The 1153433-nt window shown below is 47.1% G+C and overlaps 1 protein-coding gene across 2 annotated transcripts; it reads right to left on the bottom strand.

Annotated features, from left to right (window-relative positions):
• Positions 1-263330: 263330 nt before the first annotated feature.
• On the bottom strand, positions 263331-906948 carry LOC138246151 (cytosolic phospholipase A2 gamma-like). 2 transcript variants are annotated; one of them, XM_069200429.1, is made up of 15 exons: positions 906864-906948; positions 856613-856647; positions 856258-856372; positions 845126-845268; positions 829537-829735; positions 797555-797672; positions 737627-737767; positions 693417-693470; positions 645861-645938; positions 644166-644267; positions 545988-546113; positions 457569-457670; positions 311974-312110; positions 274026-274209; positions 263331-266126 (listed from the first exon to the last, which is right to left on the bottom strand). In XM_069200429.1, exons 1-15 carry the CDS (start codon positions 906924-906926, stop codon positions 265945-265947), a joined length of 1779 nt encoding a protein of 592 aa, XP_069056530.1. In that variant the 5' UTR covers positions 906927-906948; the 3' UTR covers positions 263331-265944. The 2 variants fall into 2 exon arrangements, with proteins under 2 accessions (XP_069056530.1, XP_069056532.1); XM_069200431.1 differs by having other exon boundaries at positions 856258-856369.
• Positions 906949-1153433: the final 246485 nt, after the last annotated feature.

The raw sequence follows: 1153433 nt of genomic DNA, 5'->3' as shown, positions 1-1153433 counted from the left end.
AAGTCACCCCATCTTGGATTCCCCTAGGTCTCTAGTTTTAAAAAATGCACAGGTTTGGTAGGTTTCCCTTGGTGCCGTCTGAGCTAGAGGCCAAAATCTACAAGTAGGCACTTTGCAAAAAACACCTCTGTTTTCTTTAAAAAAACGTGATGTGTCCACGTTGTGTTTTGGGGCATTTCCTGTCATGGGCGCTAGGCCTACCCACACAAGTGAGGTATCATTTTTATTGGGAGATTTGGGGGAACACTGGGTGGAAGGAAATTCGTGGCTCCTCACAGATTCCAAACTTTCTGTCACTGAAATGTGAGGAAAATGTGTTTTTTTAGCCAAATTTTGAGGTTTGCAAAGGATTCGGGGTAACAGAACCTGGTCAGAGCCCCACAAGTCACCCCATCTTGGATTCCCCTAGGTCTCTAGTTTTAAAAAATGCACAGGTTTGGTAGGTTTCCCTAAGTGCTGGCTGAGCTAGAGGCCAAAATCTACAGGTAGGCACTTTGCAAAAAACACCTCTGTTTTCTTTAAAAAAATTTGATCTGTCCACGTTGTGTTTTGGGGCGTTTCCTGTCACGGGCACTAGGCCTACCCACACAAGTGAGGTATCATTTTTATCGGGAAACTTGGGGGAACACTGGGTGGAAGGAAATTTGTGGCTCCTCTCAGATTCCAGAACTTTCTGTCACCAAAATGTGAGGAAAACGTGTTTTTTTAGCCAAATTTTGAGGTTTGCAAAGGATTCTGGTAACAGAACCTGGTCAGATCCCCACAAGTCACCCCATCTTGGATTCCCCTAGGTCTCTAGTTTTAAAAAATTCACAGGTTTGGTAGGTTTCCCTAGGTGCCGGCTGAGCTAGAGGCCAAAATCTACAGGTAGGCCCTTTGCAAAAAACACCTCTGCTTTCTTTAAAAAAATGTGATGGGTCCACATTGCGTTTTGGGGCATTTCCTGTCGCGGGCACTAGGCCTACCCACACAAGTGAGGTATCATTTTTATCGGGAGACTGGGGGGAACGCTGGGTGGAAGGAAATTTGTGGCTCCTCTCTGATTCCAGAACTTTCTGTTACCAAAATTTGAGGAAAATTTGTTTTTTTTAGCCAAAGTTTGAGGTTTGCAAAGGATTGTGGGTAACAGAACCTGGTCAGAGCCCCACAAGTTACCCCATCTTGGATTCCCCTAGGTCTCTAGTTTTCAAAAATGCACAGGTTTGCTAGGTTTCCCTAGGTGCCGGCTGAGCTACAGGCCAAAATCTACAGGTAGGCACTTTGCAAAAAACACCTCTGTTTTCTTTCAAAAAATTTGATGTGTCCACGTTGTGTTTTGGGGTGTTTCCTGTCACGGGCGCTAGGACTACCCACACAAATGAGGTATCATTTTTATCGGGAGACTTGGGGGAACACTGGGTGGAAGGAAATTTGTGGCTCCTCTCAGATTCCAGATCTTTCAGTCACCGAAATGTGAGGAAAACGTGTTTTTTTAACCACATTTTGAGGTTTGCAAAGGATTGTGGGTAACAGAACCTGGTCAGAGCCCCACAAGTCACCCCATCTTGGATTCCCCTAGGTCTCTAGTTTTAAAAAATGCACAGGTTTGCTAGGTTTCCCTAGGTGCCGGCTGAGCTACAGGCCAAAATCTACAGGTAGGCACTTTGCAAAAAACACCTCTGTTTTCTTTCAAAAAATGTGATGTGTCCACGTTGTGTTTTGGGGTGTTTACTGTCACGGGCGCTAGGCCTACCCACACAAGTGAGGTATCATTTTTATCGGGAGACTTGGGGGAACGCTGGGAGGAAGGAAATTTGTGGCTCCTCTCAGATTCCAGATCTTTCTGTCACCGAAATGTGAGGAAAACGTGTTTTTTAGCCACATTTTCAGGTTTGCAAAGGATTGTGGGTAACAGAACCTGGTCAGAGCCCCACAAGTCACCCCATCTTGGATTCCCCTAGGTCTCTAGTTTTAAAAAATGCACAGGTTTGCTAGGTTTCCCTAGGTGCCGGCTGAGCTACAGGCCAAAATCTACAGTTAGGCACTTAGCAAAAAACACCTCTGTTTTCTTTCAAAAAATGTGATGTGTCCATGTTGTGTTTTGGGGTGTTTACTGTCACGGGCGCTAGGCCTACCCACACAAGTGAGGTATCATTTTTATCGGGAGACTTGGGGGAACGCTGGGAGGAAGGAAATTTGTGGCTCCTCTCAGATTCCAGATCTTTCTGTCACCGAAATGTGAGGAAAATGTGTTTTTTAGCCACATTTTCAGGTTTGCAAAGGATTGTGGGTAACAGAACCTGGTCAGAGCCCCACAAGTCACCCCATTTTGAATTCCCCTAGGTCTCTAGTTTAAAAAAATGCTTAGGTTTTGTAGGTTTCCCTTGGTGCCGTCTGAGCTAGAGGCCAAAATCTACAAGTAGGCACTTTGCAAAAAACACCTCTGTTTTCTTTAAAAAAACGTGATGTGTCCACGTTGTGTTTTGGGGCATTTCCTGTCATGGGCGCTAGGCCTACCCACACAAGTGAGGTATCATTTTTATCGGGAGATTTGGGGGAACACTGGGTGGAAGGAAATTCGTGGCTCCTCTCAGATTCCAGAACTTTCTGTCACTGAAATATGAGGAAAATGTGTTTTTTTAGCCAAATTTTGAGGTTTGCAAAGGATTCGGGGTAACAGAACCTGGTCAGAGCCCCACAAGTCACCCCATCTTGGATTCCCCTAGGTCTCTAGTTTTCAAAAATGCACAGGTTTGGTAGGTTTCCCTAAGTGCTGGCTGGGCTAGAGGCCAAAATCTACAGGTAGGCACTTTGCAAAAAACACCTCTGTTTTCTTTAAAAAAATGTGATGTGTCCACGTTGTGTTTTGGGGTGTTTACTGTCACGGGCGCTAGGCCTACCCACACAAGTGAGGTATCATTTTTATCGGGAGACTTGGGGGAACGCTGGGTGGAAGGAAATTTGTGGCTCCTCTCAGATTCCAGATCTTTCTGTCACCGAAATGTGAGGAAAACGTGTTTTTTAGCCACATTTTCAGGTTTGCAAAGGATTGTGGGTAACAGAACCTGGTCAGAGCCCCACAAGTCACCCCATTTTGAATTCCCCTAGGTCTCTAGTTTTAAAAAATGCTCAGGTTTGGTAGGTTTCCCTTGGTGCCGTCTGAGCTAGAGGCCAAAATCTACAAGTAGGCACTTTGCAATAAACACCTCTGTTTTCTTTAAAAAAACGTGATGTGTCCACGTTCTATTTTGGGGCATTTCCTGTCATGGGCGTTAGGCCTACCCACACAAGTGAGGAATCATTTTTATCGGGAGATTTGGGGGAACACTGGGTGGAAGGAAATTCGTGGCTCCTCTCAGATTCCAGAACTTTCTGTCACTGAAATGTGAGGAAAATGTGTTTTTTTAGCCAAATTTTGAGGTTTGCAAAGGATTCGGGGTAACAGAACCTGGTCAGAGCCCCACAAGTTACCCCATCTTGGATTCCCCTAGGTCTCTAGTTTTCAAAAATGCACAGGTTTGGTAGGTTTCCCTAAGTGCTGGCTGAGCTAGAGGCCAAAATCTACAGGTAGGCACTTTGCAAAAAACACCTCTGTTTTCTTTAAAAAAATTTGATGTGTCCACGTTGTGTTTTGGGGCGTTTCCTGTCACGGGCACTAGGCCTACCCACACAAGTGAGGTATCATTTTTATCGGGAAACTTGGGGGAACACTGGGTGGAAGGAAATTTGTGGCTCCTCTCAGATTCCAGAACTTTCTGTCACCAAAATGTGAGGAAAACGTGTTTTTTTAGCCAAATTTTGAGGTTTGCAAAGGATTCTGGTAACAGAACCTGGTCAGATCCCCACAAGTCACCCCATCTTGGATTCCCCTATGTCTCTAGGTTTCAAAAATTCACAGGTTTGGTAGGTTTCCCTAGGTGCCGGCTGAGCTAGAGGCCAAAATCTACAGGTAGGCCCTTTGCAAAAAACACCTCTGCTTTCTTTAAAAAAATGTGATGTGTCCACATTGCGTTTTGGGGCATTTCCTGTCGCGGGCACTAGGCCTACCCACACAAGTGAGGTATCATTTTTATCGGGAGACTGGGGGGAACGCTGGGTGGAAGGAAATTTGTGGCTCCTCTCTGATTCCAGAACTTTCTGTCACCAAAATTTGAGGAAAATTTGTTTTTTTTAGCCAAAGTTTGAGTTTTGCAAAGGATTCTGGGTAACAGAACCTGGTCAGAGCCCCACAAGTCACCCCATCTTGGATTCCCCTAGGTCTCTAGTTTTAAAAAATACACAGGTTTGGTAGGTTTCCCTAGGTGCCGGCTGAGCTAGAGGCCAAAATCTACAGGTAGGCACTTTACAAAAAACACCTCTGTTTTCTTTAAAAAAATGTGATGTGTCCACGTTGCGTTTTGGGGCATTTCCTGTTGCGGGCGCTAGGCCAACCCACACAAGTGAGGTATCATTTTTATCGGGAGACTTGGGGGAACGCTGGGTGGAAGGAAATTTGTGGCTCCTCTCAGATTCCAGAACTTTCTGTCACCGAAATGTGAGGAAAATTTGTTTTTTTAGCCAAATGTTGAGGTTTGCAAAGGACTCTGGGTAACAGAACCTGGTCAGAGCCCCACAAGTCACCCCATCTTGAATTCCCCTAGGTCTCTAGTTTTCAAAAATGCATAGGTTTGGTAGGTTTCCCTAGGTGCCGGCTGAGCTAGAGGCCAAATATCTACAGGTAGGCACTTTGCAAAAAAACACCTCTTTTTTCTTTCAAAAAATGTGATGTGTCCACGTTGTGTTTTGGGGCGTTTACTGTCACGGGCGCAAGGCCTACCCACACAAGTGAGGTATCATTTTTATCGGGAGACTTGGGGGAACGCTGGGTGGAAGAAAATGTGTGGCTCCTCTCAGATTCCAGAACTTTCTGTCACCGAAATGTGAGGAAAATTTGTTTTTTTAGCCAAATGTTGAGGTTTGCAAAGGATTGTGGGTAACAGAACCTGGTCAGAGCCCCACAAGTCACCCCATCTTGGATTCCCCTAGGTCTCTAGTTTTAAAAAATGCACAGGTTTGCTAGGTTTCCCTAGGTGCCGGGTGAGCTACAGGCCAAAATCTACAGGTAGGCACTTTGCAAAAAACACCTCTGTTTTCTTTCAAAAAATTTGATGTGTCCACGTTGTGTTTTGGGGTGTTTACTGTCACGGGCGCTAGGCCTACCCACACAAATGAGGTATCATTTTTATCGGGAGACTTGGGGGAACACTGGGTGGAAGGAAATTTGTGGCTCCTCTCAGATTCCAGATCTTTCTGTCACCGAAATGTGAGGAAAATGTGTTTTTTAGCCACATTTTGAGGTTTGCAAAGGATTGTGGGTAACAGAACCTGGTCACAGCCCCACAAGTCACCCCATCTTGGATTCCCCTATGTCTCTAGTTTTAAAAAATGCACAGGTTTGGTAGGTTTCCCTTGGTGCCGTCTGAGCTAGAGGCCAAAATCTACAAGTAGGCACTTTGCAAAAAACACCTCTGTTTTCTTTAAAAAAACGTGATGTGTCCACGTTGTGTTTTGGGGCATTTCCTGTCATGGGCGCTAGGCCTACCCACACAAGTAAGGTATCATTTTTATTGGGAGATTTGGGGGAACACTGGGTGGAAGGAAATTCGTGGCTCCTCTCAGATTCCAAACTTTCTGTCACTGAAATGTGAGGAAAATGTGTTTTTTTAGCCAAATTTTGAGGTTTGCAAAGGATTCGGGGTAACAGAACCTGGTCAGAGCCCCACAAGTCGCCCCATCTTGGATTCCCCTAGGTCTCTAGTTTTCAAAAATGCACAGGTTTGGTAGGTTTCCCTAAGTGCTGGCTGAGCTAGAGGCCAAAATCTACAGGTAGGCACTTTGCAAAAAACACCTCTGTTTTCTTTTAAAAAATGTGATGTGTCCACATTGTGTTTTGGGGCGTTTCCTGTCACTGGCACTAGGCCTACCCACACAAGTGAGGTATCATTTTTATCGGGAGATTTGGGGGAACACTGGGTGGAAGGAAATTCGTGGCTCCTCTCAGATTCCAGAACTTTCTGTCACTGAAATGTGAGAAAAATGTGTTTTTTTAGCCAAATTTTGAGGTTTGCAAAGGATTCGGGGTAACAGAACCTGGTCAGAGCCCCACAAGTCACCCCATCTTGGATTCCCCTAGGTCTCTAGTTTTCAAAAATGCACAGGTTTGGTAGGTTTCCCTAAGTGCTGGCTGAGCTAGAGGCCAAAATCTACAGGTAGGCACTTTGCAAAAAACACCTCTGTTTTCTTTAAAAAAATGTGATGTGTCCACGTTGTGTTTTGGGGCGTTTCCTGTCACGGGCACTAGGCCTACCCACACAAGTGAGGTATCATTTTTATCGGGAAACTTGGGGGAACACTGGGTGGAAGGAAATTTGTGGCTCCTCTCAGATTCCAGAACTTTCTGTCACCAAAATGTGAGGAAAACGTGTTTTTTTAGCCAAATTTTGAGGTTTGCAAAGGATTCTGGTAACAGAACCTGGTCAGATCCCCACAAGTCACCCCATCTTGGATTCCCCTATGTCTCTAGTTTTCAAAAATTCACAGGTTTGGTAGGTTTCCCTAGGTGCCGGCTGAGCTAGAGGCCAAAATCTACAGGTAGGCCCTTTGCAAAAAACACCTCTGCTTTCTTTAAAAAAATGTGATGTGTCCACATTGCGTTTTGGGGCATTTCCTGTCGCGGGCACTAGGCCTACCCACACAAGTGAGGTATCATTTTTATCGGGAGACTGGGGGGAACGCTGGGTGGAAGGAAATTTGTGGCTCCTCTCTGATTCCAGAACTTTCTGTCACCAAAATTTGAGGAAAATTTGTTTTTTTTAGCCAAAGTTTGAGGTTTGCAAAGGATTCTGGGTAACAGAACCTGGTCAGAGCCCCACAAGTCACCCCATCTTGGATTCCCCTAGGTCTCTAGTTTTAAAAAATACACAGGTTTGGTAGGTTTCCCTAGGTGCCGGCTGAGCTAGAGGCCAAAATCTACAGGTAGGCACTTTACAAAAAACACCTCTGTTTTCTTTAAAAAAATGTGATGTGTCCACGTTGCGTTTTGGGGCATTTGCTGTTGCGGGCGCTAGGCCAACCCACACAAGTGAGGTATCATTTTTATCGGGAGACTTGGGGGAACGCTGGGTGGAAGGAAATTTGTGGCTCCTCTCAGATTCCAGAACTTTCTGTCACCGAAATGTGAGGAAAATTTGTTTTTTTAGCCAAATGTTGAGGTTTGCAAAGGACTCTGGGTAACAGAACCTGGTCAGAGCCCCACAAGTCACCCCATCTTGAATTCCCCTAGGTCTCTAGTTTTCAAAAATGCATAGGTTTGGTAGGTTTCCCTAGGTGCCGGCTGAGCTAGAGGCCAAATATCTACAGGTAGGCACTTTGCAAAAAAACAACTCTTTTTTCATTCAAAAAATGTGATGTGTCCACGTTGTGTTTTGGGGCGTTTACTGTCACGGGCGCAAGGCCTACCCACACAAGTGAGGTATCATTTTTATTGGGAGACTTGGGGGAACGCTGGGTGGAAGAAAATGTGTGGCTCCTCTCAGATTCCAGAACTTTCTGTCACCGAAATGTGAGGAAAATTTGTTTTTTTTAGCCAAATGTTGAGGTTTGCAAAGGATTGTGGGTAACAGAACCTGGTCAGAGCCCCACAAGTCACCCCATCTTGGATTCCCCTAGGTCTCTAGTTTTAAAAAATGCACAGGTTTGCTAGGTTTCCCTAGGTGCCGGGTGAGCTACAGGCCAAAATCTACAGGTAGGCACTTTGCAAAAAACACCTCTGTTTTCTTTCAAAAAATTTGATGTGTCCACGTTGTGTTTTGGGGTGTTTACTGTCACGGGCGCTAGGCCTACCCACACAAATGAGGAATCATTTTTATCGGGAGACTTGGGGGAACACTGGGTGGAAGGAAATTTGTGGCTCCTCTCAGATTCCAGATCTTTCTGTCACCGAAATGTGAGGAAAACGTGTTTTTTAGCCCCATTTTGAGGTTTGCAAAGGATTGTGGGTAACAGAACCTGGTCAGAGCCCCACAAGTCACCCCATCTTGGATTCCCCTAGGTCTCTAGTTTTAAAAAATGCACAGGTTTGGTAGGTTTCCCTTGGTGCCGTCTGAGCTAGAGGCCAAAATCTACAAGTAGGCACTTTGCAAAAAACACCTCTGTTTTCTTTAAAAAAACGTGATGTGTCCACGTTGTGTTTTGGGGCATTTCCTGTCATGGGCGCTAGGCCTACCCACACAAGTGAGGTATCATTTTTATTGGGAGATTTGGGGGAACACTGGGTGGAAGGAAATTCGTGGCTCCTCTCAGATTCCAAACTTTCTGTCACTGAAATGTGAGGAAAATGTGTTTTTTTAGCCAAATTTTGAGGTTTGCAAAGGATTCGGGGTAACAGAACCTGGTCAGAGCCCCACAAGTCGCCCCATCTTGGATTCCCCTAGGTCTCTAGTTTTCAAAAATGCACAGGTTTGGTAGGTTTCCCTAAGTGCTGGCTGAGCTAGAGGCCAAAATCTACAGGTAGGCACTTTGCAAAAAACACCTCTGTTTTCTTTTAAAAAATGTGATGTGTCCACGTTGTGTTTTGGGGCGTTTCCTGTCACTGGCACTAGGCCTACCCACACAAGTGAGGTTTCATTTTTATCGGGAGATTTGGGGGGAACACTGGGTGGAAGGAAATTCGTGGCTCCTCTCAGATTCCAGAACTTTCTGTCACTGAAATGTGAGGAAAATGTGTTTTTTTAGCCAAATTTTGAGGTTTGCAAAGGATTCGGGGTAACAGAACCTGGTCAGAGCCCCACAAGTCACCCCATCTTGGATTCCCCTAGGTCTCTAGTTTTAAAAAATACACAGGTTTGGTAGGTTTCCCTGGGTGCCGGCTGAGCTAGAGGCCAAAATCTACAGGTAGGCACTTTGCAAAAAACACCTCTGTTTTCTTTAAAAAAATGTGATGTGTCCACGTTGTGTTTTGGGGCATTTCCTGTTGCGGGCGCTAGGCCAACCCACACAAGTGAGGTATCATTTTTATCGTGAGACTTGGGGGAACGGTGGGTGGAAGGAAATTCGTGGCTCCTCTCAGATTCCAGATCTTTCTGTCTCCGAAATGTGAGGAAAACGTGTTTTTTAGCCCCATTTTGAGGTTTGCAAAGGATTGTAGGTAACAGAACCTGGTCAGAGCCCCACAAGTCACCCCATCTTGGATTCCCCTAGGTCTCTAGTTTTAAAAAATGCACAGGTTTGGTAGGTTTCCCTTGGTGCCGTCTGAGCTAGAGGCCAAAATCTACAAGTAGGCACTTTGCAAAAAACACCTCTGTTTTCTTTAAAAAAACGTGATGTGTCCACGTTGTGTTTTGGGGCATTTCCTGTCATGGGCGCTAGGCCTACCCACACAAGTGAGGTATCATTTTTATTGGGAGATTTGGGGGAACACTGGGTGGAAGGAAATTTGTGGCTCCTCTCAGATTCCAAACTTTCTGTCACTGAAATGTGAGGAAAATGTGTTTTTTTTAGCCAAATTTTGAGGTTTGCAAAGGATTCGGGGTAACAGAACCTGGTCAGAGCCCCACAAGTCGCCCCATCTTGGATTCCCCTAGGTCTCTAGTTTTAAAAAATGCACAGGTTTGGTAGGTTTCCCTAAGTGCTGGCTGAGCTAGAGGCCAAAATCTACAGGTAGGCACTTTGCAAAAAACACCTCTGTTTTCTTTAAAAAAATGTGATGTGTCCACGTTGTGTTTTGGGGCGTTTCCTGTCACTGGCACTAGGCCTACCCACACAAGTGAGGTATCATTTTTATCGGGAAACTTGGGGGAACACTGGGTGGAAGGAAATTTGTGGCTCCTCTCAGATTCCAGAACTTTCTGTCACCAAAATGTGAGGAAAACGTGTTTTTTTAGCCAAATTTTGAGGTTTGCAAAGGATTCTGGTAACAGAACCTGGTCAGATCCCCACAAGTCACCCCATCTTGGATTCCCCTAGGTCTCTAGTTTTAAAAAATACACAGGTTTGGTAGGTTTCCCTAGGTGCCGGCTGAGCTAGAGGCCAAAATCTACAGGTAGGCACTTTACAAAAAACACCTCTGTTTTCTTTAAAAAAATGTGATGTGTCCACGTTGCGTTTTGGGGCATTTGCTGTTGCGGGCGCTAGGCCAACCCTCACAAGTGAGGTATCATTTTTATCGGGAGACTTGGGGGAACACTGGGTGGAAGGAAATTTGTGGCTCCTCTCAGATTCCAGAACTTTCTGTCACCGAAATGTGAGGAAAATTTGTTTTTTTTAGCCAAATGTTGAGGTTTGCAAAGGACTCTGGGTAACAGAACCTGGTCAGAGCCCCACAAGTCACCCCATCTTGAATTCCCCTAGGTCTCTAGTTTTCAAAAATGCATAGGTTTGGTAGGTTTCCCTAGGTGCCGGCTGAGCTAGAGGCCAAATATCTACAGGTAGGCACTTTGCAAAAAAACAACTCTTTTTTCTTTCAAAAAATGTGATGTGTCCACGTTGTGTTTTGGGGCGTTTACTGTCACGGGCGCAAGGCCTACCCACACAAGTGAGGTATCATTTTTATTGGGAGATTTGGGGGAACACTGGGTGGAAGGAAATTCGTGGCTCCTCTCAGATTCCAAACTATCTGTCACTGAAATGTGAGGAAAATGTGTTTTTTTAGCCAAATTTTGAGGTTTGCAAAGGATTCGGGGTAACAGAACCTGGTCAGAGCCCCACAAGTCGCCCCATCTTGGATTCCCCTAGGTCTCTAGTTTTCAAAAATGCACAGGTTTGGTAGGTTTCCCTAAGTGCTGGCTGAGCTAGAGGCCAAAATCTACAGGTAGGCACTTTGCAAAAAACACCTCTGTTTTCTTTAAAAAAATGTGATGTGTCCACGTTGTGTTTTGGGGCGTTTCCTGTCACTGGCACTAGGCCTACCCACACAAGTGAGGTATCATTTTTATCGGGAAACTTGGGGGAACACTGGGTGGAAGGAAATTTGTGGCTCCTCTCAGATTCCAGAACTTTCTGTCACCAAAATGTGAGGAAAACGTGTTTTTTTAGCCAAATTTTGAGGTTTGCAAAGGATTCTGGTAACAGAACCTGGTCAGATCCCCACAAGTCACCCCATCTTGGATTCCCCTAGGTCTCTAGTTTTCAAAAATTCACAGGTTTGGTAGGTTTCCCTAGGTGCCGGCTGAGCTAGAGGCCAAAATCTACAGGTAGGCCCTTTGCAAAAAACACCTCTGCTTTCTTTAAAAAAATGTGATGTGTCCACATTGCGTTTTTGGGCATTTCCTGTCGCGGGCACTAGGCCTACCCACACAAGTGAGGTATCATTTTTATCGGGAGACTGGGGGGAACGCTGGGTGGAAGGAAATTTGTGGCTCCTCTCTGATTCCAGAACTTTCTGTCACCAAAATTTGAGGAAAATTTGTTTTTTTAGCCAAAGTTTGAGGTTTGCAAAGGATTCTGGGTAACAGAACCTGGTCAGAGCCCCACAAGTCACCCCATCTTGGATTCCCCTAGGTCTCTAGTTTTAAAAAATACACAGGTTTGGTAGGTTTCCCTGGGTGCCGGCTGAGCTAGAGGCCAAAATCTACAGGTAGGCACTTTGCAAAAAACACCTCTGTTTTCTTTAAAAAAATGTGATGTGTCCACGTTGTGTTTTGGGGCATTTCCTGTTGCGGGCGCTAGGCCAACCCACACAAGTGAGGTATCATTTTTATCGTGAGACTTGGGGGAACGGTGGGTGGAAGGAAATTCGTGGCTCCTCTCAGATTCCAGATCTTTCTGTCACCGAAATGTGAGGAAAACGTGTTTTTTAGCCCCATTTTGAGGTTTGCAAAGGATTGTAGGTAACAGAACCTGGTCAGAGCCCCACAAGTCACCCCATCTTGGATTCCCCTAGGTCTCTAGTTTTAAAAAATGCACAGGTTTGGTAGGTTTCCCTTGGTGCCGTCTGAGCTAGAGGCCAAAATCTACAAGTAGGCACTTTGCAAAAAACACCTCTGTTTTCTTTAAAAAAACGTGATGTGTCCACGTTGTGTTTTGGGGCATTTCCTGTCATGGGCGCTAGGCCTACCCACACAAGTGAGGTATCATTTTTATTGGGAGATTTGGGGGAACACTGGGTGGAAGGAAATTTGTGGCTCCTCTCAGATTCCAAACTTTCTGTCACTGAAATGTGAGGAAAATGTGTTTTTTTAGCCAAATTTTGAGGTTTGCAAAGGATTCGGGGTAACAGAACCTGGTCAGAGCCCCACAAGTCGCCCCATCTTGGATTCCCCTAGGTCTCTAGTTTTCAAAAATGCACAGGTTTGGTAGGTTTCCCTAAGTGCTGGCTGAGCTAGAGGCCAAAATCTACAGGTAGGCACTTTGCAAAAAACACCTCTGTTTTCTTTAAAAAAATGTGATGTGTCCACGTTGTGTTTTGGGGCGTTTCCTGTCACTGGCACTAGGCCTACCCACACAAGTGAGGTATCATTTTTATCGGGAAACTTGGGGGAACACTGGGTGGAAGGAAATTTGTGGCTCCTCTCAGATTCCAGAACTTTCTGTCACCAAAATGTGAGGAAAACGTGTTTTTTTAGCCAAATTTTGAGGTTTGCAAAGGATTCTGGTAACAGAACCTGGTCAGATCCCCACAAGTCACCCCATCTTGGATTCCCCTAGGTCTCTAGTTTTCAAAAATTCACAGGTTTGGTAGGTTTCCCTGGGTGCCGGCTGAGCTAGAGGCCAAAATCTACAGGTAGGCCCTTTGCAAAAAACACCTCTGCTTTCTTTAAAAAAATGTGATGTGTCCACATTGCGTTTTTGGGCATTTCCTGTCGCGGGCACTAGGCCTACCCACACAAGTGAGGTATCATTTTTATCGGGAGACTGGGGGGAACGCTGGGTGGAAGGAAATTTGTGGCTCCTCTCTGATTCCAGAACTTTCTGTCACCAAAATTTGAGGAAAATTTGTTTTTTTAGCCAAAGTTTGAGGTTTGCAAAGGATTCTGGGTAACAGAACCTGGTCAGAGCCCCACAAGTCACCCCATCTTGGATTCCCCTAGGTCTCTAGTTTTAAAAAATACACAGGTTTGGTAGGTTTCCCTGGGTGCCGGCTGAGCTAGAGGCCAAAATCTACAGGTAGGCACTTTGCAAAAAACACCTCTGTTTTCTTTAAAAAAATGTGATGTGTCCACGTTGCGTTTTGGGGCATTTCCTGTTGCGGGCGCTAGGCCAACCCACACAAGTGAGGTATCATTTTTATCGTGAGACGTGGGGGAACGCTTTGTGGAAGGAAATTTGTGGCACCTCTCAGATTCCAGAACTTTCTGTCACCGAAATGTGAGGAAAATTTGTTTTTTTAGCCAAATGTTGAGGTTTGCAAAGGACTCTGGGTAACAGAACCTGGTCAGAGCCCCACAAGTCACCCCATCTTGAATTCCCCTAGGTCTCTAGTTTTCAAAAATGCATAGGTTTGGTAGGTTTCCCTAGGTGCCAGCTGAGCTAGAGGCCAAATATCTACAGGTAGGCACTTTGCAAAAAAACACCTCTTTTTTCTTTCAAAAAATGTGATGTGTCCACGTTGTGTTTTGGGGCGTTTACTGTCACGGGCGCAAGGCCTACCCACACAAGTGAGGTATCATTTTTATCGGGAGACTTGGGGGAACGCTGGGTGGAAGAAAATGTGTGGCTCCTCGAAGATTCCAGAACTTTCTGTCACCGAAATGTGAGGAAAACGTGTTTTTTTAGCCAAATTTTGAGGTTTGCAAAGGATTCTGGGTAACAGAACCTGGTCAGAGCCCCACAAGTCACCCCATCTTGAATTCCCCTAGGTCTCTAGTTTTCAAAAATGCATAGGTTTGGTAGGTTTCCCTAGGTGCCGGCTGAGCTAGAGGCCAAAATCTACAGGTAGGCACTTTGCAAAAAACACCTCTGTTTTCTTTAAAAAAATGTGATGTGTCCACGTTGTGTTTTGGGGCATTTCCTGTCACGGGCGCTAGGCCTACCCACACAAGTGAGGTATCATTTTTATTGGGAGACTTGGGGGAACGCTGGGTGGAAGGAAATTTGTGGCTCCTCTCAGATTCCAGATCTTTCTGTCACCGAAATGTGAGGAAAACGTGTTTTTTAGCCACATTTTGAGGTTTGCAAAGGATTGTGGGTAACAGAACCTGGTCAGAGCCCCACAAGTCACCCCATCTTGGATTCCCCTAGGTCTCTAGTTTTAAAAAATGCACAGGTTTGGTAGGTTTCCCTTGGTGCCGTCTGAGCTAGAGGCCAAAATCTACAAGTAGGCACTTTGCAAAAAACACCTCTGTTTTCTTTAAAAAAACGTGATGTGTCCACGTTGTGTTTTGGGGCATTTCCTGTCATGGGCGCTAGGCCTACCCACACAAGTGAGGTATCATTTTTATCGGGAGATTTGGGGGAACACTGGGTGGAAGGAAATTCGTGGCTCCTCTCAGATTCCAAACTTTCTGTCACTGAAATGTGAGGAAAATGTGTTTTTTTAGCCAAATTTTGAGGTTTGCAAAGGATTCGGGGTAACAGAACCTGGTCAGAGCCCCACAAGTCACCCCATCTTGGATTCCCCTAGGTCTCTAGTTTTAAAAAATGCACAGGTTTGGTAGGTTTCCCTAAGTGCTGGCTGAGCTAGAGGCCAAAATCTACAGGTAGGCACTTTGCAAAAAACACCTCTGTTTTCTTTAAAAAAATGTGATCTGTCCACGTTGTGTTTTGGGGCGTTTCCTGTCACGGGCACTAGGCCTACCCACACAAGTGAGGTATCATTTTTATCGGGAAACTTGGGGGTACACTGGGTGGAAGGAAATTTGTGGCTCCTCTCAGATTCTAGAACTTTCTGTCACCAAAATGTGAGGAAAACGTGTTTTTTTAGCCAAATTTTGAGGTTTGCAAAGGATTCTGGTAACAGAACCTGGTCAGATCCCCACAAGTCACCCCATCTTGGATTCCCCTAGGTCTCTAGTTTTCAAAAATTCACAGGTTTGGTAGGTTTCCCTAGGTGCCAGCTGAGCTAGAGGCCAAAATCTACAGGTAGGCCCTTTGCAAAAACACCTCTGCTTTCTTTAAAAAAATGTGATGTGTCCACATTGCGTTTTGGGGCATTTCCTGTTGCGCGCACTAGGCCTACCCACACAAGTGAGGTATCATTTTTATCGGGAGACTGGGGGGAACGCTGGGTGGAAGGAAATTTGTGGCTCCTCTCTGATTCCAGAACTTTCTGTCACCACAATTTGAGGAAAATGTGTTTTTTTAGCCAAAGTTTGAGGTTTGCAAAGGATTCTGGGTAACAGAACCTGGTCAGAGCCCCACAAGTCACCCCATCTTGGATTCCCCTAGGTCTCTAGTTTTAAAAAATACACATGTTTGGTAGGCTTCCCTAGGTGCCGGCTGAGCTAGAGGCCAAAATCTACAGGAAGGCACTTTGCAAAAAACACCTCTGTTTTCTTTAAAAAAATGTGATGTGTCCACGTTGGGTTTTGGGGCATTTCCTGTTGCGGGCTCTAGGCCAACCCACACAAGTGAGGTATCATTTTTATCGGGAGACTTGGGGGAACGCTGGGTGGAAGGAAATTTGTGGCTCCTCTCAGATTCCAGAACTTTCTGTCACCAAAATATGAGGAAAATGTGTTTTTTTAGCCAAATTTTGAGGTTTGCAAAGGATTCGGGGTCACAGAACCTGGTCAGAGCCCCACAAGTCACCCCATCTTGGATTCCCCTAGGTCTCTAGTTTCCAAAATTGCACAGGTTTGGTAGGTTTCCCTAAGTGCTGGCTGAGCTAGAGGCCAAAATCTACAGGTAGGCACTTTGCAAAAAACACCTCTGTTTTCTTTAAAAAAATGTGATGTGTCCACGTTGTGTTTTGGGGCGTTTCCTGTCACGGGCACTAGGCCTACCCACACAAGTGAGGTATCATTTTTATCGGGAAACTTGGGGGAACACTGGGTGGAAGGAAATTTGTGGCTCCTCTCAGATTCCAGAACTTTCTGTCACCAAAATGTGAGGAAAACGTGTTTTTTTAGCCAAATTTTGAGGTTTGCAAAGGATTCTGGTAACAGAACCTGGTCAGATCCCCACAAGTCACCCCATCTTGGATTCCCCTAGGTCTCTAGTTTTAAAAAATTCACAGGTTTGGTAGGTTTCCCTAGGTGCCGGCTGAGCTAGAGGCCAAAATCTACAGGTAGGCCCTTTGCAAAAAACACCTCTGCTTTCTTTAAAAAAATGTGATGTGTCCACATTGCGTTTTGGGGCATTTCCTGTCGCGGGCACTAGGCCTACCCACACAAGTGAGGTATCATTTTTATCGGGAGACTGGGGGGAACGCTGGGTGGAAGGAAATTTGTGGCTCCTCTCTGATTCCAGAACTTTCTGTTACCAAAATTTGAGGAAAATTTGTTTTTTTAGCCAAAGTTTGAGGTTTGCAAAGGATTCTGGGTAACAGAACCTGGTCAGAGCCCCACAAGTCACCCCATCTTGGATTCCCCTAGGTCTCTAGTTTTCAAAAATGCACAGGTTTGCTAGGTTTCCCTAGGTGCCGGCTGAGCTACAGGCCAAAATCTACAGGTAGGCACTTTGCAAAAAACACCTCTGTTTTCTTTCAAAAAATTTGATGTGTCCACGTTGTGTTTTGGGGTGTTTCCTGTCACGGGCGCTAGGACTACCCACACAAATGAGGTATCATTTTTATCGGGAGACTTGGGGGAACACTGGGTGGAAGGAAATTTGTGGCTCCTCTCAGATTCCAGATCTTTCAGTCACCGAAATGTGAGGAAAACGTGTTTTTTAACCACATTTTGAGGTTTGCAAAGGATTGTGGGTAACAGAACCTGGTCAGAGCCCCACAAGTCACCCCATCTTGGATTCCCCTAGGTCTCTAGTTTTAAAAAATGCACAGGTTTGCTAGGTTTCCCTAGGTGCCGGCTGAGCTACAGGCCAAAATCTACAGGTAGGCACTTTGCAAAAAACACCTCTGTTTTCTTTCAAAAAATGTGATGTGTCCACGTTGTGTTTTGGGGTGTTTACTGTCACGGGCGCTAGGCCTACCCACACAAGTGAGGTATCATTTTTATCGGGAGACTTGGGGGAACGCTGGGAGGAAGGAAATTTGTGGCTCCTCTCAGATTCCAGATCTTTCTGTCACCGAAATGTGAGGAAAACGTGTTTTTTAGCCACATTTTCAGGTTTGCAAAGGATTGTGGGTAACAGAACCTGGTCAGAGCCCCACAAGTCACCCCATCTTGGATTCCCCTAGGTCTCTAGTTTTAAAAAATGCACAGGTTTGCTAGGTTTCCCTAGGTGCCGGCTGAGCTACAGGCCAAAATCTACAGTTAGGCACTTTGCAAAAAACACCTCTGTTTTCTTTCAAAAAATGTGATGTGTCATGTTGTGTTTTGGGGTGTTTACTGTCACGGGCGCTAGGCCTACCCACACAAGTGAGGTATCATTTTTATCGGGAGACTTGGGGAACGCTGGAAGGAAGGAAATTTGTGGCTCCTCTCAGATTCCAGATCTTTCTGTCACCGAAATGTGAGGAAAATGTGTTTTTTAGCCACATTTTCAGGTTTGCAAAGGATTGTGGGTAACAGAACCTGGTCAGAGCCCCACAAGTCACCCCATTTTGAATTCCCCTAGGTCTCTAGTTTAAAAAAATGCTTAGGTTTTGTAGGTTTCCCTTGGTGCCGTCTGAGCTAGAGGCCAAAATCTACAAGTAGGCACTTTGCAAAAAACACCTCTGTTTTCTTTAAAAAAATGTGATGTGTCCACGTTGTGTTTTGGGGCATTTCCTGTCATGGGCGCTAGGCCTACCCACACAAGTGAGGTATCATTTTTATCGGGAGATTTGGGGGAACACTGGGTGGAAGGAAATTCGTGGCTCCTCTCAGATTCCAGAACTTTCTGTCACTGAAATGTGAGGAAAATGTGTTTTTTTAGCCAAATTTTGAGGTTTGCAAAGGATTCGGGGTAACAGAACCTGGTCAGAGCCCCACAAGTCACCCCATCTTGGATTCCCCTAGGTCTCTAGTTTTCAAAAATGCACAGGTTTGGTAGGTTTCCCTAAGTGCTGGCTGAGCTAGAGGCCAAAATCTACAGGTAGGCACTTTGCAAAAAACACCTTTGTTTTCTTTAAAAAAATGTGATGTGTCCACGTTGTGTTTTGGGGCGTTTCGTGTCACGGGCACTAGGCCTACCCACACAAGTGAGGTATCATTTTTATCGGGAGACTTGGGGGAACGCTGGGTGGAAGAAAATGTGTGGCTCCTCGAAGATTCCAGAACTTTCTGTCACCGAAATTTGAGGAAAACGTGTTTTTTTAGCCAAATTTTGAGGTTTGCAAAGGATTCTGGGTAACAGAACCTGGTCAGAGCCCCACTAGTCACCCCATCTTGGATTCCCCTAGGTCTCTAGTTTTCAAAAATCCACAGGTTTGGTAGGTTTCCCTAGGTGCCGGCTGAGCTAGAGGCCAAAATCTACAGGTAGGCACTTTGAAAAAAACACCTCTGTTTTCTTTTAAAAAACGTGATGTGTCCACGTTGTGTTTTGGGGCATTTCCTGTCACGGGCGCTAGGCCTACCTACACAAGTGAGGTATCATTTTTATTGGGAGACTTGGGGGAACGCTGGGTGGAAGGAAATTTGTGGCTCCTCTCAGATTCCAGAACTTTCTGTCACCGAAATGAGAGGAAAATTTGTTTTTTTAGCCAAATGTTGAGGTTTGCAAAGGATTCTGGGTAGCAGAACCTGGTCAGAGCCCCACAAGTCACCCCATCTTGGATTCCCCTAGGTCTCTAGTTTTAAAAAATGCACAGGTTTGCTAGGTTTCCCTAGGTGCCGGCTGAGCTACAGGCCAAATATCTACAGGTAGGCACTTTGCAAAAAAACACCTCAGCTTTTCTTTAAAAAAAGTTTATGTGTCCACGTTGTGTTTTGGGGCGTTTACTGTCACGGGCGCAAGGCCTACCCACACAAGTGAGGTATCATTTTCATCGGGAGACTTGGGGGAACGCTGGGTGGAAGAAAATGTGTGGCTCCTCGAAGATTCCAGAACTTTCTGTCACCGAAATTTGAGGAAAACGTGTTTTTTTAGCCAAATTTTGAGGTTTGCAAAGGATTCTGGGAAAAAGAACCTGGTCAGAGCCCCACAAGTCACCCCATCTTGGATTCCCCTAGGTCTCTAGTTTTCAAAAATCCACAGGTTTGGTAGGTTTCCCTAGGTGCCGGCTGAGCTAGAGGCCAAAATCTACAGGTAGGCACTTTGAAAAAAACACCTCTGTTTTCTTTTAAAAAACGTGATGTGTCCACGTTGTGTTTTGGGGCATTTCCTGTCACGGGCGCTAGGCCTACCTAAACAAGTGAGGTATCATTTTTATTGGGAGACTTGGGGGAACGCTGGGTGGAAGGAAATTCGTGGCTCCTCTCAGATTCCAGAACTTTCTGTCACTGAAATGTGAGGAAAATGTGTTTTTTTAGCCAAATTTTGAGGTTTGCAAAGGATTCGGGGTAACAGAACCTGGTCAGAGCCCCACAAGTCACCCCATTTTGAATTCCCCTAGGTCTCTAGTTTAAAAAAATGCTTAGGTTTTGTAGGTTTCCCTTGGTGCCGTCTGAGCTAGAGGCCAAAATCTACAAGTAGGCACTTTGCAAAAAACACCTCTGTTTTCTTTAAAAAAACGTGATGTGTCCACGTTGTGTTTTGGGGCATTTCCTGTCATGGGCGCTAGGCCTACCCACACAAGTGAGGTATCATTTTTATCGGGAGATTTGGGGGAACACTGGGTGGAAGGAAATTCGTGGCTCCTCTCAGATTCCAGAACTTTCTGTCACTGAAATGTGAGGAAAATGTGTTTTTTTAGCCAAATTTTGAGGTTTGCAAAGGATTCGGGGTAACAGAACCTGGTCAGAGCCCCACAAGTCACCCCATCTTGGATTCCCCTAGGTCTCTAGTTTTCAAAAATGCACAGGTTTGGTAGGTTTCCCTAAGTGCTGGCTGAGCTAGAGGCCAAAATCTACAGGTAGGCACTTTGCAAAAAACACCTTTGTTTTCTTTAAAAAAATGTGATGTGTCCACGTTGTGTTTTGGGGCGTTTCGTGTCACGGGCACTAGGCCTACCCACACAAGTGAGGTATCATTTTTATCGGGAGACTTGGGGGAACGCTGGGTGGAAGAAAATGTGTGGCTCCTCGAAGATTCCAGAACTTTCTGTCACCGAAATTTGAGGAAAACGTGTTTTTTTAGCCAAATTTTGAGGTTTGCAAAGGATTCTGGGTAACAGAACCTGGTCAGAGCCCCACTAGTCACCCCATCTTGGATTCCCCTAGGTCTCTAGTTTTCAAAAATCCACAGGTTTGGTAGGTTTCCCTAGGTGCCGGCTGAGCTAGAGGCCAAAATCTACAGGTAGGCACTTTGAAAAAAACACCTCTGTTTTCTTTTAAAAAACGTGATGTGTCCACGTTGTGTTTTGGGGCATTTCCTGTCACGGGCGCTAGGCCTACCTACACAAGTGAGGTATCATTTTTATTGGGAGACTTGGGGGAACGCTGGGTGGAAGGAAATTTGTGGCTCCTCTCAGATTCCAGAACTTTCTGTCACCGAAATGTGAGGAAAATGTGTTTTTTTAGCCAAATGTTGAGGTTTGCAAAGGATTCTGGGTAGCAGAACCTGGTCAGAGCCCCACAAGTCACCCCATCTTGGATTCCCCTAGGTCTCTAGTTTTAAAAAATGCACAGGTTTGCTAGGTTTCCCTAGGTGCCGGCTGAGCTACAGGCCAAATATCTACAGGTAGGCACTTTGCAAAAAAACACCTCAGCTTTTCTTTAAAAAAAATTTATGTGTCCACGTTGTGTTTTGGGGCGTTTACTGTCACGGGCGCAAGGCCTACCCACACAAGTGAGGTATCATTTTCATAGGGAGACTTGGGGGAACGCTGGGTGGAAGAAAATGTGTGGCTCCTCGAAGATTCCAGAACTTTCTGTCACCGAAATTTGAGGAAAACGTGTTTTTTTAGCCAAATTTTGAGGTTTGCAAAGGATTCTGGGAAAAAGAACCTGGTCAGAGCCCCACAAGTCACCCCATCTTGGATTCCCCTAGGTCTCTAGTTTTCAAAAATCCACAGGTTTGGTAGGTTTCCCTAGGTGCCGGCTGAGCTAGAGGCCAAAATCTACAGGTAGGCACTTTGAAAAAAACACCTCTGTTTTCTTTTAAAAAACGTGATGTGTCCACGTTGTGTTTTGGGGCATTTCCTGTCACGGGCGCTAGGCCTACCTAAACAAGTGAGGTATCATTTTTATTGGGAGACTTGGGGGAACGCTGGGTGGAAGGAAATTCGTGGCTCCTCTCAGATTCCAGAACTTTCTGTCACTGAAATGTGAGGAAAATGTGTTTTTTTAGCCAAATTTTGAGGTTTGCAAAGGATTCGGGGTAACAGAACCTGGTCAGAGCCCCACAAGTCACCCCATTTTGAATTCCCCTAGGTCTCTAGTTTAAAAAAATGCTTAGGTTTTGTAGGTTTCCCTTGGTGCCGTCTGAGCTAGAGGCCAAAATCTACAAGTAGGCACTTTGCAAAAAACACCTCTGTTTTCTTTAAAAAAACGTGATGTGTCCACGTTGTGTTTTGGGGCATTTCCTGTCATGGGCGCTAGGCCTACCCACACAAGTGAGGTATCATTTTTATCGGGAGATTTGGGGGAACACTGGGTGGAAGGAAATTCGTGGCTCCTCTCAGATTCCAGAACTTTCTGTCACTGAAATGTGAGGAAAATGTGTTTTTTTAGCCAAATTTTGAGGTTTGCAAAGGATTCGGGGTAACAGAACCTGGTCAGAGCCCCACAAGTCACCCCATCTTGGATTCCCCTAGGTCTCTAGTTTTCAAAAATGCACAGGTTTGGTAGGTTTCCCTAAGTGCTGGCTGAGCTAGAGGCCAAAATCTACAGGTAGGCACTTTGCAAAAAACACCTTTGTTTTCTTTAAAAAAATGTGATGTGTCCACGTTGTGTTTTGGGGCGTTTCGTGTCACGGGCACTAGGCCTACCCACACAAGTGAGGTATCATTTTTATCGGGAGACTTGGGGGAACGCTGGGTGGAAGAAAATGTGTGGCTCCTCGAAGATTCCAGAACTTTCTGTCACCGAAATTTGAGGAAAACGTGTTTTTTTAGCCAAATTTTGAGGTTTGCAAAGGATTCTGGGTAACAGAACCTGGTCAGAGCCCCACTAGTCACCCCATCTTGGATTCCCCTAGGTCTCTAGTTTTCAAAAATCCACAGGTTTGGTAGGTTTCCCTAGGTGCCGGCTGAGCTAGAGGCCAAAATCTACAGGTAGGCACTTTGAAAAAAACACCTGTTTTCTTTTAAAAAACGTGATGTGTCCACGTTGTGTTTTGGGGCATTTCCTGTCACGGGCGCTAGGCCTACCTACACAAGTGAGGTATCATTTTTATTGGGAGACTTGGGGGAACGCTGGGTGGAAGGAAATTTGTGGCTCCTCTCAGATTCCAGAACTTTCTGTCACCGAAATGTGAGGAAAATGTGTTTTTTTAGCCAAATGTTGAGGTTTGCAAAGGATTCTGGGTAGCAGAACCTGGTCAGAGCCCCACAAGTCACCCCATCTTGGATTCCCCTAGGTCTCTAGTTTTAAAAAATGCACAGGTTTGCTAGGTTTCCCTAGGTGCCGGCTGAGCTACAGGCCAAATATCTACAGGTAGGCACTTTGCAAAAAAACACCTCAGCTTTTCTTTAAAAAAATGTTATGTGTCCACGTTGTGTTTTGGGGCGTTTACTGTCACGGGCGCAAGGCCTACCCACACAAGTGAGGTATCATTTTCATCGGGAGACTTGGGGGAACGCTGGGTGGAAGAAAATGTGTGGCTCCTCGAAGATTCCAGAACTTTCTGTCACCGAAATTTGAGGAAAACGTGTTTTTTTAGCCAAATTTTGAGGTTTGCAAAGGATTCTGGGAAAAAGAACCTGGTCAGAGCCCCACAAGTCACCCCATCTTGGATTCCCCTAGGTCTCTAGTTTTCAAAAATCCACAGGTTTGGTAGGTTTCCCTAGGTGCCGGCTGAGCTAGAGGCCAAAATCTACAGGTAGGCACTTTGAAAAAAACACCTCTGTTTTCTTTTAAAAAACGTGATGTGTCCACGTTGTGTTTTGGGGCATTTCCTGTCACGGGCGCTAGGCCTACCTAAACAAGTGAGGTATCATTTTTATTGGGAGACTTGGGGGAACGCTGGGTGGAAGGAAATTTGTGGCTCCTCTCAGATTCCAGAACTTTCTGTCACCGAAATGTGAGGAAAATTTGTTTTTTTAGCCAAATGTTGAGGTTTGCAAAGGATTCTGGGTAGCAGAACCTGGTCAGAGCCCCACAAGTCACCCCATCTTGGATTCCCCTAGGTCTCTAGTTATAAAAAATGCACAGGTTTGCTAGGTTTCCGTAGGTGCCGGCTGAGCTACAGGCCAAAATCTACAGGTAGGCACTTTGCAAAAAACACCTCTGTTTTCTTTCAAAAAATGTGATGTGTCCACGTTGTGTTTTGGGGTGTTTACTGTCACGGGCTCTAGGCCTACCCACACAAGTGAGGTATCATTTTTATCGGGAGACTTGGGGGAACGCTGGGAGGAAGGAAATTTGTGGCTCCTCTCAGATTCCAGAACTTTCTGTCACCAAAATGTGAGGAAAATGTGTTTTTTTAGCCAAATTTTGAGGTTTGCAAAGGATTCGGGGTCACAGAACCTGGTCAGAGCCCCACAAGTCACCCCATCTTGGATTCCCCTAGGTCTCTAGTTTTCAAAAATGCACAGGTTTGGTAGGTTTCCCTAAGTGCTGGCTGAGCTAGAGGCCAAAATCTACAGGTAGGCACTTTGCAAAAAACACCTCTGTTTTCTTTAAAAAAATGTGATGTGTCCACGTTGTGTTTTGGGGCGTTTCCTGTCACGGGCACTAGGCCTACCCACACAAGTGAGGTATCATTTTTATCGGGAAACTTGGGGGAACACTGGGTGGAAGGAAATTTGTGGCTCCTCTCAGATTCCAGAACTTTCTGTCACCAAAATGTGAGGAAAACGTGTTTTTTTAGCCAAATTTTGAGGTTTGCAAAGGATTCTGGTAACAGAACCTGGTCAGATCCCCACAAGTCACCCCATCTTGGATTCCCCTAGGTCTCTAGTTTTAAAAAATTCACAGGTTTGGTAGGTTTCCCTAGGTGCCGGCTGAGCTAGAGGCCAAAATCTACAGGTAGGCCCTTTGCAAAAAACACCTCTGCTTTCTTTAAAAAAATGTGATGTGTCCACATTGCGTTTTGGGGCATTTCCTGTCGCGGGCACTAGGCCTACCCACACAAGTGAGGTATCATTTTTATCGGGAGACTGGGGGGAACGCTGGGTGGAAGGAAATTTGTGGCTCCTCTCTGATTCCAGAACTTTCTGTTACCAAAATTTGAGGAAAATTTGTTTTTTTAGCCAAAGTTTGAGGTTTGCAAAGGATTCTGGGTAACAGAACCTGGTCAGAGCCCCACAAGTCACCCCATCTTGGATTCCCCTAGGTCTCTAGTTTTCAAAAATGCACAGGTTTGCTAGGTTTCCCTAGGTGCCGGCTGAGCTACAGGCCAAAATCTACAGGTAGGCACTTTGCAAAAAACACCTCTGTTTTCTTTCAAAAAATTTGATGTGTCCACGTTGTGTTTTGGGGTGTTTCCTGTCACGGGCGCTAGGACTACCCACACAAATGAGGTATCATTTTTATCGGGAGACTTGGGGGAACACTGGGTGGAAGGAAATTGGCGGCTCCTCTCAGATTCCAGATCTTTCAGTCACCGAAATGTGAGGAAAACGTGTTTTTTAACCACATTTTGAGGTTTGCAAAGGATTGTGGGTAACAGAACCTGGTCAGAGCCCCACAAGTCACCCCATCTTGGATTCCCCTAGGTCTCTAGTTTTCAAAAATGCACAGGTTTGCTAGGTTTCCCTAGGTGCCGGCTGAGCTACAGGCCAAAATCTACAGGTAGGCACTTTGCAAAAAACACCTCTGTTTTCTTTCAAAAAATTTGATGTGTCCACGTTGTGTTTTGGGGTGTTTCCTGTCACGGGCGCTAGGACTACCCACACAAATGAGGTATCATTTTTATCGGGAGACTTGGGGGAACACTGGGTGGAAGGAAATTGGCGGCTCCTCTCAGATTCCAGATCTTTCAGTCACCGAAATGTGAGGAAAACGTGTTTTTTAACCACATTTTGAGGTTTGCAAAGGATTGTGGGTAACAGAACCTGGTCAGAGCCCCACAAGTCACCCCATCTTGGATTCCCCTAGGTCTCTAGTTTTAAAAAATGCACAGGTTTGCTAGGTTTCCCTTGGTGCCGGCTGAGCTACAGGCCAAAATCTACAGGTAGGCACTTTGCAAAAAACACCTCTGTTTTCTTTCAAAAAATGTGATGTGTCCACGTTGTGTTTTGGGGTGTTTACTGTCACGGGCGCTAGGCCTACCCACACAAGTGAGGTATCATTTTTATCGGGAGACTTGGGGGAACGCTGGGAGGAAGGAAATTTGTGGCTCCTCTCAGATTCCAGATCTTTCTGTCACCGAAATGTGAGGAAAACGTGTTTTTTAGCCACATTTTCAGGTTTGCAAAGGATTGTGGGTAACAGAACCTGGTCAGAGCCCCACAAGTCACCCCATCTTGGATTCCCCTAGGTCTCTAGTTTTAAAAAATGCACAGGTTTGCTAGGTTTCCCTAGGTGCCGGCTGAGCTACAGGCCAAAATCTACAGTTAGGCACTTTGCAAAAAACACCTCTGTTTTCTTTCAAAAAATGTGATGTGTCCATGTTGTGTTTTGGGGTGTTTACTGTCACGGGCGCTAGGCCTACCCACACAAGTGAGGTACCATTTTTATCGGGAGACTTGGGGAACGCTGGGAGGAAGGAAATTTGTGGCTCCTCTCAGATTCCAGATCTTTCTGTCACCGAAATGTGAGGAAAATGTGTTTTTTAGCCACATTTTCAGGTTTGCAAAGGATTCTGGGTAACAGAACCTGGTCAGAGCCCCACAAGTCACCCCATCTTGGATTCCCCTAGGTCTCTAGTTTTCAAAAATGCACAGGTTTGCTAGGTTTCCCTAGGTGCCGGCTGAGCTACAGGCCAAAATCTACAGGTAGGCACTTTGCAAAAAACACCTCTGTTTTCTTTCAAAAAATTTGATGTGTCCACGTTGTGTTTTGGGGTGTTTCCTGTCACGGGCGCTAGGACTACCCACACAAATGAGGTATCATTTTTATCGGGAGACTTGGGGGAACACTGGGTGGAAGGAAATTGGCGGCTCCTCTCAGATTCCAGATCTTTCAGTCACCGAAATGTGAGGAAAACGTGTTTTTTAACCACATTTTGAGGTTTGCAAAGGATTGTGGGTAACAGAACCTGGTCAGAGCCCCACAAGTCACCCCATCTTGGATTCCCCTAGGTCTCTAGTTTTCAAAAATGCACAGGTTTGCTAGGTTTCCCTAGGTGCCGGCTGAGCTACAGGCCAAAATCTACAGGTAGGCACTTTGCAAAAAACACCTCTGTTTTCTTTCAAAAAATTTGATGTGTCCACGTTGTGTTTTGGGGTGTTTCCTGTCACGGGCGCTAGGACTACCCACACAAATGAGGTATCATTTTTATCGGGAGACTTGGGGGAACACTGGGTGGAAGGAAATTGGCGGCTCCTCTCAGATTCCAGATCTTTCAGTCACCGAAATGTGAGGAAAACGTGTTTTTTAACCACATTTTGAGGTTTGCAAAGGATTGTGGGTAACAGAACCTGGTCAGAGCCCCACAAGTCACCCCATCTTGGATTCCCCTAGGTCTCTAGTTTTAAAAAATGCACAGGTTTGCTAGGTTTCCCTTGGTGCCGGCTGAGCTACAGGCCAAAATCTACAGGTAGGCACTTTGCAAAAAACACCTCTGTTTTCTTTCAAAAAATGTGATGTGTCCACGTTGTGTTTTGGGGTGTTTACTGTCACGGGCGCTAGGCCTACCCACACAAGTGAGGTATCATTTTTATCGGGAGACTTGGGGGAACGCTGGGAGGAAGGAAATTTGTGGCTCCTCTCAGATTCCAGATCTTTCTGTCACCGAAATGTGAGGAAAACGTGTTTTTTAGCCACATTTTCAGGTTTGCAAAGGATTGTGGGTAACAGAACCTGGTCAGAGCCCCACAAGTCACCCCATCTTGGATTCCCCTAGGTCTCTAGTTTTAAAAAATGCACAGGTTTGCTAGGTTTCCCTAGGTGCCGGCTGAGCTACAGGCCAAAATCTACAGTTAGGCACTTTGCAAAAAACACCTCTGTTTTCTTTCAAAAAATGTGATGTGTCCATGTTGTGTTTTGGGGTGTTTACTGTCACGGGCGCTAGGCCTACCCACACAAGTGAGGTATCATTTTTATCGGGAGACTTGGGGAACGCTGGGAGGAAGGAAATTTGTGGCTCCTCTCAGATTCCAGATCATTCTGTCACCGAAATGTGAGGAAAATGTGTTTTTTAGCCACATTTTCAGGTTTGCAAAGGATTGTGGGTAACAGAACCTGGTCAGAGCCCCACAAGTCACCCCATTTTGAATTCCCCTAGGTCTCTAGTTTAAAAAAATGCTTAGGTTTTGTAGGTTTCCCTTGGTGCCGTCTGAGCTAGAGGCCAAAATCTACAAGTAGGCACTTTGCAAAAAACACCTCTGTTTTCTTTAAAAAAACGTGATGTGTCCACGTTGTGTTTTGGGGCATTTCCTGTCATGGGCGCTAGGCCTACCCACACAAGTGAGGTATCATTTTTATCGGGAGATTTGGGGGAACACTGGGTGGAAGGAAATTCGTGGCTCCTCTCAGATTCCAGAACTTTCTGTCACTGAAATGTGAGGAAAATGTGTTTTTTTAGCCAAATTTTGAGGTTTGCAAAGGATTCGGGGTAACAGAACCTGGTCAGAGCCCCACAAGTCACCCCATCTTGGATTCCCCTAGGTCTCTAGTTTTCAAAAATGCACAGGTTTGGTAGGTTTCCCTAAGTGCTGGCTGAGCTAGAGGCCAAAATCTACAGGTAGGCACTTTGCAAAAAACACCTTTGTTTTCTTTAAAAAAATGTGATGTGTCCACGTTGTGTTTTGGGGCGTTTCGTGTCACGGGCACTAGGCCTACCCACACAAGTGAGGTATCATTTTTATCGGGAGACTTGGGGGAACGCTGGGTGGAAGAAAATGTGTGGCTCCTCGAAGATTCCAGAACTTTCTGTCACCGAAATTTGAGGAAAACGTGTTTTTTTAGCCAAATTTTGAGGTTTGCAAAGGATTCTGGGTAACAGAACCTGGTCAGAGCCCCACTAGTCACCCCATCTTGGATTCCCCTAGGTCTCTAGTTTTCAAAAATCCACAGGTTTGGTAGGTTTCCCTAGGTGCCGGCTGAGCTAGAGGCCAAAATCTACAGGTAGGCACTTTGAAAAAAACACCTCTGTTTTCTTTTAAAAAACGTGATGTGTCCACGTTGTGTTTTGGGGCATTTCCTGTCACGGGCGCTAGGCCTACCTACACAAGTGAGGTATCATTTTTATTGGGAGACTTGGGGGAACGCTGGGTGGAAGGAAATTTGTGGCTCCTCTCAGATTCCAGAACTTTCTGTCAACGAAATGTGAGGAAAATTTGTTTTTTTAGCCAAATGTTGAGGTTTGCAAAGGATTCTGGGTAGCAGAACCTGGTCAGAGCCCCACAAGTCACCCCATCTTGGATTCCCCTAGGTCTCTAGTTTTAAAAAATGCACAGGTTTGCTAGGTTTCCCTAGGTGCCGGCTGAGCTACAGGCCAAATATCTACAGGTAGGCACTTTGCAAAAAAACACCTCAGCTTTTCTTTAAAATAATTTGATGTGTCCACGTTGTGTTTTGGGGCGTTTACTGTCACGGGCGCAAGGCCTACCCACACAAGTGAGGTATCATTTTCATCGGGAGACTTGGGGGAACGCTGGGTGGAAGAAAATGTGTGGCTCCTCGAAGATTCCAGAACTTTCTGTCACCAAAATTTGAGGAAAACGTGTTTTTTTAGCCAAATTTTGAGGTTTGCAAAGGATTCTGGGAAAAAGAACCTGGTCAGAGCCCCACAAGTCACCCCATCTTGGATTCCCCTAGGTCTCTAGTTTTAAAAAATCCACAGGTTTGGTAGGTTTCCCTAGGTGCCGGCTGAGCTAGAGGCCAAAATCTACAGGTAGGCACTTTGAAAAAAACACCTCTGTTTTCTTTTAAAAAACGTGATGTGTCCACGTTGTGTTTTGGGGCATTTCCTGTCACGGGCGCTAGGCCTACCTACACAAGTGAGGTATCATTTTTATTGGGAGACTTGGGGGAACGCTGGGTGGAAGGAAATTTGTGGCTCCTCTCAGATTCCAGAACTTTCTGTCACCGAAATGTGAGGAAAATTTGTTTTTTTAGCCAAATGTTGAGGTTTGCAAAGGATTCTGGGTAGCAGAACCTGGTCAGAGCCCCACAAGTCACCCCATCTTGGATTCCCCTAGGTCTCTAGTTTTAAAAAATGCACAGGTTTGCTAGGTTTCCCTAGGTGCCGGCTGAGCTACAGGCCAAAATCTACAGGTAGGCACTTTGCAAAAAACACCTCTGTTTTCTTTCAAAAAATGTGATGTGTCCACGTTGTGTTTTGGGGTGTTTACTGTCACGGGCGCTAGGCCTACCCACACAAGTGAGGTATCATTTTTATCGGGAGACTTGGGGGAACGCTGGGTGGAAGGAAATTTGTGGCTCCTCTCAGATTCCAGATCTTTCTGTCACCGAAATGTGAGGAAAACGTGTTTTTTAGCCACATTTTCAGGATTGCAAAGGATTGTGGGTAACAGAACCTGGTCAGAGCCCCACAAGTCACCCCATTTTGAATTCCCCTAGGTCTCTAGTTTTAAAAAATGCTCAGGTTTGGTAGGTTTCCCTTGGTGCCGTCTGAGCTAGAGGCCAAAATCTACAAGTAGGCACTTTGCAATAAACACCTCTGTTTTCTTTAAAAAAACGTGATGTGTCCACGTTCTATTTTGGGGCATTTCCTGTCATGGGCGCTAGGCCTACCTAAACAAGTGAGGTATCATTTTTATTGGGAGACTTGGGGGAACGCTGGGTGGAAGGAAATTTGTGGCTCCTCTCAGATTCCAGAACTTTCTGTCACCGAAATGTGAGGAAAATTTGTTTTTTTAGCCAAATGTTGAGGTTTGCAAAGGATTCTGGGTAGCAGAACCTGGTCAGAGCCCCACAAGTCACCCCATCTTGGATTCCCCTAGGTCTCTAGTTTTAAAAAATGCACAGGTTTGCTAGGTTTCCCTAGGTGCCGGCTGAGCTACAGGCAAAAATCTACAGGTAGGCACTTTGCAAAAAACACGTCTGTTTTCTTTCAAAAAATGTGATGTGTCCACGTTGTGTTTTGGGGTGTTTACTGTCACGGGCTCTAGGCCTACCCACACAAGTGAGGTATCATTTTTATCGGGAGACTTGGGGGAACGCTGGGTGGAAGGTAATTTGTGGCTCCTCTCAGATTCCAGAACTTTCTGTCACCAAAATGTGAGGAAAATGTGTTTTTTTAGCCAAATTTTGAGGTTTGCAAAGGATTCGGGGTCACAGAACCTGGTCAGAGCCCCACAAGTCACCCCATCTTGGATTCCCCTAGGTCTCTAGTTTTCAAAAATGCACAGGTTTGGTAGGTTTCCCTAAGTGCTGGCTGAGCTAGAGGCCAAAATCTACAGGTAGGCACTTTGCAAAAAACACCTCTGTTTTCTTTAAAAAAATGTGATGTGTCCACGTTGTGTTTTGGGGCGTTTCCTGTCACGGGCACTAGGCCTACCCACACAAGTGAGGTATCATTTTTATCGGGAAACTTGGGGGAACACTGGGTGGAAGGAAATTTGTGGCTCCTCTCAGATTCCAGATCTTTCTGTCACCGAAATGTGAGGAAAATGTGTTTTTTAGCCAAATTTTGAGGTTTGCAAAGGATTCTGGTAACAGAACATGGTCAGATCCCCACAAGTCACCCCATCTTGGATTCCCCTAGGTCTCTAGTTTTAAAAAATTCACAGGTTTGGTAGGTTTCCCTAGGTGCCGGCTGAGCTAGAGGCCAAAATCTACAGGTAGGCCCTTTGCAAAAAACACCTCTGCTTTCTTTAAAAAAATGTGATGTGTCCACATTGCGTTTTGGGGCATTTCCTGTCGCGGGCACTAGGCCTACCCACACAAGTGAGGTATCATTTTTATCGGGAGACTGGGGGGAACGCTGGGTGGAAGGAAATTTGTGGCTCCTCTCTGATTCCAGAACTTTCTGTTACCAAAATTTGAGGAAAATTTGTTTTTTTAGCCAAAGTTTGAGGTTTGCAAAGGATTCTGGGTAACAGAACCTGGTCAGAGCCCCTCAAGTCACCCCATCTTGGATTCCCCTAGGTCTCTAGTTTTCAAAAATGCACAGGTTTGCTAGGTTTCCCTAGGTGCCGGCTGAGCTACAGGCCAAAATCTACAGGTAGGCACTTTGCAAAAAACACCTCTGTTTTCTTTCAAAAAATTTGATGTGTCCACGTTGTGTTTTGGGGTGTTTCCTGTCACGGGCGCTAGGACTACCCACACAAATGAGGTATCATTTTTATCGGGAGACTTGGGGGAACACTGGGTGGAAGGAAATTGGCGGCTCCTCTCAGATTCCAGATCTTTCAGTCACCGAAATGTGAGGAAAACGTGTTTTTTAACCACATTTTGAGGTTTGCAAAGGATTGTGGGTAACAGAACCTGGTCAGAGCCCCACAAGTCACCCCATCTTGGATTCCCCTAGGTCTCTAGTTTTAAAAAATGCACAGGTTTGCTAGGTTTCCCTAGGTGCCGGCTGAGCTACAGGCCAAAATCTACAGGTAGGCACTTTGCAAAAAACACCTCTGTTTTCTTTCAAAAAATGTGATGTGTCCACGTTGTGTTTTGGGGTGTTTACTGTCACGGGCGCTAGGCCTACCCACACAAGTGAGGTATCATTTTTATCGGGAGACTTGGGGGAACGCTGGGAGGAAGGAAATTTGTGGCTCCTCTCAGATTCCAGATCTTTCTGTCACCGAAATGTGAGGAAAACGTGTTTTTTAGCCACATTTTCAGGTTTGCAAAGGATTGTGGGTAACAGAACCTGGTCAGAGCCCCACAAGTCACCCCATCTTGGATTCCCCTAGGTCTCTAGTTTTAAAAAATGCACAGGTTTGCTAGGTTTCCCTAGGTGCCGGCTGAGCTACAGGCCAAAATCTACAGTTAGGCACTTTGCAAAAAACACCTCTGTTTTCTTTCAAAAAATGTGATGTGTCCATGTTGTGTTTTGGGGTGTTTACTGTCACGGGCGCTAGGCCTACCCACACAAGTGAGGTATCATTTTTATCGGGAGACTTGGGGAACGCTGGGAGGAAGGAAATTTGTGGCTCCTCTCAGATTCCAGATCTTTCTGTCACCGAAATGTGAGGAAAATGTGTTTTTTAGCCACATTTTCAGGTTTGCAAAGGATTGTGGGTAACAGAACCTGGTCAGAGCCCCACAAGTCACCCCATTTTGAATTCCCCTAGGTCTCTAGTTTAAAAAAATGCTTAGGTTTTGTAGGTTTCCCTTGGTGCCGTCTGAGCTAGAGGCCAAAATCTACAAGTAGGCACTTTGCAAAAAACACCTCTGTTTTCTTTAAAAAAACGTGATGTGTCCACGTTGTGTTTTGGGGCATTTCCTGTCATGGGCGCTAGGCCTACCCACACAAGTGAGGTATCATTTTTATCGGGAGATTTGGGGGAACACTGGGTGGAAGGAAATTCGTGGCTCCTCTCAGATTCCAGAACTTTCTGTCACTGAAATGTGAGGAAAATGTGTTTTTTTAGCCAAATTTTGAGGTTTGCAAAGGATTCGGGGTAACAGAACCTGGTCAGAGCCCCACAAGTCACCCCATCTTGGATTCCCCTAGGTCTCTAGTTTTCAAAAATGCACAGGTTTGGTAGGTTTCCCTAAGTGCTGGCTGAGCTAGAGGCCAAAATCTACAGGTAGGCACTTTGCAAAAAACACCTTTGTTTTCTTTAAAAAAATGTGATGTGTCCACGTTGTGTTTTGGGGCGTTTCGTGTCACGGGCACTAGGCCTACCCACACAAGTGAGGTATCATTTTTATCGGGAGACTTGGGGGAACGCTGGGTGGAAGAAAATGTGTGGCTCCTCGAAGATTCCAGAACTTTCTGTCACCGAAATTTGAGGAAAACGTGTTTTTTTAGCCAAATTTTGAGGTTTGCAAAGGATTCTGGGTAACAGAACCTGGTCAGAGCCCCACTAGTCACCCCATCTTGGATTCCCCTAGGTCTCTAGTTTTCAAAAATCCACAGGTTTGGTAGGTTTCCCTAGGTGCCGGCTGAGCTAGAGGCCAAAATCTACAGGTAGGCACTTTGAAAAAAACACCTCTGTTTTCTTTTAAAAAACGTGATGTGTCCACGTTGTGTTTTGGGGCATTTCCTGTCACGGGCGCTAGGCCTACCTACACAAGTGAGGAATCATTTTTATTGGGAGACTTGGGGGAACGCTGGGTGGAAGGAAATTTGTGGCTCCTCTCAGATTCCAGAACTTTCTGTCACCGAAATGTGAGGAAAATTTGTTTTTTTAGCCAAATGTTGAGGTTTGCAAAGGATTCTGGGTAGCAGAACCTGGTCAGAGCCCCACAAGTCACCCCATCTTGGATTCCCCTAGGTCTCTAGTTTTAAAAAATGCACAGGTTTGCTAGGTTTCCCTAGGTGCCGGCTGAGCTACAGGCCAAATATCTACAGGTAGGCACTTTGCAAAAAAACACCTCAGCTTTTCTTTAAAAAAATTTGATGTGTCCACGTTGTGTTTTGGGGCGTTTACTGTCACGGGCGCAAGGCCTACCCACACAAGTGAGGTATCATTTTCATCGGGAGACTTGGGGGAACGCTGGGTGGAAGAAAATGTGTGGCTCCTCGAAGATTCCAGAACTTTCTGTCACCAAAATTTGAGGAAAACGTGTTTTTTTAGCCAAATTTTGAGGTTTGCAAAGGATTCTGGGAAAAAGAACCTGGTCAGAGCCCCACAAGTCACCCCATCTTGGATTCCCCTAGGTCTCTAGTTTTCAAAAATCCACAGGTTTGGTAGGTTTCCCTAGGTGCCGGCTGAGCTAGAGGCCAAAATCTACAGGTAGGCACTTTGAAAAAAACACCTCTGTTTTCTTTTAAAAAACATGATGTGTCCACGTTGTGTTTTGGGGCATTTCCTGTCACGGGCGCTAGGCCTACCTACACAAGTGAGGTATCATTTTTATTGGGAGACTTGGGGGAACGCTGGGTGGAAGGAAATTTGTGGCTCCTCTCAGATTCCAGAACTTTCTGTCACCGAAATGTGAGGAAAATTTGTTTTTTTAGCCAAATGTTGAGGTTTGCAAAGGATTCTGGGTAGCAGAACCTGGTCAGAGCCCCACAAGTCACCCCATCTTGGATTCCCCTAAGTCTCTAGTTTTAAAAAATGCACAGGTTTGCTAGGTTTCCCTAGGTGCCGGCTGAGCTACAGGCCAAAATCTACAGGTAGGCACTTTGCAAAAAACACCTCTGTTTTCTTTCAAAAAATGTGATGTGTCCACGTTGTGTTTTGGGGTGTTTACTGTCACGGGCGCTAGGCCTACCCACACAAGTGAGGTATCATTTTTATCGGGAGACTTGGGGGAACGCTGGGTGGAAGGAAATTTGTGGCTCCTCTCAGATTCCAGATCTTTCTGTCACCGAAATGTGAGGAAAACGTGTTTTTTAGCCACATTTTCAGGATTGCAAAGGATTGTGGGTAACAGAACCTGGTCAGAGCCCCACAAGTCACCCCATTTTGAATTCCCCTAGGTCTCTAGTTTTAAAAAATGCTCAGGTTTGGTAGGTTTCCCTTGGTGCCGTCTGAGCTAGAGGCCAAAATCTACAAGTAGGCACTTTGCAATAAACACCTCTGTTTTCTTTTAAAAAACGTGATGTGTCCACGTTCTATTTTGGGGCATTTCCTGTCATGGGCGCTAGGCCTACCCACACAAGTGAGGTATCATTTTTATCGGGAGATTTGGGGGAACACTGGGTGGAAGGAAATTCGTGGCTCCTCTCAGATTCCAAACTTTCTGTCACTGAAATGTGAGGAAAATGTGTTTTTTTAGCCAAATTTTGAGGTTTGCAAAGGATTCGGGGTAACAGAACCTGGTCAGAGCCCCACAAGTCACCCCATCTTGGATTCCCCTAGGTCTCTAGTTTTCAAAAATGCACAGGTTTGGTAGGTTTCCCTAAGTGCTGGCTGAGCTAGAGGCCAAAATCTACAGGTAGGCACTTTGCAAAAAACACCTCTGTTTTCTTTAAAAAAATGTGATGTGTCCACGTTGTGTTTTGGGGCGTTTCCTGTCACGGGCACTAGGCCTACCCACACAAGTGAGGTATCATTTTTATCGGGAAACTTGGGGGAACACTGGGTGGAAGGAAATTTGTGGCTCCTCTCAGATTCCAGAACTTTCTGTCACCAAAATGTGAGGAAAACGTGTTTATTTAGCCAAATTTTGAGGTTTGCAAAGGATTCTGGTAACAGAACCTGGTCAGATCCCCACAAGTCACCCCATCTTGGATTCCCCTAGGACTCTAGTTTTCAAAAATTCACAGGTTTGGTAGGTTTCCCTAGGTGCCGGCTGAGCTAGAGGCCAAAATCTACAGGTAGGCCCTTTGCAAAAAACACCTCTGCTTTCTTTAAAAAAATGTGATGTGTCCACATTGCGTTTTGGGGCATTTCCTGTCGCGGGCACTAGGCCTACCCACACAAGTGAGGTATCATTTTTATCGGGAGACTGCGGGGAACGCTGGGTGGAAGGAAATTTGTGGCTCCTCTCTGATTCCAGAACTTTCTGTCACCAAAATTTGAGGAAAATTTGTTTTTTTAGCCAAAGTTTGAGGTTTGCAAAGGATTCTGGGTAACAGAACCTGGTCAGAGCCCCACAAGTCACCCCATCTTGGATTCCCCTAGGTCTCTAGTTTTAAAAAATACACAGGTTTGGTAGGTTTCCCTAGGTGCCGGCTGAGCTAGAGGCCAAAATCTACAGGTAGGCACTTTGCAAAAAACACCTCTGTTTTCTTTAAAAAAATGTGATGTGTCCACGTTGCGTTTTGGGGCATTTCCTGTTGCGGGCGCTAGGCCAACCCACACAAGTGAGGTATCATTTTTATCGGGAGACTTGGGGGAATGCTGGGTGGAAGGAAATTTGTGGCTCCTCTCAGATTCCAGAACTTTCTGTCACCGAAATGTGAGGAAAATTTGTTTTTTTAGCCAAATGTTGAGGTTTGCAAAGGACTCTGGGTAACAGAACCTGGTCAGAGCCCCACAAGTCACCCCATCTTGAATTCCCCTAGGTGTCTAGTTTTCAAAAATGCATAGGTTTGGTAGGTTTCCCTAGGTGCCGGCTGAGCTAGAGGCCAAATATCTACAGGTAGGCACTTTGCAAAAAAACACCTCTTTTTTCTTTCAAAAAATGTGATGTGTCCACGTTGTGTTTTGGGGCGTTTACTGTCACGGGCGCAAGGCCTACCCACACAAGTGAGGTATCATTTTTATCGGGAGACTTGGGGGAACGCTGGGTGGAAGAAAATGTGTGGCTCCTCGAAGATTCCAGAACTTTCTGTCACCGAAATGTGAGGAAAACGTGTTTTTTTAGCCAAATTTTGAGGTTTGCAAAGGATTCTGGGTAACAGAACCTGGTCAGAGCCCCACAAGTCACCCCATCTTGAATTCCCCTAGGTCTCTAGTTTTCAAAAATGCATAGGTTTATTAGGTTTCCCTAGGTGCCGGCTGAGCTAGAGGCCAAAATCTACAGGTAGGCACTTTGCAAAAAACACCTCTGTTTTCTTTAAAAAAATGTGATGTGTCCACGTTGCGTTTTGGGGCATTTCCTGTCACGGGCGCTAGGCCTACCCACACAAGTGAGGTATCATTTTTATTGGGAGACTTGGGGGAACGCTGGGTGGAAGGAAATTTGTGGCTCCTCTCAGATTCCAGAACTTTCTGTCACCGAAATGTGAGGAAAATTTGTTTTTTTAGCCAAATGTTGAGGTTTGCAAAGGATTGTGGGTAACAGAACCTGGTCAGAGCCCCACAAGTCACCCCATCTTGGATTCCCTAGGTCTCTAGTTTTAAAAAATGCACAGGTTTGCTAGGTTTCCCTAGGTGCCGGGTGAGCTACAGGCCAAAATCTACAGGTAGGCACTTTGCAAAAAACACCTCTGTTTTCTTTCAAAAAATTTGATGTGTCCACGTTGTGTTTTGGGGTGTTTACTGTCACGGGCGCTAGGCCTAACCACACAAATGAGGTACCATTTTTATCGGGAGACTTGGGGGAACACTGGGTGGAAGGAAATTTGTGGCTCCTCTCAGATTCCAGATCTTTCTGTCACCGAAATGTGAGGAAAACGTGTTTTTTAGCCACATTTTGAGGTTTGCAAAGGATTGTGGGTAACAGAACCTGGTCAGAGCCCCACAAGTCACCCCATCTTGGATTCCCCTAGGTCTCTAGTTTTAAAAAATGCACAGGTTTGGTAGGTTTCCCTTGGTGCCGTCTGAGCTAGAGGCCAAAATCTACAAGTAGGCACTTTGCAAAAAACACCTCTGTTTTCTTTAAAAAAACGTGATGTGTCCACGTTGTGTTTTGGAGCATTTCCTGTCATGGGCGCTAGGCCTACCCACACAAGTGAGGTATCATTTTTATTGGGAGATTTGGGGGAACACTGGGTGGAAGGAAATTCGTGGCTCCTCTCAGATTCCAAACTTTCTGTCACTGAAATGTGAGGAAAATTTGTTTTTTTAGCCAAATTTTGAGGTTTGCAAAGGATTCGGGGTAACAGAACCTGGTCAGAGCCCCACAAGTCACCCCATCTTGGATTCCCCTAGGTCTCTAGTTTTCAAAAATGCACAGGTTTGGTAGGTTTCCCTACGTGCTGGCTGAGCTAGAGGCCAAAATCTACAGGTAGGCACTTTGCAAAAAACACCTCTGTTTTCTTTAAAAAAATGTGATGTGTCCACGTTGTGTTTTGGGGCGTTTCCTGTCACGGGCACTAGGCCTACCCACACAAGTGAGGTATCATTTTTATCGGGAGACTTGGGGGAACGCTGGGTGGAAGAAAATGTGTGGCTCCTCGAAGATTCCTGAACTTTCTGTCACCAAAATTTGAGGAAAACGTGTTTTTTTAGCCAAATTTTGAGGTTTGCAAAGGATTCTGGGTAACAGAACCTGGTCAGAGCCCCACAAGTCACTCCATCTTGAATTCCCCTAGGTCTCTAGTTTTAAAAAATGCATAGGTTTGGTAGGTTTCCCTAGGTGCCGGCTGAGCTAGAGGCCAAATATCTACAGGTAGGCACTTTGCAAAAAAACACCTCAGCTTTTCTTTCAAAAAATGTGATGTGTCCACGTTGTGTTTTGGGGCGTTTACTGTCACGGGCGCAAGGCCTACCCACACAAGTGAGGTATCATTTTCATCGGGAGACTTGGGGGAACGCTGGGTGGAAGAAAATGTGTGGCTCCTCGAAGATTCCAGAACTTTCTGTCACCGAAATGTGAGGAAAACGTGTTTTTTTAGCCAAATTGTGAGGTTTGCAAAGGATTCTGGGTAACAGAACCTGGTCAGAGCCCCACAAGTCACCCCATCTTGGATTCCCCTAGGTCTCTAGTTTTCAAAAATCCACAGGTTTGGTAGGTTTCTCTAGGTGCCGGCTGAGCTAGAGGCCAAAATCTACAGGTAGGCACTTTGGAAAAAACACCTCTGTTTTCTTTTAAAAAACGTGATGTGTCCACGTTGTGTTTTGGGGCATTTCCTGTCACGGGCGCTAGGCCTACCTACACAAGTGAGGTATGATTTTTATTGGGAGACTTGGGGGAACGCTGGGTGGAAGGAAATTTGTGGCTCCTCTCAGATTCCAGAACTTTCTGTCACCGAAATGTGAGGAACATTTGTTTTTTTAGCCAAATGTTGAGGTTTGCAAAGGATTCTGGGTAGCAGATCCTGGTCAGAGCCCCACAAGTCACCCCATCTTAGATTCCCCTAGGTCTCTAGTTTTAAAAAATGCACAGGTTTGCTAGGTTTCCCTAGGTGCCGGCTGAGCTACAGGCCAAAATCTACAGGTAGGCACTTTGCAAAAAACACCTCTGTTTTCTTTAAAAAAATGTGATGTGTCCACGTTGTGATTTGGGGTGTTTACTGTCACGGGCGCTAGGCCTACCCACACAAGTGAGGTATCATTTTTATCGGGAGACTTGGGGGAACGCTGGGTGGAAGGAAATTTGTGGCTCCTCTCAGATTCCAGATCTTTCTGTCACCGAAATGTGAGGAAAACGTGTTTTTTAGCCACATTTTCAGGTTTGCAAAGGATTGTGGGTAACAGAACCTGGTCAGAGCCCCACAAGTCACCCCATTTTGAATTCCCCTAGGTCTCTAGTTTTAAAAAATGCTCAGGTTTGGTAGGTTTCCCTTGGTGCCGTCTGAGCTAGAGGCCAAAATCTACAAGTAGGCACTTTGCAAAAAACACCTCTGTTTTCTTAAAAAAACGTGATGTGTCCACGTTTTATTTTGGGGCATTTCCTGTCATGGGCGCTAGGCCTACCCACACAAGTGAGTTATCATTTTTATCGGGAGATTTGGGGGAACAGTGGGTGGAAGGAAATTCGTGGCTCCTCTCAGATTCCAGAACTTTCTGTCACTGAAATGTGAGGAAAATGTGTTTTTTTAGCCAAATTTTGAGGTTTGCAAAGGATTCGGGGTAACAGAACCTGGTCAGAGCCCCACAAGTCACCCCATCTTGGATTCCCCTAGGTCTCTAGTTTTCAAAAATGCACAGGTTTGGTAGGTTTCCCTAAGTGCTGGCTGAGCTAGAGGCCAAAATCTACAGGTAGGCACTTTGCAACAAATACCTCTGTTTTCTTTAAAAAAATGTGATGTGTCCACGTTGTGTTTTGGGGCGTTTCCTGTCACGGGCACTAGGCCTACCCACACAAGTGAGGTATCATTTTTATCGGGAAACTTGGGGGAACACTGGGTGGAAGGAAATTTATGGCTCCTCTCTGATTCCAGAACTTTCTGTCAACAAAATTTGAGGAAAATTTGTTTTTTTAGCCAAAGTTTGAGGTTTGCAAAGGATTCTGGGTAACAGAACCTGGTCAGAGCCCCACAAGTCACCCCATCTTGGATTCCCCTAGGTCTCTAGTTTTAAAAAATACACAGGTTTGGTAGGTTTCCCTAGGTGCCGGCTGAGCTAGAGGCCAAAATCTACAGGTAGGCACTTTGCAAAAAACACCTCTGTTTTCTTTTAAAAAATGTAATGTGTCCACGTTGCGTTTTGGGGCATTTCCTGTTGCGGGCGCTAGGCCAACCCGCACAAGTGAGGTATCATTTTTATCGTGAGACTTGGGGGAACGCTGGGTGGAAGGAAATTTGTGGCTCCTCTCAGATTCCAGAACTTTCTGTCACCGAAATGTGAGGAAAATTTGTTTTTTTAGCCAAATGTTGAGGTTTGCAAAGGACTCTGGGTAACAGAACCTGGTCAGAGCCCCACAAGTCACCCCATCTTGAATTCCCCTAGGTCTCTAGTTTTCAAAAATGCATAGGTTTGGTAGGTTTCCCTAGGTGCCGGCTGAGCTAGAGGCCAAATATCTACAGGTAGGCACTTTGCAAAAAAACACCTCTTTTTTCTTTAAAAAAATGTGATGTGTCCACGTTGTGTTTTGGGGCATTTCCTGTCACGGGCGCTAGAGCTACCCACCCAAATGAGGTATCATTTTTATCGGGAGACTTGGGGGAACACTGGGTGGAAGGAAATTTGTGGCTCCTCTCAGATTCCAGATCTTTCAGTCACCGAAATGTGAGGAAAACGTGTTTTTTAGCCACATTTTGAGGTTTGCAAAGGACTGTGGGTAACAGAACCTGGTCAGAGCCCCACAAGTCACCCCATCTTGGATTCCCCTAGGTCTCTAGTTTTAAAAAATGCACAGGTTTGCTAGGTTTCCCTAGGTGCCAGCTGAGCTACAGGCCAAAATCTACAGGTAGGCACTTTGCAAAAAACACCTCTGTTTTCTTTCAAAAAATGTGATGTGTCCACGTTGTGTTTTGGGGTGTTTACTGTCACGGGCGCTAGGCCTACCCACACAAGTGAGGTATCATTTTTATCGGGAGACTTGGGGGAACGCTGGGTGGAAGGAAATTTGTGGCTCCTCTCAGATTCCAGAACTTTCTGTCACTGAAATGTGAGGAAAATGTGTCTTTTTAGCCAAATTTTGAGGTTTGCAAAGGATTCGGGGTAACAGAACCTGGTCAGAGCCCCACAAGTCACCCCATCTTGGATTCCCCTAGGTCACTAGTTTTCAAAAATGCACAGGTTTGGTAGGTTTCCCTAAGTGCTGGCTGAGCTAGAGGCCAAAATCTACAGGTAGGCACTTTGCAAAAAACACCTCTGTTTTCTTTAAAAAAATGTGATGTGTCCACGTTGTGTTTTGGGGCGTTTCGTGTCACGGGCACTAGGCCTACCCACACAAGTGAGGTATCATTTTTATCGGGAGACTTGGGGGAACGCTGGGTGGAAGAAAATGTGTGGCTCCTCCAAGATTCCAGAACTTTCTGTCACCGAAATTTGAGGAAAACGTGTTTTTTTAGCCAAATTTTGAGGTTTGCAAAGGATTCTGGGTAACAGAACCTGGTCAGAGCCCCACTAGTCACCCCATCTTGAATTCCCCTAGGTCTCTAGTTTTCAAAAATGCATAGGTTTGGTAGGTTTCCCTAGGTGCCGGCTGAGCTAGAGGCCAAATATCTACAGGTAGGCACTTTGCAAAAAAACACCTCAGCTTTTCTTTAAAAAAATTTGATGTGTCCACGTTGTGTTTTGGGGCGTTTACTGTCACGGGCGCAAGGCCTACCCACACAAGTGAGGTATCATTTTCATCGGGAGACTTGGGGGAACGCTGGGTGGAAGAAAATGTGTGGCTCCTCGAAGATTCCAGAACTTTCTGTCACCGAAATTTGAGGAAAACATGTTTTTTTAGCCAAATTTTGAGGTTTGCAAAGGATTCTGGGAAAAAGAACCTGGTCAGAGCCCCACAAGTCACCCCATCTTGGATTCCCCTAGGTTTCTAGTTTTCAAAAATCCACAGGTTTGGTAGGTTTCCCTAGGTGCCGGCTGAGCTAGAGGCCAAAATCTACAGGTAGGCACTTTGAAAAAAACACCTCTGTTTTCTTTTAAAAAACGTGATGTGTCCACGTTGTGTTTTGGGGCATTTCCTGTCACGGGCGCTAGGCCTACCTACACAAGTGAGGTATCATTTTTATTGGGAGACTTGGGGGAACGCTGGGTGGAAGGAAATTTGTGGCTCCTCTCAGATTCCAGAACTTTCTGTCACCGAAATGTGAGGAAAATTTGTTTTTTTAGCCAAATGTTGAGGTTTGCAAAGGATTCTGGGTAGCAGAACCTGGTCAGAGCCCCACAAGTCACCCCATCTTGGATTCCCCTAGGTCTCTAGTTTTAAAAAATGCACAGGTTTGCTAGGTTTCCCTAGGTGCCGGCTGAGCTACAGGCCAAAATCTACAGGTAGGCACTTTGCAATAAACACCTCTGTTTTCTTTAAAAAAACGTGTTGTGTCCACGTTCTATTTTGGGGCATTTCCTGTCATGGGCGCTAGGCCTACCCACACAAGTGAGGTATCATTTTTATCGGGAGATTTGGGGGAACACTGGGTGGAAGGAAATTCGTGGCTCCTCTCAGATTCCAAACTTTCTGTCACTGAAATGTGAGGAAAATGTGTTTTTTTAGCCAAATTTTGAGGTTTGCAAAGGATTCGGGGTAACAGAACCTGGTCAGAGCCCCACAAGTCACCCATCTTGGATTCCCCTAGGTCTCTAGTTTTCAAAAATGCACAGGTTTGGTAGGTTTCCCTAAGTGCTGGCTGAGCTAGAGGCCAAAATCTACAGGTAGGCACTTTGCAAAAAACACCTCTGTTTTCTTTAAAAAAATGTGATGTGTCCACGTTGTGTTTTGGGGCGTTTCCTGTCACGGGCACTAGGCCTACCCACACAAGTGAGGTATCATTTTTATCGGGAAACTTGGGGGAACACTGGGGGGAAGTAAATTTGTGGCTCCTCTCAGATTCCAGAACTTTCTGTCACCAAAATGTGAGGAAAACGTGTTTTTTTAGCCAAATTTTGAGGTTTGCAACGGATTCTGGTAACAGAACCTGGTCAGATCCCCACAAGTCACCCCATCTTGGATTCCCCTAGGACTCTAGTTTTCAAAAATTCACAGGTTTGGTAGGTTTCCCTAGGTGCCGGCTGAGCTAGAGGCCAAAATCTACAGGTAGGCCCTTTGCAAAAAACACCTCTGCTTTCTTTAAAAAAATGTGATGTGTCCACATTGCGTTTTGGGGCATTTCCTGTCGCGGGCACTAGGCCTACCCACACAAGTGAGGTATCATTTTTATCGGGAGACTGCGGGGAACGCTGGGTGGAAGGAAATTTGTGGCTCCTCTCTGATTCCAGAACTTTCTGTCACCAAAATTTGAGGAAAATTTGTTTTTTTAGCCAAAGTTTGAGGTTTGCAAAGGATTCTGGGTAACAGAACCTGGTCAGAGCCCCACAAGTCACCCCATCTTGGATTCCCCTAGGTCTCTAGTTTTAAAAAATACACATGTTTGGTAGGCTTCCCTAGGTGCCGGCTGAGCTAGAGGCCAAAATCTACAGGAAGGCACTTTGCAAAAAACACCTCTGTTTTCTTTAAAAAAATGTGATGTGTCCACGTTGTGTTTTGGGGTGTTTACTGTCACGGGCGCTAGGCCTTCCCACACAAGTGAGGTATCATTTTTATCGGGAGACTTGGGGGAACGCTGGGTGGAAGGAAATTTGTGGCTCCTCTCAGATTCCAGATCTTTCTGTCACCGAAATGTGAAGAAAACGTGTTTTTTAGCCACATTTTCAGGATTGCAAAGGATTGTGGGTAACAGAACCTGGTCAGAGCCCCACAAGTCACCCCATTTTGAATTCCCCTAGGTCTCTAGTTTAAAAAAATGCTCAGGTTTGGTAGGTTTCCCTTGGTGCCGTCTGAGCTAGAGGCCAAAATCTACAAGTAGGCACTTTGCAATAAACACCTCTGTTTTCTTTAAAAAAACGTGATGTGTCCACGTTCTATTTTGGGGCATTTCCTGTCATGGGCGCTAGGCCTACCCACACAAGTGAGGTATCATTTTTATCGGGAGATTTGGGGGAACACTGGGTGGAAGGAAATTCGTGGCTCCTCTCAGTTTCCAAACTTTCTGTCACTGAAATGTGAGGAAAATGTGTTTTTTTAGCCAAATTTTGAGGTTTGCAAAGGATTCGGGGTAACAGAACCTGGTCAGAGCCCCACAAGTCACCCCATCTTGGGTTCCCCTAGGTCTCTAGTTTTCAAAAATGCACAGGTTTGGTAGGTTTCCCTAAGTGCTGGCTGAGCTAGAGGCCAAAATCTACAGGTAGGCACTTTGCAAAAAACACCTCTGTTTTCTTTAAAAAAATGTGATGTGTCCACGTTGTGTTTTGGGGCGTTTCCTGTCACGGGCACTAGGCCTACCCACACAAGTGAGGTATCATTTTTATCGGGAAACTTGGGGGAACACTGGGTGGAAGGAAATTTGTGGCTCCTCTCAGATTCCAGAACTTTCTGTCACCAAAATGTGAGGAAAACGTGTTTTTTTAGCCAAATTTTGAGGTTTGCAAAGGATTCTGGTAACAGAACCTGGTCAGATCCCCACAAGTCACCCCATCTTGGATTCCCCTAGGACTCTAGTTTTCAAAAATTCACAGGTTTGGTAGGTTTCCCTAGGTGCCGGCTGAGCTAGAGGCCAAAATCTACAGGTAGGCCCTTTGCAAAAAACACCTCTGCTTTCTTTAAAAAAATGTGATGTGTCCACATTGCGTTTTGGGGCATTTCCTGTCGCGGGCACTAGGCCTACCCACACAAGTGAGGTATCATTTTTATCGGGAGACTGCGGGGAACGCTGGGTGGAAGGAAATTTGTGGCTCCTCTCTGATTCCAGAACTTTCTGTCACCAAAATTTGAGGAAAATTTGTTTTTTTAGCCAAAGTTTGAGGTTTGCAAAGGATTCTGGGTAACAGAACCTGGTCAGAGCCCCACAAGTCACCCCATCTTGGATTCCCCTAGGTCTCTAGTTTTAAAAAATACACAGGTTTGGTAGGTTTCCCTAGGTGCCGGCTGAGCTAGAGGCCAAAATCTACAGGTAGGCACTTTGCAAAAAACACCTCTGTTTTCTTTAAAAAAATGTGATGTGTCCACGTTGCGTTTTGGGGCATTTCCTGTTGCGGGCGCTAGGCCAACCCACACAAGTGAGGTATCATTTTTATCGGGAGACTTGGGGGAACGCTGGGTGGAAGGAAATTTGTGGCTCCTCTCAGATTCCAGAACTTTCTGTCACCGAAATGTGAGGAAAATTTGTTTTTTTAGCCAAATGTTGAGGTTTGCAAAGGACTCTGGGTAACAGAACCTGGTCAGAGCCCCACAAGTCACCCCATCTTGAATTCCCCTAGGTCTCTAGTTTTCAAAAATGCATAGGTTTGGTAGGTTTCCCTAGGTGCCGGCTGAGCTAGAGGCCAAATATCTACAGGTAGGCACTTTGCAAAAAAACACCTCTTTTTTCTTTCAAAAAATGTGATGTGTCCACGTTGTGTTTTGGGGCGTTTACTGTCACGGGCGCAAGGCCTACCCACACAAGTGAGGTATCATTTTTATCGGGAGACTTGGGGGAACGCTGGGTGGAAGAAAATGTGTGGCTCCTCGAAGATTCCAGAACTTTCTGTCACCGAAATGTGAGGAAAACGTGTTTTTTTAGCCAAATTTTGAGGTTTGCAAAGGATTCTGGGTAACAGAACCTGGTCAGAGCCCCACAAGTCACCCCATCTTGAATTCCCCTAGGTCTCTAGTTTTCAAAAATGCATAGGTTTATTAGGTTTCCCTAGGTGCCGGCTGAGCTAGAGGCCAAAATCTACAGGTAGGCACTTTGCAAAAAACACCTCTGTTTTCTTTAAAAAAATGTGATGTGTCCACGTTGTGTTTTGGGGCATTTCCTGTCACGGGCGCTAGGCCTACCCACACAAGTGAGGTATCATTTTTATTGGGAGACTTGGGGGAACGCTGGGTGGAAGAAAATTTGTGGCTCCTCTCAGATTCCAGAACTTTCTGTCACCGAAATGTGAGGAAAATTTGTTTTTTTAGCCAAATTTTGAGGTTTGCAAAGGATTCTGGTAACAGAACCTGGTCAGATCCCCACAAGTCACCCCATCTTGGATTCCCCTAGGACTCTAGTTTTCAAAAATTCACAGGTTTGGTAGGTTTCCCTAGGTGCCGGCTGAGCTAGAGGCCAAAATCTACAGGTAGGCCCTTTGCAAAAAACACCTCTGCTTTCTTTAAAAAAATGTGATGTGTCCACATTGCGTTTTGGGGCATTTCCTGTCGCGGGCACTAGGCCTACCCACACAAGTGAGGTATCATTTTTATCGGGAGACTGCGGGGAACGCTGGGTGGAAGGAAATTTGTGGCTCCTCTCTGATTCCAGAACTTTCTGTCACCAAAATTTGAGGAAAATTTGTTTTTTTAGCCAAAGTTTGAGGTTTGCAAAGGATTCTGGGTAACAGAACCTGGTCAGAGCCCCACAAGTCACCCCATCTTGGATTCCCCTAGGTCTCTAGTTTTAAAAAATACACAGGTTTGGTAGGTTTCCCTAGGTGCCGGCTGAGCTAGAGGCCAAAATCTACAGGTAGGCACTTTGCAAAAAACACCTCTGTTTTCTTTAAAAAAATGTGATGTGTCCACGTTGCGTTTTGGGGCATTTCCTGTTGCGGGCGCTAGGCCAACCCACACAAGTGAGGTATCATTTTTATCGGGAGACTTGGGGGAACGCTGGGTGGAAGGAAATTTGTGGCTCCTCTCAGATTCCAGAACTTTCTGTCACCGAAATGTGAGGAAAATTTGTTTTTTTAGCCAAATGTTGAGGTTTGCAAAGGACTCTGGGTAACAGAACCTGGTCAGAGCCCCACAAGTCACCCCATCGTGAATTCCCCTAGGTCTCTAGTTTTCAAAAATGCATAGGTTTGGTAGGTTTCCCTAGGTGCCGGCTGAGCTAGAGGCCAAATATCTACAGGTAGGCACTTTGCAAAAAAACACCTCTTTTTTCTTTCAAAAAATGTGATGTGTCCACGTTGTGTTTTGGGGCGTTTACTGTCACGGGCGCAAGGCCTACCCACACAAGTGAGGTATCATTTTTATCGGGAGACTTGGGGGAACGCTGGGTGGAAGAAAATGTGTGGCTCCTCGAAGATTCCAGAACTTTCTGTCACCGAAATGTGAGGAAAACGTGTTTTTTTAGCCAAATTTTGAGGTTTGCAAAGGATTCTGGGTAACAGAACCTGGTCAGAGCCCCACAAGTCACCCCATCTTGAATTCCCCTAGGTCTCTAGTTTTCAAAAATGCATAGGTTTATTAGGTTTCCCTAGGTGCCGGCTGAGCTAGAGGCCAAAATCTACAGGTAGGCACTTTGCAAAAAACACCTCTGTTTTCTTTAAAAAAATGTGATGTGTCCACGTTGTGTTTTGGGGCATTTCCTGTCACGGGCGCTAGGCCTACCCACACAAGTGAGGTATCATTTTTATTGGGAGACTTGGGGGAACGCTGGGTGGAAGGAAATTTGTGGCTCCTCTCAGATTTCAGAACTTTCTGTCACCGAAATGTGAGGAAAATTTGTTTTTTTAGCCAAATGTTGAGGTTTGCAAAGGATTGTGGGTAACAGAACCTGGTCAGAACCCCACAAGTCACCCCATCTTGGATTCCCCTAGGTCTCTAGTTTTAAAAAATGCACAGGTTTGCTAGGTTTCCCTAGGTGCCGGGTGAGCTACAGGCCAAAATCTACAGGTAGGCACTTTGCAAAAAACACCTCTGTTTTCTTTCAAAAAATTTGATGTGTCCACGTTGTGTTTTGGGGTGTTTACTGTCACGGGCGCTAGGCCTAACCACACAAATGAGGTACCATTTTTATCGGGAGACTTGGGGGAACACTGGGTGGAAGGAAATTTGTGGCTCCTCTCAGATTCCAGATCTTTCTGTCACCGAAATGTGAGGAAAACGTGTTTTTTAGCCACATTTTGAGGTTTGCAAAGGATTGTGGGTAACAGAACCTGGTCAGAGCCCCACAAGTCACCCCATCTTGGATTCCCCTAGGTCTCTAGTTTTAAAAAATGCACAGGTTTGGTAGGTTTCCCTTGGTGCCGTCTGAGCTAGAGGCCAAAATCTACAAGTAGGCACTTTGCAAAAAACACCTCTGTTTTCTTTAAAAAAACGTGATGTGTCCACGTTGTGTTTTGGAGCATTTCCTGTCATGGGCGCTAGGCCTACCCACACAAGTGAGGTATCATTTTTATTGGGAGATTTGGGGGAACACTGGGTGGAAGGAAATTCGTGGCTCCTCTCAGATTCCAAACTTTCTGTCACTGAAATGTGAGGAAAATTTGTTTTTTTAGCCAAATTTTGAGGTTTGCAAAGGATTCGGGGAAACAGAACCTGGTCAGAGCCCCACAAGTCACCCCATCTTGGATTCCCCTAGGTCTCTAGTTTTCAAAAATGCACAGGTTTGGTAGGTTTCCCTAAGTGCTGGCTGAGCTAGAGGCCAAAATCTACAGGTAGGCACTTTGCAAAAAACACCTCTGTTTTCTTTAAAAAAATGTGATGTGTCCACGTTGTGTTTTGGGGCGTTTCCTGTCACGGGCACTAGGCCTACCCACACAAGTGAGGTATCATTTTTATCGGGAAACTTGGGGGAACACTGGGGGGAAGGAAATTTGTGGCTCCTCTCAGATTCCAGAACTTTCTGTCACCAAAATGTGAGGAAAAAATGTTTTTTTAGCCAAATTTTGAGGTTTGCAAAGGATTCTGGTAACAGAACCTGGTCAGATCCCCACAAGTCACACCATCTTGGATTCCCCTAGGACTCTAGTTTTCAAAAATTCACAGGTTTGGTAGGTTTCCCTAGGTGCCGGCTGAGCTAGAGGCCAAAATCTACAGGTAGGCCCTTTGCAAAAAACACCTCTGCTTTCTTTAAAAAAATGTGATGTGTCCACATTGCGTTTTGGGGCATTTCCTGTCGCGGGCACTAGGCCTACCCACACAAGTGAGGTATCATTTTTATCGGGAGACTGCGGGGAACGCTGGGTGGAAGGAAATTTGTGGCTCCTCTCTGATTCCAGAACTTTCTGTCACCAAAATTTGAGGAAAATTTGTTTTTTTAGCCAAAGTTTGAGGTTTGCAAAGGATTCTGGGTAACAGAACCTGGTCAGAGCCCCACAAGTCACCCCATCTTGGATTCCCCTAGGTCTCTAGTTTTAAAAAATACACATGTTTGGTAGGCTTCCCTAGGTGCCGGCTGAGCTAGAGGCCAAAATCTACAGGAAGGCACTTTGCAAAAAACACCTCTGTTTTCTTTAAAAAAATGTGATGTGTCCACGTTGTGTTTTGGGGTGTTTACTGTCACGGGCGCTAGGCCTACCCACACAAGTGAGGTATCATTTTTATCGGGAGACTTGGGGGAACGCTGGGTGGAAGGAAATTTGTGGCTCCTCTCAGATTCCAGATCTTTCTGTCACCGAAATGTGAAGAAAACGTGTTTTTTAGCCACATTTTCAGGATTGCAAAGGATTGTGGGTAACAGAACCTGGTCAGAGCCCCACAAGTCACCCCATTTTGAATTCCCCTAGGTCTCTAGTTTTAAAAAATGCTCAGGTTTGGTAGGTTTCCCTTGGTGCCGTCTGAGCTAGAGGCCAAAATCTACAAGTAGGCACTTTGCAATAAACACCTCTGTTTTCTTTAAAAAAACGTGATGTGTCCACGTTCTATTTTGGGGCATTTCCTGTCATGGGCGCTAGGCCTACCCACACAAGTGAGGTATCATTTTTATCGGGAGATTTGGGGGAACACTGGGTGGAAGGAAATTCGTGGCTCCTCTCAGATTCCAAACTTTCTGTCACTGAAATGTGAGGAAAATGTGTTTTTTTAGCCAAATTTTGAGGTTTGCAAAGGATTCGGGGTAACAGAACCTGGTCAGAGCCCCACAAGTCACCCCATCTTGGGTTCCCCTAGGTCTCTAGTTTTCAAAAATGCACAGGTTTGGTAGGTTTCCCTAAGTGCTGGCTGAGCTAGAGGCCAAAATCTACAGGTAGGCACTTTGCAAAAAACACCTCTGTTTTCTTTAAAAAAATGTGATGTGTCCACGTTGTGTTTTGGGGCGTTTCCTGTCACGGGCACTAGGCCTACCCACACAAGTGAGGTATCATTTTTATCGGGAAACTTGGGGGAACACTGGGTGGAAGGAAATTTGTGGCTCCTCTCAGATTCCAGAACTTTCTGTCACCAAAATGTGAGGAAAACGTGTTTTTTTAGCCAAATTTTGAGGTTTGCAAAGGATTCTGGTAACAGAACCTGGTCAGATCCCCACAAGTCACCCCATCTTGGATTCCCCTAGGACTCTAGTTTTCAAAAATTCACAGGTTTGGTAGGTTTCCCTAGGTGCCGGCTGAGCTAGAGGCCAAAATCTACAGGTAGGCCCTTTGCAAAAAACACCTCTGCTTTCTTTAAAAAAATGTGATGTGTCCACATTGCGTTTTGGGGCATTTCCTGTCGCGGGCACTAGGCCTACCCACACAAGTGAGGTATCATTTTTATCGGGAGACTGCGGGGAACGCTGGGTGGAAGGAAATTTGTGGCTCCTCTCTGATTCCAGAACTTTCTGTCACCAAAATTTGAGGAAAATTTGTTTTTTTAGCCAAAGTTTGAGGTTTGCAAAGGATTCTGGGTAACAGAACCTGGTCAGAGCCCCACAAGTCACCCCATCTTGGATTCCCCTAGGTCTCTAGTTTTAAAAAATACACAGGTTTGGTAGGTTTCCCTAGGTGCCGGCTGAGCTAGAGGCCAAAATCTACAGGTAGGCACTTTGCAAAAAACACCTCTGTTTTCTTTAAAAAAATGTGATGTGTCCACGTTGCGTTTTGGGGCATTTCCTGTTGCGGGCGCTAGGCCAACCCACACAAGTGAGGTATCATTTTTATCGGGAGACTTGGGGGAACGCTGGGTGGAAGGAAATTTGTGGCTCCTCTCAGATTCCAGAACTTTCTGTCACCGAAATGTGAGGAAAATTTGTTTTTTTAGCCAAATGTTGAGGTTTGCAAAGGACTCTGGGTAACAGAACCTGGTCAGAGCCCCACAAGTCACCCCATCTTGAATTCCCCTAGGTCTCTAGTTTTCAAAAATGCATAGGTTTGGTAGGTTTCCCTAGGTGCCGGCTGAGCTAGAGGCCAAATATCTACAGGTAGGCACTTTGCAAAAAAACACCTCTTTTTTCTTTCAAAAAATGTGATGTGTCCACGTTGTGTTTTGGGGCGTTTACTGTCACGGGCGCAAGGCCTACCCACACAAGTGAGGTATCATTTTTATCGGGAGACTTGGGGGAACGCTGGGTGGAAGAAAATGTGTGGCTCCTCGAAGATTCCAGAACTTTCTGTCACCGAAATGTGAGGAAAACGTGTTTTTTTAGCCAAATTTTGAGGTTTGCAAAGGATTCTGGGTAACAGAACCTGGTCAGAGCCCCACAAGTCACCCCATCTTGAATTCCCCTAGGTCTCTAGTTTTCAAAAATGCATAGGTTTATTAGGTTTCCCTAGGTGCCGGCTGAGCTAGAGGCCAAAATCTACAGGTAGGCACTTTGCAAAAAACACCTCTGTTTTCTTTAAAAAAATGTGATGTGTCCACGTTGTGTTTTGGGGCATTTCCTGTCACGGGCGCTAGGCCTACCCACACAAGTGAGGTATCATTTTTATTGGGAGACTTGGGGGAACGCTGGGTGGAAGGAAATTTGTGGCTCCTCTCAGATTCCAGAACTTTCTGTCACCGAAATGTGAGGAAAATTTGTTTTTTTAGCCAAATGTTGAGGTTTGCAAAGGATTGTGGGTAACAGAACCTGGTCAGAGCCCCACAAGTCACCCCATCTTGGATTCCCCTAGGTCTCTAGTTTTAAAAAATGCACAGGTTTGCTAGGTTTCCCTAGGTGCCGGGTGAGCTACAGGCCAAAATCTACAGGTAGGCACTTTGCAAAAAACACCTCTGTTTTCTTTCAAAAAATTTGATGTGTCCACGTTGTGTTTTGGGGTGTTTACTGTCACGGGCGCTAGGCCTAACCACACAAATGAGGTACCATTTTTATCGGGAGACTTGGGGGAACACTGGGTGGAAGGAAATTTGTGGCTCCTCTCAGATTCCAGATCTTTCTGTCACCGAAATGTGAGGAAAACGTGTTTTTTAGCCACATTTTGAGGTTTGCAAAGGATTGTGGGTAACAGAACCTGGTCAGAGCCCCACAAGTCACCCCATCTTGGATTCCCCTAGGTCTCTAGTTTTAAAAAATGCACAGGTTTGGTAGGTTTCCCTTGGTGCCGTCTGAGCTAGAGGCCAAAATCTACAAGTAGGCACTTTGCAAAAAACACCTCTGTTTTCTTTAAAAAAACGTGATGTGTCCACGTTGTGTTTTGGAGCATTTCCTGTCATGGGCGCTAGGCCTACCCACACAAGTGAGGTATCATTTTTATTGGGAGATTTGGGGGAACACTGGGTGGAAGGAAATTCGTGGCTCCTCTCAGATTCCAAACTTTCTGTCACTGAAATGTGAGGAAAATTTGTTTTTTTAGCCAAATTTTGAGGTTTGCAAAGGATTCGGGGTAACAGAACCTGGTCAGAGCCCCACAAGTCACCCCATCTTGGATTCCCCTAGGTCTCTAGTTTTCAAAAATGCACAGGTTTGGTAGGTTTCCCTAAGTGCTGGCTGAGCTAGAGGCCAAAATCTACAGGTAGGCACTTTGCAAAAAACACCTCTGTTTTCTTTAAAAAAATGTGATGTGTCCACGTTGTGTTTTGGGGCGTTTCCTGTCACGGGCACTAGGCCTACCCACACAAGTGAGGTATCATTTTTATCGGGAGACTTGGGGGAACGCTGGGTGGAAGAAAATGTGTGGCTCCTCGAAGATTCCAGAACTTTCTGTCACCAAAATTTGAGGAAAACGTGTTTTTTTAGCCAAATTTTGAGGTTTGCAAAGGATTCTGGGTAACAGAACCTGGTCAGAGCCCCACAAGTCACTCCATCTTGAATTCCCCTAGGTCTCTAGTTTTAAAAAATGCATAGGTTTGGTAGGTTTCCCTAGGTGCCGGCTGAGCTAGAGGCCAAATATCTACAGGTAGGCACTTTGCAAAAAAACACCTCAGCTTTTCTTTCAAAAAATGTGATGTGTCCACGTTGTGTTTTGGGGCGTTTACTGTCACGGGCGCAAGGCCTACCCACACAAGTGAGGTATCATTTTCATCGGGAGACTTGGGGGAACGCTGGGTGGAAGAAAATGTGTGGCTCCTCGAAGATTCCAGAACTTTCTGTCACCGAAATGTGAGGAAAACGTGTTTTTTTAGCCAAATTGTGAGGTTTGCAAAGGATTCTGGGTAACAGAACCTGGTCAGAGCCCCACAAGTCACCCCATCTTGGATTCCCCTAGGTCTCTAGTTTTCAAAAATCCACAGGTTTGGTAGGTTTCCCTAGGTGCCGGCTGAGCTAGAGGCCAAAATCTACAGGTAGGCACTTTGGAAAAAACACCTCTGTTTTCTTTTAAAAAACGTGATGTGTCCACGTTGTGTTTTGGGGCATTTCCTGTCACGGGCGCTAGGCCTACCTACACAAGTGAGGTATGATTTTTATTGGGAGACTTGGGGGAACGCTGGGTGGAAGGAAATTTGTGGCTCCTCTCAGATTCCAGAACTTTCTGTCACCGAAATGTGAGGAAAATTTGTTTTTTTAGCCAAATGTTGAGGTTTGCAAAGGATTCTGGGTAGCAGATCCTGGTCAGAGCCCCACAAGTCACCCCATCTTGGATTCCCCTAGGTCTCTAGTTTTAAAAAATGCACAGGTTTGCTAGGTTTCCCTAGGTGCCGGCTGAGCTACAGGCCAAAATCTACAGGTAGGCACTTTGCAAAAAACACCTCTGTTTTCTTTAAAAAAATGTGATGTGTCCACGTTGTGATTTGGGGTGTTTACTGTCACGGGCGCTAGGCCTACCCACACAAGTGAGGTATCATTTTTATCGGGAGACTTGGGGGAATGCTGGGTGGAAGGAAATTTGTGGCTCCACTCAGATTCCAGATCTTTCTGTCACCGAAATGTGAGGAAAACGTGTTTTTTAGCCACATTTTCAGGTTTGCAAAGGATTGTGGGTAACAGAACCTGGTCAGAGCCCCACAAGTCACCCCATTTTGAATTCCCCTAGGTCTCTAGTTTTAAAAAATGCTCAGGTTTGGTAGGTTTCCCTTGGTGCCGTCTGAGCTAGAGGCCAAAATCTACAAGTAGGCACTTTGCAAAAAACACCTCTGTTTTCTTAAAAAAACGTGATGTGTCCACGTTTTATTTTGGGGCATTTCCTGTCATGGGCGCTAGGCCTACCCACACAAGTGAGTTATCATTTTTATCGGGAGATTTGGGGGAACAGTGGGTGGAAGGAAATTCGTGGCTCCTCTCAGATTCCAGAACTTTCTGTCACTGAAATGTGAGGAAAATGTGTTTTTTTAGCCAAATTTTGAGGTTTGCAAAGGATTCGGGGTAACAGAACCTGGTCAGAGCCCCACAAGTCACCCCATCTTGGATTCCCCTAGGTCTCTAGTTTTCAAAAATGCACAGGTTTGGTAGGTTTCCCTAAGTGCTGGCTGAGCTAGAGGCCAAAATCTACAGGTAGGCACTTTGCAAAAAATACCTCTGTTTTCTTTAAAAAAATGTGATGTGTCCACGTTGTGTTTTGGGGCGTTTCCTGTCACGGGCACTAGGCCTACCCACACAAGTGAGGTATCATTTTTATCGGGAAACTTGGGGGAACACTGGGTGGAAGGAAATTTATGGCTCCTCTCAGATTCCAGAACTTTCTGTCACCAAAATGTGTGGAAAACGTGATTTTTTAGCCAAATTTTGAGGTTTGCAAAGGATTCTGGTAACAGAACCTGGTCAGATCCCCACAAGTCACCCCATCTTGGATTCCCCTAGGTCTCTAGTTTTCAAAAATTCACAGGTTTGGTAGGTTTCCCTAGGTGCCGGCTGAGCTAGAGGCCAAAATCTACAGGTAGGCCCTTTGCAAAAAACACCTCTGCTTTCTTTAAAAAAATGTGATGTGTCCACATTGCGTTTTGGGGCATTTCCTGTCGCGGGCACTAGGCCTACCCACACAAGTGAGGTATCATTTTTATCGGGAGACTGGGGGGAACGCTGGGTGGAAGGAAATTTGTGGCTCCTCTCTGATTCCAGAACTTTCTGTCACCAAAATTTGAGGAAAATTTGTTTTTTTAGCCAAAGTTTGAGGTTTGCAAAGGATTCTGGGTAACAGAACCTGGTCAGAGCCCCACAAGTCACCCCATCTTGGATTCCCCTAGGTCTCTAGTTTTAAAAAATACACAGGTTTGGTAGGTTTCCCTAGGTGCCGGCTGAGCTAGAGGCCAAAATCTACAGGTAGGCACTTTGCAAAAAACACCTCTGTTTTCTTTAAAAAAATGTAATGTGTCCACGTTGCGTTTTGGGGCATTTCCTGTTGCGGGCGCTAGGCCAACCCGCACAAGTGAGGTATCATTTTTATCGTGAGACTTGGGGGAACGCTGGGTGGAAGGAAATTTGTGGCTCCTCTCAGATTCCAGAACTTTCTGTCACCGAAATGTGAGGAAAATTTGTTTTTTTAGCCAAATGTTGAGGTTTGCAAAGGACTCTGGGTAACAGAACCTGGTCAGAGCCCCACAAGTCACCCCATCTTGAATTCCCCTAGGTCTCTAGTTTTCAAAAATGCATAGGTTTGGTAGGTTTCCCTAGGTGCCGGCTGAGCTAGAGGCCAAATATCTACAGGTAGGCACTTTGCAAAAAAACACCTCTTTTTTCTTTCAAAAAATGTGATGTGTCCACGTTGTGTTTTGGGGCATTTCCTGTCACGGGCGCTAGGCCTACCCACACAAATGAGGTATCATTTTTATCGGGAGACTTGGGGGAACACTGGGTGGAAGGAAATTTGTGGCTCCTCTCAGATTCCAGATCTTTCAGTCACCGAAATGTGAGGAAAACGTGTTTTTTAGCCACATTTTGAGGTTTGCAAAGGACTGTGGGTAACAGAACCTGGTCAGAGCCCCACAAGTCACCCCATCTTGGATTCCCCTAGGTCTCTAGTTTTAAAAAATGCACAGGTTTGCTAGGTTTCCCTAGGTGCCAGCTGAGCTACAGGCCAAAATCTACAGGTAGGCACTTTGCAAAAAACACCTCTGTTTTCTTTCAAAAAATGTGATGTGTCCACGTTGTGTTTTGGGGTGTTTACTGTCACGGGCGCTAGGCCTACCCACACAAGTGAGGTATCATTTTTATCGGGAGACTTGGGGGAACGCTGGGTGGAAGGAAATTTGTGGCTCCTCTCAGATTCCAGATCTTTCTGTCACCGAAATGTGAGGAAAACGTGTTTTTTAGCCACATTTTCAGGTTTGCAAAGGATTGTGGGTAACAGAACCTGGTCAGAGCCCCACAAGTCACCCCATTTTGAATTCCCCTAGGTCTCTAGTTTTAAAAAATGCTCAGGTTTGGTAGGTTTCCCTTGGTGCTGTCTGAGCTAGAGGCCAAAATCTACAAGTAGGCACTTTGCAAAAAACACCTCTGTTTTCTTTAAAAAAACGTGATGTGTCCACGTTCTATTTTGGGGCATTTCCTGTCATGGGCGCTAGGCCTACCCACACAAGTGAGGTATCATTTTTATCGGGAGATTTGGGGGAACACTGGGTGGAAGGAAATTCGTGGCTCCTCTCAGATTCCAGAACTTTCTGTCACTGAAATGTGAGGAAAATGTGTTTTTTTAGCCAAATTTTGAGGTTTGCAAAGGATTCGGGGTAACAGAACCTGGTCAGAGCCCCACAAGTCACCCCATCTTGGATTCCCCTAGGTCTCTAGTTTTCAAAAATGCACAGTTTTGGTAGGTTTCCCTAAGTGCTGGCTGAGCTAGAGGCCAAAATCTACAGGTAGGCCCTTTGCAAAAAACACCTCTGCTTTCTTTAAAAAAATGTGATGTGTCCACATTGCGTTTTGGGGCATTTCCTGTCGCGGGCACTAGGCCTACCCACACAAGTGAGGTATCATTTTTATCGGGAGACTGGGGGGAACGCTGGGTGGAAGGAAATTTGTGGCTCCTCTCTGATTCCAGAACTTTCTGTCACCAAAATTTGAGGAAAATTTGTTTTTTTAGCCAAAGTTTGAGGTTTGCAAAGGATTCTGGGTAACAGAACCTGGTCAGAGCCCCACAAGTCACCCCATCTTGGATTCCCCTAGGTCTCTAGTTTTCAAAAATGCACAGGTTTGGTAGGTTTCCCTTGGTGCCGTCTGAGCTAGAGGCCAAAATCTACAAGTAGGCACTTTGCAAAAAACACCTCTGTTTTCTTTAAAAAAACGAGATGTGTCCACGTTGTGTTTTGGGGCATTTCCTGTTGCGGGCGCTAGGCCAACCCGCACAAGTGAGGTATCATTTTTATCGTGAGACTTGGGGGAACGCTGGGTGGAAGGAAATTTGTGGCTCCTCTCAGATTCCAGAACTTTCTGTCACCGAAATGTGAGGAAAATTTGTTTTTTTAGCCAAATGTTGAGGTTTGCAAAGGACTCTGGGTAACAGAACCTGGTCAGAGCCCCACAAGTCACCCCATCTTGAATTCCCCTAGGTCTCTAGTTTTCAAAAATGCATAGGTTTGGTAGGTTTCCCTAGGTGCCGGCTGAGCTAGAGGCCAAATATCTACAGGTAGGCACTTTGCAAAAAAACACCTCAGCTTTTCTTTCAAAAAATGTGATGTGTCCACGTTGTGTTTTGGGGCGTTTACTGTCACGGGCGCAAGGCCTACCCACACAAGTGAGGTATCATTTTCATCGGGAGACTTGGGGGAACGCTGGGTGGAAGAAAATGTGTGGCTCCTCGAAGATTCCAGAACTTTCTGTCACCGAAATGTGAGGAAAACGTGTTTTTTTAGCCAAATTGTGAGGTTTGCAAAGGATTCTGGGTAACAGAACCTGGTCAGAGCCCCACAAGTCACCCCATCTTGGATTCCCCTAGGTCTCTAGTTTTCAAAAATCCACAGGTTTGGTAGGTTTCCCTAGGTGCCGGCTGAGCTAGAGGCCAAAATCTACAGGTAGGCACTTTGGAAAAAACACCTCTGTTTTCTTTTAAAAAACGTGATGTGTCCACGTTGTGTTTTGGGGCATTTCCTGTCACGGGCGCTAGGCCTACCTACACAAGTGAGGTATAATTTTTATTGGGAGACTTGGGGGAACGCTGGGTGGAAGGAAATTTGTGGCTCCTCTCAGATTCCAGAACTTTCTGTCACCGAAATGTGAGGAAAATTTGTTTTTTTAGCCAAATGTTGAGGTTTGCAAAGGATTCTGGGAAGCAGATCCTGGTCAGAGCCCCACAAGTCACCCCATCTTGGATTCCCCTAGGTCTCTAGTTTTAAAAAATGCACAGGTTTACTAGGTTTCCCTAGGTGCCGGCTGAGCTACAGGCCAAAATCTACAGGTAGGCACTTTGCAAAAAACACCTCTGTTTTCTTTCAAAAAATGTGATGTGTCCACGTTGTGATTTGGGGTGTTTACTGTCACGGGCGCTAGGCCTACCCACACAAGTGAGGTATCATTTTTATCGGGAGACTTGGGGGAACGCTGGGTGGAAGGAAATTTGTGGCTCCACTCAGATTCCAGATCTTTCTGTCACCGAAATGTGAGGAAAACGTGTTTTTTAGCCACATTTTCAGGTTTGCAAAGGATTGTTGGTAACAGAACCTGGTCAGAGCCCCACAAGTCACCCCATTTTGAATTCCCCTAGGTCTCTAGTTTTAAAAAATGCTCAGGTTTGGTAGGTTTCCCTTGGTGCCGTCTGAGCTAGAGGCCAAAATCTACAAGTAGGCACTTTGCAAAAAACACCTCTGTTTTCTTTAAAAAAACGTGATGTGTCCACGTTCTATTTTGGGGCATTTCCTGTCATGGGCGCTAGGCCTACCCACACAAGTGAGTTATCATTTTTATCGGGAGATTTGGGGGAACACTGGGTGGAAGGAAATTCGTGGCTCCTCTCAGATTCCAGAACTTTCTGTCACCGAAATGTGAGGAAAATTTGTTTTTTTAGCCAAATGTTGAGGTTTGCAAAGGACTCTGGGTAACAGAACCTGGTCAGAGCCCCACAAGTCACCCCATCTTAAATTCCCCTAGGTCTCTAGTTTTCAAAAATGCATAGGTTTGGTAGGTTTCCCTAGGTGCCGGCTGAGCTAGAGGCCAAATATCTACAGGTAGGCACTTTGCAAAAAAACACCTCTTTTTTCTTTCAAAAAATGTGATGTGTCCACGTTGTGTTTTGGGGCGTTTACTGTCACGGGCGCAAGGCCTACCCACACAAGTGAGGTATCATTTTTATCGGGAGACTTGGGGGAACGCTGGGTGGAAGAAAATGTGTGGCTCCTCGAAGATTCCAGAACTTTCTGTCACCGAAATGTGAGGAAAACCTGTTTTTTTAGCCAAATTTTGAGGTTTGCAAAGGATTCTGGGTAAGAGAACCTGGTCAGAGCCCCACAAGTCACCCCATCTTGAATTCCCCTAGGTCTCTAGTTTTCAAAAATGCATAGGTTTGGTAGGTTTCCCTAGGTGCCGGCTGAGCTAGAGGCCAAAATCTACAGGTAGGCACTTTGCAAAAAACACCTCTGTTTTCTTTAAAAAAAATGTGATGTGTCCACGTTGTGTTTTGGGGCATTTCCTGTCACGGGCGCTAGGCCTACCCACACAAGTGAGGTATCATTTTTATTGGGAGACTTGGGGGAACGCTGGGTGGAAGGAAATTTGTGGCTCCTCTCAGATTCCAGAACTTTCTGTCACCGAAATGTGAGGAAAATTTGTTTTTTTAGCCAAATGTTGAGGTTTGCAAAGGATTCTGGGTAACAGAACCTGGTCAGAGCCCCACAAGTCACCCCATCTTGGATTCCCCTAGGTCTCTAGTTTTAAAAAATGCACAGGTTTGCTAGGTTTTCCTAGGTGCCGGCTGAGCTACAGGCCAAAATCTACAGGTAGGCACTTTGCAAAAAACACCTCTGTTTTCTTTAAAAAAATTTGATGTGTCCACGTTGTGTTTTGGGGTGTTTACTGTCACGGGCGCTAGGCCTACCCACACAAATGAGGTATCATTTTTATCGGGAGACTTGGGGGAACACTGGGTGGAAGGAAATTTGTGGCTCCTCTCAGATTCCAGATCTTTCTGTCACCGAAATGTGAGGAAAACGTGTTTTTTAGCCACATTTTGAGGTTTGCAAAGGACTCTGGGTAACAGAACCTGGTCAGAGCCCCACAAGTCACCCCATCTTGAATTCCCCTAGGTCTCTAGTTTTCAAAAATGCATAGGTTTGGTAGGTTTCCCTAGGTGCCGGCTGAGCTAGAGGCCAAATATCTACAGGTAGGCACTTTGCAAAAAAACACCTCTTTTTTCTTTCAAAAAATGTGATGTGTCCACGTTGTGTTTTGGGGCGTTTACTGTCACGGGCGCAAGGCCTACCCACACAAGTGAGGTATCATTTTTATCGGGAGACTTGGGGGAACGCTGGGTGGAAGAAAATGTGTGGCTCCTCGAAGATTCCAGAACTCTCTGTCACCGAAATGTGAGGAAAACGTGTTTTTTTAGCCAAATTTTGAGGTTTGCAAAGGATTCTGGGTAACAGAACCTGGTCAGAGCCCCACAAGTCACCCCATCTTGAATTCCCCTAGGTCTCTAGTTTTCAAAAATGCATAGGTTTATTAGGTTTCCCTAGGTGCCGGCTGAGCTAGAGGCCAAAATCTACAGGTAGGCACTTTGCAAAAAACACCTCTGTTTTCTTTAAAAAAATGTGATGTGTCCACGTTGTGTTTTGGGGCATTTCCTGTCACGGGCGCTAGGCCTACCCACACAAGTGAGGTATCATTTTTATTGGGAGACTTGGGGGAACGCTGGGTGGAAGGAAATTTGTGGCTCCTCTCAGATTCCAGAACTTTCTGTCACCGAAATGTGAGGAAAATTTGTTTTTTTAGCCAAATGTTGAGGTTTGCAAAGGATTGTGCGTAACAGAACCTGGTCAGAGCCCCACAAGTTTCCCCATCTTGGATTCCCCTAGGTCTCTAGTTTTAAAAAATGCACAGGTTTGCTAGGTTTCCCTAGGTGCCGGGTGAGCTACAGGCCAAAATCTACAGGTAGGCACTTTGCAAAAAACACCTCTGTTTTCTTTAAAAAAATTTGATGTGTCCACGTTGTGTTTTGGGGTGTTTACTGTCACGGGCGCTAGGCCTAACCACACAAATGAGGTACCATTTTTATCGGGAGACTTGGGGGAACACTGGGTGGAAGGAAATTTGTGGCTCCTCTCAGATTCCAGATCTTTCTGTCACCGAAATGTGAGGAAAACGTGTTTTTTAGCCACATTTTGAGGTTTGCAAAGGATTGTGGGTAACAGAACCTGGTCAGAGCCCCACAAGTCACCCCATCTTGGATTCCCCTAGGTCTCTAGTTTTAAAAAATGCACAGGTTTGGTAGGTTTCCCTTGGTGCCGTCTGAGCTAGAGGCCAAAATCTACAAGTAGGCACTTTGCAAAAAACACCTCTGTTTTCTTTAAAAAAACGTGATGTGTCCACGTTGTGTTTTGGAGCATTTCCTGTCATGGGCGCTAGGCCTACCCACACAAGTGAGGTATCATTTTTATTGGGAGATTTGGGGGAACACTGGGTGGAAGGAAATTCGTGGCTCCTCTCAGATTCCAAACTTTCTGTCACTGAAATGTGAGGAAAATTTGTTTTTTTAGCCAAATTTTGAGGTTTGCAAAGGATTCGGGGTAACAGAACCTGGTCAGAGCCCCACAAGTCACCCCATCTTGGATTCCCCTAGGTCTCTAGTTTTCAAAAATGCACAGGTTTGGTAGGTTTCCCTAAGTGCTGGCTGAGCTAGAGGCCAAAATCTACAGGTAGGCACTTTGCAAAAAACACCTCTGTTTTCTTTAAAAAAATGTGATGTGTCCACGTTGTGTTTTGGGGCGTTTCCTGTCACGGGCACTAGGCCTACCCACACAAGTGAGGTATCATTTTTATCGGGAAACTTGGGGGAACACTGGGTGGAAGGAAATTTGTGGCTCCTCTCAGATTCCAGAACTTTCTGTCACCAAAATGTGAGGAAAACGTGTTTTTTTAGCCAAATTTTGAGGTTTGCAAAGGATTCTGGTAACAGAACCTGGTCAGATCCCCACAAGTCACCCCATCTTGGATTCCCCTAAGGCCTCTAGTTTTCAAAAATTCACAGGTTTGGTAGGTTTCCCTAGGTGCCGGCTGAGCTAGAGGCCAAAATCTACAGGTAGGCCCTTTGCAAAAAACACCTCTGCTTTCTTTAAAAAAATGTGATGTGTCCACATTGCGTTTTGGGGCATTTCCTGTCGCGGGCACTAGGCCTACCCACACAAGTGAGGTATCATTTTTATCGGGAGACTGGGGGGAACGCTGGGTGGAAGGAAATTTGTGGCTCCTCTCTGATTCCAGAACTTTCTGTCACCAAAATTAGAGGAAAATTTGTTTTTTTAGCCAAAGTTTGAGGTTTGCAAAGGATTCTGGGTAACAGAACCTGGTCAGAGCCCCACAAGTCACCCCATCTTGGATTCCCCTAGGTCTCTAGTTTTAAAAAATACACAGGTTTGGTAGGTTTCCCTAGGTGCCGGCTGAGCTAGAGGCCAAAGTCTAAAGGTAGGCACTTTGCAAAAAACACCTCTGTTTTCTTTAAAAAAATGTGATGTGTCCACGTTGCGTTTTGGGGCATTTCCTGTTGCGGGCGCTAGGCCAATCCAAACAAGTGAGGTATCATTTTTATCGGGAGACTTGGGGGAACGCTGGGTGGAAGGAAATTTGTGGCTCCTCTCAGATTCCAGAACTTTCTGTCACCAAAATGTGAGGAAAATTTGTTTTTTTAGCCAAATGTTGAGGTTTGCAAAGGACTCTGGGTAACAGAACCTGGTCAGAGCCCCACAAGTCACCCCATCTTGAATTCCCCTAGGTCTCTAGTTTTCAAAAATGCTTAGGTTTGGTAGGTTTCCCTAGGTGCCGGCTGAGCTAGAGGCCAAATATCTACAGGTAGGCACTTAGCAAAAAAACACCTCTTTTTTCTTTCAAAAAATGTGATGTGTCCACGTTGTGTTTTGGGGCGTTTACTGTCACGGGCGCAAGGCCTACCCACACAAGTGAGGTATCATTTTTATCGGGAGACTTGGGGGAACGCTGGGTGGAAGAAAATGTGTGGCTCCTCGAAGATTCCAGAACTTTCTGTCACCGAAATGTGAGGAAAACGTGTTTTTTTAGCCAAATTTTGAGGTTTGCAAAGGATTCTGGGTAACAGAACCTGGTCAGAGCTCCACAAGTCACCCCATCTCGAATTCCCCTAGGTCTCTAGTTTTAAAAAATTCATAGGTTTGGTAGGTTTCCCTAGGTGCCGGCTGAGCTAGAGGCCAAAATCTACAGGTGGGCCCTTTGCAAAAAACACCTCTGCTTTCTTTAAAAAAATGTGATGTGTCCACATTGCGTTTTGGGGCATTTCCTGTCGCGGGCACTAGGCCTACCCACACAAGTGAGGTATCATTTTTATCGGGAGACTGGGGGGAACGCTGGGTGGAAGGAAATTTGTGGCTCCTCTCTGATTCCAGAACTTTCTGTCACCAAAATTTGAGGAAAATTTGTTTTTTTAGCCAAAGTTTGAGGTTTGCAAAGGATTCTGGGTAACAGAACCTGGTCAGAGCCCCACAAGTCACCCCATCTTGGATTCCCCTAGGTCTCTAGTTTTAAAAAATACACAGGTTTGGTAGGTTTCCCTAGGTGCCGGCTGAGCTAGAGGCCAAAATCTACAGGTAGGCACTTTGCAAAAAACACCTCTGTTTTCTTGAAAAAAAATGTGATGTCTCCACGTTGCGTTTTGGGGCATTTCCTGTTGCGGGCGCTAGGCCAACCCACACAAGTGAGGTATCATTTTTATCGGGAGACTTGGGGGAACGCTGGGTGGAAGGAAATTTGTGGCTCCTCTCAGATTCCAGAACTTTCTGTCACCAAAATGTGAGGAAAATTTGTTTTTTTAGCCAAATGTTGAGGTTTGCAAAGGATTCTGGGTAACAGAACCTGGTCAGAGCCCCACAAGTCACCCCATCTTGAATTCCCCTAGGTCTCTAGTTTTAAAAAATGCATAGGTTTGGTAGGTTTCCCTAGGTGCCGGCTGAGCTAGAGGCCAAATATCTACAGGTAGGCACTTTGCAAAAAAACACCTCTTTTTTCTTTCAAAAAATGTGATGTGTCCACGTTGTGTTTTGGGGCGTTTACTGTCACGGGCGCAAGGCCTACCCACACAAGTGAGGTATCATTTTTATCGGGAGACTTGGGGGAACGCTGGGTGGAAGAAAATGTGTGGCTCCTCGAAGATTCCAGAACTTTCTGTCACCGAAATGTGAGGAAAACGTGTTTTTTTAGCCAAATTTTGAGGTTTGCAAAGGATTCTGGGTAACAGAACCTGGTCAGAGCCCCACAAGTCACCCCATCTCGAATTCCCCTAGGTCTCTAGTTTTCAAAAATGCATAGGTTTGGTAGGTTTCCCTAGGTGCCGGCTGAGCTAGAGGCCAAAATCTACAGGTAGGCACTTTGCAAAAAACACCTCTGTTTTCTTTCAAAAAATTTGATGTGTCCACGTTGTGTTTTGGGGAATTTCCTGTCACGGGCGCTAGGCCTACCCACACAAATGAGGTATCATTTTTATCGGGAGACTTGGGGGAACACTGGGTGTAAGGAAATTTGTGGCTCCTCTCAGATTCCAGATCTTTCAGTCACCGAAATGTGAGCAAAACGTGTTTTTTAGCCACATTTTGAAGTTTGCAAAGGATTGTGGGTAACAGAACCTGGTCAGAGCCCCACAAGTCACCCCATCTTGGATTCCCCTAGGTCTCTAGTTTTAAAAAATGCACAGGTTTGCTAGGTTTCCCTAGGTGCCAGCTGAGCTACAGGCCAAAATCTACAGGTAGGCACTTTGCAAAAAACACCTCTGTTTTCTTTCAAAAAATGTGATGTGTCCACGTTGTGTTTTGGGGTGTTTACTGTCATGGGCGCTAGGCCTACCCACACAAGTGAGGTATCATTTTTATCGGGAGACTTGGGGGAACGCTGAGTGGAAGGAAATTTGTGGCTCCTCTCAGATTCCAGATCTTTCTGTCACCGAAATGTGAGGAAAACGTGTTTTTAGCCACATTTTCAGGTTTGCAAAGGATTGTGGGTAACAGAACCTGGTCAGAGCCCCACAAGTCACCCCATTTTGAATTCCCCTAGGTCTCTAGTTTTAAAAAATGCTCAGGTTTGGTAGGTTTCCCTTGGTGCCGTCTGAGCTAGAGGCCAAAATCTACAAGTAGGCACTTTGCAAAAAACACCTCTGTTTTCTTTAAAAAAACGTGATGTGTCCACGTTCTATTTTGGGGCATTTCCTGTCATGGGCGCTAGGCCTACCCACACAAGTGAGGTATCATTTTTATCGGGAGATTTGGGGGAACACTGGGTGGAAGGAAATTCGTGGCTCCTCTCAGATTCCAGAACTTTCTGTCACTGAAATATGAGGAAAATGTGTTTTTTTAGCCAAATTTTGAGGTTTGCAAAGGATTCGGGGTAACAGAACCTGGTCAGAGCCCCACAAGTCACCCCATCTTGGATTCCCCTAGGTCTCTAGTTTTCAAAAATGCACAGTTTTGGTAGGTTTCCCTAAGTGCTGGCTGAGCTAGAGGCCAAAATCTACAGGTAGGCCCTTTGCAAAAAACACCTCTGCTTTCTTTAAAAAAATGTGATGTGTCCACATTGCGTTTTGGGGCATTTCCTGTCGCAGGCACTAGGCCTACCCACACAAGTGAGGTATCATTTTTATCGGGAGACTGGGGGGAACGCTGGGTGGAAGGAAATTTGTGGCTCCTCTCTGATTCCAGAACTTTCTGTCACCAAAATTTCAGGAAAATTAGTTTTTTTAGCCAAAGTTTGAGGTTTGCAAAGGATTCTGGGTAACAGAACCTGGTCAGAGCCCCACAAGTCACCCCATCTTGGATTCCCCTAGGTCTCTAGTTTTCAAAAATGCACAGGTTTGGTAGGTTTCCCTTGGTGCCGTCTGAGCTAGAGGCCAAAATCTACAAGTAGGCACTTTGCAAAAAACACCTCTGTTTTCTTTAAAAAAACGTGATGTGTCCACGTTGTGTTTTGGGGCATTTCCTGTCATGGGCGCTAGGCCTACCCACACAAGTGAGGTATCATTTTTATTGGGAGATTTGGGGGAACACTGGGTGGAAGGAAATTCGTGGCTCCTCTCAGATTCCAGAACTTTCTGTCACTGAAATGTGAGGAAAATGTGTTTTTTTAGCCAAATTTTGAGGTTTGCAAATGATTCGGGGTAACAGAACCTGGTCAGAGCCCCACAAGTCACCCCATCTTGGATTCCCCTAGGTCTCTAGGTTTAAAAAATGCACAGGTTTGGTAGGTTTCCCTAAGTGCTGGCTGAGCTAGAGGCCAAAATCTACAGGTAGGCACTTTGCAAAAAACACCTCTGTTTTCTTTAAAAAAAATTGATGTGTCCACGTTGTGTTTTGGGGCGTTTCGTGTCACGGGCACTAGGCCTACCCACACAAGTGAGGTATCATTTTTATCGGGAGACTTGGGGGAACGCTGGGTGGAAGAAAATGTGTGGCTCCTCGAAGATTCCAGAACTTTCTGTCACCAAAATTTGAGGAAAACGTGTTTTTTTAGCCAAATTTTGAGGTTTGCAAAGGATTCTGGGTAACAGAACCTGGTCAGAGCCCCACAAGTCACCCCATCTTGAATTCCCCTAGGTCTCTAGTTTTAAAAAATGCATAGGTTTGGTAGGTTTCCCTAGGTGCCGGCTGAGCTAGAGGCCAAATATCTACAGGTAGGCACTTTGCAAAAAAACACCTCAGCTTTTCTTTCAAAAAATGTGATGTGTCCACGTTGTGTTTTGGGGCGTTTACTGTCACGGGCGCAAGGCCTACCCACACAAGTGAGGTATCATTTTCATCGGGAGACTTGGGGGAACACTGGGTGGAAGAAAATGTGTGGCTCCTCGAAGATTCCAGAACTTTCTGTCACCGAAATGAGAGGAAAACGTGTTTTTTTAGCCAAATTGTGAGGTTTGCAAAGGATTCTGGGTAACAGAACCTGGTCAGAGCCCCACAAGTCACCCCATCTTGGATTCCCCTAGGTCTCTAGTTTTCAAAAATCCACAGGTTTGGTAGGTTTCCCTAGGTGCCGGCTGAGCTAGAGGCCAAAATCTACAGGTAGGCACTTTGGAAAAAACACCTCTGTTTTCTTTTAAAAAACGTGATGTGTCCACGTTGTGTTTTGGGGCATTTCCTGTCACGGGCGCTAGGCCTACCTACACAAGTGAGGTATGATTTTTATTGGGAGACTTGGGGGAACGCTGGGTGGAAGGAAATTTGTGGCTCCTCTCAGATTCCAGAACTTTCTGTCACCGAAATGTGAGGAAAATTTGTTTTTTTAGCCAAATGTTGAGGTTTGCAAAGGATTCTGGGTAGCAGATCCTGGTCAGAGCCCCACAAGTCACCCCATCTTGGATTCCCCTAGGTCTCTAGTTTTAAAAAATGCACAGGTTTGCTAGGTTTCCCTAGGTGCCGGCTGAGCTACAGGCCAAAATCTACAGGTAGGCACTTTGCAAAAAACACCTCTGTTTTCTTTAAAAAAATGTGATGTGTCCACGTTGTGATTTGGGGTGTTTACTGTCACGGGCGCTAGGCCTACCCACACAAGTGAGGTATCATTTTTATCGGGAGACTTGGGGGAACGCTGGGTGGAAGGAAATTTGTGGCTCCACTCAGATTCCAGATCTTTCTGTCACCAAAATGTGAGGAAAACGTGTTTTTTAGCCACATTTTCAGGTTTGCAAAGGATTGTGGGTAACAGAACCTGGTCAGAGCCCCACAAGTCACCCCATTTTGAATTCCCCTAGGTCTCTAGTTTTAAAAAATGCTCAGGTTTGGTAGGTTTCCCTTGGTGCCGTCTGAGCTAGAGGCCAAAATCTACAAGTAGGCACTTTGCAAAAAACACCTCTGTTTTCTTTAAAAAAACGTGATGTGTCCACGTTTTATTTTGGGGCATTTCCTGTCATGGGCGCTAGGCCTACCCACACAAGTGAGTTATCATTTTTATCGGGAGATTTGGGGGAACAGTGGGTGGAAGGAAATTCGTGGCTCCTCTCAGATTCCAGAACTTTCTGTCACTGAAATGTGAGGAAAATGTGTTTTTTTAGCCAAATTTTGAGGTTTGCAAAGGATTCGGGGTAACAGAACCTGGTCAGAGCCCCACAAGTCACCCCATCTTGGATTCCCCTAGGTCTCTAGTTTTCAAAAATGCACAGGTTTGGTAGGTTTCCCTAAGTGCTGGCTGAGCTAGAGGCCAAAATCTACAGGTAGGCACTTTGCAAAAAACACCTCTGTTTTCTTTAAAAAAATGTGATGTGTCCACGTTGTGTTTTGGGGCGTTTCCTGTCACGGGCACTAGGCCTACCCACACAAGTGAGATATCATTTTTATCGGGAAACTTGGGGGAACACTGGGTGGAAGGAAATTTATGGCTCCTCTCAGATTCCAGAACTTTCTGTCACCAAAATGTGAGGAAAACGTGTTTTTTTAGCCAAATTTTGAGGTTTGCAAAGGATTCTGGTAACAGAACCTGGTCAGATCCCCACAAGTCACCCCATCTTGGATTCCCCTAGGTCTCTAGTTTTCAAAAATTCACAGGTTTGCTAGGTTTCCCTAGGTGCCGGCTGAGCTAGAGGCCAAAATCTACAGGTAGGCCCTTTGCAAAAAACACCTCTGCTTTCTTTAAAAAAATGTGATGTGTCCACATTGCGTTTTGGGGCATTTCCTGTCGCGGGCACTAGGCCTACCCACACAAGTGAGGTATCATTTTTATCGGGAGACTGGGGGGAACGCTGGGTGGAAGGAAATTTGTGGCTCCTCTCTGATTCCAGAACTTTCTGTCACCAAAATTTGAGGAAAATTTGTTTTTTTAGCCAAAGTTTGAGGTTTGCAAAGGACTCTGGGTAACAGAACCTGGTCAGAGCCCCACAAGTCACCCCATCTTGAATTCCCCTAGGTCTCTAGTTTTCAAAAATGCATAGGTTTGGTAGGTTTCCCTAGGTCCCGGCTGAGCTAGAGGCCAAATATCTACAGGTAGGCACTTTGCAAAAAAACACCTCTTTTTTCTTTCAAAAAATGTGATGTGTCCACGTTGTGTTTTGGGGCATTTCCTGTCACGGGCGCTAGGCCTACCCACACAAATGAGGTATCATTTTTATCGGGAGACTTGGGGAAACTCTGGGTGGAAGGAAATTTGTGGCTCCTCTCAGATTCCAGATCTTTCAGTCACCGAAATGTGAGGAAAACGTGTTTTTTAGCCACATTTTGAGGTTTGCAAAGAATTGTGGGTAACAGAACCTGGTCAGAGCCCCACAAGTCACCCCATCTTGGATTCCCCTAGGTCTCTAGTTTTAAAAAATGCACAGGTTTGCTAGGTTTCCCTAGGTGCCAGCTGAGCTACAGGCCAAAATCTACAGGTAGGCACTTTGCAAAAAACACCTCTGTTTTCTTTAAAAAAATGTGATGTGTCCACGTTGTGTTTTGGGGTGTTTACTGTCACGGGCGCTAGGCCTACCCACACAAGTGAGGTATCATTTTTATCGGGAGACTTGGGGGAACGCTGGGTGGAAGGAAATTTGTGGCTCCTCTCAGATTCCAGATCTTTCTGTCACCGAAATGTGAGGAAAACGTGTTTTTTAGCCACATTTTCAGGTTTGCAAAGGATTGTGGGTAACAGAACCTGGTCAGAGCCCCACAAGTCACCCCATTTTGAATTCCCCTAGGTCTCTAGTTTTAAAAAATGCTCAGGTTTGGTAGGTTTCCCTTGGTGCCGTCTGAGCTAGAGGCCAAAATCTACAAGTAGGCACTTTGCAAAAAACACCTCTGTTTTCTTTAAAAAAACGTGATGTGTCCACGTTCTATTTTGGGGCATTTCCTGTCATGGGCGCTAGGCCTACCCACACAAGTGAGGTATCATTTTTATCGGGAGATTTGGGGGAACACTGGGTGGAAGGAAATTCGTGGCTCCTCTCAGATTCCAGAACTTTCTGTCACTGAAATGTGAGGAAAATGTGTTTTTTTAGCCAAATTTTGAGGTTTGCAAAGGATTCGGGGTAACAGAACCTGGTCAGAGCCCCACAAGTCACCCCATCTTGGATTCCCCTAGGTCTCTAGTTTTCAAAAATGCACAGTTTTGGTAGGTTTCCCTAAGTGCTGGCTGAGCTAGAGGCCAAAATCTACAGGTAGGCCCTTTGCAAAAAACACCTCTGCTTTCTTTAAAAAAATGTGATGTGTCCACATTGCGTTTTGGGGCATTTCCTGTCGCGGGCACTAGGCCTACCCACACAAGTGAGGTATCATTGTTATCGGGAGACTGGGGGGAACGCTGGGTGGAAGGAAATTTGTGGCTCTTCTCTGATTCCAGAACTTTCTGTCACCAAAATTTGAGGAAAATTTGTTTTTTTAGCCAAAGTTTGAGGTTTGCAAAGGATTCTGGGTAACAGAACCTGGTCAGAGCCCCACAAGTCACCCCATCTTGGATTCCCCTAGGTCTCTAGTTTTCAAAAATGCACAGGTTTGGTAGGTTTCCCTTGGTGCCGTCTGAGCTAGAGGCCAAAATCTACAAGTAGGCACTTTGCAAAAAACACCTCTGTTTTCTTTAAAAAAACGTGAAGTGTCCACGTTGTGTTTTGGGGCATTTCCTGTCATGGGCGCTAGGCCAACCCGCACAAGTGAGGTATCATTTTTATCGTGAGACTTGGGGGAACGCTGGGGGGAAGGAAATTTGTGGCTCCTCTCAGATTCCAGAACTTTCTGTCACCGAAATGTGAGGAAAATTTGTTTTTTTAGCCAAATGTTGAGGTTTGCAAAGGACTCTGGGTAACAGAACCTGGTCAGAGCCCCACAAGTCACCCCATCTTGAATTCCCCTAGGTCTCTAGTTTTCAAAAATGCATAGGTTTGGTAGGTTTCCCTAGGTGCCGGCTGAGCTAGAGGCCAAATATCTACAGGTAGGCACTTTGCAAAAAAACACCTCTTTTTTCTTTCAAAAAATGTGATGTGTCCACGTTGTGTTTTGGGGCATTTCCTGTCACGGGCGCTAGGCCTACCCACACAAATGAGGTATCATTTTTATCGGGAGACTTGGGGAAACACTGGGTGGAAGGAAATTTGTGGCTCCTCTCAGATTCCAGATCTTTCAGTCACCGAAATGTGAGGAAAACGTGTTTTTTAGCCACATTTTGAGGTTTGCAAAGGATTGTGGGTAACAGAACCTGGTCAGAGCCCCACAAGTCACCCCATCTTGGATTCCCCTAGGTCTCTAGTTTTAAAAAATGCACAGGTTTGCTAGGTTTCCCTAGGTGCCAGCTGAGCTACAGGCCAAAATCTACAGGTAGGCACTTTGCAAAAAACACCTCTGTTTTCTTTAAAAAAATGTGATGTGTCCACGTTGTGTTTTGGGGTGTTTACTGTCACGGGCGCTAGGCCTACCCACACAAGTGAGGTATCATTTTTATCGGGAGACTTGGGGGAACGCTGGGTGGAAGGAAATTTGTGGCTCCTCTCAGATTCCAGATCTTTCTGTCACCGAAATGTGAGGAAAACGTGTTTTTTAGCCACATTTTCAGGTTTGCAAAGGATTGTGGGTAACAGAACCTGGTCAGAGCCCCACAAGTCACCCCATTTTGAATTCCCCTACGTCTCTAGTTTTAAAAAATGCTCAGGTTTGGTAGGTTTCCCTTGGTGCCGTCTGAGCTAGAGGCCAAAATCTACAAGTAGGCACTTTGCAAAAAACACCTCTGTTTTCTTTAAAAAAACGTGATGTGTCCACGTTCTATTTTGGGGCATTTCCTGTCATGGGCGCTAGGCCTACCCACACAAGTGAGGTATCATTTTTATCGGGAGATTTGGGGGAACACTGGGTGGAAGGAAATTCGTGGCTCCTCTCAGATTCCAGAACTTTCTGTCACTGAAATGTGAGGAAAATGTGTTTTTTTAGCCAAATTTTGAGGTTTGCAAAGGATTCGGGGTAACAGAACCTGGTCAGAGCCCCACAAGTCACCCCATCTTGGATTCCCCTAGGTCTCTAGTTTTCAAAAATGCACAGTTTTGGTAGGTTTCCCTAAGTGCTGGCTGAGCTAGAGGCCAAAATCTACAGGTAGGCCCTTTGCAAAAAACACCTCTGCTTTCTTTAAAAAAATGTGATGTGTCCACATTGCGTTTTGGGGCATTTCCTGTCGCGGGCACTAGGCCTACCCACACAAGTGAGGTATCATTGTTATCGGGAGACTGGGGGGAACGCTGGGTGGAAGGAAATTTGTGGCTCCTCTCTGATTCCAGAACTTTCTGTCACCAAAATTTGAGGAAAATTTGTTTTTTTAGCCAAAGTTTGAGGTTTGCAAAGGATTCTGGGTAACAGAACCTGGTCAGAGCCCCACAAGTCACCCCATCTTGGATTCCCCTAGGTCTCTAGTTTTCAAAAATGCACAGGTTTGGTAGGTTTCCCTTGGTGCCGTCTGAGCTAGAGGCCAAAATCTACAAGTAGGCACTTTGCAAAAAACACCTCTGTTTTCTTTAAAAAAACGTGATGTGTCCACGTTGTGTTTTGGGGCATTTCCTGTCATGGGCGCTAGGCCTACCCACACAAGTGAGGTATCATTTTTATCGGGAGATTTGGAGGAACACTGGGTGGAAGGAAATTCGTGGCTCCTCTCAGATTCCAGAACTTTCTGTCACTGAAATGTGAGGAAAATGTGTTTTTTTAGCCACATTTTGAGGTTTGCAAAGGATTCGGGGTAACAGAACCTGGTCAGAGCCCCACAAGTCACCCCATCTTGGATTCCCCTAGGTCTCTAGTTTTCAAAAATGCACAGGTTGGTAGGTTTCCCTAAGTGCTGGCTGAGCTAGAGGCCAAAATCTACAGGTAGGCACTTTGCAAAAAACACCTCTGTTTTCTTTAAAAAAATGTGATGTGTCCACGTTGTGTTTTGGGGCATTTCCTGTCATGGGCGCTAGGCCTACCCACACAAGTGAGGTATCATTTTTATCGGGAGATTTGGGGGAACACTGGGTGGAAGGAAATTCGTGGCTCCTCTCAGATTCCAGAACTTTCTGTCACTGAAATGTGAGGAAAATGTGTTTTTTTAGCCAAATTTTGAGGTTTGCAAAGGATTCGGGGAAACAGAACCTGGTCAGAGCCCCACAAGTCACCCCATCTTGGATTCCCCTAGGTCTCTAGTTTTCAAAAATGCACAGGTTGGTAGGTTTCCCTAAGTGCTGGCTGAGCTAGAGGCCAAAATCTACAGGTAGGCACTTTGCAAAAAACACCTCTGTTTTCTTTAAAAAAATGTGATGTGTCCACGTTGTATTTTGGGGCGTTTCGTGTCACGGGCACTAGGCCTACCCACACAAGTGAGGTATCATTTTTATCGGGAGACTTGGGGGAACGCTGGGTGGAAGAAAATGTGTGGCTCCTCGAAGATTCCAGAACTTTCTGTCACCAAAATTTGAGGAAAACGTGTTTTTTTAGCCAAATTTTGAGGTTTGCAAAGGATTCTGGGTAACAGAACCTGGTCAGAGCCCCACAAGTCACCCCATCTTGAATTCCCCTAGGTCTCTAGTTTTAAAAAATGCTTAGGTTTGGTAGGTTTCCCTAGGTGCCGGCTGAGCTAGAGGCCAAATATCTACAGGTAGGCACTTTGCAAAAAAACACCTCAGCTTTTCTTTAAAAAAATGTGATGTGTCCACGTTGTGTTTTGGGGCGTTTCGTGTCACGGGCGCAAGGCCTACCCACACAAGTGAGGTATCATTTTCATCGGGAGACTTGGGGGAACGCTGGGTGGAAGAAAATGTGTGGCTCCTCGAAGATTCCAGAACTTTCTGTCACCGAAATGTGAGGAAAACGTGTTTTTTTAGCCAAATTGTGAGGTTTGCAAAGGATTCTGGGTAACAGAACCTGGTCAGAGCCCCACAAGTCACCCCATCTTGGATTCCCCTAGGTCTCTAGTTTTCAAAAATCCACAGGTTTGGTAGGTTTCCCTAGGTGCCGGCTGAGCTAGAGGCCAAAATCTACAGGTAGGCACTTTGGAAAAAACACCTCTGATTTCTTTTAAAAAACGTGATGTGTCCACGTTGTGTTTTGGGGCATTTCCTGTCACGGGCGCTAGGCCTACCTACACAAGTGAGGTATAATTTTTATTGGGAGACTTGGGGGAACGCTGGGTGGAAGGAAATTTGTGGCTCCTCTCAGATTCCAGAACTTTCTGTCAACGAAATCTGAGGAAAATTTGTTTTTTTAGCCAAATGTTGAGGTTTGCAAAGGATTCTGGGAAGCAGATCCTGGTCAGAGCCCCACAAGTCACCCCATCTTGGATTCCCCTAGGTCTCTAGTTTTAATAAATGCACAGGTTTGCTAGGTTTCCCTAGGTGCCAGCTGAGCTACAGGCCAAAATCTACAGGTAGGCACTTTGCAAAAAACACCTCTGTTTTCTTTAAAAAAATGTGATGTGTCCACGTTGTGTTTTGGGGTGTTTACTGTCACGGGCGCTAGGCCTACCCACACAAGTGAGGTATCATTTTTATCGGGAGACTTAGGGGAACGCTGGGTGGAAGGAAATTTGTGGCTCCTCTCAGATTCCAGATCTTTCTGTCACCGAAATGTGAGGAAAACGTGTTTTTTAGCCACATTTTCAGGTTTGCAAAGGATTGTGGGTAACAGAACCTGGTCAGAGCCCCACAAGTCACCCCATTTTGAATTCCCCTAGGTCTCTAGTTTTAAAAAATGCTCAGGTTTGGTAGGTTTCCCTTGGTGCCGTCTGAGCTAGAGGCCAAAATCTACAAGTAGGCACTTTGCAAAAAACACCTCTGTTTTCTTTAAAAAAACGTGATGTGTCCACGTTCTATTTTGGGGCATTTCCTGTCATGGGCGCTAGGCCTACCCACACAAGTGAGGTATCATTTTTATCGGGAGATTTGGGGGAACACTGGGTGGAAGGAAATTCGTGGCTCCTCTCAGATTCCAGAACTTTCTGTCACTGAAATGTGAGGAAAATGTGTTTTTTTAGCCAAATTTTGAGGTTTGCAAAGGATTCGGGGTAACAGAACCTGGTCAGAGCCCCACAAGTCACCCCATCTTGGATTCCCCTAGGTCTCTAGTTTTCAAAAATGCACAGTTTTGGTAGGTTTCCCTAAGTGCTGGCTGAGCTAGAGGCCAAAATCTACAGGTAGGCCCTTTGCAAAAAACACCTCTGCTTTCTTTAAAAAAATGTGATGTGTCCACATTGCGTTTTGGGGCATTTCCTGTCGCGGGCACTAGGCCTACCCACACAAGTGAGGTATCATTTTTATCGGGAGACTGGGGGGAACGCTGGGTGGAAGGAAATTTGTGGCTCCTCTCTGATTCCAGAACTTTCTGTCACCAAAATTTGAGGAAAATTTGTTTTTTTAGCCAAAGTTTGAGGTTTGCAAAGGATTCTGGGTAACAGAACCTGGTCAGAGCCCCACAAGTCACCCCATCTTGGATTCCCCTAGGTCTCTAGTTTTCAAAAATGCACAGGTTTGGTAGGTTTCCCTTGGTGCCGTCTGAGCTAGAGGCCAAAATCTACAAGTAGGCACTTTGCAAAAAACACCTCTGTTTTCTTTAAAAAAACGTGATGTGTCCACGTTGTGTTTTGGGGCATTTCCTGTCATGGGCGCTAGGCCTACCCACACAAGTGAGGTATCATTTTTATCGGGAGATTTGGGGGAACACTGGGTGGAAGGAAATTCGTGGCTCCTCTCAGATTCCAGAACTTTCTGTCACTGAAATATGAGGAAAATGTGTTTTTTTAGCCAAATTTTGAGGTTTGCAAAGGATTCGGGGTAACAGAACCTGGTCAGAGCCCCACAAGTCACCCCATCTTGGATTCCCCTAGGTCTCTAGTTTTCAAAAATGCACAGGTTGGTAGGTTTCCCTAAGTGCTGGCTGAGCTAGAGGCCAAAATCTACAGGTAGGCACTTTGCAAAAAACACCTCTGTTTTCTTTAAAAAAATGTGATGTGTCCACGTTGTATTTTGGGGCGTTTCGTGTCACGGGCACTAGGCCTACCCACACAAGTGAGGTATCATTTTTATCGGGAGACTTGGGGGAACGCTGGGTGGAAGAAAATGTGTGGCTCCTCGAAGATTCCAGAACTTTCTGTCACCAAAATTTGAGGAAAACGTGTTTTTTTAGCCAAATTTTGAGGTTTGCAAAGGATTCTGGGTAACAGAACCTGGTCAGAGCCCCACAAGTCACCCCATCTTGAATTCCCCTAGGTCTCTAGTTTTAAAAAATGCATAGGTTTGGTAGGTTTCCCTAGGTGCCGGCTGAGCTAGAGGCCAAATATCTACAGGTAGGCACTTTGCAAAAAAACACCTCAGCTTTTCTTTAAAAAAATGTGATGTGTCCACGTTGTGTTTTGGGGTGTTTACTGTCACGGGCGCAAGGCCTACCCACACAAGTGAGGTATCATTTTCATCGGGAGACTTGGGGGAACGCTGGGTGGAAGAAAATGTGTGGCTCCTCGAAGATTCCAGAACTTTCTGTCACCGAAATGTGAGGAAAACGTGTTTTTTTAGCCAAATTGTGAGGTTTGCAAAGGATTCTGGGTAACAGAACCTGGTCAGAGCCCCACAAGTCACCCCAACTTGGATTCCCCTAGGTCTCTAGTTTTCAAAAATCCACAGGTTTGGTAGGTTTCCCTAGGTGCCGGCTGAGCTAGAGGCCAAAATCTACAGGTAGGCACTTTGGAAAAAACACCTCTGTTTTCTTTTAAAAAACGTGATGTGTCCACGTTGTGTTTTGGGGCATTTCCTGTCACGGGCGCTAGGCCTACCTACACAAGTGAGGTATAATTTTTATTGGGAGACTTGGGGGAACGCTGGGTGGAAGGAAATTTGTGGCTCCTCTCAGATTCCAGAACTTTCTGTCACCGAAATGTGAGGAAAATTTGTTTTTTTAGCCAAATGTTGAGGTTTGCAAAGGATTCTGGGAAGCAGATCCTGGTCAGAGCCCCACAAGTCACCCCATCTTGGATTCCCCTAGGTCTCTAGTTTTAATAAATGCACAGGTTTACTAGGTTTCCCTAGGTGCCGGCTGAGCTACAGGCCAAAATCTACAGGTAGGCACTTTGCAAAAAACACCTCTGTTTTCTTTCAAAAAATGTGATGTGTCCACGTTGTGATTTGGGGTGTTTACTGTCACGGGCGCTAGGCCTACCCACACAAGTGAGGTATCATTTTTATCGGGAGACTTGGGGGAACGCTGGGTGGAAGGAAATTTGTGGCTCCACTCAGATTCCAGATCTTTCTGTCACCGAAATGTGAGGAAAACGTGTTTTTTAGCCACATTTTCAGGTTTGCAAAGGATTGTGGGTAACAGAACCTGGTCAGAGCCCCACAAGTCACCCCATTTTGAATTCCCCTAGGTCTCTAGTTTTAAAAAATGCTCAGGTTTGGTAGGTTTCCCTTGGTGCCGTCTGAGCTAGAGGCCAAAATCTACAAGTAGGCACTTTGCAAAAAACACCTCTGTTTTCTTTAAAAAAACGTGATGTGTCCACGTTCTATTTTGGGGCATTTCCTGTCATGGGCGCTAGGCCTACCCACACAAGTGAGTTATCATTTTTATCGGGAGATTTGGGGGAACACTGGGTGGAAGGAAATTCGTGGCTCCTCTCAGATTCCAGAACTTTCTGTCACTGAAATGTGAGGAAAATGTGTTTTTTTAGCCAAATTTTGAGGTTTGCAAAGGATTCGGGGTAACAGAACCTGGTCAGAGCCCCACAAGTCACCCCATCTTGGATTCCCCTAGGTCTCTAGTTTTCAAAAATGCACAGGTTTGGTAGGTTTCCCTAAGTGCTGGCTGAGCTAGAGGCCAAAATCTACAGGTAGGCACTTTGCAAAAAACACCTCTGTTTTCTTTAAAAAAATGTGATGTGTCCACGTTGTGTTTTGGGGCGTTTCCTGTCACGGGCACTAGGCCTACCCACACAAGTGAGGTATCATTTTTATCGGGAAACTTGGGGGAACACTGGGTGGAAGGAAATTTATGGCTCCTCTCAGATTCCAGAACTTTCTGTCACCAAAATGTGAGGAAAACGTGTTTTTTTAGCCAAATTTTGAGGTTTGCAAAGGATTCTGGTAACAGAACCTGGTCAGATCCCCACAAGTCACCCCATCTTGGATTCCCCTAGGTGTCTAGTTTTAAAAAATTCACAGGTTTGGTAGGTTTCCCTAGGTGCCGGCTGAGCTAGAGGCCAAAATCTACAGGTAGGCCCTTTGCAAAAAACACCTCTGCTTTCTTTAAAAAAATGTGATGTGTCCACATTGCGTTTTGGGGCATTTCCTGTCGCGGGCACTAGGCCTACCCACACAAGTGAGGTATCATTTTTATCGGGAGAATGGGGGGAACGCTGGGTGGAAGGAAATTTGTGGCTCCTCTCTGATTCCAGAACTTTCTGTCACCAAAATTTGAGGAAAATTTGTTTTTTTAGCCAAAGTTTGAGGTTTGCAAAGGATTCTGGGTAACAGAACCTGGTCAGAGCCCCACAAGTCACCCCATCTTGGATTCCCCTAGGTCTCTAGTTTTCAAAAATGCACAGGTTTGGTAGGTTTTCCTTGGTGCCGTCTGAGCTAGAGGCCAAAATCTACAAGTAGGCACTTTGCAAAAAACACCTCTGTTTTCTTTAAAAAAACGTGATGTGTCCACGTTGTGTTTTGGGGCATTTCCTGTCATGGGCGCTAGGCCTACCCACACAAGTGAGGTATCATTTTTATCGGGAGATTTGGGGGAACACTGGGTGGAAGGAAATTCGTGGCTCCTCTCAGATTCCAGAACTTTCTGTCACTGAAATATGAGGAAAATGTGTTTTTTTAGCCAAATTTTGAGGTTTGCAAAGGATTCGGGGTAACAGAACCTGGTCAGAGCCCCACAAGTCACCCCATCTTGGATTCCCCTAGGTCTCTAGTTTTCAAAAATGCACAGGTTGGTAGGTTTCCCTAAGTGCTGGCTGAGCTAGAGGCCAAAATCTACAGGTAGGCACTTTGCAAAAAACACCTCTGTTTTCTTTAAAAAAATGTGATGTGTCCACGTTGTATTTTGGGGCGTTTCGTGTCACGGGCACTAGGCCTACCCACACAAGTGAGGTATCATTTTTATCGGGAGACTTGGGGGAACGCTGGGTGGAAGAAAATGTGTGGCTCCTCGAAGATTCCAGAACTTTCTGTCACCAAAATTTGAGGAAAACGTGTTTTTTTAGCCAAATTTTGAGGTTTGCAAAGGATTCTGGGTAACAGAACCTGGTCAGAGCCCCACAAGTCACCCCATCTTGAATTCCCCTAGGTCTCTAGTTTTAAAAAATGCATAGGTTTGGTAGGTTTCCCTAGGTGCCGGCTGAGCTAGAGGCCAAATATCTACAGGTAGGCACTTTGCAAAAAAACACCTCAGCTTTTCTTTAAAAAAATGTGATGTGTCCACGTTGTGTTTTGGGGTGTTTACTGTCACGGGCGCAAGGCCTACCCACACAAGTGAGGTATCATTTTCATCGGGAGACTTGGGGGAACGCTGGGTGGAAGAAAATGTGTGGCTCCTCGAAGATTCCAGAACTTTCTGTCACCGAAATGTGAGGAAAACGTGTTTTTTTAGCCAAATTGTGAGGTTTGCAAAGGATTCTGGGTAACAGAACCTGGTCAGAGCCCCACAAGTCACCCCAACTTGGATTCCCCTAGGTCTCTAGTTTTCAAAAATCCACAGGTTTGGTAGGTTTCCCTAGGTGCCGGCTGAGCTAGAGGCCAAAATCTACAGGTAGGCACTTTGGAAAAAACACCTCTGTTTTCTTTTAAAAAACGTGATGTGTCCACGTTGTGTTTTGGGGCATTTCCTGTCACGGGCGCTAGGCCTACCTACACAAGTGAGGTATAATTTTTATTGGGAGACTTGGGGGAACGCTGGGTGGAAGGAAATTTGTGGCTCCTCTCAGATTCCAGAACTTTCTGTCACCGAAATGTGAGGAAAATTTGTTTTTTTAGCCAAATGTTGAGGTTTGCAAAGGATTCTGGGAAGCAGATCCTGGTCAGAGCCCCACAAGTCACCCCATCTTGGATTCCCCTAGGTCTCTAGTTTTAATAAATGCACAGGTTTACTAGGTTTCCCTAGGTGCCGGCTGAGCTACAGGCCAAAATCTACAGGTAGGCACTTTGCAAAAAACACCTCTGTTTTCTTTCAAAAAATGTGATGTGTCCACGTTGTGATTTGGGGTGTTTACTGTCACGGGCGCTAGGCCTACCCACACAAGTGAGGTATCATTTTTATCGGGAGACTTGGGGGAACGCTGGGTGGAAGGAAATTTGTGGCTCCACTCAGATTCCAGATCTTTCTGTCACCGAAATGTGAGGAAAACGTGTTTTTTAGCCACATTTTCAGGTTTGCAAAGGATTGTGGGTAACAGAACCTGGTCAGAGCCCCACAAGTCACCCCATTTTGAATTCCCCTAGGTCTCTAGTTTTAAAAAATGCTCAGGTTTGGTAGGTTTCCCTTGGTGCCGTCTGAGCTAGAGGCCAAAATCTACAAGTAGGCACTTTGCAAAAAACACCTCTGTTTTCTTTAAAAAAACGTGATGTGTCCACGTTCTATTTTGGGGCATTTCCTGTCATGGGCGCTAGGCCTACCCACACAAGTGAGTTATCATTTTTATCGGGAGATTTGGGGGAACACTGGGTGGAAGGAAATTCGTGGCTCCTCTCAGATTCCAGAACTTTCTGTCACTGAAATGTGAGGAAAATGTGTTTTTTTAGCCAAATTTTGAGGTTTGCAAAGGATTCGGGGTAACAGAACCTGGTCAGAGCCCCACAAGTCACCCCATCTTGGATTCCCCTAGGTCTCTAGTTTTCAAAAATGCACAGGTTTGGTAGGTTTCCCTAAGTGCTGGCTGAGCTAGAGGCCAAAATCTACAGGTAGGCACTTTGCAAAAAACACCTCTGTTTTCTTTAAAAAAATGTGATGTGTCCACGTTGTGTTTTGGGGCGTTTCCTGTCACGGGCACTAGGCCTACCCACACAAGTGAGGTATCATTTTTATCGGGAAACTTGGGGGAACACTGGGTGGAAGGAAATTTATGGCTCCTCTCAGATTCCAGAACTTTCTGTCACCAAAATGTGAGGAAAACGTGTTTTTTTAGCCAAATTTTGAGGTTTGCAAAGGATTCTGGTAACAGAACCTGGTCAGATCCCCACAAGTCACCCCATCTTGGATTCCCCTAGGTGTCTAGTTTTAAAAAATTCACAGGTTTGGTAGGTTTCCCTAGGTGCCGGCTGAGCTAGAGGCCAAAATCTACAGGTAGGCCCTTTGCAAAAAACACCTCTGCTTTCTTTAAAAAAATGTGATGTGTCCACATTGCGTTTTGGGGCATTTCCTGTCGCGGGCACTAGGCCTACCCACACAAGTGAGGTATCATTTTTATCGGGAGAATGGGGGGAACGCTGGGTGGAAGGAAATTTGTGGCTCCTCTCTGATTCCAGAACTTTCTGTGACCAAAATTTGAGGAAAATTTGTTTTTTTAGCCAAAGTTTGAGGTTTGCAAAGGATTCTGGGTAACAGAACCTGGTCAGAGCCCCACAAGTCACCCCATCTTGGATTCCCCTAGGTCTCTAGTTTTAAAAAATACACAGGTTTGGTAGGTTTCCCTAGGTGCCGGCTGAGCTAGAAGCCAAAATCTACAGGTAGGCACTTTGCAAAAAACACCTCTGTTTTCTTTTAAAAAATGTAATGTGTCCACGTTGCGTTTTGGGGCATTTCCTGTTGCGGGCGCTAGGCCAACCCGCACAAGTGAGGTATCATTTTTATCGTGAGACTTGGGGGAACGCTGGGTGGAAGGAAATTTGTGGCTCCTCTCAGATTCCAGAACTTTCTGTCACCGAAATGTGAGGAAAATTTGTTTTTTTAGCCAAATGTTGAGGTTTGCAAAGGACTCTGGGTAACAGAACCTGGTCAGAGCCCCACAAGTCACCCCATCTTGAATTCCCCTAGGTCTCTAGTTTTCAATAATGCATAGGTTTGGTAGGTTTCCCTAGGTGCCGGCTGAGCTAGAGGCCAAATATCTACAGGTAGGCACTTTGCAAAAAAACACCTCTTTTTTCTTTCAAAAAATGTGATGTGTCCACGTTGTGTTTTGGGGCGTTTACTGTCACGGGCGCAAGGCCTACCCACACAAGTGAGGTATCATTTTTATCGGGAGACTTGGGGGAACGCTGGGTGGAAGAAAATGTGTGGCTCCTCGAAGATTCCAGAACTTTCTGTCACCGAAATGTGAGGAAAACGTGTTTTTTTAGCCAAATTTTGAGGTTTGCAAAGGATTCTGGGTAACAGAACCTGGTCAGAGCCCCACAAGTCACCCCATCTTGAATTCCCCTAGGTCTCTAGTTTTCAAAAATGCATAGGTTTGGTAGGTTTCCCTAGGTGCCGGCTGAGCAAGAGGCCAAAATCTACAGGTAGGCACTTTGCAAAAAACACCTCTGTTTTCTTTAAAAAAAATGTGATGTTTCCACGTTGTGTTTTGGGGCATTTCCTGTCACGGGCGCTAGGCCTACCCACACAAGTGAGGTATCATTTTTATTGGGAGACTTGGGGGAACGCTGGGTGGAAGGAAATTTGTGGCTCCTCTCAGATTCCAGAACTTTCTGTCACCGAAATGTGAGGAAAATTTGTTTTTTTAGCCGAATGTTGAGGTTTGCAAAGGATTCTGGGTAACAGAACCTGGTCAGAGCCCCACAAGTCACCCCATCTTGGATTCCCCTAGGTCTCTAGTTTTAAAAAATGCACATGTTTGCTAGGTTTTCCTAGGTGCCGGCTGAGCTACAGGCCAAAATCTACAGGTAGGCACTTTGCAAAAAACACCTCTGTTTTCTTTAAAAAAAATTGATGTGTCCACGTTGTGTTTTGGGGTGTTTACTGTCACGGGCGCTAGGCCTACCCACACAAATGAGGTATCATTTTTATCGGGAGACTTGGGGGAACACTGGGTGGAAGGAAATTTGTGGCTCCTCTCAGATTCCAGATCTTTCTGTCACCGAAATGTGAGGAAAACGTGTTTTTTAGCCACATTTTGAGGTTTGCAAAGGATTGTGGGTAACAGAACCTGGTCAGAGCCCCACAAGTCACCCCATCTTGGATTCCCCTAGGTCTCTAGTTTTAAAAAATGCACAGGTTTGGTAGGTTTCCCTTGGTGCCGTCTGAGCTAGAGGCCAAAATCTACACGTAGGCACTTTGCAAAAAACACCTCTGTTTTCATTAAAAAAACGTGATGTGTCCACGTTGTGTTTTGGGGCATTTCCTGTCATGGGCGCTAGGCCTACCCACACAAGTGAGGTATCATTTTTATTGGGAGATTTGGGGGAACACTGGGTGGAAGGAAATTCGTGGCTCCTCTCAGATTCCAAACTTTCTGTCACTGAAATGGGAGGAAAATGTGTTTTTTTAGCCAAATTTTGAGGTTTGCAAAGGATTCGGGGTAACAGAACCTGGTCAGAGCCCCACAAGTCACCCCATCTTGGATTCCCCTAGGTCTCTCGTTTTCAAAAATGCACAGGTTTGGTAGGTTTCCCTAAGTGCTGGCTGAGCTAGAGGCCAAAATCTACAGGTAGGCACTTTGCAAAAAACACCTCTGTTTTCTTTAAAAAAATGTGATGTGTCCACGTTGTGTTTTGGGGCATTTCCTGTCACGGGCACTAGGCCTACCCACACAAGTGAGGTATCATTTTTATCGGGAAACTTGGGGGAACACTGGGTGGAAGGAAATTTGTGGCTCCTCTCAGATTCCAGAACTTTCTGTCACCAAAATGTGAGGAAAACGTGTCTTTTTAGCCAAATTTTGAGGTTTGCAAAGGATTATGGTAACAGAACCTGGTCAGATCCCCACAAGTCACCCCATCTTGGATTCCCCTAGGTCTCTAGTTTTCAAAAATTCACAGGTTTGGTAGGTTTCCCTAGGTGCCAGCTGATCTAGAGGCCAAAATCTACAGGTAGGCACTTTGCAAAAAACACCTCTGCTTTCTTTAAAAAAATGTGATGTGTCCACATTGCGTTTTGGGGCATTTCCTGTCGCTCGCACTAGGCCTACCCACACAAGTGAGGTATCATTTTTATCGGGAGACTTGGGGGAACGCTGGGTGGAAGGAAATTTGTGGCTCCTCTCAGATTCCAGATCTTTCTGTCACCGAAATGTGAGGAAAATGTGTTTTTTAGCCACATTTTCAGGTTTGCAAAGGATTGTGGGTAACAGAACCTGGTCAGAGCCCCACAAGTCACCCCATTTTGAATTCCCCTAGGTCTCTAGTTTTAAAAAATGCTCAGGTTTGGTAGGTTTCCCTTGGTGCCGTCTGAGCTAGAGGCCAAAATCTACAAGTAGGCACTTTGCAAAAAACACCTCTGTTTTCTTTAAAAAAACGTGATGTGTCCACGTTCTATTTTGGGGCATTTCCTGTCATGGGCGCTAGGCCTACCCACACAAGTGAGGTATCATTTTTATCGGGAGATTTGGGGGAACACTGGGTGGAAGGAAATTCGTGGCTCCTCTCAGATTCCAGAACTTTCTGTCACTGAAATGTGAGGAAAATGTGTTTTTTTTAGCCAAATTTTGAGGTTTGCAAAGGATTCGGGGTAACAGAACCTGGTCAGAGCCCCACAAGTCACCCCATCTTGGATTCCCCTAGGTCTCTAGTTTTCAAAAATGCACAGTTTTGGTAGGTTTCCCTAAGTGCTGGCTGAGCTAGAGGCCAAAATCTACAGGTAAGCCCTTTGCAAAAAACACCTCTGCTTTCTTTAAAAAAATGTGATGTGTCCACATTGCGTTTTGGGGCATTTCCTGTCGCGGGCACTAGGCCTACCCACACAAGTGAGGTATCATTTTTATCGGGAGACTGGGGGGAACGCTGGGTGGAAGGAAATTTGTGGCTCCTCTCTGATTCCAGAACTTTCTGTCACCAAAATTTGAGGAAAATTTGTTTTTTTAGCCAAAGTTTGAGGTTTGCAAAGGATTCTGGGTAACAGAACCTGGTCAGAGCCCCACAAGTCACCCCATCTTGGATTCCCCTAGGTCTCTAGTTTTAAAAAATGCACAGGTTTGGTAGGTTTCCCTTGGTGCCGTCTGAGCTAGAGGCCAAAATCTACAAGTAGGCACTTTGCAAAAAACACCTCTGTTTTCTTTAAAAAAACGTGATGTGTCCACGTTGTGTTTTGGGGCATTTCCTGTCATGGGCGCTAGGCCTACCAACACAAGTGAGGTATCATTTTTATCGGGAGATTTGGGGGAACACTGGGTGGAAGGAAATTCGTGGCTCCTCTCAGATTCCAGAACTTTCTGTCACTGAAATGTGAGGAAAATGTGTTTTTTTAGCCAAATTTTGAGGTTTGCAAAGGATTCGGGGTAACAGAACCTGGTCAGAGCCCCACAAGTCACCCCATCTTGGATTCCCCTAGGTCTCTAGTTTTCAAAAATGCACAGGTTGGTAGGTTTCCCTAAGTGCTGGCTGAGCTAGAGGCCAAAATCTACAGGTAGGCACTTTGCAAAAAACACCTCTGTTTTCTTTAAAAAAATATGATGTGTCCACGTTGTGTTTTGGGGTGTTTCGTGTCACGGGCACTAGGCCTACCCACACAAGTGAGGTATCATTTTTATCGGGAGACTGGGGGAACGCTGGGTGGAAGGAAATTTGTGGCTCCTCTCAGATTCCAGATCTTTCAGTCACCGAAATGTGAGGAAAACGTGTTTTTTAGCCACATTTTGAGGTTTGCAAAGGATTGTGGGTAACAGAACCTGGTCAGAGCCCCACAAGTCACCCCATCTTGGATTCCCCTAGGTCTCTAGTTTTAAAAAATGCACAGGTTTGCTAGGTTTCCCTAGGTGCCAGCTGAGCTACAGGCCAAAATCTACAGGTAGGCACTTTGCAAAAAACACCTCTGTTTTCTTTCAAAAAATGTGATGTGTCCACGTTGTGTTTTGGGGTGTTTACTGTCACGGGCGCTAGGCCTACCCACACAAGTGAGGTATCATTTTTATCGGGAGACTTGGGGGAACGCTGGGTGGAAGGAAATTTGTGGCTCCTCTCAGATTCCAGATCTTTCTGTCACCGAAATGTGAGGAAAATGTGTTTTTTAGCCACATTTTCAGGTTTGCAAAGGATTGTGGGTAACAGAACCTGGTCAGAGCCCCACAAGTCACCCCATTTTGAATTCCCCTAGGTCTCTAGTTTTAAAAAATGCTCAGGTTTGGTAGGTTTCCCTAAGTGCTGGCTGAGCTAGAGGCCAAAATCTACAGGTAGGCACTTTGCAAAAAACACCTCTGTTTTCTTTAAAAAAATGTGATGTGTCCACGTTGTGTTTTGGGGCATTTCCTGTCACGGGCACTAGGCCTACCCACACAAGTGAGGTATCATTTTTATCGGGAGATTTGGGGGAACACTGGGTGGAAGGAAATTCGTGGCTCCTCTCAGATTCCAGAACTTTCTGTCACTGAAATGTGAGGAAAATGTGTTTTTTTAGCCAAATTTTGAGGTTTGCAAAGGATTCGGGGTAACAGAACCTGGTCAGAGCCCCACAAGTCACCCCATCTTGGATTCCCCTAGGTCTTTAGTTTTCAAAAATGCACAGTTTTGGTAGGTTTCCCTAAGTGCTGGCTGAGCTAGAGGCCAAAATCTACAGGTAGGCCCTTTGCAAAAAACACCTCTGCTTTCTTTAAAAAAATGTGATGTGTCCACATTGCGTTTTGGGGCATTTCCTGTCGCGGGCACTAGGCCTACCCACACAAGTGAGGTATCATTTTTATCGGGAGACTGGGGGGAACGCTGGGTGGAAGGAAATTTGTGGCTCCTCTCTGATTCCAGAACTTTCTGTCACCAAAATTTGAGGAAAATTTGTTTTTTTAGCCAAAGTTTGAGGTTTGCAAAGGATTCTGGGTAACAGAACCTGGTCAGAGCCCCACAAGTCACCCCATCTTGGATTCCCCTAGGTCTCTAGTTTTCAAAAATGCACAGGTTTGGTAGGTTTCCCTTGGTGCCGTCTGAGCTAGAGGCCAAAATCTACAAGTAGGCACTTTGCAAAAAACACCTCTGTTTTCTTTAAAAAAACGTGATGTGTCCACGTTGTGTTTTGGGGCATTTCCTGTCATGGGCGCTAGGCCTACCCACACAAGTGAGGTATCATTTTTATCGGGAGATTTGGGGGAACACTGGGTGGAAGGAAATTCGTGGCTCCTCTCAGATTCCAGAACTTTCTGTCACTGAAATGTGAGGAAAATGTGTTTTTTTAGCCAAATTTTGAGGTTTGCAAAGGATTCGGGGTAACAGAACCTGGTCAGAGCCCCACAAGTCACCCCATCTTGGATTCCCCTAGGTCTCTAGTTTTAAAAAATACACAGGTTTGGTAGGTTTCCCTAGGTGCCGGCTGAGCTAGAAGCCAAAATCTACAGGTAGGCACTTTGCAAAAAACACCTCTGTTTTCTTTTAAAAAATGTAATGTGTCCACGTTGCGTTTTGGGGCATTTCCTGTTGCGGGCGCTAGGCCAACCCGCACAAGTGAGGTATCATTTTTATCGTGAGACTTGGGGGAACGCTGGGTGGAAGGAAATTTGTGGCTCCTCTCAGATTCCAGAACTTTCTGTCACCGAAATGTGAGGAAAATTTGTTTTTTTAGCCAAATGTTGAGGTTTGCAAAGGACTCTGGGTAACAGAACCTGGTCAGAGCCCCACAAGTCACCCCATCTTGAATTCCCCTAGGTCTCTAGTTTTCAATAATGCATAGGTTTGGTAGGTTTCCCTAGGTGCCGGCTGAGCTAGAGGCCAAATATCTACAGGTAGGCACTTTGCAAAAAAACACCTCTTTTTTCTTTCAAAAAATGTGATGTGTCCACGTTGTGTTTTGGGGCGTTTACTGTCACGGGCGCAAGGCCTACCCACACAAGTGAGGTATCATTTTTATCGGGAGACTTGGGGGAACGCTGGGTGGAAGAAAATGTGTGGCTCCTCGAAGATTCCAGAACTTTCTGTCACCGAAATGTGAGGAAAACGTGTTTTTTTAGCCAAATTTTGAGGTTTGCAAAGGATTCTGGGTAACAGAACCTGGTCAGAGCCCCACAAGTCACCCCATCTTGAATTCCCCTAGGTCTCTAGTTTTCAAAAATGCATAGGTTTGGTAGGTTTCCCTAGGTGCCGGCTGAGCAAGAGGCCAAAATCTACAGGTAGGCACTTTGCAAAAAACACCTCTGTTTTCTTTAAAAAAAATGTGATGTTTCCACGTTGTGTTTTGGGGCATTTCCTGTCACGGGCGCTAGGCCTACCCACACAAGTGAGGTATCATTTTTATTGGGAGACTTGGGGGAACGCTGGGTGGAAGGAAATTTGTGGCTCCTCTCAGATTCCAGAACTTTCTGTCACCGAAATGTGAGGAAAATTTGTTTTTTTAGCCGAATGTTGAGGTTTGCAAAGGATTCTGGGTAACAGAACCTGGTCAGAGCCCCACAAGTCACCCCATCTTGGATTCCCCTAGGTCTCTAGTTTTAAAAAATGCACAGGTTTGCTAGGTTTTCCTAGGTGCCGGCTGAGCTACAGGCCAAAATCTACAGGTAGGCACTTTGCAAAAAACACCTCTGTTTTCTTTAAAAAAAATTGATGTGTCCACGTTGTGTTTTGGGGTGTTTACTGTCACGGGCGCTAGGCCTACCCACACAAATGAGGTATCATTTTTATCGGGAGACTTGGGGGAACACTGGGTGGAAGGAAATTTGTGGCTCCTCTCAGATTCCAGATCTTTCTGTCACCGAAATGTGAGGAAAACGTGTTTTTTAGCCACATTTTGAGGTTTGCAAAGGATTGTGGGTAACAGAACCTGGTCAGAGCCCCACAAGTCACCCCATCTTGGATTCCCCTAGGTCTCTAGTTTTAAAAAATGCACAGGTTTGGTAGGTTTCCCTTGGTGCCGTCTGAGCTAGAGGCCAAAATCTACACGTAGGCACTTTGCAAAAAACACCTCTGTTTTCATTAAAAAAACGTGATGTGTCCACGTTGTGTTTTGGGGCATTTCCTGTCATGGGCGCTAGGCCTACCCACACAAGTGAGGTATCATTTTTATTGGGAGATTTGGGGGAACACTGGGTGGAAGGAAATTCGTGGCTCCTCTCAGATTCCAAACTTTCTGTCACTGAAATGGGAGGAAAATGTGTTTTTTTAGCCAAATTTTGAGGTTTGCAAAGGATTCGGGGTAACAGAACCTGGTCAGAGCCCCACAAGTCACCCCATCTTGGATTCCCCTAGGTCTCTCGTTTTCAAAAATGCACAGGTTTGGTAGGTTTCCCTAAGTGCTGGCTGAGCTAGAGGCCAAAATCTACAGGTAGGCACTTTGCAAAAAACACCTCTGTTTTCTTTAAAAAAATGTGATGTGTCCACGTTGTGTTTTGGGGCATTTCCTGTCACGGGCACTAGGCCTACCCACACAAGTGAGGTATCATTTTTATCGGGAAACTTGGGGGAACACTGGGTGGAAGGAAATTTGTGGCTCCTCTCAGATTCCAGAACTTTCTGTCACCAAAATGTGAGGAAAACGTGTCTTTTTAGCCAAATTTTGAGGTTTGCAAAGGATTATGGTAACAGAACCTGGTCAGATCCCCACAAGTCACCCCATCTTGGATTCCCCTAGGTCTCTAGTTTTCAAAAATTCACAGGTTTGGTAGGTTTCCCTAGGTGCCAGCTGATCTAGAGGCCAAAATCTACAGGTAGGCACTTTGCAAAAAACACCTCTGCTTTCTTTAAAAAAATGTGATGTGTCCACATTGCGTTTTGGGGCATTTCCTGTCGCTCGCACTAGGCCTACCCACACAAGTGAGGTATCATTTTTATCGGGAGACTTGGGGGAACGCTGGGTGGAAGGAAATTTGTGGCTCCTCTCAGATTCCAGATCTTTCTGTCACCGAAATGTGAGGAAAATGTGTTTTTTAGCCACATTTTCAGGTTTGCAAAGGATTGTGGGTAACAGAACCTGGTCAGAGCCCCACAAGTCACCCCATTTTGAATTCCCCTAGGTCTCTAGTTTTAAAAAATGCTCAGGTTTGGTAGGTTTCCCTTGGTGCCGTCTGAGCTAGAGGCCAAAATCTACAAGTAGGCACTTTGCAAAAAACACCTCTGTTTTCTTTAAAAAAACGTGATGTGTCCACGTTCTATTTTGGGGCATTTCCTGTCATGGGCGCTAGGCCTACCCACACAAGTGAGGTATCATTTTTATCGGGAGATTTGGGGGAACACTGGGTGGAAGGAAATTCGTGGCTCCTCTCAGATTCCAGAACTTTCTGTCACTGAAATGTGAGGAAAATGTGTTTTTTTTAGCCAAATTTTGAGGTTTGCAAAGGATTCGGGGTAACAGAACCTGGTCAGAGCCCCACAAGTCACCCCATCTTGGATTCCCCTAGGTCTCTAGTTTTCAAAAATGCACAGTTTTGGTAGGTTTCCCTAAGTGCTGGCTGAGCTAGAGGCCAAAATCTACAGGTAAGCCCTTTGCAAAAAACACCTCTGCTTTCTTTAAAAAAATGTGATGTGTCCACATTGCGTTTTGGGGCATTTCCTGTCGCGGGCACTAGGCCTACCCACACAAGTGAGGTATCATTTTTATCGGGAGACTGGGGGGAACGCTGGGTGGAAGGAAATTTGTGGCTCCTCTCTGATTCCAGAACTTTCTGTCACCAAAATTTGAGGAAAATTTGTTTTTTTAGCCAAAGTTTGAGGTTTGCAAAGGATTCTGGGTAACAGAACCTGGTCAGAGCCCCACAAGTCACCCCATCTTGGATTCCCCTAGGTCTCTAGTTTTAAAAAATGCACAGGTTTGGTAGGTTTCCCTTGGTGCCGTCTGAGCTAGAGGCCAAAATCTACAAGTAGGCACTTTGCAAAAAACACCTCTGTTTTCTTTAAAAAAACGTGATGTGTCCACGTTGTGTTTTGGGGCATTTCCTGTCATGGGCGCTAGGCCTACCAACACAAGTGAGGTATCATTTTTATCGGGAGATTTGGGGGAACACTGGGTGGAAGGAAATTCGTGGCTCCTCTCAGATTCCAGAACTTTCTGTCACTGAAATGTGAGGAAAATGTGTTTTTTTAGCCAAATTTTGAGGTTTGCAAAGGATTCGGGGTAACAGAACCTGGTCAGAGCCCCACAAGTCACCCCATCTTGGATTCCCCTAGGTCTCTAGTTTTCAAAAATGCACAGGTTGGTAGGTTTCCCTAAGTGCTGGCTGAGCTAGAGGCCAAAATCTACAGGTAGGCACTTTGCAAAAAACACCTCTGTTTTCTTTAAAAAAATATGATGTGTCCACGTTGTGTTTTGGGGTGTTTCGTGTCACGGGCACTAGGCCTACCCACACAAGTGAGGTATCATTTTTATCGGGAGACTGGGGGAACGCTGGGTGGAAGGAAATTTGTGGCTCCTCTCAGATTCCAGATCTTTCAGTCACCGAAATGTGAGGAAAACGTGTTTTTTAGCCACATTTTGAGGTTTGCAAAGGATTGTGGGTAACAGAACCTGGTCAGAGCCCCACAAGTCACCCCATCTTGGATTCCCCTAGGTCTCTAGTTTTAAAAAATGCACAGGTTTGCTAGGTTTCCCTAGGTGCCAGCTGAGCTACAGGCCAAAATCTACAGGTAGGCACTTTGCAAAAAACACCTCTGTTTTCTTTCAAAAAATGTGATGTGTCCACGTTGTGTTTTGGGGTGTTTACTGTCACGGGCGCTAGGCCTACCCACACAAGTGAGGTATCATTTTTATCGGGAGACTTGGGGGAACGCTGGGTGGAAGGAAATTTGTGGCTCCTCTCAGATTCCAGATCTTTCTGTCACCGAAATGTGAGGAAAATGTGTTTTTTAGCCACATTTTCAGGTTTGCAAAGGATTGTGGGTAACAGAACCTGGTCAGAGCCCCACAAGTCACCCCATTTTGAATTCCCCTAGGTCTCTAGTTTTAAAAAATGCTCAGGTTTGGTAGGTTTCCCTAAGTGCTGGCTGAGCTAGAGGCCAAAATCTACAGGTAGGCACTTTGCAAAAAACACCTCTGTTTTCTTTAAAAAAATGTGATGTGTCCACGTTGTGTTTTGGGGCATTTCCTGTCACGGGCACTAGGCCTACCCACACAAGTGAGGTATCATTTTTATCGGGAGATTTGGGGGAACACTGGGTGGAAGGAAATTCGTGGCTCCTCTCAGATTCCAGAACTTTCTGTCACTGAAATGTGAGGAAAATGTGTTTTTTTAGCCAAATTTTGAGGTTTGCAAAGGATTCGGGGTAACAGAACCTGGTCAGAGCCCCACAAGTCACCCCATCTTGGATTCCCCTAGGTCTTTAGTTTTCAAAAATGCACAGTTTTGGTAGGTTTCCCTAAGTGCTGGCTGAGCTAGAGGCCAAAATCTACAGGTAGGCCCTTTGCAAAAAACACCTCTGCTTTCTTTAAAAAAATGTGATGTGTCCACATTGCGTTTTGGGGCATTTCCTGTCGCGGGCACTAGGCCTACCCACACAAGTGAGGTATCATTTTTATCGGGAGACTGGGGGGAACGCTGGGTGGAAGGAAATTTGTGGCTCCTCTCTGATTCCAGAACTTTCTGTCACCAAAATTTGAGGAAAATTTGTTTTTTTAGCCAAAGTTTGAGGTTTGCAAAGGATTCTGGGTAACAGAACCTGGTCAGAGCCCCACAAGTCACCCCATCTTGGATTCCCCTAGGTCTCTAGTTTTCAAAAATGCACAGGTTTGGTAGGTTTCCCTTGGTGCCGTCTGAGCTAGAGGCCAAAATCTACAAGTAGGCACTTTGCAAAAAACACCTCTGTTTTCTTTAAAAAAACGTGATGTGTCCACGTTGTGTTTTGGGGCATTTCCTGTCATGGGCGCTAGGCCTACCCACACAAGTGAGGTATCATTTTTATCGGGAGATTTGGGGGAACACTGGGTGGAAGGAAATTCGTGGCTCCTCTCAGATTCCAGAACTTTCTGTCACTGAAATGTGAGGAAAATGTGTTTTTTTAGCCAAATTTTGAGGTTTGCAAAGGATTCGGGGTAACAGAACCTGGTCAGAGCCCCACAAGTCACCCCATCTTGGATTCCCCTAGGTCTCTAGTTTTCAAAAATGCACAGGTTGGTAGGTTTCCCTAAGTGCTGGCTGAGCTAGAGGCCAAAATCTACAGGTAGGCACTTTGCATAAAACACCTCTGTTTTCTTTAAAAAAATGTGATGTGTCCACGTTGTGTTTTGGGGCGTTTCATGTCACGGGCACTAGGCCTACCCACACAAGTGAGGTATCATTTTTATCGGGAGACTTGGGGGAACGCTGGGTGGAAGAAAATGTGTGGCTCCTCGAAGATTCCAGAACTTTCTGTCACCAAAATTTGAGGAAAACGTGTTTTTTTAGCCAAATTTTGAGGTTTGCAAAGGATTCTGGGTAACAGAACCTGGTCAGAGCCCCACAAGTCACCCCATCTTGAATTCCCCTAGGTCTCTAGTTTTAAAAAATGCATAGGTTTGGTAGGTTTCCCTAGGTGCCGGCTGAGCTAGAGGCCAAATATCTACAGGTAGGCACTTTGCAAAAAAACACCTCAGCTTTTCTTTCAAAAAATGTGATGTGTCCACGTTGTGTTTTGGGGCGTTTACTGTCACGGGCGCAAGGCCTACCCACACAAGTGAGGTATCATTTTCATCGGGAGACTTGGGGGAACGCTGGGCGGAAGAAAATGTGTGGCTCCTCGAAGATTCCAGAACTTTCTGTCACCGAAATGTGAGGAAAACGTGTTTTTTTAGCCAAATTGTGAGGTTTGCAAAGGATTCTGGGTAACAGAACCTGGTCAGAGCCCCACAAGTCACCCCATCTTGGATTCCCCTAGGTCTCTAGTTTTCAAAAATCCACAGGTTTGGTAGGTTTCCCTAGGTGCCGGCTGAGCTAGAGGCCAAAATCTACAGGTAGGCACTTTGGAAAAAAGACCTCTGTTTTCTTTTAAAAAACGTGATGTGTCCACGTTGTGTTTTGGGGCATTTCCTGTCACGGGCGCTAGGCCTACCTACACAAGTGAGGTATAATTTTTATTGGGAGACTTGGGGGAACGCTGGGTGGAAGGAAATTTGTGGCTCCTCTCAGATTCCAGAACTTTCTGTCACCGAAATGTGAGGAAAATTTGTTTTTTTAGCCAAATGTTGAGGTTTGCAAAGGATTCTGGGAAGCAGATCCTGGTCAGAGCCCCACAAGTCACCCCATCTTGGATTCCCCTAGGTCTCTAGTTTTAAAAAATGCACAGGTTTACTAGGTTTCCCTAGGTGCCGGCTGAGCTACAGGCCAAAATCTACAGGTAGGCACTTTGCAAAAAACACCTCTGTTTTCTTTCAAAAAATGTGATGTGTCCACGTTGTGATTTGGGGTGTTTACTGTCACGGGCGCTAGGCCTACCCACACAAGTGAGGTATCATTTTTATCGGGAGACTTAGGGGAACGCTGGGTGGAAGGAAATTTGTGGCTCCACTCAGATTCCAGATCTTTCTGTCACCGAAATGTGAGGAAAACGTGTTTTTTAGCCACATTTTCAGGTTTGCAAAGGATTGTGGGTAACAGAACCTGGTCAGAGCCCCACAAGTCACCCCATCTTGGATTCCCCTAGGTCTCTAGTTTTAAAAAATGCACAGGTTTGGTAGGTTTCCCTTGGTGCCGTCTGAGCTAGAGGCCAAAATCTACAAGTAGGCACTTTGCAAAAAACACCTCTGTTTTCTTTAAAAAAACGTGATGTGTCCACGTTGTGTTTTGGGGCATTTCCTGTCATGGGCGCTAGGCCTACCCACACAAGTGAGGTATCATTTTTATTGGGAGATTTGGGGGAACACTGGGTGGAAGGAAATTCGTGGCTCCTCTCAGATTCCAAACTTTCTGTCACTGAAATGGGAGGAAAATGTGTTTTTTTAGCCAAATTTTGAGGTTTGCAAAGGATTCGGGGTAACAGAACCTGGTCAGAGCCCCACAAGTCACCCCATCTTGGATTCCCCTAGGTCTCTAGTTTTCAGAAATGCACAGGTTTGGTAGGTTTCCCTAAGAGCTGGCTGAGCTAGAGGCCAAAATCTACAGGTAGGCACTTTGCAAAAAACACCTCTGTTTTCTTTAAAAAAATGTGATGTGTCCACGTTGTGTTTTGGGGTGTTTCCTGTCACGGGCACTAGGCCTACCCACACAAGTGAGGTATCATTTTTATCGGGAAACTTGGCGGAATGCTGGGTGGAAGGAAATTTGTGGCTCCTCTCAGATTCCAGAACTTTCTGTCACCAAAATGTGAGGAAAAGTTGTTTTTTTGGCCAAATGTTGAGGTTTGCAAAGGACTCTGGGTAACAGAACCTGGTCAGAGCCCCACAAGTCACCCCATCTTGAATTCCCCTAGGTCTCTAGTTTTCAAAAATGCATAGGTTTGGTAGGTTTCCCTAGGTGCCAGCTGATCTAGAGGCCAAAATCTACAGGTAGGCTCTTTGCAAAAAACACCTCTGCTTTCTTTAAAAAAATGTGATGTGTCCACATTGCGTTTTGGGGCATTTCCTGTCGCGCGCACTAGGCCTACCCACACAAGTGAGGTATCATTTTTATCGGGAGACTGGGGGGAACGCTGGGTGGAAGGAAATTTGTGGCTCCTCTCTGATTCCAGAACTTTCTGTCACCAAAATGTGAGGAAAAGTTGTTTTTTTGGCCAAATGTTGAGGTTTGCAAAGGACTCTGGGTAACAGAACCTGGTCAGAGCCCCACAAGTCACCCCATCTTGAATTCCCCTAGGTCTCTAGTTTTCAAAAATGCATAGGTTTGGTAGGTTTCCCTAGGTGCCGGCTGAGCTAGAGGCCAAATATCTACAGGTAGGCACTTTGCAAAAAAACACCTCTTTTTTCTTTCAAAAAATGTGATGTGTCCACGTTGTGTTTCGGGGCGTTTACTGTTACGGGCGCAAGGCCTACCCACACAAGTGAGGTATCATTTTTATCGGGAGACTTTGGGGAACGCTGGGTGGAAGAAAATGTGTGGCTCCTCGAAGATTCCAGAACTTTCTGTCACCGAAATGTGAGGAATACGTGTTTTTTTAGCCAAATTTTGAGGTTTGCAAAGGATTCTGGGTAACAGAACCTGGTCAGAGCCCCACAAGTCACCCCATCTCGAATTCCCCTAGGTCTCTAGTTTTCAAAAATGCATAGGTTTGGTAGGTTTCCCTAGGTGCCGGCTGAGCTAGAGGCCAAAATCTACAGGTAGGCACTTTGCAAAAAACACCTCTGTTTTCTTTAAAAAAATGTGATGTGTCCATGTTGTGTTTTGGGGCATTTCCTGTCACGGGCGCTAGGCCTACCCACACAAGTGAGGAATCATTTTTTTTGGGAGACTTGGGGGAACGCTGGGTGGAAGGAAATTTGTGGCTCCTCTCAGATTCCAGAACTTTCTGTCACCGAAATGTGAGGAAAATTTGTTTTTTTAGCCAAATGTTGTGGTTTGCAAAGGATTCTGGGTAACAGAACCTGGTCAGAGCCCCACAAGTCACCCCATCTTGGATTCCCCTAGGTCTCTAGTTTTCAAAAATGCACAGGTTTGCTAGGTTTCCCTAGGTGCCGGCTGAGCTACAGGCCAAAATCTACAGGTAGGCACTTTGCAAAAAACACCTCTGTTTTCTTTCAAAAAATTTGATGTGTCCACGTTGTGTTTACTGTCACGGGCGCTAGGCCTACCCACACAAATGAGGTATCATTTTTATCGGGAGACTTGGGGGAACACTGGGTGGAAGGAAATTTGTGGCTCCTCTCAGATTCCAGATCTTTCTGTCACCGAAATGTGAGGAAAACTTGTTTTTTAGCCACATTTTCATGTTTGCAAAGGATTGTGGGTAACAGAATCTGGTCAGAGCCCCACAAGTCACCCCATCTTGGATTCCCCTAGGTCTCTAGTTTTCAAAAATGCACAGGTTTGGTAGGTTTCCCTTGGTGCCGTCTGAGCTAGAGGCCAAAATCTACAAGTAGGCACTTTGCAAAAAACACCTCTGTTTTCTTTAAAAAAACGTGATGTGTCCACGTTGTGTTTTGGGGCATTTCCTGTCATGGGCGCTAGGCCTACCCACACAAGTGAGGTATCATTTTTATCGGGAGATTTGGGGGAACATTGGGTGGAAGGAAATTCGTGGCTCCTCTCACATTCTAGAACTTTCTGTCACTGAAATGTGAGGAAAATGTGTTTTTTTAGCCAAATTTTGAGGTTTGCAAAGGATTCGGGGTAACAGAACCTGGTCAGAGCCCCACAAGTCACCCCATCTTGGATTCCCCTAGGTCTCTAGTTTTCAAAAATGCACAGGTTTGGTAGGTTTCCCTAAGTGCTGGCTGAGCTAGAGGCCAAAATCTACAGGTAGGCACTTTGCAAAAAACACCTCTGTTTTCTTTAAAAAAATGTGATGTGTCCACGTTGTGTTTTGGGGCGTTTCCTGTCACGGGCACTAGGCCTACCCACACAAGTGAGGTATCATTTTTATCGGGAAACTTGGGGGAACACTGGGTGGAAGGAAATTTATGGCTCCTCTCAGATTCCAGAACTTTCTGTCACCAAAATGTGAGGAAAACGTGTTTTTTTAGCCAAATTTTGAGGTTTGCAAAGGATTCTGGTAACAGAACCTGGTCAGATCCCCACAAGTCACCCCATCTTGGATTCCCCTAGGTCTCTAGTTTTCAAAAATTCACAGGTTTGGTAGGTTTCCCTAGGTGCCGGCTGAGCTAGAGGCCAAAATCTACAGGTAGGCCCTTTGCAAAAAACACCTCTGCTTTCTTTAAAAAAATGTGATGTGTCCACATTGCGTTTTGGGGCATTTCCTGTCGCGGGCACTAGGCCTACCCACACAAGTGAGGTATCATTTTTATCGGGAGACTGGGGGGAACGCTGGGTGGAAGGAAATTTGTGGCTCCTCTCTGATTCCAGAACTTTCTGTCACCAAAATTTGAGGAAAATTTGTTTTTTTAGCCAAAGTTTGAGGTTTGCAAAGGATTCTGGGTAACAGAACCTGGTCAGAGCCCCACAAGTCACCCCATCTTGGATTCCCCTAGGTCTCTAGTTTTAAAAAATACACAGGTTTGGTAGGTTTCCCTAGGTGCCGGCTGAGCTAGAGGCCAAAATCTACAGGTAGGCACTTTGCAAAAAACACCTCTGTTTTCTTTTAAAAAATGTAATGTGTCCACGTTGCGTTTTGGGGCATTTCCTGTTGCGGGCGCTAGGCCAACCCGCACAAGTGAGGTATCATTTTTATCGTGAGACTTGGGGGAACGCTGGGTGGAAGGAAATTTGTGGCTCCTCTCAGATTCCAGAACTTTCTGTCACCGAAATGTGAGGAAAATTTGTTTTTTTAGCCAAATGTTGAGGTTTGCAAAGGACTCTGGGTAACAGAACCTGGTCAGAGCCCCACAAGTCACCCCATCTTGAATTCCCCTAGGTCTCTAGTTTTCAAAAATGCATAGGTTTGGTAGGTTTCCCTAGGTGCCGGCTGAGCTAGAGGCCAAATATCTACAGGTAGGCACTTTGCAAAAAAACACCTCTTTTTTCTTTCAAAAAATGTGATGTGTCCACGTTGTGTTTTGGGGCGTTTACTGTCACGGGCGCAAGGCCTACCCACACAAGTGAGGTATCATTTTTATCGGGAGACTTGGGGGAACGCTGGGTGGAAGAAAATGTGTGGCTCCTCGAAGATTCCAGAACTTTCTGTCACCGAAATGTGAGGAAAACGTGTTTTTTTAGCCAAATTTTGAGGTTTGCAAAGGATTCTGGGTAACAGAACCTGGTCAGAGCCCCACAAGTCACCCCATCTTGAATTCCCCTAGGTCTCTAGTTTTCAAAAATGCATAGGTTTGGTAGGTTTCCCTAGGTGCCGGCTGAGCTAGAGGCCAAAATCTACAGGTAGGCACTTTGCAAAAAACACCTCTGTTTTCTTTAAAAAAAAATGTGATGTTTCCACGTTGTGTTTTGGGGCATTTCCTGTCACGGGCGCTAGGCCTACCCACACAAGTGATGTATCATTTTTATTGGGAGACTTGGGGGAACGCTGGGTGGAAGGAAATTTGTGGCTCCTCTCAGATTCCAGAACTTTCTGTCACCGAAATGTGAGGACAATTTGTTTTTTTAGCCGAATGTTGAGATTTGCAAAGGATTCTGGGTAACAGAACCTGGTCAGAGCCCCACAAGTCACCCCATCTTGGATTCCCCTAGGTCTCTAGTTTTAAAAAATGCACAGGTTTGCTAGGTTTTCCTAGGTGCCGGCTGAGCTACAGGCCAAAATCTACAGGTAGGCACTTTGCAAAAAACACCTCTGTTTTCTTTAAAAAAAATTTGATGTGTCCACGTTGTGTTTTGGGGTGTTTACTGTCACGGGCGCTAGGCCTACCCACACAAATGAGGTATCATTTTTATCGGGAGACTTGGGGGAACACTGGGTGGAAGGAAATTTGTGGCTCCTCTCAGATTCCAGATCTTTCTGTCACCGAAATGTGAGGAAAACGTGTTTTTTAGCCACATTTTGAGGTTTGCAAAGGATTGTGGGTAACAGAACCTGGTCAGAGCCCCACAAGTCACCCCATCTTGGATTCCCCTAGGTCTCTAGTTTTAAAAAATGCACAGGTTTGGTAGGTTTCCCTTGGTGCCGTCTGAGCTAGAGGCCAAAATCTACAAGTAGGCACTTTGCAAAAAACACCTCTGTTTTCTTTAAAAAAACGTGATGTGTCCACGTTGTGTTTTGGGGCATTTCCTGTCATGGGCGCTAGGCCTACCCACACAAGTGAGGTATCATTTTTATTGGGAGATTTGGGGGAACACTGGGTGGAAGGAAATTCGTGGCTCCTCTCAGATTCCAAACTTTCTGTCACTGAAATGGGAGGAAAATGTGTTTTTTTAGCCAAATTTTGAGGTTTGCAAAGGATTCGGGGTAACAGAACCTGGTCAGAGCCCCACAAGTCACCCCATCTTGGATTCCCCTAGGTCTCTAGTTTTCAGAAATGCACAGGTTTGGTAGGTTTCCCTAAGAGCTGGCTGAGCTAGAGGCCAAAATCTACAGTTAGGCACTTTGCAAAAAACACCTCTGTTTTCTTTAAAAAAATGTGATGTGTCCACGTTGTGTTTTGGGGTGTTTCCTGTCACGGGCACTAGGCCTACCCACACAAGTGAGGTATCATTTTTATCGGGAAACTTGGCGGAATGCTGGGTGGAAGGAAATTTGTGGCTCCTCTCAGATTCCAGAACTTTCTGTCACCAAAATGTGAGGAAAAGTTGTTTTTTTGGCCAAATGTTGAGGTTTGCAAAGGACTCTGGGTAACAGAACCTGGTCAGAGCCCCACAAGTCACCCCATCTTGAATTCCCCTAGGTCTCTAGTTTTCAAAAATGCATAGGTTTGGTAGGTTTCCCTAGGTGCCAGCTGATCTAGAGGCCAAAATCTACAGGTAGGCTCTTTGCAAAAAACACCTCTGCTTTCTTTAAAAAAATGTGATGTGTCCACATTGCGTTTTGGGGCATTTCCTGTCGCGCGCACTAGGCCTACCCACACAAGTGAGGTATCATTTTTATCGGGAGACTGGGGGGAACGCTGGGTGGAAGGAAATTTGTGGCTCCTCTCTGATTCCAGAACTTTCTGTCACCAAAATGTGAGGAAAAGTTGTTTTTTTGGCCAAATGTTGAGGTTTGCAAAGGACTCTGGGTAACAGAACCTGGTCAGAGCCCCACAAGTCACCCCATCTTGAATTCCCCTAGGTCTCTAGTTTTCAAAAATGCATAGGTTTGGTAGGTTTCCCTAGGTGCCGGCTGAGCTAGAGGCCAAATATCTACAGGTAGGCACTTTGCAAAAAAACACCTCTTTTTTCTTTCAAAAAATGTGATGTGTCCACGTTGTGTTTCGGGGCGTTTACTGTTACGGGCGCAAGGCCTACCCACACAAGTGAGGTATCATTTTTATCGGGAGACTTTGGGGAACGCTGGGTGGAAGAAAATGTGTGGCTCCTCGAAGATTCCAGAACTTTCTGTCACCGAAATGTGAGGAATACGTGTTTTTTTAGCCAAATTTTGAGGTTTGCAAAGGATTCTGGGTAACAGAACCTGGTCAGAGCCCCACAAGTCACCCCATCTCGAATTCCCCTTGGTCTCTAGTTTTCAAAAATGCATAGGTTTGGTAGGTTTCCCTAGGTGCCGGCTGAGCTAGAGGCCAAAATCTACAGGTAGGCACTTTGCAAAAAACACCTCTGTTTTCTTTAAAAAAATGTGATGTGTCCATGTTGTGTTTTGGGGCATTTCCTGTCACGGGCGCTAGGCCTACCCACACAAGTGAGGAATCATTTTTTTTGGGAGACTTGGGGGAACGCTGGGTGGAAGGAAATTTGTGGCTCCTCTCAGATTCCAGAACTTTCTGTCACCGAAATGTGAGGAAAATTTGTTTTTTTAGCCAAATGTTGTGGTTTGCAAAGGATTCTGGGTAACAGAACCTGGTCAGAGCCCCACAAGTCACCCCATCTTGGATTCCCCTAGGTCTCTAGTTTTCAAAAATGCACAGGTTTGCTAGGTTTCCCTAGGTGCCGGCTGAGCTACAGGCCAAAATCTACAGGTAGGCACTTTGCAAAAAACACCTCTGTTTTCTTTCAAAAAATTTGATGTGTCCACGTTGTGTTTACTGTCACGGGCGCTAGGCCTACCCACACAAATGAGGTATCATTTTTATCGGGAGACTTGGGGGAACACTGGGTGGAAGGAAATTTGTGGCTCCTCTCAGATTCCAGATCTTTCTGTCACCGAAATGTGAGGAAAACTTGTTTTTTAGCCACATTTTCATGTTTGCAAAGGATTGTGGGTAACAGAATCTGGTCAGAGCCCCACAAGTCACCCCATCTTGGATTCCCCTAGGTCTCTAGTTTTCAAAAATGCACAGGTTTGGTAGGTTTCCCTTGGTGCCGTCTGAGCTAGAGGCCAAAATCTACAAGTAGGCACTTTGCAAAAAACACCTCTGTTTTCTTTAAAAAAACGTGATGTGTCCACGTTGTGTTTTGGGGCATTTCCTGTCATGGGCGCTAGGCCTACCCACACAAGTGAGGTATCATTTTTATCGGGAGATTTGGGGGAACACTGGGTGGAAGGAAATTCGTGGCTCCTCTCACATTCTAGAACTTTCTGTCACTGAAATGTGAGGAAAATGTGTTTTTTTAGCCAAATTTTGAGGTTTGCAAAGGATTCGGGGTAACAGAACCTGGTCAGAGCCCCACAAGTCACCCCATCTTGGATTCCCCTAGGTCTCTAGTTTTCAAAAATGCACAGGTTTGGTAGGTTTCCCTAAGTGCTGGCTGAGCTAGAGGCCAAAATCTACAGGTAGGCACTTTGCAAAAAACACCTCTGTTTCCTTTAAAAAAATGTGATGTGTCCACGTTGTGTTTTGGGGCGTTTCCTGTCACGGGCACTAGGCCTACCCACACAAGTGAGGTATCATTTTTATCGGGAAACTTGGGGGAACACTGGGTGGAAGGAAATTTGTGGCTCCTCTCAGATTCCAGAACTTTCTGTCACCAAAATGAGAGGAAAACGTGTTTTTTTAGCCAAATTTTGAGGTTTGCAAAGGATTATGGTAACAGAACCTGGTCAGATCCCCACAAGTCACCCCATCTTGGATTCCCCTAGGTCTCTAGTTTTCAAAAATTCACAGGTTTGGTAGGTTTCCCTAGGTGCCAGCTGATCTAGAGGCCAAAATCTACAGGTAGGCACTTTGCAAAAAACACCTCTGCTTTCTTTAAAAAAATGTGATGTGTCCACATTGCGTTTTGGGGCATTTCCTGTCGCGCGCACTAGGCCTACCCACAAGTGAGGTATCATTTTTATCGGGAGACTGGGGGGAACGCTGGGTGGAAGGAAATTTGTGGCTCCTCTCTGATTCCAGAACTTTCTGTCACCAAAATGTGAGGAAAAGTTGTTTTTTTGGCCAAATGTTGAGGTTTGCAAAGGACTCTGGGTAACAGAACCTGGTCAGAGCCCCACAAGTCACCCCATCTTGAATTCCCCTAGGTCTCTAGTTTTCAAAAATGCATAGGTTTGGTAGGTTTCCCTAGGTGCCGGCTGAGCTAGAGGCCAAATATCTACAGGTAGGCACTTTGCAAAAAAACACCTCTTTTTTCTTTCAAAAAATGTGATGTGTCCACGTTGTGTTTCGGGGCGTTTACTGTTACGGGCGCAAGGCCTACCCACACAAGTGAGGTATCATTTTTATCGGGAGACTTTGGGGAACGCTGGGTGGAAGAAAATGTGTGGCTCCTCGAAGATTCCAGAACTTTCTGTCACCGAAATGTGAGGAATACGTGTTTTTTTAGCCAAATTTTGAGGTTTGCAAAGGATTCTGGGTAACAGAACCTGGTCAGAGCCCTACAAGTCACCCCATCTCGAATTCCCCTTGGTCTCTAGTTTTCAAAAATGCATAGGTTTGGTAGGTTTCCCTAGGTGCCGGCTGAGCTAGAGGCCAAAATCTACAGGTAGGCACTTTGCAAAAAACACCTCTGTTTTCTTTAAAAAAATGTGATGTGTCCATGTTGTGTTTTGGGGCATTTCCTGTCACGGGCGCTAGGCCTACCCACACAAGTGAGGAATCATTTTTTTTGGGAGACTTGGGGGAACGCTGGGTGGAAGGAAATTTGTGGCTCCTCTCAGATTCCAGAACTTTCTGTCACCGAAATGTGAGGAAAATTTGTTTTTTTAGCCAAATGTTGTGGTTTGCAAAGGATTCTGGGTAACAGAACCTGGTCAGAGCCCCACAAGTCACCCCATCTTGGATTCCCCTAGGTCTCTAGTTTTCAAAAATGCACAGGTTTGCTAGGTTTCCCTAGGTGCCGGCTGAGCTACAGGCCAAAATCTACAGGTAGGCACTTTGCAAAAAACACCTCTGTTTTCTTTCAAAAAATTTGATGTGTCCACGTTGTGTTTACTGTCACGGGCGCTAGGCCTACCCACACAAATGAGGTATCATTTTTATCGGGAGACTTGGGGGAACACTGGGTGGAAGGAAATTTGTGGCTCCTCTCAGATTCCAGATCTTTCTGTCACCGAAATGTGAGGAAAACTTGTTTTTTAGCCACATTTTCATGTTTGCAAAGGATTGTGGGTAACAGAATCTGGTCAGAGCCCCACAAGTCACCCCATCTTGGATTCCCCTAGGTCTCTAGTTTTCAAAAATGCACAGGTTTGGTAGGTTTCCCTTGGTGCCGTCTGAGCTAGAGGCCAAAATCTACAAGTAGGCACTTTGCAAAAAACACCTCTGTTTTCTTTAAAAAAACGTGATGTGTCCACGTTGTGTTTTGGGGCATTTCCTGTCATGGGCGCTAGGCCTACCCACACAAGTGAGGTATCATTTTTATCGGGAGATTTGGGGGAACACTGGGTGGAAGGAAATTCGTGGCTCCTCTCACATTCTAGAACTTTCTGTCACTGAAATGTGAGGAAAATGTGTTTTTTTAGCCAAATTTTGAGGTTTGCAAAGGATTCGGGGTAACAGAACCTGGTCAGAGCCCCACAAGTCACCCCATCTTGGATTCCCCTAGGTCTCTAGTTTTCAAAAATGCACAGGTTTGGTAGGTTTCCCTAAGTGCTGGCTGAGCTAGAGGCCAAAATCTACAGGTAGGCACTTTGCAAAAAACACCTCTGTTTCCTTTAAAAAAATGTGATGTGTCCACGTTGTGTTTTGGGGCGTTTCCTGTCACGGGCACTAGGCCTACCCACACAAGTGAGGTATCATTTTTATCGGGAAACTTGGGGGAACACTGGGTGGAAGGAAATTTGTGGCTCCTCTCAGATTCCAGAACTTTCTGTCACCAAAATGTGAGGAAAACGTGTTTTTTTAGCCAAATTTTGAGGTTTGCAAAGGATTATGGTAACAGAACCTGGTCAGATCCCCACAAGTCACCCCATCTTGGATTCCCCTAGGTCTCTAGTTTTCAAAAATTCACAGGTTTGGTAGGTTTCCCTAGGTGCCAGCTGATCTAGAGGCCAAAATCTACAGGTAGGCACTTTGCAAAAAACACCTCTGCTTTCTTTAAAAAAATGTGATGTGTCCACATTGCGTTTTGGGGCATTTCCTGTCGCGCGCACTAGGCCTACCCACAAGTGAGGTATCATTTTTATCGGGAGACTGGGGGGAACGCTGGGTGGAAGGAAATTTGTGGCTCCTCTCTGATTCCAGAACTTTCTGTCACCAAAATGTGAGGAAAAGTTGTTTTTTTGGCCAAATGTTGAGGTTTGCAAAGGACTCTGGGTAACAGAACCTGGTCAGAGCTCCACAAGTCACCCCATCTTGAATTCCCCTAGGTCTCTAGTTTTCAAAAATGCATAGGTTTGGTAGATTTCCCTGGGTGTCGGCTGAGCTAGAGGCCAAATATCTACAGGTAGGCACTTTGCAAAAAAACACCTCTTTTTTCTTTCAAAAAATGTGATGTGTCCACGTTGTGTTTCGGGGCGTTTACTGTTACGGGCGCAAGGCCTACCCACACAAGTGAGGTATCATTTTTATCGGGAGACTTTGGGGAACGCTGGGTGGAAGAAAATGTGTGGCTCCTCGAAGATTCCAGAACTTTCTGTCACCGAAATGTGAGGAATACGTGTTTTTTTAGCCAAATTTTGAGGTTTGCAAAGGATTCTGGGTAACAGAACCTGGTCAGAGCCCCACAAGTCACCCCATCTCGAATTCCCCTAGGTCTCTAGTTTTCAAAAATGCATAGGTTTGGTAGGTTTCCCTAGGTGCCGGCTGAGCTAGAGGCCAAAATCTACAGGTAGGCACTTTGCAAAAAACACCTCTGTTTTCTTTAAAAAAATGTGATGTGTCCATATTGTGTTTTGGGGCATTTCCTGTCACGGGCGCTAGGCCTACCCACACAAGTGAGGAATCATTTTTATTGGGAGACTTGGGGGAACGCTGGGTGGAAGGAAATTTGTGGCTCCTCTCAGATTCCAGAACTTTCTGTCACCGAAATGTGAGGAAATTTTTTTTTTTTAGCCAAATGTTGTGGTTTGCAAAGGATTCTGGGTAACAGAACCTGGTCAGAGCCCCACAAGTCACCCCATCTTGGATTCCCCTAGGTCTCTAGTTTTCAAAAATGCACAGGTTTGCTAGGTTTCCCTAGGTGCCGGCTGAGCTACAGGCCAAAATCTACAGGTAGGCACTTTGCAAAAAACACCTCTGTTTTCTTTCAAAAAATTTGATGTGTCCACGTTGTGTTTACTGTCACGGGCGCTAAGCCTCCCCACACAAATGAGGTATCATTTTTATCGGGAGACTTGGGGGAACACTGGGTGGAAGGAAATTTGTGGCTCCTCTCAGATTCCAGATCTTTCTGTCACCGAAATGTGAGGAAAACTTGTTTTTTAGCCACATTTTCATGTTTGCAAAGGATTGTGGGTAACAGAATCTGGTCAGAGCCCCACAAGTCACCCCATCTTGGATTCCCCTAGGTCTCTAGTTTTCAAAAATGCACAGGTTTGGTAGGTTTCCCTTGGTGCCGTCTGAGCTAGAGGCCAAAATCTACAAGTAGGCACTTTGCAAAAAACACCTCTGTTTTCTTTAAAAAAACGTGATGTGTCCACGTTGTGTTTTGGGGCATTTCCTGTCATGGGCGCTAGGCCTACCCACACAAGTGAGGTATCATTTTTATCGGGAGATTTGGGGGAACACTGGGTGGAAGGAAATTCGTGGCTCCTCTCACATTCTAGAACTTTCTGTCACTGAAATGTGAGGAAAATGTGTTTTTTTAGCCAAATTTTGAGGTTTGCAAAGGATTCGGGGTAACAGAACCTGGTCAGAGCCCCACAAGTCACCCCATCTTGGATTCCCCTAGGTCTCTAGTTTTCAGAAATGCACAGGTTTGGTAGGTTTCCCTAAGAGCTGGCTGAGCTAGAGGCCAAAATCTACAGGTAGGCACTTTGCAAAAAACACCTCTGTTTTCTTTAAAAAAATGTGATGTGTCCACGTTGTGTTTTGGGGTGTTTCCTGTCACGGGCACTAGGCCTACCCACACAAGTGAGGTATCATTTTTATCGGGAAACTTGGCGGAATGCTGGGTGGAAGGAAATTTGTGGCTCCTCTCAGATTCCAGAACTTTCTGTCACCAAAATGTGAGGAAAAGTTGTTTTTTTGGCCAAATGTTGAGGTTTGCAAAGGACTCTGGGTAACAGAACCTGGTCAGAGCCCCACAAGTCACCCCATCTTGAATTCCCCTAGGTCTCTAGTTTTCAAAAATGCATAGGTTTGGTAGGTTTCCCTAGGTGCCAGCTGATCTAGAGGCCAAAATCTACAGGTAGGCTCTTTGCAAAAAACACCTCTGCTTTCTTTAAAAAAATGTGATGTGTCCACATTGCGTTTTGGGGCATTTCCTGTCGCGCGCACTAGGCCTACCCACACAAGTGAGGTATCATTTTTATCGGGAGACTGGGGGGAACGCTGGGTGGAAGGAAATTTGTGGCTCCTCTCTGATTCCAGAACTTTCTGTCACCAAAATGTGAGGAAAAGTTGTTTTTTTGGCCAAATGTTGAGGTTTGCAAAGGACTCTGGGTAACAGAACCTGGTCAGAGCCCCACAAGTCACCCCATCTTGAATTCCCCTAGGTCTCTAGTTTTCAAAAATGCATAGGTTTGGTAGGTTTCCCTAGGTGCCGGCTGAGCTAGAGGCCAAATATCTACAGGTAGGCACTTTGCAAAAAAACACCTCTTTTTTCTTTCAAAAAATGTGATGTGTCCACGTTGTGTTTCGGGGCGTTTACTGTTACGGGCGCAAGGCCTACCCACACAAGTGAGGTATCATTTTTATCGGGAGACTTTGGGGAACGCTGGGTGGACGAAAATGTGTGGCTCCTCGAAGATTCCAGAACTTTCTGTCACCGAAATGTGAGGAATACGTGTTTTTTTAGCCAAATTTTGAGGTTTGCAAAGGATTCTGGGTAACAGAACCTGGTCAGAGCCCCACAAGTCACCCCATCTCGAATTCCCCTAGGTCTCTAGTTTTCAAAAATGCATAGGTTTGGTAGGTTTCCCTAGGTGCCGGCTGAGCTAGAGGCCAAAATCTACAGGTAGGCACTTTGCAAAAAACACCTCTGTTTTCTTTAAAAAAATGTGATGTGTCCATGTTGTGTTTTGGGGCATTTCCTGTCACGGGCGCTAGGCCTACCCACACAAGTGAGGAATCATTTTTATTGGGAGACTTGGGGGAACGCTGGGTGGAAGGAAATTTGTGGCTCCTCTCAGATTCCAGAACTTTCTGTCACCGAAATGTGAGGAAAATTTGTTTTTTTAGCCAAATGTTGTGGTTTGCAAAGGATTCTGGGTAACAGAACCTGGTCAGAGCCCCACAAGTCACCCCATCTTGGATTCCCCTAGGTCTCTAGTTTTCAAAAATGCACAGGTTTGCTAGGTTTCCCTAGGTGCCGGCTGAGCTACAGGCCAAAATCTACAGGTAGGCACTTTGCAAAAAACACCTCTGTTTTCTTTCAAAAAATTTGATGTGTCCACGTTGTGTTTCGGGGCGTTTACTGTTACGGGCGCAAGGCCTACCCACACAAGTGAGGTATCATTTTTATCGGGAGACTTTGGGGAACGCTGGGTGGAAGAAAATGTGTGGCTCCTCGAAGATTCCAGAACTTTCTGTCACCGAAATGTGAGGAATACGTGTTTTTTTAGCCAAATTTTGAGGTTTGCAAAGGATTCTGGGTAACAGAACCTGGTCAGAGCCCCACAAGTCACCCCATCTCGAATTCCCCTAGGTCTCTAGTTTTCAAAAATGCATAGGTTTGGTAGGTTTCCCTAGGTGCCGGCTGAGCTAGAGGCCAAAATCTACAGGTAGGCACTTTGCAAAAAACACCTCTGTTTTCTTTAAAAAAATGTGATGTGTCCATATTGTGTTTTGGGGCATTTCCTGTCACGGGCGCTAGGCCTACCCACACAAGTGAGGAATCATTTTTATTGGGAGACTTGGGGGAACGCTGGGTGGAAGGAAATTTGTGGCTCCTCTCAGATTCCAGAACTTTCTGTCACCGAAATGTGAGGAAATTTTTTTTTTTTAGCCAAATGTTGTGGTTTGCAAAGGATTCTGGGTAACAGAACCTGGTCAGAGCCCCACAAGTCACCCCATCTTGGATTCCCCTAGGTCTCTAGTTTTCAAAAATGCACAGGTTTGCTAGGTTTCCCTAGGTGCCGGCTGAGCTACAGGCCAAAATCTACAGGTAGGCACTTTGCAAAAAACACCTCTGTTTTCTTTCAAAAAATTTGATGTGTCCACGTTGTGTTTACTGTCACGGGCGCTAAGCCTCCCCACACAAATGAGGTATCATTTTTATCGGGAGACTTGGAGGAACACTGGGTGGAAGGAAATTTGTGGCTCCTCTCAGATTCCAGATCTTTCTGTCACCGAAATGTGAGGAAAACTTGTTTTTTAGCCACATTTTCATGTTTGCAAAGGATTGTGGGTAACAGAATCTGGTCAGAGCCCCACAAGTCACCCCATCTTGGATTCCCCTAGGTCTCTAGTTTTCAAAAATGCACAGGTTTGGTAGGTTTCCCTTGGTGCCGTCTGAGCTAGAGGCCAAAATCTACAAGTAGGCACTTTGCAAAAAACATCTCTGTTTTCTTTAAAAAAACGTGATGTGTCCACGTTGTGTTTTGGGGCATTTCCTGTCATGGGCGCTAGGCCTACCCACACAAGTGAGGTATCATTTTTATCGGGAGATTTGGGGGAACACTGGGTGGAAGGAAATTCGTGGCTCCTCTCACATTCTAGAACTTTCTGTCACTGAAATGTGAGGAAAATGTGTTTTTTTAGCCAAATTTTGAGGTTTGCAAAGGATTCGGGGTAACAGAACCTGGTCAGAGCCCCACAAGTCACCCCATCTTGGATTCCCCTAGGTCTCTAGTTTTCAGAAATGCACAGGTTTGGTAGGTTTCCCTAAGAGCTGGCTGAGCTAGAGGCCAAAATCTACAGGTAGGCACTTTGCAAAAAACACCTCTGTTTTCTTTAAAAAAATGTGATGTGTCCACGTTGTGTTTTGGGGTGTTTCCTGTCACGGGCACTAGGCCTACCCACACAAGTGAGGTATCATTTTTATCGGGAAACTTGGCGGAATGCTGGGTGGAAGGAAATTTGTGGCTCCTCTCAGATTCCAGAACTTTCTGTCACCAAAATGTGAGGAAAAGTTGTTTTTTTGGCCAAATGTTGAGGTTTGCAAAGGACTCTGGGTAACAGAACCTGGTCAGAGCCCCACAAGTCACCCCATCTTGAATTCCCCTAGGTCTCTAGTTTTCAAAAATGCATAGGTTTGGTAGGTTTCCCTAGGTGCCAGCTGATCTAGAGGCCAAAATCTACAGGTAGGCTCTTTGCAAAAAACACCTCTGCTTTCTTTAAAAAAATGTGATGTGTCCACATTGCGTTTTGGGGCATTTCCTGTCGCGCGCACTAGGCCTACCCACACAAGTGAGGTATCATTTTTATCGGGAGACTGGGGGGAACGCTGGGTGGAAGGAAATTTGTGGCTCCTCTCTGATTCCAGAACTTTCTGTCACCAAAATGTGAGGAAAAGTTGTTTTTTTGGCCAAATGTTGAGGTTTGCAAAGGACTCTGGGTAACAGAACCTGGTCAGAGCCCCACAAGTCACCCCATCTTGAATTCCCCTAGGTCTCTAGTTTTCAAAAATGCATAGGTTTGGTAGGTTTCCCTAGGTGCCGGCTGAGCTAGAGGCCAAATATCTACAGGTAGGCACTTTGCAAAAAAACACCTCTTTTTTCTTTCAAAAAATGTGATGTGTCCACGTTGTGTTTCGGGGCGTTTACTGTTACGGGCGCAAGGCCTACCCACACAAGTGAGGTATCATTTTTATCGGGAGACTTTGGGGAACGCTGGGTGGACGAAAATGTGTGGCTCCTCGAAGATTCCAGAACTTTCTGTCACCGAAATGTGAGGAATACGTGTTTTTTTAGCCAAATTTTGAGGTTTGCAAAGGATTCTGGGTAACAGAACCTGGTCAGAGCCCCACAAGTCACCCCATCTCGAATTCCCCTAGGTCTCTAGTTTTCAAAAATGCATAGGTTTGGTAGGTTTCCCTAGGTGCCGGCTGAGCTAGAGGCCAAAATCTACAGGTAGGCACTTTGCAAAAAACACCTCTGTTTTCTTTAAAAAAATGTGATGTGTCCATGTTGTGTTTTGGGGCATTTCCTGTCACGGGCGCTAGGCCTACCCACACAAGTGAGGAATCATTTTTATTGGGAGACTTGGGGGAACGCTGGGTGGAAGGAAATTTGTGGCTCCTCTCAGATTCCAGAACTTTCTGTCACCGAAATGTGAGGAAAATTTGTTTTTTTAGCCAAATGTTGTGGTTTGCAAAGGATTCTGGGTAACAGAACCTGGTCAGAGCCCCACAAGTCACCCCATCTTGGATTCCCCTAGGTCTCTAGTTTTCAAAAATGCACAGGTTTGCTAGGTTTCCCTAGGTGCCGGCTGAGCTACAGGCCAAAATCTACAGGTAGGCACTTTGCAAAAAACACCTCTGTTTTCTTTCAAAAAATTTGATGTGTCCACGTTGTGTTTACTGTCACGGGCGCTAGGCCTACCCACACAAATGAGGTATCATTTTTATCGGGAGACTTGGGGGAACACTGAGTGGAAGGAAATTTGTGGCTCCTCTCAGATTCCAGATCTTTCTGTCACCGAAATGTGAGGAAAACTTGTTTTTTAGCCACATTTTCATGTTTGCAAAGGATTGTGGGTAACAGAATCTGGTCAGAGCCCCACAAGTCACCCCATCTTGGATTCCCCTAGGTCTCTAGTTTTAAAAAATGCACAGGTTTGGTAGGTTTCCCTTGGTGCCGTCTGAGCTAGAGGCCAAAATCTACAAGTAGGCACTTTGCAAAAAACACCTCTGTTTTCTTTAAAAAAACGTGATGTGTCCACGTTGTGTTTTGGGGCATTTCCTGTCATGGGCGCTAGGCCTACCCACACAAGTGAGGTATCATTTTTATCGGGAGATTTGGGGGAACACTGGGTGGAAGGAAATTCGTGGCTCCTCTCACATTCTAGAACTTTCTGTCACTGAAATGTGAGGAAAATGTGTTTTTTTAGCCAAATTTTGAGGTTTGCAAAGGATTCGGGGTAACAGAACCTGGTCAGAGCCCCACAAGTCACCCCATCTTGGATTCCCCTAGGTCTCTAGTTTTCAGAAATGCACAGGTTTGGTAGGTTTCCCTAAGAGCTGGCTGAGCTAGAGGCCAAAATCTACAGGTAGGCACTTTGCAAAAAACACCTCTGTTTTCTTTAAAAAAATGTGATGTGTCCACGTTGTGTTTTGGGGTGTTTCCTGTCACGGGCACTAGGCCTACCCACACAAGTGAGGTATCATTTTTATCGGGAAACTTGGCGGAACGCTGGGTGGAAGGAAATTTGTGGCTCCTCTCAGATTCCAGAACTTTCTGTCACCAAAATGTGAGGAAAAGTTGTTTTTTTGGCCAAATGTTGAGGTTTGCAAAGGACTCTGGGTAACAGAACCTGGTCAGAGCCCCACAAGTCACCCCATCTTGAATTCCCCTAGGTCTCTAGTTTTCAAAAATGCATAGGTTTGGTAGGTTTCCCTAGGTGCCGGCTGAGCTAGAGGCCAAATATCTACAGGTAGGCACTTTGCAAAAAAACACCTCTTTTTTCTTTCAAAAAATGTGATGTGTCCACGTTGTGTTTCGGGGCGTTTACTGTTACGGGCGCAAGGCCTACCCACACAAGTGAGGTATCATTTTTATCGGGAGACTTTGGGGAACGCTGGGTGGAAGAAAATGTGTGGCTCCTCGAAGATTCCAGAACTTTCTGTCACCGAAATGTGAGGAATACGTGTTTTTTTAGCCAAATTTTGAGGTTTGCAAAGGATTCTGGGTAACAGAACCTGGTCAGAGCCCCACAAGTCACCCCATCTCGAATTCCCCTAGGTCTCTAGTTTTCAGAAATGCATAGGTTTGGTAGGTTTCCCTAGGTGCCGGCTGAGCTAGAGGCCAAAATCTACAGGTAGGCACTTTGCAAAAAACACCTCTGTTTTCTTTAAAAAAATGTGATGTGTCCATGTTGTGTTTTGGGGCATTTCCTGTCACGGGCGCTAGGCCTACCCACACAAGTGAGGAATCATTTTTATTGGGAGACTTGGGGGAACGCTGGGTGGAAGGAAATTTGTGGCTCCTCTCAGATTCCAGAACTTTCTGTCACCGAAATGTGAGGAAAATTTGTTTTTTTAGCCAAATGTTGTGGTTTGCAAAGGATTCTGGGTAACAGAACCTGGTCAGAGCCCCACAAGTCACCCCATCTTGGATTCCCCTAGGTCTCTAGTTTTCAAAAATGCACAGGTTTGGTAGGTTTCCCTAAGTGCTGGCTGAGCTAGAGGCCAAAATCTACAGGTAGGCACTTTGCAAAAAACACCTCTGTTTTCTTTAAAAAAATGTGATGTGTCCACGTTGTGTTTTGGGGCATTTCCTGTCATGGGCACTAGGCCTACCCACACAAGTGAGGTATCATTTTTATCGGGAAACTTGGGGGAACACTGGGTGGAAGGAAATTTATGGCTCCTCTCAGATTCCAGAACTTTCTGTCACCAAAATGTGAGGAAAACGTGTTTTTTTAGCCAAATTTTGAGGTTTGCAAAGGATTCTGGTAACAGAACCTGGTCAGATCCCTACAAGTCACCCCATCTTGGATTCCCCTAGGTCTCTAGTTTTCAAAAATTCACAGGTTTGGTAGGTTTCCCTAGGTGCCGGCTGAGCTAGAGGCCAAAATCTACAGGTAGGCCCTTTGCAAAAAACACCTCTGCTTTCTTTAAAAAAATGTGATGTGTCCACATTGCGTTTTGGGGCATTTCCTGTCGCGGGCACTAGGCCTACCCACACAAGTGAGGTATCATTTTTATCGGGAGACTGGGGGGAACGCTGGGTGGAAGGAAATTTGTGGCTCCTCTCTGATTCCAGAACTTTCTGTCACCAAAATTTGAGGAAAATTTGTTTTTTTAGCCAAAGTTTGAGGTTTGCAAAGGATTCTGGGTAACAGAACCTGGTCAGAGCCCCACAAGTCACCCCATCTTGGATTCCCCTAGGTCTCTAGTTTTAAAAAATACACAGGTTTGGTAGGTTTCCCTAGGTGCCGGCTGAGCTAGAGGCCAAAATCTACAGGTAGGCACTTTGCAAAAAACACCTCTGTTTTCTTTTAAAAAATGTAATGTGTCCACGTTGCGTTTTGGGGCATTTCCTGTTGCGGGCGCTAGGCCAACCCGCACAAGTGAGGTATCATTTTTATCGTGAGACTTGGGGGAACGCTGGGTGGAAGGAAATTTGTGGCTCCTCTCAGATTCCAGAACTTTCTGTCACCGAAATGTGAGGAAAATTTGTTTTTTTAGCCAAATGTTGAGGTTTGCAAAGGACTCTGGGTAACAGAACCTGGTCAGAGCCCCACAAGTCACCCCATCTTGAATTCCCCTAGGTCTCTAGTTTTAAAAAATGCATAGGTTTGGTAGGTTTCCCTAGGTGCCGGCTGAGCTAGAGGCCAAATATCTACAGGTAGGCACTTTGCAAAAAAACACCTCTTTTTTCTTTCAAAAAATGTGATGTGTCCACGTTGTGTTTTGGGGCGTTTACGGTCACGGGAGCAAGGCCTACCCACACAAGTGAGGTATCATTTTTATCGGGAGACTTTGGGGAACGCTGGGTGGAAGAAAATGTGTGGCTCCTCGAAGATTCCAGAACTTTCTGTCACCGAAATGTGAGGAAAACGTGTTTTTTTAGCCAAATTTTGAGGTTTGCAAAGGATTCTGGGTAACAGAACCTGGTCAGAGCCCCACAAGTCACCCCATCTCGAATTCCCCTAGGTCTCTAGTTTTCAAAAATGCATAGGTTTGGTAGGTTTCCCTAGGTGCCGGCTGAGCTAGAGGCCAAAATCTACAGGTAGGCACTTTGCAAAAAACACCTCTGTTTTCTTTAAAAAAATGTGATGTGTCCACGTTGTGTTTTGGGGCATTTCCTGTCACGGGCGCTAGGCCTACCCACACAAGTGAGGAATCATTTTTATTGGGAGACTTGGGGGAACGCTGGGTGGAAGGAAATTTGTGGCTCCTCTCAGATTCCAGAACTTTCTGTCACCGAAATGTGAGGAAAATTTGTTTTTTTAGCCAAATGTTGTGGTTTGCAAAGGATTCTGGGTAACAGAACCTGGTCAGAGCCCCACAAGTCACCCCATCTTGGATTCCCCTAGGTCTCTAGTTTTCAAAAATGCACAGGTTTGCTAGGTTTCCCTAGGTGCCGGCTGAGCTACAGGCCAAAATCTACAGGTAGGCACTTTGCAAAAAACACCTCTGTTTTCTTTAAAAAAATGTGATGTGTCCACGTTGTGTTTTGGGGTGTTTCCTGTCATGGGCACTAGGCCTACCCACACAAGTGAGGTATCATTTTTATCGGGAAACTTGGGGGAACACTGGGTGGAAGGAAATTTGTGGCTCCTCTCAGATTCCAGATCTTTCTGTCACCGAAATGTGAGGAAAACTTGTTTTTTAGCCACATTTTCAGGTTTGCAAAGGATTGTGGGTAACAGAATCTGGTCAGAGCCCCACAAGTCACCCCATCTTGGATTCCCCTAGGTCTCTAGTTTTCAAAAATGCACAGGTTTGGTAGGTTTCCCTTGGTGCCGTCTGAGCTAGAGGCCAAAATCTACAAGTAGGCACTTTGCAAAAAACACCTCTGTTTTCTTTAAAAAAACGTGATGTGTCCACGTTGTGTTTTGGGGCATTTCCTGTCATGGGCGCTAGGCCTACCCACACAAGTGAGGTATCATTTTTATCGGGAGATTTGGGGGAACACTGGGTGGAAGGAAATTCGTGGCTCCTCTCACATTCTAGAACTTTCTGTCACTGAAATGTGAGGAAAATGTGTTTTTTTAGCCAAATTTTGAGGTTTGCAAAGGATTCGGGGTAACAGAACCTGGTCAGAGCCCCACAAGTCACCCCATCTTGGATTCCCCTAGGTCTCTAGTTTTCAGAAATGCACAGGTTTGGTAGGTTTCCCTAAGAGCTGGCTGAGCTAGAGGCCAAAATCTACAGGTAGGCACTTTGCAAAAAACACCTCTGTTTTCTTTAAAAAAATGTGATGTGTCCACGTTGTGTTTTGGGGTGTTTCCTGTCACGGGCACTAGGCCTACCCACACAAGTGAGGTATCATTTTTATCGGGAAACTTGGCGGAACGCTGGGTGGAAGGAAATTTGTGGCTCCTCTCAGATTCCAGAACTTTCTGTCACCAAAATGTGAGGAAAACGTGTTTTTTTAGCCAAATTTTGAGGTTTGCAAAGGATTCTGGTAACAGAACCTGGTCAGAGCCCCACAAGTCACCCCATCTTGGATTCCCCTAGGTCTCTAGGTTTAAAAAATTCACAGGTTTGGTAGGTTTCCCTAGGTGCCGGCTGAGCTAGAGGCCAAAATCTACAGGTAGGCTCTTTGCAAAAAACACCTCTGTTTTCTTTAAAAAAATGTGATGTGTCCACGTTGCGTTTTGGGGCATTTCCTGTTGCGGGCGCTAGGCCTACCCACACAAGTGAGGTATCATTTTTATCGGGAGACTTGGGGGAACATAGATTAGCATAACTAGTGTTATTACCCCTTGTCTTTCTCTACACATTTTCCTTCCAAATATAAGAGAGTGTGTAAAAAAGACATCTATTTGAGAAATGCCCTGTAATTCACATGCTAGTATGGTCACCCCGGAATTCAGCGATGTGCAAATAACCACTGCTCCTCAACACCTTATCTTGTGCCCTTTTTGGAAATACAAAGGTTTTCTTGATAGCTATTTTTCACTCTTTATATTTCAGCAAATAAATTGCTGTATACCCGGTATAGAATGAAAACGCACTGCAGGGTGCAGCTCATTTATTGGCTCTGAGTACCTAGGGTTCTTGATGAACCTACAAGCCCGATATATCCCTGCAACCAGAGGAGTCCAGCAGATGTAACGGTATATTGCTTTCGAAAATCTGACATTGCAGGAAAAAGTTACAGAGTAAAACGTAGAGAAAAATTTATGTTTTTTTACCTCAATTTCAATATTTTTCTTTTTCACTTGTTATTTTCTTTAGGAAACCCTTTTAGGATCTACACGAATTACCCCTTGCTGAATTCAGAATTTTGCCTACTTTTCAGAAATGTTGCGGTTTCTTTTATCCAACATTGGTTTCATGCCCATTTCTGTCACTGACTGGAAGGAGGCTGAAAGCACAAAACATCGTAAAAATGGGGTATGTCCCAGTAAAATGCCAAAATTGTGTTGAAAAATTGGGTTTTCTGATTCAAGTCAGTCTGTTCCTGAAATCTGGGAAGCTGGTGATTTTAGCACCACAAACCCTTTGTTGATGCCATTTTCAGGGGAAAAAACACAAGCATTCTTCTGCAGCCCCTTTTTCAATTTTTTTTAAAAAAAACAAAATTTTCGCTGTTATTTGGCTAATTTCTTGGCCTCCTTCTAGGGAACCCAGAAATTCTGGGTACCTCTAAAATCCCTAGGGTGTTGGAAAAAAATGACGCAAATTTGGCGTGGGTAGCTTATGTGAACAAAAAGTTATGAGGGCCTAAGCGCGAACTGCCCCAAATAGCTAAAAAAAGACTCGGCACAGGAGGGGGAAAAGGCCTGGCAGCGAAGGGGTTAATGATACTAAATTCATAGTTGCCTCTGTTTCTGTTCAAAGTGGTAAGGCTAATTTGATATGTAATATATATACAATAATTTACCTTACTGGTAATTGCTCTGGTTTCATTAAGGAAGAGGTCATGCACATCCCCAAGTTGTTGGAATTTTATCGTGCTGTATTTTGACTTGTTAAATGTTTAGGTACTAGTAACTATTTAGCACATTATCTCTAATTTAGCATTCCTGCTCTGTGCTACAGGACTCCTGGGTGGTATCCAGATTTATTTGTTGAAACTGTGCGTTTTACCATTTACCAGACTAGATAATGGATTTATCAATTTGAAAGAAGTCACATTCTCTTCAACTAATAACCAATATATATGTAAAAATTAAACAATTCTTTTAAAGGGATATCATTTAGCGACTCCCAGACATGTGTGATGGCCACTGTTAAAAATGGGGTCTCTGGTTGGCAGTCAGTTTTCACTCTGTCCATGCAGGGAACCTCTTCTCTAGTCAGGGTAAGGGAGTTACACTCCTAAGATAACCCCTGATCAGCCCCATCTCAAAGGCAATGTGTAAAGTATTTGTACCAACAAACACAGTAATACAGTAAAAACACTACAAAGGTGACAACACCATTTTACAAAAATAACCAATATATATCTAAAACAAACAAAACCAAAACAGCAAAAATCCAACATACACAAGCAAAGTTACACTTTTTTATTAAAAAGAGTATTATTCCATAGAAATCAATGAATGTCTGGCTTCTACACAACCTACCTGGTTTGTGTAAAAAATAAAGCTGCACAGGTGAGCGTGTGTCGGAAAAGTCAGCAATGTGTTGATCCCTTACTCACAAGTGAGGCCGTGTGTCGTTTCTTCACCAGTCGGGTAGGTGATGCCTTGGATCCGTGCAAGTTGACGATGATTTTGTTGGGATGATGCATACAAAATTACGGCAAACATTGGTGAAGAGCTGCACTGTGTGGGTGATGCATCGATAATGGCAACCGCCAGTGGATGTTGCATCGATTTGCCAGCTGTGATGTGGGTGATGCGTTGATTTTTCATCTCAATGCAGGTGCTGTGTCGATTATTAACCATCACGGCTCCTCTGCAGGGTTTTCAGTGTTGGTTCCACCAGCTTTGCCTTTCAAGGGGCCAGGGACTGAATTGGGCACCATTTGGCAGGGTAGGAGTCTCAGCAAGAGAGTCCAGGTGCTGGCAGAGGAAGCCTTTGATGGCCCGAGACTTCAAAACAGGGGCAAGCTCAGTCCAAGGAGATGGAGACACTTCACAAGCAGGAAAACACAGCAAATTCCGGTCTTTGCCCTTTGTAGGCAAACTTCAAAGGAAAGTCTCTGTTGTTCACAAGATCCTGCCTTGCCCAGGCCTGACCCCAGACACACATCAGGTGGTTGGAGACTGCATTGTGTGAGAACAGGCACAGCCCTTTCCGATGCAAGTTTCAGGTTTGCACTCTAGCCTAGGAGACTCATCAGGATTTTCAGGACACTCCCCAGGTCCCTTTGTGTTACTGTCAAGTGGGAATTCACATTCAACTCAACTGTCAGTCTGACCCAGACGTGGATTTAACAAGCAGGCAGAGGCACAGAATGTTTAAACAAGAAAATGCCCATTTTCCTAAAGTGGCATTTTCAAACTGACAATCTATAAAACAACTTTACCAAAAGATGTATTTTCAGAGACCCCAAACTCCAGATCGCTCTCTGTTCACAAAGGGAAACTGCACTTCAAAGCTATTTAAATTTAAAGGCAGTTCAGATGTTAACCTATGGGAGAGATAGGCCTTGCAATAGTGAAAAATAAATTGGGCAGTATTTCACTATCAGGACATGTAAAACACACCAGTAGATGTCCTACCTTTTTAATACACTGCAACCTGCCCATGGGACTACCTAGGGCTGAACTTAGGGGTGACTTACATGTAGTAAAAGGAAAGGTTTGGGTGTGGCAAGTGGGCACACTTGCCAGATCAAATAGGCACTGCAGGACTGCCCACACAGACACTGCAGTGGCTGGTCTGAGGCATGTTTACTGGGCCACCCGTGTGTGGTACAATCAGTTTTGCAGGCCCACGAGTAGCATTTGATTTACAGGCCCTGGGCACCTCTAGTGCACTTTACTAAGGACTTACTAATAAATCAAATATGTTGATCATGGAAAAGACAAATACACATACAGTTTACACAGAGAGCACTTGTACTTTAGCACTGGTCAGCAGTAGTAAAGTGACCTGAGTACAAAAAAGGAGCAAAAAGAAAGTCCAGACACAGACAGAAACACAGGAAGCAGAGGCAAAATACAGGGGAAACAACACCAAAAATGCCAGGTCTAATACGTGTCCCCCCCAGCTGAAAGTAGGGAGAACTACCCAACCTCATGGGAGATCTCATCACTAAGGCGGAATAATGTGGACAGACCATCAGCATTTCAGTGTTCTATACCAGGGTGGTTTACACCGTAAAGTCAATTCCCGGTAGAGAGATGGACCACCTCAATAGTTTTAAGTTCTCACCCCTCATCTGCATTACCCATCTCAGGGGCCTGTGGTATGTCTGAACCCAAAAGTGAGTCCCAGACAAGTAGGGACTCAGCTTCTTTAGTGCCCAGACCACCTTAAAGGCTTCTCGCTCAATTGCACTACACTTCCATTCCTGGGGAAGTAACCTCTTACTAATGAAGGTTACAGTCTGGTCTAGGTCCTCTTCATTTAGCTGTACTAGAACTGCCACTACACCATGCTCTGAAGCATCAGTCTACACAACAAACTCCTTAGAGAAGTTGGGTTCTTTCAGCATAGGTGTTGTGCACATGGCTGCCTTCAGGGCATTAAAAGTGGCCTGGCAAGCCTCAGTCCAGATCACTTTCCTGGGTTGCTTTTAGGATGTCAGCTCTGTCAAGAGGGCAGCAATGGTGCCAAACCTCCTATATTAAACGGTGAGACCTAGAATGACTCTCACCTCTGTCTGGGTCTTGGGGGGCTCCCAAGCCAGAATGTTGACAATTTTTGGTTGCAGGGGTGCCACCTGGCCACTACCCAGCTGGTGTCCCAGGTAAACCACACATCCCTGCCCTACTTGGCACTTACTGGCCTTAATAGTGAAGACTGCCTTCTGCAGTGCCTTCAACACTTCACAGAGATGTTGCAGGTGATCCTCCCAGCTAGAGCTGAACACTGCAATGTCATCCAGGTAGGCTGTGCTGAATTCCTCTAGCCCAGCTAACATCTATTTGACCAGCCTCTGAAAGGTGGCAGGGCATTTTTCATCCCAAAGGACATAACCCAGAACTGTTAATGCCCCTCTGGGGTAGAAAATGCTGACCTCTCCTGTGCCCCATTGGTTAAGGTAATCTGCCAAAACACAGACATGAAGTTAAACGTGCTGAGGAACTTGGCAGCTCCTAGCCAATCAATGAGCTCATCAGCTCTGGGGATGGGGTGCGCGTCAGTCTTAGTGATGGCATTGAGTCCACACAGAACCTTAGTTCTGGGGTGTCACATGGGGTAGTAGCCTTTGAGACCAAGACCACTGGTCTGGCCGAAAGGGCTGCTGGAGAATTAAGTTACCACTAACGCTAGCATGTTGGAAACTTAATCCTTGATGCTGGCTGTGTCCTTGTCAGTCACCCTGTAAACCTTGTGTTTCACAGGTGGACGGTCCTCAGTGTCCCCATCATGGGTACAGAGTTGTATGACCTCTGGGGCCAAGAAAAACGGGGAGGCAAACTGTCCCAGTTACTGTTGACAGTCCCTTTGTTGCTCTGGGGTCAGTGTTGAGGAGAGGTTCACACCCTCCACAGACCCATCTTTATCTTGGGCCGACAGGTGGTCAGGAAGAGAGTCACTCTCCTTCTCTACCCCATCATCGGTTGCCAAGAGCATAGTTAGTTCAGATATATCAAAGTGAGGTTTGAGGCGGTTCACATGCAAGACCCTCAAAGGAGTCTGCGGGTTCAATAGATAGGTGACATTACTCTTGCGCTCCACCACCTAAAAAGGTCCAGTCTATTTGTCCTGGAGAGCATGAGGTTCCACTGGGGCCATGACCCACTATTTCAGGCCAGGCTGAAACATGACTAGAGTGGCATTCTGGTCAGACCACTATTTCATGTCCTCCTGTCTGGCTTCTAAGTGTGCTGGAGTGAGTTTTCTGAAGCATGCAGTCTGATTTCTAAATGCCAGGATGTTGTTGAACACATCCTGGGGGGGCTTACTAGCGGTTTTTGCCAAGCCCTCCTTTATTAGACTCAGAGGTCCCCTCACAGGGTGACCATACAAAGGGGCTAAAACCAAGTACCTTCTGCGGTACCTTACTGTAAGCAAAGAAAAGGCATGGCAATAGGATGTCCCACTTATGCCTCAGGGTTTCTGACAGACCCATAATCATGCTCTTCAGGGTGCGTTTGAACCTTTCAACCAACCCATACCCTTGGGGGTGGTAAGGAGTGGTGAATTTTCTAGGTTACCCCACACTCCCTCCACGGAGACTTCATACATGTAGATATGAAGTTGGTTTCCCGGTCAGATACCACCTCTCTGGGGAACCCTATGCAGGTAAAAGTCCCCATCATTGCCCAGCTTACCATAGGGGCTGTCATCGACCTCAGAGGAATGGTTCTTTGTACCAGGTTACATGGTCCACCAAGACCAGGATAAACCTGTTGCCCATGGCTGTCTTGGGACCCAAAGGCCTCACAATGTCAATGCCCACCCGCTCAAAACGGATGCTCACAACAGGAAAAGTTTGGTGGGAGGCCTTGTACTTCCCCCCACTCTTGCCAACTGTCTGACAAGTTTGACAAGGCCGACAATGTGCGCCAGAGTGCCTGAGTATTTGGGGACAGTAAAAGTGGGTGAAAAACCTCTCAAAGTTTGTGTCCTTCCCCAAATGTCCTGCTAAAGGCACATCATGAGCCAGCCCCAGTAGGAAGGCTCAGAAGCACTAGGGTACCACCAACACACGTGCTGCCCCAGGTTCGGCAATCTTAGGCTCAGTATACAGGAGGCCATCCTCCCAGTAGATCCAGTGTGATCCAGACTCCTTGCCAGATGCCTGGTCTGCAGTCTGCAGCTGCAGACCTTCAAGAGTAGGGCATGACATATGTACCTCACAGAATTCTTCCCTGGTTGGACCCCTTTGCTGCTGCCAATGGGTCAGTTCAGGCACCTCCCCCATTTCAGCCACTTGTTACCCTGTAGGCTCCGGGGTGTCCCCCTCAGATTAAGCCTCCTCCTGGACCGTGGGAACTTCTGGCCGGTTTCCCAAGCCCCTTGCCCTTTCTCTTCCTGGCAGGCATCTGGAACACTCTTTCAGGCTCCAGGGCCTCCTGATCACCCTTACGGGTTGCCATAAACCGGGTAATCACACAGCCCCACCCAGGAAGACCCATCTTCTCCAAGTATGACTGTTGTTTAACCTCATTCCAAGGGGAATCCCCCAGATCATTGCCTAGCAGACAATCGACAGTCATAGTTGGACTCACAGCTACCCTCAAGGAACCTAAGACCCCTCCCCACACAAAGGGAACCTGTGCCACATTCCACAGGCGCTCTGAGTTTTCTACCGCAACTACTTGGTGAAGTACATAGGGAACTACCTGCTCTTCAGACACCAGGTGACACCTCACAGTAGTCACACTGGCTTATGTGTCTCTCAGAGCCTCCACCCTCTGTCCATTGATGGTCTCCCACTGCCTGTACTTTTTATTGTTCTCAGGCACAAGGGTCCACTGGACCATCTCACTGTCCCCTAGTGAGACAAGGGTCATCTCAGCTGTCTCCCACCTTTGTCCTGGAACCAACTCCTCCCCAAGTGCACTGGCCAAACCCTGTGACGAAGCACCAGTGGATGTCTGTGTCCACTTGGGACATTTGGGGTCCCCCCTTCATGTGGCACACCTGATCACATGCATAACATTTGCAGGGACCCTTCTCTGCAGGTTTTCCTGTGGAGATCCATTGTTTCTTCTCACCTCGGGGGCTAGGAATCCTTACCCTTGGAACTAGGTTTTGGCCCTTTAGAGAACTCCCCCTGTTTACCCTTACCCCCCACCTCTTCTGATGAGGACCCTGCCCACCCTTGGAAGAGTCTCACACATACCTCTTTTGGACCCTGGCGCTCTCCCACCTGTCTGCTTCCTGGGGTCAGTCAGCTTGCTGTCAGTTAGGTGCTTGCACAGCTCTGGAAAACAAAAACTATATGGAAGTGGATATGCCGGAATGGCGGAATTGCATCTATCTTAAAAGAAAAGCTTTAGTGATTTGCTGATGTTAAATTTTGGTAGCAATACAGTCTATACAATTGTGGACAGTTATTGCCCTGAAGAAGCGGTATGGGAAGCCATGTGGAAAAAAACACAAATTGTACAGATGTTGTATTTTAAGGAGCAAGAAGTTATAAAAGAAAAAATATGCACTGCATGATTTATGTAGTCGAAGATTTAATTGGTATGGGGTGTGACAGTATTACACTCATAGCATTGGTGGAAAAAATATGAAAATCATGATAGAAGAAACAGCTAAACACAGAGGGCCTCATTAAGAGTCTGTCGGTCACTAGACTGCCAGACTTGTGGATGCCGGTGGGACCATCGCATTGCGCCACATCACAACCCGGGTCTCCAGGGAACCACCAGCTCCACCAGGATTGGAGATCCCAGCAGTCTGGAGGTGGCGGCGGTCCTAATCCAGCAAAATATATGCTGCAGGCCATAGGGATCCCCAATGCTCTTGGTACTTAGGTACCATTTGCTAGGGACCTATAAGGGGGCACCAGTATGCCAATTGAGGATGAAACACTGTATTAACAGTATCCAACAACCAATTTGAAGGGAGAGAGCATAACTGCAGGAGTCCTGATTAACAGGATCCCAGTGGACGCAGTCAAACACACTGCCAAAAGTGGGGGTAACCAAGCTAGAAAGATGCTACATTCCTACAAACGCTCATTGTCCAACATCTTTGTGCTCCTTAAAACATGACCCCATCCTGCCATTACAGCCTGAATGCAGTTTAAAACTGCCAGTTCAACTTGACAATATTACTCTATTGCCAAGCATTTAACTACCCTTTTGTTGGATATAATTCACCCCTAAGGTAAGCCCTATGTAGCCCATAGGGCAGGGTGCATTGTAATAAAAGGGTTGGATATGTACCTTTTAAGTTGTACATGTCCTGGTAGCAAATAAGTCCTAGATTCATTTTTCGCTACTGTGAGGTCTACCTGTTCCTTAGGAAAACACTGAGTTGACTTATTACATTTAATAAACGCTAACTTTTGTTTGAAACCAGGAAAGCATTTCACGTTTGGCATTTATGAAATTTTAATTAAAAATCCTCTGTAATGGTAAAGTCAGATTTTAAATTACAATTGTGAAAATAACACTTAGAAAGTAGACTTTTTCCAGCCCTTAGCCATTCGGTGCCTGCTGTGTCCACTGCGTCACATGACTGGGTGTAATTGACAGTTAGCCCTGCTATTTGAGCCCTGCATTTTCACCTGAACTTAGGAAAAAACAAAGTGACTTCAAGGGCTAATTTGCTGGTTTCCTGTTAAGCAGCACTTGGACATAAAAGGCTCCAACCGTCTTGAACCCACACCTTGACCCAGCCTGAATGAGTCCTCAACCCCCAAGTCATGTTGTAGGAAAGTACCATCTTGCCTGGCATGTTACCCCCATATTTCCCTGTATATATGTTGTTTTAGTCTATGTGTCACTGTGACCCTTCCAGGCAGGGCCCCAGTGCTCATAAGTATGTGCCCTGTATGTGTTCCCTGTGTGATGCCTAACTGTCTCACTGAGGCTCTGCTAACCAGAACCTCAGTGGTTATGCTCTCTCTGCTTTCCAAATTTGTCACTAAACAGGCTAGTGACTAAATTTACCAATTCACATTGGCATACTGGTACACCCATATGATTCCCTAGTATATGGTACTGAGGTACCCAGGGTATTGGGGTTCCAGGAGATCCCTATGGGCTGCAGCATTTCTTTTTCCACCCATAGGGAGCTCTGACAATTCTTACACAGGCCTGCCATTGCAGTCTGTATGAAATAACATCCACGTTATTTCACAGCCATTTACCACTGCAGTTAAGTAACTTATAATTCACCTATATGACTAACCTTCACCTGGTGAAGGTTGGGTGCAAAGTTACTTAGTGTGTGGGCACCCTGGCACTAGCCAAAGCGCCCCCACATCGTTCAAGGCAAATTCCCCGGACTTTGTGAGTGCGGGGACACCATTACACGTGTGCACTATACATAGGTCACTACCTATGTATAGCGTCACAATGGTAACTCCGAACATGGCCATGCAACATGTCTAAGATCATGGAATTGTCACCCCAATGCGATTCTGGCATTGGGGGGACAATTCCATGATCCCCGAGTCTCTAGCATAGTACCCGGGTACTGCCAAACTGCTTTTCCGGGGTCTCCACTGCAGCTGCTGCTGCTGCCAACCCCTCAGACAGGTTTCTGCCCTCCTGGGGTCCAGGCAGCCCTGGCCCAGGAAGGCAGAACAAAGGACTTCCTCTGAGAGAGGGTGTAACACCCTCTCCCTTTGGAAATAGGTGTGAGGACTGGGGAGGAGTAGCCTCGCCCAGCCTCTGTAAATGCTTTGATGGGCACAGATGTTGCCCATCTCTGCATAAGCCAGTCTACACCGGTTCAGGGATCCCCCAGTCCTGCTCTGGCACGAAACTGGAAAAAGGAAAGGGGAGTGACCAGAGCTCCTCCAGTGTGTCCCAGACCTCTGCCATCTTGGAAACAGAGGTGTTTGTGGCACACTGGACTGCTCTGAGTGGCCAGTGCCAGCAGGTGACGTCAGAGGCTCCTTCTGATACGTTCTTACCTCTCTTAGTAGCCAATCCTCCTTCCTAGGTAGCCAAACCTCCTTTTCGGGCTATTTAGGGTCTCTGCTTTGCGGAATTCTTCAGATAACTAATGCAAGAGCTCACCAGAGTTCCTCTGCATCTCCCTCTTCACCTTCTACCAAAGGATCGACAGCTGACTGCTCAGGACGCCTGCAAAACTGCAACAAAGTATCAAGACGACTACTAGCAACCTTGTATCACCTCATCCTTCCGGCTCTCTCGACTGTTTCCAGGTGGTGCATGCTCTGGGGGTAGCCTGCCTCCTCTCTGCACCAGGAGCTCTGAAGAAATCTCCTGTGGGTCGACAGAATCTTCCCCCTGCAACCGCAGGCACCAAAAGACTGCATCACTGGTCCTCTGGGTCCCCTCTCAGCATGACGAGCATGGTCCCTGGAACTTAGCAACTCTGTCCAAGTGACTCCCACAGTCCAGTGACTCTTCAGTCCAAGTTTGGTGGAAGTAAGTCCCTGCCTGCCCATGCTAGACTGCATTGCTGGGTACCGCGTGATTTGCAGCTGCTCCGGCTCCTGTGCACTCTTCCAGGATTTCCTTCGTGCACAGCCAAGCCTGGGTCCCCGACACTCCTTCCTGCAGTGCACGACCTTCTGAGTTGTCCCCCGGCATCGTGGGACTCCCTTTTGTGACTTCGGGTGGATTCTGGTTCACTTTTCTTCCAAGTACCTGTTCAGGTACTTGTGCAGATGCTGCCTGCTTCTGTGAGAGCTCCCTGAGTTGATGGGTGCCGTCTCTGTCTCCTCCTCCAAGTGGCTACATCCCGGTCCCTCCTGGGCCACAGCAGCACCCAAAAACCTCTACGGCAACCGTTGCAGCTAGCAAGGCTTGTTTGCGGTCTTTCTGATGGGAACACCTCTGCAAGCTTCATCGCAACGTGGGACATCCATCCTCCAAAGGACAAGTTCCTAGCTCTCTTCTTTTTTGCAGAACTCCAAGCTTCTTTCAACAGGTGGCAGCTTCCTTGCACCCTCAGCTGGCATTTCCTGGGCTCCTGCCCACTCTCGACACTCTTGCGACTATTGGACTTGGTCTCCTTGTCTTACAGGTACTCAGGTCTGGAAATCCACTGTTGTTGCATTGCTGGTGTTTGTTCTTCCTTCAGAATCCCCCTATCACGACTTCTGTGCTCTCTGGGGGTAGTAGGTGCACTTTACACCTACCTTTCAGGGTCTTGGGGTGGGCTATTTTTCTAATCCTCACTGTTTTCTTACAGTCCCAGCGACCCTCTACAAGCTCACTTAGGTTTGGGGTCCATTCGTGGTTCGCATTCCACTTTTGGAGTATATGGTTTGTGTTGCCCCTATACCTATGTGCTCCTATTGCAATCTACTATAGTTTTACACTGCTTGCATTACTTTTCTTGCTATTACTTACCTACGTTCGGTTTGTGCACATATATCTTGTGTATATATCTTATCCTCATACTGAGGGTACTCACTGAGATACTTTTGGCATATTGTCATAAAAATAAAGTACCTTTATTTTTAGTACTTCTGTGTATTGTGTTTTCTTATGATATTGTGCATATGACACCAGTGGTACAGTAGGAGCTTTACATGTCTCCTAGTTCAGCCTAAGCTGCTTTGCCATAGCTACCTTCTATCAGCCTTAGCTGCTAGAAACACCTCTTTTACACAAATTTATTATTTTAGTTGGGGAACGACCTCTTAGGCAAGGGTCGCATCCTAGGGGGCAAATTATATTTAGGCCGTTTCTGCCCCCCTTGGGGGCAGATTGGCCTATTTTTATGAGGCCAGTCTGCCCCCCTTGGGGGCAGAAACCACTAGACACCAGTTTTTTTTTTCTTACGCCAAATTCATGGAAGGGGTGCAACCCCTTAGGCAAGGGTCACTCCCCGGGGGGGGGGGATTTATTTTAGGCCATTTCTGCCCCCCCTGGGGGCAGGTGGCCTATTGTTATTAGGTGCCAGGGCTAATGTTTTTTTGTGTTTTTCTTTTTTTGTTGTTTTTTAGAGATGGGGAGCGACCCCTTAGGCAAGGGTCACTCCCCTGGGAGGCAAATTGTATTTAGACCATGTCTGCCCCCCTGGGGGCAGATTGGCTGAATCTAGGTCAATCTGCCCCCGAGGGGGGCAGAAACTACTAGGCACCGGGGATCTTTTTTTTTTAGCCAATGTCACGCAAGGGGAGCTCCCCGGGGGAGCGGGGACAAATTTATTTTAGGCCATTTCTAGCCCCTCTGGAGGCAGATGGGCCTATCATTATTAGGACGATCTGCCTCTAGGGGGTGCAAAAGCCTCTAGGCACCAGGGATAAAAAAAAAAAAAAGTTTTAGAGGTGGGGAGTGACCCCTTAGCCAGGGGTCGCTCCCCTGGAGGGCACATTGTATTTAGACCATTTCTGCCCCCCTTGAGGGCAGATTGGCCGATTTTTGTTAGGCCAATCTGCCCCCAAGGGGGGCAGAAACCACTTAGGCACCAGGGATTGGTGTGTGTGTATGTGTGTGTTTTCTTTAGGGGGGCAGCCCCTTGGGTAAGGGTCGCTCCCCATGGGGGCACATTACTGTTGGCCATATCTGTCCCCCTTGGGGGCAGATGGACCTATTTTTGGAAGGCCCATCTGCCCCCAAAGGGGGGCAGAAAGCCCACCAGAGGCCAGGGAAGTTTTTTTTTCAAAAATAAGAGGGTGGGGGTATGGCCATACCCCCACCCCAAATAAATGGGGACAAAGTTGTTCTGCACACCAGTGGACAGATGAGGCAATTACCCCTGTTCCACACCACGGGGGCCAGAAAGTCTACTAGATGCCAGGGAATTTAAAAAAACAAAAAATATTAGGATGGTGGCTACCAACCAGTATGGGCCTGGTTATGCCCTGTTCCCAACTGTAGAGGGTAACAGTCTTTCAGCTCTCCCCCGCACTCTAAAACAACTTATCCCACAGCAAGCAAGAAGAAGTTTGATTATTCTGGGTTTTGGTTTTACATTTGACCCATGTGAGCTTGGCTAACTCTCAAAATTGTCCCATTTGGAATGGTGAGGGCTGCACTTTATGGACTTTGGGACACTACCATGTAGAAAAATCCACAAGACCTAGACACATCTGAAAACTACACATATGGGTGATTCCAGGGTGGTGTGTTTCACATGCACCCCGCACCATTTTCATTCCCACGATGCCCTGCAAACCTCCAACTTGGCTTGAAATCACACATTTTTCCCACTTTTTTGTGATGGAACCTTCCGGAATCTGCAGGAATCCTCAAAATTCCTACCACCCAGCATTGTCTCATCTATAGCGATATAGCCTAAATTTTTTTTTTGCAAACTACCCTTTTGGGCCCCCTTTGGTTTCCCCTCAATCTTAACATGTTTTTGGCTCTTCCCTTTCACAAGCACTTGGCCCACCTACACAAATGGGATATCATTTTTACTGGGAGACTGAGGGGAACGTTGAGTGGTATGAAATGTGTCCCAGTGAGGTATTCCCACACAGAAATGTTGGAAAGATTAGATTATTTAGCTAAATTTAAGGTTTGCTGAGGATTCTGGGTAAGAAAACATTGGGGGATCCACGCAAGTCACACATCCCTGGACTCCATCAGGTGTCTAGTTTTCAGAAATATCTGGGTTTGATAGGTTTTCCTAGATGGCTGCTGAGCCCAGGACCAAAAATGCAGGTGCCCCCGCAAAAACAGGTAGTTTTGTTTTTGATAATTTTGATGTGCCCAGATAGTGTTTTGGTGCATTTTCTTTCGCAGGCAGTAGGCCTACCCACAAAAGTGAGACTTGGGGGAACGCTGGGTAGGAGGACATTTGTGGCTCCTCTCCGATTCCAGAACATTCTATCACCGAAATGAGAGGAAAAAGTGTTTTGGGGCCAAAGTTTGAGGTTTGCAAAGGATTCTGGGTAATAGAACCTGGTCAGAGCACCACAAGTCACCCCATCCTGGATTCCCCTAGGTGACTAGTTCTCAAAATGTGCTGGTTTGGCAGGTTTCCCCAGGTGCGGCTGAGCTATAGGCCAAAATACACAGGTAGGCACTTTGTAAAAAACACCTCTGTTTTCTGTGGAAAATTGTGATGTGTCTACGTTGTGTTGTGGGCCATTTCCTTTCGCGGGCGCTAGGCCTACCCACACAAGTGAGGTACCATTTTTATCAGGAGACTTGGGGGTATGCTGGGTGGAAGGAAATGTGTGGCTCCTCTCAGATTCCAGAACTTTCTGTCACCGAAAAGTGTTTTTTTGGCCAAATTTTGAGGTTTGCAAAGGATTCTGGGTAACAGAACCTGATCAGAGCCCCTCGAGTCACCCCATCTTGGATTCCCCTAGGTGACTGGTTTTCACAACTGCGCAGGTTTGCTAGGTTTCCCCAGGTGCGGCTGAGCTATAGGCCAAAATACACAGGTAGGCACTTTGTAAAAAACACCTCTGTTTTCTTTGTGAAAACGTGATGTGTCCACGTTGTGTTTTGGGGCATTTCCGTTCACGGGCGCTAGGCCTACCCACACAAGTGAGGTACCATGTTTATCGGGAGACTTGGTGGAACGCTGGGTGGAAGGAAATGTGTGGCTCCTCTCAGATTCCAGAACTTTCTGTCACCGAAATGAGAGGAAAAAGTGTTTTTTTGGCCAAATTTTCAGGTTTGCAAAGGAGTCTTGGTAACAGAACCTGGCCAGAGCCCCACAAGTCACCCCATCTTGGATTCCCCTAGGTGTCTAGTTATCTAAAATTCGCTGGTTTGCTAGGTGTCCCCAGGTGCTGGCTGAGCTAGAAGCCAAAATCCACAGGTAGGCACTTTGTAAAAAACTCCTCTGTTTTCTGTGGAAAAATGTGATGTGTGTGTTTTGGGCTATTTCCTTTTGCGGGCGCTAGGCTTACCCACACAAGTGAGGTACCATTTTTATCGGGAGACCTGGTGGAACGCTGGGAGAAAGGAAATTTGTGGCTCCTCTCAGATTCCAGAACTTTCTGTCACCGAAATGAGAGGAAAAAGTGTTTTTTTGGCCAAATTTCGAGGTTTGCAAAGGATTCTGGGTAAAGGAATCTGGTCAGAGCCCCACAAGTCACCCCATCTTGGATTCCCCTAGGTCTCTATTTTTCAAAAATCCACAGGTTTGGTAGGTTTCCCTAGGTGCCGGCTGAGCTAGAGGCCAAAATCTACAGGTAGGCACTTTGCAAAAAACACCTATGTTTTCTTTCAAAAAATGTGATGTGTCCACGTTGTGTTTTGGGGCATTTCCTGTCACGGGCGCTAGGCCTACCCACACAAGTGAGGTATCATTTTTATTGGGAGACTTGGGGGAACGCTGGGTGGAAGGAAATGTGTGTCTCCTCTCAGATTCCAGAACTTTCTGTCACCGAGATAAGAATGAGGAAGTTAAGGGATGATTATTGCCTCCATTTCATTTTTATGATTTATACCATTGCAAAATCATGATACAGTAGAAAGTAAGATTGAAGTATTGAGATTTCTGCGTAAACTCAGACTAAATGTTTTTTTCACAGATGCCCACCCAGAGACGTTTGAAAACTCCACTGGCCTTAGGCCTAGATCTTCCTTTTGTCTAGAAACGATAGGGATGTTTAAAGAATTAATAGTCTTTGAAGAAGTGGTTTTGAAAGAAATAGACACCCTTTTTAAACAAAATTGCACTAATGCAGAGATGGAGGCTTTCCAAAATTTGGCCAACAATCAGGAAATCATCATAAAACCAGCATGAGTGAGGGTATAATAATTTTGAATAAAGAACAATATGATCAGGAAGTGATTAACAGCCTAGTATTTTCACACAGTACCTAGCCTTGCTTGCCACTGGGCTATAAGGCACTACCACTCAGCAGCTGATGCTCCCATGGTCTCCAGCTCTTCCTGCTGGCCTCCCCACCGTACCACATAAAACCACTGCCTTTACCAAGGACTCTGGGAAGACGGGATCTTTCAAGTTGAGCTCTGACTTTAAGTTTACTTTTTTCCAAGCACAGGCACACCTCATATACAAATACAGGCCAAGCCCCGTGCCGGCACCCATATGCACATCTAAGAGAAAGCAAAAAAAGAGTCTTTGTTCCCAGCGGCTGGCTCTCAGCCTCCCTCTGCCCACTGCTGCCAGGCTGTTGATGACAGTGAAAGGAGGGAGGCCTGGATCCAGAGCTGGAGCTGGTGCAGCACCTCATCAGCAGCTTGAAGCAGCTCCGCGCTGATTTTTTGGGGCAAAGGGCACACTGCATCCCAGTTATGAGCCACACAGCGCAAGCACAGACTGTCTGCAGTTGTGCTGTGTGGCCCATAGCTGGGCAGCAGTGCATGCCAGTGAGCTCCTCTCCACTGCCAGGGAAAGCGGAGTTTTTGGCTGAACTCTGCGCTCCAACCACGGCGCGTAGTGCCAAAAACACCAGTAACTCCACCAGCGGAGCAGAGCTCACCGCCCACCATTAGTTTTCAAATGCAGTTTCATGGAAGGTGATCTGCTGGCCCTTCCAAGTCACCACCCCTTTTATTGTAGACAATACAAGGTTGTTACAATTATGAGTCTAAATAATTTTCATTAGGCACGTTATTCTGTGATCTTATGATTTATTTGTTGTGAACAGACCGATAAGCACATAGGTTGCTTTAATTAAATACTGATGGCAAAAAAAAAAGGTCATACTTTAGACCTCTTTTTCTGATGGGTATTTTACCACTTCTGTCCTAAATTATACTCTGTATTAATTACTATAATTTGTTTTTCTTCCTGAAACCACAGACTCACAGAGTTGTTAGTTTTGCATAAATCTCATTCCTGCCTTAACAATATCATATTTTGATTTCTTCTTTCCTGCGGTTATTTATCCAAAGACTCTACAAACCCTTAAAAAAAATACCTAATTGATCCTGGATTTGACACGGGGACTCCTTTCCTACAGGCTTTTCAAACTGCATGCGGTGCATCGTTGATCGTTGTCCTTGAGGTTGGGACAGAAAATACTTTTTCGGTAAATATCTGGTGATTTCATGGTAAATTACATGATCCGGCTTTCTCTTCTTTTTTTCTGTTTACTTTCTATGCATCATTCTCTTCCGTCCCAACCTCCTCTGCTACAAAAACCACCTGAGCTTTCTTTTCTCCCACCTTACTGTGTCTCCAGAAGAAGCTGTCAATTATTACATAGAGGAGTGCAGTGAGCGCTAACACTAGCAACTTACCTTACTCTTCACTCCAATGTGCTATGTGTTAATGTGAGTCAATATTTGTATAGTATGAACATTTCAGTGAGGACAGAATTGATGGAGCCAAGAATCTGGGGAGATTGGAATGTATTTGCCTAATTTTAATGGTATGTGGGCTATCTCTAAACTAATGATCAGGTTAAAAGTAAAATTACTGTTGTAGTGATGCACACTCAGCAGAGTTTTTAGATGTCTAAACATTACTGTAAATTGTATCAAAAGCTGCACACTAAAATGTGTCAAAGCCTCAAATTAGAAAAAATCAAATACTATGCTAAAGAATAAAACAATATAGTTTATCCAAAGCAAAGCAGGGGGATCTAACTGTGTGAATCAATAGATTTATTTATTTGTCATGCTACATTAGGTGTAAACTAGAATTGAGCAGAATTCACAGAGTTTCAATCCTCGGAGGTTTGCGGAGTTACATTAAAGCTCTGCGAGATTTAGTAGTGACCTATGTCCAGTACACGCGTAAAATGGTGTCCACGCACTCACGAAGTCTGGGAAAATGGTCCTGGAGGTCATGGGGGAACCTCTGCTAGTGCAGCGGTGCCCTCACACACAAAGTATTTTGCACCCTGCCCTCAGGGCGGGAGGCCCTGCTATACGGTTGACTTATAAGTGACCTGGTGCAGTGCTGCACCTTTTCATACAGGTTTCAATGGCAGTCCTACAGGAGCCTTTGCATGGGCTCCCTATGGGTGGCAAAATATATGCTGCAGTCCATATGGATCTCCTGGAAGCCCAATGCCCTGGGTACCTAGGTACCATATACTAAGGACTTATAAGGGTGCATCAGTATGCTAATTGTGGATGAAATACTTTGTTAACAGTATCCAACAATCACAATTCAAGGGAGAGAGCATAACTACTGGGGTCCTTGTTATCAGGATCCCAGTAGACACAGTCAAACACACTGACAAACAGTCCAAAACTAGGGGTAGTTAAGCTAGACAGAGGCTACTTTCCTACAGAGGTTTCTTTAAAGAAATGGCTGATGTACAATGTAAATTATGCATATACTTTAAGTTGAAAAGCCATTTCTTGGTCTACTAATCACTTGTTTGTTTATAATCATATTTGTAATTTTCTGAAGTAATTACACCAAAGAATAGAAATGTTTGGCCCATCCATCATCATACAATACCCGCTATTTAGGGAAGTAACAGTATTCATTGTCCCATCAACCACTGCAATATCCATTAAGTAGCCCAAAGTAACTCCACCAGAATCGCATATTTTAGAAAATTTACATGGGCAGCCTCTGGTATCTTAGCACACCACTATATTGCAGCATGCCACATGGAGATGTTAGGTTGATGCTTAGCATTCCAGTGGCATCCAATGTCCATTTTGGCTAGTAACTAGGGCGATCTCCAACAGTGTGCATTCTCTGTGGGATCCCTAGAAGTCTTCCAGAGTTCCTAAAGGAGTTGTTGTAATGGACAGCTCCACAGGCCTTACCAGCACCCTAGTTAACACCTTTCTAATGGCTTTCCAGCAGTGTATTATTGCTGGGTATGAATAAACTACTTGGTAGAAATCTGCATCACGTGAGGAGCACCAGAAGCACTCTGGTGAAGACTATCTAGGTGCTTTCCACAGCCATCTGGTCAAGGTAATGTCACGGTTCCGGGCGGGTCTGTCAGAACTCTGGTAGGAGCACTCCTTGAGTTCACAGAATATCTCCCACGGAGGTAGTGTACTGTAGGAAAGTATCATCTTGCCTGGCATGTTACCCCCATTTTTACTTGTATGTCAGTTTGATTTTGCCTGTCTCACTGGAATCCTGCTAGCCAGGACCCCAGTGCTCATAGTTTGTGGCCTGAATGTGTGTCCCTGTGTAGTGATTAACTGTGTCACTGAGGCACTGCTAATCAGAACCTCAGTGCTTATGCTCTCTCTGTCTTTAAAATTGTCACTCTATGCTAGTGACCATTTTCACCAATTCTAATTGGCACACTGGAACACCCTTATAATTCCCTAATATATGGAACCTAGGTACCCAGGGTATTGGGGCTCCAGGAGATCCCTATGGGCTGCAGCATTTCTTTTGCCACCCATAGGGAGCTCAGAAAATTCTTACACAGGACTGCCACTGTAGCCTGAGTGAAATATGTCCACGTTATTTCACAGCCATTTTACACTGCACTTAAGTAACTTTTAAGTCACCTGTATGTCTAACCCTCACTTGCTGAAGGTTAGGTGCAAAGTTACTAAGTGTGAGGGCACCCTGGCACTAGCCAAGGTGCCCTCACATAGTTCAGGGCCATTTCCCCAGACTTTGTAAATGTGGGGATACCATTACACGTGTGCACTACATATAGGTCAATATCTATATGTAGCTTCACAATGGGAACTCCAAATATGGCCATGTAACATGTCTAAGATCATGGAACTGTCCCCCAGGCCAAATCTGGTATTGGGGTGCCAATCCCATGCATCCTCGGGGCTCCAGCGTGGACCCCGGGTACTGCCAAACCAGCTCTGTGGGGTTTTTTCTGCAGCTCCTGCTGCTGCCAACCCACAGACAGGCTTCTGCCCTCCTGGGGTCTGGGCAGCTCAGTACCAGGAAGGCAGAACAAAGGATTTTCTCTGAGAGAGGGTGTTACACCCTCTCCCTTTGGAAATAGGTGTTAAGGTCCTGAGAGGAGTAGCCTTTCCAGGCCTCTGGAAATGCTTTGAAGGGCACAGATAGTGCCTTCCTTGCATAAACCATTCTACACCGGTTCAGGAAACCCCCAGCCCTGCTCTGGCATGAAACTGGACAAATGAAAGAGAGTGACCACTCCCCTGTCCATCACCACCCCAGGGGTGGTGCCCAGAGCTCCTCCAGTGTGTCCCAGACCTCTGCCATCTTGAACCCAGAGGTGTGAGGGCACAATGGAGGCCACTGAGTGGCCAGTGCCTGCAGGTGACGTCAGAGACCCCTCCTGATCTGTGCTTACCTTACTTGTTGGCCAATCCTCTTCTGAGAGCTATTTAGGGTCTCTCCTGTGGGCTTTTCCTCAGATAACGATTTGCAAGAGATCACCAGAGTTCCTTTGCATCTCCCTCTTCAACTTCTGCTAAGGATCAATGCTGACTGCTCCAGGACGCCTGCAAAACTGCAACAAAGTAGCAAGAAGACTACCAGTGACATTGTAGCGCCTAATCCTGCTGGCTTTCTCAACTGTTTCCTAGTGGTGCATGCTATGGGGGCTGTCTGCCTTCACCCTGCACTGGGAGCCAAGAAGAAATCTCCCGTGGGTCGACAGAATCTTCCCCCTGCTAATACAGGCACCAAACTTCACCTTCATCTATCCTCTGGGTCCCCTCTCATCGTGATGAGCCTGGTCCCTGGAACCCAGGTGCTGGATCCAACTGACCCCGACAGTTCAGTGATCCATCTGTCCAAAGTTGGAGGAGATAAGTCCTTGCCTTCCCTCTCCAGACAGTAATCTTGTGTACTGCATGAACTGCAGCTGCTAAGGCTTCTGTGCACTTTTGCCAGGAATCCTTCATGCACAGCCTAGCCCAGGTCCACAGCACTCTCTCCTGCATTGCTCAACTCGCTGAGTTGACCACCGGCTTCGTGAGACCCTCCTTTGTAGTGTTGAGACTACAGCTGTGCTCAGTTTTCTTGGAGCCATGTTCAGGTACTTCTGTGGGTGCTGCCTTCTTCAGCATGGACTCTCTGTGTTGCTGAGGGCCCCCTCTGTCTCCTCTTCCAAGTGGCAACCTCCTGGTCCTTCCTGGGCCAAGGCAACGTCCTTTTTTTTCAATACCAACCTTTGCAGCTAGCAAGGCTTGTTTGTGGTCATTCTCCAAAAAAACAACTCTGCATCCTCCAGCACTCCATGGAACATCCTCTGTGCAAAGGAGAAGTTACTGGCACTTTCCGTTGTTGCACAATCTTCAGCTTCTTCCACTTGGAGGCAGCCATTTTGCACCTTCATCCGGAGTTTAGTGGACTCCTGCCCCCCCAGACACTTTCGTGACTCTTGAACTTGGTCCTCTTCCTTTACAGGTCCCCAGGTCCAGGAATATGTCTTTCGTGCTTTGCAGTCTGTTGTGGTTTTTGCAGGATCTCCCATCACAACTTTAGTATGTTTCTGGGGAAGTAGAGTCACTTTACTCCTACTTGGGGTGGGGTATTGTAGGAGGCTGGCCTGGCTTATGGTGGGTACCTGATGGTACTTCCACCTTGTGTCAGGTCCAGTTATCCCTTATTAGTAGATAAGTAGTGTTCTAGCAGCTTAGGCTGATAGAGATAGCTATAGCAGAGCAGCTTAGGCTGAACTAGAAGACATGCAAAGCTCCTACTATACAACTTATATCATATAGCACTATGCCATAAGAATCACAATACTCAGAGTTACTAAAAATAAAGGTACTTTATTTCAGTGACAATGTGCCAGAAATATCTCAGAGGATATACTCCCTTAGGTGGTCAGTAAAATACACAAAATATACACACAAACCAAAATCAGGTAAGTAAACAGTTAGAAAAGTAGTGCAAACACTGTAGAATACAATATCAATCAATCAATCAATCATTGGATTTATAAAGCGCACTAGGTACCCGTGAAGGTTTCAAGGCGCTGGGGGCGGGGGGCTGTTGTTACTGGTCGAAGAGCCAGGTCTTGAGGAGTCTTCTGAATGTGAGTAGGTTATGGGTCTGTCGCAGGTTGGTGGGGAGGGTGTTCCAGGTTTTGGCGACGAGGTATGAGAAGTATCTGCCACCGGAGGACTTTCTTCGGATGCGGGGGACGACAGTGAGGGCGAGGTTAGTGGAGCGGAGCTGACGGGTGGGGTTGTAGAAGCTGAGTCTGTTGTTTAGGTAGGCTGGTCCGGTGTCGTGGAGCGCTTTCTGAGCATGGGTAAGAAGCTTGAAAGTGATCCTTTTGTCCACAGGGAGCCAGTGAAGGTTTCTCAGGTGGTGGGAGATGTGCCTGTGGTGGGGTACGTCGAGGATCAGCTGGGCAGAGGCGTTTTGGATGCGTTGGAGGCATAGTAGGTCTTTTGCTGGGATGCCTGTGTAGAGTGCGTTGCCGTAGTCCAGCCTGCCTGTGTCACTGTTCTTCTTGTTTCTGTCAGGATCCACTTGTAGATTCTGCAGAGCATGCGGAGTATGTTGTAGCAGGAGGAGGAAACTGCGTTGACCTGTTTAGACAAGGTGAGGGAGGAGTCGAGGATGAAGCCCAGGTTGCGAGCGTGGTCGGACGGTGTCGGTGGGGGTCCTAGTGTGGTGGGCCACCAGGAGTCATCCCAGACGGAGGGGGTGGGACCGAGGATGAGGACCTCTGTCTTGTCCGAGTTCAGTTTCAGACGGCTGCTTCTCATCCATTCGGCGATGGATTTCATTCCCTCGTGGAGGTTGGTTTTGGCGGTGCGCAGGTCTTTGGTGAGTGAGAGGATGAGCTGGGTATCGTCGACGTAGATGAGAATGTTGAGGTTGTGTTGTCGGGCCACTTGTGCGAGGGGGGCCATGTAGATGTTGAACAGCGTCGGGCGCAGGGATGAGCCTTGGGGGATGCCGCAGATGATGTCGGTGGCCTCGGAGCGGAAGGGGGGGAGGCGGACTCTCTGGGTTCTGCCAGAGAGGAATGAGATGATCCAGTTGAGGGCTTTTTCTTGAATTCCGGTTTCGTGGAGGCGTGATTTCAGGGTGCGGTGGCAGACTGTGTCGAAGGCGGCAGATAGGTCCAGGAGGATGAGGGCTGATGTTTCGCCATTGTCCATGTGGCATCTGATGTCGTCTGTGGTGGCGAGGAGGGTGGTTTCGGTGCTGTGGTTTCATCTGAAGCCAGACTGGGAGGGGTCTAGGATGTCGTTGTCTTCAAGGTGGCTGGTTAGTTGTGCTTTGACGATTTTTTCAATCACCTGTGCTGGGAAAGGGAGCAGGGAGATGGGTCGGAAGTTCTTGAGGTCGTTGGGGTCTGCTTTGGGCTTCTTGAGGAGGGGGCGGATTTTGGCGTGTTTCCATTTTTCAGGGAATTTCGCTGTTTCGAAGGAGATGTTGATGACCTTCCATAGTTGGGGGGCGATGGTGGAGTCGGCTTTGTTGTATACGTGGTGGCAGGGGCCTGACGGAGATCCTGAGTGGATGGAGTTCATGATCTTGCGTGTCTCTGTGTCATTTAAATGGGTCCAGGAGGTCAGGTGGTTTGCACAGGTGGAGTGTTCGGGGGTGAGGTCTGGCGTGGGAGTGGCGTCGAAGCTGTAGTGGATGTCGGTGATCTTCCGGTGGAAGAAGGTGGACAGTGCGTTGCAGAGTTCTTGGGATGGAGGGATGTCGTTGACGTTGGCGCTGGGGTTGGAGAGTTCTTTCACGATGCTGAAGAGCTCTTTGCTGTCATGTGCGTTGTTGTCCAGGCGGTCTTTGAAGTGGGATCGTTTGGCTTGTCTGATGAGTTGGTGGTGCTTGCGGGTGGCGTCCTTGTGGGCTGTGAGTCTGTCAGGTGTGCGTTTGAGGAGCCATTCCTTTTTTAGCTTCCGGCAGTCGCGTTTGGAGTTTAGGAGCTCATCGGTGAACCAGGTGGCTTTTCTTCTGGCTTGGTTAACGGTGGATTTTTTGAGTGGCGCAAGGATGTTGGTGCAGTTGTTGATCCACAGGGTGAGGCTGTGGGCGGCGGGGTCTGGGTCGGTGGAGTCGGGGTAGGTTCTGGGCGAGGCTGTTGGTAAGCTGGTCTTCCGTAACTTTGCTCCAGCATCGGGGGGTGGTTGTTGGGTGTGATGGTGCTCGGTATGTTTCTTGTAGGTGAAGTGGACGCAATGGTGGTCAGTCGAGTGGAGTACGGTGGTATGGTTGAAGGTGACGTGGGCGCTTGAGGAGAAGATGGGATCAAGCGCGTGGCCGGCGATGTGGGTTGGTGTGTTGACGAGTTGTCTGAGGCCGCGGTTGGTGAGGTTGTCGATCAGAGTAGTGGAGTTGGTGTCGTTGTTGTTCTCCAGGTGGAAATTTAGGTCCCCGAGGAGGATGTAATCCAGTGAGTGCGTGGGTGCTGGTGAGATCGGCGAGGGATTCGCTGAATGGTGCTCGTGGTCCGGGGGTCTGTAGATGAGCGTTCCTCTGAGAGTGGTGTTGGGGTTGGTGTGGATGCAGAAGTGTAGGTGTTCGGCGGTCTTGAGGGAGTCGTCGGTGTGGGTGTCGACCTTGAGGGAGGATTTGTGGGCGATGGCTATGCCTCCTCCGATTCCATTGTTGCGGTCCCTACGGATGATCTTGTAGGATGGCTATTGCAATGTCGGGCACCGAGGAATCGTTCCACCAGGTTTCGGTCAGGAAGGCTACGTCTGGGGCGGTGGAGTCGAGCAGGTCCCAGAGCTCGATGGCCTGCTTGCGTGCGGAGCGGGTGTTGAGGAGTATGCAGTGGAAGTGGTTAGTTTCGGTCTTTGTTGGTTTTTTCTCGCAGGTGAATCTGCAGGTGCGGCATGCGAAGGGTCCATGGGTGTTCCTTGGTGAGGACTGTGAGCATGCTGTGATGCGGCCAGGATTGAGGGCGTTGAGTTGGTCGGCCGTGTAGCGGCGTCTTGAGATGCAGGGTTCTCGCGGACCGGGGGGTGGCGCTGGGCGCGGTCCAGGCGCAGACTGGCGTGGATGCGCAGCGACCACCATTAAGAAGGGAGGGGGGAGGGAGGAGCACCTGGGAGGTGGGAGGAGGAGGGAGCGGCGAATGGGGGCATGAGGGGGTGGGTGCCGCAGGTAGGCAGTGGCGGGGAAAGCGGCTTGGAGAGGGCCGGCGGCAAGGGGAGCGCACAAGGGGCAAAAGCGGTGGAAAAAACTGGAAAAAGGCACAGAAGGAGAAACTGAGAGGTGAACGGCACACTAATACAGGGCACAAAAAACGAGTCACAATAACATGAATGGCATGAACGGCACAGTAATTCACAATAATTCAAGGCACAGAGAACAAGTCACAATGGCATGAACGGCACAATAATTCAAGGCACAGAGAACAAGTCACAAAACTTAAAACGGTACAAGGCACAAGTCTAGTGACGCTTACCAGAGCCCACTAGACACCAGGGATGAGGCTCAGGTGGATGCCTGCTGGTGGAGGAGGGCCTCGAACGCGCGATTGGCAGCTCGTGCAGGGTCAAGGACAGGGGAACAGCTTGGTGGTGCTGCAGACGTGGGGGAGCAGTCTCCTGACCAAAATCAGGTCAGTGGTCGCTCACCCTCGACGTGCAGCGACCGCCATTAAGGCATGCTTTTGAGATGACTGCACCGAAAGGACATTGTGTTTTCCTTTGACCTCAGACCGGTTCTTCAGGATGTCTGGTTCAGCTGCCGGGGATGCAGTTATCCTTCTTTCAAACAGCATTAATAGGATGCAAAAGGCCTTCGGGCAACACAATCATATATTAAGAAAGTGGAATGCAAACCACTTAGGGACACAAGGCCTAATGTAGTGTGTACAGGGTCTCTGGGAGTGTAAGAAAACACTAACGGTGTCCAAGATACCCCACACAAAGACCCTCAAAAGTAGGAATAAAGTTACCCTACTTCCCCAGAAACACACTAAATTTGTGATAGGAGATTCTGCAAAAACAACAACTGACTGCAAACCAATGAAGACGGATTCCTGGACCTGAGGACCTGCAAAGGAAGGGGACCAAGTCCAAGAGTCATAAAAGTGTCCAGAAGGGGTAGGAGCCCACTAAACCCCAGATAAAGGTGCAAAATGGCTGCCTCTGGGTGGAAGAAGCTGAAGATTCTGCAACAACGGAAGATGCCAGGAACTTCTCCTTTGCATAGAAGATGTCCCACGGCATGCTGGAGGATGCAGAGTTATTTCCATGCAGAAAAACTGCTAACAAGCCTTGCTAGCTGCAGTGGTCACTGTTGAAGAAAATGGGTGCTGGCTGGTCCCAGGAAGGACCAGGAGGTCGCCCTTTGGAGGAGGAGACAGAGGGGGCACTCAGCAGCACAGAGAGCCCACACAGAAGCAGGCAGCACCCGCAGAAGCACTTGAACAGGTGTTCAAGAAATCTGAGTACGGTGGCCATCTCAACCCTACAAATGAGGGTCCCATGAAACCGGTGGTCAACTCAGCGAGGACGGAGTGCTGAAGGATTCTTTGCAAAAGTGCACAGAAGCCCTAGCAGCTGCAGTTCACACAGTACATAGAATTTCTGTCTGGCGTGGGAAGGCAAGGACTTACCTCCACCAAATTTGGACAGAAGGACCACTGGACTGTCAGGGTCACTTGGACTGAGCTCCTGTGTTCCAGGGACCACGCTCTTCAAAATGAGAGGGGACCTAGAGGACCAGTGAAGCAGAAGTTTTGTGCCTGTGTTAGCAGAGGGAAGATTCTGTCGACCCACAGGAGATTTCTTCTTGGCTTCCAGTGCAGCTTGGCTTCTCAGAGCATGCACCACCAGGAAACAGTCGAGAAAGCTGGCAGGATTAGGTGCTACAATGTTGCTGGTAGTCGTCTTGCTACTTTGTTACGGTTTTGAGGCGTCCTGAAGCATTCAACGGTCGATCCTCGGCAGAAGTCGAAGAGGGAGATGCAAAAGAACTCTGGTGAGCTCTTGCATTTGTTATCTGAAGAGAAACACACAGGAGAGACCCTAAATAGCTCTCAGAGGAGGATTGGCCACCTAACCATATAAGCACCTATCAGGAAGGGTCTCTGACGTCACCTGCTGGCACTGGCCACTCAGAGGCCTCCATTGTGCCCTCACACCTCTGGATTCAAGATGGCAGAGGTCTGGGACACACTGGAGGAGCTCTGGGCACCACCCCTGGGGTGGTGATGGACAGGGGAGTGGTCACTCCATTTTCCTTTGTCCAGTTTCACACCAGAGCAGGGCCTGGGGGATCCCTGAACTGGTGTAGACTGGTTTATGCAAGCAGGGCACCATCTGTGCCCTTCAGAGCATTTCCAGAGGGCAGGAGAGGCTACCCTTCTCAGGCCCTTAACACCTATTTCCAAATGGAGAGGGTGTAACACCCTCTGTCAGAGGAAATCCTTTGTTCTGCCTTCCTGGGACTGGGCTGCCCAGACCCCAGGAGGGCAGAAGCCTGTCTGTGGGTTGGCAGCAGGGGTAGCTGCAGTGAAAACCCCAGAGAGCTAGTTTGGCAGTACCCGGGGTCCATGCTGGAGCCCCAGGGATGCATGGGATTGGCACCCCAATACCAAATTTAGCATCAGGGGACAATTCCATGATCTTAGACATGTTACATGGCCATGTTCGGAGTTACCAGTGTGAAGCTACATGTAGGTGTTGACCTGTATATAGTGCATGCGTGTAATGGTGTCCCCGCACTCACAAAGTCCAGAGAAATTGCCCTGAACAATGTGGGGGCACCCTGGCTAGTGCCAGGGTGCCCTCACACTTAGAAACTTTGCACCTAACCTTCACTACGTGAGGGTTAGACATACAGGTGACTTATAAGTTACTTAAGTGCAGTGTAAAATGGCTGTGAAATAACGTGGACATATTTCACTCAGGCTGCAGTGGCAGTCCTCTGTAAGAATTGTCTGAGCTCCCTACAGGTGGCAAAATAAATGCTGCAGCCCATAGGGATCTCCTGGAGCCGCAATACCCTGGGTACCTAGGTTCCATATACTAGGGAATAATAATTGTGTTCCAGTGTGCCAATCAGAATTGGTGAAAATGGTCACTAGCCTTCAGTGACAATTTTAAAAGCAGAGAGAGCATAAACACTGAGGTTCTGGTTAGCAGAGCCTCAGCGATATAGTTAGGCACCACACAGGGAACACATATAGGCCACAAACTATGAGCACTGGAGTCCTGGCTAGCAGGATCCCAGTGACATAGGCAAAAACAAACTGACACACAAGTAAAAATGGGGGTAACATGTCAGGCAAGATGGTACTTTCCTACAGTGGGGCACTCAGGGAACATCTGAGTGGCCAGAGTCAGCAGGTGACGTCAGAGACCCCTCCTGATAGGTGCTTACCTGGTTAGGTGACTAATCCCCCGTTCAGGGCTATTTAGGGTCTGTCCTCTGGGTGTTTATTCAGATTCGTATGGCAAGACTGCAGCGGAATCCTCTGCATCCTTTACTTTATCTTCTGCTGACGGAACAGTCGCTGACCGCTCCAGGAACTCCACAAAACTGCAACAAAGAAGCAAAGACGACTTCTGCAACATTGTAACTTCAGCTCCTGCCATCAACTGCAAGAGTTTCCAGGTCGCCCATCCTCCAAGGACTGCCTGTTTTCAGCCTGCACCAGAAGAACCAAAGAAATCTCCTGTGGAGTGATGGAGTCACTTCCCTGCTTCAGCAGCGATGACCAGTGGCTTGGGTCCCCTCTCCAGAGAACAGGCATTGATCCAGCAACACGGGTTATGGACTAGTGACTCCAACGGTCTCAACGTCCAGGTGCCCATCTTTGGTGGAGGTAACAGCTTGTGTCCCCACGCAAGACAGTACCCCTGTGCACCGCATGACTTGCAGTTGCCAAGGCTTATGTGCGACCTTCCAAGAAGTTTTTCATGCACAGCACATCTTAGGCCCCCAGCACTGCATCCTGCGATGCATAGCTCCCTGAGTGGTTCTCCGGCAACGTGAGATACCTTTGTGTCGTGCTGCTTGTGCCTCCATTTGCACCTTCTTTGTCCCTGTGTTGTGGGACTCCTGTGCATGCTGCCTAGTCTTCTGAGGGCTCTCTGAGTTACTGAGAGCCCCCTCTGCATTACCCTTCTGGGTAGAGGCCACCAGGTCCCTCCTAGTCCTCGGCAGACCCATTTTCTGCTAACCGAGAGCTTTGCGTGTGGCAAGGATTGTGGGCAGAATCCAGCAACACACACCAGTCTGCATTCATCCATCTGGCATCGGACATCTTCTGCATCAAACAGGAACCCGCATCTGTCTTCTTTGGTGCAATACTGACTTTGTCTTCTCACCAGTGGTTCTTCTTTTGGACCTTCATCCTGGTTAGCAGGGGCTTCTGTTCTCCCTGGACTCTTCAGTGCTTCGTGGACTTAGTCCCCTTCTTTCACAGATCTTCAGGTCCAGGAATCCATCGTTGGTGTCTTGCAGTCTCTTCTGGTTCTTGCATAATCTGTCACGACTTCTTGTGTGTTTCAGGAAACTTAATGTGATTTACTCCTGTTTTCCTAGACTCTGGGGTGGAGTCTATTACTTAGCTTTGGTGTTTTCTTACACTCTCAGCGCCCCTCTACACACTATATATGCCTAGGTTGGGAGACCAGCTTTCACATTCCACTAATTTAGTATATGGTTTGTGTTCCCCCTAGGCCCATTGCAACCTATTGTGATTTTCACTATTTGCACTGTTTTCTGACTGTGTACTTACCTGTTTTTGGTTAGTAGTGTATATGTTGTGTATATTACTTACCTCCTAAGGGAGTATAGTCTCTTAGGTATTTTTGGCATTGTGTCACTAAAATAAAGTACCTTTATTTTTGTGATCCTGAGTATTGTCTTTCATGTGTGTGAGTACTGTGTGACTACAGTGGTATTGCAAGAGCTTTCAGCCTTGGCTGCTCAGCTACAGCTACCTCTACACAGCCTAAGATGCTAGACACTGACTACATTTCACTAATAAGGGATAACTAGACCTGGTATAAGGTGTAAATACCTTTGGTACCCACTGTAAATCAGGCCAGCCTCCTACAAATGGTACCAGGAGATTGGCCCCAGTAAAACACACATGGCCAGAGGGGTGTGTGCACTCCCATAAACACTATAAAGTTAGATGCCACATGTACTTAGGAACACTTAGGCAATCATAACACACCACACACAGCACACGCAGTGACCAATGAGCCCCTGAGGCGGACATCTGGACAGATACTCGCTGGTCCACATCATGTTCACGCAAGGTCAAGGCCCACCTGCATTTGTTATCAGAACCTTATTTATGACTCCATGACAACTGTTCACATTTTTAACCAATAAAGTCATGTTTTAAATTACTTTATAGTACTAAGAGAAATGTATAAAACACCACTCCAAACTTATGTACATTGAGAGACAGTCCTCAGGATCCCTGTTCTGTAACTGCTCTCCTGGTCATAATGTTATATTAAATTAGCCATTCCTGAATTGCTAAATGCCTCTTGTGTTCTGTTTTTTAAGTAAATTCATATTTGAGCAATATTTTGGTGAGCCAGGTTCCCCAGATGCGACTGCGACCAAAAGACCCCACCCGGACTGATTCACATTGACGCAACAAGACACCGCAATTTATTAGAAGTTCTACTGAATCTGCTGGGTGGAAGTCAATCCTGAAGTCATCATCAGAAGAGTAACAGACTACATTAGAGCCTTAGCCCTAGCATTTGGCTTATGGCAAACTAGGAAAAAGCATAACATGCGGAAGTCACCTTTTTTTAAAGTCAGCAGGCTAAGAAAGATTAATATTGCTTAGTTTGAATATTGTTTTGGTGCTCATTGCTTGGACCATTAGGCAAGACACAGATGGTACCATAGGCCCTAGGAATGAAATAGGGCCAGGACTTCTGTTTTAAGAGGTGCCTTTTCACATGGATCACTGGGCGTGACACAGATGGTACACATAGGCCCTAGGTATGATATAGTGCTGAGGCCTCAACGCTTGCACCGATAGGCATGACACAGAAGGTAGGCATAGGCTCTGGTTGTGATATAGGGCCCAAACATCAATCTTATTAGGCTAAACAGCTGATCTCAATGCTACCAATTTCCTCACACTGTTAGTATCTGAAAGAAGTAAGAGGTGTGTTCGCTTGGACTGCTGGGTGTGACACAGATGATATGCATGACCCCTGGTGTGTCATAAGTTGCAATTCAGATGTTAGGGAACAACAACGATTGGGATCCAGGAGACTAGTGATAGCTTGTGTTTGGCCAAGAAGGGCCTATGATTGTTAAAGTTGTTCCTTTCTTTCTCTGCATAAATTGTTATCCTGCCCCAGAGGAGATTACCAGGCTCACTTAGTCCCGAGCACTGCGAAGAACTTACCCTGGTCACAGAATAGCATGCTTTAGGAGCGGTCTAAAGTAATTTTGACAAGGTTGTCCCTTTATTTTTTGCGTGTGCCTTGTCATTTTTTCTCTGTGCCAGTTGAAATTGTGTCATTTTAGTATTGTGAAGCTGGTAAATTAATGTAGCTGTGTTTGTCTTCAGTACTGTGTGTCAATGATGTACTGCGCTATGAAGACATTGCTAGTTTTCACAAATTGTTATTTCATACAAAGGTAAAGCTTGCTATTTTGATGCCAAATGTCATAAGTCTGAATTAACAACTGTCATTTCCTCTAGGTTGTGATCCTTCATATGCATTGCTAGTTGTGTTTGCAAATAATGTTGAGTTCATTAGATCTAGCAATCCCCTTGTATATATTTCCTCACTACCAGGGTAGTTCCAGTAAGTCCCCGTTACATATTTTCCCACTACAAGAGCAAAACCTAAAATTTCCTAAAAACAGAAAAGTTAGATGCGTATAACTTAAGATCCCCTACAAACGTAAAAGCTATAAGTGTAGCTGTCCCCTAAAAGACTGCCCAAATTTATCATGGAATCACCGATAAAGCATATGTAAACCAGATTCCACAAACAGGCAAAAAAACTTAAGAAGTTCTACAAGGAATGGCACACACACACTTAGGCACATATGTGGCCAAAGGAGGCCACCTTTGACACCAACATACTCAAACACATGAGAAAACAAATACAAACATAATACACAGGGCAAATGAAGGACAAAAGAGAAGCATTACTAGATTTATGGGCCAATTTCAAGGAGGCCCAGGCCAATAACACTAACCAGCAATTAGCAAGCAAGGTGTTCACACCTTCCCCACCAAATACAGGAATGGAGATGATCTCTCCGATGCCTGGTATCCCTGCTCTAGTTTACACCAATCCGCTGGTCGAAGGATCCTAAGGGCCACTACTGAACGATAAGCTGTTAGGGCTAGGCATGGCAGAAAAACAGGCCAACAAACCCAGGCACTCTCAGCACCACCCAAGTCCAGGGCTAGATCTCCCCGAAGTTTGCCCCCATCCGTCGCATTCAGCCCACCAAACCTCAGCAGCATTGAGAACATGCACTCCGACTGGTTCAGGGGAGCACACCCAAATGACAGGGCGATTCATAGCAGTTCTGGACAATAAGAAAAACTAGTAAGGGTGAGGAAAGGGGACCCAGTCCTCCAGGATCTGATGACAAAGGGGGAGCCTCAGGCTACGCTCAGGTAGCCAAAGAAAAAACCGAAAGCCAGTTTGAGGGCAGGTTCTGATTAAGAAGAACAGCACATTCCTCAGAACAAAGGAGGCAATCTAGGTGGGATTTAGAGGAAAGGCATAATCTAAGGATATAGAGAGCTCACAACCTGGAAGCCGAACAAGAGAGTAGAGCAGTGAACCCTCCATCTGAGGAGAGCAGGGATCGGTACAGAACCCCGGTTGAGGAAGAATCTGAGGTAGAAATAGGGGAAACGCTTTTGACTGGGGTCTGAGCCTCACCCGAGTGCCAACAAAGGAGAGAGGTGACCAGGAAATCAGGGACCAAGGTAGCCTGGTGCAAACTCAGCTTAGACACTGGAGAACTAAGATAGCACCTTTGCATGTGCACGAGGAGAACAGCGATGAAGATGTCTGCTGCTCCTCCTAAATGTGCAGGACAGGTAAACTAACTGCACGGGATATAGTAGCTCTAGAGTAAGGCGAGATCTCTGTGTGACCATTTTGTCACCCGCTGGACCGAAGGAAGTGATCAGTATGATAGACTCTGGCCAAAGGATGGATCCTTTCAACCAGAGGACATACGTGTTGCAGAAGACTGGCAAGGAGGGGTAGATGGCAAGTGAAACTTCCTTTACATGCAGGATGGTCTAAGGAGATTGGAATGCTATATTGAGGATAAACCAGTGGAGTTGCCAAAAAAGAGAATATGCCCGGTACTGCAGAAGAACACGCCAGGGACCATCTATGTGCTGCTGGAGGATTTTCATCCTTCACAGGAATCAATGCCCTTAGAGGATGACGAATCTTTGCACCCAGTAAAGAGTGTGATAGAACCATTAACACAATTTTAATATAAACCCAAATAATTTACACGCCATGACCAATATGGCCACAGAATAAAGTTAGGGGGTTTATTACAGACTCAAGCTCAAAGGCATAATGACAATAGGCAACACTTAGTTATGAAGAGACATAGGGGGTCATTCTGACCCTGGCGGTAATTACCGCCATGGCGGAGGTCGGCGGTAGCACCGCCAACAGGCTGGCGGTGCACCGCTGGGCATTCTGACCGCGGCGGTTCAGCCGCGGCCAGAAACGGAAAGTCGGCGGTGTACCGCCGACTTCCCGCTGCCCTTGAGAATCCTCCATGGCGGCGGAGCGCGTTCCGCCGCCATGGGGATTCTGACACCCCCTACCGCCATCCGGTTCCTGGCGGTTCTCCCGCCAGGAACAGGATGGCGGTAGGGGGTGCCGCGGGGCCCCTGGGGGCCCCTGCAGTGCCCATGCCAATGGCATGGGCACTCCGGGGGCCCCCGTAAGAGGGCCCCACGAAGAACTTCAGTGTCTGCTTTGCAGACACTGAAATTCGCGACGGGTGCAACTGCACCCGTAGCACCTTCCCACTCCGCCGGCTCCATTCTGAGCCGGCGTCCTCGTGGGAAGGGTGTTTCCCGCTGGGCTGGCGGGCGGACTTTCGGCGGTCGCCCGCCGGCCCAGTGGGAAAGCCAGAATGACCGCCGCGGTCTTTCGGCGGGAACCGCTTGGCGGGCGGCGACCGCCGTCCGCCGCGGTCAGAATCACCCCCATAATACCATGGGTTGCCAAGGCCAGCAAAATAAGTTCATACGAACTTATATTAATAAAACTTAACATTCAAGAAGGACAATACATATTATCAGCAAGAATATCTGAGATACAGAAATAAGATGCTGCTCAGAATTAGCAATCATGAGTCAATTTGAGATTAGCAGCATCAATAATCTTTGGCTGGGCACAGGTCAACCTTACAGCTAACCAAATTTGGCAAATGCATGTGTGGGGCAAAACACATGTGGGCAAAAGCACAAACAGGGCAAACATTATTTGGAAAATAATGCAGATAGTGTACATTTCAAAGGTGTTGGTGCACTCTGTATGTGGCAGCATTGCCCCCGGCTCAATTATGATCCGGGAACAATGCTACCACACCTTTCTCACTGGGCTGAATGGGTGGGAACCATGCCAGTGGGAAAGTTATAATAGGGCCAGTGGGGAGTGCCACCTCAATGGCGGACTCCTCGCCACAGGTCTGGCGGTCGTGTTTTCCGACCACCAAACTTGTAACGCAGGCTGGTTCACCCTGCGTGCAGCAGCATTGCCACCAGGTCAATTATGAGCCGGGATCAATGCTGCTGTACCTTTCGCACTGGGCTGACGGGCGGAAACCTTGGCTCCCCCCATCAGCCCAGTCTGAAAGTTGTAATAGGGCTGGTGGGGAGACTGCCACCTCGACAGCCGTTTCCTCACTTCGGGTCTGGCGGCCAGGTTTTCTGACCGCCAAACTCATAATCAGGCCCTAAGGATCCAGGCAGAGACAGCTGTGGTTTGGCAGGTCTGCCAGCCAACCTCGTAATGTGGAGATCAGACTACCACAGCCACAGCGTTCTGACTGCCACCACGAGGCTGACGATCTTCGGACCTCCAGCCTCATAATCAGGCCCTTATGGTTTTCCTACCACCACACCCGTGGTGAGGAGTTTGCTGTCGAGGTGGCGGTCTCCCCACTGGCCCCATTATAACTTTCCCGCCCAAGGTTCCCACCCATCAGCCCAGTGGGAAAGGTGTGGCAGCATTGTTCCCGGCCCATAACTGGTTAACCTCTTCTTAAAACTCCAGGTGTTATTTAAAGCCAAACATGTTCCCAGTATTCACACAAATGCAGCTGATGCCTTGTCTCGCTCCAAGTTGCAGGAGTTTTGGATTTTTCACCCACATGTGGTAAAGATGGCAGAGTTCCCAGAGGATCAGTGAAGGACTGGTGTCCTGTCTTGCCTAGTTTAGTACCAGCTTCCTTGGTAAGGTGTACAAGGGTGGCCAATGATCAAGCTTTTCTGTCTTATAGAGTTTTCCTGCACAATTTTATCATTGGTTCAACGTTCTTAGTTACCTCTCTATGCCTCTTCTTGGAGGAGTTGTGTAGACAGGGTAGGACAGCATCATACACTAGGGCCCATGTACTAGTGATAGGTTTCTCTAGGAAGTTCAAGGAGATACAGGACATAGGTAATGGTATCCTCATTAGGAAAGCATTGGCTGATGGGCCGGGCTGAGTTCTGCCCTCGGTATGGTAGGAGGCCACTCAAGGTTCACAAACCTTCGGCCATCTTACACTCCCTAGTCATGGTATGCAGCACACCTTATGAGGTCAAATTGTTTTCTGCAGCTTTTGCTGTAGCCTTTTACAGGGCCTTTAGGGGAGGTGCGCTAATGGGCAACTCCAAGCAGGATCAAGTAAGCGGCCTTCAAAGGGGGAATGCCCACATTTCCCAGCAGACACTATTCAACAGGCTTTGAAGATTCAAAACCAACGGAGTCACAAAAGGGGCCTATGTTGAAATCTGTGCAGCTAACGGCTCCTCCATTTGTCCAGTTGTCTGTATGAAAACATACCTAGCTTTATGCAGAGAGCTGAGGACCCCAGCTTTTGTTATTCATACGAATAGTGATTACCTCTTATGGTACAGCTTCTCATCAATTTTTACTTCTGCTCTCAGTGTGACTAGGGTTGATTCATCCAATTACTTTTCCGTTCACTCTGTTCATTGTCGTAGATTTGGGTGGTAATGACCTGATAAAGGTGGTCTGGAAGGAAGTGACAGAATCCACTCTTAAGGAGTTTGCTTAATTGGTTTGGTCATTCCCTAATGTTTCATTGCATGGACCCACATGATACCTTGTTGCAAGTGAGGTGAGGGCACTAGCCCAAAGGCAATCAATGTACATGTATGGCAGATCAATGCAGCAATGGCCAAACTGTGTCCATTACCTAGCTGTCTGAGAAATATTCCTCATAAGCTTATCAGGGGTGAGCAGATGATCCATTGTGATGGAGTACACCTTTCTGGCTTGAGGATAGATCTCTTCATCAAAGAGATTTGGGCATTCATACAGTCTCTATTTTTTGGTAGGGAGGGCGAAGGACCGCATTGACCTGGTTGCCCTCGTAGTGGGTTAGCACCGAGAAACACCAAATCAAAATTTATTTGCATTGGCCACAGGGTTCTGAGTAGAGCTTTGGGCAGTGGCACTCATTGTTTTACAAAAATAGGCACTGCATACAGCACATTTGTTCTGAATGGCCACAGTAGAGCAGATCATGAGAACATGCACTTATCAATGCCCACGGGCCTGCTGACCAGCGAAGCATTTATCAAAGTACAGTACTGACACAGAAAATGTTTCCACCTTCCTTCCCAGCACCCCTCATCCTAGAATGCCAAACCTTTTCCACAACGATGATGCAGCCGAGGATGTGTTCAAAGAACTATCCAGTCCAGAGTAGCATAGCGTTAGCCTTGGGCTAAAAGTCTCTTGTAGACACAAACATCAAAGAAGTATTCAATGGAATTCACCCAAATTATAATTGAATATTATTGAAGAAAAGAGAAAAGTTTGTGCAGGCGGTTGGAGCAAAAAAAAAAAAATCAGGGTAGAAGCAGTAGGCGGCCCAGGTAGCAAGGAAGTCACTAGAATCTATTCGCGGTAAGCATAGGGCTACATCTCAGATTACATCATCTTTGACATTTGGCATCGCAAGAAGTAGAAAAATTCACACAATTCAGTTAAAAATAACAGACATAACTTAAAAATAAAACTGCAGCAAGTTTATAATCATATAACTCCCAACACCTCTCCTTTTATAGTTTTTGTGCCACGAAGTGGGTATAAGAGCAGACTTTGCTGTATTGAATCTACAAAACATTAATACTGAATGTGTGTCTTTTTGATATTTGGTAATATTGAGTGCTGGAAAGGATTTACACAATCACTTTGAACACTTGGCTGCTTGGTCACATCATTGATGCATGTTGATATTGCTTTCTCGCAGATCATCAAGATTTAAACAGCAATCAGTCAAAATATTGTGACCAAAATATTAGCTCCAAACCTGTCGCACTGATGTAGGAGTGGTCTATACACCATGTTGTAAACTATTTTTGCTGCAATATTTTGGCAGGTCGATATTTTGTCCGACACCTGCTAAGATTTGCAGCATTACTAATTGTAGGAAATCCACCTTTTCTGCTTGGTCAACCCAGATTTTTCACCTTTTTCTGTACCCTATTTTTGATGGACATATAACTCTATGCACTGTTACCCTAGATAAACTGAAGTAACATGGCTGTGCTCCCCCATTAGGAATAGTAACATTGACTTATCCTTGATTGTAGGAAAGGCATGCAGGGCCTAGAACTGATGTGCAATATATGGACTGCAGCACCTATTGTGCCAGTCACATACTGGGTGTACAAAGCATGGCTTTAGGCCCTTCATTCTAACCTGACTGCTGCTGTGTAGAACCTGCATTACCACCTGTCAAAATACACTTCTCGAACTGCAGAGAGCACCCTTTTAAATATAATTAAGCCATGTTAATAATCTTGTAGCCCTCGAGATACAGGGCATGGTATTGAAATATGGGTCATGTAGAAATGAATGCTACAATGTCCTTACAGCGACGGGGCTCTAAAAGCCATTTTCATAGTGGCAGGCCGGACCATCCTATACATAAAACCAGAGCAAAATATTAATTCTGTATCTTGGGTTTAGGATCTGCTGGAATAATAATTCAACTATGCTGTAGGAAGTTGGCTCTGTATATACTATTTCAAAGTAAGAAATAGCGTGCACAGAGTCCAAGGGTTCCCCTTAGAGGTAAGATAGTGGCAATAGTAGATAATTCTAATGCTCTATTTTGTGGTAGTGTGGTTGAGCAGTAGGCTTATCAGAGGGTAGAGTTAAGCATTTGTTGTACACACACACAGGCAATAAATGAGGAACACAAACTCAAAGACTTGCTCCAGGCCAATAGGTTTTTTAATTGAAAATGATATTTTCTTAGTTTATTTTAAGACCACATGTTCAAGATTTACAGTTAATACTTTAAATGTAAGGTACTTCACTTAGATACTTTAGGAACTTTGAATGAAAGCAATATCACATACAGGGGGTCATTACGACCTTGGCGGGCGGCTGCCACACCTAAAACACATAGGCGCCTATGGAGAACAGGGGTGCTCCGGTTCCAGTCTGCCAGCAGGTAAGTACCTGCGTCCTTGGGGCGCAGACCAGGGGGGTTTTGTAGAGCACTGGAGGGGACAGAAGTAGGCACACAAAACACACCCTCAGCGGCACAGGGGCGGCCGGGTGCAGTGTGCAAAGCAGGCGTCGGGTTTCAGGTAGGAAACAATGGAGGGACCCGGGGGTCACTCTAGCGGTGCAGGCAGGCACAGGGGGGCTTCTCGGGACAGCCACCACCTGGGCTAGGCAGAGGGTTGTCTGGGTGTCACTCCTGCATTGAAGTTTGGTTCCTTCAAGTCCTGGGGACTGCAGGTGCAGTGTTGGTTCGAGGTGTCAGGTCCCTTGTTTCAGGCAGTCGCGGTCAGGGGGAGCCTCTGGATTCTCTCTGAAGGCGTCGCTGTGGTGGTTCAGGGGGGTCGTCTCTGGCTACTCACTGGCTCGCAGTCACCGGGGAGTCCTCCCTGAGGTGTTGGTTTTCTGCAGGTCGAACTGGGGGCGTCGGGTGCAGAGTGTAGAGTCTCACGCTTCTGGCGGGAAAAGTGAAGTCCTTGGAAGTTGCTTCTTTGTGGCAAATAAGTAGCTGGTTTTGAACAGGGCCTCTGTTCACAGGAGTTTCTTGGTCCTGTGGTCCAGGGCAGTCCTCTGAGGCTTCAGAGGTCATTGGTCCCTGTCGGATGCGTCGCTGGAGCAGGTTTTCAAAGTTGGAGACAGGCCGGTAGGGCTGGGGCCAAACCAGTTGTCATCTTCCTCCTTCTCTGCAGGCTTGTAGGTCAGCAGTCCTTCTTCTTTCTTCAGGTTGCAGGAATCTGATTTCCTGGGTTCATGGTTGCCCCTAAATACTCAATTTAGGGGTGTGTTTACATCTGGGGGCAGTAGCCAATGGCTACTGTCCTTGAGGGTGGCTACACCTTCCTTGTGCCTGAGGGGAGGGGGCACATCCCTATTCCTATTGGGGGAATCCTCCAAAATCAAGATGGAGGATTTCTAAAGGCAGGGGTCACTTCAGCTCAGGACACCTTAGGGGCTGTCCTGACTGGTGGGTGACTCCACCTTGTTTTTCTCATTATCTCCCCCTGCACTTTCCGCCAAAAGTGGGGGCTATGTCCGGGGGCAGGCATCTCCACTAGCTGGAGTGCCCTGGGGCATTGTAACACGAAGCTTGAGCCTTTGAGGCTCACTGCTAGGTGTTACAGTTTCTGCAGGGGGGAGGTGTTAAGCATCCCCACCCAGTGCAGGCTTTGTTTCTGGCCTCAGAGAGCACAAAGGCTCTCATCCCAGGGGGTCAGAAACTCGTCTCTCAGCAGCAGGCTGGCACAGATCAGTTAGTCCTGCACTGAAGGATTGGGTAAAATGCAGGGGGCATCTCTAAGATGCCCTCTGTGTGCATTGTTTTCATAAATCCAACACTGGCATCAGTGTGGTGTATTATTTTGAGAAGTTTGATACCAAACTTCCCAGTATTCAGTGTAGCCATTATGGAGCTGTGGAGTTCGTTTTTTGACAAACTCCCAAACCATACACTTAATATGGTCACACTGTACTTACAATGTATAAGAATGGACTTAGACATTATAGGGGCATTTTGCTCATGCAGCTATGCCCTCACCTGTGGTATAGTGCACCCTGCCTTAGGGCTGAAAGGCCTGCTAGAGGGGTGACTTACCTATGCCACAGGCAGTATTTTGTGTGCATGGCACCCTGAGGGGGATGCCATGTCGACTTTGCCTTTTTCTCCCCACCAACACACACAATCTGCAATGGCAGTGTGCATCTGTTAGGTGAGGGGTCCCTAATGGTGGTACAACACAAGCTGCAGCCCTTAGAGACCTTCTCTGGTCACAGGGCCCTTGGTACCACTGGTACCTTTTACAAGGGACTTATCCGTGTGCCAGGGGTGTGCCAATTGTGGAATTGTGGGTCCCAGCACACTTCTCAGTCAAGTCAGCATCAGTATCAGGCAAAAAGTGGGGGGGGGGTAACTGCAACAGGGAGCCATTTTCCTACATATGCTTTTTAATATTTATTAGAACCCAATTCAATGGGTACCTTTAGTCTGTCTGAAGCTCTAGATGCTACTTAACATTAGCTCTCCAGCATCTGTCATTCAAATACTTGGCATTAATGAGATGTGGAAACTGCTACTATAGCTAAGACAATGGCCTGGGAGTCAGAAGGTGTCTTCTGACAGGAAGATCAATTGGGGCGGGCATAGGACCTTAATTAAATGCCCTCAGACAAGTTAAATATCAAGTGACACCTGAAAAGGCCCAGTCTCTGTTCCCATAGTCAGGCTGGCAGAGGATGCTTACACACCAGAGCCATGAATAATATTCAGCCATGGTGCACAGGCCTTATCTCATACAAGGCACTTTCCAGCCAAACTCCAAACAGAAAGTACAGACATGAGTGTCAATATGCTGAATACTTGCACAACACGGGTTGGCTGAAGATAACATTACATTGAGGCCTATACAATTAAACACATGCAAGTGGTGTTCCAACACAATACTGTGGAAAGAAAGACAAAAATATTGCCTCTTATGTACTGTGACATCAAAAATGTCAGGGGTCAGAATACCGCAGGTAAGATTATATTTGTTTTCTATGTTTAAAAATGTTGTTAACAATATCATTGAGAGTTATATCATTACAATTATTTAAAAAAATTAAGTGTATTTTATTTTGTTTTCATGTGTTGATAACTAGTTGGTATAATTGGTTTTGGAAGTAATTTAAAATATTAAATTTTTAAAATTTGTTAACTTTAATATTGGTTTGGGTTAATATTTTTTTTAATTTTTTAGAAAAACAAAACAACGTCTTAGTATTGTTCTATTTTTTAAATGTCTAATTATTTTGGTTTATAACTTGGTACGAAATGTTTAGAGTCTTGATCATTTGAAATATTTTTATATTAATTTAAATATTTAAATGTTCTCATTTAAATTATACTCACTCTCCAATGAGGGAAAAAATGTGCTGTGCAACCCGCCCACTTTTTCAGAATAGCCTGTTTGTCTTCCTGTAACCTATCTCATAGTGCACTATTCTGGGGACTTGGTAACATTACATTTCTACACTTTTAAATACTAAGGAGCAAGTTCCTTGCGCCTCTTTATGCCACACTAGCATCATTTTTTTACTCTAATGTGGCATTAAGGAGCCAATTTCCCTGTGCCATATTTACAAAGTGGTCCAATGCCCAATGAATGCATTGCGCAGCTTTGTAAACACTTGTGCCACATTATGCCTACATCAGGCATAATGTATGCAAGGGGGGCGTTCCCCAGTAGGGAGGCCCATAAATATGGGGACTGACATTTAGTCCAAAGGCCAACAAAATCCGCAGGATTATAGAAAAGAATTGGCAAATTATTAAAGACCTAAACATTGAAAAACCTTTGTTCGCTTTTAAGAAAGCACGTAGTCTAAAAGACCAGTGGGTACAAGCCGCTGTAAAAAAAAACAGATAAGAAAGATCTGAGGACTATGTTGCAGTTGCCAACAGTACAGGGACATTTTAGATGTTGCAAATGTACAGCATGCCAATTTACGCAAGACTCAAAAGAGGTAGCGATAAATGGTAGAAACCATGTACAATATGATTTCTCAAATTGTAACACAAAAAATGTGATCTACTGTATAGTGTGCCCATGCAATAAAGCCTACATTGGTCAAACCTCACAGCCAGTAAAAAGCTGCATCCTTCAACATCGGTCAAGACTTAAATGCGCTACAAAAGGAGCACCACTGGTTGAACATTTTTTGGAATTTGACCACAAAGCAGATGACATCAGATGGACAGTTTTAGCTGTGGTACAACCTAAAGCGGATGGCCCAACAACGTTGACAAGGCTACTTAAATTGGAAGCAAGATTGATTGAGAAATTCTAGACTGTCAAACTTGGACTAAATGATTGCAATGAAATCTGGACTTTGATCGGCAGATAAACATTTTGAAACAAATGTTGTGGTATTTATGTAAATGTGCACCTTGTGTATCTAGGTTGCAAGCAGAGTTAGCGAAACGGTACAACTATATAACATATAGGATGTTAGACTCTTGTTGTTCGATAAAATGCGTAAATTTAAATTGAGATAACAACCCAAAAAATGTAATGAAAAGATGATGCCAATACTATTATTATGATCATGCTGTAGATTGATGTGTTTTTGAACAGCTACGAGAGACTATATTTATGTGTGTTCTCACAATCTCCGAGTATAAGTCTGAATATAGCAGCTAATTCAGATTTTTCAGGTAACATGGTATAGGTTACCCTGGTAATAATAAGTACGAAATACCCTTAAGATGGCCACCAGATTGGGCTAACGTTACAATTTCACGTTAGCCAAAGGATTATAAACGAACAAAAAACAGAGCAGGAAAATCTTGGGTGAACTTAGAAGAGCGGGTTGTTGTGCCCTTCCCTGAGGAAAATAATAGATTAATGATCAGGGCCTCGTTTGTGGGGTTTGAGTAAAGATACACATTGAATAGGGTTGAATTCCCTTAAGATGGCGCTCATCGAGGGACACTCACTAGAAATAAAAGCGGGTTAGCGTACTCTCGACAAACAACTTAAAATGTTGATCCACGCAAGATGACGAGGCTTTGTTACGTATGAGTAGAATAGCAGTTTGAATACGCGCCAGCCGGCAACGAGAATGCCGCCAGTCGCAAGTTTCGGAGTATAAAGCCCAAGTAAGTGGATGAAGCTGACTTTAACGCAGACCGCGGCCACTCTAATCAATCGATAACGGAGATTGTAGCGACTCGCACTTAAGCTCAGTTATGTTTACGCTGTTCTGCAGGTACACTGCCGTATGGAGAGAGATGTATACTCTAAGACTGAAATGTAGAGATAAAGAGGTAAGAGTGGAGCGACTAAGTCTATCTGACCCTAGAAATGGGCATGTGAGGTTTTGGAAAACATTGAATACGAGCTTACCATCGGTTTCTTCCCCCCTTTTGTGTTTATATATTGAATTAACTAGAAACAAGCATACAAACGCAGTGGTTAAATTGGAGTTGACATACAATGGGAAACAAGGTATGGCTCACAGTGAGACTCACTGTTCGGCTGCATGATTTAAGGGCATGCTTAATTAAAATATAGAGACACGCGGTGTTTAGAGTGATGCTATAGTCACCCCCGGTGGTTTTGAGATTAAGGTATGAGTTGGGAAAGTTCCAACATTAGGGTCTGTTCACTAAAGGAGCAATTGGACAATTCTAGCAGAGGAACATTGCTATATACTGAGATAAATTTGGGATTGATGCTCTGCACATATAAAGGTGCATTGAGAATATATTTATTCAATTGGCATGGTTTTAATTTGTGTGTTAATCTTTGTAGAGGTGCCCCCCGACAGTCCTGAAGAGGCCATGAATGTTGAGGCCGAAACGCGTCGACATCTGCATAGTGGGATCAAGGGCTTGGAAATTAAAAAATTGAGAATTAAGATTGATGGAGCACTACATAATACCTTCTAAAAAATAGTCAGGTATTTTACAGCTGGGTGATAGACCCTTGGTGACCTACAGTGTTTGGGATCACAATGCTAATTGTGCTACGGTGACCACAATAGAATATGATGTCGATGGGCATAACCCTCCTTTTAGGTATTTATGTTATGTGTCAGTATTGTTTATAAGTAGATGGAATCAATGTGCGAGATGTTTAGTTGATGTATATATATTTGCATCATACTGATTGAATAAGTAATTGGTGTTGGTATGACGATTTGTATGCTGTAGTTTGTGAACAAATCTAATAAATTTGGGAAAGTAATTCACCCGTGTAACCAATAGTGAATATTTGGTTGCTTAAAATATAGAGTAGATTTGTCCCTGCCTGCTAATTATTTGTGTTTGAGTTTTAGGACAGTACCCTAAGCAGGTTGGGGTTATAGGGTACCCCCCCTTTTTTTGAATGGCATACATATGGTGCAGCACACATAGATGGAGGAATATGCCGCAAGGGGTTTGCTTTTGTGTAGGAAGGTGCCCTTTCCTGCACACAAAATAATCCTCTATACAATGCAGGCACCCTTGCACCATGGTGCTAGGTTACCTGCGTTTGCGCTAGGCTGCCAAAATGGCACCAACGCAGGAAGAAGAGCAGGACTGCACTGTATTCTCTTATACAGGGAGTGCAGAATTATTAGGCAAATGAGTATTTTGACCACATCATCCTCTTTATGCATGTTGTCTTACTCCAAGCTGTATAGGCTCGAAAGCCTACTACCAATTAAGCATATTAGGTGATGTGCATCTCTGTAATGAGAAGGGGTGTGGTCTAATGACATCAACACCCTATATCAGGTGTGCATAATTATTAGGCAACTTCCTTTCCTTTGGCAAAATGGGTCAAAAGAAGGACTTGACAGGCTCAGAAAAGTAAAAAATAGTGAGATATCTTGCAGAGGGATGCAGCACTCTTAAAATTGCAAAACTTCTGAAGCGTGATCATCGAACAATCAAGCGTTTCATTCAAAATAGTCAACAGGGTCGCAAGAAGCGTGTGGAAAAACCAAGGCGCAAAATAACTGCCCATGAACTGAGAAAAGTCAAGCGTGCAGCTGCCACTATGCCACTTGCCACCAGTTTGGCCATATTTCAGAGCTGCAACATCACTGGAGTGCCCAAAAGCACAAGGTGTGCAATACTCAGAGACATGGCCAAGGTAAGAAAGGCTGAAATACAACCACCACTGAACAAGACACACAAGCTGAAATGTCAAGACTGGGCCTAGAAATATCTCAAGACTGATTTTTTTAAGGTTTTATGGACTGATGAAATGAGAGTGAGTCTTGATGGGCAAGATGGATGGGCCCGTGGCTGGATTGGTAAAGGGCAGAGAGCTCCAGTCCGACTCAGACGCCAGCAAGGTGGAGGTGGAGTACTGGTTTGGGCTGGTATCATCAAAGATGAGCTTGTGGGGCCTTTTCGGGTTGAGGATGGAGTCAAGCTCAACTCCCAGTCCTACTGCCAGTTCCTGGAAGACACCTTCTTCAAGCAGTGGTACAGGAAGAAGTCTGCATCCTTCAAGAAAAACATGATTTTCATTCAGGACAATGCTCCATCACACGCGTCCAAGTACTCCACAGCGTGGCTGGCAAGAAAGGGTATAAAAGAAGGAAATCTAATGACATGGCCTCCTTGTTCACCTGATCTGAACCCCATTGAGAACCTGTGGTCCATCATCAAATGTGAGATTTACAAGGAGGGAAAACAGTACACCTCTCTGAACAGTGTCTGGGAGGCTGTGGTTGCTGCTGCACGCAATGTTGATGGTGAACAGATCAAAACACTGACAGAATCCATGGATGGCAGGCTTTTGAGTGTCCTTGCAAAGAAAGGTGGCTATATTGGTCACTGATTTGTTTTTGTTTTGTTTTTGAATGTCAGAAATGTATATTTGTGAATGTTGAGATGTTATATTGGTTTCACTGGTAATGATAAATAATTGAAATGGGTATATATTTGTTTTTGTTAAGTTGCCTAATAATTATGCACAGTGATAGTCACCTGCACACACAGATATCCCCCTAACATAGCTAAAACTAAAAACAAACTAAAAACTACTTCCAAAAATATTCAGTTTTGATATTAATGAGTTTTTTGGGTTCATTGAGAACATGGTTGTTGTTCAATAATAAAATTAATCCTCAAAAATACAACTTGCCTAATAATTCTGCACTCCCTGTATATAGTGCATTCCTGCTTTTTCCCTGTCATGCAGTGCAGTGCAAGGCGACTTGCTGTGCTGCGCTGCATGACCTGGCCATCAATATAGCCCTAATGCTTATATTTATGGCCCCAGTTGTGCCACCCTTTGTGGTGAGGACCTCTTGGACACACCTTGGTCTGAAAAAAAACCCTCAACATCGCATAAAGTGTGCGAAAGGTGTTCCAGGGTATGCTCACTGGGAGAATATGGAAATATTACAAGAGGTGGGTGTTAGACCTGACAGGCTTAGGGTGGTCATTGCTCAACTTTTTGCCTGCCTCCTTCCACTTTTCTGGCACTGTTTGTGGTGGTTTTAGGAATCTTTACCACTGCTTTCCAGTGCTAAAGTGCATATGCTCTCTCCCCTAAACATGGTAACATTGGTTCCTACCCAATTGCCATATTTAATTTACCTGTAAGCCCTTGTAAAGTGCACTAATTGTGTCCAGGGCCTGTAAATTAAATGCTATAGTTGGCTTGTAGCACTCATTGTGCCACCCACATAAGTAGCCCTTTAACTATGTCTCAGGCATGTCATTGCAAGGCCCGTGTTTACAGTTTCACTGCCACTTTGACTTGGCATTTAAAACTACTTGCCAAACCTTAAACTCTCTTTTTTCTACACACAAGTCATCCCTAAGGTAGGCCCTAGGCAGCCCAGAGGGCAGGGTGCTATGTAGGTAAAAGGCAGGACATGTGTTTTGCATGTCCTGGTAGTGAAAAACTCATAACTTCATTTTCCAGAACTGTGAGGCCTGCTCCTCTCATAAACTAACATTAGAACTGCCCTCATATACTCTTAAGTGGTAGATTCTGATCTGGAATGAGTAGCCATGTCTTGTTTGGCATTGCCAGAATGGTAATAGAATATGCTGCTTACTGGTGAAGTTGAATTTAATATTACTATTTCAGAAATGCCACTTTTAGAAAGTGGGCATTTCTCTGCACTTACTTTTATCTGTGCCTTACAGCCTGTCTCAAATCCACATCTGGTCTGTGCTGCTTGACACCTCCCCTTGTGCATTCCACCCAGACAACCATAAACACAGGACATTCAGTCACAACTGAATGAGTTTTCTAGGGCAGGAAGTGTGGAGGGGCTCACAATTACATTTCAAAGGCCAGTTGCCTGCCCTCACACAAAGGAACCCTCCACAGGGACCCTGGCAGACAGGACTGGGCTAAAAGGGGAACTTGTGCACTTCAAAACCAATCTTTGGATTTTCCCCCACTCCAAAGGCATTTCGGGTATATAAACTAGGACTCGGATCCCACTAAATCAGACACTTTTGGACCTAAACCTGTACCCTGTCAGAGGACGGACGCCTGCCTTGCTATGGAAAATTTGATGCATCACCTACTGTATTGATGCAGCGCCTTCTACTTCTACCAGTGCATCAAGGATTTTCAATGCGTTGTCCCTGGACATCAAAATAGTGAAGAATCAAGACTGTGCATCGGAAAAATTATGCAACCCCTTGCAGCATAGGAAGAATTGACACATCGTCTGTGCCGTGCAGGAAAATCCAATGCAACACCTTATTTTCCACGCATCTCCTCCTCTGCGGTCCCCGTGCATTGTTATTTTTGACGCATCCCAGGTACTGTGTGTTACAAAGAAAAAACTATTGATTTCTAAGGATTGAGACTCTTTTATGCCTTTTTGAAAGTGATATTTTAACTTGCGCTCATTGAATCATTGACATTTTGACCTTATTTTATTCAGATAATTATTATCTATTTTTCTAAACCTGTGTGGTGTTTTTCTGTGATGTTTTCACCCTGTTAATGTATGAGTTATTGCACAAATACTTTACACATTTCCTTCTAAGTTAGGTCTGACTGCTCAGTGCCAATCTACCAGAGGGTGGACACAGTATAATTTGGATTGCGTTGTGACTTACCCTGACTAGGATTGTGGTCATTAGTTGGACAAGGGTGTATACCTCTGCCAACTAGAGACCCAAATTTCTAACATTGGTGATCAGCAGTGAGGATAGGACTTGTGTTTGTGCAGTGCCATACAATAGCTGCATGTATACTACCTACCCACAGATAAAGGTCAATTGATTTGTTTTCTTTTTGCTACAATTTCCCTGCTTGACATTCTTAAATCAATCCTATACACCGTGTCTCTGGCTGTCTCATAGGGTCTTCCTCAGATATGCAGCGTTCGATGCCTGCAACTGGGTGGCATGATGACAAGGAATACAATTGAGGCACATGTGAAGATCATACATCGGTGAATAATAACACCCCCTAGGATTTGGATTCAGCATGTGCCAACTATACATCAAGGACCAATGTATGAGCCAATGTGACAGGCATGGGGCAGTGACTACTGAAGAGGAGGTCAGTAGGGAAAGGTGCAAGCGGTCCAATTGTGTGAAATACACAATTAAAGTCTACACTGATGATCCAAGGTATATGTGCCCATCTGGTCATGATAGTAGAGAGGAGTTCCAGGAAGGACTGTTGTATCACATTTGGCGCGCATATGCTTTCCAATAAGAGGGGTACACCATCAAGGTGCCTCTTCACCAGGAAATAGTGTCCTTTGGGGTCTATCTTCATGGTCATGCTCCTGAAGGGCACTGAGGATCTCACCAATATGAGGGTCCCTCAAGAAAAGCCTGAAGATGTGGTGCTGTAACATTGGCCATGCCAGCATTTTTGTAAGCACGTCTCTTTCCCTTAAGGTATATAGGTTTCCTGAATTAACACTATCTGGGCATCTCTCATTATAATGTAATGCTATACTGCATGCCTCTTGTGCTCTGGTCCAATGCCCTAAACGTTCCATGTTAACCTCAACATAGCCATAATGTTGGTTCTGTAAGGGGAAGTCTAGGGGTTCAACTGCACATTCACCAGGCCTGCTGGTGCAAGGGGTATGTGGTGCTGGGGCCTAGTGGCAATCTTGCTGCATGGTTGTTGAAAAAAGAAAAACAGAACTCCCAACTCTCAAACCCAGAGTGGCTGAGCAACCTCCAGCTGCCCAAACAAGCTACAAACATTCAAATTGATGGGTCTCTCCAAGTTGTGTATCTGTGAACCAGACTACCCTCTATGAGAGTGATAATGGTGTATAACCTACCCCAGCCAACTTGTATAAAGTAAAAAGTAAGGGTGGGCGGAGCTCATGGAAATAAACTCTGCAGAATTCCTGCCCTCAGATATGCAGCATTCGTGGCCTGCAACTGGGTGGCATGATGACAAGGAATACAATTGAGGCACATGTGAAGATCATACATCAGTGAATAATAACACCCCCTAGGATTTGGATTTAGCATGTGCCAACTATACATCAAGGACCAATGTATGAGCCATTGTGACAGGCATGTGACAGTGACTACCGAAGAGGAGGTCAATAGGGAAAGGTGCAAGAGGTCCAATTGTGTGCAATACACAATTAAAGTCCACACTGATGATCCAAGGTATATGTGCCCATCTGGTCATGATAGTAGAGAGGAGTTCCAGGAAGGACTGTTGTATCACATTTGGCGCACATATGCTTTCCAATAAGAGGGGTACACCATCAAGGTGCCTCTTCACCAGGAAATAGTGTCCTTTGGGGTCTATCTTCATGGTCATGCTCCTGAAGGGCACAGAGGATCTCACCAATATGAGGGTCCCTCAAGAAAAGCCTGAAGATGTGGTGCTGTAACATTGGCCATGCCAGCATTTTTGTAAGCACGTCTCTTTCCCTTTAGGTATATAGGTTTCCTGAATTAACACTATCTGGGCATCTTTCATCATAATGTAATGCTATACTGCATGTCTCTTGTGCTCTGGTCCAATGCCCTGAACATTCCATGTTAACCTCAACATAGTCATAATTTGGTTCTGTAAGGGGAAGTCTAGGGGTTCAACTGCACATTCACCAGGCCTGCTGGTGCAAGGGGTATGTGGTGCTGGGGCCTAGTGGCAATCTTGCTGCATGGTTGTTGAAAAAAGAAAAACAGAACTCCCAACTCTCAAACCCAGAGTGGCTGAGCAACCTCCAGCTGCCCAAACAAGCTACAAACATTCAAATTGATGGGTCTCTCCAAGTTGTGTATCTGTGAACCAGACTACCCTCTATGAGAGGGATAATGGTGTATAACCTACCCCAGCCAACTTGTATAAAGTAAAAAGTAAGGGTGGGCGGAGCTCGTGGAAATAAACTCTGCAGAATTCCACAGAGTTATTTAAAAACTGTGTGAAACTCTGCAGAATTCTGCGTGCGGCAGAATGCCACCTGGTCCGAACAAATACCAGGCTGTAGGAAAAGATTTTGTTTTCCACAGGTACTTTTCTGTGAAAGAAATAAGCACTAAGTGAATACAAGAAGTGCATTTGATCCACAACACGTAGGCACAGTGGCATGTCAGAACATGCATGCCCATTTCCAAAGAGGAACGCAAAAAGTCTTCTCAACTGTGGATGTGTGCAGGGATTATTTTGGGCCTCTTCCAAAATGACATTTTACACAACCACTCAAGTGATGATTTTTATGTGCATCAGTTAAGTAACCTGTTTGGCACACTATTGCAAATGATTTTCACTGACAGACTGGACAAAAACAGACACAACAGCAGAGAACTCTTCAGCATCGTCAAGGAGTTCTCCAACCCCAGCGCCAACGCCAACGCCGTCACGCCCTCACAGGATCTATGCGAATCCCTCGCCACTTTCTTCCATCGCAAGATTAGCGACCTCCACGACAGCTTCGGACACCAGACCCAACCATACACCACCGAACCGGCATCCACGGCCATCACCCTCAACAACTGGTCCCACATCAACACGGAAGAAACCAAATCCATCATGAACTCTATCCACTCCGGCGCCCCTTCGGACCCCTGCCCGCACTTCATCTTTAACAAAGCCGACGACATCATCGTCCGCACCTCCAGACCGTCATCAACTCTTCTTTTTCTTCTGCTTCCTTCCCCGAATGCTGGAAACACGCCGAAGTCAACGCCCTACTAAAGAAACCTACGGCTGACCCGAGCGACCTAAAAAACTTCCGCCCCATCTCTCTTCTGCCTTTCCCAGCCAAAGTAATAGAGAAGACCGTCAACAAACAGCTGACCACCTTCCTGGAAGACAACAACCTGCTCGACCCCTCACAAACCGGATTCCGAACCAACCACAGCACTGAAACCGCCCTCATCTCAGTCACTGACGACATCAGAACCCTGATGGACAACGGTGAAACAGTCGCCCTCATTCTGCTCGACCTCTCGGCTGCCTTTGACACCGTCTGTCACCGCACCCTAATCACCCGCCTCCGCTCCACCGGGATCCAAGGCCAGGCCCTGGACTGGATCGCCTCCTTCCTCTCAAACCGTTCCCAAAGAGTTTACCTCCCTCCGTTTCGCTCAGAACCCACCGAGATCCTCTGCGGCGTACCCCAAGGCTCATCACTCAGCCCGACACTCTTCAATGTCTACATGAGCCCCCTCGCCAACATCGTACGCAAGCATGACATCATCATCACCTCCTACGCCGACGACACCCAACTTATACTCTCCCTCACCAAGGACCCCGCCAGCGCCAAGACCAACCTACAAGAGGGTATGAAGGACGTCGCAGATTGGATGAGGCTCAGCCGCCTAAAGCTGGACTCTGAAAAAACTGAAGTCCTCATCCTCGGCAACACCCCGTCCGCCTGGGACGACTCCTGGTGGCCCACGGCCCTCGGCACCGCACCGACCCCCACAGACCACGCCCGCAACCTCGGCTTCATCTTGGACCCTCTTCTCACCATGACCAAGCAAGTCAACGCCGTGTCCTCCGCCTGCTTCCTCACCCTCCGCATGCTCCGCAAGATCTTCCGCTGGATCCCCGCCGACACCAGAAAAACTGTGACCCACGCCCTCGTCACGAGCCGCCTGGACTACGGCAACACCCTCTACGCCGGGACCACAGCCAAACTCCAAAATCGCCTGCAACGCATTCAAAACGCCTCGGCCCGCCTCATCCTCGACATACCCCGCAGCAGCCACATCTCCGCACACCTGAGACACCTGCATTGGCTCCCTGTCAGCAAAAGGATCACCTTCCGACTTCTCACCCACGCACACAAAGCCCTCTACGACAAGGGACCGGAATACCTCAACAGACGCCTCAGCTTCTACGTCCCCACCCGCCTCCTCCGCTCCTCTGGCCTCGTACTCGCTGCTGTCCCTCGCATCCGCCGCTCCACGGCGGGTGGGAGATCTTTCTCCTTCCTGGCGGCCAAGACCTGGAACTCCCTCCCCACCAGCCTCAGGACCACCCAGGACCACTCCGCCTTCCGGAGATTCCTAAAGACCTGGCTGTTCGAACAGCGATAACCCCCCCCTTTTTCCCCTAGCGCCTTGAGACCCGCACGGGTGAGTAGCGCGCTTTATAAATGTTAATGATTTGATTTGATTTGACTGTGGCACATCACAATTGTGTAGAGTCGATATCTCCTTTCCGCTGGTGTTGTAATCCGGAAAGGCCGTGGTTGGGGAGGCTAAATAATTACACACACACACCACTGTAATTTTATACTCTAACCTTTGTCACCAAGCTGCTGGTCCCTTTATTTAGTGTGCCTCTTACGTCAGGGGCAATACCATAATGCCGTTCCCACCAGGAGGCCGCCCGCCGAAGTTCCCCCACCAAAATACTGCTCCGCGGTCGAAAGACCGCTGAGGGTATTTTGGGATTTGCCCTGGGCTGGTGGGCGGCCGCCAAAAGGCCGCCCGCCAGCCCAGGGCAAATCAGCCTTCCCACGAGAACGCCGGCTCAGAATTGAGCCGGCGTAGTGGGAAGGTGCGACGGGTGCAGTGGCACCCGTCGCGTATTTCAGTGTCTGCATAGCAGACACTGAAATACTTTGTGGGGCCCTCTTACGGGGGCCCCGCGGCACCCCCTACCGCCATCCTGTTCCTGGCGGGAGTCCCGCCAGGAACAGGATGGCGGTAGGGGGTGTCAGAATCCCCATGGCGGCGGAGCGCGCTCCGCCGCCATGGAGGATTCTTCTGGGCAGCGGGAAACCGGCGGGAGACCGGCGGGAGACCGGCGGGAGACCGCCGGTTTCCCGAATCTGACCGCGGCCGAACCAACGTGGTCAGAATGCCCTGCGGGGCACCGCCGGTCTGTCGGCGGTGCTCCCGCCGACCCTGGCCCCGCCGGTCTCTGACCGCCGGGGTCAGAATGACCCCCAAAGTCTCTCAGCTTTGTGGAGGCCTCGGGGCGAGGACGCCGGTTGTACCTTTCCAGGACATTCCTTGGAGTGTCAGTACTCTCCAAACCAGGGGCCAATTGTGCTTCAGAGGAAATTTCTCCTTCGTAACTCTTTGGCATAGATGGCGCCCCAGATTCCACACTTGACTCAATAGACACATGTCTATCACTACAGGGGTCTTCTTTCCCAGCCGGGGAGAGTGGATGACTTCCATCTCATCCCCCTCCCTTGCGGAGTCTAATTCAGTGTCATTAGCAAACAAGGACCCAGAGAGGTGATGGTGATATTGTTTGAAGAACAATACATTTCTAGTTAGTAGTTCATTACCCCTTCAGGCAGTGACCAGAGTTCTTCTCATTTTGATGACAGTCCACAGTTCTGGCTCAAAAGGTAGTTCAAACTTTCCACTAGGAAGTCGCTTTTTTACCAGCACTAGATCACCCCCTTGTATCTTCAAATGTGAGTACGTCTTTTCTCAGACATTCGGTCGTTCTTAACGTTGGATAAATTGCTTTGCCTCTAGGTTTGGAGCCTGGAGGGACTCTTAAAGTGTGGAATGGTGTCTCGCACTAGGAGCTGCATGCACACTGAACTAGGTGTAGACTTCATGGTGATGTGGGGAATTAGCCGGTACTCCCAAAGGAAAGTGAACAGGGCACAGTCAAGGTTCCTTCCTTGAGCCACAGCAATTCTGAGAACTTTCTTGAGGGTCCTCATGAAACGTTCAGCCTCCCTGTTGGCTTGAGTCCATCGAGGTGTGATCTTACGGTGGCAATTACCATTGGAGGCCAAGTAGGTGGCAAAATTCTGACTCTAGAAGGAAGGGCCATTGTCCTTTCAAAGCTCTTTGATGAGTCCATGGGTGGCTTGCATCTTCTTGATGCAAGGGATGACGTGTTCTATTGTGATACAGTCCAGGATTTCCACCTCTGGATATTCTGAAAAGTCATCAATGATGACTAGCATATGGCACCCATCCAGCAGGCTCCCTAGGTCAGCACTGGTGCAATTGCCATGGAGCTAGGGGAATGGGCTCTGTGATAATGAGAGCTGGGGGATCCACAGGACCAATAGCTTGGCAGGTGTGACAGTGTTGCACCATCTGCTCCACTCTTGGATCTAAGCTGGGGAACCATACTTTGCATCGTGGTCTGGCCTTGGTTTTCACCGCGCCTTGGTGAGCCGCATTGGCCAGATCAACTACTAGTTGCTGTAGGGACACAGGTATGACCAGTCAGAGTCCTCGCAACAGACACCTGTTCATGTCAAAGGTGATGCAGAGATGACAGCGTTGTCTGAGCTTCCGCCATTCATCTGGATAAGTGGTGCATCATGACATGCCATTTTCCACCATGGAAGTGGCCAACTGCAAGCATTTATCTGCTTGGGTGGCTGTCCTGATTTCCTCCACCAAAATTGGAAGTGGTCGTGACCTCTCCACCACTAACCTCACATATTCCTCTATGTCTGCAGCATCAGCTTCTTCCTGGGCAGTGACAGGTATGGCATGCCTTGAGAGATAGTCTGCCGGGTTTTGAGCTCCCGGCCAATACAACACCAAAAATCAACACAGATGGATGATCCACTTTTCGATCCAAGGGGGCAGTTTGGAGGATGACCCATTTAACAGGGGAACGAGGGGCTTGTGGTCGGTGTGCATGGTAAATGGTTGGCCACAGAGATAAAGGTGAAAATGATGACAGTCCCAGTGCACCGCTATCACCTCCTTTTCAAGATGTGAATACTGTTGCTCGGCCTTAGTCAGTGCTCTGCTGGCATACGCCACCAGTGCCCACTCTCCCTCACATCCCCTCTGTGGCAAGATGGCACCCATGTCCCACTGGACTGGCGTTCATCGACAGTTCTGTTTCTTTGGACATTTCAAAGTACACCAGCGTGGTGCTTACAGACAGAGGTTCTTTGGTCATTTGGCATGTGGCTTCCTGCGGGTCACCCCATTTCAATTAGTGGTTGCCTTGGTTAGCTCTCTTAGGGGTGAGATGTGAGATGTCCAGTTCTGAGTGAATCTTATGCAGTAGGGGACCATCCCTAATAAGCTGCGGCCACCCATGACTGTGGTGGGGGCGGGTGCTGATTGGATGTCTCTGACCTTCTTAGCATCAGGTCGGACACCTTTTTCTGGGAAATGGTATCCGAAGAATGCAGTGTCCTGTTGCAGAATCTTGCACCTCTCCCGGTGCAGAGTGAGACTATTTTGATGTAGACTTTCAAGGTGCTCCTCGATTGTGGGGGCATGCACTGAATATTGCCACTCACGTTGATAACTCCTTTGAGTCTACCCAACACGACTCTTATGGTGTCCTGGAACACTTCTGCAGCACTTGACACTCCAAGGCTAAGGTGCTTGTATCACCGTAGTCCCACGTCTGTCGAAAATGTCGTTATGGCTCTTGACTCCGGCGCCAGCAGCAATTGGTATATCCTGCTCGAAGGTCTATCTTAGAGAACCATTGTGACCCACTGAACTTTACCACAATGTCATCTGCGGTCGGGGTTAGATGAAGCTCCTGACAAATAGACAGGTTTGGTAGGCGCATGTCCACACAAATTCACACCTCACCGGGTTGTTTTGGCTTGCGAGTCACAACAATGGGTGAGACCCGCTGGTGTAGGCCTCTCCACTCGCTTGATGATATCAGCTTTTTTCAGCTTCCGCAGCTCGTGCTCCACTTCGGGGCGTAGATGGAACGCTATGAGCCAATGTTTCAGCGCCACAGGTTGAATGGACGTGTTAATGTGTAGATTCACACGCTCTCGAATAGTGACGAGTATTCTTCTATCAGGTCCTCAAGGGCTCCTGTGTGTACACTGTTAACAAACAACACTAAGCTGAGCTCTTCTGTAGTGTGGCAGATCAGTAGCATTTCTGACCCGCTCTGGTGACATATATCTTGGCACAGGTCGTCATGGCTTCATGTGTGATATCCGTCATGAAGACTCCTGTTAGCGTAAGCGGTGCCGAGGACCCACGTGCATACACCTGCACTGTGGTGGGGCAAAGTATGGGCGAATTGGTAGTGTTTTGAGCACCGAATTTGCTATAATGTTAATGGATGCCTCTCTGACGATGAGGGCTGACACCTGTTGACCTGTGACCTTGACTCAGCACCTTGGACTTCTTTTCTGGGGAAGACCACTGGGATGCGTGGCATGGATGACATTAACAACCCCCTCTAGGTCATCGTCATCATCCATGTCTTGTTCATCCTCCTGATGGGGGAGTGCATGAGCAGCGTGGACTGTTTTGGTCTTGGTAGACTTCGAGGCAGGCATGGAGCGACAAAGTGGTTGAGCTTTTGACGTGTAGCTAGTGCAAGTGGTGCCTGATGGCTTGGGTCTGTCTTTTTTTGTTGGCACACCTGGTGCGATCACGTTGACAGGTTCCATTTTCACCGGCTTCTGTAGTGCCGATTCCATGTGCGCCGAGCGCTCTCGGGATAACTCCTTCGACAGACCCATGGTGAGCATGTCTGCCATGGACATGCCCGGAATCTGCAGGATGTGTTCTCTTTGCTTTGTTGAATAGCACCCCTGAATAAACTGCGGTGGTACCTTGTCTTCGGCAAAAGGCAGGGTGCAGGTATTGGCTAGATCTTTGAGTCGGGCATAGAAAGTGTCCACGGACTCCTCCAAGAGTTGTCAGGCTTGCTGAAGAAGGAACCTTTCGTAGTCCGGGTTGGCAAGAGTTTTCGAAGTGCACAGTGAGGGCCCCCTTTAGGGACTGGTAAGAGAAAGGTAGGCCTTCCTCCACCACTGACTTGCTGATCTTTTGTATTGTGGCACTGCCAAGGTGCAGGAGCATGGGTCGTCATCTATCACAATCTAGCGCCACAGCCGCAAAGTAATTTTTCAATCTCTCTACCCACATTTTCCATTTTTCTACTGGGGCTGATGGAGATCCATCCACAACAAATGGCTCCAGCACTGGAATGGATGCCATAGGTCTGCAGGGATGGGTGCCAGGTGATGCACACGACAGCAAAGAGCTCTTCCGCATCATAAAGGAACTGTCCACCCCCAGCGCCAACGTCAACGACATCCCGCCCTCTCAGGAACTTTGCGACTCCCTCGCCGCTTTTTTCCACAGAAAGATCGCCGACATCCACAGCAGCTTCAACACCCCGTCCACGCCCACCTCCTACACCACCTCGAACCCAAGCATCGCCAACCCAATCACCGCCTGGTCCAACGTCGACGACGACGCAACACGCAAAATCATGAAGTCCATCCACTCCGGATCACCGACTGACCCCTGCCCCCACCACATCTTCAACAAAGCCGACTCTATCATCGCGCCCCAACTCCGCAAGATCATCAACGCCTCTTTCGAAACAGGCACCTTCCCGGAAAGCTGGAAGCACGCAGACATCAACGCCCTCCTCAAGAAACCCAAAGCCGACCCCAAGGACCTCAAGAACTTCCGCCCCATCTCCCTCCTCCCCTACCCAGCAAAAGTCGCAGAAAAGATCGTCAACCTTCAACTGACACGCCACATCGAAGACAACAACGTCCTCGACCCCTCACAAACCGGATTTAGACGTAACCACAGCACCGAGACCGCCCTCATTGCCGCCACAGATGACATCAGACGCCAACTTGACCATGGCGAGACCCCCGACCTCATCCTCCTAGACCTCTTAGCGGCCTTTGACACTGTCTGCCACCGCACCCTACTATCACGCCTCCAAGAAGCCGGCATCCAGGAAAATGCCCTAGCCTGGACCTCATCCTTCCTCTCCGGCAGAACACAGACCGTCCGCCTCCCACCCTACCGCTCAGAAGCCAACAACATCATCTGCTGCGTCCCCCAGGGCTCCTCCCTGAGCCCAATGCTGTTCAACATTTACATGGCCCCCCTCGCACAAGTGGCCCGCCGTCACGACCTCAACATCATCACCTACGCCAACGACACCCAGCTCATCCTCTCCCTCACCAACGACCACGCCACCTCCAAAGCCAACCTCCACGAAGGAATGAAAGCAGTCGCCTACTGGATGAGAAATAGCCGCTTGAAACTCAATACCAACAAGACAGAAATCCTCATCCTCGGGACATCCCCCTCCGCCTGGAATGACTCGTGGTGGCCCACCACCCTTGGAACGGCTCCAACGCCCACCGACCACGCCCGCAACTTGGAATTCATCCTCGATTCCGCACTCTCCATGGACAGACAAGTCAGCACCGTCACCTCCTCCTGCTACAACACCCTCCGCACCCTCCGCAGGATCTACAAGTGGATCCCTACAGACACCAGGAAGACGGTGATCCACGCCCTCGTCAGCAGCAGATTGGACTTCGGCAATGCACTCTATGCAGGAATCCCAGCAAAAAACCTCCAACGGCTCCAACGCATCCAAAACGCCTCAGCCCGACTCATCACCAACGCACCCCGCCACACCCACATCACCCCTCACCTCAAAGAGCTCCACTGGCTTCCCGTCGACAAAAGGGTCACTTTCAAGCTCCTGACCCACGCACACAAAGCACTCCACAACGGCGGCCCCACCTACCTCAACGAGAGACTCAATTTCTACACGCCGACCCGCCAACTGCGATCCGCCCTCGCCACCGTCCCCCGCATCCAACGAACCACCTCCAGCGGCAGATCCTTCTCCTACCTCGCCGCCAAGACCTGGAACACGCTCCCTACCTACCTCCGACAGACTCAAGACCTACTCGCCTTCAGAAGACTCCTCAAGACCTGGCTCTTCGAGCAGTAGCAGTCTCCCCCCCTGCCCCCCTTCAGCGCCTTGGAACCCTAACGGGTAAGTAGCGCGCTCTATAAATGTCTGTGATTGATTGATTGATTGATTGATTCATGCTGTTTGTTGGGCAGGTTGTTTGTGGTGGGCAGGTGGTTGGTACCACTGTATGTCAGTCTGTATATCAGGTGAATGTAATGGGTCTGAGATCTGTCTATTGATGACCCTTCCTTGCTTGCAATGACCTATTGTGTAGGCTTTCAGGCACTGCGAAATCTGAGCATTGGGTGTGCTCACCTTGATGTTGGCACTGCTGGGGTGGTTCAACTGAAGGCACTCACCCATTGGATTCCCTCCTGGACGCTCCTCGGAAATCCTAGAGCTGCCAGCGGTGGAGCAACAGCCTAGTGGCTGAGCACACAGTATGCCCATTTGTTTATATTTTTCTTAGAGGCAGCATGCGGCGAGGCACCCAGCGTCTCCTCTGCACCACAGCCTCTGCTGATGGGCCCCTCGCATGGCAGAGACACCGACCGTCGGGAGAACAACAGACACTGAAACTTGGAGCGCCTCCCTGGCTTTCGCTGCAGCAGACAGCACGCTCCGGCTCTTGCAGTCTTGGGGAGATCGCACCAACATGGGCGGGGTGAAAAGTTCTTGATCCGCCGCACACAGGTATGGAGGTGGAGCTGGGTTAGTGAGAGCTGACTCCTTAGCCCTCATCACCAGTTTTGATGTGTTCTGGGAAGGCCGAGTCAGGACGGCTAAATAATAACACACACATGCCACTGTAATTTTATACTCTGACCTTTGTTGCCAAGCCACGGGTCCCTTTATTTACTGTGCCTCGTATGTCAGGGGCAATACCATAACGCCATTTCCTTTTAGGGGTCCGGCACATTTTCCTGCGGGCCTCCACCCCGCACACGTGGAGTGGTCCCACTATACAACAGCTGGCAGCTGTTCACTACTAACAAAAAGATGCTTTGCTACACTTAAAGTAAATGGCACACCTGCCACATTCCCTGCAGTGATTGAGAAGATGGAGGTAGGGGGCTTTAAGTGGGGCCTCCAAAGAAAATTGCCTCGACCCCTGCCAACTGTTGATTATAGGAGGCTGGCCAGGCTTATAGTGTGGACCAGCTCCAGTTATCACTTATTAGTAGAATAGAGGTGTTTCTAGCAGTTTAGGATGATAGAAGGTAGCTATGGCAAAGCAGCTTAGGCTGAACTAGGACACATGCAAAGCTCCTATTCTCCCACTTATATCATATGGCAAACACAATACTCAGAGTTACTAAAAATAAAGGTACTTTATTTTAGTGACAATGGGGGTTATTACAACTTTGGAGGAGGTGTTAATCCATCCCAAAAGTGACGGTAAAGTGACGGATATACCACCAGCCGTATTACGAGTCCCTTATATCCTATGGAACTCGTAATACGGCTGCTGGTATATCCGTCACATTTGGGACGGATTAACACCTCCTCAAAGGTTGTAATAACCCCCAATATGGCAAAAGTATCTCAGAGGATACCCTCACTTAGGAGGTAAGTAATATACACAAATTATATGTACACAAACCCAAAACAGGTAAGTAACAGTAAGAAAAGTAGTGCAAACAATGTAGAATCACAATAAGATGCAATAGGTAGACAAAGGCCAAGGGGCAACACAAACCATGCACTCCAAAAGTGGAATGCGAATCACAAATGGACCCCAGGCCTATGGGAGATTGTAGAGAGTCGCTGGGACTGTGAGAAAACAGTAAGGGTGTCCAAAATACCCTACCCCAAGCCCCTGAAAAGTAGGAGTAAAGTTACCCTACTACCCCAGAAAGACACAATAGTCGTGATAGGGGATTCTGCAAGAACCACAAGCATCAGCAAAACACTGAAGACGGATTCCTGGACCTAAGGACCTGTAAAGGAAGTGGACCAAGTACAAGAGTCACAAAAATGTCAATGGTGGGAGGAGCCCACAAAACCCTAGATGAAGGTGCAAAAGGGCTGCCTCTGGGTGGAAGAAGCCAAAGATTCTGCAACAACGAAAAGGGCTAGGAACTTCTCCTTGGGGTGTAAGATGTCCCACAGCGTGCTGGATGTTGCAGAAGTGTTTCCAGGAAGAAATACCGCAAACAAGCCTTGCTAGCTGCAAGAGTCGCAGTTGAGGATTTTGGTTGCTGCTGGGGACCAGGAAGGACCAGGATGTCGCCCCTTGGAGGAGGAGACAGTTGGGGCATTCAGCAATTCAGAGATTCCCTGCAGAAGCAGGCAGCACCCGTAGAAGTACCGTAGCAGGCACTTAGAAGACCTGAGGACAGCGGTCAACTCAGAGTCACAAAGGAGGGTCCCACGACGTCGGAGTCCAACTCAGTGAGTTGGGCAATGCTGGACGGAGTGCTGGGGACCCAGGCTAGGCTGTGCACAAAGGAATCCTTGGAGAAGTGCACAGAAGCTGGAGCAGCTGCAAATCACACAATTCACAGTTTTGCTATCTGGCGTGGAGAGGCAAGGACTTACCTCCACCAACTTTGGACAGAAGGGCCACTGGACTGTGGGAGACACTTGGACCCAATTCCTGTGTTCCAGGGACCATGCTCGTCAGGATGAGAGGGGACCCAGATGACCAGTGATGCAGAGGTTTGGTGCCTCCATTGGCAGGGGGAAGATTCCGTCGACCCACAGGAGATTTCTTCTTGGCTTCCAGTGCAGGGTGAAGGCAGACAGCCCTCAGAGTATGCACCACCAGGAAACAGTCGAGAAAGCTGGCAGGATGAGGCGCTACAATGTTGCTGGTAGTCATCTTGATACTTTGTTGCGGTTTTTCAGGCATCCTGGAGCAGTCAGCGATCGATCCTTGGCAGAAGTCAAAGAGGGAAGTGTAGAGGGACTCTGGTGAGCTCTTGCATTCGTTATCTCAGGAATAGCCCAGAGGAGAGACCCTAAATAGCCAGAAAAGGAGGTTTGGCTACTAAGAAAGGAGGCCTGGATACTGAAAGAGGTAAGCACCAATAAGGAGGGGTATCTGACGTCACCTGCTGGCACTGGCTACTCAGAGCAGTCCATTGTGCCCCAACATCTCTGAATCCAAGATGGCAGAGGTCTGGGACACACTGGAGGAGCTCTGGGCACCTCCCCTGGGAGCAACTGGTCAGGGGAGTGGTCACTCCCCTTTCCTTTGTCCAGTTTCGTGCCAGAGCAGGGCTGGGGGATCCCTGAACCAGTGTAGACTGGCTTATGCAATGATGGGCACCATCTGTGCCCATCAAAGCATTTCCAGAGGCTGGGGGAGGCTACTCCTCCCCAGCCCTTCCCACCTATTTCCAAAGGGTGAGGGTGTAACATCCTCTCTCAGAGGAAAACCTTCCTGGGACTGGGCTGCCCAGACCCCAGGGGGGCAGAAACCTGTCTGAGGGGTTTGCAGCAGCAGAAGCTGCAGTGGAAACCCTGGAAAGGCAGTTTGGCAGTACCCGGGTTCTGTGCTAGAGACCCAGGGGATCATGGAATTGTCCCCCCAATACCAGAATAGTATTGGGCTGACAATTCCATGATCTTGGACATGGTACATGCCATGTTCGGAGTTACCATTGTGACGCTACACATAGGTAGTGACCTATGTGCAGTGCACACGTGTAATGGTTTCCCTGCACTAAAAAAGTTCAGGGAATTTGCCCTGAACAATGAGGGGGCACCTTGGCTAGTGCCAGGGTGCCCACACACTAAGCTACTTGGCACCTAACCTTCACCAAGTGAGGGTTAGACATATAGGTGACTTATAAGTTACTGATGTGCAGTGAAAAATGGCTGTGAAATAACGTGGACGTTATTTCACTCAGGCTGCAGTGGCAGTCCTGTGTAAGAATTGTCTGAGCTCCCTGTGGGTGGCAAAAGAAATGCTGCAGCCCATAGGGATATCCTGGAACCCAATACCGTGGGTACCTAGGTACCATATACAAAGGAATTATATGGGTGTTCCAGTGTGCGAATGAGAATTGGTAAAATTAGTCACTAGCCTGCAGTGACAATTTTAGAAAGCAGAGAGAGCATAAACACTGAGGTTCTGGTTAGCAGAGCCTCAGTGATACAGTTAGGCACCACACGGGGAACACATACAGGGCATACATTATAAGCACTGGGGTCCTGCCTGGCAGGATCCCAGTGACACATGGGCAAAAACAACCATACATACAGTGAAAATGGGGGTAACATGCCAGGCAAGATGGTACTTTCCTACATTGATGCCGTTATACAGACAGCATATTAAAAAATCACAAGTGGTGTCTGCATCTCTAGTAGGCTTTCCACAGCTCTGTAAATACAATGGCCCGCCATCACAAAAGGAAGAAGTGATCATACTGCAGCACTCCTCTTCTACTCAGCCAAGAAACCTGCCAAGAGATTACAATTGCCTTTTCCAGCTTGTGCACGGGTTGAGGACTGACCACACCACAAGGTTTTTGTGACATTGACCGTCCATGAGCGCACAGTCTGACAAGTGCTGATAAGCCGAACCCTCGTGTATTCTTGTCTTCTGTTTGCTCATGGCCCAGTGCTTAACTTGTAAACAAAAACATGCTGGTACCCAAAGCTCTCCTATGAAACAGTGGGGTGCTGCAAGCATGGAATACAGAGGCCGTGTAACCCTGACACTGTCTTGGGCCTCTTTAATCCATGAACAGCCACTCCCTGTGCCTTCAGCTCACTCTAGAAGTTTTCTGTTTTTTTCCTTTTGTGACGCTTTTAGTTTTTCTCTTTCTCTGTCTTTCTATATGTGTCTTCTGCTTGCAGTAAATGCTTCAGGCAGAAACATAAGTTCCGGCCCTCAAAAATAAGTGCTGGTGCTCTGCACTGGAAAACACCGGCTCAAATTAAACACTGTCATGGCCAATACTGTTGACAGGGAACTGATTGTTGTGAAAGACACCAATAAATGTCAAGGACATTCGGGGACATTCCAACACTTGACATAGTGGAGGCAACTTTGCACTGAGGCCACAGGGCCAGTCAACGCATCTGAGGACAGGCTGCGAATTTACACTTCGCTAAAGCAGTAAAAATGTGTAGGAGGCTGGCCTGACTTATAGTGGGTATCTAGTGGTACTTACACCTTGTGCCAGGTCCAGTTATCCCTTACTAGTAGATTAGAAGTGTTCTCGCAGCTTAGGCTGATAGAGGTAGCTATAGCAGAGCAGCTTAGGCTGAACTAGGAGACATGCAAAGCTCCTACTATACCACTTATATCACTTAGCACTATATCATAAGAAAAACAATACTCAGAGTCACTAAAAATAAAGGTACTTTATTTTAGTGACTGTTAGAAATGGAGGTTGTGATCTCCCAGCCTCCGTCAGCGATGCTGCACATTGTTTCTCCTGCTCCGTGCGTCGATTCTTCGGTCGCATTTCCTGCGAGCGTAGTTTCTCAGCTGCAGAGCCGGCGGTGCGTCGTTTTTCCAGCCGCAGATCGGATTTGCGTCAATCTTTTCCCCGCACGGCGCTTTGTGCGTGGATTTTCTTGTCTTTAAGCTGCCAGCTTCTCCTTTCAGGGTCCCAGGAACTGGATGGGCACCACAGGGCAGAGTAGGAGTCTCTCCAGAGACTCTAGGTGTTGGCAGAGAGATGTCTTTGCTGTCCCTTAGACTTCAAACAACAGGAGGCCAGCTCTAGATCAAGCCCTTGGAGATTTCTTCTCAAGATGGAAGGCACACAAAGTCCAGTCTTTGCTCTCTTACTCTGGCAGAAGCAGCAACTGGAGGATAGCTCCACATCGCACAGTCACAGCAGCTCTTCTTCCTCAGCTATTCAGCTCTTCTCCAGGCAGAGGTTCCTCTTGGTTCCAAAAGTGTTTCTAAAGCCTGTGGTTTTGGGTGCCCTTCTTATACCCAATTTCTCCTTTGAAGTAGGCCTACTTCAAACTAAAGTCTCCTTTGAATGTGAAATCCTGCCTTGCCCAGGCCAGGCCCCAGACACTCACCAGGGTGTTGGAGACTGCATTGTGTGAGGGCAGGCACAGCCCTTTCAGGTGTGAGTGACCACTCCTTCCCTCCCTCCTAGCACAGATGGCTCATCAGGATATGCAGGCTACACCCCAGCTCAATTTGTGTCACTGTCTAGTGTGAAGTGCAACCAGCCCAGCTGTCAAACTGACCCAGACAGGGAATCCACAAACAGGCAGAGTCACAGAAATGGGATAAGCAAAATAAATGCTCACTTTCTAAAAGGGGTATTTTCAAACACACAATCTTAAAATCAACTTTACTAAAAGATGTATTTTTAAATTGTGAGCTCAGAGACCCCAAACTCCATATGTCCATCCGCTCCCAAAGGGAATCTACACTTTAATCAGATTTAAAGGTAGCCCCCATTTTAACCTATGAGAGGGACAGGCCTTGTAACAGTGAAAAACGAATTTAGCAATATTTCACTGTCAGGACATATAAACCACATTACTCTATGCCCTACCTTAACCATACACCGCACCCTGCCCTTGGGGCTCCCTAGGGCCTACCTTAGGGGTGTCTAACATGTAAGAAAAGGGAAGGTTTAGGCCTGGCAAGTGGGTTCACTTGCCAAGTCGAATTTACAGTTAAAACTGCACACACAGACACTGCAGTGGCAGGTCTGAGACATGATTACAGAGCTACTTATGTGGGTGGCACAACCAGTGCTGCAGGCCCACTAGTAGCATTTGATTTACAGGCCCTGGTACCTTTATTGCACTTTACTAGGGACTTACTAGTAAATCAAATATGCCAATCATGGACAAACCAATTACATACAATTTTACACAGAGAGCATATGCACTTTAGCACTTGTTAGCAGTGGTAAAGTGCTCAGAGTTCAAAAGCCAACAGCAACAGGTCAGAAAAAATAAGAGGCAGGAGGCAAAAAGATTGGGGATGACCCTGCATAAGCAAAAACGTCCAACAGTGACAATATGCCAAACGTATCTCAGAGGATATACTCCCTTAGGAGGTAAGTAAAATACACAAAATACACACACAAACCAAAATCAGGTAAGTAAAACACTTAGAAAAGTAGTGCAAATACTGTGGAACACAATAGAATGCAATAGGAGAGAATAGGCCTAGGGGCAACACAAACCATACACTCCAAAAGTGGAATGCGAACAACTTAGGGACCCAAGGCCTAGTGTAGTGTGTAGAGGGTCACTGGGAGTGTAAGAAAATACTGAGAGTGTCCAAGATACCCCAACCCAAGACCCTGAAAAGTAGGAGTAAAGTTACCCTACTAAACCAGAAAGACAGTAAAGTCGAGATAGGGGATTCTGCAAAGGCAACAACTGACTGCAAAGCACTGAAGATGGATTCCTGGATCTGAGGACCAGCAAAGGAAGGGGGCAAAGTCCAAGAGTCACGCAAGGGTCCAGGGGGGCAGGAGCCCACCAAACCCCGGATGAAGGTGCAAAAGGGCTGCCTCCAGGTGGAAGAAGCCAAAGATTCTGCAACAACGGAAGGTGCCAGGAACTTCTCCTTTGGTCAAAAGATGTCTTACAGCATGCTGGAGGATGCAGAGTTGTTTTTCCGCAGAAAGACTACAAACAAGCCTTGCTAGCTGCAAGAGTCGCAGTTGAAGGTTTTGGGTTGCCAGGGCCCAGGAAGGACTAGGAGGTCGCCCCTTTGAGGAGGAGACAGAGGGGGCGATCAGCAACACAAAGGGCCCATGCAGAAGCAGGCAGCATCCACAGAAGCACCTGAACAGGCATTTGGAAGATCTGAGCATGGCGGTCATCTCAGCACAACAAAAGGGAGTCCCACGAAGTCGGAGGTCAACTCAGTGAGTTGGGCAATGCAGGACGGATGCTGGGGACCTGGGCTGTGCTGTGCACAAAGGAAGTCTTGCAAAAGTGCACAGAAGCCCTAGCAGATGCAGTTCACGCAGTACACAGGATTACTGTCTGGCGTGGGAACTCAAGGACTTACCTCCACCAAATTTGGTCACCAGGGCCACTGGACTGTCGGGGACACTTGGATCCAGCTCCTGTGTTCCAGGGACCACGCTCATCAAGATGAGAGGGGACCCAGAGGACCGGTGATGTAGAAGTTTGGTGCCTGCGTTTGCAGGGGGAAGATTCCGTCGGTCCACTGGAGATTTCTTCTCGGCTTCCAGTGCAGGGTGAAGGGAGACAGCCCTCAGAGCATGCACCAACAGGAAACAGTCAAGAAAGCCGGCAGGATGAGGTGCTACAATGTTGCTGGGAGTCTTCTTGTTACTTTGTTGCGGTTTTTGCAGGCGTCCTGGAGCAGTCAGCGATCGATCCTTAGCAGAAGTCTAAGAGAGAGATAAGCACCTATCAGGAGGGGTCTCTGAAGTCACCTGCTGGCACTGGCCACTCAGAGTTCTCCATTGTGCCCTCACACCTTTGCATTCAAGATGGCAGAGGTCTGGGATACACTGGAGGAGCTCTGGGCACCTCCCCTTGGGAGGTGCTGGTCAGGGGAGTGGTCACTCCCCTTTCCTTTGTCCAGTCTCGCGCCAGAGCAGGGCTGGGACGATCCCTGAACCGGTGTAGACTGGCATATGCAAGGAGGGCACCATCTGTGCCCTTCAAAGCATTTCCGGATGCCAGGTGAGGCTACTGCTCTCAGGCCCTTAACACCTATTTCCAAAGGGAGAGGGTGTAACACCCTCTCTCAGCGGAAATCCTTTGTTCTGCCTTCCTGGGACTGGGCTGCCCAGGCCTCAGGGGGGCAGAAACCTGTCTGAGGGTTGGCAGCAGCAGTAGCTGCAGAGAAAACCCCAGAGAGTTAGTTTGGCAGTACCCGGGCTCTATGCTGGAGCCCTGGGGATGCATGGAATTGTCCCCCCAATACCAGAATGGTACTGGGGGACAATGCCATGATCCTAGACATGTTACATGGCCATGTTTGGAGTTACCATGGTGGCGCTATATATAGGTATTGACCTATATGTAGTTCACGGGTGTAATGGTGTCCCCGCATTCACAAAGTCTGGGGAATTTGCCCTGAACAATGTGGGGGCACCTTGGCTAGTGCCAGGGTGCCCTCACACTAAATAACTTTGCACCTAACCTTCACTAAGTGAGGGTTAGACATATAGGTGACTTATAAGTTACTTAAGTGCAGTGTAAAATGGCTGTGAAATAACGTGTGTGTTATTTCACTCAGGCTGCAATGGCAGTCCTGTGTAGGATATGTCTGAGCTCCCTATGGTGGCAAAAGAAATGCTGCAGCCTATAGGGATCTCCTGGAACCCCAATACCCTGGGTACCTAGGTAACATATACTAGGGAATTATATGGGTGTTGCAGTGTGCCAATAAGAATTGGTAAAATTAGTCATTAACCTGCAGTGACAATTTTAAAAGCAGAGAGAGCATAAACACTGACGTTCTGGTTAGCAGAGCCTCCGTGATACAGTTAGGCACCACACAGGGAACACATACAGGGCATACTTTATGAGCACTGGGGTCCTGGCTAGCAGGATCCCTGTGACACAGGCAAAAACAACCATACATACAAGTAAAAATGGGGGTAACATGCCAGGCAAGATGGTACTTTCCTACAAAATGTAATACAGAAATCTCCACTGCGTGGACAAAACACATTTTAAAAACAAGCCTGCTCGAGTTAACTCACATCAACTGGTTCATACGCCAAGTCCAAGAGTAATGCAGGCAAGTAAGGTCTACAATAAGCAGTTATTTAGTTTGTTAGGTCTGGATGAGCTGCGCACTGGTGAACTCCTCTCCGCCACCAGCTGCCCGAGTTTTTTTTGCCAAACTCCACACTCTGCTTTGAGTGTGGAGTGCCAAAACTCTGTGAACTCCACCAGCAGAATGGAGCTCACCGCCCACCCCTATTATAAAGCCAGTACACATCAGGCTACTAAGTGAAGGTAAAAGGAGAAGGCGTAGAATAATTCCTTCTTAATCATGGAATCAGGACTAGGAGTCACTAAGGTTAGTCCCACCAGGGCCTGTCATTAAGTCTGTGGACAGAGAATCGTGGGGGTATGGGGATCAGAGTATATTCCCTGTCATTGAGGGCAGACAGTCATGTGCACCATTGTTCCAGCGGGGGTGGCAGACAATCCCAGGCATCCGCAGGCTCAGTGAAGAAGTAGCTGGATCTGTTCACCATGATCTTCAGCTTGGCTGGAAATAACAATGAGTAAATTAAGCCAACTGACATAATCATTTCTTTACTCCCAGGAATGAGGCCTTGATGCATTTTACTGCCAAGGTGTAATCCGACAATAAAAAAATGCATGCATTCTCATGCACGATAGGGCCTATGGTGGATGCCTCTCTGTGTATTTCATCAATCTCGCCACAACAAGTCAAAGAGTCCCCCCCACCCCCGGTGTTTGTCTTCTTTCCAGTACTTGGTGGGCCCATTCCATCACGTAATGAGATGACAGCCCCGTTGGCAATACTGTCTGCGTCAGCCACGTTTCAAAGAATTCCAGTGGGTCCGAGACCTTGGCACCCTCAGAAAAGCCAATGATACGGATATTGCTGAGGCACGACCGGCCCTTGGAATCTTCCGCCTTTTTTTAAAGTTCATGGACTTTACCTTAAAGCTTTTGATCCTCACTTCAAGATTCACCACTGTGGGTCGGAGAGTGTCCAGTGAGCTTTTGGCCTGCATGACATGAGCAGTGAGTTTCCTCCGGTCATCTTGCAGCAGGCAGAGTTCCACCGCTACAGCATCCACTCTGCGGCTCAATTCCTTCCAAGTTTCTGCAACGGCAGTCAGCATTTTGTCTAATTTAGCATCCTCATTGCTCTGACACCGGTCCCTTCTGTGACACAGCTGTGCTGTCTGAATCTTGGGTCCTGGCATCTGGGCACTCCATGAAGAGGTAGCCCAGTGACACACATGCCATCCTCTGCACCCAGCAGTTTGGCATACAACCCATGCTGCCATCTCTTCAAGGAGCAATGCAGTGCCTTCTATGGTCCTCAATTTGCCCCAGTTTAACTGGAGCTCTGTTCTTCAGGGACCCACCTCCCTCCTCTAGCTCCTCTGTGGTTTAGCCAGCTCTGTGGGGGGCATGAGCAGTTTGGCAACATCTCCACCCAGGGAACTAACTTTTGGTAAAAGGGGCAATTTCACACTCTTGTAGGGCCCTGTAGTCAGTGCTAGGTCTGGGTGTGAAGCAATGAGAGGGGGCCCAGGTCAGGGCTGCTTTCCTGGTCACTCCCTCTCATGTACTGCATCCTCAGAATTTGGGTTCTGATAACAATTGCCCAGGACCGCTCCCTCCTTTACCAGCCAGAAGAAAGTGCCCCCTCTTCACCAGATATTGCTCCAAGCGAGAGGTGCATAGTACCTCATGGAAGTTTGTTCGCTGGTAACCCTACACAGGACAGTTTCTGTGCAGCAAAACATGCAGTTATCCACATTATTCACACCCAGCAGCCTCACCACAACTTATGTGGCTGCCTTTGCCCATCTGCAGTAGGCCCTTTGATTCTCAAAGCAACACCAATGCAGCCGGAGCAGGGTGCTTATTGATTCCTGTCCTGAGGGGAGCCATGAATCAGCGCCCCCAAGAAGGGGTCATGACCAATCACCAGTGACTGCTGCAAGTGCTTCGTATGTCCAGGGCCCGCTCCTTACATTCACCAGCAGTTCCGCTGGCCTCACGGCTTCAGGATGTTGATCAGTATTTTGTCCCTTCTGCCTGTTCTCAGACTCCAAATCCAACCGCTGCATACAGCACATACCTTGCTTCAAAATGCTTTGCAGAAGATGGCATTGAGGATGGTGGTGGATGATGCCGGATTGTAAGTCGCAAAGATGCAGTGATTCTAAATCGTGTCCATCATCTTTGGTTTTTCGTAGATCAATATACGTGGAGGTTGAAACCATTAACCCACAATAGTTTGCTTCTACTACATTGTTTTTTACTGATCCTGATTACAGACAACTACGTTTTTGTGTCCCTTAACAGGTGTAGGAAAGTACCATCTTGCCTGGCATGTTACCCCCATTTTCACTGTATGTATGGTTGTGTTTAGCCTTGTGTCACTGGGATCCTGCTAGGCAGGACCCCATTGCTCATAATGTATGCCCTGTATGTGTTCCCTGTGTGGTGCCTAACTGTATCACTGAGGATCTCAGAACCTCAGTGTTTATGCTCTCTCTGCTTTCTAAAATTGTCACTGCAGGCTAGTAACTAATTTTACCAATTCTCATTGGAACAATGGTACATCCATATAATTCCCTTGTATATGGTACCTAGGTACCCAGGGTATTGGGGTTCCAGGAGATCCCTATGGGCTGCAGCATTTCTTTTGCCACCAATAGGGAGCTCAGGCAATTGTTACACAGGACTGCCACTGCAGCCTGGGTGAAATAACGTCCATGTTATTTCACAGCCATTTTTCACTGCACATAAGTAACTTATAAGTCACCTATATGTCTAACCCTCACTTGGTGAAGGTTAGGTGCCAAGTTACTTAGTGTGTGGGCACCCTGGCACTAGCCAAGGTGCCCCCGCACTGTTCAGGGCAAATTCCCCTAACTTTGTGAGTGCAGGGACAATCAATCAATCAATCAATCAGTCAATTTATAAAGCGCGCTATGTACCCGTTAGGGTTTCAAGGCGCTGAGGGGCGGGGGTAGCTGCTATTGGACGAAGAGCCATGTCTTGAGGAGTCTCCTGAAGGTGAGGAGGTCCTGGGTCTGGCACAGGGAGGTGGGGAGTGAGTTCCAGGTCTTGGCGGCGAGGTAGGAGAAGGATCTGCCGCCGGAGGTCTTTCGCTGGATTCGTGGGACGATGGTGAGGGAAAGGTTGGCAGAGCGGAGTTGGTGGGAGGGGACGTAGAAGTGGAGTCTGTTGTTCAGGTAGGCGGGTCCAGCATCGTGTAGTGCTTTGTGCGCGTGGGTGAGAAGTTTAAAGGTGATCCTCTTGTCCACGGGGAGCCAGTGGAGGTCCTTCAGGTGGTGGGAGATGTGGCATTGGCGGGGTATGTCGAGGATCAAGCGGGCGGATGCGTTCTGGATGAGTTGGAGTCGTTGGATGTCTTTTGTTGGGATGCCTGTGTAGAGTGCGTTGCCGTAGTCAAGTCTGCTGCTGACGAGGGCCTGGGTCACCGTTTTTCTGGTTTCCGTCGGGATCCACTTGTAGATTCTATGGAGCATGCGGAGAGTGTTGAAGCAGGAGGAGGAGACTGTGTTGACCTGTTTGGACATGGTGAGAGCGGAGTCGAGGATGAAGCTGAGGTTGCATGCGTGGTTGGTTGGAGTAGGTGGGGGGCCCAGTGCGGTGGGCCACCATGAGTCGTCCCAAGCCGAGGGGGAGCGACCGAGGATGAGGACTTCCGTCTTGTCGGAGTTTAGTTTCAGACGGCTGTTTCTCATCCATTCGGCGATGGATTTCAGTCCTTCGTGGAGGTTGGCTTTGGCGATGTGTGGATCTTTGGTGAGGGAGAGGACGAGCTGGGTGTCATCGGCGTAGGAGAGGATGCTGAGGCTGTGTTGGCGGGCCAGTTGTGCGAGGGGTGCCATGTATACGTTGAACAGCGTTGGGCTTAACGAGGAGCCTTGGGGGACACCGCAGATGAGGTTGGTGGCTTCGGAGCGGTAGGGTGAGAGTCGGACTCTCTGTGTTCTACCGGAGAGAAAAGAGGAGATCCAGTTGAGGGCTTTGTCTTGAATTCCGGCTTTGTGGAGGCGAGTTAGTAGGGTGCGGTGGCAGACCGTATCGAAGGCGGCGGATAAGTCTAAGAGGATGAGGGCTGAAGTTTCGCCGTTGTCCATTTGTTGTCTGATGTCGTCTGTGGCGGCGGGGAGCGCAGTTTCGGGGCTGTGGTTGCGTCTGAATCCGGATTGGGAGGGGTCTAGGATGGAGTTGTCTTCGAGGTAGTGGGTGAGCTGTGCGTTGACGATCTTCTCGATGACCTTCGCTGGGAAGGGGAGGAGGGAGATCGGTCTGAAGTTTTTGAGGTTGTTGAGGTCAGCCTTGGGTTTCTTGAGGAGGGGTTGGATATCGGCGATCTTCCAGCTGTCTGGGAAGGTTGCGGTGTCGAAGGATAGGTTGATGATCTTGCGAAGTTGGGGAGCGATGGTGGAGTCGGCTTTGTTGAAGACGTGGTGTGGGCAGGGGTCAGAGGGAGATCCAGAGTGGATGGAGTTCATGGTCTTTAGGGTTTCGGCGTCGTCTACGTGGGTCCAGGTGGTGAGGCGGTCGGCGTGGGAGGAGTTGATGGGGGTGGGGTCTGGTGGAGGTTTGGTGTTGAAGCTGTCGTGGATGGCAGCGATTTTCTGGTAGAAGAAGGTGGAGAGTGCGTCGCAGAGTTCCTGGGATGGTGGGACGTCGTTGACATTGGCGTTGGAGTTGGAGAGCTCCTTCACGATGCAGAAGAGTTCCTTGCTGTCGTGGACACCATTACACGCGTGCACTACACATAGGTCACTACCTATATGTAGCGTCACAATGGTAACTCCAGACATGGCCATGTAACATGTCTAAGATCATGGAATTGTCACCCCAATACCATTCTGGTGTTGGGGGGACAATTCCATGATCCCCTGGGTCTCTAGCACAGAACCCGGGTACTGACAAACTGCCCTTCTGGGGTTTCCACTGCAGCTGCTGCTGCTGCCAACCGCTCAGACAGGTTTCTGCCCTCCTGGGGTCTGGGCAACCCAGTCCCATGAAGGCAGAGCAAAGGATTTCCTCTGAGAGAGGGTGTTACACCCTCTCCCTTTGGAAATAGGTGTGAAGGGCTGGGGAGGAATAGCCTCCCCAAGCCTCTGGAAATGCTTTGATGGGCACAGATGGTGCCCATCTCTGCATAAGCCAGCCTACACCGGTTCAGGGATCCCCCAGCCCTGCTCTGGCGCGAAACTGGACAAAGGAAAGGGGAGTGACCACTGCCCTGACCAGTACCTCCCAGGGGAGGTGCCCAGAGCTCCTCCAGTGTGTACCAGACCTCTGCCATCTTAGATTCAGAGGTGTTGGGGCACACTGGACTGCTCTGAGTGGCCAGTGCCAGCAGGTGATGTCAGAGACCCTTCTGATAGGTGCTTACCTCTCTTGGTAGCCAAACCTCCTTTCCTAGTAGTCAAACGGCCTTTTCTGGCTATTTAGGGTCTCTCCTCTGGGCTATTCCTCAGATAATGAATGCAAGAACTCACCAGAGTTCCTCTGCACTTCCCTCTTCGAGTTCTGCCAAGGATCGACCGCTGACTGCTCCAGGACGCCTGCAAAACCGCAACAAAGTAGCAAGTTGACTACCAGCAACATTGTAGCGCCTCATCCTGCCAGCTTTCTCGACTGTTTCCTGGTGGTGCATGCTCTGAGGGCTGTCTGCCTTCACCCTGCACTGGAAGCCAAGAAGAAATCTCCCGTGGGTCGATGGAATCTTCCCCCTGCCAACGCAGGCACGAAACTTCTGCATCACCGGTCCTCTGGTTCCCCTCTCATCCTGATGAGCATGTTTCCTGGAACACAGGAGCTGGGTCCAAGTGTCTCCCAAAGTCCAGTGGCCCTTCTGTGCAAATTTGGTGGAGGTAAGTTATTGCCTCACCCCCGCCAGACAGCGAACCTGTGTACTGCGTGATTTGCAGCTGCCCCGGCTTCTGTGCACTTCTCCAAGGATTCCTTTGTGCACAGCCTAGCCTGGCTCCCCAGCACTCTGTCCTGCAGTGCTCAAGCCGCTGAGTTGGACTCCGACGTCGTGGGACCCTTCTTTTGTGACTCTGAGTTCACAGATCTTCTAAGTGCCTGTTCTGGTACTTCTGCAGATGCTGTCTGCTTTTGCGGGGGCTCTCTGAGTTGCTGAGCACATCCCCGTTTCCTCCTCCAAGGGGCGACATCCTGGTCCTTCCTGGTCCCCAGCAGCACCCAAAATCCTCCACCACAACTCTTGCATCTAGCAAGGCTTGTTTGTGGTATTCCTGCCTGAAAACACTTTTGCAACATCCAGCACGCCATGGGACATCTTCCATCCAAAGAAGAAGTTCCTAGCTCTTTTCATTGTTGCAGAATCTTTGGCTTCTTCCACCCAGAGGAAGCCCTTTTGTACCTTCATCCGGGGTTTCCTGGGCTCCTGCCCCCCCTGGACACTATGGCAACTCTTCAGTCAATCAATCAATGGATTTATAAAGCGCTTGACGTACCGGTGAGGGTTTCAAGGCGCTGTGTGGGTTGGGCGGGGTGCTGTTACTGATCGAAGAGACAGGTCTTGAGGAGTCTTCTGAAGGTGAATAGGTCTTGGGTCTGTTGCAGGTTAGTGGGGAGGATGTTCCAGGTTTTGGCAGCGAGGTATGAGAAGGATCTGCCACCGGAGGTCTTTCTTCGGATGAGGGGAACGACGGCGAGGGCGAGGTCAGAGGAGCGGAGTTGACAGGTGGGGGTGTAGAAGCTGAGTCTGTTGTTCAGGTAGGCTGGTCCGGTGTCGTGGAGCGCTTTGTGAGCGTGGGTAAGAAGCTTGAAAGTTATCCTCTTGTCCATGGGGAGCCAGTGAAGGTTTCTCAGGTGGTGGGAGATGTGGATGTGGCGGGATGTGCCGAGGATCAGCCTGGCGGAGGCGTTTTGGATGCGTTCGAGGCGTATTAGGTCTTTTGCTGGGATGCCTGTGTAGAGTGCATTGCCGTAGTCCAGCCTGCTGCTAACGAGGGCCTGTGTCACCGTTCTTCTTGTTTCTGTCGGGATCCACCTGTAGATTCTACGAAGCATGCGGAGTGTGTTGTAGCAGGAGGAGGAGACTGCGTTGACCAGTTTAGACAAGGTGAGGGAGGAGTCGAGGATGAAGCCTAGATTGCGAGCGTGGTCGGTCGGTGTCGGTGGGGTTCCTAGTGCGGTAGGCCACCAGGAGTCGTCCCAGGTGGAGGGGGTGGATCCGAGGATGAGGACCTCCGTCTTGTCTGAGTTCAGTTTCAGACGGCTGTTTCTCATCCATTCGGCGATGGATTTCATTCCCTCGTGGAGGTCGGTTTTGGCGGTGCGCGGGTCTTTAGTGAGTGAGAGGATGAGCTGGGTGTCGTTGGCGTAGGTGAGAATGTTGAGGTTGTGTTGTCGGGCCACTTGTGCGAGGGGGGCCATGTAGATGTTGAACAGCGTCGGGCTGAGGGATGAGCCTTGGGGGACGCCACAGATGATGTCAGTGGCTTCGGAGCGGAAGGGGGAGGCGGACTCTCTGTGTTCTGCCGGCGAGGAATGAGATGATCCAGTCGAGGGCTTTTCCTTGAATTCCGATTTCGTGGAGGCGTGATTTCAGGGGGCGGTGGCAGACTGTGTCGAAGGCGGCAGATAGGTCCAGGGGGATGAGGGCTGATGTTTTGCCATTGTCCATTTGGCATCTGATGTCGTCTGTGGCGGCGAGGAGGGTGGTCTCAGTGCTGTGGTTTCGTCTGAAGCCGGACTGGGAGGGGTCAGGGATGTCGTTGTCTTCGAGGTAGCTGGTTAGTTGTGTGTTGACGATTTTTTCAATCACCTTCGCTGGGAAAGGGAGAAGGGAGATTGGTCGGAAGTTCTTGAGGTCGTTGGGGTCTGCTTTGGGCTTCTTGAGGAGGGTGCGGATTTATGCATCCATCTTTCCGGGAATGTCGCTGTTTTGAAGGAGATGTTGATGACTTTCCGTAGTTGAGGGGCGATGGTGGAGTCGGCTTTGTTGTATATGTGGTGGGGGCAGGGGTCTGAAGGAGATCCGGAGTGGATGGAGTTCATGATCTTGCGTGTCTCTTTGTTGTTGACGTTGGTCCAGGAGGTCAGGTGGTTTGCGCAGGTGGAGTGTTCGGGGGTGGGGTCTGGTGTGGGAATGACGTTGAAGCTGTCGTGGATGTTGGTGATCTTCCGGTGGAAAAAGGTGGACATTGCGTTGCAGAGTTCTTGGGATGGAGGGATGTCGTTGATGTTGGCGTTGGGGTTGGAGAGTTCTTTCACGATGCTGAAGAGCTCTTTGCTGTCGTGTGCGTTGTTGTCCAGGCGGTCTTTGAAGTGGGATCGCTTGTCTTGTCTGATGAGTTGGTGGTGCTTGCGGGTGGCATCCTGGTGGGCTGTCAGGCTGTCAGGTGTGCGTTTGAGGAGCCATTCCTTTTTTAGCTTCCGGAAGTTGCGTTTGGAGTTTAGGAGCTCGTCGGTGAACCAGGTGGCTCTTTTTCTGGTTTGGTTGTCGGTCGATTTCTTGAGTGGCGCTAGGGTGTTGGTGCAATCGTTGATCCATAGAGTGAGGTTGTGGGCGGCGGTGTCTGGGTCAGTGGGGTCGGGGGGTGGGTTCTGGGCAAGGGTGTTGGTAAGCTGGTCTTTCGTAACTTTGCTCCAGCATCGGTGGGGTGGTTGTTGGGTGCGATGGTGCTCAGTATGTTTCTTGTAAGTGAAGTGGATGCAGTGGTGGTCGGTCCAGTGGAGTACAGGGGTATGAATGAAGGTGACGTGGGCGCTTGAGGAGAAGATGGGATCAAGCGTGTGGCTAGCGATGTGGGTTGGTGTGTTGACGAGTTGTCTGAGGCCGTGGTTGGTGAGGTTGTTGATCAGAGTAGTGGAGTTGGTGTCGTTGTTCTCTAGGTGGAAATTTAGGTCTCCGAGGAGGATGTAATCCGTTGAGGTGAGTGTGTGGGTGCTGGTGAGGTCGGCGAGGGATTCGCTGAATGGTGCTCGTGGTCCAGCGGGGTCTGAAGATGAGTGTTCCTCTGAGAGTGGTGTTGGGGTCGGTGTGGATGCGGAATTGTAGGTGTTCGGCGGTCTTGAGGGAGTCATCAGTGTGGGTGTCGACCTTGAGGGTGGATTTGTGGGTGATGGCTATTCCTCCTCCGATTCCGTTGGTGCGGTCCCTATGGATGATCTTGTAGCCGTACGGGATGGCTATTGCGATGATTCGCATTCCACTTTTGGAGTATATGGTTTGTGTTACCCCTAGACCTATGTTTACCTTTTGCATCCTATTGTGATTCTACATTGTTTGCACTACTTTTCTTACTGTTACTTACCTATTTTGGGTTTGTGTACATATAATTTGTGTATATTGCTTACCTCCTAAGAGAGGGTATCCTCTGAGATACTTTTGGCATAATGTCACTATAATAAAGTACCTTTATGTTTAGTAACTCTGAGTATTGTGTTTTCTTATGATATTGTGCTATATGATATAAGTGGTATAGTAGGAGCTTTGCATGTCTCCTAGTTCAGCATAAGCTGCTTTGCCATACCTACCTTCTATCAGCCTAAGCTGCTGGAATCACCTCTATTCTACTAATAAGTGATAACTGGGCCTGGCACAGGGTGTAAGTACAAAAAGGTACCCACAATAAGCCAGGCCAGCCTCCTACAATAGGTAGATAAAATGTGAAAAACAAGGTGATATGGTGAGATGCCGATGTGAGCAAAATGTGTTCTTCAAATTGCAGCAGAAAGCACTTCCTTAATATGCTTGTAATAAATGTTATGAGAAGACTCATCAATTCTAAATTGAAATATGATATTCGATGAACTGGTACGTTTTGTGAAATGTTTGGGGTACATTAAATGCTTTTTCCTGTTCATAACAGCCATACATTGCTATCACAAGCAGAAAAAATGTATTGGAAGTAACACCCTAAATAGGGTAGACTCTCCGACACCAAGAAGCTGGTTCTGAGAGGCTGTTTCTGATGGCAGACTTGCTGAGGCTCTGACGTCTTAGACTCAACATTTCCCACTCCTCACCAGCCCCTGAGTCATAATTCTGTTCCCCCTGTCCTACATAGGGAAGGTGACTGTCACTACTTGTCCATGCTCTGGACTGCCATGTGTGAGACATGATGGTCCATAACAGAAACATTAAATACTAATGCTCAATTATAGTGAAAAGGGCCCTTGCATTCTCTTTTTCGGCTTCAGATTTTGTTTTTATAATACACAGTATCAGCCCAGCTTGGTCAAAACAAGAAGTCACCTACCTACCAGGCATAGTGGTCTGTCTTCAGAGTAATTGCTGCACTTTTGGTCTTTATTCGGTGAGATCCCTGCCAGGCAAGTGGGAAATCAGAATATGCAGTGTCCTCTGCCACGGAACTGGAGGCCAGTGCAGGGGCTCCTCTGACCTGGTGGCCCTCTTACTAGGGTCTAAATGAACCCCGTTAGTTTCATGTGCCAGGACATTTTGAAAGTTCCATTTTAATCCTTAGTATCAATATGAATTTAAAGCACAATCAGAATAAATGTTCCCAAGCTGGTCCTGGATCAGATTGTCTATATTGTTCAAGTTAAGAGTACTGCCTAAGGGGACGTGGCTTGACGCTCCAGGAAGATGGCGGCGTCCGAGTTAATCCTTCTTGGGTAAGTATGGAGAGAAAGCAGCACTATGTGGACATTTCTTCATACAGCCTGACAGTCTTTGCAGCACACTGGCCAACTAACTCTAAGCATCATTATCTCGTACTTACAGCTTCCCGATAGCAACGCGGCTCCCTTCAAGGCAGTGCCTGTCATTTTATGACGACAAGTGGTTGAGGAGACAGAAGGGAACCTCATCAGGTTTGCGCTTTCATACTACCCTGTCTTGCTGGCAAACATTCTTTAAGAATATACGCCGGAACACTAGTTTTAATTTTCTATGAGAGGACTAAACACTTAAAGATACTTTTAACCCTTAAATGAGCACACAACAATATGTGAAATTCTATCTTCTCCTAATAGTGCAACCTCAACAATTTTCCAGCTTAACAGAGTGACAAAACCAAGGAAAGAATGTATCGACAACGATTTGTACCTTTTGGTGTCTTTGGTAGCAGTCCTTGTTTTTTAATGCGCTTCACCCATTATATTTCACTTGCACTGTTTGACAGCTTGCAGTTTTGTGCCTTCTTCTCAAATATTACAAAGCACCTTCTCTACTTCCTTATGTCCTTGAGGAGAATTGTGTACCAAGCTTGAAGGTGCTACTAAGACCAATTTGATTCCAACATAAGCCATTTTGTGACATCAGGCCGATGCGGCAACAGAAATGACTGACTTTTAAGCTGAATTATTCTTTGTTTTCTGAGATACATTACTCTTAGAGGCAAGCATTGGAGCATTCATTTTATCTAACTGCAACCTGACTAAACCTTATGTTATACAGTTTGAATCACAATAGTATATGGGAACAGGTGTTTTTTCATGCTGTTACCCTTTGCAATAACTAAGGTTAACAACCGAGCATAACAATAAGAGTTCGTCATTTGACAGGTTATTGCACCTATATTGGCATTGTTGGGATTCTTTTTTGCATATTTACTAATCTATACATCTTCACAGAAGTAATTACACCTGGCCTCTTCTACTTTTGCCATAAATAGCGATGTCCATTGCTCTTGTGTTTAATATCTCTGTGGGAAGACTGAAAGAAATCAGTTTACCTCTGGTATGCCCCTCTCACAAATTTGTTAAGAACTCCTCTATTTTCTCGCAGTTCTCCAAGATGGAACATTATATGGTCTACCAACATAGGGGCAATTGTTCCTCAAACTCTGCTTTGGCTATTTTGCCTGTAATAACTGGGAAAGCATCCACCAAACATCTTAAATAGGATCCACCTTCACCTACAAACTCTCTTACTACTGTAACCATGGATCTTCAATTGGAAGAGATTTGTGCTTTGGGCCCATACATGGAGGAAACCAACCCTAAGTTGCAACATCTTAGTGACAGATGGTCTCAAATGGAGGAAAGACTTTCCACAGCTGAGCAACATATCACGTATTTTGGATCTACTACCCTTGAAGTGAATATTCTTCAGGCTGAAGTTACCCCTCCTCAGGACCAAGTTGAAGACCTTGAAAATAGAATGCAGTGAAGTTTGCAGGTAAGCAGGAAGCTGAAAGTAGAAACCAGAGCAGGAAGGAGCTTGGGGTAGCTGCATGAGGCGAGGTGAGAGGAGCACGAGGAACGGGTGGTGGCTGGTGGTGCAGCATGGTGTAGCCTGTGCCAGGGTGTCAGGGTGTCGAGAGTCAGGACCTGGGAAAGTGGCTGGTGCACTTGCACCCACACCTGCTCCTTGGCATGCACCTGTTCATTGCACCTGCACTACCGCCACTTCACCCATTACTGCCCCTGGGCGCACAGTGGTACTTGCGGTGTGCAGCTCTTCTCTCCGCCCTGCACACACAGTAGAGTGGAGCAGAGAGCAGTGTGGGATTATTGGCCTCCTGATAAGGTCAGGATGGGCAGGACAGGGCAGGCTTCTTGAAGGATTGTGAGTGGGTAAGTGTTAGGTAGTGGTTATCTCGTAGACAGTCCTGAAACAACCAGCAATAGGCTGGTGCAGTTTGCGCCTCAGCGAGGGGCCATGCCCACACACCTGTCATTACTCGCTGCAGCCATTCATGCTGCCACTGCCATTGATATCCCTATGACAGTCTTATGGATTTTGTACTTGCTATTTGTATCCCTTACAATAATTGTTCAGTCAATCCTCTTCAATAATATTCGCTCAGTCAATCAGGCCATTAATGACTATTTTGTTATCTCCCTCCTTGTTGTAATTAGAGATTCAGCTTGCCCACAGTCCACAGCCCCTACAAGTAGATTGACACAGGAAAGAGTGGCTTTTGGTGCCTTGGAGTGGTACTATTTGGTACTGTGGGAAGGTAGCCTCTTTCTAGCCTTGTTACCCCCACTTTTGACCTGTTTGTGAGTATATGTCAGGGTGTTTTTACTGTCTCACTGGGATCCTGCTAGCCAGGACCCCAGTGCTCATAGTGAAAAACCTATGTGTCAGTGTGTTTTATATGTCTCACTGGGATCCTGCTAGCCAGGACCCCAGTGCTCATACTTTGTGGCCTGAATGTGTTCCCTGTGTGGTGCCTAACTGTACCACTGAGGCTCTGCTAACCAGAACCTCAGTGCTTATGCTCTCTCTGTCTTTAAAATTGTCATTGAAGGTTAGTAACCATTTTTACCAATTCTGATTGGCACATTGGAACACCCTTATAATTCCCTAGTATATGGTACCTATGTACCCAGGGTGTTGGGGTTCCAGGAGAATCCTATGGGCTGCAGCATTTCTTTTGCCCCCCATAGGGATCTCAGAAAATTCTTACACAGGACTGCCACTGCAGCCTGAGTGAAATAACATCCACGTTATTTCACAGACATTTTACACTGGACTTAAGTAACTTATAAATCACCTATATGTCTAAGCCTCACTTGTTGAAGGTTAGGTGCAAAATTACTAAGTGTGAGGGCCCCCTGGCACTAGCCAAGGTGCCCCCACATAGTTCAGGGCAATTTCCCCGGACTTTGTGAGGGCGGGGACACCATTACACGAGTGCACTACATATAGGTCAATACCTATATGAAGCTTCACAATGGTAACTCCGAACATGGCCATGTAACATGTCTAAGATCATGGAATTGTCCCCCCATGCCAAATCTGGTATTGGGGTGCCAATCCCATGCATCCTTGGGCTCCAGCATGGACCCCGGGTACTGCCAGACCAGCTCTCTGGGGTTTTCACTGCAGCTACTGCTGCTGCCAACCCACAGACAGGCTTCTGCCCTCTTGGGGTCTGGGAAGCCCAGTTCCAGGAAGACAGTACAAAGGATTTCCTCTGAGAGGGGGTGTTACACCCTCTCCCTTTGGAAATAGGTGTTAAGGGCCTGATAGGAGTAGCCTCTCCCAGCTTCTGGAAATGCTTTGAGGGGCACAGATGGTGCCCTTGTTGCATAAGGCAGGCTACACTGGTTTAGGGAACCCCCAGTCCCTGCCCTGGCTTGAAAGTGGACAAAGGAAAGGGGAGTGACCACTCCTGTGTCCATCACCATCCCAGGGGTGGTGCCCAGAGCTCCTCCAGTGTGTCCCAGAGATCTGCCATCTTGGATCCAGAGGTGTGAGTGCACAATGGAGGCCTCTGAGTGGCCTGTGCCAGCAGGTGACGTCAGAGACCCCTCCTGATAGGTGCTAACCTGACTGGGTGGCCAGTCCTCCTCTGAGGACTATTTAGGGTCTCTCCAGTGGGCTTTCCTCAGATAATGACTTGCAAGAATTCACCAGAGTTCCTCTGCACCTCTCACTTTGACCTCGCCAAGGATCGACCGCTGACTGCTCCTGGACGCCTGCAAAACTGCAACAAAGTAGCAAGAAGACTACCAGCGACATTGTAGCGCCTAATCCTGCTGGCTTTCTCAACTGTTTCCTGGTGGTGCATGCTTTAGGGGTTGCCTGCCCTCATCCTGCACTGGAAGCCACAAAGAAATCTCCTGTGGGTTGACGGAATCTTCCCCCTGCTCCGGCAGGTACCAAACTTCAGTATCACCTGTACTCTGGGACCCCTCTCATCCTGATTATCGTGGCCCCTGGAACACAGGTGGTGGACCCAAGTGACCCAGACTGTCCAGTGGTCCAACTGTCCAAATTTGGAGGAGGTAAGTCCTTGCCTCCCCTCTCCAGACAGTAATCCTGTGTACTGCATGAACTGCAGCTACAAGGGCTTCTGTGCACATTACCACAAAATACTTTGTGCACAGCCAAGACCCCGGTCCCCAGCACTCTGTCCTGCGATGGTCAGCTCCCTAAGTTAATCTCCGGCTTCGTGGGACCCTCTTTTGCAGTGTTGAGATGACCGCCATGTTCAGACTTCTTGAACCCATGTTCAAGTTCTTCTTTTGCTGCTACCTTCTTGTGAATGAGCTCTCTACGTTGCTGAGGGACCCCTCTGTCTCCTCTCCCAAGTGGCGACATCCTGGTCCTTCCTGGGCCCAGGCAGCACCCTTTTTCTTCAATCACGACTCTTGCAGCTAGCAAGGCTTGTTTGAGGTCTTTTGCCAAAGAAACAACTCTGCATCCTCCAGCTCTCCTTGGGACATCTTCTGCAGTAAGGAGAAGTTCCTAGCACCTTTCGTTGCTGCAGAATCTTCAGCTTCTTCCATCTGGAGGCAGCCATTTTGCACCTGCATCTGGGCTTTAGTGGGCTCCTGCCCCCCCCCCCGGACTCTTTTGCGACTCTTGACCTTGGTCTCCTTCCTTTGCAGGTCCTCAGGTCCAGGAATCCGTATTCAGTGCTTTGCAGTCTGTTGTGGTCTTTGCAAAATCCTCTATCACGACTTTAGTGTGTTTCTGGGGAAATAGTAGTACTTTACTCCTACTTTCCAGGATCTCGGGTGGTGTATCTTGGACACCCTTAGTGTTTTCTTACACTCAGTGACCCTCTACACACTACACTAGCCTAGGGGTCTATTCGTGGTTCGCATTCCACTTTCTTAGTATATGGTTTGTGTTGGCCCTAGGCCTAATGCATCCTATTGTATTCTACAGTGTTTGCACTATTTTCTGACAGTTTTACTTACCTGATTTTGGTTTGTGTGCATATTATGTGTATTTTACTTACCTCCTAAGGGAGTATATCCTCTGAGATATTTTTAGCACATTGTCACTAAAATAAAGTACCTTTATTTTTAATAACTCTGAGTATTGTGTTTCTTATGATATAGTACCTATCTGATATAAGTGGTATAGTAGGAGCTTTGCATGTCTCCTAGTTCATCCTAAGCTGTTCTGCACAGCTACCTCTATCAGCCTAAGCTGCTCGAACACTACTAATCTACTAATAAGGGATAACTGGACCTGGCACAAGGTGTAAGTACCATCAGGTACCTACTATAAGCCAGGCCAGCCTCCTACATTGGTGGTGCAGCAGTGGGATTAGTACTTGTAACTGCTTTACCACTTTGTCATTGGTGCTTTTCATAAGAAAACCATATTCTAAATACCAACTATGTCTGTAGTAGAGGCCACTCCCAAAGTTGTGCAGACAACTTATGACAATTTGTACTTTAAAAGTTTGAGGGGTCTTTGTATAGAAAGGAGTTTAGGGATTGGCAAGAACCCTACCAAAGATCTTCACCTTAGCCTTCTCCTTGAAAGTGACCAGAACCAGTCTGGTCAAACCCAGGATCAGGAGGTAGAGGAGGGGGGTACCCAGATAGTTCCAGTGGAGGTCCCTGAGGACTCTGGGGAGTGTACTTCCAAAGACCTTTCAGTTAACAGGCCATCTAGTGAAGATGGTAGTGGGAAGGGGTCACACATCAGTAGGGAACCTTTCACTCCAAGCGGCCAGGTTTCTAGAGTTCAGGTAGTTAGAGATAGGTCCACTTCTGCCCATTCCCACATCACCTCAGTGCCAGAGTATTCCCAAGCATCCCACCCTGAGGATAACACCCTAGACAGGGAACTCAGGAAGCTGAGGCTGGAAGAGGCCAGACTGAAGAGACAGAGACAGCAACAATTGGCCTTAGACAGGGAGTTTCTAGATGTAGAGAGGGAAAGACAGAAGTTGGGTTAGTTACCCATGGTGGCAGCAGCAGTATTCTTGATAGTTATCCTGTTAGAGAAAAAGATTCAAGAAACCTGCATAAGATTGTCCCCCCTTACAAGGAGGGGGATGACATAAACAAGTGGTTTTCTGCACTGTTGTGGCTATCATTCACTGGCGAAGGTAGGGACAGACTCCTTACAGTCAAGGAGAGTGATGCCAACAACTACAAAGTTTTAAAAGATGCACTCTTATATAGATTTGGCTTAACTGCTGAACAATACAGGATAAAGTTCGGAGACACCAGACAAGAGTCCTCTCAAGACTGGACAGACTTTATAAACTGTTCAGTGAAGGCCTTGGAGGGATGGTTACATGGCAGTAAGGTGACTGACTATGAAAGACTGTATAATCTTATTTTGAGAGAGCATATTTTGAATAATCATGTGTCTGACTTGTTGCATCAGTAATTGGTAGACTCAGATCTGACCTCTCCCCAAAAATTGGGAAAGAAGGCAGACACATGGGTCAGAACAAGAGTGAACAGAAAAGCTCATACAGGTGGTGACAAGGATGGCAAGAAGAAGGATGGTAAGTATTCTGACAAGGGTAGGGACAAAGATAATTCCACAAAAATCCTCTGGGGGAGGTGGGTCCAAATCATCTTCAAACAATCAAAAGAAGCCATGGTGTTATTTAGGTAAAAGTAAAGGCCATTGTGCAAGTGATTCCACTTGTCCAAAGAAAAACGCCAAGGCTCCCACTACCACAACCCCAACTGCGTCCTCTAGTGCCCCTAGTAATAGCAGTGGTGGTGGGAAGAATACTTCAAATAGCCAATCAGAGGGTGTAGCTGGGCTCACCATTCGTAATGTAGTTGTGGTTGGCCTGTTTACGGAGACCACAGAGGCTGTTTTAGTCTCTGATGGTGGTATTGATTTTGCCACCTTGGTTGTTTGTCCACTTAGCATAGGTAAGTACAAGCAAATACCCCTAATAAATGGTGTTGAGGTTGAGGCCTACATGGATACAGGAGCCAGTATCACTATGGTGATTGAGAAACTGGTTGCCCCTGAACAACACCTACTTGGTCAGCAGTACCAAGTGACTGATGCTCCTAACAACACTCTTAGCCACCCCATGGCTGTTGTGAATCTCAAGTTGGGGGGGGGTTATTGGTCAAAAGAAAATTGTTGTAGCCACTGATTTAACTGTAGACTGCTTACTAGGCAATGATATGGAACATAAGTGGAGTTTGATGCTCATTCAGCAATGCTGGGCATTCCATGGCATAGTGTTGCTCTTACAAGGGCTCAGACCCAGAAGCAAGGAGGACAGGGTAACTTGGATCCTGAAAAAATGGACCAAGTTCTCCCAAAAGCTGGGGTAGAAAGGGCACATCCTTGCCCACTATCCCTCCCTCTCCAGAAGATTCCCCTTTTGAGGAAGAGGAATCCTCTCCTTGTGCAGAACCTACGCCAGATGAGCTGGCAGCAGACGCTGCTGAGCTTTTGGGTGCAGGGGGTGCTGCTAGGGAGGAGCTGAGTGTGGCACAGCAGACCTGGCACACACTAGAGGGTTTAAGACAGCATGCTGTCAAACAGCAGAATGGGGACATCACTGATAGCCATAAAGTCTATTGGGAAGATAACCTCATCTACACTAAGTCAAGGGAACCTAAGCCTGGAGCTGCCAGGAAAATGCTCATCCCTTTGCAACATAGGGAGTTGCATCTGACTTTGGCTCATGATCTTCCTTTGGCTGGGCATTTGGGCCAAAGTAAAACCTGGGACAGACTTGTTCCATTGTTTCACTGGCCTCATATGTCAGAGGACACCAATAAGTTTTGTCACTCCTGTGTGACCTGCCAAGCCAGTGGCAAGACTGGTAGCACACCTAAGGCCCCCTCAATTCCACTTCCAGTGGTTGGGGTGCCCTTTGAAAGGGTAGCAGTTGACCTACTTGGCCGCCTTGACCCTCCAACAGCTTCAGGCAATAGATTTATCCTTGTGGTAGTGGACCATGCCACTAGGTATCCTGAAGCTATACTCTTAAGGACCACTACAGCTCCTGCAGTGGCAAAAGCCCTTCTGGGTATCTTTTCTAGGGTGCGTTTCCCTAAGGAGGTGGTGTCAGACAGAGGTAGTAACTTCATGTCTTCATACCTCAAAGCTATGTGGAAGGAGTGTGGTGTAACTTACAAGTTCACTACTCCTTATCATCCACAGACAAATGGTCTAATTGAGAGGTTTAATAAAACTCTCAAAAGTATGATCATGGGACTCCCTGAAAAACTCAGGAGGAGATGGGATGTCCTGTTTCCATTCCTCATTTTTCCTTATAGGGAGGTACCCCAAAAAGGACTGGGCTTCATCCCCTTTGAACCCCTCTTTGGGCACACTGTAAGAGATCCCCTTGCTCTTTTAAAGGAGGGTTGGGAGCAACTTTTAAAAGCTCCTAAGCAAGACGTTGTGGGTTATGTACTTGCCTCAGATCAAGGATGGCTGAGTACACGAAAAAGGCCAGTAAAACCCTTCAGGCCAGCAAAGAGCTCCAAAAACAATGGCATGACCAGAAGGCTGTCCTGATTCAATACCACCCAGGACAGAAGATGTAGGTATTGGAGCCTCTTGCCCCAAGAGCACTCCAAGACAAATGGAGTGGCCCCCATCTCATTGTGGAGAAAAAAAGGTGAGGTCACCTATTTGGTAGAACTGGGCACTGCCAGAAGTCCCCTTAGGGTTCTTCATGTCATTCGCCTGAAACCTTATTATGACAGGGCTGACTTACCCCTGCTCATGGCCACTGATGAGGGACAGGAGGAAGAGAGTGACCCTCTCCCTGACCTCTTATCCACCACTGAAGCTGATGGGTTAGTGGAGGGAGTTGTGTTAGCAGATTGTCTTACTGCTGAGCAGAAGGACAACTGCTTAAATCTCCTAAACCAGTTCTCTGACCTGTTCTCACTGATCTCAGGTACAACTACCTGGTGTGAGCACACAATCGACTGAATCTTCCCCCTGCTAACGCAGGCACCAAACTTCTACATCACTGGTCCTCTGGGTCCCCTCTCATCTTGACGAGCATGGTCCCTGGAACACAGGAGCTAGATCCAAGTGACCCTGACTGTCCAGAGGTCCTTCTGTCCAAATCTGATGAAGATAAGACCTTGCCTCCCCACGCCAGACAGTAATCCTGTGTGCTTTGTGAACTGCAGCTGCTAGGGCTTCTGTGCACTTTTGCAAGGAATCCTTCATGCACAGCATAGCCCAGGTCCCCAGCACTCCGTCCTGCATTGCTCAACTTGCTGAGATGACCACCGGCTTCATGGTACCCTCCTTTGTAGGGTTGATACGACCGCCATGATCAGATTTCTTGAATGCCTGTTCAAGTGCTTCTGCGGGTGCTGTCTGCTTCTGCATGGGCTTTCTGTGCTGCTGAGCGCCCCCTCTGTCTCTTCCTCCAAGGGGCCACCTCCTGGTCCTTCCTGGGCCCGGGCAGCACCTATTTTCTTCAACTGCAACCTTTGCAGCTAGCAAGGCTTGTGTGTGGTATTTCTGCGTGGAGACAACTCTGCATCCTCCAGCACGCCATTTGACATCTTCTGTGCAAAGGAGAAGTTCCTGGCATCTTCTGTTGTTGCAGAATCTTCAGCTTCTTCCACCCAGAAGCAGCCATTTTGCACCTTCATCTGGGGTTTAGTGGGCTCCTGCCCCCCCCGGACACTTACAAGACTCTTGGTCTTGGTTGCCTTCCTTTACAAGTCCTCAGGTCCAGGAATCCGTCTTCAGTGCTTTGCAGTCAGTTGTTGTCTTTGCAGAATCTCCTATCACGACTTTAGTGTGTTTCTGGGGCAGTAGGGACACTTTATTCCTACTTTTCAGGGTCTTGGGGTGGGGAATGTTGGACACCCTTAGTGTTTTCTTACACTCCCAGCGACCCTCTACACACTACACTAGGCCTGGGGTCCATTCGTGGTTCGCATTCCACTTTTAGAGTATATGGCTTGTGTTGCCCCTAGGCCTATTGCATCCTATTGTGATCTACATTGTTTGCACTACTTTTCTAAATGTTTACTTACCTGATTCTGGTTTGTGTGTATATTTAGTGTATTTTACTTACCTCCTAAGGGAGTAAATCCTCTGAGATATTTTTGGCACATTGTCACTAAAATAAACTGCCTTTATTTTTGGCAACTCTGACTTTTGTGATTCTTATGATATAGTGCTATATGATATAAGTGGTACAGTAGGAGCTTTGCATGTCTCCTAGTTCAGCCTAAGCTGCTCTGCTATAGTTGCCTCTATCAGCCTAAGCTGCTAGAACACTACTAATCTACTAATAAGGAATAACTGGACCTGGCACAAGGTTTAAGTACCATCAGGTACCCACAATAAGCCAGGCCAGCCTCCTACAACCACTGCAGGGGATAATCCAAACCATTATGGAATGGGCTCCCCCTACAACTCAAACCCAGGTGAGAGCCATCCTAGGCCTCACAGGGTTCATTAAGAACTATGGCACCATATCTGCCCCTCTTAATGCCCTCACATCCAAAACGATGCCTAGAAAGTTATTATGGACTGCTAGCTGTCAAAAGGCTTTTGATGAGCTCAAACAGGCCATGTGCTCTGCACCTGTCCTAAAAAGCCCTTATTACTCCAAGAAATTAATAGTTCAAACTGATGCTTCTGAATTAGGGGTAGGGGCAGTTCTATCACAGCTTAACACTGAGGGCCAGAATCAACTTGTTGCTTTTATCAGCAGGATGTTGACCCCTAGAGAAAAGTGTTGGCCTGCCATAGAGAAGGATGCCTTTGCTGTGGTCTGGGCCCTGAAAAAGTTGAGACCATACCTGTTTGGTACTCACTTTATTGTTCAGACAAACAACACACCTCTATTATGGCATAAACAAATGAAAGGTGAAACCCCTAAATTGTTGAGGTGGTCCATCTCCCTACAGGGAATGGACTATACAATGGAACATAGACCTGGAATGCACAATTTGTGACCCAAAGATGATGGCACACCATATAGATATACAGCACTTTCGAGGAGTAGGCGAATGACACAGATTAGAAAACACTTCCATCCATTAAATGCGTCCGAAACAGCAGGAGCCTTAGGTACTGTACTGGACAAGTAGAAGTGACCTACGTCCGCTGGCGGAATTCATTATGGTGGTAGGAGGTTGCAACTGCTGTGTAACTTGCCATTGGAAAACACTTCTGACTTTAGTGGACTTGGGCTAATGGCGATGTCCGCCGGCAGTGACGGTCATGTACGTGGCGGTTGTGACCTCCATCTTCTGCACTATTGCTCACTTGACTCCTGACACTGTTGCTAGCAAGACCTCCATGATGAAAGCTGCTCTGTACTGCCTCTGGGAGCTATCATGCCGCCTTCTGCGGCTGATAAGGCCCCTGCCTTTTCCTTGGAAGAGCTTGATAGGCTAGTGGAGGAGGTCCTACCCCTGTATAGACATCTACATGGGGCACCAGAAGAACAGGTGAGTCCAATGTACCAGCTATGTGTGATAGGTGTTCTATGTGACGTTGCACCGGGCATGTAAACTTGTGAAGGTATAGATACATGCAGATGGCATAATGAGAAGGCATGTGTAGGAAAGTACCATCTTGCCTGGCATGTTACTCCCATTTTTAAATGTATGTAAGTTTGTTTTTGCCTGACTCACTGGGATCCTGCTAGCCAGTGTAGGAAAGTACCATCTTGCCTGGCATGTTACCCCCATTTTCACTGTATGTATGTTGGTTTTTGTCTATGTGTCACTGGGATCCTGCCAGACAGGACCCCAGTGCTCATAAGTTTGTGGCCTGTATGTGTTCCCTGTGTGGTGACTAACTGTATCACTGAGGCTCTGCTAACCAGAACCTCAGTGTTTATGCTCTCTCTGCTTTCTAAATTTGTAACTGCAGGCTAATGACTAAATTTACCAATTCTCATTGGCACACTGCTACACCCATATAATTCCCTTGTATATGGTACTGAGGTACCCAGGGTATTGGGGATCCAGGAGATCCCTATGGGCTGCAGCATTTCCTTTGACACCCAAAAGGAGCTCAGACAATTCTTACATGGGCCTGCCACTGGAGCCTGAGTGAAATAACGTCCACGTAATTTCACAGCCATTTTTCACTGCACATAAGTAACTTATACGTCACCTATATGTCTAACCCTCACTTGGTGAAGGTTGGGTGACAAGTTACTTAGGGGGTGATTCTAACCCCGGCGGTCTTAGACCGCCGGGGCCAGGGTCAGCGGGAACACCGCCGACAGACCGGCGGTGCCCCGCAGGGCATTCTGACCGCGGCGCTTTGGCCGCGGTCAGTGCAGGAAAACCGGCGGTCTCCCGCCGGTTTTCCGCTGCCCGTTGGAATCCTCCAAGGCGGCGCAGCTTGCTGCGCCGCCGAGGGGATTCCGACCCCCCCTACCGCCATCCAGTTCCCGGCGGTCCGCCCGCCGGGAACCGGATGGCGGTAGGGGGGGTCGCGGGGCCCCTGGGGGCCCCTGCAGTGCCCATGCCACTGGCATGGGCACTGAAGGGGCCCCCGTAAGAGGGCCCCTAAATGTATTTCACTGTCTGCTGCGCAGACAGTGAAATACGCGATGGGTGCAACTGCACCCGTCGCACAGCTTCCACTCCGCCGGCTCGATTCCGAGCCGGCTTCATCGTGGAAGCCTCTTTCCTGCTGGGCTGGCGGGCGGCCTGAAGGCGGCCGCCCGCCAGCCCAGCGGGAATGTCAGAATTACCGCCGCGGTCTTTCGACCGCGGAACGGTAACCTGACGGCGGGACTATGGCGGGCGGCCTCCGCCGCCCGCCAAGGTCAGGATGAGGGCCTTAGTGTGTGGGCACCCTGGCACTAGCCAAGGTGCCTCCACATTGTTCAGGGCAATTTCCCCGAACTTTGTGAGTGCGGGGACACCATTACACACGTGCACTATACATAGGTCACTACCTATGTGTAGCGTCACAATGGTAACTCCGAACATGGCCATGTAACATGTCTAAGATCATGCAATTGTCACCCCAATACCATTCTGGTATTGGGGAGACAATTCCATGATCCCCCAGGTCTCTAGCACAGAACCCGGGTACTGCCAAACTGCCTTTCCGGGGATTCCACTGCAGCTGCTGCTGCCAACCCCTCAGGCAGGATTCTGCCCTCCTGGGGTCTGGGCAGCTCCGGCCCAGGAAGGCAGAACAAAGGATTTCCTCTGAGAGAGGGTGTTACACCCTCTCCCTTTAGAAATAGGTGTGAAGGGCTGGGGAGGAGTAGCCTCCCACAGACTCTGGAAATGCTTTGATGGGCACAGATGCTGCCCATCTCTGCATAAGCCAGTCTACACCGGTTTAGGGATCCCGCAGCCCTGCTCTGGTGCAAAACTGGACAAAGGAAAAGGGAGTGACCACTCCCCTGACCTGCACCTCCCAGGGGAGGTGCCCAGAGCTCCTCCAGTGTGCCCCAGACCTCTGCCATCTTGGAAACAGGGGGTTTGCTGGCACACTGGACTGCTCTCTGTGGCCAGTGCCAGCAGGTGACGTCAGAGACTCCTTCTGATAGGCTCTTACCTTTCTAACTAGCCTATCCTCCCTCCTAGGTAACCAAACCTCCTTTTCTGGCTATTTAGGTTCTCTGCTTTGGGGAATTCTTCAGATACCGAATGCAAGAGCTCACCAGAGTTCCTCTGCATCTCCCTCTACACCTTCTGCCAAAGGATCGACCGCTGACTGCTCAGGACACCTGCAAAACCGCAACAAAGTAGCAAAGACGACTACTGCAACCTTGTATTGCTTCATCCTGCCGGCTTTCTTGCCTGTTTCCTGGTGGTGCATGCTCTGGGGGTAGCCTGCCTCCTTCTTGCACCAGGAGCTCTGAAGAAATCTCCAGTGGGTCGACGGAATCTTCCCCCTGCAACCGCAGGCAACAAAAGACTGCATCACCGGTCCTCTGGGTCCACTCTCAGCACGACGAGCGTGGTCCTTGGAACTCAACAACTCTGTCCAAGTGACTCCCACAGTCCAGTGCCTCTTCAGTCCAAGTTTGGTGGAGGTAAGCCCTTGCCTCCCCATGCTAGACTGCATTGCTGGGTACTGCGTGATTTGCAGCTGCTCCGGCTCCTGTGCACTCTTGCAGGATTTCCTTCGTGCACAGCCTAGCCTGGGTCCCCAACACTCTAACCTACAGTGCACAACCTTCTGAGTTGCCCTCTGGCATCGTGGGACTCCCTTTTCTGACTTCGGGTAGACTCTGGTTCACTCCTCTTCTAAGTGCCTGTTCCAGTACTTCTGCAGGTGCTGCCTGCTTCTGTGAGGGCTCCCTGACTTGCTGGGTGCCCCCTCTGTCTCCTCATCCAAGTGGCTACATCCTGGTCCCTCCTGGGCCACAGCAGCATCCAAAAACCCTAACCACAACCCTTGCAGCTAGCAAGGCTTGTTTGTAGTCTTTCTGCCTGGGAACACCTCTGCAAGCTTCTTCACGACGTGGGACATCCATCCTCCAAAGGGGAAGTTCCTGGTCCTCTTCGTTCTTGCAAAACACTAAGCTTCTTCCATCAGGTGGCAGCTTCATTGCAACCTCAGCTGGCATTTCCTTGGCTCCTGCCCACTCTCGACACTGTCGCGACTCTTGGACTTGGTCTCCTTGTCTTACAGGTACTCAGGTCCGGAAATCCACTGTTGTTGCATTGCTGGTGTTGGTTTTCCTTTCAGAATCCCCCTATCACGACTTCTGTGCTGTCTGGGGGTTGTAGGTGCACTTTACACCTACCTTACAGGGTCTTGGGGTGGGCTATTTTTCTAACCCTCACTGTTTTCTTACAGTCCCCTCACCCCTCTACAAGCTCACATAGGTTTGGGGTCCATTTGTGGTTCGCATTCCACTTTTGGAGTATATGGTTTGTGTTGCCCCTATACCTATGTGCTCCTATTGCAATCTATTGTAACTTTACACTGCTTGCATTACTTCCTTTTGCTATTACTGCATAATTTTGGTATTGTGTACATCTATCTTGTGTATATTTGGCATCCTCATACTGAGGGTACTCACTGAGATACTTTTGGCATATTGTCATAAAAATAAAGTACCTTTATTTTTAGTTTATCTGTGTATTGTGTTTTCTTATGATATTGTGCATATGACACCAGTGGTATAGTAGGAGCTTTGCATGTCTCCTAGTTCAGCCTAAGCTGCTCTGCTATAGCTACCTTCTATCAGCCTAAGCTGCTCTGCTATAGCTACCTTCTATCAGCCTAAGCTGCTAGAAACACCTCTTCTACACTAATAAGGGATAACTGGACCTGGCACAAGGTATAAGTACCTCTGGTACCCACTACAAGCCAGGCCAGCCTCCTACTTTGGTTGTGCAGCGGTGGGATAAGTACTTGTAACTACTTACCACTTTGTCATTTTGTACTTTTCATAAGAGAATAATATACAAAACAAGTTCAGTGTATGTACACCTAACCAAAAAGTTTTGCTTTTCTTCTCTTACACTTTTTGCTAAGTGCTGAAAAGTATTCCTAAAGTTTCAAAAAGTTTGAAATTTTTTTTTTTCTGTTCTTTAAAAAGTCCTGAAACTTTTTCTCTCTTCTCACTGTCTCTAAACCTTCTTCTATCATGTCTGATATAGGAACCTCTGTAAAAAATGGTCAATACTACTTATGACAATCTTAACTTTAAGAGCCTAAGGAGTCTCTTCATTGATAGAGGTTTAGTGGTAGGAAAGAACCCTTCTAGAGACTTTCTGTTTAACATGCTCATTGAGAATGATAATTCCCTAGGTGGCACTTCATCTGAGAAGTTAGTAGATAGCTCACACTCTGACTCAGGGGAGCCCCTTGATAGAGGTGTACAGGGTTCTCTTCCAAATCTGCCCCTTAGCAGACCACCTAGCAATGCTGGTAGTAATAGAAGCTCTCATCATAGTAGGGATGCTTTTGTTCCTGGAGGTCAGGTTGTTAGAGTGCAAGCTGTTAGGGACAGGTCTCCCTCTGTTGGTTCCAATATATCCACAGTGTCTAAACATTCCCAACCCACCCACCCTGAAGACAACATGTTAGAAAGGGAACTCAAAAAGTTGAGAGTGGAAGAGACCAGGCTGAAGCTTAAACAGCAACAGCTGGCTCTAGACAGGGAATACCTAGACCTGGAGAAGGAGAGATAGAGGTTGGGGTTTGGACCCCATGGTGTCAGCAGCAGTATTCCTGATAGCAATCCTGTGAGAGAGCATGATTCCAGAAATCTGCATAAGATAGTTCCCCCTTACAAGGAGGGGGATGACATTAACAAGTGGTTTGCTGCACTTGAGAGGGCCTGTATGGTACAGGGGTTCCCTCAAAGGCAGTGGGCTGCTATTCTATGGCTATCTTTCAATGGAAAGGGTAGGGAGAGGCTCCTTACTGTTAGAAAAAGTGATGCCAATAATTTTGCAGTTTTGAAGGATGCACTCTTGGATGGATTTGGCTTAACCACTGAACAATACAGGATTAAGTTCAGAGACACCAGAAAAGAGTCCTCACAAGACTGGATAGACTTTGTTGACTGTTCAGTGAAGGCCTTGGAGGGGTGGTTACTTGGCAGTAAAGTTTCTGACTATGAAAGCCTGTATAATCTTTTTCCGAGGGAGCATATTCTGAATAACTGTGTGTCTGACTTGTTACACCAATATCTAGTGGACTCAGATCTGACCTCTCCCCAAGAATTGGGAAAGAAGGCAAACAAATGGGTCAGAACAAGAGTGAACAGAAAAGTTCATACAGGGGGTGACACGGATGGCAAGAAGAAGGATGGTAAGTCTACTGACAAGGGTGGGGACAAAAATAAAACTGAGTCTTCATCAGGCCCGCAAAAACACTCTGGTGGGGGTGGTGGGTCCAAATCCTCTTCAAATCAAATTAAAAAGCCTTGGTGTTATTTATGTAAAGTAAAAGGCCATTGAACAACTGATGCCAGTTGTCCAAAGAAAAACACCAAACCTCCCAATACCACAACCCTTACTGCAACCTCTAGTGCCCTAGTAATAACAGTGGTGGTGGGAGCAAACCTACTAATAGCCAATCCAAGGGAGTAGCTGGGCTCACTTTTGGTAATTTAGTTGGGGTTGGTCTTGTTAGGGAGACCACACAGGCTGTGCTAGTCTCTGAAGGTGCCATTGATTTGGCCACCGTGGTTGCTTGTCCCCTTAATATGGATAAGTACAAGCAACTTCCCCTAATAAATGGTGTTGAGGTTCAGGCCTACAGGGACACAGGTGCCAGTGTTACCATGGTAATAGAAAAACTGGTACACCCTGAACAACACCTACTTGGTCACCAGTACCAAGTGACAGACGCTCATAACAACACTCTTAGCCACCCCATGGCTGTTGTGAATCTCAAATGGGGGGGTTATTGGTCCAAAGAAAGTTGTGGGTGCTTCAGATTTACCTGTAGACAGTCTACTAGGAAATGACTTAGAGACATCAGCTTGGGCAGATTGGAGTTGGAGGCTCATGCAGCAATGCTGGGCATTCCTTGGCATATTTTTGCTTTGACAAGGGCTCAGGCCAAAAAGCAAAAAGGACAGGGTGACTTGGATCCTGGAACAATGGACCAAGTGTTCCCTAAAGCTAGGGGTAGCAAGGGTAAATCCCTACCCACTATCCCTCCCATCTACAGATGATTCTCCTTCTGAGGAAGAACAATTTCCTCCCTGTGCAGAACCTTCACCAGATGAGCTGGCAGCAGACACTGCTGAGCTTTTGGGTGGAGGGGGGCCTGCCAGGGAAGAGCTGAGTGTAGCACAGCAATCCTGTCCCACATTAGAGGGTCTAAGACAGCAAGCTGTCAAACAGCAAAATGGGGATGTTAGTGACTCACATAGAGTTTACTGGGAGGACAACCTCTTGTACACAGAGGCAAGGGACCCAAAACCTGGAGCAGCCAGGAGATTGGTCATTCCCCTGCAGTACAGAGAGTTCCTCCTAACTCTGGCACATGACATTCCTTTGGCTGGGCATTTGGGCCAGATTAAAACATGGGAAAGGCTTGTCCCCCTGTTTCTCTGGCCAATGATGTCAGAGGACACAAAAGATTTTTATAAGTCTTGCGTGACCTGCCAAGCCAGTGGCAAGACTGGTGGCACTCCAAAGGCTCCCATTTTTCCACTACCTGTGGTTGGGGTTTCCTTTGAAAGGGTAGGGGTTGACATAGTTGGCCCCCTTGACCCTCCTTCTGCTTCAGGCAATAGGTTTATCTTGGTGGTAGTGGACCATGCCACAAGATATCCTTAAGCACTTCCTCTAAGGACCACTACAGCACCTGCAGTGGCAAAAGCCCTCCTGGGAATCTTTTCCAGGGTGGGTTTTCCAAAAGAGGTTGTATCAGACAGGGGTCGCAACTTTATGTCTGCATACTTTAAGGCCATGTGGAAGGAATGTGATGTAACATACATATTCACCACACCTTATCATCCACAAACAAATGGACTGGTAGAGAGGTTTAATAAAACTCTCAAAGGAATGATAATGGGACTCCCTGAAAAACTCAGGAGGAGATGGGATGTCCTGTTACCTTGCCTCCTTTTTGCTTACAGGGAGGTACCCCAGAAAGGAGTGGGCTTCAGCCCCTTTGAACTCCTATTTGGGTACCCTGTAAGAGGTCCACTAACACTTGTGAAGGAGGGTTGGGAACAACCTTTAAAAGCTCCTAAGCAGGATATAGTAGACTATGTACTTGGCCTAAGATCCAGAATGGCAGAGTACATGAAAAAGGCCAGTAAAACCCTTCAGTGCAGCCAAGAGCTCCAGAAGCAATGGCATGACCAGAAGGCTATTCTGATTCAGTACCAACCAGGACAGAAGGTCCAGGTATTGGAGCCTGTGGCCCCAAGAGCACTCCAAGACAAATGGAGTGGACCCCATCTCATTGTTGAAAAGAAGGGCGAGGTCACCTACTTGGTTGACCTGGGAACTGCCAGGAGTCCCCTTAGGGTGCTCCATGTCAACCGCCTAAAACCCTACTATGACAGGGCTGATCTCACCCTGCTCATGGCAACAGATGAAGGACAGGAAGAAGAGAGTGACCCTCTCCCTGATCTCTTCTCTTCCACTGAAGATGATGCTTTAGTGGAAGGTGTAGTTTTGGCAGACTGTCTTACTGCAGAGCAGAAAGACAACTGCATAAATCTCCTAGGTCAGTTTCCTGAACTCTTTTCAACTGTGCCAGGTGCCACATATTGGTGTGAACACACAATTGATACTGGAGACAGCTTGCCTGTCAAAAGTAAAATCTATAGGCAGCCTGACCATGTCAGGGACTGCACAAAGCAGTTCAGAAAATGCTTCATCTGGGAGTGGTTGAACATTCTGAAAGCCCATGGGCCTCTCCTGTGGTGCTTGTACCAAAGCCTCACTCAAAAGATGGAAAACGGGAGATGAGGTTTTGTGTAGATTACAGAGGTCTCAACCAGGTAACAAAAACTGATGCTCACCCTATACCCAGGACAGATGAGCTCATAGATACACTGGCATCTGCCAAGTATCTAAGCACCTATGATTTGACCTCAGGGTATTGGCAGATCAAATTATCAGAGGATGCTAAAGCAAAAACTGCATTTTCGACTGTTGGAGGGCACTACCAATTCACAGTAATGCCCTTTGGTTTGAAAAATGCACTTGCCACTTTTCAGAGGTTGGTGAATACAGTCCTGCAAGGGTTGGAGTTTTTTAGTGCAGCATATCTGGACGATATAGCTGTCTTTAGCTCTACCTGGGATGATCACCTGGTCCACCTGTGGAAAGTTTTGGAGGACCTGCAAAAGGCAGGCCTCACTATCAAGGCTTCAAAGTGCCAAATAGGGCAGGGGAAAGTGGTTTATCTGGGACACCTGGTAGGTGGAGAACAGATTGCACCACTTCAGGGGAAAAACCAGACAATCATGGATTGGCTTCCCCCTACAACTCAGACCCAGGTGAGAGCCTTCCTAGGCCTCACAGGGTATTACAGGAGATTAATTAAAAACTATGGCTCCATTGCAGCCCCACTTAATGATCTCACTAGCAAAAAGATGCCTGAAAAGGTATTGTGGACAGCTAGCTGTCAGAAAGCTTTTGAGGAGCTCAAACTGGCCATGTGCACTGCACCTGTCCTAAAAAGCCCATGTTACTCCAAGAAATTCATTGTTCAAACTGATGCCTCTGAATTAGGGGTAGGGGCAGTCTTATCACAACTACATTCTGAGGGCCAAGATCAACCTGTTGCTTTTATCAGCAGGAGGTTGACCCCTAGAGAAAAGCGTTGGTCTGCCATAGAGAGGGAGGCCTTTGCTGTGGTCTGGGCAATGAAGAAGTAGAGGCCATACCTGTTTGGCACTCACTTCATTGTTCAGACAGACCACAAACCTCTACTTTGGCTAAAACAAATGAAAGGTGAAAACCCTAAATTGTTGAGGTGGTCCATATCTCTACAGGGAATGGACTATAAAGTGGAACATAGACCTGGGAGTACCCACTCCAATGCAGATGGACTCTCCAGATATTTCCACTTAGACAATGAAGACTCATTAGGTCATGGCTAGTCTTATTGTCCTTCATTTGGGGGGGGGCGTTGTGTAGAAAAGTACCATCTTGCCTGGCATGTTACCCCCATATTTCACTGTATATATTTTGTTTTAGTCTATGTGTCAAAGGGACCCTACCAGGCAGGGCCCCAGTGCTCATAAGTATGTGCCCTGTATGTGTTCCCTGTGTGATGACTAACTGTCTCACTGAGGCTCTGCTAACCAGAACCTCAGTGGTTATGCTCTCTCTGCTTTCCAAATTGTCACTAACAGGCCAGTGACCAATTTCACCAATTCACATTGGCATACTGGAACACCCTTATAATTCCCTAGTACTGTATATGGTACTGAGGTACCCAGGGTATTGGGGTTCCAGGAGATCCCTATGGGCTGCAGCATTTCTTTTGCCACCCATAGGGAGATCTGACTATTCTTACACAGGCCTGCCAGTGCAGCCTGAGTGAAATAACGTCCACGCTATTTCACAGCCATTTACCACTGCACTCGAGTAACTTACAAGTCCCCTTTATGTCTAACCTTCACCTGGTGAAGGTTGGGTGCAAAGTTACTTAGTGTGTGGGCACCCTGGCACTAGCCAAGGTGCCCCCACATCATTCAGGGCAAATTCCCCGGACTTTGTGAGTGCGGGGACACCATTACACGCGTGCACTATACATAGGTCACTACCTATGTATAGCGTCACAATGGTAACTCTGAACATGGCCATGTAACATGTCTAAGATCATGGAATTGTCACCCCAATGCCATTCTGGCATTGGGGAGACAATTCCATGATCTCCCGGGTCTCTAGCACAGAACCCGGGTACTGCCAAACTGCCTTTCCGGGGTCTCCACTGAAGCTGCTGCTGCTGCCAACCCCTCAGACAGGTTTCTGCCCTCCTGGGGGTCCAGGCGGCCCTGGCCCAGGAAGGCAGAACAAAGGATTTCCTCTGAGAGAGGGTGTGACACCCTCTCCCTTTGGAAATAGGTGTGATGGCTGGGGAGGAGTAGCCTCCCACAGACTCTGGAAATGCTTTGATGGGCACAGATGCTGCCCATCTCTGAATAAGCCAGTCTACACCGGTTTAGGGATCCCCCAGCCCTGCTCTGGTGCAAAACTGGACAAAGGAAAGGGGAGTGACCACTCCCCTGACCTGCACCTCCCAGGGGAGGTGCCCAGAGCTCCTCCAGTGTGCCCCAGACCTCTGCCATCTTGGAAACAGGGGTGTTGCTGGCACACTGGACTGCTCTGAGTGGCCAGTGCCAGCAGGTGACGTCAGAGACTCCTTCTGATAGGCTCTTACCTTTCTAACTAGCCTATTGTCCTTCCTAGGTAGCCAAACCTCCTTTTCTGGCTATTTAGGGTCTCTGCTTTGGGGAATTCTTCAGATACCAAATGCAAGAGCTCACCAGATTTCCTCTAAATCTCCCTCTTCACCTTCTGCCAAAGGGTCGACCGCTGACTGCTCAGGACCCCTGCAAAACCGCAACAAAGTAGCAAAGACGGAAACTGCAACCTTGTATCGCTTCATCCTGCCGGCTTTCTCGCCTGTTTCCTGGTGGTGCATGCTCTGGGGGTAGCCTGCCTCCTTCTTGCACCCGGAGCTCTGAAGAAATCTCCCGTGGGTCGACGGAATCTTCCCTCTGCAACCGCAGGCAACAAAAGACTGCATCACCGGTCCTCTGGGTCCCCTCTCAGCATGACGAGCGTGGTCCCTGGAACTCAGCATCTCTGTCCAAGTGACTCCCACAGTCCAGTGACTCTTCAGTCCAAGTTTGGTGGAGGTAAGTCCTTGCCTCCCCACGCTAGACTGCATTGCTGGGTAATGCTTGATTTGCAGCTGCTCCGGCTCCTGTGCACTCTTCCAGGATTTCCTTTGTGCACAGCCAAGCCTGGGTCCCCGACACTCTAACCTACAGTGCACAACCTTCTGAGTTACCCTCCGGCGTCGTGGGACTCCCTTTTCTGACTTCGGGTGGACTCTGGTTCACTCCTCTTCTAAGTGCCTGTTCCGGTACTTCTGCGGGTGCTGCCTGCTTCTGTGAGGGCTCCCTGACTTGCTGGGTGCCCCCTCTGTCTCCTCGTCCAAGTGGCGACATCCTGGTCCCTCCTGGGCCACAGCAGCATCCAAAACTCTAACCACAACCTTAGCAGCTAGCAAGGCTTGTTTGTGGTCTTTCTGCGTGGGAACACCTCTGCAAGCTTCTTCACGACGTGGGACATCCATCCTCCAAAGAGGAAGTTCCTAGTCCTCTTTGTTCTTGCAAAACACCATGCTTCTTCCATCCGGTGGCAGCTTCCTTGCACCCTCAGCTGGCATTTCCTGGTCTCTGCCCACTCTCGACACTGTCGCGACTCTTGGACTTGGTCCCCTTGTCTTACAGGTACTCAGGTCCGGAAATCCACTGTTGTTGCATTGCTGGTGTTGGTTTTCCTTGCAGAATCCCCCTATCACGACTTCTGTGCTCTCTGGGGGTTGTAGGTGCACTTTACACCTACCTTACAAGGTCTTTGGGTGGGCTATTTTTCTAACCCTCACTGTTTTCTTACAGTCCCAACGACCCTCTACAAGCTCACATAGGTTTGGGGTCCATATGTGGTTCGCATTCCACTTTTGGAGTATATGGTTTGTGTTGCCCTTATACCTATGTGCTTCTATTGCAATCTATTGTAACATTACACTGCTTGCATTACTCCCTTTTGCTCTTACTGCATAATTTTGGTATTGTGTACATATATCTTGTGTATATTTGGCATCCTCATACTGAGGGTACTCACTGAGATACTTTTGGCATATTGTCATAAAAATAAAGTACCTTTATTTTTAGTATATCTGTGTATTGTGTTTTCTTATGATATTGTGCATATGATACCAATGGTATAGTAGGAGCTTTGCATGTCTCCTAGTTCAGCCTAAGCTGCTTTGCTATAGCTACCTTCTATCAGCCTAAGCTGCTAGAAACACCTCTTCTACACTAATAAGGGATAACTGGACCTGGCACAAGGTGTAAGTACCTCTGGTACCCACTACAAGTCTTTAAAATTACACCAAAAGGACCAAAATCCAATGTAAGGAACCAGAGGAATGTATTTTGAAAGATAAAAGTAAAAACGTGCTTTCTACCGTCCAAAAAGGAAAAGCAGCAATCACAGCTATCTGGTCGCACCTCATCAGAACACAGTTAAAAGTTAAGGCCAACCTCAATGAAGCACAGGTCGGCTACACTGAGCAATAGGCCTTGGTGAAAATTATATCTTTGCATTTAGTCGCTTTCTTGATTCCTTTTCTCTCGTCATCGAGCGAGGCTCCTCAGCAGACCAGATTGTGAGTCTTTGTCAGCGGCTTGGTTCAGAGCGAGGCATTGGTGAAATCTTAGAGGTCTTGGTTCTCGAGACCGATGGGCAGAGCTCCAGAGCTTTCAGTAGGGTGAATCTGAAATTCAGGCCGAGTCGGGGTTCGGCGTTGCAGGATTGACTCTTAATGGTGGGTCGGTCGACTTATGAAGCTGATTCCCAAACATTCTACAAAAGGTCCAAAACCTTTGGAGATTCTTCCAGAAGGTACTATGGAATCTTGAAATGTCCACAACACCAGCCAAGGTTCAAGAAGCACTGCATTGCTCCTTAGAGAGTTTGGACTACAATTCACACAATGCACCTGGTCAAATCCTTAAAAGTTCACTGGACACTGGTCAGCTGGGCTCTTCTGCTACAAACTTATGTAGTTGACTCTTGGTAGCTCTTTTGTATCTGTTGCTTACAGGGAGTCCACTCCTGAATCCTTTGGAAGCCAGGCAATGACCTCTTTTGTAAAGCCTAGAGCGTGCAGCAGGTACCGTCCTTCAGAGTGCAGTCCTTCTTAGTGCAGACCAGGGTTCAGCAGGGCAGTCCCACTTTTTGATGTTTACAGGTAGGGATCTCAGTTGCTGGGTAGCTCTCCCACATTAATACAGGTTTCTGGGCTGGCAAGCAGGGGGTTTCAGCGGGGCAAACCTGAAAACAGGGGGACACCCTGACCAATAGGATAAAGGTATTCACTCTATGAGATGACCACTTCCTAGGAAGTACTTTAAAAAATCCAAAATGGAGAAACTCTCTCCTGGATGTTCAGGTCTGGCTACCCACAGGTGTGATTAACTTTCCCCTACGCTCCCCTTCCAGTCCATCTCTTAATCTGATTAGAGAGAATCCCACATGGCTAGGGGAGCAGGAAGTGGGTGTGGCCCCGGTTTATGTCCTGTCTTTCTCCCTTTGAAGGACAATTTGGCTACCCAGCCCCTTCATGTCCTGGCATCTGCTACTGCAGATATCCTCCATCAGATGTCTCCTTTGTCTCAGCCCAGGCCACTTCACATCTTATCAGAGAAGCTTGGCTAGCCTGTCAAAGGCTGACAAATAAGGAGAAGCTGCTGCAGGGCTTATTTTATGAAACTTTAGGAAAGCAGATCTAAAATGGCTTTCCTGAAATTGATATCTTGCATTTAACCTTGGTAAGTTGTTGGATTTATTTAACTATTAATTTGACACATTAAATTTGATTTTTAGTTAAAAGATACACTTTATTAGTGTTAAATAATGCCTTCCAATGTTAGCCTATGGAGCTAATGTACTACAATGAGGAAAAACTGAATTGGCAGTTTTCCCTTGCCAGGGCATATAAAACATTGTGTATAATGTCCCCGCGTTTTATTACAATGCACCCTGCCATTGGGGCACCTAGAGTAGACCTTATGTGTGACATTTGTAAAAATAAGGTAGTTTAAGACTTTGGAAGCACTTTTAATTCCAAAATCTAATTTTGATATAGTTTTATTTTAAAAGCAGCCTGCAAGGCACGGCTAGCTTTTAAAATGACAGCAGGCACCACAGCAGTGCACTCTTAAGTGCATGAAATCTGCTGGGCCTCTAAACCTACATGCCTTACTATATACTAGGGATTTACAAGTAGTTTGTCAGAGCCAATTATAATTATGCCTAATTACTATATACTTTTTAAAAAGAGTACTGGTCCTGTGTCTGGTTAGCAGAGCCCAGGGCACATTCAAAGTCAGTAACCACCAGTATCAGTCAAAAACTGGGGTGACCAGAGTAAAATGGATAACTTTTCCACAGTTGTACAGTGCCATACATGATAGCACAATGTTGTTTAGTGGAGTGAAGGGGTATAGAAAACAGTAAAGTATTGGAGAGTGGCATAGAGTGTAATAGAGTTACGTAGAGTGGAGCTTCATAGAGTACAGTAGAGTGTAAAACTGTGGAGCTGCGTAGAGTGGATTGTTGTATAGTAGCAGAGAGAGAGGGAAAGTCTCGTACAGTGAAGTAGGGCTGAGTGAAATGGTATAACCTAGTGTGGAGTAAAGTACAATATAGTTTATTGGTGTGTCTTAGAGTAGAGTGGCTTAGAGTGGAGTGTACTGGTGTACATAAGCTGTAAACTGTTATAAATTAGAGTGTGATCTAGTACAGTAGAGTGGCATGCTGTGTGAAATAAAAAAGTGTCATAGTGGAATGGAGTGGTTGTACATTGGAGTGTGTGGGCACAGAATGGAGCATAGAGTTGGATAGTGTATGAGGACAGAGGGGAGTAGAATGATGTAGTGTGCAATGAAATGTGGTAGACTTTTATAGAGTTGAGTTGTGTGGAGACGAGAAGAGTCATACAAAGGAACAGCGTAGAGGTTGGTGGCATACACTGAGCTGACAGAGTGGATTACTGTAAAGTGAAGCAGCATACAGCGGAATAGCGTACAGTTGAATACTATACTGTGAAGTGTAGAAGAGTGGAGTGGCATAGAGTGGAAAAATGTAGAGTGGAGTGGAGTACAGTGGATTAGGATAGAGTGGATTAGCATAGAGTGGGGTGGCATATACTGATGTGGCATAGGACAGAGTTGAGGAAACTGTTACAAATTGGAGTGATGTATCATACAGCAGAGGGGAATGCTGTGTCATACAATGTTCAAACCTCTTGTAGTATGGAGTAAAGAGTTGTACAATAGGCTGTACAGGAATAGAGTCAAGTGCAAATTTAGACAGTGGAGTACATGGGAATAGAGTGGAGTAGAGTCTAGCAGAGTCGCACAGAATGTAGTAGAGCTGTATAGAGTGGAGTTATATAGCGTGGAAGAGAGTACCCTGGAGCAGCATAGAGTGGAGTAGTGTACAGTAAAGTGCAGACTGGAGTGGCATAAAGTGGAGTGGCATTGAGTGTACAGGAGTACAGTGTAGTAGTATACAGTGGAGTAGTGTAAAGTGTAATAGCATATAGTGTATGTAGGAGGCTGGCCCGGCTTATAGTGGGTACCTGATGGTACTTACACCTTGTGCCAGGTCCAGTTATCCCTTATTAGTAGATTAGTTGTGTTCTAGCAGCTTAGGCTGATAAAGGTAGCTATAGCAGAGCAGCTTAGGCTGAACTAGGAGACATGTAAAGTTCCTACTATACCATTTATATCATATAGCACTATATCATAAGAATCACAATACTCAGATTTACTAAAAATAAAGGTACTTTATTTTAGTGACAATGTGCCAAAAATATCTCAGAGGATATACTCCCTTAGGAGGTAAGTAAAATACACAAAATATACACACAAACCAAAAAGTAAACAGTTAGAAAAGTAGTGCAAACACTGTAGCAATAGGATGCAATAGGCCTAGGGACAACACAAACCATATACTAAGAAAATAGAATGTGAACCGCGTGGGGACTCCAGGCTTAGTGTACTGTGTAGAGGGTCGCTGGGAGTGTAAGAAAACACTAAGGGTGTCCAAGATACCCCACCTCAAGATCCTATAAAGTGGGAGTAAAGTGACCCTACTTCCCCAGAAACACACTAAAGTTGTGATAGGAGATTCTGCAAAGACAACAACTGACTACAAAGCACTGAAATTGGATTCCTGGACCTGAGGACCTGAAAAGGAAGGGGACCATGTCCAAGAGTCACGAAAGTGTCCGTGGGGGAAGGAGCCCACTAAAGCCCGGATGAAGGTGCAAAATGGTTGCCTCTGGGTGGAAGAAGGTTAAGATTCTGCAACAGCAGAAGAGGCCAGGAACTTCTCCTTTGCACAGACAATATCCCACGGCATGCTGGAGGATGCAGAGTTGTTTCCATGCAGAAAGACTGCAAACAAGCCTTGCTAGCTGCAAAGATTGCCGTTGAAGAAAATGGGTCCTGCCTGTGCACACGAAGGACCAGGAGGTCGCCCCTTGGAGGAGGAGACAGAGGGCTGGCTCAGCAGCACAGAGAGCCCACCCAGAAGCAGTCAGCACCCGTAGAAGCACTTGAACAGACATTCAAGAAATCTGAGCATGGTGTTCAACTCAAAACTACAAAGGAGGGTCCCACAAAGTCAGTGGTCAACTCAGCGAGTTGAGCAATGCAGGATGGAGTGCTGGGGACCTGGGCTATGCTGTGCATGAAGGATTCCTTGGAAAAGTGCACAGAAGCCCTAACAGCTGCACTTCACGCAGTACACAGGATTACTGTCTGGCGTGGGGATGCAAGGACTTACCTCCACCAAATTTGGACAGAAGGACCACTGATGGTTGGGGTCACTTGGATCCAGCTCCTGTGTTCCAGGGATCACGCTCATCAAGATGAGAGGGGACCCAGAGGACCAGTGATGCAGAAATTTGGTGTCTGTGTTAGCAGTGGGAAGATTCCGTCGACCCACTGGAGATTTCTTCTTGGCTTCCAGTGCAGGGTGAAGGCAGACAGCCCTCAGAGCATGCACCACCAGGAAACAGTCGAGAAAGCCGGCAGGATTAGGCGCTACCATGTTGCTGGTAGTTGTCTTGCTACTTTGTTGCGGTTTTGCAGGCGTCCTGGAGCAGTCAGCCGTCGATCCTTGGCAGAAGTCAAAGAGAGAGATGCAGAGGAACTCTGGTGAGCTCTTGCATTCATTACCTGAAGAGAAACCCACAGGAGAGATCCTAAATAGCCCTCAGAGGAGGATTGGCCACCTAACCAGGTAAGCACCTATCAGGAGGGGTCTCTGACATCACCTGCTGGCACTGGCCACTGAGAGGCCTCCATTGTGCCCTCACACCTCTGCATTCAAGATGGCAGAGGTCTGGGACACACTGGAGGAGCTCTGGGGATCACCCCCGGGGTGGTGATGGACGGGGGTGCGGTCACTCCCCTTTCCTTTGTCCAGTTTCATGCCAGAGCAGGGGCTGGGGGATCCCTGAACCGGTGTAGAATGGTTTATGCAAGGAGGGCACCATCTGTGCCCTTCAAAGCATTCCCAGAGGCCAGGAGAGGCTACTACTCTCAGGCCCTTAACACCTAGTTCCAAAGGGAGAGGGTGTAACAGCCTCTCTCAGAGGAAATCCTTTGTTCTGACTTCCTAGGACTGGTCTGCCCAGACCTCAGGAGGGCAGAAGCCTGTCTGTGGGTTGGGAGCAGCGGTAGCTGCAGGTAAAACCCCAGAGAGCTAGTTTGGTAGTACCCGGGGTCCATAGTGGAGCCCCGGGGATGCATGGGATTGGCACCCCAATACCAGATTTGGCATGGGGGGACAATTCCATGATCTTAGACATGTTACATGGCCATAATCAGAGTTACCATTGTAAAGCTACATATAGGTATTGACCTAAATGTAGTGCACGTGAGTAATGGTGTCCCCGCACTCACAAAGTCCGGGGAAATTGCCCTGAACAATGTGGCTGCACCTTGGCTAGTGCCAGGGTGCCCTCACACTTAGTAACTTTGCACCTAACCTTCACTAGGTGAGGGTTAGACATATAGGTGACTTATAAGTTACTTAAGTGCAGTGTAAAATGGCTGTGAAATAACATGGACGTTATTTAATTCAGGCTGCAGTGGCAGTCCTGGGTAAGAATTGTCTGAGCTCCCTATGGGTGGCAAAAGAAATGCTGCAGCCCATAGGGATCTCCTGGAACCCCAATACCCTGGGTACCACGGTACCATATACTAGGGAATTATGAAGGTGTTCCAGTGTGCTAATCATAATTGGTAAAAATGGTCAATAGCCTGCAGTGACAATTATAAAAGCAGAGAGAGCATAAGCACTGAGGTTCTGGTTAGCAGAGCCTCAGTTACACAGTTAGGCCCCACACAGGGAACACATTCAGGCCACAAACTATGAGTACTGGGGTCCTGGCTAGCAGGATCCCAGTGAGACAGGTAAAAACAAACTGACACACAAGTAAAAATGGGGGTAACATGCCAGGCAAGATGGCACTTTCCTACAGTGTAGTATAATGCAATGATGTGGTATAGACTGGAGTTGTGCTCTGTGGGTGGGGTAGAGTTTAATATCTTACAGTAGAGTGTGGCACAGTGGAGTGAGGTAAAGTGGAATGCCAAATCATAGTGGGACAAAGATTGATGTTCCATACAGTATAATAGCTTAGAATAGAGTGGCGTACAGTGGAATGGCATAGAGTGGATTACAGAGGATTGTTGAATAGCATGGAATGTAAAAGTATAGAGTAGAATAGTGTGGAGTAGAGTGGCATACAGTGGAGTGGTGTAGACTAGAGTAGAGTACAATGGAGTGAGGTAGAGTGAAGTAGCATGTCGTGGAGTGGCGTAGGGTGGAGTGGTATAGAGTGGAATGGCATGCAGTAGAATAAGATGGAGTTGAGTGGAATAGAGTGGAATAGACTAGAATAACGTATAGTGGAGCAGCATACAGTACAGTGGTGAACAGTAGACTGAAGTGGCTTACACTGTGTGATGCTATTAATGGTGTTTGACCAATGACTTTGTGTTTTACCACTGCTCATATTAGTTGCTCAATGTTCACCAGCAGCACATTGTATGTTTTGTTCAGTTTAGCTGCCTATTGGCTTTAACATGGAGTTAGCCATTACATTTTGTATTCAGCTCAGCTGCCTATTGGCTTTGACTTGATATTAGACATTACAGTTTGTATTCAGCTCAGTTGCCTATTGGCTTTGACATGATATTAGACATTACATTTTGTATTCAGCTCAGCTGCCTATTGGCTTTGATATGACATTAGCAGTTTAGCTGCCTATTGGCTTTGACATGATATTAGACATTACATTTTGTATTCAGTTCAGCTGCCTATTGGCTTTGACATGGCATTAGCCATTACATTCTGTATTCAGTTTAGCTGCCTATTTGCTTTGACATGATATTAGACATTACATTTGATATTTAGGTTAGCTGCCTATTGGCTTTGACATGACATTAGACATTACATTTGATATTTAGGTTAGCTGCCTTTTGGCTTTAACGTGGAGTTAGACATTGCAGTTGAGACATTGCAGAGATGTCTGTGTTTTTTCCAAGCTGTGTTTTTCCACTAGATGAACCAAGCTGTTTTCTTCACACCAGACCTTAGCTGATAAGTGCACGTAGATTTTGTGTTTACCTCGCAATCCAGTCTGAGAGCGGAATGGCTCCAGAGAACTGGCCATTCTCCAAGGTTGTTCAGATCTCACACTGAGTTTGCTTTTAAGGATGACTCTGGGCTATAGTGAGTTGGATTCGAATCTGCTTGACTTCAGGCCGGAGCTAGACATCAGTTGCCAGTCTCCCGTACTACCAGTCTACCAGAGTCATCAACTTGCAGACCCCAGAACGATGAAGCTGAAGATAGGCCCTACTTGCCCATACGGTGATGAATTTTTACTTTTATGCTTTGCTTTGCCATTATATTATGCTATAATCATATATATTTGCTGTGTACATTGCAACTGAGAAGAACTGTGATATATTTTGCTTTCATTGCTGCGACTACTCTTTTAAATGTGTGCTTGAAATCTACTCATTTTGTCTCTCAAGAACTTGTGGGTGGGGGAGAATTAACAACAATAAAGGTCTTCTTTGAACTCAGAAGTGCATTCCAGAGAAGTTCAGTAAGCTCTGATAGGAGATATGTAGGAAGGCAGAACACACTGGAATGGGGCAGAGTGTAATAGCATACAGTGGAGTGGCATACAGTGGAGTGGCATCCAATGGAGTAGCGTAGAAAGGAGTACCATACAATAGAATAACATACAGGGGAGTGGCATACAGTGGAATTGGAAAGAGTGTGTAAAGTGTAATAGTGTAGAGTGAATTGGCAGAGAGTGGAGTGTTGTGCAGTGGCGTGGCGTAGAGTGTGATAGTGCATAGTGGAGTAACATACAGTGGAGTGGTGTAGTCTTGAGTTGTGTACAGTGGTGTGGGTTAGAGTGTAACAGCACACTGTGGAGTGGCATACAATAGAGTGAGGTCCGATTGGAGTAGCATACAGTGAAATGGTGTAGAGTGGAATAGAATAGACTGTAGTAGTGTATAGCAGAGTGGCATACAGTGGAGTGGCATACACTGAAGAGGAACAGAGTGGTGATGCATGCAATTTAATAGTGTAGAGTGGACTTGCATAGAGTGAAGTTGTGTAAAGTATAATAGCATAGAGTGGAGTAGCGTAGAGCAGAGTGTTGTACAGAAGAGTGGCATGGAGTGTAATACTGTACATTGGAGTAAGACACAGTGGAGTGGTGTACAATATAGTGGTGTAGACTGGAATGGGGTACAGTGACAGGGGGTAGAGTGTAACAGCATATGGTGGGGTGGTATACATTGGAATGGGGTCCAATCGAAAAGCATAGAATGAAGTGGCATAGAGTGGAGTACCATAGAGTGACATAGAATGAAGTAGCATTCAGTGGATTGACATTAGGGGTGGGTGGAGCTCACGGAGTGCTAAAAACTCAGTGAAATTCTGTGGAGTAGTTCCACATGCAGTGGAATGCCACCTGCCCTAACACCCTGGCCTGAATGCCCCCAATCTCAGAAGCGCTAAGCAGGGTTGGGCCTGGTTAGTAGCACTGAGCAGGCCCGACCCTGCTTAGCGCTTCTGAGATCGAGCGCATCCAAGTCAGGGTGATGTTATGCCATAGGCAGTGAAAGCTGCTGTTTCAGGCCTCTTATGCTGACACAGCCTGGAGCCTGCTTCTTTCAACCATACCTGCACACTTCTCTTCACCAACTGCCCTCCTTCACAAACTTGATACGGAGGGCCAAGCACATCCCCTGTCTTGCACCAGCCTTGCAATTTCTTCCTCTGCACTTACACACAGCCTCAGACTGTCCTTTCTTTAAGGCTGAGCACTAGCAGCAGCAAGCCACCTCACCAACAGCAGCCTGGTATTTTCACAAAGTGCTTAGCCTTGCTTGCCACTGGGCAGTAAGGCATGCTCTCAGGCCACACACATCTCTATCTGGGGGGGGGGCTGCCTGACTGCCACTGAGCAGCTGATGGACCTCGGACTCTAGCTTTCACGGCTGACCTTAGCACTGTATCCCATAACTACACTTCCTTTCCCAAGGACTCTGGGGAGACAGGTTCTTTTCAAGTTGAGCTCTGACTGCAAGTTTCCTTTTTTCCAAGGACAGACCCCCCTGCTATGCAAATCCTGTCCATGCCCAATGCTGGTCCCCATGTGCACACAGAAGATAAAGCGAAACGATGGTCCGTCTGACCTGATTGCTGTCTGGGTCCAGGGTCCCCATTGCCAGAGGCTTAGCTCTCTGCCTAATTTGCCCTTTCTCCCGGGCTGCTGAGGACAGTGAAAGGAGGGAGGCCCGGTTCCAGAGCTGGCACCGGTGCAGATTCTTAGCAGCAGCATGCAGCATGCAGCAGCTCCATGCCGCCGACCAGCAGAAAAGCAAGCATTAGCTAGGACTCTCCTTGCCTGTTGTAGGGCAAAAGTTGTTTTCATTTTAGGCCGACTGTAAAACATGCAGCCAATACAGCGCAAGCGCAATGTGCACATTGGTGAGCTCCACTCCACTGCTGGGCATGCAGAGTTTTTGGCTGAACTCTGTGCTCCAACCGGAGCGTGGAGTGCCAAAAACTCTGTTAACTTCACCAGCAGAGTGGAGCTCACCACCCACCCCTAATTGACATATAGTGGAACAGCGTATAGTGGAATGTTATAGAGTGGAGGACATGCATGCAGTGGAACAGAGTGGAGTGGAGTATTATACAGTAGAATGGCATAGAATGAAATAGCGTATAGTGGAGTAGCATCCAATGGAGCAGAGTACACTGGTGTGGCATACAGTGGTGTGTACAGTGTACTAACACAACATGGAGTGGCGTAGAGTGGAGTCTCATACAGTGGAGAGGTGTAGAGTGGAGTGGAATAGAGTGGAATGGTGTATAGGGGAGTGTCTACAGTGGCATGGCATATGAAATTTGAAATTTAGCAGCAAAGTAGAAACTTAGCAGCAAAGTAGATTATGGTGTGCAGTGTAATGCAAAACAGTGAATTGTGCCGCCTTGCATTTCTCCAGAGTTACCAGTCAAAGCAGAGCCATGCATGGTGGCCTTGCTCTCCTTTGAAAATCTGACCTAAGTATTGCATTCCCATGCAACACCATGAGTGACCCAAGGGTACCGCAATCCAATAATACAGCTAGACCTTAGTTATGTTTTGGGCCAGCGTTCACCATGATAACTTTGCAGTAAACTATGGTACATGGCGATGACAAGCCAGTGTATAATTGTTGATAGCAGTTTTGGAGAATGAAAAATCAGCCATATTGTTTTTATTACACATTGGCTGTGTTCAGTGTTAAGGCCTTAGACAGAGGAGAGTAGTAGGTCCCTAACTATTACCACTTTATTTAAGTGGTAATAGGTAGAGAAATGTTTTTATATATTTTTAAACAAGTGCATAGCCATGTCCTATGGTAGTTCCACAACATTTATGAAGTTCCAAGAAAGTACCATGGTGACAGATATATCACTAAGTTTACATGCTTTAGAACTTTAAAAGGTACTTACCCTACTTAACTGCAGTACCCAAAAAGCAATATCTCTACACCATAATGTATAATCCAGCAAAATGTAATGTGAACCCATTCAATATCCTTTGCGCTATGTCAACTACCGCAGGCTATTGAATATGCATTGTTAGAAAAATGCATTTTGGAAACCTCTTTTATATTTGCACTCCCTTAAGTGTTCAGCGCAAAAAATTTACATCATCTCAAAATGTTGAAAAAGCAATAGGTCTGGAAAGCTTTGTGGTGAATGTCAAATGGGTGGAAAGTCATTAGGGAGCTAATATCTGAGGAATTTCTATCTTTGATTACTAACAACAACTACAGGGTGGCAATCAGATTAAATGTGTCCACCCTCCTGCTGCCCAGGGGATCACCAGCTAACCAGGGCTTATGCTTCATGTGCAAGGGGTCACATGCCCCCGCTGCCCTGGGGAACACCAGATCCCTAGGGCTGTAAATATTGCAATTAAATATGCAGGGTGCCGCCCGGCCTCCTCTCTCTGTCTTAGGGACCACCACCTCCCTGGGGCAAATTGTAAAATATTATCAAAGTGCACGGCCCACTCCCCAGGGACCACCACTCCCTGGGGCAAAAATGTTTTTCAAATGTGTGAAAGGCCCGATGCCTTCCCCCATAGCCCCGGGGAGCACCACCTCCCCGGGGTTCAACTGAATTATGACCAGGGGGATCACCCCCGAGGCACATACTCAGTAATGTAAAAGGGGTCCATTTCAGACCCCAGTTAGCCCCGGGGACCACTACCTCCCCAGGGGTATGCAAACATTGGAGGGGGGGCTACATGGTCCCCCTTGTGGAGCTAATAATGGTCCGGGGGACAACCACCTCCCAGGGCCAACTCCTGCTATGTCCCAGGGTATCCACCCCCGGGACATATCTGTTTGCTGTGGCTTGGCTGCAGGTCCGCTGTGAAAAAGTGAAGATTTCATCTCTGTCCCCTGCACGCATGCAGGAAACAGAGATGAAATGCTTCAGCAAGCAGGGAGCTGCTGTCAAATCAGCTTTCTGCTTGCTGTAGCAATGGCACCACTGCAGTGCCTGATAGCCCGTAAGGGCATTTTAGTAAAATGTAAAAAAAAAAAATGCAATAAATAAATATGGAGGGGCTCCCATAGGGTCCCAGATAGCCCATTAAGGGCAAAAAATAAAAAACAATAGCTCAGTGTGAAGGTCGCAGACTTTCACACTAAGCACTCAGGGCTCGAGTCCAGCCACACTCGCTTAGCTTTTTTTTAAATTAAACTTCAAATTATTTTAATTTGCACAAATGACAGATACATTTTTTATTTAAAATTGTACAGAAATATCTCATTCTAAGTAGATCATACATCAAAACCTAAAAACAACTGTATCTCTCTTCCTCTTGCTCCTTTTTCCCTCTCTCTTTCAATCTTTTTCTCCCACTCACACATGTACTCAGACCCTTATGCACCCACTCACAGTCCCACTCAGACACGCATGCTTTCACTCACAGCCCCACTCAGTTCCTTGTGCACACACACACACAGCACCAGTCAGACCCTCACGCACCCACTCACAGACCTACTCAGACAGTTATGCACCCACTCACAGACCCACTCAGACTCACACACCCACTTACAGACCCACTGACAGCCTCATGCCCCCACTCACAGACCCACACAAACACTGACATACCCACTAAAACATTGATTTACACTCTCTCACACCCAGACACTCTCACAGCCACTCTCACCCTCGTTACCCTCGTGCACTTATTCTGAGACATTGGGAGGCCACAGCCAACTTCCACTGTGCACGGCCAAAGGGCTGTGCACAGCCTGGGGCTGGCTGGTTAGGGGAGCTGGTTGCAGGGTCTGGCTGCAGGCCACATCTTGCAAGCAATCTCTGTTACACACAGGTGAAGGCCATGCATGGTGAAAGGTTGGGTGCTTTTAGGGGGTTGGACTCAAGGCCTGGCCTGTGGCGAAGCCCTGTGGCCAACAGCTGCCGCCCACCGCCAAAGGATTAACGTATAGTAATGAAAAAACCTATATGTGAAAAAAAACATAGAAATTCACTAAAAAAACAAAGGTTGGAGGGACGTTATAGTGAGGAAATATAACTTAAAAAACATAGAAACTTACTTAAAAAATCAAATGTTACAGAGACATTATAGGAAGGATCACTGGACTGTGGGGGTCAGTTGGATCCAGCTCCTGTGTTCCAGGGACCACGCTCATCAGGATGAGAGGGGACCCTGAGGATCGGTGATGCAGTCTTTTGGTGCCTGCATTAGCAGGGGGAAGATCCTGTTGACCCACGGGAGATTTATTCTTGGCTTCCAGTGCAGGGTGAAGGCAGACAGCGCTCAGAGCGTGCACCACCAGGAAGCAGTCGAGAAAGCCGGCAGGATGACGTGCTACAATGTTGCTGGTAGTCTTCTTGCTACTTTGTTGTGGTTATTCAGGCGTACTGGAGCAGTCAGCGGCCGATCCTTGGCAGAAGTCGAAGAGGGAAGTGCAGAGGAACTCTGGTGAGCTCTTGCATTCGTTATCTGAGGAATAGCCCACAGGAAAGACCCTAAATAGCCCACAGAGGAGGATTGGCTACTAAAACAAAAGGAAAGCACCTATCAGGAGGGGTCTCTGACATCACCTTCTGGTACTGGCCACTCAAAGCTGTCCATTGTGCCCTCACACCTCTGCATCCAAGATGGCAGAAGTCTGGGATACACTGGAGGAGCTTTGGGCACCTCCCCTGGGAGGTGCTGGTCAGAGTAGTGGTCACTCCCCTTTCCTTTGTCCAGTTTTGCCCCAGAGCAGGGCTGGGGGATTCCTGAACCGGTGTAGACTGGCTTATGCAGAGAGGGCACCATCTGTGCCCATCAAAGTATTTCCAGAGGCTGGGGGAGGCTACTCCTCCCCAGCCCTTCACACCTATTTCCAAAGGGAGAGGGTGTAACAGCATCTCTCAGAGGAAATCATTTGTTCTGCCTTCATGGGACCGAGCTGCCCAGGCCCCAGGGGGGGCAGAACCCTGTCTGAGGGGTTGGCAGCAGCAGTAGCTGCAGTGGAGACCCTGGAAAATTAGTTTGGCAGTACCCGGGCTCTGTGGTTGAGACCCAGGGATGTATGGAATTGTCCCCCCAATAGCAGAATGGTATTGGAGTGACAATTCCATGATCCTAGACATGTTACATGGCCATGTTCGGCGTTACCATTGTGACGCTACATATAGGTATTGACCTAAATGTAGTGCACACGTGTAATGGTGTCCCCTCACTCACAAAGTCCGGGGAATTTGCCCTGAACAATGTGGGGGCACCTTGGCTAGTGCCAGGATGCCCACACACTAGGTAACTTTGCACCTAACCTTCACCAAGTGAGGGTTAGACATATTGGTGACTTATAAGTTACTTATATGTAGTGTAAAATGGCTTTGAGATAACGTGGACATTATTTCACTCAGGCTGCAGTGGCAGTCCTGTGTAAGAATTGTCTGAGCTCCCTATGGGTGGCAAAAGAAATGCTGCAGCCCATAGGGATCGTCTGGAACCCCAATACCCTGGGTACCTCAGTACCATATACAAGGGAATTATAAGGGCGTTCCAGTGTGCCAATGAGAATTGGTAAAATTAGTCACTAGCCTGTAGTGACAATTTTAAAAGCAGAGAGAGCATAAAGACTGAGGTTCTGGTTAGCAGAGCCTCAGTGATACAGATAGGCACCACACAGGGAACATATACAGGGCATACATTATGAACACTGGGGTCCTGACTAGCAGGATCCTAGTGACACATAGGCAAAAACAAACATAAAAATGGGGGTAACAAGATGGTACTTTCCTACACCATGCACTTGGCATGGGCAGTACAGGGGCCCCCCTGGCCAGCACCATCGCTGGTGTGTCCTGCAGGTGACAGCATTGCCGCCGGCTCGATTAAAAGCTGGAGACAAATGCTGTAGCCTGTTTCCGCCTCCTGAACTAGCAGGAAACCCATAATAGCTCTGTCTGGAAGGTCGTCACATAGGGGGCGGCCACCCTGTTGAAAGTTTGGTCGACAGAGTTTTCTATCCGCCAAACTCATAATGGGGCCCTCAGTGTTTTAGCATTTTTTGTTTTGCCAATAACTTTGGTGGCGCTTGACGAATCCTCACAACATTTTCAAAATGTATACTTCAGCTGCTGTCTTGAACGTTTCAGGTTGATCTGTCAAGAGGGGACTGAGAGAAGAGTGGTCCCAAAATGCATTTTACCCATTAATTTTTCCATAGGGTCTTTAGACATGCCTTCAGCCCAAACCGCTAAAAAGAAGTTCACCAAATTTGGCAGGAAGTTAGATTCTGTTCCGCAGATTGTGCTTTTCATTATTTGGTAGAAATCCATTCAGTAGTTTTGGAGATATTAAAGGTTAAAAAATATAGATATCTAGGGACCCTGATCCTCCGTGGATCCAACTGACCCTGTGCTGATATCTGATTCAACAACAAAGTGTTGGCAGCTATTTTGGGGATTGGCTTTAGCTGACTCCCACAAAAAAGGATAAAAAAAGTAAAAGGGGCCAGGGTAGGGACATCCTGAGCCCGTAGCCTTGGTGTGTCGTGAATGACTCTTGCCTCTCAGCAAGACTGCTGGATTAGGGGCGGCAACCCTTTTGATCTGAGGTGACTGAGTCACTCCTATGCCAATTAGAAGCTGTCAGTCCAAACCTCCTGGCTCGCTAGCAGTACCTCATGCAAACCCGAAGTAGTATAGATGATTGCTGGCAGCATGGCACATAGATTCTGGAGAGCTCGCAGGAACGTCGTGGTGAAACAAATCTTACCCCTTTCCTCTCATTAGAAATAAATCTCTTACACATACAGGCAATTAAGAAGATGCAGGACAGTTCTCAATATATCTGCTGCAATAATTATGATAATGAGAAATAACAGAAGCAGAATGGTGAGGATAATGGTAGTCTAAAATATCGCAATAAACATGAAATATGCAAAACAGGCCTAAACCTTTCCCTAAAGCAAAAACCGGGAATGATAGGCCTATTCTGCCAGTTCAGTGTCCATGAGAACCACCCCCTAACTCTGTTAACTTGGGATGAGATCGAACCCTTAGTCTCTAGATCAGGAATCGTAGAAACACAAGGCTGAGATTCACTGCAAACTGGCGTGGAGTCTAGATGGTGTACCTGGTGGAACCCCCTATAACATCCTTGGTCTTCTGAGGTGTTTTTATAGGCACATGTTATTGTGTGTTCAGGAATCCTGACGCGAGTATGTACCTAAACATCAGATTGTGAGCACAAACTTGTGGCAGCAATTACATAAAAAATACGTGACATGTTTGCAATCTGTTCTCTTCAACATAAAGGAAAAGGAGCACGATGACAGAATGACACTGATTAGAAAAATGAAAACATTTCTCTAAATTGCACGCATCTGCAAACAGTGCTAAAAGGAAATTGCTCGACCTTTCCTCCTTGGCATGGTCTCCCTTAACGTTTTGCCTCTGTTCCCCAGGTTGTTGATGTGTGCTGGACTCTGATTTTGCTGTTTTTGTTACTCTGGGCACTTTACCACTGCTAACCAGTGCTAAAGTGCAAGTGCTCCTTTACAAAATGTGTATGTAATTGGCTTATCCATGATTGGCATATTTGACTTACTAGAAAGTGCCAGGGCCTGTAATTCAAATGCTACTAGTGGGCCTGCAGCACTGGTTGTGCCACCCACATAAGTAGCTCTGTAATCATGTCTCCGACATGCCACTTCAGTGTCTGTGTGTACAGTTTTAACTGTAAATTCGACTTGGCAAGCGTACCCACGTGCCAGATCTAAACCTTCCCTTTTCTTACATGTAAGGCACCCCTAAGGTAGGCCCTAGGTAGTCCCGAGGGCAGGGTGCAGTGTATGGTTAAGGTAGGACATACAGTAATGTGTTTTATATGTCCTGACAGTGAAATATTGCTAAATTAGTTTTTCACTGTTGCAAGGCCTGTCCCTCTCATAGGTTAACATGGGGGCTACTATTAAATCTGATTAAAGTGTAGATTCCCTTTGGGAGCAGATGGATATGTGGAGTTTGGGGTCTCTGAGCTCACAATTCAAAAATACATCTTTTAGTAAAGTTGATTTTGACATTGTGTTTTTGAAAATGCCACTTTTAGAAAGTGAGCATTTTTTTGCTTATACCATTTCTGTGACTCTGCCTGTTTGTGTATTCCCTGACTGGGTCAGTTTGATATTTGGCTGGTTGCACCTCACACTAGACAGTGACACAAAAGGGAGCTGGGGTGTAGCCTGCATATCCTGATGAGCCATCTGTGCTAGGAGGGAGGGGAGGAATGGTTACTTACACCTGAAAGGGCTGTGCCTGCCCTCACACAATGCAGTCTCCAACCTCCTGGTGACTGTCTGGGGCCTGGGCTGGGCAAAAGAGACTTTTTTGTAAGTAAGCCTACTTCAAAGGAGAAATTGGGTACAAGAAGGGAACCCAAAACCACAGACTTTAGAACACTTCTGGAACCAAGAAGAACCTCTGTCTCGAGAAGAGCTGAAAAGCTGAGGAAAAAGAGCTGCCCTGCCTGTGCTTTGTGGAGCTATCCTGCAGTTGCTGCTTCTGCCAGAGTAAGAGGGTAAAGACTGGACTTTGTGTGCCTTGTGTGGCTTGATTTAGAGCTTGCCTCCTGTTGTTTGAAGTTTCAGGGACAGCAAAGACTTCTCTCTGCCAGCACCTGGAGTCTCTGGAGAGACTCCTACTCTGCTCTGTGGTGCCCATCCAGTTCCTGGGACCCTGAAAGGAGAAGCTGGCAGCCTAAGAGTTGTAAATCCACGCACAGAACGATGTGCTGGGAAAAGATCAACGCAACTCTGATCTGCGGCTGAAGAAACAATGCGCCGTCGGCTCCGCTGGTGAAAATCGATGCTCACAGGAAAACAACTGAAAAATCGACGCACAGTGCTGTAGAAACAATGCGCAGCATTGCTGACAGAGGCTGGGAGATCACAACCCGCACTGCGTGGTTTTCAGATCATCGTGCAGCTGGATTTGCAACGCAAGCACCGCTGGGTGTGTAAAAACAACGCAAGGCCTGTCCGGACCCGAGAGTGCTGACCGGATTGATGCATCACTCTCCTGCAGAGAGAAGAAACGAAGTGCCCTGACCCGCCGAAAGGAGAAACAACGCAATATCCTGCTCGTGAGTGGAACCGACGCATCGCAAGCCCTTTTTGATGCGCACTCGCCAGTGCAGGTTATTTTTGACGCACCCAAGGTACTTTTTCACGCTAACAGTGTTAGTGTGTGTTTTAAACTACATAAAGACTCTTTGCTTTTTAATTGATAACTAGACTTGTGTATTGTGGATTTTTGTCGTTTTGGTCTTGTTTTGTTTAGATAAATATTTCCTACTTTTCTAAACCTGTGTTGTGTCATTTTGTAGTGTTTTCATTAAGTTACTGTGTTTGCTGGTACGAATACTTTTCACCTAACACTCTGAAGTTAAGCCTTCTGATCTGCCATGCTACCAAGGGGGTAAGCAGCGGTTAGCTGAGGGTGATTCTCTTTTACCCTGACTACAGTGAGGGTCCTCGCTTGAACAGGGGGTAACCTGACTGTCAACCAAAGACCCCATTTCTAACAAAATGAATAATAAAATAGAATAAAAAAGAGCATGATAAATAGGTCAAAGGGGGCTAAGGAAAAAGGGCAAGAGGCCCACAAGCTAAAGGAAAAGCTACATCCTGTGCCCAGGTAGAGAACTAAAATGGACCCACAACAGGTGCAGAGGTACCCAAGGGACCCCGCAAGGGTCAAAGGCATTTTTTTAAATCTCAGAAAAATCCATGGATGGATCAGTGGATTTTTCTGCGATTTGGTTTTTAAAAAGGGGGGTCTCCCAACCTTTTTATTTTATTTTTACCCCAGGCGGGCTGGATACTGGGGGCATTTGGGGGCTTAAAAAAGGAGGGGGGAACACAGGGGCACACGGGGGGCCCACTCCTAGTGCTTACATTAGCCCCTGGACACCCACCTCCCCTGAGCAAGATACATTTCAATAGTGGGGGGTCCTGTGGACCATCACCTCCCTGCCAATAAGTTTCTGTTAAATGTGTGGGGGCTGCGAGGCGAGGGAACATCACCTCCTTGGGGCAATTAATTCAAATTACCGAGGGCTGTGTAGGCCCCCTTCAGCCCCGTGTACCACAACCTCCTCAGGGCTGAAATAAAATAGTGAAAGTAGTCCGTTGTGGCCGCCCAGGGCTGCCTTCCTCTATGTATCGGGTGCCAACCCCTGGGACATAGCTGTTTGCTCTGACTTGGCAGGAGCTTTGACAGCACCTGCCAAGTCAGAGTAAACACTCCCCTTCCAGTGGGCAAGAGCTGTCAAAGTGCTCTCGCCCACCGGAAGTGGAGGTTTTATCTCTTTCCCTGCCTGCAGGGATGCAGGCAAGGAAAGAGGTGAAACAATTGCTTTTGCACACAGAAAGCTGCATGTCTAGCAGCTCCCTGTGTGCAATAGCAATACTGGCTCCTGCAAAAGGGGGGGAGGCGGCTGGGACCACATGGGCCTTGAGGCTCCCCCCATGGTCCCATTGTACAATGGGTGCCTTGGGGGCACACAGGAGACATGGCCAGGCCCCAGGGATGGGGTCCCTTGTTCTGAAAATGGCCCTGGGAGAGGGGTGTGGCCCCTCTCCCCTATTGAATGAAGGCTGGGTCCCAGGAGAAGGGGTTCCTGGGGCCATAATCAGCTCAGGGAGGGGGGACACATGATCCCCCTCTCCTATTTAATGAAGGCCAGGCCCCAAGGGGTGGAGTTCCCGGGGCCAACATCGGCCTGTGGAGGAGGGCTGCACAACCCCATCTTCTATTAATTGTGATTACTCTGTGATTCATTATTGAAAGATAATATGAAATCCTTTGTGGTGGTGAATGCATTTTTGATCTATTGAAGGGCAATCTGTATGTGACTGTGACAAGATGCTCCTTTCTTGTCCTTTCCTGTCCTTTCCTGGTGAGAGTAGAGTCCATGGTTCTCCCTATAAATTGCTATGAGTATGCAATGTGCAAATCACCTGAAAAGCTCTGCCTGCTTGGCCCTGCACTGTCCACCTTAGTAATATGCAAAGGTCTTCCTGCCTTTTACCAAGATGCTAGACAGCTTACCAAACGGCACCCCAGTGCATTTGCCACCAATTTTGGTGGCACTTTTTAGATGCTGAGGGATATGAGGACAGCTCCACAAAACAAAGACATACTTATGTCATATAGATAACAGTAGGGATCCTGATTTAGTGGAGATTTGCATCGTCTTGTTATCCTCGCTATAGAATCATTCATGATATCACATATTTCTAGATAAAGATGCATGAGGAACAATCAGATTGCCAAAATGCACACAAGGTCATTGGTGACATTTCGTTGTGCTCCATTACGTACACAGCTGTAGTGTAGAATATATCCTGTACATTTAACCAGGGAGGCAGAAAGAACTCCACTTAGGTAAATATTTTGTGAAAACTGTGGACTCTTGCTAGATAAAAAGGCAGGTGAGATTCCTTTGTGGCTGAATCTCTCAGACAGCTACTGCACACCCAGGCAGACACTCATACACTCACTCACAGATGCACTCAGACACTCACTCAGACACTCCTGCACCCACTCACAGACCCACTCAGACATTGACGCACCCAATCACAGATTCACTCGGACACTTAGCACCCACTCACAGACACATTTAGACACTCGTGCACCTACTAACAGTTTCACTCAGATATTCACGCACCCACTCACAGACCCTCTCAGACATTCATGTACCCAATGACAGATCTACTCAGCGACTGAAGCACCCATGGATCCAGTCAGAAACTCATGCATTCACTCACAGATGCACTCAGAGACTCATGCAGCCAATCACAGACCCACTCAGAGACCCAGGCATCCACTCACAGGCCCACTCACAGACTCACTCACAGAGCCACTCAGAGATTCACTCACTCACTCAGAGCCCACTCAGACACTCACACATCCACTTCGAGAATCATACACTCACTCACAGACCCACTTAGACATCCATGTACCCACTCACAGACCCACTCAGACATTCATTCATCCACTCAAACTCTCACACATTCACTCACAGAGCCACACAGACACCCACCCACTCTACTCTTACACCCAGAGACATCCTTTCACACCTACTCCCATACCGAGACACCCTCACACCTACTCTCACAACCACATGGACCTTCTCATACCCACTCTCACAAATAGGCAGACATTCTCAAACCCACTCTCACACCCAGAGACGCCCTCTAACACCTATTCTCACACCCAGGGAGAAAGGCCCTGCGGCCAATCCCCACTGTGCATGGCCAAAGGCTGTGCACAGCACAGGGTTGTGTGGCTATAGGGGGTTGGCCACAGGACCTGTCTCTCTGGGTGTGCGCCAAACCCCCCCTCAGTGATGGTTGGATTGATGTACAGTAATAAAAACAAAATTTTCTTTTAAAAAAAATTTACATTCATTAAAAAAAGCAAAGGTTACACGGACCTTGTAGTTAGGAAATAAAAATTTTAAAAAAAGGAAATTCACTTAAAAAACCAAAGGTTACAGGTGCGCTACAGTTGGGTTCTGAATTTACTTGCAAAAAACCCATAGAAATTCAACCGTTACAGCTAGAGTTATTTCAAGTAATTATAACTTGCTACCTCACCATGCACTGCTAATTACCCCAGATATTACAGCACTCTTGATAACTTTGATAACATAAATAGAAATATCAACAAAAAATTAGTAGTCAAATTATTGAAGAAAAAAACTGTGCATGACAGAGGCATGAGTTATAGTCATCTTAAGGGGTGAGTTATAGTTACTTGAAAGAACTCTAACTATAACTGCTGAATTTCTATGGTTGTGTGCAAGTGTTTTTTGATTTGCCTATGGGAATCATTACAACCCTGGCGGATGGTGTTAAAGCGGCGGTAAGACCAACAGGCTGGCGGTCTTTTTTTTAGTATTATGACCATGGCGGTTAACGCCATGGTCATCCGCCGCTTCTCCGTTCCGCCCGCCAGGGCGGAGACGACCGCTGGGCTGGAGACCTGGGTCTCCAGCCCGGTGGCCGTCACAATACCGCCACCGGTATTGTGACCCGGCTTACCGCTGTGGATTTCCAGCGGTAGGAACCGCCATGAAATCCATTGCGGTAAGCACTATCAGTGCCAGGGAATTCCTTCCCTGGCACTGATAGGGGTCTCACCCATCCCCACCCTGACTCCCTCCCCTACACCCCCCACCACCCCTGCCACCCCCCAAAGGTGGCAGGGACCTCCTCCCCACCCCGAACCCCGACATTACCTTACACATACACACCCGACACGCACGCAGGCACCACCAACACACATACACGCACACACACCGACATACATGCCAACATCCACACACACAGTCAGACACGTACGCCCACATTCACACATTCACGCACACATCCATACAGACATACATACAGACAGACACGCACTCATTTCCAAAACACGCAACACCCCAGCAAGCATACACGCACTCACACACCCCCCTACATACACAGACGCACACCCCCATGCACCACACAACACACATCACCCCCCCACCTCCCTCCCCTAACGGACGATCGACTTACCTGTTCCGTCGATCCGCCGGGAGGGGACGGGAGCCATGGGGGCAGCTCCGCCAACACCACACCGCCAACAGAACACCGCCGCGCAGAATCACAGGACGTGATTAGCTGGGCAGTGTTCTGTTGGCGTGGCGGTGGAGGTGGAGCAACCTCCACTTCCCCGCCGCCCGCAAGTATGGCTGTTGGCGGCTCTCCATCGGAAAAACGACGGAGGGCAGCAAACTACTTTTAAGAAGACCGCCGAGGTTGTAATGACCACCTATATCTTTGGCGCCGTTTAACGAATCTTCACGAAACTTTCCAAAAAGTGTTCCAGTGAATTTTGTTGTACATGGGAAGCTTCTGGGTGATCTGTCAAGTGGGGGCCGAGAAAAATGGGGGTAAAAAAACCAGTGTTTCTCAATTATTTTAAATAATCACTTAAGGTGTGGGGTAGTGGGAACTGAGGGTAGGACTAAGTTAGTCTTTAATCCAGTATCCAGTAATAGTTAGGTTACTATAAATCCTGAGACAGGAAAATCATGGTTGAAAAATGTCCAAGCAAGGGGGTGCTGTGTTGTCATACAGGAGTAGTGGGGAATTTCCTTTACGGACTAGGTGGTCTCACACACATAATTATTTTAGACATGACTACAACACTAACCGCTGGACGGAATTACACCAAATTTGGCAGAAAGGTACCTCTTGCACCAGAAAAAGTGCTTTTTATTACTTGGTGAAAATCTGTTCAGTACTTTCTGACATATTAAACACAAACTAAATATAGATATCTACAGATGTGAAGAGTTTGCAAATAATAACTAGCTTGTCAGGAAAATGCAGTGCTCTGATTGGCTAGCAACACTTTAACCAGGAATCCCCAATGGATTGCGAGGGGGCCACATGCCCCCCCCTACAACCCTGGGGACAACCACCTCCTGGGCTAACATCCACTTAAATGCAGGGGGCCACATGTCCGCCCACAGCTATGGGATCTGGGGACTGCAACCTGCCCAGGGCCAATCTCCAGTGGAATGCTGGGGTCCTCTCATGGCAAAATTTTAATACAATAGGGAGTCGGTTGTTGACCCCTGCCCGGGGACAACCACCTCCATGAGATAAATAGTTTGGAGGGGGGCTGGTGGAGCCATTGATAGTCCTGGCGACCACCAACCTTCAGAGCTGGCTTCTGATTTGTTCCGGGGTGCCCACCGGGGTGACCACCCCCAGGACGTAGTTTGCTCTCACTTGCTGAAAGCAGGGGTTTCCTCTGTTTCCCTGCCTGCAAAGATGCAAGTGGGGAAACAGAGGAACTAACTGATTTGCATTTTTAAGGCTCCCTCTCTGTGACAGCAATGCTGGCTCCCTCAGGAGGCAGAGAGCCAGTGGGACCACTGGTGACTTTGTAGTGGAGCCTATTTAGTTTTAATTGGAATCATTTATTAAATTATTTCTTCGTAGATGGCTGCCATGTTTATAGTTAGGAAGATGTTTTCGTTTTTAGTTTCATGTTATCAGTGCCACTCTGTAAAGGTGTCACTATCAGCGTCAAAGATAAATGAGATATGTAGGTATTGACATTATAGGGGTTATTCCAACTTTGGAGGAGGTGTTAATCAGTCCCAAAAGTGACTGTAAAGTGACGGATATACCACCAGCCGTATTACGAGTTCCATAGGATATAATGGACTCGTAATACGGCTGGTGGTAAATCCGTCACTTTTCCATCACTTTTGGGACGGATTAACACCTCCTCCAAAGTTGGAATAACCCCCTATGTACTTTGCCACTTTTGTGTGCAGTAACATGATGTACCTTTTCAGGGAGTTGTTTATATAATTGCTGTCCCAAGCATGCCTTCTTATCTATTGTTTGGGAACATACCTGTGTCAGGGGTCAGACCAGATCTGTATAAATACATATCACACCGATAAGATAACCAGAGGGATTCCTACCAGATGCCATCGACGCTATGTATGCTACACGTTGCCTTGATGCTGACCCAGTCTTCTCATCCCCACGGAGTCTGATCTGGAGACCTCATTCCAAGGTAACACAGGTTGGGGGGCTCTTCTCATGGACATGGTACTGGCATATTGGGTTTAACATGCCTATCTATCTTTAGGTTAGAGATTAGGGTCATCCTGCTAGGGTATTAGAGTCTATACCACACCTGCTTTACCTTTCCTGGTACTGCAAGATGGTGGGGGTCTTTTTATTCATGACTCTTGTTTTTATCATTCTCATTTACCATGTTGCTTGCATTATTCATTATCCTAATCATTCCATCCCATGCAACTTCTTGTAGCTTGCAGTCTTGTTAATAAAACCTATTGAAAACTCTGCTATATCTCTTCCATTGCCGGTGTGTGACTGAGACATGTTGTGCATGTGAGATAAGAGTAATCTCAGTTTAACCACGACCTCCCTGAGATGTCACACTCTTGAGTCCATGCATAAAGGCTGCCACAAATCACCCTTTACTGTTTGGATTTTTGGTGAGGTACTGCTTATGACCTGGGAGGGTTGGGACAACAGTTGTGACTTGCTGTAAGATTTGCCTAGTCACCAACAAACATAAGTACTGTCATCCTTAAACCAGCAGTCTTGCCTAGGGCAAGAGTCAAACTACAACACCTTCAGGCTCCCTCTGCAGTCCCCAACGGTGGTGACTGGGGGGGCACCCACATGATTTGGCTGGGTCCACAGCGAATGGGGTCCCTGGGGCAGAGATCGGTCTGTGTCTTCCCCAAAAAATTAAATGTTTAGGCCAGACCCTGGGGTATAGGGACCCTGGGGCCAAGATCGGCCCAGGGCGGGGCCGCGTAACTCCCTCTTAAAAAACAAACAAAAAAAACATATGAATGCCGGGCCCCAGCGGATGGGGTCCCATTGCCAAAATCAGCTGGGGAGGGGGGCCACATAACCCACCTCCACCCCAAAAATAAATATATTAACACCAGGCCCAAGGGCAATGGGGTCCTTGGGCAGTAATCGACCAGGGGAGGGGGTCAAAATTGTTTTAATGTTCGGCCCCAGGAGATGGGATCCCATGGCCAAAAGAGGTCGGGGGTCTTATGGCTCCCCCCAAAAAATGTAGAAGGCCGGGCCCTGGGGTATGGGGTCCATGGGGCCGAGATCAGCCCAGAGAGGAGTGCCACATGGCCCACCTCACCCAAGAAAATAACTATATTAATGCTGGGCCCAAGGGGGATGGGGTTCTTGGGACCAAAATAGGGCAGGGGAGGGGGCCACGCCATCCACATCCCCCCAAAAATGTTTTAGAAGGCCGGGCCCTGGGGTATTCAGTCCCTGTGGGCAAAATAAGCTATGAGGGGGGGGCGCATCCCTCTGCAGTGTAATTACAGTGGGCCCTGGGGAATAGGGTTCCCCAGGCTGAAACTGGCCAGGAGTGCGTGTCACATGGACCTGCAGCCAGACCTCGCTGCACATGGTCAAAGGCCATGCACAGCTTGGGGTTGAGTGGTTAGGGGGTTGGCCACAGGGACTGGCCACAGGCGACCCTGCTTAGCACTTATGAGATCTGGCGCATTCAGGACTCCTCGGGTGACAGAACTCAGCCTTCACGGAATTCCACAGAGTTTTTATTCAGCTCTGCAGAATTCTGCGGAGTCAGACTCTGTGAACTGTGCCCAGGCTTATTTAAAATGTGAGCCTAATTATAAAGTCCCTGTAACCTTTGCTGTTTTAATCGAATATATATATATATATAATACAAATATGTTTAACCTAGTAGCGGTCGCTACTAGGTAGTTATAGTTAGGACCTAGTTTCTATTTAAAAAGTGTTTTATTTACTTGCCTATATCTTTGGTGTGAAAATTTCCAAAAAAATATACCAGTCCCGTCAGCTGCTGCCTGGAAAGTTTCTGGGTGATCTGTCTGGTGGGGTGGATGGGGGGCTGAGAAAAAAGGGGGGTCCCAAAATACATTTTTCCCATTCCTTTTTCCAGAGGGATTTTGAACAGTCCAGGTTATTATTTATATTTAATTAAATATATATATTATTTTTTCATACATACTCTTGTACTCTTGTTCTCTAGTGCAACAACTACTTTATATTCTGCCCTTAATCTTTGTGGACCAACTTGGGTAGTGGGCAAAGAGACTCTAAATCAAATGGCCCTCCATCTATAAGACTCAAATAGCGTGGCAGGTGCATTTAGGGTTGTGAAATGTATAAGAATAGACCAAGAATAAGAAAATTATATTGTGTTACACTTTTAACTTCAGGGTTTTCTCTCCTTTGAAATATGTAATCGATCCTGTGGATCCATGCAAGATCAGAGGCCACTATGAACCAAACAGCATGAAGACACTTTCCAAAACATTTGTGTGTGCTGCTATGAGTTTGATTGTCTAGACAGAAGATCATCAATATCAGTTTAAACTTAGAAGAAAAGCCTCTGCATCACAAATGAATTTCTATCTTGTTTATGTAGAAATTGGTAGAAGAGAGATTAAAAGCCCTCCCCATTTAGCATCTGTGCAATATGCAGTATCATGCGGCAATCATATTTGTTGTCTTTATGAAAGCATATTCTATTAGTCACCAATTACAAAAAAGTAAGTTAGTTAGTTGATTGAATCAAGCTTTGACAATAAAAAACGCAATTGTAAAGATTTGCATTAGGGTTCGTGTTTCTTTGCCTGCCCTGACCCCAAAGGATTAAGGTTCCAAAATTGATGAGTTAAAACATACATTAGTATCAACTTTCTAGACCAATGTCTAAAACTTCTCGGGCAACTATGTAGAGAGAAAATGTAACCAACTTTATTCAAGAACATAACTTTCTTTGAGCCCATAGGACTTATGGGCCACGCAAAGAGGATCAGCTATGTCAGTGAGTGCTGAGTATCTGAGTTGCAAAGAGTCTGGTGTGGAGACTCTTCACTGTCATTTTCTGGATGACTGGTGTAAGAAAACTGGGCTTTTGCAAATGTCCCTTCACCTTTTGCCCCCATTTTTGACTGATACTGGTGTTTTCTGACTCTGATTGTGCCCTGGGACCTGCTAACCAGGCCCAGAGCCAATGATCTGTTTAAAAAGGTACATGGTAATTAGGTATAATTACAATTGGGTCCGTCAACGTGCCTGTAAGTCTCTAGTATATTGTAGGACATGTAGGTTTAGAGGCCCAGCAGGTATAATACACTTAAGTGTGTGCTACTGTGTGGACAGCTGACATTTTAAAAGTCAGCCCTGCTTTTCAGGCTGCTTTTGAATTAAAATGATATGCAAATTCGAGATTGGATTTAAGGGTACTTCCAAAGTCTTAAAATTCCTTATTTGTACATGTTCGTCACCCCTAAGGTCTCCCCTAGGTGCACCAGGCGCAGGGTGTCTTATAACTGTAAGCAGGGACATTATAAAAAATGATTTATATGCTCTGGTGAAGGAAAAACAGCCAATTTCTCTTTACCCCATTGTAGTGCATTAGTGCAAAAGGCTTACATTATCAAAGGCTTACTTTGATAGGAGTGAGCTAAAATATAATTCAATGTGTCAAATTAATAGTTAAGATTGCCAATTTTAGATTTATCGTAACTATTACAGGGAAGGAGTTATAGACCTCTTTTCTAAAGTTACCTAAAGTTAGCCCTGCTGGGAACTGCTGCAGTAGATGCCGGAGCAGGAAGGGGGCTCGTTGGATAAACTGATCTTCAAAGGAGGGAAAGACAGATGGGACAGAAACCAGACCTCCCCTATTTCCTGCACCACCAGCCAGATGGGAGCCTTAGTAAATTAATTAGCAGAGGAGCTGGAAGTGGAGTGTTACGGACAGTTAGGCACACCAGTAGGATGGGTAAGCCAGACCTTAGGCTCCAGTAGAGATTTTCTCAATTCTGTATTTTAAAGAACAGTGCTTTCTGGGACAAGAATACACCATGGTTTGGAGGAGGTTATTATACATGAGGGTGGCACTCTGCACCCCATTGGCGAGGAATGACCCCAGCTTGTCCCCCCAGAAGCAAGAATAAATACAGGAGAGCTGCCAAGCAACTCAGAACTCTGCATGTAACAAGAATAAGAAGAAGGACTGCACTGCTGAACCCCTAGTTCACCAAGAAACCCTGCACCAAGAAGAGCTGCACTCACAAGGACAGCACCTGCTCCACACGGTGGGCTTCATATAGGAGGAATATGCCTGCTTTTAATGGATTCAGGAGTGGACTCCCTGTAAGCGACAGGTGTAAAGGAGCTAGCAAGCTTGACCTGCTTCAACTCCTGCCAGAAGAGCCCAGTTGGACAGCATTTAGTGGCCCTTTAAGGATTTGGCCAGGTGCATTGTGGGAATTGTAGTCCCAACATTCCAAGGAGAAATTCTGAGATTCCAGAACCCTAGGTTGGTGTTCTGGACCTCTGAAGACCTAAAGGAAACAACTGGACTGCCCGGCTGGACCCTTGTACTGCACAAGAGAGGACTGCACTCATAAGGACTGCACCTGTTGCACTCACAAGTCTTCACAACAAAAGGACTTAAAGGATATGGAGTGGACTCTCAGATCATCAACAGGTAGAAAAGTGCTGGAAGGGCTACCTACAATATCAACAGCAAGGACAACTTCAAATGACAAGCTTCACCTGGAGTTTACTTGGGTGGACAGGTGCATCATGGGAATTGTAGTCCCCGACCCCAAGAGGCAAATCAGAGCTTTTGAACCCTTGGCTGGTGCTGTGGGCTAAATTCCTGCACCATGAAACTCTTCTGGAAGTAAGTGTAAAAGCATACATTGCGGACAACCTGAACTCTCGATTTTGTCCTAGTCCAGCATTGTCTTTCATAACCCTTTGAACGCTATTTGCTTCTAAGCGCTAGTTTTACTTTTAATCTTTAAAAAAACATATCTCCTGTTCCATACATTGGATTGTGTCATTTTGGTGTCATTGTTATCACAAGAGTGTTTCCTCTGTTTCACAATTGCTGTTTGATTTTTTATGTGAGCTACTTATTTACTATTTGGTGATATGAGATGCTTTACCCACCTGTGTCCTAAGCCTGACTGTTCATGTGCCAAGCTACCAAGGGTTGAGCAAGGGTTCATTTATTAAGACCTTGACTGAACCTTATGTGCGATTGTGGCCTTATTATTAGCTGTAGGTACCTACCTGTACCTACTCATAAACTACTTTCCAACAACTGGTAATTGATTGCAGATGTTGAGTGTTTGGTTCCCTAGAAAGGTTAACTCCCACGGAGCTCATAGATGATATTCTGCAGACTAATGTCTAAAAATTGGAGACATAGGGGCATATTTAAAAAAAGTGGCGCTCCTTTCCTTGTGCCCCTTAGCGCCTTCCTATCACCACCATGTGTGCGCCATATCTAAGATACTGCACACCATGACGCAGGGTAGGGGGATTAGCATCATTTTTATTGACACTATTGATGTACTCTGCAGGAGTAGCGGCAACATATTGGGGCCCATTATAAATAATGGAAGCCCTCTTTTAATGCCTGCTCTGAGCAGGCGTTAAAAGTGCCAAAAAAGGTGATGCAGGGAAATTTGTTAGATTTTCTAGCGCTCTTTTTTCAGCCCCCCTAATGGGGGAATGCCCCCTTTGCGCTACATTATGCCTGGCACAGGCAAAATGTAGCGCAAAGGGTTACAGAGTGGAGCGGTGCATGCATTGGCCACTTTGTAGATATGGCACGAGGATTTTGGCATTGTTGGGCCACAGTAGCATAAAAAAAGACGCTAATGTGGTGCAAGGTGGTGCTAGAGGCTTTTAAATAGGCCCCTTAAGACGTAGGGGAGAAAAAGTAGCACAGGAGAAATCCTGGGCATGAGTTCTGAGAAAAAAATCACCACTCATGGATTTATTTAACATGATTGATTCAGTTTCCAACAGGAACGTCAGGGTCTCATCTAGAGTTTGGCAGACAGGGTAGTCTGTCAAATTGTCATATCCGGCCCCCTGTGTTTAGAGTGCCACTGACTATAACATATTTGATTTAAGTCAGAAGGGATGTCTGTCAAGTTATTTTTAAAGAAACTTATATGTCAAACTCTAAATAAGTCCCTAAATCTTTTAAAGTAGTTAACCTTTAAATTCCCATCCAAATTGTAGGGAGTGTTTGCAGATTTTTGGTGATAAGTTGCTCTCTATGAGTTGAGTGCTGTAAATATTCTATATATATATATTCAAATACTTTTTATACGGGATTGATTGAACTTGGCTCCTGGACATTTGGTCGGGTCCTAGCATTCAGCTGCGCTGGAAAACTGAACTGCACTGATCCAGAGCTGAGCAGGCTTTTTATTTCGCCTGGTATTTCCCCAGTGACCCTGAGCTATTGGAGGCCTGTTTTGAAAGCCCAGTGCTGCTCTTCAACCCCATAACTTCCTGAGCTTAATTTCTGCAAACACTCGGAGGCTTCAAGAGACAGTGAGAGAAAAGGACGGAAGGGAAAGGAAAGATAGAGATAAAGTAATCAGAGAGGGAGAAGATTGAGAGAAGAGAACAAGAGAGGAGAAAGAATGGATGCATGGATAGGGAAAGATTGAACAGAGAGATGAAAAAGTGAGGCTGGTTTAAGCATTTTTGCCAGGGCTGCTTTTGATTCCCCACTTCTGCCCTGCATTCTTCTGCACCTTTGAGAGGAATGTTAGAGTGTGTAGCGTCCTCCCCAGCCTGGGTATCCACCAATAACTATGCCACATACGGAGCTGTAAATCACACATCTTTATTCCTCTGTGTGTACCTATGAACTTCCAACATTCTAAACCAAGCTTTCATTTCATTCTATTCTAGTGATTACATCACACTGATACGGAGTCCATTTGGTTCCAAAAAGGTTCTGCCCTAAAACATACAAGACACTACATTGTGTTCCAATTATTTCACTGCAATGCAGTCCACTTTCGGTCTCTGTGCCATATGGCCACATTTGGGCCACTTCTAGGTGCTTCACGGCTGAGCCGCAACAGCAGTTTGATCGGGCACACTCCTGCTCAGCGCCACAGGCAGCCACAGTAGAACATGGCCATAAAGACTTTGTATCTGGATCAAGTGGGTCAACAGTTCCTACGTTTAACATGGTGTCCTATAGACGACCTCTGTTTAGAGTGATGCTCCTCACAGCAAGGTTGTCTCCAGGATGGAGCACTCACAACAGAGGCACAAAGAGATGTGAGCATTTTGAATCTCCCTATCAACAGCAAACACTAACAATGATCAGAAAGAGAGCAAACAGCTGGATTCTTCTGAAGGACCCTTCACACTGTGAAAAACTGATATTGTAGTACCACACTAAACCAAATGGCTGCACTTCATGTACAATAATTAGCAGCTCTTTGCAGCAAAAGGGCTCTTATGAGTACAGGGGGGGTCATAATTCCTCTTCTCCACTTCATTGTCTGGGTCCCCTCCTTCTGGTCTTAGGAATGTCATTAGTAAACCTTCACTGTCTGGGAAGGTAACCTTACCTCCATCTTGTGGACATGAGCAGGTCAGGGGTTTCCACATTAGAACCCACAGGCCTTCTTCTCTCTGATTCTTTGACACATGATGCATGTATCATGCAGGCTACATACCTACATACATACAGACACACATGCACTGGGATATTAGTGCAAAGATCTGTATCTAGGATGTAGTAAAGTGTCGTTACTAATATCAAGACACAGATAAAAAGGTCTAGTCATGATTATATGATCAGTGAAACATAGTGGGCTACCACTCTACATCCTAGTACACATGACAGGGACAGTTAGTCCACTGTCATTAAAGACGGTGACCTGGTTCAACCCTTTGGGTCCAAGGTTCCAACAATCACATGTTACAAAAGTTTCTCAGATTTTACTTATTAATGATTAGTTAAGATACTGTTTGAAACAAAGGGGGTCATTACAACATTGGCGGTAAAAGCCGCTTACTGCCGTGCAGAAGACCGCCAACACACCACCGCGGCCGCGGAAATCCGCCACGGCCATTATGACCCACAGCTTGGAATCTGCCAAAATTGAGACACCCACACAGGTCTGCCACACCAAAGGTCAGTGATAAACTGGCGAAAACAAAACCTCTACCGTCACGCCAACAGGAATACGCCCACACTATCACGACCCACAAATCCACGCAGCGGTTTTTCAACCACGGTATTCCAATGGCGGTACACACCTCTGCGCTCAAAATACACACACTCCTACAAAACACATCCACATTGGACAAATCGAAATATACACACCTGATACAAATACACACACCACTCCCACACACTCAATACAATATAAAACACACACTCACATCACCCAAAACCCCTACGACCAAAATCCGAAAGAAGGCCAGAGAGAGATACTACAATCTACAACCAAGCATCTACAGGCACACAACACCATCACCCACATAACATCCACACACCCCACACAACACACCACTAAATGTCACCCCACATATCACAACACACACCACCCCACACATCACCCACACCACCCCATGGCACGGCAAAGACACACCAGGTTCTCTGAGGAGGAGATCAGGGTCATGGTGGAGGAAATCAGCCGGGTTGAGCCACAGCTATTCGGATCACAGGTGCAGCACACCTCCATAGCTAGGAAGATGGAGCCATGGAGCAGAATGGTGGACAGGGTCAACGCAGTGGGACAGCACCCAAGAAATAGGGATGACATCAGGAAGAGGTGGAACGACCTACGGGGGAAGGTGGATTCCATGGTATCCAGACACCACCTTGCCGTACAGAGGAATGGCGGCAGACCCCCACCTCCTCCCCCACAACTAACAACATGGGAGAAGCAAGTCTTGGCGATTCTGCATCCTGAGGGCCTCGAAGGAGTAGCTGGAGGAATGGACTCTGGTAAGTCAAACCTTAACTACTATATCCCCCACCCTACCTGCATGCCATCACATACCCCCACCCTCGCCCTCACCCCCATCACTCCTACTCCTCACAAGTGACCCAATATCACAAATCACACATCCCAACACCAAGGCCTGCATGCAACAGCAAAGCATGGACACCCATCACCAATGCATGGCCACTGCACATACCCATACACTCCCCTAAACCATCATCACACAAGGTCCCACACAGGAATGCAAGCACTGGGGTACACGGTCACCCACCCATTACACACCATGGCACATACAGATACAATAATCATGCTTTTACACCCCTGCAGGACCCCTACCCAACGTCACCGCACAGGAGGGTCCAGACATGTCCACACCACCAACAGAAGAGGCCCACAGTGATGACAGCAGCTCTGTCCAACTGGATCTAGACGACCAGCCCGGCCCATCTGGGACCTTGGGACAGTTGGTTCCCCTCACACAGTCACAGGCCACAACAGAGCTTCCCCTCTCTGGAAACACCAGCACAGCACCCACCCAGCGGGCCCATACCCCTGTCCCCAGGACACGTCAATCAGCAGTGTGTCCACCACTACAGGAAACCCAGGCTAACCCCCACCCCAACAACAACAGGGAATGGGGGCAGTGGCAGTGGGCACACCATTCAGGGGACAGAGGCCCAGGGAAACAGGGGAACTGGGAGGGCTGCAGTGCGACAGGGGGAGGACAGGCCTAGGAAACGCACTCTCCACGAGGCCCTCTCCAACATCATGGGAGCATACCATAATTCCCAGGAGACGATGGCAACGGGACTGGCCAAGTTTCAGGAGACCCAGCGGCTGCAGGAGGAACAGTATTTGGGCTTCAGGGAGGAACTCAAATCCATCAATTCCACCCTGGGCACCATTGTAGGGGTGCTGACGGAAGTCCTCAACACCAGGAGGGACACTGTGGCACAACAAGGGGCCCCTGACACTAGCCTGGACGATGAACAGCCCACCACCTCCACCGGCGCTAGTGGACAGGAGGCACCGCCACAGGACCACCACACCAGCACTCCAACCCCTGCAGATGGAGAACCACCTCGCAAGACCCCCGCCAAGAAATGAGACCGCCCTGAATGGCATCCTTTTGTCCCACCTTGTCACCCTGTCCATCCTCTAACTGCCCCAGCTCCACTTCCTATGCCCCTTTGGGCAATGCACCTGTGAGACTAGTAGACTGGACTCTGCCATGGACATTCCTCCTACATCACCCCTCACCATGCTACAGCACCCTCCAATATTGAGCACTTAAATAAACACCCTTGAAGCACAAAACAATCTGGTGTCTGTCTGAATGTGATTTCGAAATAGTGTATTAGCAATTTCAGTGACAAAATGCTCTTTCAAATGTAATGTCAACATACCTATGTCACACAGCTCTAGTCCATGATGAAACAAAGCAGATGTCACACAGTGATACCCACATCTGTGTAATCGTAAGGGAAAGTGACAACTCAGTGACCATACACTGGGTGAAAAGGACAGACAGTAGAGAGGTAGTAGTGTTAAAGTACATGTAGTAGGCAGGTTTGTCTTCTTACCTGTGTCTCACTGGAAGTATTGCAGGATCACAGAGTTCCTGTTGTCGATATCCTCTTCTTCTGCTTCCTCGTCTTCATTGTCCACAGGCTCCACAGCTGCCGCAACACCTCCATCTGGACCATCCTCCTGCAGAAAAGGCACCTGTCGTCGCAAAGCTAAGTTGTGAATCATACAGCAGGCCACGATGATCTGGCACACCTTCTTTAGTGAGTAGAATAGGGAACCACATGTCATATGGAGGCACCGGAACCTGGCCTTCAGGAGGCCGAAGGTCCGCTCTATAATCGTCCTAGTTCGCCCATGGGCCTCATTGTAGCGTTCCTCTGCCCTTGTCCTGGGATTCCTCACTGGGGTCACTAGTAATGACAGGTTGGGGTAACCAGAGTCACCTGAAAATGGCGAGGGACAACTGTTAGACACACACTAACCTGTAGGGATATCCACGGTGCCTCTGGAGTTGACCCATCACATAAGGGATGCTGCTATTCCGCAGGATCTAAACGTCATGCACTCAGCCAGGGAATTTGGCATTAACATGAGAGATGTACTGGTCGGCCAAACACACCATCTGCACATTCATCGAATGATAACTCTTCCGGTTTCTGTACACCTGTTCACTCCTGTGGGGGGGGACCAAAGCCACATGTGTCCCATCAATGGCACCTACGATGTTGGGGATATGTCCCAGGGCATAGAAGTCACCTGTCACTGTAGGCAAATCCTCCACCTGAGGGAAAATGATGTAGCTCCGCATGTGTTTCAGCAGGGCAGACAACACTCTGGACAACACGTTGGAAAAAATAGGCGGGGCCATCCCTGATGCTATGGCCACTGTAGTTTGAAAAGACCCACTTGCGAGGAAATAGAGTACTGACAGCACCTGCACTTGAGGGGGGATTTCTGTGGGATGGCAGATAGCTGACATCATGTCTGGCTCCAACTGGGCACACAGTTCCAGGATTGTGGCATGATCAAGCCTGTAGGTGATGATCAAATTTCTTTCCTCCATTGTTGACAGGTCCACCAGCGGTCTGTACACCGGAGGATGCCACCATCTCCTCACATGTCCCAGCGGACAGTGCCTATGAAGGACAACAGCGAGTACAGAGTCAACCAACTCAGAGGTACATAAAACAGCTTACTCAGAAAACCATTTATAACCTGAATATTGCCTGTATGAGTGTTGAGGCAAGGCCTAGGTATGTGTGACGCAGTTAAAAGAAAGCCATGTGGGCCCCTGAAATGGCAGCTGCCTGACCTGTAAAGTGGGACAATGGGATGTCAGGTAACTGTGCTGGCGTTGTACACTGTCGCGGTAGGTGGTCGAATACCGCGGCTCAATGCTGCATTGGTTAACATTGGACCCTATGGGTCCCAGGAGCCAATGACGATGTACGCCGGTGGTGACGGTGCGCACCGCCACAGACGTGACCGCCATTTTCTATCACTTCAATCACTCGATACCTGATCTTCGACAGGAGAGGACCTACTCTGCAAGTGCAGCTGTGACCTCAGTCTGGAAGAGACAATGGCTTGTGCGTCTGGGGAAAGGGCCCCTGCCTTCAGCACAGAGGAGTTGGAGAAACTTGTGGATGGGGTCCTCCCCCAGTACACGCTACTCTACGGTCCTCCAGACAAACAGGTAAGTACACTGGGAGCATGCTATATGTCCTGTGTGGAGTGGTGCAGATGAAAGATAGGGGTGGGGAGAATGATGAGTGCATGAAACGACGGAGAGTGCATGTGCCACATGGCAAGGATAGGGATGCGGGCCAATGACTGTGACGGTGCAGTTGGTAATAACTTCTCTTTTTCCTCTGTACAATTCATGTAGGACTGCGCCCACCAGAAGAAGGATATTTGGCGTGCCATCGCCAAGGACGTCCAGACCCTGGGGGTCTATCACAGACGGAGCACCCACTGCCGGAAGAGATGGGAGGACATTCGCCGCTGAAGCAAGAAGACGGCGGAGGCCAAGCTGGGGATGGTGTCCCAACGTGGGAGGGGTGCCCGTCGCACCATGACCCCCCTGATGTTCAGGATTCTGGCGGTGGCGTACCCGGAGTTGGATGGGCGCTTGAGGGCATCACAGCAGCAACAAGGGGGTGAGTACACACTCATTTTGCTGATTCAGCGTGCAGTGGAGGTGTCTGGGTGGGGGAGGTGGGCTGTGTGTTTCCCTAGGCCAGGGCGAGTGTGCTAGTTAAGTCCCCTTTTTCAGGCAGACCCTGTGGCACCCCACCCCACCTGGGTACAGTGCCAACTACACCTAGTCAGGCTCCTGTGACATCCATGTGTGCAGATATCGGCCATAGCCGTGTAGGCCGTGTCCCAGGGATTGTATAGTGGACCCCAAGTGTGTGGCATAGTGCAGGGGGCCTCTGTGTCTGTCGTGTCCGCCAACGGTAGCGTTAATGCATGCACTCAACATGTTTTTCTTCAGTCTTCCCCCCCTTTTTGTGGTCTCCCTGTACATGTGTGAATTAGCATCATCAGGCGGAGGAGCAGAGGCACCGGAGCAGGAGGGATCTGCATCCCACATGGCCCTGGAGGGCGAGACAATAGAGTCTGAAGCCACCAGTGGGACGGAGGGCGAGGGGAGCTCCACGGCGGGGACAGGAGCTGACACCAGTGATATGGACTCGTCCTCTGATGGGAGTTCCCTTGTGGTGGCAGCCCCGTCTGTGCCCCCGCATCTACAGGTACAGCCACCACCCCCCCTCCAGCACCGCCCTCCCTGCTGCCCCTCAGCCTTTGCCCCATGCCCACTCACCCAGGAGGGTGGGCATCTTCTTCACCACAGGCACCTCAGGCCCTGCCCCAATCACCCCTGCTGCCCTCAGTGAGGAGGCCATTGACCTCCTCGGGTCCCTCACTGTTGGGCAGTCTACCATTTTGAATGCCATCCAGGGTGTAGAGAGGCAGTTGCAACAAACCAATGCATTCCTGGAGGGCATTCATTCTGGTCAGGCAGCCCTTCAGTGAGCTTTTCAGACTCTGGCCTCAGCACTGATGGCAGCCATTGTCCCTGTCTCTAGCCTCCCCCCTCCAACTTCCTCCACCCAGACCCAATCCTCTGTACCTCAGCCTACCCCAAACACACCATCAGACCAGCATGCATGCACCTCAACACACAAAGGAAGCTCAGGCAAACATAAGTGCCACACATCCCACAGGCACTCACGCAAGCATCACACACATGCAGACATAGTAACATCCACTGCCTCCACTGTGTCCCCCTCTTCCTCGTCTCCCTCATCCCTCCCAGTCTTGTCTCCACTCACACCTGCATGCACTACATCTACAGCCACTACTTCCATCACCAGCACACCCACCACCACACCCCACTCACGTGCACTCACCACCCCACTACCATTCACACATCCCCTGTGTCCTCTCCCAGTGTGTCTGTGACGCCACCTCCCAAGGTACACAAACACAGCCACACACCCACCCAACAGCCATCCACCTCATGACAGCCTCCAGCGCATGCACCTTCACCCAAAGTCACCAAACGGACACCTCCTACCACCACAAACTCTTCCTCCACTCCCAAACCCCCTCCAGCTACCCGCCCCAGTGTTCCTAAGAAACTTTTCCTGGCCACCCTTGACCTCTTTCCCTCACCTCCCCCACCCCGTCAGTCTCCTAGGGCCCGACTCTTCAGGTCCCAACCGAGCACCTCAGCCACAACAGCGGCGGGACCAGTGGTGCCAGTAGTCACCGGATTCTGGAGTGCACCAGGCAGCAGGGCAGCCAGTGTGGCAAGGAGCCACAACACAGACAGACCCCCACCTGTCAAGCATCAAAAGTTGGCCAGTGCCCGGCGGGAGAGGGGGAAGACAACAGCCAGCAAAGCTGCTCCCAGGGGTACAGGTGGGAATGTGGAGTCAGCTGCGACACCTTACAAGGTGGGGAAGGGGCACAAGAAACCAGGCAAGTCTGGGAAGAGCAGCACAGCGGAGACGACCACCATCAGCCCCGCTGCCCAGGATCCAGCCAGCAGTAGGCCCTCAGGCCCAGACAGGACCGCCAGCAGCAGCCCCACAGGCCAGGAGGCAACCGCCAGCACCAGCCCCACTGGCCCAGACAGGAGCACCAGCAGCAGCTCCGCTGGCCAGGAGGTGACCGCCAGCACCAGCCCCGCTGGCCCAGACAGGATCGCCAGCACCAGCCCTGCTGGCCCAGATAGGACCGCCAGCACCAGCCCCGCTGGCCCAGACAGGACCGCCAGCACCAGCCCCGCAGGCCCAGACAGGACCGCAGCAGCAGCCCTGCTGGCCCAGACAGGACCAGCAGCAGCAGCCTCGCTAGCCAAGAGGCGACAGCCAGCACCAGCCCCGCTGACCCAGACAGGACCGCCAGCACCAGCCCCGCTGGCCTAGACCGGACCGCCAGCACCAGCCCCGCTGGCCCAGACAGGACCACCAGCACCAGCCCCGCTGGCCTAGACGGGACCGCCAGCACCAGCCCCGCTGGCCCAGACAGGACCGCCAGCACAAGCCCCACAGGCCCAGACAGGACCGACAGCACCAGCCCTGCTGGCTCAGACAGGACCCCCAGCACCAGCCCCGCAGGCCCAGACAGGACCGCCAGCAGCTGAGTCGCTGCCAAGGACACCGCCGCCATAAGCACCGCTGCCAAGGACACCGCGGCAAGCACCGCTGCCAAGGACACCTGCCGCCACCAGCACCACTGAACAGGGCACTGCCGCCACAAGCACAGCTGAACAGGACACCGCCGCCACAAGGACCGCTGCCAAGGACACCTACCATCACCAGCACCGCTAAACAGGACACCGCCGCCACCAGCACTGCTGAACAGGACACCGCCGCCACAAGCAACGCTGCCAAGGACACCTGTGTCCTCTCCCAGTGTGTCTGTGACGCCACCTCCCAAGGTACACAAACACAGCCACACACCCACCCAACAGCCATCCACCTCACGACAGCCTCCAGCGCATGCACCTTCACCCAAAGTCACAAAACGGACACGTCCTACCACCACAAACTCTTCCTCCACTCCCAAACCCCCTCCAGCTACCCGTCCCAGTGTTCCTAAGAAACTTTTCCTGGCCACCCTTGTCCTCTTTCCCTCACCTCTCCCACCCCGTCAGTCTCCTAGGGCCCGACTCTCCGGGTCCCAACCTAGCACCTCAGCCACAACAGCGGCGGGACCAGTGGTGCCAGTAGTCACCGGATTCTGGAGTGCACCAGGCAGCAGGGCAGCCAGTGTGGCAAGGAGCCACAACACAGACAGACCCCCCACCTGTCAAGCATCAAAAGTTGGCCAGTGCCTGGCGGGAGAGGGGGAAGACAACAGCCAGCAAAGCCGCTCCCAGGGGTACAGGTGGGAATGTGGAGTCAGCTGCGACACCTTCCAAGGTGGGGAAGGGGCACAAGAAACCCGGCAAGTCTGGGAAGAGCAGCACGGCAGAGATGACCACCATCAGCCCTGCTGCCCAGAATTTAGCCAGCAGCAGGCCCGCAGGCCAAGAGAGGACCGCAAGCAGCAGCCCCACTGGCCAGGAGGCGACTGCCAGCACCAGCCCCGCTGGCCCAGACAGGACCACCAGCAGCAGCCCCGCTGGCCCAGACAGGACCGCCAGCAGCAGCCACGCTGGCCAGGAGGTGACCGCCAGCACCAGCCCCGCTGGCCCAGACAGGATCGCCAGCACCAGCCCTGCTGGCCCAGATAGGACCGTCAGCACCAGCCCCGCTGGCCAGGAGGCGACCGCCAGCACCAGCCCCACAGGCCCAGACAGGACCGCCAGCAGCAGCCCTGCTGGCCAAGACAGGACCAGCAGCAGCAGTCCCGCTAGCCAGGAGGCGACTGCCAGCACCAGCCCCGCTGACCCAGACAGGACCGCCAGCACCAGCCCCGCTGGCCCAGACAGGACCGCCAGCACCAGCTCCGCTGGCCCAGACAGGACCGCCAGCACCAGCCCCACAGGCCCAGACAGGATCGATAGCACCAGCCCTGCTGGCCCAAACAGGACCCCCAGCACCAGCCCTGCAGGCCCAGATAGGACCGCCAGCAGCTGAGTCGCTGCCAAGGACACCGCCGCCACAAGCACCGCTGCCAAGGACACTGCGGCAACAAGCACCACTGCCAAGGACACCTGCCGCCACCAGCACCGCTGAACAGGACACCGCCGCCACAAGCACTGCTGAACAGGACACCGCCGCCACAAGCACCGCTGCCAAGGACACCTGCCATCACCGGCACCGCTGAACAGGACACCGCCGCCACCAGCACTGCTGAACAGGACACCGCCGCCACAAGCACTGCTGCCAAGGACACCTGCCGCCACCAGCACTGCTGAACAGGACAGCGCCGCCACCAGCACCGCTGAACAGGACACCGCCGCCACAAGCACTGCTGAACAGGACACCGCCGCACCAAGCACTGCTGAACAGGACACTGCCGCCAAAAGCACCGCTGAACAGGACACTGCCGCCACAAGCACCGCTGGCCCATGAGTGCCAAGAGCACTGACTCTACTGTAACCGCCACGAGCAGGATTAGTCCCCCTCCAGAACCAGTGGAGATTTACATCCGCTACCTCTGTCCTTGGCAGGATGAAGCACTCTGGGCACAAAGCCCCCTCCAGAACCAGTGGAGAAAGGCATCCACTACCTCTGTCCTTGGCAGGATGAAGCACTCTGGGAACAAAGCCCCCTTCAAAACCAGTTGAGAAAGGCATCCACTACCTATGTCCTTGGCAGGATGAAGCACTCTGGGCACAAAGCTTACTCTAGAACCAGTGGAGACTGTTATCCACTTGAGAGACTGTGGCTTTGCAGTCCCCAGGATTGTACAGTGGGCAAACCACCCACTGTAGAGACTTGTGAGACTGTGGCTTTGCACTCCCCAGGAATGTACAGTGGGCAAACCAACCACTGTAGAGACTTGAGAGACCGTGGCTTTGCACTCCCCAGGACTGTACAGTGGGCAAACCACCCACTGTAGATACTTGTGAGACTGTGGCTTTGCACTCCCCAGGATTGTACAGTGGGCAAACCACCCACTGTAGAGACTTGTGAGAATGTGGCTTTTGGGCATGTGACCCCGTCGTGGATTTGGCGTCGTGCACTTAACCGGCTGAGGTGCCTCCCTTTCCCTTCCCCCTGAGGTGCCTGTTTTATTTTTATCTGATGCCCCTGCAGTGTTATCTCCGTCATGTTCGGGTATCTTTTGTGGGCCTCGCCCATGCAGTGTGGGCCCAATGTTCCATGGAATTAAATGGTGCAATACCTGGACTTCTATTCTTGATGTATATATTTGTTTATAGTGTATATACATTTTTGCGTACTGGATTTTAATAGATTACAAAGGTTACACTCATTTTCTTTTGTCTTTGCATTCTTCCAGGAAGGTTGGGGGGCGTAAATGTAATGTTTCATGCTGTATAAGTGTGTGTGTTGTCATCAGTGATGGTGGGGGTGTTGTGTGTTGCGTGTATGTGTCCCTGTTTTTTCCCTCCCCTGTGTCGTAGGTGTAGTACTCACCGTGGTCTTCGTCGCCAGCGTTCGTGCTCCTGGTAGAGGAGCAAGAAGATAAAGGCTGGAAAAATGTGAAACTCTGGTTCCATGGCGTCCTGGTTGCTCGTGGGGTGTGTAGAGGTGAGCGTTTTCCCTTCAAAGTCCAGTTTCCGCCGTGTTTTTGTTCGCGGTGAATCCGCCCCGGAAAAGGTGGCGGGTTGGTAGGTTGTGATACTGTGGACGGTACATTGTCTCCCACCTGTCTGTTGGCGGTGACCGCCGCGCTGTTTGTTTGTACCGCCGTGGCAGTCGGAGTGTTAAAGTGGCTGTCTTTGTTGGCGGTTTCCGCCACGGTCGTGATTCCATTTTTTTTTCAGCCGGCCTGTTGGCGGTCTTACCTCCGCTTTAACAGCAACCGCAAGGGTTGTAATGACCACCATAGTGTTATGAATGAACCCAATTGTGAAAGTCAAACTCCCATCTTTCTTTCCTACCTTGTTCTGTACTGACCCACAAATGTTTCCCTTTCAATCTCATTGCTACCCCATGTTTTGCCATATCTCCTCATCAGCTTGCATATTATATCCAAGGGTTCATGTCTCCTCATTAGCACCCTATATGCATTTACTGATACTCCATATATTACCATGATCCTCCCAAGTCTTCTCATTTCTATCCTGTAATTCTTCCAATTAACATCACTATCTCCCACATCTCACTTATGACCATCAACCTCAGCAACTGCTGACAGCCTTTCTCTTCATCAGCCTGCTATGTATTCCTTATGTATTACAAATAATATCTCCATTAGCCTTGTTGGCATCCTCTATTGGCCCATGCATTCATCCATATCTCCACCATGAACCACCACATGACTTCACAGTCCTCAGTCTTCCCACAGCCTCTAGTGTTGTTCCACCTTCTCCAAGTCTTCTTCTTCACTTAGCGGTTTCCGTGGAGTTGACCCGGATGCTGTGTGTGGTTCAACAAGAACAGTATCTACCGTTAAAATGGTGATATAATTTAGATACCTACAGTAAACCCATAGGGTGGCTGGTGGAATTGGCAGAGATACTTCGCAAAAATAGCAAGAGACGTCCCAATTGCTGTATGCTTCCAATGCAGATGTATTCAGTTGCAAAGAGATGGAGAAGGCAGGTTGGTAAAGTGACTCCTCATTTGTGACTGGGTAACATGGAATGGGAAGGGCATTAATCATAATGCATGGTTACATGGAAGACAAATGAAGCAGCTATATGTTTTTAAATATACTTTATTGCAAATATCAGACTAAAGCTTTTTAATGATTAATGAGTAATAACAAGCACCATACCCGGCTACCATAATGATGGTGAACACTACCCAGCTGGGACCATGCATGAATGATCACCACTCCTAGGCACAAGTGATGCCTGTACTCCTAAACACTTATATAGCTACACTTCATTGCACTAATGATATCTCTACTTCAAGGCACTATATATGAATGCTCTCCTAAACATCAATTCATTAATGATTATTGCACATCCTGCTACTAATTCATGTGGTTATATTGCTATTTGTGTAGCACAAACCTAGCCTATAGCATCAAGGCACTATACAAGGTCCAAGGTAAAGATTTAGGGCCTGATTTAGAGTGATTTAGAGTCACAAACGTTACGGATATTCTGTCCGCAGTATTACAAGTTCCATTGGCTATAATGGAATTGTGATGCAACAGATGGGAAATCCGTCATGTTTGTGACGGAGTAACTCACTCTGCCAAACTCTAAATCGGGCCCTTAGTCAGCATGTGATTGGAAGGGTAGCTGGTTTACTGCATCCTGATACAAGGCTCTTTAAAAAGGAGAATCTTCATCTCTGTACAAAACTGGAGCAGTATTGGGATGGTCCTTATGGATGCGAGACCATTATTAATAAGAAAAGCAGTCCTTAGAAAGAAAGCTTGGAAGACTATGGCCCAGATTTAAGAAGCTCTTGCACCACATTAGCGTAATTCTTTTTACGCTAATGTTGCGTTAGGCTTCAAAAATCGCTGCGCCAGATTTACAAAGTGGTGCAATGCATGCTTTTCACCACTTTGTAACCCCATGTGCCACGTTATGCCTGGGCCAAGCATATTATATGCGGGGGGGGGTGTTCCCCTTTTAGGGGGGCATAAAAAATGGGACAAAGAAATCTGAAAGATTTCTTTGTGCCATTTCTTGCAGAATTTTTAATGCCTGTATTGACCAGGCGTTAAAAGAAGGCACACAATTATTTATAATGGGCCTCGATCTGCTTTGCAGGGTTAGCATAAAAAATGTTGATGCTAATCCTGCCAAGCCCCAAACTAACATCGAAAATGTTTATGATAATTCCCTAATTACTGCCATGGTGCACCGTATGATAAATACGGCGCACACATGGTGGCGTTAGGGGGGGCGATAAGAGGAGCAGGAAAAGTGGCACTGCAATGGATGCAGCACCCCTTTTCTTAAATATGCCCCTAGTTGACACAACTGTTGCCTATTCTTCCTGCCAGATGAGCTCCCCAGCACCAAACTTGCTTGACATTGGCAAAGATGTTGAAAACACTGCTGGTCACTGCTGAGGCCAGCATTCTATGGAATTAGTGATAGCCAGGACTTTAAAACAACAAATACAATTTCTCGCTCTCTACTAATTATTAAGGGGTATATTTATCAAAGTTTTGAATAACCCTTGTGCCATGCAAGGAGATTCAAGAGTGATTCAAAACCTACATTAAATTTATCAAGCAGTGTAAGGTCAAATTGCTGCCTTGCATTAATCTGCCTAAGGAAAGCATACCATGGATGGAGTGTGGGTGTTCCCATGCATCCACTCATGGATTCGGATTCACTCCCAAACTTGCTAACATTGGTAGACCTGGGAATGCATCAGAATTGTATGCCTCCCCACCAGAGGCGCAACAAGGAGAAATAGTTTAATTTCTCCTTGTTGTTTCCTCTAAGTGTGCTGCATTCTGCAGTGCACTTAGAGAGAGGAAAACGCATCAGATAATTGTTTTTGTGCAGGGCGGTGTGCCATCCTGCACAAAAACAATCCTGCCTGCAACACAGGCACCCTTGCATCATGTTGCAAGGAGGCCTACATTGGAACTAGGCAGCCAAACGTGTGCCAGTGATAGGAAAAGACAAGAATGTGCTGGAGAAATAGTAAATACAACACATTTCTGCCCATTCCTTTTCACTCAGCCCAGCACAGCAAGGTGGCTTGCTGTGTTGCATTTCATGAATTTTCGATAAAGATTGCCCTCGATATACATCCTGACAATAATGCAGGGCACAACTTCAGAGCACTTCCCGGGAACTATATATTATCTGTCCCAGTTTGGCTATTATGAAAAAATTAATGTACCCACTTATACAAAATACTTTAGTTCGTTTTCAGAACTTTCTCTAAAGATTATTTCTTTATTGCCAATACATCGCTTAAAAAAATAGCTTTACGTTATCAATTTAGAAATATTTTGTTTTACATCTTTCACCAGGCCTTCACTTATAGAGAGAGACTCGTCGCTAGGCGTTGCTTCACAAAATATCCTTATTTCCAACGTTCAAATATTTGACGGCATGCACTAAACAGTTTAAATAATCTCTCTGGTTTCTAGTTTTGAGTTTGTTTGGGCAGCTATAATAAAGAGCTGTCCTGTAGTGATCACTACAATATGATGCGTGCTTCTAGACATTATGTTGTTAATTTGTATACTTTTAGATTTGAAATCAGGAGAAGGCAGAGCAAGTGAAAAAAGAAAGTTAAACATCTATGCTTGCTGAAATTATTATGTATTTTGGCATTGTTTGCCACTATGCTGCTGGTAATATTCATTACTTTTAGATTTGAAATCAGACAACTGGGCAACCTGCCCTTTTGATAAATGAATTTTGTTGGACGAGCTGTATCATCTTCTGCTTAATTTGTTCGGCGCAGTTCACCACGTTCTCTTTTGCGTAGCTCTGCAGCGAGACTGTTTCGGGTTTCGTATACTGGGTTCGAAAATATGTGTATTTAATTGCAGTGTTCTCACCTGTGAACCGAATAATGAATACCGGTTAGCATTAACACATAGTGGTATATTCAATATCCAAACAGCAGAGTTGTATATATTTAAACGGCAAAGTTTTATAAACGTATTTGAAATATCAGTGCTATGTGCGATAGGTGGAAATCAAATCTATTTAGTGTAACATGGAGCCTATATTTAGGTAGCTCAGATCAGTCAGTTTACAGGAATGTCATGACGGGATCCATCTAAAATTAAGTGCCCGCAATGGGCTATCAGGCATGTAATATCGATATAGAAACCCAAATGAGTGATCAGCTGGCCTATTAGACGTATTTAAATAAAATAGAAAAGGTAAGTCTTCGAGAGTTACGTGAACATAAGTGTAATACATATGTTAGGCTACATTAATTTAGCAGCCTATTTCTACTGCACAGAAATAATAAATGTACTTATTACCAGTGTCTTGGTTAATTCTGACCTGTGGGTAAAGCCCCGTTTACATATGGGTTGGAATAACGAGTTTGTTTTTTCATTCAGTTTCGGCAGATCAAACGTGCCGACATGCAATGGGTGAAAAGCATACAGTATTTACTGTATCATGAGTATTTTGGTGCATTAAACACCAAAATCCACATTCTAATCCCCCAATCTCATAATAGGTGTTATTTTGTTCACCTGATAAATAATGTACCTCGTGATATCGTTCTTTATCAGTGGTTAAACACCTAAATTCCTAATCAGGCCCTAAGTAGAACACCTTTGTACTTCAATCCAAGTGGGTTTAAATGAGCATGTTTATTTTCCCTCACTGTAGGCATGACTGGAAGAGCTAAAGTCCATAAAAACAAAAGTCTAATTGGCTGAATGTGTAGATGTCACCACCAGTAGTTACTCTTGTCGTCATTCCAGCTCACCATTTTATACTCGCTATGTCTTTCGAGACATACACCATTATTATTATATATAAAGCAGCCTTGTCCCTGACCCAAAAAGGGAAGTATAGCCCAAACTGCAAGGCCACGCCCAAATGAACAAAAGCAACATCAAATTGGTTTCAGCTTTAGGAGACTCATCCAAGAGATATATCTTAAGTCTGGTTTTAGACTAAGCACAGGGCCCTGTTCTGGGCACACCCTTCCCATTTAGAATACACCACTTAGAAAAGCAAAACAAGGTAGAGCTATATATCTGACCTAAAGCAGCCAGCAGCCTGCCTGCATGATGAGAGAGGGAAGGAGTCTGCCAATCCTGCAAGATGAGTGTTTGTCCAGGAGCAGCAAGGTGCAGCATGACCACTGTGTATTGGAACATCCAGGCGAAAAGAACGAGGAGAGTAATCTGTGGACCCTGGTGTCTATGAACCTGCAGTGGATCTCTCTACAGTTGCTCTGGGCAGAAACAGTCAAGACTCAGACAGTGTTTGTAAGGCCCAGACAGGGCTGTGTGACTGAGTCAAAATCCAGCCTGTGCAATGCTATGTCACCATCAGGAGATCAGCCAGTGTGTTTCCATGTCACCATCAAAAGAGAAGCATTTGCGTCCCCATGCTACCATCAGAAGATCAGCATGAGTGTGGCCTCATTGTCATTAAAAGAGGGGCCTCAACATGACCATGGAAGTGGAGGAAGGAAAGGCACACTGAGAAGCAAGACTGGCAGCTGCCCAATAGACTGATCCACTCTGTATGGAAAAAACATTTTAAAAACTGAACTGTGGGAAACTGTGCACAGGAATGTTAAAGGTAAGATATGCACCTAAAGCATACTTATGCTGACACCTTATTCCAATGGCATGTTACTTGAGGTGTTTCTTGGCTCAGTTTTTAGAATCACAGTAAGATACCCCTGGCACATCAAAGGCAATGACCCCAACCTCCACGGTTCTAGCCCTGTAGTTTCAGCTTGGTCTGTGCCCCCACCCCTCGAAAGGGTCTGTTGGACCTGGCCCTTTTACAGGGTCATTCCCCAGACTTTTTGCTTTTTGCCTCCTTATTTTTCTGACCTTTGTTGACTGACGTTTTGACTCTGAGCACTTTTTCACTGCTAACCAGTGCTAAAGTGCATGTGCTCTCTCTTACAAATTTGGTATGATTGGATTCTACCTGATTGGCATTTTTAATTTACCTATAAGTCCCTTGTAAAGTGGTATCCCTATAACCAGGCCCTGTAAATTAAATGCTACTAGTGGGCCTGCAGCGCTGCTTGCACCACCCACTGAAGTAGCCTGTCAAACCTATCTAAGGCCCGCTAGCGCAGAGCCTGTGTGCGCAGTTTCCTGCCACAGGGACCTACCATCTAAATTTACTTGCCAGGCCGAGAACTCCCCTTTTAATACATGCAAGTCACCCCTAAGGTACGCCCTAGCTTGCCCTTTGGGCAGAGTGCCATGTATGTAGAAGGCAGGACATGTGCCATGTTGTGTGGCCTGTCCTGGTAGTGACAAACAGCCTAACTTGGTGTCTCACTGCTGTGAGTGCTGCCCTCTCATAGGATTGCATTGGAAATGCCCTGCCTTATGTGTAAGGGTTATTGTCTGATTTATGAGGTGTAGCGTAGGCATGTTTGGTATGGTTGTGACATTGGTAAGAAATGCTGCTTACTGGTGTAGGTGTATTTGTTATTACTATCACAGAAATGCCACTTCTAGAAAGTGTGCATTTATCTGTGCTTATGACTTTGGTGTTTTGCAGCTTGTCTCCAATCAACGTCTGGGCAGACTGACAGCTGGGGCGTTGTGCATACTTCTCAGACAGCCTGAACACAGGGGGGGTATTGGTGACACAGAGGTGCATCTACATATTGTAAAGTCTTCCTGGGCTGAGAGAAGGGAGAGGCGGGCACACCTGCATTTGTAAAGACTGTGCCCTGGCCTCACACAATAGGGTTGTTAACCCCCCTCTGATGTTTGGAGCCTGTACTGAAAGGAGAGAGGGGGCACTCCCAGAACCAATTGTAACTGGCTGGAACCTCATCTCCCTACCATTGTGAAACACTGTAAGAACTGACTATAAGTACAGGGGAATGTTCCCCACAATTTGAACACTCTTGGAACTTGAAACGGGACACAGGACCCTGATGAATGGACTCACCAGGAAACCACCTTGGACTGCTGCTGCTGTGCTGACCTGTGACCTGCCTGGTCACTAGAAGGACTGTCACCCTCTGCAAACCTTGTGCTGGCCTGTAGCTGGGCCCACCAGCCTGTGCTCCCCTTGTCTCATTGGTTGCTCCCAGGGGCAGGGTGCTGTGGCCCCTAACCCCTGCCAAACATCCTACAGACTTTGGCCACAAGCACTTTTCAAAGGGCGCTCTTCTTGTTGCTAGAAACATATCACCGCCGCAGCCCGGGCTTCAGATTGGCCGTAGCGCCTTAAAAAGCGCTTCGTTGTCGGGCGCTGCATCTGTGACTAGCGTGAGGACCGCGCTGTTCGTTGTGCCCCCAGGGCACTTGCTGAGGTTAAGAAAGGAGCTGGGCTGCTCCTATTGTGCCCCCGGGTGACGCACGTTTTACGGAGCGCACCCGGGGCACACGACGGTGCCAACTCCCTGAGCTGCCTCCCTCGTGGACGAGGGACGGCAGCAGAGCGGCTCGCACATCAGACCGGGTGCGGCCGCTGCAGGAAGCAGACGAGGAGCCTCAACGGAGGCCCCTGCTTCCTTTACCTCCTTTGGGCAGCCGCACCGCAGACAAGGGCGGCTGCCCCCTTGCACGCAGGACACGGGGAGAAAATGGAAGTTCCCTTCTCCCCGGTCACTGGCCTAGGGGGCGATCGCCCCCCCCCCTTTAATCTTTGTGGTTCTTTGGGCCCCCCCCTCTTCGGAGAGGGCCATTAGAGGCCAGGGGTGCCCCACAAGGATCGCGTGTCCCCGGATGGGCCAGTTCTTCCTTTTGTTATGGTAGGGAGGGTGCAGATCACCCCTCTCTCCCAGTAGACCGGCACGGCCCCCGTTTTCCATGCATAGGAGCGCCGGGGCCCCCCATACTCCTCCTTAGGCACTGGAAGTGCCTCTTCATCCAACCAGGTACTTTTTCTAAGGGACCAGTAATAGTGATAATCCAAAGTTCTTTGGTTCATATATTACCTACCTGTGTTTGATGTTCTTTTTACATATATAAGTGCTAATGTTCCTGTTATGGGCATGTCTAGCTGATATGTATATATATGACTTGTGATATATTCTCTAAGGGTTCTTTTATTCAGGAATTGTTCATAACAAGTGCATATATCTTTTATTCTAATTCCTGACTACTGCTTATGTTGCAGAATCCTGAGTACTTACGAGTTCTAATGTGACAACTGCATATACTTGCAGAGTATTAGTAACTTGTGTAACCTTCTGACAACTGCTAAGGTAGCAGGGTATAACTTACGTGTAATATTGGTCTAATTATGTTTTGTGCAATACAGATTATTTTTACATAGCTCAGTGTTGTGTTTATTTTGTGGTGTACATTTTGCGTCACATGTGTTGTGGGTTGTGCAAACGCTTTACACATTGCCTCCAGGTTAAGCCTGACTGCTTGTGCTAATCTACCAAGGGGGTGAGCAGGGGTTATCTTGGACGTGTAACTCGCAAGCCCTGACTAGAGTGGGTAGGATCTGCCTGGCTGAGGTGCATACCCTAGCCAACCAGAAACCCCATTTCTAACAGGGTCTGACAATTAAGTAGTGATATTCTCAAAGAAGGGGAATACAAGGTCACATCAATGACCTTCCAGATGCTTAGACTGAAGCATTCCCTGGGTACAACTCAGTAATAAACATGAATCCAAGAGTTATAATGTTTTAGGAACATAGTGGCAGTGGTGGATTTGGGATTCAATAATCCCCCAAAAATACAATTGGAGGTCTGCAAAAGAATGGTGGCAAGCAATTTGTCAATTAAGGGAACACAATTGGTAGAAGTGCCAAAGCTCCTAAAATGAATGAGAAGGAATAAGTCTGCATTTTAAAAGTAAGAATTTCAGCACAAGTAACAGACTCTGAAGGAGTGCAAAAGAGATTTCAAGAGATTCTCTAATAGAAATGGAAACAACTCTATCTAGTCTTAAGGGTCAGTTGAAGAGAAGATTCTTGGACAGGGGATTGAACTTCTAGTACAAGGTCATTACTTAAGAAGAGACAAAGCCATGATTTTGAAGGCAAGAACCGAGTTCACGGAAACGTGCCCATCTTTCAGAATCATGAACAACAGCTTCTTTGTTTGGAATTCAAATGATTACAACCTCACTCAGCTGCTACTGCGTCCTTTTCTTTGTCTGCTCCATCATGTTTGCAGTACTACTTGAGGTTCTAAGATGGCAGAACACATAATCTATTTTAAAACAAATGAGAACTTAATTATTCATTTTTCACCTCAAGGTTTAGCTCCTTCTATTCTCCTATCGCCTGCAGATGAAGGGCAAGTTGCCCTTTTAGCTCATAATCTCAATCCTTTTGTCTCTCCGAATCCGTCTTCCCTGTTTATCTTCTCATGGAGCATTAAATTGAAGTTTTTAATCTCTCTTATTGTTTGCTATATTTAAAAATGTTGTGGATAGTCTGGTCTTTCATTCTCTCTAACTGTAAAATGTATTGATGGTTACAATAGTGTTATATTGTAATCATGAACAATTAGATAAAAAGCCACTTATGCATGATACCTTTCTAGCATCTCAACTTGCCTCTTCCTGAGATCTCAATTGCCCACTCTATGTGACACATATTGTTACCTTTCCTACAAAGATACGACATATATATATACGTATGTATATACGTATATGTATATATATATATATATATATATATATATATATATATATATATATATATATACACATATATATATATATAGACATACATACAATGCTTTGCTAGGTGTCAAATGACATGGTCGGGTGCCGTGGCATAATATTAGACAAGGTCACAGTACTTGAAACTTAGACTTCACTTCTGGGTTAAGAAGCTTTACAAAGTTGTGGGTCGCAGAATTAAAAAACCTGGAGTGCCTTAAGGTCAGTACTTTGATACCAGTCTGTCTGGGACCCAAGTATTGTGTTGGGGGAGGGGTGTGTCTGCAGGCGAAAAACAAGGCATATTGAGAGATATGTGCGGAACCAAGAACTGAAAAAAGGTGATAGCCGGTCACACCTATCGTGCCCTGGCTAACAGAGCTCTGTGTGGAATAATAATCATAGAAGGAGTGTCTGCGGTAAGTTACAGTTCAGGAGTGAGGTGCATTTACAGGGTCATGTGGGAACTCGCAGTACTGGAATAGAAAGGAGAGATGCATGTTCGGGTGCAAAAACAGCTGTCTGAAGCACAAGTGCTCATATATTATGGGGTGTTACAATATGAATTGGGGTGCTTAATGACACACAACCTGTGTGAGAGCACACAATGTGCGAGACAACATATAATTGATAAAACTACCCATTTAGCCAGTAGGCTTTTGTTGTTTACAATACTATAACCTAAAATGTATTTTATCCCAATGCTTTTGGAAATTGTGTTAAGCAGTTGTCTGACTACACAAGAATACTGAAATACCCTCTGAAGTCATTCCTTAGTTACCGTTATTTTAATTAAAAGGCCAGAATGAATAGAGCTCACCCTTTTGGAAGGTTATATATATCTTATGATTTTTCACAGTCGCTGGAGCCCATTTTTGCGATTTTTTACCATGTTGTTGCTCAAGTGCTTGAGAGGTCCAGTGATGCTTAATTACGCTAATCAGTACACTGGAAGCCTGAAAACTCCCACCTCTTTTTGGTCAAAGAATGTTAGCAAGTATGCTGTTTTTCTTATAGAAATATATCAGCATTTCCAAGGCATGGGCTTGTTCAATCTACCCACAGTGTGATAGACGATGATGGAAATGTAAGTACCTGTAACTCAACTAGCATTCATGCAGTACCTAGATAGCGAGAGAACTAGCTGTTGCTTCACTTAGCCAGAGGCGTGGCAAGGCTGTCTTGGCTGCAGTGAAAGCAAGGAAAGTGGGTCCACTTACTTCTGGTTACATAGTAAAATTCAGCAAAAGGCATGACTAAGCGGGCCCCTAGGCCTCTGACCCAGGGTGGCACTGCAGTTGCTGCAGCACTGATAGCTACAGCCCTATATCGAGTGTTTAAAGTGGCATGGTCTGCCACACACCACTACTCTGATTCCACCTCTGAGCAGTGATGGCCTATCATTAGACCACTCACTTCCCATTCCGTAGCATGGTGACTGTATGCCAAGCTAAGCCAAGGCTAGCCTAACAGTCACTCATCATATCAGGGTCAAGGGGCCAAGCACTCTACATGTGCTAATAATGCACGTGCACCTGGAAGTGTGAGCCAAAGTTTATCACGCATATGATCTTATAGCCCTGTGGGCAGTAATCTCATCAGCCAGGCTAAGCCCCGTGTGATCCTTTTCCTCATGATGAGGAGGCCAGTAACTGATAAAGTCAGACCTGGGCTCTTCAAGATTAGGTCCTAAAGAGCCCAAGGCTGATTGTCTATCAGCAATGTCTCACTACCCTTTCCCAACTTGTCACAGAGTGCGTGTTATCAGCAAGTCTCCACACCCATTCAGCAAGTCTCCTCACGCATTACTGACCCTTTTGCATCCAGGATCTCACAGCGCCTTGAGTGGAGCATTCAGATGCTTGCACAACATTGATGGTGAGTACCCTGAGGCAGAATGTGGTGCCAGTGGTAGAGGTGTGCAGCCCCTGCAATGGTAGTGGTTGGCACTCTTTACAAATTAAGCACTGAAACTATGGACATACATATTTGATGCTAAACTCATGATTCTCTAAAAAAGAACCCAGTGTGACCAGTGCGGCTTCCTTCTTCAAGAGTCACGTGATTAAATAATCAGGTGCTGCTTACACTGCAAATGATACAAGGATACATATGTGCACAACTTAACTGTTGCTCTCAGATACTTACCTTTGTCATTCTGCTTGTTAAAAAGCGGCATGTGAATTAATATTGGTACTCCAACTGTTCCAATACTCTGTTCCTCAAATATGTAGCAGGAGTAATTGGCAATAGATCCTTCCCCTGGTGGGATACCTTTAAAGGGGAAGGGAATGTTGTTTTCAGAGCAATACTTTGCAGCCCTTTCCAGAGTCTAGAATAGAAAGAGAAAGTGTTCTTCAGCAATTCAACTAAACTGCATTTACTAATGAGGTGGCTTAACATGTAAATTATTGTAAGATCGCTATCTCTCACAAAAAGAAGTGCTCAAAATCTTTATGAAAAAACAAACGGGTGGACAATCTGTTATTTTGCCTAGGGAACATACTTCCCTGCACCGCCTTCAGAATGCTATATGTGACATGTGCATGGTTTCACTGTACTTAGGAGTGACATTCTACAGCTAAATATGTGACACTTTGAGTGACCCCATTTTTTACTGTGTATAATGCAGTTAATGAGCTGCATACCAAAGTGGGTTGGGACCTTCGACACTATAAACAGACAAGTCACCATTACCTACTGTGATAACAAGAATTCAATTGTGTTTCGCTCTGGTTAACACACAGACATCTGCAAAGAGACTACATTGACCAATTGAGGTTTCATAATATAAAAACTTAACCTTGCATTTATATTTCATTTTAGGTGTGTGGGTTATTTTAAAGGTAATTACTTGTAGGTGAAAAAATCCAACAAAAACATAGACAGAATTATTATGTCATTTTTAACCATGTTGTGCAGTTCTCGCACCCCACGCTCTGACCTGGCCCCATTGTAATCAGTTCAGTTCTCTGCTGCCGCCTGCCGGACACACCTATGCTAACCAGAAATGACTGGCAGGGCAGGCTGAGCCAGTAGAGTCTTCGAAAGTGTCTTCTGGGGGGAGTCTGGCTGCCGTCTGAAATGGCCGTCTCAACGTAGAGCTCCGAGACTGGAGGGGATAAGGATTACCCAAAGAGCTGTCAAAAAGCCTCCTTGGAGTCAGAATGAATGGAAATATACATGTGATAACAGTCGAAGTAAGAGATGCCAGTTAAAACGGAGTTCCTGATTGAAGCCCTGAAGCCTGGCTACAAATCACCTGAATACAAATCACCTGAACACGAGGCCCCTCAGCTGAGCAAAGAACAACACTTTCTGTCAGGACACAGAGTCAGCTGCTGAAGAGATATGTTTAAACTGGGAGGCTGCACTGGGGAATTAAATTACTGTTGACCTTTGGTTGAACTCTCCACACAGCACAGGGAAGCCTCTGACAAGTCTCAACTCTGAGGTATTTTCTCTTCACTTAACTGTTCAGACTCCATTTCCTGAATGTGTGAGCACAGGATTTTCTTGTCAGCTGAGTGTGTGGAGCAAATGCAGTTCCGAAAGTGAGTGTTGTACACCATTTCTGCAGCTGAGAGACTCTGTGAAAGTTACTCATTCTGTCAGGAAATACAGCCAGTTTCTTAACAGATAAGTGGAATTCCCTTTCTTGAAAGGCTCCTGTAGGGGAAACATATGGACTTTCACTTCTGAGGTATTTCTATTCATTTGACAGTTTAGAGTCTGCTACACAATTAAGTAAATGCTGGAATTCCTATCAGCAGAGGGTGTAAAGCGAATTTTGATAGGCAGGCAAAACAAGTGAGCTATTTCTGATGCACTGATTCTCAGGGACACCTGTCTGAAAGCATTCAGTCATTATTTTTTAAAATTATAGAAGTCTGTGGCAAAGACTAATTCTGTCAGGAAACACAGCCAGCTGCTCGTGAGATAAGTGAAAAGGCTGCTGTAAGAGAAGCCTCTGACAACTGTCAACTCTGAGGTATTTCTCTTCACTTAACTGTTCACGATCCACAATGTGATTATGTAAGCGCAGGAATTTCTTGTCTACAGGTGTGTGGCGTAAATACAGTTTGGCAAGTGAGTGTTGTACACCGTTCCTACAGCTGAGACAGTTTGTCAAAATTGCTCATTCTATCAGGAAACACAGACAGTTTCTGAAGAGATATGTGAAATTCCTTTCCTTGAATGTCGAAAGGCTGCTGTATGAGAAGAATATGAACTTTCACTTCTGAGATATTTCTCTAAATTTGACAATTCAGACTCTACTACGAAATTAAATAAATGCCGGAATTCCTATCAGCAGAGGGGGTAAAGTGAATTTGGGTAGGCAGGCGAAAACTCTACAACATTTCTGATGCACTGTTTCTCAGCGACACCCGCTTGAAAACATGTAGCCATAATTTTTAAATCCCAGATGTCTGTCACCATTTACAGTGTTAAAATCTACCTACTTTGTGAGTCAATTGGATATCATATTTGATTACTAAGCTGTACTTATTTTTTGTCTTCTCTAACATTAAAATATAACAGTATGGCCAGTGGCAAATCTAATAGAAAGCCTTTGTTTACACAAATAGTAGGGAACACTGTACCTCCAGGCACGTCTACTATTGTCCCACAAGACATTGCTTCAATGGACCTTATTTTAAAAGAGATCTCTGCCGTGGGGCAAAGATTGGGATCTATGGATGTAAAAATTTCAGATCTCGCAACAGACATGAAGACAATACGGATGGATCTAAACTCTTTTCATGCCAAAGTGGAAATTTTAGATCAAAGACCCACTTTTTTGGAAGAGAAATTAGATAATGCAGAGTATTGGGGTCCGGATATCTGGCACCTAAAACAAAAAGTTATAGATTTGGAAGACAGGGCCCGAAGAAATAACATTCATTTTTATGGAATTCCAGAAAAAATTGAAGTCAATAATGATGTGAAGAACTTGCTACTAACGTTAATACTGCGGCTACTGAACATATCTTTTGAGCATCCCCTTGAGTTGCAGAGAGCTCACAGAATTCGATCAAGAACTTCAACTTCAACTCTTGAATCTAGACCTAGATCGATTATAGCATGCCTCTTACGTCATGAACAGGTCCGCTAAATATTAACAGCTGCTCGTAAACATGGTCCGTATGACTTGGAAGGCCATAAAGTATTTATTGCTGCAGACTTCTCCACTGAAACCAATGCCAAACGAAAAGCGTTCCTGCAACTTAGGCCAAGACTTCACAAATGGGATATCAAATATGGTCTTTTAGAACCTGCCACAATGTGGATCACAATAGATGGGAACTCAAGGGATTACACGGAGCCTGAGGATCTGGTACGCTTCCTGGACAGTTTGGATGACCAACATATGGACTCAACACAACTGAACAAAACATCTATGAATAGTCCGCTTCAATTACAGAAAGATCCACAAAGCCACTGCACCGGTAGATTACACGTCCGTACCTTTAAGAAACAGTTTGACAGAGATAAAGCAGTCCACTGCGTAAAGTCACTCACACAGGAAAATCCCAGAGACAAATCGAGATCACCTCTAAAGTCACCCACGTCTTTTAATAAAGTAACTGATGCTTAACCTTCCACTATCACTTCTTCCAGCTAGATGAGTATATTTATACATGCTATGTAATAATATAATGTTATTACTGTTTTACTGCAGTTATTCATTCTGATGGATATGATTTATTTCCTATCCTCATATATTGCTGTTCAATAACCATGTAAATTTCCTACTGTATTTGTATTTGCAGATTTTCTCTTGGATAGATTTTATAACTCCATGGAGTGGTTTTTCTTATAATATATTTACCATGAGTGGTTTTCCTTTCTCCCCTCCAGAGTCTGGGTTTCAAATCGAGGTTTAGACCCACTGACGAAAGATATTATTTGATCTGCAGTGTTCTTTTACATTCTAGCACTTAGAACGGTATACTTACACCATTTAGAGTTTAGTGTTAACAATATTTTATGATTATAGTTCCACATATTGGTTTCAGGTTTACTATACTCCAGATAGTTTTTTTTTCTTTTTTCCCTCCAGCAAGTTCTCATTATCACATTACCATATAATTTATCTACTTCCTTTTCCCTTTTTTAGCATTTTGACTCAGTTTCACACAGTACAAATATACTCTAACATTTTTAGTCAGCATCATGACAACAAGTCCTATGCAAATTGTCTCTCTCAATGTCAATGGCTTTACTAATTACATTAAAAGGAAGAAAATTCTTTCCTATTTAGCCTCCAAACATACTGACATTGCTCTCATCCAGGAAACTCATCTATTTGATATAGAATCAGAAAAATTAAAACGAGATTGGGTAGGCCAGATTCTTTACAGCTGCACATCCCCTTCTCACATATCAGGAGATGCTACATCCCACACTACTACTAGAAAAAGTGGTGTAGCCATTCTAATACGGAAAACACTGCAATGCCAAATACTTCAGTCATGGTCAGATGAGGATGGTAGATTTGTTTAAGTTGGTAACAATATATTAGGAGTGGGTTCCATTTATGCCCCTGTTGGGACTAAAGCCCCCTTTTCCTTCATTTAAATGGAATTCTAACAGAAATGGGAATTTCCAGAATAGTTTTGGGAGGCGATTGAAATCTTGTGCCAGATGTGATCTTAGACAGAACAGGTCCCCTGGACACAACTCATGGTAGAGATAGAGCCATACTGGGAGGCATCAGAGAAGATAATGGTTTGATCGATATATGGCGTTTACTACATCCATCAGATAAGGGGTTTACATATCACTCGACAGTACATGATTCCCATTCTAGAATAGATGACTTCCTTATTTCACATTCTATTACACCACAAGTACTAGATTGTGATATTTTAGAAATTGCACTGTCAGATCACGCTCCTATCAGTCTCCAGCTTGATTGGGGTCTGAAACGCCCTTGTAGGAAACCATGGTGATTAAACATATCCCGCTACAAACTACCGGCAGAAAAGTCACAATTACAATCACATTTGACTACTTATATGAAAGATAACAAAAGATCAGTTTCTTCTCCACAAATCTTATGAGCAGCCGCAAAAGCCACTATCAGGAGGCAAATTATGAGGGATTCTGCATAACAAATAAACGCAGAATAGAACAACAGGCCATTTTGGAAAATGATATCAAAACACTGACACATACTCATTTTAGTAATCCAACTGAAGCTTTCAGATGCAGATTGAAAAAAAGCTAAGATGGAACTTAATACACTATATACTTCCAAAGCAGAATATATGCTATATAGACTTAAGGCTCGCAATTATGAATAAGGATAAAAAGCAGGCCGTTTACTAGCGGCACAATTAAAACAGCGAGAAGCTATGACAGCTATTCCAGCTATATATAACCCAGAGGTTAAACTAATAACTGAGACTCAAGCAATAGCTAATACGTTTGCAGATTATTATACCAAGTTATATAGTTCAGAAGTTGATGATGACCTCCTCAAAGAACAGGAATTCTTTGATAAAATAACACCCCCCTGTCTCAATGAACAGGACCGGCTCATACTGACTGGCGAAATAACAAAGGATGAAATTGCGCAAGCAATCTCCAGTCTCCCACACAATGAAGCACCGGGAGAAGATAATTTTCCTGGGGAATTTTACCGTTGGGTAAAACCAGAAGCAATAGCCCTTTATGAGGTTTATAAAGAAGCAGAGGAAACTGGTAGTCTCTCCTCACTCTCAAATAAAGCTATCATAACTGTCCTTCCCAACTTCCCTTCCCAAAGATTAATTATACTGCAGTAACTATCGTCCGATTTCTCTTCTGAATACAGATTCAAAGCTATTAGCCACCATTCTTGCCAAAAGACTCAAACAAGTTATCTCTAAACTCATACATAATTCTCATGTTGGATTCATGCCAGGCAGAAACTCTCGTAGCCATCTCTGCACTTTGGCTCACATACTTTGGTTTTCCAAGGATGCTGGAGAAGACAGAGTAGCATTATCCTTAGATGCCGAGAAGGCCTTTGACCGCATTGAATGGAGCTATATGTTCCATACATTGCATAGGTTGGGATTAGGGGATGATTTTATCGCTAAGGTTAAATGGTTATACAAGACTCCATCTGCACAAGTGAATTGTGGGGGTTTCCTTTCAAAAACCTTTTTTAGTGCAAAGAGGTACCCGCCAGGGTTGCCCTTTATCACCCCTCTTATTTCTTCTTGCACTTGAACCATTGGCTGCAGCAATAAGACAGTGTTCACAAATAGCAGGCATTCTTACACCAGCAGGCATCTCAAAACTACTTCTATACGCGGATTACATATTACTCACACTTACACATCTACATACTTCACTCTCGGCGCTCATGTCTACTATTTCTCACTTCTCAAACATTTCTGGATACAAAGTCAACTGGAATAAGAGTGAAGCTCTCCCATTGTCCTGGGGCACAACAAAAGCAGCTATCTTAGGCTACAATTTTCAATGGAAAGTGGATCGCCTGAAGTATCTAGGTATTTCTATCAACACTGGTTTAGAACGTATGATTCAAGATAACTTAGATCCACTCATTGGTAAAACGAAGTCAGAATATGAAAAATGGTCCCATCTTAACCTGTCCTTTTGGGGTAGAGTCCAGGCAGTGAAAATTATTATTATAGTGCCTCGTTTCACATATGTTTTAGGTATGTTACCTTTGACAGTTAAAATATCAATACTGCAAGACATTGACAAAGGTATTAAAACCTTTATTTGGGGATCTCTGAGACCTAGACTCAAAATCTCTAAACGGATTGCTCACAGGTGATATGGTGGCCTTAGTTTACCTTGCATTGAACATTACTATACAGCCCTCCATTTATCTCAATTTATTTATCTTTGGCCAATACAGGATGACCCCCCCACTATGGGTTCTTATTGAAAAGCAACCTTTACAGGTATCTTCAGGTTTGCAAATGTTTTATACTCATAAATCGCCTGCTTTACAAAGTTCTAACCCTATTATTCAATCTATGCTTAAGATTTGGATACACTGCCACAAACTCTTTAAGAGTAATCCGAGGCTACATAATAAGGCTCCCATATGGCATAACGCTGATATTAGAATAGGGAAACAGACAATTTCCTGGGATACATGGGAGAGAGCAGATATTCTTATGCTAGATCATTTATTCACTTTAGATGGTGAGCTTGAAACCTTTACGATGCTTCAGATAGAATTTCAACTCCCTAGCTCTCAAAAGGGGAAATACTTAGAACTGAAACAAGCTCCTGAGGATTCCCCAGTCGTACAATACTTAAAAACTTGGGGGAAATTGAAAGGAGCGGTCTCTGCATTTTATAATCTCATTGTGCATAAACTACATTCATCACCATTAGTAGCACAACTCCACGTCAAATGGCAAGGATTACTTAATGTAGCGTATTCCAATGAGGACTGGACAGATGTTGTTATAAACATGGATAAAGGAATCAAAGAGGTAAGAATGAAATTTACTCTTATTAAAATTCTTCATAATTGGTACTGGTCACCACAAAAACTCAAGGCAGCAGGTTTACTACACCATTCTACCTGTTGGAGGTGTCCTCATGAGGACTGTGATATCCTACACATTTTGTTTCGATGTCCAGTTTTGACGGAATACTGGTCTTCTATAACTTCCTCTCTTACACAGAGCTATACAGGTGCCCATTCCTTTAACAGAAAAATTCGTTATATTACATGATGTTACTGATCTCCCAAATCTAACAAACCATACAAGACGATTGATTGCTATTGCACTCACTGTAGCAAAAATTTGTATATTACGACATTGGAGAACAACACAAAGTCCTACACATGATGAATGGCTTATTGAAATGTACAACATGGCATCATATGAAAAGCTGATTTACAGATTGCAAGACAATGTTGGGATTTTCATCCAAATTTGGAAACCCTTTCTAGCTAATACATATTCTATTAATATTCACACTTAAATGTTTTCTCCTTCTTTGTCTCCTATCTTTATTAAGACATTTTTATTATTGTTTTGAGTCATGCTGTTATTAAGACAATTGACATCTCACCCATTAACACTCTTATTTTAAGTAGGACTTTCTGTTCACCAATTCAGCACTGTTGAATTAGCAGGAATATCTCCATTTGAAATGTTATATATGTGGATTTGTTTGATATTACTATCTCGACTGTCTTCTATCAACCTATAATATATGGTTTAATACATATTGCATAATTCTTTCTTTCCAGATTTTCTTTTAAAGGTCTTCTTCTAAGAGTTAATGCACAGTTGGATGCCTTATAAATAATCTCATATATTGCATTTATTGATATTTGTCTAATGTTTTTTTGTTTTTTTTGTGTTTAGAAATCTGAGAAGTTAATATTTCATAATATTTTTCATATATGGCCATAATTTGATGTATTGTTTCTCTATTTAACCCAGTTTGTATATTAACATGTACTTCTCAATAAACATATACAAAAAAAAAAGAAAGTGTCTTCTATAGGAAAAGGATTATGGTGAACAGACACAAACGAATGCACTCAGAGGAAAATAAGGGGAAGAGTTAATTTAGAAACTCAAACATGGATAACATGCATTTACCCCTCCACACCACGGTCAAGTACTGTTACTCATTTTGTAAACTGCACAGGCTCTCTTCTCTTCCATCCCTCTCTCTGAAACACACTAGAGGTGGGTACGCTTACCTCCGATAACACCAGGATACTGCGAGCAGTGTTCCTCACGCCCCTGCAGGGTTTCTTGTAGTGAAAAATACTACACAAGAAGGGCTAACTCTGTGGCACCCTGTGAAAAGGAGGGGCAGCTGAGCGTCGTCACCCCACTATAGTAGATGGAGCAGCATAACTGTTTTTGAAATAAAAACAGGACTGCGCCAGTCTGCATTCAAATGCCCAATCAATCAGCCTCGTATTAAAAGGAAACATTTGTTTAGAAGAGAGTATGAATTTACGAAACCAGTACAAATTATGTGACACAATTCATTTTAATTTTTGAAAGGTAGAAGGCTTATCGCGCTCTGAAAGGCTGCTTGATTTATTAATGAAGGTGAGTTTCGGCACATCACCCTTGATTCCAGAGGCGCTATATAATGCGTGACTAGTACATTTTAGTATGCTGATGCAGCCACCAGCACTAATATGGTACTTGTCAGGGCTGCTTGCAACATCCCTTATGAATGAGCTCTTTTTGATCCCAGTACGCAACCTACAGATTGCGCACCTACAAGCCTATGTAAGATCGCCGCCACTTACTTACTGTAAGGAGCTAATAATCTCTTGGTGATGAGGTTTCCCTTTCTTTGCCACTTTGGCAGATTCCAGTCCAATACAAGCACAGACACCAGTTCTAGCTTCTAGTTCTGAATGGATGGAGTAGGGCGGAAACTTGCCTAGCTTTTCCATGCAAGATTACTCAATAGATCTACCCTTTTGCTTTTCTTTATCTAGAGTGGTACACTCTCATTATTCTACTGTCTATGGGGACGCCAAAAATCACCTCTCCTTAAGTCTCCGTCACTGCCAGAATGTGCGCTTACTCCTTTTCTTGCCAACCTGTTGCAGTTAATTCGATTGTTGCCTCTTCTCAGCCATTTGTTCACATTTTCAGACACTGCAAAAGGCCCAGACTTGATATTTAAATAGAACTTTATATGAAATTGTCTTTATTTCTTTTACAAGGCCTTTCAATCTTTGTTCACTATAATTATCAGGCAGGGATCACTAAACCAGCTTTAGAACACATTCTAAAGGACTTTCTTCTTATATTTACTGTTTAATGTATATACTGGTAAGAGGAAAAAAATACGGCCGTAGGTGCTTTCCCAATTTTCGTACCAGCCACGACTTTAAAATACAGGTCATGTTTGTAAAAAAAAATGGCCAAGTGGCAATCGTAGCAGCAGCTTACATAGGATTCAAAGTGAGGGCTGGATGTTATACTGGGAGGAAAGGTATTTCATTTAAAGGGTTCATGAAACAAACTAGGTCTCAGATTTACAAAGATTTAATGCCACACTGTGCAGCATCTTAATCTCCACGAAGCAGAGCTATAACTACAAAGTTTGGTCTGCTGCTGGTGTCACTCCCTCTTCAGGGCACAAACAGGCAGCCTTCGACAATGCACAGCCTCTCACCTCAGCACAGCAGCAAGTGTGCTCTGTTGAGCATAGGATCTGAGTGAGAAATTGGGTTGTTGGTTGATTGGCATATGAGCCGTGGTCAACAACCACAATTCTTGTCAGTTTAAGGCTCAAGCTAAACCTAAATTAACCTGTGCTGAACCCTCTAGTAGCTTGGCATAGAGCAGTGAGGTTTAACTTATAGACTATGTCCCAGATTTATGAAACATGTGCTGCACCTAGTGCAGCGCCACTTTTTCTTGCACCCTTTAGCACTCCTAATGCCACTATGCGTGTGACATATTTAAAATATTGCACACCATGGAGGTAGTCAGGGGGACTAGCATCATCATTTTTTATGCTAATCCGGTGCTTTGCAGGACTAGCGTCAATTTTTTTTTAACTCTAATCCTGCAAAGCATCCAGAGGCCTATTGAACACAATGGGAACTTCTTTTTAACGCCTGCATTAAGCAGGCGTTAAAAAATGCCAATAAAAATGGTGCAAAGCAATCTCAAAGATTCCTTTGCGCCATTTTTACGCCCCCCCCTACAGCGCCGGAACAATACCTTGCATACATTATGCCTGGTGCCACGTTGTAAATATGGCACAGCGTTTTTGTCCTTCCAACGCCACATTAGCGACACTACTATGGCATTGGAATGTCGCTCGGCCACCGTAAATCTGGGCCTATGTGTCAAGTATTTGTGCAATACTTCAAATAGTAATAAACTCAAAATACCACACAAAAAGGATCCACTCCAAGTTACAAAAATAGAACCTTCTTTAATAAATAAAATAAGACCTAACCAACAAAAATCCAGTCAATGAATGAGAGATATGCAATTTTAAAGTTTTAGGAAAAATAGCGCCAAAAAGAACAAAGAGTCAAATGTGGGAATCTAGTCATAGAGAACCAGGATAAAGTCACAACTTCAGGCTGACCACAATGGAACTACAGGGACCCACTTAGGCCAGCAGAACATAGTACCTTAAATCCTGGTTTGTAGAGTGTTGCAAGAATCTCTGTCAAAAATGAGTTGCTCAGCAAAAGAGATGCATCAGTTCCAAGATGCGGCGAGGCTGTGATGCAAGGGTCTGCATCGTCAACGATGATCCCAAAGTCAGGGTTTGGGATGTGAAATCTGGTGTCGGGGAAGCAGCAAACAGTTTGGGTGATGGGTCGGTTCTGAGGAGCTGCGAGGCTGAGATGCAGAGTCCAATGTTGAGGCTGCCATTGATGAGGGATGCAAGGGCCCATGCCGAGGATGGGTGACACAATGATAGTTCTGATGAGACTGCGGAGGAGATGCGGGTCTTTGTGATGAGTCTAATCCATGCAGCAGTGGAGATGCATCAGTTCTGCTCGGGTTTGCATCACAAAGCAGAGGAGATGTGTTGCTTCTGCTAGAGCCACAGAAGCTGGCAGAGCACCTTAAGCCCACTTCCAAGGGTCCACCACTTTGCAGGGTAAACTCACAGATGGCAGAGTCCTGGTGCTGGGGCAGTCTGTTGTTTTTAGTAGGCTTCAGAACAGGAGGCTAGCCAAATAGCCCTTGGAGTCACTCTGGGTTCAAGAGATGCAGGTCCAGCCCTTCTCACTCAGGCAAGAGGGCAGCAAGTCAGCACAGCGGGGCAGTAATCCTTCAAAGCAGAGGTCCAGCAGAGTGGAAGTCCCTTCAGCAGTACAGCAGTCCTTTCTTCCTGGCAGAGTATCCACATGCCCAGAAGTATACTGAAGAGTTGGTGTCTGAGGTCCAGTATCTATACCCAGTGATGGTTTTGAGGTGGGGAGAAGCTTCTAGAGGCATGCCTTTGAAGTACACAGGTGCCCTGCCTTCCTGGTCCTGGGTCCAGTCTAACTACTGGGGGTATCAGGCACTTTATGTAGAGATAGGACACAACCTATTCAAGTGTAAGTGGGGCTAGGCCCCGTTCCTCTTCCCATCCTGCCAGGGATGATCCATCAAGTCACATCTAAGCTCCCCATTGTGCATGGCTGTCTAGGAGAAATTCACAAATCCAACTGTCAACTAAACCCAGTCATGTGACCCAGAAACAGGCTGCAGACACCAAATGGACAAGGCACAAAAATGCCAACATTCTAAAAGAGGTATTTTCAAAATAGCATTTTAAAATCCAATTTCACCATCAGTTAGATTTTTTAATTCCAATTCGAGAGACACCAAACATGAATTGGGGACCTGTTCCCATTTGGAAAGTACACTTATAAAATATAATGAAGTAACTCCAGTGTAATGGTGTAATCCTATGGGAGAGGTATGCCTCACAGTTATGAAAAGCAAATGCAATTCCCATTCGGTACCAGGACATGTAAAGCTTAAAAGTACATATTCTACTTTTTAAATACATTGCACTTTACCCTGTGGGCCTACCCTCAAGGTGACATACATATTTAAAAGAAAGGTTTGGCCCTGGCAAAGGGTTCACTTTGATAGACCAAAATGGCAGTTTGAAACTGCACACACTCAGGCTGCAAGGGCATGCCTCAAACATGGTAAAAGTGTTACTTAAGTGGTTGGCATAATGAGTGCCTCAGACCCACTAGAAACATTTAATTTACAGGCCCTTGGCACAGGTATTACCAATTTACTAGGGTCTTGCAAGAAAATTAAATATGCCAATTGGGTATAAGACAATCCAGCATGTTTTAAGGAGAGAGCACAAGCAATTTAGTACTGGTTAGCAATGGTAAAGTTCCCAGAGTCCAAAAGCTAAATGAAGTCAGCAAAGCAGGAGGTCTGAAGTCAAACGTTAGGGGGAAAACTGATGACAGGTTTAACAATTTGTAATGGAAGCACTGTTCCAGTACAATTTCTTATGTGCAGACAAATGCTGAAGGTTCCAGTGCATTTGATGTATGCTATGCACTGCAGCACAAATTCAGTGTGTCTGTTTCAGGGAGATGTTTGCTCCTACTTACGGTTGGCGTTTTTGGCTCAGAGCCTGATCTGGCTATCTCAATAGATAAGGCATTGCTTCAAAACCTATGAGTGTTTGTGTTGATCCCGTCCCACTGATGTCCTATGAAACCAAGGCCCACATTTATAGTTTGTTTACGCTGAATTGGCATAATTTTTTTACACTAATTCAGCGCAAACTGGAGTTACCATATTTATACTTTGGCGCTAGACACGTCTAGCGCCAAAGTTATGGCGTTAACGTCATTTTCTGGACGTGAAAACCTAACTTACGTCAATGAGTTGCAAGATAGGCATTCCCGTCCAGAAAATGACCATATGGCCCTGGCGCCATATTTATCCCCCCATGCTAAAAGCTAGCACGGGGTAGGGGGCCTTAAATAATGGTGCTAAGCTTGCTCAGCGCCATTACTTAACGCCTGGGTCAGGGCAGGCTTTAGGCGACCTGTGGGCCTTTTTTCATGGTCAGAGGCCATGAAAGAGCTACAGGTGCCCTTCCTTGGCCCCAGGGACACCCTCACCCACACCAGAAAGACACCCAAGGATGGGGGGAACCCCATCCCAGGTATGTAGAGGTGAGAATGGTTTTTTTTTCAAAGTGCCAAAGGGGGCCTGTTAGACCTGACAGCCTTCGGGTGGTCACCCCTAACTTTTTGCCTGCCTCCCTCCACTTTTTGGACACTGTTTTTGCTGGTTTTTAGACTCTGCGCACTTTACCACTGCTAACCAGTGCTAAAGTGCATATGCTCTCTCCCTTTAAACATGGTAACCTTGGATCACACCAAACTGGACTATTTGATTTACTTGTAAGTTCCTAGTAGAGTGCACTATATGTGAACAGGGCCTGTTGATTAAATGCTACTAGTGGGCCTGCAGCACTGGTTGTGCCACCCACTTTAGTAGCCCCTTTACCTTGTCTCAGGCCTGCCATTGCAAGGCCTGTGTGTGCAGTTTCAATGTCGCCTCGACTTGGCAATTAAAAGTACTTGCCAAGCCTAAACCTCCCCTTTCTCTACATATAAGTCACCTCTAATGTGTGCTCTAGGTAACCCCTAGAGCAAGGTGCTGTGTGGGTAAAAGGCAGGACATGTACCTGTGTAGTTTACATGTCCTGGTAGTGTAAAACTCCTAAATTCGTTTTTACACTACTGTGAGGCCTGCTCCCTTCATAGGCTAACATTGGGGCTGCCCTCATACAGTATTGAAGTGGTAGCAGCTGATCTGAAAGGAATAGGAAGGTCATATTTAGCATGGCCAGAATGGTAATACAAAATCCTGCTGACTGGTGAAGTTGGATTTAGTATTACTATTTTAGAAATGCCACTTTTAGAAAGTGAGCATTTCTCTGCACTTAAATCTTTCTGTGCCTTACAATCCACGTCTGGCTGGGTTTAGTTGACAGCTCCTTGTGCATTCACTCAGACACACCCCAAACACATGATACTTAGCCTCACTTGCATACATCTGCATTTTGAATGGGTCTTCCTGGGCTGGGAGGGTGGAGGGCCTGCCCTCACACAAAGGACTTCCACACCCGCTACTGGGACCCCGGCAGACAGGATTGAACTGAAAGGGGACCTGGTGCACTTCTAAGCCACTCTTTGAAATCTCCCCCACTTCAAAGGCACATTTGGATATAAAACAGGGCCTCTGTCCTACCACCTCAGACACTTGCTGGAGAAGAAACCTGAACCAGAACCTGCACCCTGACAAGAAGAACTGCCTGGCTGCATAAAGGACTCACCTGACTGCTTTCTACAAAGGACTGCTGCCTTGCTGTTGCCCTGCTGTCTTGCTTCTCCCTTGCTTTGCTGCATAAGTGCTCTCCAAGGGCTTGGATAGAGCTTGTCTCCTGTTCCCTGAAGTCTCAGGACTAAAAATACTTCTCTCTTGCAACTGGACTCCTTGTGCGGTGAAAGATTTGACGCACAGCTTGCTTCGCGGTGAAAAATTCACCGCACGATGAACCGGAAAGACGCCGCTCGACTTTGCGAGGAAAAGATCGACGCGGCGCCTGCGGTGTGACCGGAACTTCGACGCACAGCCCACCTGGACAACGCCGCTCAACTTCCAGAGGGAGAAAATTCCACGCACAGCCCACCGGAACCACGCGCAGCCGGTCAACAAGCCCAGGATTTCACGCACAGACCCTGGGGCGTCTGAAAACCCCGTGACACACAGAGGAGACCTGTCTGCGTGCCGGAAATTGACGCAATGTCTTCCCCGTGTGAAAAATAACGACGCAAGTGTTGGAAAGTACCATCTTGCCTGGCATGTTACCCCCATATTTCACTGTATATATGTTAATTTAGTCTATGTGTCACTGGGACCCTGCCAGGCAGGGCCCCAGTGCTCATAAGTATGTGCACTGTATGTGTTCCCTGTGTGATGCCTAACTGTCTCACTGAGGCACTGCTAACCAGAACCTCAGTGGTTATGCTCTCTCTGCTTTCCAAATTTGTCACTAACAGGCTAGTGACTAAATTTACCAATTCACATTGGCATACTGGTACACCCATATAATTCCCTAGTATATGGTACTGAAGTACCCAGGGTATTGGGGTTCCAGGAGATCCCTATGGGCTGCAGCATTTCTTTTGCCACCCATAGGGAGCTCTGACAATTCTTACACAGGCCTGCCAGTGCAGCCTGAGTGAAATAACGTCCATGTTATTTCACAGCCATTTACCACTGCACTTAAGTAACTTATAAGTCACCTATATGTCTAACCTTCACCTGGTGAAGGTTGGGTGAAAAGTTACTTAGTGTGTGGGCACCCTGGCACTAGCCAAGGTGCCTCCACATCGTTCAGGGCCAATTTCCCGGACTTTGTGAGTGCGGGGACACCATTACACGTGTGCACTATACATAGGTCACTACCTATGTATAGAGTCACAATGGTAACTCTGAACATGGCCATGTAACATGTCTAAGATCAATGAATTGTCACCCCAATACCATTCTGGCATTGGGGGGACAATTCCATGATCCCCCGGGTCTCTAGCACAGAATCCGGGTACTGCCAAACTGCCTTTCCGGGATCTCCACTTCAGCTGCGGCTGCTGCCAACCCCTCAGACAGGTTTCTGCCCTCATGGGGTCCAGGAAACCCTGGCCCAGGAAGGCAGAACAAGGGATTTCCTCTGAGAGAGGGTGTAACACCCTCTCCCTTTGGAAATAGGTGTCAGCCTCTGGAAATGCTTTGATCAGCACAGATGGTTCCCATCTCTGCATAATTGAGTCTACACCAGTTTAGGGATCCCCCAGCCCTGCTCTGGCGCGAAACTGGACAAAAGAAAGGGGAGTGACCACTCCCCTGACCTGCACCTCCCAGGGGAGGTGCCCAGAGCTCCTCCAGTGTGTCCCAGACCTCTGCCATCTTGGAAACAGAGGTGTTTGTGGCACACTGGACTGCTCTGAGTGGCCAGTGCCAGCAGGAGACATCAGAGGCCCCTTCTGATCGGCTCTTACCTCTTTTGGTAGCCAATCCTCCTTTCTTGGTAGCCAAACCTCCTTTTCTGGCTATTTAGGGTCTCTGCTTTGGGGAATTCTTTAGATAACGAATGCAAGAGCTCATCAGAGTTCCTCTGCATATACCTCTTCACTTTCTACCAAAGGATCGACCGCTGACTGCTCAGGACGCCTGCAAAACTGCAACAAAGTAGCAAGATGACTACTAGCAACATTGTATCGCCTCATCCTGCCGGCTTTCACAACTGTTTCCAGGTGGTGCATGATCTGGGGTTAGCCTGCCTCCTCTCTACACCAGGAGCTTTGAAGAAATCTCCTGTGGATTGACTGAATCTTCCCCCTGCAACTGCAGGCACCAAAAGACTGCATCACTGGTCATCTGGGTCCACTCTCAGCCCAACGAGCGTGGTCCCTGGAACTCAGCAACTCTGTCCAAGTGACTCCCACAGTCCAGTGACTCTTCAGTCCAAGTTTAGTGGAAGTAAGTCCCTGCCTCCCCACGCTAGACTGCATTGCTGGGTACCATGTGATTTGCAGCTGCTCCGGCTCCTGTGCACTCTTCCAGGATTTCCTTTGTGCACAGCCAAGCCTGGGTCCCCGACACTCTAACCTGCAGTGCACAACCTTCTGAGTTGTCCTCCGGCATCGTGGGACTCCCTTTTGTGACTTTGTGTGGACTCTGGTTCACTCTTCTTCCAAATGCCTGTTCAGGTACTTCTGCGGGGGCTGCCTGCTTCTGTGAGGGCTCACTAAGTTGGAGGGTGCCCCCTCTTTTTCCTCCTCCAAGTGGCGACATCCTGGTCCCTCCTGGGCCACAGCAGCACCCAAAAACCTCTACTGCAACCCTTGCAACTAGCAAGGCTTGTTTGCGGTCTTTCTGTGTGGAAACACCTCTGCAAGCTTCATTGCGACGTGGGACATCCGTCTTCCAAAGGGGAAGTCCCTAGCTCTCTTCTTTCTTGCAGAACTCCGAGCTTCTTCCAACTGGAGCAGCTTCCTTGCACCCTCAGCTGGCATTTCCTGGGCTCCTGCCCACTCGCGACACTGTCGTGACTATTGGACTTGGTCCCCTTGTCTTATAGGTACTCAGGTCTGGAAATCTACTGTTGTTGCATTGCTGGTGTTTGTTCTTCCTGCAGAATCCCCCTATCACGACTTCTGTGCTCTCTGGGGGTAGTAGGTGCACTTTACATCTACCTTTCAGGGTCTTGGGGTGGGCTATTTTCCTAACCCTCACTGTTTTATCACAGTCCCAGCGACCCTCCACAAGCTCACATAGGTTTGGGGTCCATTCGTGGTTTGCATTCCACTTTTGGAGTATATGGTTTGTGTTGCCCCTATACCTATGTGCTCCTATTGCAATCTACTGCAATTCTACACTGTTTGCAATATTTTTCTTGCTATTACTTACCTAAGTTTCGTTTGTGTACATATATCTTGTGTATATAACTTATCCTCATACTGAGGGTACTCACTGAGATACTTTTGGCATATTGTCATAAAAATAAAGTACCTTTATGTTTAGTACTTCTGTGTATTGTGTTTTCTTATGATATTGTGCATATGACACCAGTGCTATAGTAGGAGCTTTAGATGTCTCCTAATTCAGCCTAAGCTGGTTTGCCATAGCTACCTTCTATCAGCCTAAGCTGCTAGAATCACCTCTTCTACACTAATAAGGGATAACTGGACCTGGCACAAGGTGTAAGTACCTCTGGTGCCCACTACAAGCCAGGCCAGCCTCCTACATTGGTTGTGCAGCGGTGGGATAAGTACTTGTAACTACTTACCACTTTGTCATTGTGTACTTTTCATAAGAGAATAATATACAAAACAGTTCAGTGTATGTACACCTAACCAAAAAGTTTTGCTTTTCTCCTCTTAAACTTTTTACAAAGTTTTGAAAAGTATTCTAAAACTTTTAAAAGTTTCTAAAAAAGTTACAAAAAGTTACAAAAAGTTTTTTTCTCTGTTCTTTAAAAAGTTCTGAAACTTTTCTTCCTTCTCACTATTTCTAAACCTTTTACTATCATGTCTGAAGTAGAGTCAGCTCTTAAAATGGTCAATACAACTTATGACAATTTGAATTACAAGAGCCTAAGGAGACTCTGCTTAGAGAGAGGTTTAGTGATAGGAAAGAACCCTACCAAAGAATTTCTATTTAACATGTTTATTGTGAATGATGAGTCGCAAGCAGGAACTTCAAATGAGAGGTTAATAGAAGGTTCCCAATCTGACTCAGGGGATCTCCTTGAGGGAGGTAGGAAGGGTTCTGATCAGGATTTGCCCTCTAACAAGACACCCAGTAATGTTGGTAGTAATGGAAGTTCCCATCACAGTAGGGAAGTCTTTATTCCTAGAGGCCAAGCTACTAGGGTTCAGTCAGTTAGGGACAGATCCCCCTCTTTTGTTTCCAATTACTATTCTGTGTCCAAGCATTCCCAACCCACCCACCCTGAGGATAACTTGTTAGAAAGGGAACTCAAAAAGTTGAGGGTGGAAGAGACCAGACTGAAGCTTAAACAGCAACAGCTGGCCTTAGATAGGGATTCCCTAGAACTGGAGAAGGAAAGACAGAGATTGGGGTTTGGACCCCATGGTGGCAGCAGCAGTATTCCTGATAGTAATCCTGTTAGAGAGCATGATTCTAGGAATTTGCACAAGATAGTCCCCCCTTACAAGGAGGGGGATGACATCAACAAGTGGTTTGCTGCATTTGAGCGGGCCTTTATGGTACAGGGGTCCCTCAAAGGCAGTGGGCTGCTATATTGTGGCTATCTTTCACTGGAAAGGGTAGGGATAGGCTCCTTACTGTTAGAGAAAGTGATGCTAACAATTTTTCAGTTTTGAAGGATGCACTCTTGGATGGATTTGGCTTAACCACTGAACAATACTGGACAGACTTTGTAGACTGTTCAGTGATGGCCTTGGAGGGGTGGTTACATGGCAGTAGAGTTTCTGACTGTGAAAGCCTGTATAATCTTTTTCTGAGAGAGCATATTCTTAATAACTGTGTGTCTGACTTGTTACACCAATATCTAGTGGACTCAGATCTGACCTCTCCCCAAGAATTGGGAAAAAGGCAGACAAATGGGTCAGAACAAGAGTGAACAGAAAAGTTCATACAGGGGGTGACAAAGATGGCAAGAAGAAGGATGGTAAGTCTTCTGACAAGAGTGGGGACAAAAGTAAAAATTAGTCTTCATCAGGCCCACAAAAATCCTCTTGTGGGGGTGGTGGGTCCAAATCCTATTCCAATAATCAGCCTAAAAAGCCTTGGTGTTATTTGTGTAAAGTCAAAGGCCATTGGACAACTGATGCCAGTTGTCCAAAGAAAAACACCAAACCTCCCACTACCACAACCCCTACTGCAAATTCTAGTGCCCCTAGTAATAGCAGTGGTGGTGGGAACAAACCTACTAATAGCCAATCCAAGGGAGTAGCTGGGCTCACTTTTGGTAATTTAGTTGGGGTTGGTCTTCTTAGGGAGACCACAGAGGCTGTGTTAGTCTCTGAAGGTGCCATTGATTTGGCCACCTTGGTTGCTTATCCCCTTAATATGGATAAGTACAAGCAACTTCCCCTAATAAATGGTGTTGAGGTTCAGGCCTACAGGGACACAGGTGCCAGTGTTACCATGGTGATATAGAAACTGGTGCACCCTGAACAACACCTACTTGGTCAGCAGTACCAAGTGACAGATGCTCATAACAACACTCTTAGCCACCCCATGGCTGTTGTGAATCTCAACTGGGGGGGGGGGGGTTCCTGGTCCAAAGAAAGTTGTGGTTGCCTCAGATTTACCTGTAGACTGTCTACTAGGGAACGATTTGGAGACATCAGCTTGGGCAGAAGTGGAGTTGGAGGCTCATGCAGTAATGCTGGGCATTCCTGTGCACATTTTTGCTTTGACAAGGGCTCAGGCCAAGAAGTAAAAAGGACAGGGTAACTTGGATCCTGGAACAATGGACCAAGTGCACCCTAAAGCTAGGGGTAGCAAGGTTAAATCCCTACCCACTATCCCTCCCTCTACAGATGATTCTCCTTCTGAGTAAGAATAATTTCCTCCCTGTGCAGAACCTTCACCAGATTAGCTGGCAGCAGACACTGCTGAGCTTTTGGGTGGAGGGGGGCCTGCCAGGGAAGAGATGAGTGTGGCACAGCAAACCTGTCCCACATTAGAGGGTCTCAGACAGCAAGCTGTCAAACAGCAAAATGGGGATGTCAGTGACTCACATAGAGTTTACTGGGAGTACAACCTCTTGTACACCGAGGCAAGGGACCCAAAACCTGGAGCAGCCAGGAGACTGACCATTCCACTGCAGTACAGAGAATTTCTTCTCACTCTAGCACATGACATTCCTTTGGCTGGGCATTTGGGCCAGATCAAAACATGGGAAATGCTTGTCCCCCTGTTCCACCGGCCTAGGATGTCAGAGGACACTAAAGATTTTTGCAATTCTTGTTTGACCTGCCAAGTAAGTGGCAAGACTGGTGGCACACAAAAGGCTCCCCTTGTTCCACTACCTGTGGTTGGGGTCCCCTTTGAAAGGGTAGGGGTTGACATAGTTGCCCCCCTTGACCCTCCTACTGCTTCAGGCAATAGGTTTATCTTGGTGGTTGTGGACCTTGCCACAAGATATCCTGAAGCAATTCCTCTAAGGACCACTACAGCTCCTGCAGTGGCAAAGGCCCTCCTGGGAATCTTTTCCAGGGTGGGTTTCCCTAAAGAGGTTGTATCAGACAGGGGTAGCAACTTTATGTCTGCATACTTGAAAGCAATGTGGAAGGAATGTGGTGTAACCTACAAATGCACCACTCCTTATCATCCACAGACTAATGGACTTGTAGAGAGTTTTAATAAAACTCTCAAAGCTATGATAATGGGACTCCCTGAAAAACTCAGGAGGAGATGGGATGTTCTGTTACCTTGCCTCCTTTTTGCTTACTGGGAGGTACCCCAGAAAGGAGTGGGCTTCAGCCCCTTTGAACTCCTCTTTGGACACCCTGTAAGAGGTCCACTAACACTTGTGAAGGAGGGCTGGGAACAACATTTAAAAGCTCCCAAACAGGCATAGTGCACTATGTACTTGGCCTAAGATCCAGAATGGCCGAGTACTTCAAAAAGGCCAGTAAAAACCTTCAGACCAGCCAAGAGCTCCAGAAGCAATGGCATGACCAGAAGGCTGTTCTGATCCATTACCAACCAGGACAGAAGGTGTGGGTATTGGAGCCTGTGGCCCCAAGAGCACTCCAGGACAAATGGAGTGGACCCCATCTAATTGTTGTGAAAAAGGGTGAGGTTACCTATATGGTAGACCTGGGCACTGCTAGGAGTCCCCTTAGGGTGATTCATTTCAACCGCCTAAAACCCTACTATGACAGGGCTGATCTCACCCTGATCATGGCAACAGATGAGGGACAGGAAGAAGAGTGACCCTCTCCCTGATCTCTTTTCCACCACTGAAAATGATGCTTTAGTGGAGGGGGTAGTTTTGGCAGATTGTCTGACTGCAGAACAGCAAGACAACTGCATAAATCTCCTTGGACAATTTTCTAAACTCTTTTCAACTGTGCCAGGCACCACATCCTGGTGGGAACACACTATTGATACTGGAGACAGCATGCCTGTCAAAAGTAACATCTATAGGCAGCCTGACCACGCCAGGGACTGCATAAAACAAGAGGTTCAGAAAATGCTTTATCTAGGAGTGGTTGAACCTTCTGAAAGCCCATGGGCGAGTCCTGTGGTACTTGTACCAAAGCCTCACTCAAAAGATGGAAAAAGGGAGATGAGATTTTGTGTAGACTACAGAGGTCTCAATCAGGTAACAAAAACTGATGCCCACCCTATACCCACGGCAGATGAGCTCATAGATACACTGGCATCTGCCAAGTATCTAAGCACCTTTGATTTGACTGCAGGGTATTGGCAGATCAAATTGGCTGAGGATACTAAACCTAAAACTGCATTTTCAACTATAGGAGGGCACTACCAATTTACAGTGATGCCCTTTGGTTTGAAGAATGCACCTGACACTTTTCCGAGGTTGATGAACACAGTCCAGCAAGGGTTGGAGGCTTTTAGTGCAGCATATCTAGATGATATAGCTGTCTTTAGCTCCACCTGGGATGAGCACCTGGTCCACCTTTGGAACTCTTTGGAGGCCATGCAAAAGGTAGGCCTCACTATCAAGGCTTCAAAGTGCCAGATAGGGCATGGAAAGTTGGTTTATCTGGGACACCTGGTAGGTGGAGAACAGATTGCACCACTGCAGGGGAAAATCCAGACAATCATGGAGTGGGTTCCCCCTACAACACAGACCCAGGTGAGAGCCTTCTTAGGCCTCACTGGGTATTACAGGAGATTCATTAAAAACTATGGCTCCATAGCAGCCCCTCTTAATGATCTCACAAATAAGAAGATACCTAAAAAGGTATTATGGACAGCTAGCTGTCAGAAAGCTTTTGAGGAGCTGAAACAGGCCATGTGCTCTGCACCTATCCTAAAAAGCCCATGTAACTCCAAGAAATTCATTGTTCAAACTGATGCATCTGAATTAGGGGTAGGGGCAGTCTTATCAAAACTGAATTCTGAGGGCCAGGATCAACCAGTTGCTTTTATCAGCAGAAGGTTGACCCCTAGAGAAAAGTGTTGGTCTACCATAGAGAGGGAGGCCTTTGCTGTGGTCTGGGCACTGAAAAAGTTGAGGCCATACCTGTTTGGTACCCACTTCATTGTTCAGACAGACCACAAACCTCTACTTTGGCTAAAACAAATGAAAGGTGAAAAACCTAAATTGTTGAGGTGGTCCATATCTCTACAGGGAATGGACTATACAGTGGAACATAGACCTGGGAGTACCCACTCCAATGCAGATGGACTCTCCAGATATTTCCACTTAGACAATGAAGACTTATCAGGTCATGGCTAGTCTTATTGTTTTTCGTTTGGGGGGGGGGGTTGTGAAGGAAAGTACCATCTTGCCTGGCATGTTACCCCCATATTTCACTGTATATATGTTGTTTTAGTCTATGTGTCACTGGGACCCTGCCAGGCAGGGCCCCAGTGCTCACAAGTATGTGCCCTGTATGTGTTCCCTGTGTGATGCCTAACTGTCTCACTGAGGCTCCGCTAACCAGAACCTCAGTGGTTATGCTCCCTCTGCTTTCCAAATTTGTCACTAACAGGCTAGTGACTAAATTGACCAATTCACATTGGCATACTGGTACACCCATATAATTCCCTAGTATATGGTACTGAGGTACCCAAGGCATTGGGGTTCCAGGAGATTCCTATGGGCTGCAGCATTTCTTTTGCCACCCATAGGGAGCTCTGACAATTCTTACACAGGCCTGCCAGTGCTGTCTGAGTGAAATAACGTCCACGTTATTTCACAGCCATTTACCACTGCACTTAAGTAACTTATAAGTCACCTATATGTCTAACCTTCACCTGGTGAAGGTTGGGTGCAAAGTTACTTAGTGTTTGGGCACCCTGGCACTAGCCAAGGTGCCCCCACATCGTTCAGGGCAAATTCCCCGGACATTGTGACTGCGGGGACACCATCACACGCGTGCACTATACATAGGTCACTACCTACGTATAGCGTCACAATGGTAACTCCGAACATGGCCATCTAACATGTCTAGGATCATGGAATTGTCACCCCAATGCCATTTTGGTCTCAAGCACAGAACCCGGGTACTGCCAAATTGCCTTTCTGGGGTGTCCACTGCAGCTGCTGCTGCTGCAAACCCCTCAGACAGGTTTCTGCCCTCCTGGGGTCCAGACAGCCCTGGCCCAGGAAGGCAGAACAAAGGATTTCCTCTGAGAGAGGGTGTAACACCCTCTCCCTTTGGAAATAGGTGTCAGGGCTGGGGAGGAGTAGCCTCCCCCAGCCTCTGGAAATGCTTTGATGGGCACAGATGGTGCCCATCTCTGCATAAGCCAGTATACACTGGTTTAGGGATCCCCCAGCCCTGCTCTGGCGCGAAACTGGACAAAGGAAAGGGGAGTGACCACTCCCCTGACCTGCACCTCCAAGGGGAGGTGCCCAGAGCTCCTCCAATGTGTCCCAGACCTCTGCCATCTTGGAAACAGAGGTGTTTGTGGCACACTGGACTGCTCTGAGTAGCCAGTGCCAGCAGGTGATGTCAGAGGCTCCTTCTGATAGGCTCTTACCTCTCTTGGTAGCCAATCCTCCTTCCTTGGTAGCCAAACCTCCTTTTCTGGCTATTTAGGGACTCTGCTTTGGGGAATTCTTTAGATAACAAATGCAAGAGCTCATCAGAGTTCCTCTGCATCTCCCTCTTCACCTTCTACCAAAGGATCGACCGCTGACTGCTCAGGACGCCTGCAAAACTGCAACAAAGTAGCAAGACGACTACTAGCAACCTTGTATCGCCTCATCCTGCTGGCTTTCTTGACTGTTTCCAGGTGGTGCATGCTCTGGGGGTAGCCTGCCTCCTCTCTGCACCAGGAGCTCTGAAGAAATCTCCTGTGGGTCGACAGAATCTTCCCCCTGCAACCGCAGGCACCAAAAGTCTGCATCACCGGTCCTCTGGGTCCCCTCTCAGCCCGACGAGCGTGGTGCCTGGAACTCAGCAACTCTGTCCAAGTGACTCCCACAGTCCAGTGACTCTTCAGTCCAAGTTTGGTGCAGGTAAGTCCTTGCCATCCCACGCTATACTGCATTTCTTGGTACCGCGTGATTTGCAGCTGCTCCGGCTCCTGTGCACTCTTCCAGGATTTCCTTCATGCACAGCCAAGCCTCTGTCCTCGGCACTCTAACCTGCAGTGCACAACCTTCTGAGTTGTCCTCGGGCGTCGTGGGACTCCCTTTTGTGACTTTGCGTGGACTCTGGTTCACTCTTATTCCAAGTGCCTGTTCAGGTACATCTGCGGGTGCTGCCTGCTTCTGCCTGCTTCTGTGAGGGCTCACTGAGTTGCTGGGCGCCCCCTCGGTCTCCTCCTCCAAGTGGCGACATCCTGGACCCTCCTGGGCCACAGCAGCACCCAAAAACCTCTACCACGACCCTTGCAACTAGGAAGGCTTGTTTGCGGTCTTTCTGCATGGGAACACGTCTGCAAGCTTTATCGCGACGTGGGACATCCTTCTTCCAAAGAAGAAGTCCCTAGCTCTCTTCTTTCTTGCAGAACTCCAAGCTTCTTCCCACTGGTGGCAGCTTCCTTGCACCCTCAGCTGGCATTTCCTGGGCTCCTGCCCACTCCCGACACTGTCGCGACTATTGGACTTGTTCCCCTTGTCTTACAGGTACTCAGGTCTGGAAATCCACTATTGTTGCATTGCTGGTGTTTGTTCTTCCTGCAGAATCCCCCTATCACGACTTCTGTGCTCTCTGGGGTAGTAGGTGCACTTTACACCTACCTTTCAGGGTTTTGGGGTGGGCTATTTTTCTAACCCTCACTCTTTTCTTACAGTCCCAGCGACCCTCTACAAGCTCACATAGATTTGGGGTCCATTCGTGGTTCGCATTCCACTTTTGGAGTATATGATTTGTGTTGCCCCTATACCTATGTGCTCCTATTACAATCTACTGTAATTCTACACTGTTTGCATTACTTTTCTTGCTTTTACTTACCTAAGTGTGGTTTGTGTACATATATCTTGTGTATATAACTTATCCTCATACTGAGGGTACTCACTAAGATGCTTTTGGCATATTGTCATAAAAATAAAGTACCTTTATTTTTAGTACATATGTGTATTGTGTTTTCTTATGATATTGTGCATATGACACCAGTGGTATAGTAGGAGCTTTACATGTCTCCTAGTTCAGCCTAAGCTGCTTTGCCATAGCTACCTTCTATCACCCTAAGCTGCTAGAAACACCTCTTCTACACTAATAAGGGATAACTGGACCTGGCACAAGGTGTAAGTACCTCTGGTGCCCACTACAAGCCAGGCCAGCCTCCTACAGCAAGTCCGTGTCTGAAGGGGCGAAACCGACGCACACACTTTGTGCTTGAAAGAGACTCTGTTTGCTTTTTAAAGACTTAAGGCACTTTATATCACTTCCCAGTGATACCTTTACAATTTCTTATTCCATCTTTGATTGTTTTGACCTGCAAATATCCAGATAAATATTATATATTTTTCTAAACACTGTGTGGTGTATTTTTGTGGTGCTATATTGTGTTATTGTATGATTTATTGCACAAATACTTTACACATTGCCTTCTAAGTTACGCCTGACTGCTCAGTGCCAAGCTACCAGAGGGTGGGCAGAGGATAAATTGGATTGTGTGTGACTTACCCTGACTAGAGTGAGGGTCCTTGCTTGGACAGGGGGTAACCTGACTGCCAACCAAAGACCCCATTTCTAACAGGGCCTAACTTGGGCCCCCCTACATGGCACTGTGCATAAACTGTGCATAAAGGCCATGCCCAGGGGACATAAGTCCCCTGGGCATGGCCATTGGGCTGGGGGGTGTGACTCCTGTCTTAACTGAGACAGGAGTCATGCCCATGGGGTTTTAACGTCAAAAAATGATGCTAGTAGGGGCAGAGGCATTTTTTTTGCCTCTGCTCATACTAGCGTCATCCTCTGACGCTAAAGCCCCTGTTCCTCCATGCCTCCCCCACCTAGCTAGCATCCTTTTCTAGGACGCTAGCCAGACCTCACCGCCAGCTAGAGTCAACCATAAATATGGTGCCCGGCCGGCATCTTGGTATGGCGCTAGTCGGCAGTAAACATTTTTAGGCTGAACTGCGTTAGCACAGTTCAGTGTAAAAAAGTATAAATATGGGACCAAGTACCACAAACAGGATTGGGCACTATGAAAATGACACCTTTTCAGCCGAATACCCAATTTTGTGCTGAAAAATGAATTGTTGCTGCCACTTTGCATCATTCTAGTGCTGCCACAAAGGCACAGTAAATATGGACCTAGGCGTTTTTGAATAATTGGTCTATTTTCCTTTGTGTGCCTCATATATTTGTTTAGTTATTTTTCCTGTGACATAATGCAATTTCATATCTGGTGTAGTTTGCTCTTGGGCCTTACAATATAATCTGTAAAATGTTAAGTCATTTTATATGGGACTTGGTTTACGCCTTATGGCGCATGCAAAATTAAAAAAATATATTTATATTTATTTCCGTCCGGAGAGTATCCCATTGATTTGTTTTGGAGAGACTATGGGGGTCATTACAACCCTGGCGGATGGTGTTAAAGATGCGGTAATTCCGCAAACAGTCAGACGGACAAAAAAAGGGAATTATGACCCTGGCGGAAACCGCCAACAAAGACAGCCACTTTAACACACCGCCCGCCACAGCGGTACAGACAAGCAGCGCGGCGGTCACCGCCAACAGACAGACGGTAGACAATGTACCACCCACAGTATCACAACAGGCCAATCCGCCACCTTTTCTGGGGAGGATTCACCGTGGATAAAAACACTGCGGAACCAGTTTCTGCAATGGGAAAACGCTCACCTTCTACACATCCCACGAGGAACGATGACTCCATGGAGCCGGAACTCCAAATACTCCCTGCCCTTGTCTTTCTGCTCCTTCACGACCAACAGCAACGTAGGCGCAGAAGATACCAGTGAGTACTGCACCTACGACACGGGGGAGAGGGGAGGCAAAAGTTAGGGGGACACCCACCAAACACCCCCACCCCGACCCTCGCATAGTACAACATACACACCAATGCAGTCACAAAAAGAACAGTAACAACCCACAATCCCCCCGGAAGAATGCAAAGACAATGCGAATTTCGGGCAAACATTATAATGTGCCAATATACATGTCATACAAAAATATACAAATATATGTATTCCAAAATCACTCATATTTACATAAATAATCCGAGAAGTATTGCAGATATGTACACAACAATGTCCGTGCACAAACAGTCCAAAAATGCATGGGCGAGGCCCACAATAGATACCTGACCAAAATCAGAGAGAACACTGCCAGGGCATCAGATAGAAACACTACAGGCACCTCAGGGGAAAGAGAAGGGGGGGCACCTCAGCCAGATGAATGCAAAGCCAGATCCACAACGGGGCTCCATGCCCATTGATGTATCCTGGGGAGTGCAAAGCCACAGTCTCTCAAATCTCTACAGTGGGTGGGTTGCCCACTGTACCATCCTGGGGAGTGCAACGCCACAGTCTCTCAAGTCTCTACAGTGGGTGGGTTTCCCACTGTGACATCCTGGGGAGTGCAAAGCCACAGTCTCTCAAGTCTCTACAGTGGGTGGGTTTTCCACTGTGCCATCCTGGGGAGTGCAAAGCCACAGTCTCTCAAGTCGATGCAGGTCCATACTGGTACTGGGGGGTGACTGGTGCCCAGACTGGATGAGTCTCCCCGTGAAAGGTAGTGTCCTGTCACTGTCCCAGCTGCACATGGGATAAGGATGCATGATGTGGTGGGCCATTCATTCCTACCCAGTGCATTGCCCTGTTTAGCGGTGCTTTGCCATGGCGATTCTGGACTGTTAAGCGGTGCTTCGCCATGGCGGTCTCTGGACTGTTCAGCAGTGCTTTGCCATGTCGGTCTTTGCCCTGTTCAGCTGTGCTTTGCCATGGCGGTTCTGGACTGTTCAGCGGTGCTTTGCCATGGCGGTCTTTGCCCTGTTCAGCGGTGCTTTGACATGGGGGTCTTTGCCCTGTTCAGCGGGGCTTTGCCATGTCGGTCTTTGCCCTGTTCAGCGGTGCTTTGCCATGGCGGTTCTGGACTGTTCAGCGGTGCTTTGCCATGCCGGTCTTTGCCTTGTTCAGCGGTGCTTTGCCATGGCGGTCTTTGCCCTGTTCAGCGGTGCTTTGACATGGCGGTCTTTGCCCTGTTCAGCGGTGCTTTGCCATGTCGGTCTTTGCCCTGTTCAGCGGTGCTTTGCCATGTCGGTCTTTGCCCTGTTCAGCGGTGCTTTGACATGGCGGTCTCTGGACTGTTCAGCGGTGCTTTGCCATGGCGGTCTCTGGACTGTTCAGCAGTGCTTTGCCATGGCGGTTCTGGACTGTTCAGCGGTGCTTTGCCATGGCGGTCTTTGCCCTGTTCAGCGGTGCTTTGACATGGCGATCTTTGCCCGGTTCATCGGTGCTTTGCCATGTCGGTCTTTGCCCTGTTCAGCGGTGCTTTGCCATGGCGCTTCTGGACTGTTCAGCGGTGCTTTGCCATGTCGGTCTTTGCCCTGTTCAGCGGTGCTTTGAAATGGTGGTCTCTGGACTGTTCAGCAGTGCTTTGCCATGGCGGTCTCAGGACTGTTCAGCTGTGCTTTGCCATGGCGGTCTTTGGACTGTTCAGCGGTGCTTTGCCATGGCGGTCTTTGCCCTGTTCAGCGGTGCTTTGACATGGCGGTCTTTGCCCTGTTCAGCGGTGCTTTGCCATGTCGGTCTTTGCCCTGTTCAGCAGTGCTTTGCCATGGCGGTTCTGGACTGTTCAGCGGTGCTTTGCCATTTTGGTCTTTGCCCTGTTCATCGGTGCTTTGGCATGGCGGTCTCTGGACTGTTCAGCGGTGCTTTGCCAGGGCGGTCTCTGGACTGTTCAGCGGTGCTTTGCCATGTCGGTCTTTGCCCTGTTCAGCGGTGCTTTGCCATGGCGGTCTCTGGACTGTTCAGCAGTGCTTTGACATGGCGGTTCTGACACTGACATTGGTGTGTGGCATGATGAACTCCATACTGGACATTGGTGTGTGGCATGACGAACTCCACACTGGACATTGGTGTGTGGCATGACGATCTCCATACTGGACATTGGTGTGTGGCATGACGAACTCCATACTGGACATTGGTGTGTGGCATGACGATTTCCACACTGGACATTGGTGTGTGGCATGACGATCTCCATACTGGACATTGGTGTGTGGCATGACGAACTCCACACTGGACATTGGTGTGTGGCATGACGATCTCCATACTGGACATTGGTGTGTGGCATGACGAACTCCACACAGGACATTGGTGTGTGGCATGACGATCTCCATACTGGACATTGGTGTGTGGCATGACGAACTCCACACAGGACATTGGTGTGTGGCATGACGTTCCATCATTGCCCAGCGGGGCTGTGGCATCCTGGCCCCGTCTGGGCTGTGTCTTGTGCGGTGGTCTCAGGACCAGTGACAATACTTGGGCCCTCCTGGTCTGTGTCTAGTGCGGTGGTCTCAGGACCAGTGACAATACTTGGGCCCTCCTGGGCTGTGTCTTGTGCGGTGGTCTCTGGACCAGTGACGATACTTGGGCCCTCCTGGGCACTGACTCTGGCGGTGGTCTCTGGACAGTGACGATACTTGGGCCCTCCTGGGCTGTGTCTTGTGCGGTGGTCTCTGGACCAGTGACGATACTTGGGCCCTCCTGGGCACTGACTTTGGTGGTGGTCTCTGGACCAGTGACGACGGTGCTAGCGGTTGTGTCTGGACCGCCGGAAATGATGGCGCACTTCTCCGCCCTGACACTCAAAACAGGCTGGGCAGACTTCCTCGGGATCTTCCCCACCTTTTTGGGAGTTACAGCTGACTCACCAATCGCCTTCGATCCCATTTCACTTGTTGTCCCACCAGGAGTCTTGACACGGTCCCGTCGTCCACTCTCCAATTTCGGAGCATTTACAGGGGGTGGGCTGCCAGTGTCTTGGCTCCGGGTCCTACTGCCTGCCCTGGTGGATGGTGCACTCCAAAAACCTGGAACACGCAACACTGGTACTGGTGGCTTTTTGGCTGAGGCGCTACAACGGGACTGATGAATTGGAGGGGGGTGGGGGAAAAAAGGTCAATTTGACAGAGGGACAGTTTCTGACGAACACTGGGATGGGTAGCTGGAGGGGGTCTGGGAGTGGAGGAAGAGGAGGTGGTTGTAGGAGGTGTCACTTTAGCTGTTTTGGGTGCAGGTGCAGGTATTGGAGGCTGTCGTGAGGTGGATGGATGTTGGGTGAGTGATTGCCGGCGTTTGGGTACTTTGGGAGGGGGCGTCACAGACACACTGGGAGAGGACTCAGGGGACGTGTAAATGTCAGTGGAGGTGGTGAGTGCAGGTGAGCGGCGTGTGGTGCTGGGTGTCCTGGTGCGAGTCCTGGTGCCTGTAGATGTGGTGCATGCAGGTGTGTGTGTAGACGAGACTGGGAGGGAGGAGGGAGAAGAGGAGGAGGGGGACACAGTGGAGACAGTGGATGTTGCTGTGTCTGTATGGGTGTGATGCTTGTGTGAGTGCCTGTGGGATGTGTGGTGCCTATGTTTGCCTGAGCTACTTTTGGGTGTTGACTTGTGTGCATGCTGGTCTGTAGGTGTGCTTGGGATGGGCTGGGGTACAGGGGATTGGGTCTGGGTGGAGGAAGTTGGAGGTGGGAGGCTGGACACAGGGACAATTGCTGCCATCAGTGCTGAGGCCAGAGATTGCAGGGTTCGCTGAAGGACAGCCTGACCAGAATGAATGCCCTCCAGGAATGCATTACCGTGTTGCAACGCCCTTTCTACACCCTGGATGGCATTCACAATGGTAGACTGCCCAACAGTGAGTGACCTGAGGAGGTCAATGGCCTCCTCACTGAGGGCAGCAGGGGTGACTGGGGCAGGGCCTGAGGTGCCTGGGGCGAAGGTGATGCCCACCCTCCTGGGTGAGCGGGCACGGGGCGAACGCTGAGGGGCTGCTGGGAGGGCGGTGCCGGTAGGGGGGTGGCGGCTGTACCTGTAGAAGTGGGGCGCACAGATGGTGCCGCCACCACAGGGGTGCTCACATTGGCGGACGGGTCTATGTCGCTGGTTGGGGATCCGGTGGCCGACGTGAAGCTCCCCTCGCCCTCCGTCCCACTGGTGTATTCAGAGTCTGTGGTGTGGCCCTCCATGGCCATGTGGGATGCAGCTGCCTCGTGCTCCGGTGCCACTGTACCTCCGCCTGTTGATGCTGATGTACAAAAGGACAGGGAGAGCAGGAAAAGGGGGGGAGACAGAACAAAGAGAGTTTTAGTGCATGGCATACCGCTACCGTTGGCGGACAAGACAGATGCAGCAGCCCCATGCACAACGGCGCGCTCCTGCCCTCTGCACATGCAATTTCTGGGATATGGCCTACATGGCATTGGTGGAAATCTGCGCACATGGATGCCACAGGGGCAACTATACCTCAACTTGATAATTTACTGAGGTGGGGTAGAGTGCCACATGGCCTACATTACGGAGGGGCCTTGCCTACCTAACTCGCTCTGGCCTAGGGACAACCAGAGCCCACCTCCCCCACCCAGACACCTCCACTGCAAGCAAAATCCACAGAATGAGGTTGTACTCACCCCCTTGTGTCTGCTGTGATGTCCTTAAGTGCCCCTCCAACTCCGCGTAGGCCACCGCCAGGATCCGGAACATCAGGGGGGTCATGGTACGACGGGCACCCCTCCCACGTTGGGAGGCCATCCCCAGCTGAGCCTCCGCCGTCTTCTTGCTGCAGCGGCAAATGTCCTCCCATCTCCTACGGCAGTGGGTGCCCCGTCTCTGCTGGGCCCCCAGGGTTCGGACCTCCTTTGCGATGGCACGCCAAATGTCCCTCTTCTGGTGGGCGCTGACCTGCATGACATGCACAAGGAAAGAGGAACAGTCATTACCAATTGCACCATCAATGTGAGTGGCCCCCTCCCTACTCTGACCATGTGGCCCATTTATTCCCATGCTTTACTGTAGTATGACTTCTACCCCCTTCCCTCTTCCACCCTGCACTGTCCACCCAGGCCTAGCCCCTACAACGTGCTCCCTGTGTACTAACCTGTTGGTCTGGAGGACCGTAGAGTAGCATGTACTGGGGGAGGACCCCATCCACAAGTTTCTCCAACTCTTGTGCAGTGAAGGCAGGGGCCCTTTCCCCAGACGCAGCAGCCATCGTCGCTTCCAGACCGAGGTCACAGCAGCACTAGCAGTGTAGGTCCTCTCGTGTCGAAGGTCAGGTATCTAATGATTGAACAGATAGAAAATGGTGGTGACGTCCGCCGCGGTGACGTCCGCGGCGGGGTGCATCATCACCGCCAGCGCACCTGTTCATTGGCTCCTGGGACCCATAGGGTCCAATGTTAACCAATGCAGCATTGCGCCGCGGTCTACGACCGCCTACCGTGACGGTGTGCAACGCCAGCGCTGTTACCCCACAATCCCATTGTCCCAGTTTAGAGGTCAGGCAGCCGCCATTTCAGGGGCCCACATGGATTCATTTTCAACTGCGTCACACATACTGAGGCCTACACTCAACACACATACAGGAAGGGTTTTGTGTCTGCTGTAGTCTTGTGTGTAACTGTGGGTACATACCTGGATGAATAGTGACTGGTTCTTCGCTGTTGTCCTTCTTAGGCATCATCAGCTGGGACATATGAGAAGATGGCGGAATCCTCTGGTGTCCCGACCGCTGGTGGACCTGTTGACAATGGAAGAGAGACATTTAATCGTGACCTACCGGTTTGACCGTGCTACAATCCAGGAACTATGAACCCAGTTGGAGCCAGACCTGATGTCACCAATCCGCCATCCGACTGGAATCTCCCCTGACGTGCAGGTCCTGTCAGTGCTCCATTTCCTTGCAAGTGGGTAATTTCAAACAACAGTGGCCATGGCATCAGGGATGTCCCAGCCTATGTTTTCCAACGTGTTGTCCAGAGTGTTGTCTGCCCTGCTGAAACACGTAAGGAGATACATCATATTCCCTCAGGTGGAGGATTTGCCTACAGTGAAAGGTGACTTCTATGCCCTTGGACATATCCCCAACGTCATAGGTGCCATTAATGGGACCCATGTAGCTCTGGTCCCCCCGCAGGAGTGAACAGGTGTACAGGAACAGGAACAGTTATCATTCAATGAATGTCCAGATGGTCTGTTTGGCAGACCAGTACATCTCGCAGGTAAATGCTATGTTCCCTGGCTCAGTGCATGACGCCTACATCCTGCGGAATAGCAGCATCCCTGATATGATGGGTGAACTCCAGAGGGGCCGTGTATGGCTATTGGGGGACTCTGGTTACCCCAACCTTTCGTGGCTATTGACCCCAGTGAGGAATCCCAGGACCAGGGCAGAGGAACGGTACAATGAGGCCCATGGGTGGACTAGGAGGGTTATCGAACGCCAGGCCAGGTTCAGGTGCCTCCATATGACAGGTGGATCCCTATTCTACTCACCGAAGAAGGTGTGCGACATCATCATCGCCTACACCATGCTCCATAATTTGGCATCGCGACGCCAGGTGCCTTTTCTGCAGGAGGATGATCCAGATGACGGTGTTGTGGCAGCTGTGGAGCCTGTGGAGTCTGTGGACAGTGATGAGGATGAAGCTGAGGAAGACGAAAACGACAACAGGGAGTCAGTCATGCAGCAATATTTCCAGTGAGACACAGGTGAGAACATTTTCATTTTTACAATTACATTAACTTTCACACATCTACCTCTATCCTGTACCAACATTTCACTCACTATTTGTTAACTGAGTTGTACCCTTCCATTTCAATTTCACAAATGTGGTAACCTAGGTGTCAACTGTTTGTATCATTGAAGGGCTTGTGATGTGTGACATAGGTATGTTAGCCTTCCAATGGGTAACCCATTATGAAACTGTAATTGATAATACATATTTACAAATCATAGACTGACTCCATTTGTTTTTAGTGTTTCAAGGGTGTTTATTTAAGTGCTCAAAAAATGATGGGGGGTTGTAAACTGTTGATGGGTGATGGTGGAGGAATGTCCATGGCAGAGTCCAGTCTATTAGTCTATTAGTCTCACAGGTACATTGCACATCTGGGCATTGGCAGTGGATCTAGGTCAGTTCCGATTTGGACAGGGTAACAAAGTGGGACAGTGGGGGGACATTCAGGGTGGTCTTATTTCCTGGCGGGGGTCTTGCCATCTTGCTCTGTCCTGTTCCTGGATCTCAGGGCCCGATTGCGTGGTGGTTGTCCGTCTGCAGGGGATGGGGTGCTGGTGTGTTGGTCCTGTGGCGGGACGTCCTGTCCACTAGCGCCGGCGGAGGTGGTGGGCATTTCATCGTCGTGGCTAGTGTCAGGGGCCCCTTGGAGTGCCACGGTGTCCCTCAAGGTCTTTTGAATGTCTGTCAGCACCTCTACAATGGTGCCCAGGGCGGAGCCGATGGTCCTGAGCTCCTCCCTGAACCCCAAATATTGTTCGTCCTGCAGACGCAGGGTCTCCTGCAACTTGTCCAGGACCGTGGCCGTCGTCTTCTGGGAGTGGTGGTATGCTCCCATGATGGAGGAGAGGGCCTCGTTGAGAGTTGGTTCCCTTGGCCTGTCCTCCCTCTGTCACACAGCAGCCCTCCCAGTTCCCCTGTGTTCCTGTGCCTCCGTCCCCTGGACCGTGTGCCCACTACCACTGCCCCCAGGTCCCTGTTGTTGTTGGGGTGGTGGGTTCGCCTGGGTGCCCTGTAGTGGTGGACACACCACTGATTGACCTGTACTGGGTAGGGAGGTTTGGGCCTGCTGGGTGGGTGCTGTGCTGGTGTTACCAGAGGGTGTAAGCTTGGTGTTGGGCTGTGGCTGGGCAAGGGGAACCGACTGTCCTGAGGCCCACAATGGTCCGGCCTGGTCATCAAGATCCAGTGGGGCAGAGCTGCTGTCGTCACTGTGGGCCTCTTCTGGGGGTGGAGTGGTGTTGTCTGGACCCTCTGGTGTGGTGACGTTCCTTCGGGTTCCTGCGGGGGTATAAGTACTTGATTATTGCATGTGTGTGTTTCATGGAGTGCAATGGTTAGGTGTTTGTGAACCCCAGTGCAGGCATTCCTGTGTGGGGGCTTGTGTGCTGATGGTTGGGGGGTGTTGTGGGTATGTGCAGTGGGCATGCTTTGGTGATGGGTGTCCATGCTTAGTTATGTCATGCAGGTCTTGGGGTTGGGATGGGTGGTTGGTGTCATGGGTAGATAGGTGAGGATTTGGGGTGATAGGGGAGGGTATGATGGTGGGGGTGTGTGATGTCATGCAGGTAGAGTGGGGGGTATGATGGTTAAGATTAGACTTACCAGTGTCCGTTCCTCCAACGACTCCTCCGAGGCCCTCAGGATGCAAGATGGTCAAGACTTGCTCCTCCCACATTGTTAGTTGTGGGGGAGGAGGTGGGGGTCCGCCGCCAGTCCGCTGTACCGCGATGTGGTGCCTGGATGCCGTGGAACGCACCTTCCCCTGTAGGTCGTTCCACCTCTTCCTGATGTCCTCCCTATTTCTTGGGTGCTGTCCCACAGCGTTGACTATTCTTTGCCATAGCGCCATCTTCCTGGCTATGGATGTGTGCTGTACCCGGATGATTCCCTCCACCATGACCCTGAGCTCCTCCTCGGAGAAGCGGGGGTGTCTTTGGCGTGACATGGGGTGGTGTAGGTGATGTGTGGGGTGGTGTATGTGTTGATGAGTGTGTTGAGTGTAGTGGTATGTGGTGTTTTGTGCTTGGATGTTGCGTGTATGATGGTGTTGTGTGCCTCTGTGTGATGGGATTGTCTGTTCTGTGCTGTCTCTCTGGCCTTCTCTCAGAATTTTTGGTAGTAGGGGTTTGTGGGTATGTGGGTGTGTGTTTTATATAGTATTGGGTGTGTGGGAGTGGTGTGTGTATGTGTGTCAGGTGTGTGTATTTGGAATTGTCCAATGTGGCAGTGTTTTGGAGCTGTGTGTGTATTTTGAGCGCGTGGTTCGTAATGGCATGGGCGTGTTTCTGTTGGCGTGGAGGTGGAGGATGTGTTTCTACCAGTTTTTCGCTGACCTTTGGTGTGGCGGTATCGTGTGGGTGTCTGAATTTCGGCGGATTCCGTGATATGTGTCATAATAGCTGTGGCGGTCTACCGCGGCCGCGGCGGTGTATTGGCGGTGTTCTGCACGGCGGTAAGCGCCTTATACCACCAATGTTGTAATGACCCCCTATATATTTTTATTCTTTAGTACAGTGTTTGATTGTTTTTAATCCTGAGGCTTTAGCACATTTTAGTGTGGGTTTTTAAATACAGTTTACGCTAGTATTTAGGCATCTAAAACTGTAGTAGGCGTGCATTACTACAGCTACACTTTCAGTTTAATTAGATCATTAATTTCAGTCACAGCCCCATTCCATTAAAATTGGGCCAATACATTACCGTCTCCCTGTGCTCTCCGAACCATCAACTGTGTCTTCGCTGATATGTCCAAACTATACAAAAACTAATTCATGTTAACACATCAAGGGCCTGATTACAACTTTGGAGGAGGTGTTAATCCGTCCCAAATGTGACGGATATACCACCAGCCGTATTACGAGTTCCATATGATATAATGGACTTGTAATACGGCTGGTGGTATATCTGTCACTTTACCGTCACTTTTGGGACGGATTAACACCTTCTCCAAAGTTGTGATCAGGCCCCAAGTATGTTGTTCTTTTTAGCGCTTAGTGCACCCTCTCTGTGAAATTATTGGCAGGATCTTCAGGAGGCGCAAGCAAGTGAAAGAAAAGAAAGCGAAGGTGCTTTTTGGAGCACAGCCGGTTGGCTAGGGAAGATATCGATGAATAGAAAGTGAGCAGAAAAGAGGAAGAGAAACAGATCTTGACACGTAACATGGAATAACCAGATATTTACCGAAAAAGTATTTTCTGTCGCAACCTCAAGGTCGACAATCATCGCTACACCGCGTGCAGTTTGGAGTGCCTGTGGGTAAGGAGTCCTCATGCCATCTCCAGCGTCCATTAGGTATATTTTTGAAGGGTCTGTAGAGTCTTGGAAAAAGAACCGCACAAAATTAGAAATAAAAAATAAACTATGATACTATTAGTACAGGTATGACACACTTAAAAAAACTAACACCCCTATGAGGCTGAGGTTTCAGGAGAAAAATAAATTATACAATTTATTTAAGAGTTTAATTTAGCCCAGATGCATTACAAATTGATACATAAAGAGATCCAAATTATAAACGGTTGTTTTGCAGCCAGTACCTAATCAAACAAACCTAAGCGTTTGGGAATCGCAGGGAATCACTTAACGGCCTGTCTAATGAAAATTAAGTAGAGAGGTTACAATTTTCAACCCTCTAAAATCAAAAGAGTTAGGACCTGCAAGGGATAAAGCTGAAAACGTATTTTTGTTTTTCGAAGCTGCTCTTTCAACCCCTTCGCTGCTAGGCCCCTCCGAATACTAAGCCTTTTTTTGGGGTAGTTTGCACTTATGCACCCATACATTCTTGTTCACATATGCTATCCACGCCAAATTTGCAACCTTTTTTTACAACATCCTGGAAATTCTACAGGTTCCCAGGGTTTGTGGATTTCCCTGGAGGGACCCAAGAAATTAGTCAAAATACAGCTAAATTTAGTTTTTGGGGGGGAAATGTGATGCAGAAGAAAGTGTCTGTTTTTTTCTCTGCAAATACCACTAAGGAAGAGTTTGTAGGGCTAAAATCACCATCTTCCAAGCTTTCAGGAGCAGGCAGACTTGAATCAGAAAAACAAATTTGTTCTTTCAGCCTCCTTCCATTTAGTGGTATAAATGAGTAGAAATGGGTGTGAAAGCAATGGTGGATCCCGGAGAGCTATACATTTCTAAAAGTAGATAAACTTCTGCATTTAGCAAGGGGTCTTTTGTGTAGATCCTTCAAGGTTTTCTTATAGAAAGTAACAGTTGAAACAAAAAAATATTGAAATTGAGATGAAAAACCAGCCATTTGTGTCTACATTTTCGTTTGTTTCTTCTAACTATGGCAGATGTGAAATGTCCTTAAAAACTTGTTGCGAACAATGCAGATGTTTAGCATCCAAGTTTAACCACGCTTGCCGGAAGAACACACGGCTTTTTCTGTGTCTTAACAACGCATGTGCCAAACTCAGCATAAGTGTGGTTAAGGCACAGAAAAAGCCAGAGTGGATCAGGAGAGGACACAGTGAGGTAAGTGGGGTTGGGGCAGGGTTGGTGGGTAGATTTTAGCAGTGGGGTGGATTTAGGGCTTAGGGTGGGTGGGGGGTGACAGGGTAGTTTAGTTGGTAGGGGCAGGGGTGGGGGGTTGGTGTAGTTTTGTTTAGGGCTTCGGATGGGTGTGGGGATTGGGGTTATTCATTTTTTAGGGGCGGGATAGATTTTTTTAGGGCTTATGGTGGGTGTCAGGGTGGGTTAATTTTTAGGAACAGGGGTGGGGGGTCAGGGTAGATTTTTTTTAGCTTTCAGGGGTGGTCGGGGTACTTTAGTTTTTAGGGTCAGGTGGGAGGGTTGCGACAGCTTTTTTTAGGGCTCAGGGTGGGTATGGGGGTTTGGGGTAGTTTAGCTATAAGGGGTGGGAGTAGTTTTGGGCCTCAGGTCAGGGGGTGGTATAACAGAACCACGTATGCTGTTTTGCATGCTGTTTCCACAAATACCTTTACAAGGCATGCTTTTACAACTAAATTTGTTGTAAAGGCATGCGTGGAAACAACACAGTCGTGGTTCCTACCGCGTTGTTGAAGGATGCGTTGTTCCGGCATGCATTGTTCTGTCATACAACCATGGAAGATTTTCGAAAACAATATTCTGTTTTGTCCACTGGTCTCTTCTTCAGGGATACATAGGGTTTGTAGGTTCACCAAGAACCCTAGATACCCAAAGCCAATAACTGAGGTGCACCTTGCAATGGTTTTTCATTGTGTACCGGGTATACAGTAATTCATTTGGTAAAATATAAACAGTAAAAAAGAGATCTCAAGGAAACCTATGTACTTCTGAAATGGGAACAAGATATGGAGTAAAGAAGCAGTAGTTATTTGAACATCTCTGAATTTTTGGATACCCATAATAGCATGTGAATTAGAGGGTATTTCTCAAAATGAATTATTTTTTATACACTGTCTTACAGTTGGAAGGCACAAATGCAGGGAAATACAATTGGTAATAACACTTGTTCTACTATTCTGTGTGCCTCTTAGTTTTTCTGATAAAATGGTACCTCACTTGTGTGGGTAAGCCTAGTGCCCACAAAAGGAAATGGCTCAAAATTCAACATGGACACAGCACATTTTTCCACTAAAAACTGACCGTTTTTATACAATGTGCTTACCTGTGTATTTTGGGCTCTAGCTGAGCGGACACCTAGGGAAACCTAGCAAACCTGCATATTTAGAAAACTAGACACCTAGGGCAATCTAGGAGGACTTGTGTGGCTTTCAGCAGGTTCTGTTACCCAGAATCCCTCGCAAACCTCACCCATTGTCTAAAAAAAACAATTTTCTTGTGACAGTGAATGGGCCAAAACACAACATGCATGCAGCACATTTTTCCACCGAGAGCTGACCATCTTTTCCCGATATGGTTGGTTCTAGATTTTAGACACCAGCTCACCCGGCACCTATGGAAACCTAGCAGACCTGTACATTTGTGAAAGCTAGACATGTAGGGGTGTCTAAGGAGAGTTGACTTGTGTGGCTCTCGCCCTGATTCTTTTTATCCAGAATCCTTGGCAAATCTTAAACTGTGAGGAAAAAACAAATTTTCCTCACATTTCTGTGATGGAAAGTTCTGGAAACTGTGGCGAGCCACAAACTTCCTCCACCAGGCATTCCCCCAAGTCTCTCAATATAAATGGTACCACACTTGTGTGGGTAGACCTACTGCCTGCAACAGGAAATGACCCAAAACACAACATGTATGCAGCACATTTTCCACCAAAAACTGACTTTCCGATGTGGGTAGCTCTAGACTTTGGACACCAGCTCAGCTGGCACCTAGAGAAACCTAGCCAACCTGTGCATTGCTGACAACTAGACATCTAGGGGAATCCAGGATGGTGTAACTTGCATGGATCTCAATAGTTTTTTTTACCCACAATGCCCTACCAACATCAAACTTTTCTTGAAATCATCCATTTTCCAAACATTTCTGTGATGGAAATTTCCGTAATCTCCAGGAATCTACAAAATTCCTACCGCCAAGCATTGCCCCACCTGTGCCAATAAAGACATTGCCTCACCTGTGTGGCTGGGCCTAGTGCCATGACAGGAATGGATCTAACCAAGGACAATGGGAACGCTGGTGTGGAGACTCCTTTTGACCCCGGTTGGATCAGTTTCTGTCGCTGGCACTAAGCCAGACACAAGTCGGGCAGAGTTTTTATCGGCACAGACTGGGCAGTACTGGGCGGTAGGAATTTTGTAGATTCCTGCAAATTCCAGACGCTTCCATCACAGAAATGTAGGGAAAATGTATGACTTCAGGCAAAGTTGGAGCCATGCAGGGCATTGTGAGTAAGAAAATGGTGTGTGGTGCATTTGAAGAACACCACCCTGGACTTCCAGAGATGTCTACGTTTCAGAAGTGACTGGTCTGGTAGGTTTTACAAGGTAGCAGACTACCCAATCCCCAATAGTGAAGCTGCTCACCACTGCAAGTGAGACAATATTGGGAGTTAGTGAAGCTCTTCTGGCCCATATGTGAAACAACACCCAAAAGAGTCAAATCTCCTTTTCCTTGCCATTGGGATTAGTTGTTTGAGTCAGCGGTTGGGGAGGGGGAGACCATTTTGGGAGTTTGGGGCTTTGCCATGCCCATTTTGAGCTAGTGCCTAGTAGGCTTTCTGCCCCCCACCCACCATCTGGCCCCCAAGGGGGATAGAAAGACTGTGCCCATTTTTTTGAGAGTGGGCGGATCACCATGCCCATACTGGGCAGCCCCCACCCCTACACTAATAAAAAAAATCCCTGTTACCAATTGGACTTTTTGCCCCTCAGGGGAAGGGCAGGTCAGGGACTATTGCCTCCATCTGTACTCCAAGGGAGGGGAAAAAGAATGTGCTCCTTTTTTTTGGGGGGGGGGGCAGGTGCAATGACAGGGCCATCACTGTCCAAGTGGGCTTTCGGGGGCAGATCAGGGGGGTTATGCCACGATCTACCCTCCTGGTGGAGCAGGAAGACTGAATTCTGCCAAAAGAATTATAGGGGGAGCAAAAGCCCTTGCCCAAGGGGCTGCTCACCCTCCCTGGTGTGTAGTGAAGTGGATCCCTGCTTGAGGATCGCCCTCTTTGGTGTTGCACCAGGATACCATTGTTCTTGGAGAGGACAATCTTACCACACTAGACCTAAGAAAGTGGACCATTCATAGATGGAAGTACAAGTCTGGACTTGGAGAAGCAGCAATTGTTGCCAATGGCATCCTGTCTTCTAGAATCTCTTTTTTGTCTTTTTTATAACATACATAAGGCATGCAATCGTATCGGTGTGTTTGTCAGGCGTACACTCGACTTAAAGGTCAGGAAACAAAAAACAAAGGTTATGTGACAGACAATAAAGCAGAGCTGTGTTACACAATGTGCATGCCTGAGTACCACAACAGTGTCACAGGCCACTTCAAATGGTTGAAAAGAGAAATATTTATTGGAATATAATTGCGTGGAAATCTCAGGGCAAGAGAAAGGTTCTAAGCCTTGGGAAAAATAAACAGGTATGTGACAACAAAACATGCAAGAGAAAGACTCCAGGAGAAAGACCCAACAGGGCAGAGCACAAGAACACACTGCCCTGCATTACTAATTATTTATGAAAATCCTAAGCAGTGCTATTAACCAAAAACATGTTACCAATAGTTGAAAACAATATACAGCAGAATGACTACATATGAGAAGGCCAGTTGTAACAACAATACAATAATGTTATGATATTCAATTTTCTGCTGATCCCAGAAGAAAGGTCCATGAGTTGAAACCCAGACCCTCATTTCAGACCAACCAATCAGTGGTTCCCTGCAGCCATCAGGGAAACTTCAATTTCTACAGGCTGCCTGGATCTACTCCATTGGTTTCTATGAAACTGGAAAATACTCTGATATGATTTGCACAGTTTGAGAGCAAACTCTGATGACTTCACATTACAAAAATCACAGCTAAATGTGATTTTCTATTGTGATTCCCAGCCATACTGTTTGGATACAGCAGTATTCCTGGTTCCAAAATGTGTACAATGTAGAGAACCTCAAATACTAAAATGTTGTCATCTTTGTGTCATCTTCCATCACAGAGACCAGATGTATACTAGAAAGTCCTTAAGATATACTAAGAGTAATTTGGGAAAACAAAAAGCATGGTTATGGAGTGGTAATAATCTTGAAAACAGATAATGTTGTACTGCAAACACGAGATTAGTAAATGGATGGATGAGTGGAATCCCTGTTTTAATCAGCTAGTTCAGTGGTTCTTAACCTGTAATCTGAGGACCCCTGCCTACTCAGAGGATCGGTAATTGTTTAGAAAATTTAATATTGTTAACAGATTATTAAAGGGCCTATAAGTTAAGAAGCAAAATTTAAAGGTGAAATTACTTCTTTAAAAATAAAGGGACTTATTTATGAGTAATTGCCGTAGGGCAGCGTCACAAGTCTTCTTGCAGTGCTGCCCTACACCAATATGAAAGGGCAGTAATGCAACATATTTATGCAATATGGTGAATTTCTAGCCTTACCTCCCACCCTGGTGCACAATTGGCTGCCTAGCGCCAGTGCAGGAACCCCTGCACTACAGTGGCTCCTTCCTGCACAAAAACAATCCTGAGAGGCGTTTTCCTCTTTCTATGAGTGCAGCAAAATGCTGCAGAAATAGAAAGAGGAAAATGTGGGAAAAAATAAAAAATATTCTACCTCTCACCTCTGGGGTCACAAGGGTTTTGCACTACCCTAGGTTTACATGATTAGGTAAATCTGGGGGAGCATCAAAATCCATGGGTGCTGCGTGGGAAAACCCACCATAATGCCCATGAAACACCTTCCTGGCGCAGAGTAAGCAGTGCAGTGACTTGCGCGGCTTTGCCTTACTCCATATCTATGAGGCCACTCAAAGTCATTCAAAGCAGTTTTGCATGGTCTCATGGATATGGTTGAGAGGTTTGTGCTGCCGGAGCATCAGAAAGAGTAATGCTCCGGCAAAGAACACACCACCAGCTCTCCATGTTGGATATTGGAATCCTGTTTCAGTCTTCTGATGAAGCCTCACAGGCCCGCACACTGCGAACCTATGACATGCAGATCATTACTAACACCAACACAAAAAGACCACACTTGAAAGCGCAGAGTTTGAACTATGAGAAGTTGGCTTTAATCCTGCTTATCCTGGACCCTGCAGCTCCACCCCCTCAGCTCAGGAGATGGCATTAAAATGAATGCTTAAAACTGCAAAGCTGCGGCCTAACATGCTACAGACTTAGCTGGAGCCAGTGCTTAATTTGTAAATAAAAAGGTGCTGGTGCCCAAAGCCCTCCTCTTAAACATGCAGCTGCTGCAATTAATGTGCGAGCATGGAATACTGAGGAAGCGTAATCCTGAAGCCATCTCGGGCCTGTCAATCCATTTACAGACACTCTCTGCCCCTTCAGCTCACTCTGGCAGCTTTCTGCTTTCTACCTTTGTGACGCTTTTTCATTTTTCCCTTCCTCTGTCTTTCCCAAATGTGTCTTTTGCTCGCAGTAAATGCTTGAGGCAGAAGAATAAGCCCCGGCCCTCAAAAATAAGTGCTGGTGCTCAGCACCAGAAACAACAAGCACAAATTAAGCACTGGCTGGAGCAATCCCCTCACACAAACTAGAAATCATATTTTTGTCCGACATATGTTTATTCACTCATTTGCACCATTTATGGAAATTCTAGTATACTCAAATGTGACGGTAAAATGATTTATTCGCTGATACACTGTCAAAAAGTGGACATGGTCAACACACTTTTAGGCTATATAGCATGTTTTTACTTGATGTTTGATATATTATATAATGCAGAACAGTTTCTCTTGACAGTACTCTGATACCTTCGGGTCACTTTATAAAAACACTCAAAATAAACAAAATAAATAAATCAGAAGTGCAGATTCCCACATATTGTACAAAGCAAGCTGAAGTAGGCAGATTAGGAAACACGTCAGAAATTTCACTTTGCAACAAGAGCTAAAGTAGCCAGCTTTACCCGAGAGTGAAATCAAATGTAGTAATTTGACTGATCCTATCATATGCCTCCTTATGTAGTAACATGGATTGGCTTTTCCCACATCAGTATTGCTCAGTCACAGATCAAATGATTGAGCTTTAACCCAGATCAGCCCTTTTGCAACATTCAACAAAGGGCTTCTATTGATACACACCAAAGCCCAAGATGTAAAGAGTGACAACTATTGGATATGGACAAAACAGTGAAAGGTTTTCACAAGTGTAACGAAGTACTGAAGAACACAATGTTCATCGTGGAAACATCAGTTCCAGGTGATGGTCCTTCACATGACTATATAGGGGGTCTTCTCAAAAAGGTACATTTAAATGTGTACATTTACTCACTGTAAATCTACTAATACATTTTGTAGTCACTTTATGCTGTTGTTTTGCTGTTCAATATTTATAAGTGTAGAGTTGGTGAAAATTGTGGGTAATAGGATTTACAAGTGTAAATATGTGAAAAGGTACTAGTAGCTTTTCACATGTTGGTGGAGACCTCCGTCACCAGGATGCGGTCTTGCTAAGGCAAAATATAGAGAAACGTTCACAAGTGTTGGAGTGTGACTTTTAAAACAGATATTAACATGGAAAGCTTGCAAAATAATGTGTAATGAAGCCGCATAGAAATGTTTTAGTGTACAAATGTGTTAATGTGCGCGTTTGAAATGTGCCCACGGGGAGTAGCCACCAATGTATACGATGACTAATCAAATTGACTAATGATGAATTAACAATGCACTAATGTGTGATTTTATGTCAACATTAAGAATTACGTATTAAGATTTTGCTAAATTAATCACTAGGCCTTAGTTAGCAAGGGTCTGGGCCTAGCTGCCTGGTCTAATATTAAACTGTGTTTTTCTAACGTGCAATGTGCTGCTTCCCTGAAGGACACAAAGCTATACTTTTCCAGAAGCTAGAGCTATGTGTGTAGCTGTAGTAAATTCTTTCTCATGGGACCCGACATTCTTGCCGAATGCAACAGTGTAGTTCGCGACAGGTGCAAGGTCGCCTGGACTAGGGAAAGACAAAGGAACTACTGACTGGAGCGACAAGTGTAACTTTTCTTACCTGACATTCTACCCGATGAAGACGTCAATCACAGGAGCCAATAAACTGCATCAGAACTGTGTTAGGTGAAAATTCTAGTAAGGTGTGAAAAGGACTATTGGACAGAGATAACTATGCACCAAATATTGCCCAATGGGGAATTAGAGACTTGTTAGACAGATTTGATATAACAACGTGACACAAGGAGAAGTCAGCCATTACCGACCATTCTTTGCCATTACTTTGCCACTTTTGAAGCCATTCTTCTTAGCCAATACCTTGCCAATCTTCACTCCCTTGCTACTCTGAGAGACTCCCGCCGGTTTCCCGCTGCCCTTGAGAATCCTCCATGGCGGCGGAGCACGCTCCGCCGCCATGGGGATTCTGACACCCCCTACCGCCATCCTGTTCCTGGCGGGACTCCCGCCAGGAACAGGATGGCGGTAGGGGGTGCCGCGGGGCCCCTGGGGGCCCCTGCAGTGCCCATGCCAATGGCATGGGCACTGCAGTGGCCCCCGTAAGAGGGCCCCACAAAGTATTTCAGTGTCTGCTATGCAGACACTGAAATACGCGACGGGTGCCACTACACCCGTCGCACCTTCCCACTACGCCGGCTCAATTCTGAGCCGGCGTCCACGTGGGAAGGTTGATTTGCCCTGGGCTGGCGGGCGGCCTTTTGGCGGCCGCCCGCCAGCCCAGGGCAAATCCCAAAATACCCTCAGCGGTCTTTCGACCGCAGAGCGGTATTTTGGTGGGGGAACTTCGGCGGGCGGCCTCCGCCGCCCGCCGAAGTTAGAATCACCCCCATTGTCTTTAGCTGTTCTGATACTTTAAACCATCCTCTTCACTCTATACTTACTTCTCCTCCTTATGAGGGAAGAGCCCTATTCTTAGCTGTATCTTGCTGAGACTTACCTGTTCTATACTGGCTGATGGCGAATCGACTGATGTCCTGAGGACGAAGACTGACGCTGTATGCTGACCCATTTGGATTTGTAACTATCTGATGATAAATTGTAATTGTCTGTTTGCCTTTTCTTTCTAGGTACCAACTGCTCTTTTGATAGAGTCCATAGTTAGATGTTTTCCAAATTTGTGTTGCTAAAATTGTTTTGCATGAAGCCCAACATGCTGATGCTAATTTGAGGTTAGTTAAGGTGTTCACTAATATCTACTGCAAATAAACAAATGACTGAATTCTTGCTTTGTTAAATAACGTGCTAATGCTACTCTGCTAAAGTTGATTCATGTTGACGTTGTGCTTTGATCTATGTTTTGATAAAGTCGTACTCGAGTTGCCATATTTTTGTGGTTTTGATGTGCTTATTGATGTTGAGACTAATAAATATGATACTAGATTGTAACTAATAGGGAATAAATATCCTAAATCTTACTAGATTTGCGTGGTTATTCATGACCGCAAGGTCAAGGTGTGTTCGATTCTTATTGCATGTTATTGATTAGCTCGATTGATTAGTTATTGTGAATATTGATGAGGTTATTGAATTCCTGATTGAAATGCTTAACGGATATCTCGTTCTGGTCCCCAAACGCGGTCAAATGATTCATTGGCCTAAAACGAGTCCCCTTGTAAGTAAATCATCAAGGTTTGGACGTGTTATCAGTTCTGGTAGCAGAGGATGGTTTCGGCCCTTTGGGGCCCTAGGACGAGGGACCATTGTTTGAAATTAGTTTTGGAATAATGCAAATTGGAGAGATGACGTGCCCCCAAGTCCCAAATGACTTTCCCGGAATCTCAGAGCTTGCTGAAGTGATTTAGGTATTTTCTCGGCGTTCTAGTGATAGAGTGAGTGACGTAGGGTTTACGCTTGCACAGCTTATGCATACCGCAGGTGAATTGTGAAGTTTGTGAGAATTTTAGGCCAGGTGATGTTTTAGTAGGAGTGTGCGTACTCCGCAGTATGAGAGTAGGGAAGTCGGCGAACTTCATGTGAGTGTGGCGCTTTGTGCTCAAAAATTGTCCACGTGTTTGTTGGTGATGTACGAACCCTGCGTGGTCTAAGACTCCGGAGTATATTTATAAGTGTATGAGACACTGGGTTTATGTTGTAATTTACGCGGTTTAATAGGTCAATTGGGCATGGTTGACAAGTCGAGTTTGAGTCAATGTGAGTGAATGAAACTTCGATGGAGATTTGGGGGCATATTTATACTCTGTTTGCGCCGAATGTGCGTCAAAAGTTTTGACGCACAATCGGCGCAAACCCTGCCCCATATTTATACTTTGACGTCCGACGCAGCGTGCGTCAAACTTCCACCATGTGCGCCATTTTTTGGAAGGGGGAACCAGCCTTGCGTTAATTATATGCAAGGTAGGCGTTCCCTTCCAAAAAATGACTTTAAGGCCTGTGCCCCATATTTATACTGTGATGTCATTTTGACGCACAGGAGGGGGCAGGCCTTAAAAAACGACGCACAGCCTGATGGGTGCTGTTTTTTAACGCCTGGGTCAGGGCAGGCGTTAAGGGACCTGTGGGCTCAGAAGGAGCCCAGAGGTGCCCTCCCATGCCCCCAGGGACACCCCCTGCCACCCTTGCCCACCCCAGGAGGACACCCAAGGATGGAGGGACCCATCCCAGGGAAGTTGAGGAAAGTTCTGGTAAGTATTTTTTTTCGTATTTTTTTGTGGCATAGGGGGGCCTGATTTGGGCCCCCCTACATGCCACTATGCCCAATGACCATGCCCAGGGGACATAGGTCCCCTGGGCATGGCCATTGGGCAAGGGGGCATGACTCCTGTCTTTGCTAAGACAGGAGTCATTCCCATGGGGGTTGTGCATTAAAAAAAATGGCGCAAATCGGCTTCAGGCCTGAATTTTGCCTCAGACCTGACTTGCCCCATTTTTTGACGCCTAACCTCCATTTTCCCATACGCCGGCGCTGCCTGGTGTGAGTCATTTTTTTTGACGCACACCAGTCCGCAGCGCCGGCTAACGTCATTCCATAAATAAGGCGCCTGCATGGCGCGCTGGAATGGCGTTAGCCGGAGGTAAAATTTTTGACGCTCAACTGCATTGGCGCAGTTGTGCGTCAAAAAGTATAAATATGGGCCTTGGTGAGTTCTAAAGTGCACTAGGACAAACCATTGAGAAGTCGAGAGTAAAATTTGCGGGTCAAATTTTGCTTGCGAGTGCAGGGTCTGAGAAGGAGAGAGTAGCGGCAGAGGCTAAGAGCAAAATCTCTGTAAAGTTCTGAAGTGATTGTGTTACCCCTTCCTATAGTAAACCGGCAAATTTGAGTTTATTAGTGCTCGCAATATATTGATTTAGTTTTGTGTGAATCGAGAGTGAGGAAGAGAAGCCGCAAGACTTTGGAAGCCTCAGTGTGTGTGAGTGTGACGTCATTGGAGCCGCGCCGGGATAGGTCGGTTAGTGAGAAGGGTCGTGCACGGATTGGCAGCCGTCTGCGAGAGGCAAGTGGTTGAGAAGGTAGGCGAAAAGAGTTCTGGGAATTAAAGTCACTTCCTGATTCGATTGTAGGCAGAATAAAAGACGCAAAAATGAAGTTTTTCAAGGCTTTAAAGTGCACTTTAAGGGGAGATGTGTACATTACCACAAGTGTAGGGGAGCCCACACCGCCAGAGGATAATCCGGCTTATGCTGTAATGGAGGAGAGGGGAGTCGCGCCATGTCTTTGGCTAAAGCAGTGGTGCAAAATGACAGAGAAAGAAGGAAGTTTGGCGTTTCCTGAGCACGGAACTTTCAATATAATGATTTTGGAAAATTTGCGGAGGGTGTTAAATGAGTAAAAGCCACCCCCGAAGCCAGCACAATTTGAAGCGTTAGCAATTTGGGAACTGGTGGCCATACGACAACGGCAGAAGAGGTTTGAGAGGAGAATGAGAAAAGCAGAAAAGACACTAGTGGAGGCTAGGTGGGATAGTGAGCATAAGATTTGGAGAAGAGAAATAATAGACGGAGTTAGGATGTTTCCAGCAATAACTCAAGAAGGCGGAACCCAAGGAGGAAAAGCCACTTATAAGACTGACAAGGGTTCTAGCAAAGGAAAAGAGACTAAGAAGTCTTGGGCAGAGGCAGATGACTCAGATGATGATGAGTTCCTCAATCAGTTGTTACATGATCGATCACCACCATATGCCCTTGATGACAATAGACAAGTACTAGTGCAGGTCCTGTAAACTCAACATAGATATCAGGGAACAACAAACACGGCACAGGTTAATACTGTTGCAACACCAGTCCCGATAAAGAATAGTGGCAATATGTCTACTGCTCCAGAGATGCAGACACAGGTGCAGCAACCACAGGTTCAGAGGCTTTACCCTGATGTCCCAGTGCTAGAGAGTACTACGAGTTTGATGGTGCCGTCAGATCTGGCATACACAAGACCAAGATTAATACAGACTGAGCAAACTCCACTTTCACTGCCTTAGGCACAGCAACAGATGATTCCGAATTATACTCCGGTTACTGGGCCGCAGTTAGCCACAGCACCGTTAATGAATCAGAATGTGGGAGTTAATGCTCCAATGGCTTTGGGAAGCAGGCATCCGCCAGCCTCCATGTTCTTGCCCATTACAGTTGATCCACCAGTACCGTTGTATGCACAGGCAAAGCCTAGTGTATGTGATCAGGGAGTAATGACCCAAGAGATGACAAGAGGAGGGTTCGTAGAGAGCTCTCAAGGAATGACTCCAGTGGAACAGACAATAGACAGATCTAGATCCCTGTTAGAATTCAGTCTGATTGGGGTTCCTCCAGATACTGTGAGGCAATCAGCTTTGGGACTGCTGACTCTGCAGATCTCAAGTGCGAATGTACTGCAAAAACCAATGATGCAGGCTGGAAATATCTCATTGCAAGGCTTAACTGCACAACAGTTGAAGGAATGATTAGACAAGTTAAATTTACCACAGACTACTCCTGCGACAGCAGAGCAGTCAGAAAGAGAAGAGTATCTGAATTTTGTGAGGTGGGGCATGGAAGCAGCTGAACTGGTTGAAGGGAGCTTGGGAGTGAACAGGCTGGAATCATATACTGAAGCAGAATTGAGGTATCTGTGCCCAAAGATAACTAAAGAAGTGAGCAAGGTGCACCAGAAGCTGGCAAACCTGGCAGATAAATATGGCATAGACTTGGACAATATCAGACATCTGAAAAGGAGTTATAAGTTACACTTTGAGCCTAAGGATTTTGATCACATGAGGTCTACTGGAATGAAGGCACACCTTAAAGAAATACTGCAAAGTGCACAAGTTTGGAGAGCGTTAGAAAAGTGGGAAAGCAGATGGGCGAAGAAAAGAGATAAAAGGAAGAGTGACTGCATAGAGCAGCAGGCGAAAGCCGTGCCGGAGACCGGTACAATAAAGATGTTACCCATGAGAGAAACGGCTCGAGGGATTCATGTCCATGTACTGTGGTCTAGAGGTGATAAATTGTCTTTTACAAATGACTTCCCCAGGTTGCGGGAGAAGCCGATAGAGTGGTATCAGCAGATGGACAGGTTTGTGAAGCTTGCGATGTGTCTTTGGGAAGACCTGAATACTCTCTTTGAGATTGTAGTTTCAGCTGATTTGTGGCTCAAGTGCAAGAGGAGTGTGGATTGGCCAACCGCGGAACCCGCAAGGGATAGAGTCACAGGAGCACCATCTCCTGAGGTGATGAAACTCTACTATAAGGTGATTGAGTTTTTGAAGCAGAAAGTTTCACCGCAAAATATTGATTGGCAAAAGATTGATTGAACGGCACAGGCAGCTAAGGAGTCGATACATGCCTAATATGAGAGGCTGTTGAAGGCCTTCAAACACTACAGAGGTTATAGAGGCGAAGGATATGAATCACCTTGTGTTCAGATTTGTTGAAGGATTGAGACCCGAGATTAGTCAGATGATTAAGAATCATTTGATCTGTTGGCAAGTGAAGCTGATTGTTTAGGTGTTGCAGTATGCAAAGTACTGTAGTGACGAGATTGAGTTGAAGCAGAGAAAGTTGAAGGAGAAGGTGATGGTGATGCAAATTAAGGCAGCGCAAGCAGGGATGCAGGGGAATGGTTTACAGCAGATGGTACAATAGCCACAAGGAAATGGGATGTTTCCGACGCAAGTGAGAGGCAGAGGTCGAGGAGGTTTTGTGAACCGTGGTCCAGATCTGAATACTGTAGTGGTTCAAAATGATGTGCAGGGGATGAAGAAGGTGTCATGCTTGCGGGGGTGTTGGACATTGGAAGCGGGAATGCCCGATGATGGTGCAGGAGGGTGTTGTTCAACAAAGCAATGATGTCAGTGCATTCCAAAATGTTAAAGGACCAAGGATGAGAGGTCCAAATCCGTACTTTCAGAATAACATGGTTCAGATGCAGGGTCTTCAACCCATGCAACAAGTGCAGATGCCACGTGTACAACCAGTACAGATGCAGCAAATGCAACAACAGGTTCCCGTGGTACCTAGACAGCAAATGCAGTTGCCCATAGCACCAATGGGACAGCAACAGGTGATGCTTCCTCAACAGGTCACAAGTCAAGGAATGAGTCAAAATAACGCAGTACAACAGTTCCCATTGTGTGGTGAGAATGGAATAAACGATGAATGGTCGGATGAAAGCTCAGACAGTGAGGAGTGTAGGCTTGCAGCGTCCCTAGAAGTAGATCAGAAAGGGCCCTATGTTCAGGACGAGATGTTCTATCACCTGTTCCAATGAGGGAATTGAGGTGCAGACAAACAGTGACGATGAAGGGGATGATGGTCAAATATCAGATCCTGAGACAGAAACGACGGATGAGGAATACCCTCTGATTAACTTCTTCCCAATGTTCATAGTGACTGATCTGCCAGTAGATTTGCAGGGGGCAGTCAGAGAGAAAGTGTGGAACTTGAGGAAAGGAAGTGGGACTGATAAAAGGAGTAGAACCAGTTAAAGTTAGTGTGAAGCCAAATGCTGTGTTCCCCCAGGTACCACAGTACCACATGGCGCAAGATGTCCTCATACAGGTAGCGCAACTGATTGCAGACTTTGTGAAGCAGGGAGTTTTGAAAGAAGTGATAAGCAGTCCATGCAATTCACCAATAATGGGACTGAGAAAGCCTTGTGGGAAAGTTTGAATTGTTCAAGAGTTGAGAAAGATAAATGACATAGTGGTGAAATGTTGCCCAGTGGTGCCAAATCCAGCTGTGATTATGTTCCAGGTTCCATGTGATGCAGATTGGTTCTCAGTAGTTGATTTGCCACAAGCGTTCTTTTCTTTGCCTCTTCAGGAGGACAGCCAATTTCTTTTCAGTTTCAAATTCCTGGATAAGGTTTACAGTTGGTGTCGAATTCCTCAAGGGTTTTCGGAATCACCTTCCTTCTTCAATCAGATCCTGAAGAATGATTTGGAGTCATTGGAATTGCCTTTTCAATGACTCTAGTGCAGTACATTGGTGAATTATTGATTGCATCTAAAACTAGGGATGATTGCAAATACTATACTATTGCCTTATTGAATGGGCCTAAAGTGTCCCCAAAGAAGCTGCAGTATTGTCAGAAAGAGGTAAAATACTTAGGTCATCTAATTCAAAAAGGATCAAGGAAGTTATCCAGGGAAAGAGGGACTGCCCTATTGCAGATGAATCCCCCAACAACACTGAGAGATGTCAGGATGTTTTTGGGAATGGTGGGTTACTGTCACCCGTGGATCCCGAATTTTTCAGTCATCTCCAAACCATTGGTGAGACTGATGATTAAGGATGGGCCAGATGTCCTAACACTGTCAGAGAAAGAAATGAAGGCGTTTACTGAGCTGAGAGAGTGCATGTGCAGGGCTCCAGCCCTAGGCATGCCTGATTACATGAAGCCTTTTGTTCTGTTTTGTCATGAACATGATGCATGTTCTTTGTCTGTCCTGACACAGGTCCATGGAGGTGTAAACCGACCAGTAGCATATTTTTCAGCTACTTTGGACCCTGTTGCAGCAGCCTTACCAGGTTGTCTGCGTGCAGTAGCAGCAGTTGGTCAAAGCCTCGCACAATGTGAAGACATAGTGATGGGACATCCTTTAACAGTTATGGTCCCACACTCGGTTGAGATTTTGTTAACCCGTACAAAAACGCAGCACATGACAAATGCAAGACTGACGAAATATGAAACGATTATATTGGGGTCACCAAATGTAACGTTGAAAAGATGTACAGTGCTGAACCCGGCAACTTTGCTTCCAAATGAAAATACAAAAGTCAAGGAAGCTGATGAAGTAAAACATGATTGTCTAGAGGCCTGATATTAAAGATACCCAATTGGAAGAAAATGACAAAATTATCTTTGTTGATGACTCGTGTTTAAGAGACTCAGTGGGAGTGCTGAGAGCCGGATACGCTGTATGTACGATCACTGGTATCCTTGAAGCGTCTTGGCTTGAGAGAGTATATTCTGCCCAAGTGGCTGAATTGGTTGCCCTTACCAGAGCCTCCCATGCCGCTGCCGAATTGAGAGTAACTATCTATACTGATAGCAGATACAGATTTGGAATTGTCCATGATTTTGGCCAACTATGGTCACAGAGGGGTTTCCTGACCTCTTCTGTTTCTCCAGTGAAAAATGGTGAAAGAATTAAGGAGTTGTTGCACGCGATTCAGTTACCTCATGAAATTGCCGTGGTGAAATACAGCGCTCATTTAAAATCACAAGACTTTGTTTCAGTGGGAAATGGGTATGCGGATCAAGTCGCAAGGTTTTGCGCATTGAACTGTATATCGTTCAAAGATCAGTGGGATTGTTACCTCAAACAGAAAATGGGACATGCACAGGTTATTCTTTGAGGGTGGTTGACACGTTTGGAGGAATTAAAATTGTTGCAGGGACGTGCCAGTAAAGATGAGAAACGTTCTTGGGTTAGGATGCAATGTGTACAAAGACCAGATGACTTGTGGGTTTCAGATGAGGGGAAAATAGTTTTGCCGAACAGTCCCCTGTCACAGTTTGCAAGGTTTTACCATGGGCAAGCACATATTGGGAGAGATGCCATGATTAGGTGGTTAAAAATTGACTGGTTCAACCCAAAATTCAGACAAGCTGCAGAAGTGATGTGCCACAGGTGCTTCATCTGTCAACAGATGAATGCGGGGAAAGGGACAGTGGTGAATCTGAGCCACATTAGGAGAGCAGGAGGTCCATTTAGCAGAATGCAGTTGGATTTTATTGAGATGCCCATTTGTGGAGGTTTGAGATACGTGTTAGTGATTGTGTGTATCTTTAGTCACTGGATTGAAGCATACCCTACACGTAGAAATGACAGTCTCACAGTAGCAAAGCTGCTGCTTAGGGAGTTGATACCATGTTTCGGGTTTCCGATCTCTTTAGAATCAGATAGAGGAAGTCACTTCAACAATGAGGTGGTTGAGCTATTGTGTGCAGCATTGAACATTGAACAGAAGTTGCATTGTAGTTACCGCCCTGAAGCCTCAGGATTAGTGGAGCAGATGAATGGTACCCTGAAGTCGGGAATGGCAAAGATGTGTGCAGCTACAAATTTGAAATGGCCTGATGCATTGCCTTTGGTGCTAATGTCAATGAGAAATACACCTAACAAGAAAACAGGACTGTCTCCTCATGAAATTCTCAGGGGTCGAGCCATGAGACTGCCCGCAGTGCCTGCGAATGCTCTTGTGAATATCACAGATGATATGGTGTTGGACTACTGCAAGGGTCTGGCTGACGTGGTCCGCTCTTTCTCTCACCAGGTGGAGGCTACTACATTGCCACCGATAAATGATCCAGGACACAATCTGAAAGCTGGTGTCTGGGTTGTCATCAAGAAACACGTAAGGAAGTCATGTTTGGAGTGTTGGAAGGGGTCATATCAAGTAATACTAACGACTACTATTGCTGTGAAGTGTGCGGGAATTCCGAACTGGATCCATGCCAGTCATACGAAAAAAAGGTGACGTGTCCAACTGATGAGGAAGTCGAGTTGTTGAAAGTACCAACAACAGAGAAGGAAGTCTCGGGCCGGAGAGTGATCGAAGGGGAACTGAGACAGAAGGAGAGCCTGTTGAGAATGGCTTAGTCACTCCAAAAAGAGACGAAGGAGAAGAGACCCAGAGGGGTGACGGTGAGCCTATCTCAACTGAGGCACCAGGAGGACCAAGTCTGAAGGAGGTTCTCCCAGAAGCAGACGAATATGGAAATGTAATAGAGCCCCTGACAGACCCAGAAGGTGAAGAAGTTGAGGAGGAAGAGAGTCAGAGTATCCAGACTCCTCCTGAGCAAATTGCAGGTCCATCAAGAGAAAACACCATGGAGTCAGAGGAGGGTGACAAGCTTCATAAAGGAAGAGCCAAGACCAGAGAGACATTGAAAGGAGACAAGTGCCCAGAATTGCAAGTGACTAAGGGAAAAGTGGTTGTCGAAGATGCAATAGAGGAAGAGGTTGATACAACAAGGAGAGAAGATCTGAGTGAAGGAGAGTTGCAGGGTGATCGCAAGTTGGAAAGAAAGAGGGTGGAAAACAGAAGATACGGGGGTCCTGAATAGGCATACGCAACATCAGCTGAGTGGCAACAAGAGTTCTTGGCGTTCAGTTTTGATCAAGAAGTCCCAGGTCAGTACTTTGGTACCTGAGTCTGGCCAGAGAAAGAGACTGTGTTGATGTGAAAAATTTGAATTGAAGAAAGCTGAGAAAAGAGACTGATAAATTACCGGATGTGACACTGTTAACCTGAGTAGACTTTTGAGAACTGAGTTGATAAGCTGCTAACCTGAATTGACAAGGATCCTGGGAGTGAATGAGGAAGCTGTAAATACTTGTTAAAGGAAGACTTTGCTTTGCTGGAAAGAAGAAAAGGCTTTACCCATCCTCTGTTGGTTGTTATTTGAACTAATAATACTTCGCTTTCTGATTCTTTACAGATTATGGCTACCACTAGAGATGATAATAAGGGAAGTAGGCATTTCAAATGTTTGGGTGTTGTATTAGGTGTCGTATGTGTGATATTCATCATAGTGGTGATTGTGGGTATGCCATTGGTGGATAAGAGTGAGACTAACAATTCTACAATTCATGAGACCGCTGCTACACTAACAGCCTGGGAGAGGTTTGAGCAAGACACAAGATATTTGCATGAGGGAACTAATGCTAAAGGGGAACTATCTACTAATGTTTTCTATTGCTTGCTGAGTGAGTATGTTAACACAATGGATGCAAAAGATTGTTATGTGTGTACACAGATTCCTGTTACGGTACAAGAGGGAGTTACCTATCATAGTTTGCCTTTAACGTATGGATTAAGCTGTAGTTTGTTACTAACACGATTCTAGAACCAGGAAGAGATTCAGTACTTCTATTCGAACCCTGATCTTGTGTTTGCTTATGTGCCTATCATAGAGGATTTGAATAGTGTAGCTAAATACCATAGTATAAAATTAGTTAAGGGGTTCTTTGAAGCGATATTAACAATTAGTACATCTTATGCACGTCGCAATAATTTGACATGTTTGCTTACACCTGTAGAGAAGAGCTTTCTATATCACACGGAAGATAGAAGAAGGGCTTTGAAAGGGAAATTGGAGAAAGGATTGCAGCAACGATCTTTTATTAGTAGTGAGAGTTATAGTGCGGTTAGAGAACAAGGGAAATTAGCTTTAGATGCACTACACGTAGGGAAGCTTTGCATAACGCGACCAAAGTCATATTATGACAATGTGTATGTGGGAACAAGCGAATGTAAGCATGTGTTTTTGTTTCAGAGTAAGTGGACGTTCATGTTAAATGGACAGTATCCAGCGATCCCTGGGATCTATTATATATGTGGACTTAATGCGTATTACCGTCTTCCAAAGGGATGGTATGAGACATGTTATTTGGGGATAGTTTTCCCAAAGATATATCATTTAGAGGATTTGAAAAAGTTTCCGATATTGTCTGAATTACATCGTACTAGACAAAGGAGAGAGACTGCTGCTGGTGTAGTAGGAGACATATTTGGGGTAATAATTCCTTCAGTGGGAGTTATTTTGAACTCGATGAAAATTTGAAATTTGTCTACTATTATGAATAGCATGCTGACAAATTTTGCAGGGGCTATACTCCTGATGGATACTAAACTTGCTGGGGAGAGGGCTATGACTCTTCAAAATAGGCTTGCTTTAGACATTCTTTTATCGAAAACTGGCGGAGTTTGTAAAATTCTTAATGAGCGACATTGTTGTGCCTATATACCTGATAATAGTAATGAGCTTAGAAGTATGCTTACTAACCTAACAAGAGATAGTACAGATTTGAAGGAACTGAAAGAACCAGGTGTTTGGGAAAAGGTTGGAAAGGGACTTGCTAAGGTGGGAAGTTGGTTTAGTAATATTTGGCATGGGATATTGGCAAAAATAGTATAGGGAATATTGATTGTTCTAGCTTGCTTATTTGGATTATGGTTGTCGTGCAAAATTAGTAAAAGAATTAAATTGAAAATGGCGAAAAATAATAAGAGTATGTAAGAAAGGAAAAGGGAGAAAATGTTCAGAGCTAAATTAGAAGGGGCAAAGTTGAGAGAGGAAATTGAAATGAGGGAATTTTAAGATGCAAATTGTAAAGGGAAAAAGGTTTGTGTGATGACAAGAGTCATCAGAGGAGGGATTGTTGATGTGTGACTTTTAAAATAGATATTAACATGAAAAGCTTGCAATATAATGTATAATGAAGCCGCATAGAAATGTTTTAATGTAGAAATGTGTTAATGTGCGCGTTTGAAATGTGCCCACGGGGAGTGGCCACCAATGTATATGATGACTAATGAAATTGACTAATGATGAACTAACAATGTTCTAATGTATGATTTTATGTTAACATTAAGAATTACGTATTAACATTTTGCTAAATTAATCACTAGGCCTTAGTTAGCAAGGGTCTGGGCCTAGCTGCCTGGTCTCATATTAAACTGTGTTTTTCTAACGTGCAATGTGCTGCTTTCCTGAAGGACACGAAGCTGTACTTTTCCAGAAGCTAGAGATATGTGTGTAGCTGTAGTACATTCTTTGTCATGGGACCCAACTTGCTCAAGGAGACATTCTTGCCGAATGCAACAGTGTAATTCGCGACAGGTGCAAGGTCGCCTGGACTAGGGGAAGACAAAGGAACTACTGACTGGAGCGACAAGTGTAACTTTTCTTACCTGACATTCTACCCGATGAAGACGTCAATCACAGGAGCCAATAAACTGCATGAGAACTGTGTTAGATGAAAATTTTAGTAAGGTGTGAAAAGGACTATTGGACACAAATAACGATGCACCAAATATTGCCCAATGGGAAATTAGAGACTTGTTAGACAGATTTGATATAAGAACGTGACACAAGGAGAAATCAGCCATTACCGACCATTCTTTGTCATTACTTTGCCACTCTTGAAGCCATTCTTCTTAGCCATTACCTTGCCAATCTTCACTCTCTTGCTACTCTGAGAGACTTCGTCTTTAGCTGTTCTGATACTTTAAACCTTCCTCTTCACCCTATACTTACTTCTCCTCCTTATGAGGAAAGAGCCCTATTCTTAGCTGTATCTTGCTGAGACTTACCTGTTCTATCCTGGCTGATGGCGAATCGACTGATGTCCTGAGGACGAAGACTGACGCTGTATGCTGACCCATTTGGATTTGTAACTATCTAATGATAAATTGTAATTGTCTGTTTGCCTTTTCTTTTTAGGTACCGACTGCTCTTTTGATAGAGTCCATAGTTAGATGTTTTCCAAATTTGTGTTGCTAAAATTGTTTTGCATGAAGCACAACATGCTGATGCTAATTTGAGGTTAGTTAAGGTGTTCACTAATATCGAATGCAAATAGACAAATGACTGAATTCTTGCTTTGTTGAATAACGTGCTAATGCTACTCTGCTAAAGTTGATTCATGTTGACGTTGTGCTTTGTTCTAATGTTCATGATCTATGCTTTGATAAAGTAGTACTCGAGTTGCAATATTATAGTGGTTTTGATGTGCTTATTGATGTTGAGACTAATAAATATGATACTAGATTGTAACTAATAGGGAATAAATATCCTAAATCTTACTAGATTTGCGTGGTTATTCATGACCGCAAGGTCAAGGTGTGTTCGATTCCTATTGCATGTTATTGATTAGCTCGATTGATTAGTTATTGTGAATATTGATGAGGTTATTGAATTCCTGATTTAAATGCTTAACGGATATCTCATTCTGGGAAGTCCCCAAACGCGGTCAAAAGATTCATTGGCCCAAAACGAGTCCCTTTGTAAGTAAATTATCAAGGTTTGGACGTGTTATCAGAAGTGTATTACACTTCAAAGAAAATTGCTAGAAATTCTTCAGTATAAAATAATAATGTACAGTAAATTTTAGAATTTATTTTAAATCTAGAAATAATAAAATACAAGGTATCAGCCGACTAAATTAAACATTATTAATCAATGTATTCAAATATATTGAATTAATTAATAAATAATATTCTAAAAAACAGTTTTTTAACCAATTATTTGCATTTTGTGGGCATTAAAAATTATTAAAAGTTATGTATGGAGTTAACTGAAATTATATTTAATTTTATTAACCAAAGTTCAAAAGTTTAATATTATTTTAAATTGCATCTTAACATTTTCTGTTAATACAGTCATTATTTATCACTGTATACAAACTGTTTAGCATTAAACTAAAATATATTTATTTTAAAAGTTAAAATAATTTTATTTATTAACCCTCATATTGATGTTATTTTAAGTCCCTTCCTCCCTTGCCTTTCTAAGGGAGCATGTTGCAGTGTCTGCGTGCAGCCATGTGCGGTGCTAGGCTTACTGGGAGCAAAGCTGGAGTACATTTACAAAGTGTATTTTGTGAGTAGCACATGGGCTTACTCTTTTGTGAGTGGGAGTTGTGCCCTCCAAAATCCACTCCTTGGCACATCCGGTACCCTTCCTTAATACTGCCTAAACACCTCCCATTTAAGTAAGTATTTCCCATTCTTGAGCTACTCTCATAGATGACTCCTATATTTAATAATAAAACATAGACATGTGTAGAGATCTTTTCAGGCCTGGCAATGACCTCTGCATATAAAGGATAGAAGAGGTGGAGGACTCCTCACATAGGAGTGGTAATAGCATCTTATAATACCTAAGTAGTACTACTGTAATTTCACTAAATGTACTATAAAGGGCAGTTTATGAAGAGGCCTCACACAAGATAAGGGAGTTGTAGACAAGGAGAAATTATTAACAAGAGTTCTAAAATAGTTTCAATCATATTAGGTGCCATTGGACTAAAAAGGAAACACATCATCACATGTTGTGTGTAGGTTTAAACTATATAAAAACAGGAATAATGCTGTCATTAAAAGGGCACTTTTTAAATTCAGGCATTCATAACAGAACGTGAATTCAACACCCACTGTTCAGAAACTAAGGAGCATATTTAAGAAAAGTGCTGCACTGTTCTTGTGCTGCTTAGCGCTCCCTAACGCCACCATGTGTGCGCTGTATTTAAAATATGGTGCACCATGTTGGTAGTTAGGTGACTAGCGTCTGAATTTTCTATGCTAGTCTGGCACTTTGCAGGATTAGCGTTAAAAATGTTGAAGCTAATCCTTCAAAGCACCCAGAGGCCCAATGGGAGCCTCCTTTTAACGGCTGCTCAGAGCAGGCTTTAAAAGTACTGAAAAAACTGGTACAAGGAAATCACTCAGATGTCTTTGCATCATTTTTTCGGCCCCCCGAACGGGAGAGCACCCCTTTGCATACATTAATAGCAAATAGCATGGTAGCCAGACCCAGCCATTGACTAAATAACAAATATTATTCACTGTTATCAAGTGGCTGTGGAGATTGGCAAGAAACTTTACTCTGTACACAGCTACTTGTAACATCGCAGACATTATGTACAATTTGGCCAGCAACCATTTAAATAGCAAATAAAATTAATTATTTACCTGCCAGTTGACTTTATACCTGACATTATGTGCTACTCGGCCGAAAATCATGCAAGACACTTCACTTTTTATCCAGATCCTGGCTAAATAGCAGATATGTAGTATTTGAATGACAGCCTTATCAGTAGAAAACCAACCAGTATTTACTTAAATGCTGGCTGAATAGCATAAAAACTATACTATGTATATGGTGGTCATGCAAATAGCAGAGAGACGTCACTATTCACTCTTTACAAAGATGCTGTCTAAATAGCACACATGAGTTACGATTTGGATAATGGCTGTGAAAATGGCAATGAGACTTCATTATTGAACTGGACACTCTCTAAATAGGAAACAGGATGTTTGATTTGGCCAATGGCTCTGAAAATAGCACAGAAATAACACTATTAATATGGTTGCTGTCTAAACTGCTGAATTACGTATCATTACACCTAACACATATTTCATCAAGCATTGTCCACTAGGCAGAACTGCAAAGAAGGAGTGAACATAAATGACACCAGTCGCATTGTGAGAAATTGGGCTGTTGGTTGACTAGGTTATGAGTCCTGGTGTGAGTCCTGGTCAAGCAACAGCCACAATCCATAGCAGGATGAACCACAAAAAGTCACTACATTAACCTGTGCTTAACCCTGGATATCTTAGCACAAAAATCAGTTGTGCTAAACTTAGAGGCAATGTGTAAAGTATTTGTGTAGCAGACAAACCAACTTAAAAAACAGAGAAAATTGCAATAAATTATTGTACACAAAAACCATCAAAATCCAATTAATAAAACTGGAGATCTGAGTTTTTAAAGTTTTAAGTATAAAATAGTACTTAAAAACAAAAGGTGCCTACTGCGGACAACAGGTCACACTAGACCTCGCCAAAGTCAAAAGTTAAGACCCACTGCAATGAAGCATGGTTCGGATACACAAAGTGGATTGGGCCTGGTCAGTGCTTACCTTTGAGACTAGAAAGCTTTTGAAGAAAGAGTCTCTGAGAAGGAAGACGTTCAGCAGGGCAAGGTATATGAAATACATTCTGAACGCAATTTTAAGGAATCGCTAAAATAGCGATTCCTTAAAATTGCGACCCTGTTTGGAGAGTCGCAAATTGCGACTCTCTAAATTATAAATCGCAAATAAGCATTCCTTATTTGCAATTTCTTAGCACATGTATGAAGCCATTCCTAAATGCGATTTTGGCATTTAGGAATCGCTAATTACCACCAAGTTGAACTTGGTGGTAACCATGTGCAAAATTAAAAAATGCATTTAAAATGCATTTTTAAATTATACATGTAAAGCCACATGCCCTTTTGGCATGTGTGCACTTTACATGTTCCCAAAAAAACTTTTGGGGTGCAGCAGAGGGGGCCTTAGCCCCCCAGCACCCTGGGGTTTTGCATTTCCAAAATTGCAATTTCTGGTTCAGAAATCGCAATTTTGGAAATGCAAAAAATTTGCAGATATGGGATAGCTGCGAATGGGGCCGGTATTGCAATTTGTGAATCGGTAATAGCATTCGCGATTTTTAAGAAATCGGTATTACCAATTCGCAAATGTGATATATGGCACTTTGCGAGTCGGAAATAGCGATTTCTTAAAATGATACATCTGGCCCAAAGTGAAGATTTTTACCTTTGGTCTTAGTCGTTGAGATGGAAGTCAGAAATCTGCAGCAGGACAAAACAGACGGCTGTAGCTGAACTCAGTTCCACGAGGCCAGATACCCCTTTTGTGAAGGACCGCTGAAAAGGATTTGCTGCTGCAGAGAAGAACATAGTAGGAGAAGCCGCAAAGTCAATCCTACTGGCAATGCACTTCGAGTGGATAGGTGAGCAGGTTGATCCCTGTCTCCGCCTGGTTCTCAGAACAATTTTTGGCCAAATGTTGTCTGTCCTCAGGTTTGGAAATTGGTCCTCTGGGCACCTTTAGCACCACAGGAGTGAATGGAGACCTCTTGAGGGTTTAGGACCCACTCAGGTTGGATCCAGGTGTGGGTTCAAGATCTTGAAAGCCTGTCATGGCCCTGTGACTTTGAACAAGAAAGCAACAAAACTAGCTCTTAGAGTCACTTCTGGAGTCTTGGATACAGGTGACGGTGCAGGGCTCCATAGCAGGGATTGCCTCTGAAGGTTCAAGGCAGGCTCCAAGCAAGGCAGTCCTTCCAGGTACAGTAGCTTTTTGACAGAATGCACAGAAGGTCACAGCAGCAGGCAGTCCTCTGAGAGTCCCTGTGCAGGTCCAGTATTGAACTGAAGAGTGGATCTGAGAGCTCTATTTTTATACCCTGGTATCCTGCTCCTACATGTTGGGTGAAAATCCAAAAGTGTTCTTTGACATTCCAGGAGTTTGCTGCCTCTCCTATCCTGACTCCTAGCATGCTGCACTGACAATACAGGGTCATTAAGCCTATTGTGTGGCAGCAGAGCTCAGCCTATTCAGGTGTAAGTGGGCTCAGCCCCATCATCACATCCTGCCAGTATTAAGGGAATTTGGGCCCTGCTAATCTCACTATTGCGTTACTAGCTGGGAGGAATTCTCAAGGTGTCAACTGTCAGTTATTCCCAAACATGTGACCTACTGTAAGCTGCAGGCACAGGGGGCTAAGGAAAGGAAAATGCAAACTTTCTAAAAGTGTTATTTTCAAATTCGCAATGATAAATCCAACTTTGCCATTAAAGAGGGTTTATCACCACAAGTTCGTAGATGTCAAACATTATATATCTACCACCTCTGGTTTAGGAATTGGAGCTTAAAAAATATAAAAAACAATCCCCAATGTCATCCTATGGGAGGGGTAGGCTTCACAGTAATGAATAATACACTTGGGATTTGTCCCTACTATGACATGTAAAACTTAAAAGTATATGTCCTACCTTTTATTTACACAGCACCCTGCCCCATGGGCTACCTAGGGCCTATGTCAGGGGTGACATGTAATAAATGGGGAATTTAAGCATTGGCAAGGGGTTTTAAATGCCAAGGCAACATGGTAGTGGGACACTGCCGTCAGGCTGTAATGACAGGCTTGGGACATGTTTAAAATGCTGCTTAAATGGGTGGCACAGTAAGTGCCACAACCCACTGGTAGCATTTAATTTTTAGGCCCTAGGTATATGATATAGTACTCTACATGGGACTTACATGCAAATTAAATATGCAATCAGGTGTATGCCAATCAAACCATGTTTAGGGGAGTGAGCACTTGCACTTTTGCAATCGTTAGCAGTGATAAAGTGCACAGAGTCCTAAGGCCAACAAGCAAAAATCCAACAAAAAGTAGGAGGAGGAAGGCAAAACATTTGAGGGTTACCCTATATTGAAGGCCATTTCCAACACTCATTATGCATGTTGTTAGAAATGGGGTCTTTGGTTGACAGTCAGGTTACCCCCTGTTCAAGCAAGGACCCTCACTCAAGTCAGGGTAAAAGAGAATCACCCTCAGCTAACCCCTGCTTACCCTCTTGGTAGCTTGGGAGAGCAGTAGGCTTAACTTCAGAGTGCTAGGTGTAAAGTATTGGTACCAACACACACAGTAACGTAATGAAAGCACTACAAAATGACACAACACCAGTTTAGAACAATAGGAAATATTTATCTAAACAAGACAAGACCAAAACGACAAAAATCCGACATACACAAGTCAATTTATGAATTTTTAAAGCTTAAACTCAAAAATAGCGCTTAGAAACACAAAATGCTTTGATGAGGTGTTAACACAACGCCGTGACGGAGTCGTTCCCAACAATCCGACACCAGTGGTGCCAGACACGGAGCCGCATAGACCCCCAAGTACAGTACCTTTAGTGAAGAGTGAAGACAAGTCGATGTGCGAAGTCGGAGATCGTGGCGTCTGTGCGAAACGTTAAATCTGCGCACTTCGATGGCGGTGGTCACGACGTGGTGCAGTGACTTCCATGGAGTCGCGAACTTCAGCAGGGCTGCAGCTGCGTCGGGCCTGCGAAAGTCGACGCATTCCAGCGAAGATCACGGAGTCGGTTGCAGGCGGCGTCACCTGATTCAGCAGCGGTGGCGGTCCGGAGTCGTCAGAAGTCGATTTCCTTGGATTTCCACCAGCTTTCCTTCCAAGGGCCCAGGGACTGGATAGGGCACCACTTGTCAGAGCAGGAGTCTCTCCAGAGACTCCAGGTACTGGCAGAGAGAAGTCTTTGCTGTCACTGAGACTTCAAACAACAGGAGGAAAGCTCTAAATCAAGCCCTTGGAGATTTCTTCACAAGATGGAAGGCACACAAAGTCCAGTCTTTGCCCTCTTACTCTGGCAGAAGCAGCAACTGCAGGATAGCTCCACAAAGCACAGTCAGAGGCAGGGCAGCACTTCTCCTCAGCTCTTCAGCTTTTCTCCAGGCAGAGGTTCCTCTTGATGTCCAGAAGTGATCTAAAGTCTCTGGTTTTTGGTGCCCTTCTTATACCCAATTTCTCCTTTAAAGTAGGCCTACTTCAAAGTAAAGTCTCTTTTGAATGCAAAATCCTGCCTTGCCCAGGCCAGGCCCCAGACATTAACCGGGGGTGGGGACTGCATTGTGTGAGGACAGGCACAGCCCTTTCAGCTGTAAGTGACCACTCCTCCCCTCCCTCTTAGCACAGATGGCTCATCAGGAAATGCAGACTACATCCTAGCTCCTTTTGTGTCACTCTCTAATATGAGGTGCAACCAGCCGAACTGTCAAACTGACCAAGAAAGGGAATCCACAAACAGGCAGAGTCACAGAAATCGTATAAGCAAGAAAATGCTCACTTTCTAAAAGTGGCATTTTCAAACGCACAATCTTAAAATCAACTTTACTAAAAGATGTATTTTTAAATTGTGAGCTCAGAGACCCCAAACTCCACATGTCCATCCGCTCCCAAAGGGAATCTACACTTTAATCAGATTTAAAGGTAGCCCCCATGTTAACCTATGAGAGGGACAGGCCTTGCAGCAGTGAAAAACGAATTTAGCAATATTTCACTGTCAGGACATATAAAACACATTACTATGGGGGTCATTACAACATTGGCGGTAAATGCCGCTTACCGCCGTGCAGAAGACCGCCAACACACAGCCACGGCCACAGAATTCTGCCACAGCTATTATGACCCACAGCTCGGAATCCGCCAAAATTTAGTCAGCCACACAAGTCCGCCACACCAAAGGTCAGTGATAAACTGGCGATAACAAAACCTCCACCGTCACGCCAACAGGAATACTCCCACACTATCACGACCCACAAATCCACACGGCGGTCTTTCAACCACGGTATTCCATTGGCGGTACACACTGCCGCGCTCAAAATACACACACATTTACAAAACACTACCACATTGGAAAAATCGAAATACACACACCTGAGACACATACACACACATCACTCCCACACATCCAATGCAATATAAAACACACACCCACATCACCCACAAAACCCTTACGACCACAATTGTGACTGAAGACACCACCATCTACAAACTAGCGTCCACAGGCACTCAACACCATAACTCACACAACATCCACGCACAAAACATCACACACCCCTAAACATCACCCCACACATCACAACACACACCCCCACACATCACCCACACCACCCCATGGCACCGCAAAGACACCCCAGGTTCTCTGAGGAGGAGCTCAGGGTCATGGTGGAGGAAATAATCTGGGTAGAGCCACAGCTATTTGGATCACAGGTGCAGCACACCACCATAGCTAGGAAGATGGAGCTATGGCACAGAATTGTGGACAGGGTTAATGCAGTGGCACAGCACCCAAGAACACGGGATGACATCAGTAAGAGGTGGAACGACCTACGGGGGAAGGTGCATTCCGTGGTCTCAAGACACAACATTGCAGTTGAGAGGACTGGCGGCGGACCCCCACCTCCTCCCCCACAACTAACAACATGGTAGGAGCAGGTCTTGGCTATACTGCATCCTGAGGGCCTCGCAGGAGTAGCTGGAGGAATGGACTCTGGTGAGTCAAATCTTAACTATTACATCCCCCACCCTACCTGCATGCTATCACATACCCCCACCCTCGCCCTCACCCCATCACTCTAACTCCTCACATATGTCCCACTATCACAACCCACCCATCCCAACACCAAGCCCTGCATGCAACACCAAAGCATGGACACCCATCACCAATGCTTTGCCACTGCACATACCCACACACACCCCTAAACAATTATCACACAAGGTCCCACAGAAGAATGCAAGCACTGGGGTACAGGGTCACCCACCCATTGCACACCATGGCACACACAGATGCAATAATCATGCCTTTACACCCCTGCAGGATCCCTACCCAACGTCACCGGAGAGGAGGGTCCAGACATGTCCACTCCACCCACAGAAGAGGCCCACAGTGATGACAGTAGCTCTGTCCAACTGGATCTAGATGACCAGCCCGGCCCATCTGGGACCTCGGGACAGTCGGTTCCCCTCACACTGGCACAAGCCACAACAGAGCATCCACCCTCTGGAAACTCCAGCACAGCACCCACCCAGCGGGCCCATACCTCTGTCCCCAGGACATGTCAAGCAGTAGTGTGTCCACCACTACAGGGATCCCAGGCTAACCTACCACCCCAACAACACCAGGGACCTGGGGGCAGTGGTAGTGGGCACACGGTTCAGGGGACAGAGGCCCAGGAACACAGGGGAACTGGGAGGGCTGCTGTGCGACAGGGGGAGGACAGGCCCAGGGAACCCACTCTCCACAAGGCCCTCTCCAGGAGACGATGGCAAAGGTACTGGCCAAGTTTCAGGAGACCCAGCGGCTGCAGGAGGAACAGTATTTGGGCTTCAGGGAGGAACTCAAATCCATCAACACCACCCTGGACACCATTGTAGGGGTGCTGAAGGAACTTGTCAACACCAGGAGGGACACTGTTGCACAATAAGGGGCCCCTGACACTAGCCTGAACTGCCCACCACGTCCGCCGGCGCTAGTGGACAGGAGGCACCGCCACAGGGCCACGACAGCAGCAGCCCACCCCCTGCAGATGGAGAACCACCCGCATGCGGTCCCTGAGATCCAGGACAAAGACAGAGAACAATGCCAAGACCCCCACCAAGAAATGAGACCACCCTGATTGTCATCCTTCTGTCCCACTTTGTCACCCTGTCCATCCTTAAACTGCCCTAGCTCCACTTCCTGTGCCCCTTTGGACAATGCACCTGTGAGACAAATAGACTGGACTCTGCCATGGACATTCCTCCACCATCACCCCTGACCACTTTAATACCACCTCCACCATTTTGCACTTAAATAAACACCCTTAAATCACGAAACAAACTGGAGTCAGTGTGTGCTTTCTAAAATGTGTATTTGCAATAACTGTGTAAAAATGCCATATCCATTGTATTGTTAACATACCTACGTCACACAGCTTTAGTCCATGCAGCAACAAAGCAGATGGCACACAGTGGAACCCACATCTGTGAAATTGAAAGGGAAAGTGACAACTCAGGGTCCATACACTGGGTGAAAGCGACAGACAGATGAGAGGTGGAACAATTATATCAAATGTAGCAGGCAGTGATGTCTTCTTACCTGTATTTCACTGGAAGTACTGATGAATCACCGTGTTTCTGTTGTCGATGTCCTCTTCTTCTGATTCTTCTTCTTCACTGTCCACAGGCTCCACAGCTGCCACAACACCTCCATCTGGACCATCCTCCTGCAGAAAAGGCACCTTTCGTCGCAAAGCCAAATTGTGAAGCATGCAGCAGGCCATGATGATCTGCCACACCTTCTTTGGTGAGCAGAATAGGGAACCACCTGTCATATGGAGGTACCTGAACCTGGCCTTCAGGAGGCCGAAGGTCCTCTCTATAACCCTCCTAGTTTGCCCATGGGCCTCATTGTAGCGTTCCTCATCCCTTGTCCAGGGATTCCTCACTGGGGTCAGTAGCCATGACAGGTTGGGGTGGCCACAGTCACCTGCAAATGTTGAGGGAAATCTGTTAGACACACACTAACTCTTAGGGACATCCCCAGACCCAGACACCTAGTCACACTGTATAGGCTCCATGTCCTCACCTAATAGCCACACATGGTGCCTCTGCAGTTGCCCCATCACATAAGGGATGCTGCTATTCCTCAAAATGTAAGCGTCATGCACTGAGCCAGGAAACTTGGCATTCACATGGGAGATGTACTGGTCGGCCAAACACACCATCTGCAGATTCATTGAATGGTAACTCTTCCGGTTTCTGTACACCTGTTCACTCCTGCGGGGGGGGTACCAAGGCCACATGTGTCCCAACGATGGCACCTATGATGTTGGGGATATGTCCCAGGGCATAGAAGTCACCTTTCACTGTTGGCAAATCCTCCACCTGAGGAAAAACGACGTAGCAGCGCATGTGTTTCAGCAAGGCAGACAACACTCTGGACGACACGTTGGAGAACATAGGCTGGAACATCCCTGATGCTATGGCCACTGTAGTTTGAAAAGACCCACTTGCCAGGAAATGGAGTACTGACAGCACCTGCACTAGAGGGGGGATTCCTGTGGGATGGCGGATAGCTGACATCAGGTCTGGCTCCAACTGGGCACACAGTTCTAGGATTGTGGCATGATCAAGTCTGTAGGTGACAATTACATGTCGCTCCTCCATGGTCGACAGGTCCATCAGCGGTCTGTACGCCGGAGGATGCCGCCACCTCCTCACCTGCCCCAGCGGACGTGCTCTATGGAGGAGAACAGCTAGCAGAGGGTCAACCAACACTGAGGTACGTTAACACAACTTTATTCCTCAATTTTTTAAAATTGCTATGTGCCTGTATTAGTGTGTATGCAAGGCCTAGATATGTGTGACGCATTTAAAATTAATGCCATGTGGCCCCCTGAAATGGCATCTGCCTGACCTGTAATGTGTGACAAGGGGATATGAGGTAACTGCGCTGGCGTTGTACACCATCGCGGTAGGCGGTCGAAGACCGCGGCACAATCCTGCATTGGTTAGCATTAGACCCTATGGGTCCGAGGAGCCAATGACGATGTACACCGGCGGTGACGGTACGCACCGCCACGGACGCCACCGCCATTTTCTCTCTGTTCACTCACTTGATCCCTGATCTTCAACAGGAGAGGACCTACACTGCAAGTGCTGCTGTGACCTCAGTCTGCAAGAGACAATGGCTCATGTGTCTGGGGAAAGGGCCCCTGCCATCAGCACGGAGGAGTTGGAGAAACTGGTGGATGGGGTCCTCCCCCAGTACACACTACTCTACGGTCCTCCAGACAAACAGGTAAGTACACTGTGAGCATGCCGAATGGGCAATGCCTGTGTGGAGTGGTGTGGATGGAAGATGGGGAGGGAGAATGAGGCGTGCATGAAACGACGGTGAGCGCATGTGCGTCATGGCAAGGGTAGGGACGCGGGCCAATGACTGTGAAGGTGCGGACGGTTATATCTTCTCCTTTTCCCCTGTACTATTCCTGTAGGTCAGCGCCTACCAGAAAAAGGATATTTGGCGTGCCATCGCCAAGGAAGTCCGGACCCTGGGGGTCCACCACAGACCACTGCCGTAAAAGATGGGAGGACATTCGCCGCTGGAGCAGGAAGACGGCGGTGGCTCAGCTGGGGGTGGCCTCCCAACGTGGGAGGGGTGCCCGACGCACCATGACCCCCTGATGTTCCGGATCCCGGCGGTGGCGTATCCGTAGTTGGATGGGCGCTTGAGGGCATCACAGCAGCCACAGGGTGGTGAGTACACTCTCATTCAGCTGATTCTGTGTGCAGTGGAGGTGTCTGGGTGAGGGAGGTGGGCTATGAGTTCCCCTAGGCCAGGGCGATTTTAGTAGGCAAGGTCCCATCGTAAGGCAGGCCATGTGGCACTCCACCCCACCTGTGTTCAGAGCCAACTACACATAGTCAGGCTCCTGTGACTTCCATGTGTGCAGCAATTGGGCATAGGCCTTGTACCCCATGTCCCTGTGATTAATTAGGGAACTCAAAGTGCACGACGTAGTGCAGGAGGCTTCTGTGTCTGTAGTGTCCGGCAACTGTAGCGGTATTGCATGCACTCAACATGGCTTTCTTCTGTCTCCCCCCCCTTTTTGTGGTCTCCCTGTTCTTGTGTGTATTAGCATCATCAGGCGGAGGAGCAGTGGCACCGGAGCAAGAGGGAGCTGCATCCCACATAGCCTGTGGAGCTCCACGGCGGGGACAGGAGCTGAGACCAGCGACACGGACTCCTCCTCTGATGTGAGCTCCCTTGCGGTGGTGGGCCCCACTGTGCCCACTGCATCTACAGGTACAGCCGCCACCCCCCCTACCAGCACCACCCTCCCAGTAGTCCCTCAGCATGTGCCTCGTGGCCGCTCACCCAGGAGGGTGGGCATCTCCCCACCCCAGGCACCTCAGCCCCTGACCCAGTCAGCCCTGCTGCCCTCAGTGAGGAGGCCATTGACCACCTCAGGTCCCTCACTGTTGGGCAGTCTACCATTTTGAATGCCATCCAGGGTGTAGAGAGGCAGTTGCAACAGACCAATGCATACCTGGAGAGCATTCATTCTGGCCAGGCTCTGGCCTCAGCACTGATGGCAGCCATTGTCCCTGTGCCCAGGCTCCCGCTCCAACTTCCTCTACCCAGACCCAATGCCCTGTACCTCAGTGTAGGAGGCTGGCCTGGCTTGTAGTGGGTACCAAGGGGTACTTACACTCTGTACCAGGTCCAGTTATCCCTTATTAGTGTAGAAGAGGTGTTTCTAGCAGCTTAGGCTGATAGAAGATAGTTATAGCAGAGCAGCTTAGGCTGAACTAGGTGACATGCAAAGCTCCTTCTATACCACTGGTGTCATATGCACAATATGATAAGAAAACACAATACACAGATATACTAAAAATAAAGGTACTTTATTTTTATGACAATGTGCCAAAAGTATCTCAGTGAGTACCCTCAGTATGAGGATGCCAAATATACACAAGATATATGTACACAATACCAAAAATATGCAGTAATTGCAAAAGGAAGTAATGCAAGCAGTGTAAAGTTACAGTAGATTGCAATAGGAGCACATAGGTATAGGGGCAACACAAACCATGTACTCCAAAAGTGGAATGCGAACCACGAATGGACCCCAAACCTATGTGAGCTCGTAGAGGGTCGCTGGGACTGTAAGAAAACAGTGAGGGTTAGAAAAATAGCCCACCCCAAGACCCTGTAAGGTAGGTGTAAAGTGCACCTACAACCCCCAGAGAGCACAGAAGTTGTGATAGGGGGATTCTGCAAGGAAACCAACACCAGCTATGCAACAACAGTGGATTTCTGGACCTGAGTACCTGTAAGACAAGGGGACAGTGTCGATAGTGGGCAGATGCCCAGGAAATGCCAGCTGAGGATGCAAGGAAGCTGCCACTGGGTGGAAGAAGCTTGGTGTTCTACAAGAACAAAGAGGACTAGAAACTTCTGCTTTTGAGGATGGATGTCCCACATCGTGAAGACGCTTGCAGGTGTTCCTTGCTTGCTGCTAGGGTTGCGGTAAGGGTTTTTGGATGCTGCTGTGGCCCAGGAGGGACCAGGATGTCGCCACTTGGATAAGGAGACAGAGGGGGCGCCCAGCAAGTCAGGGAGCCCTCACAGAAGCAGGCAGCACCCGCAGAAGTACCGGAACGGGCACTTGGAAGAGGAGTGCACTGGAGTCCACCCGACGTCAGAAAAGGGAGACCCACGACGCCGGAGGACAACTCAGAAGGTTGTGCACTGCAGGTAAGAGTGTCGGGGACCCAGGCTTGGCTGTGCACGAAGGAAATCCTGAAAGAGTGCACAGGAGCCGGAGCAGCTGCAAATCACGCGGTACCCAGCAATGCAGTCTAGCGTGGGGAGGCAAGGACTTACCTCCACCAAACTTGGACTGAAGACTCACTGGACTGTGGGAGTCACTTGGACAGAGTTGCTGAGTTCCAGGGACCACGCTCGTCGTGCTGAGAGGGGACCCAGAGGACCGGTGATGCAGTCTTTTGTTGCCTGCGGTTGCAGGGGGAAGATTCCGTCAACCCACGGGAGATTTCTTCAGAGCTCCTGGTGCAAGAATGAGGCAAGCTACCCCCAGAGCATGCACCACCAGGAAACAGTCGAGAAAACCAGCAGGATGAAGCGATACAAGGTTGCAGTAGTCGTCTTTGCTACTTTGTTGCGGTTTTGCAGGCGTCCTGAGCAGTCAGCTGTCGATCATTTGGCAGAAGGTGAAGAGGGAGATGCAGAGGAACTCTGGTGAGCTCTTGCATTCGGTATCTGAAGAATTCCCCAAAACAGAGACCCTAAATAGCCAGAAAAGGAGGTTTGGCTACCTAGGAAGCAGGATAGGCTAGTAAGAAAGGTAAGAGCCTATCAGAAGGAGTCTCTGACGTCACCTGCTGGCCCTGGCCACTCAGGGCAGTCCAGTGTGCCAACACACCTCTGAATCCAAGATGGCAGAGGTCTGGGGCACGCTGGAGGAGCTCTGGGCACCTCCCCTGGGAGGTGCAGATCAGGGTAGTGGTCACTCCCCTTTCCTTTGTCCAGTTTCGTGCCAGAGAAGGGCTGGTACATCCCTGAACTGGTGTATACTGGCTTATGCAGAGATGGGCACTTTCAGAGGCTGGGGGAGGTTACTCCTCCCCAGCCCTGACACCTATTTCCAAAGGGAGAGGGTGTAACACCCTCTCTCTGAGAAAGTCCTTTATTCTGCCTTCCTGGGCCAGGCCTGGCTGGACCCCAGGAGGGCAGAAACCTGTCTGAGGGGTTGGCAGCTGCAGCAGCTGCAGTGAAACCCCGGGAAAGGCAGTTTGGCCAGTACCCGGGTTCTGTGCTAGAGACCCGGGGGATCATGGAATTGTACCCCCAATGCCAGAATGGCATTGGGGGGACAATTCCATGATCCTAGACATATTACATGGCCATGTTCGGAGTTACCATTGTGACGCTGTACATAGGTAGAGACCTATGTACAGTGCACGCGTGTAATGGTGCCCCCTCACTCACAAAGTCTGGGGAATTTATCCTGAACGATGTGGGGGCACCTTAGCTAGTGCCAGGGTGCCTTCACACTAAGTAACTTTGCCCCCAACCTTCACGTGAAGGTTAGACATATAGGTGACTTATAAGTTACTTAAGTGCAGTGGTAAATGGCTGTGAAATAAAGTGGACATTATTTCACTCAGGCTGCACTGGCAGGCCTGTGTAAGAATTGTCAGATCTCCCTATGGGTGGCAAAATCCAAGATGGCAGAGGTCTGGGGCACGCTGGAGGAGCTCTGGGCACCTCCCCTGGGAGGTGCAGGTCAGGGTAGTGGTCACTCCCCTTTCCTTTGTCCAGTTTCGTGCCAGAGCAGGGCTGGTACATCCCTGAACTGGTGTAGACTGGCTTATGCAGAGATGGGCACTTCCAGAGGCTGGGGGAGGCTACTCCTCCCCAGCCCTGACACCTATTTCCAAAGGGAGAGGGTGTAACACTCTCTATCTGAGAAAGTCCTTTGTTCTGCCTTCCTGGGCCAGGCCTGGCTGGACCCCAGGAGGGCAGAAACCTGTCTGAGGGGTTGGCAGCTGCAGCAGCTGCAGTGAAACCCCAGGAAAGGCAGTTCGGCCAGTACCCGGGTTCTGTGCTAGAGACCCGGGGGATCATGGAATTGTACCCCCAATGCCAGAATGGCATTGGGGGGACAATTCCATGATCCTAGACATATTACATGGCCATGTTCGGAGTTACGATTGTGACGCTGTACATAGGTAGAGACCTATGTACAGTGCACGCGTGTAATGGTGCCCCCTCTCTCACAAAGTCTGGGGAATTTACCCTGAACGATGTGGGGGCACCTTAGCTAGTGCCAGGGTGCCCTCACACTAAGTAACTTTGCACCCAACCTTCACGTGAAGGTTAGACATATAGGTGACTTATAAGTTACTTAAGTGCAGTGGTAAATGGCTGTGAAATAACGTGGACGTTATTTCACTCAGGCTGCAGTGGCAGGCCTGTGTAAGAATTGTCAGAGCTCCCTATGGGTGGCAAAAGAAATGCTGCAGCCCATAGGGATCTCCTGGAACCCCAATACCCTGGGTACCTCAGTACCATATACTAGGGAATTATAAAGGTGTTCCAGTATGCCAATGTGAATTGGTGAAATTGGTCACTAGCCTGTTAGTGACAATTTAGAAAGCAGAGAGAGCATAACCACTGAGGTTCTGGTTAGCAGAGCCTCAGTGAGACAGTTAGTCATCACACAGGGAACACATACAGGGCACACTTATGAGAACTGGGGCCCTGCCTGGCAGGGTCCCAGTGACACATAGACTAAAACAACATATATACAGTGAAATATGGGGGTAACATGCCAGGCAAGATGGTACTTTCCTACACAACCCACCCCCCAAACGAAGGACAATAAGACTAGCCATGACCTGAGTCTTCATTGTCTAAGTGGAAATATCTGGAGAGTCCATCTGTATTGGAGTGGGTACTCCCAGGTCTATGTTCCACTGTATAGTCCATCCCCTGTAGAGATATGGACCACCTCAACAATTAAGGGTTTTCACCTTTCATTTTTTTTAGCCAAACTAGAGGTTTGTGGTCTGTCTGAACAATGAAGTGAGTGCCAAACAGGTATGGCCTCAACATCTTCAGTGCCCAGACCACAGCAAAGGCCTCCCTCTCAATGGCAGACCGACGCTTTTCTCTAGGGGTCAACCTTCTGCTGATAAAAGATACTGGTTGATCCTGCCCCTCAGAGTTAAGTTGTGATAAGACTGCCCCTACTCCTAATTCAGATGCATCAGTTTGGACAATGAATTTCTTGGAGTACCATGGGCTTTTTAGGACAGGTGCAGTGCACATTGCCTGTTTCAGCTCCTCAAAAGCTTTCTGACTGCTAGCTGTCCACAATACCTTTTTAGGCATCTTCTTACTAGTGAGATCATTAAGTGATGCTGCAATGGAGACACAGGGGGTCATTCGGACCCCGGCGGTCTCAGACCGCCGGGGCCAGGGTCGGCGGGAGCACCGCCGACAGACCGGCGGTGCCCCGCAGGGCATTCTGACCGCGGCGCTTTGGCCGCGGTCAGTGCAGGAAAACCGGCGGTCTCCCGCCGGTTTTCCGCTGCCCGTCAGAATCCTCCAAGGCGGCGCAGCATCTTGGGGATTCTGACACCCCCTACCGCCATCCTGTTCCTGGCGGTTCGCCCGCCAGGAACAGGATGGCGGTAGGGGGTGTTGCGGGGCCCCTGGGGGCCCCTGCAGTGCCCATGCCAATGGCATGGGCACTGCAGGGGCCCCCGTAAGAGGGCCCCGCTTGTATTTCACTGTCTGCATAGCAGACAGTGAAATACGCGACGGGTGCAGTAGCACTCGTCGCACCTTCCCACTCCGCCGGCTCGATTACGAGCCGGCTTCATGGTGGGAAGGTCGTTTTCCCCTGGGCTGGCGGGCGGCCTTTTGGAGGCCGCCCGCCAGCCCAGGGGAAAACTCAAAATACCCGCCGCGGTCTTCCGACCGCGGTACGGTATTTTGGCGGCTCCCGCCGGGCGCGCAGTGACCGCGCCCGGCGGGAGTCAGAATGACCCCCATAGTTTTTAATGAATCTCCTGTAATACCCAGTGAGGCCTAGGAAGGCTCTCACCTGGGTCTGTGTTGTAGGGGGAACCCAATCTATGATTGTTTGGATTTTCCCCTGAAGTGGTGCAATCTGTTCTCTACCTACCAGGTGTCCCAGATAAACCAATTTCCCCTGCCCTATCTGGCACTTTGAAGCCTTGATAGTGAGGCCTGCCTTTTGCAGGGCCTCCAAAACATTCCACAGGTGGACCAGGTGATCATCCCAGGTGGAGCTAAAGACAGCTATATCGTCCAGATATGCTGCACTAAAAGCTTCCAACCCTTGCAGGACTGTATTCACCAACCTCTGAAAAGTGGCAGGTGCATTTTTCAAACCAAAGGGCATTACTGTGAATTGGTAGTGCCCTCCAATAGTCGAAAATGCAGTTTTTGCTTTAGCATCCTCTGATGACTTGATCTGCCAATACCCTGCAGTCAAATCAAAGGTGCTTAGATACTTGGCAGATGCCAGTGTATCAATGAGCTCATCTGCCCTGGGTATAGGGTGAACATCACTTTTTGTTACCTGGTTGAGACCTCTGTAATCTACACAAAACCTCATCTCCCTTTTTCCATCTTTTGAGTGTTGCTTTGGTACAAGCACCACAGGAGAGGCCCATGGGCTTTCAGAGTGTTCAACCACTCCTAGTTCAAGCATTTTCTGAACTTCTTGCTTTATGCCTATAGATTTTACTTTTGACATGCAAGCTGTCTTCAGTATCAATTGTGTGTTCACACCAAGATGTGGTGCCTGGCACAGTTGAAAAGAGTTCAGAAAACTGACCTAGGAGATTTATGCAGTTGTCTTTCTGCTCAGCAGTAAGACAGTCTGCCAAATCTACACCTTCCACTAGAGCATCCTCTTCTGTGGAAGAGAAGAGATCGGGGAGAGGGTCACTCTCTTCTTCCTGTCCCTCATCTGTTGCCATGAGCAGGGTGAGACCAGCCCTGTCATAGTAGGGTTTTAGGCGATTGTAATGGAGCACCCTAAGGGGACTCCTGGCAGTGCCCAGGTCTACCAAGTAGGTGACCTCGCCCTTCTTTTCAACAATTAGGTGGGGTCCACTCCATTTGTCTTGGAGTGCTCTTGGGGCCACAGGCTCCAATACCCACACCTTCTGTCCTGGTTGGTACTGAATCAGAACAGCCTTCTGGTCATGCCATTGCTTTTGGAGCTCTTGGTTGGCCTGAAGGTTTTTACTGGCCTTTTTCATGTACTCAGCCATTCTGGATCTTAGGCCGAGTACATAGTCCACTATGTCTTGCTTAGGAGGTTTTAAAGGTTGTTCCCAACCCTCCTTTACAAGTGTTAGGGGACCTCTTACAGGGTGCCCAAAGAGAAGTTCAAAGGGGCTGAAGCCCATTCCTTTCTGGAGTACATCCCTGTAAGCAAAAAGGAGGCAAGGTAACAGGACATCCCATCTCCTCCTGAGTTTTTCAGGGAGTCCCATTATCATACCTTTGAGAGTTGTATTAAACCTTTCTACCAGTCCATTTGTTTGTGGATGATAAGGTGTGGTAAATTTGTATGTTACACCACATTCCTTCCACATGGCCTTCAAGTATGCAGACATAAAGTTGCTACCCCTGTCTGATACAACCTCTTTTGGAAAACCCACCCTGGAAAAAATTCCCAGGAGGGCTTTTGCCACTGCAGGTGTTGTAGTGGTCCTTAGAGGAATTGCTATAGGATATCTTGTGGCATGGTCCACTACCACCAAGATAAACCTATTGCCTGAAGCAGTAGGAGGGTCAAGGGGGCCAACTATGTCAACCCCTACCCTTTCAAAGGGAACCCCAACCACAGGCAGTGGAATAAGGGGAGCCCTTGGGGTGCCACCAGTCTTGCCACTGGCTTGGCAGGTCACGCAAGACTTACAAAAATAATTTGTGTCCTCTGACATCCTAGGCCAGTGAAACAGGGGGACAAGCCTTTCCCATGTTTTAATCTGACCCAAAGGTCCAGCCAAAGGAATGTCATGTGCCAGAGTTAGGAGGAACTCTCTGTACTGCAAGGGAATGACCAATCTCCTGGCTGCTCCAGGTTTTGGGTCCCTTGCCTCTGTGTACAAGAGGTTGCCCTCCCAGTAAACTCTATGTGAGTCACTGACATCCCCATTTTGCTCTTTGACAGCTTGCTGTCTGAGACCCTCTAATGTGGGACAGGATTGCTGTGCCACACTCAGCTCTTCCCTGACAGGCCCCCCTCCACCCAAAAGCTCAGCAGTGTCTGCTGCCAGCTCATCTGGTGAAGGTTCTGCACAGGGAGGACATTCTTCTTCCTCAGAAGGAGAATCATCTGTAGAGGGAGGGATAGTGGGTGGGGATTTACCCTTACTAACCCTAGCTTTAGGGAACACTTGGGGGGTCATTCCAAACTTGGCGGGCGGCGGGAGCCGCCCGCCAAGCGGGAACTGCCAGAAGACCGGCGGTCATTCTGGGTTTCCCACTGGGCTGGCGGGCATCCGCCAAAAGGCCGCCCGCCAGCCCAGTGGGAAACACCCTTCCACGAGGAAGCCGGCTCCGAATGGAGCCGGCGGAGTGGAAGGTGTGCGACGGGTGCAGTAGCACCCGTCGCGAATTTCAGTGTCTGCTAAGCAGACACTGAAATTTAAAGTGGGGCCCTCTTACGGGGGCCCCTGCAGTGCCCATGCCATTGGCATGGGCACTGCAGGGGCCCCCAGGGGCCCCACGACACCCCTCACCGCCATCCTGTTCCTGGCGGTCGAAACCGCCAGGAACAGGATGGCGGTGAGGGGGTCGGAATCCCCCATGGCGGCGCAGCAAGCTGCGCCGCCATGGGGGATTCCTCAGGGCAGCGGAAAACCGGCGGGACACCGCCGGTTTTCCGTTTCTGACCACGGCCATACCGCCGCGGTCAGAATGCCCTTAGGAGCACCGCCAGCCTGGCGGTGCTCCGGCCGACCCCAGCCCTGGCGGTCAAGGACCGCCAGGGGCGGAATCAGGCCCTTGGTCCATTGTTCCAGGATCCAAGTCACCCTGTCCTTTTTGCTTTTTGGCCTGAGCCCAGGTTAAAGCAAAAATATGCCCAGGAATGCCCAGCATTGCTGCATGAGCCTCCAACTCCACTTCTGCCCAAGCTGAAGTCTCTAAATCATTCCCTAGTAGACAGTCTACAGGTAAATCTGAGGCAACCACAACTTTCTTTGGACCAGTACCCCCCCCCCCACCAGTTGAGATTCACAACAGCCATGGGGTGGCTAAGAGTGTTGTTATGAGCGTCTGTCACTTGGTACTGGTGACCAAGTAGGTGTTGTTCAGGGTGTACCAGTTTCTCTATTACCATGGTAACACTGGCACCTGTGTCCCTGTAGGCCTAAACCTCAACACCATTTATTAGGGGAAGTTGCTTGTACTTATCCATATTAAGGGACCAAGCAACCAAGGTGGCCAAATCAATGGCACCTTCAGAGACTAGCACAGCCTCTGTGGTCTCCCTAACAAGACCTACCCCAACTAAATGACCAAAAGTGAGCCCAGCTACTCGCTTGGATTGGCTATTAGTAGGTATGCTCCTACCACCACTGCTATTACTAGGGCACTAGAGGTTGCAGTAGGGGTTGTGGTAGTGGGAGGTTTGGTGGTTTTCTTTGGACAACTGGTATCAGTTGTCCAATGGCCTTTTACTTTACATAAATAGCATCAAGGCTTTTTTACTTGATTAGAAGAGGATTTGGACCCACCACCCCCACCAGAGTATTTTTGTGGGTCTGATGAAGACTCATTTTTAGATTTGTCCCCACCCTTGTCTGAAGACTTACCTTCCTTCTTCTTGCCATCCTTGTCACTCCCTGTAGGAAGTTGGCTCTGTATGTGCTATTTCAAAGTAAGGAATAGCATGCACAGAGTCCAAGGGTTCCCCTTAGAGGTAAAATAGTGGTAAAAAGAGATAATACTAATGCTCTATTTTGTGGTAGTGTGGTCGAGCAGTAGGCTTATCCAAGGAGTAGTGTTAAGCATTTGTTGTACATACACATAGACAATAAATGAGGTACACACACTCAGAGACAAATCCAGCCAATAGGTTTTGTTATAGAAAAATATCTTTTCTTAGTTTATTTTAAGAACCACAGGTTCAAATTTTACATGTAATAGCTTGTTTGAAAGGTATTGCAGGTAAGTACTCTAGGAACTTTGAATCATTACTTTAGCATGTATACTTTTCACATAAAACACAATAAGCTGTTTTAAAAGTGGACACTGCAATTTTCACAGTTCCTGGGGGAGGTAAGTTATTGTTAGTTTTAACAGGTAAGTAAGTCACTTACAGGTTTCAGTTTTTGGTCCAAGGTAGCCCACCGTTGGGGGTTCAGAGCAACCCCAAAGTTATCACACCAGCAGCTCAGGGCCGGTCAGGTGCAAAGGTCAAAGAGGTGCCCAAAACACATAGGCTTCAATGGAGAGAAGGGGGTGCCCCGGTTCCGGTCTGCTTGCAAGTAAGTACCTGCGTCTTCGGAGGGCAGACCAGGGGGGTTTTGTAGGGCACCGGGGGGGACACAAGTTAGCACAGAAAGTACACCCTCAGCAGCGCGGGGGCGGCCGGGTGCAGTGTGGGAACAAGCGTCGGGTTTCCTTCGGTTTTCAATGGGAGACCAAGGGGTCTCTTTAGCGGTGCAGGCAGGCAAGGGGGGGGCTCCTCGGGGTAGCCACCACCTAGGCAAGGGAGAGGGCCTCCTGGGGGTCACTCCTGCACAGAAGTTCCGTTTCTCTAGGCGCTGGGGGCTGCGGGTGCAGGGTCTTTTCCAGGCGTCGGGAAATGGAGTTCAGACAGTCACAGTCAGGGGGAGCCTGGGGATTCCCTCTGCTGGCGTCGCTGTGGGGGCTCAGGGGGGACAACTTTGGTTACTCACAGTCGTAGAGTCGCCGGAGGGTCCTCCCTGAGCTGTTTGTTCTCCACCAGTCGAGTCGGGGTCGCCGGGTGCAGTGTTGCAAGTCTCACACTTCTTGTGGGGAGTTGCAGGGGTCTTTAAATCTGCTCCTTGTAACAAAGTTGCAGTTCTTTTGGAGCAGTGCCGCTGTCCTCGGGAGTTTCTTGTCTTCTTCGAAGCGGGGCAGTCCTCAGAGGATTCAGAGGTCGCTGGTCCCTTGGAAAGCGTCGCTGGAGCAGGGTTCTTTGGAAGGCAGGAGACAGGCCGGTGAGTTCTGGGGCCAAGGCAGTTGGTGTCTTCTGGTCTTCCTCTGCAGGGGTTTTCAGCTTTGCAGTCCTTCTTCTTGTAGTTGCAGGAATCTAGTTTCCAGGTTCAGGGAGAACCCTTAAATACTAAATTTAAGGGCGTGTTTAGGTCTGGGGGGTTAGTAGCCAATGGCTACTAGCCCTGAGGGTGAGTACACCCTCTTTGTGCCTCCTCCCAAGGGGAGGGGGTCACATCCCTAATCCTATTGGGGGAATCCTCCATCTGCAAGATGGAGGATTTCTAAAAGTCAGAGTCACCTCAGCTCAGGACACCTTAGGGGCTGTCCTGACTGGCCAGTGACTCCTCCTTGTTTTTCTCATTATCTCTCCTGGACTTGCCGCCAAAAGTGGGGGCTGGGTCCAGGGGGCGGGCATCTCCACTAGCTGGAGTGCCCTGGGGCATTGTAACACGAAGCTTGAGCCTTTGAAGCTCACTGCTAGGTGTTACAGTTCCTGCAGGGGGGAGGTGTGAAGCACCTCCACCCAGAGCAGGCTTTGTTTCTGTCCTCAGAGAGCACAAAGGCTCTCACCGCATGAGGTCAGAAACTCGTCTCAGCAGCAGGCTGGCACAGACCAGTCAGTCCTGCACTGAACAATTGGGTAAAATACAGGGGGTATCTCTAAGATGCCCTCTGTGTGCATTTTTTAATAAATCCAACACTGGCATCAGTGTGGGTTTATTATTCTGAGAAGTTTGATACCAAACTTCCCAGTATTCAGTGTAGCCATTATGGAGCTGTGGAGTTCGTTTTTGACAGACTTCCAGCCCATATACTCTTATGGCTACCCTGCACTTACAATGTCTAAGGTTTTGCTTAGACACTGTAGGGGCATAGTGCTCATGCACATATGCCCTCACCTGTGGAATAGTGCACCCTGCCTTAGGGCTGTAAGGCCTGCTAGAGGGGTGACTTACCTATGCCACAGGTAGTGTGAGGTTGGCATGGCACCCTGAGGGGAGTGCCATGTCGACTTACTCATTTTCTCCCCACCAGCACACACAAGCTGGCAAGCAGTGTGTCTGTGCTGAGTGAGGGGTCCCTAGGGTGGCATAAGACATGCTGCAGCCCTTAGAGACCTTCCCTGGCATCAGGGCCCTTGGTACCAGGGGTACCAGTTACAAGGGACTTACCTGGGTGCCAGGGTTGTGCCAATTGTGGAGACAATGGTACATTTTAGGTGAAAGAACACTGGTGCTGGGGCCTGGTTAGCAGGGTCCCAGCACACTTCTCAGTCAAGTCAGCATCAGCATCAGGCAAAAAGTGGGGGGTAACTGCAACAGGGAGCCATTTCTTTACACAAGCCCCCCCCAGCCCACAGGCCAGGAGACTCAGCCAAAGCTGGGAGAGTCTTCCTAGTCTGTCAGGCGAGGAAGAGTAGAGGAAATAGGCTGGTTTGTTGCAGGGCCTACTCTGCCTTACATCCTCCTGTTCAGGTCATTCCCTCTGGGGAACTGACCCACTTCCATAGTGATAGGACCTAGTCTGAATTGCCTCTTGTCTGTGCTTTTAATGTCTTCACCCATTCTCTCTATTTTGGGGTTAGAGGTATCCACCTCTGCTAATCTTATCTTAGCCAGGGTCACCCCTAGCTTACCCAAAGAGGTTACCCAGAGCTGGAGTAACCCCACCATGACCAATAGGGTCAGGGGGCCTAACTTGCTATTTGGCATGGGGTCAGACCACCATGCCAAGGATAGTGCAGCCATAAAGGCTAACACCCAGCAGAGGCCACTGACAGCTGTCAGTGCCCAGAACCACACCTTTAGCTCTTCACCTACAAGGGAAGGGGCTAAGTTACAGGCTTCTTTGGGTTCAGGGTGCCTGTCTGCTGTATTAGAGTGGGGGGTTACCACATCTGGTAGTAAATACCCTTCTTCCACTCTTTCTTCTGTTAGCTGAGGAGCCACACACTCAGGCTTAACAGTTGCCTGACTAGCCAGGACTTCTTGTGAGTCAGGTTGGACTGTACCAGTGCCACTTTTGGAGTTCTCCCCTACTGGAGCAGAATCTCCTTGGCTTGCTGGAACCTTGGCTAAAGGTTGCCCACCTTTCCTAGTCTGTTTTCTTTTCTTTTTCTTCTGGGGCCTACTTGCAGTTACTGCAGGGGCAGGACCTCCAGAATCCTTGGGAGAGGACTGGCACTGGACCAGTTCCTCTCTTGGGCTCTGACTAACCTCTGGGTAGTCATTTCCAAGGAGACAATCAAGGGGGAGGTCTGTACTGACTACCACCCTTCTCCAGCTAAAAGTCCCACCCACTTCTATGGGCACAAAAGCCACAGGCCTATCAGTGACCCTGTCTGGGCTAACTCTTACTCTGGCCATCTCACCTGGGATGTACTGGTTTGAGAACACCAGCCTGTCATGCACAATAGTGTGACTGGCACAAGTGTCTCTCAGGGCAGTGGCTGGGATTCCATTCACCAGTAGGTGGTGGAAGTGTCTACTTCCCTCTGGAATCTCCAACTCACCTGTTGGGCCCTTTTTCCAGTTGAAGGCTATGAAGACCTCCTCATCTGAGGAGTCATCCCCAATGGCTACACTGGTTACCCCTGGGATTTTGCTAGGGGGTTTGTTTTTGGGACAAGAAGTGTCCTTGGTGTGGTGCCCTGTCTGCCTACAGTTATGGCACCATGCCTTAGTGGCATCCTAGTTCTTACCCTGGTACCCACCTTTGTTTCGGGTTGTGTCTTGGGGCCCACCCACCTGTTCTGGTTTTTGGGGGCCTACAGAGGACTCCTTTTCTTTGTTTCTAGTGTCACCCACTTTCTCCTGGGGAGTCTTTGTAACCCCTTTCTTTTGGTCACCCCCAGTGGAAGTTTTGGTTACCCTAGTCTTGACCCAGTGGTCTGCCTTCTTTCCCAATTCTTGGGGAGAAATTGGACCTAGGTCTACCAGATACTGATGCAACTTTTCATTGAAGCAGTTACTTAAAATGTGTTCTTTCATAAACAAATTGTAAAGCCCAACATAGTCATGCACTTCATTTCCAGTTACCCAACCATCCAGTGTTTTCACTGAGTAGTCCACAAAATCAACCCAGGTCTGGCTCGAGGATTTTTGAGCCCCCCTGAATCTAATTCTATACTCCTCAGTGGAGAATCCAAAGCCCTCAATCAGGGTTCCCTTCATGAGGTCATAAGATTCTGCATCTTTTTTAGAGAGTGTGAGGAGTCTATCCCTACACTTTCCTGTGAACATTTCCCAAAGGAGAGCACCCCAGTGAGATTTGTTCACTTTTCTGGTTTCACAAGCCCTCTCAAAAGCTGTGAACCATTTGGTGATGTCATCACCATCTTCAAATTTAGTTACAATCCCTTTGGGGATTTTCAACATGTCAGGAGAATCTCTGACCCTAGTTATGTTGCTGCCACCATTGATGGGTCCTAGGCCCATCTCTTGTCTTTCCCTTTCTATGGCTAGGATCTGTCTTTCCAAAGCCAATCTTTTGGCCATCCTGGCTAACTGGATGTCCTCTTCACTGGAGTTATCCTCAGTGATTTCAGAGGTGTTGGTCTCTCCTGTGAGGGAACCAGCATCTCTGACTATTATTTTTGGAGTCAGGGCTTGAGAAGCCCTGTTCTCCCTAGATAGGACTGGTGGGGGGGAATCACCCTCCAAGTCACTATCATCTTCATCTGTGTTGCCATCCACAGAGGGGTTGGCTCTGTCATACTCTGCCAACAGCTCCTGGAGCTGTAGTTTGGTAGGTTTGGAGCCCATTGTTATTTTTCTTATTTTACAGAGTGACCTTAGCTCTTTCATCTGGAGATGGAGGTAAGGTGTGGTGTCGAGTTCCACCACATTCATATCTGTACTAGACATTATTCTTCTAAAAGTTGGAATGCTTTTTAAGAATCTAAAACTAGTTCTAGAATCTAATTCAAACTTTTACCAAACTTTTAAACTCTAAAAGAAATGCTAACAGGGACTAACACAAGGCCCTAGCAGGACTTTAAAGAATTTAGAAAAATTTCAAATTGCAAAAATCAATTTCTAATGACAATTTTGGAATTTGTCGTGTGATCAGGTATTGGCTGAGTAGTCCAGCAAATGCAAAGTCTTGTACCCCACCGCTGATCCACCAATGTAGGAAGTTGGCTCTGTATGTGCTATTTCAAAGTAAGGAATAGCATGCATAGAGTCCAAGGGTTCCCCTTAGAGGTAAAATAGTGGTAAAAAGAGATAATACTAATGCTCTATTTTGTGGTAGTGTGGTCGAGCAGTAGGCTTATCCAAGGAGTAGTGTTAAGCATTTGTTGTACATACACATAGACAATAAATGAGGTACACACACTCAGAGACAAATCCAGCCAATAGGTTTTGTTATAGAAAAATATCTTTTCTTAGTTTATTTTAAGAACCACAGGTTCAAATTTTACATGTAATAGCTTGTTTGAAAGGTATTGCAGGTAAGTACTCTAGGAACTTTGAATCATTACTTTAGCATGTATACTTTTCACATAAAACACAATAAGCTGTTTTAAAAGTGGACACAGTGCAATTTTCACAGTTCCTGGGGGAGGTAAGTTATTGTTAGTTTTAACAGGTAAGTAAGTCACTTACAGGTTTCAGTTTTTGGTCCAAGGTAGCCCACCGTTGGGGGTTCAGAGCAACCCCAAAGTTATCACACCAGCAGCTCAGGGCCGGTCAGGTGCAAAGGTCAAAGAGGTGCCCAAAACACATAGGCTTCAATGGAGAGAAGGGGGTGCCCCGGTTCCGGTCTGCTTGCAAGTAAGTACCTGCGTCTTCGGAGGGCAGACCAGGGGGGTTTTGTAGGGCACCGGGGGGGACACAAGTTAGCACAGAAAGTACACCCTCAGCAGCGCGGGGGCGGCCGGGTGCAGTGTGGGAACAAGCGTCGGGTTTCCTTCGTTTTTCAATGGGAGACCAAGGGGTCTCTTTAGCGGTGCAGGCAGGCAAGGGGGGGGCTCCTCGGGGTAGCCACCACCTAGGCAAGGGAGAGGGCCTCCTGGGGGTCACTCCTGCACAGAAGTTCCGTTTCTCTAGGCGCTGGGGGCTGCGGGTGCAGGGTCTTTTCCAGGTGTCGGGAAATGGAGTTCAGACAGTCACGGTCAGGGGGAGCCTGGGGATTCCCTCTGCTGGCGTCGCTGTGGGGGCTCAGGGGGGACAACTTTGGTTACTCACAGTCGTAGAGTCGCCGGAGGGTCCTCCCTGAGCTGTTTGTTCTCCACCAGTCGAGTCGGGGTCGCCGGGTGCAGTGTTGCAAGTCTCACGCTTCTTGCGGGGAGTTGCAGGGGTCTTTAAATCTGCTCCTTGTAACAAAGTTGCAGTTCTTTTGGAGCAGGGCCGCTGTCCTCGGGAGTTTCTTGTCTTCTTCGAAGCGGGGCAGTCCTCAGAGGATTCAGAGGTCGCTGGTCCCTTGGAAAGCGTCGCTGGAGCAGGGTTCTTTGGAAGGCAGGAGACAGGGCGGTGAGTTCTGGGGCCAAGGCAGTTGGTGTCTTCTGGTCTTCCTCTGCAGGGGTTTTCAGCTTTGCAGTCCTTCTTCTTGTAGTTGCAGGAATCTAGTTTCTAGGTTCAGGGAGAGCCCTTAAATACTAAATTTAAGGGCGTGTTTAGGTCTGGGGGGTTAGTAGCCAATGGCTACTAGCCCTGAGGGTGAGTACACCCTCTTTGTGCCTCCTCCCAAGGGGAGGGGGTCACATCCCTAATCCTATTGGGGGAATCCTCCATCTGCAAGATGGAGGATTTCTAAAAGTCAGAGTCACCTCAGCTCAGGACACCTTAGGGGCTGTCCTGACTGGCCAGTGACTCCTCCTTGTTTTTCTCATTATCTCTCCTGGACTTGCCGCCAAAAGTGGGGGCTGGGTCCAGGGGGCGGGCATCTCCAGTAGCTGGAATGCCCTGGGGCATTGTAACACGAAGCTTGAGCCTTTGAAGCTCACTGCTAGGTGTTACAGTTCCTGCAGGGGGGAGGTGTGAAGCACCTCCACCCAGAGCAGGCTTTGTTTCTGTCCTCAGAGAGCACAAAGGCTCTCACCGCATGAGGTCAGAAACTCGTCTCAGCAGCAGGCTGGCACAGACCAGTCAGTCCTGCACTGAACAATTGGGTAAAATACAGGGGGTATCTCTAAGATGCCCTCTGTGTGCATTTTTTAATAAATCCAACACTGGCATCAGTGTGGGTTTATTATTCTGAGAAGTTTGATACCAAACTTCCCAGTATTCAGTGTAGCCATTATGGAGCTGTGGAGTTCGTTTTTGACAGACTCCCAGCCCATATACTCTTATGGCTACCCTGCACTTACAATGTCTAAGGTTTTGCTTAGACACTGTAGGGGCATAGTGCTCATGCACATATGCCCTCTCCTGTGGTATAGTGCACCCTGCCTTAGGGCTGTAAGGCCTGCTAGAGGGGTGACTTACCTATGCCACAGGTAGTGTGAGGTTGGCATGGCACCCTGAGGGGAGTGCCATGTCGACTTACTCATTTTCTCCCCACCAGCACACACAAGCTGGCAAGCAGTGTGTCTGTGCTGAGTGAGGGGTCCCTAGGGTGGCATAAGACATGCTGCAGCCCTTAGAGACCTTCCCTGGCATCAGGGCCCTTGGTACCAGGGGTACCAGTTACAAGGGACTTACCTGGGTGCCAGGGTTGTGCCAATTGTGGAGACAATGGTACATTTTAGGTGAAAGAACACTGGTGCTGGGGCCTGGTTAGCAGGGTCCCAGCACACTTCTCAGTCAAGTCAGCATCAGCATCAGGCAAAAAGTGGGGGGTAACTGCAACAGGGAGCCATTTCTTTACACTCCCTGTATGAACTTTTCTGTTCACTCTTGTTCTGACCCATTTGTCTGCCTTCTTTCCCAATTCTTCGGGAGAGGTCAGATCTGAGTCCACTAGATATTGGTGTAACAAATCAGACACACAGTTATTCAGAATATGCTCTCTCAGGATTAGATTGTGCAGGCTTTCATAGTCAGAAACTTTACTGCCATGTAACCACCCCTCCAAGGCCTTCACTGAATAGTCAACAAAGTCTACCCCGTCTTGTGAGGACTCTTTTCTGGTTTCTCAGAACTTAATCCTGTATTGTTCAGTGGTTAAGCCAAATCCATCCAAGAGTGCATCCTTCAAAACTGCAAAATTATTGGCATCACTTTCTCTCACAGTAAGGAGCCTATCCCTACCCTTTCCATTGAAAGATAGCCATAGGATAGCAGCCCACTGCCTTTGAGGGACCCCCTGTACCATACAGGCCCTCTCAAGGTGCAGCAAACCACATGTTAATGTCATCCCCCTCCTTGTAAGGGGGAACTATCTTGTACAGATTCCTGGAATCATGCTCTCTCACAGGATTACTATCAGGAATACGGCTGCTGCCACCATGGGGTCCTAGCCCCAATCTCTGTCTCTCCTTCTCCAGGTCTAGGGATTCCCTGTCTAGTACCAGCTGTTGCTGTTTAAGCTTCAGTCTGGTCTCTTCCACTCTCAACTTGTTGAGTTCCCTTTCTAACAATTTGTCTTCAGGGTGGGTGGGTTGGGAATGTTTGGACACAGAAGATATATTGGATTCAACAGAGGGAGACCTGCCCCTAACAGCTTGCACTCTAACAACCTGGCCTTCAGGAACAAAAGTACCTCTACTATGATAAGAGCTTCTATTACTACCAGCATTGCTAGGTGGCCTGCTAAGGGGCAGATTTGGAAGAGAACCCTGTACACCTCCCTCAAGGGGCTCCCCTGAGTCAGAGTGTGAGCTATCTATTAACTTTTCAGATGAAGTGCCACCCTGGGCCTTATCATTCTCAATGAGCATGTTAGACAGAAATTCTCTAGAAGGGTTCTTTCTTACCACTAAACCTCTATCAATGCAGAGACTCCTTAGGCTCTTAAAGCTAAGATTGTCATATGTTGTATTGGCCATTTTAAGAGAAGTTCCTACATCAGACATGACAAAAGAAGGTTTAGAGACAGTGAGAAGAGAGAAAAAGTTTCAGGACTTTTTAAAGAACAGAAAGAAAAAAAAATCAAACTTTTAGAAACTTTTTAGAAGTTTTGGAGTTCTTTTCAGCACTTAGTAGAAAGTGTAAGAGGAGAAAAGCAAAATAGTAAATGGTTTAGAAATAGTGAGAAGGAAGAAAAAGTTTCAGGGCTTTTTAAAGAACAGAGGAAAAAAAACTTTTGCTAACTTTTAGAAGTTTTAGAATACTTTTCAGTACTTTGTAAAAAGTTTGAGAGAAGAAAAGCAAAGATTTTGGTTAGGTGTACATACACTGAACTTGTTTTGTATATTTTTCTCTTATGAAAAGTACAATATGACAAAGTGGTAAGTAGTTACAAGTACTTATCCCACCACTACACAACCAATGTAGGAGGCTGACCTGGCTTGTAGTGGGTACCAAGGGGTACTTACACTCTGTACCAGGTCCAGTTATCCCTTATTACTGTAGAAGAGGTGTTTCTAACAGCTTAGGCTGATAGAAGATAGCTATAGCAGAGCTGCTTAGGCTGAACTAGGAGACATGCGAAGCTCCTACTATACCACTGGTGTCATATGCACAATATCATAAGAAAACACAATACACAGATATACTAAAAATAAAGGTACTTTATTTTTATGACAATGTGCCAAAAGTATCTCAGTGAGTACCCTCAGTATGAGGATGCCAAATATACACAAATATATGTACACAATACCAAAAATATGCAGTAATAGCAAAAGGAAGTAATGCAAGCAGTGTAAAGTTATAGTAGATTGCAATAGGAGCACATAGGTATAGGGGCAACACAAACCATATACTCCAAAAGTGGAATGCGAACCACGAATGAACCAAAACACATGTGAGCTCGTAGAGGGTCACTGGGACTGTAAGAAAACAGTGAGGGTCACAAAAATAGCCCACCCCAAGACCCTGTAAGGTAGGTGTAAAGTGCACCTACAACCGCCAGAGAGCACAGAAGTTGTGATAGGGGGATTCTGCAAGGAAGACCAACACCAGCAAAGCAACAATAGTGGATTTCCGGACCTGAGTACCTGTAATTCAAGGGGACCAAGTCCAAGAGTCGCGACAGTGTCGAGAGTGGGCAGATGCCCAGGAAATGCCAGCTGAGGATGCAAGGAAGCTGCCACTGGGTGGAAGAAGCTTGGTGTTCTGCAAGAACAAAGAGGACTAGGAACTTCCCCTTTGGAGGATGGATGTCCCACGTCGTGAAGAAGCTTGCAGAGGTATTTCCATACAGAAATACCACAAACAAGCCTTGCTAGCTGCAAGGGTCACAGTTAGGGTTTTTGGATGCTGCTGTGGCCCAGGAGGGACCAGGATGCCTCCACTTGGATGAGGAGACAGAGGGGCCACCCAGCAAGTCAGGGAGCCCTCACAGAAGCAGGCAGCACCCACAGAAGTACCGGAACAGGCACTTGGAAGAGGAGTGAACCAGAGTCCACCCGAAGTCAGAAAAGGGAGTCCCACGACGCCGGAGGACAACTCAGAAGGTTGAGCACTGCAGGTTAGAGTGTCGGGGACCAAGGCTTGGCTGTGCACAAAGGAAATCCTGGAAGAGTGCACAGAAGCCGGAGCTGCTGCAAATCACGCGGTACCCAGCAATGCAGTCTATCGTGGGGAGGCAAGGACTTACCTCCACCAAACCTAGACTGAAGAGTCACTGGACTGTGGGAGTCACTTGGACAGAGTTGCTGAGTTCCAGGGACCACACTCGTCGTGCTGAGAGGGGACCCAGAGGACCGGTGATGCAGTCTTTTGTTGCTTGTGGTTGCAGGGGGAAGATTCTGTCGACCTACAGGAGATTTCTTCAGAGCTCCTGGTGCAAGAAGGAGGCAGGCTACCCCCAGAGCATGCACCAACAGGAAACAGTCGAGAAACCTGGCAGGATGAAGCGATACAAGGTTGCAGTAGTCGTCTTTGCTACTTTGTTGCGGTTTTGCAGGCGTCCTGACCAGTCAGCGGTCGATCCTTTGGCAGAAGGTGAAGAGGGAGATGCAGAGGAACTCTGGTGAGCTCTTGCATTCGTTATCTGAAGAATTCCCCAAAGCAGAGACCCTAAATAGCCAGAAAAGGAGGTTTGGCTACCTAGGAAGGAGGATAGGCTAGTAAGAAAGGTAAGAGCCTATCAGAAGGAGTCTCTGACATCACCTGCTGCCCCTGGCCACTCAGAGCAGTCCAGTGTGCCAGCACACCTCTGAATCCAAGATGGCAGAGGTCTGGGGCACGCTGGAGGAGCTGTGGGCACCTCCTCTGGGAAGTGCAGGTCAGGGGAGTGGTCACTCCCCTTTCCTTTGCCCAGTTTCGCGCCAGAGCAGGTATGGGGGATCCCTGAACTGGTGTAGACTGGCTTATGCAGAGATGGGCACTATCTGTGCCAATCAAAGCATTTCCAGAGGCTGGGGGAGGATACTCCTCCCCAGACCTGACACCTATTTCCAAAGGGAGAGGGTGTAACACCCTCTCTCTGAGGAAGTCCTTTGTTCTGCCTTCCTGGGCCAGGCCTGGCTGGACCCCAGGAGGGCAGAAACCTGTCTGAGTGGTTGGCAGCTGCAGCAGCTGCAGTGAAACCCCGGAAAAGGCAGTTTGGCAGTACCCGGGTTCTGTGCTAAAGACCCGGGGGATCATGGAATTGTCCCCCCAATGCCAGAATGGCATTGGGGGGACAATTCCATGTTCCTAGACATATTACATGGCCATGTTCGGAGTTACCATTGTGACGCTGCACATAGGTAGAGACCTATGTACAGTGCACGTGTGTAATGGTGTCACCGCACTCACAAAGTCCGGGGAATTTGCCCTGAACGATGTGGGGGCAACTTGGCTAGTGCCAGGGTGCCCTCACACTAAGTAACTTTGCACCCAGCCTTTACCAGGTGAAGGTTAGACATATAGGTGACTTATACGTTACTTAAGTGCAGTGGTAAATGGCTGTGAAATAAGGTGGACGTTATTTCACTCAGGCTGCACTGGCAAGCCTGTGTAGGGATTGTCAGATCTCCCTATGGGTGGCAAAAGAAATGTTGCAGCCCATAGGGATCTCCTGCAACCCCAATACCCTGGGTACCTCAGTACCATATACTAGGGAATTATAAGGGTGTTCAAGTATGCCAGTGTGAATTGGTGAAATTGGTCATTAGCCTGTTAGTGACAAATTTGGAAAGCAGAGAGAACATAACCACTGAGGTTCTGGTTAGCAGAGCCTCAATGAGACAGTTAGGCACCACACAGGGAACACATACAGGGCATATCAGCATGAGCACTGGGGCCCTGCCTGGCAGGGCCCCAGTGACACATAGAATAAAACAACATATATACAGTGAAATACGGGGGTAACATGCCAGGCAAGATGGTACTTTCCTACACAACCCCCCCCAAACGAAGGGCAATAAGACTAGCCATGACCTGATGAGTCTTCATTGTCTAAGTGGAAATATTTGGAGAGTCCATCTGCATTGGAGTGGGTACTCCCAGGTCTATGTTCCACTGTATAGTCCATTCCATGTAGAGATATGGACAACCTCAACAATTTAGGATTTTCACCTTTCATTTGTTTTAGACAAAGTAGAGGTTTGTGGTCTGTCTGAACAATGAAGTGAGTGCCAAACAGGTATGGCCTCAACTTTTTCAGTGCCCAGACCACAGCAAAGGCCTCCCTCTCAATGGCAGACCAACGCTTTTCTCTAGGGGTCAATCTTCTGCTGATAAAAGCAACTGGGTGATCCTGGCCCTCAGAATTCAGTTGTGATAAGACTGCCCCTACCCCTAATTCAGACGCATCAGTTTGAACAATTAATTTCTTGGAGTAACATGGGCTTTTTAGGAGAGGTGCAGAGCACATGGCCTGTTTGAGCTCCTCAAAAGCTTACTGACAGCTAGCTTTCCACAATACCTTTTTAAGCATCTTCTTACTTACTGTGAGATCATTAAAAGGGGCTGCTATGGAGCCATAGTTTTTAATGAATCTCCTGTAATACCCAGTGAGGCCTAAGAAGGCTCTCACCTGGGTCTGTGTTGTAGGGGGAACCCAATCCATGATTGTCTGGATTTTCCCCTGAAGTGGTGCAATCTGGTCTCCACCTACCAGGTGTCCCAGACAAACCACCTTTCCCTGCCCTATCTGGCACTTTGAGGCCTCAATAGTGAGGCCTGCCTTTTGCAGTGCCTCCAAAACTTTCCAAAAGTGGACCAGGTGCTCATCCCAGGTGGAGCTAAAGAAAGCAATTTCATCTAAATATGCTGCACTAAAAGCCTTCAACCCTTGCAGGACTATGTTCACCAACCTCTGAAAAGTGGCAGATGCATTCTTCAAACCAAAGGGCAGCACTGTAAATTGGTAGTGCCCTCCTATAGTTGAAAATGCAGTTTTAGGTTTAGCATCCTCAGCCAATTTGATCTGCCAATACCCTGCAGTCAAATCAAAGGTGCTTAGAAACTTGGTAGATGCCAGTGTATCAATGAGCTCATCTGCCCTGGGTATAGGGTGAGCATCAGTTGTTGTTACCTGATTGAGACCTCTGTAGTCTACACAAAACTTCATCTCCCTTTTTCCAACTTTTGTGTGAGGCTTTGGTACAAGCACCACAGGACTCACCCATGGGCTTTCAGAAGGTTCAACCAATCCTAGATCAAGCATTTTCTGAACTTCTTGATTTATGCAGTCCCTGACATGGTCAGGCTGCCTTTAGATTTTACTTTGGACAGGCAAGCTGTCTCCAGTATCAATTGTGTGTTCACCCCAGGATGTGGTGCCTGGCACAATTGAAAAGAGTTCAGAAAATTGTCCAAGGAGATTTATGCAGTTGTCTTTCTGTTCTGCAGTCAGACAATCTGCCAAAACTCCTCCCTCCACTAAAGCATCATTTTCAGTGGTGGAAAAGAGATCAGGGAGAGGGTCACTCTCTTCTTCCTGTCCCTCATCTGTTGCCATGAGCAAGGTGAAATCAGCCCTGTCATAGTAGAGTTTTAGGCGGTTGACATGAATCACCCTAAGGGGACTCTTGGCAGTGCCCAGGTCTACCAAATAGGTAACCTCACCCTTTTTCTTGACAATTAGATGCAGTCCACTCCATTTGTCCTGGAGTGCTCTTGGGGCCACAGGCTCCAATACCTACACATTCTGTCCTGGTTGGTAGTGAATCAGAACAGCCTTATGGTCATGCCATTGCTTCTGGAGCTCGTGGCTGGCCTGAAGGTTTTTACTGGCCTTTTTCATGTTAGGCCAAGTACATAGTCCACTATGTCATGTTTGGGAGCTTTTAAAGGTTGTTCCCAACCCTCCTTCACAAGAGTTAGTGGACCTCTTACAGGGTGTCCAAAGAGGAGTTCAAAGGGGCTGAAGCCCACCTCCTTTCTGGGGTACCTCCCTGTAAGCAAAAAGGAGGCAACGTAACAGGACGTCCCATCTCCTCCTGAGTTTTTCAGGGAGTCCCATTATCATACCTTTGAGAGTTTTATTAAACCTCTCTACCAGTCCATTAGTCTGTTAATGATAAGGAGTGGTGAATTTGTAGGTTACACCACATTCCTTCCACATTGCTTTCAAGTATGCAGACATAAAGTTGCTACCCCTGTCTGATACAACCTCTTTAGGGAAACCCACCCTGAAAAAGATTCACAGGAGGGCCTTAGCCACTGCAGGAGCGGTAGTGGTCCTTAGAGGAATTGCTTCAGGATATCTTGTGGCATGGTCCACAACCACCAAGATAAACCTATTGCCTGAAGCAGTAGGAGGGTCAAGGGGACCAACTATGTCAACCCCTACCCTTTCAAAGGGAACCCCAACCACAGGTAGTGGAATAAGGGGAGCCTTTGGAGTGCCACCAGTCTTGCCACTGGCTTTGCAGGTCACACAAGACTTGCAAAAATCTTTTGTGTCCTCTGACATCCTATGCCAGTGAAACAGGGGGACAAGCCTTTCCCATGTTTTGATCTGGCCCAAATGCCCAGCCAAGGAATGTCATGTGCAAAAGTTAGGAGGAACTCTCTGTACTGCAGGGGAATGACCAATCTCCTGGCTGCTCCAGGTTTTGGGTCCCTTGCCTCGGTGTACAAGAGGTTGTCCTCCCAGTAAACTCTATGTGAGTCACTGACATCCCTATTTTGCTGTTTGACAGCTTGCTGTCTGAGACCCTCTAATGTGGGACAGGTTTGCTGTGCCACACTCAGCTCTTCCCTGGCAGGCCCCCCTCCACCCAAAAGCTCAGCAGTGTCTGCTGCCAGATCATCTGGTGAATGTTCTGCACAGGGAGGAAATTCTTCTTCCTCAGAAGGAGAATCATCTGTAGAGGGAGGGATAGTGGGTAGGGATTTACCCTTGCTACCCCTAGCTTTAGGGAGCACTTGGTCCATTGTTCCAGGATCCAAGTTAACCTGTCCTTTTTGCTTTTTGGCCTGAGCCCTTGTCAAAGCAAAAATATGCCCAGCATTGCTGCATGAGCCTCCAACTCCATTTCTGCCCAAGCTGATGTCTCTAAATCGTTCCCTAGTAGACAGTACACAGGTAAATCTGAGGCAACCACAACTTTCTTTGGACCAGTAACCCCCCCCCGCCAGTTGAGATTCACAACAGCCATGGGGTGGCTAAGAGTGTTGTTATGAGCGTCTGTCACTTGGTAGTGCTGACCAAGTAGGTGTTGTTCAGGGTAGACCAGATTCTCTATCAACATGGTAACACTGGCACCTGTGTCCCTGTAGGCCTGAGCCTCAACACCATTGATTAGGGGAAGTTGCTTGTACTTATCCATATTAAGGGGACAAGCAACCAAGGTGGCCAAATCAATGGCACCTTCAGAGACTAACACAGCCTCTGTGGTCTCTCTAACAAGACCAACCCCATCCACATTACCAATAGTGAGCCCAGCTACTCCCTTGGATTGGCTATTTGTAGGTTTGCTCCCACCACCACTGCCATTACTAGGGGCACTAGAATTTGCAGCAGGTGTGGTAGTGGGAGGTTTGGTGTTTTTCTTTGGACAACTGGCATCAATTGTATAATGGCCTTTGACTTTACACAAATAACACCAAGGCTTTTTAGGCTGATTATTGGAAGAGGATTTGGACCCACCACCCCCACCAGAGGATTTCTGTGGGCCTGATGAAGACTCAGTTTTACTTTTGTCCCCACCCTTGTCAGAAGACTTACCATCCTTCTTCTTGCCATCCTTGTCACTCCCTGTGTGAACTTTTCTGTTCACTCTTGTTCTGACCCATTTGTCTGCCTTCTTTCAAAATTCTTGGAGAGAGGTCACATCTGAGTCCACTAGATATTGGTGTAACTAGTCAGACACACAGTTATTCAGAATATTCTCTATCAGAATAAGATTATACAGGTTTTCATAGTCAGAAACTCTACTGCCATGTAACCACCCCTCCAAGGCCTTCACTGAACAGTCCACAAAGTCTGTCCAGTCTTGGGATGACTCTTTCCTGGTGTCTCTGAACGTAATCCTGTATTGTTCAGTGGTTAAGCCAAATCCATCCAAGAGTGCATCCTTCAAAACTGCAAAATTGTTAGCATCACTTTCTCTAACAGTAAGGAGCCTATCCCTACCCTTTCCAGTGAAAGATTAACACAATAAAGCAGCCCACTGCCTTTGAGGGACCCCCTGTACCATACAGGCCCTCTCAAGTGCAGCAAACCACTTGTTGATGTCATCCCCCTCCTTGTAAGGGGGGACTATCTTGTGCATATTCCTGGAATCATGCTCTCTAACAGGATTACTATCGGGAATACTGCTGCTGCCACCATGGGGTCCAAACCCCAATCTCTGTCTCTCCTTCTCAATGTCTAGGGATTCCCTATCTCAGGCCAGCTGTTGCTGTTTAAGCTTCAGTCTGGTCTCTTCAACCCTCAACTTTTTGAGTTCCCTTTCTAACAAGTTATCCTCAGGGTGGGTGGGTTGGGAATGCTTGGACACAGAAAACAAATTGGAAACAACAGAGCGGGATCTGTCCCTAACTGACTGGACCCTAGCAACTTGGCCTCTAGGAATAAAGACTTCCCTACTGTGATGGGAACCTCCATTGCTACCAACATTACTGGGTGTCCTGCTAGGGGGCAGATGCTGTTCAGAACCCTCCCTGCCTGCCTCAAGGAGATCCCCCGAGTCAGATTGGGAACCTTCTATTAACCTCTCATTTGATGTGCCTGCTTGGGACTCATCATTTACAATAAGTATGTTAAATAGAAACTCTTTGGTAGGGTTCTTTCCTATCACTAAACCTCGATCTAAGCAGAGACTCCTTAGGCTCTTGTAATTCAAATTGTCATAAGTAGTATTGACTATTTTAAGAGTAGAATCTTCTACAGACATGAGAGTAAATGGTTTAGAAATAGTGAGAAGGAAGAAAAAGTTTCAGGGCTTTTTAAAGAACAGAGGAAAAAAAACTTTTGCTAACTTTTAGAAGTTTTAGAATACTTTTCAGTACTTTGTAAAAAGTTTGAGAGAAGAAAAGCAAAGATTTTGGTTAGGTGTACATACACTGAACTGTTTTGTATATTATTCTCTTATGAAAAGTACACAATGACAAAGTGGTAAGTAGTTACAAGTACTTATCCCACCGCTGCACAACCAATGTAGGAGGCTGGCCAGCCTTGTAGTGGGTACTAGAGGTACTTACACCTTGTGCCAGGTCGAATTATCCCTTATTCGTGTAGAAGAGGTGTTTCTAGCAGCTTAGGCTGATAGAAGGTAGCTATGGCAAAGCAGCTTAGGCTGAACTACGAGACATGTAAAGCTCCTACTATACCACTATTGTCATATGCACAATATCATAAGAAAACACAATACACAGAGTTACTAAAAATAAAGGTACTTTATTTTTATGACAATATGCCAAAAGTATCTCAGTGAGTACCCTCAGTATGAGGATAAGATATATACACAAGATATATGTACACAAACCAAACTTAGGTAAGTAATAGCAAGAAAAGTAATGCAAACAGTGTAGAATTACAATAGATTGCAATAGGAGCACATATGCATAGGGGCAACACAAACCATATACTCCAAAAGTGGAATGCGAACCACAAATGGACCCCAAGCCTATGTGAGCTTGTAAAGGGTCGCTTGGACTGTAAGAAAACAGTGAGGGTTAGAAAAATAGCCCACCCCAAGACCCTGAAAAGTAGGTGTAAAGTGCACCTACTACCCCCAGAGAGCACAGAAGTCGTGATAGGGGGATTCTGCAGGAAGAACAAACGCCAGCAATGCAACACCAGTGGATATCTGGACCTGAGTACCTGTAAGACAAGGGGACCAAGTGCAATAGTCGTGACAGTGTCGCAAGTGGGCAGGAGCCCAGGAAATGCCAGCTGAGAGTGCAAGAAAGCTGCCACTTGTTGGAAGAAGCTTGGAGTTCTGCAATAAAGAAGAGGACTGGGAACTTCTCCTTTGGAGGATAGATGTCCCACATTGCTATGAAGCTTTCAGAGGTGTTCACACGCAGAAAGACTGCAAAAAAGCCTTGCTAGCTGCAAGGGTTGCGGTAGAGGTTTTTGGGTGCTGCTGTGGCGCAGGAAGGACCAGGATGTCGCCACTTGGAGAAGGAGACAGAGGGGGCACCCAGCATATCAGGGAGCCCTCACAGAAGCAGGCAGCATATGCAAAAGTACCTGAACAGGCACTTGGAAGGAAAGTGAACCAGAGTCCATGCGAAGTCACAAAAAGGAGTCCCACGACGCCGGAGAAGGTTGTGCACTGCAGGAAGGGGTGCCGGGGACCCAGGCTTAGCTGTGCATGAAGGAAATCCTGGAAGAGTGCACAGGAGCCAGAGCAGCTGCAAATCACGCGGTACCCAGCAATGCAGTCTAGCGTGGGGAGGCAAGGACTTACCTCCACCAAACTTGGACGGAAGAGTCACTGGACTGTGGGAGTCACTTGGACAGAGTTGCTGAGTTCCAGGGACCACGCTCGTCAGGATGAGAGGGGACCCAGAGGACCAGTGTTGCAGTCTTTTGGTGCCTGCGTTAGCAGGGGGAAGATTCCGTCGACCCACGGGAGATTTCTTCGGAGCTTCTGGTGCAGGGTGAAGGCAGGCTACCCCCAGAGCATGCACCACCTGGAAACAGTCGAGAAAGCCGGCAGGATGAGGCGCTACAATGTTGCTAGTAGTCGTCTTGCTACTTTGTTGCGGTTTTGCAGGCATCCTGAGCAGTCAGCGGTCGATCCTTTGGTAGAAGGTGAAGAGGGAGATGCAGAGGAACTCTGGTGAGCTCTTGCATTCGTTATCTGAAGAATTACCCAAAGCAGAAACCCTAAATAGCCAGAAAAGGAGGTTTGGCTACCAGGTTAGGAGGATTGGCCACCAAGGGAGGCAAGAGCCTATCAGAAGGAGCCTCTGATGTCACCTGCTGGCACTGGCCACTCAGAGCAGTCCAGTGTGCCCCCAACACCTCTGTTTCCAAGATGTCAGAGGTCTGGGACACACTGGAGGAGCTCTGGGCACCTCCCCTGGGAGGTGCAAGTCAGGGGAGTGGTCACTTCCCTTTCCTTTGTCCAGTTTCACGCCAGAGCAGGGCTGGGGGATCCCTGAACTGGTGTAGACTGGCTTATGCAGAAATGGGCACCATCTGTGCTCATCAAAGCATTTCCAGAGGCTGTGGGAGGCTACTCCTCCCCAGCCTTCACACCTATTTCCAAAGGGAGAGGGTGTAACACCCTCTCTCAGAGGAATCCTTTGTTCTGGCTTCCTGGGCCAGGGCTGCCTGGACCCCAGGAGGGCAGAAACCTGTCTGAGGGGTTGGCCGCAGCAGTAGCTGCAGTGGAGACCCCGGAAAGGCAGTTTGGCAGTTCCCGGATGTTGTGCTAGAGTCCCGGGGGATCATGGAATTGTCCCCCCAATACCAGAATGGTACTGGGGTGACAATTCCATGATCTTAGACATGTTACATGGCCATGTTCGGAGTTACCATTGTGACGCTATACATAGGTAGTGACCTATGTATAGTGCACGCGTGTAATGGTGTCCCCGCACTCACAAAGTCCAGGGAATTTGCCCTGAATGATGTGGGGGCACCTTGGCTAGTGCCAGGGTGCCCACACACTAAGTAACTTTGCACCCAACCTTCACCAGGTGAAGGTTAGACACATAGGTGACTTATAAGTTACTTAAGCGCAGTGGTAAATGTCTGTGAAATAACGTGGACGTTATTTTACGCAGGCTGCAATGGCAGGCCTGTGTAAGAATTGTCAGAGCTCCCTATGGGTGGCAAAAGAAATGCTGCAGCCCATAGGGATCTCCTGGAACCCCAATACCCTGGGTACCTCAGTACCATATACTAGGGAATTATATGGGTGTACCAGAATGCCAATGGGAATTGGTAAATTTAGTCACTAGCCTGTTAGTGACAAATTTGGAAAGCAGAGAGAGCAGAACCAATGAGGTTCTGGTTAGCAGAGCCTCAGTGAGACAGTTAGACATCACACAGGGAACACATACAGGGCACATACTTATGAGCACTGGGGCCCTGCCTGGCATGGTCCCAGTGACACATAGACTAAAACAACATATATACAGTGAAATGTGGGGGTAACATGCCAGGCAAGATGGTACTTTCCTACACTGCCTGCTTCTGCTGGGGCTCTCTGAGTTACTGAGCGCCCCCTCTGTCTCCACCTCCAAAGGGCGACCTCCTGGTCCTTTCTGGGCCCCAGCAGCATCCAAAATCCTCATCCATGACTCTTGCAGCTAGCAAGGCTTGTTTGCAGTATTTCTGCGTGGAAACAAGTCTGCATCCTCCAGCACGTTGTCTTCTGACCAAAGGAGAAGTTCCTGGCACCTTCCGTTGTTGCAGAATCTTTGGCTTCTTCCATCTGGAGGCAGCCCTTTTGCACCTTCATCTGGGGTTTAGTGGGCTCCTGCCCCCCCTGGACACTTGCGTGACTCTTGGACTTGGTCCCCTTCCTTTACAGGTCCTCAGGTCCAGGAATCCGTCTTCAGTGTTTTGCTGGCAGTTGTTGTCCTTGCAGAATCCCCTATCTCAACTTTACTATCTTTCTGGGGTAGTAGGGTAAATTTACTCCTACTTTTCAGGGTCTTGGGGTGGGGTATCTTGGACACCCTTAGTGTTTTCTAACAGTCCCAGCAACCCTCTACAACCTACACTATGCCTGGGGTCCATTTGTGGTTCGCATTCCACTTTTGGAGTATATGGTTTGCGTTGCCCCTAGGCCTATTTCTCCCTATTGCATTCTATTGTGATTCTACATTGTTTGCACTACTTTTCTAACTGTTACTTACGTGCTTTTGGTTTGTGTACATATAGTTTGTGTATATTACTTACCTCCTCAGGGAATATATCCTCTGAGATACTTTTGGCATATTGTCACTAAAATCAAGTACCTTTATTTTTAGTAACTCTGAGTATTGTATTTTCTTGTGATCAAGTGCTATGTGATATAAGTGGTATAGTAGGAGCTTTGCATGTCTCCTAGTTCAGCCTAAGCTTCTCTGCTATGGCTACCTCTATCAGCCTAAGCTGCTCTGCTATGGCTACCTCTATCAGCCTAAGCTACTAGAACACCTCTATTCTACTAATAAGGGATAACTGGACCTGGCACAAGGTGTAAGTACCACGAGGTGCCCACTATAAGCCAGGCCAGCCTCCTACAGTAACAATGGTACCATATCCCTTAACAAACCTCCTGTAATATCCTGTGAGACCTAAAAAGGCTCTCACTTCAGTCTGGGTCTTGGGAGGCTCCCAAGCCAGAATTGTATCAATTGTAGGCTGTAGGGGTGCCACCTGGCCACTCCCCACCTGGTGTCCTAAGTACACTACCGAACCCTGCCCTATTTGGCACTTGCTCGCCTTAATAGTGAGGCCTGGCTTCTGCAGGGCCTCTAACACTCTCCAGAGGTGTTGCAGGTCCTCCCATGTGGAACTAAACACAGCAATGTCATCCAGGTAAGCAGCACTGAACTCATACAGTCCTGCCAGCGCCTGGTTGACCAACCTCCTCAAAGGTGGCAGGGGCATTCTTCATCCCAAATGGCATCACTTTAAATTTAGTGTCCATCTGGTGTAGAGAATGCTGACCTCTCCTTTGTCCCCTCAGTTAAGGCAATCTGCCAGTACCCAGATGTTAAATCAAATGTACTGAGGTACTTTGCAGCTCCCAACCAATCAATGAGCTCTTCAGCTTGGGGAATGGGGTGTGCGTCAGTCTTGCTGACTGCATTGAGTCCCCGGTAGTCTACACAGAACCTGAGTTCTGGAGTGGCACCAGGTGCAGCAGGTTTGGGGACCAATACCACTGGGCTGGCCCAAGGACTGCTGGAGTGATCAATAACCTCTAGGGTAAGCATTTTGGATACCTCATCCTTAATGCATGCCCTGACCCTGTCAGTCACCCTGTAAACTTTCTGTTTAATAGGTATACTATTCCCAGTGTCCACATCATGTGTGCACAAGTGTGTGATTCCTGGGATCAGGGAAAACAGTGAGGAAAACTGCCCCAACACGTGGCGACAGTCACCTTGCTGCTCCTCAGTCAGGGAGGCGGAGAGGATCACTCCCTCCACTGACCCATCTTTTTATCCTGCAGACAGGAGGTCAGGAAGAGGCTCGTTCTCCTCCTCCACCCCATCATCTGTCGCAAGGAGCATTGACAGCTCAGTCCGCTCAAAGTGTGGCTTGAGGCGGTTGACATGCAGGACCCTTAACCCCTTCCCCGCCATGGACGTAATGGTTACGTCCATGGCAGCGCCCGTTTCCATTACGTCCTGGGACTGCCCGTCGGGGGAATCGCTAGCGCTTCCCCCGAGGGCCGCCCCCCACCCTCCCAGGCCAGGGCTGAAAGGGGAATCCCCACGATTGCGCGCTGATTTCATGAAAGGGGGAAAGACGCGCTGGAAGCAATTTGCTTCCAGCGCGTCTAAAAGGAGAAGGTGAGTTTTTCACCTTCATGCGGGGGGGGATGCCTCTGAAAGAGGCATCGAGGGAAAGGAAAGGGATTTCCTTTCCCTCAAGGTCTCTTTGAGCATTCCTGCTGCCCGATCGCGATGCGATCGGGCAGCAGGAATGCCCACTAGACACCAGGGATTTTTCTATGTGTGTGTGTGTTATTAGTGTGGGGGAGCGACCCCTTGGGCAAGGGTCGCTCCCCTTTGGGGGCAAATGTATTTTTTGTTGTTTCTGCCCCCCTTGGGGGCAGAAAGCCACTAGACACCAGTGATTTTATTGTTGTTTTTTTTTTTGTGTTGGGGGGCGGCCCCTTGGGCATGGGTCACCCCCAGGGGCCTACATGTATTTTTGGGCAGTTCTGCCCCCCTTGGGGGCAGATAGGCCTATTATTTTTAGGCCTTTCTGCCCCCAAGGGGGGCAGAATCCCAATAGCGCCAGAAATATTGTGTGTGTATGTGTGCTTTGTGTTGGGGGGTGGCCCCTTGGGCAAAGGTCGCTCCCCCTGTGGGGGGGGCAATGTATTTATCATCGTTTCTGCCTTATTTTTAGGCCAATCTGCCCCCAAGGGGGGCAGAAAGCCACTAGACACCAGGGATGTTATTGTTGTTTTTTTTATTTGTGTTGGGGGGTGGCCCCTTGGGCAAGGGTCGCTCCGAGGGGCCCATATGCATTATTGGGCAGTTCTGCCCCCCTTGGGGGCAGATAGGCCTATTTTTTTTAAAGCGCCAATAGCGCCAGGGACATTATGGGGGTCATTCCAACCCTGGCGGTCGGTGTTAAAGCGGCGGCTAACCCGCCAACAGGCTGGCAGTTAAAACACTCCGACCGCCATGGCGGGACAAACAAACAGCGCGGCGGTCACCGCCAACAGACAGGCGGGAGACAATGTACCGCCCAACCTATCACAACCCACCAATCCGACACCTTTTCCGGGGCGGTAGCCCCGCCGATAAAAAAACGGCGGAAACAGCCATTTCGAACGGAAAACGCTCACCTCCATACACCCCACGAGGAATCTGGACAGCATGGAACCCGAACTCCACATCCTCCCAGCTATTGTCTTCCTGCTCCTCTACCAGGAGCTCGAACGCCGGCGCAGAAGACTACGGTGAGTACTGCACCTACGACACATGGGAGGGGGGAGGCAAAAAATAACGGGGACACACATACGCGACACACCCACCCCCACCCTCACCCACTACAACACACACATCAATGCATAGCAATACATCACAGTTACACCCCCCAAACCCCCTGGAAGAATGCAAAGACAAAAGGAAATGATCATAAACAGTCGAATACATTGTATCACTGGCTTATAAATATATCACACATCTAAAACTATTATATACATAAATATTAACAGTCCGATAATTTTTGCAGGCATTGTCTGTGGACCACTGGGCCCAAATCACATGGGCAAAGCCCACACAGGATACCTGACACCAACGGAGAGAACACTGCAGGGGCATCAGATAGCAAAACTACAGGCACCTCAGGGGGAAGGGAAGGGGGGGCACCTCAGCCAGATGAGTCCACGACGCCAGATCCACAAGGGGCCTCCATGGCCACTGTTCCATCCTGGGGAGTGCAAAGCCACAGTCTCTCAAGTCTCTACAGTGGGTGGATTGCCCACTGTGCCATCCTGGGGAGTTCAAAGCCACAGTCTCTCAAGTCTCTACAGTGGGTGGGTTGCCCACTGTGCCATCCTGGGGAGTGCAAAGCCACAGTCTCTCAAGTCTCTACAGTGGGTGGATTGCCTACTGTTCCATCCTGGGGAGTGCAAAGCCACAGTCTCTCAAGTCTCTACATTGGGTGGGTTGCCCACTGTGCCATCCTGGGGAGTGCAAAGCCACAGTCTCTCTAGTCTCTACAGTGGGTGGATTGCCCACTGTTCCATCCTGGGGAGTGCAAAGCCACAGTCTCTCAAGTCTCTACATTGGGTGGGTTGCCCACTGTGCCATCCTGGGGAGTGCAAAGCCACAGTCTCTCAAGTCTCTACAGTGGGTGGTTTGCCCACCGTTCCATCCTGGGGAGTGCAAAGCCACAGTCTCTCAAGTCTCTACAGTGGGTGGTTTGCCCACTGTTCAATCCTGGGGAGTGCAAAGCCACAGTCTCACAAGTGGATGACAGTCTCCACTGGTCTGGAAGGGGCTTGGTGCCCAGAGTGCTTCGTGCAGCCCTGCCCGACACAGATGAGGGCCTGCCCCTTCTGCCAATGGGCCAGCGGTGCTTGAGACGGCGGTGCCCTGTTCAGCGGTGCTTGAGACGGCGGTGCCCTGTTCAGCGGTGCTTGAGATGAAGGGCCCAGTTCAGCGGTGCTTGAGATGGCGGTGCCCTGTTCAGCGGTGCTTGAGATGAAGGGCCCTGTTCAGCGGTGCTTGAGACGGCGGTGCCCTGTTCAGCGGTGCTTGAGACGGCGGTGCCCTGTTCAGCGGTGCTTGAGATGAAGGGCCCTGTTCAGTGGTGCTTGAGACGGCGGTGCCCTGTTCAGCGTTGCTTGAGATGAAAGGCCCAGTTCAGCGGTGCTTGAGATGAAGGGCCCAGTTCAGCGGTGCTTGAGATGAAGGGCCCAGTTCAGCGGTGCTTGAGATGAAGGGCCCTGTTCAGCGGTGCTTGAGACGGCGGTGCCCTGTTCAGCGGTGCTTGAGATGAAGGGCCCAGTTCAGCGGTGCTTGAGACGGCGGTGCCCTGTTCAGCGGTGCTTGAGACGGCGGTGCCCTGTTCAGCGGTGCTTGAGATGAAGGGCCCTGTTCAGCGGTGCTTGAGACGGCGGTGCCCTGTTCAGTGGTGCTTGAGATGAAGGGCCCTGTTCAGCGGTGCTTGAGACGGCGGTGCCCTGTTCAGCGGTGCTTGAGATGAAGGGCCCAGTTCAGCGGTGCTTGAGATGAAGGGCCCAGTTCAGCGGTGCTTGAGATGAAGGGACCAGTTCAGCGGTGCTTGAGACGGCGGTGCCCTGTTCAGCGGTGCTTGAGATGAAGGGCCCAGTTCAGCGGTGCTTGAGACGGCGGTGCCCTGTTCAGCGGTGCTTGAGATGAAGGGCCCTGTTCAGCGGTGCTTGAGACGGCGGTGCCCTGTTCAGCGGTGCTTGAGATGAAGGGCCCAGTTCAGCGGTGCGTGAGACGGCAGTGCCCTGTTCAGCTGTGCTTCAGACGGCGGTGCCCTGTTCAGCGGTGCTTGAGATGAAGGGCCCAGTTCAGCGGTACTTGAGACGGCGGTGCCCTGTTCAGCGGTGCTTGAGATTAAGGGCCCTGTTCAGCGGTGCTTGAGACGGCGGTGCCCTGTTCAGCGGTGCTTGAGATGAAGGGCCCTGTTCAGCGGTGCTTGAGACGGCGGTGCCCTGTTCAGCGGTGCTTGAGATGAAGGGACAAGTTCAGCGGTGCTTGAGATGAAGGGCCCAGTTCAGCGGTGCTTGAGACGGCGGTGCCCTGTTCAGCGGTGCTTGAGACGGCGGTGCCCTGTTCAGCGGTGCCCTGTTCAGCGGTGCTTGAGATGAAGGGCCCTGTTCAGCGGTGCTTGAGACGGCGGTGCCCTGTTCAGCGGTGCTTGAGATGAAGGTTTGCCCACTGTTCAATCCTGGGGAGTGCAAAGCCACAGTCTCACAAGTGGATGACAGTCTCCACTGGTCTGGAAGGGGCTTGGTGCCCAGAGTGCTTCGTGCAGCCCTGCCCGACACAGATGAGAGCCTGCCCCTTCTGCCAATGGGCCAGCGGTGCTTGAGACGGCGGTGCCCTGTTCAGCGGTGCTTGAGACGGCGGTGCCCTGTTCAGCGGTGCTTGAGATGAAGGGCCCAGTTCAGCGGTGCTTGAGACGGCGGTGCCCTGTTCAGCGGTGCTTGAGATGAAGGGCCCAGTTCAGCGGTGCTTGAGATGAAGGGCCCTGTTCAGCGGTGCTTGAGATGAAGGGCCCTGTTCAGCGGTGCTTGAGACGGCGGTGCCCTGTTCAGCCGTGCTTGAGATGAAGGGCCCTATTCAGCAGTGCTTGAGACGGCGGTGCCCTGTTCAGCGGTGCTTGAGATGAAGGGCCCAGTTCAGCGGTGCTTGAGACGGTGGTGCCCTGTTCAGCGGTGCTTGAGATGAAGGGCCCTGTTCAGCGGTGCTTGAGATGGCGGTGCCCTGTTCAGCCGTGCTTGAGATGAAGGGCCCTATTCAGCGGTGCTTGAGACGGCGGTGCCCTGTTCAGCAGTGCTTGAGATGAAGGGCCCAGTTCAGCGGTGCTTGAGATGAAGGGCCCAGTTCAGCGGTGCTTGAGACGGCGGTGCCCTGTTCAGCGGTGCTTGAGATCAAGGGCCCAGTTCAGCGGTGCTTGAGACGGCGGTGCCCTGTTCAGCGGTGCTTGAGACGGCGGTGCCCTGTTCAGCGGTGCTTGAGATGAAGGGCCCTGTTCAGCAGTGCTTGAGACGGCGGTGCCCTGTTCAGCGGTGCTGGAGATGAAGGGCCCAGTTCAGCGGTGCTTGAGATGAAGGGCCCAGTTCAGCGGTGCTTGAGACGGCAGTGCCCTGTTCAGCGGTGCTTGAGACGGCGGTGCCCTGTTCAGCGGTGCCCTGTTCAGCGGTGCTTGAGATGAAGGGCCCTGTTCAGCGGTGCTTGAGACGGCGGTGCCCTGTTCAGCGGTGCTTGAGATGAAGGGCCCAGTTCAGCGGTGCTTGAGATGAAGGGCCCAGTTCAGCGGTGCTTGAGACGGCAGTGCCCTGTTCAGCGGAGCTTGAGACGGCGATGCCCTGTTCAGCGGTGCTTGAGATGGCGGTGCCCTGTTCAGTGGTGCATGAGACGGCGGTGCCCTGTTCAGCGGTGCTTGAGATGATGTCCAGGTCAGCGGATCTGGCCATGGCATGGATGTCACTCGCCACCTGACAAGTGGCTGGCGGGGCCTTCCTGCCCATCTGTCTGGTGGCTTGCGGGGCCCTCCTGGGCTGCAGTACCGGGCCTCTGGGTGTCCTCCTGCCCACCTGGGACGTGGCTTGCGGGCCCTCCTGGGCTGCAGTACCGGGCCTGTGGGTGTCCTCCTGCACACCTGGGATGGGGCTGGTGGGGCCCTCCTGGCCTGCTGCCGGACTTGTCGGGCGTGCTGCCCTTCCCACCCTTCCCTGTTCGCCTGTGGCCCATTCCCTCCTTTGGCGGTGTGCCAGGTGGCACCCCACTGCCTGCCGGAGCCATGGTAGGGATTTTGGTCCCTGGTGTCTTTGGCCTCTCGCGCCGGGCACTGGCAATCTTCGGATGCTTTTCTGGGGGTGGGCTGGCCGTGCCTTGGCTCCTAGCTGAACTGGCTGCCCTTGAGGGTGGGGGACTCCACAGTCCATGGCAAACAGTCTTTATAGGTCCCGGTTTTGTGGTGGCTGAGGTGCTGATTGGAGTCTTATGAGATGGACGGGGTGGGGGAGTTGTTAGAAAGAGGTTAAGGTTGGAAAGAGAAAGCAATTTTGAAAGAGAGGGACGGGTAGGTGTAGTGGGTATGGGAGTGGAGGAAGAGGATGTGGTTGTAGGAGTGTGAAGTCTGGTGTCTTTGGGTGCAGGTGCTTGGGCTGGAGGCTGTCGTGAGGTGGATGGCTGTTGGGTGGGTGGCTGCCTGCGTTTGTGTAGTTTGGAAGAGGGGGTGACAGACACACTGGGAGAGGACACAGGGTACGTGTAAATGGTAGTGGGGGTGGTGCCTGCATGTGTGCGGAGTGTTCTGGTGGGTGTACGGGTGATGGACGTAGTGGCTGAAGATGTTTTGCATGCAAGTGTGAGTGGAGACGTCACAGGGAGGGAGGAGGGAGACGAGGAGGAGGGGGACACAGTGGAGGCAGTGGGTGTTGGTATGTCTGCATGTGGATGTTGCTTGTGTGAATGCTTGTGTGATGTGTGGTGCTTATGTCTGGATGAGCTTCCCTTGGGTGTTGAGGTGTGTGCAGGCTGGTCTGATGGTGTGTCTGGGATAGGCAGAGGTACAGGGGATTAGGTCTGGGTGGAGGAAGTTGGAGGGGGGAGGCTAGACACAGGGACAATGGCTGCCGTCAGTGCTGAGGCCAGAGCGTTGAACGATCGCTGATGGGCAGCCTGACCAGAATGAATGCCCTCCAGGTATGCATTACTCTGGTGCACCTCCCTTTCTACACCCTGGATGGCATTCAAAAGGGTAGACTGCCCAACAATGATGGTCCTCAGGAGGTCAATGACCTCCTCACTGAGGGCAGCAGGGGTGACAAGGGCAGGACCTGAGGTGCCTGAGGCGAAGGAGATGCCCACCTTCCTGGGTGAGCGGGCACGGGGCAAACGCTGAGGGGCTGCTGGGAAGTCGGTGCTGGTGCGCTGGGTGGCGGCTGTACCTGTTGTTGCGGGGGGCACGGATGTTGCCGCCACCACAAGGGAGCTCCCTTCAGAGGACGAGTCGCTGTCACTGACATCAGCACGAGTCCCCGCTGTGGAGCTCCCCTCGCCCTCCGTCCCACTGGTGTATTTGGACTCCGTTGCATGGCCCTCCAGGGCCTTGTGGGATGCAGCTCCCTCGTGCTCCGATGCCACTTCTCCTCTGCCTGATGATGCTAATGCACACATGAACAGGAAGACCACAAAAAAGGAGGGGGGAGAAATAAAGACATGTTGAGTGCATGCATTGGCGACACCGTTGGCGGAGAGGACAGACACAGAAGCCCCCTGCACTACGCCGCACACTTGGGGTCCACTACGCAATCCGTGGGACATGGCCTACAAGCCTATGGACGACAACTGCACACATAGATGACACAGGGCCATGGATACCTGTACTTGGCACCCTACAGAGGTGGGGGCGGGGGCACAGGGCCATGCCTTACGGAGGGGCCTAGCCTACAGAAATCGCCCTGGCCTAGGGATACCCACAGCCCTCCTCCCCCACCCAGACACCTCCACTGCGCGCAAAGTCAGCAGAATGAGGTTGTACTCACCCCCTTGTGTCTGCTGTGATGTCCTCACGCGCCCATCCAAATCGGGGTAGGCCACAGCCAGGATCCGGGACATCAGGGGGTCAAAGTACGACTGGCACCCCTCCCACGTTGGGAGGCCATCCCCAGCTGAGCCTCCGCCGTCTTCCTGCTCCAGCGTCGGATGTCCTCCCAATTCTTCCGGCAGTGGGTGCCCCGTCTGTTGTGGACCCCCAGGGTCCGGACGTCCTTGGCGATGGCACGCCAAATAGCGACTTTCTGGTGGGAGCTGACCTATGTGACATGTACAGGGAGGAAAAATAGTCATCACCTTCTGAATGCTCGATGTGAGTGGCCCCCCATTCCCCCCCCTTGCCATGTGGCACATGCTCTCATCTGTCGTTTGATGCATGCCTCAATCGCTCCCCTCCCCACCATCTTTCATCCACCCCACTCAACACAGGCATTGCCCACTAAGCATGGTCCCAGTGTACTTACCTGTTGGTCTGGAGGACCGTAGAGTAGCGCATACTGGGGGAGGACCCCATCCACAAGTTTCTCCAACTCCTCCGCAGTGAAGGCAGAGGCCCTTTCCCCAGTCGCATGAGCCATTGTCTCTTCCAGACCGAGGTCACAGCAGCACTTGCAGTATAGGTCCCCTCCTGTGGAAGATCAGGTATCGAGTCATTAAGCAGATAGAAAATGGCTGTCACGCCTGCGGCGGTGCGTACCGCGGCGGTGCGTACCGCGTCTGCCGGCGCACATCGTCATTGGCTCCTGAAACCCATAGGGTTCAATGTTAACCAATGCGGCTTTGCGCCGCGGTCTTCGACCGCCTACTGCCACGGTGTGCCACGCCAGCGCATTGACCTCACATCCCATTGTCGCACTTCACAGGTCAGGCAGCCGCCATTTCAAGGGCCCACATGGCTTAATTTCTACTGCGTCACACATACCTAGGCCTTGCATCAACACTCATACAAACCTTTCAATGCATTGGGAATCGTGTTATGTGCAAGCTGTGGGAACGTACCTGTGGGTTGTTTGACTCTGTGCTTGCTGTTGTCCTTCATAGGCACCGTCCGCTGGGACATGGGAGGAGATGGAGGAATCTTCCCGTGTACAGACCGCTGGTGGACCTCTCGACAATGGAGGAACGACATGTCATACTGACATACAGGCTTGACCGAGCCACTATACAGGAACTGTGTGCCCAGCTGGAGCCAGACCTGATGTCACCCATCCGCCAACCCACAGGGATCCCCCCTCTAGTGCAGGTGCTGTCAGTACTCCATTTCTTTGCAAGTTGGTCATTTCAAACAACAGTGGCCATATCATCAGGGATGTCCCAGCCCATGTTTTCCAAGGTGTTGTCAAGAGTGTTGTCTGCCCTGCTCAAACACATGCAGAGCTACATAATTTTCCCTGAGTTGGGGATTTGGTTACAGTGAAGGGTGATTTCTATGCCCTTGGACATATTCCCAACATCATTGGTGCCATTGATGGGACACATGTTGCTTTGGTCCCCCCCAGCAGGAGTGAACAGGTGTACAGGAACAGGAAGAGTTATCATTCCATGAATGTACAGATGGTGTGTTTGGCTGACCAGTACATCTCCCATGTTAATGCCAAGTTCCCTGGGTCAGTGCATGACGCCTACATCCTGCGGAATAGAAGCATCCCATATGTGATGGGTCAACTCCAGAGGCACCGTGTGTGGCTATTAGGGGACTCTGTTTACCCCAACCTGTCCTGGCTACTGACCCCAGTGAGGAATCCCAGGACAAGAGCAGAGGAACGGTACAATGAGGCCCATGGGCGGACTAGGAGGGTGATCGAGCGAACCTTTGCCCTCCTGAAGGCCAGGTTCAGGTGCCTCCATATGACAGGTGGATCCCTAATGTACTCACCAAAGAAGGTGTGTCAGATCATCGTGGCCTGCTGTATGCTTCACAACCTGACTTTGCGACGCCAGGTGCCTCTTCTGCAGGAGGATGGTCCAGATGGTGGTGTTGTAGCAGCTGTGGAGCCTGTGGAGAGTGAAGAGGAGGAAGCCGAAGAGGACGACATAGAGAACAGGAACACAGTAATACAGCAGTATTTTCAATGACACACAGGTAAGAGTACACACCGGCATATTACATTTACTTAAAGACTCCTACCTCTCTACTGTCTGACTTTTTCCCCCAGTGTATGGTAACTGTGTTGTGACTTTCCCTTCCGTTTTCAGAGATGTGGGCCCCACTGCGTGACATCTGCTTTGTTTCCCCATGGACTACAGCTGTGTGACAGCGGTTTGTTGGCATCACAATGTAAATGAACATTTTGGCACGGTCATGTCTAATACATTTGTTCAAAATCACAGCCAGACTCCAGATTTTTTTGTGCAATAAGTGTGTTTATTCAAGTGCTCTAAATTGGTGAATGGTTGCAAATCGGTGAGGGGTGATGGTGGAGGCTGGTCCATGGCAGAGTCCAGACTATCAGTATCACAGGTGCATTGTCCAAATGCCTGTGGAAAGTGGAGCAGGGGCAGTTTAAGGTTGGACAGGGTGTCAATGTGGGACAGTGGGATGACAATCAGGGTGGTATCCTTTGCTGGCGGGGGTCTTGACATCTTACTCTGTCTTCTTCCTGGATCTCAGGGCTCGCTTGCGGGGTTTTTCTCCTTCTGCAGGGGGTGGGGTTCTGGTGGCCTGTTGGTCTTGTGTCGGGCCTCCTGTCCACTAGCGCCGGCGGAGGTGGTAGGCAGTTCTTGGTCCATGCTAGTGTCAGGGGCCCTTTGAGGTGCCACAGTGTCCCACAATGTGGTGACTACCTGATTCAGGGCCACTACGATGGTACCCATGGCGGAACTGATGTTTCTTAGTTCCTCCCTGAACCCCATATACTGTTGCTCCTGCAGAAGCTGGATCTCCTGAAACCTGGCCAGGACCGTCGCCATCGTCTCCTGGGAGTGGTGGTAGGCTCCCATGATGGAGGAGAGGGCCTCGTGGAGAGTGGGTTCCCTGGGCCTGTCCCCCCCTGTCGCACAGCAGCCCTCCCAGTTCCCCTGTTTCCCTGAGCCTCTGTCCCCTGGACCGTGTGCCCACTACCACTGCCCCCAGGTCCCTGTTGTTGTTGGGTTAGCCTGGGTTCCCTGTAGTGGTGGACACACCGCTGATTGACGTGTCCTGGGGACAGAGGTATTGGCCCGCTGGGTGGGTGCTGTGCTGGTGTCCCCAGAGGGGGGAAGGTCTGCTGTGGCCTGTGGCTGTCTGAGGGGAACCGACTGTCCCGAGGTCCCCGATGGACCGGGCTGGTCATCTAGATCCAGGGAGACAGAGCTGCTGTCATCACTGTGGGCCTCTTCTGGGGGTGGAGTGGACATTTGTGGACCCTCCTGCGTGGTGACCTGGCGTTCGGGTCCTGCAGGGGTATAAAAGTATGGTTATTGCTTCTGTGTGTGCCATAGCGTGCAATAGGTGGGTGCCCGTGTACCCCAGTGCTGGCATTCCTTTGTGGGGGCTGTTGTGACGGTGGTTGGGGGGGGGTGTATGTGTATGTGCAGTGGGCATGCTTTGGTGATGGGTGTCCATGCTTTGTTGACGCATGCAGGGCTAGGTTTTGGGATGGGTGGGTTGTGATGGTGAGACATTTGCAAGGAGTAGGTGTGATGGGGTGGGGGTGAGCGTGGGGGTATGAGTTGGCATGCAGGTGGGGTGGGGGGGATAAAGTAGTTAAAGGCTTGACTTACCAGAGTCCATTCCTCCAGCTACTCCTGCGAGGCCCTCAGGATGCAGGATGTTCAAGACCTGCTCCTCCCATGTTGTAAATTCTGTGGGAGGAGGTGGGGGTCCGCCGCCAGTCCGCTGCACCACGATGTTGTGCCTGGATACCATGGAACGCACCTTCCCCCGTAGGTCGTTCCACCTCTTCCTGATGTCGTCCCTATTTCTTGGGTGCTGTCCCACAGCATTGACCTTGTCGACTATTCTGCTCCATAGCTCCATATTCCTGGCAATGGTGGTGTGCTGCACCTGTGTCCCGAACAGCTGTGGCTCTACTCGTACAATTTCCTCCACCATGACCCTGAGTTCATCATCAGAGAACCTGGGGTGTCTTTGCGGTGCCATGGGGTGGTGTGGGTGATGTGTAGGGTGGATTGTGTGGTGCTAAGTGTGGTGATGTGTATTGTTGTGTTGTGTGAAGTGCGTGCAAATATTGCTGGGTGACAGTTAATTGGGCGTCTGGGTGCTCAGATGTCTTTTCTTGGTGCATGTTCACGAATCTCTAGGAGTGGAGGTTTGTGAGTGATGTGGGTGTGTGCTTTATATTGTATTGTGTGTGTGGGAGTGGTGTGTGTATGTGTATCAGGTGTGTGTATTTTGAATTGTCCAATGTGGCGGTGTTTTGTATGTGTGTGTGTATTTTGAGTGCAGCGGTGTGTACCGCCAATGGAATACCGCAGTTGAAAGACCGCCGCATGGATTCGTGTGTCGTGATAATGTGGACGTATTTCTGTTGGCGTGACGGTGGAGGTTTGGTCATCGCCAGTTTCTCATTGCCTTTGGTGTGGCAGACTTTTGTGGATGTCTGTATTTTGGCGGTTTGCCTGTTGTGGGTCACAATGACCGTGGCGGTTTGCCGCGGCGGTGTTATGGCGGTCTTCTGCACGGCGGTAAGTGCCTTTTACCGCCGAGGTTGGAATGACCCCCTATATGTGTGTATGTGTGCTTTGTGTGGGGGGGTGGCCCCTTGGGCAAGGGTCGCTCCCCATGGGGGGCCAATGTATTTATCGCCGTTTCTGCCCCCCTTGGGGGCAGATTGGCCTTATTTTTAGGCCAATCTGCCCGCAAGGGGGGCAGAAAGCCACTAGACACCAGGGATTTTATTGTTGTTTTTTTTTTGTGTTGGGGGGCGGCCCCATGGGCAAGGGTCGCCCCCAGGGGCCCGTATGTATTATTGGGTACTTCTGCCCCCCTTGGGGGCAGATAGGCCTATTTTTTTTAGGCCTTTCTGCCCCCAAGGGGGGAAGAATCCCCATAGCGCCAGGGATACTATATGTGTGTGTGTGTGTGCTTGGTGTGGTCCCTTGGGCAAGGGTCACCCCCCCCCAAAGGGGGCAATGTAATCTGGGCGATTTCTGCCCCCCCTCCCCCTTGGGGGTAGATTGGCCAAGCAGAGAACACTAGACACAAGGGAAAATTAAAAAATGGTTGGTGGCGGAGTGTTTGTCAAATGGCGAAGTATTTGCTTTTATGATAATAACAGTTTTTCTCCTTTTTGTTCTAGTTCAAAGCTTTTGCTGACTTTGCTGTGGCTTGTTGCAGTTTTGGCAGTAGTTGTCCTGCGGTTTGCGTAGTTGCATGTTTTAGGTAAGTAAATACATTTACTCCAAGTGAGTATTGTTGCCATGCATGAATGACATGTTTGTAGGTGGTGTACTGAATGCAGGATTGTGTGTGAAATTGTCCTTAGATATATGCACAGTGATTATTGTGTTTTCTTATGTCTAATTTGCTTTTTTTTCTTCTCTTTTTAGTGGAATATCATTGGTGATTGCTGTGGCTGTGCAGAGTAGTTGCTGGTGAGTCACGCTTTTTCAGGCAAGTGAGCAGTATAGTTTTTGAGTTTATAACTCTTAGTGATAAAGCTATACTTTGTTACTTATCTTACACAGTGCTGGTTGTTGGTGGTGTATTTGTCCAGTTCATTTTTGTAGGTAGGATCATGGCTAGCCGTAGGATGACTGCTCAGCAGGTTGTTAGTGTGCTTTTTGAGTCATCTTCTGACCATGAATATGAGACTGACTCTGCATCTGAGGCAGAGGAGGAAGTGCAGGATTCTGGAAGTGAATTTTCTGTCAGAGATGAATCAGCTGATGATGAAGCCACTCTCAGTGCTGATGAAGGGCCTGTTTTAGAGGAGGACAGTGATGTGCCGATGGTGCAGGAGCCAGTGTCTGAAAGGCTTCCCATTGGAAGACCTGACACGTGGGTTGCACCAAACATAGAGCAGCCACAGTTGCCTGCGTTTACTGGTTTTCCAGGGTGTCGAGTTAATACGGAAAACTTTTTGCCCGTCAACCTTTTTGAGTTGTTTTGGACTATATATTTTTGGAAGAGATTGTTGAGCAGACTAATTTGTATGCAGAGCAGTTTTTGAGGGACAACGCTGCCAGACGTAGGCCACACTCTAGAGCTAGCCGGTGGATTCCCACAAATCTGGAAGAGTTGAAAAAGTTCTTGGGTTTAACTTTTTTGATGGGGCTGATAAGGAAGCCATTGCTGTCTTCATATTGGTCTACTAGTCCCTTGATGGCAACTGCTATATTTCCTGCTATCATGAGTCATAACCGGTATGAGCTTCTTCTTCGGATGCTGCATTTTGTAGATATTGCTTTAGCCTTGCCACAAGATCATCCTGATTCTGACCGTCTTTTTAAGATTAGACCTGTCTTGATCATTTGGTAGATTGGTTTTCAGAGATCTATGTTCCAGGGAAAGAAATATCTGTAGATGAGTCTTTGGTCCTGTTCAAGGGTCGTTTGGTTTTTAGGCAGTACATTCCTAGCAAGAGGGCACGGTATGGAATTAAATTGTATATGCTGTCTGAAAGTAGTACAGGATATGTTTATAATTTCCGGGTCTACACTGGTAGGGATTCCAATATTGACCCCCCTGGTTGTCCACCCACTTTTGGAGTTAGTGAGAAAATTGTGTGGGAACTTGGTAGACAACTGTTTAACAAAGGTCACCATTTATATGTAGATAACTTCTACACTGGAGTTCAGTTGTTCAAGGAGTTGTTCAGAGTGGACACTGTTGCTTGTGGCACAATCCGCTCTAATCGGAAAGGCTATCCAAGAGAGCTTGTTTGTAAAAAACTTGAGAAGGGACAGTGCAGTGCCTTGCGGAATGATGAGCTGCTAGTTCTGAAATTTGTAGACAAGAGGGATGTATACATGCTAAGCACCATCCATGATGAGAGTACTTCACCTGTGGCTGTTTGGGGTCAGGTTGCCGAAGTGTGCAAACCTGTGTGCATCTTAGACTATAATAAGCACATGGGTGGTGTTGATAGAGTAGATCAGAGGTTAGAACCTTTCACTGCTGCTCGTAAGTCTTATGTGTGGTATAAGAAATTAGCGGTTCACTTGTTCCACTTGGCAACTTTTAATGCTTTTGTTGTGTTCAAGGATAGTTCTCCAGAGTCAAGGATGACATTTGTGAAATTTCAGGAGTCTATCATAGCTAGCCTTGTTGTGCTGGAACAGGCAAGAGTTCCTAGAGAATCAGTGGTGGAGGATGTGGCTAGATTGAAAGATCGTCACTTTGCTGAGCACATTCCTCCCACGGCCCAAAAAAACTTTCCTGCTAATAGATGTAGAGTCTGTGCTCGAAGAGGTATCAGGAAGGAGACTAGGATGTACTGCCCTGATTGTCCTTCAAAGCCTGGGCTGTGTGTTGGTGGCTGTTTCAGGAGCTACCACACACAGAAGAATTATTGGGAAATTCCGTGAGCGCAAACTGCTGTTTTATATTTTTATATGTTCAGTTTCACGGTTGGCATTAGTCATGTATCCAGTTAGAGCTTTTGTGTTTGTAGTTTTGTACTTATTTATGATTAGTGGTTTCTTTGTTGTTTAAAAACAAAAAAAAAAGGGATGGTATGTGTGGGGTGGCGCTTGGCTGGTGGTGTGCGTGGGGTGGCGCTTGGCTGGCGGTGTGGGTGGGTGGGGTGGCGCTTGGCTGGCGGTGGGGCTTGGCTGGTGGTGTGAGTGGGGTGGCGCTTGGCTGGCGGTGCCAGCCAAACGCCAGTCCACACACTCATCAGCTGGTGTGATTGCTGTATCAGGCATGTGGGCGTATGAAAGTGATGGGCCCTTGACTGGCGCTGTCTGTCGATGCGAGTCTTGTAATGTGCTGGGCCCGTGGCTGGCGGCGTGAATGGTCTTGTGCATGTCATGTATGAAAGGTGTGTGAATGGATTGTAAAGCGGTTGGTGCCTTGTCGTGGCTTTACAGCTCACCAGCTGTGAGTCATTGGTTCAGTTTTTTGGCCTTTCGGTTATTAACAGTACATTTCACTTTTGTGAAATCTCTTGTTAATAAAATTTGATTTACTGAAACATCACACACCCTCGTGCCAAATCCAACCAGTATGTGGGGTACAAATGACAAAACCTGTTCCGCTGTAATCAGGCGTCGCAGCACACTTGAGACACGCTAGGTGTCTCAGGTGGGACCCTGATGATGAAGCATGCCACCAACTTGGTTGGTGGGTGAGGGGTCTTTTTCACATAACCTAAGTGCGTTTCTTTTCACAATTTTAGTGTTTGGCACATCACAGACGTATGTGGACACATCAAAATGATATATTACAAAACTACCTGTGTTTGGGGGGGAGGGGCCACCTGTGTTTTTGGTCCTGGGTGTGGCCTTCATCTAGGGAAACCTACCAAACCCACACATTTTTTAAAACTAGACACTCCAATGAGTGCAGGGAGATGTGGCTTGCGTGGATCCCCCAACATTTTCTTACCCAGACGCCTATGCAAACCGTAAAATTTGCTTTAAAAAGCATATTTTCCTGACTTTTGTTTGTATGATCACCGCTCCAGCACAAAATTCCTACTCCCCAGCGTTCCCCTCAGTCTCCCAAGTAAAATGACACCTCACTTGTGTGGGTCCCCAAAGCAGAGTCAGCCTAAAGATGTATAAAAGAAGAATATGTCCTTATCAACTCGCTGTGCTATCCCCTCTATCTCTACAAGTTTTTGGCCTTATTCTGTTGCAGGCACCTGGCCCACCCACACAAGTGAGGTATCATTTTTATCGGGAGACTTGGGGGTAAGCTGGGTGGAAGGAAATTTGTGCCTCCTCTCTGATTCCAGAACTTTCTGTCACCAAAATGTGAGGATAAGTTATATACACAAGATATATGTACACAAACCAAACTTAGGTAAGTAATAGCAAGAAAAGTAATGCAAACAGTGTAGAATTACAATAGATTGCAATAGGAGCGCATAGCGGCAACACAAACCATATACTCCAAAAATGGAATGCGAACCACGAATGGACCCCAAACCTATGTGAGCTTGTAAAGGGTCGCTTGGACTGTAAGAAAACAGTGAGGGTTAGAAAAATAGCCCACCCCAGGACCCTGAAAAGTAGGTGTAAAGTGCACCTGCTACCCCCAGAGAGCACAGAAGTCATGATAGGGGGATTCTGCAGGAAGAACAAACGCCAGCAATGCAACACCAGTGGATTTCTGGACCTGAGTACCTGTAAGACAAGGGGACCAAGTGCAATAGTCGTGACAGTGTCGAGAGTGGGCAGGAGCCCAGGAAATGCCAACCTCGTCTGGATGAGAGGGGACCCAGAGGACCAGTGTTGCAGTCTTTTGGTGCCTGTGTTAGCAGGGGGAAGATTCCGCCGACCCACGGGAGATTTCTTCGGAGCTTCTGGTGCAGGGTGAAGGCAGGCCACCCCCAGAGCATGCACCACCTGGAAACAGTCGAGAAAGCCGGCAGGATGAGGCGCTACAATGTTGCTAGTAGTCGTCTTGCTACTTTATTGCGGTTTTGCAGGCATCCTGAGCAGTCAGCGGTCGATCCGTTGGTAGAAGGTGAAGAGGGAGATGCAGAGGAACTCTGGTGAGCTCTTGCATTCATTATCTGAAGAATTCCCCAAAGCAGATACCCTAAATAGCCAGAAAAGGAGGTTTGGCTGCCAGGTTAGGAGGATTGGCCACCAAGGGAGGCAAGAGCCTATCAGAAGGAGCCTCTGATGTCACCTGCTGGCACTGGCCACTCAGAGCAGTCCAGTGTGCCCCCAACACCTCTGTTTCCAAGATGGCAGAGGTCTGGGACACACTGAAGGAGCTCTGGGCACCTCCCCTGGGAGGTGCAAGTCAAGGGAGTGGTCACTTCCCTTTCCTTTGTCCAGTTTCGCGCCAGAGCAGGGCTGGGGGATCCCTGAACTGGTGTAGACTGGCTTATGCAGAGATGGGCACCATCTGTGCCCATCAAAGCATTTCTAGAGGCTGTGGGAGGCTACTCCTCCCCAGCCTTCACACCTATTTCCAAAGGAAGAAGGTGTAACACCCTCTCTCAGAGGAAATCCTTTGTTCTGCCTTCCTGGGCCAAGGCTGCCTGGACCCCAGGAGGGCAGAAACCTGTCTGAGGGGTTGGCAGCAGCAGCAGCAGCAGCAGCTGCAGTGGAGACCCCGGAAAGGCAGTTTGGCAGTACCAGTACATCTTGCTGTGCTAGAGACCCGGGGGATCATGGAATTGTCCCCCCAATACCAGAATGGTATTGGGGTGACAATTCCATGATCTTAGACATGTTACATGGCCATGTTCGGAGTTACCATTGTGACGCTATACATAGGTAGTGACCTATGTATAGTGCACCCGTGTAATTGTGTCCCCGCACTCACAAAGTCCAGGGAATTTGCCCTGAAAAATGTGGGGGCACCTTAGCTAGTGCCAGGGTGCCCACACACTAAGTAACTTTGCACCCAACCTTCACCAGGTGAAGGTTAGACACATAGGTGACTTATAAGTTACTTAAGTGCAGTGGTAAATGGCTGTGAAATAACGTGGATGTTATTTCACGCAGGCAGAGCTCCCTATGGGTGGCAAAAGAAATGCTGCAGCCCATAGAGATCTCTTGGATCCCCAATGCCCTGGGTACCTCAGTACCATATACTAGGGAATTATATGAGTGTACCAGAATGGCAATGTGAATTGGTAAATTTAGTCATTAGCCTGTTAGTGACAAATTTGGAAAGCAGAGAGAGCAGAACCAATGAGGTTCTGGTTAGCAGAGCCTCAGTGAGACAGTTAGGCATCACACAGGGAACACATACAGGGCACATACTTATGAGCACTGGGGCCCTGCCTGGCATGGTCCCAGTGACACATAGACTAAAACAACATATATACAGTGAAATGTGGGGGTAACATGTCAGGCAAGAATGTACTTTCCTACACTGCCTGCTTCTGCTGGGGCTCTCTGAGTTGCTGAGCGCCCCCTCTGTCTCCACCTCCAAGGGGCGACCTCCTGGTCCTTTCTGGGCCCCAGCAGCATCCAAAATCCTCAACCGTGACTCTTGCAGCTAGCAAGGCAGCTAGCAAGGCTTAATGCATGCCCTGACCCTGTCAGTCACCCTGTAAACTTTCTGTTTAACAGGTATACTATCCCCAGTGTCCACATCATGTGTGCACAAGTGTGTGATTCCTGGGATCAGGGAAAACAGTGAGGAAAACTGCCCCAACACGTGGCGACAGTCACCTTGCTGCTCCTCAGTCAGGGATGCGGAGAGGATCACTCCCTCCACTGACCCATCTTTTTATCCTGCAGACAGGAGGTCAGGAAGAGGCTCGCTCTCCTCCTCCACCCCATCATCTGTCACAAGGCGCATTGACAGCTCAGTCCGCTCAAAGTGTGGCTTGAGGCGGTTGACATGCAGGACCCTTAACCCCTTCCCCGCCATGGACGTAATGGTTACGTCCATGGCAGCGCCCGTGTGGAGCCATGGAAGTAACCATTACGTCCAGGGACTGGCCGTCGGGGGAATTGCTAGCGCTTCTCCCGAGGGCCGCCCCCCACCCCTCAGGCCAGGGCTGAAAGGGGAATCCCTTCCCCTTTCACTCCCCCCATGACGTCAGCACGCGATCGCGCGCTGATTTCATGAAAGGGGGAAAGACACGCTGGAAGCAATTTGCTTTCCCTCAATGTCTCTTTGAGCATTCCTGCTGCCTGATCGTGATGCGATCGGGCAGCAGGAATGCCCACTAGACACCACAGATTTTTCTATGTGTGTGTGTGTGTGTTATTAGTGTGAGGGAGCGACCCCTTAGGCAAGGGTCGCTCCCATTTGGGGGCAAATGTATTTTTTGTTGTTTCTGCCCCCTTTGGGGGCAGATTGGCCCTATTTTTAGGCCGATCTGTCCCCAAAGGGGGGCAGAAAGCCACTAGACACCAGGGATTTTATTGTTGTTTTTTTTTTTTTTTTGGGGGGCGGCCCCTTGGACAAGGGTCGCCCCCAGGGGGCCACATGTATTTTTGGGCAGTTCTGCCCCCCTTGGGGCATATAGAATCCCAATAGCGCCAGAAATATTGTGTGTGTATGTGTGCTTTGTGTTGGGGGGTGGCCCCTTGGACAAGGGTCGCTCCCCCTGGGGGGGGCAATGTATTTATCGTCGTTTCGGCATTATTTTTAGGCCAATCTGCCCCCATGGGGGGCAGAAAGCCACTAGACACCAGGGATTTTATTGTTGTTTTTTTTTATTTGTGTTGGGGGGCGGCCCCTTGGGCAAGGGTCACCCCCAGCGGCCCATATGTATTATTGGGCAGTTCTGCCCCCCTTGGGGGCAGATAGGCCTATTTTTTTTAGGCCGCCAGGGATATTATATGTGTGTATGTGTTCTTTGTGTGGGGGGGTGGCCCCTTGGGCAAGGGTCGTTCCCCTTGGGGGGCCAATGTATTTATCGGCATTTCTGTCCCCCTTGGGGGCAGATTGGCCTTATTTTTAGGCCGATCTGCCCCCAAGGGGGGGCAAAAAGCCACTAGACACCAGGGATTTTTTATTTTTTATTTTTTATTTTTTGTGTTGGGGGGCGGCCCTTTGGGCAATGGTCGCCCCCAGGTGCCCACATGTATTATTGGGTAGTTCTGCCCCCCTTGGGGGCAGATAGGCCTATTTTTTTTAGGCCTTTCTGCCCCCAAGGGGGGCAGAATCCCCATAGCGCCAGGGATACTATATGTGTGTATGTGTGCTTTGTGTGGGGGTGTGGCCCCTTGGGCAAGGGTCGCTCCCCTTGGGGGGCTAATGTATTTATCGCCGTTTCTGTCCCGCTTGGGGGCAGATTGGCCTTATTTTTAGGCCAATCTGCCCCCAAGGGGGGCAGAAAGCCACTAGACACCAGGGATTTTATTTGTTGTTTTTTTTTGTGTTGGGGGGCGGCCCCTTGGGCAAGGGTCGCCCCCAGGGGCCCGTATGTATTATTGGGTAGTTCTGCCCCCCTTGGGGGCAGATAGGCCTATTTTATTTAGGCCTTTCTGCCCCAAGGGGGCAGAATCCCCATAGCGCCAGGGATACTATATGTGTGTGGGGGTGTGTGCTTTTTGTAGGGGTGTGGCCCCTTGGGCAAGGGTTGCCCCCCCCCCCCAAAGGGGGCAATGTAATCTGGGCGATTTCTGCCCCCCCCTCCCCTTGGGGGTAGATCGGCCTATTTTTTTTTTTAGGCCCATCTTCCCCCAAGCAGAGAACACTAGACACAAGGGAAAATAAAAAAATGGTTGGTGGTGGAGTGTTTGTCAACTGGCGAAGTATTTGCTTTTATGATAATAACTGTTTTTCTCCTTTTTCTTCTAGTTCAAAGCTTTTGCTGACTTTGCTATGGCTTGTTGCAGTTTTGGCAGTAGTTTGTAGTGAATCCTAGTTTGTTTTAACAGGTTAACAGGAGTTAGCTTAGCCGTAGGCTTGTAAACTCTTGCCCCCGTCACCCAGAGACTTTTAACCTACTTAGCTTGCTCTGGCTTAGTCCATTTAATCATTTATTTCCTTTAAAATGGCGGCCTTGTTTATAGTTAGGCCACTTGTTACGGGTTCTATAATCAGTGTCACTGCGCCAAGGCGTCAAGATCAAGCACGAAAGACAAACATACAGTAGGCATTCACACTTAGGGATTTTCCCTCTCTATACTTTCGAGGGATTGTTGATATTAATTGCCGTCCCAAGCATCTATTGTTATGAATAACACTTATGTCAGGGAACCTTGTAGATCTGTATAAATACAACACACTTTTAGACAGATAATCAGAGGGATTCCGACCAGAGGGCATCGCCACCATCGCTGATACCGATGCTGCAGTCATCTTGACACTGACCCAGTCTTCGTGTCCCTGCGGAGTCTGAGATAGAGACCTCATTCCAAGGTAAACGAGGGTTGGGGGCTCCTCTCATGGACACGGCTTCGGCAGATTAGGTTTAACGAACCCAGCTCTCCTTTTTTAGGTAGGAGGTTAGATCTACTCTCCTTAGGGTATTAGGGCTTATTCCATCTTTTACATATACATATATTTCTTTCATATATTGTATCATGGTGGGGGTCTTTATAACAATGACTCTCCTCTTCACAATACTGTTGCTTGGTATATTCATTATCCTAATCATTGCAGTTCATGCAACTTATTACAAATTGCAGTTATGTTGAATAAAAACTATTATAACTTTACTGCATCTGTGTTATTGCCTCTGTTTGTATGAGACATAATAAATCTGTGAGAAAAGGGTAATATCCGTTTAACCACGACAACCTTGAGATATTGTACTTGGAGTCCATGCGTAAGTGACTGCTACAAATCACCTTTTACTATTGTGTTTCTGGCGAGGTACTGCTAGTAAGCCGGTAAGGTTTGGACAACAGTTACAACTAGTTGTAGGAAAGAGACTTAGGTGGTCATTCTGACCTCGGCGGTAAAAGGCGCCTACCGCCGGTCAGAAATCCTCCATAATTCCGCCGCGGTCGCGGTAACCCGCCACGGTCATTCTGACCCGCAGCAGCCAAACCTCCGAAAATCCGACAGCCACAACAGACCGCCAGACCAGCGGTCGGCGGAAAAGTGGAGGTGACCAAACCTCCACCGTCACGCCAACAGAAATACGCCCATGCCATTACGACCCACGAATCCACGCGGCGGTCTTTCAAACGCGGTTTACCATTGGCGGTACACACCGCCGCGGTCAGAATACACACAAACGAACAAAACTCAGCCACATTGGCCGATTTGAATTCCACACACCTGATACACATACACACACCACTCCCACACACACAATACAATATAAAACACACACCCACATCACCCACAAACCCCTACGACAAAAATTTCAGAAAGAAGCACTGAGAGACACATCAGCGATCACAGAATACCATCACACAGAGGCACACTACACCATCACCCACACAATATCCACACACAAAACAACACACACCACCACACTCAACACACTTAACTACACATACTCCACCCCACACATCATACACACCACTCCATGGCACCCCAAAGACAGCCCCGCTTCTCAGACGAAGGACTCAGGGTCATGGTGGAGGAAATCGTTCGGGTAGAGCCCCAGCTCTTCGGCACACAGGTCCAATACACCAGCATTGCCCGGAGGACGGAGCTATGGCAGAGGATTGTCGACAGGGTCAACGCTGTGGGACAGCACCCCAGAAATCGGGAAGACATCAGGAAGCGATGGAACGACCTACGGGGGAAGGTGCGTTCCATGGTATCCAGGCACAACATCGCCGTGCAGAAGACTGGCGGAGGACCCCCACCTCAACCCCCACAATTTACAACATGGGAGGAGGAAGTCTTGAACATCCTGCATCCTGACGGCCTCGCAGGAGTCGGCGGAGGAATGGACACTGGTAAGTTGAAGCTTCACTACTGCTTCCCCCCCACCTGCATGCCAAATCATACCCCAACCCTCACCCCCATCCTCGAACCCCACCCTCACCCCCACCCCCATCCTCACCCCCACCCTCACCCTCACCCCCACCACCATCCTCACCCCCACCACCATCCTCACCCCCACCCCCAGCACACCTATTCCCTGCCAATGTCTCACCATCACAACCCACACATCCCAAAACCTAGGCCTGCATGCGTCCACTAAGCATGGACACCCATCACCAAAGCATGCCCAATGCATATACACATCCCCCCCACAAGCCACCCTCACCAAAGCCCCCACACACGAATGCCAGCACTTGGGGACACGGGAACCCACAGATACACCCATATGCCACACATTGAAACTATAACCATACCTCTATACCCCTGCAGGACCCGACCGTCAACACACCGCCACGGAGGGCCCAGAATTCTCCATCCCCCCCCACCCAAGAGGCCGTCAGCGATGACAGCAGCTCTGTCGACCTGGACACCGATGACCAGCCCGGACCATCGGGGACCTCTGGACAGTCGGTTCCCCTCACACAGGCCCAGGCCACTACAGACCCAAACCCCTCTGGGAACACCAGCACAGCTCCCACCCAGTGGGCCCATGCCTCTGTCTCCAGGGCGCGTCAATCTGCGGTGTGTCTACCACCACAGGGCACCCAGGATAACCCACCACCCCAACAACAACAGGGACCTGGGGGCAGTGGTAGTGGGCACACCGGCCAGGGGGCAGAGGCCCAGGGAAACAGGGCAACTCGGAGGGCAGCTGTGCGACAGGGGGGGGACGGGCCCAGGGAACCCACTCTCCACGAGGCCCTCACCACCATCATGGGAGCATACAACCGCTCCCAGGAGACGATGGCGACGGTACTGGCCCGGTTCCAGGAGATCCAGGTACTGCAGGAGGAACACTATCGGGGGTACAGGGAGGACATCAGAGCCCTCACCTCCACCCTGGTTACCATGGTAGGGCTGCTGCAGGACCTCATCAACACCAGGACGGACACTCAACAACAACAAAGGGCCCCTGCCACTAGCCTGGACCAAGAACAGCCAACCACCTCCGCTGGCGCTAGTGGACAGGAGGCCCCCGCACAACAGCAGCCCACCAGACCCCCACCTCCTGCAGGAGAAGAACCACCCCGCAAGAGGGCCCTGAGATCTCGCAAGAAGACAGAGTAGGATGTCAAGACCCCCGCCAGCAAAGGATACCACCTGATGTCATCCCACTGTCCCACATTGTCACCCTGTCCATCCTTGAACTGCCCATGCTCCATCTCTCCACAGGCCTCTGGACAATGCACCTGTGTGACTGTTACTCTGGACTCTGCCATGGACATTCCATAACCATAGCCCCCACCCACTTGAAACCACCCATCCCATTTTGAGCACTGAAATAAACACCCATTTAGCACAAAACTATCTGGAGTCTGGCTGTGATTTCAAAATATTGTAATTGACATGACAGTGCAAATATGTCCTTGTACATAGTGAAGTCAACAAACAGCTGCCACAAAGCTGTAGTCCATGGGGAAACGAAGCACAGGACTCGTAGTGGGGACCCCAGATCTGAAATAGGGAGGGAAAAGCCACAACTCAGTCATCATACACTGGGGCAAATAGACAGGCAGCAGAGATGCAGGAGAGTAGTTCACATTCACTAAATTATGTTTGAATTGTTACCTGTGTCCTATTGGAAGTACTGTTCAATGATTCTGTCCCTGTTGTCTGTTTCAGCCCCGTCGTCTTCCTCCTCGTCACTCTCCACAGGTTCCACAGCTGCCACAACACCACCGTCTCGACCATCCTCCTGCAGGAAAGGCACCTGGCGGCGCAAAGCCAGGTTGTGAAGCATGCAGCAGGCCACGATGATGTGACACACCTTCTTAGGTGAGTACATTAGGGATCCACCTGTCATATGCAGGCACCTAAACCTGGCCTTTAGGAGGCCAAAGGTGCGTTCGATCACCCTCCTAGTACGCCCATGGGCCTCATTGTACCGTTCCTCTGCCCTGGTCCGGGGATTCCTTACTGGGGTCAGTAGCCACGACAGGTTGGGGTACCCAGAGTCCCCCAATAGCCATACACGGTGTCTCTCTAGCTGTTCCATCACGTAAGGGATGCTGCTATTCCTCAGGATGTAGGCGTCATGCACTGACCCAGGGAACTTGGCATTTACATGCGAGATGTACTGGTCAGCCAAACACACCACCTGGATGTTCATGGAATGGTAACTTTTTCTGTTCCTGTACACCTGCTCCCTGTATCTTGGGGGAACCAAAGCCACATGGGTCCCATCAATGGCACCAATGACATTGGGAATATGTCCAAGGGCGTAGAAATCACTCTTCACTGTAGCCAATTCGCCCACCTCAGGGAAAATGATGTAGCTCCTCACGTATTTCATCAGGGCAGACAACACTCTGGATAACACCTTCGAAAACATGGGCTGAGACATCCCAGAAGCAATTCCCACTGTTGTCTGAAATGACCCACTTGCCAGGAAATGGAGTACTGACAGGACCTGCACCAGAGGGGGAATCCCTGTGGGTTGGCGGATGGGGGACATCAGGTCGGGCTCCAGCTGGGCACACAGTTCCTGTATAGTGGCACGGTCAAGCCGGTAGGTCAGGATAATGTGGCGTTCTTCCATTGTCGACAGGTCCACCAGCGGTCGGTACACGCGAGGATTCATCCGTCTCCTCGCCAAACCCAGCGGACGGTGCCTAGGAAGGACAACATGGAGCACAGAGTCAAGAAACCCACAGGTACGTACTCACAGCTTGCACAGTAAACGATTCTCTATGCAGTGAATGGCGTGTCTGAGTGGCTATGCAAGGCCTAGGCCTGTGTGACGCAGTTGAAATTGAGCCATGTGGACCCTCGAAATGGCGGCTGCCTGACCTGTGAAGTGTGACAATGGGATGTGAGGTCAATGCGCTGGCGTGGCACATCGCGGCGGTCGGCGGTCGAAGACCGCGGCGCGAAGCCGCATTGGTTAACATTGAAGCCTATGGGTTTCAGGAGCCAATGGCGAAGGGCGCCGGCGGTGGCGGTACGCCCCGCCGCGGTATGCACCGCCGCGGACGTGACCGCCATTTCCTATCTACTTATCCACTTGCGACTTGAACTTTCACAGGAGAGGACCTATACTGCAAGTGTTGCTGTGACCTCGGTCTGGAAGGGACAATGGCTGCTGCGACTGGGGAAAGGGCCCCTGCCTTCACTGGAGAGGAGTTGGAGAAACTTGTGGATGGGGTCCTCCCCCAGTATGCGCTACTCTACGGTCCTCCAGACCAACAAGTGAGTTTAATTCAATATGGATTTGGGGCCACTGGCTGGCTTGGGGGCCTGGCGGGGGGCCTGGCGGGGATGGGGGGCATGTTGGGGCTGGCAGGGGGCCTGGCGGGGGGCCTGGCGGGGATGGGGGGCATGTTGGGCCTGGAGGGGGGCCTGGCGGGGATGGGGGGCGTTGGGCCACTGGCAACGAAAATGCAGACAAACTTGAACGTGGTATTTCTCCCTCCCTGTACGTGTCACATAGGTCCGCGCCCATGAGAAGATCGGGATTTGGCGTGCCATCGCCAAGGAAGTCCGGACCCTGGGGGTCCACCATCGACGGGGCACCCACTGCCGCAAGAGGTGGGAGGACATCCGCCGCCGGACCAAGAAGACCGCCGAGTCTCTGCTGGGGATGGCCTCCCAACGTAGGCGGGGTGCCTGCCGTCAACTGACCCCCCTGATGTTCCGGATCCTGGCGGTGGCCTACCCTGATTTGGATGGGCGCGTGAGGGCAGCACAGCAGACACAAGGGGGTGAGTACAAGCATCATCTACTCTGTTGTCGCGCAGTGGAGGTGTCTGGGTGGGGGAGGAGGGCTGTGGGTCCCCCTAGGCCATGGCGATATCTGTAGGCTGGGCACCCCCGTAAGCCCCTGTGTCCCCAGCCACCACCCTCAGTAGTGTGTCAGTACAGCCATCCCTGGGCCGTGTCATCCATGGGTGCAGTTGTCAACTCTAGGCTTGTAGGGCATGTTCCACGGAATGCGTAGCGGACCCCAAGTGCGCAACTTAGTGCAGGGGGCATCTGTGTCTGTCATGTCCGCTAACTGTACCGGTGATCCATGTACTCAAAATCTCTTTATTTCTCTCTCCCTCCCCCCTTTTTGTTTGTCTTTCTGTGCTTGTGTGCATCAGCATCATCAGGCGGAGGAGAAGTGGCATCGGGGCAGGAGGGAGCTGCATCTCACATGGCCCAGGAGGGCCATGCCACAGAGTCTGACTGGACCAGTGAGACGGAGGGCGAGGGGAGCTCCACAACGGGGACGACTGGAGCCTGCAGCGACACGGACACGTCCTCGGAAGGGAGCTCCCTTGCGGGGGTGGCACCATCCGTGCCCCCCGCCATTACAGGTACAGCCGCCACCCAGCGCACCATCTCCGCCCTCCCAGCAGCCCCTCAGCGTTCGCCCCGTGCCCGCTCTGCCAGGAAGCCGGGCATCTCCTTCGCCCCAGGCACCTCAGGCCCTGCCCCTGTTACCCCCGCTGCCCTCAGTGAGGAGGTCATTGACCTCCTCCGAACGCTCATTGTTGGGCAGACTACCCTTTTGAATGCCATCCAGGGGGTGGAGAGGGAGGTTCATCGCAGCAATGCGTACCTGGAGGGCATTCATTCGGGTCAGGCTGCCCATCAGCGATCGTTCCAGGCTCTGGCCTCAGCACTGACGGCAGCCATTGTCCCTGTCTCCTGCCTCCCTCTACTAACTCCCTCCTCCCAGTCTCCTGTTCCTCTGCCTGTCCCACCCACACCATCAGACCAGCCTGCACACACCTCAACACCCAAGAGCCGCTCATCCAAACATAAGCACCACAGATCACGCAGACATTCACACAAGCAACATTCCGATGCAGACATGCCAACAGTCACTACCACCTCTGTGACCCCCACCTCCTCGTCTCCCTCCTCCCTCCCTGTGACGTCTACACTCACACCTTCATTCACCTCACCATCAGCCAGTGTTTCCATCACCAGCATACCCTCCACTCCAGTCCGCACACGTGCAGTCACCACCCCCACTGCCATTTACACGTCCCCTGTGTCCTCTCCCACTGTGTCTGTCACCCCCTCTTCCACACCACACAAACGCAGCCACCCACCCACCCAACAGCCATCCACCTCACGACAGCCTCCCGCTCCTGCACCTGCACCCAAAGACAGCAAACTTGTCTCGCCTACAACCACATCCTCTCCCTCCACTCCCATACCCACTGTACCTACCACTCTCCATTGTCCCAAGAAAATCTATCTCTCTACTGCTACCTTCTTTCCTGACCCTGAGCCCCCCCCCCTCCTTCTCGTCGGGGTAAAAAGAGCACCTCAACCACCACCAGCCCTGCAGCCCCCTTGACAAGGGTGCAGGGGTATTGGAGCCCACCAGCCCGCAGGTCTGGATCTTCGCCCAGCAGCAAGGGGACAGCCAGCCCACCCCCTGGGAAGAGGAGCAGAAGGCGGAAGGGCCGCCGCCGGAGCCCGGATTCGATATCCCCCCAGGACACTAGCCAGCCACCGTCAACAGCCACAGCTCCAAAGGGAGGAAAGGGCCACAGACTCCCGACTAAGGAGGGCAAGGGCAGCAAGGCGGAGAAGTCAGGCAGCAGGCCTGCTGCCCATGGAGGACCCGTCACAGCTGCCCAGGAGGAGCCCGCAACCCCCATAGCCGCTGCCCCGGGAGGAACCGGCACAGCTGCCCCGGGAGAGCCCACCACCCCCATAGCCGCTGCCCAGGGAGGACCCAGCCCAGCTAGCCAGGAGGGCCCTACCACCCACAGCCCAGGTGGGCATTGAAGGAGCACCATCCCCGCTGCCCAGGAGGGCACCACCAGGCAATGAGCAGTTGGCCATAGAATGGCCGCCGTCTCCAGCACCGCTCCGCTGGGGACCGCCGTCTCAAGAACCGCTGAACTGGGCCCTTCAAGGCAAGAACCGCTGAACTGGGCCCTTCAAGGCAAGAACCGCTGAACTGGGCCCCGCCGTCTCCAGCACCGCTCCGCTGGGGACCGCCGTCTCAAGAACCGCTGAACTGGGCCCTTCAAGGCAAGAACCGCTGAACTGGGCCCTTCAAGGCAAGAACCGCTGAACGGGGCCCCGCCGTCTCCAGCACCGCTCCGCTGGGGACCGCCGTCTCAAGAACCTCTGAACTGGGCCCTTCAAGGCAAGAACCGCTGAACTGGGCCCTTCAAGGCAAGAACCGCTGAACTGCCCCGCCGTCTCCAGCACCGCTCCGCTGGTGACCGCCGTCTCAAGAACCGCTGAACTGGGCCCTTCAAGGCAAGAACCGCTGAACTGGGCCCTTCAAGGCAAGAACCGCTGAACTGGGCCCCGCCGTCTCCAGCACCGCTCCGCTGGGGACCGCCGTCTCAAGAACCGCTGAACTGGGCCCTTCAAGGCAAGAACCGCTGAACTGGGCCCTTCAAGGCAAGAACCGCTGAACTGGGCCCCACCGTCTCCAGCACCGCTCCGCTGGGGACCGCCGTCTCAAGAACCGCTGAACTGGGCCCTTCAAGGCAAGAACCGCTGAACTGGGACCTTCAAGGCAAGAACCGCTGAACTGGGCCCTTCAAGGCAAGAACCGCTGAACTGGGCCCTTCAAGGCAAGAACCGCTGAACTGGGCCCTTCAAGGCAAGAACCGCTGAACTGGGCCCTACAAGGCAAGAACCGCTGAACTGGGCCCTTCCAGGCAGGAACCGCTGGCCCTTTGGCAGACGTGGCAGGGCAGGATCTGTCTCGGGCAGGGCTGCAGGATGTCCTCTGGCCAACATGCCTCCTCCAGTGGCAGTGGAGTCTGTTATGGACTGTTTGGACTGTGGCTTTGCTCTCCCCAGGATGGCCCAGTGGGCAGGCCACCCACTGTATGGACTGTATGGACTGTGGCTTTGCTCTCCCCAGGATGGCCCAGTGGGCAGGCCACCCACTGTATGGACTGTTTGGACTGTGGCTTTGCTCTCCCCAGGATGGCCCAGTGGGCAGGCCACCCACTGTATGGACTGTTTGGACTGTGGCTTTGCTCTCCCCAGGATGGCCCAGTGGGCAGGCCACCCACTGTATGGACTGTTTGGACTGTGGCTTTGCTCTCCCCAGGATGGCCCAGTGGGCAGGCCACCCACTGTATGGACTGTTTGGACTGTGGCTTTGCTCTCCCCAGGATGGCCCAGTGGGCAGGCCACCCACTGTATGGACTGTTTGGACTGTGGCTTTGCTCTCCCCAGGATGGCCCAGTGGGCAGGCCACCCACTGTATGGACTGTTTGGACTGTGGCTTTGCTCTCCCCAGGATGGGCCAGTGGTCATGGAGTCCCCTCGTGGATCTGGTGTTGTGTACTCAAGTGGCTGAGGTGCCCCCCCTTCCCTTCCCCCTGAGGTGCCTGTCCTTTTTTCTTTCTGATGCCCCTGCAGTGTTCTCTCCGTGGAGTTCTTGTCGTGGGACTGGGCCTTGCCCCTTTGCTCAGGACCCCTGTGGTCCACGGACAGTGGTTGGACTACATTTAGTAGCTGTATATATTTTGTACATAGTTTATTTATTTATTTGGATTACTGCTGTCCATTTTTCAATATATCTGCCCGTTTGAGATCTCTTCTTTTGGTCTTTGCATTATTTCGGAAGGGGGGGTTTGTGGGTTGTGACAGTGATCTGTGGGAATGCATTGATGTGTGTGTTGTAGTGGGTGTGGGTGGGAGGGTGTGTGCCGGTAATCTTTTCCCTCCCCTGTGTCGTAGGTGCAGTACTCACCGATGTCTTCCGCGCCGCCGGGCGTGCTCCTGGTACAGGAGCAGGTATAGGAGTGCGGGGATGACCTGCAACTCGGGTTCCATACTGCCGGAATCTCGCGTGGTGTATGTGGAGGTGAGCGTTTTCCCGTTCGTAGTCTGTTTCCGCCGTGTTTTTATCGGCGGTGCTCCCGCCCCAGAAAAGGTGGCGGATTGGTGGGTCGTGATAGGGTGGGCGGTACATTGTCTGCCGCCTGGCTGTTGGCGGTGACCGCCGCGCTGTTTGTTTGTTCCGCCGTGGCGGTCGGAGTGTTAATGCGGCGGGCTGTGTTGGCGGTTCCCGCCAGGGTCAGAATTGCATATTTGGGACTGCCGGCCTGTTGGCGCGTTGGCCGCCGCTTTATCACCGACCGCCAGGGTCAGAATGAGGGCCTTAGTCACCTACAAACGAAAGTACTGTCATCCTGAGACCAGCAGTCTTGCTCAGAGCAAGAGTCCAAACTACGACATGGCGCCACCAACGATGGTGTTTAGGCACTAATTTACGGTTACCCTGACTATCACTGTCTCTCAGACAACAGGTACCTTTAGTACCATTATACGGAGACGTCCGTGGTCTTTGGGAAAATCCTCCTCAGCCAAACAGGTAACACCTGATTAGGCTGTAGGTTGTTCGAGCTCGAACTCACAAAAGGAAAACCTTCCCTTATTTTGGTGTTCCGTTTCTCTAAAACAACTATGGCTAATACCATTGACATTCCTACAAATGCTAGACATGCACTCACACGCCATTTATTAGCGCATGGCCTTACAGAAGTGGGCGGGGAGGTTACTTTGATTATAGAAGCAACTGAAGCATACCAAACTGAAACATTTTACTGTTGGGTTGCCTTTCCTGAGGCTGACCAACAAACGCACACATTTCACACATATGACATTGCGGACGTACCAGTACGATACGAAGCATACCAGTATCATGAAATATCGCTCACATATCAAGAGCATCAGAACTGGTTTGAAGGCGCCCTACCACATGTACTACAACGGGTGAGGCTAGGACCCTTAGGTAATGAAGGGCCTACTTGGCCTATGTTTGCCACATATACACCTCATCCAGGCATACAAAATATGCCGGTTCTAGATTTAAGAATATTATATAATGAATTAGTGGCATTGTATAGACGTTTAGTTCAGTTCGTAACGCGGACATTGAACACTACACCAGCGCGTCCAGCACCACCAGTTACTGGTGGATATCAATTGGCTACTGGGATTAATCCACAAACGGTGCATACCATTATGGGTAAAGTGCCTTTGGATCGCGAAAAAATACCGTTCTGGATTGCTCAGAAAACAAATCAGCTGGAAGCTGTGTTCCCCCATACGGGACCACAGGAGAAACATAGATTGCTCACTATGTGCTTGCCGTTTGGGATGGTTCCCTCGGTGGATGAATGTGCCACTTGGGGTACGGTCTTCGCTGCCGTTTATACTACCACACATGGTACCCCTACACTTGCCAATTTACCGGAAGTATTAAAACAAATACAAAATGAGCATGGGGCTGCACCGGCCCTAGATCTGGGGATGAAATTGTTGCGTAACTTTGACGCAGTCTCCTCGATTATATTAAGTAATATTAAAGGGGAAGCAGTGGCACTGGCGATACGCCAGCGTCTCTGGGAAACTCCACATGTGGAACAGGAGAGACAGCTACCGAAAATAATATCTGATACCTATACTAGTATAGGACGGGATGGGCTGGGAGCCAAACCAAAAAAGTTGGACGTACCGAGTAACACCCATAAGGAAGGTGCAAAGCAAGCACAAGAGGGCTCTAAAAAGCGCTGGGACAAACAAAAAGATTTCAAAGATAGGAGAAATAAAAGAGCTGATTCTCCACATCCGGAGTACTCCGACACGAGGTATAATCTCAGGAATAGGATAACATTAGAACTCCAGACAGATATACTGATTCACGTCCTTCTCCTTCCTTTCAGGACGCACCGGATAGACGTAGCGAGAGAGGGGGCCGTCAAGATCGACGTGCGGAATACGTGAAAGAAAAGAAAGACTCGCCGCAGTCTACCATTAAAAAAGAAGAAAAGACTCCTCAACAAAAGCCTCAATTTAAAAAGAAGAAAGTGGCTGCACTGACCGTTAAAAATGCCGGTAGTATTGAGAACACTGTTGAGGAACAAGAGGTGGGCAGTGACTCTGCTGGACAGCGCGGCAGAGGTCACGATATGTCGCCAGAGTCTGAAAGATCATCTGGATGCAACAGCAACTAGCGATTACATCGCAGTTGAGACGGCGGATGGGCGCGTTCTCCCACCCGATCGGGTTTATGATTTAACAATTCAGATAGAGGGAGACGTGGAACGCATTATTAGTGTAATATTTTGGGATGGACTTACTAGTGATATCCTGTTGGCCGAGAGAGACTGGCCACCTGAACATGTCTGCAAGCTCCCACATGGGGAAGATGTCATTTTGCCTTCCTTCTCCGATCTTGTTCCGGAGGCAGACAAACAAGCATTTGCTGCTGAATGAGCTTTAGCGCAGGCACCTGCATTATACCGAAATCATGTGGGTTGGGACAAGGATTCTCCTTGTCATGTTATTCTCGTTCGGTCTACACCACACCCGCAGCCACAATACCCTGTTAGACATGAAGCAAAAGCTCCAGTGACGGAGATACTGTCACAACTTGAATACCAGGGAGTAATTGAGCCCTGTACATCGGCAATGAATAATCCGCTATTTCCGGTTGCGAAACCTGATCATTCATATAGAATAGTGGTTGATTATAGGCACTTGAATAGTCATGCACGCACTTATGCTATACAAAATTCACATAGCACAGCGCTGATTAATAATATAGTGTGTAAAAAATACAAAACTACATTGGATATATCTAATGTTTTTTTCTGCTAGAATTTAGCTCATGAAAGTAGAGACCTAAGTGCATTTTCCTTTGGCTCTCAGAAACGCTTTTGTCGTTTACCCCAAGGCTATAAAAAACAGCCCAGGACTGTTTTCGGCCCGTGTCACATCAATCTTACACGAGCTTGATTCCGAGGCATTATCCTATGTGGACGATATCTATCTCACTGATGACACCCTTGACGTTCATCTTGCAAGGGTCGATCGGATAATTCTGGGGTTTGCTGCCTTCGGATATAAATTTAATTTTAAGAAGAGCAAGATTGCCTTTATTAGTGTATTGTTCCTAGGATATGAGCTATCAAACGAGGGGAAGAGCCTGGCCCCGCACTTCCTAGAGAAGTGTGCTCAGTTACAGCCTCCAAACACGCTTAAGAAATTACAGTCATTACTGGGTTTCTTTAATTTTGGCAGAACGTATATTCCAGATTATGCTGAACGCATTAAACCACTATGGGGGTCATTCTGACCCTGGCGGCCGCCACCGACCACGGGAGCACCGCCAACAGGCTGGCGGTGCTCCAACGAGCATTCTGACCGCGGCGGTTCAGCCGCGGTCAGAAGTGGAAAGTCAGCGGTCTCCCGCTGACTTTCCGCTGCTCGTTTGAATCCTCCATGGCTGCGGAGCGCGCTCCGCAGCCATGAAGATTCTGACCCCCCCTACCGCCATCCTGTTCATGGCGGGAAAGCCGCCATGAACAGGATGGCGGTAGGGGGGGTCGCGGGGCCCCTGGGGGCCCCTGCCGTGCCCATGCAAATGGCATGGGCACGGCAGGGGCCCCCGTAAGAGGGCCCCGCAAAGTATTTCAGTGTCTGCCTTGCAGACACTGAAATACGCGACGGGTGCCACTGCACCCGTCGCAACTTCCCACTCCGCCGGCTCGATTACGAGCTGGCATCCTCGTGGGAAGGGAGTTTTTCCCTGGGCTGGCGGGCGGTCTTTTGGATACCGCCCGCCAGCCCAGGGAAAAACTCATAATACCCTCCGCGGTCTTCTGACCGCGGAGCGGTATAATGGGGGCGGAATAGACCATTGAACACACACACATCCTTAGGGATATTCAAAGGGACATGCTGGAAGCTAGACACTTGTACACACGAGACAATAAAACGAACTTGGTCATCAGAGTAATTGCTGGTGCCCTTGGGTTTAAATATGTCACCTTTAATGAGGGTGACACGGTGCCAATAGCTTACAAATCACATTTATACCCCAATGCAGAAAAACGTTTTGCTCCTACTGAAAAAATTCTGACAGCGGTTCAGATGGCCGTCATAAAGGAGAGGCCACTTGCCCAAGGGAAGCGCATTATTGTTGTCTCCCCGGTGCCGGCCTTAGAGGCTGTGACTAAAGCGAGTGTTCCAAACGCTAAAGCATTACATCCACGCTGGATTCAATGGGCAACGTCTCTGACCGCCACTGATGTTGATTATGTGTTTGACCCAAGACATCAGACACAGGAATTTCTCCAGTATGAACAGGAGTACCCCGCTCCTCTACACACATTGCCAATAGACAGTTATGATACTATCATTTATACTGACGGATCGGCACAACCGGCTGTGGGTACTAAACATCAATACTCGGCAGCTTGTGCAGCCGTGTGCGGGATAATGGAAGACGGAGTTTTCCATCCTCATAATACCTACACTCAAACCTTAGGGGACTGCACAGCCCAGTTGGCCGAGCTTAAGGCTCTTCTTCTAGCGCTCCAACATTCAGAGCCAGGAACACTGACTTTGATCGTCTGTGATTCATATTACTGCGTCCAGTCATACAATGAATGCCTCAATCATTGGAAACTGAACGGGTATAGAGATTCTAAAGGGAACACCATTAAACACAAAATGTTGTGGGGAAGGGTGGCTGATCTTAAAGATAAGCTGCCATGTGTCCATGTAGTACATACATTAGGGCACCAACGTGTAGGAATACACGTTGCCGGTAATACATTGGCTGACGAAGCAGCCAAAGCATCAGTAGCTACGGCTTCTGTGGCTGCAGTGACTCGTTCTCGGACGAGGTTGGATAATGAAATACTGCTTGCCGTTAAAGCCTCGGCTGCAGGCAAGACCCTTCCGAAAGGATACCCTACGAACTATACCTATCATATCAGTGCACAGAATGTTGCTTTTGCAACAATTCCGGATGTTGGTGATCGAGTGATCCCAAATGAAGACCAAAGATTGGAGCTGATTACAGCTGCACATGAGGGTGTCGCTTCTGCACATGCTGTTATACAGGCCACTATCACCATTTTACAACAACGATACTGGTGGCCTGGTCAATGCAGACGGACTAAACAGTATGTCCTTTGCTGTGACATTTGTCAGCAAATTAAGGGCTCAAATATCAAACGCCCTCCGCAGACATCTCTCTTAGTGTCAGACAAGCCACTCCATTGTGTGTACCTGGATCATTGTGGTCCCTTACAACCTGATGGTGCATACAAATACATTTTAGTGGCTGTAGACTCCTGTTCTAGATTCCTGTGGGTATGGCCACAGCAGTCGGCTGACGCCCGGACTGTTATAAAAGATTTGCTGATCTTTATCGGTACATATGCGGTTGCAGCATTCCATTCGGACCAGGGCCCTGCATTTGCCTCTAAGGCTTTCAGGGACACCATGGGGACGATGGGTGTTGAACTCCATTACTCCTCACCATACCATCCCGAGGGAAATTCGGTCGTGGAGAGGCAGAATCGTGATCTAAAGCAGTCCTTAACAGCTCGAGTATTAGGTTCAGGCCCCAGTTGGTTACATCACCTATATGGGGTCCAGAGAGCACTGAATAATCTGCCGAGACGGTCCTTGGAGGGAAAGTCTCCATATGAGGTTCTCTTTGGGACAACTATGTATGTCCCCGATCTTGATGCCCCTGGAATGGTGGCAGCAGAAACGCCATTTGACATAAAAGAACGTCTCTCTGTTTTACAGGAGCTTCAACAATTCCGTGATGATAAATCATCTGCGAGTGCTGCCACCTTGGGAATAAGGGATTTGGCGAAAACTTTGACTGGCTGGATTCCTAACGTTGGGGATCTGGTTCGTGAGAAGATCGCTGTGAAAAAAGAGCTTGGTCCAGCATACAGAGCACCTGTACCAGTCTTGGGGATAAAAGGCACCAGGACTGTCATCCTTCCACCATTGTCTGGTTCCAAATCAAACAGATTCATCTCCATTGATGACATCAAATTACACCATGTGGCCGATTCTTCACAGTAGACCAGGAGGTCCCTTGGGTAGTTCCCGATCCCCTCTCACTACCCAACAGGACATCCCTCTACATAGTAGGATGACCATCGCTACTACTGACTATGCAACTATGTCAGCTGCTGTTCCAGACACTTCCTCGAACATGGGGAGGGCGGAAAATGAACTTTTGTTGGTTCCTGTATCAAATTCGGAGAACACACCGCAACAGGATTTGGCTGTATTTTACACGAACACTTCCACGACTGGTAACGTCATCTATCATGAACCTCCACGAACAGTGGATGGGAATTCGATGAGTCCTGTGTTTGCGGAGACTTCCTCTGGCTATTTTGTGGACATTGATGATTTTTCTTCAGATTCATCCTCAACTGAGACTGACACACTTTCGAGAGGTAGCAAGTTCTATCAATGGCTTAAAAAGAACTATTTGATATATCCATGGAACTATCTCTGGTTCTGTTTGACATTTATTGCATTGTTTTTATGGATTGGTTTTGTGACTGTTTTCTTTTTACTAATTAATGGTCACTATATCGCTGATCGCTCCTCTGTGGAGCCTGTTGATGTAATTTTAACACCACATCATTAATCACATAAGGTCCGACGTGATTTGTCCCCTGTCAATATTACCGCTATTCCAATTTCTGATGGTATTGTTTGGGACAAAGTTCCGTTCGATATATACGGGCCTACAGAGATAATTCAAATACCATACGTGTTCAAAATTTCTATGTCTGATGTTATTACTCCTAATGTTGTCTCTGATGATTGGGATGTCCAAACAGTTGATTCAATGCTAACTGAAATGAAGGACTACTCCGCTTTTGGAAGTGATGATGTATATGATTTTACAATGAATTATGGTGAAATGTTCTGCTATAATAATTGGGGAAATCACTACCTGCACCGTGCAACTAGATATAGGCCTCTTTTTAACTACACACAATGGGAACATTGTTCAACACCACGGGTGGGGTGTCCAAAGTTTTACAGTGACAAATTCACATACTTTTCTGGGCATGATACAAAGAATTTATTTTAAATTACCGATGACACACATTAGAAAATTATTGCTAACGGATACAAAATTGATTTATTCAGATCCCTTTGTTTCCCGACTTTCATTTGAGGGTTATGAATATTGGAAGAACACTATCGATTTGAAGAGTGTATGGGGGACGCAAGATTGGCAGATACAGGGTAGGGAGGCTTGTTTCAAGCTTGCTTAATTCCTGTTCAAATGATTTTTTTAAATGACACTGTTGAGCAGACATCATGTCTGGGTTTGGCTAAAATAAAGGATCTAAACACGCCCAGTATCCCTACACTGACAAAATTTAAAGATTGGCAACACTTTCTAAATGTTTCTGAGGAAAGGCTAGATGCATTGGTTAAGGCTGGTGACTATAATTCTTCACTTTCCAGTCCCGGGGGATGGTTGGTATGGCCCACCGATACTGATGAGTGTTAAAGGCATTTTTTGAACTCTTCCAGGGGTTTTTCCCTACATCGACCAGACCCTCGCTTTTTGTCAGGTCAGCAGGCTGGTATAATTACTACATATAGGGGGTCATTCTGACCCTGGCGGTCGGTGACCGCCAGGGTCACCGACCACGGGAGCACCGCCAACAGGCTGGCGGTGCTCCGTCGAGCATTCTGACCGCGGCGTTCAGCGGTCTCCCGCCGACTTTCCGCTGCTCGGGAGAATCCTCCATGGATTCTGACAACCCCTACCGCCATCCTGTGCAGACACTGAAATACGCGACGGGTGCCACTGCACCCGTCGCACCCGTGCAACTCCGCCGGCTCCATTCGGAGCCGGCATCCTCGTTGCAGGGGCATTTCCGCTGGGCCGGCGGGCACTCTTTTGGAGAGCGCCCGCCGGCCCAGCGGAAATGTAAGAATGGCCGCCGCGGTCTTTTGACCGCGGTGCGGTCATTTGTCGGCGGGACTTTGGCGGGCGGCCTCCGCCGCCCGCCAAAGTCAGAATCAGGCCCATAGTGTGGGCAAGCTGTGCCAACAATAGGTACAAACGAACACCTTAACAGCGGTGAAACAACACCTGAATACTCTTTCTGAAAGTATAGACCTACAAGATTTCCTATTAGGTCCTAGAAAACAACACTCGAAACGGTTTTATATGCCATGTATAATGAAATTTGGAAACTTTCTCAAATTGAGGCTGCTGCACGTTTACTGCAACTTGATAATGAGAATTTTGAAAAAACATTGGCTGTTGTCGACAATGGCATGAACACGCTATCCGACAGGATTTATTCCCTGTCGAATATAGTGTCATCTGCTATTGATATCACTCAGAACGATTTGTCTCGGTTATATCATGGGCAAACACAGCTGCGTTCCATCATGCAGCTGAGTTGGGCATTGCAGACGCTGAGAAGTGCCACATTCCATGGAAATACATTAATGGGAGTGAACTATTAGCTGCTTTTGATTTTTCCAGGGAACAAGAGTCAATGGCTAAAAGAGAGGCTCGTTTCACCTTGCTTCAAGTTAAAAAATTGGATAAGTTGCCCTTCACGGTAGCAGAGAGTCCTTCGACTATCTGGCTCTTACACGGCATTATTAATTTACCGTTTTCAACGTTTCGTTTCTCAAGCTGCCTGAAACATCTTGCAGTGGGACGATATGAACGGCTAGGAGATAGCTTTATTAAGGAAGAGTGGGAGTTGCCCTTTGAGTATCGATGTCTGAACAGCGAACAAGAGGTCTTTCTTAGCGGAAGTGAATGTGAGACTACAGTTCGTCATTCCATGATATGCAAACAGGTGTCTCTTCACGGTCTTTGCAATGCGGGGGTCGCAAATTTGGCCTGTTTTCTGAAGGGTACTCCCATCCCCTTGATTGTTTCAGTGTTTCATGTACTTTCTAAGGGGAGTTATGTTCTTCTGAGCGATGACAGCTGTTGCGGCTTGCGACCTGGAATTGCCTACGCAATCTCAGTCACGAAGGTCGTTATGTGTTGTGGCCATGTTTTGTTTCCCCCCACACGAGAGATACAAGTATCTGAAATGTGGCCCCACATTGATACTATTAATGTGAACTATGACAAGTTGAGTAGACTGAAGGCGCTATTGTTTCAAAAACAGGTCGCCTTGACATCCGCAAAAGAGACGTATGCTCTCCAGGTTGCGAGATCATCAGCCGAGATACAATCCCTTTTAAATACCGATTTCCCCAAACACTTTGGAGAGTTGGGGGGTCATTCTGACCCTGGCGGTCACACCGACCACGGGAGCACCGCCAACAGGCTGGCGGTGCTCCGTCGAGCATTCTGACCGCGGCGGTTCAGACTTTCCGCTGCTCGGGAGAATCCTCCATGGCGGCGGAGCGCGCTCCGCCGCCATGGGGATTCTGACACCCCCTCCCGCCAGGAACAGGATGGCGGTAGGGGGTGCCGCGGGGCCCCTGGGGGCCTCTGCAGTGCCCATGCCAAGGGCATGGGCACTGCAGGGGCCCCCGTAAGAGGGCCCCACAAAGTATTTCAGTGTCTGCAGTGCAGACACTGAAATACGCGACGGGTGCCACTGCACCCGTCGCACCCCTGCAACTCCGCCGGCTCCATTCGGAGCCGGCATCCTCGTTGCAGGGGCATTTCCGCTGGGCCGGCGGGCGCTCTTTTGGAGAGCGCCCGCCGGCCGAGCGGAAATGTAAGAATGTCCGCCGTGGTCTTTTGACCGCGGTGCGGTCATTTGTCGGCGGGACTTTGGCCCTTGGTGTCCAGAATATTCAATGCGTCGAGCACAACTGGGATTGTTCATTTCTTTAAGGCTGTCGGGTCTGGTTTCGTATCCATCTTCCAGACTGTCTTCGGAGTCATCCCATCAGCCATCCATTCTATCTTTTCCAGTGTGTTTGGTGGCTTTCCAATTATTTTGGCTATAATTGGCAGACTACTACTGCTATTTTTTCTGATTCGCGGTGGTTGTTTTTTTCCAGCGACACAGAGCAATGGAGCCGCTCCTGTCAACACCGCTGTGCCGTGAACGCATGGTTCGGATCTTCGGTACACCTTTGCTGGTGGAACTGGAATTTGACTGGTCATTGTCATTCCGGCCTCTACTGTGGTGCGTACAACCGGTGTTCCGCTGCATATGGTGTCTCTTTGAACATCTGCCTATGGTCTGTCTTGCTGTTGCACCGACATCTCCTGTGGACCACGAACTGCTGATGTCCCCGATGAGGGTTCATACACGGTCATGCCCCTTGAGACTAAGGTTGCTCCGCGAGGCCACCTATGAGCCTTCTGTTATACGATCTAACATGGATGAGGACACTGCAGCGAGTGTCGATACACCAATGACTATGGCTCACTTCTGCTCTGTGGATCCATTTGTCCGTCCAGATCTCAATTTCACTTCAGACGATGTTGACTCATTTTTAAGATCGTTGAATGGTGACTTTGATGACATTCTTCAAGATCCTGCATATAGCACATAATTTGATGAATTGGCTTGTCAGTTCCCGATTCTAATAAAGTGGCAACTAAAAGTTTGCTGTACTTGTCATGGTTGATATTAAAGTCTCTGAAATGTTTTTTAAACAAACTTTATAACACAGCATTTGTTTTATCATTAAGTTTTTTGGCTTTTTTAGTTCAGTAGCAGCTTTTTAGCGATTGGGTTTCTTTACCTTCATCATACCTGTTACGGCAATGGGGAGGGTGTAGTGAATCCTAGTTTGTTTTAACGGGTTAACAGGAGTTAGCTTAGCCGTAGGCTTGTAAACTCGTGCCCCCGTCACCGAGTGACTTTTAACCTACTTAGCTTGCTCTGGCTTAGTCCATTTAATTATTTATTTCCTTTAAAATGGCGGCCTTGTTTATAGTTAGGCCACTTGTTATGGGTTCTATAATCAGTGTCACTGTGCCAAGGCGTCAAGATCAAGCACGAAAGACAAACATACAGTAGGCATTCACACTTAGGGATTTTCCCTCTCTATACTTTCGAGGGATTGTTGATATTAATTGCCGTCCCAAGCATGCCTGTTATCTATTGTTATGAATAACACTTATGTCAGGGGACCTTGTAGATCTGTATAAATACAACACACTTTTAGACAGATAATCAGAGGGATTCCGACCAGAGGGCATCGCCACCATCGCTGATACCGATGCTGCAGTCATCTTGACACTGACCCAGTCTTCGTGTCCCTGCGGAGTTTGAGATAGAGACCTCATTCCAAGGTAAAAGAGGGTTGGGGGCTCCTCTCATGGACACGGCTTCGGCAGATTAGGTTTAACGAACCCAGCTCTCCTTTTTAGGTAGGAGGTTAGATCTACTCTCCTTAGGGTATTAGGGCTTATTCCATCTTTTACATATACATATATTTCTTTTATATACTGTATCATCGTGGGGGTCTTTATAACAATGACTCTCCTCTTCACAATACTGTTGCTTGGTATATTCATTATCCTAATCATTGCAGTTCATGCAACTTATTACAAATTGCAGTTATGTTGAATAAAAACTATTATAACTTTACTGCATCTGTGTTATTGCCTCTGTTTGTATGAGACATAATAAATCTGTGAGAAAAGGGTAATATCCGTTTAACCACGACAACCTTGAGATATTGTACTTGGAGTCCATGCGTAACTGACTGCTACAAATCACTTTTTACTATTGTGTTTCTGGTGAGGTACTGCTAGTAAGCCGGTAAGGTTTGGACAACAGTTACAACTAGTTGTAGGAAAGAGACTTAGGGGGTCATTCTGACCCTGGCGGTCGGTGACCGCCAGGGTCACCGACCACGGGAGCACCGCCAACAGGCTGGCGGTGCTCCGTCGAGCATTCTGACCGCGGCGGTTCAGCCGCGGTCAGAAACGGAAAGTCGGCGGTCTCCCGCCGACTTTCCGCTGCTCGGGAGAATCCTCCATGGCGGCGGAGCGCGCTCCGCCGCCATGGGGATTCTGACACCCCCTACCGCCATCCTGTTCCTGGCGGGTCTCCCGCCAGGAACAGGATGGCGGTAGGGGGTGAGCGGAGCCCCTGGGGGCCCCTGCAGTGCCCATGCCAATGGCATGGGCACTGCAGGGGCCCCCGTAAGAGGGCCCCACAAAGTATTTCAGTGTCTGCAGTGCAGACACTGAAATACGCGACGGGTGCCACTGCACCCGTCGCACCCCTGCAACTCCGCCGGCTCCATTCGGAGCCGGCATCCTCGTTGCAGGGGCATTTCCGCTGGGCCGGCGGGCGCTCTTTTGGAGAGCGCCCACCGGCCCAGCGGAAATGTAAGAATGGCCGCCGCAGTCTTTTGACCGCAGTGCGGTCATTTGTTGGCGGGACTTTGGCGGGCGGCCTCCGCCGCCCGCCAAAGTCAGAATCAGGCCCTTAGGGCTTAGGGCCTGATTCTGACTTTGGCGGGCGGCGGAGTTGCAGGGGTGCGACGGGTGCAGTGGCACCCGTCGCGTATTTCAGTGTCTGCACTGCAGACACTGAAATACTTTGTGGGGCCCTCTTACGGGGGCCCCTGCAGTGCCCATGCCATTGGCATGGGCACTGCAGGGGCACCCAGGGGCCCCGCGGCACCCCCTACCGCCATCCTGTTCCTGGCGGGAGACCCGCCAGGAACAGGATGGCGGTAGGGGGTGTCAGAATCCCCATGGCGGCGGAGCGTGCTCCGCCGCCATGGAGGATTCTCCCGAGCAGCGGAAAGTCGGCGGGAGACCGCCGACTTTCCGTTTCTGACCGCGGCTGAACCGCCGCGGTCAGAAGGCTCGACGGAGCACCGCCAGCCTGTTGGCGGTGCTCCCGTGGTCGGTGACCCTGGCGGTCACCGACCGCCAGGGTCAGAATGACCCCCTTAGTCACCTACAAACGAAAGTACTGTCATCCTGAGACCAGCAGTCTTGTTCAGAGCAAGAGTCCAAACTACGACAAGTTGTCCTGCGGTTTGCGTAGTTGCATGTTTTAGGTAAGTAAATAAATTTACTCCAAGTGAGTATTGTTGCCATGCATGAATGACATGTTTGTAGGTGGTGTACTGAATGCAGGATTGTGTGTGAAATTGTCCTTAGATTTATGCACAATGATTATTGTGTTGTCTTATGTCTAATTTGCTTTTTTTTTTTTTTTCTCTTTTTATTGGGATATCATTGGTGATTGCTGTGGCTGTGCAGAGTAGTTGCTGGTGAGTCACGCTTTTTCAGGCAAGTGAGCAGTATTGTTTTTGAGTTTATAACTCTTAGTGATAAAGCTATACTTTGTTACTTATCTTACACAGTGCTGGTTGTTGGTGGTGTATTTGTCCAGTTAATTTTTGTAGGAAGGATCATGGCTAGCTGTAGGATGACCGCTCAGCAGGTTGTTAGTGTGCTTTTTGAGCCATCTTCTGACCATGAATATGAGACTGACTCTGCATCTGAGGCAGAGGAGGAAGTGCAGGATTCTGGAAGTGAATTTTCTGTCAGAGATGAATCATCTGATGATGAAGCCACACTCAGTGCTGATGAAGGGCCTGTTTTAGAGGAGGACAGTGATGTGCCGATGGTGCAGGAGCCAGCGGCTGAAAGGCTTCCCATTGGAAGACCTGACACGTGGGTTGCACCAAACATGGAGCAGCCACAGTTGTCTGCGTTTACTGGTTTTCCAGGGTGTTGAGTTAATACGGAAAACTTTTTGCCCGTCAACTTTTTTGAGTTGTTTATGGACAATATATTTTTGGAAGAGATTGTTGAGCAGACTAATTTGTATGCAGAGAAGTTTTTGAGGGACAACGCTGCCAGACGTAGGCCACATTCTAGAGCTAGCCGGTGGATTCCCACAAATCTGGAAGAGTTGAAAAAGTTCTTGGGTTTAACTTTTTTGATGGGGCTGATAAGGAAGCCATCGCTGTCTTCATATTGGTCTACTAGTCCCTTGATGGCAACTGCTATATTTCCTGCCATCATGAGTCATAACCGGTATGAGCTTCTTCTTCGGATGTTGCATTTTGTAGATAATGCTTTAGCCTTGCCACAAGATCATCCTGATTCTGACCGTCTTTTTAAGATTAGACCTGTCCTTGATCATTTGGTAGATCGGTTTTCAGAGATCTATGTTCCAGGGAAAGAAATATCTGTAGATGAGTCTTTGGTCCTGTTCAACGGTCGTTTGGTTTTTAGACAGTACATTCCTAGCAAGAGGGCACGGTATGGAATTCAATTGTATATGCTGTCTGAAAGTAGGACAGGATATGTTTATAATTTCCTGTTCTACACTGGTAGGGATTCCAATATTGACCCCCCTGGTTGTCCACCCACTTTTGGAGTTAGTGAGAAAATTGTGTGGGAACTTGGTAGACGACTGTTTAACAAAGGTCACCATTTATATGTTGATAACTTCTACACTGGAGTTCAGTTGTTCAAGTAGTTGTTCAGAGTGGACACTGTTGCTTGTGGCACAATCCGCTCTAATCGGAAAGGCTATCCAATAGAGCTTGTCTGTAAAAAACTTGAGAAGGGACAGTGCAGTGCCTTTTGAAATGATGAGCTGCTAGCTCTGAAATTTGTAGACAAGAGGGATGTATACATGCTAAGCACCATCCATGATGAGAGTACTTCACCTGTGGCTGTTTGGGGTCAGGTTGCCGAAGTGTGCAAACCTGTGTGCATCTTAGACTATAATAAGCACATGGGTGGTGTTGATAGAGTAGATCAGAGGTTAGAACCTTTCACTGCTGCTCGTAAGTCTTATGTGTGGTATAAGAAATTAGCGGTTCACTTGTTCCACTTGGCAACTTTTAATGCTTTTGTTGTGTTCAAGGATAGTTCTCCAGAGTCAAGGATGACATTTGTGAAATTTCAGGAGTCTATCATAGCTAGCCTTGTTGTGCTGGAACAGGCAAGAGTTCCTAGAGAAGCAGTGGTGGAGGATGTGGCTAGATTGAAAGATCGTCACTTTGCTGAGCACATTCCTCCCACGGCCCAACAAAAACTTTTCTGCTAATAGATGTAGAGTCTGTGCTCGAAGAGGTATCAGGAAGGAGACTAGGATGTACTGCCCTGATTGTCCTTCAAAGCCTGGGCTGTGTGTGGGTGGCTGTTTCAGGAGCTACCACACACAGAAGAATTAATGGGAAATTCCGTGACTGCAAACTGCTGTTTTATATTTTTATATGTTCAGTTTCATGGTTGGCATTAGTCATGTATTCAGTTAGAGCTTTTGTGTTTGTAGTTTTGTACTTATTTATGATTAGTGGTTTCTTTGTTGTTTAAAAAAAAAAAAAAGGGATGGTATGTGTGGGGTGGCGCTTGGCTGGTGGTGTGGGTGGGGTGGCGCTTGGCTGGCGGTGTGGGTGGGTGGGGTGGCGCTTGGCTGGTGGTGTGCGTGGGGTGGCGCTTGGGTGGCGGTGTGGGTGGGTGGGGTGGTGCTTGGCTGGTGGTGTGCGTGGGGCTTGGCTGGTGGTGTGGGTGGGGTGGCGCTTGGCTGGCGGTGCCAGTCAAACGCCAGTCCACACACTCATCAGCTGGTGTGATTGCTGTATCAGGCATGTGGGCGTATGAAAGTGATGGTCCCTTGACTGGCGCTTTCTTTCGATGCAAGTCTTGTAATGTGCTGGGCCCGTGGCTGGCGGCGTGAATGGTCTTGTGCATGTCATGTATGAAAGGTGTGTGAATGGACTGTAAAGCGGTTGGTGCCTTGTTGTGGCTTTACAGCTCACCAGCTGTGAGTCATTGGTTCAGTTTTTTGGCCTTTCGGTTATTAACAGTGCATTTCACTTTTGTGAAATCTCTTGTTAATAAAATTTGATCTACTGAACCATCACTCACCCTCGTGCCAAATCCAACCAGTATGTGTGGTAGAAATGACAAAACCTGCTCCGCTGTAATCAGGCATCGCAGCACACTTGAGACACGCTAGGTGTCTCAGGTGGGACCCCAATGATGAAGCATGCCACCAACTTGGTTGGTGGGTGAGGGGTCTTTTTCACATAACCTAAGTGCATTTCTTTTCACAATTTTAGTGTTTGGCACATCACAGACGTATGTGGACACATCAAAATGATATATTACAAAACTACCTGTGTTTGCGTGGGAGGGGCCACCTGTGTTTTTGGTCGTGGGTGCGGCCTTCATCTAGGGAAACCTACCAAACCCAGACATTTTTTAAAACTAGACACCCCAAGGAGTGCAGGGAGATGTGGCTTGCGTGGATCCCCCAACATTTTCTTACCCAGACGCCTCTGCAAACCGCAAAATTTGCTTTAAAAAGCATATTTTCCTGACTTTTGTTTGTACGATCACCGCTCCAGCACACCAGCACAAAATTCCTACTCCCCAGCGTTCCCCTCAGTCTCCCAAGTAAAATGACACCTCACTTGTGTGGGTCCCCAAAGCAGAGTCAGCCTAAAGATGTATAAAAGAAGAATATGTCCTTATCAACTCGCTGTGCTATCCCCTCTATCTCTACAAGTTTTTGGCCTTATTCTGTTGCAGGCACCTGGCCCACCCACACAAGTGAGGTATCATTTTTATCGGGAGACTTGGGGGTACGCTGGGTGTAAGGAAATTTGTGGCTCCTCTCTGATTCCAGAACTTTCTGTCACCAAAATGTGAGGAAAATGTGTTTTTTTAGCCAAATTGTTAGGTTTGCAAAGGATTCTGGGTAACAGAACCTGGTCAGAGCCCCACAAGTCTCCCCATCTTGGATTCCCCTAGGTCTCTAGTTTTCAAAAATGCAAAGGTTTGGTAGGTTTCCCTAGGTGCCGGCTGAGCTAGAGGCCAAAATCTACAGGTAGGCCCTTTGCAAAAAACACCTCTGTTTTCTTTAAAAAAATGTGATGTGTCTACATTGCGTTTTGGGGCATTTCCTGTTGCAGGCGCTAGGCCTACCCACACAAGTGAGGTATCATTTTTATCGGGAGACTTGTGGGTACGCTGGGTGGAAGGAAATTTGTGGCTCCTCTCTGATTCCGGAACTTTCTGTCACCAAAATGTGAGGAAAATGTGTTTTTTAGCCATATTTTGAGGTTTGCAAAGGATTCTGGGTAACAGAACCTGGTCAGAGCCCCACAAGTCACCCCATCTTAGATTCCCCTAGGTCTCTAGTTTTCAAAAATGCACAGGTTTGGTAGGTTTCCCTAGGTGCCGGATGAGCTACAGGCCAAAATCTACAGGTAGTCACTTTGCAAAAAACACCTCTGTTTTCTTTCAAAAATTGTGATGTGTCCACGTTGCGTTTTGGGGCATTTCCTGTCAAGGGTGCTAGGCTTACCCACACAAGTGAGGTATCATTTTTATCGAGAGACTTGTGGGTATGCTGGTTGGAAGGAAATTCGTGGCTCCTCTCTGATTCCGGAACTTTCTGTCACCAAAATGTGAGGAAAACATGTTTTTTTAGCCACATTTTGAGGTTTGCAAAGGATTCTGGGTAACAGAACCTGGTCAGAGCCCCACAAGTCACCCCATCTTGGATTCCCCTAGGTCTCTAGTTTTCAAAAATGCATAGGTTTGGTAGGTTTCCCTAGGTGCTGGCTGAGCTAGAGGCCAAAACCTACAGGTAGGCACTTTGCAAAAAACACCTCTGTTTTCTTTCAAAAATTGTGATGTGTCCACCTTGCGTTTTGGGGCATTTCCTGTCGCGGGCGCTAGGCCTACCCACACAAGTGAGGTATCATTTTTATCAGGAGACTTAGGGGAACGCTGAGTGGAAAGAAATTTGTGGCTTTTCTCTGATTCCGGAACTTTCTGTCACCAAAATGTGAGGAAAACGTGTTTTTTTAGCCAAATTTTGAGGTTTGGTAGGTTTCCCTAGGTGCCGGCTGAGCTAGAGGCCAAAATCTACAGGTAGGCACTTTGCAAAAAACACCTCTGTTTTCTTTCAAAAAATGTGATGTGTCCACGTTGCGTTTTGGGGCATTTCCTGTTGCGGGCGCTAGGCCTACCCACACAAGTGAGGTATCATTTTTATCGGGAGACTTGTGGGTACGCTGGTTGGAAGGAAATTCATGTCTCCTCTCTGATTCCGGAACTTTCTGTAACCAAACTGTGAGGAAAACGTGTTTTTTAGCCACATTTTGAGGTTTGCAAAGGATTCTGGGTAACAGAACCTGGTCAGAGTCCCACAAGTCACACCATCTTGGATTCCCCTAGGTCTCTAGTTTTCAAAAATGCACAGGTTTGGTAGGTTTCCCTAGGTGCCGGATGAGCTACAGGCCAAAATCTACAGGTAGTCACTTTGCAAAAAACACCTCTGTTTTCTTTCAAAAATTGTGATGTGTCCACGTTGCGTTTTGGGGCATTTCCTGTCAAGGGCGCTAGGCTTACCCACACAAGTGAGGTATCATTTTTATCGAGAGACTTGTGGGTATGCTGGTTGGAAGGAAATTTGTGGCTCCTCTCTGATTCCGGAACTTTCTGTCACCAAAATGTGAGGAAAACGTGTTTTTTTAGCCACATTTTGAGGTTTGCAAAGGATTCTGGGTAACAGAACCTGGTCAGAGCCCCACAAGTCACCCCATCTTGGATTCCCCTAGGTCTCTAGTTTTCAAAAATGCATAGGTTTGGTAGGTTTCCCTAGGTGCTGGCTGAGCTAGAGGCCAAAACCTACAGGTAGGCACTTTGCAAAAAACACCTCTGTTTTCTTTAAAAAATTGTGATGTGTCCACCTTGCGTTTTGGGGCATTTCCTGTCGCGGGCGCTAGGCCTACCCACACAAGTGAGGTATCATTTTTATCAGGAGAGTTAGGGGAACGCTGAGTGGAAGGAAATTTGTGGCTTTTCTCTGATTCCGGAACTTTCTGTCACCAAAATGTGAGGAAAACGTGTTTTTTTAGCCAAATTTTGAGGTTTGCAGAGGATTCTGGGTAACAGAACCTGGTCAGAGCCCCACAAGTCACCCCATCTTGGATTCCCCTAGGTCTCTAGTTTTCAAAAATGCACAGGTTTGGTAGGTTTCCCTAGGTGCCGGCTGAGCTAGAGGCCAAAATCTACAGGTAGGCACTTTGTACAAAACACCTCTGTTTTCTTTAAAGAAATTTGATGTGTCCACGTTGCGTTTTGGGGCATTTCCTGTCACGGGCGCTAGGCCTACCCACACAAGTGAGAGATCATTTTTATCGGAAGACTTGAGGGAACGCTGGGTGGAAGGAAATTTGTATCTCCTCTCTGATTCCGGAGCTTTCTGTCACCAAAATGTGAGGAAAATGTGTTTTTTTTAGCAAAGTTTTGAGGTTTAGAAGGGATTCTGGGTAACAGACCCCGATCAGAGCCCCACAAGTCACCCCATCTTGGATTGCCCTAGGTCTCTAGTTTTCAAAAATGCACTGGTTTGGTAGGTTTCCCTAGGTGCCGGCTGAGCTAGAGGCCAAAATCTACAGGTAGGCACTTTGCAAAAAACACCTCTGTTTTCTTTCAAAAAATGTGATGTGTTCACGTTGCGTTTTGGGGCATTTCCTGACGCGGGCGCTAGGCCTACCCACACAAGTGAGGTATCATTTTTATCGGGAGACTTGGGGAAACGCTGGGTGGAAGGAAAGTTGTGGCTCCTCTCTGATTCCAGAACTTTCTGTCTCCAAAATGTAAGGAAAATGTGTTTTTTTAGCCAAATTTTGAGGTTTGTAAAGGATTCTCGGTAACAGAACCTGGTCAGAGCCCCACAAGTCACCCCATTTTGGATTCCCCTAGCTGTCTAGTTTTCAATAATGCGCAGGTTTGCTAGGTTTCCTCAGGTGCCGGATGAGCTAGAGGCCAAAATCCACAGCTAGGCACTTTGTAAAAAACAGCTCTGTTTTCTTTCTGAAAATGTGATGTGTCCACGTCGTGTTTTGGAGCATATGCTGTCGTGGGCGCTAGGCCTACCCACACAAGTGAGGTACCATTTTTATCGGGAGACTTGGGGGAACGCTGGGTGGAAGGAAATTTGTTGCTCCTCTCAGATTCCAGAACTTTCTGTCACCGAAAAGACAGGAACAAATATTTTTGTGGCCACATTTTGAGGTTTGGAAAGGATTCTGGGTAACAGAACCTAGTCCGAGCCGGACTAGTCACCCCATTTTGGATTCCCCTAGGTGTCTAGCTTTCAAAAATGCGCAGGTTTGCTAGGTTTCCCCAGGTGCTGGCTGAGCTAGAGGCCAAAACCCACAGCTAGGCACTTTGTAAAAAACAGCTCTTTTTCTTTCTGAAAATGTGATGTGTCCACGTTGTGTTTTGGGGCATATGCTGTCGCGGGCGCTAGGCCTATCCACACAAGTGAGGTACCATTTTTATAAGGAGACTTGGGGGAACGCTGGGAGGAAGGAAATTTGTGTCTCCTCTCAGATTCCAGAACTTTATGTCACCGAAATGACAGGAAAAAGTGTTTTATTTGGCCAAATTTTGAGGTTTGCAAAGGATTCTGGGTAACAGAACCCGGTCCGAGCCGGACAAGTCACCCCATTTTGGATTCCCCTAGGTGTCTAGTTTTCAAAAATGCGCAAGTTTTCTAGGTTTCCCCAGGTGCCGGCTGAGCTAGAGGCCAAAATCCACAGCTAGGCACTTTGTAAAAAAACAGCTCTGTTTTCTTTCTGAAAATGTATTGTGTTCACGTTGTGTTTTGGGGCATATCCTGTCATGGGCGCTAGGCAAGTGAGGTACCATTTTTATGGGGAGACTTGGGGGAACACAGAACAGCAAAACAAGTGTTATTGTCCCTTGTCTTTCTCTATATTTTTTCCTTCCAAATGTAAGACAGTGTGTAAAAAAGACGTCTATTTGAGAAATGCCCTGTAATTCATATGCTAGTATGGGGACCCCAGAATTCAGAGATGTGCAAATAACCACTGCTTTTCAACACCTTATCTTGTGGCCTTTTTGGAAATACAAAAGTTTTCTTGATACCTATTTTTCACTTTTTATATTTCAGCAAATGAATTGCTGTACACCAGGTATAGAATGAAAACCCATTGCAAGGTGCAGCTCATTTATTGGCTCGGCGTACCTAGGGTTCTTGATTTACCTACAAGCTCTATATATCCCTGCAACCAGAAGAGTCCAGCTGACGTAACGGTATATTGCTTTCCAAAATCTGACATCGCAGGAAAAAGTTACAGATTAAAACGTGGAGAAAAATTGCTCTTTTTTTACCTCAATTTCAATATTTTTTTATTTCAGCTGTTGTTTTCTGTATGAAACCCTTGTAGGATCTACACAAATGACCCCTTGCTGAATTCAGAATTTTGTCTATCTTTTAGAAATGTTTAGCTTTCTGGGATCCAGCATTGGTTTCACAACCATTTCTGTCATTAACTGGAAGGAGGCTGAAAGCGCAAAAAATTGTAAAAATGGGGTATGTCCCAGTAAAATGCCAAAATTGTGTTGAAAAATTTGGTTTTCTGATTCAAGTCTGCTTGTTCCTGAAAGCTAGGAAGATGGTAATTTTAGCACCGCAAACCCTTTGTTGATGCCATTTTCAGGGGAAAAACCACAAGCCTTCTTCTGCAGCCCTTTTTTCCATTTTTTTGAAAAAAACAAAATTTTCACTGTATTTTGTCTAATTTCTTGGTCTCCTTCAGGGGAACCCACAAAGTCTGGGTACCTCTAGAATCCCTAGGATGTTGGAAAAAAAGGACGCAAATTTGGCATGGGTAGCTTATGTGGACAAAAATTTATGAGGGCCTAAGCGCAAACTGCCCCAAATAGCCAAAAAAAGCCTTGGCACCTGAGGGGGAAAAGGCGTGGCAGCGAAGGGGTTAAGGGTTCCTTTGAGACCGCAAGTCCACCATGTAGGTGACTTCGCTCTTGCACTCTACCACCTCAATTGGCCCAGTCCACTTATCTTGGAGCACCCTAGGCTCCACTGGCACCATCACCCACACTTTCTGACCAGGTTGAAACTCGACCAGAGTGGCATTCTGGTCGTACCACCATTTCATATCCTCCTGGCTTGCTTCTAGGTTCTCCTGAGCGAGACACCTGAAGCGGGCGGTCTGGTTTCTTAAAGCCAGCATGTAGCTAAATACATCCTGGCGTTGTTTACTAGAAGCTTTCTCCAAAGCTTCCTTCACCAGACTCAAAGGTCCCATCACAGGTAGGCCATAGATGAGCTCAAAGGGGCTAAAGCCACGTCCCTTTTGAGGCACCTCCCTGTAAGCGAACAGAAGGCATGGCAAGAGGGCGTCCCACTTCCGCCTCAGGGCCTCTGGCAGGCCCAATTTCATGCCTTTCAAGGTGCGGTTGTATCTCTCAACCAGACCATTACCTTGGGGGTGGTAAGGGGTGGTGAACCTGTAGGTTACCCCACACACCTTCCACAGAGACTTCACATACGTAGATATGAAATTGGTACCCCTATCAGATACCACTTCCTTGGGGAACCCCATATGGGTAAAAACTCCCATCAAGGCACAGCCTACCACAGGGGCAGTGACGGTCCTTAGAGGAATGGTTTCTGGATACCGGGTGGCATGGTCCACCAAGACCAGGATGAACCCGCGGTCCATGGCTGTCTTGGGATCCAGAGACCCCACAATGTCAATGCCAACCCTTTCAAAGGGTGTACTAGCTATAGGAAAAGGTTGGAGGGGCACCTTACATTTTCTACCCCTCTTGCCACTTGCCTTACAAGTTTGGCAAGACCTACAGTAGGTGTCAGAGTGCTTTCGCATTTGGGACCAATGAAAGTGCGTGACAAGCCTGTCAAAGGTTGCCCTGTCCCAAGTGTCCAGCTAAAGGCACATCTTGAGCCAGACCCAGTAGGAAGGCCCTAAAGCACTGGGGTACCACCAGCACATGGGCTGACCCAGTCTCAAGAACTTTAGGCTCGCTATACAGGAGGCCATCCTCCCAGTAGATTAGGTGTGATCCTGGCTCCTCGCCAGCCGCCTGGGTTGCAGCCTGCTGCCGCAGCCCCTCTAGAGTAGGGCATACCTTCTGTGCCTCACAGAATGCCTCTCTGGTGGGCCCCCCTTCCTGCTGCCACTGCGACAGCTCAGGGAACCTCCCACAGTTCAGCCACCTGTTCCGCTGCAGGCTCCGGGGCGTCACCCTCAGGCTCTCCCTCCTCCTGGGCCATGGGAACTTCATGGGCCGGTTTCCCGCGCCCCCTGCCCTTCCTCTTCTTGGCGGTCTCCTGGGCCACTGTTTCAGGCTCCAGGGGCTCTTGATCACCCTGACGGACTGCCGTTGACCGGTTGGATACGCATACCCACCCAGGCAGACCCAATATCTCCAAGTGAGACCTGTGTTCCACCTCCTTCCAAGGGGAATCCTCAAGGTCATTGCCTAGCAAACAATCCACAGGCATGGATGGACTCACAGCTACTTTCAAGGAACCTGAAACCACCCCCATTCAAAGGGAACCTGCGCCACTCTGCACAGGCTCTCTGAGTTGTCCACTGCAACCACTTGGTGAAGTACCCAGGGATCTATCAGCTCTTCAGACACCAGCTGACTCCCCACTGTAGTCACACTGGCTCCCGTGTCTCTCAGAGCCTCCACCCTCTGTCCATTGATGGTCACCCACTGCCTGTACTTCTTAGTGTTTTCAGGCACTAGAATTCTCTGGACCATCTCACTGTCCCCTAGTGAGACAAGGGTCATTTCAGCTGGTTCCCACCCATCTGAAGCCAACTCCTCCACAAACGCTACACTCGGCAAACCCTGGGACGGCGCACCAGTGGGTGCCGGTGTACTTTTGGGGTATTTGGGGTCGCCTCACACATGACCCACCTGGTCACATGCATAGCACTTACATGGGGGACCACCTGCCACTGGCTTCCCTTTGGAGAACCATGGCTTCTTCTCACTGGGGGGTTGGGAATCCTTACCCTGGGAATCAGTTTGGGGCCCTTTAGAGAACTCCCCCTTTTTACCCTTACCCCCCCTTTCTTCTGAGAGGGACCCTGCTCACCTTTGGTGTGGTCTCCCCCATAGCTCTTTTGGACCCTAGTACTCTCCCAGGGGTCCACTTCCTGCACAAGCTTCCTGAGATCAGTCAGCTTGCTGTCAATCAGGTGCTGGTGCATCTCTGGGAAACATAAACTGTACAAGTGCTCCCAAGCAATCAGATTGTAAAGCCCCTCATACGTAGTTACCTTACTGCCCTTCACCCAACCATCCAGTGACCTGCAAAAAGAATCTACACATTCCAACCATGTTTGGGATTACTTTTTTTGTAGGATCTAAACTTATCCTTATACTGCTCAGGGGTGAGACCATGCCTTGTGAGTAGGGCATCCTTCATGATAGTGTAGGTGAGATTCTGAGCATCCCCTAAGGCTGTCAGTGTATCCCTCCCTTCTACCCCAAAGTGCTTCCACAGGCCCGCCCCCCCAATGAGCTTCAGGGACCAGATTCATGTGGAGAGCAGACTCATACCCCTTGAATCACAAGTATGTCATCCTCCCTCTTGTAATCTTTCACAAGATCCTTTGGTATGTGTACTCTTTTTTCAGGCTGCACTGTAGTAATGCTGCCACCATCTCTACTAAACTGGCTCCTCTGATCTAACTCCTTTAAGTCAAGCACATGTGCCAGCTGCATCTTCTTTTCCTCAAGGGCTGCTCTCCTCTCCTCCCTCTCTCTCTCCCTTTCCCACTCCATATTTAGACTGAGCTTTTTCAGCTCCTCTGCCTGTCTGTCCAGTAACTCTTCAGGGGTCAGACCCTTGGAGGACACACTGCTATGTGCCCTAGAGACTCTCTCCCTGGGTATATCAGGTCCACCCACTATACCACTGTGAATGGATTGCCCCTCTCCCTCTCATCCTCCTCATCCTCTGTGTGCTCCTCAGCTTCTGTGGCTGTCACCCAGGCCATCAGTGCCTTTTGCAGCTCCTCCTTCTTGGATGAGCTCTTAATGGGACAGTCAAAACTTTTACAAAACTGCTTCAACTGAGACTTTGTATAGCTCTCTAATTTCTCTAGGTCCAAAGCAGCTTCAACTGATGCATCTCCAGATTGACACATGATGAGAGGTTTAAGTACAAAGTTCCAAAGGCAGAAAAACAAGTTCACAAATGAAGTTCAAGAAAAGTAAATTAAGGGATCAGCAAAAATGGAAGTAGAACAAAAACAGTCCCAAAGAGAAAAAGCAAAAATCACAAGACAAATAGTGTGTGGTCACGTAGTGGTCTACTCTCAAAATAGTAGTGTACACTTAATCACTGTATGTCAAGTACAAATACAAGTCCAAATCCCAACCGCTGATCACCAATGTTAGAAATGGGGTCTTTGGTTGACAGTCAGGTTACCCCCTGTTCAAGTAAGGACCCTCACTCTAGCCAGGGTAAAAGTGAATCACCCTCAGCTAGCCCCTGCTTACCCCCTTGGTAGCTTGGCAGAGCAGTAGGCTTAACTTCAGAGTGGTAGGTGTAAAGTATTTGTACCAACACACACAGTAACTTAATGAAAGCACTACAAAACGACACAACACCAGTTTAGAAAAATAGGAAATATTTATCTAAACAAAACAAGACCAAAATGACAAACATCCGGCATACACAAGTCAAGTTATGAATTTTTAAAGATTAAACTCAAAAATAGCGCCTAGAAACACAAAATGCTTTGATGAGGTGTTACCACGGCGTCGTGAAGGAGTCGTTCCCAACAATCCGACACCAGCGGCACCAGACACGGAGTCGCATAGACCCCCAAGTACAGTACCTGTGGTGAAGAGTGCAAACAAGTCGATGCGCGAAGTCGGGAATCGTGGTGTCTGTGCGAAACGTTGAATCTGCGCACTTTGAGCAGCGTCGGTCACGACGTGGTGCGGTGACTTCCATGGAGTCGCAGACTTCAGCGGGGCTGCAGCGGCATCGGGCCTGCGAAGATCGTCGCGTTCCAGCGAAGATCACGGAGTCGGTTGCAGGCGGCGTCACCGGATTCTGCAGCGGCGTCGGTCCGAAGTCGTCCGAAGTCAATTTCCTTGGATTTCCACCAGCTTTACTTCCACGGGCTTAGGGACTGGATAGGGAACCACTTGTCAGAGCAGGAGTCTCTCCAGAGACTGCAGGTGCTGGCAGAGAGAAGTCTTTGCTGTCCCTGAGACTTCAAACAACAGGAGGCAAGCTCTAAATCAAGCCCTTTGAGATTTATTCACAAAATGGAAGGCACACAAAGTCCAGTCTTTGCCCTCTTGCTCTGGCAGAAGCAGCAACTGCAGGATAGCTCCACAAAGCACAGTCACAGGCAGGACAGCACTTCTCCTCAGCTCTTCAGCTTTTCTCCAGGCAGAGGTTCCTCTTGATGTCCACAAGTGATCTAAAGTCTGTGGTTTTGGGTGCCCTTCTTATACACAATTTCTCCTTTGAAGTAGGCCTACTTCAAAGTAAAGTCTCTTTTGAGTGTGAAATCCTGCCTTGCCCAGGCCAGGCCCCAGACACTCACCAGGGGGGTGGGGATTGCATTGTGTGAGGACAGGCACAGCCCTTTCAGGTGTAAGTGACCACTCTTCCCCTCCCACCTAGCACAGATGACTCATCAGGAAATGCAGACTACGCCCCAGCTCCTTTTGTGTCACTGTATAGTGTGAGGTGCAACCATCCCAACTGTCAAACTGACCCAGACAGGGAATCCACAAACAGGCGGAGTCACAGAAATGGTATAAGCAAGAAAATGCTCACTTTCTAAAATTGGCATTTTCAAACGCACAATCTTAAAATCAACTTTACTAAAAGATGTATATTTAAATTGTGAGCTCAAAGACCCCAAACTCCAGATGTCCATCCGCTCCCAAAGGGAATCTACACTTTAATCAGATTTAAAGGTAGCCCCCATGTTAACCTATGAGAGGGACAGGCCTTGCAACAGTGAAAAACGAATTTAGCAATATTTCACTGTGAGGACATATAAAACACATTACTATGGGGGTCATTATGACCCTGGCAGAAGGCGGAGAAGCCGCGGTAAGACCACCAACAGGCTGGCGGTCTTTCCCCAGCGTATTATGACCATGGCGGTTACCTCCATGGTAATCCGCTGGTTCTCCGTTCCGCCGGCCAGGGCGGAGACGACCGCTGGGCTGGGGACCTGGGTCTCCAGCCCGGCGACCGTCACTATACCGCCGGCGGTATTTTGACCAGGCTTACCGCCGCGGATTTCCAGCGGTTTGAACCGCCATGAAATCCATAACGGTAAGCACTATCAGTGCCAGTGCCAGGGAATTCCTTCCCTGGCACTGATAGGAGTCTCCCCCACCCCCACCCCAACTCCCTCCTCTACACCCCCCACCACCCCTGCCACCCCCCAAAGGTGGCAGGGCCCCCCTCCCCACCCCAACCCCCAACATCACAGAACTCACACACACCCGACACGCACGCAGGCACCACCAACACACACACCCACACACATCGACATCCATGCCTACATCCACACACACAGTCAGAAATGCACACCCACATACTAACATACACGCACACATCCATACAGACATACCCACAGACATACACGCACACATTCCCAATACACGCAACACCCCCGCAAGCATACGCGCACTCACACACCCCCTCTACATACAGAGACGCACACCCCCATGCACCCACACAACACCCCCCACCCCCCTCCCCTAACGGACGATCGACTTACCTGTTCCGTCGATCCTCCGGGAGGGGACGGGATCCATGGGGGCTGTTCCGCCGACACCACGCTGCCAACAGAACACCGCCACACCGAATCACAGGACATGATTCGGTGGGCGGTGTTCTGCTGGCGTGGTGGTGAAGGTAGAGCAACCTCCACTTCCCCGCCGCCTGCCAGTATGGCTGTTGGTGGCTCTCCGTCGGAACAAGGATGGAGAGCAGCCAACAGTCATAATACGCCGAGCAGCAAACCGCCACTACTGGCGGTCTTCCGCACGGCGGTCCCTCGGCGGTCTTGTAAAAAGACCGCCGAGGTTGTAATGACCCCCTATATGTCCTACCTTAACCATACACTGCACCATGCCCTTGGGGCTACCTAGGTCCTACCATAGGGGTGCATTACATGTAAGAAAAGGGAAGGTTTAGGACTGGCAAGTGGGTACACTTGCCAAGTCGAATTTACAGTTAAAACTGCACACACAGACACTGCAGTGGCAGGTCTGAGACATGATTACAGAGCTACTCATGTGGGTGGCACAACCAGTGCTGCAGGCCCACTAGTAGCATTTGATTTACAGGCCCTGGCACCTCTAGTGCACTTTACTAGGGACTTACTAGTAAACCAAATATGCCAATCATGGATAAGCCAATTACATACACATTTTGTAAAGGAACACTTGCACTTTAGCACTGGTTAACAGCGGTAAAGTGCCTAGAGGAACAAAAACAGCAAAATCAGAGTTCAGCACACATCAACAACCTGGGGAACAGAGGCAAAACGTTAAGGGAGACCATGCCAAGGGTGAAATGTTTAACACATGTTCGTTTTCAAACTAGCTGAAATGCAATTTGAATCTGAACAGCACTAACACATAGGTCTAATGTCCCAATAGCCATTGAAGGGAATATTTGAATGTTTCCAAGTTCATTTTAAAGACATGACAGAAAATGTCACTCCATTATACCAACTGCAGAGACATAGCAATTTAGCAAGCTCAGTATCTAGCTGTCTCTTACTCAACAAATGCACCTGCTCCTTTATCTTCATCTAAGAAGGAGGCCAATGATAAAGATAATTATATTCTTTGCAAGACTTGGTGAGCTAATTAATCATCTAGACCTATATGCCCCTCTTCACTCGCAAAGCCACGGAAATGCCAGCAACTGGAGACATGCTCTTACTGTGCACTCAAAGTACTTTAGCTCTTTTACTACCTAAATGAAACTCAGCTATATTACCTCTGGCAGGTCTAAGAATTCACACACTACTTGGATGGCATCTTCCGGAATCCCCCACCATTTGTCCACAGACTGTTACCATGTCTGGCGTTAGCATCTGCTACTAAGAGACTTTGACCTGCTTTGGTGACCTGTTGTGCCAGAATACTACACAGAACCCCACTATCAACACTCAGGGCCCCTACCATCTTTCTGGTCACTTCTACCACCCACAAAGCCAGTAGACCAGTATCACTTGCTCTTGGAATCCACTTGCTGGTCTATACTGCCCCTCAGATTCCTTCAGATCTTCCCCTTTCTCCAGTTTTAAAAGCTAATGTGACCTGTCTGGCTCCCTCCAGTAGATTTTGCAGCCTTTTGCTCATCCATATAGATTGCTAGAGCTTGACTTAGTTTAGATTTTCAGTGTGAACCCTAACAACTCATGTGATTACTGATTACACTTCTGTTGATGTAAGAGCACCATGAGCCTTTATTTTGTTCTTCTCTTAGCCCCCCCCCCCGGCCAACATCTGCATGAGCTCTTTTCCACCCCTTCCAATCCTTCTTTAGCATTGAAACCCCATCATCTATTTTCAAATTCCCCTGACTACTCTACCAGGCTTGACACTCACAGCCTCTCTGCTGGCATTCCAAATACGTCTGCCTGGAACTCTGCTCCCTGTACTCTAGGTCCTGTTCTCCTAGTAGGCCTCACTATTGTCTCTCTGGCTCTGTCTTTCTGTTCTTTGTCCTCACAGTCCTCCTTCTCCTACTGATTTTGTGTCCACTCTACTTGATCTTCTTGCTCCTAGTCATCCCTGATTGTGTCTTTGTATACCTAATACTCTTAGTTTCTGTACTCCTGGCCAACCTGATAATTCCAGGCTCTTTTCTCCTGGCCCTTTTTATTCATTTTCTTTTCCAGTCTTATTGCCTTCCTCCCCTTTGCATAGTCCTCTCGTCTTCCTCACCCTGTTAACCTGAATCCTGGAACCCCTACCTCCTGGCCCTGTTGGTACGCTTGTTGTACTTTCCCTCATGTCCTCTTATGGGTGGCCATCTTCATCCTTGCATTCTTGGTTTGGATCATCCTGGTCCTCCATCACTTTTCCTAGTCCTCTTTGTCCTTCATTACGCAAGTCCTGGCCCTCTTTACTCTTGTTCTCCTTATTGGGGTCCTTCTGAGGCTAGCTATGTTAGCTTTGATCCTCTTCCCATGCTTGTCCAGTCATGTTGGGATTCCTGGCTCTGGCTGGTTTTGTTACCTTTGATCCTTCTCACCCTGGTCCCGTACCCCCAAGCTCTGGTCTGCCATCTACACTTCTTATTCTGGGCCTTGTTTCCCTAGCTCTAGAACTTAATGACCATCTTAGCCCTGTTCCCAGTCCTTCTGGTCCTGATACTTTTTGTCCACATAGGACATCTGTCCTCTGATCCTCTTGGTTATCTCTGAATGTCACCTGGCCTTCCTAGTCCCTAATCTTGCTGATTCTGGTCTACTGGCTGTCCTCCTGGTCCTGATGTTCACAGTCCACCTCAATCCAACCCTGATCCTCCTGGCCTAGATCGCCTAGTCCTCTGCTCCTTGTACTCATGCTTCTGCAATAACTTGTCTTGGCCCATTGTTATCTTATTTATTAAGGTCAAGAACCTTCTGCTCATGCTAGCCTTATTCATTTCTGATCCTGTCCTTCCTAGACGTGGTATATCTGGTCATCTTCCCAGGCCACCTCTGCCCTTAGTTCTCTGGATCAAAATCTTCCCATTTCACAGGCTCTTGGTCCTGTTCCTTTTAGTCCCCCTCACCCTAATTCTGGTCACCTGGTCCTCATGGTTCTACTCACCTGCTGTATCTATCCCTCCTGGTTTATCTGTTGCACATCCTTCTCCTTCTCATCCCCTGGCCTATGTAGTTCTAGTACTCATTTGTCAGGTCCTTCTGGTTCTGATCTTCTGTTAAGGGTGCCACTGGCTTTGGGCTATCTACCCTCCTAGCTCTCCTGGCCCTCCTGCCCAATCCTAGGGCTACTAGTCTTCCTGGTCCCCTGGTTTGCCAGTTCAACCTTGTTCATGTTGTTGATACCCTAATCCCCTCTGTCCTGCTTCTCTTAATAGTTGTCCTCCTGTGTCTAGTCTTGTCCTCCTAGCCTTGGTACTCCTAATTCTTGTGGTGTGAGTCACGCTTGTGCATGTATTCCTAGTCATCCTGGTTTAATGTCCTCCTGAGTCTAAAATTCATGGACCTTTTGATCCTAGTCCCAGTAGTCCTGGGCTTCCAGGTTATTTCTATTCCACATGGATGGTCCTGCTGATCTGGCCCTCCTTGTCTTGCTAGCTCTGGCCCTTTCCAGTTGCGGTCTTCCTGGTAATGATCCTTCTGCTTCATGTCCACTTTTCTTGCTTGATCTCTGTGTTTCTGATCCTCCTGTCATTGCTCTACTTTCCATTGTTCTCCTGGCACTGGTCCTCATGGGCCTGTCTACTGGGTCTAATACACCCTGGTCCTCCTCATTCCTATAGTCAGTGCTCATAAATCCTCCTAGCCTTGCTAGGACTGCTGTCCTATGGCCTCCTGATCATCCTGTCCCTGGACTCTGCTCCTTCTAGCCCTGTTCCTTTGGATCTTGGACTCCTGTTCCTCAACCTCCTTGTCCTCCTGATCATTCTTAGACTTGTCCTGGTACCCTTAATCCTGTTTATTCTGGACCTTCTCTAAGCCTCGTCCTGGTACCCTTTATCCTGTTTATTCTGGACCTTCTCTACCTTGTGCATTTGTTCCCTGTCCCCTCTGGCCCTGGTGACAAGCAACACATTTTAGAATCCTTTAAAAAAAAAATCAAACTGTAAAATGTAGCTATAGAACCAACCACAAAGGGGCTCTGCACTACATCTGAAGATTATGGAGCTCTAAGAGTGCCTTAAAAATATGGTAGACTGTTCTTAGGTCACACATTTAATGAACCAGTAGACTTACTGTTTTTTTTAATGTTGCTTGTGGAGCTTCCTAGAACATTTACAAAATGCTTGGTGTGGTCCTTCTAGGGACACAACCAGACTGATAAAATATGTTTAAAAAGCCCTCGTAGGGTATTAAGGGGCACTCGTTGCAAGATGCAATGATTAATAAATGAGGGACTCCTGCTGGAGGCGAGCACTACTCCTTCCATGCTTCCATCCTGAACATTAAAAAATGAGAGGTCAGGGAGAGGTTCACTCTCTTCTTTCTCTCCTCCATCTGTTACTATCAACATTGTGAGGTCTGCCCTGTCATGGTATAATTTGAGTCAGTTCCCATGAATGATCCTGTGAGGGCTCCTGGGGGTACCAAAGTCTACCAAGTAGGTTACTTCCCCCTTTTTCTCTATGATGGGACATGGCTCGGTCAACTTGTCCAGCAGTGCTTTGAGTGTCGCTGGCCCCAAAACCTACACCAACAGCCCTGTCTGGCACTGAACCATAGAGAACGTCTGGTCATACCAGTGCTTCACATGCCCCTGTGAAACAAATTCTCATTTGCTTTCATCATGTACTCAGCCATTTTGGAGTGAAGGCCAAACACACAGTCTGCTATGTCCTGCTTTGGTTCCTTGAGGGGTCTCCCTGAAACCCTCTCTGGATAAACTTAGTAGCCCCTGTACAGGGTTTCCAAAGAGAAGCCGTTAGCATTTGCTTGGGAGACCTCCCTTTAGGCAAACAGTAGGCACGGGAAAAGGACATCTCATCTCCTCCTGAGGTTCTCAGGCATTCGTAGGGTTTTGCCTTTCAGGGTCTTGTTGAACCTTTCAACTAGAACATATCCTTTTGATGTTAGGAGGTGGTGAACCTGTAAGTCACACAGCACTCATCCCACATGGCTTTCAGATAGGCAGGAGTGGAATTTTTGCCCCATCTGAGATTACCTCCTTAGGGATCCCAACCCTGGTAAAGAATCCAGGGAGGGCTCTAGCTGCTGCAGGGACAATGACTGTCCTAAGGGAACAGTTTCAGGGTAGCTGGTGGCATGGTCCACTACCACCAAGATAATTATATTCCCTGAGGCTGTTGGGGACTCTAGGGCCCCAAAAGGAATCCCACCACAGGTAGAAGTATCAAGGAAGCTTTTGATTTTCCCCTTTGGTTTTCCCCCTTCATTGCCACTGGTTTGGCACATGGGTAGGAGCGACAATTCTCCTTGACCTCAGATATCTGGGACCAGTAGAAGTGGTTGAACAGCCTCTACTAGGTCTTGGTCTGACCCAGGTGTCCAGATAAGGAAGAACTCCCTGTACTTCTGGGGGATTACCATCCTTCTGGTTTCCCCTGGTTTGAGGTCCCTTGCCTTGCTGTACAGGAGACTGTCCTAGTATGTCTTATGGGTACCACTGATATCCTCTTGTTCCTGCTGTTAGCTAACTGTGGCAGGTCTTCTAGAGTATGGCAGGTTCCTTGTTCTTTACTCTGGCCCTCCAAAGAGGAACTCCCTATTCCGTGGAGTTCTGTCAGCTCTCGCAAGTTTCTAGGTGCAGTCCCTTCTGTAGGCACCAAGCCTTCTCCCTAAGGGCTGGGCTCCTTCCGGGCCTGTAGAGCTTTGGAGAGACTGGGCGGTCAGCCTTCCTGTCCCTCCTCTTGGCTTTACAGACCTGGTCCATAGTTTCAGGCTCCAGGAACCCTTGAATCTCCTTTAGGGCCTTCTGCACTCCTGTGGTACATTCAGGTAGTCTCAGCATGTCTCTGTGGCCCCACCTATCTACCTCTGCTCATTTAGAGGTTTCCAAGCCACTCCACAGCAACTACTCTAAAGGCAGTGCAGGGACAAAGCTACTTTCTTTGGGCCGGTAACTCCTCTCCACTCAAAATCAATCATAGCCATATGGTGTGACTTGGTGACATTGCCAGCATTGACAACTGTGGGCACCTCTTCTGCTAGGATCTGATTTGGGGAATCAGTTTGTTCACCTGTCTCCCTTAGAGTCATTACTAGTACTTCTCCATACTTAGAGGCCAGTGAGCCAAAGTTTCAATGTTCTCCCCACCAGAGAAAACTAATGTGACCTCTGTGTATCCTAAGGCAATCTTCCACCCAATCCCTAAAATGGTCAAACCCTTGGATTGGTCACAGGTGAGTGCCTTTTTTGGTGCACACTGCATCTCCTCTTGTGTGCTCTGGCCCTGGCTAATTGCAGTCAATTCTTTGCATGATACCCCCTTCCATTGGACTGGGATGTGGCTCAGGGTTCCCTGCAATTGACATATTTTTGGGGCTCTTTGGGGCAATCCTTCTTTTTATCTTTACCCTCACTTCACCTGAAGGGAGCCCTGACCACCTTTCTTCTGGTCACCTCACAAGGATGTTTTGGGAACCCAGGTACAAACCCACACATCAGCTTTCTTTCCCAGTTCCATAAGGCAAGAGAAGCTTAGACTCCACCAGATGCTGGCATTATCAATATATCAAAATGTGTTCCTTAACAATCAAATTAAGAAGGTCTACACATGTCTCTACTTTGTTACCTTTAATCTAACCATAGAGCCTCCACCTCCTCAATTCTGTGGATTGACACATGGAAGTCTGCACCAATGATTAACTTTACACTCAGAAATGGTGAATAGTTAAAAGTAGTAAAGGTAATCAAGAGTGTAAAGTTAAATTTATAAGCATAAATGTACTTTTATTGAATAGGTCCCACTGTGTTCTTGAGAACCCCATTGCAAGATGGTCACCGCCCTGACAATTCCTGTAGTCCCCTTTTTTAATGTTTTGTTAAATAAACACTTTGTCACTCTGTTTATCAGGTCCCCGGTCAAAGAGTACAAAATCTCCTCTATTTAGAATGAAGCCAGGTAAATAGTAACTTTTTATATATTTAATTTGCCCCTGGCTAAACAGCAGATATGAGGTACTACTGTCCCAACCACTGGGTGAATAGCAGAGTTTATGTACTATTCAGCTAGCATCTTGATAAACCACCTCTTCCTTATTCAGTTTTAGCAGTGCAACCATGTAGCTACGTCATAGGAGGTTTATGGGGCAACCAGCATTCACTGGTTAATGGTAGATTGCCAATGTCAGGCATATTAAAAAAACATGAATGCCCAACATTCTCAGATCTACCAGACTGTTTATTCAAGTGAGTCAGGAAGAAGTCGTACTTTAATTAGGCAGAAATATATACAGGGTTTCCATGTGACTTATGCTGTTGTACAGTGCTTTCAGGGAACATTTACTAACCCTGCAAATGTGAGTTTCTTGGCTGTTATTTGTTTTCTTTTCAACTCAGAACATGCAGTAGATGAAGATATCTAAAGCCTTTACTCTATAAACAATAAAACTCATTAATGTGCCCTTCTCGGAAGACACTGCCAAGGACTTTATATAAGTTCACACATGTGTGCCTTGCATCAGGGAGTGGGCAAATAGCGTGTTCCATCATATGGCTGTCACGCTATCCTACCAAATAGCTGGAACACCCTTCCTTCAAAGCAGGCATGGGCAATACCTGCACCAATGACCTTGCAACACATCAGGTATGAGCTTCAGCTGAAACACATCAGGTATGAGCTTCAGCTGGAACTTCAAAGTACACTTACAATGGAAACAAACATTAACAAAGTCAATATGTTCCCCCATGAAAGCTATTGGCATTACAAATGCTAATGTTTTTTCAAGGATGGCAGTCCTGACTGCTTATGTACGGTCAGCAGGGTTATGCAATGATTGTAATCTATTTAAAAAAAATGAAGATGGACACTTTAGGATTGTGTGGCCATCCTTTGAAATATTTTCTTAAAGCAAATAAAACCCCCATCCAATATGGCTGCCACGAATGTGCATGGGCGACCGTTTTGAAGTGGTTTGAATTCAATTTAGAGACAGCAATCAGCCGATACAGTGATGGGTGGAGATTTCATGTAAATTCATTCAGTACTTTTGGAGATATCACAGTTTTAAAAATATAGATATCTAGGGATGCAGATCCTTGATGGATTCAACTGTCCCTGTGCTGATATCTGATTGGCTGTGAACACTTCAACAAGGAGGTGTTGGCAGCCATCCTGGGACTCAGCTTCAGTCGCATCCCACAAAAAAAGGTTAAAAAAAGAAAAGGGGCAAGGGTAGGGTCACACTGAGCCCCTAGCCTTGGTCTATGGGTCCCCCACAAACTTGGCCCCTCCCACAGCCTTGGGGACTGTCACTCTCCTGGGCCACACAGTCCCCCTGAAGCCCCAGGGGCCACCACCTCCACATGGCTAACATTGGAGGAGGGTTGTGCGGACTCCCCTCATGGAACCATTAATGGCCTTGGGGACTGCCTCCCCCCAGGGCTGGCCCCTGCTATGTCCTGGGCTGCCCACCACTGGGAAATAGTTGTGTACTATGACTTGGCGGGAGCTTTTACAGCTCTCGTCAAGTCAGGGCAAACACTTTGGCTCCAGTGGATGAGAGCTGTCAAGAGATTAAACTATCTCTCTTGCACAGGAGAGCTGCATGTCTAGCAGCTCTATGTGTGGAAGAGCTATGGTGGCTCCCGCAGGAGGTGGGGAGCTGGCTTGAAGCGCGGGGGCCTTGAGGATCCCTGTGCAATCCCATTGCAGGAGGCATGGCTGGTCTCTGGGGATGAGGTCCTCGGGCCAAAATTGACCCGGGTTGGAGGCCGCATTTATTTATGGCCAGGCCCTGGGGGATGGGGTCCCTGGGGCCAAAATTGCCCCAGGGAAGGGGGCTGTGTGGCCCCTTTCCTCCATTTGTTTATGGCTGTGCCCCAGGGGATGGGGTTCCCTTGGCCAAGATCAGCACCCCTCCCCTAGAGCCGTTGGTTCTCTCCTTAAGTTGCTACGAGTATGTAAGTGTGCAGATCACCTGGACGCTGTGCCCCCTTGGCCCTACACTGTCCACTTTAGTAGTACGCAAAGATCTTCCCGCATTTTACCAGGATGATGGACAGCTTACCAAAGGGCCACCCAGTACATTTCCTGCCAATTTTGATGGCACGTTCTTTATGCCGAGGAATATGAGACATCTCACAAAACAAAGTAGCACTTATTTCATACAGATAAGAGGAAGGATCTTGGTTTGGTGGAGATTTACGTCTTTGTAGTCTCATTAGCCTTTCCATAGGAGGATTCATGGTATCACAGAATTCTAGAGAAAGAGGCAACAGGAACAATCATGTTGCCAAAACACACACAAGGTCACTAGTGGCATTTCCTTGTGCTCCATTACACAGCTGTAGTTTAGAATGCATACTAGACATTTACCCAAAAACACTCTACTTGGGTAGATATTTTGTGCAAAGCTGTGGACTCTTATTGGATAAAAGGGCTGGCGAGGTTCCTTTGTGGCTGAGTCACTCCCACAGCTACTGACACAACCACACACACACACACATCCACTCACAGACGCACTCAAACACTCACTCTGACACTTTTGCACCAACTCACAGACCCACTCGGAGACTCATGCACCAACTCACAGATCCACTCAGATGGTCATGCACCCACTCACAGACCCATTCAGAGACTCATGCACTCACTCGCAGACTCACTTAGACCCTCATGCATCCACTCACAGACCCACTCAGACATTCACACACACTCACAGACCCACTGAGACCATTGAACACCCACTCACAGACCCACTTAGAAACTCATGCACTCATTCACAGATACACTCACTCACCAACTGATGGACCAACTTAAAGGCTCATGCACCCACTCAAAGAACCACTCATAGACTCACACACTCACTCACAGACATACTCAGAGACTCAGACACTCACTCACAGACTCACTTGGACACTCATCCCATTCACAGACCCACTCAGACACTGTCCCACCCACTCACAAACCCACTCAGACTCCCACGCACCCACCCACAGACCCACACAGATGCTCACATACCCACTCAAAGAGATACTCTCACACCCACTCTTCACTGACCCCTTAGTGTCTGTTGCTCCCCACCGCGAGGCACTGCCTGTCTGCTCCTTCCCCTCACTCTGCCCCAGGTTTTGCATGCTCACGCATTCAAGGCCCTCTTCCACCCACAGGGTCCTGCCTGAGCCTCATCCCTGGTGGTCCAGTGGTGATCTCTGCCTCTGTTTTTCCTGCCTTCTGCTTTTTTACTTTTCCTCTATTTTTATCCTATTTTGCTCCTTTTGTTTTCTCTGGTTTCTCTCTGTATTCCTTCTCTGCTGCTTCCCTTGCTTGCTTCCCTTCCAGCTGCCGCAGCTGCTCTGGCCCAGTGGTCCCACCTGCCTCTCAGCGCCGCTTTCCTGCCTCCCTTCTCCCAGCTGTCCAACCACTCCCACCTCCCTGTCTTACTTAATGGCGGCTGCTGCGTGGTGACAGAGCGACTTCACTAACCTTTGATCGGCATCTGTTGCTCCCAACCACACAGCACCACTTGTCTGTCCCTCGTGCTGCTCCATATTTTGCATGCTCATGCATGCGAGGCTCTACTCACTGGCTCACACCTGTGCCTCAACCCTGGATGTCCAATTGTGAGCTCTGCCTCTGTTTTTCCTGCCTTCTGCTTTTTTACTTTTGTTTTTCCTCTCTTTTTATTCTATTTTTCTTCTTTGTTTTTCTCTTGGTTTCTCCCTGTTTTCCTTCTCTGCCACTTATCTCACTCCCCTTCCTTCCCGCCCCTACCGGTGTTCCGTCCCTGTGGCCCTAATCTCCTCTCACCGCCACTTTCCCACCTCCCAGCTGACCAATCCCTCCCACTTCTCTGCCCTTTGTAATGGCGGTTGCTGTGCGGGACAGAGCAACTTCACTGACCCCGGTCAGCATCTGGTGCTCCCAACCACACAGCACCCCCTGTCTGCTGCTGCCCCTCGTGCTGCTCCAGGTTTCTTGCGCTCACGCACTCGAGGCCCTCCTCCACCCCTAGGCACCTGCATGCACCTCATCCCTGGTGGTCCAGTGGTGAGCTCTGTCTCTGTTTTTACTACCTTCTGCTTTTTACTTTTGCTTTTCCGCTATTTTCATTCTATTTTTCTCCTTTTGTTTTCTCTTGGTTTCTCTCAGTTTTCCTTTTCTGACACTTCCCTCACTCCCCTCCCTTCCTGTCCCTGCCAATGCTCTGTCCTTGAGGCCCGCTCCCCTCTCAGTGCTGCTTTCCCACCTCCTGTCTCTCAGCTGACCAACTCTTCCCACCTCCCTACTCTTCTTAATGGCAGCAGATGCAGCACACTGAAGGCACGCTAATGGCACGCCCATCTGTGCTCATCCAACCAATGACCATGGCTACTGCCATGGACCCTGGTCCCTTCACCTCTCATTGCTACGGTGCCGGCACCCACCATGCCCCAACACTGGAGGATCCACCGCCTGCCACCTTGCATCACCAAAGGACACTCAAGGCCCATTCACCTGCCACAACTGCACCTTCTCCTGCCTCTGCACACCGGATCCTTCAACCACATACCCACCCAGTACTGGAGCCAACCACCTCAGCTACTTCCTTCTCAACACCTGATCCCTCATCAAACATACAGTGGAGATCTGGGACCTGCTCAACGCCATCTCTCTAGACATCACTTTCTTCATGGAAACCTGGATGACCCCCATCTCAGCCCCAGACATCACCACTGCCATTCCCAATGGATACAAAATCATACACAAGGACCACTTCAACCGACTGGGAGAAAGCATCGCCATTGTTCACAGAAACACCCTCCAACTCACCATTAGCTCCGATGACCACTCTCCTGGCATGGAGCACCTCCACTTCCAGATCCAGACCAAACCTGAACACCACCCTCTACAGCACCCTTGTCTGCAGACCCCCGAACCCTGTCCCCCTTTTCAGGGAATCCATAGCCAACTTCATCGCACACCACGCTCTCACCTCAATGGACTACATCCTCCTCGATGACCTCAATTTCCACCTGGAAAACCTCAACGACCACAACACATCTTAACTACTAGAGAACCTCACCACCCTGGGACTCAAACAACTGGTCACTTTGCCAACCCACTCAGCAGGACACACACCCGACCCCATCTTCTCTGCAGGCAACAACATCCTAGTCTCTAACACCTTCGAACTGCACTGGACCAATCACCACTGTGTCCAATTCTCCTTCACCAAACCCACCAAACACCACCGCACCCACCGACACCCATGAAGAAGCTGGAACAAGGTCTCCAAAGACAACTCACCATCATCCTCTGCTAAACACCACAGACACCAACGGACACCAACACATGAGCATGCAACCTCCACCAATGGATCTCCGACTGCACAAACACATTGGCCCCCTCAGGAAACACTCTGATAAGAACCCCCCCAAGAAAGCCAGCTGGTTCTATCCCACCCTTCAAGAATACATGCACATCTGCAGACTGCTCGAGAGAAGATGGAGGAACAGCAAGACCCCGGCCGACCACGTAGCCTTCAAAACCACCATCACCACACAACACCACCTCATTAGAACCACAAATGAAAACGGCCATTCAGGATCAATGCCAACAGTCCCAAGAGCAAAGAACTCTTTGCCGTGATCAAAGAATTCACCAAACCCAGTACGGACTCCACTGATATCTCCCCCCACGTCCTCGTTGACAACCTCGCCACCTCCTTTTACTTCAAGATCTCAGATATCTATTACAGCTTCGCAACCCAGAACCCACCCACCCCACCAGCCACCACCACATCTGAAGACTCTAGCTCCCAGCTGACCCTGCTCATTGGGACCACTCTCCGCACTGACGACACCCTAAAGATCATGAGAACCATTCACTCTGGAGCCCCCTCGGAACCATGCTTCCACCACATCTTCAACCAAGCCAGCGCCACCATCGCCCCCAAACTATGCTGCACTATAACCTGCTCCATCGAGTCTGCCACCTTCCCGGAAGACTGGAAGCATGCAGAAATCAACCTACTGCTGAAGAAACCCTCTGCTAACCCACCAGACCTCAAGAACTATAGACCAATCTCTTTGCTCCCCTTCCCAGCAAAGGTCATTAAGAAGGACATCAACATCCAACTCACCAAATTCATTGAAACCAGCCATACCCTCGACCCCTCCCAATCAGGTTTCAGAAGCAACCACAGCCCCAAGACTGCACTCCTCCCAGCAACTGATGACATCCGTACTCTCCTCGATCAAGACAAAACCACAGCCCTAATCCTCCTGGACCTCTCTGCCATTGTGACACTGTCTCCCACCACACCCTCTGCACTAGACTCCACAACACCAGCTTCCACAGAAAAGTCCTAGAGTGAATCTCCTCCTTCTTCACCATTCGAACCCAGAGAGTCAGGCTCCCACCATTCTCTGCAAAACCATCAGAGATCAGCTGCAGAGTTCCTCACGGCTCCTCTCTGAGCCCCACCCTCTTCATCATCTACATGGCCCGCTTGCTAACATCATCGGAAACCACAGACTGAATATCGCCTCCTACGCCGACAACAACGTGCTGATTCTCTTCCTCACCAATGAGCCTACAACTACAAAAAGCAACTTTCACAATGAAGGAAGGCAGTCACCATCTGGATGAAGGACAGCTGCCTGAACCACCAAGTCAATGCCATCTCATCCTCATGCCTCCACACATTCCGCCTGCTCTGAAAGATCTTCAAATGGATCTCGATCCAGTCCAGGGGAACAGTCACCTAGGTGCTTGTCAGCAGCAAGTTAAACTACAGCAATGCACTCTATGCCAGCACCACCCTAACAGAGAGAATCCAGAACGCCTTAGCCAGACTCATAAGTGACAACCCCCACTGCAGCCACCTCTACAGTCACCTGAGAGAACTTCACTTGCTCCTGATCATCAAAAGAATCACATTCAAGCTCCTCCTACATGCTTACAAGGACCTCCAAAACATTGGACCTGCGTACCTCAACCACCGTCTGACTTTCCACACACCCACCAGACACCTCTGCTCTGCCCAATTGGCCCTTGCCACAACCCCAAGGATATGCAAGAACTCAGCTGGATGATGATCCTTCTCTTACCTCAGCGCAAAGACCTGGAACGTCTTCTGCTATACCTCAGGCAATCACCCTCAATTCCCAAATTGAAGAAGGACCTCAAGATCTGGCTTTTCGACTGAACTCCCACTACTCCCCAGTGCCTTGAGAGCCTGACGGGTGATTAGCTGCAGTTTACAAGAAAACTTATTGATTGACTGATTGACCCACTCTCACACCCAGAGACAACCTCTCACACCTATTCTCACACCCAGACAGACACTCTCACACCCACTCTCACACCCAGACACCCTCTCTCTCTCACACACACAAATGTATATAAAAACTTTACAATGTATGTGCATTTACCATTCATTCCTTAACAGAAACATTTGTTATAATGGCATGCGTAGTGAAGACATATTCATTGTAAAGGCATGACACAGGTGTTAATGAAGTTACTTTTTATCGTTTAGACGAAATTGCATTGTGGGGACCTGGGTTTAGGTCCCCACAGTGCACTCAAGTCCCCACAGCGTGAGTGTGTTGTCACACCCAAGTTCCCACAAGGATACCAACCAACACACTCTCTCTCTCTCTCTCTCTCTCTCTCTCTCTCTCTCTCTCTCTCTCTCTCTCTCTCTCTCTCTCTCTCTCTCTCTCTCTCTCTCTCTCTCTCTCTCTCTCTCCTCTCTCTCTCTTCTCTCTCTCTCTCTCTCTCTCTCTCTCTCTCTCTCTCTCTCTCTCTCTCTCTCTCTCTCTCTCTCTCTCTCTCTCTCTCTCTCTCTCTCTCTCTCTCTCTCTCTCTCTCTCTCTCTCTCTCTCTCTCTCTCTCTCTCTCTCTCTTTTAACAAACCGAAGTTTGCATGCTGGGACTTGCAGCTTGCCCTTCTGTTAGTCCCAAAATCCTCTTGAGCACGAAGACGGATGTTGTTTCATTGGAAGAGAGTGCATTTTTAAGCAAGCATTGATAAACACCGCAAGTACTTGTCCTTGCCAATGAAGAAGAAGACCTGCTGGACATACCCACTGTGTGAGCAGTGGCTCAGTAGCAGCGGGACAGGTGCTACTGGCGTGCTTAGTATGTGAGAAGTTGGTCGGTGGCAGCAGGTGAGTATGAGCAAATGGGCAGAGGCACGGATATGAGCTGTCAGGAATTCTCACTATGTACTGATGTTACCTGGCCCAGTGGAAAAAAGAGGGGAGCCTTTGCGAGAGGTGATTATGTGCCCAGAGGCCCGGGTTGGAGCAGGGCGTATGAGCAGCACAGGAGAAGCGGCTGACTGCACTTTTGTGTTTTTTTTTTTTAAATAGATAAGCAGACAGCTGCAGCAGCAACACCGGAGTATTTAGTTGTTATCCTCCTCATCAATGGAAAACTGAAGGCAAGAAATACAAACACTCTTAAAATACCTGGCATGTGAGAGATAATCAAAAGCCTACTCTGTTCTGTATTATTAATTGTTCTTTTTTCAAACATGGTAGATATGATCTATTTAATAGTTCAACCTCAGTAGTTTAATCTATCACAAGTCAGACCTAATAATAGCAAGATGATGTTTGTGGAAAATAGTTGGGCAACAGCTATCTAAAGTAAGTCAGAGCACTGCTATCTAAGGCAACAATTTTTGGTCAGTGTAAGGGTTCACTTTGGCATCCTGATGCCATCTGCAACTAACCCTTAGTATATGGTTGATAAACGATTTAGAAGTGGAAAGGGGAAAATGCAAGAAGTGAAAGGTATGTTAAATAAAGTTCTTTCATCCATTTTTAAAAATGCTACAAAGTAATGTGAAATTGCAGATCCAAATTGTACAACACAACAATGCCCTTTTTTTGCATGAAAACTGCTATTTTTTTTTATTCATGTTGCTGTTTTTTTGGCTCAGTGAACTGGGAATTCTGCTAACTACGTCCTATTCCATGCTCTCTGACCACTAAAACATGTTGAAAATTGGATACATTCTAAATTGGTATATTTAACTTACCTATAAATCCCTAGTATATGGTACAAAATGTACCAAGTATCTGTAAGTTCAATGTCACAAGTGAACTGCAGCACATTTTGTGCCATCACTAGAGTGACAGTGCAAAACATAACTGCAGGCCTTTCATGAGTAATCTGTTTGTGCAGGTTTATACTGCAAATTTGACCTGTCACAATAACACTATTTCACAGGCCTAAACCATCCTTTTAAATATTAATGTCAGTCACTAAGTAGGCCTTAATTGCCAATAAGGCAAGGTGCATGATATTTTAAAGTATAACAAGTGAAGATTTAATGTTAAATGTCCTTAAAGTGACAAGACCGTAAAAGCCGTTTTCACTGTAGCAGGGTTAGCTGTTCCACAGGAAAGCATTGAGCTGGTTTTGAGTGACCACAGAGAAGGGTTTGCTTATTTCCCTGGCCACGCCACTAGGGCAGGCACAGGGCAAGAAAGTTCTGCCATCACGCTGCAAGACGCCCACCTTCCTGCAAGAGCCCAGCTGACCAGCTTCAACTGGACCTGTCATGGGCCCTGCTGGTGGCTTCCGTTGGAGTGGCTTCTTCTTTAACATTTTTTTAAACATTTACCATTTTTAACATTTATGATGTCGAAGGTCCCACTAGTAGCAATTTTTGCTTGTCTATTGCTAAGCATGACAAGCTTTTATACTCAGCAGCTGAAATCACATTGAATGTGACCTGATGCTGACTTTCATATTGGTCTTCTGCACCCTTAAAACCCACTGCGATCACCGAATGAAACATCTCATTCCATGTTGCATTCAAATATCCAACACCATTGCCATTAGTAGATAGACATATTAGTACGTGAACGAGTCTGACAGCTGAGTTCTTTTTTCAAGTCAATAAAGTTGAGGTGAATTGCAATGGTCTTTTAAAGTACTGTAAGGGGCATTTTATTGATTTTAATACATAATCATCACACCACCCTACCCTCAAATTTATTAGTGTCTTAGTGCCTGGAGCTTTCATATGAAAGAGATATCATTTTTGCAGACAGGAGGAACAAAATCAGAATGTATGGTGTAAAATTAAACGCAATAAAAGCATTGATTAATGTGCTGAAAAAAAGATAACAGAATCAGATTAATGTAAATCAACATGTATAAAAACATACAGAGAGATTCTACTTTATGTAATGGCCTATAATATGCAAACCAAATGTTGCACTAAATATCTGCTTACAACTTGCCACTGTTCATTTTAGAAAATCAGATCAGAAGATTGAAAGTTCAGTTTTCCTTTTCCTTGCTAAAACTACATCTATAATTGTGCTCTGTGACCTACCTTTCACCTTGGCTGTTAGCTCTGGCAGCAGGCATTATGACATCACAATTCAAATGTAATAAGATTACTGTTGAGAAGCTATTTCATACCTTAGTCAGAGCTCGACCGTAACGAGGAAATCAGAGGCATGCTTTCATACATAGAAGGCAGACTCCCATATACTATAAACATATCCAGCAAATAGAAGTGACACAGTGGACCTCATTTAGAATCCATTGTAAAATTATGCATATGCAGTAATTGTATCACTGCATAATTATACTGTTGTGGTGTACACAACACTTCCCACACGTTGGAGCATAATTACTTCATCAAGGCATTAACCGTGATTTGCCCTGCAGTATAAACAAAGGCCCCACTGCAAACTATGGAGTACTTAACAAACATATCATTGCTGGAACACACACTAAATGGAAGATACAGGACTGTCAATTAGCTACGTGCTAATGAAATTGTCTTTCATTCTGGGAGGGGTGGCATAAAAACAGACTGGGGAGGCATACTGTTAAAGGGACGGTAGAGGAGTTCCCCACCGAACGCTGTAGACATAAAAAATACAAGTGTCACTCCACAAGCTTGGCTTACATGTTCAGTTAAAAAGTACTTGTCCTTGCCAATGAAGAAGAAGACCTGCTGGACATACCCACTGTGTGAGCAGTGGCTCAGTAGCAGCGGGACAGGTGCTACTGGCGTGCTTAGTATGTGAGAAGTTGGTCGGTGGCAGCAGGTGAGTATGAGCAAATGGGCAGAGGCACGGATATGAGCTGTCAGGAATTCTCACTATGTACTGATGTTACCTGGCCCAGTGGGAAAAAAGAGGGGAGCCTTTGCGAGAGGTGATTATGTGCCCAGAGGCCCGGGTTGGAGCAGGGCGTATGAGCAGCACAGGAGAAGCGGCTGACTGCACTTTTGTGTTTTTTTTTTTTAAATAGATAAGCAGACAGCTGCAGCAGCAACACCGGAGTATTTAGTTGTTATCCTCCTCATCAATGGAAAACTAAAGCAAGAAATACAAACACTCTTAAAATACCTGGCATGTGAGAGATAATCAAAAGCCTACTCTGTTCTGTATTATTAATTGTTCTTTTTTCAAACATGGGAGATATGATCTATTTAATAGTTCAACCTCAGTAGTTTAATCTATCACAAGTCAGACCTAATAATAGCAAGATGATGTTTGTGGAAAATAGTTGGGCAACAGCTATCTAAAGTAAGTCAGAGCACTGCTATCTATGGCAACAATTTTTGGTCAGTGTAAGGGTTCACTTTGGCATCCTGATGCCATCTGCAACTAACCCTTAGTATATGGTTGATAAACGATTTAGAAGTGGAAAGGGGAAAATGCAAGAAGTGAAAGGTATGTTAAATAAAGTTCTTTCAACCATTTTTAAAAATGCTACAAAGTAATGTGAAATTGCAGATCCAAATTGTACAACACAACAATGCCCTTTTTTTGCATGAAAACTGCTATTTTTTTTTATTCATGTTGCTGTTTTTTTGGCTCAGTGAACTGGGAATTCTGCTAACTACGTCCTATTCCATGCTCTCTGACCACTAAAACATGTTGAAAATTGGATACATTCTAAATTGGTATATTTAACTTACCTATAAATCCCTAGTATATGGTACAAAATGTACCAAGTATCTGTAAGTTCAATGTCACAAGTGAACTGCAGCACATTTTGTGCCATCACTAGAGTGACAGTGCAAAACATAACTGCAGGCCTTTCATGAGTAATCTGTTTGTGCAGGTTTATACTGCAAATTTGACCTGTCACAATAACACTATTTCACAGGCCTAAACCATCCTTTTAAATATTAATGTCAGTCACTAAGTAGGCCTTAATTGCCAATAAGGCAAGGTGCATGATATTTTAAAGTATAACAAGTGAAGATTTAATGTTAAATGTCCTTAAAGTGACAAGACCGTAAAAGCCGTTTTCACTGTAGCAGGGTTAGCTGTTCCACAGGAAAGCATTGAGCTGGTTTTGAGTGACCACAGAGAAGGGTTTGCTTATTTCCCTGGCCACGCCACTAGGGCAGGCACAGGGCAAGAAAGTTCTGCCATCACGCTGCAAGACGCCCACCTTCCTGCAAGAGCCCAGCTGACCAGCTTCAACTGGACCTGTCATGGGCCCTGCTGGTGGCTTCCGTTGGAGTGGCTTCTTCTTTAACATTTTTTTAAACATTTACCATTTTTAACATTTATGATGTCGAAGGTCCCACTAGTAGCAATTTTTGCTTGTCTATTGCTAAGCATGACAAGCTTTTATACTCAGCAGCTGAAATCACATTGAATGTGACCTGATGCTGACTTTCATATTGGTCTTCTGCACCCTTAAAACCCACTGCGATCACCGAATGAAACATCTCATTCCATGTTGCATTCAAATATCCAACACCATTGCCATTAGTAGATAGACATATTAGTACGTGAACGAGTCTGACAGCTGAGTTCTTTTTTCAAGTCAATAAAGTTGAGGTGAATTGCAATGGTCTTTTAAAGTACTGTAAGGGGCATTTTATTGATTTTAATACATAATCATCACACCACCCTACCCTCAAATTTATTAGTGTCTTAGTGCCTGGAGCTTTCATATGAAAGAGATATCATTTTTGCAGACAGGAGGAACAAAATCAGAATGTATGGTGTAAAATTAAACGCAATAAAAGCATTGATTAATGTGCTGAAAAAAAGATAACAGAATCAGATTAATGTAAATCAACATGTATAAAAACATACAGAGAGATTCTACTTTATGTAATGGCCTATAATATGCAAACCAAATGTTGCACTAAATATCTGCTTACAACTTGCCACTGTTCATTTTAGAAAATCAGATCAGAAGATTGAAAGTTCAGTTTTCCTTTTCCTTGCTAAAACTACATCTATAATTGTGCTCTGTGACCTACCTTTCACCTTGGCTGTTAGCTCTGGCAGCAGGCATTATGACATCACAATTCAAATGTAATAAGATTACTGTTGAGAAGCTATTTCATACCTTAGTCAGAGCTCGACCGTAACGAGGAAATCAGAGGCATGCTTTCATACATAGAAGGCAGACTCCCATATACTATAAACATATCCAGCAAATAGAAGTGACACAGTGGACCTCATTTAGAATCCATTGTAAAATTATGCATATGCAGTAATTGTATCACTGCATAATTATACTGTTGTGGTGTACACAACACTTCCCACACGTTGGAGCATAATTACTTCATCAAGGCATTAACCGTGATTTGCCCTGCAGTATAAACAAAGGCCCCACTGCAAACTATGGAGTACTTAACAAACATATCATTGCTGGAACACACACTAAATGGAAGATACAGGACTGTCAATTAGCTACGTGCTAATGAAATTGTCTTTCATTCTGGGAGGGGTGGCATAAGAACAGACTGGGGAGGCATACTGTTAAAGGGACGGTAGAGGAGTTCCCCACCGAACGCTGTAGACATAAAAAATACAAGTGTCACACCACTTACCCTTTCTTTTAGCAAAGTTATTGGTCGTTCCCCATTCCCATGCTGCCACACTTTTCATTGTTTTCAAAAACATGATGCCGGCGTCTGTCAGACCTATGGGAGCTAAAGGGAAAACCCATATTAGACATAATGACAATGGCAAGCTCTCTGTAACAGGTGGCCCCAGTGCGACCTATGAAATTCCATTGGAAATATAAAACTTCTTCTTTGAGCACAAACACTTATCCTGTAATAATCTGGATACGAATGGCATGCTTCACTCTTTGTTTCATATATCTAAAAATGTCATCTTTCATTCTTCCAATGTTTCGAGCTTGATACAAAATCCAGATGTATTGCATCTCCTACTAATTTAGTCCTTCGATTGCACGAATCATGTGATTCAAATTTCTTGCCCCATACAATACAATATCTACAGGATTCTTGTGTTTTGCCAACACTTGTTTCATATGCCGCTTCTTCAGGGAAATAATGAGTCACTGTTGCATATACTGTATTGCTACCAAAGGCAAAAATCAATATCAACAAATTACTATAGCTTTTCTTTTAGACAGATGGAATTTCTTGCATGGATAAGCCATTCCGGCATCTCCACGTCCATCCTAATTGTTATTGCTCAGCTTGTATTCTCATGGTAAATGTCGGTCTTTCGACCTCCCAAATGATGGTCAGTATGGCGTCCTCCTTTCACCCCGTGAACAGCTTTTTATATGAAGGTCACAACACTAGAAGAATACAAGATTACATTTTAAGATATAAGAAAGGAAGAGTGGAGTATGCAATTCATGTGCTTATTAATTTAGAACAAAGCCAGACTTCAGAAAAGTGGCGCTGCACTTTTTTTGCACCCTTGAGCACCTGCCTACTGCCACCATGTGTGCTCCGTATTTAAAGTCTGGCGCACCATGCGGCAGGAGTGTCAACAATTTTGACACTATTGATGTACTGATCAGGGTTAGTGCCAAAATTATAGCGCTTAACCCTGAACCGTACATGGGGGTCTATTACAAATAATAGTGTGCCCCATTTTAATGCCTGTTCTGAGCAGACGTTAAAAGTCCATTGTTTTGCCCCCCACTAACGGGGGCCTGGCACAGCCATAATGTGGAGCAAGGGGTTACAAAGTGGCACAATGCATACGTTGCCCCAATTTGTAAATCTGGTGTGGCGAATTTGGCCTAGTTGGGCCACATTAGCGTAAAAAAAAAAAATACGCTAATGTGGCTCAAGGAGGCGCTAGGCCCTATTAAATCTGGGCCACTGTGCTCAAACAAGTTTTCTAGATTGAGGAAGACAAGTTATTTGGCATTAGAGCACTAGATATGAGTACAGGAACAAACGTATTGAGGAACATATTAACAAGCCACTTGTGCCTCCTTGCGCTGCCCTAGCATAATTTTTTTGTATGCTAAAGATGCGTTAGGCAGTAAGCACCGTGCACCATATTTAAAAAGTGGGGCAATGCATACATTGCACCACTTTGTGACCCCTTGTGCCACACTGTATCTTCGCCAGGTATAACTTATGCAAGGGGGGCGTTCCCACATAGGGAGTCACAGAAAATTTGCACTGTGCGCTTCCATAATAACCTATGGGTCTCCCTGTGCTTTATGGTGCTAATCCAGCAATGCGCCACAATAGTGTCATAAATGATGACGTTATTGTGTTAACATGCGCCAGGGAGCTCTGTATAGTAAATACAGTGCTACCATGGGGACGTTAGAGGGGGAGCAGGGGGACATAAGAAAAGTGGGGCATCAGAGCTGATGCACCACTTTCTTGTAAATATGCCCCTAGTATTATACAATAGTTCCTAAAAGTACTACATTATTCTTTGAAAACGTCTGCACACTTCATTGATTACGCCATGTGAATTTCTCCACCCAGAGCATCGATTTGTTTTTTTTGGGGTATGCAAAAAAGTGAAACACCTGAAGTTAATATAATTCTGAAGCATAGCAAGGTCATTACTACGTTGGAGTCTTTGCAGCTAACAGTGTATATGAAAAGAGCTGGAGTTCCAAAATAGTATTTGGATGTAATCATCAGGTAACTTAATATCATACATATACCATTGATCACTGTATGGCTTATACAACATTTACAGATCTAGACAGGAAAACGCGCAAGCATATACTGAACATCTTCAAGATTCAAAGATCAAGAGACTTGTCAAATTATAATGTATGTCATTTCAGGGGTGGGACCAGTATAATTCTGAAATGATCTGATGTTCTCCGACTGTACTCCAGATTATCTTTCGTTAATTATGAACAATAAGCATGTTTTCATGAATAATTCAGTTATCATATCGTCACTATTAGCAACTTGGCTGTGGATTAAGTGCAGACATCCACCTGAATTTGATGCAGCTTTTTTGTGACTTCACAAGATATTGGTATACATTTACATGCGATTTATGTTATGTGTACTTTGTATAACACTCAACTCACCCTGAGGGTAACCTGGTGCATCTATATCAATCAAACCATATCCACAAATGTAATGGCTGAGGACTTTTCAGTGATGGGTGTTATCAAAGCAACTTCTCACTTAGGCACATTTATTTTCTCATAGCTATACTGTACATAATGATTTGTAAATGTTTTAATAGTGTGTATTTCCTACCCCTATGGAACAACAGCCATTCCATAAAGGACTGAAAGTCAATATCAACCGAGATCTTGCTCCCACTTGTTATTAATTCAACTAATTAAAACCACTTCACCAGGAGATTTGTGCCTACTGAAGTACTGATTCTCGTATATGCAGATGGAATAGCGGGTGAACACATATTCTGGCATGAGTAAAGTTTAAGTTTAGGTTGCTACATCAGATGGACATTGGGGCTTGTGCTCCCACATCAGACTAGAATCTACTTTGGCTGTAATGGGACTTGAGCACGTACAGCTCTGGGGAAATCAGGTACGTACCTAAATTGTTAGTGCAAATGTGATCGTTGTGGGGGTAAGTGGGAACCTACCAACAGGAGCATCTTCAGGTACAACGCCCATGGGCAACCAAGACAAACTAATGAACGAAGGGAGAGAAAATGTGACTGGACTCGAGGCCAACCATTGATGGAAGTTGTAAATCTTCGCCAGTCACAACCCTGGAAATTACTACATCGTGGCCATCACACCACAGTGGGAATCTCTGGTACATAATATCACTTCACAAGTACTATTTCTTCGCAGATACATTTTTAATATGATTTATCTATGGCACAGATCAGCATGGCTAAACCTTGAGAAAATATGTAAGTATTTCCTCGTGCAATAAAATTTAAAAAGTCAATCTACAACTCTGTATAATTCCCTCTATTTGTGGATGCTCATGACATCTTCCTTAAGAAAACAGAAGTAATTGCAAATGGTGTAAATAATCTTACAGATGGCATTACACATCAAATTACCCATACAGTAGCATCATTAACTGATTTGAAAATGTGGATTTTGTTTTTAAGTGTTTGTTGTTTATTGGTATAACTTCTGTGAGGTCATGAGCATTGCATTTTGTGTGTGAGTTATTGTTGAGTGATGTATGGATTTTGCTCCTAACCATAGCTTGAGAATTGCAGGGTAATTTCTGAATGTGACTGCACTTTAACTGTGTTTTTGGTACGTTTCTGAAGTTTTTACAACATACATTTAGATGTTATAAAAAAAAGCTAACCATAACTTAAGTTTAAACTTTGCTTTTTTCAGTGAATATTTGAGGAATTCTGATTTTATAGTTGATCCAGGTGTCCTATGTGCCCTAAGCTCTGTGGACTTGGAAAAATGCTTAGAGGGACATATAGATGAGGAACTAGGGTACCATGGCACAGAATAAACAAGCGAAGAAGATTGACCGAAACCTGGGGAAGAGGACCAGATTGAGGAGAATCAGATGTAACAAGTCAACCAAAGCAAAAAAGACTGAAGGGATGGGATAGGGGTGGTCCGAGGTCCAGGTACTATAGAACTAGTCCCAGAAAAAACAGACCTATAATTCATATGACTAAGAGAATTAGGTCCAGTGGGCACAAAAGGAAAAGGACTATAGAAACAAAAAATAGCAGGACCAGATGGAGGAGAACCAAGCCGGAGAGGACCTAGAGGAACACACCAGGGACCCAAACAACACCAGGCAAAATAATAAGCTCTAAGAACACCAGGACATAGAGGACTAGAAAGATCAGGAAAAATGAGTACCATTGTTAGACATGACAGCCTTTGGTGTGGTCTTCCCTCAAATATTTCCTTACTCACTTCCTGTTGCTGAAATTCGCTTTTGTTGGTTTGAGGAACCTGCATACTTTACCACTTCTAAAAATATGGTAAACCTGTCCTACACCTGATTGACATATTTAATTTACTTTTAAGTCTCCAGTAAAATGTTACAATAGGTACCCAGGGCTGTGTAATCAATGCTAGTAGTGAGCCTGCAGCCTGCCATCCATTTAGTTAGACAATCAAAACATGTCTGAGACCTACCAGTTCAATCCATGTGCAAATTTAAACTGTAAATTCAACTTAGCAAAATAAACCTTTTACTAGGGCTAAACCTGCCTTTTTAATACATATGTCACCCCTAAGGTAGGGCGTAGACAGCATATGGAGCAAGATGCATTTTATTTAAAAAGCTAGAGATGTACTTTTAAGTTTTACATGTCCTGGAAGGGAAAAATTCGTCCATTTGTTTTTCTGTACTGCAAGGCCTACTTCTCTCATAGAATAACATTGGGTTACTTATTACATTTAATATGTGATAATGTTGATAGGGAAGAGGTACAAATGTCATGTTTGCACTCAAACAATTTGTAATTTAAAACCCTCTTTAATAGTCAAGTTGGATATTAAGTCACAATTCTGCAAATGCCATTTACAGAAGTTGCAACAACAACAAGGTGACGGGTGGAATGATTGAGTTAATCTCAGCCCCTGGCCATTGGTCGGGCAGCATCCCAATGAATAGTTTTTGGCCCACCATGTCACATTGGTTTGGATCCAGCCATATTCAAATCAGTCTTGATCCTGCTCCAGTGGGAGCAGTCCAGCCCAAACTGCCAAGTCAGGTGCTCCCTGAGCCAGAATACAAGCAACCTGGTATCACCTTGATAAGGGCTCATCAGCCTGCTATAGCTTCATTCAAATGGCACACAGGGACGACTTCTGCAAATAATCGTTGCACTTAAGGTGTCAACTGCAACAAGGCAATGGATGGAATGCATAAATTAATCGCAGCCACTGGCAATCGCTTGGGCTGCATCTCAATCCATATTTTCTTCACCCATCATGCCAGCTCAGTTTTTTTTTTGTAAATTTTTTATTAGAGAAAAATATAAGACGGTACACAGTATGCATTGACATTTTTTCAGTAATCCGTAGTTCAGTCGGTAATTTTACAAATTATATCTGAATGTACATTGTCTAATAGGTACACTGATTCATCGATATAGACTGTGGTTTGAAGATTAGGGAGGGGAAGGGGAAGGGGGGTAAAGGTTATTGGGGGGTCAGATTGTAATAGAGGGGAGCGGGAGAGAGAGAAGAATAATAGAGAGAAGGGTGGGGAAGTAGGGGGGTTAGGTAGAATATTAGGGGGGAAGGGCAGGTATTTTGGCTCAGTGTTTCTGGGTTATTAAATGGATATTCCGGTTGTTCCTCGTCCTTTGCCGAAGATCTTACAGGATTGTGCTATGTGGTACTTTTATCAAAGTGTATTTTAGGGTGAGCCAAGAGGATAAATTTATGGATAAATTTATGGGGGGGGAGAGGGCCATTCCGGGGGAGGGTAGACAAGGGGGAGTACCTGTGTAGATTCAGGGTTAGATGTATAAAGAATCTGGCCTTGCCTACTAATGTTGGACAGTTAGCCTCTGGTCGAGCAAATCAAAGAAGGATAGTTTCTAGTACGTATTTAAGCAGGTCGATATGGCATGGTATAAAGGGTGTTCTCTGGGATGAATAGTCTACGGAGTGAAGGAAAAGGGTAGGAGGGCGGGGAGGGAAGCGAGGGAAAGAGAGAAAGGAAGATGATGGGGTGTCAACTGCCATCCACTGACCATCAGCCAGCTGCCTCATGGTCTTGTCAAGAATGGGCTCCAAATTTCTGTAAATAGGGCCGCTTGATCCTGTAGGTTATAAATGACTCGCTCATGGGTAGCTGTTTGGAACATGGCTGTCATCCATTCCGTTGGTGTTGGGGCGATAGCAGACCTCTAGTGTCGAAGAATGCAGATTTTCGCTGTGGCAATTGCCGTGTGAAGTAGCCGTTTATGGAGATGTGATAGGAAGGGGTATGGGCGCATGTCATGTAGGATATTGAGTGTTATCGGTGACGGGTTTGGTATTGATATAAAATCCCTAAGTGTCTGGAACACAGCTTCCCATAGGGGCTGTATCGTCAGACAGTGGCATAAAATATGAAGTAGATCGCAATGGAGATCTGCACATCACCAACACCTCGCATGTGGTATCAGACCTGCCCTTAAGAGTTTTGTGGGAGTCCAGTACCAGTCCTGGAGGACTTTGCGAGTAAAGGTGGTTCGTAATCTCTGCGTATAGACCGGCCATAACTCCTCTGTGTCGGCCCCATTTCTGCAGGTAATTGACAACGGGTGAGGTTTTGATCGTCCACGGGGGGCAGCCTAGGGCCTTGCGCATACAGTGTATAAGCTGCATGTACCTCCATTCCTGATTTTTGTGAATTCCGAATTCTTCCCGTAGGCATTCAAAGGACCGGAAATCATTGCCATCTATTATTTGGGTTATGTTGTGGATACCAGCGTCGCTCCACTGGGGCCATCTTAGGGTACTTCCCCCTATTTTTATACATTTGTTTCCCGCTAAAGGGGCTTGAGCATGTAGAGAAGGGTGCACTCCCAGTAGCCGGTGGGCTCTGCGCCACGCTGCATTTGTGGCCGCGAGGATAGGGTTGGACGAGTGAGAGTAGTCGGTATATATCCCGCCTAGTTCGGAGTGTTGTCCCTGCAAGTGTTTCTCTGTGATTGTCCATTGTGGGGGTTCTGGGGTGCCTGGTAATGTGTAGGCTAGTTGTGATAGTTGTAGGGCTAAAGCGTATTGTTCTACTGAGGGTAGACCTAGTCCTCCATAGGGTCTGCGCGCTAATATTGTCCCCGGTTTTAGACTTGGCCGTATAGAACCCCAGACAAAGGACCTTATCAAAGTATCCATTCTTCGGAGAAGAGAGAGCGGAATCTGTAGGGGGAGCATGCCTAAAACATATGTGAAGCGGGGAGGGTGACCATCCTAACCGCCTGTGTTCTGCCCCACATAGATAGGCCACTTGGCAAAGTCCTGTTTCATCCGGGATATAAGAGGGTCTAGATTATCCCTGACCATGTGTTCTAAGCCTCGGTTAATATATGTCCCCAGATATTTGAGGTGGGTTGGGGTCCATTTAAATGGGCGGCCACGGATTGCAGCTCTCGTTGTTACTCGAGATAGGGGCAACGATTCACTCTTGTCCCAGTTTACTCGATACCAGGACAAGGGTGCAAAGCTTTCTATGATTGAGAGTAGGGATGGGATGGATCTTTCTAAGTCAGACAAGGTTAACAGAATATCGTCTGCATATAAATAAATTTTGGAGGAACCCCCTGGTAAGGAGATGGCTGTTATCTGTTGAGAATTCCTTATAGTTGCCGCCAGCGGTTCCATTGCTAGTAGGAATAAGAGCGGAGACAAGGGGCAGTCCTGTCGAGTGCCCCTTCCGATGGGGAATGGGTCCGACCGGAAGGCCCCACAGTTAACTTGTGCCGTAGGGTGATCGTATAATAATCGGACTTTAGAAATAAATTGATCTCCGAGACCAAAATGTTTCATGGTGGTGAATAAATAGGGCCATTCTATGTGGTCAAATGCCTTCTCCGCGTCGAGGGATAGTGCCAAGGCTTCTTCTGGTAGGTTTAACGATTCAAGCAGGGTGTGGCATAGTGTGCGCATATGGTTTCTGGAAGTGTGGCCCGGTACAAATCCCACCTGGGTATTATGGATTAGGGACGGTATGACTTTGCGTAGACGTGCTGCAAGGACACTAGCCAGTAATTTAACGTCTCCGTTTAAAAGGGAGATGGGGCGATAGCTACTGCAGAGTAGGGGGTCCCTTCCAGGTTTAGGCAGAATGACAATCGTGACCCTGTTGGACAGGGCACCCAGAGAGCCCTCCTGGCACGCCTCCATGAGTGCCTCGTGTACTGCCGTGGTTGTCTCTTCTCCTGACCATCTGTAAAATTCCGCGGGGAATCCATCTTTGCCCGGGGATTTATGGTATGGGAGTTTTGAGATAACCTGTGTGATTTCTTCCGTGCTTATATCGCCCTCAAGGAGAGCTCGGCCGGCTTCTGATAGGCAGGGCAATTTTGCCGCAATGAGAAATGCCTCTGTCTGTGCCTGGTTGGTCGTTGTTTCGGGGGTGTAAAGGTGTTGATAATATGTAGCAAATTCATTCACAATGTCTTGCGGGCGGGTCATTACTGTTCCGGAGGGAGACGTTATGGGCGGGATAGCTGAGGCAGCATCTCTCTGTCGGAGCTGTGCCGCTAAGAGGCGTCCGGCCTTTTCTCCTTGTTCATAGTGGCGGTGGCGTAACCTTTGTAGTGCATATTCTGCCTGTGTTGTGTAAAGATCGTTATGTGCCATTCGGGCTTGTTCGAGGGAGCGGCGTAGCACTGGGGACGGCTGAGTAGTGTATTGTTTGGTGAGGCGTTGGATCGTGTCTTCTAGGGTGCGGTAGCAGGCCTCCCTATCTCTATTGGCCAGTGCTGCGTCCCTCATCATGTTCCCTCTCAGAGTGGCCTTAGCCGCTGCCCATAAGACCCGCTTGGATGTCACAGAGCCTATGTTTTCGGTCATATATGTGGATATGTGGGCCTTGAGTTGCTCTTTCCCCTGTGGGGAACGGTATCTGTGTATGGCAAAGTGCCATGGTTTACGACCAGGAGAGGTCAAGCCCACCTGTATAGAGAGTAAAATCGGGGAGTGGTCTGAGAGTCCGCTATCTAAGATGCTAAGGTCTCGTATTTGGGGGATTATGGTGTGTGATACAAGAAAATAGTCCAGGCGTGATTGGGTGCCATGGACGGACGAAATTAATGTGAATTCCTTGTCCTTTAGGTGTGTTAGTCTCCAGCAGTCGACTAGGCCTACATCTGCTGTCATGTCCGTCAGTAAGGCCCTATTGGAATTATTGCCCACATCGATGGGGCCTGTCCTGTCAGGTATGGCATCTCTAGCAAGGTTCCAATCCCCCCCGATGATATAACGTGTGGTCCCTATTTCGGTCAGTACGCGATTGAGTTGTAAGAAGAAGGAACGGTTTGACCCGGTTGGTGCATAGACAGAGCCCACACATAGGAAGGTATTTCCTATTTTCAGTTTAGCAAATGTATATCTCCCTTCTGTGTCATTCCATGTTTTAATGATCGTGGTCGGCAGAGATTTACGTATTAGTATCGCTACGCCACATTTACGAGGTGTGCCTCCCCTGGTTCCCTGATCTTCTGGACAGCAGCTGTAGGAGACCTTTCCTACCCAGTCACGTCTAAGTTTATGGGACTCTACATTGTCAAGATGCGTTTCTTGGAACAGGGCTATTTCTGCTTTTTTAGATTGAAAATATGACTAGATCTTTTTCCGTTTGATGTAGTTCATCATGCCATGAACATTCCAGGAGAGGATTCGTAGTGGGTGCACTATGTGGGGGGTTGTCTCTGGCATACTGAGTTAGAGGAAGGAATTTCAGCAATACTGGGGGTGGTAGTCGTGTGGTGCTGTGTTCGCTGTAATATGAATATTTGGGAGTTCGAGGGGTGAGACGGAGGCAGCTGATGAGGGTCGGGTACCCCAACAAGAAAAGGGTGGGGGGTAAAGAAAAGCGAACGTGGAGGGGTTGGTGAGGGAGGGGAAAGGGATAATATGGGAGAAGAGAAGGCTAGAGGTAGCGTTTGTCTGTGAAGTGGGATGGATGTGATGATTGGGAGGGGAAGAGGTTGGAGGGATATAGGGGGGACCGGGAGTACTATGCTCCCTTGGGGGCGGTCTGTAAATGGTGAGTCCGAGTCCTGTCTGAGCTCCTAATGCTGTTGGTGCAGCCTCTCTGCCGAGGAGGAGGCGTTGGGGCAAGGGGCGGCCAGTATTGATCCAAGGCGGTTGAATGCACAGGTTCTGAGCTGAGCTCCGGAGGGGGGGAACGGATAAAGGGGGAAGCCATGGGCATATTATGGGAGGGGGGAAGGGGTGGCCCGGGAGAGGGTAGTAGCTATGTTGATAAGGGAGGATGTGATGTGCAGATAATGGGGGGGGGGATTTGGTGACATAATTTTAATATGGTAAGGGTGGGCATAGTGGGAAAGGTGGTAGAGGGGGAGTTCACACTGGCCTGGATTAAGAGATGGAGGAAGATCCAGTTGATACCTCACAATGTCCATTGTCTAATATAATAGGTTAAATGTTTATCCTATTTTTGAGTGAAAGGGGGCTAGCGATCATTGTACTTGATGTGTGTCATCGCGATAGATTCTATATTGTGAGGGTATATTGGTCGAGGAGGGGGATGGGTGTGGATCAGGGTGTGTATTTGTAATCATGATTATAATGATAGATGTAAATGTGATAATGATTTTAATGTAGATGTTACAGTAGGTGTTGGTAGAGGTGTAAGGGGGGGGAGAAATGATTTGTGGGATCAAAGGGTGGGTGCCTAAAGGGCCAGAGGAGAGGAGAGGTCGGGGGGGGGAGGGTGTAAAATAACATAATGCCGGTTCAGATCAGGATATTGGAGTACATTTGCACATAATAACAGTTGAAATATTACTATACTTATATAGCATAATATCGCTATGTCAAACAACATAGGGGGTCATTACGACCCTGGCAGTCGGAGACCGCCAGGGGTAATGTAGCGTCCGTACCGCCAACAGGCTGGCGGTACGGAGGCCCTTATTACGACCGCAGTGGTAGCTCCGCGGTCGCACCGCCGGGGCCGGCGGTTTCCCGACGTTTTAGCCCCGGCGGTGATAATCAGCCAGGGCAGCGCCTGGGGATTATGACACCCCTACCGCCAGCCTGTTTCTGGCGGTTTGCACCGCCAGGAAGAGGCTGGCGGTAAGGTGTGTCCTGGGGCCCCTGGGGGCCCCTGATCTGCCCATGCCACTGGCATGGGCAGTGCAGGGGCCCCCTAACAGGGCCCCAGCCATCTTTTCACTGTCTGCATAGCAGACAGTGAAAAGCGCGACGGGTGCTACTGTACCCGTCGCACGGCCGCAACACCGCCGGCTCCATTAGGAGCCGGCTCCTATGTTGCAGCCTCATTCCCGCTGGGCTGGCGGGCGCAAACTTGGTTTGCGCCCGCCGGCCCAGCGGGAATGTCGTAATGGGGGCCACGGGAGTGCTGCCGCATTGTCAGGCGCACGGCGGTTACCGCTTCCGCCGCCCACCAATGTCGTAATGACTCCCATAATGTCAAACAGCATAATGTCACTGCAAACTGTTAATTTGTATAGCATAACATAATATAATATAGCATAACGTAACACAATATAACTTATTTCCACACAGGTAATCGTATTACATTCTATTAGTTCTATGTCGTGGGACCAGCCCAGGGGTGGGTGTTGTTATAGAAGAGTAGAGTATGGGTTGTATATGCAAGTAGTTGATCTACTGCTCATCCTCTACGTGGTCAGATGCCATGGCGAGTATATGGAGGGGTTGCATCCCGCTCACAGGGAGGATTCTGGGGGGTGCGTGTGAATGTCGGCCTATTTGTTATGCCTCCATGGAGATATAGGGGGTCATTCCGACCCTGGGACCACAGAAGCACCGCCAACAGGCTGGCGGTGCTTCGAGGGCCATTCTGACTGCGGCGGTAAAGCCGCGGTCAGAAAAGGGGAACCGGCGGTTTCCCGCCGGTTTTCCCCTGGCCCAGGGAATCCTCCATGGCGGCGCTGCTTGCAGCACCGCCATGGGGATTCCGACCCTCTTCCCGCCAGCCTGTTTCTGGCGGTTTACACCGCCAGAACCAGGATGGCGGGAACGGGTGTCGTGGGGCCCCTGGGGGCCCCTGCACTGCCCATGCCACTGGCATGGGCAGTGCAGGGGCCCCCTAACAGGGCCCCATGAAGATTTTCACTGTCTGCATCGCGACGGGTGCTACTGCACCCGTCACACCCCTGCAGCACCGCCGGCTCCATTCGGAGCCGGCTTCTATGTTGCAGGGGCTTTCCCGCTGGGCCGGCGGGCGGCCTTTTGGCGGTCGCCCACCGGCCCAGCGGGAAAGCCAGAATGTCATCCATGGTCTCCTGACCGCGGAGCGGCCATTTGGCGGTGACCGCATGGTGGGCGGCGACCGCCGCCCGCCGCCCGCCGCGGTCAGAATGACCACAATAGTGTTCCCGTAAGAAGTAGTTGTGCATCTCCGTAATATGTAATGTTGTGTTGTATTATATCTTATAGTCCCCTGTGGCAGGTGATCATGTTGTGCCAGTACTCTGGTGATCGCCGGGATGTGTTTTATTGCCTGTAGATTATATTACAATCGTTTCCCTGTGCAGCCGTTTAAGGGAGAAGTGGAAGGTGAGAGGTTCAGCTGAAAGGGGTCAGCATTACGACTTGTCTGCAGAATCGGGCCTGTTCATGTAGTCTTGTTGTTATTGTGTGGTGTTGTGTAGTTGGATGTTCTATATTGTAGTAGCGCTGTGAGGGGGTGAATGGCAGCTTCTCTTTAGGTGTTGGAACGTGTCCCTACTGAGCAGGGTCCCGATGTATGTGTTTGCATCTCCTGTGGGGTCTGCAAGATCCGGGTTGTGCGTTTCGCGTTATACAATGGACGTCTATGCAACAGTGTTATAGAATAAGGCTCCGTGTTATCTTGTAGGACGTGTAAACATAATGGTCATCTAATGATGTTAAAAGGGTTATTGACGATTGTTAAGTAATAATGGCTACAAACAAAACCCGGGTTTGTACTCATCCTTCCGTGAGTTCTCGTGGTTCAGGTTTCAATGTCTTGTAATCATCTCACATGCGCCCAACGAGGGATCGATGTCTCAGGGGGGGTACAGTCGTTGGTTTTAGAGGTGATCTGGATTTGTCCCTTTCTGACAGTTGGGTGTAGGTTGCCACAGAGGGGAGAACCTGACCCCTGTCGTCGTGTAGTCTGGCTAGCCTCTCTGCGTCTCTGCCCCTTTGATGGAGGTCGGTGTCATGATGGAGCAGGCCTTCTTTCTCTGGGCCCGGGGGTAAGAATCCTCCCCCTTCGTTTTCTCTCCCGGTATCATGTGAACAGTCTGGATTGGTAGAGTTCATAGGCTGATGTTGTAAAGAGCCAAGGAAAAGGCTCAGTTCATCTGGATTATAGAAGTCTTTGGATATACTGTTCTTGGTGACCCACATTCTGGTGGGGTCGAAGAGGCCGAATTTCATCCCCAGTTGGCGAAGTCGAGGTCTTAGAGCTAGGAATGCTTTTTTTTGTTCGTTGGTGTCCTTGGAGTAATCAGCCGTTATTCGGATGTCATGTCGGCCTATCCGGAAAGGGCCCTGTTTGCGCGCCGTTTGTAATATCTGTTGGGCATGATTGTGGTGTAATAGACAAGCGATTATCGGTCTGGGTCTTAAAGATGTGTCAGAACGTTTCGGGCCTACTCTGTGTGCTCTTTGGAATTCCAGCGGTGGGTCAAAGTCCAGGGAGGTTAGTTTGGGGAGAACGGAGCCCAGGAAGGCCTGCATGTCTGTGCCTTCTTCATGCTCCGGGATTCACAGTAGGCGAATGTTATCTCTTCAACTCCTATCCTCTAGGTCTGTGAGTCTACTCCTAAGGTAAAGGAGGTCTTGGTCTCTGTCTCGATAAGTGGTCACCTGCGTTTCTAATGAGCCCATGCGGTGTTCCAAGCCTGTCACTATGGTTTGAAAACCTGCAATGTCTGATCTCACAGATTTGGTTTCTAGGGTCAGTGAAGATAGGGAAGCGTCCATTCCCTCTATTCGGTGGCTGACAGCGGTGATCTCCTGTAGTATTTTTTCCATGGTTATGGATTGTTCCTTGTCAGACATTGCGGTGGATTGCGTTGGAGAGGGTGGTGAGTGAGGTCCTGTTATCGTAGATGTTGGGCGCCTGTGATGAAGAGCTTCGGAGAATAATAATTGTCGTGCCGACTTACCAGTAGATTTCTGGTTTGTGTTGCTGCCGGGCATCGCCTCGTCCGTCTGCGTATGTTGTCCAGCTGATTCTAGAGTTTTCCTCGGAGTCTGGCGAAAGCAGCGTTACGCAGTCAGCCGGTTCTTGTCTTGTTCTGACTTTTGATATTCTCTCTTTTTTTTTCTTTTCCTTTCTTTTCCCCTCCTCTTTTTTTTGTTTGTTTTGGGGGGATTTTAGGGTTTAGGCGGTAAGAGGATATTTGATCCTTTTTCTGTTCCCGGATATGTTGGGGGGGATTTTTTTTGTTGGTTTGTTTCTTCTTTCTCTCTTTCTTTCTTTCTTTCTTTCTTTCTTTCTTTCTTTCTTTCTTTCTTTCTTTCTTCCTTCCTTCCTTCCTTTCTTTCTTTCTTTCTTTCTTTCTTTCTTTCTTTCTTTCTTTCTTTCTTTCTTTCTTTCCTTCTTTCTTTCTTCTCCCCCTTTTGTGTTTTTCTTTCCCCCTTCCCCCCCTTTCGCCTCCCCTTCCCTCTCCTCCCTTTCCTTATTTAACTTGGTTCTTAGCTCTCTTTTTCCCTTTTCTGTTTTCTCTTTCTTCCTTCCTGTTGTTTTTCCCTTACTCCCCTTCTTCCCTTGTTTCCGTGTCTTTATTCCTTTCTATTGTTTACTGCCCTGGTTCGCTCCTCCTCTCCTCCTCACCTCGTTCCCCTCGCCGCTCCGCAGCACTGACTTCCTTTCTCTCTCGGGCCAAATAGAGGATAAATGCTCACCGCCTCCCTTTGGAAATCGGATGCGAAGGGCTGTGCCTGTGACTCCAGTTGCCGTAATGGTAGGGAGGCCGGCTCCTCTCTCGGCTCGAGAGCGCGGCTCCTCCCCCGCAGTTGGGCCTACCTCGATATTGTGCACTCTAGATCCCCTGGTGTTCCGGAGCGTGTCCCCACTCGAGATCGGAGGTCTTGGGCTTTGGAAGGCTCTTCAGGGTTTTCCGGATTGGGTTCCTCCGTCCTTAAGAGAGCCGGTTTTCTGGTCGAGGAGACGCGGCTCCGCCCTTTCTGTAGGCCATTTTTTCTCCTTTCCCTCCGAGGTGCGCTGCCGGCCGGTAAGGTCTCGGCGGCCGGTTGTTGAGGTTCGGGTCGGAAGCTCGAGGTTGTGGGAGGGTTTCGACGTGCTTTAAGGCGGTTTTTTGGCCTCCGCAGGGCCCCCGCAGCTCCTCCGGGACCACTGCGGCGCGGAGCTCTGGACTTAGGCGGCCATCTTCTTTCGGGGCCTGGCCACGCCCCCATGCCAGCTCAGTTTGGACCCAGCCATATGCAAAACAGTCTTGACCCTACTCCAATTGGAACAGTCCAGCTTAAACTGACAACCCAGGGCCTCCCTAAACCAGAATACAAGCAACCTAGGCCTGATTCCGCTCTGATAAAGGCTCACCAGCCAGATATAATTTGATTCCAGTGGCACAGTGAGCACAGGACCCACATCTTGGCATACTCTCACATTTAGGGTGTCAACTGCAACAACAGGGTGATGGAGGGAATGCTTGAATTATTCTCAGCTACTGACAATCACTCGGGTAGCAACCAAATCCATTGACACAACAAGCTCCAGAGTACTCCTTGCAGCGGCCCATCTGACCTGCTGAAATGAACCTTCCTGAGTCACGCCAGCTTCTGCTAGAATGAGCCTCTGACCCCCAAGATGTGCCTCACCATGACCTGGTCCCTTGGCTGTAATCAGATTGCACTGCTCTGGGAAGAAAAGGGGAAATCTTTGAGTTTTGGGCTCTTTGCAACCACGCCCTTTTGTGTTGAGATCTTGCCACCTGCACTGCCTGCCAGTGCAGAGCACCAGTGAACCCAACTCTCTGTGCTAAATCTAGTATTAGGGGATTTCACCCACTGTTGGCATACTGGTGCCCCCTTATAAGTGCCTAGTATATGGTACCTAGGTATCCAGGGTACTGGGTTTCCAGGGGATCCCTATGGGCTGCAGCATATATTTTGCCACCCTTAGGAAGCCCATGCAAAGGCTTCTGCTCGACTGCCAGTACAGCCTGCGTGAAAAGGTGCAAGCACCCTTTCACTGCCATTTTTCACTAACACCAGATCACTTATAGGTTTCCCCTATGGTAGGCCCTGTAGCCCGGAGGGCAGGGTGAAAAGTACCTGTGTGTGAGGGCACCCCTACACTAGCAGAGGTGTCCCACGAACTCCAGGCCCATTTTACCAAACTTCGTGAGTGCGGGGACGCCATTTTACGCGTGTACTGTGCATAGGTCACTACCTATGCCCAGCTACATAATGGTACCTCCGAACATAGGCATGTTTGGTATCAAACATCTTGGAATCATATTCCAAGGCTTTTGCAAGCATTGGTTGTAGGATTCCATGCACTCTGGGGGCTCCTTAGAGGACCACCAGTATTTCCATTTCAGCCTTCTGAGGGTTTCCAGGAATCCCAAGCTGCTGCCACCTCCCAGACATGTTTATACCCTTCTGTTTATTGAGAAGCTCAAGCTCAGGAAGGCAGAACAAAGGATTTCATTTGGGGGAGGGGTGTTACACCCTCTCCCTTTGGAAATAGGTGTTACAGGCAGGGGAGGGGTAGCCTCCTCAAGCCACTGGCAATGCTTTGAAGGGCATATTTGGTGCCCTCCTTGCATAAACCACTCTGCACCGGTTCAGGGTACCCAACTCCCTGCTCTGACACAAAACTGGACAAAGGAAAGGGGAGTGACGAATACCCTGTCCATCAACACCTCAGGGGTGGTGCTCAGAGCTCCTCCAGAGGATCCCTGGGTTTTGCCATCTTGGATTCCAAGTTGGCAGGGAACTCTGGGAGCATCTGAGTGGACAGTGCAAGCAAGTGATGTCAGAGCCCTCCCCTGATAGGTGCTTACCTGGTTAGGTGATCAACCCACCTTTGAGGGCTATTTAGGGTCTCTCCTTTGGGTGGTTCCTAAGATTCGGATTGCAAGACTCCAGCAGGAATCCTCTGCATCCTCCACTTGGACTTCTCACTGAAGAAACTGTATGTGGACCCTCCAGGAACACTACAAGCTGCAAGAAAGAAGCAAGACGCCTTCTGCAACATTGTATCTCCGGCTCCTGCCAGCAACTGCAACAGTTTCCCAGTTGTGCATCCTCTGAGGACAGCCCATCTTCCAGCCTGCACCAGAAGAGGGAAGGAATCTCCCTTAGGGTGAAGAAATCACTCCACTGCTTCAGCAGGCACCTACTGTGGTGACGACCGGCTGCGTGGATCCCTCTCCTGCAGAGCTGCGTGGATCTTTCATCACGGGTGGTGGACTGAAGTGGTCCCGTTGGTCCTCTCTTCCAGCTGTCCCACTTTGGTGGAGGTAAGACCTTGCCTCCCCACGCAAGACAGCACCCCTGTGCACTGCGTCCTTTACAGCTGCCAAGGCTTGTTGGCATCCTTCTTCCAAGTCCTTCATGCATTTTGTAGCTCTGGCCCCCAGCATTCCATCCTGTGACACACAGCTTCCTGAGTGGTTCTCCAGGGGCGTGGGAGCCTTTGTCATAGTGCTGCATGGACCTTTTCTGCAACGTCCTTGTCCCCGTGCTGTGGGACTCCTGTGTGGGCTGCCTGGTCTTCTGTGGGCTCTCTGAGTTGCTGAGGGTCCCTTTGACTCTCCCTCCTGGGTAGAGTCCACTTGGTCCTTCCTGTTCCCAAGTAGCACCATTTTCCGCTAACCTCGACCTTTGCTTGTGCCAAGGCTTGTTGGCGGACTCCAATGACGCAAACCAGACTACAATCCTCCATCCGGCATGAGACATCACTTGCATCCTCCAGGAATACCGAATTTGTCTTCTTGGGTGCAGTGCTGACTTTTCTTCTTCACCGGTGATTCACCTTTTGCACCTTCATCCAGGTTAGCAGGGGCTTCTGTTCTTCCTGGACTCTTCTGTGCTTCTTGGACTTGGTCTGCTTCTTCCACAGGTTCTCTAGCCCAGGAATCCACTGTTGGTGTCTTGTAGTCTCTTCTGGTTCTTGCATAATTCATCTTTTCATTTGTGTGCGTGTTCTAGGAAACGTAATGTGATTTACTCCTGCTTTCCTGATCAGTGGGGTGGGTTCTGGTACTTACCTTTGGGCTTTCTAAGTACTCCCAGCTCCCCTCTTCACACTACACTTGTCTAGGTGGGAGACCGACTTTTGCATTCCACTTTCTTAGTATCTGGTTTGGACTCCCCCATGCCCATTACTAACTATTGTGATTTTCACTAATTGCACTGTTTTCCAACTGTTCGTATGCCTATTTCTGCATACTAGTGTATATAATTTATGTATTACTTACCTCTTAAGGGAGCATAGCCTCTATGGTACTTGTGTCACCAAAATAAAATACCTTTATTTTTGTAACACTAAGGCCCACATTTGGCCACTAAAAAGACCGTCGCCGCAGCTACCAGCCGTCCGACGTATTATGACCACAGTCAGATTTCCACCAGAAGGATGGCGGGAATCCAGCTGTGGCCATGCCGGCGGATGGTGGTAAGGTGGCGCTGCTGCCAGCAGCAGCACCACAACAGTAGACTGCCGCCGGCCGTATTATGAGAAATAATACGGCCTAGCAGTGTTCTGCTGGTGGACGCTGCTGCAGGCAGCAGCACCCCATTCCGTCTCCTGCCGGAGGACACAGGATGTGGGTGCTCTGACACTGGTTGGGGGTGTTGTGTGTGTGTGTATGTCTGTGCGTGTGTGTATGCAGGTGTGTGTTGCGTAATGTATGTGTGTGCATGTGTGGAGGTGTGAGTGCGTGTATTTTGAGTTGTGTGAATGCGTGTCTGCGTGTATTGTTGTAAGTGTGTGAATGGATGTGTGAATGAATGTGGGAATGGGTGTGTGTATGCATGTGTGCATGTGTGAAGGGAGGGGTGTGTATGAAGGGGGGGTCTGGAGAGGAAAGGGGGTGGAGGGGAACCTGTGGAGGGGGAGTGGGGTAGGGAAGACCACTATCAGTAACAGGGAAAGGATTCCCTGTCACTGATAGTGCCTACCACCATGGTTTTTGTGACATTCAGGGACCTCAAACTCCACATGTCCATCTACTCTCTAGGGGAATCTACGCTTTAATCATATTTAAAGGTAGCCCCCATATTATCCTATGAGAGAGACAGTCCTTGCAACAGTGAAAAACAAATTTAACAATATTTCACTGTCAGGATATATAAACCACATTACTATATGTCCTACCTTAACCATACACTGCACCCTGCCCTTGGGGCTACCTAGGGCCTACCTTAGGGGTGCCTTACATGTAAGAAAAGGGAAGGTTTAGGCCTGGCCTGGCAAGTGGGTACACTTGCCAAGTCGAATTTACAGAGTAAAAATACACACACAGACACTGCAGTGGCAGGTGTGAGACATGATTACAGGGTTACTTGTGTGGGTGGCACAACCAGTGCTGCAGGCCCACTAGTAACATTTGATTTACAGGCCCTGGGCACCTCTAGTGCACTTTACTAGGGACTTAACAGTAAAACAAATATGCCAATCATGGAGAACCAATTACGTACACATTTTAAACAGGAGCACTTGCACTTTAGCACTGGTTAGCAGTGGTAGAGTGCCCAGAGTAACAAAAACAATAAAATCAGAGTCCAGCACCCATCAACAATCTGGGGAACAGAGGCAAAAAGTTAAGGGAGACCACGCCAAGGATGAAAAGTCTAACAGTGACGGTAAGGAAAACCATGGGCAAGGCGGGCTCATGATCCCGCAGGCGGTACAGTGACGGTCGCCGGGCTGGAGATTGATATCTCCCGCCCGGCAGCCATTACCGCCATGGCAGTTGGTGTGGTACATTGCCGGTTTGGCTTCAGCCAAACCTCCAATGTCATAATATGGAGGAAAGTTCTGCCAGCCTGTTGGCAGTACTTTCCTCCATATTACAGCCGACCGCCGGGGTCATAATGACCCCCTGAGTGTTTTCTTTCATGTGTGTGTGAGTACTGTGGGACTACAGTGGTATTGCTTGAGCTTTGCAGGTCTCCTAAATAACCCTTGGCTGCTCATCCACAGCTACATCTAGAGAGCCTGGCTTCTAGACACGGATTACACCACACTGATAAGGGATAACTGGACCTGGTATAAGGTGCATGTACCATAGGTACCCACCACACACCAGGCCAGCCTTCTACAGGCGGTATTTACTACATGTGGTAAATACCTCAGCATTTTCCACTAACTTGTAATGAAGCCTATAGAATGTTGAGATTACTCTTAGGTCCCTGTTATGAGTGGCCAGGTAGTGGATGTGACCTTTAGTGCAACTAATAAAATCTGACTTGATAAATTTCACCCAATTATATGTTTTTGAGCAACACATTTTGGATTTGTACTTGCTGCAACGAAATCCATGTGTCAGTAAACACTGGACATTTTTCTTCTGATAAATATCTGAAGGCTTGATCTGCCAAAATGTATCACAAAACTCATAATTTCCATACATACAGTAACAGCAGTTATGGCACATATCGCAATTAACCAGAATGCTCATAAGGAGAGCCTTGCTAATTTCAAATTTATGCAGATTTATCAATGGGCAAAAAAGTGTCCACTTGCTAAAAGGTTTGGCACTGCCTGACAAATCTGCAATACCTGTGGTAGACACTTGGAAGGATTTTCTTCCTACTGATATGTCCAATTTTGAGCCAATCCATTCAGGAGGTCACCGTTAAAGAGTGGGAGGCAAAGGCATTTTCATTTGCTTTATTAAATTTAGCATTTTTATGAATCTGTATCAAAAGTGGCAGATAGATAGCAAGTTACATCGACTTCTTGTATTTCTTGTGTCCTTCCAAACCAGATTGGGTGGGGGCAATTTTAACGGGGATAAGTTCAAAACATTTTAATTCTGTAATAAATTTGGCACAGTGTAATGGATCTGCCATTGCATATTTACCCATATTTTGGTTATCTCAATTTTATGCTGATTCACCGAGTGACAGATTTAAAGGGAGGTCAGAGAATTCATTGAACTGTTTGATGAAACTGCATCAAATTTGGCAGACATTTAGCAGGTTAAACTTTCTGTTTAGGTCATAATTTGGGTGGCTACAACAAGGACATAGCAAATGTAAATTGGGTGCAGTAAAAGGTTCAGTCACTCATAACTTTGGCACTGTTTAATGAATCTGCCTACAATTTGTCTGGCAGGAATTGAAACCACTGCAACGCTAGGTAAGCCAGCTAGGTAAGCCTTGTAACCAACCACAGTTGCTCATAGACAAAGGTTGTAGGGTACAGGTCCTGAATCAGGGCTGCAACATACAGTGAATGCAGTGCATCATGAAAAAAAAATCATTCAAAAAAATAAATTTTAAATATGGTTAAGCAGATATGAGTCCAAAAAATCACTGAAATTCACCAGTTATGGTGAGCACTGCACACAATAACACACGCCACTCGCCATGCACCTTAGCCAATGGCATGCAAAAAAAAGACTATCTATAAAGAGCAAAATATAGTGGGTGTGAGTTAAGATGTGCATTGTGTCAATGTTGGCAGCAGGGTTTTGGCATGGTATTGATAGTGGGGCCTAGCCATAGATGATGTTACTGGCAATGGGTGAATTTTAGCTGCACGTGGTTTCTGCCATCCAAGTTGGGGACAGTGTTGACAAAAGTGCTTCTGACAATGCAGGAAGAACACCTTTAAACTGCTACCATCTCATGGCAGTTGACTTGCTTTATTGTATTTCATAAATAAGACCCCAAAATGGGGTAACTTACATGCATTATTATTTTGTGACTTGGCAGCTTTTAACAAAAACTCCAAGAGGATTTATATTACTCTGGCACTTTTACCCTGCTAAGCTCTCTCACATTGATTCATTGATAGAGCATGTCAAGCAGATCTTTTCGCTAGGAATACACTCAGTGGTGACCCTTCTGTGGGCAGGCCTTCTTGTGAAGATGATTATACTCTAAAGTATGCTCTGTTTATAACTTATATTTATTATCCTCTACCAATCATTTTAGGCTATGTTGGAAAAGATCTCTTCTTTACCTTCAACAAGACATAATACATCCATTAGACAACACAATCACAACCCTGGCTTTGAGAGGGGAAACTGAAGGATGGATGTCTAAGCAGGAATTTAACTTACGAAGAGCAGAAAAAGTAACAGCCTTATATGCTGTCCATCATTTATAAATGAAACAATCCCTCCATGGAGACCAATGCTCAGAATTACTAAAAAGCCATGCAATGTGGCAAGACAACTTGCTGCACTATGTGACAGGGAGAGATCAGAAATGCGCCATAATTTTTAACATATGATGCATTCCTGCTCTCTCACTTTGTGCTGGCACACTTGTGGCTGCCAACATAGGCACCCTTCCACCATGGTGCAAAGGTGACTAAGGGCCTGATTTAGATCTCAGCGGATGGAATACTCCATCACAAACATGACAGATATTCTGCCTTCTGTATTATGATCACCATAGGATATAATGTGATCGTAATACCAGGGATAGGATATCAGTCACACTTGCAATGGAGTATTCACCTGCACCAACATCTAAATCAGGCCCTATGTTGCAGCAAGGATTGTTTTGGTGCATGAAGGAACTCCTTCCTACACAAGAACAATCCTCAGAGGGATTATCCTATTTCTAAGTGTGCTGAAGAATGTCTATGCGAGATGCAAGGGCAATACAAGCCTTTGAAAAATCTCGGCCCTGATGTCAAGATGCAATCACAGAAACAAGTGTGGGAGAGATGTACATGGTCTGTAGCATAACAAGATCTTGTGCAAGAAGAGGCATCATATCAAAATTCCCCAAAAGGAATTTCAGACTCACATGATATAGATATGGTTGGGCCAGAGAGTTGGAAAACAGGGCAGTGGACAAACAAACTTCTAACCACCAATCTGGTGGGACTTCCTAGTGTGATGGTCACTTCTGAGGCAGCAGCAGCAGAGCCCATTTAACACCACTGCAAACATGAGTTTGAATCTGGTAGCCTTTCATTGTTTTATTGACTTCCCACTCTGATTCAGATGTGTCTTTTCGGCTTTGCTTCCATACGTGTTTGTTTTGTTTTCCATTATTGGCTCCCTGTCTCTCCCTCCTGTATCACTGTTCTTGTTGTCTTACCTTTGAAGTGTGTCTATATTTGTTATTCTATCTATGTAATGCAGGAATCCTGGTGATGTCTGGTCTTAATTGTAAGCAATGGGGTAAATTGACTACATATATACATATATACTATTCCAATATCACTCTCTGCTTCTATCTACTCTAATAGTTATCATTCCTTTTCAGAGCACAGACCATTGTTCATCACCTGTGAGAGACAGTTTACCAATCTGGAAATCTGCACCAATCTAATCTGGGAATGTCCATTGCCCTGCTGCTATTACAAGTTCTCCTATATCCAGTTTCCCTGTTGTACGTTTTCTGCTCCTGTGGAGTTTTTGATGAATGCTGGGATTTGCAGCAAGTCTAATCTTTACTTCAAAGCTGAACAGTTTGCGAAGAATATATGTTGGAACCACAAATGCTTGAACCACGCATGCCTAAACAATGCGGTCGGAACAACGACCATGTTGTTACCACGAATGCCTTTATCACGAATGCCTTAACAATAATTTTTCATTGTAAAGGCATTCCTGGTAAAGGCATGCGTAGGGCGGCATGCGTGGTTCCAGCATGCGACCCTCCCACCCTGATCCCCCACCCTTAAAACAATCGTACCCCAATCCCCCACCCCTAAAAACAATTTTACCCCTACCCCACTACCCCAGCCCCACCCCTAAAGCTTAAACTACTCCGTCCCTAAAACTCCTGCGACCCTCCACCCCCTAAAAACTAAAAATACCCTGAACCCCACCCCTAAAACTACTGCAACCCTCACGCCCCTAAAACCTAAACTATCTGACCTCTCACACCTGCCCCTAAAAACTAAAAATAACACAACCCCCCACCCCGCCCCTAAAACTACTGCAACCCTGTCACCCCACTAAAACCTAAACTACCCCAACCCCCCTCCCCCACCCCTAAAAACTAAAAATACCCTGACTCCCACACCCGCCCCTAAAACTACCACAACCCCCACCCCCTAAAATCTAACCTACCCTGACCCCCACCCCACCCCTAAACCTACACCTAAAAACTAAAAATACCCCGACACTGCCCCTAAAAATAAAAAATTCCCCACCCCTAAAACTACTGCGACCCTTCACCCGCCTAAAACCTAAACTACCCCGACCTCCCACCCCCACCCCTAAAAATGAAAAATACCCTGACCCCCACACCCCGCCCCTAAAACTACCACGACCCCATCCCCTAAAACCTAACATACCCTGACCCCCACCCGCCCCTAAAACTACACCTAAAAACTAAAAATACCCCAACACTCCACCCCTCCCCTAAAACTACTGCGACCCTCTCAACCCCTTAAAACCTAAACTACCCTGACCCCCCACCTCCACCCCTAAAACTACCTTGACCCTCACCCCCAAAAACCTAAACTACCTCAACCCCCCACCCCCACCCCTAAAACTACTGTGACCCCCACCCCTAAAACGTAAACTACCCCAACCCCCACCACCACCCCTAAAACCTACAAATACCAGACCCCCCCACCCCTGCCCCAAAAAACTAAAAATATCCCAACCTCCCACCCGCCTCTAAAATGGCCACACTTACTTGACCACATCCTCCTCAGAAGCAGACTCCCTTCTTTTCTGCCTTAACCACGCACAACTGCGTTGTTCAGCACATGCGTGTTAAGGCACAGAAAAACGAAGTCATGGTTAACGAAAGCTTTGTTTCACTTTTGTTGTTTACGAATTCGTTCTTCCGGAGTCATGGTTTGGGATGTTTGGCGTTTGCGAAGCCCAATGCCAGACATTGACTCTTCTGAGAATCTGCTCCACTAAATGGCTTAAGAAAGCATTTCTAAGATGCTGGCAAACTCTATTAAAACCAACCAAGAATGCTCATTTGTTTTTAAGCACTGTCCCCGAACACAAGAAGCTCTACTTTAGTTGCCAAATCAGCTCCAAGTATTGGTAAAAGCTGTGGTAGATACCAACCCAAGGGTTTTCTTCCTCCTTCAGTAGCAGGAAGACTCTCTTCTCCTTTTCCACCTCCCGAAAAATACTCAGGCAATCTGTTGCAGATCCAATTCTTTATAGACTAAACCATTTTCATTTTTTTGCTACCAAAATACTTTGTTACACATACTGCTGAGGTTACCTTTATACTTTCCTATTACATAAAAAAAAGTTGGTGTGAGCAACACCTTAAACATTAACACAAGTCCCTGGTTAACCAATTATGATTTGTTCATGGCAAACTTCAAAAAAATCTTCAAAAAATGGCATGAGAAGCAAACCACACCCTTTTTACCACAAAACAAGTTAATCAAGCTCACTTTCTGTACATCAGTCAGTTCAAACAATTAATGGCAGAGGCCACTTGGACTAATGAATCAGTGGCTGCTACTTTGTATCCTGGTTTAAGGTAATAATTATCTGATGCCCCTGTTCTTGATGTAGCATAACCTTCTGTAACTTTTACATTAATAGTACTAATACACATGACTGATGCCCAAATTTAGTGTCAAAAAAGAAGAAAACAGAGGTGTGTCCTTCCAAGATAACAGAAACTACCTTAGGTAATCAACATATACAAATTATGAGTTGAGATAAAAGCTCTTTCCTCAGAGGAAAAATAGTGAAACAAAATAACACAACCTCTATTTCTATTGTGGTAATCCTTTGGGAGCCAAATTCCGATAATTCATTGGACCCAAATAATTACCTCAGGCAATCTGGTTCCACTGTTCTTGTTGATCTAATGGCAAGAGACACCACGCTCCTCAATATCAAGCCCAGTAATTAGCTGAGTAATTTTCATATAGGAACTGGGACTACTCAATAAATGATTTCTAGATCCCATAAATGTTTAAAGATTTATTACAGAATTTTTAAAATAAACAAGATAGACAAACACTTTCCAATTACCAACAACTCCACAGAAAATTGATGCCCTGCCATGGAGCTTGCATGGAGTGCGTGGTCCGTGGGCCAAACATATTTTGTGTGCCCCTGTTCAGAGTTGTACTCAAGGTATGACCCAATCACAGCCCTATGATGCCCTATTTGGCCAGGTCACTAACACTTCACCGGCACACTCTTCTAAATAGTACATGTGTGCACAATTTGCCTTGAAGACTCGGCTACAGAGCACAGAATCATAAAATTATACAAAAAATCTCTATTTCAGCAGTTAAATCTCTCCAGACTCAAACAGTACTGACTGCATTTTAAGAGTGGAAAAGAACCTCTCAAAATATCCAAACTTAGAGCCTGATTATGACTTTGACGCTCCTGGGGCCACAATGATGGTGGCGATGGTCACTTGCTGTAGTGTTGGCGGTCCAACCATGGTATTGCAATGCATGCAGTTACATAAACAAATACCAATGTGGTTCTGCAGACACTGCCAGCAAATCTAGACCGCAGTGTTGGCAAGAACGGCCGATGCATCTGTGGAGGGCGACCGACAGTGCAAACAGACAGTCCAGTTATGAGATGGTGTTCCGCTGATGTGACTGTGGAGGTCCAACCACCACATCTAAGCAGGCGGAAAGGGAGGCATATAAGGCTGAAACTCACCTCTGCTCATCTTCAAACATCTGGTGCTGCCAGGGAGCCGATTGTACATGCATTTCCACTGCTTTTGCTGTTAGAAGTCGACCAAAACCGAAGCCGACATGGACACAACTGACGGTAAGCGAAACACCCGTTACCAACAACTCCACAGCAAATCGATGACCTGCCATGGACCTGGCATGGGGTGCATTGTCCATGGGCCAAACATATTCTGTGTGTCCCTGTTCAGAGTTGTATTCAACTTATCACCCAGTCACAGCCCTATGATGCCCTATTTGGCCAGGTCACTGACACTGCACAGCCACAGTCTTTTAAATTAAAATGTGTGCACAACCAATATTCTGGGAAAGTGATGTATCCATTACCTTTTGTCACATAACAGCAACTCATCATCAGCATCCCATCTACAAATCTAAGTGACACCCTCACATTGTTCACATGTCAGGGCCTGTTGTGATATAAAAGATACGTTTGTATGGCTGTGTCATGAAACAGAATTCCACCTTTTCTGCTAAGCCTTTGTTATGGACTTCCAAATATCACCCACATTTCACGATGATGAAAGGTAAATGGGATGCCAAATAATCAGTGTAAGAAACATTCAAAGATCACAATGTAAGGAATCCCTGCAGAATAGGAATGCCTCTATCGGGGGACCACTGGAATACTGATGCCCTGGGCCACATACAACTTTGCACATCCCTGAAAAACGCTATCTGAATAGAAATTGTGGCTTGATGTATATCAGGGAGAACCAATCGTATAACTAAGTGGTATGCATAAGTGAGAGATGTGTACGTGCAAGTCATGAAAGCAAATACAGCAGTGACAGCATGGGTCACAAATTTAGTTAAAGTAGGTGTACGATACACACATGAAAATGTATACAAAGGTATGACAATTGAACACCCTACATGTGTGGAAAAACAAATCTCTAGCTTGCACACAATAAACAAGTGTCTAACCTACATCATAGGGAGAAAGGGATCCAAATTGATGTTGACATTGGCCAAGCCAAGATGAAATACTTACCATATGGAATACCTCCCAATGCAATGCCAGGACCAATAAGATAATGCCCCCCAGATCCATCCATTGTGGATTTCCCCTTGTTCTGGGCGACTCTAGCACAGGTTCCAAGGTCAGCTCATACTAACCACATCAAATAGATCATCAACCAGGGTGAAACAAACACAACTTTAGTCATACATCCCAAAGTATCCCCAAACATCCAAATGGTAGAAAAGTAATGGCAGGACTAATGTGCAAGAAAACTAGCAACCTCTTTTTTCCTTAAAAAAATAAACATGTGTAGATAAGGCCAATGGCCTTTTTAGTAGTAATATAGATGGTCCATCACACTTGCCTCTTTGAGCACTGCCATGGGAACCACACCAGAAAGGGACATCTAGTGGGTTTTGGGAGGGAAGGTCATGGGTTTAGGAGGGAACCATAAGTTCCTTAGGGGTATGGCTGGGTTCAGTGGGGGGATGAGGTGTCATAGGGGAGGACTGGGATGAGGAAGGGATGAATTGAGGTGTGTCTGGGGTCCCTTTGGTTGTGGGAGGGGGTGGTTATTACAGGGGTAAGGGCAAACATCAAACTTTCTTCAGGGAAATGGGAAGGGTGTCAAGGAGGGATCAGTGGTTGGGAGGTTGAGGAAGTGGAAGTATCAGGTGGGTGTATGTGTGTTGCTGGTGCTGCTGTCTGTGTGTCTGATGTACGATGTTTGTGTTTTGTTGGTGTCTGTTGTGTGGGTGAGTGCAGGTGTTTAGGTTTCTTTGTGATGTGTGATGTCGATGTGCTGGGTATACTGGGAGTGGGGGTTGTGTCTGCTCATGTGGCTGTGGTGCCTGGGGGTATTGTGGGAGTGGTGAATGTGTCTTTTGGTTTGAGTATGCTGTTTGTGGGTATGGTGGGAGTGGTAGATGGGTCTGTTGGTGTGGGTGTTGTAGGAAAGTCCTCCTTTTTGCCCTGGTTACCCCCAAAATGTTTGGACAGATACTGGTGGTTTCTGATTCTTGGCTGTGCCGTGGGTACTGCTTACCAGTCCCAGGGCCAGTGCTTGGTGTAAAGTGGATATGCAAATTAGGCTAATTATAACTGGTAGTATCAACCTACCTATAAGTCCCCAGTATATGTTAGGGCATGTAGGTCTAGGGGCCCCAGCATAGGTAGTAGACCCATAGGTGCAGTGCTTATGTACCCAGTGTCATTTTAAAGGCAGGCCTGCCTTGATGCTGCTTTTAAACTAAAGTTAAATGCAAATTCAACTTTGGAATTAAAAGCACTTCCACAGTCTCAAACCACCTTATTTTTACATATGCCACCCCTAAGGTGTGCCCTAAGTTCCCCTATTGTTGGGTGCCATGTGACTATAAGCAGGGACCATTTCAAAAATTGTTTTATAAGCCCTGGTGAGGTAAAATAGCCAAATTTGATTTTCCCTCAATGTAGTGAATGGGGTCCATAGGCTAAAATGGGGAAACTTTGTTTTAATTAATATACTCCCCATAGGATCCAGATACTTTACTTTTGGTATCAAATTAATTGTTAAAATAAACCTCACAACGTGCCATTGTTGGATTCAATATAACTAGTTCAGGGAAAGAGTTTTACAACTGTACCTGAAAGTTGCCAATTTCAGCTCTGTAGTGCCCTTCTCTGATTGGCCAACCTCTGTGGTGTGAAGTGGCATGGGCTGAACACAAAGAAAGTGCCTGATGGAGGAGAACTGCTGCAGCAGATGGTGAAAGGGGATGTGGGGAAAGCAGTCTTACTGGTCTTCAAAGAATGGAAGAACATTTGAAGCAGCTCAGGACTTTCCCCATTTACTGCAACCTAGACACTCAGGTGCCCTCTTGATTAGATTAGTAGAGGGCAGGAGTAGGATGTGTTAAGGATTTTTACCAATAACAGTGGGCGGGCTCAGCCAGAACTAACCTCCAAATTTCAGTTTCAGCCATGTTGGATTTTTAAAGAATGTTGCTCTCTGGATTTGATTTTTGCCACACTTCCCAGGAAGTGGTCATCCAAGGGGGTAGCGGCCTGCCTGAGATTGAACAGCCCCCTCCGCTTTTCACCCTAGGAGCAAGGATAAATATGGCAGAGCTGCACGCACACCTCAGATCCCTACAAGGAACAACATCAGAGAAAGAAGTACTGCCTTTCCGGACCCTTGACCTGCGGCTAGACACTGCACACTGAAGGACTGCATCAGTTGCACACTTTGGGCTTCACCACAAAAAGGACTTTGCCTGGCTTCAACTGGTTCAAGAAGGAACTTCCTGCTAGCTACAGGTGAAAAATAGCTAACCGGAGTCCCCTCCATCACAGCCTGAAGACTTTGACCAGCTGACCACTGTCCAGTTGTCATTTTGGAGTTTGAGCCAGGTGCATTCTGGGAGTTGGAGTCCTAGCCCCAAAGGTGCAACTCAGAACGTCTTGAGCCTTGAGGTGAGCTGCGGACTCCTGAAGGACCTTCAAATACCTACTGAAAGAAGATTCAGAAGTTTGGAGAAGATTGGAAAGCATTTGTGAAAAAGCTCCACAAACGGACTGACCCGCCTTCGAGAGTCAAGCCAGTTTATGTTGACCACGACCTGGCCTGACTTGCAGGTTTGTCCCGCTGAAAAGCTCCAGAGCCCAAGACTTTCTGAATTTCACCGGGGCTTGGAAAGGCAATCCGATAACGTTGACTCGAATAAGTCCAAACGCAAAACGTTTACCGGGAGGAGGGCTCCAGGGATGTCAGATCAAGATTCAGCTTTGGCCTGGATGAAGATTTCCATCCTGAAAAATCATCTAAGTCCGAAGGTACAATTCTTCACTGAGGTCTCCTGTGACGCATATCTGGAGGGGACTCCAGGGAGGTCAGATCGGATTGGTGACATGGTCCCAATGAAGAACATTTTCAAGAAAAAGACTAAGTCCGAAGGTAGTTTTTGACCAAGGCCTCCAGCTTGCTGTAGCCGAGCAGGGCTCCATCACAGTTGGCCTTAAACTTTGCCTTGTCCCGGTCGAGGTGCGACCAGATATCCCCAGTGGTGCTTTTAGTTTCTAGGTGCCAAAAACCATTAAGGGGGTCATTACAACCCTGGCGGATGGTGTTAAAGCGGCGGTAAGACCACCACCAGGCCAGCGGTAAAAAATGGGAATTATGACCGTGGCGGAAACCGCCAACAAAGACAGCCACTTTAACACTCCGACCGCCACGGCGGTACAGACAAACAGCGCGGCGGTCACCACCAACAGACAGGCGGGAGACAAAGTACAGCCCACAGTATCACAACCTACCAATCTGCCACCTTTTCCGGGGTGGATTCACCGCGGATAAAAACACGGAGGAAACAGGAATTTCAAAGGGAAAACGCTCACCTCTACACACTCCACGAGGAACGACGACACCATGGAGCCGGAACTCCATATTCTTCCTGCACTAGTCTTCCTGCTCCTATACGATGATCATCAACGCCGTTGGCGAAGACAACGGTGAGTACTGCACATACGAAATATGGGAGGGGGAGGCAAAAGACAGGGACACACACACGCAATACCCCCACCCCCACCTCGACCCTCACCCACTACAACACACACACCAATGCATATCCAAACATTACAGTAACAACCCCCAACCGCCCAAGGAAGAATGCAAAGACAAAAGGAAATGAGTGGAACCATTGTAATATATCAAAATACAGTAAGCAAATATATACATATATATATATATTATATATATATATATATACACATTAAACAAAATATACAGCACGATTAGTAGTGCAGGTAATGCACCATTTATTGTCCGTGGACCAATGGGCCCAAAATGCATGGGCGAGGCCCACACTAGATACCTGATCAAAACTGAGAGAACACTGCTGGGGCATCAGATAGAAATACAACAGGCACCTCAGGGGGAAGGGAAGGGGGGCTCCTCAGCCGGATGAGTGCACAACGCCAGATCCACGAGGGGGCTCAATGACCATTGATGTATCCTGGGGAGTGCAAAGCCACAGTCTCTCAAGTCTCTACAGTGGGTGGGTTGCCCACTGTACCATCCTGGTGAGCGCAAAGCCACAGTCTCTCAAATCTCTACAGTGGGTGGGTTGCCCACTGTTCAATCCTTGGGAGTGCAAAGCCACAGTCTCTCAATTCTCTACAGTGGGTAGGTTGCCAACTGTACCATCCTGGGGAGTGCAAAGCCACAGTCTGTCAAGTCTCTACAGTGGGTGGGTTGCCCACTGTACCACCCTGGGGAGTGCAAAGCCACAGTCTCTCAAGTCTCTACAGTGGGTGGGTTGCCCACTGTACCATCCTGGGGAGTGCAAAGCCACAGTCTCTCAAGTCTCTACAGTGAGTGGGTTGCCCACTGTACCATCCTGGGGAGTGCAAAGCCACAGTCTCTCAAGTGGATAACAGTCTCCACAGGTTCTGGAGGGGGACTGGTGCCCAGAGTGCCTCATCCTGTGAAGGACAGAGGTAGTGGATGCATGTCTCCACTGGTTCTCGAGGGGGACTGGTGCCCAGAGTGCTTCATCCTGTGAAGGCCAGAGGTAGTGGATGCATGTCTCCACTGGTTCTGGAGGGGTTCTGGTGCCCAGAGTGCTTCATCCTGTGAAGGACAGAGGTAGTGGATGCATGTCTCCACTGGTTCTGGAGGGGGACTGGTGCCTAGAGTGCATCACTCACCCCGTGACAGTCCCTGTTGTGTCACTGCCCCTGCCGCCCATGGGCTAGCGGGGCTTGAGTTGGCGGTCTTTGCCCTGTTCAGCAGAGCTTGCCATCACGGTCTTTGCCCTGTTCAGCGGTGCTTGAGTTTGCAGTTCCTGACCTGTTCAGCGGAGCTTGCCCTGTTCAGCGGTGCTTGCCATGGCGGTCTTTGCCCTGTTCAGCGGTGCTTGAGTTTGCAGTTCCTGACCTGTTCAGCGGTGCGTGCCATGGTGGTCTTTGCCCTGTTCAGCGGTGCTTGAGTTTGCAGTTTCTGACCTGTTCAGCGGTGCTTGCCATGGCGGTCTTTGCCCTGTTCAGCGGTGCTTGAGTTTCCATACCTGTTCAGCGGTGCTTGCCATGGCAGTCTTTGCCCTGTTCAGCGGTGCTTGCCCTGTTCAGCGGTGCTTGCCATGGCGGTCTTTGCCCTGTTCAGCGGTGCTTGAGTTTCCAGTTCCTGACCTGTTCAGCGGTGCTTGCCATAGCGGTCTTTGCCTTGTTCAGCGGTGCTTGATTTTGCAGTTTCTGACCTGTTCAGCGGTGCTTGCCATGGCGGTCTTTACCCTGTTCAGCGGTGCTTGAGTTTGCACACCTGTTCAGCGGTGCTTGCCATGGCAGTCTTTAACCTGTTCAGCGGTGCTTGAGTTTGCAGTTCCTGACCTGTTCAGTGGTGCTTGCCCTGGTCAGCGGTGCTTGCCATGGCGGCCTTTGCCATGTTCAGCGGTGCTTGAGTTTGCAGTTCCTGACCTGTTCAGCGGTGCTTGCCCTGTTCAGCGGTGCTTGCCATGGCGGTCCTTCATTGCCCAGCTGGGCTGGGGCTGGCAGTCCTTCATTGGACAGCTGGGCTGTGGCTGCCGGGGCCCTCCTGGGCAGCTGGGCTGTGTCTGGCGTTGGCCTCCTGGCCAGTGACGATCGGGCTGCCCTCCTGGGCACTGCCTCTGGTGGTTGCCTCCTGGCCAGTGATGATCGGGCTGCCCTCCTGGGCACTGACACTGCCGTTGGCCTCCTGGGCAGCGGGGATGATGGCGGTCTTCTCCGCCGTGCTGCTCCTCCCAGACTTTGGCGATTTCTTCTGCCCCTTCCCCACCTTGGGAGGAGTCACAGCTGAGTCGACACTCCCCCCGGGACCCTTGTGAGCGGCTTTGCTGGCTGGAGTCTTCCCCCTCTCCTGCCAGGCACTGTCCAACTTCTGGTGCTTCACAGGTGGGGGACTGGCTGTGCTGTGGCTCCGTGTCACACTGGCTGCCCTGGTGCCCGGTGCACTCCACATACCTGTAACACCAGGCACCACTGGTCCTGGAGATGTTTTGGCTGAGCTGCTAGTACGGGACCTATGAATTGGAGGGAGGGGGGTAGGAAAGAGGTCAAGCTTGGTCAGGAAAAGTTTCTTAGGAACACTGGGACGGGTAGCTGGAGGGGGTTTGGGAGTGGAGGAAGAGGTAGTGGCTGTAGGAGGTGTACGTTTGGTGAAGGTGCATGCGCTGGAGGCTGTCGTGAGGTGGATGGCTGTTGGGTGGGTGTGTGCCTGCGTTTGTGTACTTTGTGAGGGGGCGTCACAGACACACTGGGAAAGGACACAGGGGACGTGTAAAAGGTAGTGGGGGTGGTGAGTGCACATGAGCGGGGTGTGGTGGTGGGTGTGCTGGTGCGGGACGTAGTGGCTGTAGTGGTAGTGCATGCAGGTGAGAGTGTAGACGAGACTGGGAGGGAGGAGGGAGACGACGAGGAGGGGGACACAGTGGAGGCAGTGGATGTTGCTGTGTCTGTATGTGTGTGATGCTTGTGTGAGTGCCTGTGGGATGTGTGGTGCTTATGTTTGCCTGAGCTTCCCTTGTGTGGTGAGGTGTGAGCATGCTGGTCTGATGGTGTGCTTGGGATAGGCTGGGGTACAGGGGATTGGGTCTGGGTGGAGGAAGTTGGAGGCTAGACACAGGGACAATGGCTGCCATCAGTGCTGAGGCCAGAGTTTGCAGGGTTCGATGAAGGGCAGCCTGACCAGAATGAATTCCCTCCAGGAATACATTTGTGTGTTGCAATTCCCTTTCTACACCCTGGATGGCATTCAAAATGGTAGACTGCCCAACAGTGAGTGACTTGAGGAGGTCAATGGCCTCCTCACTGAGGGCAGCAGAGGTGACAGGGGCAGGGGTTGAGGTGCCTGGGGCGAAGGTGATGCCCACCCTCCTGGGTGAGCGGGCACAGGGCAAAGGCTGAGGGGCTGCTGGGAGGGCGGTGCCGGTAGGAAGGGTGGCGGCTGTACCTGTAGAAGTGGGGGAGCTCCCATCGGAGGACCAGTCTGTGTCGCTGGTTGCAGATCCTGTGACCGCCATGAAGCTCCCCTCGCCCTCCATCCCACTGGTGTATTCCGAGTCCGTGGTGTGGCCCTCCATGGCCATGTGGGATGAAGCTCCCTCGTGCTCCGGTGCCACTGTACCTCCGCCTGATGATGCTGATGCACACAAGAACAGGGAGACCACAAAAAGGGGGGGAACAGAAGAAAGACAGGTTGAGTGCATGGCTTACCGCTACCGTTGGCGGACAATACAGACACAGCAGCCCCCTGCACTATGCCGCGCTGTTGGGCTCTACTGATGGAATTCCTGGGATATGGCCTACATGGCTATGGTCGACATCTGCACACATAGATGACACAGGGGCATGTATACCTGTACTTGGCACTCTACAGAGGTGGGGTGGGGTGCCACATGGCCTGCATTACGGAGGGACCTCGCCCACGGAACTCGCCCTGGCCAGGGGAAACCCACAGCCCTCCTCCCCCACCCAGACACCTTCACTGCGCTCAAAGTCCGCTGAATGATGTTGTACTCACCCCCTTGTGTCTGCTGTGATGCCCTCAAGCGCCCATCCAACTCAGGGTAGGCCACCGCCAGGATCCGGAACATCAGGGGGGTTATGGTTCGACGGGCACCCCTCCCATGTTGGGAGGCCATCCCCAGCTGAGCCTCCGCCGTCTTCTTGCTCCAGCGGCGAATGTCCTCCCATCTTTTACGGCAGTGGGTGCTCCGTCTGTGATGGACCCCCAGGGTCCGGACGTCCTTGGCGATGGCACGCCAAATATCCTTCTTCTGGTGGGCGCTGACCTACATGATATGTACAGGGGAAGAAGAGAAGTCATTAGCAACTGCACAGTCGAAGTGAGTGGCCCGCATCCCTAACCTTGCCATGTGGCACATGCATTCACAGTCCTTCAGGCACGCAGAACTGTGCCCCCTTCCTTCTTACAACCAGCCCTCTCCAAACAGGCATAGCCCATACAACGTGCTCCCTGTGTACTTACCTGTTGTTCTGGAGGACCGTAGAGTAGCGTGTACTGGGGGAGGACCCCGTCCACGAGCTTCTCCAACTCCTCTGCAGTGAAGGCAGGGGCCCTTTCCCCAGACGCACGAGCCATTATCTCTTCCAGACCGAGGTCACAGCAGCACTTGCAGTGTAGGTCCTTTCGTGTTGAAAATCAGGTATCGAGTGATTGAACAGCTAGAAAATGGCGGTCACATCCGCGGCAGTCACGTCCGTGGCGGTGCATAGCATCACTGCCGGCGTACATCGTCACTGGCTCCTGGGACCTATAGGGTCCAATGTTAACCAATGCAGCATTGCGCCGCGGTCTTTGACAGCCTACCGCGATGGTGTACAACGCCAGCGCAGTTACCTCACATCCCATTGTCCCACTTTAGAGGTCTGGCAGCCGCCATTTCAGGGGCCCACATGGCCTAATTACCAACTGCGTCACACAGGCCTAGGCCTTGTCGCACAACACAAATACAGGCCAGATTCTGTGTATGAATGGTGTTCTGTGTAGACTGTGGGTACATACCTCTGAGTTGTTTGACTCTGTGGTCGCTGTTGTCCTTCCTAGGCACCGTCCACTGGGACATGTGAGGAGATGGTGGAATCCTCCGGTGTACCAACCGCTGGTGGACCTGTTGACAATGGAGGAGCGACATTTGATCATCATCTACAGGTTTGACCATGCCACAATCCGAGAATTGTGTACCCAGTTGGAGCCAGACCTGATGTCAGCAATCCGCCATCCCACAGGGATCCCCCCTCAAGTGCAGGTGCTATCAGTGCTCCATTTCCTTGCAAGTGGGTCATTTCAAACAACAGTGGCCATGGCATCAGGGATGTCCCAGCCTATGTTTTCCAAAGTGTTGTCCAGAGTGTTGTCTGCCCTGCAGAAACATATGCAGAGCTACATCGTTTTCCCTCAGGAGAAAGGTGACTTCTATGCCCTTGGACATATCCCCAACATCATAGGTGCCATTGATGGGACCCATGAAGCTCTGCCCCCCCCCAACAGGAGTGAACAGGTGTACAGGAACCGGAAGAGTTATCATTCCATTAATGTACAGATGGTATGTTTAGCAGATCAGTACATCTCCCAGGTAAATGCTATGTTCCCTGGCTCTGTGCATGACGCCTACATCCTGCGGAATAGCAGCATACCTTATGTGATGGGTCAACTCCAGAGGCACCGGGTGTGGCTATTAGGGGACTCTGGTTACCCCAACCTGTCATAGCTACTGACCCCAGTGAGGAATCCCAGGACCAGGGCAGAGGAACGCTACAATGAGGCCCATGGGCGGACTAGGAGGGTGAATGAACACACCTTCGGCCTCCTGAAGGCCAGGTTCAGGTGCCTCCATATGACAGGTGGTTCCCTATTCTACTCACCAAGGAAGGTGTGCCAGATCATCGTGGCATGCTGTATGCTTCACAATTTGGCTTTGAGACGACAGGTGCCTTTTCTGCAGGAGGATGGTCCAGATGACGGTGTTGTGGCAGCTGTGGAGCCTGTGGACAGTGATGAGGAGGAAGCAGAGGAAGAAGACATCGACAAAAGGGACTCAGTTATCGAGCAATATTTCCAGTGACACACAGGTGAGAATACATTCCTGCCTACTACAAGTACTTTCGCACTTCTACCTCTATCCTGTCTGTCGATTTCAACCAGTATATGGTAACTGAGTTGTACATTTCCATTACGGTTTCACCGGTGTGGTTTCCAACGTGTGTTATCTGCTTAGATTCCTCATGGACTTGAGATGTGTGACATAGGTATGTTGACATTACATTTGAGAACGCATTTTGTCACTGTCATTGCTAATACACATTTTCAAAATCACAGACTGACTCCAGATTGTTTTGTGCTTCAAGGGTGTTTATTGCAGTACTAAATATTGGAGGGGGGTTGTAAAATGGTGAGGGGTGATGGTGGAGTAATGTCCATGGCAGAGTCCAGTCTATTAGTCCCACAGGTGCGTTGCCCATATGGGCATAGGAAGTGGAGCTGGGGCAGTTCCAATATGGACAGGGTTACAAAGTGGGACAGTAGGATGACAATCAGGGTGGTCTCATTTCTTGGCGGGTGTCTTGGCATCATGCTCTGTCTTGTTCCTGGATCTCAGGGACCGTTTGCGGGTGGTTCTCCGTCTGCAGGGGGTGGGGTGCTGGTGTGGTGGTCCTGTGGCGGTGCCTCCTGTCCACTAGCGCCGGCGGAGGTGGTGGGCAGTTCATCGTCCATGATAGTGTCAGGGGCCCCTTGGAGTGCCACAGTGTCCCTCCTGGTGTTAAGTATCTCCTTCAGCACCCCTACGATGGTGCCCAGGGTGGTGCTGATGGTTCTGAGTTCCTCCCTGAAGCCCAAATACTGTTCCTCCTGCAGGCGCTGGGTCTCCTGAAACTTGGCCAGTACCGTTGCCATCCTCTCCTGTGATTGGTGGTATGCTCCCATGATGGAGGAGAGGGCCTCATGGAGAGTGGGTTCCTTAGGCCTGTCCGCCCCCTGTCGCACAGCAGCCCTCCCAGTTCCCCTGTGTGCCTGGGCCTCCGTCTCCTGGACCGTGTGCCCGCTACCACTGCCCCCAGGCCCCCGTTGTTGTTGGGGTGGTGGGTTATCCTGGGTTCCCTGTAGTGGTGGACACACAGCTGATTGATGTGTCCAGGGTACGGAGGTATGGGCCCGCTGAGTGGGTGCTGTGCTGGTGTTACCAGAGGGTGGAAGGTCTGTGGTGGCCTGTGACTCGGTGTGGGGAACCGACTGTCCCGAGGCCCACGATTGTCCGGGCTGGTCATCTGGATCCAGTTGGCCAGAGCTGCTGTCATCACTGTGGGCCTCTTCTGTGGGTGGGGTGGAGATGTCTGGACCCTCCTGTCTGGTGACGTTGGGTATTGGTCCTGCAGGGGTGTAAAGGCATGATTATTGCATCTGTGTGTGTCATGGTGTGCAATGGGTGGGTGAGCGTGTACCCCAGTGCTAGCATTCCTGAGTGGAGGCTTGTGTGATGATGGTTGAGGGGGGTGTTATGGGTATGTTCAGTAGGCATGCTGTAGTGATGGGTGTCCATGCTTTGTTGTGTCATGCAGGGCTTGGTGTTAGGATGTGTGGTTTGTGTTATTAGTACATTAGTGAGGAGTTGGAGTGATAGGGGAGTGGGCGAGGGTAGGGGTCTGTAATAGCATGCAGGTAGGGTGGTGGATATGATAGTTAAGATTTGACTTACCAGAGTCCATTCCTCCACCGATTCCTGCGAGGCCCTCAGGATGCAGAATAGTCAAGACCTGCTCCTCCCATGTTGTTAGTTGTGGGGGAGGAGGTGGGTGTCCGCCGCCAGTCCGCTGTACCGCGATCTTGTGTCTGGAGACCACGGAACTCACCTTCCCCCGTAGGTCGTTCCACCTCTTCCTGATGTCGTCCCTATTTCTTGGGTGCTGTCCCACTGCGTTGACCCTGTCGACTATTCTTCACCATAGCTCCATCTTCCTAGGTATGGAGGTGTGCTGCACCTGTGATCCAAATATCTGTGGCTCTTCCCGTAGGATTTCCTCCACCATGACCCTGAGCTCCTCCTCCGTGAACCTGGGGTGTCTTTGCCGTGCCATGGGGTGGTGTAGGTGATGTGTGGGGTGGTGTATGTGGTGATAAGTGTGGTGATATGTAGTGGTGTGTGGTGTTTTGTGCGTGGAGGTAGTGAGGGTGATGGTGTTGAGTGCCTGTGGCTGCTAGTTTGTGGATGGTGGTGTCTCTCTCTGGCCTTCTTTCAGATGTTTTTGTCGTAGGGGTTTGTGGGTGATGTGGGTGTGTGTTTTATATAGTATTGAGTGTGTGGGAGTGGTGTGTGTATGTGTATCAGGTGTGTGTCTTTTGAATTGTCCAATGTGGTGGTGTTTTGGAGATGTGTGTGTATTTTGAGCGCGGCGGTGTGTACGGCCAATGGAATACCGCGGATGAAAGACCGCCACGTGGATTTGTGGGTCGTGATAGCATGTGCGTATTTCTGTTGGCTTGACGGTGTTGGTTTTGTTTTCGCCAGTTTATCACTGACCTTTGGTGTGGCGGACTTGTGTGGGTGTCTGAATTTTTTCAGATTTCGGGATGTGGGTCATAATAGCTGTGGCGGATTTCCGCGGCCATGGCGGTGTGTTGGCGGTCTTCTGCATGGCGGTAAGCGCCTTTTACCGCCAATGTTGTACTGACCCCCTAATTCTTTAAAAATTCATATCTCTGGTTCCCATTATCCAAGTTTAATTGTTTTGGTGTCAAATTGAAGATAAAAAGAGTTCCTATTTTAATAATTTGGTCTTGGATTTTTAAACTGTATCCTGTGTTTTATTTTATTACTGTTTTGTGATACTTGAATGCTTTACACACTTTGGGCCTGATTATGACTTCAGCGGACAGAAAAGGCTGTCCACAGAGGTCCCGACGGGTAGGTTGTCCCCAGTGTGGCAACCTCCACACCAGGCCCATTATGAGTTTCTCGCTGGCCCAGTGGGCGGAAACTCAATTTCCACCCACTGGGCCAGTGGGAAACAGTATACAGCATTGTCTCTGGCTTATAATAAAGCCGGTGGCAATGCTGTAGTGCGTCGGGTGTACCATTGCCCATCACAATGTTCACTGTCTGCAATGCAGAGAGTGTGCCCCTGTACTGCCCATGCCAAGTGCATGGGCAGTGCAGGGGCCCCCCTGAGGCCCCTTGCACCCCGACTCCGCCAGCCTTTTCATGGCGGTGCTACCACCATGAAACCACTGGCAGAGAAGGGGGGTGTAAACACTAGGGCAGCGCTGCTTGCAGCGCTGTCCTGGCAGATTAGGACCTCCAGCACTGGCAGGCTCATGTTAAGTCATAATCTGGTGGTGCTGGCAGTCTGGCCATGACGCTACCGCCCCAGTCATAATATGGCGCTAGGACCGTTGCAATGGCAGCAATCTGACCCCCACCATGACCCTGACAGTCATTAGACTGCCATGGTCATAATGAAGCCTTGTTGCTCATTGCCACACTACCAAGGGCTGAGCTGGGGTTAATTTATTGACACTTAACTGAACCTAGTGGGTTTTAGTGGCCTATTGCTAAGTGTAGGTACTTACCTGCCCTTACCAATAATCCACTTTCCAACATTTTTGGTGTGCAGTGGTGGGATCCAATACTTGTGTTCAGTATCATACTACAGTTCTGATTATTAATTTGGACTAATTTCAATTATTGCATTTTGCAAAAGTTTTTTGTTGACACAAAACTAGGGAACCATGGAGCTTGATCTGGAAAGCCTCACCACAATGACAGTAGTCTAGCTTAGGAGGTTGTGTACTGAGAGGGAGTTGCCTGCAGCCACTAACCTCAGGAAACAAGTGTTGATTAAATCCCTGACAGCATTGGCTGAGGCCCAAGAAGTAGGCACAGAAGAAGTTCCAGGGGAGTGAGAAGGAGGGGAAGATGCCAGCTCCAACCACCCAGGACACAAAAGAGGGGATGCTGTCTGCTCCAAAATGTCCCCCACTGGTGGGCAGTCCCATGGGATTGCTAGTGTAGGTGTGGCGGTGGAATTTGGCCTAGGGCTGGGATCAGGGTACACAGAGGTCACCTTAGTGTCCGTGGGTGGGGTGGACATTGCAACTATGACCACCTTACCTCCCAAAATGGAGAGGAATAGGCAGAGGCCTAAAGTCTATGGGACTGAGGTGGAGGCTCTGAGAGATACAGTGTGACTGTGGTCACAGAAAAACTAGTTTCTCCAGAGCAGGTCTTTCCTGGTGTATTCCACTAAGCAGCATATGCAACAGCAGAACAAAACTCTATCCCATGGCCATTGTGAGCCTAGAACGGGGAAGTGTGACTGGCCCTAAAAAAGTAGCAGTAGCTCCTGCCCTCCCAGTAGAACTCTTGCTAGGAAATGATCTGGAAGTATTTGAATTGTAAGAGGTGGAAAGAAGGGTCCATGCACAGATGCTGGATCTCACTGAAATAGTGCGCGCTGTGACCAGGCCACAGGAAGCACAACAGGGAAGTCCTGGACACTTGGACCCTGGAACAATGGGCCAAGCTTCCAAGAAACAGAGAAAAGGCACTGGGTCTGGCTTGCCAGTCCCACCAAGTACAGAGGTTCAGGAGGAATACAATCCTGAGGGGTGTGGTCTGTCCTCTGAGGGAGGGGCCCTTCCCCTGCAAGCTCCTCCTGGCTTGGCAGAATAGCAAGGGACAGGTGGGCCCACCAGAAAAGAATTGTGCCAGGGATAAAGAGAGTGTCCACTCTTGAAGCCCTGAGGCAGACTCCCTTCAGGCAAGAACAAGGGGATATCAGTGGGTCCCACAAGGTTTCTTGGGAGGATGGATTTCTCTATATTGAGGCAAGGGAACCCAAAACCAGGGGCCACCAGGAAAGTGGTGGTCCCCCAGAAGTATAGAGAGTTCCTCATGACATTAGGCCACGACATTCCCTTAGCTAGACATTTGGGGCAGACCAAGACCTGGAACAGGCTGGTCAACCATTTCTGTTGGCCCCATATGTCAAAAAAAGTCAAGGAGTTTTGCAGCTCCTGTTTCATCTGCCAGGCCAGTGGCAAGGCAAGGGACAACCCAAAGGCATCCTTGATAGCACTACCAATGGTTGGGACTCCCCTTGAGAGGGTGGGGATTGACATTGTAGGCCCCCTAGAACCACCAACTGCCTCACGTAACAGGTACATTTTGGTGGTTGTAGACCATGCCACCAGGTACCCAGAGGTAATACCCCTCAGAACAGTGACTAGGACCCTACTTGGTGTGTTCACCAGATTCCCAAAGGAGGTGGTCTCAGATAGGGGCACAAACTTTATGTCAGCCTATCTGAAAGCAATGTGGGATGAGTGTGGTGTTACCTATAAGTTCACCACCCCCTATTATCCCCAGACCAATGGTCTGGTGGAGAGATTTAACACGAACCTGAAGGACATGATCATGAGTTTGTCTGACAAACTCAGGAGGAGATGGGGTTTTCTCTTCTCATGCCTGCTGTTTGCATAGAGGGAGGCATCACAAAAGGGAGTTGGATTTAGCCCCTTTGAGTTACTGTTTAGGCCCCCTGTAAGAGACCCATTGTGCTTGGTGAGAGAGCCTTTTGAGAAGCCCCTCAAAGAGTCTAAGCAGAATGTGCAGGATTGTGTGTTGGGCCTGCAGTCACTTATGGCTGAGCACATGAAGAAGACCAGCAGCAACTTGGAGGCCAACCACCAAGAGCTCATGAAGCTCTGGCTTGACCAGAAGGCTATCATGCCTGAGTATCCCCCAGATCAGCTGGTGTGGGTTTTAGAGCCTTTGGCTCCCAGGGCACTTCTGGCCAAATGGACTGGGCCCTATCCAATTTTGCCAAAGAAGGGTGAGGTCACCTACCTGGTGGACCTTGGCACCTCCAGGAATCCTCATAGGATCCTGCATGTGTGTGAACAGACTAAAAGCCCACTTGGACAGGGCAGACATGACCATGCTCGTAGTCACTGATGAGAGAAAGGAGGGGGAGAGTGAATCTCTACCACACCTCATATCCACCAATGCACAAGATGGGTCAGTGGAGGGAGTGGTACTCACTCCCAAGTTGACAACCCAGCAGCAGAAATACTGCAGACAAGTTTTGGAGCAGGTTGCTGGTCTGTTCTTTCTGATCCCTGGGCTCATCAATTGAGTGTGTCCATGACATTGACACTGGTGACAGCTTACCTGTAAAGAATAAGTTGTACAGGTTTTCTGACCAGGTCAAGGCTAACATCAACGCTGAGGTGGCTAAGATGTTGCCTCTCAAGGTAAATGAGCCCTCTAATAGTCCTTGGGCCAGTCCAGTGGTACTGGTACCCACTCCTAATCCCCAAGATGGTAAAAAAGAGTTAAGATTCTGTGTGGACAACAGAGGCCTAAATGCAGTCACCAAGACTGATGCTCATCCCATACCAAGAGCTGATGAGCTCATTGATGGGTTGGGGGCTACTACATTCCTGAGGACATTTGAGCTGACCTCAGGTACTGGAAGACTGCCTTAAGCCCCGGAGCTAAGGAAAGGTCAGCATTTTCCACTCCAGAGGGCCTCTTCTAGTTTAAAGTGATGCTGTTTGGCCTGAAAAAATGCCCCAGCCTATTTCCAGTGCTTGATAAAGAGAGTCTTGCCTGGGTTGAAATCTTTCTGTGCAGCTACCTGGATCATATACCTGTATTTAGTTCCACCTAAGAGGTTCACCTGGTCCACCTGAACGAAGTGCTTCAGGGCTGGCTCTAAGTAGGCCTGACTATCAAGGCAAGCAAGTGCCAGGTAGGGCAGAGTTCAGTAGTGTACCTGGGCCACCTTGTTGGTGGAGGACATGTACAGCCTCTCCATCCCAAGATGCAGAGTATCCTGGATTGGGAGGCTCCTAAAACCCAGACTCAGGTCAGGACCTTTCTTGGCCTGACTGTGTATTACAGGAGGTTTGTTCAGAATTATGGGATCATAGCAGCCCTTCTGACAGAACTCACCTCAAAGAAACAGCCCAAGAAAGCAAATTGGACACCAGAGAGTCAAAAAGCCTTTGACACTCTGAAAAAGGCTGTGTGTTCAGCACCAGTGTTACTGGCCCCTGACTACAGCAAAGAGTTTATAGTGCAAACAGATGCTTCAGAGGAAGGGATTGGGGCAGTGTTAGCACAAGTCAATGAAGAGGGCCAGGATCAGCCAGTTGCCTTCATAAACAGGCAACGTCTTCCCAGACAGAAGAGATGGAGTGCCATTGAGAGGGAGGTATTTGCTGTGGTCTGGTCCCTGAAGAAGTTGAGGCCATAACTGTTTGGCACTCACTTCTGTGTTCAAACTGACCATAGACCTCTCAGACGGCTAATGCAAATGAAGGGGGGGAACCCAAAACTGTTAATGTGGGCCATTTCCCTACAGGGGATGGACTACACAATGGAACATAGAACTGAGAATATCCATGCCAACACAGATGGCCTTTCTCGGTTTTTCTACTTAGCTGATGAGGACTACCAGGGTGTAGGTTAGTACCCATCACCTTTCCTCTGTGGGGAGCAGTATAGGAAAGTCCCCCTTTTTGCCCTAGTCACCCCCAAACATTTTGGACAGATACTGGTGGTTGCTGACTCTTGGCTGTGCCCTGAGTACTGTTTACCAGTCCCAGGGCCAGTGCTCTGTGCAAAGTGGATATGCAAATTATGCTAATTATAATTGGCAGTATCAATCTACCTATACGTCCCTAGTATATAGTAGGGAATGTAGGTTTAGGGACCCCAGCATACGTAATGTAACCATGGGTGTATTGCTGAGATGTCCAGTGTCATTTAAAAGGCAGGCCTGCCTTGCTGACTGCTTTTAAACTAACAGTATATGCAAATGCAACTTTAGAATTAGAAATACGTCCAAGGTATCAAACTACCTTATTTTTACATATGAGACATCCCTAAACTTGTCAAAGCCCAGCTCACCTGAGTTCTTGTTCATTTCTGATGGAGTTTGAAGACAATCCGACCCCACCCTGAAACTGCTTGTTCCAGCACACTAGTTTTTAAAACAGTGCACTAAGAACAGAAGCTCAAGGGAAGGGGGGAAGTGGATAAAATAAAAAAGAGAGACAACACCGTTCTTACGTTTCCACTGTTGAAGTGCTGCACAAATCTGCGGCCCTTTCTGACTTCTGTAGAAACTGGTGCCTAATGAAACATAAACAAAGAACAGATAAGTGCAACCTATTCCTAAATGGGTTCCTGACTATCCCTTTATTTATTAGAAATTCTCTTCTAAAAGTACCTCTTGGATCCTGGTCTCTAGTTTCCAGGTTTGGAATGTGTTACTGCTCTGGGATGTGTTTTCTATTACTGTAAAGCTTCTAAAACATTAAACAAATACCGTTATCAGAATTACCAATATCAAACATTCATCATAATATAACTAAAGCCTAAATTCCCAATAGCAGACTCACTTTTCCCATATTTCCAGAATCTTTTATAAAACAAATACTGTACTTTTACATCAAAATACAGCATGTAATTTGTGCAAGTCCTTGATTTACTGTTTGCCTTGCTGTTAATGGTTTCCACTGTTCGATTCTTAAAAGTTCCATGAAAAAACAATGTTTGCTTCACAAAGTTCTGCAAAATATTCTTGTAACAAAGAGTTTGAATCACAATGTTCGTGGAAGGTATTTTGTTTCAAATTGTCTATACACGAATCCAGAAATTGTTGTCAAAGTTCTTTCAGGTAATAAAAGGTTTTGCACTTACTTGTTGCTGGCAAGAGATACTGATCAGTCTAACCTTGTCTTCTTTCTCTTTTGCAGGTTACTCGTAGGAGAGAGGCTGAGGCAAGGAGGAACCGGAAACCGGAAGAAGGAAGAGCCAGCAGCTGCGCCCATTGAAGTCAATGAAAGTCTGTAAAGAGCAGGAGTGCCAGCGCCGAGGGATCTGTTCTCAGGTAAGCAGGAGGTAGACGAGCACAAGCACTGGGTGAGGCTCGGGGGATGCCTTTTATAGACAGAGCTGGGTGTGGTTTGAAGGGCTGGGTGTGGTCCTCACATGCTGCACATGTTCTTAGGTGTGCAGAGCTGGGTGTGGTTTGAAGAGCTGGGTGTGGTCCTCACATGCTGCACATGTTCTTGAAAGGTGTGCAGAGTTTCAGTTATCATGCAAATGAGTTGGCTTAAAACATGGCCTAGGGAGGAGTGTTTTAAAGAAGCCTTGGTAAAAGCAAGGCCCAATGTGTAAACAAAACAGCACATTAAACAACATACACAGAAGCCTAGGGGGGGAAGGTGAGATAACAAGAAAGGCTTTCAATAGTAAGTTTAAAAGGGAGCTATTACAGAACCCACTAGTGCAGTGAGAGGGGACATGCTCTTTGCTGTGTACAAACCCTAACAGTTGCCCCCCTCAAAGGCCCTCCTACAGGACGGGGTTTTCCTGGATTTTTTAAATAAAACCGTCTAATCAGCTGTGGGGCATGTACATATGATGCTGGTTCCCATGAATTCTCAGATTCATCATATCCTTTCCATTCTACTAAATAAAACAGACGTCCACTAATTCTTTTTGAGTCTTTTATACTTTTCACTTCATATTCCAGATTTCCCTTAATTGGTATGGGTGGAGGTGGTGGTTCAGGTCGGGTTTTTGAGTTGTACGGCTTAAACAAGGACACATGGAATGTAGTATGTACTGGATATTCTTTTGGTAAATCTAATTTTACTGTTACCGGGTTTACTATGGCAGTTATACTAAAGGGTCCAATGAAACGTGGTTGCAGCTTTCGGGGTCCCTCTATGTTTAGGTTCTTTGTGGAGAGCCATACCTTGTCACCAATTTTATACATTGGGGCCTCAGATCTGTGTTTGTCTGCTTGTCTTTTCATGCTTTCTTTGTACTTTAATAAATGTTTCCTGGCTTTGTCTTGTATGTCACCTAACCTCGTTAGTCTATCCGTTACTGTAGGCAACAGGGAATCTTCTAACAAAATGGGTATAGCTATTGGATGATACCCCTGCAAGAAATAGAATGGTGAGCAAAGTAGAGCTGAATGCTCAGTATTATTATAAACAAACTCTGCTACAGGGAGAGCTTCCAACCATTCACTAGAATAATCAGCCAATAAACAACGTAGCGTTTGAAGTAAGGTTTGGTTCAGTCGTTCAGTCTGTCCATCTGTCTCTGGGTGGAAAGCAGTGGATAAGGCCACATCTATTTTCAGTTTTTCACATAATGTTTTCCAAAATCTGGAGTTGAACTGGCTCCCTCGCTCTGACACCACTTTGCTTGGCAAACCATGTAAACGCACAATTTCCCTTATAAAAATATCGGCAAATTCTGCCGCCGTGGGTAATTTCCGTAATGGTACAAAATGTGCCATTTTAGATAAAAAATCCACTATAACCAACACTGTTGTGAAGAATTTTACAGGTGGTAAACCTACAATAAAGTCTACGCTCACAGTGTGCCACGGTTGTTTGGGTGTTGGCATTGGTATTAACAAGCCGTCAGGAGCCTTATGAGAAGATTTATGTCTTGCACAAATTGGACAGGTAGTGACAAATTGCTTAATGTCCTTTCTTATAGTGTCCCACCAAAAGTGTTTTTGCACATTTTCCAGGGTTTTTACCCAACCAGGATGACCTGCCAACGGTGAGGCGTGATGCCAAATTATCACCTGTGTTTGTAATTCAGAGGTGGGCACTAACAGCATGTTGTCGTGATACAATAAACCTCGTTGTATTGTGTTATGGGAATCCTTTAACCAATCCTGAGGTGCTATTTGCATGTGTGCATTATATAGATCTGTGATGAAATCCTTCTGTTGTACTGGTGCCAACAACCTTTGGGGAAGAATAATGGGTTCTCCTATTTTATCTTGTTTCATGTCTGAGGTATGTCCGTATCTAGATAACACATCAGATTGAATTTGTTGTGCACCTGGTCTATAGGTTATAACAAAGTCAAATGTGCTAAAAAAATTTAACCAGCGCATCTGACGTGGTATTAGTGCTTTAAGTGATCCAAAAAACTGTAGGTTCTTATGGTCAGAAAAGATTGTAACTGGGTACTTGGCTCCCATTAAATGGTGCCTCCATTCTGAAAAGGCTACTTTGATAGCTAGTAGTTCCCTTTCAGCCACAGTGTAATTTTGTTCAGCTGGCAATAACTTTTTGGAATAGAAGGCTATAGGATGTAACTGGCCATCTACTGCATCTCGTTGAGAGAGAACTCCTCCTAAAGCTACTTGTGAAGGATCTGCTTCAACAAAAAAGGGCAAGTCAGGATCAGGATGTTTCAGAATTGGGGCTGAAGTGAACTTTTGTTTTAGGAGTTGAAAGGCGTGTGCCGCCTCATCAGTCCAAAGAAATCGTTGCCCTTTCCGCAACAAGGTAGTTATTGGGGCCGCAATGTCTGCAAAATGTGCAATAAACCTCCTATAAAAATTGGCGAAACCCAGAAATTTCTGAATATCTTTTACAGAGGATGGTTCTGGCCAATCAGCAATAGCACTGATTTTCTTTACATCCATAGTTATTCCTTGAGGTGACAGGCAGTATCCTAAAAAGTCCACCTTGTTGACATTAAAAGTACACTTTTCTAACTTAGCAAAAAGATGATTTTCTTTTAACTTTGATAATACTGCACGAACATGTTGGGTATGTTCTTCTGAGTTCTAAGAGTAAATGAGGATGTCGTCTATGTATACTATGACACAAACGTCCAGGAATTCGTGTAGGACCTCATTTATAAATAACTGAAAGGCCGCAGGGGCATTACATAACCCAAAGGGCATTACTGTGTACTCAACTAAACCAAACTTTGTCTTGAAAGCTGTCTTCCACTCATCCCCCTCTTTTACTCGGACCAGGTGGTAAGCTCCCCGCAGATCTAGTTTAGTGTATACAGTAGAATGTCTTAATTGATCCAACAACACAGGTATTAGAGGAAGAGGATATTTATTCTTTATTGTAGCCTTATTTAGTCCTCTATAATCGATACACGCGCGCAGGGATTTATCCGGCTTCGGGATAAAAAAGAGTGGAGATGACACCGGAGATGTGGAATGACGGATGAACCCAGACTGTAGTAGGTCATCTAGGTAGGTTCTTAAGTATTTGGTTTCTTCGTCAGTCAAAGCATATACTCTGTTATTAGGTAAAGGGGCCCCTGGGATAAGATCTATACGGCAGTCATAAGACCGATGTGGGGGCAGCACACTAGCCTTTACTGGATCAAAGACGTCTTTAAAGTCAGAATATTCAGGAGGGAGACTTGGTTCAGCTTGTGTAACACTAGCACAGTGTAATACTGTGCTCTGTTCTGTACCTGCTTCTTGATAGCAATTGGTTCTACAGAAAGAGGAATCCAAAGTAACAGTTCTATTCACCCAATCAATTTTTGGGTTATGAGTTGTTAACCAGGGTACCCCGAGAATCAAACCAAAATTAGGAGTATCTATCAGATCAAAGCTAATCACCTCTGTGTGCCCGTCTGACAGACCATAACAAGTGAACTTGTTTGTTTTGTGATTAATCCAGAGGTCAATTCTGACCCATCCACTGCACATACTGCTTCTGGACAAGGCTTTAGGCACATAGGAAGTCCTAAGATTTCAGCTAACTTATTATCCACAAAATTTCCTGTCACGCCTGAGTCCAGTAGGACAGGGAGAGAATGCCTCACTTGGGTAGTAACAATTAAAACAACCTGAATTATGAAATGTCTAGGTATGCGCGGTACCCTGAAGGCTGCAGCATTAGAGGTTTGATTAAGATGTTTTCTCGAACAAGTAACCTCTCCCCTTGTCGAGCTTAATCGTTTCCCGATTCAGTTGAGGAGGTGGAGGAAACAGCACCCTTTCGTGGAGTTTTAGGCTTTACTGGACATTCTCTGGCAAAGTGACCTCTGCCACAATATAAACATAATTGAAATTTTCTCCTTCTTTCTTTTTCCTCTCATGTGAGTGGACCTCTGAGTGTCCCTATTTGCATAGGCTCTGGTTCAGGGAGTTTATTATCTGTGTCTTTCTTCTCGTGTCTAATAAAAGTTAACCGTGATTCCAGTTTGTATTTATCTCCCTTTCTTTCTCCTAGTCTATGTTCTAATTTCACAACTAAATCTACAAAGTCCGAATAGTCTTTTGGCAAATCAACGATATGAGCCAGCGCGTCTTTTAACTCGTCTCTCAAACCTTTATAAAAAAGGGAGACACGCTTTTCTTCTGGCCACTGTGTTTCGGTGAGTAAACGATTAAAACTAGTGAGATAGGTCAATAAATCCTTGTTACCTTGTTTAAGATTTAAAAGCTCATTATCACTTGCCTGCATGAAAGTGTGTTTTGCAAAAAGGCCCGTCATGGTACGTTTAAATTGATTCCAATTATGGAGGATGGGATCATCTCTATCCACGAAAGGAATTGACCAATTGGCTGCTGTGCCACCCAAATAAGACAAGACGAATGCCACTTTCGTATCATCAGTAGGGAACTGTTGTGGCTTACAAATGAAGTGTAATTGACTTTGATTGATAAAAACATGGAATTTGTTACTATCTCCATGAAACCGTTCAGGTGCTGCTAAGGGCACAACATTAGGAACATTAACAGTAACCTCAACTGGGGAAAGGCAAAGTTGTATGTTTTGATGGCGCCCCTGTCTCTGAGGAGGTTTTAAACAAAGGCGTAGAAGCTGTGTTCCACTGAGATCCCCTAAATTTATACCTGCTTAAATCCTGTTTTAAAGAGGTATTCTCCATCTTTAATCTCTCTATTTCCTCTTGCATATGTTGCAAGATGCCAGACACTGATTCATTATGAGCCAAGTCCTCATTTAGGGCCTGCGCCATATCCGTGACGTCAATGCCCTCTATTTCTTCCCCGGTATTCATCGTCCACCAGAACTGAATTTTTTTAAGGCTTGTGCTTCTGTCAAAGCCCAGCTCACCTGAGTTCTTGTTCAGTTCTGATGGAGGTTGAAGACAATCCGACCCCACCCTGAAACTGCTTGTTCCAGCACACTAGTTTTTAAAACTGCACTGAGAACAGAAGCTCAAGGGAAGGGGGGAAGTGGATAAAATAAAAAAGAGAGACAACACCGTTCTTGCGTTTCCACTGTTGAAGTGCTGCACAAATCTGCGGCCCTTTCTGACTTCTGTAGAAACTGGTGCCTAATGAAACATAAACAAAGAACAGATAAGTGCAACCTATTCCTAAATGGGTTCCTGACTATCACTTTATTTATTAGAAATTCTCTTCTAAAAGTACCTCTTGGATCCTGGTCTCTAGTTTCCAGGTTTGGAATGTGTTACTGCTCTGGGATGTGTTTTCTATTACTGTAAAGCTTCTAAAACATTAAACAAATACCGTTATCAGAATTACCAATATCAAACATTCATCATAATATAACTAAAGCCTAAATTCCCAATAGCAGACTCACTTTTCCCATATTTCCAGAATCTTTTATAAAACAAATACTGTACTTTTACATCAAAATACAGCATGTAATTTGTGCAAGTCCTTGATTTACTGTTTGCCTTGCTGTTAATGGTTTCCACTGTTCGATTCTTAAAAGTTCCATGAAAAAACAATGTTTGCTTCACAAAGTTCTGCAAAATATTCTTGTAACAAAGAGTTTGAATCACAATGTTCGTGGAAGGTATTTCGTTTCAAATTGTCTATACACGAATCCAGAAATTGTTGTCAAAGTTCTTTCAGGTAATAAAAGGTTTTGCACTTACTTGTTGCTGGCAAGAGATACTGATCAGTCTAACCTTGTCTTCTTTCTCTTTTGCAGGTTACTCGTAGGAGAGAGGCTGAGGCAAGGAGGAACCGGAAACCGGAAACCGGAAGAAGGAAGAGCCAGCAGCTGCGCCCATTGAAGTCAATGAAAGTCTGTAAAGAGCAGGAGTGCCAGCGCCGAGGGATCTGTTTTCAGGTAAGCGGGAGGTAGACGAGCACAAGCACTGGGTGAGGCTCAGGGGATGCCTTTTATAGACAGTGCTGGGTGTGGTTTGAAGGGCTGGGTGTGGTCCTCACATGCTGCACATGTTCTTAGAAGATGTGCAGGGCTGGGTGTGGTTTGAAGAGCTGGGTGTGGTCCTCACATGCTGCACATGTTCTTGAAAGGTGTGCAGAGTTTCAGTTATCATGCAAATGAGTTGGCTTAACACATGGCCTAGGGAGGAGTGTTTTAAAGAAGCCTTGGTAAAAGCAAGGCCCAATGTGTAAACAAAACATCACATTAAACAACATACACAGAAGCCTGGGGGGGGGGAAGGTGAGATAACAAGAAAGGCTTTCAATAGTAAGTTTAAAAGGGAGCTATTACAGAACCCACTAGTGCAGTGAGAGGGAACATGCTCTTTGCTGTGTACAAACCCTAACAAAACTGTACCCTAAGTAACCCTAGGGTTGGGTGCCGTGTAACTATAAACAGGGATCTTACAAAAATTGTTTTATAAGCCCTGGTGAGGTAAAATAGCCAAATTTGTTTTTCTCTCACTGTAGTGAGCGAGCTCCATAGGCTAAAATAGGGAGACTTTATTTTAATTAGTAGAGGCCCCATAGGAGCCAGATATTTTGAGTTTGGTATCAAATTAATTGTTATAATAAAACCCATAACTTGCCATTGTTGGAATTAATATAACTGCTTCAGAGAAAGAGTTTTAAAACTCTACCTGAAAGTTGCCAATTTCAGCTCTGTAGTGCCTTTCTCTACTTGGCCAGACTCTGGCAGCTTGGCCAGGCTGCCTTGATGAGATGTGAAGTGACCTGGGATGAACACAAAGGAAGTGCCGGGGGGATCTGCCTCAGCAGATGGTGAAATTGGATGAGATGACAGCAGCCAAACTGGCCATCAAAGGAGGAAAGGGCATTTGGAACAGCTCAGGACCTCCCCCATTTCCTGCAACCCCAGACACTTAGGTGCCCTCTTCGTTAGATTAGGAGAGGACAGGAGTGGGGTGTGTTAAGGATTTTTAGACACACCAGTGGGTGGGCGCAGTCATACCTAACCTCTAATATTCAGTTTCTACCATGTTGGATTTTTAAAGAATGTTGCTCCCCGGGATCGATTTTTGCCACAGTTCCCAGAAAGTGTTTATTCAAGGGGTAGTGGAGTGCCAGTTAATGGACAGTCACCCCCCCATTTTTCACCCCAGGAGCAAGGAGAAAACTGGCAGATATGCACCCACAGCTCAGATCCCTACAAGGGACAACATAAAAAGAAGAAGGACTGCCCTGCTGGACTCCTGACCTGCACCTGGGCACTGCACTCTGAAGGACTGCACCAGCTGCACACACAGGCTTCACCACAAAACAGACTTTGTGTGGCTTCAACTGGTTTAGGAAGGGACTCCCTGCTTGATACTGGTGAAAAATAGCTAACCAGAGTCCCCTGCTTCAAATTCCCAACAAACTGACCTGCTGACAACTGTCCAGTGGTCATTTTGTTTGGAGTTTGAGCCAGGTGCATTCTGGGAGTTGGAGTCCTAACCCTCAAGGAGCAACTCAGAGCTTCTTGAACCTTGGGATTAGCAGTAGACTTCTAGAGGACCTTCATAGAAGATCCAGAAGTTTGGAGAAGATCGGAGATCTTTTGGTAAAAAGCTCCATAAAGGGACCGACCAACCATCAAGAGTCAAGCCAGCTTATGTCGACCGCGACCCGGCCTGACTTGCAGGTCCGTCCCACTGAAAAGCTCCAGAGCCCAAGACTGCCAGGGGGGCTCCTGGAAAGACAATCCAATGATGTTGACTCAAATTCAGCTTACTCTGGGACATCAGAGAAAAAAATCTCCAAATAGTGATAAAGTCTGAACGTAAAAAGTTGATTGGGACTTCTCACTCAGCATATCCGAGGAGGGCTCCAGGAACGTTGGATCAAGATTCAGCTTTGGCCAGGATGAAGATTTCCATCCTGAAAAAACGTTTAAGTCCGAATGTGGAATTCTTCACTGAGGTCTCCTGTGACGCGTATCCAAAGAGGGCTCCAGGGAGTTTCGATCGTATTGTTGACCGCCCCACTGAAGAAAATCTTCAAGAAAAACACTAAGGGCCTGATTACAACTTTGGAGGAGGTGTTAGTCCGTCCCAAATGTGACGGATATACCACCAGCCGTATTACGAGTTCCATAGGATATAATGGACTTGTAATACGGCTGGTGGTATATCCGTCACTTTACTGTCACTTTTGGGACGGATTAACACCTCCTCCAAAGTTGTAATCAGGCCCTAAGGGCCTTCTTTATACTTTTTGGTACAAAACTGCACTAACACAGTTTTGCACCAAAAAGGTTTGCACCAGCTTGCACCATTTTTTAGCACCAGCTGGGCACCATATTTATGGAATGGTGCAAGCCAGTGCAAAGAGTAGGCTAGCGTTAAAAAAGAATGACGTTAGGCAGGTTAGAGTCAAAATAAATGTCAAATCAAATCAAATCATTAACATTTATAAAGCGCGCTACTCACCCGTGCGGGTCTCAAGGCGCTAATGTCCCTAACCAGATTAGTATAATGCTTTTACGCTAAGGGGTATATTTATACTCTGTACTGAATTAGCGTCATTTTTTTACTCTAATTCGGTGCAAAACTAACTCCATATTTATACTTTGGTGCTAGACCCATCTAGCGCCAAATTTATGGAGTTAAAGTCATTTTTTGGAAGTGGAAACCTACCTTGCCTTAATGAGATGCAAGGTAGGCGTTCCCGTGAAAAACATGACTCTGTGGCCTTAACGCCTTGGACTTGGACTGTTTACGACTTAAAACATTTGTAATAATCTTTGTTCTCTACATCGTTATACTGGCCTTGGCCCTCTTGTTATATTGTTCTCTGTATAAATTGCAGTGCACCACCTTCTGGTAGCATTTTCAGTGGAGCTTTCCTTTAGCTCTGCTTAGTTCTTTATTGCAGTAGGAACTATGGTGTAGTTGCACGCTCGGTGTATTCTTTATTGTTGATTTTTCCATGTTTTTTACTTATGCTTCGTACACTTAGGGGATAAATATAGGGATGGTGCGTTTCTAAGGAGCTTACTGCATATCTTCTTTTCTGTTTAGTATGCCCCTAAATATGGCAATAAGGCCCTAGAGTCGTTTTTTGCATGGGAACGCCTACCTTGCATCTCATAAAGGCAAGGTAGGTCTCCACTTCCAAAAAAGGACTTTAACTCTATAACGTTGGCGCTAGACGGGTCTAGCACCAAAGTATAAATATGGAGTTACTTTTGCACCAAATTAGAGTTTAAAAAAATGACCCAAATTCGGTGCAAACAGAGTATAAATATGCCCCTATGTCTAAAGGTAACCTTTTGACCGAGGCTTCGGCTTGCTGTAGCTGAGCAGGGCTCCACTGCGTTCAGCCTTAAACTTTGACTTTACCCCGGTAGAGGTGCAACTAGATATCCTGAGTGGCGCTTTTAGTTTCTAAGCGCTAAAAAACATTAATTCTTTAAAAATTCATATCTCCAGTTCCCCGTATCTGATTTTATTTGTTTTGGTGTAAATTAAAGATAAAAGTATTTTCTATTTGTATCATTTGGTTGTGGATTTCTAAACTGTTTCCTGTGTTTTATTTGATTACTCTTTTGTGATACTTGAATGCTTTACACACTTAGGCCCTCATTACAACCCTGGCGGTCGGTGTTAAAGCAGTGGTAATACCGGCAACAGGCCGACGGGAAAAAAAATTGAATCACGACCATGGCGGAAACCGCCAACATAGACAGCCACTTTAACACTCTGACCGCCATGGCAGTAGAAACAAACACCGCAGCGGTCACCGCCAACAGACAGGTGGAACACAAGGTTCCGCCCATTGTTTTACATCACGCCTATTCGCCACCTTTTCCGGGGCGGTACCAATGACATCAAAAGCATGGCGGAAACCGGACTTGGAAGGGAAACCACTCACCTTTCGACACTCAAGGAAGAACCAGGACGCCATGGAGTCCGAACTAAAGGTGCTGCCCATGCTGGTCTACCTCGTCTTGTATCAGGAGCAGCAAAGACGCTGGGGACAACCACCGTGAGTATTGCACCTACCACACAGGGGAGTGAGGGAGTGAAAAGAGAGTGACCCACATGCGCAACATGCAACACCCCCACCCCCACCCTCACCCACAACACCATACACACAAATACATGCAGCAACATTACTTTTACTCCCCATTACCCCCTGGAAGAACGCAAGGACAGAAGGAAATGATTGTAACAGGTGTAATCAATTAAATATCAGATAGGCCAAACTAAAAAATCAGTATATACAAATATGTACACCAACTAGACAAGTACGGATATTAATTAAATCATTCTCCGTGGATCAGTGTCCCAAAATGCATGGGTGAAGCCCACACAAGATACCTGACTCGAAACGAAGAGAACACTGCAGGGGCATCAGATGGAAAATAAACAGGCACCTCAGGGGGATGGGGGGGGGACCTCAGCCGGATGAACGGACGACACCACTGCTCCACGAGGGGGCTCCATGCCCACTGAATGGTCCTGGGGAATGCAAAGTCACAGTCTCTCAAGTCTTTCCAGTGGGTGGATTGCCCACTGCTTTATCCTGGGGAGTGCAAAGCCAAAATCTCTCAAGCCTCCCCAGTGGGTGGTTTGCCCACTGCTTTATCCTGGAGAGTGCAAAGCTACAGTCTCTCAAGTCTCTCCAGTGGGTGGTGTGGCCACTGCTTTATCCTGGGGAGTGCAAAGCCACAGTCTCTCAAGTGGATACCTTTCTCCACTGGTTCTGGAGGGGGCTTGGTGCCCAGAGTGCTTCATCCTGCCAAGGACTGAGGTAGTGGATGTAAATCTCCACTGGTTCTGGAGGGGGCTTTGTGCCCAGAGTGCTTCATTCTGCCAAGGACTGAGGTAGTGGATGCAAATCTCCACTGGTTCTGGAATGGGCTTTGTGTCCAGAGTTCTTCATCCTGCCAAGGACTGAGGTAGTGGATGCCTTTCTCCACTGGTTCTGGAGGGGGCTTTGTGCCCAGAGTGCTTCGTCCTGCCAAGGACTGAGGTAGTGGATATAAATCTTTACTGGTTCTGGAGGGGGCTTTGTGCCTAGAGTGCTTCATCCTGCCAATGACTGAGGTAGTGGATGCCTTTCTCCACTGGTTCTGGAGGGGGCTTTGTGCCCAGAGTGCTTCATCCTGCCAAGGACTGAGATAGTGGATGTGAATCTCCACTGGTTCTAGAGGGGGCTTTGTGCCCAGAGTGCTTCATCCTGCCAAGGACTGAGGTAGTGGATGTAAATCTCCACAGGTTCTGGAGGGGGCTTGGTGCCCAGAACGCTTCACATGCAGTGTGGCAGGTCCCATTCTCTCACCTGGGTGTATGTGCCATGAGATTGCCTGGGAACAGGTAGCATGATACTCCATGGAGGCAGAGACACACTCCAACCTGCTGCGACTTCGCCTGCCACCTGCTGGTACAAACAGTGCTGGGAGTCATGCCTCATGTACGCTGGGCAGGGTCCAGGACGTCTCCTGCAGTCTCGGATGGCTGCCCACTGGGGATGATTGCCTTGCAAGCTGTGGTGGCACTGTCTGAGCACGTTCCGGGGCTGGTGGCGGTGGTCGCGGCGGTGTCTGTGGCAGAGGTGCTGGCGGTGGTGCATGTGTCTGAACCTGTTGAGGGACACAGAAGGACATCTACTGCAGCAACGGACGGCTGCCCACGGGAGGTGATGCTGGGGACTGTTGGTGAGGCAGCAGACATGCAGGTGGCGGTGTTGGTGGCAGTGCAATTGGTGGTGCAGGTGGCGGTATCCACCGCTGTAAAGGTTGGTGTTGTGGTTGACAGAAGGGGTGACTCTGGTCCCTCAGCCGGAGCCTCTGTGCCCTGTCCTGACCTGCTCTTCGGCTTGTGTCCCTTCCCCACCTTTCAAGTCGCTGCTGGTGCCTTGTCACAGTCCCCTTTTGGATTGGAGGAGCCCTTGCTTGCTGGTAGGTGCGGCTTCTCCCTCAAGCAGATGGGCACCTTCTTCACCTTGGCAGGTGGCGGAATGGCCTGCTTCTTGGCCTCGCTAGGTGGAGCACTGACAGCCCTGATGGGTGGCGCCTGCAATGTGACCGGACTTCCTGAGACCACTGTGCTGGAGGATTTGGTGGCTGAGGTGCTGGACTGGGACCTGGACAGCCTGGCCCTAGGGCAAGGATGGGGGAGGTGTAGAGAAGAGGTCAATGTTAGCCAGGAAAAGTTTCATAGACATACTGGGTCAGGAAGGTGGAGGGGGTTTGGGAGTGGATGAAGAGGTAGTGGTTGTAGGAGGTGTACGTTTGCTGAATTTGGGTGAAGGTGCATGGGCTGGAGGCTGTTGTGAGGTAGATGGCTGTTGGGTGGGTGTGTGCCTGCGTTTGTGTAGTTTGGGAGGAGGGCTCACAGACACACTGGGAGAGGACACAGGGGTTGTGTGAATGGTAGTGGGGGTGGTGAGTGCACATGAGCAGTGTGTGGTGATGGGCATGCTGGTGATGGAGGTAGTGGATGAGGATGTAGTGCATGTAGGTGTGAGTGGAGACGAGACAGGGAGGGAGGAGGAGGATGTAGAGGAGGGGTACACAGAGGAGGCAGTGGATGTTGTTGTGTCTGCATGCGGATGGTGCTTGTGTGCGTGCCTGTGGGATGTGTGGTACTTATGTTTGCGATGTGCACTCTTGTGTGTTGATGAGTGTGCATGCTGGTCAGATGGTGTGCTTGGGATAGGCTGAGGTACAGGGAATTGGGTCTGGGTAGAGGAAGTTGGAGGGGGGAGGCTGGACACAGGGACCATGGCTGCCATCAGTTCTGAGGCTAGATCCTGAAATGCTCTCTGTTGGGCTGCCTGGCCAGAATGAATGCGCTCCAGGTATGCATTTGTTTGCTGCAAATGCCTCTCAACACCCTGGATGGCATTAAAAATGGTAGATTGCCCAACAGTGAGGGAGCTCAGTAGGTCAATAGCCTCCTCACTGAGGGCAGCAGGGCTGACTGGGGCAGCGGCTGAGGTGCCTGGGTCGAAGGAGATGACCACCCTCCTGGGTGAGATGGCACAAGAAACACGATGAGGGGCTGCTGGGAGTGCGGTGCTGGTAGGGGGGCGGCAGCTGTAACTGTTGATGCGGTGGGCACAGAGGTGTCTGTCACCGCAAGAGAGCTCCCATCAGAGGAGGAGTTGCTGTCATTGGTGTGTGCTCCTGTCCCCGTCGTGGAGTTCCCCTCACCCTCTGTCCCACTGGTGCCTTCTGACTCTGTTACTGCCCCCTTCAGGGCCATATGGGATGTCGCTCCCTCCTGCTCCAGTGCCACTGCTCCTCTACCAGATTATGCTAATGCACGCAAGGACAGGGTGACAAATCAAAAGGGGGGGAGACAGAGGAGACACATGGTCAATGCCTGCAAAACCACTACAGTTGTTGGACACAACACACAGGGAGTAGCCCTATGCACTAAGCCATGCACTGACAGGCAGGGGAAAAGCACATGCCCATAGGGGACTCTGCCTAGACCCATTTGATGCACAGCTGGAAGCCAGAGGAGCCTGACTAGGTGTAGAGGGCAAATACCACCTTTGGGGTTTGACAGGGAATGAGCCTGCACATCAATGGATCTACCTTTGCGCTTCTGCCTTGGCCTAGGGGAACCCACAGCCCACCTCCCCCAACCAGACACCTCATAATGCGCGCAGAGTCAGATGAATGAGAGTGTGCCCATCCCCTTGTGGCTGCTGTGATGCCCTCAAGCGCCCATCCAACTCCGGATATGTCACCGCCAGGATCCGGTACTTCAGGGGGGTCATGGGCAGCTGTGGAGCCTGTGGACAGTGAAGAAGAGGAGGCAGAAGAAGATGTAGACAACTGAAACAACATCATTATGCAATACTTCCAATGAGACACAGGAAAGAGAATGGAACTGCTCCCTACATCTCGTGCTATTGTAGGGTCCTAGCATTTGTCTGCCCTATTCACTCTGTGTATGGACCCTGACTTGTCACTTTGGCTTTCCATTTCACTGATCTGGATCCCAATTTGTGCCCTCTGCTATGTTTACTCCTGGCCTACAGCTGTGTAACATTGGTATGTGAACAAGTACATTGACATTGCTAGATTTCAGAGATTTGTGACACATTTCTGAAAGCACAGACTGACTCCAGATTGTTTGGTGATTCAAGGGTGTTTATTTCAGTGCTAATAATTGGAGGGGGGTGTGCAATGGGCTGGGGTGATGGTGGAGGATTGTCCATGGTAGAGTCCAGGCTCTTGGTCCCCACAGGTGCATTGTCCAATGGGGCATAGGAGAGGGGAGCAATGGCAGTTGAAGGTAGACAGGGTTTCAAAGCGGGACAGAAGGGTGACATTCAGGAGGGTCTTATTTCCTGGCAGGGGTCTTGGCAATGTTCTCTGTCTTGTTCCTGGACCTCAGGGACCATTTGTGGGGTGGTTCTCCTTCCGCAGGTGGTGGGGTGCTGGTGGCCTGTTGGTCCTGTGGCGGTGCAACCTGTCCACTAGCACCTGCGCAGGTGGAGGGCTGTTCATCGTCCAGGCTAGTGTCAGGGGTCTGTTTGTGTCCCACTGTGTCCCTCATGGTTTTGACAAGGTCTACCAGCACCCCTGCAATGGTGACCAGGGTGGTGTTAATGGACTTCAAGTCCTCCCTGAGCCCGAGGTAGTGTTCCTCCTGTAGCCGCTGGGTCTCCTGAAACTTGGCCAGTACCCTGCCCATGGTATGCTCCCATAATGTTTGAGAGTGCCTCGTGGAGAATGGGTTCCCTGGGCCTGTCCTCCCCCTGTCGCACAGCAATCCTCCCAGCTTCTCTGTTATCCTGTGCCTCTGTCCCCTGAACTGTGTGCCCCCTGCCACTGACCCCAGGACCCTGATTGTCTTGGGTTGGTGGGTTTGCCTGGGTTCCCTGTAGTGGTTGACACACTGCCGATTGATGTGTCCTGGGGACAGAGGGATGGGCCCTCTGGGTGGGTGCTATGCTGGTGTTTCCTGAGGAGGGAGGGTCTGTGGTGGCTAGTGACAGTGGCAGGGGAACCGACTGTCCAGAGGTCCCTGATGGGCCGGGCTGATCATCTTGATCCAGGCTTGCAGAGCTGCTGTCGTCACTGTGGGCCTCTTCTGTGGGGGGACTGGATACGTCTGGCACCTCCTGTCCGGTGACGTTAGGTATGGGTCCTGTTGGTGTGTAATTGCATAGTTTTAGTATCTGTGTGTGCCATCTTGTGCATTGGGTGAGGTACCCTCTACTCCTGTAATTGTGTTTGCCCTTTTGTGATAGTTGGTTTGGGGTCTGTGTGGTATCTGTACTGGACATGCTTTGGTGATGGTGGTCCATGCATAGGTGTTGCATGCAGGGCCTTGGTATTGATATGTGTGGGTTGTGATAGTGGGGCATATGTGAGATGATGGAGTTATGGGAGTGTGAGTAACGATGGGGGCATGTGATGGCATGCAGGTGGGGTGTGGGGATATGGTAATAAAGATACGACTTACCAGAGTCCAGTCCTCCTGCTACTGCTGCGAGGCCCTCAGGATGCAGCATTGCCAAGACTTGCTCCTCCCACGTTGTTAATTGTGGGGGAGGAGGTGGGGGTCCACCGCCAGTCCTCTGTACAGCAATCTGGTGTCTTCCCCCGTAGGTCGTTCCACCTCTTCCTGATGTCATCCCGTGTTCTTGGATGCTGTCCAACTGCATTGACCCTGTTGACGATCCTCTGCCATAGCTCCATTTTCCTAGCAATGGAGGTGTGCTGCATCTGTGATCTAAAAAGCTGTGACTCTACCCAGATGATTTGCTCCACCATGACCCTGAGCTCCTCCTCAGAAAACCTGGGGTGTCTTTGAGGTGCCATGATGTGGTGTGGGTGATGTGTGAGGTGCTGTCTGTTGTGATGTGTGGAGGGATGTGTTGGTGTGTGGCTGTTGTATGGGTGATGGTGTTGTGTGCCTGTGGATGCTGGTGTTGTGTTTGCTAATCCCTCTCTGTGCTTCTTCCAAAATATTTGTTGTAAAGGTTTGTGGGTAATGTGGGTGTGTGTTTTATAGTGTTGTGGGTGTGTGGGTGTGGTGTGTGTATGTGCTTCAGGTGTGTGTATTTAGAATTGTCCAATGTGGTTGTGTTTTGAAAATGTGTGTGTATTTTGAGGGTTGATTCATGGGTCATGATAGTGTGGGCGTATTCTTGTTGGCGTGACTGTGTAAGTATTGGTATCGCCAGTTTATCACTGACCTTTGGTGTGGCGGACTTGTGTGGGTGTCTGTATTGTGGCGGATTCCGAGATGTGGGTCGTAATACCTGTAGCAGTATTCCGCCGCCGCAACGGTATGTTGGCGGTCTTCAGCACAGCGGAAAGTGGGATTTACCGCCAGGGTTGTAATGAGGGCCTTTGTCTCCTAAGTTAATTCTTATTGCTCATTGCCAAGCTACCAATGGTTGAGCTGGGGTTTATTTATTGAGACCTAACTGAACCTAGTGGGGTTAGTGGCCTGATGCTAAGTATAGGTACTTACCTGCCCTTACTAATAATCCACTTTCCAACAGGTGTGGTGACTGGGGGTTTGGTGGGAGTGGTGGATTTGTCTGTTGGTATGGGTGTTGTGTCTTGGGGAATAGTAGGGGTGGTGGGTTGGTCAGTGGGTGCGGCTGTGGGGCCAGAGGGTATCATTGGGGTGATGGTTGGAAGTGGGGTGAGTGTCGGGTAAGTGGTTGTGTGCTTGTGTATTTTGTGGTGTACGTGGTTATGCGTGAGTGTGCTTGGGACAGGTATAGGAATAGGAAAATGTGGGAAGTGGCAGGTGGTGTGGTGAAAGTATGTAATGGGTGAAAGACTGCTGTGAGGGAGGAGCCCAGAGCCAGAAAAATATATCTGTAGGGCAGACATGGAACTGTGGATGCCTTCTAGGTAGGCCACCATCTGTTGCAGACGGCTGCCCTGCACCTAGATGGCATTCAGTAGTGCCATCTGACCCACAGAGATGTTTTTCAAGAGGTCAATTGCCTCTTCACTCAGGGCAGCAGGTGGAACAGGGGCAGGGATTGAAGTGCCTGTAGCAAAAAAGACGGCTCCTCTCATGGGTGAGTGGGTCTGGCCAACTGGATGGGGAGCAACAAGGAGGTCGGAGATGGTAGTGGGGGTGGCACACAAGGATGGTGTAGGAACTGGTCCTGCATGTCCCACCACCACTAGGGAGTGTCCACTGGAGCTGGAGTCAGATGATGACGATGAGTCGGTGTCCTTGGTGGCACTCCCCTCACCCTCTGGGCCACTAGGTCCCTTTGTGTCTGTGGTGTCCTGACCTGAGGTACAGTGCCCAGCTGCTACCCCACAGATGTCGGCCCTGTCTAAACCAGTAACATATAACTTTACAACAAATTATAAATGTACCCATCATAATGAATACATATTCATATCAATTTCATATTATATTCAAACATTTATCACACAAATCTAATTATAAAAATTAAAATGTGTCCCAAAAAAGTTTATATATATATAAATACTCAAAGCAATAAACGAGTATTATTAATGTCACAAAGGAAATGTAAAAATGTTCCTATTCTAATTTGCATATAATTAAAATAAGGAACATTGCATTCAATTTAAATTATCTGCTGTTGAATAATGTTCCCACCCTTATCTCCTAAAACCCAATATCCCGCAAATGAAAAAAAAACATTATTTTTTAGATATAAAAGCAACTTAAAAAGGGAACAATTTAAATATTAGTAAATTATCTTCCTAAATACTCATATGAAAAATGTATTAAACATATATATTCACACATACTATAATAAATTACATACAAAATGGTGCCTACAAACAATATTACATAGAACAATATTTTCTAAATTGTTATTTTTTACAACACTTTTAAAAACAACACTCAGAATGATATTCTTATCTATGATATTCCTGTTGACTATTGCATCTCGATGTTCTTGACATAATATTTCTGTGCCACATTATTTGTTTCCCATATTTTGTCCAAACACCATTCGGACTGCATCATCAGCGTACAATAAGATGTGAGTTAGACTCTTCCCCATCCTAGATATAACTTACCCCCTCATTAATATTCACTTACATTATTTATATACAATGGAAAAAAGGGGGCCAACATAAATCCCTGCTGAACACCTTCTTGAGTTGTAATTAAATGGCTGAATTTGCATGAGGGCCCATAATGAACTCTCACAGAAGTTTCCCAAAGTATACATCTTATCAAAGTTAACAGTTCTTTTTCCCCTCCCAGCTGTTCAATTCAATCCCATAGTTTAGTGTGATTCTCCAGATCAAAAACACTGGAGTGGTCCATGAATGCCTGACTATGTCAAACACTGTGGGGAGGTTCAAGAGGATGAAGGCAACCATGTTGCTTATGTCCAGAGTCATGCGGATGTTATCCATGGCTGCAATGAGGGCAGTTTCTTGGTCAGAAACCAAGACTGAAGGGTCAGAAACCAGACTAAGCGGTGTTAAGTAACTGGTGGTTATTGAAGTGTTTGGTGAAGTGTCTGTTGATCAATTTCTCTAAGATCTTGGCCAGGCATGGTAGATGGGATACTGGTCTGTATTTCGTGAGGATTGAAGGGTCCCCAGAAGGTTTCTTCTGCAATGGGAGGATAGTTGCGTGTTTCCAAGCATCTGGGAAGTTCACTGCAGAGGTGGGTACAGGCCTCTGAGGTAGGTGTGATGAGGGCAGGGGCAAAATAACTTCAACACTAGTGGCAGAACTGATCAGCCTTACAAAACAATGCTGAATAGCCAGTGGATTGAGTGGTATAATCTATACAGATAGCCAGTGTGGTTTTTGAGTTGTCCATGATTTTGGACCAACTGTGGTTACAAAGAAGCTTTCTTGACATCCGCTGCCCACTAATTATGAATTTATTAGAGGCCTTGAAATTCCCAAAAACTTTGCAGTAGTAAAATGTGCCAAACAGAAGAGCAGAAGCAATGTGGTTTCAATCAGAAATAATGTTGTCAAGCAGGTCACAAAGTACTGTGCTCTTGTTTTTGGTACATTGGGAACAAATGAAAAATAAGAGAGTGAAACAGAAAGTGTGAATAATTTCTTATCAATATTAGCTCAGTCACTACAGAAGTTGAGGGAATCACAAAACAAGGTGTCAGAGGATAAAAAGAAAAGGTGGGAAAAAGCACAACATTTAAAAGATAAAAGTGAAATTTGGCTCTCAAAAGTTCAGAAGGTTGTATTGACTAATTGAACATTATTGCTGTCCGAAAGTGGGTTATTGGAAATGGTCGGTAGGTGCCTTCACTTACCAATAGGCCACACTCTCCAACTAGGTCCAGTATAGTTTCAATAAATTAATCCTTGCTCAACTCTTAGTAGCTTGGACCTCGAGCAGTTAGTCTTAAGTTAGGAGACACATATGTAAAGCATTTAATATCAATAAAACAGTAAATAAGTAAAACACAACATATAATATAAATCTTACACCAGTTTATAAACCTAGGAAATATTTGTATCTTTAAAATGACACCAACACAACAAATATCCAATGTAGGGAACCAGAGATGTGAATTTTGAAAGACTAAATGTAAAACAAAAATGCTTTCCAGTGCCTAAAAAAGAAAAGCGCCAACGAGGGACATCTGGTTGAGCTTGACCCAGCCAAAGTCAAAAGTTGAGTATGACCAAGATGGAGCCCTGCTCATACAGACTGAGTAGGAGGCTTGGGTCAAAGTTTTACCGCCACATTTAGAAACTCTTCTGGAGCTTTTCTCCCTCGACATTGTGCGGTCCTCTCCAGCAAGTCGGTTGTGATGCCACATTGTTGGATTGCCTTTTTCGTGAGCCCCCAGTCAAATCCTTGAAGGCTAGAGCTCCGGAGATTTCAATGGGATGAACATGAAATTCAGGCAGGGTTGCAGCTGAATGTAGCCTGCTTGGCTCACAACGTTGAGTACTTATGGAACTTTTTTCAAAGTTGCTCCAAACTTCTGGATCTACTTCTAGAAGTCATTGTTGGGTCCTTGAAGTGTCCACAAATGTAATCCACAGTTCCAGAAGCTCTGAGTTGCTCCTTGGAATTTGGCAGTTGGGGGGGGGGGGGGGCCTGAACAATGGGATGCAGGCTGTCACCCTCTGGGGTGTCCAATTCCTGTGAAGTGTGGCAAAAATTAGTCCCAGAAAGCAACATTCTTTAAAAATCCAACATGGAGAAAATCTCTCCTTGAACGTTATATCTCGCTGAGCCCACCCATTGGCGTCTCTCAGTTTCTGTAACACACCCCTTCCAGCCCTTCCTAATTTAATCATTGAGGCTCCCATCTGGCTGGAAGAACAGGAAATGGGGGAGGCCCCGTTTCTGTTTCTGGTGGCCTTCCCTCATTTGAAAACAAGTTTGGCAACTCTCCCCCTATCCTGCTTTTCCATCTGCTGCAGCAGTTCTCCTCCCATCATATGGTTCCTTTGTTTCAGCCCAGGCCACTTCACACCTCATTAAGGCATCAGGAAATGGCACTACAGGGTTGATTTTGGTACCTTTCAAAAAGAGTTCTGAAACTCTCTCTCTGTACTAGTTATGATAAATCCAACCTTGGTAAGTTGTTTGATTTATTATAACTTTTAATTTGATAACAAACTTCACGGAGTTGGCTCTTTTCTAGTGAAGATTAGGCTTCATTAGTTTGAAATAGAGCCTCCCAACGTTAGCCTATGGAGCTAATGTAATACACTGAGGAAAAATGAATTTGGTTCTTTTTCCCTCACCAGGGCTCATAAAAGATATTTTATAAAGCCCCTGTTTATATTTACCCTGCACCCAACCCTATGGGTGCTGAGGGTGGACGTTAGTGGTGCCTTATTTGTCAACAAATAAGGAAGTTTGAAACTTCGGAAGTATTTTTAATTCCAAAGTCAAATTTTGGGTTAACTTCAATTTAAAAGCAGCCAGAGCAAGGCAGGACTGCTTTTACAATGACACCGAATACCACAGTAGGGCACAAAGGGATGCCCTAACTACACCGGGTCCCTAAACCTACATGTTCTACCATATACTAGGGACCTATAGGTAGGTTTTCAGAGCCAATCATAATTATGCCTATTTCGCATATACAATTTTACACAGAGCACTGGCCCTGGGACTGGTTAGCAGTGCCCAGGGCACAGTCAGAGTCAGTAACCACCAGTATCAGTCAAAAGATTTGGAGGTGATCAGGGCAAAAACCTTGACTTTCTCACAATTACAAATAGCTAGATGCATTACATTTATGAGCCATTGCAAAAAAGTTGCCCCAAAGATGTGTAAATTTCCATCAGTTGAATGTTGGCAGAGAAACAAATGTCAGTCAGATAGGTAAATCAGAAGGTCCCTTCACAAGATCACAAATACATTTTTTGAAATGCCCACACATAAGAATCTGAGATACATTTTGGTAGCTGTACATATGTATTGTAGGTGGGTCAAAGCCTACCGAATGATGTGATGTTCTCACTGAAGACTAGCTTTTACTGAGGGAATTGATTGAATTTGCCATCTTCTTTAGAGTCAGATTGAGCAATTCTTTTTAAATAATTGGCACTTCCACAAAGCCAAGTTATGCACATCAACATCATTGAAATAGCCAGATGCCTTACCTTTGGTCTTGCTAAGAGTGTGGAGTATACACAGCAAGGCTAAGGGCTTGCCTCCTTATGGAATTCTCATTTGCAGAATTATGAATATTCCTTGAATTCTTTCAGCTGCAATTCTGAATATTACTGATAATCTGATTCTGGCTCACTTCCATCAAGAGGTTGGCTGATCTAGCAGACTATGGCCCTCATTACAACCCTGGCCATAAATCCCGCTTTCTGCCGTGCTGAAGACTGCCAACATACCATTGCGGTGGTGAATTCCGCTACAGGTATTACGACCCACATCTCAGAATCCATCACAATACAGAGCCCACACATGTCCGCCACACAAAAGGTCAGTGATAAACTGGCGATACCAAAACCTACACCATTACGCTAACAAGAATATGCCCACACTATCATGACCCACGAATCAACGCAGCGGTCTTACAACCGCAGTAATCCATTGGTGGTACACACCGCCGCGCTCAAAATAAACACACATTTACAAAACACACCTACATTGTGTAGGAGGCTGGCCTGGCTTGTAGTGGGTACATTAGGTACTTACACATTGTGCCAGGTCCAGTTATCCCTTATTAGTGTAGAAGAGGTGTTTCTAGCAGCTTAGGCTGATAGAAGGGAGCTATGGCAAAGCAGTTTATGTTGAACTAGGAGACAAAGCTCCTATTATACCACTGGAGTCATATGCACAATATCATAAGAAAACACAATACACAGAAGTACTAAAAATAAAGGTACTTTATTTGTATGACAATATGCCAAAAGTATCTCAGTGAGTACCCTCAGTATGGGGATAATATATATACACAAGATATATGTACACAAACCAAAATTATGCAGGTAATAGCAAGAAAAGTAATGCAAGCAGTGTACAATTACAGTAGATTGCAATAGGAGCACATAGGTATAGTGGCAACACAAACCATATACTCCAAAAGTGGAATGCGAACTACAAATGGACCCCAAACCTATTCGAGCTTGTAGAGGGTCGCTGGGACTGTAAGGAAACAGTGAGGGTTAGAAAAATAGCCCACCCCAAGACCCTGAAAGGTAGGTGTATAGTGCACCTACTACCCCCAGAGAGCAAAAAAGTTGTGATAGGGGGATTCTGCAGGAGGAACAACCACCAGCAATGCAACAACAGTGGGTTTCCGGACCTGAGTACCTGTCAGACAAGGGGACCAAGTCCAATAGTCGCGATAGTGTCGAGAGTGGGCAGGAGCCCAGGAAATGCCAGCGGAGGGTGCAGGGAAGCTGCCACTGGATGGAAGAAGCTTGGAGTTCTGCAAGAAAGAAGAGAGCTAGGGACTTCTCCTTTGGAAGACTGATGTCCCACGTAGCGATGAAGCTTGCAGAGGTGTTCCCACGCAGAAAGACCGCAAACAAGCCTTGCTAGGTGCAAGGGTTGTGGTAGAGGTTTTTGGGTGCTGCTGTGGCCCAGGAGGGACCAGGATGTCGCCACTTGGAGGAGGAGAGACAGGGGGCACCCAGCAACTCAGGGAGACCTCACAGAAGCAGGCAGCACCCGCAGAAGTACCTGAACAGGCACTTGGAATAAGAGTGAACCGGAGTCCATGCAAAGTCACAAAAGGGAGTCCCACGACGCCGGAGGACAATTCAGAAGGTTGTGCACTGGAGGTTAGAGTGTCGGGACCCAGGCTTGGCTGTGCATGAAGGAAATCATGGAAAATTGCTCAGGAGCCGGAGCAGCTGCAAATCACGTGATAACCAGCAATGCAGTCTAGCGTGGGGAGGCAAGGACTTACCTCCACCAAACTTGGACTGAAGAGTCACTGGACTGTGGGAGTCACTTGGACAGAGTTGCTGAGTTCCAGAGACCACACTCGTCGGGCTGAGAGGGGACCCAGATGACCAGTGATGCAGTCTTTTGGTGCCTGCGGTTGCAGGGGGAAGATTCCGTCGACCCACAGGAGATTTCTTCAGAGCTCCTGGTGCAGAGAGGAGGCAGGCTACCACCAGAGCATGCACCACCTGGAAACAGTCGAGAAAGCCGGCAGGATGAGGCGATACAAGGTTGCTAGTAGTCGTCTTGCTACTTTGTTGCTGTTTTGCAGGCGTCCTGAGCAGTCAGGGGTCGATCCTTTGGTAGAAGGTGAAGAGGGAGATGCAGAATTCCCCAAAGCAGAGACCCTAAATAGCCAGAAAAGGAGGTTTGGATCCCTAGGAAGGAGGATTGGCTACCAAGAGAGGTAAGAGCCTATCAGAAGGAGCTTCTGACGTCACCTGCTGGCACTGGCCACTCAGAGCAGTCCAGTGTGCCACAAACACCTCTGTTTCCAAGATGGCAGAGGTCTGGGACACACTTGAGGAGCTCTGGGCACCTCCACTGGGAGGTGCAGGTCAGGGGAGTGGTCACTCCCCTTTCCTTTGTCCAGTTTCGCGCCAGAGCAGGGCTGGGGGATCCCTGAACTGGTGTAGACTGGCTTATGCAGAAATGGGCAGCATCTGTGCCCATCAAAGCATTTCCAGAAGCTGGGGGAGGCTACCTCTCCCCAGCCCTCACACCTATTTCCAAAGGGAGAGGGTGTTACACCCTCACTCAGAGGAAGTCCTTTGTTCTGCCTTCCTGGGCCAGGGCTGTCTGGACCCCAGGAGGGCAGAAACCTGTCTGAGGGGTTGGCAGCAGCAGCAGCTGCAGTGGAGACCCCGGAAAGGCAGTTTGGCAGTACCCGGGCACTGTGCTAGAGACCCGGGGGATTCTGGCATTGGGGGGACAATTCCATGATCTTAGACATGTTACATAGCCATGTTCGGAGTTACCATTGTGACGCTGTACATAGGTAGTGACCTATGTACAGTGCATGCGTGTAATGGTGTCCCCGCACTCACAAAGTCCGGGGAATTTGCCCTGAACGATGTGGGGGCACCTTGGCTAGTGCCAGGGTGCCCACACACTAAGTAATTTTGCACCCAACCTTCACCAGGTGAAGGTTAGACATATAGGTGACTTATAAGTTATTTAAGTGCAGTGGTAAATGGCTGTGAAATAACGTGGACGTTATTTAATGCAGGCTGCAGTGGCAGGCCTGTGTAAGAATTGTCAGAGCTCCCTATGGGTGGCAAAAGAAATGCTGCAGCCCATAGGGATCTCCTGGAACCTCAATACCCTGGGTACCTCAGTACCATATACTAGGGAATTATATGGGTGTACCAGTGTGCCAATGTGAATTGGTAAATTTAGTCACTAGCCTGTTAGTGACAAATTTGGAAGTAAAGAGAGAGCATAACCACTGAGGTTCTGATTAGCAGAGCCTCAGTGAGACAGTTAGGCATCACACAGGGAACACATATAAGCCACAAACTTATGTGCACTGGGGTCCCAGTGACACATAACAAACATACTGACAACATAGGGTTTTCACTATGAGCACTGGGCCCTGGCTATCGGGATCCCAGTGCGACCGTGAAAACACCCTGACATATACTCACAAACAGGCCAAAAGTGGGGGTAACAAGGCTAGAAAGAGGCTACTTTCTCACACACACACCCCGCCAAACGAAGGACAATAAGGCTAACCTTGGCCAGTTGAGTCTTTATTGTCTAAGTGTTGATAAGTGGAGAGTAGCTCTGCAATAGACTGGTTACTTCCTTTATCATCTACTATATGGTTACTTCCCTGTGGGGATGTAAACCACCCTGTTTGAAGTTTATTAGCTAACCAACAATGTGAAGATATTTTCTCAGAGTTCCTATCAGTAAGTTTTAGTTTAGAACAGTGGAAATTGTCCACTGGACCTATTTCTAGTGATGAGAATGCCAGACAGGGATGCTGTCTCAGTAAAGCCATAGCTGGGCAACAACTTTGTCCATATGGCTGTAAGAGAGAACTGGGATGCTGTTTCTCTTGTTTTGGAGCAGGGCAGGGATGCTGTCCTATGAGCTCCACACTAGGGCAGGGCTGCTGTCCTAAGTGTGTTGAGGCAGTGCAGGGTTGATGCACTAAAGTTTCTCTGGGAGGGTTGGAGGGATGTTCCATGTTAACTACAATGGTGGACTTTTTCTCACCAATATTCGTTATCCCACAGAGAGGTACTTCCACCTCAGGGAGTACAGCTGTGCCAGCTGATGGTTCCCTTGGTACAGGTGCCACCCCAGGAGAGGTGTCTCCTACCACAGGAATGGTATCCTGAATGGCAGGGTGGGTAGGGGATACTGTGATGCCCTTTATACCTGTTGTTGGAGAAGGATCCTGAGTTTTCAGGCCTGTTCCTCTCCTTTGCTTTTTCATTTCAGTAGAAATGAGAGGAAGCAATTCCTCAGGGATACCCAGCATGGCTGCATGGGTATAAAACTCCACCTCAGCCCAACCTGAGGTCTCTAGGTCATTACCTAAGAGGCAGTCTACAGGTAAGCTAGGTGACACTACCACCTGCTTAGGGCCAGTAACTCCACCCCAACTAAGCTGAACTATAGCTAAGGGAAGAAACTTAGTGGAGTTATGGACATCAATAATCTTGTACTGTTGTCCAGTGATGTGTTGTTCAGGAGGCACTAGGTTTTCAGTCACCAAAGTGATACTGGCACCTGTGTCCCTGTGGGCCTGGGCCTCAAAACAATTTATTGAAACTGTCTGCCTGTATTTATCCATTGTAAGTGGACAAGCAGCCAGTGTGGCAAGGCCAATGCCACTAGGTGTGACAGAAACTGTCTTGGGACTGACTACCCCAGTTTCTATGATGGACCCATAAGTGAACCCAACTACACCATTACTTTGACTGTTGCCAGCAGTCCCACCACTAGTACCACTACAGCTAGGGGCACTAGAGTTTGATGCATTAGTGGTGGTTGGCTCAGGGAATTTACCTGGACAGGACTTATCCCCTTGCCAATGGCCTTTATTTTTACACGCACAGCACCAAGGCTTTTTAATGTGTGTATTTTGTGAAGAAGAGGAAGAATTTGATTTATCCCCACCCCCGAAGAGTGTTTAGGATTTGAAGAAGGATCTTTGGTTTTACCCTTATCCCCATGCTTATCCTGAGATTTCTCACCATCTTTCTTCTTGCCACCCCCAGTATGAACTTTTCTGTTCACTTTTGTTGTGACCCATTTGTCTGCCTTCTTTCCCAATTCTTGGGGAGAGGTCAGATCTGAGTCCACTAGATATTGGTATAACAAGTCAGTCACACAGTTATTCAGAATATGCTCTCTCAGAATAGGATTATACAGGCTTTCATAGTCAGAAACTTTACTGCCATGTAACCACCCTTCCAAGGCCTTCACTGAACAGTCAACAAAGTCTATCCAGTCTTGTGAGGACTCTTTTCTGGTGTCTCTGAACTTAATCCTGTATTGTTCAGTGGTTAAGCCAAATCCATCCAAGAGTGCATCCTTCAAAACTGCAAAATTGTTAGCATCACTTTCTCTAACAGTAAGGAGCCTACCCCTACCCTTTCCATTGAAAGATAGACACAATATAGCAGCCCACTGCCTTGGAGGGACCCCCTGTACCATACAGGCCCTCTCAAGTGCAGCAAACCACTTGTTGATGTCATCCCCCTCCTTGTAAGGGGGGACTATCTTGTGCAGATTCCTGGAATCATGCCCTTTAACAGGATTACTATCAGGAATACTGCTGCTGCCACCATGGGGTCCTAACCCCAATCTCTGTCTCTCCTTCTCAATGTCTAGGCATTCCCTATCTAAGGCCAGCTGTTGCTGTTTAAGCGTCTGGTCTCTTCAACCCTCAACTTTTTGAGTTCCCTTTCTAACATGTTGTCTTCAGGATGGGTGGGTTGGGAATGCTTGGACACAGGAGATAAATTGGAAACAACTGAGGGGGATCTGTCTCTAACTGACTGAACCCTAACAACTTGGCCTCCAGGAATAAAGACTCCCCTACTGTGATGGGAACCTCCATTACTACCAACATCACTAGGTGTCCTGCTAGGGGGCAGATCTGGTACAGAACCCTCCCCACCTCCCTCAAGGAGATCTCCTGAGTCAGAATGGGAACCTTCTATTAACCTCTCATTTGATGTTCCTGCTTGGGACTCATCATTCACAATAAGCATGTTAAATAGAAACTCTTTTGTAGGGTTCTTTCCTATCACTAAACCTCTGTCTAAGCAGAGACTCCTTAGGCTCTTGTAATTCAAATTGTCATAAGTAGTATTGACCATTTTAAGAGTAGAGTCTTCTACAGACATGATAGTCAGGGGTTTAGAAATAGTGAGAAGGAAGAAAATGTTTCAGAATGTTTTAAAGAACAGAGAAAAAAACTTGTTCTAACGTTTAAGAACTTTTAGAAGTTTAGAGAAACTTTTCAAAACTTTGTAACAAGTTTAAGAGGAGAAAAGCAGAACTTTTTGGTTAGGTGTACATACACTGAACTGTTTTGTATATTATTCTCTTATGAAATGTACACAATGACAAAGTGATAAGTAGTCACAAGTACTTATCCCACCGCTGCACAACCAATGTAGGAGGCTGGCCTGGCTTGTAGTGGGTACCAGAGGTACTTACACCTTGTACCAGGTCCAGTTATCCCTTATTAGTGCAGAAGATGTGTTTCTAGCAGATTAGGCTGATAGAAGGTAGCTCTGACAAAGCAGCTTAGGCTGAACTAGGAGACATGTAAAGCTCCTGCTATACCACTGGTGTCATATGCACAATATCATAAGAGAACACAATACACAGAAGTACTAAAAATAAAGATACTTTATTTTTATGACAATATGCCAAAAGTATCTCAGTGAGTACCCTCAGTATGAGGATAATATAAATTCACAAGATATATGTACACAAACCAAAATTATGCAGGTAATAGCAAGAAAAGTAATGCAAGCAGTGTAAAATTACAGTAGATTGCAAAAGGAGCACATAGGTATAGGGGCAACACAAACCATATACTCCAAAAGTGGAATGCGAACCACGAATGGACCCCAAACCTATGTGAGCTTATAGAGGGTTGCTGGGACTGTAAGGAAACAGTGAGGGTTAGAAAAATAGCCCACGCAAGACCCTCAAAGATAGCTGTAAAGTGCACCTACTACCCCCAGAGAGCACAGAAGTCGTGATAGGGGGATTCTGCAGGAGGAACAACCACCAGCAATGCAACAACAGTGGATTTCCGGACCTGAGTACCTGTAAGACAAGGGGACCAAGTCCAATGGTCGCGACAGTGTCGAGAGTGGGCATGAGCCCAGGAAATGCCAGCTGAGGGTGCAGGGAAGCTGCCACCGGATGGAAGAAGCTTGGAGTTCTATAAGAAAGAAGAGAGCTAGGGACTTCTCCTTTGGAAGACGGATGTCCCACGTCGCGATAAGGCTTGCAGAGGTGTTCCCATGTAGAAAGACCGCAAACAACCCTAGCTAGCTGCAAGGGTTGTGGAAAAGGTTTTTGGGTGCTGCTGTGGCCCAGGAGGGACCAGAATGTCGCTACTTGGAGGAAGAGACAGAGGGGGCACCCAGCAAGTCAGGGAGCCCTCACAGAAGCAGGTAGCACCCGCAGAAGTACCTGAACAGGCACTTGGAAGGAGAGTGAACCGGAGTCCACATGAAGTCAAAAAAGGGAGTCCCACGACGCCGGAGGACAACTCAGAAGGTTGTGCACTGCAGGTTAGAGTGTCAGGGACCCAGGCTTGGCTGTGCACTAACGAAATCCTGGAAGAGTGCATAGGAGCCGGAGCAGCTGCAAATCATGGGGTACCCAGCAATGCAGTCTAGCGTGGGGAGGCAAGGACTTACCTCCACCAAACTTGGACTGAAGAGTCACTGGACTGTGGGAGTCACTTGGACAGAGTTACTGAGTTCCAGGGACCACGCTCGTCAGGCTGAGAGGGGCCCCAGAGGACCAGTGATGCAGTCTTTTGGTGTCTGCGGTTGCAGGGGGAAGATTCCGTCGACCCACAGGAGATTTCTTCAGAGCTCTTGGTGCAGAGAGGAGGCAGGCTACCCCCAGAGCATGCACCACCTGGAAACAGTCGAGAAAGCCGGCAGGATGAAGCAATACAAGGTTGCGAGTAGTCGTCTTGCTACTTTGTTGCTGTTTTGCAGGCGTCCTGAGCAGTCAGGGGTCGATCCTTTGGTAGAAGGTGAAGAGGGAGATGCAGAATTCCCCAAAGCAGAGACCCTAAATAGCCAGAAAAAGAGGTTTGGCTACCTACGAAGGAGGATTGGCTACCAAGAGAGGTAAGAGCCTATCAGAAGGAGCTTCTGACGTCACCTTCTTGCACTGGCCACTCAGAGCATTCCAGTGTGCCACAAACACCTCTGTTTCCAAGATGGCAGAGGTCTGGGACACACTTGAGGCACCTCTCCTGGGAGGTGCAGGTCAGGGGAGTGGTCACGCCCCTTTCCTTTGTCCAGTTTCGCGCCAGAGCAGGGCTGGGGGATCCCTGAACCGGTGTAGACTGGCTTATGCAGAGATGGGCACCATCTGTGCCCATCAAAGCATTTCCAGAGGCTGGGGGTGGCTACTCCTCCACAGCCCTCACACCTATTTCCAAAGGGAGAGGGTGTTACACCCTCTCTCAGAGGAAGTCCTTTGTTCTGCCTTCCTGGGCCAGGGCTGCCTGGACCCCAGGAGGGCAGAAACCTGTCTGAGGGGTTGGCAGCAGCAGCAGCTGCAGTGGAGACCCCAGAAAGGCAGTTTGGCAGTACCCGGGTACTATGGTAGAGACCCGGGGGATCATGGAATTGTCCCCCCAATGCCAGAATGGCATTGGGGGGACAATTCCATGATCTTAGATATGTTACATGGCCATGTTCGGAGTTACCATTGTGACGTTATACATAGGTAGTGACCTATGTACAGTGCACACGTGTAATGGTGCCCCCGCACTCACAAAGTCCGGGGAATTTGCCCTGAACGATGTGGTGGCACCTTGGCTAGTGCCAGGGTGCCCACACACTAAGTAACTTTGCACCCAACCTTCACCAGGTGAAGGTTAGACATATAGGTGATTTATAAGTTATTTAAGTGCAGTGGTAAATGGCTGTGAAATAACGTGGACGTTATTTCACGCAGGCTGCAGTGGCAGGCCTGTGTAAGAATTGTCGGAGCTCCCTATGGGTGGCAAAAGAAATGCTGCAGCCCATAGGGATCTCCTGGAACCCCAATACCCTGGGTACCTCAGTACCATATACTAGGGGATTATATGGGTGTACCAGTGTGCCAATGTGAATTGGTAAATTTAGTCACTAGCCTGTTAGTGACACATTTGGAAGTAAAGAGAGAGCATAACCACTGAGGTTCTGATTAGCAGAGCCTCAGTGAGACAGTTAGGCATCACACAGGGAACACATATAGGCCACAAACTGATGAGCACTGGGGTCCCAGTGACACATAACAAACATACTGACAACATAGGGTTTTCACTATGAGCACTGGGCCCTGGCTAGCAGGATCCTAGTGAGACAGTGAAAACACCCTGACATATACTCACAAACAGGCCAAAAGTGGGGGTAACAAGGCCAGAAAGAGGCTACTTTCTCACACATTAGACAATTCAAAATACACACACCTGATAAATACACACACACCACACCCACACACCCACAACACTATAAAACACACACCCACATTATCCACAAACCCTTACAACAAATATTTTGGAAGAAGCAGAGAGAGGGGGATTAGCAAACACAATACCAGCATCTTCAGGCACACAACACCATCACCCATACAACATCCACGCACCTCAAACAACATACACCAACACATCCCCCCACACATCACAACAGACAGCACCTCACACATCACCCACGCCACATCATGGCACATCAAAAACACCCCAGGTTTTCAGAGGAGGAGATCATGGTCATGGTGGAGGAAATCATTAGGGTAGAGCCACAGCTTTTCGGATCACAGGTGCAGCACACCTCCATTGCTAGGAAGATGGAGCTATGGCGATAATTGTGAACAGGGTTAACGCAGTGGGACAGCATCCAAGAACACAAGATGACATCAGGAAGAGGTGGAACGACCTACAGGGGAAGGTGCGTTCCGTGGTTTCAAGACACCAGATTGCTCTACATATGACTGGCGGTGGACCCCCACCTCCTCCCCCACAACTAAAAACATGGGAGGAGCAAGTCTTGGCAATACTGCATCCTGAGGGCCTCACAGGAGTAGCAGGAGGACTGGACTCTGGTAAGTCATATCTTTATTACCATGTCCTCATAACCCACCTGCATGCCAATACATACCCCCACCCTTAACCTCACTCCCATCACTCCATCATCTCAGATATGTCCCACTATCACAAGCCACACATCTCAACACCAAGGCCCTGCATGCAACACCTATGCATGGACCACCACACCAAGGCATGTCCAGCACAGATACCCACACAGACCCCAAACCAACTATCACAAAAGAGCAAACACAATCATGCAAGCACAGGAGTAGAGGGTACCTTACCCAATGCACAAGATGGCACACACAGATACTAAAACTATGGATTTACACCTCAAAGGACCTGTACTCTTTGTCACCAGACAGGAGGTGCCAGACATATCCAGTCCCCCCACAGAAGAGGCCCACAGTGATTACAGCAGCTCTGCATGCCTGGATCAAGATGACCAGCCCGGCCCATCAGGGACCTCTGGACAGTTGGTTCCCCTGCCACTGTCACTCGCCACTACAGACCCTCCCCCCTAAGGAAATACCAGCACAACACCCACCCAGTGGGCCCATCCCTCTGTTCCCAGGACACGTAAATCAGCAGTGTGTCCACCACTACAGGGAACCCAGGCAAACCCACTAACCCAAGACAATCAGGGACCTGGGGTCAGTGGCAGGGGGCACACTGTTCAGGGGACAGAGGCACAGGATGACAGAGAAGCTGGGAGGACTGCTGTGCGAAATGGGGAGGACAGGCCCAGGGAACCCACTCTCCACGAGGCACTCTCCAACATCATGGGAGCATACCACCATTCCCAGGAGACCATGGGCATGGTACTGGCCAAGTTTCAGGAGACCCAGCAGCTGCAGGAGGAACACTACCTGGGGATCAGGGAGGACTTGAAGCCCATTAACACAACCCTGGTCACCATTGCAGGGGTGCTAGCAGACCTTGTCAACACCATGAGGGACACAGTGGGACACAAACGGGCCCCTGACACTAGCCTGGACGATGAACAGCCCTCCACCCCCGCCGGCGCAAGTGGACAGCAGGCACCGCCACAGGACCAACAGGCCACCATCAACCCACCCCATGCAGAAGGAGAACCACCCCACAAACGGTCCCTGAGATCCAGGAACAAGACAGAGAACATTGCCAAGACCCCCACCAGGAAATACGACCCTCCTGAATGTTAACTTTATGTCCCACTTTTTCACCCTGTCCACCTTAAACTGCCATTGCTCCCCTTCCTATGCCCCATTGGACAATGCACATTTGAGACCAAGAAACTGGACTCTGCCACTGATATTTCTCCACCATCACCCCAGCCCATTTCACACCCCTCTCCACTTATTAGCACTGAAATAAACACCCTTTAATCACCAAACAATCTGGAGTGAGTCTGTGCTTTCACAAATGTGTAATTGCAACATCTCTGAAATATTGCAATGTCAATGTACTTGTTCACATACCAATGTTACACAGCTGTAGGACAGGAGTAAACATAGCACAGGACACAAATTGGGACCCAGATCTGTGAAATGGAAAGCCAAAGTGACAAGTCAGAGTCCATTCACAGAGTGAAAACGGGAGACTAATGCTAGGTCCTACAATAGTATGAGATGTGGGAAGCAGTGCCATCCTCTTACCTGTGTCTCACTGGAAGTATTGCATGATGACGTTGTTTCAGTTTTCTACATCTTCTTCTTCTGCCTCCTCTTCTTCACTGTCCACAGGCTCCACAGCTGCCACAAGACCACCATCAGGCCCATCCTCCTGCAGAAAAGGCACCTGGGATTGCAAAGCCAGGTTGTGCAACATATAGCAGGCCACGATGATCTGGCACACCTTCTTCGGTGAGTAGTATAGGGAGCCACCTGTCAAATGGAGGCACCGGAATCTGGCCTTCAGGAGGCCGAAGGTGTGCTCTATTATCCTCCTAGTTCGCCCATGTGCCTCATTGTAGCGTTCCTCTGCCTTTGTCCTGGGATTCCTCACTGGGGTCAGTAGCCATGTCAGGTTGGGGTAACCAGAGTCACCTGTAAATAACGATGGACAACACTTAGACATCCTCCAAACATTAGGGAATCTCCCATATCCAGACAGCTAATAAAAATGTGTGGAGAATTTAGGCTCACCTATTAGCCACACACGGTGCCTCTGGAGTTGCCCCATCACATAAGGGATGCTGCTATTCCTCAAAATTAAGCATCATGCACTGAGCCAGGATACGTGGCATTCACGTGGGAGATGTACTGGTCTGCCAAACACACCATCTGCAAATTCATCAAATGGTAGCTTTTCCGGTTTCTGTACTCCTGTTCATTCCTGCAGAGGGGGAACAAATGCCACATGTGTACCATCAATGGCACCAATGATGTTGGGGATATGTCCAGGGCCTAGAAGTCACCTTTCACTGTGGGCAAATCCTCCACCTGAGGGAAAACGATGTAGCTGCGCAGGTGTTTCAGCAGGGCAGATACAACTCTGAACAACACGTTAGAGAACATTAGCTGGGACATCCCTGATGCCATGGCTACTGTTGTTTGAAAAGACCCATTGGCCAGGAAATGGAGTGCTGACAGGAGCTGCACTAGAGGGGGGATTCCTGTGGGATGGCGGATAGCTGACATCAGGTCAGGCTTCAACTGGGCACACAGTTCCTGGATTGTTGCACGATCAAGTCTGTGAGTGATAATTAGGTGTCTGTCTTCCATTGTTGACAGGTCCACCTGCAGTCTGTACACCGGAGGATGCCGCCATCTCATTACCTGCCCCAGCGGACGTGCCCTATGAAGGAGAACGGTGAGCAGAGGTTCATACAACACATAGGTTTCACAAGGCTGTTTAGCACTAAAGTTAACATTTCTCTATGTGCCTTTGTCTGTCGATATTCCTGGCCTAAATAGGTGTGACACAGTTATTTGGCCTGCCATGTGGCCCCCTGAAATATCGGCTGCTTGACATGTACGGTGGGACAAGGGGAAATGATGTAACTGCGCAGGCGTTGTACACTGTCGCAGTAGGCGGTCGAAAACTGTGGCGCAATCCAGCATTGGTTATCATTGGGCCCTATGGGTTCCAGGAGCCAATGACGATGTACGCCGGCGGTGACGGTAAGCATCACCGTGGATGTGACCTCCATTTTCTGTCTGTTCCCTCACTTGATACCTGACCTTCAACAGGAGATGTCCTACACTGCAAGTGCTGCTGTGACCTGTGTCTGGAAGCAACAATGGCTATAGGGTCTGGGGAAAGGGCCCCTGCCTTCACTGCAGAGGAGTTGGAGAAACAGGTGGATGGGTTCCTCCGCAGAACACGCAACTGTACGGTCCTCCAGAAAAACAGTTGAGTAAACTGTGTGCATGGCACATGATTATATGGAGTGTCGTGGATGGAGAAGACGGGGGGAGGACAGGCCAGCATGTGAGGATGGTGTGTGTTTGTATGTCTTGGCCAGGGTGGGAGGTTTGTGGGCAATGTGTGAGAAGAACTGTGCGGGAGAGTAACATCCATTATAACTGCAATTTTCCTCTAGGTCAGCGCCCACCAGAAGAAGAGGATTTGTTGTGCTATTGCCAAGGAAGTACGGACCCTGGGGGGCTACCATCGACGGAGCACCCACTGCTGGAAAAGATGGGAGGACCTGCGCCGCTGGACCAAGAAGATGGCAGAGGCCCAGCTGGGGATGGCCTCCCAACGTGGAAGGGGTGCCCGTCGCACCATGACCCCCCAAATGTACCGGATCCTGGCGGTGGTATATCCGGAGTTGGATGGGCACTTGAGGGCATCACACCAGCCACAAAGGGGTGAGTACACTCTCATTCAGCTGTCTCTGAGCGCATTACAAGGTGTCTGGGTGGGGGAGGTGGGCTCTGGGTTCCCCTAGGCCAGGGCAGACGCGCAAAGGTAGATCCATTGATTTGCAGCCTCATTCCCTGTCCAACCCCAAAGGTGGTAATTGCCCTCTACAGCTAGTCAGGCTCCTATGGCCTCCAGCTGTGCATCAGATGGGTCTAGGCAGAGTCCCTCATGGGCATGTGCTTTTCCCCTGCCCTGTCAGTGCATGGCTTGGTGCATAGGGCTGCTCCCTGTGTGTTGTGCCCGCCAAGAGTAGTGGTGCTGCAGGCATTGACCATGTGTCTCCTCTGTCTCCCCCCCCTTTTGTTTTGTCACCCTGTCCTTGCATGCATTAGCATAATCTGGTGGCGGAGCAGTGGCACCGGAGCAGGACGGAGCTGCATCCCACATGGCCCTGGAGAGAGCAGTAACTGAGTAAGAAGGCACCAGTGGGACGGAGGGCGAGGGGAGCTCCACGACAGGGACAGGAGCAGACACCAGCGACAGTGACTCTTCCTCTGATGGGAGCTCCCTTGTGTTGGCGGGCACCTCTGTGCCCACCGCATCAACGGGTACAGCTGCCACCCCCCTACCAGCACCGCCCTCCCAACAGCCCCTCATCGAGTTTCCCGTGCCCGCTCACCCAGGAGGGTGGGCATCTCCTTCACACCAGGCACCTCAGCCCCTGCCCCAGTCAGCCCTGCTGCCCTCAGTGAGGAGGCTATTGACCTCCTGAGATCCCTCACTGTTGGGCAATCTACCATTTTGAATGCCATCCAGGGTGTTGAGAGGCATTTGCAGCAAACAAATGCATACCTGTAGGGCATTCATTCTGGCCAGGCGGCCCAACAGAGAGCATTTCAGGCTCTGGCCTCAGCACTGATGGCAGCCATTGTCCCTGTGTCCAGCCTCCCCCCTCCAACTTCCTCCACCCAGACCAATCCCCTGTACCTGCACACTCATCAACACACAAGAGTGGACCTGGCAAACATAAGCACCACACCCCCCACCGGCACTCACACAAGCACCATCCCCATGCAGACAGACCAACATCCACTGCCTCCACTATGTCCCCCTCCTCCAGGTCCTCCTCCTCCCTCCCTGTCTCGACTCCACTCACACCTGCATGCACTCCATCTTCATCCACTACCTCCATCACCAGCACGCCCATCACCACACACCGCTCACGTGTACTCACCACCCCCACTACCATTCACACATCCCCTGTGTCCTCTCCCAGTGTGTCTGTGAGCCCTCCTCCCAAACTACACAAATGCAGGCACACACCCACCCAACAGCCATCCACCTCACAACAGTCTCCGGCCCATGCACCTTTACCCAAATTCAGCATATGTACACCTCCTACAACCACTACCACTTCCTCCACTCCCAAAGCCCCTCCATCTTCCCGTCCCAGTATGTCTAAGAAACTTTTCCTGGCTAGCATTGACCTCTTCCATACACCTCCCCCCGTCCTTTCCCTAGGGCCAGGCTGTCCAAATCCCAGCACAGCACCTCAGCCACCAAATCCTCCAGCACAGTGGTCTCAGCAAGTCTGGTCACATCGTGGGCGCCACCCATCATGGCTGCCAGTGTGCCACCTAGTGGGGCCGAGGAGAAGGCCATTCCACCACCTGCCAAGGGGAAGAAGGTGCCCACATGCCGGAGGGAGAAGACACGCCTACCAGCAAGCAAGGGCTCCTCCAAGCCAAAAGGGGACAGTGGCAAGGTACCAGCAGTGGCATCAAAGGTGAGGAAGGGACACAAGCCAAAGAGCAGGTTTGGACAGGGCACGGAGGCTCTGGCTGAGGGACCAGAGTCACCCCTTCTGTCAACCACAACACCAACCTGTACGGCGGTGGACACCGCCACCTGCACCGCCACCAGCAGCGCCACCATCACCTCCACCAGCACTGCCACCTGCACGTCTGCTGCCTCACCAACAGTCCCCAGCATCATCCCCAGTGGGCAGCAGTCCAAGGCTGCAGGAGCCGTCCTGCTGTGTCCCTCAACAGGTGCAAACACATGCATCACTGCCAGCACCTCTGCCACAGACACCACCACAACCACCGCCATCAGCCCCACAACATGCTCAGCCAGTGCCACTACAGCTGACATGGCAATCATCCCCAGTGGTCAGCTGTCCGAGGCTTCAGGAGACTTCCTGGACTCTGCCCAGCATACATGAGGCATGACTCCCAGCACTGTTTGTACCAGCAGGTGGCAGGCGAAGTTGCAGCAGGGTGGAGTGTGTCTCTGCTTCCATGGAGCATCCTGCTACCTGTTCGCAGGCAATCTCGTGGCACATACACCCAGGTGAGGGAAAGGCACCTGCCACACTGCATGTGAAGCACTCTGGGCACCAAGCCTTCTCCAGAACCAGTGAAGATTCACATCCACTACCTCAGTCCTTGGCAGGATGAAGCACTCTGGGCACAGCACTCTAGGCACAAAGCCCCCTCCAGAACCAATGGAGATTCACATCCACTACCTAAGCCCTTGGAAGGATGAAGCACTCTGGGCACAAAGCCCCTTCCAGAACCATTGGAGATTCACATCCACTACCTCAGTCCTTGGCAGGCTGAAGCACTCTGGGCACAAAGCCTCTTCCAGAACCATTGGAGATTCACATCCACTACCTCAGTCCTTGGCAGGATGAAGCACTCTGGGCACAAAGCCCCCTCTAGAACCAGTGGAGAAAGGCATCCACTTTAGAGACTGTGGCTTTGCACTCCCCAGGATAAAGCAGTGGGCAAACCACCCACTTGATAGACTTGAGAGACTGTTGCTTTGCACTCCTCAGGATAAAGCAGTGGGCAAACCACCCACTTGAGAGACTTGAGAGACTGTGGCTTTGCACTCCCTAGGGTAAAGCAGGTGGCAAACCACCCACTGGAGAGACTTGAGAGACTGTGGCTTTGCACTCCCTAGGATAAAGCAGTGGGCAAACCACCCACTGGAGAGACTTGAGAGACTGTGGCTTTGCACTCCCCAGGATAAAGCAGTGGGCAACCCACCCACTGGAGAGACTTGAGAGACTGTGGCTTTGCACTCCCCAGGACCAATCAGTTTCAATTCAGGTATCTTGTGTGGGCTTCACCCATGCATTTTGGGACACTGATCCACGGACAATGATTTCATTAATATCCGGACTTGTGTAGTTGGTGTACATATTTGTATATACTGATTTTTGATTTTGGCCTATCTGATATTTAATTGATTACACTTGTTACAATCATTTCCTTTTGTCCTTGCGTTCTTCCAGGGGGTGACAGGTGTATATGTAATTTTGCTGCATGTATTTGTGTGCATGGGGTTGTGGGTGAGGGTGGGTGTGTTGCATGTGTGTGTCACTCTCTTTTCCCTCCACCCTCCCCTGTGTGCTAGGTGCAGTACTCACCGTGGTCGTCGCCGCCGTTTTTGCTGGTCCTGATACAAGAGAAGGTAGAGCAGCATGGGCAGCACCTGTAGTTCGGGCTCCATGGTGTCCTGGTTGTTCATAAATTGTCGAAAGGTGAGTGGTTTCCTTCCAAGTCTTGTTACCGCCATATTTTTGATGATGTTGGTACCCCCACCCCCCGAAAAGGTGGCGGATAGGCGTGTTGTAATACAGTGGGCGGAACCTTGTGTTCCGCCTGTCTGTTGGCGGTGACTGCCGAGGTGTTTGTTTCTACCGCCGTGGCGGTCGGAGTGTTAAAGTGGCTGTCTATTTTTGCACTTTCCGCCATGGTCGTAATTCAATTTTTTTTCTGCCGCCCTGTTGGCAGTATTACCTCTGCTTTAACATAGTCCGGCAGGGTTGCAATGAGGGCCTATATCTCCCACTTTCAGCAAGTGATGCCAGGATGTATAGGCTAGTGGGTGGGGTTGTGGTGAAGAAATATGAGAGAAACCCATATTTAAAACCTCAATGGCAGGGTCCTTATCGAGTAATCTTGGTGGCAAATAATGCCGTTGAGTGCTCAAGTTGTCCAAATGAATCCAGAGAGGGAGGAAAAATAGTTTAAGAAGATGAAGATCAACAAAAGGCAAACATAACAACAACAAAAGACAAGAAGAAATCAAACTTTACAAAATCGAACTCTGAAAAGCACAAGAGCAGTTTAAGGAATTCCAGTTGCAAGTTGTGCAGATCATGAAACAATTAAAATAGAAATGAGGCAAACGGAATGAATCTGCCTGAAGATGAAAGCTTGGAATAAGTTGATTGGTCTGATGGTTTAAGACAAGGAAGAAGAGCTTTGCAAAAACAAATAAATCTGAATGACATAGATACTGAAAAGCTTGAAGCCAGAAAATCAACACGAGTAAGAGTACCAAGCAAGAAGTATTTAGTAGCTGGGATGATGTATTTAAGAAATGGACCAGAAGAAAGCAAAAATATTATTATTTACATTCTCAAAGGGAAAGGGTTACCACCAGTTTTAAACCAGTAGTAAAGTTGTACTGTTTTGCAATCAAATTCAGTCGCAAAATAGTAATACAGATCATACTGAGTCGATATTTGGAAGGGACACCCTACACGTGCCCCTTCCAAATACTGAATCACAAATGCAAAATGTTATTTGGTAACAAGTTACCAAATCACATTTTGAATGCTGTATATTAAAAAAAAGCATTTACGCTGTTGCAAGTGGCCCGATTCTGTTTGTCAGGCCATTTGGGACAAAAAAATTATTTGGAGGTTAAACTGGTGGAAACGATTTACTGATTTGCGACTGAATTCAGTTGCAAAACATTAATACATACCATACCAAACATTTATTTGGAAGGGATGCCCTAAACACGCCCCTTCCAAATACCGAAGTGCAAATGCAAAAAGGGATTCGGTAACAAGATAATATTTTAACATAGTAGCTTGCTGCTATTTAGCATTAGTATTTCTACGATTGTGTCATGTGAGTGAAAGTGAAATTAATGAGATTAATTAAATGAGTCTCAAAAGAGTGAAACATGGTTTTGGTCATGGCTTATGAATATATTTGATGTGTAGGTTCCTACTAATGTTGTGGCTTTGAATTACATGAAGATAAGAAAGTTGTATACCTTAGTAGATCGACTGGCTATTAATGCATGTGTATTAACAAAAGTTAATGAAGAAATGATTGCCATTCTTGCAATTGTTATCTAAAACCATATGGCTTTGGATATTTTATTCAGAGAAGAATGGGGTGTGTGCCATGTATTGAAGGTCCTGTAATGTTGTACATTTGTGATAACAGCATGCTAATTAGTGAGTATATTATTAAGATAACTAATATTTTGGAAATAGCTAAATCCTTGGGAGTTAGTATCACATAGGAAATGATTGGTTCATGGTTTAGTATGATTTGAAACTAATTTTATGAGGATTCATGATTTCTTTGGTGATGTGGGTGGTAGTTTGTTGATAACAAGCATTTCTCTGGAGAATTGCCTGCTGCTTTTTCTATTGATATCAGGACTGAACAGAGATTTTAGTGGGATTGTTTAATGACCTAAACAGATATGGTTAATTAAACTAATAGGGGAACTCACTCCCAAATGAATAACCTAATTTCTAGCAGTAATCCGTAAACCTGGGTTTGCATTAAAATGGTGTCCCTACCCAAGATTTTATTTTTATTTCTCCTTTTTACTTCCACTTTGCATGTGTGCTGCATTTTGCAGCACACATTCAAAGAGGAATAAGCTTCTAAGAATAGTTGTCACGCAAGAAAGTATTCCTTTCTGCACAAAAATTATTCTGACCACAACAGATGCACTTTTGCTCCATGGCACAATGGTTCCTGTGTTGGCTCTAGGCAGTGAGGATTGTGCCAGCACCATAAGAGAGCAAAACCTCACCACATCTTAATAGTTATGGACATTTCTGCTCTCTCTTCCATTGATGCAACACAGAACACCACCTTCCCTTGCTATGTTGTGTTGCACCAATGTTTAGTAACTGTGGGCCTTAGTATGGGCATCACAGTAGTGTGGAGGCCAATACAAGAGAGAAAACCAGAGTAGAATAAATACCACTGACACCACATGAGCCAACATAAACTTAATGTCCTTACCGTGCAGGACCCACCTAGGCAAGCCACTGAGTATTTAACAAATTCAAGAGAATACTATATTGAGCTCTGTGATTCTGGCACAAATCACAGAACTCAATATAGCAATGTAGGGTTGGTCTGCACGAACCCTAATAAAGCCACACAGTGATGTCACACCACATGAGTGCTTACGCAATCAGACAGGATGGATTGGTGGCAACGGGACTCGATAGACAGCCTCAGATTGGTACTTTGCTTGGAGATTGGGCTGCTGCCCATGGAATGCTTCCTACATAGTCACGTTCATGAGAATAGTGTGAAGGTTCACCCTACTGGTAACTACCAGCAATACTTAAATACAGTTGCAAAAAGTCTATTTTGTATTCGTAAAATAATTAAAAACTGACTGTTTTTGCATTAGTCATGTTGTTTTGCCTAGATGGCAGTATAGCTTATTTCCACAGTGCCATTTTAGTGCTGTACTGTTGTCCTTTCACTTGCAGTAACAACTTGCAAATCCTAGACAGATTTAAACAAACTCCACTAACATCCAGACCTCTTTAAGTCTAATTAGACAAGCCGCAAACTGTTTGGAATTTGCTACTTACGTATAGATTCAAGAGTCAACAGCGTGGATAGAAGTGTAACTGCAATTTGTTTTGTTGCGTTGTCAAAAGTAAACCAGTTGGAAGTTATCATCTTAGTCACATTGTAGGAGGCTTTATCTTCATTTCCTGTGTGATCAAGAAAGTCATTTTTATCATGAAAAGAAAGATAAGATATCTTGAAAGTCACAGCAATACATGGAAAAGGCAGAGATACCTGTGCTACTGGCACAACAATCAACTTAGGAGACACAGAGATACAGATGCAGCAGCCTATTGACAAGAGAGGACAATGGGATCCTCCTCTGAAGAATAAAGTGGTAGTTCAAAGTAGTCCAGGTAAAAGGAATCAAAGGCACTATAAGGAATTAGAGGGTAATTCTTGAGCAAACTGTTATTGCTGCCTCTGAACCCCATAGATGTGAGTGTTTTCATGGTCTATTGGAAGCGACATACCTTATTGACTGTTGACCCAGGTTGATATGATGAGTGGTGGGCAAGCCAGGCACCCACTCCCCCTATGTTTAGCCTACTTCACCCTAACTGTACTCACGATAGTTCAATCCTACACAACCATCCTGCACTTTATAAAAACAATCTTCTATAGTGATGATGATTTCCTCTTTATTATTAAATCACCATCTCTGCAAGCACGTACACCTATCATGGACATCATAAATACCTCTCTTCTCACAGGCATAATTCCCTACTCCTTTAACCCCCTTCGCTGCAGGCATTTTCCCCCCTTAGGTGCCAGGTCTTTTTTTGGCTTTTTGGAGCAGTTTGCACTTAGGCCCTCATAACTTTTTGTCCACATAAGCTACACACGCCAAATTTGTGTCCTTTTTTTCCAACATCCTAGGAATTTTAGAGGTACCCAGAGATTGTGGGTTCCCCTGGAGGAGACCAAGAAATTAGCCAAAAAACGGTAAAAACTTTGTTTTTTTAAACAAAATGGGAAAAAAGAGCTACAGAAGAAGGCTTGAGTTTTTTTCCCTGATAATGGCATCAACAAAGGGTTTGTGGTGCTAAGATCACCATCTTCACAGCTTTCAGGAACAGGAAGACTTGAATCAGAAAAACACATTTTTCAACACAATTTTGGAATTTTACTGGGACATACCCCATTTTTACTGTATTTTGTGCATTTTAGCCTCCTTTCAGTTAGTGACAGAAATGGGTATGAAACCGATGCTGGATCCCGTAAAGCTAAACATTTCTAAAAAGTAGACAAAATTCTAAATTTACCAAGGGGTAATTTGTTTAGATCCTACAAGGTATTTCTACTGAAAATAACAGCTGAAAAACAAACATATTGAAATTGAGGTAAAAAAAGCCATTTTTCTCCAAGTTTTATCTGTAACTTTTTTCTGCGATGTCGCAGTTTCAAAATTAATATACCGTTACGTCTGCAACTCTTCTGGTTGCATTGATATATAGGGCATGTAGGTTCATCAAAAACTCTAGGTACCCAGAGCCAATAAATTAGTTGTACCTTGCAATGGGTTTTCATTGAATACCGGGAATAGAGCTATTAATTTGCTGAAATATAAAGATTGAAAAATAGGAATCAAGGAAACCTTTGTATTTCTAATATGGACACAAGATAAGGTGTGGAGAAGCAGTGGTTATTTGCACATCTCGGAATTTCGGGGGCCCCATATTAGCATGTGAATTACAGTGCATTTCTCAAATAGAAGTCTTTTTTACACAATGTCTTACATTTGGAAGGAAAAAATGCAGAGAAAGACAAGGGGCAATAAAACTTGTTATTCTATTCTGTGTTCCCCCAAGTCTCCCGCTAAAAATGGTACCTCACTTGAGTGGGTAGGCCTAGTGCCGGCGACAGGAAATGCAACATGGACACATCACATTTTTACATTGAAATCTGAAGTGTTTCTTGCAAAGTGCCTTGCTATGGATTTTGAGCTCTAGCTCAGCCGGCACTTAAGGAAACCTACCAAACCTGTGCATTTTTTAAAACTAGACACTCAGGGGAATCCAGGATGGGTTGACTTGTGGGGCTCTCACCACTTTCTGTTACCCAGAATCATTTGCAAACCTCACAATTTGGCCAAAAAACAAAATATTCCTCACATTTCAGTGACAGAAAATTCTGGAATCTGACAGAAGCCACAAATTTCCTTCCACCCAGTGTTCCCCCAAGTCTTCCGATAAAACTGGTACCTCACTTGTGTGGGTAGGCTTAGTGCCCACGATAGGAAATGCCCCAAAACACAACATGGACACATTACATTTTCCCAAAGAAAACAGAGTTATTTTTTGCAAAGTGCCTAGCTGTGGATTTTGGCCGCAAGCTCAGCCGGCACCTGAGGAAACATACCAAACCTGTGCATTTATGAAAACTAGACACCTAGTGGAATTTAGGATGGGGTGACTTGTGGGGCTCTCCTGATAAAAATGGTACCTCACTTGTGTGGGTAGGCCTAGTGCCAGCAACAAGAAATGCCCCAAAACGCAACGTGGACACATCACATTTTTTCCAAAGAGAACAGAGTTGTTTTTTGCAAAGTGCCTAGCAGGGGATTTTGGCCTCTTGCTCAGCCAGCATCTAGGGAAACCTACAAAACATGTAAATTTTTGAAAAATAGACACCAAGGGGAATCCAGGATGGGGTGACTTGTTGGGCTTTCACCAGGTTCTGGTACCCAGAATACTTTGCAAACCTAAAAAGTTGGCTAAAACAAAACTTTTTTCTGACAATTCGGTGATAGAAAGTTCTGGAATCTGAGAGGAGACACAAGTTTCCTTCCACCCAACGTTCCCCCAAGTCTCCTGATAAAAATGGTACCTCCCTTGAGTGGGTAGGCCTAATAACCACAACAGGAAATGCCCTGAAAAAACATGAAGTGGACACGTCACATTTTACCAAGAGAAAACAGAGCTGTTTTTTGCAAAGTGCCTAGCTGGGTATTTTCGCCTCTAGCTCAGCCAGCACCTACGGAAACCTACCAAACCTTTGCATTTTTGAATACTATACACCTAGGAGAATCTAATATGGGGTGACTTGTGGGGCTCTCACCAGGTTCTGTTACACAGAATCCTTTGCAAACCTCAAAATCTGGCCAAAAAAACCCACTTTTTCCTCACATTACGGTGACTGAAAGTTCTGGAATCTGAGAGGAGCCACAAATCTCCATCCACCCAGCATTCCCCAAGTCCCCCGATAAAAATGGTATCTCACTTGTGTGAGCAGACCTAGTGCCCACGACATGAAATGCCCCAAAACGCAACGTGGACACATCACATTTTCCCAAAGAAAACAAAGCTGTTTTTTGCAAAGTGTCTAGCTAGGGATTTTGGTCTCTATCCCAGCCGGCACATAGGGAAACCTACCAAACCTGTGCATTTTTTAAAACTAGACATCTAGGGGAATCTAGGATGGCGTGACTTGTGGGGCTCTCACCAGGTCCTGTTAGCCAGAATCCTTTGCAAACCTCAAAATTTGGCCAAAAAACACTTTTTCCTCACATTTCGGTGACTGAAAGTTCTGGAATCTGAGAGGAGCCACAAATTTCCATCCACCCAGCGTGCCCCAAGTCCCCCGATAAAAATGGTACCTCACTTGTGTGGGTAGGCCTAGTGGTCGCGATAGGAAATGCCCCAAAACACAACGTGGACACATTACATTCTACCAAAGAAAACAGAGTTGTTTTTTGCAAAGTGCCTAGCTGTGGATTTTAGCCTCTAGCTGAGCCAGCACCTAAGGAAACCTACCAAACCTGTGCATTTTTTAAAAACAAACACCTAGGGGAATACAGGATGGGGTGACTTGTGGGTCTCTCACCAGGTTCTGTTACCCAGAATCATTTGCAAACCTCAAAATTTGCTAAAAAAACAAACACTTTTTCGCACATTTCGGTGACAGAAAGTTCTGGAATCTGAGAGGAGCCCAAATTTCCTTCCACCCAGTGTTCCCCCAAGTCTCCCAATAAAAATAGTACCTCACTTGTGTGAGTAGACCTAGTGCCCGTGACATAAACTGCCTCAAAACACAATGTGGACACATGACATTTTCCAAAAGAAAACAGAGCTGTTTTTTGGAAAGTGCCTAGCTGTGGATTTTGGCCTCTAGCTCAGCCGGCACCTAGAGAAACCTACAACACCTCTGCATTTTTGGAAACTAGACACCTAGGAGAGTCCAGGATGGGGTGATTTGTGGGGCTCTCACCAGGAACATTTATCTAGAATCCTTTGTAAACCTATAAAAAAACACTTTTTCCTCACAATTCAGGGACAGAAAGGTCTGGAATCTGAGAGGAGCCACAAATGTCCTTCCACCCAGCGTTCCCCCAAGTCTCCTGATAAAAATGTACCTCACTTGAGTGGGTAGGCTTAGTAACCGCGACAGGAAATGCCCCAAAACACAACGTGGACACATCACATTTTCCCAAAGAAAACAGAGATGTTTTTTGCAAAGTGCCCAGCTGGGGATTTTTGGCCTCTAGCTCAGCCGGCACCTAGGGAAAGCTACCAAACCTGTGCATTTTTTAATACTATACACGTAGGAGAATCTAATATGGGGTGACTTGTGGGGCTCTCACCAGGTTCTGTTACCCAGAATGCTTTGCAAACCTCAACATTTGGCCCCAAAAAATGTTTTCCTCAAATTTAATTGACAGAAAGTCCTGGAATCCGAGAGGAGCCACAAATTTCCTTCTACCCAGCGTTCCAGGAAGTCTCCCGATAAAAATGGTACCTCACTTGTGTGGGTAGACCTAGTGCAAGCGACAGGAAATGCCCCAAAACATAATGTGGACACATCATATTTTCGCTAAAAAAACTGAGCCGTTTCTTGCAAACAGCCCAGCTGTGGATTTTCGCCTGTACATCAGCCGGAACCTAAGGAAACCTACCAAACCAGTGTTTTTTTTAAAGCTAGACACCTAAGGGAATCCAAAATGGGTTGACTTGTGGGGCTCTTACCAGGTTCTGTTACCCAGAATCCTTTGCAAACCTCAAAATTTGGCCCAAAGAACACTTTTTCCTCGCATTTCGGTGACAGACAGTTATGGAATCTGAGAGGAGCCACAAATTTACTTCCACCCAGCATTCCCACACGTCTCCTGATGAAAATGGTACCTCACTTGTGTGGGTAGGCCCAGTGCCCGCGAAAGGAAATGCCCCAAAACACATAGTGGACAAATCACATTTTCCAAAAGAAAACAGAGCTGTTTTTTGCAAAGTGCCTAGCTGGGGATTTTGGCCTCTATCTGAGCCGGCACATAGGGAAACCTACCAAACATGTGCATTTTTTTAAACTAGAAACCTAGGGGAATCTAGGATGGGGTGACTTGTGGGGCTCTCACCAGGTCCTGTTAGCCAGAATCCTTTGCAAACCTCAAAATTTGGCCAAAAAAAACACTTTTTCCTCACATTTCGGTGACTGAAAGTTCTGGAATCTGAGAGGAGCCAGAAATGTCCATCCACACAGCGTTCCCCAAGTCCCCCGATAAAAATGGTACCTCACTTGTGTGAGCAGACATAGTGCCCGCGACATGAAATGCCCCAAAACACAACGTAGACACATCACATTTTCCCAAAGAAAACAGAGCTGTTTTTTGCAAAGTGCCTAGCTGGGGATTTTGGCCTCTATCTCAGCCGGCACATAGGGAAACCTACCAAACCTGTGCATTTTTTAAAACTAGACACCTAGGGGAATCTAGGATGGGTGACTTGTGGGGCTCTCACCAGGTCCTGTTAGCCAGAATCCTTTGCAAACCTCAAAATATGGCCAAAAAAAACACTTTTTCCTCACATTTCGGTGACTGAAAGTTCTGGAATCTGAGAGGAGCCAGAAATTTCCATCCACCCAGCGTTCCCCAAGTCCCCCGATAAAAATGGTACCTCACTTGTGTGAGCAGACCTACTGCCCGCGACATGAAATGCCCCAAAACACAACGTGGACACATCACATTTTCCCAAAGAAAACAGAGCTGTTTTTTGCAAAGTGCCTAGCTGGGGATTTTGGCCTCTATCTCAGCCGGCACATAGGGAAACCTACCAAACCTGTGCATTTTTTTAAACTAGACACCTAGGGGAATCTAGGATGGGTGACTTGTGGGGCTCTCACCAGGTCCTGTTAGCCAGAATCCTTTGCAAACCTCAAAATATGGCCAAAAAAAACTCTTTTTCCTCACATTTCGGTGACTGAAAGTTCTGGAATCTGAGAGGAGCCACAAATTTCCATCCACCCAGCGTTCCCCAAGTCCCCCGATAAAAATGGTACCTCACTTGTGTGGGTAGACCTAGTGCCCGCGACATGAAATGCCCCAAAACACAACGTGGACACATCACATTTTCCAAAAGAAAACAGAGCTGTTTTTTGCAAAGTGCCTAGCTGGGGATTTTGGCCTCTAGCTCAGCCGGAACCTAGGGAAACCTATCAAACCTGTGCATTTTTGAAAACCAGAGACCTAGGGTAATCCAAGATGGGATGACTTGTGGGGCTCTCACCAGGTTCTGTTACCCAGAATCCTTTGCAAACCTCAACATTTGGCAAAAAAAAACCCTTTTTCCTCACATTTCGGTGCCAGAAAGTTATGGAATTCGAGAGGAGCCCAAATTTTCTTCCTCCCATCGTTCCCCCAAGTCTTCCGATAAAACTTTTACTTCACTTGTGTGGGTAGCCCTAGTGGTCGCGATTGGAAATGCCCCAAAACACAACATGGACACATTACATTTTCCCAAAGAAAACAGAGTTGTTTTTCGCAAAGTGCCTAGCTGTGGATTTTAGCCTCTAGATGAGCCAGCACCTAAGAAAACCTACCAAACCTGTGCATTTTTGAAAAACAGACACCTAGGAGAATACAGGATGGGGTGACTTGTGGGGCTCTCACCAGGTTCTGTTACCCAGAATCATTTGCAAACCTCAAAATTTGCTAAAAAAACAAACACTTTTTCGCACATTTCGGTGACAGAAAGTTCTGGAATCTGAGAGGAGCCCAAATTTCCTTCCACCCAGCGTTCCCCCAAGTCTCCCAATAAAAAAAGTACCTCACTTGTGTGAGTAGACCTAGTGCCCGTGACATGAAATGCCCCAAAACACAATGTGGACACATGACATTTTCCAAAATAAAACAGAGCTGTTTTTTGCAAAGTGCCTGGCTGTGGATTTTGGCCTCTAGCTCAGCCGGCACCTAGAGAAACCAACAACACCTCTGCATTTTTGGAAACTAGACACCTAGGGGAGTCCAGGATGGGGTGATTTGTGGGGCTCTCACCAGGACCATTTACCTAGAATCCTTTGCAAACCTCAAAATTTGGCTAAAAAAACACTTTTTCCTCAAAATTCAGGGACAGAAAGGTCTGGAATCTGAGAGGAGCCTCAAATTTCCTTCCACCCAGCGTTCCCCCAAGTCTCCTGATAAAAATGTACCTCAGTTGAGTGGGTAGGCTTAGTAACCGCAACAGGAAATGCCCCAAAACACAACGTGTACACATTACATTTTCCCAAAAAAAACAGAGCTGTTTTTTGCAAAGTGCCCAGCTGGGGATTTTTGGCCTCTAGCTCAGCCAGCACCTAGGGAAACCTACCAAACCTGTGCATTTTTTTAAACTAAACACCTAGCGGAGTCCATGATGGGGTGACTTGAGGGGCTCTCACTAGGTTCTGTTACCCAGAGTCCTTGGCAAACCTCAACATTTGGCTAAAATAATCATTTTCCTCACATTTCGGTGACAGAAAGTTCTGGAATTTTAGAGGAGCCACAAATTTCCATCCACCCAGCGTTCCCCCAAGTACCCCTATAAAAATTGTACCTCACTTCTGTGAGTAGACCTAATGCCCGCGACAATGAATGCCCCAAAACAAAATCTGGAAACATCACATTTTCCCAAAGAGAACAGAGTTGTTTTTTGCAAAGTGCCTAGCTGTTGATTTTGGCATCTAGCTCAGCCGGCAACTAGGAAAGCCTTCCAAACCTGTGCACTTTTGAATACTAGACACTAGAGGGAATCCAGGTTGGGGTGACTTGTGGCGATACCACAAGGTTCTGTTACCCAGAATCATTTGCAAACCTCGAAATTTGACAAAAAAACACTTTTTCCTCATATTTGGGTGACAGAAAGTTCAGGAATCTGAGAGAAGCCAGAAATTTCCATCCACCCAGCACTCCCGATAAAAATTGTACCTCATTTGTGTGAGTAGACCTACTGCCTGCAGCATGAAATGCCCCAGAACACAACCTGCACACATAACATATTCCCAAAGAAAACAGAGCTGTTTTGTGCAAAGTGCCTAGCTGTGGATTTTGGCCTCTAGCTCAGCCGGCACCTACGGAAACCTACCAAACCTGGGCATTTTTTAAAACTAGACACCTAGCAGAATCCAATATGGGGTGACTTGGGGGACTCTCACCAGGTTCTGTTACCCAAAATGATTTGCACACCTCAAAATTTGGCCAAAAAACCCTTTTTCCTCATATTTCATTGACACAAAGTTCTAGAATCTGAGAGGAGCCACAAATTTCCTTCCACCCAGCGTTCCCACAAGTCTCCCGAAAAAAATGGTACCTCACTTGTGTGGGCAGACCTAGTGCCCGTGACATGAAATGCCCCAAAACACAACGTGGACACATCACATTTTCCAAAAGAAAACAGAACTGTTTTTTGCAAAGTGCCTAGCTGGGGATTTTGGCCTCTAGCTCAGCCGGAACCTAGGGAAACCTATCAAACCTGTGCATTTTTGAAAACCAGAGACCTAGGGTAATCCAAGATGGGATGACTTGTGGGGCTCTCACCAGGTTCTGTTACCCAGAATCCTTTGCAAACCTCAACATTTGGCAAAAAAAACCCTTTTTCCTCACATTTCGGTGCCAGAAAGTTATGGAATTCGAGAGGAGCCCAAATTTTCTTCCTCCCATCGTTCCCCCAAGTCTTCCGATAAAACTTTTACTTCACTTGTGTGGGTAGCCCTAGTGGTCGCGATTGGAAATGCCCCAAAACACAACATGGACACATTACATTTTCCCAAAGAAAACAGAGTTGTTTTTCGCAAAGTGCCTAGCTGTGGATTTTAGCCTCTAGATGAGCCAGCACCTAAGAAAACCTACCAAACCTGTGCATTTTTGAAAAACAGACACCTAGGAGAATACAGGATGGGGTGACTTGTGGGGCTCTCACCAGGTTCTGTTACCCAGAATCATTTGCAAACCTCAAAATTTGCTAAAAAAACAAACACTTTTTCGCACATTTCGGTGACAGAAAGTTCTGGAATCTGAGAGGAGCCCAAATTTCCTTCCACCCAGCGTTCCCCCAAGTCTCCCAATAAAAATAGTACCTCACTTGTGTGAGTAGACCTAGTGCCCGTGACATGAAATGCCCCAAAACACAATGTGGACACATGACATTTTCCAAAATAAAACAGAGCTGTTTTTTGCAAAGTGCCTGGCTGTGGATTTTGGCCTCTAGCTCAGCCGGCACCTAGAGAAACCAACAACACCTCTGCATTTTTGGAAACTAGACACCTAGGGGAGTCCAGGATGGGGTGATTTGTGGGGCTCTCACCAGGACCATTTACCTAGAATCCTTTGCAAACCTCAAAATTTGGCTAAAAAAACACGTTTTCCTCACAATTCAGGGACAGAAATGTCTGGAATCTGAGAGGAGCCTCAAATTTCCTTCCACCCAGCGTTCCCCCAAGTCTCCTGATAAAAATGTACCTCAGTTGAGTGGGTAGGCTTAGTAACCGCGACAGGAAATGCCCCAAAACACAACGTGTACACATTACATTTTCCCAAAAAAAACAGAGCTGTTTTTTGCAAAGTGCCCAGCTGGGGATTTTTGGCCTCTAGCTCAGCCAGCACCTAGGGAAACCTACCAAACCTGTGCATTTTTTTAAACTAAACACCTAGCGGAGTCCATGATGGGGTGACTTGAGGGGCTCTCACTAGGTTCTGTTACCCAGAGCCCTTGGCAAACCTCAACATTTGGCTAAAAAAATCATTTTCCTCACATTTCGGTGACAGAAAGTTCTGGAATTTTAGAGGAGCCACAAATTTCCATCCACCCAGCGTTCCCCCAAGTACCCCTATAAAAATTGTACCTCACTTCTGTGAGTAGACCTAATGCCCGCGACAATGAATGCCCCAAAACAAAATCTGGAAACATCACATTTTCCCAAAGAGAACAGAGTTGTTTTTTGCAAAGTGCCTAGCTGTGGATTTTGGCATCTAGCTCAGCCGGCAACTAGGAAAGCCTTCCAAACCTGTGCACTTTTAAATACTAGACACTAGAGGGAATCCAGGTTGGGGTGACTTGTGGCGATACCACAAGGTTCTGTTACCCAGAATCATTTGCAAACCTCGAAATTTGACAAAAAAACACTTTTTCCTCATATTTGGGTGACAGAAAGTTCAGGAATCTGAGAGAAGCCAGAAATTTCCATCCACCCAGCACTCCCCCAAGTCCCCCGATAAAAATTGTACCTCACTTGTGTGAGTAGACCTACTGCCTGCAGCATGAAATGCCCCAGAACACAACCTGCACACATAACATATTCCCAAAGAAAACAGAGCTGTTTTGTGCAAAGTGCCTAGCTGTGGATTTTGGCCTCTAGCTCAGCCGGCACCTACGGAAACCTACCAAACCTGGGCATTTTTTAAAACTAGACACCTAGCAGAATCCAATATGGGGTGACTTGGGGGACTCTCACCAGGTTCTGTTACCCAAAATGATTTGCACACCTCAAAATTTGGCCACAAAACCCTTTTTCCACATATTTCATTGACACAAAGTTCTAGAATCTGAGAGGAGCCACAAATTTCCTTCCACCCAGCGTTCCCACAAGTCTCCCGAAAAAAATGGTACCTCACTTGTGTGGGTAGACCTGGTGCCAGCGACAGGAAATGCCCCAAAACATAACATGGACACATCATATTTTCACAAAGAAAAAAGAGCTGTTTTTAGCAAATTGCCTAGCTGTGAATTTTGGCCTCTAGCTCAGCCAGCACCTAAGGAAAACCACAAAACCTGTGCTTTTTTCAAAGCTAGACACTTAGCGAAATCCAAGATGGGGTGACTTGTGGGGCTCTCACCAGGTTCTGTTAAACAGAATCCTACGCAAACCTCAATATTTAGCCAAAAAACACTTTTTCCTCACATTTCGGTGACAGAAAGTCCTGGAGTATGAGAGGACCCACAAATTTCCATCTACCCAGCGTTTCCCCAAGTCCCCAATAAAAATGGTACCTCACTTGTGTGAGCAGACCTAGTGCCCGCGACATGAAATGCCCCAAAACACAACATGGACACATCACATTTTCCCAAAGAAAACAGACCTGTTTTTTGCAAAGTGCGTAGCTGTGGATTTTGGCCTCTAGCTCAGCCAGCACCTAGGGAAACCTACCAAACACGTGCATTTTTTAAATCTAGACACCTGAGGGAATCAAGGAGGGTGTGACTTGTGGGGCTCTCACCAGGTTCTGTTACCCAGAATCTTTTGCAATCCTCACAATTTGGCCAAAAACACTTTTTCCTCACATTTCTTAGACAGAAGGTTCAGGAATCTGAGAGGAGCCACAAATTTCCGCCCACCCAGCATTTCCCTGAGTCCCCTGATAAAAATGGTACCTCACCTGTGTGAGTAGACCTAGTGCCCATAACATGAAATGCCCCAAAACACAACGTGGACACATCTCATTTTCCCAAAGAAAAGAGAGCTGTTTTTTGCAAAGTGCCTAGCTGGGGATTTTGGCCTCTACCTCAGCCGGCACCAGGGGCAACCTGCCAAACATGTGCATTTTTCAAAACTAGACACCTAGCGGAATCCAAGATGGGGTGACTTGTGGGGCTCTCACTAGGTTCTGTTACCCAGAATACTTTGCAAACCTCAACGTTAGGCCAAAAAAACACTTTTTCCTCATATTTCGGTGACAGAAAGTTCTGGAATCTGAGAGAAGCCACAAACATCCTGTCACCCATCATTTCCCCAAGTCTCCCAATGAAAATGGTACCTTACTTGTGTGGGTAGTCCTAGTGCCCGCGACATGAAATGCCCCAAAACCAAACGTGGACACATGACATATTCCCAAAGAAAACAGAGCTGTTTTTTGCAAAGGGACTAGCTGGGGATTTTGGTGTCTAGCTCAGCCCGCACCTACGGAAACCCATCAAACCTGGGCATTTTTAAAGCTAGACACCTAGGAGAATCCAATATGGGGTGACTTGTGGGACTCTCACTAGGTTCTGTTACCCAGAATGCTTTGCACACCTCAAAATTTGGCCAAAAAACACTTTTTCCTTACATTTCGTTGACAGAAAGTTCTAGAATCTGAGAGGAGCCACAAATTTCCCTCCACCCAGCGGTCCCGCAAGTCTCCCTGATAAAATTGGTACCTCACTTGTGTGGGTAGACCTAGTGCCAGCAACAGGACAGCCCCAAAACATAACGTGGACACATCATATTTTCGCAAAGAAAACAGAGCTGTTTTTTGCAAAAAGCCTAGCAGTGCATTTTGGACTCTAGCGCTGCCGGCACCTAAGGAAACCCACCAAACCTGTGCTTTTTTCAAAGCTAGACACCTAGGGGAATCCAAGATGGGGTGACTTGTGGGGCTCTCACCAGGTTCTCTTACCCAGAATCCTTTGCAAACCTCAAAATTTGTCCCAAAAAACACTTTTTCCTCAGAATTCGGTGACACACAGTTCTGGAATCTGAGAGGTGCCACAAATTTCCTTCCACCCAGCATTCCCCCAAGTCTCCTGATAAAAATGGTACCTCACTTGTATGGGTAGGCCCAATGCCCGCGAAAAGAAATGCCCCAAAACACAACGTGGACAAATCACATTTTCCCAAAGAAAACAGAGCTGTTTTTTGCAAAGTGCTTACATGGGCATTTTGGCCTCTATCTCAGCCGGCACATAGGGAAACCTACCGAACATGTGCATTTTTTAAAACTAGACACTAAGGGGAAACTAGGATGTGGTGACTTGTGGGGCTCTCACCAGGTTCTGTTATCCAGAATCCTATGCAAACCTCAATATTTGGCCAAAAAACACTGTTTCCACCGATTTCAGTGACAGAAATTTCTGGAATCTGAGAGGAGCCACAAATTTCCTTCCACCCAGTGTTCCCCCAATCTTCAGATAAAACTGGTACCTCACTTGTGTGGGTAGGCCTAGTGCCCGCGATAGGAAATGCCCCAAAACACAACATGGACACAAAAAATGTTCCCAAAGAAAACAGAGCTGTTTTTTTGTGAAGTGCCTAGCTGTGCATTTTGGCGTCTAGCTCAGCCGGCACCTTGGAAACCCTTCCAAACCTGTGCATTTTTGAAAACTAGAGACTAGAGGGAATCCAGGTTAGGGTGACTTGTGGGGATCTCACCAGGTTCTGTTACCCAGAATCATTTGCAAACCTCAAAATTTGGCAAAAAACACTTTTTCCTCATATTTGGGTGACAGAAAGTTCTGGAATCTGAAAAGAGCCACAAATTTTCATCCACCCAGCGTTCCCTACAAGTCCCCCGATAGCAATCGTACCTCACTTGTGTGAGTAGACCTACTACCCGCGACAAGAAATGCCCCAAAACACAAAGTGGACACATCACATTTTCCCAAGGAGAAGAGAGTTGTTTTTTGCAAAGTGCCTAGCTGGGGATTTTTGGTCTCTAGCTCAGCCGGCACCTAGGGAAACCTACCAAACCTGTGCATTTTTTTTAATTAGACACCTAGTGGAATCCAAGATGGGGTGACTTGTGGGACTCTCACCAGGTTCTGTTACCCAGAATGCTTTGCACACCTCAAAATGTGGCAAAAAAAACACTTTTTCCTCATATTTGGGTGACAGAAAGTTCTGGAATCTGAGAGGAGCCACCAATTTCCATCCACCCAGCGTTCCCCCAAGTCCCCCGATAAAAATCGTACCTCACTTCTGTGAGTAGACCTAATGCCTGCAACAATAAATGCCGCAAAACAAAACGTGGACACAAAACATTTTCCCAAAGAAAATAGAGTTGTTGTTTTGCAAAGTGCCTAGCTATGGATTTTGGCATCTAGCTCAGCCGGCACCTAGGAAAACCTTCCAAACCTGTGCACTTTTAAAAACTAGACACCTGGGGGAATCCAGGATGGGGTGACTTTTGGGGTTCTCACCAGGTTCGGTTACCCAAAATCATTTGCAAACCTCAAAATTATGCCAAAAAAAACACTTTTGCCTTACATTTCGGTGACGGAAAGTTCTGAAATCTGAGAGGAGTCCGAATTTCCTTCCACCCAGCGTTCCCCCAAGTCTCCAGATAAAACAGGTACCTCACTTGTGTGGGTAGGCCTAGTGCCCATGACAGGAAATGCCCCAAAAGACAATAAGGACACATCACATTTTCCCAAAGATTACAGAGCTGTTTTTTGCAAAGTGCCTAGCTGGGGATTTTGGCCTCTACCTCAGCCGGCACATAGGGAAACCTACCAAACCGGTGGATTTTTTAAAACTAGACACTTAGGGGAATCTAGGATGCGGAGACTTGTGGGCTCTCACCAGGTTCTGTTACCCAGAATCCTATGAAAACCTCAATATTTGGCCAAAAAACACTTTTTCCTCACATTTCGGTGACAGAAAGTCCTGGAGTATGAGAGGACCCACAAATTTCTATCTACCCAGCGTTCCCCCAAACCCCCCGATAAAAATGGTACCTCACTTGTGTGAGCAGACCTAGTGCCCGCGACATGAAATGCCCCAAAACACAACATGGATGTTAGAAATGGGGTCTTTGGTTGACAGTCAGGTTACCCCCTGTTCAAGCAAGGACCCTCACTCTAGTCTGGGTAAAAGAGAATCACTCTCAGCTAACCCCTGCTTATCCCCTTGGTAGCTTGGCAGAGCAGTAGGCTTAACTTCAGAGTGCTGGTGTAAAGTATTTGTACCAACACACACAGTAACTTCATTAAAACACTACAAAATGACACAACACCGGTTTAGAAAAATAGGAAATATTTATCTAAACAAAACAAGACCAAAACGACAACAATCTGACGTACACAAGTCAAGTTATGAATTTTTAAAGATTAAAGTAAAAAACAGCGCTTAGAAACAAAAATGCTTCGATGGGCTGTTAACACGGCGTCGTGACGGAGTCGTTCCCAACAAGCCGACACCAGCGGCGCCGAACTCGGAGTCGTGTAGACCACCCACGTACAGTACCTTTGGTGAAGAGTGGAAACAAGCCGATGTGCGAAGTCGGGGATCGCGGCTTCTGTGCGAAATGTTGAATCCACGCACTTCGAGCGGCGTCTGTCACGACGAGGTGCGGCGACTTCCGCGGAGTCGCGGACTTCAGCGGGGCTGCTGTGGCGTCGGGCCTGCAAAGCGCGCCGCGTTCCAGCGAAGGTCACGGCATCTGGTGCAGGCGGCGTTACAGGATTCAGCAGCGGCATAGGTCCGGAGTAGTCCGAAGTTGATTTCCTTGGATTTCCACCAGCTTTCCTTTCAAAGGCTCAAGGACTAGATAGGGCACCACTTGTCAGAGCAGGAGTCTCTTCAGAGACTCCAGGTGCTGGCAGAGAGAAGTCTTTGCTGTCCCTGAGACTTCAAACAACAGGAGGCAAGCTCTAAATCAAGCCCTTGGAGATTTCATCACAAGATGGAAGGCACACAAAGTCCAGTCTTTGCCCTCTTACTCTGGCAGAAGCAGCACTGCAGGAAAGCTCCACAAAGCACAGTCACAGGCAGGGCAGCACTTCTTCCTCAGATATCAGCTCTTCTCCAGGCAGAGGTTCCTCTTGGTTCCAGAAGTGTTTCTGAAGTCTGTAGATTTGGGTGCCCTTCTTTTACCTATTTTAGTCTTTGAAGTCACATTTCTTTGAAGGGGACTCACACCTACTTGTGAAATCCTGCCGTGCCCAGGCAAGGCATCAGACACACAGCAGGGGGTTGGAGCCGGTATTGTCAGAGGTAGGCACAGTCCTTTCAGATGAGAGTGACCACTCCACCCCTCCCTCCTAGCAGAGATGGCTAATCAGGAAATGCAGGTTACACCCCAGCCCCCTTTGTGTCACTGTCTAGTGCGAGGTGAAAAACAACCCAACTGTCAAACTGACCCATACAGGGAATCCACAAACAAGGCAGAGTCACAGAATGGTTTAAGCAAGAAAATGCTCACTTTCTAAAAGTGGCATTTTCAAACGCACAATCTTAAAATCAACTTTACTAAAAGATGTATTTTTAAATTGTGAGTTCAGGGACCCCAAACTCCACATGCCCATCTATTCTCTAGGGGAATCTACACTTTAATCATATTTAAAGGTAGCCCCCATGTTATCCTATGAGACAGACAAGCCTTGCAACAGTGAAAAACGAAATTGGACATATAAACCACATTACTATATGTCCCACCTTATCCATACACTGCACCCTGCCCTTGGGGCTACCTAGGGCCTACCTTAGGGGTGCCTTACATGTAAAAAAAGGGAAGGTTTAGGCCTGGCAAGTGGGTACACTTGCCAAGTCGACTTTACAGTGTAAAAATACACTTACAGACACTGCAGTGGCAGGTCTGAGACATGATTACAGGGTTACTTGTGTGGGTGGCACAACCAGTGCTGCAGGCCCACTAGTAACATTTGATTTACAGGCCCTGGGCACCTCTAGTGCACTTTACTAGGGACTTAACAGTAAAACAAATATGCCAATCAAGGAGAACCAATTACGTATACATTTTACACAGAGAGCATAGGCACTTTAGCACTGGTTAGCAGTGGTAAAGTGCTCAGAGTTGAAAAGCCAACAGCAACAGGTCAGAAAAAAATAGGAGGCAGGAGGCAAAAAGACTGGGGATGACCCTGCATAAGCAAAAGTCCAAAAATTGTCAAATCACATTTTCCCAAAGAAAACAGACCTGTTTTTTGCAAAGTGCGTAGCTGTGGATTTTGGCCTCTAGCTCAGCTTGTGGGGCTCTCACCAGGTTCTGTTACTCAGAATCTTTTGCAATCCTCACAATTTGGCAAAAAAACACTTTTTCCTCACATTTATGTGACAGAAGGTTCTGGAATCTGAGAGGAGCCACAAACTTCTGTCCACCCAGCGGTCCCCCGAGTCCCATGATAAAAATGGTACCTCACCTGTGTGAGTAGACCTAGTGCCCGTGACATTAAATGCCCCAAAACACAACGTGGACACATCACATTTTCCCAAAGAAAACAGAGCTGTTTTTTGCAAAGTGCCTAGCTGGGGATTTTGACCTCTACCTCAGCCGGCACCAGGGGAAACCTGCCAAACTTGTGCATTTTTCAAAACTAGACACATAGCGGAATCCAAGATGGGGTGACTTGTGGGGCTCTCACTAGGTTCTGTTACCCAGAATACTTTCCAAACCTCAACATTAGGCCAAAAAAACACTTTTTCCTCATATTTCGGTGAGAGATAGTTCTGGAATCCGAGAGGAGCCACAAACTTCCTTTCACCCATCATTTCCCCAAGTCTCCCGATCAAAATGGTACCTCACTTGTGTGGGTAGTCCTAGTGCCTGCGACATGAATTTCCCCAAAACAAAACGTGGACACATGACATATTCCCAAAGAAAACAGAGCTGTTTTTTGCAAAGGGACTAGCTGGTGATTTTGGTGTCTAGCTCACCCAGCACCAACGGAAACCGATCAAACCTGGGCATTTTTAAAGCTAGACACCTAGGAGAATCCAATATGGGGTGACTTGTGGGACTCTCACCAGGTTCTGTTACCCAAAATCATTGGCAAACATCAAAATTTGGCAAAAAAACACTTTTTCCTCACATTTCGTTGACAGAAAGTTCTAGAATCTGAGAGGAGCCACAAATTTCCTTCCTCCCAGCGTTCCCGCAAGTCTCCCGATAAAAATGGTACCTCACTTGTGTGGGTAGACCTAGTGCCAGCAACAGGAAATGCCACAAAACATAACATAGACACATCAGATTTTCACAAAGAAAACAGAGCTGTTTCTTGCAAACAGCCTAGCTGTGCATTTTGGCCTCTAGCGCTGCCGGCATCTGAGGAAACCTGCCAAACTTGTGCATTTTTCAAAACTAGACACATAGCGGAATCCAAGATGGGGTGACTTGTGGGGCTCTCACCAGGTTCTGTTACCCAGAATTTGGCCCAAAAAACACTTTTTCCTCAGAATTCGGTGACACACAGTTCTGGAATCTGAGAGGAGCCACACATTTCCTTCCACCCAGCATTCCCCTAAGTCTCCTGATAAAAATGTTACCTCACTTGTGTGGGTAGGCCCAGTGCCCGCGAAAAGAAATGCCCCAAAACACAACGTGGACAAATCATATTTTCCCAAAGAAAACAGGGCTTTTTTTTGCAAAGTGCTTAGCTGGGAATTTTGGCCTCCAGCTCAGCCAGCACCTAAGGAAACCCACAAAACCTGTGCTTTTTTCAAAGCTAGACACCTAGGGAAATCCAAGATGGGGTGACTTGTGGGGATCTCAAATAGGGAAACCTACCGAACATGTGCATTTTTTAAAACTAGACACTTAGGGGAATCTAGGATGTGGTGACTTGTGGGGCTCTCACCAGGTTCTGTTATCCAGAATCCTATGCAAACCTCAATATTTGGCCAAAAAACACTGTTTCCACCGATTTCAGTGACAGAAATTTCTGGAATCTGAGAGGAGCCACAAATTTCCTTCCACCCAGTGTTCCCCCAATCTTCAGATAAAACTGGTACCTCACTTATGTGGGTAGGCCTAGTGCCCGCGATAGGAAATGCCCCAAAACACAACATGGACACAAAAAATGTTCCCAAAGGAAATAGAGCTGTTTTTTTGCAAAGTGCCTATCTGTGCATTTTGGGGTCTAGCTCAGACCTAGGAAAACCTTCCAAACCTGTGCACTTTTGAAAACTAGACACTAGAGAGAATCCAGGTTGGGGTGACTTGTGGGGATCTCACCAGGTTCTGTTACCCGGAATGCTTTGCAAACCTCAAAATTTGGCTAAAAACAATTTTTCCTCATATTTGGGTGACAGAAAGTTCTGGAATCTGAAAAGAGACACAAATTTTCATCCACCCAGCATTCCCTACAAGTCCCCCAATAGCAATCGTACATCACTTGTGTGAGTAGACCTTCTGCCAGCGACAAGAAATGCCCAAAACACAAAGTGGACACATCACATTTTCCCAAGGAGAAGAGAGTTGTTTTTTGCAAAGTGCCTAGCTGGGGATTTTTGGCCTCTAGCTCAGCCGGCACCTAGGGAAACCTACCAAACCTGTGCATTTTTTTAAACTAGCCACCCCAGCGGAATCCAAGATGGGGTGACTTGTGGGACTCTAACCAGGTTCTTTTACCTGGAATGCTTTGCACACCTCAAAATTTGGCAAAAAAAAAAAAAAAACTTTTTCCTTATATTTGGGTGACAGAAAGTTCTGGAATCTGAGAGGAGCCACCAATTTCCATAGACCCAGCGTTCCCCCAAGTCTCCCGATAAAAATCGTACCTCACTTCTGTGAGTAGACCTAATGCCCGCGACAATAAATGCCCCCAAAAAAAACATGGACACATCACATTTTCCCAAAGAGAACAGAGTTGTTTTTTGCAAAGTGGCTAGTTGTGGATTTTGGCATCTAGCTCAGCCGGCACCTACGGAAACCTACCAAACCTGGGCATTTTTAAAAACTAGACACCTGGGAGAATCCAATATGGGGTGACTTGTGGGACTCCCACCAGGTTCTGTTACCCAGAATGCTTTGCACACCTCAAAATCTGGTCCAAAAACACTTTTTCCTCAAGTTTCATTGACACAAAGTTCTAGAATCTGAGAAGAGCCACAAATTTCCTTCCACCGAGCGTTCCTGCAAGTCTCTCGATAAAGATGGTACCTCACTTGTGTGGGTAGAACTAGTGCCAGCGACAGGAAATGCCCCATAACATAACGTGGACACATCATATTTTCGCAAAGAAAACAGAGCTGTTTCTTGCAATGTGCCTAGCTGTGGATTTTGGCCTCTAGCTCAGCCAGCACCTAAGGAAACCCACAAAACCTATGCTTTTTTCAAAGCTAGACACCTAGGGAAATCCAAGATGGGGTGACTTGTGGGGCTCTCACCAGGTTCTGTTACCCAGAATCCTATGCAAACCTCAATATTTGGCCAAAAAAAACTTTTTCCTGTCACAGTTCTGTGACAGAAAGTCCTGGAGTCTGAGAGGAGCCACAAATTTCCATCTACTCAGCGTTCCCCCACATCCCCCTGATAAAAATGGTACCTTACTTGTGTGAGCAGACCAAGTGCCCGCGACATGAAATGCCACAAAACACAACGTGGACAAATCACATTTTCCCAATGAAAACAGACCTGTTTTTTGCAAAGTGCCTAGCTGGGGATTTTGGCCTCTAGCTCAGCTGATACCTAGGTAAATCTTCCAAACCAGTGCACTTTTGAAAACTAGACACCTGGGGGAATCTACGATGGGGTAACTTGTGGGGCTCTTACCAGGTTCTGTTACCCAGAATCCTTTGCAAACCTCAATATTTGTTCAAAAGAACTACTTTTTCCCCACATTTCGGTGACAGAAAGTTCTGGAATCTGAGAGGAGCCACAAATTTCCTTCCACCCAGCGTTCCCCCAATCTTCAGATAAAACTGGTACCTCACTTGTGTGGGTAGGCCTAGTGCACGCAATAGGAAATGTCCCAAAACACAACATGGACACAAAACATTTTTCCAAAGAAAATAGAGCTGTGTTTTTTGCAAAGTGCCTAGCTGTGGATTTTGGTGTCTAGCTCAGCCGGCACCTAGGAAACCCATCCTAAACTGTGCACTTTTGAAAACTAGACACCTGGGGGAATCCAGGATGGGGTGACTTTTGGGGTTCTCACCAGGTTCGGTTACCCAAAATCATTTGCAAACCTCAAAATTATGCCCAAAAAAACACTTTTGCCTTACATTTCAGTGACAGAAAGTTCTGAAATCTGAGAGGAGTCCGAATTTCCTTCCACCCAGCGTTCCCCCAAATCTCACGATAAAACTGGTACCTCACTTCTGTGGGTAGGCCTAGTGCCTGTGACTGGAAATGCCCCAAAACACAATATGGACACATCACATTTTCCCAAAGATTACAGAGCTCTTTTTTGCAAAGTGCCTAGCTGGGGATTTTGGCCTCTACCTCAGCCGGCACATAGGGAAACCTACCAAACCGGTGCATTTTTTAAAACTAGACACTTGGGGAATCTAGGATGCAGTGACTTGTGGGCTCTCACCAGGTTCTGTTACCCAGAATCCTATGAAAACCTCAATATTTGGCCAAAAGACAATTTTTCCTCACATTTTGGTAACAGAAAGTCCTGGAATATGAGAGAACCCATCAATTTCTAACTACCCAGCATTCCCACAAGCCCCCGATAAAAATGGTACCTCACTTGTGTGAGCAGACCTAGTGCCCGCAACATGAAATGCCCCAAAACACAACATGGACAAATCACATTTTCCCAAAGAAAACAGACCTGTTTTTTGCAAAGTACGTGGCTGTGGATTTTGGCTCTAGCTCAGCCGGCACCTAGGGAAACCTACCAAACACATGCATTTTTTAAAACTAGACACCTGGGGGAATCAAGGATGGTGTGACTTGTGGGGCTCTCACCAGGTTCTGTTACCCAGAATCTTTTGCCAACCTCACAATTAGGCCAAAAAAAACTTTTTCCTCACATTTCTGTGACAGAAGGTTCAAGAATCTGAGAGGAGCCACAAATTTCTGTCCACCCAGCGTTCCCCCGAGTCCCCTGATAAAAATGGTACCTCACCTGTGTGAGTAGACCTAGTGCCTGCGACATGAAATTCCCCAAAAACAAAACGTGGACACATGACATATTCCCAAAGAAAACAGAGCAGTTTTTTGCAAAGGGACTAGCTGGGGATTTTGGTGTCTAGCTCACCCGGCACCTACGGAAACCGATCAAACCTGGGCATTTTTAAAGCTAGACACCTAGGAGAATCCAATATGGGGTGACTTGTGGGACTCTCACCAGGTTCTGTTACCCAAAATCATTGGCAAACCTCAAAATTTGGCAAAAAAACACTTTTTCCTCACATTTCGTTGACAGAAAGTTCTAGAATCTGAGTGGAGCCACAAATTTCCTTCCTCCCAGCGTTCCCGCAAGTCTCCCGATAAAAATGGTACCTCACTTGTGTGGGTAGACCTAGTGCCAGCAACAGGAAATGCCACAAAACATAACATAGACACATCAGATTTTCGGAAAGAAAACAGAGCTGTTTCTTGCAAACAGCCTAGCTGTGCATTTTGGCCTCTAGCGCTGCCGGCACCTGAGGAAACCCACCAAACCTGTGCTTTTTTCAAAGCTAGAAACCTAGGGGAATCCAAGATGGGGTGACTTGTGGGGCTCTCACCAGGTTCTGTTACCCAGAATCCTTTGCAAACCTCAAAATTTGGCAAAAAAACACTTTTTCCTCAGAATTCGGTGACACACAGTTCTGGAATCTGAGAGGAGCCACAAATTTCCTTCCACCCAGCATTCCCCCAAGTCTCCTGATAAAAATGTTACCTCACTTGTGTGGGTAGGCCTAGTGCCCGCGAAAAGTAATGCCCCAAAACACAACGTGGAAAAATCACATTTTCCCAAAGAAAACAGAGCTTTTTTTGCAAAGTGCTTAGCTAGGAATTTTGGCCTTTAGCTCAGCCAGCACCTAAGGAAACCAACAAAACCTGTGCTTTTTTCAAAGCTAGACACCTAGGGAAATCCAAGATGGGGTGACTTGTGGGGATCTCACATAGGGAAACCTACCGAACATGTGCATTTTTTAAAACTAGACACTTAGGGGAATCTAGGATGTGGTGACTTGTGGGGCTCTCACCAGGTTCTGTTATCCAGAATCCTATGCAAACCTCAATATTTGGCCAAAAAACACTGTTTCCACCGATTTCAGTGACAGAAATTTCTGGAATCTGAGAGGAGCCACACATTTACTTCCACCCAGCGTTCCCCCAATCTTCAGATAAAACTGGTACCTCACTTATGTGGGTAGGCCTAGTGCCCGCGATAGGAAATGCCCCAAAACACAACATGGACACAAAAAATGTTCCCAAAGGAAATAGAGCTGTTTTTTTGCAAAGTGCCTAGCTGTGCATTTTGGGGTCTAGCTCAGACCTAGGAAAACCTTCCAAACCTGTGCACTTTTGAAAACTAGACACTAGAGAGAATCCAGGTTGGGGTGACTTGTGGGGATCTCACCAGGTTCTTTACCCGGAATGCTTTGCAAACCTCAAAATTTGGCTAAAAACAATTTTTCCTCATATTTGGGTGACAGAAAGTTCTGGAATCTGAAAAGAGACACAAATTTTCATCCACCCAGCATTCCCTACAAGTCCCCCAATAGCAATCGTACATCACTTGTGTGAGTAGACCTTCTGCCAGCGACAAGAAATGCCCAAAACACAAAGTGGACACATCACATTTTCCCAAGGAGAAGAGAGTTGTTTTTTGCAAAGTGCCTAGCTGGGGATTTTTGGCCTCTAGCTCAGCCGGCACCTAGGGAAACCTACCAAACCTGTGCATTTTTTTAAACTAGCCACCCCAGCGGAATCCAAGATGGGGTGACTTGTGGGACTCTAACCAGGTTCTTTTACCTGGAATGCTTTGCACACCTCAAAATTTGGCAAAAAAAAAAAACACTTTTTCCTTATATTTGGGTGACAGAAAGTTCTGGAATCTGAGAGGAGCCACCAATTTCCATAGACCCAGCGTTCCCCCAAGTTTCCCGATAAAAATCGTACCTCACTTCTGTGAGTAGACCTAATGCCCGCGACAATAAATGCCCCAAAAAAAAACATGGACACATCACATTTTCCCAAAGAGAACAGAGTTGTTTTTTGCAAAGTGGCTAGTTGTGGATTTTGGCATCTAGCTCAGCCGGCACCTACGGAAACCTACCAAACCTGGGCATTTTTAAAAACTAGACACCTGGGAGAATCCAATATGGGGTGACTTGTGGGACTCCCACCAGGTTCTGTTACCCAGAATGCTTTGCACACCTCAAAATCTGGCCAAAAAACACTTTTTCCTCAAGTTTCATTGACACAAAGTTCTAGAATCTGAGAAGAGCCACAAATTTCCTTCCACCGAGCGTTCCTGCAAGTCTCTCGATAAAGATGGTACCTCACTTGTGTGGGTAGAACTAGTGCCAGCGACAGGAAATGCCCCATAACATAACGTAGACACATCATATTTTCGCAAAGAAAACAGAGCTGTTTCTTGCAATGTGCCTAGCTGTGGATTTTGGCCTCTAGCTCAGCCAGCACCTAAGGAAACCCACAAAACCTATGCTTTTTTCAAAGCTAGACACCTAGGGAAATCCAAGATGGGGTGACTTGTGGGGCTCTCACCAGGTTCTGTTACCCAGAATCCTATGCAAACCTCAATATTTGGCCAAAAAAAACTTTTTCCTGTCACAGTTCTGTGACAGAAAGTCCTGGAGTCTGAGAGGAGCCACAAATTTCCATCTACTCAGCGTTCCCCCACATGCCCCTGATAAAAATGGTACCTTACTTGTGTGAGCAGACCAAGTGCCCGCGACATGAAATGCCACAAAACACAACGTGGACAAATCACATTTTCCCAAAGAAAACAGACCTGTTTTTTGCAAAGTGCCTAGCTGGGGATTTTGGACTCTAGCTCAGCTGATACCTAGGTAAATCTTCCAAACCAGTGCACTTTTGAAAACCAGACACCTGGGGGAATCTACGATGGGGTAACTTGTGGGGCTCTTACCAGGTTCTGTTACCCAGAATCCTTTGCAAACCTCAATATTTGGTCAAAAGAACTACTTTTTCCCCACATTTCGGTGACAGAAAGTTCTGGAATCTGAGAGGAGCCACAAATTTCCTTCCACCCAGCGTTCCCCCAATCTTCAGATAAAACTGGTACCTCACTTGTGTGGGTAGGCCTAGTGCACGCAATAGGAAATGTCCCAAAACACAACATGGACACAAAACATTTTTCCAAAGAAAATAGAGCTGTGTTTTTTGCAATGTGCCTAGCTGTGGATTTTGGTGTCTAGCTAAGCCGGCACCTAGGAAAACCTTCCTAAACTGTGCACTTTTGAAAACTAGACACCTGGGGGAATCCAGGATGGGGTGACTTTTGGGGTTCTCACCAGGTTCGGTTACCCAAAATCATTTGCAAACCTCAAAATTATGCCCAAAAAAACACTTTTGCCTTACATTTCAGTGACAGAAAGTTCTGAAATCTGAGAGGAGTCCGAATTTCCTTCCACCCAGCGTTCCCCCAAATCTCACGATAAAACTGGTACCTCACTTCTGTGGGTAGGCCTAGTGCCTGTGACTGGAAATGCCCCAAAACACAATATGGACACATCACATTTTCCCAAAGATTACAGAGCTCTTTTTTGCAAAGTGCCTAGCTGGGGATTTTGGCCTCTACCTCAGCCGGCACATAGGGAAACCTACCAAACCGGTGCATTTTTTAAAACTAGACACTTGGGGAATCTAGGATGCAGTGACTTGTGGGCTCTCACCAGGTTCTGTTACCCAGAATCCTATGAAAACCTCAATATTTGGCCAAAAGACACTTTTTCCTCACATTTTGGTGACAGAAAGTCCTGGAATATGAGAGAACCCATCAATTTCTAACTACCCAGCATTCCCACAAGCCCCCGATAAAAATGGTACCTCACTTGTGTGAGCAGACCTAGTGCCCGCAACATGAAATGCCCCAAAACACAACATGGACAAATCACATTTTCCCAAAGAAAACAGACCTGTTTTTTGCAAAGTGCGTGGCTGTGGATTTTGGCCTCTAGCTCAGCCGGCACCTAGGGAAACCTACCAAACACATGCATTTTTTAAAACTAGACACCTGGGGGAATCAAGGATGGTGTGACTTGTGGGGCTCTCACCAGGTTCTGTTACCCAGAATCTTTTGCCAACCTCACAATTAGGCCAAAAAACACTTTTTCCTCACATTTCTGTGACAGAAGGTTCAAGAATCTGAGAGGAGCCACAAATTTCTGTCCACCCAGTGTTCCCCCGAGTCCCCTGATAAAAATGGTACCTCACCTGTGTGAGTAGACCTAGTGCCTGCGACATGAAATTCCCCAAAACAAAACGTGGACACATGACATATTCCCAAAGAAAACAGAGCAGTTTTTTGCAAAGGGACTAGCTGGGGATTTTGGTGTCTAGCTCACCCGGCACCTACGGAAACCGATCAAACCTGGGCATTTTTAAAGCTAGACACCTAGGAGAATTCAATATGGGGTGACTTGTGGGACTCTCACCAGGTTCTGTTACCCAAAATCATTGGCAAACCTCAAAATTTGGCAAAAAAACACTTTTTCCTCACATTTCGTTGACAGAAAGTTCTAGAATCTGAGTGGAGCCACAAATTTCCTTCCTCCCAGCGTTCCCACAAGTCTCCCGATAAAAATGGTACCTCACTTGTGTGGGTAGACCTAGTGCCAGCAACAGGAAATGCCACAAAACATAACATAGACACATCAGATTTTCGGAAAGAAAACAGAGCTGTTTCTTGCAAACAGCCTAGCTGTGCATTTTGGCCTCTAGCGCTGCCGGCACCTGAGGAAACCCACCAAACCTGTGCTTTTTTCAAAGCTAGAAACCTAGGGGAATCCAAGATGGGGTGACTTGTGGGGCTCTCACCAGGTTCTGTTACCCAGAATCCTTTGCAAACCTCAAAATTTGGCAAAAAAACACTTTTTCCTCAGAATTCGGTGACACACAGTTCTGGAATCTGAGAGGAGCCACAAATTTCCTTCCACCCAGCATTCCCCCAAGTCTCCTGATAAAAATGTTACCTCACTTGTGTGGGTAGGCCCATTGCCCGCGAAAAGTAATGCCCCAAAACACAACGTGGAAAAATCACATTTTCCCAAAGAAAACAGAGCTTTTTTTGCAAAGTGCTTAGCTAGGAATTTTGGCCTTTAGCTCAGCCAGCACCTAAGGAAACCAACAAAACCTGTGCTTTTTTCAAAGCTAGACACCTAGGGAAATCCAAGATGGGGTGACTTGTGGGGATCTCACATAGGGAAACCTACCGAACATGTGCATTTTTTAAAACTAGACACTTAGGGGAATCTAGGATGTGGTGACTTGTGGGGCTCTCACCAGGTTCTGTTATCCAGAATCCTATGCAAACCTCAATATTTGGCCAAAAAACACTGTTTCCACCGATTTCAGTGACAGAAATTTCTGGAATCTGAGAGGAGCCACACATTTACTTCCACCCAGCGTTCCCCCAATCTTCAGATAAAACTGGTACCTCACTTATGTGGGTAGGCCTAGTGCCCGCGATAGGAAATGCCCCAAAACACAACATGGACACAAAAAATGTTCCCAAAGGAAATAGAGCTGTTTTTTTGCAAAGTGCCTAGCTGTGCATTTTGGGGTCTAGCTCAGACCTAGGAAAACCTTCCAAACCTGTGCACTTTTGAAAACTAGACACTAGAGAGAATCCAGGTTGGGGTGACTTGTGGGGATCTCACCAGGTTCTGTTACCCGGAATGCTTTGCAAACCTCAAAATTTGGCTAAAAACAATTTTTCCTCATATTTGGGTGACAGAAAGTTCTGGAATCTGAAAAGACACACAAATTTTCATCCACCCAGCATTCCCTACAAGTCCCCCAATAGCAATCGTACATCACTTGTGTGAGTAGACCTTCTGCCAGCGACAAGAAATGCCCAAAACACAAAGTGGACACATCACATTTTCCCAAGGAGAAGAGAGTTGTTTTTTGCAAAGTGCCTAGCTGGGGATTTTTGGCCTCTAGCTCAGCCGGCACCTAGGGAAACCTACCAAACCTGTGCATTTTTTTAAACTAGCCACCCCAGCGGAATCCAAGATGGGGTGACTTGTGGGACTCTAACCAGGTTCTTTTACCTGGAATGCTTTGCACACCTCAAAATTTGGCAAAAAAAAAAAACACTTTTTCCTTATATTTGGGTGACAGAAAGTTCTGGAATCTGAGAGGAGCCACCAATTTCCATAGACCCAGCGTTCCCCCAAGTTTCCCGATAAAAATCGTACCTCACTTCTGTGAGTAGACCTAATGCCCGCGACAATAAATGCCCCAAAAAAAAACATGGACACATCACATTTTCCCAAAGAGAACAGAGTTGTTTTTTGCAAAGTGGCTAGTTGTGGATTTTGGCATCTAGCTCAGCCGGCACCTACGGAAACCTACCAAACCTGGGCATTTTTAAAAACTAGACACCTGGGAGAATCCAATATGGGGTGACTTGTGGGACTCCCACCAGGTTCTGTTACCCAGAATGCTTTGCACACCTCAAAATCTGGCCAAAAAACACTTTTTCCTCAAGTTTCATTGACACAAAGTTCTAGAATCTGAGAAGAGCCACAAATTTCCTTCCACCGAGCGTTCCTGCAAGTCTCTCGATAAAGATGGTACCTCACTTGTGTGGGTAGAACTAGTGCCAGCGACAGGAAATGCCCCATAACATAACGTAGACACATCATATTTTCGCAAAGAAAACAGAGCTGTTTCTTGCAATGTGCCTAGCTGTGGATTTTGGCCTCTAGCTCAGCCAGCACCTAAGGAAACCCACAAAACCTATGCTTTTTTCAAAGCTAGACACCTAGGGAAATCCAAGATGGGGTGACTTGTGGGGCTCTCACCAGGTTCTGTTACCCAGAATCCTATGCAAACCTCAATATTTGGCCAAAAAAAACTTTTTCCTGTCACAGTTCTGTGACAGAAAGTCCTGGAGTCTGAGAGGAGCCACAAATTTCCATCTACTCAGCGTTCCCCCACATGCCCCTGATAAAAATGGTACCTTACTTGTGTGAGCAGACCAAGTGCCCGCGACATGAAATGCCACAAAACACAACGTGGACAAATCACATTTTCCCAAAGAAAACAGACCTGTTTTTTGCAAAGTGCCTAGCTGGGGATTTTGGACTCTAGCTCAGCTGATACCTAGGTAAATCTTCCAAACCAGTGCACTTTTGAAAACCAGACACCTGGGGGAATCTACGATGGGGTAACTTGTGGGGCTCTTACCAGGTTCTGTTACCCAGAATCCTTTGCAAACCTCAATATTTGGTCAAAAGAACTACTTTTTCCCCACATTTCGGTGACAGAAAGTTCTGGAATCTGAGAGGAGCCACAAATTTCCTTCCACCCAGCGTTCCCCCAATCTTCAGATAAAACTGGTACCTCACTTGTGTGGGTAGGCCTAGTGCACGCAATAGGAAATGTCCCAAAACACAACATGGACACAAAACATTTTTCCAAAGAAAATAGAGCTGTGTTTTTTGCAAAGTGCCTAGCTGTGGATTTTGGTGTCTAGCTAAGCCGGCACCTAGGAAAACCTTCCTAAACTGTGCACTTTTGAAAACTAGACACCTGGGGGAATCCAGGATGGGGTGACTTTTGGGGTTCTCACCAGGTTCGGTTACCCAAAATCATTTGCAAACCTCAAAATTATGCCCAAAAAAACACTTTTGCCTTACATTTCAGTGACAGAAAGTTCTGAAATCTGAGAGGAGTCCGAATTTCCTTCCACCCAGCGTTCCCCCAAATCTCACGATAAAACTGGTACCTCACTTCTGTGGGTAGGCCTAGTGCCTGTGACTGGAAATGCCCCAAAACACAATATGGACACATCACATTTTCCCAAAGATTACAGAGCTCTTTTTTGCAAAGTGCCTAGCTGGGGATTTTGGCCTCTACCTCAGCCGGCACATAGGGAAACCTACCAAACCGGTGCATTTTTTAAAACTAGACACTTGGGGAATCTAGGATGCAGTGACTTGTGGGCTCTCACCAGGTTCTGTTACCCAGAATCCTATGAAAACCTCAATATTTGGCCAAAAGACACTTTTTCCTCACATTTTGGTGACAGAAAGTCCTGGAATATGAGAGAACCCATCAATTTCTAACTACCCAGCATTCCCACAAGCCCCCGATAAAAATGGTACCTCACTTGTGTGAGCAGACCTAGTGCCCGCAACATGAAATGCCCCAAAACACAACATGGACAAATCACATTTTCCCAAAGAAAACAGACCTGTTTTTTGCAAAGTGCGTGGCTGTGGATTTTGGCCTCTAGCTCAGCCGGCACCTAGGGAAACCTACCAAACACATGCATTTTTTAAAACTAGACACCTGGGGGAATCAAGGATGGTGTGACTTGTGGGGCTCTCACCAGGTTCTGTTACCCAGAATCTTTTGCCAACCTCACAATTAGGCCAAAAAACACTTTTTCCTCACATTTCTGTGACAGAAGGTTCAAGAATCTGAGAGGAGCCACAAATTTCTGTCCACCCAGTGTTCCCCCGAGTCCCCTGATAAAAATGGTACCTCACCTGTGTGAGTAGACCTAGTGCCTGCGACATGAAATTCCCCAAAACAAAACGTGGACACATGACATATTCCCAAAGAAAACAGAGCAGTTTTTTGCAAAGGGACTAGCTGGGGATTTTGGTGTCTAGCTCACCCGGCACCTACGGAAACCGATCAAACCTGGGCATTTTTAAAGCTAGACACCTAGGAGAATTCAATATGGGGTGACTTGTGGGACTCTCACCAGGTTCTGTTACCCAAAATCATTGGCAAACCTCAAAATTTGGCAAAAAAACACTTTTTCCTCACATTTCGTTGACAGAAAGTTCTAGAATCTGAGTGGAGCCACAAATTTCCTTCCTCCCAGCGTTCCCACAAGTCTCCCGATAAAAATGGTACCTCACTTGTGTGGGTAGACCTAGTGCCAGCAACAGGAAATGCCACAAAACATAACATAGACACATCAGATTTTCGGAAAGAAAACAGAGCTGTTTCTTGCAAACAGCCTAGCTGTGCATTTTGGCCTCTAGCGCTGCCGGCACCTGAGGAAACCCACCAAACCTGTGCTTTTTTCAAAGCTAGAAACCTAGGGGAATCCAAGATGGGGTGACTTGTGGGGCTCTCACCAGGTTCTGTTACCCAGAATCCTTTGCAAACCTCAAAATTTGCCCCAAAAAACACTTTTTCCTCAGAATTCGGTGACACACAGTTCTGGAATCTGAGAGGAGCCACAAATTTCCTTCCACCCAGCATTCCCCCAAGTCTCCTGATAAAAATGTTACCTCACTTGTGTGGGTAGGCCCAGTGCCCGCGAAAAGAAATGCCCCAAAACACAACGTGGAAAAATCACATTTTCCCAAAGAAAACAGAGCTTTTTTTGCAATGTGCTTAGCTAGGAATTTTGGCCTTTAGCTCAGCCAGCACCTAAGGAAACCCACAAAACCTGTGCTTTTTTCAAAGCTAGACACCTAGGGAAATCCAAGATGGGGTGACTTGTGGGGATCTCACATAGGGAAACCTACCGAACATGTGCATTTTTTAAAACTAGACACTTAGGGGAATCTAGGATGTGGTGACTTGTGGGGCTCTCACCAGGTTCTGTTACCCAGAATCCTACGCAAACCTCAATATTTGGCCAAAAAAATACTTTTTCCACACATTTCAGTGACAGAAAGTTCTGGAATCTGAGAGGAGCCACAAATTTACTTCCACCCAGCGTTCCCCCAATCTTCAGATAAAACTGGTACCTCACTTATGTGGGTAGGCCTAGTGCCCGCGATAGGAAATGCCCCAAAACACAACATGGACACAAAAAATGTTCCCAAAGAAAATAGAGCTGTTTTTTTGCAAAGTGCCTATCTGTGCATTTTGGGGTCTAGCTCAGACCTAGGAAAACCTTCCAAACCTGTGCACCTTTGAAAACTAGATACTAGAGAGAATCCAGGTTGGGGTGACTTGTGGGGATCTCACCAGGTTCTGTTACCCGGAATGCTATGCAAACCTCAAAATTTGGCAAAAAACACTTTTTCCTCATATTTGGGTGACAGAAAGTTCTGGAATCTGAAAAGAGCCACAAATTTTCATCCACCCAGCGTTCCCTACAAGTCCCCCAATAGCAATCGTACATCACTTGTGTGAGTAGACCTACTGCCAGCGACAAGAAATGCCCAAAACACAAAGAGGACACCACATTTTCCCAAGGAGAACAGAGTTGTTTTTTGCAAAGTGCCTAGCTGGGGATTTTTGGCCTCTAGCTCAGCCGGCACCTAGGGAAACCTACCAAACCTGTGCATTTTTTAAACTAGACACCTAGCGGAATCCAAGATGGGGTGACTTGTGGGACTCTAACCAGGTTCTTTTACCTGGAATGCTTTGCACACCTCAAAATTTGGCAAAAAAAAAAAAAAAAAACACTTTTTCCTCATACTTGGGTGACAGAAAGTTCTGGAATCTGAGAGGAGCCACCAATTTCCATAGACCCAGCGTTCCCCCAAGTCCCCCGATAAAAATCGTATCTCACTTCTGTGAGTAGACCTAATGCCCGCGACAATAAATGCCCCAAAACAAAACGTGGACACATCACATTTTCCCAAAGAGAACAGAGTTGTTTTTTGCAAAGTGCCTAGCTGTGGATTTTGGCATCTAGCTCAGCCGGCAGCTAGGAAAACCTTCCAAACCTGTGCACTTTTAAAAACTAGACACTAGAGAGAATCCAGGTTGGGGTGACTTGTGGGGATCTCACCAGGTTCTGTTACCCAGAATCATTGGCAAACCTCAAAATTTGGCAAAAAAACACTTTTTCCTCATATTTGGGTGACAGAAAGTTCTGGAATCTGAGAGGAATCACAAATTTCCATCCACCCAGCGTTCCCACACATCCCCAGATAAAAATCGTACCTCACTTGTGTGAGTAGACCTACTGCCCACAGCATGAAATGCCCCAGAACACAACCTGCACACATAACATATTCCCAAAGAAAACAGAGCTGTTTTTTGCAAAGTGCCTAGCTGTGGATTTTGGCCTCTAGCTCAGCCGGCACCTACGGAAACCTACCAAACCTCGGCATTTTTAAAAACTAGACACCTAGGAGAATCCAATATGGGGTGACTTGTGGGACTCCCACCAGGTTCTGTTACCCAGAATGCTTTGCACACCTCAAAATTTAGCCAAAAAACACTTTTTCCTCATGTTTCATTGACACAAAGTTCTAGAATCTGAGAAGAGCCACAAATTTCCTTCCACCGAGCGTTCCTGCAAGTCTCTCGATAAAAATGGTACCTCCTTTGTGTGGGTAGAACTAGTGCCAGCGACAGGAAATGCCCCATAACATAACGTGGACACATCATATTTTCGCAAAGGAAACAGAGCTGTTTCTTGCAATGTGCCTAGCTGTGGATTTTGGCCTCTAGCTCAGCCAGCACCTAAGGAAACCCACAAAACCTATGCTTTTTTCAAAGCTAGACACCTAGGGAAATCCAAGATGGGGTGACTTGTGGGGCTCTCACCAGGTTCTGTTACCCAGAATCCTATGCAAACCTCAATATTTGGCCAAAAAAAACTTTTTCCTGTCACAGTTCTGTGACAGAAAGTCCTGGAGTCTGAGAGGAGCCACAAATTTCCATCTACTCAGCGTTCCCCCACATCCCCCGATAAAAATGGTACCTTACTTGTGTGAGCAGACCAAGTGCCCGCGACATGAAATGCCACAAAACACAACGTGGACACATCACATTTTCCCAAAGAAAACAGACCTGTTTTTTGCAAAGTGCCTAGCTGGGGATTTTGGCCTCTAGCTCAGCTGATACCTAGGTAAATCTTCCAAACCAGTGCACTTTTGAAAACCAGACACCTGGGGGAATCTACAATGGGGTAACTTGTGGGGCTCTTACCAGGTTCTGTTACCCAGAATCCTTTGCAAACCTCAATATTTGGTCAAAATAACTACTTTTTCCCACATTTCGGTGACAGAAAGTTCTGGAATCTGAGAGGAGCCACAAATTTCCTTCCACCCAGTGTTCCCCCAATCTTCAGATAAAACTGGTACCTCACTTGTGTGGGTAGGCCTAGTGCACGCAATAGGAAATGTCCCAAAACACAACATGGACACAAAACATTTTTCCAAAGAAAATAGAGCAGTTTTTTTGCAAAGTGCCTAGCTGTGGATTTTGGCGTCTAGCTCAGCCGGCACCTAGGAAAACCTTCCTAAACTGTGCACTTTTGAAAACTAGACACCTGGGGGAATCCAGGATGGGGTGACTTTTGGGGTTCTCACCAGGTTCGGTTACCCAAAATCATTTGCAAACCTCAAAATTATGCCCAAAAAAACACTTTTGCCTTACATTTCAGTGACAGAAAGTTCTGAAATCTGAGAGGAGTCCGAATTTCCTTCCACCCAGCGTTCCCCCAAATCTCACGATAAAACTGGTACCTCACTTCTGTGGGTAGGCCTAGTGCCTGTGACTGGAAATGCCCCAAATCACAATATGGACACATCACATTTTCCCAAAGATTACAGAGCTCTTTTTTGCAAAGTGCCTAGCTGGGGATTTTGGCCTCTACCTCAGCCGGCACATAGGGAAACCTACCAAACCGGTGCATTTTTTAAAACTAGACACTTGGGGAATCTAGGATGCAGTGACTTGTGGGCTCTCACCAGGTTCTGTTACCCAGAATCCTATGAAAACCTCAATATTTGGCCAAAAGACACTTTTTCCTCACATTTTGGTGACAGAAAGTCCTGGAATATGAGAGAACCCATCAATTTCTAACTACCCAGCATTCCCACAAGCCCCCGATAAAAATGGTACCTCACTTGTGTGAGCAGACCTAGTGCCCGCAACATGAAATGCCCCAAAACACAACATGGACAAATCACATTTTCCCAAAGAAAACAGACCTGTTTTTTGCAAAGTGCGTGGCTGTGGATTTTGGCCTCTAGCTCAGCCGGCACCTAGGGAAACCTACCAAACACATGCATTTTTTAAAACTAGACACCTGGGGGAATCAAGGATGGTGTGACTTGTGGGGCTCTCACCAGGTTCTGTTACCCAGAATCTTTTGCCAACCTCACAATTAGGCCAAAAAACACTTTTTCCTCACATTTCTGTGACAGAAGGTTCAAGAATCTGAGAGGAGCCACAAATTTCTGTCCACCCAGTGTTCCCCCGAGTCCCCTGATAAAAATGGTACCTCACCTGTGTGAGTAGACCTAGTGCCTGCGACATGAAATTCCCCAAAACAAAACGTGGACACATGACATATTCCCAAAGAAAACAGAGCAGTTTTTTGCAAAGGGACTAGCTGGGGATTTTGGTGTCTAGCTCACCCGGCACCTACGGAAACCGATCAAACCTGGGCATTTTTAAAGCTAGACACCTAGGAGAATTCAATATGGGGTGACTTGTGGGACTCTCACCAGGTTCTGTTACCCAAAATCATTGGCAAACCTCAAAATTTGGCAAAAAAACACTTTTTCCTCACATTTCGTTGACAGAAAGTTCTAGAATCTGAGTGGAGTCACAAATTTCCTTCCTCCCAGCGTTCCCACAAGTCTCCCGATAAAAATGGTACCTCACTTGTGTGGGTAGACCTAGTGCCAGCAACAGGAAATGCCACAAAACATAACATAGACACATCAGATTTTCGGAAAGAAAACAGAGCTGTTTCTTGCAAACAGCCTAGCTGTGCATTTTGGCCTCTAGCGCTGCCGGCACCTGAGGAAACCCACCAAACCTGTGCTTTTTTCAAAGCTAGAAACCTAGGGGAATCCAAGATGGGGTGACTTGTGGGGCTCTCACCAGGTTCTGTTACCCAGAATCCTTTGCAAACCTCAAAATTTGCCCCAAAAAACACTTTTTCCTCAGAATTCGGTGACACACAGTTCTGGAATCTGAGAGGAGCCACAAATTTCCTTCCACCCAGCATTCCCCCAAGTCTCCTGATAAAAATGTTACCTCACTTGTGTGGGTAGGCCCAGTGCCCGCGAAAAGAAATGCCCCAAAACACAACGTGGAAAAATCACATTTTCACAAAGAAAACAGAGCTTTTTTTGCAAAGTGCTTAGCTAGGAATTTTGGCCTTTAGCTCAGCCAGCACCTAAGGAAACCCACAAAACCTGTGCTTTTTTCAAAGCTAGACACCTAGGGAAATCCAAGATGGGGTGACTTGTGGGGATCTCACATAGGGAAACCTACCGAACATGTGCATTTTTTAAAACTAGACACTTAGGGGAATCTAGGATGTGGTGACTTGTGGGGCTCTCACCAGGTTCTGTTACCCAGAATCCTACGCAAACCTCAATATTTGGCCAAAAAAATACTTTTTCCACACATTTCAGTGACAGAAAGTTCTGGAATCTGAGAGGAGCCACAAATTTACTTCCACCCAGCGTTCCCCCAATCTTCAGATAAAACTGGTACCTCACTTATGTGGGTAGGCCTAGTGCCCGCGATAGGAAATGCCCCAAAACACAACATGGACACAAAAAATGTTCCCAAAGAAAATAGAGCTGTTTTTTTGCAAAGTGCCTATCTGTGCATTTTGGGGTCTAGCTCAGACCTAGGAAAACCTTCCAAACCTGTGCACCTTTGAAAACTAGATACTAGAGAGAATCCAGGTTGGGGTGACTTGTGGGGATCTCACCAGGTTCTGTTACCCGGAATGCTATGCAAACCTCAAAATTTGGCAAAAAACACTTTTTCCTCATATTTGGGTGACAGAAAGTTCTGGAATCTGAAAAGAGCCACAAATTTTCATCCACCCAGCGTTCCCTACAAGTCCCCCAATAGCAATCGTACATCACTTGTGTGAGTAGACCTACTGCCAGCGACAAGAAATGCCCAAAACACAAAGAGGACACCACATTTTCCCAAGGAGAACAGAGTTGTTTTTTGCAAAGTGCCTAGCTGGGGATTTTTGGCCTCTAGCTCAGCCGGCACCTAGGGAAACCTACCAAACCTGTGCATTTTTTAAACTAGACACCTAGCGGAATCCAAGATGGGGTGACTTGTGGGACTCTAACCAGGTTCTTTTACCTGGAATGCTTTGCACACCTCAAAATTTGGCAAAAAAAAAAAAAAAAAACACTTTTTCCTCATACTTGGGTGACAGAAAGTTCTGGAATCTGAGAGGAGCCACCAATTTCCATAGACCCAGCGTTCCCTCAAGTCCCCCGATAAAAATCGTATCTCACTTCTGTGAGTAGACCTAATGCCCGCGACAATAAATGCCCCAAAACAAAACGTGGACACATCACATTTTCCCAAAGAGAACAGAGTTGTTTTTTGCAAAGTGCCTAGCTGTGGATTTTGGCATCTAGCTCAGCCGGCAGCTAGGAAAACCTTCCAAACCTGTGCACTTTTAAAAACTAGACACTAGAGAGAATCCAGGTTGGGGTGACTTGTGGGGATCTCACCAGGTTCTGTTACCCAGAATCATTGGCAAACCTCAAAATTTGGCAAAAAAACACTTTTTCCTCATATTTGGGTGACAGAAAGTTCTGGAATCTGAGAGGAATCACAAATTTCCATCCACCCAGCGTTCCCCCACATCCCCAGATAAAAATCGTACCTCACTTGTGTGAGTAGACCTACTGCCCACAGCATGAAATGCCCCAGAACACAACCTGCACACATAACATATTCCCAAAGAAAACAGAGCTGTTTTTTGCAAAGTGCCTAGCTGTGGATTTTGGCCTCTAGCTCAGCCGGCACCTACGGAAACCTACCAAACCTCGGCATTTTTAAAAACTAGACACCTAGGAGAATCCAATATGGGGTGACTTGTGGGACTCCCACCAGGTTCTGTTACCCAGAATGCTTTGCACACCTCAAAATTTAGCCAAAAAACACTTTTTCCTCATGTTTCATTGACACAAAGTTCTAGAATCTGAGAAGAGCCACAAATTTCCTTCCACCGAGCGTTCCTGCAAGTCTCTCGATAAAAATGGTACCTCCCTTGTGTGGGTAGAACTAGTGCCAGCGACAGGAAATGCCCCATAACATAACGTGGACACATCATATTTTCGCAAAGGAAACAGAGCTGTTTCTTGCAATGTGCCTAGCTGTGGATTTTGGCCTCTAGCTCAGCCAGCACCTAAGGAAACCCACAAAACCTATGCTTTTTTCAAAGCTAGACACCTAGGGAAATCCAAGATGGGGTGACTTGTGGGGATCTCACATAGGGAAACCTACCGAACATGTGCATTTTTTAAAACTAGACACTTAGGGGAATCTAGGATGTGGTGACTTGTGGGGCTCTCACCAGGTTCTGTTACCCAGAATCCTACGCAAACCTCAATATTTGGCCAAAAAAATACTTTTTCCACACATTTCAGTGACAGAAAGTTCTGGAATCTGAGAGGAGCCACAAATTTACTTCCACCCAGCGTTCCCCCAATCTTCAGATAAAACTGGTACCTCACTTATGTGGGTAGGCCTAGTGCCCGCGATAGGAAATGCCCCAAAACACAACATGGACACAAAAAATGTTCCCAAAGAAAATAGAGCTGTTTTTTTGCAAAGTGCCTATCTGTGCATTTTGGGGTCTAGCTCAGACCTAGGAAAACCTTCCAAACCTGTGCACCTTTGAAAACTAGATACTAGAGAGAATCCAGGTTGGGGTGACTTGTGGGGATCTCACCAGGTTCTGTTACCCGGAATGCTATGCAAACCTCAAAATTTGGCAAAAAACACTTTTTCCTCATATTTGGGTGACAGAAAGTTCTGGAATCTGAAAAGAGCCACAAATTTTCATCCACCCAGCGTTCCCTACAAGTCCCCCAATAGCAATCGTACATCACTTGTGTGAGTAGACCTACTGCCAGCGACAAGAAATGCCCAAAACACAAAGAGGACACCACATTTTCCCAAGGAGAACAGAGTTGTTTTTTGCAAAGTGCCTAGCTGGGGATTTTTGGCCTCTAGCTCAGCCGGCACCTAGGGAAACCTACCAAACCTGTGCATTTTTTAAACTAGACACCTAGCGGAATCCAAGATGGGGTGACTTGTGGGACTCTAACCAGGTTCTTTTACCTGGAATGCTTTGCACACATCAAAATTTGGCAAAAAAAAAAAAAAAAAACACTTTTTCCTCATACTTGGGTGACAGAAAGTTCTGGAATCTGAGAGGAGCCACCAATTTCCATAGACCCAGCGTTCCCCCAAGTCCCCCGATAAAAATCGTATCTCACTTCTGTGAGTAGACCTAATGCCCGCGACAATAAATGCCCCAAAACAAAACGTGGACACATCACATTTTCCCAAAGAGAACAGAGTTGTTTTTTGCAAAGTGCCTAGCTGTGGATTTTGGCATCTAGCTCAGCCGGCAGCTAGGAAAACCTTCCAAACCTGTGCACTTTTAAAAACTAGACACTAGAGAGAATCCAGGTTGGGGTGACTTGTGGGGATCTCACCAGGTTCTGTTACCCAGAATCATTGGCAAACCTCAAAATTTGGCAAAAAAACACTTTTTCCTCATATTTGGGTGACAGAAAGTTCTGGAATCTGAGAGGAATCACAAATTTCCATCCACCCAGCGTTCCCCCACATCCCCAGATAAAAATCGTACCTCACTTGTGTGAGTAGACCTACTGCCCACAGCATGAAATGCCCCAGAACACAACCTGCACACATAACATATTCCCAAAGAAAACAGAGCTGTTTTTTGCAAAGTGCCTAGCTGTGGATTTTGGCCTCTAGCTCAGCCGGCACCTACGGAAACCTACCAAACCTCGGCATTTTTAAAAACTAGACACCTAGGAGAATCCAATATGGGGTGACTTGTGGGACTCCCACCAGGTTCTGTTACCCAGAATGCTTTGCACACCTCAAAATTTAGCCAAAAAACACTTTTTCCTCATGTTTCATTGACACAAAGTTCTAGAATCTGAGAAGAGCCACAAATTTCCTTCCACCGAGCGTTCCTGCAAGTCTCTCGATAAAAATGGTACCTCCCTTGTGTGGGTAGAACTAGTGCCAGCGACAGGAAATGCCCCATAACATAACGTGGACACATCATATTTTCGCAAAGGAAACAGAGCTGTTTCTTGCAATGTGCCTAGCTGTGGATTTTGGCCTCTAGCTCAGCCAGCACCTAAGGAAACCCACAAAACCTATGCTTTTTTCAAAGCTAGACACCTAGGGAAATCCAAGATGGGGTGACTTGTGGGGCTCTCACTAGGTTCTGTTACCCAGAATCCTATGCAAACCTCAATATTTGGCCCAAAAAAACTTTTTCCTGTCACAGTTCTGTGACAGAAAGTCCTGGAGTCTGAGAGGAGCCACAAATTTCCATCTACTCAGCGTTCCCCCACATCCCCCGATAAAAATGGTACCTTACTTGTGTGAGCAGACCAAGTGCCCGCGACATGAAATGCCACAAAACACAACGTGGACACATCACATTTTCCCAAAGAAAACAGACCTGTTTTTTGCAAAGTGCCTAGCTGGGGATTTTGGCCTCTAGCTCAGCTGATACCTAGGTAAATCTTCCAAACCAGTGCACTTTTGAAAACTAGACACCTGGGGGAATCTACAATGGGGTAACTTGTGGGGCTCTTACCAGGTTCTGTTACCCAGAATCCTTTGCAAACCTCAATATTTGGTCAAAATAACTACTTTTTCCCACATTTCGGTGACAGAAAGTTCTGGAATCTGAGAGGAGCCACAAATTTCCTTCCACCCAGTGTTCCCCCAATCTTCAGATAAAACTGGTACCTCACTTGTGTGGGTAGGCCTAGTGCACGCAATAGGAAATGTCCCAAAACACAACATGGACACAAAACATTTTTCCAAAGAAAATAGAGCAGTTTTTTTGCAAAGTGCCTAGCTGTGGATTTTGGCGTCTAGCTCAGCCGGCACCTAGGAAAACCTTCCTAAACTGTGCACTTTTGAAAACTAGACACCTGGGGGAATCCAGGATGGGGTGACTTTTGGGGTTCTCACCAGGTTCGGTTACCCAAAATCATTTGCAAACCTCAAAATTATGCCCAAAAAAACACTTTTGCCTTACATTTCAGTGACAGAAAGTTCTGAAATCTGAGAGGAGTCCGAATTTCCTTCCACCCAGCGTTCCCCCAAATCTCACGATAAAACTGGTACCTCACTTCTGTGGGGAGGCCTAGTGCCTGTGACTGGAAATGCCCCAAAAGACAATATGGACACATCACATTTTCCCAAAGATTACAGAGCTCTTTTTTGCAAAGTGCCTAGCTGGGGATTTTGGCCTCTACCTCAGCCGGCACATATGGAAACCTACCAAACCGGTGCATTTTTTAAAACTAGACACTTAGGGGAATCTAGGATGCAGTGACTTGTGGGCTCTCGCCAGGTTCTGTTACCCAGAATCCTATGAAAACCTCAATATTTGGCCAAAAGACACTTTTTCCTCACATTTTGGTGACAGAAAGTCCTGGAGTATGAGAGAACCCATCAATTTCTAAATACCCAGCATTCCCACAAGCCCCCGATAAAAATGGTACCTCACTTGTGTGAGCAGACCTAGAGCCCGCAACATGAAATGCCCCAAAACACAACATGGACAAATCATATTTTCCCAAAGAAAACAGACCTGTTTTTTGCAAAGTGCGTGGCTGTGGATTTTGGCCTCTAGCTCAGCCGGCACCTAGGGAAACCTACCAAACACATGCATTTTTTAAAACTAGACACCTGGGGGAATCAAGGATGGTGTGACTTGTGGGGCTCTCGCCAGGTTCTGTTACCCAGAATCTTTTGCCAACCTCACAATTAGGCAAAAAAACACTTTTTCCTCACATTTTTGTGACAGAAGGTTCAAGAATCTGAGAGGAGCCACAAATTTCTGTCCACCCAGCGTTCCCCCGAGTCCCCTGATAAAAATGGTACCTCACCTGTGTGAGTAGACCTTGTGCCCGTGACATTAAATTCCCCAAAACACAACGTGGACACATCACATTTTCCCAAAGAAAACAGAGCTGTTTTTTGCAAAGTGCCTAGCTGGGGATTTTGGCCTCTACCTCAGCCGGCACCAGGGGAAACCTGTCAAACCTGTGCATTTTTCAAAACTAGACACCTAGCGGAATCCAGGATGGGGTGACTTGTGGGGCTCTCACTAAGTTCTGTTACCCAGAATACTTTGCAAACCTCAACATTAGGCCAAAAAAAACACCTTTTCCTCATATTTCGGTGACAGAAAGTTCTGGAATCCGAGAGGAGCCACAAACTTCCTTTCACCCATCATTTCCCCAAGTCTGTCAATAAAAATGGTACCTCACTTGTGTGGGTAGGCCTAGTGTCCGTGACATGAAATGCCCCAAAACAAAACGTGGACACATGACATATTCCCAAAGAAAACAGAGCTGTTTTTTGCAAAGGGACTAGCTGGGGATTTTGGTGTCTAGCTCAGCTGGCACCTACGGAAACCCATCAAACCTGGGCATTTTTAAAGCTAGACACCTAGGAGAATCCAATATGGGGTGACTTGTGGGACTCTCACCAGGTTCTGTTGCCCAGAATGCTTTGCACACATCAAAATTTGGCCTAAAAACACTCTTTCCTCACTTTTCGTTGACAGAAAGTTCTAGAATCTGACAGGAGCCACAAATTTCCTTCCACCCAGCGTTCCCGCAAGTCTCCTGATAAAAATGGTACCTCACTTGTGTGGGTAGGCCCAGTGCCAGCGAAAGGAAATGCCCCAAAAGACAACGTGGACAAATCACATTTTCCCAAAGAAAACAGAGCTGTTTTTTGCAAAGTGCTTAGCTGGGGATTATGGCCTCTAGCTCAGCCGGCACATTGGGAAACCAACCAAACATGTGCATTTTTTAAAACTAGACACTTAGGGGAATCTAGGATGCGGTGACTTGTGGGGCTCTCACCAGGTTCTGTTACCCAGAATCCTATGCAAACCTCAATATTTGGCCAAAAAAAAGTTTTTCCCCACATTTCGTTGACAGAAAGTCCTGGAGTCTGAGAGGAGGCACAAATTTCCATCTACCCAGCATTCCCACAAGTCCCCCGATAAAAATGGTACCTCACTTGTTTGAGCAGACCTAGTGCCCGAGACATGAAATGCCCCAAAACACAACATGGACACATCACATTTTCCCAAAGAAAACAGACCTGTTTTTTTAAAAGTGCGTAGCTGTGGATTTTGGCCTCTAGCTCAGCCGGCACCTAGGGAAACCTACCAAACACGTGCATTTTTTAAAACTAGACACCTGGGGGAATGCAGGATTGTGTGATTTGTGGGGCTCTCACCAGGTTCTGTTACCGATAGAAATGGTACCTCACCTGTGTGAGTAGACCTAGTGCCTGCGACATTAAATGCCCCAAAACACGTGGACACATCACATTTTCCCAAAGAAAACAGAGCTGTTTTTTGCAAAGTGCCTAGCTGGGGATTTTGGCCTCTACCTCAGCTGGCACCAGGGGAAACCTGCTGAAGCTGTGTATTTTTCAAAACTAGACACCTAGCGGAATCTAAGATGGGGTGACTTGTGGGGCTCTCACTAGGTTCTGTTACCCAGAATACTTTGCAAACCTCAACATTAGGCCAAAAAAAACACTTTTTTCTGCACATTTCGGTGACAGAAAGTTCTGGAATCCGACAGGAGCCACAAATTTCCTTTCACCCATCATTTCCCCAAGTCTCTCGATAAAAATGGTACCTAATTTGTGTGGGTAGTCATAGTGCCCACGACATGAAATGCCCCAAAACAAAACGTGCACAAATCACATATTCCCAAAGAAAACTGAGCTGTTTTTTCAAATGGACTAGCTTGGGATTTTGGCATCTAGCTCAGCTGGCACCTACAGAAACCCACCAAACCTGGGCATTTTTAAAAACTAGACACCTAGCAGAATCCAATATGGGGTGACTTGTGGGACGCTCACCAGGTTCTGTTACCCAGAATGCTTTGCACACTTTAAAAATTTGGCCAAAAAACACCTTTTCCTCACATTTCGTTGAGAGAAAGTTCTCAAATCTGAGAGGAACCACAAATTTCCTTCCACCCAGCGTTCTTGCAAGTCTTCCGCTAAAAATGGTACCTCACTTGTGTGGGTAGACCTAGTGCCAGCAAAAGGAAATGCCTCAAAAACATAACGTGGACACATCATATTTTCGCAAAGAAAACAGAGCTGTTTTTTGCAAACAGGCTAGCTGTGCATTTTGGCCTCTAGCTCAGCCGACACCTAAGGAAACCCACCAAACCTGTGTTTTTTTCAAAGCTAGACACCTAGGGGAATCCAAGATGGGGTCACTTGTGGGGCTCCCACCAGGTTCTGTTACCCAGAATCCTTTGCAAACCTCAAAATTTGGCCCAAAAACCACTTTTTCCTCACAATTCGGTGACAGACAGTTCTGGAATCTGAGAGGAGCCACAAATTTCCTTCCACCCAGCATTCCTCCAAGTCTCCTGATAAAAATTGTACCTCACTTGTGTGGGTAGGCCCTGTACCCGCGATAGGAAATGCCCCAAAACACAACATGAACACATCACATTTTCCGAAAGAAAACTGAGCTGATTTTTGCAAAGTACCTAGCTGTGGATTTTGGCCTCTAGCTCAACTGGCACCTAGGAAAGCCTACCAAACCTGTGCATTTTTTAAAACTAGACACCTGGGGGAATCCCAGTGTGGGTGACTTGTGGGGCTCCCACCACGTTCTGTTACTCAGAATCCTTTGCAAACCTTAAAATTTGGCCAAAAAAACACTTTTTCCTCACATTTTGGTGAAAGACAGTTCTGGAATCTGAGAGGAGTGCAGGAAAGTACCATCTTGCCTGGCATTTTACCCCCATTTTTACTTTTTGTATGTTTGTTTTTGCCTGTGTGTCACTGGGATCCTGCTAGCCAGGACCCCAGTGCTCATAAAGTGTGCCCTGTATGTGTTCCCTGTGTGGTGCCTAACTGTATCACTGAGGCTCTGCTCACCAGAACCTCAGTGTTTATGCTCTCTCTGCTTTTAAAATTGTCACTGCAGGCTGGTGACTAATTTTACTAATTCTGATTGGCACACTGGAACACCCTTATAATTCCCTAGTATATGGTACTAGGTACCCAGGGTATTGGGGTTTCAGGAGAACCCTATGGGCGGCAGCATTTCTTTTGCACCAATAGGGAGCTCAGGCAGTTCTTACACAGGACTGCCACTGCAGCCTGAGTGAAATAACGTCCACATTATTTCACAGCCATTATACACTGCACTTAAGGAACTTATAAGTCACCTATATGTCTAACTCTCACTTAGTGAAGCTTAGGTGCAAAGTTTTTTAGTGTGAGGGCACCCTGGCACTAGCCAAGGTGCCCCCACATTGTTCAGGGCAATTTCCCCAGACTTTGTGAGTGCGGGGACACCATCACACGCGTGCACTACATATAGGTCAATACCTATATGTAGCGTCACCATGGTAACTCCAAACTTGGCCATGTAACATGTCTAGGATCATGGAATTGTCCCCCCAATACCATTCTGATATTGGGGGGACAATTCCATGCATCCCTGGGTCTCCAGCATAGAGCCCGGGGACTGCCAAACTAACTTTCCGGGGTTTTCTCTGCAGGTACCTCTGGTGCCAACCCTCAGACAGGTTTCTACCTCCCTGGGGCCTGGGCAGCCCAGTCCCAGGAAGGCAGAACAAAGGATTTCCTATGAGAGAGGGTGTTACACCCTCTCCATTTGGAAATAGGTGTGAAGGGCCTGGGAGGAGTAGCCTCTCCTGGCCTCTGGAAATGCTTAGAAGGGCACAAATGCCCTGCTTGCATACGCCAGTCTACACCGGTTCAGGGATCCCCCCAGCCCTGCTCTGGCACAAAACTGTACAAAGGAAAGGGGAGTGATCACTCCCCTGAGCAGCACCTCCCAGGGGAGGTGCTCAGAGCTCCTCCAGTGTGTCCCAGACCTCTCTCATCTTGGATGCAGAGGTGTGAGGGCACAATGGACAGCTCTGAGTGGCCAGTGCCAGCAGGTGACGTCAGAGACCCCTCCTGATAGGTGCTTACCTTTCTTTTTAGCCAATCCTCCCCTGAGGGCTATTTAGGGGCTTTCCTGTGGGTATCTCAGCAGATAACGAATGCAAGTGCTCACCAGAGTTCCTCTGCACTTCCCTCTTTGACTTCTGCCAAGGATCGACCGCTGACTGCTCCAGGATGCCTGCAAAACCGCAACAAAATAGCAAGAAGACTACAGCAACATTGTAGCGCCTCATCCTACCAGCTTTCTTGACTGTTTCCTGGTGGAGCATGCTCTGAGGGCTGTCTGCCTTCACCCTGCACTGGAAGCCAAGAAAAAATCTCCCGTGGGTCAACGGAATCTTCCACCTGCCAACGCAGGCACCAAACTTCTGCATCACCGGTCCTCTGGGTCCCCTCTCATCTTGGCAAGCGTGGTCCCTGGAACACAGGAGCTCGATCCAAGTGTCTCAAACAGTCCAGTGGCCCTTCTGTCCCAACTTTGGTGGAGGTAAGTCCTTGCCTCCCCACGCCAGACAGTAATCCTGTGTACTGCGTGAACTGCAGCTGCTTGGGCTTCTTTGCACTTTTGCAAGACTTCCTTCGTGCACAGCCTAGCCCAGGTCCCCAGCACTCCGTCCTGCATTGCCCAACTCGCTGAGTTGGACTCCGACTTCGTGGGACTCCCTTTTGTTGCGCTGAGACGACCGCTGTGCTCAAATATTCAGAATGCCTGACCAGGTGCTTTTGCGGGTGCTGCCTGCTTCTGCATGGGCTCTCTGTGTTGCTGAGCGCCCCCTCTGTGTCCTCCTCCAAGGGACGGCCTCCTGGTCCTTCCTGGGCTCTGGCAGCACCCAAAACCTTCAACTGTGACTCTTGCAGCTATCAAGGCTTGTTTGCGGTCTTTCTGCATGGAAACAACTCTGCATCCTCCAGTATGCCGTGGGACATCTTCTGACCAGAGGAGAAGTTCCTGGCACCTTCCTTTGTTGCAGAATCTTTGGCTTCTTCCACCTGGAGGCAGCCCTTTTGCACGTTCATCTGGGGTTTAGTGGGCTCCTGCCCCCACTGGACACTTGCATGACACTTGGACTTGGTCCCCTTCCTTTGCAGGTCTTCAGGTCCAAGAATCCGTCTTCAGTGCTTTGCAGTCAGTTGTTATCTTTGCAGAATCCCCTATCTCAACTTTTCTGTCTTTCTGGGGTAGTAGGGTAACTTTACTCCTACTTTTCAGGGTCTTGGGGTGGGGTATCTTGGACACCCTTAGTGTTTTCTTACACTCTCAGCGCCCTCTACACCCTACACTAGGCCAGGGTCCATTCGTGGTTCAGATTCTACTTTTGAAGTATATGGTTTGTGTTGCCCCTAGGCTTATTGTCTCCTATTGCATTCTATTGTGTTCTACAGGGTTTGCACTACTTTTCTAACTGTTTGCTTACCTGATTTTGGTTTGTGTGTATATTTTGTGTATTTTACTTACCTCCTAAGGGAGTATATCCTCTGAGATAACTTTGGCACATTGTCACTAAAATAAAGTACCTTTATTTTCGGTAACTGTGAGTATTGTGTTATCTTATGATATAGGCCCTCATTACAACCCTGGCGGTCGGTGTTAAAGCGGCGGTAATACTGCAAATAGGCTGGCAGAAAAAAAATTGGATTACGACCGTGGCGTAAACCGCCAACATAGACAGCAACTTTAAAACTCCGACCGCCACGGCGGTACAAACAACCAGCGCGGCGGACACCGCCAACAGACAGGCGGGAAAAAAATGTACCTCCCACCCGATCACAACAAGCCTATCCATCACCTTTTTCAGGGCAGAACCAACGCAAATAAAAACACAGCGGAAACAGTACACAGAAGGGAAACACTCACCTCTCCAGACCCCACGAGGAACCAGGACGCCATGGAGTCCGAATTGCAGATACTGCCAGCGATGGTCTTCCTGCTCCTCTATCAGGAGCTCCAACGACGGCGGAGATGACCACGGTGAGTACTGCACCTACAACAAAGGGGAGGGGGAGGGAAAAGAGAGTGACACACACACGCAACACCCCCACCCCCACCCTCACCCACATCATACACACAAATACATGCTGCAACATTACATATACACCCCCTCAACCCAAATGGAAGAACGCAAGGACAAAAGGAAATGATTTGAACAAATGTAATCATGTGAAATATCATTAGCAAAATGCACAATCCAGTATATACAATTATGTACACCAACTATACAAGTCCGGATAGTGCACCAATCATTGTCCGTGGACCACTGGGCCCAAAATGCATGGGCAAGGCCCACTCTGGATACCTGACTCCAAACGGAGAGAACACTGGAGGCGCATCAAATCGAAAATATACAGGCACCTCAGGGGGAGAAGGGCACCTCAGCCTGATGAAGGCACAACGGCACTGCTCAACGAGGGGGCTCCATGCCCACAGTTTGGTCCTGGGAAGTGCAAAGCCACAGTCTCTCAAGTATCTCCAGTGGGTGGGTTGCCCACAGCTCTATCCTGGGGAGTGCAAAGTCACCGTCTCTCAAGTCTCTCCAGTAAGTGGGTTGCCAACAGCTCTATCCTGGGGAGTGCAAAGCCACAGTCTCTCAAGTCTCTCCAGTGGGTGGTTTGCCCACTGCTGCATCCTGGGGAGTGCAAAGCCAAAGTCTCTCAAGTCTTTCCAGTGGGTGGTTTGCCCACTGCTTTATCCTGGGGAGTGCAAAGTCACAGTCTCTCAAGTCTTTCCAGTGGGTGGTTTGCCCACTGCTTTATCCTGGGGAGTGCAAAGCCATAGTCTCTCAAGGTCTCCAGTGAGTGGGTTGCCCACTGCTCGATCCTGAGGAGTGCAAACCCACAGTCTCTCAAGTCTCTCCAGTGGGTGGTTTGCCCACTGCTGTATCCTGGGGAGTGCAACGCCGCAGTCTCTCAAGTGGATAACAGCCTCCACTGGTTCTGGAGGGGGCATGGTGCCTTGAGTGCTTCATCCTGCCAAGGACTGAGGACGTGTGTGCCTTTCTCCACTGGTTCTGGAGGGGGCTTGGTGCCCAGAGTGCTTCATCCTGCCAAGGACTGAGGAAGTGGATGTGATTCTCCACTGGTTCTGGAGGGGGCATGGTGCCCAGAGTGCTTTATCCTGCCAAGGACTGAGGTAGTGGATGCCTTTCTCCTCTGGTTCTGGAGGGGGCATGGTGCCTTGAGTGTTTCATCCTGCCAAGGACTGAGGAAGTGGATGTGATTCTCCACTGGTTCTGGAGGGGGCTTGGTGCCCGGAGTCCTTCATCCTGCCAAGGACTGAGGAAGTGGATGCCTTTTTCCACTGGTTCTGGAGGGGGCTTGGTGCCCAGAGTGCTCCACGTGCAGTGTGGCCAGAACAATACACTCGCCTGGGTGTATGTGCCACGAGATTGCCGAGGTACAGGTAGCATGATACGCCATGGAGGCAGAGACATACCCCACACTGCTGCAGCTTTGCATTCCATATGCAGGTGACAACAGTGATGACAGTGATGCTTCATGGAAGCTGCCCAGGGTCCTGGAGCTCACCACCAGCCTCTGACGACTGACCACTGGGGATGGTAGCCATTTATGCGGTGGTGCCACTGTCTGAGGACGTCGCGGGGCTTCTGGCGGCGCTTGCGGCCATGTCAGTCTGTGGCGGCGGTGCTGGCTGCAGGATCTGTGGCGCCGGTGCTGGCTGCGGAGTATGTGGTGGTGGTGTTGGCTGCTGGGTCTGTGGGGGCGGTGCTGGCAGTAGGGTCTGTGAGGGTGCAGGTGGCGGTGTAGGTGGCAGTGTTCTCCGCCGTACAGGTTGGCATCGACGTGGACAGAAGATGTGACACTGGTCCCTCAGTCGGTGCCACCATGCCCTCTCCTGACCTGCCCTTCAGTTTTTGGTTCTTCCCCACCTTTGATGGTGGCGCAGCTGTCTTGCCACTATCCCCTTACGTTTTCCCTGACCCCTTGATGGCAGGTGTTTTCGGCTTCTCCCTCTGGGATGTGGGCCCCTTCTTATCTTGGCAGGTGACAGAATGTCCTTGCCCTCGCTACGTGGCACACTGGCAGCCCTGTTGGTTGGCGCACTCCATGACCCCGCAGTTGCTGGCACCACTGTGCCTGGGGATGTGGTGGTTGAGGTGCTGGGTTGGGACCTGGAAAGCCTGGCCCTAGAGGAAGGACGAGGGGGGGAGGTGTAGGGAAAAGGTCAATATTAGCAAGGAAAAGTTTTTTAGACACACTGGGACGGGAAGATGGACGGGGTTTGGTAGTGAAGGTAGAGGTAGTGGTTGTAGGAGGTGTACGTCTGCTGAATTTGGGTGAAGGTGCATGGGCTGGAGGCTGTTGTGAGGTGGATGGCTGTTGGATGGGTGTGTGCCTGCGTTTGTGTACTTTGGGAGGTGGGCTCACAGACACACTGATAAAGGACACTTGGGATGTGTGAATGGTAGTGGGGTGGTGAGTGCACGTGAGCGGTGTGTGGTGATGGGGTGCTGGTGATGGAGGTAGTGGCTGAGGATGTAGTGCATTCTGGTGTGAGTGGAGATGAGACTGTGAGAGAGGAGGGAGACGTGGAGGAGGGGGACATAGTGGAGGCAGTGGATGTTGGTATGTGTGCATGGGTATGATGCTTGTGTGAGTGCCTGTGAGATGTGTGGTGTTTATGTTTGCCTGAGCCACTCTTGTGTATTGATGTGTGTGCATGCTGGTCTGATGGTGTGCTTGGGATAGGCTGAGGTACAGGGGATTGGGTCTGGGTGGAGGAAGTTGGTGGGGGGAGGCTGGACACAGGGACAATGGCTACCATCAGTGCTGAGGCCAGAGACTGAAATGCTCTCTGTTGGGCTGCCTGGCCAGAGTGAATGCCTTCCGGGTATGCATTTGTTTGTTGCAAATGCCTCTCAACACCCTGGATGGCATTTAGAATTGTAGGCTGCCCAACAGTGAGGGGTCTCAGGAGGTCAATAGACTCCTTACTGAGGGCAGCTGGGCTGACTGGGGCAGGGCCTGAGGTGCCTGGGGCAAAGGAGATGCCCACCCTCCTGGGTGAGCGGGTACCGGACACACGCTGAGGGGCTGCTGGGAGAGCGGTGCTGGTAGGGGGGGTGGCGGCTGTCCCTGTTGATGCAGGGGGCACAGAGGGGCCCCCCACCACAAGGGAGCTCCCATCAGAAGAGGAGTCGCTGTTGCTGGTCTCTGCTCCTGTCCATGCCATGGAGCTCCCCTCGTCCTCCTTCCTACTGGTGGCTTTAGACTCCATTGTTTCGCCCTCCAGGGCCAGGTGGGATGCAGCTCCCTCCTGCTCCGGAGCCAATGTTCCTCCGCCTGATGACGCTATTACACACAAGAACAGGGAGACCACAAAAATGGTGGGCAGAAGACAGGAGAAAGACATGTTCAGTGCATGCAACACCACTGCCGTTGCGGACACAATAGACACAGCAGCCTTCTGCACTACACCATGCACTTATAGTTCGTAGATTAATCACATGCCCATGGGGTACAAGGATTAAGCCCGATTGCTGCACACCTGGAAGTCACAGGAGCCTGGCTAGGTGTAGATGGCACTGACGACTAGTGGGGTTAGGGTGCCACAGAGCTTGCCTCACAAGGGACCTTGCCTACCAATCTCGCCCTGTTCTAGGGAAACCCACTGCCCACCTCCCCCACCCAGACACCACGTAATGTGCGCAGAGTCAGCTGAATGAGAGTTTACTCACCCCTCGTGGCTGCTGTGATGCCCTCAAGAGCCCATCCAACTCTGGATATGCTACTGCAAGGATCCGGAACATCAGGGGGGTCATGGTGAGACGGGCACCCCTCCCACGTTGGGAGGCCATCCCCAGCTGGGCCTCTGCTGTCTTCTTGCTCTGGCAGCGCAGGTCCTCCCATCTTTTACGGCAGTGGGTGATCCGTCTGTGGTGGACCCCAAGGTCCGGACGTCCTTAGCGATGTCATGCCAAATAGCCTTCTTCTGGTGGGCGCTGAACTAGAGGAATAGTACAGGGGAAAAGGAAAATCTTTACCCGTCCGGACCATCATATTCATTGGCCCACGTTCCCACCCTTGCCCTGATGCACATACACTCACCGTCCGCACATGCAGGCCTCAGCCCCTCCCCCCCATTTATCTTCCATCCACACCACTCCAAACAGGCATTGCCCATGCAGCATGCTCACAGTGTACTCACCTGTTAGTCTGGAGGACCATACAGTTGTGTGTACTGGGGGAGGACCCCATCCACTAGTTTCTCCAACTCTTCCGAAGTGAAGGCAGGGGCCCTTTCCCCAGACACATGAGCCATTGTCGCTTCCAGACACAGGTCACAGCAGCACTTGCAGTGTAGGTCCTCTCCTGTTAAAGGTCAGGTATCAAGTGAGGGAACAGACAGAAAATGGCGGTCACGTCTGCGACGGTGCGCACCGTCACCGCCGGCGTACATCGTCATTGGCTCCTCAGACCCATAGGGTCCAATGTTAACCAATCCTGGTTTGCGCTGCGGTCTTCGACCGCCCACCGCAACAGTGTACAACACCAGCGCAGTTACCTCATATCCCCTTGTCCCACCTTACAGGTTAGGCAGCCGCCATTTCATGGGCCCACATGGCATTAATATTAACTGCGTCACACCAATGTAGGCTTTGAATACACACAGTTACAGGCACATTGCGGATTAATAAATGTGTGCAAATTACATTTTATGATACCTCAGTGTTGGCTGACTCTCTACTTGCTGTTCTCATCCATAGGGCACGTCTGCTGGAGCAGGTGATGAGATGGCGGCATCCTCCGGTGTACAGACCGCTGGTGGACCTGTCAACAATGGAAGAGAGACACATAGGGCCTGATTCTAACTTTGGAGGACGGTGTTAAACCGTCCCAAAAGTGGCGGATATACCACCTACCGTATTACGAGTCCATTATATCCTATGGAACTCGTAATACGGTAGGTGGTATATCCGCCACTTTTGGGACGGTTTAACACCGTCCTCCAAAGTTAGAATCAGGCCCATAATAGTCACCTACAGACTTGATCGTGCAACAACCCATGAACTGTGTGCCCAGTTGCAGCCAGATCTGATGTCAGCTATCCGCCATCCCACAGGAATCTCCCCTCTAGTGCAGGTCCTGTCAGTACTTAATTTCCTGGGAAGTGGTTCCTTTCAAACACAGTGGCCATTGCATCAGGGATGTCCGAGCCAAAGTTCTCTAACGTTTTGTCCAGAGTGTTGTCTGCCCTGCTGAAACACATGCGCAGCTACATCGTGTTCCCTCAGGTGGAGGATTTGCCTACAGTGAAAGGTGACTTCTATGCCCTGGGACATATCCCCAACATCATTGGTGCCATTGATGGGACACATGTGGCCTTGGTACCCCCCGCAGGAGGGAACAAATGCACAGAAACCGGAAGAGCTACCATTCTATGAATGTGCAGATGGTGTGTTTGGCAGACCAGTACATCTCCCATGTGAATGCCAAATGTCCTGGCTCAGTGCATGACGCTTACATTTTGAGGAACAGCAGCATCCCTTATGTGATGGGGCAACTCCAGAGGCAACGTGTGTGGCTAATAGGTGAGGACAAGGACTCTATACAGTGTGAATAGGTGTCTGGGTATGGGGTTGTCCCTACGGGTTAGTGTGTGTCTAACAGTTGTCCCTCCATATTTGCAGGTGCCTCTGGTTACCCCAACCTGTCATGGCTACTGACCCCAGTGAGAAATCCCAGGACAAGGGCAGAGGAACGCTTCAATGAGGCACATGGGCAAACTAGCAGGGTGATTGAACGCACCTTCGGCCTCCTGAAGGCCAGATTCCGGTGCCTCCATATGACAGGTGGTTCTCTCTACTAGTCACCAAAGAAGGTGTGCCAGATCATTGTGGCCTGCTGTATGCTGCACAACCTGGCTTTGCGACGCCAGGTGCCTTTTCTGCAGGAGGATGGGCCAGCTGGTGGTCTTGTGGCAGCTGTGGAGCCTGTGGACAGTGAAGAAGAGAAGGCAGAAGAAGAGGATATCGACAACAGAAACAACATAATCATGCAATACTTCCAGTGAGACACAGGTAAGAAGGTAAGAAGATGTCACTTCCTCCCATATCTCATACCACTTTTGGAGCTAGCATAAGTCTGTCATTTTCACTCAGTGTATGGACCCTGACTTGTCACTTTGCCTTTCCATTTCACAGATGTGGGTCCCACTTTGTGCCCTCTGCTATATTTCCTCCATGCCTACAGCTGTTTACATCATTATGTGCACAAGTAAATTAACATTGCTATATTCTATGGTTATTGCAATTAAACGTTTGTGAAAGCACAGACTGACTCCAGATTGTTTTGTGATTGAACTGTGTTTATTTCTGTGCAATTAAGTGGAGGGGTTGTAAAATGGGCTGGGGGGATGGTGGAGGAATGTCCATGGCAGAGTCCAGTCTATTTGTTTCACAGGTGCATTGTCCAAAGAGGCATAGGAAGTGGAGCAATGGCAGTTGAAGGATGGACAGGGTGACAAAGTGGGACAGAAGGGTGACATTCAGGGGGGTCTCATTTCCTGGTGGGGGTCTTGGCAATGTTCTCTGTCTTGTTCCTGGATCTCAGGGACCTTTTGCGGGGTGGTTCTCCATCTGCAGGGGGTGGGGTGCTGGTGTCGTGTTTCTGTGGCGGTGCCTCCTGTCCAATAGCGCCGGCGGAGGTGGAGGGCTGTTAATCGTCCAGGCTAGTGTCAGGGGCCCCTTGTTGGGCCACAGTGTCCCTCGTGGTGTTGACAAGGTTTTGCAGCACCCCTGCAATGGTGACCAGAGTGTTGTTTATGGACTTCAGGTCCTCCCTGATCCCCAGATAGTGTTCCTCCTGCAACCGCTGGGTCTCCTGAAACTTGGCCAGTACCGTTGCCATCATCTCCTGGGAATGATTGTAAGCTCCCATGATGTTGGAGAGGGCCTCGTAGAGAGTTGGTTCCCTGGGCCTGTCCTCCCCCTTTTGCACAGCATTCCTCCCAGTTTCCCTGTTTTCCTGAGCCTCTGTCCCCTGAACCGTGTGCCCACTGCCCCCAGGTTGTTGGGTTTGCCTGGGTTCCCTGTAGTGGTGGACACACTGCAAATTGACGTGTCCTGGGGACAGAGGGATGGGCCCACTGGGTGGGTGCTGTGCTGGTGTTTCCTGATGGGGGAGGGTCTGTGGTGGCTTTTGACAGTGTCAGAGGAACCAACTGTCCCGAGGTCCCTGATGGGCCGGGCTGGTCATCTTGTTCCAGTTGTGCAGAGCTGCTGTCATCACTGTGGGTCTCTTCTGTGGGGGGACTGGATATGTCTGGTACCTCCTGTCTGGTGACATTGGGTAGGGGTCCTGCAGGGGTGTAAAGGCATGATTATTGCCTGTGTGTGCCATTGTGTGCAATGGGTGAGTGACCCTGTACTCCAGTGCTTGCATTCTTGTCTTGGTCCTTGTGTGATATTTGGTTTGGGGTCTGTGTGGGTATCTGTAGTGGACATGCTTTGGTGATGGGTGTCCATGCTTTGGTGTTGCCTGCAGGGCTTGGTATTGGGATGGGTGGGTTGTGATAGTGGGGCATGTGTGAGGTGTTGGAGTGATGGGGTGAGGGTGAGGGTGGGAGTATGTGATGGCATGCAGGTAGGGTGGGGGATATAGTAGTAAAGCTTTGACTTACCAGAGTCCAGTCCTCCTCCTACTCCTGCGAGGCCCTCAGAATGCAGTATTGTCAAGACATGCTCCTCCCATGTTGTTAGTTGTGGGGGAGGAGGTGGGGGCCACCGCCAGTCCTCTGTACAGCAATTGGTGTCTGGAGACCACGGAACGCACCTTCCCCCATAGGTCGTTCCACCTCTTTCTGATGTTCATCCCTTGTTCTTGGATGCTGTCCCACTGCGTTGACCCTGTCAACAATTCTGCGTCTTAGCTCCATCTTCCTTGCAATGGAGGTGTGCTGCACCTGTGATCCGAATAGCTGTGGCTCTACACAGGCGATTTTCTCCATCATGACCCTGAGCTCCTCCTCAGAGAACCTGGGGTGTTGTTGAGGTGCCATGATGTGGTGTGGGTGATGTGTGAGGTGGTGTGTGTTCTGATGTGTGAGGGGATGTGTTGTTGTGTGTTGTTTGAGGTGTGTGGATTTTGTGTAAGTGATGGTCCTGTGTGTCTGTGGATGCTGGTTATGTTTCTGGTGGTGTCTCTCTCTGGCGTCGTATCAAAATTCTGGTAGTAAGGGTTTGTGGGTGATGTGGGTGTGTGTTTTATATTGGATTGGGTGTGTGGGTGTTGTGTGTGTATGTGTGTCAGGTGTTTGTATTTTCAATTGTCCAATGTGGTTGTGTTTTGTAAATGTGTGTGTATTTTGAGCGCAGCAGTGTGTACCGCCAATGCAATACCGCAGTTGAAAGACCGCAGGGTGGGTTCGTGGGTCGTGATAGTGTGGGTGTATTACTGTTGGCATGACAGTAGAGGTTTTGTTATCGTCAGTTTATCACTGACCTTTGGTGTGGCGGACTTGTGTGGGTGTCTGGATTATGGCAGATTCCGAACTGTGGGTCGTAATAGCTGTAGCGGAATTCCACGGCTGCAGCGGTATGTTGGCGGTCTTCTGCACAGCGGTAAGCGGCATTTACTGCCAGGGTTGTCATGAGGGCCATAGTGCTAAGTGATATAAGTGGTATAGTAGGAGCATTGCCAGTCTCCTAGTTCAGCCTAAGCTGCTCTGCTACAGCTACCTCTATCAGCTTAAGCTGCCTGAACACTTCTAATCTACTAATAAGGGATAACTGGACATGGCACAAGGTGTAAGTAACACAAGGTACCCACTATAAGCCAGGCCAGCCTCCTAAAAGGAGCCACAAACTTCCATGCACACAGTGTTCCCCCAAGTCCCCCGATAAAAATGGTACCTCACTTGTGTGAGTAGACCTAGTGCCCGTGACAGGAAATGCCCCAAATCACAACGTGGACACATCATATTTTCCCAAAGAAAACAGAACTGTTTTTTTGCAAAGTGCCCAGCTGGGGATTTTGGCCTTTAGCTCAGCCAGCACCTAAGGAAACCTCCTAAACCTGTGCATTTTTTAAAACTAGACACCTAGTGGAATCTAGGATGGGAGGATCTCACCAGGTTCTGTTACCCAGAATCCTTTGCATACTTCAAAATTTGGCCACATAACACTTTTTCCTCACATTTCGGTGACAGAAGGTTCTAGAATCTGAAAGAAGCCACAAATTTCCATCCACCCAGCGTTCCCCCAAATCTCCCAATAAAAATGGTACCTCACTTGTGTGAGTAGACCTAGTGCCCGCAACATGAAATGCCCCAAAACACAACGTGGACACATCACATTTTCTCAAAGAAAACAGAGCTGTTTTTTAAAAAGCGCCTATCTGGGGATTTTGGCCTCTAGCTCAGCCGACACCTAGGGAAACATACCAAACCTGTGCATTTTTTAAAACTCCACACCTAGGGCAATCTAGGATGGGGTGACTTTTGGGGCTCTCACTAGGTTATGTTACCCAGAATCCTTTTCAAAACTCAAAATTTGGCCAAAAAACACTTTTTCCTCACATTTCGGTGACAGAAAGTTCTGGAATCTGAGAGGAACCACATTTCTGTCCATCCACCGTTGCCCCAAGTACCCTATAAAAATGGTACCTCACTTGTTTTGAGTAGACCTAGTGCCTGCAACATGAAATGCCTCATAACACAACGTGGACACATCACATTTTCCCAAAGAAAACAGATCTGTTTTTTGCAAAGTGTCTAGCTGTTGAGTTTGGCCTCTAGCTTAGCCGGCACCTAGGGAATCCTACCAAACCTGTGCATTTTTTTAAACTAGACACCTAGTTGAATCCAGGATGGTGTGACTTGTGGGGCTCTCACTAGGTTCTGTTACCCAGAATCCTTTGCAAAACTCAAAATTTGGCCAAAAAACACCTTTTCCTCACATTTTGGTGACAGAAAGTTCTGAAATCTATGAGGAGCCGCAGATTTCCATCCACCCAGCCTTCCCCCAAGTCCCCCCATAAAAATGGTGCCTCACTTGTGTGAGTAGACCTAGTGCCCGCAACATGAAATGCCCCAAAACATAACGTGGACACATCACTTTTTCCCGAAGAAAACAGAGCTGTTTTTTGCAAAGTGCCTAGATGGGGATTTTTGCCTCTAGCTCAGCCGGCACCTAGGGAAACCTACCAAACCTGTGCATTTGTGAAAACTACCCACCTAGGGGAATCTATGCTGGGGTGACTTGTGGGGCTCTCACCAGGTTCTGTTACCCAGAATCCTTTGCAAACCTCAAAATGTGGCCCAAAAACACTTTTTCCTCACATTTCGGTGACAGAAAGTTCTGGAATCTGAGAGGAGCCACATTTCTGTCCACCCAGCGTCCTCCCAAGTCCCCCTATAAAACTTGTACCTCACTTGCGTGAGCAGACCTAGTGCCCTTGACATGAAATGCCCCATAACACAACGTGGACACATCACATTTTCCCAAAGAAAACAGAGCTGTTTTTTGCAAAGTGCCTAGCTGTTGAGTTTGGCCTCTAGCTCAGCCGGCACCTAGGGAAACCTACCAAACCTGCACATATTTGAAAACTACACACCTAGGGGAATCTAGGATGGTGTGACTTGTGGGGTTCTCACCAGGTTCTGTTACCCAGAATCCTTTGTAAAACTCAAAATGTGTCCAAAAAAACTGTTGTTCCTCACATTTCGGTGACAGACAGTTCTGGAATCTGAGAGGAGCCACACATTTCCTCCACCCAGCATTCCCCCAAGTCTACCGATAGAAATGGTACCTTACTTGTGTGGGTAGGCCTTGTGCCTGCAACAGGAAATGCCCCAAAACACAACGTGGACACATCACATTTTCCCAAAGAAAACAGAGCTTTTTTTTGCAAAGTGTCTAGCTAGGGATTTTGGCCTCTAGCTCAGCCGGCACCTAGGGAAACCTACCAAACCTGTGCATTAGTAAAACTACACACCTAGGGGAATCTAGGTTGGGGGTGACTTGTGGGGCTTTCACCAGGTTCTGTTACCCAGAATCCTTTGCAAACCTCAAAATGTGGCCAAAAAAGCACTTTTTCCTCACATTTCGGTGACAGAAAGTTCTGGAATCTGAGAGGAGCCACACATTTCCTCCACCCAGCATTCCCCCAAGTCTACTGATAAAAATGGTACCTCACTTGTGTGGGTAGGCCTAGTGCCCGCAACAAAAAATGCCCCAAAACACAACGTGGACCCATCACATTTTCCCAAAGAAAACAGAGCTATTTTTTGCAAAGTGTCTAGCTGTTGATTTTGTCCTCTAGCTCAGCCGGCACATAGGGAAACCAACCAAACCTATACATTTGTGAAAACTACACACCTAGGGGAATCTAGGGTGGGGTGACTTGTGGGGCTCTCACCAGGTTCTGTTAGCCAGAATCCTTTGCAAACCTCAAAATGTGGCCAACAAACACTTTTTCCTCACATTTCGGTGATAGAAAGTTCTGGAATCTGAAAGGAGCCACATTTCTGTCTACCCAGCATTCCCCCAAATCCCCCTATAAAAATTATACCTCACTTGTGTGAGTAGATCTAGTGCCCGAGACATGAAATGCCCCAAAACACAACGTGGACACATCACATTTTCCCAAAGAAAACAGAGCTGTTTTTTGCAAAGTGCCTAGCTGTTGAGTTTGGCCTCTAGCTCAGCCGGCACCTAGGGAAACCTACCAAACCTGTGCTTTTTGAAACCTACACACCTAGGGGAATCTAGGATGGGGTGACTTGTGGGGCTCTCACCAGGTTCTTTTACCCAGAATCCTTTCCAAACCTCAATAGTTGGCAAGAAAAACATTGTTCCCTCAAATTTCGGTGACAGACAGTTTTGAAATCTGAAAGGAGCCACAAATGTCTTTCCACCCAGCGTTCCCGCAAGTCTCACGATAAAAATGGTATCTCACTTGTGTAGGTAGACCTAGTGACAGTGACAGGAAATGCGCCAAAACACAACATGGACACATCACATTTTCCCAAAGAAAACAGAGCTGGTTTTTGCAAAGTGCACAGCTGGGGATTTTGGCCTCTAGCTCAGCCGGCACCTAAGGAATCCTACAAAACCTGTGCATGTTTCAAACTAGACACCTAGGAGAATCCAATACAGGGTGACTTGTGGGGCTCTCAGCAGGTTCTGTTACCCAGAATCCTTTGCAAACCTCAAAATGTGGTAAAAAAAACACTTTTTCCTCACATTTCGTTGACAGAAAGTTCTGGAATCTAAGAGGAGCCACAAATTTCCTTCCACACAGCGTTCAAGCAAGTCTCACGATATCAATGGTATCTCACTTGTGTAGGTAGACCTAGTGCCAGTGACAGGAAATGTGCCAAAACACAACATGGACACATCACATTTTCCCAAAGAAAACAGAGCTGTTTTTTGCAAAGTGCCTAGCTGGGGATTTTGGCCTCTAGCTCAGCAGGCACCTAAGGAAACCTACCAAACCTGTGCTTTTTGAAAAACTACACACCTAGGGGAATCCATGATGGGGTGACATGTGGGGCTCGTACCAGGTTCTGTTACCCAGAATCCTTTCCAAACCTCAATAGTTGGCAAAAAAAACACTTTTTCCTCACATTTCGGTGACAGACAGTTCTGGAATCTGAGAGGAGCCACAAATTTCCTTCCACCCAGCATTTCCCCACGACAGGAAATGCCCCAAAACCCAACATGGACACATCACATTTTCCCAAAGAAAACAGAGCTGTTTTTTGCAAAGTGCCTAGCTGGGAATTCAGGCCTCTAGCTCAGCTGGCACCTAGGGAAACCTACAAAACCTGTGCATTTTTTTAAACTAGACACCTAGGGAAATCCAGGATGGTGTGACTTGTGAGGCTATCACCAGGTTCTGTTACCCACAATCCTTTGCAAACCTCAAAATTTGGAAACAAAACAATTTTCCTCACATTTCGGTGACAGAACGTTCTGGAATCTGGGAGGAGCCACAAACTTCCATCCACCCAGGGTTCCCACAAGTCCCCCCCAAAAAAATGGTACCTCACTTGTTTGAGTAGACATAGTGCCCGTGACATGAAATGCACCAAAACACAACATGGACACATCACATTTTCCCAAAGAAAACGGAGCTGGTTTTTGCAAAGTGCACAGCTGGGGATTTTTGCCTCTAGCTCAGCCGGCACCTAAGGAATCCTACAAAACCTGTGCTTTTTTCAAAAACCTAGGGGAATCCAAAACTGGGTGACTTGTGGGGCTCTCACCAGGTTCTGTTACCCAGAATTTTTTGCATACCTCAAGATTTGGCCAAAAAAAACACTTTTTCCTCACATTTCGGTGACAGACAGTTCTGGAATCTGAGAGTAGCCACAAATGTCCTCCCACCCAGCATTCCCCCAAGTCTACCGATAAAAGTGGCACCTCACTTGTGTGGGTAGGCCTAGTGCCCGCAACAGGAAATGCCCCAAAACACAACCTGGACACATCACATTTTCCCAAAGAAAACAAAGCTGTTTTTTGCAAAGTGCCTAGCTGGGGGTTCAGGCCTCTAGCTCAGCTGGCACCTAGTGAAACCTACCAAACGTGCATTTTTGAAAACTAGACACCTAGAGGAATCCAGGATGGTGTGACTTGTGGGGCTCTCACCACGTTCTGTTACCTAGAATCCTTTGCAAACCTCAAAATTTGGCCATATAACACTTTTTTCTCACATTTCTGTGACAGAAAGTTTTGGAATCGGAAAGGAGCCACAAATTTCCGTCCACACAGGGTTCCCCCAAGTCCCCCAATAAAAATGGTACCTCACTTGCATGAGTAGACCTAGTGCCCGCGACATGAAATGCCCGAAAACACAACGTGGACACATCACATTTTCCCAAAGAAAACAGAGCTGTTTTTTGCAAAGTTCCTAGCTGGGGATTCAGGCCTCTAGCAAAGCTGGCACCTAGGGAAACCTACCAAACCTGTGCATTTTTTAAAACTAGACACCTAGGGAAATCCAGGATGGTGTGACTTGTGAGGCTATCACCAGGTTCTGTTACCCACAATCCTTTGCAAACCTCAACATTTGGAAACAAAACAATTTTCCTCACATTTCGGTGACAGAACGTTCTGGAATCTGGGAGGAGCCACAAACTTCCATCCACCCAGGGTTCCCCCAAGTCCCCCGATAAAAATGGTACATCACTTGTTTGAGTAGACATAGTGCCCGTGACATGAAATGCCCCAAAACACAACGTGGACACATCACATTTTCCCAAAGAAAACAGAACTGTTTTTTTGCAAAGTGCCCAGCTGGGGATTTTGGCCTTTAGCTCAGCCAGCACCTAAGGAAACCTCCTAAACCCGTCCATTTTTTAAAACTAGACACCTAGTGGAATCTAGGATGGAAGGATCTCACCAGGTTCTGTTACCCAGAATCCTTTGCATACTTCAAAATGTGGCCATATAACACTTTTTCCTCACATTTCGGTGACAGAAGGTTCTAGAATCTGAAAGGAGCTGCACATTTCCGTCCACCCAGCGTTCCCCCAAGTCCCCCAATAAAAATGGTACCTCACTTGTGTGAGTAGACCTAGTGCCCGCAACATGAAATGCCCCAAAACACAACGTGGACACATCACATTTTCCCAAAGAAAACAGAGCTGTTTTTTGCAAAGTGCCTAGGTGTGGAGTTTGGCCTCTATGCTCAGCCGGCACCTAGGGAAACCTACCAAACCTGTGCATTTTCGAGAACTACACACCTACAGGAATTTAGGATGGTGTGACTTGTGGGGCTCTCACCAGGTTCTGCTACCCAGAATCCTTTGCAAAACTCAAAATTTGGCCAAAAAACACTTTTTCCTCACATTTTGGTGACAGAAAGTTCTGTAATCTATGAGGAGCCGCAAATTTCCATCCACCCAGCCTTTCCCCAAGTCCCCCGATAAAAATAGTGCCTCACTTGTGTGAGTAGACCTAGTGCCCGCGACATGATATGCCCCAAAACACAACGTGGACACATCACTTTTTCCCGAAGAAGACAGAGCTGTTTGTTGCAAAGTGCCTAGCTGGGGAATTTGGCCTCTAGTCAGCCGGCACCTAAGGAATCCTACAAAACCTGTGCTTCTTTCACAACTAGACACCTAGGGGAATCCAATACAGGGTGACTTGTGGGGCTCTCAACAAGTTATGTGAACCAGAATCCTTTGCAAACCTCAAGATTGGGTAAAACAACACTTTTTCCTCACAATTCGGTGACAGAAAGCTCTGGAATCTGAGAAGAGCCACAAATTTCCTGCCACCCAGCATTCCCGCAAGTCTCACAATATCAATGGTATCTCACTTGTGTAGGTAGACCTAGTGCCAGTGACAGGAAATGTGCCAAAACACAACATGGACACAGCACATTTTCCCAAAGAAAACAAAGCTGTTTTTTGCAAAGTGCCTAGCTGGGGATTTTGGCCTCTAGCTCAGCCGGCACCTAAGGAAACCTACCGAACCTGTGCTTTTTGGAAAACTACACACCTAGGGGAATCCATGACGGGGTGACTTGTGGGGCTCTCACCAGGTTCTGTTACCCAGAATCTTTTGCATACCTCAAGATTTGGCAAAAAAAAACACTTTTTCCTCACATTTCGGTGACAGACAGTTCTGGAATCTGAGAGGAGCCACAAATTTCCTCCCACCCAGCATTCCCCCAAGTCTACCGATAAAAGTGGCACCTCACTTGTGTGGGTAGGCCTAGTGCCCGCAACAGGAAATGCCCCAAAACACAACATGGACACATCACATTTTCCCAAAGAAAACAGAGCTGTTTTTTGCAAAGTGCCTAGCTGGGGATTCAGGCCTCTAGCTCAGCTGGCACCTAGGGAAACCTACCAAACGTGCATTTTTGAAAACTAGACACCTAGGGGAATCCAGGATGGTGTGACTTGTGGGGCTCTCACCAGGTTCTGTTACCTAGAATCCTTTACAAACCTAAAAATGTGGCAGTTTAATACTTTTTCCTCACATTTCGGTGATAGAAAGTTCTGGAATCTGAAAGGAGCCACAAATTTCCATCCACCCAGCCTTTCCCCAAGTCCCCCGATAAAAATAGTACCTCACTTGTGTGAGTAGACCTAGTGCCCGCGACATAAAATGCCCCAAAACACAACGTAGATAAATCACATTTTCCCAAAGAAAACAGAGCTGTTTTTTGCAAAGTGCCTAGCTTGGGATTTTGGCCTCTACCTCAGCCGACACCTAAGGAAACGTACCAAACCTGTGCATTTTTTAAAAAACTAGACACCTAGGGGAATCTAGCATTGGGTGACTTGTGGGGCTCTCACAAGGTTCTGTTACCCAGAATATTTTGCATACCTCAAAATTTGGCCAAAAAAACACTTTTTCCTCACATTTCACTGACAGACAGCTCTGGAATCTGAGAGGAGCCACAAATTTCCTCCTACCCAGCATTCCCCCAAGTCTACCGATAAAAATGATACCTCACTTGTGTGGGTAGGCCTAGTGCCCACAACATGAAATGCCCAAAAACACAACGTGGACACATCACATTTTCTCAAAGAAAACAGAGCTGTTTTTTGCAAAGTGCCTAGCTGGGGATTCTGGCCTCTAGCTCAGCTGGCACCTAGGGAAACCTACAAAACCTGTGCATTTTTTTAAACTAGACACCTAGGGAAATCCAGGATGGTGTGACTTGTGAGGCTATCACCAGGTTCTGTTACCCACAATCCTTTGCAAACCTCAAAATTTGGAAACAAAACAATTTTCCTCACATTTCGGTGACAGAACGTTCTGGAATCTGGGAGGAGCCACAAACTTCCATCCACCCAGGGTTCCCACAAGTCCCCCCCAAAAAAATGGTACCTCACTTGTTTGAGTAGACATAGTGCCCGTGACATGAAATGCACCAAAACACAACATGGACACATCACATTTTCCCAAAGAAAACGGAGCTGGTTTTTGCAAAGTGCACAGCTGGGGATTTTTGCCTCTAGCTCAGCCGGCACCTAAGGAATCCTACAAAACCTGTGCTTTTTTCAAAAACCTAGGGGAATCCAAAACTGGGTGACTTGTGGGGCTCTCACCAGGTTCTGTTACCCAGAATTTTTTGCATACCTCAAGATTTGGCCAAAAAAAACACTTTTTCCTCACATTTCGGTGACAGACAGTTCTGGAATCTGAGAGTAGCCACAAATGTCCTCCCACCCAGCATTCCCCCAAGTCTACCGATAAAAGTGGCACCTCACTTGTGTGGGTAGGCCTAGTGCCCGCAACAGGAAATGCCCCAAAACACAACCTGGACACATCACATTTTCCCAAAGAAAACAAAGCTGTTTTTTGCAAAGTGCCTAGCTGGGGGTTCAGGCCTCTAGCTCAGCTGGCACCTAGTGAAACCTACCAAACGTGCATTTTTGAAAACTAGACACCTAGAGGAATCCAGGATGGTGTGACTTGTGGGGCTCTCACCACGTTCTGTTACCTAGAATCCTTTGCAAACCTCAAAATTTGGCCATATAACACTTTTTTCTCACATTTCTGTGACAGAAAGTTTTGGAATCGGAAAGGAGCCACAAATTTCCGTCCACACAGGGTTCCCCCAAGTCCCCCAATAAAAATGGTACCTCACTTGCATGAGTAGACCTAGTGCCCGCGACATGAAATGCCCGAAAACACAACGTGGACACATCACATTTTCCCAAAGAAAACAGAGCTGTTTTTTGCAAAGTTCCTAGCTGGGGATTCAGGCCTCTAGCAAAGCTGGCACCTAGGGAAACCTACCAAACCTGTGCATTTTTTAAAACTAGACACCTAGGGAAATCCAGGATGGTGTGACTTGTGAGGCTATCACCAGGTTCTGTTACCCACAATCCTTTGCAAACCTCAACATTTGGAAACAAAACAATTTTCCTCACATTTCGGTGACAGAACGTTCTGGAATCTGGGAGGAGCCACAAACTTCCATCCACCCAGGGTTCCCCCAAGTCCCCCGATAAAAATGGTACATCACTTGTTTGAGTAGACATAGTGCCCGTGACATGAAATGCCCCAAAACACAACGTGGACACATCACATTTTCCCAAAGAAAACAGAACTGTTTTTTTGCAAAGTGCCCAGCTGGGGATTTTGGCCTTTAGCTCAGCCAGCACCTAAGGAAACCTCCTAAACCCGTCCATTTTTTAAAACTAGACACCTAGTGGAATCTAGGATGGAAGGATCTCACCAGGTTCTGTTACCCAGAATCCTTTGCATACTTCAAAATGTGGCCATATAACACTTTTTCCTCACATTTCGGTGACAGAAGGTTCTAGAATCTGAAAGGAGCTGCACATTTCCGTCCACCCAGCGTTCCCCCAAGTCCCCCAATAAAAATGGTACCTCACTTGTGTGAGTAGACCTAGTGCCCGCAACATGAAATGCCCCAAAACACAACGTGGACACATCACATTTTCCCAAAGAAAACAGAGCTGTTTTTTGCAAAGTGCCTAGGTGTGGAGTTTGGCCTCTATGCTCAGCCGGCACCTAGGGAAACCTACCAAACCTGTGCATTTTCGAGAACTACACACCTACAGGAATTTAGGATGGTGTGACTTGTGGGGCTCTCACCAGGTTCTGTTACCCAGAATCCTTTGCAAAACTCAAAATTTGGCCCAAAAACACTTTTTCCTCACATTTTGGTGACAGAAAGTTCTGTAATCTATGAGGAGCCGCAAATTTCCATCCACCCAGCCTTTCCCCAAGTCCCCCGATAAAAATAGTGCCTCACTTGTGTGAGTAGACCTAGTGCCCGCGACATGATATGCCCCAAAACACAACGTGGACACATCACTTTTTCCCGAAGAAGACAGAGCTGTTTGTTGCAAAGTGCCTAGCTGGGGAATTTGGCCTCTAGTCAGCCGGCACCTAAGGAATCCTACAAAACCTGTGCTTCTTTCACAACTAGACACCTAGGGGAATCCAATACAGGGTGACTTGTGGGGCTCTCAACAAGTTATGTGAACCAGAATCCTTTGCAAACCTCAAGATTGGGTAAAACAACACTTTTTCCTCACAATTCGGTGACAGAAAGCTCTGGAATCTGAGAAGAGCCACAAATTTCCTGCCACCCAGCATTCCCGCAAGTCTCACAATATCAATGGTATCTCACTTGTGTAGGTAGACCTAGTGCCAGTGACAGGAAATGTGCCAAAACACAACATGGACACAGCACATTTTCCCAAAGAAAACAAAGCTGTTTTTTGCAAAGTGCCTAGCTGGGGATTTTGGCCTCTAGCTCAGCCGGCACCTAAGGAAACCTACCGAACCTGTGCTTTTTGGAAAACTACACACCTAGGGGAATCCATGACGGGGTGACTTGTGGGGCTCTCACCAGGTTCTGTTACCCAGAATCTTTTGCATACCTCAAGATTTGGCAAAAAAAAACACTTTTTCCTCACATTTCGGTGACAGACAGTTCTGGAATCTGAGAGGAGCCACAAATTTCCTCCCACCCAGCATTCCCCCAAGTCTACCGATAAAAGTGGCACCTCACTTGTGTGGGTAGGCCTAGTGCCCGCAACAGGAAATGCCCCAAAACACAACATGGACACATCACATTTTCCCAAAGAAAACAGAGCTGTTTTTTGCAAAGTGCCTAGCTGGGGATTCAGGCCTCTAGCTCAGCTGGCACCTAGGGAAACCTACCAAACGTGCATTTTTGAAAACTAGACACCTAGGGGAATCCAGGATGGTGTGACTTGTGGGGCTCTCACCAGGTTCTGTTACCTAGAATCCTTTACAAACCTAAAAATGTGGCAGTTTAATACTTTTTCCTCACATTTCGGTGATAGAAAGTTCTGGAATCTGAAAGGAGCCACAAATTTCCATCCACCCAGCCTTTCCCCAAGTCCCCCGATAAAAATAGTACCTCACTTGTGTGAGTAGACCTAGTGCCCGCGACATAAAATGCCCCAAAACACAACGTAGATAAATCACATTTTCCCAAAGAAAACAGAGCTGTTTTTTGCAAAGTGCCTAGCTTGGGATTTTGGCCTCTACCTCAGCCGACACCTAAGGAAACGTACCAAACCTGTGCATTTTTTAAAAAACTAGACACCTAGGGGAATCTAGCATTGGGTGACTTGTGGGGCTCTCACAAGGTTCTGTTACCCAGAATATTTTGCATACCTCAAAATTTGGCCAAAAAAACACTTTTTCCTCACATTTCACTGACAGACAGCTCTGGAATCTGAGAGGAGCCACAAATTTCCTCCTACCCAGCATTCCCCCAAGTCTACCGATAAAAATGATACCTCACTTGTGTGGGTAGGCCTAGTGCCCACAACATGAAATGCCCAAAAACACAACGTGGACACATCACATTTTCTCAAAGAAAACAGAGCTGTTTTTTGCAAAGTGCCTAGCTGGGGATTCTGGCCTCTAGCTCAGCTGGCACATAGGGAAACCTACAAAACCTGTGCATTTTTTAAAACTACTCACCTAGGGGAATCTAGGATGGGTTGACTTGTGGGGCTGTCACCAGGTTCTGTTACCCAGAATCCTTTGCAAACCTCAAAATGTAGCCAAAAAACACTTTTTCCTCACATTTCGGTGACAGAAAGTTCTGGAATCTGAGAGGAGCCACATTTCTGTCCACCCAGCATTCCCCCAAGACCCCTACATAAATTGAACCTTAGTTGTGTGAGTAGACCTAGTGCTCGCAACATGAAATGCCCCAAAACACAACGTGGACACATCACATTTTCTCAAAGAAAACAAAGCTGTTTTTTGCAAAGCGCCAAGCTGGGGATTTTGGCCTCTACCTCACCTGGCACCTACGGAAACCTACCAAACTTGTGCATTTGTGAAAACTACACACCTAGGGAAATCTAGGATGGTGTGAATTGTGGGGCTCTCACCAGGTTCTGTTACCCAGAATCCTTTGCTAACCTCAAAATCTGACCTAAAAAACACTTTTTCCTCATATTTCAGTGACAGAAAGATCTGGAATCTGAGAGGAGCCACAAATTTCCATCCACCCAGCGTTCCCGCAAGTCTCCTGATAAAAATGGTATCTCACTTGTGTAGGTAGACCTAGTGCCAGTGACAGGAAATGCGCCAAAACACAACATGGACACATCACATTTTCCCAAAGAAAACAGAGCTCGTTTTTGCAAAGTGCACAGCTGGGGATTTTGGCCTCTAGCTCAGCCGGCACCTAAGGAATCCTACAAAACCTGTGTTTTTTTCAAAACTAGACACCTAGGGGAATCCAATACGGGGTGACTTGTGGGGCTCTCACCAGGTTCTGTTAAACAGAATCCTTGGCAAACTACAAGATTGGGTAAAACAACACTTTTTCCTCACAATTCAGTGACAGAAGGTTGTGGAATCTGAGAGGAGCCACAAATTTCCTAAATGGTATCTCACTTGTGTAGGTAGACCTAGTGCCAGTGACAGGAAATGCCCCAAAACACAACGTGGACACATCACATTTTCCCAAAGAAAACAGAGCTGTTTTTTGCAAAGTGCCTAGCTGGGGATTCTGGCCTCTAGCTCAGCCAGCATCTAGGGAAACCTACCAAATGTGCATTTTTGAAAACTAGACACGAAGGGGAATCCAGGATGGTGTGACTTGTGGGGCTCTCACCAGGTTCTGTTACCTAGAATCCTTTGCAAACCTCAAAATTTGGCCATATAACGCTTTTTCCTCACATTTCAGTGACAGAAAGTTCTGGAATCTGAAAGGAGCCACAAATTTCCGTCCACACAGCGTTCCCCCAAGTCCCCCTATAAAAATGTACCTCACTTGTGTGAGTAGACCTAGTGCCCGCGACATGAAATGCCCCAAAACACAAACTGGACACATCACATTTTCTCAAAGAAAACAGAGCTGTTTTTTGCAAAGCGCCTAGCTGGGGATTTTGGCCTCTACCTCAGCTGGCACCTACGGAAACCTACCAAACTTGAGCATTTGTGAAAACTACACACCTAGGGAAATCTAGGATGGTGTGACTTGTGGGGCTCTCACCAGGTTCTGTTACCTAGAATCCTTTGCAAACCTCAAAATTTGGCCATATAACGCTTTTTCCTCACATTTCAGTGACAGAAAGTTCTGGAGTCTGAAAGGAGCCACAAATTTCCGTCCACACAGCGTTCCCCCAGGTCCCCCGATAAAAATGGTACCTCACTTGTGTGAGTAGACCTAGTGCCCGCGACATGAAATGCCCCAAAACACAACGTGGACACATCACATTTTCCCAAAGAAAACAGAGCTTTTTTTGCAAAATGCCTTGCTAGGGATTTTGGCCTCTAGCTCAGCCGGCACCTAGGGAAACCTACCAAACCTGTGCAGTTTTGAAAACTAGACACTTACAGGAATCTAGGATGGGGTGACTTGTGGGGCTCTCACCAGGTTCTGTTACCCAGAATCTTTTGCATACCTCAAAATTTGCCCAAAAAAACACTTTTTCCTCACATTTCGGTGACAGATAGCTCTGGAATCTGAGAGGAGCCACAACTTTCCTCCCACCCAACATTCCCCCAAGTCTACCGATAAAAATGGTACCTCACTTGTGTTGGTAGGCCTAGTGCACGAGACATGAAATGCCCCATTACACAACATGGACACATCACATTTTCCCAAAGAAAATTTAGCTGTTTTTTGCAAAGTGCCTAGCAGTTGAATTTGGCCTCTAGCTCAGCCGGCACATAGGGAAACCTACCAAACCTGTGCATTTTTTAAAACTACACACCTAGGGGAATCTAAGATGGGGTGACTTGTGGGGCTCTCACCAGGTTCTGTTATCCAGAATCCTTTGCAAAACTCAAAATTTGGCCAAAAAACACATTTTCCTCATATTTCAGTGACAGAAAGATCTGGAATCTGAGAGGAGCCACAAATTTCCATCCACCCAGCGTTTCCGCAAGTCTCCCGATAAAAATGGTATCTAACTTGTGTAGGTAGACCTAGTGCCAGTGACAGGAAATGCGCCAAAACACAACATGGACACATCACATTTTCCCAAAGAAAACAGAGCTGGTTATTGCAAAGTGCCTAGCTGGGGATTTTGGCCTCTAGCTCAGCCGGCACCTAAGGAATCCTACAAAACCTGTGATTTTTTCAAAACTAGACACCTAGGGGAATCCAGTACGGGGTGACTTGTGGGGCTCTCACCAGGTTCTGTGAAACAGAATCCTTGGCAAACCACAAGATTGGGTAAAACAACACTTTTTCCTTACAATTCGGTGACAGAAAGTTGTGGAATCTGAGAGGAGCCACAAATTTCCTGCCACCCAGCGTTCCCGCAAGTCTCCCGATAAAAATGGTATCTCACTTGTGTAGGTAGACCTAGTGCCAGTGACAGGAAATGCCCCAAAACACAACGTGGACACATCACATTTTCCCAAAGAAAACAGAGCTGTTTTTTGCAAAGTGCCTAGCTGGGGATTCTGGCCTCTAGCTCAGCCAGCACCTAGGGAAACCTACCAAATGTGCATTTTTGAAAACTAGACACGTAGGGGAATCCAGGATGGTGTGACTTGTGGGGCTCTCACCAGGTTCTGTTACCTAGAATCTTTTGCAAACCTCAAAATTTGGCCATATAACGCTTTTTCCCCACATTTCAGTTACAGAAAGTTCTGGAATCTGAAAGGAGCCACAAATTTCCATCCACACAGTGTTCCCCCAGGTCCCCCGATAAAAATGGTACCTCACTTGTGTGAGTAGACCTAGTGCCCGCGACATGAAATGCCCCAAAACACAACGTGGACACATCACATTTTCCCAAAGAAAACAGAGCTTTTTTTTGCAAAATGCCTTGCTAGAGATTTTGGCCTCTAGCTCAGCCGGCACCTAGGGAAAAATACCAAACCTGTGCAGTTTTGAAAACTAGACACTTACAGGAATCTAGGATGGGGTGTCTTGTGGGGCTCTCACCGGGTTCTGTTACCCAGAATCTTTTGCATACCTCAAAATTTGGCCAAAAAAACACTTTTTCCTCACATTTCGGTGACAGATAGCTCTGGAATCTGAGAGGAGCCACAACTTTCCTCCCCCCCAACATTCCCCCAAGTCTACCGATAAAAATGGTACCTCACTTGTGTGGGTAGGCCTAGTGCCCGAGACATGAAATGCCCCATAACACAACATGGACACATCACATTTTCCCAAAGAAAATTTAGCTGTTTTTTGCAAAGTGCCTAGCAGTTGAATTTGGCCTCTAGCTCAGCCGGCACATAGGGAAACCTACCAAACCTGTGCATTTTTTAAAACTACACACCTAGGGGAATCTAAGATGGGGTGACTTGTGGGGCTCTCACCAGGTTCTGTTATCCAGAATCCTTTGCAAAACTCATAATTTGGCCAAAAAACACATTTTCCTCATATTTCAGTGACAGAAAGATCTGGAATCTGAGAGGAGCCACAAATTTCCATTCACACAGCGTTTCCGCAAGTCTGCCGATAAAAATGGTATCTAACTTGTGTAGGTAGACCTAGTGCCAGTGACAGGAAATGCGCCAAAACACAACATGGACACATCACATTTTCCCAAAGAAAACAGAGCTGGTTTTTGCAAAGTGCACAGCTGGGGATTTTGGCCTCTAGCTCAGCCGGCACCTAAGGAATCCTACAAAACCTGTGATTTTTTCAAAACTAGACACCTAGGGGAATCCATTACGGGGGGACTTGTGGGGCTCCCACCAGGTTCTGTTAAACAGAATCCTTGGCAAACCACAAGATTGGGCAAAACAACACTTTTTCCTTACAATTCAGTGACAGAAAGTTGTGGAATCTGAGAGGAGCCACAAATTTCCTGCCACCCAGCGTTCCCGCAAGTCTCCCGATAAAAATGGTATCTCACTTGTGTAGGTAGACCTAGTGCCAGTGACAGGAAATGCCCCAAAACACAACGTGGACACATCACATTTTCCCAAAGAAAACAGAGCTGTTTTTTGCAAAGTGCCTAGCTGGGGATTCTGGCCTCTAGCTCAGCCAGCACCTAGGGAAACCTACCAAATGTGCATTTTTGAAAACTAGACACGTAGGGGAATCTAGGATGGTGTGACTTGTGGGGCTCTCACCAGGTTCTGTTACCTAGAATCCTTTGCAAACCTCAAAATTTGGCCATATAATGCTTTTTCCTCACATTTCAGTGACAGAAAGTTCTGGAATCTGAAAGGAGCCACAAATTTCCGTCCACACAGCGTTCCCCCAAGTCCCCCAATAAAAATGGTACCTCACTTGTGTGAGTAGACTTAGTGCCCGCGACATGAAATGCCCCAAAACACAACGTGGACACATCACATTTTCTCAAAGAAAACAGAGCTGTTTTTGCAAAGCGCCTAGCTGGGGATTTTGGCCTCTACCTCAGCTGGCACCTACGGAAACCTACCAAACTTGTGCATTTGTGAAAACTACACACCTAGGGAAATCTAGGATGGTGTGACTTGTGGGGCTCTCACCAGGTTCTGTTTCCCAGAATCCTTTGCAAACCTCAAAATTTGGCCATATAATGCTTTTTCCTCACATTTCAGTGACAGAAAGTTCTGGAATCTGAAAGGAGCCACAAATTTCCGTCCACACAGCGTTCCCCCAAGTCCCCCAATAAAAATGGTACCTCACTTGTGTGAGTAGACTTAGTGCCCGCGACATGAAATGCCCCAAAACACAACGTGGACACATCACATTTTCTCAAAGAAAACAGAGCTGTTTTTGCAAAGCGCCTAGCTGGGGATTTTGGCCTCTACCTCAGCTGGCACCTACGGAAACCTACCAAACTTGTGCATTTGTGAAAACTACACACCTAGGGAAATCTAGGATGGTGTGACTTGTGGGGCTCTCACCAGGTTCTGTTACCCAGAATCCTTTGCTAACTTCAAAATCTGACCTAAAAAACACTTTTTCCTCATATTTCAGAGACAGAAAGATCTGGAATCTGAGAGGAGCCACAAATATCATTCCACCCAGCGTTCCCGCAAGTCTCCAGATAAAAATGGTATCTCACTTGTGTAGGTAGACCTAGTGCCAGTGACAGGAAATGCGCCAAAACACAACCTGGACACATCACATTTTCCCAAAGAAAAAAGAGCTCGTTTTTGCAAAGTGCACAGCTGGGGATTTTGGCCTCTAGCTCAGCCGGCACCTAAGGAATCCTACAAAACCTGTGTTTTTTTCAAAACTAGACACCTAGGGGAATCCAATACGGGGTGACTTGTGGGGCTCTCACCAGGTTCTGTTAAACAGAATCCTTGGCAAACCACAAGATTGGGTAAAACAACACTTTTTCCTCACAATTCGGTGACAGAGAGTTGTGGAATCTGAGAGGAGCCCCAAATTTCCTGCCACCCAGCGTTCCCGCAAGTCTCCCGATAAAAATGGTATCTCACTTGTGTAGGTAGACCTAGTACCAGTGACAGGAAATGCCCCAAAACACAACGTGGACACATCACATTTTCCCAAAGAAAACAGAGCTGTTTTTTGCAAAGTGCCTAGCTGGGGATTCTGGCCTCTAGCTCAGCCAGCACCTAGGGAAACCTACTAAATGTGCATTTTTTAAAACTAGACACGTAGGGGAATCCAGGATGGTGTGACTTGTGGGGCTCTCACCAGGTTCTGTTACCTAGAGTCCTTTGCAAACCTCAAAATTTGGCCATATAACGCTTTTTCCTCACATTTCAGTGACAGAAAGTTCTGGAATCTGAAAGGAGCCACAAATTTCCGTCCACACAGCGTTCCCCCAAGTCCCCCAATAAAAATGGTACCTCACTTGTGTGAGTAGACCTAGTGCCCGCGACATGAAATGCCCCAAAACACAACGTGGACACATCACATTTTCTCAAAGAAAACAGAGCTGTTTTTTGCAAAGCGCCTAGCTGGGGATTTTGGCCTCTACCTCAGCTGGCCCCTACGGAAACCTGCCAAACTTGTGCATTTTTGAAAACTACACACCTAGGGAAATCTAGGGTGGTGTGACTTGTTGGGCTCTCACCAGGTTCTGTTACCTAGAATCCTTTGCAAACCTCAAAATTTGGCCATATAACGCTATTTCCTCACATTTCAGTGACAGAAAGTTCTGGCATCTGAAAGGAGCCACAAATTTCGGTCCACACCGTGTTCCCCCAGGTCCCCCGATAAAAATGGTACCTCACTTGTGTGAGTAGACCTAGTGCCCGCAACATGAAATGCCCCAAAACACAACGTGGACACATCACATTTTCCCAAAGAAAACAGAGCTTTTTTTTGCAAAATGCCTCGCTAGGGATTTTGACCTCTAGCTCAGCCGGCACCCAGGGAAACCTACAAAACCTGTGCAGTTTTGAAAACTAGACACTTACAGGAATCTAGGATGGGGTGACTTGTGGGGCTCTCACCAGGTTCTGTTACCTAGAATCCTTTGCAAACCTCAAAATTTGGCCAAAAAAACACTTTTTCCTCACATTTCGGTGACAGATAGCTCTGGAATCTGAGAGGAGCCACAACTTTCCTCCCACCCAACATTCCCCCAAGTCTACCGATAAAAATGGTACCTCACTTGTGTGGGTAGGCCTAGTGCCCGAGACATGAAATGCCCCATAACACAACATGGACACATCACATTTTCCCAAAGAAAATGGAGCTGTTTTTTGCAAAGTGCCTAGCTGTTGAATTTGGCATCTAGCTCAGCCGGCACATAGGGAAACCTACCAAACCTGTGCATTTTTTAAAACTACACACCTAGGGGAATCTAAGATGGGGTGACTTGTGGGGCTCTCACCAGTTTCTGTTATCCAGAATCCTTTGCAAAACTCAAAATTTGGCCAAAAAACACATTTTCCTCATATTTCAGTGACAGAAAGTTCTGGAATCTGAAAGAGCCACAAATTTCCGTCCACACAGCGTTCCCCCAAGTCCCCCAATAAAAATGGTAACTCACTTGTGTGACTAGACCTAGTGCCCACGACATGAAATGCCCCAAAATACAATGTGGACACATCACATTTTCTCAAAGAAAACAGAGCTGTTTTTTGCAAAGCGCCTAGCTGGGGATTTTGGCCTCTAGCTCAGCTGGCACCAATGGAAACCTACCAAACTTGTGCATTTGTGAAAACTACACACCTAGGGAAATCTAGGATGGGGTGACTTGTGGGGCTCTCACCAGGTCCTGTTACACAGAATCATTTGCAAACCTCAAAATGTACCCAAAAAACAATTTTTCCTCACATTTCGGTGACAGAAAGTTCTGGAATCTGAGAGGAGCCGCAAATTTCCATCCACCCAGCCTTCCCCCCGGTCCCCCGATAAAAATGGTACCTCACTTGTGTGAGTAGACCTAGTGCCCGCGACATGAAATGCCCCAAAACACAACGTGGACACATCACATTTTCCCAAAGAAAACAGAGCTTTTTTTTGCAAAGTGCCTAGCTAGGGATTTTGGCCTCTAGCTCAGCCGGCACCTAGGGAAACCTACCAAACCTGTGCATTTTTGAAAACTAGACTTTTATGAGAATCTAGGATGGGGTGACTTGTGGGGCTCTCACCAGGTTCTGTTACCTAGAATCTTTTGCATACCCCAAAATTTGGCCAATAAAACACTTTTTCCTCACATTTCGGTGACAGATAGCTCTGGAATCTGAGAGGAGCCACAACATTCCTCTCACCCAACATTCCCCCAAGTCTACCGATACAAATGGTACCTCACTTGTGTGGGTAGGCCTAGTGCCCGAGACATGAAATGCCCCATAACACAACATGGACACATCACATTTTCCCAAAGAAAATTGAGCTGTTTTTTGCAAAGTGCCTAGCTGTTGCATTTTGCCTCTACCTCACCCGGCACATAGGGAAACCTACCAAACCTGTGCATTTTTGAAAACTACACACCTAGGGGAATCTAGGATGGGGTGACTTGTGGGGCTCTCACCAGGTTCTGTTATCCAGAATCCTTTGCAAAACTCAAATTTTGGCCAAAAAACACATTTTCCTCAAATTTCGGTGACAGAAAGTTCTGGAATCTGAGAGGAGCCGCAAATTTCCATCCACCCAGCCTTCCCCCAGGACCCCGATAAAAATGGAACCTCACTTGTGTGAGTAGACCTAGTGCCCGTGACATGAAATGCCCCAAACCACAACGTGGACACATCACATTTTCCCGAAGAAAATAGAGCTGTTTTTTTAAAAGTGCCTAGCTGGGGATTTTGGCCTCGAGCTCAGCCTGCACCTAGGGAAACCTAATAAACCTGTGCATTTTTTAAAACAAGATACCTAGGGGAGTCTAGGATGGGGTGACTTGTGGGGCTCTCACCAGGTTCTGTTTCCCAGAATCCTTTGCAAACCTCAACATAGGCTAAAACAACACTTTTTCCTCAAATTTCTGTGACAGAAAGTTCTTGAATCTGAGAGGAGCCACAAATTTCCTTCCACCCAGCATTCTCCCAAGTCCCCCGATAAAAATGGTACGTCACTTGTGTGAGTAGACCTAGTGCCCGCGACAGGAAATGCGCCAAAACACAACATGGACACATCACATTTTCCCAAAGAAAACAGAGCTCGTTTTTGCAAAGTGCACAGCTGGGGATTTTGGCCTCTAGCTCAGCCGGCACCTAAGGAATCCTACAAAACCTGTGTTTTTTTCAAAACTAAACACCTAGGGGAATCCAATACGTGGTGACTTGTGGGGCTCTCACCAGGTTCTGTTAAACAGAATCCTTGGCAAACCACAAGATTGGGTAAAACAACACTTTTTCCTCACAATTCGGTGACAGAAAGTTGTGGAATCTGAGAGTAGCCACAAATTTCCTGCCACCCAGCGTTCCCGCAAGTCTCCCGATAAAAATGGTATCTCACTTGTGTAGGTAGACCTAGTGCCAGTGACAGGAAATGCCCCAAAACACAACGTGGACACATCACATTTTCCCAAAGAAAACAGAGCTGTTTTTTGCAAAGTGCCTAGCTGGGGATTCTGGCCTCTAGCTCAGCCAGCACCTAGGGAAACCTACTAAATGTGCATTTTTTAAAACTAGACACGTAGGGGAATCCAGGATGGTGTGACTTGAGGGGCTCTCACCAGGTTCTGTTACCTAGAGTCCTTTGCAAACCTCAAAATTTGGCCATATAACGCTTTTTCCTCACATTTCAGTGACAGAAAGTTCAGGAATCTGAAAGGAGCCACAAATTTCCGTCCACACAGCGTTCCCCCAAGTCCCCCAATAAAAATGGTACCTCACTTGTGTGAGTAGACCTAGTGCCCGCGACATGAAATGCCCCAAAACACAACGTGGACACATCACATTTTCTCAAAGAAAACAGAGCTGTTTTTTGCAAAGCGCCTAGCTGGGGATTTTGGCCTCTACCTCAGCTGGCCCCTACGGAAACCTGCCAAACTTGTGCATTTTTGAAAACTACACACCTAGGGAAATCTAGGATGGTGTGACTTGTTGGGCTCACACCAGGTTCTGTTACCTAGAATCCTTTGCAAACCTCAAAATTTGGCCATATAACGCTATTTCCTCACATTTCAGTGACAGAAAGTTCTGGCATCTGAAAGGAGCCACAAATTTCGGTCCACACCGTGTTCCCCCAGGTCCCCCGATAAAAATGGTACCTCACTTGTGTGAGTAGACCTAGTGCCCGCAACATGAAATGCCCCAAAACACAACGTGGACACATCACATTTTCCCAAAGAAAACAGAGCTTTTTTTTGCAAAATGCCTCGCTAGGGATTTTGACCTCTAGCTCAGCCGGCACCCAGGGAAACCTACAAAACCTGTGCAGTTTTGAAAACTAGACACTTACAGGAATCTAGGATGGGGTGACTTGTGGGGCTCTCACCAGGTTCTGTTACCTAGAATCCTTTGCAAACCTCAAAATTTGGCCAAAAAAACACTTTTTCCTCACATTTCGGTGACAGATAGCTCTGGAATCTGAGAGGAGCCACAACTTTCCTCCCACCCAACATTCCCCCAAGTCTACCGATAAAAATGGTACCTCACTTGTGTGGGTAGGCCTAGTGCCCGAGACATGAAATGCCCCATAACACAACATGGACACATCACATTTTCCCAAAGAAAATGGAGCTGTTTTTTGCAAAGTGCCTAGCTGTTGAATTTGGCATCTAGCTCAGCCGGCACATAGGGAAACCTACCAAACCTGTGCATTTTTTAAAACTACACACCTAGGGGAATCTAAGATGGGGTGACTTGTGGGGCTCTCACCAGTTTCTGTTATCCAGAATCCTTTGCAAAACTCAAAATTTGGCCAAAAAACACATTTTCCTCATATTTCAGTGACAGAAAGTTCTGGAATCTGAAAGAGCCACAAATTTCCGTCCACACAGCGTTCCCCCAAGTCCCCCAATAAAAATGGTAACTCACTTGTGTGAGTAGACCTAGTGCCCACGACATGAAATGCCCCAAAATACAATGTGGACACATCACATTTTCTCAAAGAAAACAGAGCTGTTTTTTGCAAAGCGCCTAGCTGGGGATTTTGGCCTCTAGCTCAGCTGGCACCAATGGAAACCTACCAAACTTGTGCATTTGTGAAAACTACACACCTAGGGAAATCTAGGATGGGGTGACTTGTGGGGCTCTCACCAGGTCCTGTTACACAGAATCATTTGCAAACCTCAAAATGTACCCAAAAAACAATTTTTCCTCACATTTCGGTGACAGAAAGTTCTGGAATCTGAGAGGAGCCGCAAATTTCCATCCACCCAGCCTTCCCCCCGGTCCCCCGATAAAAATGGTACCTCACTTGTGTGAGTAGACCTAGTGCCCGCGACATGAAATGCCCCAAAACACAACGTGGACACATCACATTTTCCCAAAGAAAACAGAGCTTTTTTTTGCAAAGTGCCTAGCTAGGGATTTTGGCCTCTAGCTCAGCCGGCACCTAGGGAAACCTACCAAACCTGTGCATTTTTGAAAACTAGACTTTTATGAGAATCTAGGATGGGGTGACTTGTGGGGCTCTCACCAGGTTCTGTTACCTAGAATCTTTTGCATACCCCAAAATTTGGCCAATAAAACACTTTTTCCTCACATTTCGGTGACAGATAGCTCTGGAATCTGAGAGGAGCCACAACATTCCTCTCACCCAACATTCCCCCAAGTCTACCGATACAAATGGTACCTCACTTGTGTGGGTAGGCCTAGTGCCCGAGACATGAAATGCCCCATAACACAACATGGACACATCACATTTTCCCAAAGAAAATTGAGCTGTTTTTTGCAAAGTGCCTAGCTGTTGCATTTTGCCTCTACCTCACCCGGCACATAGGGAAACCTACCAAACCTGTGCATTTTTGAAAACTACACACCTAGGGGAATCTAGGATGGGGTGACTTGTGGGGCTCTCACCAGGTTCTGTTATCCAGAATCCTTTGAAAAACTCAAATTTTGGCCAAAAAACACATTTTCCTCAAATTTCGGTGACAGAAAGTTCTGGAATCTGAGAGGAGCCGCAAATTTCCATCCACCCAGCCTTCCCCCAGGACCCCGATAAAAATGGAACCTCACTTGTGTGAGTAGACCTAGTGCCCGTGACATGAAATGCCCCAAACCACAACGTGGACACATCACATTTTCCCGAAGAAAATAGAGCTGTTTTTTTAAAAGTGCCTAGCTGGGGATTTTGGCCTCGAGCTCAGCCTGCACCTAGGGAAACCTAATAAACCTGTGCATTTTTTAAAACAAGATACCTAGGGGAGTCTAGGATGGGGTGACTTGTGGGGCTCTCACCAGGTTCTGTTTCCCAGAATCCTTTGCAAACCTCAACATAGGCTAAAACAACACTTTTTCCTCAAATTTCTGTGACAGAAAGTTCTTGAATCTGAGAGGAGCCACAAATTTCCTTCCACCCAGCATTCTCCCAAGTCCCCCGATAAAAATGGTACGTCACTTGTGTGAGTAGACCTAGTGCCCGCGACAGGAAATGCGCCAAAACACAACATGGACACATCACATTTTCCCAAAGAAAACAGAGCTCGTTTTTGCAAAGTGCACAGCTGGGGATTTTGGCCTCTAGCTCAGCCGGCACCTAAGGAATCCTACAAAACCTGTGTTTTTTTCAAAACTAAACACCTAGGGGAATCCAATACGTGGTGACTTGTGGGGCTCTCACCAGGTTCTGTTAAACAGAATCCTTGGCAAACCACAAGATTGGGTAAAACAACACTTTTTCCTCACAATTCGGTGACAGAAAGTTGTGGAATCTGAGAGTAGCCACAAATTTCCTGCCACCCAGCGTTCCCGCAAGTCTCCCGATAAAAATGGTATCTCACTTGTGTAGGTAGACCTAGTGCCAGTGACAGGAAATGCCCCAAAACACAACGTGGACACATCACATTTTCCCAAAGAAAACAGAGCTGTTTTTTGCAAAGTGCCTAGCTGGGGATTCTGGCCTCTAGCTCAGCCAGCACCTAGGGAAACCTACCAAATGTGCATTTTTAAAAACTAGACAGGTAGGGGAATCCAGGATGGTGTGACTTGTGGGGCTCTCACCAGGTTCTGTTACTTAGAATCCTTTGCAAACCTCAAAATTTGGCCATATAACGCTTTTTCCTCACATTTCAGTGACAGAAAGTTCTGGAATCTGAAAGGAGCCACAAATTTCCGTCCACACAGTGTTCCCCCAGGTCCCCCGATAAAAATGGTACCTCACATGTGTGAGTAGACCTAGTGCCTGCAACATGAAATGCCCCAAAACACAACGTGGGCACATCACATTTTCCCAAAGAAAACAGAGCTTTTTTTTGCAAAATGCCTTGCTAGGGATTTTGGCCTCTAGCTCAGCCGGCACCCAGGGAAACCTACCAAACCTGTGCAGTTTTGAATACTAGACACTTACAGGAATCTAGGATGGGGTGACTTGTGGGGCTCTCACCAGGTTCTGTTACCCAGAATCTTTTGCATACCTCAAAATTTGGCCAAAAAAACACTTTTCCCTCACATTTCGGTGACAGATAGCTCTGGAATCTGAGAGGAGCCACAACTTTCCTCCCACCCAACATTCCCCCAAGTCTACCGATAAAAATGGTACCTCACTTGTGTGGGTAGGCCTAGTGCCCGAGACATGAAATGCCCCATAACACAACATGGACACATCACATTTTCCCAAAGAAAATTGAGCTGTTTTTTGCAAAGTGCCTAGCTGTTGAATTTGGCCTCTAGCTCAGCCGGCACATAGGGAAACCTACCAAACCTGTGCATTTTTTAAAACTACACACCTAGGGGAATCTAAGATGGGGTGACTTGTGAAGCTCTCACCAGGTTCTGTTATCCAGAATCCTTTGCAAAACTCAAAATTTGGCCAAAAAACAAATTTTCCTCATATTTCAGTGACAGAAAGATCTGGAATCTGAGAGGAGCCACAAATTTCCATTCACCAAGCGTTTCCGCAAGTCTCCCGATAAAAATGGTATCTAACTTGTGTAGGTAGACCTAGTGCAAGTGACAGGAAATGCGCCAAAACACAACATGGACACATCACATTTTCCCAAAGAAAACAGAGCTGGTTTTTGCAAAGTGCACAGCTGGGGATTTTGGCCTCTAGCTCAGCCGGCACCTAAGGAATCCTACAAAACCTGTGATTTTTTCAAAACTAGACACCTAGGGGAATCCAGTACGGGGTAACTTGTGGGGCTCTCACCAGGTTCTGTTAAACAGAATCCTTGGCAAACCACAAGATTGGGTAAAACAACACTTTTTCCTTACAATTCGGTGACAGAAAGTTGTGGAATCTGAGAGGAGCCACGAATTTCCTGTCACCCAGCGTTCCCGCAAGTCTCCCGATAAAAATGGTATCTCACTTGTGTAGGTAGACCTAGTGCCAGTGACAGGAAATGCCCCAAAACACAACGTGGACACATCACATTTTCCCAAAGAAAACAGAGCTGTTTTTTGCAAAGTGCCTAGCTGGGGATTCTGGCCTCTAGCTCAGCCAGCACCTAGGGAAACCTACCAAATGTGCATTTTTGAAAACTAGACACGTAGGGGAATCCAGGATGGTGTGGCTTGTGGGGCTCTCACCAGGTTCTGTAACCTAGAATCTTTTGCAAACCTCAAAATTTGGCCATATAACGCTTTTTCCTCACATTTCAGTGACAGAAAGTTCTGGAATCTGAAAGGAGCCACAAATTTCCGTCCACACAGCGTTCCCCCAAGTCCCTCAATAAAAATGGTACCTCACTTGTGTGAGTAGACCTAGTGCCCGCGACATGAAATGCCCCAAAACGCAACGTGGACACATCACATTTTCTCAAAGAAAACAGAGCTGTTTTTTGCAAAGCGCCTAGCTGGGGATTTTGGCCCCTACCTCAGCTGGCACCCACGCAAACCTACCAAACTTGTGCATTTGTGAAAACTACACACCTAGGCAAATCTAGGATGGTGTGACTTGTGGGGCTCTCACCAGGTTCTGTTACCCAGAATCCTTTGCTAACCTCAAAATCTGACCTAAAAAACACTTTTTCCTCATATTTCAGTGACAGAAAGATCTGGAATCTGAGAGGAGCCACAAATTTCCATCCACCCAGCGTTCCCGCAAGTCTCCCGATAAAAATGGTATCTCACTTGTGTAGGTAGACCTAGTGCCAGTGACAGGAAATGCGCCAAAACACAACATGGACACATCACATTTTCCCAAAGAAAACAGAGCTCGTTTTTGCAAAGTGCACAGCTTAGGATTTTGGCCTCTAGCTCAGCCGGCACCTAAGGAATCCTACAAAACCTGTGTTTTTTTCAAAACTAGACACCTAGGGGAATCCAATACGGGGTGACTTGTGGGGCTCTCACCAGGTTCTGTTAAACAGAATCCTTGGCAAACCACAAGATTCTGTAAAACAACACTGTTAACTCACAATTCGTTGACAGAAAGTTGTGGAATCTGAGAGGAGCCACAAATTTCCTGCCACCCAGCGTTCCAGCAAGTCTACTGATAAAAATGGTATCTCACTTGAGTAGGTAGACCTAGTGCCAGTGACAGGAAATGCCCCAAAACACAATGTGGACACATCACATTTTCCCAAAGAAAACAGAGCTGTTTTTTGCAAAGTGCCTAGCTGGGGATTCTGGCCTCTAGCTCAGCCAGCACCTAGGGAAACTTACCAAATGTGCATTTTTGAAAACTAGACACGTAGGGGAATCCAGGATGGTGTGACTTGTGGGGCTCTCACCAGGTTCTGTTACCTAGAATCCTTTGCAAACCTCAAAATTTGGCCATATAACACATTTTCCTCACATTTCAGTGACAGAAAGTTCTGGAATCTGAAAGGAGCCACAAATTTCCGTCCACACAGCGTTCCCCCAAGTCCCCCAATAAAAATGGTACCTCACATTTGTGAGTAGACCTAGTGCCCGCGACATGAAATGCCCCAAAACACAACGTGGACACATCACATTTTCTCAAAGAAAACAGAGCTGTTTTTTGCAAAGCGCCTAGCTGGGGAGTTTGGCCTCTACCTCAGCTGGCACCTACGGAAACCTACCAAACTTGTGCATTTGTGAAAACTACACACCTAGGGAAATCTAGGATGGTGTGACTTGTGGGGCTCTCACCAGGTTCTTTTACCCAGAATACTTTGCTAACCTCAAAATCTGACCTAAAAAACACTTTTTCCTCATATTTCAATGACAGAAAGATCTGGAATCTGAGAGGAGCCACAAATTTCCATCCACCCAGCGTTCCCGCAAGTCTCCCGATAAAAATGGTGTCTCACTTGTGTAGGTAGACCTAGTGCCAGTGACAGGAAATGCGCCAAAACACAACATGGACACATCACATTTTCCCAAAGAAAGCAGAGCTCGTTTTTGCAAAGTGCACAGCTTTGGATTTTGGCCTCTACCTCAGCCGGCACCTAAGGAATCCTACAAAACCTGTGTTTTTTTCAAAACTAGACACCTAGGGGAATCCAATACGGGGTGACTTGTGGGGCTCTCACCAGGTTCTGTTAAAAAGAATCCTTGGCAAACCACAAGATTTGGTAAAAGAACACTTTTTCCTCACAATTCGGTGACAGAAAGTTGGGGAATCTGAGAGGAGCCACAAATTTCCTGCCACCCAGCGTTCCCGCAAGTCTCCCGATAAAAATGGTATCTCACTTGTGTAGGTAGACCTAGTGCCAGTGACAGGAAATGCCCCAAAACTCAACGTGGACACATCACATTTTCCCAAAGAAAACAGAGCTGTTTTTTGCAAAGTGCCTAGCTGGGGATTCTGGCCTCTAGCTCAGCCAGCACCTAGGGAAACCTACCAAATGTGCATTTTTGAAAACTAGACATGTAGGGGAATCCAGGATGGTGTGACTTGTGGGGCTCTCACCAGGTTCTGTTACCTAGAATCCTTTGCAAACCTCAACATTTGGCCATATAACGCTTTTTCCTCACATTTCAGTGACAGAAAGTTCGGGAATCTGAAAGGAGCCACAAATTTCCGTCCACACAGCGTTCCCCCAAGTCCCCCAATAAAAATGGTACCTCACATGTGTGAGTAGACCTAGTGCCCGCGACATGAAATGCCCCAAAACACAACGTGGACACATCACATTTTCTCAAAGAAAACAGAGCTGTTTTTTGCAAAGCGCCTAGCTGGGGATTTTGGCCTCTACCTCAGCTGGCACCTACGGAAACCTACCAAACTTGTGCATTTGTGAAAACTACACACCTAGGGAAATCTAGGATGGTGTGACTTGTGGGGCTCTCACCAGGTTCTGTTACCCAGAATACTTTGCTAACCTCAAAATCTGACTTAAAAAACACTTTTTCCTCATATTTCAGAGACAGAAAGATCTGGAATCTGAGAGGAGCCACAAATTTCCATCCACCCTGCGTTCCCGCAAGTCTCCCGATAAAAATGGTATCTCACTTGTGTAGGTAGACATAGTGCCAGTGACAGGAAATGCGCCAAAACACAACATGGACACATCACATTTTCCCAAAGAAAGCAGAGCTCGTTTTTGCAAAGTGCACAGCTGGGGATTTTGGCCTCTAGCTCAGCCGGCACCTAAGGAATCCTACAAAACCTGTGTTTTTTTCAAAACTAGACACCTAGGGTAATCCAATACGGGGTGACTTGTGGGGCTCTCACCAGGTTCTGTTAAACAGAATCCTTGGCAAACCACAAGATTTGGTAAAACAACACTTTTTCCTCACAATTTGGTGACAGAAAGTTGTGGAATCTGAGAGGAGCCACAAATTTCCTGCCACCCAGCGTTCCCGCAAGTCTCCCGATAAAAATGGTATCTCACTTGTGTAGGTAGACCTAGTGCCAGTGACAGGAAATGCCCCCAAAACACAACGTGGACACATCACATTTTCCCAAAGAAAACAGAGCTGTTTTTTGCAAAGTGCCTAGCTGGGGATTCTGGCCTCTAGCTCAGCCAGCACCTAGGGAAACCTACCAAATGTGCATTTTTTAAAACTAGACACGTAGGGGAATCCAGGATGGTGTGACTTGTGGGGCTCTCACCAGGTTCTGTTACCTAGAATCCTTTGCAAACCTCAAAATTTGGCCATATAACGCTTTTTCCTCACATTTCAGTGACAGAAAGTTCTGGAATCTGAAAGGAGCCACAAATTTCCGTCCACACAGCGTTTCCCCAAGTCCCCCAATAAAAATGATACCTCACATGTGTGAGTAGACTTAGTGCCCGCGACATGAAATGACCCAAAACACAACGTGGACACATCACATTTTCTCAAAGAGAACAGAGCTGTTTTTTGCAAAGCGCCTAGCTGGGGATTTTGGCCTCTACCTCAGCTGGCACCTACGGAAACCTACCAAACTTGTGCATTTGTGAAAACTACACACCTAAGGAAATCTAGGATGGTGTGACTTGTGGGGCTCTCACCAGGTTCTGTTACCTAGAATCCTTTGCAAACCTCAAAATTTGGCCATATAACGCTTTTTCCTCACATTTCAGTGACAGAAAGTTCTGGAATCTAAAAGAGCCACAAATTTCCGTCCACACAGTGTTCCCCCAGGTCCCCCGATAAAAATGGTACCTCACTTGTGTGAGTAGACCTAGTGCCCGTGACATGAAATGCCCCATAACACAACGTGGACACATCACATTTTCCCAAAGAAAACAGAGATTTTTTTTGCAAAATGCCTTGCTAGGGATTTTGGCCTCTAGCTCAGCCGGCACCCAGGGAAACCTACCAAACCTGTGCAGTTTTGAAAACTAGACACTTACTGGAATCTAGGATGGGGTGACTTGTGGGGCTCTCACCAGGTTCTGTTACCCAGAATCTATTGCATACCTCAAAATTTGACCATATAACGCTTTTTCCTCCCATTTCAGTGACAGAAAGTTCTGGAATCTGAAAGGAGCCACAAATTTCCATCCACACAGCGTTACCCCAAGTCCCCCAATAAAAATGGTACCTCACTTGTGTGAGAAGACCTAGTGCCCGCGACATGAAATGCCCCAAAACACAACGTGGACACATCACATTTTCTCAAAGAAAACAGAGCTGTTTTTTGCAAAGCGCCTAGCTGGGGATTTTGGCCTCTACCTCAGCTGGCACCTACGGAAACCTACCAAACTTGTGCATTTGTGAAAACTACACACCTAGGGAAATCTAGGATGGTGTGACTTGTGGGGCTCTCACCAGGTTCTGTTACCTAGAATCCTTTGCAAACCTCAAAATTTGGCCATATAACGCTTTTTCCTCACATTTCAGTGACAGAAAGTTCTGGAATCTGAAAGGAGCCACAAATTTCCGTCCACACAGAGTTCCCCCAAGTCCCCCGATAAAAATGGTACCTCACTTGTGTGAGTAGACCTAGTGCCCGCAACATGAAATGCCCCAAAACACAACGTGGAAACATCACATTTTCCCAAAGAAAGCAGAGCTTTTTTTTGCAAAATGCCTTGCTAGGGATTTTGGCCTCTAGCTCAGCCGGCACCCAGGGAAACCTACCAAACCTGTTCAGTTTTGAAAACTAGACACTTACAGGAATCTAGGATGGGGTGACTTGTGGGGCTCTCACTAGGTTCTGTTACCCAGAATCTTTTGCATACCTCAAAATTTGGCCAAAAAAACACTTTTTCCTCACATTTCGGTGACAGATAGCTCTGGAATCTGAGAGGAGCAACAACTTTCCTCCCACCCAACATTCCCCCAAGTCTACCGATAAAAATGGTACCTCACCTGTGTGGGTAGGCCTAGTGCCCGAGACATGAAATGCCCCATAACACAACATGGACACATCACATTTTCCCAAAGAAAATTGAGCTGTTTTTTGCAAAGTGCCTAGCTGTTGAATTTGGCCTCTAGCTCAGCCGGCACATAGGGAAACCTACCAAACCTGTGCATTTTTTAAAACTACACACCTAGGGGAATCTAAGATGGGGTGACTTGTGGGGCTCTCACCAGGATCTGTTATCCAGAATACTTTGCAAAACTCAAAATTTGGCCAAAAAACACATTTTCCTCATATTTCAGTGACAGAAAGATCTGGAATCTGAGAGGAGCCACAAATTTCCATCCACCCAGCGTTTCCGCAAGTCTCCCGATAAAAATGGTATCTAACTTGTGTAGGTAGACCTAGTGCCAGTGACAGGAAATGCGCCAAAACACAACATGGACACATCACATTTTCCCAAAGAAAACAGAGCTGGTTTTTGCAAAGTGCACAGCTGGGGATTGTGGCCTCTAGCTCAGCCGGCACCTAAGGAATCCTACAAAACCTGTGAATTTTTCAAAACTAGACACCTAGGGGAATCCAGTACGGGGTGACTTGTGGGGCTCTCACCAGGTTCTGTTAAACAGAATCCTTGGCAAACCACAAGATTGGGTAAAACAACACTTTTTCCTTACAATTCGGTGACAGAAAGTTGTGGAATCTGAGAGGAGCCACAAATTTCATGCCACCCAGCGTTCCCGCAAGTCTCCCGATAAAAATGGTATCTCACTTGTGTAGGTAGACCTAGTGCCAGTGACAGGAAATGCCCCAAAACACAACGTCGACACATCACATTTTCCCAAAGAAAACAGAGCTGTTTTTTGCAAAGTGCCTAGCTGGGGATTCTGGCCTCTAGCTCAGCCAGCACCTAGGGAAACCTACCAAATGTGCATTTTTGAAAACTAGACACGTAGGGGAATCTAGGATGGTGTGACTTGTGGGGCTCTCACCAGGTTCTGTTACCTAGAATCCTTTGCAAACCTCAAAATTTGGCCATATAATGCCTTTTCCTCACATTTCAGTGACAGAAAGTTCTGGAATCTGAAAGGAGCCACAAATTTCCGTCCACACAGCGTTCCCCCAAATCCCCCAATAAAAATGGTACCTCACTTGTGTGAGTAGACCTAGTGCCCGCGACATGAAATGCCCCAAAACACAACGTGGACACATCACATTTTCTCAAAGAAAACAGAGCTGTTTTTTGCAAAGCGCCTAGCTGGGGATTTTGGCCTCTACCTCAGCTGGCACCTACGGAAACCTACCAAACTTGTGCATTTGTGAAAACTACACACCTAGGCAAATCTAGGATGGTGTGACTTGTGGGGCTCTCACCAGGTTCTGTTAGCCAGAATCCTTTGCTAACCTCAAAATCTGACCTAAAAAACACTTTTTCCTCATATTTCAGTGACAGAAAGATCTGGAATCTGAGAGGAGCCACAAATTTCCATCCACCCTGCGTTCCCGCAAGTCTCCCGATAAAAATGGTATCTCACTTGTGTAGGTAGACATAGTGCCAGTGACAGGAAATGCGCCAAAACACAACATGGACACATCACATTTTCCCAAAGAAAACAGAGCTCGTTTTTGCAAAGTGCACAGCTGGAGATTTTGGCCTCTAGCTCAGCCGGCACCTACGGAATCCTACAAAACCTGTGTTTTTTTCAAACCTAGACACCTAGGGGAATCCAACACGGGGTGACTTGTGGGGCTCTCACCAGTTTCTGTTAAACAGAATCCTTGGCAAACCACAAGATTGGGTAAAACAACACTTTTTCCTTACAATTCGGAGACAGAAAGTTGTGGAATCTGAGAGGAGCCACAAATTTCCTGCCACCCAGCGTTCCCGCAAGTCTCCCGATAAAAATGGTATCTCACTTGTGTAGGTAGACCTAGTGCCAGTGACAGGAAATGCCCCAAAACACAACGTGGACACATCACATTTTCCCAAAGAAAACAGAGCTGTTTTTTGCAAAGTGCCTAGCTGTGGATTCTGGCCTCTAGCTCAGCCAGCACCTAGGAAAACCTACCAAATGTGCATTTTTGAAAACTAGACACATAGGGGAATCCAGGATGGTGTGACTTGTGGGGCTCTCACCAGGTTCTGTTACCTAGAATCCTTTGCAAACCTCAAAATTTGGCCATATAACGCTTTTTCCTCACATTTCAGTGACAGAAAGTTCTGGAATCTGAAAGGAGCAACAAATTTCCGTCCACACAGCGTTCCCCCAAGTCCCCCAATAAAAATTATACCTCACATGTGTGAGTAGACCTAGTGCCCGCGACATGAAATGCCCCAAAACACAACGTGGACACATCACATTTTCTCAAAGAGAACAGAGCTGTTTTTTGCAAAGCGCCTAGCTGGGGATTTTGGCCTCTACCTCAGCTGGCACCTACGGAAACCTACCAAACTTGTGCATTTGTGAAAACTACACACATATGGAAATCTAGGATGGTGTGACTTGTGGGGCTCTCACCAGGTTCTGTTACCTAGAATCCTTTGCAAACCTCAAAATTTGGCAATATGACACTTTTTCCTCACATTTCAGTGACAGAAAGTTCTGGAATCTGAAAGGAGCCACAAATTTCCGTCCACACAGTGTTCCCCCAGGTCCCCCGATAAAAATGGTACCTCACTTGTGTGAGTAGACCTAGTGCCCGCGACATGAAATGCCCCAAAACACAACGTGGACACATCACATTTTCCCAAAGAAAACAGAGCTGTTTTTTGCAAAATGCCTTGCTAGGGATGTTGGCCTCTAGCTCAGCCGGCACCCAGGGAAACCTACAAAACCTGTGCAGTTTTGAAAACTAGACACTTACAGGAATCTAGGATGGGGTGACTTGTGGGGCTCTCACCAGGTTCTGTTACCTAGAATCCTTTGCAAACCTCAAAATTTGGCCAAAAAAATACTTTTTCCTCACATTTCGGTGACAGATAGCTCTGGAATCTGAGAGGAGCCACAGCTTTCCTCCCACCCAACATTCCCCCAAGTCTACCGATAAAAATGGTACCTCACTTGTGTGGGTAGGCCTAGTGCCCGAGACATGAAATGCCCCATAGCACAACATGGACACATCACATTTTCCCAAAGAAAATTGAGCTGTTTTTTGCAAAGTGTCTAGCTGTTGATTTTGGCGTCTAGCTCAGCCGGCACATAGGGAAACCTACCAAACCTGTGCATTGTTTAAAACTACACACCTAGGGAAATCTAAGATGGGGTGACCTGTGGGGCTCTCACCAGGTTCTGTTATCCAGAATCCTTTGCAAAACTCAAAATTTAGCCAAAAAACACATTTTCCTCATATTTCAGTGACTGAAAGATCTGGAATCTGAGAGGAGCCACAAATTTCCATCCACCCAGCGTTTCCGCAAGTCTCCCGACAAAAATGGTATCTAACTTGTGTAGGTAGACCTAGTGCCAGTGACAGGAAATGCGCCAAAACACAACATGGACACATCACATTTTCCCAAAGAAAACAGAGCTGGTTTTTGCAAAGTGCACAGCTGGGGATTTTGGCCTCTAGCTCAGCCGGCACCTAAGGAATCCTACAAAACCTGTGATTTTTTCAAAACTAGACACCTAGGGGAATCCAGTACGGGGTGACTTGTGGGGCTCTCACCAGTTTCTGTTAAACAGAATCCTTGGCAAACCACAAGATTGGGTAAAAAAACACTTTTTCCTCACATTTCGGTGACAGAAAGTTCTTCAATCTGAGAGGAGCCACAAATTTCCATCCACCCAGCCTTCCACCACGTCCCCCGATAAAAATTGTACCTCACTTGTGTGAGTACACCTAGTGCCCGTGACATGAAATGCCCAAAACACAACGTGGACACATCACATTTTCCCAAGAAAATAGAGCTGTTTTTTGCAAAGTGCCTAGCTAGGGATTTTGGCCTCTAGCTCAGCTGGCACCTAGGGAAACCTACCAAACCTGTGCATTTTTTAAAACTAGACATTTATGAGAATCTAGGATGGGGTGACTTGTGGGGCTCTCACCAGGTTCTGTTACCCAGAATCTTTTGCATACCCCAAAATTTGGCCAAAAAAACACTTTTTCCTCACATTTCGGTGACAGACAGCTCTGGAATCTGAGAGGAGCCACAACATTCCTCCCACCCAACATTCCCCCAAGTCTACCGATAAAAATGGTTCCTCACTTGTGTGGGTAGGCTTAGTGCCCGAGACATGAAATGCCCCATAACACAACATGGACACATCACATTTTCCCAAAGAAAATTGAGCTGTTTTTTGCAAAGTGCCTAGCTTTTGAATTTTGCCTCTAGCTCAGCCGGCACATAGGGATACCTACCAAACCTGTGCATTTTTTAAAACTACACACGTAGGGGAATCTAGGATGGGGTGACTTGTGGGGCTCTCACCAGGTTCTGTTATCCAGAATCCTTTGCAAAACTCAAATTTTGGCAAAAAAACACATTTTCCTCACATTTCGGTGACAGAAAGTTCTGGAATCTGAGATGAGCCGCAATTTCCATCCACCCAGCCTTCCCCCAGGTCCCCTGATAAAAATGGAACCTCACTTGTGTGAGTAGACCTAGTGCCCGTGACATGAAATGCCCCAAACCACAACGTGGACACATCACATTTTCCCGAAGAAAATAGAGCTGTTTTTTTAAAAGTGCCTAGCTGGGGATTTTGGCCTCTAGCTCAGCCGGCACCTAGGGAAACCTACCAAACCTGTGCATTTTTTAAAACAAGATACCTAGGGGAGTCTAGGATGGGGTGACTTGTGGGGCTCTCACCAGGTTCTGTTTCCCAGAATCCTTTGCAAACCTCAACATAGGCTAGAACAACACTTTTTCCTCAAATTTCTGTGACAGAAAGTTCTTGAATCTGAGAGGAGCCACAAATTTCCTTCCACCCAGGATTCTCCCAAGTCCCCCGATAAAAATGGTACGTCACTTGTGTGAGTAGACCTTGTGCCCGAGATATGAAATGCCCCAAAACACAACTTGAACACATCACATTTTCCCAAAGAAAACAGAGCTGTTTTTTGCAAAGTGCATAGCTGTTGATTTTAGCCTCTAGCTCAGCCGGCACCTAAGGAAACCTACCAAATCTGCGCTTTTTTAAAGTAGACATTTAGGGGAATCCAGGATGGGGTGACTTGTTGGGTTTTCACCAGGTTCTCTTACCCAGAATCCTTTGCAAACCTCAACATAGGCTAAAACAACACTTTTTCCTCACAATTCGGTGACAGAAAGGTCTGGAATCTGAGAGGAGCCACAAATTTCCTTCCACCCAATGTTCCTCCAAGTCTCCTGATAAAAATGGTACCTCACTTGTGTGGGTAGGCCTGGTAACCGCGACAGGAAATGCCCCAAAACACAACGTGGACACATCACATTTTCCCAAAGAAATCAAAGCTGTTTTTTGCAAAGTGCCTAGCTGTGGATTTTGGCCTCTAGCTCAGCCAGCACCTAGGAAAACCTTCCAAACCTGTGCACTTTTGAAAACTAGGTAGCTGGATAGGGTGACTTGTGGGGCTCTCACCAGGTTCTGTTACCCAGAATCCTTTGCAAACCTAAAAATGTGGCCCAAAAAATACTTTTTTCTCACATTTCGCTGACAGAAAGTTCTAGAATCTAAGAGGAGCCACAAATTTCCTTCCACACAGCATTCAAACAAGTCTCCCGATAAAAATGGTACCTCACTTGTGTGGGTAGACCTAGTACCAGGACAGGCAATGCCCCAAAAAACAACATGGAAACATCATATTTTCCCAAAGAAAATAGAGCTGTTTTTTGCAAAGTGCCTAGCTGGGGATTTTGGCCTCTAGCTCAGCCGGCATCTAAGGAAACCTACCAAACCTGTGCTTTTTGGAAAACCAGACACCTAGGGAAATCCAAGATGGGGTGACTTGTGGGGCTCTCACCAGGTTCTGTTACCCAGAATCCCTCGATATTTGGCCAAAAAAACACTTTTTCCTCACATTTCGGTGACAGAAAGTTCTGGAATCTGAGAGGAGCCACATATTTACTTCCACCCAGCATTTCCAGAAGTTTCCTGATAAAAAAAGTACCTCACTTTTGTGGGTAGGCGTAGTGCCCATGAAAGGAAATGCCCCAAAACTCTATGTGGACACATCAAAATTATTGAATACAAAACTACCTGTTTTTGCGGGGGCAAGCTGCGTTTATGGTCCTGGGCTTGGCAGCCATATAGGGAAACCTACCAAACCCAAACCAGACACCCGAGGGAGTCCAGGAAGGTGTGACTTGCGTGGATCCACCAGTGTTTTCTTACCCAGAGTCCTCCGCAAACCTCAAATTTAGCTAAAAAATCAAATTTTCCTCACATTTCTGTGTGGGATCACCAGACCAGGACAGATTTCCTACCACCCAAAGTTCCCCTCAGTCTCCCAGTAAAAATTATACCTCACTTGTGTAGGTGGGTCAAGTGCCTGTGACAGGGAAGAGACAAAAACATGTTGAAATTAAGGGAGAACCAAAGCGGGTCCAAAAGGGCAGTTTGAAAAAAAAAAACATTTTTAGGCTAACAAGTGGGGTAGAATTTTTACCAGTATAGATGCGACAATGCTGGATTATAGGAATTTTGAGGATTCCTGCAGATACCAGAAGGTTCCATCACAAAAATGTGGAAAAATGTGTGATTTCTAGCAAAGTTGGAGGTTTGCAGGACATTGTGGGTAAGAAAATGGTGTGGGGTGCATGTGAAGCACACCACCCTGGACTCACCCAGATGTTTAGTTTTCAGATGTGTCTAGGTCTTGTGGATTTTTCTCCATAGCAGCGTCCCAAAGTCCAAATAGTGCAGCCCTCACCTTTCCAAGTGGGACGATTTTGCGGGTTAGACAAGCTCTCATGTCCCAATTGTAAAGCCAAAACCCAAAATAATCAAATGTCCTCTTCCTTGCCATGAGATAAGATGTTTAAGTGTGCGGGGGAGAGCGGAAAGACTGTGACTCCCTTCAGTTCAGGTGGGGCATAACCATGCCCATACTGGTTGGTAGCCACCACCCCACAATTTGTTTTTAATTCCCTGGCATCTAGTAAGCTTTCTGCCCCCCCCCCCAGTAGTGGATCAGGGGTAATTGCCCCATCTGCCCACCGGTGGGCAGAACAACTTTGGCCTGATTTATTTGGGGTGGGGGTATGGCCATGCCCCAACCGTCTTTTTTTGAGAAACAAATCTTCCCTGGTCTCTGGTGGGATTTCTGACCCCCTTGGAGGCAAACAGGCCTTCCACAAATAGGCAGATCTACCCCCATGGGGGCAGATATGGCCAACAGTAATGTGCCCCCTTGGGGAGCGACCCTTGCCCAAGGGGCTGCCCCCACAAACAAAACACACACATACACATACTCCAATCCCTGGTGTCGAAGTAGTTCCTGCCCCCCTAGGGGCAGGTCAGCCTAATAGAAATAGGCCGAAGTGCCCCCAAGGGGGGGCAGAAATGGCCTAAAATAAATTTGTCCCCCAAAGGGGAGTGACCCTTGCCTAAGGGTCGCTCCCCTTGCGTGAAATTGTGGCAAAAAAAATCCCTGGTGCCTAGTGGTTTCTGCCCCCTTTGTGGGTGGATCGGCCTAATAAAAATAGGCAGATCTGCCCCCAAAGGGGGCAGAAATGGCCTAAAATAAATTTGCCCCCCAGGGGAACAAACCTTGCCTAAGGGGTCACTCCCCTTGCATGAAATTGACCAAAAAAATAAATCCCTGCTTTCTAGTGGTTTCTGTCCCCCTTGGGGGCAGATTGGCCCAATAAAAATAGGCCAATCTGCCCTCCAGGGGGGCAGAAATGGCCTAAAGATATTTTCCCTCCCAGGGGAACGATCCTTGCCTACGGGGTCGCTCCGCACATCTAAAAAAAATAAAACAAAACAAATAAAAAAGATCTCTGGTGCCTAGAGGTTTCTGCCCCCCTGTGGGCAGATTGGCCTAATTACAACAGTGCTTCTGAGGCACCATTACGTCCAAGGCGACGAGGGGTTAAGATTGGTAAAATTAGCTCTTTCCTTAAAAATGCCAGCTCTTCATTACCTTTCTAGAAACTTTTTGTCAAACAATACTAGCAAACTAGCTTATTCCTACCCTGTTGTTCACATTCTTCTTCAGCTCTATCAATCTGTTGCAGGATGGGGACTTCCACCCTGGAGGAAGTATATGGCTTTTTATGAATCACTAATAATGAACCATGTGAACCATGTCTCTTGGTGCTTCTCGACCTGCTAGAGGATTGTGACATATTTTACTGCACAGTCTAATTTGTAATTTTTCAATCATGCCTGTGAAAATAGAAAAGGTTTTTAATACTTTTCACCTTGTACGTCTTTTGCAGAAAATGTTTTTTAATAGCAGAGTTCTCTAGACCCCTATCCACTCATACCAGCTGTGGAGTTCCACAGGATTTTATCAGCCAATATGCTAATGACACTGATGTGCATTCTGTGTGTGTAGAAATGATTGTGTGCAGTCTGGTGACTGTTAGTTTGTCTTTTGTGTTGTTAATGTAAGTTGGTATAACTATGCTGCACAGTCTTTTTTTTGTTTTTTGTTGTCATAGTCCTATGTCGCACCATTCTAATCCCCAATAGACTGAAGGTAAACAGTTGATGGCTGATTAAGATGAGTGCCAGATCTTTGGAGCGGTTCTATGTTAAATGTTTCAGTACTTCAATTCTGTTCTGGATTATTTTAATTAGGCCTGGGCATAAGTCTAATTAGGCGTTTTTATCTGTTTAGTTGTCACACACATACTTGTCCATTGGCTGGATCAGCCTTGAGAATGAAACATCAGTGGTGAAGGTTTTGCTAACACAAAGCCAACAAGCTAATTGGTCGACTTGTTGACACCTGTCAAACCATTGTGGGCTGGGTGCCACTTGCCCTGGGCAGGTGAGGAGATTTTTCTGCTGACTGGCAACTCTGGCCTGTAGGTACCTGGCTTTTCAGGAGAAAGCCATGGATTCACCAGCCTTCTACAGGGGATTACAGGAGCTGTTCAGTCTGCAGGATCTCCAAACTCTTCCCAATCCAGCACCACCCCGGCCTGGGTAGGGAAGGTGGCCCTGCTCATTGTCTGAAGCCCAGGGCTGTGGGGACCGGGCCTCTGAGGTGAAAGTAGTGGCTTCATCTACCTCTCACAGGGGATTACAAAAGCTGTTCAGCCTGCAGGAGCTCCAACCTCCTCCCTTGTCCTGCACAATCCTGCCTAAGGATCTAGCCAGTGGATGGGCCTTAACTTGTGTCAAGTCTCAACTCCAAGTATGTTCAAAGTGTTAATGATCAATGAGTCCTACAATGCGCACTAATTCTGGCAGCTAGCTGCTTTCTTTCTCAAAGCACAAGTCACATGGCTCTTTTGTAATGGTTGCCCACCTGCAGGTGCAGGAGAGGCAGTAGACAAACAGCACTGCTTGTATAACTGCCTATGCAGCAGGACATCTTGCCACCCTGTCAGGCTTTCTCTTGGGGAGTAGTCCTCCATGACTCATTGAGCTGTTCCAGGTGCTCCGCCTGGACCTTTCACTTCACAACTGTAGTGCGCAAGTAGGCAAGCAGCTCCCAAAGCAGCACAGGTAGGCAACTCTGCTGCTGGCTCTTCCAGGCAGGAAAACACAAATTTCTGGAATGGTGGTTAGCTGCTCTACCACTGTGAACACCTAACACTGGGTTTAAAGCCTGATGCTCATCCCCAAATACAATACTGGTGGGATCAATACCCATAGGTACCATGCTGTTCTCTCATGATAATGACATGGACATCTTCTAGGTTGTGGGCATGCTGATAAGCAAAGAAACACACAACGATCAGTAGTAGATAGCACCGGGAGTCTGTCTGGATGAAGGCCACAGGGAATGCAAACACCATCCTAATACCACTACTCTGTCACCAGAACATTTTACCTCTAGCAACAGTACGTTTATTATTTCTTACAAACATAACATGGAGAATGACTCTAGACGGGGTCTGAAAGGTCTGGGTGGAGCATAGACCTTCAATGCCCCCCAAAAGATTCCTAATGATTTTCATCACCGTGTGTGGGGGTACTCAAGGAAGAAGCTTCGGAGTAATGTAAGTGACGTTGATAAATGCAATGAACACGGTAAACTGCGTTTAAGAGGCACATAAAAGTAGACGTGATAAAACGAGCATTGTAAGAGGCAAAATAGTCAACAAAAACAACAGAAGTACTAGAAGTAGAAAATAGTGAGACAGCAATTTGTGAAAAATGCACTAAATTAAAAGCAATACATGCAAAGAGCATCACTAAAAAGAAGCAAATCTGTGGAATTGCTTAGACAATATGTGACAATTAAACAAGAGTCAATATGGGCAACATGCTAAAAAATCCAATCCTCTTGCCTGGAGTGGTGTTCAGTATATCTTGTAAAGTTGAGTTAAGTTCGTCTCCTTCTAAATAAAGGATGCTATTCAGCTTTGCAAGCAATGGATCCAAAGCCGTACCTGGAAATTAATTGCATATACTCGTTTAGGTCCGATTGTTCTCTAAAACAATTATTTTGCACTCTGAAGACAATATGTTGCATAAAATCACCGACATTATTATAGATTTTGGGAAGGACCACTGGTGTCAGTTGAGGTGGATAAATGGAGCTGTGCCCCATATGAATTCTTCCTGCCCCTTGTTCCCCGTGTGCTGTATCATCGTGTCCATTAATAAATGGAATCCTTTTAATTGGACAGTGCTGGCTACTGGAAAGGACTAAATGGACCCAGACAGACCATATTGTTGGTGTGACCACCTAAATCCGGGCCTCAATTGAATTGTTCACTGTGCTGCGCTGTTGTGTGCTAGCCGCATGTTGCTTCCCATCTAAAGTAATGACTTGGTTTTATGTGGATTAAAAGGGTGGAGAGTATAATGCCCAGATAGTTTCTACATGTTCTTAAAACAAAGCTGAAACCAAAGAGAGAGAGAGATGGGCAGAGAGAATTGATATGAACTGGGTGCACTCCTCAGAGCTGCATGGTTAGGATTTCCAGCCCCATGGAACAAGGATGAAGGCATCAATACGAACTAGAAATCGAATTGGAATGTAATCCATACACAATCCACTGAGCAATACCACACAGGAAGGGGCATATTTACAGGCCCCTTGCGCCGCTGATGCGTCGCTTTCTATATGGGAACAAGTGACGCACTGGCGGTGCAAAGGGCATGTAAATAAGCCCCGAAGTGTTTAGGGTAACCATCAGTCCCTCAAGATTAGTTCAGGGACACAGTGGAACACTAAACCCTCTTTAGGTATTGAATAAAACACTAATAATAACAGTAAGAAACAGGAGATGTACTTTCATGTTTTTGGGGGCTTTTTTTGGTTGAGAACACGAATCCAAGATTGATTGGCGAGAACAATACGTGTCAGTGTCCTATGAGTATTTTTGACCGCACTGTAGGATAAGGCCAGACAAGCAACTGCTTTCTTTGCTCTTGAAGAAGTCAAGGAAGGCTGTCCAGCACGGGTTTCACTTGAAGATTTGTGTTCCTTTTAGAATCTGAAACTTCCATGCTAATAATCAGAATTTGGACTTCCTGTGAGTCCAGTAACTCCAGATTCTCTTCCTATCGGAATTTACGGACCAATATTAATCTAGGCCTTAAAGAGGAAAGAATTACATCACATCGTGGCAATATGAATATGCCTGTCTAAATTTTCTTGGATCGTTTTAAACTGCCTTATGAATTCATACATCTTTATGGACTATTAAAATTGGGCAATGTAAAGTACGTTGAACTATTTACACATTATAAATTAATTTTGTAATGGATCAACCGTTGAGTGATGTCACAACAAGTCTTAAAACTCCAGCAGAGAATTTCAAACAAAAGAACATTCCAAAAGGTCAGTTGTTGGTGATTATTAGCGATGTACCACTGGATAAAGAGAACTATAATTTTTCTCTACCATTGGTGCTCAGAAAGAACAAGGCTGAGCTGTCAAAGGTTAATCCCATCAGCTTTTTTGTATAACTGTGGGTCTTAACTCTTGTTCATCACTAGCTAAAAATTAAAGAAAATTAGTACAAGAAACATACCATCTGGAAGTAGTGACATGTCTGCCAATGGAGCCGCTATATTTCCATTTGGATCTATTATCACCAGGGCAAAAGCACCTTTAATAAAATAAACATATTATTTATATAGTAAGCTGAAAGGAATGAATAAAGTTGTCACAAACAATTTAAACTTCAATGTAATCTTTATTACAAGAAAAAGGAGGAAAAATATTGTTTTAATAAAGAGAATTAAAGATCAGGATAGAAACGGAAAAGGAAAGTAGGACGACATTAAAAAAAGATGCAGAAGGACATTGAAGAAAATATGTGGGTGCAACATAAGGAATTACTGCCTCGGACTTTCAGGATTTTTCTTTACACCACAACTACAGCAGCTGTTGTTAGCATTTGCCTGGCTTTAACAGGGCAGTTACATCGCTGAGATTCCAGTCATGTTGTAGGAAAGGTAACTCTCAAACTTGTATTCATTTCAAAGGTATGGTTTATAAGAATTCTGTCAAAGAAACAAGTAACAGACTAAGGGAGTCATTCCGACCCCGGTGGGCGGTGGGCCCTGTCCGCCGGGCAGAAATCGCCCAAACACCGCCCGCGGTCAGATGACCGCGGGGGGCATTCCGACTTTCCCGCTGGGCCGGCGGGCGATCTGCAAAAGATCGCCCGCCGGCCCAGCGGGAAAGCCCCAGCAAAGATGAAGCTGTCTCCGAATGGAGCCGGCGGATTTGCTGAGGTGCGACGGGTGCAGTGGCACCCGTCGCGATTTTCAGTGTCTGCCAAGCAGACACTGAAAATCTTGCTGGGGCCCTGTTAGGGGGCCCCTGCACTGCCCATGCCAGTGGCATGGGCAATGCAGGGGCCCCCAGGGGCCCCACGACACCCATTCCCGCCAGCCAGGAACAGGCTGGCGGGAAGGGGGTCGGAATCCCCATGCAGCGCCGCCATGGAGGATTCCTTTGGCCAGGGGAAAACCGGCGGGAAACCGCTGGTTTCCCTTTTCTGACCGCGGCTTTACCGCCGCGGTCAGAATTGGCCAGGAAGCACCGCCAGCCTGTTGGCGGTGCTTCCGTGGTCGTTGGCCCTGGCGGTCAATGACCGCCAGGGTCAGAATGACCCCCTAAGTGGAGCTTTCTTTAAGTGATCCACTAACTCATGCTGGCACCGGAGCAATGTATGTAGAGCTGCCCAATTCATTGACATTGTAGTAAATGATAACTTTACTGCATTCCCTGGTTTAATATATGGAACAAAATACAATAAACGGACAATGGACCGTATAACAAAATGCATTTTGTAGTACTTCATGTAGTATGACACAGGTACTACAAAAGCTATTGACAATGTTATCTGCGGAGCCCTCCGCCTCTCTTATTTATAATGTAGACATTCGCACACGCAGGTGCACGTTTCCTTAGTAATGTAGAAGGAACAAAGGTGATTGGTTGGAAAATGAAAAATACGTACTCCTAAAGGAGTTTAGGGAAAAGTAAAAAGAGTTTTTAGGATGAAAATGGTAACAAAAACTGGTGTAATTGAACTTCAGCGTTGGCGTAAGTAATCCACCACACATGGCTACACAGAGGTACAGTCACACTCTCCCAGAGAAAACAACTGCAGCATGAAAATAAATAGAAGCTGATATATGCATACAGTAGTGTGTGTATATATATATATATATATATATATATATATATATATATATATATATATATAAAACCCAGTGGCGATTGCCACTAGGTAATTATAGTTAGAGCCAAGTTTCCATAGAAAGACGTTGTTTTTGTTTTGCTAATAACTTTAGCACAGCTTGATGAATCTTCACGAAATCTGCCAAGAAAATACAACGCTCACTTGAGCTACTGTCTGGAAAGTTTTGGGGTGATCCGTCCAGGGGGTCCAAGAAAAAGGGGGGGTGCAAAACACTTTTTCTGGATTCATTTTTCCATAGGAAAAATTGAACAGCGATAGCGCCAAAACTAGTGGATGGAATAACATCAAATTTTGCAGAAAGGTACGTTCTGGTCCAGAAAGTGACCATTTTTTGTTTTGGTGTAAATCTGTTCAGTAGTTTTTGAGAAATTAAGGGGAAAACAAATTTGTATACATAGGGATGTGAAGGATTTGCAACGACTCCCAATATCTTGCTGAGATCTGAATGGCTGTCAACACTTTAACCAGGAAGTGTTGTCAGACATGATGGGACTCAGCAGCCAAGTCCCAGAAATAAATGTTAAAAAAAGAAAAGGGGCCAGGGTGCATTTACCCTGACCCCTTAGTGGTGGTGGTGGGAGACCCCTCCCCATGCAAGGCTAAAAAGCACTTTTAATTTTTTTTTATGCAAGTCACGGCGGATCCCCTGAAAATAAAAAAACAAAAAACAAAGCGTGGGCTCCCGCGCATCATCTTCCTTAAGCTTCTGGGTGGGCCAAGTCCCAGGGGCATTCTTTTATTGTAGTGTCAGGGAGCCACCTGGCTCCCCTGCAGCCTCAGGGACCGTCAGCTCCCTGGGGTGAAGCTGTAATTATGTGCAAGGGAGCCACACACCCCGTGCCCCGGGGTTCACCACCACCACAGGGCTAAATCAACTATTGGCATGGGGGAGGCCCAATGGCCTCCCCCACAGCCCTGGGGACCGCCACTTCCCCAAGGCCTTAATCAATTAACACGCGGGGACCCACCTGGCTGCCCCGGGGATCGCCACCTCCCCAGGGCTTCCTGTATTAAATAGGGGAGTGCCCACCCACACCACCCAGCCCTGTGGCCTGCCATCGATCGCCCTGTGGATTTCTTAATATTAGGTGCAGCCTCAGTGACCTTTATGTCACAGGGTGCCCTCCCCTGGGGCATAGCTGTTTGCTTTTATTTGGTGGGAGCTGACCACTCTCACCAAGCAAAAGCAAACAAATCTGCTTTCTGAAAGCAGGATCTGTGAAACAGGTCCTGCTGTCAGGAAGCAGAGTTTTCATCTCTGTTCCCTACACACAGATATGCATGCAGGGAACAGAGATAATAACATTACTCCATGAACCACAGAGCTTCTACTTAAAGCAACTCTGTGGTTCCTGGAGCAATACTGACCCCTGCAGGAGGCGGGAGCCAGCTGGGACCATGAGGAGGGCCGTGAGGCTTCCCCTCGTGGTCCCAGATAACCTGAAAGAGCTCAAAATAAGAAAAAAGGGACAAAACAGAGGGCAAAGAAGGAGCAAAAAGGCACAAATAGAGAGCAAAAAAGGAGCATAAAGGCAAAAACAGAGGGCAAAGAAGGAGCATAGAGGCCCCAAACAAAAATTAAAAAACTGGTGGAGATGGATAAACAGAAAACAGGAAACAAGAAAGGGAGAAATAGAGGGAAGACGATGCAGGGTTGGGTGATTATAGGGGGTTGGTTGCAGACCAGGCTGTGCTTACAACCCCTGCTGTGCAGGGCCAAAGGCTGTGAGTGGTGAGGAGTAGGTTGGTCATACGGGGTTGGCCCAAGAGCCTGGCTGCAGGCCAGGCCCTGCGACCAATACCCGCCATGCCATGCCGAAGGTCGTGCATAGTGGGGTTTAGATTACCATATATGCCTTTACGTTAAAAAAACTTTGAAATTCAGTGAAACAAACAAAGGTTACAGGGACGTTATAGTTAGGTGCTGAATTTACTCGCACAAACCCATAGAAATTCAGCAGTTATAGTTTCCAAACCTAACTATAACGTACGCCCCTGTTGCACTGCTTATGACCTCACATATTACACCACTCATGACATGGTCAGTGACATCACTTTTGACCTTGTTTCTCAAGATAGTTGGCCCTGGGGGATGGGGTAACGGGGCCTATTTAGGTGTGTGGAAGGATACTCCACACCGTCTTCCCTTCTCTAAATCATTTAGTTGCAGATGGGGACCCCAGACCTAAAATAGCTGCATGCCGCCTTCCCTTATTGTTGCAATTTGCCCCTAGAGGATGGTGTCTCAGGGACCTCCACAAGGCTCAGAGGTGGGCCATGAGATCGCTCCCGAAAGATAATCTTTTGCCTGTCACTCAGGCCCTAGCCCACACTTGTGTGGGGTTTCAAGAGTAGTGAGGGAGGCCAAGAATTTTTTTTCTGCTGTGGATTTGCAGATCCTCCACAGATCTGCTAAATAATTAATTAAACACAACATTTTTGGCCCCTGGGGTGGGTTCTCTGGGACCCCTCCTCCACCAGGCTTAGGATGTCATGGTATCTCTACCCTACCCCTTATGTTTTAATTTTACATATTTGTCAGGACTCGGGACTGAATCCCGAGTCCAAAGCATCATGAGATCTGTCGAGCCCATGGATCGTCCACAGTGTGAAATACATAAGGTTTTCAAGATTTAGTTGCTCAAAAGCTACTGAACAGATTTACACCAAATCAGAAGGAGCTCGCTTTCTGGACCATGATCTACTTTTCTGCCAAATTTGGGGTAAATCTGTTTAGCAGTTTTTGCAGTATGGCTGTTAAATTTTCCTCTAGAAAAATGAATGTGAAAACATGTTTTGAGACCCCTCTCTTTCTCGGCTCTCACTTGACAGATCACCCTGAAGCTTTCCAGGAAGGAGCTGTAGGAGGCTGGTCTGGTTTGTAGTGGGTACCTTGGATACTTACACCTTATACCAGGTCCAGTTATCCCTTATTAGTGAAATGTAGTAGTGTTCTAGCAGCTCAGGCTGATAGAGGTAGCTGTAGCAGAGCAGCTTAGGCTGAACTAGGAGACATGCAAAGCTCCTGCCATACCACTTATAGTTACACAGTACTTATACACAAGTAAAGACAATACTCAGTGTTACCAAAAATAAAGGTAGTTTATTTGGGTGACACAAAGCCAAAAATATCTTAGAGGCAATACTCCTTCTGGAGGTAAGTATTATATACAATATATACACTAGACACCAATATAAGGTAAGTAATTAGACATAGGATAGTGCAAACAATAGGAAATGCTATACAATGCAATGGGAGAAAATAGGTCTAGGGGCAACATAAACCATATACTAAGAAAGTGGAATGCGAATCATGAATTCCCCCTAGACCAGTGTAGTGTGTAGAGAATCGCTGGGAGAATAAGAATACCGTAAAGCTAAGTAAATTACCCCACCCCAGAGCCCAGGAAAGTAGGAGTAAAGTACTGTAAGTTTCCTTAGAACACACTACACCTCATGATTAGAGTTATTGCAAGAACAAAGCAAGACTGCAAACAACAAATGGTGGATTCCTGGACCTGAAGACCTGCAAAGGAAGGAGACTAAGTCCAGAAGTAAGAAGACGTTCTAGGAAGGACAGGAGCTCCTGCCAACCCAGAAGAGGGTGCAAAAGAAGAGTCCCAGGTTGGATGAAGACTGCAGAAATGCACCCAAGGAAGATGTCAGCGGGTTCCTGCATGATGCAATGGATGTCCCACGAAGAGGTGTTGGATGCAGGCGAGTTTTGGTGCTAGATTCATCCACCATGTCTTGGTTCTGGCAAATTCTGCCAATGGGTCCACCACCTGTGTTCCAAGGAGCATGCTTGTTGCCAGGAGAGGAGTCCAAGAGAACTGGTCGTCGACTTAGAAGGTGCCTGCTTGAGCAGGGAAGTGACTCTATCACTCCACAGGAGATTTCTTCAGTCCTTCTTGTGCAGGGTGAAGACAGGGAGTCCACAGAGCATGCACACCGTGGAAACTTTTGCAGTTGTTGGCTGTGGCTGAAGTTGCAAAGGAAAAGTAGCCCTTCTATTTGCTTTGTTGCTGTTACAGCAGTTCCTGGAGCAGTCTACGGTCGATCCGAAGTCAGAGGATGAAGTAGTAGTTGCAGAAGATTCCTGACGGAAACTTGCAAGCAGAATCTGAAGAGAAACCCACACGAGAGACCCTAAATAGCTCGGAGAGGGGATTGGCTACCTTATCAGGTATGGACCTATCAGGAGGGGTCTCTGACGTCACCTGCTGGCACTGGACACTCAGAGGCCTCCAGAGTGTCCCCACACCTTGGAAAACAAGATGGCTGAAGTCTGGGACACACTGGCAGAGCTCTGGGCACCACCCTTGGGGCGGTGATGGACAGAGGAGAGGTCACTCCCCTTTCCTTTGTCCAGTTTTGTGTCATAGCAGGGACTGTGGGTCCCTGAACCAGTGTAGACTGGCTTGTGCAATGAGGGCACCATCTGTGCCCTTCAAAGCATTTCCACAGGCTGGGGGAGGCTACCCCTCCCCAGCCTGTTACACCTATTTCCAAAGGGAGAGGGTGTAACACCCTCCTCCCAAAGGAAATGCTTTGTTCTGCATTCCTGGGACTAAGCTGCTCAGACCCCAGAAGGGCAGAAACGAAACCTGTCCGTGAGGTGCATTGCAAGCCTCAGAGAGCTGGTTTGGCAGTACTAGGATTCATGGTGGAGCCCCCAGGATGCATGGAATTGGCTCCCCAATACCAGATTTAGAATGGGGGGGCAATTCCATGATCTTAGACACCTTACATGTCCATATTCGGAGTTACCATTGTGAAGCTACATATAGGTATTGACCTATATGTAGTTCACACGTGTAATGGCGTCCCTACACTTACAAAGGTCCGGGAATTGTCCCAGAACTATGTGGGGGCACCTTTGCTAGTGCAAGGGTGTCCTCACACTTAATAACTTTGCACCTAACCTTCATTAAATGAAGGTTAGACATATAGGTGAGTTATAAGTTACTTAAGTGCAGTGAAAATTGCTGTGAAATAGTGTGTGCACTATTTCACGCAGGCTGCAGTGGCAGTCCTGTGAAAGGGTTTCTCTGAGCTCCTTATGTGTGGCATAGAAATGCTGCAGCCCACAAGGATCACCTGGAACCAAAATGCCCTGGGTACCTTGGTACCATATACTAGGGACTTATAAGGGGGGTTCAGTGTGTCAATTGAAATTGGTAAATGAAGTCACTTGCCTATAGTGACAAATTTAAAAGCAGAGAAAACATCAGAACTGAGGTTCTGGTTAGCAGATCCTCAGTGACACAGTTAAGCACTACTTACAACACACACATTAGGCCACAAACTATGAGCACTGGGGTCCTGGCTAGCAGGATCTCAGTGAAACAGGCAGAAACATACTGACAAATGGGGTTTTCACTATGAGCACTGGGGTTCTGGCTAGCAGTATCCCAGTGACACAGTAAAAACACACTGACACACTCTCACAAACAGGCCAAAAGTGGGGGTAACCATGCTAACAAGACGGTACTTTCTCACCTCCCCCCCCCCCAAACGAAGGACAATAAGGCTACCTTGGCCAGTTGAGACTTTATTGTCCAAGTGGTGATAAGTGGAGAGTAGATCTGCAATAGAGTGGTTACTCCCTTTATCATCCACTGTATGGTTACTTTCCTGTGGGGATGTAAACCACCCTGTTTGGAGATCTTTACCTAACCAACAGTGTGAGTGTAAATTCTCAGAGTTCCTATTAGTATGTTTTAATGTTGGGCAGTGGGATTGGTCCACTGGGCCTATGTCAAATGCAGGAAATGCTAGGCAGGGATGCTGTCTCAACAAAGCCATAGATGGGCAAAACAAATGTCAATATGGCTGTAAGAGAGAATAGGGTTGCTGTTTCTCTTGAGGTAGGGCAGGACAGGGCTGCTGTCCTATAAGCTCCACACTAGGACAGGGCTGCTGTCCTAAGTGGTTAGAGGCAGTGCAGGGCTGTTGCACTAAAGTTTCTCTTGGAGGGCTGGAGGGATGCTCCATATTTACTAAAATGGTGCAGTTTTGTACATCTGGATTAGTAGTTCCACAGAGAGGTACTTTTACCTCTGGGAGTCCAGCTGTGGTAGCTGATGGCTCCTTTGGTACAGGTTCCACCCCAGGAGAGGTTTCTCCCACCACAGGAATGGTATCCTTAGTGGAAGGGTGGGGAAGGGATACTTTGATACCCTTTTTACCTGTTGGTGGAGAGGGATCCTGAGATTTCAGTCCTTTTTCTCTCCTTTGCTTTTCATTTCAGCTGAAATGAGAGGAAGGAATTCCTCAGGGATACCCAGCATGGATGCAGGTGTCCTAAACTCTACCTCAGCCCACCATGAGGCCTCTAGGTCATTCCCTACAAGACAATCTACAGGTAAGCTAGGTGATACTACCACTTGCTTTGGGCCAGTAACTCTACCCCAACTAAGTTGAACTACAGCTAAGGGGAGAGACTGAGTGGAGTTATTGACATCAGTAACTTGGTACTTCTGTCCAAGGAGGTGTTATGCAGGTGACACCAGGTTTTCAGTCACCAAAGTGATACTGGCACCTGTGTCCCTGTAGGTCTGGTCTCAACACCATTTATTAAGATTGACTGCCTGTACTTATCCATGTTAAGGGGACAATCAGCAAAGGTGGCAAGGCCAATGCCACCAGGTGTGACAGAAACTGTCGTGGGACTGTCTAACCCAGTTTTTATTATGGTCCCAAAAGTGAACACAACTACACCTTTAGTTTGACTATTGCCAGTAGTCTCACCACTATTACCACTACTGCTAGGAGAACTAGAGTTTGATTTATTAGTGGTAGTAGGCTCAGTGGCTTTACCTGGGCAGGACTTATCCCCTGGCCAATGGCCTTTACCTCTGCACACATAGCACCAAGGCTTTTTCTGATTGTGTGAAGAGTGGGAAGAAAATGAAGACGTTTTATCCCCACCCCCAGAGGAGTGTTTTGGACCTGAAGAAGGATCTTTATGTTTACTTTTATCCCCATGCTTGTCCTGAGATTTTTCACCATCTTTCTTTTTCCTGTCTTTGTCATCCCCTGTATGAGTTTTTCTGCTTTCCCTTGTTCTGACCCATTTGTATACCTACTTTCCAAATTCTTGGGGAGAGGTTAGATCTGAGTCCACAAGATACTGATGCAACAAATCAGACACACAATTTTTCATTATATGCTCTCTCAGAATTAAGTTATATAGGGTTTCATAGTCAGTCACCTTACTGCCATTTAACCAACCTTCTAGGGCCTTCACTGAACAGTCCACAAAATCTGTCCAATCATGTGATGACTCCTTTCTGGTCTTTCTGAACTTTATCCTGTATTATTCAGTGGTGAAGCCCAGACCATCTAAGAGTGTATTTGTGAGTATATGATAGTTATCTGCATCATCCTCCCTGACAATAAGGAGTCTGTCTCTCCCCTTGCCAGTGAAAGATAGCCACATGATAGCAGCCCATTGAAGTTGAGGGACCCTCCGAACTTTACAGGCCCTCTTAAGTGCAGCAAACCACTTGTATATGTTGTCTCCATCCTTGTAAGGAGGGACAACCTCATGCAGATTTCTTGAATCAATTGAGGGTTCCCTAACATTAGAATTCCTGAAACTGCTACTGCCACCATGAGGAACTAACCCCAACCCCTGCCTTTCCTTATCCACAGCCAGAGATTCCCTATCTAAAGCCAACTGTTGCTGCTGTAGTCTCATTCTAGCCTCTTCTAACCTCTGACTGATACTGACCAGTGCTAAGTCCCTGTTCATCCTTCAGAAGAAGATTTAAGAGGAACTCCTTATTGGGGTTCTCACCAATCCCTAAACTTCTTTCAGTACAGAGACCCCTCAAACTTTTAAAGTTAAGATTCTCATAGGTTGTTTTCACAATTCTAGGGGTAGCTTCTACAGAAGATATATTGAAAGAGAAAAAGTTAAGGAAAGTGAGTAAAAGGTTAGTAGGCTAACAGATCTAACTTTTTAGAGAAAAAAGAAAAACTTTTCAGAAACTTTGTAAAACTTTTACAAAGTTTAAATAACTTTTTAGAAAGATAGAAATTACTTCTAAGCATAGATTATGTACAGTATAGTTCTAAGAATTGGAGCAAGCTTTTCTTGTGAAAAGCACTAGAAACTAAGTGGTAAAGCAATTGCAAGTACTTATCCCACCGCTGCACCACCAATGTAGGAGGCTGGCATATAGGTGACTTATAAGTTACTTAAGTGCGGTGAAAATGGCTGTGAAATAGTGTGTGCACTATTTCACGGAGGCTGCAGTGGCAGTCCTGTGAAAGGGTTTGTCTGAGCTCCTTATGGGTGGCAAATGAAATGCTGCAGCCCATAAGAATCTCCTGGAACCCCAATGCCCTGGGTACCTTGGTACCATATACCAGGGACTTATAAGGGGGGTCTAGTGTACCAATTGAAATTGGTAAATGAAGTCACTAGCCTATAGTGACAAATTTAAAAGCAGAGAGAGCATAAGCACTGAGGTTCTGGTTAGCAGAGCCTCAGTAACACAGTTAAGCACTACTGACAACACACACACACATTAAGCCACAAACTATGAGCACTGGGGTTCTGGCTAGCAGGATCTCAGTGAGACAGGCAGAATCATACTGACATATAGGGTTTTCACTATGAGCACTGGGGTCCTGGCTAGCAGGATCCCAGTAACACAGTAAAAACACACTGACGCACACACTCACAAACAGGCCAAAAGTGGGGGTAGCCATACTAGAAAGAGGCTACTTTCTCACAGGAGCTGAGGTGGATGTGACTTTTTTGGGATAACGTTTTGTGAAGAATCGTCAAATTGTACCAAAGTTATTAGAAAAACAAAACATGTTTTTCCTATAAAAATGCAGAACTGCTACTGGATAATATATAACTATATTTAGTATATATAGTATAGTATAGTATGTAATTATAGCTACTGTTACCAGGGTGAGGAATTTTAGCTATAAATAACTTTGCACCTGTTTGTCTAATCTCCATGACACTTTCCCAAACTATTCCTTTTTCTACATTGGTGGAGTATGGAAAATTTCATGGGGATTGGTCATGGGGGAGCAAAGTTAAAAGGGGATTCTAAAATTCTTTTTGGCACCAAAGTATTTTTAAATAGACTTTGTACTCATGTGTAGAAGTCAAATGCTCAAGTGGATTCTAATGAAACCATATTATGCTCTGCAGATGATACTTTTGGGTACCTCAGGTAAGTAGGGTAAGCATTTTTTAAGTTACGAGGCGTTGTAACATAGTAATATCTGTGGTTGCAGTACTTTCACAAAAGGTGGCAGACTTTTGCAGTATTTCACTGGTGACCACTGTACACAGCAACAAAAAGTCATTATGTAATTGTATGTAAGACAGGCACACGTCACAACCTTGAATGCAGTAATGATCAATATAGCACTACATATTCAAAAGTCCTTATTTCAAACAGAGTCCAATTTTTTACTCATATTCTTCGTTATTCTTTTTGATAAAATCCTCAATCCAAATGTGCTCCCGTTCCAGTCAACATGTGTTTTGTCTGGGGATTACCCCTCGACTTCTTCAGGAATTTCTATAGAATCGGCGTACTCGCGGACTCATCGGAGCTAATCACAGGATACTGGACAGGAAGAAAGCTATATTAAAAAGAACATACAAGGCCAGATGGTAACTGGCACCACAATATGCAACAATATAAACAATCAGAAAAACAAATTTGATACATGCGATTGACCTTAAGAAATCAGAAAGTCCTGAAGAAGTTGAGGGGTAATCCCCAGATGAAACACGTGTTGACTGGAACTGGAGCAAGTTCCAGGCAACAATCCCCCTCCCTGTCGGTCGATCCCCTTACCTGGTTGTCGCGGTGGTCATCTGGGAGGGAACGGGGTCCATGGAGCTTGCTCTGCCGGCAGCGCCTCGTCACCACGGCACAGTCAAGCCGTTTACAGTGATGTAATACAGCGGGCAGTGTTGTGGTGACGTGGCGGTGGCGGAGGAGCAACCCCCTCTAGAGCGATAATATGGCGCTCTGAAGTCATTTGGCGGACGCGACATTGGTGGTCTGTGTAAAAGACCGCCAATGTCAAAATGACCACCTAAATGTTTTTTAGCTCATAGAAACTGAAAGCGCCAATCTGGGCATCTGGTCGCACTCGACTGGGGCAAAGTCAAAATTTGGGGCCGACAGCAATGGAGCCTTGCTCGGCTACAATGAGCGGGAGGCCTCTGTCAAAGTTTTGCCTTTGGACTTCACTGAGACAAAGTCACAAGTTGGATCCAACCTATCTGGAGCCCTCTTCGGATGTGCGTTGCAGGAGACCTCAACGTTCAGACTTACTCCATTTTTCAGGATGGAAATCTTTTTCTGGGCCAAACTTGAAATTGGATCAGATGTCCCTGGAGCCCTCCTTGGATACGCTGCATGGGAAAACTCAGTCAACTTCTCACAACTGGACTTAGTCACTTTTTTGTAGCTTTTTCTCCACAGCAGGCCAGTTTTGAGTCGATATCCATGGATTGCTTTTCCAGGAGACCCCGGTGAAATCCTGGAAGTCTGGGGCTCATGAGCTTTTCAGTGGGATGAATCTGCAAGTCAAGCTGTGTTACAGTCAACATAAGCCGGCTTGACTCACAATTCGGGTCGGTCCCTTTATGGAGCTTTTTACCAAAAGTTCTCCAATAATTTCCAACCTTCTTCCAGTAGGTCACTGAAGGTCCTTTAGGAGTCTACAACTAACTTGAAGTTTCCAGAAGCTCTGAGTTGATGCTTGAGGGTTAGGAGTCTAAGGCCCTCATTACAACCCTGGGTGTCGGTGATAAAGCGGTGGTAACACCACCAACAGGCCGGTGGTAAAAAAATTAGAATCATGACCACGGCGGAAACTGCCAACATAAACAGCCACTTTAACACACCGACAGCCACGGCGGTAGCAACAAACACTGCAGCGGTAACCGCCAACAGCCCGGGGGAAGACAATGTACTGCTCACTGCATAACAACACCCCCATCCGCCACCTTTTCCGGGGTGGTACCAACGCCATCAAAAGCACGGCGGAAACAGTGCTCTGAAGGGAAACAACTCACCTCTCGACACTCAAGGAAGAACCATGATGCCATGGAGCCCGAACTACAGGTGTTTCCCATGCTAGTGTACCTTCTCATACACCAGGAACATGAACGCCAGCGAAGATGACCACAGTGAGAACTGCACCTAGCACACAAGGGAGGGGGGAGGAAAAAGAGAGTGACACACACACGCAACACCCCACCGACCCCCAACACCACGCACACAAACAGATGTAACAACATTACATATACACCCCGTAACCCTCAGGAATAACGTAAGCACAAAATGAATGGATTAAAATGAAGGTAATATTATACATTTTGACACATGTGTTCTTAAAGCGATAAACAGTATGTACAATATATACAATGTATACAAAAGGAGGGACAATGCCCTCTCCAAAATGTCCGTGGCCCACTGGGCCAAACCACATAGGCCAAGGCCACACTTGACTCCTGCCTTAATACGGAGAGAACACTGCAGGGGCATCAGGTCGAAAACACACAGGCACCTCAGGGGACGGGGAATGGGGGGGCACCTCAGCGGAAGATGGTACAATGCCACTGGCCTGGAGGGGGCTTCATGCCCACTGCTTGGTCCTAGGGAGTGCAAGGCCACAGTCTCTCAAGTGTGTGGCTTGCCCACTGCTTGGTCCTGGGGAGTGCAAGGCCACAGTCTCTCAAGTGGGTGGCTTGCCCACTGCTTGGCCCTGAGGAGTGCAAGGCCACAGTCTCTCAAGAGGGTGGTTTGTCCACTGCCTGGTCCTGGGGAATGCAAGGACACAGTCTCTCAAGTGGGTGGTTTGCCCACTGCTTGGTCCTAGGGAGTGCAAGGCCACAGTCTCTCTAGTGGATGTTTTCTTCCACTGATTCTGGAGGGGGCCTTGTGCCCAGTGTGCTTCATCCTGCCAAGGATGCGGTGAGTGGATGGCTTCTTCCACTGGTTATGGAGGGGGCCTTGTGCCCAGTGTGCTTCATCCTGGCAAGGAGGGGGTGAGCGGATGCCTTCTTCCACTGGTTCTGTAGGGGGTCTTGTGTCCAGTGTGCTTCATCCTAGCAAGGATGCAGTGAGTGTATGGCTTCTTCCACTGGTTATGGATGGGGCCTTATGCCCAGTGTGCTTCATCCTGGCATGTAGTGGGTGAGTGGATGCCTTCTTCCACTGGTTCTGGAGGGTGCCTTGTGCCCAGTGTGCTTCATCTTGGATGGGGAAAGGTCACAGTCTCTCACCTGTGTGTCACACCGACAGGTGTTGCAGGGGCCAGGACGCACTGCAGCCCATGTAGTCACCACTGCACACTGCTCGCTGGCGGTGACGGCTGCTCAGTGGATGCCAGGTGTGCTGTAGGTGGCGGTGCTGGCAGTGGTGGTGGTAGCCTCCAGGCCTTCACCTGCAGCCTCAGATGGCTGAAGTGCCATGGCTGGTGTTGTGTGTCCCTTCCTGCCCTTGCAAGATGGTGGTGCCTCCTTGCTTCTGCCAGCAGGTTTCATTTTCTTGCCCTTGCTGGCTGGTTGTGCCTCCTTCCCCTTGCTGGCTAGTCTCCCATTCTTGCCCTTGCTAGGTGGCGGACCCTTCTTGGTCTTGGCAGGTGATGCTGGCACACCGGCTGGGATAACGGGTGCCTCCTTGGACCCTCTCACACCTGCAGTAGCTGCAGAAACAACAGTGGTCATGTACTGGGTGGCTGAGGTGCTGGGCTGGGCTCTGGCCACCCTGGCCTGAGGTGAAGGACGGTGGGGGGGAGGGTTAGGGAATAGGTCAAGGGTGGTGCGGAAAAGCTTCTTAGGAACACTGGGGCGGGAAGAAGGTGAAGGTTAGGGAGTGGAGGAAGAGGGAGTGGTTGTAGGATGTGTCAGTCTGCTGTGTTTTGGTGCAGGAGCATGGGCTGGATGCTGTTGTGATGTGGATGGCTGTTGGGTGTGTGTGTGCTTGCGTTTGTGTACTTTGGGAGGAGGGGTCACAGACACAGTGGGAGAGGACACAGGGGACGTATGCATGGATGTGGGGGTGGTGACTGCCAGTGAGGGGCGTGTAGTGGTAGGCATGAATGTGATGGAGGTAGTGGATGAGGATGTAGTGCATGCAGGTGTGAGTGGAGATGCTACTGGGAGGGAGGTGGACGAGGAGGAGGAGGGGGACACAGTGGAGGCAGTGGATGTTGGTGTGTTTGCATGTGGATGGTGCTTGTGTGAGTGCCTGTGAGATGAAGTGTGGTGCATGTGTTTGCTTGAGCCACTTCTGTGTGTTGATTTGGGTGATTGCTGGTCTGAAGGTGTGCTTGGGATAGATTGGGTTGAGGGAATTGGGACTGGGTAGAGGAAGTTGGAGGGGGGAGGCTGGAGAGAGGGACAATGGCTGCCATCAGTGCGTTGGGCAGAGCTTGGAATGCTCTCCGTTGGCCCGCCACACCAGAGTGAATGCCATCCAGGTATGCATTTGTTTGTTGCAAATGCCTTGATACACCCTGGATGGCATTCAGTATGGCTGACTTCCCAACAGAAAGGAATCTCAGGAGGTCAATAGCCTCCACACTGAGGGTAGCAGGGCTGACTGGGGCAGGGCCTGAGATGCCTGGGGCGAAGGAGATGCCCACCCTCCTGGGTGGGCGGGCACAAGCAACACCCTGAGGGGCTGCTGGGAGGGAGGTGCTGGTACAGGGATGGTGGCTGTACTTGTAGTTGGGGTGGGCACAGAGGTGTCCGCCACCACCAGGGAGCTTCCATCGGAGGAGGTGTCGCTGTCAGAACTGTCCCCTCCTGTCTCCGTCGTGGTGTTCCCCTCGCCCTCCGTCTCACTTGTGCCCTCACCGTCAGAGGATTCGGCCTCCAGGCCCATGTGGGATGCAGCTCCTCCCACCATATGATGCTATTGCACACAAGTACAGGGTGACAAAACAAAAAGGGGGGGAGAGACAGAGGATACACTTGGTCAATGCCAGCAACAACACTACTGTTGGCATTCACAACTCACAGGGAACAGCCCTGTGCACTAGGCCATGAACTGGCAGTTACACTGCTAGTCACCAGACCATGAGGTACAATACCTAATGCCAATAGCTGCACACCTGAAACCCACAGGACCCTACCCAGTAGTAGATGCCCACTACCAATATTGGGGTTGGAGTGCATCTGAGCTTGCCCATCATTGACCATACCCTGCCATGTTCGCCCTGGCCTAGGGGCACCCACAGCCCTCATCCCCCACCCAGTTAATACCTTAATGCGCGCAAAGTCATGATTCTGAATCTGTACTCACTCCCTTGTGGCTGCTGAGATGCCTTTAAGTGCCCATCCAACTCCGGATAGGCCACTGCCAGGATGCAGAACATCAGAGGGGTCAGGGTACGACGGGCACCCCTTCCTTGTTGGGAGGCCAGTCCCAGCTGGGCCTCCGCGGTCTTCCTTGCCCAGTGGCGAAGGTCCTCCCACTGTTTGCGGCAGTGGGTGCTCCGCCTGTCAAAGACCCCGAGGGTCTGCACCTCCTTGGTGATGGCACGCTAAATACCCTTTTTCTGATGGTTGTTGACCTGCAGGAAAAATACAGCAGAAAAGATATTAGTCATGCCGTCTGGACTGTTATACTCATGGCCCATCATATTCCCCCATCCACTTACGCACATACATTGCCCACCATTTATGCAGCTCTCTGCCCAGGACCCCTCAGACCAACCCCTACATGGGGCTTACACACACAGCAATCCATACATTCATGGCCCACGCATCATGCTCACAGTGTACTCACCTGTTTGTCTGGACGACCATAGAGTAAAGTGTACTGGGGTAGGACCCCATCCACCAGTTTCTCCAACTCCTCGGAAGTGAAGGCAGGGGCCTTTTCCCCAGACAATCGAGCCATTGTCGTTTCCAGACACAGGTCACAGCAGAACTTGCAGTGTAGATCCTCTCCTGTTGAAGGTCATGTAGATAGAGAGTGCACAGATAGAAAATGGTGGTCACGTCTGCGGCGGTGTGTACCGTCACTGCCGGCGTACATCACCATTGGCTCCTGGAACCCATAGGGCCCAATTATAACAAATGCGATGTTGCGTGGCAGTCATCAACCACCGACCGCAACGGCACAGAGCCAGCGGAATTACCTCATTTTCACTTGTCTCTCCTCACAGGTCAGGCAGCCGCCATTTCAGGGGGGGCACAGTCCATGGCCCCTAACTGCGTCACAGCAGACATTGGCACATCAACTGACTTACGAGTTCACATACTGTTTCTGTAAAGGAAAAATTGCATATTAATTTTGACATATGTGTGAATGTGACCTTCTGCTCACCGTTTTTCACCATAGAGTTCAACCGCTGAGGATGAATAGGAGATGGAGACATCCCCCCATGTACAGACCCCTGGTGGACCTGGGGACAATGGAGGACAGGCACATTATCCTGACCTACAAACTTTATAGGGCCACAATCCAAGAACTGTGTGCCCAATTGGAGCCAGACCTGATTTCACTTATCCACCACCCTACAGGCATCCCCCCTCTAGTGCAGGTCCTGTCAGTGCTCCATTTCCTGGCAAGTGGTTCCTTCCAAGCGACAGTGGCCATGGCATCAGGGATTTCACAGCCTATATTCTCAAACGTGCTGACCAGAGTGTTGTCTGCCCTGCTGAAACATATACGCAGCTACATCATATTACCCCAGGTGGAGGATTTTGCCACAGTGAAGGCTGACTTCTATGCACTGAGACATATCCCCAACATCATTGGGGCCATTGATGGTACACATATTGTATCTGTACCCCTCCCCCAGAGAAATGAACAAGTGTTCAGAAATAGGAAAAGCTTTCACTCTCTGAATGTGTAGATGGTGTGTTTGGGGGACCAGTATATCTCCCATGTCAATGCCAAGTATCCTGGCTCTGTGCATGATGCCTTTATCTTGAGGAATAGCAGCATCCCATATGTGATGTCTCAACGACAGGGGCACCAGGTGTGGCTAATAGGTGTGCCCATGGTCCCCACCCAGTTGATGTAGGTATATGGGTGTGGGGTTGGCCCTAAGGGTGGGTGTGCGGCTAACAGGTTTCCCTCGAATATTTTCAGGTGCCTCTTGTTACCCCAACCTCTCTTGGCTACTGACCCCAGTGAGGAATGCCAGGACAAGGGCAGAGGACTGTTACAATGAGGCACATGGGCGAACCAGGAGGATCATTGAGAGAACCTTTGGCCTCCTGAAGGCCAGATTCCGGTGCCTCCATCTGACAGGTGGATCCCTGTACTGCTCACCCAAGAAGGTGCACCAGATCATCGCTCCATGTTGCATGTTGCACAACCTGGCCTTGAGATGCCAGGTGCCTTTTCTGCAGGAGGATGAGCCTGGGGATGGTCGTGTGGCATTGATGGAGCCTGTGGACAGTGATGAAGAGGAGGCAGAGGAAGAAGATGTGGAAAACACAACTACACTAATTCAACAGTACTTCCAGTGACACACAAGTAAGACACTGTAACTTCACCTTCAATTGCAGTTTTGTGTTTAACATTGAACATGGCAGCCTGATTTCCCTATTTCTATGGCCACTTACCGTACCCTTTGACATCTCTATTTTCAGATCTCTGTGCCCCACTCTGGCTCCTGGTGTGTTTACTGCTGCCCACTACAGATCATACCTATGTAAATATTACAGTACATTTGAATTGCAATGTTTGCAGTTTGTGAAACTAATACATTTGTCAAACAATTGACAGACTCCATATTTGATTTTGTTCCAAGGGTGTTTACTTCTGTGATAATAAGTGTAGGGGGAATTGCAATGGGCTGGGTTGCTGATGGAGGAAAGTCCAGGGCAGAGTCCATTCTCTTTGTATCACAGACGCATTGTCCAAGGGGGCATGGGAAGGGAAGCAATGGCAGTTCAAGGTGGACAGGGAGACAGAGTGGGACAGAAGGGTGACAATCAGGAGAGTCTTATTTCCTGGTGGTGGTCTTGGCAATGTTCTTTGGCTTCTGCCTGGATGGCAGGAAACTTTTGAGGGGTGGTTCTCCTTCTGCAGGGGGTTGGGTGCTGGTGGCCTGTTGTTCCTGTGGTGGGCTGTTCCTGTGTCGGGGCCTAGCGTCGGCGGAGGTGAAGGGCTGTTCTTCGGTTTGGCTAGTGTCAGGGGCCCGTTGGTGTGCCACTGCCTCCCTCATGGTGTTGGCCATGTCTGCCAGCACCCCTGCAATGGTGACCAGGGTGGTGTGGATGTCCCTCAGGTCCTCCCTGATCCCCAGGTACTGTACCTCCTGCAGCCGCTGGGTCTCCTGCAGCTTGGCCAGTACCTGGCGAATGGTCTCCTGGGAATGGTGGTATTCTTCCAGGATGTTGGTGAGTGTCTCATAGAGCGTCGGCTCCCTGGGCCTGTCCTCCCCCTGTCACACAGCAGTCCTCCCAGATTCCCTGTTGTCCTGTGCCTCTGTTCCCTGAACCGTGTGCCCACTGCCACTGACCCCAGGTCCCTGATCGTCCTGTGTTTATGGGGTTGCCTGGGGTCCCTGTAGTGGTGGACAAACTGGTGATTGACGTGTCCTGGGGATAGAAGGATGGGCCCGCTGGGTGGGTGCTGTGGTGGTGCTTCCAGAGGGAGGAGGCTCTGTGGTAGGTTGGGACTGTGCCTGGGCCACCGACTGTCCAGAGGTCCCTGATTGGCCAGGTTGGTCATAGTGATCCAGGCGTGAAGAGCTGTTGTCATCACTGTGGGCCTCTTAAGGGGGGGCTGGATGTGGCTGGCACCTCCTCTCCAGTGACATTTAGTGGGGGTCCTGTGGGGATGTAAATGCACTGTGATTGTATCTGCGTGTGCCATCTTCTGCATGGATATGTTTCTGTAGGAAAGTACCATCTTGCCTGGCATATTACCCCAATTTTTACTGTATGTAAGTTTGTTTTGCCCAAGTGTCACTGGGATCCTGGTAGTCAGGACCCCAGTGCTCATAAAGTATGCCCTGTCTGTGTTCCCTGTGTAGTGCCTAACTGTATCACTGAGGCTCTGCTAACCAGAACCTCAGTGTTTATGCTCTCTCTGCTTTTAAAATTGTCACTGCAGGCTAGTGCCTAATTTTACCAATTCTCATTGGCATATTGGAACACCCTTATAATTCCCTTGTATATGATACCTAAGTACCCAGGGTATTGGGGTTCCAGGAAATCCCTATGGGTTGCAGCATTACTTTTGCCACCCATAGGGAGCTCAAGCAATTCTTACAGAGGACTGCCACTGCAGCCTGAATGAAATAAAGTTCACGTTATTTCACAGCCATTTTACACTGCACTTAAGTAACTTATTAGTCAACTATGGCCCTCATTCTGACCCTGGCGGTCGGCGGAGAGACGGCGGTCGGACCGCGAACAGACCGGCGGTATTAAAAATGGCATTCTGACCGCGGCGGTCCCCGCCGCGACCGCCCGCTACTTCTCCACTCCGACCGCCGCGGCGGTCATGACCGCGGGGCTGGAGTTTGCGCACTCCGGCCCGGCGGTCGTCCCAAGACCGCCAAGGGTATTATGACCCTGCCTACCGCCGCGGTTTCTTGCGGGCGGGAACCGCCGTGCGAACCATGGCGGTAAGCACTATCGGGGCCAGGGAATTCCTTCCCTGGCACTGATAGGGGTCTCCCCCACCCCCCACTACCCACCCGAGTCCTCCCCCCACACCCTCCACCCCCCTGCCACCCCCCAGAGGTGGTACGAACCCCCTCCCCACCCCCACCCCGACATGCACATACATGTACCCCGACATGCACACACCCCCAACATGCACATATACACGCCCCCTACACACACATACACAACGGGGACACATACCCGCACACATACATGCCGACATGCGCACCTGCCGAACAGCACACATTACCCATAGACACAGCAGCACCCCCCGCCCGCATACACGCACTCACACACCCACTCTACACACTCACACGCACACCCCCATGCACGCCCACATCACACAACACCCCCCCACCCCCTCCCCTCACGGACGATCAACTTACCTTGTGCGTTGGTCCTCCGGGAGGCGACGGGAGCCATAGGGACGTGACCGCCAACAGAAGACCGCCAACAGAAGACCGCCACACAGAAATGTGGGTCGTAATTCTGTGGGCGGTGTTCTGCTGGCGTGGCGGTGGAGGTTGACCAGTCTCCACTTTCCCGCCGACCGCCAGTGTGGCTGCTGGCGGTTTTCCGGCGGAACGCTCCCAGCGGTCAGAATGCGCACAGCGGCACACCGCCGCGGTCGGCGGTCTTCACCGCGGCGGTAACTCAGCGGTCTTGCGAAAAGACCGCCAAGGTCAGAATGAGGGCCTATATGTCTAACCCTCACTTGGTGAAGGTTAGGTGCAAAGTTACTTAGTGTGTGGGTATCCTGGCACTAGCCAAGGTTCCACCACATTATTCAGGGCAAATTCCCCGGACTTTGTGAGTGTGAGGACACCATTACACACGTGCACTACATATAGGTCAATACCTATATGTAGTGTTACAATGGTAACTCTGAACATGCCCATTTAACATGTCTAGGATCATGGAACTGTCACCCCAATACCATTCTGGTATTGGGGGACAATTCCATGCATCCCTGGGTCTCCAGCATAGAGCCCGGGTACTGCCAAACTAACTTTCCGGGGTCTCCACTGCAGCTACTGCTGCTGCCAACCCCTCACACAGGTTTCTACCCCCCTGGGGCCTGGACATCCTAGTCCCAGGAAGGCAGAACAAAGTTTCCTCTGAGAGAGGGTGTTACACCCTCTCCCTTTGGAAATAGGTGTGAAGGGCCTGGGAGGAGTAGCCTCTCCTGGCCTCTGGAAAAGATTTGAAGGGCACAGATGGTGCCCTCCTTGCATAAGCCAGTCTACACCGGTTCAGGGATCCCTCCAGCCCTGCTCTGGCACGAAACTTCACAAAATAAAGGGTAGTGACCAGAGCTCCTCCAGTGTGTCCCAGACCTCTGCCATCTTGGATACAGAGGTGTGAGAGCACAATGGACACCTCTGAGTGGCCAGTGCCAGCAGGTGACGTCAGAGACCCCTCCTGATAGGTTCTTACCTTTCTCTGTAGCCAATCCTCCTCTGACGGCTACTTAGGGTCTCTCTCTCTCCTGACTGCTCTCTTGACTGCTCCAGGACACCTGCATAACCGCAACAAAGTAGTAAGAAGACTACCAGCAACATTGTAGCGTCTCATACTGCCAGGTTTCTCAACTGTTTCCTGGTGGTGCATGCTCTGAGGACTGTCTGCCTTCACCCTGCACTAGATGCCAAGAAGAAATCTCCTGTGGGTCAACAGAATCGTCCCCCTGCTTCAGCAGGCACCACACTTCAGCATCACCAGTACTCTGGGACCCCTTTCATCCTGACGAGCGTGGCCCCTGGAACACAGGTGGTGGACTCGAGTGACCCAGATTGTCAAGAGGTCCAACTGTCCGAATTTGGAGGAGGTAAGTCCTTGCCTCCCCTCCCCAGGCAGTGATCCTGTGCACTGTGTTATCTGCAGCTACAAGGGCTTCTGTGCACATTTCCAGGAAATCCTGCATGCACAGCCGAGCCTAGGTCCCGTGGGTCGACCGAATATTCCCCCTGCCAACGCAGGCACCAAACTTCTGCAACACCGGTCCTCTGGGTCCCCTCTCATCCTGACGAGTGTGGTCCCTGGAACACAGGAGCTGGGTCCTAGTGTCTTCGAGAGTCCAGTGGCCCTTCTGTCCCAATTTTGTGGAGGTAAGTCCTTGCCTCCCCACACCAGACAGTAATCCTGTGTACTGCATGAACTGCAGCTGTCCGGGCTTCTGTGCACTTTTGCAAGACTTCCTTTGTGCACAGCCTAGCCCAGGTCCCCAGCACTCTGTCCTGCATCGCCCAACTCGCTGAGTTGGACTCCGACGTCATGGGACCCTCTTTTGTGACTCTGAGTTGACCGTTGTCCTCAGATCTTCTAAGTGTATGTTCAGGTGCTTCTGCGGGTGCTGCCTGCTTCTCTGTGGGCTCTCCTTGTTACTGAGTACCCCCTCGGTCTCCTCCTCTAAGGGACGAGCTCCTGGTCCTTCCTGGGCCCTGGCAGCACCCAAAATCTTCCACAGGGGCTCTTGCAGCTAGCAAGGCTTGTTTGCGGTCTTTCTGTGTGGAAACAACTCTGCATCCTCCAGCACGCCGTGGGACATCTTCTGGCCAAAGGAGAAGTTCCTGGCACCTTTCGTTGTTGCAGAATCTTCGGCTTCTTCCACTTGGTCCCCTTCCTTTACAGGTCCCCAGGTCCAGGAATCCGTCTTCAGTGTTTTGCAGTCAGTTGTTGTCCTTGCAGAATCCCCTATGTCGAATTTACTGTCTTTCTGGGGTAGTAGGGTAACTTTACTCCTACTTTTCAGGGTCTTGGGGTGGGGTATTTTGGACACCCTTAGTGTCTTCTTACACTCCCAGTGACCCTCTACACACTACACTAGGCCTGGGGTACATTCGTGGTTCGCATTCCACTTTTGGAGTATATGGTTTGTAATGCCCCTAGGCCTATTTCTCCCTATTGCATTCTATTGTGATTCTACATTGTTTGCACTACTTTTCTAACTGTTACTTACCTGATTTTGTTTTTTTGGTATATATTTGGTGTATATTACTTACCTCCTAAGGGTGTATATCCTCTGAGATACTTTTGGCATATTGTCACTAAAATCAAGTACCTTTATTTTTAGCAACTCTGAGTATTGTGTTTTCTTGTGATATAGTGCTATGTGATATAAGTGGTATAGTAGGAGCTTAGCATGTCTCCTAGTACAGCCTAAGCTGCTCTGCTATAGCTACCTCTAACCTCTATTCTACTAATAAGGGATAACTGGACCTCGCACAAGGTGTAAGTACCACAAGGTACCCACTATAAGCCAAGCCAGCCTCCTACATTGGTGGTGCAGCGGTGGGATAAGTACTTGTAACTGCTTTACCACTTTGTCATTGGTGCTTTTCATGAGAAAAATATATTCCTAATACTTCAATATATACACATTGAACCAAAACAGTTTAACTGTCCTTCTCTAAAACTTTCTAAAAAGTTTCTGAAAAGTTCTGAAAACTTTTAAAAGTTTTCCAAAAGATTGAAAAAGTTTTCAAAAGTTCTAAAACTTTTTCTCTCTCTTAAACCTTTTCTATCATGTCTGCAGCAGAGCTCACTCCCAAAATTGTTCAAGCAACCTACGAGAGTTTAAACTTTCAATGTTTATGGGGTCTCTGCATAGAAAGAGGTTTAAGCATTGGTAAGAATCCTACCAAATACTTTCTCTTCAACCTTCTCCTAGAGAATGACCAGAACCAGTCTGGCCCATCCCAGGAACAGGAGGTAGGAGGGGAAGGTACCCAGTCAGACTCAGAGGAGTTCCCTGAAGAGATTGGGAAGGGTTCTAACAAAGACCTGCCACCTAGTAGACCACCTAGTGACACTGTTAGTGGGAGGGGGTCACACATTAGTTGGGCACCTTTCACTCCTAAAGCCCAGGTTACTAGGGTCAGCCAGTTAGGGACAGGTCTCTCTCTGCCAATTCCCATATTTCCTCTGTATCTCACCATTCCCAAGCCCCCCCACCCTGAGGATAACTTAATGGAAAGGGAACTCAGAAATATGAGGTTGGAAGAGGCCAGGCTAAAGGTTAAACAGCAGCAGCTGGCCTTAGACAGGGAATCTCTGGATGTAGAGAGGGAAAGGCAGAGATTAGGGTTAGTTCCCCATGGTGGCAGCATCAGTATTTTTGATAGCAATCCTGTTAGAGTGCAAGATTCCATAAACCTGCATAAGATAGTCCCTCCTTACAAGGAGGGGGATGACATTAACATGTGGTTTGCTGCACTTGAGATGGCCTGTATGGTACAGTTGGTCCCTCAAAGGCAGTGGGCTGCTACCTTGTGGCTATCTGTCACTGATATGGTAGGGATAGGTTCCCTACTGACAGAGAAAGTGATGCTAACAACTATAAAGTTTTGAAGGATGCACTTTTGGATGGATTTGGCTTAACCACTGAACAATACAGGATTAAGTTCAGAGACACCAGAAAAGAGACCTCTGAAGACTGGACAGACTTTGTAGACTGTTCAGAGAAGGCCTTGGAGGGTTGGTTGCATGGCAGTAAGGTGACTGACTATGAAAGCCTGTATAATCTGATCCTGAGAGAGCATATTCTTAACAAGTGTGTGTCTGATTTGTTGCACCAGTACTTGGCAGACTCAGATCTGACCTCTCCCCAAGAATTGGGAAAGAAGGCAGACAAATTGGTCAGAAAAAGAGTGAACAGAAAAGTTCATGTAGGGGTGGCAAGGATTGCAAGAAGAAGGATGGTAAGTCTTCTGACAAGGGAGTGGACAAAGATAAAACACATTAAAAACATTCTGAATCTTCATCAGGCCCACACAAATCCTCTGGTGGTGGTAGGTCCAAATCCTCTTCTAAAAATCAGAAAAAAACCTTGGTGTTAGTTATGTAAAGTAAAAAGCCATTGGGCAAGTGATTCCACTTCTCCAAAGAAAAACACCAAACCTCCCACCACCACAACCACAACTGCAACTTCTAGTGCCCCTAGTATTAGCACTGGTGGTGGGAAGTCTACTACAAATAGCCAATCCAAGGGTGTAGCTGGGCTCACTATTGGCAGTGTAGTTGGGGTTGGTCTTGTTAGGGAGACCACAGAGGCTGTTTTAGTATCTGACGGTGGCATTGAGTTTGCCACCTTCGTTGCTTGTCCCCTTAATATGGGTAAGTACAAGCAACTACCCCTAATCAACGGTGTTGAGGTTGAGGCCTACACGGACACAGGAGCCAGTGTAACTATGGTGATAGAGAAACTGGTTTACCCTGACCAACACCTACATGGTCAGCAGTACTAAGTGACTGATGCCCACAATAATACACTTAGCCACCCCATGGCTGCTGTGAATCTCAACTGGGGGGGGCGGTACTTGTCCAAAGAAAGTTGTGGTAGCCACTGAATTACCTGTAGATTGCTTACCAGGCAATGAGTTGGAGACATCAGCTTGGGCTGAGGTGGAGTTGGAGGCTCATGCAGCAATGCTGGGCATTCCTGGGCATATTTTTGCTTTGACAAGGGCTCAAGCCATAAAGCAAAAAGGACAGGGAATCTTGGATCCTGGAACAATGGACCAAGTGCTCCCAAAAGCAAGGGATAGAAAGGGTAAATCCTTGTCCACTATCCCTCCCTCTCCAGAAGATTCTCCTTTTGAGGAAGAGGAATCCTCTCCCTGTGCAGAACCTACACCAGACACTGCTGAGCTTTTGGGTGCAGGGGGGCCTGCTAGAGAAGAGCTGAGTGTGGCACAGCAAACCTGTCCCACACTAGAGGGTTTAAGACAGCAAGCTGTCAAACAGCAGAATGTGTTTTCGGAAGACAACCTCCTGTATACTGAGACAAGGGACCTTAAACCTGGAGCTGCCAGGAGATTGGTCATTCCCTTGCAATACAGAGCGTTTCTTCTTAACTTGGCACATGACATTCCTTTGGCTGGGCATTTGGGCCAAAGTGAGACTTGGGACAGCCCTGTTCCCCTGTTTCACTGGCCTCATATGTCAGAGGACACCAAAGAGTTGTGTCGCTCTTGTGTGACCTGCCAAGCCAGTGGCAAGACTGGTGGCACTCCAAAGGCCCCCTTAATCCCACCTCCAGTGGTTGGGGTGCCCTTTGAAAGGGTAGGGGTTGATATAGTTGCCCCCCTTGACCCTCCAACAGCTTCAGGCAATAGGTTTATCCTGGTGGTAGTGGACAATGCCATTGGTACCCTGAAGCCATCCCCTTAAGGACCACTACAGCTCCTGCAGTGGAAAAGGTTCTCTGGGGAATCTTTTCCAGGGTGGGTTTCCCTAAGGAAGTGGTGTCATACAGAGGTAGTAACTTCATGTCTGAATACGTCAAGGCAATGTGGAAGGAGTGTGGTGTAACTTACAAGTTCACTACTCCTTATCATCCACCAACACATGTTCTGGTTGAGAGGTTTAATATATCTCTCAAAGGTATGATAATGGGACTCCCTGAAAAACTCAGAAGGAGATGGGATGTCCTGTTACCTTGCCTCCAGTTTGCTTACAGGAAGGTACCCCAAAAAGGAGTAGGCTTTTGCCCGTTTGAGCTCCTCTTTGGGTACCATGTGAGAGGTCCCCTTGCTCTTGTTAAGGAGGGTTGGGAACAACCTTTAAAAGCTCCTAAACAGGTCATTGTGGACTATGTACTTGGCCTAAGATCAAGAATGACTGAGTATATGAAAAAGGCCAGTAAACCCCTTGGGGCCAGCCAGGAGCTGCAAAAGCAATGGCATGACCAGAAGGCTGTCCTGACTCAGTACCACCCAGGACAAAAGGTGTGGGTATTGGAGCCTGTGGCCCCAAGAGCACTCCAGGACAAATGGAGTGGACCCCATCTAATTGGTGAGAAAAAGGGTGAGGTTACCTATTTGGTAGACCTTGGCACTGCCAGGAGCCCCCTTAGGGTACTCCATGTCAACCGCCTGAAACCCTACTATGACAGGGCTGATCTCACCCTGCTCATGGCAACTGATGAGGGACAGGAAGCAGAGAGTGACCTTCTCCCTGATCTCTTCTCCACCACTGAAGCTGATGGCTTAGTGGAGGGAGTAGTACTTGCAGATTGTCTTACTGCTGAGCAGAAATATAACTGCATAAATCTTTTAAGTCAGTTTTCTGAACTCTTCTCGCTGATACCAGGTACCACTACTTGGTGTGAGCATACAATTGATACTGGAGACAGTTTACCTGTCAAAAGTAAGATTTATAGACAGCCTGACCATGTCAGGGACTGCATTAAACAAGAGGTTCAGAAAATGCTAGACTTAGGAGTGATTGAGCCTTCAGAAAGCCCATGGGCTAGCCCAGTGGTGCTTGTCCCTAAACCTCACAGTAAGGATGGAAAAAGAGAGATGAGGTTTTGTGTTGACTATAGAGGGCTCAACCAAGTAACCAAAACAGATGCTCACCCTATACCCAGGGCAGATGAGCTCACGGATACACTGGCTTCTGCCAAGTATCTAAGCACTTTTATCTAACTGCAGGGTATTGGCAGATTAGGCTATCAGAAGATGCAAAACCAAAGACTGCATTTTCAACCATTGGAGGGAACTATCAATTTACAGTAATGCCCTTTGGTCTGAAAAATGCACCTGCCACTTTTTGACGGTTGGTGAGCACAGTCCTGCAAGGGTTGGAAGCTTTTAGTGCAGCATATCTAGATGATATAGCTGTCTTTAGCTCCACCTGGGATGATCACCTGGTCCACCTGTGGCAAGTTTTGGAGGCTCTGCAAAAGGCAGGCCTTAGTATCAAGTCATCAAAGTGCCAGATAGGGCAGGGGAAAGTGGTTTATCTGGGCCCCCTGGAGGTGAGGAACAGATTGCACCACTGGAGGGGAAGATCAAAACCATTATGGAATGGACTCCCCCCACAATTCAAACCCAAGTGAGAGCCTTCTTAGGCCTCACAGGGCACTACAGGAGGTTTATTAAGAATTATGGCTCAATTGCAGCTCCTCTTAATGACCTCACTAGTAAAAAGATGCCTAAAAATGTATTGTGGACAGCTAGCTGTCAAAAACCTTTTGGTGAGCTCTAACAGGCCATGTGCTCTGAACCTGTCCTAAAAAACCCTTGCTACTCCAAGAAATTCATAGTCCAGACTGATGCTTCTGAATTAGGGGTTGGGGCAGTGCTATCACAGCTGAATACTGAGGGCCAGGATCAACCTGTTGCTTTTATCAGCAGGCGTTTGACCCCTAGAGAAAAGCGTTGCTCTGTCATAGAGAGGAAGGCCTTTGCTGTGGTCTGGGCACTGAAAAAGTTGAGACCATACCTGTTTGGTACTCACTTTATTGTTCAGACAGACCACAAACCTCTGCTTTGGCTAAAACAAATGAAAGGTGAAAACCTTATATTGTTGAGGTGGTCCATATTCCCACAGGGAATGGACTATACAGTGGAACATAGACCTGGGAGTACCCACTCCAATGCAGATGGACTCTCCAGATATTTCCACTTAGACAATGAAGACTCATCCCGTAAGGTTAGCCTTATTGCACTCGTTTGGGGGGGGGGGTTGTGTAGGAAAGTACCATCTTGCCTGGCATGTTCCCCCCATTTTTAGTGTATGTATGTTTGTTTTGCCTAAATGTGTCACTGGGATAATGCTAGTCAGGACCCCAGTGCTCATAAAGTATACCCTGTGTGTGTTCCCTGTGTGGTGCCTAACTGTATCACTGATGCTCTGCTAACCAGAACCTCAGTGTCCATGCTCTCTCTGCTTTTAAAATTGTCACTGCAGGCTAGTGACTAATTTTACCAATTCTCATTGGTACACTGGAACACCCTTATAATTCTCTTGTATATAGTACGTGGGTACCCAGGGTATTGGGGTTCCAGGAGATCCCAATGGGCTGCAGCATTACTTCTGCCACCCATAGGGAGCTCAGACAATTCTTACAGAGGACTGCCACTGCAGCCTGAGTGAAATAACGTCCACGTTATTTCACAGCCATTTTACACTGCACTTAAGTAACTTATAAGTCACCTATATGTCTAACCCTCACTTGGTGAAGGTTAGGTGCAAAGTTACTTAGTGTGTGGGCACCCTTGCACTAGCCAAGGTGCCCCCACATTGTTCAGGGCAAATTCCCCGGACGTTGTGAGTGCGGGGACACCATTACACGCGTGCACTACATATAGGTCAATACCTATATGTAGCGTCACAATGGTAACTCCGACAGACATGGCCATGTAACATGTCTATGATCATGGAATTGTCACCCCAATACTATTCTGGTATTGGGGGGACAATTCCATGCATCCCTGGGTCTCCAGCATAGAGCCCGGGTACTGCCAAACTAACTTTCCGGGGTCTCCACTGCAGCTACTGCTGCTGCCAACCCCTCAGAAAGGTTTCTGCCCCCTGGGGCCTGGGCAGCCCAGTCCCAGGAAGGCAGAACAAAGGATTTCCTCTGAGAGAGGGTGTTACACCATCTCCCTTTGGTAATAGGTGTGAAGGGCCTGGGAGTAGTAGCCTCTCCTGGCCTCTGGAAATGCCTTGAAGGGCACAGATGGTCCCCTCCTTATATAAGCCAGTCTATACTGGTTCAGGGATCCCCCCAGTCCTACTCTGGCACAAAACTGGACAAAGAAAAGGAGAGTGACGACTCCCCTGACCAGCACCTCCCAGGGGAGGTGCCCAGAGCTCCTCCAGTGTGTCCCAGACCTCTGCCATCTTGGATGCAGAGGTGTGAGGGCACGATGGACACCTCTGAGTGGCCAGTGCCAGCAGGTGATAACAGAGACCCCTCCTGATAGGTGCTTACCTTTCTCTGTAGGCAATCCTCCTCTGAGGGATATTTTGGGTCTCTCTCTCTTCTGACTGCTCTCCTGACTGCTCCAGGACGCCTGCATAACCGCAACAAAGTAGCAAGACTACCAGCAACATTGTAGCGCCTCATACTGCCTGCTTTCTTGACTGTTTCTTGGTGGTACATGCTCTGAGGGCTGTCTGCCATCACCCTGCACTAGATGCCAAGAAGAAATCTCCCCGGGTCGAGGGAATCTTCCCCCTGCCAGCGCAGGCACCAAACATCTGCATCACCGGTCCTGTGGGTCCCCTCTCATCATGATGAGCGTGGTCCCTGGAACACAGGAGATGGGTCCAAGTGTCTTCGACAGTCCAGTGGCCCTTCTGTCCCAGTTTGGTGGAGGTAAGTCCTTGCCTCCCCACGCCAGACAGTAATCCTGTGTATTGCGTGAACTGCAGCTGCTCGGGCTTCTGTGCACTTTTGCGAGACTTCCTTTGTGCACAGCCTAGCCCAGGTCCCCAGCACTCCGTCCTGCATTGCCCAACTCGCTGAGTTGGACTCCAACGTGTTGGGACCCTCTTTTGTTACTCTGAGTCAACCGTTGTCCTCAAATCTTCTAAGTGCCTGTTCAGGTGCTTCTGTGGGTGCTGCCTGCTTCTGTGTAGGCTCTCCGTGTTGCTGAGCGCCCCCTCTGTCTCCTCCTTCAAGGGGTGACCTCCTGGTCCTTCCTGGGCCCTGGCAGCACCCATAATCCTCAACCGCGACTCTTGCAGCTAGCAAGACTTGTTTGCGGTCTTTCTGCGTGGAAACAACTCTGCATCTTCTGACCAAAGGAGAAGTTCCTGGCATCTTCCGTTGTTGGAGAATCTATGGCTTCTTCCACCCGGAGGCAGCCCTTTTGCACCTTCCTCCGGGGTTTAGTGGGTTGCTGCCCCCCCTGGACACTTGCGTGACTCTTGGACTTGGTACCCTCCTTTAGAGGTCCTCAGGTCCAGGAATCCATCTTCAGTGTTTTGTAGTCAGTTGTTGTCCTTGCAGAATCCCCTATCTCGACTTTACTATCTTTGGGGTAGTAGGGTAACTTTACTCCTACTTTACAGGGTCTTGGGGTGGGGTATCTTGGACACCCTTAGTGTTTTCTTACACTCCCAGCGACCCTCTACACACTACAGTAGGCCTGGGGTCCATTTGCGGTTCGCATTCCACTTTTGGAGTATATGGTTTGTCTTGCCTTTCTCTGTAGCCAATCCTCCTCTGATGGCTACTTAGGGTCTCTCTCTCTCCTGACTGCTCTCCTTACTGCTCCAGGACACCTGCATAACCGCAACAAAGTAGTAAGAAGACTACCAGCAACATTGTAGCGTCTCATACTGCCAGCTTTCTCAACTGTTTCCTGGTGGTGCATGATCTGAGGACTGTCTGCCTTCACCCTGCACTAGATGCCAAGAAGAAATCTCCTGTGGGTCGACGGAATATTCCCCCTGCCAACGCAGGCACCAAACGTCTGCATCACCGGTCCTCTGGGTCCCCTCTCATCCTGATGAGCGTGGTCCCTGGAACCACGCTCATCAGGATGAGAGGGGACCCAGAGGATGGAGCTGGGTCCAAGTGTCTTCGAGATTCCAGTGGCCCTTCTGTCCCAATTTTGTGGAGGTAAGTCCTTGCCTCCCCAAGCCAGACAGTAATCCTGTGTACTGCATGAACTGCAGCTGCCCGGGCTTCTGTGCCCTTTTGCAAGACTTCCTTTGTGCACAGCCTAGCCCATGTCCCCAGCACTCCGTCCTGCATCGCCCAACTCGCTGAGTTGGACTCCAACGTCATGGGACCCTCTTTTGTGACTCTGAGTTGACGTTGTCCTCAGATCTTCTAAGTGTGTGTTCAGGTGCTTCTGCGGGTGCTGCCTGCTTCTCTGTGGGCTCTCTTTGTTGCTGAGTACCCACTCGGTCTCCTCCTCCAAGGGGCAACCTCCTGGTCCTTCCTGGGCCCTGGCAGCACCCAAAATCCTCAACCGTGACTCTTGCAGCTAGCAAGGCTTGTTTGCGGTCTTTCTGTGTGGAAACAACTCTGCATCCTCCAGCACGCCGTGGGACATCTTCTGGCCAAAGGAGACGTTCCTGGCACCTTTTGTTGTTGCAGAATCTTTGGCTTCTTCCACTTGGTCCCCTTCCTTTACAGGTCCCCAGGTCCAGGAATCCGTCTTCAGTGTTTTGCAGTCAGTTGTTGTCCTTGCAGAATCCCCTATGTCGACTTTACTGTCTTTCTGGGGTAGTAGGGTAACTTTACTCCTACTTTTCAGGGTCTTGGGGTGGGGTATCTTGGACACCCTTAGTGTCTTCTTACACTCCCAGAGACCCTCTACACACTACACTAGGCCTGGGGTCCATTTGTGGTTCGCATTCCACTTTTGGAGTATATGGTTTGTCTTGCCCCTAGGCCTATTTCTCCCTATTACATTCTATTGTGATTTTACATTGTTTGCACTACTTTTCTAACTGTTACTTACCTGATTTGGGTTTTTGTGTATATATTTGGTGTATATTACTTACCTCCTAAGGGAGTATATCCTCTGAGATACTTTTGGCATATTGTCACTAAAATTAAGTACCTTTATTTTTAGAGACTCTGAGTATTGTGTTTTCCTATGATATAGTGCTATATGATATACGTGGTATAGTAGGAGCTTTGCATGTCTCCTAGTTCAGCATAAGCTGCTCTGCTATAGCTACCTCTATCAGCCTAAGCTGTTAGAACACCTCTATTCTACTAATAAGGGATAACTGGACCTGTCACAAGGTGTAAGTACCACAAGGTACCGACTATAAGCCAGGCCAGCCTCCTACAGTTTCCCCCTTGGTTGTTATTAGTAAGGCAGCTTTGGCTTGTGTGAGTTGTGCTTTGTTTGGCTAAGTGATTGTCACTAGTGTGCATGCTGTAGTGATGGGAGTCCATGCAGGCCTGTGATGGGCGTCCATGTATTGGTGTTGCATGCAGGGCTTGGTATTGGGATGGGTGGGTTGTGATGGCGGGGTATATGTGAGGTGGTGGGGTGATAGGGGTGAGGGTAGGGGTTGTTGTTTGTGATGTCATGCAGGTAGGGTGAGGGATAAAGAAGTAAAGATTTGACTTACGAGAGTCCAGTCCTCCTGCTATTCCTGCGATGCCCTCAGGATGCAAGATTGTCAAGACTTGCCCGTCCCATGTTGTTAGTTGTGGGGGAGGAGGTGGGGGTCCACAGCCAGTCCTCTGTACTGCTATCTGGTGTCTTGCTACCATGGAACATACCTTCCCCCGTACATCGTTCCACCTCTTCCTGATGTCATCCCTTGTTCTTGGGTGCTGTCCCACAGCATTGACCCTGCCACGAATCTCTACCATAGCTCCATCTTCCTTGGATTAGATGTCTGCTGCGCCTGTGATCCAAATAGCTGTGGCTCTACCAGGATGATTTCTTCCACCATGACCCTTAGCTCCTCCTCTGAGAACCTGGGGTGTCTTTGTGGCCCCATGGGTGCAGTGTGAGTGGTGTGTGTGAGGGTGTGTGGGGCGATGTGTTGGGCTGTGAGGTGTGTGGATGGTGCATAGGTGATGGTATTTTGTGGCTCAGATTCGGTGGGTGCTCCTGGCTTGTCTCTCTCTCACTTGCCAAAATCTTTGGGTCGTAAAGGGTTTGTGGGTAGTGTCTGTGTGTTTTATAGTGTTGTTGGTGTGGTGTGTGTATGTGTGTCAGGTGTGTGTAGTTTGAATTGTCCAATGTGGTGTTGTTTTGTTTGTGTGTGTGCATTTTGAGTGCGGCGGTCTCTACCGCCAATGGTTTACTGCGGTTGAATGACTGCCGCAGTGATTCGTGGGTCATTATGCTGTGGGCGTATTTCTGTGTGCGTAACGGTGTGGGTTTTGGTACCGCCATTTTATCACTGACCTTTGGGCTGATGGACTTGTGTGTGTGTATCTGTATAGTGGCGAATTTCTATGTGTGTGTCATAATACGGGTAGTGGTATACCGCCGCGGTCACAGTTTGTTGGCGGTAGTCAGCATAGTGGTAAGCAACACTTACCGCCAATCCTGTAATGAGGGCCTAAATCCCAGAATGCACCTAGCTCAAACTCAAAAATGACCACTGGACAGTGGTCAGCTGGTCAGTTTCATCAGGCTTTGATGCAGGGGACTCTGGTTAGCTACTTCTCACCTGTAGCAAATAGGGAGCCCCTTCTTGAAGCTGTAGAAGGCAGGCAAAGTCTTTGTAGTGGTGAAGCTCAAGTGTGCAGCTGGTGCAGTCCTTCAGAGTGCAGTGTCCAGGTGCAGGTCAGGGGTGCAGCAAGGCAGTACTTCTTCTGCTTGTCTTTGCTCCTTGTAGGGATCTGAGGTGTTGGTGCAGCTCTGCCATATTTATCCTTGCTCCTGGGGTAGAAAGCAGGGGGGCCTCTCAACCAATCACATGCAGGCCACCTCTTGTCTCGGATGACCATTTCCTGGGAAAATATCTCAGGGAACAACATTTCTCAAAAATCAAAAATCTCAGAAATTTAATTTTGGAGGTTAGGTCTGGCTAAGCCCATCCCGTGGTGTGGCTAAGTTCTCTGAACACACCTTTCTGCAGCCCTCTCCTAACCTAATCAAGGAGGCACCTAGGTGTCTAGGTTTGCAGGAAATGGGGGCAGTTGGGAACTGCCCCAAATGTCATTTCCTCCTTTGAAGTCCAGTTTGGCTGTTCTACCCTATCCCGTTTCATCATCTGCTGAGGCATTCTCTTCCCCCAGGCACTTCCTTTGTCCTCATCCCATGCCACTTCACATCTCATCAAGACAGCCTGGCCAGGCTGCCAGAGGCTTTTCAATCAGAGAGGGGCTCTACAGGGCAGAAGTTGGCAACTTTCAGGTAGAGTTCTAAAACTCTTTCCCTGAGTTAGTTATATTACATTCAACAATGGCAAGTTGTTGTATGTATCAGAACTATCAGTTTGATACCAAACCTAAAATATTTAGTTCCTTTAGAGACTTATTTATAAAAAAATGAAGTCCCCCCATGTTAGCCTATGAAGCCCATTCACTACAGTGAGGGAAAACAAATGTGGCTATTTTTCCATCACCAGGGCTTCTAAAACATATTTTATATAGTCCCTGCTTATAGTTACATAGCACCCATCGCTAGGGGCACTTAGAGCACACCTTAGGGGTGGCTTATATTAAGACTTTGGAAGTACTTTTAATTCCAACGTCAAATTTGGGGTTAACTTTAATTTAAAAGCAGCCAGCAAGGCAGGCCCGCTTTTAAAATTACACTGGGCACCATAGCAGTACACCTATGGGGGTAATATGTATGCTGGGGTCCCTAAACCTTATACTAGGGACTTATGGGTAGGTTGGCATAGCCAACTATTATTAGCCTAAGTTGCAGAGCCACTTTACACAGAGCATGGGCCCTGGGACTGGTTGGCAGTACCCAGGTCACAGCCAAGAGACAGTAACCACCAGTACCTGTCTAAAACGTTTGGGGGTGACCAGGCGAAAAGGAGCACTTTCCTACATCACTACATTGTACCTCACTCCACTACACTCTGTGCCACTCTTCTGTGTGCTATTCATCTGTTCTCCAGTCAACGAATGCCACTCAAACTGAACTATACCACACTATACTCTATTTCACTCCACTCTACACCATGCCACTGTGCTCCATACCACTCTATCAGTCTAGGCTATCCTACTCCAATCTACACCACCTAACTCTACAATATTCCTCCATACACAACTCCTCTCTACACCTCTCCACTTAATACAATTCCACTCAATACCATTCCACTGTATGACACTCCAGTTTATGCTTGTCTACTCTACACCACCCCACTTAAAGCCACTACACTCTACATGTTCCACTCTACACCACTCTACTCTACAATACTCCACTCTACGCTATTCCAGTGTACACCACAACACTCCACTCCACCCCGCTCCATTCTACTCTACAACATTCCACTTTATGCTATTCCTCTCCACTGTACCCTATTCTAGTATATACCATTCCACTGAATGCCACACAACTGTACACCACTTCACTCTACGCCACTACACTCTATGATAGTCCACTGTATGCCACTTCACTGTCGGCCACTCCACTGTTGGTCACTCCATTGGAAGCTATTTCACTTTATGCCATTCCACTGCATACCACTTGACTCGACGCCACACCACTGTACACTATTTATCTACATGCCACTACATTGCACCTCACTCCACTCTACAGTACTCCACTCAAATCCACTCTATCCTACTCTATTCCAGTGCATACCACTCCACTCTACATCACTCCACTTTATGGCACTCCATTGTATGCTAATCCACTGTATGCTACTCTATTGTATGCCATCCCACCAAATGATATTGCACAGTTCGCCACTGCACTTTATGCTGCTCCACTGTATGCCACTCCACTGTCTGCTATTTCACTCTATGCCATTCCTCTGTACACCACTCCACTCAACACTGTTTCACTGTATGCCACTACACTTCACTTCATTCCACTCTATGCCACTCTACTGTATGCTACTCCTGTTTATGCCACTTCACTTTACGTCACTCCACTTTATGCCCCTCCACAGTATGCATTTCCACTGTACACTGTTCCACTGTATACTATTCCACTCTACACCACTCCAGTCTGCGCCATTCTAATCTATGCCACTCCATTGTACACCTCTACACTCTATACCACTTCATTCTGCACTTTTCCACTGCACACAACCACTCTATTCTGCGCAATTCCACTCCATGCCACTCCACTGTATGCTATTCTAATGTGCAGGGCTAAAGAAAATCATATAAATGTTACTCGACCTGCAGGTTCAGTAACTTAAATGATCTACTTGACCTAACAGTAATGTACTTGACCAATAAACGGGTCTCAAATTGTATGATCCTCAGTAAATAGTTTACAGAGTCGCCTTTTTCTTAATTCTCATATATGATTGCACCTTCAAATATGTGAGCTCCGCATTTCAGCAGTACAAAAAGACCTCTTTTTTTGATTAAGTAGACTAAAGTTTGTTGCTTGCATCACAATAATCTAGCCCACATACCCATGAGGTCTAGCCCACATAGCGTAGAACTTCTTTGCCATCATGGCAGGAGTGTTTCTCAGTTTGGTTAAACACTCAACTTTAATAAATATATTACTAAGCCATGATGTGGTAACATATTGTCATCTACACACACTAACTTTCCAAGAAATGTCCAAAAACCTCCCCACTAACTTGCAGCTTTACTGATAAAACTAGATACTGTATTAACAATGTGTGAAAATTGGGTTTCAGAAAACATATCCCTTATACCTCAACATGTAAAGTATTCTGGTTTGTCTTCATCCTATTAAAATATTTTTTCATCACAAAGAAATATAAAAAAGGGCTTTCACAACTACTGAAATATATTTTGAAATGTTTGCACAGTTGACTTAGTCAGTTAAATGTTGTGCCTTAGGAAAAACCTGACACCCTATAATCTTTTATTTTATATTCTAAGCAGCAGTTCACACAGTTCACCTTACAAAGTCCTGGAACTCTGCAGTCAGAAGGAAAATTAATTGTAAGAAAATCTGACTTTTGACCTCTGTCTGTGAACACAGAGCAAATGTGACATAAGAACAAGATTTAAAGGCATCTTTTAATGCCCCTCCACTTTTCACCTGAACAGAAGGGACCAGTAAGTATTAAAAATAGCTCGACCTGATCAAAAAATAAGACTGCGAGTGGTTGAGTGGGAGTGGGTTTTTGGGCCCTGATGTGTGGCACTTCAGTCAAACCCACAGCACTCTACACCACTCCACTCTAACCCGCTCAACTCTACACCACTCCACTGTACTCTATTAAACTGAACCACACTCCAGTCCACACCACTCCCCCTACACCACTTCACTGTACGCTATTCCAGTGTATGCCACTCTACTATATCACACTCCACTCTACAACATTACACACTATCACACTACACTGTACAACACTCACTTTACTGTATGACACTCAACAACACTCCACTCTAAGACACTAAACTCTATGATTTGAAACACATTTGTATTAAAAAAATTACAATTCATTGAAAAAAACCAAAGGTTAAATCTTTGTTATATTTAGGAAAATGTAATTAACTCTTTCTATACAAACCAAACTTAAACTACACAAATATCACAGATTCTAAAGTTATACATTCTACCTTAAATTTATAATTTATGCACCAACTTGAAATTACTATAAATTTATTTATTCTTTGTAAACATACCAAACAAACTACACAAGAAAGAACATTTTAGCTGTATCTTTAATTTATAAATTACGTAAAACCTTCAAATTAGGGGTGGAGTTAAAGTGGCACAACGAGAAGAAATGCTTTAATTTTAGCTTGTTTTTTGCTCTTTCTACATGTGCTGCATTTTGCAGCACACATAGGAAGAGCAAATCGCCATTTAAGATTGTTTTTGTGCAGGAAGTTGATCCTTCCTGCACAAAAACAATCTCCTCCTAAACACAGCCATCCTTGCACTACGGTACAAGGCTGGCTGCGTTGGCACATGGCAGCAAATTTAGTGCCAGTGCAGGAGGAAACACAGAGGTGCACCGTATTCAATTAATTATGACACATCCCTGCGTCGTGAAAATGATGGTGCACAACGCTGCCAAATTTGGTGCAGCGCCTTACACTGTCATTTTCCATTAAATCTGGCCCTCAATTTCAAGGGTTCTGCCAGTTCTTGGAAATGTCTGGGCAACCCTTTAGCCCCCCCTTTGACATACTGCCAAGGATGATGGAAGAGTATGAGACATGAGTATGTACAGAACATTTTCATCTGCACCACGTCTCCGCTAGCTATACAACTGCAACAGCTCTCTATGCTTAGCCCCAAGTCATTTCTCAATTGAGTTTATAGATGGTAGGAGGTGGATACTTTTGTCACTAAAGTACCAGAGATGGAAGAGAGTATGTACATTCATGTCTTTTAAAATTGAATTTATTTTAGTTTTGCCACTCGAATATTGCTAAATGATAAGACGTCTTGGAGAGATGGACAATAATGTAAACTTGAAGGTGGAACTCAACATTTCTGTTGCTGCAACTCAAAAGAGATGTTGATTCGGGACCTTATATATAAGAGGACTGTGTTTGCAAGAACGTTATAACCAGTGATAATGAAAATACATGTTCTGTAGTAAAAACAGAAGAGAGATGATAACGCACTTTATTAATTGCATTCAATGCTATGTACAAAGTCCAACTAATTTAAATCAAATGTCTCCACCTTATTCGTTGCCCATATGAAATGTTTGATTCCACATCCTTACATCGTCCTATACTGAAGAATGTAAAAACATGTAAGAGGCATGACTTACCCAGCCTCGGGATAATATTTAGATTGCCCACATTTGTCAAGTCAGTTATAGTTGACATTGTCAAAAGGTGGGGGGAGACCCTGCCAGCAAATCAACAAAAATGTTCCCATTTAGTGATGGCAGTAGCATTATATAGTGTTATTTTATTGCTCATAAGTAGAAAAGTGCATTTATGGACAAGTATTACTGCATTCCTGATCTTCTTCAGGCAAAAGTATCAGTTAGGACTGGGTATGCTTGAAATGCTGCTTGCTGCATATCAGGTAAAATATCTCTCCTAAATATGCACCCTCTGGTTTGTCAACCATATGGCTCCCAGAGGAGCAGGATAATCAAGGGCAAGCTAGCACACTGTTAGTAAGTCAGCACTATTTCTTCCAATGCATTATGGCAGATGCCGTTCATAAGGTTTCTGAAATACCGGCGGAAACCTATTTTCCATCAGAATGGACACAGCCAGTGGTTGTATTTCTGAAACGTATTTCTAGGTTCTTGCCTGTCTTCAACAGATGGTAGTAGGTCGGTTTGGGGGTGCTTTCAAATGCTGCTTTTAAGTGTTGGACTTTGTCTTTAGAAGCAATATTAACATGAGAAGCTTGCAATATATTCTGTAATGATGCTGCATAGAAAATGTGTTAACGTAGAAAATAGAAAATCACCCTGTGTTTAGATTTGTTGAAGGGTTGAGACCTGAGATTAGCCAGATGATTAAAGGTCATTTGATTTGCTGGCAAGCAAAGCCGATTGACGAGGTGTTGTAGTATGCAAAGTATTGTAGTGACGAAATTGCGTTGAAGCAGAGAAAGTTGAAGGAGAAAGCAATAGTGATGCAAATTAAGGCAGCACAGTCAGGGATGCAGGGAGGTTGTTTACAACAGATGGTGCAACAGCCGCAAGGAAATGGGATGTTTCAGGCGCAAATGAGAGGCAGATGTCGAGGAGGTTTTGTAAATAGAAGTCCGGATTTGAGCACTGTAGTGGTTCAAAATGATATGCAGGGGATGAAGAAGATGTTACCTTTCCATGCTTGCGGCATCATTGGACATTGGAAACTGGAGTGCCCGATGATGGTGCAGGAGGGTGTTCAACAAAGCAATGATGTCAGTGCATTTCAAAATGTGAAGGGGCCGAGGCTCAGAGGTCCAAATCCAAACTTCCAAAATAATATGAATCAGAGCAAGGTTTTCACCCCATGCAGCGTATACAACCAATGCAGATGCAGCAAATTCAACAGCAGGTTCCTATGGTACCTAGACAGCAAATGCAAGTGCCTTTAGCGCCAATGGAACAGCAACAGGTGATGATTCCTCGACAGGTCACAGGTCAAAGAATGAGTCAAAATAACACAGTGCAATAGTTCCCATTGCTTGGTGAGAATGGAATTAACGATGAATGGTCGGATGAGAGTTCAGATAGTGAGGAGTGTAGGCTTACAGCGTCCTTAGAGGTAGATCAGAAAGGGCCCTATGTTCCGGGAAAGGTAATGGTTCACAAGGTTTCATTCTTGGTCGACACAGGAGCTACATGCTCTACAGTCAGAAGTGCAGAGGTTTCGAAGCTGCCCCTTTCGTGACGTACAGTTAAGGTAGTGGGAGTGGCAAACAAACTCCTGACAAACCCGATCACAGATCCAGTTCAGGTTGAGCTTGGCACTTTCCAGGGGTTGCACAGGTTTGTGGTTTGCGATTCAAGTCCCCTGTCCCTACTGGGAAGAGACTTACTGTGCAAGACAAGGTGTTCTATCACCTGTTCAAATGAGGGTATTGAGGTTCAGACAAACAGTGATGATGAAGGAGAAGAGGAGCAAGTTTCAGAGCCTGAAACCAATACTACAGACGAGGAGTACCCTCTGACTAACTTCTTCCCGATATTCACAGTGGCTGATCTCCCGGCAGACATGCAGGGAACAGTCCAACAGAAAGTGTGGGACTTGACAAGGAAAGAAGTAGGGCTGATAAAAGGAGTACAACCAGTTAAAGTCAGCGTGAAGCCAAATACTGTGTTTCCCCAGGTACTGCAGTATCATATGGCGCAGTATGACCTTATAAAGGTGGCGCAATTAATTGCAGACTTTGTGAAACAGGGAGTCTTGAAAGAAGTGACGAGCAGCCCACCAATAATGGGACTGAGAAAGCCCTGTCGGAAGGTTCGAATTGCCTAAGATTTGAGAAACATTAATGACATAGGGGGTCATTCCGACTCCGGCGGGCGGCGGGCGGCGACCGCCGGACGGAGACCGCCAGAAGACCGCACCGCAGTCAAACGACCGCGGCGGTCATTCTGACTTTCCCGCTGGGCGGGCGGGCGAACGCCAAAAGGCCGCCCGCCCGCCCTCCCAGCGGGAAAGCCCCAGCAACGATGAAGCCGGCTCCGAATGGAGCCGGCGGAGTTGCTGGTGTGCGACGGGTGCAGTGGCACCCGTCGCGATTTTCAGTGTCTGCTAGGCAGACACTGAAAATCTTAATGGGGCCCTGTTAGGGGGCCCCTGCAGTGCCCATGCCATGGTTTTACCATGGTCAAGCACATATTGGAAGGGATGCCAAGATCAGGTTGTTCAAAATTGACGGGTTTAATCCAAAATTCAGACAGGCTGCAGAAGTGATTTGCCATAGGTGTATCATCTGTCAACAGGTGAATGCGGGGAAAGGGACAGTGGTGAATTTGACCCACATTGGGAGAGCAGGAGGTCCATTTAGCAGAATGCAATTGGATTTCATTGAGATGCCTGTGTGTGGAGGTTTGAGATATGTATTGGTGATTGTGTGTATCTTTAGTCATTGATTTGAAGCATACCCTACACGTAGGAATGACAGTCTCACAGTAGCGAAGCTGCTGCTTAGGGAATTGATACAGCGTTTCGGGTTTCCAATCTCTTTAGAATCAGATAGGGGAAGTCACTTCAACAACGAGGTGGTTAAGCTATTGTGTGGAACATTGAACATTGAGCAGAAGTTACATTGTAGTTACCGCCCTGAAGCATCAGGACTAGTGGAGGACTAGTGGGGCAGATGAATGGTACCCTGAAGTCGAGAATGGCGAAAATGTGTGCAGCCACGAATTTGAAATGGCCCGATGCATTGCCTTTGGTGAAATGTCAATGAGAAATGCGCCTAACAAGAAAACAGGACTGTCCCCTCATGAGATTCTCATGGGCCGAGCTATGAGACTGCCCGCAGTGCCTGCAAATGCTGTTGTGAATATCACATATGATATGATGTTGGACTACTGCAAGGGTCTGGCTGATGTGGTCCGCTCTTTTTCTCACCAGGTGGAAGCTACTACCCTGCCACCGATAAATGATCCAGGACACAACCTGAAAGCTGGTGACTGGGTTGTCATCAAGAAACACGAAAGGAAGTCGTGTTTGGAGCCACGTTGGAAGGGGCCATACCAAGTGATACTAATGACTACTACTGCTGTGAAGTGTACGGGAATTCCAAACTGGATACATGCCAGTCACACGAAAAAGGTGACGTGTCCAACTGATGAGGAAGTTGAGTTGTTGAAAGTACCAACTACAGAGAAGGAAGTCTCAGGGCTGAAGAGTGATCGAAGGGGAACTGAGACATAAGGAGAGCCCGTTAAGGATGGCTTGGTCACCCCAGTAAGAGACGAGGGAGAGGAGACCCAGAGGGGTGACGGTGAGCCTATCTCAACTGAGGCAACAGGAGGACCAAATCAGAGGGAGGTTCTCCCAGAAGCAGACGAATATGGGAATGAGTTAGAACACCTGACAGACCCAGAAGGCGAAGGAGTTGAGGCGGAAGAGAATCAGAGTGTCCAGACTCCTCCTGAGCAAATTGCAGGTCCATCAACAGAAAACACCATAGAGCCAGAGGAGGGCGAAGGGTTGCCACAAGAAAGATCAAAAACAAGAGAGACACTGAAAGGAGACAGGTGGCCAGAATTGTAAGTGAAGAGAGGAGAGGTGGTTGTCGAAGATGCAATAGAGGAAGAAGTTGATACAACGAGGAGAGATAAGAGCTAAGTGAAGGAGAGTTGCAAGGTGATTGCAAGTTGAAAAGAAAGAGAGTAGTAAACAGAAGGTATGCGGGTCCTGAATAGCCGTATGCCACAACAGCTGAATGGCAACAAGAGTTCTTGGCTTTTTGCTTTGATCGAGAAATTCCAGGTCAGTACTTTGGCACCTGAGTCTGACTGAAGGAGACTGAATGGGTATAAAGTATGAGTTAAAATTGAGAGAAAAATAATTTGAGAAAAGAGACTGAAAACTTACCGGATGAGACTTTAGTAAACTGAATTGACTTTTGAAACCCGATTTTGACAAGCTGCTAACCTGAGTTCACAAATATCCTGGGAAAGAAACTGAGAGCTGTAAATAATAGCTTGTTTGACCTTTGCTACGAGAAGGAAACAAAAGGGAGAAAGAACAAAATGTTCTGACCATCCTTTGTTGTTGTTTGAATTAATCATCCTTCACTTTCTGATTCTTTACAGATCATGACTAACATTAGAGAGGATAATAGAGGGAGTAGGCGTTGTAAATATTTGGGTGTTGGTTTGGGTGTCATGTGTGTGGTATTCATTATGGTAGTGGACATTAATGGATAAAAGTAGGACTAACAATGCTACAGTTCCTGAGACTACCACTGCACTAACAGCTTGGGAGAGGTTTGAGCAGGATACAAAATACTTGCATGAGGGAACTAACACAAAAGGGGAACTCTCCACTAATGTTTTCTATTGCTTGTTGAGTGAGTATGTTGACACAATGGATGCGAAAGATTGCTTTGTGTGTGCACAGATTCCTGTTTCAGTACAAGAGGGGGTTACCTATCATAGTCTGCCATTAACATACGGGATAAGTTGTAGTCTGCTACTAACAAGATTCTATAACCAGGAAGAGATCCAGTATTTTTACTCGAATTATGACCTTTTGTTTTCCTATGTGCATATAATAGAGGATTTGAGTGAAGTAGCTAGATACTATAGTATAAAGTTAGTTAAAGGCTTCTTTGAGTCAACATTGACAATTAGTACGTCTTATGCACACCGCAATAACTTGACATGCTTGCTTACACCTGTAGAGAAAAGCTTTCTAGATCACACAGAAGATGGAAGAAGGGCATTAAAGGGCAAGTTAGAAAACGGATTGCAGCAGGGAGCTTTTGCTAGTAGAGAAGGTTATAGTGCAATTAGAGAACAAGGGAAGCTAGCTTTAGATGCACTACACGTTGGTAAGCTTTGCATATCTAGGCCGAAATCATACTATGACAATGTGTTTGTGGGAACGAGTGAATGTAAGCATGTGTTTTTGTTTTGGAGTAAATGGACGTTCATGTTAAATAGACAGGATCCTGCTATCCCAGGGATCTATTATATATGTGGACTTAATGCTTATTACCGTCTTCCAAAGGGATGGTATGGGACATGCTATTTGGGAATAGTTTTCCCAAAGTTATATCAACTTGTTGATTTGAAAAGGTTTCTGAAATTGTCTGAATTACATCGTAAGAGACAGAAGAGAGAAACTGCTGTTGGTGTGGGTGGAGACATATTTAGGGTGATAATTCCTTCAGTGGGAATTATCTTAAACTCCATAAAGATTTGAAAGTGGCCTACTATTGTGGATAACATGCTGACAAATTTTTCAGGAGCTATACTCCTAATGGATACTGAACTTGCTGCGGAAAGGGCTATGACTCTTCAAAACAGGCTTGCTTTAGACATTCTTTTAGCGAAAAATGGCAGAGTTTGTAGGATGCTTAATGAGCGTCATTGCTGTGCTTACATACCAGATAATAGTAACGAGATTAGAAGTATGCTTACCATCTTGACTAGGGATAGTACAGACTTGAAGGATTTGAAAGAACCAGGTGTTTGGGAAAAGGTTGGGAAAGGATTTGCTTCAGTGGGGAGTTGGCTTAGTAATATTTGGCATGGGATATTGTCTACAATAATACAGGGGATATTGATTGCTATAGCTTGTTTATTTGGATTGTGGGTGGCATGTAAAATTAGTAAAAGAATCAAATTGAAAATGGCAAAAAATAATAAGAGGAGGGAAGAAAAACAAATGGAAAAATTGTACAGGGCAAAATACAAGGGGAAGCAAAGAAGGGAAGAAATCGAGATGAGAGAATTTTAATATGAACATTTCTAGGAGGTTTGTGTGATGACAAGAGTCATCAGAGGAGGGATTGTTGGATTGTGTCTTTAGAAGCAATATTAATATGAGAAGCTTGCAATATATTCTGTAATGATGCTTCATAGAAAATGCACACATTTGAAATGTGCCCACGGGGAGTGGCTGCAAATGTATACGAAGACTAATGGAACTTATTGGTGATAATTAATTATGTACTAATGTTTTGAATTTGAATTAGTATATCATAATTAGAGTCATGTATTAGGAGTTTGCAAATTAATCACTAGGCCTTAGTTTAGCGAAGGTCTGGGCCTACCTGCCTGGTCTCATATTAAACGGTATTTTTCTAACGTACAATGTGCTGTTTTCCTGAATGACACGAAGCTGTACTTTTCCAGAAGTTAGATGTGTGTAGCCGTAGTAAATTCTTTCTCATGAGACCAGACTTGCTCAAGGAGACATTCTTGCTGAATGCAACAGTGTAATTCATAACAGGTGCAAGGTTGCCTGGAGTAGAGGAAAACAATGGAACCACTGACTGGTGCATAAAGTGTAACTTTTCTTACCTGACATTCCAATCGATGAAGACGTCAATAACGTAGGCCAATCAACGACATGAGAACTGTGGGTTATGGAAAATCCCGCTGAAGTGCGTGGAGAATTATTGGACAGAGGTAACGATGACCCAATTATTATCCAATGAGGAATTATGAACTAATTAGGGAGATTTTATTTAACGGAGTGACCCAAGGAGAGACTCGCTCAGACACTTTTCGAGAGCAGAGACGCAGAGAGACAGAGACCTTTCACTTTTGCTTGTCTTTTACCCTTAAACCATCCTCTACTTACCTGATACTTACTTCTCCATATGAGGGAAGAGTCCTATTTCTTAGCTATACTATACCAAGACTTTGCCCCGTTCTGTCTCTGCTGATGGCAAATCGACTGATGTCCTGAGGACGAAGACTGACACTGCTTGCTGATCTGTTGGACTGGTAACTATTTGATGCAAAATTGTAATTGTCTGTTTGCCTTTCCTTTCTAGGTACCAACGGCTACTTTGATAGAGGCCCTAGTTTAGATGTTTTCTAAATTTGTGTTTACTAAATTGTTTTGCACATAGCCCAACATACTGATGCTAATTCGAGGTTAGTTAAGGTGTTCACAAAGAATCTGACGCAAATAGACAAATGACTGAGTTCTTGCTTTGTTGAATCATGTACTAATGAGAATTTGTTAAGTTGATACATATGGATGATGTGCTGATTACTTAATTATCATAATCTATGCATTAATTAAGTTGTGTTCTGATTGTCAATTAATAGTGGTTTTGATGAGCTTATTGTTATTGAGACTAATAAACATGATGCTATATTGTAACAATTAGGGAAATAAATATCCTAACACTTAACTAACTTGTGGTTATTTGTGACTGGAAGGTCATGGTGAGTTAACTCATTTATTCTTATTAAATGTTATTGATTAGCTTGTTGATTAATTACTGTGATTACTGATTGGGTTATTGATCTATTGATTTTGTGATGCCAAAAGATATCTCGTACTGGGAAGTCCCCGAACGTGGTCCAAAGGTTCATCGACCTAGGCGTGTCTCCTTATAAGTTTACTTATCAAGGCTCCGATGCGCTAACATAAGTACCACTCAAAAGCATGCTTGGGCATCCCATAGCTGCAGCCTCACTGCTGGCAAAAACTTCTTGTGAGTAGCACAGAAGGCATGACATCAATGGCTAAAGGCTTTTGTTTTCTGTGTCTTAAAGTTGCTTGATGTTTCATTGGTTAGTTGTAGAAGTGGGTGATGGCTCATTTCCTTTATGTGCCTCTTTTTTACCTTAGAACTTGGAGGATATGCCTCTATTCAGATAAGAACATATCTGACAGTGACAGACTGGGACACAGAACACATAATATGGTCCACGGTGTCGACTGTGCTCGAGGAGTAAGCTAATTCACAGCAGATTTACCAGCAAAAAAGACTCGTTTATTTCCCATGTAATATAAAAAATGGAAACAGTACCTAGAGCATTAGCAATTGCTTCTGGCTTGTTTGCAAATACACTTCCCCACAGTGCTGAAAAACAAAAACAGAAAACACACTTTTAGGGATTCTTCTGCAATAAAATAATGAAATAGGTGGATCATTGCACTTGCTTTTCTCAAACAGTGTTCTAGTTTGTTCATTAACAGAGAAGCATCCTAGGGATGTGTAAAACAAAATAAAAAAATGAGATGCATGCGGACTGATTAAGTGGTGTTGCCTCATGGATTATTTATTTAGATTTTGATTTATTTAGCTTATACTTGTATCGCATCACCATGAACAATTAACAAGGCAAATACATGAGCCCTGCTAAAGCACTTGCATTTGTGACAGACTTCACATGAGAATAGTTGATTCCGCCTCACACTCTGATCTCTAGAATCTACCATCCTCCAGATCAGGGGGTCTGATGAAAAGTCACTGATTCAACGTCACTCACCTTGAGGAACCCAAAGAAACAAGGTTTTATACAGGAACATACCCCCTGGCCCTCTCCTCTCTGAAGTACCAATGAGATCACATGCATATTACTGAAGCAAATTCTCTAACTAGTAGGCAGGGCGAACTTTAATTGGTAAAACAACGTTAAATTAGAAGATTAGAATCATTCATAGAGCTATGTTTGCTTCTTTCTTACACATCCCTGTTAGGCAGCAGGTTCACCGGTTTCAAGTTTTTTGGGGGCATTATCCTTGATTTGTAGATTAAATTGACCTACTACTCCGGATTAAAAAGGCGGAAAAGTGAAGAACCTAACTGACAAAACCACACCGTTGCATGTACTACAACGTGGTCACTTTTTGTATCTATATAGATGTTCTATATTTCAGCTTGCTGTCACATGCGATTATTAAATTCTAATAAATCTTCAAACTTCTCTTTCTTTTCTATACTAATATATTTAGCCCGTGTTCATTTTTATTGTCTTTCTATAAATATTGCAGCTCTTAATCTTGATCAGGTCGCTCAACCGTCTATCATATGTCTGTCAGTCTGCCACTCATCAGGGTTTTATCTGCGCATCCATGTAAATCATTGGTACTAGCACTATTCATCCATGTCTCGAACTATTAACATACATTTATCTTTCATTAAATCCACATTTATTTCATTCTGTTTGGCAATATCTATTGGAAAGGGAATGTTCCCTGCATGGTAAAAAAAAAGTGCACCCCTACTCTGAATAACCTGACAGCATGTAAAACTGACATTGTGACCTTTTCTTGGCCCAACTGACACAGTAATGTAGTGTGTGCTGTGTGGGTTGATGGTAATTCCAACGCACAAACCTGTTCTGTGACCTTGAGGGGTGTGCCAAGCATGCCCTGTACTATGACGCCAGATTATCACACATCATGGGATGTTGACAAGAAGCAGTGGTGGCAGGATATACATTTTTGTGGATTGATGCAACTGAATAAAACATTTTGAGGTTCATGAAGAATGAAGTCTATCGGCCCCACTCGTGCAAAGTTTGGTTTAGATGTGCACTGACATTTTATGTGGGCATCAAGGGCTAGATTTATCAGAGGTTTGTGTTACGTTGCTGTTGCGTCACCAAAGGTGATGCAATAGTAACGCAATCCTTATATCAAATTTATCAAGCCACATAAACCCACCTTCTGTGGCCATACATGGTTTGGTGAATTGGGAAAAAGGCAAAGCAGCGCACGTTGCTGCCTTGTGTTACTCTGCACCAAGATGGGGTTATATAGGTGGAGAGTGGGTTTTCCACATAACCAGCCATGTATTATGGCATATTCCCAAATTTACCACAATACGTCAACCTGGGAGGGCGTCAAAATTGTACACCTTCCTGATATAGGTGCACTGAGAAGAAATATCTCCATTTCTCCCCTTTCTAAGTGAGCTGCCACCTGCAGTACACTTTGAATGTGGAAAACCCCTTAAAGGATTGTTTTTGTGCATCAAGGTGTCTCTTCCTGCATAAAAACAATCCTGAGTATCAGGCAGGCACCCCTGTACCATGGCGCTTTGGTGCTTGATAGCCACAAGTGCGAGACAAGGAGTGTGTCATATTTTAAGAAATATGGCACATTCCTGCCATCTCCATTTGACACAGCGATGCATCAAATCTTGATAAATCTGGCCCCTAATATACATAAGGTCTGATTGTAGCAACATAATTGCTAGGACCAGCAGGATCCATTTCAGATAGCCACTGGTTTTGCATGGGACAAGATTTAGGATGGAGATAGCTTACCCAACAGTAGAACTGTATTACTCGCATTTCTGGAACTGAAGGGAGGATCCCCAGACACTGAAGTGTGCAAGGATGGAGATAGGTTTGCCCTAGGAATTATATGGGGACCTGGCAGAAGAGGATAGTTGATTAGACCTTCCTGAGCACTGCCATATGTTTGATGGTTGGGTACTGGGTATGAATCAGCAGATATTTTTGTTAAGGACGAGGAAGTTCATAAGCAGGACCTGGTTTTGGTCTGACTTTGATTGCTGGTCCAGGAATGTCCCAGGTGCAGATTCCTCATACCTCATTGTGCCCATGTTTGAATGATCCTGCTTTGAGACAGCATCACTACCTGTTGTAAAAGCCCATACCTAGCACAAAGGCTGTGTCTTCACTGCAGCAAGAAAATAAAAACTTGAATGGGAACCATCCAAAATCGTGGATCTGGACAGATTGTTCCAGTTGCAAGTCTCTTGACCAAGGATTAGATTGTTTCTCAGAGTCCTTGAAGAGCTGCTAAGATCAAGGCCCTAAATCTGCATGACTATATCTGAGAAGGGGACTTCACCTGAACTCTATGCAACTTGCTGGAGAAACTGTGGGTTTGCCAAGTGCCCAGATGCCTTTCTGCTTTTTCCAGAGGGCGGTAGAGTGTGTGACCCTGCAGGAGGATAGACAGGCCAGGAGGAGAATGCACCATCATGTTCTTGCATGCGTTGCATTCTGAAGACCTGACTTGTATCCAAAGTGAACTGGAACTGACCTGAGTTGTGCAAGATCACTCATCCTTCCGAGTGGGTCATGTGGCAAACTGCATGAAGCATTAAAAACTCAAAGAGACATCATGCCATCTGGCATCCTTCCAGTGGCACTGGAAAGACTTGTTCTTCTACTGCCTTGACCTGCACAGGTCTACAACACTGTTGTAATGAAGAACCTTCCCCCTGTCTTGGAGCCCACAACTGCCAAAGACAAGCACATAGTACTGAGGCCACATATGGTGTACATCATTAGTTACAAGCTCAGAGAGACAGGGCTCCTGCAGGCATCCTGCACCCACTTAAAAAGATGCTGATGTTGCAACCATGTAGAGCACACCAACAACCTCCTTTTTAGTCATAAAACAGACAACACAAGCCTGAGCTTGCTTACAAAGATAAGTCTTTCTTTTTGTCAAGATCAAAGATGGAAAAACAAACTGGCATACAGACTGTCTAACATAGTAGTTGCTTGCACAGCTCAAAAGTAACCCTGCGTATGTGCTTGAGTCTTCCCTGTGACCATATATTTCCTGGTAAGATATTGTAGATATTGAAAGCACCACAAAAAACCTATGCGTTGGTGCATGACCACTAACTGGACATAGTTTTACTGACAGAAACCTGGTTGACTCCCACATCAGCTCTTGACATTACCACAGCTATACCCTCAGATACAAGATCAGAAGTCAGAACTAACAGACTCTGTACCAGACTCACCATTATCTTCAAATAATACATCCAGTGCTCCATTACCTGAGCAAGCACCAACAGCAACATGGGACACTTCACTTTCAACCTCCACATCACTATTCACTACATCCTGAGAGGCACGCTTGTCTAACAACCTCCCCTACTAGTGGATGCCAAGCTAACTTCAGAACCATAATTCTGGACTTTGTCACTCCCCTTATACTCACCTCCAGCTCATTCATCTTTCTTAGTAACCACAAATACCACCTGGAAGACATCACAACCCCTAACCTACCAACCTCCTGGAAAAATTGACTAACCTCAAACTCACACAGTTGATGAAATGTCCCACCCACCTTGCTGGACACCTAATGCACCACATCTTTACCAGCTTCAGCAAAATCATGGTGGATAAACCCACATCCTTCACCTGGTCCCACTGCACACTCATTCACTTCAACAAACCTGCCTATCACCACAGTGGGAATGCCATTAACTAATATTCACCACATGACTGGAACAAGATCTCTATAGAAACCTTGTCCTTGGAGCTCCTACACCACTGACCACAATACCTAAAAGATGTCCCCAAAGCCATCTCCAACTTCAAAGCCTGGATCACCTCCTGCCAGATACCCTGGCCCTACTGAAAACCATGAAGGCCACCAGATCCAAACTGCAAGTAAAGTAGCACACAGAAGAGCTCAAACGCATTAAACACCACTGCAAGCAGCTAAAATGAAGATGGAGACTAAGCCAAACAACACTAGCAAGAGCACCTACAGACCTGCCCTCAGATGACATAAGCAACAATCAGAGCCAATGAGTGCATCAAAAGCAGCACCAACAGTGCCAAAGAATCCTTCACCATCATGAATGACTTTTTCCCTCCTGTAGCAAGCTCCACCAACATCATCCCCTCACAGAACCTCTGCACCAAGCTGTCCATCTTTTTCAGCAGAATGAACACCTGCATCTCAAATCAGACTCCTCAACCCTCACAGCCATTCTACCCTTCACTTTCAACACCCAGATCGCAATCTTGACCACCTGGTCCAAGATCATTACTCAAGAAACCTAATAGAACTTGTCGTCCATACACTCTAGAACACCCTCGGACCCGGCCCTGATCATGTCTTCACTAAAGGATTGGATTTCACCAGCACTGCTGACATTCCAATCAAGAACAAGTCACTCAACACAGCCACTTTCTATGGTGCCTGGAATATGTCACCATTATTCCCTCCTTAAGAACTCCTCAGTGGGCTCAAAGACACTAGTCAACTGCCAATCTTTCTCTCTGATAACCTTCCCAATGAAAGTCCACTCAATCTCGATTTATACCTCTCCACAGCAATAGCATAACCCTCTTCCCTGCCATGGACAAGAAGACACTGCTGCTCTGATCCTTCCAAATGTATGTACCACCTTTGATAATGTCTACCACCCCAGCCTCATTCAATGCTTACAAAAAGCCAGCATTCGAGGACACAATCAATCAATCAATTAATCAGTGATTTGTTAAGCATGGCTATTCACCAATAGGGCCTCAAGGCGCTATTTGTGGGCCTGCTGCTCAGTGAAAGAGCCAGGTCTTGAGGTCCATCCTGAACTGCTTTAGTGATGCGGTCTGCCTGAGCTTGTGAGGCAGCATGTTCCATGTCTGGACTGCTAGGTAGGAGAACGATCATCCTCCTGCTGTACTTTCCCAGATCTTGGGAATGGCTGCAAGGGCAAGCTGGGAAGAACGGTGAAGTCTGTTGGGTATGTAGAAGGCAAGGCGGTGGTTGAGGTATGCCGGTCCTATGTTGTGCAGTGTCTTGTAGGTGTGGATCAAGAGTTGAGTCTGGCTGCTGCATTCTGGATCCTTTGAAGCCTTGATTGTAGTTTCTTGGTGATGCTGCCATAGAGTGCATTGCTGTAGTCCAGTTTGCTAGTGACAAGTGTGCGAGTGACTGTTTTCCTCGTGTCAAAGGGTATCCACTTGAAGACCTCTTGCAAAAGTCGGAGGATGTGGAAGCATGATGATGAGAGGGCGTTGACTTGGCAGGTCATGAATAGTGAGGAGTCCAGAATGATGCTCAGATTGCGTGCATGGTCTGTGGGGGTGGTTCCCAGTGCGGTGGGCCACCAAAAGTAATTCCAGGCTGAAGGGGTGGAGCCGATTATGAGGATCTCTGTCTTGTCTGAGTTGAGTTTGAGGCAGCTGGCTTCCATCCAGGTGGCAACTGCTCTCATCCCATGGTGGAAATTTCTCTTGACCTTTGCAGAGTCCTCGGACAGGGAGAGGATCAGTTGGGTATCGTTGTCATAGGAAACTATGACCCTCATTATGACATTGGCAGTAAACAACACTTACCGCCATACTGACTGCAGTCAACATACCGCCGCTGCGGCGGATATCAGATAACCATATTATGACACACACACACCAATCCGTCACTATTCAGCCACAGACACAATTCTGCCACACCAAAGGTCAGTGATAAACTGGAGGTATCAAAACCCACACCGTTACGCCAACAGAACTACGCCCACAACATTATGACCCACGAATCACCACGGCGGACATTCAATGGCGGTAAACCATTGGCGGTACATACCGCCGCACTCAAAATACACCCACAGGCAAAACAAAACCACATTGGACAATTCAAACAACACACACATGACACCCATACACACACCACACCCACACCACTATAAAACACACATTACCCACAACCCTTTACGACTAAAAACATTTGCCAGAAGAGAGAGACAACAAGAGCACTCACACAACCAGAGCCACATACCACCATCAACTATATACCACCCATGCACCTTAGATCACGCACCCCAACACATCATCCTACACACCCTCACCCACACCACTCACACTACACCCCTGGCACTACAATGACACCCCCGGTTCTCTGAGGAGGAGCTAAGGGTCATGGTGGAGGAAATCATCCAGGTAGAGCCACAGCTATTTGGATCACAGGTGCAGCAAATATCCATTGCTAGGAAGATGGAGCTATGGCGGAGGGTCGTGGACAGGATCAAAGCCATGGGACAGCACCCCAGAACAAGGGATGACATCATGAAGAGGTGGAACGAACTAGGGGGGAAGGTGCATTCCATTGCAGCAAGACACCAACTAGTTGTACTGGGACTGGCGGTGGACCCCCACAACTAACAACATTGGAGGAGCAAGACTTGGCAATCGTTGAATCCTGGGGGCCTGGCAGGAGTAGCAGGAGGACTGGACTCTGGTAAGTCAATTCTTACTATTATTGTAGTGAATCCTAGTTTGATTTAATGGGATAACAGGAGTTAGCTTAGCCTTTGGCTTGCAGACTCGTGCCTCCGTCACCTAGTGACTTTTAAGCTACTTAACTTGCTCTGTCTTAGCCCATTTATTTAATTAATTATTCTAAGATGGCTGCCTTGTTCATGGTTAGGCCCTTTTGTTTAGCTTTATGTTATCAGTGCCACCGCGCTAAAGCGTCAACTCATGCGACAAAGACAAACAAACCGTAGGTGTTCGCGTTAGGTACTTTCCCTCTTCACGCTTTTGAGGGAATTGTTTATATTAATTACCGTCCCAAGCATGCTGTGTTATCTATTGTTTGGGAACAACCTACATCAGGGGTCCAAGTAGATCTGTGTAAATACATCACACTTTAGACAGATAATCAGAGGGATTCTGACCAGATACCATTGCTGCTATCGATGCTGCACGTCGCTTTGACGCTGACTTAGACTTCGTGTTCCTATGGAGTCTGAGCTCGAGACCTCATTCCAAGGTAACAAGGGTTGGGGGCTCCTTCCAGGGACATGGCATTGGCAGATTCGGTTTAACATACCCAGTTCTCCTCTAGGCAGCAGGTTAGGCCTCTTATGATAGGGTAATAGGACATATTATACACTTTATATCTTCTTATGTTACTGCAAGATGGTGGGGGTCTTCATAATCATGACTCTTGTCTTTACTATTCTATTTCTTGAACTGTTCATTATCCTAATCATTGCAGCCCAAGCGATTTACCGTAGATTGTAGATTGTGTCAAATAAAAACCTTTAAAACCTTACTGCATCTTTGTTATTGCCTGTGTTTGGTTGAGACATGATGCATATGTGAGAGAGGGGTAATCTCTGTTTAACCATGACACTCTCTGAGATGTCATATTTCTGAGTCCATGTGTAAAGGCTGCCACAAATCACCTTTAACTGTTTAGGTTCCTGGTGAGGTACTGCTACTGAGCCGGAAGGGTTGGGACTACAGTTACAACTTGTTGTAGGACAGGCACAGTCGCCTACAAACATAAGTACTGTCATCCTTGAACCAGCAGTTTTGCCCAGAGCACCCCCCTACCTGCATGCCATCACATACCCCCACTCTCACCCTCACTCCCATACTCCACCATCTCCCACACACCCCACCATCACAACCCACTTATCCCAAAGCCAAGCCTGCATGCAACACCAATGCTTGGACACCTCTCACAGACCTGCCTGGACACCTATCACTACAGCATGCACACTAGAGAGGATCACCTAGCCCACCAAATAGCAACTCACACAAGGCATAGCTGCCAGGGCAATAACAACCATAGAGTGCAACACACCCATGCATAATATGTCTCACGCAGAAACAATAATTCTGCATTTACATCCCCACAGGTACCCCAGCCAATGTCACTGGAGAAGAGGTGCCAGCAACATTCAGTCCCCCCACAGAAGAGGCCCACAGTGATGACAGAAGCTCTGGTCGCCTGGATCTGAATGACCAACCTGGCCCATCAGGGACCTCCGGACAGTCGGTTACTCAGGCACAGTCACACACCACTACAAAGCCTCCCCCCTCAGGAAACACCCCACAGCACCCATCCAGCGGGCTCATACCTCTGTCCCCAGGACACATCAATCAACAGTGTGTCCACCACTAATGGGACCCCAGGGCACACCCCAAACCCAGGACAATCAGGCACCTGGGGTCAGTGGCAGTGGGCACACAGTTCAGGGGACAGAGGCACAGGGCAACGGGGAAGCTGGGAGGACTGTTGTGTGACAGGGGGAGGACAGGCCCAGGGAACCGGCCCTCCAGAAGGCACTCACTGCGATCCTTGGAGCATACCAACATTCCCAGGATATGCTGGGCCAGATCCTGGACAAGATGCAGGAGAACATGCGGCTGCAGGAGGCACAGGACCTGGGGATCAGGGAGGACTTGAATTCCATTAACACCACCCTGGTCTCCTTTGCAGGGGTGCTGGCAGACATGGCCAACAGTATGAGGGAGGCAGTGGCACAACAGTGGGCCCCTGCCACTAGCCAGACTACTGACCAGCCTTCCACCTCCGCTGCCATTACTGGACAGGAGGCCCCACCACAGGAGCAACAGGCCACCAGCACCCATCTCCCTGCTGAAGGAGAACCACCCCGCAGACGTTCCGTGAGATCCAGGCAGAAGCCAGAGACTATTACCAAGACCCTTCCAGGAAATAAGAATCTCCTGGTTGTCACCCTGTGTCCCACTCTGTCCCCCTGTCCACCTTGAACTGCCACTGGTCCCCTTCCTATGCCCCTTGGACACTGCACCTGTGCTACAAATAGACTGGATTCTACCCTGGACTTTCCTCCATCATCACCCCAGCCCATTGCACTTCCCCCTTTTCTTCAGAGCACTACAATAAACACACTTTGAAAAAATACAAGTATGGAGTATATCAAATTATTTAAAATTTTGTTGAACAAGGTTCAAACATTGCAATTCAACTGTACAGTAATGTTACATAGGAAAGACCTGTAGTTGGCTGCACTGAACACACCAGGAGCAATAGTGGGGCACCAACATCTGCAAAAATAGATGGCAAAGGGTACAGTGAGTGGACATAGAAGCAGGAATTCACAGCCTGTCAGTGACAATGTCACACATCAAACTGTCAATAAAATGTAAAATAACACTGTCTTACCTGTGTGTCATTGTAAGTATTGACAAATGAGTGCACTTCTGTTGTCCTCATCCTCATCCTCTGCATCCTCCTCTTCACTGTCCACAGGGTCCACTGCTGCCACACGGCCATCTGCAGCCTCCTCCTCCTAAAGAAAAGGCACATGGCATCGCAAGGCAAGGCAAGGTTATGCAACATGCAACATGCCACGATGATCTGGCAGACCTTCTTGGGTGAGTAGCACAGGGATCCACCTGTTGGATGGAGGCACCGAAACCTGGCCTTCAGGAGGCCGAAGGTCCTTTCTATTATCCTTCTTGTTCACCCATGTGCTTCATTGTAACGTTCCACTGCCCTTGTCCTGGTATTCCTCACGGAGGTCAGTAGCCATGAGAGGTTGGGGTAACCAGAGTCACCTGAAAATATCGAGGGACAACTGTTAGCCACACACTAACCCTTATGGCCTACAACATACCCATACACCAACATCCACAGGGTGGGAACCAGGGCTCACCTATTATCCACACCCAGTGCCTCTGGAGTTGGGCCAATACATTGGGATGCTGCTATTCCTCAGGATAAAGGCATCATGCACCAAGCCTGGATACTTAGCATTGACATGGGACTGTCAAACACTGGTCCACCAAACACACCATCTGCTCGTTCATCGAGTGATAACTTTTACAGTTTCTGAAGACCTGTTCATTTTGCCGGGGGGGACAAATGCAATATGTGTCCCATCAATCACACCCATAATGTTGGGGATATGCCCCATTGCATAGAAGTCAGCCTTCACTGTGGCCAAATCCTCCACCTAGGGAAAAATGATGTAGCAGCACATGTGCTTAATCAGGGCAGACAATACACTGGTCAGCACTATTGAGAACATTGGCTGAGACATTCCTGCTGCCAAGCCCACTGTCACTTGGAAAGAACCAGCTGCCAAGAAATGGATCACAGATAGGACTTGCACAAGAGGGGGAACCCCAGTGGGGTGACGGATAGCAGATATTAGGTCAGGCTCCAAATGGGCACACAGCTGTGTTATTGTGGCCCTGTTCACTCTATAGGTAAGGATAATGTGCCTGTCCTCCATTGTTGCCAAGTCCACCAGGGGGCTGTACAGGGGGAGATGTCTCCATCTCCTATTCATCCTCAGTGGTTGCATTCTATGGGGTAAAAGAATGAGCAGCTGGTCATTATCTGTACATTGTAACCAGTACAGTTCAATGCAAATTGTGATTGTTACAATATTTTGGTGACATTTGTCCAGAATGTAAAATTGTGTACAGTGACGCAGTTAGGATCCATGGCCTGCCCCCGCCCCCAAAATGGCGTCTGTCTGTCCAGTATGGAAGGACAGGTGGAAATGACGTAATTCCGCTGACATTGTGCGCCGTTGCGGGAGGGGGTCGAGAACCGCCGTGCAATTCCTCATTGGTTATCATTGGGCCCTAAAGGGTACAGTGGCCAGTGGTGATGTACGCCATTGGTGATGGTACGCACTGCCATGGACGTGACTGCCATTTTCTATCTGTTCACTCACTTACTACCTGACCTTCAATAGGAGAGAACCTACACTGCATGTGCTGCTGTGACCTGTGTCTGGAACCTACCATGGCTCGTGTGACTGGGAAAAGGGCCCCTATCTTCACCTTGGCGGAGTTGGAGCGACTGGTGGGTAGGGTCCTACCTCAGTACCGACTGCTGTTTGGGCCTTGAGTCCAACAGGTGAGAACACTGTGAGTACGATGCATGGGGCATGAATGCATGGAGTGCTGTGTTTGAAGGCCTCGTGTAGGGGGGGTTGGTGGATGGGCCCTGGGCAGCATGCAGCATGTATGCTGGGCCATGTCTGTGTTAATGGGGATGAGAAGGGACATGGCGGGCCATAAGTGTAACAGGCAGGACGGTTGTACTAATACCTTTCCCTGTGTGTATTTCTCTGCAGGTCAGAACCGATCAAAGAAGGGTATTTAGAGTGCCATCGCCAAGGACGTGCGGACCCTGAGGGTCTGCGGCAGGCAGAGCACCCACTGTCGGAAACAGTGGAAGGACCTGAGATGCTGGGTACGGAAGATGGCAGAGGCCCAGCTAGGGATCGCCTCTCAACGAGGAAGGGGTGCCCGTCAAACTCTGACCCCCCTGATGGCCTGCATACTGGCGGTGGCCTATCCAGAGCTAGATGGGCACTTGGGGGCATCACAGCAGCAACAAGGGGGTCAGTACAGTACCCTTCATTACTACTTACCCCTGGTGAGGTGGTATCTGGGTGGGGAATGTGTGCCTGTGGGGGACCCTAGGCCAGGCCTGACATTGCAGAGTAGGTCCCATGTTTGGCAGGGTTCTGATGTGAAATCCGTCCAACCTAGCTAGTAGGTTTCCACTCCTGGGAAGGGGTCTGTGGGTCTCAGGTATGCTGCAGTTGGCAGTATGTGTCCCTACACGTGACTAGCATTGTAACTGGTAGTGCATTGCCTAGTGCGTAGGGCTGTTCCCTGTATGTGTGTGTTGTGTACGCCAACGGTAGTGTTGGTGCCGCCACTGACCAAGTGTATCCTTTGTCTCTTTCCCTCCCTTTTTGTTTTGTCACCCTATCATTATGTGCATTAGCATCATCTGGTGGAGGAGCAGAGGCACCGGTGATGGAGAGAGCTGCATCCCACAGGACCCAGGAGGCCGAATCCATCGACGGTGAGGGCACCAGTGGGATGGAGGGTGAGGGGAGAACCACGGCAGAGACTGGAGGGGACAGTTCGGACACAGATACCTCCTCTGATGAAAACTCCCTGGTGGTGGCGAACACCTCTGTGCCCACCCCAGCTACAGGTACAGACGCCACCCACTGTACCAGCGCCGCCCTCCCAGCAGCCCCTCAGCGAGTTTCCCGTGCCCACTCACCCAGGAGGGTGGGCATCTCCTTTGCCCCAGGCACATCTGGCCCTTCCCCAGTTAGCCCTGCTGCCCGGAGCGAGGCGGCTATTGACCTCCTGAAATCCATCTCTGTTGGGCAGTCAACCATTGTGAATGCCATCCAGGGGCTGGCAGCCCAAATCAAACAGTCCAATGCATTTCTAGAGGGCATTTACACTGGCTTGGCAGCCCAACAGATATCAATCCAGCCTCTGGCCTCCTCTCTGATGGCAGCCAGTGTCCCTGTTTCCACCCTCCCCCCTCCACCTTCCTCCACCCAATCCCATTCTCCTCAACCCCAACCTATCCCAAGCACACAGCCAGACGAGCAGGCAAACAGGACAACACACAAGAGTGGACATGGCAAACACAAGCACCACACTTCATCACACAGGCACTCACACAAACACCATCCAGATGGAGACATACCAGCATCCATTGCCTCCACTGTGGCCCCCCCCCTCCTCATCCTCCACCTCTCTCCCAGTTGCACCTCCACTCACACCTGCATGCACTACCTCCTCATCCACTACCACCATCACCAGCACACATATCAGTACATACTCCTTACTGGCAGTCACCACCCCCACATCCATGCACACGTCCCCTGTGTCCTCTCCCACTGTGTCTGTGCCCCCTCCTCCCAAAGTACACAAACGGAAGCACTCAGTCACCCAACAGCCATCCACCTCACAACAGCATCCAGCCCATGCACCTGCACCCAAACAGAGCAGACTGACACCTCCTACAACTACTCCCTCTTCCTCCACTCCCAAACCATCTCCCTCTCCCAGCCCCAATGTCCCTAAGAAGCTTTTCCTTTCAGCCGTGACCTTCTCCCTACCCCACCCCCCGTCCTTCATGTCAGGCCAGGGTGGTCAAAACCCAGGCAAGCACCTCAGCCACCCAGTCCACGGGCACAGTAGTGTTCCCAGCAACTCCAGGTAGGACAGGATCCCGGGCACCAGACAGCCAGACCGAAAGGGTGCCTGCCCTAAGTGCTACAGGAAAGAAGGGCAAGGAGCCAGCCCCAAGTGCTGCAGGATGGAAGGGCAAGGAGCCATCCCCAGCTGCTGGCAGGAAGGGCCAGGGGCCTGCACCAGCAGGCAGTGAGGACATGGGGCTTGGTGCTGGGACTCAGTCAGAGACCCCACCACCAACCGTGGTGGTGCAGCCGTCCGAGGCTGCAGGAGATGGGCTTGAGCCTCCCCCCACCACCACCAGCTCCACCAGCAACACCGCCACCAGCACCACTAGCAGCAGCAGCACCAGTAGGCAGCTGTCTGAGGCTTCAGGGGATGGGCTGGAACCTCCCCCACCACCACCAGCTCCACCAGCAGCACCGCCACCAGCACCACCACTAGCACCACTGGGCAGACATCCTAGGCTGCAAGGGATGGGCTGCAGCCTCCCCTCACCACCACCAGCTCCACCAGCAGCACCACCACCAGCACCACTACCAGCATCAGTGGGCAGCTGTGTGAGGCTGCGGGGGATAGGCTGGAGCCTCCCCCAACACCACAAGCTCTACCAGCAGCACCGTCACCAGCAGCAGCAGCACCAGTGGGCAGCTGTCTGAGGCTGCAGGGGATGGGCTGGAGCCTCCCCCACCACTACCAGCAGCAGCACCACCACTGCCACCACTGACCAGCCATCACCACCAGCGGACAGTGTGTAGTCCTGCATCCATGGGCTATTGTGCGGCCTGGCCCCTGCAAATCCTGTGGGTATGACACCCAGCTGAGAGACTGTGACCTTGCACTCCCCATGATCTGCATCACAGGGCATAATGCCCCCTCCAGAACCAGTGGAGAAGCCATCCACTCACCCCATCCTCTACAGGATGAAGATCACTGGTCACAATGCCACCTCCAGAACCAGTTAAGAAGCCATCCACTTAAGAGACTGTGCCCTTGCACTCCCCAGAACCAAGCACTGGGCATGTTGCCCCCTCCAGTGCATGTGGGCAAGTCATCCACTTGAGAGACTGTGGCCTTGCACTCCCCAGGACCACCCACAGGGCATATTGCCCCATCCAGAGCCAGTGGGCAAGTCACCCATATGAGATACTGTGGCCTTGCATTCCCCAGGACCAAGCACTGGGCATGTTGCCCCCTCCAGGACCACTGTTGTTGTACCATCTTCCGGCTAAGGTACCCCCGTTTCCTGTCCCCCTGAAGTGCCTGGCTATTTTTGACCTGATGCCCCTGCAGTGTTCACTCTGTGTTGTTGCAGGAGTTAGGTGGGGGCTTTGACTTTGTAATGTGGCCCTGTGGCCCACGGAGATTGAGGACTGGGCAGTGTCCCTTCATTTGTAAATATATATATACTTTTTGATTTGGATGAATGTCTTGCTATTAATTTATCTTATTACACTCTTTTTACTCTATTGTAGTTTTCCTTCCATTATTCCTGAGGGGTACGGGGTCAATATGTTATGTTGCTGCATCTGCTTGTGTGTATGGTGTTGGGGGTGTGGGTGTTGCGTGTGTGTGTCACTCTCTTTTTCCTCCCTCCCTCTCCTGTGTGCTAGGCGGCTGTACTCACAGTGGTCGTCTTTGCAGTCGTTGGTGTTCGTAGTGGAGCAGCACATAGAAGAGCATGGGGAAGACCTGAAGCTCGGGCTCCATGGCGGCGTGGTTGTTCCCTGAGTCTCCACATGGGAGTCCTTTGAATTCTGTGCAGTGTTTCTGCCAGGCTTTTGATGTTGTTAGTACCACCCCGGAAAATGTGGCGGAGTGGCCTCTCATAATATGGTGGGCGGAACATTGTCTTCTGCCTGCCTGTAGGTGGTTACTGCCGTGGTGCCTGTTGATTCCGCCCTGGCGGTCGGTGTGTTAAAGTGGCTGTCTGTCTGAGCTATTTCTGCCATGGTCATAATTTGGTGGTAATTACCTCCAGCCTGTTGGAGGTATTACCACCACTTTATCACCAACCACTGGGGTCGTAATGACCCCCTATGTCTAGCCCGTGTTATTTAACCCACACTCTACTAGATCTGCTTCTTTCCTACAGGCCATATCCAGTTGGTCAGCCTGTTTCTTTTCGCCTCAACCATCACCAGCCTCATCTGTACCATAAGAATCCTCACTCAGCCCCACACTGATAAATGCCTACCTTGCCCCAATCACCAGCATCAGTTATGCCCACATCATCAATGCTACATCCTATGGAAGTATTGTATTCAGCACAGCCATCTCGCTGTGGGACCCACCTAGCAGCTGGCTGAGCTCACAACCGCACACTATTCAATCAACCATTAGAAGAACCTGGCATTAATAGTCAACAATCATCTTGCTATGGTGAACTAAATCAACAGTCTCCACCTCCTGCTTTCACACATTTAAGATGCTCAAGAAGATGTTCTCTCCAAAATCAAAGAACTGTCATCTAGACCCTCATCACCAATAAGCTAGTCTATGGCAAATCACTCTACAGAGGAATCAGCAATCAACTCAACAGAAGACGGTAGACCATACAGAACTCAGCTGCCAAACTTAGGACCATATTTATACTTTTTGACGCAAAACTGCGCTAACGCAGTTTTGCGTCAAAAAAATTAGCGCCGGCTAACGCCATTAGGAAGCGCCATGCGGGCGCCGTATTTATTCAATGACGTTAGCCGGCGTTAGCCGGCGGCGCTGCCTGGTGTGCGTGAAAAAAAACACGTACACCAGGCAGCTCCGGCGTAGGGGGAAAATGGAGTATGGGCGTCCAAAAATGGTGCAAGTCAGGCTGAGGCAAAAAAATCGCCTCAACCCGATTTGCGCCATTTTTTTACGACGCCCAGCCCCCATTGAAATGACTCCTGTCTTAGCAAAGACAGGAGTCATGCCCCCTTGCCCAATGACCATGCCCAGGGGACTTATGTCCCCTGGGCATAGTCATTGGGCATAGTGGCATGTAGGGGGGCACAAATCAGGCGCTAATGCGGGTTTTTTAGACCCGCCCACTCCCGGGCGTCATTTTTGCCCGGGAGTATAAATACGACGCATATGCATCTGAGTCATTTTTTAAGACGGGAACGCCTACCTTGCATATCATTAACGCAAGGAAGGTGTTCACGCAAAAAAATGACGCTAACTCCATGAACTTTGCCGCTAGACGCGTCTAACGCCAAAGTATAAATATGGAGTTAGTTTTGCGTCGGATTTGCGTTGGAAAAAACGACGCAAATTCGGCGCAAACGGAGTATAAATATGCCCCTTATTCTCAGACTAACCCCCACACCCAAATCACGCCTAACCTCAAAGACATTCACTGGCTCCCCATCCACAAATGGACACTCATCAAACTCCTTATGCACACATACAAAATATGCAGAAATCATCCCCACATACCTCAACAGTTAAGTTAACATCCGTAAACCTACCTACACCTCTGCTCAGCAGAACTCGTACTTGCACACATCCACCACACAAACAGAACGAAATTCCATGGCCATGCCCTTTCCAACCTCGCTCCCAAAGCCTGGAACAATCTCCCTCTGCAAAACAGAGCTGCCTCCTCAGTTTTTAAATTCTGCCAGAAACTAAAGATATGGCTATTCAACTGGCCTCAGCCTGACCAATGTAATACTTGCTATCAGTACCAGGATACCTTCCTGGGTGGGTGGTGTGCCCTACAAATTCACATAACAAGATGTGTGGAATGTCATATGTGCAAAAGCCCCATATGTGTGATAGTAGTACCCAGTACGTGAATCCCCACTCAAGGAAGAGTTATTATGGTTTGCTGTAAAATGAAGGTACTATTTTTATAAGTAAGTCAAGCATTTGGTTGGGCAGTGAGTTATGGTGCCTGTTCGGAGTCTCTACCTCCACACTACTTCCATACTTCCTTTAGAAGCCTTCACTGTTTGCCATCATTACTCTGAGAGTCAAGCACAGAATGAGTGTGCTCAGCCCAGTTTGCAGAGCAAAAGAAGGTAACTGACACTACCCACCTGTAGCCCCTGTTTTCCCTATGAAACCATTAAAAGAGTTTTACAATATGTGAAATTCTGGGCACATTGGTTAGCATGTGCCTGTATGTACATCAGATTTCACTATTTACTTGTTTACACTTTAAAACCTGATGTGTTTTGTTCTTTATACTTAATTTGTTTCTTTAATAAAAAAAAGCAACGCAAATCATATGCTCAAAAAAACTTTGAACATTATGGCCCTCATTATGAGTCTGGCGATCCAGGCACTAAATTGTTTTGTTGGTTGATTGGGGTGTGAGCCCTTTTAATAGCAGCTCCCTTCTTGCTGGTGCAATATATGTTTGCAGGAAAGACAGATGAAAACTCCACTTTTTGACAGTGGGACCTGTTTAGCAGGTCCCGCTGTTAGAAAGCAGAGTTTTGTTTGCTTTTGCTTGGTTGGAGTGGTCAGTTCTCACCAAGGAAACAGCTATGTCCCCAGGGTGGTCACCCCTGGACACAGCAGGAACCGGCGCTGGAAGGTGGCAGTCCCCTGGTCCATCAGTGGCTCGTCGAGGGGGGCTATGCGGCCCCCATCCATTGTGGACATAGCCCCGGGGAAGTAGTGGTCCCCAGGGTCTAGGGGTCCGAAACAGACCCCCTTTACATTTTTTCTATTTTCCCCAGGTAGGTGATGTTGCACGGGGCTGCAGGACGGCCACCCGCCCCCACAACAAAATTCAACAGTGCCCCGGAGAGGTGGTAGTCCCCAGGGCTGCAGGGGGGCACATGCCCCCACACATTAGTATTCAAATGTCCCGGGGAGGTGGTGGTACTTGGAACTGCAGGGGGCTGCATGCCCCTGTACAATATTAGATAAAAGCCTGGGGAGGTGGTGGTTCCCTGGACCTGACCCACCCGGGGGCTTATTAAAAAATAAACGCAGGAGCCCTCACTTTTTTCCCTACAAATTTGCGACATCTTCACTATTTCACAGTAAATGTTTTTTTTTTTTTAATGCTTTTTTCCCTGAGGGGTCAGCACAAGAGCTAAGTGTTCAGGGTGACTCTACCCTGGCCCCTTGTCTTTTTTACACTTTTTTGTGGGACTCGGCTCAAGCCGATGCCAACACCTCCTGGTTTAAAGTGTTGGCAAGCAATCAGAGCTGTGCATTTCCCTGCACAAGCTTGTCATTTATAGAATGTGAGATCATATCATTCATAACGGGAAACGGCCTTTACAATGTGGGCTGTGCCACACACGCCTTTTCCATACAAGCAGGACAATGCTTGCATAAACCACGACTCTCCATCAACCACGTATATAAGCCTTAAACACACAGATGCGCGGTTGAAGCAGAGAGTTGTGTAGCTGTGCGGATGGGTGGAGAGAGAAACAGGAAGGATTGGGAGTGGTAAGAGGGGCTTGGGCCAGGTTTGAGGGGGTAGGGTTTAGGGGTGGGGTGGTTTTAGGGTTCAGGGCGGAAGGGTGGTATGGTTTTAATGGCTACGACTGGGTGTATTGTAAGGCAGGGGTATTGGGTATAGGGCGGAGGGCGAATGGTCTGCGGTGTGGAATTTAGCCCGCATATTCCTTTAACAATCATGCTTTTACAATGAAATTCACTGTAAAAGCATGTGTGGTAAAGGCATGCATGGTAAACACACTGTCAGACCCCGTGGCTTAGGCATGCGTGGTGGTATAATACAACCATTCATAACAACACCTATGACTTCTCAAATTACATTATTAATCACAACACAGTGCATGGTAGAGTGGTGAGTTATAGTTAGTGTTGTCTGGTTAGTGAGCTGAAAAGAGTGCGTAACGATGTCCGCTAGTTAAAATAATTTGAAAGTGGTGAACAAGTTGTAAATGAAAGTTATAACTGTACTTTTAGAATTTTTGAAATGTAGTTTAAAGGTGATTTGTATAGGGAAAATAATGTTTCCTAACTATAACTAAGCTTTAAGTTTTGTTTTTGTCATTGGATTGCAACATTTTTTCATTTTTAATTAAATGTATTTCAAATCATAGAGTCCAGTTTCACAAGTGGAGAGTTGTTATATGGAGAGTCTTGTGAGTGTTGTAAAAGTCTTTGTCATTGAGTCAAACAGTTTGGTATATTGGTGTAGATTAGATCGGCATAGAGTGGAGTGGAGTGTCATAGAGTGGCATGGAGTGCAATACAGTGATGCAGAGTGGAGTTACATACAGTAGAGTTGAGTGCCGGACAGTGGAGCAGCATAGAGTGGATTATAGTACAGCGGAATACAGTAGAGTAGAGTGCTGTATCGTACAGCTTTAGAAACTGTTGTAGAGTGGAGTAGAGGACTGTACAATAGAGTGAACAGGCATAGAGTTGAGTGCAAATTTGGACAGTGGAGTGCAGGGGGATGGAGTGGAGTAGAGTCTAGTAGCATGGCACAGAGTGTAGTAGAGTATCGTACAGAGGAGTTACATAGAGTGGAGGAGAGAACACTGGAGTGGTGTTGAGTGAAGTAGTGCACAGTGGCAAGGCATAAAGTGAAATAATGTACAGTGGAGTAGCATTGACTGGAGTGGCATACAGTGAAGTGGCGTACAGTAGAGTGGTGGAGAGGTAATAGTGTATAGTTTAGTAGCATAGGGTGGGGTGGCATAAAGTATGGCAGCATATAGTGTGGCAGCATACAGTTGAGTGGCGTACAGTGAAGTGCTTTAGACTGGAGTGGTGTAGTGTGGGGTGGGTTAGAGTGTAATACCATAGAGAGGCAGAGATTGAAGTTGTGTACAATGTAATAGCGTAGAATAGAGTTGCATACAGTTGAACAGCATAGAGATATGTACAGAGGAGTGGCATAGAGTATACTAGCATAGAGTAGAATCGTATACAGTGGATTGGTATAGAGTGGGATAGTGTACAGTGGAGTGGAGTAGAGTGAAGTAGCATATAGTGGAGTGGCGTATACTGGAGTGGCATAGAGTGGAGTAGAATATAGTGGATTGGCATAAGGTGGAATACTATAGAGTGGGGGGATGCACAGTACAGTGGCATAGACTGGAATAGCATATAGTGGAGTAGCAAACAGTGCAGTGGCATACACTGCAGTGGTGTAGACTGGAGTGGCATACACTGGAATTGGGTAGAGTGTACTGGCATGCAGTGGAGCTGCATATAGTGGAGTGCAGTACAGTGGAGGGGTGTCCAATGGCATAGTGAAGAATGGAGTGAGGTGGAGTGGAGTAGAACACATTTGAGTGGCATACAGTGGAATAGCATATCGTGAAGTGGCACAGAGTAGAATTGAGCAGAGTGGGATAGCATGGACTGGAGTAACATATAGCAGACAGGGTTTACAGTGGAATGGTGTAGAGTGCAATAGTGTATAGAGAAGAAGCATAAAGTGGAGTGGCATAGACTGGAGTGGCATACAGGGGAGTTGCATACAGTGGAGTAGTGTCCAATGGAATAACAAAGAATGGAGTAGGGTAGAGTGGAGTAGCATACAGTTGAGTGCCATGCAGTGGAATAGCTATGGTGGAGTGGCACAAATTAGAATTGGGTAGAGTGGAATGACACATACTAGAGTAGGATAAAGCAGACATTGTTGTATAGTGGAGTGGCGTTCAGTGGAATAGCGTATAATGAAGTAGAGTAAATTTGAGTGGTGTAGACTGGAATGGCATACGTGGCATGCGGTAGTGTGTAACAGCATACCATAGAGTGGTGTATATTGGATTGTGGTCCAATCAAATAGCATAGAATGAAATGGCATAGAGTGGAGTGCCATCCATTGGAGTGGTGTAGTGTGGAATAGAGTACAATGCAGTGGCATACAGGGAAATATCATACAACAGAGTGTGATAGAGTGGCATACAGTGGAATAGAGTAGAATCAAGTGGCATACAGTAGAATGGCACTGGGTGGAATAGCATACGGTGGAATAGCGTCCAGTGGAGTGGCATACAATAGATTGATGCAGACTGGAATAGCGTACAGTTTTGTTTTGTAAAGTGTAATAGCTTAGAGTGGAGCAGCATGGAGTGGAATCCCATACAGTGCAGAGGTGTAGATTGGAGTGGCATAGAGCGGAAAAGCATATAGTGGAGTGTCGACAGTGGGGTGGGAAACAGATGTCTGTGAAATTTAACAGCAATGTAAATTATGGTGTGCAGAGTAATGCAAAATAGTGGATTGTGCTGCTGTGTTTCTCCAGATTTACCATTCCATGCAGGGCCATAAATGTTGGCCTTGTGTTCCTTTGCAAATGGACTTAAGTATTGCATTGCCCATGCAACACCATATTACAGCTAGATCTTTGTTTATTTTGGGCCTTTTTGGATACCCTAGTGCTGCCCCAGAGGTACGCCTCCTCATCAAGCTTCCTGGGGTCAGTCTGCTTGCTTTCTACCAGGTATTGGTACAGCTCTATAAAACAAGTATTGAGCATCTGCTCCCTCAAATTCAGGTCATTCAGCCCATTGAAATCCTCAACCTTGCTGCCCCTCTCTCAGCCATTTAGTGGCATGCTGGCATAGTCATGAAGATGTCCCAAGACTGGTTTGGGAGTTTGTGACTGTCCCTGAACCTTTGCCTTTACTTCCCAGGAGCCAACTCAAAATCGGACCTCTAGCCCTAGTGTGTCCCTCCCCACCATGGGCATGTACCTCCACAAGCTATGCCCCAGTACTCCTCTGGACCTTGTGTAAGCTCAAGGCTATTTCACAGGCTGAAAACCATTTACCTATATCATCCCCTACCACATAACTGGGCACCAGCACTTTGGGTATGCAGACTCTCACCTCTCCATTAGACACTGCTGATATGGTGTCATCATTGCTGCCTGGAATAACATATAGTGGACTCCATCTGCTTGGATCTCGAGTCCAGCTCTCTGAGACTGAGCTCATGTGCCATCCTCCTCTCATCTTTTCCATGGCTAGTCTCTTCTCCTCCATGGCCCTTTCAGCCTCAGCTTTCTCGACTTTCAACTTGATTATCTCCAATTTCAGATTTTTCTCTCCCTTCCTGTCCTCCAGCTCCTGTGGGGTCAGGTGCCTGGCTGACACACTGCTTTCTTCTCCATCCTGGACATCTGGGTCATCTAGGGCATCTGCAGGGATCGAGTTGGATTCCCCTGGCTGCTCAGGACCCTGGGCTGGGTTCTCCCTCTCCTCTTCTTCTCTCTGTTCTCCCTCCTCCTCATTGTCATCCACCTCATCCTCACTTCAGGTGGCCTGCCATCTCTGCACCTCCTCAAAGTTGCTGAGGACCACCTGGAGATCCAACTTTGTAGCCTTCTTGTCTGCTTTCAGTTCCTTCTGTTTGTAGGGTCTCAGCAGCTCAGCCCTAGTGAGTTTGTCAAAGTTCTAGGCATCCACCTCCATGGTACAAATAAAAGGAAGGTGATGCACTCACAATTACAGAAGGGGGAATACAGTCAATTGAAAAACTAATGAAAAATTAAAAAAGCGGCCATTCTGTTGTGAAATTATTTATTTGGGATTATTGTGTAACGCATGGCCTGATCCACACCGCTGAATGCCAATATGAGAAATTGTGTTGTTGGTTGATTGGGGTGTGAGCCCTTGTGAAAGTAAAACCCTTACAGGTTGAACCACAAAAAGTCACTAAATTAACCAGTGCATAGCCCTGGGTACATTGGCACAAAAATAAGTCATGCTTAACTTAGAGGCAATGTGTAAAGTATTTATGCAGCACACAAACAGTAATGAAGTGAAAAGACAACACAAGAAAAATGTCAAACCAACTTAGAAAAATAGAGTAAACTTTGATAAATGTTTTAACACCAAAACAACAAAAATCTAATCAGTATAACTGGAGGTATGAATTTTTAAGGTTTAGGGTTCAAAATAGAGCCTAGAAGATAAAAGCACTAGCAGCGGACATCTAGTTGTGTGGGACCCGGTGTTAGAACTTGGGTTGTTGGTTGACTTGGTTGTAAACCTTATTCAAACAGCAACCACAATTCTAGTCAGGGCAAGTGTCAGGCAAACCATAAATTAACCTTTGCTCACCCTCTGGTAGCTTGGCACAAAGCAGTAAGGCTTAATTTAGAGGCAGTGTGTTAAGCATTTGTGCAACACTTCAAACAGTAAAACAGTGAAAATACAACACAAAAAGATTCCATTCCAGGTTAGAAAAATAGATCAAGATCTTATAACTAAAACAAGATTATAATGACAAAAACCTTGAAGATATTACATTTCAAAGTTTTACGAAAAAATAGCGCTAAGAAGCAAAAGGCGTTTTTGAGGATATCTGGTTGCCCTGGCCTGGGACAAAGTCAAAAGTTCAGGCCGACCGCGATGGTGCACGTCCCAGCTACAGGGACCAAGTTAGGCCTTCTGAGCCACAGTACCTTGAATTCTGGTTGGAAAGTGTTGCGTGGATCAGCGTTGATAATGCATTGTGCAGCAGAGGCGATGCTTTGGTTCTGAGATGCAGGAAGCTAGTGGTGTGCAGTCAACATTGAGGATCCTGTCGGCAGGGCGTGCGATGCAAAGACCGGTGGGCCCACCCTCATCTAGCCAGCCGGAAGCCTCATGCAGGTCACCTAGGGTGGCAATATCCTCCCCGGTTGGCTCAGCGGGCTTCTCCTCATGGGCCTGCACTTCCTGCCCCAGACTGATTATAGGGGGTTATGCAGCCCCTTGTGTAGCGACAGGGCAGAGCCTATTCAGCTGTAAGTGAGGCTGTGTCCAGCTCCTTCCTCCCATCATGCCATGAAGGCCCATTAAGTCACACCTAAACTTCCATTGTGTGTGGCTGTCTAGGGGGACTACACAAAGCCCAACTGTCACCCACCCTAGACAAGTAATCAAGGACAGACAGCAGGCACCAAATGCCTGAAGTGAGAAAATGACAACTTTCTAAAAGTGGCTGTTGGAAATGGCCTTTTTTCAGGGTCACCCCCAAATGTTTTGCCTTCCTCCTTCTCTTTTTCTGACTTCATTTGTGCTGGCTTTAGGACTCTGTGCACTTTACCACTGCTAATCAGTGCTAAAGTACATATGCTCTCTCCTTAAAACATGGTGACACTGACTCTTACCCAATTGGCTTATTCAATTTACGTGTAAGTCCCTAGTCAAGTGCACTACATGTGCCCAGGACCTGTAATTTAAATGCTACTAGTGGGCTGCTGCACTGGTAGAGCCACCCACATACGTAGCCTCCTAACCATGTCTCAGGCCTGCCTCTGCAGTGCCTGTGTGCAGTTTCACTGACACTTCGACCTGGCATTTAAGTACTTGCTAAGCCTTAAACTCCCATTTTTCTTCATATAAGTCACCACTAAGTTAGGGCCTAGGTAGCCTATGTAGGTAAAAGGCAGGACATGAACATGTGTGTTCTATATGTGCTGAGAGTGGAAAGCTCCTAAATTCATTTTTACACTGCTGTGAGGTTTTCTCTTTTCATAGGATAGCATTGGGGCTACCCTCATATACTGTTTGAGTGGTAGATCCTGATCTGAAAGGAGTAGCCAGGTCATATTTAGTATGGCCAGAATGGTGATACAAAATCCTGCCTAATGGTGAAGTTGGATTTTATATCACTATTTTAGAAATGATACTTTTAGAAAGTGAGCATTCCTCTACACATAAATCCTTCTGTGCCTTCCAATCTAGAGCTGGCTAGGTTTAGTTGACAGCTCCCTTGTGCATTCACTCAGTCACACCCCAAACACAGGAAACTTAGCCTCACTTGCATACATCTGCATTTTGAATGGTTCTTCCTGGGCTGGGAGGGTGGAGGGCCTGACACTTACATGTCAAAGGTCAGTATCCTGCCCTCACACAAAGGACTGCCACACCCCCTACTGGGACCCTGGCAGACAGGATTGAACTGAAAGGGGACCTTGTGCACTTCTAAGCCACTATTTGAAGTCTCCCACACTTCAAGGCCACATTTGGGTATTTAAACAGGGCCTCTGCCCCTACCAAATTAGACACTTCTTCTCTTGGTACACACAATTCCTGGAGAAGAGAACCTGACCCAGAACCTGCATCCTGCCAAGAAGAACTGCCTGACTGCTTTCTGTGAACAGACTGCTGCCTTGCTGTTGCCTTGTTGCCTTGCTGCTCTCAGGCTGTGGTGAGAAGTGCTCTCCAAGGGCTTGGATAGAGGTTGCCTCCTGTTCCCTGAAGTCTCAGAAACCAAAAAGACTTCATCTCTACAAGAAAGACTCCTTGTGCAGCAAAAATCGATGCACAGCCTGTCAAAAACGACGCAAAGCCTGCATTGCGGTGAAAAATTCACCGCATGCCGAACTGGAATGACACAGCCCAACTTTGCAACATGAAGATCGACGCAGCGGCAGCATAGGAAACGGAAATTCGATGCACACCCCACTGGATCGACACACAGTCGAGCTGGAATGATGCAGCCTGACTTCCAGAGAGGAATTGACGCAGCACCTACCGTGCGGTAGAAATTTCCAAACAATGCCCACCGGATCGACCTAGCCCCTGTGACTTTGTCTTCTCAGTGCAACAAATCCACGCATCGGCCCCGGGCTGTCCAAAACCCCCCCAACCCGTACAGGATCCACGACGAGCACAGGAAATCGACGCACAGCTGCCTCTGCATGAAAACTAAACAACGGATCGACGTTTGCGGCCCGAGAAATCGATGCACACCTCCCTGTTTTCTATTCATCTCCTCGTCTGTGGTTCTTTGTGGAGATTTTGAACGCAAACCAGGTACTTTGTGCTTGAAAGATACATTTATTGCTTTTACACAACTAAAGACACTTTGGGGGTCATTCTGACCTCGGCGGTAAAAGGCGCTTACCGCATAACACCGCCGCGGCCGCGGTAAACCACCACGGTCACTCTGACCCGCAACTTGCAAACCGCCAAAAACCCGACATCCACAAATGTCCGCCATACCAAAGGTCAGCAAAAAAATGGCGATGACCAAACCTCCACCGTCACGCCAACAGAAATACACCCACACTATCACGACACACGAATCCACGCGGCGGTCTTTCAAACGCGGTATTCCATTGGCGGTACACACCGCTGCGGTCAAAATACACACACACATAGAAAACTCAGCCACATTGGTCATTTTGAAACACACACACCTGATACACATACTAACACCACTCCCACACACCCAACACAATATAAAACACACACCCACATCACCCACAAACCCCTACGACCCGAAATTATTGACGAGGGCTAGAGAGAGAGCACAGAATAGACAATCCCACAACACAGAGGCACACAACACCATCACCCACACAGAATCCACGCACCAAACACCACACACCACCACACGCACCACACTCATCACCACAAACGCCACCCCACACCTCATCCACACCACCCCATGGCACCCCAAAGACACCCCAGGTTCAGTGACGCAGAAATCAGGGTCATGGTGGAGGAAATAGTCCGTGTAGAGCCCCAGCTCTTCGGGGCACAGGTGCAGCATACCACAATTGCCAGGAAGATGGAGCTATGGCAAAGGATAGTGGACAGGGTCAACGCGGTGGGACAGCATCCACACAATCGGGATGACATAAGGAAGCACTGGAACGACCTATGGGGGAAGGTGCGTTCCATGGTATCAAGGCACAACATTGCGGTGCAGAAGACTGGCGGCGGACCCCCACCTACTCCCCCAGAATTCACAGCATGGGAGGAGGAAGTCTTGCACATCCGGCATCCTGAGGGCCTCGCAGGAGTAGGCGGAGGAATGGACTCTGGTAAGTCAAATCTTAACTACTTCATTCCCCCCACCCCACCTGCATGCCAAATCATACCCCCACCCTCACCCCCACCCCCATCACACCAACTCCTTGCAAATGGCTCACCATCACAACCCACCCATCCCAACACCAAGCCCTGCATGCGACCACAAAGCATGGACACCCATCACCAAAGAATGCCCACTGCACACACACATCACCCCCACAAGCCACCCTCACAAATGCCCCCACAAGGGAATGCCTACACTTGGGTACACGGACACCCACCCATCACACGAAATGCCACACACAGAAGCAATAACCATACCTTTATACCCCTGCAGGACCCGAACGCCACCACACCGCCACGGAGGGTACAGAGATGTCCATCCCACCCCCAGAAGAGGCTCCCAGCGATGACAGCAGCTCTGTCTCCCTGGACCCAGATGACCAGCCCGGCCCATCGGGGACCTCTGGACAGTCGGTTCCCCACAGACAGCCACAGGCTACACCAGACCCAACCCCCTCTGGGAACACCAGCACAGCTCCCACCCAGCGGGCCCATGCCTCTGTCTCCAGGACACGTCAATCAGCGGTGTGTCCACCACTACAGGGCACCCAGGTTGACCCACCACCCCAACAACAACAGGGACCTGGGGGCAGTGGTAGTGGGCACACCGTCCAGGGGAGAGAGGCCCTGGAACACAGGGGAACTGGGAGGGCTGCTGTGCGACAGGGGGAGGACAGGCCTAGGGAACCCACTCTCCAAGAGGCCCTCTCCTCCATCATGGGAGCTTACCACCACTCCCAGGAGACGATGGCGACGGTACTGGCCAGGTTCCAGGAGATCCAGGCACTGCAGGAGGAACGGTACATGGGGTTCAGAGAGGAACTGAGGAACATCGGTTCCGCAATGGGGACCATCGTTGTGGCCCTTAACCAGATAGTCACCACATTGCGGGACCATGTGGCACCCCAAAGGGCCCCTGTCACTAGCCCAGGCCAGGAACAGCCTACCACCTCCGCCGGCGCTAGTGGACAGGAGGCCCCCACACAACAACAGGCCACCAGAACCCCACCTCCTGCAGAAGAAGAACCACCCCGCAAGCGGAACCTGAGATCTCAGAAGAAGACAGAGTAGGATTGCAAGACCCCCGCCAGCATAAGATACCCCCTGATGTCATCCCACTGTCCCACATTGTCACCCTGTCCAACCTTTAACTGCCCCTGCTCCATCCTTCCACAGGCATATGGACAATGCACCTGTGCGTCTGAGAACTAGACTCTGCCATGGACATTACTCCACCCCCACCCATCACCATTTTACAATCATGTACCTATATGTAGCACTTAAAATAAATCACTTATTGCACTTAAAATAACAGGAGTCTGCTTGTATTCTTAACAAATGTATTACACATAACGGTGCAATAATGTCCAGTTACTTTGTGATGACAACATACCAATTTCAATAAGCTTTAGTCCATGGGCAAACAAAGCAGAAGTCACGCGGTGGGTCATACAGCTCTGAAAAGGGAAGGGAAAGTCACAAATCAGTTAACAGGAACTGGGGGGAAACACATACAGTAGAGACGCATGAGGCCTTAAGTAAATGTAATATGGCGTGCGTGATTCTTACCTGTGTGCTACTGAAAATATTGTTGTATGACTGTATCCCTGTTGTCCGTGTCGTCCCCGTTGTCTTCCTCCTCTTCACTCTCCACAGGCTCCACAGCTGCTACAACACCACCATCTGGACCATCCTCCTGCAGGAAAGGCACCTGGCGTCGCAAAGCAAGATTGTGAAGCATACAGCAGGCCACGATGATATGGCACACCTTCTTTGGTGAGTACATTAGGGATCCCCCTGTCATATGCAGGCACCTAAACCTGGCCTTCAGGACCCCGAAGGTCCTTTCTATGATCCTCCTAGTTCGCCCATGGGCCTCATTGTACCGTTCCTCTGCCCTGGTCCGGGGATTCCTCACTTGGGTCAGTAGCCACGACAGGTTGGGGTAACCAGAGTCACCAATTAGCCACACACGGTGTCTCTGTAGCTGTTCCATCACATAAGGGATGCTGCTATTTCGCATGACATACGCGTCATGCACTGACCCAGGGAACTTGGCATTTACATGGGAGATGTACTGGTCAGCCAAACAGACCACCTGGACATTCATCGAATGATAACTTTTTCTGTTTCTGTACACCTGCTCACTTTCTTTGGGGGGAACCAAAGCCACATGGGTCCCATCAATGGCACCAATGATGTTGGGGATATGTCCAAGGGCATAGAAATCACCCTTCACTGTAGCCAAATCGCCCACCTCAGGGAAAATAATGTAGCTCTGCATGTATTTCATCAGGGCAGACAACACTCTGGACAAAACCTTTGAAAACATAGGCTGAGACATCCCAGATGACATGGCCACTGTTGTCTGAAAAGACCCACTTGCCGAAAAATGGAGTACTGACAGAACCTGCACCCTGTGGGTTGGCGGATGGGGGACATGAGGTCTGGCTCCAGCTGGGCACATAGTTCATGTATAGTTGCTCTGTCAAGCCTGTACTGTATGTAAGTATGATATGTCGTTCTTCCATTGTCGACAGGTCCACCAGCGGTCGGTACACGAGAGGATTCATCCTTCTCCTCGCAAGTCCCAGCGGACTGTGCCTAGGAAGGACAACATGGAGCACAGAGTCAAGCAACCCACAGGTTCGTTCACACAGCTTGCACAGTACACGAATCGCTATGCATTGAAAGGCTTGTATGGGTGGCAATGCAAGGCCTGTGTGACGCAGTAGAAATTATGCCATGTGGGCCCTTGAAATGGCGGCTGCCTGACCTGTGAAGTGTGACAGTGGGATGTGAGGTCAATGCGCTGGCGTGGCACACCGTGGCGGTAGGCGGTCGAAGACCGCGGTGCTAAGCCGCATTGGTTAACATTGCACCCTATGGGTTTCAGTAGCCAATGAGGATGGGCGCCTGCGGTCGCGGTACGCACCGCGGCGGTACGCACCGCCGCGGGCGTGACCGCCATTTTCTATCTGATTAATCACTCGAGACCTGATCATCCACAGGAGAGGACCGATACTGCAAGTGCTGCTGTGACCTCGGTCTGGGAGATACAATGGCTGCTGCGACTGGGGAAAGGGCCCCTGCCTTCACTTCTGAAGAATTGGAGAAACTTGTTGATGGGGTCCTCCCCCAGTATGCGCTACTCTACGGTCCTCCAGACCAACAGGTTAGTACACAGAGTGCACGTTGAATGGGCTATGCCTGTGTTGAGTGGGGTGTATGTAAGATGGTGGGGAGGGGAGCGAATGAGGAGTGCAACGCACGAAAGATGAGAGCATGTGCCACATGGCAAGGTTGGGGAGGGGGGGGCTACTCACATTGACCAGGCTGAAAAGTGATGAGATTTCCTTTACCACCCTGTACATGTCACATAGGTCAGCGATCGACATTTGGCGTGCCATCGCCAAGGACGTCCGGGTCCTGGGGGTCCACAACAGACGGGGCACCCACTGCCGAAAGAGGTGGGAGGACATCTGCCGCTGGACCAGAAAGACCGCTGAGTCTCTGGTGGGGATGGCCTCCCAAACGTAGGAGGGGTGCCAGCCGCCAATTGACCCCCCTGATGTCCCGGATCCTGGTGGTGGCCTACCCCGATTTGGATGGGAGTGTGAGGACATCACAACAGACACAAGGGGGTGAGTATCAGCACATTCTGCTATCTTTGCGCGCAGTGAAGGTGTCTGGGTGGGGGAGGAGGGCTGGGGCTATCTCTAGGCCAGGGCGCATTCTGTAGGCTAGGCCCCTCCGTTAGGCATGGCCCTGTGCCCCCGCCCCCCACCTCTGTAGGGTGCCAAGTACAGCTATCCATGGTCCGGCCTCACCCATGTGTGCATTTGTCGTCCATAGACCTGTAGGCCTAGTCACAATAACTGAGTAGTGTACCCCAATTGCGCGGCCTAGTGCAGGGGGCTTCTGTGTCTGTCCTCTCCGACAACGGTGTTGCCAATGCATGCACTCAACCTGTCTTCATTTCTCCCCCCCCCCATTTTCTTTGTCTTCCTGTTCATGTGTGCATTAGCATCATCAGGCGGAGGAGAAGTGGCATCGGCGCACGAGGGAGCTGCATCTCACATGGCCCCGGAGGGCCATGCAACAGACTCAGAGTACACCAGTGAGATGGAGGGCGAGTGGAGCTCCACAACGGGGACCCGTGGAGACGTCAGCGACACCGACACGTCCTCGGAAGGGAGCTCCCTTGCGGTGGCGGCAACATCCGTGCCCACCGCCACAACAGGTACAGCCGCCACCCAGCGCACCAGCGCCGCCCTCCCAGCAGCCCCTCCGCCTTCGCTCCGTGCCCGCTCGCCCAGGAAGGCGGGCATCTCCTTCGCCCCAGGCACCTCAGGCCCTGCCCCAGTTACCCCTGCTGCCCTCAGTGAGGAGGTCATTGACCTCCTCAGGACCATCATTGTTGGGCAGTCTACCCTTTTGAATGCCATTCAGGGTGTAGAAAGGGAGGTGCATCGGATCAATGCATACCTGGAGGGCATTCATTCGGGTCAGGCTGCCCATCAGAGATAGTTCAACGCTCTGGCCTCAGCACTGACGGCAGCCATTGTCCCTGTCTCCAGCCTCCCTCTTCTGACTCCCCCCACCCAGTCCCAGTCTCCTGTTCCTCTGCCTATCCCATCCACACCATCAGACCAGCCTGCACACACCTCTACACCCAAGGGCAGCTCATCCAGACATAAGCACCACAGATCCCACAAGCATTCACCCAAGCAACATCCAGATGCAGACATGCCAACAGTCACTACCACCTATGTGTCCCCCACCTCCTCATCTCCCTCCTCCCTCCCTGTGACGTCTCCACTCACACCTTCATGCACACCACCATCAGCCAGTACTTCCATCACCAGCACACCCTCCATTACAGTCCGCACACGTGCAGTCACCACCCCCACTGCCATTTACACGTCCCCTGTGTCCTCTCCCAGTGTGTCTGTCACCCCCTCTTCCAAACCACACATGCGCAGGCAGCCACCCACCCAACAGCCATCCACCTCACGACAGCCTCCGCCACAAGCACCTGCACCCAAAGACAGCACACTTGACTCTCCTACAACCACATCCTCTTCCTCCACTCCCATACCCACTACACCTACCCGTCCCTGTCCTTCCAAAGTGCTTTTCCTTTCCAACCTTGACCTCGTTCCAACCACTGACCCACCCCCTCCATCTGGTAAGAGTAAAAAAAGCACCTCAGCCACCACCAGCCCTGCATCTACTATGACCATAGTGCAGGGCTATTGGAGTCCACCAGCTCCTAGGGCAGGAACATCGGCCAGCAGCAAGGGGACAGCCAGCCCACCCCCTGGGAAGAGAACAAAAAAATATAAGGGCCAGCGCGTCAAGCCTGAGACGGCTGCCACCAAGGACAGTAGCCTTGCCCCGTCACCTACCACATCATCAAAGGGAGGCAAGGGCCACAGAGCTTCAGCGAAGGAGGGCAAGGGCAGCAGGGCAGAGAAGTCAGGCAGCAGGCGAGCTGCCCAGGAGGGCCCCACCAGCCCCATTCCGGTTGTGACGGACGACACCCATGGGCCCAGGACTCCATCACAGGAGGGCCCCGCGACCGCAAGGTCGGATGGCGACTGAGCGGGAAGTCTTGGCCGGGTCTGGCTCCCTAGAAACACAGGACAAGCACCGCTGAACAGGGCCCCGCCGTGAGAAGCACCGCTGAACAGGGCCCCGCCGTGAGAAGCACCGCTAAACAGGGCCCCGCCGTGAGAAGCACCGCTGAACAGGGCCCCGCCGTGAGAAGAACCGCTGAACAGGGGCCCGCCGTGACAAGAACCGCTGAACAGGGCCCCGCCGTGAGAAGCACCGTTGAACAGGGCCCCGCCGTGAGAAGAACCGCTGAACAGGGGCCCGCCGTGACAAGAACCGCTGAACAGGGGCCCGCTGTGACAAGAACCGCTGAACAGGGCCCCGCCGTGAGAAGCACCGCTGAACAGGGGCCCGCCGTGACAAGAACCGCTGAACAGGGCCCCACCGTGAGAAGAACCGCTGAACAGGGCCCCGCCGTGAGAAGCACCGCTGAACAGGGCCCCGCCGTGAGAAGAACCACTGAACAGGGGCCCGCCGTGACAAGAACCGCTGAACAGGGCCCGCCATGACAAGCACCGCTCAGCTGTGCCCTTCCTCTCAAGCACCGCTCCGCTGGGCCCTTCCTGTCAAGCACCGCTCTGCTGGGCCCTTCATCTCAAGCACCGCTCCGCTGGGCCCTTCATCTCAAGCACCGCTCCGCTGGTCCCTTCCTGTCAAGCGCCGCTCCGCTGGGCCCTTCATCTCAAGCACCGCTCCGCTGGGCCCTTCCTGTCAAGCACCGCTCCGCTGGGCCCTTCATCTCAAGTACCGCTCCGCTGGGCCCTTCCTGTCAAGCACCGCTCCGCTGGGCCCTTCATCTCAAGCACCGCTCCGCTGGGCCCTTCATGTCAAGCACCGCTCCGCTGGGCCCTTCATCTCAAGCACCGCTCCGCTGGGCCCTTCCTGTCAAGCACCGCTCCACTGGGCCCTTCCTGTCAAGCACCGCTCCGCTGGGCCCTTCATCTCAAGCACCGCTCCACTGGGCAACGCCGTCTCAAGCACCGCTCCGCTGGGCCCTTCCTGTCAAGCACCGCTCCGCTGGGCCCTTCATCTCAAGCACCGCTCCGCTGGGCAATGCCGTCTCAAGCACCGCTCCGCTGGGCCCTTCATCTCAAGCACCGCTCCACTGGGCCCTTTATGTCAAGCACCGCTCCGCTGGGCCCTTCATCTCAAGCACCGCTCCGCTGGGCAACGCCGTCTCAAGCACCGCTCCGCTGGGCCCTTCATCTCAAGCACCGCTCTGCTGGGCCCTTCATGTCAAGCACCGCTCCGCTGGGCCCTTCATCTCAAGCACCGCTCCGCTGGGCAACACCGTCTCAAGCACCGCTGGCCCATTGACAGTGCCGGTTCTCTGTCGAGCAGGGCTTCACAAAGCACTCTGGGCACCATGCCTCCTCCATTAACAGTGGAGTCGGTAATCCATCTGATGGACTGTGGCTTGGCACTTCCCAGGATGGTACAGTGGGCAACCCACCCACTGTAGAGACTTGTGAGACTGTGGCTTTGCACTCCCCAGGATGGCACAGTGGGCAACCCACCCACTGTAGAGACTTGTGAGACTGTGGCTTTGCACTCCCCAGGATGGCACAGTGGGCAAGCCACCCACTATAGAGACTTGAGAGACTGTGGCTTTGCATTCCCCAGGATGGCACAGTGGGCAACCCACCCACTGTAGAGACTTGTGAGACTGTGGCTTTGCACTCCCCAGGATGGCACAGTGGGCATGAGGCCCCTCGTGGATCTGGCGTCGTGGACTCATGTGGCTGAGGTGCCCCCCCTTCCCTTCCCCCTGAGGTGCCTGTAGTTTTATCATCTGATGCCCCAGCAGTGTTCTCTCCAATGGTATCTGGTCTCCTGTGTGGGCTTTGCCCATGTGTTTGTGCACATTGGCCCACGGACTATGGAACTTTGACAGAATGGGCAGGACTTATTGCCTAAGTATATATTTTTAACTATGTTCATTCCTTATTTTGTATCTTTCATATTGCATATTTCCCATAACTTCAATGGAGCTATATTATACATATCTTTTAAAGATCATTTTATTTGTGTCTTTGCATTATCCCGGTGGGTTTGGGGGGTGTCACTCTGACTTGTTGCTCTGCATTGGTGTGTAGGTATTTGGGGTGGGGGGGTGGGTGTATGGCGTATGTGTGTGCCCGTAAGCTTTCCTCCTCCCCCTCCCCTGTGTCGTAGATGCAGTACTCACCATTGTCGTCTGCGCCGGCGTAGTCCTGGTAGATGAGCAGGTAGACAATAGCTGGTAGGATGTTTAATTCGGGTTCCATGCTGTCCTCCGTCCTCATGGAGTGTGTAGAGGTGAGCGTTTTCCCGTTCGTAGTCTGTTTCCCCCGTGTTTTTATCGGCGGGGCTCCCGTCCCGGAAAAGGTGGCGGATTGGTGAGTTGTGATAGGGTGGGCGGTACATTGTCTGCCGCCTGCCTGTTGGCGGTGACCGCCGTGCTGTTTGTCTGTCCCGCCGTGGCGGTCGGAGTGTTAAAGTGGCGGCCTGTGTTGGCGGTTCCCGCCAGGGTCAGAATCCCATTTTTTTGACCACCTGCCTGTTGGCGGGTTGGCCGCCGCTTTATCACCGACCGCCAGGGTTGGAATGACCCCCTATATATCACTGTTACAGTGATATCTCAACATATACTTATTGCATTTTAATCGTTTTGACCTGCATCTTACCAGATAAATATTATATATTTTTCTAAACATCGTGTGGTGTTTTTTTGTGGTGCTATACTGTGTTATTGCATGATTTATTGCACAAATACTTTACACATTGCCTTCTAAGTTAAGCCTGACTGCTCTGTGCCAAGTTACCAGAGGGTGGGCACAGGATAATTTGGATTATCTGTGATTTACCCTGACAAAAGTGAGGGTCCTTGCTTGGACAGGGGGTAACCGGACTGCCAACCAAACACCCCATTTCTAACAGTGGCGTTTTCAGAATCGCAATTTAAAATCCCACTTCACCATAAATTGTGGTTTTAAATTGTGATTCCAGAAAAAAAAAACTCGAAAAGTTAATCTCTTCCAGATTGTGAATTACACATATAAAATGTAATAAGGTAATCCCAATGTTATCCAGAGGAAGAGATAGGCCTTGCAGTAGTGAAAAATGAGTTTGGAGGTTTTTCACTTCTAGGACATGTAAAACTTAAAAGTACATGTTCTGATTTTTAAGTACATTGCACCCTTCCCCCTGGGCTGTCCACGGCCTACATTAGGGGTGACATAAATATAAACAAGCATTTGCAATGCAACGGGTCTCGCGTTTGCTTGAGTTAGAGCTATTCACATTTTAAACTCCTAACCAGACTTTTCTTGCCACATAAACTGAAAAGTAAAATAGTTTCACATGAATGAGCACACGGCCACCATAAAACGTGACAGAGACAAACAATAGGAAACAGAAGTTCGCACGCAGTGAAAGGTATCGGCAAAAGTGCAATTATCCATGTAACCGGCAAAAGCGCAATTAGCCATGTAACCGCCAAAAGTGCAATTATCCATGTAACAGGGTCAATGTCATGCAAAGCACTCAACTACTGCCCAGCAAGGTCGTGCTGCCTGCGAAATAAAGAGAAAAAGTAGTCCAGAAACCACACTGAAAACACAGAGCCTTGTATGTTTTCAGTAGTTGCCCGGTGCACTCGAGGTGGGCTAAACATCGGAAAAAGCATGATGTATGCATGCCTTTCACTAATTAAATCAAGCCAGTTTTAAAAGGCAAGGCCACAAACCAACCAAACTGATGGGCATGGTTTAAAACCCATAGAGAGATTAAACCGGGGACAGAGAGCCCTGCTCTCGACCCTAGAAAGGGAAGGTTTGGGCCTAGCAAAGGCGTTATTTTGCAAGGTCGACATGGCAGTTTAAAACTGTACATACAGGCTCTGCAGTGGCAGACATGAGACCTGGTTAAAGGGATACTTACGTGGGTGGCATAATCAGTACTGAAGGTCCATTAGTAGTATTTAAATTATAGGTCCTAGGTAGATGTAGTACAACTTTACTCAGGATGTATAAGTAAATTAAACATGCCAATTGGGGATAAACCATTATTACCATGCTTAGGGGAGAGAGCGCAAGCACTTTAGCACTGCTTAGCAGTGGTAAAGTGCACAGAATGCAAATACTAGTAGAAACAAGGTGAGAAACGTGGAGGAGGTAGGTAAAAAGTTGGAGGGAAGACTGCCCTAAAGCTGTCAGGTCTAACACTGGGACAAAGTTGAAAATTAAGGCGGAATGCAATTGTCTGTGGTTTGGATACAAGAAGTGTATAGGGCCTGGTCAGTGATTATCTTTGATCTTAAAAAAATCTGAAGAGACAGTTCAACGAGGTTGGATACCCCTTTAGTGAAGGACCACTGAAACAGATTTGCTGCTGCAGGGAAGAATGTAGCCGAAGAAGTCGCAAAGACAATCTGAATTGGAAGATGGCCATTTAGGCAGCTTTAGTTCCACAACCAATGGCCCAGGTTTGAATGGAGATCTCTTGGGTGTTCAGAACTCACCCAGGCTGGGTCCAGGTGGGTTGTAGATGGTGAAAGCCTGTTATGTCCCTGTGGCTCTGAACAGGAGAACAGTAGAATAGCCCTTGAAGTCACTTCTGGTAGTCCTGGGTGTAGGTGTAAATGCAGGGCTCAACACCAGGGCTAGCCTCTGAGAGTTCAAGACAGGCTCCAGGCAGCAAAGCAGTCCTTCCAGGTACAACGGTAGTCTGGCAGAGTGCACAGCAGGTCACAGCAGCAAGCAGTACTCTGAGAGACCTTCCTCAGGTCCAGTAGTGAACTGAAGTATGGGTCTGAGAGTCCTATTTTTATACCCTGGTGCACTGCTCCTAAAAGGTGGGAGAGGGTTCTGGAAAGGTTCTTTGACGTGCATGGATTGTCCTGCCTCCCTTACCCTGGCTCGAAGCAGGCTGCAGTGACATTACATGGTTGTTAAGACTAATATGAGAAAACACAACACAGCCTATTAAGGTGCAAGTAGGACTATGCTCAGCCCCGCCCCTAATCCTGCCAGTTGATGACCTATAAAGGGTCAGATAATCTGTCAGCTGTACCCAATCATGAGACCCAAGACAGGTTGCAGGCACAATGGGCTTTGGGCAGGAAAACACCAACGTTCTAAAAGTGGCATTTTCAAAATTGTGATGATACATTGAACTTCACCATTTAAGTGGGTTTATCATTACAGTTTCATAGGTACCAAATATAATATATCTATCTCCTCTCATTTAGGAATTATAACTTAATAAATGTAGTAGGAAATCCCCAATGTTATCCTGTGGGAGGGGTAGGCCTCACCAGTAGTGAAAAACACATTTGAGAATTTTTCACTGCCAATACATGTAAAACGTAACTGTACATGTCCTACCTTTTAATTACACAGCACTCTGCCCTACGAGCTACCTAGGGCCTACCTTATGGGTGACTTATATTTAGTAAAAGGGGAGTTTAAGCCTTGGCAAGGGGGGTAAATGGCAAGTTGATATGGCAGTGTGCCACTGCATTCAGGAGGTCATGGCAGGCCTGGGACACGTATTAGAAGGCTACGTAGGTGGGTAGCACACTACATGCTTCAGGCTGTCTGATAGCATTTAATTTACAGGCCCTGGGTATCTGATATACCACACTACAAAGAACTTACAAATAAATTAAACATGGCAGTCAAACCATGTTTAGGGGAGTGAGCACAAACATTTTAGCACTGGTTAGCAGTGGTAGCATGCACACAGTCCTAAGGTCAACAAAAGCAAAAATCCAGACAAAGTCAATGCAAGCAGGCAAAAGGTTGTGGGGAAGACCATCCGAAAGCTGACAGGTCTAACACTTCATCTCCATCAGCATCAGAAATTATCTCATTTTTCTTTTCCATTGTTATTGCTGTTTCTACATTAACTCATATGCCATTCGCAAATAAACAGTTCACATGTGACTTTCCACCCAAGACAACTCTTATCTTTAGCCTTATGTCCCACATTTCCACACCTGAGACATTTTCTGAAAATTGATTACCTTCACCCTGATCTCTCATTAATTTGTAATATATTTGATTAAATGTAGTATGTGACTTACCTGTCACTGACAAGAAAGAACCAACACAGTCTATGTAACATTCTTAATTTCTTCCACACATGCCAGACTATGTTCCAACCTTTTGGCTAAATTTATCATTTACTTTAAGTTTGGATCTCAGGACCACAATTCTCCTCTAACTTCATCATTAACACATCCCACCATGAAAAAGCCCCTACTACATTCATCATCAGAATTCCCAAATTGTCATAAACAAGCTAACTTTCTCAGAACATTAACATATTCTTCCACGATTTCACACTTTTGCTGCACTCACTTCTCAAAACGACAACTTTCAAGAATAAAAGTAACTTTTAGTAAGAAATGAATATCAAATTTTGTATTGCAGATTTCAAATTAATTTAGTCCATTAGATTCTTCTTCGGACAGTTCAGAAAGGTGATCGAAAATATTTTGCTCTTCATGACCTAAATAGTGCAATAATAGTGAAGTCTTCCTCTCCGCACTCAAAATGGGTTCACACATGGTGGCATATCTGGTTAATACATTCTCCCACTTCTCCCATCTTATCAATGGTTCACCTGGAGAAGTTTGGAAAAACGGTGGGGAAGAAATATTTTGCATATCAGACAGAGAAAGTGCAGGTTACTAATACACTGGCACTAAAAAAAAATGTTTACAATTATCCAGATAATTTTGTGTCCAATATAACCTGCATCATCCTAAAAAATGTGAAATCATTATTTAGACAAAAATTGTCATGAACAACATGGAGAGTGGTACTGTAGAAAGAAGATGGTGTGGTACTTCTGACCTTCCGGGCTACAAGTGCAGTGGCCTCCCACTGTTGACTACATATGGCCCCTCTGGTTGTTCTCTCATATCCCTGCCTTGAGGCATCCCAAGAACCTTGCCTGCTCCCCTTTGTCCCTGCCATAAGGCATCCCAAGGACTGTGCTGGGACACAGCCTTTTTGTTAGGCTTCTGAGCTTCAGACCAAACTGGGTTTATCTCCAACCCACCTTCTCTTGTTGTCTGCACTTCCAGCAGCTGCGAAGCCCTGCTTCATAGGTGTGGGTCAAACTTCCTGGTCCAGTTGTTTGTGGGAGGCGTTGCCCGGCCTTCCCTTTTAACCATGTCCTGTGCGCCTGGATTGGCCAGCCCTCCAAACGGGACTCAGGGGCACTTCAACAACTCCAGCCAACAAATGTCAAGCCAGTAAACCTCTTTGTAGGAGGCTGGCCTGGCTTATAGTGGGTACCTTGTGGTACTTACACCTTGTGACAGGTCCAGTTGTCCCTTATTAGTAGAATAGAGGTGTTTCTAGCAGCTTAGGCTGTTAGAGGTAGCTATGGCAAAGCAGCTTAGGCTGAACTAGGAGACATGCAAAGCTCATGCTGTACAACTTATATCATATAGCACAATATCATAAGAAAACACAAAAAGGTCCTTTATTTTAGTGACAATATGCCAAAAGTATCTCAGAGGATACCCTCACTTAGGAGGAGAGTAATATACACAAATTATATGTACACAAACCCAAAACAGGTAAGCAACAGTAGGAAAAGTAGTGCAAACAATGTAGAATCACAATAGGATGCAATAGGTAGACATAGGCCTAGGGGGCAACAAAAACCATATACTCCAAAAGTGGAATGCGAATCATGAATGGGCCCCAGGCCTATGGGAGATTGTAGAGGGTCGCTGGGATAACAGTAAGGGTGTCCAAATACCCCACCCCAATACCCTGAAAAGTAGGAGAAAAGTTACCCTACTAGCCCAGAAAGGCACAATAGTCGTGATAGGGGATTCTGCAAGAACCACAAGCGCCAGCAATACACTGAAGACGGATTACTGGACCTGAGGACCTGTAAATGAAGGGGACAAAGTCCAAGAGTCCCGCAAGTGTCCGGGGGGGCAGGAGCCCACTAAACCCCGGATGAAGGTGCAAAAGGGCTGCCTCTGGGTGGAAGAAGCCAAAACTTCTGCAACAACAAAAAGGGCTAGGAACTTTTCTTTTGGATGGAAGATGTCCCACCATGTGATGGAGGTTTCAGAAGTGTTTCCAGGCAGAAATACCGCAAACAAGCCTTGCTAGCTGCAAGAGTCGCAATTGAGGGTTTTGGGTGCTTGCTGGGGCCAAGCAAGGACCTGGATGTCACCCCTTGGAGGAGGAGACAGAGGGGGTACTCAGCAACTCAAAGAGTCCCCACAGAAGCAGGCAGAACCCGCAGAAGTACCGGAACAGGCACTTAGAGAATCTGAGGACAGCAGTCAACTCAGAGTCACAAAGGAGGGTCCCACGACGTCAGAGTCCATCTCAGCAAGTTGGGCAATGCAGGACAGAGTGCTGGGGACCCAGGCTAGGCTGTGCACAAAGGAATCCTTGGAAAAGTGCACAGAAGCCGGAGCAGCTGCAGATCACGCAATACACAGGATTACTGTCTGCCGTGGGGAGGCAAGGACTTACATCCACCAAATTTGGACAGAAGGGTTACTGGACTGTGGGGAACACTTGGACCCAGCTCCTGTGTTCCAGGGACCATGCTCTTAAGGATGAGAGGGGACCCAGAGGACCAGTAATGTAGAGGTTTGGTGCCTGCGTTGGCAGTGGGAAGGTTCCGTCGACCCACGGGAGATTTCTTCTTGGCTTCCAGTGCAGGGTGAAGGCAGACAGCCCTCAGAGCATGCACCACCAGGAAACAGTTGAGAAAGCCGGCAAGATGAGGCACTACAATGTTGCTGGTAGTCGTCTTGCTACTTTGTTGTGGTTTTGCAAGCGTCCTGGAGCAGTCAGCGGTCGATCCTTGACAGAAGTCAAAGAGGAAAGTGCAGAGGAGCTCTGGTGAGCTCTTGCATTCGTTATCTGAGGAATAACCCAGAGGAGAGACCCTAAATAGCCAGAAAAGGAGGTTTGGCTACTAAGAAAGAAGGCTTGGCTACTGAGAGAGGTAAGCACCTATCGTGGGGGTCTCTGACGTCACCTGCTGGCAATGGCCACTCTGAGCAGTCCATTGTGCCCCAACACCGCTGATTCCAAGATGGCAGAGGTCTGGGACACACTGGAGGAGCTCTGGGCACCTCCCCAGGGAGGTACTGGTCAGGGAAGTGGTCACTCCCCTTTCCTTTGCCCAGTTTCGCGCCAGAGCAGGGCTGGTAGATCCCTGAACCGTTGTAGACTGGCTTATGCAGAGATGGGCACCATCTGTGCCCATCAAAGCATTTCCAGAGGCTGGGGAAGGCTACTCCTCCCCAGCCCTTCACACCTATTTCCAAAGGGAGAGGGTGTAACACCCCCTCTCAGAGGAAATCCTTTGTTCTGCCTTCCTGAGACTGGGCTGTCCAGACCCCAGGGGGGCAGAAACCTGTCCGAGGGGTTGGCAGCAGCAGCAGCTGCAGTGGAAACCCCGGAAATGCAGTTTGGCAGTACCCGGGTTCTGTGCTAGAGACCCGGGGATGCATGGAATTGTCACCCCAATACCATCCTGGTATTGGGGTGACAATTCCATGATCTTAGACATGTTACATGGCCATGTTCGGAGTTACCATTGTGACGCTACACATAGGTGGTGACCTATGTGTAGTGCACACATGTAATGGTATCCCCACACTCACAAAGTTCGGGGAATTTGCCCTGAACAAATTGGGGGCACCTTGGCTAGTGCCAGGGTGCCCACACATTAAGTAACTTGGCACCTAACCTTCACCAAGTGAGGGTTAGACATATAGGTGACTTATAAGTTACTTATGTGCAGTGAAATATGGCTGTGAAATAACGTGGACGTTATTTCACTCAGGCTGCAGTGGCAGTCCTGTGTAAGGATTGTCTGAGCTCCTTATGGGTGGCAAAAGAAGTGCTGCAGCCCATAGGGATCTCCTGGAACCCCAATACCGTGGGTACCTAGGTACCATATACAAGGGAATTATATGGGTGTTCCAGTGTGCCAATGAGAATTGGTAAAATTAGTCATTAGCCTGCAGTGACAATTTTAGAAAGCTGAGAGAGCATAAACATTGAGGTTCTGGTTAGCAGAGCCTCAGTGATACAGTTAGGCACCACACAGGGAACGCATACAGGGCATACATTTTGAGCACTGGGGTCCTGCCTAGCAGGATCCCAGTGATATGTGGGCAAAAACAAACATACATACAGTGAAAATGGGGGTAACATACAAGGCAAGATGGTATTTTCCTACACTCTTCCTCTGTTGAGTGCCAGTTTGATCAGTAATGATATATGCACAGGTTTTGTTCTTCAGAGTTTATTCTATCCAGGATTACGGCACAGGCTTTTTAAAATATAATTTCACAACTGTGTAAAAAAAGGTGCCATGTTGCAGGGCTGAAAATAGTCTTCACCTCCAAATTAAACTACTTGCCAAATGTAAACAGAAAATAGTTCAATAAAGAAGGCTGTGGAAAACAGGTTGACTCTTTTAAGAGGTTTATTTCAGAGCGCGCTCCGGCCACAGCTTCAACCTCCAACAGTCAAGCATCATTTGAACCTCTGTCATTCTAACCCTATTTACGTAATCACATGCCAGAATCCCACTGCCATTCAACCCTAGTGTTTCACCCCAGGATACCACACGATCCTTGCATGAACAGACTACTAATCACACCTTAAATGCTCTACCATCTGACCAACATACTGCTGGACCATCAGCAATATAAGTTTTTCCTATTCTTCATTTTTTCTTCAAACAGCCCTTCAATGTGAGCATATGCGCTCTACAAACTATTTACCAAACTAAACCTAAACTAAAGTTCTTGAATCAAGTACATCAAAAGATGCACGTACCCACATACACAGATCCCCTTGCACACACTTAGGCATATAGATGCCCGATATAGAAATCTTGCAACTTAATTCCCACAAACATTCTGACATAGAGACCTCCGACATTTATCGATTTCCTGAACAAAAACAATCGCTAGCTCGATGAGAACCCAAATGAGTACATATTTTTGCAAATATGAGGCTAAAATGCGTATTTCTCTGTCTTCTCGTGTAATTTGTGAGACTTTGCACTTATGTTAAACAATATTAAATATATTATTACTATGTGCAATGGCCTAGTTGCATATTATATATCAACAGGTAAACTAATGAACCCACTCCACTGATATATGTTTAACACGAATGCCACAGATTCAAAACCTTATGGACTGACCTCTTTGTTTTCCTTTGAATGTGAAAACCTAATTCACAAAATAATAAAATGCAAATAATTGTCAGAGAAACGTGTGTGTCTACCTGGACAGAATTGAATGTTCAGTAACATACTTTCGATTCGCAACTTGTTCATAATTCGTGCATGCTTTCAGTGTAGGTAGATTCCATACTCACCCTGCAGATAGCACAGATTTGGCTCATCTTCTCTCTTAACTAAATCTCCATCTTCAAAGCTGCTTCTAAAGTATGATGTTGTCACAAATGGTCCGTTGGGAGAGTATCCAGACCAGGGAACAGTGTTCTCAAAGTAAATGTCTGTTAAAATATTAAGGGTAGAAAGTGGGTTTGGATTCGAATTAAAGACCAAAGACATGAAACACCATTAGGATTAAGTACTAAACGAAGATGGAGATAAGCATTAAGGGTTATCACAGTCAGGGTCAAAGCTATTCTTTCGGATCCATGCAAAGCAATATTAATCAAATCTTAAATAACTCTTTCAGCAAACACTGGCAAGACTCAATCTTGTCCATGAAAACTATTGGCTATGCCAATGCTATTTCTCTGTGGATGTCCGCCGGCGGTGCCATCTTTGAATGGGAGATCTTAAAATACTATAAATGCATTTGAAGACAGCTGCCATGGATGCATGTGCATACAAGGTGACCAGCTCTGAATGCATTTTGTTGTATTTTGTTGTATTCCAACAAATCCAAAGCAAAGCGGGCTGCTAATTATATGGGTAGATCTGCGATTACCAACACACAGGATATAAGAGCTGACATTGAAAGATTCCCGTAGCACACATTTGTCCATGAATAGAAGGCCATCTTGAAATGTTTAAAAAAAATATAAAATGGATTATTGCTCATAATGTGGCAAGCAGTTCCCGATTCTCAAGGAAGTTAGAGGAGAATGCGGAGCAGGAAGAGAGGAATTGGGAGTACACTTCATTCCACGGTCTATCAGGAGTGGATGTATACATCATCTAATCAAAATAATGTGAGATTAAAATGTTCCTAGGCGAGACAAGCAAAAGAATAAGGGAGAAAGTCATTGAGTCGGGAATAAGGACATGGGATAGACAACAAAAATGCATCCAATCATGAGCAAGGGGCTGAAACAAAGCTCATTCTAAATAGATCTACTGTACTGGAAACAATAGCTGTTCAAAAAGACAGTTGCAACTGTAGCTGGCAGCTAAAAATGAAAAATGTGAAATAAGGAAAGACAAATATTAAAAAATATATATATTTCCAGTACAAACGTCGTGGGACCAATTAACAAAAACATTTCTGTGTACCAGACATAGAACTACTGTAGTACTACTTGTCTTCCTCATAAGTACCTTGTAAAATGGCTCCAAAGTTGGGAAATGTTCCAGGTATAATGAGGATTTGATACGACCTCATCAAATAGAACAGAGCCCATCACAATGGCACATGGGTGGGAACTTAAGAGGTTTTAAATAAGGCCAGTGCAACGTATCTGTGAACTGCCTGCCTCTCCCATCCCCATTTTTTAAACTGCCTGAATCACAATTAAGAGTAAAACTTCAAAAACAAGTCCCCCCCATGAATAAGCATGATATTGCGTGTCTAAAGTATGCATATGACTTGGTGGTCAGGTAGAGGTTCTATCTAGTGTTGCAGCCATCAACTATGTAATCTTCAAGAAGGTAATACCTTTGGCGATGAATAAACAGCTTTAACGAAATAGTTATGGTATTTGTGTTCGAGCAAGAGAAATCTGGGCTTTGCTTGGCGTTTGGATAGTAAAGAATTGGATTAGAATGTAAATACCATCATGCAAAAATGGCGCAATGAACAGTAATATGTGTATCAAATTCTAAATCAGCGTCCTGGCTGGTCGTCGGCATCTCAATACTTCGCCTGTGTCCTGAATCCACGGATTCAACAGGGCACTCCCTAGACCTCTTCACTGCTGCTGATGTCTGCTGGGCCGGAACCCCAGGGGCACAAACCCCCAGAGCAATGTCACACCCCTTCGGTGATAACTCAGCCGCCCTGTGCTGTGACTCTAACCCTTCATTCTGTACAATAAACTCTTCAACCTGTACCTGCCCCAAATCAATATTATTCGTCTCACCCCAAAATGCATGCTGAGCTGGACAAACCAGCTCTGAAACATCCAATGGAACCATTCTCTGCTGCTTTACATGGCATCTTTGTATTTTATTTAACATAGGAATGACCAAACGGGGAATAACTGGCCTGTCAGGATGAAACACCTTTTGTTTTTTTTGAAAATGCGTAGCAACAGCCACTCCCAACATGCCTGTATTTTCAGGTAACGTAAATTCCTCATCTGAGTCCGAAATGGGAATCAGCTCGGCTGATAACATGGTGGCCACCATCTTAGAATGCACGCCCCAGGTACTTTCCTCTAATGGGTCAGGCAAAATCCCTGCCTGTTAGAAATGGGGTCTTTGGTTGACAGCCAGGTTACCCCCTGGTCAAGCAAGGACCCTCCCTCTAGTCAGGGTAAAAGAGAATCACCCTCAGCTAACCCCTGCTTACACCCTTGGTAGCTTGGCAGAGCAGTACGCTTAACTTCAGAGTGCTAGATGTAAAGTATGTGTACCAACACACACAGTAACTTAATGAAAACACTACAAAATGACACAACACCAGTTAAGAAAAATGGAAAATAATTATCTAAACAAAACAAGACCAAAACGACAAAAGTCCGACATACACAAGTCAAGTTATGAATTTTTAAAGATTAAACTCACAAATAGCGCTTAGAACCACAAAATGCTTCAATGAGGTGTTAACACGGCCTCGTGACGGAGTCGTTCCCAACAAGCCGACACCAGCAGCACTGGACACGGAGTCGTGTAGACCCCCAAGTACAGTACATTTGGTGAAGAGTGAAAACAAGTCGATGCGCGAAGTCGGGGATCGCGGCGTCGGTGCAAAACGTTGAATCTGCGCACTTCGAGCGCCGTTGGATCATGACGTGGTGCGGCGACTTTCAAGGAGTCACGGACTTCAGCGGGGCTACAGCGGCATCGGGCTTGCGAAGGTCGTCACGTTCCAGCGAAGATCACGCAGTCAGTTGCAGGCAGCGTCACCGGATTCAGCAGCGGCGTCGGTCTGAAGTCGTCCGAAGTCGATTTCCTTGGATTTCCACCAGCTTTCCTTTCAAGGGCTCAGGGACTGGCTAGGGCACCACTTGTCAGAGCAGCAGTCTCTCCAGAGACTCCAGGTGCTGGCAGAGAGAAGTCTTTGCTGTCCCTGAGACTTCAAACAACAGGACGCAAGCTCTAAATCAAGCCCTTGTAGATTTCTTCACAAGATGGAAGGCACACAAAGTCCAGTCTTTGCCCTCTTACTCTGGCAGAAGCAGCAACTGCAGGATAGCTCCACAAAGCAGTCAAAGGCAGGGCAGCTCTTCTCCTCAGCTCTTCAGCTCTTCTCCAGGCAGAGATTCCTCTTGTTTCCAGAAGTATTCTAAAGTTTGTGGTTTTGGGTGCCCTCCTTAAACCCAATTTCTCCTTTGAAGTAGGTCTACTTCAAAGTAAAGTCTCTTTTGAATGTGAAACCCTGCCTTGCCCAGGCCAGGTCCCAGACACTCACCAGGGGGTCAGAGACGGCATTGTGTGAGGACAGGCACAGCCCTTTCAGGTGTAAGTGACCACTCCTCCCCTCCCTCCTAGCACTGATGGCTCATCAGGAAATGCAGACTACACCCCAGCTCCCTTTGTGTCAATATCTAGCATGAGGTGCAACCAGCCCAACTGTCAAACTGACCCAGACAGGGAATCCACAAACAGGCAGAGTCACAGAAATGGTATAAGCAAGAAAAATGCTCACTTTCTAAAAGTGGCATTTTCAAACGCACAATCTTAAAATCAACTTTACTAAAAGATGTATTTTTAAATTGTGAGCTCAGGGACCCCAAACTCCACATGTCCATCTGCTCCCAAAGGGAATCTACACTTTATTCAGATTTAAAGGTAGCCCCCATGTTAACCTATGAGAGGGACAGGCCTTGCAACAGTGAACAACGAATTTAGCAATATTTCACTGTCAGGACATACAAAACACATTACTATGGGGGGTCATTCCTACCCTGGCGGTCCAAGACCGCCAGGGTAGGTGACGGAGGAAGCACCGCCAACAGGCTGGCGGTGCTTCTGGGGCTATTCTGACCGCGGCGGTGAAGCCGCGGTCAGAAAAGGGAAGCCGGCGGTTTCCCGCCGGTTTCCCGCTGCCCCAGGGAATCCTCCACGGCGGCGCTGCAAGCAGCGCCGCCATGGGGATTCCGACCCCCTTCCCGCCAGCCTGGTTCTGGCGGTTTTCACCGCCAGAACCAGGCTGGCGGGAACGGGTGTCGTGGGGCCCCCTAACAGGGCCCCACATTGATTTTCAGTGTCTGCTTGGCAGACACTGAAAATCGCGACGGGTGCAACTGCACCCGTCGCACACCAGCAACTCCGCCGGCTCCATTCAGAGCCGGCTACCTCGTTGCTGGTGCTTTCCCGCTGGGCGGGCGGGTGGCCTTTTGGCGGTCGCCCGCCCGCCCAGCGGGAAAGTCAGAATCACCGCGGCGGTCATTTGACCGCGCTGCGGTGTTCTGGCGGGGGAACTTTGGCGGGCGGCCTCTGCCGCCCGCCAAAGTTAGAATGACCCCCTATATGTCCTACCTTAACCACAAACTGTACCCTGCCCTTGGGGCTACCTATGGCCTACCTTAGGGGTGCCTTACATGTAAGAAAAGGGAAGGTTTAGGCCTGGCAAGTGGGTTCACTTGCCAAGTCAAATTTACAGTTAAAACTGCAGACACTGCAGTGGCAGGTCTGAGACATGATTAAAGAGCTACTTATGTGGGTGGCACAACCAGTGCTGCAGGCCCACTAGTAGCATTTGATTTACAGGCCCGGGCACTTCTAGTGCATTTTACTAGGGACTTACTAGTAAATCAAATATGCCAATAATGGATAAACCAATCACATATAATTTACACAGAGAGCATATGCACTTTAGCACTGGTTAGGTGTGGTAAAGTGCTCAGAGTTCAAAAGCCAACAGCAACAGGTCAGAAACAACAGGAGGCAGGAGGCAAAAAGATTGCGGATGACCCTGCATAAGCAAAAACACTGCCTGACTCTCATCAGGAAGAAGTCCTTCTTCTATTACGATGCCCACTTCAAAGCACGCATGTGCCTCTGCAAACCGAGCCCCCTAGTAGCTCACCTGGTGCACCGCACTCTGTCCTAAGTGACCCCTGACTATGCCTCCTACGTGCTGTCTCCCAGAAATGCTGTTGGCCGGATCGAAAACCACATTCCAAAGGCTCATAAACCTCATTGAAGCAAGGAACTGGACCCCCTTCAGATATAGGTGAGCCACATGCCCGCCGGCCCGACACGCTTTTAATTTTGAGATTCTTTCCGCTGAGTAATGGCAAGACACAAGTCAGTACTGCCGCAGCCACCCCATCAGTAGATGCTCGTTTAGGCCTTTTAAGGCCTACCTACGCCTGCTCCAAAACACCCTCCTGTAGTATATCCTCCCTCCCTTCCTCCATCAACGTTTTTAAAGCCTCAACAACTTTATTTCCCTTTGCCATCATCCCGAAACCTAAATACTTTGAAACCGAAACTAAGGAAACAAAACTGATAGTAGGAAACTGAGACTAGGAAATCAAAACTGAAACTAGGGACTACACACAAAAACAACCACGCCCTGACTTCTTGGGGAGTGACACAGCCAAAGAGACCGCCCCACCCCACCCAGTCTATATACATTGCCACCAAACCCTGTCCCAACCCAACCGATGGCCAATCCCTTTTGTCAGCGTGATGGATTGCACCATCCATGCCCGATACGCCCGGATGGAGATCAGGAAGCCCTTGCTCCCCCCAAGCCCCATTGCCCACCTTAATAGCAAATTAAAATGTAATAGTCCCTTATAAGCTAAAAATTATCAAGCAACTTCTCATACCGCAGAACTGCTGAGATTCAGCAGCAAGTGAGTAGGGCATTCAAGGGGACTAAAGGCCCATGAGTACTTACCTAACATTACACCACTATTAATGATTGCCTTGAAGTCGGAGTTGGCAGAGTTTGTTTGAATCTAGTTTAATGCGAGAGTTATGCGAAATAAGTTGTAATGTTTTTTTCCAGGGGCTGTAATAAAACTTGATTTAGGGTTCCTCAACGGAAATGTGCATGTAACTTAAAAGCTTACTTACTTCGGATTTATGTAAAAAATATTTTTGAGATAGTAATTAGAGGTGGGTGAAAATTTTCCTCAAGTAGTGGAAACAGCCACCATTTTTAAATCCACCTGCAGAACGGAATTCTGGTCCAGAGGGGCAATGAGAAAATGGGGCAGGATTCGTGTCTGAAAAACATAAACCTCTGTTCAGGCTAGCACAGCCTCCAATACAGGCAGGCTACCCACAGCGATTTCAATTGTCTACAAGCAGCCAATCTGATTTATTTTTACGCAGAGACTTATTCTAGTCCATTGAAACGAGTATGTAGGAGGCTGGCCTGGCTTGTAGTGGGTACCAGAGGTACTTACACCTTGTGCCAGGTCCAGTTATCCCTTATAATTGTAGAAGAGGTGTTTCTAGCTGCTTAGGCTGATAGAAGGTAGCTATGGCAAAGCAGCTTAGGCTGAACTAGGAGACATCAATCAATCAATCAATAATATTTATATAGCGTGCTACTCACCCGTGAGGGTCTCAAGGCACTAGGGGAGGGGGTTACTGCTGCTCGAAGAGCCAGGTCTTGAGCTGCCTCCGGAATGCAAGGTGGTCCTGGGTTCTCCTGAGGTTGGCGGGGAGGGCGTTCCATGTCTTGGCCGGCAGGTAGGACAAGGATTTCCCACCTGCCATTGTGCGGCGGATGTGAGGGACGGGTTGCAAACGAGCTGTTGATGATGGTCTGGAGGTGGGGGGCGATGATGTTGTCGGCTTTGTTGAAGATTAAGTGGGGGCATGGGTCCGAGGGGGCACCGGAGTGGATGGTGTTCATGGTAGTTTTGGTCTCTTCCGCGCTGATGTGGGTCCAGGCGTTGAGGGTGATGGCTGGGGCAGTGGGTTCTGTGGTGGTTGGCTGGGTCTGAGGACCGAAGCTATCGTGAAGGTCGGTGATCTTTTGATGGAAGAAGGTAGCGAGGGAGTTGCAGAGATCTTGTTAGGGCGTGATGGAGTTGGAGTTGGGATTGGAGAGCTCTTTGACGATGTTGAAGAGTTCTTTGCTGTTGTGAGTGTTCTTGTCCAGTCTGTCTTTGAAGGATGTTCTCTTGGTGGCGCGGATCAGCTGATGGTGTTCGCGGGTGGCGTTTTTGAGGGCAGACATGTTTTCTGCGGTGTGGTCTTTGCGCCAGGCTTTCCCAAGGGTACTGCAGGTTTTTTTGGATTCCTTGAGGGTGTCTGTGAACCATTGAGGTTTCCTGGCATTGGTCTGTCTTGGGAGGCATCTGAGGGGTGCGAGGTTGTCCGTGCAGTTGGTGATCCAATGTGTGAGGCTGAGGGCTGCATTGTTGGTGTCGGTGGAGATGTAGGTTGGTTGTGGCTGGGAGTAGCTGTTCCGTGGAGATTTTGTTCCAATGTTTGCGTGGGATGGGTTGTGTGCGGAGGTGGAGAGTTGTGCGTCTGAAGGTGAAGTGGACACATCTGTGGTCGGTCCAGTGTATTATGGAGGAGTGGCTAAAGGATATGTGGTTGCTGGTGGAGAAGATGGGGTCGAGCGTGTGTCCGGCGATGTGGTTGGGGGTGTTCACCAGTTGCTTGAGACAGAGGTTGGCGAGGTTGGCGAGCAGGGTGGTGGTGTTGGGGTCGTTGTTCTGCTCCAGGTGGAAGTTGAGGTCTCCGAGGAGGATGTAGTCCGGCGAGGCTAGGGCGTGCGGGGAGATGACGTCAGCGATGGATTCACTGAAGAGGGCGCGTGGTCCTCTGAGGGTGGTCCTGGTGTCGGTGTGGATCTGGAAGTGCATGTGTTCGGCGGCGAGGGGGGTGTCTTCGGTGGAAGTGGTGACGTTGATGGAGTCCTTGAATATGATGGCGATTCCTCCTCCGACTTGGTTGGTGCGGTCTCTCCTGGCGATCTTGTAGCTGTCGGGGATGGCTATGGCGATGTCGGGGGCCGAGGAGGCGTTCATCCAGGTCTCAGTGATGAAGGCGACGTCCGGTGCGGTGGAGTTTAGGAGGTCCCATAGTTCAATGGCATGCTTGTGGACAGAGCGGGCGTTGATGAGGATGCATTTGAGGTGGTTATTGGCGCGTGGGCTGGCGGGCAGGGTGCAGTCGCATTGAAAGGTATGCTTGCAGGTAAGGCATGCGAAAGGTCCATGAGTGCGTTTTTGGTTGGCTTGGAAGCAGGTTCTAGAGCGTCCCGGGTTGAGTGCGTGGAGGGAGGTGGGGTCGTAGCGGCGTTGCGGGGTATGGGAGTGTTGGGGGCCAGGGGTCGTGGCGCTGGGCGCGGTCCAGGCGTGGACAGGCTTGCCTTTGGGGCGCCTTCAACGCGCCAGTGGCGCGGCCGCACAGCGGCCGCCATAAGAGGGAGGAGGGGAGGAGGAGGGGTCAGGTGGGGGCGGGAGGCGGGGGGAGACGAATGGGAGCAGGGGGGGCGGGGCCGAAAGGGTGGTGGCGGCAGGAAAGCAGACGGCGGGGGTTGGGGGGGTCAGATAGAAGGGAAGGGAAAGAAGAGAGGGATTACAGAAGAAGAGAAGAGTGCAGCAGAAGAGAAGAACACGAAGAAGATGGGCTACAGAAGAAGAGAAGAGTACAGAAGAAGAGAAGAACACAGAAGAGGAGAGGAACACCAGAAGGACAGAGAAAAAGACAGAACACGAAGGATGGGGTGCAGTGGAGGAGAAGAACACCAGAAGAACACAGAGGAAGAAAAGAAGACGAAGGATGGGGTGCAGAGGAGGAGAAGAACACCAGAAGGACACAGAAGAAGAAAGAACACAAAGAAAATGCGGTGAGGAAGAAGAGCAGAACAAGAGGAAAATGCGGTGAGGAAGAAGAGCAGAACAAGAGGAAAATGCGGTGAGGAAGAAGAGCAGAACACAGAAGAAGAAAAGAACATGACGGATCGGGTGCAGAAGATGAGAAGAACACAGAAGAAGAAAGAACACGAAGGATGGGGTGCAGTGGAGGAGAAGAACACCAGAAGAACACAGAAGAAGAAAAGAAGACGAAGGATTCGGTGCAGAGGAGGAGAAGACCACAGGGGAAGAGCAGAGCACGAAGAAAATGGGCTACAGAAGAGGAGCAGAAGACAGAGGAAAATGGCTACCAGAAGGAAGAGCAGAAGGTGAAGGGAAATGGACAGAGAGAGGACAGCAAGGGTACGAAGAAAAGTTGGAGGAGAGAGAGATAAGGAGACAGAGGTGAGTAACGAGGGGCTGGGTGGGGGGAGCGCAGTGGAGGAGAAGAACACCAGAAGAACACAGAGGAAGAAAAGAAGACGAAGGATGGGTTGCAGAGGAGGAGAAGAACACCAGAAGGACACAGAAGAAGAAAGAACATGAAGAAAATGCGGTGAGGAAAAAGAGCAGAACAAGAGGAAAATGCAGTGAGGAAGAAGAGCAGAACAAGAGGAAAATGCGGTGAGGAAGAAGAGCAGAACACAGAAGAAGAAAAGAACACGACGGATTGGGTGCAGAAGATGAGAAGAACACAGAGGAAGAAAGAACACGAAGGATGGGGTGCAGTGGAGGAGAAGAACACCAGAAGAACACAGAGGAAGAAAAGAAGACGAAGGATGGGGTGCAGAGGAGGAGAAGAACACCAGAAGGACACAGAAGAAGAAAGAACACAAAGGATGGGGTGCAGTGGAGGAGAAGAACACCAGAAGAACACAGAGGAAGAAAAGAAGATGAAGGATGGGGTGCAGAGGAGGAGAAGAACACCAGAAGGACACAGAAGAAGAAAGAACAAGAGGAAAATGCGGTGAGGATGAAGAGCAGAACAAGAGGAAAATGCGGTGAGGAAGAAGAGCAGAACACAGAAGAAGAAAAGAAAACGTCGGATCAGGTGCAGAAGATGAGAAGAACACAGTGGAAGAAAGAACACAAAGGATGGGGTGCAGTGGAGGAGAAGAACACCAGAAGAACACATAAGAAGAAAAGAAGACGAAGGATGGGGTGCAGAGGAGGAGAAGAGCACAGGGGAAGAGCAGAGCATGAACAAAATGGGCTACAGAAGAGGAGCAGAAGACGGAGGAAAATGGCTACCAGACGGAAGAGCAGAAGGGGAAGGGAAATGGACAGAGAGAGGACAGCGGGGGTACGAACAAAAGTTGGAGAAGAGAGAGATAAGGAGACAGAGGTGAGTAACGAGGGGCTGGGCGGGGGGAGCGCAGGGAATACTTATACACAGAATTACTAAAAATAAAGGTACTTTATTTTTATGACAATATGCCAAAAGTATCTCAGTGAGTACCCTCAGTATGAGGAAAAGTTATATACACAAGATATATGTACACAAACCAAAATTATGCAGGTAATAGCAAGAAAAGTAATGCAAGCAGTGTAAAGTTACAGTAGATTGCAATAGGAGCACATATGTATGGGGCAACACAAACCATATACTCCAAAAGTGGAAAGTGAACCACGTATGGACCACAAACCTATGTAAGCTTGTAGAGGGTCGCTGGGACTGTAAGGAAACAGTGAGAGTTAGAAAAATAGCCCACCCCAAGACCCTGAAAAGTAGGTGTAAAGTGCACCTACTACCGCCAGAGAGCACAGAAGTTGTGATAGGGGGATTCTGCAGAAAGAACAAACATCAGCAATGCAACAACAGTGGATTTCTGGACCTGAGTACCTGTAAGACAAGCGGAACAAGTACAATAGTCGCGACAGTGTCGAGAGTGGGCAAGAGCCTAGGAAATGCCAGCTGAGGGTGCAAGGGAGCTGCCACCTGTTGGAAGAAGCTTGGAGTTCTGCAAGAAAGAAGAGGACCAGGAACTTCTCCTTTAGAGGATGGAGGTCGCAGGTCGCAATGAAGCTTGCAGAGGTGTTCCCATGCAGAAAGACTGCAAACAAGCTTTCCTAGCTGCAAGGGTCGCAGTAGAGGTTTTTGGTCTGCTGCTGTGGCCCAGGTGGGACCAGGATGTCGCCACTTGGAGGAGGAGACAGAGGGGCACCCAGCAACTCAGGGAACCCTCACAGAAGCAGGCAGCACCTGCAGAAGTACCTGAATAGGCACTTGGAAGTAAAGTGAGCCGGAGTCCACGCGAAGTCAGAAAAGGGAGTCCCACGACGTCAGAGGACAACTCAGAAGGTTGTGCACTGAAGGTTAGAGTGTCGGGGACCCAGGCTTGGCTGTGCATGAAGGAAATCCGGGAAGGGTGCGCAGGAGCTGGAGCAGCTGCAAATCACGCTGTACCCAGCAATGCAGTCTAGCGTGGGGAGGCAAGGACTTACCTCCACCAAACTTGGACTGAAGAGTCACTGGACTGTGGGAGTCACTTGGACAGAGTTTCTGAGTTCCAGAGACCACACTCGTCGTGCCTAGAGGGGACCCAGAGGACCAGTGATGCAGTCTTTCGGTGCATGCGTTTGCAGGGGGAAGATTCCGTTGACCCATGGTAGATTTCTTCAGAGCTCCTGTTGCAGAGAGGAGGCAGGCTACCCCCAGAGCATGCACCACCTGGAAACAGTCGAGAAAGCCAGCAGGATGAGGCAATACAAGGTTGGTAGTAGTTGTATTGCTACTTTGTTACGGTTTTGCAGGCGTCCTGAGCAGTCAGCGGTCAATCCTTTGGTAGAAGGTGAAGAGGGAGATGCAGAGGAACTCTGCTGAGCTATTGCATTTGTTATCTGGTAAGATCCCCAAAGCAGAGACCCTAAATAGCCAGAAAAGGAGGTTTGGCTACCTAGGAAGGAGGTAAGAGCCTATCAGAAGGAGCCTCTGACGTCACCTGCTGGCACTGGCCACTCATAGCAGTCCAGTGTGCCACAAACACCTCTGTTTTCAAGATGGCAGAGGTCTGGAGAAGCTCTGGGCACCTCCCCTGGGAGGTGCAGGTCAGGGGAGTGGTCACTCCCCTTTCCTTTGTCTAGTTTCGCGCCAGAGCAGAGCTGGAGGATCCCTAAACCGGTGTCGACTGGCTTATGCAGGGATGGGCACCATATATGCCCATCAACGCATTTCCAGAGGCTGGGGGAGTCTACTCCTCCCCAGCCTTCACACCTATTTCCAAAGGGAGAGGGTGTTACACCCTCTCTCAGAGGAAGTCCTTTGTTCTGTCTTCCTGGGCCAGGGCTGCCTGGACCACAGGAGGGCAGAAACCTGTCTGAGGGGTTGGCAGCAGCTGCAGTGGAGACCCCGGAAAGGCAGTTTGGCAGTACCCGGGTACTATGATAGAGACCCGGGGGATCATGGAATTGTCACCCCCAATGACAGAATGGCATTGGGGGAACAATTTCATGATCTCAGACATGTTACATGGCCATGTTCGGAGTTACCATTGTGACGCTGTACATAGGTAGGGACCTATGTACAGTGCACGCGTGTAATGGTGTCCCCGCACTCACAAAGTCCGGGGAATTGGCCCTGAACAATGAGGGGGCACCTTGGCTAGTGCCAGGGTGCCCACACACTAAGTAACTTTTCACCCAATCTTCACCAGGTGAAGGTTAGACATATAGGTGACTTATAAGTTACTTAAGTGCAGTGGTAAATGGCTGTGAAATAACGTGGACGTTATTTCACGCTGGCTGTAGTGGCAGACTTGTGTAAGAATTGTCAGAGCTCCCTATGGGTGGCAAAAGAAATGCTGCTGCCCATAGGGATCTCCTGGAACCCCAATACCCTGGGTACCTCAGTACCATATACTAGGGAATTATATGGGTGTACCAGTATGCCAATGTGAATTGGTAAATCTGGTCACTAGCCTGTTAGTGACAAATTTGGAAAGCAGAGAGAGCATAACCACTGAGATTCTGGTTAGCAGAGCCTCAGTGAGACAGTTAGGCATCACACAGGGAACACATATAGGCCACAAACATATGAGCACTCTGGTCCTGGCTAGCAGGGTCCCAGTGACACATAACAAACATACTGACAACATAGGGTTTTCACTATGAGCACTGTGTCCTGGCTAGCAGGATCCCAGTGAGACAGTGAAAACACCATGACATATACTCACAAACAGGCGAAAAGTGGGGGTAACAAGGCTAGAAAGAGTCTATTTTCTCACAGAGTACAAATCAGGTTCCGGTTGCTTTATCACTCTAAACAATTACCCTTTCAAATATTCAGTCTCTGGTCTTATGTTCAGACAATTCTGAATGACTGTGGCACGCACATAAAACTGTTCTTGGACAAACTGCCTCAATTTACTTATGCAATAGTAATGTCACAGCGGTCCATTGACCACAGCCTGATTCTACTTGCTCTCTGAATTTATTTAAGTCCTTGAAAGGTAAAAGCAGGTTTCTGAAAACAGTGCCTTTGTTTTCAGATTTGCCCTACTTATAAATACTAACATTCCAGGAGGCCACAATTGTGAAAATATGTTGAATAACATTCCTCTGTCCAAGTGTACCATGAAAATAAAATTTCCCTGGTAACTGTGTGTGTTGACGCTGATTTTAATAATGAATAATTAATGTCATTTGAGTGTTAAATTTGAGTAGAAATTGTAATAACTTAGAGAAAAATAATGCACACATTTGAAAGTGTGACCACGTGAGTGGGCGCCAATGTTCATGAAGTGTACCTATTAATGGCTTATTAATATGAAATGTTGAGATTATGTTTGATTAATAGAGTAATATGTCATATTAAGGGTTTTGCATTATGTATTAGCTTTATTAATTGTAGGTCTTAACTTAGCGGAGGTCTTGGCCTAGTTGCACGGCCTCATGTCAAGCTGTATTTTCTTAGGCGTTAAATAAAATGTCTGCTTAGAGAATTAAAGTGATTTTCCACTGTGCTGACCCAATGTGCTTGTAGCTAAAAGTCTTTCTCATGAGAACTGCTTCCTAGGATATGACATACTTGCTAACGCAACATTGTTTTATGTAATGTGTACGACTGGCTGTCTCAGGAGAATACAATGGAGACTCTGACTGGAGTATAAGCTGCAACAATATTGTTATCTGATGAGCCGGATGATGAGAACAGTACAAAAGGAGCCAATCATTGACATGTGAACCGTGTACTAGTAGAAATGTAGATTTGAAGTTTTTGTTTTATTGGACGAAATGTGAACATGCGATCCCTTGACCAATAGGGACATGGGAAGTAGTTTTAGGAAATCTAACTTAGCCAGACTGCACAGAAAGGGGAGACTGACATTTCTTTCGATCTAACCAGCAAGCCACTTTGGCCCATTTTGCCCATTTTCCATCTTTAGAATAGATGTGCTTAACTTTACTGCTTAAATACTTTGCCATTTCTGAGCTTTGATGCTGAATTCTGATGTCTTGCTGACCAAAATGATGTCCTGAGAACAAAGACTGTCAAAGCTTGCTGATCCAAACTGAGGATAGGTATATTGACTATGATGTTGTTTGCTATGTCTATTTGCTTTTGTTTCTAGGTACCAACAGCTATTTTGAGCCATTGTTAGATTTTTTTCTAAAGGGTAGGAGCCACAGGGGTGACGAGACGTGCTGAGCACTTCCCCTCAGAGCGCATGTGTGTTTGGCCGGCTATCTCAGGCCGGTCAAACACACATGCGCAATAGGCTGGGCTGGAGAGAGCCCAGCCAGGGTGCTCCCAGCCAATTCTGACGCTGCTCTGATCTGCGTCAGGATTGGCTGCAGGGCAGGCTGGGAGCCTGTGCCTGCAACGGCGTGACAGAGGAGGTAAGTGGTTTTTTTAAATGTAATTTTTCTACCCCCTCTGCCCCTTATCCCCTGTGCTGCCCTGTCTTTTTTGAGCGGTGTGAGCCACAACTGATTATACCCTATGGAACTTTTAAATGGCGGGCAGAATATCTGTCACCTTTGTGACGGAGTATCCCATCCTCCAAAGTCATAATCAGGCCCTCAGTCTTAACTTACAATATCAGGCAATCGATGATCTCTGATCTGATGAGTATGTAATCAGAAAGTAACCCTTAACCATGACTAAGCCCTCTATTTCACATATGAATACTGAGTTTAGAACAGAGAATGGCATGGCCAACCCCGTGCATCCCATGGTTGTCGCAGAGACCCCAACCTTCTCCTAGCCACCACCATGGCCTTCATAACGATAGGGGTATACACCCACTGAAACCACTCAGACAGCTGAGGTCATGCAAAGGAAAGCCAAACCTTGCCTTGACATCATCTTTTCCTTTATACGCTTTAGTCCTTTGGAATTGTTTCATAAACTATAGAGGCTGATTTCCAAATATAAACTTACACTTTTTTGTGGCGGAGAATCCACACATAAAAAGTTAGGCCTGTCCCATCTTTTTATGTACGGAGTTCTCTGCCCCCATTGTAGAGTCTTCACAGTTGTAAAATTGCTATTAGTAAAATTGAACTTCTAGTTTGGGAACACCAAAAAATAGTTAACATACACAAAAGTGTATGTTTACCTTTATGAATCAGCCCTCAGTTTGGGATGGAGCCCTGATCCTGGAGATTCTTTGTTCATTAAGGCAATAGGAGGGCTTCTGCAATATATAACCTGCTGAATCTAGCTTTAGCTTGTAAATGTCACTTTGAGAGCTGAAGAAGAGGTAGAATAAAGTTTCTTTTGATTAATGACCTTAGTCATATGCAAAATAATAAATTACAGTATTGTTGGTCAATGATTAAAAGAGGCCCTTTGGGGCAAAAATGAAACAGTAAATGTAAATGATGCAAAGCATGCAAAAGAAGCATTTGCAATGCAATAGGTCTAGCATTTGCTTTGGTTAGAGCTATTGGAGCTGAAATTTATAACTGGACTTTTCTTGCCACATAAATTGGTCAACCCTGCCTCATAATTTGGTCTTTTCCTACCACATTATTCCAGTGGCCCTACATATACCTAAAGCACTTCCATTTACCTTCTACCTCTATCTGCAGCCAAAAATGAAAATGTTGACATTTAGCACCGTAATTTAAATCTGCCATGCTAATTCCAATAGAATACCACTTTCACCACTCCATCATCAAAGTTGCTGGCTGTCTAACACAATTCCCAAAAAAAGACACCTGACAGCCATGGAGGAGTAACAAGAGAAATCAACTAGAAGGAGAGATTAAACATGTACAAACATCATGTAAACTCAATAAAAACCTCTATCAGAAATACATGTTTGGTATTAGATTGTAATGTTAAGAACAGCTCCACCACAATGAAAATATTATTTGTAAGAACCATGGCCATGTAACCATATAGTTATCCCCTAGAGAGTATAATGACATGAAAAGAAAATGTCAGAAAGTAATGCAGTTTAACTATATATGTAGCCCCTAGAGAGCACAGCGCATTACACATTTTTAGGGGGGCTAGCAGGCCTACTGCAATAAGATTACAAACAAGGCCTTTTCAACACAAACTACTTTCAGCTGCAAAACAAAAGCTGCAGCCCTAAGAATACTTAAGAAGACACTGAATGGTGGGAGTGCTTATTATTTTGGGGGCCCCCCTAACCTAGTGTGGGGACCCAGAGATGATGTAGACAACTTATGGTGAAGGTTTTGAAGGTAATCCCATTGTCCTAGGACTGCCACAGGCTGTTATGAGCAAAAATGTTTTGTAAAAGTAATGCCCTGCAAAGCATTATGGGGCAGGTTTTCGCACCTTTGAGTATTGTAGCATATTGACTGCAATGCTCAGAACAACCCCTAGAGAACACAGAAATAAAAATAGCACCTGAAAGAAACATGGGACCAGATGTACAAAGCTTTTTTCTGTGTACAAACGGCCCAATGCACAAACTCCACCATTTGCACACAGAAACAATCATTTTGTTATGTACAAATGCTATTTTGAGATTCGGTAACCTATTTACTGAATCGCAAAATAGGTCAGGAAGGGGCATGCCAAGGGCGTTCTTTCCTAATTGAGAGTTGCTGTGGTATGTGTTATTGTTTTGTGACCGTGAATGTGGTCGCAAAACAATCATAGATAACAGACACCAATTTCAAATTGGTGCTAACCCACTCAGAAACGGATTTGCAAACATTTTTTTTCTGTTAACTGTTTCATTATTTGCTTTTTAAACACCTCAGAATTTCCATTAAGGAAAACAGCTTGTGCTTAAAAAAAGATGGCTTTATTTAAAAGTAATCACAGACATGATGGTCTGCTGACCCCAGCAGGGCACCATCTCTTTGATTTTTGCGATTCCTAATGGGTCACAAATTGTAACCTAACTCCTTAATATTAATGAGGTAGGTCTATTTGTGACCGACTGGAAATCACAAAAGAAACTCAATGGAGTTTTGAACATTTGGAATTCTGATTTCCTAATTGATATTCACATGGAATCACAATTAGGAAATCACAATTCCAAAGGTTTCTAAATATGGCCCATGGTCATATAACCATATAGTTAGCCTCTAGAGGGCATAACCACATGCAAAGAGAATGGCAGACAGTAATGCAGTGTAACCATATATTTAGCCCTTTAGAGAGCGTATTGCATTACACATTCTGAAGGCTAGCAGGCCTACTACAAGGATGTTAGCTGTAAAACAAAAGTTCCAGCCATGAAAGAACTTAAAAAGGCACTGAATGGTGGAATGGGTTATTATTTTGGGGTACCTACTTACCCAGTGTGGGGACCAAGAGATTATGTAGATAGAAAGAGCACGTTGTAGTGAATGTTTTGAAGTGGTCCCATTGTCCTAAAATGTTTTGTAACAGTAATGGCCTGGAAAGCATTATGCAGCGAGTTTCCATGCTATGAAGATTGTACTTTGTAAACTGAAATGTGTAGAACAGCCCCTAGAGAACACCACAATGAAAATAGCATTTGTTACAAACATGGTCATGTAACTATATAATTAGCCTCTATATGACATATCCATATGAAAGGAAAATGACAGAAAGTAATGCAGTGTAACCATATCTTTATCTCCTAAAGGACGCAGTGCCTTACACATTTTCTGAGCTAACAAGCCTACTGCAATGATATTACAAAGAAGGCCTTTAAAACACAAACTACTCCCAGCTGTAAAACAAACGTTCCAGACATGAGGGAGCTTAAAAAGACACAAGGGTTTATTATTTTGGGACCCCCTCTAATCTAGTCTGGGGACCCAGAAATGATGTAAACAGAAAGAGCACAATGTAGTTAACATTTTGGTGGTGGTGGGCCCATTGTCCTAGGACTACTACAGGCTGAGTTATGAGCAAAATTGTTTTCTAAAAGTAATGGCCTGAAAAGTATTATGGGGTGAGTTTCCAGAGTGCAGTGAATATTGTAGTATCAGCTCTCCCACTGTTTCAGAAATGCCGCTTTGAGGATTTCTGTTTTTTACGTAACCATTTATCAATTACAAGTGTTTTTGTGAGAGCTATAGAGCGTAAGGGGGAAAGCCAAAATAAATTGCTCTGATTAGGTAACAGTATGAACAATGTCACCAGCGCTTCAATACCAATGATGGAGTTTGCTCTGTTCTACTTTGTTTGCACTGTGAGTGCCATGGCCGGCATGAAGCACGATGGGGAGAGACAAAAGAAAAAAATACTTCACCCACACTGAAGTATATTGGCAATCATGCAATAATCCATGTGACAGGGTCAGTCTGCAAGGCAGTAACAAAACCGCCCCAAGGCAGGACAAATGTAAAGCATTTATCAATGACATCAAGGGATTTTTGAAATGCAAGCCCACGAATGAGTGAAAGTGATGGGATTGAGATGAGCCTGGTTAAAAGCCCACAGAATACTTACAACAGGTCATAAAGTGCTTGATCTCCTCACCTAAAAAGCAAATAATCTGGGTTCACTGCAATTCAAAAAATGCATCATGGGTTTTGGAGCTATTTTTATTACATATGTTTGTTTGAACTTTGTGAGAGTTAGGCTCATCTTTTATTCTGTTTATTCAACATTTTGTCTGACCTTAGGGTTCTTTCTTGTTGACACTAGTGTGGAAAAGGGTAGGTCAGTTGCTGCAAGACTGGTATTGTGTAAGAAAATCATTTACTGTTTGGGAAGGATGTGAGTCCTTTCCAAATAATAAGTCCACAATATCAGGCACAAATTACAAGTTAAATAAAATTAATCTGAGCTCATCTCCTATTAGCTATGCCACAGAACAGACAGACTTAATCTTGGGAAAAGCATGTAAAGTATGTAGCAGTTCCTAAACAATTAAAAAATCACAACACAAAAAAAATCTTCAACCAATTTCTAGAAGTAAAGAAATATTTAATAAGAAACATGGCACAAAAATGTTTAGAATCCAACCAGATAACGGGAGATATGAAGGTTTAGAAGAACATGTTTTAGAAGAAAAAGGAAAGTGCCTATTAAAAGCCACTGTTTATGGTTGACATGAACTTTGCGTGATTTTACGCTGACCGCAATGGAGCAGAGGTCCAGTACTCTCAGCGGGCTGTTCTGATCAAATTTGATTTAGATGTCAGCGGAGGGAATATTCCATCACAAATGTGACAGATATTACATCCGACACATTTGTGAAGGAGTTTTTCCCTCCGCCGACATCTAAATCAGGTCCTTAGTTTTTTTTTAATGGAAGTTGAAATATTCCATAGCGGCAGAATAGAACACTGTTCTTTTAAAATTAGGGAGACATTAGACGAGCTTCCCCTGAACCAGTTGTTTTTTGGGGAAATGCTTAGAGCAGTACAATACAAATGGGGCACATGCCAAAATCCACTTATTGACCAGATACTTTTCAAGCCTTCATCTGGTCAAGATTTCTGCATTTGTAGTCACTTTTTTGGAGCTCACAAACTTGGGAGAAACCTGCAAAGTGTAATTGGGCAGGTCACTCCAAAGCTGGATACATTAGCTGTAAGGGTAAGGGTACTAAGCCTTCTTTCAGGCAGCAGAAAGCTTTGAGTGATACCAACCTGCTTTTCTACACTGCAGAGGATTCTCCTTGGGTGGATAGCATTGTTAGTACCAGTCCTACAGCTGTCAAGAATGTTCAAAGTCTCAACATTTCCATCTTTTTGGAGTGGCTCCTCCTTGTCACTTGTAAGGCTCCCTGGACCCCTGGGATCAGCATCTAGAGTCCATGACCTACTCCAGTAGAGGTCACCAGCACACTCCAGTCCAGGTCTACTTGCCATTGGTCAACAGCTCTCTCCAGAAAAATGCCTCTTGCCACTTTTGATCATTCTGTAGCTACACAGGATGTTAGACTTCCAGCCCTTAAAATCCACTTCACTGTCAGTACAAATTGCAGCAGTTCCATTTCCTCAAGTCTCCACATAGGTAGCAGACAGCAATCAAGTCCTCTTGTGTTCTTCCACAGGCTCAAATGTGTATGGTGGTAGAGCATTACTTTTGTGTAATTTACTGGCCAGTAAACGAGATGACTCCTTGTCAGGGTTGCAAGGGTAAACCTTGCCCATTTTGCAAAGCACATCCTATTTCTCTTTCTGCAAGCCTAAGTACATCATTATAGGGTAAAGTCCCTGGAGAAGGAAAGAACCAACAATGTGAGACTTTCAGTTCATGCTATAGCAATTACAGCTTGAGACACCCACCGAGCTCCAGTGATGGCAAGAACTTCTACAGCAACAACTATCAGCGATACTTGGCTTGCAGTTCATGCCAAAAGCCTTCCCCCTTGCTGCCCCTCCAACACAAATGGAAGTCTGCTTGCAAGACTTGAGAAGGTAACTTTTCAGATTAACTAACATTGATCTTGTATCCAACCCACGCTCCATCGTGGTCAGCTTGAACTATGAAATTGGTTTTACTGATTTTGTGGTATCATTTTGTTTGGTAAAATTTACTCTATTTTTGTAAATTGATTTGGGATCTTTCTTGTGTTGTGGTTTCACTTTATTACTGTTTAAGTGTTGTATAAATACTTTACACATTACCTCTAGGTTAAGCCTGACTGCCTTTGTGCCAGGCTACCAGAGGATTAAGCACAGGGTAATTCAATGACTTTTTAAGTCAACCTTATGAGGATTGTGGTTGTTGCTTGAGTAGAGTTTCATTTCCCTCAACCAACAACCCAATTTCTAACATGCATTTTGCTTTGTGGGCTTATAACCTTCACATTAGGGGCTGCTTAGTAGTATCTAAAAAGATTTTCCTACAAGTAAAGGTTCTTTTCTCTACCATATATTGAGCAGTTCCTTTAAACTGCAACCTAGATAGAGCACAGCGCTGCTAATTGCAGTTGCTGGGCATATATTTTTTGTCTTTTGTGTGACTGGTTAAAATATACATTGCAGCCCACAGTTGACTTTTACCCCCATGCCATAAGTCCATATTAGGTACCATCTACATTGGAACTATAAGGAAGTTAAATGGGCCAAACAGGAAGTTCAACATGTATTTTACAGGACAACGTGGGGATACCACATAACATGTATTCATTTTCTTACATGGGCCCTGTCGGTTTGAGTTCAGGGACAGTTACCTATCCACTTGGAAGTTGTCATTGCTAAGGTGGTGGAACATGGCAAGACCCTAAGCATTGCATAGTCAGCCTCAGGACTTTGTTCCGTTATAAAGTCCATACCCTCCCCTAATATGGACCACTTCGACATTTTAGTTTCCCCCTATCTGGTTCAGCCATCTTAGAGGTCTACGGTTTGCCTGACCTAACAAATGAGTCTGAAATAGGTATAAGTTTAGTTTCTCCAAGAGCCAGAACATCGCAAAGTCTTCTTTTTCAAACTGGCACTCTTCTACATTTCCCTGGGTAGTAGCTGTATGCTGATGATGGACCTGCCCACCATTTAGTTGGGAAAGCATTGCCCGTATGCCAAGCTCTGAAGCATCTGTCTGCCTGATCTATTCTTTGCTGCAGTGGATGTTGTAAACACTGGTGCAGTAGATTGTGCCTCCTTCAAAATGTCACAGTCCTTCTGGCACATCTTTGTACCAACATGAAAACCATAAGACCTGACTGCACCTGGAGCAGGCTGAGACTCCATTTTATTTTTATAGAATCCTACACATGTCGGCCTTTGACACAGATGTCGTCTGTCTTTATCTATCTAAGCACCTTTGAAACTGTCAAGTCCCTCAGAAAATGACATTGATAAGACATCTGATGGGACATCAGTCTGGGACAATTCTTCTTGTCTCTATTTCAAAGTCAGACAAGAACAACTAAAACAGTGTTGTTTGAATTCACGCATTTCCTTATTTGTTTATGAGAACATGTCTAATGCTAGCATAAACATATTGATGCACAGGGGTTATGTCTGACATTCCTGAAGTTATGTCAGAATACTTCAAACAAAAAGAGGGGATCGGAGGATTAAATGGTCCAGTGTACACCCTCCAGACAACGTGATAAGATAATATGGTACACTGTTCCAAAACAAGAGAGAAGGAAAAAAAAGGAGTCCTGATAATCAGGAGCAATAGTCCTCACACACCACATTTGGTGTCATGCTTCATCATCGGACAGCTCCTCGTCAGACCGGCGCTGCAATGTCTGACAGGCACCCCCCGAGGGGGGGCTCTTTGCCGGAGATCTTTTTAAACTCGATGATGCCGCGGAGCCAAATGTGGGTCCGAGAGAGGAGTAAAATACATAAGAAAGAAGAGGAAAATTGGCTCAAATCCCTCCCTAATTAATTTATTACTTGCTGTTGGGAAATGGTCAAGATTAAAAAGAAGGTAAATGGAGTGAAGCCAGAGATAATGCTCAGACACTCACACAGAAACAATCAAAATAAAGGAGAACGGAAGTACTCCGATAATCCTTAGTATGCGGTCGACATGTTTCGTGCCTCTTATGGTCCAACAGGATCCCCTGACGCTTCTTCAGGACCTACTTAATCATTGAGCTTCTCTAATTGAAAAAAAGCAAAACAATATATCTAAACTCCTGTATACTAACGCTCACAGTCAAGGCGTCATCAGTCACTTACTAGGATTAAACCGGACTGGCTTTTCTTTCCTATCAGTCACCCATCTTCACTAAAGAATAGGCTCCATGGGATCACGCAGGCCTGTTGCCCGGTTCACAGTAAATTTCTGTATTCACCGGTGTCCGGTGCAGCACCTACCCCGGGGCCGCGTTCCCGACTTATGTCAGAATACCCATCTTAGATAAGACACAATATAAAAGGGCTGCCACTTGAACACTTGTCAGGGGAGGTCCCAGTTTATCGAGAAAGATACTGCAACAGAAGAACTTGCCTGCCAGAGGTGCTTCACACATTGGATTTTCTACAGAAAGCAGATATTGAGCCAAGTCCGGGAGGAGAGGAGCTGATGTGATACGTGTTTGTCGTTCGCAGGGAACACAGCCTCCCAAACCATTGATAATTACAGCTTCTAGCTGTAAACAGGTATGCAGTGTGCTGATTCTCCCTCTAGGCTCTTCACCCTTTCACTCTAGATGCAATTTATACTACTCCATGCTCTCGTAGGGCAGCACAGAGAATTAGGTTTTAAGGTGTTAGGGTTTCAAAAAGACATTTAAACTGTGGTTAAAATGTTAATTTCATTCTCATTGTTTGCCCCATCCATTTGCACTGTTTTTGTGATATTTTGTGTGGTTATTTTAGATATGTGAAGCAACAGAATAAGACTACTTTAAGTATGTATTGAGTATCTCGCCTCCTGGAACTCCCACTGGCTACAGCCTACTGCCTGATCCCGCTGGGGATTTTCGAATTCCCGAAAAATAGTCAAAACATAGAAATCTTTAACGTGACTTTGTCATGGCTCCCTGAAGATGACAACTCCTACTTGGACACTGACTGCAGCCTTGCCACTCTAAACTTTACCTTCTCAGAACATTTTCTTCTAAATGTCTTCTAAGTTGGAAAGTAAATGGCAGACAGAGCCCAATCCACTTATTGTATTGACCCAGTCTCCATCACAGTCGGACATATTTTCCGACATTGAACTGGTCAATCCTCTCGCTTGCCATGGGATAAGATGTTTTGGTGTGCGGGAGGAGGGCTGAAAGATTGTTACCCCCTTCAGTTGGGGTGGGGGCATAACCAGGCCCATACTGGTTGGTAGCCACCACCCCACTAATTCCCTGACTTTCTGCCCCCGGGGTGTAGATCGGAGGTAATTGCCCCATCTGCCCACTGGTGGGCAGAACAACTTTGGTCCCATTTATTTGGGGTGGGGGTATGACCATACCCCCACCCTCCTACTTTGAAAAAAAAATATTTCCTGGTTTCTGGTGGGCTTTCTGCCCCCCTTGGGGGCAGATGGGCCTTCCAAAAATAGCCAACAGTAATGGCCTAAATACAATTTGCCCCTAATTATATTAGGCCGATCTGCCCTCAAAAATATTTTGCCCTCCTGGGGAGTGGCTCCTGCCCAGGGGCTGCTCCCTTTAAGCGTAAGTATAAAAAAAAAAAAAAAAATCCCTGGTGTCTAGTGGTTTCTGCCCCCAGGGGGATAGAAATGGCCTAAAAATTATTTGGCCCCCCGGGGAGTGACTCTTGCCTAAGGGGTCGCTCCCCACATATAAAAAAATAAATAAACAAAAAAAAAATTATCCCTGGTGTCTAGGGGATTTATGCACCCCCTGGGGGCAGATCGGTCTAATCATATTAGACCCCAGGGGGGGCAGAAATGGCCTAAAAATATTTTGCTCCCCCCAGATATAAAAAAAAAATACAAAAAAAAATATATCCCTGGTGTCTAGGGGTTTTTTGACCTCCCCCCCACCCCAGGGGCAGATCGGCCTAATTATTACATCATAATTATATTAGGCCGATGTGCCCCCAGGGGGTGCGGAAATGGCCTAAAAATAAAATGGCCCCCTAGGGAGCGACCATTGCCCAAGGGTCCGTTCCCCTTAATGAAATATATATATAAAAAAAAATCCTGGTGTCTAGTTGGCATTTCTGCTGAGAGAAACATGAAAGGAAAGGAAAGTTCTTTCCTTTCCTTTTATGCCTCTCCCACCCCACCTTCCGATCGGAAGAGAAATGCTTTTGCATTTCTCTTCCGGGATCATGCTGGAAGAATGCTTCCAGTGCGATCGGAGGTGACCTCTGATGAAGTCAGCGCGCAATTTGCTCGCTGATGTCATCAGACGTCACTGGGGGGGGTGGGAGGGGGTCGGCGGTGGAAGGGGAAGTGATTCCCCTTCCATTCCTGCCCTGGGGGCCGGGTGCAGGACTAGCTGGTCTCATCCCCAGCACACGGGAACCATGTGGAAGGGCGAGACCAGCTTGCCCCAGGCACCCTGGGGGTTAAACACTGTACTACCAATACTGGTGGATGCTGCATCTAAACATAAACCATATGGTTTATGAACAGTAGCACTGGAAACTGTTTCCATCAAACATATAAATCTTTCACAATCAACAAACGTGTAGTACATTCTTCAATTTGCTTTGCATTGTCAATCTGATTAAATTTAATCCTGAGGTATTCCACCTCATTTCTATTAGGTATATTAATAAAATCAACAACTAAACCCATAGCATCAATAAACAAACCTTCAATAACATTTACATTTCAGTGCAAAATCACTTTACAGTTTTTGCATAAATTAAAACATTTCTTTAATCCTGCAGTTTGTGAAACATATTTTTCTAATTAATCCAGTTTACTTGCAATAGAGTGACACCCTGTGGTAATGGTGTGTTGGTGTTCCATTTTATCCATTGCCTTTAGTTGCAAAATGTCTCCTTTCTCCAATTACAGCCATTCATTTTTTAATGATGCACAATCCGGCAATGTAAGCATTAGCCACACAAAGGGCCTCATTTGCAAGGAAACAACAGAGCGCGATACTGAAGCCAAATTTGGCTGTGCCGTGCTCTGTTATTTTCAAAATACAGGGATGCTCCTTAGTAACAACAATATGGCACACCCTTGTGTTTCCCCCTGCAACAGTGCAATATTTGCTGTCGAGCACCAATGTAGCCACTCTTGTGCCATGGTGCAAGGATGGCAGCGTTGCAGGGGGAGATTGATTTTGTGCAGGAAGCGAAACCTTCCTGCACAAAAGAATCTTCAATAGTGATTTGGTCTTTCTGCTGCACACATAGAAAGAGCAAAACACAAGGAGAAATGAAAGCATTTCTCCTCGTTGCACAATGCTAATGGCACTCCTGTGGTGGCGTTAGATTTTGGTGCTGCCTCAGGTTTACGAAACCTCATAAATCTGGGGCAGCATCAAAATGCAAGCAGTGTTTTGAACACAGGTTGACCCTTCACAGGAGTAAGTTGTAGCAGATCTCCAAAAACAATCAAATGTTTTTTTCCAAGTGGAACATCATAATCCAATCTCAGAACCTATTGCATTCTCAAATGCACAAAAGAAAGCATTCAGTTTGAAACCAAGCTCACCTCATCATTGATTAAAAGTTTCAACTTTCGATCACTTCATGACAAACTTCAGCAGATAACGTTTGGTATTCCAGTTTCTTGTAATGTTCCACAGGCAGCATCAAGAGTCAATGCAAACTAAAACCTTTGATACTATGTGCAGCTATCCAATAGATGCAGTAATCACACAGGATAAATTGCACTTTGTAGTCTTTTGTAGAAAAGCAGGAAGAACTGGTATTACAAGTGCCAGATTGACCACTGATGTACAACATCATAGGTTAAAAGGTTTAGCAAACACGCTTTTTCTTGTCATGAAGCAATCCGTGCCTAACTGTAGCTTTCACCTCCATATATATTTCAATTTGTTCATCATTTAGCTGAGCAACTAAATCTTCCCAAAAACTGTTTCCTGTCTTGTTTGCTCCATTGCAGTCTCCATCTCATTCATTGCAATAGCAGACTCATTTTCAATTATTGTCTGTTCAAGTAGGTTCTGACTTTGAGGAGCTCAACTTTGGCTACTTTGCAAACTGTTATTAGCTACTTTAGCAGCAACTGCATCTTCCTGTTCAATTTCAGCATTCAACATTTTCAAGTAATTTGCAAATATTCAGCACTCATCGCCATTCTTTGCAGCATTAAAAGAGTCTTCATAGCAGTCAAACTCTCCTATTAATTCCCCTCAAATCAAATCAAATCATTAACATTTATAAAGCGCGCTACTCACCCGTGCGGGTCTCAAGGCGCTAGGGGGGAAAGGGGGGGTTATCGCTGCTCGAACAGCCAAGTCTTTAGGAGTCTCCGGAAAGCGGAGTGGTCCTGGGTGGTCCTGAGGCTGGTGGGGAGGGAGTTCCAGGTCTTGGCCGCCAGGAAGGAGAAAGATCTCCCACCCGCCGTGGAGCGGCGGGTGCGAGGGACGGCAGCAAGTGCGAGGCCAGCGGAGCGGAGGGGGCGGGTGGGGACGTAGAAGCTGAGGCGTCTGTTGAGGTATTCCGGTCCCTTGTTGTGGAGGGCTTTGTGTGCATGGGTGAGAAGACGGAAGGTGATCCTTTTGCTGACTGGGAGCCAATGCAGGTGTCTCAGGTGTGCGGAGATGTGGCTGTTGCGGGGTACGTCGAGGATGAGGCGGGCCGAGGCGTTTTGGATGCGTTGCAGGCGGTTTTGGAGTTTGGCTGTGGTCCCGGCATAGAGGGTGTTGCCGTAGTCCAGGCGGCTCGTGACGAGGGCGTGGGTCACGGTTTTTCTGGTGTCGGCGGGGATCCAGCGGAAGATCTTACGGAGCATGCGGAGAGTGAGGAAGCAGGCAGAGGACACGCCGTTGACTTTCTTGGTCATGGTGAGAAGAGGGTCCAAGATGAAGCCGAGGTTGCGGGCGTGGTCTGCGGGGGTCGGTGCGGTGCCGAGGGCCGTGGGCCACCAGGAGTCGTCCCAGGCGGACGGGGTGTTGCCGAGGATGAGGACTTCCGTTTTTTCAGAGTTCAGCTTTAGGCGGCTGAGCCTCATCCAATCTGCGACGTCCTTCATACCCTCTTGTAGGTTGGTCTTGGCGCTGGCGGGGTCCTTGGTGAGGGAGAGTACAAGTTGGGTGTCGTCGGCGTAGGAGGTGATGATGATGTCGTGCTTGCGTACGATGTCGGCGAGGGGGCTCATGTAGACATTGAAGAGTGTCGGGCTGAGCGATGAGCCTTGAGGTACGCCGCAGATGATCTTGGTGGGTTCTGAGCGAAACGGAGGGAGGTAAACTCTTTGGGAGCGGTTAGCGAGGAAGGAGGCGATCCAGTCCAGGGCCTGGCCTTGGATCCCGGTGGAGCGTAGGCGGGTGATTAGGGTGCGGTGACAGACGGTGTCAAAGGCAGCCGAGAGGTCGAGGAGAATGAGGGCGACTGTTTCACCGTTGTCCATCAGGGTTCTGATGTCGTCTGTGACTGAGATGAGGGCGGTTTCCGTGCTGTGGTTGGTTCGGAATCCGGTTTGTGAAGGGTCGAGCAGGTTGTTGTCTTCCAGGAAGGTGGTCAGCTGTTTGTTGACGGTCTTTTCTATTACCTTGGCTGGGAAAGGTAGAAGAGAGATGGGGCGGAAGTTTTTCAGGTCGCTTGGGTCAGCCGTAGGTTTCTTTAGTAGGGCGTTGACTTCAGCGTGCTTCCAGCATTCGGGGAAGGTAGCAGAAGAAAAAGAAGAGTTGATGACGGTCTGGAGGTGCGGGGCGATGATGTCGTCGGCTTTGTTAAAGATGAAGTGCGGGCAGGGGTCCGAAGGGGCGCCGGAGTGGATAGAGTTCATGATGGATTTGGTTTCTTCCGTGTTGATGTGGGTCCAGTTGTTGAGGGTGATGTCCGGGGAAGCGGGTTCAGTGGTGTATGGTTGGGTCTGGTGTCCGAAGCTGTCGTGGAGGTCGCTGATCTTGCGATGGAAGAAAGTGGCGAGGGATTCGCACAAATCCTGTGAGGGCGTGACGGCGTTGGCGCTGGCGCTGGGGTTGGAGAACTCTTTGACGATGCTGAAGAGTTCTCTGCTGTTGTGGCTGTTTTTGTCTAGTCTGTCGGTGAAAAAGTTCCTTTTGGCAGTGCGGATCAGGTGGTGGTGTTCGCGTGTAGCGTTCTTGAGGGCGGTCATGTTGTCAGCGGTGTGGTCCTTGCGCCAGGCCTTCTCAAGGGCACGACAAGTTTTCTTTGATTCTTTGAGGGTGTCAGAGAACCAGAGAGGTTTTTTGGTGTTGGTCTGTCGATGCGTGCGTTTGAGGGGAGCAAGGTTGTCAGCGCAGTTGGAGATCCAGTTTGTGAGGTTGAGAGCTGCGTCGTTGGGGTCGGTGGTGAGGGTGGGTTGGTTGGCGGCGAGAGCGGAGAAGAGTTGCTCTTCAGGGATCTTGTTCCACTGTCGATGAGGGATGGGTTGAGTGCGGAGGTGGGAGGTCTCGCGTCGGAATGTGAAGTGGACGCAGCTGTGGTCGGTCCAGTGTAGGGCAGAGGTGTGGCTGAAGAAGACGTGTTTGCTGGCGGAGAAGATAGGGTCGAGCGTGTGTCCGGCGATGTGGGTGGCGGTGTTCACCAGTTGTTTGAGGCCGAGGTTGGCGAGGTTGTCGAGCAGGGTGGTGGTGTTGGGGTCGTTGTTTTGTTCCAGATGGAAGTTGAGGTCTCCTAGGAGGATGTAGTCCGGTGAGGCGAGGGCGTGCGGGGAGATGAAGTCGGCGATGGCGTCGCTGAAAGAGGCGCGAGGTCCGGGAGGACGGTAGACGAGGGATCCTCTGAGGGTGGTCCTTGGGTCGGTGCGAATCTGAAAATGCAGGTGTTCAGCGGCGAGGGGGGGGTCTTCGGTGGAGGTGGTGACGCTGATGGAGTCTTTGAAGATGATGGCGACACCTCCTCCTACTTGGTTGGTGCGGTCTTTTCTGGAGATCTTGTAGCCTTCGGGGATGGCGGGTAGCGATGTCTGGAGCAGAGGAGGCGTTCATCCATGTCTCCGTGATGAAGGCGACGTCCGGGGCTGTGGAGTCCAGGAGGTCCCAAAGTTCAACGGCGTGCTTGTGGACGGAACGAGCGTTGATCAGGATGCACTTGAGGTGGTTGATGGCGCGTGGGCTTGTGGTCGTGGTAGTTGCGTGGTGGAAGATGCGTTTGCAGGAGTTGCAGGCGAAGGGTCCATGGGTGCGTTTGGGGTGAGCTAGGAAGCAGGTTTTGGAGCGCCCTGGGTTGAGGGCGTGGAGGGTGGTGGGGTCGTAGCGGATCAGCGGGGCTTGGGGGAGCTGGGGACCAGGGGTCGTGGCGCTGGGCGCGGGCCAGGCGCGGACGGGCGCCATAAGAGGTAGGAGGGGGGGGAGGGGTCAGCTGGGGGCGAATGGGAGCTGGGGGGCGGGGGCGTGCAGGAGGTCGCGGCGGGAAAGCGCGAGGGAGGGGGGGGACAGGTAGAGTGAGAGGAGCTGGGGGAGGGGGTTTAGGGTGGAGGAGGGTGAGTGTTAGGAGGTTTGGAGATTAGGGAGAGAGATAGGAGTAGGGTTGTGAAGATAGGGGAGGGGGGGTTGTAGAGGTGGGTGAGGGAGAGAGGTAGAGTGAGAGGATAGGGAGATAGGTAGTAGAGGGGGTGGCGGGAGGGGGGGAGAGATAGAGAAATAGATAGAGAAAATAGATAGAGAAGTCGATAGATAGGGAAATAGATAGATAGACAGATAGGTAAGTAGGTAGGAGGAGGTGGAGAGTGGGGGAGTTAGATAGTGAGATAGGGAGCTAGAGAGATAGGAAGATAGGAGGAGTGAGGGAGGTAGATAGCGAACGGGTTAGCTAGGGGTGAGAGAGGGGGAGGCGAGTGAGGGAGGGGGATGAGGAAGGAGCAGGAGGGCAGGCTCGGGGGAAGAAGACGGAGGAGGTAGAAGAGCCGAAGACAGGAGAACAGAAGACAGAAGAACAGAAGACAGAAGAACAGAAGACAGAAGAGCAGAAGACAGAAGAGCAGAAGACAGAAGAACAGAAGAACAGAAGAACAGAAGAACAGAAGAACAGAAGACCGGAAGAGCAGAAGAACAGAAGACAGAAGCACAGAAGATCGGAAGAGCAGAAGAACAGAGAAGAACAGAGAAGAACACAGAAGAACCGAGAAGAAGAACACAGAAGCACCGAGAAGAACAGAGAAGAAGAACACAGAAGACCGGAAGAACACAGAAGAACAGAAGGGAAGAACAGAAGAACACAGAAGAAGATTGCAGAGGGGGGGCGAGGAGGAAGAGACAGAGAGGAGGAAAAGAAGCAGGAGCAGGAGAGAAGGTGAGTGGCGCGGGGCAGGGCGAGGGGCTGGGAGGAGGGGGGTACTTACAGTTAGGTGGGTCTCAGGAACACAGGAACTCGGGAACTTGGAGGAGCTGCAGCGGCAGGGGGAGCGACCTACCCTTGGGTCAAGGGTCGCTACCACTGTCGCGCAGCGGCCGCCATAAGAGGTAGGAGGGGGGGGGAGGGGTCAGCTGGGGGCGAATGGGAGCTGGGGGGCGGGGGCGTGCAGGAGGTCACGGCGGGAAAGCGCGAGGGAGGGGGGGGGACAGGTAGAGTGAGAGGAGCTGGGGGAGGGGGTTTAGGGTGGAGGAGGGTGAGTGTTAGGAGGTTTGGAGATTAGGGAGAGAGATAGGAGTAGGGTTGTGAAGATAGGGGAGGGGGGGTTGTAGAGGTGGGTGAGGGAGAGAGGTAGAGTGAGAGGATAGGGAGATAGGTAGTAGAGGGGGTGGCGGGAGGGGGGGAGAGATAGAGAAATAGATAGAGAAAATAGATAGAGAAGTCGATAGATAGGGAAATAGATAGATAGACAGATAGGTAGGTAGGAGGAGGTGGAGAGTGGGGGAGTTAGATAGTGAGATAGGGAGCTAGAGAGATAGGAAGATAGGAGGAGTGAGGGAGGTAGATAGCGAACGGGTTAGCTAGGGGTGAGAGAGGGGGAGGCGAGTGAGGGAGGGGGATGAGGAAGGAGCAGGAGGGCAGGCTCGGGGGAAGAAGACGGAGGAGGTAGAAGAGCCGAAGACAGGAGAACAGAAGACAGAAGAACAGAAGACAGAAGAACAGAAGACAGAAGAGCAGAAGACAGAAGAACAGAAGAACAGAAGACCGGAAGAGCAGAAGAACAGAAGACAGAAGCACAGAAGATCGGAAGAGCAGAAGAACAGAGAAGAACAGAGAAGAACACAGAAGAACACAGAAGAACCGAGAAGAAGAACACAGAAGCACCGAGAAGAACAGAGAAGAAGAACACAGAAGACCGGAAGAACACAGAAGAACAGAAGGGAAGAACAGAAGAACACAGAAGAAGATTGCAGAGGGGGGGCGAGGAGGAAGAGACAGAGAGGAGGAAAAGAAGCAGGAGCAGGAGAGAAGGTGAGTGGCGCGGGGCAGGGCGAGGGGCTGGGAGGTGGGGGGTACTTACAGTTAGGTGGGTCTCAGGAACACAGGAACTCGGGAACTTGGAGGAGCTGCAGCGGCAGGGGGAGCGACCTACCCTTGGGGGTTTAGGGTCAGAAACATAAAGGTTTAGGTAGCAGCAAAAGTGCCAGGAAATTATGTTTTTTCAGCAGTCTGGTAACTCAGTTTACTAAGGATAATTAGACTGCCTATACTCTGTTCCACCAAACACCCATTGCAACCAACTACTGCAAATTTACCTTCATCTACATTTTCTGTAACATTGTTTCTATATATGTAGTACTGGAGTACTACATACAGATAAGCAGTTTCAAGATGTTCACTCCTTTTTGGATAGTCAGAATCCAACATGTTTGTTTTTACAATATCTGTATGGTCTGGCTCAAATTCGGTGAGATGCTGAATTTCTAGAAAAGACTTCCAATTTTATTGCCGAGTAGATGCAAGCCAAACCTTACTAGCAGAACACAAATGATTGCAACATTCAGAGGGTCTAATTTCCCTGTGTTGGAAAGTGGATTATAAATAAGGGCAGGTAGGTACCGATACTTAGTAATAGTCCACAGTCTCACATAAGGTCCAGTCAAGGTCTCAATAAGTTAATCCTTGGCCCGCGGGCAGTTAGGCTTAATATAGGAGATGAAAGTATTTAATATCAACAAAACAGTGAATAAGTAAAATCCAACACACAACGGAAATCCAACACAAATTTATAAACATGGAAATATTTGTATCTTTAAAATGACATCAACATGACAAAAAAACAATGTGGGGGATGGGAGCTATGAATTTTTAAAGATTAAATGTAAAAATGTGTTTTCTAATGCTTAAAACCAAGCCAGCAGGCCCAAGAAGGTCATAAAGTTGGTGGTGTTCTGCCCATTGTACTTAGATGTTACAGTCCTGCAGGCGGTGTACTGGCGGCGGTTTGCTAAAGACGGTGTGAGAAAGGGCCACTATTGACATGGTGCACCCCACTTTTTGCCTGGAAAATGATGTGGTTTCAAACTGCAAGTGCTCTGGACCCCTGCTAACCTGGTTCCCAAGGCCAGATCTCTTTCCTCGAAACTGTAATATGTATTGGCCCTTCAGCCACCGTTGTATGTCCCTAGTAAATTTTACCCATGTTACCTAGGGCAAGGGTACTGAAGAGGGCCCCCCAGCGCTGAAGCACCAACTGTGCCACTCTGAGAGACCCCACACCAGCCTCATGTAGACTGTCATTGCAAGTCCGTGACAAGGTGTATTTAAAAGTTGCAAACTTGACATGGCATGCACCAAGAGTGCTATGCCCACTAACACAGCATGCACTATAGGTAAGTCACCCCTCCGGCAGGCCTTCCCACCCGAAGGCAGGGTTCACTATAATGCATGTGAGGGCATGACCAAATATGCCCCTACTATGTTTTTGCAAACCATTAAAGCATAGTAAGTGTACAGGGAAGCCGTAGCAAGTACAAGTGCTGGACACTGGTCATTACGAGTTCCCCAGTTACATGATGGTCTCTCTGAATACTGTTTTTTTTGCATCAAACAAATCAGAATAATAAACCCACAATGAAGCCAGTGTTGGATTTTTTTAATAACATGTACCCAGAGGGCACATTAGAGATGCCCCCTGCAAAACCTAAGAGCCCTGGCATGGTTGCTGACTGGTTTCTACCAGGCACAAATCTGGATTCCTGGGGTGAGAGCCTCTGCTCTCAGGAACTAGAACACAAAGCCTTTCCTGGGTGAAGGTGTTACACCTCCTCCCTCAGGATGGCACTCAGGCCCAGAGGTCAGCTTCTAAGGCTTTACCACCTTTTAAATCTGACCTCTGACTCTGCCACTAGAAGCAGATGGCCACCCATGTTTTCTCCCCCACTTTGATTTGGAAAACTGGCAGGAAATCTTAGTCAGAATAGGAGGAGTGGCCCCCCTCAGCCTGCATCACCCCCCAGCCCCCAGGTATGGCACGCAAGGTGACCACTTCATTTACATTTTCCCCCATCTTGGATGGCAGGAGAATAGCCAATCAGGGTTAGGGATGTGACCTCTTCCCACAGGAATCAGTAACTTAATGGGTATAGCCACCCTAAGGTAGGTGGCCCATTTGCCACTACCAGGTACTCCTCTAAATGCCCACTAAATGCAGTATTTGGTGGGCATTCTTAGAACTGTAGATCAGGTTTGATGGACACAAGGAGACTGACAGCAAAGAAGACCCAATGCTTGAGAAGAGAAGTCCTGTTGCAAGAAGAAAGAAGAACTAAACCCTGCCTGTTGCACCCAGGACTCGGCAATTGCCACTGATGGGTCGACTGAACATCAGACAGACTCTAAGAAACCCCAGAGGACCTCCACCCTTATAAAAATTGGCAAGAATCTCCCTCTGAGTGAAGGCATCACTCCCTGCACCCTGCAGGCCAGAAACTAGTAAAGTCCAGTTCACTGACTGGCCGCTGACCAATGAATTGGGCATAGCAACCAGACCAATTTTCATTCAACAGATGCGGAGGACAAACCCTGCCAGTGTGCCAAGTTTGGTGCCACTTCAACCTCCAGTGGCTGAGACGTGCCATGGCCCAGGGTATTGGACCTCCAATGTCGGACATCCAGAAAAAAGTCTCCACTCTGGACTCTCCGAGGACCAGAAGTTAGCACCTATCAAGGGACTTCAGGACACCCAAGAACCATCCCCCAGAGTGGCCCTGCTGACCTGCAATCTCCCTCAAATTCACCTGCACCTGTCTTCAAAGGCTCCTTGATGCACAACCCTTGGCTGACCTATCTGCACTGTACCCAGCCTCCCTGGCCCCTGCATCAGAAAACCAGCTGTGCTCTAGGGGTCCCTAACCCCTTGCAACCTCTACACTCCAAGGGGACCCACCAGACTTACCTTTAAGTCCATCTATGCAGTGTTTTTCCAAGTGGTCCCCTTATCCGTTCTGCACCAGCTCCAAGACTTTCAGCCACTGTTCCCGCTTGAACAAAAAACTGCCTGAACTTCTCCGACTGGCCCACAGGACATCTCAACAACCTCAACCTAAAAACAGAAGGTGACACTTGAGAGAACATTGCCTGATTTTGTATGCATTTTTTAAGTTTTCTCCACTTGATCCCTATGTTGCGTAATTACACAAAAAAGCCTATTTTTGCTAAATTTTACAAATCATAACTTAAAAAGTACTTACGCCATTTTGATGATCTTGGTCTTGAAAAAATTAAAAAAATCTGAAGTATTTTTGTAAACTGGTCTCTAATTATTCTTTTGAGTGTGTGTCCACATTTATTGACACTGTGAGTATAAAAATGCTTAGCACATCTCCAAGATAAGCCTAGCTGCTCGCCCACACTACCTCAAAAACAGAGCATTAGGTGGTCTGCTGTTTACCTTTGGTTACCTTGTCGCTTGGGCTCTCATTATCCTAATGAGGCAGCAGGATTCGGGTGGTAGCATCACCTGAATTGTGGGGAACTGAGTCCAATCCCACACCATTTGACAACTGTCGGCCTAATCCATTTCCACCCAACTAGAACTGCCTCATCTCTGCCCAAGAGCAGGTATGATTTGTGGCAACTGGCTGCATGGCATAATGACTTCTCAGGGAAATCGTGGTGGAGCAGATCTCATCCGTTTTTCTCAGTTACATTAGTCTCACACATGCAAGGACAAACAGAGGCAGAAAATGGTTCAATAAGATTTATCGAAACAACTGCATCTTAGATAAAATGGCATGAAATTCAATAACTAGAAGGATGAAACATAACAAAAGCAAAATGGAGACAAGAAAAGTGAAACACAGGAAAAGTCCCACCATACTGTCAATATGCGTAATATATGCGGTTCCTACCTAGCTATGTTAGAGCACAGCATGATAAGCCCTAATCAGCCCTTCAGGATCCCCCCTGGAAGACATCATCACCCATACCTGAGCAAGGGAGCCTGTTGTCTGCAGAGACAACATCCCCATGTAGGCCAGTGAACAGGTAGTCTCAGCAAACAACTTTAGTAAAGTCAATCGGCATGCAGTGGTGGTCATCTGGCTGGAATCTCCCTCTAACGTCCATGGGACAGGTGAGTGTTTTCATAATAAACAGCTGATGTTCTGAGAAAATGTCCCCACGTAATGATGTGCTTGTTTCCTTGAACACTGGAGACGCAGTGTACCACTTGTTCTGGCTACCCTATCTCGCTGTAGCCTTGAAGAAAGCACAAATTGAGAAGAATGTCTTGCTAAGAAACAAAATGCTTTCCTAGCCAAAAGAACAAATAGATAAAGAAAATAAGACACCACCACAAATGTGGCCTATTCTGAAATAATAAAAATGAAGCAGAATAAAATGTAACTGGTCAAAAGGGAGCAAGTGGCAGGTGTAAGTACTGAAATAACGTGCCAGAGACATCACTAAAATTAATATACAACAACCAAAGTGTGGTTGTTTTGACTGTCTGCGCAGTGCACATCTTTTACATTTACTATATAGAGAGCCAGCCTCCAACATTTGGTGGTACAGTGGTGGAATACTAGAATTTGCATGTACTGTCACTAAGGTAGCACACAAATAACTCTAAAAATTGTCTGTAGTTGTATTTTTTACAATTGGACTATTTAAAAAAAAAATTTAAATCAATTATGAGGGCCCTGAGTAGGTCCCTGACCCCTTGGCTGGAACTGAAATACCTCAGATTGAGGGATCTCTGCAAAGGATACCAGACTTATACTGGTCCTCATGCTATCGCAGAAGCACTTAGGAGACCTCTGGCAGAGTATGAGACTGCACATGGAGCAGCTAAGGGAGAACCCTCAACAACATAGAGTCAAGACAACTCAGAAGAAGCTGAGTAGGAGGAGGTGGGATCCTCTGTCTCGGAAGTAGGAGCCCCCACAGAGGAGGATATGGCTTTGGCTAGGTTGACCAAAAGGCTAGCTTTAGATGAGACGCTTTTGAAAATTGAGATAAAAAGAAGAGAATTGGGCCTAGGGTATTTCAACCTAAAACTCCCAAAAGAAGCAGCTCAACCTTTTACAGCAGGTGGTTTTCTGCCTATGAGATAGCCTGCATAACCAGGGAAGTAGATAGAAAACACTGGGGTTCTTTGTTGTGGGAACTGTTCTCAGGCAAGTGCAGGGATAGACTCCTGACCTTGAATGAGACAGATGCCAAGCACTATGACCTCATGAAGGCTACCCTGATTGAGGGATTTGGGCTAACAACTGAAGAATAAAGATTTAAATTCAATGAGACTCCAAGAAAACCCAGTATCAGTCCTGGGTAGAATTTGTTGACTATACAGTAAAAGTGCTAGGTGGCTGGTTAGAAGGTAAGAAGGTACAAGATTATGATGGGCTTTATAGTTTACTTATGAAAAAGCAACTTTTGAGTAATTATTACAATGAGAAACTACATCAGTTCCTGGTAGAACTAGGTCAACTTTCTCCTCTAAAGTTGGGGAAGAAGGCAGACCACTGAGTCAAGACAAGGGTGACCAAAACAACCACTGTTGGGGGAGACCAAAAGAAAGAGATCAAAAAGCCTCCTCGGGGGAAAGATGGGAACCAAAATAAAATCAAAGATTCTTCCTCAGGCCCCCATAAACCTGTCCAGGAGGGTGGGCCCTGAGACTCCTCACAGCCTAAGGATGGGTACAAAGGTAGGAACCTTGATCCCAACAAGGATTGGTGGCAAGATTGTAAGCGTAAAGGGCACCAAACTGGAGACTCTAGCTGTAAAAACAAGAGCAATGTCTCTAGTCCACCTGCATTAAATGTAAATGCTAATCTCCAGATGGGATTACAGTTGTGGGCTGATTTTTTCAGTGAACCCACGGAGGAAACATTAGTCACTGAGGGATGATTATATCTATCCCATGCTACCTGCCCCACTAATATGCTGAAATACAGACATCATCCTTTGATTAATGGTTCTAAGGTGGAAGCCATGAGGGACACAGGAGCTAGTGTCACCATTGTGACCCAGCACCTGGTCTACTCAGATCAGTACCCGATAGGAAAATCCCATCCTGTCACCAATGCTGACAATGTCACAAAGATCCATCCCATGGCAATTTAATCTTTTGACGGGGGTGGGGGTAGTTTAACAGAAGGAAGTGGCTGTTCCCCCATCCATCCATACAGACTGTCTGCTTGGAAATGATTTGGAGCAGTCTCCCTGGGCTGAAGTAGAGCTGATGACCCATGCAGCAATCCCTGGGCTCCCAGAATGGAATTGTGTCAAGAAAAGGGGACAGTGCAAACTCCAGAGTGAACAGGAAGTATTGGATTCTGAAAGAGTGGACCAATCCTCCAAGAAAAAAGGCAAGAAGAGTGGGGGACCAGCTTCTGAACAGATCACAGGTCAGAACCCCTTTTCTCAGGAAGAGGACTTGTTATTCTCAGAGGGAACTGAGCCTGCAGAGCTGGACCTTACTACCCAGGGCTCTTAGGGTCAGAGGGGCCCTCTAGGGAGGATCTGTGCCAAGAACAAAAAAAGTCTCACTCTTGAGAGCCTGAGGCATCAAGCTGCACAAGCAGAGAAGAGTAATGTCAGTGGTACTTAGGGGTTTATTGGGAGGATGGACTCCTATTAATTGAGCCCAGAGACCTCAAGCCTGGTGCAACCAGGAAGGTGGTAGTATTGCAACAGTACAGAGATTTCCTTCTCTCTCTAGCCTATGGCGTTCCCCTAGCTGGGCATCTGGGCCAAAAAAAATCTAGAGCAGACTAGTTAATCACTTTTACTGGCCTGGGATGTCCCAGAAGTTGAAGGATTTTGTCAGTCCTTTGAGGCAGGAGGCTACCTGAAGGCCCTCTCAATCCAACTACCTGTGGTTGAGATGCCCTTCAAAAGGATAGGGGTTGATATTCTTGGCCCCCATGACCCTCAAACAGCTTCAGGAAACAGGTACATTACAGTGGTAGGGGATCATGGCACTAGGCACCCCGAAGCCATTCCACTTAGGACTTAGGAGTTGGATTTCCTAAGGAGGTAGTATCAGACAGGGGATCAAACTTCATGTCTGCATAATTTAAACACATTTGGTAGGAATGTGGAGTGACTTATAAGTTTACTACGCCATACCATCCACACACCAATGGACTGGTTAAAAGGGTTAGCTAGACATTAAATTAAATGGCATGATTGGAGGACTCCCTGAAAAAGTCAGAAGAAGATGGGTTGTCTTACTTCCATGTCTGCTTTTTGCTTACAGGGAAGTGCCACAAAAGAGAGTTCGTTTTTCTCAATTTGAACTTTTGTTTGGGCATCCTGTTAGGGGTCCATTCAGTCTTGTGAGGCAAGGCTGGGAGAGGCCTCTCAAAGGGCCTAATAAGGACATTGTGGACTATGTGTTTGGTCTATATTCCAGGATGGCTGGGTACATGGAGAAAGCAAGTAAAAAACTTCAGGCCAGCTTCAAAAGCACTAGTATGACCACAAAGCTGCACTGATGGAGTTCCAACCAGGACAGAAAGTGTGGGTATTGGGGCCTGTGGCTCCTAGGACACTCCAAGACAAGTGGTCTGGACCCTATCCCACAAATAAAAGAAAAGGGGGGTCACCTAGCTGGTTGACCTTGGCAGTTGCAAGAAACCCAAAAGTATTACACATTTCAACTGCCTGAAGACCTATTTTGACAGAGCTGATGTGATCATGCTCATGGTTACAGATGAGGGACAGGAATAAGAGAGTGAACCTCTCCTTGATTTGCTCCCCAGTAACCCACAAGATGGTCCTGTGGATGGAGTGGGCTTGTCAGACACCCTCACAGAACAACAGCAGGCTGAGTGAAGGCAAGTCCTCAACCAGTATGCTGGTTTATACTCTCTGACCTCTGGTAGGACTAACTGGTGTACCCATATTGTGGACACTGGCAACAGCTTCCTTGTCAAAAACAAAATCTATCGGCAGTCAGACCATGTCAGAGAGAGCATCCAAGTGGAAGTCAAAAAGAGGCTGGATTTGGGTGGCATTGAACCCTCTGAGAACCCCGGGGCTAGCCCACTAGTTTTAAACCTCAAGCCTCACCCCAAAGGAGAGAAAAAGGAAATACGGTTTTGTGTGGACTACAGGAGTCTCAACTCAGTCACAAAAACAGATGCACACCCAATTCACAGAGTTGATGGCAGATTAGGGGCAGCCAAATACCTGAGTACCATTGATCTTACATCCGAGTACTGGCAAATTGGACTGACCCTTGGAGCAAAAGAGAGATCAGCATTCTCTACCCCAAGTCAGTTTACTGCTATGCCCTTTGGAATAAAGAATGTCTCTGCCACCTTTCAGAGGTTGGTGAACCAAGTCCAGGCTGGGCTGGAATCCTTTAGTGCAGCATATCTTGATGATATTGCTGTCGACAGCTCCACCTGGCAGGCTTACCTGATCCACCTTGGAAAGGTCCTTAAGGCCCTGAAAAAGGCAGGCCTCACTATCAAGGCCAGTAAGTGCCAGAATGGGCAGGAAACCATTGTGTACTTGGGCCACCTGGTAGGGTGAAGCCAGTTTAGCCTTTAGAGCGGAAGACCCAAATCATTTTGACGTGGGAGGCTTCCACTACCCAGACCCAAGTCAGGGCATTTCTTGCCTTGACTAGATACAGTAGGAGGTTTGTGAAGGATTATGGCACCATAGTGCCCCCACCACAGAACCACAGAACTTACCTCCGAGAAAATGACCAAAAAGATCAACTGGACAGTGAGTTGTCAAAAGGCTTTTGACACTCTGAAGGATGCAATGTGCTCTGCCCCATCCCTGAAAGCTCCAGATTACCCCAGACAGTTGATTGTCCAAACAGACACCTCAGAACATGGGATAGGAGCAGTCCTAGCCCAGACCAATGAGGAGGGACTTAACCAGCCTGTTGCTTGTAAAAGCAGAAGACTACTACCTAGGGAACAAAAATGTAGTGCCATTGAAAGAGAAGCATTTGATGTGATCTGGGCCTTGAAGAAGCTGAGGCCATACTTGTTTGCCTTTCACTTCATAGTTCAGACAGACTACAGGCCTCTCAGGTGGCTTCAACAGATGAAAGGTGAAAAGCCCAAACTGCTTAGGTGGTCCATATCTATACAGGGAATGGACTTTAAAGTGGAACACAGACCTGGAACTGACCATGCCAATGTAGATGGCTTTTCTAGGTTTTTCCATTTAGAGGATGAATACTCCCCAGAGGAAGAGTAGTTTCACCCCCTTTTGTTTAGGGGGCAGTATGTCAAAGGGCCTCTTTTGACATGTTTGCCCCACACATTTTGTCTGGAAAATGATGTGTCTTCACAATGCAATACCCTGGGCCCCTGCTAAACAGGTTGCCACGGCCAGATCTCTTTCCCCAAAACTCTACTATGTAGTGGCACTTCAGCCACCGTTGTACTTCCCTAGTAAATGGCACCCCTGGTACCTAGGGCATGGGTACTGAAGAGGGCCCCCTAGTGCTGCAGCACCAATTGTGTCACTCTGAGAGGCCCCACACCAGCATCCATTGCAAGCGCATGACAATGTTTCTTTAAAAGTTGCAAACCTGACATGGCACTCACCAAGAGTGCCATGCCCACTAACACTGCATGCACTTTAGGTAATTCACCCTTCTGGCAGGCCTACCAGCCTAAAGGCAGGCTGCACTATAATGCATGTGAGGGCATATGTGTGCATGCGCAAAGATGCCCCTACTGTGTCCTTACAAAGTCTTAAGGCATAATAAGTGTATAGGGAAGCCATAGCAATTATGTGTGCTGGACACTGCTCATTGCGAGTTCCCCGGCTACAAGATTTACTTTCTGAATACTGGGTTGTTAAATATCAAACAACTCAGAGTAATAAACCCACACTGCATTGATCCCTGGAAGTCCACAAAAAAACACTGATGTTGGTGCCTTGCTGTGAGGGGGTGTTCGGTACCAGAACCACTGGATGGACGCGGAAACTGCAGGAAGGCTTTCACCGCAAGGTTTCAAATCTCACATACTTACCCTTTTCAATGCTGGCCTTCACCTTGCTTGACAGCTTTTAGACATTGCTTCTCTTTTCCTTTTCCACATAGAGCCCCATTTATTTGTTTTGGAGTGCCCAGGGCTCTACTAGTTGCATCATTTGTATCGGCATTTGTAAGGCCTGCTAAGAGCAGGCCCTTTAATGCCTGCTAAGAGCAGGCATTAAAGGGAGGCTCCCATTGTTCTCAATGGGCCCCTGGGTGCTTTGCAGGATTATTGTCAACATTTTTTACGCTCATCCTGCAAAGCGGCGGACTAATGTAAAAAATGATGATGCTAGTACCCCTGACTACTGCCATGGTGAACCGTTTTTAAATACATCGCACACATGGTGGCGTTAGGGGGTGCTAAGGGGTGCAAGAAACTGGTGCTGCACTACTTTTCATAAATGTACCCCAAAATATTTAGTAAGTGGCCTCTTTTGGTTTAGTGGCCGTTCACCAAATGTTAAACTGTTTTACTGGAACAACCTCCTAACTAGAGAGTTTGTTTCTGAAAAGTAAAAAAACTACCACCTACTGGAGTATTCTACAAGGGTATAGGGGTATTATTTTTTTCTTTCTTACCTGCCAGTGAAATAGGACATTCCATTGCCAACCATAACAAATAGGACATTCCATTGTCAGCCATAAATAGGATGCACTGACCTTCCTTCAACAGCTCCTATTTCATTGGGTCATCAGAGGAAGCTTTCTTTCAATGAAGCCAATTGTGTTTCTGATGATGGAAAAGCTTATAATCAGTCTGTCTCTAAATGAGGAGAGACTGAGGTGGTCATTCCGACCATGGCAGTCACCACGGTGGACCAACGGGCCGGCAGTGAAGACCACCAGATTACGAGTTTACCTGTTCCTACCGCCAGGGTGGTTGGACCCACCGGGCCGGAGATGACCATCTCCAACCCAGCAGTCTGCCCAATATTGCCTGCGGTATCACAAGTCCCCTTTTTGCCAGGGATTTTGTGGTGGTAGCTCTGCTGCGTAATCCCAGGTGGAAAGGCTACCGGCAACAGGAATTTGCATTCCTGTCGCAAGTAGATGACCCCCCCCACCATCTATCTAACAGCCCCCTACACCCCCTTCCCCTACAACATTCCCACCTCCCACCTTCCTGAACCCCAGTAACCCCCCACCCCTGCTCCTAATAGTGAACCCCCCACCTCTGATTCCCATACTTAGCCCCCACCCCCGCATACATGGACACACCCACAAACACGCACACCCTGCACCCACTCAGTCGCACTCGCAACACCCTTACACTGACCCACACACACACACCTGCAAAACCCCCAAAATCCATGCACACATAGATGTTCACACAAACAACATCCCCACTCACACACACGCTCAGTACATTCATCCCCATTGACACGCATACACACTTCATCCCCCACCCCCTCCTCTTCTCAACCTAGATACACACACAACCCCCATCCCTGTCTACATGCATGCACACACGCACCCTGACCAAGCATTCACATTCACACACACATGCATCACCATCACCACATTTACAAACAGACAGACACACGCACAAACACTCCCCTCCCCGCTCCCCCTTCATTACACACATACGCACACTCATACACATCCATTCACACACCCCACCCCTCTCCCCTTGCAGAGGACAGTTACTCGTCCGATGAAGTGCTCCTCTCTGAAGGTACAAGACCCGACACTCCCACCACTGGCAGTGCCCCCTGGCATCAGGACATCGCCAGGACGTATTACAAGTTGTAATACAGCAGGCGGTGTCCTACTTGTGGGGCGGGGCCAGTGGTGGAACTGTGCCTCTGACCACCAGCACGACTACTGGAGGATTTCTGCCCAATTTGTGGCAGAAATCCTTCAGTACTCATAATATGGCGGTAATCTGGCACCCGTGACTTCGGCGGTCTAAGGGAAAGACCGCCGAAGTCGGAATGACCACTTGAGAGTTTGCCAGGCAAGATACTCCATCAGGTTTGCCACTAAATTCAAAATCACGCTCTTCATCTTCATGTTCAGCATGTTTTAGTGACCAGCCAGAGAGGGCAATGGAGGACTGACTTGCACCAATATGTTGTTCATAATTCCACATAGATCTGAGCTTGAACTATCTCTTCAAATAAACAACGCACCATAAACAGTGATACTGCTGCAATTTAGAGATCAGAGCTAATGTTATATAATTGATTGTGCAGTCTGCATTCTCTAGAAGGACCAACATATATTTGGTATTGATGAGCACCAAGCATTCATAGCAACACTCCCTTCATTAGTGTTTTGGGATTTACATCTGTCCTGTTGATAAAAGAAAAAAAAAAGTGAGAAAGTTTGCTAAAACAAATGAAAATATATTCCCATTTTTCTGTTTGTCTTCAGACTGCAATGAGCTATTATGCAGGATTGGAAACCCTTATTTGGCCCTGTGTGTGCTGAAAAAAAGTTCTGGCAGAGGGATGCAGAAACACCCCAACAGTGAAAAGCTAATTTTACCATAAAATGCAATGTGAATTAGAAGCACACTGCTCCGTTGAGGTCGCCTCCTATTTAAGCTCACATGGGCACCTTGTATATTTGCCTACATATTACCTGAAATTGCCTGATAGCTCAGTTAGCTCAAGTGGAAATGGATTGAGCATGTACCTATAGGAGTTGCTCCGTATTTTAACTCTGTTTGGTCTGATGGGGCATAGACTGATGAAAGACTGATTGCTTGGTACTTCAGATGCACTCCAGAGTAAGGCTGATTGGGCGACTTGTGGTAGATGGTCATGGAAAAGCATTGATGTCACCTCAGGGGCAAATCAGGGGAAAGCGGCACAGGAGTTCATTATTAAGTGATTTCGAGTTCTGCCTGCTGCGGGAGGGTGGAAAGCAGTTGTGAACAGACTCATTCTGCCTTGACCGTACAGATTTCTAATAGTGAACAAAGGCAGAAGAAGTGTAGGTGATATTTGATCCCTGTAAAAAGTTAATGGCTCTGGAGGAAAAAATATCATAATACGACATTGTGATGGCACACAAGTGCTGAATACGTGCGACAAAAAGGGCACCCCCACTCCCCAAAAAATAAAATAAAACACCCACTCCCTCTATAACCCCTTAATTAAACACCCCCTCCATTAAAAGCCCAAGATAAAGTACCCCCTTCCTCCAAAAGCCCATAACAAAACAACTCCTCCCTCCAAAACCCCAGAATAAAAGTACCATGTTAAATCAAAATAAAAGGTACTTACCGACTGCAGAACATCCTCCTCAGGGTTATGGAAACTGCAGTCTGCTATGGGGCTTTCTTGACCAATCCAGACACTGCTCTCATGCTGTTAACCAGCATACGAGAAGTGCCCGGATTAGATGGAGTGTGCTTGCCGGACGCTCTACCAGGCCCTGGAGGACTATGCTTTCTCTTCACCCAGCTGTATTAAGACAGCTGAGCACAGTGGGGGGGCAGCGCTCCCCTGCCCTCACCGAGAAACGGCCGCTGGTAGTTTGATCCACAGTGTGATTGACAATGTCACAAGCCACTATCTGAAGGTTCATGGGCAAAAGAAACCAATGACTGAAGGAAGCTGATCCAAAGAATTCACTATTATTGCCACAAGAGTCAGACACATCAAACATGAAGGTTTGGGCCTAGATTTACCAAGACGTAATGCAATGCTCTACAGCACGTAAAGTTCCTACTCAGTGGAATGGAGTGAGAACACATTCATGTCTATTAAGATTCAGCACTGTTCTCTCTACCTGCACTGGTGCTGGCTCACTTTAGGCAGCCATGAGCCAATGCAGACATCCTTGCACCATAGTGGACGGGTGTCTGCATGAAGCACATGTTTTGTACCTTCCATCCCACAACCTGCACTTTAAGGCTTTAACAACTTTTTATGTGTGCTGCACAGAGCGACACATACCTGCAAACCCGGTAACAAGGAGAAATTAAATTATTTCTCTGTTGTGCCTGCCTCAAGGAGGTGTAAGATTGTGGTACAAATCCCTCTCAAAGATTCTTTGTAGCTAGGGATTTGCATCAAAACCCAGAGGTGGCTGCATGGGAGAACTCATACACCAGCCATGGAACTCCCGCTTGATGCAAAGTAACATAAGGTAATGCATTGAGAAACCTTGTGTTACTGATGTTACTACCCAATGCAAATCTTGATTTGTGTTGGAGAGTAAATTTCACTTGAACACTCTGAGCCTGATTCTCAAACTGCACTTTGTGGTATCTTTTGTAGCAGTACAATGCTGCCAAATTCTATCCACAAACTGCACTTTTGCAGTAACTTACACAAAGTCCACTTTTGTAGTAAGTCCCTACTCATTATTTTCTATGGGAAGGTGCTGAAGTGGTTTTTTTATATGTAGTACTGGGCCTACTACAAAGGTGGGGTTACCACAGAAGTGTACGTTACTACACAAGTGCACTATTTGAATACTGAAAAGTAGTAAATTTGCTCAAAAGTGTAAGTTAGCATTGTGAATCAATCCCCTTGAGTCAGGTTTTCGATAGTAAAGTATTTCAAACCTGATGCAAAGCATTTTAAATCTCGGCCCCACTGTCTCCTTCGGCTTTTAGAAAAAAGCTCCATTTTATAAAAATAGAAGCACGGTACAGGTAGGCACAATTTCCCCCCATGGAGAGAAAGGTCTACAGTCCAGCTGTACTAGCTTAAGAAATACAGATTTCCTAATTGTGATGATCTCCCGATTGTAATTAGGAAATCGGTATTCCTAATGTATGAAATGTTTTATTCCAAAGTAGCTATTCCTAGTAGGTCTTAAATTAACCTACCTCATGAATATTAATGAGGTAGGTTGCAATTTGTAACCCATTGAACAGCACAGCCATCGCAAGGATGTGGTGACTTTTTGAGGTCAACAGACCACCATGTTGTCAGAGTCACCAGATCCTCGGGGTCTGTGCACGTTCCCAACACGTCCACCACAAGACAGCTCCAATACCCTGATTAGAATATCACAGAGTCTAAGAGAGTCCAAGTAGGGAAAAGGGGATTAGGTAAGGAACAGCTGGGAAGGAGACCTGTAGCAAACAAAAGGTTCGAAGGCCACCATGTGAATGCCAAGAAATGGTAGCGTACAATGAATGACATGAATTAAGCACAAGAAATGAATTGCGCGTTGTAGGAGGCTGGCCTGGCTTGTAGTGGGTACCAGAGGTACTTACACCTTGTGCCAGGTCCAGTTATCCCTTATTAGTGTAGAAGAGGTGTTTCTAGCAGCTTAGGCTGATAGAAGGTAGCTATAGCAGAGCAACTTAGGCTGAACTAGCAGACATGCAAAGCTCCTACTATACCAATGGTGTCATATGCACAATATCATAAGAAAACACAATACACAGATATACTAAAAATAAAGGTACTTTATTTTTATGACAATATGCCAAAAGTATCTCAGTGAGTACCCTCAGTATGAGGATGCCAAATATACACAAGGTATATGTACACAATACCAAAAATATGCAGTAATAGCAAAAGGAAGTAATGCAAGCAGTGTAAAGTTACAATAGATTGCAATAGGAGCACATAGGTATAGGGGCAACACAAACCATATACTCCAAAAGTGGAATGCGAACCACGAATGGACCCTAAACCTATGTGATCTTGTAGAGGGTTGCTGGGACTGTAAGAAAACAGTGATGGTTAGAAAAAAAGCCCACCCCAAGATCCTGAAAGGTAGGTGTAAAGTGCACATACAAACGCCAGAGAGCACAGAAGTCGTGATGGGGGATTCTGCAAGGAAAACAACACCAGCAATGCATCAACAGTGGATCTCTGGACCTGAGAACCTGTAAGACAATGGGACCAAGTCCAATAGTCGCGACAGTGTCGAGAGTGGGCAGGAGCCCAGGAAATGCCAGCTGAGGGTGCAAGGAAGCTGCCACCGGATGGAAGAAGCTTGGTGTTTTGCAAGAACGAAGAGGACTAGGAACTTCCCCTTTGGAGGATGGATGTCCCACGTCGAGAAGCAGCTTGCAGAGGTATTCCCTCGCAGAAAGACCGCAAACAAGCCTTGCTAGCTGCAAGGGTCGCGGTTAGGGTTTTTGGATGCTGTTGTGGCCCAGGAGGGACCGGGATGTTGCCACTTGGATGAGGAGACAGAGGGGGCACCCAGCAAGTTAGGGAGCCCACACAGAAGCAGGCAGCATCCACAGAAGTACCGGAACAGGCACTTAGAAGAGGAGTGAATTGGAGTCCACCCGAAGTCAGAAAAGGGAGTTCACGACGCCGGAGGACAACTCAGAAGGTTGTTCACTGCAAGTTAGAGTGTCGGGGACCCAGGCTTGGCTGTACACGAAGGAAATCCTGGAAGAGTGCACAGGAGCCGGAGCAGCTGCAAATCATGCTGTACCCAGCAATGCAGTCTAGCGTGGGGAGGCAAGGACTTACCTCCACCAAACTTGGACTGAAGAGTCACTGGACTGTGGGAGTCACTTGGACAGAGTTGCTGAGTTCCAGGGACCACGCTCGTCGTGCTGTGAGGGGACCCAGAGGACCAGTGATGCAGTCTTTTGGTGCCGGCAGTTGCAGGGGGAAGATTCCGTCGACCCACAGGAGATTTCTTCAGAGGTCCTGGTGCAGAGAGGAGGCAGGCTACCCCCAGAGCATGCACCACCTGGAAACAGTCGAGAAAGCCGGCAGGATGAGGCGATACAAGGTTGCTAGGAGTCCTCTTGCGACTTTGTTGCGTTTTTGCAGGCGTCCTGAGCAGTCAGCGGTCTATCCTTTGGCAGAAGGTGAAGAGGGAGATGCAGAGGAACTCTGGTGAGCTCTTGCATTCGTGATCTGAAGAATTCCCCAAAGCACCAAAGCAGAGACCCTACATAGCCAGAAAAGGAGGTTTGGATACCAAGGAAGGAAGATTGGCTACCAAGAGAGGTAAGAGCCTATTAGAAGGAACCTCTGACGTCACCTGCTGGTACTGGCCACTCAGAGCAGTCCAGTGTGCCACAAACATCTCTGTTTCCAAGATGGCAGAGGTCTGGGACACACTGGAGGAGCTCTGGGCACCTCCCCTGGGAGGTGCAGGTCAGGGGAGTGGTCACTCCCCTTTCCTTTGTCCAGTTTCACGCCAGAGCAGGGCTGGGGGATCCCTAAACCGGTGTAGACTGGCTTATGCAGAGATGGGCACCATCTGTGCCCATCAAAGCATTTCCAGAGGCTGGGGGAGACTACTCCTCCCCTGACACCTATTTTCTCAGAGGAAATCCTTTGTTCTGCCTTCCTGGGCCAGGGCTGCCTGGACCCCACGAGGGCAGAAACCTGTCTGAGGGGTTGGCAGCAGCAGCAGCTGCAGTGGAGACCCCAGAAAGGCAATTTGCCAGCATGCTAGAGACCCGGGGGGTCATGGAATTGTCCCCCCAATGCCAGAATGGCATTTGGGTGACAATTCCATGATCTTAGACATGTTACATGGCCATGTTCGGAGTTACCATTGTGACGCTATACATAGTTAGTGACCTATGTATAGTGCACACGTGAAATGGTGTCCCCGCACTCACAAAGTCCGGGGAATTTGCCCTGAATGATGTGGGGGCACCTTGGCTAGTGCCAGGGTGCCCACACACTAAGTAACTTTGCACCCAACCTTCACCAGGTGAAGGTTAGACATATAGGTGACTTATAAGTTACTTAAGTGCAGTGGTAAATGGCTGTGAAATAACGTGGACGTTACTTCACTGAGGCTGCACTGGCAGGCCTGTGTAAGAATTGTCAGAGCTCCCTATGGGTGGCAAAAGAAATGCTGCAGCCCATAGGGATCTCCTGGAACCCCAATACCCTGTGTACCTCAGTACCATATACTAGGGAATTATATGGGTGTACCAGTATGCCAATGTGAATTGGTAAATTTAGTCACTAGCCTGTTAGTGGCAAATTTGGAAAGCAGAGAGAGCATAACCACTGAGGTTCTGGTTAGCAGAGCCTCAGTGAGACAGTTAGGCATCACACAGGGAACACATACAGGGCGCATACTTATGAGCACTGGGGCCCTGCCTGGCAGGGTCCCAGTGACACATAGACTAAAACAACATATATACAGTGAAATATGGGGGTAACATGCCAGGCAGGTTTCGTTTCGTCCCCAAACGAAGGACAATAAGACTAGCCATGACCAGATGAGTCTTCATTGTCTAAGTGGAAATATCTGGAGAGTCCCTCTGCTTTGGAGTGGGTACTCCCAGGTCTATGTTCCACTGTATAGTCCATTCCCTGTAGAGATATGGACCACCTCAACAATTTAGGGTTTTCACCTTTCATTTGTTTTAGCCAAAGTAGAGGTTTGTGGTCTGTCTGAACAATAAAGTGAGTGTCAAACAGGTATGACCTCAACGTTTTCAGTGCCCAGACCACAGCAAAGGCCTCCCTCTCTATGGCAGACCAACGCTTTTCTCTAGGGGTCAATCTTCTGCTGATAAAAGCAATTGGTTGATCCTGGCCCTCAGAATTCAGTTGTGATAAGACTGCCCCTACCCCTAATTCAGATGCATCAGTTTGAACAATGAATTTCTTGGAGTATCATGGGATTTTTAGGACAGGTGCAGAGCACATGGCCTGTTTGAGCTCCTCAAAAGCTTTCTGACCTCTAGCTGTCCACAATACCTTTTTAGGCATCTTCTTATTAGTGAGATCATTAGGAGGGGCTGGTATGGAGCCATAGGTCTTAATGAATCTCCCGTAATACCCAGTGAGGCCTAGGAAGGCTCTGACCTGGGTCTGAGTTGTAGGGGGAACCCAATCCATGATTATCTGGATTTTCCCCTGAAGTGGTGCAATCTCTTCTCCACCTACCAGGTGTCCCAGATAAACCACCTTTCCCTGTCCTATCAGGCACTTTGAGGCCTTGATAGTGAGGCCTGCCTTTTGCAGGGCCTCCAAAACTTTCCAAAGGTGGACCAGGTGCTCCTCTCAGGTGGAGCTAAAGACAGTTATATCATCTAGATATGCTGCACTAAAAGCCTCCAACCCTTGCAGGACTGTGTTCACCAACCTCTGAAAAGTGGCAGGTGCATTCTTCAAACCAAAGGGCAAAACTGTAAATTGGTAGTGCCCTCCTATAGTTGAAAATGCAATTTTAGGTTTAGGATCCTCAGCCAATTTGGTTTGCCAATACCCTGCAGTCAAATCAAAGGTGCTTAGATACTTGGCAGATGCCAGTGTATCTATGAGCTCATCTGCCCTGGGTATAGGGTGAGCATCAGTTTTTGTTACCTGATTGAGACCTCTGTAGTCTACACAAAACCTCATCTCCCTTTTTCCATCTTCTGAGTGAGGATTTGGTACAAGCACCACAGGACTCGCCCATGGGCTTTCATAAGGTTCAACCACTCCTAGATCAAGCATTTTCTGAACCTCTTGTTTTATGCAGTCCCTGACATGGTCAGGCTGCCTATACATTTTACTTTAGACAGGCAAGCTGTCTCCAGTATCAATTGTGTGTTTACACCAAGATGTGATGACTGGCACAGTTGAAAAGAGTTCAGAAAATTGTCCAAGGAGATTTATGCAGTTGTCTTTCTGTTCTGCAGTAAGACAGTCTGCCAAAACTACTCCCTCCACTAAAGAATCATTTTCAGTGGTGGAAAAGAGATCAGGGAGAGGGTCGCTCTCTTCTTCCTGTCCCTCATCTGTTGCCATGAGCAGGGTGAGATCAGCCCTGTCATAGTCGGGTTTTAGGCGGTTGACATGAATCACCCGAAGGGGACTCCTGGCAGTGCCAAGGTCTACCAAATAGGTAACCTCACCTTTTTTTTCAACAATTAGATGGGGTCCACTCCATTTGTCCTGGAGTGCTCTTGGGGCCACAGACTGCAATACCCACACCTTCTGTCCTGGTTGGTATTGGATCAGAACAGCCTTCTGGTCATGCCATTGCTTCTGGAGCTCTTGGCTGGCCTCAAGGTTTTTACTGGCCTTTTTCATGTACTCAGCCATTCTGGATCTTAGGCCAAGTACACAGTCCACTATGTCCTGTTTGGGAGCTTTTACCAACCCTCCTTCGCAAGTGTTAGTGGACCTCTTACAGGGTGTCCAAAGAGGAGTTCATAGGGGCTGAAGCCCACTCCTTTCTGGGATACCTCCCTGTAAGCAAAAAGGAGGCAAGGTAACAGGACATCCCATCTCCATCTGAGTTTTTCAGGGAGTCCCATTATCATACCTTTGAGAGTTTTGTTAAACCTCTCTACCAGTCCATTAGTCTGTGGATGATAAGGAGTGGTGAATTTGTAGGTTACACCACCTTCCTTCCACATTGCTTTCAAGTGTGCAGACATAATGTTGCTACCCCTGTCTGATGCAACCTCTTTAGGGAAACCCACCCTGGAAAAGATTCCCAGGAGGGCCTTTGCCACTGCAGGAGCAGTAGTGATCCTTAGAGGAATTGCTTCAGTATAACCACCAAGATAAACCTATTGCCTGAAGCCGTAGGAGGGTCAAGGGGGCCAACTATGTCAACCCCTACCCTTTCAAAGGGGACCCCAACCACAGGTAGTGGAATAAGGGGAGCCTTTGGTGTGCCACCAGTCTTGCCACTGGTTTGGCAGGTCACACAAGACTTGCAGAAATCTTTATTGTCCTCTGACATCCTAGGCCAGTGACACAGTGGGACAAGCCATTCCCATGTTTTGATCTAGCCCAAATGCCGAGCCAAAGGAATGTCATGTGCAAGAGTTAGGAGGAACTCTCTGTACTGCAGGGGAATTACCAATCTCCTGGATACTCCAGGTTTTGGGTCCCTTGCCTCTGTGTATAAGAGGTTGTCCTCCCAGTAAACTCTATGTGAGTCACTGACATCCCCATTTTGCTGTTTGACAGCTTGCTGTCTGAGACCCTTTAATGTGGGACAGGATTGCTGTTCCACACTCAGCTCTTCCCTGGCAGGACCCCTCCACCCAAAAGCTCAGCAGTGTCTGCTGCCAGCTCATCTGGTGAAGGTTCTGCACAGGGAGGTAATTCTTCTTCCTCAGAAGGAGAATCATCTGTAGAGGGAGGGATAGTGGGTAGGGATTTACCCTTGCTACCCCTAGCTTTAGGGAGCACTTGGTCCATTGTTCCAGGATCCAAGTTACCCTGTCCTTTTTGCTTTATGGCCTGAGCCCTTGTCAAAGCAAAAGTATGCCCAGGAATGCCCAGCATTGCTGCATGAGCCTCCAACTCCACTTCTGCCCAAGCTAATGTCTCTAAATCGTTCCCTAGTAGACAGTCTGCAGGTAAATCTGAGGCAACCACAACTTCCTTTGGACCAGTAACCCCCCCACCCCCAGTTGAGATTCACAACATCCATGGGATGGCTAAGAGTGTTGTTATGAGTGTCTGTCACTTGGTACTGCTGACCAATTAGGTGTTGTTCAGGGTGCACCAGTTTCTCTATCACCATGGTAACACTGGCACCTGTGTCCCTGTAGGCCTGAACCTCAACACCATTTATTAGGGGAAGTTGCTTGTACTTATCCATATTAAGGGGACAAGCAACCATGGTGGCCAAATCAATGGCACCTTCCGAGACTAATACAGCCTCTCTGGTCTCCCTAACAACACCAACTTCAACTAAGTTACCAAAAGTGTGCCCAGCTACTCCCTTGGATTGGCTATTAGTAGGTTTGCTCCCACCACCACTGCTATTATTAGGGGCACTAGAATTTGCAGTAGGGTTTGTGGTAGTGGGAGGTTTGGTGTTTTTCTTTGGACAACTGTCATCAGTTGTCCAATGGCCTTTGACTTTACACAAATAACACCAAGCCTTTTTAGGTTGATTATTGGAAGAGGATTTGGACCCACCACCCCCCACCAGAGGATTTTTGTGGGCCTGATGAAGACTCAGTTTTACTTTTGTCCCCACCCTTGTCAGAAGACTTACCATCATTCTTCTTGCCATCCTTGTCACCCCCTGTATGAACTTTTCTGTTCACTCTTGTTCTGACCCATTTGTCTGCTTTCTTTCCAAATTCTTGGGGAGAGGTCAGATCTGAGTCCACTAGATATTGGTGTAACAAGTCAGACACACAGTTATTCAGAATATGCTCTCTCAGAATAAGATTATACAGGCTTTCATAGTCAGAACTCTACTGCCATGTAACCATCCCTCCAAGGCCTTCACTGAACAGTCTACAAAGTCTGTCCAGTCTTGTGAGGACTCTTTTCTGGTGTCTCTGAACGTAATCCTGTATTATTCAGTGGTTAAGCCAAATCCATCCAAGAGTGCATCCTTCAAAACTGAAAAATGGTTAGCATCACTTTCTCTAACAGTAAGGAGCCTATCCCTACCCTCTCCAGTGAAAGATCGCCACAATATAGCAGCCCACTGCCTTTGAGGGACCCCCTGTACCATACAGGCCCTCTCAAGTGCAGCAAACCACTTGTTGGTGTCATCCCCCTCCTTGTAAAGGGAGACTATCTTGTGAAGATTCCTAGAATCATGCTCTCTAACAGGATTACTATCAGGAATGCTGCTGCTGCCACCATGTGGTCCAAACCCCAATCTCTGTCTCTCTTTCTCCAGGTCTAGGGATTCCCTATCTAAGGCCAGCTGTTGCTGTTTAAGCTTCAGTCTGGTCTCTTCAACCCACAACTTTTTGAATTCCCTTTTCCAACAAGTTATCCTCAGGGTGGGTGGGTTCTGAATGCTTGGACACAGAAGAGTAATTGGAAACAACAGAGGGGGATCTGTCCCTAACTGACTGAACCCTGGCAACTTGGCCTCCAGGAATAGAGACTCCCCTACTGTGATGGGGACCTCCATTACTACCAACATTACTGGGTTTCCTGCTAAGGGGCAGATCTGGTTCAGAACCCTCCCCACCTCCCTCAAGGAGATCCCCTGATTCAGAATGGGAACCTTCTATTAACCTCTCATTTGATGTTCCTGCTTGGGACTCATCATTCACAATAAGCATGATATTTAGAAACGATTTTGTAGGGTTCTTTCCTATCACTAAACCTCTATCTAAGCAGAGACTCCTTAGGCTCTTATAATTCAAATTGTCATAAGTAGTATTGACCATTTTAAGAGTAGAATCTACCACAGACATGATAGCAAAAGGTTTAGAGATAGTGAGAAGGAATAAAAGATTTCAGAACTTTTTAAAGAACAGAGAAAAAACGTTTTCTAACTTTGAGAAACTTTTAGAAGTTTTAGTAAACTTTTCAGAACTTTGTAAACAGTTTAAGAGGAGAAAAGCAAAACTTTTTGGCTAGGTGTACATACACTGAACTGTTTTTTATATTATTCTCTTATGAAAAGTACACAATGACAAAGTGGTAAGTAGTTACAAGTACTTATCCCACCGCTGCACAACCAAAGTAGGAGGCTGGCCTGGCTTGTAGTGGGTACTTACACCTTGTGCCAGGTCCAGTTATCCCTTATTAGTGTAGAAGAGGTGTTTCTACCAGCTTAGGCTGATAGAAGGTAGCTATGGCAAAGCAGCTTAGGCTGAACTAGGAGACATGTAAAGTTCCTACTATACCACTGGTGTAATATGCACAATATCATAAGAAAACACAATACACAGAATTACTAAAAATAAAGGTACTGTATTTTTATGACAATATGCCAAAAGTATATCAGTGAGTACCCTGAGTATGAGGATAAGTTATATACACAAGATATATGTTCACAAACCAAAATTATGCAGGTAAAAGCAAGAAAAGTAATGCAAGCAGTGTAAAATTACAGTAGATTACAATAGGAGGACACAGGTACAGGGGCAACACAACCCATATACTCCAAAAGTGGAATGCGATCCACGAATGGACCCCAAACCTGTGTGAGCTTGTAGAGGGTCACTGGGACTGTAAGAAAACAGTGAGGGTTGGAAAAATAGCTTACCCCAAGACCCTGAAAAGTAGGTGTAAAGTGCACCTACTACCCCCAGAGAGCACAGAAGTCGTGATAGGGGGTTTCTGCAGAAAGAACAAACACCAGCAATACAACAACAGTGGATTTCCGGACCTGAGTACCTGTAAGACAAGGGGACCAAGTCCAATAGTCGCGACAGTGTCGAGAGTGGGCAGGAGCCCAGAAAATGCCAGCTGAGTGTGCAGGGAAGCTGCCACAGGATGGAAGAAGCTTGGAGTTCTGCAAGAAAGAAGAGAGCTAGGGACTTCTCCTATGGAAGACAGATGTCCCACATCGCGATGAAGCTTGCAGATGTATTCCCATGCAGAAAGACTGCAAACAAGCCTTGTTAGCTGCAAGGGTTGTGGTATAGGTTTTTGGAAACTGCTGTGGCCCAGGAGGGACCAGGATGTCGCCACTTGAAGGAGGAGACAGAGGGGGCGTCCAGCAACTTAGGGAGCCCTTACAGAAGCAGGCAGCACCCGCGGAAGTACTTGAACGGGCACTTGGAAGGAAAGTGAACCGGGGTCCACGCAAAGTCACAAAAGGGAGTCTTACAACGCCAGAGGACAACTCAGAAGGTTGTGCTCTGCAGGATAGAGTGTCGGGACCCAGGCTTGGCTGTGCACAAATGAAATCCTGGAAGAGTGCACAGGAGCTGGAGCAGCTGCAAATCACGCTGTGCCCAGCAATGCAGTCTAGCGTGGGGAGGCAAGGACTTACCTCCACCAAACTTGGACTGGTCAGTCACTGGGCTGTGGGAGTCACTAGGACAGAGTTGCTGAGTTCCAGGGACCACGCTCATTGTGCTGAGAGGGGACCCAGAGGACCAGTGATGCAGTCTTTTGGTGCCTGCGGTTGCAGGGGGAAGATTCCGTCGACCCACTGGAGATTTCTTCAGAGCTCCTGGTGCAGAGAGGAGGCAGGCTACCCCCAGAGCATGCACCACCTGGAAACAGTCAAGAAAGCAGGCAGGATGAGGCAATACAAGGTTGCTACTTTGTTGTGGTTTTGCAGGCGTCCTGAGCTGTCAGCGGTCGATCCTTTGGCAGAAGGGGAAGAGGGAGATGCAGAGGAACTCTGGTGAGCTCTTGCATTCGCTATCTGAAGAATTCCCCAAAGCAGAGACCCTAAATAGCCAGAAAAGGAGGTTTGGCTACCAAGGTAGGAGGATTGGCTACCAAGAGAGGTAAGAGTCAATCAGAATGAGCCTCTGACGTCACCTGCTGGCACTGGCCACTCAGAGCAGTCCAGTGTGCCTCAAACAACTCTTTTTCCAAGATGGCAGAGGTCTGGGACACACTAGAGGAGCTCTGGGCACCTCCCCTGGGAGGTGCAGGTCAGGGGAGTGGTCACTACCCTTTCCTTTGTCCAGTTTCACGCCAGAGCAGGGCTGGGGTATCCCTAAACCGGTGTAGACTGGCTTATGCAGAGATGGCCACCATCTGTGCCCATCAAAGCATTTCCAGAGGCTGGGGGAGGCTACTCCTCCCCATCCCTGACACCTATTTCCAAAGGGAGAGGCTGTTACACCCAATCTGAGAGGAAATCCTTTGTTCTGCCTTCCTGGGCCAGGGCTGCCTGGACCCCAGGAGGGCAGAAACCTGTCTGAGGGGTTGGCAGCAGCAGCAGCTGCAGTGGAGACCCCGAAAAGGCAGGTTGTCAGTACCTGGGTACTATGCTAGAGACCCGGGGGATCATGGAATTGTGACAATTCCATGATCTTAGACATGTTACATGGCCATGTTCGGAGTTACCATTGTGATGCTACATATAGGTAGTGACCTATGTATAGTGCACGCGTTAAATGGTGTCCCCGCACTCACAAAGTCCGGGGAATTTGCCCTGAACGATGTGGGGGCACCTTGGCTAGTGCCAGGGTGCCCACACCCTAAGTAACTTTGCACCCAACCTTCACCAGGTGAAGGTTAGACATATAGGTGACATATAAATTACTTAAGTGCAGTGGTAAATGGCTGTGAAATAACGTGGACGTTATTTCACTCAGGCTGCACTGGCAGGCCTGTGTAAGAATTGTCAGAGCTCCCTATGGGTGGCAAAAGAAATGCTGCAGCCCATAGGGATCTCCTGGAACCCCAATACCCTGGGTACCTCAGTACCATATAATAGGGAATTATATGGGTGTACCAGTATGCCAATGTGAATTGGTAAATTTAGTCACTAGCCTGTTAGTGACAAATTTGGAAAGCAGAGAGAGCATAACCACTGAGGTTCTGGTTAGCAGATCCTCAGTGAAACAGTTAGGCATCACACAGGGAACACATACAGGGCACATACGTATGAGCACTGGGGCCCTGCCTGGCAGGGTCCCAGTGACACATAGACTAAAACAACATATATACAGTGAAATATGGGGGTAACATGCCAGGCAAGATGGTACTTTCCTACACGTGTCTTGCCGATTCGGACGCCACCATGTGAATGCCATGAAATGGTAGCGTACAATGAATTCCATGAATTAAGCACAAGAAATGAATTGTGCGTCCTGCCGATTCGGATGCCACCATGTGAATGCCATGAAATGGTGGCGTACAATGAATAAGATGAATTAAGCACAAGAAATGAATCACACGTCTTGCTGATTCGGATGCCACCATGTGAATGCCATGAAATGGTAGCGTACAATGAATAACATGAATTAAGCACAAGTAATGAATTGCGCGTCTAGCCAATTCGAATGCTACCTTGTAAATGCCATAAAATGGTAGTGCACAATGAATATCAAGATTTGTACACAAGTAAAGAATCGCATGTCTTGACGATTTGAATTTCAGCATGAAAATGCCATAAAAACATCAACCGCACATTCACACTCACAAGAGCAAAATTTTCATGCAAATTAGGCGCAAGAACTAGAAAGCCTTCGAGAACAGGATCGGGGGCCCAGCCCGACCTCCGTCTTACCGCCCTGATCAAGAATCACCAACAAAGTGAAAGGGCAAGGCATCGAAGATCAAAGTAGGCCTCTGGAACAGGAGCTCAGGAAGTTGCTGCTGCCCTGCACCGGGACCTCTGAATAGTGGGCACGTGGAGTTGGGCTGGATCCCTTATATAGAGTCGTGGCCCAGCCCACAAACCACACCCAGGCATGCTGCAGGGAAAGCTTCTAGAAGGCCCTGGAAAGGGACCACACCCTGAAACACTCTGAAAGCCTGCAGCAGTATATTGCAATGAACAGTATTTATAAGCACCTTGAACATAAGTCTTCAGGATTAAACTCTGCAATGCAAAAGGTTAAACAACAGCATATCAGCACAATGCATAAATTACGTTATCTTGTAAGTGCTGGGTTTTTGTATTCCAGTCGCCCGTAGAGCGCGCACTGCCCTGATGTTGACACATGTCTATGATCGCTTTTTAATAAAGGAAACCTTTTTTTTAACTGCAGCCTGTTTTCCTCAAAAGGAAAATGGGATGTGTTTAAAAAGAAAAAAATTAAACTTTGAAGTTTCATTTTTTAGGAGTGGTCCAGGGGACCACTGCTTACTCTTAAAAATATTTATTTAATATTCTCGAAGGGGCCATAAGCAGACCCCTCCCCGTTTGCCAACGGGTTAACACCACTGTAAAATGCCCGTAAATTATTACCGTTTCGCAACTGGAAAACAGTAATACATACCATACCAATTCCGTATTTGGATAGAGCACCCACAACACGCCCCTTCCAAATACCGAATTGCGAATGCAAATTGCGATTCAGTAACAAGCTATTGAATCACATTTTTAAGTTTGCACATTTGCAAAAGCGAGTTTCAAGGCTGTTTGGGACTGGAAAAATTATTTGTACATCTGGCCCTTGGTTTCTATCATTCAGAAGATATGTTTTGTTCAATGTATGTGCACACACAGGTTCACCCATATGCCTTAGTTCAGATAACATTGGAAGACAAATGTGTTCCATTGATCTAGGAATATATTCCACAAACTATGAAGGAAGCGGGACAGGACAAAGCAATACCTGCTTTGTACACACTACTGCAATGTACACACATTCTTCACATATAGATAAATAACTTTTTGCAGTGCCTTGCCTGGGTCCGTAAATGTTGAATTTCTCAAGCGCATTATGTCCACTGCAGAAAAGCTAGGATATGGTACTGATCCATTTTCAACAATTGGTGACCAACTGGACATGGTGTGCTCATTATACTAAAAAGAAATTTAAAAAGGCTAGTATTAAGAACGTGAAATAAAGTATGCAATCAAAGTGTGGTGAGCAAAAGAGTCTCTACTGGAAAACACAGAATAATACATGCACACAATCCCACATGTATAGCCTGACAAATACCTAGTGCTAAATCTGCCTATTGCTCTTTCAGAGTACTTACATAATCACTCAGCTGCAGATAAACTTACAAAAGGAGAAGTGTACCAACAGATCCAGAATTAAGACAGTACAGTACAGTATTATATGTAAATTGAAGGCACTGGAAAGTTGCAATAAACCATATATCTGGAATAGAATTTCCAAAGGAATAAGTATATGTACTACAGGTCACAGCAGTAAAAAAATAAAATATTTACATTCGTACAAGAGAATTACTAAGTTGCTAAGAGCAAAGCAACATGTGTTTCCTCATGTTTTCTATTTTGGCACCAATGTGCTCCCTCCTTTAGAGCTATAAAATGTGCCTCACTTGTAGATCATTCTGTGGAAGAGAATAGCAATTATATGCAATGATGAGCCAGCTAAAACACACACACATGCATGACCGCTCCTGCAGTTTCCTTCACCCTTTTCACAAAGGCTGGTCTTAATATTTACTTCAACATTATCACCAAGGCTACCCTTCTTGCATGCTGGCTTGTTTGCCTCGCTCTAAGTGAATCTGTCATGGACAGGCATCTGAGGTTCCCTCTAACAAGTCTTTTTTTGACTCATTTCCATAGCCCTAGTCATCAGCAGTGCAATCCAAAATAACCAGGTAGTGTTTGGCAACACACACATACTGCATTCATTTTGGTTTGAAATAGACCTAGAGAAACACTGACTAAAGCATTCTGCCTAAAGATAGTGGTCGGTACACTGCTTGTGATTTTGGTAATATCCTTTACAACAATTGTAGTCAGAAGGGTACAATTACTAAAGCAGGGGACGCGCTAAAGCCAGGAGGAAGACTACATACCCCAGACTGCACTTTGGCCCCAGGAGGCAGCCATTTTCTGCCACAGCCGCTCCCACTTGCCACACCAACGAGCGCTTTAAAACACTAGGGAGGTTACCACAGCGTGGGACGCGCCCAGGCAAAGCCCGGGCCAAGAGCAGGCACGTCTCCACCTGTCCGTGGCCGGCCTATGCTGGCCACCCCCTTCAGTCTGGTTTTTGGGCCACTGTTGAATAGTTTTTCTCTTTTATTTTCTCTTTTTTGTTTTCTACCTTAGGCGCCTCTGAACCGATTAGCACCCTTCTATAGCGATGGGTAAGAGAAAAGCGACTGAAGGTGGCTTGGGAGTAGGGGGGAAAAAGCAAAAGTCAGGTGGTAATAATGTGCTTGTTCGCATTGATAACCTATTGGCGGATTGTGAAGAAATACTAATTCCAACATCTGTTACAGCCCAACCCAAGAGTCCCAAACAGTGCCTAGTACCCCATCCGCTGACCAATAAACAGGAAAGCATATCTAACATGTTTAGTAAAGCTATGGAATGGATGAGGAGCAAAATAATACAATATCCCAATCCCAACTCCATGCATGGCACTGCAACAGCGCTTCCTACCTCTCCTATCCCCTGTACTAATCACTTTTCACTTCTAACAAATCCTATAGATATATCCACAACTCAGTATTCTGCAGCTTTTTCCGTACAAGTTGGGGTAGGCTGCCCACCTAATAATCAGGCATGCCCTTCTTCCTTAAATGATGAATTGGTTGGCTGCATCCAAACGCTTATATCAGAAATAGCAGCCCTTAAGTGTATGGTTGGCGATCTTGTGGTCATTGTAGGGCACCTCATGGAAGAGAGGGGGAGAAAATTTAGGGAAGGCATTGCTATCCCAGTCCCGATCAATATTCCAGCTCTGGCACCCACTGTTCCTTCTGTGCCTCCCCCTGCAAAACACCTAGTGGGTCACCCAGGTTTGCCACATGAGGATATAATTCCCAGGACACCTGTCGGAGCTTGTACTATGGGTTGCCGAGTACCCGCTGGTGTGTTAAGTGAACCTGTCCCTAACCATTCGTGGAATAAAGGTCACAGTTTTTCACATCCCACACCAGGAGATGGCAGACACCCCTGTAGAACACAAGTTGCCAGAACCACCACCTTTTCTCCTCATAAAATATTTATGGTTAATGTACCCAAACTCAATTCCCGGTGGGGGTGGAACGGGAAGACTCCTTGATAAACAAGGTCACCCACTGGATTTGTCACCGTAGAGGATGTCTTTCAGTAATCAGAAAGGACATTCTCAGGGCCAGACGGCATAGGTTCCCGAGCTCCCTGTTCAATTGTATCAAGCTTCTTCTAGAGAACGGGCAGAGAGCCGACAATCTAGTGGCCCATGACCAGAGAACCAATCCTCCGGATGGGTCTACTATCCAGTTCAAATTTGATTTACCCCTTGCTTCGTGTGTGCCACCCCCTTGTGATGTTCTCAAAGATGGTTCTGTCTGTTCCTAGCTAAATTGACCCTTAGAGGCTGAGGTACAGGCTCTTTATGATAGCTCGAATAGCTGTGCATGTCCTGACAGCTGTTGCCACATTACTAGCCATCCAGTGGGTCTGGGCTACCCGAGAGGCAAGAAGGTCTCTATTGCACCACACAAGGTAGATGCACTAGCTGCCAAGGATGCTTGTAGACTATCAGCGGGCTCCTTAGATTCCTTGGCTAATTATTCTTCTCCACTCAATAACATGACCACTAGTTGGAAATTAAACATCATTTCCTGGAACATGGCTGGTCTTAATTGCCCCATTGGAATACTATTATGGACTCTAATGACATATGCCTCCTCAAGGAACCTACCATCTTCCCACTATCCCTAGTAAGGCTGGCCGCCCATCGGGGGCCTCTTAATATGGGTAAAAACTGCACTACAGTGCGTAGTGAAGTGGCTGTCTATGGACAGCCCTAATATTCTAGGCACCAGCCTAAAGGGACCCGGGACCACTGGCATCCACCTATTTTATATATACTCCAGGGGGACAAGGGAGCCCAATTTTTCTGCCACTTTGCAGTCTCTTGATAGCTTGTTTGGCAAGAGATCTTCCAACTATGTCCTTTTTGTAGCGGGGTACTTTAACGCCACGTTCGAACCTCTGGTTTTGGACAATATGGGTGATTCCAGGAAGAAGATAATCTATGGCATATAACCAGGCTCGAGCTCCCCCCCATTAAGAAGTGGCACCAGGCCTCTTTGCAGCTAAAGGCCTTGACTCTCGGCCTAGGTCTGAGGGCAGTTAATGGGAGAACTAAATCTGATAGGCATGCTGCCTATACGTTTATTGGTCCACAGGGGTCACATCGATTATATCTTGATGGACCTTAGACATTGGCACTTAGTAGACGATATGGCAGTACGGAACCAAATAGACAGCGACCACAACCCACTCTGCCTCAGTTTAGAGCCCCCATGAGAACGGGCGCATACCGTGTACACCCCCACTCAAGTAACTAGGGAGGTACAGCCCACGAAGAACAGACACCACTTAAGATGGATATAAGAAAAAAGGTGGCTGTGTAAAGGAGAGAGCGCACTTTCCAAATATAAGCTATTGTTTGTTTACAAAGTCCATGATGACGTAGAACGATGGGGGGAGTGCTCGAAGTGGTATGCACCCAGCCACAGAGTGCGGAAACTGTTGCCCCAAAAGAGGGTTGCAGTTATGATATGCAAAGAAGAAAAACCACGGCACATCCCAAGCGGTTATAATGTTCCAGTTTATTCCTCGTGATGTCTTTAGATGAAACAATAATCTGTGGCCCAAGGTAACATCTTGGAGCCAGAGTCAAGAGATGACAACAGAAATCCTTTTCAAATGAACATCAGCCCAAATAGACAACAGCCGACACGTGTTTCGTCTGGGTAGACTTTATCAAGGCTATGATGCAGATAAATAGCTCAATGTTCCAAAGTACCAGAGACAAATTGATGTCTTATGTTTTGAGAAGGAGGTCGAGTAAGAAGAGGCTAGAGGACCATGGTAAGCCTCAGATGTCTCCAAGCGTTTCTTTCGGCGTGGTATGGACGGCGCTGCAAATAGTAATGCTATACTATTTGCAGCGCCGTCCATACCACGCCGAAAGAAACTTTGGAACATTGAGCTATTTATCTGCATCATAGCCTTGATAAAGTCTACCCAGACGAAACACGTGTCGGCTGTTGTCTATTTGGGCTGATGTTCATTTGAAAAGGATTTCTGTTGCCATCTCTTGACTCTGGCTCCAAGATGTTACCTTGGGCCACAGATTATTGTTTCATCTAAAGACATCACGAGGAATAAACTGGAACATTATAACCGCTTGGGATGTGCCGTGGTTTTTCTTCTTTGCATACCACTTAAGATGGAGCAAGTTCATCCTCAAAAACGACATCCGTAGTGCCATTAGCCAAGATCTGACACATTGTGTAGCATTGATGTCTATGATGGATGCGGAAGTGGGAAATTCCTCCTCCCCCCCCCTAGACATTCACACTGGGTTTTTCAAAAGATTGGAACAGCTATTTACTACGCCAGCTCCCCATGCCACTTGTAGTTCATTACCTTGTGATGGCGACCAATGGTTCAATTTCAACTGTTGGTTGGCTCGGGCAAACCTAATCAGTGCAATCAAGAAAAAAGATGTTGCCCGCGTTAGGATTCTGCGGAAATGATACAAGCAGATGCAGAGTGAGGCCAGAAAGGATTGGGATGAGGAGAGATGGAGGTGTATAACGGATGCTTGTGAACGCAAGAACTCCAAATCCTTCTGGGTCATGGTAAGAAAAGCAACCGTAGGGGAGTTTCTGCATCTGATAATAACATCCAGCCCTTGGACTGGTTTAAAATGTTTAATTCCCTATATAATGCTGAAAGCCAATTTCTGATCACCCCCACCCCCTCATTCCCTTAACAGCTGAGTGTTAGTCACTGTGTTGGTTTGTTTAATCTGGGAGACATACGGTATACAATTAACGACATAGTACATTTTAAAGTTGCTGGTCCACTGGTACTCCTAGTGATCTTTTTCTACACAACATAGACAAGTGGGATGAGTATATTCTCATTCTAGCTAATGCAATTTCTAGGGGAGCTTTGGTTCCTGAGTCATGGAGGGGTGCCGAGGTAATACCCATTTACAAGAAAGGTGACAGGTCTCTACCCGGTAGTTATAGGACAATAAGACTTATGGATACAATCCAAAAGGTATTTTGTTGTGTTCTGTTATCTAAAATTCATGACTGGATTACCAACAACAACATCCTGTCACCATTACAGGCTGGCTCCAGGTCCAAAACGAGCACCATAGACCAAGTGTTTCACTTTTTGCTTTTGTATTGGAAGGTTGAAGCGATAGGGAGAGGGAGTCTTTATGTAGCCTATATAGACCTTAAATGTGCTTTTCACCTGGTCCCCAGAGGTAAACTCTAGGAGGTCCTTAGTGAGATGGGAATGGCTCCAGAGAACCTGGCCATGATCGTTCAACTCCAGGAAACCAATTTTGCAAGAGTACGTTGCGGGAAGCAAGGTGAGCTTACCAATCCAATTAGGGTGGCCAGGGGCATCTGTCAGGGTTGCATACTAGCTCCAACCCTTTTTTCTTTATATCTGAACCAGGTCATCCAGCACCTTACCTCCCAGCCCTCTGACGTACCAGCCCTAGGCAGAGATAAAATCGCAACACTCCTGTTCGCTGATGACACCCTGATAGTGTCCAAAACTTTGATGGATCTTCACCTTCTGCTGAATTGACTTGATGGCTGTTGTTCTCAGAGAGGCTTACAAATAAATACTTCTAAAAACAAGTTTATTGTTATCAACCCGCATAGATCCAACAAGGGGACCTTTCCCTAGGTGGGTCGAACTAGAATGAGTTAATACCTTTCAATATCTTGGGATTAACCTATCAGACTCAATGCCCTGGAAAACCCTTGTTAATTCCACATCCCTAAAATTCAGCCAGTTGGTGGGAGAACTTGTAAGGGAGCACCATACATCTAGTACTCGACCAATACTGTAGATTTGTTGAGTACTCCAGATTTACAATATGAAGCCGGTTAGCGCAGCACTTTATGGGGCGGAACTCTGAGGATTTGAGGACGTAAAGGAGCTTACCCGTATAGAACACATGTTTCTAAGAAAGCTTACTTCCCTGCCCCCAAGTACCCCGCTCCTTCCCCTGCATTTAGACATGGCTCCCAAACCACTAGTTGCTATAGCTAGACTTAGACTGCCTGCTGTTCTAGGGGAGAATCATGGCTACTCCTGAATTGTTCTCCTATGCCACTGCTTTTAGGGAAGTCTGTTTGCTGGACACCTATAAAAAGATCAAGTGGATCAATTCAGTTAAATCATCTTTGATTGCCATGGGATGGGAGAATCATGGAACTGCCCGTCCGCATGGCCCCTACCCACCAAAGAAAGAGTGAAGTCCTGTTATTGGGAGTGGGTAGCCCAGTCCATGTCTCCCTCACTTTTTAGATTTAGCTGCCTTCTCCTCAAAACTTTTACTAACAGATGGCTGAATAGGGCCTCCGTTAACTTGCTTTGTCCCAGCTGTAATTTGTTTCAGGAGTCTATTGCCCATGTTTTCTTTGTATGTCCAATCTACATCTCCCCACATAGGAATTGGCTTGTTCGAACCTGCAAATGGTTGGGGACTCAAGATCACGCTGTAGCTATGAGGATTCTAAAATCAGATCCTAGCCTTCCTATTGACATTGCAGTTGCCAAATTCCTAGGAGGCATGTGGCGCATTAGAAGGAAGCTGGCTAAGACTTCTTAGTTCTCTAAATTTTCTATGTAGTTGCACTTGCACTTTCCATTTTTTATACTGTAATTTGGAACTGTACTTTGCACTGCAATGATTTCTGTGATGCGTTTGTATTTATTTTAATGCAATATTTTATGGAATTAATATTTATTGTGGTGTTACATGACTTTTATGGCACTGGATGCCAAAATAAAGTATTATTGGAATACTGAAGCATGATAAAATATACCTCTGTGTCATTTTAATTTATTGCAACTAGATTTATCAAACATATATTTGTCAAAAGCATTCAGTATTAGATGTAAAGTATATACGTATAATGGGTTTGGCAATCTCTGCATAAAAGCCCATCCCTAAATAGTGCACCAAGTAGCCAATAACATCCGAAAATGACGGTAATAACTTACTACAATTGAGTTGGGGGTAACAATCCTTGCTGCCTAAGCCAGCAGCAACGGGGGACCGCAGGTCAGGGAGCATATTTAAATCAGATGTTGATACAACAAAAACATATTTTTTTTGCTCTGCTTTTCTAGCTGTAAAATGACACCCAGAAAGGAGATATTTAAGGTCTCATGTTAATTTGTGTGCTCCTTATATAATTATAGAAAAGTTAAAGCTACTGCACCTTCTTTTTTTGTTATCTAAACACAGAGTTTGTTGGACAGTTTACTGGAAAGAAGTCCATGCAGTGCTTTTACTGTAGGAACATTTCTGTGGTGAAATAATTGCAGAAGCCTGAGATGCCAAACATTGCATATATGTCCGTGAATTCATTAAGTCAACGAAACAAAACTAAAGATTAAACATTCTTTAATTAATCTAAGCTACTGGTAATTATTCAGAGAAGCATCCCAGTCTAAAATGTGTTTGTTTTGTAGCCCACCATGCCACCTCAGATAAGACCCACCATATGCAAACCAGCCTGAGTCTCACTCCAGTCCAACCCTAGCTGCCAAGCCAGGTCATCTCAGAGCCAGAACACAAACAACCCAATACAGGTTCCTTTCTAATTGGGGTTCTTTAGTGAGATGCAGCTTCGTTCCAGTGGCATAGTGAGCACGGGATCCACATCTGGGCATACTGATGTAAACAAAAATAAAGTGACGGGTGGAATGCCTGAATTATACAATATGCAAATCAGTCTTGATTCTTCTCCAGTATAAGCTGTGCAGATCAAACAGCCGAGCTATGTCCTCTCTGAACTGGAACATAAGCAAGCCAAGAATAGTTTCACCCTAAATGGGGAATTTCAGACAAGTGCAGCTTCGTTCAAGTAGCACAGTGAGCTCCAGAACCACTTCTGGGCAAACAATGATGAACTGTGAGACTCACCTGAGTAATAGAGAAGATGGATAGCTACTAAATTTATGGAACTGCATATGACTATTGTAATACTCAGATTCTGTATGTAAGAGCAGTTTTAGGGATAGCAGTGTACTCTTGTAAAATCCTTACTTGAAGAAATTGGGATATTAATTGAGGTGGGTAAGTAACCACCTCAAGTAATAACCACAACCCTTGTCAGGGTGAATCCCAAAAGTCTGTAAAATAACCTGAGCTCAAGCCACTGATAGGTTTGGCACAAAGCAGACAGGCTTAATTTGGAGGCAGCATGTAAAATATTTATGCATTACCAAAACAGTAATAAAGTCAAAACACACAAAAAATCCCAAACCAATTGAGAAAAATTGAGTACATTTTAATGAATGAAATGACAACAAAAATTAGATAAGGGAAACTGGACCTATATATTTTTAGGTTTATTTGTGATGTAAAAATAGCACCAAAAAAGCATTAAGCACCCACTGCGATCATCTGGTTGAACTTGACTGGTAACGAGGCATAGGTTAAAGTTGACTGTGATGGAGTGTGATGGGATACAGAAACCACTCTCGACCTAGTTGGAAGTTTTGCTTTCTAACTTAGGGCCTTATTGAGATTTGAACGGAAGGGTTCCTCCATCACAGCGGTGACAGATATACCATATGCCAAAATATAAATCCGATTGAAAAAAATGGGAGTTTTATTTCAGCTGACGGGATATCAGAAGTGGTTCTGGAGCTCACTATGCTAATTGGTGATGAGGTTTAAGGTCAAGAAAAGTTTGGAAGGTTTGTGAGTCCAGGAGAGGTGATGCATAAGTGGTCTGATGCTGGATAGATGTTCTCTTATGGCCAGTAGAGAAAAACAAGGGCCAAACAAGGTATTCTGAAAATAATATTGAGGTTGGAAGAGCCATAATAGGCTTTCTGTTGTCATTGATGGGCAACAGATGGGTTCAATAGACTGCAAGGAACAGCAAAGTGGTGAACCGGCTCTTCATGGGTTGCAAGGCGGGAATAAAGGGGGACAGTGGAAGTAAAAGCTAGCAAACCTGTAAAATCTAGTGGTTAGAGCTGTATGGGTCAGATAAGCATTTATAATTGGCATAGTGTAGGGTCTGAATGCTTCTGAGTGCCAGTAATGATCTGCAAGGGGATTTTGAGAGCCAATGTCACTAATGTAAGTGCTTTGGAATAGCAATAATATTGCAAGGGCCAGTGGCATTGCCTACTGAGTCAGTTGTAGCAGTTCAAGAGATGTTGGGGTCACTGAGAGCCAGTAGTGAGACTGTGAGATCTAGAAGAGAGAGATGTTCTGTCCACTGAGGGTCGAGATAGGAGGTCAAACTCTCTTAGTGGTAATGGGAGGAGGTGAAAGACAGACAGGGTAAAGGTTGAAGGGCCAGTGGTAGGGGTCCTGGAAGATGACATTATGACTGAGTCTTAAATGTTTCCGTAATACATCCATTGTTAATACTTCAAGCCCAACAGCATCTGTTAGAGTTGGAAGAATCATTTCATTGATGCTCTGTGGCACACAGTTAGTGGCCTGTTGAAAAACAGCATGCATTTTATTTACATGCAGAAAATATAAGAGGTACTGAGACTCAACCACAGTGCATCTATTTGCCTCCACTTATTGACACTCAAGCCTAAGTACTTGCTGTATGAAACCATTGCTACACTGCTTGTTAAAAAGTATTTAACAAGAAGAGAATGAATACACAGGTGTTTGGAACATCAACTGCATCAACACGTGTAGAAAGGCTATGCATAGAGCTTGCCTATAAGTAACAGAGGCTGCCTTTAAAGAATTTTGAAATAAGTTAATTATGCAGGCTATATCTTGATCCACTGTTTCTGGCACTTCTTTTTAAAGGAATTAGCCTCAAATGGCCATATGATTACCAACTCGTCAGTCATTTAGTAACATTTAATATTTACTTACATATTTAGGTACAGAAATACAAGACACCCGACATTGAAATTTGGTTAAGCACATAGATTCTATTTTGCTTTTTTACAATATATTTACAAGTTTTCTTCCTTCTGTCGTGAAATTGGAATGACGCCTCTTAATTACACCGTGTTGCTGATTTGCATAAGGAGACCTATGAATATTTTCATTTTGAAAACACCATGTTACCGGCATACAACTTTAACAGTTCTGGCCTTCGCTTTTACAAACCATTGTTTTCACGTTACTTAGTCCCATTTGTTAAATTGAACGGAACCAAAATGAATAATTCATTACATTAAACCAAGGGCAGGCCTGACTTGCGGAATTTGACTCTGCGGCATTTGATGGAGTTACATAAAAACTCTGCGAGATTCAGTGGAAATATGCCAATGGGCGCAAATAGGCATGCAGCGCTGTGGTTTAGCGCCGGTAGTGCATTTCACTGTAAAAGAACAATGCGAAAGGCACAATGCAGTGTGCCAGAGGGTGCAGCTATTTAAGTTTATTTTTCTGTCAATCGAGTACATTTTCTTCTCAAGCAGCAGCCTTGTGACCACAAACTCTCACGGCCGCAGCAACTGCCCGCATTAGAAAAATCTTGCCGGATGCCTTCCTAGAGAGCAGAAACTAGTTGACGCCAAATGTCTCTCACGTTCACCACCCTACTGTTCTGGAGCCTTATGCTTTAAGCCTGACATGTATCTCAAGTCGGAGATAATGTAACTTTTTAGCAAAGTTGCTACATTGTTACTTTTAAAACTCCGGTTCTTTACTGGGCACACAAGGAGCATGTTCCACAAGACAGCTTGCTGCCCTACTGGAGAGACTCTCAGGAAGGAGAACAAGAAGAGATTGCAGACCAGGGAAATGGCATCTCCCTCCTGCAGGAAGCTACGTGGGTGTTAGCACCAAACGGCAGGCTTCAAATGTAAAGACACATTTAAAGGGCAGATGTGTAGCACCAAAGGGGGGGGGGGGAGCAGCTGCCCCATTGTTGAAGTAGACAGGCTAGCACGTGGAGTGGAGAGGGTAGACCAGCCGCCAATCTGGTTTATCCAGGGGCATGTAGCTCTGAGGTAGACACACCCTGGGAGTGGGCTAGTGAAGTCTAAACATTGTGAGAGGACACTCACCCCCTTGGAACTGAGCAGAATCATGCATCTTGGAATGGCCATATGCAACACAGGGCCACAATGGCTGAAGAAGTTGGTAACACAAAGGGGGTCATTACAACATTGGCGGTATAAGGTGCTTACCGCCGTGCAGAAGACCGCCAACACACCGCCGCGGCCGCGGAATTCCGCCACAGCTATTATGACACACATCACGGAATCTGCCGAAATTCAGACACCCACACAATACCGCCACACCAAAGGTCAGCGATAAACATGCGGAAACAAATCCTCCACCAACACGCCAACAGAAACAGGCCCATACCATTACGACCCACGAATCTACGCGGCGGTCTTTCAACCGTGGTATTCCATTGGCGGTACACACTGCCGCGCTCAAAATACACACACTTCCACAAAACACCGCCACATTGGACAATTCAAAATACACACACCTGATACACATACAAACACCACTCCCACACACCCAACACAATATAAAACACACACCCACATCACACACAAACCCCTACGACCAGAATTTCTGAGAGAAGGCCAGAGAGAGACAGCACAGAATAGATAACCCCATCACACAGAGGCACATTACACCATCACCCACACAACACCCACGCACAAAACACCACATACAACTACACTGACCACACTCATCAACACATACACCACCCAACACCTCACACACACCACCCCATGTCACGCCAAAGACACCCCCGCTTCTCCGAGGAGGAGCTCAGGGTCATGGTGGAGGAAATCATCCGGGTAGAGCCACAGCTATCTGGCTCACAGGTACAGCACACATCCATAGCCAGGAAGATGGAGCTATGGCAAAGAATAGTCGACAGTGTCAACGCTGTGGGACAGCACCCAAGAAATAGGGAGGACATCAGGAAGAGGTGGAACGACCTACGGGGGAAGGTGCGTTCCACGGTATCCAGGCACCACATCGCGGTACAGCGGACTGGCAGCGGACCCCCACCTTCTCCCCCACAACTAACAACATGGGAGGAGCAAGTCTTGTCCATCTTGCATCCTGAGGGCCTCGCAGGAGTCGTTGGAGGAACGGACACTGGTAAGTCAAATCTTAACTATCATATCCCCCACCCTACCTGATTGCTATCACACACCCCCACCCTCACACCCTCCCCTATCACCCCAAATCCTCACTAATCTACCCATGACACCAACCACCCATCCCAACCCCAAGACCTGCATGACATAACTAAGCATGGATACCCATCACTAAAGCATGCCCACTGCACAGACCCACAACACCCCCCAACCATCAGCACACAAGCCCCCCCACAGGAATGCTTGCACTGGTGTACACGCACACCCAACCATTGCACACCATGAAACACACACATGCAATAATCATGTACTCATACCCCCGCAGGAACCCGAATGAACGTCACCACACCAGAGGGTCCAGACAACACCACTCCACCCCCAGAAGAGGCCCACAGTGACGACAGCAGGCTTACCCCACTGGATCCTTATGACCAGCCTGGACCATCGTGGGCCTCAGGACAGTCGGTTCCCCTTGCCCAGCCACAGCCCAACACCGACTTTCCACCCTCTGGGAACACCAGCACAGCACCCACCCAGCGGGCCCAAACCTCCCTACCCAGGACAGGTTAATCAGCGGTGTGTCCACCACTACAGGGCACCCAGGCTAACCCAACACCCCAACAACAACAGGGACCTGGGGGCAGTGGTAGTGGGCACACGGTCCAGGGCATGGAGGCACAGGAACACAGGGGACCTGGGAGGGCTGCTGTGTGACAGAGGGAGGACAGGGCAAGGGAACCTACTCTCCACGAGGCCCTCTCCTCCATCATGGGAGCATACCACCACTCCCAGGAGACAATGGCAACGGTACTGGGAAAGTTGCAGTAGACCCTGCGTCTCCAGGAGGAGCAGTATTTGGGGTTCAGGGAGGAGCTCAGGACCATCGGCTCCGCCCTGGGCACCATTGTAGGGGTGCTGACGGACATTCAAAAGACCTTGAGGGACACCGTGGCACTCCAAGGGGCCCCTGACACTAGCCAGGACGATGAAATGCCCACCACCTCTGCCGGTGCTAGTGGACAGGACGCCCCGCCACAGGACCAACACACCAGCACCCCACCCCCTGCAGATGGACAACCACCATGAAAGCGGTCCCTGAGATCCAGGAACAGGACAGAGCAAGATGGCAAGACCCCTGCCAGGAAATAAGACCACCCTGATTGTCCCCCCACTGTACCACTTTGTTACCCTGTCCAAATCGGAACTGCCCCAGCTCCACATCCAATGGCCAGATGTGCAATGTACCTGTGAGACTAATAGACTGGACTCTGCCATGGACATTCTTCCACCATAACCCATCCCCATTTCACAACCCCCCTTCATTGTTATGCACTTAAATAAACACCCTTGAAACACTAATAAAACTTGAGTCAGTCAATGATTTTGAACTTTGTATTGTCAATTACAGTGTCAAAAATGGTTACCCATTGGAAGGCCAACATACCAATGTCACACATCACAAGCCTTTCAAGGGTGCAAGCTGTTGACACGTAGGTTACCACAATAGTGAAACTGAAATGGAAGGGGACAACTCAGTTAACAAATAGTGAGTGAAATGTAGGTACAGGATAGAGGTAGACGTGTGAAAGTTAATATTATGTTAAACATGAAAATGTACTCACCTGTGTCTCACTGAAAATATTGCTGTATGACTGACTCCCTGGTGTCGTTTTCTTCTTCATCAGCTTCTTCCTCATCACTGTCCACAGGCTCCACAGGCTCCACAGGCTCCACCGCTTCTACAACACCGTCATCTGGATCATCCTCCTGCAGAAAAGGCACCTGGCGTAGCAATGCCAAATTATGGAGCATGGAGCAGGCGATGATGATGTCGCACACCTTCTTCGGTGAGTAGAATAGGGATCCACCTGTCATATGGAGGCACCTGAACCTGGCCTTCAGGAGGCCGAAGGTGCGTTCGATCACCCTCCTAGTCCGCTCCATGGGTCTCATTGTACTGTTCCTCTGCCCTGGTCCTGGGATTCCTCACTGGGGTCAATAGCCAGGAAAGGTTGGGGGTAACCAGAGTCCCCCAATAGCCATACACGGTGCCTCTGGAGCTGACCCATCATATCAGGGATGCTGCTATTCCGCAGGATGTAGGCGTCATGCACTGAGCCAGGGAACATAGCATTTACCTGCGAGCTGTACTGGTCTGCCAAACAGACCATCTGGACATTCATAGAATGATTACTCTTCCTGTTCCTGTACACCTGTTCACTCCTGCGGGGGGGACCAGAGCCATCAATGGCACCTATGACGTTGGGGATATGTCCAAGGGCATAGAAGTCACCTTTCACTGTAGGCAAATCCTCCACCTGAGGAAAAATGATGTATCTCCTTACGTGTTTCAGCAGGGCAGACAACAGTCTGGGCAACACGTTGGAAAACATAGGCTGGGACATCCCTGATGCCATGGCCACCGTTGTCTGAAAAGAGCCACTTGCATGGAAATGGAGCAGTGACAGCACCTGCACGTCAGGGGGGATTCCAGTCGGATGGCGGATTGGTGACATCAGTTCTGGCTCCAACTGGGTACATAGTTCCTGGATTGTGGCACGGTCGAACCGGTAGGTCACGATCAAATGTCTCTCTTCCATTGTCAACAGGTCCACCAGCGATCGGTACACTGGCGGATTCCACCATCTTCCAATATGACCCAACTGACGGTGCCTAAGAAGGACAACAGCGAAGAAACTGTCAGCATTCCTCCAGGTATGTACCCACAGTCACACACAAGACTACAACAGACAATTAACCCATCCGGGAAATGTTTTGAGTGTATGCCTCGGTATGTGTGACGCAGTAGTAAATGAAGCCATGTGGGCCCCTGAAATGGCGGCTGCCTGACCTCTAAACTGGGACAATGGAATTGTGGGGTAACTGCGCTGGCGTTGGACACCGTCGCGGTAGGCAGTCGTAGAGCACAGCCCAATGCTGCATTGGTTAACATTGGACCCTATGGGTCCCAGGAGCCAATGAACAGGTGCGCTGGCGGTGATGATGCTCCCGCCACGGACGTCACCACCATTTTCTATCTGTTGAATCACTAGATACCTGACCTTCGACAGGAGAGGACCTACACTGCTAGTGCTGCTGGGACCTCGGTCTGGAAGCGACGATGGCTGCTGTGACTGGGGAAAGGGCCCCTGCCTTCACTGCACAGGAGTTGGAAAAACTTGTGGATGGGGTCCTCCCCCAGTACACGCTACTCTACGGTCCTCCAGACCAACAGGTTAGTACACAGGGAGCACGTTGTATGGGCTAGGCCTGGGTGGAGACGGCTGGGTGGAAGAGGGAAGGGGGCAGAGTACATAGAACAGTTATGCATGGGGATGAATGGGCCACATGGACAGAGTTGGGAGGGGGCCACTCACATTGACGGTGCAGTAGGTAATGACTGTTCCTCTTTCCTTGTGCATGTCATGTAGGTCAGTGCCCACCAGAAGAGGGACATTTGGCGTGCCATCGCCAAGGAAGTCCGGACCCTGGGGGCCCACCAGAGACGGGGCACCTACTGCCGTAAGAGATGGGAGGACATTCGCCGCTGCAGCAAGAAGACGGCGGAGGCTCAGCTGGGGATGGCCTCCCAACGTGGGAGGGGTGCCCGTCGCACCATTAACCCCTGATGTTCCAGATCCTGGCGGTGGCCTACCCGGAGTTGGATGGGCGCTTAAGGACATCACAGCAGACACAAGGGGGTGAGTACAACCTCATTCTGTGGACTTTGCGTGCAGTGGAGGTGTCTGGGTGGGGGAGGTGGGCTGTGGGTGTCCCTAGGCCAGGGCGAGTTAGGTAGGAAAGGCCCCTCCATAATGTAGGCCATGTGGGACTCTACCCCAGCTCAGAACAGAGGCAATTTGATGTATAGTTGCCCCTTTGCCATCCATGTGCGCAGATTTCTACCATTGCCATGTAGGCCATATCCCAGAAATTGCATGTGCAGAGGGCAGGAGCACGGCGTAATGCATCGGGCTGCTGCGTCTGTCTTGTCCGCCAACGGTAGCGGTATGCCATGCACTAAAACTCTCTTTCTTCTGTCTCCCCCCCTTTTCCTGCTCTCCCTGTCCTTTTGTACATCAGCATCATCAGGCGGAGGTACAGTGGCACCGGAGCACGAGGGAGCTGCATCCCACATGGCCATGGAGGGCCACACCACAGACTCTGAATGCACCAGTGGGACGGAGGGCGAGGGGAGCTTCACGTCGCCCACAGGATCACCAACCAGCGACACAGACTCGTCCACCGATGTGAGCACCCCTGTGGTGGCCGCACCATCTGTGCGCCCCACTTCTACAGGTACAGCCGCCACCTCCCCTACCAGCACCGCCCTCCCAGCAGCCCCTCAGCGTGTGTCCTGTGCCCACTCACCCAGGAGGGTGGGCATCACCTTCGCCCCAGGCACCTCAGGCCCTGCCCCAGTCACCCCTGCTGCCCTCAGTGAGGAGGCCATTGACCTCCTCAGGTCACTCACTGTTGGGCAGTCTACCATTGTGAATGCCATCCAGGGTGTAGAACGAGAGTTGAAACACAGTAATGCATTCCTGGAAGGCATTCATTCTGGTCAGGCTGTCCTTCAGCGAACCCTGCAATCTCTGGCCTCAGCACTGATGACAGCCATTGTCCCTGTGTCCAGCCTCCCCCCTCCGACTTCCTCCACCCAGACCCAATCCCCTGTACCCCAGCCCATCCCAAGCACACCTACAGACCAGCAGGCACACAAGTCAACACCCAAAAGAAGCTCAAGCAAACATAGGCACCACACACACCACATGCACTCACACAAGCATCACACCCATACAGACACAGCAACATCCACTGTCTCCACTGTGTCCCCCTCCTCCTCTTCTCTCTCCTCCCTCCCAGTGTTGTCTACACACACACCTGCATGCACCACATCTACAGGCACTAGGACTTGCACCAGAACACCCAGCACCACAAGCCGCTCACCTGCACTCACCACCTCCACTGCCATTTACACGTCCCCTGTGTCCTCTCCCAGTGTGTCTGTGACGCCCCCTTCCAAAGTACCCAAACGCTGTCAATCACTCACCCAACATCCATCCACCTCACGACAGCCTCCAGTACCTGCACCTGCACCCAAAACAGCTAAAGTGACACCTCCTACAACCACCTCCTCTACCTCCACTCCCAGACCCCCTCCAGCTACCTATCCCAGTGTCCGTCAGAAACTGTCCCTCTGTCAAATTGACCTCTTTGCCCCCACCCCCCCTCCAGTTCATCAGTCCCATCGTAGCGCCTCAGCCAAAAAGCCTCCAGTGCCAGTGGTGCGTGTTCCAGGTTTTTGATGTGCACCGTCCACCAGGGCAGGCAGTAGGACCCGGAGCCAAGGCACTGGCAGCCCACCCCCTGTAAAGGCTCTGAAATTGGAGAGTGGACGACGGGACGGTGTCAAGACTCCTGGTGGGACAACAACTGAAATGGGATCGAAGGCGATTGGTGAGTCAGCTGTAACTCCAAAGAAGGTTGGGAAGGTCCCGAGGAAGTCTGCCCAACCTGTTGTGAGTGTCACGGCGGAGAAGTGCGCCATCATTTCCGGCGGTCCAGACACAACTGCCAGCACTGTCGTTACTGGTCAGGAGACCACCGCCGGAGTCAGTGCCCAGGAGGGCCCAAGTATCGTCACTGGTCCAGGAACCACCGCCGGAGTCATTGCCCAGGAGGGCCCAAGTATCGTTACTGGTCAGGAGACCACCGCCGGAGTCATTGCCCAGGAGGACCCAAGTATCGTCACTGGTCAGGAGACCACCGCCGGAGTCAGTGCCCAGGAGGGCCCAAGTATCGTCACTGGTCAGGAGACCACCGCCGGAGTCAGTGCCCAGGAGGGCCCAAGTATCGTCACTGGTCAGGAGACCACCGCCGTAGTCAGTGCCCAGGAGGGCCCAAGTATCGTCACTGGTCAGGAGACCACCGCCGTAGTCAGTGCCCAGGAGGGCCCAAGTATCGTCACTGGTCAGGAGACCACCGCCAGAGTCAGTGCCCAGGAGGGCCCAAGTATCGTTACTGGTCAGGAGACCACCGCCGGAGTCAGTGCCCAGGAGGGACTAGGATCCCACAGCCCCGCTGGGCGATGATGGAACGTCAAGCCACACACCAATGTCCAGTGTGGAGTTCGTCATGCCACACACCAATGTCCAGTGTGGAGTTCGTCATGCCACACACCAATGTCAGTATCCGAACCGCCATGTCAGAGCACCGCTCAACAAGGCCAAGACCGCCATGTCAAAGCACTGCTGAACAGGGCAAAGACTGCCATGTCAGACCACCGCTGAACAAGGCCAAGACCGCCATGGTGAAGACCGCTGAACAGGGCAAAGACTGCCATGGCTAAGCACCGCTAAACAAGGCCAAGACTGCCATGTCAAAGCACCGCTGAACAGTCCATATACCGCCATGGTGAAGACTGCTGAACAGGGCAAAGACCGCCATGGTGAAGACCGCTGAACAGAGCAAAGACCGCCATGGTGAAGACCGCTGAACAGGGCAAAGACTGCTATGGTGAAGACCCCTGAACAGGGCAAAGACCGCCATGGTGAAGACCGCTGAACGGGGCAAACACCTTGTGGGTATGAATAGGCCGCCACATCAGGCATCCTTATCCCATGTGCAGCTGGGACAGTGACAGGACAGGAACTTTCACAGGGAGACTCATCCAGTCTGGGCACCAGTCCCACCCAGTACCAGTTGAGAACTGCATCTATTTGCGATAATGTGGCTTTGCACTCCCCAGGATGGTACAGTGGGCAAACCACCCACTGTAAAGACTTGTGAGACTGTGGCTTTGCACACCCCAGGATGGTACAGTGGGCAAACCACCCACTGTAAAGACTTGTGAGACTGTGGCTTTGCACTCCCCAGGATACATCAATGGGCATGGAGCCCTGTCGTGGATCTGGCTTTGCATTCATCCGGCTGAGGTGCCCTGCCTTCCCTTCCCCCTGAGGTGCCTGTAGTGTTTCTATCTGATGCCCTGGCAGTGTTCTCTCGGATTTTGGTCAGGTATCTATTGTGGGCCTCACCCATGCATTTTTGGACTGTTGGTGCACGGACATTGTTGTGTACATATCTGCACTACTTCTTGTATTGAATATATAATTATGACAGATTTCGAGATATAATTCAGTATATTTTTATATGACATATATATTGGCACATTACAATGTTTGCCCGCAATTCGCTTTGTCTTTGCATTCTTCCGGGCAAATTGTGGGTTGTTCATGTGATATTTTTGACTGCATTGGTGTGTATGTTGTGATATGCAAGGGTGGGGGTGGGGGTGTTTAGTGGGTGTCCCCCTAACTTTTTCCTCCCCGTGTCGTAGATGCAGTACTCATCGGTATGTTCTGCGCCTACGTCGCTGTTGTTCATAGAGGAGCAGAAAGACAAGGGCAGGTAGGATTTGGAGTTCCGGCTCCATGGAGTCGTCGTTCCTCGTGGAGTGTGTTCAGGTGAGCGTTTTCCCATAGCAAAAGCTGTTTCTGCCGTGTTTTTATCCACGGAGAATCCGCCCCGGAAAAGGTGGCGGATTGGTAGGTTATGATACTGTGGGCGGTACATTGTCTTCCGCCTGTCTGTTGGCAGTGACCGCCACGCTGTTTGTCTGTACCGCCGTGGCGGGCGAAGTGTTAAAGTGGCTGTCTTTGTTGGCGGTTACCGCCACGGTCGTAATTCCCTTTTTTTGTCCGCCGGCCTGTTTGCGGTATTTTCACAGCTTTACCACCATCTGCCAGGGTTGTAATGACCCCCAAAGTCTTCAAACCACCACAGCGGGCAGCACGAAGGACCAGAACTCTACGCACAGAGTTGCACCTGAGTTTTCTGAATCCTGGAGTGCTGTCAGAGAATTATTGGGACCTTCTTGACCTAGGAAAGATTGGCTTGTGACCGCAACAACAGGTGACTGGTAGTCCAGTGGCAACTGAACTTCTGACAGACCTTACAGGACTTTGTGGGACATCCAGCCTGGAACCAGGATCCCTTCACCATCTTTGTTGACGGAGGAACCAGTGCAGGAAGATTCCAATCAACAGCATCACATCCACAGCATCCATGAAGCATCCTCAGCATCCTTCCTTCCTTGCACCAGGACCACTTCATATGAATCAAATGCAACACAGATATAGTACCTGGAACTGCTAGAGGACTTCTTCTTCTGTGGACCTAACCATTCTGGAGGACCTTACTGGTCCCCTTGACTATTTCCCTAGCAGAGATGGTCACCCCAAGTACTTCTAACTGACCGCAGTGAAACTTACCTAAGCTTCTTTGTAAAAGTTTATGTGTCAAATTTGTTGACTTTGTCAAGGCTTGTCCAGGGTTGAGTGAAATTGCTTTGATTTATTATTGCTTGTAAAATCTCTGGAACTCTCCAGTGGATAATTTTCTCAGTGTAAGATTTGCTGCACAGTACCACACATACCCAGGGTTGAGCTGAGGGTTGTATCAACAAAACCTACTGGACCTAAATGGGTTGAAGAGTGTGTTACACAGAGAGGTTGCACAACCACACCATGTAACACATCACATTTCCTCACACTGTCTCTCCTTATGTCAAAATAATTGCCGATTTTACTATCATGGGCAGCCTCAGTTATCACATGGAGGAGCCTTAATATCAGCACTCCAAGCCTTTTATTGACAATCTGGCAGTGATTTAGCATTCCCAGATGGTGAAGTCCCCTTTGCACTCAGTTGGTCATATTCTCAACCCTATTTTCTCCAATTTACCTGAACCCAGGGTGGCATCTCCTCTACCTCCATATGATCGGATCACCATGCAGTCCCAAGATATTTTTCTCTAGGCACTGGTGCTGTGCCTTCAGTTGCCATACCTACCTTACGTCTATGCCTACGCAAATTAAATTCTGTGCCTCTCTCTAGTGTGATCCTCTCCTGTCAAACAATATTAACCAAAATAATGATAATTTCCTACTCTGAATAGCTATCATACTTTGTTCCCTGCTCCCTGATTATTCCTGCACCAAAGAACTAAACCCTTCTCACAATGGTTTTACAAACATCTTAACTTTCTGGAATACTGAAATCTTAAACTGTGAGAAAATACTACAACTCCAGATATAACTACAACCCCAGTATTGCATGAAGGTTCACATTAGTCAGTAATTCCTATCACAAGGCCACCAGTGTTGTCCAAATGGAGGTTTCCACAGGCAAAATTGATGTAGGTACTAATTTCTTTAAGAAAATATATTCTATGGTGAAATACCTAATGAACCCTGTTGCTAGATCCTCCTCTATCCCACTCACTTACAGGATGTGCAACAATTTGCCCAATTTATTCTCTAAAATAATTCAGCATCTACTTCATCAGAAGCCTGTGAGATCCCCTGTCCTGAACACTTTGACCCTTCTAACATTTGGAGCCCTTGGCAGAATTCTCCCCCATTGTTTAGACACTGGACAGTCTTATCATATCAGTTAAATCTGGATCCCTACTGGATCCAGATCCTCCCCGCATGTTTGACCTTGGAACTCCAGCCATCTATCCCACCTTAAGCAAGTTTCTTAATCTCTCCCTTGAAACTTCCACAGTTCACCAGGATTGGAAATATACAGTGGTCATTCCTTCCTTAAGTAGGCTTAACTTGTGCCCCTCAGTGAGAGGGAATTGTCATCCCATCTCTCTCCTTCTATTTCTAGCTAAAACCCTCAAGAATCATATTCATAGACAAATATTTCACAATTTGTAATGTCACAATCTCATAGACACACTCACAGCAGTTACAAAAGACTTGGTTCTTACTTTATACCAAGGCATTTATGCTGCATTGACACTCTTAGTCACAATCAATCCATCAGGATTATTGTAGAGCGTGGCTAATAACCAGTTAGGGTTTCAAGGGACTGGTGGGAGAATATCTGCAGTTTGGTCGATGATATGGATGGCAGGTTCAGTCAAAGAGCCAGGTCTTGAGGTCCTTCCTAAATTGAGGCAGTGAGGGAGATTGCCTGAGATGAAGAGGAAGAGAGTTCCAAGTCTTAGAAGCGAGGTATGGGAAGGATCTTCCTCCAGCTGTGGTCTTGCGGATCCATGAGATGGTGGCCAGGGCCATGTGGGTGGAGTGGAGTTGCCTGGTGGGGGTGTAATAGGTAAGGCGGTGGTTGAGGTATGTGGGTTCGATGCTGTGGGGGGCTTGTAGGCATGTATGAGGAGCTTGAAGGTGATTCTGTTGTTGACACAGTCGATGTTAGGCCTGTCAGCCTTAGAGTAGTATTCCCCCAAACATGTTGCCTTACTTTTATATTTTTGCTGATCTTGTTTTTGTTGGCCTTAGGACTCTGCACACTTTACCACTGCTAAACAGTGATACAGTGTGTGTGCTCTCTCCTTTAAACAAAGTAGCAATGGCGTACAGCCTACTGGCAGATTTAAAAGTGATATTCACGTACCCAGGTCCTGTAAATTAAATGCTACTAGTGAGCCGGCAGCAGTGATTGTGCCATCCACCTAAGTTGCACTTTAAACATGACTCAGGCTTGCCATTCTATCCTCTGTGAGCGGTTTAAACTAGGGGTGGGCAGAACACACTGAACTTCATTATACAGAATTCCGTGAAGTTACATGAAAACTCTGCAAGATTCCACAGAGTTCTGTGAAAGTTTGGAAATCGGTATTTTGTGCTTTTTGCACTGATTTTGGCACTGGAAGGCAATTCCATACTGAAAAATCAGCATGAATGGGATCCATGCGGTAAGCCACAGGGCACTGCTTTTCATGTTGGTTTTGCTGCTGCTTAAGTAGATTTCATACTTGAGCAGCAGACTTTTTTCCGCAAATAGTTGCTTTTTCACACAACCATCAGCGTTCAATTAATCTCACCAGTTGCCCTTGACTGCCTGAAATTCACAGTAGGGGATTTCAATTCTCGCTCACTAAATTACAGCTGGCGATTGTAAGTGAGAAAGAACTCTGGCATGTGATGGTTGGCGGAATTTCCCCGGAACTCCCCATTACAAGCATAACACAGAGTGGACACAATTCTGCCAACTGCATTAGGGGAGGAGAATTTATCGCTGTAGGAGGCTGGCCTGGCTTATAGTGGGCACCTGATGGTACTTACACCTTGTGGCAGGTCCAGTTATTCCTCATTAGTAGATTAGTAGTGTTCTAGCAGCTTAGGCTGATATAGGTAGCTATAACAGAGCAGCTTAGGCTGCACTAGAAGACATGCAAAGCTCCTACTATACCACTTATATCATAATGCACTATATCACAAGACACACAATACTCAGAGTTACTAAAAATAAATGTACTTTATTTTAGTGGCAATGTGCCAAAAATATCTCAGAGGATATACTCCCTTAGGAGGTAAGTCAAATACACAAAATATATACACAAACCAAAATCAGGTAAGTAAACAGTAAGAAAAATAGTACAAACACTGTAGAATACAATAGGATGCAATAGGCCTAGTGGCATCACAACCTACTCTGAAAGTTGAATGCGAACCACAAATGAACTCCTAGGCTAGTGTAGTGTGTAGAGGGTCGCTGGGAGTGTAAGAAAACAGTAAGGGTGTCCAAGATACCCCACCCCAAGACCATGAAATGTAGGAGTAAAGTGATACTACTTCCCCAGAAGCACACTAAACTCGTGACAGAGGATTCTGCAAAGACCACAATAGACTGCAAAGCACTGAAGACGGATTGCTGGACCTGAGGACCTTCAAAGGAAGGGGACCAAGTCCAACAGTTGTGAAAATTCCCAGGGGGGGCAGGAGCCCACTAAACTTCGGATGAAGGTGCAGAATGGCTGCCTCTGGATGGAAGAAGCTGAAGATTCTGCAACAACGAAAGGTGCTAGGAACTTCTCCTTTGTGCATAAGATGTCCCATGGAGTGCTGGAGGATGTAGAGTTGTTTCTTTGGAAAAAGACAGCAAACAAGCCTTGCTAGCTGCAAAGGTCATAGTTAAAGAAAAAGGGTCCTGCCCAGGCCCAGGAAGGACCAGGAGGTCACCACTTGGAAGAGGCGACAGAAGGGGCCCTCAGCAATGCAGAGAGCCCACACACAAGAAGGCAGCACCCGCAGAAGTACTTGAACATGGGTTCATGAAAACTGAGCATGGCAGTCATTTCAACACTACAAAAGAGGGTCCGACGAAGCCAGAGGTCAACTCAGGAAGTTGAGCAACGCAGAAAGGTGTGCTGAGGACCTGGGCTAGGCTGCGCACAAAGGATTCTTTGCAAACGTGCACAGAAGCCCTAGCAGCTGCAGTTCACGCAGTACACAGGTTTACTGTCTGGAGAGGGGAGGCAAGGACTTACCTCCTCCAAATTTGGACAGTTGGACCACTGGACAGTCTGGGTCACGTGGGTCCACCACCTGTATTCCAGGGGCCACGCTCGTCTGGATGAGAGGGGTCCCAGCGTAACGGTGGCGCTGACGTTTGGTGCCTGCTGGAGCAGGGGGAAGATTCAGTTGACCCACTGGAGATTTCTTCATGGCTTCCAGTGCAGGATGAAGGCCGGCAGCTCCCAAAGCATGCACAACCAGGAAACAGTCGAGAAAGCCGGCAGGATTAGGTGCTACAATGTTGCTGGTAGTCTTCTTGCCACTTTGTTGCGGTTTTGCAGGCGTCCTGGAGCAGTCAGTGGTCGATCCTTGGCGGAAGTCGAAGAGGGAGATGCAGAGGAACTCTGGTGAATTCTTGCAGGTCATTATCTGAGGAAAAGCCCACAGGAGAGGCCCTAAATAGCCCTCAGAGGAAGATTGGCCACCTAGTGAGGTAAGCACCTATCACGAGGGGTCTCGGACATCACCTGCTGGCACTGGCCATTCAGAGGCCTCCATTGTGCCCTCATACCTCTGGATTCAAGATGGCAGAGGTCTGGGACACACTGGAGGAGCTCTGGGCACAATCCCTGGGGTGGTGTTGGACAGGGGAGTGGTCACTCCCCTTTCCTTTGTCCAGTTTCCACCAGAGCAGGGACTGGGGGTTCCCTGAACCGGTGTAGACTGGCTTATGCAAGGAGGGCACCATCTGTGCCCTTCCAAGGATTTCCAGAGACTGGGGGAGGCTACTCCTCCCCAGCCCTTAACACCTATGTCCAAAGGGCTATCCAGACCCTAGGAGGGCAGAACCCTTTCTGTGGGTTGGCAGCAGCTGTAGCTGCAGAGAAAACCCCAGAGAGCTGGTTTGGCAGTACCTGGGGTCCATAGTGGAGCCCCAGGGATGCATGGGATTGGCACCCCAATACCAGATTTGGCATGGGGGGACAATTCCATGACCTTAGACATGTTACATGGCCATATTCGTATTTACCATTGTGAAGCTACATATAGGTATTGACCTATATGTAGTGCACACGTGTAATGGTGTGCCCGCACTCACAAAGTCCAGGGAAATTGCCCTGAACTATGTGCGGACACCTTGCCTAGTGCCAGGATGCCCTCACACTTAGTAAATTTGCACCTAACCTTCACTAAGTGAAGGTTAGGCATATAGGTGACTTATACGTTACTTAAGTGCAGTGTAAAATGGCTGTGAAATAATGTGTGCGTTATTTCACTCAGGCTGCAGTGGCAGACCTGTGTAAGATTTGTCTGAGCTCCCTATGGGTGGCAAAAGAAATGCTGCAGCCCATAGGAATGTTCTGGAACCCCAATACTGTGGGTTCCTAGGTACCATATACTAGGGAATTATATGGGTGTTCCAGTGTGCCAATTAGAATTGGTGAAAATGGTCACTAGCCTATAGTGACAATTTTAAATGCAGAGAGAGCATAAGCACTGAGGTTCTGGTTAGCAGAGCCTCAGTGAAACAGTTAGTCACTACACAGGTACACACATTCAGGCCACAAACTATGAGCACTGGGGTCCTGGATAGCAATATCCCAGTGAGACAGGCAAAAACAAACTGACATACGCAAGATGGTACTTTCCTACAATCGCCCACCCCTAGTGTAAACTGCCATGTCAACCTGGCAAAATAAACCTTTTGCCAGGCGTGATTCTTCCTTTCTATTTCATATAAGTCACCCCTAGGGTAGACTGCAAATAACATATAAGACAGGGAGCAGTGTATTTGAAAAAGATGTACATATTCTTTTAGCTTTTACCGATCCTGGTAGAAAAAGCAATTCTGCTAGGCCTACATCTCCCTTGGGATAACATTAGGTTGCTTTATTTCATTTTAAAAAAGTGCTAACTTTCAATTGAGAGAAGATCTAAATGTTGAATTTGGTGTGTAAATATTTGGAATTTAAAACCATCTTTAATGGGAAAGTCCGATTTTAAGTCACAGTTATGATAATGCCACTTTAAGAAAGTTGGCATTTTCTTGTCCCAACCATTTTGTGTCTGCAGCCTGTACTCTGGGTCACATGACTAGATATAGCTGGCAGTTTGTCTGTGCATTGTCAAAGACTGTGAGACAAAGGAGCATAGGTGATGGATTATCCCTGAGGGGCAGCAGCTGTCACCTACCACACCTGCACATCACAAAGGCTCAGACTAAGTGCACTCACAAAGGGTTTGGCACTAGTCTCATTACAGGACTCTCACCATAGAGATGAGACTGCTGGTTTTGGGCAGCAGCACCACTGCTTGTGTGGGACTGAGTCAATTCCACACCGTTTGCCAGCTGTTGGCCTAACCGTTTTGGCTAGCTAGCAGAACCTCACCCAAACCTAGAAAGTAGAGCTGATTTGTGGCAGCCTACAGCAAGACACTCTAACTCCTCAGGAAAGCCGTGGAGAAAGAGATCTTACCTCTTTCAAAAGATGGGCTGCATGTAATTGAGAACTGGCCTAGATGACAGTGACCAGTTTAACTCCAGTTCTTCCAGAAGTGGTGCTACAATGAACTATATCATGCATTCACGACACAGGTGGGCCAGGAGAAGCTCCATCATTCCTCATTGTTGTGATGGGGCAGCCATTGCGAATGAAAAAAAGCAACAATAGAATATTGCCTATTAATACTAAAGTTATTGGTAATCCCCAGAAACACTCAAAATAGTTAGTGGATGGCTGAAGGTATAACTCCAAACACGGCTTGAAAGGTGCTAACAAAACCACAACCAACAGCCTTCAATAAGTGCACAATCCCAGCAGTGTTGGATTCATTAAAGATGTGACAAATGAATTCACCAAAATATTTTGGAAAGCTGGTAATTAATAGGGACTGTATTACTACAGATAACCTTGCTCCTTGAAGATCATAGTTTTCACAAGCAGATGTAAGAGCCATGTGTTTTTCCAACAAAAGATACTCCAGTCTGCTCAGCTTGTCAAAATTTACATTGGAAGTAGCAGTATATGGCCATATCTCTGTTAGTTTTATCTCTCATGTGGGGGGAGCACATTTCTGCAACAAGTCTCAATCTGAGAGACCAAAACCATGTAGGCAATGCCGGCGCTCATACCACAGCAGCCTTCATCACTCAACATCACCCTACTTCCATTCGAGAGCACCTGGAATACTGGGCAAATCAAAGGGACAAGAATACTCTTCAGATAAAAAGCTAAGTTTGCAACTGAATCATTGAATCATTACAAGCTCCGTTCAATGGCAGCTGTTTACAAATCATAGAATGGCTCACAGAAGTCTACCATTAGCTGTTGCTTTGGAAGACCTCCTTTGCATCACTGAAACATTTGTATGAAAAGGGTAGCTCTCACACCCCTTGGATGTAACTGTCTTACAACCACTCAAATCTGCCTACTGGAAGGTGTTTAAAGCACAAAGTAAATTGGAATGTTGGAATGGCCAGAATAATTACCCAATGTATTAACCACATTGCTGATGAAATTTCTGCCACAGTAAAAGGCAACTTTTCGAACTTTTCAATGTTAAGCACGACATAAGTCACTACTTTCATAGCCATTATTTGTTGTTTCCTTGTCAAATTAAATGCAGCAAATACTCATCTGAGTTTTCGTGGTGCCAGGGCAGGTGGCCACTTCTAAGAACTTGTAGCTTCCAACCCAACTGTAGAATAGACCTTAGCTGACACTGTTAATTATGTAAAAGTGGTATATCAAATTGAATGGTTTCACTTGCAGATGACACAATGCTGTTTAGTGTGTAAATATGGTTGGAAAATGTGTTCATACCATGGTGACCCCAAACAAGCTGGGGCCAGGGCAGGGAGGCAGGAAATTCCAAGCACCTCTGGGGGTAAATATTTACAGAGCTTTCTCCTACTTCAAAGTGGGAGTCATGGACCTTGGAAAATGGGCCAGAAGTAGCTCTACCAACTCAGCTGAGGTCCTGTGGGCAGAAACGATGCAACGCTATGCATCATCTCACAGCTCCACTTTGGAATTGCTGCTGCACGACGCATCCCTGATGCATCGCTGATGCAAGACTTTGCTTTGCCACAGCCTCCTTGGACCTGCAGCTATGCAAAGCATCCTCAAGGCAGTCTCTTGTTGACGACATCCTGTACAACAATGCAGGACTACGCATCGCAGCACTGCAGCTTCTTTGGAGTTCTCAGTGTTCAACATATCCTCAACACAGGACTTTGCATCGCAAGCCCCTTATCAAGGACATCATTGATGAAGGTACAGTACTTTGCATCACAGCCTCGTAGCTCCTCTGAGTCACCATTGCGTGATGCATCTTTGACGCATGATCTTTCAATGCCCAGCAACCAGCATTTAACATATGTTTGTTCAGCTTGTCTAACTTAGTACCTGTATCCCGCCTGCGTTCCGTTGTTATTGGCTGGAACTTATGACATTGTCCTGTTCCAGTGTGAACAAATAACGACAGTGGCACTTGGTGCCTTTGAGCACTATTTTCACTTAAATCTTTAAACTTGTACATCTTAGGTTATACTGATTGGAGTTTTTTCATATTGATGTCAAATCATTTATTGAAGTTTACTTAATGTTTCTAAATTGGTGTGGGATTTTTCTTGTGTTGTGTTTTCACTTTATTAGTGTTTGAACTGCTGCATAAATGCTTTACACCTTGCTGAAAAAGTAAGCCTGACTGCTTTGTGCCAAGCTCCCATAGGGTTGAGCAAAGGTTAATTTGGGGTTGGCATGTGTCTCGCCCAAACAAGAATTGTGTCTGTTGCTTGAGTAGGGCTTCACCCCCTCAACCAGTAACCCAATTTCCAGCAGTGATTATCAACCTCATCTTTCACCACACTCTGCTTAACAGACTCCTTCAGGATGGCATAAACAAATATGTCTGAAAATAGCTTATTTTCTTCATTTATGACAGATCCTTGGACGTTTCCGTGAAGCCCTTCTCCTCTGCTACCTTTCCCTTGTCATGCAGAGCTCCTTCCTGAGCACCACACTTTATAACGTCAATCTTTACCCCCTAGAAGAAATCATCAATATGTCTTTCCTTCTTCTATGCTGATAACATTCAGCTCATTGTGTCTTTTGCCAAGAAGTCCTCTTCCAAATCTGATCAGTTCCAAAAATGTTTTCAGCTGTTGCAACATGGATGGGCAACATCCATGTTGAAACAGCTGAAATCCATGGGCAGCATGGATTGCTTAAAGCTGAATGGGGAAAAGACTGTGCTTCTGGTTTTAGGTAACTAGAACATCCTTCAGTCGTCTTACAAGGGGTCCAATAATTTTGCTTCTCCGACTATACCCGAAAAATTTTGGAAAAACGTTGGCATCTGGCTAGATGACAAACTCTCTTTCAATCGCCATAGACAAAGAATTGTTCCCAGCTGTTTTGGTCTCTTGCTCTGTCTGATGAAAATGTTCCTCGCCTACTGCCTTCCCAGGGGTGTATCTTGGTCGAAAAGAATGGTGGTGGTTCTGACTTTCAGATTTACCAACAATCATGCTGGCATGTCCAGTTAAAATATATTAATATGACATGCAGGGCATTAAGTGGGCTAAAGGGGCAATGGAGAGGGAGGAGTGTGGAATGTTAGGGGTATTAACAGGAAGGAAACACAATACTTTATAAAACAACCAACATTCTTGAAGGACTTCAAAATAAATCGATGACTATGTGTTTTTGTATGAGTGTGTATTTACAAATCCAGGTTAAAACTGACAAAGACCTGACCATATCCGAATGAGAGCAGCTGCACCCAACTATTCACTTCAGAATATATTAGGGGGATGTAACACTCCAAACTTCCCATTGAAGCTACATTATTGGCCCCCTCCACAGAGAGCCCTATTGGCCAGTGATCATCAGCTCCTGTATAGAGTATGGAAATGTTCTTGTCTAGGGGATTACTCATAACCTCCAAAGATGCCTTCAATTGGGATGTACTAGCTGCTCTGTTACGCCATCTCCCTATTACTCCAGCTTCCTAGGTGCAATCCTGTCTTCTTCCACCTAAAATCTTTGCATTGTATGCTCATCACAAAGAGTACCAAATTCAAGGCTGTCTGTTTTACCTATCCTATCTTGGAAATTTCTTCACCCCAATACATTAGAAAACTGGTGCACCCCTACTCTCGTGCGTGACTACTGTTTAGTAAGCAGATGGTAATATAGTGATGTTTCACCACAATTGCACTACCACTGGCCAAATAGTAACTAAGCTCTACTATTTAGCCAGCAGCCAGATAAATAGCCACCCGCTATCTGTTAGGTGTGCTCTTCTAAATGTCAGATCCACAGTAGTGAACTGCACGAACATTGCAGTCATTCTGGAATATAACCAATACTTTCTTTGTCACATCGAGGTATTACTCACCCAAGCTGTTCAACCACTTATTGCCACTCTTGGTTCACTCAAAGTATAGATACTAAGAAAGGGCAAGGAAGATACTTGGGATGGGGTGCGGGGAAGGCAATCACTCGGAGAAACAAGCTCTGATGCCCCATCATTCCTGCACAAGTCTTACATTCTTTGGTGTGTTGTAAATAATGATGTATTTCATTGCTTTAACATGTATTACAATTGTAAACTGCATCACTCCCATTTCAAATCTGATATAATATAAACACAAAACTATGCGTTTCTATGACCCTGTTATTGGTGCCTCAATTAGTAAATCAATTGGAATGCATGGATGGTGAAGTATTTGAATTTATTCCAACTGCTGCCTACATCCCTCCTCTCTATGTCCGACTAGTTCTGTGTCATTCACATTTTTAAACACCGAATGCAGAAAAGCATCAAGTGATCTATATATTTTGCTTTTATCCCAAACTAGTGAAGCACCTTACACCCTATCAAGTGTACTATTGTTTTAAAGCTAGAACATGCCCTTTGTTTCCATTAAATACAGATATCAATGTATACATTGATTTGCATCACAATCTCAGACGAGCTGTCTAATCCACATTCATCGTGTAATTACATCGATAGTACATTGCCACTATGTGAAATGATTATTTATTGAAACAGTCATTGGCTTTCCAGAATGGATGACTAATCAACGTTAAGCCTTGGCACCTTCTATTATCATTTATTTTTGAGAAGCTGCTGTTTCGGAACGTTCGAACAGAACATGACCCATTCGTGGGAGTTTTCGACAAAAGTTTTAGATATCAACATTTACAAAAATTCTGTAAATAATGATACAATCCTCATTAAATATTAGAAAATAATTTACAAATTAAGATGAACTAATACGGTTCACTGTGCCAGCAAAACCATTTTAAGTGACCCAATGTTTTTCTTACTTCTTTTAAGGACATGTTAATAGTTGTAGCGCACCAAACATCTGTCATTGAGTAATCCTCATGTTTGGATGCTTCTATGAGTTTCACCAAGGCGTTGGCAGCATCAAAAAATGGATTTGCTATTCTGTTACAGAAATCTTCATTCAATGTCTCCAGTTTCGAGACCCAGTCTCCTTTATCATAGAGGACTGTCATGCCCCTGTAAGTAAAGAGCCAAAGAAAATATGTTAATGATGGTGTTAATAATTCTTTCAGCCCTTCCCCCATATTCCCTCTGCTGACTGCCAGTGTAGGCTAGCTCTCTTCTCCTGGTGTCCTTCATCCAATCCTACCGAAGGAGACCTAGGTTCAACCTCATTTATAAAGGTAAAATCCAGTCCTCTTTCCTGTAGCTGTGCACTGCTGAATGTTCACTGAAACTTGTCCATACTATGTCCGACCGAATGTAAGTTGTCCTGCTATACCTTGTAATTGTGGGAAAAGATCAACCAAACAGCCATTGAAACAAATAAATGTGTGGCCTCCATGGCACACGCCAATTACGGACTAAAACAAAAATAAATCTTTCCCCTAGAACTTTTATACATTTCATGATTGTAAGTTACACTGCTTATTATTTTAGGTGTCAGTTGCTATCTTGTAGCTAGGAGTCAGGTTTTTTTAGATTCTCAGTTAGAAAATGCAGTCTTTTGGCAACTTTGCAGTATTTGCAAAATCTAAGTTCACCTCTTTCGGATTAAAAAAATCATAATGCAGGCAGCACTTCGATGTTCCATCACTAGGAATGTTTAACAGTCGAAACACTAGAAAATAAACAGACACACTGTCATGAGATATTAGGGTTTCAGCCTTCAACCTACTGACAGTTCAAGAGCTTTTCCATTAGGACAAAAGTGACCATGGTCTGCTGTCCATCAAACTTAAGTATAACATTTGCACCAAATATCTTGGTAGTTTGACGCTTTGAAGTAATTGCATGGAGTGACCATTGAAATAACAATCTCTCTCTCTCTTCCATTCCATTATGAGCTAGAAGAGAGAAAGAGAGAGTGACAGGGTCATGGGGGAGCCTCAAGGCCCCCCCAGCCCTAGCCAGCCCCACTGCATCCTGTGGGAGCCGGTGGTGCTCCCGCAAGCAGGGAGCTGTTTTAAATAGCAGCTCCCGGCTTGTGGGAGCAATGTTTTCATCTGTTTCCCCGCACACATATTTGCTTGCATGTTTGGAAACAGATGGAAACTCTGCTTTCTGCAAGCAGGAGCTGTTTGACAGCTCCCACTTGTGGGAAGTGAAGTGTTCGCTTGGGGGGAGCTGTTAAAGCTCCCGTCAAGTGAGAGTAAACAGGTATGTCCCATATGTACCATTAGTGGGCTCCCTAGAACATAGCAGGAGCCTGTCCTTGCTGGTGGTTGTCCTCAGGGCCATCATTGGCTCCACGAGGGGGGCTGTACGTCCCCCTCCAATGTGAAGTAGCCCTGGGTAAGTGGTGGTCTCCGGGGCCGCGGGTCCAAAACAGACTCCCCTCATTATTTTAGTTCAGCCCCGGGGAGGTGATGCGGCCACCCTGCATTCATTTTGATCAAAGCCCGGGGGAGGTTGCCAGTCTGCGTGTGGGGGGGGGCGCATAAACCTCCTGCATTCATTTTAATTAAAGCTCCAGGGAGGTGGCAGTCACTAGGGCATAAAAATGTCCTAGGAGGGTGGCATCCCCTGTGACCTGGCCCACCAAGGGGCTTTTTCCAGAACAAGAACAAAGGCCCTCTCCTGGGTTTTTTCTGTAAATTCGTGGCAATTTGTTTTTTTTTTAAGTGAGTTTTGGCCCTGGCGGGGTCCCTCCAGAATCCCAGCACTAGTGCTAAGGGGTCAGGGTGTCCCTGCCCTGGCCCTTTTTCTTTTTTTCACATTTTATTCCAAGATGGCTGCCAACACTTCCTGGTTGAAGTGTTGGCAGCCAATCAGAGCTCTGCAGATCTCTGTACGAGCTTGTATAATTCACAAAGTGGTTGCGACCACAGATATACAAATTAGGATTTCCTTTAATATCTCAACAACTACTGAATGGATTTAAATAACAAAAATAAACAAAAAATAAAAATTAAAAATAAATAAAATAATAAATAAAAGCTCAGTCTGCATACTGAAAGCTACCTGTCTGCCAATATTGGTGTAATTCCATCCAGTGGATCAGGCTGTAGTGGTGTTCGAAAATCCTATGGAATAGAAATGGGAATGGCATGTTTTTTGACCCCCATTTTTCGCAACCCCTGCTTGAACAGCTCACCCCAAAACTTTCTGTACGCCACAAGAATCACCGGCATATTTTGGAAACTTTCATGATGATTCATTAAATGATGCCAAAGATATAGGCAAGTATAAAAATATTTTTCTATGGAAACATGGTCCTAACTATAACTACCTACTGGTGACTGCCAGTAGAAAATCTAAAAATATTAAATATATGGTATACATTTAATATATGTAGATGTTTATATATTCACTTAAAAAAACAAAGGTTACAAGGATGTTATTGTTAGGTTCTGAATTTACTCGCACACAATCATAGAAATTGAGCAGTTTTAGTTATTTCATGTAACTATAACTCGTGCCCCTGCCATGCACAGTTTCTTCTTCAATAATTTGACTTCTAATTTGTCACTGTTATTTTTATTGATGTTATAGTAAGTTGTCATGATGCCATAATATCTGGGGTAAGTTAGCAGTGCATGCCGAGGGCACGAGTTATACTTACCTTAGGCCACGAGTTATAGTTCCTTGAAACAACTCTAACTATAACTGCTGAATTTCCATGGTTTTGTGCGAGTAAATTCAGAACCTGACTATAATGTCCATGTGATCTTTGTTTTTTTTAAGTGAATTTCTAAGGTTTTTATAATTATATTTCCTAAATATATTATCCCTGTAACCTTTGTTTTTTTCATTGAATTTATAGGGGATTTTTTAACATAAAGTAATACTCATTACTATTCATTAATTCAACCAGAGCCATGCATAGCCTTTGGCTGTGCGCGGCAGGGATTTGCTGCCATCACCCTATAACCACCCAACACCATGCCGCACATGGCCAAAGAATGAGAGAGTGGGTGTGAGAGTGACTGATTGTGCTCTAGTAGATGAAAGATGCATTCACCCCCACAAAACATTTCAGATTGTTTTTCAACATGGAATTGTGGTGTAAACATTTGCTTTGCCTTCGTAAAGCCCAAGAGTTAGGATCCTGTGTCCTTTCTAGACATGGAGCTTCAACTGGGTCACCGACTACGTTTCATATTTGTAACTGCTTCCTGATAAGGCTTAATTTCTGTGAAATGAGCATCATGGCCAGAATTGAAGCTCACCTGTTCCTTTATCCACCAAGAATCCACAGTTTGCACAAAATGTTTACCCAACTGGAACACTTTCTAATGGTTAGCTAGTAAGTGCTACCTCGTTGGATCAATGTGCAGTGTGAGGGAAGGGGGCTGAATGGCCCCCCTCACCTGGCCAATCTCAGCCTCGGGGACCCATCACCTGGAGCCGGGCCTTCAATAAATGGAGGAGGGGGCTGCACAGCCCCCCTCCTATGGCCAATTTAGGCCCCAGAGACCCCACTCCCTGGGACCCGGCCAGCTACTTTAAAAAAATATTTTTGGGGAGGGGGCAGTGTGGCCCCCCCTCTCTCTGCCGATTTCAGCCCCAGGGACCCATTCTACCAGGGTCCAGTCATATACTTTCATTTTTATAATTTTAGGGAGGGGGGCTGTGTGGCCCCCCTCCTGACATGATCTCGGCCCTGGGTCCCAGACATCTCTTCCGAGTGCCCTGCAGGTCACCCAATGTGCACTTGGACTGCGGGGGGAGTCTGAAGGTCCCAGCCGGGGGAGTCTGAAGGTCCCAGCCGGCTCCCAGCATCCTGCTGGAACGGGCATTGCTGTCACATGCAGGAAGCTGCTAAATAGGTAGCTCCCTGTCTGTTAAAGCAATTGTTTCCTTTGTTCCCTACCCTCATTTCTGCAGGCAGGGAAACTGAGGAAACTTCTACTTCCAACAAGTGAGAGCTGTTTGACATCTGTCACTTGCTGGAACCGGAGTGTTTGCTCTTACATGGTGGGAGCTCTCAAAGCTCCCACCAAAAAGGGAGCAAGCAGCAGGAGAAGCTGAGTCACAAAATGGCTGCCAACCCTTCCTCTTTGAAGTGTTGGCAGCCAATCCGATATCAGCACAGCAACAGTTGGATCCACTGAGGATCCATGTCCCTAGATATTTATATATTTTTAAACTCCAATATCTCAAAAACTACTGAACTGATTTATACCAAATCACAAGAGGCATGCTTTCTGGACTGAAAACTAACTTTCTGCTAAATTTGGTCCAATTCTGTGCAGCGATTCATTATGTGGTCATGTTCAGAATCCCTATGGGAAAATGCATGGGGAAATGCATTTTGGGACCATCTAGTTTTTCTCAGCCCCACACTTGACAGATCACCCCAAAACGTTCAAGACAGCAGCTGAACTGACAGTGAAGTTAGTGTTGAAAAACTTGTGAAGATTCGTCAAGTGACGCCAAAGTTATTGGCAAGTCAAAAAATGCTCTTCCTATAGTAACTAGATCCCAACTATAACTACACTGGTGTTCAGCAGTCGTTAGTATTATTTAGTACCTGGGGTCCGATTACGAGTTGGGTGGTCCTGTCACCACCAACATGGCGGTGGTAGAAACCACGACCACCAACTAGGTGGTCTGCCAGCCGAATTTAGATGTTTGGGGTGTGCTGAACTAGAGTCTGCTGGAGTCCCACCAACACCGCCAGCCATTCACCGACTGCCTTGATGGCGTCTGGGGAAAACAGCTGTCAGAGGGTGGTATAGACAAGGGTACCACTATCCATGTTACAATGAGCTTTTCTTGCAAGCCGACTGCTTCGAGATGGCAGAATCAAAGGGAATAGGGTGCTAGCTCCTCCAGTTTGTTCTTTTCCATTCAGTCTCTGACATGGAACCATTCATCCTGCCCCCCCCCTTGACAGCAGCATCTTCACTCAAAAAAAAAAAAAAAAAAAATACAGGTAAGTACCTTTTGCATTTGTCTGCCATTGACTGGACTGGGCATTAATGGCTTAGTCTCCAGCAATGGAATGGTACCTGTTTAAAAGTATTTTACACTTGTCATGCATATGTGTACCTTTTAGTCAAAATGTACACTCCTGCATCAACACAAATGTAAAAATATATGCAGACAGGGAAAGAGATTAAAGTATTGCTCCTGCATAAAGGGAGCTGCATATTTATCATATTTACCTATACCTATACATATTTTAAATGTAGCCCCAGGGAAGTGGTGGTCCCAGGGCTCAATAAAGCCATTGGAGGAGGGGCCTGTGTTCCCCTGTCCATTTCCTAAATGAAATGGGCATGGCCCTGGGACTTGGCCCAGCCGGGTGCTACAATTAAAATAAGCACAGGAGTCTGCAAGTGTGTCTTTTAAAATGTACCACGAAGCTCACGAATATTCATGAAATTTAGAAAAATGCTTTTTGGCCCAGGTGGGGTCCAAAGCAAGGGGCTTAGGGTATTTGTAACCAGCCCCCTTTCATTTTTTTGGGGTGTTTGGTGAAGGTAGTGCACAGCACAGCATTTTGGTGCTTTTAGGGGGTAGGCTGCAGGGCTATAACGTCCTGCTAACCTTTGGATATTGAGGTTAGAGGACTTTGTAGTTAGGTTTTACATTTATTGCACAACACCACAGAAATTCATCATTTATAGTTATGGTTAGCTGAAATAAATATAACTCGTGCCCAAAGGTAACTATAACTTGCACGTCCACTATGCACAGTTTTCGCCTCAATAATTTTACTGAAAATATTACATGTATATTATTAATAATGTTATCAAATATTTCCTGAGTGATGTGCTATGTGGGGTAATTAGCAGTGCATGGGAAGAGAGCGAGTTATAGTTATCTTAGGGCATGAGTTATAGTTACTTATAGTAACCCCACCTGTAACTGATGAATTTCTATGGTTTAGTGTGAGTAAAATCTGAACTTAAATATAATGTCCCGCTAACCTTTGTTTTTTTAAGTGAATTTGTACTTTTTTTAAAACTCTACTTCTCTTATAACGTTCCTGTAACCTTTGGTGTTTTCACTATATTTCCATGATTTTTTTTTAATGTTAAGTAATTTTAATTACTTTACATTAATCCAACCAGTGGCTGTGCATGGTGGAAGTTGGTCGCAGGGCATGGCCTCCAGCCAGGCCATGCAGCCAACCTCCTATCAGCAACAAACCCCATAGCAGGCATGGCCTTCAACCATGCATGGCAGGAGTTGGCCGAAGGGCTTTGCCAGTGGCCAGGCCCTTTGGCATACCCCGTATATGCACCACATCTCACTCCACGGATTGCTCTTGGCTGTGCATAGTGGGGGTTGGCCACAAGGCCTGGCCACACACCAGGTCCTGCAGCCAAAACCCCATTGAGCAGCAAACCCTGTGCCATGCATGGCTTTGAAAAAGAAAAGAAAAGGAGGCAGGGTAAAAATACACTGACCACATACCTTTGGTGCCGGGGTCACCCCAGGCACCCAGTTTGCAAACATGGGGACCGCAGGAGGTCTGAAGGCCCCTGCGGACCCAGCCAGCTCCTTGTCTCCTTCTGCAGGAGCCAGCATTGCTCCTGCACACAGGAAGCTGCTAAATATAAAGATCTCTGCATGCAGGAGCAATCTTTCATCTGTTTCCCTGCCCGCAAGACTTGTTTTAAAAAAAAAATTGCATCAACTTTGCTAGTCTGCAATGATGTTGCAGCAAAAAAGTTTAAATGATGCTTTTTTGCCCTGGCCGCTTCCTAAGGGGACCCCAGTAAGAAGGCTAGGGGGTTAGGGCATTCCTACCCTGCTGCCTTTTCTTTTCTTTCATAAGGTCATTGATGGTACGGGTTGACTGCTTAGTTGGGTTTTTGCTCCAGGCCAGGCCCTGCAGCCAACACCCTCCACACACGGCTGAAGAGCATGCGAGGTGCAGAGTTGGTGGCCTACGAGGGGTTGGCCACAGGGCTTGGCATGGTATGTGGTTGGGTGCATATAGGGGTACACTGCAGGGCCTGGTTTATGGCCAACCCCTGCCATGCATGGCCAAATGGTTGTGTGCTTATAGGGTTGGCTAAAGTCAACCTCTTCCATGTACAGCTGAAGGCTGTACATGGTGTGGGGATGTCTGCTTATAGAGGGTTGGTTGCAGAGCCTATGTGTAATCCAGGCCTTGTTTTCAACCCCCACTGTATAAGGCCAAAGGCCGTGTGTGACTGGAGTTGGGTGCATATGGGGGGGTAGGCTGAAGGCCGTGCATTGGTGCATGGTTTGCTGCTTTTAGGGTGTTGGCCAAAGTACCTGGTCACTGGCCAGGCCCTGTGGCCATCCCCCGCTGCACACAGCTGAAGGTCATGGGTGGCAGTGGTTGAATTATCATACAGTAATTTGAATTACTTAATGTTACTTAATGTTAAAAAAAACATCGAAATTCACTGAAAAAAAAAGGTTGCAGGGACATTGTAGTTAGGTTCACATTTTGCTTGCACAAAACCCTGGAAATTCAGCAGTTATGGTTACGTTTATCTCAAGTAACTATAACTAGTACAATACCCTATGAAAGTGCAAATTTAAATATTGAGCCTTTGATTGGTCCTGCGAGTCTTGTGAGAGCAAGCACTCTGATTGGCTGGCTGTTCAAACATTAGAAATTATATGTCAGCCATTTAGAATTACTGCATCTAGAATACTTTTACATTCCCGTAAATGATATAATACACTCGTTGTTTCTAGTTTCCCTGCTCAGCTCCTTTTTACATATTTATAATTAACTGTTTTGACACCTAGCCTGCCGGAAAAGGGTATTGAGATATTGTTTGGCAGGCTAAGGTGGCTGAAACAAAGTAAAAAAAGATCTACGTACATCAAAATCCAGTAGGCAGATGAAGAAAAAGGTGAGAAAGTATTACTGCCTTTTAATGAGAGGGAGGAAAAAATATAGTTTGTAAGGTTTGTTGTTTCTTTCTGTTGTTGTTGTAGTTTACTAATGGAGTGATTGTTTATGTTGGCAAATTGTTTTATTTAAATAACATGTTTAAAGTTATCACTGATTTCTTTCCTTAAAAGCTTTTAAATATTTTAAAATTATTAAAATTTTCTAATGTTGACTTAAAGTGGCAGTTCACTCATCAAGAAATGTAACTGTTCTGGTGAATGTATGTGTATGTAAGGTATTATAGAAAGGTTAGTGCTTCTTTCCACTGTAGAATAAAGATTGTTATACAACAGGCAGTTTATGGCACAGAGGCAAATGCATTCTCATAGTAAACTATGCACTGCTATCTGGTGGTGGAGAGGGTAGTTCTTTTGCACATCTTAGTATATATGCTTGACAATCTGGAGAGAAGTTTCAGCACAGAGCCCAGAGTTTGTGTACACTGTACTACACATGCTTGTCCCCATAAGGAAATGTCTGAGAGAGAGGTGCGTGCATCTGTACATTCACATATGCACACTGGTTGTCCAAGACACAGTTGTCAACAGAGACGATACTCCATTTTACTCTCTACTAATAACAATCATTATCATGAAAAGAGGTATGAGCAGTGAGAGTAGTGTCTATCCACAATGTATTTTACACATGTGTTACTATGGGGAGATGTCTCAGAGAGGGTAGTGTGTTTTCATATCATAGCCATCTGTAGTTGTTATGCAAAATATATTTATGAGCATTATGGTAATTTCAACTCCATACTTTACTTGTACTTCTTTCATAATGGGGAGAGGTGTGACCACAAAGATAAGCCACTTTTCACACCCTAATCTGCACAGTGATTATCCAAGAGACACATCACTGGAGAGAGGTCAGTCTCTCTACACACTATGCTACACATAATTATCATGCAAGAGACTTGTCTCAGGAAACAGGGCCTTTTCTCACCACAGCATACTATGCATACCTGTCACCACGAGAAGAGGTATGAATTAGAGAGATACATTTCTCTCAAATTCTATTAGTGACACCACTTACCCTGCTGAGATGTGTTAGCAGAGAGATGACTACCTTCCCAGATAGCACTATATATCGCTCTTGTTCAAAGGAGAGGTGTGATAACAGATGGCACTGGTTCAGTACACTACTGTATACTATATATCCAAGTTGGCTTGGACATAGGTATTAGTGCAGAAGACAACATTTCCCTGATTTCTATTGTATATATATGTCATGCTGGGTAGAGCTGTGAGTGGACAGGGAGATCCATTGCTACACACTAATGAATACGGTTATTACCCTGGGGAGAATTGTCAATAGGAATGCTAGTACTCCATAAACTTACTATAGAATAGTGAGGTCTTACATGTAAGGTGAGTACCATCCCTACCCTACTATACATACTACTGATCCTGGGAAAGGTGTGAATGGAGAGGCAGTGTCTCTTTACACCTAACTCTACAAAGTAGCTATCTTCATGCAAGGTCTCAGTGGAGAGGCCAGTCTCTCCCCATAGTCTATTAGTAGGGTTTAAAAGAAATAACCATTAAAGTGAAGGAAACTTGTACATTTTGCTCTAAAGTGTTTTCACGATCTTGCGACAGTCTCACAGGACTGCTGGGAAAAAAAGTGGAGGAGTAACGAAAATCAGTGCATATAAATTATACCTATTACAACAGAATATGTTCAGTGAAAATGCAACTTCAATTATAAAAGGATAGTCTTCCGAGTCACTCGTGAACACATACACTACCCCCTCGCAGTGGACGTGGAAGACTGTATGTCTGATTCTCACAAAAGGGTCGGGCAAATCACCCATGCTATTTATAGGAGCATCATGGCTCTCACAAGTGTCTTGCATGGGTCGTCAAGCAGAAAAAAAGAAGTACACAGCATAAACAAAATACATAATGAAAGAGTAGGGTAGCTCTAAAAATAGTTTTTTCAATTAACATTTTGAATAACTGTATTTTGTTGTATTTTTTAACATTTTTGACTGTGTTTTCTTTTTTAAACGGGGATAGAACCAAAACAAGAAGGAGGGAGTAAAAAAAATCTTCTTTAAAACAAAGAGGAGAAAAATGTAGAGAAAAGTGTTTTAAAAACTACTGCCTAGGTGGATATTTATGATCCTGGACAAGGCTGTCCTGTGCTGCCCTGCTTGACTCAGAAGAATAAATAATCTCCTTGCATAAGCAGCTACAAAGGGCTTTGTTCCTATATGCAGGGATGTTATCTGTGTGGTGAGTGCCCGGGCATGTACAGTGTTACTAGGTTGAAAAGATGTGGACCCCACTGGTAAGTTATCAAGCTCTACAGCACAGCCTAACTCAGCCTGAGCATGGCGTTCGAGGTACATAGCTCTCAAATCATGCCACATCCCAGTGATACTGATGGAATATTGCTTTTTCTGGCTCACCCTACTAAACTCTTTTTTGTTTTTTGCATATCTTGCAAATTACATATTTGGAAGATACTTTCTTCCCACAAGGCCTCATCTGAAAAAATTGCCAGAACAAGGACTCCTTGATGACATTCTGATCACAGAAAAACGCCCTTGACACGTCCCTTCCTAATTCCAAATGACTAACCCATTTTGCGAGAATCACAAAATAGGTTTTGGTACATCCAAAAGTGCTTTTTTCTGGTCGTAAATGGCCGAGATTCTGCAAATCGAAATCAGGCCATTTGCAATCATAAAAAATCTTTGTACATCTAGTCCTTAATTCCAAATGTATGATCTTGCAAGCAGATTACGAGAGCCATGCAGGAAACAAAGCTTCCTCTTAGTCAATGCAGGGGATTGTGTACTTGGCTCCTGCTATTGTCTCACGAGAAGGTAAGTTTGCAAACAAAATAATTAATACAATATACATACTGTATTCACTTTATTATTAAAGATTGCCATTCAGTAATAACTGACCGGATGACAAAGAACAGATTAGAACAAATATAAAACTCTACAATCTCATGAGTCTCCTGCGAGCCTCCTGCGAGAGGGATCACACACCTTAAAAATGGATGCACATAGTGAAAACACATAGGCCCACATTTTAACTTTGGCGGTAAGTGCCGCCTACCGCCACAGCGATGGCTGCCAAAAGACCGTTGCCGCGGCTAACATCTGTCCTCCATAACACGACCACAGCCAGATTTCTGCCACAGGAAGGGTGGAAATCCGTCTGTGGCAATGCTGGCGGACGGTGTTAAGGTGGCGCTGCTACCACCAGCAGCGCCACACCTGTAGTCTGCGGCCAGCCATATTAAGAATAATAATATGGCCTGGCAGTTTTCTGCTGACGGGTGATGCTGGCGGTAACAGCGCCCCGTCCCCTGCCGGAAGACCCCTTGGATTCAAGTAAACTGGGTTTCCGACAGGGGAAGGGGTGGGGGCTGTTGTGTGTGTGGGGATGTGTGCATGAAGGTGTGAGTGTGTGCATGCATGCGAATGAGTGTGCAGTGTTGCTTGCGTGTGTGTGCATGTGTGAGAATATGTGAATGAATGGAAATGTGAATGTGTGTCTGCGTGTAAGTTTGGATGTGTGTACGGATGTGTGTGTGAATGAATGGATGCATGCGTGTATGCCTGTGTGAGTGTTAGGGGGGTGGGTGGGCCTCCTACCAGTGACAGGGAAGGAATTTCCTGTCACTGGTAGGGCCTACCGCTATGGTTTTCGTGGCATTATGAACGCCACGAAAACCATGGCGGTAGGCAGGGTCATCATGCCGGATGCAGGAGAGTAGCGGCTGCCGGGTTGGACATTGTTATCTCCAGCCCTGCGGCTGCTACTGCCATGGCGGTCGGGGTGGTACATTGGCCGGTATGTCATAATGTGGCAGTATGTACTGCCAGCCTGTTAGCGGCACTACCGCCACATTACCACCGACCGCCGGAGTCATAACGACGCCCCATAGTTTATAGTATGGGAAAAGGTGATCAGTGCCTTTTTGAAATATAAATATGGTGTTTATGTAATGATAGATACAAAGATTATGAAAAGTATGCCAGGAATATTTCTGAATTTGTTAGTTACAGCAACTGAGAAGCTGAAGCTGAAAATTCTCAGCACAAACATTGTTAGAGTAGTTATTTTCTCAGCTTTATAAATATATTTTTATATTTAAAAAAACTAGAAATTCATTGTAAACACCAAAGGCACCAAAGGTAAAGTTATAGTTAAGTGTCCTAAAATATGAGGTTTTTTTTATTCAAAAAACCCTTAGAAAGTAATGTCATAGTTAAGTGAATTTCTCAGTGATAAACTTAATGTTTTGAAGTAAAAAAACACGGAAATTCACTAACTATAACTTCCACCCCTGCCATGCACTGCTTATGACCTCACGCATGACATGTTCTGTGACGTCGTTTATGACATCACTAATGACATTAGCCTTAGGGTGATCCCCCCACCCCAATTCCTCCTCCATTTCTACTGAACTCGTTTTGCTGGCCTTTGGATTCTGTGCAATTTACCACTGCTAACTAGTGCTAAAGTGCTTGTGCTCTCTCCCTAAAATATGGTTAAATTGGCATGCACCCAATTGATACATTTAATTTACTTGTAGGTCCCTAGCAAATTGATACTAGCTGTACTGAGGTTCTGTAAATTAAATGCTATTAGTGAGTCTGCAGCACTGATTGTGCCAACCACTTTTGTAGCCCTTTAAAAATCTCTTTGGCCTGCCATTGCAGCCTTTGTATTTAGTTGTTTACCATTTCAACCTGGTCAATTAAACCTTTTGCCAGGCCTAAACCTAAACTTTTAATACATGTAACTCACCCCTAGGGCAGGCACTAAACAGACCATAGGGGTCGGTGCATTGCACATTAGGAGTTGGACATATATTTTTTATGTTTACATATCCGGTAGAGAAAAACTCTTAAATTCATTCTTTACTTTGAGGCCTACCTCTCCAATTGAATAACATTTGGTTCCCTTAACACATTTAATAAGTGATGACTTTCAATTGGAATGAGGTAGGGAATATTGAGTTTGGTGTCCATTTAAAGCCCTCTTCAGTGGTAAAGTCGGATTGTAAGTTACAATTTTGAAAATGCCACTTTTAGAAAGTGCAAAAACAAGCACTCTGTCCATCATCCTTCTGTGTTGCTAAAGTTGCCCTAAGTGGAAAGGGTATGCCCAGAGGTGGCTCCTGTGTTCACTGTGCTACTGGATTCGAGCTAACCTGGCTGATGAAGGGTGATACCCTGAAACCGGTCCCAGGATGCTTGTTTCTGGTCCAAGGAGGACCTGCCTGGCAGTTCGGGCTGAATTGTTCCCATAGGGAACAGTGTCAAGACTGATTTGCATATGGCTGGGTCCAAACTGGGGGGACATGGGCGGCAAAAGTAAAATGGATTAAACCCAGATCTGTGACTGGGAGTGAGTGTTTGAAATGTTTCAGCACTCTGTCCATCATCCTTTTGTGTTGCTAAACTTTTAGAAAGTTGTCATTTTCTTGTCTCAAACTATTAGTGCCTGCAGTCTGTTCCTGGGCCACATGACTGTGTTCAACAGGCAGATAGACTTGGTTTATTCCACCCAGACAGTCACAAAACAGAGATATTAGGTGTACCTAGGTGGACCATAAACAGGCAGGAGAGGGCCGGAGCTGGGCACAGCCCCATTGAAAATAAATAGCTGAGCCCTGCCCTCACACAAAGTGTTGCCACCACTGCATTGTTCATGCAGGTTGCTTGGAGTCAGGCCAGGGGTGGCAGGAAACCTCATAGAATTCCCTAGAAACCTCTTCTACTTCAAAGTGGGCTTTATGGATCCTTAGACACTACTCTTCAATACATTACTGGACCTGGGGATGATCCAGAAGAAAGACTGCTGTGCTGCTTTGCTGACAGAAGACCTACCACTGTGCTGCCCTTCTACTCTGCTGCTTGGTGGCCTGCTGGCCAGCCTACTGAGAAGGAAGACTCGACCCGCACCCTTCATGCGAGGCTGAAGTGTCTCTAAGTGTCATCACGCTGACCTGTTGTGATCTACATGGACATGAAAATCTCTAGAGGCTTTCTGTAACTGCCCAGCTGACCTGCTACCTAAAACTGCAACTAAATGTGCCTGAGCGTTTTTGGCCTCTGTTGGAGTGAGTGTTCCTGACCCCGCCCAAGAGACCTCCCTGGCCTCTGTTGAAGTTGAGTTCTTGACCTGCAAGAGGTGCCCCTCAGGTTCTGGACCATTGATGTAGCCTCAGTTGAGGTCCTCTCTGATGAAAAGGAAAAATCCCGAATTTTAGGCTCTTCACAAATGGGCTTCTTTGTGCCAAAATCTTGCAGCCAGCACTCCTCACCAATGCAAAGTATTAGCTAACCCAGCTCATCACGCCACAGAGACCACCAACAATGTCCAGCAGTGTGAGATCCAATGCGAAGCTCCAGCAACAACCGTTAGCGATGCCCGACATAATTTTTGTGCTACAACGATGACCCTTGGAAACGTCTGGCCTATTCTCCAAATAACTTGTTGATCATCTGTGATTTCCTTCCTGCTCCCCGTGGTGCCTTTCACTGTGAATGAAATTCTTCTCACTGGACTTTGAAGGTAAATCTTTTACAGGAATAACCTGGTCCTTATATCGGCCTGTAAAGTGGCACTTTGTGCTTTTAAGCAGTTTGCTTACCTGAAATCTTTAAGATTGCATATCTCCAGTTCTACTGATTGTTGTTTTGGTGGCAAATAATTTATTAAATGTTACTCCTTTTTCTAAATTGGTATGGGATTTTTCTCGTGTTATATTTCCCTTAATTAGTGTTTGAGTGCTGTATAAATTCTTTACACATAGCCTCTAAGTTAATCTACCAGATGGTTAAGCATAGGTTAATGTGGGGTACACTTGTGTTTCATCTTGACAGAGACTGTGGCTGCTTATTGAGTAGGGTTTCACTCCCTCCCCAACAACCCGTATCCAATTTACAACACTTACCTTTATGGTAACAATGTAATTTGTCAACTTGAAAGAGATCATCATACTGTCCTGTGTATAGGAATGTTGGTTTGGACTGCTTAAAAGGCTTTTGAATCTTTGGAATTCAAATCATGCTGATGCAGTATTTTCATGTGGAGGTAATGTAATGCAATCTACATAAGGAATCTTATTTGAGATGTGCCTGCTTTGATATGTGAATAATGGTAGAGATTTTATGATGCTGGGTATTTCCTGAAGGTAGGGATTGATGTTGAAAGCAAATTCATATTCCAAAAAGGTTATTTAAAGTTTGTGAGAAGTATGGCATGTGCCAAAAAATGACTGATGTCCTATCTACCCATTTAGAATGTGTACAAGGGTACATATGGGTAAACACTCTACATAGGATGTGCAGGAGATACACCAGTGTTTAGGGAATGCCCAGGAACTGCAAAACTTTGAATAACCCCCAAGGAGATGTAATTGGATGGCATGTGCACAAAGATATAGAGGTGTATTTCTAAAGAGGAAGCTGTAGTCTTTGGTACAGCCTTAAGTGTATCACAGTTCTTGAGGAAAAAAAAGAATAAACTTCTGTTACTGATGCAGAACTATTAGAGGAACATCAGTATTAAATAGCATTACTATTTACCTACCAGGTTGATCCAGAACATCCAAATATGTACATAAAACCATCCAAAAGACCTTGTGTTTTCATTTCTTCTAGGGTGGCTAGTATTGCTAATGCGGCAGTCAAGCCTCCACCAGACCCCAAGAAAACAATCGTAGGCACCTCTTCCTGAATATGGAAAAGCAGAGAGAAAAAAAGAATAACAAATATGTTTTCTCAGAGCCAACTCTGGCAGTACAACTATAATCAGAGAAAGAAGCCTTACAATAACATGTATAGACATAATTAGCAGTGAGTGGCATTCACATCTTGCTAAGAATTTTGAATGATTATCACCATAAGTCATCACCATCCGTTAACTGGACAACGAGTGGAAAGAACTGACCACAGAAGGGTTCCAAGTCCCAACTACTTCACCCTTCCTATGGAATGCCCACACTTGCTATAATTGACAGCCACTACTCGTAGTGGTTTCAGACCCTAGAAGTCACAGCCAGTGTCAGTCACAGTTCGGAAGATTCCGGTCTTTCTCCATTGCACAGAAACATTTCACATATTGTCACAAATACATGGATCATTATTAACTATGCAAATGTTCACGTTTTGCACTATATATCTGTATACATTGTATACAGAGATAAATACACTGGATATTATGATGTACTGCATATCGAGTGTCACTCTAAAGTTTTGAAATTCTTACAAGAGGATATTAAAAATCATACACTGATATGTATATAAAAGTTTCAAACAAGGTGCTAAAATGAACTTAGTACATACACAGAAGGACTGAAATGTGCACATCATAATTCTAAAATGAGAACTTACTAATGCTACACTTCATATCTACTATAAAAAAAATGAAATGAAAATGCCCTTTAAAGAAATGTAAGTATTACTTATCAAAATGTGTATATTATTTTGAAAAGTGATGTGAGGTATTTGTATCGATTATATATTGTATCACTTATCAAATGTATGAGTACCAACGTTTGCTTGTAATATAAAAACAGACACGTTAATGGTTGCAATCTCACTCACTGTAGTGAGTGCGCTGTTTTTCTCTTAATGGCTTCATTTTGATTAAGTATTTTATGATGCATGTATGTATCTGTTGGTATTTATTGGTGGTCGTCAGAGACCAACAGGCAGCTAATATCAGACATAAACCCTAGGAGAAAATTCAAGATAATTTGCAGGTTATACGATGTTTTTGGTTATGCAGGCTGTTAGTGCTTTAGAAGACAAGAATCAAGTATTAAATGATGGATCAAGTCTTTCTGATCACGTTCCAAATCCTTTGCCGGTAGTTGTGGAAGCCGTGCTTTTGGTTTTTCTCTTCTTGCATTCCTTCAGCTCCATTCTGACAATGTCCTAGTTCCCATTCTGTCATTTTCAACATAAAATGGTGCTTATGTGCTCAGCCATGCACGCAGGAGTGCTATATCTGATGACCTTGTAGGTGATACTGCCCGTCTTAAAAATGATGCTCAGGATCTGGGAAAGTTAAACCTGGTTTCATAGTTTATTATAGTTTGGGGACAAAGCTTGCCACATGGGTAGCTATAACAAAGTAAGCACTGGCAATGGCAATAGTTCTCACATACTTAGGGTATTTTGTTTTGTTGTGATTGCTTCAATGACAGATGTTGCAATTACCAGGACAATAGAAAGAATTCAACTTATATATTTGGCGCCACGTTCCAAGTAGCCTGTGATGTGTGACACTTCAGTCAGTCCTCCACTTCACCAATCATGCATTGCAAGGGAAGCAGTGCACTATAAGTACTCATATAAACCTAGGGGCATATATATCAAATATTCCCAAAGCTCAATGCAGCAAGCCACCTTGCTGTGTTGCACTGTGTGAAAAGGAGAGTTCAGGAATGGGCTGAGTTTAATTTTATATGTCAAATTCTTGTTCTCGGCCTGCGCTGGAGCACAAACTGCTGCCTAGCATCAACACAGGCATTGCAGGCAGGATTGTCTTTGTGCAGAAAGGGACAACTTCCAGCACAAAAATAATGTCCTGAGACTTTTTCCAGCAGGATTGCTTTTTGCGCAGGATGGCACACCTTCCTGCACAAAAACAATCCTTAACCCTATTAGCAAAGCAGCCATGGCCATCTTATTGTCAATTAGTACTCCAGCTATTACTAGTCTCTGTGGGTCATTAAGAAGGATATGCATGATTTTACTAGAGTCAGACCTTAGGAGTAGAATACAGCAAGCAGACTTATGAATTCTGCAATGTTTTACTAGTAAAAATGGCAAAACTGAATTCATTAGTAGACATTGGAATTAGCGTTATGTACAGCAGTCTTTGTGAGTCCTCTTTAGCCCTACTCCAGAATACAGCACACATAGAAAGAGGAAAAAGCCTTAGAGGATTTTTTTTGTGCAGGAAGGTGTCCCTGCACAAAACAATTATTTTTGCTATGCAACCACATTTTCACCATGGTGCAAGGGTGACTGTGTTGGTGCTACACAGCACATTGTGCGCCAGTGCAAGGAAAAGACAAGAATGAACCGTATATCATAAAATAAGATGTATTCCTGACCTTTCCCTATCATACAGCAAGCACTGCATGATTATGTGATAAATGTGCCCTTTTTTTCGATATTGTGCTTCTCATGTGATTATATTTTGCATATTTTCCTCATAATATACAAAGATTCCTTGATAATTTTAATATACACTCTCTGTTTATATATTCACTAAACTTTAGCTATCTGACCAGGATTGTCATTTGACAAATTTGCCAATAAAAACCTTATGGTTGCACACCATCCTCTCTGTTGTTTCTGTGGAGCCAAATTGGTTTCACAGTCATTGAAATTTATGCTGATGATAGCTCCTTTCTTAGGCTTCAGGCTGACAATCAAAGGTCCATATGACCAGTGGAGAAACCTATTTAATGACTTCACTTAGAGACTGATATCTAAGGATCTGTGTTCCATAAACTGCTTCAACTCAACAACACAAAACGTGGACAATGATCTAATGTCCTCAGAGAGTGAATGCTTGATGTGCTCTTCCTGGTCACAGAACAGCTTCTGCACATTCAAATTGACATGTACAGACCTAGATCTAAAAGCACGCACTAGATTGGTTTGTTGGCTGAACCAACAAAAAGTCTCAGGACAGCAGTTTGATAAGCAGTTGGGTCAATCGTGCCAGGGTCAACAGTGGTTTACCATGTAGGTAAACCCGACACACATTCAACACATACATGATTTAATCTGAACTGCAACCTTCCTTCTTTCTAGTTTGGCTGTTAAATTTCAACCATCAGTGTTGATTTTGGAAATTTAACCATGAGCCTCATTAGATTAGGTTCATCTGAACACATAAAAATTACAGTTATAATTAGTTCTTTATTTGTGTCTTGGTGTCTGCCAACTATTATTTTGTATTTTGTAGTGACCTTAATAGCATACATATTGACCCCTTTTGGCATGCAATTTGACTTTAATGCGGGTAAAATTCTGCTATATTGGAATGTGATTTCTCTGCATGACTTGAGTCTAGTGATTCAAATAGGCAGAGGTTACTGATTATTTTTGAATCACATTTGATGGTGTTCTTCTTGTGAACAATATTGCCATAGCCATGTTGGAAGGTTCTTAACTATCATATTTTAATTAGAAGACTGACAGGTGAATGCAGCATCACCTTGTCTTTGGTGAGTGAAGGAATACTAGAGACAAGACCATCTGAACATTTGCACCCTTATTTGACCTGTGGCCAGTCATGCTTTCCAAACAGCACACAGAATCTTCTACCTACATTCTTGCTAAGTCATCCGGAGTTGACTTCCCAATGCATTTCTTTAGTTATTCAAAAGCAATACAAAGATGATTGTAACCTTAAAAATGACAGCTTCTTCCAAGCTGCCCCTCAAACTTTTGAGATGTCATCTTTCCTTCAGATGTCAACTAAAAATATAAATTAAATGAATTACTATGCAATGTGAGATCGGTTATAGCCTGGATATGGTATATTGTCATTTTAATGTTCTTACATCCTGAAAAATGTCAGTCTGTCTAAATTAAATTGCTGAACATTTGTGTGGGAAGAAACCAAAATGACAACATTTATTTTCCACAAAAAGCCATGGAATAGGTATAGGTCATCAAGAGAAAGGTGAGAAGGTAACATAGAGAAGGTATAGAGGAGGGGGAGAAACAGTGATAGGATTGAGGAAGAAGTAAAAATAAAATAAACAAGCAATGGCCAAAGCCAATCGGTCTGGCCTTTCATATAGCTACTGCTACCATACGTAATTAGTAGATGTCCTTTTTTGAGTCAGAAAAAATGGTGAGAATTATTTAGCAAGACTTCAGTCCACCAGAACTGTACTAAATGCCCCTGTCAAGTCAGAATCAACTGATTAGCAAATTTGTCACATAGGTGTAATAACTTGTTGCTAAATGTCCCTCTTGGGTAAAATGCAGCTGCTTAAAATGCCTTTCACAAGGATGATGGGCTGTGGGCATAAAAAAGGACATATCCGCTTTTACTACTCTAGTAAAGTGTGCTTGCTTTAAATGGATGTAATGCTATTTATATTTGTCCACCGACTCCATCTTGACCATTGACTCCATTTTGTGCTCAGCTTCAGGTGCCGTCACGGTGGTGGTGCAGATATTTTTCCACAAAGCTTGTTTTCTACACTGAACATGTTTTTTCTCTTCTCACCAGAGCAGGGAACATATTGTGGGGGATATGGAGGTGATAAAAGTGTACCAGAGTGAGAATGTTTTCAGCAGAGAAAGGTACCGCTCTGTCTCTGGAAGGCCTGGCCAGTTGTTTTGCAAGTTTTTGACACAGACCAAGTAGAGCCAGCATTTTAAGTCAAAACCTGAAGGGAGGGTTCAATCTTCCTTTTGAGTTAATCTAAGGTATATAAAGCAGGGAAAACTGAGCACTGACAAATTGTGGGAGTGGGTGCACTGCCCAATTAGATCCCACCTGTCTCAGCTGTTCAGGGTTCCCCGGCTTGATGCTGGTAAGGATGATGATGGATTTGACCCTCATGGTAATGCATTTTTATTCTTAATTATCCAGCTTGGCTTTGCACCTATATATATATTCACTGCAGTGCTAACATGTTTATGCTTGCTGCCTATGACATGGCAAAAGTTGTCTACATTTAATTGACACATTCAATTTACTTATATGTCCCAAGTAGATGGTACTGCATGTGCCCAGGGCCTGAAACTTAAATGCTTCAGGCATGCAGCACCTATTATGCCACCACTAAAATAGAATGTTAAAACATGTCTCAGGTCTGCCATTGCAGCCTCTAGAGTAGTTTTGAACTGACAATTCAACATGGCAGAAAACATGTGTTGTCTGGCCTAACCCTCTTTTTTAATACCTATAAGTCACCCCTAATGTACACCCTAAAAAGGTCCACAGAGCAGAATGCATTGTATTTCAAAAGAAGGACATGTGTTGTTAGGTTTTATGTGTCCTGGTAGTGAAAAACTCCTAAATTCATTTTTCACTATTGTGAGGCCTAGATTTTCCATTGGATAACACTGGGTCACCCTATTACATTTAATAAGTGCTAACATTTGATTGGTAGCAGGTAGAGATATGCTGTTTAGACTCAAATGAATTGTAATCTAAAATACTATTTAATGGTAAAGTTGGATTTTAGATGACAATTCTGAAAATGCCACTTTAAGAAATTTGGTATGTTCCTGCTTAAAACCGTCTACAACCTTCTAAGAGTTTCCTACTGCCTGAGCCTGTTAATGGACACCCAATTAAGAATGTGTATTGGGTTCAGACAGTGAACAATAATTGACTAAGGGTGGTAGGATGGGCATCCTGCCAGGATGATAAAAGGGTGGAGTTGTTCCCTGCCCGCTTACATTTTAAAGGGATTTCTTCCAGCTCACACAAAGGAACCTGATACTAGTCTTTTGTCACCCCTGACTTCCTGGAGCTTTGACAATGGAAGAAAATAACCTTCCAGAACCAGGTGTGGTTGTAGTATAGGGAAACCACCCCTTTCAAAGGATAGCACTCAGTATAAATATTAGAACTCCGCAGCATCTTTTCAGTGCACTACTTGACCTGGGTACATTAGAGAAGGAGGACTGCATTGTTCCTCAGAGGAGTGCCCTTTCTGCTTGAGGCCTGCCTAGTGGCACAGAGGACTGCCCTGCTGCTCAAGGCCTGCCTTGTTCTTCAGAGGACCACCTTGCTGCTACCAGTGGACTGTCCTGTCACTGGAGACTTGTCATGTAACCCCAGTGGACTGCTGTTTGAGGCCTGCCTTGCTCCTCAGCAGACTACCTTGTAGCTTGAGTCCTGCCCTGCTCTGTGAGAAGGTAGACTAGACCTGCTCCCTTCATCCCAGGCTAACCTGAGTAACTCCAGGGTTTAATTGGCTGATCTCCTGTTCTGAGCTACAAGGACACAACATGCTGCAGAGGTCTCCCTGAAACTGCCCAGCTGACCTGCTGTAACTGGACCTACAAATGGACCTGCCTGGACCTGCAACTGGACCTGCCAGAGTCCTGCTGGCCTTTGCAAGAGTAAGTTCCCAAAGAAGTGGCTCCCCAGATTCTGGATCCCTGGATGGCATTAGAAGCGTTCCTCTTGTGAAATCCTGAAGTTTTGAACTCTTCATGCTTGCCTTAGAGAATGTAACTTTTCATCTGGACTAACATGGTCTCTGTATCCTGCCCACATTCTATTGCGGTCGGCCTGAACTTATCCCCCAGTCTAGCATGACCTGATGACGGCGAGTGGACCTTTGTGCTTTTGGGTGCTATATTAACCTAAAACCTTTAAATTGTATACCTCTGATCTGGTTCAACTAATTTGATGTTTTTCGTTCTGGTTTCATTTTATTCATTAAAATTGCCTCTATGTTTTCTAAATTGGTTTGGAATTTTTCTTGTATTGTGCTTTTCCTTTATTACTTTTTCTGTGCTGAATAAATACTTAAAACATTGGCTCTAAGTTAAGCCCCACTGCTTTTGTGCCAAGCTACCCAAGCTTTAGGTCAGATTAAGTTAGAGATTTTTGTGGTTTATCCGGACAGGGGTTGTGGTTGTTGCCTGAGTGGGGATCCCACCTCCTCAACCAATAACCTTATTTCTCACATGGGCTATTTTTCTTTCTCCAGTTACATTTGTGTTCATATCTAAGTGAAAGATCAATGATTATCTGAGTTCATGCAGTTTTGGAAAAGGAAGAAATCTTCCGCATGCTATTGTTCAGAGTGTTCTTCATGCGGAGCCATGTTGAGAACTGCATATTCCAGTCAGCAGTGTTGCTCTGTTATCTCTGCACCTGCTGGAACCTGGAGAAGGATGGATGTCACAAAGTGCAAAAGGAAACAATCCTAAAGAAATCCAATTGAGATGCAAAGTGCCATAGTTCATTCTTTTCTTCCTGGGACGCAGATGCCACTAGTTGCAAGACAGTTGTAGCATTTCACCTTATAAAGTTCCATTTATAAGATGGCAGTATCCACATTAGGAGGTATTGGAATGTTATAATTCAAGATATGACAGGGTCTCTTCCTATTAGGTCAGTTCCTATTTAGGCGTGTAAAGGCAGTGGCACTGTGCTAAGAAGATAGCACATTCCTCTTCTGTGTTTGTGCAATACTACACTTTTTCTTCAGTTTTCTTTAGTTTTTCAGTTTCTTTAGTTTTTCTAAACCTGAACAAACATGTAGGAGTGTGACGGTTAGTAGATATGTTGGTACTATCCTTGGCACTGCTGTTGAGGGCAATGAGTAGCGCAAGGTGCAGAAGTCATCTAATGAGGGCCCTGGCACTCATTTTATTACAAATTAAGCACTGTGTTCACACCTGTGTCTGTCACAAACTATAAGCAGACAGACACCACAAAAAATAAGTAAAATATAATACCACTTCAAAAGTTGGTTAAAAAAAAAAAGTGGTTCTCTCTACTCCTGAAAGCTGAAAAAGGTGATCCTAGCACAGCAAACCTTTGTTCAATGCCATTTTAGAAACAGAAAAAACACATACACTTCCTAGCACAACACTTTTTCCAACGCTTTTCAAAAATCTGAAGTACTAAAAATGTTTGCTATTTTCTTGGTTCCTCTAGGGGCATCCCCAACATGTGGTTTAAAAGAATGCAATTTAGGGTTAGATACCTTTTGCAGAAAGCAATTGTTTTGAATTTTTAAGTGTGAAGTTCCCCAAACATACAAAAAAGACTCAGCACTGTGGAAGACTCAGCTGTTAAGGAGTTAACCACTGTTTATAAGATATTGGACCAGGACCAGTCTCACAACGATTCTCTAAGCTTTACCTTTAGAGTTTGTGTGCCACTGATACTTTGAGTGTTTACTAAACTGCACCTGTTGCTGGAATGATTTCTTGTTTTTTTTAGTTTCTATAAATGTAATTATTTATGTGAAATCTATGTAAAAGCAAAAACTGCATGCAAGTGAAATTGACGTAACAGTAGCTTTGAGTTATGTTCAGCAGAAAAGAGCTGCCACTTATAAGAGACTGCAGAAGACCAGAGAGAGAGCCTCTATTTAAAAAAACTATCTGTATGTCTAAAGCCCAATGACGTCTTTTGATAGTCTTCTCTGCTTCTCTTCACAGTCAGTATCGAGCATAGTCTTGGATATATTCGGCACAGATGTTTATGAAGGAAGCTGGTGGGTTCCTTCAGCATAATTTGGATTTACAGCTTAGAGGTTGACTCCAACAGTGGCCACATGTCCCACGGTGCTACAGGTAGGTATGTGACCCTGTTATTGCCCTCGTTTTAACAATACTTACCTCAGAAACAACAGTAAATATCAACATATAGATAGAGTGAATGGAGCACTGAATAGTATAGAGCAGACGACGTAGAAGGAGAGCTAAGAAACAATGCATTACAATGAGAAGTCATAGTATTACTAACTAACGGGGCTAACTTCTCAGAGATAATTGGGCTGCAATTGTTGTAAAGAATCCAGTGGACAAAGGTGCTTGAATCAGTATGAAAGATAAGATCAGGAACAGTGGTCAGTGAAGGAAAGGGGCATAATGCAGAGTGTGTATTTGAAGTAGTTTATTTGGGGAGCGGGATTTAGGAGTATAATTGCCCAGGCAAGTGATGCCTCCTGAGTCGTAAAAGTATATATTTCAATAGTGTTAGACTCAAGAATACTTGATGGGTGTCTGTCCAACAGATGTGAATTATCAGTTATTGTCAACTTTATCTCCAAAGGAATAAATTGTGCAAGAATGAAACAAGTAATAATGTGAAATAAATATGAATTCACAGCGTAAATGATGTATGGTTTTGAGTGATCTGTAAAAATTGGAGGGAGTACAAGCAACATTTTTCAAGTGTTTTTAATTAATAGCTGGTTTATCAGTCTAAGGCCCTGATGACAAGTGGGTTGGTTAATTGTGACATATGCGTAAACCCCTGTTTATGCATAAACCCCTGTTTATGCATAGGTCAGAAATATGAGAGTGCTTTTATTTAACGCAGCCAATAATTATCGAATGCGCTAAATAACTCAAGCTTTGATAGATCAAACATGCTGAAATTTAACAGGGGAAATGTGTACAGTATTTACCGTACCATGTGAATTTTAGTGCCTTAAACATCAAAATCCATGTTATTTCACAAACTCATAATAGGTGTGACTTATCACATCTGATAAATTGCATACCCGATGACTTCGTTATTTATCATATGTGGCAACATATAACCTCATAATCAGGCACTATCATGGTAATATCTTAGTTAGGACAGAAAGTTAATACATAGGCATGTAGAATGCATGCATGTGAAGATGTGGTTGACATAGTCATAATAGCCTGAAAAATTTGCAATGGAATGTATCTTAGCCATGAATGGTGAGGTTCACCGTAAACAGCATAATTTTTAGGTATCTCCTGAAGCGTGTGTATTGAATTTTGCTGATTATTATGATGTTAATGTTGCTACTTAACATTGAAAATGTTTGATAAAACTAAATACATCAGTCTTCAGTCCTTTTCCCAACCACCCTCCATGCCTCAAAAACGCTAGTACCCTCATTCATACCTGGCTTACCAATACGTTGACTTATTTGCACATTATTAACTCATGCAGTGTTTGAGATTCCACATGAGCAGATACCTAGGGGCATATTCATGGAAAAGTGGTGCATAGTTCATGATGCGCCACTTTTCTAGCGCCCCACTGCGTCCCCCTAATGACACCATGTGTGCACCTGCAATATGGCACACCATGGCAGCTGTGTCCACATTAGCGTCTTAATTTATGGCGCAAATGTGGCGCTTTGTGGGATTAGCGCCATAACACAGCAAGGCCCATTGTTTTCAATGGAAACGCCATCTTAACACCTGTCTTAGGCAGGCGTTAATAATGACGCCAAACATGGCGCAGTGAAATCTAGTAAATTTCACTGCACCATTTTTCTGGGCCTCCCAAAGGTGGGAATGACCCCCTTGCATACATTATGCCTGGTACAGGAATAATGCGGTGCAAGGGTTTACAAAATGGTGCAATCACTTTGTAAATATGGCGTGTGGGAAATGCCACCTTAATGCCACATTTGCATAAACAAATGACGCAAATGTGGCGCAAGGTGGCAATAGGGGCATCATAAATATGTCCCCTAGTGTGCGCATTATTTATGGAGCACCACATCTTTCTGTAAACATGCAATTTTCTGGCAGTTGCATCTCTGTGCGTGCATGCTACGGTCTTACTCTGCAACTGTAGTCGGAATCAGGACACGAGCTTCATCTTTTATTTAAGCGCTCATTGAAGGATGAAGTATAACTGTAGTTCTTTACCTCATGTTGCACACATCGATTTACAATTACGGTGTCCCACAGTATGCCTTGATTTTTCTTTGCAGTCCTGTTATTAATAATTTAATTAAAAGAAGCTACTCCATGGCGAAGAAAAGGTGAACGGTCATCCCAGGGCTCGAACTCTTGACCCGCTGACCATCTCTCTTTTTTGTGTGACTATAGGCGTGTGGTGAAACTGGTTCATAACATCGAGCGTACATAAAGATGAGGGAAAAAAAAGTGATTCCCATCCACCTTTCTCCCTCATAATCGCCGCTTGTTTGCCACAAAAAAAAAAACAGAAAGTACAGATTTCACGATAAAGGTGTTACATACCGGAGCGATTGTGATCCCTTGCCGTTTATACCATTCAGATACCACTTTCGCCCTTTCGCAAGTAGATTTTTTTTCTCCGTCCGAGATATCATTTGTAAAGTGTACATATGTACTGCTGGGCAAAAAGAAAAACAAATAGAAATATAGAGCTGTGAGGGCACACATTTGCACATGTCTATTACAGTCAACGCTTATTTTAAACAATTATCCAAGAATTGGCTCTTCTAACTCCTACCCTTCTTAATCTTGCGCTAAAGCGCCCAGAGAGCCCTTGCGAGGTGATTAGTTCGCGCAAATCTAAGTAACTTAACATAACATAAATGGAAGGAATCCAGGCAGAAAAAGGAGCTCTTACCTATTTCCAGTCGTCCCCACGTTTTGACTCCGTGTCTGCAGACAGATACAGGTAGATACTGGTCACTTTTTATGAATCTTTTTTATTTAAACTGTTGTTTTACATTTATTTCAGCACTACATTTTCTCAAATGAGGCATAAAAATAACCATCATGGCTTGTACACTCACGATGTTTCACATTCTCCTACTGAAGAGCACCCGGAGAGCTCAATTGAGTAATTACAGGATTATTGAGGACGAATTCTTAAAGTTACTAAACTTAATGCATGAAAAAAACATACTCTCCAAATTCCAGACATATGCATAATCACTGATATTGAGTTTACTGTTGAATGTGCATATTCACTCTTCTATGGGGTCAAGTAGAACATTCCAGTAGAAGAGGAGTGGGTTGAATACTATGCAATTCTCCTATTCCGATTAGGACATTCCTCTGCCCCCACTTAAGGATCAGTCATCTTCAACCTAATGAGACTCCAGCTTTGAGAGCCAGTCACCGAATCTCGGTACGTTCTGCACTCCTCTGCTTCTTTCTTCATGGATGATGCTGTACTTGTTATCCATGTTATACTGTGCTGCGTTCCGCATTACTGATATGTTCCAGTCTTATTTTTGTATAAAAAAATGAAAGATCTATGGGTTGCAACCCGTATTACAGGTCTCTTCCTATCTTATTTTTCTATATGAAAAAGTAATACATGACGGAGCTTTGTGTTGCATCCCGCATTACAGGTCCGTCCCAATCATACTTTTCGAAAAAAAGAGGCTGATCTGTGTGTTGCATTCCCGTATTACAGGTCTGTCCCTGTCTTATTTTTCTAAAAAACAATACTGACCTTTGTTTTTTTTTTTTCAAACACAGTATTCCTTAACTTTCGATTGGAGAACAGATAAACATATGCTTGGAGAATCACAGTTCATGGTGAACAGGTGACACACCTATACACAATAGTCACACTGAAACATATGTCGACAGACCATACACATGCAGTTAGACAACACAAACAGGCATAAACTGACACTGGTTGGTGTTGGAAGATTGCATGCATGGATTGATGCCTGTCTAGATGCACATAGATAAATAGATGGTTGTGTGGATTTGATGAATGGGTGTTTAGATGCATGGTTGTGGATCCACAGTATAAGTGAATGTGAGGGTGGAAGGAAAGCTATATGTCTGTCATGTGTTTCTTTCTTTTGACCCTTCCTTTTGACTTTGTGGGCTCATCTTTTATCTTTTTCTTACTTTTGTATTTTCCCCATTCGCTTTGGGAACAGTAGTATTATTTATACCATACACTGTAATTTGAAGCCTGAGATTGCAGGGTGGTTTCTCCAATGTCCGTTGTAGACCACTGTAGTGCACAGAACAGGAGCCCTGGAATGCAGCCTTATCTAAAGGTGAGCAGAAGAAAGCCCCTAACAACATGTAAGAGAGACAGTCTGCCTTGCTGTTTCACCAAGTTGTCAATCAAGCCTACCTATTAGGAATTAGCCTACTGGTACCCATGGGCACTGCAAAGTTCCTTAGACACAGTCTAACAATGGAACCTTGTCGCACTCCCTGTCTGTATAAAACAGAACCTCAGTCCATGTTTAAATGGATACAGCACAAATACCACATACAAGAGACAGGGCACCACTGCAATAGTTGATACCCTTCTCGCTCCTCCCAATTCCCACAACAGAGTCTGTAGCACAAATGTATACCAATAGGCTCTGGAAGTACAGGAGCGGTGGATGCTGCAGCACCCCAGACTATAATCCTGCTTGGGTTCGGAAAGTGAGTATGCAACAAGATGCCTTTAGTATTTATTCTAATTTTAATTTCATCATGTCACATTTGCTCAGCGGCGGTGGCTGCAGTTCTCAAAGGGGAAGGGGGTGGAGGGGGTAAATAAAAAATATATAATAATAAAATAAGTACGTTTTCCCGTTGCCGCTGCCACCACCTGCCATGCTGCTCCTCTGGTCTTTTTGTGACCAGCACAGGCTCCTCAACAATCCTGGTGCTGCTTTCATGCTAAACCTTGGACTGCCACTCAGGCACAACACTGGGGTCTGTGCAGTTTCTCCTCCCTGGCTGTGTGTACAGCCACGCTTGAGAAACCTAAGTGCGCATGTGTGTTTGGCCAGCCTGAGACGGCTGCTGTGAGAAAACAAGGCTGATTGTAGAGGCACCATAACTTTTTGCCCCAATTTTTCACTTTTTGCTGGTGTTTTCCTGACTCTGATAGTGCCCTTGGTACTGCTAACCAGTCCCATGGCCTGTGCTCTGTGTAAAATGTGTATGCAAATTAGGCTAATTATAATTGGCTATGTCAACCTGCCTATAAGTCCCTAGTATATGGTAAGGCATGTAGGTTTAGAGACCGAGCACAGGTAGTGCACCCATATATGTACTGCTGAGGTGCCCAGGGTCATTTTAAAGGCAGGCCTGTCTTGCTGGCTGCTTTTAAATTAAAGTTATATGCAAATTTTACTTTGGAATTAAATGTACTTCCAAAGTCTTAAACTACGTTATTGTTACACATAAGTCACCACTAAGGTGTGCCCTATGTGCCCCTAGGGTTGGGTGCCATGTAACTATAAGCAGGGACCTTATAAAATAGTTTTATAAGCCCTGGTGAGGTAAAATAGGCAAATTATTGTTTCCCTCACTGTAGTGAATGGCCTCCATAGGCTAAAATTGGGAGACTTTATTTTAATTAACAACGTCCCCTTAAGTAAATTTATTGTTATAATAAATCCCACAACTTACAATTGTTGGACTTAATATAACTAGTTCAGGTAAAGAGTTTTGAACTCTACCTAAAAAGTTGCTAACTTCAACTCTGTAATGTCCTTCTCTGATTGGCCAGCCTCAATGTGTGAGGTGTGGCCTGGGCTGAACACAAAGGATGGCCTGGGGGTGGAGAACTACCTCAGCAGATGGGGAAGCAGGAAGAGGGAGGGCTGCTAATTTGGTCTTCAAAGGCATGTTTGGACATTTGGAGCACCCAGCACCTCCCTCACATCCTGCAATTCCAGACAATCAGGTGCCCTCTTGATTAAATTAGAAGAGGACAGGAGAGGGGTGTGTTTAGGATTTGTAGCCACACCAGTGGGTGGGCTCAGCCAGACGTAACCTCCAAAAGTCATTTTCAGCCATGATGGTTTTTTGAAGAATGTTGCGCCCTGGTATTGATTTTTGCCACACTTCCCAGGAAGTGGTAATCACAGGGGGAAGGACCCTGCATCTGATTGGAGAACCAGGACCCCCTGTTTTTCACCCTTCCGCAATAATAAATATGGCAGAGCTGCACCCACACCTCAGATGCCTACCAGATCCCTGCAAGGAACACAAAAAAGAAGAAGAAGGACTGCCCTGCTGGACCCCTGACCTGAACCTGGACACTGCACTTTGAAGGACTGCACCAGCTGCACACTTCGGCTTCACCACTAAAAGGACTTTGCCTGTCTTCTACTGCTTCAAGAAGGGACTCCCTGTTTGCTACAGGTACAAAGGAGCTGCCCAGAGTCCCCTGCATCAAGTCCTGCCAGCAGAGTCCAGCTGACCAGCGTCCAGTGGCCATTTCAGTATTCTGACCAGGTGCATTCTGTAAATTTTAGTCCCAATTCCCTAGGAACATCTCAGTGCTTCTGGAATCTTCGATCAAGTTGTGGACACTTCAAGGACCCAAAAATGACCTCTGGAAGAAGATTCAGAAGTTTGGAGATGCTTGAAGCAACTCCATAAGATGAAGAGGTGCATTTTGGGGGTTGTAGTCTTAGGCCCCAAGAGGCAAAGCAGAGCCTCTGAACCCTTGGCTGGTGCTGTGGACTACTTTCCTGAATCAAGAAACACTTCTGAATGTAAGTATGACAGTGTTACCTCGTGGGTGGCCTGCAATCTGGACTTTGTCTCTTTCCAGTGTGACCCTTTTTAACCCTCTGAGCCCTAGCTGCTTCAATGAGCTATAAAACAGTAATTCTTTAAAAAATCATATCTCTGCTTCCCCTTATCCAATTTTATTCGTTTTGATGTCACTTTAAAGATAAAAATATAATGTATTTTCATTAATTGGTGTTGGATTTTTTTGTATTTTGTGTTTTACTTATTTACTGTTTTGTGGTTTTTAAATGCTTTACATACTTTTCTTCTAAGTCAAGCCTTATCGCTCGTTGCCAAACTACCAAGGGTTGAGCTAGGTTTCATTTGTTGAGACCTCACTGGACCTAAGTGGAGATAAGTTGCCTATTGCTAAGTGTAGGTACTTACCTGCCCTTACTAATAATCCACTCTCCAATCACCGACCAAACACACATGCTCACTTAGTGGCCTCCACTCCTCCCACCTCCCATGGCCCTGCCCCACCCTGAACACACTGCTGGCTGAGTCAGCAGATGAAAGATAAAACCATAATTAAATATTTTTTTATCTTTCATCTCTGGCTTAGGCAGGGGGGCAACACTCCTTCACTCTTGCAAAGGAGCCGCCCCTGCATCTGCTGTATCTTTAAAGACAGTGGTAAAATATCAGATTATGTATTCTATCAAATTGCTGCTTATTCTTTTAATGCAGAGATTAGTGCTCACGTTTCTTTCTCTATCGCAAAGTGAGTGAATTATGGGACAACCCTGCTGGAATACAAGGAGGGTGAAAAGAACGGCTATATGTAGAATGTCATTTTTTTCTAACACACAACAAATTTAGATGCATGTAAATGAACTCAACAAGTTATATCAGCATTTAGGAAAGCATACTTCAAACACTTTTTTGTGATTCTGAAGTATGATGTAAACCCAAGTTTTAATGCGATCAAAACAAAACTGTGCACTTTACGTGGAGATGCACAAATGAAGCACAATTTCAACACATTATCGATTGTGTGATATATAGTTTTATCAGTAGCATGCATGTCTGTGCAAATTTAGTGGCCTTTCCAATGGCAAAAATGCTGTCTGTAAATCACTGTGCTCACAATGCTTTAATAATAAATGTGTGACAGTTTTCTCCAAGTGCACCATAAGCTATATACCACATCCTTACCACTATTCTGCAGAATGTTCATTTGATACACTTGCTATTAGTGTGAGTTTGAATTTTTCCCAATCAATACGACTTCAGTGATGTAACATTGATGGCAACCCCCTGCCTCGGAAATCTGTTTCAGCACCACCGATACAGATGAAAGGGAGAGATGATACATTGCTGCATGCTCAATATGACATTAGTGCAGACCACGAGGAGAGAGAATACCTGGCATGTGGTCTACAAATATCAGTACAAAAAGACTGCAATACTGTATGCCTGAAATAACGCTCCTGGATAATGAGGGGAAAGGGGATACATTCTATGCATCCTGTGAGGTCTGTGCCAACAAAGAAGACATTTGTCTTGAAGACCGAGAGGGACAGGAATGAGGTACAGAAGGGCCATAATACGGTAAAAGTAAACATTATTCTAAGTGTATTAAAACTTTACCTGTTATTCTCTAACACTCGCTAAAATCCAAAATAATGGGGTTTGGAATTTATTGAGTTTGATATATAGGAACCGTTCTGAGTTTTTTATTTTTATTTAATAACATGCAGATTTTAGTGAATTAACCGATTCTGTGATGGAACCTTCCGGAATCTGAAGGAATCCACAAAATTCCTACCACCCAGCATTGTCACATCTATACCAATAGAAATTCTGCCCCACTTGTCAGCCTAAAAACATTTCTTTTTCAAACTGCCCTTTTGGGCCTGCTTTGGTTCCCCCTCTTTTTCGACTTGTTTTTGTCTCTTCCCTGTCACAGGCTCTTGGCCCACCTACACAATTGAGGCATCATTTTTACTGGGAGACTGAGTGGAACATTGGGTGGTAGGTAATTTGTGCAGTGCGGTGATCCCACACTGAAATGTGGGAAAACTGTGATTTTTTAGCTAAATTTGAGGTTTGCTAAGGATTTTGGGTAAGAAAACACTGGAAATCCACGCAAGTCACACCTCCCTGGACTCCCTCGGGTGTCTAGTTTTCAGAAATGTTTGGGTTTGGTATGTTTCCCTATGTGGCTGCTGAGCCCCGGACCAAAAACGCAGGTGCCCCCCCCCCAAAAAAAACAGGTAGTTTTGTATTTGATAACTTTGATGTGTCCACATAGAGTTTTGGGGCATTTCCTTTTGCGGGCACTAGGCCTACCCACACAAGTGAGGTACCATTTTTATCGTGAGACTTGGGGGAATGCTGGATGAAAGGAAATGTGTGGCTCCTCTCAGATTCCAGAACTTTCTGTCACTGAAATGTGAGGAAAAGGTGTTTTTTGTCAGAAGTTTAAGGTTTGCAAAGACTTCTGGGTAACAGAACCTGGTGAGATCCCCACAAGTCACCCCATCCTGGTTTCCCTATGTGTCTAGTTTTAAAGAATGCACAGGTTTGGTAGTTTTCTCTAGGTGCCGGCTGAGCTAGAGGCCAAAATCCACAGCTAGGCCCTTTGCAAAAAACACGTCAGATTTCAGTGTAAAAATGTGATGTGTCCATGTTGCGTTTCTTGCATTAGACCTACCGGTGCAAGTGAAGTACCATTTTTATTGGGAGACTTGGGGGAACACAGAATAGAAGAACAAGTGTTATTGCCCCTTTACTTTCTCTACATTTTTGCCTTCCAAATGTAAAATAGTGTGTAAAAAAGATGTCAATTTGAGAAATGCAATGCAATTCCTATGCTAGTGTGGGGAGCCCGGAATTCAGAGATGTGCAAATAACCACTGCTTCTCAATACCTTATCTTGTGCCCATTTGGAAATACAAAGGTTTCCTTGATACCTATTTGTCATTCTTTATATTTCTGCAAATGAATTGCTGTATACCCATTATAGAATGAAAACCCATTGCAAGGTGCAGCTCATTTATTGGCTCTGGGTACCTAGGGTTCTTGATGAACCCACAAGCCCTATATATCTCCGCAACCAGAAGAGTCCTGCAGACATAACGGTATATTGCTTTAAAAATCTGACATCGCAGGAAAAAGTTACAGAGTAAAACGTGGAGAGAAATTGCTGTTTCTTTCACCTCAATTTCAATATTGTTTTATTTTAGATGTTATTTTCTGTAGGAAAGACTTGTAGGATCTACACAAATGACCCCTTGGTGAATTCAGAATGTTGTCTGCTTTTCAGAAATGTTTAGGTGTCCGGGATCCAGCATTGGTTTTACACCCATTTCTGTCACTAACTGAAGGAGGCTAATAGCACAAAAAATAGTAAAATTAGGATATGTCCCAGTAAAATGCCAAAATTGTGTGGAAAAATGTGGTTTTCTGATTCAAGTATGCCTGTTCCTGAAAGCTGGGAAGATGGGGATTTTACCACGGCAAACCCTTTGTTGATGCCATTTTCAGGGAAAGAAACACAAGCCTTTTTCTGCAGCCCTTTTTTACCATTGTTTTTTAAAAATGAAAAAATTGCTGTATTTTGGCTAATTTCTTGGGCTCCTTCAGGAGAACCCAAAAAGTCTTGGTACCTCTAGAATCCATCAGATGTTGGAAAAAAAGGATGCAAATTTGGTGTGGGTAGCTTATGTGGACAAAATGTTATGAGGGCCTAAGCGCGAACTGACCCAAATAGCCAAAAATAGGCTCAGCACAGGAATGAAGAGGCGTGGCAACAAAGGGGTTAAGCACCACAATCCGCATGTTACAATAATGTTTATATTGCTTCCTCTCTTAAGCTCTGACGGTTGAACTGTTCCAGAGGTTTGACCTATTGGTAATTACGATGTCTGTTAAATACCTCCTAACTCAGAATTCTGAATCACGTGCAATAAGTGTGTTCTACAGTACATGGTCTGTACATGGTCTGTACAGAAGGTCATGCATTGAATACCTGGTGTTATATAAGGATCCTGACACAATGTCCCTTTCAATACAACTGTGAAACATCAAGATATTTCTGGTTCTTGCTGTTCTAGGTGAGTTCAGCTCAGAGACAGCCTAGGTTCTTAATCATGCTGATCCCATTCCGGAATGATGCCTGTAAATTTCAGCTGATGAACACCCTTGATTAATTTTTTCACCATATTTCTTTATTGGTATTTCAACATACATGACATTAACCTAATTACAATGTGTCAGGTATTAATTATATCTCAATGGATGCAGTAGAGAACATTGGGGATGTAGAAACTTAGAAAACAGTAAACAAAATTAAAAAGAACACTCAACATCTGGCAATCTGATTGCAGGGCATCAGGCCTTTGGATGAGTGGGTAGGTACCTGACTTACTGGAGTATACTCAATTTACTCTTAGACTCTATAAAGAACAGGCACCCAACAGGGTTTGGGTACAGTGCTGTCAGTGACAGCATTATTTCCATGTTTAAAAAAATGGGGCATACCCAGTAACCCTGTGTGATGCTATTTAAAGTTAGCCAACATTTTTAAATCGACTCCATTTTGTGCAAGTGGTTCTATTGCCATGCTGTGCATGTGTTTTTCCACACAAAGCTTATTTTCCACACTTAACATATTTTCACTCTTCTCACCAGAGCAGGGTCATACTGTGCTGGAACATATTATGGGGAATGTGGGTGCGATAGGAGAGCACAAGGCTGAGAATGTTTTCATCAGAGAAAGGTACAGCGCTATCTCAGGAATGCGCACTGGGGCCTGGCCAGTTCTTTTGCGTGTTTTCGACGCAGACCAAGTACAGCCAGCGTTTGATTTCATAACAGAGGGGAGGGTGTTCGAGAGTGCTCTCCTAGCTTGTTTAAGGAATAAAAGACGAGGAAACTTGACCCTAAGATAGGAACTCACCTGTGGAGTGGACGCACTGCCCGGGACATTTTGATTGATCCCATGTGGTCTCCTGTATGGCTGATTGAGGGTTCCTTTGGTCTGTGCTGGCAAGTATGATAGGATGATGGATATAACACCCATGGCGATGCATCATTTTAGCTTTTGATTATTTAGAATATATATATATATATATATATATATATATATATATATATATATACAGATGATATATTGCACATTTCTGTTTGTGATTGTTTAACTGCTATGATTATTTTGGTATTTACGCATGTTTTAGTTCACTTGAGTTAAATGCTTATTTTCATACATTTGTGGGCTTTTATTTGATATCTGGGAAGTGCCTTAGTAAATTCATTACTCAGACAAAGAATGCTGCATTCTTTGGTATTGTGTCCTCTTAGTTTAGACAAGAGCAGAACACCCTGGGACCTGAGTGCGTAATAATAAAACAACAAAAAATGGCCGCCCAGGGGAAGTGTAATACTCAACTTCCATGGCAGTGGTTATACTACTAAAACACTCTGACTCAATAAGACTCATTCACTATTATATCCATTTTATTAGAAATAAAATATTCAGATTGAACAACTAAAGCAACATTTTATATTAGGTGCTCCTAAAAATCGACTAACCTGCTAGAAGTAAATTGATGCTACAAAGATTATCCTAAATCTGGAAAAAGGAACAGAGCTAGCCCAGTCAGGTAAAGACCACTGCTTTTGTCCTTTCGACAAATGGATGCTTTGGGGTCAGCTGAAACATAACTCTCCCAAAACACAGATCTTACATTGTGGAAAATAGTAAAACTATAAGCCTACCTCTATCTAAGCCCACTGCCAGCAATGTTAAATGAAGTAAGTGTAGGAGGCTGGACTGGCTTGTAGTGAGTACCAAGGGGTACTTGCACCTTGCACCAGGCCCAGTTATCCCTTATTAGTGTATAGGGTGTCTAGCAGCTTAGGCTGATAGATAATGGTAGCTTAGCAGAGCAGCTCAGGCTGAACTAGGAGACGTGTGAAGCTACTACAGTACCACTTAGTGTCATATGCACAATATCATAAGAAAACACAATACACAGTTATACTAAAAATAAAGGTACTTTATTTTTATGACAATATGCCAAAGTATCTCAGAGTGTACCCTCAGTGAGAGGATAGGAAATATACACAAGATATATATACACAATAGCAAAAATATGCAGTATAGTCTTAGAAAACAGTGCAAACAATGTATAGTTACAATAGGATGCAATGGGGAAACATAGGGATAGGGGCAACACAAACCATATACTCCAAAAGTGGAATGCGAACCACGAATGGACCCCAAACCTATGTGACCTTGTAGAGGGTCGCTGGGACTATTAGAAAATAGTGAGAGTTAGCAAAATAACCCTCCCCAAGACCCTGAAAAGTGAGTGCAAAGTGCACCAAAGTTCCCCTAAGGACAAAATAGTCGTGTTAGAGGGAAAATGCAAGGAAAACACAAATCAGCAATGCAACAACGATGGATTCCTGACTGAGGGTACCTGTGGAACAAGGGGACCAAGTCCAAAAGTCACAAGCAGCTCGGAGATGGGCAGATGCCCAAGAAATGCCAGCGGTTGGTGCAAAGAAGCTCTTACTAGGCTGAAGAACTGTGAATACTGCAGGAACGACAAGGGCTAGAGACTTCCCCTTTGGAGGATGGATCCCCCACGCCTTGGAGAGTCGTGCAGAAGTGTTTTCCCGCCGGATGGACGCCAACAAGCCTTGCTACACGCAAATCGTGCGTTTGGCGCTTTTGGACGCTGCTGGGGCCCAGGAGGGACCAGGAGGTCGCAAATTGGACCTGCAGAGAGAGGGGACGTCGAGCAAGACAAAGAGCCCTCACTGAAGCAGGTAGCACCCGGAGAAGTGCCAGAAACAGGCACTACGAGGATGCGTGAAACGGTGCTTGCCGAAGTTGCACAAAGGAGTCCCACGTCGCCGGAGATCAACTTAGAAAGTCGTGCAATGCAGGTTAGAGTGCCGTGGACCCAGGCTTGGCTGTGCACAAAGGATTTCCGCCGGAAGTGCACAGGGGCCGGAGTAGCTTGCAAAGTCGCGGTTCCCAGCAATGCAGCCCAGCGAGGTGAGGCAAGGACTTACCTCCACCAAACTTGGGCTGAAGAGTCACTGGACTGTGGGGGTCACTTGGACGGTGTCGCTGGATTCGAGTGACCTCACTCGTCGTGCTGAGAGGAGACCCAAGGGACCGGTAATGCAGCTTTTTGGTGCCTGCGGTTGCAGGGGGAAGATTCCGTCGACCCACGGGAGATTTCTTCGGAGCTTCTGGTGCAGAGAGGAGGCAGACTACCCCCACAGCATGCACAAGCAGGAAAACAGTCGAGAAGGCGGCAGGATCAGCGTTACAGAGTTGCAGTAGTCGTCTTTGCTACTATGTTGCAGGTTTGCAGGCTTCCAGCGCGGTCAGCGGTCGATTCCTTATCAGAAGGTGAAGAGGGAGATGCAGAGGAACTCGGCTGAGCTCATGCATTCGTTATCTAAAGTTTCCCCAGAGACAGAGACCCTAAATAGCCAGAAAAGAGGGTTTGGCTACCTAGGAGAGAGGAAAGGCTACTAACACCTGAAGGAGCCTATCAGCAGGAGTCTCTGACGTCACCTGGTGGCACTGGCCACTCAGAGCAGTCCAGTGTGCCAGCAGCACCTCTGTTTCCAAGATGGCAGAGGTCTGGAGCACACTGGAGGAGCTCTGGACACCTCCCAGGGGAGGTGCAGGTCAGGGGAGTGGTCACTCCCCTTTCCTTTGTCCAGTTTCGCGCCAGAGCAGGGGCTAAGGGGTCCCTGAACCGGTGTAGACTGTCTTATGCAGAATTGGGCACATCTGTGCCCAACAAAGCATTTCCAGAGGCTGGGGGAGGCTACTCCTCCCCTGCCTTCACACCATTTTCCAAAGGGAGAGGGTGTCACACCCTCTCTCAGAGGAAGTTCTTTGTTCTGCCATCCTGGGCCAGGCCTGGCTGGACCCCAGGAGGGCAGCTGCCTGTCTGAGGGGTTGGCAGCAGCAGCAGCTGCAGTGAAACCCCAGGAAGGGCAGTCTGGCAGTACCAGGGTCTGTGCTACAGACCACTGGGATCATGGAATTGTACCAACAATGCCAGGATGGCATAGAGGGGGCAATTCCATGATCATAGACATGTTACATGGCCATATTCGGAGTTACCATGGTGAAGCTACATATAGGTAGTGACCTATATGTAGTGCACGCGTGTAATGGTGTCCCCGCACTCACAAAGTTCAGTGAATTGGCTCTGAACAATGTGGGGGCACCTTGGCTAGTGCCAGGGTGCCCTCACACTAAGTAACTTTGCACCTAACCTTTACTAGGTAAAGGTTAGACATATAGGTGACTTATAAGTTACTTAAGTGCAGTGTAAAATGGCTGTGAAATAACGTGGACGTTATTTCACTCAGGTTGCAGTGGCAGGCCTGTGTAAGAATTGTCAGAGCTCCCTATGGGTGGCAAAAGAAATGCTGCAGCCCATAGGGATCTCCTGGAACCCCAATACCCTGGGTACCTCAGTACCATATACTAGGGAATTATAAGGGTGTTCCAGTAAGCCAATGTAAATTGGTAAAAATGGTCACTAGCCTGTCAGTGACAATTTGAAAGTAATGAGAGAGCATAACCACTGAGGTTCTGGTTAGCAGAGCCTCAGTGAGACAGTTAGGCACCACACAGGGAACATATACATGCACACCTATGAGCACTGGGGCCCTGTGTGACAGGGTCCCAGTGACACATACATATAGGCCACAAACCTATGAGCACTGGGGTCCTGACCAGCAGGATCCCAGTGACACATAACAACCATACTGAAAACATAGTGTTTTCACTATGAGCACTGAGGCCTGGCTATCAGGATCCCAGTGAGACAGTGAAAACAGTGACAAACACCCTGACATACACTCACAAACAGGCCAAAAGTGGGGGTAACAAGGCTAGAAAGAGGCTACCTTCTCACAGTAAGAATATTATCTAGCTTACATGGGGTGGTGGCAGCACAGCCTTACAATCTTTTTTGCTGATTAAGAAGCAGTGTGGTGCAAACTGCCCCGACTTGTGTAAATATCTGCTTTATGAGACACACAAACCAGTGTGTTGACACTGACATGTAGAAGAATTGAGACAGGGTTGTCTTTCGAAATTTTATGGGGACATTTTTAGAAGATTATGGTTCCTGATTAGTTCTTCCTCAACACTGCCATATGGGTAATGGTGTTGTTATGAGAGTGATTCAGCAGTTTGTGTTACATGATGCTTCTTCCAGGGTGTGCCACTTTTGTCTCTCCCTAAATGCAACTTCTGTAAGAGTGACAACAGTTAGGTGCAGACATTTCAAACATTGTGCTCATGATTTAGGTACTCCTGTCTGGAGCCAGCATCATTTATTCCTGATATGAGAGCCGTTAACTTTTACAAAGACTGTGTCTGCACTGCAGAATGAGCATAAACTATGAAAAGGAACCACCCTAAAACAGTTCCTGAGCATTGACAATAGGATTAATATCCCATTTCTGGGAAGTGTGTTTAAAAGTGGGACACAAACTAACCCACTTCATTCCAGTTCGAAGGTTTCCAAGCCCAAGGAATGGATTGCTTCATGAAGTACTCAAAGAACTTCTCAGATCCAGGACTGGTATCTTCCAGAGATAAAGGAACACCAAGTTTGTGCGACAGCATGTCTGAAATCACCAAAATACTGGTGTAACAATGGCTCCAGAAACCGTTGCGGTGCAGGGGGGCCTCAGTCTCCAGGGGTCATCCTCACCACAGTACACTGTTCACAGGTGGCAGGCCCTTGGTCTGAGAGCTCCTGACAGGGCCACTCCTCTCCATGTACTTTGCAGTGGGGCCCTCTCAAGTTTTGTTACGTCACTGAACCAAAACTGATCAGGAGAGGGAGGAGAATGCCAGCTGATGATCTCAGACGAGGTATGGTCCCGAAAAGTCAAATGTCTGTGGAAGGGAAATTAGAGTTGACCTCAGTCTACCCGAAGGTCTCTCAGCCTTCATGAGTGTTTATACATTTAAACAATGTAAGCAAAACTAGTGAAGGGTAATAGAGGACAACTGACTTGAGCTAACTTTATTGAGATATTCCAATCTGGTAAAACTGTTGCCTATGGGGCTCTTCGCCCATGTGCAGCAATTTCACGTATTCAGACACAACTTCAGGAGCACATGCCATATAGTAATTTCATATATCTCTTACTATGTGTCTGCATTCCTTCTCCACTTTTCTCAAAAACTGAAAACTCTTCCCATGGTAGTACCCACACCTTCACTCTGCAATTTGTGACTGAAACACAATTCTCAAGTGTTGGAAAATGGGTCATTAGTAGTGATAAGTAGGGACCTACCACTATTAATAAAGCCACAAACACAATAAAAGGTTCAGTCAGGGCCTCAATAAATGAATCTCCTGCTCAACCCCTGATGGGTGGAAATGAGCAACAAAATTCCAATGAAGGGAAACAGAGATATGATTTTTATAAATAATAAATGAAATTGTGCTTTCTAGTCCTTAAAAACTAAGAGCACCAAAGGGGGACATATGGTCACTCTTGGCCAGGACCAAGTCACAATTTGAGGCCAACCACAATGGAAACCTGCTCGGATACACCGAGCGGGAGGCCCCGTTCAAAGTTTTACCTTTGGACTTAGTCGTTTTTCTGGATCTTTTTCTCTCGTCCCCACATGAGGCTCCTCATCAGAACGGGATCCAATGGAACGTAATTAGCTTGGCTCAGAACAGGCTCCCCATCAACTCTTGGAAGTCTCATAGATTGGGAAAAGCTCTGGAGCTTCAGCAGGACGAACCTAAATTTCAGGCCATGTCGTGGTTTGACATTGGCAGCTTGACACTCATAGATGGGCCTGTCACCTGTAAACTTCGTACTTGTATAGCGCACTACTCACCCATTAGGGTCTCAAGGCGCTGTACGCATACCGCTGTGGAACCCCTCCTGGCTTTTCCCTGTGAGGTGCCCACTCCTGGGCAACCTCCCAGGTGAAGCCAGGCATCCCAGCGCTGTTGGGGCCATTGTGGAGATTAAGCAAGCTATTGCCCAGAGTTACAGAGTGGGACCCATGAATTAGATTAAGCACCGATGCAAGAATGATCTTGTCCAAGGAAATTGAGCCCAAGACCCGCTGAGGCAGAAATTGAACACTGGTCCCGGGCCAGATTTCTGCATCAGGGTCTGCTGCTCTAACCATTGAGCCACACTTCTCCACCTCACGACGCTTTTTTCCAAAAGTTCTCTAGTCTTCTCCAAACTTCTGGTTCTCCTTCCAGAAGTTCTCCTTTGGGTCTCCAGTAGTCCACAACACCAAGGCAAGGGTCTAGAAGCTCTGAGATGGTCTTTCAGATGCTAGGACCATGTTTTACGGAATGAACATGGCAAATCCTCTAAAGTCCAGTTAAAAGTGGTCAGCTAGGTCCTTGTTGTTGGGGATGTTGCAGATGAAGCTCTTTCAACTTGTTGCTTTCAGGGAGTCCAATCCTTCACTCTTTTGAAGCCAGGAAAAGTCTTTAGTGCTGTAGTTCCTTGGTGTGCAGCAAGTGTAGTCATGCAGAGTGCAGTCCTTTGGGGTGCAGACCAGGGTTCCAGCAGGGCAGTCCTTCTTCTCCTTGTAGTTCAGGCAGTGATCTGAGTTGCTGAGCAACTCTCCCATATTTATTCAGTGTTCCTGGGCTGTCAAGCAGGGGGGCATCCTCTGGGGTGACCACATCCTGAGAAGTGTGGCAAAAATCAATCCCAAAAAGCACCATTCTTCCAAAATGCGAGACAGAGGAAATACCTTATTGGAGTTAAGATCTGGCTAAGCCATCCCACTGATGTGGCTTATTTCCCTTAACACTCCCCCTACAGCCCCTCTGCTAATATAATCACTCGGGCTCCCATTTGGCTGGGGTAGCACAAAGTGGGGGTGAGACTTTATCCTGTCCTGTCATTCCCCCTTTGGCTAGCCAGCCCCCTTACTGCCTTTTGCTCTGCAGATTTCAGAACACCCCTCACCAGATGTCCCATTGTTTCAATGCAAGCCACTTCATACCTCATCAAGGCAACTTGGCTAAGCCTGGCAGAGGCTGGCCAATCAGAGAAGAGCTTCTGGAAGCCTGGATTTTGGCTCACAAAAAGAAAGTTCTATAAATGATTTTCTTTGATAGTTACAATAAATCTAAAAATGGCAAATTGTTGGATTTCTTATAACTATCATTTTGAGTCAAAAATGAAAGTTGGAGCCCTTTCCTAGTGATAGTTATACTTTAATAAAGCTTTCCTATGTTATCCTACGGAAACTATAGAGCTACTGTAATACAAAAGGGAAAACAAAATTGGCAGTTTTTCCCTCACCAGAGCATATAAAACATATTTTATATTGTTCCTGCTTATAGTTACAAGACATCCTACCCCTGGGGCACCTAGGGGAGACCTTAAGGGTGAATTATATGTTAAAATTGGGTAGTTGGATATTTTGGAAGTACTTTAATTCCAAAGTTAAATTTGCACATAATCTTCTTTAAAAGCAGCCTGCAATCCAGGGCTGTCTTTACAATGACAGCGAGCACTGCAGCAGTGCATCCTAGAGTGCAAAGAATCCACTGGCCTCTAATCCCCCATACACTAGGGCCCATATTTATACTCTGTTTGCGCCAGATTTGTGTCAATTTATTTTTACGCAAATTCAGCACAAACTTAACTCCATATTTATACTGTGGAGCTAGACCCGTCCAGCGCCAAAGTTATGGAGTTTGAGTCATTTTTTGGACGTGAAAAACCTACCTTGCGCTAATGACATGCGGGGTAGGCGTTCCCATGCAACAATTGACTCTAAGGCATGTGCGCCTCATTTATCGTCCGGCGTCAAAATGACGCACAGGAGGAGGCGAGCCTTAAAACAAGGCGTTTACCCAGATTTGCGCCATTTTTTTACGCCTGGGTCAGGGCAGGCATTAAGGGACCTGTGGGCTCAATTACGTGGTGGGAGACCATGGAAGCAGCCCACTGGTGCCCTTCCCTGCACCCAGGAGGGACACCCCCTGCCACCCTAGCCCACCCCTGGAGGACACCCATGGATGGGGGACCCATCCATGGTTAGTGCAGGTGAGTATATATATTTTTTTATAAAAGTGCCATAGGGGTGCCACTGTACCCAATGGCCATGCCCAGGGGACAGAAGTCCCCTGGACATGGCCATTGGGCAGGGAGGCATGACTCCTCTCTTTGCTTAGACAGGAGTCATTTCCATGGGGGTTGTGCGTAAAAAAATGGCGCGTCAGGTTAGAGCCAATATTTTTTACTCTAACCTGACTTGCACCATTCTTTGGCGCACAACCCCCAGTCTTCCCTTCGTCTCCGCTGCCCAGTTAGAGTCATTTATTTTTATGCTAACCAGGTCGCAGCGCCGGCTAACGTCATCCCATAAATAAGGCACCCGGGTGGCGCATTCGAATGGGGTTGGCCGGCGGTAAACTTTTTGATGCAAATATGCCCTGGCGCAAAAAGTAAAAATATGGGCCTAGGTGCTTATAGGTGCTTATAGGTAGGCTGTCATACCTAATTATAATAATGCCTAGTTTTCATATTTCTTTTACACAGAGCACTGGCCCTGGGTCTGGTTCGCAGAGCCCAGGGCTCAGTCAGAGTCAGTAACCACCAGTATCAGTAAAAAAAAAATGGGGGTGATCATGGCACAAGGATGACCTTCTCACATCAAGCAAGGTCAGAGAAAAGCAGGACACATATACAATGCAGTTCCTTCCAAGCATCTAGTTGTTACATTCATTCCAATGTATACATTCAAATAACAACAATTTCACCTCTTTTGTCATTACAAGGATATGGTTTGTCACCAAAATCTGAGGCCTCATTTAGGTAATTCTCTGTCTATTGTGGTAATTGGCAGCCTGAAGCTGTTCTGCACAGTCTTGCTCCTAAACTCCCAGGTTTTCTTGGATGTGTCTGAGATAACACCCAAACACACTTCTACACAATGCAACGCTCAGTTTAATGCAATGTAGAACTTACTGCTCCTGCTTTCTTTGGGGCAGTTTTAAGAGCCTCCTGGCGCCACCTTAGCGATGCCATAGTGTCATTTTGTGATGCCAAGGCAGTGCTAAAGTGGCCACTTTGTAAACCCCTGCGCCACTTATGCCTGCGCCAGGCATAAAATATGCAAGGGGGCATTCCCCTTTTAGTAGGGGACACAAAAATGGCGCAAGGAAATCTAAGAGATTTCCTTGCACCATTTTCTGGCACTTATAACACCAGCTCAGAGCAGGCAATAAAAGGGGGCACACCATTATTTATAATGGGCCCCTTTGTACTCTGCAGGAGTAGCACCAACATTTTACATCAATAGTGTAAAACAAAATGACGCTATTGCCCGCTACATTGTGCCATGGTGCACCGTATTTTAAATATAGCGTCCACAGAATCCACCAAAAAGTGCATTAACTTCTTAATTTTCCACTGTTTTGCTGATCCCAAAAGGAAGAGCCTGAGAGGACCTCTTACGGAAACTTTGGATTTCCATTGCTAAGCAGAGGCCTGCCTTTAATTTTGATGTACTGCGGAAACGATTTTCATGCACTGTGGGGTTTTTAACATAGTGTTCAAATATAAGAAGGTTCGATGATCACCTAACTATGCATGCTTACTATTATTTCATTAAAGTTGTATCACTAATATGAGCTGGTAACTACTTTGAAGTTAAGCTCTTTTAGGTATATATTACTGTTTGAATGTGGTATGGAGATTTTCTTCTGGCTTTATGCTTGCTCACCCAAATTTTCCCGTAAGGTATCTCTAGCACTCTTATTTCATTGCTAGACAATAAAGTAGTGGCTGGCAGTTGTTTGTGATTTGATAGCAAAATGGACAGATAGTATTAGTATTTTTATGATAACTTGTCTTTGGAATGCTTGTTTTACATATATCGGCATACTATTGAAAAGAAACCTAAAACTAGAAAGAATATTTCATTTCATCTATTCCAAGAACCTTTTTTTAGCCAAATCGTTTAACTGGCATAATCAAAATGAACGGAATTTATGACTTCATGGAAACTAATTCACAGATCCTCTTAAATTACCTTTTGGATCTTTTGCAAATCTATAAAAACTTTAGCCTTCGATTTCTCTGATTTTCTGTTTTTTAGATTTAGATTAATAAGCAATTATACAATTATTAAATAAGCATCATTATAATGCTAAAATTCTGATAAGACTGCACATTTGTTAAAACAATTAACAATATCTAACCATCAACCAATTGCCAGTCAACATCATTGAAGTGCTGAGCAAACGATGTGGTAAATGCAAAGGCAAAATGTTATCCTCCTTGCAGGCATTCAAAGGGGCCATTTAGAATCAAAAGTGCACGTACCAGGTTAATAAACTTAAGCATTCATAAAAAGATTCACAATTATACAGCAGGTAGTGTACATTTAGTTCAAAAGATGAAAATAAACAAGATTAGGCATGCAATAGAACCTTACAAGAGGCTATCACAGGGCTTATGGCATTAGTGGAGGTATAGGGCAGGCTATGTGGCCTATTAAGTTATTCAAGTAGGCCACCGGTTAGGTGAAGATCTATCCAACATCGCTTCTAGGGAGACCTGAATGGAAAATGATTAAGCCTGCCACAAAGTATTTCAATCCCGCAAGCATCTTGCAAGACCCGCATGGAAAATTAATGGTACCGCCATGAGGTATTTTATGATCCCACAATCGGTCCGCAAGATTTATGGGGATAAATAGAAAAAAGGGACCAAGGTCAACCAACAGTTAACATTCCTATTATTATAGCTTGGGGAGTCAATATGGCAGTCACATGCTAAGAGTGTTCCGGACCCCTCTGTCATCCACCACTATTCTCGTCCTTACACAGCCATCTAGACTGATACCACCGACTCCTGTTCTCTTCCTGATGACAAAGTGCTGTTCAGAGCCAGTGGGAGGCTCCTGATGAGGTAAGGGGAGGCAGGCGATCAAGACAAAGACGGCACCCTAACAAGATGGTAGATGCAGGTGGCCGTTTAGGCATTAAGCAATGAGCCGGCCCTTAAATGTTATGTGTCGCCGCCACTTTTCCTGGCCAACTGATCTTATCATCCTTCAGCTCCTTGGTAGGGCGCCGCAGGGTGAATAGCCTTTGTCCTGATCTTGGCTGTGGCCCTCACCGCGGGGGACGACCTGCCGGAGCAGCCCTATGGGTGGAGGTGAGAGGCGATGGCCTGCTGGCCCAATGAGCTTCAAAGTCCCAAAACGATGCCCGCTCCCTTGGAGGACTTATGTGACTGGAGACAGACTCCGGACTGAGGGATTGGCCGGTCTGAGACACTGCAGCAGTTGGCTACCTGTGTTGCGACCACCCACCTACTGCTGCATGCTGCACTGGCGCTTCGAGGGAGACGTGGATCCCTCCACAACTGCCGCCTCTTGTCATGGCCTAGGTCCGCAGGACCAGACTAAGAGTTGCTGTGTGGAGTGGGCCGCCATCCTCGTCAGGGCTGAGGTGGAGAGGGCAGCTTTCCCCCTGATCTTTGGGGGGTCCTTTTGCATCAGTCCCTCTTCAGGCACCAGAGAAATGCTTTCAGTTCTCCTGTCTGCAGGGGAGGGGCCCGGCCATTCTGCACTGGGCACAGGTGCAACAGGTAAGCGGACTGTGGAGGAGGAATGCCTAAGTGCAATTCGGACAGGAGTGCATTTCTGCTCATACTTGGGCTTGGAGAGGATCGTGTCATGTGACCTCTGATGTCTGCAGCATCCATCATCATTCTGTGACCGACGTAGATGACCACAGAGGAATAACCTTTGACTCAGCCACCAACATTGACAAAATTGAAAGGCGACTCATACCTGGAGGGCCTGAAGGGCCTGCTACCTGATCGTGCCACTAAAATAGCGACGTGTGCCACCTGTGGGACATCCAATTACCTCCTTGACTGCGGAACACTGGAAGAGGCATGGGAGCACAGATATACCCTTAGACACATATCATTTGCCACTCATACCTATGTAGTGCACCGGAGATAGACAGCGCTCTCTATGTGGAACAAACTGTATAAATCTGACTTACCCATCATGAGAAACATGAAGACCTGGGCCTCCCCCTCACACCAAACACTGGTTTGAAGATGCGAGAGCCTGCAATTGGCCGATTCCCAGACCAGAAGGCCCGAATACCATATACAACCCCAGCATCTCATGCTGCCACACAGAGTGGTGGACAGGCTAGGTGTGCAATTCTGTAATCTAACTGGGACAGACTTGTAATGGGGAGAGATAAACAAACAAAACATCCTGCCTCTCAAACATACATTGCTAGGTTTACTACTCTTGCCGGAGCCCAGGGAGGTGACATCATGGATGCTGCTACTCCTAACACTGGAGACATGGACAAGATCTTGCGGGCAATTCAATCTTTGCAAGCTACAGTGGAGGACAAAATCGAAGAAGTGGGTGGATATGGCTTTGCTCAGGCAAGATCTTAAGAATGACACAACCTGCTCAGCAGGCCACCATGTCTGTGACTGCTTTTAAATAAATCAATCTTTTTTTTTAAATGCAGTCCATTTTCCTTAAAGGAAAACGGGATGCGTTTAAAAAAGAAAAATGAAAAATGTTCTTTTCATTTTTTAAGAGTAGGCAGTGATCCGTGACAATCATACATACCTCTGCGATTCAGTATTAGGAAGGGATGACCTTGACACGGCCCTTCCTAATACCGAATCGGAACGTAATCGTGAATCCAAATTGCGATTCAGTAACAAGGGCCAGATGTAGCAACCGTTTTGAATGGCTCAAACTGCGAAATTCGCAGTTTGCGCCATGCAAAACGGGCATTGTGATGCACATTCCCATTTTGCGAGTCGGTACCAAGTCGCAAAATGGTAATGCGACTCACAAATAAGAAGGGGTGTTCACTTCCTATTTGCAATTCGCACCGCGATGCAGAATTGCTTTGTGACCGCGAACACAGTCGCAAAGCAATTCGCAGTTAGCACCCATGTCAAGTGGGTGCTAACTCATTCGCAAAAGGGAAGGGTTCCCCAGGGGACCCCTTCCCCTTTGTGAATGTCGCCAAAAATATTTTTTCAGAGCAGGCGGTGGTCCAGTGGACCACTGCCTACTCTGAAAAAATGAAACCAAATGGTTTAATTTTTTCTTTTGTATTGCAACTCGTTTTCCTTCAAGGAAACGGGCTGCAATACAAAAAAAAACTGCTTTATTAAAAAAGCTGTCACAGACATGGAGGTCTGCTGTCTCCTGCAGGCCAGCATCCCTGTGAGTGCAGGGAATCGGAAGGGGGTCGCAAATTGCGACCCACCTCATTAATATTATTGAGGTGGGTCTTTGCAACCCCCTTGCGATTCGCAGATGGTGTCAGGGACACCATTCTGCATATGATTTTGCGACTCGCAATTTCCGAGTCGCAAAATCATATCTACCTACATCTGGCCCTTAGTTACCAAATTGCAAATTGGATGTGATATATACCATAATACATTTTTGCGATCGCAAAAATGTTTTATATATCTGGCCCTATATGTTGGAAAAGCTCATTTTTTTAAACTCCTGAATCTGCTTGGGAATGGATGACAGTGGAGCAACACCTACAGAACAGCACTCGTTCATCCTCCTCATCTCCCTCAGCCTTGGCCCACATGCTTGGAATGCTGGCGAGGAAACCTGGCTGTCCAAAATGTTCCTGCACCAGATCCTGCCGGCAACCAAGGGAACCCAGCCTGCCTCCCGCTCGCTGAATCGGTACTCCTCGGCACCGCTGCTTTTGTATTGTTGGGAGGCAATCTCTGGACCCAGAGGAGTGAGAACGAGCATTTGCACAGGATGGACAACAGTTGAGCCAGGCACCACTGTTATAAATTATTCTCCTTCACAAATTGTCACCTGATTGGTAATGGCTGGCTTGACAATACTCTTATCCTGCTACTTGGAGGGGTCCACCTCTCCATACCACACACTTTGTCCCTAGTTACTAGATGGGGGACTGAATTTGGAGTGACAGATGCTTCTTCATTCGGGGGGGAAGTATGGGGTGGGGGATAGTTGGGGGTGGTGTTTTGTATTTGATTGCACATTTGCAGTATTGTTTGTTTCATTTTCAAATGTCACACAGATCTTTTAAGCAACCTGTGAATCCCGACTACGTCCTGTTTCATACACTATACGCACTATGTTGGCCCTTGTTTGTCACTAATCTGATCGCCAGTCTGGACTTACTCATTGCCCTACACATCCCATGGCCCCCTACAAGGTAGTATAATGGAATGTGAATGGCCTAATCGATCAGATTAAACAAGTAACAGTATTAAGCTACCTACAAAGACTTCATCCTTCCATTCTGTTTCTGCAAGAAATGCATTTAATAGGTGTGTCCTGTCCTTTCCTTGGCAGATATGGGTTTGACCATGTATATCATGAAGGATTCACACAAGGCACCTGGGGGGGTTGCAATACTTTTGCACAGTGGCTTTTCATTGGTGGTCCATCGGACATGTCTAGACTCCCAGGGGAGATATATTGCCCTGACCGGTGTGACAGAAGGTCATCCTATAAACCTGATATGTGTATATGCCCCTCCTATGATGCTCGATCCCCTTTTCAATGCACTTGCAAGCGTAGGGGCCCAGACGCCTTTGGGTCTCACTATCATTGGGGGCCATATGAATGCGGCCCAAGACCCTGAAACGGATAACATGGGCCCCTCATCAAAGGTTCGATGCTGGTGATCAACCTCACTACATAAATGGATGACTAGCCTTGGCCTGTGTGAGGTGGGGTGGACTCCACCGGTCCCGACAATATACCCATAACTCAGCAGCACAATACACACACGCTCACATTGAAATGGTCTTTATGCCAGACACAGATCTTTCTTCATTTCTTCATTCACACAGATTCAAATGCTTGCCTGGGGCATATCAGATCACACCCCATTCTCCTAGGCATTGGCTCCACTATCCCAGCAAAGCAACCTATGTTTTTAATGCCAGACTCCTACAAGATAAGAATTATGTCAACGAGATCAGCAAAGAGATTTACCATTACTTGGAGATTAATGATGGCACAGTGCAATCTAAGGCAGGTAATGCTACAATGTGTGGCCATGCAAAAAGCCCTTCTCTGAAACCAGGAGAGGACCAGGTAAGCCCAAATTGCTCACATGGAAGCCTGTGCGCTCCAATTGGAGAGATGTCTGACCCAGGATGACTGGAGAGATGCGGAATGCACCCTGGACATGGTGAGTGAGGGAATCCGGGCCCATTCTCTAGAGGCAGCAAAAAAAAACTATGGCGTGCCTCCCAGGCACAAGAATACCAATGAGGGGATAAAAACAGCAAACTGCTACATTGGCTTGCCACCAAACCCCAGTCGGAACGGGTCATACCTGAGGTGGTTGACACAATGGGAACTCTACATAACAACTCCCTCAGTATAGTCACCATGTTTATGCACCACTATGCCACTCTCTACACAGCAACCCCGAGGCCTGATGAGGAGCGCAAAGAGACACTTTTCAATGAGATATGTATGCCTCACCTCCCACACTCTAGTCACCGGGCCCTCAACCAACCCATTTCACCAGAGGAGATTGGCAAAGCCATCTCTGGCCTGAAAACTGGCAAAACCCCTGGCCTGGATGGATATCCTACTGAGCTTTAGTTCAGAGATAGTCTCAATCCTACTTCTGCACAGCCTTTACAAGGAGGTGATGGAAGTAGGCGCATTTCCTTGCAATTTAGGTCAAGCAGTAATAATGGTCTTACTGAAAAAGCAACCCCCATCCTCATCCTCTGCAGACTGTCGACCAATCTCTCTAATCAATGGAGAAATTAAACTCTATGCCACCAGCTTGGCTAACATCTTACAACTGGTCCTGAGGCCCTTGATTCATCCTGATCAATGCAGCTTCATGCCGGACTGAAGTACTAGGCATTGTCTACGATACTTGCATGTTTGCCTGGTGCACCAACACGCTCTCCCCACTACACTGGCCTTATTGTTAATAGATTTTGAGAAGGCATTTGACAAAGTGGACTGGGGCTATCTGAATCAGATCTTTGAAAAAGATGGCTTTGGACCTAAATTTTGTGATATGGTCCGCATACTATATACATGACCAACAGCTAGAGTCCTGATCAATGGGACAGTATCAGAGGCCTTTCCCATTCGTAGGATATCATGTCAGGGTTGTCCGTTGTCCCCTCTCCTCTTTGTCCTGGTCATTTAACCCCTTTTGTGACTGATTCGCTGTGATCTGCTGCTTACTGACTGGAGATGGCCTCTGGGTGATGAAGACCGCATTGCCCTTTATGCAGAGAATGTGCTGCTATATTTATCTAATGAGGCTGAGAGTGGCCCCCGATGTTCCCATCTCTCGAGACTCCTTGCTGAGGCATCTCGTCTCCTTCTTAACCTGAAAAAATCTCTCTTGGTTTCCATGTCTGGGCCCTGGGACGCTATTGATTGGCAATCGAACATTCCAATCTGGCTTCTCAGCTTCACCTAACTGGGCATCAAAATCGCACTTGAATCATCTCTGACCTGGGCCCTTAGCATAACCCTGCTTACCTGTAAAGTTAAGGCTGACATTAATAAGTGGCAATCACTGCCTCCCAAGGTCCTGGGACATATTTCATTATATATGATGTTGGTATTTTCCCCTTTTCTCTATCTCTTCAAAACCTTCCCATGCAGGTGTCGTGCCACTGGTTCAGAGAAATTGACGCAGTGGCAAATGCCTTTCTTTGGCACAATGGCAGACTCGTCTCAGTTGGGACACATGTCGGTGAAGCTCTTACGAAGGTGGGCTGGGTATGTTCAATCTGCACTACTATTACTTAGCCTCTCAAGTCCTTATGATCAATGAATGGCTTATGGGGGGATGGGAGGATCCAGCCAACTGCTTGGAACTTACATTAATGGGATTTTCTCACATCATGGACCTACTTTATGGTATCCCCATCTCAATGAACATTCCAGAGGTAACTAGGGTGGTGTTTAATGGGTGGTGCACTGCACAATGCCACACCAGGTGATGGAAGAAATCTACACAACACACTCTCTTGTGGCGAGGGATATGGTCACACAAAGTGGTGGCCCTAGAGGGGATATATGGTCAGGCACACATGTGATGGCATTCCAAAAACCCCAACAAACCCATGTGCTGCCCACTACACAATTCCACAAATTTCTGCGGTTATGACATGCCTTATGAGCACATATCCCTGAGGATATCTCTATACCTGAATTTAGTCACATGGCCAAGGTGGCGATGGGAGCACTAGGCAAATGGGATTTTCACAAATATATGGCTCTCTAGTGCTAAATATCTCTGAGACCCCTAGCTTCTGAGATCCCACTGGGAGACATGGCTTGGACCACTGGATGACAAAGACTGGAGATATGCATTAGTGGCACCACTTGTAATCACAATCTCACCAAATCACGATTAGTGCAGATATGCTACCCCACATTTTGCTTACCTCACCCAGGTTAGAGTGCACTGAGCTGGACTTCGTTTGAACCCCCAGTGCAACCACTGCTCTCACTCACCTGCAGATTTTTTCCATGTCGTTTGGTCCTGTCCCGTCATTGTGCAATAATGGAAGCATATCCTGGCTGAACTCTCCTGGGTGCTGAGCCAAACCCTGGAACCTTCTACTTTGATGGTCTTGTTGGAGTGATGGAGGGGGTAGGAAACTCCCAGGTAGCTAGGACTTTCTTGGGCACAGCCATTCTTGTAGCAAAATAAGACGTTGCAGCACAATGGATGGTGAACAGCTCACCCTCAATCTCAAGGTGGCGGTGAGGGGTGGACTTAACGGAGAGGCCCGTTTTCACAGCATGTGGCTGTTCGCCAAAACACACTAAAATGTTGTCCAAATGGACGGGAGACACTTGCACAGAAATGGAAATATAATACCCTGCTCCAAGACGCATGACACTGGAATCATTACTGAACCTCACATAGGGTGGGGCTGGGTGTCCCCAGGGGCACAGAATGTGGAAATATATGTTATATTGTACCAAATCTGTAATGTGACATGTTACGTTTCACATAAAAACAATACAAATTTGGTTAGCAAAAAACATTCTCATTATATAGTTGAGGAACTGCTGTGATGTGATTGGCTGGAGAACCACAGAGTTCAGACTGTCCTTAGTGCTTCGGAGGAGAAGGAAGTTGTGCTCAGATAATGTGACTTAAGTTGGACCGGAAAGAGACTTCTGTTTTCACCTGCAGTTAAGAAACAGATCCAAGTTTAGGTATTTTATAATATACTTTATGAACTTTGTTGTGAAGTGTTGGTAAGTGCACTACTGTTGGTAAACGTATGCTACAAAAGGTTCACAGAGTGAAAAGCTATTTGTAGAGGTAGATATTTGAATGTAGATCAGCAAGTATTGTATGTTGTGTTATAAAATTAAGGGCCTTATTAACAACACCATAGCGCCACAGATGCATCAGTTTTTTGACGCACCGGTGGCACTAAGCAGTCCCCTCCAGTTTATAAAGCCTTGCACCACATCTTACCTGTGCCAAGTGTAAAGTAGGTAAGATAGGCATTCCCCCGTTAAAAACCACGCAGAGCAGACATTAAACTGATGCAAGGTATTTTAAAAAAGCACCACAGCTGTGGAAAATGTGCACCAGGGAGCTCTGTATAGTAAATATAGTGCTATCATGGTGTAATTAGGGGGCGCAGGGCAACGCAAGAATTCTTGTAAAATGAGGCCCTAAGTGTTCAATCGCTATGTGGTTTTAAGTAAGGGAGGGAGATGTTTCTCAAATTATAAAAGAAAGACTAAGGAATCTGTTTATAGAAAGCCTAGTGTTTCTATTAACCTTGCTGTACACATACTTTACCTTTATGGGATGTTTGAGTGGAGATCTTTGCTATTTCTAGAGTAATCAACTATGCTCACTGTTAGCAAAGGTATCGCAAGAGGAATGTTCTACTTTATAAACTATTTTGGAACCAGGGCTGATGGCGTGTTATAGTTTAATTGGGACAAAAATAAAATCCACTAATTAATGGTGTGGAATTTTTCAGGAGGAAGGAGGAACAAGTTACTTGTGCACTAGATATAAATATGTAATTGAGAGGGAAAATGTAGAAAAGTTTAGAGGCAACGGATCACTGTTACCAATTATTGGTCGTTATATAACTTTTATATTTTTGGTTATTTTGTCTTTTTTTAGAAGGAAAATGGAAAACTGAGGCTGTGAAAAAGAGAAGTACCTTGTCAGAAGATACATGGAGGAGAAAAAGAAAACTTCCTCACTTTGGGAGAAAGGCAGTAAACATAAATTGTGTGGAATGCCAGGAAAAAAACTGAATTGGAGAACTAATTAAATTTTTACTGCCTAGCGGGATATTTACAGTCTTGCACAAGCTTGCACTGTGCAGATCTATTAGTTTCTAATGAGAAAATGATCTGGTTATTCAAAGAGCAAAAAGGGCTTTATTTAGGTAAGGTAGGTTGTTATCTGCTTGAGTAATGAGTTTCCGGGGAGAGACAGTATCTGCCAGTTGAAAGGACATGGAGGTGCTAAAAAACATTTCTAGTTTGGCTGCACAAGTTAACTTTGTTTGAGCTAGCCTTTCTAAATGCCTGGATCTTGAATGTTCCCACATTCCTGTAATGGGTATAATATACTGCTTGTTTCTACTTTTCCGGCTGAACTTATTTTTACAAAGTTTATAGAGGTGATATTTTGCTGAAACTATTTTGCCACCTAGTCTGTTATGAAAAAAGTACCAAACTGAAGATTCTTTGGCAGGATAAAGTGGCTGTGGGAAAGGAGGAGACACAGGTCAACCCTCATCAAAATCCCATTGACAAACAAAGCAAAAAGAATGGAGACATTGGTGCCTGCTGATCAGAGTTAGAAAAAAAACATTATCAATTAGTAGTTTTGTTTCTTTTACAGTTGTTGATATAGTTTAACTTAGCTGTTGTAGTTTTGTATTGTTGTTGATTTGTTTTATTATATTAAAAACGTTTTATTATAGTATTGCAATATTGACTAAAACTGTCAATTCCATTTTCTGGTGTGTGTATATGTTTCTATGTGGTACTATGTGCCTATTTATGCTACTTAGACTTGGTAATGTAGAAGCCACATATTTCCTTATGTAACTATGGTGACTAGTCATGCAATGGTGAGGTGTCAGTAGAGGTATCAGTCCTTGTCCACACTCCTATAGAGAACTCTGATACAAGAGAGAGCTCTTGGCACCAAGGCCAGTACATCTTCATACTCGTCTACATACTATCAACTGGTGGAGATGTGAAAGCAGAGAGGGCAGTTGTTTTGTACACGTTACTATATATGCTTGTGATTCTGTAGAGAACTTTAAACGGAGAGGTATGTCCATGTGCATACCCTACTTATTATGGCTGTCACTATTGGGAGCAGTGAGTATGTCCCCAAATTAAAATATGCATGGAGTTGTCAACAGAGAACATACTCTATTTTAAACTCTACTATGGGCATACATCACTATGGAGAGAATTATGGGCAGAGAGAGCATTCTCTACCCACAGCCTACTTTGTGCTTATATTACTCTGGGGAGATGTCTGAGCTGACAGATCAGTGTGTTCCATACTGTAGTCTATATAGTTGTTATACAAGACAGACATCGACATAGAGGTAATTTCATCCTCACATCTTACTTAAACATCTGTCACCCTCAGGAGAGCTGTGACAAGAGAGGTAAGCCCCTTTTCATACCCTCATTTGCACACCCATCATCTAAAAGACGGGTCACAGGAGAGAGGCCAGCCTCTCTCCACATTCTACAATGCAGAAATCATGCAAGAGAGATATGTCAGTAAAAAGGGCAGTTCCACCCCACAGCCTACTATGCATATCTTTCAGCATGGATAGACGTATTAGCAGAGAGATTTTTTTCCCATAACCTACTAAGACACCTATCAGCCTGGAGAGATGTGTTAGCAGACAGGCCAGTCTCTTCCCTCACACTAGTGTGCACCCCTGATGCTTTAGGGAGAGGTATTAGAACAGATGCCACTCTTTGCCCATACCATACTGTACATCCATGTTGTCTTGGAGATATGTCTTAGTGGAGACAACAATGTTTCTATACACACTCCTGCATATCACTGTCATCCTGAGGAGAAGTATTAATGGGCAGACAAATCCATTCCCACACCCAAATATGCATGGTTGTTGTCCTGGAAAGAGGTCTCAGTGAAGAGGCCAGCACTTCTTATACTTGTCTTATACTTGTTTTACAATAGAGAGGTCTTACTTGTGAAGTGAGCACCTCCCACACCCTACTATGATTGAGGTTTAGCTGGGGAAACGGTGTGAGCAAAGAGGGAGTCTCTCTTTACACCCAACTCTACACACTGGTCACCTTGATGCAAGGTCTCACTGGAGAGGCTATCTCACCCCACACCCTACTATAAACACTCATTCTCCTGAGGAGAGGTGTTAGTGAAGTACTTAGGGCCTCCTTTGTGATGCCTGCATGTAGGAGGCTGGCCTGGCTTATAGTGGGTACCTTGTGGTACTTACACCTTGTGTCAGGTCCAGTGATCCCTTATTAGTAGATTAGAAGTGTTCTAGCAGCTTAGGCTGATAGAGGTAGCTATAGCAGAGCAGCTTAGGCTGAACTAGGAGACATGCAAAGCTCCTACTATACCACCAATATCACGTAGCACTATACCACAAGAAAACACAATACTCAGAGTTACTAAAAATAAAGGTACTTTATTTTAGTGACAATATGCCAAAAGTATCTCAGAGGATATAGTCCCTTAGGAGGTAAGTAATATACACAAAATATATACACGCAAACCAAAGCAGGTAAATAAACCAGTTAGAAAAGTAGTGCAAACACTGTAGAACACAATAGAATGCAATAGGGAGAAATAGGCCTAAGGGCAACACAAACCATATACTCCAAAAGTGGAATGCGAACCAAGAATGGACCCCAGGCCTAGTGTAGTGTGTAGAGGGTCGCTGGGAGTTTAAGAAAACACTAAGGGTGTCCAAGATACCCCACCCCAAGACCCTGAAAAGTAGGAGTAAAGGTACCCTTCTACCCCAGAAAGATAGTAAAGTAGAGATAGGGGATTCTGCAAGGACAACAACTGACTGCAAAATACTGAAGATGGATTCTTGGACCTGAGGACCTGCAAAGGAAGGAGACCAAGTCCAAGAGTCACACAAGTGTCCGGAAGGGCAGGAGCCCACTAAACCCCGGATGAAGGTGCAAAAGGGCTGCCTCCAGGTGGAAGAAGCTAAAGATTCTGCAACAACGGAAGGAGCCAGGAATTTCTCCTTTGGCCAGAAGATGTCCCACGGCGTGCTGGAGGAAGCAGAGTTGTTTCCATGCAGAAAGACCACAAACAAGCCTTGCTAGCTGCAAGTTGCGGTTGAGGATTTTGGGTGCTGCCAGGGTCCAGGAAGGACCAGGAGGTCGCCCCTTAGAGAAGGAGACAGAGGGGGCGCTCAGCTATACGGAGAGCCCACGCAGAAGCAGGCAGCACCCGCAGAAGTACCTGAACAGGCACTTAGAAGATCTGAGGATGACGGTCAACTCAGAGGGTCCCACGACGTCGAAGTCCAACTCAGCGAGTTGGGCAATGCAGGACAGAGTGCTGGGGACCTGGGCTAGGTTGTGCAGAAAGGAAGTCTTGCAAAAGTGCACAGAAGCCCGAGCAGCTGCAGTTCACACAGTACACAGGATTACTGTCAGTCGTGGGGAGGCAAGGACTTACCTCCACCAAATTTGGACAGAAGGGCCACAGGACTGTCAAAGACACTAGTACCCAGCTCCTGCATTCCAGGGACCAGGCTCGTCAGGATGAGAGGGGACCCGGAGGACCGGTGATGCAGAAGTTTGGTGCCTGCGTTGGCAGGGGGAAGATTTCATCGACCCACCGGAGATTTCTTCTTGGCTTGCAGTGCAGGGTGAAGGTACACAGCCCTCAGAGTATGCGCCACCAGGAAACAGTTGAGAAAGCCGGCAGGATGAGGTGCTACAATGTTGCTGTTAGTCTTCTTGCTACTTTGTTGCGGTTATGCAGGCGTCCTGGAGCAGTCAGCGGTCGTTCCTTGGCAGAAGTCAAAGAGAGAAGTGCAGAGGAACTCTGGTGAGCTCTTACATTCGTTATCTGGTGAGATGCCCACAGGAGAGACCCTAAATTGCCAACAGAGGAGGATTGGCTGCAGAGAAAGGTAAGTACCTATCAGGAGGGGTCTCTGACATCACCTGCTGGCACTGGCCACTCACAGCTGTCCATTGTGTCCTCACTCCTCTGCATCCAAGATGGCAGAGGTCTGGGACACACTGGAGGAGCTCTGGGCACCTCCCCTGGGAGGCGCTGGTCAGGGGAGTAGTCACTCCCCTTTCCTTTGTCCAGTTTCGCGCCAGAGCAGGGCTGGGGGGATCCCTGAACTGGTGTAGACTGGCTTATGCAAGGAGGGCACCATCTGTGCCCTTCAAAGCATTTCCAGAGGCCAGGAGAGGCTCCTCCTCCCATGTTCTTCACACCTATTTCCAAAGGGAGAGGGTGTAACACCCTCTCTCAGAGGAAATCCTTTGTTCTGCCTTCCTGGGACTGGGCTGCCCAGGCCCCAGGGGGCAGAAACCTGTCTGAGGCGTTGGCAGCAGTGCTAGCTGCAGAGGAGAGCCCGGAAAGTTAGTTTGCAGTACCCGGGCTCTATGCTGGAGACCCGGGGATGCATGGAATTGTCCCCCCAATACCAGAATGGTATTGGAGTGACAATTCCATGATCCTAGACATGTTACATTGCCATGTTCGGAGTTACCATTGTGACGCTACATATAGGTATTGACCTATATGTAGTGCATGCGTGTAATGGTGTTCCCGCACTCACAAAGTCCGGGGAATTTGCCCTGAACAATGTGGGGGCACCTTGGCTAGTGCCAGGGTGCCACAGACTAAGTAACTTTGCACCTAACCTTCACTAAGTGAGGGTTAGACATATAGGTGACTTATAAGTTACTTAAGTGCAGTGAAAAATGGCTGTGAAATAACGTGGACGTTATTTCACTCAGGCTGCAGTGGCAGTCCTGTGTAAGAATTGTCTGAGCTCCTTATGGGTGGCAAAAGAAATGCTGCAGCCCATAGGGACCTCCTTGAACCCCAATACCCTGGGTACCTAGGTACCATATACTAGGGAATTATAAGGGTGTTCCAGTGTGCCAATCAGAATTGGAAAAATTAGTCACTAGCCTGCAGTGACAATTTTAAAAGCAGAGAGAGCATAAACACTGAGGTTCTGGTTAGCAGAGCCTCAGTGATACAGTTAGGCACCACACAGGGAACACATACAGGGCATGCTTTATGAGCACTGGGGTCCTGACTAGCAGGATCCCAGTGACACATAGGCAAAAACAAACATACATACAGTACCAACATGCCAGTCAAGATGGTACTTTCCTACACTGCACCACTGGAAAATCACTTTTTATTATTCTCCGGTGGTGCACGCCTCTCAATCATATCTATGAGGTGACGCAAAGTCACCCTGAGTGGTTTTGCCTGGCTTCATAGATATGGAGTAAGGCAAGACAGCGCAAAGCGCTGCATTTCCTTACTGTATGGAGGCAATCCAGGGGCGTTGTGGGGGTTTTCCCATGCAACACCCATGGGTTTTGACACATTCTGAGATTTACAACAATCTGTAACCCGGAATGCATCAAACCTGTGCGCCTACCGAGGAGAAATAACTTTATTTCTCTTTGTTTTTAGCTCTTTCTATGTGTGCTGCATTGTACAGCACACATAGAAAGAGGAAAATGCCCCCATGAATTGTTTTTTTGCAGGAAGGTGTTCCTTTTCCCTGACTCACATGAAAAAATAACTGACCTCAAGACACACAATCCACCACCCTCTGTGTCATCCCAAATCTTGACTCCTGATGTGGTGGTCTCTGTCCACCATCAGAGAAGAAAGCCAGTGCTTATTGACTGGCCTGTCAGGGCCGTCTGGAATTCCTTTATGATGTACCAGCAATGGTTAACACCTTTTGTTCTGAATTACCACTTTGGAATCGGCCCAGATTTATCAAAGGATTGCATTACCCTTGCGCCAATGTCATGCAAGGTGACATAAAGGCAATGCAAGCTTTATGTCAGATTTACCAAGCCACACAAGAACACCTTGCATGGACTCTGCATTGCTTGGTTAATCTGGAATAATGGAAGGCAACACAAGTCTATGCCTTACGTTACCCTGCTCTGGAAAGCGGATAGGCATTACATAGATGGAGCGTGGGTGTTCCCAAATATACACCAATGATTTATGGCACATTCCCAGATTTACAAGACTAGTGAACCTCGGAATGTGCAAACATTGTATGTCCTCCCGATAGAGGTGCAACGAGGAGAAGTATCTTTATTTCCCCTCATTGATTCCTCTTTCTATGGCACATTTAGAAAGAGGAATATGCCTCTAAGGATATTAATTTTGTGAACAAACGTATCCCTTTCTGTATAAAACAATCTTGCCCATGGTGCAAGCATGCCTGTATTGGCACTAGGCAGCACATGATGTGCCAGACCAGGAATGAGCCATATCTTGGTAAATATAGTGCATTCTGCTCTCTCCATTTGATGCAATGCAGCAAGTTGTTTTGCTGCATTGCACTGTGTCAAATAATGATACAAGCTGACTCAGGGTGTTTACATTACTTGCTCCCAATGACAGCCATACATATCAATAGTGTCAGTAACATAAAAAACTCTAGAATGCAATGAAAAAGTATGTTACTAGAGATACATATGCAATGAACTGGGAAGTCTAAGAGCTCTGTGTTCCCCATTACCACTGAAATTAAGAACTCTATTCTTCCTTGTAAGTGATGGTCTTCTAACATTTGTAGATATGTTGCTAGATTCACCCAGAAGGGGGCATGTATGTTAAATCTCTGCAGAATAAGAAAACTAAGTAGTCTAATAAGAGAGAGCCTGAAGGGTATGTCAACCACAGATACACCTGTAATTAGACAGCATTAGGATACAAGGAAGCCACTTAACCACAGGCAAAGGATATGGCCATATGCCAACACTCAATGCTGGGATAGAGTGGGATTTTGGATATGGCATATGCTCTTCAACCTGGTCTACAATCTGGGCTGGTCACAGCAAACCATTAAATCTGGGTCCTGGCACAGTTTACCCAGACTTGGGACATTGTATCATTGTAAGTACACACTTAAACTATTCTTTCTTGTGCAGGGCCACAGAGGTGTGTGAATGTCTCGCTCAAGAGATGATCAACTCCTTATCTCTGTTGTGTCTTGGTTTGGAGCAGTTGGAGAGTGTGCTTGCAAAATGCAGCACACATGGATAGAAGAAGTAACAAGGATGAAGGAAGATGTTTCTTCTCATTACACCTCTGTTAGGTAGCCACACCATTTTGGCACAAAACCAGATTTACAAGTGTTTATAAATCTGTGTTTGGGTGGAAATACAAGGGTGGATGCACAGGAAGACCCATTCTCCATCCATGTAACACCTACTCAATGCAAAGTAACTCAAGCCAGTGCTATGCACTGCTTTGCAGTACTTTGTAGTTATTCATTAAGCCACACACTGCCACACAAATTGACTTTGCTTGGCTTATTAAATGCCAAAATGAATTTTGCTTTGAAGCAGCACCACAAAAATGTCACAATCCCAATGCAAAATCTTAGTAAATCTGCCAGAGATTTTCAGTCCCTCTAACAGTTAAACATATTGAGCACATTTTCAACTAAGCGAAGTTCTCCATACGAAATCATGTACTTCTTGCATTTCAAGGTCCCTCATTATGTACTCAAGGTTCACATGCTCTATGTTTAAGACTATATTAAAGCTGTACAAGGTCTTGTTACACACCCCTCTCATAAAGATCTAAAATTCCTCAATTTCCAAAGTGTATTTCTCAGGGATCCAATTTTATACGGGAAGTATGGAATTATGGAATATTTGTATTGGTTTTCCAAACAGTGCACAAATTAATGAAGATGCTTATGAGTCATCTTTCTCAGCACAAAGACACCCTTAAGAGATTATGATCTGATAACGTGTTGCTGTGATATCCAATTTGCTGCATTAGGCCCTGTAAAGACATGAATCATAGAAAGAAGTCTGTACTTGAATGTAGGTCGTACATGGTAGAAAAATAGGACTATCCTCTGTTTTATGGCGGTTGTGAACTCAACTCATCTGGCAGATTTAAACCTTCACTTTCATCACTAAATTCTCTCAACTGCATTGCCGACAGTAGTGCCTACTAACGAAGGGGGTCGTGGGGATATAAATTGGTTCACATTTATTAAACTGTTGAATTCACTCTCTATTGAAACTGAGTTTTACAACAATCTAGGAATTTGATTTGTGACATAGTAAGTGCGTGCACATCATCTTACAACTAGTGAATCCTGTTTTTTTCTCCCTTCCACTGTTAGGTATCAACCTTCTATGGCTACATATTACCTATGGACTAAAAATACACCCACACGCCCACTTAATCCATAAAAAAGGGTTATTTGTATAAATTGAGTACAATGTGTGAAATATTTGCTGTTGCACACTCTCTTCTTTTAAGCTATGCATTCCTATGGGAGGACAAACACATTTCATGCCTTCCCCAGTAGGCATATATTTTAACTCTTTTGGACATGACTCCAATTCTACTGACATTCTTGTACAAGAATAAGAATGTAGCTGATGCTGCCATGTTGCATCTAGATACAGAAAGAGAACCGTATCCCACTGTAGGCCCATCCTAATGGGTTTAGAGGCCATGGCCCTCACCTTGTAGGCACCATTAAGAATTCCAGTCAGGCTGAGCATAGGTCTTTATTTCCAGGTCAGGCAGCCATGAGCTATACATGCGCTAAATGTGCAGGCTCCTGGCTGCCTGAGCTGAATTTTGCCTAGCTCAAAAAAACACAGCTCCTGTGGGAATGACCTCTTCAGCCTCCTTACGAGGGGGAGCGTCCCTGATTACCTTACACTTGGGTGGTTCAGTTCTAAGCCCTAAAGTGCTCAGAGCCGAGTGTCAATCAGTGAAACCCTGTCACAGAGTGTGGTGGGGTCAGCAGTCTCACTGACCCCATACCACTCTATGACATGTGAGGGACTGTTGCCTTCCCTCATTTGCTGACCGCTGACCATAGGTCAGCAAATGAGCGAAAGCAACAGTCTCAGCCCTCCTGGGATCTCTGAGAGAGAGGACTGTGCATGTAGATATGATTTTATTTTTAATGTTTGATGCGTACCTGCATGTGTGCATGAATATTTGATAGAGAATGTGAATGGATGTGTGTGCATGCGTGTGTGAAAGCATGAGCGTGAGTGTTTATGTGTGCATTTGTGCCCCAACTGCTCCCTCCCTGCTAAAAGTACAGACCGCCACTGGTTCTAGGTGATAGATGTGTCTGAGGGATCCCCAATTACGACCCAATTAGGAATGCTTTCATGACCCATAACACTGAATTCTTCTTAGACCTAGTACATTGCATCCAGATTTAACAGCCCTTAAATGAGTGTGTACGAAAACCAGTGCAACATCAGTAGACGGTCAATAAAAAGAGGAAAATGGTGCATTTTGCAGTGATAATCACTGCAGAATGTCACACTAATTTACTGCCTTCCACTCCCCACTACTGAAACAGAAAAGCCCCATTTTCAGATAATCCACACCCTGCAAAAGCAAGTGTCGTATCAATTGTTTTTGATTTCACAATCAAAACCAATTCTCCACACCCCACCTTCGCCATGGCTATCAATCATTTGAGGGATGTGAATTTCGATTAGTTAGAGCAGCAGGTCCTTGCAGATGAGGTGCTGGGGTAGGAGTGTATTCTTAAGGCCCACCTATGTTAACTTTGCTTTTCGAAAAATCAAATGCATTCCACAAATGAAACTCAGACTCTGGCTAATTAGGCAAATGTAGGCCTCATATTCCATTTTGTACGTGTCATGTGTTGCCAAGGTTCTGCACCAAGTGGACAATCTTGTACATTCATGTTTCAGTAGAATGTTTGAATGTGTATTCGTAAGAAAGCCTCAACTTCACAAAATAACAAACTGCTTTTTTCAGAAGGAATTGTACATGTTCTAGGTTGCACCCAGCTGAATTTAGCAATGTGCGTTCCAGCCTCTTCATGTTTTAGAATTATGAGAGACTTTTACTATGTATTTTCTTGTAACTGTTTCACTCTGTTTAGCTCTGATTTGCCTATTTTGTAGGAACTATGTACAGCTAAGCTGAATGTATGAAATACATTGTTCAGAGGACTATAATACACCGCTCTTTTTCTATCTGAGGGAACCCCTGCCCTATTGACCTTAGGAGGCAAATCCATACCAGCTCGCGCTCCCATTTTATACTCTGTATTTCAATGACCTGAACTTTACTGAGTTTATTCTGATGTTATCTTAATCAAGCTTTGCACTCAGATTATTGATTAACTGATTTTGATTATATTTATCAATTTCTGTATGACAAAATAAGAAAAAAATCCATATTGGAAGTGCCCTTTTACAGTGCTTTTAATGAAACACAAGTCCACCAAGAAGCATCAAAATCTATCAAGGGATTAACACCGCACCAGGTCCATCAGTCCCGTAGAGACAATGTGACTTACACCATAAACCCAGTGAAAAAATTAGGAGAGAATACAAACAAGGTGAAAGTGCAATTTTCACTTGCAGGTATGCTTGAGTATTGCCGAAAACACTGTCAAGAACAGGGTACTCATGTACAAATGCTCAAATCCCAACAATGCTCTTAAACCCAGGCAATGAGGCATGGCCATTATCAGTTACTGAGCTCGAATCATGGAGAAAGAAGGGTGCTCCATTATCAGTCCTACAAGTGCTGAGGAGAATATTTAGAAGCCCCTAGTGCCTCCAGAGTGTAAATTTTTGTGATGCTGTGGTGGTGCTGTGCACTGCGCCGTATTTACAAGGCGGCGTAAAGCCACTTTTGTGGCTTAACGCTGCCTTGGAAATACAGCCCCTTCACACAAAGCACTTTGTTTAGAAAATAGATAATATTTATCTGAATAAAACAAGACCAAAATGCCCAGAATCCAATGTACTAAAGTAAAGTTAGAAATTTTTAAAGATTAAATCCAAATAAAGCACTTAGAAATGCAATAGATCCAACTGGGACTATCACAACATTGTTGACAGAGTCATTCCCTACAGTCCTACGCCACTCACGAGGGAGTGCGGTGCCGGTCACGGAGTCGTACGGCCCCCCCAGGTACAGTACCTTTGAAAATGATGAAACAAAGATCCTGCATGGAGTTGGGGAGGTGAGATGTTGCTGAAGCTGATGCGGCGTTGGTTCTTTACTGCTACTGGAGAGGTGAGCTGCCAGTACCTTATTGCGAGGCAGGGGAGGTGAGGTGTCGGATCCATATGGTTGTAAGGGAGCTGATGCTGCGTCGGTGGCGAGGCGTCGGTTCCTTGTGACCGGGCAGGGTTGATGAATCTATTCGGTCAAGACGCAATGTATCGACTTCGCAGTATCATGATCACATCGGCGTTGCGGCGACGTCAGACATATGTTGCAGGCCATGGTTATTGTGTTCAGCATGGACCACGGAGCAGGCAGCAGTGCGGTGTCGGACAAAGGCGTCGGTTCTGGAGTTGCTGAAGTCGGTGAACTAGCTAGGAACTAGTGGATGAAGTCTTTGTTGGCCCTGAGACTTCAGAAAAGTAGGCAAGCTCAATCCAAGCCCTTGGAGAGCACTTGTGGAGGAAGGCAGAGTCCGTCCAGCAGAGTCAGGGGCCAGCAGGCAGCAGGGCAACAAGCAGGGCAGCAGTCCTTCCTGTAAAGCAGTCCAGATGAGTTCTTTGGGCAGCCAGGCAGGCCCTCTGACAGAGTCCAGTGGTAGATCCAGACATGTCTGATTTTGGAGGATTACAGACCCAGTATATATACCCCAAAATTCCTTTGAAGTGGGGAAAACCTCAAAGAGTGGTTTAGAAGTGCACAAGGTCCCCTTTCAAACAAGCCCTGTCTGCCAGGATCCCTGTGGAGGGTCCTTTGTGTGGGGTCAGGCCACTGGCCTTTGAAGTGTAAGTGAGAGCCTCTCTACCCTTCTGGCCCAGGGAGACCCATTCAGTATGTAGATGAATGCAGATGTGGCTGTCAACCAGCACAGCCCAGGCGTGGATTGGAGACAGGCTGTAAGGCACAGAAGGCAGTCAGTACAGAGAAATGCCCACTTTCTAAAAGTGTAATTTCTAAAATAGTGATATTAAATCCAACTTCACTAGTAAGCAGGATTTTCTATTACCATTCTTGTCATACTAAACATGACAGGGCTACTCCTTTCAGATCAAAATCTAACACTTAAAAGTATATAAGGGCAGTCCTAATGCTGGCCTATGAGACGAGCAGGCCTCACAGTAGTGGAAAACAAATGTGTGAGTTTTTCACTACCAGGGACTATAAAACCATAAGTACATGTCCTGCCTTTTACTGACAAAGCACCCTGTCATATGGGTTGCCTAGGACTCACCTTAGGGGTGACCAATATGTAGGAAAAGGGGAGCCTAAGGCTTGGCAAGTAGTTTTAAATACCAAGTCAAAGTGGCTGTAAAACTGCACACACAGGCCTTGTAATGGCATGCCTGAGACATGGTTAAGGGGCTACTTATGTGGGTGGCACAATCAGTGCTGCAGGCCTGCCAGTAGCATTTAATTTACAGACCATTGGCACCTCTAGTGCACTTTACTAGGGACTTACAGGTAAATTAAGTATGACAACTTGGGTAGGAGCCAAATTTACAGTGATTAGGGGAGAGAGCACATGCACTTTAGCACTGGTCAGCAGTGGTAAAGTGTGCGGAGTCCAAAAACCAGCAAAAACAGGGTCAGAAAAATAGTGGGAGACAGTTGGGGGATGAGCACCCTAAGGCTGTCAGGTCTAACAGTGGGGTATACCACAATTCTGCCCTAAGGGGTGGGATGCAAAAACCACACTAGTTATCAGGGAATTTAATTTTTGTCATATGGACTTGCCGAGTGGGAGTAAATCCAAATTTCTTCTGACTTGCCACGTGAAATGGGTACAATATTCGGGTCCGCACCCACGAAAACCTAACAAACCCAGAAACTCCTGATAACAAGGGAGCCAGAAGAGTCCAGGTGTGCTTTGCCTGGGCCTCACAATGTTTTGTTTGACACAATTCCCTAAAAAACTCAAATTTTGACTATAATCACATATTTTTCTCACAGTTTGGTGACAGAAACCATTAGCATCTGTATGGATCCACAAAATTCCTGCCATTGAACGTTCCCACACTTCTTCCATTAAAGACACTACCCCATTTGTGTCACTTGCCCTAGTGCCTGCAGCACAAAAGGCCTGAAATGCAACATGGAAACATCAGCAATTGTTATAGCTGTGATAGTTGGGACTGGGTTCAACCAGCACCCAGGGAAAAGTACCACACTCAGACATTTTTAAAAGCTAGGCAGCCATGTCAGTCCAGGATGGTGGGCCTTATGTGGATCATACAATGTTTTCATACCCACAATACCCTGCAAACTTTGAACTTGACTTAATATGACAAATTTTTAGCATTTTATTTATGGGGAAAAGTGAGGAAATGCTTGATGGTTGGGATTCTGTGCCTCCCCCACAGATTGTGGATATTTCGGTCCAGGAAATGGGAGGAAAATAAATGATTTCAGGCAGCATTTGAGGCTTGCAGGGAATTGTGGGAACCACACAGGTGTCTGGTTTTAAAATAAATACGGGTTTGTAACTTTTTCCAGATAGTGGCTGAGCCCAGGCCTAAACACCAGAGCCACTTTCACGGCCCAAACAGGTCATTTTGGATGGGAAGTCTTGATGCCTCCATGTTGCATTTCAAGGCCTTTTGTGTTAAAGGTATAAGGCCGAGCTACACAAGGAGGGTAGCATAGCTAATCTATTCAATAATCCTTTGTTAATTATAGAATTTATGCCAAATGTTCAGAAATTTATAGTATTCTGAGTTCGCCCATGGGGTTAGACTCCATTTCTATCACAAACTGCACATAGGTTGAAACCAGAAAAAATAGGAAAAATTGACTACAAGTTAGAGAAATACAAAACCAGCGGCACTAAATATTGTTTGTATTTTATTACTCTGCTTGTTTTAGATGTAGGAAAGTACCATCTTGCCTGGTATGTTACCCCCATGTTTCACTGTATGGTATGTAGTAGGCAGAAATAAAGCAGCCTGTGTCGCCCGAATTCGGTGGCTTTGGGCGCGTGCAGGCGACACGGGCTGCTTTATTTCTGCCTACTACATTGTTGGCGATGCAGTCTTTTATCCCTTGAGAAAGCCCCGGCTTATAATGCCAGAGGGGGCGAAACACGTGTTGGCTGTTTCTTTTCTTCCTCTTGTGCCATTATTTTGGATGTTGCTTTAGCTAAAGAAAATGAAGTGTCTTTCTTTGAACGTTTGAAAGTAAAATGATGATTGAAGAAATAATGCAATAAACCTTGAATTTGACTGCTCCAAGAATTTTGTGTGGGACCTTACCTCTCTTCTACGCTGTATACTCGATTTTTGAGGACGTTTGGGTCCCTGTCCTCTGGCTGAGTCCCCTATCTTATGAATTTGGCACTTACACAGGAGAATAGTAATTTGGACCCTCTCCATTTTTGGAGTTTTTGCTTTCCACTCTCGACACTGTCGCAACTATTGGGCTTGGTCCCCTTGTCTTACAGGTAGTCAGGTCCGGAAATCCACTGTTGTTGCATTACTGGTGTTTGTTCTTCCTGCAGAATCCCCCTATCACGACTTCTGTGCTCTCTGGGGGTAGTAGGTGCACTTTAATCCTACCTTTCAGGGTCTTGGGGTGGGCTATTTTTCTAACCCTCACTGTTTTCTTACAGTCCCAGCGACCCTCTACAAGCTCACACAGGTTTGGGGTCCATTCGTGGTTCGCATTCCACTTTTGGAGTATATGGTTTGTGTTGCTGCTATACCTATGTGCTCCTATTGCAATCTATTGTAATTCTACACTGTTTGCATTACTTTTCTTGCTATTACTTACCTAAGTTTGGTTTGTGTACATATATCTTGTGCATATGTTTTATCCTCATACAGAGGGTACTCACTGAGATACTTTTGGCATATTGTCATAAAAATAAAGTACCTTCATTTTTAGTAACTCTGTGTATTGTGTTTTCTTATGATATTGTGCATATGGCACCAGTGGTATAGTAGGAGCTTTACATGTCTCCTAGTTCAGCCTAAGCTGCTTTGCCATAGCTACCTTCTATCAGCCTAAGCTGCTAGAAACACCTCTTCTACACTAATAAGGGATAACTGGACCTGGCACAAGGTGTAAGTACCTCTGGTACCCACTACAAGCCAGACCAGCTCCCTACATTAGAGAGCTAGGAAGATGGTGATCTTAACACAGTAAACTATTTTTAGTGCCATCTTTAGAGAAAAAACATAAGCTTTCTTGCACAGGGTTGTTCCCCATTTTTCCAACAAAATACCACATTTCCTATATTTTGTCTGTTTCTCAGTTTTCTCCATGGAAAGCCACATACTCTGGTAACTTTAGAATCTCTCTAAGGTGTTGATTTTAATGTGCATCTTCACACCTGTGAATCACATGGTTATTTCTTCATGGAGACACTTACGAACTGATTCACAAAGGTATCTTATACTTCTGAGTAAACTTACACTTTTGAATACTTTTCAGTGTTCACAAACTGCACTTTTGGTGTAACTTACACTTCTGTAGTCACTTAAACTGTTCTAGTGAGTCCAGCAATACAGATAGCCAACCACTGGTACTGCACCACCCTTCCATGAAAAATAATGGCGGTATCAACTTAAAATATAACTTCATAGGAAATGCTATTAAAAAGGTTAAAAACACAAATAAACAAAGATGAATGTTAAAACATATATATATGTCACATATATTACATACATATTATGTCATTATAAAATATTTAATAAGCTGCTATGAATTTTTACAAAAACAATAAATGCTAATGGTTTTAATAAAATTTATTGTTGAATTATGTTTTAAATCCAAAATAGGCTAATACATATTTTATAATAAGCAAACTTTCACTTGGAGATTACAACTGATTTTCAACAGCCACATTTTTAATGTGAAAAAGTCCTATTGGGGTTGGTAACTGGTGAGGCGTGCTTCAGTGCCAGGCCTTTTGTCTGGTAATGTAAAACTTTTTTATTGGGGATCTGATTGGCCCTCTAAAATACAAACAAAAACAAACACACTATCTAAAAGGAAAATAATGTTTTTCTTCTCAAAAGCACACTTTGCTAACTTAGTTTGGAGGAAACTACTTTATGTGCAGACATGCACATTTTGAAAGAGCAAATGGTCACTCACAGTGAAGTTAGTCAATGATTGAAGTCGACTGACCCTTACACCCCATGATGTATGGTGCTGTGTATTAAAGAAAAAAATCAATGACAATTTAGAGAAGGCTGGCTGAAAGCCCCTATACGTGTTTTGGTAGATATATATATATATATATATATATATATATATATATATATATATATAAATATAAAATATATACATATATATATTTATTTATATGTATAACTATATATATATCTATATTTATATATATATATATATATATATATATATATATATATATTCACCTTAAAAAAGTTTGCAGGGACGTTATAATTAGGTTCTGAACTTACTCGAACAAAACCTTAGAAATTCAGCAGCTATAGTTAGACTTATGTCATATTTCAAGTAACTATAACTTGAGCCCTGAGGAAATTATAACTCATGCCCCGACATGCAAAGTTTTTTCTTCAATAGGAAAAAGGCCAGTCCTTGTGGTCACCTGTATAACCACCCAACTGCTTGCCACACACATCCATGGAGTTTGGCTGCAGGGCCTGGCATGTGGCCAAGCCTTGCACCAGCCCCCTATAACCACCCAACCCTGCACCATTTACGGACTTCCACCATCCACCCAATCCCCACCATGCGCGGCTGAAGGGCCTGTCTCTCTTGGTGTGAGAGGGTGTCTCTAGGTGTGAGAGTGTCTTTCTGGGTGTGACAATGGGTGCATGAGGGTCTGATTGGTTCTGTGAATGGATGTGTGAGGGTACAAATTGGTCTATGAGTGGGTGCATGAGTGTCTGAATGGGTCTGTGAGTCGGTACGTGAGGGTCTGAGTGGGATAGTGAGTGGATGCATCAGTGTTTTAATGGGTCTGTGAGTGGGTTAGTCTCTGTCTGAGTGGGTGCATGAGGGTCTCAGTAGGTCTGTGAGTGGGTGCATGAGTGTAGGCATGGGTCTGTGAGTGGATACAAGATGCTCTGAGTGGGTCTGTGAGTGGCTGTGTGTGTGTCTGAGTGGGTTTGTGAGTAAATGCATGAGTGTCTGAATGGGTCTGTTAGTGGGTGCATGAGGGCCTGCAACAGGCATAATGTATGCAAGGGGGATGTCCCCAAGGAGGGAGGCCTAAAAAATGGCGCAATGAAATTTACAAGATTTCACTGCATCATGTTTCCATCATTTTTAACGTCTGCTCCCGGCAGGCATGAAAGTGATGCACTCATAATTTCTAGATGCTGTGAGTGGGTGCGTGAGGGTTTGAGTGGGTCTGTGAGTGGAGGTGTGATGGTCTGAGTGGGTCTGTCACTAGGTGCGTCAGTGTCCGAATGGGTCTGTGAGTGGGTGTGCCAGTGTCTGAGTAGGTCTGTGAGTGGGTGCATCAGAGTCCAAGTGAGTCTGCGAGTGGGTGCAACAGTGTTTGAGTGGGTCCGTGAGTGTCTGTGTGGGACTGTTAGTGGTTGTTTGAGTGTCTGAGTGGCTTTGTCAGTAACTGCATGAGTGTCTGAGTGCTTCTATGAGTGAACGAATTAGTGTATGAATGAGTCTGTGAATTTTAAAAAAGAAACATTTTTGCCGATATTTGTGAATTCATCGTGATGTTACACAGGGGGCCACACTGAGCGTTGTGATGTATTCACGAATATCGCATGTGGTGAAAAGAGATACTATTAAGGGCATAATTGCATCCTCAAACACCCCTACATCACAGCCCTGGGTCAGAGTACCACCACCTTGACCCCCTTTGTCACTTTTCATTTTATTTTCCAGCCTTGGGGACCGTATCTTGTTACCTAAAATGGTGACTGCAAGTTCCTGGTCAGGCTGCAGCACGCCAATCACAGCAATCCTGTTGGTGCATACATTTGCGAATTTGCCATGATAATTGCAAAAACGTTGTGATTGAGCCACGGCCCTTGATATACAAATTTATTTCCCCTTTAGTATCTCAAAAACTACTGAACAGATTGCCATATTTTGGGTAATTCCGTCCAGCGGTTCGGGCTGTAGTATTATTCAAAACTCCTATGGGAATTAAAATACAAAATTATTATTTTTTTCACTCACCCCCCTTTTTCTTGGCCCCCGCTTGACAGATCACCCCAAAGCATTACATGGACAGCAAGACCCTTAGGTACACTTTTTCTGGAGAATTTCGTGAGGATTCATCAAATGGCGCCAAAGGTATTGGAAAGTTAAAAATGCTTTTTTTATGGAAACCAAGTCTTAACTATAACTAACTACAGGCGGTAGCCAGTAGGTAGTTATAGTTAGCACTGTTTTTTCCATAGACAGTGTTTTTTGTTTTACCAATAACTTAGGCGCCGTTTGACAAATATTCACAACATTTTCAAAACTTTGACGTTAGTCAGTTTAGCTGCTATCTTGAAAGTGTCAGGGTGATCCATCAAGCGGGGGCTGGGAAAAAGGAGGGTGTCTCAGAAAACTTTATCCCCATTCTGCACCAATAGGTTTTTCAAATGTTTGAACACAACTACAGCCCAAACCGCTGAAAGGAATTATACCAAATTTGGCAGAATACTAGCTCTTGGTCCAGAAAGTGTGATTTTTGTGATTTGGTGTAAATCCCTTCAGTAGTTTTGGAGATAGTAGAGCTTTGAAAATATAGATATCTAGGGGTGCGGATCCTCCATGGATCCAACCGTCCTTGTGCTGATATCTGATTGGCTGCCAACTCTTGAAAAAGGAAGTGTTGGCAGCCACCTTGGAACTGGGATTCAGCCTAGTGAGTCACACAAAAAATTTGAAGGAAAAAAAACAGCTTAGGGTCACCCTAAGCCCCTAGACTTGGTCTAAGGGTCTCTCACACACCCTCCAAGGCTAAAAAGCATTTCTTTAAATGTTGGGAAAATCCACGGATCTGGATCTGGTCGGTCTCCTGCATTTTTTTTTTACCCTGGGTGGGCCAGATCCCAGGGCTATTGGGGGCTTTACAAAGAAAGGAGGCACACTGGGCTCCCCTACTAGGGCTTGTATTAGCCCTGGGGGCTGCAATCTCCCTGGAGCAAAGCAATAATTTGATAGAGAGGAGGCCCATATGGCCTCCCTCAGAGCCCAGGGGGCTGCCACCTCCCCAGGGCTAAATGAACTCTGAATGTGGGAAGGTCCACTTGGCCCCCTGCAGCCCCAGGGACCGCCACCTCCCCAGGACAATCACTGAGAAACATGTGGGGGGCCTCGTGCCCTCCGCACCTTAGGGACCACCATCTCCCTGGGGAAAAACAGTATTTTGAAATGGGGGAGGCCTGTATGGCCTGCCCCACAGCCCTGGGGACCGCCACCTCCCTGGGGCTAAAATAAAATAATAAAGGGGGTTCATAGTGGACCCTTGCCCCGTTGAAAACCAGCTCCCTGGGCAAATACAGCATTGGAAAGGGGCCATGCAGCCCACTTTATGGAGCCATACATGGCCCTGGGGACTGCCACCCCCAAGGCCCGGCTCTTGTATTGTCCTTGGGTGTCCACAAACATAACTCCGCTTTCTGCAAGAGGGAGCTCTCAAATAGCTCCTACTTTGTTTACTACCACCACCACTTCCCCACCAGCACCACCACCTCTAACACCCTCAACACCACTACCAATATCACGACTGTCATTACTGCTCCAGCCATAAAACCATCATCACTAATACCACCAATTACACTTTCACCACCATCATGCCCACTATCAGCACCATCACCACTTCCATCACCACTATTGCTTCCATCACTACCTCAGAATTACTACCTCCAACACCACTACCATCACCACTAGCACATGAAGAAACATACTACCACCATGACACCTATTTCAATAAATGTAACCACTGCTTCCATCATCCCTACAAACAATACTACCTTCATCATCACTTGATTAACACAACCACTACTACTACCATCTCCACTACTAACTCCATCCCCACTGCTACCATTACATTTTCATTAGTTTGTGTATGAGTATGGTGTGCTTGACAATGGTGTCTGTGTGCAAGATAAATGGTGATCTAGTCATGTGTGTGAGAGACCTGTTTTGTTTGCTGTTATTTATTTAAAAAGAACTTCTTGGCTTTGCTGTGCAAGATGTACAAAAACAGCATAGGGGTGCTTAGGGTGTTCAACACATAGAAGTGCCGGTGAAGCGCAGGTGAAAAATAATGGAGGACGGGGATGATGGAGGAAACAGGTGTAGTGAAGGAGAGTCACGTTTGGACCTGCATTCAATAAAAGTGCAGATCCAAAAGTAACAAAAGCATACCTGAAGCACCCTGCATCCAGTGGAAAGACAATGGCCACAGAAAGCTGTACTTGGTCCATGCTCCATGGCACCGATGATAACTCAAAGCCCAGAGAAAACCGGGTGTGAAAAGGAGGCGTTGACTAATGGTAAGTAAAGAAATTCAAGTTATGTGGGTGACAACCAGTGGTAAGTAAAGGTAAGCAATTGGCAGACCAAAAGCCTTTTTTACTTTTTTTTTTTTAAAGAATAATAGCTTTCGCTGACAGAACATGTACGCTGTAAGCAAAACCTATAAACCAAGCTATCACTACACGTCAACACACTTATTTGATACACATGCTCTGGTGGTGAAGGGGACTATTCACAGTCACAATCATGGTGGACCCATTCAGTTTAATCTGCACCTATACTTTATAATTTGTCAATTAAGGTATACTTTTTTGTATAGTAAATACATTGAGATGTTCGTAGTTTTCCAGGCTAAGAAGGAGCCAATAGCAAGCACTGTTGTCGTTTCACAGTTCATTGTCACACGCTAGGAAAAAATCGGCAACTGCATATTTTCCTCTTTCTGTAGGCATGCACGATGCTTTAGAGAGCAAACCTGGCCAAGACGCCGGCGGGACAATCATTTACATCAGAGAAGACGCTAGATTTGAACACAGACCACCACTAAAGTCTGGTAATGCGGCCTCGGGCACAGTTCGATGCCATGCAAGGCTGCATTAGAAGAAGAGGAGTGAGATGAAATAACTCAATGGTTACACCCAGCCCAAAAAAGCAAAGGACGCATGCTACGTTCACAAAGGCACAGGTTTTACGGAAACACGATGCTGGTTATTAGAAGAAACAAAATTTAAAGATGTATTGATGTTTAAAAGTTTGCTTTTAAATGCGGCCATGTGTCGAGTCAGCTGCATTCCTTGCTATTTCACTGCTAAGAAGAAGCAAAAAGAGAAAGATGGTAAATGAGCTGAGAACACAGTTTCAATGGGAGAACTCCTTGGGAGGGAGGCTGCTCGCCTATCGCATCTGAGAACCGCTATACAGCACAATATCCTCCCAGAATACACTAAAACTACTGTAAAAACTGTTAAACGGGCATATTTGGACACATGTATACTTGATGTGTTTCTCAGCAAAAAGCAAAGCACATGCACTGGAAGGAGGCGTGCGGGGAGTTGGTGCTGCAGCACCCCGAAAATATACCTATGGAGTCATTTCAGTTTTGTTTTTGTCCTCTCACATTTGCTGTTTTCAAAGACAGAGGTCGATTGTTCTGGTATGTCTTCTGACTAATTGCTGTTTATTATTTTAACATTTAGATTGTCATTTACTTTTCGTTCTCTGACTGCAAAGTTAGTGGATTTTGTAAAGTGAACTATATGACAATCTTGCTGGGGCACAGGGAGAGAATGAAGAGAAAGGATGTAAGATGTCAGTGTGATTCTAACACAAACTGTGCAAATGTTGAAAACTGTCTTATAAAAAGGAAAGGTGGAAGATATATATATCTCCTTTTTTTTTACAGGGTTTAAAATCTTTTTGGTAGTGTAAGATACTCAGGCCTTCAAACTAGGTGTTCATATAAGCCGTGCAACCTCTAGGTAATGGCAGTATGCAACTTGAAGTATAGCAGTTGTAACATTATCATAAATGTGCAGTGAAAAGTAATGCTAATGTTTCCAGGGCCTAATAGAAATAATATGAGAACAGTGATACACTCTCAGCTTTCAGTATAACGCCACCGTGATAATGTTTTCTGGTAAAATGTTTTACCTGATTAGATTGCAGCCAAAGGAAGGCAAGGACAGAAATCCACCCACTTGTTACGAAATGCATTGTCTTCCCAGTGTCTTCACTGCCCAGGTACTGCCTCACCAAACTGCGCAGCGGAGACTTATTATAAAGCCTTCATCTTTGGAAAATAAGCCCAACCTCATGCAAAACAACCCAAGAACAAGCCTGTCCCATCAAATAATACTTACAGGACACACAGTAAACAATGGAAACAGTCAACAAGGTTCATTTTGTTCTGAAAACTAGTGTCTTCAAAGCCTTTGTGGAAGCCAGAATTTGTATTAACAATGCCAAACGTTTTTGGCCCTTGTGCAAGGTAAACACATATACCATCCCTGAATCAGACTAGAGACGCATAGACATACTCACAAAGCCCAGAATAAATGCATTCTTTTGCAAACATGCACATAGACATCGGACATACACCATAAACCCAATCCATTGGGAGAATCCCAATATTTGAAGCCAGAATTGGCATTATTTTATATTTCTATCGCATAAAATTGCCTCGACGTCAATATAAGCCTGTGGGGAAAACTACATTCCCTCAATTATTTTTCAATATTTCCCAATTCCTAGTCTGAAAATGTTGGCAAGTATGAGAAGCTAGACAAGCACTCCCAAGATTCACAGATAAGCTGGGAAGTCAAAGGTTGATAGGAGAGGCTAGGCATGGGATCACCGTACCTCCTGGTTTATCGTAACATACATTTTAAAGCATATTTACAGGAGTCCTGAATGACACTATAATGACATATGATTTTCTCACCTGGGGAGTGCTTCTCAGAAGCAGCTTAATGCCACAATTCGGTCATTATACTCTTCAGCCCGCTTCATACCTTGCTCCACATTATTTTCCAGCGCAGATTTCCACTTTTGGTGAATTGTAGTATATGTAGTCTCTTTTGTTATCAAACCTTGCCCCAAACATGCCCTAGTGGCGGCATTCAGTTTTGCATCATAGTTCCTGACTTCTCAAGATACATTGACTCACTCAGACACCCTTGCTCAACTTGTCACACACTTTCATTCTGTACTCCATTTCTGATTTCCCTGATCCCCTCCTTGTTCCTGCAGATTTCCATAGTTGTCCCTTTTCCATGATCCTGTGTACCTTTCCTTTCATTGGTGGGTCCCCTCGATTCCCTGCACCTGGGTGTTGACTTATACTTGGCTTATGCTCAGCACCTGTACTCTACCAGTGAGCCTCCAACTATTTACTTCCTACAAAGTTAGGGGCAGATTTACAAGCCCCGAGCACCGCCTTAATGCCGCCTTAGCATAATTTTTATGATGCTAAGGCAGCGTTGAGGTGGCCATTCACCTGCACCATACTTGCAAAGTGGTGCAATGCATACATTGAGCCACTTTGCAACCTCTTGTTCCACATTATGCCTGCGCCAGGCATAATGTATACGACGCTGGACGACAACCCAGAATGGCATTGGGGTGACAATTCCTTGATCTTAGACATGTTACATGGCCATGTTCGGAGTTACCATTGTGACGCTACACATAGGTAGTGACCTATGTGTAGTGCACACGTGTAATGGTGTCCCCGCACTTACAAAGTCCGGGGAATTTGCCCTGAACGATGTGGGGGCACATTGGCTAGTGCCAGGGTGCCCACACACTAAGTAACTTTGCACCCAACTTTCACCAGGTGGAGGTTAGACATATAGGTGACTTATAAGTTACTTACGTGCCGTGGTAAATGGCTGTGAAATAACGTGGAGGTTATTTCACTCAGGCTGTAGTGGCAGGCCTGTGTAAGAATTGTCAGAGCTCCCTATGGGTGGCAAAAGAAATGCAGCCCATCAGGATCTCCTGGAACCCCAATACCCTGGGTACCTCAGTACCATATAATAGGGAATTATATGGGTGTACCAGTATGTGAATTGGTAAATTTAGTCACTAGCCTGTTAGTGACAAATTTGGAAAGCAGAGAGAGCATAACCACTGAGGTTCTGGTTAGCAGAGCCTCAGTGAGACAGTTAGGCATCACACAGGGAACACATACAGGGCACATACTTATGAGCACTGGGGCCCTGCCTGGCAGGGTCCCAGTGACACATAGACTAAAACAACATATATACAGTGAAATATGGGTGTAACATGCCAGGCAAGATGTTACTTTCCTACAGGGGCACCTTTGCTAGTGCAACGGTGCCCTCACACTTAGTAACTTTACACCTAACCATCAGCAAGTGAAGGCTAGACATATAGGTGACTTATAAGTTACTTAAGTGCAGTGAAAATGGCTGTGAAATAATGTGTGCGTTATTTCACTCAGGCTGCAGTGGCAGTCCTGTGTAAAATTTGTCTGAGCTCTCTATGGGTTGCAAAAGAAATGCTGTATCCCATAGGGATCTCCTGGAACCCCAGTACATGCCAGTCAAGAGGGTACTTTCTTACAATGCTGTTGTGGTGGTGACTGCCATTATGTGCTGTGTTGTAAATACATCTGCACCATGGTGGTGTTAGGGGGAGCAACGGGGACGCAAGAAATGTGGCGCATCGGGACCGATGTGCCACTTTCTTGTAAATCTGACCCTTAGTTTGCAGTGGCTCACAGTAGCTCAAGTCTTTTTCCCCAGTGCAATCTTGCCGCTCTTAATCCAAATTTCCCATGTCTATGTGTGACAGGCTTCTCCAGCACACGTATTTTATGTGCATTCTGGGACTTACAGTCCTATATTTATAATCAAATAATAATGGCTAAAAGTCACAGAAATCAAAGTGAAAACCTGGACTGGTAAACCTGGCAGAGTTGTCATTCATGGCTTGCTCTTTCCTTCTTTGTACCTTGGTTTCCATTTATTGCTGCTCTCTACTCCCTGCTTTGTTTCTTTGTCTTTCCTGTTTCCATTCCTTGATATTTTTGTCTGTCCTTCCTTTTACCAATGATTCTAGGTCTATGTGCACAGTCCTCGTCTTCCTAGTTGTTGTGCAGGTTTTTAGTCTCGTGCTCTTGCTCCTTATTGTTTTCACTTTTCTGTAGTCTGGCACCTGTTGGTAGCTTCTTTTCTTGGATTTCAGTGTACCCATTTCGACAGACTTTGAGTTCAGTCATGTTCCTGTTCTTGAATTTGATCATGTTATTCCCAGATCCTCATTCCTGTTTTAATGGTTTCTTGTTTCATTCCCTTTTATCCACTCTTGTGGTTGTCTTGCTAATTGATAATTATTACCGAAAACGCCTGTGAAATTCTGAGACTTGGAATCTCTTGCACTGAAACTCACCCTGTACTCTTCTCACATAAGAGGTGCTAAGCGTCTTCTCAAACTGTTAGAGTAACGGATCCTTGTCTTTTATATGATCTTTTCCTCTCACAAAGTGATCACTTTCCAATAAGTATACAAACTATAATTTCTGATAGTTTGTCTATCGTGTTTCTGCTTGTACTGTTACCTTTCCTTCTTAAGGTTTATTGTTCATTATATATCTTTTCTCCATAGTTTTGTCTTTGCATTTTTTACCCAGTTCAGTTCCACTGTCAGGATCTCAGCCTGTTTCATTGTGTCCCAGTCCACTGATTTTGCCCTGTCCTTTTCATTCCCAACTTCAGGTGTTTCCTTCTAAATATTAATCTCTTCCTCCAGATTTACTGTAGGAGGTTGGCCTGGTTTGTAGTGGGTACCTTGGGTACTTACAGCTTACATCAGGTCCAGTTATCCCTTGTTAGTGAATGTAGGAGAGTTCTAGCAACTGAGGCTGATAGAGGTAGCTATAGCAGAGCAGCTTAACCTGAACTAGGAGACATGCAAAGCTCCTGCAATACACTTATAGTTATACAGCACTTTTACACAAGTGAAGACAATACTCAGTGTTACCAAAAATAAAGGTATTTATTAGAGTGACGCAGTACCAAAAATATCTTAGAGACAATACTCCTTCTGGAGGTAAGTATTATACACAATATATACACCAGACACCAAAATTAGACAAGTAAATATTCATAGAACAATGCAAACAGTAGGAAATCCTATAGAATGCAATGGGAGAAAATAGGTCTGGGGCAACACAAACCATATACTAAAAGAGTGGAATGCGAATCACAAATTCCCCCCCTAGACAAGTGTAGTGTGTGCAGAATCACTGGGAGAGTAAGAAAATAGTAAAGGTAAGTAAGTTGCCCCACCCCAGAGCCCAGAAAAGCAGGAGTAAAGTACTGCAAGTTTCCTTAGGACACACTACACCTCTTTTTTGGGATTTTGCAGCAGCCAACCAAGTCTGCAAAGAACAACTGCTGGATTATTGGACCTCAAGACCTGCAAAAGAAGGGGACCAAGTCCAGAAGTCAAAAGAAGTTCCAGGAAGGACAGGAGCCCCTGCCAACCCAGAAGAGGTTGCAAATGAAGAGTCCCTGGTTAGTAGAAGACTGCAGAAATGCACCCTAGGAAGATGACAGCGGGTTTCTGCATAATGCAAAAGATGTCCCAGGGCGTGAAGATTGTTGTAGATGAGATTTTGTGTTAGAAGGCACCAACAAGCCTTAGCTACGGCAAAAGTGTCTTTTTCATCAAAATGGCGTTGGATGGATCCAGGAAGGACCTGGGGGCCTCAACTCTGTGTGAAGAGAAAGAGGGGGCTCTCAGCATTTTAGAGAGCCCTCAGGATGCCAGCCGGTACCCCCAGAAGCTGCAGGATCTGGGTTCAAAGGAGGTGGAAAACACAGTTGATGCAGCACAACAAAAGAAGATCCCACGCCACCAGAGAACAACTCAGCGAGTTGAGCGTCACAGGGTGGAGTGCTGGGGACGTGGGCCAGGCTGTGGACAAAGAAATTTTGCGGAGTGCAAAGAGGCCTCAGGAGGCGAAGAAGACACAATACACAGGGGTACTGTCGGTCTCGAGGAAGGAAAGGTCTTACTTCCTCCAAATTGCATCAGCAAGACCTCAGGACAGACTATGTTGATGATGTCCACCATCTATGTCCTTAGGAGCATGCTCGTTGCCATGAGAGGAGTCCCAGTACCAGTCGTCGCCTTGGAAGGTGCCTGCTTGGAGCAGTGGAGAGATTCCGTCCCTCCACGGGAGATTTCTTTGGTTCTTCTGGTGCAGGATGAAGACAGGGAGTCCCCAGAGAATGCACACCATTGAAACTGTTGCTGACTTGGATCTGAGGTTGCTGAAGAAAAGTGTCTCTTGTAGACACTTTGTTGCAGTTAGAGCATTTCTTGGAGCAGGCTGCGGTTGATCCGAGGTCAGAAGAGTCTGAAGAGGTTGCAGAGGATTCCTGAAGGAACCTTGCAAACAGAATCTGAAGAGAACCCACAGGACAAACCCTAAATAGCCTAAAGAAGGGGATTGGCTACCTTATCAGGTATGGACCTATCAGGAGGGGTCTCTGACATCACCTGCTGACAATGGCCGCTCAGAGCCCTCCAGAGTGCCCCCAAACCTTGCAAAGCAAGATGGCTGAAGTCTGGGACACACTGGAGGAGCTCTGGGCACCACCCCTGGGGTGATGATGGACAGGGGAGTGGTCAGTCCCCTTTCATTTGTCCAGTTTCACACCAGAGCAGGGGAGAAAGGATCCCTGAACGGGTGTAGACGGGTTTAGACAAGGAGAGCACCATCTGTGCCCTTCAAAGCTTTTCCAGAGACTGGGGGAGGCTACCCTTCCCCAGCCTGTAACACCTATTTCCAAAGGAAGAGGGTGTAATACCCTGCTCTCAGAGGAAATGCTTTGTTCTGCCTTCCTGGGACTGGGCTGCCCAGACACCAGGAGGGCAGAACCCTGTCTGTGAGGTGGCAGCAGCTGTAGCTGCAGTGCAACCCTCAGAGAGCAGGTTTGGCAGTACTGGAGGTTCATGGTGGAGCCCTCAGGATGCATGGAAATGCCTCCCCAATACCAGATTTGGAATAGGGGGACAAATACATGATTTTAGACATGTTAGATGGCCATATTCGGAGTTACCATTGTGAAGCTACATATAGGTATTGACCTATATGTAGTACAAGCGTGTAATGGCGTCGCTGCACACACAAAGTCCGGGGAAATGGCCCTGAACTATGAGGGGGCACCTTTACTAGTGCAAGGGTCCCCTCACACTTAGTAACTTTGCACCTAACCTTCAGCAAGTGAAGGTTAGACATATAGGTGACTTATAAGTTACTTAAGTGCAGTGAAAATTGTCTGTGAAATAGTGTGTGCACTATTTCACGCAGGCTGCCGTGGCAGTCCTGTGTAAGGGTTTGTCTGAGCTCCCTATGGGTATCAAAAGAAATGCTGCAGCCCATATTGATCTCCTGAAGCCCCAATGCCCTGGGTACCTAGGTACCATATACTAGGGACTTAGAAGAGGGGTCTGGTATGCCAATTGAAATTGGTAAATGAAGTCACTGGCCTACAGTGACAAATTTAAAAGCAGAGAGAGTATAAGCACTGAGGTTCTGGTTAGCAGAGCCTCAGTGACACAGTTAGGCACTACACAGGCATACACATTAGGCCACAAACTATGAGCACTAGCGTCCTGGCTAGCAGGATCCCAGTGAGACAGGCAAAACACACTGACATATAGGTCTTTATCTATGAACACTTGGGTCCTGGCTAGCAGGATCCCGTTGACACAGTAAAAACACACTGACAGAGACTCACAAACAGGCCAAAAGTGGGGGTAACCATGCTAGAAACAGGCTACTTTCCTACATTGACCTTATCCTTGCTGAGGTTCAACTCACCTGTATGTCAGTTTAGTTTTGATCTCACCAGTGTCCATGCCACATCTACTTAAGGGAGTAATCAGAAAAATAAAATACCCCATTTTTATATTTTGCACAATGAAGACATAACAAGCACATTCAAATATGACTGGGAAAGAGTTGAGGGTAGGATTCTCCCATTGTGGACATATTTTTAAAAATGGGCCAAATGGTACAGTCTATAACATGCCATTCAAACAATTTTTAAAGACGTTTTTATGTACAACTATAACATCCAAAACATAGATAGAAATCATAACACAACCAAGAGCTGTCAGGTAACAAAAGTCCATACATTACTTGGTGTGTAAGAGCAATTCCATTTGCATGACTTTATTAAAAGATGTACAGATTCCTATCCCCATCCAACCATAGGACTGATCTACATTTTTATCATGTGGTCTGGTGTTGTCCAGTCAACTATGGAATAAATATAATAACAACATTAACAAAACATAAGCAAATTGGAAACAAATTGGGGTGTGCAAGCGTCAGCATATGTGTCGGCACAAGGGGGGATGAGGAGGCTGGCTGTTGGTCATATAGGGGTAAGGGGGTTAGGATCTTGAGAAAGGTGAAGTGAGAGGGGTAGGCGAGTAAATTGCAGCAAGGAGGGGGGAACACAATGAGTAGTATATGCAGTATGAACTGGGCTTCCCCCTCCCAAGAACCCCCTTTGTGTCTGGACATGGCCCATGCCTTCCTGGTCATGATAGCAACACAGACAGGGTGGGACAGTGGTGAGTCTGCCTGTGATAGTATCCTTTAGGAACATAGACAAGAGGTGAGGGTTTAAGGTGGCATCTCATCAGATTTAGGGCCACATGTACGAAGCTTTTTGCACCTCGCAAACAGCGAATCTGGCTGTTTGCGACGTGCAAAAAGCACTTCCCGATGCACAAACCCAGTTGTGAGATTCGGTAACATTGTCTCCGAATCGCAAACGGGTTTGCGACTCGCAATTAGGAAGGGGTGTTCCCTTCCTAATTGCGACTTGCAGTGTGATTTAGGATTGTTTTGTGACAGCGAATATGGTCGCAAAGCAATCGCAGTTACCACCAGTGTCACACTGGTGGTAACACATTCGCAAACGAGAAGGGGTCCCCCTGGGACCCCATCCCCTTTGTGAATGTCACATATTTTTTTTTTCAGAGCAGGAAGTGGTCCTGCGGACCACTGCCTGCTCTGAAAAAATTAAACAAAAACGTTTAATTTTTTGTTTTTGTAATGCATCTCGTTTTCCTGTCTCCAGCAGGCCACCATCCCTGTGAGGGCCGCCATTCCCAAGGGGGTCGCAAATTGCGACCTACCTCATGAATATTCATGAGGTGGGCAATTGCGACCCCTCTTGCGAATCGCAATTAGTGCCAAGGACACTACCCTAAATTCGGATTTGCGAGTCGCAAACCGGAACTTTGCTATATGTGGCCGTTAGCCTCCACAGCACCCAAGTACCATTCCCAGTCTGCGGGTGTAGTTGGACCTGCTTGTCCCATGCCTTGTTTATGCAATGTGTCTGTCTCCCTTTGTCAATATCACTGAATGGAGATCGGTGAGCCACAATGACATAGGTGGGGTGAGGGCCGATTTCTGGTTCATGGCTATTCTGCATTTGGGAATGTTCAAGGCCAAGTCTATGAATTTATTGGAGAGTTTCTATTTGACTGTGTGTGTGGGGATGCCCAAAAGACAGTGGGGCACATCTTTTGGAAGAAGTCAACCCATGACTTGCAAAATGTAGTCAAGCACCATGTCCCAGTAGGAGCTGTACCAGTAGGAGCTGATGAGTGGACAGGATCACACCATGTGTATGAAATCCACCTCCCTGGAGAAGCAGTGGGCAGGTGTCATCAGAGTCTTGGTACATATGCACTATAGACGTAGGTGTAAGATAAGTATAGTGGGGATAGTTGAACTGGACATATTTAAATCTAGCTTTGTAGTAGATTATTGTAAGTATGCCTATGCACTGCGTCTATTGCTTGTCAGTAAGTGTAATTGATAGTGTGCTGTCCCAGTAGGCGAGCAATAATATAAGTGGAGTGCTCCTGTTGGTGCGCAATGAGCCATTTAGGCAAGTAATTGTGCAATGAGAGCCCCATGTATAAGTAGTGTTTGTAGAAACTGTGAGGTGTCTCGCTTGTCATATGGGTTGTGCTAGACCTGGTGCAGGTGGCATGTGAGGGAGCCGTAAATAAAAAGAAGAACCAGTGTAATACCGTAGTCATCCACTAGGCCCTCAAAGGTACTTAGGATCTTGTCATTGAAGAGGTCGCCCCATGTGGTGAGGCCTGCCTCGGTCCACTGAGATAATACTTGCCTAGAGCAAAGTGTGGAGCACCTCAGTGGTGCCCATATGGGCAACCCAGGCCCATATAGAGTTATTGTCTGGTGCTTAACCATGTAGGATCATCAGCATGCAGTCTCATGAGAATGTTCTCGGACTCTCTGGGAACCCCCTCATCAGAGCCCAACAGCTCTCGTAGCACTGCTAAGGGCAACACGGCGCCAAGCAGGCGGACCAGTTCCGATATATTATGGCCAGTCAGCGCATTGGCCACTGCAGCTGGGTGGTTGCATAGTAATAGTCATAATGTGGTGCCCCTAGGCGTCCTTCAGATGTTGGGGCATATAGTTTAAATATTGTTACCCTTATTCTTTCCTTGCCCCATATCAAGGTGATCAGGAGTGAGTGCAGCTCTGCAAACAACCACCTTAGTAGAAGGATGGGGATGACAGCAAAGAAGTACGGGAGTAAGGGGAGGAGTACCATCTAAGAGATAGTAATGTCTCCCATGGGAGAGACTGGGAGGGTAGTCCAGATTGATAGCGAGCTGCGTGCCCCCTCCAATGCCTTCCCTATATTGCCATCGACCAGGTCATTTTCCACACAGTATACTCTGACCCGAGGTATTTGAAGGTATCATGGCTCCAGGGGAGAGGGGCGGTGAAGCCTTTGAAATTGCTCACTGGAGAGTGTTGTCAAGGGAAAAAGGTGGGATTTGTCTCAATTTACCTTCAGGCCAGAAGCTTCCCTGAAGAGACACAACAGATCCATCAATCAGGGTATGTTGCCTGATTCTTATGGAAGATCCACTAGTGCATCATCGGCATATAATGATATTATATGCCATAATCATTATATGCCATATATCCGCAACCCGAATGCCCCAGTCTGGCATCCTTTCCTGTAATGTGCATGCACAGGGTTCCACAACCTCTGCAAAAATAATCAGCGACAAGGGGCAGCACTTAAAGGTGCCTCGTTCAACACAGAACTGTTCAGAGATTACATCACCTGTTTTCACCCACACCAGGGGTGTGTTGCATAGTCGGATGACCCACTTTAGGAACGTCTCTCCTATTCCAAGTCTCTGAAGAACCTCCATGAGGTAATCCCACGCAAGGGTATCAAATGTCTTCCCTATGTCTGGGGAGGCAAAGCCATGTGATCGTACTGAATGTATTCACCCAGTCCATAAGTATGAAAAGTTGTAGATTTCAAAAGGTGTTCCTCTGGGGTATAAAGTCTGGTCTATAATATCCTGTACTATGGGTATCAGTCGGTTCACAAGTACCTTCATAAGGATCTTTTAATCAGTGTTGAGGAGGTAGAGGGATGCAATAGGATCCCACCAGCAATGGATCTCTGTCTGGTTTGGATAGAACCACCAACACCGCTTCCCATAGGAAAGTGGGGAGTATGCCAGCAAAGTATGCTTAATTAAAAACCTGAAGAAGATGTGGGGTGAGCTGAGTTGCAACAGTGGAGAAAAACTCAACGGGCCAGCTGTCGGTACCAGAGTCTTGCCCCATGCATTTGTTTGAGTGCTTGGGTTATGTCCTCTTCTCTCATTAGAATCTCCAGGTTTGAGTAATGGGAGGTCTGTTGTATGAACACCTGATTCCCTGCAGTGTCTACCACCCCCAGGCAGTATAAAGTACTGTATAATAGACACAGAAGGTGAGGTTGATTGCCTCTTGAGAGTTAACAATTGTGCCTGATGCATCTTGGATAGTGGTAAAAGGGACCCCTGGGGAATCGGAGTGAAGGAGCAATGCCAGAAGCTTATCCTCCTCATTTATTTATTATTATTATTTTTTTAATTTTATTTGTGCTCATTCACTTTAGGCTCCAGGTCTTCTTCGAGCCAACTTATTTTACACCCTCTCATTTCTGAATTCAGACCTTTACCAAGCGGGCCATTCCTCTCTCTCTCACCATGCCCCAGATATATGGGGGGGAGGGAAATGATACTCCCACACAGCTTCTAGAGCGGTGAAAAGTTATAATCATTGGACAAATCATTGACCATGGACCTATGCTCTGTTCCTCCTTAACCATTCCACAAAGGGCAACCAAAATGTATTAGCTCATGTGATCCCTCTTGACATGACCATTCTTGATGCGTACACCAGTTTATCCCATAAGTCTGTATATGAAGGGGGTGTGTTACCTACCCATTTCTTACATAACTCTCCCCTAGCCAACAGCATAGTATAGAATATCAACTTCTGCACATTGCCCTTCACTTCTCCTCCTCCATCCGTAACTCCCAAAATTACTATGGACAGACTTCTATTGACACTCACTCGATAAATTCCGTGATCATTTCCATTACTTCTCCCCAAAAAGAGTGTACTACTGGGCATTCCATGAACATATGTACATCCATAGCTTTTGCTAGGCCACACTTTCCACATTTGGCATCTTCTCCTTTCCTCATTTTTGACAATTTATAGGGAGACATATAAGCCCTGTGCAATGAAAACAGATGATTTCTTCTGTAAGTGGCGGGTTTAACCACTGTGAATAAAACACACATAGAAGTTTGCCATATTTCTTGCAATTACACCCCTGGCATACTACTCCCACACAAGTCCTCTGCCAGCCTGAATTCTCCATCCTCCAACTCCATAATTTCCCAATACCATGTAGCCACTTCTTTTTTGGGGGTAATCCCTGCATTATCTTCTCCTCCACCTAATTCTTCTGACCTATAATCATTCGACCCTTCTGTGCCCACCCGTTCATCTATATATACTTTAATCTGGACACTTTCCCCCGTCTCCGCAGAGATTTCATCCCCACAGGAGTAAACTACCTTCCTTAAAGAGATCCCACCAATACATAAATCCTGCATTCTTTTATCCTCCTTATTGCAGTCTGAGTGTTTCCTAGCCAGGTACTCTCTGCAATCTAGGGCACCTAGCTTTTCTGAAGCGGCCTTACATGCCAGTTTAGCTTGTGGCAGTAGGACTTCGGCATCCCGGTCTATGAGGAATGCTAGTTCTAATGTCTGTTTCTAGAGTTCGGAATTCTCTAAGTAACACTTTCTTGGTTCTGTATATCATTTTTATGGCTAGACCACTAAGGAGCACATTGAACGCATCCCACTCTATCTGGTCATCCGTGGTTGTGCACTCATTTTCCACACAGTATGAGGTGATGTGTCAGCGCTGGTGGCACAAAACACCTTTTGTAGGGCATCTGATGGCAAGTGCCAGGTCAGTATTCCTGGGTGACTTTGACCCCATGCTAAGAGGAGTTGAAGGGGACTGTGATCCAAGGAGGTACAACCCAGTTACTCAGTCCAAGGGTCCCTGGCAAGTGCACTGATATCACAACAGAATAGATTGATTCTGGTGTGGAGGTCATGTAGGGTGGAGTAGAAGGAGTATTCCCTTGCTGTAGGGAGCAAGCAATGGCAAGCATCTAGAAGTTGATTGTGAGTGGCCCATTGCCGTAGATGCTTTGATAGGATAATGGATTGCGCATCAGGCACTGGCATGTGGGAAAGGTCCCACCCCGATTCTGGAACATGATTAGCAAGGTGCCATCATGTCACACAATAGGGCTGGGGTGAGGGTGTGCAGTAAAAGTGCTTAGTTGGGCTTCAGGGTGTACAGTGAGATGAGGGAGATGGGAAGTGTAGGAGGCTGGACTGGCTTGTAGTGAGTACCAAGGGGTACTTGCACCTTGCACCAGGCCCAGTTATCCCTTATTAGTGTATAGGGTGACTAGCAGCTTAGGCTGATAGATAATGGTAGCTTAGCAGAGCAGCTTAGGCTGAACTAGGAGACGTGTGAAGCTACTACAGTACCACTTAGTGTCATATGCACAATATCATAAGAAAACACAATACACAGTTATACTAAAAATAAAGGTACTTTATTTTTATGACAATATGCCAAAGTATCTTAGAGTGTACCCTCAGTGAGAGGATAGGAAATATACACAAGATATATATACACAATAGCAAAAATATGCAGTATAGTCTTAGAAAACAGTGCAAACAATGTATAGTTACAATAGGATGCAATGGGGAAACATAGGGATAGGGGCAACACAAACCATATACTCCAAAAGTGGAATGCGAACCACGAATGGACCCCAAACCTATGTGACCTTGTAGAGGGTCGCTGGGACTATTAGAAAATAGTGAGAGTTAGTAAAATAACCCTCCCCAAGACCCTGAAAAGTGAGTGCAAAGTGCACTAAAGTTCCCCTAAGGACAAAGTAGTCGTGTTAGAGGAATAATGCAGGAAAGACACAAACCAGCAATGCAACAACTGTGGATTTCCAATCTAGGGTACCTGTGGAACAAGGGGACCAAGTCCAAAAGTCACAAGCAAGTCGGAGATGGGCAGATGCCCAGGAAATGCCAGCTGCGGGTGCAAAGAAGCTTCAACTGGACAGAAGAAGCTGAGGTTAATGCAGGAACGAAAAGGGCTAGAGACTTCCCCTTTGGTGGACGGATCCCGCTCGCCTTGGAGAGTCGTGCAGAAGTGTTTTCCCGCCGGAAGGATGCCAACAAGCCTTTCTAGACGCAAATCGTATGTTTGGCGTTTTTGGACGCTGCTGGGGCCCAGGAGGGACCAGGAGGTCGCAAATTGGACCTGGAGAGAGAGGGGACGTCGAGCAAGACAAATAGCCCTCACTAAAGCAGGTAGCACCCGGAGAAGTGCCAGAAACAGGCACTACGAGGATGCGTGAAACGGTGCTCGCCGAAGTTGCACAAAGTAGTCCCACGTCGCCGGAGACCAACTTAGAAAGTCGTGCAATGCAGGTTAGAGTGCCGTGGACCCAGGCTTGGCTGTGCACGAAGGATTTCCGCCGGAAGTGCACAGGGGCCGGAGTAGCTGCAAAGTCGCGGTTCCCAGCAATGCAGCCCAGCGAGGTGAGGCAAGGATTTACCTCCACCAAACTTGGGCTGAAGAGTCACTGGACTGTGGGGGTCACTTGGACAGAGTTGCTGGATTCGAGGGACCTCGCTCGTCGTGCTGAGAGGAGACCCAAGGGACCGGTAATGCAGCTTTTTGGTGCCTGCGGTTGCAGGGGGAAGATTCCGTCGACCCACGGGAGATTTCTTCAGAGCTTCTGGTGCAGAGAGGAGGCAGACTACCCCCACAGCATGCACAAGCAGGAAAACAGTCGAGAAGGCGGCAGGATCAGCGTTACAGAGTTGCAGTAGTCGTCTTTGCTACTATGTTGCAGGTTTGCAGGCTTCCAGCGCGGTCAGCAGTCGATTCCTTATCAGAAGGTGAAGAGAGAGATGCAGAGGAACTCGGATGAGCTCTTGCATTCGTTATCTAAAGTTTCCCCAGAGACAGAGACCCTAAATAGCCAGAAAAGAGGGTTTGGCTACCTAGGAGAGAGGATAGGCTACTAACACCTGAAGGAGCCTATCAGCAGGAGTCTCTGACGTCACCTGGTGGCACTGGCCACTCAGAGCAGTCCAGTGTGCCAGCAGCACCTCTGTTTCCAAGATGGCAGAGGTCTGGAGCACACTGGAGGAGCTCTGGACATCTCCCAGGGGAGGTGCAGGTCAGGGGAGTGGTCACTCCCCTTTCCTTTGTCCAGTTTCGCACCAGAGCAGGGGCTAAGGGGTCCCTGAACCGGTGTAGACTGGCTTATGCAGAATTGGGCACATCTGTGCCCAACAAAGCATTTCCAGAGGCTGGGGGAGGCTACTCCTCCCCTGCCTTCACACCATTTTCCAAAGGGAGAGAGTGTCACACCCTCTCTCAGAGGAAGTTCTTTGTTCTGTCATCCTGGGCCAGGCCTGGCTGGACCCCAGGAGGGCAGCTGCCTGTCTGAGGGGTTGGCAGCAGCAGCAGCTGCAGTGAAACCCCAGGAAGGGCAGTTTGGCAGTACCAGGGTCTGTGCTACAGACCACTGGGATCATGGGATTGTGCCAACTATGCCAGGATGGTATAGAGGGGGCAATTCCATGATCATAGACATGTTACATGGCCATATTCGGAGTTACCATGGTGAAGCTACATATAGGTAGTGACCTATATGTAGTGCACGCGTGTAATGGTGTCCCCGCACTCACAAAGTTCAGGGAATTGGCTCTGAACAATGTGGGGGCACCTTGGCTAGTGCCAGGGTGCCCTCACACTAAGTAACTTTGCACCTAACCTTTACCAGGTAAAGGTTAGACATATAGGTGACTTATAAGTTACTTAAGTGCAGTGTAAAATGGCTGTGAAATAACGTGGACGTTATTTCACTCAGGCTGCAGTGGCAGGCCTGTGTAAGAATTGTCAGAGCTCCTTATGGGTGGCAAAAGAAATGCTGCAGCCCATAGGGATCTCCTGGAACCCCAATACCCTGGGTACCTCAGTACCATATACTAGGGAATTATAAGTGTTTTCTAGTAAGCCAATGTAAATTGGTATAAATGGTCACTAGCCTGTTAGTGACAATTTGGAAAGAAATGAGAGAGCATAACCACTGAGGTTCTGATTAGCAGAGCCTCAGTGAGACAGTTAGTCACTACACAGGTAACACATTCAGGCACACTTATGAGCACTGGGGCCCTGGGTTACCAGGGTCCCAGTGACACACACAACTAAAACAACATATATACAGTGAAAAATGGGGGTAACATGCCAGGCAAGATGGTACTTTCCTACACAACCCCCCCCCAAACGAAGGACAATAAGACTAGCCATGACCTGATGAGTCTTCATTGTCTAAGTGGAAATATCTGGAGAGTCCATCTGCATTGGAGTGGCTACTCCCAGGTCTATGTTCCACTGTATAGTCCATTCCCTGTAGGGATATGGACCACCTCAACAATTTAGGATTTTCACCTTTCATTTGTTTTAGCCAAAGTAGAGGTTTGTGGTCTGTCTGAACAATGAAGTGAGTGCCAAACAGGTATGGCCTCAACTTCTTCAGAGCCCAGACCACAGCAAAGGCCTCCCTCTCAATGGCAGACCAACGCTTTTCTCTAGGGGTCAACCTTCTACTAATAAAAGCAACAGGTTGATCCTGGCCCTCAGAATTAAGTTGTGATAGGACTGCCCCTACTCCTAATTCAGATGCATCAGTTTGGACATAGAATTTTTTAGAGTAACAAGGGCTTTTCAGGACAGGTGCAGAGCACATGGCCTGCTTCAGCTCCTCAAAAGCTTTCTGACAGTTTGCTGTCCATAATACCTTTTTAGGCATTTTCTTGGATGTGAGGTCATTAATAGGGGCTGCAATGGAGCCATAGTTCTTAATGAACCTCCTGTAATACCCAGTGAGGCCTAGGAAGGCTCTCACCTGAGTCTGAGTGGTAGGGGGAACCCAATCAATAATAGTTTGGATTTTCCCCTGAAGTGGTGCAATCTGTTCCCCACCAACAAGGTGTCCCAGATAAACCACCTTACCCTGCCCTATCTGGCACTTTGAAGCCTTGATAGTGAGGCCTGCCTTTTGCAGGGCCTCCAAAACTTTCCATAGGTGGACCAGGTGATCATCCCAGCTGGAGCTAAAGACAGCTATATCGTCCAAATATGCTGCACTGAAAGCTTCCAGCCCTTGCAGGACTGTGTTCACCAACCTCTGAAAAGTGGCAGGTGCATTTTTCAAACCAAAAGGCATTACAGTAAACTGGTAATGTCCTCCAATGGTAGAAAATGCAGTCTTAGGTTTAGCATCTTCTGATAATTTGATCTGCCAATACCCTGCAGTCAAATCAAAAGTGCTTAGATACTTGGCAGATGCCAGTGTATCTATGAGCTCATCTGCCCTGGGTATAGGGTGAGCATCAGTTTTGGTTACCAAGTTGAGACCTCTATAGTCTACACAAAACCGCATTTCCTTCTTTCCATCTTTAGAATTGGGTTTTGGTACCAGTACCACAGGAGAAGCCCATGGACTGTCAGAGTGCTCAACCACTCCTAGTTCCAACATTTTCTGAACTTCTTGCTTTATGCAGTCCCTGACATGGTCAGGCTGCCTATAGATCTTACTTTTGACAGGTAAACTGTCTCCAGTATCTATAGTGTGCTCACACCAAGAAGTGGTACCTGGCACAGTAGAGAAGAGTTCAGAGAATTGATCTAGGAGATTTATGCAATCATCTTTCTGCTCAGCAGTAAGACAATCAGCCAAAACTACACCTTCCACAAGAGCATCTTGTTCTGTGGAAGAGAAGAGATCAGGTAGAGGATCACTGTCTTCTTCCTGTCCCTCATCAGTTGCCATGAGCAGGGTGAGATCAGCCCTGTCATAGTAGGGTTTCAGGCGGTTGACATGGAGCACCCTAAGGGGACTCCTGGCAGTGCCTAAGTTAACCAAGTAGGTGACTTCACCCTTCTTTTCAACAATTGTGTGGGGTCCACTCCATTTATCTTGGAGTGCTCTTGGGGCCACAGGCTCCAAGACCCACACTTTCTGCCCTGGTTGGTACTGAACCAAAACAGCCTTCTGATCATGCCATTGCTTCTGGAGCTCTTGGCTGGCCTGAAGGTTTTTACTGGCCTTTTTCATGTATTCAGCCATCCTTGATCTGAGGCCAAGTACATAATCCACAATATCCTGCTTAGGAGCTTTTAAAGGTTGTTCCCAACCCTCCTTTACAAGTGTGAGTGGACCCCTAACAGGGTGTCCAAAAAGAAGTTCAAAGGGGCTGAAGCCCACTCCTTTCTGGGGTACCTCCCTGTAGGCAAAAAGGAGGCATGGTAGAAGGATATCCCATCTCCTACGGAGTTTTTCAGGGAGTCCCATAATCATGCCTTTGAGAGTTTTATTAAATCTCTCCACCAGTCCATTTGTTTGTGGATGATAGGGTGTTGTGAACTTGTACGTTACACCACACTCCTTCCACATGGCCTTTAAGTATGCAGACATGAAATTGCTTCCTCTGTCTGATACGACTTCCTTTGGGAAGCCCACCCTGGAAAATATTCCCAGGAGGGCTTATGCCACTGCAGGAGCTGTAGTGGTCCTTAAAGGAATAGCTTCAGGGTATCTTGTGGCATGGTCCACTACCACTAAGATAAACCTATTGCCTGAAGCAGTAGGAGGGTCAAGGGGGCCAACTATGTCAACCCCTACCCTTTCAAAGGGAACCCCAACCATAGGCAGTGGGATAAGGGGTGCCTTTGGGGTGCTACCTGTCTTGCCACTGGCTTGACAGGTTTCACAGGACTTACAAAATTCCTTTGTGTCCTCAGACATCCTAGGCCAATGAAACAGGGGAACAAGCCTGTCCCAAGTTTTCATTTGTCCTAGATGCCCAGCTAAGGGAATGTCATGTGCCAGTGTTAGGAGGAACTTTCTGTACTCCTGAGGAATCACTAATCTCCTGGCAGCTCCAGGTTTAGGATCCCTATGCTCAGTGTACAAGAGGTTGTCCTCCCAGTAAACTCTGTGAGAATCACTGACATCCCCATTAGCCTGTTTGACAGCTTGCTGTCTGAGACCCTCTAATGTGGGACAGGTTTGCTGTGCCACACTCAGCTCCTCTCTGGCAGGCCCCCCTTCACCCAAAAGCTCAGCAGTGTCTGCTTCCAGCTCCTCTGGTGTAGGTTCTGCACAGGGAGGGAATTCTTCTTCCTCAGAAGTAGAATCCACTGTAGAGGGAGGGATAGTAGGAAGTGGTTTGCTTCTACTAGCCCTAGCTTTAGGGAGCACTTGGTCCATTGTTCCAGGATCCAAGCTTCCCTGTCCTTTTTGCTTTTTGGCCTGAGCCCTTGTCAAAGCAAAAATATGCCCTGGGATGCCCAGCATTGCTGCATGGGCCTCCAACTCCACATCTGACCAAGCTGATGTCTCCAAATCATTCCCTAATAGACAGTCTACAGGTAAATCTGAAGCTACCACAACTTTCTTTGGACCAGTTACCCCCCCCCCCAGTTGAGATTTACAACAGCCATGGGGTGGCTTTGTGTTATGTTGTGAGCATCGGTTACTTGGTACTGGTGTCCAAGTATGTGTTGTTCAGGATGCACCAGTTTCTCAATCACCATTGTGACACTGGCACCTGTGTCCCTGTAGGCCTGGACCTCAACACCATTTATTAGGGTTAGTTGCTTGTACTTCTCCAAGTTATGGGGGCAAGCAACCAAAGTGGCTAAATCAATAGCCCCTTCAGAGACTAAAGTAGCCTCTGTGGTCTCCCTAATCAGACCAACCCCAACTAAATTACCAAAAGTGAGCCCAGCTACTCCCTTGGATTGGCTATTAGTAGGTTTGCTCCCACCACCACTGCTATTAGTAGGGACACTAGGTGTAGCAGTAGGGGTTGTAGTGGTAGGAGCTGTGGTGCCTTTCTTTGGACAACTGGGATCTGTTGTCCAATGGCCTTTTATTTTACATAAATAGCACCATGGTTTCTTTTCCTTGTTCTGATTAAAGGAGGATTTGGACCCACCACCCCCACCAGAGTGTTTTTGTGGGCCTGATGAAGACTCATTTTTAGATTTGTCCCCACCCTTGTCAGAAGACTTACCATCCTTCTTTTTGTTGCCATCGTTGTCACCCCCTGTATGAACTTTTCTGTTCACTCTTGTTCTGACCCATTTGTCTGCCTTCTTTCCCAATTCTTGGGGAGAGGTCAGATCAGAGTCCACCAAGTACTGGTGCAACAAATCAGACACACAATTATTAAGAATATGCTCTCTCAGGATCAAGTTATACAGGCTGTCATAATCAGTAACTTTACTGCCATGTAACCACCCCTCCAAGGCCTTCACTGCCTGGTCAATGAAATCAACCCAGTCTTGTGAAGACTCCTTTTTGGTCTCTCTGAACTTTATCCTGTACTGTTCAGTGGTTAAGCCATAACCATCCAGGAGTGCATTCTTAAGAACTTGGAAATTATTAGCATCATTTTCTTTCACAGTAAGGAGCCTATCCCTACCTTTTCCACTAAATGATAGCCATAGGATAGCAGCCCACTGCCTTTGAGGGACATCCTGTACAACACAGGCCCTCTCAAGTGCAGCAAACCACTTGTTAATGTCATCCCCCTCCTTATAAGGGGGAACTATCTTGTGCAGATTCCTGGAATCATGCTCTTTTGCAGGATGACTATGGGGAATACTGCTGCTGCCACCATGGGTATCTAAACCCAACTTCTGTCTTTCCTTCTCTAATTCAAAAGACTGTCTATCCAAATCCAGCTGTTGCTTTTTAAGCTTCAGTCTGGTTTGTTCCACCCTCAACTTATTGAGTTCCCTCTCTAACATTCTGTCATCAGGGTTGGTGGGAGGGACATTTCTAGAAACAGAGCTATGATGGGAATGAACAGAAGGAGACCTGTCCCTTACAGAAGGCACCCTAACAGCTTGGTTTACAGAAACATTACTACCAGTATGATGAGAATAAATGCTTTTGCTATGATGTGAGACAACACTATTTATTTGGTGTGGCTCATCATCATTACCATCTATGCTAGATTGTCTAGTAATGGGCAGGCTAGGAAGTTTCTTTCCTGAATCTTTTCCTGGGGGAGTCCCTGAATCAGATTGGGAACTATTAGGTACTTTTTCAACAGATGGGGCACCTATGGCCTTATCCTGTTCTCTAAGCATGTTAAGTAACAGTTCCAAGGAAGGATTCTTCCCTACACTCAAACCTCTCTCTATACAGAGACTCCTTGCTCTTTTCCAGCTAAGGTTGTCATATGCAAGTTTGGACAGATCAACACTTTGGCCTGTGCCAGACATTTTTTAGAGAGAGTTAAAGTGATAGAAAGAGAGAAAAAAGTTTTCAGAACTTTTTGGAAAGACAGAAAAAAACTTTTTAAACTTTTAAGAACTTTTTGAAAGTTTAGGAGTACTTTTCAGCACTTAGAAAAGAGTGAAAAGATGAAATGCAAAACTTTTTGGCTATGTGTATATACACTGACCTTGTTTTGTATATTTTTCTCTTATGAAAAGTACAATGACAAGAGTGGTAAGTAGTCTCAAGCACTTATCCCACCGCTGCCACCAATGTAGGAGGCTGGACTGGCTTGCAGTGAGTACCAAGGGGTACTTGCACCTTGCACCAGGCCCAGTTATCCCTTATTAGTGTATAGGGTGTCTAGCAGCTTAGGCTGATAGATAATGGTAGCTTAGCAGAGCAGCTTAGGCTGAACTAGGAGACGTGTGAAGCTACTACAGTACCACTTAGTATCATATGCACAATATCATAAGAAAACACAATACACAGTTATACTAAAAATAAAGGTACTTTATTTTTATGACAATATGCCAAAGTATCTTAGAGTGTACCCTCAGTGAGAGGATAGGAAATATACACAAGATATATATACACAATAGCAAAAATATGCAGTATAGTCTTAGAAAACAGTGCAAACAATGTATAGTTACAATAGGATGCAATGGGGAAACATAGGGATAGGGGCAACACAAACCATATACTCCAAAAGTGGAATGCGAACTACGAATGGACCCCAAACCTATGTGACCTTGTAGAGGGTCGCTGGGACTATTAGAAAATAGTGAGAGTTAGTAAAATAACCCTCCCCAAGACCCTGAAAAGTGAGTGCAAAGTGCACTAAAGTTCCCCTAAGGACAAAGTAGTCGTGTTAGAGGAATAATGCAGGAAAGACACAAACCAGCAATGCAACAACTGTGGATTTCCAATCTAGGGTACCTGTGGAACAAGGGGACCAAGTCCAAAAGTCACAAGCAAGTCGGAGATGGGCAGATGCCCAGGAAATGCCAGCTGCGGGTGCAAAGAAGCTTCGACTGGACAGAGGAAGCTGAGGTTTCTGCAGGAACGAAAAGGGCTAGAGACTTTCTCTTTGGTGAACTTATCCCTCTCGCCTTGGAGAGTCGTGCAAAAGTGTTTTCTCGCCAGAAGGGCGCCAACAAGCCTTTCTAGATGCAAATCGTGTGTTTGGCGTTTTTGGACGCTGCTGGGGCCCAGGAAGGACCAGGAGGTCGCAAATTAGACCTGGAGAGAGAAGGGACGTCGAGCAAGACAATGAGCCCTCACTGAAGCAGATAGCACCCGGAGAAGTGCCAGAAACAGGCACTACAAGGATGCGTGAAATGGTGCTCACCGAAGTTGCACAAAGGAGTCCCACGTCGCCGGAGACCAACTTAGAAAGTCATGCAATGTAGGTTAGAGTGCCGTGGACCCAGGCTTGGGTGTGCACAAAGGATTTCTGCCGGAAGTGCACAGGGGCCGGAGTAGCTGCAAAGTCGCGGTTCCTAGCAATGCAGCCCAGCGAGGTGAGGCAAGGACTTACCTCCACCAAACTTGGGCTGAAGAGTCACTGGACTGTGGGGGTCACTTGGACAGAGTCGCTGGATTCGAGGGACCTCGCTCGTCGTGCTGAGAGGAGACCCAAGGGACCGGTAATGCAGCTTTTTGGTGCCTGCGGTTGCAGGGGGAAGATTCCGTCGACCCACGGGAGAATTCTTCGGAGCTTCTGGTGCAGAGAGGAGGCAGACTACCCCCACAGCATGCACAAGCAGGAAAACAGTCGAGAAGGCGGCAGGATCAGCGTTACAGAGTTGCAGTAGTCGTCTTTGCTACTATGTTGCAGGTTTGCAGGCTTCCAGCGCGGTCAGCAGTCGATTGCTTATCAGAAGGTGAAGAGAGAGATGCAGAGGAACTCGGATGAGCTCTTGCATTCGTTATCTAAAGTTTCCCCAGAGACAGAGACCCTAAATAGCCAGAAAAGAGGGTTTGGCTACCTAGGAGAGAGGATAGGCTACTAACACCTGAAGGAGCCTATCAGCAGGAGTCTCTGACGTCACCTGGTGGCACTGGCCACTCAGAGCAGTCCAGTGTGCCAGCAGCACCTCTGTTTCCAAGATGGCAGAGGTCTGGAGCACACTGGAGGAGCTCTGGACACCTCCCAGGGGAGGTGCAGGTCAGGGGAGTGGTCACTCCCCTTTCCTTTGTCCAGTTTTGCGCCAGAGCAGGGGCTAAGGGGTCCCTGAACCGGTGTAGACTGGCTTATGCAGAATTGGGCACATCTGTGCCCAACAAAGCATTTCCAGAGGCTGGGGGAGGCTACTCCTCCCCTGCCTTCACACCATTTTCCAAAGGGAGAGGGTGTCACACCCTCTCTCAGAGGAAGTTCTTTGTTCTGTCATCCTGGGCCATGCCTGGCTGGACCCCAGGAGGGCAGCTACCTGTCTGAGGGGTTGGCAGCAGCTGCAGTGAAACCCCAGGAAGGGCAGTTTGGCAGTACCAGGGTCTGTGCTACAGACCACTGGGATCATGGGATTGTGCCAACTATGCCAGGATGGTATAGAGGGGGCAATTCCATGATCATAGACATGTTACATGGCCATATTCGGAGTTACCATGGTGAAGCTACATATAGGTAGTGACCTATATGTAGTGCACGCGTGTAATGGTGTCCCCGCACTCACAAAGTTCAGGGAATTGGCTCTGAACAATGTGGGGGCACCTTGGCTAGTGCCAGGGTGCCCTCACACTAAGTAACTTTGCACCTAACCTTTACCAGGTAAAGGTTAGACATATAGGTGACTTATAAGTTACTTAAGAGCAGTGTAAAATGGCTGTGAAATAACGTGGACGTTATTTCACTCAGGCTGCAGTGGCAGGCCTGTGTAAGAATTGTCAGAGCTCCCTATGGGTGGCAAAAGAAATGCTGCAGCCCATAGGGATCTCCTGGAACCCCAATACCCTGGGTACCTCAGTACCATATACTAGGGAATTATAAGGGTGTTCCAGTAAGCCAATGTAAATTGGTATTAATGGTCACTAGCCTGTTAGTGACAATTTGGAAAGAAATGAGAGAGCATAACCACTGAGGTTCTGATTAGCAGAGCCTCAGTGAGACAGTTAGTCACTACACAGGTAACACATTCAGGCACACTTATGAGCACTGGGGCCCTGGGTTACCAGGGTCCCAGTGACACATACAACTAAAACAACATATATACAGTGAAAAATGGGGGTAACATGCCAGGCAAGATGGTACTTTCCTACAGGAAGCCCATCCAGTAATCCCTCCAAAATTGTGTACCTCCCTTTAGGGTCAATCCAGGTATGTAAAAGGAAGAGTGGCACCACAGGGGCCACCCAGATCAGGTTCCTCATGCATATCTAGAATATGTTGAACCTGCTACCATGCCTTGACATCTTCTACATACCCCTTCTAGGGTTTGAGCAGTGAATTCGTTTTCTTGGAGTAGGGCTGTGTGGACCTCTTATCTCTTTAAGTACTTGTATATATGATATCTCTTTACATAACCATCCATTCACCTTAGCATTCAAGATCATAGGTTGATACATTGACCCAATGAAAGAATCGCTCATCTTGCATTGCATTTAAGTTCCAGTCTAGAGGCCTCAGATCTCCCTGCTCCCAACTCCTGACCTGGTGCCCCCTCCCACATCTGCACACGCCCACAACCAAATAATAAATATGTAGAACAAAGGACTGAAAATCAACTACCCAAAGTCCCATCTTGGGCCAGCTTCTGAATGAGTGGCAAGCCAGCTACCTTGTAGTGCAATAAAACATAATCACATAACAGTCTCATTCTGAAGTGTCTGTGTGATCAGTGTTGGGAGGTGGTGTGCTAGTAAAGAGTCCACTTAGTAGGGGATATCTTGTGTCCAATCCTCTGCTAGAATTAGTAGGCCCCTTCTATACCTACAGTACTTACAGTACTGTGGGTGGTGGGCCTACAGTAGGTCGACTGCAGATCTGGAAGTGATGGTTGGGCCATCAAGCAGGAGGAAATCATCCAAGAGTAGGTCTGATCCAGATGTGTCAATCTCTGGCTCCTCCTTCGCAATCCCAGGGAGGGATGGGGAGTGATGAGCCTCTCCACCATAGCAACCGCAAGGGATCTCTCTTCGGTTGCCTGTTTTTTTTAGGGTCTCACTCTCCAGCCTCTATTATGGGGCCCGCAACATCATTGTACTGTCCAGTCAATTGATCTCCCCTCTGCTGCAGGGGCGATTCCCATGCATTCCAACAACGCCTAGGCATCCCCCGAAGCATGCAGAATGTAGTGAGTGTCTCATGTATTATTCTGAGAGTGGCTGAGTACTATAAGGCATACTTGATACCGTGTTTGCAGAATCTCCTTTTTTCTTCCAGAAAGGAGTTTCGTAGTTCCTATACATCCATAGTGTAATCTGGGAATATACTTACCCATGAGGGGCCCACTGGCATGCACCAGATGCAGAATAGTATTTCTGTCCCTATAGTTGAAGAGGTGAGCACTCACGGTGCAGGAAAGTACCATCTTGCCTGGCATGTTACCCCCATATTTCACTGTATATATGTTGTTTTAGTCTATGTGTCACTGGGACCCTGCCAGGCAGGGCCCCAGTGCTCATACATATGTGCCCTGTATGTGTTCCCTGTGTGCTGCCTAACTGTCTCACTGGGGCTTTGCTAACCAGAACCTCAGTGGTTATGCTCTCTCTGCTTTCCAAATTTGTCACTAACAGGCTGGTGACTAAATTTACCAATTCACATTGGCATACTGGTACACCCATATAATTCCCTAGTATATGGTACTGAGGTACCAAGGGTATTGGGGTTCCAGGAGATCCCTATGGGCTGCAGCATTCTTTTGCCACAGATAGGAAGCTCTGACAATTCTTACACAGGCCTGCCACTGCAGCCTGCGTGAAAGAATGTCCACGTTATTTCACAGCCATTTACCACTGCACTTAAGTAACTTATAAGTCACCTATATGTCTAACCTTCTCCTGGTGAAGGTTGGGTGCAAAGTAACTTAGTGTGTGGGCACCCTGGCACTAGCCAAGGTACCCCCACATCGTTCAGGGCAAATTCCATGGACTTTGTGAGTGCGGGGACACCATTACATGTGTGCACTATACATAGGTCACTACCTATGTATAGCGTCACAATGGTAACTCCGAACATGGCCATGTAACATGTGTAACATGTCTAAGATCATGGAATTGTCACCCCAATGCCATTCTGGCATTGGGAGGACAATTCCATGATCCCCTGAGTCTCTAGCATAGTACCCGGGTACTGCCAAACTGCCTTTCTGGGGTCTCCACTGCAGCTGCTGCTGCTGCTGCCAACCCCTCAGACAGGTTTCTGCCCTCCTGGGGTCCAGGCAGCCCTGGCCCAGGAAGGCAGAACAAAGGACTTCCTCTGAGAGAGGGTGTAACACTCTCTCCCTTTGGAAATAGGTGTGATGGCTGGGGAGGAGTAGCCTCCCTCAGCCTCTGGAAATGCTTTGATGGGCACAGATGGTGCCCATCTCTGCATAAGCCAGTCTACACCGGTTCAGGGATCCCCCAGTCCTGCTCTGGCACAAAACTGGACAATGGAAAGGGGAGTGACCACTCCCCTGACCTGCACCTCCCAGGGGAGGTGCCCAGAGCTCCTCCAGTGTGTCCCAGACCTCTGCCATCTTGGAAACAGAGGTGTTGGGGGCACACTGGACTGCTCTGAGTGGCCGGTGCCAGCAGGTGATGTCAGAGGCTCCTTCTGCTAGGCTCTTACCTCTCTTGGTAGCCAATCCACCTAATGTGGTAGCCAGACCTCCTTTTCTGGCTATTTAGGGTCTCTGCTTTGGGGAATTCTTCAGATAACGAATGCAAGAGCTCACCAGAGTTCCTCTGCATCTCTCTCTTCACCTTCTACCAAAGGATCGACCGCTGACTGCTCTGGACACCTGGAAAACCGCAACAAAGTAGCAAGACGACTACCAGCAACATTGTAGCGCCTAATGCTGCCGGCTTTCACGACTGTTTCCAGGTGGTGCATGCTCTGCGGGTAGCCTGCCTTCACCCTGCACCAGGAGCTCTGAAGAAATCTACTGTGGGTCGACGGAATCTTCCCCCTGCTAACGCAGGCACCAAAAGCCTGCAACACTGGTCCTCTGGGTCCCCTCTCATCCTGATGAGCGTGGTCCCTGGAACACAGCAACTCTGTCCAAGTGACTCCCACAGTCCAGTGACTCTTCAGTCCAAGTTTGGTGGAGGTAAGTCATTGCTTCCCCACCCTAGACTGCATTGCTGTGTACCACGTGATTTGCAGCTGCTCCGGCTCCTGTGTACTCTTCCAGGATTTCCTTCATGCACAGCCAAGCTTGGGTCCCTGGCACTCCTTCCTGCAGTGCACAACCTTCTGAGTTGTCCTCTGGCGTAGTGGGACTCCCTTTTGTGACTTTGCATGGACTCCGGTTCACTTTGCTCCTAAGTGCCTGTTGGGGTACTTTTGCGGGTGCTGCCTGCTTCTGTAAGGGCTCCTTCAGTTACTGGGCACCCCTTCTTTCTCCCCGTTCAAGTAGCGACATCCTGGTCCCTCCTGGGCCACAGCAGCACCCAAAAACCTCTACAGTGACCCTTGCAGCTAGCAAGGCTTATTTGCATTTTGTCTGCGTGTGATTACCTCTGCAAGCTTCATCGCGACGTTGGACATCCATCCTCCAAAGGAGAAGGTCCTAGCCCTCTTCTTTCTTACAGAACTTCAAGCTTCTTCCAACCAGTGGCAGCTTCCTTGCACCTTCAGCTGGCATTTCCTGGGCTCCTGCCCACTCTCGACACTGTTGTGACTTTTGGACTTGGTCCCCTTGTCTTACAGGTACTCAGTTCCGGAAATCCACTGTTGTTGCATTGCTGGTGTTTGTCCTTTCTGCAGAATCCCCCTATCACGAATTCTGTTCTCTCTGGGGGTAGTAGGTGCACTTTACACCTACCTTTCAGGGTCTTGCGGTGGGCTATTTTTCTAACACACACTCTTTTCTTACAGTCCCAGGGACCCTCTACAAGCTCACGTATGTTTGGGGTCCATTTGTGGTTCGCATTCCACTTTTGGAGTATAAGGTTTGTGTTGCCCCTATACCTATGTGCTCCTATTGCAATCTATTGTAATTCTACACTGTTTGCATTACTTTTCTTGCTATTACTTACCTAATTTTGGTTTGTGTACATATATCTTGGGTATATAACTTACCCTCATACTGAGGATACTCCCTGAGATACTTTTGGCATATTGTCTTAAAAATAAAGTACCTTTATTTTTAGTAACTCTGTGTATTGTGTTTTCTTCTGATATTGTGCATATGACAATATGTGGTATAGTAGGAGCTTTACATGTCTCCTAGTTCAGCCTAAGCTGCTTTGCCATAGCTACCTTCTATCAGTCTAAGCTGCTAGAAACACCTCTTCTACACTAATAAGGGATAACTGGACCTGGCACAAGGTGTAAGTACCTCTGGTACCTACTACAAGCCAGGCCAGCCTCCTACACACAGTCTTCCGTAGGGGCCGTAGGAGCGGGCAGTCTACCTGGGACCTGATGGGGCTGTTCTACTGAAAATGTCAACAGCACACCCCCCCATAACCGTTTGTGGGAGACACTCATCAAGGTAAAGTTCTTTGCTGGTGCCCTCAGTGTATTCCAGCACCCCAACTATTCTCACATTAGTGTGACAGGAACAGCCTTCTTGATCCTTGACATGTTTTATGAAGTAGATGATCACCTTCTGCAAGGCTTTAATGCATGTGTCTGCCTCCATTTCCACCAGTCGGAGTGCAGTCAGGGTGGATTCCGAGTCTTCCATCTATTCCTTCGGCTTCTCATGGTCTTCCTACAGAACCGTAGCAACCACAAGGGATCTATCTTTGGTTGCTTGTTCTTTTGATTGTCTCACTCTCCAGCCTCTATTATGGGGTCTGCAACATCATTGTACTGTCCAGTCAATTGATCTCCCCTCTGCTGCGGGGGCGATTCCCATGCATTCCAACCATGCCCAGACATCCCCCCGAAGCATGCAGAATGCAGTGAGTGCCTCATGTATTAATCTGAGAATGGCTGAATACTATAAGGCATACTTGATACAGTGTTTGCAGAGTCTCCTTTTTTCTTCCAGAAAGGAGTTTCGTAGTTCCTATACATCCACAGTGTAATCTGGGAATATACTTACCCATGAGGGGTCCACTGGCATGCGCCAGATGAAGAATAGTATTTCTGTCCCTATAGTTGAAGAGGTGAGCACCCACGGTCTTCGGTAGGGGCCGTAGGAGTGGGCAGTCTACCTGGGACATGATGGGGCCGTTCTACTGAAAATGTCAACAGCGCACACTCCCATAACCGTTTGTGCGAGACACTCATCAAGGTAAAATTCTTTGCTGGTGCCCTCAGTGTATTCCAGCAACCCAACTATTCTCACATTAGTGTGACGGGAACAGCCTTCTTGATCCTTGACATGTTTTATGAAGTAGATGATCACCTTCTGCAAGGCTTTAATGCGTGTGTCTGCCTCCATTTCCACCAGTCGGAGTGCAGTCACGGTGGATTCCGAGTCTTCCATCTATTCCATTGGCTTCTCATGGTCTTCCTACAGAAGGCCCATGTCTATCTCTAAGGTGTCAATCTTGGGCTCCAGACTTGATTTAATTTCTAAGACCTATCTCAGTATCTCAAAGAACTTATGACAATGATCCGCCAGCATGTTCTCCAGTGTTGCCTCAGTATCAGCATAGTATTCCCCGTCCCCTCTGGTGCCTTTTAACCTGCCCATTGTTGCAGGAGGTTGCCATGCCTCGGTTGAACCATCTGTGCATGGGGGAGGGCAACAGGGCCCACCTGCTGAAAGAGTTTGTGGTACTTAGCATTGTGGTACACTTCAGGCACCTGGCTGGCAACCAAGTTCAATGTCTGTTCGCTCCAGGGATCTTAAGCAGGAACAGGGAAGGGAGGTAGAAGCGGTGCATCTGGATGAGTAAGTGGGACCAGGTGAATCTGGATTAGAAGACTGGACTGTGGGTCCACAAAGGGCAAGTCGGTTTCAAAGCTATGGAGGGAAACAGCCAGGGCTTATGTCCAAGCCAAGCCCTCTGTCAGCTCAATGTTCTCAGGGGAGCGCAGTACCTTGGCAGATCACTGGTATCAAGTGGAGGAAGCGGGGCCTCCAGAACCCACGGGCCCTGTACACCGTTGAGTTTCAGCCCTGTTGGTGTGGCAGGGAGGCAAATGCCCTCATCAGGGTTGTTGATAAGGTTGCAGGCATGAGTCAGTTGGACCTGGATTTGTCCATACACAAAGTTCTGGTGTCTCTTAGGTCTCCTCACTGCATCCAAAGTTATTCCACAAAGGAGGGAGATGCGGAGTTCACAAGCCCTCTCCCCCGGTGTCCCACCTACCAACATTCTGGCCGGGTGTTCCCATAATCCAAGTCCCCCAGGGCTGTCCCACAGCCATGGGCATCGGAGCAAGCCTGCAGAAGTAATGGAGGCAGGACATATCCACAGTGCTGTGATGCTTTCAATGTAGTTCACCATGTTCGCTTGAGGACCCAGGTGTGGAGCAAATCAGGCAGGAGTGAGTGGAGTACTCCCCGCTGACTTCGCCATATGCCATCCCTCCAGGGCAATCGGAGGGAACTGGACCCAACATGGCTCACAGCCATGTTGTTGGCTATAGGCCACTTCCCGGCCAGGTGCCTCCTGCTTGTGTTGTCAGCCAGCTGTGAGGCTCCCCACCAACCCACGGCCCTCCCCAGGGGTTACAGGGCATCAACCACAGCCAGGGGGGTACACAGGCCCCACAAGATTTTAGACAGAGGACTGGGTGCATAGAGATTTTCTCCATGTGACTCACCCGGTCATCATTTTGGCCATGCCCCCATGCCATTCAAATAACTCAACAAACATTTACATGTTTACAGGCAGTTTTGAATTGACAATCACGAATTATGAGTTGTAAGGGATTTTTTTATGGAAGTTTGTCTCATAATTTTTTTGAAAAAATAGGATCAAAATATGAATTGTACAACCCAAATGTCAAATATATTGTCCAAAAAAGTCATAGTATTTGTTGGAAATTACCATATTTTTCTATGCGTACACTCGGGTTGTTGCTCTGGCAGTTTTGTCAGGCTGTAGAGCATTTGTAAAGTGTCTATGCTACCTCTTTTAACATCATGAAATTAGAATACCCCTAAGTGGCATATTTAACTTACCTATAAGTTCCTAGTCTGTGGTACAAGGTGTACCTAGGGCATAAACTTTATGTTTCACAAGAGCACTGTAACAACGCACAAGAGCACTGTAACAACGACTGTGGCATTTACTACAGCGACAGTGTGAACATGACTGAGGGCCTTCCCCCTGGAGACTTGCTGTGCATTTTTAAATTTCAAATTCAGCCTGACAAAATAGCCCCTTTTGACAGACCTAATCCTTCCTTTTAAATATTAATATGTCACCTCCCAGTAAGTCTTACTGTACGTGAAGCAGGGTTAATATTAAACATGTCCTTAGAGTAAAAAGGACCCAAAAGCAATATTCAGTATACCAGGGGTGGCTGTTTAATAGGAAAGCTGTTTAATAGGAAAGCACTGGAATACAATTTCAAATTTAATAATGTTTCTCCGGCTAGGAACCTCATACAAAACTCATTCTTGGACATTTTAAAGAATTTATTAGAAGCTCAATTTAGTGAAGTTGGATTTATAATAAATATTTTTGAAACTGTATTTTTGGAAAGTTACCTTTTCTCTGCCTAAAGCCACTGATGGCCCATTTTGCGTGAACTTCAGCTGTCACCTTGAGGCTGAATAGCCCCCTTGATGAGGCCTCCACTGTCCTAAGGAAATATTGGCTGCTATCCATCCAGTGCCCCTTCCTTTGTCACTCCCTCCAGGCCGACCTCCATTCCAGAGGAAGTTGAGCTGTTCCCAGACCTACATTAGTGTGACCACAGAAGAGGGGCTGTTCATTTCGATGCCCACATCTCTAAGGCAAAAGAACAGATTATGGACGGAATGCTGCTCCTGTAGGAGGCTGGCCTGGTGTGTAGTGGGTACCTATAGTATTTACACCTTATACTAGGTCCAGCTATCCCTTATTAGTGTGGGGTAGTCATTGTCTAGAAGCCAGGGTCGCTAGAGGTAACTGTGGATAAGCAGCCAAGGCTTATCTAGGGGACATGCAAAGCTCATGCAATACCACTGTAGTCACACAACACTCATACACATGAAAGAAAACACTCACTGTTACAAAAATAAAGGTACATTATTTTGGTGACACAAATGCCAAAAATACCATGAGGCTATAGGCATAAAAACCGTTAGAAAACAGTGCAATTAGTGAAAATTACAATAGTTGGAAATGGGCCTCTGGGAGCACAAACCATATACTAAGAAAGTGGAATGCGAAAGTCGGTCTCCCACATAGGCAAGTGTAGTGTGTAGAGGGGAGCTGGGAGTACTTAGAAAGCCCAAAGGTAAGTACCAGAACCCACCCCAGCGACCAAGAAAGCAGGAGTAAATTAGAGTAAGTTTCCTAGAATATACAGAAAGAAGAACAGAAGAATATTGCAAAACCCAGATGAGACTGCAAGACACCCTCGGTGGATTCTTGGAGCAGAGGACCTGTGGAAAGAGGGGACCAAGTCCAAGAAGCACAGGAGAGTCCAAGAAGGGCAGGTGCCCCAATCCACCAGGAGGAAGGTGCAAAAAGTGAACCACTGGTAAGGATGAAGAGTCAGCACTGCACCCAAGAAGACAGAGTCAGGTTCCTGAAGGATGCAGGTGATGTCCAATCCGGATGTGGGATTGAAATCGGGTTTGCGACATCGGAGTCCACAAACAAGCCTTGGCCCACGCAAAGCTTGTAGTTAGGTGAAAATGGCACTGCAGGGGACCAAGAAGGACCAGGTCAACTCTACCGAAGAGGGGGAGCCACAGGGGGTGTGCAGCAGTACATGGAGCCCACAAAAGACCAGGCAGCGCATACAGGAGTCCCACAGGATGGGGACAGAGAAGTTACAAAAGAGGCCCTTGCTGCACTACGACAAAGGCTCCCACGCTGCCGGGAAACCACTAGGGAAGCTATGGATCACAGGATGGAGTGCTGTTGGCCGCAGATTCAAGTTGCATGAATTACTTGGAGGAAGGATGCCATCAAGCCTTGGCAGCTGCAAATAACTCAGTGCATGGGGGTACCGTCTTGCGTGGGGAGGCAAAGTCTTACCTCCACCAAATATGGACAGCTGGAAGAGAGGACTGTCCGGACTACTTCAGTCTACCACCCGTGCTGCAGGATCCATGCAGCTCAGCAGGACAGGAGATCCACGCAGCCAGTCATCATCACAGTTGGTGCCTGCAGAAGCAGGGGAGTGACTCCTTCACCCCAAGGGAGATTCCTTCTTCCTTCTGATGCAGGCTGAAGACAGGCTGTCCTCAGAGGATGCATGACTGGGAAACTGTTGCTGGCAGGAGCCAGAGATACAATGTTGCTGCAGGCGTCTTGCTTCTTTGTTGCAGCTTTGTAGGCTCCTGAAGAGTCCAGAGGCAGTTTCTTTGGTGAAAAGTCAAAGTAAAGAGTGCAGAGGATTCCTGCTGGAGTATTGCAATCCGAATATTAGGAACCACCCAAAGGAGAGACCCTGAATAGCCCTCAAAGGGGGATTGGTTACCTTAATCAAATCAAATCAAATCATTAACATTTATAAAGCGCGCTACTCACCCGTGCGGGTCTCAAGGCGCTACCTGATACCTTACCAGATAAGCACCTATCAGGGGAGGGCTCTGACATCACCTGCTGGCACTGGCCAATCAGATGCTCTCAGAGTTCCTTGCCAACCTTGAATCCAAGATGACAAAACCCAGGGACCCTCTGGAGGAGCTCTGAGCACCACCCCTGGGGTGGTGATGGACAGGGGAGTAGTCACTCTCCTTTCCTTTGTCCAGTTTTGTGCCAGAGCAGGATCTAGGGTCCCTGAACCAGTGTAGACTGGTTTATACAAGGAGGACACCAAATGTGCCCTTCAAAGCATTGCCAGTGGCTTAGGGAGGCTACCCCTCCCCAGCCTGTAACACTTGTTTCCAATGGGAGAGGGTGTAACACCCCTCTCTCAAAGGAAATCTTTTGTTCTGCCTTCCTGGGCGTGAGCTTCTCAAGCAACAGGAGGGCAGAAACCTGTCTGTGAGGTGGCAGCAGCCTGGAAACCCTCAGAAGGCTGAAATGCCAATACTGGGGGTCCTCTAAGGAGCCCCCAGAGTCCATGAAATCATACAACCGATGCTTGCATAAGCCTTGGGGTATGATCCCAACTTTTTTGATAACAAAAATTCCTATGTTTGGAGTTACCATTATGTAGCTGGACATAGGTAGTGACGTATATCTAGTACATGCGTACAATGGCCTCCCCGCACTCATGAAGGGGAATGGGCCTAATGCAGGGGTGCCGCACACACAGGTACTTTGCACCCTGCCCTCTGGGCTAGAGGGCATACCATAGGGGTGACTTATAAGTGACCTGGTGATGTGAAACATGGCAGTGAAGGGGTGCTTGGGCTCCCTATGGGTTGCAAAATATATGCCGTAGCCAAGAGGGATCCCCTGAAACCCTTATGCCCTGGGTACCAAGGTACAATATACTAGGGACTCATAAAGGGGCACCAGTATGCCAGTTGTGGGTGAAATACAGACTTTTGGGAGAGAGAGCATAATCCTTGGGGTCCTGATTAGCAGGATCCCAGTGAACACAGTCAAGCACACTGACATCAGGCTGAAAAAGGGGGTAACCATGCCACGGAAGTGGGTACTTTCCTACAGCTCCTACTTGTAAGTAGGAAAAATTAAATGCAGTGAACTATTGTAGATACTCCCAAGATGATGGAAGGGGGTTATAGGGGTGTCACGCTTAACCTTTACAAAGTCCATGATGGAAATACAAATTACAGTCAGTGTGTTAAGCTGAGTCATGGGGCTCCTTGTCACTCCTAGCCCTAATTCTGGCATTCTTTCTAAAATAATCTGTTATCAGTTTTTGGGAGAACGTAACGGAAGGAGGCTCTGCTGAGCAAAGTCGAAGTTGATCATTGAGAATTCTGACATATTCGCTACACCTCAATAGGAATCTTATTTCTATGTGGGAGATGGACGTCAAAGAAGCCTCCAGGCAGTAACAAGTTCCCTTCTGTATGAAAATTGGGTTAAGGAGGAATCTTCTGGGAGCCTCAAGCTCCGGGCAACAGCATAGAAGATGTAGCCATGATTAATTCTATTGTTGCAAAGTCTGAAGGCCCTCTTCTTGTCCAGTTGAACCCATGGCTTAAAATTCTGCCACTTGAAGACCCACCAAACGCATAATAAGATGTTTCTGTAGGCTCATCTATGCAAACATTAACCCCCAGTCAAAAAGTTCTGGGCTTAAGCCATTGTTTTTTTGCCCACCATGCCACCCCTGTTTGGATACAGCCATGTGCAAATCAGTCTTGACTCTGTTCACCATGGGAACAGTCCAGCCTTAACTATCAAGCCAGAACCTCCCCGGACAGGAAACAAGCCTCCTGGGACTGATTTTAAGGTATCACCCCCATCAGCCAGGCCATCTTAAATCCAGTGGTGCAGTGAGCACAGGATCCACGTCTGAGCATACCTTTCCCACTTAGGGCGACAAAAGCAAAAAGAACAGATGATGCACAGAATGCTGAACAATGCAAACATTTACCCCCAGTCACAAAGATCTGGGTTTAATCCCTTTTTTTTTTGTCCACCACCCCACCCCAGTTTGGACCCAGCCATATGCAAATCAGTCTTCATCCTGTTCCCCATAGGAACAGTCCATCCTGACCTGCCAAGCCAGGTCCTCCCTGGGCTGGAAACAAGCATCCTGGGACCAGTTTCGGGGTACCACCCCTTTAACATCCAAGCCAGCTTGAATCCCGTGGTCCACTGAGCAGATGGATTACACCCAGATCTGTGACTGAGTATGAATGTGTGATGTGCTACGCATTACGTCCATCATCTGTTCTTTTTGCACATCTCCAAGGAAAGCACATAAGATTTGTACAGAAGAAGAAAGGTTCTGTCATCTTGATTTTAAGTAGAGAGGGGCATTGTGGGATAGTTTTTAGTATGGCGCACAGGAAAGACTGAGGAACTAGGTAGAGTTGCCATTGGGTGGGAAGTTTTGCTCCATTGGTTAGGAAGTGGCCAGGCTTTTTCCTACCCAGAGGATGGTGCCAGGCATAAATGTGGCATCCCCAGTTGCAGGGATGTCCCGCTTAACCTTTACAAAGTGCATGTTGGAAATACAAATCACGGCGACGTAAAAGCGAGCCACTTCCCCTGTTAGTCTGTTAAACTGAGCAAGAGGGCTGCTTGTCACTCCTAGACCTAATTCTGGTGTTCTCTCTTAAATAATCTGTTATCAGTTTTTGAGAGAATGTAACAGAAGGAGGCTCTGCTGAGCAAGGTCTAAGTCGATCATTGAGGATTCTGACATATATGCTACACCTCAATAGGAATCTTATTTCTATAGGAGAAGCACAGCAAAGAAGCTTCCATGCAGGAACGAGTTCACTTCTGTATGAAAATCGGTTTCAGGAGGGATCTCCTGGGAGCCTCAAGATCAACAAATATGATTCTAGAAACTTGCACAAGATTGTTCCCCCTTAAAAGGAGGGGGATGACATCTACAAGTGGTTTGCTGCACTTGAGAGTGCCTATAAAGTGCAGAGGGTCCCTCAGGTACAGTGGGCTGCTATTCTGTGGTTGTTCTTCTCTGGCAAGGGGAGAGATAGACTCCTTACTGTCAGAGAAGAGGATTCAGATAATTTCAATGTTTTGAAGAAAACACTCTTAGATGGATTTGGCCTAACCAATGAACAATATAGGATTAATTTCAGAGAAACCAGAAAAGAGTCTTCCCAATACTGGATAGACTTTGTGATTTGTTCAGTGAAGGCTTTAGAAGGTTTGCTACATGGCAGCAAAGTGTCTGATTAGGAGGGTCTATATAATTTAATCCTGAGAGAGCATATTCTTAACAATTGTGTGTCTGACTTGTTGCACCAGTACTTGGTAGACTCAGATCTGACATCGCCCCAAGAATTGGGAAATAAGGCAGACAAATGTGTCAGAACAAGGATGAGCAGAAAAGCTCATGCAGGGTGTGACAAGGACAAGAAGAAGGATGGTAAGTGACAAAGGTGGGGACAAAGTTAAAAAAGTCGGAGGCTTCATCAGGCCCACAAATATCCTCTGGGGGTGGTGGATCCAAATCCTCTTTCAACCAACAGAAGAAGCCTTGGTGTTATTTGTGTAAAAGCAAAGGCCACTGGGCAAGTGATCACACTTGTCCCATGAAAAACACCAAACCTCCCACCACCACTACCCCCACTGCTTCCACTAGTGCCCCCAGTAATAGAAGTGGTGATGGGAAGAACACTAATAGCCAATCTACGGGTGTAGCTGGGCTCACTTTTAGTAATGTAGTGGGGGTTGGTCTAGTTAGGGAGACCATAGAGCCTGTAATAGTCTCAGATGGTGGCATTGACCCTGCCACCTTGGTTGCTTGTCCCCTTAATATGAATAAATACAAGCAACTACCCCTACTCAATGGTGTTCTGATTGAGGCCTACAGGGACACAGGTGCCAGTGTCACTATGAATATGGAAAAACTGAGCAACACCTACTTGGTCATCAGTATGAAGTTACTGACTCCCATTGCAACACTGTCAGCCACCCCATGGCTGTTGTGAATCTCAACTGGGGAGGGGGTTATTGGTCCTAAGAAAGTTTTGGTATCCACTGGCCTACCTGTAGAATGTCCACTGAGCAATGATTTTGGCGACTTCAGCTTGGGCTGAAGTGGAGTTAGAGGCTCATGCAGCAATGCTGGGCATGCCAGGGCACATCTTTGCTCTTACCAGGGCTCAAGCCAAGAAGCAAAGAGGACAGGGAAGCTTGAATCCTGGAACAATGGACCAAGTGCTCCCAAAACCTAGGGGTAGAAAGGGCAAACCCTTGTCCACTTTCCCTCCCTCTCCAGATGATTCCCTTTTGGTGAGGAGGAGTCAACTCCTTGTACAGAACCTACACCACTGAACTCTTGGGTGCATGGGGGCCTGCCAAGGAGGAACTGAGTGTGGCACAGCAGACCTATCCCACACGAGAGGGTTTAAGACAGCAAACTGTCAAACAAGAAGCAGCGGATGTCAGTGACTCACAATGAGTTTACTGGGAGAATAATCTCCTTCATACTGAGGCAAGGGACCTAAAACCTGGTGCTACCAGGAGACTGGTTATTCCCTTGCAGTACATAGAATTCCCCCCGACACTGGCACATGACATTACCCTTGCTGGACACCTAGGGCAAAGTAAGACTTGGGACAGATTGGTCCCTCACTTTTACTGGCCTCACATGTCAGAGGACACAAAAGAGTTTTATCGCTCTTGTGTCACTTGCCAAGCCAGTAGCAAGGCTGGTGGCACTCCAAATACCCCCTTAATCCCACTGCCTGTGGTAGGGGTGCCTTTTGAGATTATTGGGGTTGATACTGTTGGCCCCCCTGACCCTCCAACTGCTTCTGGAAACAGATTCATCTTAGAGGTAGTGGACCATGCCACAAGATGCCCAGACACCATCCCCTTAAGGCTCCTGTAGTGGCAAAGGCCATCCTGGGAATATTTTCCAGGGTGAGCTTCCCTAAATAGACAGCATTAGACAGGGGTAGTAACTTCATGTCTGCATACTTAAATGCAATGTGGAAGGAATGTGGTGTAACCTATAAATTCACCACACCCTATCACCCACAGGCAAATGGACTGGTGGAGAAATGTGGCATAATGGTGAGAGCGGCAGACCCAGAAGCAGAGATCTGGCTCAAGACCAGGGTTCAAGTCCCGCTTTGACAGGTCTTTGGCTCAATTCCTTTGGACCAGATAATTCTTGCCTCGGTGCCTAATCTAATTAATGAGTCCCACTCTGCAACTCTGGGCAATAGCTTGCTTAATCTCCACAATGACCCCAACAGCGCTTGGATGTCTGGCTTCACCCTGGGGGTGCCCAGGAGTGGACACCTCACAGGGAAAAGCCAGGAGGGGTTCCATAGCGGTATGAGTACAGTGCCTTGAGACCCTAACGGGTGAGTAGTGTGCTATACAAGTGCAAAGTTTACAGTTGAGAGATTTAACAAAACTCTCAAAGGCATGATACTCAATCCTCAGTATTACCAATAATAAAGGTACTTTATTTTAGTGACACAGTACTAAATATTTCTTAGAGGCTATACTTCCTTAGGAGGTAAGTATTATACACAAAATATACGCTAGTAACCAAAATCAGATGAGCAAACAGTCATAAAATAGTGCAAATAGTGAAAAACACCATAGTTTACAATGGGCCTAGGGGGAACACAAACCATATACTAAAGTAGTAGAATGCGAATCTCGGTTTCCCACCTAGGCAAGAGTAGTGTGTAGAGGGATGCAGGGAGTGTAAGAAAACACCGAAGGTAAGTAAAGTACCCCACCCAAGAGCCTAGGAAAACAGGAGTAAAGTACAGCAAGTTTCCTCTGGAACACACTAGATGTCATGATAAAGAATAATGCAAAAAACAACCAGACTGGAAGACACCAATGATGGATTCCTAGACCTGAAGGTCTGCAGAGAGAAGAGACCAAGTCCAAGACTGCTGAGTCCAGAGAGAACAGGAGCCCCTTCTAACCCAGATGAAGGTGTAAAAGTGAAACCTCTGGTTGGAAGAAAAAGTCAGAGATGCACCAAAGAAGAGAGCTGTGGGTTCCTGCTTGGTGCAGGAGATGTCCCACATTGAGTAGATGAATGCAGGCTGGTTTTCTTCATTGGATCTCGCCAACAAGCCTTGGGTCACGCAAGAGACGCATTTGGCGGGAAAAGGCGCTGCCTGGGCCCAGGATGGACCTGGGGGTCTCAACTCGGACTGAGGAGACAGAGGGGGCTCTTAGCACTTCAAGAGCCCTCAGAAGACCAGGCAGTACCCACAGGAGTCCCAGAACACGGGGACAAAGGAGTTGTAAATGGCAGTTGTCGCAGCACTACACAAAGGGATTCCACACCACCTGAGAACAACTCAGGGAGCTGAGCATCACGGGATAGAGTGCTGGGGATCTGGGCTAGGCTGTGCACAAAGGATTTCTTGGAGAAGTGCACAGAGGCCCTAGGAGCTGCAAAACATGCGGTGCACAGGGGTAATGTCTGGCACGGGGAGGCAAGCTCTTACCTCCACCAAATTTGGACAGTTGGAACTTTGGACAGTTAGGTCACTTTGATCCAACACCTGTGTTCCAGGATCCACACTTGTCGTCAGGAGAGGGGACCCAGAGTACCGATCATCGCTGCAGAGAGGTGCCTGCTGAAGCAGGGAAGTAACTCTGTCACTCCACTTACGATTCCTTCAGTTTTTCTGGTGCTGGAGGGAGACAGGCAGTCCTCAAGAGTACATGTTGCAGTTGCTGGCAGTAGCTGGAGTTACAGGGATGCAGTAGCTGTCTTGGATACTTTGTTACAAGTTGTAGAGTTCCTTGAGCAGTTCTGTGGTTGATTCGATGGTAGAAGGTGAAGAAAGGATGCAGAGGAGTCCTGCTGGAGTCTTGAAATCCGAATCTGAGGAAACACACAGAGGAGAGACCTTAAATAGCCCTGAGAGGGGAATTGGTCACCTAACCAGATAAGCTCCTATCAGGAGGGGTCTCTGACGTCACCTGCTGGCACTGGCCACTAAGATGCTCCAGGAGTTCCCTGACCATCCTGAAAACAAGATGGCAGAACCCAGGGACACTCTGGAGGAGCTCTGGGCACTACGCCTGGGGTGGTGATGGACAGGGGAGTGGTCACTCCCTTTTCCTTTGTCCAGTTTCATGCCAGAGGAGGAACTGGGGGTCCCTGAACCGGAATGGACTGGATTATGGAAGAAGGGCACAATCTGTGCCCTTCCAAGCATTTCTAGAGGTGCTGGGAGGCTACCCCTCCCGTGCCTGTAATACTTATTTCCAAAGGGAGAAGGTGTAACACCCCTCTCCTAAAGGAAATGCATTGTTCTGCCTTCCTAGGATTGAGCTGCTCAAGCCCCAGGAGGGCAGAAGCCTGTTGGTGAGGTGACAGCAGCTGGGGCTGCAGTGGAAGCCTCAGAAGGCTGTTATGGCAGTACTGGGGGGCCATGGTGGAGCCTCCAGAGTGCATGGGATTTTGCAACCAATACTGGAATCAGTATTGGAGTACAATTCCCAGTTGTTAGACACCTCACATGACCATATTCGGGGTTGCCTATGTGAACCTACATAAATATGTATTGACCTATATGTAGTGCACACTTAAAATGTTGTCCCCGCACTCACGAAGTCCAGGAAAATGGACCTGGACGACATGGGGGCACCTCTGCTAGAGCAGGGGTGCCCTCATACACAGGTACTATGCACCTAGCCTTCAGGGTCTGAAGGTTAGATGTATAGGTGACTTGTAAATGACCTGGTGCATTGAAAATGGCTGTGAAATAGTGCTTACACTATTTCACTCAGGCTGCAATGGCAGTCCTGATGAAGTGTTTGTATGAGCTCCTTATGGGTGGCAAAAGAAATGCTGCAGCCCATAAGGATCTCATGGAACCCCAATGCCCTGGGTACCTAGGTACCACATACTCAGGCGACAAACCATAAGTACTGGGGTCCTAGATAGCAGGATCCCAGTGACACAGTCAAAACATAATGACAATCAGGCAGAATTTGTGGGCAACATGCGAAGAAGGATGGTACTTTCCTACAGTTTCTGTGGGCTCATATATGCAAACAGTAAGCCCCAGTCACCAAGATCTAGGTTTAAGCCATTGTTTTTTGCCCACCATGTCACCCCAGTTTGGACACAGCCATATGCAAATCAGTCTTGACTCTGTTCACCATGGGAACAGTCCAGCCTCGACTACCAAGCCAGATCCCCCCTGGACCGGAAACAAGCATCCTGGAACTGGTTTTGGGGTACCACCCCCATCAGCCAGGCCATCTTAAATCCAGTGGTCCAGTGAGCATGGAACCTACATCTGAGCATACCTTTCCCACTTAGGGAGACAAAAGCAGATGATAGACAGAATGCTGAACAATGCAAACATTCACCCCCAGTCACAAAGATCTCGGTTTAATCCATCTTTTTTGTGTCCACCATGCCACCCCAGTTTGGACCCAGCCATATGCAAATCAGTCTTCACTCTGTTCCCCATAGGAACAGTCCATCTGACCTGCTAATTCAAGTCCTCCCTGGACAGAAGAAGAAAGGTTCTGTCATCTTGATTTTAAGTAGAGAGGGGCATTGTGGGACAGTTTTCGGTATGGGGAAAGGCAGCAAAAGTGGGTAGAGTTGCCATTGGGAAGTTTTGCTTCTTTGGTTAGGGAGTGGCCAGGGTTTTTCCTACTCAGAGGCTGGTGCCATGCCTAAATGTGGCATCCCCAGTTCCTTTTTCAGAACACTAGACCAGTGGAAGAACATAAGTTGAGTGGGCCTGCTGTCTATGACCTGAGAACAGTCTAGAAAACTGAACATGCTCTCCCTCCTGTACTCAGGGCAAATAAGTGGACTTCAAGGATCATAAGTTTAATCTTCTGTTTAAGTTAACCGGATAAAGAAAACTATACCACCCTTTCTCAAACTACCAAGCTGACCAATTGCAACTGGAACTGCCCTGGATGCTGCTGCTGGCCTCTACTGGACCACCCAGGAAGTGTTAGGAAGGTCCTGGACTCTTAGCTGGTGTTAAAGTGTACTACTTCTAACTTTTCCTGATTCAAAAATGTGTTGGCTCTAAAGACCTGGAAGGACCTGACCAACCTGTCAAACCGATCCAGAGAAGGTGCTTTGCTGCTGGGCCAAAAATTCAGGTTGCTTCAACTCTGAGCTTTTCTGAAGTAGCAAATACAGTTCAGCAGGACCCCGAAGAGAAGGTATCTGGACTTGTGGAACCCCCTTTAGCTATAGCCTGAATTTCTGACTCACTGGAAGGATCTGAGCTCCAAAAACCATGACTGAGACCAAAGGTTAAAATCATCACTAGGTGACATTGAAAAACGTATCCAGCATGTGAGCGACCTTCTCTAGTCATGAAATACAAATTTCTACTGCTTGGAGCTATCCCTCCAAAAGTCAACGGCTCTATCTAGACCTTGTCAATCTGCTATTCGATTACATGGAGCCCTCTTTTGCCACAGGCTGCTGCTCTGCCCGCTGAGGATTTCTGACTTCCATTTGAAAAAATTACTCCAAAGGTAAAACTTCTAAGTGGGTTGAACCATGATTCCGTATCCAACTCTTATGTGATTTTAAGCTCTGGTGACAGACCATAGACTCCATGCTTAAGATTCTGCAAAGGGATTGTATCCCAACAAAATATGTAAGCAAATAGCAGCAAAACCGAGCACTTTTTCAGTGGAATTTACTTAACAATTGAATAAAAAGCAATAGGCCTAGAAATAGTTTGTGTAATCATTGGCATTTGGCAACAACGACATTGCATCATTTTTTCAATTTAACCTTGCTAACTTAACTTCCCGTCTTTCAATGTCCAGCTATAGCTTCAGACATACTTTGACTCTGAACAGGCTTGGTGTCAGCAGTTGGAATTGATAATATCACTCAGTTTTATCAAAACAGATTAAGAAATACCTCATCATACATTATAAAACTGACTTGACAACAAGAGTCTTCTAGGTCTCAAAGGGAATAGCACAAGTCATTTTAAAAATATTTCTAGCTATAGCAGCTATGTTTTTTAAAAAAAAATTAATAAGAACACAGAAACTAAGATTAGCCTTTCCAACTTCCTTCATTATTGTACAACAGCAAAGCCACAAAACATACCAACATCAACAATAACCATTAGGTTAGACATCCTGGTGCCCATTAACAGTTCATTGAGCAGAGGCTCCATTTTTGACTGCCTCCTCTTTGCAGTGACAAAGGCTCTTCTAACATTAAAACTTATCATCTTCTAACTCTACTTTGTGCATAAATATGTTTAAGTACCACTTTTTACTCCTGCTTCTATTTCATCTTTTTAGGCAAAATTAGAAATTCTCAGTCAAGATAGCTACAACTTTGGTTATTTGAAGTCTATCACTCAGGTGAGGATTATGGTTGTTCGATAGCAAAAGTGAAAACACCACAGCTCTGATAGGCGTAGGATATAATTCTTTAAACATAGTTTTGGATGACTATCCTGCTGCCTTCATGATATTTTTCAATCTTTGAGATACTTGACAATTTTTGATTTGCATTTTGTCATCCTGGATATTGCTAAGGGAAAAAAGTCCCATCTTCCAAATCTATAAATCAAGTGTCACAATGTCTTAAAAAAAATAACAAATGCCAAAGGCTATTCAAAGTTGTCAACAATTGTTTGCAGTTCAGGTCCTCACCCCAGGAACCATTAGATATGTAGACATCTTAAAATATGGAATATCTTGATGCCCTAAAATACCAGAGAGCTTTCTCTCCAATCAGTAAATTAGTTAGAGGAAGGTGAGCTGCACAAATAGTTAACCTGAAAAAGTTAATTGTTGTTTTTGAGAGACATTCACTTGCCCATTGGAACACAGGTTTTACTAAAGGTAAGACACTTGCCTCAAGGGGATCCAGACTCTTTTTGTCAGGAGTCCAACTTAACCAATGTGATAAATATTGTTTACGTGTTCAGGGAGACCAGGCTTGTTGGATTTCAGAAGATCTGAGGTGTACAATATTATCAAGATGAAAGTTGAACACTTGATAAATTCCAGCTGGATGCTATTCTACAAGCCCACTTCACACATCTAATTTGAATGGAACTTTATAAACAGTTTTCTAAGATCCTCCACCCTATGCATGAATTGTTTAATTCAATGAAATTTCGGCATCCATACTACAATCATGGGGCGAACAATATATGTCAGGTTTTCTAAATGAAAAGAAAGACCACCTAAATTGCAGCTCCTTTCAGTCGATTTCATTGATTAATTCAGTCTGTAAAACCTATACTAGATCTAATCGCCTGATGGCTGCTAAAACCACACACGGGGACTCCATGTGATATGTTTTTATCCCATCAAGAGACATCACCTCCATGGCCCTTGAGGCTGCAAATAGACTAGAAAGGCCTTCCATGGTGAACCTACTTGATGCCAAAATGTATTTGACACGGTCTCCTGTTGGTTCCTCCCGACTGTCAGTACTCCTATGGGTCTTGCATCTATCTTCTTATGTTGGAATAAATCATTAATCAACTTGTTTACTGCTTGCATATTTTGTATGGGCAGCTTATACTTCTTGTACCATCTTGATTAGGAGTGGTAAAAGGCAAGACTGGCCCCATTGTCTTTTTCCACAGCTTTTTGCCTTCTACTAGGAGACCCACATCCAAGATTTAAGATCATTATCTACTATTTGTTCATTACATTTGCACATGTTAGAAGTCAGACTGATGACATACGCTGTTAATATTGCTATTTTATCTTTGTCTTCATCCAGTGCTTTGATAGTAATTGAACATGCAGAAATAAAATATGGCCAAGTATCTGGCTATAGGCTAAGTATTGAAAGGAACCAGATAATGACTAATCTAGCTCCAGACGTACTGTAATCCCATTTTGTCAGCTCAACTACTTACTTGGGTGCCCAAATTTCCACCAATATGGAGGACATCATCTGTCTAAAATGTGATGCACTATATGTCAAGTCTTGTGCATCTTTAAGAAAATGAGATAGACTACATCTAAGGTTATTCAGCAGATATAACCTCATCAAGATGGTTACTATTCCTCTGTATCTTTATCATTTTTAAGCCTATCTGCTCCATCTTTCAAAAGCATTCTTCAAAAATGTAGGGTTGTTAAGTTATATTGCTTTGTATAGTGCACTAATCACCTGAGAGTGCTTGGGCAGGTGTATAGGTGTGTGGTCCCATAGTGTTTTTAGGAAGCGCCAGGTCTTCGGCTTTTTGCAGAACTCAAGAAGTGAGGAGGAGGCTCTGATGTGCTGAGGGAGTTGGTTCCATGTCTTGGGTGCAATGTAGAAGAATGAACAACTTTTTGCTTTTGTGGATGCGGGGAATGTGTGAGAGCGAGGCAGAATGTAGATGTCTGGTGGGTTGGTGAAATTGTATGTGGCGTTCAGGTATTCTGGTCCTATATTGTGTAGGGCTTGGTATGTGTGCATGAGATGTTTGTATTGGCTGCATTTGTGAATGGGGAGCCAGTGAAGCTTCTGGAGGTACGGTGTAAAGGTGTGTATTCCAGGAGGTTAAGTATGAGTCTTGCAGTGGTGTTTTGGATGGTCTGGAGTCTGTGTAGGAGTTGGTTGGGAACTCCAACATACAGACTGTTGCCATAGTCCAGGCTGCTGGTGATAAGTGCTTGTGGGACGGTCCTTCTGGTCTTCTGAGGGAACCATTTCAAAATCTTTCGTAGCATGCGTAAGATGTGGGAGTAGGAGGTGCACACTCCACTGACTTGGGTTGTCTTGTTCAGCTTGTCATCTAGGAGGAGCCCTAGATTTCTTGCGTGGTCTGTGGCCGTTGGACCGAGCTCCAGTGACCACAAGGTGGAGTCCCTTGGGAAGTTCTTGTTGCCTAAGACAGTACGTCTGTCGTGTTGGAGTTAAGCTGCAGGCAGTTTGTTCTCATCCTCCGTACTACTATGGTCAGGCAGTTAGTGAAGTTGGTCCTGGTGGTTGTCTTTCCTGTCAGGGCAAATCCATGAGACAAGAAACATCACTGTGCAATTCACTTCGCACAGCTTCCCTAGAGCAGGGGAATGTGACTTACATCACTTTGTTCTATATCAATGCTTTTATTTTTAAGCTTTCAACCATTATCGTAATGTAAGAGTGGCACCTTGGGGAATTTTCAAGGTGCTGATCGTGTGACTGTGACTTTCAAAGGGCTTGTCAATACATTCTACTTTAATCAAAATAGATTTAAATCACTTTTGGTTTATCACAAAATGTGACAGAATATTAAGACAATGTAACACATCTCTTGTTTTAATAGATTAACATTGCTTTGCTATAATCCTAGCACAAATATATAGAGACAGTGCAATAGCAAAAATATGCAGTATAGTCTTAGAAAACAGTGCAAACAATGTATAGTTACAATAGGTTGCAATGGGGAAACATAGGGATAGGGGCAACGCCAACAAGCCTTGCTAGCTGCAAATCGTGCGCTTAGCGTTTTTGGACGCTGCTGAGGCCCAGGAGGGACCAGGAGGGACCAGGAGGTCGCAAATTGGACCAGCAGAGAGAAGGGACGTCGAGCAAGACAAAGAGCCCTCTCTGAAGCAGGTAGCACCCGGAGAAGTGCCAGAAACAGGCACTACAAGGATGCGTGAAACGGTGCTCGCCGAAGTTGCACAAAGGAGTCCCACGTCGCCGGAGACCAACTTAGAAAGTCGTGCAATGCAGGTTAGAGTGCCGTGGACCCAGGCTTGGCTGTGCACAAAGGATTTCTGCCGGAAGTGCACAGGGGCCGGAGTAGCTGCAAAGTCGCGGTTCCCAGCGAGGTGAGGCAAGGACTTACCTCCACCAAACTTGGACTGAAGAGTCACTGGACTGTGGGGGTCACTTGGACAGAGTCGCTGGATTCGAGGGACCTCGCTCGTCGTGCTGAGAGGAGACCCAAGGGACTGGTAATGCAGCTTTTTGGTGCCTGCGGTTGCAGGGGGGAGATTCCGTCGACCCACGGGAGATTTCTTCAGAGCTTCTGGTGCAGAGAGGAGGCAGACTACCCCCACAGCATGCACAAGCAGGAAAACAGTCGAGAAGGCGGCAGGATCAGCGTTACAGAGTTGCAGTAGTCGTCTTTGCTACTATGTTGCAGGTTTTCAGGCTTCCAGCGCGGTCAGCAGTCGATTCCTTATCAGAAGGTGAAGAGAGAGATGCAGAGGAACTCGGCTGAGCTCATGCATTCGTTATCTAAAGTTTCCCCAGAGACAGAGACCCTAAATAGCCAGAAAAGAGGGTTTGGCTACCTAGGAGAGAGGATAGGCTAGCAACACCTGAAGGAGCCTATCACAAGGAGTCTCTGACGTCACCTGGTGGCACTGGCCACTCAGAGCAGTCCAGTGTGCCAGCAGCACCTCTGTTTCCAAGATGGCAGAGGTCTGGAGCACACTGGAGGAGCTCTGGACACCTCCCAGGGGAGGTGCAGGTCAGGGGAGTGGTCACTCCCCTTTCCTTTGTCCAGTTTCGCGCCAGAGCAGGGCTAAGGGGTCCTCTGAACCGGTGTAGACTGGCTTATGCAGAATTGGGCACATCTGTGCCCAACAAAGCATTTCCAGAGGCTGGGGGAGGCTACTCCTCCCCTGCCTTCACACCATTTTCCAAAGGGAGAGGGTGTAACACCCTCTCTCAGAGGAAGTCCTTTGTTCTGCCATCCTGGGCCAGGCCTGGCTGGACCCCAGGAGGGCAGATGCCTGTCTGAGGGGTTGGCAGCAGCAGCAGCTGCAGTGAAACCCCAGGAAGGGCAGTTTGGCAGTACCAGGGTCTGTGCTACAGACCACTGGGATCATGGGATTGTGCCAACTATGCCAGGATGGTATAGAGGGGGCAATTCCATGATCATAGACATGTTACATGGCCATATTCGGAGTTACCATTGTGAAGCTACATATAGGTAGTGACCTATATGTAGTGCAAGCGTGTAATGGTGTCCCCGCACTCACAAAGTTCAGGGAATTAGCTCTGAACAATGTGGGGGCACCTTGGCTAGTGCCAGGGTGCCCTCACACTAAGTAACTTTGCACCTAACCTTTACCAGGTAAAGGTTAGACATATAGGTGACTTATAAGTTACTTAAGTGCAGTGTAAAATGGCTGTGAAATAACGTGGACGTTATTTCACTCAGGCTGCAGTGGCAAGCCTGTGTAAGAATTGTCAGAGCTCCCTATGGGTGGCAAAAGAAATGCTGCAGCCCATAGGGATCTCCTGGAACCCCAATACCCTGGGTACCTCAGTACCATATACTAGGGAATTATAAGGGTGTTCCAGTAAGCCAATGTAAATTGGTAAAAATGGTCACTAGCCTGTTAGTGACAATTTGGAAAGAAATGAGAGAGCATAACCACTGAGGTTCTGGTTAGCAGAGCCTCAGTGAGACAGTTAGGCACTACACAGGGAACACACACATCTAGGCCAAAAACTTATGAGCACTGGGGTCCTGACTAGCAGGGTCCCAGTGACACATAACAAACATACTGAAAACATAGGGTTTTCACTATGAGCACTGGGCCCTGGCTAGCAGGATCCCAGTGAGACAGTGAAAACACCCTGGCATACACTCACAAAACAGGCCAAAAGTGGGGGTAACAAGGCTAGAAAGAGGCTACTTTCTCACACAACCCCCCCCCCCCCAAACGAAGGACAATAAGGCTAACCTTGGCCAGTTGAGACTTTATTGTCTAAGTGGTGATAAGTAGAGAGTAGCTCTGCAATAGACTGGTTACTCCCTTTATCATCCACTATATGGTTACTTCCCTGTGGGGATGTAAACCACCCTGTTTGAAGTTTTTTAGCTAAGCAACAATGTGAAGATGTATTTTCAGAGTTTCTATCAATATGTTTTAGTTTAGAGCAGTGGGGATTGTCCACTGAACCTATTTGTAGTGATGGAAATGCCAGACAGGGATGCTGTCTCAGAAAAGCCATAGCTGGGCAAAAACTTTGTCCATATGGCTGGAAGAGAGAACAGGGATGCTGTTTCTCTTGAGTTGGAGCAGGGCAGGAATGCTGTCCTATGAGCTCCACACTAGGGCAGGGATGCTGTCCTAAGTGTTGTGAGGCAGTGCAGGGTTTCTGCACTAAAGTTTCTCTGGGGGGGTTGGAGGGATGCTCCATGTTAACTAAAATGGTGCTCTTTTTCTCACCAATGTTAGTTATCCCACAGAGAGGTACTTCTACCTCAGGGAGTCCAGCTTTGCCAGCTGATGATTCCCTTGGAACAGGTGCCACCCCAGGAGAGGTTTCTCCCACCACAGGAATGCTATCCTGAATGGGAGGGTGGTTAGGGGATACTGTGATACCTTTTTTACCTGTTGATGGAGAGGGATCCTGAGTTTTCAGGCCTTCTCTCCTTTGCTTTTTCATTTCAGTAGAAATGAGAGGGAACAATTCCTCAGGGATGCCCAGCATGGCTGCATGGGCATAAAACTCTACATCAGCCCAACCTGAGGCCTCTAGGTCATTACCTAAGAGACAGTCTACAGGTAAGCTAGGTGATACCACCACCTGCTTAGGGCCAGTAACTCCACCCCAACTAAACTGAATTATAGCTAAGGGAAGAAACTTAGTGGAGTTATGGACATCAATAATCTTATACTGTTGTCCAATGATGTGTTGATCAGGGTGCACTAGGTTTTCAGTCACCAAAGTGATACTGGCACCTGTGTCCCTGTAGGCCAAGGCCTCAACACCATTTATTGAAACTGCCTGCCTGTACTTATCCATTGTAATGGGACAAGCAGCCAGTGTGGCAAGGCCAATGCCACTAGGTGAGACAGAAACTGTCTTGGGACTGACTACCCCAGTTTCTATGATGGACCCATAAGTGAACCCAACTACACCCTTAACTTGACTGTTGCCAGCAGTCCCACCACTAGTACCACTACTGCTAGGGGCACTAGAGCTTGATGTATTAGTGGTGGTAGGCTCAGGGGGTTTACCTGGACAGGACTTATCCCCTGGCCTATGGCCTCTGTTTTTACACACAAAGCACCAAGGCTTTTTAATGTGTGTGGGTTGAGAAGAAGAGGAAGAATTAGTTTTATCCCCACCCTCTGAAGAGTGTTTAAGATTTGAAGTGGGATCTTTGGTTTTACCCTTATCCCCATGCTTATCTTGAGATTTTTCACCATCTTTCTTATTATTGCCATCTTTGTCACCCCCTGTATGAACTTTTCTGTTCACCCTTGTTCTGACCCATTTGTCTGCCTTCTTTCCCAATTCTTGGGGAGAGGTCAGATCAGAGTCTACCAGGTACTGGTGCAACAAATCAGACACACAATTATTAAGTATATGCTCTCTCAGGATTGTGTTATACAGGCTTTCATAATCAGTAACTTTACTGCCATGTAACCACCCCTCCAAGGCCTTCACTGAATGGTCAATGAAATCAACTCAGTCTTGTGAAGACTCCTTTTTGGTCTCTCTGAACTTTATCCTGTATTGTTCAGTGGTTAAGCCATAACCATCCAGGAGTGCATTCTTAAGAACTGTAAAATTATTGGCATCACTTTCTTTCACAGTAAGGAGCCTATCCCTACCTTTTCCACTAAATTATAGCCATAGGATAGCAGCCCACTGCCTTTGAGGGACATCTTGTACAACACAGGCCCTCTCAAGTGCAGCAAACCACTTGTTAATGTCATCCCCCTCCTTGTAAGGGGGAACTATCTTGTGCAGATTCCTGGAATCATGCTCTTTTGCAGGATGACTATGGGGAATACTGCTGCTGCCACCATGGGTTTCTAAACCCAGTTTCTGTCTCTCCTTCTCTACTTCTAAAGTCTGTCTATCCAAATCCAGCTGTTGCTTCTTGAGCTTCAGTCTGGTTTGTTCCACTCTCAATCTATTGAGCTCCCTTTCTAACAATCTGTCATCAGGGTGGGTGGGAGGGACATTCTTTGAAACAGAAGTATGGTGAGAATGGACAGAAGGAGACCTGTCCCTTACAGAAGCCACCCTAACAGCTTGGCTAACAGAAACATCACTACCAGTATGGTGAGAATAAATGCTTTTGCTATGATGTGAGACAACACTATTTATATGGTGTGGCTCATCATCATTACCAACTATTCTAGACTGTCTAGTAATGGGCAGGCTAGGAAGTTTCTTTCCTGAATCTTTTCCTGGGGGAGTCCCTGAATCAGATTGAGAACCATTAGCTACTTTTTCTACAGATTGGGCACTTATGGCCTTATCCTGTACTCTAAGCATGTTAATCAACAGTTCTAAGGAAGGATTCTTCCCTACACTCAAACCTCTCTCTATGCAGAGATTCCTTGCTCCTTTCCAGCTAAGGTGATCATATGCAAGTTTGGACAGATCAACATTTTGGCCTGTGCCAGACATTTTTAGAGAGAGTTAAAGTGATAGTAAAAGATAAAAAGTTTGTCAGAGCTTTTAGAAAGACAGAGAAAAAAAACTTTTAAAACTTTTTAGAACTTTTTAGAAAGTTAGAAGTACTTTTCAGCACTTAGAAAAGAGTGAAAAGAGGAAATGCAAAACTTTTTGGCTATGTGTATATACACTGACCTTGTTTTGTATATTTTTCTCTTATGAAAAGTACAATGACAAGAGTGGTAAGTAGTCTCAAAGCACTTATCCCACCGCTGCACAACCAATGTAGGAGGCTGGACTGGCTTGTAGTGAGTACCAAGGGGTACTTGCACCTTGCACCAGGCCCAGTTATCCCTTATTAGTGTATAGGGTGTCTAGCAGCTTAGGCTGATAGATAATGGTAGCTTAGCAGAGCAGCTTAGGCTGAACTAGGAGACGTGTGAAGCTACTACAGTACCACTTAGTGTCATATGCACAATATCATAAGAAAACACAATACACAGTTATACTAAAAATAAAGGTACTTTATTTTTATGACAATATGCCAAAGTATCTTAGAGTGTACCCTCAGTGAGAGGATAGGAAATATACCCAAGATATATATACACAATAGCAAAAATATGCAGTATAGTCTTAGAAAACAGTGCAAACAATGTATAGTTACAATAGGATGCAATGGGGAAACATAGGGATAGGGGCAACACAAACCATATACTCCAAAAGTGGAATGCGAACCACGAATGGACCCCAAACCTATGTGACCTTGTAGAGGGTCGCTGGGACTATTAGAAAATAGTGAGAGTTAGAAAAATAACCCTCCCCAAGACCCTGAAAAGTGAGCGCAAAGTGCACTAAAGTTCCCCTAAGGACAAAGAAGTCGTGTTAGAGGAATAATGCAGGAAAGACACAAACCAACAATGCAACAACAGTGGATTTCCAATCTAGGGTACCTGTGGAACAAGGGGACCAAGTCCAAAAGTCACAAGCAAGTCGGAGATGGGCAAATGCCCAGGAAAGGCCAGCTGCGGGTGCAAAGAAGCTTCTACTGGACAGAAGAAGCTGAGGTTTCTGCAGGAACTAAAAGGGCTAGAGACTTCCCCTTTGGTGGACGGATCCCTCTCGCCGTGGAAAGTTGTGCAGAAGTGTTTTCCCGCCGAAAGAACGCCAACAAGCCTTGCTAGCTGCAAATTATGCGGTTAGCGTTTTTGGACGCTGCTGAGGCCCAGGAGGGACCAGGAGGTCGCAAATTAGACCAGCAAAGAGAGGGGACGTCGAGCAAGACAAAGAGCCCTCTCAGCAGCAGGTAGCACCCGGAGAAGTGCCAGAAAGAGGCACTACGAGGATGTGTGAAACGGTGTTTGCCGAAGTTGCACAAAGGAGTCCCACGTCGCCGGAGACCAACTTAGAAAGTCGTGCAATGCAGGTTAGAGTGCCGTGGACCCAGGCTTGGCTGTGCACAAAGGATTTCTGCCGGAAGTGCACAGGGGCCGGAGTAGCTGCAAAGTCGCGGTTCCCAGCAATGCAGCCCAGCGAGGTGAGGCAAGGACTTACCTCCACCAAACTTGGACTGAAGAGTCACTGGACTGTGGGGGCCACTTGCACAGAGTCGCTGGATTCGAGGGACCTCGCTCGTTGTGCTGAGAGGAGACCCAAGGGACCGGTAATGCAGCTTTTTGGTGCCTGCGGTTGCAGGGGGAAGATTCCGTCGACCCACGGGAGATTTCTTCGGAGCTTCTGGTGCAGAGAAGAGGCAGACTACCCCCACAGCATGCACAAGCAGGAAAACAGTCGAGAAGGCGGCAGGATCAGCGTTACAGAGTTGCAGTAGTCGTCTTTGCTACTATGTTGCAGGTTTGCAGGCTTCCAGCGCGGTCAGCAGTCGATTCCTTATCAGAAGGTGAAGAGAGAGATGCAGAGGAACTCGGCTGAGCTCATGCATTCGTTATCTAAAGTTTCCCCAGAGACAGAGACCCTAAATAGCCAGAAAAGAGGGTTTGGCTACCTAGGAGAGAGGATAGGCTAGCAACACCTGAAGGAGCCTATCACAAGGAGTCTCTGACGTCACCTGGTGGCACTGGCCACTCAGAGCAGTCCAGTGTGCCAGCAGCACCTCTGTTTCCAAGATGGCAGAGGTCTGGAGCACACTGGAGGAGCTCTGGACACCTCCCAGGGGAGTGGTCACTCCCCTTTCCTTTGTCCAGTTTCGCGCCAGAGCAGGGCTAAGGGGTCCCCTGAACCGGTGTAGACTGGCTTATGCAGAATTGGGCACATCTGTGCCCAACAAAGCATTTCCAGAGGCTGGGGGAGGCTACTCCTCCCCTGCCTTCACACCATTTTCCAAAGGGAGAGGGTGTAACACCCTCTCTCAGAGGAAGTCCTTTGTTCTGCCATCCTGGGCCAGGCCTGGCTGGACCCCAGGAGGGCAGATGCCTGTCTGAGGGGTTGGCAGCAGCAGCAGCTGCAGTGAAACCCCAGGAAGGGCAGTTTGGCAGTACCAGGGTCTGTGCTACAGACCACTGGGATCATGGGATTGTGCCAACTATGCCAGGATGGTATAGAGGGGGCAATTCCATGATCATAGACATGTTACATGGCCATATTCGGAGTTACCATTGTGAAGCTACATATAGGTAGTGACCTATATGTAGTGCACGCGTGTAATGGTGTCCCCGCACTCACAAAGTTCAGGGAATTGGCTCTGAACAATGTGGGGGCACCTTGGCTAGTGCCAGGGTGCCCTCACACTAAGTAACTTTGCACCTAACCTTTACCAGGTAAAGGTTAGACATATAGGTGACTTATAAGTTACTTAAGTGCAGTGTAAAATGGCTGTGAAATAACGTGGACGTTATTTCACTCAGGCTGCAGTGGCAGGCCTGTGTAAGAATTGTCAGAGCTCCCTATGGGTGGCAAAAGAAATGCTGCAGCCCATAGGGATCTCCTGGAACCCCAATACCCTGGGTACCTCAGTACCATATACTAGGGAATTATAAGGGTGTTCCAGTAAGCCAATGTAAATTGGTAAAAATGGTCACTAGCCTGTTAGTGACAATTTGGAAAGAAATGAGAGAGCATAACCACTGAGGTTCTGGTTAGCAGAGCCTCAGTGAGACAGTTAGGCACTACACAGGGAACACACACATCTAGGCCACAAACTGATGAGCACTGGGGTCCTGATTAGCAGGGTCCCAGTGACACATAACAAACATACTGAAAACATAGGGTTTTCACTATGAGCACTGGGCCCTGGCTAGCAGGATCCCAGTGAGACAGTGAAAACACCCTGGCATACACTCACAAAACAGGCCAAAAGTGGGGGTAACAAGGCTAGAAAGAGGCTACTTTCTCACACACCTCCACTGAAGTTTCCATGAGATGGATATGTTCATGATTCTAGCCAAAGTCTTCATTAAATAAATAGAATTAAAAACATCATGCAAAGTAGCCCTGGAGTCACAGGCTGATACTTGAATCTTTTACATTGTTGCTCTATCCTTCGACAGAAGAGGCGAACCGCAAAATTCATGTGAGTAGCCGAGCCAGAGCTCAAACAGGGGTCTGGCTTGCCCTTAAGAGCTTAGCTACAAACCGAGCAACTGAAATCGTAACATGGGAAACATTAATTTTATAAATCACATCATAAACAGTAGCCACACAACGTAATAGACAGCAGTTACATAGTAGTAAAAGACAGCAGCCACATGACACGATGTACATCTGCCACATATCACAGAAGCAGCTGCGATAACAAACTGCAAGTGCAAAATACATAGCATAGACAGCAGCAGATATTTATTACAACAGAATCTTAACCACGCAATACATTCAAAACGCAGTCTTTACCATGCGTGTCACTACCAGGCATATAACTTCACCCGCATGTCATTACCACCCATCCCTTTACAATACGTTATTGGCATATATAATTACTGTAGGAAGGTAGCCTCTTTCTAGCATTGTTACCCCCACTTTTGGCCTGTTTGTGAGTATATGTCTGGGTGCTTTTACTGTCACACTGGGATCCTGCTAGCCATGACCCCAGTGCTCATAGTGAAAACCCTATTTGTCAGTGTGTTTTGCCTGTCTCACTGGGATCCTGCTAGCCAGTACCCCGGCGCTCATAGTTTGTGGCCTGAATGTGTACACCTGTGTAGTGCCTAACTGTGTCACTGAGGTTCTGCTAACCAGAACCTCAGTGCTTATGCTCTCTCTGCCTTTAGATTTGTCACTATAGGCGAGTGACCACTTTTACCAATCTCAATTGGCACACTGGAACACCCTTAGAATTCCCTAGTATATGGTACCTAGGAACCCACGGCATTGGGGTTCCAGGAGATCCCTGTGGGCTGCAGCATTTCTTTTGCCACCCATAGGGAGCTCAGACAAATCTTTACACAGGACTGCCACTGCAGCCTGAGTGAAATAATGCACACGTTATTTCACAGCCATTTTCACTGCACTTAAGTAACCTATAAGTCACCTATATGTCTAACCTTCACTTGGTGAAGGTTAGGTGCAAAGTTACTAAGTGTGAGGGCACCTTTGCACTGGCAAAGCTGCCCCCATATAGTTCAGGGCTATTTCTCCGGACTTTGTGAGTGCGGGGACACCATTACACGTGTGCACTACATATAGGTCAATACCTATTGTAGCTTCACAATGGTAACTCCGAATATGGCCATGTAACATGTCTAAGATCATGGAATTGTCCACTAATGCCAAATCTAGTATTGGGGTGCCAATCCCATGCATCCCCTGGGCTCCACTATGGACCCCGGGTACTGCCAAACCAGCTCTCTGGGGTTTTCTCTGCAGCTACCGCTGCTGCCCAACCACAGACAGGGTTCTGCCCTCCTGGGGTCTGGGCAGCCCAGTCCCAGGAAGGAAGAACAAAGGATTTCCTCTGGGAGAGGGTGTTACACCCTCTCCCTTTGGAAATAGGTGTTAAAGGCTGAGGAGGGGTAGCCTCTCCCAGCCTCTGGAAATGCTTTGAAGGGCACAGATGGTGCCCTCCTTGCATAAGCCAGTCTACACTGGTTTAGGGAACCCCCAGTCCCTGCTCGGGCGTGACACTGGACAAAGGAAATGGGAGAGACCACTTCCCTGTCCATCACCACCCCAGGGATGGTGCCCACAGCCCCTCCAGTGTGTCCCAGACCTCTGCCATCTTGGAGAGGTGTGAGGGCACTCTGGAGGCCTCTGAATGGCCAGTGCCAGCAGGTGCAGTCAGAGACCCCTCCTGATAGGTGCTTTCCTGACTAGGTGGCCAATCTTCCTATGAGGGCTATTTAGGGTCTCTCCTGTGGGCTTTTCCTCAGATAACGACTTACAAGAATTCACCAGAGTTCCTCCATACCTCTTTCTTCAACTTCTGCCAAGGAGCGACTGCTGACTGCTCCAGGATGCCTGCAAAACTCCAACAAAGTAGCAAGAAGACTACCAGCGACATTGTAGCACCTAATCCTGCTGGCTTTCTCGACTGTTTCCCAGTGGTGCATGCTTTGGGGGCTGGCTGCCTTCGTCCTGCACTGGAAGCCATGAAGAAATCTCCTGTGGGTTGACGGAATCTTCCCCTTGCTCCAGCAGGCATCAGCGTTACTGGTACTCTGGGTCCCCTCTCATCCTAATGAGCATAGCCCCTGGAACACAGGTAGTAGACCCAAGAGACCAAGACTGTCCATTGGTCCAACTGTCCAAATTTGGAGGAGGTAAGTCCTTGACTCCCCTCTCCAGACAGTAATACTGTGCTCTGCATGATCTGCAGCTGCTAGGGCTTCTGTGCACCTTTCCAAGGAATCTTTCATGCACAGCCAAGCCCAGGTCCCCAGCACTCGGTCCTGCTTTGCTCAACTCCCTGAGTTGACCTCCAGCTACGTGGGACCCTCTTTGGCAGAGTTGAGATGACCGCCATGCTCAGTCTTCCTAAACCTGTGTTCAAGGACTTCTGCGGGTGCTACCTTCTTGTGCGTGAGCTCTCTATATCGCTGATGGCCTCTTCCATCTCCTCTCCCAAGTGGTGATATCCTGGTCCTTCCTGGGCCCAGGCAGGACCCTTTTTCTTTAACTGCAACTCTTGCATCTAGCAAGGCTTGTTTGCTGTCCTTTGACAAAAAAACAACTCTGCATCCTCCAGTACTCCATGGAACATCTTCTTCATGAAGGAGAAGTTCCTAGCACCTTTTGTTGCTGCAGAATCTTCAGCTTCTTCTATCCAGAGGCAGCCATTTTGCACCTTCATCCAGGGGTTTTTGGGCTCCTGCCCCCCTGGACACTTTCATGACTCTTGGACTTGGTCCCCTTCCTTTGCAGGTCCTCAGGTCCAGGAATCCGTCTTCAGTGCTTTGCAGTCTAGTCTGTGTTGGTCTTTGCAAAATCCACTATCACGAGTTTAGTGTGTTTCTGGGGAGATAGTAGTACTTTACTCCTACTTTCCAGGGCCTGAGGGTGGGGTATCTTGGACACCCTTAGTGTTTTCGTACACTCCCAGCGACCCTCTACACACTACACTAGCCTAGGGGTCCATTCATGGTTCGAATTCCACTTTCTTAGTATATGGCTTGTGCTGCCCCTAGGCCTATTGCATCCTATGGTGTTCTACAGTGTTTGCACTACTTTCTGACTGTTTTACTTACCTGATTTTGGTTTTTGTCTATATTTTGTGTATTTTACTTACCTCCTAAGGGAGTATATACTCTGAGATATTTTTGGCACATTGTCAATAAAATAAAGTTCCCCAGAAACACACTAAACTTGTGATAGAGGATTCTGCAAAGCCCACAACAGACAGCAAAGCACTGAAGACGGATTCCTGGACCGATGGACCTGCAAAGGAAGGGGACCAAGTCTAAGAGTTGTGAAAGTGTCCAGGGGGCAGGAGCCCACTAAACCCCGGATGAAGGTGCAAATTGGTTGCCTCCAGATGGAAGAAGCTAGAGATTCTGTAACAACGAAAGGTGCTAGGAACTTCTCCTTCAGTGCTGTGGCAGATGGCGCTCGCATAGTTGCGGTTACGCCACGCCCACCTCCGGTGCCGGCAGACTCGAAATTCGAGAGCGGACTGAGGACATGCAGGATGCCCCAGCCCTGAAAGTGAAGCCCATTGTTATTTTTCTGCCCCGTATCGGAGGGCACCAGGGGGGGCTCCCCTGGACTGAAACTCTTCGCACTCCTTCTATGCGAAGCGGAGCAGGGACGTGGAAACGCCGCGCCGCGCTTTTCCGTGCTGATTGCCCTGCAGGCTGAGGTCACATCTAGGAGTTTGGCGCACCCCAGCCTGTCAGCGTTTGCCTGCATCCGACTCGCTACTGGATCAGAGCCCCCGTGCCTCCCCTCGTTCCTGGGGAGCGCGAAGAAGTGGCAGGAGGGGGAGAAAACAAAAGATTAAAAGGCCAATGGAGGATACCTCGAGCCAGAAGTGGCTGGGACCAACCAAGGCAGTACAACATAACACAACCAGGTACCGGGTCTGTTGCAAGAGGCTCCACAAGGCAATATTTTGTTTTTTTTCTATAGGATCAGCCTTTTTTACAGTCCAAACTGACTTCTATTGATTCACAACCTTGATTTTTTTTTTTTTGTGTGAACCAGCTCATGTATAGGATATGGACATTACATGAATGGGACTGTGCTGAATTTCAAAACTAGAGCTCATAGGAGTGATGATATTTGGGAGCACCCAGACTGAAACTGAGTTCAGAATTGAACTGGATAAGACATGCTCCGTGAAAACCTTTGGCGTGTTATTGTTGAGCACACAAACTGGGCTAGCACATTTTGAGAGAACCTGTGATTCAATTATCAACAATCTCATTGTCATCATAGCACCCAAAAATAGCCGAAACCCTGGTGAAATGGCCACTGGTAATAAACGGCAAACTCTAACGCTTGGGAAAATAAGCGGGAAACAGGCTATCGGAACAAGTAGGGAAGCAAAAAGCAATGCCTTCCTATTGTCTCCCACCGGGGGAAAGGAAACACAGCCTATAATTACGGGCTTTTGGAAGGTAGGCATACAAGAGGGCAATCTCGCGCATTTCTCCCCCACCCGAAGTAGGTATGCAAACGACATCAGGCATGAAACAGGTGGCCGACAGAGAAGGGAAAGAGTTACATGAGATTGGAAGTCAGGAGAAGGACTTCCTTTCGGACTGGCAGCAAGCTTCTGTGGCCTTGGAAGTCTCTGAAGGGGCAGTGTTCAAGGGGGGAAAGGAGCCCGCAAGGCCTCCAAAAGACATAGAGATATTTACGGCCCTCGAAGGGAATCCTCAACTTGGACTCAAAGAACAGGAAAATTGTACCCTATCCAAAGCCACTCAAGAAGTTACTTGGATATCAAAGGATTCTGCAGGGAATTCAGCTCAGATGGCCCAGGCATTTAGTCAAGGGTCTGAAACAATCATAGCAAAGGAGAGGGGGCCAGAATGGAGGGGACAACATTTACTCTTTAACAGAGGACTCAGACTCCACTAACAGTGATCTAGGGTCACGTGAAAGCAGAGACAGTATCTCTTCCGAATCTGTTAGCTTTCTATCCCTCGCAGAGTCCATGGTGTGACAGCGGCAGCAGAAAAGCAAGGGGCCGGTCCCCAGTGGAGTTAGTGCAGAGCCTTCAGCCCAGACCCGGAAAACACTCAAATGGGACTATTCAGGCACAAATCTAATGAGCACAGTAGAGACCCATACCTCCCAGAACACAGCAAAGATGGCTGATGAATTGGTACGTGGCCCAGCCCATACAACTGATGATCGACATACAGATTCTGAAATGTTACAGTCTATATATAATTCAATAAAGGAACTACAAACTGAGATGAGCAGAAAGCCACAGAGCACGGTTGGCTACAACACAGCTACAAGGAACAGTGCGTAAGGTGGTCAAATCCTACAAAGAAATTGAAGGGAAACTAAGTTCAATGGAAGTGAGGACATCAGTAGTTGAAGGAGAGATTGAGGCTCTGAGAGCACAAACTACAATGCATGAAGGACAATTAACTGACATTATGTGAAAGCTAGAGGATCAGCACAATAGGCAAAGGAAGAATAATCTGCGCTTTCTTGGCATCAAAGAAGAAGCAGAAGGCAGAAACATTACGGCCTATATGATTAAAGTATTGCAGGAAGCGTTTCCAGAGCTTACCAACTGGGACTGGGAGGCTGAAGTCCAAAGGGTACATAGGTATCCACTAGTACGCCGGGAGGGCCGTAGGGAGGAGGCTAAACACCCTAGAGCTATTCTGGTTTATTTCGGGAACTATCTCTTAAGATAGTCTACTTATGAAAAAGCCCGTCCAGACGCTCTGCGCAGTGGAGGTGGAGCAACTTTTTTCACTCGACCCGACTACTGTCATGTTACTGTGGGGCAAAGGTGGAGGCTGCCGCAGCTGATTAAATCCTTTCAAGATAAAGGGGGAGAAGCGTACTTACTTACTCCCGCTCGCTTTAAGACTGTGTTCAATGGGAAAACTAGATTATTTAATTCAGAGGTTCAGGCTAAAGAGTATTTACTTGGGCTGTAATTAGTATGATGTGAGGAATGTAAGTAGCCCTGTTGGTCTCGAGGGAAGCGTAAGAGGCCGGTCAGCCGGGGTGGGGTAGTGGGCGGTATGGAGTACCTAGGCAATACCAACATTCAGGCCAACGGTGGTCTGACTGCCTCTGGGGGGGTGGGGGACGGAGACGGAGTGGTGGGTTCTTGGGGTGCAGGGTGAGGGGGATGAAAGGAGGGGTATGGGGGAGATGGGGGAATGGGGTGGGGCCAGGTCATTCTGGGGTGGGGGACGGGGGGAAAAGAGTTTTGCAGAGCTATGTATGTTTGTACAAATGTAAGATGGTCACTGGTTAGGTGTAAGGCTAAGCCAGCTAAGTCAGTCAAATGTAATCAATTAAGACTATACACATGTCAAGTATGAGGATAGCAACCATTAATATATGTGGGTTAAATATCCCCCGGAAGAGGAAGAAAACCGCAGATGATTTGCGAACGTTAAAAGCAGATATTTATTGCCTGTAAGAAACACATGTAGAAAAGGCAGATATGAAATTGTTTGAAAGCTTGGGTTCGCGGCTACTAGGCTGTACTGAACAGATGACTAAAACAAAGGGGGTTGCGATTTTGGCAGCTAGGGCTAGCTGCATTGTTAATCGGCAGAAAGTAGATACAATTGGTAGGTAGGTGGGTAATAATGGAGTGTTCAGTCGGTGATGTTAGTTTTACGTTATGTTCATTATACGGCTCAGTGGAAAATGACCCCTCATTATTTGATTTCATATCTGCAGAATTGACACTTTGGCCCGCACCATACATTATCTGTGGTGATTTGAACTTTAACGGGCCATGGGATGGGGCACAGAGCCTAAGAGATATTATAAGGAATAAATATCCGGGGTGGAAGCCCAGAGTTTTTCAGGCTCTTAAGAATAAGCAAAGGGAGGTCGGACTAATAGACGTATGGTCAGCTCTGGAAGGTCCTAAACCAGGATATACCTATTTTTCTGCACCACACAGGAAATTTGCTAGATTGGATTATTTTTTAGTTTCGCCAAAATATTTAGGCGAATTAGAGATTAAGCTATACCCTCGCTTTATGGCGGATCATAACCCACTAGTATTAGTGATTAGGGATAGAGAACGCCAGAGATCTCAGAAGAACTGGACATTCGAGCGTGCTTTGCTGAATGATCCTTTGTATATACAGTACATGAGTGTGCGGTTGAAGGAATTCTTAGATTTAAATATTGAAACAGCCCCAATAGAAATAGTTTGGGATACATTAAAGGCAGTTATACGGGGGGAAACTTTGGGGTACAGTATAAAGCAACGGAAGCAAGCAACAGCTCAGCTTCAGATATATATGGGGGAATTACAGACAGCGGAAGAGCAGCTTATCCGGGGTATTAGGAATGATGTTGGGGTCGAGGACGCCCTACATCAGGTTTCAATTGCAAAAATGACTTTTGGGAATTATTCAACTGAGAGGGTAGCGGAAAAAATAGTAACAAAACGAAGTGAGTGCTATGAATGCAGTGAGGAAGTAGGGCATATATTAGCTCTGCTGACCCGCCAGAGGGCATCTTCAGGCTCAATCGCGCAAGTACAAAATAAGGCAGGGCTGACAGTTACGAGACCTGACTCCATTAGGGAAGCCATCCGGGAATACTACACAGATTTATATGACCCGGCTAATATGGGTCAGGAGCACATCAATAGTCACTGGCTGATGCCGACTAGGTATAGCCAGATTACAGAAGACGATCAAAGAGCACTGGGACAGGAGGTGACAACGGAGGAAATGTTGGGTGCACTTGAGGCACTTCCAAACGGGACGGCTGTGGGGCCAGGCGGCATTCCTTTAGAGTTATATAAACATTTCAAGAAGGTGCTCTCATCAGCTTTGTTGGAATTGATGATTCATGTACAGCTGGGAGGCAACCCCCTCCGTCCTGGGGTTCTGCTAATATTGTAGTATTTTTAAAGAAAGGGAGGAACCCGGTTAGCTTAAACTCATACCGCCCTATCACCATTATGAATAGTGATGCAAACATGTATTCCAAAATATTAGCGACTCAACTGTCTGGATGCATTCGTAAGTTGGTTAGCTGTAACCAACATGGCTTTGTTCACGTTAGGGACACAACTGATCATATAAAGAGGGTTATAGCATTATTTGATGCTACGCTATGATTTTACTGGATGCAGAGAAAGCGTTTGATAGAGTTAACTGAGAGTATCTCTGGGATACATTAAGGATATATGGCTTAGGAGAAAGATTCACCACATCTGTTAAAGCGTTATATAGTGAGACGATACACATCGGGGGAGAACACTCCCATCTCATTAGGATTAAATGGGGTACATGGCAAGGATGTCAATGATCACCCTTATTATTTGCACTATATCTAGATCCTTTCCTGCGATTTTTGGAAAAGAATGTTAATGTTCAGCCAGTTATTCGCTATGGGTGGGCAACAAAAAATGTGGCATATGCAGATGATGTGGCAGTTATAACTGCGAACCCAGATCTTGCCCTGAGAGAAATCGAGGATGCAGCAGAAAATTTTGGGGCAGTCTCTGGCTATTTCCTCAACAGAGACAAGACACAAATAGTTATGAATGAACACTGTAGATTGTCAGATGCATGGAAAGTAGAGCACGCAGTGTACTTAGGGATTGATATTCGACCTCAGGTAGAGGAGGTTGTCCGTTCTTATCTTTTGCCTATTATAGAAAATGCTAGATATAATTTCAGCAGATGGAACAACTTGCATATGACTATTATGGGGCGGTGTAATATGATAAAGCTATAGTTTCTACCTAAAGTATTATATTTATTTCGTGCGATTCCATTGGAATTTGAGAAATCTTGGTTTAGGAAATTAGATCAGCTAATTATTCAGTTTGTTTGTTCATATGGTAAGATATGCAGAGCAAGCGAAAATATGACACTTTCAAGGGGAAAGGGTGGATGGTCCCTCCCCAACTTTAAATTGTATCAGACGGCAGCTGCAATGCAGTATATGCAATCGCTGTTTATAAGCGGAGGGCTGGTAAATGAATGGGAATATGTCCCTAGTATTTATGAGGTATTAATTGGCCCGGCTGCAAAAGGGGCGATGTTTAAGCTTCTGGATCCAAGCTACTTTAAGAAAACTTGGTTTAAAGTCCTCCAGGCAGCTTCCAAAATTTGGGGTCTGTGCCTAAAGAAATATGGGTTGGGAAGGTACAACTATTACACTTTGATCAAAGACAACATGCTCCGCCCTGAGATTTTCCACGACAATATCATGGAGCAGTGGAATCAACAGGGCATACAAAGTCTCGAGATTTTATTGAGGACTCTACAATTATGGCATTTGGAAGCCTTCGGGGGAAATTCAAATTAGCCCAAACGAGCTTTTTCAAATATTTACAAGTAAGGGATTTTTTCTTATGGGAAACTGGTGGACTGTGAGAAAGTAGCCTCTTTCTAGCCTTGTTACCCCCACTTTTGGCCTGTTTGTGAGTGTATGTCAGGGTGTTTTTACTGTCTCACTGGGATCCTGCTAGCCAGGGCCCAGTGCTCATAGTGAAAACCCTATGTTTTCAGTATGTTTGTTATGTGTCACTGGGACCCTGCTAGTCAGGACCCCAGTGCTCATAAGTTTGTGGCCTATATGTATGTGTTCCCTGTGTAGTGCCTAACTGTCTCACTGAGGCTCTGCTAACCAGAACCTCAGTGGTTATGCTCTCTCATTTCATTCAAATTGTCACTAACAGGCTACTGACCAATTTTACCAATTTACATTGGCTTACTGGAACACCCTTATAATTCCCTAGTATATGGTACTGAGGTACCCAGGGTATTGGGGTTCCGGGAGATCCCTATGGGCTGCAGCATTTCTTTTGCCACCCATAGGGAGCTCTGACAATTCTTACACAGGCCTGCCACTGCAGCCTGAGTGAAATAACGTCCACGTTATTTCACAGCCATTTTACACTGCACTTAAGTAACTTATAAGTCACCTATATGTCTAACCTTTACCTGGTAAAGGTTAGGTGCAAAGTTACTTAGTGGGAGGGCACCCTGGCACTAGCCAAGGTGCCCCCACATTGTTCAGAGCCAATTCCCTGAACTTTGTGAGTGCGGGGACACCATTACACGCGTGCACTACATATAGGTCACTACCTATATGTAGCTTCACAATGGTAACTCCGAATATGGCCATGTAACATGTCTAAGGTCATGGAATTGCCCCCTCTATGCCATCCTGGCATTGTTGGCACAATTCGATGATCCCAGTGGTCTGTAGCACAGACTCTGGTACTGCCAAACTGCCTTTCCTGGGGTTTCACTGCAGCTGCTGCTGCTGCCAACCCCTCAGACAGGTTTCTGCCCTCCTGGGGTCAAGCCAGGCTTGTCCCAGGATGGCAGAACAAAGGACTTCCTCTGAGAGAGGGTGTTACACCCTCTCCCTTTGGAAAATGGTGTGAAGGCAGGGGAGGAGTAGCCTCCCCCAGCCTCTGGAAATGCTTTCTTGGGCACAGATTTGCCCAATTCTGCATAAGCCAGTCTACACCGGTTCAGGGACCCCTTAGCCCCTGCTCTGGCGCGAAACTGGACAAAGGAAAGGGGAGTGACCACTCCTCTGACCTGCACCTCCCCTGGGAGGTGTCCAGAGCTCCTCCAGTGTGCTCCAGACCTCTGCCATCTTGGAAACAGAGGTGCTGCTGGCACACTGGACTGCTCTGAGTGGCCAGTGCCACCAGGTGACATCAGAGACTCCTTGTGATAGGCTCCTTCAGGTGTTGCTAACCTATCCTCCCTCCTAGGTAGCCAAACCCTCTTTTCTGGCTATTTAGGGTCTCTGTCTCTGGGGAAACTTTAGATAACGAATGCAAGAGCTCATCCGAGTTCCTCTGCATCTCTCTCTTCACCTTCTGCCAAGGAATCGACTGCTGACCGCGCTGGAAGCCTGCAACACTGCAACAAAGTAGCAAAGACGACTACTGCAACTCTGTAACGCTGATCCTGCCGCCTTTTCGACTGTTTTCCTGGTGGTGCATGCTGTGGGGGTAGTCTGCCTCCTCTCTGCACTAGAAGCTCCGAAGAAATCTCCCGTGGGTCGACGGAATCTTCCCCCTGCAACCGCAGGCACCAAAAAGCTGCATTACCGGTCCCTTGGGTCTCCTCTCAGCACGACGAGCGAGGTCCCTCGAATCCAGCAACTCTGTCCAAGTGACTCCCACAGTCCAGTGACTCTTCAGTCCAAGTTTGGTGGAGGTAAGTCCTTGCCTCACCTCGCTGGGCTGCATTGCTGGGAACCGCGACTTTTGCAGCTACTCCGGCCCCTGTGCACTTCCGGCGGAAATCCTTTGTGCACAGCCAAGCCTGGGTCCACGGCACTCTAACCTGCATTGCACGACTTTCTAAGTTGGTCTCCGGCGACGTGGGACTCCTTTGTGTAACTTCGGTTGAGCACCATTTCACGCATCCTCGTAGTGCCTGTTTCTGGCACTTCTCCGGGTGCTACCTGCTGCTGAGAGGGCTCCTTGATTTGCTTGACGTCCCCTCTCTCTCCTGGTCCAATATGGGACCTCCTGGTCCCTCCAGGGCCACAGCAGCGTCCAAAAACGCTAACTGCACGATTTGCAGCTAGCAAGGCTTGTTGGCGTTCTTTCGGCGGGAAAACACTTCTGCACGACTTTCCACGGCGAGAGAGATCAGTCCACCAAAGGGGAAGTCTCTAGCCTTTTTCGTTCCTGCAGAAACCTCAGCTTCTTCTGTCCAGTAGAAGCTCCTTTGCACCCACAGCTGGCATTTCCTGGGCATATGCCCATCTCCGACTTGCTTGTGACTTTTGGACTTGGTCCCCTTGTTCCACAGGTACCCTAGATTGGAAATCCACAGTTGTTGCATTGTTGGTTTGTGTCTTTCCTGCATTATTCCTCTAACATGACCTCTTTGTCTTTTGGGGAACTTTAGTGCACTTTGCACTCACTTTTCAGGGTCTTGGGGAGGGCTAATTTTCTAACTCTCACTATTTTCTAATAGTCCCAGCGACCCTCTACAAGGTCACATAGGTTTGGGGTCCATTTGTGGTTCGCATTCCACTTTTGGAGTATATGGTTTGTGTTGCCCCTATCCCTATGTGTCCCCATTGCATCCTATTGTAACTATACATTGTTTGCACTGTTTTCTAAGACTATACTGCATATTTTTGCTATTGTGTATATATATCTTGTGTATATTTCCTATCCTCTCACTGAGGGTACACTCTAAGATACTTTGGCATATTGTCATAAAAATAAAGTACCTTTATTTTTAGTATAACTGTGTATTGTGTTTTCTTATGATATTGTGCAAGTGACACTTGTGGTACTGTAGTTGCTTCACACGTCTCCTAATTCAGCCTAAGCTGCTCTGCTAAGCTACCATTATCTATCAGCCTAAGCTGCTAGACACCCTATACACTAATAAGGGATAACTGGGCCTGGTGCAAGGTGCAAGTACCCCTTGGTACTCACTACAAGCCAGTCCAGCCTCCTACATGGACCAGCAGGGTTTGTTAAGAATTCCTTACTAGAAAAGAGGATTTCACCTGATAAGAATAATATACGATTATTATACGTGGAATTCACTGATAACCTATCTGATGATCTGGTGAACCATAGTAAAAAATGGAGTGTTAAGTTAAATGTGAAAGAGGAGGCTTTCTATTAATCTCTTGAGTTAGGGCATACCTCCTTGTTGTCAGCATCTCTCCAGGCACAACATTATAAAACAATATTTGACTTGTATATCACGCCCGGGAAATTAGCACAGTGGGGTCGGGAACAAGGAGTACAGTGCCCAAGATGTCAGCAACACGGTGTGGATATAATCCATATGTTTGCTACCAGTACAAAATTAGTGAATTTTCGAGGAAAAGTGGAACAGTTTGTGAAAGATGTTGTAGGATTAGAAATTGAGTTATCACCGGGGGTGGTTATATTTGGGGTCACGAAGCAAAAGGGACCTACTGTTAGTAAATTTCTTTTTATGGTTATGTCAGTATATCGACTGTGTATTTCTTTGGTATGGCTTGATCAAACACCCCCTACATATCAAAATTGGCTAGATCGTCTCCTTGCAGTATATCAGTTGGAAAAGGCCCTGTATGAGCGAAAAGGGAAAAGAGGGAGACAAAAAGGGTGAGAAATATGTTTCTTTTGGGGGTAAATGGCTTGCCAATAAGTGATGATTTTACAAAGATATTTCATATGTGGCTAAATAATCTGCAGATTTATTTGTTGTGATTTCTGATAACTATACATGTGTTTATATATGTTTTTTTGGGTACTATCAAAAAGTTAAATAAAAAATAAAATAATTTCCAATATTTCATCTGTACAGGAAATGACATCACTAGTTTACCATTAACACCATCTTTAAAAGAAGAAGCCAGACAACAGGATTATATTTCACCATCATTCATCTGCACAGGAAGTGACTTCACTGGATCATTTATCTACATGGATACCTTTTCTCTATGTCATTGAACTTTTCAGGGCATCCCATTGTCCGGATGTCCTCATCTAAGGGCAGACACAGACAAGCACACTGACTGTTTCAACCTATTCAGACCAAGATGGGCCTCAAGGACGAAACCTGTTTCACTGCATCCTAAAATGTATGATGTAGATGTGTCTCACCCAGCACCTCATACTGCCAATCCCCACAGTCACACCCAGATCTAGGTGAACCAAGCACTCACATAGCAATAGCACAACACACAGGTGCAACTTCGTACACATCCTGCTAACTACCAAGCATACTCAAACAAAAGATCCCACATTCCAACATATGCTCATTTAGCCTTGTTCTTCAGTACGCCATACACCAGGCTTTGCAGACCTCATCACTTTTCATAAGCTTGATATCCTTTTCCTCACACAAAATGGTAGAACCCCACATCCTAAATGTCTACTTCTTACAGTCTACAAGATCCATGATGTGGATCACACACATACCAGAGGAGACGATTTCCATTAATCCTTCTGGTGCTGCACCATAGACAAGCAGGTAACACTCAAATCTATGAAGCTGCTGACATGCCATTTTCCCCTTTCAACAATTCCAACCACCATCTTCCATCTCATCTATAGGCCTCCTGGAAGAATCAATACACTCAACATGATACATCATGTCAAATAACCAACACACTCCAGCATCACCAACAATCCAATGCAATCCATCCATACCCCAGGAAATGGACAATCACTTCGCCATGCCCGTTTCCCCACCCAACATCCTACCAACAAACAAAGATCAACCCAAAGAAAGGGCCAAAGCTACAGATTCTTCTAAGACCACTAAGACTTTGCATAGACAACTTGCTCCTTGAACACATCTCTCACTCTATCAGCTCCACTGCAGGCACCAATACACTACAATACTATACAACTTCCAGAGATTTTTTGGAAAACTATGTGAATGTTTTCACACCACACCAATTAGAACATGCAAGTGCAAGCCAAAGCTTCATACCCTGGTACTCTAATAACCTTGCTGACAACAAACAATCCATCCTATAGCCACATCAACAAAGTCTCAAAATGCATGCATTGATCTACAATCTACATCCTTAGCCCAACATGTGCATGTGGCAGATATCCTGCATGCAAGGAAATATCCCAAATGTAGGGAGGGACAAACTAATGAGGCAGACACTCCTAATGGTTGGACTGTCTGTAGGAAGGTGCCATCTTCCTTGGCATGTAACCCCCATTTATACCTGTAGTGTCAGTATGTTTTTGCCTATCTCACTGGGATCCTGCTGGGCAGGACCCCAGTGCTCATAGTTGATGGCCTAATGTGTGTGACTGTATAGTGCTTGACTGTGTCACTGAGGCTCTGCTAATCAGAACCTCAGTGCTTATGCTCTCTCTGCTATTACATTTGTCACTATAGGCTAGTGACTTCATTTACCAATTTCAATGTAAGTTCCCAGTATATGGTACCTGTAGGAAGGTAGCCTCTTTCTAGCCTTGTTACACCCACTTTTGGCCAGTTTGTGAGTATATGTCAGGGCGCTTTTACTGTCTCACTGGGATCCTGCTAGCCACGACCCCAGTGCTCATAGTGGAAACCCGATTTGTCAGTGTGTTTTATATGTCTCACTGGGACCATGCTAGCCAGGGCACCAGTGCTCATAAATTGTGGCCTGAATGTGTTCCCTATGGGGTGCCTAACTGTGTCACTGAGACTCTGCTAACCAGAATCTCAGTGCTTATGCTCTCTCTGCTTTTAAAATTGTCACTGCAGGCTAGTGACCATTTTTACCAATTCTGATTGGCACACTTAAAAACCCTTATAATTCCTTACTATATAATACTTAGGTACCCAGGGTTTTGGGGTTCCAGGAGATCCCTATGGGGTGCAGCATTTCTTTTGCCACCCATAGGGAGCTCATACAATTCTTACACAGGACTGCCACTGGAGCGTGAATAAAATAAAGTCCACGTTATTTCACAGCCATTTTACACTGCACTTATGTAACTTATAAGTCACCTATATGTCTAACCCTCACTTGGTGAAGGTTAGGTGCAAAGTTACTAAGTGTGAGGGCACCCTGGCACTAACCAAGGTGCCCCCACATTGTTCAGGGCAATTTCCCCTGACTTTGTGAGTGGAGGGACACCATTACAAGCGTGCACTACATATAGGTCAATACCTATATGTAGCTTCACAATGATAGCTCTGAATATGGTCATGTAACATGTCTAAGATCATGGAATTGTCTCCCATGCCAAATCTGGTATTGGGGTGCCAATCCCATGCATCCCCGGGGCTCCAGCATGGACCCCGGGCACTGCCTAACTAGCTCTCTGGGGTTTTCACTGCAGCTACTGCTGCTGCCAACCCACAGACAGGCTTCTGCCCTCCTGGGGTCTGGGTAGCCCAGTCCCAGGAAGGCAGAACAAATGATTTCCTCTGAGAGAGGGTGTTACACCCTCTCCCTTTGGAAATAGGTGTTAAAGGCTGGGGTGGAGTAGCGTCCCCCAGCCTCTGAAAATGCTTTGAAGGGCACAGATGGTGCCCTCCTTGCATAAGCCAGTCTATACCAGTTCAGGGATCCCCCAGCCCCTGCTCTGGCATGAAACTGGACACAGGGAAAGGGGAGTGACAACTCCCCTGTCCATCACCACCCTAGGGGTGGTGCCCAGAAATCCTCCACTGTGTCCCAGACCTCTGCCATCTTGAATCCAGAGGTGTGAGGGCACAATGGAGGCCTCTGAGTGGCCAGTGCCAGCAGGTGACGTCGGAGACCCCACCTGATAGGTGCTTACCTGGCTAGATGGTCAATCCTTCTCTGAGGGCTATTTAGGGTCTCTCCTGTGGGTTTCTCTTCAGATAAGGAATGCAAGAGCTCACCAGAGTTCCTCTGCACTTCCCTCTTCGACTTCTGCCAAGGATCGACCGCTGACTGCTCCAGGACGCCTGTAAAACCGCAACAAAGTAGTAAGATGACTACCAGCAACATTGTAGCGCCTAATCCTGCCGGCTTTCTCCACTGTTTCCTGGTGGTGCATGCTCTGAGGGCTGTCTGCCTTCACCTTGCACTGGAAGCCAAGAAGAAATCTCCCGTCGGTCAAAGAAATCTTCTCCCTGCTAAAGGAGGCACCAAACTTCTACATCACCAGTCCTCTGGATCCCCTCTCATCTTGACGAGCGTGATCCCTGGAGAATAGATAGTGCCCTCCTTGCATAAGCCAGTCTACACCGGTTTAGAGCCCCTTGCCCCTTGCTCTGGCGCAAAACTGGACAAAGGAAAGGGACATGACCACTCTCCTGTCCATCACCACCCTAGGGGTGGTACCCAGAGCTCCTCCAGTGTGTCCCAGACTTTAGCCATCTTGCTTTGCAAGGTGTCGGGGCACTCTGGAGGGCTCTGAGTGGCCAGTGCCAGCAGGTGACGTCAGAGAACCCTCCTGGTAGGTCCTTACCTGATAATGTAGCCAATCCCCCTCTCAGGGCTATTTAGGGTCACTCCTGTGGATTCTCCTCAGATTCTGCTTGCAAGTTTCCTTCAGGAATCCTCTACAACTACTATTTCATCCTCTGACCTCGGATCAACCGCAGCCTGCTCCAAGAATGCTGCAACTGCAACAAAGTGTCAACAAGAGACACTTTTCTTCAGCAACCTCAGCTCCAAGTCAGCAACTGTAACAGTTTCCATGGTGTGCATGCTCTGGGGACTCCTTGTCTTCATCCTGCACCAGAAGGACTGAAGAAATCTCGCATGGGGTGATGGAGTCACTCCCCTGCTCACGCATGCACCTTCCAAGACGATGACTGGTACCCTTGGACTCCTCTCACAGCAACAAGTTTGTTCCTAAGGACACAGAGGGTGGACCCTTTTGACATAGACTGTCCTGAGGTCCTGCTGACGCAATTTGGAGGAGGTAAGACCTTGCCTTCCCTGAGAGCGACAGTACCCCTGTGTATTGCATCTTCTTCACCTCATGAGGCCTCTGTGCACTATTTGGAAAATTCCTTCATGCACAGCCTGGCCCAGGTCCCCAGCACTCTATCCCGTGATGCTCAACTCTCTGAGTTGTTCTCCGGTGGTGTGGGACCTTCCTTTGTTGTGCTGCACCAACCGCATTTTGCACCTCCTTTGTCCCCATTTTCTTGGACTCCTGAGGGTGCTGTCTGGTATCCTGAGGGCTCTCTGAAGTGGTGAGAGCCCCCTCTTCCTCCTCACACAGAGTTGAGGCCCGCAGGTCCCTCCTGGGTCCAGCCAGCACCATTTTGAAGCAAAATGTACTTTTGTCATAAACAAGGCTTATTGGTGACTTCCAACACAAAATCACATCTGTATCCATATTCACTTGGTCTCCTTCTTTTGCAGGGCTTCAGGTCCAGGAATCCTGCAGTTGTTATTTGCAGACTTGGTTGGTTACTGCAAAATCCCAATCACAAGGTGTAGTGTGTCCTAAGGAAACTTGCAGTACTTTACTCCTGCTTTTCTGACTCTGGGGTGGGGTAATTTACTTACCTTTACTGTATTCTTACTCTCCCAGTGATTCTTCACAACATACACTTGTCTAGGGGGGAATTCATGATTTGCACTCCATTTTCTTAGAATATGGTTTGTGTTGCCCCTAAACCTATTTTCTCCCATTGCATTCTATAGCCTTTCCTATTGTTTGTTCTATCCTATGTCTTACTGCCTTATTTTAGTGTCTAGTGTATATTTTGTGTATAATACTTACCTTGCTAGAGGCAGATGAGAACGTAACACAAGCATTGTAAGCAATGGGCCTACCTGTGCGTTGCTGCACTAGTGCCATCATTCATGGTAGCAATACATTATAGCATCAAAAGAGTGACAGCATATATTACACTACTGTGGGAATGTCCATCATGGTGAATAGGAAGGTAAATTATGTGCCACCATGGTGTCAGTGGCAGGGACAAGGAGCCTGCAAGGAAGTTGGTGGTGTGGGATCAAAGCACAAAATACCATAAAAGGTTACCCCATGTGTGATGCACAATGCAACACATAATTTACAACTACAACCTGGGGTATGTTAAATGTCACTGAGCCTCCAGTCACAAGTAAATGATGTGGCATGTCAACAGCCACCACAGTCAAAGATTGACATATCACTATCTGATTGCAGAGGATTATGCCTTACCTCCTGCCAACCTGCCTGTCCTGGATTTTACAGATGACATGGATTACCAGCTGCCGACCATCATTGAAGTGACTCTCCAGAATGTCCTAGGTTCACTCCAGACACCACCTCCAGTCGCAGGGATGACATACAGCATTACGGAGTATCCACATGAACCACCCAGCTACCAACAAATAGCACCTGCCAGTGCTTACACAGCCCTGGACTCCGAGGACCCAGACATCACCTTTCAGAGTACCATGGTAGGAGTCCAGCAGGAGCTGGCCAAGCAGGTGCAGGTGGGAATGGACACCATGACAGTCAGCCTAGAGGGAGTGGAGAGATGACTCAGTCGAAATAAGGACAACTCATCTGCCATCAGGGGCACCCACTCCCCGCCACGTGAACTCCAGCAGTCCCTAGCCGACATAGCTACTGTAATGAGGCAGAGACTTCAACAATTGCCCTCCCAAAGTGGCAGACAATAGGTTGGGAGCTATACAGAATATACTGGAGCCTACACAGTGAGAAGTGGCCTACTTCAGGGAAAACATGGGTGCCTACCATTGCGATGTTGCTGCGGTGTTTGAGAAATCAGCAGTTCCTCCTTGCTGCAGTGATGCCTTATGTGTTTCCCACAAATGGCAGCTGCTGGGACCTTTGACTCCACATCTCTATCCCCTGATGTGTGTGTGTCACCCTCAACCTCAACAACAGCACCACTCATGGCACAGGAGGCACCACACACATCAGAGGATGAAGATGTGGAAGGAACAGCATTCACACTGTGTAGGAAAGTAGCTTCTTTCTAGCTTGGTTACCCGACTTTTGGCCTGTTTGTCAGAGTGTTTGATTGCGTCTAACGGGATCCTGCTAACCAGGACCCCACTAGTTATGCTCTCTCCTTCTAAAATTGGTTGTTGGTTACTGTATTTCACCCACAATTGGCATACTGGTACCCCCTTTTAAGTCCCTAGTATATGGTACCTAGGTACCCAGGGCATTGGGACTACAGGGGGTCCCTATGGGCTGCAGTATATATTTTGCCACCCATAGGGAGCCCTTGCAATGGCTTCTGCAGGACTACCATTGCAGCCTGTGCGAAAAGGTGCAAGAACCCTTTAACTGCCATTTACACTGCTCCAGGTACCTTATAAGTCACCCCTAAAGCAGGCCCACCAGCCCTGAGGGCAGGGTGCAAAGTACCTGTGTGTGAGGGCACCACTGAACTAGCAGAGGTGTCCCCACGACCTCCATGACCTTTTCCTAGACTTTGTGAGTACAGGGATGCCATTTTGCACATGTCCAGTACTGAACATAGGTCAATACCTATGCCCAGCTACATAATGGTAACTCTGAACATAGGCATGTTTGATATCAAACATGTTGGAATCATACCCTAAGGCTTTTGAGAACATTGGTTGTATGATTCCATGCACTCGAGGGGCTCCTTAGAGGACCCCCAGCATTGCCAAAAAAAGCCTTCTAAGGTTTTCCAGGCAGCCCCAGCTGCTGCCACCTCACAGACAGGTTTCTGCCCTCCTGTTGCTTGGAAAGCTCTAGCCCAAGAAGGCAGAACAAAGGATTTCCTTTGGGAGAGGGGTGTTACACCCTCTCCCTTTGGAAATAGGTGTTACAGGCTTGGGAAGGGTAGCCTCTTCAAGCCACTGCAATGCTTTGAAGGGCACATTTGGTGAGGTGCCCTCCTAGCATAATTCAGTCTACACCAGTTCAGGGACCCCCCAGTCCCTGCTCTGGTGCGAAACTTGACAAAGGAAAGGGGAGTGACCAAGGGGTGGTACCTAGAGCTCCTCCAGAGTGTTCCTGGCTTTTCCCATCTTGGATTCAAGGTTGGCAGGGAACTCTTGGAGCATCTGAGTGGCCAGTGCCAGCAGGTGACGTCACACCTAGTTAGGTGATCAATCCCCCTTTCAGGGCTATTTAGGGTCTCTCTTTTGGGTATTTCCTCAGATTGGGATTGCAAGACTCCAGCAGAAATCCTCTGCATCCTCCACTTCAACTTCTCCAAAGAAACTGCATCTGGCCCCTCCAGGAACTCTACAAACTGCAACAAAGAACCAAGACACCTTTTGCAACATTGTATCTTCAGCTCCTGCTAGCAGCTGCAACAGTTTCACGGTCGTGCATCCTCTGAGGACAGCCCATCTTCAGCTTGCACCAGAAGAATGAAGGAATCTCCCTGGGGTGAAGGGGTCACTCCCCTGCTTCGGCAGGCACCTACTGCAATGACGACCGGCTGTGTGGATCCCCTCTCCTGCTGAGCTGCATGAGTCCTGCATCCCGGGTGGTGGACTGAAGTGTCCCGATGGTCCTGACATCCCACTGTCCAACTTTGGTGGACATAAGAGCTTGCCCCCCGAAAGACAGTACCCCCATGCACCACGTGCTTTGCAGTTGCCAAGGCCTTTTGGCATCTTTCCACAAAGTTCTTCATGAATCTTGCAGCTCCAGCCCCAAGCACTCTATTCAGCAATGCACAGCTTCCTGAGTATTTCTCAGGCGGCGTGGAAGCCTTTTTCGTCATGCTGCGTGGGCATCTTTTACACCTTCTTTGTCCTTGTGCTGTGGGACTCCTGTGCACACTGCTGACTTGTCTTCTGTGGGCTCTCTGAGTTGCTGAGAGCCTCCTCTGACTCCCCCTCCTGGGTAGAGTCCACCTGGTCCTTCCTGGTCCCGTGCAGTGCCATTTTCTGCTACCCGCGACTTTTGCATGTGCCAAAGCTTGTTGGCGGACTCCAGTGATGCAAACCAGACTGCAGTCCTCCATCCAGTGTGGGACATCATTTGCACCAACCAGTAACCCGACTCCGTCTTCTTGGGTGCAGTACTGACTGTACTTCTTCACTGGTGGTTCTTCTTTTGCACTTTCATCCGGTTTAGCAGGGGCTCCTGTTGTTCCTGGACTCTTCTGTGCTTCTTGGACTTGGTCCCCTTCTTCTACAGGTCCTCAGGCCCAGGAATCCACAGTTGGTGTCTTGCAGTCTCTTCTGGTTCTTGCATAATCCTTCTTTTTATCTCTGTGAGTGTTCTGGGAAAGTTACTGTGTTTTAATCCTGCTTTCCTGGGCACTGGGGTGGGTTCTAGTACTTACCTATGGGGTTTTCTAGTACTCCCAGATCCTCTCTACACACTAAACGTGCCTAGGTGGGAAACTGACATTCGCATTCCACTTTATTCGTATATGGTTTGTGTTCCCCCCCCCCGGACTATTTCTAACTATTGTGATTTTCACTAATTGCACTGTTTCTAACTGTTTTTATGCCTATTTCTGCATACTAATGTATTAAATGTGTGTATTACTTACCTCATAAAGGTGTATAGTCTCTATAGTATATCTGGTATTTGTATCACCAAAATAAAGTACCTTTATTTTTATAACACTGAGTATTTCCATTCATGTGTGTGAGTACTGTGTGACTACAGTGGAATGGCATGAGCTTTGCATGTCTCCTAGACAATTCTTGGCTGCTCAACCACAGCTACCTCTAGAGAGCCTGGCTTCTAAACACTGCCTACACTACCCTAATAAGGGATAACTGGACCAGGTATACAGTGTAAGTACTTATAGTGGCTTATAGTGGGTACCTGATGGTCATTACACCTTGTGCCAGGTCCAGTTATCCCTTATTAGTACATTAGTAGTGTTCTAGCAGCTTAGGCTGATAGCGGTAGCTACAGCAGAGCAGCTTAGGCTGAACTAGGAGACATGCAAAGCTCCTACTATACCACTTATATGATATAGGTACTATATCATAAGAAAGACAATACTCGGAGTTATTAAAAATAAGGGTACTTTATTTTAGTGACAATGTGCCAAAAATATCTTAGAGGATATACTCCCTTAGGAGGTAAGTAAAATACACAAAATATACACAACAAACCAAAATCAGGTAAGTACAACAGTCAGAAAGTAGTGCAAACACTGTAGAATATAATAAGATGCAATAGGCCTAGGGGGAACACAAACCATTTACTAAGAAAGTGGAATGAGAACCACAAATGGACCCCTAGGCTAGTGTAGTGTGTAGAGGGTCACTGGGAGTGTAAGAAAACACTAAGGGTGTCCAAAAAATACTACTATTTCCCCAGAAACACACTAAACTTGTGATATAGGATTTTGCAAAGACCACAACAGACTGCAAAGCATTGAAGATGGATTCCTGGACCTGAGGAACTGCAGAGGACGGGGACCAAGTCCAAGAGTCATGAAAGTGTTCAGGGGGGGCAGGAGCCCACTAAACTCTGGATGAAGGTGCAAAATGGCTGCCTCTGGATGGAAGAAGCTAAAGATTCTGCAACAACAAAAGATGCTAGGAACTTCCCCTTCATGCAGAACATGTCCCACGGAGGGCTGGAGGACAAAGAGTTGTTTCCTTGGCAAAATAAAGCAAACAAGCCTTGCTAGCTGCAAGAGTCATTGTAAAGAAAAAGTGTGCTGCCTGGGCCCAGAAACGACCAGGATCTCACCACTTGGGAGAGGAGACAGAGGGGGCCCTCAGCAATATAGAGAGCCCATGTACAAGAAGGTAGCACCCACAGAAGCACTTGAACACAGGTTCAAGAAGCCTGAACACAGCAGTCGTCTCAACACTGCAAAAGAGGGTCCCACAAAGCTGGGGATCAACTCAGGGAGCTGAGCATCGCAGAACAGAGTGCTGGGGAGCTAGGCTTGGCTGTGAATGAAGGATTTCATGTAAATATGCACAGAAGTCCTTGTAGCTGCAGTTCACGCAGTGCACAGGATTACTGTCTAGGGAGGGGAAGCAAGGACTTACCTCCTCCAAATTTGGACAGTTGGACCACTGGACAATCTGAGTCACTTGGGTCCACTACCTGTATTCCAGGGGCCAAGCTCGTCAGGATGAGAGGGGTCCCAGAGTACCGGTGATGTGAAGTTTGGTGCCTGCTGGAGCAGGGGGAAGATTCCGTCAACCCAGAGGAGATTTCTTTGTGGATTCCAGTGCAGGATGAAGGCGGGCAGCCCCCAAAGCATGCACCACCAGGAAACAGTCGAGAAAGCTGGCAGGATTAGGTGCTACAATGTCGCTGGTAGTGTTCTTGCTACTTTGTTGCAGTTTTGCAGGCGTCCTGGAGCAGTCAGCGGTCGATCCTTGGCAGAAGTTGAAGAGAGAGGTGCAGAGGAGCTCTGATGAATTCTTGCAAGTCATTATCTGAGGAAAAGCCCACTGGAGGGACCCTAAATAGCCCTCAGAGGAGGATTGGCCACCTAGTCAGGAGAGCACCTATCAGGAGGGGTCTTTGACGTCACCTGCTAGCACTGGCCACTCGGAGCCCGTCCAGAGTACCCTCACACCTCTGAATTCAAGATGGCAGAGGTCTGGGACACACTGAAGGAGCTCTGGGCACCACCCCTGGGTGGTGATGGACAGGGGAGTGGTAACTCCCCTTTCCTTTTTCCAGTTTCGAGCCGGAGCACGGACTGGGGGTTCCCTAAACTGGTGTAGACTGGCTAATGCAAGGAGGGCACCATCTGTGTCCTTCAAATCATTTCCAGTGGCTGGGAGAGGCTACCCCTCCCCAGCCTTTAACACCTATTTCCAAAGGGAGAGGGTGTAACACCCTCTCTCAGAGGGAATTATTTGTTCTGCCTTCCTGGGCCTGGGCTGCCCAGACCCCAGGAGGGCTTAACCCTGTCTGTGGGGTGACAGCAGCGGTAGCTTCAGAGAAAACCCCAGAGAGCTGGATTGGCAGTACCCGGGGTCCATAGTGGAGCCCCGGGGATGCTTGGACTTGGCACCCCAATACCAGATTTGGCATGGGGAGACAATTCCATGATCTTAGACATGTTACAAGGCCCTATTCGGAGTTATCATTGTGAAGCTACATTTAGGTATTGACCTATTTGTAGTGCACACGTGCAATGGTGTCCCCGCACTCACAAAGTCCGGGGAAGTGGCCCTGAACTATGTGGGGGCACCTTTGCTAGTGCAAGGGTGCCATCATACTTAGTAACTTTGCACCTAACCTTCAGCAAGTGAAGGTTGGACATATAGGGGGTCATTACAAAATTGGCGGTAAAAGCCGCTTACCGCCGTGCAGAAGACCGCCAACACAGCGCTCCGGCTGCATAAATCCGCCACAGCTATTATAACCCACATCTCGAAATCCGACAAAATTCAGACACCCACACAAGTCCGCCACACCAAAGGTCAGTGATAAACTGGCGAAAACAAAACCTCCACCGCCACGCCAACAGAAATACGCTCACACTATCACAACACACAAATCCACGCGGCGGTCTTTCAACCGCGGTATTCCATTGGCGCTACAAACCGCCGCGCTCAAAATACACACACACATACAAAACACTGCCACATTGGACAATTCAAAATACACACACCTGATACACATACACACACCACTCCCACACAGCAATTACAATATAAAACAGACACCCACATCACCCACAAACCCCCACAACAAAAAATTCAGAAAGAAGGCCGGAGAGGGACACCACCATCCACAAACTAGTATCCACAGGCACTCAACACCATCACCCACACAACTTCCACGCACAAAACACCACACACCACTACATATCACCACACTTATCACCACATACACCACCTACACATCACCTACACCACCCCATGGTACGGCAAAGACACCCCAGGTTTTCGGAGGAGGAGCTCAGGGTCATGGTGGAGGAAATCGTCCTGGTAGAGCCACAGCTATTTGGAGCACAGGTGCAGCACACCTCAATTGCAAGGAAGATGGAGCTATGGCGAAGAATAGTCAACAGGGTCAACGCAGTGGGACAACACCCAAGAAATCGGGACGACATCAGGAAGAGGTGGAATAACCTACGGGGGAAGGTACATTCTGTGGTCTCAAGACACCACCAGGTGGTTCAGCAGACTGGCGGCAGACCCCCACCTCCTCACCCACAACTAACAACATGGGAGGAGCAGGTCTTGGCGATTCTGCATCCTGAGGGCCTCGCAGGAGTCGGTGGAGGAATGGACTCCGGTAAGTCAAACCTTTAACTACCATATCCTCCACCCCACCTGCATGCTATCACATACCCCCACCCTCGCCCCCTCCCCATCACTCCAACTCCTCACAAATGTACCAATATCACAAACCACACATCCCAACACCAAGCCCTGCATGGAACACCAATGCATGGACACCCATCACTAAAGCATGCCCACTGCACATACCCATACACACCCCTAAACCATCATCACACAATCCCCCACACAGGAATGCAAGCACTGGGGTACACGCTCACCCACCCATTGCTCACCACGACACACACAGATGCAATAATCATGCTTTTCCACCCCTGCAGGACCACTACCCAACGTCACCAGACAGCAGGGTCCAGACATCTCCACCCCACCCACAGAAGAGGCCCACAGTGATGACAGCAGCTCTGTCCAACTGGATCTAGATGACCAGCCCGGACCATCATGGGCCTCAGGACAGTTGGTTCCCCTCACACAGGCACAGGCCACCACAGACCTTCCCCCCCTCTGGTAACACCGGCACAGCACCCACCCAGCGGGCCCATACCTCCGTCCCCAGGACACGTCAATCCGCTGTGTGTCCACCACTCCAGGGAACCCAGGATAACCCACCACCCCAACAACAACAGGGACCTGGGGGCAGTGGTAGTGGGCACACGGTCCAGGGGACGGGGACCCAGGAACACAGGGGAACTGGGAGGGCTGCTGTGCGACAGGGGGTGGACAGGCCAAGGGAATCCACTCTCCACGAGGCCCTCTCCTCCATCATGGGAGCATTCCACCACTCCCAGGAGACGATGGCAACGGTCCTGGCCAAGTTTCAGGAGACCCAGCGCATACAGGAGGAACAGTATTTGGAGTTCAGGGAGGAACTCAGAACCATCAGCTCCGCCCTGGGCACCATCGTAGGGGTGCTGAAGGAAATATGAAATACCAGGAGGGACACTGTGGCACTCCAAAGGGCCCCTGACACTAGCATGGACGATGAACTGCCCACCACCTCCGCTGGCGCTAGTGGACAGGAAGCACCGCCACAGGACCACCACACCGGCACCCCACCCCCTGCAGATGGAGAACCACCCCACAAACAGTCCCTGAGATCCAGGAACAAGACAGAGCACGATGCCAAGACCCGCTCCAAGAAATGAGACCACCCTGACTGTCAGCCCACTGTCCCACTTTGTCACCCTCTCCATATTGAAACTTCCCCAGCTCCACTTCCTATGCCCATATGGGCAATGCACCTATGAGACAAATAGACTGGACTCTGCCATGGACAATCCTCCGCCATCACCCCTCACCAGTTAACTTCCCCCTCCAATATTTTGTTAGTAAATAAACACACCTAAAGCACCAAAAGATCTGGAGTCTGTCTGTGATTTTGAAATAGTGTATTTGCAATTACAGTGACAAAATTTCCAGGAAACAGGAATGTCAACATACCTATGTCACACAGCTCTAGTCCATGAGGAATCTAAGCCGATGACACACGTTGGGACCCACACCTGTGAAACTGTAAGGGAAAGTGACAACTCAGTGACCATACACTGGGTGAAATCGACAGACATGATAGAGGTAGAAGTGTAAAAGTACTTGTAGTAGGCAGGAATGTGTTTCACTGGAAATATTGCTGGATGACTGAGTCCCTGTTGTCAATGTCTTCTTCCTCTGCTTCCTCCTCATCACTGTCCACAGGCTCCACAGCTGCTACAACACCGCCATCTGGACCATCCTCCTGCAGAAAAGGCACCTGTTGTAGCAAAGCCAAGCTATGAAGCACACAGCAGGCCACGATGATCTGGCACACCTTCTTTGGTGAGTAGAATAGGGATCCACCTGTCATATGGAGGCAGCGGAACTGGCCTTTAGAAGGCTGAAGGTCCGCTCGATCACCCTCCTAGTACGCCAATTGGCCTCATTGTAGCGTTCCTCTGCTCTTGTCCCGGGATTCCTCACTGGGGTTAGTAGCCATGACAGGATGGGGTAACCAGAGTCACCTAATAGCCACACACGGTGCCTCTGGAGATGACCCATCACATAAGGGATGCTGCTATTCTGCATGATGTAGGCGTCATGCACTGAGCCAGGGAATATGGCATTCACATGGGAGATGTACTGGTCTGCCAAACATACCATCTGTACATTCATCGAATGATAACTCTTCCGGTTCCTGTACACCTGTTCACTCCTGTGGGGGGGGGGCAGAGCCACATGTGTCCCATCAATGGCACCTATGATGTTGGGGATGTGTCCAAGGGCATAGAAGTCACCTTTCACTGTAGGTAAGTCCTCCACCTGAGGGAAAACGATGTAGCTCCGCATGTGTTTCAGCAGGGCAGACAACACTCTGGACAATACGTTGGAAAACATAGGCTGGGACATCTCTGATGCCATGGCCACAGTTGTTTGAAAAGACCCAGTTGCAAGGAAATGGAGCACTGATAGCACCTGCACTTGAGGCGGGATTCCTGTGGGATGGCGTATTGCTGACATCAGGTCAGGCTCCAACTGGGTACACAGTTCCTGGATTGTGGCACAGTCAAACCTGTAGGTGATTATCAGATTTCTTTCCTCCATTGTCGACAGGTCCACCAGCGGTCGGTACACTGGAGGATTCTGCCATCTCCTCACATGTCCCAGCGGACGGTGCCTATGAAGGACAACAGCGAACAGACAGTCAAACAAGTCAGAGGTATGTACCCACAGTCTACACAGAACATGATTCATACACAAAATCTGGCCTGTATGTGTGTTGAGAGTAGGCCTAGGTATGTGTGACGCAGTTGGTAATTAGGCCATGTGGGCCCCTGAAATGGCGGCTGCCTGACCTCTAAAGTGGGATAATGGGATGTGAGGTAACTGCGCTGGCGTTGTACACCTTCGTGGTAGGCGGTCGCAGACCGCAGCGCAATGCTGCATTGGTTAACATTGGACCCTATGGGTCCCAGGAGCCAATGACGATGTACGCCTGCGGTGATGGTACGCACCACCGCGGATGTGACCACCATATTTTAGCTGTTTAATCACTTGATACCTGATCTTTGACAGGAGAGGACCTACACTGCAAGTGCTGCTGTGACCTCGGTCTGGAAGAGACAATGGCTCGTGCATCTGGGGAAAGGGCCCCTGCCTTCACATCGGAGGAGTTGGAGAAGCTCGTGGACGTGGTCCTCCCCCAGTACACGCTACTCTACGGTCCTCCAGACCAACAGGTAAGTACACAGAAGGCATGTTGTATGGGCTATGCCTGTGTGGAGAGGGCTGGTTGTAAGAAGGAAGGGGGCAGAGTTCTGAGTGCTTGAAAGACGGTGGGTGCATGTGCCACATGGCAAGGGTAGGGATGGGGGCCACTCACTTTGAAGGCGCAGTTGGTAATGACTTCTCTTCTTCCCCTCTACATTTCATGTAGGTCAGCGCCCACCAGAAGAAGGATATTTGGCGTGCCATTGCCAAAGACGTCCAGACCCTGGGGGTCCACCACAGACGGAGCACTCACTGCCGGAAAAGATGGGAGGACATTCGCCGCTGGAGCAAGAAGACGGCGGAGGCTCAGCGGGGGATGGCCTCCCAACGTGGGAGGGGTGCCCCTCGAACCATAACCCCCCTGATGCTCCGGATCCTGGCAGTGACCTACCCGGAGTTGGATGGGTGCTTGAGGGCATCACAGCAGACACAAGGGGGTGAGTACACTCTCATTCAGCTGACTTTGCGCGCAGTGGAGGTGTCTGGGTGGGGGAGGTGGGCTGTGGGTTTCCCTAGGCCAGGGCGAGTTCCGGATGCTAGGCCCCTTCGTAAGGCATGGCCTGTGGCCCCCCACCCCACCTCTGTAGAGTGCCAAGTACAGCTATTCATGCACCCGTGTCATCCATGTGTACAGATTTCGTCCATAGCTTTGTAGGCCATTTCCCAGGAATTACAGTGTAGAGCCCAACAGCGCGACGTAGTGCAGGGGGCTGCTGTGTCTGTCTTGTCCGTCAACGGTAGCGGTAAGCCATGCACTCAACCTGTCTTTCTTCTGTTTCCCCCGTCCCCTTTTTTGCGGTCTCCCTGTTCTTGTGTGCATTAGCATCATCAGGCGGAGGAGCAGTGGCACCAGAGCATGAGGGAGCTGCGTCCCACATGGCCATGGAGGGCCACACTACGGACTCTGAATACAACAGTGGGACGGAGGGCGAGGGGAGCACCACGGCGGTGACAGGTGCTGAAACCACCGACACGGACTCGTCCTTCGATGAGAGCTCCCTTGTGGTGGCAGCAACATCTGTGCCCCCCAATTCTACAGGTACAGCCGCCACCCCCCCTACCAGCACCGCCCTCCCAGCAGCCCCTCAGCATGCGCCCCGTGCCAGCTTACCCAATGAGGGTGGGCATCACCTTCGTCCCAGGCACCTCAGCCCCTGCCCCTGTCACCTCTGCTGCCCTCAGTGAGGAGGCCATTGACCTCCTCAGGTCACTCACTGTTGGGCATTCTACCATTTTGAATGCCATTCAGGGTGTAGAAAGGGAGTTGCAACACACAAATGTATTCCTGGAGGGCATTCATTCTGGTCAGGCTGCCCTTCATCGAACCGTTCAAACTCTGGCCTCAGCACTGATGGTAGCCATTGTCCCTGTGTCTAGCCTCCCCCTTCCAACTTCCTCCACCCAGACCCAATCCCCTGTACCTCTGCCTATCCCAAGCACACCATCAGACCAGCCTGCACACACCTCACCACACAAGGGAAGCTCAGGCAAACATAAGCACCACACATACAGACACTCACGCAAGCATCACACACATACAGACACACCAACATCCAATGCCTCCACTGTGTCCCCTTCCTCCTCGTCTCCCTCCTCCCTCCCAGTCTCGTCTACACTCACAACTGCATGCACTACCACTACAGCCACTACGTCCCGCACCAGCACACCCACCAGCACACCCCGCTCACGTGCAGTCACCACCCCCACTACCATTCACATGTCCCCTGTGTCCTCTACCAGTGTGTCTGTGATGCCCCCTCCCATGATACACAAACGTAGGCACACACCCACCCAACATACATCCACCTCACGACAGCCTCCAGCGCATGCACCTGCACCCAAAGCCACAAAAGTTACACCTCCTACAACCACCACCTCGTCCTCCACTCCCAAACCCTCTCCAGCTACCCGTGCTAGTGTCTCCAAACAACTTTTCCTGTCCACCCTTAACCTATTTCCCACCACCCCCCGTCCAACTCATAGGTCCCGTACTAGCACCTCAGCCACAAAATCACCGGGACCAGTTGTTGTAATTTAGCAGTGATTAGATTAAGCATTAGCAGAAGACATCTTGTATTTAGTAACTATTGAGAACATTTTGCGGAATCCATTTTGTATTCATGGCTGCCATTTTCTCTGCTACATGCTGCCATGTGCTCACCATGTGCTCTGTCCTACCTTTCTGTTAACTGCACTTGAAATCTGCCTAATGACAAGTTATATTTAGCATCTCTTACTTTCGCACATGCTCAGTAAGGTCTGCAGCTGTTAGTCCTTGGAAACTGTTAGCTTCTCCTACCTGTCGACTGTGCATTTTCCACATGACCTTACATGTATACAAGTCTTGTTTCCATAATTGTACCATCTCCTTTTAGCCCCTGTGTGGGTATAAAAGGACCATGCTCTCTCAGTTCAGTGTGCTACTTCAGACATTACCCAAGGGTGCTGTCTGAACTGTAGTACCACCTCATGAGGTTAATAAACTTTTGTCTTTTATTCCAGTTTCTGTGCCAACTTCTTACTACATGGTCTGAGGACTTTGTGCAGAGAAAGGTGAACCCCTTGCACTAGTAGGCCTTGCTGAGGCTTACTTCAACAAATTGGCGCCCGAACAGGGACTCATCGGCGACTCGGATGCCCAACGGATTGGTCGCGATGAAGGATTGGGATCTCGCTGCGGACGATCAATGCCTGAGGAGACCCGAGTCTTGGCAACCACAGCGTTTTTCCCTTCCTTCTGACTTGACCATCCAGGTGGCGCCGGTCCTCGACTGAGATCCTTTTTGTTCATTCGTCATGCAGTGACCATTTGGTCGATTTTAGAACTTGGCAGTTGGAACCTGGACACCCTGTGATTGGTAAGAGCCGTTTTACGGCACTTGCTGTGGGTTTTGATGCCTGTGTTTGGTAATGTAGTTTAGCACTACTTACTGTGGCTTTCGTGATTTGGGTGACTAGTCAATTTGTATTCTTTGGATTTGATATATAAATTGCAATTTATATAGGCAGGTAATGAGGAGAATTTTCTCCAATTTAATTTTGATTTGAACGGCACCTTAAGTGCTACTTTGATTATAATATTGCACATTCTGCATTTTTGGCATGCCTGTTTTTAGCGCACTTCGTAGGATGTGTTGCTTTTGTAATGGTACCAATTTGAGACTGGAAGAATCGCAACCGGCACCCCCAGAGGGGACGCCAAATAGAGATATGTATGTTAAACATGCTCTTTCTTCTATAATGTACAGCACATTATGGAATAAATACACCCGCGCGGATCCTGAGTTACGTTGGCCTATGCATGGGTCAATTGATTTGCGAAAGATTGAGTATGTGGAACAATGTATGTGTAAGCGAAAGTCTAGGCAAGATATATTTGACTGTGTACAAATGTGGGAGAAGGAAGCGCGTGGACGAGTGAAGCGTGAGCAAGCCTTGCTTGCGAAAGAGCAGCGGAAGAATGTATATGTGAAAGCATTGGAAATGAGAAAGAAAGAAATAAATGACTTAAAGGAGCTAGAAGAGAAAGAACGTAAGCTACAGGTAACTGGCCAATACACTGTTAGGCAACCTCTCTATCCTATCCTTAATAAACCACATGATGATTTATTGTTACTAGATCGCCCTCCACCTCCGTATGTCGTCCCTTCTGCCCCTCATGAGTTACCTAAAGTCTCCAGTTCGGAGCAACAGAAGATGCGGGACAGTCGCTCTATGCTGCCTGCTGACCGTGCGTCTGAGCTTAGATCTATTGCTCGTAAAACAATTCGTAGCGTTGTTTCTGCTTCTGAACTTTTAGACAACATGAAAGGGTGGACGGAAAAGGAGCAGCTATATTTTACTGAGGCATTTGGCTCAGAAGTTATTGAACTATATCGGAAATATTCTGATGAGTTAGAGCCCGATGATGTAGCAGCTGATCATAAGCAAATGCGTGATGGTCTTTTTGTTTTCTCCCAGGTGGCTGATGCAATCAGGCTTTTAATGAAATTACGTATTGTGGCAGTCCGTTTGCAAGAAGAGAAAAGGGCTGCGGACGCAGTTGCACGAGCATCTCAGACCGAAGGGGCGCAAGCTTCCATCTTTGAAACAGATAAGATTATGATAGTTCACGCGAAAACATTGCGGAAGGCCGCGCCTTTGTATGTTCCTCCTAAAGCATTGGGTACAAGTGATGATAAAACTTCTGTTGATGCTAAGGGTTATTTTATTTATAATTGGGTGTATACTCCTTGGAATAGAGCAGATGTAATGGCACTTAAAACAGCATTACCTGACCCGTGGAAAAATCCAGCCGCCTTTTATGAGGAAGTTGAGGGAGCAATTAGTTCTTGTACTATGACTTTGGACACCTTGATTCTTTTGTTTTACCTGAAGGTGTGGCTCTCATACAATATGTTGATGATATTTTGTTGGCAGCTGATACCCCGGAGCAATGTGAAAAGTGCACTTTGTCCTTACTTTCTTTTCTTGCTTCACACCATCATAAAGTGTCACGAAAGAAATTGCAATATTGTAGACCAAAGGTAACCTATTTAGGTCACCTTTTGTCTAAGGAGGGCCGTGCACTTACATCAGATCGTATTCAAGCAATTTTAGACACACCAGTACCCTCTACTCAGAAAGATGTTCATGCATTCCTTGGTCTTACTTCTTTTTGTAGGCAATGGATATTAGGGTTTTCACACATTGCCAAACCTTTGCTAGCACTTTTGACTAAAGATACTCCAATGCCCCTCCCATGGACAGATGAATGTGAGACTGCTTTCTGGCAGCTGCGACAAGCCTTTGTTCTGCACCAGTGTTAGGTACTCCAGATTACATGAAGCCTTTTGCACTTTACGTACACGAGAAAGATGGATGTGCATTGTCAGTTTTAGTACAGACACATGGCAATAAGCAGCGTCCCTGTGCATATTTTTCAGCAGTACTTGATCCTGTCGCTCGAGCGTTGCCTGGGTGTTTTTGTTTATTTGCCGCAACAGCTGTCTCAATACGTCAGAGTGAAGGGATAGTTTTGTCACATAAGCTGTTGGTGCTAGTACCCCATGCGGTTGATGCTCTTTTAAATCAAACAAAGACACAACATTTAACTAGCGCCCGTATGACAGGTTATGAGTTGACATTGTTGGCTCCTCACATTACACTGAAGAGATGTGCGACACTAAATCCAGCTACTTTGTTGCAGTTTCCGGTGACTCAGCCTCAGTCACAAGAAACACATGTTTGTATATTCCTTACCGAAGAACAGACAAAGGGTCGTGTTGATTTACAAGATACGGCCCTTTTAGATGTAGACGGGGAACTGTGGGTTGATGGGTCTTGTTTGAAGTTGCCAGATGGTACGACCTCAGCTGCATATGCAATCACCACAATACACACGGTAGTGGAGACAGCTCGTATACCACAGAAGTCAGCTCAAGCAGCTGATCTAATAGCTTTGACACAAGCATGTGAGCTTAGTACTGATTTAAGTGTGAACATTTACACAGACAGCCGCTATGCTTTTGGAGTGGCTCATGATTTTGGTTTGCTTTGGAAGGAGAGAGGTTTTCTCACATCCCACGGGATGCAGATAATGCACGGGGAATTAGTGCATAACCTCTTGACTGCATTGACATATGCAAATAAACTAGCTATTGTGAAATGTAGTGCACATAAGAAAGTGACCGATAAGATAGGGCAAGGTAATGCTCTTGCGGACCACGTAGCACGTGAGACTGCAATGCAGCGAAGTACTACTTCTATGTATGTAGTGAAGTCACAAGCTGAACGTTGGCATAATGCTAGACAAGATGTATTAGATATACAGAAATCTGCTTCTGTGAAAGAACGTGAGCAATGGTCTAAAGATGGAGAATTGGATGATGAGGGCTGTTGGCGGAATAAGCAGATGGATAAATGGAAATTGCCTATAGCTTTTGTACAACCTATGGTTCAGATGGCCCATGGGCTGGCACATGTTGGAGCTTCAACAATAACGAAGTTGCTTACGCAAGTTTGGGAGCATCCAGAAATTTCCAGTACAGCTAAGAGAATAGTACAGTCTTGTTTGATCTGCTTACAATACAATCCTGGAAAAGGGACACGTACTCCTGCAGGAGGGTTTGCTACACCAACTGCACCTTTTGAAGTTCTACAAATGGATTATATTCAGCTTGAACGCTGCAACAATTTAAAGTATGTCTTGGTGGTGGTTTGTGCCTTCAGTAAATGGATAGAGGCGTACCCCACAAAGGATAATACTGCCATTACCACAGCGAAGGTGCTTTTGAAAGAATTTTTCCCTAGGTTTGGTGTTTGCAGACTTTTATGGAGTGATAACGGACCTCATTTTGTTGGGGAAGTTATTAAGTATGTCCTGAAAGGATTAGGGATCAAACAGAAATTCCATGCGGTTTTCCACCCACAATCAGCAGGGTTGGTGGAAAGGTATAATGCTACATTGAAGCTGAAATTAGCGAAGATACAGGCTCCCACATCCTTAACTTGGCCGGATGCATTACCATTGGCATTATTGTCTATTAGGTCAGTGCCACACTCCCGACTTGGCCTTAGCCCCTATGAAGTAGTATTTGGGAGACCAATGAATATTTGGGGAGTTCCTAAACCAAAATCTGTATATGATGTACCTTGTGTCCTGATGAATGATTATTTGGCACAGTTAACCGACAATTTGGTTTCTATTCATCAACAGGTTCGAGAAGCACTTCCTGACAGATCTACAGGTGAAGGCCATGAACTCCGACCTGGTGACCAGGTGATGATTAAGTCTTTTGAAAGATCAAGCAGCTTGGAACCAAGGTGGCGAGGCCCAGAACAGGTGCTCCTTGCGACAAGGACAGCAGTTCGAGTGACGAACCGAAAGAATTGGGTCCATAGTACTCACTTCAAGAGAGTGCTACCTACCTTGGTGGAACCTGCTGTGCTGAGCGATCATCAAGAGATTTTGACTACGGAGAAAGGCTGTGCTATATCACCTGACGAATCTGCAGAGGTCTTCCAGGACCATACGACTTCTGGAGTGTCGCGATATAATTTGAGACCAAGGAAAGAATCTGAAAATTGTTTTGAAAAGACTGGTTGAGCTACCGCCCTGGGTTAGTGAAACGGAGAGCCAATGTGGCAAGGGGGGTGGATCAGCCGTGCATTAGAGTAGTGACACCCGTCTTGGCCCGTGGTGAAGAAATCAGCGGCTGCCCAGGGATAAGAGCTCCAACGATTGTTTTTAATTAATTTCTGAAAGGGTCGATTATCACAAATTGATCATTAGTATTATGGGGTTTGTTGTTGTTTTGGTGGTTACAGCAACAATCACCTGGTTTATTGAAAAGTCTCCTGCTCGTGAGTTTTTTTGTTGCCACTACTCCAGTACCAGAGGATCACTATTACTTTACGCTTCCCTATCAGGAGCAGAAGCACCGTCAATCGTACTTCAATAATACTTTCATTCAGATGTTGCATCATACTTATAATGCTACAAATACTACTAACTGTTGGGTATGTGGAATGATACCTGCGCATCAAAAGAAAGGAGGAACACCTTTCATTCCTCTTCCTTTTTCACACAATGGTTCTTGTCAAGCTTGGTACATGCTTTTGTTTGCATCTGGAAAACGTACAGAGGGCGGACTTCTTTTTCACCTTAATAAAGTATGCTACCAAGACAAAGGTGGGTATCCCCAAGCTAAAGGAACTAAATGGGAATCGGAAGAGTATCAACCGGACAATGTTTCAATACCATATGTCTTCACAAATATACGAGACTCTGACAAGAAAGAACAATTTGTGATTTCTATTACAAAAACTAAAGCAGATTTATGTATACGAAGCATTGGACGAATTCCAGTAGGGATAAGCGATTGTACCTTGATTTTAACTATTGAGGGTGTAAATAATAGTAGTTTTACAGCTTCACATAATACATATTTTGTTTGTGGTATCTATGGATATTACCAACTACCTGTTGGAAGGTCCTGTGTGTAATAATTGCAATATTTTTTACATGCTGTATCTGTATTCAGTGTGGTCCAATGTTCTGCTCCATGTGTATTACTGCTTGTATGCCTACCAAAAGAAATATTACAGAAATTAAGGCACAACATATGTTAGATAAGGAAATAGCTGAAATGATGAGCATAAATATACAGGATGAATATTTAGATTATCCCAGAAAGACGAATGTCTTCAGCTAATGCGGAAAGGGTCGTCTGTTGTAATTTAGCAGTGATTAGATTAAGCATTAACAGAAGACATCTTGTATTTAGTAACTATTGTGAACATTTTGCGGAATCCATTTTGTATTCATGGCAGCCATTTTCTCTGCTACATGCTGCCATGTGCTCACCATGTGCTCTGTCCTACCTTTCTGTTAACTGCTCTTGAAATCTGCCTAGTGACAAGTTATATTTAGCACCTCTTACTTTCGGACATGCTCAGTAAGGTCTGCAGCTGTTAGTCCTTGGAAACTGTTAGCTCCTCCTACCTGTCGACTGTGCATTTTCCACATGACCTTTCATGTATACAAGTCTTATTTCCATAATTGTACCATCTACTTTTAGCCCCTGTGTGGGTATAAAAGGACCATGCTCTCTCAGTTCAGTGTGCTACTTCAGACATTACCCAAGGGTGCTGTCTGAACTGTAGTACCACCTCATGAGGTTAATAAACTTTTGTCTTTTATTCCAGTTTCTGTGCCAACTTCTTCCTACATGGTCTGAGGACTTTGTGCAGAGAAAGGTGAACCCCTTGCACTAGTAGGCCTTGCTGAGGCTTACTTCAACACAGTGGTGCCTGTTGTCACAGGTATGTGGAGTGCACCAGGCCAGCCAGTGTATCACGGAGCCAGAGTACAGCCAGTCCCCCCCCTGTGAAGCACCAGAAGTTGGCCAGTGCCCGGCGGGGAGGGGGAAGACTCCAGCCACTCAAGCCGCTCACAGGGGTCCCGGGGGAAGTGTGACTCCTCCCAAGGTGGGGAAGAGGCAGAAGAAACACGCAAAGTCTGGGAGGAGCAGCACGGCGGAGAAGACCGCCATCATCCCCGCTGGCCAGGATGCCACCGCCAGCCCCATCCTCGCTGGCCAGGACGCCACCGCCAGCCCCATCGTCGCTGCCCAGGAGGACCCCGCCAGCCCCATCGTCGCTGCCCAGGAGGACACCGCCAGCCCCATCGTTGCTGCCTAGGAGGACCCCGCCAGCCACAGCCCAGCTGCCCAGGAGGGCCCCGCCAGCCACAGCCCAGCTGACCAGGAGGACCCCGCCAGCCACAGCCCAGCTGCCCAGGAGGGCCCCGCCAGCCACAGCCCAGCTGACCAGGAGGACCCCACAGCCCAGCTGCCCAATGACGGACCGCCAGCCCCAGCCCAGCTGGGCAATGAAGGACCGCCAAGTCAAGCACCGCTGAACAGGGCAAGGACCGCCAAGTCCAGCACCGCTGAACAGGGCAAGGACCGCCAAGTCCAGCACCGCTGAACAGGGCAAGGACTGCCAAGTCAAGAACCGCTGAACAGGGCAAGGACCGCCAAGTCAAGCACCGCTGAACAGGGCAAGCCCCACTGAACAGGGCAAGGACCGCTGAACAGGTCAAGGACCGCCAACTCAAGCACCGCTGAACAGGGCAAGGACAGCTGAACAGGGCAAGCACCGCCAAGTCAAGCACTGCTAGCCCATGAGCGGCAGGGGCAGTGACGCAACAGGGACTGTCACGGGGTGAGTGATGCACTCTGGGCACCAGTCCCCCTCCAGAACCAGTGGAGACTTGCATCCACTCCGTCTGTCCTGCACAGGATGAAGCACTATGGGCACCAAGCCCCCTCCAGAACCAGTGGAGACTTGCATCCACTCCATCTGTCCTGCACAGGATGAAGCACTCTGGGCACCAAGCCCCCTCCAGAACCAGTGGAGACTGTTATCAACTTGAGAGACTGTGGCTTTGCACTCCCCAGGATACAGCAGTGGGCAAACCACCCACTGGAGAGACTTGAGAGACTGTGGCTTTGCACTCCCCAGGATACATCAATGGGCATGGAGGCCCCTCGTGGATCTGGCGTCATGCACTCATCTGGCTGAGGTGCCCCCCCTTCCCTTCCCCCTGAGGTGCCTGTTGTATTTCTATCTGATGCCTCTGCAGTGTTCTCTCCGTCATGTTCGGGTATCTTGTGTGGGCCTCGCCCATGCATTTTGGGCCCAGTGGTCCACGGACTATGAATGGTGCAATACCTGGACTACTATTCGTGGTGTATATTTTTTTAATAGTGTATATATATATACATTTGCTTACTGAATTTTGATATATTACAATGGTTACACTCATTTCCTTTTGTCTTTGCATTCTTCCGGGGGGGGGTGTTGGGGGGCATTACTGTAATGTTTGGATATGCATTGGTGTGTGTGTTGTAGTGGGTGAGGGTGGGGGTGGGGGTTGGGGTGTTGTGTGCGTGTGCCCCTGTTTTTTGCCTCCCCTATGTCATAGGTGCAGTACTCACCGCGGTCTTCGCAGCCGGCGTTGGTGCTCCTGGTACAGGAGCAGGAAGACTAGCACAGGAAGAATATGGAGTTCCGGCTCCATGGTGTTGTCGTTCCTCGTGGAGTGTGTAGAGGTGAGCGTTGTCCCTTCGAAATGCCTGTTTCCGCCGTGCCCCGGAAAAGGTGGCGGATTGGCTTGTCATAATAGTGAGGGTGGCCTGTCTGTTGGCGGTGACCGCCGCGCTGTTTGTTTGTACCGCCGTGGCGGTCGGAGTGTTAAAGTGGCTGTCTTTGTTGGCGGTTTCCGCCACGGTCGTAATTCAAAATTTTTTACTGCTGGCCTGTTGGCGGTCTTACCGCCGCTTTAACACCGTCCGCCAGGGTTGTAATGACCACCACAGTGACTTATAAGTTACTTAAGTGCAGTGAAAATGGCTGTGAAATAACGTGTGCGTTATTTTACTCAGACTGCAGTGGCAGTCCTGTGTAAGATTTTCTGAGCTCCCTCCTTATGGGTAGCAAATGAAGTGCTGCAGCCCGTAGGGATCTCCTGGAACCCCCAATACCCTGGGTACCTAGGTACCATATACTAGGGAATAATAAGGGTGTTCCAGTGTGGCAATTAGAATTGGTAAAAATGGTCACTAGCCTATAGTGAAAAGTTTAAAGGCAGAGAGAGCATAAGCACTGAGGTTCTAGTTAGCAGAGCCTCAGTGACACTGTTAGTCACTACACAGGTATACACATTTGTAGGAGGCTGGCCTGGCTTGTAGTGGGTACCAAGGGGTACTTACACTCTGTGCCAGGTCCAGTTATCCCTTATTAGTGTAGAAGAGGTGTTTCTAGCAGTTTAGGCTGATAGAAGGTAGCTATAGCAGAGCAGCTTAGGCTGAACTAGGAGACATGCAAAGCTCCTACTATACCACTGGTGTCATATGCACAATATCATAAGAAAACACAATACACAGACATACTAAAAATAAAGGTACTTTATTTTTATGACAATATGCCAAAAGTATCTCAGTGAGTACCCTCAGTATGAGGATGCCAAATATACACAAGATATGTGTACACAATACCAAAAATATGCAGTAATAGCCAAAGGAAGTAATGCAAGCAATGTAAAGTTACAGTAGATTGCAATAGGAGCACATAGGTATAGGGGCAACACAAACCATATACTCCAAAAGTGGAATGCGAACCACGAATGGACCCCAAACCTATGTGAGCTTGTAGACGGTCGCTGAGACTGTAAGAAAACAGTGAGGGTTAGAAAAATAGCCCACCCCAAGACCCTGAAAAGTAGGTGTAAAGTGCACCTATAACCCCCAGAGAGCACAGAAGTCGTGATAGGGGGACTCTGCAAGGAAGACCAACACCAGCAATGCAACAACAGTGGATTTCCGGACCTGAGTACCTGTGAAACAAGGGGACCAAGTCCAAGAGTCGCGACAATGTTGAGAGTGGGCAGATGCCCAGGAAATGCCAGCTGAGGGTGCAAAGAAGCTGCCACCGAATGGTAGAAGCTGTGGATTCTGCAAGAACAAAGAGGGATAGAAACTTCCCCTTTGGAGGATGGATGTCCCACGCCATGAAAAAGCTTGCAGAAGTGTTCCCATGCAGAAAGACCGCAAACAAGCCTTGCTAGCTGCAAGGGTTGTGGTTCGGGTTTTTGGATGCTGCTGTGGCTCAGGAGGGACCAGGATGTCGCCACTTGGAAGAGGAGACAGAGGGGGCGCCCAGTAAGTCAGGGGGCCCTCACAGAAGCAGGCAGCACCCGCAGAAGTACCGGAACAGGCACTTAAAAGAGGAGTGAACCGGAGTCCACCCGAAGTCAGAAAAGGGAATCCCACGACGCCGGAGAAGGTTGTGCACTGCAGGTTAGAGTGTAGGGGACCCAGGCTTGGCTGTGCACAAAGGAAATCCTGGAAGAGTGCACAGGAGCCGGAGCAGCTGCAAATCACGCAGTATCCAGCAATGCAGTCTAGCGTGGGGAGGCAAGGACTTACCTCCACCAAACTTGGACTGAAGAGTCACTGGACTGTGAGAGTCACTTGGACAGAGTTGCTGAGTTCCAGGGACCACGCTCGTCGTGCTGAGAGGGGACCCAGAGGACTGGTGATGCAGTCTTTTGTTGCCTGCGGTTGCAGGGGGAAGATTCAGTCGACCCACGGGAGATTTCTTCTTAGCTCCTGGTGCAGAAAGGAGGCAGGCTACCCCCAGAGCATGCACCACCAGGAAACAGTTGAGAAAGCTAGCAGGATGAAGCGATAAAGGGTTGCAGTAGTCGTCTTTGCTACTTTGTTGCGGTTTTGCAGGCGTTCTGAGCAGTCAGCGGTCGATCCTTTGGCAGAAGGTGAAGAGGGAGATGCAGAGGAACTCTGGTGAGCTCATGCATTCGGTATCTGAAGAATTCCCCAAGGCAGAGACCCTAAATAGCCAGAAAAGGAGGTTTGGCTACCTAGGAAGGAGGATAGGCTAGTAACACAGGTAAGAGCCTATCAGAAGGAGTCTCTGACGTCACCTGCTGGCCCAGGCCACTCAGAGCAGTTCAGTGTGCCAGCACACCTCTGAATCCAAGATGGCACAGGTCTGGGGTACGCTGGAGGAGCTCTGGGCACCTCCCCTGGGAGGTGCAGGTCAGGGGGGTTGTCACTCCCCTTTCCTTTGTCCAGTGTCGCGCCAGAGCAGGGCTGGGGGATCCCTGAACCGGTGTAGACTGGCTTATGCAGAGATGGGCACCATCTGTGCCCATCAAAGCATTTCCAGAGGCTGGGGGATGCTACTCCTCTCCAGCCCTGACACCTATTTCCAAAGGGAGAGGGTGTAACACCCTCTCTCTGAGGAAGTCCTTTGTTCTGCCTTCCTGGGCCAGGCCTGGCTGGACCCCAGGAGGGCAGAAACCTGTCTGAGGGGTTGGCAGCAGCAGCAGCTGCATTGAAACCCCGGGAAAGGCAGTTTGGCAGTACCCGGGTCTGTGCTAGAGACCCGGGGGATCATGGAATTGTCCCTCCAATGCCAGGATGGCATTGGGGGGACAATTCCATGATCTTAGACATATTACATGGCCATGTTCGGAGTTACCATTGTGACGCTCTACATAGGTAGTGACCTATGTAGAGTGCACGCGTGTAATGGTGTCCCCTCACTCACAAAGTCTGGGGAATTTGCCCTGAACGATGTGGGGGCACCTTGGCTAGTGCCAGAGTGCCCTCACACTAAGTACCTTTGCACCCAGCCTTCACCAGGTGAAGGTTAGACATATAGGTGACTTATAAGTTACTTAAGTGCAGTGGTAAAAGGCTGTGAAATAACGTGGACGTTGTTTCACTCAGGCTGCACTGGCAGGCCTGTGTAAGAATTGTCAGATCTCCCTACGGGTGGCAAAAGAAATGCTGCAGCCCATAGGGATCTCCTGGAACCCCAATACCCTGGGTACCTCAGTACCATATACTAGGGAATTATAAGGGTGTTCCAGTATGACAATGTGAATTGGTGAAATTGATCACTTAGCTGATAGTGACAACTTAGAAAGCAGAGAGAGCATAACCACTGAGGTTCTGGTTAGCAGAGCCTCAGTGAGAGAGTTAGTCATCACACAGGGAACACATACAGGGCACACTTATGAACACTGGGGCCCTGGCTGGCAGGGTCCCATTGACACATACACTAAAACAACATATATACAGTGAAATATGGGGGTAACATGCCAGGCAAGATGGTACTTTCCTACACAACCTCTCCCCAAACGGAGGACAATAAGACTATCCATGACCTGATGAGTCTTCATTGTCTAAGTGGAAATATCTGGAGAGTCCATCTGCATTGGAGTGGGTACTCCCAGGTCTATGCTCCACTGTATAGTCCATCCCCTGTAGAGATATGGACCACCTCAACAATTTAGGGTTTTCACCTTTCATTTGTTTTAGCCAAAGTAGAGGTTTGTGGTCTGTCAGTGAAATGAGTGCCAAACAGGTATGGCCGCAACTTCTTCAGTGCCCAGACCACAGCAAAGGTCTCCCTCTCTATGGCAGACCAACGCTTTTTTCTAGGGGTCAACCTCCTGCTGATAAAAGCAACAGGTTGATCCTGGCCCTCAGAATTGAGTTATGATAAGACTGCCCCTACCCCTAATTCAGATGCATCAGTTTGAACAATTAATTTCTTTGAGTAACATGGGCTTTTTAGGACAGGTGCAGAGCACATGGCCTGTTTGAGCTCCTCAAAAGCTTTCTGACAGCTAGCTGTCCACAATACCTTTTTAGGCATCTTCTTGGAAGTGAGGTCATTAAGTGGGGCTGCAATGGAGCCATATTTCTTAATGAACCTTCTGTAATACCCATTGAGGCATAGGAAGGCTCTCACCTGGGTCTGTGTTGTAGGGGGAACCCAATCTATGATAGTTTGGATTTTCCCCTGAAGTGGTGCAATCTGTTCTCCACCTACCAGGTGTCCCAGATAAACCACTTTCCCCTGCCCTATCTGGCACTTTGAAGCCTTGATAGTGAGGCCTGCCTTTTGCAGGGCCTCCAAAACTTTCCACAGGTGGACCAGGTGATCATCCCAGGTGGAGCTAAAGACAGCTATATCATCTAGATATGCTGCACTAAAAGCCTCCAACCCTTGCAGGACTGTATTCACCAACCTCTGAAAAGTGGCAGGTGCATTTTTCAAACAAAAGGGCATTACTGTGAATTGGTAGTGCCATCCAATAGTCGAAAATGCAGTTTTTGCTTTAGCATCCTCTGATAACTTGATCTGCCAATACCCTGCAGTCAAATCAAAGGTGCTTAGATACTTGGCAGAAGCCAGTGTATCTATGAGCTCGTCTGCCCTGTGTATAGGGTGAGCATCAGTTTTAGTTGCCTGGTTTACACCTCTGTAATCTACACAAAACCTCATCTCTCTTTTCCCATCTTTAGAGTGAGGCTTTGGTACAAGCACCGCAGGAGAGGCCCATGGGCTTTCAGAATATTCAACCACTCCCAGTTCAAGCATTTTCTGAACCTCTTGTTTTATGCAGTCCCTGACATGGTCAGGCTGCCTATAGATCTTACTTTTGACAGGCATGCTGTCTCCAGTATCTATAGTGTGCTCACACCAAGAAGTGGTGCCTGGCACAGTAGAAAAGAGTTCAGAAAACTGACCTAGGAGATTTATGCAGTTGTCTTTCTGCTCAGCAGTAAGACAGTCTGCCAAACCTACACCTTCCACTAGAGCATCTTGTTCTGTGGAAGAGAAGAGATCGGGGAGAGGGTCACTCTCTTCTTCCTGTCCTTCTTCTGTTGCCATGAGCAGGATGAGATCAGCCCTGTCATAGTAGGGTTTTAGGCGATTGACATGGAGCACCCTAAGGGGACTCCTGGCAGTGCCTATGTCAACCAAATAGGTGACCTCTCCCTTCTTTTCAACAATGAGATGGGGTCCACTCCATTTGTCTTGGAGTGCTCTTGGGGCCACAGACTCCAATACCTACACCTTCTGTCCTGGTTGGTACTGAATCAGAACAGCCTTCTGGTCATGCCAATGCTTTTGGAGCTCTTGGGTGGCCTGAAGGTTTTTACTGGCCTTTTTCATGTACTCAGCCATTCTGGATCTTATGCCGAGTACATCGTCCACTATGTCTTGCTTAGGAGCTTTTAAAGGTTGTTCCCAACCCTCCTTTACAAGTGTTAGGGTACCTCTTACAGGGTGCCCAAATATGAGTTCAAAGGGGCTGAAGTCCACTCCTTTCTGGGGTACCTCCCTGTAAGCAAAAAGGAGGCAAGGTAACAGGACATCCCACCTCCTCCTGAGTTTTTCAGGGAGTCCCATTATCATACCTTTGAGAGTTTTATTAAACCTCTCTACCAGTCCATTTGTTTGTGGATGATAAGGTGTGGTAAATTTGTATGTTACACCACATTCCTTACACATGGCCTTTAAGTATGCAGTCATAAAGTTGCTACCCCTATCTGATACAACCTCTTTGGGAAATCCACCCTGGAAAAGATTCCCAGGAGGGCTTTTGCCACTGCAGGTGCTGTAGTGGTCCTTAGACGAAATGCTTCAGGATATCTTGTGGCATGGTCCACTACCACCAAGATAAACCTATTACCTGAAGCAGTAGGAGGGTCAAGGGGGCCAACTATGTCAACCCCTACCCTTTCAAAGGGAACCCCAACCACAGGCAGTGGAATAAGGGGAGCCTTTGGAGTGCCATCAGTCTTGCCACTAGCTTGGAAGGTCACGCAAGATTTACAAAAGTCTTTTGTGTCCTCTGACATCCTAGGCCAGTGAAACAGGGGGACAAGCCTTTCCCATGTTTTAATCTGACCCAAATGTCCAGCCAAAGGAATGTCAAGTGTCAGAGTTAGGAGGAACTCTCTGTACTGCAGGGGAATGACCAATCTCCTGGCTGCTCCAGGTTTTGGGTCCCTTGCCTCTGTGTACAAGAGGTTGTTCTCCCAGTAAACTCTATGTGAGGCACTGACATCCCCATTTTGCTGTTTGACAGCTTGCTGTATGAGACCCTCTAATGTGGGACAGGTTTGCTGTGCCACACTCAGCTCCTCCCTGGCAGGTCCCCCTCCACCCAAAAGCTCAGCAGTGTCTGCTGCCAGCTCCTCTGGTGAAGGTTCAGCACAGGGGGGAAATTCTTCTTCCACAGAAGTTGAATCATCTGTAGAGGGAGGGCTAGTGGGTAGGAATTTACCCTTACTAACCCTAGCTTTAGGGAGAGCTTGGTCCATTGTTCCAGGATCCAAGTCACCCTGTCCTTTTTGCTTTTTGGCCTGAGCCCTTGTCAAAGCAAAAATATGCCCAGGAATGCCCAGCATTGCTGCATGAGCCTCCAACTCCACTTCTGCCCAAGCTGATGTCTCTAAATCATTCCCTAGTAGACAGGCTACAGGTAAATCTGAGGCATCCACAACTTTCTTTGGCCCAGAAACCCCCACCATGTTGAGATTCACAACAGCCATGGGGTGGCTAAGAGTGTTGTTATGAGCGCCTGTCACTTGGTACTGGTGACCAAGTAGGTGTTGCTCAGGGTGTACCAGTTTCTCTATTACCATGGTAACACTGGCACCTGTGTCCCTGTAGGCCTGAACCTCAACACCCTTTATTAGGGGAAGTTGCTTGTACTTATCCATATTAAGGGGACAAGCAACCAAGGTGGCCAAATCAATGGCACCTTCAGAGACTAACACAGCCTCTGTAGTCTCCTTAACAAGACCAACTCCAACTAAATTACCAAAAGTGAGCCCAGCTACTCCCTTGGATTGGCTATTAGTAGGTTTGCTTCTACCACCACTGCTATTACCAGGGGCACTAGAGGTTGCAGTAGGGGTTGTGGTAGTGGGAGGCTTTGTGCTTTTCTTTGGACAACTGGCATCAGTTGTCCAATGGCCTTTTACTTTACATAAATAGCACCATGTTTTTTTTACTTGATTAGAAGAGGATTTGGACCCACCACCCCCACCAGAGTGTTTTTGTGGGCCTGATGAAGACTCATTTTTAGATTTGTCCCCACCCTTGTCTGAAGACTTACCATACTTCTTCTTGCCATCCTTGTCACCCCCTGTATGAACTTTTCTGTTCTCTCTTGTTCTGACCCATTTGTCTGCCATCTTTCCCAATTCTTGGGGAGAGGTCAGATCTGAGTCCACTAGATATTGGTGTAACAAATCAGACACACAGTTATTCAGAATATGCTTTCTCAGGATTAGATTTTACAGGCTTTCATAGTCAGAAACTTTACTGCCATGTAACCACCCCTCCAAGGCCTTCACTGAATAGTCAACAAAGTCTACCCAGTCTTGTGAGGACTCTTTTCTGGTTTCTCTGAACTTAATCCTGTATTGTTCAGTGGTTAAGCCAAATCCATCCAAGAGTGCATTCTTCAAAACTGTAAAATTATTGGCATCACTTTCCTTCACAGTAAGGAGCCTATCCATACTCTTTCCACTGAAAGATAGCCATAGGATAGCAGCCCAGTGCCTTTGAGGGACCCCCTGTACCATACTGGCCCTCTCAAGTGCAACAAACCACTTGTTAATGTCATCCCCCTCCTTGTAAGGGGGAACTATCTTATGCAGATTCCTATAATCATGTTCTCTCGCATGATTGCTATCTGGAATACTGCTGCTGCCACCATGGGGTCCTAACCCCAACCTCTGTCTTTCTTTTTCTAAGTCTCGAGATTCCCTGTCTAGATCCAGCTGTTGCTGTTTAAGCTTCAGCCTGGACTCTTCGACTATCAATTTATTGAGTTCACTTTCTAACATCCTGTCATCAGGGTGGGTGAGTTGGGAATGTTTTGACACAGAAGAATGATGTGAATGAACAGAGGGAGAAATGTCCCTAACAGTTGGCACCCCAACAACCTGGCCTCCAGGAATAAAAACATCCCTACTATGATGGGAGCTTCTAATACTACCAGCATTGCTAGGTGGTCTGCTAAGGGCCATATTAGGAAGGGAACTCTGCCACACTCTCCCAAGGGGCTCCCCTGAGTCAGAGTTTGAGCTATCTATCAACTTTTCAGATGAGGTGCCACCCTGGGCCTTATCATTCTAAATAAGCATATTGGACAGTAATTCTCTAGAAGGGTTCTTTCCTACCACTAAACCTCTATCAATGCAGAGACTCTTTAGGCTCTTAAAGTTAAGGTGGTCATAAGTTGTACTGACCAGATTAAGAGGAATTCCTACATCAGACATGATAGAAGAAAGGTTTAGAGACAGATAAAAGAGAGAAAAAGTTTCAGGACTTTTTAAAGAACAGGAAAAAAACATTTTCAACTTTTTAGAAACTTTTTGAAAGTTTAGGAGTACTTTTCAGCACTTAGCAGATAGTGTAAGAGAAGAAAAACAAAACTTTTTGGTTAGGTGTACATACACTGAACTTGTTTTGTATATTTTTCTCTTATGAAAAGTACAATATGACAAAGTGGTAAGTAGTTACAAGTACTTATCCCACCGCTGGACAACCAATGTAGGAGGCTGGCCTGGCTTGTAGTGGGTACCTAGGGGTACTTACACGCTGTACCAGGTCCAGTTATCCCTTATTAGTGTAGAAGAGGTGTTTCTAGCAGCTTAGGCTGATAGAAGGTAGCTATAGCAGAGCAGCTTAGGCTGAACTAGGAGACATGCAAAGCTCCTACTAAACCACTGGTGTCATATGCACAATATCATAAGAAAACACAATACACAGATATACTAAAAATAAAGGTACTTTATTATTATGACAATATGCCAAAAGTATCTCAGTGAGTACCCTCAGTATGAGGATGCCAAATATACACAAGATATATGTACACAATACCAAAAATATGCAGTAATAGCAAAAGGAAGTAATGCAAGCAATGTAAAGTTACAGTAGATTGCAATAGGAACACATAGGCATAGGGGCAACACAAACCATATACTCCAAAAGTGGAATGCGAACCACGAATGGACCCCAAACCTATGTGAGCTTGTAGAGGGTCGCTGGGATTGTAAGAAAACAGTGAGGGTTAGAAAAATAGCCCACCCCAAGACCCTGAAAAGTAGGTGTAAAGTGCACCTATATTCCCCAGAGAGCACAGAAGTCGTGATATGGGAATTCTGAAAGGAAGACCAACACCAGCAATGCAACCAAAGTGGATTTCCGGATGAGAGTACCTGTGGAACAAGGGGACCAAGTCCAAGAGTCACGACAAAGTCGAGAGTGGGCAGATGCCCAGGAAATGCCAGCTGAGGGTGCAAAGAAGCTGCTACCTGATGGTAGAAGCTGTGGATTCTGCAAGAACGAAAAAGGCTAGAAACTTCCCCTTTGGAGGATGGATGTCCCACGTCGTGTAGAAGCTTGCAGAGGTATTCCCACGCAGAAAGACTGCAAACAAGCCTTGCTAGCTGCAAGGGACGCGTTTAGGGTTTTTGGATGCTGCCGTGGCCCAGGAGGGACCAGGATATCGCCATTTAGATGAGGAGACATAGGGGGCGCCCAGCAAGACAGGGAGCCCTCACAGAAGCAGGCAGCACCCGCAGAAGTACCAAAACAGGCACTTAGAAGAGGGGTGAACCGGAGTCCACGCAAAGTCACAAAAGGGAGTCCCACAACGCCAGAGGACAACTCAGAAGGTTGTGCACTGCAGGGTAGAGTGTCGGGGACCCAGGCATGGCTGTGCAGGAAGGAAATCCTGGAAGAGTGCACAGGAGCCAGAGCAGCTGCAAATCACGCGGTATCCAGCAATGCAGTCTAGCATGGGGAGGCAAGGATTTACCTCCACCAAACTTGGACTGAAGAGTCACTGGACTGTGAGAGTCTTTTGGATAAAGTTGCTGAGTTCCAGGGACCACGCTCGTCGTGCTGAGAGGGGACCCAGAGGACCGGTGATGCAGTCTTTTGTCTGCGGTTGCAGGGGGAAGATTCCGTCGACCCACGGGAGATTTCTTCAGAGCTCCTGGTGCAGAAAGGAGGCAGGCTACCCCCAGAGCATGCACCACCTGGAAACAGTCGAGAAAGCCAGCAGGATACCAGGAAACATTTGAGAAAGCCAGCAGGATGAAGCGATACAAGGTTGCAGTAGTTGTCTTTGCTACTTTGTTGCGGTTTTTCAGGCATCCTGAGCAGTCAGCGGTCGATCCTTTGGCAGAAGGTGAAGAGAGAAGTGCAGAGGAACTCTGGTGAGCTTATGCATTGGGTATCTGAAGAATTCCCCAAGGCAGGGACCCTAAATAGCCAGAAAATGAGGTTTGGCTACCTGGGAAGGAGGATAGGATAGTAAAATCAGGTAAGAGCCTATCAGAAGGAGTCTCTGACATCACCTGCTAGCACTGGCCACTCGGAGCAGTCCAGTGGACCAGCAGCACCTCTGTTTCCAAGATGGCAGAGGTCTGGAGCACACTGGAGGATCTCTGGGCACCTCCCCTGGGAGGTGCAGGTCAGGGGAGTGGTCACTCCCCTTTCCCTTGTCCAGTTTCGCGCCAGAGCAGGGCTGGTGGATCCCTGAACCGGTGTAGACTGGCTTATGCAGAGATAGGCACCATCTGTGATCATCAAAGCATTTCCAGATGCTGGGGGATGCTACTCCTCCCCAGCCCTGACACCTTTTACCAAATGGAGAGGGTATAACACCCTCTCTCTGAGGAAGTACTTTGTTCTGCCTTCCTGGGCCAGGCCTGGCTGGACCCCAGGAGGGCAGAAACCTGTCTGAGGGGTTGGCAGCAGCAGCAGCTGCAGTGAAACCCCGGGAAAGGCAGTTTGGCAGTACCCGGGGCTGTGCTAAAAACTGTGCTAGAGACTCTGGGGATCATGGAATTGTTTCCCCAATGCCAGAATGGCATTGGGGTGACAATTCCATGATCTTAGACATATTACATGGCCATGTTCGGAGTTACCAATGTGACGCTATACCTAGGTAGTGACCTATGTATAGTGCACGTGTGTAATGGTGTCCCCGCACAAACAAAGTCCGGGGAATTTGCCCTGAACAATGTGGGGGCACCTTGGCTAGTGCCAGGGTGCCCACACACTAAGGGGCTCATTCTGAGCCCGGCGGGCGGCAGGCGCCGCCCGCCTGGAGGGAGCCGCCAAATGACCGCACCGCGGTCATATGACCGCGGCGGCCATTCAGATATTTCCTCTGGGCCGGCGGGCGCTCTCCAAAAGAGCGCCCGCCGGCCCAGAGGAAATGCCCCTGCAACGAGGACGCCGGCTCAGAATTGAGCCGGCGTAGTTGCAGGGGTGCGACGGGTGCAGTTTGCACCCGTCGCGTATTTCAGTGTCTGCATTGCAGACACTGAAATACACAGTGGGGCCCTCTTACGGGGGCCCCTGCAGTGCCCATGCCATTGGCATGGGCACTGCAGGGGCCCCCAGGGGCCCCGCGGCACCCCCTACCGCCATCCTGTTCCTGGCGGGAGACCCGCCAGGAACAGGATGGCGGTAGGGGGTGTCAGAATCCCCATGGCTGCGGAGCGCGCGCCGCAGCCATGGAGGATTCCCCCAAGCAGCGGGAAGTCGGCGGGAGACCGCCGACTTTCCGCTTCTGACCGCGGCTGAACCGCCACGGTCAGAATGCTCGTGGGAGCACCGCCAGCCTGTTGGCGGTGCTCCCGTGGTCGGTGGCCCATACACTAAAACAACATATATACAGTGAAATATGGGGGTAACATGCGAGGCAAGATGGTACTTTCCTACAGCATTCACTCCACAAACTATGAGCACTGGGGTCCTGGCTAGCAGGATCCCAGTGAGACAGGCAAAAACAAACTTACATACATTTAAAAATGGGGCTAACATACCAGGCAAGATGGTACTTTCCTACAGCATGTATGGGTCAAACACCAAGTGTCTGGTAATTTACCCAGATGAGAGCCCCAGTACAATTAATATGTGTACCCTAAGGCATTCCTCCTACTTGGCCAGTGCACACATCAGAACACTCAGACAGTCAACATGGAAAGATAAGTGTTTAATACCAACAGGATTTATTAAAACATATTAAGAACATCATATCAAAACCTAACCTATAACCTAACACTAGACTAACCTAAACAAACTTAACTTACACCTACACCTACCTATCCTACTCTAAACGTGTCTTACATATGTAATGCCAACCTCTAAACATTGTCCCCCATCCCTCTTAATAGACAAGATACAAGTAGGACAACATAAACTAAGGCTATACATGTACTAACTTAGGCTATGTCCTAAACAAATCTATGGCCCTCATTCTGACCTTGGCGGTCGGCGGAGAGGCGGCGGTCGGACCGCGAACAGACCGGCGGTATTAAAAATGGCATTCTGACCCTGGCGGGAACCGCCAACACAGCCCGCCAACTTAACACTCCGACCGCCACAGCGGTACAAACAAACAGCGCGGCGGTTCCCGCCAACAGCCCGGCGGCAGACAAAGTACCGCCCACCCTATTACGACCCACCAATCTGCCACCTTTTCCGGGGCGGGAGCACCGCCGATAAGAACACGGCGGAAACAGACTACGAACGGGAAAACGCTCACCTCTACGCACTCCACGCGAGATTCCGGCAGTATGGAGCCAGAGTTACAGGTCATCCCCGCACTCCTATTCCTCCTCATATACCAGGAGCACGCCCAGCGGCGCGGAAGACATCGGTGAGTACTGCACCTACGACACAGGGGAGGGAAAAGATTACCGGCACACACCCACCCACCCACACCCACTACAACACACACATCAATGCATTCCCACAGATCACTGTCACAACCCACAAACCACCCCCCTCCGAAATAATGCAAAGACCAAAAGAAGAGATCATAAACGGGCAGATATATTGAAATATGTACGCCATTAATCCCAAAAAATAAATAAACTATGTACAAAATATATACAGCTAATAAATGTAGTCCAACCACTGTCCGTGGATCACAGGGGTCCTGTGCAAAGGGGTAAGGCCCAGTCCCACGACAAGAACTCCACGGAGAGAACACTGCAGGGGCATCAGAAAGAAAATAGGACAGGCACCTCAGGGGGAAGGGAAGGGGGGGCACCTCAGCCACTTGAGTACACGACGCCAGATCCACGAGGGGACTCCATGACCACTGGGCCATCCTGGGGAGAGCAAAGCCACAGTCCATACAGTCCATACAGTGGGTGGCCTGCCCACTGGGCCATCCTGGGGAGAGCAAAGCCACAGTCCAAACAGTCCATACAGTGGGTGGCCTGCCCACTGGGCCATCCTGGGGAGAGCAAAGCCACAGTCCATACAGTCCATACAGTGGGTGGCCTGCCCACTGGGCCATCCTGGGGAGAGCAAAGCCACAGTCCATACAGTCCATACAGTGGGTGGCCTGCCCACTGGGCCATCCTGGGGAGAGCAAAGCCACAGTCCATACAGTCCATACAGTGGGTGGCCTGCCCACTGGGCCATCCTGGGGAGAGCAAAGCCACAGTCCATACAGTCCATACAGTGGGTGGCCTGCCCACTGGGCCATCCTGGGGAGAGCAAAGCCACAGTCCATACAGTCCATAACAGACCCCACTGCCACTGGAGGAGGCAAGTTGGCCAGAGGACATCCTGCAGCCCTGCCCGAGATAGATCCTGCCCTGGCACGTCTGCCAAAGGGCCAGCGGTTCTTGCCCTGAAGGGCCCAGTTCTGCGGTTCTTGAGACGGCGGGGCCCAGTTCAGCGGTTCTTGAGACGGCGGGGCCCAGTTCAGCGGTTCTTGCCTTGAAGGGCCCAGTTCAGCGGTTCTTGCCTTGAAGGGCCCAGTTCAGCGGTTCTTGAGACGGCGGGGCCCAGTTCAGCGGTTCTTGCCTTGAAGGGCCCAGTTCAGCGGTTCTTGCCTTGAAGGGCCCAGTTCAGCGGTTCTTGAGACGGCGGGGCCCAGTTCAGCGGTTCTTGCCTTGAAGGGCCCAGTTCAGCGGTTCTTGCCTTGAAGGGCCCAGTTCAGCGGTTCTTGAGACGGCGGGGCCCAGTTCAGCGGTTCTTGCCTTGAAGGGCCCAGTTCAGCGGTTCTTGCCTTGAAGGGCCCAGTTCAGCGGTTCTTGAGACGGCGGGGCCCAGTTCAGCGGTTCTTGCCTTGAAGGGCCCAGTTCAGCGGTTCTTGCCTTGAAGGGCCCAGTTCAGCGGTTCTTGAGACGGCGGGGCCCAGTTCAGCGGTTCTTGCCTTGAAGGGCCCAGTTCAGCGGTTCTTGCCTTGAAGGGCCCAGTTCAGCGGTTCTTGAGACGGCGGGGCCCAGTTCAGCGGTTCTTGCCTTGAAGGGCCCAGTTCAGCGGTTCTTGAGACGGCGGACGGTCTATGGCCAACTGCTAAATGCCTGGTGGTGCCCTCCTGGGCAGCGGGGATGGTGCTCCTTCACTGCCCACCTGGGCTGTGGGTGGTGGGGCCCTCCTGGCCAGCTGGGCTGGGTCCTCCCTGGGCAGCGGCTATGGGGCTGGTGGGCTCTCCCGGGGCAGCTGTGCCGGTTCCTCCCGGGGCAGCGGCTATGGGGGTTGTGGGCTCCTCCTGGGCAGCAGGCCTGCTGCCTGACCTCTCCAACTTGCTGCCCTTGCCCTCCTTAGTCGTCGGCCTGTGGCCCTTTCCTCCCTTTGGAGCTGTGGCTGGTGACTGTCTCTGGGTGGTGTCCGGGGGGGATGTAGAAGGCGGGCTCCTGCGGCGCCCCTTCCGCCTTCTGCTCCTCTTCCCAGGGGGTGGGCTGGCTGTCCCCTTGCTGCTGGGCGAAGATCCAGACATGCGGGCTGGCGGGCTCCAATACCCCTGCACCCTTGTCAAGGGGGCTGCAGGGCTGGTGGTGGCTGAGGTGCTCTTCTTACCCCGACGAGAAGGAGGGGGGGGCTCAGGGTCAGGAAAGAAGTTAGTAGTGGCGAGGAAGAGCTTCTTGGGACAATGGAGAGTGGTAGGTACAGTGGGAATGGGAGTGGAGGGAGAGGATGTGGTTGTAGGTGAGTCACGTTTGCTGTCTTTGGGTGCAGGTGCAGGAGGGATAGGCTGTCGTGAGGTGGATGGCTGTTGGGTGGGTGGGTGGCTGCGTTTGTGTGGTGTGGAAGAGGGGGTGACAGACACAGTGGGAGAGGACACAGGGGACGTGTAAATGGCAGTGGGGGTGGTGACTGCACATGTGCGGACTGGAGTGGAGGGTGTGCTGGTGATGGAAACACTGGCTGATGGTGAGGTGAATGGAGGTGTGAGTGTAGACGTCACAGGGAGGGAGGAGGGAGACGAGGAGGTGGGGGTCACAGAGGTGGTAGTGACTGTTGGCATGTCTGCATCGGAATGTTGCGTGTGTGAATGTCTGCGTGATCTGTGGTGCTTATGTTTGGATGAGCTTCTCTTGGGTGTTGAGGTGTGTGCAGGCTGGTCTGATGGTGTGGGTGGGACAGGCAGAGGAACAGGAGACTGGGAGGAGGGAGTTAGTAGAGGCAGGCAGGAGACAGGGACAATGGCTGCCGTCAGTGCTGAGGCCAGAGCCTGGAACGATCGCTGATGGGCAGCCTGACCCGAATGAATGCCCTCCAGGTACGCATTGCTGCGATGAACCTCCCTCTCCACCCCCTGGATGGCATTCAAAAGGGTAGTCTGCCCAACAATGAGCGTTCGGAGGAGGTCAATGACCTCCTCACTGAGGGCAGCGGGGGTAACAGGTGCAGGGCCTGAGGTGCCTGGGGCGAAGGAGATGCCCGGCTTCCTGGCAGAGCGGGCACGGGGCGAACGCTGAGGGGCTGCTGGGAGGGCGGAGATGGTGCGCTGGGTGGCGGCTGTACCTGTAATGGCGGGGGGCACGGATGGTGCCACCCCCGCAAGGGAGCCCCCTTCCGAGGACGTGTCCGTGTCGCTGCAGGCTCCAGTCGTCCCCGTCGTGGAGCTCCCCTCGCCCTCCGTCTCACTGGTCCAGTCTGACTCTGTGGCATGGCCCTCCTGGGCCATGTGAGATGCAGCTCCCTCCTGCCCCGATGCCACTTCTCCTCCGCCTGATGATGCTGATGCACACAAGCACAGAAAGACAAACAAAAAGGGGGGGGGAGAGAGAAATAAAGGGATATTGATTACATGGATCTCCGGTACAGTTAGCGGACATGACAGACACAGATGCCCCCTGCACTAAGTTGCGCACTTGGGGTCCGCTACGCATTCCGTGGAACATGCCCTACACGCCTAGAGTTGACAACTGCACCCATGGATGACACGGCCCAGGGATGGCTGTACTGACACACTACTGAGGGTGGTGGCTGGGGACACAGGGGCTTACGGGGGTGCCCAGCCTACAGATATCGCCCTGGCCTAGGGGGACCCACAGCCCTCCTCCCCCACCCAGACACCTCCACTGCGCAACAACAGAGTAGATAATGCTTGGACTCACCCCCTTGTGTCTGCTGTGCTGCCCTCACGCGCCCATCCAAATCAGGGTAGGCCACCGCCAGGATCCGGAACATCAGGGGGCTCAGTTGACGGCAGGCACCCCGCCTACGTTGGGAGGCCATCCCCAGCAGAGACTCGGCGGTCTTCTTGGTCCCGCGGCGGATGTCCTCCCACCTCTTGCGGCAGTGGGTGCCCCGTCGATGGTGGACCCCCAGGGCCCGGACTTCCTTGGCGATGGCACGCCAAATCCCGATCTTCTCATGGGCGCGGACCTATGTGACACGTACAGGGAGGGAGAAATACCACGTTCAAGTTACTCAGCATTTTCCTTTCCAGTGGCCCAACGCCCCCCATCCCCGCCAGGCCCCCCGCCAGGCCCAACATGCCCCCCATCCCCGCCAGGCCCCCCGCCAGGCCCCCCGCCATGCCCAACATGCCCCCCATCCCCGCCAGGCCCCCCGCCAGGCCCAACATGCCCCCCATCCCCGCCAGGCCCCCCGCCAGGCCCCCCGCCATGCCCAACATGCCCCCCATCCCCGCCAGGCCCCCCGCCAGGCCCAACATGCCCCCCATCCCCGCCAGGCCCCCCGCCATGCCCAACATGCCCCCCATCCCCGCCAGGCCCCCCGCCAGGCCCAACATGCCCCCCATCCCCGCCAGGCCCCCAAGCCAGCCAGTGGCCCCAAATCCAGATAGAATTAAACTCACTTGTTGGTCTGGAGGACCGTAGAGTAGCGCATACTGGGGGAGGACCCCATCCACAAGTTTCTCCAACTCCTCTCCAGTGAAGGCAGGGGCCCTTTCCCCAGTCGCAGCAGCCATTGTCCCTTCCAGACCGAGGTCACAGCAACACTTGCAGTATAGGTCCTCTCCTGTGAAAGTTCAAGTCGCAAGTGGATAAGTAGATAGAAAATGGCGGTCACGTCCGCGGCGGTGCGTACCGCGGCGGTGCGTCCCGCCACCGCCGGCGCCCTTCGCCATTGGCTCCTGAAACCCATAGGCTTCAATGTTAACCAATGCGGCTTCGCGCCGCGGTCTTCGGCCGCCGCCCGCCGCGGTGTGCCACGCCAGCGCATTGACCTCACATCCCATTGTCACACTTCACAGGTCAGGCAGCCGCCATTTCCAGGGCCCACATGGCTCAATTTCAACTGCGTCACACAGGCCTAGGCCTTGCATAGCCACTCAGACACGCCATTCACTGCATAGAGAATCGTATACTGTGCTAGCTGTGAGTACGTACCTGTGGGTTGCCTGACTGTGTGCTCCATGTTGTCCTTCCTAGGCACCGTCCGCTGGGTTGGGCGAGGAGACGGATGAATCCTCCCGTGTACCGACCGCTGGTGGACCTGTCGACAATGGAAAAACGCCACATTATCCTGACCTACCGTCTTAACCGTGCCACTATCCATGAACTGTGTGCCCGGCTGGAGCCCGACCTGATGTCCCCCATCCGCCAACCCACAGGGATTCCCCCTCTGGTGCAGGTCATGTCAGTACTCCATTTCTTGGCAAGTGGGTCATTTCAGACAACCGTGGGAATTGCTTCTGGGATGTCTCAGCCCATGTTTTCAAAGGTGTTATCCAGAGTGTTGTCTGCCCTGATGAAATCCGTGAGGAACTACATCATTTTCCCTGAGGTGGGCGAACTGGCTACAGTGAAGGGTGATTTCTACGCCCTTGGACATATTCCCAACGTAATTGGTGCCATTGATGGGACCCATGTGGCTTTGGTTCCCCCAAGAGACAGGGAGCAGGTGTACAGGAACAGAAAAAGTTACCATTCAATGAACATCCAGGTGGTGTGTTTGGCTGACCAGTACATCTCGCATGTAAATGCCAAATTCCCAGGGTCAGTGCATGACGCCTACATCCTGAGGAATAGCAGCATCCCTTACGTGATGGAACAGCTACAGAGACACCGTGTATGGCTAGTGGGGGACTTTGGGTACCCCAACCTGTCGTGGCTACTGACCCCAGTAAGGAATCCCCGGACCTGGGCAGAGGAACGGTACAATGAGGCCCATGGGCGTACTAGGAGGGTGATCGAACGCACCTTTGGCCTCCTAAAGGCCAGGTTTTGCTGCCTGCATATGACCGGTGGATCCCTAATGTACTCACCTAAGAAGGTGTGTCACATCATCGTGGCCTGCTGCATGCTTCACAACCTGGCTTTGCGCCGCCAGGTGCCTTTCCTGCAGGAGGATGGTCGAGACAGTGGTGTTGTGGCAGCGGTGGAACCTGAGGAGAGTGACGAGGAGGAAGACGATGGGGCTGAAACAGACAACAGGGACAGAATCATTGAACAGTACTTCCAATAGGACACAGGTAACATTTCAAAGATAATTTAGTAAATGTTAACTACTCTGCAGCATCTCTGCTGCCTGTCTATTTGCCCCAGTGTATGATGACTGAGTTTTGGCTTTTCCCTCCCTATTTCAGATCTGGGGTCCCCACTACGAGTCCTGTGCTTCGTTTCCCCATGGACTACAGCTTTGTGGCAGCTGTTTGTTGACTTCACCATGTACAAGGACATATTTGCACTGTCATGTCAATTACAATCTATTGAAATCACAGCCAGACTCCTGATATTTTGGTGCAAAATAGGTGTTTATTGAAGTGCTCAAAATGGGATGGGTGGTTTCAAGTGGGTGGGGGCTATGGTGAAGGAATGTCCATGGCAGAGTCCAGAGTAACAGTCACACAGGTGCATTGTCCAGAGGCCTGTGGAGAGATGGAGCATGGGCAGTTCGAGGATGGACAGGGTGACAATGTGGGACAGTGGGATGACATCAGGTGGTATCCATTGCTGGCGGGGGTCTTGACATCCTACTCTGTCTTGCGAGATCTCAGGGCCCTCTTGCGGGGTGGTTCTTCTCCTGCAGGAGGTGGGGGTCTGGTGGGCTGCTGCTGTGCGGGGGCCTCCTGTCCACTAGCGCCGGCGGAGGTGGATGGCTGTTCTTGGTCCCGGCTAGTGGCAGGGGCCCTTGGGTGTTGTTCAGTGTCCGCCCTGCTGTTTACGAGGTCCTGCAGCAGCCCTACCATGGTAACCAGGGTGGTGTTGATGGCTCGGATGTCCTCCCTGTACCCCCGATAGTGTTCCTCCTGCAGCACCTGGATCTCCTGGAACCGGGCCAGTACCGTCGCCATCGTCTCCTGGGAGCGGTTGTATGCTCCCATGATGGTGGTGAGGACCTCGTGGAGAGTGGGTTCCCTGGGCCTCTCCTCCCCCCCCTGTCGCACAGCTGCCCGCCGAGTTGCCCTGTTTCCCTGGGCCTCTGCCCCCTGGCCGGTGTGCCCACTACCACTGCCCCCAGGTCCCTGTTGTTGTTGGGGTGGTGGGTTATCCTGGGTGCCCTGTAGTGGTAGACACACCGCAGATTGACGCGCCCTGGAGACAGAGGCATGGGCCCGCTGGGTGGGAGCTGTGCTGGTGTTCCCAGAGGGGTTAGGGTCTATAGTGGCCTGTGCCTGTGTGAGGGGAACCGACTGTCCAGAGGTCCCCGATGGTCCGGGCTGGTCATCGGTGTCCAGATCGACAGAGCTGCTGTCATCGCTGACGGCCTCTTGGGTGGGGGGTGTGGATAATTCTGGCCCCTCCGCCGCGGTGTGTTGACGGTCGGGTCCTGCAGGGGTATAGAGGTATGGTTATAGTTTCAATGTGTCGCATATGGGTGTATCTGTGGGTTCTCGTGTCCCCAAGTGCTGGCATTCGTGTGTGGGGGCTTTGGTGAGGGTGGCTTGTGGGGGGGATGTGTATATGCATTGGGCATGCTTTGGTGATGGGTGTCCATGCTTAGTGGACGCATGCAGGCCTAGGTTTTGGGATGTGTGGGTTGTGATGGTGAGACATTGGCGGGGAATAGGTGTGCTGGGGGTGGGGGTGAGGATGGTGTTGGGGGTGAGGATGGTGGTGGGGGTGAGGATGGTGGTGGGGGTGAGGGTGGGGGTGAGGATGGGGTTCGAGGATGGGGGTGAGGGTTGGGGTCTGATTTGGCATGCAGGTGGGGGGGAAGCAGTATTGAAGCTTCAACTTACCAGTATCCATTCCTCCGCCGACTCCTGCGAGGCCGTCAGGATGCAGGATGTTCAAGACTTCCTCCTCCCATGATGTGAATTGTGGGGGTTGAGGTGGGGGTCCTCCGCCAGTCTTCTGCACGGCGATGTTGTGCCTGGATACCATGGAACGCACCTTCCCCCGTAGGTCGTTCCATCGCTTCCTGATGTCTTCCCGATTTCTGGGGTGCTGTCCCACTGCGTTCACCCTGTCGACAATCCTCTGCCATAGCTCCGTCCTCCGGGCAATGCTGGTGTATTGTATCTGTGTGCCGAACAGCTGGGGCTCTACACGAACGATTTCCTCCACCATAACCCTGAGTTCTTCGTCTGTGAAGCAGGGTTGTCTTTGGGGTGCCATGGGGTGGTGTGTATGATGTGTGGGGTGGAGTATGTGTATTTAAGTGAGTTGAGTGTGGTGGTGTGTGTTGTTTTGTGTGTGGATAGTGTGTGGGTGATGGTGTTGAGTGGCTGTGGCTGTTATGTTTTGGATGCTGGTGTCTCGCTATTGCCTTCTTTACGAATTTGTAAGCGTAGGGGTTTGTGGGTGATGTGGGTGGGTGTTTTATATTGTATTGTGTGTGTGGGAGTGGTGTGTGTATGTGTATCAGGTGTGTGGGATTCAAATCGTCCAATGTGGGTGAGTTTTGTTCGTTTGTGTGTATTCTGACCGCGCCGGTGTGTCCCGCCAATGGAATACCGCGTTTGAATGACCGCCGCGTGGATTCGTGGGTCGTAATGGGATGGGCGTATTTCTGTTGGCGTGGCGGTGGAGGTTTGGTCACCTCCACCTTTCCGCCGACCGCTGGTCTGGCGGTCTGTTGTGGCGGTCGGATTTTCGGAGGTTTGCCTTCTGCGGGTCAGAATGACCGTGGCGGGTTTCCGCGACCGCGGCGGGATTATGGAGGATTTCTGACCGGCGGTAGGCGCCTTTTACCGCCGAGGTCAGAATGACCACCTCTATTTCTTTGTAAGTTTTAAAAAAAATGTTTATTATTTATATTTTTTTATTAACATAGAACCCCCAACTTAACCACCCACCTAACCCCCAAATCAAAACATGTACTAAAAGCCACCCCCAACTATACTTACTATACTTACACTAACCTACACCTAACCAACATTATTTGTCACCATCTACTTTCTGATTACCACCCTGGTCAGATGGAGCTGAAGTGCGACCTTGGTTCCTGTTGGTCCTGCTCACCTTTCGGTAGCCATGGTGCTGCTGACAATGGTACAATGGTACGCCACCACAGTCTGTGCCCTGCAGAAAGAGTCCCAGAGGAAAAACCCTTAAGGGAAAAAAACTCTCTGACAGGAACTCCCTGGAACAGAAAAAGAAGGACACGTCAAAAATCAGAACTCCAATGCCAGATAGAAAAAAAACAGGATAAGCTAGAAAAAACAGGAACAAAATCTTAAATCAGGAAAAACCATCCGGAGCGTGATCACCACCAAGGGAAATGTTACAACGCAAAGAGAACAAGAATCTGACCCCTTATATACCACTCAGCAGGAAGTGACATGCAGGAAGAAGCACCATCTTACAGTGGGAAAGTAGCTATAGAAAAGGGAAAAAGGCACCATTTTAGAAAGGGAACAAAATGAGAATGCTGGGGAGAAGAAAACATGGACCCACAAGGAAAAGGAGAAAAACAAGGAAGAAAGGAAGAGCCCTAGATCAGGGCATCAGGTAAGTGAAGGGGGGGTGGGGCACAGACACCCCACGGTGAACACCCATGCCCTCACGTTGAACACAGCGAGGCCCAACGCCCAGACCTTGAGCTCTGATCTCACCACAGGCAATAAACTATACTGCGGCCTATGAAAAAGGCTGCGGTATGCCCCGCGACCTGAAAAACTGACCGCAGCCCTCACCGTGGCGTGACACTATTTTACTAACCTAACACTACCCACCTGAAACCTACAAAAAAGTTAACATTAGCAAAAGGGAGAAGGGAAGGAACTGGGAGGCTGTGGCACAAATAGTTCACATCTTCTTCAGTTTCTTCATGCAGTACTTCAGTAATTTTTAGTTCCTGACATTGTCTTTTTCTAATTTATCGAAGCTTGCCATCAAGGCTGCCATGTCCCATCTCATGTCAGTCCAGAGGTTGAGGTTGTGGCTGGAGCAGGTGGCTGTTGGGTGCCTGGCTGTGGGTAGATGAAATAGATATGGAGGGCTGGGACCAGCAGAGGCCACCCTGACCCCAGATTTCTTTCCCGATGTGGCCTGCACAGTTGTGGGCTGTAGCAGAGGTACCCTATGAGAAAGTGCAAGCCAGTAGATTTCTGCCTCCTATATTTCTTTTCTATCCTTTGGTGCCTGGCCTATACCTCCATGATGTGTCTGTACCTGTCAGCCCTCTTCTCAAATGCATGTTTCTCGGTTGGGGTCATATTGGAAGCTGAAACATGAGGAGAACATGGCATTAGATATAGCATTGGGTGGAGGTAGAACAGACATGTGATGTACACAGCCTCCTCAGATGTCACATGCTGTCCACCACACATTCCACAACACTGACAAACTCCAAATCTATTCTAAATTCCTACCAGCCATGTACATTATCATGTACATGTCACTAGGGTAACGGCTATCCATTGTTGACCATCAGGGCCCAGAGGTAAGTGGACTACAGCATCCTTGCTCAACATTTGTAAGTGGCCAACAAGTCTGGAATCCCTATGCCATTGTCAATAATCAGTGCAATGTATGCAATCCACCACTTTGGCACCCCCGGTGCTACATCAAGCCTTGGCCAGGCATCATGGATGCAAGGTGGGGGTCATCTAATAGGGCGACAGAAAACTTCCCACTGGCAATTCTAGGATTTGGCATTCATGTGTCCGTGGGTTAACACCTGCTCAGAGCACGCGTTACAAGGGGGCACACCATTGCTTACAATGTGCCCACATGTACAGTTCAGGCAATACGCCCATATAGTTTGGCCATAGCCTGAAAAGTACATCTTTGATGTCTACAGATTTTGTACCTTTTGCTCCCTAACCTGTGCTATGGTGTGCAAATTGTGTAATGCGTCACACACAGGGTGGCTGTATGGGTGCCCTAAGGGGCAAAGTAAGATTGGCACTACACTGGGTGCAGTTACAGTATTCCTATTTATTGAACAACATGTGCACATGCACGTCAGACATTTCCTAAGTACCTTGTACACACTCTGCATTAACATTCTATGCACACAAGATGTGACCAAAATCACTTACAAATGTCATGATGGACTGACCACGTTGGTAATTCTACACACATCTAGCTTGCTACAATCTGTCAACATGCCCCACCACCATCTGGAGCAGAGTTGTATTCTCATTGTATACTTAACTGACTGTTGGCAAGCACAATAAGGCTTCTTCCACGACCACTGCCTCACTTAAAATCTGAAGAGTAGTGAGGCACCAGTGATGCAAGTTTCTTCTACATAAGTCCCTTAGAGACCTCATCTGTACCATTTCCTGAGTAACTGAAAGCTCTGTGTGGCACACAGTACTGTAAAAAGTGCTGTGACAAATATGTTGGCAACTGACAGTGTTGGAGCATCTGCTATGCTATGCTAATATGAGAAATTCCTAATGATTTGCGTGTATTTACCAATGAGAAGATTCGATAAAGAAACTAATATGTGAAAATAACGTGTGTAAGCAAAATGTGCCCACGGGGAGTGGTCATCATGTGTATTAACAAAATGCTAAATAATTAAAAATATTCATGAGAAATGTATTAATATGCCATATTAGGAAGTATAACCTATTTATTGTGGTAATTCGCATTCTTACCTTAGCCATACTAAGGGCCTGGATTTTACTGGGCTTTGCCTGCTTTAACGTGGAGACGCGACAAGGCCTCTGAGGACTGGAACTGGAGAGAAGGACCTTGAACTGTGCAGAGTTCAGAAGGCTCTGCTAGAACAGTCTGCAAATGTACCAGTAGACAGGAGATGATGAAGACAATTTGATTCAGTTATGTGTAGTGTAGGCTAAACGCACTTTGCCAGGACTTGAACAATGGAAGCTCTGACTATAAGACTGGGTGCAACAATTTTGTTACCTGAAGAGCCGGATGATGTTCTCATCGACAGAAGAACCAATCAAACTAATGGAACTTGAATCCTGAATAGACGTGTATTTGCGGTAAACAAAAACTATAGGTTAGAGTCATAACTTCTGATAAGATTGACCAATTAGCAATTAGTGGGACGGACTGAGATACCTAATAAAAAGTCATGACAAGGGGAGAAAAGTTAGAGCGGAGAGAAGAAAGTTGATGACGTCAGTCCGAAGTGCTGATAATAGGGCTTATTCTCTGTGAGCCTGATACTTTGCTGATGACTGATGACCTGGAGACGAAGACTTACTCATTGCTGATCCATCTTGGATAGGTAGCTATAATATTGTGACTGACTAATTTGCTTCTTCTTCTAAGTACCAACTGCACTGTTTTATATATTTTTCTCTCTTAGATACATTTTTCCAAATTAATGTTTTCCCAAATTGTTTTTGCATGAAGACACACATGCTGATGCTAATCTTGGTTAGGTAGGCTGACTAGGGTGACATTGACGGTGACAATTGACTGATGACAATTACTTTGCTGAATTACTATGTCATGTGCTGAGAAATCATTAGTTTTATGTTGCTTTGATTTTGCGATTCTTGGTTGAATTATGCTTTATGTGATGATTAATAAAGCTTGATTACTGATAAAGTTGAATAAGGTTTTCTGATTAGAATTGTAACCAATAGGGAATAAAACAAATCAACCTTTTTGAGAGTTATGGTATTTCTTATTAGATAGGGCTTTCATTAATGTTTGCTCTGATTTATAGTGTTGTTGATGGTTCAGTAGTCTACCACATAACTGGGATACTCCATGCGATCCAAAAGGTTCATCAACCTATACGCGTCCCCTTGTAAGCTTACCAGGCGTGCTAGCTGTTTTTGTGAGCAGCTTGATGGTTAGTTTCCTTGGGGAACTAGTTAGGTAGTGACTATTGGTTATGGTAGTAGTTTAAGTTAGGTTCAGTTATTTGTATATTATGAGGTTTACATTTTGTTTTCTGAAATGGTAATGGTAGCAAAGATGATGTCCCCTTCAACCCTGAAATGACTTTCCCAGATCCTTTATCCCGTTGGTAAAGTTGGGCATGTTCTCGGTGTAATTTTGAAGTAGTATGAAAGTAGTAGGTTGCGCTTGCAAGGCTTAAGCAGATCGCAGGTGAATTGTGATGTGTGTGAGGAATAGTAGGGTGTCTGAGAACTCCAATTGAGGTTAGTAGGAGTGTGCGTAATCCACAGTCTGAGAGTAGGGAAGATGTCGAACTTGATATGTGTGTGGCGCTTTGTGCTAAAAAATTATCCACGTGGTATTTGGTGATGTACAGACCCTGTGTGGGTCTAAGACTCCGGAGTATATTGACAAGTGTAGGAGACACTTGGGTATATGTTGTAATCTGTCTGGTTTAGTAGGTTGATCGGGTGTGATCAACAAGTCAGTATGCGTGGAAGTTGAGTAAAAGAAGTTTCGACTGAGATTTGGCGAGTCCTATGTGCACCAGGACAGACCCAATGGTCAGTTGAGAGTAAAATTTGCGGGTCGAATTGTGCTTGCAAGTGTGGGGGACTGAGAAAGAGGAATAGCTAAAGAGCCAGAAAAAGCCATTAGTGAAAATCCATAAGGTCCCTGAAGCGATTGTGTCCCTTCCTGTAGTAAACCAGCAGGTTTGTTTTAGTTATTTTTTGGTAAAGGTGCTCGCAATAAAATAGCATTAGTTGAGTGACTCGAGCTGAGGGAGACAAGCCGCTAGACTTTGTCAGCCGCTGTGTTTCAGTGTGACGTCAGAGTGTGCCACGATGGGATAGGTTGGTTGGTAAGGAGAGCCGCAACCGGATTGGCAGCCATCCGTGAGAGGCAATTGGTCGGGAGTAAAAGTCATTTCATTTATTTAATTAATAGTAAACAAAAACAGGCAAAATTAAGTTTTTCAAGGCATTTAAGAGTGCGATTCGGGGTGATTCTTACATTAAGGCATCAGTGGGGGAGCCGACCCCCCCCAGAGGATTCTCTGGCATATTTTGTGACAGCAGAGAGAGGTGTAGCACCGTGTGTTTGGGTAAAGCATTGGAGTAAATTGACAAAGGATCAAGGGACTTTAGCTTTTCCGGAACATGTAACGTTTAATTTGAGAATTCTGGATCAGTTGCGGCTGTCATTGTATGATATGAAGCCATTACCGAGACCAGCACAGTTTGAGGCTTTAGCAGTCTGGGAGCTAGTGGCCAGACGGCAGCAGGAGCTGAAATTCAATAGAAGGGTGAAGAAAGTGGAAAAGTCACTAGCGGAAGCTAGATGGCATTGGGAGCAAAAGAGATGGAGGATGGCGACAATGAAAGAGATTAAAATGTTCCCAGCAATTACAGAGGGAGATGGGTCAAAAAAAGGGGATAGTGCCAAGAAAGAAGAGAGTGAGGAAAAAATGAAAAGGAAAAAGTCCTATGTAGACGATGATGACTCTGATGTTGAGCATCTCATTACACAGTTGTTAAGAGACAGACCTCCACCTATGACAACCTATGCAGGGGGTCCAGGTACTAATGCTACAGTCCCTCCTGCTACTCCTGGGCCATCCCAGGGAGCTGTGGGAGCTGTACAAGCAGAAGGAGGACAATTACCGGGGTAGGGTAGTACAGAGTACACCTGTTGCAGGAACTGCTACTGTAGCTCAGGCACAGTTGCATCCACCTTCAGCACAGAGAAGTTATCCAGATGTACCAGTTCTTGAGACTGTGTCGAATATAATGGTGCCAAGGGAGCAGGTGCTTCCGAAGCCAATGTTGATTCAGACAGACCAACACCAATGTTGTTACCCTCAGCACAGGCGCAGGGTATGTCGAAGTTTACCCCTTTGACAGGAACCTCAACTGATTTCTCACCTGTTATGAATCAGGCAATGGGAGTACCACTCGCACAAGGTGCAGGTGCTAGGGCAGCCCTGGATGCAATATCGCTACCGCTTACTGTTTGGTCCAGCGGTACGTTTATATGCACAGAATAAAACGGAGACAGGAGAACAGAGTGACATGTCACAGAGTCTTATAAGAAGGGGAATGGGAGATTCTACACAATTGACATCATCCAACGGACGGGCTTATAATGAGCCTAGAACTTCTATGGGTCTTAGTCCTCTTGTAGCGTTGCCAGATGCGGTAAATGTCTCGAATGCAAGTCAGAGTCTGAGACTTCTGAGACTGCAAGCTTCGCGCACAGTGGCACAACAGCTACCAGCCCCGAATGCAAGCAATATTTCATTGCAAGGGGTAACGGCTCAGCAGTTGAATAATTGACTGGATAGTCTAAATACTTCCCAGAGGGCATCAAAAGGGGAAGATCAACTGAACCGAGTGGGACTAAACATTGAAGCAAATGAGTTAGTTGAGGGAACAGTGGGACTGAATAGGTTAGAATCCTATACCGAGCAAGAGCTGAGGTATTTATGCCCAAGGATTACAAAAGAGGTGAAAAAAATACACCAGAAGTTAGCGGCATTGGCAGAGAAACATGACATTGATCTTAAAGTGACGAAGCATCCGAGACGAAGTTACAGATTAGATTTTGAGGCAAAAGATTTTGAACACATGAGATCAGCTGGGATGAAAGCACACTTGAGGGATTTTCTGCAGAGTGCACAGATTTGGGGAGCGTTAGAGAAGTGGGAAGGCAGATGGACGAAAAAGAAAGAGAAACGAAAACGAGATTCATAAGAAGGGGAATCAGTTAAAATGCTTCCGATGAGGGAAATTCCAGGGGGTCAATTTGTTCATGTCCCCTGGCACAGAAGTGACATAGGGCCTGATTCTAACTTTGGAGGACGGTGTTAAACCGTACCAAAAGTGGCGGATATACCACCTACCGTATTACGAGTCCATTATATCCTATGGAACTCGTAATACGGTAGGTGGTATATCCGCCACTTTTGGGACGGTTTAACACTGTCCTCCAAAGTTAGAATCAGGCCCAGAATGTCTTTTACGAATGATTATCCCAATATGAGAGAGAAGCCAGTTGAGTGGTATCAGCAGACTGAAAGATTTGTGAAGCTTTCTAAATGTTTGTGGGAAGACCTGAACACACTATTGCAGATAGTTGTTCCAGCTGACTTATGGATCGAGTGTAAGAGGGCAGTAGACTGGCCAATGAGTGAACCCGAGAGAGACAAGGTTACAGGTGCACCATCACCCGAGGTAATGAAGAATTATTATAAGGTGATTGAGTTCCTGAAGACTAGGATTTCTCCTAAAAACATTGACTGGCTGCAGATTGATAGAACAGTCCAGGAGTCTAAAGAGTCAATACATACTTACTATGAGAGGTTGTTGAAGGATTTAAAGGAGTACAGTGGCAAGGAGGCAATCGAACCAAAAGACATGTTGTATTTTGTGTTCGGATTTGTGGAAGGTTTGAGACCAGAAGTAGGGCAGATGATTAAGAGTCATTTGATTTGCTGGCAGGCCGATTGATGAGGTGTTGCAATATGCTAAATACTGTAGTGATGAGATTGAAGTGAAAAAAAAGAAATTAAAGGAAAAGGCAATGGTGATGCAGATTAAGGCAGCCCAAACAGGAGCACAAGGAGCCTTAGTGCTGCTGATGCCGCCACAACAGAGAGCTGTCATGTTTCAACCTCAAGTGAGGGGTAGAGGGCGCAGAAGGGATATGATGCTTGGTCCGGATTTAGGGACTGTGGTTGTTCAGAGTGACATGCAGGGCATGAAAAGGATGTTGCCATGCCATTTGTGAAGAAACGTGGGACACTGGAAGCAGGAGTGCCCATTGATGGTGCAGGAAGGAATGGTTCAGCAAGGTGATGTCATTACAATTCAAACTGTAAAGATTCCAAAAATGAGGGGCATAGTTCCGAATGCTCAGAATCGAGGACAGAATTTCTTGCCTGTACAACAGTTGCAGGTGCCTCGAGCACAATTTGCTCCATTATCACCAGTACAGCAGCAGGTTTCTATGGTACCAAGACAGCAAATGCAAATACCCCAAGCACGGATGGAACAGCAAAAGGTTATGCTTACTTAACAACTCACAGGTCAAAGACAGAATAATAGTAACAATACAGTACACCAGTTCCCATTTCACAGTGAGGATTAAATAAACAATGGATGGATGAGTGATAGTTCGGATGAGGGAGCCTGTATTCTTGCTGCACCCCTAGAGGTAGATCAGAGAGGGCCTTTTGTGAAAGGAAAGGTTATGGGTCACAAGGTCTCATTCTTAGTTGATACTGGAGCTACGCGTTCTACAGTGAGGAGCGTAGAAGTACCTCTTTCAGGCAGGACAGTTCAAGTTGTGGGAGTGGAGAATAGACAATTGACGAACCCCATCACAGAACCAGTGCAAGTTGAAATTGGAAATTATTTGGGAATGCATAGATTTGTGATGTGTGATTCAAATCTCGTATCCTTGCTAGGTAGAGATTTGTTGTGCAAGTCCAAATGCTCTATACATTTTACAGATGCAGGGATAGAAGTCCAAACAAATAGTGATGATGAAGAGGAACAGGTGTCAGCTATGGTGTTCAGTGATGCTTATGAAGATTACCCATTGATTGAATTTTTCCTGATGTTCACTATGAAAGAGTTGCATGCAGATTTACAGGGAACTGTAAGGGAGAAAGTTTGGGACTTGACAGGAAAGGGAGTGGGACTGATTAAAGGAATGGAACCTATTAAAATTACTTTGAAGCCAAATGTTGAATTCCCGAAGCTTCCTTAGTATAACATGGCGCAGGATGTATTAATGAAGGTGGCGCAGATATTTGGAGACTTTCTAAAACAAGGAGTCCTAAAGGAAGTGTTGAGCAGCCCATGTAATTCACTGATAATGGTTTTGAAAAAGCCACGTGGAAAAGTATGAGTTGTGCAGGACTTGCGAAAAGTGAATGACATGGTGGTTAAGTGTTGTACGATTGTGCCTAATCCAGCGGTGATACTGTTTCAGATTCCGTGCGAGGCAGAGTGGTTCACAATGGTGTATTTGTCACAAGCTTTCTTTTCAGTACCATTTCACGAGGATAGTCAGTTTCTTTTCAGTTTCAAATTCCGAGATAAAGTCTATAGCTTGTGTAGGCTTCCACAGGAGTACACAGAGTCACCATCCCTGTTCAATCAGATCCTAACAAAAAATCTTGAGTCATTGGAATTACCTTGCCATTTGACTCTTGTACAGTACATTGATGATCTATTAATCGCATCCAAAACAAGGGACGAGTGTAAGCATGACTCAATTGCCCTGTTGAACCATTAGGGGGAGTTCGGACACAAGGTCTCACCTGTGAAGTTGCAGTATTGTCAGAAATCTGTCAAATATTTGGGACATCAGATTGAGAAAGGATTGAGAAGAATTTCCAGAGAAAGGATAACAATGATTTTGCAGAGAAGTCCCCTGACTTCCCAGAAGGATGTATGCATGTTTCTTGGAATGGTAGGGTAATGTAGACAGTGGATTCTGAATTTTGCTGAGATAGCCAAACCCCTACAGCAGTTGACCCACAAAGGAGTTACAGATCCCATTATTCTAGATGAGGATCAGATGAGGGAATTCACTGAATTGAGAGACAGTTTGTGCAGAGCTCTAGCGTTGGGAATGCCTGATTACACAAAGCCTTTCATATTGTTTTGCCATGAACGTGATGCTTGTTCTTTGTCTGTTTTAACACAGGTCCATGGAGGTGCTTATCGCCCAGTAGCTTATTTTTCAGCTACCTTGGACCCGGTTGCAGCAGCTTTACCAGGTTGTCTGCAAACAGTAGCCGCATTTGGTCAAAGTCTTTCCCAATGTGAAGGGGTAGTCATGAGATACCCAGTGACGGTAATGGTACCACATTCTGTTGAGATTTTATTGACAAACACGAAAACACAACATTTGATGGGGGCCAGACTGACAAGGTATGAGAGGAGCATTTTGGGAGCTCCAAATGTAACTTTGAAAAGATGTACAGTGTTGAATCCAGAAACATTACTTCCAAGTGATACTGTTGAAATTGAGAAGGAGGAGGATATAGAGCATGATTGTCTTGAGGTGACTGAATTGTGCACAAAGCCGAGGCCTGATATTAGAGACACTCGGAGGAAAATGATCAAATTGTCTTTGTCGATGATTCATGTCTCAGAGATGGGACAGGCACCCTGAGAGCAGGATATGCTATATGTACAATTATAGGAACTTTGGAGGCTTCATGGCTTCCAGGAGTGTATTCTGCGCAAGTGGCAGAACTGGTGACTCTTACTAGAGCTTGCTATTTTTCTACCAGGCTTTGAGTGACAATATACACTGGTAGTCAATATGGATTCGGAATTGTTCATGATTTTGGTCAATTGTGGACGCAGCAAGGTTTTATGACCTCCAGTGGAACACCAGTAAGAAATGGTGACCAGATAAAACAGTTATTGTATGCAATTCAGTTACCTGAAAACATTGTTGTGGTGAAATGCAGTGCGCACCAAAAGACGCAAGATTACATTTCCTTGGGAAATGGGTATGCAGATCAAGTCGCAAGGTTTTGCGCATTGAACTGTATATTGTTCAAGGATAAGTGGGAATTGATGCCAGAAGAACAGACAAATTGTGCAAGTTGTGCTCTGAAAATAATCAATATTTTAGAGGAGTCAAAAACATTGCAAGATAATGCAGACAGGGAAGAGAAAAAGCTGTGGTTGAAATTGAAATGTGTATAAAAACCAGATGAAATTTGGGTATCTGAGGAGGGCCAGATGGTATTGCTGAATAGTCTGTTGACTTAGATGGCTCCGTATTACCATGGTCAGGCACACATTGGAAGAAATGCCATGGTCAGATTGTTCAAAGTTGACTGGTTTAATCCAAAGTTCAGACAAGCAGCTGAAGCAGTGTGTCACAGATGTGTGATATGTCAGCAGTTAAATGTGGGAAAAGGGACAGTGGTGAATTTGAGCCACATTGGAAGAGCAGGAGGACCAATCAGCAGAATGCAATGGGATTTCATTGAGATGCCTACATGTGGTGGACTAAAGTACAATGGAAGCACTGACTAAAAGACTGGGTGCAACAAATTTGTTACCTGAAGATCCAGATGATGTTCTCATCAACAGGAGAACCAATCAAACTAATTGAACTTGAATCCTGAATAGACGTGTATTTGCGGTAAACAAAAACTATAGGTTAGAGTCATAACTTCTGATAAGATTGACCAATTAGCAATTAGTGGGACGGACTGAGAGACCCTAATAAAACGTCATGACAAGGGGAGAAAATTTAGAGTGGCGAGGAGAAAGTTGATGACGTCAGGAGACCCTGTCCGAAGTGCTGATAATTGGCCTTACTCTCTGTGAGCCTGATACTTTGCTGATGACTGATGACCTGGAGACGAAGACTGACTTGTTGCTGATCCATCTTGGATAGGTAGCTATAACAATGTGACTGACTAATTTGCTTCTTCTTCTAGGTACCAACTGCGCTGTTTTAGATATTTTTCTCTCTTAGATAAATTTTCCAAAATTAATGTTTTCACAAATTGTTTTCACATGAATACCCACATGCTGATGCTAATCTTGGTTAGGTAGGCTGACAAGGGTGGCATTGACAGTGACAATTGACTGACGACAATTACTTTGCTGAATTACTATGCCATGTGCTAAGAAATCATTAGTTTAATGTTGCTTTGATTTTGCGATTCTTGGTTGAATAATGCTTTTGTGATGATTAATAAAGCTTGATTAATGATAAAGTCGAATAAAGTTTTCTGATTAGAATTGTAACCAATAGGGAATAAAACAAATTAACCTTTTTGAGAGTGATGGTATTTCTTATTAGATAGGGTTTTCATTAATGTTTGTTCTGATATATAGTGTTGTTGATGGTTCAGTAGTCTACCACATAACTAGGATACTCCATGCAATCCAAAAGGTTCATCGACCTATACACATCCCCTTGTAAGTTTACTTACAAAGGACCAGGCGCGCTAGCAGCAGCTTATCAGCTAAACAGCAGCTCAGACACATATCATGATTGACATCAATGTATATGTGTGCATGCTTTCCTTTTCCTAACACCTACAATTCCATGGCAGCACACACTGGCACTTGTACAACAATCAACTCGTTCTCCATTCTCAACATAGCATCAGACATGATATCCATATCCTAACTCAGATGACATCATTTGATTGGTCACACAATACATTTCGTCATTGCATTGCACAAATCAGACCCTCCCTCACAAAACCCTGGAAAGACACACGTGACACTTACTGGCTGCATCAGGGTCTTCAAATCAGGACACTTCTCACTGTTGTAGGGTGGAGGCCCACCTGCAATACATCACAGGAAAACATAGCTTAGTGTCAGTCAGTCAGTCAAAGAACTTTATTCGGCAATTGCCATAAAAGTGCATACAAAGACACATATTACAAATCTGTAAATAGTATAAAACACAATTAAAACTATAGAAACAATTTCTAAAAACACCATGTAAACATCCAATCTGAAAACCCCTTAACCTATGACAAATGAGTACACTGAACATAATTTAAGAATCACAGGAACACAAGATTTCCAGCTGTTATCTCAGAATAGAAACTATCTTGTAATATTATACAAAAATCTCCAACAAACATATAAAGATTAAAATGGAATAGACTTTTTCCTGATACTTAAAGAAGGTGTAACAAAGTTTAGTACGTGGTGACAAGTTTGAATATCTGGCCGTCTCTGAAAATATAATAGAGCTTCTTTATAATGGATAGTTCTAAGATGACATAAAATGGGTAAAATAAAAACCTTTTTAGGAGCAGCATATAAAGAACAAAAGAGAAAAAAATGTGAGGTACTCTGCTTTGATTTGGAATCACAGGGGCAGGGTGGTAAATCCTTTTTCCAAAAACATGGTTTAGGAAAGGCAACCTTAAAATGAATCAAATTAAATCTAAAAAATGTTAAAAGAGAGGTTATTTTAGAACTTGAAAACCAGATCAAGTAAGGTTCAAGACATGGGACAGTTACAATCCGGATATAGGGGTCGAAAGACTTAAATTTCAGGGAGCTATAAAATCTCAACTCTGATATGTGCTCAAAATAAGTTGACTTCAAGACACACCTAGAGTTTGTGGTTAACAGTTGGGGTTCTTCAAACATCTACCTGAGCCCATAGCTTATTGATTTTTGGACATTTCTGTCCAAGGGCAACAATTTCACATTCAATTTGTTAAGATGAGTAAGCAAGTCAACTGCCAAACAATAATAATCTGTCTGTGAGCCAGACCGCTAGATAATGGAGACCATGGTACTTGCCCACGCATCACTTTCCCTGACGTTCCAGTGGTGCATTTTACTGCACCATATGAACATAGATTTGTCATGCAGCTAGTTTTGTTGCGTTACACCTCCATATCAATAATGGGCAGCATGACACATTATTCTGCATCAGAGAGGCATGCAATGGTTTTTGCAGTGGCCGTCCCATTGTAACACCCATTGCTTTTGACCCTGCCCTAGATGTTGAAGGGATCTTACTCACTATCAGTGCCAAAAGACTAAGCACTGCCCAGGGGTAGTGTGAGCATAGCAAAGAGGTGAGAAATGCATTGATGCATCCTTGTTTCTTGCTTCTAATATGTGTGTGCCATTTCAAGGCACACACATTAGAGCTATGTTGCCATGGTAGTTTCCTTATGTTCACATAGTTGTCCCTTCCTGCACATTAACTGAATAAAATTACAGATGTCTTGCCAATACTGTGTGGGCAGTCTTGTTGCAAGAGTAGACCATTCATGTCCAGGAAGGGATACCAACATCACAATATCAAAATGTCCCTAGAACACTCTGAGTGCCTAAAGAAGGAAACCCAGGTGTCTGAGATGAGAGAGTCTCAAATCAAAAAACAAATATAAACGAAAGTATTTAAATAAATCAAATGCAAATAATCAATAACAAGTTTATTAAATTATGTGCATATTCATGAATCCAATTATATCCTGAAAATACCAAAAAACTAATGAGTTATTCTAATATAGACCCTGGAAAACTATCAATGACCTAAAAACAGTGAACACAATCATACTCATTCACTCATACCAATTTTAAAAAAGTAACAGGGACCAAACATAATACAACAGAAACAGCAAATCATAATATCAGACACATATATGCTGCCCCAGGCGGACCACCCGGTCTTGCCGACAATTTTACATCAAAGTTTTATGGGGTCAGCTTTCTAATCCACAGACTATTACATCTCCAGGCAATCCTTCGTATTTATTATATCATGTCTTTGATCCAAGTGTCCTGTGCTTAGTCTTCCTTCTTTTATATAAGTCCTTCTTCACATCTTTGTGTTAAGGGGATTAGATAATTACAGTACAATACACTGTCCTTGTACTAAGTGTTGATGCCCCTGCTGATCCAAAGGAAGGTCCTTGTTCTACACAGTAGTGGCAGCATGCATATATACACTCCCCTCAACACAGATACACTTACACTGTGGTCCAAGTAAGCCTGCATTGGTGTAGGCTTCTGAGTAATGTGCTAGTGCTGACGCAGATGCAGGCCTGCTCGATCTATCATATGTAAAATGGTGCAGGCCTATGGCACAAATTCAGCATATGTGTGACGGATAATAGAAATATTATGGAGTGTATGTTGTACACATTGTACACAAAGAGGAATGTGCAAGTAGTCTGGACCGGGCATAGCTAAGCTCCTTTAAACCCCATTGGCCAATTATACAAAGGGGCAGATTTAAGGAAAGTGGTGCTGCGCCTAGTGCATTGCAACTGTCCTCGCTCCTCTTAGCGCTCTCATTTCCACCACCATGTGTCCGCTGTATAAAATATAAAGCACACCATGGCACAGGATAGGGGCAATTGCGTCATTTTATATAGACGCAAATGATGTACTCAGCAGGAGTAGCACCAAAAATTTTGCACAACTCCTGCATAGTACATAGGGGCCCATCATAGATAATGGCATGCCCACTTTTAATGCCTGCTCAGATCAGGGATTCAAAATGCAGGAAAAATGGTGCAAGGATATATAAAAGAATTCCCTGCTCCATTTAGTTTGCCCCCATTCCAGGGGTAGGCCCCACTCCCATACATTATGCCTGGCGCAGCCATCATGTTGTGCAAGGCTTATCAAAGTGGCGCTATGCATGCATCACACCACTTTGCCAATATGGCATAGGGAAAATGGCACTTCAGCACTGCCTTAGCGTCAATTAGGAATTTTACAATGGCAGAGCTAAGGTGGCGCTAGGGACTCTTAAATCAGGCCCAAAACAACCTGTCCTGACCCTTGACAAAACATACTGCACTCAACCTCATATCCAGCTGTTATGCACATGCAATTAAGGATGTTGCTATGCAAATAAGGTACTTAGCAACTTGTCCACCAATCTGAATCCCCAGGCGACCCAGCAGGTCTTGCTTCTGTGCTATGAGGTCAGGCCAACGGTGTTTCAACTGGTGGTCGGTGCACACAACTCCAAATATTCTGTGCAGGTAGTGGGGCACCTTAGCTGCCCGTCTCTTTTGTGCCTTTGTGTGGTAGCCCTGTATTACGCAGCCACCCAAATCATCATGGGAAGGTAATGCTGCACCAGCCAGATGAACCCTCCCAGTTCATTTGCTATTATCTTTGCTCTCCTTTTCCCAGCGATTATGCAGTATTTGCAAATGTAAGAGCACAAAAAATTAAAATGTTCAACTACCCCACCTAACCCCACATACACCATCAAACTATGCTATCCCTAGACAAACACCCCACAATACAATGACAAATACAGGGCAAAAACACTACAACATGCTAAGGAAAAAGACAAAAAGCACACAACAGCAATAGGACACAGCACAAAACTCTCCAACAATGCCAATCTTCCATCAGCACCAGCTCCACACATCCTCACACAGTCAAAGACAAAAAGAATGTGAAGTGAAAGTGAAATAACTGTACCATGTATGCAGCCAGGAAGACCTGTTTCTTCTTTTCCTTGGCCCGTGTTTCTTTTTCTGATTTGCATCATTTGTTTTGTCATGCGCCAATTTTGTTCCCATTCAGGCTGACAAGGCCTGAAGACTTGCGATTGATGCGCAGGCCTAATTTTTTTCATTAGCAAAGTAGGAAGTATTGGCATTTGCGTAAAAAAAGTTGATGCATGACAGTCATGCATGGAATTCCTTCCCACGGAACCTGACAAGGCCTGTGGAATTGCGAATGACGCGCAGGGGCCAGGCATTGTTTTTTGGCATATAGGACTATGGAATATTGCTGTTTGTGTCAAACTTTTTGACGCACAACAGGAATGCGTGGATTTTGTTGGAAAGGCAGACAGTGTACTCATATTCACATACCATGTCATAGGGGCATGTAGTCAGTAGGGTATGGCTACCTTTGTGTGCATGTGCATTCATATCTTAACGTAATATTGGTATGTGTTACCATTATGTTTGTATGTGTGTGTGTGATGCATGCAATGATTGATACTGTTTGAAGTGTATGTGTTGCAAGACTTTGTCCAAATACATGTAACCACATGTGTACTAGGAGTGTACACATGTGATTTAACACAGATTTGTGGGTCTACCACATTGTAATGTCTGATTTACCAATGTAAGTTTAGCAACAACACAGTAGATATGATAGGCTATGTCCAATACATGGTAATGCATGTGATACCCTTGACAAATGGTACTCAGAGGATTCAGTGGAATACGGCTGGGTTGATTTCACATTCCACACTGTGGTGTGTTATTAGGTTCAGGCTTCATGATGCTCTGCTACACGTGTTACATATAGTTCCCCACGCATCTATGATACAGTAGATAGTGTACTCACATGTCAATGAAGACTGGTATGTGCTGTGTGTGTGGAAAGACATGTGTAGTGTCATATGTGTAAAATGTAACACAGCGGTGTGTTCATGGGATATGAAACCTCACATATCTATCTTCCTGCATGGACACATATTGGGCTTTGCTAAATGGCTTTGTAGTCATAGCAGTGCCACCTATGTTTTTGTATGTGGGAACACATCTAATGGTCATTTAAGTCTGTAAATGATCATGTGATTCAAATGCATTTTCATTAGTGGAATGTTGACTTTTGTGCAGATTCCAATACATAATACCAGGCCTGTGCCATTTAAGTGGTACATGTGTGCAGAGATATTAGACATATGTGTGCATGCCACAAACTAAGTACTTTCAATCGACCACAACATGTTTGTTATGACTGTCTCATACAATGGTAAACAACCGTGTAGCAATGTTGCAGTCAAGCAATGATGACAGCCTAGTCATCATTACTACTGTGGGACTTTTTATGGCCACACAGACCCATGGTTGCAAGTTTTGGCACAGGTTTACGGTGCTCCACTCTGCTCAGTCCACTGTGCATATGCATCAGGCCCTTGATGGTGTCAAGAGTCAATGTAGCCTCAGCGTTGGCGCTGGGAGTGTTGGGTGGGGATCTAGCCTCATCATGATAGCTCTTCAGCAGAACAATGCCCAGTCCCCTGAAGACTGACACATGCACATATGTGATCAAATGGTCTGGGATTTTCAATTTCCTTTAGGGTACTTGTTGTTAGGCTTGCCCTATCATGTACAGGGGACTGTCTACTTGTACGTGTAGAACGTCTGATCATTTGCCATGGTCTGACAGACATAGTAATACATTCTTAGTAATTTCCATTTGCAGCTTGGTTAGGGTTTGTATCTCTGGTATAACTTGTAGTTTATGTATGACCCAGGGACAGATGATGTAATCTGTCACTGTCTTCTGTCAGAATAGTATGCGATGGGTAACTACAATGTTGTTGTAGCAAAAATGAGTGGGTTATGTACTGACCTAGGCATGCTCTCTGAACATAGGTTGGGTGGTCACATGGTGCCATTGTTGTGTTGCAAAATCAGTATTGGTCTATGTGTGTACCTTCTCTATAATTTACATCATATCTTGTTTGGAATAGATTTGGTATTACATTGCTGGCTTTTTTTAGGCTGCTTACACTTTGTACACATCTTCTACTGCAAAATTGTCCCATTATACATGGACAGGATGCTACATGTGACTTGTATAATTTGAAGATGTATACATCTTCTACTACTGGCTACATGATAGCTTCCCTCCCATTTCCAAGCTTTGTGAGATTACATGACTTCCACACACACACATAACATAGCAAACTGAACAGCACTTGTGTAGTCTCCAAGTGACCTCCCCATGATGTATCTCCAAGTATCTGTGGTATTCTCTCAGACGTCCTTCCATATCCTATGGTGTGCATGGGTATGCACTAAATTCTGCATACCTATGTCACTGTCACCATGAGTGTATCTTGCTAGTGTGTGAAATCATCTCAGCATTGGATTTTTTATTTGCATTATGCAACATATCTGTTGTGTGTTTTTATATATGGTGTGTGATGGTATCATACAGACTATACTAGGTTACCTTTCTGACACGTGTCAACCATTGTAGAAAGTTGCAAACCCTTTCCTACCCTGGCCATACATCCGTACATCAGTCTTCACATGTATATCTGGATTAGCTGCAGGCATGTGTCAAGCTAGCAGATTTGTGTTATAAGTGTATTAGAAAGTACATAGTGAGTGGGACAAATGCTGCCTACATTGTACCCAGACATTCACTTGGTGGTGCATTCTCCCATTTTATTGTTAAATCCTGGCTAAAGGCTGTATGTATGGAGAGTGTGTCAGCACCCATTGGTGCTTCACTTGTCTAGCAACCCTTAGTGCACTCCACAGCCAACGTGTGTGCTATATTTGAGGTATAGCACACCATGTGGCACAGTTGGGCCCAATGGTGGTGCTGAAACATAACACCATTGCTATAGAGTGCAGGGTTAGGCTCAAACTTTGTTTCCTTATCCTGACCAGTAAATGACGTAAAATGTGCTCAGTCCTGGTGTAGCAGCTATCTGCCTTAGATGTGACACATTTCAGTTCCTAATTTTCTACTGCACCATTTGGAAATAGACCCTACCTTATGTACCCCCCCGGCATACATCTTGCCAGGTGTGGGGATGATGTGGGGAAAGGGGTAGGAATTTACAGAATGCCCACTTAACGCCACTTATTTTTTATGGTGTGTCTAGGTGTAGACGTTCTGTACAATGTGTTGTCTTCTGCAAACTCCAGCAGCAGTGCTTTGTAGTTCCCATCCAACTGTGCTGCACCATTGTCGTCGTCCTCCTCCTCATTTAGGACATCTACCATTTCATCTCAGGGGACATTGGTCTCTATACATATGTTATACATAATAGCACATGCAAGTATCATCTTGCATATCAGGGGAGGTGCCTACAAAAGGCTTCCTCCTGTAAAGACCAGGCACCTGAACCTTGACTTTAGGAGCCCAAATGTCCTCTCCACCACATTTTGTATCCTTATGTGCCCTTCATTGTATGCCCAATCTTCCACCGTTGTTGGGTTGCCAAAGGGAGTCATCACCCATGGCTGAATGCCATACCCTTAGTCGGCTGCAACATTTGTTGGTATAACATATTTGGTGTTTCGTATGTTCCATGGCAGATGTTAGTATTAGGTGGAGTGGTGACACAGCCTTGCTTCTGGTATTGTGTTTGTTCCTGTTTTGTTTAATGGTTGTGTTGGTTTGTGTTGATGGACATTACTATCATTGATTGATTGTGGCTCATTCAAACTGACACTTCAACCTATTGTCAGTGGAATCGATCACCTCCTTGCACCACAATGGTATAATTTGTAATAACACCATGGTAGCCCTAAAAAGCCAAACTCAGGCCTCCATGTTACCATATTGTATTACACATGTAATGTGACACTTAGGCCCGCATTACAACCCTGCCGGTAAATATGTCTACCGCCGTGCTGACGGCCGCCAACATACCGTGCCCAAGGCGGTATTCCGCTACGGGTATTATGACCAACATTGAGAAATCTGCCACTATCCAGACACCCACACAAGTCGGCCACACTAAAGGTCAGTGATAAACTGGTGATAGCAAAACCCACACCGTTACGCCAATTGGAAAACGCCCACAGTATCATGACCCACGAATCACCGCAGAGGTCTTTCAACCATGGTAAACCATTGGCGGTACACACCGCTGCACTCAAAGTACACACACACTTACAAAACTACACCACATTGGACAATTCAAACCACACACACCTGACACACATACTGTACACACACCACACCCAAACCACTATAAAGCACACACACACATTGCCCACAACCCCTACAAAAAAAAATATATTGCTAACTGATAGAGACACAAGGCAGGAGCACCCACTCAATCAGAGGCACAGAACACCATCACCCATACACTATCCACGCAACTCACACCACACACCCCAACACATCACCCCACACACCCTCACACATATACTCACACCACAACCATGGAACCCCAAAAGACACCCCAGGTTTTCAGAGGAGGAGCTAAGGGTCATGATGGGGGAAATCATCCGGGAAGAACCACAGCTATTTGGATCACAGGTGCAGCAGACGTCCATTGCAAGGAAGATGGAGCTACTGTGGAGAATCGTGGACAGGGTCAATGCTTTGGGACAGCACCCCAGAACAAGGTTTGACATCAGGAAGAGGTGGAACGACCTACAGGGAAAGTGCGTTTCGTGGTAGCAAGACAACAGATAGCAGTACAGAGGACTGGCGGTGGACCCCCACCTCCTCCCCCACAACTAACAACATGGGAGGAGCAAGTCTTGCAATAATGCATCCTGAGGGCCTCGCAGGAGTAGCAGGAGGACTGGACTCTGGTAAGTCAAATCTTTACTACTTTCGTCCCCCCTACCTGCATGCCATCACAAACCCCTACCCCTGCCCTCATCCCCATCACTCCACCACCTCACACATACCCACCATCACAACCCACCCATTACAATATCAAGCCCTGCATGCAACACCAATGCATGGACCCCCATCACAGACCTGCATGGACATCCATCACAACATCATGCCCATTACAGAGAATCACCCAGCCCACAAAATCACCACTCACACAAGGCCAAGCTGACAGAGAATTCACAACCATACAGGGAAACACACCCATGCACAAGATGGCACACACAGATACATTAACACTGCATTTGAATCCCCACAGGACCCCTACTCAACGTCACTGGAGGGGAGTTGCCAGCTACATCCAGTCCCCCCCCTGAAGATGCCCACAGTGACGACAGCAGCTCTGGACACCTGGATCAGGATGACTAACCTGGCCCATCAGGGACCTCTGGACAGTTGTTTCCCCTGCCACAGTCCCAAACCACCACAGAGCCTCCCCCCTCAGGAAACACCAGCACAGCACCCATCCAGCAGGCCCATGCCAATGTCCCCAGGATACATCAATCAGCAGTGTGTCCACCAATACAGGGACCCCAGGCAACCCCACAAACACAGGACGATCAGGGACCTGGGGTCAGTGGCAGTGGGCCCACGGTTCAGGGGACAGAGGCACAGGACAACAGGGAAGCTGGGAGGACTGCTGTGCGACAGGGGCAGGACAGGCCCAGGGAACCCACTCTCCACAAGGCACTCTCCAACATCCTGGGAGCATACCACCATTCTCAGGAGACCATGAGCAAGATACTGGCCAAGCTGCAGGAGACCCAGTGGCTGCAGGAGGGACAGTACCTGGGGATCAGGGATGACCTAACAAACATCTATACCATCCTGGTCACCATTGCAGGGGTGCTGGCTGACATGGCCAAGACCATGATGGAGGCAGTGGCACAACAAAGGGCACCTGACACTAGCCAAACTGATGAACAGCCATCCACATCCGCCGGTGCTAGTGGACAGGAGGCACCGCCACAGGAACAACAGGCCACTAGCACCCCACCCCTTGCAGAAGGAAAACCACCTTGCAAACGATCCCTGCAATCCAAGAAGAAGCCAGAAAACATTGCCAAGACCTCTGCCAGGAAATAAGACTCTCCTGATTGTCACCCTTCTGTCCCACTCTGACACCCAGTCCACCTTCAACTTTCATTGCTCAACTTCCCATGCCCCCTTGGACAATGCACATGTGATACCAAGAGACTGGACTCTACCCTGGACTTTCCTCCACCATCAGCCCAGCCCATTGCACATTCCCCTATATTTATGAGCACTTAAATAAACACCCTTGGAACAAATACCAATCTGGAGTCGGTTAAATGATTCACAAATGTATTAGTAAAACTTTATCAAAGCATTGCAACTCAAATGTACAGTGAAATTTATCAAAGCATTGCAACTCAAATGTACAGTGAAATATACTTTGGAATGACCTTCGGATGGGCAGCAGTACACATAGCAGGAGCCACAGTGGGGCACAGGAATCTGAAAATAGAGATACCAAAGGGTAAAGTCAATGGCTATAGACCTAGAGTATGAGGCTGCCTTGTACAATGTCCAACCGATAACTGAAACGAAAAGTGAACATACAATGTCTTACCTTTGTGTCACTGGAAGTATTGCTGAATTATGTTGCTCCTAATGTCAACATCTTCTTTCTCTGCCTCCTCTTCATCACTGTCCACATGCTCCACCGCTGCCACAAGACCATCTCCAGGCACATCCTCCTGCAGAAAAGGCACCTGGCGTCTCAAGGCCAGGTTGTGCAACATGCAACGATGATCTGGCACACCTTCTTGGGTGAGTAGTACAGGGATCCACCTGTCAGATGGAGATACCGGAACCTGGCCTTCAGGAGGCCGAAGGTCCTTTCAATAATCCTCCTTGTACGCCCATGTGCCTCATTGTAACGTTCCTCTGCCCTTGTCCTGGGATTCCTCACTGGGGTCATTAGCCATGAGAGGTTGGGGTAACCAGAGTCACCTATGAATATCGAGGGATGCCTGTTAGCCACACACTCACCCTTAGGGACAACCCCATACCCATACACCAATATATACTGGGTGGTGACCTTAGGCTCACCTATTAGCCACACCCGCTGCCTCTGGAGTTGACTCATCACATATGGGATGCTGCTATTCCTCAAAATAAAGGCGTCACGCACAGAGCCAGGGTATTTGGCATTCACATTGGAGATGTACTGGTGCCACCAAACACACCATCTGTACATTCATAGAGTGATAGCTTTTTCTATTCCTGAAAACTTACTCATTTCTCTGGGGGAAGGGGACAAATGCCACATGTGTACCATCAGTGACACCAATGATGTTGGGGATTTGACCCAGGACATAAAAGTCATCCTTCAGTGTTGCCAAATCCTCCACCTGGGGGAATACAATGTAACTGCGCATGTGTTTAAGCAGGGCAGACAACACTCTGGTCAACACGTTGGTGAACATTGGCTGAGACATCCCTGATGCTAGGGCCACTGTTGTTGGAAGGAACCACTTGCCAGGAAATGAAGCACTGACAGGACTTGCACTAGAGGGGGGATACCAGTGGGCTGCCAGATAGCTGACATCAGGTCTGGCTTCAATTGGGCGCACAGTTCCTGGATTGTGGCACAATCAAGTCTCTAGGTAATGATAATGTGTCTGTCTTCCATTGTTGCAAGGTCCACCAGGGGTCTGTACACCAGAGGATGCCGCCATCTCATATTCAGCCTCAGCGGCTAAAGGCTATGGAAGACAAGGGTGAGCAGAGGGTCTTATTCACACATATATTGCACTAATGCTGATTTCTTTACTTTACAGAAACAAAATGTGAATCTGAAAATCAGTTGCTGTGCCAATGTCTGCTGTGACTCAGTTAGGTGCCATGCCCTGTGCCCCCCTGAAATGGCGGATGCCTGACCTGTGTGGAAGGACAAGAGGAAATGATATAATTGTGCTGGTGTTGTGTGAGCCCGCGGTAGGTAGTCGATGACCGCTGTGCAACTTCGCATTGGTTTTCATTGCGCCCTATGGGTTCCAGGAGCCAATGGCGATGTAAGCCGTCAGTGACGGTACACACCGCTGGGGACATCACCGCCATTTTCTATCTATCCACTCACTTGCTACCTGAGCTTCAACAGGAGAGGACCTACACTGCAAGTGCTGCTGTGACCTGTGTCTGGAAGCGACAATGGCTCATGTGTCTGGGGAAAGGGCCCCTGCCTTCACTGCAGAGGAGTTGGAGAAACTGGTGGATGGGGTACTACCCCAGTACACATTACTCTACGGTCCTCCAGACAAACAGGTGAGTACACTGTGAGCATGATGCATGGGCCATGAATGTTTGGAGTGCTGTGGATGTAAGCCACATGTTAGGGGGTGCCGAGGCATCCTGGCCAGAGGGCAGCATGGATGGTGGTCAATGTATGTGCATCAGGGGATGAGAGGGATCTAGTGGGCCATGAGTGTGACAGTCCGGACGGTTGACTAATTCCCTTTTCTGCTGTCCTTTCCCTGCAGGTCAGCGCCCACCAGAAAAATGGTATTTGGCATGCCAATGCCAAGGAGGTGCGGACCCTGGGGGGTCTTTGACAGGCGGAGCACCCACTGCCGCAAGAGGTGGGATGACCTGTGCCGCTGGGCAAAGAAGATGGCGGACGCCCAGCTGGGGCTGGCCTCACAATGAGGAAGGGGTGCCCTGATGTTCCGCATCCTGGCGGTGGCCTATCCAGAGTTGGATGGGTGCGTGAAGGCATCACAGCAGCCACAAGGGGGTGAGTACAGAATCAAACTCCTGCTTTGCGTGCGTTAAGAGATACCTGGGTGGGGGCTATGGGTGCCCCTAGGCCAAGGCGACAATGGCAGGGTAGGTCCCTTGTTGGGCGGGGTCTGAAGCACTCCTACCCCAATAGTGTTATTGGGCATCTACTACTGGGCAGGGTGCTGTGAGTTTCTGGGGTGCAGCTGATGGCGTTAGGCATTGTACCCTATGGGCTGGTGACTATCTTAGTAACTGGTTGTGTGGTACTGAAAATTCTGGACCCGTGTTATAAGCATCGTCGTATCACAACGATATTGGTATCAGCAGACCGAGAATGATTAAAATAGTATGCACAAGCATTGTATTCATATTCGGGTGACGAAATCACCCAAATATCAGAGTTTCCGTCCTTAACCCTCGTGTTCCATTTAAACGACAGCCATTTTGTGATTGCCCTCACATAGGCCAATGACTAATGCTGTAAACGAGTCTGAAGGACACGTACATCTTTGCTGACTCCTCTGTGACCTGGGCAAGCTGACTCCACTGCCTGAAGCCAAACCTGTTCGGCCAGTTTCTTTCCCAGTGGCCGCATGAGATTAGTATCAAGGCACAGCACATCATAACACCTTTCATCACACACAAACCATGCCTAATCTTACACACACCTGTCCCTGTTTCTTTCTTTATGACTTGCTTTACAAGGAGGAGGTGCCTGTTTATATTGGGGGTCCGTCGATATCTGATGAAAGTACTGAGCCTTGCCGGGTAATTGATTTAGGGCTGGACAAACTGAAATATGGGCTTGTCATCATAACCCTGCTGTTTCTTTGTAGTGAAAATATGTGAATGGTCAACTGTAAAATAAGGGATGTTTGCCTAAAGCATAATATTTTGTATAAAAGAGAAGGTTAGCTTTATAAGGAGAGCAGTCTCTTGAGAATATACACCATGTTGTATTTCTAGGATACCTGTTACTGGCTGCAGCCAATAAACAAGATCTTTGACTTCACCAAGAAGACTCTGTGTTTCTGTAGTCTGAAACAGGAAGGACTCGAAGTCTTAGGGTGTGTTCTCTGGCACCACTGGGTTCTGAAAAACCCAGTACTTCAGTTGGCGCCCAACATTTCGCTCCCTGGCGGTGGCGGACACCTCTGTGCCTACCCCATCAACAAGTACAGCCGCCACCCCCCCTACCAGCACCGCCCTCCCAGCAGCCCCTCTGCATGTTTTCCGTGCCCGCTCACCCAGGAGTGTGGACATCTCCTTCGCCCCAGGCACCTCAGGCCCTGCCCCAGTCAGCTCTGCTGCCCTCAGTGAGGAGGCTATTAACCTCCTGAGATCCCTCACTGTTGGGCAGTTGACCATTCTGCATGCCATTCAGGGTGTAGAGAGGCATTTTCAACAAACCAATGCATACCTGGAGTGCATTCACTCTGGCCTGGCAGCCCAACAGAGAGCATTTCAGGCTCTGGCCTCAGCACTGATGGCAGCCCTTGTCGCTGTGTCTAGCCTCCCACCTCCAACTTCCTCTACCCAGTCCTACTCCCCTCAACCCCAGCCTTATCCCAAGCACACCTTCAGACCAGCATTTACCCAAATCAACACACAGAAGTGGCTCAGGCAATCACAAGCACCACACATCATCCCACAGGCACTCACACAAGCACCATACCCATGCAGACACACCGACATCCACTGCCTCCACTGTGTCTCCCTCCTCCTTCTCGTCAACCTCCCTCCCAGTATTGTCTCCACTCACACCTGCATGCACTACATCCTCATCCTCTACCTCCATCAGCAGCAGTTGTAAGCCGTGGAAATATCCTCTCCCGCCTTCTGTGCTGCCTTTGTGGCTGCTGTGGGGGGTGTTTGCGGTTGGTGTTGTGGCACTGGAGGAACCTGTTATCATCGCTGTCGTCTGCGGTATGTGCCAAGCTGGAGCATTAACAGTTCCATGTTGTCCAGGAGGTTGCCAATGCTCCTTTTGTGTGTTTTCCTTAACTAGTGGTGTGTAGGCCTCATTTTAACACCTGGTCTGACCAGGCATTAAAATATGATGCAAACCGGTCTTTACAAAAATTGTTGGGGCCTGTTTCTTTCTCGGTGTTGTTTTCGCTTTGGGGTGTAAATATGGCGCTGGAGAGCTAGCTTCATTTTTTTGAAGGGAACTTCTACCATTGTTGCAAAATGAAGCAAGGTGGGTTGGCCCTCCTAAAAAGTGACGCTAAATCAGATATTTTGTCACTAGATGGGTCTAACATCAAAATATAAATGTAGTGGTAGTTAGCGCCGCTTTTGCATTTAAATAAAATGATGAAAAGGTAGCCCAAACATTTCTGAAATATGGGCCTAAATGTTATCAGTGGGCCTGCAGCACTTACTGTTCTACCCACTTAAGTAGAACCTTAAAACCTGTCCCAGGCCTGCCATTGCAGCCTGAAGGGTGTGTCCTACTGCCATGCCGACTTGACATTTAAAAACCCTTGCCAAGTCTTAAACTCCCCTTTTATTACAAGAAGTCCCCCCCTGAAGTAGGCCCTCAGTATCCCGTAGGGGTGGGTGCTGTTTAATTAAATGGTACAACATGGACTTTTTAGTTTTACATGTCATAGTAGTAAAAAACTCCCAAATGCGTTTTCTCTCTACTGAGGGGCCTAGCACTCCCATAGGGTTACTCTGGGGAGTCCTTATTAAAATGATTAAATTGTAATGATAAAACCCCCTCTTTAATGACAAAGTGGGATTTATTATTACAGGTTTGAAAATGCCACTTTTAGAAAGTTGGCATTTTCCTGGTCTCTGCCCTCTGTGCCTGTAACCTGGCTTAGGTCATGTGACTGGGTGTAACTGACAGTTGGGACTTTGTGAACTCACCCCAGACGGTCACACAGTAAGGGGATTAGCAGAGCCTGAATGTACCATTAACTGACTTGATGGGGGCAGAGCTAAGCACAGCTCCACTTGAAACTGAATTGGCTGGGCTCTGCCACCACACAATGGCCCATATTTATACTTTTTGACGCAAAACTGCGCTCACGCAGTTTTGCGTCAAAAAAATTTGCGCCGGCTAACGCCATTCTGAAGCGCCATGCGGGCGCCGTATTTAAGCAATGACGTTAGCCGGCGTTATCCGCCGGCGCTGCCTGGTGTGCGTTGAAAAAAACGACGTACACCAGGCAGCGCCGGCGTAGGGGGATATGGAGCTTGGGCGTGAAAAAATGGGGCAAGTCAGGCTGAGGCAAATTTTTCGCCTCAACCCGATTTGCGCCATTTTTTTCCACTCCCAACCCCCATAGAAATGACTCCTGTCTTAGCAAAGACAGGAGTCATGCCCCCTTGCCCAATGGCCATGCCCAGGGGACTTCTGTCCCCTGGGCATGGTCATTGGGCATAGTGGCATGTAGGGGGGCACGAATCAGGCCCCCCTATGCCACAAAAAAAATAAAAAAATAATACTTATCAGAACTTACCTTATTGTCCCTGGGATGGGTCCCTCCAGCCTTGGGTGTCCTCCTGGGGTGGGCAAGGGTGACAGGGGGTGTCCCTGGGGGCATGGGAGGGCACCTCTGGGCTCCTTCCAAGCCCACAGGTCCCTTAACGCCTGCCTTTTCCAGGCGCTAAAAAACAGCGCAAAAGCGGGCGTATGTCATTTTTTTTGACCCGCCCACTCCCGGGCGTGAATTTTGCCCGGGAGTGTAAATACGGCGCACATGCCGCGGAGTCACTTTTTTAGACGGGAACGCCTACCTTGCATATCATTAACGCAAAGTAGGTGTCCACGCTTAAAAAGGACGCAAACTCCATGGACTTTGGCGCTAGACGCGTCTAACGCCAAAGTATAAATATGGAGTTACTTTTGCGTCGGAATTGCATCCAAAAAAACGACGCAATTCCGTCGCAAACAGAGTATAAATATGCCCCTCCGGGTCTAACAACCCTGTATTGTCAGTGCAGCCAGCTAGAAGCCAGGGCAGGGGAGACAGGAAATTCCTGTAACTTCAGAGAACCTTTCTATGAACTTCACCCAACTTCTTGGAGCAGGGCTCTAGGGTATATTAATAGGGCTCCCAGACCTGCGACTTAAACTTTTAAAACTCTGGTTCTACTAATTAGATTTTCATGGTTTTGGTGTCAAATAATGTATTAAAATGTTTTCTAATTTTCAGAATTTGTTTGAGATTTTTAATGTGTTGCGTGTTCGCTGTGTTGCTGTTTGGGTACTGCATAAATACTTAACACATTGCTTCTAAGTTTGGCCTGATTGCTTTTTGTGCCAAGTTACCCAGGGTTAGGAACAGGTTATTGTGGTTCACCCTGCACGATATTGTGGCTGTTGCTTGAGTAGGGCTCACATCCCAATCAACCAACAATCCAATTTCTCACAATTACTGATAAAAATTCAGTGTACATTGAGGTTCGTTTATCAGTCAGTAAGCTGTAGAATAATGGGACAATTGTGTTATTTATGTTAGCATGAATAGTGTAAATTTGGGTGAATGTGTGGGGTGCTCATTTTAAAATCCCATCCATCATCCAAGTTTCACCATTACCAAGGGTTACTAAGTTGTAGGTTGTGCTAAATATTAGTTTTCTTTTGAGAGGCATTTCATTATGATAAAGAAGAAACGCTTCATTAGTGTAGAAAACCATTAGTTGAGGAAGAATGTTAATTTCCGAATAGGTTTGTGGTGTCACTCTTTGGGGACTACTTGCCTTATTTTGCCTTTCTACCACTCTCCTCAAATTGGGTATTGAGAATTCTACTAGCTACATGCATGGAGATGTTTTGGGTTACTTCCCTCAAAACTGATCCACAGGGTGTATTGGAGGTGGATGCCAGCATTTTAATGTGCTTCACATTTTCTCACACTTCAATCTCCATTGCAGAGACAGAGTCACCCAGAGTAACCGCTCATCCTTTGCAATGGGAAGACAAATACTGCACACACCTCTATTGACTCCTGGGATCAGTTAACCTCTCCTTACAATAAAAATAGTCATCATACTTAAGCAAACTATTGCCTCTTCATGACTACACATAGTTTGCCTGATTTCTGAAAGCTGTGGTACAGTGAGCTGTAGAAAAATAGGAAAAAAGAAAAGTTTTGCAAATGCTATGTTTGACATTGTGCTTAATTTTGTTTGTTAACAATGTACCTGCTAAGGGAAATAGGTTTGCATGATTAATTGAGATACTGGGTCTCATTACGAGTTTGGCAGTTGGACTGCCAGACCGCCATAGTGATGTTCACCAAAAGACTGCCACATTGGCGGTCTCACAGACCACTGTATTATGAATTACACAGGCTGGACTGCCCAAATCCAGCCAAAAATGCCAGCAGGCCAGTACTGTTGAGGACAGCCTATCGACCAATTTTATACTGCACCATTTGGAAATAGACCATACCTTATGTACGCCCCCCTGGCATACATCTTGCCAGGTGTGGGGATGATGTGGGGAAAGGGGTAGGAATTTACAGAATGCCCACTTAACGCCAAACATTCTGTACAATTTGTTGTCTCCTGCAAACTCCAGCAGCAGTGCTTTGTAGTTCCCATCCAACGGTGCTGCACCATTGCCGTCCTCCTCCTCCTCATTTAGGATATCTACCATTTCATCTCAGGGGACATTGGTCTCTATACATATGTTATACATGATAGCACATACAAGTATCATCTTGCATATCAGGGGTGGTGCATACAAAAGGCTTCCTCCTGTAAAGACCAGGCACCTGAACCTTGACTTTAGGAGCGCAAATGTCCTCTCCACCACATTTTGTATCCTTCTGTGCCCTTCATTGTATGCCCAATCTTCCACCGTTGTTGGGTTGCCAAAGGGAGTCATCACCCATGGCTGAATGCCATAACCTTAGTCGGCTGCAACATTTGTCGGTATAACATATTTGGTGTTTCGTATGTTCCATGGCAGATGTTAGTATTAGGTGGAGTGGTGACACAGACTTGCTTCTGGTATTGGGTGTGTTCCTGTTTTGTTTAATAGTTGTATTGGTTTGTGTTGATGGACATTACTATCATTGATTGATTGTGGCTCATTCAAACTGACACTTCAACCTATTGTCAGTGGAATCTATCGCCTCCTTGCACCACAATGGTATAATTTATAATAACACCATGGTAGCCCTAAAAAGCCAAACTCAGGCCTCCATGTTACCATATGGTATTATACATGTAATGTGACACTTAGGCCCGCATTACAACCCTGGCGGTAAATGCCGTCTACCGCCGTGCTGACGGCTGCCAAATTACCGTGCCAGAGGCGGTATTCCGCTATGGGTATTATGACCAACAGTGAGAAATCCGCCACTACAGAGACACCCACACAAGTCGGCCACACTAAAGGTCAGTGATAAACTGGTGATAGCAAAACCCACACCGTTACGCCAAAAAGAATACGCCCACAGTATCAAGGCCCCGCGAACCACTGCGGCAGTCTTTCAACCGAGGTAAACCATTGGCGGTACACACCGCTGCGCTCAAAGCACACACACACTTACAAAACGACACCACATTGGACAATTCAAACCACACACAACCGACACACATACACACACCACACCCCCACACCCAAACCACTATAAAACACACACCCACATTACCCACAACCAATACCACAAAGAAAAATATTGCTAACTGAGAGAGACACAAGGCAGGAGCACCCACTCAATCAGAGGCACAGAACACCATCACCCATACACCAACCATGCAACTCACACCACACACCCCAACACATCACCCTACACACCCTCACACATATACTCACACCACAACCATGGCACCCCAAAAAACAACCGAGGTTTTCAAAGGAGGAGCTAAGGGTCATGGTGGGGGAAATCATCCGGGAAGAGCCACAGCTATTCGGATCACAGGTCCAGCAGACGTCCATTGCAAGGAAGATGGAGCTACTGCGGGGAATCATGGACAGGGTCAATGCCGTGGGACAGCACCCCAGAACAAGGTATGACATCAGGAAGAGGTGGAACGACCTACGGGGGAAGGTGCGTTTCTTGGTAGCAAGACAACAGATAGCAGTACAGAGGACGGGCGGTGGACCCCCTCCTACTCCCCCACAACTAACAACATGGGAGGAACAAGTCTTGCAATAATGCATCTGAGGGCCTCGCAGGAGTAGCAGGAGGACTGCACTCTGGTAAGTCAAATCTTTACTACTTTCGTCCCCTCTACCTGCATTCCATCACAAACCCCTATCCCTACCCTCATCCCCATCACTCCACCACCTCACACATACCCCACCATCACAACCCACCCATTACAATATCAAGCCCTGCATGCAACACCAATGCATGGACCCCCATCACAGACCTGCATGGACATCCATCACCACATCATGCCCATTACAGAGACTCACCCAGCCCACAAAATCACCGCTCACACAAGGCCAAGCTGATAGAGAAATCACAACCATACAGGGAAACACACCCATGCACAAGATGGCACACACAGATACATTAACACTGCATTTGCATCTTTACAGGACCCCTACTCAGCGTCACCGGAGAGGAGGTGCCAGCTACATCCAGTCCCCCCCTGAAGAGGCCCACAGTGACGACAGCAGCTCTGGACACCTGGATCAGGATGACTAACCTGGTCCATCAGGGACTTCTGGACAGTCGGTTCTCCTGCCACAGTCCCAAACCACCACAGAGCCTCCCCCCTCAGGAAACACCAGCACAGCACCCATCAAGCAGGCCCATGCCAATGTCCCCAGGACACATCAATGAGCAGGGTGTCCACCACCACAGGGACCCCAGGCAACCCCACAAACACAGGACGATCAGGGACCTGGGGTCAGTGGCAGTGGGCCCACGGTTCAGGGGACAGAGGCACAGGATAACAGGGAAGCTGGGAGGACTGCTGTGCGACAGGGGGAAGACAGGCCCAGGGAACCCACTCTCCACGAGGCACTCTTCAACATCCTGGGAGCATACCACCATTCCCAGGAGACCATGGGCCAGATACTGGTCAAGCTACAGGAGACCCAGTGGCTGCAGGAGGGACAGTACCTGGGGATCAGGTAAACATCTATACCATCCCGGTCACCATGCAGGGGTGCTGGCTGACTTGGCCAACACCATGATGGAGGCAGTGGCACAACAACGGGCCCATGACACTAGCCAAACCGATGAACAGCCTTCCATATCCGCCGGCGCTATTGGACAGGAGGCACCACCACAGGAACAACAGGCCACCAGCATCCCACCCCTTGCAGAAGGAGAACCACCCAGCAAACGGTCCCTGCGATCCAGACAGAAGCCAGAAAACATTGCCAAGACCTCTGCCAGGAAATAAGACTCTCCTGATTATCACCCTTCTGTCCCACTCTGTCACCCTGTCCACCTTCAACTGCCATTGCTCAACTTCCCATGCCCCCTTGGACAATGCACATGTGATACCAAGAGACTGGACTCTACCCTGGGCTTTCCTCCACCATCAGCCCAGCCCATTGCACATTCCCTATACTTATGAGCACTTAAATAAACACTCTTGGAACAAATAGCAATCGGGAGTCTGTTAAATGATTCACAAATGTATTAGTAAAACTTTATCAAAGCATTGCAACTCAAATGTACAGTGAAATATACTTTGGAATGACCTTCGGATGGGCAGCAGTACACATAGCAGGAGCCACAGTGGGGCACACGGATCTGAAAATAGAGATACCAAAGGGTACAGTCAGTGGCTATAGACATAGAGTATGAGGCTGCCTTGTACAATGTCCAACAGATAACTGAACTGTAAAGTGAACGTACAATGTCTTACCAGTGTGTCACTGGAAGTATTGCTGAATTATGTTGCTCTTGTTGTCAACATCTTCTTCTTCTGCCTCCTCTTCATCACTGTCCACAGGCTCCACCGATGCCACAAGACCATCTCCAGGCACATCCTCCTGCAGAAAAGGCACCTGGCATCTCAAGGCCAGGTTGTGCAACATGCAACATGCAACGATGATCTGGCACACCGTCTTGGGTGAGTAGTACAGGAATCCACCTGTCAGATGGAGACACCGGAACCTGGCCTTCAGGAGGCTGAAGGTCCTTTCAATAATCCTCCTTGTACGCCCATGTGCCTCATTGTAACGTTCATCTGCCCTTGTCCTGGGATTCCTCACTGGGGTCAGTAGCCATGAGAGGTTGGGGTATCCAGAGTCACCTATGAATATCGAGGGATGCCTGTTAGCCACACACTCACCCTTAGGGACAACCCCATACACCAATATATACTGGGTGGTGACCTTAGGCTCACATATTAGCCACAGCCGGTGCCTCTGGAGTTGGCCCATCACATATGGGATGCTGCTATTCCTCAAGATAAAGGCGTCATGCACAGAGCCAGGGTATTTGGCATTCACATTGGAGATGTACTGGTGCCACCAAACACACCATCTGCACATTCATAGAGTGATAGCTTTTTCTATTCCTGAAAACTTACTCATTTCTCTGGGGGAGGGGGACAAATGCCACATATGTACCATCAGTGGCACCAATGATGTTGGGGATTTGACCCAGGGCATAAAGGTCATCCTTCCCTTTGCCAAATCCTCCACCTGGGGGAATACAATGTAACTGCGCATTTGTTTCAGCAGGGCAGACAACACTCTGGTCAACATGTTGGTGAACATTGGCTGAGACATCCCTGAGGCTAGGGCCACTGTTGTTTGGAAGGAACCACTTGCCTGGAACTGGAGCACTGACAGGACTTGCACTAGAGGGGCGATACCAGTGGGCTGCCGGATAGCTGACATCAGGTCTGGCTTCAATTGGGCACACAGTTCCTGGATTGTGGCATGATCAAGTCTGTAGGTAAGGATAATGTGTCTCTCTTCCATTGTTGCAAGGTCCACTAGGGGTCTGTACACCAGAGGATGCCGCCATCTCATATGCAGCCTCAGCGGCTAAAGCCTATGGAAGAAAACGGTAAGCAGAGGGTCTTATTCACACATCTATTGCACTAATGCTGATTTCTTTGCTTTAGAGAAACAAAATGTGAATCTGAAAATCAGTTTCTGTGCCAATGTCTGCGGGGACTCAGTTAGGTGTCATGCCCTGTGCCCCCCTGAAATGGCGGATGCCTGACCTGTGTGGAAGGACAAGAGGAAATGAGATAATTGCGCTGGCGTTGTGCGAGGCCGCGGTAGGTAGTTGATGACCGACATGCAACTTCACATTGGTTATCAATGCGCCTTGTGGGTTCCAGGAGCCAATGGCGATGTACACCGGCGGTGACGGTACACACCGCCGCGGACGTCACCGCCATTTTCTATCTATCCATTCACTTGCTACCTGACCTTCAACAGCAGACGACCTACACTACAAGTGCTGCTGTGACCTGTGTCTGGAAGCGACAATGGTTCATGTGTCGGGGAAAAGGGCCCCTGTCTTCACTGGGGAGGAGTTGGAGAAACTTGGGGATGGGGTCCTACCGCAGTACACCTTACTCTACGGTCCTCCAGACAAACATGTGAGTACACTGTGAGCATGATGCGTGGGCCATGAATGTTTGGAGTGCTGTGGATGTAAGCCACATGTTAGGGGGTGCCGAGGCGTCCTGGCAGCATGTAAGGTGGTCAATGTATGTTCGTCAGGGGATGAGAGGGATCTAGTGGGCCATGAGTGTGACGGTCAGGACGGTTTACTAATTCCCTTTTCTGCTGTCCTTTCCCCGCACGTCAGCGCCCACCAAAAAAAGGGTATTTGGTATGCCATTGGCAAGGAGGTGAGGACCCTGGGGGTCTTTGACAGGCGGAGCACCCACTGCCGCAAGAGGTGGGATGACCTGCGCCGCTGGGCAAAGAAGACGGCGGATGCCCAGGTGGGGCTGGCCTCCCAACGAGGAAGGGGTGCCCGTCACACCATGACCTCCCTGATGTTCCGCATCCTGGCGGTGGCCTATCCAGAGTTGGATGGGTGTGTGAAGGCATCACAGCAGCCACAAGGGGGTGAGTAGAGAATCAAACTCCTGCTTTGTGTGCGTTAAGAGATACCTGGGTGGGGTCTATGGGTGCCCCTAGGCCAAGGTGACAATGGCAGGGTAGGTCCCTTGTTGGGCGGGGACTGAAGCACTCCTACCCCAATAGTGTTATTGGGCATCTACTACTGGGCAGGGTCCTGTGAGTTTCTGGGGTGCAGCTGATGGCGTTAGGCATTGTACCACATGGGCTGGTGACTATCTTAGTAACTGGTTGGGCATGGCCTAGTGCATAGGACTGCTCCCTGTGTGTTGTGTACTTCAACGGTAGTGGTGTTGCTGGCATTGACCAAGTGTATCCTCTGTCTCTCCCCCCCTTTTTGTTTTGTCACACTGTCCTTTTGTGCATTAGCATCATCTGGCGGAGGAGCAGAGGCACCGGCGACGGAGGGAGCTGCATCCCACATGGGCCTGGAGGCTGAATCCATTGAGGGTGAGATCACCAGTGGGACAGAGGGCGAGGGGAGCACCACGACGGGGACAGGAGGTTAGACCACAGACAGCAACTCCTCCTCCGATGGAAGATCCCTGGCGGTGGCAGATACCTCTGTGCCTACCCCATCAACAGGTACAGCCGCCACCCCCCTACCAGCACCGCCCTCCCAGCAGCCCCTCAGCATGTTTCCCGTGCCCGCTCACCCAGGAGGGTGGACATCTCCTTCGCCCCAGGCACCTCAGGCCCTGCCCCAGTCAGCTCTGCTGCCCTCAGTGAGGAGGCTATTCACCTCCTGAGATCCCTCACTGTTGGGCAGTTAACCATTCTGAATGCCATTCAGGGTGTAGAGAGGCATTTTCAACAAACCAATGCATACCTGGAGGGCATTCACTCTGGCCTGGCAGCCCAACAGAGAGCATTTCAGGCTCTGGCCTCAGCACTGATGGCAGCCCTTGTCCTTGTGTCTAGCCTCCCAACTCCAACTTCCTCTACCCAGTCCTACTCCCCTCAACCCCAGCCTTATCCCAAGCACACCTTCAGACCAGTATTTACCCAATCAACACACAGAAGTGGTTCAGGCAATCACAAGCACCACACATCATCCCACAGGCATCACACAAGCACCATACCCATGCAGACACACCGACATCCACTGCCTCCACCGTGTCTCCCTCCTCCTCCTCGTCAACCTCCCTCCCAGTATTGTCTCCACTCACACCTGCATGCACCACATCCTCATCCTCTACCTCCATCAGCAGCACACCCATCACTACTCACCCCTCACTGGCAGTCACCGCCCCCACAACCATGCACACGTCCCCTGTGTCTTCTCCCAGTGTGTCTGTGACCCCTCCTCCCAAAGTATACAAACGCAAGCAACCACCCACCTAACAGCCATCCACCTCACAACATCATCCAGCCCATGCACCTTCACCTAAGCTCAGCAGACAGACACCTCCTACAACCACTCCCTCTTCCTCCACTCCCAAACCCTCTCCCTCTTTCAGCCCCAGTGTGTCTAAAAATATTTTCTGGCAAACATTGAACTGTTCCCTACCCCCACCCCCTTCGGCATTCCCCTCGGTCCAGGGTGTCCAGAACCCAGGCCAGCACCTCCTCAGCCACCAAGTCGCCATCCGCTGTGGAACCTGCAACTCCCAGAGGCTCAGAGGGGGCACCCATCAGGACAGCCAGTGTGCCACCAACCCCTGCACAGGACCAAACCATTCTGAAACCTGCCAAGGTGAAGAAGGGGACAGCATGCAGCAAGGGCAAGAAGCACGACCCACGCAGCAAGGTCTCCTCCAAAACTCCAACTGACAGAGCCAAGGGCACAACAGCATCTGCCAAGGTGAGGAAGGGGCAGAAAACTGAAGGCAAGGCACTTCAGACAATGGAGGATGCAGGTCAAGTCCTGGTGCCTACCAGCAGAACTGCCAGCCCCGCCACCTGCACCACATGCAGCACCGCCAGCAGCCCCGCCGCAAGCACTACCACCTGCACCGCCACCTGTACCGCCACCTGCACCTCTGCTGCCACCACTACTGTCAGCAGCAGCATCCCCAGTGGGCAGCCGTCTGAGGCTCCAGGAGGAGTGCTGGAGCCTCCCTCCACCACTAGCAGCACCTGCACCACAGCCAGCACCATCAGCAGCCCTGCCGCAAGCACCACCACTTCCACCGCTGACAGTAGGACCACTACTAGCACCAGCAGCCCCAGTGGGCGCCTGTCCAAGGCTGCAGGAGATGGGCTGGGGCCTACTACCACCACTGCAGCACCCCCACCAGCACTACCACCACTTAGCAGCCTTAAGCACCGCAGGATGGATTCTAGCCCTGCCTCTATGAACCATCATGCTACCTGATCCCTGCAAATCTTGTGCCTCAGACACCCAGGTGAGGGAATGTGAACTGGCACACCCCAAGTACTGCATCACTGAGCACCAAGCCCCCTCCAGAATCAGTGGAGATATGCATCCACTCACCCTATCCTTGGCAGGATGAAGTACTCTGGGCACAAACCCCCCTCCAGAACCGGTGGAAGTTGGCATCCACTTGAGAGACTGTGGCTTTGCACTCCCCAGTACCAAGCAGTGGGCAAAGCACCCACTTGAGAGACTGTGGCTTTGCACTTCCCAGGACTAAGCAGTGGGCAAAGCACCCACTTGAGAGACTGTGGCTTTGCACTCCCCAGGACTAAGCAGTGGGCAAAGCACCCACTTGAGAGACTGTGGCTTTGCACTCCCCAGGACCAAGCAGTGGGCAAACCACCCACTTGAGAGACTGTGGCCTTGCACTCCACAGGACATCGTTGTGGGTATGGAGCCAGCCCCCTCAAAGAGCAGTGGCATTGTCCCATCTTCCGGCTGTGGTGCCCCCCACTTCCCCATCCACTTGAGGTGCCTGTGTGTTTTCCACCTGATGCCCCTGCAGTGTTCTCTCCGTATTGAGGCAGGAACCAAATGTGGGCTTGGTCCATGATTTTTGGCCCAGTGGCCCATGAACATTTGTGAAGGACAATGTACGGCCTTCTGTACATATTGTATATTTTTGTTAATACTGTTAATCAGATTTTATGATATATCTGCCTATTTCTAAAATATCACTGGTTTGACTCAATTCCTTTTGTCCTTGCGTTCTTCCAGGGGATTACGGGGTGTATATGTAATGTTGTTGGATCTGTTTGTGTATATGGTGTTGGGGGTGGGGTTGGGGGTGGGGATGTTGCGTGTTGAGTGTGTGTGTCACTCTCTTTTTCTCCCCCCCTCCCCTGTGTACTAGGTGCAGTACTTACCGTCATCGTCGCCGCCGTCTTTGGTGCTCCTGGTAGATGAGGAGGTAGACCAGCATCGGCATGACCTGCAGCTCGGGCTCCATGGCATCCTGGTTCTTCGTTGAGTGTCGAGAGGTGAGTGGTTTCCCTTCCAAACATTGTTTCCACTGTGCTTTTGATGGAGATGGTACCGCCCCAGAAAAGCTGGTGGATAGGCAGGTTCTGATGTGGTGGGTGGTACATTGTCTTCTGCCTGTCTGTTGGTGGTGACCGCCGCAGTGTTTGTTGCTACTGCCATGGCGGTTGGAGTGTTAAATTGTCTGTCTGTGTTGGCGGTTTCCGCCGTGGTCCCATTTATTTTTACCGCCGGCCTGTTGGTGGTATTACTGCCGCTTTAACACCGACTGCCAGGGTTGTAATGAGGGCATAGTGACCCTTTGTGGCAGATTATGCCTGTGACAGCCAACATGTGTACAAGTGTATAATTCACACAGTTGGAGGCGTAGCAAAATAAGTGCAGAGGACACTTTCAACACATAAACAGTGCAGATATTGAGCGGGGCACACCAAATTTTTGCATGGGTCCATATGTATGGTGCATGTAAGGTCAGGTATGTTCTTAGTACTCCTATAGAGTCCCACTATGGCATCCATTATCTTGACAGTATTGAACCTACACTGCACCATGGTGGACTGTTTTTTGTATATGGTGCACACATGATGGCATTAGGGGGCGCTAAGAGGCGCGTGTGAAGTGGCACTGGACTACATGGTGCACCACTTCTCATTAATCTGCCCCATGGTCTTTCATGGGTGGTGATGTTGTATTCCTATGTGTGCAGCACAATGCAGCAGAAAGGTGAAGATGCACACTACAGGCATGTTGGGTATGTGCTGGTGAAATGTAGTTGGTAATGGCAACACTTGGGAGGCATTTGATATTGGTGCCGCCAGAGACTTGAACACCATGACAGATGTAAGCGCTGTGCTTATGTGTTACTTTCTTTATATTGGCATGGCATATCCCATTCACAAAGCTGAGCTATCCATTGCTTGGTGTGATGTGTGTGGGATCTGTATTTAGTTTTCAGCCAGTGGACACTTGTAGTGTTTTGGGCCCAGCTTCTGTAGGCAAAGAGGACATAGCTCCACTTGACTTTTACATGGTCTGCCAGTCAGGTTGTGGCTGTATTATGTGCAAATGGGTCTATGTGTGTGTGATGTGCACTGAATGCGGTGTAGTGTGGTATGTGTTATATGTTTTGTTGTCTGTACATCTGTGTTCCCCTGCCCATGTGTGTTTAGTGTGGTGTATGTCTTGTTTGTCCTACAAGGTTGGTGTGTTGTCTGTGTACTGAGTGGTATGGTGGCTTACCTACTAGAAGCCCATTGCCATATTGCCCACTCTGGACCCGCTCGTTGATGGTGGAATACCTGAATATGTAGGCATCATGGATGCTACCAGGATATTTGGCTAGGATGTTTGTAAAGAGCCCACAATGGTCCACAATGGTGCCCTACACATTTATCGAATGGATGTGTTTGAAGTTCCTGTAGAGGTGTCCCATTGCTGCAGGTGGCACAAGTTGGACATGATTGCAGTCCATTGCACCCAGCACATGCAGGAACCCAGCAATTAGGTAGAAACCTTAATTGGTCTCCTGCTGCAGTATCTGGGTGTTGGGGAAGCAGATGTGGTGGGGTGTGAGGCAGATGATTGCATCAAGAACCGTTCGTAGGAAGGCAGAGAAGGATGGCTGGAAGATACCAGCCACTTGTGCACCAACTGTCCGAAATGATCATGAGGCCAACATATAGAGGACAGTGAGGAGTTTGGTCATGGGTGGAATATTTGTTGGAGTTTCCACCCTTGCAGTGATGTGTGGCACTATGTTGTGCAGCAGGCGTACAATGGACTCCTGCTTCAGACGGTAAGTTCTGATGACATCTTGTTCCCTGAGCCCAAGGATGGTTGTAAGCCGTGGAAATATCCTCTCCCGCCTTCTGTGCTGCCTTTGTGGCTGCTGTGGGGGGCGTTTGAGGGTTGCTGTTGTGGCGCTGGAGGAACCTGTTATCATAGATGTCGTCTGCGGCATGTGCCAAGCTGGAGCATTAACAGTTCCAGGTTGTCCAGGAGGTTGCCAATGCTCCTTTTGTGTGTTTTCCTTAACTAGTGGTGTGTAGGCCTCATTTTAACACCTGGTCTGACCAGGCATTAAAATTTGATGCAAACCGGTCTTTGCAACATTTGTTGGGGCCTGTTTCTTTTTGTGTGTTGTTTTCGCTTCGGGGTGTAAATATGGAGCTGGAGAGCTAGATTCATTTTTTTTAAGGGAACGCCTACCCTTGTTGCAAAACGAAGCAAGGTAGGTTGGCCCTCCTAAAAAGTAACGCTAACTCAGATATTTTGTCACTAGATGGGTCTAACATTAAATTTAAATGTAGTGGTAGTTAGCGCCACTTTTGCATTTAAATAAAATGATGCAAAGGTGGCCCAAACATTTCTGAAATATGGGTCTAAATGTTACCAGTGGGCCTGCAGCACTTACTGTTCTACCCACTTAAGTAGAACCTTAAAACCCGTCCCAGGCCTGCCATTGCAGCCTGAAGGGTGTGTCCTACTGCCATGCCGACTTGGCATTTAAAAAACTTTGCCAAGTCTTAAACTCCCCTTTTATTACATAGAAGTCCCCCCCCCTGAAGTAGGCCCTAAGTAGCCCGTAGGGGTGGGTGCTGTTTAATTAAATGGTACAACATGAACTTTTTAGTTTTATATGTCGTAGTAGCAAAAAACTCCCAAATGCGTTTTCTCTCTACTGAGGGGCCTAGCCCTCCCATAGGGTAACTCTGGGGAGTACTTATTAAAATGATTCAATTGTAATGATTAAACCCCCTCTTTAATGACAAAGTGGGATTTACTATTACAGGTTTGAAAATGGCAATTTTAGAAAGTTGGCATTTTCCTGGTCTCTGCCCTCTGTGCCTGTGACCTGGCTTAGGTCATATGACTGGGTATAACTGACAGTTGGGACTTTGTGAATTCACCCCAGACGGTCACACAGTAAGGGGATTAGCAGAGCCTGAATGGACCATTAACTGACTTGATGGGGGGGACGGAGCTAAGCACAGCTCCACTTGAAACTGAATTGGCTGGGCTCTGCCGCCACACAATAGGCCTAACAACCCTGTATTGTCAGTGCAGCCAGCTAGAAGCCAGGGCAGGGGAGACAGGAAATTCCTGTAACTTCAGAGAACCTTTCTGGAAATTCACCCAACTTCTTAGAGCAGGGCTCTAGGGTATAAAAATAGGGCTCCCAGACCTGCGACTTAAACTTTTAAAACTCTGGTTCTACTAATTAGATTTTTATGGTTTTGGTGTCAAATAATTCATTAAAAGTTTCTCAAATTTTCAGAATTTGTTTGAGATTTTTAATGTGTTGCATGTTCGCTGTGTTGCTGTTTGGGTACTGCATAAATACTTAACACATTGCCTCTAAGTTTGGCCTGATAGCTTTTTGTGCCAAGTTACCCAGGGTTAGGCACAGGTTATTGTGGTTCACCCTGCACGATATTGTGGCTGTTGCTTGAGCAGGGCTCACATCCCAATCAACCAACAACACAGTTTCTCACAATTACTGATAAAAATTCAGTGTACATTGAGGTTCGTTTAACAGTCAGTAAGCTGTAAAATAATGGGGCCATTGTGTTATTTATGTTAGCATGAATAGTGAAAATTTGGGTGAATGGGTGGGGTGCTCATTTTAAAATCCCATCCATCATCCAAGTGTCACCATTACCAAGGGTTACTAAGTTATAGGTTGTGCTAAATATTAGTTTTCTTTTGAGACGATTTTCATTATGATAAAGAAGAAAAGCTTCATTAGTGTAGAAAACCATTAGTTGAGGAACAATGTTAATTTCAGAATAGGTTTGTGGTGTCACTCTTTGGAGACTACTTGCCTTATTTTGCCTTTCTACCACTATCCTCAAATTGGGTATTGGGAATTCTACTAGCTACATGCATGGAGATGTTTTGGGTTACTTCCCTCAAAACTGATCCACAGGGTTTATTGGAGGTGGATGACAGCATTTTAATGTGCTGCACATTTTCTCACACTTCAGTCTGCATTGCAGAGACAGATTCACCCAGAGTAACCGCTCATCCTTTGCAGTGGGATGAAAAATACTGCACACACCTCTATTGACTCCTGGGATTAGTTAACCTCTCCTTACAATAAAAATAGTCATCATACTTCAGCAAACTATTGCCTCTTCATGACTACACATAGTTTGCCTGATTTCTGAAAGCTGTGGTATGGTGAGCTGTAGGAAAATAGGGAAAAAGAAAAGTTTTGTAAATGCTATGTTTGAACTTGTGTTTAATTTTGTTTGTTAACAATGTACCTGCTAAGGGAAATAGGTTTGCATGATTAATTGAGATACTGGGTCTAATTAGGAGTTTGGCAGTTGGACTGCCAGACCCCCATATTGATGTTCACCAAAAGACTGCCACATTGGCGGTCTGACAGACCACTGTATCATGAGTTACACAGGCTGGACTGCCCAAATCCAGCCAAAAATGCCAGCAAGCCAGTACTGTTGAGGATGGGAAATAGGGGGTCTGACCACCAGCACTGATAGCCCATCGACCAATGACTGACTGTTTTAAAAGTCAAAAGTCACAGTGGCGGTCAGCCATGCCTGTCCACTAATGGCGGTCTGAACCACGGTGGTTTGCAGCCATCAAAGTAATACAAAACACATTGGATGGATTTGAAAACAACAAAGCGGACACACATTGCCACACTTAACACACAGCAAAGAACACTATAAAACACACCCCTTCACACACTACAATTCTTTGCATCTCCAACGTCAAACACAGAAGCCAGAGTGCACTCAAAAATACTAAACTGCAGAATAGGCACACCCCTAACTTTCCCTAAGCACAGATCTCACATCCTCAATACACTTCTATATCAAATCACAATCATTTGTACTTCATAAATTCATAAACTAACCATCACCTGTTAACTTGCTCCTTATTTTTTAACACCTCAGAAAAATCCCCGTTTCACCGAAGATGATTTAAGAGTCATGATCGATGAAATCATAAGAGTAGAGCCACGTTTGTTTGGAGCCCAAGTCCAAAACACTACTACCATCAGGGAAATGGAAATATAGCAAAGGATAGTCAACAGAGTGAATTCTGTAGGCCACGCCCCACGCACATGGGATGATATCAGGAAAAGGTGGAACATCCTCAGGGGAAAGGTCTGTTCCATGGCATCCAGGCACCAACTGCAGGTTCATAAGACTGACGGTGGTCCCCACTCCTCCCTTACAGCTCACATACTGGGAAGAGAAAGTCTTGGCCATCCTGCATCCTTCACAGGAATACCTGGGGGAGAGGAGTCTGGTAAGTCACAACACAAAAATCTCTCACCAAAATGTCTTGTCATGCATGCTCACTGCTCACCTTTTCCCACCTTCTCTGTCACCCCACTAACCATCCCAGTATTCACCTGTTCAAAGACCCTGGTCTGGCATCTCATGTGAAGTAGACTCACTTGTCGGAACAACATCTGTGTATAGTGTGTGTAGTACAGGGATTGACAGCACTACAATTCCCATCAGGTACAGTTCTACAATTACAAAAAAACAGAACAGTGTATCCTTCTCTAAATTAACTTGTTTGTCAACTCCCCGTTGAAGTGTACACACCTGTGAGGATGATATTTGTAAGGTGTGTGTGTAGTACAGGCACTGACAGGACCAAAACACCCAGCAGGCACAGTTATTGTCACTCCAAGCAGCCAGCCCAGTGTCCTCCGCACCAAAGACCCTTCTAACTCAACTCCATATTGAAGTGTTCTCACCAGGGAAGATAACAGTTGTATACTGTATGTAGTACAGGGACTGACATGACTGCTAAGGACAGAAGGCTCTGTTACTGTTGCTCCAAACACCAGAACAGTGTATCCTACCCAAATGTAACTTGTTTGTCAACTCCACATTGAAGTGTACTCATCTGGATAGATAACATCTGTATACTGTGTGTAGTACAGGGACTAAGAGGACTGCTAAGGCCAGGAGGCTCTGTCACTGTTACTCCACTCAGCCATTCCAGTGACCGGTGCTCCAATGACCCTTGTTTATCAACTCCCAACTGAAGTGGACTCACCTGGGGGGATAACATATTTATTGGCCCTCATTAAAATCATAACGGTTGGTGTTAAAGCGGCGGTAATATCGCCAACAGTGCGGCGGTAAAAACAATTGTATTTGGACCCTGCCGGTTACCACCATCCAACACCGCCACTTTAACACACCGACTGTAGGAGGCTGGACTGGCTTGTAGTGAGTACCAAGGGGTACTTGCACCTTGCACCAGGCCCAGTTATCCCTTATTAGTGTATAGGGTGTCTAGCAGCTTAGGCTGATAGATAATGGTAGCTTAGCAGAGCAGCTTAGGCTGAACTAGGAGATGTGTGAAGCTACTACAGTGCCACTTAGTGTCATATGCACAATATCATAAGAAAACACAATACACAGTTATACTAAAAATAAAGGTACTTTATTTTTATGACAATAGGCCAAAGTATCTTAGAGTGTACCCTCAGTGAGAGGATAGGAAATATACACAAGATATATATACACAATAGCAAAAATATGCAGTATAGTCTTAGAAAACAGTGCAAACAATGAATAGTTACAATAGGATGCAATGGAGACACATAGGGATAGGGGCAACACAAACCATATACTTCAAAAGTGGAATGCGAACCACGAATGGACCCCAAACCTATGTGACCTTGTAGAGGGTCGCTGGGACTATTAGAAAATAGTGAGAGTTAGAAAAATAACCCTCCCCAAGACCCTGAAAAGTGAGTGCAAAGTGCACTAAAGTTCCCCTAAGGACAAAGAAGTCGTTAGAGGAATAATGCAGGAAAGACACAAACCAACAATGCAACAACAATGGATTTCCAATCTAGGGTACCTGTGGAACAAGGGGACCAAGTCCAAAAGTCACAAGCAAGTCGGAGATGGGCATATGCCCAGGAAATGCCAGCTGTGGGTGCAAAGAAGCTTCTACTGGACAGAAGAAGCAGAGGTTTCTGCAGGACCAAAAAGGACTAGAGACTTCGCCTTTGGTGGACGGATCCCTCTCGCCGTGGAGAGTCGTGCAGAAGTGTTTTCCCGCCGAAAGAACTCCAACACGCCTTGCTAGCTGCAAATCGTGCGGTTAGCGTTTTTGGATGCTGCTGTGGCCCAGGAGGGACCAGGAGGTCGCAAATTGGACCAGGAGGTAGAGGGGACGTCGAGCAAGACAAGGAGCCCTCTTAGCAGCAGGTAGCACCCGGAGAAGTGCCAGGAACAGCCACGACGAGGATGCGTGAAACGGTGCTCACCCGAAGTTACACAAAGGAGTCCCACGTCGCCGGAGACCAACTTAGAAAGTCGTGCAATGCAGGTTAGAGTGCCGTGGACCCAGGCTTGGCTGTGCACAAAGGATTTCCGCCGGAAGTGCACAGGGGCCGGAGTAGCTGCAAAAGTCGCGGTTCTCAGCAATGCAGTCTAGCGAGGTGAGGCAAGGACTTACCTCCACCAAACTTGGACTGAAGAGTCACTGGACAGTGGGGGTCACTAGGACAGAGTTGCTGGATTCGAGGGACCTCGCTCGTCGTGCTGAGAGGAGACCCAAGGGACCGGTAATGCAGCTTTTTGGTGCCTGCGGTTGCAGGGGGAAGATTCCGTCGACCCACGGGAGATTTCTTCGGAGCTTCTAGTGCAGAGAGGAGGCAGGCTACCCCCACAGCATGCACCACCAGGAAAATAGTAGAGAAGGCGGCAGGATCAGCGTTACAGAGTTGCAGTAGTCGTCTTTGCTACTATGTTGCAGTTTTGCAGGCTTCCAGCGTGGTCAGCAGTCGATTCCTTGGCAGAAGGTGAAGAGAGAGATGCAGAGGAACTCGGCTGAGCTCTTGCATTCGTTATCTAAAGTTTCCCCAGAGACAGAGACCCTAAATAGCCAGAAAAGAGGGTTTGGCTACCTCGGAGAGAGGATAGGCTACTAACACCTGAAGGAGCCTATCAGAAGGAGTCTCTGACGTCACCTGGTGGCACTGGCCACTCAGAGCAGTCCAGTGTGCCAGCAGCACCTCTGTTTCCAAGATGGCAGAGGTCTGGAGCACACTGGAGGAGCTCTGGACACCTCCCAGGGGAGGTGCAGGTCAGGGGAGTGGTCACTCCCCTTTCCTTTGTCCAGTTTCGCGCCAGAGCAGGGCTAAGGGGTCCCCTGAACCGGTGTAGACTGGCTTATGCAGAATTGGGCACATCTGTGCCCAACAAAGCATTTCCAGAGGCTGGGGGAGGCTACTCCTCCCCTGCCTTCACACCATTTTCCAAAGGGAGAGGATGTAACACCCTCTCTCAGAGGAAGTCCTTTGTTCTGCCATCCTGGGCCAGGCCTGGCTGGACCCCAGGAGGGCAGATGCCTGTCTGAGGGGTTGGCAGCAGCAGCAGCTGCAGTGAAACCCCAGGAAGGGCAGTTTGGCAGTACCATGGTCTGTGCTACAGACCACTGGGATCATGGGATTGTGCCAACTATGCCAGGATGGTATAAAGGGGGCAATTCCATGATCATAGACATGTTACATGGCCATATTCGGAGTTACCATTGTGAAGCTACATATAGGTAGTGACCTATATGCAGTGCACGCGTGTAATGGTGTCCCGCACTCACAAAGTCAGGGAACTTGTCCCTGAACAATGTGGGGGCACCTTGGCTAGTGCCAGGGTGCCCTCACACTAAGTAACTTTGCACCTAACCTTTACCAGGTAAAGGTTAGACATATAGGTGACTTATAAGTTACTTAAGTGTAGTGTAAAATGGCTGTGAAATAACGTGGACGTTATTTCACTCAGGCTGCAGTGGCAGGCCTGTGTAAGAATTGTCAGAGCTCCCTATGGGTGGCAAAAGAAATGCTGCAGCCCATAGGGATCTCCTGGAACCCCAATACCCTGGGTACCTCAGTACCATATACTAGGGAATTATAAGGGTGTTCCAGTAAGCCAATGTAAATTGGTAAAATTAGTCACTAGCCTGTTAGTGACAATTTGGAAAGAAATGAGAGAGCATAACCACTGAGGTTCTGATTAGCAGAGCCTCAGTGAGACAGTTAGGCACTACACAGGGAACACATACATATAGGCCACAAACTTATGAGCACTGGGGTCCTGACTAGCAGGGTCCCAGTGACACATAACAAACATACTGAAAACATAGGGTTTTCACTATGAGCACTGGGCCCTGGCTAGCAGGATCCCAGTGAGACAGTGAAAACACCCTGACATACACTCACAAACAGGCCAAATGTGGGGGTAACAAGGCTAGAAAGAGGCTACTTTCTCACACAACCCCCCCCAAACGAAGGACAATAAGGCTAACCTTGGCCAGTTGAGACGTTATTGTCTAAGTGGTGATAAGTAGAGAGTAGCTCTGCAATAGACTGGTTACTCCCTTTATCATCCACTATATGGTTACTTCCCTGTGGGGATGTAAACCACCCTGTTTGAAGTTTTTTAGCTAAGCAACAATGTGAAGATGTATTTTCCGAGTTTCTATCAGTAAGTTTTAGTTTAGAGCAGTGGGAATTGTCCACTGAACCTATTTGTAGTGATGGAAATGCCAGACAGGGATGCTGTCTCAATAAAGCCATAGCTGGGCAAAAACTTTGTCCATATGGCTGGAAGAGAGAACAGGGATGCTGTTTCTCTTGAGTTGAAGCAGGGCAGGGATGCTGTCCTATGAGCTCCACACTAGGGCAGGGATGCTGTCCTAAGTGTTGTGAGGCAGTGCAGGGTTTCTGCACTAAAGTTTCTCTGGGAGGGTTGGAGGGATGCTCCATGTTAACTAAAATGGTGCTCTTTTTCTCACCAATGTTAGTTATCCCACAGAGAGGTACTTCCACCTCAGGGAGTACAGTTTTGCCAACTGATGATTCCCTTGGAACAGGTGCCACCCCAGGAGAGGTTTCTCCCACCACAGGAATGGTATCCTGAATGGTAGGGTGGTTAGGGGATACTGTGATACCCTTTTTACCTGCTGATGGAGAGGGATCCTGAGTTTTCAGGCCTTCTCTCCTTTGCTTTTTCATTTCAGTAGAAATGAGAGGGAACAACTCCTCAGGGATGCCCAGCATGGCTGCATGGGCATAAAACTCTACATCAGCCCAACCTGAGGCCTCTAGGTCATTACCTAAGAGACAGTCTACAGGTAAGCTAGGTGATACCACCACCTGCTTAGGGCCAGTAACTCCACCCCAACTAAACTGAATTATAGCTAAGGGAAGAAACTTAGTGGAGTTATGGACATCAATAATCTTATACTGTTGTCCAATGATGTGTTGATCAGGGTGCACTAGGTTTTCAGTCACCAAAGTGATGCTGGCACCTGTGTCCCTGTAGGCCAAGGCCTCAACACCATTTATTGAAACTGTCTGCCTGTATTTATCCATTGTAAGGGGACAAGCAGCCAGTGTGGCAAGGCCAATGCCACTAGGTGTGACAGAAACTGTCTTGGGACTGACTACCCCAGTTTCTACTATAGACCCATAAGTGAACCCAACTACACCCTTAACTTGACTGTTGCCAGCAGTCCCACCACTAGTACCACTACTGCTAGGGGCACTAGAGCTTGATGTATTAGTGGTGGTAGGCTCAGGGGGTTTACCTGGACAGGACTTATCCCCTGGCCTATGGCCTCTATTTTTACACACAAAGCACCAAGGCTTTTTAAATTGTGTAGGTTGAGAAGAAGAGGAAGAATTTGTTTTATCTCCACCCCCTGAAGAGTGTTTAAGATTTGAAGTGGGATCTTTGGTTTTACCTTTATCCCCATGCTTATCTTGAGATTTTTCACCATCTTTCTTCTTAGTGTTCTCTTTGTCACCCCCTGTATGAACTTTTCTGTTCACCCTTGTTCTGACCCATTTGTCTGCCTTCTTTCCCAATTCTTGGGAGAGGTCAGATCAGAGTCCACCAAGTACTGGTGCAGCAAATCAGACACACAATTATTAAGAATATGCTCTCTCAGGATCAAGTTATACAGGCTGTCATAATCAGTAACTTTACTGCCATGTAACCACCCCTCCAAGGCCTTCACTGAATGGTCAATTAAATCAACCCAGTCTTGTGAAGACTACTTTTTGGTCTCTCTGAACTTTATCCTGTATTGTTCAGTGGTTAGGCCATAACCATCCAGGAGTGCATTCTTAAGAACTGTAAAATTATTGGCATCACTTTCTTTCACAGTAAGGAGCCTATCCCTACCTTTTCCACCAAATGATAGCCATAGGATAGCAGCCCACAGCCTTTGAGGGACATCCTGTACAACACAGGCCCTCTCAAGTGCAGCAAACCACTTGTTAATGTCATCCCCCTCTTTATAAGGGGGAACTATCTTATGCAGATTCCTGGAATCATGCTCTTTTGCAGGATGACTATGGGAATACTGCTGCTGCCACCATGGGTTTCTAAACCCAGTTTCTGTCTCTCCTTCTCTACTTCTAAAGTCTTTCTATCCAAATCCAGCTGTTGCTTCTTGAGCTTCAGTCTGGTTTGTTCCACTCTCAATCTATTGAGCTCCCTTTCTAACAATCTGTCATCAGGGTGGGTGGGAGGGACATGTCTTGAAACAGAAGTATGGTGAGAATGGACAGAAGGAGACCTGTCCCTTACAGAGGGCACCCTAACAGCTTGGCTGACAGTGTAATGTGAGAGCACATCATCTGTATGATGTGACTCCACCTCAGTACCAACTATGCTAGACTGTCTTGTAATGGGAAGGCTAAGAAGTTTCTTTCCTGAACCTTTACCTGGGGGAGTCCCTGGATCAGATTGGGAACCATTAGCTACTTTTTCAACAGATGGGGCACTTTTAGCCTTATCTTGTTCTCTAAGCATATTAAGTAACAATTCCAAGGAAGGATTCTTCCCTACACTCAAACCTCTCTCTATGCAGAGACTCCTTGCTCCTTTCCAGCTAAGGTGATCATATGCAATCTTAGACAGGTCAACATGTTGGCCTGTGCCAGACATTTTTAGAGAGAGTTAAAGTGATAGTAAAAGATAAAAAGTTTGTCAGAGCTTTTAGAAAGACAGAGAAAAAGACTTTTTAAACTTTTTAGAACTTTTTAGAAAGTTTAGAAGTACTTTTCAGCACTTAGAAAAGAGTGAAAAGAGGAAATGCTAAACTTTTTGGCTATGTGTATATACACTTAACTTGTTTTGTATATTTTTCTCTTATGAAAAGTACAATGACAAGAGTGGTAAGTAGTCTCAAAGCACTTATCCCACCGCTGCACAACCAATGTAGGAGGCTGGACTGGCTTGAAGTGAGTACCAAGGGGTACTTGCACCTTGCACCAGGCCCAGTTATCCCTTATTAGTGTATAGGGTGTCTAGCAGCTTAGGCTGATAGATAATGGTAGCTTAGCAGAGCAGCTTAGGCTGAACTAGGAGACGTGTGAAGCTACTACAGTACCACTTAGTGTCATATGCACAATATCATAAGAAAACACAATACACAGTTATACTAAAAATAAAGGTACTTTATTTTTATGACAATATGCCAAAGTATCTTAGAGTGTACCCTCAGTGAGAGGATAGGAAATATACACAAGATATATATACACAATAGCAAAAATATGCAGTATAGTCTTAGAAAACAGTGCAAACAATGTATAGTTACAATAGGATGCAATAGGGACACATAGGGATAGGGGCAACACAAACCATACACTCCAAAAGTGGAATGCGAACCACGAATGGACCCCAAACCTATGTGACCTTGTAGAGGGTCGCTGGGACTATAAGAAAATAGTGAGAGTTAGAAAAATAACCCTCCCCAAGACCCTGAAAAGTGAGTGCAAAGTGCACTAAAGTTCCCCGAAGGAAAAAGAAGTCGTGTTAGAGGAATAATGCAGGAAAGACACAAACCAACAATGCAACAACGATGGATTTCCAATCTAGGGTACCAGTGGAACAAGGGGACCAAGTCCAAAAGTCTCAAGCAAGTCGGAGATGGGCATATGCCCAGGAAATGCCAGCTGTAGGTGCAAAGAAGCTTCTACTGGACAGAAGAAGCAGAGGTTTCTGCAGGAACGAAAAAGGCTAGAGACTTCCCCTTTGGTGGACGGATCCCTCTTGCCGTGGAGAGTCGTACAGAAGTGTTTTCCTGCCGAAAGAATGCCAACAAGCCTTGCTAGCTGCAAATCGTGTGGTTAGCGTTTTTGTATGCTGCTGTGGACCAGAAGGGACCAGGAGGTTGCAAATTGGACCAGGAGGTAGAGGGGACGTCGAGCAAGACAAGAAGCCCTCTTAGCAGCAGGTAGCTCCCGGAGAAGTGCCAGAAACAGGCACTACAAGGATGCATGAAATAGTGCTCACCCGAAGTTACACAAAGGAGTCCCACGTCGCCGGAGACCAACTTAGAAAGTCGTGCAATGCAGGTTAGAGTGCCGTGGACCCAGGCTTGGCTGTGCACAAAGGATTTCCGCCGGAAGTGCACAGGGGCCGGAGTAGCTGCAAAAGTCATGGTTCCCAGCAATGCAGTCTAGCAAGGTGAGGCAAGGACTTACCTCCACCAAACTTAGACTGAAGAGTCACTCGACTGTGGGGGTCACTTGGACAGAGTTGCTGGATTCGAGGGACCTCGCTCGTCGTGCTGAGAGGAGACCCAAGGGACCGGTAATGCAGCTTTTTGGTGCCTGCGGTTGCAGGGGGAAGATTCCGTCGACCCACGGGAGATTTCTTCGGAGCTTCTAGTGCAGAGAGGAGGCAGGCTACCCCCACAGCATGCACCACCAGGAAAACAGTCGTGAAGGCGGCAGGATCAGCGTTACAGAGTTGCAGTAGTCGTCTTTGCTACTATGTTGCAGTTTTGCAGGCTTCCAGCGCGGTCAGCAGTCGATTCCTTGGTAGAAGGTGAAGAGAGAGATGAAGAGGAACTCGGCTGAGCTCTTGCATTCGTTATCTAAAGTTTCCCCAGAGACAGAGACCCTAAATATCCAGAAAAGAGTGTTTGGCCAGCTAGGAGAGAGGATAGGGTACTAACTCCTGAAGGAGCCTATCAGAAGGAGTCTCTGACGTCACCTGGTGGCACTGGCCACTCAGAGCAGTCCAGTGTGCCAGCAGCACCTCTGTTTCCAAGATGGCAGAGGTCTGGAGCACACTGGAGGAGCTCTGGACACCTCCCAGGGGAGGTGCAGGTCAGGGGAGTGGTCACTCCCCTTTCCTTTGTCCAGTTTCGCGCCAGAGCAGGGCTAAGGGGTCCCCTGAACCGGTGTAGACTGGCTTATGCAGAATTGGGCACATCTGTGCCCAAGAAAGCATTTCCAGAGGCTGGGGGAGGCTACTCCTCCCCTGCCTTCACATCATTTTCCAAAGGGAGAGGGTGTAACACCCTCTCTCAGAGGAAGTCCTTTGTTCTGCCATCCTGGGCCAGGCCTGGCTGGACCCCAGGAGGGCAGATGCCTGTCTGAGGGGTTGGCAGCAGCAGCAGCTGCAGTGAAACCCCAGGAAGGGCAGTTTGGCAGTACCAGGGTCTGTGCTACAGACCACTGGGATCATGGGATTGTGCCAACTATGCCAGGATGGTATAGAGGGGGCAATTCCATGATCATAGACATGTTACATGGCCATATTCGGAGTTACCATTGTGAAGCTACATATAGGTAGTGACCTATATGTAGTGCACGCGTGTAATGGTGTCCCGCACTCACAAAGTCAGGGAAATTGTCCCTGAACAATGTGGGGGCACCTTGGCTAGTGCCAGGGTGCCCTCACACTAAGTAACTTTGCACCTAACCTTTACCAGGTAAAGGTTAGACATATAGGTGACTTATAAGTTACTTAAGTGCAGTGTAAAATGGCTGTGAAATAACGTGGATGTTATTTCACTCAGGCTGCAGTGGCAGGCCTGTGTAAGAATTGTCAGAGCTCCCTATGGGTGGCAAAAGAAATGCTGCAGCCCATAGGGATCTCCTGGAACCCCAATACCCTGGGTACCTCAGTACCATATACTAGGGAATTATAAGGGTGTTCCAGTAAGCCAATGTAAATTGGTAAAATTAGTCACTAGCCTGTTAGTGGCAATTTGGAAAGAAATGAGAGAGCATAACCACTGAGGTTCTGATTAGCAGAGCCTCAGTGAGACAGTTAGGCACTACACAGGGAACACACACATATAGGCCACAAACTTATGAGCACTGGGGTCCTGACTAGCAGGGTCCCAGTGACACATAACAAACATACTGAAAACATAGGGTTTTCACTATGAGCACTGGGCCCTGGCTAGCAGGATCCCAGTGAGACAGTGAAAACACCCTGACATACACTCACAAACAAGCCAAATGTGGGGGTAACAAGGCTAGAAAGAGGCTACTTTCTCACACCAACCACCAGGGTGGTAACAGCAACTGGGCTGGAGACCTTGGTCTCCAGCCCAGCGGCCGTCACATTCCCACCGTCGGGATTACGACCCGGCCTAGGACCTTGGTTTTTGTACCACCAAGAAAACATTGGTGGTAGGCACTATCAGTGCCAGGGAATTCCTTCCCTGGTACTGATAGGGGTCTCCCCCACCCCTTCCAGGAGTCCTCCCGCACCCGCTCCTGACCCCGCACGCATACACACCCGCAAGCGCACCCATATACACACATGCACACACGCATACCCACCTCCACCCATGCATGCACACATACATACCTACACACCACAACACACACCAACACATCTTGTCACACACATGCATCCACAACACACAACACTCACAATCACTCATTCATGCATGCATCCAACGTGACTCACACCCGCATGCACGTATCCCAAAACATACACTCCCCCCACCCATATACACACAACACCCTCCACCCCCCTCTCCGGTCGGAGACCCCGACTTACCTGCTTGCAGGGGGTCCTCTGGCTGAAGACAGTCCGCGGCGCTGCTGTCAGCAGCAGCGTACGCCAGTAAAACACTGCAATGCCGTATCATTGCTCATGAGGCACTCAACTGTGTTTTGCTGGTGTGGTGCTGCTGCTGTCAGCAGCGCCATCTTACTGCCTTACCACCGTCCGCTGCCATGACCGCCGGCAGTGTTCCGCCAGAATTCTGGCGGAATACCGGCAGCGGTCCTAATACGCGTTGCCGGCTGGTAGCCATGGCGGCAGTAAGTTGGTGGCCATCGCTGTGGCAGTAGGCGCTCAATATCGCCAATGTTGTAATGAGGGCCATAGTCTGTGTAGTACAGGGACTAACATCACTACAACTCCCAGCAAGCACTGTTACAGTAACTCCAAACACCAGAACAGTGCATCCTACTCAAATATAACTTGTATGTCAATTTCACATTGAAATCTACTCACATGGGTGGATTAAATCTATATAGTGTGTACTTCAGGGACTGACAGGACTGCTAAGGCCATGAGGCTTTCTCACTGTTTCTACCCTCAGTCAGCCCAGTGTCCCCTGAAACAAAAAACTCTGTGTCACAACCCTCTGTTGAAGTCTACTCACCTGGGTGGATGACATCTGTGTACTATGTGTAGTACAGGGACTAACTGGACTGCTGAGGCCTGTAGGATCTGTTTCTGTTACTCCACTCAGCCAGCCCAGTGTTCACTGCAACAAAGACCCCTGTATCATAACCCTATGTTAAAGTCTACTTACCTGGTTAGATATCCGAATACTGTGTTTAGTACAGGGCTGACAGGACTGATAAGGTAAGGAGGCACTGGTACTGTCACTCCAAAAACCAGAAAAGTGTCCCCTTCTCTGAAGTTCACAATACGTTGACATCTCATATGTACTCAATGGGGGAGTAGGCATCTGTCAGGTATTGGGGAGCAGTGAGAGTGACAGGACTGCAACTCACAGCAGATACTGTTTCTCCAACTCCAAGCAACAAAACAGTGTTTTCCCCCAAAATACCCCTGTGTACAAAATCATCAATGAAGTGTACTCACCTGGGAGGGAAGCATAAGTAGAGGGAGTGTAATGCTGGAAGTAAAATGGCTACAAATCACAGGAGGCTCCCTTACTGTCACTCCAACCACCAGTCCAGTGCACCCTTGCAAATATACTCTTCTTTGGGAATTCACACACAAAGTCCATTTACCTGGGGGATGACATATAACAAATGTGTGAGAGTAGGCCTCTTTTTGCATGATTAGGCCCCCACTTTTTCCCTGATGTTGATGTATCCTAGATAGTGTAGTCCCCAGGGCGCCTGCTGACAAGATTTCTTGGGCCAGAGCTCTTTACCTTAAATATGTTGTGAAGCTTGGCACAATTTGATACACTCTTAAATATCACTGTAAGTCTATAGTAAATGGGTACATCTTTACCCAGGGCATGGAATACTAAGGGTAGGCCCCTGAGGGTAGCAGCACTGATTATGCCACACTCTAGGGTGCTGCATCCAGATGCACCCAGCACTGCCTTTGCAATGGAGTGTTTTGGGGCAAACCTAAAAAGACAACATGGCACACTCCTTGTGTGCCCTGTTCACCCTATGCTGCATATGTGATGGATACGTCACCCCTCTAGCAGGCCTTCTAGCCCTAAGGCAGGGTGCACCATACTATATGTAAGGGCATAGCTGCATGAGCAATATGCCCCCACTGTGTCCTTGCTTATCTGGTATAAAGTGAGTGAATAGAGCAGCCATTGTAAATGCTTGTGCTGGACACTGGTCAGACACAGTGCACCAGCTACAAGGTAGCCATTCTGCACCCTGGGTTGTTTGGTATCCAAAAACTCAGGTTGATAAATCCAAACTGGTACCAGTATTGGATTTATTCCTAAATGTATCCAGCGGTCACCTTAGAGGTGCCCCTTGTAAAAGCTAACCTTATTGGCATGGTTGCTGACTGGTTCTATCCAGCATGCCACCTCCAGACAGCCAATATACAAACCTTGGGGAGATCCCCGTCTCTCTCGTTTGTAAGACAATGCCTTTCCTGGGTGGAGGAGCTAACACCCCCTCCCTTAGAAATGTGCACTCCCATGGCGGTGAGCTTCAACTGGCTTCTGCCCTTGAAACTGGAACCCCCAGGCTACTGCTAGCAGCAAATGGTTTCCCCCTTTGCCGACCCCCACTTGTGGTGGAAGCAAAGGCAGGAAAGGGTAGGAGGAGGGCAGGAAAATAGGCAATGAGGTTTAGGGGAGGGACCCTTCCCACAGGAAGTAGTCACTGTAGTGGGTGTAGCCACCCAATGGTAAGTGTCCTATTGGACACAACCAGGTTCCCCCTAAAACTCCCACTAAATTCAGTATTTAGTGGGCTCCCGTAGACCAAGAAAGCAGATTAATCAGGAAGAAAAGAAGACAGCACCAAAGAACCCCACAGCATGAGAACAGAGGACTTGCTGCACCAGAAGAGGCTCCAAGACCCCAGCTTGTTGCATCAGAGTCCCATCAATAGCCGCTGTGGAGGAGCTGACAACTGGTCTGCCCTCAGTAGACCCAGAGGACCTCCAGGCTTTGAAAATAGCCCGAGATCTCCCTCCTGAGTGGAGGCACCACTCAAGAACCAAAAGAAAGCAACAAGAAAAAACAAACTCGTGAGGGTTACTTCACCGAATAGCCAATATCTCCAGAACCAGAGGTCACAGCTAGACCCAATGATATACCAATGACAGCCCAGATGAGACGTACAAGTGTGCCAACTTTGGTGGCACTGTGCACTCCTGTGGCTGAGTTGTGACAATACTCCAGGTACTGGTCAATGCACATTGGACTACAACAAAAACAGCTCTCCTAGAGCTGCAACTGGACCAGGAGGAAGCCCCAATCAGAGGACTTCAGGAATACCCTGGGACTAACACCAGAGCGCACTCATCATCTTGCAAGACCACCGGAGAAGACTTACCTCCAGCTCCAAAAGGCTCCAGTGCATACAGCCTCCAAGACCTCCACCTCGCCCTGCATCCAGCTGCCCTGAGCCCTGCATCATGGAACCAGCTATGTGCCATGGGTCCCTAACCCCTGGTACCCTTGATAGCCCAAGGAGACCCTAGGGCACCACCTTAAATCTGCAAACTGCCTCTTTTTCCAGTTGGCCCTATGCCAAGAGACTTTCCAGCATTGCTCCTGTGGGAACCGGGAGCCACCCGAGGCTCTACAGCTGGCACGGGGTACCCACCATCCTCATTGAAAATCCTGCAAAATAAGAGACTGATAACTAAACTGTGTGATTTTATATACATTTTTATAGGTAGCCTTCTATTGATTCCTATGGTGCATAATTACACACAGAAAGACTAACTTTATTAAAACTTTGAAAAATGATAACTCAAAAAGTACTTAACATATCTTAACCATCTTGGTCTTAAAAATTATATAAAAATATGAAGTATTTTTATAAATTTGGTCTCGATTTATTCATTGAGTGTGTGTGGGTGAACGATTGATACTGTGAGTGCAACAAATGCTTAGCACATCTCCTGTATTAGCATAACTACTTGACCCGCTACCTCAAAAATTGGAGCATTAGGTGATCTGATTTTTACCTCTGGAAACCAGCATGTGGTAGCCTGGACCCCCTGCATAGTGCGCCTAGATTTGCAAACTATATTGAAGGCCATCCTCCTACAAAGTGCAAGAAGTACAAAGATTGACATGATTGCTCCAGCCAGGAGGTTCTGCCTCTCCGACTCCAAACACAAGCCCAGTGTGCATCTGTACAAATATCCTTGTGTGTTAACTCACAATGGAAGTGAACTCACCTGGGAGGATGACTTATGTATACTTTGTGTAGTACACGGAGCAACATGACTGTAAGTCCCAGGTGGGACAGTCCCTGTAACTCCAATCACCAGGCCAGTGTCCATATGCCATGATGAATCTGTCTGTTAACTTGCAAATAAAGTTAACTCACCTGGGAGAGACCAAGATACAGCTCATGGTACACTCTATGATGTGGCTAACCACCTCAATCCATCTTGAGCAGCTAAGCCAAGATGAAAATATTGTGGACAGGAAGGACAGCTGGACCTGTGTGAAAAAAACACAAGAACCAAAGGTCTCAAGATGCATCACCTGAATGGTATTTGCAGCAGACACATTCACAATGTACTTACCACATGATGACTCCAATCACATTTACAACAAATTGCTGTATCTGCCTGCATAATAGTTCATTAGGCCTCAAATGGATCAAAGCCACACTATGCCCAGCCATTGGTTTGCCAGCGCTGGTGGCAAGATGTAGGTCTATGCCCCTCCTCCCAAGTGCTAATGAATTTATGCATCCTGCAGCTGGTTTGCTGAAATGGAATTGGTATGTTTTACAAATGTTAGCTCACTACAATTTATGTGTTCCAGTCACCTAAGAGAAACTTGCTAATCTAATGTGTACACAGCCTTTGCTAAATGTCACTGCATACTATTAAAGGAAGATGTCAAAATACAACCTGTAACATTGTATCTCACACATCAATAGGTAGAGCTGCCACTTGGAACACCGAAACCACTGAAGAGACTGCTACTTACCCCATGGATGAAGCCCTCAGTGAGGACAGCACTCCAAGACATCTGGACGTTGAGGATGGTTCTGGCCTATCTGAGCCACCTGATCAGATGACACCAGTGAGCCTCCCGGGGACCACATCGATACCTCCCAGCTTGGTTGCATCAATATCACAGGAAGCCATTTGCCGCGCAACCTTTGTCCTTAGGACAGTGACAACAATCTCATGCTTCCTAGTCCAGGATCCTGAGTCACAGCAACACACCCCAACAATGATGGTCCTGGAACCAGAGGTAGGGGACAATCTGTGGCATGAGCACAAGCATGTGGGGTTGGGTACGTGGGAGGGAAGATGTGGGCCAGATGTGGGAGGCCACTGGGGATGGTCCTGGCCAAGACCTCATCAGACAAGTCTTGGGTGCCTATCAAGAATCCCAAGGCATGATGGGCCACGTACTTACTGAACTCAGGAAAATGAAGCAGCTGCAGATGGACTTCCATCATGAGTCACTGGAAAAGTGGGAGCCCCCCCAAAGCGGGAATCCAGCCAAGAATCCAGGAGCATTGGATGGCAAGACACCAACCACTGCCAGCAAGTGACCTCTTGCTGAAGAAAATCATTTGTGTGCCACATATTCACTGTCTTGACTGTTGTCCAACCACCTTCCATTTTCATAGTAGTAGGATACTGGACTTTGAACTTCCAATGTTGTGGCATCTACTAAAATGATTACATCCACCATAACTGATCCCTTCACATTCCTTTTGTGTTGCATCACATTCTTATTTCCTGCACCTATGTCAATAAACTCACCTCATTGCCTGCTCGCTTCCATTCCACATTTTGAAATGTTGAGATGTAAGTCCATGCGATGCATGTGAGGAAGACACAAGATGGTAATGGAAGGAGGGATGTGTCCCAGGTAGTGCCATGCTGAGTATTACTATCAACATACTGATACAAGTGTCCGGTCACACCAAACATTTTATCGCACTGTACAGCACATAGGCTGTCAAAATGTCTGGACTGTCATAGCCAAGAACAGATGAACCACAGTGAGTCAGGCTAGAAATACCAAGGTACAGTCCCCCAGACCAGAGAAGAAAAAGCATTGTCAGACCCCATCCCGTAGAATAGGCTAACAGAAATGTGGATGTTGTCACCAGCTTGAGCCTTATCACATACCAAATCCAGGTCTCCTAACATAACATAAGCCGTGGCGCAGACAGAGGGCAGTACAACAGTACCCGATCATAGGTCCAGCCTATTATAATGGCAAAGCATCTGGTGGTATAGCATAAACCTATGTCAGTGTTGTGGGATAGGATCTGTGACCTGCAATGATGAAACACATCTACAGCTATTTACAAGTCATACAATATCATTGTCTACACAATGTGAAGGGAGAATGCATGCTTTGCACTTGATGACAACATATCTCAATGTCATATGATCACAAACAAGACAATTGGCCCAACATACTACATAAAACCTGTGTATTGTGCACTTTAGACGTCTACCCACCCACTGTGCAAGCAGGTTTGGCACAGGACTCAGACACCCTAAACCTGGGACTAACATTACCTGGATCATTCCATCTCCATTTCGTATGTCCGAAAAGCATCAGATACCTGCCGATGTCAAAACTCTGAAATGCCCACATAGGGGTGTCAGGCTGAAGGTCCCTGGATAAAACCAATACAAATAGTTTATATTTGGAATTCATACCTATGACCGAAGGCTCATATCAAATATCAGTTGATAAACTTACATTGCAATTAGACTTACTCAAACCCATCAGATAATCAAGGTAGTGAAATGTTCATGTCTAACTTAGCAAGTAACTCTTGACTGTATACCGCAGAGCATGAGATCCCCTATCTATTGGAAAAACACCATACTCCACACATCCTGACAACTTTAGATCCTCTTACACTCACACTAATCACATCACATTATATATTTACACTTAGGTAAAGTAGTGATTGATGAGATCTGCATGCATGTCTTCACCTTCTCCCTCATCACTGTCATCCTCACTTGGCATTTCAGGATTCCCACCTGATGGCACTGCTAGCTCTCCTCATTTGGGATGTATGGGCTGTTCCTCTGCAGGGCAATGTTGTGGAGCATGCAGCAGGCCATAATGATCTTTCACACTTTTTTGGGTGAGTAGCTCCATCTGCCTTGTCCAGACACCTAAAACTGGTCTTCAGGAGTCCAAAAGCCCGCTCCATGACACACTGTGTTCTTCCATGGGCATCGTTGAAGCTAGCTTTCCCTGGAGTAGTTGGATTCCTCACCGGTGTCAACAACCATGGACAGCTTAGGTATGCAGAGTACCCTGTGATGGAATGGGACATGTGTGCATCTATGAGTCCCTCTCATCAGATGTTTTGCAACAGACATTGCAAATACACAAACAGGACAGTTGTGACTTACCAATCAGCCAGGTCCTCTCTGGGTACAGTTGTGGCATCAGCTGGGGAATTTTGCTGTTCCACATAATGAAGTCATCATGGTCTGAACCTAGAAAATGGACACATACCTATGAAATATGGAAATCCTTCAAACAAACAACTTGGACATTAATGGATTAGAAGCTCTTTCTATTGCAGTACACCTGTTCACTGCTATGCAGTGGGACCAAGGAAACATGTGTACCATCAATGGCTCCCACCTCATGTGAGATGTGTGCCAAACCATAGAAGTCAGCCTTCACATGGGCGAAACCCACACATTGAGGAAACTGGATATAGCTGTCCAATTGTTTCAACATTGCTGAAAGTACATCCTTCAAAACCAGACTGAACATGGGTTGGGACATCGCAGCAGATAGGGCCACTGTATTTTGGAAGGACCCTGTGGCCAGGAAGTGCAACTCTGCCATAACTTGTGCAATGGGTGATATGCTTGTTGGATGACGAATGGCAAGCTTCAGATCTGAGTCCAACTGATTTCATAGGTCCACAATGGTTTGCCTATTCAGACGGTAGATCTGGATGATGTGGCATTCTTCCATGGACGGAAGGTCTGGCTGTGGACGATAGACAGGAGATTGTCTGATCCTCCCTGGGTACCTATATATGACAAGAAATTAGTATTACCATTATCCAATGTGTCCCTTGCAACATACAGGATGCATGTCAATGATAAAATGTGACAAGGCATGTAGTAAGGTGTGTTTTACCCCCTTGCTTTGCAACACGTTCACACATCATGTATCTGGCACTCGGACTGTGACTTGATATCCCAGGCTTAAAAATGACCTTTTTTGGGGGGAGGGACTGTGAACAAATGCAAATTGCCATATGTGCTTACCAATGTACAACAATGGTGTTTGAGTAGTAGGACCTACATGGCAGGAAAAAACAAGCAGTCATTACTGCAAATACAAACATTTTCAGAGGTGTGACGCATCATTCGCAGCCATACTGCATTTCCAGCCTCGTAAATAGTGGCCGTCTGACCTATTCCACTGGACAATAGCAACCGTCGGTTGAAGTTGGCATGGTGGTAGGCGGTTGCAACCACGGCGGACACAGCAGTAGGCTAACGTTGTTGCCAGTGGCTGTCGCAGGCCAATAGCTGTGTTCACCGACAGTGACGGCTGCGTGTGTGGCGGAAGTGATCACCATGTTCTGCAAAATATCTCACTTGACTCCTGACACTGCTGCCAGCAAGACCTCCAGTACAAGAGCAGCTGTGTACTGCCTTTGGGAACACTCATGCCATGCCCAGCAGGTGATAGGGCCCTAGCCTTCTCACCAGAGGAGTTGGAGAAGCTGGTTTCTGAGGTCCTACTCCTGTATTAACAACTCTATAGTGCACCAGAAGAGTAAGCCAGTGCCTCATATGTACATATTTTCTCTGTACTTCACCATATGTTCCCTTCTCATGGGCTAGATTGTGCCCATGTGTGCCAGAATGTCAACTCAAGGCCATGTATGTACAGTCAGTGTGGCATCACTGGGAGAGTCAATGTGCATGTATTTGTGTTCTGTGCCAGATGTTGAGTTCTAATACATTGTGATGTGTATGCAGTGGTGTTCCCTGATCCATCTTGTATTGGAAGCACATAACTAGGTGAGGTGACATTACAGCCATCCCCAGAAATCTCCTACCTCATGGATGTTGTCAATGTGAGACAACATATATTTGCATGACAGCATGAGCTGTGTATGCAAGTTGTATGTGTCAGTTGTGTGTGAAGTGAACAATGTGTGTGTTGCAACAGAGATTCCAACCCACATCTCCCTCTGCTAACCTTTTGTTTGAAAGGCATATCATAACGCACTCTGCCCTTCAGGTTGCAACACAAACACCACATGCCAATTTGCTGTTGGCTCTACATGATGTACTGATGGAAGTGATGGTAATGGAGTTTCATATAGGTTCTGTCTGCTAGGCCTGCAGAGACCAGTGCCTGTCAATTGTGTCTCACAGTATGGGTCCAAATCTAGGCTGGTGTTAAATTACTTTTGATATGCAACTTTGGCTCTATGCCCACTCCCTGTATCCCAGCATATCCTGTTATGAGGCCGTATCTTGGCTCTGTGCTAATATGCAGCTTAATGAGGCTCTTTTCTCTGATAAGAGTGTAAGTGGTTATGGGAGAGAGTTAATGATCTGAGACTAATGTGCACTTACCATCATTGCCAATGTGTGCCTCAGACCCCTGACAGGGCCCTTAATCCACAGTCCTGTTGTCACCTTCATACAGGTCACACATGTACTGTGCAGGCTCACTGAATTTCTGAGATTTCAAAACTGCAACCTGTGTGCTGTTTCCTGGGAACCCATGATATGTGATTCAGGAGCCTAGTCATATTGCTGGAAATGGACAATGCATGCCTATGTCATTTTGGATGCAATCTATGTAATATGGATGCATATGTCTAGAAGTGTGATATGTGTTCATGATAATACAAACAGTACCCCACCCCTGAAGTGGAATGAGTCTGCATGTGTAGCTGCACATGTCAATACATGGACAAGCTAGACTTTTTCTGTACCCACCATGCTAGTCTCTTCATTGTTACCTATGTTCAGCAGTAGCCTGTGGGGACTATTTGAAGAGGACCATTCTCACATATTGTGAGTGTTTTGATGCATTCATGCCTAATGTGTTTACCTTTCTGAAGCCAGAGAGTGTTATGTATCACATAGTTTCTCAGATCCCAGTCAGATTGCTAGATCACATCCCACAAGATGTCAGTTGATCTACCCAGTGAGTGCAGGGCCTGAGCAGGGTTGTGGGTTGGTCTGCAGATTGGGAAGTGTTTGTAATCAGGTCCCTGTACTCAATGGCTAGTATGTGAAAAATAGAATGTTCGTAGCTTGGTGTACTGATATGTGTATGACTCAGACATTTTGGATGAGACCTGTGGACATAAATTCATGTCTTGTCTATTATGTCCATGCAGGTCAATACCCATCAGAAGAAAGGGATATGGAGAGCTATTGCCAAGAAGGTGCAGACCCTGGGGGATCACAACCATCAGAGCACCCAAGAGGTGGAAGGACCTGAGACGGTGGACCCAGAAGATCGCTGAGCCCCAGCTGGGGCTGTCCTCCCCGTATGGGTGGGGTGCCCGTCAGATATGGATCCCCCTGATTACCCACATTTTGGCAGTGGCCTACCACAATGGGGCGAGTATACAACAAATTCCAGCCTGTCCCATTGCCAGCTGATTGGGCAAGGTACTGACTGCTCCCCCTGACAATGAGGGATGAGTCATGTGTCACACAGTAGATAGGAGATTGTTTGTGTTGACATGTCAAGTGTGTGAAACTGGTGTGCGTAGACTTTTGGATCTCGGAACTAGGACAAAACTGGCGTGAATCCACAAACCATTTGCTCTGCCGGGAGCACAAATGGCTGTGTACAGTGATCATTCATGTTCTGTTTGTTGTTGTTGTGGGTATAATTAGTATCCAAGAGATCACTACTTCTACATGTTATAGGCCAAAGATACGTAGGTTATAGATCACTGTACTCTGCAATATGTCTGTGTATTTGTGTATGTAGATATCTGCCACCCAAAAGCTACTTATCTTAAGTGTGTGATGGGTGCTTGTACCTTATTCCAGTCTCTGATGTGTAGGTGTACATCATACATGTGACATGGCTCACATGGTTCATTGTTTGCTGGTGTAGCAAAGTACTTTCCCTTAGTAAGTTCAGAATCGCAAGGGACAGGGTTTATGTGTCCTTACTGTTTCCAACATTCTTTGTGGCTACATGTCAGCATGTGTCCCTTTCTCTTCAGGAAACATTTGTAAACTGCAGTTTTATTCATGTTCTACCTATGTTGATGGGATGATATCTGTATTCCCTCACATATATGGCAACCTGCGCCATCGCAGTTCTGCGTCAAATAAATTAGCGCCGGCTAACGCCATTTCGATGTGCCGTGCAGGCGTCAAATTTATACTTTGACACACGGCGGCGCAACCAACAGGTGGGAGTCATTATTTCGTGACGCACACAGCGGCGTCAAGTCGTAAAGGAAACAAACGTTAACGTGACTCAAATGACTGTGGGTCGATTTACGACAGCGCAACCCGGAAAGCGCCGTCAATTTTGACGCAATAGCGTCAAATTTACCCGCGAACACTGCCCTTTCAGCAGAGGAGAGCCAAAATGGATCCCAGATGCCCCAACATACCCCAGGAACCAGCCAGGATAATCCATACATGAACCAGGACATTTTTAGAAAAAAAAGAAAGTGTCGCTTCAGTGCAGAGGAGCAGGAAATCCTGGTTAAAGAGGTGACGGAACACCAGCACCAACTGTTCATCACCTCTAAGTTGCCAATCAGCAGGAGAGAGGCCATATGGAAACAAATTGTGGACAAGATCAACAGTGTGGCTGAAGAACGCAGAACAGTCACCGAGTGTAAGAAACGCTGGCATGACTGCAAACGTAGGACAAAGGAAAAAATGGCCAGGAACAGGAAGGCAGCACTGCAGACTGGAGGGGGGAGTCCAGCACAACAGGAGGCCCTGGACCAAATGGAGGAGATGGTCGCAGCCGTCATCCCTGAGGAGATCGTCACAGGGATTCAAGGACAGGACAGCGCAGACTACCAGGACACAACGCACATGCAGGGTAAGTCACATGGGGAATTATAATGCAATAATGATAACTGCAACCGGGGTGGGGAATACCAACTACACAATGCATGTAAGTCAGCATATATATGAAGTGGCATGGGTAAAGGGGCACGGCAGGGGGGCATGCCCAGCACAGACAGAAGCTGGGGCACGACAAAACACAGCACCAACAACAGTCCCATGGGGCCATCCTGTCATGACAACAATGGAGCTAAGGGAAAGCAGCGACAGGTGGGAAGGCCACTACGTCAAACTTACATCCAGGCACTCGACAGTCAAAATGTATCCTACATCAACTAGGTCCCTATCAGTAATCCAGTAGCCAAAACAACAACTGCAATGTAACTGCAACAACAGTTGACACTAACACCTCTGATCTCTGTGCAGCTATAGTAGCAAATGGCAGGAACCTCCCCATGCAACATACCTACCTAAATTAGGGGGTGAGGATGACTTCTGCAACTATTTCCAGAAATAAGACAAAGGCACCAGTACACTCAAATGCCAATGCCCATAGTTGACACATACATCAGCCAAAGTAAACAGCAATAGGAGCCACACAGCACTAAGGACACACACATGCTGCATACGTCAGGGTCCCTCACGTGCCTGGCTAACAAGGCAACATCACTAATGTCATACTGCTCAGACAACAACATTGAGGAGGGGACAGATGCAACTGGTCACTGAAACACACCTGCACAGTCTGAGAACCAAATAGGACATTGATACGATAAACAGGGCAATCCAATTAAACACACATTACCCAACATCAGCTGGAAACATCAACAATGTTTAAATCCATATCACATCCTAACATTGCCATGCATAGGATATGTCACATACCAATTACATTTAGGTCAATGTGAATAAAAAGATTTTTGGGCAGGTCCTGAGAGGCAAGTGTGCTGGCAGGGCAATCACAACACCCACAGCCAGTGAAAGTGTAGTGTGGTAAGTTTTACCTATCCTTTGCGCATTAGCTTCAGGCTTTATGTCTTTGTGCACTTTGCCCTGAATGTATTTTATTCATTTGCTGACAGCTTAGAGCCTCTGTGCACTTTGCACTAAATGCTTTTTATTAGGCATCGTACTGTTATTTTCAAATAGCCAGTTCTACGGTCTTGTTTTGTATTCATTTCACACTGTTTTGCCTACTTCAGCACTGGAGTTCTCCATAACATATTCACTCTGTGTTTCAGTCAAGGATACAGTCTGGTACATTGCCAATAGACGTGGTAGGAGTTTAGATGTCTCATTCCTGCGTAGGGACATTTTGTGATCACGATGACATGTTAGTTATAAAAACACTTCCTTGTCCCAATACACACAAGAGGGAGTTTCCGAACAGAGAACCACAACTAGACGCTGCCTGCCTTGTTGCAGATGCTGAACCAGATCACAGGCCTTTGCCCAGGTATGAGGGCTGATGTCTCCCCAGTGATTCGGAAAGGCAAGCTAGAAGCCGAACATGCTGTGCTCTAAATAGAACAAGCAGAGGGAGAGTAGAAACTGTTAGGCATTATGATAGCTTTGTTCTTAAGTTTTACTCTCCTGGTGACTATTTCAATTCTACTATGTTGTATTGTTCTGGTTATTGCGGCTCACGCCTTATTATCTAAAATACAGCTGTTTAATGATACCATCATATAAAACTCATACTGTCTTTGTCATTTGTATATGAGAACATACTGGAAATGAGAGAGTTGGTTTGGATCTGAGTGACCACCACTTCCCTGAGAAGTTGCAAAAATGTCATGCGCTCGGCTGCCTAATCATTTATTCCCCGTTGGAGACATGAGGCACTGCTAGTTAGCCAGAGCCATAAAAAAGATATAGGGTGACTGAGTTCTTTACAAGTGGGTCAGACTCAGGCCCCCACACCGTTATCGATCCTGCTGCCTAGAAATCCAGTAGTCTCATTTAGGATAATGAGAGCCCACGCAACAAAATGTCTCTCCATAAGAATAGATATACACGGAGGGACGAGTAGGACAAAAAGATGGCAATTCCCTAATTGGTACAAAGCAACACCTAGAGGCGATTAGGCAGACAAGTCTGATAACTATATATCATACATGTGACACACAGGTGGACCAGAGGCCTATAACAATGCTCATATGAAGGACAGCAGATACCAATACCAAACCAGAGCACAAAGTAAACTCAGCAAAAGGCTTGCATGTTATGGCAAAATTGTCACAATACAGACACACTAATTGTACCCTTTTTCATTGCAGAGGAACATGGATCTCCTGCCGATATGCCTGTCCCTGATTTCCCTGATGACATGGATGACGAGCCCATAAACATTTCCCAGGAGACCATCCAAAAGGTCCTTGAAACCCACCAGACCCCACCTCACAAGGAGCAGAGAACAAGCAGCCATCACAGAAGACCCACCCACCACCCCAATTGTAAGACCTGCCAGCTCCTACACAGCTGAGGACTCTGACGACACTGGCACCAGCTTTGAAAGAACTGTAGTTGGTGTCCAGCGGGAGCTGGCCAAGGAGGTGCGGGTGGGGATGCAAAACATGGCAGCCAGCCTTGAGGGGGTGCGTTTGTGCATGACGTCATTTGCAGATCAGGCAGCTGCAATGCAAGCCCTAACATCTCTCTTGCAGGAACTTGCTAAAACACAGAAGGAAATCAGCACAGCTGTCATCCAGTTGACACAACACCTACAACTGCAATCCAGTCAACGTGTGCACAAATGCAACATTGAACCCCTCAGGGCCGACCTGGCTGCCTACCATCGTGATGTGGCTGCTATTCTCAAAAACCAGCAGGCCCTCCTTGCAACAGTACTGCCCTTAAGAACTTCACAGGGAGCAGCCCCCGGGATGTCTGCCTCCACGTCTTCTAACACTGAGGTGTGTGTTGCCCCTTTACAACCAACAACAACAAGGACAAACCAGGCAACACACACATCAGAAGAAGAAGACATGGAACAGATCACATTCTCACGGAAAAGTACCCGGAAGCACTAGTCCCTGACCATGGCCTACTTTGACCAAGGTCCTACGTTTTGTCAAATGCCAGTCTCACTACAACTACACTCAATGACTGTTCTGCAATCCACTGTATGACTTGTCACCATTGCCAGTGAATGTCTCTCTCCTACTATTTGCCAATTCCTGTCCCTCTGCACTGTCTGTGACATCACCCCAGCATGTCAGGAGCATCATCCACACCCCTTCTGTAGGATCACCATGTAAGAATGCACCAGAACGGACTCAGCAAACATGGACAATGGACATTTTGCACTACAGCACCTATCAATAAATAGCACTTGCACACCTGATATGTCTCTGTGTGATTTGACACATCAACTGTGCAGTAGATAACTCTAAAGTGCCTGTGTGGCAACCATGTAGCTTGTCAATACAACTGTCCTGACATCATGTAGTCTGATACATCTGTGCAGTTGCCAGGATTGCATCATAGCCTTACCATCCTGAGGAGAATAACTGATGAAGGGACAAACCACACACAATCATGCTGTGTTGGACAGAATAATGCTCCATCTATAGCAATTCTAGTCAACTAATGGTGGCTGAGAAATGTAGGCACCATGCAATACTAAAACATGAAATCATGCAGCAAAATCTAAGCAAACAAAAAAAGATAACACTGCATCAATCACCCTTTCTGAGTATACTTCCATGAAGGAAAGTCATGCTGAATTATTACACACATGATCTAGGTCAGCAATGAAGGCAACAAGACAAGAGTGTTAACAACACCTCATCTACAAAGATCTCCCTGAACATCACACTGTAGTCCGACCTATTAAATTACCCACAATAACAAGTCTGGAAGCACACTTTGTGAAGTAGAATACCTCCTCATCAACACAAAACCTTGGTGATCGATGCAAACTACCAATGGTGGGTATCCCAAATGGTGGATACTTACCAAGTATGCACACGGGTAGCAGGCATGTTAAACCTCAATTTTCTGTGGTGGGTAGCATAGGACACTAATGTCATAGAAAAACATTCACCTACACTGATGTCAAGGCCATGATAAAGTAGCATCTAACGCATCATGCAAAGGGTTAACTATATATTTATTACTATTTATTCACACAAGAGGCAACTAAGGGAAAAGTAATACCTACACTAATCTAACCTGACTACTACTAACCCACAACTGTCCCTAACTAACCTAAGCTAAACTTACTCTACACATATAACGAAACGATCTAAACATCAACCCCCCCACCCACCATTATGAGACAGGACACATGCAGGACAACACATACTAACCTACACACATACTATACTATCCTAAACAATCATATTTTTTGTTGTATTTTTTTATTGTTTTTTTTTTATTTTAATTTTTGTAATTTTTTTTTTAAAACAAACAGGAATCCCAACATTGACCCCCACCCACCCACCCAAAAAAGAAAAATAGAAAGAATAAGGACCCCCCACCCTCTTCCCTAACACTAACTAAGCTAACAACCTATACTAACCTAATACTAATCCCCAAAATCCAAGTATCAGTACAAAATAGGAAAGAGGAGAGAGGGGAGGGGTAACAGTAAAACATGGCAAAAGTCCTAGAGGTTGGCCCTCCGTAGGGTCCGCCTGATTAACCGAACCCTTTTCTTGATATATGCCACATCCTGGCTTAGCTTGTCCACCTTTGTAAAAACTTTGTCCAATTTACGGCTTAATGCCAGGAATGCGGCTGGGTCCACAGGAGGGGCTGCTGCAGTCTGCGTGCTGGCCGAGGTGGACCTTGTGCCAGTAGTTGAATGCCCACTGGACTGTCCTGGGTGTTGAACATGGCTGGGTCCAGGTCTTGATGAAGAGGCAGGGTCAACTGTCCCCGCCGTTGCTGGCGCCACTTGGAGAGACCTGGTGGATGTGGTGGTGGTGGCTGTTGTGGGCAATGTAGGGCCACCCTGTGGTGAGGCCCACCATGCCCCGGAGGCCCGATCTGCTTGGTATTTGCGGGCCATCCTCCTGTACCCCGACTGCACCTGCAGGATGTGCCGGTATCGCATGGCACGCCTCTCAAACTGGTGTCTATCTGCGGCACTCATGTTTGCAGCTGTGAAGAGATATGCCAAATATTTACCATGGGAAATGCATTGGGTGGAATAGCACAATGGGTCATTTGCACATTACTTGTACTGTATTTGTTCCAGCAATTGTCACAACATAGTTCATTGAAAGTCTCAGAAGAAGTACATGTGAAGCCTGCATAAATAAGGCCATCTCACACCTAGCATATCCATGTCTCTACATGATGGGTGACAGCAGCCTAAACTTCTCATCCAAATAATGCCTAATGCAGCTGACATTATGGCTGAACCTCTTCCGCATACTGACTTCACTACATATGTCACTCTATGTGATAACTATCACAACCCTCACTCAGTGCCATTTGTAAATTGTTGTTTGCAAATATTGAACCCATGGGCCATAACCAAATGTGTACACTAGGTTCTAAACAAAGTTGCAAAAGGTCACAAATATGTGTAACATACTGGTTGCTACAGTCCTAGGTACCCTATTCCCAATCACATGGCACTCTTTGAGGGTGGGGTGGGAAGAACAACCAACAATCCCAGATTCAATGCACACCCAGGAGTGTATAGAAAGGTCAACAAGTATTTGGCTCCACACACAACACCAATGAAGGGCTAGCAACACTTTGGAGTCAGCCAAACATTGTCCTATCCAAGGTCCACACATGTCAAAATGCACTGACTCAGGCCAACATCACATACTACCAGTGAGGCATGTTTTACCACACACACAGAGGAGCAAGAACACCCATGATCATGAGTCGACTGAACACCTAGGCCATTGCACTCTAGTCACACACACTTCTAGTTCAACTTGTGGAAATACATGCCCCCGGAAGATCCAACCTACAGTGTACACAGTCCATCCTCAACTAGGAAGCTGCATATTTTATACAAGCCTTTTGCCAAAGCTATCTGGGAGAATGTCAGTCTGATATGCAGACTCAGTCCAAGCCAAGTCCCAGAGCAACTCTTACATTAACCAGTGTATTCCACATGACTCATCCCACTCCCCATAGCGGGCCGACTGGAATGACCTACAGCCCCTAAATCTGAAAGATGGCTAAGTATTGGTCTACAGAAACAGAAGTGATATTTGCAATCCCACTAAAGCAACAATGCCAATGAACGGGCAGTGCATCAAATCTTGAATTCTGTTGAACACACAGTAGTCCATCATGCATCACTAGCAAACAATAAAAATAGCACTCAGGCCACACTCACTGTAGGTATCGGGGTCCTCAAAATGTGCCACCTCTCCCACGGTGTACGGTGCAGGTCCACCTGTAAAGCATGAAGGGAAGAATATACTTATACTCTGTGCACTGACAAATAATTGCAGTTACTATGACACTGTGTGAATATGACATGCGTAATGATACACTTTCACACATGCTCATACTGCATGCATGTATTTTTAAGCAACATTTACATTGGATGAGTCTCCTGCTACAGTTACACACCCTACTACACACATGCAGTGGCCAGGACAGTCATGTGGTGTCAAAGATACACCTCCATTACTATGCCCCAACAATATAGGGTTGCATTCATCTCATCATGTGCATCCCAGAGAGACATCCAAAAGCTGGTTACTTGAGGACTGCATGACCCCTCAAACTCAAACAGGCTATGTGGACATTTTCAACACACACTAACCAGACACACATGTGACATATGTGTGGACAACATAGCTAACTTCATGTGACGTGAAGGCACCACACATTTATAGCATCATCATGGGTTTACTATTTTCTGTCTAGCTATGGCGTCTACATATATAGGTATGATGTTTCAACATCACTTTTTCACTGGCAATTATGACCTGTAGAGTTCAAAAAGAGGCATTAACGTGTCGCTTGTCTGACACAAATGCAACACTACATTACATACAGCTACAGGCATCCGGTATGTGTTGAAAACATGAGCCATCTGACTGCTGGCATTGGTCTTCCTACACATTGTGCAACAAATACACATTAGGTTTCCCTAGCATTACACACAGTCAGCTACTTATCTAGCAGATTGGGTAACAATCATCACATGTCCCCACAGAGCTTTTAATTATTCACATGTAATTGATTTGTACTCACCAACATGGCCACCAATCCTGATTCCCAGGTGGTCCAGCAGATCCTGCTCCCTGGATATCAGATCAGCCCAGCGGTGCTTGAGTTGATGCTCATTCCTAATGCTGCCGTAGACCCGGACCAGGTGATGCCGCACCTTCCCCCACCGGACTTTACGTGCCTCCGTGTGATACCCCTGTATCACACGGCCCCCAGCCTCCAGCATGAGTTGGAGGAAATGGCAAACAAGCCAAATGAATCCCCCCAATTCCTCCTCACCCATCCTGGCAAGCCGAGGCCTACCTGACATATTTACAAATTGAAAGGTGAAAAAATAGACAAAAAAGTAAAAGGGGGAAATGGGGAAAGGTAGAGTAGTGAAGGAAAAAGAAAAATTATGAAAAATAGCCCAACTAACCCCAAATTTAAACTACCCAGAACAGACTCCCACAGACAAAACAAACAAACACAGGATTTGACAAAAGTATACAAAACAGACTAAGACAATATTAGACAACAAGACTATGATCACAAAAGCACAATATACAAGGTACACAGGACACAAAAGCAGTAAAACACAGGACAACACTTTTCACACAGCCACACAGTCTAGAAGAATCTGAGACTGCAAAGTGAAAGTGAAAGTAAACTCACAGTACAGATTATGTAAACAGGATATCCTATTACATCACTTCCTGCAGAAAATGGCTGCCGTTTTTATTTTTCAGTTATGCGTCATATTTTCACGCATACAGATTGTGCGTCATATTTTTTTACGCATAACATTGCACATAATGCAGAGTCAAAACTAATTTCTTCATTGTTCCCTTACATTTGTGTGAGGCTGACTTTACAGTTCTACAGTAGATTTGTAATTTGCTGGCAAATATGAGAACCAAATATGAACATTATATTTGACTCTGCAATCTGTGCACTCCTGTACGTGAAAATATTATGACGCCCATGCTGTATGCGTCAAAATATGACGCTTCATAGACAATATGGTGGACATGTAATGTACCTTATTATTTTATTAATTTTCATATAATATTTTTTGACTCTGCAATCTGTGCACTCCTGTACGTGAAAAAATTATGACACCCATGCTGTATGCGTCAAAACATGACTCATTTTGACAAAAATGTCTACATTTTTTCAAGTTGTGAAAGGAACTTTGTCATGGCCAAACGGTGCTATGTGATACACATTTGTGGTTAGCTATGACACATGTCCCTTATTGGATGTGTAGAAGGCATTCACACTGTAATATTTATGATTGCTCAAAATGTTTATTAACCATATTTGTAAACATATTTTGGGTAATTGCTGATGGCTATTTGGAAATGATGAATGGGATACCAGGATGTATTCCTTCTCAAAAATGTGTCCACATTTATAACGGTAATGCATTTATCTATTTTCCAAACAGGTAGTGCAATAGTCACTTACACTTTTTATGGGGCTAACCATGTCCTAATAATGATTTTGTGTATCTGATTTGTGTTTGACTTTTGGCATGTAGGCCACACATGCGCCTTATGCATGTGTTTACTTCACATCTACCTAATACTTGTATATTTGGGGGGCGGTAGAGGTGGACTTACGCCACCAGCACCCTAGGTTTTGCCCTTCCAGATTTGCAAATTTATCCAGGTCTTTCATTTATGCTGTTATGCTAAACATGCAGCAGCAGGCTAATGGAAGGCCATAGGGTATGAATCACTGTTAGCCATTCAATCATCCCATTTGCCCATTTGACGTTTGCCCTATTGATTATTTGGAGCAATCTGACATACCATTTTGCACTGACTATGCTTGCTAAATCTCGGCGTTCCTCATGTGCTGATGACAAAATGGTTGTTGATGTATGTGGCCCTTTATGCATTACCTGTTTTAGTGGCATGTTACATTCTTCCTGCTAGGTTAGAACTGGGACACTACTGTGATCAGCTGCTTGCAAATATTTGGTTGATTGGATGACATATGTTTATATGTGTGGGCGAATGTGGATCCACTATCAACTGTCTGGGTGTATGTTGTCACTGTAACTTCAAGGTCTCCTCATGAGTTAGTGGCAGCTACTCTTGTTGCAATTGGGTATTGTTTATTTCAAAAATTGATACAAGCCATTAAGGACATGGTCACGTACACATGGATGGTCCCACCCTGTCACTGAACACGTGTAATGAGACTTTCAAATGAGCTACATTTTTGTGCTGATTGAGAGACTGTCTCAGGTGTCTGGATCCGGCATGTGTCATTGGCACATTTGTACTCCTGTTGGCCTCTGTGGATGGTAATGTATCATGAAACATCATAGCCTCTGTGCAGACATTTGTGGTGTATATTTTTTGTGTGATGAGTGTTATGTCATTATTGCACAATGAGACGACATTCTTCTTCAGCAAATTCAAACTACAGGTGGGCAGAAATGAATAGGCCAAAGCATGATGTGGTGTTTGTTATCTGTGTTTATTTACAATTGTGCAATAAGTGTTTACATAAGAAATTATGAAAAGAAATTATTTACAAGCTGTTGGCGCCTACGCACTCCAGCAGCCGTGTTTGGTTGTTCCCCCTCCTGTTGCAGGCCAGCATCCTCCTCTTCGTCGTCTTCCGGCATGTCTGGGTCTGGTTCAAGGAGGGGAATGTTCCTTTTTACACAAATATTGTGCAATATGGCACAAGTGAGTATGATTCTACAGACCATCTCTGGGGAATATAGTAGGCTACCGCCAGTGATGTCAAGGCAGCGGAACCTTGGCTTTAGGATCCCAAAGGTCCGCTCAACAATGCTGCATGTCCTCTTATGGGCGTCGTTGTATGCCCGCTCTGCAGCAGTAGTCGGGTTCCCAAATGGAGCTATTAGCCAAGGCTGGATGCCATACCCCTGATCAGCTGAAAGAGAAACACAGAATGGGATCAATTCGATGTAGGAGGCACTCTTGTACAGACCTTTGATGGCAGTAGTTGTGTTGTGTTGTCTGTGACTCTTTTGTGTACTAATGTGACAACCTATACTTGTAGGAGAAACGTTTTGCATTGAGTTTTTTCCTTGGCTGAGCAAGTGTTTGTTAGCTAACCGTTTGTCAGCAGTATGTATTTGGATTCACAGAACAGTGTGCCCTCCCTTGCATTGTGACTTGTGATATACGTGTCCGTGTGTCTTCACTGGGGGTGAGATGATAGTTCCATGCAGAGTTAAAACATGAAAGTGTAGTTAACACGTTCATATGAAAGTACCTTAGACATCCCATACCTTAAGACTTATGCAATGTGTTAATGTACAGGTTATTGTGATACTTCCAATTTGCAAGGTGACATTTAGGCAACCACACTCATTAATGTCTTCACATTAAACTGTGGAGTAAATTCCAATGTGTGACAGGTTCAATGGTGACTTCAGAAACATGGCTAGTGATGTGAGGACCTCAGTGTGTTCCTGGCTAGGTGTTGCTATTGTGGTGTAGGTGTTGTTTGTCCTAGAGGGTTGCTGTGCAGTGTGTATATAAGTTTGATTTTTGTACTTACCAACAAGTAGTCCATTGCCATACCGTCCATCCTGGAAGTGTTGGTTGATGGTGCTGTGACGGAAGATGAATGCGTCATGTACACTCCCAGGATATTTTGCCACGATGTTGTTGAACAATCCTTGGTGATCGACTATGGCCTGCACGTTGATTGAATGTGTGTGCTTCCTGTTGCGGTAGAGGTGTTCTGTTGCAGCAGGTGGCACAAGGCGTACGTGTGTGCAGTTGATTGCACTAAGGACGTGTAGGAAGCCACTGATGGCGTAGAACCCCTGTTTAGTTTCCTGCTGCTTCTGCAGTGTGTTAGGGAAGCAGATGTGGCGGGGTGTCAGGCGAATGATGGCATCCAGTACTTTTGGCAGGAATGCGGAGAATGATGGTTGTGATATTCCACCAACCAGGGCACCAGTTGTCTGAAACGAGCCACTTGCCAGCAGGTGAAGTACGGCAAGCAGCTTTGTTTCTGTTGGTATGGTGTGGGGTGTCACCAAAAGTGGGGGCCAACTGCTGTTCAATATTTCTCAGCAGCTGCTGAATGGCCTGCCAGTTCAACCGGTACCTCTGTATGATGTTGTGTTCCCTGAGGCCATGCAGGGTTGTTCTTGGGCAGAATATCCTCTCCTGCCTTCTGCGCTGCCTTTGGGGTCCCTGCTGTTGTTGTTGTAGCTGCTGTTGTTGCTGCAGGGCTCTGCGTCTACGTGCACGCTGAATAACAATCACCTCCATGTCTCCCTGTTGCTGCTCTGCTGCTCTGCTGCTCTGTTGTTTGTTCTGTGTGTTCTGATTAAAAACAGGTGTGTTTGCCCCATTTTAACGCCTGCCCTGACCCAGGCGTTAAATTTTGGCGCATATCGGGCTTTGCGTCATTTTTTTGCTCCGCCTACCGGCCGAGAGTCCTTTTTTTCCCGGAAGCATAAATACGGCGCACGGCTGTGTGCGTCGTTTTTTGGACGGGAACGCCTACCCTGCATGTCATTAACGCAGGGCGGGTTGCCTCTTCCAGAAATTGGCGCACACTGCGGTTTTTTCTCGTGCGCAGCCTCGGGCGTCAGGGTTTAAATATGGGGCAACGTTTGCGCTGATTGTGCGTCAAAACTTTTGACGCACATTCGGCACAAACGGAGTATAAATATGCCCCTTACATTTTTAACATTTGCAAAGTGTAGAACATTAATTTTCTCACTTTTGTGTGAAACAATGGCAAAAATAGTGTGATGAAATCAGTTAGCTGGGTGTTTAGCGCTGGTTAAGTATTTCATTTGCTACAAACACTGCGGGACAGTGTAGTAAAAGGGTATTTTGCTCTAGAAATCCTGCAGAGCAGAAAGTGTCAGCTTTTACAAAGAAGACAAAATAAACTGAAGTGTGTGAGAAGCACACTGTGAGTCTTAAGTGTCTTTGTGACTCACGGTGCCAACAACATTGCTGTTCCTTTTGAAGCAGGAGGGAATGTAAGGATAAGGATGCATTGTGGCTGAGTACAAGGTCACAAAGTGATGAAAGAATATGACTGCCTTTATCATTGACCAAGCACACAGTAAAAGCTGTACACAAGGGACAGCTTCTGCTCTTTGACCACAGCTGTTGGCATCAGAGCGAAGAGTCGGTGGTCCCACTGACCACTGCGTGCTATCTTCTGGCATCCTTCGAGCCTTTTGCCTTGGTAATAGCATCGCTTTGAAAATGTGATTGCAAAGATAATGGTCTGCTGTCCCTTTGCAAACGTCCTTCTTGCATTCTCAGCTGGTCACATGCATTCACAGAACGAATCTTAGCTCATAAAAACGGATGATGCAGGAATTCGGTAAATTCTTGAGACCAGCCTCGGATCTGTGCTGGATCGATGCAGCTTACACAATGCAAAGACCTGGTCAGGTGACATAGCACTCACTGTGTAAATGCAGTGAAATATTATGTCCAATGTTTGGTCTGTTTCCTAACATCCACGCAAGCAAATAAGAAGTAGATTATTTTACCTTTTGTTTTTGACACTGTTGCTTCAGTTTTAATGTTCGTCTTTTCCTCAATCAGAATGGAAATTCTCTTTGCACAACAGGAACCATGATTTTTAAAATTGCACATTTTTGAAAAATACCGAGGAAACTTGTAGAAGGGAATACTCCTTAATAACAAGACGAGCAGTAGTTGTAGAGTTCAAGAAGTTTAATTTAGGTACAGGAGATCTCATCCAGAAGATCCAAACCATCCATTTGTTGTTCCAACCAGTATACAATACTAACTCCATCACTTCTTGCAACAAATCATCTGATCTCATCTCTTCACATCATATCTCCTCAGTAATAATTTCATACTCTACTTCACAAACAAATTCAGACTCATCATCAGCTCCTGCTTCACCCTCTTGTTCGATGTTCATGTTGGGTAGTAATCTAGATAAAGTGTCTGCTAGTTTATTCTCTGCCCCTGGACTATACTTCATATCGAAGTTGTACTCCTGCAAAGCTACAATCCTGCCTTTCACTGGTACAACGGTGTGATTCTCTATAAAGATGGAGTCCACAGGTGTTGAGATAATCACTGCTTTGAGATCTCTCTTCATCCAATCATCCTCATTGCCAGTATTAAAGGGACTATTCCTTAATAACAACGCAAGCAGTAGTTGTAGCGTTCAAGACGTTTCATTTAGGTGAAGTAGCTGTCATCCACCTCCAACTTTATTCCACTACATTCTCCTGGTCATTCCAAATGAACTAATTAAATTCCATAACAACTAAGAAATAGAAAGAGTATGTATATATCTATATATATATATATATATATATATGTATATACACATATATATACAGTTAGATAGATAGATATGCCACAAAACTATTAGTATTGTTTGCATTGTAATAAGAGATAGAACAAAATGATTTCGCTTCACAACATCATTTCATCTCTTAAATTTGAAACACGGAGAAAAATGTATTCTTCATTGTGAGATCTTTTTTCAGGAGTCTACAGACAGACAGGGGTTACTGCTCTCACATTGTGTCAATCAGAGCCTTTTACCACTGGTGTACTTGGGCTTAACCTTACAATTGAACCCCGAATTAAACACCAACTACACCAGTATAACACTTGACACTCAGGTTGGTGCAGTCTTATTCAGGGAGAAGGGATAAGGTTGGGGACTCAGAATTCAACTAATCAACAACAATTAATAATTCTTAGTCCAACTGGTGTCTAATCTTTAAAAAATATTTTTTGTGGCGCAAGGAGGCGCTAGGCCTACTTAAATCTGGGCCTGTGTACTCCCATCTGAAAAGGACTTTGCCTCCCTTTTTTGTTTGTTATCGATCATTGGTTGCACAGGTAGTCCTTTCACTCTTTGTCGGTTGATGAAGGTGCACTGCATGAACCATGGAGCACAGAGAGCAGTGTCTTTGACCAATCCCTGCCAATTTGTGCACAGTTGGCGTCTATGGCACTGGTGCCATGAACCAGGAGAATTCAAAACTTTCCTAGAAAAATAAGTGGACTTGGCCTCCCAAATTAATTTTTTGTTGGCCTTTAACCACTGCACAAACACATCCTTTCTGGCAGGTGTGTAGGTTTAATGCCTTTTTTTGTCAGGCTGTTGTAACTGAAGTTTAGCTTTCTTTAAGTCATCAGTGTACAATTTTGATGCCTTGTGACACTGAATAGGCTTGGTTTTGCATAAAGGGGCCTGTTTGTTGCTTCCCTCAAAGAACAAGTCTGTTATTGCCACTTCAGAGTAGTCTAAACTCTCACCAAGCATGGGCAGAGACAGTGAAAATGAATTGCAAAAGGAGCCCTGATCTAGGGGGTTGCCTTTAATGTGTGTAGGAGTAAGCACATGTTGATCAAAGTTCAGGCCATTCAGAGAGTCAGTGAGCTCGGATGAAATTCAGCCACTACTTTCCTCATTAGCGCAGAGGTTAAAATCTCCCAATATTAAAATTCTGGCATTATGAATGATTAGTCCAGAAAGGGGACAATTGTAGGGGAAATTGTCACATATGCCCTAGCAGTCTATACATGCATACACAAATTATGGGGCATGTTGCAGAAAATAATTTGATTGAAATACTCTTGGTCATCGGAATTGATAAAGGTGGGAGCTTGGAACTGGTGACATGCTTTTTTATTATGGCTACCACTCCTCAGCCATTTTTCCATAAGGTTCTGTTAAAATTTAGAAGATAGTATTTCTCGTGGCGTTCTGCTAAAATATCAGGCATAGAGTCCTCTGTTAACCATGTTTCCATTAGAAATAGTATATCAGGGGATTCCAAACCAAGAAGGGAAAATATCTCAAGTTGGTGTCTGACCAAAGAGTGGGTGTTAAGATATGCCATGGATAGGTCCCTTACTACAGGATCAGGCAATGTCCAAGGTCCATGTCCAAAGTAATTGTAATTGGCAACAGTTTTTTCTGGCTGTGAGGCAACCAGTTGTTCAATACTTAGAATGCCTAGTAACCCAAGTTTATGTAAACGGGATCCCTCACGAGAATAATTCCTGTGTGACAGGTATCTAAGTTCGCCTGAAGAATAAGCAAAGATTTGGGTGAAAGGACTAGCCCCTGGCCCTGACAGATGCAGACGGGAGCAGGTGGGCTTGCATTTGGTGCGTCCACGCTGCCTCCAGCTTTATGGGCTTAGAAGCTCTTACTGACTTTGCCAACCTATTGCCTGATTGGTTCTCCCCACCAATCCACATCAAGCACAGAGCAACAGGGAGAGCACGAAAAATAGCAAATTAAAACTAGGTTTAAAAAGTTCAGTACATCCAAAATACGACGTGTGCAAATACGCTATGTAAAGTGCAGAGTGGCATGAAGGCGACTATAAAATTCTAATACCTCTGTTGCAAGTGTGTCCGCGCTGCCACCAGCTTTATCGGGCTTGGGAGAGCTCTTACTGACTCCGCCCCCTTTTGCCTGATTGGTTCCCTCCACCAATCCATATCAAGCACAGCGTGACAGGAAGAGCACGGAAAAGAGCAAATTAAAACTAGGGCCCACATTTAAGAAAAGTGGCGCTGGACTGGACATAATGCAGCGCCACTTCTCTTGCGCCCCTTAGCACCCCCTAACACCACCATGTGTGCGCCGTATTAAACATACGGCTCACCATGGCGCAGGTTAGAGACAATAGTGCCAACATCTTTTTTGCTATTTATGTACTTTTCAGGATTAGCGCCAAATATGTTGGCGCTAATCCTGCAAAGTACATAGGGGCCCATTTAAAACAATGGTGTGCCTGCTTTTAATACCTATTCTGTATAGGTGTTAAAAATAGCTGGCAAAAATAGCACCCAGGCATCTCATAGATTCCACTGTGCCATTTTTGTGGTCCCCCTAATGAAGGAACCCCCCTTGCATACATTATGCCGGGCGCAGGCATAATGTGGCACAAGGGGTTCCAAAGTGCCGCAATGCATGCATTGCGCCACTTTGTAAATCTGGTGTAAATCTGGTGTAGCAAATTTGGCCTCGTTGAGCCACATTAGTGTAAAAAAATGACATCAGTGTGACGCAAGGAGGTGCTAAGCCTTCTTAAACCGGGATATGCTAAACAAAGGGGCAGAAAGAGAGTTAAAGGCGGAAGGTCTACCCTCCTTGAAGCTTCAGTAAACATATTTAGAGACCCAACCCAGAAGGGGAAAACTTCCACACCAAAAAAGTTTTTTTGTTAGAAAAACCCTCACCCACCAGGATTACCCCTTGGTGGCATGCTTCATCATTGGGTTTCTTCCCGTTTTGCTGCCGAACGAGGTGTGCTGCAACCGACGGAATACGTGGGAGGGCTGTTGGTAACAGCAATGTGGATACTAGAAAAGGATGGGAGTGGTGGGGTCTTGGTAAGATAAAAATACCCCCTCTGCATGACATTACTAGTTTCATACATCTCACAGTGGTGGTATGATTAAAAAGGGGTGTCAGGGGGGTGGGGATATTATGTACCTGTCCTCCTTAGTGGTCTATGTGTTTTGGAGTTTACCCCTAAACTCCTCTTCAGGACCAAAGTGATCTCCCTAGTATCACTCCTTGTGCGCCAACCACTAGTGGAAGTATTCTTACTATTCACTGTGGTAAGGTGATATATACCAATTAAATTAAATACTACCCATCCGTGTCAATGTTCTGCTGAAGAACATAAATTGCCAGGGTTAATTTGAAATTTTTACATTGCATGTACTTTGTGATTTGCTGAGTACACGTTCTTTGAAGGAGGCACATTAACCCTCTCCACTACCTTATGATGAGTCCAAGCTTCCACTAGACAAAAGTAGGTTCTCTCTCCAGAAAGAACATTAATTGCCAGAGTTATTTTTACATTTATACTATATATGCACTTTGTGATTTGACTCACACACGTCCTTTGCAGTAGGCACATTAACCATCTGTGCTACCTTATAATGAGTCCAAGCTTCAACTAGACAAAATTATGTTTTCTCTCCAGAAAGAAGATAAATCAGTAGAGGTTATTTTGACATTTTACATTACATGCACTTTGTGAATTGCCTAGTACACATTCTCTGCAGCAAGCACAATAACCCTCTGCTCTACAAAAAAGTATGTTATCTCTCCAGAAAAAGTATTAGACTTCTGCGCTACCTTACAATGAGTCCAAACTTCCACTAGACAAAAGTACTTTCTCTCTCCAAAAAGAACATTAATTGCCAGTGTTATTTTGACATTTTGACATCATATGCACTCTGATCTGCTCAGTACACTTTCTTTGCAGCACACATATTCATTCTGGGACTTGTAGTTTTATTTTTATAACATGAGACAAGCTGGAAACCAGAACTTAGAGTAGTATTGTAGAGTTGTCCAGCTCCCTAATTCGATGTGTGAATAACTCATTTAGTTTATGTTTCTGCTTTGCATTCTGGGACTTGTAGTTTATTTTTATAATGTGAAAGAAGCTGTGAATACAAAGTAGAAACCTGACTATATGAACTACACCTGTTTGAGTCTGCGAAACTTGAACTGTGTGCGAGTGTATTTATAAAACTAACCTCAAGGAGAGATTACAGTTGATTATGCTGTACAATGGTCAGTTCTTTACTACTAATAATTCAGGGAGTAGTTTGTGTTTTAAAGGCCTTGTTAAAAATAATAGTCCAGTAGGCCTACTAGCCATTTAGTTATATCTAGGGCCACTGAAATTATGTGGCAGAAAGATCCAAAATATGCAGCAGGGTTGACCAATTAACGTGGCAAATAAGATCCAGTTATGCATTTACAATGCCAATAGCTCCAACTCAAGTAAACGTGAGACCTATTGCATTGTAAATGCTTGTTTTTCCTTGATATTGTACCTGATTGACTTGTGTTGTATGCCTCCAGTTATGTGTGTTTGAGCCTGCTTGCTGCTCCATGTGCTGCTGTGCGTGAGTTTGTGGGCAGTGCTAGAGTCCCCCAAGAGAAGGGTATATGTTGTGTGTATGGGTATGTGTGTGTGTAAATACATTGGTGATGTAATGGCATTGTGTACTGATTGGTATGGTAATTAATTCTTTTTGTTTGGTCCAATGTGGAACTGTATGGTGTTAGACTTCTCCCCTGATATGGCTTATGTATTTATGTGATGTATGTCAGCTGGATTTTTGTTTGTGCAGACATGGAGTGTATTAAGTTATGCTAGCTGTATTTTCATTTGCCTGTGCATGTGTCCATTGCAGCTTGATCCTGTAGAGGTATGTCCCATTCAGAAGGCATTGTATGTGCCCTGTTGACTTGTCCTTCCCCATTGTGCAGAAGTGTGTGACATTTGAGTTTAGTATTGTTTATCCCTGAGTCCCATGTGGGGCCATTTTCTGTGCACATGTTGTTTGAGGGGCCTGTTAAAAGTGATATACGTCCCTGAACAGTCTCCTTGTCTGGGTGTCCCAGATGACCCCCTCCCAATTGTGCAGCTATAGTTGACATTTTGTCTTTTTGTGCATCAATGTTTTGTGCATGACATTGTGCTTCCATTGTGCTGTTTGTGTCTGATGTGTGTATACATTGCAGAGTTGTTTAATGGTGGTGTTTTTTGTATTGCATGCCACACCGATACATATGTGTGTTGTATGTGAGGATGGTCCCTGTCCAGTGGTGGATGTGAATGTTTGATTTGTATTTGGATATATGATGTATATGTGCTGTTGATGTGTATTACAATGGTGTGCAGCCTTCAGGCTCCCTGTGCCTGAGCTGTGTGGCCATGTTTATTTGTGTAGTGTTGCTGTGCAGTGTAAGTGTGCTGCCCAAAGGGGCTGTATTATGACTGTGTGCATTTCTGTGTTGATGTATGTTTGTGAGTGTTTGTAGATTGAGACCTGTACATGCTGCCCCTGGCGTGCCCCCCTGTGATGTATAAGTTGGTGCTAAAGACAGTTTTTAAGGTTTATGATACATGTAGGTGTTGTTGGCATCCACGACGGCGTTGATTTCACTGTCTTACAATGAGCATCAGGAGCTGCATGATGTTTGTGAAAGGCTCCATGGCGGCACCGGATGTTAAGCCTGCCTGCAGGTGAGTGTCTCTCTTTATACTGTCTGCTTACCCCAGCTTGCACATGGAGGTTGGACCACTACAGTCACATTGGTGGTGTGCAACCTCGTAATGTGACCAGCGGCAACAAGGAATCCGCCGGTCTGTTTGTGCTACCTCATGACCGTGGCGCTCTGTGCTGTCTGGGGGTGCCTGTGTCCGACCAATAAAGTCTCAATATGATGGTCCGACCGCCAGACTGTCGACAGTCTGAGTACCACCGCTGCCATGGCGTTCCGCGGACCGCTAAAGTCATAATCAGGCCCATTGTTGGAAATGCAAAAAAATTCCATAATTCCTGTAAAAAATGAGAAAAATGTAAACGTAAATTTTTGCAGCATGTAGAAACAAAGTTAATATATTTGCTTATGCATTGCTTTTTACAGTATATTTACCATGAATGGTTTTTATCATTTCCTAACCTGGTTTTTGGTAGTCTGGTGGAATTTCCTTTGGTCTTCCCAGTGAGTGGATCCTTGTTTAAGGTGATTTGTTCTGTGATCTGTATAAAAAATAAGCAATAGAAAATGTTTGTGAATGTTATAGAATAAAACTGTGTTGTTTTTTTTGACTAAGGTACTTGGTAAGGGAACATAGTTTTTAATGGTTACTTGATTTGTGATACGTGATATGTTCTGTGAAAAATGAGAGAAATTTGAGTGTTACAGTTTGTAGACCGTAGAAAGAAAGTTTTGTAGACTGTAGAAAGAAACATGTTGTAGGAAAGTGCCATTTTGGCATGGTTACCTCCCCCACCTTTTGACTGATATTGATGCTGACTTGACTGAGAGTGTGCTGGGATACTGCTTGCCAGGGCCCAAGCACCAGGGTTCTTTCCCAAAAACTGTACCATTGTTCCACAATTGGCACACCCCTAGCACACAGTTAAGTATGTTGTAAAAGGTACCCGTGGTATCAAGGGCCCTTTGGCCAGGGAAGGTCCCCAAGGTCTGCAGCATGTATTATGGCACCCTGGGGGATGCCTCACCAAGCACATTCACACTGCCTTAGCAGCTTGTGTGTGCTGGTGGGAAATAAAACAAAAAGGCAAGATGGCACCCTCTCAGGGTGCCATACCCACAAACCACTGCCTGTGGCATAGGTAACTCACCCCTCTAGGAGGCCTTACAGCCCTAAGGCAGGGTGCACTGTAGCACAGGTGAGGGCATAGCTACATGGGCAATATGCCCCTACCATGTTTAAGTCCATTCTTATTAATTGCAAGTGCAGTGTGGCCATGTAGGAGGCTTGCCTGGCTTATAGTGGGTACCTGATGGTACTTACACCTTGTGCCAGGTCCAGTTATCCCTTATTAGTAGATTAGTAGTGTTCTAGCGGCTTAGGCTGATAGAGGTAGCTACAGCAGAGCAACTTAGGCTGAAATAGGAGACATGCAAAGCTCCTACTGTACCACTTATATCATAAAGGTACTATATCACAAGAAACACAAAAGTACTAAAAGTAAAGGTACTTTATTTTAGTGACAATGTGCCAAAAATAACTCAGAGGATATACTTAGGAGGTAAGTAAAATACACAAAATATACACACAAACCAAAATCAGGTAAGTAAAACAGTCAAAAAGTAGTGCAAACACTGTAGAATACATTAGGAGCAATAGGCCTAGGGGCAACACAAACCATACACTGAGAAAGTGGAATGCGAACCGCGAATGGACCCCTAGGATAGTGTAGTGTGTAGAGGGTATATGGGAGTGCAAGAAAACACTAAGGGTGTCCAAGATACCCCACCCCAAGATCCTGGAAAGGCAGAGTAAAGTACTACTACTTCCCCAGAAACACACTAAACTTGTGATGGAGGATTTTGCAAAGACAACAACAGACTGCAAAGCACTGAAGATGGATTCCTGGACCTGAGGACCTGCAAAGGAAGGGGACCAAGTCCACTAAACCCCGGATAAAGGTGCAAAATGGCTTTCTCTGGATGGAAGAAGCTGAAGATTCTGCAACAACGAAAGTACAGAAGATGTCCCACAGAGAGCTGGAGGATGCAGAGCTGCTTCTTTAGCAAAAGACCACAAAGAAGCCTTGCTAGCTGGCTTGGGAGAGGAGACAGAGGAGGCCCTCAGCAATGCAGAGAGTCCACGCACAAGAAGGCAGCACCCGCAGAAGTCCTTGAACACAGGTTCAAGAAGCCTGAGCATGCAGCCCCCAAAGCATGCACCAACAGGAAACAGTCGAGAAAGCTAGCAGGATTAGGTGCTAAAATGTCGCTGGTAGTCTTGTTGCTACTTTGTTGCAGTTTTGCAGGCGTCCTGAAGCAGTCAGTTGTCGATCCTTGGCAGAAATCGAAGAGGGAGATGCAGAGGAACTCTGGTGAATTCTTGCAATCCGTTATCTGAGGAAAAGCCCACTGGAGAGACCCTAAATAGCCCTCAGAGGACGATTGGTCACCTTGTGAGGTAAGCACCTATCAGGAGGGGTCTGTGATGTCACCTGCTGGCACTGGCCACTCAGAGGCCTCCATTGTGCCCTCACACCTCTGGATTCAAGATGGCAGAGGTCTGGGACACACTGGAGGAGCTCTGGGCACCACCCCTGTGGTGGTGATGGACAGGGGAGTGGACACTCCCCTTTCCTTTGTCCAATTTCGCACCAGAGCAGGAACAGAGGGTTCCCTGAACCAGTGTAGACTGGCTCATGCAAGGATGACACCATCTGTGCCCTTCAAAGCATTTCCAGAGGTTGGGGGAGGCTACTCCTCCCTAGCCCTTAACACCTATTTCCAAAGGGAGAGGGTGTAACACCCCCTCTCAGAGGAAATTCTTTGTTCTGCCTTCTTGGGATTGGGCTGCCCAGATCCCAGGAGTGCAGAACCCTGTCTGCGGGTTGGTAGCAGCGGTAGCTGCAGAGAAAACCCCAGAGAGCTGGTTTGGCAGTACTGTGGGTCTATAGTGGAGCCCCGGGGATGAATGGGATTGGCACCCCAATACTAGATTTGGCATGGGGGGACAATTCCATGATCTTAGACATGTTACATGCCATATTCGGAGTTACCATTGTGAGGCTACATATAGGTATTGACCTATATGTAGCGAACGTGTGTAATGGTGTCCCCGCACTCACAAAGTGTGGGTAAATTGTCCTGAACTATGTGGGGACACCTTTGGTAGTGCCAGGGTGCCCTCACACTTAGTAACTTTGCACCTAACCTTCACTGAGTGAGGGTTAGACATATAGGTGACTTATAAGTTACTTAAGTGTAGTGTAAAATGGCTGTGAAATAACGTGTGCGTTATTTCACTCAGGCTTCAGTGGCAGACCTGTGTAAGATTTGTCTGAGCTCCCTATGGATGGCAAAAGAAATGCTGCAGCCCATAGGGATCTCCTGGAACTCCAATACCGTGGTACCTAGGTACCATATACTAGGAAATTATAAGGGTGTTCCAGTGTGCCAAATAGAATTGGTGAAAATGGTCAATAGCCTATACAATTGCCTGACAATTTTAAACGCAGAGAGAGCATAAGCACTGAAGCTCTGGTTAGCAGAACCTTAGTGATAGAGTTAGGCACTACACAGGGATGCACATACAAGCCACAAACTATGAGCACTGGGGTCCTGGCTAGCAGGGTCCCAGTGAGACATGTAAAACACACTGACAAATAGGGTTTTCTCTATGAGCACTGGGGTCCTGACTAGCAGGATCCCAGTGAGACAGTAAAAACACACTGACATATACACAAACAGGCCAAAAGTGGAGGTTACAATGCTAGAAAGAGGCTACTTTCTCACACTTGCCAAATTGAAACAAAGTCTTATTGATACATATGTTGGATACTTACTTGCAAATGTACTTACCTGCAACTTGAATCTTGCAGTTCTAGAAATAAAGAAACAAAATATATTTTTACTATATAAAAACCATTGGCCTGGACTTAGTCATTGAGCGTGTGTTTCCTTTATTGCCTGTGTGTGTACAACAAATACGTTGCACTACACTCTGATTAGACTAAATGCTCGACCACACTACCACAAAAGATAGCATTAGTATTATCTACTTAAGCCTCTGTTAATCCTTTGAGGAACCCCTGGACACTGCACAATATGGCCCTCATTACAACCCTTGTGATAAATCCTGCTTACCGCCGTGCAGAAGACCGCCAACATACCGCTGTGGCCACGGAATTCCGCTACAGGTATTACGACCCATTGCCCGGAATCCATCACAATACAGACACCCACACAAGTCCACCACACCAAAGGTCAGTGATAAACTGGCGATAACAAAACCGACACCGTCACACCAACAGTAATATGCCCATACTATCACGACCCACGAAGCAACGTAGCGGTCTTTCAACCGCAGTAAATCATTGGTGGTACACACCGCCGTGCTCAAATTACACATACACATACAAAATACAACCACATTGGTCAATTCGAAATACACACACCTGAGACACATACACACACAACACCCACACACCCAATCCAATATAAAGCACACACCCACATCACCCACAAACCCTTACTACCAGAATTTTGAAACCACACCAGAGAGGGACACTACCAAAAACAACACCAGCATCCACAGACACACAACACCATTACTTACACTACATCCACGCACCTCAAACAACACCCCCTCACACATCACAACACACACCACCTCATACGTCACCCACACCATATCATGGCACCTCAAAGACACCCCAGGTTCTCCGAGGAGGAGCTCAGGGTCATGGAGGAGGAAATTGTCCAGCTAGAGCCACAGCTATTCGGATCACAGGTGCAGCAGACACCCTTTGCAAGGAAGATGGAGCTATGGCGCAGAATCCTCGACAGGGTCAACGCAGTGGGACAGCATCCAAGAACTAGGGATGACATGAGAAAGAAGTGGAACGACCTACGGGGGAAGGTGCGTTCCGTGGTTTCCAGATACCAGATTGCTGTACAGAGGACTGGCGGTGGACCCGCACCTCCTCCCCCACAACTAACAACATGGGAGGAGCAAGTCTTGGCTATACCACATCCTGAGGGCCTCGCAGGAGTAGCAGGAGGACTAGACTCTGGTAAGGCAAATCTATATCCCCCCACCCTACCTGCATGCCAGCACATACTCCCACCCTTACCCTCACACCCATCACCCCAACTACCCACAGATACCCCACCAACACAACCCACACATCCCAAAACCAAGCCCTGCATGTAACACCAATGCATGGACACCCATCACCCAAGCATGTCCACTACAGAGACTCACTCATGCCCCAAAATCACCAATCACACAAGGACCAAGCCAATAATGCAAGCACTGGAGTACAGGGTCAACCACCCATTGCACACGATGACACACATACAATAATTATGCATTTACACCCCAACAGGACCCCTACCCAACGTCACCGGACAGGAGGTACCAGACATATCCAGTCCCCCCACAGAAGAGGCCCACAGTGATGACAGCAGCTCTGCACAACTGGATCAAGATGACCAGCCCAGCCCATCAGGGACCTCAAGACAGTCGGTTTCCCTGACACTGGCACAAGCCACCACAGTGCCTCACCCCTCAGGAAACACCACCACAGCACCCACCCAGTGGGCCCATTCCTCTGTCCCCAAGACACGTCAATTAGCAGTGTGTCTACCACTACAGGAAACCCAGTCAAAAACACCAACCCAAGACAATCAGAGACCTGGGGGCAGTGGCAGTGGGCACACGGTTCAGGGGACAGAGGCACAGGACAACAGGGACACAGGGAGGACTGCTGTGCGACGGGGGAGGACAGGCCCCGGGATCCCACTCCCCACGAGGCACTCTCCAACATCATGAGAGCTTACCAGCATTCCTAGGAGACGATGGCAACGGTACTGGCCAAGTTTCAGGAAACCCATCGGCTGCAGGAGGAACACTACCTGGGATCAGGGAGGACTTGAAGTCCACTAACACCACCCTGGCCACCATTGCAGGGGTGCTGGCAGACCTCACCAACACCAGGAGGGACACAGTGGCACAAGGGGCCCCTTACACTAGCCTGGACGATGAACAGCCCTCCACCTCTGCTGGCGCTAGTGGACAGGAGGCACCACCACAGGAACAACAGGACACCAGCACCCCACCCCCTGCAGATGGAGAACCAACCCGCAAACGGTCCCTGAGATCCAGGAACAAGACAGAGAACAATGCCACGACTCCCACCAGGAAATGAGACCACCCTGAATGTCACCCTTCTGTCCCACTATGTCACCCTGTCCATCCTTAAACTGCCATTGCTCCACTTCCTATGCCCCTTTGGACAATGCACCTGTGAAACAAATAGACTGGACTCTGCAATGGACATTCCTCCACCATCCCCCCAGCCCATTTTAGAACCCCCTCCACGTATTTGCACAGGAATACACACACTTCAATCACAAAACAATAAGGAGTCAGTCTCTGCTTTCACAAATGTGCAATTGCAACAACTATGGAATATATTAATGTCGATTTACTTGTTCACATACCAATGTAACACAGCTGTAGGCCAGCAGTAAACATAGCAGAGGGCACAAAGTGGGATCCAAATCTGTGAAATGGAAAGTCAAAGTGAAAATGCAGGGTCCATACACTAAATCAAAATGACACACATATGCTAGTTCCAACAATAGAATGAGATATGGGAAGCAGTGGCATCTTCTTACCTGTGTCTGTTGTTTCAGTTGTCGATATCCTCTTCTTGTCCCTCCTCTTCTTCACTGTCCACAGGCTCCATGGCTGCCACAAGACCACCATCTGGCCAATCCTCCTGCAGAAAACGCACCTGGCGTCGCAAAGCCAGGTGTGCAGCATACAGCAGGCTACGATTATCTGGCACACCTTCTTCGGTGAGTAGTAGAGGGATCCACCTGTCAGATGGAGGCACCAGAATCTGGCCTTCAGGAGGCCGAAGGTGCGATCGAGCACCCTCCTAGTTCGCCCAAGTGCCTCATTGTAGCGTTCCTCTGCCCTTGTCCTGGGATATCTCACTGGGGTCAGTAGCCATGACAGGTTGGGGTAACCAGAGTCACCTGCAAATGTCGAGGGACAACTGTTGGACACACACTAACCCTTAGGGACAACCCCATACCCAGACTCCTATGTCAACTGTATTGTGACCTTGACCTCACCTATTAGCCATACACGGTGCCTCTGGAGTTGGCCCATCACATAAGGGATACTGCTATTCCTCAAAATGTAAGCGTCATGCACAGAGCCAGGACACTTGGCATTCACATGGGAGATGTACTAGTCTGCCAAACACACAATCTGCACATTCATCGAATGGTAGCTCTTTCTATTTCTGTACACCTGTTCATTTCTGTGGGGGGGGGGGTGGGAAACACCACGTGTCCCATCAATGGCACCAATGATGTTGGTGATATGTCCCAGGGCATAGAAGACACCTTTCACTGTGGGCAAATCCTCCACCTGAGGGAAAACGATGTAGCTGTGCTTGTGTTTCAGCAGGGCAGATAACACTCTGGACAACACATTTGAGAACATTGGCTGGGACATCCCTGATGCCACTGTTGTTTGAAAAGACCCACTGGACAGGAAATGGAGTACAGACAGAACCTGCACTAGAGGGGGGGATTCCTGTGGGATGGCGGATAGCTGACATCATGTCCGGCTCCAACTGGGCACACAGTTCCTGGATTGTTGCACGATCAAGTCTGTATGTGACCAGGATGTTTCTCTCTGCCATTGTCGACAGGTCCACCAGGGGTCTGTACACCGGAGGATGCCACCATCTCATCACCTGCCCCAGCGGACGTGCCCTATGGAGGAGAATAGCGAGCAGAGAGTTATCCAACACTGAGGTATCACAATGTTTTATTTTCAGAAATGTAATTAATCGGCAATGTGCTGGTATCTGTCTATATTCCTAGATACGTGTGACGCAGTTAACATCCATCCCATGAGGCCTCTTGAAATGGCGGCTGACTGACCTATAAGGTGTGACAATTGGATATGAGGTAACTGTGCTGGCTTTCTACACCGTCACGGTGGGCAGTCGAAGACCGTGTTGCAATTCAGCATTGGTTAACATTGGGCCCTATGGGTCCCAGGAGCCAATAACGATGTACACCGGCGGTGACGGTACACACCGCCGCGGACGTGACTGACATTTTCTGTCTGTTCACTCACTTGATACCTGACCTTCAACAGGAGAGGACCTACACTGCAAGTGCTGCTGTGACCTCAGTCTGGAAGCGACGATGGCTCATGTGTCTGGGGAAAGGGCCCCTGCCTTCACTTTGGAGGAGTTGGAAAAACTAGTGGATGGAGTCCTCCCAAGTACAAGCAACTGTCCGGTCCTCCAGACAAACTGGTGAGTACACTGTGAGCAATCTGTATGGGCAATGCCTGTTTTGAGAGGTGTGGATGGAAGATACATGGGGAGGGCTGAGGCCTGCATGTGCGGATGGGGAGTGTATATGCGTCAGGGCAAGGGTGGGAACTGGGGGGCAGTGAGTATGACGGTCCGGAAGGGTAAGTCATTTCCATTTCCCCCTGTACCTTTTCTCTAGGTCAGCGCCCACCAGAAGAAGGGTATTTGGCATTCCATCGCCAAGGACGTCCGGACCCTGGGGGTCTACCACAGTCAGAGCACCCACTGCCATAAAAGATAGGAGGACCTGCGCCACTGGATCAAGAAAAAAGCGAAGGCCCAGTTGGGGATGGCCTCCCAACGTGGGAGGGGTGCCCGTTGCACCATGACCCCCCTGATGTTCTGGATCCTATATCAGGAGTTGGATGGGCGCTTGAGGGAATCACAGCAGCCACAAGGGGGTGAGTACACTCTTATTCAGCTGACTCTGCGCGCATTACGAGGTGTCTGGGTGAGGGAGGTGTGCAGTGGGTTCCCCTAGGCCAGGGCGAAGTTTGTAGGCAAGGTCCCTTGTGAGGCAGGCTATGTGGCACCCCAACCCTAACAGTGGTAAGAGCCACCTACATCTAGTCAGGCTCCTGTGATTTCCAGGTGTTCAGCAATTGGTGTTAGACGTCGTACCCCATGGTCAGGTGAAATTTCTAGGAACTGTTAGTGCATGGCGTAGTGCAGAGGGCTGCTCCATGTGTGTTGTGTCCACCAACGGTAGTGGTGTTGCATGCACTGAACATGTCTTTCTTCTGTCTTTCCCTGCCTTTTTTGTGGTATCCTTGTTCTTGTGTGAAATAGCATCATCAGGCGGAGGAATGTTGGCACCGGAGCAGGAGGGAGCTGCAACCCACTTGGCCCTGGAGGGTGAAACAACGGAGTCTGAAGCCACCAGTGGGACGGAGGGCGAGGGGAGCTCCACGGCAGGGACAGGAGCAGACAGCAGTGACGGTGACTCCTCCTCTGATGGGAGCTCCTTTGTGGTGGCGGGCACCTCTGCAGCTCTCAGAAGCCCCTCAGCATGTGACCCGTGCCCGCTCACCCAGGAGGGTGAGCATCTCCTTCACCCCAGGCACCTCAGGCCCTGCCCCAGTCAGCCTTGCTGCCCTCAGTGAGGAGGCTATTGACCTCCTGAGATCCCTGACTGTTGGGCAATCTACCATTGTGAATGCCATCCAGGGTGTCAAGAGGCATTTGCAACCAACAAATGCATACCTGGAGGGCATTCATTCTGGGCAGGCAGCCCAGCACAGAGCATTTCCGGCTCTGGCCTCAGCACTGATGGCAGCCATTGTCCCTGTGTCCAGCCTCCCCCTCCAACTTCATCCACCCAGACCCAATCCCCTGTACCTCAGCCTATCCCAAGCACACCATCAGACCAGCATGCACACTCATCAACATACAAGAGTGGCTCAGGCAAACATAAGCACCACACATCCATGGGCACTCACACACGCACCATCCCCATGCAGACAAAGCAACATCCACAGCCTCCACTATGTCCCCCTGCTCCACGTCCTTCCTCCCTGTCTCGTCTCCACTCACACCTGCATGCACTACATCCTCAGCCACTGCCTCCATCACCAGCACAGCCATCACCACACACCGCTCACATGCACTCACCACCCCCACTACCATGCACACATCCCCACTGTCCTCTCCCAGTGTGTCTGTGAGCCCTCCTCCAAAAGTACACAAATGCAGGCACACACCCACCCAACAACCATCCACCTCACAACAGCCTGTGGTCCATGCCCCTTCAACCAAATTCAGCAGTTGTACACCTCCTACAACCACTACATCTACCTCCACTCCCAAACCCCCTCCATCTTCCCATCCCAGTGTGCCTAAGAAACTCTTCCTGGCTAACATTGACCTCTTCCCTACACCTCCCCCTGTCCTTCCCCTAGGGCCAGGCTTTCCAGGTCCCAGCCCAGCACCTCAGCCACCAAATCCTCAGGCACAGTGGTGCCAGCAACTGCGGGGTCATGGAGTGTGCCACCCATCAGGGCTGCCAGTGGGCCAGGTAGCGAGGGCAAGGACATCCCACCACCTGCCAAGGTGAAAAAGGTGCCCACATCCCAGAGGGAGAAGCCGAAAGTACCAGCCACCAAGGGCTCAGCAAAAACCAAAGGGGATATTGGCAAGCGGCACCATCAAAGCTGGGGAAGGGCCAAAAGCTGAAGAGCAGGTCAGGAGAGGGCATGGTGGCACCAACTGAGGGACCAGTGTCACACTTTCTGTCCACGACCACGTCAACCTGTACGGCCGTGAACACCGCTAGCTACCCCGCCACCACAACCTCCGCAAGCACCACCACCCACACTGCCCCGGCACGTCTACAGCCTCACCGACAGTCCCCAGCATCTTCCCCAGTGGGCAGCCATCCGAGGCTGCAGGAAACATCCTGCTGTGTCCCTCTGCAGGTGCTGACCCATGCACCACCACAAGCACCGCCGCGACAGACACCACTGCAAGCACCGCCACCGGCCCGCAGCATCCTCCGACACAGGCACCACTGCTGACATGGCTACCATCCCCAGTGGTCAGTCGCCTGAGGCTGGAGGAGAGTTCCAGGACCCTGGGCAGCTTCCATGAGGCATTTTTTCCATCACTGTTTACACCTGCACGTGGAAGGCGCAGTTGCATCAGTGTGGGGTATGTCGCTGTCTCCATGGCGTATCATGCTACTTGAACCTCGTAACTCTCATGGCACGCACACCCAGGTGAGGGAATTGTACCGGCCACACTGCACGTGGAGCACTCTGGGCACCAGGCCCCCTCCAGAATCAGTGAAGAGATACATCCACTACCTCAGTCCTTGGCAGGATGAAGCACTCAGGGCACCAGGCCCCCTCCAGAACCAGTGGAGATTGACATCCACCACCTCTGTCCTTGGCAGGATGAAGCACTCTGGGCACCAGGCCTCCTCCAGAATCAGTGGAGATTGACATCCACTACCTCTGTCCTTGGCAGGATGAAGCACTCTGGGCACCAGACCTCCCCCAGAACCAGTAGAGAATGACATCCACTTGAGAGACTGTGGCTTTGCACTCCCCAGGATAAAGCAGTGGGAAAACCACCCACTGGAGAGACTTGAGAGACTGTGGCTTTGCACTCCCCAGGATAAAGTAGTGGGCAAACCACCCACTTGAGAGACTTGAGAGACTGTGGCTTTGCACTCCCCAGCACCAATGCATGGGCAAGCCACCAACTTGAGAGACTTGAGAGACTGTGGCTTTTCACTTCCCAGGATAAAGCAGTGTGCAAACCACCCACTTGAGAGACTTGAGAGGCTGTGGCTTTGCACTCCCCAGGATACATCAATGGGCATGGAGCCCCCTCGTGCAACAGTGGCGTCGTGCGTTCATCAGGCTGAGGTGACCCCCTCCCTCTCCTTCTGAGGTGCCTGTATATTTTCGATCTGATGCCCCTGCGATGTTCTCTCCGTTTCGAGTCAGGTATCATGTGTGGGCCTCACCCATGCATTTTGGGCCCAGCGGTCCACGGACAATGATTAGTACACTATCCAGACTTGTGTAGTTAGTGTACGTATTTGTATATACTGAATTTTGACTTTTGAATACTGGATTTTTCTCGATTACAATGGTTACAATCATTTCCTTTTGTCCTTGCTTTCTTCCAGGGGGTGGGGGGATGTATATGTAATGTTACTGCATGTATTTGTGTGTCTGTTGTTGTGTGTGGTGGTGAGGGTGGGGGTGTTGCATGTGTGTTTCACTCTGTTTCCTCCCCCCTCCCCTGTGTTATAGGCACAGTACTCACCGTGGTCGCCGCCGCCACTGTTCGTACTCCTCATAGAAGAGGAGGTAAACCAGCATGGGCAGTATGTGGAGTTCGGGCTCCATGGCGTCCTGGTTCCTCGTTGGGTGTCGAGAGGTGAGTGTTTTCCCTGCTGTGTACTGTTTCTGCAGTGCTTTTCATAGTGTTGGTTCTGCCCTGGAAAAGGTGGCGGATATGCCTCTTGTAATAGGGTGGGCGGTACTTTGTCTCCCGCCTGTCCATTTGCGGTGACCGCCGCGCTGTTTGTTTTTACCGCCGTGGTGGTCGGAATGTTAAAGTGGCTATCTATGTTGGCGGTTTCGCCACAGTTGTAATCCCATTTTGTTTTTCCGCCAGCCTGTTAGCGGTATTACCGCCACTTTAACACCGACCGCCAGGGTTGTAATGAGGGCCTATATCTCATTTTGATATAATATATTTAGAGCTAGCTTCCTACAGATGTTATATTTGGTTATGCATAGATTTTAACAGTATGTTTGCTTGAAAAGGATGTTGTCTTTTCATACACTATTTTTTTGAATTCTGGTGAACTTCTCTCCTATTGGACTTTCCAATATTTTTTTTTTTATTATAGGCTCTTTTAAACAGAAAAAGTGAGTAATTGGTGGTGTAAAATTTTTGATTTTACCCCCCAGTCTGTGTCTAGCACCCTCCTTACGGTCAGTGTCCAGCTGACTTAGAATAGCAATTTTGCCCCCTCACAGTCTAGCACCTTCCCTAAAGTAAGTACCTAACAGAGTTTGAATAGTAATTTTGCTCACAGACACTGTCCACCTCATTCCCTGAGGCAAACATCCAGCTGAGTAAGAATAGTCATTTTTCTCCCCACCTGTACAGCATTTTCCCTGAGGTAAACATGCAGCTGAGTTAGAATAATAATTTTACCCCAATACACTGCCCCACACCTTCTTTGAGGTAATCTTAGAATGGTGTGATACTATTTAGATTTAACCATAATTTGACCATCAACTCCATTTTGCCCGAGTAACTCTATGTTGTGCCCTGCTGCAGCTGCAGGTCAGCGCAGGTATTTTTCCTTACAAATCATGTTTTTCTCTTCACTAGCAAAGAGCAAAGAGTCGGACACTGCTGGAACATATTATGTGGGATGCCGACTACATACAAGTTCCCAAGGCTGAGACTGTTTTTATCAGAGAAATGTGCAATTCTGTCTCAGAAAAAACATTGGGAGCCTGGCCAGCTCCTATGGTTGTTTTCAATGCAGACAAAGTACAGCCAGCGTTTAATTTCATAACAGAGGGGAGGTGGTTTAAGGTATAAAAGATGGGGAGACGGTGCTAAGACAGGAGCTCACCTGTGGAGCAGATGTGCTGCCTAGGATCTGATTTGTGATCCCAATAAGTAAGTACCCACTGGTGTTAGAATAGTAATTTTGCCCCCAGTCACTGTCCAGCACCTTTCTTAAAGGTAAGTACCCGGTGGAGTTAAAATAGTAATTTTGCCCCAGATGCTGTCTAGCAATTTCTCTGAGGTAAGTACCCGGCAGAGTTAGAATATTTTTTTTGCCCCGACACTGTCCAGCACCTTCCTTGAGTTAAGTACCCAGTAGAGTATAGTAATTGTGGCCCCCAGACACAGGTAAGTCCTTGGCAGAGTTAGAATAGCAATTTTTACCTCTTCAACATTGTCCAGCACCTTCCATGAGGAGTAAGAATAGTCATTTTGCCCACCAGATACTGTACAGCACCTTTGTTGAGGTAAGTTACCGGGTATAGTTACATTTCTAATTATTTTTACCAATCCTTGTCCTGCAACTTTAATAGAGATTTAGGTGGTCATTACAACCCTGGCGGTCGGTGTTAAAGCGGCGGTAAGACCTCCAAAAGGCCAGCAGTAAACAATTTGCAACTACGACCGTGGCGGAAACCACCAACAAAGACAGCCTCTTTAACACTCCAATCGCCAAGCCGGTACAAACAAACAGCGCTGCGGTCACCGCCAACAGACAAGTAGGAGACAAAGTACCACCCACACTATCATAACAGGCCAATCCGGCACCTTTTCCGGGTCGGATTCACCGCGGATAAAAACACGTCGGAAACAGGAATCCCGAAGGGAAAACGCTCACCTCCACACACCCCACGAGGAACGAGGACGCCATGGACCCGGAACTCCAAATTCTACCTGCAATAGTCTTCCTGCTCCTCTACCAGGAGCACGAACGCCGGCGGCGAACCCCACGGTGAGTACTGCACCTACGACACAGGGGAGGGGGATGGCAAAAAACAGGACACAGACACGCAACACCCCCACCCTCACCCACTACAACACACACACTAATGCATATCAATACATCACAGTTACACCCCCAAACCCCTCCGGAAGAATGCAAAGACAATAGAAAATGAGTGTAACCATTGTAATATATTAAAAGCAAGTAGGCAGAAATATATATATACACCATGTACATAATATATACCAAGCATAGTAGTCCAGGTAGTGCTCTAAGAAAGTCCGTGGAACACTGGGACCACACGGTATGGGCGAGGCCCACACAAGATCCCCGACCATGACGGAGAAAACACTGCAGGGGCATCATAGAGCAAGAAAACAGGCACCTCAGGGGGAGGGAAAGTGGGGGCACATCAGCCGCTTGAGTGCACGGCGCCAAATCCACGAGGAGGCCACATGCCCACTTTTCCATCCTGGGGAGTGCAAAGCCACAGTCTCTCAAGTCTCTATAGTGGGTTGGTTGCCCACTGTGCAATCCTTGGGAGTGCAAAGCCACAGTCTCTCAAGTCTCTACAGTGGGTTGGTTGCCCACTGTGCAATCCTGGGGAGTGCAAAGCCACAGTCTCTCAAGTCTCTACAGTGGGTGGTTTGCCCACTGTTCAATCATGGGGAGTGCAAAGCCACAGTCTCTCAAGTCTCTACAGTGGGTGGTTTGCCCACTGTTCAATCCTGGGGAGCGCAAAGCCACAGTCTCTCAAGTATCTACAGTGAGTGGGTTACCCACTGCCATATCCTGGGGAGTGCAAAGCCACAGTCTCACAAGTGGATAACAGTCTCCACTGGTTCTGGAGGGGGCATGGTGCCCAGAGTGCTTCATCCTGCTAAGGACAGAGGTAGTGGATGACAATGTCCACTGGTTCTGGAGGGGGTATGGTGCCCAGAGTGCATCATTCACCCCGTGACGGACTCAGTTGCGTCAGTGCCCTTGCCGCTCATGGGCCAGCGGTGCTTGAGATGGCGGTGCCCTGTTCAGCGATGCTTGAGATGGCGGTGCCCTGTTCAGCGGTGCTTGAGACGGCAGTGCCCTGTGCAGCGGTGCTTGGGTTGGCGGTGCCCTGCTCAGCGGTGCTTGAGACGGCGGTGCCCTGTTCAGCGGTGCTTGAGTTGGCAGTGCCCTGTTCAGCGGTGCTTGAGTTGGCGGTGCCCTGTTCAGCGGTGCTTGAGTTGGCGGTGCTCTGTTCAGCAGTGCTTGAGTTGGCGGTGCCCTGTTTAGCGGTGCCTGATATGGCAGTGCCCTGTGCAGCGGTGCATGAGACGGTGGTGCCCTGTGCAGCGGTGCTTGAGTTGGCGGTGGACTGTTCAGCGGTGCTTGAGATGGCGATCTCCATTGCAGGCTCTCAGCTGCTGGCTGTCCTTCATAGCCCAGCGGGGCTTGTGCTGGTGGTCCTTCATGGCCCAGCGGGGCTTTTGCTGGCGGTCCTTCATGGCCCAGCGAGGCTAGTTCTGGCGGTGGTCTCCTGGGCAGGTGGGCTGGTGCTGGCGGTGGCCTCCTGGGTAGCTGGGCTGGTGCTGGCGGTGGCCTCCTGGGCATGTGGGCTAGTGCTGGCGGTCCTGGGCAGCTGGGCTTGTGCTGGAGGTGGGCTCCTGGGCATTGGGGATGATGGCGGTCTTCTCCGCTGTGCTGCTCTTCCCAGACTTACCGGGGTTCTTGTGGCCCTTCCCCACCTTGGAAGGTGTCACAGCTCACTCCACACTCCCACCGGGACCCTGGGAGCGGCTTTTGTGGCTGGAGTCTCCCCCCTCTCCTGCCGGGCACTGGCCAACTTCTGGTGCTTCACAGGTGGGGGACTGTCTGTGCTGTGGCTCCGTGCCACACTGGCTGCCCTGGTGGCCGGTGCACTCCAGATTCCGGTGACTACAGGCACCACTGGTCCCGGAGATGTTGTGGCTGAGGTGCTAGTTCGGGACCTAGGAGACGGACGGGGTGGGGGAGGTGTGGGAAAGAGGTCAAGGGTGGACAGGAAACATTTTTTGGACACACTGGGACGGGTAGCTGGAGGGGGTTTGGGAGTGGAGGAAGAGGTGGTGGTTGTAGGAGGTGTACGTTTGGTGACTTTGAGTGAAGATGCATGCGCTGGAGGCTGTCGTGAGGTGGATGGCTGCTGGGTGGGTGTGTGCCTGCATTTGTGTATCTTGGGAGGGGGCGTCACAGACACACTGGGAGAGGACACAGGGGACGTGTGAATGATAGTGGGGGTGGTGACTGCAAGTGAGCGGGGTGTGGTGGTGGGTGTGCTGGAGAGGGACGTAGTGGCTGTAGAGGTAGTGCATGCAGGTGTGAGTGTAGACGAGACTGGGAGGGAGGAGGGAGACGAGGAGGAGGGGGACACAGTGGAGGCAGTGGATGTTGGTGTGTCTGCATGTGTGTGATGCTTGCATGAGTGCCTGTGGGATGTGTGGTGCTTATGTTTGCCAGAGCTTCCCTTGTGTGTTGACGTGTGTGCATGCTGGTCTGTAGGTGTGCTTGGGATAGGCTGAGGTACAGGGGATTGGGTCTGGGTGGAAGAAGTTGGAGGGGGGACAATGGCTGCCATCAGTGCTGAGGCCAGAGTCTGAAAAGCTCGCTGAAGAGCTGCCTGACCGGAATGAATGCCCTCCAGGAATGCATTTGTTTGTTGCAACTGCCTTTCTACACCCTGGATAGCATTCAAAATGGTAAACTGCCCAACAGTGAGGGACCTGAGGAGGTCAATTGCCTCCTCACTGAGGGCAGCAGGGGTGACTGGGGCAGGGCCTGAGGTGCCTGGGGCGAAGGTGATGCCCACCCTCCTGGGTGAGCGGGCACGGGGCAAAGGCTGAGGGGCTGCTGGGAGGGTGGTGCTGGTAGGGGGGTGGCGGCTGTACCTGTAGATGTGGGGGGCACAGATGTTGCCGCCACCACAAGAGAGCTCCCATCAGAGGACGAGTCTGTGACTCTGGTATCAGCTCCTGTCCCCGTCGTGGAGCTCCCCTCGCCCTCCGTCCCACTGGTGAACTCTGAGTCCGTAGTCTCGCTCTCCAGGGCCATGTGGGATGCATCTCCCTCATGCTCCAGTGCCACTGCTCCTCCGCCTGATGATGCTAATGCACACAAGAACAGGGAGACAACAAAAAGGGGGGGGGGGACAGAAGAAAGACATGTTGAATACATGCATTACCGCTACCGTTGGCGGACATGACAGACACAGAAGCCCCCTGCACTACGCCGCGCTCTTGGGGTCCACTGTTCAATTCCTGGGAAATGGCCTACAAGGCTATGGACGACATCTGCATACATAGATGACACAGGGGCATGACTAGGTGTACTTGGCAGTCTACAGAGGTGTGGTGGGGTGCCACATGGCCTGCCTTATGGAGGGGCCTTGCCTACGGAACTCGCCCTGGCCTAGGGAAACACACAGCCCACCTCCCTTATCCAGACACCTCCACTGCGCACAAAGCCAGCAGAATGAGAGTGTACTCACCCCCTTGTGGCTGCTGTGATGCCCTCAAGCGCCCATCCAACTCCGGGTAGGCCACCACCAGGATCCTGAACATCAGGGGGGTCATGGTGCGACGGGCACTCCTCCAACGTTGGGAGGCCATCCCCAGCAGAGCCTCCGCCGTCTTCTTGCTCCAGCAGCGAATGTCCTCCCATCTTTTCCGGCATTTGGTGCTCCGTCTATGGTAGACCCCCAGGGTCCGGACGTCCTTGGCGATGGCACGCCAAATATCTTTTTTCTGGTGGGCGCTGACATACATAAAATGTACAGGGGAAAAAGAGAAGTTATTACCAACTGCACTGTCAAACAGATTGGCCCCCTTCCGTACCCTTGACATGTGGCACATGCATTCACCGTTTTTCATGGACGCAGCACTCTCCCCCCTTCCTTCTTAAATCCAGCCCTCTCCACACAGGCATAGCCCATACAACATGCTCCCTGTGCACTTACCTGTTTGTCTGGAGGACCATAGAGTAGCGTGTACTGGGGGAGGACCCCATCCACAAGCTTCTCCAACTCCTCTGATGTGAAGGCAGGGGCCCTTTCCCCAGACACTCGAGCCACTGTCTCTTCCAGACCGAAGTCACAGCAGCACTTGAAGTGTAGGTCCTCTCCTGTCGAAGAGCAGGTATTGAGTGATTGAACAGATAGAAAATGGTGGTCACGTCCGCCGCGGTGCGTACATCGTCATTGGCTCCTGGGACCCATAGGGTCCAATGTTAACCAATGAAGCATTGCACCGCGGTCTTCGACCGCCTTCCGCGACGGTGTATAACGCCAGCGCAGTTACCTCACATCCCATTGTCCCACTTTACAGGTCAGGCAGCTGCCATTTCAGGGGCCCACATGGCTTCCTTTTCAACTGTGTCACACATACCCAGGCCTAGACTCTACACACATACAGGCCATTTTTTTGTGTATGAATGGTGTTCTGTGTAAACTGTGGGTACGTACCTCTGAGTTGTTTTACTCTGTGCTCGCTGTTGTCCTTCATAGGCACGGTCCGCTGGGACATGTGAGGAGATGGCAGCATCCTCCGGTGTACCAACCATTGGTGGACCTGTCGACAATGGAGGAGCGACATGTGATTATCACATACTGGCTTGACCGTGCCACAATCCAGGAACTGTGTACCCAGTTGGAGCCAGACCTGATATCAGCAATCCGCCATCCCACAGGAATCCCCCCTCAGGTGCAGATGCTGTCAGTGCTCCATTTCCTTGCAAGTGGGTCTTTTCAAACAACAGTGGCCATAGCATTAGGGATGTCCCAGCCTATGTTTTCCAACGTATTGTCCAGAGTGCTGTCTGCCCTTCTGAAACACATGCGGAGCACATCGTTTTTCCTCAGGTGGAGGATTTGCCTACAGTGAAAGGTGGTTTCTATGCCCTGGGACACATCCCCAACATCATAGGTGCCATTGATGGGACCCATGTGGCTTTGGTCCCCCCCGCAGGAGTGAACAGGTGTACAGAAACCGGAAGAGTTATCATTCGATGAATGTACAGATGGTATGTTTGGCAGACCAGTACATCTCCCATGTGAATGCCATGTTCCCTGGCTCAGTGCATGACGCCTACATCCTGCGGAATAGCAGCATCCCTTATGTGATGGGTCAACTCCAGAGGCACCGTGTGTGGCTATTAGGTGAGCACCTAGAAGCAAGTCAGTGGGACTGGTTGTCTGGGTCTGGGGATATCCCTCCAGGTTAGTGCGTGTCTAACAGTTGTCCCTCACCATTTGCAGGTGACTCTGGTTACCCCAACCTGTCATGGCTACTGACCCCAGTGAGGAATCCCAGTAAAAGGGCAGAGGAACGCTACAATGAGGCCCATGGGCAAACTAGGAGGGTGATCGAGCGGACCTTCGGCCTCCTTAAGGCCAGGTTCATGTGCCTCCATATGACAGGTGGATCCCTATTCTACTCACCAAAGAAGGTGTGCCAGATCATCGTGGCCTGCTGTATGCATCACAAGTTGGCTTTGCGACGGCAGGTGCCTTTTCTGTAGAAGGATGGTCCAGATGGCGGTGTTGTGGCAGCTGTGGAGCCTGTGGACAGTGAAGACGAGGAAGCAGAGGAAGAAGACATGAACAACAGGGACTCAGTGATCCAGCAATATTTCCAGTGAGACACAGGTAAGAGTACAGAGCTGCCTATGTACATTAACACTACTACCTCTCTACTTTCTGTCGTTTTCACCCAGTGTATGGTCACTGAGTTGTCACTTTCCCTTATGATTTCACAGATGTGGGTCCCACTGTGTGACATCTGTTTAGATTCCTCATGGACTAGAGCTGTGTGACATAGGTATGTTGACATTACAATTGAAAGAGCATTTTGTCACTGTAATTGCTAATACACTATTTCGAAATCACAGACAGACTCCAGATTGTTTTGTGCTTTAAGTGTGTTTATTTAAGTGCTCAATATTGGAGGGGGTAGTGAAATGGTGAGGGGTGATGGTGGAGGAATGTCCATGGCAGAGTCCAGTCTATTAGTCTTACAGGTGCATTGCCCATATGGGCATAGGAAGTGGAGTTGGGGCAGTTTACGTATGGACAGGGTGACAAAGTGGGACAGTAGGATGACAATCAGGTTGGTCTCATTTCTTGGCGGGGTCTTGGCATCATGCTCTGTCTTTTTCCTGGATCTCAGGGACCGTTTGCGGGGTGGTTCTCCCTCTACAGGGGGTGGGGTGCCGGTGTGGTGGTCCTGTGGCAGGGTGTCCTGTCCACTAGCGCCGGCGGAGGTGGTGGGCAGTTCATCGTCCATGCTAGTGTCAGGTGCCCCTTGTAGTGCCACAGTGTCCCTCCTGGTGTTGAGTACTTCCTTCAGCACCCCTACAATGGTGCCCAGGGTGTAGCTGATGGTTCTGAGTTCCTCCCTGAAGCCATATACTGTTCCTCCTGCAGGCGCTGGGTCTCCTGAAATTTGGGCAGTACCGTTGCCATCGTCTCCTGGGAGTGGTGGCAGGCTCCCATGATGGAGGAGAGGGCCTTGTGGAGAGTGGGTTCCCTTGGCCTGTCCGCCCCCTGTTGCACAGCAGCCCTCCCAGTTCCCATGTGTACCTGGACCGTGTGCCCACTGCCACTGCCCCCAGGTCCCTGTTGTTGTTGGGGTGCTGGGTTATCCTGGGTTCCCTGTAGTGGTGGACACACAGCTGATTGACGTGTCCTGGGGACGGAGGTATGGGCCCGCTGGCTGGGCGCTGTGCTGGTGTTTCCAGAGGGGGGGAGGTCTGTGGTGGCCTGTGACTGGGTGAGGGGAACCAACTGTCCCGAGGTCCCCGATGGGCCAGGCTGGTCATCTAGATCCAGTTGGACAGAGCTGCAGTCATCACTGTGGGTCTCTTCTGTTGGTGGTGTGGACATGTATGGACACTCCTGTCCGGTGACGTTGGGTAGGGGTCCTGCAGGGGTATAAAAGGATGGTTATTACATCTGTGTGTGTCATGGTGTGCAATGGGTGGGTGACCGTGTACCCCAGTGCTTTCATTCCTGTGTGGGACCTTGTGTGATGATGGTTTAGGGGGTTGTATGGGTATGTGCAGTGGGCATGCTTTAGTGATGGGTGCCCATGCTTTGTTGTTGCATGCAGGGCTTTGTTGTTGGGATGGGTGGTTTGTGATGTTGGGACATATGTGAGGAGTTGGGGTGCTGGGGGTAAGGGTGAGTGTGAGTGTGGGTGTATGTGATGGCATGCCGGTAGGGTGGGGGATGTAATAATTAAGATTTGTCTTACCAGAGTGCATTCCTCCACCTACTCCTGCGAGGCCCTCAGGATGCAGAATCGCCAAGACCTGCTCCTCCCATGTTGTTAGTTGTGGGGGAGGAGGTGGGGGACCGCCGCCAGTCCGCTGAACTGCCTGGTTGTGTCCTGAGACCACGGAACGCACCTTCCCCCCTTAGGTCGTTCCACCTCTTCCTGATGTCCTCCCGATTTCTTGGTTGCTGTCCCACTGCGTTAACCCTGTCCACTATTCTTCGCCATAGCTCCATCTTCCTTGCAATTGAGGTGTGCTGTACCTGTGATCCGAATAGCTGTGGCTCTACCGGAAGATTTCCTCCACCATGACCCTGAGCTCCTCCTCCGAGAACCTGGGGTGTTTTTGCCGTGCCATGGGGTGGTGTAGGTGATGTGTGGGGTGGAGTGTGTGGTGATAAGTGTGCTGATATGTAGTGGTGTGTTGTGTGAGGTGCGTGGAAGTTCTGTGGGTGATGGTGTTGTGTGCCTGTGGATGCTGTTGTACTTGCTGGTGCTGTCTCTCTCTGGAATTTTTTGTCATAGGGGTGTGTGGGTGATGTGGGTGTGTGTTTTATATTGTAATGGGTGTGTGGGAGTGGTGTGTGTATGTGTATCAGGTGTGTGTATTTCGAATAGTCCAATGTGGCTGTGTTTTGTAAGAGTGTGTGTATTTTGAGCGCGGCGGTGTGTACCGCCAATGGAATACCACGGTTGAAAGACCGCCACGTGGATTCATGTGTTGTGATAGTGTGGGCGTTTTTCTGTTGGCGTGGCGGTGGAGGTTTTGTTTTCGCCAGTTTATCACTGACCTTTGGTGTGGCGGACTTGTGTGGGTGTCTGAATTTTGGCAGATTCCGAAATGTGGGTCATAATAGCGGTGGCGGAAATCTGCGGCCGCGGCGGTGTGTTGGTGGTCTTCTGCTCGGCGGTAAGCGGCTTTTACCACCAATGTTGTAATGAGGGCCTTAGTCTCATTTTTTGCATGTACAAAAGCTTTGTATGTTGAATTACACTGTTAGGACTCAAATAAATGTAGTCTAAAAATAGTGTGGAGCTAGTATGCATAATATGTGTAAATTTAAAATAATGTTATAATAATTATTTTAGGGATTTGCAAGTTAATAATGAGGGTGTTTAATGTAAATTTGGTACTTACTTGTGCAAATCGATGGCAGTGTGTGAACAGCAATCTCTCTTCTTCACTCCTCTCTCTGGTTTGTGTGTTCATGATCAAAGTCAGTATATTACTGAGCACAAAATGGCGGACGGCTAGCCAGGACCGCAATGCTCATAGTTTGTGGCCTGAATGTGTATACCTGTGTAGTGCCTAACTGAGTCACTGACGCTCTGCCTCAGTGCTCATGCTCTCTCTGCCTTTAAATTTGTCACTATAGGGTAGTGACTACATTTACCAATTCTGATTGATATACTGGAACCCCCTTATAAATCCCTAGTGTATGGTACCTAGGTACCCAGGGCATTGGGGTTCCAGAAGATCCATATGGGCTGCAGCATTTCTTTTGCCACGCATATGGAGCCCAGACAAACCCTTACCCAGGACTGCCACTGCAGCCTGCATGAAATAACACACAAATTATTTCACAGCCATCTTCACTGCACTTAAGTAACTTAAAAGTCACCTATATGTCTAACCTTCACTTGCTGAAGGTTAAGTGCAAAGTAACTAAGTGTGAGGACACCCTAGCACTAACAAAGGTGCCCCCACATAGTTCAGGTCCATTTCCCCTGACTTTGTGAGTGTGTTGTTACCATTACACGCATGAACTACATATAGGTCAATACCTATATGTAGCTTCACAATGGTAACTCAGAATATGGCCATATGGTCTAAGATCATGGAATTGTCCCCTCATGCCAAATTTGGTATTGGGGTGCCAATCCCATGCATCCCAGGGGCTCCACTATGGACACCCAGTACTGCCAAACCAGCTCTCTGGGGTTTTCTCTGCAGCTACTGCTGCAGCCAACTCGCAGACAGGTTCTGCACTCCTGGGGTCTGGGCAGCCCAGTCCCAGGAAGTCAGAACAAAGAACTTCACACCTATTTCCAAAGGGAGACGGTGTAACACCCTCTCTCAGAGGAAATCCTTTTTTCTGCCTTCATGGGACTGGGCTGCCCAGACCCCAGGAGGGCAGAAACCTGTCTGAGGGATGGCAGAAGCGGTAGCTGCAGAGAGAACCCCAAAGAGCTGGTTTGGCAGTACCCGGGGTCCATGCTGGAGTCCCGGGGATTCATGTAATTGTCACCCCAATACCAGAATGGTATTGGGGTGACAATTTTCATGATCCTAGACATGTTACATGGTCATGTTCGGAGTTACCATTGTGAAGCTACAGTTATTGACCTATATGTAGTTCACTCGTGGAATGGTGTCCCCACACTCACAAAGTCCGGGGAATTTGCCCTGAACAATGTGGGGGCACCTTGGCTAGTGCCAGGGTGCCCTCACACTAAGTAACTTTGCACCTAATCTTCACTAAGTGAGGGTTAGACATATAGGTGACTTATAAGTTACTTAAGTGCAGTGTAAAATGGCTGTGAAATAACGTGGACGTTATTTCACTCAGGATGCAATGGCAGTCCTGTGTAAGAATTGCCTGAGTTCCCTATGGGTGGCAAAAGAAATGCTGCAGCCCATAGGGATCTCCTGGAACCCCAATACCCTGGGTACCTAGGTACCATATACTAGGGAATTATAAGGGTGTTCCAGTGTGCCAATCAGAATTGGTCAAATTAGTCACTAGCCTGCAGCGACAATTATAAAAGCAGAGAGAGGATAAACACTGAGGTTCTGGTTAGCAGAGCCTCAGTGATACAGTTAGGCACCACACAGGGAACACATACAGGGCACACATTATGAGCACTGGGGTCCTGGCTAGCAGGATCCCAGTGACTAAGGCAAAAACATGCATACAAGTAAAAATGGGGGTAACATGCCAGGCAAGATGGTACTTTCCTAGATAGAGGCCACCCCTAGAGCTGTCAAGACTACCTATGACAGTTTAAACTATAAAAGCTTGAAGGAGCTCTGCAGTGAAAGAAATGTAGGGGTTGGGGAGAACCCCAATAAGGAGTACCTCTTAAATCTCCCCCTCCAGGATGACCAGGGAATCAGCACTGAGGAAGAGGTAGAGGAAAACTCCAATTATGAATGCTCAGAGGAGCAAGATGACAATCCTGGGGAGGGTCCTTCCACAGACCTATCTGTCAACAAGCCCCCTAGTATAACTGGTAGTGGTAAGGGTTCACACTCAAGTATGGCTCGCTTCACCAATAGATGCCAGGTCACTAAAGTGGTCCCTGTTAGAGATAGGTCTGCCTCTGCACACTCTCATCTTACCTCTGTTTCAGAGGCTTCACATAATTCTAACCCTGAGGACCAGTCGCTAGATAGGGAACTCAGAAAGCTGATGTTAGAGGAAGCCAGATTGAAGCTAATGCAGCGGCAGTTGACCTTAGACAGGGAATCCCTGGCTGTGGAGAAAAAGAGGCAGGGTTTGGGGTTAGTTCCCCTTATTGCAGCAGCAGTTTTAGTTATACAAATGTTAGGGAACCTTCATTTGATTCTTGGAAGCGCAGGACTTGGTGCTGCTGCTGGGGGCGGGACCACAAAGCCCCTTTAACCTTCATTGCGCACCTGGTTCGCGGGTCACGCAGGACTTGGTGCTGCTGGGGGCGGGAGCACAAAACCCCTTTAACTTTCATTGCGTGCCCACTTCTCGGGTCATGCAGGACTTGGTGCTGCTGCTGGGGGCGGGACCACAAAGCCCCTTTAACTTTCATTGCGCGCCCGCTCTACGGGACGCGCCTCCGGGCGAAGCCAGGGCCAAGGGTGGGCATGTCCTGCGCCTGTCAGCGCCCAGAAGAGGTTGGGCTGGGCCACACCTCTTTATTTTATGTATTGGGGACCTGCGACCAGACCGTAAAATTAGAATAGTGAGGCCTGAGGAGTTTAAGTTTACTGCAGGTGAGCGTTTCATTGCAGTGTTCAAACAGATCTCTAGCTGGGGGAACAGGGGAGCCAAGCGTGCACAAGTGAGACGAGTGCTTAAGCGAGACCGTGACCAAGGAGCCTTCAGAAGAGTGAGTAAATGTGCCTGTTGGTCAGGGGGAGTGCAGGATCTTGGCCCTGGCGGTTGGGGGCGGGGCCAAACCCCTTTAAACTGAACATTGCCCATCCTTTGCCCGTAATTGACAGGAAGAGATAGGCCAGGGCCTATTTTTTGGGTTTTCTTTTCCCCGTTATATTTATCTTTAAGAAATCTTGTTATTTTTATTAGGATGGGGAAAAGGAAAGCTAGTGGTAATCCCACTGGGTAGGGAGGGGCGAAGAAATTACCTCGACATGCTGCTGAAAACTGCACACTGACCCAAATTGACGATCTAATAGAGGAAGTAGAGAGCTTGCTAGCCACTAAATCCTGCAAGTCCACCAAGAGAGGAACTGATGATGCAACCAAAGATATCAAGGGGGTCACTACGACCCTGCCGGTCGGAGACCGCCAGGGGTAATGTGGCGTCCGTACCGCCAGCAGGCTGGTGGTACGGAGACCCGTATTACGACCGCAGCGGTAGCGCCGCAGTAGCACCGCCGGGGATGGCGGTTTCCCACCGTTTTAGCCCCAGCGGTGATAATCCACTAGGGCAGTGTTGCAAGCAGCGCTGCCCTGGGGATTATGACTCCCCTACCGCCAGCCTGTTTCTGGCGGTTTGCACCGCCAGGAAGAAGCTGGCGGTTATGGGAGTCCTGGGGCCCCACAGTCCTAACAGGGCCCTGTGCAGCTATTCACTGTCTGCACAGCAGACAGTGAAAAGCGCGACGGGTGCTACTGCACCCGTCGCACGGCCGCAACACCGCCGGCTCCATTAGGAGCCGGCTCCTATGTTGCGGCCGCATTCCCGCTGGGCCGGCGGGCGTAAACTAGGTTTGTGCCCGCCGGCCCAGCGGGGATGTTATAATGGGGTCCGCGGGAGTGCGGCCGCATTGGCGGCCGCACGGCGCCACCCGCCAAGCTTGTAATGACCCCCCAAGTCTTTTTTTATCCCTTCAAACAGAGAGCTGCTGCCTGAATCACCACGAAGAACCCGGTTGGAGTCTACCGTACCAGAAACTTCTGCTAACTTGATAGTGAACCCCAATTTGAGCGTGTCTAATCACCAGGACTGTGTGTCACCTCCCATAAACTGTTCTAATCGCTTTTTACCCTTTGTCTCCCTGGCATCCTCTAGTCCAGAGAAGAGTGTCCCAAGGGAAGCTGAGGAGGTATCAACATGCCTAGTCACCCAGGGGGAACGTCCTGCAGAGGCACAGCTAGTACAAATAAGAGCAGAGATAGTGAGCCTAAGAGAGTATCTTACATCCTACAGTCGCATGATACATGAGAAGCTGGACGGCATAACCGCCGTAATTGGGGACATAAGAAAATCCTCTTCTAAATTTGAGCTTATCCCTCTATCTATACAAACCCAGCAAACTGAAATATCTACGGCAGGAAATCACAGGGGAATGAGAGCTGAAGTGGCATCACAAAACTGCCAATAGGAAGACTGTGTAGCCCCTGAAGTGGTTAATCTAAACAAACATGATGCTAATCTGATAAGAGGGGCAAACCATGAGGTGAGCAGAAATAAGTCCCTCGATAACAGCAAAAAGACCCCCCATAGAGTACTCTGTCAAGCCAGGCTAAGCAGAGTCAACATGACGTATATATGACAAACATTCCAAAGCTAAATTACGATTCAAAGGAACAAGGGGACTCACTCAAAAATAAAGTAATTCATTGGATAAGGGGTGTAAAGAAGTGTAGGTCCGTTACACGGTATGACATAGTTACTGCTCAGAGATTCTCAAGTGACAGCTCAGAAACGAACCTCATAGGGCTGGAATTGAACAGCCAGAGCCTAGTAAAGTGTCTTCTAGCGCTTGAGCAAAGATCAAGACCTGGCACCTCATCCCAATTGACTCTCAACCAAACGATTTTGCCATTAATGGCCAAATTGTTTTAGAGGCAGTCCTAATATCCCACTGCTTACTAATACATGCACTTCAAGGCGGGGTCGCAGGAGTAGCCCAACTTCAACTGTGGATTGACATAAAGCCCCCATAGCGAAGGCAGGGAGGGATGATGTACATATTAAAAAGGTTCCGGAATCTTGTGCCCAAAGCAATCTCATGCTGGGCATTGCGGGAGCAGAGGTAGGAATGCATTGCAATGACCAAGTAGAAGGGAGGGACTGTGGGACAGCATCCCCTATAAATAAGACCAATGAGAGATTGCAAAATGTTGGGGATGGTAATGATACGCTGATCAAACTCCTATCCTGGAATGTGGCAGGTGTGCTGTCAAAAACAACTAACCCGGAGTGGTGCAGTTTCATAGACCAACATCATATCATTCTACTCCATGAGACATGGGCCCCTTCTATGATTTACAGAGCAGGTTACTGGACCTTCCAGAAGACTGTGCTTCCTTCGCCATCTGGGAGTGCATCAGGGGGACTGATAATTTGGTTAAAGCATGATCTGTTCCCCAAGGCAAAGGAGCTATCTACCCCCACTAGAGATATATTAGCTTTGAAGGTTGAACTTAGTAGTTCAAGGGGGCCTACTCGCATAGTAATTGTAAACATATACATCAGACCTGGACCACAATGTACCCAGATTGCTCTGTTAAACTTGCTTACAGATCTTTTGAACCAACTACCAGGGGGACAGAGCTTAATTGTTGCAGGAGACTGCAATATGCAGCTGAGTTGCAAGGATGATTATCAGCAAGAAGGAATCCAGTTTGCAGACCCATGGGACAGATCAGGCCCAGTCCAGGTTACTACATAGAAAACACGGGGAGCATTAGATTTATTTGAGAACCTAATAAAAACTATGGTGCTAAGAATAGCAAATGGAAACACGAAGTCAGACACTCCGGCGTTGCCTACATATAGGAAAGGACCATACTCGAGTCATTTAGATTATATCTTAGTAGATAGATACTCTGGAATTCTCTTATTGATATGGTTGTCTCTCCACGAGACGATAGCGACCATCACGATCTCTGTACATCTTGCTTAACTTCCACATTTAATTGCAATACACTGACTAAATGGGTGAAGGGTAATGTTTTAGTCGCGACAAATGATTATAGGAAATGGTGGCAGAAGATGCAAATTTTCAGATATCAATATATAGGGTAGTTATATCTACGCTTTTCCCTCTGAAATATATTGACTTTGTACTGGTTGACCTGATTAACTTGCATGGTATCTTGGTCAACCGATTAAGACCATAGTTCCAGGTAGCAAGGAGGCGGATAGAAACTAGCAATAAAGCATTGGGATGGTTCTCTAGTTCCTGCCGACAGGCTAAAATACAGCTATTGGGAGCACTAAAGGTAGGGAGTCGCCGAGAGATAAGAGCAACCAGGATTATATACAAAACAACACTGAAAAATGCCAGAAAAGAGTGGGAAACCAAAAATTGGAATGCTCTGGTAGATGCTCTCCGTGAGAAGGACACAAAATTGTTTTGGAAATTAGTGGCAGGAAAAGGACATTCCCAAAATGTGGAGAGCTATCCAGCTATCCAGCCAGAAACCTGGGTGTCACACTTTGGAAATGTGTACAAAGTGGCTCAGACTAGCTGCACCACTGTTCCTCCACCAATATCAGAGGGGTCTCTTATTTCTTATACACCAACGTCTGGGGCAGCCATTTCATCTAATTTTGATTTGGATCTCTTCTCCCTAAAAGGAACAACTCTTGCTCTCCAAACATTGCGTAAAGGAAAGTCTCCTGGGCTAGATGGTATCCCAGGTGACTTGTATTTGTCTCGACCCAGAACCTGGTCTTTATATCTAAATGCACTTAGTAACGAGATCTAGAGGGGTGGTGGGCTTCCCCCCACATGGCAAGGAGCAATTATAGTTCCTGTCTTCAAAAAGGGGTCAAGGGAACTACCAACTAACTACAGACCAATAAGTCTAATTGATGTGAGTCAAAAAGTATTTTGCAAGCAGGTCAAGACCAGATTGCAGACATGGATAGAGGACTTTCAGATCCTCTCCAATTTTCAGGCAGGATTCAGGAAAGGAGTGAGTACAGTAGATCAGGCGTTCAGATTTATTCTCCTATGCTGGAAATGCCTGACACTTAACAAGAGCCACTTGTATGTGGCCTTTATTGACTTGAAAGCCGCCTTTGATATAGTTCCACCCGACTTATTGTGGAACGTCCTGGAATCTTACAAACTTGATAAAGAACTGCTGGGATTGATAAAGTATCTTCATGAGGGCACCTATGCTCAGGTATGCTGGTCTCAAGGTGGAGATCTGACAAAAACCATACCTGTTGATAGGAGAGTTAGACAGGGGTGTGTCTTGGCTCCCATACTGTTTAACCTCTTTATCAGCGGTGTGGTAGATCAGCTGATGCATTGTAACCATGATGCTCCGAAGCTAACAGGAGTCCATGTCCCCATCTTAATGTTCGCGGACGATACTCTATTGATCTCAAGAACTCCACTGGGCCTCCAAAATGAACTTGATGCTTTTTCAAATTTCTGCTACAAAAGGGGCCTCGAAATAAATCAAACTAATACCAAATTTATGGTCTTTAATCTGCACAAGTCATTCAGGGGGAAAATGACCATAGCTAGACAAACGGTAGAGAGAGTTAGCCAATTTGATTACCTGGGGATTAGGTTAGCGGATGATCAACAGTGGGCGGCACAGATTGGAAAGAGTTTGTCCGTTCTCTGGCAGAGGTCAGCAGTGATAGGGAGGAAAATTGCTAACATCTCGGAAGGGGAAATTTCACCTGCCATTACAGTATACAAGGCAGCAGCAGTGGCTGCTTCAATTTATGGTGCTGAGTTATGGGGGTACTGTAATTCTAGGAGTTTAACAACGGCAGAAAATCGCTTTATGCACACTTTTTTGCAGCTGCCGGCGAGTACTCCTCTTATACCTTTCAGATTTGATCTAGCTTTAAACGAGATTCACAATGGGTCCGTCTTTGGACATCTCAACATCTGTCCACTTATCAAGCAGCAGCAGCTGAGCTTTTAGCGGATGATGGCGTGTTAAAAATTCCTTGGTTTGGTTTAAATATATTAGGGACTTGAGTCAACTCATTAAAATGGAGGAGGTGTGGAGAGATCCTCATATTTTAACCAAGGAAGTGAAAGCACATACAAAGCGGTCCTACTGGGAGACCATTTTGGTGCAGATTTGGACCAAGAAGACCCTAGGCAATAGGACACTACAGTTTTTAGATTACAAATGCAGTCCTAAATTTGAGGCCTACATGGACAACATAAACCCTCCACCAAAAGCCTTTTTATTTAATTTAGGCTAGGGATTTTGCCACTCAAGATATTCACTGTAAGGTGGAGCAAGGAGGACAGCAACCTCAGCTTCTGCAATTTTTGCCACGAGCAATTAGAGTCACTTGCACACTTTATTTTCTTCTGCCCCAGATACTTGGTTCCAAGGAAGAAGTGGATTATTCTTCTATGTAGATCAATGGGGACAAGGAAATATAATACACCCCTACGAATTTTGATAAGCGACACAAGTATAAGGTAGTTTTGGTAGTCGCAAGATATCTCCAAAGTGCATTGGCCATAAGAAACAGAGGAATCCTTGCTGACTGATTGGCAAAACCAAAAGTACTGAAGGCTGAAGTAGATTATTAAGTGGAATTAAGAAAGAAAGGCTCTCAGCTTTTTAACGCTTGATGCTCATTCTGTATTGTCATTGTAATTCTGTGTTTTGATGGCCATAAGAAACAGAGGAATCCTTGCTGACTGATTGGCAAAACCAAAAGTACTGAAGGCTGAAGTAGATTATTAAGCGGAATTAAGAAAGAAAGGCTCTCAGCTTTTTAAAGCTTGATGCTCATTCCGTATTGTCATTGTAATTGTGTGTTTTGATAGTTTATTTTAGAAGGAAATTGTCAAGACCTTTTAATGTATCATGTTACACTCTTCTTTTCTATTTTTAACAATTTTAATTGTATGATTGTGGCATGCTGTTTTATTGGACACTTTTATGGCTTTCAGCCGAAATAAAGTTATTTATATATATATATATTCTAGAAATCTGCACAAAGTTGTCCCTCCTTACAAGGATGGGTTTGCTGCACTTGAGAGGGCCTGTAACGTTCAGAGGGTCCCTCATGTACAGTGGGCTGCTATCCTTTGGTTATTCTTCTTCTTCTCTGGTAAAGGTAGAGACAGACTTCTGATTGTCAGAGAGGATGATGCAGATAATTACCAGGTTCTTGAAAATGCACTCTTAGATGGTCTGGGCTTTACCACTGAACAGTACAGACTTAAGTTCAGACAGCCCAGAAAGGAGTCATCACAGGGCTGGACAGACTTTGTAGACTGTTCTGTGAAGGCTCTAGAAGGTTGGTTACATGGCAGTAAGGTGACTGATTATGGAAGCCTATATAACTTGATTCTGAGAGAGCATATGTTGAATCATTGTGTGTCAGACTTGTTGAATCTCCCCAAGAATTGGGAAAGAAGGCAGACAAATGGGCCAGAAAAAGGGTGAGCAGAAAAGCTCATACAGGTGGTGATATGTATGGCAAGAAGAAAGATGGTGAAAAATCTCAGGACAAGCCTGGGGGTAAAAGTAAACAAAAATATCCTTCTTCAGGTCCAAAACACTCCTCTGGGTGGGGATAAAACTTCTTCATCTTCTCTAAACTCTTCACACAATCAGAAAAAGCCTTGGTGCTATGTGTGTAGAAATAAAGGCCACTGGCCAGGGGATATGTCCTGCACAGGTAAAGCCACTGAGCCTATTACCACTAAGACATTAGACTCTATTGCCCCTAGTAGTAGGGGTAATAGGGATGGGAGCACTGGCAATAGTCAAACTAAAGGTGTAGTTGCTTTCACTTTTGGGATCATAATAGAAACTGGGGTAGACAGTCCCAAGACAGTTTCTGTTACACCTGTTGGTATTAGCCTTGCCTCTTTGGCTGCTTGTCCCCTTAACATGGATAAGTACAGTCAGTCAATCTTAATAAATGGTGTTGAGGCCCAGGCCTACGGGACACAGGTGCCAGTATCACTTTGATGACTGAAAATCTGGTGTCACCTGCACAACACCTCCTTGGACAGAAGTACCAAGTTACTGATGTCAATAACTCCACTCAGTCTCTCCCCATAGCTGTAGTTCAACTTAGCTGGGGTTAGCAGGTGGTGGTATCACCTAGCTTACCTGTAGATTATCTCTTAGGGAATGACCTAGAGGCCTCAGGTTGGGCTGAGGTAGAGTTCGGTACACATGCATCCATGCTGGGTATCCCTGAGGAATTGCTTCTTCTCATTTCTGGTAAAATGAAAAAGCAAAGGAGAGAAAAAGGCCTGAAATATCCCTCTCAACCAACAGGTAAAAAGGGTATCAAAGTATCCCTTCCCCACCCTGCCACTAAGGATACCATTCCTGTGGTGGGAGAAACCGCTCCTGGGGTGGAACCTGTACCAAAGGAGCCATCAGCTACCACAGCTGGACCCCAAGAGGTAAAAGTACCTCTCTGTGGAATTACTAATCCAGATGTGCAAAATTGCACCATTTTAGTAAATATGGAGCATCTCTCCATCCCTCCCAGAGAAACTTTAGTACAGCAGCCCTGCATTACCTCTAAACACTTAGGGCAGCAGCCCTGTCCTGGTGTGGAGCTTATAGGACAGCAGCCCTTCCCGCTCTAACTCAAGAGAAACAGCAACCCTGCTCTCTCTTACAACCATATGGACAACGTTTTTGCCCAGGTATGAGACAGCATCCCTGCCTAGCATTTACTGCATTGAACAACTTTAAAACATACTCATGGGAACTCTGAAAAATTACACTCACACTGTTGGTTAGGTAAAAATCTCCAAACAGGGTGGTTTACATCCTCACAGGGAAGTAACCATATAGTGAATGATAAAGGGAGTAGACACTTTATTGCAGATCTACTCTCCACTTATCACCACTTAGACAATAAAGTCTCAACTGGCCAAGGTTAGCCTTACTGTCCTTCGCTGGGAGGGGTTGTGTAGGAAAGTAGCCTCTTTCTATCATGGTTACCCCCCCTTTTGTTCTGTTTGTGAGTGTGTGTCAGTGTGCTTTTACTTTGTCACTGGGATCCTGCTAGCCAGGATCCAAGTGCTCATAGATAAAAACCTATATGTCAGTGTGTTTTGCCTGCCTCACTGGGATCCTGCTAGCCAGGACCCCAGTGCTCATAGTTTGCGGCCTAATGTGTATGCCTGTGTAGTGCCTAACTGTGTCACTGAGACTCTGCTAATCAGAACCTCAGTGCTTATGCTCTCTCTGCTTTTAAATTTGTCAATATAGGCCAGTGACATCATTTACCAATTTCAATTGACACACTGTGTAGGAGGCTGGCCTGGCTTATAGTGGGTACCTGATGGCACTTACACCTTGTGCCAGGTCCAGTTATCCCTTATCAGTAGATTAGTAGTGTGCTAGCAGCTTAGGCTGAAAGAGGTAGCTATAGCAGAGCAGTTTAGGATGAACTTGGAGACATGCAAATCTCCTACCATACCACTTATATCATATAGGTACTATATCATAAGAAACACAATACTCAGGGTTACTCAAAATAAAGGTACTTTATTTTAATGACAATGTGCCATAAATATCTCAGAGGGTATACTCCCTTAGGAGGTAGTAAAATACAAAAAAAATACACATAAACCAAAATCAGGTAAGTAAAACAGTCAGAAATTTTAGTGCAAACACCGTAGAATACAATAGGATGCAATAGGCCTGGGGCAACACAAACCATATACTAAGAAAGTGGAATGCGAACCACTTAGGGACCCCTAGGCTAGTGTAGTGTGTAAAGGGTTGCTGGTAGTGTAAGAAAACACTAAGGTTGTCCAAGATATAACAATGGCTTTCTAGGATAGGTGCAGAGCACATGGCCTGTTTGAGCTCCTCAAACGTTTTCAGACAGCTTGCTGTCCACAATACCTTCTTAGGCATCTTCTTGCTAGTGAGATAATTAAGAGGGGCTGCAATGGAGCCACAATTCTTTATGAATCTCCTATAGTACCCTCTGAGGCCTTAAAAGGTTCTTACCTCGGTTTGAGTTGTAGGGGGAACCCAATCCATGATAGTTTGGATTTTCCACTGTAGTGGTGCAATCTGTTCTCCACCAACCAGGTGGCCCAGATAAACCACGTTCCCCTGCCTGTATCTGGCACTTTGAGGCCTTGATAGTGAGGCCTGCCTTTTGCTGGGCCTCCAAAACGTTCCATAGGTGGAGCAGGTGACCATCCCAGGTTGAGCTAAAGACAGAAATATCATCTAGATATGCTGCACTGAAAGCTTCCAAGCCTTGCAGGACTGTGTTCACCAACCTCTGAAAAGTGGCAGGTGCATTTTTCAAACCAAAGGGCATTACTGTGAATAGGTAGTGCCCTCCAATGGTAGAAAATGCAGTCTTTGGTTTAGCATCTCCTGATAACCTAATCTGCCAATACCCTGCAGATAGGTCAAAAGTGCTTAGATACTTGGCAGAAGCCAGTGTATCTATGAGCTCATCTTCCCTCGGTATAGGGTGAGCATCAGTTTTGGTTACTTGATTGATCCATCTATAATCTACACAAAACCTCATCTCCCTCTTTCCTTCTTTGGTGTGAGGTTTTGGTACAAGCACAACTGGGCTAGCCCAGGGGCTTTCTGAAGGTTCAATCACCCCTAAGTCCAACTTTTTCTGCCCATTCTTGTTTAATGCAGTCCCTGACATGGTCAGGCTGCCTATAAATTTTACTTTTGACAGGCAGGCTGTCTCTAGTATCAATAGTATATTCACACCAGGATGTTGTACCTGGTACCAATGAAAAGAGTTTGAAAAACTGACTTAAGAGATTGACACAGTTGTCTTTCTGTTCTGCTGTCAATCTGCTAAGACTACTCCCTCCACTAAGCCATCAGCTTCAGTGGTGGAGAAGAGATCAGGGAAAGGGTCACTCTCTTCTTCCTGTCCCTCATCCGTTGCCATGAGCAGGGTGAGATCAGCCCTGTCATAGTAGGGTTTTAGGCAATTGACATGAATCACCCTAAGGGGACTCCTGGTAGTGCCTAGGTCTACCAAATAGATAACCTCACCCTTCTTTTCAACAATTAGATGGGGTCCACTCCATTTGTCCTGTAGTGCTCTTGGGACCACAGGCTCCAATACCCACACCTTCTGTCCTGGGTGGTACTGAGTCAGGACAGCCTTCTGGTCATGCCATTGCTTTTGCAGCTCCTTGCTGGCCTGAAGGTTTGTACTGGCCTTTTTCATATACTCAGCCATTCTGGATCTTAGGCCAAGTACATAGTCTACTATGTCCTGTTTAGGAGCTTTTAAAGGTTGTTCCCAACCCTCCTTCACAAGATCAAGAGGACCTCTTATAGGGTGCCCAAAGAGGAGTTCAAAGGGGCTGAAGCCCCCTCCTTTCTGAGGTACCTCCCTGTAAGCAAAAAGGAGGAAAGGTAACAGGACATCCCATCTCCTCCTGTATTTTTCAGGGAATCCCATTATCATAACTTTGAGAGTTTTATTAAACCTCTCAACCAGGCCATTTGTTTGTGGATGATAAGGAGCTGTGAACTTATAAGTTACACCACACTCCTTCCACATTGCTTTTAGGTATACAGACATAAAGTTTCTACCTCTGTCTGACACCACTTCCTTCGGAAAACCCACTCTGGAAAAGATTCCCAAGAGGGCCTTTGCCACTGCAGGAGCTGTAGAGGTCCTTAAGGGGATGGCTTCAGGATACCTAGTGGCATGGTCCACTACCACAAGGATGAATCTATTGCCTGAAGCTGTTGGAGGGTCAAGGGGCCAACTATGTCAACCCCTACCCTTTCAAAGGGCACCCCAACCACTGGAAGTGGAATTAAGGGGGCCTTTGGAGTGCCACCAGTCTTGCCACTGGCTTGGCAGGTCACACAAGAGCGACAAAACTCTTTTGTTTCCTCTGACATATGAGGCCAGTGAAACAAGGGGACAAGTCTTTCCCAAGTTTTCGTCTGGCCCAAATGCCCAGCCAAAGGAATGCCATGTGCCAGTGTGAGAAGAAACTTTCTGTACTGCAAGGGAATGGCCGATCTCCTGGCAGCTGCAGGTTTAGGGTACCTTGACTCTGTGTACAAGAGGTTGTCTTCCCAGTACACCCTATGGCTATCACTGAGATCCTCATTCTGCTGTTTGTATAGGTTTGCTGTGCCACACTCAGCTCTTCCCTTGCAGGCCCCCCTGCACCCAAAAGCTCAGCAGTGTCTGCTGCCAGCTCCTCTGGTGTAGGTTCTGCACAGGGAGAGGATTCATCTTCCTCAAAAGGAGAATCATCTGTAGAGGGAGGGATAGTGGGCAGGGATTTACCCTTTCTACCCCTAGTTTTTGGGAGCACTTGGTCCATTGTTCCAGGATCTAAGTTTCCCTGTCCTTTTTGCTTCTTGGCCTGAGCCCTTGTCAAAGCAGAAATATGCCCAGGAATGCCCAGCATTGCTGCATGAGCCTCCAACTCCACTTCTGCCCAAGCTGATGTTTCCAAATTATTGCCCAGTAAGCAATCTACAGGTTATTCAGTGGCTACCACAACTTTCTTTGGACCAGTAACCCCCGCCCCCACTAGATGAGATTCACAACAGCCATGGGGTGGCTAAGTGTGTTATTGTGAGCATCAGTCACTTGGTACTGCTGACCAAGTAGGTGTTGATCAGGGTGGATCAGTTTTTCTATCACCATAGTTACACTGGCTCCTGTGTCCCTGTAGGCCTCAACCTCAACACCGTTGATTAGGGGTAGTTGCTTGTACTTACCCATATTAAGGGGACAAGCAACCAAGGTGGCAAAGTCAATGCCACCATCAGAGACTAAAACAGCCTCTGTGGTCTCCTAACAAGACCAACCCCAACTGCATTGCCAATAGTGAGCCAGCTACACCCTTGGATTGGCTATTAGTAGTAGACTTCTCACCACCACTGCTATTACTAGGGGCACTAGAGGTTGCAGTTGGGTTTGTGGTGATGGGAGGTTTGATGTTTTTCTTTGGACAAGTGGAATCACTTGCCCAATGACCTTTTACTTTACATAAATAACACCAAGGATTTTTCTGATTGTTTGAAGAGGATTTGGACCCACCACCCCCAGAGGATTTTTGTGGGCCTGATGAAGACTCAGAATGTTTACTTTTGTCCCCACCCTTTTCGGAAGACTTACCATCTTTTTTCTTGCCATCCTTGTCACCCCCTGTTACTTAGAGTGTGAGCACCCTGGCACTAGCCAGGGTGCCCCCAGATTGTTCACGCCAAATCCCCCGAACTTTGTGAGTGCGGGGACACCATTACACGTGTGCACTACATATACATCACTCCCTATATGTAGCGTCACAATGGTAACTCAGAACATGGCCATGTAACATGTCTAGGATCATGGAATTGTCACCCCGTGCTCTGAGGGCTGTCTGCCTTCACCCTGCCCTGGAAGCCAAGAATAAATCTCCTGTGGGTCGACGGAATCTTCCCCCTGCTAACGCAGGCACCAAACTTCTGCATCACTGGTCCTCTGGGTCCCCTCTCATCTCCCCTCTCATCTTGGCAAGCCTGGTCCCTGGAACACAGAAGCTGGATCCTAGTAACCCCGACAGTCCAGTGGTCCTTCTGTCCAAATTTGGTGGAGGTACGTCCTTGCCTCCCCACGCCACACAGTAACCCTTTGTACTACGTGATCTGCAGCTGCGAGGGCTTCTGTGCACTTTTGCAAGGATTCCTTTGTGCACAGCCTAGCCCACGTCCCCAGCACTCTGTCCTGCATTGCTCAACTCACTGAGTTGACCACCGACTTCGTGGGAGCCTCTTTTGTTGTATTGAGACGACTGCCGTGCACAGATTTCTTGAACGCCTATTCAAGTGCTTCTGCAGGTGCTGCCTGCTTCTGCATAGGCTCTCTCTATTGCTGAGTGCCCCCTCTGTCTCCTCATCCAAGGGGCGACCTCCTGATCCATCCTGGGCCCGGGCAGCACCCATTATCTTCAACCACGACTCTTACAGCTAGCAAGGCTTGTTTGTGGTCTTTCTGCGTAGAAACAACTTTGCATCCTCCAGCACGCCGTGGGACATCTTCTGATCTAAGGAGAAGTTCCTGGCACCTTCCGTTGTTGCAGAATCTGCAGCTTCTTCCACCAAGAGGCAGCTGTTTTGCACCGTCATCCGGGGTTTATTGTTGCTCCTGCCCCCCTGGACACTTGCGTGGCTCTTGGATTTGGTCCACTTCCATTGCAGGTCCTCAGGTCCAGGAATCCGTCATCAGTGCTTTGCAGTCAGATGTTGCCTTTGTAGAATCCCCTTTCTCGACTTTACTGTCTTTAAGTAGGGTAACTTTACTCCTACTTTTCAGGGTCTTAGGGTGGGGTATCTTGGAAACCCTTAGTGTTTTCTTACACTCTCGTTGACCCTCTACACACTACACTAGGCCTGGGGTCCATTTGTGGTTCAGATTCAACTTTTGGATTATATGGTTTGTGTTGCCCCTAGGCTCATTGTCTCCTATTTCATTATGTTGTGTTCTGCACTACTTTTCTAACTGTTTACTTACCTGATTTTGGTTTGTGTCCAGAGTAGACTGTTTTTTGCAAGGAGGGCACCAAGTGTGCCCTTCATAGTGTTTCCAGTGGCTAGGGGAGGAGACCCCTCCAAAGCCTGTAACACCTATTTCCAAAGGGAGAGGGTGTAACACCCCTCTCCCAAATGAAATCCTTTGTTCTGCCTTCCTGGGCTCGAGCTTTTTAAGCAAAAGGAGGGCAGAAACCTGTCTGTGAGGTGGCAGCAGCTGGGGTTTCCTGGAAAACCTTGGAATGCTTAAACAGCAATACTGGGGGTCCTCTAAGGAGCCCATAGAGTACATGGAATCATACAACCACTGCTTGCTTTGATACCAAACATGCCTATTTTTGGAGTTACTATTATGTAGCTGGACATAGATAGTGATCTATATCCAATACACGCGTAAAATGGCATCCCCGCACTCGTGAAGTCAAGGAAAATGGTCCTGGAGGTCATGGGGACACCTCTTATAGTGCAGGGGTGCCCTCACACACTGGTTGTTTGCACCCTGCCCTCAGGGCTGGAGGCCCTGCCATAGGGGTGACTTAAAAGTGACCTGGTGCAGTGAAAATGGCAGTGAAAGGGTGCTTGCACCTTTTCACACAGGCTGCAATGGCAGTCCTGCAGAAGCCTTTGCATGGGCTCCCTATGGGTGGCAAAAGTAATTCTGCAGTCCATAGGGATCCTCTGGAACCTCAATGCCATGGGTACGTAGGTATCATATACTAGGGACTTATAAGGGGGCTCCAGTATGCCAATTGTGAGTGAAGTACTGAGTTTTGGGAGAAAGCATAATCACTGGTGTCCTGGTAAGCAGGATCCCAGTGAACACAGTCAACACTCTGACATCAGGCAGAAAAAGGAGGTAACCGTGCCAAGAAAGAGGGTTATTTCCTACAGTGCACTTGCTAGGTCAAATTGGCAGGTTAACACTGCACACACAGACTGTCACAGTGCCCTTTCCTCGGGATCTGCACGTTGCACAACCAAAGGCCCACCTCCCGGTGTCACCAACTCAGAAAGCTATGATAGCAGAGAGTTATGATGAAGCCAGTCGGGGGGAAGGGAATTAGGGTGGGGAACAGCAGGGAGAGAAATCTGAAAAGAAAAGGTTAGAACAAATATGCACTTACTTATTCATAGGAATGTAACTCATCAATAGACTCTTGACTAAATGCGTCTCCTTGATATTAGATGAAGACCCTTTTTGAAGTGAGGGCACAGCCCCTTCTTTGAATCATGGAACAAGAATAATCTACAACCTCAGAACCAAGAGATGGCAAGAGCTTTGGACTATGATCATACTCTGAATATCAATCCTGTAACATCTATGCATTCACAACATAAACCTTTGATCATGACCTAGAAAATCTCAAAGAATTAAATATGCTTTTCACATATTATGCTTTCCAAAAAACAATGAAAACTATGATTTGCTTATTGTAGGAGGCTGGCCTGGCTGATAGTGGGTATCTTGTGGTACTTACACCTTGTGCCAGGTCTAGTTATCCCTTATTAGTATCATAGAGGTTTTCTAGCAGCTTAGGCTGATAGAGATAGCTATAGCAGAGCAGCTGAGGCTGAACTAGGAGACATGCAAAGCTCCAACCATACCACTTATATCATATAGCACTATATCACAAGAAAACACAATACTCAGAGTTACTAAAAATAAAGGTACTTTATTTTAGTGACAATATGCCAAAAGTATCTCAGAGGATACCATCACTTAGGAGGTAAGTAATATACACAAATTATATGTACACAAACCCAAAAAAGCGTTGATGGGACTGTAAGAAAACAGTAAGGGTTTCCAAGATACCCCACCCCAAGATGCTGAAAGGTAGGAGTAAAGTTACCCTACTACCCCAGAAAGACAGTATAGCCGAGATAGGGGATTCTGCAAGAACAACGACCACCAGCAAAACACTGAAGATGGATTTCTGGACCTGGGGACCTGTAAAGGAAGGGGACCAAGTCCAAGAGTCACGCAAGTGTCCAGGGGGGGCAGGAGCCCACTAAACCCCTGATGAAGGTGCAAAAGGGCTGCCTCCGGGTGGAAGAAGCCAAAGATTCTGCAACAAAGGAAGGATCCAGGAACTTCTCCTTTGGTCAGAAGATGTCCCACGGAGAGCTGGAGGATGCAGAGTTGTTTCCACGCAGAAAGACCGCAAACAAGCCTTGCTAGCTGCAAGAGTTGCGGTTGAGGATTTTGGGTGCTGCTAAGGCCCAGGAAGGACCAGGAGGTCACCCCTTGGAAGAGGAGACAGAGGGGGCACTTAGCAACTCAGAGAGCCCCTGCAGAAGCAGGCAGCACTTGCAGAAGTATTGGAACAGGCACTCAGAAGATCTGAGGACAGTGGTTGACTCAGAGTCACAAAGAAGGGTCCAACGACGTCGGAGTCCAACTCAGCGAGTTGGGCAATGCAGGACAGAGTGCTGGGGACGTGGGCTAGGCTGTGCACAAAGGAAGTGTTGGAAAAGTGCACAGTAGCCCAAGCAGCTGTAGATCACGCAGTACACAGGATTACTGTCTGGCGTGGGGAGGCAAGGACTTACCTCCACCAAATTTGGATAGAAGAGCCAATGGACTGTGGGAGACACTTGGACCCAGCTCCTGTGTTCCAGGGACCACACTTGTCAGGATGAGAGGGGACCCAGAGGACCGGTGATGCAGAAGTTTGGTGCCTGCGTTAGCAGGGGGAAGATTCCATTGACCCATGGGAGATTTCTTCTTGGCTTCCAGTGCAGGGTGAAGGCAGACAGCCCTCAGAGCATGCACCACCAGGAAACAGTTGAGAAAACCGTCAGGATGAGGCGCTACAATGTTGCTGGTAGTCTTCTTGCTACTTTGTTGTGGTTTTGCAGGGTTCCTGGAGCAGTCAGTGGTCTATCCTTGGCAGAAGTCGAAGAGGGAGGTGCAGAGGAACTCTGGTGAGCTCTTGCATTCGTTATCTGAGGAATAGCCCAGAGGAGAGACCCTAAATAGCCCCAAAAGGAGGATTGGCTAATGAGAGAGGTAAGAACCTATCAGGAGGGGTCTCTGGAGTCACCTGCTGGCACTGGCCACTCAGAGTTGTCCATTTTGCCCCAACACCTCTGCATCCAAGATGGCAGAGATCTGGTACACACTGGAGGAGCTCTGGGCGCCTCCCCTGGGAGACGCTAGTCAGGGGAGTGGTCACTCCCCTTTTCTTTGTCCAGTTTCACACAAGAGAAGGGCTGGGGTATCCCTGAACCAGTGTAGACTGGCTTATGCAGAGAGGGCACCATCTGTGCCCATCAAAGCATTTCCAGAGGCTGGGGGAGGCTACTGCTCCCCAGCCCTTCACACCTATTTCCAAAGGGAGAGGGTGTAACACCCTCTCTCAGAGGAAATCCATTGTTCTGCCTTCCTGGGACCAGGCTGCCCAGGCCCCAGGGGGGCAGAAACCTGTCTGAGGGGTTGGCAGCTGCAGTAGCTGCAGTGGAGACCACGGAAAGGCAGTTTGGCAGTACCCGGGTTCTGTGCTAGAGACTCGGGATGCATGGAATTGTCCCCCCAATACGAGAATGGTATTGGGGGGACAATTCCATGATCCTAGACATGTTACATTGCCATGTTCGGAGTTACCATTGTGACGCTACATATAGGTATTGACCTATATGTAGTGCACGTGTGTAATGGTGTCCCCGCACTCACAAAGTTCGGGGAATTTGCCCTGAACAATGTGGGGGCACCTTGGCTAGTGCCAGGGTGCCCACACACTAAGTAACTTGGCACCTAAACTTCACCAAGTGAGGGTTAGACATATAGGTGACTTATAAGTTACTTATGTGCAGTGTAAAATGGCTGTGAAATAACATGGACGTTATTTCACTCAGGCTGCAGTGGCAGTCCTATGTAAGAATTGTCTTAGCTCCCTATGGGTGGCAAAATAAATGCTTCAGCCCATAGGGATCTCCTGGAACCCCAAAACCCTGGTTACCTACGTACCATATAGTAGGGAATTATAAGGGTGTTCCAGTGTGCCAATGAGAATTGGTAAAATTAGTCACTAGCCTGCAGGGGCAATTTTAAAAGCAGAGAGAGCATAAACACTGAGGTTCTGTTTAGCAGAGCCTCAGAGATACAGTGAGGCACCACACAGGGAACACATATAGGCCACAAACTTATGAGCACTTATAGGTCAATGGTAACTCTACAGGTATCTTAGACACCCTTAGTGTTTTCTTACACTCCCAGCGACTCTCTATACACTACACTAGACCAGAGGACCCTAAGTGGTACGCATTCCACTTTCTTAGTATATTGTTATGTTGCCCCTAGGCCTATTGCATCCTATTGTATTCTACAGTATTTGCACTACTTTTCTAACTGTTTACTTGCCTGAATTTGGTTTGTGTGTATATTTTGTGTATTTTACTTACCTCCTAAGGGAGTATATCCTCTGAGATATTTTCTGACATATTGTCACTAAAATAAAGTACCTTTATTTTTAGTGACACTGAGTATTGTGATTCTTATGATATAGTGCTATATGATATAAGTGGGATAGTAGGAGCTTTGCATGTCTCCTAGTTCAGCCTAAGCTGCTCTGTTATAGCTACCTCTCTCAGCCTAAGCTGCTAAAACACTACTAATCTACTAATAAGGGATAACTGGACCTGGCACAAGGTGTGAGTACCATCCGGTACCTACTATAAGCCAGGCCAGCCTCCTACACCCACCACCTTGGAATCCAAGAGGGCAAAACCCGGGGACATTCTGGAGGATCTCTGGGCATGGACAGGGGAGTGGTCACTCCCCTTTCCGTTGTCCAGTTTTGCGCCAGAGCAGGGACTGGGGGTTCCCTAAACCAGTGAAGCCTGGCTTATGCAAGGAGGGCACCATCTGGGCCCTTCAAAGCATTTCTAGAGGCTCTGGGAGGCTACCTCTCCCTTGCCTGTAACACCTACTTCCAAAGGGAGAGGGTGTAACACCCCTCTCCCAAAGGAAAGCCTTAGTTCTGCCTTCCTAGGCTTGAGCTGTTCAAGCAACAGGAGGGCAGAAACCTGTCTGTGGGATGGCAGCAGCTGGGACTGCCTGGAAAA

The sequence above is a fragment of the Pleurodeles waltl genome, chromosome 7 (genome assembly GCF_031143425.1).
Source record: "Pleurodeles waltl isolate 20211129_DDA chromosome 7, aPleWal1.hap1.20221129, whole genome shotgun sequence".
NCBI classification, from domain to species: Eukaryota; Metazoa; Chordata; class Amphibia; order Caudata; family Salamandridae; genus Pleurodeles; species Pleurodeles waltl.
The sequence above is the reverse complement of the archived record's forward strand: the minus strand, read 5'-3'. Positions and strand labels throughout refer to the sequence as shown.

Coding starts and splice junctions, on each gene's coding strand:
- LOC138246151 (XM_069200429.1), bottom strand. CDS start 906,926: ATGCATTTCGTAACAAGTGGGTGGATTTCTGTCCTTGCCTTCCTTTGG. Junction 856,648..906,863: donor TTTGGCTGCAATCTAATCAG/GTAAAACATTTT, acceptor ATCTGTCTGCAG/ACACGGAGTCAAAACGTGGG. Junction 644,268..645,860: donor CATGTCACTACTTCCAGATG/GTATGTTTCTTG, acceptor ATTAATTTCCAG/GTACGGCTTTGGATCCATTG.